At 39.8% G+C, this 969,236-nt stretch overlaps 12 protein-coding genes and 3 long non-coding RNA genes across 41 annotated transcripts in view; 8 read left to right on the forward strand and 7 right to left on the reverse strand.

The window, feature by feature from the left end:
* Positions 1-73,815, forward strand: part of LOC100119218 (disks large 1 tumor suppressor protein) — a 1,703,670-nt gene extending 1,629,855 nt beyond the window's left edge. For 10 of the 15 annotated variants that reach the window (XR_004227336.2, XM_031928125.2, XM_031928126.2 and 7 more), the window contains one exon: positions 73,586-73,812. Coding sequence is in view for 12 of the 15 variants with exons in the window: in XM_031928125.2 (XP_031783985.1) it covers positions 73,586-73,695 (110 nt within the window). In the remaining 3 variants the exon portion in view is untranslated. Of the gene's footprint in view, positions 1-1,793; positions 1,863-22,629; positions 22,678-22,766; positions 22,815-22,905; positions 22,955-23,046; positions 23,084-35,001; positions 35,056-73,585 lie in introns of those variants that run through there. The other 5 variants (XR_004227337.1, XR_004227338.1, XM_031928129.1 and 2 more) reach the window with 4 other exon arrangements.
* Positions 73,816-75,864: 2,049 nt separating this feature from the next.
* Positions 75,865-76,659, forward strand: LOC103317133. The gene has a single exon (XM_008213922.1). It carries the CDS (start codon positions 75,865-75,867, stop codon positions 76,657-76,659), a length of 795 nt encoding a protein of 264 aa, XP_008212144.1.
* Positions 76,660-93,737: 17,078 nt separating this feature from the next.
* LOC103317132 lies at positions 93,738-94,427 on the forward strand. The gene has a single exon (XM_008213921.1). The coding sequence runs from the start codon at positions 93,738-93,740 to the stop codon at positions 94,425-94,427; it is 690 nt and encodes a 229-aa protein (XP_008212143.1).
* Positions 94,428-94,499: 72 nt separating this feature from the next.
* LOC103317131 lies at positions 94,500-95,423 on the forward strand. The gene has a single exon (XM_008213920.1). It carries the CDS (start codon positions 94,500-94,502, stop codon positions 95,421-95,423), a length of 924 nt encoding a protein of 307 aa, XP_008212142.1.
* A 28,528-nt stretch (positions 95,424-123,951) lies between these two features.
* LOC116417025 lies at positions 123,952-127,000 on the reverse strand. Its single transcript, XR_004227317.2, has 2 exons — positions 125,277-127,000; positions 123,952-125,198 (listed from the first exon to the last, which is right to left on the reverse strand). It is a non-coding gene; the product is annotated as an uncharacterized LOC116417025 (long non-coding RNA).
* Positions 127,001-140,526: 13,526 nt separating this feature from the next.
* LOC100679705 (nuclear pore complex protein Nup98-Nup96) lies at positions 140,527-569,765 on the reverse strand. Of its 10 annotated transcripts, none has more exons than XM_031928065.2 (25): positions 569,346-569,765; positions 569,155-569,262; positions 556,295-556,382; positions 556,001-556,219; positions 534,346-534,588; positions 522,554-522,766; positions 522,405-522,482; positions 496,938-497,233; positions 476,836-477,145; positions 463,273-463,438; positions 463,091-463,205; positions 427,858-427,998; positions 395,879-396,614; positions 362,559-363,029; positions 322,212-322,346; positions 313,803-314,153; positions 285,453-285,682; positions 275,288-275,534; positions 274,901-275,035; positions 233,803-234,079; positions 233,465-233,728; positions 233,048-233,359; positions 202,631-202,728; positions 150,782-151,028; positions 140,527-140,846 (listed from the first exon to the last, which is right to left on the reverse strand). In XM_031928065.2, the coding sequence occupies exons 3-25, from the start codon at positions 556,323-556,325 to the stop codon at positions 140,657-140,659; spliced, it is 5,505 nt and encodes a 1,834-aa protein (XP_031783925.1). In that variant the 5' UTR covers positions 556,326-556,382; positions 569,155-569,262; positions 569,346-569,765; the 3' UTR covers positions 140,527-140,656. The 10 variants fall into 10 exon arrangements, 9 of the variants coding, with proteins under 9 accessions (XP_031783925.1, XP_031783926.1, XP_032457777.1 ...); XM_031928066.2 differs by having other exon boundaries at positions 569,538-569,752; XM_032601886.1 differs by having other exon boundaries at positions 569,463-569,597.
* A 16,859-nt stretch (positions 569,766-586,624) lies between these two features.
* Positions 586,625-587,581, reverse strand: LOC116417015. The gene has a single exon (XM_031928046.1). The coding sequence runs from the start codon at positions 587,579-587,581 to the stop codon at positions 586,625-586,627; it is 957 nt and encodes a 318-aa protein (XP_031783906.1).
* Positions 587,582-587,745: 164 nt separating this feature from the next.
* Positions 587,746-589,920, reverse strand: LOC116417016. Its single transcript, XM_031928047.1, has one exon. It carries the CDS (start codon positions 589,918-589,920, stop codon positions 587,746-587,748), a length of 2,175 nt encoding a protein of 724 aa, XP_031783907.1.
* Positions 589,921-589,956: 36 nt separating this feature from the next.
* LOC116417017 lies at positions 589,957-591,285 on the reverse strand. Its single transcript, XM_031928048.1, has one exon. The coding sequence runs from the start codon at positions 591,283-591,285 to the stop codon at positions 589,957-589,959; it is 1,329 nt and encodes a 442-aa protein (XP_031783908.1).
* A 9,192-nt stretch (positions 591,286-600,477) lies between these two features.
* Positions 600,478-748,506, reverse strand: LOC103315780 (39S ribosomal protein L33, mitochondrial). Of its 4 annotated transcripts, none has more exons than XM_032601892.1 (4): positions 748,113-748,343; positions 725,968-726,115; positions 656,626-656,729; positions 600,478-600,627 (listed from the first exon to the last, which is right to left on the reverse strand). In XM_032601892.1, the coding sequence occupies exons 2-4, from the start codon at positions 726,027-726,029 to the stop codon at positions 600,575-600,577; spliced, it is 219 nt and encodes a 72-aa protein (XP_032457783.1). In that variant the 5' UTR covers positions 726,030-726,115; positions 748,113-748,343; the 3' UTR covers positions 600,478-600,574. The 4 variants fall into 4 exon arrangements, with proteins under 4 accessions (XP_032457783.1, XP_031783937.1, XP_031783938.1 ...); XM_031928078.2 differs by lacking the exon at positions 600,478-600,627 and adding an exon at positions 639,542-639,604; XM_031928077.2 differs by lacking the exon at positions 725,968-726,115 and having other exon boundaries at positions 748,113-748,506.
* Positions 646,363-647,149, forward strand: LOC116417035. The gene is made up of 3 exons (XR_004227323.1): positions 646,363-646,593; positions 646,685-646,935; positions 647,022-647,149. It is a non-coding gene; the product is annotated as an uncharacterized LOC116417035 (long non-coding RNA).
* LOC116417034 lies at positions 663,766-670,772 on the forward strand. The gene is made up of 7 exons (XR_004227322.1): positions 663,766-663,979; positions 665,052-665,440; positions 666,056-666,349; positions 666,983-667,224; positions 668,189-668,321; positions 669,593-669,691; positions 670,349-670,772. It is a non-coding gene; the product is annotated as an uncharacterized LOC116417034 (long non-coding RNA).
* Positions 712,660-716,954, forward strand: LOC116738665. Its single transcript, XM_032601891.1, has 2 exons — positions 712,660-714,901; positions 716,739-716,954. Exon 1 carries the CDS (start codon positions 713,036-713,038, stop codon positions 714,644-714,646), a length of 1,611 nt encoding a protein of 536 aa, XP_032457782.1. The 5' UTR covers positions 712,660-713,035; the 3' UTR covers positions 714,647-714,901; positions 716,739-716,954.
* Positions 732,713-736,284, reverse strand: LOC116415702. Its single transcript, XM_016987462.2, has 2 exons — positions 735,571-736,284; positions 732,713-733,384 (listed from the first exon to the last, which is right to left on the reverse strand). Exons 1-2 carry the CDS (start codon positions 735,583-735,585, stop codon positions 733,055-733,057), a joined length of 345 nt encoding a protein of 114 aa, XP_016842951.1. The 5' UTR covers positions 735,586-736,284; the 3' UTR covers positions 732,713-733,054.
* Positions 748,507-775,215: 26,709 nt separating the features above from the next.
* Positions 775,216-777,918, forward strand: LOC116417018 (probable GPI-anchored adhesin-like protein PGA55). Its single transcript, XM_031928049.1, has 4 exons — positions 775,216-776,154; positions 776,223-776,778; positions 776,875-777,820; positions 777,891-777,918. Exons 1-4 carry the CDS (start codon positions 775,216-775,218, stop codon positions 777,916-777,918), a joined length of 2,469 nt encoding a protein of 822 aa, XP_031783909.1.
* The last annotated feature ends 191,318 nt before the right edge of the window (positions 777,919-969,236 follow it).

Below are 969,236 nucleotides of genomic sequence, written 5' to 3' on the forward strand. Positions count from 1 at the left end.
TCGCACGGGCATGTTCTTATCTATCAGTTTGTTAAGTCACATAGACATAATACATACATAATATAAACGCGCATAAAATTGTTGCTTTACATTTTATATAATACATTGAACACGGCTGGCCGGTTATATTGCCAGCCCTAAAAACAGTGTATTTTAAAGCGTGAACGAAAATGTCAAATAAGTCTCCCTATAGTAACCTACACTGTAAAATAGTATATTGTGTACCAAGGGCATAAAGTGGGCTTTTTCAGGCCGAGTATGGATTTTGCAGTACAAGTCAAGGCGAGTTATCCCGATCCGTAGATGAGTACTGCAACTACACGAGGCCAAAAAGCCCGCTTAGCCCTTGGTGGACACCATATTTTTTGTAACGCATGTACTGATTTTCGCGTTTTTAGAAGATTTGCTAATGAATTGAGTAGCGGGCGCGATAGTATAATTCAATACAAGTGCGCAAAAGGTGTCGCTTCGCTCGGGCGACAAACCTCCCACTCGTGTAGAATCAACTTTTTGCACGTGTATCGAATGTTATTTTTTTATACAGGGGCGGAAAATGTGCTTGAACGCATGCGGAGCGTGCGTAAAAGTGCATTTATAGCACAGTGTGGCTAAAATCCGCTGTTAAGTCACACCTATCTGTGACTAAAGTAGTCCTTTTTTGCACCGTGTTTATCACTAACCTCACAGTGCGAATAAAGACTACGTTATACACGAATAGGCGAGACTTGCGGAATTTAGCAGTCTGTGCTATAAAATTTTATACGATACTCTTGACACAAATGGTTCAGTTTTACACAGCGCTTAGCGCCCTCGCTGCGCTCGGATGCTAACTGGGCCGTGTAAAAAAGAACCATTTAAGTCACACGTATCGTAATGTACTGTCTTATTTAATAATTTAAATAAGTATTTAATAAAATAATAATACAATACATTTATCTTTATATAAGGAAATAAAATATGATTTTATATGAAATTACATAATTTTCCATACTTATATTAATCCTTAGCGGAACGAAAATTTTGCACATAACAGTTTTCATCAGAAGATTTCAGACTAAAACAGAAAATAACTGAAATGTTCAGCAGAAGAATGTCGGTATTCAGACAAAGTCAACAGTTATTTACAGGTATTATTAGTTTTTTTTTTTAGTTTACTGCGGATAGTACCAGATTTCAAAAGTTTTCAGCAGTTACGTTAATTAGATTCTATTATCAAGTGGCGCGGTAGCACCACGAAGACAAGTTTGAGAAGCAGACAAAGCCGCGGTGCCCGCGCTACTATTTACTTCTATGTTGAGGCTCGCATTTTTCATTACAGAGAAATAAATGCATTTCTTTCTTGTCTCTTATATATTTTGACTTATATCATGTTTTATTATGCTCAACTATGATTTTCAACTAACATATTGATAAAAATTACCTCTTATATAATACAAGCGTGTGTTTTTCAAAAAATGCTCAAATCAACTAAAAAAAATGTTAGGACCGTGAAGTTGGCCGCACAGCTATACAGATCGATATTACTTTCTCATCGCTCACATGTAGTTTTTAGTGTCTAGGTGTTGAAATAATTCGAAGGCGGTGTCTAGGTGTACGGGGTGGCGAATGACGAGGTCTAGGTTGTGCGCTTCGTGTTTTTTTGTGCTCGGTGTAATTTAAGAGCGGTGTCTAGGTGTAGAAATCGTTCGAGAGTAGTGTATCAGAACAATCAGTGATTTCATGTTAGTGATAAAAATGTTACAAAAAAAAACTATGGTCAAAAGGTGCTAAAGATGCTTATATTTTATTTTTAGGAAAATAATGAGAATAGAACGTCATAAAAACGCCATGAGTACAATGAAACGGTCATGGCAAGTTACGTAGTAAGTATCTTGAGAGTTGTTCCTAAATAATCAGTATACAATTTAACTTTAAGTTAAGTAAGCCGTTTATTGACCAAAAAAAATTTTGTTGCTTAATTATGATTTTTTAAAAGTTAATTTTTTTGATGTTATTAAAGGCGTGTTTTTTAAAAAGTTAAGAAAAATGTGTAGAAATCTAAAGATAGCTGTTTTGATTGGGAACAAACTAGTGAACGTAGAAGACAGCAATGATAAAATATATAAAAGTAAATATGGAATTATATGTATTACATTTTAGTACAAAATATCAATGTTATGATTGTTATAATCTCCCAATTTACATTATATTATAAATGTAAATAAAAAAAATGTTTAATTAATTTTATTTTATTGTTAGATTTTGTTAATGTTATTAATACTGTCATCAAATAATTACAAATAGTTAAAAAACATTTTTTAATATTCAAAATATTTCTGTTTTATTCTATAATTTTAAAGTCGGTCCTATGTACTAGTAGCTATAACTACTTTTATAGAATGTTGGCTGTATTAAATATATTTATTTATACTCGACGGTAATTAATTCTTATGAAACGTTTATAAAGTCGTGCTTTTGATTGATTGGAGTTTATCCATTTAGCAATCTGATTGGAGCATTTCAAAAATGTTTCACAAGAATTAACGACCATCGAGTGTACATCTAATATTTAACAGTATATTCAATCACAATTAATTTGTAAATCATGAGCGAAGCGAGCATCTTTTGCTAGTAAGTATTTAAAACTCAAATTAAAAAATTCAATTATAATCATATTATTATTATATATATTTATAATCGTTCAATTATCAATAGGTAGTTTCAGAGTAGTGATGTTGAATATATTCGAATTTGAATAAACTACATCGCTCACTATTTTATTAGTCTTGAAAAGCACTAACCCGAATATGGCAACTGTTTTGTCTGTTTCGTTACCTATCAGTAGACTCACAAACTACACACGAATAAGCAAATAAGAAGAGATGGCACACATGCGTACGAGAAGAAAAGAGAGATAGAGAGACATAACCTCAAAATCGAAAAAATTTTAGTTTACTACCCGAATGGGAATTTGATGTACGAGCGTCATGTATGGGGCGAAAATTTCGTCGTTTTTCATGAAAAGGCCTACTTTACGAGATATCGACAATTCCTATATGCGGAACTTAGATCTCGTCATCCGCGAGCCTAAAGATTTTATAGACATCATCTATTTGTGTTTTAGAATCTCACTTTCTTCGGGCAAAATATTTCCTAGATATTAAGAGTGTTATCATGACATATTTTTCCTCAGACCATATCACCGATCAGATCGAAAAACAAGCCGCGCAAGCAGTCTATGCAAACCCACCGGCGACTGCGATGCAGCGTAACCGAGCGCATACAGCTGTTTCTGATGCGGATCGCGGAGATACGCCCACGCGCCCGATCTTGTCGTCTCGTTTACACGTGCACACGCGATACTTATGTCATATGTGTGTGTGTCTGTATGTAGAACGAAAAGACACAAAAGAACGATAACATAATCTATCCCTTGTATATATACTTAGAGCGCGCGCGTGTTTCAGTGTCGAAATTTGAGTGCGAAATTTCAGTGTCGATAGAGCGAAAGCATTAGCCCCTAATTATAATTTGACGCACGCGTAAGCATTTTTCTCTCTCTACTGCTTTAAAAGAGATAAAAAAGAAGGCAAAACGAGTGAGAAAGGGACTACGCGCTCACAAGTTCCTTTATCAGCGGGCAACATGTCGGCTCTCTCTCTCTCTCTCTTGCATGGCCATTACCGAAATAGCTACTAAAAGAGGAAAAGAAAGATTGGGCGGCGTTTAATAATATATAAATAATATCTTACCTTTAATTCAGAATGTCTTACAAAATGCTTTATGCAACAACACAACGGAATAATAACAACAACAGCAAAAATCAAACCAACAGCAGCAATCCCTTTATTAATTATTTTTCTCTCAGATATGAATTTTCTTATCTCACTTATTAATTTTACTACATTATTACTAAAAGATTTAGTTTCATTCAGCACAACTTCCGATTAATTTTTCTTGAAACGAAGCAATTTTATACGATGGACCGATTTGACGTTTAAAATCAAACTAAACAACATAAACACAAGTCAGCTTTTTATATCATCAGCATTGAACATTGCTACGTATAAAAATAGAACGTTTTTGTTTTGCACAACGATAATCATTCCTGCGATGCTTGATATTCTTAAAATTTGCAATAAGCAGAAACTGCAAGGACTATTGCGTATATGTTTAAGTACATTATGTAGATTTTACGTATTTCCGTTGTTGCTAGAGATTGTTTAACCTATATAACGTGTTTGTGAAATCTTTGTGCGAGTTTTTTAGCAGTGAAACAAATATTCTACGTTGATCAATTATTAATGAACTAATTCTAGCCTGAAAAAGCAAAAGTAGAAGGTACACAAAATCCTTTTCCATCTACTAGTAGATATTATCATCCAAATTTACCCAAGCTCGAGTCTGAGGTAAATTGCTCATGAAAGCCGAGGATGCATTCACAAGATTGGCAAAATTTATATTGCACGTTATTTGTGCTAAGAATGTCTTCAAGAACCTGAATGAGGACGAGCTAAAGAATTTTGTGAGAGGGGTGCTGCGTTTCTAAACTTCATGAATTCAGGGAAAAATTTGGGGGGTAAATTTTGGAGGGAAATCCGGGGAGAAAATCAGGGGGTAAAATCAGGGGGGGAAATTTCTGAACCGTCGGCGGCGGCAGCGAAACTTTTTTTATAATATAGAGAGATATATGATAGCATCTGAATAAACTATCATACGTTATACACTCTATATTATACACTTATACATATACAAAAATATTAATTTTTCAAATCAAGGATTGGTTGTAAAACTCATAGACACAGCATCAGTTGTACCTTCTACAGAATTAAAGAACTCGAGTACTCTTATCAATATCAAGGAATAGGGTTTGGTTAACCAATGAATTTGAAAAAGAATTGCTTACGAATATAATAAAAATGACATACTTACAAAGTACACAGATATTAGTTGATTATAAAGTGCTCACATATAGCATCACATAACCTAACCTCTACTTCTTTTTGCTTATACAGTACGTATAGATCTTACGTTACTATACGTTTTTTTGTAGAACACGCAGAGTCCTTCAGGTACACCTAATATCAAATTTAATCGCATCCGCGAACATATATGTGGCGTACGCAAAAAGCTTTGTAGCGATAGAAAACTTCACTTAAAATTTACGTTTTTTTCTCTCCTGCCGAATGCGAGGTAAATAATTCTTTTTCTTTTCAAGTCATTAGAAAGTGAAGAATTTTTCTCTACAAACTCCAGCAAAGAAAATAGAGTGAGGAGCTTTCAGTTTTGCAAATAGCCCAGATGAATGATAGAATTATTTTACGGTTTACTATTTAGTAAAATAAAGAATTGTTTTTTTTCGTTTTTCTTTCTTTCCCGTTTACTATAAGAGGTCCTGTTCCGAATCCTCGCAGAAGGCGAGAAAAGGCCAGAGGAAACAGTAGAAGGGGTCTCTACGTTTCCCAAGGACACCAAACGAACCTCAAACTTATCTTTAGAGCAGACAGGAGGTAATGAAGTTATGCCGCTGAGAGTAGATTCATCTTCCGACATATACTGTAGTCGTTCGTGGACTCAAGTCGGGATCGGTGGATTTCGACTACGCGCCCTTTGTGATTCAGAAGCCGCTCACACTGCAATTGGCCCTCTTGGCATACAAATAGCCTCAGCTTGTGGCTAATCAATAATTTCGTATAAAGGGGCGAAACTCGCAAATGGACAACTAGTGCCAATTTACGGTCATATAGAGTTGTCATTTGACCTCCTCGGGTAACACCGCTACTTAAAAGTCATGATTATGAGTCAGCTTAACTCAGAATGCATCCTTGGGATTGCTTTCATGCGAGCGTTAAAATGCAATACTTCTGCCTAGAAAAAACCGGCTCAAGTGCTAACGATGTTAGAGGCAGGGATAATACGAAGATCTAACGGTGACTGATCGAGCCCAGTAGTCATGGTGCAAAAATCTAACGGTACCTACAGATTCTGCATCGACTATCGAAAACTCAATGCTGTCTCTAAGGCGAGTGCGTACTCGTTTCCATACATGGATGCAATATTCAAAAGGTTGCAGCATGCTTGCTCTATTTCGACCATTGACCTCAGCTTAGCATATTATCAGATACCGATGAAGGAAGAAGATATGCACTTAACCGTTTTTACAGTGCCTGGACTAGGATGACCTATGGGGTAGTCGGTGGACCAGCAACCTTCCAACAGCTGGCTGATAAAGTCGTAGGGCCAGAGTTGGAACCATATGCCTTATCCTAACTGAATGATATTACTATCACACGGCACCCAAGAATCTAAAGCAGTTACGCCGATTCCTTGGGATGACTTCCTGGTACCGGAAACTTCTGGACAACTTTACGACTATCACCGACCCGTTGACATCACTAACGAAGAAAGCTGTCAAGTATCAATAGGGCGACTCGCAAAAGGCAGCGTTTGAGCAGATAAAAGCGCTGATCGCTTCTGCTCCAGTTCTGCATCGTCCGTCTTTTGATGACCTGTTCGTCATTTAAACTGATGCTAGTGACACAGGCATTGGGGCTGTGCTAACTCAGACCATCGATAATGATGATGAGAGAGTCGTATGTTTTGCAAGCCGCATCCTCTCGAAAATAGAGCGCAATTACTCTGATACACTTGCCTAGAACTTGCAGCTAGCTATTCTACGACCTTGGCCGGTCCACTACGTGCCTCAAAATAATACAAGGGAACAAAATCTTGTCTCCATTATTGCGAGGTCATCGTCCAAACAGTAGTCGCATTACACGCAGCTAGTCTTAGTCTTAGTCTTATTGGGCGGAGGTGAACTGCGGTGGCCCCTGCACGGAGACGTGCCGGTCGACCACTCAAGCGAAGCCCATTGTGCCGTGCCTTCTTTACCATTAGTAATTACTTTATAAATCATTGTTTATAGGTTCGGCAACTCAGCAAATTGATGCCAAGCTTTTTAACCTTAGCTCCTCTAACCCCAATATGGAAACCTCCCACACCCTCAGTCCTGTCCCTGCAAAAGCTGAGCATTCACACAGCAAGTGGGAGGTGGTCTCCCTTTCATACTCGCGCCACCTGTAGTTCCCGGAGTCCCTTAGTCTCAGGTTTCACAGGTGGTATCCTACCCGCCAATGTCCCGCCAGCCAGCCAACAACCAGTCTCAATCTATTCCTGCTTAGGCCCCTAATAGTCCGTAGCCACTCCTCAGGTGGGCTGCTGTCCATCAGAGCCCTAGTCTGCCTTTGCTCATTGGTATTGGTCCATTTGTCGCTCAGTTGCGAGTTGAGCCAGTCTTTAATTGCTCTATTAACCTCGCAGGTTAGGGCAGCGTTCTTGCTCAAATGCCGTCCGCGCCCCTACCCGCTAACCAGTCCGCCTTTTCGTTACTCACTACACTGGAGTCTCCTGGTACCCACACCAGTCTCAACGCGTTGTGTTTTACCACTGATTCCAGCGCCTGTCTGCACCTTAGTACCTCTTTTATTAAGAAGATACTGATACTGTCTAGCGCCATGAGAGCTGCCCTACTATCCGAGCAGAAGCTTACAGTTCTTTATCCTGTGCCTCTCTCCAACAGCTATTTAGCAGCTTCTGTAATGGCCTTGATTTCTGCCTGGAACGCCGTAGCATAGTGGTCGAGCAAGTACACAATTTCTTGTGTGTTTCCCTTTCCCCAGGCACCTGATCGAAAACGGCTTAGAGAAATAAATTCTTTCCGCCATTCTGTCACAACCTCTTTCTTCCATTAGCGGCATTACTTGTTCCAGAAGTGCCGCATTCTGGAAATACGAACAGTTCGTTGATTCCTCAATTCTGCAGAATGTCCTGCACGCATTTGCCCTTATTACCTTGCCCAGTGGAGGGAGTTCCAACAGTCTTTCCATAGCGAACGTAGGTGTCGTTTGCATGGATCCTGTGATTTCTCTCATAACCAATTTTTGCACCCTGTCTAGTGCCCCTGTGTGAGTTTTCAACTTACATTTGTGTCGCCATACCAGTGCCCCATGAGTGAGTCTTGTTTTGATGATTGCATCATATAGCCATCTCACTTTATCCGGTTCTAGGCCCCAGGTATTGCCAAAAGCCCTCCTGCAGGCCCAGAAAGTGCCTATGGCTTTCTCGCATTTATCTTTGATATGTTTTCCCCAGTTGAGTCTGGCGTCGAGCGTAACTCCCAGGTATTTGACCTCCTTTACCAATTTCAGGGGAACTTCATGGAGTTGGAGCCCTTCCATCAGCTTGGTTTTATACCTGTTCGTACACAGCATAACACTGACTTAGTTTACGGTTAACCACCAGTTTTACTTTATTACGCTATTTCTCCACTAGGCCCAGTGCAAACTGCATTAGATCTGCAAGCACGTCCTCGTCGTCGTTCCTAATCAGGATGACGATGTCGTCTGCATATGCCTGTGCGTTTATACCAGCCTGGTTCAGGATGCAGAGCAAGCTGTCCTCCACCAGGCATCATAGTGTCGGTGACAGCACCCCTCCTCGTGGGCATCTCTTCCTCGCCACTCCTTTGAAAGAGTACGCTCCCCAGGTAGCCACTATCGTCCTGGTCCTCAGCATAACGCTGATCCACCTAGCGACAGTTGCTGGTATTGCGTGCTCCTCCATACCTACTGAAATCGCCTCGCCGGTTGTGCAATTAAAAGCCCCTTCGATGTCTAGGAAAGCCACCAATACCAAATCCCTGTTTTTCATGTCCTTTTTCCTGTCTGGTAGGCATGCTGCTTGCTGTGCAGCGGCGCTTTCACAAGTGATGACTCCTCAATATATCTGTCAACCAGCCTTTCCAGGGTTTTGAGTAAAAATGAGGTCATGCTGATTGGCCTGAACTTCTTTGCGACCGCGTGATGTGTCTTACCTGGTTTTGGCAAGAGAACCACCCTCGCCTGCCCCCATTCTTCCGGCACATAACCAAGTGCCAGACAGGCTTGGTACAATTTCTCCAAGGCTAAGACTAATATGTCCATGCACTGCTGCAGGAGAGCCGGGAAAATGCCGTCCGGACCTGCCGCCTTGTAGGGCTCGAACGTCCCTATAGCTCACCTTATTTTTGCCTTGTCTGCTGTTACCTGTCTCGCCAGTCTCTAGTCCTCTCCGTGGGCCATCAGCTGAACAGCCTCGGATCTCGTTCCTTTCCTGAAGTCTGGAAAGTGGGTTTCCATTAGGCCCTCTAGGGCCTCCTGTCCATTCTTTGCCCAATCCCCTGTTGCTGATCAAGTCTGTCAAATGCTTTTTCGGGTTTTGCAGGACACTGCACAGCCTGGCCGTGCCTGATAACGTGCTTCGGCTTTTAACCCTCCAGCCCGGCCTTTTCGATCTCCTTCTTATATTCCTTTTGCTCCGCTCTATACGCCCGTTTGTCTTGGTCACTCTTCGTGTGCTTGGACCGGTTGTATAGCCGCCTAACTTTCTTTCTGCGTTTCTCCAGTGACTTATTCCACTAGGGAGCGCCCTTCAATGGCCTCTTTAACCTAAGTTTACAATTGTTCTTGTAAGAACTTATTATTATGTCCCTTAGAATCCTACTGCAGTGATCGATGTCTTCCGCCGTCCTGTATGTGACAGGGAAGCATCTGATCTTGGCCTTAAGTTCTTCTCTGTAACCTACACAGTTTGATTTCTTAGGGTTCCTTATAAGCTGGTCGAGCATACTTTGTCCGCTGAGTCTGAACAAGATGTGTTGGTGATCCAACATAGAGACTTCTTCCGACACTCTCCAGTCGATAAACTCGAACCACACGTTCCTGAAGGCCAGGCTGATCAATACATTTTTAGACTTTTTAAAGTCAGAACTGACTCTTGCTGATTTATTGTACGTGATTGATTCGACAGTTCAACCATCGTACGTGACTGATCAAACTAAGCTGGAAAAAGATAAAGTTCGAGTTTGAGACATCATCATAAATAGAATTGATATATCTTATTATGAGAAGGTATCGGATATCCGGAATCCTATTGAAATGCTTGATGAAATTAAACGTATTAAAGAGAACGAATTAAACGTGACTACTAGAAGTATTAGAAAAGTATTACACAGTATTCGATACAATCCACATAAAGAGAGAGCATCAGCTTTCTGGGATAGGTTTGATAGATTAGTTCGATTATACAATAAGCTGCCCGACACACCACCCTTATCCGATGACGAGATCATAAATGATGAATAAAGTGAAGTGTTCAATAAACTGTGTTCAAGTTGATTCCCGAGTCACGCTAGGGTTAAGTCAAGCTCAACAAAAATATATTAAAAATCGTTATTAAAAACGTCATTGAAAATTAAAGTCATGAATGGACTAAACAACTATCTACCACAAAATTGTTTCGATATTAATTTGGATTACTTTTGACTAGAAGATAACCATTTTAAAGCTAACCCTACTGAAAAAAGGCAGATGACAATCAGCCGATTATTAGATGACTATCAGCTGATAATCTCCTGATAATCATAACGAAACGTCAGATGATTATCAGGTGATATCAGCTTAATATTTTTAATAAAGCTGGTAGTTATGAATATGCGCTTGTGTAAGATAAAATGTAAATGATAATCAGCTAATTATCAGGTGATAATCATAAAACAATTTGTAACAATTTGTAAAGGACCTAATTACGTGTTACCATCCGGATAGTAACACCAAAACTCTAGCTGTAAGCTCAATAATTTTAAAACAGTGGTGTTTCGGAGCTGCTTGGTGCCCATAAACTGTCGTGATTCTGTTTATTGTGCGTGATTGTGCATGATTGTGCATTTATCAACGAACCTTTGCGCTATCGCTGATGTACCACTCAAGAAAATCAATGTGTCTAATACTTAGGTGCCGAACACCTATCAAGACTCAACGCAAGTACTCGCGTGGATTAAAAATATGACGTGTGAATCCAGAGAGTAAACAACATCGTGCTATACATCAGCGAACATCTTGTGACCCTTGGTTCATATCGATGGATTGAAAACTGGGCACCAGCCCATCGCTTCAGGACATGCAGGAATGCTACAAAAGAGTCAAGCAAGATCGACACCGTGATTCACAGAAAATCTATCAGCTTGTCTCCAACTCCGTTACAAATCCAAGCCTACTGCTGCCCGCCAGCATCATCAAGACCCTCACGCCCCAGATGATCTAGGTTGCTCAATAGCAACAGCAGCAGGTCCTCAAAGACAAGATACGCAAGATAATAAGGCTCTCGAGAAGTCGTAGTAATTCTGAACTTTAATTAAGCGCGTTAAACAAGTATGAAATCGGTTTAAAAAACACCTTTTACAAGGTAAAATGTTAGCAACTATAAGTAGAGCACCACCTAGACCTCGTCATCGGCCACCGCGCACCCCTAGACGCCGTCCGTGTATGATTTATTTACCTAGACACAAAAAACTACATGTGAGCGAGCATGCAGAAAACCGATGAGAAAGCAATATCCATCTGTATATAGCTGTACGGCCAACTTGTTACGGTCCTAACACTTGTTGCGACTAACTTAACGGTCCTAACATTTTTTGATTTGATTTGAGCATTTTGTGAATAACACACTCGTGTGTTATATCAAAGGTAGCTGTTTTTATCAATATTTTTGTTGAAAATTATAGTTTGGCATAATAAAACATGATACAAGTCAAAATATATCAAAGACAACAAAGAAACGCATTTATTTCTTTGTAATGAAAAATGCGAACCCCAACATAGAAGTAAATAGTAGCGCGGGCACCGCGGCTTTGTCTGCTTCTCAAACTCGCCTTCGTGGCACTGCCGCGCCACTTGATACGTGTGACCTAAGTAGCCGATTATTGCACGGCGTGTATTAGCGTTCGAGCGTAGCGCGGGTGATAAAACGCCGTGTACTGATGGGCTGCTTCACGAGTGTCGTATACAATTTTACAGCACAGCTGCTTATATCCGCCAAGTCACGCCTATCCGTGATCTAAGCAGTCAATTATTGTATCGTGAGATTAGCGCACGAGCGTAGCAAGTACTTAAACGTGTGACTTAAACGCGGATTTAAGCCACACTGTGCTATACAAAATGTTTTTTTATAATACGTACATGGTAAATTTTTTCTTCAGACGATTTGTAGATAATTACTTAATTTTTTTGAGACGTTTAAAAGTTTTTAAAAATTTTCTACTAGCAGCAGATGCCTCGCTCGCTGACGCTCGCACGGTTGTAGATCGCTGACGATCGTGTATATATATATATATATATATATATATATATATAATAAACTTATTTTAAATTCAATACCTTACCTTATATGTTAAAAATTTTACTTTAATATACATATATATATATATTCTATAAGCAAACATGTATTTAAATAATTTATCTCTAAGCATTGAATTTTTAGTCAATGATGTAGTTTAAGGAACAATTTTCTCCTAAACCCTGGTAGAAATTCGAAAATTTTAAATGGGCTGTAAACTATGAAATGGCTATGAGAAATAGCCTAGTCATAGCTTGTGATGAAACGCTTTTTCTCCCATTTCTTGAGCATTTGTTGGAATGAACATAACCTTAAATCTTTCGTATTGATATTATTCCTTGTGTCGTACACTAATTTCAAAGAGGCTTACGGATTTTAATCGATTTCCAAACGGTTTACACAATTAACAGTCAATTAGAGTTATACAAGCACGTTATACATACGAAGATATTCGTGATTTTCTTATTTTTTCACTTTTTTGACCCGACTTATTTTGCGTAGTACTTTCGTAGCCATCAACTAGCTATCACCTGTGCTTTGCTTTAGACAATGAAATCTATTTTTACAAGCTTGAAAATTCCTTGTAATACGGTATGACTCTATTCTTACTCCAATAAATGCGTAAAAAATGTCCGAAAAAGCGTTTCATCGCTGGTCGAAAAATGGACCTATTTTTCGACCATCTCTAGTAATACGTGGTATGTTGTAGCTTTAAACTTATATCGATTTCTACCAGGGAAGTGACTTTCTTTATTTTTATGTTTGCTATCTCTGTGATTTTTTTAGGAATGCTCCAAACAATTCATAAGCTTTTCCACAGGCTTTAAATACGAATTATAATCATTTTAGCACGAATTTATGGATATCTTCATTTTTAGCCAAAGATACAGGGTCTCTGCCATTCTGGGACCCATACAGGAACTTTTACAGTATAAAAAGGTATCTCTATTAATTTGTTGGTGGTCGTATTCCAGATCAAACTTTTACTTACATCAATATTAAGGTTTAAATTGCTTATAAGATGGGTATAACGTATATATATCTTTAAGGGTATTTTTATTAAAAAGGTGAGAAAATTTTACAAAAAAAAAAATATGTTCATGTCTATAGTGAAAAATGCTTCCCTGAAGAGCCATGAATTAATTAATTTGTCCTAAAAACCCAAAAATTGCTAAAATTGACATCTTTGGCATCCTACAATTCTGGTAAAAAGAAATTTAGATGTTCGAAAAAAATTTAGGTGAATTGAAAACTGTTTTTAAAACATATTTATCGTGGGTTTAAAAATAAAAAATTTTTTGATCTTTGATTTGACAGAGAACCACCCACACACACACACACACACATATATATATATATATATATATATATATATATATATATATATATATATAGATATATATATATATTGTAACAGGGTTTTTGGGAACTAATTTGCACAAAAGTAAAGCGACGAGGAGGATTCGACCCCAGTCGTCCCCGAGATCTCAAGGCGCGTGCTCTAACCACTGAGCCAACGACTCACTACCCTGCACTCGCGCCGACTAGCTCTTACGGGCGCTATCCCTGCGTAAAGTGATTGACTTAAATAGATAATGTGGAATTTTGAATAATTTCGTTGCCAGAGAATCAAACGTATACAGAGTGAGAAATGAACTAGTCTCTGCAGCAGAACTGCAAAAGTACTTTATAGTCTTTGACGCAAAAGTTTAAAATATATATAGTCTTTGAGTGCTTGCATTACTTTCCCGTACGCATTTATTTAGCATTTCCAATTTATGTGAATGCAAGGTAATGCATATAAGGGCGAATAGCTTATTAGGCTTATTAAGCTTAAAATTTTTGTGTTATACGATTATTTCTGACAGACTACAATCAATCGGATTACAAACAGGTAAATACAAAACTTTTTCGTTGTGTATTTACCTGTTTGTAATAGTGCGTGTATAGTGTCATTGCGATAATGCGTGTATGTGACGTGAGAAAAAGACTGCGCGTCCATACTGGAGGTCCATAATGACGTCAAGTCTCACCCTGTTACATGGCCATGTAATTTTTGCCTTTCAAATCATTATTTTTCAAAATTTCTCACCCGCGATATACGTAGAGCTGCCGCACATCAGCGCGAGCGAAGCCGTCGGTCAGAGCTTTCTTCTTCCGCTCCTCCTTCGCCGCAGCAGGGTAATCAAAGTGGTACTCCAAATGCCTCGCGAGCACCAGATGATGATCTACGTGAAACTGCTACACTGCAGCGCGAGCGAGACCATCAAGCACAGGTCACTACTCTCTCTCCTCCTCCACTGCAGCAGGGCAATCTACGTGGGGCTTAATGTGACTTACCTGCTGCAGAGCCTGCTCCTCAGAAGAAGCGCCGTTTAGAATTAAGAAGCAAACGAAGGCTCGACGATAGAACTTTTCGAAAAAATAAGGGAAATGCGGCAGGAAATTCGTAGGTGATTTTTTTCTTCGCATTATTAATTAAAGAGTCAATTTTTCGTGATCGTAGATATTTTTCGTGTTTTCGGTTATGAAATTACAAATGCGCGTGTATATGCTTACCGGCAGTGACTTATTTAAATAAGTTATTTATCTAAAGAAAGTGCCGGCAAATAAAGTTTTAAATAATCAACGCCACCCGGCACTTGCAAGAAAGCGCGAATACTCAGGATTTCGGCACTATAGTCCCATAAAACTTTTTTTTCTCACTATTATTTGCGGGCTTAACTAGATAGAGGTCTTCTATTTATGTTTAGAAAATAATTTACCCCATAAAAGTGCCGGCACAAAAGTTATGAATAAACGTAGTCGCCCTTTAACTGCAAAAAAGCACGTATACTCAAGATTCCGTCACCTTATTACCATAAAACTTTTTTTACTACTATAATCAGCTAGTGAAACTTAATAAGGGTCTTCTTTTTATGTTAAGACAGTCATTTGCCGTGACTAGTTGTTGATCTAAACGTAATAAATAAACGAAGCTACCCCTTATTTGCTAAAAAGCGCGAATACTCAGGATTTCAGCACTATAGTCCCATAAAACTTTTTTTTGCAACTACAATTTGCTAGCTAAACTAGATAAAGGTCTTCTATTTATGTTTAAAAAATCATTTACTTAATAAATGTGCCTGCGCAAATGTTATAAATAAATGTAGCCGACTTCTAATTTGCAAAAAGCGCGATTATTTGTGATTTTGCCACCTACCACAAAACTTTTTTTTTTCTACTATAATTGGCTAGCTGAACTAGATAAAGATCCTCTATTTATATTAAGTAAGTTATTTACCTAATGGAAGTGCCGGCAAATGAAGTTATAAATAAACAACGCTGCCCCTTACTTGCAAAAAAGCGCAAGTACTCGGAATTTCGGCACTTAATTCACATAAAACTTTTTTTCTTACTATAATTGGCTAGCTAAACTAGATAGAGAACTTCTATTTATCTTTTGAAAATCATTTACTCAGTAAATGGGCCGGCACAAATGTTATAAATAAATGTAGCTGCCCTCTAATGTAAAAAAATGATAAAGTATTGTTACGTGGGATAGTCGGGAATTAGGATGGTCGTAGCGTTCATAGGATGGGCCTAGTGACACGCCCAATGGTCGCGACGTCATCGTCCCGATGACGTGTAATTATCCTAAATTGTGTGTATTGTAAGTGTACTGATGTTTGTGATTTCTTCTTAAGTGTAAATACATGTGTGTTCTCTCTCTCTCTCTCTCTCTCTCTCTCTCTCATTTTATATACGGGTGGACCATTTTAATCTATTATGGGAAATATCTCAGATTTATGGTTGGATATAGAAAAATGTTTTAGACAAAAGTTGTAGAGGTCTAAGGGGGTCAACTTTTGGTACCAACAAATTTGACCTTGAACTTGATTTGAAGGTCATTTCAAGGTCAAGATCATTTTTTTAAATAGGAAGACCTACTTTTGACTCCGGATTTGAAAAATGCAGAAAATTTTACGTTCAAAATGATATTTTGAACAAGGTCACGGAAGGTCATATGAAGGTCAAATTTACGAAAATTGTTAAATAATGTGTGTTAGCTCGGAATAACGGTTGGAAACATCAAAATGTTTTTAAAAAACGTGGTCAAGGGTGGAGAGTTTCACTTTCTGGTTGCAATAACCTTGACCTTGAATTTGGTTCTCAAGGTTATGTCAAGGTCAAAGTGATTTTTCAAGCGAGAACCCCTGCTTTTGATCTCCGATTTGGTAAAAATAAGAGAATGCCCGTTGGAAATGCTAATCAAGGTCATGGTAAGGTCGTGTCAAGGCCAATTTATTGTGCGCTTCAAAAGTTAAAAATAAATATTTGAAGGTCAAAAGACATCAAAGACCTTGAACATCTGTCTAATTTTGAGGTAAAATTAGCCTAAAATATCAAAAAATTACATGAAATCCATTTATTTTTTAAGACAAATCTTTCTCACTTGGTATTTTACATTTTTTACAAGATAGAAAGTCAGCCAAGTATCTATGACTTTCTCAAAGCTTTTTACTTCCTATTTTTAGCGTTACCCAGAAACAACGACGTGGACGTAATAGGATTATGTTTCCTTTGGGTTGCTTTATTACAGTGAGTTCCCCTTGCCTCTCACTGGGGTGCTTGTTTAACGTGAGACCCCTTGCCTCTCACTTCTAACCATTGAGTATGTGCTCAAACTGACGACCGTTTGATGTTTACCCTTAATTTTGCATGCATTTTCATTACTATTTCAGGTAGTGTTTCGCTTGGGGGTAAATCGCCTGGAGTATTATGTCGTGGTGACTGATCATTTTCTTTTTCTAGATGCGACTTTTCTGATGACTTCTAGTGGCGGCATATCTTGAATTTCTGTAATTATACCCTCCGGGGTTATGTCAAAATTTGGCAATGATCTATGCAAAGAAGTCGGCCTGAGTGGCTTCCTTGTTTTAATCGCCGGAATTTGCGTGCATGATGCGCAGAATTGGTCTCGTTGGCTCCCACATCCTCTTAATAGCTGATTTCAAGCAACTTTGGTCATATTTGTTTGCATTTATAATATTGAAAAAGTTTTTTTATTCCCTATACTACAGACTTAAAAAACAGCCTACTGATGCGTAATTAAAATTAAATATTTTTTTTTCAAAAGCTATCTACAATCGATTAAAGCCATTATCGAAATCGATTAATGACTCTCAAGTCATGCAATCGATTGTGAAAAAGATTTTGGCTTTAGCCTATTTACCACCCGATAGAATTGTCCGTGAATTTGAGCGTCAAGTCGAAGCTGTCCATGATATCGGCGATGGCCAAATTGCTCAAAAGTTCAATGACTTTTTTCGCTATTTCCGCAGATTCTGGCTTAACATAGTTATGCAGGAGGGCTTTAGTATGTTTGGGCTTTCTAGCCGAACAAACAATTGTTCGGAATCCTTGAATTTCCAACTTGCGCGGGGTCTTGAAAAAAGTCCAGTTATGTGCGATTTTATATATAAGTTATTATTATGTACAATATGACTATGATATACAAACTATTCATTTTTAATACACGTCAAGTTTATTTAGATTACAATGTATAGGAAATTAAATACACTGTAACGGGGCGTGCTTTCCGGGGAAATGTCGGCAATTTTCAAGTGGATGATAATTCCTCGATGTTGCGGAGAACTTTCTTAACGCCTGTGATCTGTCCGCGTTGCGACGCAACTCATTTCGAGAGCTGCACCGCGGACTTCGTGTTCGCACATGTGTTATTCCTCCGCACTCCTCTGTGCGGAGCCGGCTAAACAGATAAGCATTGCAACCGTTTGTTGCAACGCCCGTGGAGATAGTGGTATTCGCGGTAAAGAGGTTATATATATATATATATATATATATATATATATATATATAAGTCGCAAGGCTGTAGCCAGTGATCCAGCTGACACAATGCAAAAAGGCGCAGCCCTACTTACTTGTTGCCGTTATCGATAAGCACGCGCCACACACAACACACTTACACACTCTGCGTCGGTAATGTCAGTGGCTAACGTCCTCTCGTTAACAGGCCGGGTCGTCTTTCCCTGTTATGGCGTCGGTTGGGACGTCTTCTTTTCGCGCTTATATACTCTCACTCTTTCGCACTCTATCGGCTTCAGTCACTGGGTCAGTCTCACGTTCAAGAGCTATCCATACGTTCGACGGACTGTGACTAATACACGAGGTCCTGAATCTTGCTTCACGCTAGCGCAAAGTTGCGTTTCGACGATGGGCGAATCTACCTGATCTCGCACCTCGTTGCAATTCATCGCAATAATTAAATTTAATATAGTTTGTATATTATATTGGATTGTAAACAATTGTCGTCATTTCTTATACTTTATTTTTATCTCTGTGCTTACTGTTCTGACATTTTTTTGTAGGCCGATTAATGAAAATGTTTACTATAGCAATGAAGGATATAGCTAAATTGAACAATAGCAAGACTATTAGACGTCTATCTAGATATTCTACTATCCATAAGCAAGAGAAGTTGCTAAAATGTATTAAAAAATTAATTTTTCACAACTCATGCATCGAAAACGCGCTTTTCGCCTACGAAAAAGTGGAGTGAAAGTAGAGTTTTTCAAGCCTGAGGCGAAAGGCCTATTTAGTGTTTTTGTGTATATATTCATATAAACACCCGCGCACATACATATGTGCTCATCAATGATCACTTTCGCCTTATAGATATTTTGTATTTTCATGTGTGTGTGACACACACTCATATACATCTGTATATACCGTCGGTCCGTGCAACATCGGTTACAATTCAGATTTACAACGGAATTCTACTGTGGGATATTGGGCGACTCTGCTTTTTCAGGCAGGCTAAAAAGAGCGTTATCGATGCACTGATTATAAAATGCACGATACATAAAAAGGGGCGAAAGTTGGATCTTTTAGACTCGAATGATAATTGAGCACTTGTGTCCGCCTCGTGCTCGATAATCATCCTCACGTTAATCTTTATGAGGTCTGCAATCAGTACAATACGATATAATATGCTGATAACGCTGATATAATAGTATTCGAGAAACCAAGATTTATAGCTATAAAAATATAAATAAATGAGTGTCTCTTCCGAAATCTAAAGTTCATGGCCTTACAAGTAACGTATTATGTTTCTAGATGAGTTTTAGCATTCACAAAGCCAAAATCATATAACTGCTCTCAAATCAAATGTAGGTGATTACAGAGTTCGAAAATATCACTACTGGCCCGACTTTTGATTTGCACTAATATTAAACTGTGATATTAATTATTTTAACGGTATTTCAACAAATTATGTTCAGTGTGGAGAATGATACTCGACGAAAATGCAAATTATCTGACGAAGCGTTTCATCGAGTATGCAGCACGTTTAAAAGGAAACATAATGGACCACATGAATGTCGTTGCAGATGATTATAGAATCGGGGCGGAATTCGAAATAAAAAAATCTACACTTTTGATTCCCTACGGTAAAGTAGTAATAAATTTGATTTGTGGTAGAGATGCGCCCAGTGTGAAACCACTTAGCTAATTTCGCTATAACTTTCGATTAGAACCATGAAAATTGCTCAATCTAGAGGATTAGCTTGCTGTTAAAGGGGCCTTTTATGTTCTGTACGACAGTACCATCAATATTGTAGAGTAACCAAATGGGAAGCCGTAGAAGATAATTTTTTTGGACATCGAAAACTTTCACGCCTATCCGTGATCCAAGCAGTCGATTATTGTACCGTGAGGTTAGCGATATACACGGTTCAATAATGGACTACTTAGGTCACGGATAGGCGTGACTTGGCGGGTTTAAGCAGCTGTGCTACAAAATTTTATAGTACATTAGTTTCAAAATGACAACTTTATTGTCGATTTTGAGGTTATTGTGCTATACAATATCGTATGCGACTGTTGTGGGAGGTGTTTTTCTACCAAATTATGGGAGGTGTTCTTCTTGCTGTTTATCGAGCAAGATAGAAAACCATCTCCTACAACAGTGTTATAATATACTATTCCGATAAACTTTTTTCTCTCTCGCACGTGCAACACGGCTTTGGAGTATGACTTTGAAAACGTTGAAAACTACTAACCAACCGTGCGCCAATACCACAATGTCGCGTCATAAGCTGGAAACTGATGAAATTCACGTTAGGCTACGTTCCGCGCTGGGCGAATCCCTATTTAAAATAAAGCTAGCTAGCTCTGTAAACTTTTCAACCCTGCAGATATCGCATTCAGTCGAATTATAAAATCGTGCAGTACTGACACTAAAGAATTTTGAGAAAAAACAGTTCACCTTAGATATCACGCTTTTGAAACCTCGCAGGCACTATATTATAAAATATTGTAAAATACGCGTGTCTCTATTGACATTTTGTGGCCCTGACATTTTTTTTGCTCGCTTTTTAAGAAAGTAATGATGTATCTGCATTACTTATTTATTATTTACAAAAAAAAATTGAGATTAATTTTCTACAATGTTAAAAAAAAAAAACGTAGTTGGTGTGTCAAAAAATAGTCACGTTAGCCCCGCTTAGCAAGTACGACAAAACACGAAAATATGTACGCGCGTTACAAAAAATATGGTGTGCACCACGGTCTGATGGGCTTTTTGATCTCGTATAGTATCAGTACTTGGTCTAAAAAAGCTCACTTTACGCCCTTGGTAAAACAATATAAATATAAATATAAACAATATACTATTTTATTACTCCTGTTTGGTTATGTAGAAAGAGATACAGATTTCGATCGTGCAATTGCTATGACAGAAAACGAAGTACAACATCAAAGGATTATGATGAGGTTAGCACGACGAGCAGATGCAGAAAGAAATATACCTCACATGTATCGTAAGTGTATTTTAATCACAAGGCCTTTATCCTGTGTAAGCTGTTTTGTATTATACATCTTAGATACACCGCTCAATAGCAGTATAATTTACTGACTAACGCTCTTAAGCTGGTTTCTAAGCAGCTACTTTATCCTGATAGGAACGGAATCCTAGTATCTGCCAAGTATTTAGGTTCTTAATCTAGTATTACTTGCTAGTTTTTGTTATAAAAAGTAACGCTTTTTCTCAGATTGAGCATTGTCATAGGAACTGCCCATAATAGTTAGGCAAGCACTGGACACATGTTTCATAAGCGAGGTTTTATTAAAGAAACGTATTAAATAACGAATTTTATGTGAAAAATCGTTTTCGAAAAATTGAGTCTGACCGGAAACTCGCACTCACGCCTTCCCGGAGGCGAAATTCGTATGATCACGAGCCTTAGTTATCTGAACCACGCAGACGTTGTCATACGATGTGCACGGACTGGACAATTTTTTATTGTATACCAACAAAACTTATTAAAATCATCAAATTATCGATACCTATTTGAAGCGTATTTCTATCTCATTAAAAATGGGTACTTACTGTAAATTTGTAGCCGTATGAAATGTAAATAGTTTTCTTTTTCATTTTAACTGCCTAGTTCTCAGGTTTTCCCTAGTTGAAATGGGCGTTTTACTGACAGGATAATTAATCTGAAGATGATCAGTATCTTTCTTTTGTAGAAGTATACTTATGCGCTTAAGAAATAAAATGATTTCGTTTGTTCATCGTTTTATGTAATGAATTAACTGACTATAATCGACTGTGCAGCATCTGTTCAGAAGCATAACCTTTAATTCAAGCAGACAATGTAAAAACATTTGCTCTTCTCTGATTTTTGCCAATAATTTGCTTGTCTTCGAGCCTTGTTTCTCGCGAATATTAACAGTCTTATATAAGCGCTCAGGGGGACAGCATATTCCGTATATAGAATATTAAGGGGATGCCGGAGCCAATGTGACTAATTGTGTCCTCCACCTCCAGTTGCAGTACTCTTAGTTATCATTGTTTGCTTTCAATATATGTTGCACTATCAAAAATAAAATTGATAATTCTTTAATCTGTATAATATTATTTTATTTAATAATGTTTATATTAGTGCCAGCCATCTTACTGATTTCGTTGCCTTCGCTTCGCGTCATAGTTTTCATCATTTGCAAACATCATGCATAATTTAACGAAAATAAGACTTAGCTAATGTAAATTATTATAATAGCGATCGCGAATTTATTATTTATTATATATAAACAATGTTTAAGGTAAGGTAACGTTAAACCAATCAGCGTGGCTCAGACATCTCCTTAATAACCAATTTTTGCATATGTTACCGAGTCCGTTAAATGAGCATTGTAATTCGACTAAGAATTGCGGTTAAAAATTCTTTAATATTTGTGTGGGTAGTAAATCGTCGATGCTCGCGCATTGTCCTACTTCACACGGTCAAATGTCAATACTAGGCAAAATATAGATAAATCTTTTAAAATAATTTTTAGAATATGGGTAATTTTTTCATGTTAATAAAAATAACTGTTTACGTTATAATCAAGTTGCACACTCTTTATAATACTGGACTGATTTCTTCATCGTTACAGATTTGATAGAACCCCCGTTTGATGAACCAGAGAAGCCCGAGAATATAGGTAATTTGTTACGTTAATAAAAACAACTTCTTACGTTATAATCAACTCGCACACTATTAATAATACTGATACTGATTTCTTTATTACAGATTTGATAGAACCTTGGTTTAATCAGCCAGAGATTCCAGAGAATATGGGTAATTTTTTGTATTAATTAATACAGCTCCTTACGTTATAATCCATTCGCATGCTTCTTACAATAATTTACTATTTTCTATATCATTACAGATATGATAGAATCTCCGTTTCAAGAACTACCAGAGTCCCCAGAATATGGGTAATTTTTTCATGTTAATAAAAACATTTTTTTACGTTATAATCAAGTTGCACACTCTTTATCATACTGGACTGATTTCTTCATCGTTACAGATTTTATAGAATCTTCAAATGAACCTTCAATCGAACCTCCAGTCGAACCGTCATTTGGATTTGAGAAGGCAGACGACCAAAATATAGGTATAAAATATTATTTTGAAACCAAATCATCTACATTTTAATTTATTCGCATACTTAAGGGGATGTGGGAGCTGAAAACACTGTTTTTCTGTTCCATATAACTTTTTGAATAAAGCTCGCAATGAAAAACCAAGACTAGAGCGCCATAGTGTTGAGTTTAATGAACCATTCTACCGGAAAAAATACCAATCGGACTTTTGGTTTTTGTAAAAGTACGAGCGGGTGTATTTACGCGTGTTTATGCAATTACAGCGCCAACCTCAAACATCAATTTTACTTATTAACTTTTTTTAATTTGAAATTTCATCAATATAATGAGCAGAGCACCATAGGTTTGAGATAAGTGAATCATTCTACTGAAAGAAAATGTCAATACGGCTTTTAGTTTTTTTTTGACATTTGAAATACTAAATACCCCGTGGCGGATTTGCGAAGCTATAGCTCCCACCTCCCCTTAATTTGCGATAATTTAGTAATGTTATGTTATTCATAATATATCATTTTAAATTAGATTGCACTTGTCGCGTATGGCAGCGTATATATAACATTAATCGCGGTATATCGTTTCTTTTTTCTTTGACATTTGATCTAAGTTTTAATAGTAAAATCTTGTTCATACGTTATTCCTGCAAACATAATTTCAAATACCACTAATATATCATAAACTTTTAGTGGAGGAATCTGACGATCAGATGGTTTATTCTGATATAGGTAAAACATAACGTTCTTTGTGTAAAAGTTATTTTTTGACATAATTTGCATTAAAAAAAAAAATAATAATTCATAACGTTTCAGACTCGAATTATAGTGTACCAGATAGAAGCGATGCAGCATCTATTAATGATGGTAATTTTTCTTAATATTAACAGAACGGTATTTTGTCATTAAGACTTGCATGTGTTGGGTAGAATCACGCAGTGGAGAAAAATATAACCCCTTGTACTACATGTCTTGATAGCACAAGTTTGAAATTTTTTAGCTTAACACTTAATTTCTTGTGTTGCGTGGGGTACAGTACCTAGTATTACTATTTACAATATTTCTTTATGCAAATATGCGGTTATTGTTTTCATTTTAATACAAATATTTTTTTACTACCTTAACATACTACCCCATAACATTTTAGGACCACAGCAGATTGTGGCAGCTAGAGTAGTCTCGGCATCTTCTCATATAGGTAATTTGACATTACTTAATATAACTGTGTTATATCGAGAACAAAAATATATACTCTTTTCGTCGTAGATACACATAATTTCGTTTGTAATGCATTCATGAATTTTTATGTTTCGTTTCTTGTCTATAAAAAAGAAATAAATGCACGTGTTTCTGTATGTTTTGAAGTCGTTAATAAAGCGATTCGATTGGTTGAGAAACAAATATCCGGTCTGAAAATAACTACGATTTTGATTTTCTTAATCTCAAAAAAATAAGCGTGTTAAGTTCGTGTTAAATTTAGTTAGTAGCCATAAAAATCGTGTATGCGTTACAAAAATACTATTATACTGAACTACTAAAGATACGTTGTTACACTGTCGTCACATCTGCTTTTGTGCTAACGATAGTGGTGTTTTCTGCTCATTAACACGTTACCTGGCCAATTATTTACCGTTAATCCTATTTATTAAAAGTGATGGACTGTTATAAAGCATTTAATTGATGATTGGATGCCTGGTACAAAAATTAAGGAACGTGTATTTAATTACATAACCTATAAAGGCTTTAAACTAACTTATTCACTACACTTAGATTTTCTAGTCTCCAAAAAATTGCTATAGCACTATTTTTACTATATGGAAATAATAATAAATCGTTTTATGCTTGCGCAGATCAAAGAATACCGGGAAATGTGCCTTCTACATAAAAATTCGTCGAGCGTTAGCACAGTAGTAAATAAACTATGTCAGTTCTGGCCCATCTGGGGAGGGGGATGGGGCGTAATGGTTTATAGCATGTCAGTTCTGGCCCACCTGGGGGCGAAATGGTACATGACGTGTGAGTTCTGGCGCAAGCTGTAAGAGAGCGGTGAGAGAGCGGTCGATAACGTCATCAACACTGGCGTTGTCGATCGCGAGATCCCCAATCGATGCAGCGTCTCGGTGCTGGCGGTGACGTCAACGACTCGATGTTACCTTCTGCTGTTGATACAGACGGCTTGCTTCTTTACCGATATGTATCTTCTAGATGAAAAAAAAAGATATCGTAGGCTATGCAGGGGATTTGAACCGAGAACCTTGCGGTCACCAGCCGAGCGTCTTACCGACTTACCCGTTACGGGAGGGATGACTAAAATTCAATCAATTTAGCTCGCTACTTAAATTTCTTATAACCCTCTTTTTCAGGCATAGAATAAGTATTTGTGGAAAACTTTTGTGAATACTGTTTCCAATCAGAAGAATTTTCCTTCTTTTCCTGTTTCTTATCATTTTTCGAATCAGGAAGAGGCTTATAACCTGCACTACTAGATGGTGAGCCCATGATGTACTAATGAGCATGATGTGGCAGTTTTCTCGTATTTATAAGTGATGGGAGCCCCAACCATCGCTCTCACCTGTGAGGTTCAACCATGTAACTTAACCTCTCCATAAATATTTTTTCACTCCCACTCCATGGATGAACCTTGTCTCTCCAATGGTTTAGATTGCTCTCGCATGCATTTCTTCATAAGTCGTACATTGTGAAGAGCACAGCTGGCTTTATAGGCGCCATTATGATGAGGACAAACCGTTACGAGTTTGATCTTGTCTAGAGGTGGATATCCCATTTCCGAGATGACGATTACGTTGAATTTGAAATTGAAACGTTCCAACCATTTCTTCTTCAAGGATCCCATTACCATTACTGCAGTAGAGTCATGCAAGGCTTCCCGAAGAATTTTACCGATTTCTGCATATTCGATTTCTCCAGATGACAATGGTATACCATGATAATGATATTCCAACCATGTATTCTCTTGCTTATACTTTTCTGTGAGTCGATGCTATGGAAAAGGCTGTTTGAAAAGTAGTACAATAGGTTCGATGTCATCTTTTAGAGAAACTATAGATAATTCCTTGAGGATGAAGTCATTGCCAGACTGCTTAAAGCATTGCATGTCCACTAAGTACTCCATCTCGGAATGACTCTGACTAGCAGCAAGCTTTTCTTTATATCATATCCCCACCACTACTACCATCCCCACCACAAGCAGCACAAGAAAGGGGACTTGAATGCGCGTACATAGTAGTGCAAGAGTGGGGATATGCGCTCTACTCAGGAGAACATTGGGATGCAAGTTTCAAATCTCTACATGAATCCGTTTTTTGTTATGATACAATGTGTGTATTTATAGTCTCTCGGACTGATGTTAGAGACTTGTGGATCTCGAAGGACTAGTTGGCAATAAACAAAAACACTCTCAACCGAGTGTATTTACAAGTGTTTAAACTATGGAAAATAAATAAAGGCTACTGTATTAAAGCACCGACGCGTGAATAATGATATTGTTACGGACGACACTGTGAGGCGAGTACGTGCGCTCACATTGTTTCGGCAATACGTACTGAACTACACAAATCAGCGAAAGCGGCAGAAGACCGCTCGCGAAACAGGCGGAGAGAGACAGAGTAGGAGCGAGCGAGCGCGCGTTGCCATGGCAACCTCATTGGTGCCGTGCGGGCTAGCAAAAACCATCGAATTTTGAAATTAAGATGACAAGCTTCTCGAACCTTCTTGCTCTCTCTCCGCATATCAAACTAATGTTCGAACATACCGCCACTCTTGCTGCCTCGCAGCAATAAAGAGCCCGGCAATAACAATAAATTAAATTTAAAGATAGGAAAGCCTACTTCGAAAGAAGGTAATTCCGTACCATGACTCTACCGATCGATCTGTTCTAACTAAAATTTCTTTGGAATCAATTCCTCAACGAACAGTCGATCAACAATAAGTTTACAGTGCTTTAAGTTTAACAACATTACAATAAAATTTGATACAAGGTTAAATTCGCTATATACTTGAATAATCTAATGCAAAATTTCTAGTAAAGCTAATACTAAAGAACAAAATAAAAACTTGACTCTAATGAATCTACATTTAAACATTCGACTACGATGATCTCTATTCACGAGCTAAGTGAGTTTACAGTGTAGGTATTGTGTGTAAAATTTCTTCGATTGATGACACTGGGAAACTCTTCAGTCTTGACTGGACTCAGGTTGAAGGCTGGAGACTGCCCTTTGCGCACTCGTCTGAGGGTAGAAAGATGACCTTCACAACTGGTCGCTGGAACTCGGAATTGGCAGTACGGATGGTAACAACTCGAACTAGAGCATCTTTCCCTGGATGTACCGCTGTAATTCGACCCAGTGGCCACTTGGATGGAGGGCAGAGCTCGTCCTTCAGAAGCACCAAGTCGCCCACGACCAACTGGCGTCCAGGAGTCAGCCACTTGTTTCTCTGCTGTAAATGATGCAATACCTCCAGTCGCCATCGCTCCCAGAAATGGTTTCTCATAACCGAGAGTAGCTTCCACCTGCAAGTGCGAGATTTTAGATTCACGTCTTCAAAGGGCTCGGGTAATACATTGAGAGGAGTGTTCACAAGAAAGCGACCAGGCGTAAGCGCCACCGAATCAGTGGACTCAGAGCTCAGTGAGCAGAGCGGCCGGGAATTTAAGCATGCCTCGATCTGAGCAGCAACTGTCGACATTTCCTCGTTAATGACGTGTCTCCAATGACACGTTTGAAGTTATGCTTAAAACTTCTCACTGCCGACTCCCATAGTCCTCCGAAATGAGGAGCTCTAGGAGATATAAAAGACCATACTATACCGTCCTTCGCCAATGCAGCTGCCACCTCCTGCAATACTGATGAAGCCCGTTGGAATAACTTGTCAATTTCTGTGGCTGCGCCCTTGAAGTTGATGCCGTTGTCGCTGAATACCATCCTACAAAGTCCACGCCGTGCGGTACATCTGCGAAACGCAGCTAGAAACGCAGCAGTGGACAAATCAGACACCAGTTCAATGTGAATGGCCCGAACAACCATACACACAAAGATCGCTATATATCCCTTTGTAGACTTGGCACCTCTGCCCTTGGAGAACAATATTGGAAGCGGTCCCGCATAGTCCAGACCGGTGTATGCAAAAACTCGCTGGGGAGTAACTCGATATGATGGAAGCGCTGCCATTTGCTGCTGTACACTGAGCAGCGTAGCGGATACATCTATGGCAGCGCCGATAAACTCCTTGTACAACTCTTAACCCACGTGAAATCGAATACGTCCTGTTGAGGGAACTGTGCATCAGCTGGATACCTCCATGAAGAGTCTGACGATGTACCTCCTCAATCAACCTCTTGACTATAATACTAGATGCTGGCAGTATAATCGAGTGCTTCTCATCGTACTGCAAGAACGAATGATGCAATCGGCCTCCAACTCGGAGCAAACCCTGTGGACAAATAAATGGTGCCAGTCGCAGCAAGTGACTGCGAGATGACAATCGTTGTTTACTTCTGAGACATCGCAATTCCTCCACGTAGTGCTGACTTTGCACATAACGAATCAGACCGACTCGAGCAGCCTCCATCTCCTCAGCAGTAAAATGACCAGTGCAGCGATTTCCTCTGGGCTTGACCGCATTCGAACGCCATCTGTAAGCACAAGCCAAAATCTGCAACATCTTTGGAAAACTCGAAAACTTCTCCAAATAAGACAGCGATTGTGATTCATGATTCTCGTCAACTTTCTTCTCGACAGCAACCTGTGCATTTACTACATCTAGCGAAACATCCACGGGCAATCTATCAATTACTTTCCTCCAATCATTCCTGATCCACTCAGGTCCCTCCCACCACAGGGAAGACTGTTGTAGCTGCTCCGACGAAAACCCTCGAGTTGCGCAATCGGCTGGATTGTCTTCGGACTTCACATGACGCCATTGCACCCCAGGCAGAGTAGTGATCACCTCACTCACTCTGTTTGCCACGAAAGTCTGACATCTCGATGGTGGCCCTTCAACCAATCTAGCACTACCTTGGAATCTGTCCAGCAATGCACTGCAACAGGCTTCAATAAAATTCCATCTAATAGGTGCTTCAACAATCTAACCAACAGCACCGAGCCACACAACTCCAATCGAGGCAAACTCTCCGTCTTAATAGGAGCTACTTTCGTCTTGGACATAATGAGCGCCGATTTCTGCCCTGGTATTACCATATAGGCTGCAGCGACGAAAGCTCTCTGAGATGCGTCGGAAAACCCATGTAACTCCCACGATGTTTGCGATAAAGAGCCAAACCAACGAGGAATGCGCAACTAAGCCAGTTCAGGAAGGTCAGACCTCAACGTTTGCCACTGATCTAGAAGTTCTCCTGTGAGAGGTGAGTCCCAGTCGATACCATTAATCCACAAATCCTGGAGCATGAGTTTGGCCCTGACTAATACAGGTGACAGCCAATCAAGTGGATCAAACAACTTCGAAATCTCTGACAGAATCGCTCTCTTAGACACAACCTTTGGCAAAACTGGAATCTTAACCTCGAAAAGAAACGAATCGCTCAATGGTGTCCATTTTAGGCCCAAAGCAGAAACTACCTTATCCCATTCCCCCCCGAACTCTTTCTGCTTTTCCGCCTGGATATCCTTCACGATAGCCGAACTGTTTGACGCCCATTTACCCAACTCCATACCTGCTGATGACAGAAGTTTGAACAGCTGATTCCGAATCTCAATGGCCTCAGACTCATTGTCAGCGCCTACAAACGCGTTATCTACATACATATTGTGTCTAAGCACCTGCGCAGCTATGGAAAACTCTACACTTCCCTCACTCGCTAGCTGAAGAAGAGTTTGAATTGAGAGGTATGGAGCAGAGCGCGTACCATACGTAACCGTCAACAACCAATAATCTTCGATAGGCTTCGAAGCGTCAGAACGCCAGACTATTCTTTTTCAATAAACGTCATCTGGGTGAATGAGGATCTGCCTAAGCTCCTTGACGATATCAGCCGTAAATACAATCTTCGAAAATCTCCACATCGAAATTATAATCGTGACATCCGACTGTAATTTGCGACCAGTCAAGAGAACGTCGTTCAGCGATATTTTCCCAAAAGAGCCATTAAAAACGACACGAAATTTGCCTTCCGGCCCCACCTCAGCCGAGTAAACTGAGTGATGAGTAAAATAGAACGTATTGTCCTTTCGATGCGAACTATTTACAAGTTCCATATGTCCTAAAGTCAGATACTCCTCCATGAATTTCCTATAGGCACCATCTACCCTACAATCCTGCGCTCGACGCTTCTCTGAGCGGAGCAAACATGCCACAGCAATCTGCCTCGTGTGTGAAAAAGAAACCTCTGACAACTTCTCAGAGAATGGTAAGCAAACGACAAATCTGCCCTTGGAATCCCGATAAACAGTATCTGCGAAATAATCTTCGCAATACTGACCCTCCTCGGACAAAACTTTAGAGGTGGAAATCTCCTCCATTTCCCAAAACCTCTCTAATAACGTCGAAATTGATGGCTCTACTTCCACATGACAGTCCTGAGCGCTCTGAGCTCTATCAGACTCAGGAGCAGAAGACGCTCTACCCGTCAAAATCCACCCAAATACGGTCTCCTGAGCAACAGGAATATCAGTTGCACCAACTCTGAGCCCTGACCGAATGATAGCAGCGTACACTTCTGCGCTGAGTTCGCAGTCTATACGCTTTGAGCGAGCAAAGTCTGGATCAGCAAGCTGCAAGCCCCTGGTGTGATCCCAATTGGATACTACGACCTCCTCTCGCGGCAAAAATCCCGTTACCTCTTTCAACACCAACGAAAACTCCAAACAAAATTCTGAGATCAACCTGGACTTTAATCGGAGAAAAACTTCACCCTTTGACACCGCAGAAGGACCTGTACCGACACCAACCACAGAAACAGGCTTAATCTTTGCGGACAAACATTGCACAACTCTTTGCGTGACAAAAGAGACCTCTGCACACGGATCAATCAAGCATCTAGCGTACATCGAATTACCATCTACGGATTGAAGTAAGACCTTGGCTGTGGACATCAACCGGGTCCTACCCACCACTGTTGTACTTGCTGATACCTCCAGCATACTTGACTTGCCAGGCGCGCTAGAAGAGCCCTTCTGACCTGTTGAATTTGAAGAATCCGCAGCCTCTCCTCCTTGTCGTCGATCCGAGTGAATCTTCGTGTGGTGTCTGCCCTTACAATTGGCGCAACGATTCTGAGAGGTGCAATCAGCCAAAAAATGTCCAGATCTCAAACAATTGAGACACAATCTCTCCTTTTTACAATGTTCAAAACGAGCGAAGGCGACATACCATTGAACCTTGGACACGCTTGAAGCTGATGAGGATCCTTACATAAGCTGCATTTTACAGAGGCATTGTGATTGCCTTTAGCAAACGACGTGCTAGTTGCGTTGGCTGAGACTGACTCACGCCGAGACGAACGATTCGAACCATTACCCTTCTGACTAGATTGTTTGGTAGGCGACTCCGCATCACCATCTGCATCCTGATCAAGCGAGGACGTACGAGTCTCGGGAAAATTTGTGAGAGCTGAAAATGTCGAAAAACCTACCATCGACTCTTGCGAAATACGCCACCCTTCTCACGTCTCATTATCCAACTTGCGCTCGACCATATGGATAAGCCAACTGTCGCAATGTTCGCACGGGCAACCTACATCCTTGAAGGTTTTAAGCGCGGCTTCCGCCTTATCCAACAACTCGATCAACTCTCCCGAAGATTTCCGCTTAACCGGTTTCATATCTATCAGCAATTCCATATACGTATGCATGCGTCTCGTAGAGTTATCGTACCTGCGCATCAATTTTTGCCAAGCCAACTCAAAACTAGCACCCGTCAACGGAAGACCTTTTACTCTAAGCGCTGCAGGCCCTTCATCCGAGTCTACTAAATATTGCATCTTGATAGCATCCGGTAAGTTGGCCTTGTTTTTCACCATCGAAGAAAATTGCTCCTTAGGTCTCCCATTCCTCGGCTTTTCCGGAAAATTTCGGGATTTGACATTTCGGCATGTTCGCGAACTCCGACGGACCTGGAACAGGTGGTGCGTGTACGACCTGATTATTTTGCGCGCTTGCAGCGGTTACCGGTGGCCTCGCGGCAATTTCTAAATCTTCAATTGACTGAAGCACATCCGCTTTACTCTCCACATAACTCGACTCAACCTCGAGATACTCGTCGTTCTCGAAGTACGCCTCGCCAACTTCGAGATCTGGTCCTGCAAGCCGACCTATTCGCTTGCAGGACCAGATCCCTTTGAGTGTACTCGGACCAATACGACTCTAACAAGCTCAAACGCGTGCGCATGTGCGGCAGTGTGCGAGCAGATACCGCTAATCTTGCCGTATTATTATTACGTTTAAAATTCAGCAAGAACCCGCTTATGCGCTTCTGCTGAACTAATTCTGCAGCCGCATCAGCCATTGTTGCAAAGTGCCAACTCGATCAAATACGAATAATACGAGTAAAACGTAAAACTTGATTTAGAATTTCCAGCAGCGATCGACTGCGAGTAGAGAGCGAGTCAAAAAAAAAAATAATAATAATAAAAACGATACTTAAGTGCCGCCGAGGGTCCGCATACATACGGGCACTAATTAATATAACCATCCAGACGCCAATGCGCGAAGAAATGCGCTGTGTGGTGCGGCCCCCGGGGCCTAACGACGCACGACAGCGAAAATGTCCGTCCCGTCCGGACGGCGAGCCGAGCAACGAGCTACGTGTCGAGCGAGCGAGCTTGTGCCGGCCGTTGAACTGCGCACAGCTGCTAGTGCGAATGCACGAACGAGGGAGAGAGAGAAAGAGAGCGAGACTAAGAGCGAACACCGCTCTGCCGCTGCCTCAACGTGGCCTAACGACGCCAAGTGAGCGAGAGCGAGACAGAGCAAGCGAGAGAGAGAAAGAGCGAGAATGAAATTCAAACCTCGTTTACGCCGATGCCGTCGACTCCCGTGATGACTTTGGGTACTGGTCGCGTCGTCCGAAGTTGGCGGAAATGCGGTACCAATATGGCCGTCTTCTTCTTATTTCCCCTCGTTGTGCCCCAAATGGCGAACTCTTGACGACCCTCGAAGTTCAAATCTTGATCGATGACCTCTAGCCTCTAAACATCTAACCTCTAATCCTCTAAACTTCTAATACGTCTAACCTCTAAACAAATAAGTACTTCTAATCGTCTAAACGTCTAAATTGTTACAACAACAACAGGCAGCTAGGCCCCATGCGGCCAACTGCGCGAGCGAATTCCAGGAAGATTATGGCCGCTCTCCGACCGTTGCGAATTCGAATAGTCGAGCGGCTGCCGAAGTGCTTTAACACACCTTCACTTTGCAAAAAAAAACTTAGTATTGTGAATTTAAGAAGAGTCTAACATTACTGATAATGCATTTGTTGGAAGCCGAGGATCACGAAGCGCGACTTTTCTAACTGATTAGATTTTTTGACTGTCCAAACATGTTTGGGTATAGTGGGAAGCAGTTGATATTCGTACAGCTCCCAAATACGAAAACTCATATCGATCGATTTACCGTTCTGAATATGACTAAGCATCCGGATTTTATGCTGATTAGATAGTACTACACATGGCATTGGCCACTCAACTTTTATCAACTCAATCTTGAAATTCTCGTACTCTGCTGCAGTAGTTGCAGTTGCGACCTTCGTAGGTGTCTGTATTACGGAATTCAGATCATTTCTCGATCTAGTGAGAATGAGTTCATGCTTCACGTTACGACTACCTTGCGATAGTCTTCAGTAAAGCCTAGGATCATACTTAGATGTATAGATATATCAAAGTAACCTTCACTGTTCATCAAATGCTCCTTCTCCTCGACGTCGAGCCAGCCGGCATTTTGTATGGTTAGACTTTGACTAGGATTAATCGATACCCAACCTTTCATGAGAGTAGTTAATCCGACATTTTTACATTTATCGATCTCTATAGCATTTATCTCATATCGTATTTCTTCAAACATATGGCAGACGGCGTTGTTTACTAACTTTGTATTTTTCACGAGAGTACCATCAGCTTTGGTTAGCCTACCACATACATGAAGCGAACTAGCTGACGGCAAAAGACACAAGTCTTGATGTTGCACCGAGATACGAATTTCATCACTATTATTGTAAGATGAAACGTTGTAAGATTGATGAGCATGAATCTCATAATGAGATATTGACTCATCGAATGTCATGGGTGACTGTATATTTAGAATTTCTTCCATTTTGACAGCAGAAGAATATACACGTTATTTTCCACCAACTCTTAAATCGAGGCTTTTTAGAAACTGAATGTTTTGCCGTGTTAGCATTCTTAACGTTCGCGGACGACTGATGACTTTTCGACATTTTCGATTCCTTATATACCCGCGACCGTAAACGATGCCCATTATACTCGCTTCAGATGTAATCTCACTGTTATTACTTCACCGCGAAAATTAACTAAGTGTCCGTCTTGATCAACTATACGAATTTGAATTTGATCTATGCTTTTCACAGTGATTGGAAGGTAAATAACTTGAGAAGGAACTTCAATAATCTTATAGCCTGGTGGTACTGCAGGGAAGAATTCATGTATTGTATGCACTTTCTTACCGTTTATATAGGCACCGGTAGTGATGTTACACTCGACTCGTAGAGCGTTGACTTTGAGAATGGATACAGGTAGATCAGAGCTATGAGAGACGTTTGATGAAAGAAGTCGTTGTGTGAAACCTAGCAATTGTCCTATTGAATCTTTTGGACGAAAATCAATTATATGACTGCACTCTATTACACTGCGAAGAGTATTGTTATTATGCTTAAGACTGAAAAGTATGTTTTTTGCAGCTAATGTTTCACGAAGATAATTGTCTATATCTTCAATCTCGTAACTACCAGTTGGTAAGTAGATTACTTTTTTACCAACGTAGAACTTGTTATCTATATCTATGTTTGGAATCGAATTGAAGGTTAATAGTTCAACCAATCGGAGAACGTAGTTCTTATACGATGAAAGTTCGATTGGCGGGAAAAATTGTGCTTCAAGTATAGTAGATGTACCTGATAGACTCAATGTTAATGAATCACTCATGATGGTCAAATTGATACTGTTTTGGTAATCATTTTTTCACTCCTTTATATAGTCTCGAACTCAAGAATTCAAGACATAGATGCCCACAATTAAATGTATCATAGTCCTGATATCTTTCATAGTTATACTTTATTTTAACAACGCCCAAATATAGCATTAATTCTAGAGGTGGCTGAAGGTCACCAAAACTATCAAAGTACACAACTTCGCTACCTCTCTTTCGATACGCTACCCAATGTGTGCCAGGACCGGTAGCATCACCCAAATTAACAATAGCAGCTTCACGATAATGTGGTCCATTGATAGGAAGAGCATTACGCATAAAGACACCTCGAAAGTATGGGGTTTTTAAGATTTTAGCATACTTTAAGAGATCAATATTAGTGAGAGCTCTCTAAAGTATTCTTACGTCGACATTCTTTTTTTTTCTCAACTCATTTCCAGGCTTAAGACGAAGACCGAGCCCTGTTTTACGTGGTTTCAAATAGAGACCTTTACCAATAGCTATATCTTCCATTTTTCTATTATGCCTCTGACTTTCTTCAAGAGCCTGTTTTGCTGATTTAGCATCGTTAACAGCTTTTGCTATTCTAGCAGCTCCTCCTGCGATAGCACCAGTCGCACTTAAACCAGCGAATATAGGTATAAGGAATGGTAAGAAGCCTCCTACTTTCGATGGAACTGGTAGAATACCAATTTTTCGTTTACCACCAGCCTCTTTGACTGCTTTTCGAGCTTCTTTTAATGCTGATAGAATGACTTTACGAGCACATTTGCTGGGAACGATTGATTTCGATGCAGCTTGTACTATCTTCTTAAATGGAACACCCATTCCAAATTTAGACTTTAATTTCATGGCACTTGTAACAGCAAAAGCGGCTGCTTTTTCCTTAACCCCCGAATCTTTCGAGACAACTCTTTGCCAAGTTTTATGGGCAAGGACTCTATCAGCAGCATTCCTAGCTTCGATGTTTTCTCGATTCTGAGAATATACTATAACGTGTTCCTTGCAGGCAACGTCTAATGGATTAATACCTGAATCACCACGAGCAAATCGTTTAGTAAGTTTAGTGCCTAGTCCACAGTATTGATAACCTGGTAGATGAAGTTCAACTGGAAAATTATTAAGCAATAACAAGACCTCGTCCCCGACGTTTGTAAACGATCATTTCACTTTGAAGGTTAAGTGATAACTAATACCGAAAGTATAAATACCAGCTCTATTTATAATCTCACAACAGTTGTTCAACAGTTCTCTACATGTAAATATGTTCAAGAAACAGTCTGTTAAACTTCCGGTAGTAAACTTTGATACTATTGCATAGCCGGAGAAGTAAAACAAACGACATGGTGATTTACTTCCAGATAGTATTCGAGCAGTATTTTGTGGACCCTCTAATTGTGGTAAAACAAACAGTTTGCTAGCTCTCATAACACATCCAAATGGAGTTAGGTTTAAAAATGTTTACGTCTACTCCAAATCGCTTAATCAGTCCAAGTACAAATTTTTAAAAGATCTTCTCGAACCATTGAATAGTATACAGTACTTTGCATTCAGTGAAAACGATGATGTCATAGCTCCTGAGAATACACTTCCGAATTCTATCAGGATTTTCGATGATATAGCCTGCGAAAAACAAAACAATGTTAGAGCATACTACTGTATGGGGAGACATAAGAAAGTTGATTGTTTCTATCTATGTCAGTCTTATGCACAAGTTCCGAAACATCTTGTGAGAGATAACGTCAATCTCTTGGTAGTTTTCCTACAAGATGACATGAATCTCAAACACTTATACAACGATCATGTCAACTCGGACATGTCGTATTCGCAGTTTCGAGAATTATGCTCAAAATGTTGGATGGATGACAAACATGAATTCTTACTAATTGATAAAGATAGTGCTATCAACAATGGTAGATATCGAAAGGGTTTTGACACTTTTGCTATAAATATGACACACTTAGTCGACATTCATTAGTCTATTTTTGACTGTTAAAGTATCAACATGGCTGATATTCAGAGACAAATGAATATACTTCATCAGCTTGTCAAAGCGCAAAATGCTGTAAAACGCAAGTATAGTCTGTTGAAATTTGGAAAAGATAAATTTGAACAGTCAATAGGAGAAACTTTCAAACCTATTGTTGATTCTCTCGAGAAACTAGTTAAGACAGTTGAAAAATCTGAAGTATCTAAACGTAGTAGAGCAATAAAGAAAGAGGTTAAGGATGAAATGGTCAAAAATGAAAGTTCTAATGACAGTTTTGATGATGATACAATTGAACCTTATCATGAATCTGATTTTGAAACTGCAGCTAGTGAGGATGATGATGATGATGATGATGATTTGAATGATACAAAAATTCGTATGGAAGTAATTCAAGAGCCCAGTAACGTAGCTGACATGTATATGACTATGTTGAAGCATCATCAGGAGTTCGAAAAGAACGTTCAGAATGGATGTTAGGTGACTCATCAATAGTGTTTGGAGATCGAAGCATCAAAGTAAAAGATGGAAGATATCCAAAAACAGCTGGTTTGATGGAATTGCTCATTGCAAAACAACCCAAGATTTATGATCAAAGTGATTTGCAGAATTATCGAAGTATTCTGGAAGCGACAAATGTTCATAAAAAACAATATTTGAGCACACAACCAATTCTTGTTCATAATAGTAAAAAATATACTAACATTATCAATCCTATGTTTAGTGGAAAAAGTGGAAAAGGATTACCTCGTTATAAAATTGCTAGAAGAGATACTCGAATGGATTATGTGTACTGGGACGATCCAAATGAGCTAGTTGATCGTTTACGCTTACTTATAGCTGAACAATCAGCTGGTAATCCTAGTCATATCAACAAAATCCACTCAATCATAGAAGAACTTCGCGAAGGAGGGTATATATACTGAGCTATTTCATTTACAAACATCATTATCAAAATGAGTGTCGACGTTTTCGGACGTAATTTAAAAAAGAGTGAGGGAAGTTCATTCTGCAAACGTTTAACATGCAACATAAAAAAGTAATAGTTGAAGAACTTCACAAACCAGCTCGACGGAATTATCCTCGTCGCAGTTTTGATGTTCGAGGATTAGATGAGACTTGGAAAGCTGATTTAGTAGAGATGCAACCTTATGCTAAAGAAAATAAGAGTTTTAGATATATGTTAACAGTCATAAATGTTTTCTCCAAGTTTACATGGGCTGTTCCTGTGAAGAAAAAGACTGGAAAAGTTGCGGCAGCAATGAAGTCCATACTTCGTCAAGGTCGAGTACCTAAGAATCTACATACGGATAGAGGTACAGAATTTTATAATACCAACTTTCAAACTCTCATGAAACAGTATAAGATCAATCTGTACTCAACGTATAGTAATTTAAAAGCTTCTATATGTGAACGTTTTAATCGTACACTCAAGAACAAGATGTGGATTCAATTTAGTTTGCAAGGTAATTATAAGTGGTTGAAAATCTTACCTGATTTGATCACAAAGTACAATGATACTAAGCATCGAACTATTAGAATGAAACCCAACGAAGTGTCTACAGCGAATCAATCTCAGATTTTCAAAAGATTGACTTGTGAGAGTAGATTGCCGAAGACGCCTAAGTTTAAGATTGGTGATAAGGTATGATTGAGTAAAGTGAAGCAAGTTTTCGAGAAAGACTATACACCTAACTGGTCAACTGAGATTTTCACAATAAGTAGAGTTGCAGCAACGAACCCAGTTACATATCATCTGAAAGACTATCAAGATAATCCAATCACAGGTGGATTCTACGAACAGGAGCTCTTGAAGACGAAGTATCCAGATGTTTATCTTGTAGAGAAAGTCTTGAAGAAGCGTGGAAAACAAGTATACAATTATAATTGTTATTATATTAATTATAAATGATTATAACATACCTAATGGAATCTGACTCTCTTCGCAGATGGCTCATCTTCCTCGATAAGCTGCTATCCATCAATCATGTAATGACCCCACGGTAGAGTATCCGTCTGACCGGGGATGAGGTATCGCTTATCGTCAAGTGGACTCTGAGCGATCTTATGCTCCTTCTCGGTCCTGATAACGTGGAGGCGGCTACGGATGTTCTTTTGTTGTCGGGAGATCGTAGCCTTGTCTCGAAGACAATGGATGTAGTCGTCAAACTCAATGGTTGACTTGACGACTGACGACTTCACACCCTTTGCCTTCTTGATAGATTGCTGTCCTTGTACCTTAACGGAGTACATCTTGCTACGGAGGCCAACAAACTCCGTCATGATGTTGCCATTGCACTCGTCCTTCATAAGTCCGACTATCTTCTTATTGACTAGAGGAATGTTGAATTGATTATCGACCGGATAATCAGAAGTGTCGAACTCATGAAGGTCAGTCTTCATCACAGCGTACATATCTACATCGTTTACTTCATAGATGAGACTGTCTGTTTAGAGGAGCTTGGCCTTGTCTCCTACCCGTTTCTACATGTACTCGTAGTGGAAGTGGTAAACAAGACTCTTTGACAAGTCCAGCACTGTCAATCCAATGTAGATCGGCTTGCGGACTGAGACCTCGGTTCGGGCAAGCTGGACGGCCACGAGATTCTCGTCGAAAATCGCACATCTGTGGAAGTTGGGCTGAGCAATGTATGCCTCACAGCCGTAGCGACCTTCCCACTTGTTTACCAACTTCACGTCGACTCTCTTGCGCTCATTTTCCATGGTCTTACCATACACTGCGTTGTTGAAGAGTTTGAAGAGCATCTTCTCGAACTCATACTTCGCATTCTTCCTCATCTCGCTGTTCAGGTCAATGTATGGCTTCAACCATGGCATCTGGTTGAACTGGAGAGCACGATGAATATGCTTCAATCGAAGCCCGTACTTGAGAGCTTGCTTGAGAGCGACGTAATGCAGGACATACCGCTCCTTACTATTTAGAGTGGTTAGCAGCTTTTCTTGGTTTGAGCCTGGAGGTGCAGCATGCTCCGGACAGAGTGGAAGGTCCTTGTGAGCATCATGGAGACTTTCTGTATACTCCAGATCTACTTCTAAGATGTATCCTACAGAAGCATCATCGGGAACATTGAAGAAGTCACAATTCAGGTATTCCACTGACTTGAAGCCATCACATGGCAGGGATTGTGTCATTGGCCCTGGAAATATAGGATTTATTAGTATATATATATATATATATATATCATTAATATCATTATTTCAATATGAACTTACCATCCGTATAGGTTGTTGACATCATAGTACATCAGATACTTTGACTCGTTGTATCCAGACTCCATGTATGTATTATTGGCCTTCGCATACCTATTGCAGCATTGGCTGATACCACCCCGGATGCCCCGCTCGACAAAGAGCAGCATGTCTACGTCAGTTAACAGCTGGAGCTTGATGCCAGTATACTTAACATGGCACCCCATGTAAATCCGGGGGTAGTATAGTAATGAGCAGGATCTAGTTCATAGGTATGGAGACACTTGGATCTGAAGTCTTCAAATACATTGGCGAGGAGAAGTACGTCAGTCTTCAGATAGAGGTCTGAGTACTGGCCAAGAGTTTTGATGTTGAAAGCATTCCAGACAATTTGAGCACGGTTGTAGTCCTCGTCTAATATATTGCTATCATAGAGGCTACTATAGAAGCTCTCTTTGTCTGGAAGCGAGGTCTCGTTCAGATTCTCAAAAGATTTGATGTGATCATAGGGGGACACGTCTTTCCTCCTAAGCAAATCAACCTGAACATTGCTAAACTCCTTCTTGAACTCTTTATCGACTATTTCCAACTTGTCCAAGTATGAGGCTAGCTTGTCAAGTGACGATGGCATGAATCGGAAGGAATCAATAAACTTGAAATTGATTTCGATTCCATCAATATGCTTGGTGAAGGAGATGTACTTCTCTTTATTTTGCGGTATAATAGAGACTCGTCCCTTGAAGTTACTGGCAAGCTCCTTTATGAACAAGTGCGAATCATATCCGCTCAGGTTGTGGAATACAACTGGAATAGTTCTAGAGTCTTTATAGTTGAGATTACAACTGTTATGAGCCGCTCCACGATATCTGGAAAAGAAGAATAGTTATTAGATAAAGAATAATAATAATCATAATAATAAATAACTTACAGTCCCGTAAGGTGACAATGATCTTTGGCATCCTTCTCGTTGAACAGTCCTTCACAGATGTGACAAGTTGTAGCAGAATCAAACGATCTCTCATCCACATCCTTCATTGACACTGGATTCTCGTACATGTTGGCAAGTTCTTTAGCTAGCATATACAGTTGTGAAACGAAGCATTTCGCAGGATCTTCGTCTTGTTCAGTTTCTCTTCTATAGCTTATATACTTGCATTTTGATTCATCATAACCTTATTGAACATAGCAGCCAACGCTGAAGGGTGTATGTTCTTGGTAAGAGCGATTATCATCAACAGCCTTCAGAATACATTCGAAGTCTGCATAAACAACTATTGGAACTCGCTCTTTGTTATTGACATTTTTAAATTCCAACACACTGTCTTTCTCTTGAGGTAACAACACTTTGCATTTGTTCACTTTTGTACAATCAACATGAGTTACCAATTTAGCCTCATCGTAAAAATAGTGAAGACATCGCTCACATAGATATTTTTTATGTAAATTCTTTGTGAACTGTGAGTTGACTAGATGAGATAGATCTTTAATCCATACATAATGAAACTGTGGAACCTTTAAATTTTCTTGTTGTTCCTCATCATCTATATAAGTGTCTTGCACAAATAGTAGGTTTACATGCTTATCTTTCTTTAAAGCTGCCAAGTGACATGGAGATACATTAAATACACTACCCTTTTTCTTGAGTATGAAGAGATTTACAGAGACGTCATTCTGCTTCTCAAACTTGGGTATTTGCTTCACAGCAACCGGAAAGTCAATATTTTTAAAGTTCAATTCATTCGTATAAGCTTGATATTTTGAAACTCGCTGCGCATGCTTTTCTACGGGATGTAGAGCTGAGAGAATAGCCCATTTAAAGCATTCATTGTCTTCATTTCGAAAGTTAACGCATGCTTTCTTGCTTTGTATGGACTTTGGCAATTCAATGTATGAACCAGCTTTCATGGGACTAAGTTTTTTCATATCTACAGTCAAGTTGAGAATTGCTCTTAAAGTCCATCCTGAGTCTCGTTCCTGGAACTCATCCATGTCACGTTCGATAGGTTGTTTGACATTAGCTGCAAACCATTCTTTTAAGTCTGTACTTTCATAGATTGATGCAGATTTTGTATTGAAATATTTCACTTCCACAATCTCTTTATTTTCTTTGACAATCATGCACTCTGCAGCGAGAATTGTGTCAACTTTCATCGACTTCTGCACTAGTAACGCTTCTTCAATTTTCGACATAAAGAGAACACATGCGTCTTCCATGAATGATATTATGTCCAAATATTTCACGTTTGTTATAACACTAGTTTTGAGATTATTCTTGAATGCTGATTTAGTATCATCCCACGTCACACTAGGAGTATCATTAACCCCTTCGAGTCCACTGCCAACTTTTAGTAAGCAGTTGTTGAGTAATCGATGAATACTATAAAGTTGACCACATGAAGTTTGACATGTTTTTTTCTTATAAATGTTCAAGGCTGGTGACTATCAATTCTTTCACTTCACTAATAGCTTTAGAGGTTAGGTTAATCGATCTTTGCAAGTCGCTAGAGTTTAAGTCTCCGTCGCAAGCATATTTTACAATACGCCACAACTCTTTCACTATGTCTACAAACTCGTTTGTTAAATCCATTTCTACTCACTTATTTATGGAGATTCGTCGTCTAATGATCAATTCTTTTCACAACACTTTTTCACTTTTATTCGTCGCACTTTTTTCACAACACTTGTCACTTTTACGTTGTTCAACGGTACGGCATCCAGCAATTTCGTCCTTCAGTAATTCGTTCTTCAGTAGTTTACATTTTTTACACGGCACTTTTATAACACTTGTCTCTTTTTACACAGCAGCTCCTTACTCCACAAGTCGATGAACAATAATGATTTTTTAAAGCATCAACGATTCCTTAAGTAGAAGCCCCCCCCCCCCCCCACCATAGTAGGAAAGCTATAACGCTGATTGGTTCGTAAGAATGTAGAAAGGGAAGCATTGATCTAATTGGTTAAGTGGAGGGGGAAGTCGTCATGTGATTGGTTGACATAGCTCTCGCAAGCAATATAAAGAGGAACCTGCTACGTTTTAGAAATCATTTCATCATGGCGTACGTAGTAGACATCCAAGGCTTCAAGAGCACTTGCAATGAGTTCATCTTCAAAGAAATAGCAATCATTGCTCTCAAAGAAGATGCAACTCCATCAGTCTTTCTCTTTCAACCACCGTACTCCTGGAGCACGCTACCGAGATGGAGAAAATGTGAGAACCGATGGTTAGAACATAACTACCTAGGAATATCCTGGACTAATGGAGAGATTCCGTACGAGGATCTGGTGCACACTCTTCACAATCGTCTACGAGGAGCATATAAAATAGAAGAAGATGGTTGGAGAAAATAGTACCTCATGTTTTTGATCTTGGCGAGATAAGATGTCCATCATTGAAAGAGCTGCAGAAGAAGAGATATACAACATGCAACAACCACAAACTATGTAAAAAACCGGTATGTGCAGCTGAAGGATCATGCGCACTGAAGACTTGGGTGCTTGAACGAAAACTAAATTTGACAGAGGGTATTGATGAAGTAGATAATATGTAAAAATCATAGATCCCTAGTATATATCAGTCGATTATGTCTCCTACATGTACTGACAGAGATGGACAGAGAGCTCTATGTCTGTTTTCAACCTGAAATCAGTGCTTCCTACATCAGTTAATAACGTTTCCTGCATTTACCAACAGAGCGTTTGGGGTCTCTTGTCATCCTGAAATCAAGTATCAAATTTAAACCGGATGTGATACGTTATGACGTCACCTAGTGGCGCGGATGCTCGTGAGTAGTGGTGGTGGGGTGACTCAGCGGCGCGAGCATTGGCTCGCTGAAGTGTTGGGGGTAACTGGCTTGCTGAGCGTCTCGGACCCGTTCAGACATGTTTGCTCTCGGTAGAATTCCGCTTACCGTTGAACCGCTTGCTCGCACACAAAGAGTATAACTCCATTCTTCGATTCAAAAAAAAATGGCATCTGTACCAATGTTACCAAATAGTGAGAAAGAAGAATGGAACATTCTACAATATTTCCAATTGGAAGAAAAAATCAGGTAACAAGTAAAACTGCAGGAGAAGATGTTGGAGTTGACACTCGAGGAGGATTTGCGCAAACAGCTTCAACCTGTAAAGCAACGACTAGCTGCAGATATCCGGGAAGTGATCCCCCTTGGGAATCCTCACCAACATCCCAGGAGAAAAATGACGAAGCTCCTCCAGGAACCTACTAGCAGAGCAATCTTCACGGAAAAACGGTTGCAGAAATATCAACAGACCGGGCAGAAGCTGCAGGCAGAAAGGAGGAGACGGGCTAACAGCATCAGAAGACCAGTAGAGCCTTTGAACGCTAGCTCTACATGTCGAAAGCCAACGAGACCCCTGCTTCCTCTTATCTCAAAAAATAAAAAAAAATTAAACTAAAAAGAAGGAAATAAGCCATGACATTTTGCATCTATTAAATATATAAGTCCAAAACTTTGTTGTACAGCTTTTTAATGTAATAAATATTGAATAAAAATTCATATTTAACTTTATATCTATGTATTAATTTACTGTATACTATATGTTTATAATAATAATCAGTACTAAAGTACTTAGTCTATTAACATCTAATGAATAAAAATATAGATAATAAATAAAAGCTGCTTGATAGTGAGTACATTTTTTTTACTCGATGAAAGATATAGGAAAATTAGTAAAAATAAGAATATAGTAACTAGCTGTGGTTAAATAAAATATTATACAAGCATAAGTTTCAATGCTTCAAGTCGCTCTTTATTATATAACAAAACTGTACATAAAGTATTAGACTTATATCTGTAGTATAGTAGGAGCTGAGTTATGACTCATCGATGAAACAGACTCAGTATACCTACATTAAAGAAAAATGTTTAGTCTTTTAGCAATAAAGTATCTAAGACAGCATCTACTAAAGATATAAGTCTAATACTTTATGTACAGCTTTGTTATATAATAAACTGTAATATATATTCTTGTTTTACTAATTATGATGTATAGCGAATGAAAGCAATGAAACTTATGCTTGTATAAGATTTTATTCAACCAAAGCTATTACTATACTCTTATTTTATGAAAAAACTTATTTTCTGATTGTGATAGATATCTTTAAATTGAGTAACAAATTTACTTACTATCAAATAGCTTTTATTTATCTATATATTTATTCATTAAATGTTAGTAGACTAAAGCACTTTAATACGGATTATTATCTCTCTCTCTCTCTCTCTCGCTCTCTCTCTCTCTCTCTCTCTCTCTCTCTCTCTCTCGCTCTCTCTCTCTCTCACTCTCTCCTTCCCTCCCTCCCTCTCTCTCTCTCTCAATCTCTCTCCCTCTCTCTGTCACACACACATATCTGTCTCTGTCACTCGTTCTTAATAGTTTAAAATGCTTACATGAAAACATGGTAAAACAACACAAATATCTAAAAACGTAAATTTTATTCATTTTCTAATTCCTCTATTATGCGTTTTAACATCAAAAGTGCAACATAAAAAAAAGTCCTTGTACATGTGCAGGCTGCAGCCTTCCTGCATATATATTGAAGGTTCAGCATCACTTTCTAAACACAGTTGTGCATAGAAATCACGAATGCTTCCAAATTTCTGTAAAAAAATAACTTTTTTTAATAAGTATAATAATAATAATAATCTGTAGATTTATTTAAAAAGTACATAACTCCAGAGCCAATTTCCAAGAGCAATAATATTGTAAAAAGGAGTGAGACATCAATCTCCCTCAAAAAACTCGCTACATCGCCGAACAATTCAATCCCTTTTAGCATAAAAGATGTTGTCTTGAAGTGGTCTTCTAGTATTGCTGCATAAAACATGTCGTTTCACTCATAATAATCTTCTGCCAAAGAAAGAAAAAATCTCTTCTTGGCAAACAAAGGTGCTGGTGATAATACTATTTGGCTAAAAACTATGAATATATAGTTAGATTTCAAAAAAAAAAAATTGGTCCTTATCAAATACTCTTAAGATTTAGCACTAGATTTTCGCTTTAGATTTTACAAATAAAAAATTTTAATTGAAAGTGTATATATATATATATATACTTTCAATATATATATATATATATATATATATATATATATATATAAAAAGTTTTATATTTACTCAAAAAAAATGTTCAGTTTTTTTATTTAAAAGGTTTTTAAAAGCGACTAAAATATTAATAAATTATAAAAATAATAATAATTATTTTACTTACATATTTTCAGCCATTTTATTATAAAACAATACAACTCTTGAATGCATGTGACCTTTGCTGTACGAAAGAACAGCCCGGAATGCGTCCCCATGATCATCGTTCTATAGTCACCATGCGAACTTTTTTATAAGTTAGATAAAAGATTCTCAAAACATTCGCCAGCGGAAACGATAAGTTGCGCGGTAAAGCCATACGTTTAAAATTGACTCTCGCTGCTATGAAGACATATCGGTAGGGCAGCAAGCCGTCGGTATCAACAGCAGAAGGTAACATCGGGCCGTTGACGTCACCGCCAGCACCGAGACGCTGCATCGATTGGAGATCTCGCGATCGAAAACGCCAGTGTTGATGACGTTATCGACTGCTCTCACCGCTCTCTTACCGCTTGCGCCAGAACTCACACGCCATGTACCATTTCGCCCCCAGGTGGGCTAGAACTGACATGCTATAAACCATTACACTTCATCCCCCTCCCCAGGTGGGCCAGAAAGGACATAGTTTATCTACTCAGAGTACCAAAGGTAATAGTTTTATTACTCAGTATTCGTAAAGTAAAATAAAAAAATGTACAAGTTTAATTAAAAAAAGCATATCAATAATTGCTTATTTTTCTCAAGTACTTGTTCATTTTCTCCACTTTTTAATATACATTATATTGAGTTTATGTAGTTATACACTTTATATAGTATGTTTTTTTTAGATAAACTTCCAATAACTGAATTACTTTTGCTAAATGCTTTTTTTATTATTTGTAAGAATTATATATTCATATAGAAATTAATGTAGAATTGATACAGTTTATCAGCCATTTTTATTCAGATAAAAGCAATATCCAAAGTACAAGTCAGATGCGTTGCAATGCAGGTTTCACCAATTGATAGAAAATTTAAAATACGTATGAATTTTAAAATACAATTATTTTGTAATAATATTTGAATAGAACTTGCGTACAATCCGACTTATAATAATCAGCTGAATTGTACTGCAATACTTTTGTTTCGATACACAAATCTTTATCTTAAAAATCGCGTTTAATATCAATAATAAATCATATAAAAGGCGCAGCAATAGGATTAAGAATTTCAAAAATTAGAAAATGTACAGTATTGAGAACTAGAAAATAAATTTTTTTGACATCCAAAGTCGCGGCGGAACGAAATGGAAAACAAGTTAAATTTACAACGTTAATAGATTTCTTATATATTCCTGGTAGAAATCTAAATATTTAAAATGACCAGAAAACTCCAAAAGGCTATAAAATATAGAAATAGCTAGGAATAATCGGTAATAAAATGCTTTTTCCTACATTTCTTTAGCATTTTATAGAATAGACATAACCTCAAAAACTTAATATTGACTTTACCTTTTGTAACTTTTTGTATTGTTAAGTCAATGCAAATTTCGATTGATGTTTGAGTTTTTTGTAACTTACAATAGATAGTCATATATCATGCATTATAAAGACATTCATGATTATCTCATTTTTAATTTTTTTGACAAAGTACATTTTACGTAACCCTTTCACGGCCATTAATTAGCTATTTTTTTCTAATTCACCTTAATCAATGAAATATATGTTTACAAGATTGAAAATGCCTTGAAAAATAGCATGATTAATATCTTATGCCATATTTATACTAAAAAATGTTGAAAAAAGCATTTCATTGATGGGTGAAAAATGGCCCAGTTTTAGCCATTTTTTTTAGAAAAACAAGGTATTTAATACCTTCTAAATGAAATCAATTTCTACCAGGGATAGTATTGTCATTTCTATAGCATAAAAATATTGTTTGCTGATCTGAACATTTTTGGTTATAATAATTTTTAAACTCATAACTTCAATAATTGCGAATAAATCGCCTTCATAAGAAATAGATTTTTTAAATGATAAACTGAAAGAAGGAAAATAAGATACAAATAGATAAAAAAAATAATAAATTGCCGTTTGCCCGAGAGCTCTTTTGATTCATAAAATCATAGGTGGAACATATTTGAGGAAAGATGCGGTGCGCAGAGTATTATAACGCGGGTGGATCTCTGCCTTCCGTAAGCCATAACTTTTAGGTCTTTCAGGTTTCGTTCGAGTATCGCAATGTCAGAATAGAGATTTGCACACAGACTCGCACAAATCCATCAAAATCGGGGTTGTTAACTTAATCATTCAGAATCTTATTAAATTCAAAATAAAGTATGGACCGATACGTTTTATGGAACTCAAAATAAGTCGTAAAATTATTTATTGCTTAAGGCTCTCTTGCTTTATATTTTATTATTCAAATTGTTGTTGAATTTAAATCAATGCCATGTTTAAATAAAAAAAAAAGAATTCAATCACGGAATCGATCAATTAAACTATGCATTTAAACTAAAATATAAAGTCTATTAAGTGGCGCGGTAGTGCCACGAAATCGAGTTTGAGAAGCAGATGAAGCAGCGTCGCCCGTGACACTATTAACTTCTAGATTGGTGTTCGGATTTTTCATGATACAGAAAAAAATGCTTATTGTTACTATTCGTAAGATTTTTTGGCTTATTAGTATGTTTTCTGAGCTAAACTATGATTTCCAACAAAAATATTAGTGAAAAGGCTGCTTATTTTTATAATATGTGAGTGTATAATCCAAAAATGCTAAAATTACGTTTTTCCTCTTCAGCCCGAAATGTGAAAGGACCGTTAAGTTAGCCGCAAGAAGTGTTAGGATCGTGAAGTTGGCCGCAAAGCTATATACAGATGAGAATTGCTTTCTCAAGAAAATATAATAATATATTACGATATTTTGAATTAAGAAGTTGCCAGTGCATACTCTGCGCTCCGGAGCTGTAACAGTAACTAGCTTGCCAGGGTAGCCGATGACAAGGTCTAGGTGGCGCGCTCCGTGGTTTTTGGTGTCTAGGTGTAAAAATCATTTAAGGGCGGCGTCTAGGTGTACAGGGTGGCCGATAACGAATTCTGGGTAATTCGCACCGTGGTTTTTGGTGTCTAGGTGTAGAAATAATTCGAGGGTGATGTATATTAGAACAATTAGTGATTTCATCTTAGTAATAAAAATGTTACTAAAAAGCTGTGGTTGAATGGTGCTAAAGATGCTTATAATTTATTTTTACGTCTTTGAATATGTCAAAGTCAAGTTTATTATATTTAATCGTAATGAAGCAAAGAGCAACTCTAGATAATTACTACGTCACTTGCCATGCCTGTTTCATTTTGTTTATTGGTGAACAACTAAATTTTCTTTTTATATATATATATATATATATTAGAACGTCATACAAACACTGTAAGTACAATGAAATGGGCATGGAAATTGACGTAGTAATTATCTTGAGAGTTGTTCTTTGCTTCATTACGATTAAATATAATAAACTTGACTTTGTTTGATTGATCTCAGTTCTTTTCTATCTATAATTTTGTTACGGAATATATCAAACCCGCCTAACCTTTTACTTTTTTAAGAGTTAATTTTTTTTAGAGATCAGAATTACTGTAAAAAATTCAATTATAAGCCTCCTCAAATCAATTTATATTCATGTATGTAATGTAATTAGCAAACTTGCATTAACAATCGACAATTCAAACTAAGCACAATAGTTAATTATTTAAGATAATATAATTGGTATAAACAAAATTTTAAAACAGCATAAAACTTGGTCAAGAATTCAGCAGAGTCCTTCACTGACACATGAACTAAATAATATCAAACATTTTTGAGTAATGCGCAAAGATAAATACAAAACATAGGATATAACAACGCGGGTGGCTCTTTGTCTTTTGTAAGCGATAACTTTTAGCTTTTGCAGATTATGTTCGAGTATCGTAATGTCAAAATGGAGATTCGCACACAGACTCGCACTAATCTATCAAAATCGGGGTACTAATTTTATCATTTAGAATTTTATCAAATCAAAAATAACGTATAGACCAATACGTTTCGTAGCATTCTAATTAAGTCGTAAAATTATCAATTGCCCGAGTACTCTTTTTATTCATAAAAACATAGTTGAAACAAATTTGAGGAATGATACGGGGCGCAGGATATAAAAACGCGTGTAGATCTCTGTCTTTCGTAGGCGATTACTTTATAGTATATTATGACACCATACGATATTACGAACCATACGATATTTTATAGCACGACAACCTCAAAATCGACAATAAAGTTGGCATTTTGGGATTAGCGTGCTATAACGGCCTTTTAGGTTATGTTCGTGTATCGCGCAGTCAACTAAGAGAATCGTAACGCAATTTGGCGGATTTCTTGATGTTTTGCAACTTTTGTCTTGTCTTTTGATATTGCTTCAAACTATTTAAACTTTACATAATATGTTAGATAGTGTTTAACCTATGAATATCTATAATGTTTTTGTCAATGAAAAATATGTAAAAACCTTTTTATCAAAACTCTAACACTAACATTTCATAGATGTATTGTTATTGTTTTGGATTTATTGTACAATTATTACGCTTTCTTATTAAGTTAGTTAAAATCTGCTAGTATAAAATTTTTTTATTTTGTTTTTTACGTACTGATTTTTTAAACTTAGATTACAGGAACCGTAAGCTGCACGAGATAAATGTTGGTAGTGTTCAACCCTTCTGGAAATAATAGGTCCTGTGCAAGAGTGCAAATACACGAATATTTTGTTCATGTATTGTTACAAATAAATAGATTATATAAGAATAATATAATTCTCTTTTCAATCAAACAAATTTAATACATCATACATGTAGAGCGTATATAGGATGTTATTATAGCCACGATCACTTAATTCATACTCAAACCTAAGTACTTATTTTCTAATGCGTGTGACATAGCATTTATAATAAATATTTACATCAAAATCAGTAGCGCAGACTAGAAATCAAATATAAATAAATACGTAATGTAAATAAATATTACTGGGCTCGTCAGTATTGTGTCACTATATCTCAAGCGATACGTGCCTTTGCATTGCTTTTTTGAATCCAACTAGCGAGAGTAAGGTTCGTATACCTTGCGGAAGAGAGTTTCATAAATGCGCACCGTGCGCAAAAAACGAATTAAGACCCAAGTTTGTTCTGGATTCTAGAGCTAAGAAATTTCTGGACATCCTAGCGAAAGCACTGTACTGACTTGTTAAAGATGACCGCAAAGCACGGTGGCTACCCTCTGCAATACTATGGTATTTAACCAGCTCAGTTTCTTCGTGGGGAGTGCATGGAGTGATATGCCTACCCCTTCTTCGGCTACATATATATCTTACTCATGAATTTTGTAACTTCTACTTTTTTGTCTGGAGCTTACTGGAAATATCAAGGTACAAAACAGAACAGTAATTCGCGTGAGACATGACAAGAGCATTGGCTAGCGCTGCCTACGTAACGCCTCGTTAATACAGGATCTAACTTCGAACTTATGGCCACTTGATTCGCTCACGTGTAAGCTGCCAAACACGTTAGCATAGTATAGAGGGAGATTTGGTACGGTGCTGCATTTTGGGACTTTTAGTCGGACATGTAATAGCCGCGGGTTAAATTAACTTTCTCATATAGAAGTACATTAGTTAACCTAAAAGATATAGGTGCTTAGACGCAGCTCGCGTAGAAGAATTAGTACATTGACGCCTGGGAGGAAAAACCCCCAAGCACTTTTATATTTTACAATTCTCGCTAAATATAAGCGTTTTAACATTCTTAAAAAAGACATCCTCTTACAACTTACAAATTATAGAAAAAATTAATAAACTTAACTGCATTTTTATCTATATAAAAATAACTAAAATCATAATAACCATATTTGTGGGTGGCAGCCAATATGACACAAGTCACATTTTATGTTTTTAAGAAAAACTGCTGCCAAGTCCTAGGCATTAAGCTTCCTCCTTATTTGCTTTTTATTATTGTCTATCAGAATGTAAATCAAATTTAATGGAAAATTTGCAGATGTTTGCGAATGGCAACTAGCAGTAGGTTGCCACTGTTGTATATAGCGATATGATTAGTTGATTAGTTGATGGTGATTGCATTTGAATTATTTAAGATGATTGCATTTTTTTTAAACTGCTAGAGTTTTACCAGTTTCTCCATTTTTTCGAACTGCCTGATTTTTTACGAGTAACTTGATTTTCGTAAGCTGCTCAAAAAACTCAAATAACTCGACTCGACTCGAAACTCGACTTTTAGGGAACTCGCACAACCCTATTTGAAAGTCTTACATTAAAAAATCAGACGACCGCCGTGGTAATCCTATGCTTAAGAGTGCATTCACGCGTTGGGGTTATACGGTAAAACAAAACAAGATATAGGGCTAGCTCAGGAATTTTTGGTAAGTTCAAAATTCAAACTAAAACACTATAAAGGTAAAATTCATTTAACTTTCCTAATATTGATTTGCCAAGAAGCGGAAAATATCTGTTGAAAGCTTCAAAAACGTGAAAAAGATACTTTGCAATAAACTTCCCTCATAAGCAGTTCTGTACTGCACCGGGAGGTTAGCGTCCTCGATACGCTCGGACGATAAAGCACGGTGTAATAAGGGACTACTCAGGTCACGGATAGGGGTGACATAAACGCGGTCTTAGGTCACGCAATGCTATACAAAAACAATTGTAGCAGCACTGTATAGCGATGCTGTCGTTTATGTCGCAGTGTGAAAAATGAGCCACAAATTAACCGATTACTCGATTACGTAATGTAAAGCGGCTCTGCTCAAGCGATCTAGCTTAGCTTCTGCACGGACCACACCTATTTGCATTATTTTCAACGCAAAATCGATAAACCGTCGCCAGAAATAATTATTTGAACTTTTCGGTATTTTGAGCTTTCAGTATTTTGGGCGTTCGGTATTTTGCCATTCGGGACTTGAAGCTTTCAGCATTATGGCATTCGGAACTGTGAACTTTTCGTAAAATGGCTTTCGGTATTATGGGATTTGGCTTTCTGACCTTTCGGAATTATGAACTACACTCAAGACGGGCATGATAACATATTAACGATACAATGCTGTTTGACTAAATACTCAGTCGATATTGCACTTGAGGACGCCACGACGCGATCGGTCGCCGATGCGATAATAAAACGCTTTATCTGCACTTTTGGCGCCCCTGTCGCGATTTTGACTGATCAAGGTACAAATTTCTTGAGCAGTCTAATGAAACGAGTAGCAAAAAGATTTAGAATCACGCAATTCAAGACAACGTCCTTCCATCCACAATCAAACGGCTCTCTTGAGAAAAGTCACCATGTACTGAGCGAATATTTCAAACAATTTATCTCGCAAGACGAACGATGGGACGAGTGGCTGCTTTTTCGTATAATATGTCCGTACACGAAGCGACACAACACACGCCCTACGAGTTAGTTTTCGAAAGATTAGCTCGATCCCCGTCGAGTGACCCACTCGGAACGGAGGACAGACTTTCGATGTATGCTGATTATATTATCGAATTAACAACAAGGTTGAATAACATTCAAAAAATTGCGCGAGAAAAATTAATAGCAGCCAAATGGCGTGCAAAATATTATTATAACAGAAGTGCAAATTCACAAGATTTTAAGGTTGGCGATTATATTTGGCTACTTAAAGAAGGAAAAATTCATAAGCTAAAAGACCAGTACGAAGGTCCCTATTTAGTCGTAGATATACTGCGTAATGGTAATATTAAGATACAACTAAAAACTAATAAGTATAAAGTAGTGCATATAAATCGCGTACGTATATCACACATTGAACCAGAAAAGACTTAAGTCTAAATTAATTAAATGATATATGTCAAATATAGTTTAAGTATAAAGTATGATTCTATTTTATTCTATTCAAATTAATATAATGTATGATTACAATATTAGCGTTAATCAATTAAACAATAAGATAAAAATTTCAAAAAAAGTAGTAGAAAAATAATTGTTGCAATTTACATTTAAAACTACTAATCCGTAATTGAATATAAAAATTATTGAGAAAATACAAATATATGCTCGACTTTCAATCACAAAACTAACAAAGATATTAAGTCACAATTCCGACCTATAATTAATTATTGAATTTTTACTTACTTGGGTTTAACTGCTTAGGTTGGAAACTCTGCTGCTGTGCTGTAGTCAGGCTTATACAGGATGGATATATTCAATAGAAAAACACTTGTAGTTGATTGACTTCACGATTTATTCAAGATAAAGTTCTATAGGTATCGGGATCGCGACTTAAGCCCGGATAACTCTTGTCGACGGATAGGAGCGTCGTACAAGAGTCCAGATCGAGTGTATAATTACAGCTGGTCGCACGGCGTATACAGGGGATACTCATTAACCTCGCTGATCTACTTATTATCTGAGTCGTCAGTTTTGGGCTTCGTAACGATTCCGCTGATATTGCTTAAAAGCAATACGTCGCAGGACGTCACAAAGATATCATTTTTACTCGGACACAAAAACAATTATCACTGAGTTAAGAAGAATCACGTAGTTAACCATTTCAACACTCTGGAAACATTAATACAAGATTTTACACGACTCAAAGAATACAAAAGAGGAGCAATTCTGTTTTATTGTTTTAGAATCCACCTAAGCCGAAGAATCGAACTCTGGGCCAGATTACGTTGGGTTTAACTAAGAATTTAGCTGAATTGAAAATGATCAAGCTCTAATGAGAACCTTACTGAGCATATCTAAACGATCGTCAGGTCCTAAGCATCCTGAATACATAGCTTATAAAGACAGACTATACACTTTTATATTATGGTTAAAAGGATCAAGCCAGAAGCCAGAAACCTTAGCAGAGATGGGCCTCTGTTATAATTATTACGAAAATCAAGTCTATTGTTTTTACTGCGATTGCAAAATGTCTCAACTTGAACACGGAGATGATCTATGGATTAGACACGCCATCCTTGCACCAGACTGTAATTATCTAAGAACCCGGAAAGGAGAAGAATTCATAGAAAAATTAAATACAAGAGTAAACTTTAATAGAAAACCACCACCAGAGAGTCTACATTGCCATGATCAAAATTCTAGTTCGGATAAATAAGATATAGTAGTAATGATGCCACTGGATTGTAAAATATGTTTCAGAAAGGAAGTCAAGATACTTTTTCTTTCTTGTTCTCACTCAATTGCTTGCGCAGAGTGTGCCATCAAATTAGAAAAATGTTACATATGTAAACAAACAATCGAACAAATGATTCATGTAAACTCTTAAAGAGGAAACATCTTGACGATTCCATGGAACATATAAGATGAGGATAAAAAGCATAAAATTATATCTAACCCGACCACTCAGAAGAATTAAGAACCATTATAAGACGATTTTTATTATCCGAACAATTATTGCAAAAAAAGATAAAAGAATTCAAGAAATATATAGAAGAAAAATTAGATAACATAATATCCACACAGAGCAGGAAGATTGCTTCAAGAACAAGTTAAAAAGATTACAAAAAGAAAAAAAAAGAATGAAGTTACCTTTAGAAATCAACCAGGGAAGAATTGACGGAAAAATTCCTACATCAAATTCTTTATTTCGAACTTTTATTTCGATTTAAATGAAAATTTTTGCATTAAGCTATTAGAGTCAAAGAAAATTGTATATCTTGACATCTCGATTTCAATAGACAGCGATTTACGGAAATTATTATAATTCAGATAATTATCCACACTAAAATGATCGTTAATTTATAAAATGTGAAATATGCATGAAGCCACTATTCTCTACTCAGCATATAATAGATTGCACGGCATGTCTAAATGAATATATAGAAGTATGATTAAAAGTAGATGATAATATTATTGAAATAAGAAAAAAAAAAGTCTAAAAAGTCCAAACCATGCCTAATATTCCGAAGATTGAACAACATATGAGAATTTGACTAAACTGAACATTCAACAAGAAATAATTCATCAAGGAAGCAGTCACGAGGGTATTCTTGAGCCGACTTCATACACCACTGTATACGTTCCAGATCAAGACTTCAAAACAATAAACAAGTAAATAGAGATTAAGTACAGTATATATTTTAAGGGGGATCTAAATCCTTTTTTCTATCATGTTATGTTTGAGTTAATTAACAAAATATTGATTGCAAAAGGAATATTAAAATTCTAGTAGGACCAAAGACGCGTAGCATTGAAAAGACTCGTAACATTGAAAAAGAGAAAACGATCCTTTGCATGCATTAGTTATAGAAGAGAATTAATAATTTATATTGATAACCACTACTAAACATTAAGAATCACGTAATCAATGAGGATACATAATGATACCAAAAGAATCATGTACTAACATAAAGAAAAAAAAATTACAAAAAAAGAAAGTTTTTGCAAAGATAAAATTAAATTACATTAATTTTCATAGATACTACTAATATTATTAACAACAACGATATCATTGTTAAGTGCACATTCCCGATAAAGTACAGGGATCATTATAAAAGAGTATATAAACTCAAAACTAATATTGAACTAAAATTAAAAAGAGTTAAAGTTGCTTACATTATAGCCATATTATATGCAGTTACATAACAATTATTAAAAATTAGATCTAGAAAAACCAAAACAGAATGAAATCAATAAAAAAAAAGTATTAATTAAGCATTGTAATCGAAACCAAATGTATTACCATTTTTTTTTGCTATCAAGCGAATATTAAGTAAAGTCAGTATCTATACAAGTATTGTCGAAACAAATGATGATTATCTCATTTCCAAATAAATACTGATTACTAAAATTGAGGATACCAGATGTAAAATGTCAATAAAAAAAATATATATGCAAAAAGAATACAAGAAAATATGTTAATAAAAAAAATACATTTCATAATTACTAAGCATGTTATATAGATATTAAGAAATAATGTAAACGCTCGCAAAATAGGGAAATAAGATTAAGAAACGGAATTCACAAAAATTAATTATGAGCGTCAGAGGCTCACCTCAAAACGCTCATCCTAGGGGGAAGGTGTGAAATGCTCACTTCCTTTCGCATTCTAATATATTGAAAACCAGTAAGGTTAGTTATTATAAGCAAATCAATCGATACCCTTCCCACTAGAATGCAGCGTATAGTAAAATACGCTCTCGATAGCACAAAGTATAACACTATACTTGACATCGGGCTACTATCAAATCATCATTAAACAGACCCTAAATACGAAACCGATAGTAATTGACACATTCAATAATTAATGAAATAGATAAGAACAAGAAACGACAACGTAAGGCTAAGTAAGAATAAAAACAAAATTAAATTCGAATGTTTACAAGTGAAATCAGTTAAGAAACTATAACGTATACAGCACAGCACAAGTAGAGAGAAAAATAAGAATCCTACATGGACCGCGCATACCTGAATGCCTGCGGCGCCCTTGACTCCCACTCACGGTCAATCATCATTCTCGTTTGGAAAAAACAACTTTCGCCCCTAGTTGTGTAATATACTATTAAATACTGACTTATTTAATAATTTAGATAAGTATTAAATAAAACTAGCGCGATTTACCTCACTCCTAACGTCGCTTGGTAGAAATATATAATTTACGTATAATTTATACCCCGTGCGTAACGTATAAGTTGTCCCTCTGTAATTCTTTGCTTCCTTTTTCTTCCCTTTCTTGAAGAGCGGGATTATCTCTCCCGTTTTCCATTCTTCTAGTACTTTTCCCCCTTTCCATATATTATTCAGTATATTAGTTGTTTTCCCTGTTCTTTTCTGTGTATCCATATCTCATTTTGCAGACCGTCTGCTCTTGGCACTTTTCCCTTCTTTATTTTACTAATTTCTTTCCTCACCTCGTATTCGGATATAATTTCTTCTTCTTTTTCTGCTTTCTCTCCTTCCTCGTCCTCCCCTTGTATACTTGCTCCCGCCTATTCCTCTGCCTCTTATCCCAGCTGCTGTTTAAAGTGAGTCAACCTTTCCTTTTTCTTTATTATACTGCTGCATCTTGTTCTCCTTTTTCTTCTCCTGCATTTACCACTTCCCACAATTTTCTCCCGGTTGTGTCTTTTCCCGCCTCTTTTATCCTTTTTTTCATTTCCGCCTCCTTTTTAAACTAACTTCCTTACCTCTGCTTTCTTAAGTCTGCATTCTTCATCCCACCAAGTGCTTCTCTTTCTTTTTCCACCGCTTCCCTTTTTCTTTCTAATTGCTTTTTTCAGTTTTTTTTCAGTTCTGTCCATTCTGTTTTCTTTTTCTCTTTACTCAATTCTTCTTGGAATTGACCTATTACGCTTTCTGTCCATATAGGCCTTTCTGTGATTTTATCTTCCTCTTCTTCTTTTCCCCAGGTTGATTTACCCATCTCTATTTTCATTGCATTGTGGTCCAATTCCAACCTGTAAATAATATTTATTTTACTTACCCCTCTTTTTCCTTCCTCATTTGCAATCACATAATCTATCACTAAGCATCTTGCCCCTCCTATGTACGTGTATTCTCCTGTTTCGTCAACTTCGCTATTTCCACTCATTATACTTAGTCCCTTCTCTCTTATCTTTTCAAGTAGTTCTTCTCCTTCTCTATTTTTCTTTTCATCTTTTGATTCCCTGTTCTCTTCGTTTTCTTCCTCGTCAATTCCACCTCCTTCATATCCGGTTCTTGCGTTCATGTCTCTACACCATATCAATTTTTCATCTCTGGCGTTCTCCGGCATCCTTTCTATCTCTTTAAAGTTTTCTTGCTTTTCCTCTCTCATATATGCCGTGCCTATCCACCATGTATCTCCCTTTCCTAATATTCTTGCTCCTATAAATTCGTTTGTCTTTTCTTCTATCCACTCTATTCTCTCTGCTTTTACTCCCAGTTTTACCGCCATCAATATTCACCCTTTTACTCTCCCTCTTTTTCCCCCTTTTCTTACATTTCTAAATCTGAATTCGTAACCTCCTAATTTCTTTTTCCAGAACTTTCCTTTTTTGTCTTCCAGCCATGTTTCCTGCAGACAGATTACATCAAACCCTCTTAGATATCCCCAGGTTCTCTCATCTACACCTTTTATTCCCGCTATATTCCAATTAATTATCTTTGTGCTCTCCTGCTCCCCTTTTTTCTTCCTCTCTTGTCCTTTTCTTTCTTCGAAAAAGCATCTGTTCTCTTTCCTTCCATATATGCTCTACTCCATCTATCCACAATTTGTTATACCGTTTTCTTAACCTGTTTCCTTTCCCTTGCTTCGTATTCTCTCAGTTTTTCTTTGTATCCTCTCTCTTTCCAAGTTAGATCATGATCTATGAAGATATCTGACCCTTGTAGCCTTGCCTTTTCTCTCATGATTAAACCGTTTCCTTCCCACTTTCTACATTCTGTGCCTATTCTACGGATCCTCCCATTCTGTGTCCACGTCCTCCTCAACGTAACCTCTATTTCAAGTTTTCTTTTTATCCAGTCTTCCACTGTCTTCTTATCACACTTTTCTTCCTTCCAACCTGAGATCATATATTGTTCTTTTTCCTATCCCTTTCTCCTTCCTCAATCCTTCATTACATTTCCTTCATCTGTTTTCTATCTCTAACCATTTTGACTCTTGTTCCATTTTCTTCGCTCTCCCTCGCCTGAGTCTCCCTGCTTCTGTTTTTCTCTTCCCGGGTTAAACTATATATTGAAATAATACTAAAATTTAGGTCTTGTTGAGATCTTATTTTCTACTGTCAATTCCTTATAAGGTTGGAAACAAAAATTTTGAATAATAACGATTTGGAACATCGCACTTATTAAAAATTTTTAGCAAGATCTGAGATAAGATCCTACAACTATCTTATGTACGATCTGGTACAAGATCTTGTACAAGATCGTACACAAGATCTTTTCATTGATTAACCATGAACCTACTTATGGTCTTACATAAGATCTCATGTAAGATCTTACGTTTATAGTAATAAAATCTTCATTATATATTCATTTAAGGTCTTATGCAAGATCATGTACAACATTTTACAGAAGATATTAAGTAAGAACTTTTACACGTTTTTACATGAGATCTTATGTTAATTCTCATGTAAGAACTTATAATTCACTTAACAAAAACTGTTATGTTGATGATTTACTTAAGATTTCGCATACGATCTTATGCAAGATCTTGAGTAAATTATCAAGAAAATAGTTTTCCTGTAAGTGTTATATGAGATCATACGTAACTTCTGTTATAAGATCTTATGTAACACCAAAAAAACAATCTTTTTTTTTTTTTGATAATTTACTCGAGATATTATGCAAGATCTTTCTTAAGATCTTAAGTAAAGCGTCCGTAACTTTAGTAACATAAGGCTTTTGAGCCAGAGGGTAGTTTCTCTTAAATGAACAATTATTTGTAAAACTCCCGCAGCCCGTCCTTATACAAAGTACAGTCCTTGCAATAGAAACGAACATCGTGATCGGTAAAATCACCGTCTTGAGACAAAGGAAACAACCAGTGTGAGTGAAAATTGAGAGCACGTGTGTGAAAATTAACTGCGTGGAGTTTAATATCGTAAAGTAATTAACTGGATATCTGAAATAATTTTGTAGCGACACAAATTTTCGGCTTTCTAGCTTAAAAATATACCTACCGGTTACCTCTAGAAAAAATATATTATTTCTCCCGGATATCTATTGCTAGCTACAAAAAATGCCGTAAATAACCTTAAAAATATGTGCGTTAGAATAAGAAAATCACCGGAGTAATCGTAGTAGAACGTAAAAGGTTAAAATCTCACAAAACAGGCGATCTCGGCATGACGGGAAAATTCCTACGAAACAAAGTCGAGAAAGTTCGCAACGTGTCGAAAACAAATTCCTAGAGCGTAAGCTTAAAGGTATATCGAGTAATAAATAAAAAAAAAACAAAGATACATTGTTGCCAAGCGGCTCACAAACAGCCGGCGACACGTGTGTCCGCGCCAGTCGAAGATCAACGCGAACGCGCGGGTCAAGTGACATAAATACTCCAAACGAACTTCGGCAATACGTGGAACTGCACACACCGAGATTAGTACGTAATAGTAGTACAACAGAGGTGAAAGAACAAAGCGGCGACTGTTTGAATCGCTCGAATTCCTTCAAGGGAATTTCAATACTATTTAGGATATTTGAGACTGTGCGAGGTCACCTTCCCGAAATGCCTAGCAAAGTCTTAGTCAACAACTGGGTTATGGCATTGTCAAATGATGAAATTAAACAAGAAGCGGAAAGCCGCGGACTAAATACAGCAGTCAGCTTAACTGAACCGCAGAGGCGTTTGGCACAGGTAGTGTACATCGAGTGTGGCATAGTGCAACTCGACGAGGAACTGCCAGCGTCGGGCGCTGCGCGCGAGCACGACGATCCGCCGCCGCCCTACCAGCTCTCAACAAACGTCCCGCTGCTAACATCTAACGTATCGGGCCCTATTGTCACGGCGCAAGAGCAACCGTTTCACGCGTCGCAAACTTCTGACACCATAGAAAACGAACGCGAGCGAGATAGAGAAACGTAGACCTCTACGGGTGCAGTACCACGTGTACCGAGACGTAGCGTATTTTTCGGTGATATTACTCAATTTCGCACAAACAGCCAACAAAATAATAATCAAAGGGACTTTGGTTATCTAACGTTAACTTCAGACGGGTATGTTTGCAATTCTACAAATTTTCAAATTATGCAGGATAGGCCAATAACAAACCATCCGCGAGTGAACAGCATAATGAGGTTATCTGGAAACAATTTAATTTCATCCACGGCTATGTTTAACACATAAAACCCGGCCACCTCAAACCGAACTCCCACACTAGCACAGGAAGTCAATCCTAACAATTTAATATTATTATAAACACAAAATTTATCAAAAAATACAAGACATCCAGGGAACGGTTATGTTAGCACGACACCAAGTGAAATTCCGGGTAGCAAATTTCATGCTACCAGAGGAGCAAAGTGGCTACCTAAATAATGGAATAGCTAGACCGTCCCACTTACAATTACCAATTAACAATAATACTAACGATAATCGACAACAATATCGAGGCGCGTACAATAATAACGCACAGCCCATTAACATAGAGAGTAGGTTAATCACACCTACCCCCATTAACGCTTTCGATTTTTTTTTGCAAATGGGACTTTAAATACTCTGGGAGACGCGACGAAGACAGTGAAGAAATTTTAAAACAACTAAGAGAAGGGCGCTTAATCATATACATTTTGGATGATGATTTATTTGGAATATTACCGTTTTTTCATCAAGGGGTTGCATAATAGTGGTATAGAATAAATTCAGACAACTGGACTACGTTCGAGCAGTTTGAAAACGCATGGCGTGCACGTTTTTTGAAAGCGGATTTTCAGTTTGCGCTCATGGAAAACGCTCGACGCTGAATGCAAGGCGAGCTTGAGCCAGTCGCCGACTACCTGACGTATATTAAGGCAATATTTAATCGCATGGTACCTCCACTTGGACTAGTCCGAGAAATAAATCTAGCTCTCCGAAATATGCTACCGAGACTACAAATCCGAATCGATAAGTCCGAAATCTTCCCGTTTCAAGAGCTAGAAGCTGTAGTGGTACGCAAAGAGAAAGGCCTAATTATCGTGAGATCATATAAACCGCCCCGAGCGCCGAAGAGCCTCTCCTACCGGACTTAGCTTATAGAGACCAACTTCTGCAGCGTAATATTAGACGACAATTATCTAACTTCAAGCTGGATGAAGAACAAAATAGAGCACGTGTAGAACATACAGAACCGGACTTTACGAAGGATGCCTTGCTTGACGAGGATAAATTAAATAATTTAGTTTATGGACGCGACAAACTCTTTAACAATAACCAAAGATTACCAACAAATCAAATACCTAATAAAATCCCGCATAACAACAGCAACAGACCAGCGACACAGATACAAATCTGTTATAACTGCGGAAAATTCCGGACATTTCTCGCAAGAGTGCGAAGGCCCAAAACGCGCGTTTTGCTATAAATGCGGAAATATCGAAACAAGGTTTATAAATTGCCCGAAATGTAATCCAACGAAATATTCTGCAATGACGTGAACTCATAGGTTATATCAACGTAAACCGTCCAAAGTGTACGAGAAACGCAGATTAAAGCAGCAAAAAAAGGCCTATGTGGCTAGGAAAAATAGAAAAGGCCTCACCGGCCGAATTAAACAAAAATTTGAATATCTACCCGACAAAAATAAACGCTGTCTGCGATGGAAGGAGTTGCGCAAAAAAAGGACGAGGCTGACTTAAAAGCTATCTCTGAAAAATCAGGTTATCTATTTAATAAAGACAATATTGAGCCAAAGGCTATCTATGATATCTCAAATAAACCAACGGATATCTTCAATAATCAACGAGAAAACGCTGAAATTCAAGATAATAACTTTGCACATTTAAAATCCACACCTTCGCAATGGGATATCTTAACTATTGAAGAAAAAGAACGACTTACGTTAACGGATTATCTACAAGATATCAAGACAGCTGTAAGCAAAGCGCCCTAATTTCTAAAAAAAATTCAAGCTATACATTAATATGAAACGATTTAATTTACGAAGATATCTACACGACGGATGAATTGTACAGCTTACCTTTAAAATTCTCGAAACTACTTTAGTCTACCGTCAGCATAGCGGACAATAAATTTAAAGCTCTGATAGACAGCGGAGCGAGTAAAACGTTCATAGGCCCAAAAGTACATAAAATAGCAACGAAATAAACACTATTAGTGAACAAAAATGTAACCGGGGGAGTCACTATAGAAGAGATACGTGAAATTATACATACACCAATTAAATTTCAAGATAAAATACGAGTAATCGAAACACGAGTATTTGACTGCCTAGATCAAGATTGTATTTTAAGAATAGATGCGTTACACAGTTTTGGCGTAATCACCGACTTTAGTAATTTTACGTATACCCTCGGTTCAAAGCCGTTTGACTTTTGACCTTCAAAAAACGTTTCGCAGAAAATTTCTCGGAACATTTTTAAATAACGAAATCCCTAAATCATCCGGAAGACTCGGAAAAACTTCGCTAATAAAAGCCGTTATCGACGTAAATAATTATCCTGCAATAAAACAGAGGCCTAATCGAGTGTCACCGACCGTTGAAACAATTTCACTTAACGAAGTTGACAAAATGCTTTATCATGATTTAATCATCGTCACAGAAACGTATGACGTACACCTAAAATGGCTAAAGGTTGTCTTTGACAAACTTAAACGAGCTAACTTAACAATTAAAAAAGAAAAGAGTAAATTTTGCCTGTCCGAAGTGAAATATCATGGTTATATAGTAAACAAAAACGGACTTCAGGTTGACAATGAAAAAGTCGCACCTATACGCGAGTACCCCGTACCTAAAACGTTAAAACAAGTACAGAGATTTATCGAAATGACATCATGGTATCGCATATTTATTGAAAATTTCGCGTCATTAATACAGCCAATCTCAAGTATATTAAAACCCGCTGCTAATTCATTGGCACGTAGCTTCCTCCAAATAAATGTATAAGTGCGATAAATAAAATAATGCTTAGGGGAAGCAAAAGTTTTGAGAATTGAAATTTTAGTTTTGAAATTTTAGCAGCAGATCGCTCTTTTATGGTGAATCACCAAATAAAATTTTGAAGCATTTGACTACGATGTTTTAGAGATATAGAAAATCAGAAAATTTTCAAAAATGAATTGAAACATTGATATCTTAAGAACCATAGAGATTTGAAAGATGCAATAAACTCAGCCAAAACACATAAAATATCTAATTTTTTCGAAATCTCAAGTGCAATAAGGCCTTTTTACGTCCGTAATCAAGGAACAAAAAAAATTTTTTTTTTTCAATTTTTGATTTACTTACAAAGTAGGCGATTCCGTCTTAATGCGTAACCGAGTTTTGTCAGACATATCCAAAAATTTCGCAGCAAAACTGGCAAAACCATTTAAGGGCCCATACACAGTCACAAAAGTTTTTTCACCACTAGTGTACGAGTTAGTTTCGGCAGACAACCAAATAGTCTCAAAAATACACATCTGTGACCTAAAACCTGTAAAAATGCCGGAGAACAATAGAATGTGTTTATCCCCTTTCATGTAAAAAAAAATGTTTATTTCAAGGAATACCGATGTTACAAGAGAAATGCGCAGTCGAAGTCAGGATTCGATTGCTTGCGGGTTGGATTTGAAAAAAGCTTGCGGAAACGCATCCGACACGGTCGTTATTACAAATTTAAATAAATTACACGCACACACACACGCTCATTCACGCTAACCTTCCCCTGGACAGCTTGTCTAGACGACTCTTGCTCCAAGTCTCACCAGGATCCTTTGATTCTGATGGCCTTCGTCCGTGCACGGATACTCGTTGTGGAGCTTTCGGCCGGTCGTCTTTTTCTATTGATGAAACGCCGCTGCAGTCGACGTCTTTGTGGACCACACGGAAAACTGTCGTCGATAATAAAATTAGACTCGCTTGACACAGTATAATGCCAACTTTTTCTTTTCCTTTAAAACTCACCCCTTCTCGGGTTTTCCGCCGCTTTGTCGTACAACTGGAGCTTGAACTCTGCGAGAGTCCCAAGCTCCCAAGTAACTATACGTGCGCGGCTTCGTCACACTTGGCTTTATATCACGGTTCATGTACACACACTCTTGCGCGCATAACGCCGCGTCATGTTTCCTCACAACAATCTCGAATTTGGCCTTGGCATTAGCCTGACCACCATTACAAACCTAACAGGCTAAAAATCCACATTCCTTCATAGACAACCCAGGATACCTCTCATCATCATAGATAACATTTACCATCAAAATATAACGTTATTCAAACGATCATTTATAATTGTATGCGGGCACTAGCTACCTTGTTTGGATTTATTGATTATCTAGTCATGTAAGTACACAAAAATTTAAATGTACGATTATTGTAATACCACGGTACATGCGAAACTGGTTATCTAACATAATTGTAAAAATCTAAATCAACGAGGGCTATCTAACTGCTAATTTAGATTTAGGCTAAAGTTAGATGTCGAGTCTGACTACGCTGTCACGATCGACTCTGACATCAAGGTACTGTCACTACCTCTACCTTCGCCAGCGCCCGTCGATCTGGGCGAGTCTGGGCCAGGCTTTCCGCCACAGAGGAGAGTCTCCTGAGGATGACTTTGACTTTATCTCTCGTGAGAACGCTGACAATGGCGCGGCACTACAACAGCAAGCCAAGGAGGCCGATGAATAAAAACTCGACGGCAACCCCCAGAGCCCGCTCACCTAACAACCTGAGCCACCGCATAGAGGGTGATTTCGATCAACAACTACCCGCAAGCCCAGAGCCACAAACTCATGGAAGAAGAGGAGACCAACGAACGCCTAGAAGAGACGTCGTATGGTCAAGGAGCAAACGCTAGATGACCCTCTTCTTCCCTTGCTGGGACACGAGGAGGAAGTTGCCAAATTATTTTACGAGAAACCGCCCATCCCGTCGGCTCTCAACAAGGTCCTAAAGAACATCGTTAAAAAAGTCAGACGAAGACCGTGCATACTCCATGGATCCTTCCTCTGCATCGTCAAATCGAAGTCTCTACCTTGTGTACCGAGAAAAAGCACGATGATCTACGAGCTCAACCCAGCAGTGGACCAAGACACGCAAACCATCGCGATTCCGCAAGTTACTTCGGGAACGCAAACCATGTTGAAGAACCTGTCCAGCCTCTACGAGCCTACATTGCAACGCGACTCCGCAGTTAAATTTCGGTCAAACGTCGCTAGTTTCCATAGCAACGCAGACTCGACCTGAAAATCTAGCTGGGTCAGTAGCAGTAGCTTCCGAACACCCGCCGTTCAATCAGTGCGCGCACAGTACGGTAGCTAGGGAGAGCAGAGTGATGGCCGCAAGCCCGGAGCGCTCAAGCCGGCACTCGCCTGCCCCGACTACTCCCGAACGAACGTATTCCCGACTTTAACTTCGCCCCAGTGCTTTAGCTTAACATCGCAAGTTTTAAGGGGGTCCGAAACCCAACTTTTACCGACCAAGTCGACGAAAATCAGTAACCGCAGTGAGCATATGCTGAGAATTTCGCATATGCTCGCTGCGGTTACTGATTTTCGTTCAAATGCCATTTATTATTGCGTTAATAATTTTATTTGAAACTTGGCACACTGATAGATGTTTATAAAAGGAAGGGCAACTAACTCTTGGTTTTTCATAATTCATTGTACTTCTTTAGTTTCAAGCCATTTTCTGCCGTGCATTTGTTCAGTCGACTCGGTCGGTTAAAGTTGGCTTTCGGACCTCCTTAAGGTCAGTGAATCATTTCCCTTTTCTTCGGTCAAATCCGTCTCGCGGGCGAACAGCAGTTCCACGTTTCGGTCTCGCGGACGATTTGGTTATCTCGCATATGCATTACCTACCTCCGGATCGCTGTCTTTCTCTTTATCTTGTGTTTCGTTCGAATAAAGTTAGTTGTACATGTTATCTGATTACGTAATAATTAAAGTGTAAAGATTAGGATTCTGTGAAAGTGTAGGATATAATAGTTGGCGCCGACACCTGGACGCACGAGGCGTAAGGTGGTCGGGCAATCTAAGGATAGGTCGTCCGGCACTTGCGGAATTCGCGTTCAACGTAAGTGTGTGAGTGAGTGTAAGACAAAACGTTTAATCAAGTGTGTTATCCGGTTGTTCCTTGAGCCTTGAGACGCACGCGAGTCACGCGGGGTATTTTTCATGTACGGATATCTGCTTGTCAAGGTTGTCTGTGTTTACGGGTTGTCTCAATAATTTGTGCGAATCTTGATTTAAAATTGTAAGAATCCAATAATAATATAAAGTTCCGCCTGATAATCCACGTGTTTCTATTATCTTGAACCACCCTCTTTCCTTACCGTTCTCAAGGATGTAGCTAGCCGAGCGCAAATAGCGCGCAAAACCTCGTACCAGGAAACAAAGAGTCGCGAGACTCTGACGCTCGCGGGGAGCGTCTGGCACCATTGGGTTACTTTCCAAGGCTAACTTGGGTGGCACGAAAACCCGAGTTACAATACATACGCACACACACTAATACATCATGTACGATAGAGTACTTAGGCTAGAGCTACCCGAAGGGGCAACGGTTGTAGGATTTGCAGATGACATTGCAGTATTGGTAGTAGCAAAGTAAAAGGAAGAGGTGACGAAAATCGCTAACGAGGCAGTAGGTATAATTCACGATTGGCTTCAGCAGACTGGACTTCTAGCTAGCCATAAAAAGGAGGCTATTCTTGTAACTAGTAGAAAGAAAATGGAGACAATAACGGAAAGTCGGACCTGCATTATCGCAGCAAATGCCAGATGAAAACGGGCCAACGCAGGGTCGAAGGTTGCTCCTAGCTAATGTAACTACATCAAATATGTTATACGGCGCCCCAATATGGGCGGACGCCATGTTGGTGAAGTTCTACGCCTAAAAGTCGTCAACAGTTTATAGGAGAAACGCATTGCGGGTCGCTTCTGCCTACTGAACAGTATCAGAAGATGCAGTGTGCATTATTACAGGTCGCCGCGTATTGACCTGCTAGCAATAGAAAGGAAGAATATATACGAAGAAAACCGTCGTGGTGACAATACTCAGAAGAAAATTTGGAATTCTGTGAAGGAACTAACTCTAGCTGAGTGGCAAAGACGATGGGACTCTAGTGAAAGGGAGCGGTGGACGCACCACTTCATACCAATGATTGATCACGGGTCCAAAAAACGACACGGAGAAGTGAATTACTACCTCACGCAGTTTTGAGCGAAGAGAAGTGCTTTTGAGCCTACCTACACCGCTTCAAGATAGATGATAAAAATCAAAGAGTACAAAAGTGAATACAAAAAAATTTCCACTGGTGTTCTACAAGGAACCATTTTGGGTCCTTAATTTTTCATATTGTATTTGCATGATCAACTAAGAGTTTTGACAAAAGATACCATCATGTCTTATATGAATGACACTGTTATAGTAGTTTGTGAGAACACGCAGACATCTGCTCAGAACAAAATAACCGGGTATCTCAGTAAAGTCGCGAAGTGGCTTGCTTTAAATAAACTGTCATTTAATGTTAGCAAAACAGTTTATATAGCATATAAGAGCTATTGTGATAGCGTTCTGCAGAATCAACTAATCAAAATAGGTAATAATATAATTAAAAGAGTGGAAAGCCTTAACATCTAGGTTTACTGTTCGACTTTAATATGAAATGAGACTAACATTGTAAGCAGACAATCAATGCGACTCAAGCACTTTCCGTGTAAAGTGTGGTGTTCGTGATTGTCTTCTTAAGTTCTTCGTACCCTTAGTTACGATCGTTATTTATTAACTTTAACTTGTTTATTAATTAATTAATTAAAGTATATCTTCGATAATGGCTGTTGCGACAGATATTACTGGTTCAGGAATATTGGAGCAAGGTCGATTATGGAGAACACTTTTGATTAATAGTTAATAAACTTTAGATTCATAAATTGATTGGTTTATTCGCCAATTTAAGGTTATGTTGGGTCCCCTTACAGCATATAGATTATATTGTTATAAAAAACCGCTGCCAATTCTTTGGCACGTAGCTTCCTTCAACATTATGAATTGCTTAATATCAGAATTGTTTTTACTTCATATATAATACTATCAAGTTTTTTTTTTGTTTGATGGATAAAATTATTTCGAATCAATTTCATATATATATAATTAAATCTTTCTCTGTCCCTATCTTTCTTTTGCATAGCTCGCATAGCTAATTGAATGTAGGTGCAGGTGCATTCTTCTTGTATATAGTATTTATGACATATGTGAGAGAATTTGTCGCGTTAGCCGCACTGTCATGAAGATAGCCCGAAATACTCTCGAAATACTCTCGAAATACTCTCAGGTACCCTCGGATACTTCGGTATACCTCTGGTATACTCCTGGTATACCTCCGGTATACCCCCGGTATATCCTTAGTATATTTGAAGATTATACCTTCGATGGCTTCGAGTACCGGAGGGCAGCTGTATATGCACCGCACCGTTGGCGTTGCTGCCACCGCTTGCGAATACTGACGCAAGATGGCAGTATGTCTGTGGTAGCCGCGAACGCCAATTGCCATGTACCCGCACGTTAAAGTTAAAATTACGTAACCCATCCGCCACTGAGAGGACGTCAGAGATATAAGCGATACAGTTTTCAATTATGCAAAGTATACAGGGTGAGAAACAAAATTTTGAAGCCAAATATATTTGAAACTAACTAGTATCATGTACAATCAAAAGAAAGGGATCAAAATGCTATATAATACTAACTAAATCAAAAATTTTAAATTGATTATTGCCTTTTTACTCCAGTTATCGCGTCACGTAAAAAAAACGATTCATAGTATACAAGGTGAGAAAAAAAATTTTGAAGCTTAATATCTTTGAAACTAACTGGTTTCGTGAACAACCCAAACATAGAGATCAAATTGCTATATAATGATAACTAAATCCAAAATTTGAACTTTATTAATGCCTTTTTACTTCAGTTAGCGCGTCACGTAGAAAAACGACTTTTTTCAGTTGTTTATGTTTTTCTCAGAATCTGTCCCATGAAATATCCTAAAATTAGAGTAAAGTATAGTCCTAATAACTTTCAATAATCATGATTTTTTTAGAAAGATTCAAAATTCAGTTTTCGAGTTAAAACAATTTCAAAATTTTGCCCTTCATGGTGTGTAATAAAAAAACGACGAACGATAATACAAATTTTTCGCAGGAAAAAGATAGGTAATTTTATTTTCTTTCAGGTACATATGAAGCAATTTACTTTCATTAACTTTTCCAATAACTTTATTAGAAAAAACTGAAATTTTAAAACTAAAAAATCGTTATAAAACAAGGGTCAAGAAAATGTAAAATCAGACTGTTATCCCGCTATGTACTAGTAAAAGCAAGGAAAATGAGACTTGAAGGATTAAAATCCACTAAGTAGAAGCTGAGCTAGAAGGGATACGAACGAACACACACACATCCATACGGACATTCTCTGAAAACACTATTTTTCGACTTAAAATGCCTCAAAACATTTTTCCTACGTGCTTTTATGCAAAGTCCAAAAATTACTATTACAAGGCTTCTTTAGGAAGCAAGCAAAAATAGATATCTGATTTTTATTTTTGCAAAAATCTAAAATAAAATGGGCGACAAAACATGGATGATGATATATCATGCTTTTTTCTATAGTTTAGTAAACTACGGTATTCAAAAGAAAGTTTGAAAAATTATAAATGAGAATCACTTTATAACATCAGACCCTCCTCTTACAATCAGTCAATTATTCCAACTAGAGGGGTTTTTTTATTATAACGCTACACTAAAGAGAATATACGTGACAAGTGAAAACTATACTAGAAGTAAGAGCATACAATTACCAAAAATAGAAGTTTTTTGTACCGTATCTATGTACAGGAAACTCGTTTGCCTCTATAAGATCCCTTTTTAAGGCATATGTAATGGTAAATAAATGAATAAATATTTATCTTTATGTAATATATCAAAAATAATTTACGTACTGGCATAGATTTATTTTGGCAACCATGTTTATAGCAAGAACCCTATGATATTAGGGAGGTTGCCAGAGAGTGTTAGAATTGGTGAATTTTGATTGCGTGCCCTCTGTAATTCAGGAGCTGCTCGCACTGCTATCAAAGTATTTCGATACTGCTCTACAAATGCGCGGTGTGCTCTAGTGCAACATGCATAGAAATCCGATTCGTCAAAGGCAGCGACGCATAGCGAAAATCCTATCCTCTCTATCGCTCTTCTGGGCCAGAGTATAAATTAGGTATAAGGTATGCAGTGCTATGTAGTGTTTATACACTTATTAGCTCTCTGCAATAGCGACTTGTAACACGTCGTACTAGCTTCGCGAAAAATTATGAAAAATAAAAACTGAAATTTACTGAATATCTTTTTAGATTATACGTGCGTATAATTTCGCGCCACAGCAAAAAGCTGAGCGCACACCAGTAGCGCCACGAGTGAGCCAGCGGCAGCAGCAGGAAGCTGCAGAAAGCGGGGAGAGCGCGCAACACGCGCGTATATCTATATAGAGCGAGCAGCAAGCGCAGCGGCGCGATTATGATAAGAGAAGAAGTAGCGAGCGATCGGCGGCGCAGCGAGTGCATTAGAATATGTTTGTGTGTATGATTTTTGTGTATAGGTGTGAATGTACGTGTGCAAGTATGAATGTGAGAGTTTTTCCGGTGGCTCGATCCCTGCTCTCTCAGTGGCCTATAAAAGGACCCGCAAAACCCGTACTAGCTCACTAGCTCTAGCGCAACTTAAGCGACTAGTCTTTACTCAGCAGCAACTTATGCCTTGATAGATAATACTTAGAGATTTTCGAATCTATATCTACTTAAAATCTTATTATTATTCATATTGTGACATAGAATATATGCAATAATTAATGCAATATTGTTATCCTGATTTAAAATTTAAATATATTTATTTTGTTATACAAACTTCTATTATTGAAATGACTTTCCACTACCTGGTATCCCGGACCTCTCTCAGAATACAGACGCAGATCTGTAAATGATCATTGCTCTTCTTATAAACTAAAATCATATACGCGCACAAGATCAAGAAGAGTTGTGACCGTTTTAGACTAGCGGATACCTCTTTCTCTTCCTCTTTCTTCATTGATCTTTCAGAAATAAGGCAACATTTATAACAAATCAAATGATATAATAGAAAGAGTCATAAAACATTTATATTAGTAATCTTGCAAATTCAAAGTATAATAGGGTCGTGGTGCTCCTGACGGCACAGTGTGTAAAACTAATATATGCCATGGGTGCTACCGCATTTCTTAAATACTCTGTTTATTAAGATAATAATAAAAAGCAAATAAGATAAAAGATAAGAGCCAAGGATCTTGCAATGTTTATTTTTATATTTTAAGGTAGATGTGTATTAAATAATTGTGAATGATGATTAAATTAAAATATATTTTTCAGGTATTATTAAGGGTGATTCTTATCAAGATATATATGAAAAAGTAAAAAAAAATATTTTTAAACAATCCAAGAAGAATGTATGGATTTCATGCAAAAATTATAATGGATAAACAAAGTTTGATATAATGTCAAAATGTCAAATGCAAATTTATACCCATAGACTGACATGATTGTAGTTTGCAGAAAGTGAAAACAATAATATAATCATTAAAAAAATCTGCACTAAACTATGTTCGAAATTTAATCAATGACATCTGTATTAAAATATTAAATCATTTTGAAAACATAATGTTCCAAGCTTTATATATATATATATATATATATATATATATATATATATATATATATATATATATATATATATATATATAAATCCCCCCCTCAGCTCCTTATACCCCCTTCTCAAAATAACGTTAATACGTTTCAGAAACGCGTTATTTTTTACTCATAAAGCACCCCTCATTGCCCCCCCCCCCCAGCCCTCAACATTTTTGTCATTCAACTGTTTATTCAACATTTATAGTAAAAAATATTATTCATCATGTTAAAAGTTCTATTTTTTTCACGCCACCCATGACGTAAATAGAAGAGCAAGTTTTTTTTCTCTGATGACAAACATTTTAATCTCATAGTGATTTCAATAAACAATAATGTATTTTATCCGTGTATTTTCAATACTTTATTCTGTAACAAGCGGTCGCGAATTAATATAGCGCGCGCTCGTTTAGTCGCGCGATGTTAGCTCGGCATGCAAGCGAGGTATTGCCAAGTCATGCGCGGAGGCACGCGTGAGACACTGCGCGTAAAGGTTGACTATTTCAGGCTTGCGACCAGTAAACACACGTACGCGGAGACCAAACTAAAGTATCTCGGTAAACGTATCGTGTCGACGAGCATCATCCGAGCAATCAACTCCCATGGCTGGCACCTTCAATCTCAGCTTGACGTCCAGAAGCAGCTACCCAGAAGCCGTTTGAAGAGTGAGCAGCTTGGCTAGGAGGGACGCCTCCTCGACCGGATTCTGTCGTTTGACCTTGGTCACCGGAGATCGTGCTCGACGCGTGCTTCGTCGCCGTTGGCAGCCGAGCAACTCTGTGAGCGAAGAAAGCACGGTGAGCTTCACTTGCCGTGCATTTTGTATACACAAGTGACTTAGCTGCATTGCACAGAGTCGTCATTGCACCGACGGATAAAGTCCGTGGGCGACTCCAGCGTCATCGAGGAATAGCTGTGGCGTAGTATTTTAACAGATAGAGAAACTGCTCGGTGACTCTGCGGCATCTTCGTGGCCGCCGTGCACAAGGCCAGTTGTCCCGTTACAAACTGACGCCTCAACGTCGCAGGTAACGAGCTTGAGCGTCGGAGAAGGTGGGCATTGAAATAAATTCGAGTAGCGAGAAGGAAGAATTAGCTTAGACCGAAGCAGAGAGGATGGCGGATCTGCCACGCGCAAGAGTACCGCGCGCCACCACCACTGGAGCAAACTCTACCAGCATCACTTGCGTACGTCTCACTGACGAAACGCAAACAGCATTCGAGACGATAAGAGCCCTTATCGCTTTGGCTCCAGTACTGCACTGCCTGTGCTTTGATCAGCAGTTTGTCATACAAACCGATGCAAGTGATACAGCGTTGTGTTGACGCAATGCATAGACGGACAAGATCGAGTACTCGAATTCGCCAGCTGAGTACTCACCCTTACAGGGAGGAATCACACGGTCAGCGAACGATAATGCTTGGCTATAATAAAGTTTCACCAGTACATCGAAGGTTATAAATTTAAATTAATAATAATAATGCAAAGGCCTTGGCAATAGGTAGCCGGAGATATTATGGGCCCCTTTCCGAAGTCTGCTAAAGGCCACGAGTACGCACTTATCTTCCAGGGTTTGTTTACTTGATGGATAGGGTACGTGCCACTTTGGCAAAGCAATACTTGCTGTACTCAAGGAAAAAGTGATTTCGAGGTTCGGTGCACCCGAGTTGTTTTACTCAGATAATAGTACCAAATTCAAAAACAAGACAATAAAAGAGTACTTGTATTCGAGACGTGAATTGTTCAGGTCCACAAAGACATCAGAGCGTGCTTGTATAGCTTGTTTTAATGCAATATTGGGTATGGCTTGAAACCAATCTGGGAGTTCCACAGGGTTTTGTCCTGCGACGCCTGCTGTTTAGCCTCTATGTCAACGACCTGCAAAATATACTCGACGGTAACACAATTCAACATCTTTTTTACGCGGACGACCTCCAGATCTATCTACACACTAACAAAGATAATGAACGGCGTGGCTCGACTGGCAGAAGCGGGACGGCTGGTTTCTGGCTGGGTGGAGAGCTCCGGTCTGCGTCTTAACTCCGGCAAAATTAAGTCCATATTTTTCGGGTCCATGAAGAACGTTAACGATATTAAATCATGGAACTTGCCTGGGGTTCCGTTACCGGACGGAGTGATCGTCCCATTCAGTGAGATGGTCGTGAGTCTCAGTGTTGCATTGGATAGCAAACTTACTTGGAAACCGCATGTGGGTGCTATCACGGAAAAGGTAAAGAAAGTCCTGTATGGCCTACGGTTTATCAGAGGCTGCACCACTGAGACTCTCCGCAGAAGGCTAGTTGAGACACTTATACAACCGCACATCGACTACTGTACTGTCACCATCCTGGACGCGTCTAACGAACAACGAATACGGATACAGAAACTGAGCAATTCGTGTGTGAGATTCATCTTCGGGGTTAGAAGGGGTGAACACATCAGTCCCTACCAGAGGCATCTAGAATGGCTTCGCACCGATTCAAGAAGGTTCTACTTTAAGGCCATACTATTATACAGAATAATCCGGATCGCTGAACCTTCGTATCTGGCCTCATTGTTCAATAAACACAAGCCCTCTAGTAGGGGAGTTCCCCCGGAACTGAGCATCCCTATCGTGAGTACTGAAACAGGGGCTAGGGCCTTCCAGATCCAGGGTGCTCGGTTCTGGAACTCTCTCACTTCTACTCTGCGAAACCTGCGATCTTCCGCCTTCTTCAAGGGGGCACTGCGGCGGCACCTGCTGGCCACTGAATCCTGACGACTCTGAGCCCTCTGGCGCTGCATTCTTAATTAAAATCTAGTTTTTATCTAGTCAGACTCGGCCCTTAGGCCGTAGAAATTCTTTCAGTATTACGTACTTTAGATCTCAAGCGTGTAATACAGATAGGTCTATGACCAAACCTTAAATGTACAGCGTAATATTAAAAAAGTTTAATGTGATAATTAAATATGACGAAACGTAATTTTATGTGATTTTATGTGATGGTATTTTTATACTGAAGTATTTATTTTTATCTGCGTAGGACAATCAATTTGACTTTCTAAATTGATGTTATTATATATTTTACTTTCTCTTTTTGTTAGACTGTATGCGACACAGTCTTATGTGATCCAAATTGTATTATTTTTTGCTTTTAGCAAATAAAGACCTATCTATCTATCTCTCTTTCCTGGTGAGTACAGTTGACCGCTCTGCTTATCCATCGTCATTCTGTACTGTTTTTCTGCTGTTTCTTGCCTTCGGGCCCTCTTCTGTTGTAGATAGTTGCACGCTCCTTTTTGCAACCTTCACGTCGATACATAAATCGCCGAAGGCTGCAATTTTTGTCGGTCATCTTTTCTACTGCAAACTTTCTACACGGCTCCTAACCTACAAATCTGCTTGGCTTGGCTTGGCTTGTTTCCTCACTTATACGGCGTCTCTTTCTCTCCGCAATCAACATCGTGGCGACATCTGCTGCATCGTGGGAGAACTTTCAAAGCGACTTCACACTGATCGAGGTCGGTACTTTCGCGCTCTTTACACTAACGCTCCATCTAGCCTAAGTTATCGACGAAAAATGAGTGCAAACGGCGAAAAGAGTGTGGAAGTGCCTTTTCAGTCATGCAGCAGCTGTAAACAACCTATACAGCACAAAGGCCCCAAGAAGTGTGAATTTTGTGGTCTGCATTACCACGTCAGGTGCCAAAACACCGTTAACATCAAAACTATCGTGGTGAACGATAGGCAGTTTATAGCCTGTCCCTCATGTGCAGACAACAGCAACGCCAAGGGTGCCAAACTGAGGACCAAATCCACCTCTGCCACAACATCAGCAACGGGAGTAACTGCAACAACAACAGCAGGTAAGAATACTCCCAAACAACAGCAGCCGGCGAACAAGAAGACGAGGTCAGCACCACCATCAGCCAACACGTCGAGAAATCCCTCACCAGCCCGCTCGGCCGGAGTAACAACAACACCTACGCCGTCCGTTGAGGCTGCTCTGAGGGATATTCGCGGAGCACTGGACGACATACGCCATGCTCAAATGGAGTCCATCAAGACCCAGAACATCGTGTCGGAGAGGATTTCCAAAATTGAGTAGCGTCTGGTCCCGCTGGAGAAGCGACTCAGGGCCCTCGATGAGCTGCCTGCACTCAAAACTCGCATACACAATGCTGAGTCCACCATCAGTGAGCTGCAGGCACAAATCCAAGATCTGTCATCGAGGAGCCCAATGATGCAGCAGGACAGCGGCAGCACGGTGTCCAACACTGCGGAGATTTGCAGCCTACGCAGTGAATTGGCCGAGGTCAAGAGGCGCAAAGAGCAGACCTCGAACTGTGTGGTCGTTGTCACGGGTTTGCATTATACCCGTGAAACCCCGCTGCATCTCCTCGCTTTCTCAGTTGTAAACGCATTTGACCCCACGGTCCTTAGAAGAGACGTAGCATCCGTCAGAACCAAGAATTATTATTATTCACGCTTGTCTACCTTGACTGACGTTACCGAGATCTGGAGAGAGCTGGAGAAACTTGGAATTTCTGGTAGTTGGGACAGTGAGTGATTGTGATAACGATGATGCGTCCGAGTCTATAAGTCTCGAGTCCGCAAATTCGATCGCTAACCCTGGGAGTGATCCCCGATCGTCGGGACTAACCGTTAACCAAGTGAACGCTCTCGTAGAAGAGTTGTAACGCGCTGCTTGCTTTCATAGAGAATGAGAGGCTACCACCTGGGAAGTTAAAACTTCAAAACGTAGTTAAATCGGTTTACGAGGCGATTACTAAAATCTCAAGTGCCTATATTAGCAAACTGTCGGCCGAGGCACTCACCGGGTAATGTATTGACACTCTCTTACGCGCGTACAGTAACATAGAGCGTCTAACTAGTAGTCCGCCGGATAGCAGACACGACCATGCGGCTCGGCCAAATCCATCATTTGCCGACGTGGTATCCCGACTCAGTCCTCGTCCACCAAAGTCTTACTCAGCCGTGGCAAAGCTTTTCCAATTAACACCTCGGAACATGTCATGATTGGACCGATCGACAGTGCTAACCCTGCCTTTTCTTCTTCTAGAGAAACCAAGGCCGCTCTCTGCAACGCAATTAACCTGGCTAACTTTAAAATTAATGTACAACGCGTATCTAACGGTCCTCATAGTTTAGTGCGCGTTGAGGGTAGCTTCTTTGCCGCCCTGCGTACGTCGGCTGACCTAGCTAGAGCGGGCTTAGAGGTTAAGGAAGAGACCAAAATAAATCCTCGTCTTATTGTGCACGATATTCTAGTTGAACTGATAGTTGACCAAATTGTATCATGTATTATTGACCGAAATATACCGGACGCGACTAGAGAGGATGTGAAACCGATTTACCTGTATCAAGCCCGTGATAAGAAGTCTCACTTATGCGTCGTCGAGACCAAGCCGTTGTTTCGATACGCGCTACTCAACCTCAAAAGGGTTAACATCGACTAGTCTACCTGTCGTGTCTCAGATCATATCGTCGTGAAACAGTGCTTTAAATGCTAACGGTTCGGTCATATAGCGAAAGAATGCAGCAAGGATGCATGTTGTGGATTTTGCGCCGGTGCTCACGATAGCAAGACTTGCAACAAGAAGGCGTCCTTACGTTGCAACAACTGTGTAACTGTCGGGTATACGAGCACAGCGCATGCTGCTACTAATCAGACTAAGTGTCCCCTACTGCGTAGGCAGATTGAGCAGAAAATGATATTAATCGACTATGGCGAATTCTGAGCGGTTCTTGAATATTGCGCACTCAAATACTCAATTAATTGAGCCACACTTACACGACCTCTGCGCTGTAGCGCAGGATAACGGACTGCATGTCTTAGGCATAAGTGAGTCACATTTAAAATCAACATCTCCGGCCATTGTAGATATTACGGACTTTAACCTCTTTCGAGCAGATAGCGAGGGAAAAGGTTGTGGTGGTGTTGTCATCTACGTACACCGGTTTATCACCATGAGAGTACTATGTCGCTCAACCCAACCGCTGCTTTACTCTAAGCGGCTGGAGTTCCTCTTTCTTGATCTTACCTTGGAGCATTGGAAAATCTTCTGTGGTGTTGTCTACAGCCCACCTAAGGCCGAATTCTGGTCTGATGTTGAGGAGGTTATTCTAAATTGCAATGATGCGTATGATTTGTACATACTTATGGGTGATTTAAACATTGATTGGCGTTTAAATTCTTCTTCCCGTGTCACCCTTGCAGTTTCTCCAATGAGCTGCTTTCTCGTGCCAATCCCCTTCGCACCTACACACCACACAGACAACTCGCATACCACCATAGACTACATCTGCTTGTCGGATGGATCAAGTGTAAAATCGTCGAGGCAGCAGCACCTCTCAAGTATCTCGAAGCACAATGTACTTTTCGCGACTTTGTCTTTTACTGTACCGCGTCACGATCCTCCCAGTATCAAACATCGCTCCTACAAGAGGCTTAACCTGGACAAGCTCCTCGACGACCTCGCACTGCTGGGCTGGAGCCCCATTTATCGCACTCTTGACATTAACTACAAAGTTAAATTTCTTACTAATAGCTTGATTGACTTCTCCGACAACTCTGTGCAAACGGCCTTAAGAAATACTAAGTTCAATTTTTATAGGAACAAATTGCAAAATTGCGTGGACTCAAGGGAAATGTGGCGCATTATCGAGGAACTACACTAACAAATTGAACTCTGACAAAAAAACGTTACATAGGTTTTTGTTGTGTTTTTGCTCGTATAATCGATATCCGCATTCAGTTTTGCAAAATTACGACATTTTGGGTTATTTGTTTAAATAATTTGTTATAAACAATTGTGATCGACAAAAGAAAAAACACGGGTTTTTTTTTTTTTTGGTTATGCAAAGGATGGCATAGTTCGTTTCTCGATATCTCTGTCAGGTTTTGCCTGGTTTTTAATGGGTTAATAAGCACTTCATAGGCTCTGTAAGCGCGGCCCCGCTACATCTTCCGAGCCCGCTCGGGAGACCACCGTTTGATTCTTAATTTTTTTTTTAAACATGTCAACGTTGAACATGTGCTCGATGTGTTGTCCGCAGCACACCCGAACGCCAAAGGTGTCGATGACATCTCCTTAAAGGACTTAACAAACGCTCTGCCTGCCATTATGCATGCGACTGAAAACAAGCTATAATGCTGCCCCTGCCAAAAAAAGCCATCGTCATCAGTAACTGCCGCTTTTCGACCGATAAGCGTTCTATGCTTATCAGCAAAAATTTTAGAGTGGGTCGCCTACAATTAGATAACTGACTTTTTGGTGGAGAAGAATTGGCTCGACACTCACCAGTTTGGTTTTCGGAAAGACCACAGCACGCGCACAGCCCTCGTCAAAATCACCGACGACATTCGGAAAGGCATCGATGCTGGAAATGTAACATTGATGGTTGGCATTAAATTTTCACGGGCATTTGACGTGGTGAACATCAACTTATTGGTCGAGAAACTCAGCTCGCTAGGCTTTTCTGACTCAGCTTGTCACTGGGTGAGCTCATTTTTATCTAACAGATCCCAGGTCGTGGATTTTCGTACTGGAGAAACTTTAGCACGCCTAGATAGGCTTGCCGGTATTCCTCAGGGTAGTCTTTTGGGTCCACCTCTCTTTGCACTGCTCATCAATGAGTTGCCTCACATTCTTTAGCATTGCTCATGTGATTTATACGCCGACGACTTCCTCATCTATCTCAGTGGTAGTATTAACAAAGTCATGGATATTGTCGTCAAGGTCAATCAAGACCTTACCAAGATCTCCAGCTCAGCCTTTGTGAACAGACTTATCGTTAATGCTGCAAAGACGCAAGCGATATGGGTCGGATCTCGCGGATATAAGAGTCGTTTGTGCAACTTAAGCGTACCTGAAGTAGTGTTTGATGGCACCGTGGTTGACCCCAGTGAGTCTCTGAAGGTGCTTGGCGTAACGCTCAACTGTACACTTTCCTGGCGAGCGCAGTGTAACGTTGTCGCTAGGAAAAGCTCTTTTAAAGCTCCGGAAATGTCGTTTCTTGCTGCCGTCTGACACCCGTATAATGCTCGTAAAATCTCTAGTCTTCCCGCACTTTGACTATTGTGCGGGTATTTTCTTAGACCTTCCTAAAGAACTGGCTACGAAACTTGTAACGAGGTAGATTTTTCGGCTATTTAAAGGCTCGGATTAGGGCTCGCAAATACGTGTTGTACTCGTTAATATTAATCACTCCCAACTGAATTTGTTTGCGGCGCCAGGTCAGAAATTATTATGGATACATAACACTAATCGCGTGTTTGGCTATTGAGACTATCTCTCTCGGAGAAGATTCAGTCGCTAGACAGTGGGGAAAAATAATAACACTCACGTTTGAGAATATCACACTTAATTTACTATTTATTAATAACACCAAGCAATTTTCCGACGGCGAACCGGCTGTAATGTACTCGCTCGCCACACTATAACTCGAATCAATCACAACAAACATTATCACGTGAATCTAACGAATCTCTCTCGGCGGAATCAACAATACTTCCCGATTGTACACTCTCTACCTCTGCGTATCGTCTGCTACACTTTCTTCCTCTCGTACGGGTGCTGACTCATGCTCTGTAAAACGCCGCTAACAAAGAAAATACTTATAATTTTTGAATAACCGGAGGGTGTTGATCCGGCTACTTCAGAAATACAAGTGAACAAATCTCCTTGACGACTCTGGGCACGAAACCTCGCATACAAGAACGCGCATGCACATCACACACTTTATTCCTTCATCCTCGGTTTACAATTATTCTGATAGATCATCTCACTCCCAAGTTCATCCCCGTGACTCTCAATCCCATTTTCTTTCATACTACACTCTACATAATTTTTACATTAATTTAATGTTCGGTTACAGTGATACGCATACTCATATGCCAAATACACACACACAAGTGCGCAGACTTGTATCCCCGTTCATCGCCACGAGCAGCTTACCCTTCCCAGCATCTCGCTGTCGGCTTTGCTTGCGCTGCCTATGTTGCGCCGACCTCTTAGTTGTTGTGCGTGCAAATTAGCGACAGTGTAGTGGTGAGGCTGGCGATGATGCGGTGCGGCATGGCACAGCGCTGGCTGTTATGATGTCTCTCTTTCTCTCTCTCTCTCTCTCTCTCTCTCTCTCTCTCTCTCTCTCTCTCTCTCTCTCTCTCGCTCTCGCTGTCGGGTATCAACAACGTTTCCTCAGCTGCTATTCTTCATTTTCTTACTCTAAACACATAACATCAACGCTATAACCATAGACTCATGGTGATGAGCAACGCCAAGGGTGCCAAACTGAGGACCAAATCCACCTCTGCCACAACATCAGCAACGGGAGTAACTGCAACAACAACAGCAGGTAAGAATACTCCCAAACAACAGCAGCCGGCGAACAAGAAGACGAGGTCAGCACCACCATCAGCCAACACGTCGAGAAATCCCTCACCAGCCCGCTCGGCCGGAGTAACAACAACACCTACGCCGTCCGTTGAGGCTGCTCTGAGGGATATTCGCGGAGCACTGGACGACATACGCCATGCTCAAATGGAGTCCATCAAGACCCAGAACATCGTGTCGGAGAGGATTTCCAAAATTGAGTAGCGTCTGGTCCCGCTGGAGAAGCGACTCAGGGCCCTCGATGAGCTGCCTGCACTCAAAACTCGCATACACAATGCTGAGTCCACCATCAGTGAGCTGCAGGCACAAATCCAAGATCTGTCATCGAGGAGCCCAATGATGCAGCAGGACAGCGGCAGCACGGTGTCCAACACTGCGGAGATTTGCAGCCTACGCAGTGAATTGGCCGAGGTCAAGAGGCGCAAAGAGCAGACCTCGAACTGTGTGGTCGTTGTCACGGGTTTGCATTATACCCGTGAAACCCCGCTGCATCTCCTCGCTTTCTCAGTTGTAAACGCATTTGACCCCACGGTCCTTAGAAGAGACGTAGCATCCGTCAGAACCAAGAATTATTATTATTCACGCTTGTCTACCTTGACTGACGTTACCGAGATCTGGAGAGAGCTGGAGAAACTTGGAATTTCTGGTAGTTGGGACAGTGAGTGATTGTGATAACGATGATGCGTCCGAGTCTATAAGTCTCGAGTCCGCAAATTCGATCGCTAACCCTGGGAGTGATCCCCGATCGTCGGGACTAACCGTTAACCAAGTGAACGCTCTCGTAGAAGAGTTGTAACGCGCTGCTTGCTTTCATAGAGAATGAGAGGCTACCACCTGGGAAGTTAAAACTTCAAAACGTAGTTAAATCGGTTTACGAGGCGATTACTAAAATCTCAAGTGCCTATATTAGCAAACTGTCGGCCGAGGCACTCACCGGGTAATGTATTGACACTCTCTTACGCGCGTACAGTAACATAGAGCGTCTAACTAGTAGTCCGCCGGATAGCAGACACGACCATGCGGCTCGGCCAAATCCATCATTTGCCGACGTGGTATCCCGACTCAGTCCTCGTCCACCAAAGTCTTACTCAGCCGTGGCAAAGCTTTTCCAATTAACACCTCGGAACATGTCATGATTGGACCGATCGACAGTGCTAACCCTGCCTTTTCTTCTTCTAGAGAAACCAAGGCCGCTCTCTGCAACGCAATTAACCTGGCTAACTTTAAAATTAATGTACAACGCGTATCTAACGGTCCTCATAGTTTAGTGCGCGTTGAGGGTAGCTTCTTTGCCGCCCTGCGTACGTCGGCTGACCTAGCTAGAGCGGGCTTAGAGGTTAAGGAAGAGACCAAAATAAATCCTCGTCTTATTGTGCACGATATTCTAGTTGAACTGATAGTTGACCAAATTGTATCATGTATTATTGACCGAAATATACCGGACGCGACTAGAGAGGATGTGAAACCGATTTACCTGTATCAAGCCCGTGATAAGAAGTCTCACTTATGCGTCGTCGAGACCAAGCCGTTGTTTCGATACGCGCTACTCAACCTCAAAAGGGTTAACATCGACTAGTCTACCTGTCGTGTCTCAGATCATATCGTCGTGAAACAGTGCTTTAAATGCTAACGGTTCGGTCATATAGCGAAAGAATGCAGCAAGGATGCATGTTGTGGATTTTGCGCCGGTGCTCACGATAGCAAGACTTGCAACAAGAAGGCGTCCTTACGTTGCAACAACTGTGTAACTGTCGGGTATACGAGCACAGCGCATGCTGCTACTAATCAGACTAAGTGTCCCCTACTGCGTAGGCAGATTGAGCAGAAAATGATATTAATCGACTATGGCGAATTCTGAGCGGTTCTTGAATATTGCGCACTCAAATACTCAATTAATTGAGCCACACTTACACGACCTCTGCGCTGTAGCGCAGGATAACGGACTGCATGTCTTAGGCATAAGTGAGTCACATTTAAAATCAACATCTCCGGCCATTGTAGATATTACGGACTTTAACCTCTTTCGAGCAGATAGCGAGGGAAAAGGTTGTGGTGGTGTTGTCATCTACGTACACCGGTTTATCACCATGAGAGTACTATGTCGCTCAACCCAACCGCTGCTTTACTCTAAGCGGCTGGAGTTCCTCTTTCTTGATCTTACCTTGGAGCATTGGAAAATCTTCTGTGGTGTTGTCTACAGCCCACCTAAGGCCGAATTCTGGTCTGATGTTGAGGAGGTTATTCTAAATTGCAATGATGCGTATGATTTGTACATACTTATGGGTGATTTAAACATTGATTGGCGTTTAAATTCTTCTTCCCGTGTCACCCTTGCAGTTTCTCCAATGAGCTGCTTTCTCGTGCCAATCCCCTTCGCACCTACACACCACACAGACAACTCGCATACCACCATAGACTACATCTGCTTGTCGGATGGATCAAGTGTAAAATCGTCGAGGCAGCAGCACCTCTCAAGTATCTCGAAGCACAATGTACTTTTCGCGACTTTGTCTTTTACTGTACCGCGTCACGATCCTCCCAGTATCAAACATCGCTCCTACAAGAGGCTTAACCTGGACAAGCTCCTCGACGACCTCGCACTGCTGGGCTGGAGCCCCATTTATCGCACTCTTGACATTAACTACAAAGTTAAATTTCTTACTAATAGCTTGATTGACTTCTCCGACAACTCTGTGCAAACGGCCTTAAGAAATACTAAGTTCAATTTTTATAGGAACAAATTGCAAAATTGCGTGGACTCAAGGGAAATGTGGCGCATTATCGAGGAACTACACTAACAAATTGAACTCTGACAAAAAAACGTTACATAGGTTTTTGTTGTGTTTTTGCTCGTATAATCGATATCCGCATTCAGTTTTGCAAAATTACGACATTTTGGGTTATTTGTTTAAATAATTTGTTATAAACAATTGTGATCGACAAAAGAAAAAACACGGGTTTTTTTTTTTTTTGGTTATGCAAAGGATGGCATAGTTCGTTTCTCGATATCTCTGTCAGGTTTTGCCTGGTTTTTAATGGGTTAATAAGCACTTCATAGGCTCTGTAAGCGCGGCCCCGCTACATCTTCCGAGCCCGCTCGGGAGACCACCGTTTGATTCTTAATTTTTTTTTTAAACATGTCAACGTTGAACATGTGCTCGATGTGTTGTCCGCAGCACACCCGAACGCCAAAGGTGTCGATGACATCTCCTTAAAGGACTTAACAAACGCTCTGCCTGCCATTATGCATGCGACTGAAAACAAGCTATAATGCTGCCCCTGCCAAAAAAAGCCATCGTCATCAGTAACTGCCGCTTTTCGACCGATAAGCGTTCTATGCTTATCAGCAAAAATTTTAGAGTGGGTCGCCTACAATTAGATAACTGACTTTTTGGTGGAGAAGAATTGGCTCGACACTCACCAGTTTGGTTTTCGGAAAGACCACAGCACGCGCACAGCCCTCGTCAAAATCACCGACGACATTCGGAAAGGCATCGATGCTGGAAATGTAACATTGATGGTTGGCATTAAATTTTCACGGGCATTTGACGTGGTGAACATCAACTTATTGGTCGAGAAACTCAGCTCGCTAGGCTTTTCTGACTCAGCTTGTCACTGGGTGAGCTCATTTTTATCTAACAGATCCCAGGTCGTGGATTTTCGTACTGGAGAAACTTTAGCACGCCTAGATAGGCTTGCCGGTATTCCTCAGGGTAGTCTTTTGGGTCCACCTCTCTTTGCACTGCTCATCAATGAGTTGCCTCACATTCTTTAGCATTGCTCATGTGATTTATACGCCGACGACTTCCTCATCTATCTCAGTGGTAGTATTAACAAAGTCATGGATATTGTCGTCAAGGTCAATCAAGACCTTACCAAGATCTCCAGCTCAGCCTTTGTGAACAGACTTATCGTTAATGCTGCAAAGACGCAAGCGATATGGGTCGGATCTCGCGGATATAAGAGTCGTTTGTGCAACTTAAGCGTACCTGAAGTAGTGTTTGATGGCACCGTGGTTGACCCCAGTGAGTCTCTGAAGGTGCTTGGCGTAACGCTCAACTGTACACTTTCCTGGCGAGCGCAGTGTAACGTTGTCGCTAGGAAAAGCTCTTTTAAAGCTCCGGAAATGTCGTTTCTTGCTGCCGTCTGACACCCGTATAATGCTCGTAAAATCTCTAGTCTTCCCGCACTTTGACTATTGTGCGGGTATTTTCTTAGACCTTCCTAAAGAACTGGCTACGAAACTTGTAACGAGGTAGATTTTTCGGCTATTTAAAGGCTCGGATTAGGGCTCGCAAATACGTGTTGTACTCGTTAATATTAATCACTCCCAACTGAATTTGTTTGCGGCGCCAGGTCAGAAATTATTATGGATACATAACACTAATCGCGTGTTTGGCTATTGAGACTATCTCTCTCGGAGAAGATTCAGTCGCTAGACAGTGGGGAAAAATAATAACACTCACGTTTGAGAATATCACACTTAATTTACTATTTATTAATAACACCAAGCAATTTTCCGACGGCGAACCGGCTGTAATGTACTCGCTCGCCACACTATAACTCGAATCAATCACAACAAACATTATCACGTGAATCTAACGAATCTCTCTCGGCGGAATCAACAATACTTCCCGATTGTACACTCTCTACCTCTGCGTATCGTCTGCTACACTTTCTTCCTCTCGTACGGGTGCTGACTCATGCTCTGTAAAACGCCGCTAACAAAGAAAATACTTATAATTTTTGAATAACCGGAGGGTGTTGATCCGGCTACTTCAGAAATACAAGTGAACAAATCTCCTTGACGACTCTGGGCACGAAACCTCGCATACAAGAACGCGCATGCACATCACACACTTTATTCCTTCATCCTCGGTTTACAATTATTCTGATAGATCATCTCACTCCCAAGTTCATCCCCGTGACTCTCAATCCCATTTTCTTTCATACTACACTCTACATAATTTTTACATTAATTTAATGTTCGGTTACAGTGATACGCATACTCATATGCCAAATACACACACACAAGTGCGCAGACTTGTATCCCCGTTCATCGCCACGAGCAGCTTACCCTTCCCAGCATCTCGCTGTCGGCTTTGCTTGCGCTGCCTATGTTGCGCCGACCTCTTAGTTGTTGTGCGTGCAAATTAGCGACAGTGTAGTGGTGAGGCTGGCGATGATGCGGTGCGGCATGGCACAGCGCTGGCTGTTATGATGTCTCTCTTTCTCTCTCTCTCTCTCTCTCTCTCTCTCTCTCTCTCTCTCTCTCTCTCTCTCTCTCTCTCTCTCTCTCTCGCTCTCGCTGTCGGGTATCAACAACGTTTCCTCAGCTGCTATTCTTCATTTTCTTACTCTAAACACATAACATCAACGCTATAACCATAGACTCATGGTGATGCGGTCCTAGCGAAGAGTGGTATATAAGAGAGAGAGAGAGAGAGAGAGAGAGAGAGAGAGAGAGAGAGAGAGAGAGAGAGAGAGAGATTTCTACCTCGATGGTCACCCCGTCGCAAACTAGATAGGTGTAGAAACGCGGTCCTACGCTTCGCGACAGGGGTGGAGATCTTTGAGCACATATCGCCGACCTACACACAATTTGAGATCCTGAAATAGCCTGCTAGACGCGACTATCTAACGCTTTGTCTTCTGGCAGCTGTCCTGCGCAAAAGTTCGCCGTAATATCTCGCCGAAAAATTTGCTTTTATCCCTAAAGAAAGGCCCGGTAGCGAACGACGCTCTCGGCTTGATACTGTTATCGAAGGGTTTAATACCGAATGTCTAAGGAGCTCTTTTCGCATTGGCGCTGCGTACATGTGGAATAAGATTCCCCTTTCCGTGCGATCATTGTATAAACACCGTTGTTTTAAAAAGCATTTATATTCATACTGCCTCAAGCTGCAAGATATAAGCGCGTAAAATGTACACCCCGTGGCTAGTCTCTCTGCTATCTCCGACTATTTTATTGCACCTCTAATCTTAGTCACAAGTCTTCTTTTATTTTTATTTATTAATTTTTATCCATCGGTTGTACAGATTATCGAACTTAATTATTTACTAGCAAAAACCGGTCGCTTCGCTCGCGATTGACAAATTAATTGTGATGATATTTAAGGGGATGTCATTCCAAAAAACACTGTTTTTCTATTACATTCAAAACTGTTTGAATAAAGTTTGCAAAAGAAAAAACGAGTCTGTAGCGCCGTAGTGTTAAGTTTAATAAATTGGTAAACTGAAAGAAAATTTCGATCAGACTTTCTATTTTTCTAGAAGTTTAAAAATACAAAATACTTCGTGGTGGATTTGCGAAGCTTTTGCGCCGACATTCCTTAATTATTTGACGTGTCATTATTAAATATACTGTTAAATATTAGATGTACACTCGATGGTAGTTAATTCTTGTGGAACGTTTTTGAAATGCTCCAATCAGATTCACAGATTGATAAATTCTAACCAATCAAAAGCACGACTTCATGAACGTTTTATAAGAATTAATTACCGTCGAGTATAAATGAATATATTCAATACAGCCAACATTCTATAAAAGTAGTTATAGCTACTAGTACACAGGACGGGCTTTAAAATTATAGAATAAAATAAAAATACTAAAACTCTTTAGATAAAATAAAAAAACTCTTTGTAACTATTTGATGACAGTATTAATTATATTAACAAAATCTAACCAAAAAATAATAATAATTAAAGATTATTTTTATAAACATTTAAAAAATAACGTAAATTGTGAGATTATAACAATCATAACTTTCATATTCTGTACTAAAATGAAATACATAATACGATATTTACTTTTATATTAAATGATAACGATATCTTCAATCCCTAACAAAAAAGAAAAATGAAAACAATTTAAAAAAAACGTTATGAACTGCAGATGATAGCAGAAAAATGTTGAAATCGAGACACACATGACAGTAATCTTTTGTCGTCTTCAGTTTTATTTACTTTGCTAGATACTTCAGTTAGATTTATTTTTTTTAAGTGTAAAATTTTACAATTTAGAAAATAAATAAAAAAATGAATACAACAGACAATAACTATTAATAAGCGAAAACAATAGTTTTTTCATAGTTCACAACAGTTTTCTTTATTTCATTAGTGCTGTCTTTTACGTTCACTAGTTCGTTCCCAATCATAACAGCTATCTTCGGATTTCTACACATTTTTAAAAACACGCGTTCAATAACATAAAAAAAATTAACTTTCAAACAAGTAAAAGGTTAGGCGAGTTTGGTATGATCCGCAACGAAATAACAGATAAAAAAGAACTGAGATCAATCAACCGAAGTCAAGTTTATTATATTTAATCATAATTAAGCAACAAAATTTGTTTTGGTCAATAAAGGGCTTACTTAACTTAAAGTTAAATAATATACTGATCAATTAGGAAGAACTCTTAAAATGCTTACTACGTAACTTGCCATGGCCGTTTCATTGTACTTATGGTGTTTTTATGACGTTCTAATGCATAAAGAGAAAATTTTAGTAGTTTTCCTAGCGAGAAAAATCACGTGATTTTTCACACGATCAATCACATGATAGATCACTTGACTATTCAACGCGATTTCTCACTTGATAAATCACGTTAAAAATCACGTCAGAAATAACTAATAAAATTAAAGTATTTGTTTTAATTGAAATAAATTATTTTAGTTTTACTAAACAATTATGAAAAATATATATTTCGTTGATATTTATCCAAACGAATCGACCGCAAAAAAGTAAAAAAAACTTTGCCTGAACCGAGACTTGAACCCTGATCCTCAACTTCACAATCCATTATCTCATTTATTGAGCGATAAATTTTTTCTTTGTTTTTTTTTTGTCCTAATAATGATAACTTGCAGATCATATATGAATCTTAGTAATGTATCATTTACATGTATAGGCTATCTGCTGTTATTTGATAAAATAAGAAAAACAATTTTATTATACAATAAGAAGTTTATTTTGTGTTTTATTCCTTATAAATTGTAGTGATTCTTCTATACTACATAATATATATTATTGAGTAGTACAAATTTAGATTATAAATATCAATCTTAACTTCATATTTATCTCAAAGTATACGTGTAAACTTTACAAAGTTATAAATCTAAAATATTTTTAGGTGAAAGTAGCATAGAATTTCAAGGCTTATTACAGCACAAATAGCTCAGGAAATAAAATAATGGATTATGAAGTTGAGAACCGAGGTTCAATCCTCGGTTAGGACAAAGATTTTTTTTCATTTGTTTGTGGTAAATTCATTTGAATTAAAAACAAATCTATTTTTCATCATTGTTGCGTAAAAATAAAATAATTAAATTTATTTTAATTTAAACGAATACTTTAATTTTATGAGTGATTTCTGACGTGATTTTGAAGGTCACAAGATCATCGCATGAGAAATCACGCCAAATTTCACGTGATTTATCATGTAAGAATTCAAGTGATCTAGCACGTAATGGATCTTGTGATAAATCACGTGATTTTTCTCGCCAGGGTCACCATGAACAAAATGAAACGGTCATGGCAAGTTATATAGTAAGTATCTTGAGACTTTTTTTATTGATCAGTATATAACTTAAGTTAACTTAAGTTAAGTAAGCCCTTTATTGACCAAAAAAATGTTCTTGCTTCATTATTATTATATATAATAAACTGAACTTTTCGAGGACACCCTTAATGGATTGCCACCTTGCCGTGCCCGATGGGTCGGTGAGGGGGCTCCTCTGGTCGATTGTGCAGTGGATCTCGGACCCAAACCCGGTGAGAGAGAGTGAATGTTTTTGGCTGTGTCTGATTCCCTGTAAAACGGGCTCTCAAATGTATGTGGATCACCGTAAAAGGGGCTCTCACTCCAGTGCAGAATCCCCCTAAAAAGGGCTCTCACTCAAGTGCGGGATCCCCCTAACTAGGCGAAGGCGGTAGTGCCGGTTGGGAAATACGACACATGAACACACATGTCACATCTCAACACTCACACACTGCTGAGCCCAAAGCTGCCCCCGGGCACGTATGTCCAGCAGGGTCACTCGAGGAGGGCTGACTGCGTCGATCTGAGGGTACCGTAGAAAAACTAGGTTGTCTAGCGCTCCTAGGCCGTCGGACAGTACAGGGGCACGGGTCAGCCTAACCAGCATGACCTGGCTGCCCTATCAGCCGACGAAAAATCCCGCCCGACCTAACAGTGCCGATTGGTGACCGGATAGGGCCATGTTGGATAGGGGGGGGGGCTGCTGAGGCTACAGGAGTCGGGGTTGGCTTCTCCGCGGTGGTTGGCTTCTGAAGAGCGTACTCGCCCAGGATGCAAAGGCAGGGCTTGGTTCGCACACACTGTATGGGACAAGACTACATTAAGGTTCAAAAATAAACTGTGAAATCATTGTTGATCAGATATTATGACTTTATTGTAATCTCCTAACGATCAGGTCCTGGTGTGATCTTCTCTCACAAGTTGTCGCCTAGAACTGACGCTCCACTCATTAAACGCCGCCGAAAACTCGGGCCCGCTAGAACAAAGGAGCTTTCTCGAGGACTACCGGAGGGACTCGAAGCAGTGCGCGCGCTCCTCTATATCTATAGCTATACACACCCAGTCATGTGCCCGCGCGAACGTCTCTCGCCACTCGACTCTCTGGCCTGGTAGTCACAGATCGCCAAAAAGGCGGAAGATGAGCTGGGACAGATGGGAGCTGAGGTCATTTCCTAATCCAAGATCCTTGGATTCACAGCGGCACTTTCCAAAACGCCGTTAGGGAGAAGGTCATAGACACCCTTGCCTCTAAGAACGTATGTTTCGAGGTTATGGACTGGAGAGTTTTTAGAGAAGTCTCCATGTTGGACCACCAGCACATCGTGTTCAGACTTGGCGGACAAAGTACGCTCGATCAGCTTATAAGGAACCCTAGAAAAACAAACTGAGTAGGATACAGAGAGGAACATAAGGCTAAGATCAGTAGCTTCCTTGTAACATACGGGACGGCGAAGGACATCGATCACTGCAGCAGGATCCTAAGGAACATAATAAGTTTTTACGAGAACAATTGTGAACTTATGCTAAAAAGGCCATTGAAGAACGCTCTCTGGTGGAATACGTCACTGGAGAAAGGCAGGAAGAAAGTAAGGTGGCTATATAACCGGTCCAAATACACGAACACTGACAAGGACAAACTGGCGTATAGAGCGAAGCAAAAGTAATATAAAAAAAAGATCGAAAAGGCCATGGTGGAGGGTTGAAAGAGATACTGCAGAAGCCGAAGCATCGTATCAGGCACGACCAGTGTCCTGTAACACCCGAAGAAGCCACTGACAGACTCAATTTGATTGGTAACAAAGGACTAGGCAAAAAATGGACAAAAAGCCCTAAAAAGCGTGATGGAAACCTACTTTCCAGACTTTAGGGAAGGAGCAAGGTCAGAAGCCGTTTAGCTAATGGCCCGCGGAGAGGACTGGAGACTGGCGAAATGGGTAATAGACAAGGCAAGGATAAGGTGGGCCACAGGGACGTTCGAGCCCTACAAGGCTGCAGGTCCGGACGGCATTTTTCCGGCTCTGCTGCAACAGGGCATGAATGTCCACATATTAGTCCCAGCCTCAGAGAAATTGTACAGAGCCTGTCTGGCACTAGGATATGTGCCGGAAGAATGGAGACAGGCAAGGGTGGCTTTCCTGCTCAAACCAGATAAAACACAACACGCGGTCGCAAGGGACTTCAGGCCAATCAGCATGACCTTGTTTTTACTCAAAACTCTAAAAAGGCTGGTTGACAGATATATCAAAGAGTCATCACTAGTAGAAGCGCCGCTGCACAGCAAGCAGCATGCCTACAAGACAGGAAAGTCAGTGGACACAGCGTTGGTAGACGCGGTTAGCTTCATACAAAAGGGCATGAAAAACAGGGGTTTGGTATTGGTGGCTTTCCTGGACATCGAGGGGGCTTCAGCAGGTATGGAGGAACATGCAATACCAGCAACTGTCGCCAGGTGGATCAGCGTTATGCTGAATACCAGGACGATAGTGGCTGTCTGGGTAGCGTACTCTTGCAAAGGATTAGTAAGACGACGAGGACGTGATATCAGGTCTAATGCAGTTTGCAATGGGCCTGGTGGAGAAATGGTGTGATAAAGAGAACTGGGGGTTAACCTGAACAAAATCAGTGTCATGCTGTGTACGAATAGGTATAAAAGCAAGCCGATGGAAAAGCTTCAACTCCATAAAGTTTCTCTGAAATTGGTAAAGGAGATTAAATACCTGGGAGTCACGCTCAAAAACAGACTCAACTGGGGGAAACATATCAAAGATAAATGCGAGAAAGCGATAGGCACTTTCTGGGCCTACAGGAGGGCTTTTGGCAATCCCTGGGGCCCAGAACCGGATAAAGTGAGATGGCTATATGATGCAATCATCAAACCAAGACTCACTCATGGGGCACTAGTATGGGGCCACAAATGTGAGTTGAAAACTCTCACAGGGGCACTAGACAGGGTGCAAAGATTGGTTATGGGAGGAATCACGGGATCCATGCGAACGACACCTACGGTCGTCATGGAAAAACTGTTGGAACTTCCTCCACTAGGCAAAATAATAAGGTCAAATGCGTGCAGGACGTTCTGCAGAATAGCGGAATCATTGAACTGTTCCAATTTCGAGGATGCGGCACTTCCGGAACGAGTAATGCCGCTAATGGAGGAAATAGGTTGCGACAGAATGGCAAATAGAATTTATTTCTCTAAGCCGTTCTCGATCGTAATCCTAGAAAGGAAAGAATGGAAGACGGGTTCACACGAACTCCTCGAAAACAGTGTAGTGTGGTTTACCGATGGCTCAAAAAATGAGAATAGTGTAGGAGCAGGTGCCTGGGAAAAGGGGGATGCACAAGAAATTGTGTGTTCGCTCGATCACCATGCTACGGTTTTCCAGGCAGAAATCAGGGCCATTACAGAAGCTGCTAAATGGCTGTTGAAAAGAGGCACAGGGCAAAGAACTGTAAGCTTCTGCTCGGATAGCAGGGCAGTTCTTATGGCGCTAGACAGTATCAGTATCTCCTCAAAAGAGGTGCTGAGATGCAGACAGGCACTGGAATCACTGGCAAAACACAACGCGGTAAGACTGGTGTAAGTGCGTGACAAAAAGGCAGACAGGCTAGCGGGTAGGGGCGCGGACGGCATTTAAGCTAGAAGGTGCGCAGTCGCTGTCAACGCCTGCAAGTTAATAGAGCAATTAAAGACTAGCTTAACTTGCAACTAAGCGACAAATGGACCAATGCCAATGGGCTTAGACAGGCTAGGGCCTTAATATGCAGCAGCCAACCTGAGGAGTGGCTGCGGACAAATTAACGCCTGAGCAGGAATAGGTTGAGATTGGCCGTTGGCTGGCTAAAGGGACATTGGAGGGTAGGATACCACCTGTGGAACCTGGGACTAAGGGACTCCGGGAGCTTTAGGTGGTGTGAGTTCAAAGAGGAGACCACTTCCCACCTGCTGTGTGAATGCCCAGCTTTCGCAGGGACAAGACAGAGGGTGTGGGGGCATTTTGTGAATGGCACACTCTTGTATTATATCAGAGGTAGTTTTTATCAATATTTTTGTTGAAAATCATAGTTAGGCATAAGAAAACATGATATAAGTCAAAATATATTAGAGACAAGAAAGAAATGCATTTATTTCTTTGTAATGAAAAATGCGAACCTCAACATAGCAGTAAATAGTAGCGCGGGCACCGCGGCTTCGTCTGCTTCTCAAACTCGCCTTCGTGGCGCTAACGCGCTACTTGATTATGGAATCTAATTAACATAACTGTTGAAATCTGGTACCATCCTCAGTAAACTAAAAAAAAAAAGAAAAAACTAATAATACCTGTAAATAACTGTTGAATTTGTCTGAATTCCGACATTTTTCTGCTGAACATTTCTGTTTCGTTGAGTTATCTTCTGTTTTAGTCTGAAGTCTTTAGATGGAAACTGTTATGTGCAAAATTTGTATTTCTCTAAGGATCAATATAGGTATGGAAAATTATGTAATTTTATACAAAATCATAATTTATATCATCATATCAAGATAAATTCATTTTATTATTTTTGTATTTATTACTTATCTAAATTATTAAATAAGACAGTATTTAAAATATATTACAATATACTATGCGTAAAATGCTCTATTACGCATGCTCCGCGTTTAAGCACATTTTCCCCTGTATTAGGAAATAACGTTCGATACACATGAAAAACGTTGATTTTCATAAATTTATAAATTGATTAAATTTAGTTGTTAATATTAGAATGACACTTTATTGATTATGGAATGAATGCAAAATGCTTTAATGCATCTATTTTCGAAGACAACTTTACTATTTAAAAAATAATTTTTAAATATAACAAACTAAGAGTATTTTAGAAGTAAATTTAAAAGAGCCGTATACCTAATAGTAGAGATCTCAGTTCAGAATAATCAATAGAAATCACTATAGATAATTGATAAAAACATAAAAATATTGAAAATTTACATCAGTTTGGGATGTGCTGTAAATTTGTATAAATATATTTGAATATTATAGTAAACATATATAATACATTAATGAACGTATACAATTTATGGTAATGTTTGTTTAAAACATCTATTTGATTATAAATTACGTTTTATTTAAATAAATTAATATCGTTTAATAATAATTTCTCTTTGTCTATTGATAAACTCATGAAAATGCGCTTTATATAAAGAAAATAATTACATAACGATTTTTTCATTTTATATTCACCAACACATAGCTTTGAAAAAATGATCATATCTGCAGATTAGAACTTGTGATATGCACGAATGCATTCAACATTAGTTATTTTATATTCATAAACAGATAGCTTTGAAAGAGAGATCATATCTGCACAAAAACTTATTCGCAGCGTTCTTTTGACCTTTACCAAAACTGCAGATTACATTTTGTGTAGCTTTGTGTCCAGATCATATCAGCACAATAAAATTATTTGCAACTTGCCTTTCATCTGGACCAAATCTGCAGATATCTTGCTTTATTCATAAATGCATACAGAATTCGTCATTTCATATTCACAAACACATAGAATTAAAAAAAGATTATACCTGCACAAATAACTATTTGCAGCATCTCTTTAATCTCGACCAAAACTGCAGATTTTATCTTGAGATATGAATGAATACTTACAGCATTCGTCATTATATGCCACTAATACAAAACTTAAAAAAAACGATTATATCTGCACGAGTAATTATTTGCAGCATCCCTTTTATGTAAATCGAATCTGCAGATAACATTTTGTGATATGCATAAATACATAAATCGTCATTTCATATTCATAAACAAATAACTTAAAAAAAAACAGCATATCTGCTCAAATATTTAATTGCATCATCCCTACTATCTGGACCAATTTTAAAATAATCTTTATTTATCCATGTGTGTATATATATATATATATATATATGTGTAAAAAATATAAATTAACTACGTCTTTTTTTTATTGTTTTAATAGCTTTCAATCTACCACGACCAAATATTGAAAATGTTTTTTAGTAGGTATGCATATTTTTATCATATGTACCTGTCTATACCAATCAATAGTTTTTTGTTTATAAAATACATAAACTTTTGTAGAATAATTGCAAAAAAAAAATCCGGACGGACGGACATTTTTTAACTTCTTTTACTGCTAAAAACTAATAAAAATTGGATACATATAATTTTTTTGGTCATTTAATTAAATGATTTAAGTTCAAAGAACATTTCTACCGTAAAATAGATCTAATTTTTTTCTTTTTACGAGTTTTGGAGGGTTTTTACAAAATTGATTAAATATAAAATTTTAATATAGTGTAAAAAATTTATTGTTTATGTATAGTTACTTTTTTTACTGTATATGCGTCTCCGATCCATGGGCAGCGAGCTCCATTTACATTGTGTCTTCGATTTGTGTACTAAAACTCTAACTGTCTTTGGCTATCACGGACCTTGAGTCCTTAGCCGTTAAATAAACACACACGCACACACACACATACACACATACACACACTCTGGTTTTCGAAGCCGTGTACGGGTCGGCCTGCTGTTTGTATCAAGCCCGACCGGCTGCGCTCGTCCTGAGGATTGCTTGCTCGCCCACTGATGCACCGGCGTATACGATGTCGCCCGCGTTCACATTATCTCTCTCTCTTCCTTACTCACTCGAGTTTTCCCGCGCTTCTTTCGCGTCCTCCCTTTATCTTGCTTCCTCTCTCTCTCTCTCTCTCTCTCTCTCTCTCTCTCTCTCTCTCTCTCTCTATCTCTCTCTCTCTCTCTCTCTCTCACACACACACACACTTCCGAACACTGGCTCGACGCCACAGTCGTTCAAGAGACGTCAAGGTGCGCGCCCGCACCCACACCAGCACTCTCGTCTCTCGTACTCGTCTTCTCTCTTTCTCTCTCTTTCTCTCTCTTTCTCACACACACTCGATCGCGCGGGCTTTCGCGCGCTTTCTTGTTCGTCGCGTCTTCTTAGTGGCCTGGAGGCTTGCGCCGAGAAGCTTCCTGGGGATGCTAAAGACAGTTACCTCATTAGAGGGGGGGGGGGGGCGAACCCCAAGAAAGGGGGAGCCCGGGTCGACTATAAATTATCTGTGCGCAATCTGGGGTTGGTACTAGACTGTAAACTTACGTGGAAAGAGCACGTTACACAATTATGTAAACGTGCTTACTCTTTAATGTACCGGCTCTATTTCTTTCGAAAGAGCACTAACCTTAGATTACGCCAATACCTAGTGCAAACACTCCTATTTCCCATCATCGACTACTGTGCACTAGCTTACTGCGACCCGACACAAGAACTGGACTTGAAACTACAGAGGCTTGTCCACACGGGAATCTGTTATATCTACGGTGTAAGGAGTGATGAGCGCATCTCTCCTTACAGGCGTGAGTAGCAATGGCTTACCACCGCCTGGCGTAAGAAATGCTTCATGTCCTGTTTTCTAAGAAAAATTTTCAACACTTCAGTGCCTACCTACATATTTTAATTTCTACTATTAATTTCTATTTTAATTTCTACGTTGCGCTCAAGCCTGTAAGGGGTGATGTGCCCCCCCTCCCCCTGGATATCCCATCCTTCAAGACGAAGACGCTGAAGAATTCATTTTTTATCAGTGCTTCCTACCTCTGGAACAACCTTCTATCTCACCTTCGCGACACACTATACATATCACACTTTAAACAAGCAGCTAAAACATATTTTTCTGAACTGGAAAACACGCAATCATGACGCAAACATACACACTCATTCATCCCATTTCACTTCATTTCATTGCACACTATCACACTTACACAATAATCTATTCTAATCTGCTTTCGAAACTGGGACCTAGATAGGGCGGCAGACTAGACCGGGCAGGCAGACGTTTTCCTCGAGCTGGCGACAGTTGGCAAATTCTACGAATTCCCGGGACTGTGGCAAGTCTTGGAAAACGCGGGCTTCGCTTTAGCCGATCGCCTTTTAGTCAAGTCGACTACTCGGGAGTGTTGAAACGTAAATATGCGTTGTCGCGTAGCTGCGACGTACAACATCGCAATTGACTTGATCCTGTGTGCTACAGGGATCGACGAGTGGTTTGGCAACTAGAGGGTCTCAAACGCAACTTCACTATTGGATTACAGGTATATCTTTTTTGAATGAAAGTAAGACAATACTGGGACTAAGGCCTTTAAGAATATTAGCAGAATCGACTAGGGCTCTCTGTGAGACAACTTGAAGAATGAACTTTAATCTTACAAGCCAAACTTTGTAACGACGAACAGATTAGACTTCTGCGCCGACGAACTAACAAAGTAAGTATTGTAACTTGGGGTTTTCGTGTTATCCCAGTTACGGTGCAATCTCTCGCCCGGTGCTTAGAAAATGACCTCGTGAGCGCCAGAGTCTCGCGACTCTTTGTTTCCCGGCGCGAGGGATTTTTGCACGTGGTTTGCTCGGCTAGCTGCAGCCCCGAAAAACGATAAGGAGAGAAGGCGGTTCGGGATAATAGAGACACGTTATTTATTAGACGGAACTGTATATTCTTAGTAAATTCTTACAATTTAAAATCCACTCGTACAACTTGCTGAGATAACCCGTGAACAAAGGCAACTCCGACAAAAAAATACCCGTACACGAAAGATATCCCGCGAAACTCGCGCGCGTCTTAAGGCTCGAGAAGCAACCGGATCACATACACTTGCTCGCACTTTTCGTCTCTCACTTACTCACACAACTATGTCGCATGCGAATTCCGCAAACGCCGAACGACTTATCCTAGAATTGCCTGACCACCTTACGCCTCGTGCGTCTAAGTGTCGGCGCCAAGTATTAACCTACGTTTTCACAAAATAACTTTACACTTCTATGATGAAAATCCTTAATTCTACGCTCCGACTGGGACAAACACGAAGCCGCTCAATGGTGGTATAAAAACCATGGTTATTTTCAAGAGTAGAGTCTAAGGGTGAAGGGACTACTGCAAGGAAATCGAAAGATACCCAGATGCAGGTAAACTAATCCAGATACTTGCAAAGAATCTGAAAGTATGGCTAGGAGCAATAAAATTTCAAACAGGAGAATATGCTGCTACGAAGGGGAAGTGCCTTCTTCTTCTTCTAGAAGCCAACCTTCCGGACTTTCAGTTAGTGAATGAAATGTAGCCAACTTAACCCACTCTACCCCAATTAGCATGCGTATAGGGCTAGTTACTCTACGAAAACCGCACTGCACTCGGCGGTTTACCGCATCGAGAAGCAGCTGAATAAGAGCGACCTTATGATGAAAGCATTCCTGGACATAGAGGGGGCGTTTAATCGCACCTAAATTAAAATGGTAACTAAAGAGGTAATCAAGCAGGGCGTACCCAGGCTGCTGATTCAGTGGGTCCAGGGCATGCTCAACTGCAGGACTATGGTCTCAAAACTAGGAATCACTACGGTTTTGGGTGTAGTTAGTAAGGGATGTGCGCAAGGGGGAGTGGTGTCTTTCGCTATCTGGATTCTTATGGCAAATGGTCTGCTGGAGGCGCTAAATGTTAGGGGGTGCTATACCCAGACCTATACAGATGACTTTCTAATACTGATCAAAAGAAGCAAGGTTGGCGTTGTCATGCATGCCATGCAGTTCCCATTTAGAAAAGTGGGAAAATGGTGCTGCTGGACAGGGTTCTTAGTCAACCCGGACGAAATCGAGCTATTCATCTTCACACTCAGTACGAGATTGAAATCTACATGGCTCCTATACTTTAAGGCACAACCCTGGAGGTGAAGAACTCAGCTAAATACCTCGGTGTTGTCCATGATAGGAAGCCGTCCTAGGAAAAACACCTCACGGCCAAATGTAATAAGTTCCTAGTGGCATTCTGGACATACCGCAGAGTTTTTAACAGCACGTGGGCATTCATTTCTAAAATTCTCCTATAGCTTTACAGGGCTTTACAGGAATAGTGGCTATGTCTACCTTTGTTTCATGGACATACAGAATAAGTAAGTCCTGTACTGTCTCACAGTGATTTAGATTAAGCTGAAATATCTACATTGTCTTTACTTCTTTAACTTTCTTACTGCTGCTCTATAGATTAGGCATGCGTAGCTACCAGCTGCATAGTCAATTTCCCCTTCTGCGCCTCTATTCTGACAGAGTATGCAGATTGGTTGGCTGCTATAGCCTTTTACTTTATGCTCCCTGCTCTTACATTTGCATCAATAGTTACTTCAGTCCTGTGTTGCTGTGCACTTTTTGGCGATATGTCTAAAACTCTAGACATTTATAACATCTAAGTGGCCGTGTCCCTTGTTGTACTTTTCGGATTCTGCAGACTACTTATCCTATCTTGATTTTCTGCTTTGCTATCACATGCTTAGTCATATTCGCTGGCATTTTAATGACCGCGGTCTGCGAATCACCTTGTTTAAACAGTAGTAAAGTTGGAGTAGAAGGTCTCCAGCCACTGTCCTGCGTAGCCTGTTGACATTTTTTTTCCAACATCTCTAGTTTAGGGCTCGTCTTTATCTCTCTCAGGATGTCATTGTAGAACTTCACCGCAGAAGCTTTTACAATCAGGGCGTCAGGCCATGCAGGTCTTGGCCTTGATGGTCTCTGTCCTTTTTGGTTCCTATCCCACGTCAACGTTCTGCCATATTCTTAATTCTTTTTTTCTTCTTTTTGTTTTCGACCTTTTCCCATTGTTTTCCTCCATTCCTGGTAGCTAGCATTGTTGTAAACCATCATTTGCCAAGCAGACAGCCCTGAAGCTAGATCCTATGCCCTATATAAGAGATTTGATCTGCTTATACACACATTGTTTCTATCTTTGACAAAATCAACGACTTCATCAATTTTGTCTTCCAGGCGGTCCAGCCATGCCTTCCTGCGTTTTAAGCAGGTACTTCTTTCTTCGTTACCGTTTATTCCTTCTACGGTCATATCACTTGTTCCTATATAGGCCGAGTAAAAAACCTCTGTATTCGGCTCGTGAGTTTGCCCCTCCCCCTTTCCCCCCCAAAAAATCTATGATCTATTTGACTTTGTCACCTTATCCGCTTAAAGTAGTGTTATTTTAAACTCACTATCCAGATTTAGTTTATTATTCAGGGTTCCATCTTCTAGACTGTATGTTCCACAAAGCATATTTAATTAATGCTCTACCCTCTGACACGTCGAGGAGATTTTCACGCACTGATGAGCATTCTCCTATCCGCCTCCAGGGGCCGCGCTACATACGAGGTATCAGCTTCACTGCGCGCGCGCGCGCGCGTGTGTGTGCATATGTGTATGCCTAAGTGTATATATTTACATAAGTATACTGTAGGGCTTCGCTCGATAACTTCCTTTTCAGTTTCTACGTGTTTTTGGTTGGTTGAAATTAAATCTCATTAAATTATAAAATATTTGTAAATTATTTTTAAAAAAAGTGTGGTTGTCCTGATAACAGCTCAAGATTGAAACAGATTTCAAGGGGTTTTAGCAACAAAAATCGTTTTCAATGGTCACTGGTGTAACTTAATTTTAAATTTCAATTTTGTATAGTATTTTTTTTCAGATTGGCAGGGGGTGGTGGATTGGTGTAAAGCCCGAGCCATAAGGCACTTTTTCGTTGTAGCGTAATCCTGCAATCAGCGGCACAGACGCGCGTACGAATTATCCTCTCTCCGCGACAGCTTCGGTGCTGCTTTGCGCCTGCGGTTAAAAGAAGCGGCAGCGTGAGCGCAGCGACACTTGTTCCCCAGCGATCGGCCCGTTTGGACAGTAGCATCACTTGATACGCTTCCCGGCAACCGACGAGTCTAGAAGACGAATTGGCCCCAGACTCACTTTCCTGCGACATCGCGTCTAAAATGCTTTGAAACCAGACTGCGCCTACGCGACAGACTATCTGATGGCGAATAGACCCAGATGCGCAAACCTAACTCTGGCTAACCTTGTCTAGGCAGCCGACCCCCCGCGTCACGTTAACTTTAAGCGCTTCCGTTCTTATTTCAATAAAAGTTTTAACGCCAAGAAGCGACTTCTCAATTCAAAATCCTCAAGCAAGACGGTCTCTCTCTGAAGGCCGCACTTCTAATACCTCTGCTATTAACACAACTGCAATCGGCTTTCGCGGCACCTGGAGCCTATAGTTACTTCCGTGGACACACTTTCCGGAGAAACTGCTTAGAGGTGCATCGATCAGAAGCTGGAGGGCCTCTCAAGGTCTCCCGAGAGAGATTCCCGGCTTCGAGAAATTTCAGTAATTATTTCCGAACAATTCGAGACACAATTCGGTCGGGCAACAGTTCCTGAATCGTGTTTGAAATTGAACTCTTCCCCCTCTCCGACGTCCGCGTATCGAGCCACCGCAAAATCCCGCAACAAGTAAAGCCTCTCTCCGAGGTCCGCGCTCCGTGCTTAAAGATAAGAATGGGTGCGAGTAAAGATCATCCTTTAACAAACAATGCCTGCAAGAGCTTGAAAACCCCAGCATCGCTTGAAAGCCCAGCGCTTTAAGCGCAATCGTCGCTGAACAAGGTAGCAGCATAGACAGGCACGTGTAGAGCCTGCTCGGAATCACACTCTCGTTTTCGTTCCTTTGGCCTCACCATGTAATCAAACTTGCCGGTAAGGCTACTTGCCGAACACTATTCATGATTATTATATTACATTATATTATAATATAATTCGCATTGCATTTAAATCTCTGTTACAGTGCGTTTACTTATGTAAAAATATCGACTTAAGGGTAACAATTTCAGATTTGTCCCACAGATCACCGAAGTGGACCGTGCCCACTGAAACCCATAAAGTCGACAAAGTAACAACAAGTTTGTAGCACAGAAAGTTCAAATGTAAAAAGTATACAATTAAATTTTTTACTTGAATTTTTCAAATAAACTTAACTTAACTGTAAAAAAAAACAATAAACTGTACAGCTTTTCCATTCAGTCAGTTGAGGCACTCCAAACTGTAAAATCCATCTTTTAAACAATAAACTATTTTAATGTTAACTATATTAACGATTACGTATATCATACTTCGAATAAAGAAATAAATTATAAAAATCTACACTATATTAAAATTTCATATTTGCTCAATTTTCTAAAAGCCCTCCAAAACTCGTAAAAAGAAAAAAAATAAATCTATTTTACGGTAGAGATGTTCTTTGATCTTAAATCATTCAAGTAACTGACAAAAAAAATCATGTGTATCCAATTTCAAATAGTTTTTAGCAATAAAAGAACTTCAAAAATGTACGTCTGTCCGTCCGTCCGTCCGGATTTTTCTTTGCATTTATTCCACAAAACTTAATGTATTTTATAGATAAAAAACTATTTAATGGTATAGACAGGTACATATGATAAAAATATGCATACCTACTAAAAAACATTTTCAATATTTGGTCGTGGTAGATTGAAAGCTGTTAAAACAATTAAAAAAAGACGTAGTTAATTATTTTTTAAAATATTTTTAACATATATTATAACACACACACACACACGCACACACACTCACCCACACACACATATATGTATATATAAAGATTATTTTGAGATTGGTCTAGATAAACGGGATTCTGCTCTTTTAGGTTTACTTCTAAAATACTCTAAAGCTTGTTAAAATAAGTTGTTATAAGTTTGTTAATTAAGTTTCTTAAAAATTATTTTTTAAATAGTAAAACCTTATTCGAAAATAGATGCATTGAAGTATTCTGCATACATTCCACAATCAATGAAGTGTCATTCTAACATTGACAATTAAATTTTATCTTTTTATAAAATTTAAAAAATCAACTTTTTGCATGTGCTTAAATAGTAATAGTGCATTTTACGCACAGTATATCGTAATATATTTTGAATGCTGTTTTATTCAATAGTTAAGATAAGTATCAAATAAAATAATAATAAAAATAGTTTATCTTTATACAAGGGATTAAAATATGATTTTATATAAAATTACATAATTTTCCATACTCATATTGATCCTAAGCGGAACAAAAATTCTACACATAACGGTTTCAATCTGAAGATTTCAGACTAAAACAGAAAATAACTCAACAAAACAGAAATGTTCAGCAGAAGAATGTTGGAATTGAGACAAAGTCAACAGTTATTTACAGGTATTATTAGTTATTTTAGTTTTTTTCTACTTTACTGCGGCTGGTACCAGATTTCAACACTTTTCAACAGTTACGTTAATTAGATTCTATTATCAAGTGGCGCGGTAGCACCACAAAGGCGAGTTTAAGAAGCAACTGAAGCCGCGGTGCCCGCGCTACTATTTACTTCTATGTTGAGGTTCGCATTTTGCATTACAAAGAAATAAATTAATTTCTTTCTTGTCTCTTATATATTTTGACTTATATCATGTTTTATTCTGCCTAACTATGATTTTCAACAAAAATATTGATAAAAATCACCTTCGATATAAATGCTCAAATCAAATAAAAAAATGTTATGACCGTTAAGTTAGCCGCAACAAGTGTTAGAACTGTGAAGTTGGCCGCGCAGCTATACACAGATGGATATTGCTTTCTCTCAGGTCTAGGTGATGCACTCCGTAATTTTGTTTGTCTAGGTAAATACATCATTCAAGGGTAGTGTCTAGGTGTACCGGTGTGGCCGATGACAAGGTCTGGGTGGTGCGCTTTGTGGTTTTTTGGGTCTAGGTGTAAAAATAATTCGAGGGCGGAATCTAGATGTATAGTGTGGCCGACGATGAGGTCTAGATGGTGCGCTACGTGGTTTTTTATTTCTAGATACATATATTATACAAGGACGGCGTCTAGATGTACAGGGTAGCCGATGAAGAGGTATAGGTAGTTCGCACTTGGTTTTAGTGTCTAGGTATAGAAATCATACAAGGGTAGTGTATCAGAACTATCAGTGATTTCACGTTAGTAATACAAATATTGCAAAAAAACCATGGTCAAAAGGTGCTGAAGATGCTTCTATTTTATTTTTAGGAGAAATATGAAATATTAAAAAAAAGTTACTAAAAAGTACTGAAATCTCAGAAAATTAACTTTTAAAACGAAATAACAGATAAAAAAGTACTGAGGTAAATCAACCAAAGTCAAGTTTATTATATTTAATCATAATAAAGCAACAACATTTTGATTGATCTCCGTTCTTTTTTATCTTTTAATACGTTGCGGAACATATCAAACTCGCCTAACCTTTCACTTTTTTAAAAGTTAATTTTTGTTATGTTATTAAAGGCGTGATTTTAAAAAAGTTAACTAAAATGTGTAGAAATCCGAATATAGCTATTTTGATCGGGAACAATTTAGTTAACGTAGAAGACAGCAACTATAAAATGAAGAAAACTGCTTTGAACTATGAAAAAACTATTGTCTTCACTTATTAATAGTTATTATCTGTTGTATTTATTTTTTTATATATTGACTAAATTGTAAAATTTTACAGCTTAAAAAATCCAACTGTAGAATCTAGCAAACTAAATAAAACTGAAGACAACAAAAGATAACTGTTATCTGTGTCCTAATTCCGACATTTTTCTGCTACTATCTGCAGTTCATAACGTTTTTTTTCAGTTGTTTTTATTTTTCTCTTTCGTTAGGGATTTAAGATATTGTTATCATTTAATGTAAAAGTAAATATGGTATTATGTATTACATTTTAGTACATAATATCAATGTTATAATTGTTATAATGTTACAATTTTCATTATTTCATAAATGTAAATAAAAAAATGTTTAATTAATTTTATTTTATTGTTAGATTTTGTTAATATAATTAATACTGTCATTGAATAATTACGAAGAGTTCAAAAACATTTTTTAATATTCAGAATTTATTTCTATTTTATTTTATAATTTTAAAGCCGGTCCTGTGTACTAGTAACTATAACTACTTTTATAGAATGTTGGCTGTACTGAATATATTCATTTATACTCGACGGTAATTAATTCTTATGAAACGTTCATGAAGTCGTGCTTTTGATTAGTTAGAGTTTATCGATTTCGCAATCTCATTGAAGCATTTTAAAAATGTTCCACAAGAATTAACGACCGTCGAGTGTAACTCTAATATTTATAAGTATATTTAATAATGACACATCAAAATATTAAGGACATGTCGGCGCAAAAGATTCGCAAATCTACCACGGAGTATTTTGTATTTTCAAAGTTCTAGAAAAACAGAAAGTCCGATCAAATCTTTCTTTTGGCAGAACGATTCATTAAACTTAATGAATTTAATTTCATTAAACTTAAGGGGGCACACCACCTTTGAAATTAAAATAAAAAATTTTCATTAAAAATGTATAAATACTTATATAAATGAACCAAATTTTTATTACTATTCTTAGACATAATTACCTTTATTTTGATGGTTTTAGACCTTCTATATACCTCTATAATACCTACGTATAGTAGGGAGTCCATAATTCACTTACCGTAAGATTCCAAAGGAACGAATGGCCCAAATGAGCTCAAACTCTAGGATATTGTTTAAAAGTACATTAGTTATGGTATGAATGAGGGGATTTGGTTTAAATTTCATAGAAAAAAGTTACATGATAGTTATGTTAAAATTAATCAAAAATTGATAAAAAAAATCAGTAATATGCTTATAAAACTTTTTCTATGAAATTTAAACCAAATCTACTGGAAATGAGGATAACTTCCGTTTTGTGACTGGCTAATTCCAGACCCGTCTCTGTTAGCCATTTGTGTATTTTACGGCTTGACTCTTTAGCGATGCCTGTCACCTCTTCTTCATGTTTCGGTACTACCATTACTGCTATGTCGTCAGCGAACCCCACGACTGTTGCTCCTTCAGGTAATTGTAGTTGTAGTACCCCGTGGTACATGATGTTCCAAGTCGGTGGGCTATGTATATAACGGCACATCCTGCTTTCAGAGTGCCCCGTGTATTTCACTCTATCTGACCGAATTTAATGCATTTTTAACATCTAATGTAACTATAGCACAATACTTTTTTTTCTTCCTTCCATCTTTTCCCCTCTATCGCTGTTTGTGCAAGGTCAGTCACTAGACTAACTGCGTCCAGGGTTGAACACTTCTTTCTAAAGCCATATTGGTTTTCCGCTAATTTACCTTTTACTTCTATAAAATAATCCATTCTGACGCAGATGATGCGTTCCAGGATCTTGCCTGGGGTATCCAGTATGCAGAGCGGTCTGTATGATAAGGACACCTGGGGTGGTTTCTTTCCCTTTGGCAGAAGCACTAGTCACTGTTTCTTCCAGTTTGTGGGAAATGTTCCCTCTTTTAGATATGTATTGTACAAGTCTACGAAGACCTCTGGATGGGCGTAAATGGCATGCTCCAACGCAATATTTGGAATGCCATCCAGTCCTGCGGCCTTGTTGTTACTTACCCTTCTGCAGGCGGCTAATAATTTCTTAATCGTGATCGGTGGGATATCTTCTCCATTCACACCTTTTCGGGCCCCGCGGATGCAGCAGAAACGCCGTCTCCGGGCGAAGGCGTGCGAGATGAACAGAGCCCTACGCGCTCTCTAATCACGCAGTCTGTGTGTGTGTGTGTGTGTGTGTGTGTGTTATGACAACAATACTTATTTCCATATTGCCCCATGAAAATTTTTCGACAGTATAATTACCTATTTTTCGACGTATAAATTTTACCGCGTTATAGAGGGCACTCAATAGGATATATTTACAAATTTGCAGCAATCTTTAAGAATATTAATTTTTTGAGTGAACTACCTTAAGTTTAATGAATTGTTCTACCGAAAGAAAATTTTGATCGGACCTTTTTGTTCTTCTAAAATTTTGGAAATACGAACAGATGTTTATGCGTACTTCGTTGTACTCATGCGATTGCACCGCCAACCTTAAAATCTAATTTTATATAAAACTTATCAAATAAAGCTTGCAAATGAAAAACCGAGTCTGTAGCGCCGTAGTGTTAAGTTTAAATTAAGGGGGCACACCACTGTTGAAATTAAAATCAAAATTTTTTATAAAAAATTTATAAATACTTATATACATGAATCAAATTTTTATTACTATTCTTAGACATAATTACCTTCATTTTGATGGTTTTAGACCTTCTATAATACCTACGTATAGTAGAGAGTCCATAATTCACTTACCGTAAGATTCCAAAGGAACGAATGGCCCAAATGAGCTCAAACTCTAGGATATTGTTTAAAAGTACATTAGTTATGGTATGAATGAGGGGATTTGGTTTAAATTTCATAGAAAAAGTTTTATAAGCATATTACTGATTTTTTTTTATCAATTTTTGATTAATTTTAACATAACTATCATGTAACTTTTTTCTATGAAATTTAAACCAAATCCCCTCATTCATACCATAACTAATGTACTTTTAAACAATATCCTAGAGTTTGAGCTCATAAATGTAGGAGGGTAAACTCAGAAGCGAAGGTTAAGCCAGGTCTTAGCCAGTGTAACCACATCGATTAGAGAAAAAAGAAAAAAACACATACAGACTGCGTGATTACAGAGCGCGTGGGGCTCTCTTCACCCCTCGTGCCTTTGTCCGAGGACGGCGTCTTTGCTGCATCCGCGGGGCCCTTTTCTTTGTTCCGAGTCTCCTGCACGCCAGCAACCTTGATGACGGTCTCGTTCATCTCGTCGTCGCTGGCATTTTCGTCGTCTTCGCTGGTGCCTCCCAGGCGTACAGCGTCCGCGTATTCTCGCAGAACTTGCGGCTCAAATCTGGACGTCCAGGTGTCGGTGGCAGCCAGAAGTCGTTGTATGCGAGCGTCGCCCGTTCGGGCGCGAAGCTCTGCGAGGCGCTCTTGATCCATTCTTCGGCACTGCTGTCGATCTTCTGATGCTAGCTGTTTGGGGCAAAAGGGTACAGGAAAGAAAATGCTATGATTATGATGATGTTCATTATGAAGATGATGATTGATTTGCGACGCGGCGCTGCGCGCGAGTTTGGCGCGGTGACACGCTTGCTTTGCCTAGCGGCATGCGATTTTTAGCGCGTCCTGGTCGCCCGGGTTTGCGATTCTTGGGCTCCGCTCCGCCGGCGGGCGCGTCACGCGGCACGGGATCCTTAATGTGCTTCGCGCCGTTCGCTCGCCAATTTTGTTTTTTCGGCGGTCACCCAATCCTCTCTTTGCCCTCCAGCATTTTGCAGGCTAAAAGTGTTCGATCCGATCCGCGAGATGATGGTATACGGGACGATGAAGGACAGTGCGAGTTTTACCGCTGCTCCTCCCGCTGCAGACGAAAGCGTATGGCATCGCTTCCACACTAATTTACCGACCTTGAATTCTGCAGAGTAGCGTTGCCTGTCAAAATGCGACACCTGTCGATCTTGCGCTACTTTTGATAATTCCTTCGTCTGCTCATGTAAGGCCGGAGGTTTGGTGAGCCGTTTTTGCCACTCGTCGATCCCCTCTCGCTCGAGCGCCTGTCGGTCTTTCTCGCGTCGCAACAACGCAGGTGCATTTAGCTGCCTGCCGAAATTTAGCATGTCGGGAACACTCCGGTCGCTGCGTGCACTGCTGTATTATAAAAGAACGCAATTTCGTTCAAGTGTTCGTCCCAAGTGCGGTGATTACCTTCAGCGTACGTCGCTATCTCACTTTTCACCGTCCGATTTACCCTTTCTACAGAATTTGCCTGCGGGTGATACGGCAGGTTAAATGAATGTCAAATGCCTTGTGCCGCCAGATATTCGTCGATTAGCTTATTTTTAAACTCTGTGCCGTTGTCAGAGTAAAATACTTCCGACGCTCCAAAGCGCAGTATGACTCGCTCTTTGAGTGCCGCTAACACGGCTTTTCCGTTAGCTTTTCGCAGAGGCTCGCACTTAATCCATCGAGTAAGAAGATCTTGAAAAATTAGAGCGTATTCGTGTCCGTGCGCTGTCTTCGGCATGGGGCCCATGATGTCCCCTGCCACCATCTGCCACGGCTTCTGCACTACTTGCTTCTCCATCAAGCCGAGACGCGGCCTCTGTTTGACCTTGCTCCGCTGGCACAGCTGGCAAAGTTGTACGTATATCGATACGTCTCTGTACATGCGTGGCCAGTGATATAGTTCTTCCACTTTTTTATAAGTCTTCTTGCGGCCGAAGTGCCCTGACGTTGACCGATCATGGCATTCTTTTAACACTTTATTCCGTTGTTCTTCGGGTACTACTAGCTTCCATGCATCTTCGTCTTCTTTGAGTGCGTCTGCTATGTCAGGATCTACTTTGTACTTGTACACTCGCCCCCCACAATTTTCTAATCCTGAAAATTTGTAGGATTTTGGTTGACCTCTTTAAGTCTTGCGTTGTACCATTGGTCTTGCGACGATGGATCTTGGCTTATCATCTCTATCTGAGGCTCTGTCTCCTCGTACATTCGAGACAGGGCATCTGGCACATGATGGTCTGCGCCCTTCCGATGTTCGATCATGTATATGTGACCCTGTAACTCTAGCGCCCAGCGCACGAGTCTCCTAGTTGGGTTTTTTAAATTACAGAGCCAGCGGAGGCTGCTGTGGTCCGTTATCACTTTAAAGTGATAACCCTCTATGTATTAGCGGAATTTTCTCACCGCGAATATCACCGCCAAGCATTCTCTCTCGCTTACGGTATGATTACACTCTGCAGGCGTTAGTATTCGGCTTGCGAATTTAAGCAGTCGCTCCATTCCGTCGACTTCTTGTGTTCACACTACCCCGATTCCCGTGTCGCTCGCGTCTGTCTGGATCACAAACTCTTGTTTAAAAACTGGGCTGTGCAGTACCAGCGCTGAGGCGATCAGAGCTTTGATCACGTCAAATGCTCTCTTCTGTTCTTCGCCCCATATATGCAGCTGATCTTTTCGCGTCAGTCGCGTTAGCGGTTCTGCTAGCGTTGCATAGTTCTCTAAAAATTGTCGATACCACGACGCCATACCGTGAAAGCCTTGCAATTGTTTAAAATTTTTCGGAATCGGGTAGTCGATTATCAGTGCAATCTTGTCGGGATCTGGCCTGAAGCCGTTTCTGTTTACCAACATGCCGAGATAGTTGATTTCATCTCCGCAGAAAACGCTCTTCCCGCGGTTCACTGTTAAACCCGCGTTTTTTATTTGTTTTAGCACACGTTCGAGTACGCTCATGTGCTCCTCGAACGTTTCCATGGCAATTATTGCGTCATCTAGATACGAGAACGCGTGTGGCTGCAGTTCAGGCGTAATGATTTTGCCCATAAGGCGCTGAAACGTAGCTTCGGCCTCGGATAATCCGAACAGAAGCCGCGTGAACTGGATAGTCCCATTCCGGGCACCGTAAATGCCGTATATTGTTTAATCTCCTCGCTCAGCGGTATTTGTTGATACGTGCTACTGAGGTCTATTGTGGATATGTAGTGCGCCTGCTGTAATTTTCGTAGTATGGCATTCATCTGCGGCAACGGGTACGCGTCGCAGCGCGTGACTGCGTTGATTTTTCTAAAATCAACACAGAATCGATATCCCTTGCAGAATCTTATAACTTAAAATTTACAATATTTTAAAAATGTCGACTTTTATATTATTGATAATTCAAATTCTAAGAATTTTATTTCAAATGTACTTATTCACAATGTACATGTTGAAATTAATCTCTAACGAAATACAAACGAGCGAGCGTTAGCGAGCGAAGTGATTATTGCTAGTACAATATATTATTACTTTACTAATTAACCTTAGTGTAACAATTATTTAAACCACCATTCTAACATCTTTTTTATCCGAAGTACCTCTGTTTATAAAGAGACACTTAATTGGCTGATGACTGACGAAGTTTACAATCATATTTATATTAAACACGCATATGCGCGCGCGCACGCACACACACATACATATATATTAATAACATCAACTTACTCTTTTTCTATTCAAAGTATTTCTAATCCTTTTGCTTTTTATCTAAAGCGCCTCTGTTTTTAAAGAGAAACTTTAGCAAGCAACGTAACGACTCTGCCGCTTTGATAGGTAGCTAACTATTTTGTATACCTATTTAGGTGGATAAAATCAATTATGAACCGTTGATCTGACACCTATCAAAATCACTGCAAGCTGATTAACTACCATCTAATAGTAAATTACGAGAAACCTATGAAGCAATGAGATCTTTAATAGTTCTTTAGGCATATGATATCTGCAATCTACAAATTAATAACAGGAACCTAAAGCAATGCACAAAGTGCATTAAATACTACCACGTCAAGTGTAATATAAGCAAGAGGAACCTATTTACTGTAACGAAACGAGACAACGCTAGAGTGATTATCTTTTGTGACTGCAAACCAAAAGTGGATGACATGACTAGTACATCTAAAACGTTCATTTGATGACGATTTACGTTTGATGATTTATCACGTTCTGCTAGTCTTTGTAAAGTCTTTGTTACGTCCCAGAGCTTTTGTTATATTGTTTTCTGAGTCAACTTTTACAATTTGTATAATCCCTTGTTCATCACATTTATTAACAAAATGATAATGTAATTCTATATACTTTGAATTTTTTGTCATATTACAAAATTTGGCTATCGCAATTGCTCAAGAATTATCTTCATGAATATTAATTGGTTTTTTAATTTTAACTTTAGAATCTTTCAATAAATTTGTAATTATTCTGAGATTTCACTCACGGATTTTGATAAAGCTACATATTCTGCATCTGTTGACGATTTAGTGACGCTTACTTGCTTTCTAGATTTCCAATAAACAACATTTCCAAAAATTCTTATAATATACCCAGTGGTGGATTTTCTACCAATTTTATCTCCAGCCCAGTCAGCATCAACAAAACAATCCATCACTTTTTTTGTTCCATCATCATAACCTTTTGGTTGTTTTACATATACTTCTGATTTTACATAACCGTTTAAAACGCTGTTTCTACATCCATTTGCATGATCATGAAATCATTTTGACAACAATAAGGTAATAATAATTTCAACGTTTGTATTTTTGCTACTGGTAAATATACAGGGTGAGTCATTTTAATCTTTAATCTCAATTATCTCGTTGGCAAAGCATGCCAGCGAAAAAAGTTTCGGGTAAAAGTTTTAGGATATTTCCCTGGCTATCTGATGATGACCTTGACAATGTCATTGAGCGCGACCTTCAAGGTCATTTGAAGGTCAAGTCGATTTTTTCAAATAGAAACCCCTACTTTTGGCACCAGAAATGGAAAGAGCGGGAAATTTTACGTTTGAATATGACCTTGCCTTGACCTTGAATTCAATGGTCAAGGTCATTGGTCATGCCGATAACAGTACAACTGGTTAGCTGAACTCTAATGCATTCAAGGAGAAAATGTTACCCACAAAAGTTTTCAGTTTTCTCCCCGGCTGACGAATGATCATCTTGACCCTGTCGTTAAACAGGATCTTCAAGGGCATTTCAAGGTCAAGTTGATTTTTTGAAATGGAAACCCCTACTTTTAGCCCCATAAATGAAATGAGACTGACATGCGTTCAAAAATGAAAAAATTTTCAATATTTCCAGAAATTTTCAAAGTCATTCCATTATTTTGTATTAGTGTCAATTTTCAAAATTCTTGATGTAGTTGTCATTCCATTATTTTGTATTAGTGTCAATTTTTGAGAGTGAACTACTCTTAACAGTTATGTAGATAGCAAATTAGTGCAGAAAAGCTTAATCGTGTTTTTTATTTCTTGTAAATCGATAATTATTATTGAAAAAAATCTGTTTCCCTGTTTACTGGTCTGTAACAAATTATTTTGATTTTGATCATGGCTGATTATGGTCCCAACGAAATCGTTGATATGATCATGATTTTGGGAGAAAGTCGAAATAATTATGCAGCAGCTGCCAGACTTTATGCTGAACGCTATCCCAATAGGAGACACCCAAGTAATGTTACTATTCAAACCTTAACTCAGAGAGCTCGAAATGGAGCTTTTGTTCGTCAACGCCGTCATCATGAATACGACGAAAACGATCCTCGTGTTATTACCATTCTAGCGATTATTCATCTTGATCCTCACATTAGTACTCGACAAATAGAAAGAGAAATAGGTATACCTCAATCAACAGCATCCCGAATATTGAGAGCGAGAAGATATCATCCTTATCACATAACATTAACACAACAGTTAACTCCAAATGATATGATTTTGCGAGTACGTTTTTGTCGATGGGCAATACGAATGATTCAACAAGATCAAGACTTTTTCAGGCACGTTCTTTTTTCAGATGAATCAACATTCAGAAACACTGGAGAATTGAATAGACAAATTGCCATTATTGGTCAGATGAAAATCCTCATTGGTTCAGGCCCATAGACAATCAACACCGCTGGAGTGTTATGGTCTGGTGTGGAATCATCAATGGCTATTTGATTGGTCCTTATTTCTTTGAAGAGAACGTGAATGGGGTAAACTTTTTGAGATTACTTCGAGACATTTTACCTGAATTACTAGAAAATGTAGACCTAGCCACAAGGCTAAGAATGTGGATCCAATTAGATGGAGCACCACCACATTATGCACGCATTGTTCGTGATTATTTAAACACCCGCTACAATGGCAGGTGGATTGGGCGAGGTGGCCCAGTTGCCTGGCCCCCTCGTTCACCTGATTTAATCCCTCCCGATTTTTACTTATGGGGATATCTTAAGAATGTTGTTTATGCTCAACGGCCAACAACGCGAGATAATATGATCGAACGCATTCGTACAGCTTGTGCAGCAATCCCTCGAGATGTTCTACTTAGAACCATAAGACAATTCAGAGCTCGACTTGATCTTTGCATCCAACAAAACAGCGGTAATTTTGAACAATTAATCAATGGTTAACTCCAGTTAACATTCCATAAAAATACCAAAAAAATAACAAAAAGGGAAAAAACAAAAAAAAAAAAAATAAAAAAAAAATAAAACAAAAAATGGGATGCTAAATCCTTTTGACAACCTCCTCGATGGTGCATCCTGGGTTCGGCTGATGTCAAAGGTAATTTCCGCACAAAAGATGATTTGTTTCCAAAATCACATGTTCGAACGTAAAATTTCCCGCTCTTTCCATTTCTGGTGCCAAAAGTAGGGGTTTCTATTTGAAAAAATCGACTTGACCTTCAAATGACCTTGAAGGTCATGCTCAATGACATTGTCAAGGTCATCATCAGATAGCCAGGGAAAAATCCTAAAACTTTTACCCGAAACTTTTTTCGCTGGCATGCTTTGCCAACGAGATAATTGAGATTAAAGATTAAAATGACTCACCCTGTATATCTTCCAATACTTCACTTTGTTGGAAACAACAATTCTTGCTTTATTTCGATTATCAGATTTATTTGTGTATACCAATTTTAAATCTAATATTTTTTTATTTTTAGGTCTTTCAACTAATTTCCACGTTTTATTTTTAATTAGACAATTTATCTCTCTATCCATAGCATATTCCCATTAATGATTTTCATTACAGTTTATCGCTTCTTCATAAGTCAAAGGGCTATCTGCGCTTACTGCATTAACATAAATATAATTTGAATTTACAAGGTTTGCATTATACTAACCAGGCTTCTTTCTTTTTCGCTCGGAATTTCTTAGAGTTTCTCATATCATTTTTTGATTTTTCATTTGACTCTACTGTTTCATCAATTTCTTTTGAGATAGAACTTTTTCATTGATTATATGAAATTTTATCACTCTCGAAATTTTCATCTTTATCATCATCGCTATTTTTATCACCTTGGAACCCAATTAAGTTTTTATCGTTTTCAATAATATTAACATGTCTACTTCTGATTATTTTATCATTTATTGAAATTCTGTATCCAGCATGATCATATCCTAATAAAATTCAAAACCTGTAGTTTTATGTGGCCCATTCAAATCTGTATGCACAAATTCTATAATATCAGTAGTTCTAGTTCTTTTATTTTCAAAAGGTAGATTATGCATTTTATTTTGGATACACGTACCGTATTTTAACATTACTGGCTCTAACTTTTTCGGCATACCTTCAACTAACTTATTTTTGCACATATCTTCTAAACATTTGAAGTTGACATGACCTAAAATTCTATCATATCTTTCTTACTGTGTTTCATTAACTTTATTTCTCTCTGAAATGTAGCATTCTTTTTTATTAATAAAACTACTCATTCTATATAATCCATGCTCCTTGTAAGCTACTGCAATTAAATTGTTTTGCCTATCATATATTTTCGATGTATTTTCAATAGAAATCATTTTATTTTCATTAGTAATTTTTGCAAAACTTATCAGATTTGTATCCATTTCTTGTACGTAAAATGCATCGGATATTTTTATTCTATCTGACATTTCATTCACTTTAAAATAAGTTAAAATGTTTCCGACCTTTGTATCTTCAAACATTCTACCGTCACCGACTTTTACATTAATTGGTTTCTCTAAAATTATAGATTCGTAAAAATAAGATTCATCATTTATTATGTGGTCTGAGCAGCCACTGTCTAATATCCAATCTATTTTCTTCGTATTGCAAGTATAAATTTTCGTATCGCTTTCATCGTCACGCTTTACCTCTGTTAATAATGAATCAATTGTAACTTGATCGCTAACGTTTTCGCTATACCTGACGTCGTGTTGTCTTGCTGCATTGCTGTGTTTTTGATCTTCCCGGACTCTAATGTAGTAGCCTCGCTGTCCACCTCTGTCTCCGCGGCCTCGGAACTGCGTCGTCTGCTGTTGCTGCTGTGGATGCCGTGCATCTCCTTGCCAATCTTGCGTTTTACATCTCCTGCCTCTTCCTCGGGTCCAGGAGTTTTTGCATTCCTGCTTATAGTGTCCAAATTGTCCACATCTATAGCAATTTTATCTCTATTTTGTTCAGCTTAAAAAACGCTAGTTTTTAATCTTTCCGCTGTACTTGGATTTCGGCTTTCCCACATGCTTATTTTATTTTTCAAAAATTCACAATTTCTGTCACTTTCTTGTAGTGTATCTACCAGATCGCCAATATAACTTAGTGAGTCTGGTAATGTTCTCAGTATATAGTTTAACTTTTCTCGTTCATAAACTTTTCTCGTTCATAAACTTTTCTACCAGCATTCTTTAACTCATCAATCATTTTTTCAAATTCTGTGAAGAATAAACTGGAGTCTTCAAAATCTTTTAACTTTATTTTATCTTGTTTATTTCTTACACATATCTGTAGAGCTGATGATTCTTTTAAGTATGGATTATCAAATTTTTTTATAATTTCCAATGTCGTATTTTTTCACTTACGAGCTCTAATTGATCATTTGAAATACTTTTTTCCCATTAAATACCTGAATATTTAATCTTGGTTACTCGTCATTGTGTCTGTTTCTGAGCTTGTTTCATGATTTTCTGGACTTCTTTCTTTTATTTGTTACTTCGTACTTTCGTTGATTTAAAGATTTTCTTTCTTCGTGTTTTCCAAATCTGCTTCTGCTTTTTTATCTTGGCGTTGCTTTTCTAATGCATCTTCTATTATAACCTTGGTTGCCTTTCTTGGATCGTCTAATTTTAATAATTCATAAATAGTCTTCTTGTTATAACCCGTTAAAATTTTAATTGATTCTTCTTTCGGTGCCGACTTTGCTTTATCTTTTTCTTCAGTACTTTTACATATTTTTCTCAATGCATCAATGGACACTAACCCTAACACTGAATCTAATTTAAAGTTGCACAAATATTCAATCAATTCGTCTTTTGCAACTGTATGCACCCATGCTACACTTATTCCTTCTAAATACCAATATTTTTTCTCAACATTCATTAATAAGCTTTCCTATATGCTTACTTAAGCTCTTCTGTAAAAATATATTTCTTCTATGCGGCAACGGATTTCTTCTTTGTAACCACAGATCTTTTCTTTATAACCATGCTCTGCTACAATGTTAAACTATGTGTACAATATTCTTCATTGATACAGATAAAAGCATCGATACATGATTCCTTATGACGACTACATTCCAACTAACTCACTCGACTTACACTACCGCTTTTATATACACTCTTCATTCAGCGCAGTTTTACAATTCAGCATTCTCTGCTGCTCAGTTCAAAGCACTGCTTAGCTGTGCCATTCTTTCCAGTGTATTGCACTGCTTAGTCGAAATAAGCTTGATAAAATAAATTTAATATTTCAATACTGTCTACCACTAAGCAACTGCTGATGGACAAGATTTAGACCCTTGAAAGAAGGCTTACGCCCCTTAAAAGATTTACGCAACTAGAGGAACGAGTTTACTTTGCTAAAGCAGACATTCTCCAGCTGCCAGCGGATTACGAGTACATCAAAATACAATTTGTAGACTTACTGAAGGAGTTCACCTCGTGCCAAGGTGCATCGATCCACATGGCCGGACACTGTTCTGCACGGCTAACACCGATCCATCTACTTGAGCTAAGCTACAACAACTTAAGCTCACATATAACAAGCTCCATGATAGGCTTGAAGCCGTTGCCCAACAGCTGACTGAAATATCATGGAAGTTGGTGATCTTTGGCCTTTACTACAGCAAGTCCACATAACTCAAAAATAAGCCTAAATATTTCACTCGCAAAGTGTCCACTAAAGACGTCCTACCAATCTTCGTTGCAGTAGTTTATCAACCTCCGCACGTCACGCCTAACTCAAATCTAGCAGTGACTTTATCTATCAACTAACTCTACGGCATGGCTACTCGACAAAGGTGAAAATGGGGAACTTTAATGCTGATTAACTCTCAAGCAAAGATGCTAAGTTCATCACGGCATTTATTGAGGAAATCTCTCTCAAGTCGGTACTTTATGGTGCAATTTACTATAGGAACGACGTAAATACCTAGCTCGACCTCTATCTTATCAACAATTAGGACCAGTTACTGTCTCATTGGAAGACTGATACCACCTTTATAAACGGATATGATCTCATCACGGCCACACAAGACGTTTAAATTCCACGTATCTAAGACCAATATACCACGACTTCAAAAATATATCTGCCAATAAACTCTATTAGCACCTGACTGACGCCATAGATTATTTCGCCTCACTTAAGACTATTATTCCTGTATAGAAACGTCACCCCTGGTTCACTAGGGCTCTTCGTGACCTTATTAAGGATTGTAGTTGTATAGGCTATTTAAACACTTCCGCAGATCTCGATTATACTATGATATCGTTATTTATAGGGTAACTCGGGATCATGAGCATGGACAGGTCGAAGAGGCTAGTCTGAATTACTATTATTTACGTCAGTCGACTTTAACCGATGTCAATGCTATCTGGAAGGAGCTGAGGAATCTTGGAATCACGACTTCTAGAGAAAATACCCTTTCGCGCCTATCCAATGATGACCTCAACAAGCACTCTGATGCAGTCTCCTACAATCCACTTACTCCAGCTATTGATGATTATCTGCGGACTCTTGACAGCCTAGTTTTTCCTAAAGTTATGTCCTTTAGAGATATCACTAAATCGGATGTGTATGCAGCGGTAGCACACTTTAGCACTCACGCAAGAAGAAGCGACGGCGTTTCTGTGGCTGTTGTTTTCAAAGCACTACCCGTTCTTGCTTCTATCTTATGTCAAATCTTCAATCCTTCTTAAGTAAGACTTACATTTCCTCCACTTGGAAAGTCTCTTGTGCGTGCGCTAAACAAAATAAGTTCACCAACTTTATTCACTGACTATCCACGGCACTCGTAGACAGCAAGTACGTAGACAGATCTCTGATCATCTTGAGCCTAGACTGTTTATCAACCACTGTCGGACTGATCTTCGTAACTAACAGCTGAGTTAGATTAAACTCCCTGATAAAGTTAGGCTTAATATCATACGCAGAAAGGTGACCCTATTATTACTCTTTAATTTTAGCAAAGCATTTGACATTGTATGTCGTGCTAAGCTCCTAAAGAAGCTGCCTTTCTTTGGCCTCTTAAAACCTGCCATCCGCTTGCTTATCTTACTGGCAAGAAACAGGCAGACGTTGGTGCTTATAATAATATTTCATCCTTCAGATATCTCAACACGGGCGTACCCCAGAGTTCTATCATTTGTCCGCTTCTATTTACCCTATACATTAACATCATTAACTTTTGCTTGGATCCTGATATCTCACACGTCACCTACGCGAATAATTAAAAAATTTACGGCCAGTATCACCTAAAGGATCTCGATTATCAATGCGCAATTTTGAACTGGTACTTGACTTTTTATTATCTTAGACCGCGCAGGCATCTCATTCAGACGTTCATTTCACGACATCATCCACTACTTTTCACTGATCTACTGTGACATCACACGAGACCTTAATATCAAGCTCCTCATCAATACAATACCTCGATATTAAGAAACTCATCAGTACAAGTATTCAGTATATCTATGGTGATGAGAGAATGAGCACTCACCCCCTACAGGTGTGAGTTACAATGACTTACCAGCACCGGACGAAGGAAGTACTTTGCAGCTTCTCAATTAGAAAACTGTTCAACACTCCTATACCATCTTACTTGCTCGCGTTTTATAACTTTCACATCCCAACTAGGTGACACCACTATTCATTCCACCCTTTGCTACTGAAACATTGAGAAACATTTCATCAGCTCTGCATACCTCTGGACCGCTCTACCATTTACACTCCGCGACATCACATCTAACCCATATTTCAAGCATAAACTTTATCAATATGTCTTCGATTTCGTGATTGCTAATTATTTTGTTCTCATTCCATCCACTTATCCCGCAAACTTTTGTAAATATATCTTAATATTTATATATGTTAAGTATAAGTACATTTGTGCTAGTGCATGAGTCAGCGGTGTTCGTGTGAGCGCGTGATGTATGAGCGAGAGAGAGAGTGGAAAGGGAACTCTAGTTCCAGGGCGCTCGCTTGAAAGAGAGTTGTCAGAGACTATATAGAGTCCTCGGTAGTAGCATCACGCTTAATATAATTATTATCTAGTCTTACGTTTTATTATATTAAATTACACTTAATAAATACTTAATAGTGTATTTATTTTCCACCATCTTATCAATATACTTCATTATTTTATTTACCTATCCTCTATGATATTAAAATGTGTCTAAGCGTTGGTAGTTTCCGGCTATAAGTTCACTTCATCCCCAAAACTAAGGAGTTAAAGTAAACCGGAAGTTGAAAAGTTTGGTTCTCCAGTTCTTCGGTATTCCGATTCGCCGATTTTTCGAGTTCATAGTTTCCACTATTATATTAAAAAGAAACCCATTGTGGCGTTCTCCGATTTTCCAAGTTCATAATTTTTTATATTAATTAGAGCGACCAATTTTGTCATTTGTATCTCATTTATTAAATCTCATTTGAAGCATCGATTAATTAACAACAACCTTCTACAATAACATCGACTTAAAGGTAACGATTTCAGATCCGTCTCACAGATCGACGATGCGAACGGAGCCCCTCCATTAAAACCCATAAAGTCAATATAGGCACAACAAGATTGTAGTTAAAAAGTTTAAATAAAAATAAAATACACAAAACGCTAAATAAATTTCAACTCCAATTTTTAGAATAATTTTGCGTAGTTTGTATGTATAAGTAGCAGGAAAAAAGTTGAATAACTATTGTCTGCACAGCCTTTCTATAAATGAAAAACCATATTAGAAAAATACAGATAAATTATAATTACAAAATTTACCGAAATTATCGATTCAAAAGTTCAGAAAAGACAGTGCAACAAAATCGCTATCTCGGTTATTTTATACATTTTAAAAATGTAAAAAACTTTTCGCTATATCTATATCTATGATTCACAGAACTTGCCGATTCCAAAGGTTAGAGCAAAATAAGCACTGAAACTAATTTTTCACGCTATTTATACATATCTTCGGGCATGCACAGAATTCATTGATAAACAACAGAAAAGTATTCAAATAAAGATAACAGGCACAGCCTTCCAAACTTTTAGCCTGTTTCTGATACTGAAATATTTCGAGTAAAGAAATATATAAGAAAACTCTAGATAATGTTATCATTTAAAATATGTATGATTAACTGATCTTACTGCTTTCAAAGGTCAGAGCAGAATAAACACTGAACCCAATTTTTTACGCTATTTATGCATATTTTTGTTCCATTTTTAATTCATTTCTGATCATTTTTTGCAAGTTCTCTTTTTCGTTTTCTTTTTAATTTTTCTGCATTGCAATCATCATTATTATTAATATTTTAATCTACATTGCAATACATTGCAATCATTAATATTTTTACTTTTTGTGTAAGCTTCGCTTTTACGCAGTGCTTAATTTTCTCGTTCCATTTTTAAGATATTGCTATTTACTTTTTGTAATTTCTCTGTTCTTTGTAGTGTTTAATTCTTTAATTCTTTCTCTTCTGCTTTGCAATCATCATCCAAAAATATAGTTATATCAGAGTAATAAAATACATTAGAAACTGTCATTCAACCATCAATTTCCACTGGAATAATAGAGCCAATATAAGTTTTTCTATGTCCACTATATGAATCCATGATTTTTTGTTGCTCAATAATTAATTGTCTTTAAATATTCTTTTCTATCATTTTGATTTCATTGGAATTGAAATTTTTTATCAACACAAGTAAATCTATGACTAATGGTTTTTCGTATTAGTATAACTGTAAAATCATAGTTCATTACGTAAGAAAAATTTTGTAAAATTGTAAACATCATAATGTTACCTGTTTCATATATTTTTAATAAATTTTAACGCATTCGAGAAATGACAAATTGTAAATCCCAAGGGCATAAATTGAAAACAATAGAAACAGCAAAAGCTATAGCAAATATTCCACAATCTCATAAATATTAATTTGTGATTGTACATTTTCAAAAATAATGTTTATTTGAATTATTTGGTAATAATCTGTCAATATAAATTTTGTGTCCGTCCTGTAAACATTTAGATGCAATAATGTAAATATTTGTATTGCGGCACCGCACGTTCGTCTGCTTTTGAAACTCGCTAACTAATAGTAATTAATATTAATTAAATCTAATAGTAATTAAATTGTGATTTATAAATTGAATAATACTTTCAATATGAGATGTTATAAAAATCCTTAATATTAGAAGAAAAAAACTTACTAAGCGTCGCGATAATCTCCTTTAAAAAAGAATTTAGCATAAATAAACACTCTAATTATTGAGACAAAATCCTTAATACTATACGCAGTGGAGATAAATTGTTAAACGAATTCAATAATGTTGTGACCATGATGTATGAGATAAACATCTCTAGTATCAATTTCTTGCTTCAACTTTTCATCGTCGGTGTTGTTCTTAATGAGGAAGGCATTCACTTTGGTGGGTAGGAAAAAGTCGAAACTTGCATCCAACTCCATCACCATCTTCGCGCCAAATTTTGTCTGAACTTTCTCATGTTTCGATATTTAATACTTCTTGTTGATCTCTAAATCCTTAATTTTTTTCTTAGGCAGGAATGGTGGAGCTTTTGCCACAGTGTTAAGCGACTCCATTCTGTAAAAATAATGAAACAATATGTATAAGCTTATTATATTTATTTATGTATTAGTTATAAGAATATATTATACTCACATAATAAATTATCCTTCTAATGTTGACGTTGTTGTATCAGAATCAGATGAGGAATAATAATCCTCAAAGAAATGCAGTGGGAAGATAAAATCTTGCCGTACTGCACGGAGCCACTTGTTTATTGCGTAAACGTTTTTAACTGCACGATTCTCCTTCCAGTCGGGAAGGTGATGTGCACACACCAGCGGAGCTCGAAATTCTGGTTTCTTTAAGGATTGGCAGCCGAGATCTTCTATATTACGGACATCAAAGAAATATAGCTGCAGCCACTCCTTTTTCTGCGCACCTTTCACCCAAACAATCACGTTTCTTGTCGGTGATAAGCTGAGGAGGCTGGAGCAAACTTTAGCTAGCTTGTCATATGGAAGTTCACCATCGCTCCATTTCAACCGGTGGAAAGAATACTTAAGCCACAGATTGGCACATTGGGCATCGCTCGACAAGTCGTACCAAGAGTACAGTGGTTGAAACGTTGCTAGTTAAGCTACTGCTACTGGCTCGTTGGGATCAATGTAGGCCAACTCCTTGATTAAAAATTCTCCGATTTACCCCTTGAAGCCCTGGGTATCAAGAATTAAATCCATTTTAACTATGTAAATATTACTCATTAAGAATATTAATAAGAATATGAAATAATAAAATATTTAAAATATACTTACAAATGCTACAGCAAGCTTTCTCAACTAATGTAATTTAAAGCACAGTATACTGCTTGAGTACACTCGAAAATGTATACAAACACAAAGCAGAGGACTGCTTAAATATAGTCAAAATTGTTATTCCTTCCAAAAAAAAGCTTCTCAATTCATTCACGCTTGCAACGTGCAACGTCTCTTTTCATGTTTCTTTGGGCATCAGCTACTTTCTCTCTCATACGTTTAAATGCATTTCCCATAGTCCATACTCAGGCGTCTGCAGACGTATTTTTTTCAAAGCGCATCAATTCTCTATAGCGCACGCAGTGCAGCAGATACAGCTAGATCCTTGGATTTTTCGACCACCCTCTCTCTTTTACTTTTAAATGCATCTCCCATAGTCTCCACTCAGGCCTCTACAAGCAGTATTTTCGTTCAAAGCCTACCGATTTTCTATAGCACGCGCGATGCAGCAGATACAGCTAGATCCTCGGATTTTTCGAATACCCTTTCTCCCGTACTTTTAAATGCGTTTCCCATAGTCTCCACGCAGACGCCTGTAGGCTTATGTTTTCACACACACGTGCGCACTAGCTTTTTCTCTCGCGCATTGCTCACACATCTGGCATTAGTCAAGTAGCAGGCGCATGCACATTACTCTCACATTGGGCATTAGACCTCTGTTTTACCATCCAACACTCGTATAGTCGTATCTGATGGTAAAAAAAGACCTCATTCATCCCTCTTCTTTTCTCTCATTTGCATTGGACTTTTTTATCTCAAATGATATAATAATACTTTACAATATCAATCTCAAGTCTTCTATACTATATTAAAATTCTATATTTGGTTAATTTTGTAAAAACCTTCCAAAACTCGTAAAAAGAAAAAAATTAGATTTATTTTACAGTAGAAATGTTCTTTAAACTTAAATCATTCAAGTTACCAAAAAAATATCAAATGTATTGAATTTTAATTGGTTTTTAGCAGTAAAAGAACTTAAAAAATGTCCGTTCGTCCGGATTTTTTTTTTTTTTTGCAATTATTCCACAAAACTTAATGCATTTTATAAAAAAAAAACTATTAATAGTTAAAGACAGGTACATATAATAAAAATATACATTTCTACCAAAAAACATTTTCAAGATTTGGTCCAGCTAGATTGGAAGCTGTTAAAACAATTAAAAAAATAGACGCAATTAATTAATTTTTTGACATTTATCATGACATATATATGGATGAATGAAGAATATTTTAAAATTAGTCCAGATGAAAGGGATGCTGCGATTAAATATTTGTGCAGATATAATTTTTTTTTTAATTTTTGTGTTCGTGACATATAATGACGAATGCTGTAAGTATTCATTCATATCGCAAGATAAAATCCGCAGTTTTGGTCGAGAACAAAGAAATGCTGCAAATAGTTATTTGTGCAGGTATAATCTTTTTTTATAGCGCAGGTATAATCATTTTGTATATTGGTAAAAAACTAAAATTTTCTCTTTACGTATTTTATAATAACGTCATAAAAACACTATAAGTACAATGAATCAGTCATGGCATGTTACGTAGTATAAGTATCTCGAGAATTCTTCCTCATTGATCAGTATATAATTTAACTTATAAAAAAGAGTTAATTTTTATTTTTTATGTTATTTAAGGCGTGTTTTTAAAAAAAGTTAAGAAAAATGTGTAGAAATCGGAAGGTAGCTGTTTTGATTGGGAACAAACTAGTGAACGTAGAAGACAGCAATTATAAAATGAAGTAAACTGCTTTGAACTATGAAAAAACTGTTGTCTTCACTTATTAATAGTTATTGTCTGTTGTATTCATTTCTTTATTTATTTTCTAAATTATAAAATTTTACACCTGAAAAAAAAGAAATCCAACTGAAGTATCTAACAAACTAAATAAAATTGAAGACAACAAAAGATTACTGTTATCTGTGTCTCAATTCTGACATTTTTCTGCTATCATCTGTAGTTCATAACTTTTTTTTTAATTGTTTTCATTTTTCTTTTTCGTTAGGGATTGAAGATATCGTTATCATTTAATATAAAAGTAAATATCGTATTATGTCTTACATTTTAGTACAAAATATAAATATTATGATTGTTATAATCCCACAATGTACATTATTTTTTAAATGCAAATAAAAAAATATTTTAAATAATATTATTTTTTTTTTGTTATATTTTGTTAATATGATTAATACTGTCATCAAATAATTACAAAGTTTGAAAACATTTTTTAATATTCAAAATTAATTTCTATTTTATTCTATAATTTTATAGCCGGTCCTGTGTACTAGTAGCTATAACTACTTTTATAGAATGTTGGCTGTATTATATATATGGGACATTCCACGTCAAACATAACAAAGCTCTGCCCAAAATTCCTTTTGATCTAAAAATAATTAAAAATATGGAAAATTTAGCATTTTTATATAATTTCAATTAGTGAGGGGCGTTTTTTTAAATTTTGTTCCCAGACGGAACTACGCTTTCCCTAACCTTAAAAAATTACTACTTTACGAAATGATCAAGCTGTCAGAAATCACAGGGGTTCAGAAAAATTCTAAGCAACGACTATTTTCATGTATTTTGAGCTGCTAAACAAGAATTCGACGGTATTTTTACCGATACCTCAAGCGTTCGTCCCTAACCTCAAAAAACACCCCCCAAAATTGCTTTTTCACGCAGTTGAGAGGTTTAACCTGTGATCCACGGGAGGAAAATTATTGACAAAGAGTATTTTTATGTATTTTGTGCTGCTAAACAAGAAACCGGCCGTCTTGTTTACCGATACCTCAAGCGCTCGTCCCTAACCTCAAAAAACCATTCAAAATGTCTTTTTGACGCAGTTCAGGGGTTTATCCTGTGATCGACGGGAGGAAAATTATTGACAGAGAGTATTTCTATGTATTTTGTGCTGCTGAACACGAAACCGGACGTCTTTTTTACCGATACCTCAAGCGCTCGTCCCTAACCTCAAAAAACCACCCAAAATGTCTGTTTTACGTTTACGGTTAAGAAATTTACGTCTAGAGGAAAATTATCGACGAAGGTTATTTTTATGAATTTTGAGCCACTGAATTTGAACACGAAGCTTATTTCTAGTGGTTTCTATTAGTTAAGTACATTCGATTAAAACCAAATGCCTTATAAACCTAAATAATTAGATGGACGTACCTTTACTTTATACCTGGTAAAACATTTTTGGTCATGTATACTGATTCATGGATTCAAAGAAATAAATAGATGAAATGAACTGATTCCTTTTGGAAAATGATTGAAATACCTGTCATTTTAGAAAATTTATTGATTTAATTAACTCGATTACGTAAATTCCATATGGCGTTCATAATTACCAAATATTACTAAACTTCATAAGTAATCAGAGCAAAGCCCGCGTTGTAATTGAATTTATTCTGAAAAGCCGTAGTTGGGATATTCTAAAAATTACCAAAATAAAAAAGAAATTTAACTGTTTAGCTATAAAATTATACTAAAAATAGTAGAGAACCGTAAAAAAGCATGCTTTACAAGATTTTACAGATTTCTACCCTTTTATATTTTATTTTTTTTGTACGTATTTCACATTTTGCGCAATCAAACATCTTTTCTAATTTTTTAATTTTCTGCAGTTTATAACATTTTTAAAGTTTAAAATTTTTAAAAGTTATCCAACTTAGAAATGTTATTAACTGCAAAACAATGTAAAAATATAATAATAAAAATAAATATTAAAAAAAATGTAAAAAGTGTATGATTCTGTAAAAAACTGTAAAGCATAGTCTAAATACAAACATTCTTTTATAGTGATTAACTATTATTATTAGAATTTTATAACAATTTACAGTGTACAACTTTATAACATTAAATAAACGTTTTATCAAATTAATAAAATTCAAAAAGTGTGGACATTCGATCGTTTATTTATCGTTTTTTCCAATATTTCTTAAACTTTCATTCCAGCGTTTCAAAGTGTGGTATTAAAAGTTTTTAAAATGATTTTAGAACCGTTTCATGTTAGGGCTACATTAAAACATTCACTAATGAGAATTTTTATTGTAAAAAATATCAAAATATTTAATTATATTTTAATTTTAAATATTATTACATATAGTAAAGTTAGTTTACTTTACTTAATTTTTTTTTCAAGAGATAAATAGCATTGTCATTTTTGTTAAAAAAACGAATACAAGTTAAAAGATAATTTCATAGCACCTGCACGTTCGGTCTCGCTTCGCTTGCGGTAAACAATTTTTCTAATCAGAATTTTTATAATAAAAAATATAAAAATATTTCTTGTAACGAGTTGAGCACCACAGCCATCTCGTAGCGGTATGAGTACCGCTGCGCCGCGCCGAAACAGCATAGAGTCGCGTGCGCGATAATAAACACGTGCGAATTCGGCAATAGGCGCGAAAGAGATAGAGAGAGCGAGCGCGCGGACTAATCTTTCAGGTGCGCGTTCAGATAGCTCTCGGCCTTCAGAAGGTAAACACGCGACTTCGATTATAGAAATCGAAAAACTTCGTGATATCGTGTGCTGTGTTGTGTCCAGCGAATCGAAACATACCTTCTGATTGAGTGAGACGCGGAGTCCGGGTGTTCCTGTCCTAGCCTAGCGGTACAGCGCGCTGACCAAGTCTTGCGGCCTGTCCAGGATTAGGAACGTCGTCGACGAGAGAGAGAAGGTTTGTGTAGCGCGCAGTGCATGGGAGAGAGTACATGTATGAGTGTATATCACCCATGCGAGGTTGATCCGCCGCGCGCGACCTTCACGACGATACACGCGTGCGAGCGCGATTATTCTGGCGTCGCGGTGGGTCGCAAAGTTGTTGGCGACTCGCGTATTATTCTTTCATTATTGCAACTTCACGTTTGTTTCGCGACTAGTAAATATAACCTTAGTCTTTTTATTTTACGTGATTTGTCGTCATTTCTAAACCTCGCTCACTTATTTCCGATCCCTGTTCCTTCCTGCGAATACCGCCGCCTCCGCGGGCGTTATTTATTAGTACTTATTTAACGCAGATGAGCAGCCGAGCACGCGCCGGGCGGCGCGTAGACCCAGCAAAACAGAAGCAGCTGAAACAGCTGCATGCAACGGAGGTGTTTCGCGGGCGGAGAGAAGTCCTCCGCCGTATCGAGGGAACGCAGTCGGAATCCAGTCGTTTAACGAGTTATTCGTTGATCGAATTTATACCCCGTTACATTGGCGCCCAGTTCGTGGGTTACTTAGGAAGGAACGCGGAAATATTGTAATTGCGAATTTCAGAAAGTCGTGCGAACAACGTAAACACGAGCATCCCCGTGTTGTTTACGTCGCGCTCAAATCAGGCGGATTTGAGCGACGTTCGAATTTATTCGTGCGACGTATACGAATAATTCGAACGCAATTCACACGAGAAGTCTGTGAATAATAATCGGAGATTTTTGTTGCCAGGCCGAGAACAAATATCTACCGATATTATCACACGACGAAGAATTAAACGACTCTAAAGCTGACACTAGTATCGCATGCTCTTCGAGTCGAATAATTTTCCATTTGTAGTCGGGAGAATTTTAAAGCATTCTCGTTAGGATAGAGAGTAACATAATTATTTTTTCGTGACGTCTCGTGTGAAAGCAGAGCGTATATGCGAAATTGTAAGTTGTTTAATTACACCGGCATACAAAGAAAAGAAGTGGGGAGTACTTTTGACTAGACCCATATATCCCTATGTATTTTGACGCGCTGAATCCGAATTCGGTGTCCGTTTTGCCCGTACACCCCCAAAGTTTTGAGTAAATAGCGAAAAACCGTGAAAAACCGTGAAAAATCGCTGAAAATCGCATTTATAGACGTTGGTAAATGTTAAAAAGATGTTTTATAAGTGTATTATACCTGATTTCCGGTTTTTGTTTTGCAATTTTTCACGGTTTTCCGCCATTTACTCAGAGTTTTGAGGGTTTGCGGGCAAAATAAACACTGGATTCACATTCAGAGCGTCAATATACACTGAAATCATGTATAATACACTCATAAGAACACTTTCTAACATTCACCAACGTCTATGAATACGATTTTCAGCGATTGTTCACGGTTTTCACGGTTTTTCGCTATTTAATCAAAATGTTTGGGGTGTACGGACAAAACGGACACCGAATTCGGATTCAGCGCGTCAAAATACATAGGGATATATGGGTCTAGTCAAAAGTACTCCCCACTTATGTTTTTTGTGTGCCAGTGTTATTAACAACTAAACAACAAAAGGCAGCAAAGCGGCAACACAAACGCGTGTAGCCGCAAAGTATAGTCGCGCAGCGGCGCGAGTGTGTGTGAGAGAGAGAGACTGCGAGCGCTTGCGGCGCTACATAGAGGCAATTCTACGAGAACGCGACGGGCGCGAGGTATATAGCACTTCCACGAGAAGACGCGAAATAGTATACGCCAGTTTTCAGCCAAGAAGACCTCAAGATTTCTCGAGAAGAGAACACACTCGAGTCGCAGATCGAGATATACGCGTAATTCCGCGAAAAATATTTTCGTCTTTTTTTCGGATTTTTTTTTTTCGGGTGTATGAGTGCGTATATGCCTGTAGCACATACTGTGCGTTGCAAGTGAGAGCACAGCGGTGTTACGAGTGCGCACGCCAAAAGCAATTCGTGCTTATCTGGCGTAATTAAAATTTTTTGTACGGATTTCGCTCCGATTATACGAATTCGATTTTTTGTTTTATTCGATTTCTCGTAATAATCTACGTCACAGCGACGCGCTTAGGTGTGCAAGTGTGTGAGTAGAAAGGTTGTATTTTTGTATTTTACGTTGTAGCAACAAGAATACAATCTAGGGGCTACCTGGAGTGAGTGCGTAGGATAGGGAGCTGCCACGTCGTTGCTGCGCAACCGTGAAACGTCGTTAGACGCAGAAGACACACCAACATGGCGAAGAAAGTAGAGAAGGTCGTCGAGAATCGGTGCTTGGGCATCGACGAAGAAGAAATAGACGATGCCCTCGAGAGTATGCAGTTGAAGCCAGACGACAAGCGATTAGATCGCGTTGCTAGGCTAAACAGATGGCTCCTCAGAGAGTATACCGAGTCAGATTGCAGAGAGAGCCTGGACACCTCGACAGTAATGGCGCGAGTGAAGAGGAAGAGCTGCGTAAGTCATTCATCGACGCAACGGCTGAACAAGTATCGACACGCTCGATTTATACGGGCGATTATGACGCCGAACAGCCGCACCCTCTGAAGCTGTTACAACAAGAGATCGAGGCCAACGAAGTTGTGGTGACGCCGGCGATTGAGATGAACTACGGTCAACCGGCCCAAGGATTAGTCACTGAGGAGAGTGAACAGGCACAAGTGCCAGTGTCGACGCCGGAAGACCAAGCCAGGTTAACGGCGCAGGAGACGCAAGGTCGAGACCAGAATAGAATAGTCACAATAGAGGCGCCGACAGGGAATCTGGTCACGACAGTAACCACGACAACGACGACAACAACGACAAGGACAACGCCGACAACTACGGCGAGCGAAGGCAAAGGCGAATACGTCTGGCAAAACGGAAAGTTCCGCAGTGTGAAGGTCACTGCACCACGCGCAGTCATGGGCGCAGCGGCAGTGACTAGCGGATTAGACACCAGATCCCAGCAAAGCGCTGCAACAACGAGCAATCGACCGCTCAACCGAGGGTACGGTGAAGAAGAGCGTTGCAGCGCACACTACGCCCAGAGTCACGAGGTATCAGCGCAAAATTCGGTAGCTCACAATGACCTGCTAAGTCAGTCGATAGCTGAGAATACCGCAACGATGAGGGCGCTGATGTGCAAGATGGAGGCCATGATGTCACAATGGCCGACTAACATAGGGTCCAGTACAAGGGTGGAGCCACCAGTAAGCGAGAGTAATCCACAGAACTCACGCAGAGCCGGTCATGTGAATTTCCAGGATACGTATAGAATCAATCACATGAATCACAGCAGCTTCCGCGAAGACGCGGGCGCGGTGACTGATGGAGCTTCCAACTCTTGGATCCCGGCGAATCCTCTCTATTCGCAACCCCCAGTAGTTGCTAGGGGGAGGGGGGGAGGAATGCGAATGCGACGAACGCACATATGCAAGCGCTGAGTGAAAGTAGCAACTGCGATGGGTCGCGAAGACAGAACAACAGACCCATCGGTCTTGCGGTGAACAAATGGGGGATTAAGTTCACCGGAGACTCGTCACAGAGCGTCGAGAACTTCCTGCAACGCATGGAAGGACGCAGAATGCTGGACGACCTGTCCGATGCGCAGATGTTGGCGTCATTACAAGAAGTATTGACAGATAATGCGTACAAGTGGTTACAGAACCGGCTCTCCGAACAGGGAGAATAGTCTAGCTGGGACGATTTCTGCGAGTGCATCAAGCGATGGTGTGCGGAGGATGGATCCCCGACCAGACACTAGCCAGCAACTGGATCGGATCTACCATAATATGCTGCCTAGTCTCAAACGCGGGCTCCAGCGGAAAGATTTCTCCACCGTGGAGCAGTTGCTCGAGACAGCAGTCGAAGTCGAGACCGCTCTAGCTTGCGAAGCCTCGTATCGAGCATCTCCAAAGCCCGGTGTAGCAATCGTCCCCGAATGCGCATTTAAGGGCGTAACGCCGAAGACTGGCGGAAAACGCCGGTGACAGCCATGGGGTTTGTGGAGCAAACCGACACCCTGCCCTTATTGGTTGACGCCATAGGCAAGCTGTTCAACTCGAAGCTTTCAGCAATAGCGCAACCGGCGAAGCACGCCAACGCTAGAGGAGGAAACAAGAAGTCAGCCCTCAGCGAGGACGCTCCGGACCTAGGAAAGAGAGAGGCAAGTCTCCTAGTCCGAAGCGCAAAAGCCAGAGGTCTGGCGAGAATTCCAGTCAATCGGACCAAAGAGAGCAAAAGAAGTCAATAGAATGCTTCAAATGCCGTGAAAAAGGTCACTTTGCCCGAGAATGTTCCTTGGGTAAGGGAAACGGCAAAATGAGGAGTAGGCGAGGTTACTGCTTCTCTTGAACCGTCGCGCGAGGAGTCTTACCGAGAGGAGAGGCACGTGACGGAGGGCGTAGCCGATACCTCGCGCGGAACCTCAGGCGATTTTGATCGCATGGTCGCACTGTTGTCCAGCGATTCTCGTCAGCCGACGATATCGCCAAATGAAGACGAGTCGCGCTGGTGGGTACAAGTGGGCATCGGCGGGTTCAGAGTAAAGGCTCTCTACGACCCAGGCGCCGCTATGACCGTGATAGGGTCGTTAGGACTTCAGATCGCTAGCTCCTGCGGTCGACCTTTGCGACAACGCGATGGCCGTCTAGCACAGTGTGCAAATGGTCAGACGTCGCCGATCATTGGATTTGTGGACTTGCCATTCGACGTCACGGGTGTACAACGCGACGTAACGGTGGCGATCATGCCCGAAGCGACCAACGAATGTCTACTTGGGACGAATTTCAGACGCCTGTTCGGCGCAGTCCACGATCCAAATGAAAACGCCCTGTATCTGAAAAAGGAGGGAAATATTGTCCAACTTCAAGTGGCTACGATAGCTACAGTAGGGGCGATAGATATCGCCGCGGTTGGACTTGCGTACGTCAGTGACGACGAGCACGCGCAGATTCGCAGAATGCTGGACAGCATCCTGCCTAAATCCAACCGTACGATCGGACGGACGCAGTTGATTGAGCACGGGATAGACGTTGGATCGGCCAGGCCGATAAAATAGAAGTATTATCCCATGTCGCCAAACATAGAGGAGGAGATGTATCAACAAGTACGAGAGTTGCTTGCTGCGGGAATCATCGAACCCTCTGACAGTGCTTGGTCAAGCCTGGTAGTGATGGTGCGCAAAGCGAACGGACAATATCGTTTTTGCCTCGACTTCCGGAAAGTTAATGCGCTGTCAAAGGCTGACGCATATCCATTACCTAACATGGATGATATCCTTCGTAAACTTTTACCTAACATAGATGATATCCTCCATGTTAGGTATCCGACGTTAGACCTTAGCAGCGCTTACCATCAAATACCGTTGAAACCGGAGGCGATACCTCTGACGGCCTTTACAGTTCCTGGGCTAGATTTATTCCAATTCACGCGTATGCCGTTTGTTTTAGCCTACGCTGGAGCGACCTTCCAGCGAATGATCGACGAAGTGATCAGTCCAGAACTCCAGCCATACGCGTACTCGTATCTCGATGATATCATCATCGCGACAGAGACGTTCGAAGAACATCTCGAGTACTTAGAGAAAGTACTCCAGCGAGTGAACGCAGCTAGATTGACGATCAACCGGGACAAAAGTGTCTTTTGCCGAGAAGAGGTGAAGTACCTCGGCGTCCTGGTTAATCACGATAGTTTTCGGCCAGATCCATAGAAGATAGCGCCCATTGTGACGTATCCAGCGCCGAAAAACCTAAAACAGCTGAGACGTTTCCTAGGAATGGCGTCGTGGTATCGCAAATTCTTGCAAGAATTCGCGACCGTCGCTGAACCGCTCCATCGCCTGACGAAGAAAGTCAGAAAATATGAGTGGGGGACGGAACAACAAGACGCTTTCCAACAAGTGAAAGCGCTGATAGCATCTGCACCGATTCTTCATCGCCCAAATTTCGAATCACAGTTCGTGTTGCAGACGGACGCCAGTGACACCGGCCTCGGCGCGATACTTTTCCAAGTAATCAACGGAAAAGAGCGGGTTTTAGAATTCGCGAGCCGCACGATGTCGAAAGCCGAGAGAAATTACAGTGTCACGGAGAGAGAATGTCTCGCTGCCATCTGGGCTATACGGAAGTTCAGACCTTATATTGAGGGATATCAATTTAAGGTCATCACGGACCACAGTAGTTTGCGGTGGCTATGCAACTTGCATAATCCCACCGGACGCCTAGCAAGATGGGCACTAGAAATGCAGGGCCACGTCTACACTGTGGAGCATAGAAAAGGCCTGCTAAATGCCGTACCAGAGGCATTGTCGCGTATGTACGAAGAAGATGCAGTACCAGTCGAGGCAGTCGAATGGGCAAGCGAAACCTAGGACGAATGGTACTGCGAAAAGGTCCGTGACATACAGCTGCATCCGAGCAAAGATCCGCTGTATAAGATGTACGGCGGGCAGCTGTACTACTTCTAACCGGATGAGAAATTGCCAGCGTCTATGAATGACGATACGGCATGGAAAATCGTCGTGCCAAAAGAAAAGCGGGCAGAGATCTTGCGAGAGTGTCACGACGAGCCATCAGCTGGTCACCAGGGGCGTGAGAAAACTTGTGCGCGCGTCGCAATGTACTATTACCGGCCCGGTATGTACACCGACGTCGCTGAGTATATTCAACGATGCTTCGTTTGTCAGCAATGCAAAGTCGAGGAGTGCTCGCCAAGCGGCCTGATTGGGAAACGAGTGATTACTCGGCCATGACAGTCTTGGGGCCGAAACCAAAGACCGCTCGAGGAAACGAATATGTTCTCATCGAAGACTTGTTCACCAGCTGGATAGAATGTATTCCGATTAAGCGGGCGAACGCGAAGACAATCCTGCAGCATCTAGCATGCGCGATAATAAACACGTGCGAATTCGGCAATAGGGGCGAAAGAGATAGAGAGAGCGAGCGCGCGGGCTAATCCTTCAGGTGCGCGCTCAGATAGCTCTCGGCCTTTGGAAGGAATGATACAGCGTTGTGTTGACGCAGTGCATATACGGACAAGACCGAGTAATCGAATTTACCAGCAGAGTACTCACCCCTAAAGAGAATTACACGGTCAGCTAACGAGAATACTTGGCCGTGCTTTTTGCCATACTTTAGTTTCACTAGTACATCAGATGTTATAAATTGAAAGTCATAACACATTACAGCAGCCTAAGGTGGCTATACAATCTTTGTCAACTGAGCAGAGTAGAACAGCACGCGCCACCAGGTTTTATGAGAAAACGTGTGGTGCAAAGGCCTTGGCAATGGGTAGCCGGAAATATCATGGGCCCCTTGCCGAAGTCTGCTAAATGCTACGAGTACGTACTTATCTTTCAGGGTTTGTTTACTTGATGGATAGAGTGCATGCCACTTTACAAAGCCAGCGGCGAAGCAATACTTCCCGCACTCAAGGAAAGAGTGATTTTGAGATTCGGTGCACCCGAGGTGTTTCATTTGGATAATGGTACCAAATTCAAAAACAAGACAATAAACGAGTACTTGGCAGAGCAAGGAATTTACCACTCAGAGCATAGGACGAGTACCTCGACGAGAAAGCGTCTTCCCTCAATACCGCAGTGCATGAATCTATGGGGGCTTCGCTCACAATGATGAATTTCGGCAAGCAGCCGAAAATGCCGGTATCTTTTAGAGGAAAAGAATATCAAGAGGCTGCACAGAAGGAGGCTGTGGGAGCGTGGCGAAACCGCCTCGCCAAGCTGCCAGCTCTGCACAAACGTGCAAAGGCCCTGTCCGGCGAGTAGCAAGATCGCCAGGCGGCATTTTTCGATGCCCGCCGACTAGTGCCAACTTCCAAGGTTAACGACGTCACCAATAGGAGATATGTATTGTTGTCTGCGGCGGAAGGCATCACGGCAAATTGGCTGTTCCGTGCATAGACCCACATACGATTACGGGTCCAAGTCGACTCGAATACATTCGAGCTGACCGATAAAAAAGGAAGAGTGGAAAAGCTAGCGTCGGCCAAAGAAATGAAGATCTTTTATGACAAAGACGACGAAGAGGGGGACGACGATAAGTCTCGATCACCGGGGGATGCTTGAGAGGTGAAGGCGATGAGCGACCCGCCAGAAGCGTACGAACTGGAGTCTGATCTCAAGCCGACCGACGTAGTGGCGGAAGGGAAGCGCGAGCGCGAGCAATGGCCCAGTAAATATGGGTCGACATTCGTGGTGGCAGCGGGAAGTGGGGGACCCGGAAACGGAGCTACCCTGAAACCCTCTTGCCACCCGCGCGGGCAACCTCGGAAAATTGTAACGGCAAACGCGCCGACGACGAATTAGCAGGATGAAAAGCGTAAGCCCGGCCCAGCCAAGGGCTCGACTAAAGCAAATCGGCCGAAACAGCTTAAGCCGACGGCGTTATTATCTCGAAAGACGTGAGCAAGGTGCCGTGGAAGAATGCGCGCGGCTAAAGGAGCAGTAGCGCGCCGAGTATCTCCGGAAGAAGAGGGAGGAAGAGCCGAGATGCTACATCTGCGGTCACCCGGGCGTGAAGCGGTCGCATCAATGCTCGGAGCGAGCCGCACGTAAGAAGATTTTGGCAAAGATCCTACGAGACCGCAAGAAGGACTAGGGGAAAGAAGAAGATGTAGAAGAAATGATCGCTAGAGGGAATAAAGAGTACCTTGTTTCCCCTATATCCTGTGTGTTCTTAATTGACTACTTAATATCCCATTTCACTGCATCCAAGCATCTCATCCTTTCGCATGATCGCGCGACGGTGCACAGTGTACTAAAATCGACTTTTTATGGCCAGAATTCGCTCGATAAGACAAATCGCAATAATTCTTAATGAAAAAAATTTCAAAATACTTGTACGATACATTCCATTTATGTAGAACTACTTATATTTGATAACGCGTCACATACTCTATAAGAATAATAGAAAAAGTGACAGCATTGGTTTGATAATCTGAAAGGTGTTTAAGACCTTTTCATGTTTCTAAAATGCCGATTAAGTGTTGGTAGTTCATAAAATAAGGATATAAAATTTATATTTGACCACTATGTTTTCCTATTTTTCTTTTAGGCTATGTACTTTTTTATTAAATATAAGCAGTTCTACACGGACGGAAATCATCGTACAAGTATTTTGCAATTTTTTTATTAGGAATGATTGCAATTTGGCTTGTCGAGCGAATTTTGGTCACGAAAATTGGGTTTTGGTACACTGTGTGGCGATACAGAATTCTTTTGAAATTTGTTTATACTCATATAATTTTGAATAACAGCATAAAAGTATTAAATATTTACGAATAGAATACATAATTCAAGCATATTTAAATTTCTATAAGATAATTAATCTGAATTTTAAATTTTAAATCAAGTTAAATATAACATAACATTATTGTAAACAGAGGAAAAAACGCGCCTTTTTATTTACCTCGTGGGTAGTGTGGAAAAAATAGATGTATAAATAATTCATTGCCTATACTTATTTAGATAAATGTCAAATTAATTGTATTGGGTGTGGGCAAACGGAGCGAGCTGGAGGAACCCCTGTAAATTTGTATTAATTATTTATTGATTAATTTCAGATTCACTCCTTAGGAGTACTTTAGCAAATATACATCATTCTGGTCATTTCCTCTTCATTTTTGGCATATTTTTAGTTCATTGCCGGTTATTTTCGGTCACTTCATTTTGTATTTTTTTCTATTACTTCCAGTTCATTTCCGGTTCACTTCTGGTCAACTTCCAGTCTACTTCAGGTCTACTTTCGGTCAATTTCCGGTTTACCCTAATCCCCTAAGGAGGGGTAGTTGTGGGGATGAAGTGAACTTATAGCCGGAAAATACCAGACACATTTTCATATGATAGAGGATTATTCTACGACCCCATAATAGCAGCACACCCCAGATACCCAATATTATAAATCAAGTACACAATGCAATTAAAATATATCAGTTTTTTATTAATTTAATCTGTTGTATACAAAAAAACGTGTTTGCATATTACCGTTTAACATTATTACTCAATCAATTAGCACGTTTTTCTATTGTATTAAATAAATACAATAATAATTATGCAATTGTATTATTGACACAAAAATTTATAATTGGTCGCAACTCTTGTTGAGCGTAATCTTCTGGAAAAGGCAGTTGCGATATCAAATGGATGAGAAAACTGCTAGCGTCTTTTTCATTGTGTTTTATCATGCATAAACTGCGTGCTAATTGTAGTGTTCTTTTTGACATTTCTGCTTGACATAATCTGAAAACAAAAATATTTATTAATGATTGATTAATATTAATGACTTTTAAAAACGTGCTTGTATAAATAACAACTTTTTCTTCTTTTTATAAGCAGCTTGCATTTTGCTTCCTCCTAGAGAAAGCTCTGTAATAGTAAAATTTTGAGTTTCGTCAAAACTTTCAGAAAATACTTTTTGGTGTGATAGAAGTTCAAATCAATTCAAAAGTGTTTTTAGAAAATGTCCGTATAGATGTGTGTGTGTGTGTGTGTGTGTGTGTACCGTGATATTTCTGGAACTACTCCGTCAATATCGATAAAATTCGACATGCATATCTATTTTTGGATTCTGAATTTGGGAAAAAGTTATTTTTAATTTTCTTAACTATTTTTTAATCGTCATTTTTCGATTTTTGAAAAACACTATTTTGCGTTTTTTTTTAATCATCCAATTGTTACAAATAATTTAGCTAAAATGAATTTGAAAGAGAATAAAATTATCCACTTTTTCTCGTTTGGTCCTCAGGATCGACCGCTTTGTTCGGCAGATAAAATGAAAGATGTAATTTTTCTTAAATTTATATCTCTGAAACTAAACAACATAACCTCACAAAAAAAATCATGTCGATGGGTCATGTGCCAAAGTATATCCCATTAAAATTTGAAGTGATTCGGCAACTTATTTTTTTAATAATAAATCGAAAACTGAAAAAATACGTTTTTTTGTGCCTCGATTACGGACGTAAAAAGGCCTTATTGCACTTGAGATTTCAGAAAAAAGTAGTTATTTTATGTGTTTTGGCTAAGTTCATTGCGTAGCTATCAAAACCCTATGGTTATTAAAATATCAAGGTTTCAATTTTTTTGAGAAATTTTGATTCCTTATATCTCTAAAACAACGTAGTCAAATGCTTCAAAATTTTATTTGGTGATTTACCATAAAAAAGCTATCTTCTGCTAAAATTTTAACCCATTTCGTCAAGAGGTTCTCAAGTAAAGACTTAATGTAAAAACCGATTTTTCTCAAAAGTTTTGCTTCCTCTTATAAGGGTGTCTTTGCATGTCGTTTAAGTCCCTCCCTATGAATTCATGTCACACACACACACACACACACATATATAATTCTATAATAAAAAACAGAGGGGTCTGCAAACTTTTAATCAATGAACTATCCAAAACTTATATATTGCCACGCCGGTAATCGAGGTAGGATAGAGAGTGACGAAATAAGGCGGCGTTGGCTCAATTGGTAGTACGCGTGCCTATAGATCTCGGGAGCGCCGGATCGATTCTCGGTCTCGGCGTCTCCTTTTGTGATTTTCTCCTCTCACGTCAAGTCTCACCCCGTTACAATTTGTAACAATAAAATCAACATTTATGATTTTATGGCGATGATTTAAGTGACGCAATTCATTTCTGTAAGCTAACATGTATTTAAATAATTTATCACTAAGCTTTAAATTTTATTTTGATGTTTGCTACCTCTGTGATTTTTTTAGAAACGCTCCAAGCAAGTTATAAGCTTTGCCACAGGCTTTGAATATGAATTTTAATCATGTAGCACAAATTTATGGATATTTTTATTTTTAGCCAAAGATACAGGATCTCGGCCATTCTGGGACCCATACAGGAACAGAAAAAAGGTCGTAGTACGGATCGAACTCTTATTTTCACCAATATTAAGATTTAAATGGCTTATAAGATAGGTATAACACACAAACACACACACACATATATATACAGGGTAGGCCATTTTAATCAAACCAGTCTAATAACTCCTAAATTAAGCCATGAACAGACAACTTTCATCTGAACAGAAAAATTGTTCAGATGAAAGTTGTCCAGGATCAAGGGGGATATCTTTTTGTGGAATTAGCTTTGACCTTGAACTCAAATTTCAAGGTCATTTGTAGGTCAATTTTTTTTTTAAATAGGAACCTCTATTTTTGATAGCAGATTCGGAAAGAACAGGAAATTTTACGCCCGAAACGGTATTTCAAAATTTTTTTCATGACCTTCACAAGGTCATTTCAAGGTCAAATGTTAAGAAATACTGTAATTGCTATTTAATCGCATTTTCTGATAGAATAATCGTAGTTAATGTACTTTTATGATGAATATTCAAACCTAATGTGACAATGACCATGAAAATATTTACCTTGAAAACAAAATAATTCCCTAATTTCAGCTCTACCCAGGAACATCGACGTGGACGTATTAGGATTATGATCCCTTTGGTGTGCTTTTTTAACGTGAGTCCCCTTGCCTCTCACTGGGGTGCTTGTTTACTGTGAGTCCCCTTGCCTCTCACTAGGATGCTTGTTTAACATTCGTTAACAAATTTTTAGTGGTCAAAAGTAAATTTTGAATTAAACATGATAATTTTAAATATCTGAGTTCTTAATGGGAGTGGGAAATGGAACGTTAAAAATCAATGTTGTCAATTCATTCACGGTCGAAGCAGAGTCAAGTAAAAGTTTAACGTTTCAAAAGCGTAAAATATTAAACAGCATTTTGCTTTTGTAATATTAAAAAAAATTATTAATAATTGTATTTGCCAAAGTGCATCACTTCCAGTTTAGATGTTTTTTTTTAAGTTGAATTTCTTTAATCTAATATGAATTGTAACGATTGTTCTCACGCTGTCTTCAATTTAAATCACTATGTCTTAACGTAAGAAAATAAGAAGTTACAAATTTGATTTAAAAATTATACAGTTTGAAAATTATTTTGGTTTAGTTTCAATTTCAATAAAGAGTGAATGTAAATAAAATAGTTTTTCTTATTATAAACAAAATTTTCAACATGGGCGATTATCAATCCAATGAAATTGTTGATATGATAATGATCTTAGGCGAAACCCAAAACAGATTTTTTCAGATTTGTTATGTTTTCTGACGAGGCTATATTTCGCAGTGATGGTCAATTAAATAGGCACAATAGTCACTACTGGTCACCTGTAAATCCCCACTGGTACAGGGCTATTGACCATCAAAACCGATGGAGTTAAATGGTGTGGTGTGGGATCATTAATGGTTACCTGATTGGGCCATATTTTTTCGGTCAAAATGTTAACCAGAATAGCTATTTGGCATTGCTCCGAGATCGACTGCCAGAGCTTTTAGAGGATGTTGACTTTCGGACGTAAAATTTCCTGTTCTTTCCGAATCTGCTATCAAAAATAGGGGTTCCTATTTAAACAAAAATTTGACCTTCAAATAACCTTGAAATTTGAGTTCAAGGTCAAAACTAATTGCACAAAACGATGTCCCCCTTGATCCTGGACAACTTTCATCTGAACAATTTTTCTGTTCATGGCTTAATTTAGGAGTTATTAGACTGGTTTGATTAAAATGGCCCACCCTGTATATATATATATATATATATATATATATATATATATGACTTTAAGGGTATTTTTATTGAAAAGGTGAGAAAATTTAAAAAAAAAGTATGTCTATGTCTATAGTGAAAAATGCTTCCCTGAGGAGCTATGAATTAATTAAATTGTGCTGAAAACCCAAAAATTGACATCATTGGCTCCCTATCATTTTCGTAAAAAGTAATTTAAAAATCTGAAAAAATTCAGGTGCATTGGAAACTGTTTCTGGAACATATTTACCGTGGGTTGAAGAAGAAAAAAATTTTGATCTTTGATTTGACAGAGAACCACACACCTACACACACACACACACACACATATATATATATATATATATATATATATATATTGTAACGGTCCGGACTTGTGTACGCCGCGCGCAGAAAAAATATTGTGACTAGGAAGTACATCCAAAATATGATCAGCGCCGAATCAATCAGCGAGCAGCAGCAGCGGCGGCGGACTGAAGGGGGAAGCAGCCGCAGTAGCAGCGCTGGCGCACTGAAAAGGAAAGCGCGCCGTAGTGGCTCGGCGCAGTAGCGCCTCAGGAAATAAAAGGCGCTTCATCCAGCTTTTTAGCCTCAGTCGCTCGACCGAGCTCGAATAGACAAAAGCAATACGCTCTTTCTTCTAGTAGAATTCAGTCAGAGCAACTTTTTTGTACGCGAGTTAAGGTGCTGGTAATACACCCAGTTCCTTCAACTTGCAGTTTTAAATCAAATCAAAATTTTAAATGTAAAGTAAAACGTAGCAAACAATTAAACTATTTGTATCTTAAACATGTATATGTATATTTCTTTTTTTTTAATTTTTCCATTTTACATCTATGTGCGCACACGCACACACACACATACACACACACATAGCATAGTACAAGTATTGAATGGCGTGCAAAAGAATTCTCAATTTATAACTTTATTGAGCTCCTGGTGCACCTATATAGATGTACCATGCTAATAGCTAATAGATTAATTTCAATCACATTTTAATCGTTCTTAATACTTCTAATCCTCGTGATCATTTTAGAAGAATCAATTTCAATATATTTTAATCTATAGCAATTAATGCTTATTTTTAGCATTAATTTTAATCGTTTTCGATCCGCATTATCACTAACAATTCCATTTAATCTATTTTAATCTATTTTAATGTCCTCGAAATCGCTGAAAATAATGCGGCAATGTCAGGTTTAATCCAAAGTAATCGTATCGTTTCTAAAAGACTATATTATAACTAAAAGTAATAAATTTTAATTATATTTGATTGTTTGTGAGTTAATCGTAATTAATGATGAGCCAAATGAAATTGTTTCTAATAGCATATAATTAAAATCATTTTAATCATTTTTAATATACCGTATTAAAATCGCAAATGATACATAATTCTATCGTTTTTTAATCGTATTTCAGCGCCTATAAAGAGGACCGAAAATAGAGTTTTCCAAGCGTCAGAAAACAAGTGGAGCGAAAATGGTCGTTTTAGCCCCTAGGGGCGAAAATGACCATTTTCGCTCCACTGTTTTTATTTTTTGCTTCATTTCCTCATTAAAACTTTAAATTGGCAAAAACTTTCAAAATTTTTTAAAATTTATAAATTTTTGGATAATTTCCATATAAATATTATATATATACACACTGTAGTGGACGACTTAAAAAAACGATACTTTCGATCCATTTCATAGGCGACCAAAATAGTCTTTCTTATACATTTTTTATAAAAATCACGGTACGCAACAAGGGACGAATGTACTTTTCCAGACTCGGATGATGTTTGAGCACTCGTGTCCGACTCAGGCGCCTACATCGCCCTTGACTACCACTTGTGCTCAAAAATAATCCTCGCTTGGAAAAGCTCATTTTCGCCCCAAGTTGTGTAATGTACTATTAACTACTTATAACGCAATTAAAAGTGATAAACTTTGATTCTTTGTGATTGTTAGTTGATAAATTCGAATTACACCAATAAAAAATTCGGCGCGCACTCCCTGTGACCCATCATGGCTGACCTGACACCGTTTGAAAGCATTCTTATACTTAAATGCCAAAAACTACGGAGCGTTCTTACTAGACTCAGTGATTGGCGATCTGGAGCTCCTAGATAGAAGTTGCATTAGTCCACTCTCAAAAATTTAAGTGCATTAAAACTGTACATCTTAGTCTTTAAATTTAATAATATTTTGTAAATCTGAGATAGTACATCATCGCTCCCTACGAAGAGTAGTACATTTCAGATCTCGCACGAAAGACCAGTACATTTGGTTATTCGCCGCGAAGACTAGCACTTTTCACTTTTCACCGCGAAATAGCATGTTTTACGGCTCAAATTAGTGCTCCTTATAGTATGAGAAATACTTATGATAATTTAATAATGTTCGTACTAGCTGACTCTTTGCATATGAATATTACTATGTACTACTTTGACGTTCATAAATATCATCTATTGTTTAAGCGTAAAGCCACGAAACCATTAGTATTTTCGTGAAATGTGCTAGTCTTCGCGGCAAGGACGCGAAACGTGCTAGTCTTCATAGGAAGCGAAGATATTATATGCCCGATTGTGAGAAAACATGAAATACTGTGCACAAATATTACTATAAAAAGAACGCTTTTCTGAGTTGCCAATATAAATATGTAAAAATGTGAAGCATTTTGAAAAATCATGAAAATTTGTAAAAATTATGACAAGTTTCATGTTAGTGATGCACCAAATTTAAATGTAAAATTTTTAATTTCCACATTATTATTTTACATTCCAACACAATTACTCAAAAATTTTCACATTTATCATTTCCACAACATATTTATTGTATTGTGTTACGAGTGAGGGTTGATGGTTTTGTTCTCCGTGAGGTGAAGTGTCTGTTTATTAATCGTAATTCACAATGGACTGATTGTATGAAAGAGAGAACGTGCGTTTTAAGTATACGATCCTATCTGTCGTCTCCGAGTCCAAACTTCCTGTCTAGTGCTGGATCGTGAGTGGCGGAATCGAGGGGGCGCGCCCGCATGCATCCCCTTTTATAGACTCCCCGGGTGGTGTGATTCCTACCCGCGCGGTTGTCCGAAATCATGGAAGGGAGGTTATGCTGAGTCAAAAGAAACGGACTTCGGGGTGCGTCCGAGCTGTTGCTATGCGCGTATTTGGCAACTTATGCATCGATTGCATAATAAATAACAACGCTATATATGTGTGAGTATTCACACGTGACAATTGAATAATAAACAATTAAAAAGTATTAAAATCTTTTACTAATATTATATGTTAAGAACCATTAAATTAATCTAGATAAAAAACGATAACACTTCATCATGATTCAGCGAATTTCAGACAATATAAAGAGCATTGCAACAGATTGAAAACGTTTAGATACGATCAAATTTTATACCAAAAATAAAGATCCATTGCGATTATGTAAAACGATTGAATTATACTAAGAAACGATTAAGAATGATTCGTCGCCAGGTGGCGTCCGGATTTTATTACTCGCAAGTAGTTAGAATCTGTGATGGTTAGTATATAAGACCATTCAAGTTTTTTATACCATTTTAATCGTTATTGTGATACAAAATAATAGTTTATAATATTTTTGTATGCTGAACTGATAAAATACATTCTAATACCTAATAAAGCCAAAATTACGTTACACAAACGACTATCAAAAACGATTACGGTTTTTGAAATCGTTTTTGACCTTCGGATATTAGCAGGGATAGATACATGGTGGGCTTATAGTTTGTTGTATATTCAATATATAAAGTTTGTTGAAGTGGAAAAAGTCTGTTTAAATATCGATAAAATCTCCACGAAACATTTCTAAAATTTGATATTTGGGATTTTTTAATATAGATAGTTTGTTTTCTACAAAATTACCGCTGAATTTTAATGATTCAACCATTTTATTAAATATAAAATTACAAAAATTGAAAAAACTACATCTACTTGGTCACATTTAATAAGCTTTCTTCTTAGGTATAATGTTTCTTCGAAACTACAATACATATAAGTTTCTTTGAAACTATTTATACAAGTAAGTGCCCAATGAGTGGAAAACAAATGAGTAGTCTCTTACTCAAAGACTGCTTTTACATCTCCAAGTGTAATGGAATCGGGAATTCCATTACGCGCCTACGACGCCAATTAAAATAGAGACACACAAAACAGATACACATATACATATACTGCCAGAAGAAGAAGTACTTCCCCATCACAGCATAATCCTACAAAAATAGGTAAAATAAGTTCGCGTTGAATAAGTTGAAAGTGCGAATCCATGAAAGAGTCTCAGTAAAAACTAACAGTTCGCATAATAAAAAAACTCAGTGGTGCCAGAGTTACACAAGTGCCACGTTCATCGAAACGCACCGCCCTCTCTCGTCACTGGAAGAGAGCCGACGCAGAGAACGAGATAGCAGAGCCCGATTCGCATGAAGCAATCCGAAAGGCCTCGAATCGATCGAAGAAGGACTATCGATCAGCAGAGAGAAGCGCGACTCGCTCTCTCTGCTGAACGCCACGAGGAGTTCAGTGGGCCGCCGAGGTGGAACCCAAAGCAACCAGTCCGTCCAGCAGCGTCAACATGACGTTAATCGGTAAACCCGTGAGTCTGTTCTCTCTCTCTCTCTCTCTCTCTCTCTCTCTCTCTCTCTCTCTCTCTCTCTCTCTCTCTCTCTCTCTCTCTCTCTCTCTCTCGCCTGAAAAAATCGAATCCTAGTCCACATTCTGAAATTATTACAATAAAGTCATACTCCGCAAAATGAAAGTTACGTTTCAACATAGAGACAAAATTATTACGCTTACACGGCACTTTTTAAACGCTTCTCTCCCTTTTTAACATTGCCTCTTTTTTCGCTCTACTTTCTCCAACGTTCAACTACTGCTCTAATCCGATCTCTCCTCTCTCGTTGATTCTGTTCAAATTTTGTTCATCTCTTTTTTGGTAGCGAAAATAATTTTTTTAGTCTCCTCATTTTTCGTCTCCTCCGTGCCCCTGTTTTTATCCACAATTGACTGGGTGCAAAAATAAGGTGCTGACAAGATGAATTTAAAATATAAGAAAATTAGAATTTTATTCAAGGTAAAATATTAGAAGAGGAAAATTACACAAACGACACATCGATCTCAATATACGAGAGCGCTATTTCTCGTGTCAATGCTCGTGCGAGACTGACTGCCTGGACAGTTCTTCTCGAGCAGAACAACTCCGGTCGCAGCAGAAGCTGATGCTCACTTCGTTTACCTGCTTGCGAAGGGACAGACGGATCTTGGGTTTTCCCGACTATGGGCTTTGAAAAACTTAAAACTAGATAGAAACTCGACACTCCCATCTTGTCTCCTCCAGGCTCTCCGCCAGTTAGCTCTCCAACTAATTCTTCTCCTTCCATCTCTCTCCCCTGTGGAGAATTAAACCTCTACCACACCTTAGTTTTACCTTACACCATTCTCTTTCTTTTGCTGTCGCTTACTAACCTAATCTTGCTCCTTACTGTTTTTCTCTCTACCGCCTTCCCTTTCTACTCCTTGGTCCTCCCAGTGTTGTCCTTCACTTTACTCACCTGATATTTCACTTCCTTAATTGTCTTCTCCAATCATTCTCTTTATTTTCTTACCTCCTTCAATTTTCCTTTGATAATCACCGGTAGACAAAAAAAAATATGTTTGACCCCGGCACATGACACATGTATTTCTATGTATTTTGGCTCGCTAAATACAAATCCGGTACGAGAATAGCTTCATCATCCTTCAGTTTTATTTATTTTATTTGATAGCCCCCCCCCCCCTAGTTGCACAATATACTATTCTTTTTTCTACCGCAGCTCAAGAACAAGTATGATAGATCCGACTATGGCAACAACAAACCGAATCCAAGGACGAGAAGAAATTGTCAAATATTTATAGCTTGCAAAACGTTCTTATTATTTTCATAAATATACGTTAATGAAGGTAATGCAATTAATTTAAAAAATGTCAAGTATTAATGTTCAGCAGGTAAACAAAAATCAGCTGACTGTTTTTAACAAACCCTTGAGTACCCGTTGACTTAACTAATTGACATTCGAAATCTAACAATCTAGCTAGATACTTGCATGACGCTGATATCCGTTAATGAAAGAGACCAGCGATTAAATCGCGATTCGGTTGCAATCTATAAATAAATCATTATAGAATTAAATTTCTTAAGTGTTCATCAATTAAGGAGCCTGCAGAAGACCATTTGACTAAGTGGCGAGATTCCAGGTTCGTTACTAAAGTAAGTAAAATTATTTAAATACAACCGAAAGTTCGTGACTTAACATTAAAATAATAATCTTGGAAAGGACAACAATGTTAATATTTATAACTACTAGTTAGCTGATTACAGCTTACCTGCTGAACATTATTACTTGAAAATTTTAAGAAATGATTTATTTAAGTTTATTGATAAGAATGATTATCATTGACTTGCAATATGCGCTCGTCTATTTTTTCATCTTTTAATACCTGTCAATCATAAAGCAAACTCTATACTCAGAATAAAAGCACCTACTTATTATAGCAAGTGCACGATACATTAATTTTTATGTAACTTGTTAATTACCTATGTTTGACCGTAGGACACGGGAATGCATTTATTTTAGAGCAAAGGGAAATTAATTGAGGTTGCAGCTGTTCTAATGTATAGCTCATATTAGAACATGCTTCATTGCTCAATAAATGCTTTATTTCTGCCGTAATGATTATATAATCCATAATTATTTGTCCCTGTGTTAACCATCCACTAATTAGGCGACAAGAATTCGGTGGCATTAATAAACTGAGTAATGTCTTCAAATAACCATAATTATCTGAAAAAAAAACGGAAGTATATAAATACAAACATATTAAAAGATCCAGGTTTGTTTATAGTATTGTTATTAGAGTGAGTGAAAAATGGAGGGAGGGTCAACTTCACAAGATTTAATTCTTTTAGTTTAAAAAAAACTAGTTATATAAATACAAACGTAGAAATAAATTTAAATTGTATAATTAAATTGCTCTATCGATAAAACTATCTGGATAGTAGCCCGGAAAATAAGACCCAACCCTCAAGAAATTGAATATTAATTTCATTTTAATAGTATATTGTGTACCAAGGGCCCTGTAACTGGGGTTTTCGTGCTACCTCAGTTATGGTGCAATCCCTCGCCCGGGGCTTGAAAAATGACTCGCTGGCGCCAGGCGCTCCTCGTGAACGCCAGAGTCTCGCGATACTTTGTTTTCCGGCGCGAGGGTTTTTGCACGTCGTTTGCTCGGCTAGCTGCAGCCCCGAAAACAGTAAGGAGAGAGAGCGCTTCGGGATAATAGAGACACGTGGTTTATGAGACGGAACTGTATAATCTTAATAAATTCTTACAACTTATAATTGACTCGTATAAATTACTGAAAGTACCCGTGAACAAAGGCAACTCCGACAAGCAAATATACGAACACGAAAGATATCCCGCGTGACTTGCGCGTGTCTCAAGGCTCGACAAGTGCGATGCTGTGCCTCCCAACACAGGTGCGCAACACCTAGAGCCTCGCATGCACTAGGATTTATCTAAACGTAGGATTTGACCGCGATCATCACGTTTGGGAGAACGCTAGGGAGAGGGGAAAATGATCACACACAATGGTTAAGTTTTATTGCACATGTATTTCGCCCAGCCCTTCCCTACAACACGGTGGCTGTAGTGCCTCCCGCGCACAGTTTAGCCACGCAGGGCTTACGCTGGGACGCTCAAACACGAGCCACGCTCGTGCAGCAGACGGCGGGCCACAGGCCCAGGTCCAGTCCGCTGACGGCTGTCTCTCTCTCTCTCTCTCTCTAGGCTGGCTCCCCTAGAGCGGAGGCTCAAGGCCCTTGATGACCTGCCGCAGCTTACTTCTCGCATTAATGATGCTGAGAAAAACATCAGTGAGCTGCAGGCAAAGCTAGAAGACCTGGCATCGAGGAATCTTGCTATCCCGCAGCCAACCAACAGCAGTAACGGCACACCTCACGACGGCAACTACAACGAACTGGCTCACCTCCGCAGGGAAATATCCGTCATCAAAAGGCAGCAGGAGCACACCAACAACGACAATGTCGTTGTGATTACGGGGCTCCGATACACTGAGGAATCCTCATTGCGGCTGCTGGCTTATGCGGTGCTCACTGCGCTGGACCCCACAGTTCTCCAACGGGACGTAGTAAGAGCGAGGGTTATGGGAAGACTGGACACAGCCGCTGACAACTCAGCCAGAATGCCACCTCTTGCTGTCACTCTGGCGTCACATGCCCTCGCCTGCTCAATAATAGCTGCGAAGGCCAGAAAGCGCAAGCTCCACACAGCGGAGCTGGATGCAGACCTACTGGAGGAAGCGCGAGCCCCAGCTCCAGACCACCAGTGGCTAATCAACATCAATCCGCTCCTTCCCCCAGAGGTGCACAAGCTGAGGGTCAGAGCGCGGATGGAGGTCAAGAGGAGGGAAGGATGTCGTACATACGTGAGGAATGGCAAGCTCTACATCCGCCTCAACGACAACCGCGCCGTCGTCATCGAAACCGAGGAACACCTAGATAATTTTTTATCTCGGACACCACCAAACAACAGCAACAACAACAACATCAACTAAAATACATACACCTCATTCCACCCAAACCACCATCATCAACTTCATCGATCGCGAAATCTTCACACTCCAAGGTAACTCTGTCAGAAGGACTGCGGGTCTGTCACTTCAATGCGAACTCTCTCACGGGGCACATTGAAATGATAAGACTCTTTTTGTCTACTCGTCCCACTTTTCACGTAATAGCTGTAACAGAAACCTGGCTCAATGATAAAGTAACCTCGATTCCCACACTGACTAACTATACGCTACACAGACGAGACAGAAACAGAAACGGTGGAGGAGTGGCCCTCTACATCCACAACACGCTGACTGCTACAATAATATCTTCATCCGACGAGATCTGGACGGGAAAGCCAGGCTACCCGGAGTATCTCTTCTGTGAGATCACTGCGAAGGGAGTCCCACCTATTTTCGTGGCGGTTGTGTATCGGCCACCACACGCGCCCTTCTTACAATGAAACAATTTCATTGAACAGCTGAATAGTCACATGCACAACTACTCCACGAAAGTTATAATGGGAGATTTTAACGCAGATCAACTCTCCTCCTCAGAAGATGCCAAGTTCATCAAGGCCCTCATAGAAGAGAACTCCCTCAAACCGGTGCCCTATGGTGCTACGCACCACAAGCAAGACTCTGACACATGGCTCGACCTCTGCCTGGTCGACGAACAGGATTGCCTAATTTCACACTGGAAGACTGACTCACCCTTCATAAACGGACATGACCTCATTACGGCTACACTCGACGTGCAAATTCCACGACAAGCACCTAGAACATACTCCTATAGAAATTACAAAGGCATCAGTGCTGAAAAACTAAACAACTACCTCAACACATGTGACTGGTCTACAATCGACACATCATCCCTTGACGCATGCATCAACACTCTCAACACCAACCTAACAAACGCCATCAATCAGCTCGCCCCATTACGGACTGTAACGCCAGGACCCACACGACACCCGTGGTTCACCTCGGCTCTTCGAGACCTTGTGACTGAGCGGGACAGACTATACATGATATTTCGCAGGACACGTCATCCTCGAGATCAACTTCTTTATACACAAGCAGTAAATAACGCACATAAGCAGGTCGAGGAAGCCAAACTGAACTACTATCACTCACGACTATCAAACATAACAGATGTAGGAGAAATCTGGAGAGAACTCGAGAAACTTGGAATCACCACCTCTAAGGAAACCACTCCATCTCGCTTCTCAACAGATGATCTTAACAGATACTTCAGCGGGATATCCAATGATCCACTCGCCCCTTCTGTCGACGAACAACTGCAATCAATTGATAGTCTGGAATATCCTGTCCACTTCAGCTTCAGTGAGATTACGGAATCGGACGTGTTGGCCGCAGTTCAGCATTTCACCTCTCAGGCCAGGGGAACTGATGGCATCCCACAGGTTGTTGTCTCCAAGGCCATGCCAGTACTGGCGCCCATATTATGTCGTATCTTTAACCTGTCCTTGAGCGAGTCATGCTTCCCCTCGGACTGGAAAAGGTCACTGGTGCGTGCACTCAACAAAGTCAGTTCTCCAAAATCCACTACTGACTATCGTCCGATCTCACTCTTATGTTTTCTATCCAAGGCGCTGGAGTGGCTGGTACATAGGCAGCTTTCTCATTACCTGGAAACTAGGCTCTTCCTTGATGACCTACAGACAGGTTTTCGTACCGGTCACAGCACACAGTCCGGCTTAATAAAGCTGACTGATGATGTCAGGCTTGGAATAGACAAAAAGAAGGTCACACTTCTTCTTCTTTTTGATTTTAGCAAGGCGTTTGACACTGTGTGTCACGCCAAGCTCCATAGAAAGCTAACCTCTTTCGGCTTTTCTAAGCAGGTCATCCGATGGATTGCATCTTATCTCACGGGCAGACGGCAGGCCGTCATTGGTGACGACAATCAACTATCCTCTTACCTTCCGCTCAATACGGGAGTCCCACAAGGATCCGTACTGGGCCCTCTACTTTTTGCACTGTACGTCAATGACACAAGCCTCTGTCTGGACGTGGATATTGCACATCTGATCTATGCGGATGACCTGCAGATCTACACCCAGTGCCACCTCGAGGATCTTGACTCCTGTTCCGACAGAATGAGAGCTAATGCCGAGAGGATAAGGTGCTGGGCTGGGCATAACAACCTAAAACTCAATGTCCTCAAAACTAAGGCGATTGTCCTGGGCTCGCCCTACTATATCAATGCTCTACCTACAATGGCTAACACGTACATCAATATAGGGGGAGCCCGGGTTGATTTTGAATCTTCTGTGCGCAGCCTGGGGGTCGTGCTTGACTCCAAACTAACCTGGAAAGAACACGTAACACAAATGTGTAAGCGTGCTCACTCTCTTATATATAGGCTATACTTTTTCAGGAAAAGCACGAACCTCGGTCTGCGTAAACACCTCGTCCAGGCCCTACTGTTCCCGATCATAGACTACTGCTCACTGGTTTACTGCAACTTGACACAAGAACTCGACATTAAACTACTAAGACTGGTTAACACAGGTATACGTTACATCTATGGTCTTAAGAGGGGCGAGCACATCTCGCCTTACAGGCGCGAGCTGCAATGGCTCACCACTGCCGGACGTAGGAAGTACTTTGCGGCCTGCTTCTTGCGAAAGCTCTTTAACAATGCTAAATTATTTAATCTTATTTAATTGCCTACTTTGACTTCCACGTCGCACTCCGTCCTGTGAGGGGTGAAGCGATACCGCTAGACATACCTCCTTTCTCGTCGGAGGCGCTGAGGAATTCATTTCACATAATCGCCGCATACGTTTGGAATTCATTACCCTCACGTTTACGAGACATCATACCCATCAATCATTTCAAAAGCGAGGCTAAAAAATACTTTTTTAGCCTTGAAAATTCGTAATTCGTTATCATCCTCATAGCAAATCAAGCACTTACCTCTCATACAGTCTCATCACCATCATTAAACAAAACTACAAACACACACACACACACACCTTCAAGCACACCTACACACATATCCTCAATCCAATTAAACTTTAAATTATGTATCGATATATACAAGTATTGTACAGCACATTGTACAGCAAATAAATCTAATCTAATCTAATCTAATCTAATCTCTCTCTCTCTCTCTCTCTCTCCCTCTCTCTCTCTCTCTCTCTCTCTATCTCTCTCTCTCTCTCTCTCTCTCTCTCTCTCTCTCTCTCTCTCTCTCTCTAATACTTTCTTACTCGCTCTCTCCCTGGTGGACGTCCGTCGGTGCTCCCGCCGGCGCCTCCCTGACTCTCGTGGACCTGGTGACGGCTAGCTTCCTCGGCTCTCCCACGCCAAGGCTGCTGGTTGCTCTGGTCCTCCGGACAATGATGGCGGACTGGCTAGCTTCCTTCCTCTCGTGCGGATGGTTGCTGGCTCGTCCGGGCGTCGGCACTTGCTCGTGCCAACGCGCTGCACCTATGACTCTCTCACACTCTCGCACACTCGCACAACCTCGGGAGACTCTCCCAATTCTCCTCGTAACAGAGGAGGCCACGTATCTCTCTCGCACGTCGACAGTCGTGAGAGAACTCTCCGATTTCCCGCTCGTTCTCGCGCTCACTCTCCACTCGCGCTCGTCGGGCCCGCGCATCTTCCTCGTGCCTGATTGGCTGGCAGTCCGCGCGGATAGCGAGTCGCACATCGGCGCCCACTGATTGGCTCGCGACATGCGGAGGACCAATCAGCGCGCGCGCCGTCGAGGCTCACTCTCACGCCAACGATGCTCACTCTCGCGCTAACGTGGACGGTTAGCCGGTCCGATCCTCGAACTCGAGGTCAGGCTGGCACCGACAACAACAATCCAACTCGCTTGTTTCTTCCGCGCACTCAGAGCTTGGCCGCATCGAACGAGATTCCTCGTATCGACGCGGCTGCGACGTTTGCAACGTCGCACAAGCAACCAGATCGCGCGCACTCTTTGTCTCTAACTCACTCACACAATTACGTCGGAAACTAATTCCGCAAACGACTTATCCTAGAATTGCCCGACCACCTTACGCCTCGTGCGTCCAGGTGTCGGCGCCAAGTATTAACCTACGTTTTCACACAATAACTTTACACTTCCATCATAATCGTAAAAATCCTTAATTCTACGCTTCGCTTATTACTCGAGAATATAGCCCGTATAGACGAGATAACCCTTTATTCGACGGAACAGAATGCAAAGAGATAAAGAAATAAAGACAGCGAGATAACCTTTTCGTTCGCGAAACCGAACGTGGAACTGTCGTTCGCCAGCGAGACGGATACGACCGGAGAAAACAGAAAACGATTGACTGACCTTAAATCCTTCTAGCTGGAACACCGAGTGAAGTTGCAGTAGAGTCGAGTCACGCGGTCGCGCGTGCTCGTATATAGCCCCGCGGACCCGATGTCAAAACAGATAGCCAAGAAATTCGAATTCCCATAGCACACAGACAGCCTTCCACCCGCAGACAACCAAGATAACTCTTGACTGCGGAACCCGTAGTGACTCCCAATGCCTCGTCGTCAGGGCCCTTGACTCGGGCGGCATCTGTCACTACGAATGCGAGACGCTGTAGTTTTTGTTCCTGGTGTCCGTGCGTTCTGCTGCACCAGACGCTCACGTAGGTAGACCCCACGAAGCGCTCCGCCACGTGCATCGGCTGTCTTACGGTGCGCGGGGCCGACTTGAACGCCCTGTCGACGTGAACGGTCGCTGCTACTACGCCAACGTTGCTCGTCGTCTCCTCGCATCTCTCACTCACGAGTCGGCGACGTGCGTTGTCCTTTTCGTCCGTCGCAGCCATTGTTCCTCTCTCGTCGTTCACTCAAATAATAAACGACGCATTTAGACACGTGCACTCTCTCATTCACACAGGTAACCTTGAGACACTCTACCCCGACCGCGTCGAACGTCGTTGTTACACGGCGAAATTTTGCAGTGTTACAGCTCTAAGTGCACACCATATTTTTTGTCACGCATGTACTGATTTCTGCGTTGACACACACACACACACACAACCACGCAGGGAAGCCTGACACACTTAAGTGGCGCGTCTCCCAAATGGCGGATGGGAAAGAGCTCGCTGCGGTATATACCTCAGAGGGTAGACCAGAAATAAAATATGCTTCGTAGACCAAATCAGGCCACCGCATTTATATGGGTCGGAAGGCAATCTGAGGTTGCCAGCCAAAGTGACCTGAACCACCTTTGGCACCTGTTGACGCCTCCAACATTCATAAGTCTGTTAAAAGCGATCTATCGGCGATTATGATCTAGGTTAAGCGGCTTAAAAGAGGACAAAAGGCGCTATAAAAGAGTAAGGAGGGTCTTGGATTGATGCTAAGTAAAGCAAAAATGTTACCAAATCAGCAGCATATCCAGAAGGAAGACAATACATGACAATACAGACTCTGTGGTAGTCTCATCAAAAATCCAATCACAGGAGTCTTCGGAAGAAAAGACATACCCACCCTGGTAGAAGGTTATTACCAGAAAGGAGAAAATGAAAGAAAAGAAGAGGAAAAAGGAGATACATGAAGGCACCGGTGCCAATAATAAAAACGGCACTAGAAAACCACTAAAAGACCCACCAGGCCTGATGCACTTCTTATAGAAGCTGCTGAGGAAAATTCGTATGCTGATATTTTTAAGAAAATAAAAGCGGACCCTTATCTTCTGACTTGCGAGAAACCCGCGAAACTATTTTTCCCACTAGCTCCGCGGCCCGAATCCGCGACACTATTATTTTTAAACGTTTCCGAATCTCCTTGCGATCTCGGAGGAGGTTCCGCCAGATCGCCCTAAATCGGGTTATTCAGGGTGATTGGAATAACTACACTCGAGTTCGCGTAAACTCCCTTTTTATTCACTCATTCTCCAACTTACAAAATCCGCTCTCCGCGCGACAATGCGCCTCTCCCCACTCTCCAACGCTCTCTCTCTCTCTCACTCTCTCTCTCTCTCACTCTCTCTCTCTCTCTCTCTCTCTCTCTCTCTCTCTCTCTCTCTCACACACACACACACACACACACGATACTCTCTAGCTTGCTCGGCTCGACCGTCCCGACCAAGTCGGTAAAGCAGCGCGCCACGCTCGCGCTCGGCTCGGCCCCGATGCCACGCGCTGTTCGCTCTCCTGCTCTCCCTCTCCAAGCGAGCACGCTAGCAACATAAAGCGGCCCCGACTTCTCAGAATCGGTTCTAATTTTCTCCCGCGTTTCTCTCGCTTCTCCACTGTTTTCGCGCGTTTCAGCTCGCGTTTTCTCTGGCGAACTTCTTTCGCGTCCCTCACACCATATACACTCTCTATAAACTCGCGTCTCTCTCTCTCTCTCTCTCTCTCTCTCTCTCTTTCTCACACACACTCACACTCGGCTCCACAGATACCTTCCTCCTCGCCTCCTCGATCCTCTCGCCCGCTCGTCTTCTTCTCTCCTCGTCTCACTCCGCGTCCTCCCATTCTGACTCCCAGTTCCGTCTTCTTCCTCGCGACCTCGTCTTAGCATCCGCTCTCCTCCTCACTTCCTCTCGTCCTGGTCGCCAGCACTCACGTCCTCATCCTCTGGACCTGGAGATGATGACCCTGCTCTCGTGGACCTCTTCTCGCACTTCCTCTCCCGCTCTCTCTCTCTCTCTCTCTCTCTCTCTCTCTCTCTCTCTCTCTCTCTCTCTCTCTCTCTCTCTCTCTCTCTCTCTCTCTCTCTCTGCCAACTTCACGTGAGTACTAACAGTCTTGCTCTGCTTTGCTCTCTTTTCTCTGAACTCTTACTGCCGCACGTTGCCTTCGGGCCTATTTTTTTGTAGTTTGTTGCATGCGCATTTCTGCAACCTTCGTAGTGACATATTATTCACCGGAGGCTGCACTTTCCTACATCGCTTTTCTCCTGCTTCAACATCTGTCGCTGGCACATAACCTGCAAACACGCACGGCTTCTCTCCTCGCTGCACGGCGCCTCTCTTTCCTTTGAAGTGATCCACGTGGAGCCATCTGTTGTACGGACGGAGCACCACCACCAACATCATTTACCATCAAACACAGGTCGGTCAATCACCTCTCTCGATCTGCACCCCATCTGGCAGTGACATAACATCGTCAAAAATGAGCGGAATTGGTGAAAAAAGTACCGAAGCACCTGTTATATGTGCTCAGTGTAACAAGGTGGCCAGGGGGAGAATGAAGACATGCGAGTTGTGCAACGATAATTTTCACACCATATGCGTTGCTCTGCGGTCCATAATGGTGGGAAATGTTGCCACACTCGCCTGTGCTGCCTGTGCGGTGGGTTTTGACGTCGTCACGCCCAAAACCACGCAGACGAGGGCAAAGACAGCGGCAGAAACAGCAAACTCTTCCAACAAGGGCACTCCTTTAACAGGTGTGCCCAAGAAAAATAAGTCTGCGCCTCCATCTCTTTCCAGCGCCAGAGCACAGTCGCCAGAGAGGACACAGGCAGCAATTGAGGCGTCCCTCAAGGACATCATCACGGCACTGGATGAAATCAAGCGGGTCCAAAACGAGGCCCTTCAGGCACAAAACACCGTGTCTGAACGGGTCTCACGGATCGAGAAGCGACTTGGCCCGCTTGAGAAACGTCTCAAAGCCCTTGACGACTTGCCTGCGCTCAAGACTCGGCTAGGCAATGCTGAGTCCACCATCTCTGAGTTGCAGGTAAAACTCCAAGAACTGTCGTCAAGGAGCCCAGCAGAGCAGCACAACATCAGCACTGCTCCTGCCTCCGATGAGATCAACAACCTCCGCAGTGAACTGGCCGAGGTTAAGAGGAGGCAGGAGCGCTCTGCAAATAATGTGGTGGTAATCTCCGGCCTAGCTTACACCCAGGAGACGTCACTACATCTCCTGGCTTACGCTGTCCTGTCTGCACTGGACCCCACGGTCCTGAGGCGGGATATTGCAACTGTCAGAACCATGGGGAGACTTGACGCAAACATCATCAACGCGCAAGGAGACAGCAGACTTCCACCACTAGCTGTCACTCTCTCCTCCAGTGCACTGGCCCGCTCCATCATAGTGGCCAAAGCCAGGAAGCGCAAGCTACACACCAGTGAACTCGATAGTTCATTACTGGAGGAGGCGAAAGCTCTCTACCCAGATCACCAGGGACTCGTCAACATTAATGAGCTGCTTCCTCCAGATGTTCATAAGCTCTGCATCAAGACCAGGCTTGAAGCGAAGAAGAGGAGAGGCTGCCGATCCTACGTGAGGGATGGCAGAATATACATCCGTACTGGCGAGGACAGCGAACGGGCCACTATTATTTCGACTGAGGCGGATCTTGAGGCTTTTTTAGCCCGAACGTCGCCAACAACCAGCACGGACATCACACGCTAAGACACACACCAATCATCCCGCCACGACCACCATCTAAATCATCTAACTCTTTCATATCTGCCTCTAAAGCGTCTCTGTCCAAGGGTCTAAGAGTCTGTCATTTCAATGCGAACTCCCTAACGGGTCACATTGAGACGATCAGGCTATTCTTGTCCACTCGTCCCCTCTTTCACGTAATAGCTGTGACTGAGACCTGGCTGAGTGACAAAATATCATCATCCATCCCTTCACTGGATGATTACACTCTACACAGACGGGACAGAAACAGGAACGGTGGAGGTGTGGCCCTCTATATTCATCATTCACTGACTGCTAGCGTCATTTCGTCATCCGACGGCGAATGGTCGGGCAAGCCGGGTAAGCCGGAGTATCTGTTCTGTGAAGTCTCTTCTAAGGGAATATCACCCATCTTCGTGGGAGTTGTGTATCGCCCTCCTCACTCACCCTTTATCCAGGGAACTAACTTTATTGAACAACTAACGACGCATATACACAACTACTCCACGAAGGTCATCATGGGTGATTTCAATGCTGACCAACTGTCCTCATCAGAAGATGCAAATTTCATCCGAGCCTTCATTGATGAAAACTCCCTTGTTTCTGTACCATACGGTGCAACTCATCACAGACAGGACTCTGACACCTGGCTTGACCTATGTTTGATTGATGAGCAGGATCGCCTGCTATCATACTGGAAGACTGACACCCCTTTCATTAACGGACATGACTGGATCACGGCCACTCTCGACGTACAGATTCCACGCCACGTACCTACTACATACACTTACAGAAACTATAAAGGAATCTGTGCTGAGAAGCTAAGGGACTTCCTTAGTACATGTGACTGGTCATCCTTCGCCACGTCATCACTAGACGAATGCATCACCATCCTTAACGCTAACATCTCGAACGCCATCAATCATCTCGCCCCATTAAAGACTGTGACACCTGGACGTAAGCGTCACCCGTGGTTTACCGCGGCTCATCGTGACCTTTTAACTGAAAGGAACAGGCTCTACAGACGTTTTCGCAGAAGTCGTTTACTGTGGGATCTATATTTTTATAGAATCGCACGGGACGACGCCCATAAACGGATTGAGGAGGCCAGGTTGAATTACTACTATTCACGCTTGTCCTCCTTGACCGACGTTGCAGAGATCTGGAGAGAGCTTGGAAATCTCGGTATTACTACTTCTAAAACACCTACACCTGCTCAGTTCTCTCCGGGTACTCTCAACGAATACTTTAGCTCCATCTCTAATGACCCTCAAGCTCCATCTGTTGAGGAGTATCTGCGAACCCTGGAGAGTCTGGACCTCCCTGAACACTTCATCTTCAGGGAAATCACAGAATCGGACGTGTCGGCTGCAGTATCACACTTCAATACCCAGGCCAGAGGAAGTGACGGCATCCCACAGGTTGTAGTTCATAAAGCACTGCCAATACTCGCCCCCTTACTCTGTCAAATTTTCAACTTGTCTCTGAGCGAGGCACGCTTTCCCTCTGCCTGGAAATCATCACTAGTAAGAGCTCTAAATAAAGTCAATTCTCCAACAGCTGTAACTGACTACCGTCCGATCTCTCTTCTCTGTTTCCTGTCCAAGGCGCTGGAGTGGCTGGTGCACAAACAAATCTCTGAATATCTCGAAACAAGGCTTTACCTTGACAACTTCCAAACTGGTTTTCGCACCGGCCACAGCACGCAGTCTGGCTTGATTAAGCTAACTGACGATGTCAGGCTTGGAATAGACAGGAAAAAGGTCACGCTGCTACTTCTTTTTGATTTTAGCAAGGCGTTTGATACTGTGTGTCACGTCAGGCTACTCGGAAAGCTATCTTCTTTCGGCTTCTCCAAGCAGGTTATCCGCTGGCTTGCATCTTACCTTTCCGGAAGAGTGCAGGCCGTCATTGGTGACAACAGCGAACTCTCAACATTCCTACCACTAAACACCGGTGTCCCACAGGGGTCAGTTTTGGGCCCCCTGTTGTTCGCGTTGTACATCAATGACATAGGTTTCTGCCTTGATTCAGATGTATCCCATCTAATCTATGCGGATGATCTGCAAATCTACTGTCAATGCCCCCTTGAGGAGCTCGACTCCTGTTCTGTCAGGATGAGTGCTAACGCCGAGAGGATAATGGGCTGGGCAGCACTAAATAGACTTAAGCTGAATGTCGGTAAAACAAAGGCGATCGTTCTGGGCTCCCCTTACTATATCAACGCTCTTCCATCTACTGCTAACACCTACATAACTATAGGGGGAGCCCGGGTCGACTACGAATCATCTGTGCGCAATCTGGGGTTGGTGCTCGATTCCAAACTCTCGTGGAAAGAGCACGTTACACAAATGTGTAAACGTGCTCACTCTCTAATGTATCGGCTCTACTTTTTTCGGAAGAGCACTAATCTCAGATTGCGCCAACATTTGGTGCAGGCACTCCTGTTTCCAATCATAGATTACTGCGCACTGGCTTACTGTGACCTGACGCAAGACCTCGACCTGAAGATACAGAGACTTGTCAACACCGGGATCAGATACATCTACGGTGTAAGAAGGGACGAGCACATCTCCCCTTATAGGCGTGAGTTGCAATGGCTTACCACCGCCGGACGTAGGAGATACTTTATGGCATGCTTCCTCAAAAAACTTTTTACTACTTCAATACCATCTTACTTGTTAGCCTATTTCGATTTTCACGTCGCGCTCAGGCCTGTGAGGGGGGAGGTGACCCCCCTGGACATCCCGCCCTTCAAGACGGAGGCGCTGAAGAACTCATTTTTCATCAGCGCGTCCTATCTCTGGAATAGCCTTCCATCTCATCTACGCAACATATCATCTATTTCACATTTCAAACAGGCGGCGAAAACACACTTCTTTAAATTAGAAAACACTTAAACATGATGTAAACTTATCATCTCATACACACACTTTCACCTCATCTCACCACATTTCATCATTCACTTTCTCACACACACACACACTTACACAACTATTACCTTTTGTGTTAACCTAGTCACACATCACTATAAGTATTTATATGTACAACATAATGTACAAAAATAAAAAATTATTAAATCTAAAATCTAAATCTCTCTCTCCCGCACACTCGCTGATCCTCACGAACGCACGTCCTCACTTGCGGTCGGCCCGAGGTTCACTCGCGCGCCCGAACCCGCTCGCCGCTCGCGGCCAATCAGCGCGCTCCCCCATCGGGCCGCGACGTCGGCCGACGAGCCTCGCAGATCTCTCCTAGTCTGAAAATTCGCTGTTTCTGCGGGCTCGCCCCTTCCCTTGCGGATCTCGCACTTCTCTCTCGCCCGATTGGCTACGCCGTTGCCGCGCGCGTCTCCATACTCTCTCTCTCTCTCTCTCTCTCTCTCTCTCTCTCTCTCTCTCTCTCTCTCTCTCATACACCCGTATTTCGGCTCGGCGCAACCTGCTCGAGTAGCTACGCGGCCGGCGCGCTCTCTCTCTCTCTCTCCCTCTCTCTCTCTCTCTCTCTCTCCCGTACGTAACATTGCGAGCACCGCGCGCTTACCGCGGCGTCGTCGGCCGAACCAACGCGGTCCCCTCTCTCTACTCTCGGGCAAGCACACACGTAGCTGCGCGCTCACCAACAGCTCGCGCCAGCGGTCCCGGCACGGCGATGCCTGAACCGACGCCGGCGTAGCGATCTGCTTTCCCCCCTCTCTCTCTCTCTCTCGCTCTTCTCGGAGCTCGCGCACACAGGCTTTGCCTCGCGTTGGCAGCAAGCCCGACCTGCTGCTACCGAGCAGCGAGGATTTCTCGGACGCCCCGATGCCTTTCTCTCTCTCTCTCTCTCTCTCTCTCTCTCTCTCTCTCACTCACACACTCTCCCGCGTTTCTTCTGCGCTGCGCTTCTCTCTCCCTTTCTCGCTCTCGCGCACGCTGGCCCGATGCCTCGCGTGGATGACGTCGAGGTATGCGCCCGCACCGCACACCGCTCTCTCATCTCGCTCACTCTTTCTCGCACACACCCGCTGCTTTCTCTCTCTCTCTCTCTCTCTCTCTCTCTCTCTCTCTCTCTCTCTCTCTCTCTGCAGACTTGGGGATGAAGGCCTGGCTCTCGTTCCGGCTTCCTTCCTCTGGCTGAACGGCTGGACGGACGTCTCCGAGCGCTCTCGTAACATCGAAGTGTCATCGACAGGGCTCGGAAAGGAACTGCCGAGCCGCTCTGCTGCGCGCGCGCTCGGCGTCTCGCCGTCGGCCGTCGGGCCCGGCTGATAATGTAGCCCGATTGGCCGCGCGAGGCGCGAGACGCGCTGATTGGCTCCTCGTCTCGCGCCAGCTCGAACCGGCGAGCTCCCCCCTTGGGTACGTCGGCCAGCGAATTCCACGAATTCCCGGGACGTAGCGCGCGTCCGAGAAAACGCGGGCCTCGCTGGAACCGATCGCCTTTTCTTCCTCGCATCGAGTGAGGTTGCCGCGCAAACAATAACGCGCGATTTGCTCGGCTGCGACGTACAACGTTGCAGCTGTTCCTCGGAAACTCCTGTCCTCTCCTCTCGATGCTCTCTTCTTCTCCGACTCTCACCAAAACACACGCGCATTAATAATTGCGTTTCGCAATTATTATATTTTCGGGAAAGGCGGCCTTGCGATGGGCAACGTACCGTCGCAATCTGATGGTGCTTGGTAACAGCGTAAATGAGATACGCAAAATGGGGGCAAGAGATCTTCTTTTAAAGCTCCGATGCACCAAGGAAGTAAAAACGCAGGAACTTTAAGAAGCGGATAAGCAGTGCTGGTACGAAGCCACAATCGAGAGGCTTCAACGTGAAGTGGTCTTTGAAATAAAAGACCTTGACATACTAACTTCTACACAGGATATTCTAGAAGCTCTGAGTAGAAAGTTTTCAAAAGAAAAGAGAGTAGTAAAGGAGACGTCCGTAAAGACCCTTTAAAAACCTATGGAGGTACGCAGACTGCCGTCGTATAGCTGCCTGTCCAGATTGCCCAAAAGGCGATCGCATGAGAAAAGCTCAAAGTAAGTTGAATTAACTGCAGAATCAGGGAGATTAGTCAAGAGATGCGACCACCCAGATGCTATAAATGCCTAAGTTTTGGCCGTATCGCAAAAAAGTGTACAGAGACGTACGACAAAAATAAATGCTGTTTTAAGAGCGAAACAGAAGGACATGCAGCGAAAAGTTGCACGAACGAGCTGAGTTGGATTCTCTGCCGGGGAATGGATAAAGAATTGAAGAGTGACCATGTAGCTGGTAGCTGCCCAGTCTACCGAGCCGCATTATAAGAACTAAAGAACCAACGAAAGTGAAAATAGTGCCGTTAAATCTAAACCACTGTGAGACAGCACAAGACCTACTCAACCAGTATGTCCGCGAGAAATGGTAGACGTAGCCATTGTGTACGAACAATATAAGGATCTAGACGGACCATCGTGGGCAATGGACCTTACAGCAGTGATCTGGGCATGTGGAGACGTTGATTTCTGTGAAAAAGAAAGACCCGTAAAGAAGGATTTATATGGGCTAAGGTAGCAGGTGTCACTGTTTACAGCTGCTACGCTTTACTTAACGCTCCAATCGAGCAGTTCCCCTGTTCCCAGGGTTGGGTAGATTAGCCTGCTTGTGGTTTGGTAGGGGTGGTTTCTAGGTGTTAGGCGGGTTAGGGATAGGTATTTAGGTAATAAGCTGGCTTGTGGTGTGGGACTGAATTATTTTAAGAATAAAGGAAGCGATTAAACTCGCTGTTCCCTGAGTTAGGTGGGTTATACTACTTGTGGTTTGGTAGGGGTGGTTTCTAGGGGTCAGTTGGGTTTAGGGGAAGGTAATACAATAATTTCCGCATATGCAGCTTAAACTTTATGATATTCTAAAGAGATTAAAAAAAAATTCATCGCTATACGTTTTAAAATGAAGGGTGGCTGGAATTTTGTCCATTTTCTCCTACTGCAGAATTCTTCTATTATCGGCACGTGTCGCTCGGATTCTCGTCATAAGTTAATTCTTCACAGGACGCAACATACATATTAGACGCATTATATATTTTTATTTCCCCTAGTAGATAAGACAGGTAACTGTGAACAGACAGTCTACTTGTAGATGACATGGTAAGATCCCACTTCATAGACAGTCGAAAATGTTACGAGTGAAGAGTGCAACGAAAAAGTGGCGGACCCCGGGCTTGAACCGAGATCCTCTGGCTTGCAAGGGGGGTTATATTGGGTTATTCCGCCACAGGCCACAGCCACAGCCACAGGCCACAGCCGCCACCGTATTGTACTCTTCTACACTCTTGACACTATGCCTTTTTCCATAGCATAATAAGCTATGGAATCATAGCCTGGGGTGGAGCATATAAGAATAATAGAGATTTAATACAAAAAAAATTCTAAAAATAATTTTATCATGCAAAATTATCCTCTCAATCTCGAGCAATTGTTTACGCTGGAGGCCTTGAAATTGTATTACAATGATCTCAAAACGCAATACCTCAACTCATCTAGTATTACTAAAAATAAAAGCATTATCGTACCTATAAGCAAAAAGAGAATTAGTAATAAGAACTATTATATTAAAGCGATCTCAGTGTTTAATTCACTACCAAACAATTGAAAAGTGTTAGAAATAGAAGAATCAAGTCAACTAAAAATAATTAAGGAACGGATAAAATTCAATTGTTGATATCTAAAAATATATATATGGGACATTTCACGTCAACCGGACCATCAGTGCACCCAAAATTTGGGTTAACCTAACAAGACGTTTGAGGTCTCAAAATGATCGTCTGGTCAAGGGCTTTTGGTTTGGGGAATTTAAATTTAAATCACGCTTACAACTATATATCTATTTATTTATTTATTTAACCAGAAACGAAAATACAGCGATAGATACAAACTCCGCATTCCTGCTAAGATAAACGAGGTTATCTGACAGCAGGACGGGCATAAATTATTACAAGATAAAAAAATAACAAAATTACTTAAAACTAAAAATTATCCTACATTTACACAAAGATAGTAGTCGCCATACTACTACTTTCTTGCTTTAGTTTTAACATCGTATGCATATAATTACATTTCATTTGTAACAGTTTATCTAGAGAGCAGAAAAAAAAATTATATATGGGACGTTTCACGTCAACCGGACCATCAGTGCACCCAACATTTAGGTTAACCTAACAAGACATTTGAAGTCTCAAATGATCATCTGGTCAAGGGCTTTTGAAAAAGTTCTGGCCTTTTCAAAAATCCAATGTGGCGCATAAAATATGGAGCCTGAAACCCACGTTTTCATAGCACATTCAACAAAAACAATAGTAAAAATGTTCTAATTTGTGAAATATCCCACCAAAAAGCATGTACAACTTATGATAGGACATATTATTGACAATGCTGACGAAATTCCAAAATCAAAAATGGCGGAATCAAAATGGTGGGCATTATACCGCCACTAAACCAATTTTACCGCAACAAATGATTTTAGATCACTTTAAAGTATCGATATGGGGGTTTGTGAGGTAAATGGTTATAAATGTATTATCGGAATCAGTATTTGTGCACATGAATCTTATATTTTTCCGGTCTATTAGATTTAGAATGATCTGTCTGCGGTTTTTGCACTTACATTTTTCTATTGTTCTGTGTATATGTATATGCCTGCGTGGATGAAAAAAGTATATAATTTAGCCAAATGAATCAATCTTTAATGACATTTTTTGCACTCTTATCAATTCTGGCTCCTCGTTCGTGGAGTTTTTACTGGTGATAAATGGCTTTCGCCGATATCATAAATTACTCTGTTCCTAGGTTCATTGCCATTTGAGTAATGCATGACTTTCAACGTTTCATTATTTTCTGGGATAAATCCATGTCTCATTTGTATGTTTGTGACAGGTGGACAGTTTTTAAATCTCTTTGTTAGGAATTGACGAGTTTGTTCGTGATCTTTTTTGGTGTATAAGAAAAATTTTATATTGAATGATCGCCCATTAGCCCATGAATAAAGAGCTTTAACATCTAGAATTGCTTTATTTTTTGCAGTTTGTAAGCTCGCTCTTGTAGCTTCTCTCTTTACTATCGCTCCAACTCCATCGCAACTACCTTTTCTGTGTGCTGTTGCAAAACAGTGCCATTCAGCATCACCGCCAAAATCTCTCTTATGACTCATTAAACTACTCATTTGATAACGATTTTTAAAATGCTGTTTAGCACCATCAGTAGCATATATTACCTTTTTTACTGTGGGACAAACCTTGCGAATTTCAGGTATAAGCTTTTGCTGCATTATGTATACTGCAGTGGCATCATGAGTAGTACAGTCGGACATAGATACTGTACTGAAATGCTTTAGCTTGCCTTCAGATTTATAATAAACAACAGCAGGAAAAATCGTACTTTGATCATTATTAAAATGAAATGCCTGTGCAGCATCTTGGGCTGTAAAATCATAGTTCTCAGCAAAATCCAATTGAGCAAGAACCTCTTCATCTGAAAGATTATTTTTCTTCCCAGAAATAAACTTTGATTGTTCCTTAGCGATGAAGTGATGAAGTATCAACTTTTCTAGGCTAGAACATAAAGTTTCAATAAATTCTTGCGATGTTAGGAATTGTTTTATCAAAGTGTATCTATCGGTTGATTGCCACGTGCTGAAGATGACTTGATCAATATTGTGCTCATCCATAATGTTCTGAACGTAATTAGAAAACTTTTAAATGTCCGGACAAAATTTGGACATTCATTCAAATAACAACTTGGTTTAGGATCCTCACATAGAATGAAATTCAAACAATCTTTATAATTCTTCAGAATATTGTTTGAGATTTTTTGTATATTTACTGCGTCAATCATCGCCTTGAAATTTTGGTGTATCGTACATACACATACATTGTGTGTACCAGAGGATCCTGCAAAGACACAACATTTTGGTCTCAGTTCCGCAAAATTGGTAAGCCCAATCGGATGTTCAGGAAACTGTTCTTTAAATTGATTATGAAGGTTCTTAATATCAGTAAGTAATAATCTTTTCTGCACTTTTATTTTTTCAGCATATAAATATATACTGACGGTATCTTTTTTATTTGGCATAATTCTGCTGTTAAGATCATTTTCGTAAAAATCTTCAACTTTCTGAGTAGTTTCTGCAGGTAATGTTTTTCCACGTTTTGCAACAGGAGAAGCCAAAACTCCATCTGATTCTCTTAACTGTTTTGCTTTACGAGCCATTCTGTGAGACACACCAAATTGGTTCATAATTTTACGTATTGCTTAGTGTTCGGGCAAAATAGTAAGAATACTGACACGTAATGGATCGTTCTCCGGCAGGGATTGGAATTTGTTTTTAAGTCCAGTTAAAATATCTGTAAGATCATCTTGCATAGGTGCATCCGTGTTTGAAACCGAAGGTGAGTCAGTCTCTGATTCAAAATCAACACTCATACTGACGTTTGGAGATGACAAATCCTGTAGTTTGTAAAAGGATTTTCTACATGTATCACATATCAGTGAAGATGTTGGATAATCAGGATAGACATCTTGAAATTCTTTGGAGATCTTCCTAAGAGATTTGCTGTGTCCTGTATTAATATCAAATGGATTAACGCATCTATCGATACGATATTTTTTCGCAGGAGAAGACATTGTTGTAGGATATGAGAAAGCACAACCAAAACAAAAAAAAATGTTAGAAATAACAAAATTACGGCTAGTACAGTTGAACAAGGAGTTGCCGATAAAGTAAGACTTACTCAACAACTGCCTTAAAAAGGATGTTAAGAAGAAGTCGCCAATGTATCTATTAATGTACCTATTAACTATCCTAAAAAGGACTGTTGGAGAAAAAGTCGCCGATGAAGAAAGCATTCCTTGAAGAAAATATTCCTTTCTATGGGTTGCTAAACGTGGGAAGGGGTTGGGGGTGTAGGTATAAAAGAGGGATGAAATAAATCACTTGAAAGCAATAAATTCCTTTGCCACAAAACAGTTTTATTTGCTGAAGTCTTTGCACAAGTTGTCATTGGACACGAGCCGTGTACTTGCAGTATTAGGATGTTGGAAGAGGGGCGAGGTACAGCGCTGGATCCGGCCTCCTTGTGTGCCCTCCGCGTCGCTACTTCACTTGTGGGTAATGCGCAGCCGCCTAGCGGAGCGCCGCGGTACTAGCGCCGCGGTGATAAGCGCTGCAGCGTGCGTGGTGTATTCGGCGGGTTGCGCGTTAGCAGGGGCTTTTCGCGAGAGAGCCTGCGGGTGGGTTATGACAAATATCCGCCAGTTTATATTGGCCATATTGAATTTTGAAATTTTGAGGTTAAAATAAGATTCAGCAGCCCCTTAAACTCCCATACCGATACTTTAAACTGATTTAAAATCGTTCATTGCGGTAAAATAGTTTTGGTGGTTGTATAATGTCCGCCATTTTGGATCGGCCATTTTGGATTTTAAAATTTCGAGGTTAAAATAAGGTCCAGTGGCCCCAAAAACCCCCATATCGATACTTTAAACTGATCAAAAATCATTTGTTGCGGTAAAATGGGTTTGGTGGAGGTATAATGTCCACCATTTTGATTCCGCCATTTTTGATTTTGGAATTCCGTCAGCATTGTCAATAATATGTCCTATCATAAGTTGTACATGCTTTTTGGTGGGATATTTCACAAATTAGAACATTTTTACTATTGTTTTTGTTGAATGTGCTATAAAAACGTGGGTTTCAGGCTCCATATTTTATGCGCCACATTGGATTTTTGAAAAGGCCAGAAATTTTTCAAAAGCCCTTGGCCAGACGATCATTTGAGACCTCAAATGTCTTGTTAGGTTAACCCAAATTTTGGGTGCACTGATGGTCCGGTTGACGTGAAACGTCCCATATATAATTTTTTTTTCTGCTCTCTAGATAAACTGTTACAAATGAAATGTAATTATATGCATATGATGTTAAAACTAAAGCAAGAAAGTAGTAGTATGGAGACTACTATCTTTGTGTAAATGTAGGATAATTTTTAGTTTTAAGTAATTTTGTTATTTTTTTATCTTGTAATAATTTATGCCCGTCCTGCTGTCAGATAACCTCGTTTATCTTAGCAGGAATGCGGAGTTTGTATCTATCGCTGTATTTTCGTTTCTGGTTAAATAAATAAATAAATAGATATATAGTTGTAAGCGTGATTTTAATTTAAATTCCCCTTCACCACTACCCTCGCTACCCCTCCACCTTTCCTCCACCCCCTCTACTAAATAACGCAAAATTGTTTCAAATTTTACATTATTTTAAGACTCAAAATCCCTTCAACTCCCCTTCACCTCCCTTCACCCCCTCCACCCCCTCCACACTCCCTCCACTTCACTCCACCTACTATTCTACTTCCCCTCCACTAAATAACGTTGAATTGTTTAAAAATAATGTTATTTAGATTAAACTTTGCCCCTCCACTTACCTCTACCCCCTCCAACTCCTTCTACTACCACCCCTCCATTCCCCTCCGTTGTCCCTTTACTAATTCCTTCACTTCCCTCCACTTCCCCCCCCACTTCACCACCACTTTTCCCTTTGGAGTATGTCATTTTACACTTTGAGAAGTTAAACATTTTGAGGATTTTTGTAAGACAAATGCAACAATTAGATTCAAATTTGTAACATTCTATGATTGGATGGAATTTAATTAGAAAGTATTAAATAAAATAAAGTGTAATGTTATGATTAAAGCGTTCGACAGTTATTAACATTAAAAGTGTAAAGATCAAAACCTCACTAATGTGAAATGCTCACTTCTTTCGTATTTTAATATTTTACAATAAAAAAAAATTAATAAGATTAATCATAATAAAATAGGTCATCCAACACCCTTCCCATCAGTAAACGATAAGATAAATAAACTCCAAATAAAAAGTCGATAAAGAAACTAGAGTTAAAAATACGATGTTAGGAATATCCGAGCATATCTATCTACACTATATTAAAACAATAAAATGATCAATTTTGTAAAAATTCACCAGAACTAGTGAATCATTCCGGAATGACAATTATTTTATGGTAGATATGTGGCAAAAACATGAATACATTATGCTACCGCAAAAAAAAAATAAAAAACTTGGATTAAGTTAACTTTTTCAATAAAAAATGGTTTACAAAAAGTGACCGGGTCATGAAACATTTCAGTTGAATCAGCACATAACCTCGGTGAGCGTCTCGTGTACACTACACACACGCGAGCATATAATACCCGGACCGAGCGACGGCCGGAAGAAATCCTATTTGTTAATTAAGGTAGATAAAGGTTATACAAGGCGAAACTAGCCCGAGAAATTTAACACGAATATTGAATGAGAAACTTTATTCTGCATGCAATCCCTGCTTCCAATTTCCATTTCAGTCAACCAAGCAGAGAAGGATCCCGCCACTCACCGCGGTCCGCTAAAGCGGAGACGCTGAGTTAGCCGAGGCCGATCCTCGTTGTCAAATCAACGACTTTTGCGACACGCGAGCCCCTTGCGCGCCAGCCCGAAGCTTGGTAAGGCTCTACCGAACAAATTACGCGCGAGCAAGGAGCAAACATGTCACGATACAAACAAAAACGTGACAAAATCCGAATAAAAATAAATAAAATCATTAAAGATTACAAAACGCGATGAGGGAAAACTTAAGTTGATTCAGAGAAAAATCAAATCCGGACGCTATCACACACACATACAGAATCGAAGGAATGCGACAGTCAGCGAAGGAGGAGAGTGCATGCAGAGACAGGAATGAAAGCACTCGCACTTGCCCCGTGCATAACAAATCGAGCCGCTACGAAAAGACAAAGGCGACTATCAACGAAAGAAGAGAGCGCAGGTAGAAAAGTGCACGCGCAAGCCACCGTATACAAACTTCTTTCGCGCGCACAACAAAGAGCTGCGGGCAAAGGAAGGTCAAGGTGCGCTGCACTTGACTACGAGATATCTAGAAGTCATTGGCAGCATAGAAAAAAGAAGATGCTCTGCATATCATAGGGGAGCACGCTAAATAAGGAGATATGCAACATGCGAACCCCCTTATTGGTCGAAAGGTCCTCTCATAGTTACTCCTATACGCCAAAGTAGAACCGCGAGGAGGCTAGAAGAACTAGAAGAAAGAGATAAGCAACCTTCATATAAGGATAAATGCAGCTTTCGAGGCTTCTGATTAGCCATCTCTCCTCTCTCACACACACTAGACACAGGAATGCAAAGGGGGTGGCAAGGAGGATTTTGGGTATAAAAGGCCCAGAGCACTAGGCTTAAGGGAAAGCTCTGCGGAAGCTCTGCCCGAATCCGGACCGGTACGTCGCGTCGGACTTAAACTTTTACGTGTAACTTCTGTCAGGACTTAGAATATTTTCGGTCGTTCAAAACCTTAGAATATTTTCGACGGTTCAAAAACTTAAAATATTTTCGATCGTTCAAAACTTAGAATATTTTTGATTGTGAAAGACTTATTTTTGATCCTATCGGACTTAGAATACTGACGTTGTCGTTTGTCGTTCCTAAGGAAAGTTATAATTGTTTTACGATACATGTGTTAGTCACGAGCGAGCGTTAAACAAAATCTTGTTGCTTCGAATAAACTTAATTGAGAATTGAACCGCGAGTGCACATTTAAATCCTTAAACTTCTTTTTCCTGACGCACTCATTCATACTTGAGATCTATTCGCCTTGGAAGCTGAGCCGACGCCCAACTAAGAGGATGTGCTGTTAGCAGAGCAGGTCAGAAGTAGAACAAAACACAAGATAAGTGAAATACACACATATTTACAAGAACTTATTTGGCACTTATAGAGAGAGTAAAGTTACGGACGACAAAGAAGACGGTGTTATTAAACAAGTTAACACAAGTGCTTCTCTTGAACAAGTATCTATAAAATCGATCCGATTAAGAGAATCATTATTAAAACCAAGTAGCTTAAATCAATAAAATTTCAAATTTTCTGCAGTGGCCCAAGAGACCGCATCTTTAGATGTCATGCCCCTTTTTTCAAACCCCACTCTAGGTCAGCGAGATCCTACTCTTGCAAAGCCAAGCGACGCTGCTCATGAATTAGAATTAGCCGAATCAGAAAAAAGTTTATCGACCGAGTTATTGACTAACTCGAATTTATCTTCATCCCTTAATTTAGAAAATATACAGAATTTATCCATTTCCTCGACAAAATCAACCATCGAAAACATGACTGCTATCAATACGACAGAAGCTAATACTCAATCGCAAGAGAAGGAAAAAAGTTGTGTAATTCCCGAAAATTCGACAAAATTTAAGGAAATACAAGCAAATAATCAAATAGTTACTATCAAAACAGTCCTTGGCAAAATCGGCAGAAGTCGCGCGAGAAGCAGGAGAATTACACAATATATTCCCGAATCACTTAAAAATCCAATTAAGTCCCTGCGTGAAAAAGGAAGTCTTAGACGACTATTTTCAAAGTCTGGAGAACGTTGACGAATTAAGCGAAAAACTTAGAAAGGGAGAATATACCTTATAACGTATACGACTACGCCTGCCGACGGATCACACAGAGAATAACGAAGTTTCCTACGCCAACTAAAAATATAATAAACCCTTTACAAACAATTTCTCCAAAGACGCGTCTAAAATTCGACGAAATAATAAACGAAAAAAATAGTGAAAGTGAAATCGAGAGTAATAAGAAAAAAATGGCGCCACAAATAAAAGGGATATCTTTGAAGGACACGCTTAATTTAATTCCTTGTTTCAATGGATCGAACATATCATTAACACAGTTTGTCGACGGTTGCACTAAAGCGCGAGATTTTCTCCCCGAAGGGAACGAAGAAGACTGTGCGCACCTTATTCTAATGCACCTTTTGGCATTGCATTAGCGTGCGCAAGGGGACAAAAATTCAAAACCATCGATAAAATCATCCAATTCTTTGAGAGTCATTTCAGATCGTCAAAAACGTACCACAAAGTTTCGGGAAAATCAGAAAAAATAAGATTCAGTCCTGCAGCAGCGAGTAGACGATCAGTGGGAGCCGTTAGGATTCTTGTCAAAGAAACTGAGCCTGACGCAAGCCCGTTACAGCGCCTTCGACCGCGAACTACTCGCTATCTACCTTTCTGTTGGCGATCATACATTTCTGTTACATGGTAGAAGCTTGCGCGTTCGTCGTTTACACGGACCATAAGACACTGATTTTTGCTTTTAAGCAAAAACCAAGCATCGCCGAGGCAGGCCCGACACCTAGACTTCATCAGCCATTACTCGACGGACATACGACATATCTCCGGCAAAGACAATGTCGTCGCAGATGCCTTATCACGCATCAAAGCAGTGACCACGCCGATCGACTACAGCGAGATGGCAAACGCACAACGAGGCGACGCCGGGATCCAAAACATCAAGTCGACAGATCACGGCTTGATTTTTTGAATTTAAGCTGGTGTAGATTCCAGGGACCGAATCTCGCTCATCCATGTGTTAGAGCCACCGTCAAGCTCATGACACAACGCTACGTGTGGCCATCCAGTAAGGCCGACTGTTGGACATGGGCGCAAGCCATGCACATTGACATCATCATTCTGTCACCATCTGAAGGTCAGAAATACTGTCTCACGCGCTGGCCAGAAGCTTTTCCGATACCGGACCAGGTAGTGGACACATTCGCTCGTGCTTTCTACGCCGGCTGGATCTGCAGCTTTAACATATCGCGGCGCGTCACCACTGATCAAGGTCGCCAATTCGAGTCATACCTTTTTTAATTGCTTAGCCAATTAACCAGTACGACTCACCTGCGAATGGTCGCTTATCATCCACAAGCAAACGGTACGGTGAACGACTTCACCGCCATCCGATGCCAGCAAGACGTGGACGCAGGGTTTGTCCGCCGTCCTCCGAGGCATACGGAAAGCGTGGAAGGACGACCTCACAGCTACCTTAGTAGAACTCGTTTACGGTGAACCTCTGCGTTTACCTGAAAAGTTTCTGGCCTCCGACGAACGCTAGAACAAAGATCCGGCGTTTCTTATCAGGCAGCTGCGAGAATACTTGCAACAGCTAAGACCAGCAGCCGTCATCGACATGGCAAAGCGCAAACTTTCTTTTTCAAGGACCTGCCATTAGAGCATTTTTGATAGACGTCATGACGCTGTAAAAAACTCGCTCCAGATGCCATACGATAGACCGTATCAAGTCGTTACCCACAGCGACAAAAATTTTATTGTCAATGTGCATGGCAAAGACACGACGGTTTCCATCGACAGGCTAAAACCTGCCTATACCTTGGAGGAAGGCAAGGTAAGTCACCAACTGCTTTTAATGACACCAACATCGCCACTTCTATCCAACATGCCTACCAAGCAGACACCGACACTGTAATATCTCACGTTTATACTCTTAATATATATATATATATATATATATATATATATATATATATATATATATATATATATATATATATATATATATATGTGTGTGTGTGTGTGTGTGTGTGTGCGACTGCATTCATGCACTTATACAGACGACGTACAACCGAGCGCCGTAAATCGGAGCGAGTGCTCTGACCATTCTGTCAGCACTCCTCGCGCGCAAACCACGACTGCAAAGCGTAAGCGTCAATCCTTAGTGTAGCAAATGCTGATGGACTACCGCGATCTTTTTCATCTCAATTTCATAACCGCGTAAATTGGTACCAAGCCTTTAAAAACCCCGGAGGAGATCCGCAGACTATGTATGGAGTGGTTCCAATTTAGAAATTTTGTCATGTACATATTAAAGAGAAGGACCCTTTAAACTTTAACGTTGACGATGAAACGAAGAATAAACCATGTCTTTTTGTCTTTTTTACAACTTTTTCAGCCATAATTGCGAATAGGAATATTTGACTGCAATCGGGAAACGATTCGAACCTACGCTTAGGCACGTTTCAAAGTTTCTAGTTTTCCCCGCTTAAGGGGGCGTTCCAGTCGCTTAACATAGCGAATACAGATCTGTGCCACAGAGATAAGTACAAGCTAAGGACCGTCGAGTAGAATCTCCGGCGTTAGCAAGAGCAGTTGATCATCTTTACTATAAATTACCACGTGAACGCGTGTAGATCGTAAATCAGCATCTGCCACAAAGGGTGTATAGAACCGTCTGAAGTGCGCAGGTTTATAATAATTGTGAGTTACTAAGATACATTATAGATACAATTAAAAAATAAAACTAAACTTGCTAGTAAACTACCGTAAAACTACAACTTGCGAATCTAATAATATATCATCAAAACTCAGTCAACTCTGTATTCTGAACGTCTGTGAAGTGCTCTAGGCCAATAAAAACAAAAGAATCAATATAATTGAAAACCTTGTGTATTAAATTGTTAATAATAATTAAACCTCATTTGTGTATGTGGTTGTGTGCGTGTATAGTGATGAAAGCAATGTAAGTGACTTGCTGATATCAGCCACAACAGGGTAGCACAAATTTTGTGTTCGATATGACAAAGTATTTGTCGAGAAAGACAAGTCTCAACCGTCCACAGACTTGCAGGGTCCAGGCTCTGCGATGATATATTGTGATGATGCGTGCTTTAAAAAAAAAAAAAAAAAGAGTGATGAGGAAGTTAATGGATTACAAGATTTACGAAGACAGAGGAAAGGGAAGGTTTAGTCGGAAAAAAGATGAAAGGTAGTGTAGAATTTAGTATATTTATATATATATATATATATATATATATATATATATATATATAGGGTGTTTCATTTTAATCCGACCACGACAAAAAACCATGGAAAAACTAATTTTAACGAAAAATGACCTTAACAAAAGTTGAAGGGAGCAAAAGGGGCCATCTAATGACACCAACGCCTTTGACCTTGAACTCGATTTTCAAGGTCATTTTAAGGTCATTGTATTTTTTTAACGGGAACCCCTATTTTTGACCACGGAATACGGAGCAGCGTAAAAAATTACGTCGGAAATGACATTTCAACTTTGCCCTAGTGACCTTGAGAAGGTCAATTCAAGGTCAAATAAGAAGTATCAGCCTAAGATTGTTTTCCTTTCAATTTTTTCGTAGAATTATCATTTTGTTATTGTAATAAACATTAAGAGAATAATTGACTTAAAATGTGATTATGCTTTGCTGACTTCAAAGCCATTTTGTAAGGTCAAAAGTGCAAAAAAGCAATATCAAATGTTATGTGGAGTCCATATTTATATCCTAACTTTAGTGTTGCCCAGGAACAACGACGTGGACGTAATAGGATTGTGTTCCCTTTGGGGTGCTTGATTAGAGTGAGTCTCCTTGCCTCTCACTTTTATTATTAACGACGTGGACACAATTGGCTACTAATTTTCCTCATCGAATTTTGCCTGAATTTATTGTTGAAATAAATTATTTATTTTGTAAAGATGATTTTTCATGTTGAATTTTCCCGCGACTCATTGTTGAAATAGACAATTTTATAATAAGAGATCTCTTTTCATATGAATTTATCCTCTACTCATTGTTACTTACGCTTAGTATTCAATAGATTACTAGTTATTGAATAGTTATTGATTAGCCAAACTAATCAAATATCATTTGTTTAACATTTTCTCTTTTTCATTCATTGACCTTTATTTTTTCTATTAAAAGTTATTACTCATCGAAAGCTATCTAATTTGTTCAGTTTGGTAAAAACAAAATTTTTTATTGAACTTGTTATAAATTTTTAACAATGGCTGATTATCCAGCCGCTGAAAGGGTTGATATTTTATTGATTCTTGGTGAATCTAGACGTAATTATCGACAAGCTGCAGCCTTGTATCGAATTCGATATCCCGATAGAAGACATCCAAGTCATACAACCATTCGTGAGATTTACCGTAGAACTCAACAAGGGCAACTAGCACGGGTTAGAGAACGTCGTAATTACAACGAAGATGATCGTGTAATGGTCGTTTTAGCAATGGTTCATTTGAATCCCCACGTTAGTACCCGTGAAATTCAAAGGCAAAGTGGTATACCTATGGCTACTGCTTGGAGAATACTGAGAAGTCAACTTTATCATCCATATCATATTACTTTGACTCAGGATCTCACACCTGCTGATATGAGGTTAAGGCTACAGTTTTGCCAATGGGCACGACAAATGATTGCTAATGATCGTCACTTTTTTCAATACGTAATGTTTTCTGATGAAGCAAAATTCAAAAGCAATGGAGAGCTTAACCGACACAACTGTCATTATTGGTCGAATGTTAATCCGCATTGGTACAGGCAGATAGATAACCAAAATCGTTGGAGTCTTGATGTTTGGTGTGGAATTGTTAACGGATACCTTGTAGGCCCATACTTTTTCGATGAAAATGTAAATGGCCATCATTTTTTACAGTTCCTGAGAGAACGTCTTCCAGTACTTCTTGAACAAGTAGATTTATACACAAGAGCAAGAATGTGGATTCAATTAGATGGAGCTCCTGCGCACTATGCTCGAATAGTTAGACAATATCTTAATCAAAATTACCGTGACAGGTGGATTGGACACACTGGACGTGGAGATTTGGGTGTTCGATGGCCACCGAGATCTCCAGATAAGACATCACCCGATTTCTATTTGTGAGGGTATTTGAAAGATGTTGTTTATGAACATGAAACTACAACAAGGGAAGATATGATCCACAGAATTCAAACCGCTTGTGAAAACATCCCAAGAGCTGTATTACTCAGAACAGTAGAACATTTTCAGCAGCGAATTGAATTGTGTATCCAACAAAATGGTGGTGTCTTTGAGCACCTGCGTTGAATTTTGAGCAAAAGTGAGAGGCAAGGGGACTCACTCTAATTAAGCACCCCGAAAAGTGAGAGGCAAGGGGACTCACTCTAATCAAGCACCCCGAAAAGTGAGAGGCAAGGGGACTCACTCTAATCAAGCACCCCGAAAAGTGAGAGGCAAGGGGACTCACTCTAATCAAGCATCCCGAAAAGTGAGAGGCAAGGGGACTCACTCTAATCAAGCACCCCAAAGGGAACACAATCCTATTACGTCCACGTCGTTGTTCCAGGGTAACGCTAAAGTTAGAATATAAATATGGACTTCACATAACATTTGATATTGCATTTTTGCACTTTTGACCTTACAAAATGGCTTTAAAGTCAGCAAAGCATAATCACATTTTAAGTCAATTATTTTCTTAATGTTTATTACAATAACAAAATGATAATTCTACGAAAAAATTGAAAGGAAAACAATCTTAGGCTGATACTTCTTATTTGACCTTAAATTGACCTTCTCATGGTCACTAAGGCAAACTTGAAATGTCATTTCCGACGTATTCCGAGGTCAAAAATAGGGGTTCCCGTTAAAAAAATACAATGACCTTCAAATGACCTCGAAAATCGAGTTCAAGGTCAAAGGTGTTGGTGTCATTAGATGGCCCCTTTTGCTCCCTTCAACTTTTGTCAAGGTCATCTTTCTACATCAGTAAAATAAAACCAGACAAACAGCTGTTTAGCAGATTTTTTGTTATTTGACCTTGAATTGACCTTCTCAAGGTCACCAAAGCAAACTTAAAATATCCTTTGCGACGTAATTTTTTCCGCTCTATCCGATTCCAAGGTCTAAAATAGAGGTTCCTATTTAAAAAAATCACAATTACCCTCAAATGACCTTGAAAATCGAGTTCAAGGTCATAGGTGTTTGTGTCATTCAATGGCCCCCTTTACCCCCTTCAACTTTTGTTAAGGTCATTTTTCGTTAAAATTAGTTTTTCCATGGTTTTTTGTCGTGGTCGGATTAAAATGAAACACCCTGTATATATATAGAGAGAGTTTGAGCGAAAAAAGTTGGTTCTAGCAAGTATGATTTGCAATATAAGGTCACTCTGTATGAATATTAGTAAAAGCATGCGTATATATACATGGTGACGAGTACAATAATATAGAGTTACAGTGCAAGTGTTTAATGTAGTGAGAGTGAAAACAATTCATATTTCTTAAGATTCAAAGTTATACAGAGGGAATAAAATATTAAATATACATATATCTAGATATATATTTATGCTCAGTGATGGCTTAGAAATATAGTATATTGAACATATATAGTCATAGTACAAGTATTCAATGGAAGCAAATGTAAAAAGTTTATTTTTTCAGGAATTTAGGCTAGGTGTAGTGATGAAATGTCAGTTTTTACCTTTATTGGTCTACAATAAAAAGAGTTAGAAGCTTGAGAAAAGAGCAAGAGAAGCTAAAGATGCATATACATGGTGATCATGTAGAATATAGTATATTTAATATATATATAGTAAATTTGACTGAAAAAGTTGGTTCGAGCTAGTATGATATGTAATTTAAGGTCACTTCTTATGATATCAGGTCCTGTGCACGGACGGATAGTCAATTTTTGGTGAATTAGGCTTTACAACAAGGAAAACTTTTTCTAATTTTTATTTTCTACAAAGTAGCCCGAGTCCGATGATACACGCGGCTGCAGAAGTCGCTCGTGAAGCAATGTAAGGTTAGTAGAAAGAGTAACTAGAAGTGTTGTAATATAGTAAGTATCATAATCTTGATTATTATAAAGGTAAGAGGGTGTGTTGAAAGGCTAGTACTTTTATAAAGTAAAAGTATTTAATCAGAGTAGTATGAAATCATGAAGATTTGTATATGCACTGTTGGAATCAGAAGAGAGAATTGTATTTGCTTATTTATTGTAAAAGTACAAGCCAAATATAACGTATTGTAATACAATGCGCAACGACTGGTAGCGCGCGCCACAAACACACATATGTACGTCTCCCCACTTATGATATGTATGTGAGCATCACGTGGCTGCGAGAGCTGTTGAAGCTATGCGATGCTCTCGCGTCTCTCTCTCTCTCTCTCTCTCTCTCTATCTCTCTCTCTCTCTCTCTCGCTTCCAACTTCATGTGAGTACACAAAGTCCTGCTCTGCTTTGCTTATTTTTCTCTGCACTCTTACTGCCGCACGCTGCCTTCGGGCCTATTCTTTTGTAGTTTGTTGCATGCGCTATTCTGCAACCTTCAACGTGATATAATATTCACTGGAGGCTGCAACTTCCTACAACGCTTTTTTCCTGTTTCAACATCTGTCGCTGACACATAACCAGCAAACACGCACGGCTTCTCTCCTCGCTGCACGGCGTCTCTTTTTCCCTCTAAGTGTTCCACGTGGAGCCACCTGTTGGACAGACGGATCACCACCATCAACGTCTCTACCATCAAACACAGTAAGTTGTCGACAGAGACATAACATCGTCTAAAATAAGCGGAATTGGTGGGAAAAATGCCGAAACGCCCATTACGTGTGCTCACTGTAATAAAACAGCCAGGGGAAAAATGAGGACCTGTGAGTTGTGCAACGAGCATTTCCACACCATTTGCGTCGCTCTACGGTCCATAATGGTGGGAGATGCTCCCACACTCGCCTGTGCTGCCTGTGCAGGGGAATACGCCGTCGTCACGCCCAAGATCACGCAGACGAGAGCGAAATCGGCGGCAGCGACAGCAGCAACAGCAAACACATCCGCCAAGGGCACGCCTGTAACAGGTGTGCCCAAGAAGAATAAGTCTGCGCCCTCATCTCTTGCCGGCTCCAGAACCCAGTCGCCTGCGAGAACACAGGCGACGTCCATCGAGGGGTCCCTCAAGGACATCATCACGGCACTGGACGACATCAGGAGGGTCCAAAATGAGGCCCTTCAGGCACAAAACACCATGTCTGAAAGGGTCTCACGATTCGAGAAGAGACTTGGCCCCCTAGAAAAAGGCCTCAAAGCCCTTGACGACTTGCCTGCGCTCAAGACTCGGCTAAGCAATATCGAGTCCTCCATCTCTGAGCTGCAGGCACAATACCAAGAGCTGTCGTCAAGGAGCTCTGCAGAGTAGCAGAACAACAGCACTGCTCCGGCCTCGGAGGAGATCAACAACCTCCGCAGCGAGCTGGCTGAGATCAAGAGGAGGCAGGAGCGCTCTGCGGGCAATGTGGTGGTGATCACCGGCCTGGCCTATACCCAGGAGACGTCACTGCAACTCCTGGCTTTCTCCGTCCTGGCAGCACTGGATCCCACGGTCCAGAAACGGGACGTGGCAGCCGTCAAGATCATGGGGAGACTTGACGCAACCAACATCAATGCGCAAGGTGACAGCAGACTCCCACCTCTAGCTGTCACTCTCTCTTCCAGTGCGCTGGCCCGCTCCATCATAGTGGCCAAAGCCAGGAAACGCAAGCTTCACACTAGTGAATTGGATGATGCACTACTGGAGGAAGCGAGAGCTCTCTGCCCAGACCACCAGGGACTCATCAACATCAATGAGCTGCTTCCTCCAGACATCCACAAGCTGCGAGTTAAGGCCATGCTGGAGGCAAAGAAGGGAAGGGGATGCCGCTCGTTCGTGAGGGACGGCAGGATCTTCATCCGTTCTGGCGAGGACAACGAACGGGCCACCATCATCACTACAGACTCTGACACCTGGCTCGACCTATGCTTAATCGATGAGCAGGATCGCCTGCTCTCATATTGGAAGACAGACACTCCTTTCATCAACGGACATGACCTTATCACAGCCACACTCGACGTACAGATTCCACGCCACGTACCTGCTACATACACCTACAGAAACTACAAAGGAATTTGTGCTGGAAGCTAAGGGACTTCCTTAGCGCATGTGACTGGTCATCTTTCACCACGCCATCACTTGACGAATGCATTACCATCCTTAACGACAACATCACGAAAGCCATAAATAATCTCGCCCCATTAAAGACTGTGACACCTGGACGTAGGCGTCACCCGTGGTTCACCGCGGCTCTTCGTGACCTTTTAACTGAAAGGAATAGACTCTACAGGCGCTTTCGCAGAAGTCGTCTACCTTGGGATCTATACTTTTATAGAATCGCAAGGGACGACACTCATAGACAAGTCGAGGAGGCCAGGCTGAATTACTATTATTCACGCTTGTCTACTCTGACCGACGTTGCAGAGATATGGAGAGAGCTTGAAAATCTTGGTATTACTACCTCTAAATCTTCTCCACCTGCCCGGTTCTCTCCAGATGCTCTCAACAAACACTTTAATTCCATCTCAAATGATCCTCAAGCTCCATCTGTTGAGGGGTATCTGCGAACCCTTGAGAGTCTAGACCTCCCTAAACATTTCATCTTCAGGGCTATCACAGAGTCGGACGTGTTGGCTGCAGTATCACACTTCAATACCCAGGCCAGGGGAAGCGATGGCATCCCACAGGTTGTAATCTCCAAAGCATTGCCAATACTCGCTCCTTTACTTTGTCAAATTTTCAACCTGTCTTTGAGCGAGGCACGCTTTCCTTCCGCCTGGAAGTCATCGCTCGTAAGAGCATTAAACAACAAGAATACCTTGAAACAAGACTTTATCTTGACAACTTCCAAACTGGTTTTCGCACTGTCCACAGCACGCAGTCCGGCTTAATTAAGCTGACTGATGATGTCAGGCTTGGGATAGACAGGAAGAAGGTCACTCTTCTACTTCTATTTGATTTTAGCAAGGCGTTTGATACGGTGCGTCACGTCAGGCTACTCGGAAAGCTATCCTCCTTCGGCTTCTCCAAGCAGGTTATCCGCTATCTTGCATCTTACCTCTCGCGAAGAGAACAGGCCGTCATTGGTGACAACAATGAGATCTCTACTTTTCTACCACTAAACACCGGTGTCCCACAGGAGTCAGTTTTAGGCCCCTTGCTGTTCTCGTTGTACATCAATGATATTGGTTTTTGCCTAGATTCAGATGTGTCCCATCTAATCTACGCGGATGACCTGCAGATCTACAGCCAATGCTACCTCGAGGAGCTTGACTCCTGTTCTGTCAGGATGAGTGCTAACGCCGAGAGGATAATGGGCTGGGCTGTGCTGAATAGACTTAAACTAAATGTAACTAAAACTAAGACTATCGTCCTGGGTTACCCCTACTATATAAACGCTCTACCTTCTACTGCTAACACCTATATAAATATAGGGGGAGCCCAGGTCAACTTTGAATCATCGGTGCGCAACCTGGGGCTGTTGCTTGACTCCAAACTTACGTGGAAAGAGCACGTTACACAAATTTGTAAACGTGCTCACTCTTTAATGTACCGTCTCTATTTTTTTCGGAAAAGCACTAGCCTTAGATTGCGCCAACATTTAGTGCAAGCACTCCTGTTTCTCCTCATTGACTATTGCTCACTTGCTTACTGCGACCTGACTCAGGAACTTGACTTAAAACTACAGAGGCTTGTCAATACGGGGATCCGTTATATCTACGGTGTGAGGAGGAACGAGCACATCTCCCCTTACAGGCCCAGGTCAACTTTGAATCATCGGTGCGCAACCTGGGGCTGTTGCTTGACTCCAAACTTACGTGGAAAGAGCACGTTACACAAATTTGTAAACGTGCTCACTCTTTAATGTACCGTCTCTATTTTTTTCGGAAAAGCACTAGCTTTAGATTGCGCCAACATTTAGTGCAAGCACTCCTGTTTCTCCTCATTGACTATTGCTCACTTGCTTACTGCGACCTGACTCAGGAACTTGACTTAAAACTACAGAGGCTTGTCAATACGGGGATCCGTTATATCTACGGTGTGAGGAGGGACGAGCACATCTCCCCTTACAGGCGTGAGCTGCAATGGCTTAACACCGCCGGACGTAGGAAATATTTCATGGCCTGTTTTCCAAGAAAAATTTTCAACACCTCAATACCTACTTATCTATTAGCCTATTTTGATTTCCACGTCGCGCTCAGGCCTATGAGGGGTGAGGTGACTCCACTGGACATCCCGTTCTTCAAGACGGAGACGCTAAAGAATTCATTTTTCATCAGCGCCTTCTACCTCTGGAATAGCCTTCCATCTCACCTTCGCAACACACTATCCATATTAAACTTTAAACAAGCAGCTAAAAATTACTTCTTCAATCTGGAAAACACATAAACATCACACAAACATACACACATTCTCATTCATCTCATTTCACTTCGTTCCATTTCACACTCTTCACACGCACTAGCACCCTTACACAAACCACCCTTACACAAAATTGTGATTCTTTTTATAATATACTATAATTGTATATGTACAACACAATGTACAACAATAAAAAACAATTAAATCTAAAATCTCTCTCTCTCTCTCCCTCTCCCTCTCCCTCTCCCCCCTCTGTCTCTCTCTCTCTGGTGAGTACAGTTGACAGCTCTGCTTATCCATCATTTTTCTGTACTGTTTTTCTGCTGTTTCTTGCCTTCGGGCCCTCTTCTGTTGTAGATAGTTGCACGCTCCTTTTTGCAACCTTCACGTCGATACATAAATCGCCGAAGGCTGCAATTTTTCTCTGTCATCTTTTCTACTGCAAACTTTCTACACGGCTTCTAATCTACAAATCGGCTTGGCTTGGCTTGGCTTGTTTCCTCACTTGCACGGCTTCTCTTTCTCTCCGCAATCAACATCGTGGTGACATCTGCTGCATCGTGGGAGAACTTTCAAAGCGACTTCACACTGATCGAGGTCGGTACTTTCGCGCTCTTTCCACTGACGCTCCATCTAGCCTAAGTTATCGACGAAAAATGAGTGCAACCGGCGAAAAGAGTGTGGAAGTGCCTTTTCAGTCATGCAGCATCTGTAAACAACCTATACAGCACAAAGACCCCAAAAAGTGTGAATTTTGTGGTCTGCACTACCACGTCAGGTGCCAAAAAACCGTTAACATCAAAACTATCGTGGTGAACGTCAGGCAGTTTATAGCCTGTCCCTCGCGTGCAGATAACAGCAACGCCAAGGGTGCCAAACTGAGGACCAAATCCACCTCTGCCACAACATCAGCAACGGGAGTAACTGCAACAACAACAGCAGGCAAGAATACTCCCAAACAACAGCAGCTGGCGAACAAGAAGACGAGGTCAGCACCACCATCAGCCAACACGTCGAGAAATCCCTCACCAGCCCGCTCGGCCGGAGTAACAACAATACCTACGCCGTCCGTTGAGGCTGCTCTGAGGAATATTCGCGGAGCACTGGACGACATACGCAATGCTCAAATGGAGTCCCTCAAGACCTAGAACATCGTGTCGGAGAGGATTTCCAAAATTGACTAGCGTCTGGTTCCGCTGGAGAAGTGACTCAAGGCCCTCGATGAGCTGCCTGCACTCAAAACTCGCATATACAATGCTGAGTCCTCCATCACTGAGCTGCAGGCACAAATCCAAGATCTGTCATCAAGGAGCCCAATGATGCAGTAGGACAGCGGCAGCACTGTGCTCAACACTGCGGACATTTACAGCCTACGCAGTTAATTGGCCGAGGTCAAGAGGCGCTAGGAGCAGACCTCGAACTGTGTGGTCGTTGTCACGGGTTTGCATTATACCCGTGAAACCTCGCTGCATCTCTTCTCTTTCTCAGTTGTAAACGCGCTTGACCCCACGGTCCTTAGAAGAGACGTAGCATCCGTCAGGACCTTGGGGAGGCTTGATGCTATAAACAGCTCCGCCAGGGGTGACGGCAAACTGCCACCACTAGCCGTTACCCTATCATCAAGTGCGCTTGCACGCTCGATCGTCATTGCCAAAGCCCGGAAACGCAAGCTACACACCAGCGAATTGGACGCCACCTTGCTGGAGGAGGCTAAAGATCATCAAGGCCTCATAAACATAAACGAGCTGCTCCCCTCAGACGTCCAAAAGCTGCGTACAAGAGCTAGATTGGAGGCCAAGAAGAGGCAGGGCTGTCGAATGTTCGTCAGGGAAGGGAGACTATACATGCGCTGTAACGATGACAGCGAGCGTGCTACGATCATCAACACCGACGCCGAGCTGGAGACTTTTTTAGCCCGGTTTCCGCCCGCTGCCAACATCTTCCAACACTGAGGCTACAACACACACACACACACACACACACACACATCATTCCACCACACGCACCATCAAGCTCATCTGCCACGTCTTCATCTCGTTCTAAGGTATCTCTGTCCGAAGGTTTACGAGTCTGTCATTTTAATACAAACTCGCTTACGGGTCACATTGAGATGATCAGGCTTTCCTTATCCACTCGCTCTCCATTCCACGTAATAGCTGTTACTGAGACCTGGTTAAGCGACAAGGTAACGTCCATCCCTTCTCTGGACGATTACCTACTGTACAGACGAGACAGAAACAGAAACGGAGATGTGGCCCTCTACATACACAAATCTCTGACAGTTAGCGTTATTTCATCATCTGACGGTGAATGGTCTGGTAAGCCAGGAAAGCCTGAATATCTCTTCTGTGAAGTATCGGCAAAGGGAGTCTCTCCTATCTTGGTGGGGTTTGTGTATCGTCCACCTCATGCTCCTTTCTTCCAAGGCTCTAACTTCATAGACCAGCTAACAACCCACATGCACAAGTACTTCACGGTTTGTGTATCGTCCACCTCATGCTCCTTTCTTCCAAGGCTCTAACTTCATAGACCAGCTAACAACCCACATGCACAAGTACTTCACGAAGGTTATAATGGGAAACTTTAATTCTGACCAACTCTTCTCATCTGAAGACGCCAATTGCATCAGGGCCTTCATTGATGAAAACTCCCTTTCGTCTGTTCCCTCTGGTGCCACGCACCACAAACAGGGTTCTGACACCTGGCTTGACTTGAGTCTAATCGATGAGCAGGATCGCCTGCTGTCATACTGGAAGACAGACGCACCTTTCATCAACAGACACGACCTTATCACGGCCACTCTCGACGTAAAGATTCCATGCTACGTACCTAACACATACTCTTACAGAAACTTTAATGGAATCAGTGCCGAGAAGCTAAGGGACTTTCTTAGCACATGTGACTGGTCATCTCTCACCACGTCATCACTCGACGAAAGCATATCTATACTTAACGATAACCTAACAAACGCCATCAATCATCTCGCCCATTGCGGACTAAGCCACCAGGACGACAACGTCACCCGTGGACTCTTCGTGACCTTGTATCCGAGAGGGATAGACTTTACAGGCGTTTCAGGGACTCTAGGCTCGATTCGGATCTCCGCATTTACAGACTAGTTAGAGATTATGCTCACAAACAAGTCGAGGAAGCCAGGCTGAATTATTATTATTCACGCCTGTCTACCTTGACCGACGTTGCCGAGATCTGGAGAGAGCTGGAGAAACTTGGAATTTCTGCCACTAAGGCCCCATTACCATCCCGATTTACCACAGATGAACTCAACAGGCATTTCAGCGCGATCTCCAACGATCCGTTGGCCCCTGTCGTTGAGGATTATCTTCTCACCCTGGAAAGTCTTGACCTCCCGGAACACTTCGAGTTCAGCACAGGAGTGACTGGTACACAGGCAAGTCTCAGAATACCTTGAATCAAGGCTCCTACTAGATAATCTTCAAACAGGCTTCCGCACTGGTCACAGCACTTAGTCTGGCCTAATTAAGCTAACTGATGATGCCAGGGCCGGGATAAACAAAACGAAAGTAACACTTCTCCTTCTCTTTGACTTTAGCAAGGCGTTTGACACTGTGTGTCACGTCAGGCTCCTGAGAAAGCTATCCACCTTCGGCTTCTCAAAGCCGAAGGTGGATAGCTCAAGGTCATCCGCTGGTTTGCCTCCTACCTCACTGGGAGAGAGCAGGCCGTCGTTGGTGACAATAGCGAACGTTCCACCCCTCGGCGTCTTAACATTGGCGTCCCGCAGGATCCGTTCTGGGTCCCTTGCTGTTCGCATTGTACATTAAAGACATCGGTTTCTGTCTTGATACCTATGTTTCCCATCTCAAATATGCGGATGACTTGAAAATTTACAGCCAATGCCACCTTGAGGAGCTCGATTCTTTATCAAACAGGATGAGTGCTAATGCCGAGAGGGTAATGGGCTGGGCTGCATAGAACAGGCTAAAACTCAATGTTAACAAAACCAAAGCAATTGTCCTGGGCTCCCCCTACTACATAAATATACTACCTTCGATAGCTAACACCTGTATCAACATTGGGGGTGCCCAAGTCAGCTTTGAATCTTCTGTGCGTAATCTGGGATTGATGCTTGACTCTAAACTCACGTGGAAGGAGCACGTTACACAAGTGAGTAAACGTGCTCACTCGCTAATGTACAGGCTTTATTTTTTCAGAAAAAGTACCAATCTCAGATTGCGCAAGCACTTAGTGCAAGCGCTCCTGTTTCCCCTTATAGACTACTGTTCTCTTGTATACTGTGACCTGACGCAGGAACTCGACTTAAAACTACGGAGGCTCGTGAATACGGGGATTCGGTACATCTATGGTGTAAGGAGAGATGAGCACATCTCGCCATACAGGCAGGAGCTGCATAGCTTACCACTGCCGGATGCAGGAAGTATTTCACTGCTTGTTTCTTACGAAAAATGTTTAACACTGCCGTACCATCATACGTACTGGCCTACTTCGATTTTCGCGTAACACTCCGGACTGTTAGGGTGGAAGTGACACCTCTGGATATCCCTACTTTCGCGACGGAGACGCTGAGGAACTCGTTTCATATCAGCGCCTCATACCTATGGAACAACCTGCCAATCACACCTCCGTAACACTACATCCATCGCAGTATTCAAGAAACTAGCTAAAGATTACTTTTTCGAACTCGAAAACCCATAAACACATAAACATCGTGTACACAGTCACGCACACGCACACACTTGCTCACTCTCGCTTAACCCATCTTCACCTCAATATACTTTCACACTACACACCTACTAAAACAGGATACCTCAAACTTATTATTTTTGTACTTTTACTACTCTGCTGTACATATTGAGTCGTACAACATAATGTACGCAAATAAAAATTAATTAATCTAATCTAATCTAAGCTCTCTCTCTCTACTGAAAGACTCGAAGCTGATCAGACGCAACGCCGACTTGTGGCTACTCCCACTTTCAAATATATTATTTAAACCTCACAAATATATTATTTATTTAAACCACCACTCCAACAAGAAGAAAGCAGCGCAACACCGCAGAGCACGCTGTCCGCACAGCGCCAAGTGGGAAGGGGAAATCTCTCTCTCTCTCTCTCTCCCTCCCTCCCTCCCTCTCTCTCTCTCTCTCTGGCGCTGCGATCACGTGAGTACAACTGCTTTGCCTGCTATCTCCTGTTTTCACGTTCTTTTACTGCCGCACGCTGCCTCCGGGCGTCTTCTTTTATAGAGTGTTGCACGCTACTAATTGCAACCTTCAGGCCAATTAATAAATTGCTGGAGGCTGCATTCTACTCTTGCCTGCTTTTTCCGAGAACATCTGCCGTAATTTTCTAACCTCAAAACACCTCGCACGGTTTGGCTCTTTTCCCGCACGGCTTTCGCTCAACGTTTCGACCACCTGTTGCCATCTAGTGAGCAGACTGAACACCATCGCGGCGCCACTCAGTTTAAGGTCGGTAAACGCTCTCTCTTCTCTCACCATTGCTCCACCTAGAGGACAGATCACCAACTACGGTGAGAAACAACGAGATGAGCACAATGAATGCGGGAAACGACGATGCGGGATACGAGACCTGCGGAAAATGCAATAACATCATTAAGAACAAGGCCCCTAAGAAATGTGATATATGTAACACACATTACCACTCCAAGTGTGTTACATTCACATCTTCAAAGGTCAGAGGTAGGGCGGTCCTGACCTGCGACGGCGCGATTTGTATGGAGGAAGTGGAGAGGGAGCAGGCCAAGAAAAGGCTTAACTCCTCGCAGCTCAATCTATCGCTGGCAGGGCCTAAATCTACATCTAAGCAGGCAACGACCAAGCCCTACAGCTCTGCACCACAATCTCGCGCCCCATCTCGAAATAGATCTCCTGCTCGTCAAACAACACCATCGACGATCGAGAGCTCCCTTAAAAATATCCTAGAGGCTCTAGCTGACATCCGCAAGAAACAGGAGGCATCCCTGAAGACTCAAAACGAGATGGCGAAGAGGATGACCGAGATTGAGCAAAGGCTGGCTCCCCTAGAGCAGAGGCTCAAGGCCCTTGATGACCTGCCGCAGCTTACTTCTCGCATTAATGATGCTGAGAAAAACATCAGTGAGCTGCAGGCAAAGCTAGAAGACCTGGCATCGAGGAATCTTGCTATCCCGCAGCCAACCAACAGCAGTAACGGCACACCTCACGACGGCAACTACAACGAACTGGCTCACCTCCGCAGGGAAATATCCGTCATCAAAAGGCAGCAGGAGCACACCAACAACGACAATGTCGTTGTGATTACGGGGCTCCGATACACTGAGGAATCCTCATTGCGGCTGCTGGCTTATGCGGTGCTCACTGCGCTGGACCCCACAGTTCTCCAACGAGACGTAGTAAGAGCGAGGGTTATGGGAAGACTGGACACAGCCGCTGACAACTCAGCCAGAATGCCACCTCTTGCTGTCACTCTGGCGTCACATGCCCTCGCCTGCTCAATAATAGCTGCGAAGGCCAGAAAGCGCAAGCTCCACACAGCGGAGCTGGATGCAGACCTACTGGAGGAAGCGCGAGCCCCAGCTCCAGACCACCAGTGGCTAATCAACATCAATCCGCTCCTTCCCCCAGAGGTGCACAAGCTGAGGGTCAGAGCGCGGATGGAGGTCAAGAGGAGGGAAGGATGTCGTACATACGTGAGGAATGGCAAGCTCTACATCCGCCTCAACGACAACCGCGCCGTCGTCATCGAAACCGAGGAACACCTAGATAATTTTTTATCTCGGACACCACCAAACAACAGCAACAACAACAACATCAACTAAAATACATACACCTCATTCCACCCAAACCACCATCATCAACTTCATCGATCGCGAAATCTTCACACTCCAAGGTAACTCTGTCAGAAGGACTGCGGGTCTGTCACTTCAATGCGAACTCTCTCACGGGGCACATTGAAGTGATAAGACTCTTTTTGTCTGCTCGTCCCACTTTTCACGTAATAGCTGTAACAGAAACCTGGCTCAATGATAAAGTAACCTCGATTCCCACACTGACTAACTATACGCTACACAGACGAGACAGAAACAGAAACGGTGGAGGAGTGGCCCTCTACATCCACAACACGCTGACTGCTACAATAATATCTTCATCCGACGGGATCTGGACGGGAAAGCCAGGCTACCCGGAGTATCTCTTCTGTGAGATCACTGCGAAGGGAGTCCCACCTATTTTCGTGGCGGTTGTGTATCGGCCACCACACGCGCCCTTCTTACAAGGAAACAATTTCATTGAACAGCTGAATAGTCACATGCACAACTACTCCACGAAAGTTATAATGGGAGATTTTAACGCAGATCAACTCTCCTCCTCAGAAGATGCCAAGTTCATCAAGGCCCTCATAGAAGAGAACTCCCTCAAACCGGTGCCCTATGGTGCTACGCACCACAAGCAAAACTCTGACACATGGCTCGACCTCTGCCTGGTCGACGAACAGGATTGCCTAATTTCACACTGGAAGACTGACTCACCATTCATAAACGGACATGACCTCATTACGGCTACACTCGACGTGCAAATTCCACGACAAGCACCTAGAACATACTCCTATAGAAATTACAAAGGCATCAGTGCTGAAAAACTAAACAACTACCTCAACACATGTGACTGGTCTACAATCGACACATCATCCCTTGACGCATGCATCAACACTCTCAACACCAACCTAACAAACGCCATCAATCAGCTCGCCCCATTACGGACTGTAACGCCAGGACCCACACGACACCCGTGGTTCACCTCGGCTCTTCGAGACCTTGTGACTGAGCGGGACAGACTATACATGATATTTCGCAGGACACGTCATCCTCGAGATCAACTTCTTTATACACAAGCAGTAAATAACGCACATAAGCAGGTCGAGGAAGCCAAACTGAACTACTATCACTCACGACTATCAAACATAACAGATGTAGGAGAAATCTGGAGAGAACTCGAGAAACTTGGAATCACCACCTCCAAGGAAACCACTCCATCTCGCTTCTCAACAGATGATCTTAACAGATACTTCAGCGGGATATCCAATGATCCACTCGCCCCTTCTGTCGACGAACAACTGCAATCACTTGATAGTCTGGAATATCCTGTCCACTTCAGCTTCAGTGAGATTACGGAATCGGACGTGTTGGCCGCAGTTCAGCATTTCACCTCTCAGGCCAGGGGAACTGATGGCATCCCACAGGTTGTTGTCTCCAAGGCCATGCCAGTACTGGCGCCCATATTATGTCGTATCTTTAACCTGTCCTTGAGCGAGTCATGCTTCCCCTCGGACTGGAAAAGGTCACTGGTACGTGCACTCAACAAAGTCAGTTCTCCAAAATCCACTACTGACTATCGTCCGATCTCACTCTTATGTTTTCTATCCAAGGCGCTGGAGTGGCTGGTACATAGGCAGCTTTCTCATTACCTGGAAACTAGGCTCTTCCTTGATGACCTACAGACAGGTTTTCGTACCGGTCACAGCACACAGTCCGGCTTAATAAAGCTGACTGATGATGTCAGGCTTGGAATAGACAAAAAGAAGGTCACACTTCTTCTTCTTTTTGATTTTAGCAAGGCGTTTGACACTGTGTGTCACGCCAAGCTCCTTAGAAAGCTAACCTCTTTCGGCTTTTCTAAGCAGGTCATCCGATGGATTGCATCTTATCTCACGGGCAGACGGCAGGCCGTCATTGGTGACGACAATCAACTATCCTCTTACCTTCCGCTCAATACGGGAGTCCCACAAGGATCCGTACTGGGCCCTCTACTTTTTGCACTGTACGTCAATGACATAAGCCTCTGCCTGGACGTGGATATTGCACATCTGATCTATGCGGATGACCTGCAGATCTACACCCAGTGCCACCTCGAGGATCTTGACTCCTGTTCCGACAGAATGAGAGCTAATGCCGAGAGGATAAGGTGCTGGGCTGGGCATAACAACCTAAAACTCAATGTCCTCAAAACTAAGGCGATCGTCCTGGGCTCGCCCTACTATATCAATGCTCTACCTACAATGGCTAACACGTACATCAATATAGGGGGAGCCCGGGTTGATTTTGAATCTTCTGTGCGCAGCCTGGGGGTCGTGCTTGACTCCAAACTAACCTGGAAAGAACACGTAACACAAATGTGTAGGCGTGCTCACTCTCTTATGTATAGGCTATACTTTTTCAGGAAAAGCACGAACCTCGGTCTGCGTAAACACCTCGTCCAGGCCCTACTATTCCCGATCATAGACTACTGCTCACTGGTTTACTGCAACTTGACACAAGAACTCGACATTAAACTACTAAGACTGGTTAACACAGGTATACGTTACATCTATGGTCTTAAGAGGGGCGAGCACATCTCGCCTTACAGGCGCGAGCTGCAATGGCTCACCACTGCCGGACGTAGGAAGTACTTTGCGGCCTGCTTCTTGCGAAAGCTCTTTAACAATGCTAAACCATCTTATTTAATTGCCTACTTTGACTTCCACGTCGCGCTCCGTCCTGTGAGGGGTGAAGCGATACCGCTAGACATACCTCCTTTCTCGTCGGAGGCGCTGAGGAATTCATTTCACATAATCGCCGCATACGTTTGGAATTCATTACCCTCACGATTACGAGACATCATACCCATCAATCATTTCAAAAGCGAGGCTAAAAAATACTTTTTTAGCCTTGAAAATTCGTAATTCGTAATCATCCTCATAGCAAACCAAGCACTTACCTCTCATACAGTCTCATACATCACCATCATTAAACAAAACTACAAACACACACACACACACACACACACACACACACACACCTTCAAGCACACCTACACACATATCCTCAATCCAATTAAACTTTAAATTATGTATCGATATATACAAGTATTGTACAACACATTGTACAGCAAATAAATCTAATCTAATCTAATCTAATCTCTCTCTCTCTCTCTCTCTCTCTCTCTCTCGAAAGGGCTTAAAGTGCATCAAGCACGAGTGTATGTATCATATATTCTATAACTCAGCGTAAAAGATTCTATGATGTTTCAGTAGTAAATAAACGTGAGAATAGGTCCATCAATCCCGAGTCTTACTCGAGTATTAATTACCACAGTCATAATTTGTGTACGTTAAACCCTGCTTCCAACCCATTCCTTGAGCCAAATAATCGTATTCCGACACTCTCTGCGTCCGCATAGACGGAAATCATTTGAGCAACTGAGGGGAATCCAGATAGTTCCACGAAAATCTCTTATTGACATTATTGCTTGGCGCGCCGACCCCAAAGCTTGGCGGGACAAAGATTACTCGAATGCGCGTAAGCAAAGCGCCAACGTCACAATACATAATGCTTATTGAAAAAAAAAGAAAGTTAATTTCAATCTCTTCAGGTACTTTTTGTTGCAGAGCACGTTTATGATTTTTGTCAAACTATTTTTCGCTTTTTTTTAATCATCCAATAGTACAAATAATTCGGCTATAATGCATTTGATAGAGAAAACAATTATCTACTTAGTAAACGTTCCATCCACCACTTCGGCAAGATTTACTCCATTAATACTCTTATAATAGTCACCCATCCCTCTAACTGTCTTATAACATTTTTTATATGATCCCCCTTTATTCTTACTGACTAACTATACTCATACTAACTCCAGCTGCTCGCTCTTTGTCATTTATCAAAAACAATTATAAAACCATCAACATTCTACTTATGTAAACAATACTTTATTTATTAGAAGTATAGATTTAGTTGAACTGTTACAATGCCGCTACCCTAAGCGGGTCTTGGGCGTTGTCGTCCAGATCGGACGGGTGGGTGCCTATCACCACCACACAGCGCGTCCTCAGGTTGCGGATAGAGTAACAGCCCCTGAGAAACATGTTAGCTGCGAATAAATTGAATAAGCAGTCGCGGACAGCCGATAGGAACAGGCGTGGGTGTGATGAGCCCACGCTGTCGAACGCATTCGTCTAGAAACACTACGCAAGCACCACAATAAAAAACACTTCACCTTATCTCTTAATCTATCTCTTTCATCACACATTACAAAAATGGGCAAAAATCCTGCTGCCGAGGAGGATGCGGGAGCGATGACAACTGCCCCGAAAGGGGATGTGTAGAATGATACATCACCTGGTCTTACACGGTAACGATTCCAGCGAAGGCGCGCTCTGCCTTGTAGGGGGGCGTTAGGATGCGAGAATGAAACCGTAGTGTGTCTTACGACGAGTTAACACAGTCCTCGTAAAAATCGGAAAGCTCTCATTCTTAGTTCTAGAGAGGTATGGGGGTTATCACCTCTAGAACGGTGGACTAACCTACGATCGGAAGATCCAAAGCGCGCGGGTTTAACATACTATCATGGTTCAAAAAAATCAAAACCAAACCAAAAGGGACTTAATGGTCGGAACTTGGAATGTTCCCAGTCTATACAGAGCAGACGCGTTTAAAGAACTCATAAAGGAAGCTGATTGGTACAATCTAGATTTGGTAGCAATACAGGAATCGTGGTGGCCAGATGGCGGAGTACTAGCATCGGGTAACTTCACGTACCTGTATGGGGCCGGGAGCGGGGGATCCCTAGGCACCGGATTTCTCGTAAGCAAAAGCATCATACATACGGTTAAAAGTTTCAAATCCGTCAATGATAGGCTCTCGTACATCATCATCGAAGGTGAATGGTATAGATATGTATTTATTAATGTACACTGTCCTACGAAGGACAAAGAAGAAGAAGCTAAGGATCTCTATTACGAATATTTAGAGCAGGTAATCGATCAGTTCGCGCCTTACGACACAAGAATAGTATTAGGCGATATCAATGCTAAAATAGGTAGGGAGGAAATGTTTAGGTCTACTATAGGGAAGGAAAGCCTACACGAAGCCAGCAATGATAACGGTATTAGGGTTATAAATTTCGCAGCAGCAAATTTATGACCCTAATACTGTTATCATTGCTGGCTTCGCCGGACAAGGCCACGCAGAACCAAATTGATCAATTTCTCATTAAAAAAAGACGTCATACTAACGTACTCGACGTAAGGGCTTATAGAGGGGCAGATAGCGACTCGGACCACTTCCTAGTAGTACCGAATTAAGAGCTAGATTAATAGCGAATCAAAATAGTAAGCAAACAAACAAGGTAAAAAGCTTCGATACTGAGAAACTACGAGATAGAACAGAGCGAATTAGGTACCAGATACAAAACGGTAAAAGAGGCCGCAAACAAAGTACTGGGTAAAAAGAAAAAGCCAAAGAGCAAACCATGGTTTGACGAAGAGCGCGAACTCTGGTTTGAAAGGCGCAAAAAGGCTAAATTAGATAGCTTACACAATAGAAGCGATAGGACCGTAGAAGAGTATTCTAACGTAAGGAAACAGGCGGGTGCGATCTACAGAAATAAGAATCGAGAGTATCAAAAGAATCTTATCAGAATAGAAACTAACAGTAAGGAAAATTACCCCCGCGAAATGTACAGAGGGATTAACGCCATCAGAAAGGGTTTTAGGAATAGAGCGCAATTCTTGAAGGACGAAATCAGGAACCTCGTAACAAATGACAACGAATTACTGTCGCTGTGGAAAAACTATTTCGATAAATTATTAAACGTACGCGAAAATAGCGAAGAATTAAGGGACGAAATTCACACTGCCGAACTCCACGTAGAGGAACCGAGCTACCAAGAAGTATAGACCGCGATTAAAAAACTAAAAAACAACAAAGCAGCGGGAAATGACTCTATACCTGCTGAGTTACTCAAATGTGGGGGCGTCGAGCTTACTTTTAAAATTTATAAACTAGTATGTGCCATATGGAAAAATGAAACAATACCCGGAAATTGGAAGGAATCTATCATTATACCGATTTTAAAAAGTGGGATAAGACAGACTGCAACAACTATAGGGGTATCTCGCTTTTAGCAACGTGCTACAAAGTTCTGTCAAACATAATACAAGCTAGACTCACTCCATTCGCGGAAGATATAGTAGGAAATTATCAGTGCGGATTTCGGCGCAACATATCGACGAGCGATCAAATGTTTACCATAAGACAGTAGTTAGAGAAAAAGTGGGAATTTTTCGAAACCATACACTAATGATTTATAGATTTTAAAAAAGCGTACGATTCTATTGAGCGAAGCAAAATGTATCAAATTCTAGTACTTCTCGGTGTACCAAAAAAAGTCGTGAGATTGAGTCAAATATGTCTGAACGAAAGCACGGGAAAGGTCCGAGTAGGCAGTAATGTATGAGAACCCTTCACGATACGCGATGGTTTAAAACATGGGGATGGGCTCTCTACGGTTCTGTTCAACCTAACGTTAGAGTATGTCATTAGAAAAATGCAGGCTAGCCAGCTAGGCGCAATACTTAATGGAACAACGCAGATACTAGGCTACGCAGATGATTTGGATATACTGCGGGATTGTAGGGAAACGGTAGCAAGAAACGCAGAAATCCTCATAAAAGCGGCAGGTATACAGGGTTAGAAGTGAGTGAATCAAAAACAAAGTACATGATTGTGGATAAACTAGGCATCTGCAGAGGGGAGGGAGATTTCAGAGTTGGGAATTTTACTTTTGAAAAGGTAATGTCGAAATAAACAAGAGACTCCATTTGGGTAATGCTTGCTTCTACGCCGTGAGTAATTTACTTAAGTCGAGGCAATTGTCTATAAACGTTAAAATAAGAATATATAGGACAATAATACTGCCGGTGGTTTTGTACGGGTGCGAAACGTGGGCTCTCACTAAGCAGGCGGACAACCGTTTTAGGGTATTTGAAAATAAAGTCTTGCAAAAAATATACGGGCCGAAGAAAGATGAGGAAACCGGGGAATGGAGGAGACTACACAATGATGAGTTACACAATCTGTACGCATCACCAAATATTAACAGAATAATATACCGATTTTTAAAAAGGGGGATAAGACAGACTGCAATAACTATAGGGGTATTTCACTTTTAGCAACGTGCTACAAAGTTCTGTCAAACGTAATACAAGCTAGACTCACTCCATTCGCAGAAGATATAGTACGAGATTATCAGTGCGGATTTCGGCGCAACAGATCGACGAGCGATCAAATGTTTACCATAAGACAGTTGTTAGAGAAAAAGTGGGAATTTTGCGAAACCATACACCAACTATTTATAGATTTAAAAAAAGCGTATGACTCTATTAAGCGAAGCAAAATGTATCAAATTCTAGTACTTCTCGGTGTACCGAAAAAACTCGTGAGATTAATTCAAATATGTCTGAACGGAAGCACGGGAAAGGTCCGAGTAGGCGGTAATGTATCAGAACCCTTCATGATACGCGATGGTTTAAAACAAGGGGATAGGCTCTCTACGGTGCTGTTCAACTTAACGTTAGAGTATGCCGTTAGAAAAATGCAGGTTAGCCAGCTGGGCGCAACGCTTAATGGAACAACGCAGATACTAGGCTACGCAGATGATTTGGATATACTGGCGGATTGTAGGGGAACGGTAGCAAGAAACGCGGAAATCCTCATAAAAGCGGTGGAGTATACAGGGTTAGAAGTGAGTGAATCAAAAACAAAGTACATGATTGTGGATAAGCTAGGCATCTGCAGAGGGGAGAAAGATCTCAGAATTGGGAATTTTACTTTTAAAAAGGTTAGCGAATTCAGGTATCTGGGTACGACCATAAATGATAGAAACGAGATTAATGTCGAAATAAATAAGAGACTCCATTCGGGTAATGCTTGCTTCTACGCCGTGAGTAATTTACTTAAGTCGAGGCTGTTGTATAAAAACGTTAAAATAAGAATATACAGGACAATAATATTGCCGGGGGTTCTGTACGGGTGCAAAACGTGGGCTCTCACTAAGCAGGCGGACAACCGTTTTAGGGTATTTGAAAATAAAGTCTTGCGAAAAATATACGGGCCGAAGAAAGATGAGGAAACCGGGGAATGGAGGAGACTACACAATGATGAGTTACACAATCTGTACGCGTCACCAAATATTAACAGAATAATAAAATCGCGCAGATTGGGATGGGCAGGGCACGTAGCGAGAATGAGAGACGACCGTACGGCAGCGCGTGTCATGAAGGGCAGGCCGATGGTAACGCGACCTCTAGGTAGACCTAGACGCAGATGGGAGGACAACGTAAAAGCGAACCTAGTAGAAATAGGACGGGTGGGTGTCGATCGGAGGGGTGCATCTTTGGTGGGATTGACACAAGACAGGGCAGCGTGGAAGGCTTGCGTAGATGAGGCGATGAAGTTTCGAGTTCCAAATGCCATTAAAAAAAAAAAATAGATTTAGTTAAAGGAAGCTAAATGTCCATGAAATGGCAGCGGTTTTTCATTGTGTATTATATTACTATGTATTATAATAATTCTTGCTTAGCTTATAATATCTTAGTTTTGTGTCAAATGCAGTTATAACAAACACATCAAGCAAGATTGATTATTCGGGAGCTCTATTATCTTAGAAAGAAGTAAACATTCGGTTCGAGATATTCTGCATATAACCGATAAGTAAGTACAGTTTTCAAAATTTGATAAACTTGAACAAATTATTAGGTATAAAGAATATTACCATTTATTATAGCTTCTGTTGCTAAATGTTCCATGATTACATCATGTGCACTATTCCATTCTTCCGCGTAGATGAAGTACCATGCGGCTTCATTAAATCTGAAAAATTTGATAAACGTAATATATATTTTTACCAAAGTAGTATTTCAAACTGACTAAAGTCTAAAGCGTAAAAAATAGTATTTTTAGTTCAAATCAAAGTCGAGCAAGTTTTAGATGAATATTTGCAGTCAAACGATATCAGCGTTTTTTTTTTTTTATAAATGTCAAGGGTTTATTAGTCCATTTAAGTATTAAATGAATGCATGAATGAATTAATTAATTAATATCTAGAAGCTCCATACCTACTAGTAACTAATACAATTTTTATAAAATATATTCGTATTCTCGTGTTTTCTTATAGATATGAAGCAGGGCTCAAAACAACAGATTTTTATACGATATGCTAGTTAGAATTTCAGCGGAAGAATAAAATTTAATACGACTAATAAATGAAACTACATAAAACTACTATAAAATGAAATACGACTAAATTTAATACTAACTAGTAGCTTAGCTTGATTGGCTTGCAATAACCAACATCCTTATATTATAAGTTCTAATGAACCAAGCAATAAAGCATTTCTTGATGACATTAAAATGCCTAGAAACTAATTATGCGACAATTAGTAAATAAATTCTGCGCACTTTAAAACTTGAGAATCAAAATTTTAAATTTGTTGTTTAGACAATTTTGGACGGAAAATTGCACTTCATTTAGTTTTTGGCAAACAAAACAGAAATTATTGTAGCAATCTTAATCAGGCCAATGGAAGACTTTTAGAGAACTAACAGTAGCTACACAGTGGTCGAATGAACCGATCGGATAATGAAAACCGAAGTTAAGCCGAAAAAAAAACGGAAAATTCTATGGTTTAAAAAAAAAATTCTTAACTCCGCTATTTATTAATTTTAATCCCTGTTAAACAAATAATTTTTGCACAATCATCGTTTGAATATTTTTTTTTTGCAATTCATTTGCAGTGGACTGGATGCTAGTGCAATCGTCCGATTAAGGTAGGTCCGGAGAGGTAAAAGTGGGACCCTCCTTAAGGTTAAAAAAAAATTTGGAACTAAACAGAAACGTCTATTTTTGTTTCCCCATAAAACGAAACAGTGGAGTAGTGGGGAACTGCTTGAAAAATTATATAAAAAGATTTAAACGTTGCGCACTACATGGCTCTATTACTATTTATACGCGCTTTTTTTCACGCCCTCCACCCCCTCCCCTTTTCTGCCCGACTGATTTTGCGCGCTTAGCCGATTCAACTTATATTTACGACCGCTTTACAGATATTTTGCTGCATTTTATGAAAAAACAAAAATAGACATTTTGTTGCTATGTATGTCTAGTCTCAAATAATGTTTTTAACTTCAATTAGACGATTACACAAGCATCCAGTCCTTTGCGAAAACATTGCAAAAAAATATTCAAACAGTGATTATGCAAAAACTATTCGTTAGACTGAATCAGGGTTTTGTACACATAAAAAACATGTAGATAGCTACTTGTGTGCAAATTTTCAGGGATTGCAATTAATAAATAGCAGAGCTATGGATTTTTTTAAACCATCGAATTTTCCGTTTTTCGGATTAACTTTGGTTTTAATTATCCGATCGGATAATTTGACCTTTTATTCTCTTCGTAATTTAGTTATCTACAAGTTGTCCAGTAGCGCCATTAAGATTACTACAGTAATTTTTATTTTATTTGCCAAAAATTATTGTTAATAACAAATTTGAAATTATTATTTACGAGTTCAAAAGCATGTAGCATTCATCTACTAACTGTTTTTCATATAATCGCACAGTTAGTTTCCGGGTATTTTTAGTTAATTTATAAGTATTATTATACTTTATTCGGCCCATAAGGGTTAGTTTAAGGAAGAAGTAAGGTTTTAAAAGTGCTATGATGCCTTATAAGATAATTGAAAGAAAAAATGATAACTCATTAAGAATAAATTATAATATAATATAATTTATTATAAAGACAGTAGTTTGAATGCCAAAAACTTTTTTTTCACCGTGCTAAAATATAGTCTTATTAAGGTCTTATATTATATCAACCTAGGTTTCCTAAAAGATTAACGATGTAACATTGGGCTTTATATTTTGGGCCTTACGTTACATTATTAATTAAACAGAACATAAATTAAGGAGGTTCAGCCAACTGTCGTAAAATGCAGAGAATGAACTGAAACCAAGAAAATATGTGAAAACGTCCCTGATTATTTTCGACATTAGTTATAGCTCAGACTAGATTAAAGTTTACTTCTAGTTTTGAGATTGATCTCAGAACTGAATTAAAATAATAATGTTAATAGAAAAGATTATAAATTGTTTTTAATTCATAAGTATAGGTAACGAAGAAAAAGGAGACAGCGTCGAAAAGCAAAAAAGTAAACGACAGAACTCGACCTCGCGGACCCGTCTACGTCTCGTGCTGAACATCTCACCTTCGCTTGAAATCGCTTAATTTCTCCCCTTGTCGCACAATGTACTATTTTCACCCTGTATACCCTGTTTAAGTAAATAATGCATCATTTCCATCTCAGCTACTATAAAATAAATTTTAATCTACATAGACTTGTTTTTTCAATTTCTCTTTTTATTTATTAATTAAAAACAAGATTTTGAGTCTTATATGTGCGTTTATTTCATCGAGAGAGAGAGAGAGAGAGAGAGAGAGAGAGAGAGAGAGAGAGAGACGATGATAATTATTATTATAAAAAACATACGTAAAAATGTAAATATAGAGATATAGCAACTAATTTCTTGCAAACATACTGCGAAAATTAGCATCGTTAAGCATTACTTACACTCAAATCGTACCACAGCTAAACCTCAGCTCTCTCATGAAAACCCACCCACCACTTACTCATCTCGAAGAATACAGAATAAGTGCATTTCGATAAAATCCTAAAAGTGCATCCCCGTAATTTTAAAAGAGCATAGGTAAAGGTCAGTTGCAGCAAAGGGAATAACAAAAAAATAACAAAATCAGATCGAGGGAAAGCCAACCAAGCTTTCTGTAGGATGGCTCTAGAGCATCATACTTGCGAAGTTTATCGATAAATCAAACAGCTGAGTTACACAAGCGTTGGAGCTAAGTTGCGAGATACTCGCGCATGTCTTGAAACACCAGGCGCGCATAATCAAAATGCGGCAGAACTAGCGCATTTACGAGTTTCTCTCTTAACTTAGACGAAAGATTGTTACTCTTAAAACGAAGTCGATAAAGCACATTAAAAAATAACACCTAGATTTTTAGTCGAGTTTACAATCAGGATATCGACTCGGTCGACGACTATTGAGGACATTTGGCTGATATCAGTGCGCATGTGGTGTTGCATAGCCAATTAACATCGCTTTAGTTTTAGCAACTTTAAACAGTAGACCATTTTCAGGTGCCCAATCAACGACTAGCTGTGCTTCCTTATTCAATTTTGCGATTTCTGTATCGAACGCTCGCGGGGAACAGTAAATATATATTTGCAAATCGTCAGTAAATAGCACGCATGTTGATATGCAATGCCTCAGCCTCGAAATAATAGAGTTGATATAAATCAAAAATATTACTTTTTTTTTACGTAATAGAATTTTAAAAAAGGGGATTACCACGTAATCATATGTTATTATGGTTGCATACCAATGATAAATTTCGAGATACTGATCAAATTGATTCTATCATAAGTGCTGAAATACCAAATGAAAATGAATATCCAAGATTATACGATATAGTAAAATAGTACATTGTGCAACAAGGGGAGAAAATAAACTATGCCAAGCGTGGGTGAGGTGTTCAGCACGAGACGTAGACGAGTGCTGCAAACACCTTTCCCGAGTCTAACATAGCTTTTATTCCCGTGTTGCACACCGTGGTTTTTCCAAAAAGGGCATGAAAGGGACTTTTTTATGCGTGAAAGTTGGGTAGAAGATCGTGAATTTCAAGTCGTGCACAAAAAATTTAAAAAATTTGAAAAAATTGAAAAATTTGAGAAATCAAACTAATCTATAAAATATTTGTTTAAATATTTTCATAAAGGTCCTGATACAGCTCTTGTGAAATTTTCAAATAAACATAATCCAGGTAATGAAGACAATGTAATCGAAAATAACGATACATATAAATATCATGAAATAATCTCTCCACTAGATATCTATGTGCATCTGAAGCTATATATCGCATATGGGAATTTTTACTACATAAGCAATCTTATGTAATTGAAAGATTAGCTGTTCATAAAGAAGATAAACAATATGTTTATTATCAAGAAGGATGTGAACACGGAATGATTGATAAAAATGTCCATTGACATCTCGGTTTAAATTAAATAAAGAAGATAAAAATGCAACGCAATATTTATATCACGAAATTCCATACCATTATGTTTTTAATAAAAAAAAGGAATAAAAGAAAAAAATGTATAAAACCTCTTATTAGTATAATGTATTTTGTAAATCCAAATAAGCGTGAAGCATTTTTCCTACGACTTTTACTATTACATGTATAAAATTCTTGTATATCAAGAAGTATTATTACTACTGATGAAGAATGAAATAAATGTTCGGCAAAAGCTGCAGTATTTAAGTTTCCAGAATCCATGCGTGAATTATTTGCATACATTCTTGTATTTCAAAGACCTATTAATTCGTTAGAATTATACAATGAATATAAATGTCACTTTATGGACCCGACATTAGTAAAAATTGAAGCAGAACAAAGAGTTTTGAAAAACATAGTAAGTATTTTATTATTATATGGATTAAGATGAAATGATTTCCATATATCTAGTATTGAAAATAATTACGATGATGAAGAATATAATAACGAATTACAAGTATGTGAAAATTTAGAAACATTAATTAATTCTTTGTCTACCAATCGAAAAAAATGTATGATCTGACCATTAATGCTACAATTAACAGTATAGAAAATGAATATTATTTTATCGATGGTCTCGGTGGTAGTGGTAAAAGTTATTTACATAACGTGATGATTGAATATTTAATTTCAATGAATTTTCCGTTCATTACAATGGCCTGGACTGGTATCTCTGCTAATTTATTAATTAATAGAAAAACTGTCCATAGTATTTTCAAGTTACCATTAAATATCAATGAACAAACGACGTATAATATTTGTGCTAATTCAAAATATGGTGAACATTATAAATGTGAAAATTATAATTTGGGATGAAATATCAATGGTTTCAAAACATGCTTTTGAAGCAATTGATAAATGATTTCGTGATATATGTAAAAATGACCTTCCTTTTGCAGGGAAAGTTATTGTAACATCTGGTGACTTTAGACAAACCCTGTCTATAGTACAGCATAAAAACAGAACAAAAATCCTTGAAACATATGTAAAAAGGAGTTTTTTATAGTCAAAATTTTCAAGACTAACATTAAGTGAGAATCTACGATTACAAAATCCAGATAATAAATTTAAAAATTGGCTACTTGCCATAGGTGAAAACAAAAATATGACTAAATATATATTGCAAAATAATATAAGAGAAATACCAAAACAATTTATTTGTGAAAATAATTTAATGACAGAAATTTTTGGACATAAAATTGATCCTAATAATTCAACATTATAAAACAAATTGATATTGTCACCGTTAAATTCTAATGTACTAAAAATAAATGAAAGTCTAGTTAAAAGAATAGATGGAGACTACTATATATACTATGGTGCTGATCAAATCCAAAGTGACGCAGATGACAAATTGACAAACACGATACTTACAGAATTTTTGAATTCATTAACACCTAATGAATTGCCACGACATTAATAAATATGAGAAAAGGTGCAATAATGAGTTGCTTAAGAAATTTAGACATTGATGGTAGTCTTTGTAAAGGTACAATATTGATAATCGAAGATATAAAACAATATGTTCTTACAGCAGAAATTATTACTGGAAAATATTCCGGTAAATAAGTATTATTGCCTCGTATCGATTTAGCTCCATTACTAGATGAAATACTATTTGGTATGGTTAAAAGGCAATTTCCAATAAGACTTAGCTTTGCTATGACAGTAAATAAATCTTGAAGCCAATCGTTTGACGAAGTTGGTTTATATGACAAAGTTGGTGTATTTAGTCACGGTCAGTTATATGTTGCATTATCAAGAATAACATCAAAAGAGAAATTAAAAGTTTTAAAATGACGAATATGCATACAAAAATAATACAAATATTACAAATAACGAATGTAAATCTAACTGATGTATTAAATATTGCTTGGCTAAGTAATCGCTACTAATAATACATTATTAAAACATTAATTTATATTGATTGGCTGAGTAATAGCCATAAATAATACATTATCAAAACATTAATTTTATATTGATTGGCTGAGTAATCGCCATTAATTATACATGACTGAAATATAAATTATACATTAATTGGCTGAGTAATCGCCACTAATAATACATTATCAAAAAATTAATTTTATATTGATTGGTTGAGCTATCACCACTACTAGTACATTACTAAAATTAGAATTATTTTTTATTGTCTAAGTAAACGTCATTATGATTATACATTACCAAAATTTAAATGATATATTGATTGACTAAGGTGTTTTTACAAATAGTACTTTACTAAAATACAAATTATGTATTAAATAGCAGTGTTATCTCCACTAATAGTAAATTCCTGAAATTTGAGATATTTTTTAAATAACTAAGTAATCGCCATTGATTATAAATAATAAAATTATAAACCATATATTGATTGATTATAAAGTAATCGTCACTGATAATACATTATCAAAACACTTAATTTATATTGATTGGCTGAGTAATTGCCATTAATTATAAATTGTTAAAATATTAAATTTCTATTGATCGGCTAAATTATCTTTACTAATAGTACATTACTAGAATTTAAATTACATATTAAATAACTAAATTATCACTTAAAACTAAATATCATATGTCATATTGATATTTGTAAATAAAATAAGAATTCAACATAATTATATTAAAATTAGAAATGTAAAATATTGGCCAAATAATCGCCACAGAAACTGTATTCAAAATACAAATGTTAGACATACAAAATAACGATTACTTATATAATATTTATACAATTTATTATTTTGTATCTCTAACATTTGTATTTTGAATACAGTTTCTGTGGCGATTATTTGGCCAATATTTTACATTTCTAATTTTAATATAATTATGTTGAATTCTTATCAACGATTACTTATCTAATATTTATACAATTTATTGAGTTTATTTTGTAGCAATATATCAACACTATCATAATTTATATATACCAAATCTTATTTCTAATTAATTTGTAATGCAGGCGTTATTATTCAAAATGTAACATTTAATAATTAACGACAGTCTCCACCCTGTGAAACGCAGAAAGCAAATTTACAAGTAATATTAATATAAATAATCATTTATAATAGTATCATTTCCAGGCTTCTTTACAAAAACAGGCACAAAACAAGATCATATCTGCACAGATGATTATTCGCAGCATTTCTTTCATCCAGACCAAATCTGCAAATTACGTCTTGTGATATGCGTTAATACAAAGAGCAGTCATCATTTCTTATTCACAAACAGATATCTTTTGAAAGCCAGATTATATCTGCACAGATAATTATTCTCAGCATCCCTTTCACCGTACTAAATCGTAGTCTCTGGCATTTTTGATTCCTAGCCACTGTTACCGTCTTTTTTATTTGTTTTTCTTTTTTCTTTTTCTTCTTTTTGGTTTCTATCTGCTACCATGGTAGTTCCATGTCTTGAGTGGCAGATGTGCTCTGAGGACTTCCCAGATCGACTACGCTCGGTTTTCTGCTCCGCAGACTTAGGGTAGTTTGTGTCTTCTTTCTCTCTATTCATGGTCGCTAGCACTGTTGCAAACCGTCATCCGCCGAGCAGAGAGCCCTAAAGCTGGCTCTTATGCTCCGAGCAAGATCTCTGATCGTGGGCTTCTGTGCTCCAAGCAGGTACTGCTTTCTTCGTTTCAGTTGATTTCTTCAACTGCCATATCACTTATAACTATTTTTCCATCAGGAGCCAAGTGCTTCTCCACCTCAGAGTTAGCCATACCCCTCCCCTCCCCAAATTCCATGGAGCCAGCATCGGCCACTTCGGAACCAACGTCGGGAGTGGGCTGTAAAAATTGATCGGCTTGGGGCAGTGTTATAATTAACTCACTATCTATATTTAGTTTATTTTCATAAAATATGCTCCGTGGACTAAACAGGCTAGGGGAAGAAACCCCATAGTTACTTATGGTTCACTTTCGCTCGACTTTCGGTCTACTTCTGATCAACTTCCGGTTTACCCTAACCCTAAAGTAGTTTTGGGGATGAAGTGAACTTATAGCCGGAGACTACCAGACACATTTTAATATAATAGAAGAGGAAATAGGAAGGATTGCAATACATTATAATTCTTATAATGTAATCTGTGTGTAATTGCAATATTATTATCACTATTTTCTCATCAACATGTGTCGTTTTGTCAAAAATCTATATGTTGTGGCATTCTTATCTCTTATGTATGACAATCTTTCTCTCGTGCAAATCGGTACGTGAGGTATGTCTGAGAACGGTTGGCTACATTCGGGCTTCTGGGTACGAGTTCTAAGATTCATTTAAAGCGGTACTAGTGGAAGGTGCCACAATAAAAGCACTCCAGGAAGAAGAAACCATTGAAGTAAGAGATCGGGACATGCTTACCTCAAAAAAGGAGGTACTAGAAGCACTACAGGAGAAAATTGGCGAGAAGAACATCATAGAAGTATCTACGATAAGATCTCTGCGAAAGACGTATCTGTATGGTGACACGCAGATTGCAGTGATACGGGTACCAGCTCAGATAGCGGCTAAGATCACTAAGCTACAGAAGATCAGAATAGGTTGGGTCAACTGTAGGATCCGGGTAGCTAACCACTAAAACGAGCCGTTCAGGTGTTATAAATGTCTAGGTTTTGGCCATATCGGAAGAAAGTGCACAGTAACTGAAGACAGAAGTAAACTTTGCTTTAAATGTAGTAAAGATGGGTACAAAGCAAAGGAGTGTAATAACCAACCCAACTGTGTACTCTGCAAAGGAGGCACAGGGGGAAAGAGTGACCATGCAGCTGGTAGCTATGGTGCAGTAAAATAGTGCAGTTGAATATGAATCACTCGCGACTGCACAGGACCTACTAAGCCAGTATGTCCGCGAGACAGGAATCGACATAGCCATCGTCTGTGAACAATACAGAGACATAGACAAACCATCGTGGGATATGGACAGTACTGGTAAAGCGGCGATATGGGCATGCGGAGACTCGACTTTCCAGGAAAAAATGACAAGACGTAATGAAGGATTCGTACGCGCTAAGGTCGCCGGCGTACACATTTACAGCTGCTATGCTTCATCCAACACGTCAATAGAAGAATTCAGACAACTGTTGGACCCAATAGTACAGGATGCTGTAGGAAGAAAACCGGTACTGATAGCAAACGATTTCAACGCCTGAGCAGTAGAGTGGGGCAGCCAAAGGACGAACGAAAGAGGACAAGCGCTATTGGAAGCATTCGCCCTCCTTCACTTGGTGTTAGGTAACCAGGGATGTTCTTACACATTTCCAAGAGGAGACGCAGGGTCCATCATAAATCTCATGTTTGTCAGCAGCTGCCTAATTAATTTAATTAGATCGTGAATGGAGCGATCATTACACAAATAGTGACCACTAAGCGATAATATTGAAAATAAGAATATCAAAACAGAGATCCAACGGGAGGGCAACGACAAAAAGAGTCGGTTAAAAAACAAAGGATTATAATAAGGAGACATTTTTGCTGGCTCTAGAAGAAATAGAGCTATTTGGATTTGCGAATGATAAGGTCGAGCAGGTAATAGGAAATATTACCCGAGCCTGCGACGCAACGATGCCAAGGAGGGCTTTCAATAATAGACGACCGCTAGTATATTGGTGTGGTAAAGAAATTGACGCGAGTGTCATCGAACCAAAAGACGGGAAATACTACAAGACTGGTCGAGGTAGAGAAATAGTAGACGCCTCAAACAAAGAAATAAAGAATGCTAAACAAATACTCTAAAGAAAATCCGAGAAAATAAACGACGGTGCTTTGAAAAGTTACAGGACGAGGTTGAGCTGAAACCCTAGGGGCGACCGTACCAAGTAGTAATGAAGAGATTATATTCCCCCTCCTAAGAGCCCGGAATTGCTGAACCGTATTGTGACCACACTGTTTCTCTTTTAACTGGAACAGCTGTCCCCGAAGCGAAGGCAAATGACAAAATCATTCCAACAGTCACCACAGAGGAATGACTAGCTGCATGCAAAAAAATTGGGAACAACAAGGCTTCAGGCCTGGATAGCATACCCAATATTGCATTGAAACAAGATATACAGGCACGCCCCAATGTCTTTGTGGACCTGTACAATTCATGTCTCGAAAAAAGACGTTTTCTTAATACTGAAAGAAGCAATGCCTGGTGCTACTACCAAAAGCAGATAAGCCACCTGAAGAAGCTGCCTCATACAGACCACTCTACATGCTGGACAAACCGGGCAAGACTTTAGAGCGCATAATCGGCGTTAGAATAAACAAAGTCATAAAAAAACAGGTGGACTGGCGGAATATCAATACGGCTTCAGAAAAAAACGCCCTACTCTTGACGCCGTAAGCTTAGTAGTCAACACCGCTAGAACTGCAATAAAAAGACAAAAATGGAAAGGAGGATCCAAGAAGTACTGTGTTATTATCACACTAGGTGTTAAAAATGTGTTTAACTTAGCCAGCTGGGGCAAGATACACGAGGCACTACGGGAAAAAGAGGTACCCGCATATATAAGAATGATTATGCCTGACTACCTAAAAGACAGAACCCTTTCGTATGACACAGAGAGCGGCACGAAAACCTAGCAAGTAACCGGAGGGGTCCCACAGGGGTCAGTGCTTGACCCATTATTGTGAAACATCATGTACGATGGAATACTTAGGCTAGAGCTACCCGAAGGGGCAACGGTTGGAACAGACTGGCAACAGACTGGACTTGAGCTTGCTAGCCATAAAACGGAGGATATTCTTATATCTAGTAGGAAGAAAATAGAGATAATAGCGCTGACAGTAGACGGACACAAAATAGACTCTCAGCCGACCATTTAGAACCTGGTAATCACCATGGACGGCAGACTAACTTTTAAGCAGCATCTCGAGAAGGTGAGCACTTAGGCAGCAAAAGTCGATGATGAACTATACGAAGGTTACTCCTAGCCAGTGTAACTACATCAATTATGTTATACGGTGCACCAATATGGGCAGACGCTATGTTAGTTAAGTCCAATGCACCAAAGCTAACAACAGTTTATAAGAGAAGTGCAAATTGTATTCTGACCACCACGCAAGGCTTATGCTTGCACGTTCACACACGAATCGCGCTCTTGCAGCAGACGGCGGGCCACAGGTCCAGGTTCAGTCCGCTGACGGCTGCTCTCTCTCTCTCTCTCTCTCTCTCTCTCTCTCTCTCTCACTTGAATTACTCTATTGACTCTCTCTCTCTCTCTCTCTCTCTCTCTCTCTCTCTCTCTCTCTCTAACTCGGCTCTCTTTTTTACTCTCTTACTCGCTCTTTTCTCTCGAGGCTCCTAATAGACGTCCGTCAGTGCTTCTGTCCTTGCCTCCTGGACTCCTCCCGGACCCGGTGGCAGCTGGATTCCTCGGTTGTCCCACGCCAATGTTGCTGGCTCCTCTGGTCCTCCCGATGGTGGACTGGTTTGCTGGCCCCTCTGGTCCTCCCGATGGCGGACTGGTTTGCTTCCTTCCTCTCGTACTGATCGGGATGGTCGCTGGCTCGTGCGAGTGTTAACACTTCCTAGTGCCAATGTGCTGCATCTGTAACTTACTCGCGCACTCTCGCAAACACAGGAGACTCTCCCAACCTCCTCTAATCGTCGACCTCGGGTCGACAAGCAAAGAAGAACACACGGACGCTCGCAAACGTCAACGAGCTCAGAACTGGCGGATTTCCTGCTGGTCCTCGCGCCGGTGTTGACGGTTAGATAGCCCGTTCCTCGAACTTAAGGACAGGCCGGCGCCGACAACAGCAAGACAACTCGCTTGTTTTTTTCCGCGCACTCTGAGCTTGGCTGCATCAACCAAGATTCCTCGTATCGACGCGGCTGCTACGTTTGCAACGTCGCAGGCAAAACAGCTGAATTAAACTGTTGCTAGACGAAGAATACTAGGTAGTAGATACAAAACGCTCCTCGGACTGATGCAGAGGAACGTAGGTCACAGAGTTGAGCTCTCACTCCCCTCCCCGATGCAGAGAAACGTAGGAGCTAGGGTTGAGTACCTCTAAGTGCTCCTCATACCAATGCTGAAGAACGTAGGTAACTGAGTTGAGCCCAGACTCCCTCACCCGATGCAGAAGAATGTAGGTGTCGGGGTTGAGTCTGTCTAGAGGATGGCTGGTCGATGCCGCTCAAAGTAGACGACCGGACGATGCTGCAGGAAGCAGGCGGCTGAACGATGCAGACTGGAGAAGACGGCAGGATGATGCAGCATGAAGAATATGAGTTTGATCCTGAACCCCTTATCACCATGGTGAATGGAGGAAGTATGGAAATGTCAATCTTCAAAGATGAAGCCAAAAAAGGCTAGTTAACGGATCCCACGGAAGTATTGTTCAACGATTGTACCTGTGGGGATCCGGTGCCGGAAGGCCACTTGTGCAGAGCTTGCTCTGCCTACTCCACATACAAACATCCCTAAAAGCGAAACGCTTTGCTTTTCACGTAAGACACTCGCCGATATTTAAAGGTTCTCTGATGAACACATACAAAGTATGCAGATATTCAAATATTGTTGATAAATTTATTAAACTGTAGTGGGGTAAGACTTGACGATGAGAGGAAACATTGTCTTTTTTTCCTGTTCTAATTACCGGTTGTGTTATTGGACGGTATTTTCAATATACTGACCATGCTTTATAGAAGAAATTCGTATTCTTATGGAACAGATCGATTTTTCAGATTCGTCAATTGCATAATCTAAATAAAACTACTCAGTTTCATTCGACTACTTTTATTGATCTGCTGCAGCAAAAAATAATGTTGAATTTTAATGACCATAGATTTGTGTATAAAAGATTTTAGGGATTCTAATGATAATAACATATAAAATTTATAAGTTAATAATACGATTAGAAAATAATAATCAACAGGACCTTTTTCGCAATAGCATTATTCCAGCTAAGAAAACAGACTAAACTATTCCTGATAAATGCTGCACTACGGGATAATACTTATTTAACATAGTAGATCGGTATTGATTTGTTTCTGTTCCTTTTTGCGTGTAACGGGCGTAATCTTCAGTCACGACAGTAGCAGCACTTCCATCTGTCTAGCAGCTATGGCTATGCCGGAGCCGGAATGGCAATACGACTAATTATAGCCTCTCGAACTGATGTTAGAGACTTGTGGATCTCGAAGGACTAGTTGGCAATAAACAAAAACACTCTGAACCGTTAACTTGAATTAATATGCCGTAAGAAAAGGCTTTGATATTTATTGAAAGATAGAGTGTATTTACAAGTGTTTAAAACTACGGAATAAATAACTGCGGAATAATAATAAATAAAAATAAATGAAGGCTACAGTATTAAAGTACCGACGCGTGAACAACGATATTGTTACGGACGACACTGTGAGGCGAGTACGTGCGCTCACAGTGTTTCGGCAATACGTGCTGAACTACACAAATCAGCGAAAGCGGCAGAACACCGTTCGCGAAACAGGCGGAGAGAGACAGAGTAGAAGCGAGCGAGCGCGCGTTGCCATGGCAACCTCATTGGTGCCGTGCGGGCTAGCGAAAACCGTCGAATTTTGAAATTAAGATGACAAGCTTCTCGAACCTTCTCGCTCTCTCTCCGCATATCAAACTAATGTTCGAACAACGACAGTCCCGCCATCTACGACATGTTGTACGACACTTATGACGGTTTATGTCGCGTTGTTGCGGCCTATAGTTTTGGAATTGTTGAACGACGACAGCGCCACTGTGTGCTCTCTCTTAAATAGATGTGTTCTTATCTAAATAGTTCTTAATTTTGTTACTATAAGGTTGAATGAGATTTATATTTATGGAGAAAATTATATCATTCTGTGCATTAAAAATATAAGCTAATGTATTTTAGCGATTTAATAATTTTAAGATTTTCCGTAAAAGCCATGGAGTCATGCTAGCAAATTGTGTAAGGAGTGAAGTTGCCTTCGATTACTAATAGTGTTAGTCTATAGTTATATTTATGAAGTTTATAAGTCGAATTGTTTGTCCAATTTTAATATTGAATTTTACACTCCATATTTAGTTAGTATTTTAGATTTTAGTTTGTTTCGACTTTTCAATTTTAAAGTGTAAATTATATTGCATATATTGTTGGTGCATAATAATATTGTTTGATATTTATTATTATCTCTGATTATTAGTGATATATGAGCGTGTATGTATATAATTTGTTGAATCGCACAAGTGTTCCATGTATGCGTATCCTGTCTTTTATAAAGTATTTCAATGAAATTATTAGATAAGTGATTTATTATAAATTAAAAACAGAAATTATTGTTTGTGTAAACTTTGTGGAATTTATTTTATTGCAGCAGGTTCTTTAATGTTTATGATGTTTGTAGCAGATGAATTTTTCTATCAGCCACTTGACTAGTAAAGTATATTATTTTAAATTTATTAAACTTAATCTTAATCTTGTATATAAATGATTTTATTGCATTTTATTGCAAAGTATAATGACATTAATATTTCATTATAGTCAAAAATTGCATAAAAATTTGTTGACGGTTAAAATTATGATTAAAATATTGTTCTTATTTTAATTTTTATTATTATTATTAGTATTAAATTTTCGATGCAATAATGATTGTTATTTATGATTGTTATAATTTGCTATGTATAATCTAGTTAGACTTCAATTAATGTATACAATGCATACATTACAATTCAGTAAAAGTATCTTGTTCAATATTTGTTTAAGAAGTCGATTCTGTGATGCAGTAACCATATACCATTGAGTTAATGATTTACATTTATATGTATTTTTATAATTATAAGGCATAGTGTTACGCTCAGAGCAAGCAACATTTAAGATTTATCGTTTTAGACTTTGTGTTTATATGCGGTAGTTGTATATGTATGTTATATACATCTACACATACATATATGCCGTTGATTCTCAGATGTATTTGTGATAAATGCATCGGGGAATCAACAATATTGGATTATATTTCCGGTGATCCGGTATGCCTGGGGTTCCTAACCTCACCCGTCAGCGCCAGAACCAGAGGTGGCCCCAGGGTGTCTGAAAAGTTCCGGAACGGCATGATAACATCCGAACTAACAAAGGTAAAAAAAATAAAAACACATGGTTGTTAGGATTTTTTCCCAGCTATCCGATGGGAACCTTAAATTTGACCTTGACCAAGTCCTTCAAGGTCATTTGAAGGTCAAATCGATTTTTTTAAATAGGACATCCTATTTTCGACCCCGGAAATGAAAAGAGCGGAAAATTTTACGTTCAAATATGGTCTAAAATATATTAAAATTTGACCATGGAAGGTTTGGACAAGGACAAATGCAGGTTTGATACGATAACTCGAAAATCAGAACTCGTAGAGAACAACATTTAAAACGTAATATTCATAATAATTATCCAGCTATTTGATGGAGACCTTGGTTTTGACCTTGACCATGACCTTCAAGGTCATTTGAAGGTCAAATCGATTTTTTTAAATAGAACCCTCCATTTTTGACTCCGTAAATGAAGGGAATGGAAAATTTAGCGTTCGTATAGGGTCTTGACCATTTTTAAATTTTGACTTTTGCAGGTCATGAAGAAGGTTCATCCCAGGTTCAGTTCGATAACTCGAAAACCAGAATTCGTAGAGAAAATTATTTAAGACACAATATTCATGATTATGACCTTCAAGGTCATTTGTAGATTAAATCGCGGATAATTTTGCGTCTTAAAAACGTATCCAATTTTAATCTTAACTTAACTTGATTGCTTCATCGCAAAATTCTACATCATCAACTAAAATTATTCCGATAGTCAAGCAACCCCATTGTTGAACATCCCTGACATTATAAATTTTTTAGTTATCATTATCTTACTTCTAAACTGCTTCAGCATAGTTTTCACCCCGTAGACTCAAATTACTCCACTTCTACTTTCACTTTTTAATTGCTTAAATTTTCTTGACACAAATAATAATAATAATAATAATAGTAACGTGTCAATTTTTAAACCTTCTATTAAATGGACAAGACTTGTTTAAATGAATAATGAACATTAACAATTTAAAGAAGGGTTCATAATAAACCATACAACTATTTTTAAAATTAAATTTTAATTTGACCATCAGAGATATTGTTAATCAAGAATTTCTAAAAAATTTCTTCGTTTAATCTTTTCAATCTCAGTCATCTTTTATCCAATTTCAATTTACCAAAGCTCATTTTTTATTTCTTAGTATCTCGTGATATGTAGATGTTGACAACATTTTTTCTGGAAAAGAAGTATTTCTCTAATTTTGTCTTGAAAATAGTGTTTTCTTGTTCATTGGTCATTTTTTTGTCGAATATTTTTCAGTAGTTAATTTGTCATTTTTCGCAGTCGTGCATATTTAATATCTGCATATAAACATGCAACGCCTTAATGAAAGAGAAAGAATTTCACTTTTGATGATGATAGGCTGGGGTGAACTTAGACGATCTTACGAAGATGCCAAAACTCTCTTCAATGAAACTTTCAGACTTGGCCTTACTCCAATTTCTAAATCTACAGTATCGAGGGCTGTCAGACGGTTTCATGATACAGGAAGTGTAAAAGATCGTCCTCGTTCTGGAAGACCGTCTACTGCAACAAATGAAGAAAAATCACTAGATGTCTTATTGTCACTCATAGAGGATCCCCATTCTTCAATACACAAAATGTCTCAACAACATGAAATAAGCAAGTTTTCTATTCAGAAAATATTAAAAACTAACAAATTCCATCCATTCAAGGTTAATCTTGTGCAAGAGCTGAATGAAGATGATTTTGATAGGAGAGTTGAGTTTTGCGAAGAAATGATGTCTAGGATTGTTGAAGATCCCAATTTTGCCTTCAATATAGTATTTTCAGATGAAGCTACGTTCCAATTAACTGGTACTATGAATAGGCATAACTGCAGATATTGGGCTCAGCAAAATCCTCACTGGATGAGCGAAGACAAAACCCAATATCCCGAGAAATTAAATGTTTGGGCTGGAATATTGAATAATCAATTGATTGGTCCCTTTTTCATAGAGGGTAATTTAAATGCAGCAAGATATGAGGACATGTTACGGATGCAAATCGTTCCTAGAATTATAGAGGTTACGGGAGCCAATTTTGAACACACGTGGTTCCAGCAGGATGGTGCAGCAGCTCACTATGGACGCAATGTTCGACAGTATTTGAATACTGTGTTCATTGATCGCTGGATTGGCCGCAGAGGTATTATCGAATGGCCCGCCAGATCACCTGATCTGACTCCTCTAGATTTCTTCCTCTGGGGATACTTAAAAGATCGTGTTTATAAAACTAAGCCACAAAATTTAGTTGAATTACGGCAAAGGATAATTGATGAAAGCACTTTGATTTCGGCAGAACACATTCAAAATTCTATTCATAGTTTTTATTATCGATTAGGTTACTGTCAAGAAACCGAAGGTCATCAGTTTGAACATTTGCTAAAATAATTCTTTCCTTAATTGGTCGGACTGAGTCTTGCCTTAACTGGTTGGACAAACCCAATAACCCAAGTCTTGCCTTAACTGGTTGGACAAACCCAATAACCCAAGTCTTGCCTTAACTGGTTGGACAAACCCAATAACCCAAGTCTTGCCTTAACTGGTTGGATAACACCAAGTCTTGCCATAACTGGTTGGACAACACCAAGTCTTGCCTGAATTGGTTCGACAGATTCTTGCCTCAATTGGTTGGAAAAACCAAGACCTGCCTTGATTGATTAAACCGCATCTAACCTTAAATGGTTGGGCCGAGTCTTATCTTAACTGCTTGGATAACACCAGGTCTTACATAACTGGTTGGACAACAACAAGTTTTGCCTTAATTGGTTGGATAGATTTTTGCCTTAATTGTTTGGAGAAAACCAAGAACTGCCTTAATTGACAAAAAAATGGGTGGTCCTATTTAAAAAAATTAACCTTCAAATCATCAGGAGGGTCATGGTCAAGGTCAAAACCAAGGTCTCCATCAAATAGCTGGATAATTATTATGAATATTACGTTTTAAATGTTGTTCTCTACGAGTTCTGATTTTCGAGTTATCGTATCAAACCTGCATTTGTCCTTGTCCAAACCTTCCATGGTCAAATTTTAATATATTTTAGACCATATTTGAACGTAAAATTTTCCGCTCTTTTCATTTCCGGGGTCGAAAATAGGATGTCCTATTTAAAAAAATCGATTTGACCTTCAAATGACCTTGAAGGACTTGGTCAAGGTCAAATTTAAGGTTCCCATCGGATAGCTGGGAAAAAATCCTAACAACCATGTGTTTTTATTTTTTTTTACCTTTGTTAGTTCGGATGTTATCATGCCGTTCCGGAACTTTTCAGACACCCTGTATATGCCGTTGATTCTCAGATGTATTTGTGATAAATGCATCGGGGAATCAACAATATTGGATTATATTTCCGGTGATCCGGTATGCCTGGGGTTCCTAACCTTACCCGTCAGCGCCAGAACCTGAGGTGGCTCCCCGGTACTGACAGATAGAGCATCACTCGCGGAAATAGCGCCAATGCGAGCCAACAGAAACCCTGGGTCGCTGTTATATCGGCAGGCACGACGCACAGTGGGAGAAAATGGACAAAATTCGAGCCACGCGTTATTTTTAATCGTAGAGCCATGATTTTTTTTAAACTCTTTAAAAAAGCATCAAGTTTAAGCTACAGGTGCGGAAATTATTGTATCACCTTACCCTACACCCATGCGACCCCTAGAAACCATCCACAAGCAGGCTAACTAGCCTAACCCTGGGAACAGCGAGTATAATCGCTTAATTTTTTCTTAAAATAATAAAGCCACACACCACAAGCCAGCTAACCACCTAACCACTCACCTCCCTACCCCTAGACACCACCCCTACCAAACCGCAAGCAGGCTAACTAGCCTAACCCTGGGAACAGCGAGTTAAATCGCTTTATTTTTTCTCCAAATAATTAAGCCACACACCAGAAGCCAACAAATCACCTAAATACTTACCCCTAAGGCCTATAAACCACCCCTACCAAACCACAAGCAATAAAACATGGTTTAAAAAAAAATCTTTATTCCTGTCGATTTTTCACATTGAACTCATTTAAGATTTAATATTTAGAGCGAAGAAATCGTGTCCTCGAGACTTAAACTTCAGTGTCATAGTTTAAATTTTGAAAAAAAAAGCAAAAGCACATAAAATTGCGGCTAACACGGGAAAATCGTGAAAAATTTCCAGAATTTTTTTACTTAAGAATGATAGACTTTAGAAAAAAATTTACTGAAGAAAAAGTTCTTAGATTAAATAAAAAAATACGTTGAAATTCTATCAGAATTTTTTGAAGATTTCTCGAATTTATTATATTATGGTATAATTTAATATAATTATTGATCATACGAGTGTTTGATGGTTAAATGTTTATTTTTGAATTTATTAGATTATAGTATAATACATACAAATATTGATCATACGATTTTTCGATGGCTAAATGACAACCTTGACGTGGTAAAGAGGCTTAAATCTGTTTCAACGCAGATGACTAATAGCAGTTCATTCAACAATTACAGCTAACAAATAATGTGACTAATTTACTTGTAATAATGTCTTGAATTACGTGGTTATACGATTTTGCATGTTTCCGGTCTGGCCTATGGAATGGGTTTTTATTATTTTTAGAAAAAATAAAGCGATTTAACTCGCTGTTCCCAGGGTTAGGCTAGTTAGCCTGCTTGTGGTTTGGTAGGGGTGGTTTCTAGGGGTTAAGTGGGTTAGGGGTAGGTATTTAGGTTATTAGCTGACTTATGGTGTGTGCCTTAATTAATTTAAGAAAAAATAAAGCGATTTAACTCGCTGTTCCCTGGGATAGATGAGTTAGACTGCTTGTGGTTTGGTAGGGGTGGCTTCTAGGCGTCGCATGGGTTTAGGGGAAGGCGATACAATAATTTCCGCCCCTGTAGCTTAAACTTGATGCTTTTTTAAAAAGTTTAAAAAAAATCATGGCTCTACGATTAAAAATGACGCGTGGCTTGAATTTTGTCCATTTTCTCCCACTGTACGTCGTGCCTGTTGCTGGTGACGGCACCAGGAGGCTTCGCGTCGTCCTCGGGAATACGAGAAGATCTGCGCGCGATAGCCATGAGGCCGCAACTGACCGTTTCGTACGAGTAGGTAAGCGCCGAGCCGCGAGCATATGGCAGCCGCGATAGTGTATAGCCGCGGAGAGAGGGAACGCGCGCGTGAGCCTCGGCGATAGAGAGAGAGAGAGAGAGAGAGAGAGAGAGAGAGAGAGAGAGAGAGAGATTAGATTAGATTAATTGCTCTTTATTTTTGTACATTTTGTTGTACATATAACAAATATAGTGTATTATGATAAAGGAATAAATAAAATTTGTGTAAGTGTATATAGTATAAGGTGTGTGTGATGTTGAGAGATGACATGAGATGAAAGAGAATGTATTTATGTTTGTGCGATGTTTATGTGTTTTCCAAATTAAAGAAATAATTTTTAGCTGCTTGTTTGAAGTGTGATATGGATAGTGTGTCGCGAAGTTGAGATGGAAGGCTGTTCCAGAGGTAGGAGGCGCTGATGAAAAATGAATTCCTCAGCGTCTCCGTCTTGAAGGACGGGATGTCCAGTGGAGTCACCTCGCCCCTGACAGGCCTGAGTGCGACGTGGAAGTCAAAATAGGCTAGTAGATAAGCTGGTATTGAGGTGTTGAAAATTTTTCTAAGAAAACAGGCCATGAAGTACTTCCTACGTCCGGCGGTGGTAAGCCATTGCAGCTCACGCCTGTAAGGGGAGATGTGCTCGTCCCTCTTTACACCATAGATGTATCGGATTCCCGTATTGACAAGCCTCTGCAGTTTTAAGTCAAGCTCTTGAGTCAGGTCGCAGTAAACAAGTGAGCAGTAGTCGATGAGGGGAAATAGGAGTGCTTGCACCAAATGTTGGCGCAACCTGAGGCTAGTGCTCTTCCGAAAGAAATATAGCCGATACATTAAAGAGTGAGCACGTTTACAAGTTTGTGTAACGTGCTCTTTCCACGTAAGTTTTGAGTCAAGCACCAGCCCCAGGTTGCGCACAGATGATTCAAAGTTGACCTGGGCCCCCCCTATATTTATATAGGTGTTAGCAGTAGAAGGTAGAGCATTGATATAGTAGGGTGAGCCCAGGACGATCGCCTTAGTCTTACTAACATTCAGCTTAAGTCTGTTTAGTGCTGCCCAGCCCATTATCCTCTCGGCGTTAGCACTCATCTTGTCAGAACAGGAATCGAGCTCCTCAAGGGGGCATTGACAGTAGATTTGCAGATCATCCGCGTAGACTAGATGGGATACATCTGAGTCAAGGCAGAGGCCAATGTCATTAATGTATAACGCGAACAATAAGGGGCCCAAGACTGACCCCTGTGGGACACCGGTGTTTAGTGGTAGGAATGTAGAGAGTTCGTTGTTGTCACCAATGACGGCCTGTTCTCTACCAGAAAGGTAAGATGCAAGCCAGCGGATAACCTGCTTGGAGAAGCCGAAGGAGGGTAGCTTTCTGAGTAGCCTGACGTGACACACTGTATCAAACGCCTTGCTAAAATCAAAAAGAAGCAGAAGGGTGACCTTCTTCCTGTCCATTCCAAGCCTGACATCATCAGTCAGCTTAATCAAGCCGGACTGCGTGCTGTGGCCAGTGCGAAAACCAGTTTGGAAACTATCAAGATAGAGTCTAGTTTCAAGGTATTCAGAGATTTGATTGTGCACCAGCCACTCCAGCGCCTTGGATAGAAAGCAAAGTAGGGAAATCGGTCGGTAGTCAGTTACAGCTGTAGGAGAGTTGATCTTGTTTAATGCTCTTACGAGCGATGATTTCCAGGCAGAGGGAAAGCATGCCTCACTCAAAGACAGGTTGAAAATTTGACAGATTAAAGGAGTGAGTATTGGTAGTGCTTTAGAGATTACAACCTGTGGGATGCCATCGCTTCCCCTGGCCTGGGTATTGAAATGTGAAACTGCAGCTAACACGTCCGATTCTGTGATGGCCCTGAAGATAAAGTGTTCAGGGAGGTCTAGACACTCGAGGGTCCGCAGATACTCCTCGACAGATGGAGCTTGAGGGTCATTTGAGATGGAACTGAAGTGTTCGTTGAGAGCATCTGGAGAGAACCGAGCAGGTGGAGAAGATTTAGAGGTGGTAATGCCAAGATTTTCAAGTTCTCTCCATATCTCTGCAACGTCGGTTAGAGTAGACAAGCGTGAATAATAGTAATTCAGCCTGGCTTCCTCGACCCGTTGATGAGCGTCATCCCTTGCGATTCTATAAAAGTATAGATCCCAAGGTAGACGACTTCTGCGAAAACGCCTGTAGAGCCTATTCCTTTCAGTTAAAAGGTCACGAAGAGCCGCGGTGAACCACGGGTGACGTTTACGTCCAGGTGTCACAGTCTTTAATGGGGCGAGATGATTTATGGCTTTTGTGATGTTTTCGTTGAGGATGGTGATGCATTCGTCAAGTGATGGTGTGGTGAAGGATGACCAGTCGCATGCGCTAAGGAAGTCCCTTAGCTTCTCAGCACAGATTCCTTTGTAGTTTCTGTAAGTGTAGGTATTAGGTACGTAGCGTGGAATCTGTACGTCGAGAGAGAGAGAGAGAGAGAGAGAGAGAGAGAGAGAGAGAGCCGCGCAGCTGACTCGTGTACAGTAGGCGTTAAGGCGCGTCGACACTCGCGAGCGTCGTTGGAAAATATGGTGCGTCGCCACTAGCAGTTTCCGTACTATTCGTTATCGTCGCGAATGACCGCGTTAGGTAGCGTCAAGATGAGACAATAGTGCCAATTCGTAATTGGCGCCGCAGGACGCCATTAATATTCATTATGACTCGCATTCTTTCGCGTGGGAGAAATAATATATAGAGTGCGTTCCGAATGCGTCTTTTCCGGGACGCGCAAGGTCTCGCGCCGCGATGAAGCTTCCTCAGCGTTCAATTCGTCGTCAACCCTGGAGCCGAACAGTTGGAGCAGTCGAAGTAGTAGTCTGTAGTTGTAAAGTCGTAGAGTCGTACGTATGGAATTGTCGAGTCGCGAGTTCGTAGAGTCGCGAGTATTCGCTTAAATCACGAACGAAGTTGTCACGAAGGAGATCGCGTATTTCTCGTCGGTTTGTTCTTGTACGAACCGCGCAAAATAAGCCAACAAGTATTGTCCGTTTCGGTTAGATGACGCGATCGCGGAGTCTGGATGGAGAGAGGTAAGGCGAACGGGACAAATGGTATTTTGGATCGTGGCGCCAATAAGTCGAGGACTAAATAATAGACTCGCAAATCCGAAACGCGAAACAGATAGCGACAATATATCAGAGAACTCTGGATAGCGCCGGCATCAGGCCATTACGACCGAGGATTCCTTCCTCCTATCATTACGCCACAACGGGCCTCCGAGTCCCGATTGTTCTCGTGATTTTCAGGAAACCAAGGGATTGAGACCAAGGTCCACGATTAAAATCCTAGACTTCGCGTTTCCCAGGATTTCCTACAGAGGCGAGTTGTCAATCGCCATCTTGGTCGAGCCGCGTCGGTTAAAAGGACGCCACCGCCATTTTGGACCACTGAAGTGTTGATATCGCGGAGAAGTACTGAATAAAGTGTTGAATTGGTTGTTTTTGGAGAATATTGAGAAGTCGCGTGATTATTAAAAGTCTTTAATCGAATTTAGGAGTCGCGTTTTGAAGCACAGACAGATTCTCGTACTACTGAAGGTAAATCGCATCCTCGCGACTAATAGTGCCGTAATTATGAAGTAACATTGACCGCCGTTTGGCGATAATACGAAAGCCTAAATCAATCATCAACCGTAACAAATCTTTGACCGTGGGAAAACATTGTAACCATATCTAATACACCCGGGGGTTGAAGAATATATTATGACATTTTTGTACAGCATAAACAATATTGAGTGACGATTATTTCAACCATTAGCCACGCCAGGCATACCTGTTCCTAGACCTACACGTTGTCCCCTTCTGTAGATGTAAGAGTCCGCGATAAATCGTGATAAAAGCAATATATTTATATAAGTGATTTGCTGCTGTCAGCTATAGCAGGGCAGCACAAATTTTGTGTACGACATGACAAAGTAGTCTTGACATATGCAAACCCCTACCGTTCACAGGCTTACAGGATACGGGCTGTGCAATATTATTTTGTGATGATACGTGTGCTTTTAAAAAAAGGAGTTATAAGATAGTAACAGGATTACAAGATTCACGAAGACAGAAGAAAGAGAAGGTTTAGTCAGAAAAAGGGTAAAAGGAAGTAGGGTAAAAACATCCTAAAAATTTAGTCTACGCATGGTGTACAGTTTAAGTGAAAAAAGTTAGTTCAAGCAAGTATGTGTAATATAAGGATATTTTGAAAATTTAGTCTAAGCGTTGTGCAGAATATCGTATATTCAGTTTATATAGTGAGTTTGAGTGAAAAATGATTCAATCAAGTATGACATGTAATATAAGGTTTTTTTTTAATTTAGGCTAGGCGTATTGTAGAATATAGTATATTCAATATACATAGTGAGTTTGAGTAAAAAATTTTGATTCAAGCAAGTATGACATGTGATATAAGGTTTTTTAAAAAATGTAGACTAGGCGTCGTGTAGCATATAGTATATATATATATATATATATATATATATATATATATATATATATATATATATATATATATATATATATATATATTCAATATACTATATTCTACACGACGTCTAGCTTTATTATATTTATATAATATTGGATATGATCTATTTTTTATAATGAACTGACTGAACTAAAAAAAAAAAGAATTAAAAATTTTACCAATTGATACTATTAATTTTAATTATTTTGTTGAAGGAGCTATTTTCTTAATAAAATACTATGGTACTTACCAGAACGAGGGGTATAAAAGAAGATTATCGTACATGAGCGGTTAACAGTGAGTTAATTAAAACACTGCCCCAAGCGGGTCAAGCTTTTCAGCCCACTCCCGACGTTAGTTCCGATCGGGTGAAAGCCCCGGTGGCCTATGCAGGCTTCATGGATGTTGGGGGGAGCCAATTAACTCAAACAAGACAGGAGGTTATAGAGGTGGGTCACCCGGCCCTCAAAGGAAGATAAGCCTCAAGTGACGCATCAGGATGTAATGGGGTCATAACCAGGGGAATGCACGAGTTATGATCTAAAATTCAGACAGCAGATCGTGCGGAAGAAGAGTTGATAGACAAGATTCAGAACCATCTGGACAAGATGGATGCTGTAGTAGGTCCAGCCAAAAACATTCACAAGAGTGTTAAGGATGACATGAGGAAGGTCATGTCTTTCTGGAAACGGCTCATCAGCGTAAGAGAAACGTCGAGCAAGACCAAGTCTAGATTTGGACTAATGATGTCAAATAACTCACAGACCTCGCTGAACTCAGAAGAAAAACGGGAGGTAGAAACGCCAAGGAAGAGGAAGGAACGGTCTCCTACACAGAACGAGACCAATAAGAAAAGAAAAGAAGAGGACAAGACGCCAAAGCATGGCCAGAGTGCGCCACTAGCGACAACTTCCAGCACTACTCAGTGCCCACCACCCACAACAGAGACATTACCACCCTGGAAGGGGGGGAAACAAAAAAGAAAAATAAGGCACTAGAAAATCTAAACCGCCAAGAGCAAGACCAACCCAACCAGAGGCTCTAATTATAAAAGCTAGCGACGGGAAGTCCTACGCTGATATCCTGCGAAAGATGAAAGTAGACCCAAAACTGAAGATGCTACGGGATAGCGTAAATAGGATACGCAAAACGACGGTTGGTGACCTAATTTGGAACTCCAACGCACATCAGAAGGGAAGGCAACGGAACTTCGACAAGCGGTGCAAGAAGTGCTAGAAGAGGGTGTCACCGTAAGAACCCTACAAGATGTAGAGTTCTTTGAAGTAAAGGATCTTGATGTTCAAGAGGTGAGGTTTTCGATGATTCAAGATAGTTCAAGATAGCAGCTCAAATGCAGTGGAGGAAACGGCAGTAAATTCTGTGCGCAAGGCATATGGCGATACGCTGCCCTCGGTAATTTAAATGCCAGCAAAAATGGCTCAGTAGATGATCGCAAAGTAGAAAATCAAAATAGGCTGGGTAGTATGAAAAATACGAGAAATAAAGAGGAATGCACGTCAACTTCGCTGCTATAAATGTCTAGGATTTGGACATATCGGCAAAAACTGCACAGTAACACAGGATCGAAGTAACTACTGATACAAGCGTGGAGTCGAAGGGCATAAAGCAAGAGATTGTAAAAACAAACCGAGTTGCGTTCCCTGCCAAAAAAGAGGAGCAACAGAGAAAAGTGACCATGCTGCTGGTAGCTACACATGCCCAGTATCGTGAGCGGCAGTGAAGAAGTTGAAGAAACAAAGATAATGATGATAGTGCAGTTGAACTTGAATCACTGCGAGACAGCACAGAATTTACTTAACCAGTACTTTCATGAGACGGAGGTCGACGTAGCCATTATATGTGAACCATACAGGGCTCTGGACGAGACATTGTGGGAAACAAACGACACTAGCAGAACAGCGATCTGGGCATATGGGAACCGTGGCATTCCAGGAAAAAATGTTGACCAGCAAGAAAGGATTTGTTCGTACAAAGATAGCAGGAATACACGTATACAGCTGCTATGCTCCGCCTAACGCACCGATCAAACAGTTCGAGCAGCAGTTAGATCGACTTGTGCAGGATATAGCGTGAAAAAAGCCAGTAATTATCGCAGGCAATTTTAACGCATGAGCCGTAGAGTGGGGCAGTAAAAGGATTAACTAAAGAGGACGAGTACTGTTAGAAGCATCTGCTTTCCTGGACTTGGTGTTAGTTAATTATGGTAGCACTAACACCTTTAGAAGAGGAGACGCAGGTTCTATTGTAGACCTGACATTTGTTAGTAGTTGTCTTATTGGCTCAATTGACAAGTGGACCGTGAGTGAACACTACACAAATAGTGATCACCAGGCCATAATAATGGAGGTAAGAAAATCAAGGACCAACAGAGTCGGTTGGAAAACGAAGGATTATGATAAGGAGATGTTCCTGTAGGTATCCTACCGATGGGATGTTCGCGAAAAGAGACAAAAGAGCGCAGCCATGCCGCGAATGCTGCGAACAAGCGCCGGCGCTGCCGCTCAGTTCCGTCAGTTTCGCTCTGACTTCCGACTACGTTAGATGTGCTGGAGAGACACAACACATCGAATAGTTATTGCTTTGGAGAAGAGTTGTCTACTTCTTGACCAACCCGACCGACCCTCTCCTACATTCCTACTGGCACTGGAAGAATTGCAACTCTCGGGGACGGCGAACAGCAAGGCGGAACAGGTGATGGGTAATATCACACGAGCCTGTAACGCGGTCATGCCGAGAAGAGTGCCCAATTGTAGACGACCACCAGTATACTGGTGGGACAAAGAGGTTGAGAGTGTGCGCAGCGAGTGTCACCGGACCAGAAAAAGAGAACAACGGGCAAGAAACAATTGAGATTGCACTTGAGATTTCGGGAAAAAGTAGATATTTTATGTGTTCTGGCTAAGTTCATTGCACAGCTTTCAAATCCCTATGGTTCGTAAAATATCAAGGTTTCAATTTTTTTTGAAAATTTTTTGATTCCTTATATCTCTAAAACAATGTAGTCAAATGCTTCAAAATCTAATTGGTGAATCACCATAAAAAAGCAATCTGCTGCTAAAATTTTAAACGATTTTGTTGAGCGGTTTTCAACTAAAGATTTAAAATGAAAAAATTGATAAAAAAAACTTTTGGACGGAAGTAATCATTGATCAACTAGTAAATTTAGGATAGGCAAAATATAATACGAATAAAGAAAATATAATAAGAATAATAGTATCGTACGTTATTTTATGACACAATGTGCGTAATACAAGATTTAGAGAGTGGATTTTTGCACGAGCGTGCGGTAAATCGAGGTTTACGCAAGAGCGTGTCATACAGTGATAATGTTTACTGTAATAAGTCAGTAATCTTTACCTGCAAGCGTTTTGCGCATATTTAAAAAATTCGTCGTCTAGTTGACGCAAAAAAATTAAAGTACCATGAAAAGGTACCGCTATATTAGCGCGTTCGAAATCCGAGAAAATCTGACAGCCGCTTGCAGAGTGTGTAAATAGATGCGGCTGATATATAAGGGAAGAGCTGAGCTGTGCGGGCATGCTATCATGCGCGGCGAAGAGCGCGTGGTGGGGGAAAGAGCTGCCGCTGCTTTCGTGACGATCGGCCTGTCGCGCCGCCGTGACGTTCGCCGCTCGCCGATTCACTTCTCAGTAAAATGTGTACACGGCGAGCCTATAGAAGTATTCACTTCAGAACTCTCAAGATACTTACGACGTAACTTGCCATGACCGTTTCATTTTGTTTATTGGTTAACAACTAAAATTTTCTCTTCACGTATTTTATTATAACGTCATAAAAACACCATAAGTACAATGGAACATTTTAAGTGCAAGAGTAAAAAAGTTGGTCTGGATCTTTCAAAAAGTCGTGGCAAGTGACTAAAAACACTGATTTAGGTAGTAAAATGTTATGAATTTTGGTCAATGAAGTTATAAGATGTGTAGATTATTTTTTCCAATCAGAAAAAAAATTTTTCCAATCAGAAAAAAATTTTTTCCAATCAGAAAAAAAATTTTTCCAATCAGAAAAAAAATTTTTCCAATCAGAAAAAAAAATTTTCCAATCAGATAAAAAAATGTTAGTCAATAGAATATTTTTTTTTACAGGATCTAAACCAGGCTTGATCCCTTAAAGACGCGGTCCTAGCAAGTATTGGAAAAACGAGGCCTAGAAGAACCCCGATTACCAGGTCGGAAGAAATATTCAGAAATAGTAATGAGGGAAGAGATAACAACGTGAGAAAGCGGCGATGCAGCATAAGATCTTAATTCCCGGAGTTCCTCTCAATGCACTAGAACCACTGACAAAACCCAAGTTACTTTTTGTACTTTTTGACATTCGTCATGACAAGGCGTGTTAATTGCCAAAGCGAAACAAACAGAAGGATTCCGGATCTATTTCATGAAAGAACTTGGAGTTAAAGTAGTCTATATGGTCATAATAACCTTCAATAATCATGATTTTTTAAGAAAAATTCAACATTTAGTTTCCGAGTTGGAATGAAAATCTTGTTTTTCACGAATTAGTAACAAAAAAAAAAAAAAAAAAAAAAACAGGAAAAACGAGCCTAGGTATAGATTAAAATCCATTAAATAGAAGCTGAGATCGAAGCAATGCAGTTTTTAATTATTTAGAGTATACAGGGTAAAAACAAAATTTTGAAGCCTAATATCTTTGAAACTAACTGGTTTCATAAACAACCCAAAGAAAGGGATCAAGGAACTATATAATCCTCACTAAATCTGAAATTTGAACTTGATTATTGCCTTTTTACTATAGTTATCGCGCCACATAGAAAAACGATTTTTTCAGTATTAAATGTTTTTCTCAGGATCTGCCCCATGAAATGACTTTAAATGAAAGTGGTGTATAGTCCTAATAACTTTTAACAGTCATGTTTTTTTTTAGAAAGATTCCACATTTTCTTTTCGAGTTAAAACGATTTTAAAAAACTAGGCTTAATGGTGTATAACAAAAGAACGAAGAATGATAGTATAAATTTTCTTATATAAATTCACTTTTATTAACTTTTTCAATAACTATATTAGAAAAAAACTAAAATCTCAAAACTAAAAAATTATCATAGAAAAAAAAGCTCCAACAAAATGTAAAAACGGACTGTTTTCTCACTACGTACTAGTAAAAACAAAGAAAATGTAACTTGGTGGTTTAAAATCCACCAAGTAGAAGCTAAGATACAGGCGTATACGAACGAAACACACACGCGCGCGTACAAAATTTTCTAAAAACACTATTTTTCGACTAAAAATACTTTAAAACATACTTCCTACATGTTTTTACACAAACTCAAAAAAATTACTATTACAGGGCTTCCTGAGGAAGGAAGCAAAACACAAATACATTCGCACCTACCTTTTTTTGCTACAAGATTTGATGGCTTTTGCATAGTTTATCCATTTAATAGGTATTTTAAGCCTGTTTTTTAAAAAGTTTTCTTGATGTATATAATTTGGTGAATCATCGATATCTACATGTCGTGAAAGTAGGTCATAAACTGCCTTATGTCTCATTTTAGAGTCAGTGAAATGTAAAACGACAAAAACAGACCAATGCCAGAGATTCAAGCTTTCAAGTTGAGCAGCGAAATTAGCATGTGTTAAATATGTAGCGTATTCCGACAAATGTAAATACCCCAAGCCACTAAGGGTTTGTTGTAATAACCAACTAGAATAAAATAAAATAAAACTTATATTTATAAAAAAATGTACTTATTAATTATACAGTTTGAAGATTGATTGTACTCAATAATTATAAGTTTTACATATTCACCTTAGTCTGTAATCAAATGGATCACAAGTATAAGTTTGGGGATTTAAAATTATTTCCAATGAATGATTTCCATTACAGTAAAGTTTTAATAAATGATAACTTAAATCATACAGAAATTGATTACTAGTAATGTCTGTCTGATATTCCTCTTTATAGTAATCAGGCCAAGGCCTCGGTGAAATATATGTGTCAGGCATACTTGAGCAAGAAGCGTCATAAAGATCTAAAGTATCTGTTATTGAAGCTGTAGGTTTCGATATATACCTATATAAAAAAAAAACCTTTGTCACGAAGGAACAGAAAAGGACAGGTATTAATTTAATTTTCATCCAACAAACCATAAATAAATAGCAAAAGTTCTCTTCCAATCCAAGCCTCCATAGACGTCAATAGTTTTATTTTGTCGAGAAAACGTTGGCAATCCTGCTATTAACATGAATAGTTTCAATCGATCCACAGACAAGTTTTCATCGACATTGGTATCATGCCAAAGTTCAATTTGTTGTTTAATCAGCTCACGTACTGTTAATGTGCCACCCATTTGCGACAACAGAAGAGCAAGACAGTGATCACCATTTTCTAAGGCTAATTTACATGCTTCTTCCAACTGATTAGCTAGTTCATGAAAATAAAATAAGACTTCTATAAATGAATAAAATATAAGTAGCAAATAACGCTCGCTTTGCTCGCGGACCATATGTGTTGTTTATTATTTTTCATTGTGGAGCAGGTTTTACAAGAATAAAATATGTAAAAGTTACTTTTTTAAAATATAAAATATGTCAATATAATATTTTATTATTTTAATATAGTTTGTGGTGCGATAAGATAAGATACAAAAATACTTTTTTCAATATGTACTATTATCAAAAATTTAAATTAATTTTTATAATGGTCCAGTAATCTGTATATAATTCTGATTGATTATTATTATAAATAATTATTGAAAACGATATAACAGATGATTAAAGTGTAGAAAAAGCAACAAAAATATATATTATTACGACAAAAGAATAATTAAACATTACATACTACAATGATATATTGGAATTATACATGTGTATATATATGTACTCATATGAAAATATATAAGTTTATGGACATTTATTGTGTTAATAAAATTAATAACATACTTTGATTAAAAGAAATGAAATATACGCAATAGAAGATTGTTAAGAACAACTATTAAAAGTTAAGAGACAAAGCAAACTAAGATTTTCATCAGCTTCGGGTGCGTAGTTGCACGGGTTGTGAGATCTTATTAAAACATGTGTGTATATGTATATATATATATATATATATATATATATATATATATATATATATATATATATATATATATATATATATATATATATATATATAAATTCATGTAGTCTGTAAATGTTAACACGTGACGAGAGAGGTTATTTTCGCGTTCGAATCGCGAAGCACGCGTGTAGAGCATTTCATAATAATATGCATGACTACATTACATATTATTATTGTAGTAATACAAATTACAGTACTTAGACTTACCTGGTTCGGATTAAAGCGATTAATAGCGATTAAGCGCACGGCAAGATGACTCGCTTAGCAGCTCTCAGTAGTTGCGGTAGCCAGACATGTAATGTCACATGTGAAGCACGCTCTGACGCTCATATTTCTAATCTCAACACGGAACGAAAGCCGAAACTATACACACTCTCGATAGAGCGCGCCACGCTATGTATAGTGGACTACAGAACTAACGGTCCGCGAAACAAAATGATTGATTACTGATTAAAAAAAAAACAAAGAATTCAAAGTATCTGAAATGCAAAACTAAAAAATTACATATGATTTAATAACTATACGCTCGCATTCTTAACAGAGAATATAAAAAATCAAATTATTAATTATAAATTCAAAAAATCCGTGTTTCTCAAAGAACGATCAATTAGATTTGCCTAGAAACCAATCAGAGTCACCTATGAAAAGCTTCACAATCATACTATATTGGTATCCTCCGTGGTTTTTGGTGTCTAGGTGTGAAAGTCATTCAAGAGCAGTGTCTAGGTGTACAGGGTGGCCGATGACGAGGTCTAGGTGTTTTGCATCGTGGTTTTTGGTATCTAGGTGTAGAAATAATCCAAAGGGGTGTATATCAGAACAATTAGTGATTTCATGTTAGTGAAAGTATCGTTTTTCTTAAAAGTAAAATCTCGGATACCAATATAGTATGATTGTGAAGCTTTTCATAGGTAACTCTGATTGGTTTCTAGGCAAATCTAATTGATCATTCTTTGAGAAACACGGATTTTTTGAATTTATAATTAATAATTTGATTTTTTATATTCTCTGTTACGAATGAGAGTGTATAGTTATTAAATCATATGTAATTTTTTAGTTTTGCATTTCAGCTACTTTGAATTCTTTGTTTTTTTTTTAATCAGTAATCAATAATTTTGTTTCGCGAACCGTTAGTTCTGTAGTCCACTATACATAGCGTGGCGCGCTCTATCGAGAGCGTGTATAGTTTCGGCTTTCGTTCCGTGTTGAGATTAGAAATATGAGCGTCAGAGCGTGCTTCACATGTGACATTACATGTCTGGCTACCGCAACTACTGAGAGCTGCTAAGCGAGTCATCTTGTCGTGCGCTTAATCGCTATTAATCGCTTTAATCCGAACCAGGTAAGTCTAAGTACTGTAATTTGTATTACTACAATAATAATATGTAATGTAGTCATGCATATTATTATGAAATGCTCTACACGCGTGCTTCGCGATTCGAACGCGAAAATAACCTCTCTCGTCACGTGTGCTCGACATACTTATGCACGCACTTACGGGATACTTACGGGACGGAACATACAATTTACCGAGAGGCTGAACTCAATGGCTTTAGCGTCAAAATTTTCATACAGATGTTGAAACCAAAATATAAATTATGCCGCTTACAACAATAACAATTTGATTTATTGTTTTAATAAGTAACATAATAACAAACATTGTAAAACAAGTAATCATATTATATCCAAGATATTTTTATGACTTTCATTCAACAACTACCAATGCTAGAGGGTTAGAATTTTGCATAGTAATTTGTTTTCATATACTACATCAATACATCAAGTTGTCATTATTGTAAGTGATATAATTTTTATTAGTGTACCAGCACCTGTATGACAATTTTGACGCTAAAGCCATTGAGTTGAATCTGATAGTATGGATCAAGACAATTCAATGAAAACTGCCGTCGTAGCCTAATTCTACACAATTTTACAAGTAACTAAGCAAAAAGCCAGATGTATATCTTTAATACAGCCAACGTAATACCATTCAAGGTCGAATATTCACTGACTTAACCCATTAACGTCCAAAACAGAGAAATCGTAACTCGGTTTTCAACCGTAAATCTATCACATATTCCACGGATATATTCAAAGCAAACATACTTTTTCTGAAGTATTTTTTTCTCTACTTTCCATTTCTGGTATCAGAATTGCGTATTTTTCACTCAAAAATCCAATATGGCGACGTTTAAAAGAAAAAATGCAAAATTTCGATACTTTTTTTTTTAAAATCCAATTTCTTGTTGTGTTAACGTTGAAGACGGAACTTTATTTTTCAACTATGAGTGCATAAATGAGTTGTACTTTAAATTCAGTTTGGTCCCGAATCCAGAAATTCAATATGGCGGCTAGAAAATGGTGCCTGAAGCGCAAAATTTTGCCCAAACTTTCACGAATTTTTTTCACGAATATAATGCATTCGACGAAAAAATCAATAAGAATAAAAAGTGCTTAGAATCAATCAAGGAATATGTCTAAATTTTTTCACTGAGTTTTGAGCAACTTTTTTATTTTTGCCAATTGGCAATTTATGACAAATTGGAAAATTTCATCGAATCGTCTCGAAAAAATTCAGATATACTTCTTGGTCAATTCTAAGTACTTTGTATTCTCTAACTTTTTCTTATATAACGCTGTGTTTTTGAGTAAAAAATCAAAAACCTTAAAATTCCTTTTATTGAATGCTGAGAAAAGTATTATTCCTATAAATATATTCAAATCTGACATTGCTAGACTGCAATTATTCATCTTAGTTGATTCTATAATATAATTTTTAATTTCTTTGCAAAAAAATGTCCCAAATAGGTCAACTGGACTCATATTTTTAATGTCTTTCTTATGACTATCAGATAATAATATTTCATTTTCAACTTTGCAGGAATAACTTTTTTCTCCGTCGATCCATTTATAAATATATTCATTTTCCAATTTAGATTGATCATTCGTATAATTATTAGAAGTTTCTGCGTATGTACTCAGTAATAAGTTATCAATAGATTCAGAACCAGAATCTTCGTCACTCTGACCAGAACTGCCCGAATCATCTGGATTAGGTACCAAAATATTATGATCATCGTTATCATCAGAATAATCTTCTTCAGACTCTAATTGAGATCTTACATTTCTCCGGCGTTTTGGAGCCATTACAATTTTAAAACTTGAAAAGCTAAATACACAATTATTGATTTTTTCGTCGAATGCATTATATTCGAGAAAAAAATTCATGAAAGTTTGGGCAAAATTTTGCGCTTCAGGCGCCATTTTCTAGCCGCCATATTAAATTTCTGGATTCGGGAACAAACTGAATTTAAAGTACAACTCATTTATGCACTCATAGTTGAAAAATAAAGTTCCGTCCTCAACGTTAACACAACAAGAAATTGGATTAAAAAAAAAAAGTATCGAAATTTTGCATTTTTTCTTTTAAACGTCGCCATATTGGATTTTTGAGTGAAAAATACGCAATTCTGATACCAGAAATGGAAAGTAGAGAAAAAAATACTTCAGAAAAAGTATGTTTGCTTTGAATATATTCGTGGAATATGTGATAGATTTACGGTTGAAAACAGAGTTACGATTTCTCTTTTTTGGACGTTAATGGGTTAATCTATTCACTCATAGTCAATATTCACACTTTCAAAGCTTATCTCTGGCTATCTTGGACACACAAATATTATAATTTGCTTTGTATAATGTTTGGCTTTGTATAATACATCAAAATAGTAAACTTCACGTCCTGAGTGTGCGGCTATTAATTTACATACATGTAGGATAAGATTGTCACTTTTAACACACACTTCTTTGAAACAATAAAAAGTGAGTTTACGTTGCATATGAATAATTCTACTTCTCATGAGATTAATTTGAATCTCAAAATACGTATATTTTGTTTAAGAATTTGAAAAAAACAAAAGAGTAACATAGAAAAATACGTAATAATGCATGCAATTTAAAATTATGTAACCATCAGTATTTATATTGTTTATTCAACATTAACAATTATAACTATTTTTTAATACTATCGTTTTTCCTTGCTTTAGGTTTTCCAGGGTACATTTGAAGCTATTACAGCATTTATTTCTTTGTTTACTATTATTTTTAAATAAAAAAGTGTAAACATTTTCTATATCATTAATTTTTTATCGAAGACAAATCATTTATAATAATATTGTGTCAAAATTTATTTACACATTACAATATAACTTCAAACATCCTATTACACCTTTACACCTTGAATACTTAAACTTTAAAAATTTCTAAACTCAAACTTAAAAACTTACAACTTACTGAAATGAAGATAAACTTTGATTAAAAACGAATCTTGAAATTGCAAATAACTTTCAACTAAAAATATTACTTACAAACTACAATTTTTAATAAAATTCATCAATAGAATCTTATTTTTTAAATTATATTTAATTACCTTTTTACTCATATTGCATTTCTTATTTTAACAGCATTAACTTTTTTTAATTTCTATCGAATAATAATTAATATAATAATTAATATGTAACAATGCCTTCCCGAAGAGTAGTTCGTACACAAGAAGAAGAAGTATTTCAAGAAAATAGACGAGAAAAAAGAGCTGAAAACGAAAGGCGTAGACGACAGGCTGAACGTAATGCTATTATCGATGAATCCAGAAATCAACCTGTACTCCAGGATAATTTATGACCAATGAATATTTTATGTACACATTGTAGAGCACAGCATTTTGTTGGAGAAAAAGTATCGAAAAAGGGATTTTTTTATGATTGCTGTAGTCATGGAGCAGTTCATTTAGAACCTACACCTGTTTTTCCTACAGATCTCAAAGATTTGTTTAACGGATCTCATGCTAAATCAAATGACTTTTTTTTAACATATACGAGTCTACAATAATTCATTGTCCTTTGCTTCTTTCAATGCTAACTTAGTTTATTTTGCTTCAAGACGTTCAGGACAATATTGTTTTAAAATTCGAGGGCAAGTATATCTCTAAAAATAATTAACTTTTAAAAAAGTAAAAGGTTAGGCGAGTTTGATATATTCCGCAATGAAATTTTAGATAGAAAAGAACTGAGATCAATCAAACAAAGCCAAGTTTATTATATTTAATCGTAAAGAAGCGAGGAACAACTCTCAAGATAATTACTACGTAACTTGCCATGCCCGTTTCATAGTACTGTAACTGGGGTTTTCGTGCTACCCCAGTTATGGTGCTATCCCTCGCCCGGGGCTTGGAAAATGACCCGCTGGCGCCAGGCGCTCCTCGTGAACGCCAAAGTCTCGCGACTCTTTGTTTCCCAGCGCGAGGATTTTTGCACGTGGTTTGCTCGGCTAGCTGCAGCCCCGAAAACGGTAAGGAGAGAGGGCGGTTCGGGATAATAGAGACACATGGTTTATCAGACGGAACTGTATATTCTTAATAAATTCTTACAACTTATAATCGACTCGTACAAATTACTAAGATGACCCGTGAACATAGATAACTCCGACAAGCAAATACCCGTACACGAAAGATATCCCGCGTGACTCGCACGCGTCTCAAGGCTCAGAAAGCAACCAGATCACACACACTCGCTCGCACTTTTCATCTCTCACTCACTCACACAATTACGGCGCACATGAATTCCGCAAACGCCGAACGACTTATCCTAGAATTGCCCGACCACCTTACGCCTCGTGCGTCCAAGTGTCGGCACCAAGTATTAACCTACGTTTTCACAAAATAACTCTACACTTCTATCATAAAAATCCTTAATTCTACACTTAGCTTATTACTCGAGAATATATACGAGATAACCCTTTATTCGACGGAACACAATACAAAGAGATAAAGAAATAAAGACAGCGAGATAACCTTTTCGTTCACGAAACCGAACGTGGAACTGCCGTTCATCCGCGAGACGGATACGACCGAAGAAAACGGAAAACGATTCACTGACCTTAAATCCTTCTAGCTGGAACACCGGGTGAGGTTGAAGTTGAGGCACGTCGGGAGCAGTCGGGGCAGGCGAGTGGGCTCGAGCGCTCGCGGCTCGCGGCCGCCACTCTACTCTCCCTAGCCGCCGTACCGCGCGCGCGCTGATTGGTCAACGCGTCTCGACCGGACGGCCCGCTCGCTCGCAACACTATCGGTTCACGCGCCGTTGCCGAGTCGCGCGGTCGCTCGTGCGCGCAGATAACCCCGCGGACGCGATGTCGAAGCAGATAGCCGCGAAATTCGAATTCGTAGTGACTCCCAATGCCCCGTCGTCAGGGTCCTTGACTTGGGCGGGATCTGTCACTACGAACGCGAGACGCTGTAGTTTTTGTTCCTGGCTTTCGTGCGGGAGAGCTGCCATCACGCTGGTCCTGCTGCATCAGACGCTCACGTAGGTAGACCCCACGAAGCGCTCCGCCACCTGCATCGGCTGTCTTACGGTGCGCGGGGCCGACTTGAACGCCCTGTCGAGGTGAAAGGTCGCTGCTACTGCACCAACGTTGCTCGTCGTCTCCTCGCATCTCTTACTCACGAGTCGGCATACGCTTTGTCCTTTTCGTCCGTCGCAGCCACTGCTCCTCTCTCATCGTTCACTTGAAAAAGAAACTACGCACTTAGCCATGTTCACTCTCTCATTCACACAGGTAGCCTTGAGACGCTCCACCCCGACCGCGTCGAACGTCGTTGTTACACGGCGAAATTTTGCCGTGTTACAGTACTTAGTACTTATAGTGTTTGTATGACGTTCTCATACATAAAAAAAAATTTAGTTGTTCACTAATAACAAAAAATGAAAATGGCATGGAAAGTTACGTAGTAATTATCTTGAGAGTTATTCTTCGCTTCACTACAATTAAATATAATAAACTAGAAGCGGAGGCCGACCGCTCACAGACCTCCGGGACAGCGCTGGAAGCCGAGAATCATCTCTAATGAGATCCTTAAGGCACCGCTGCCGCTCCCACTAGATAGGGCTACGGCGGCGGTCGATTTTACGACCTTCGACTAAAGCGCTCCGCGCCTCTTAGTCATTTTTGAGTCCTATTTGGGATAGGCCATGTAATAACTAAAAAACAAAAGACTCCTAGGAGTCTCCCCCCTCTCTCTCTCCTCTTACAAACTGGGTGGTGTAGCCTACACCGGGTTGGGCGGCCCTCTCTCGTCCAGACTCGATCCAAGAGTCGACCTAGAGAGGTCCGAGTAGTGTCCGCTCTCTAGGCAACGAAGAAGCCAAGGATAAGGAGCCTCAGCAGGCCTCTCCGACTAACTGCCTGCCATCTCGCCGCCTGCTTGTTTTGCCTGAGATTAGGCCCTTCTCCACTCCGCTCTCCAGAGAGCGAGCTCTGCAGACACCAGCGGCTGCGCAGCGCAACGGACCAGCGCCCGCGTCTCCCTCCGCTCGGCCTTTTTTCAGGCCACCCCAACAAGCCCGCTTACATCAACCAAAAACTACGGGGCAAACTACCTAAATGTTGTCATCGGCAACCCTTTACACCTGGACACATTCCTCAAATGATTTTGATACCTAGACACAAAAACCACGGAGCGCACCACCTAGACCTCGTCATCGGCAACCCTGTACACCTGGACACCTTCCTCGAATAATTTTTACAATTAGACACCAAAAACCACGAAGCGCTCCACCTAGACCTCATCATCGGCCACCCTGTACACCTGGATACCTTCCTCGGATAATTTACACAGCTAGACACCAAAAACCATGGGACGAACTACCTAGACGTCGTTACCGGCCACCCTGTACACCTAGACACCGTACTTGAATGATTTTTATACCAAGACCCCGGAAACAACCTGAACCTTGTCATCGGCTACCCTGGCAGACTAGTTACTGTTACTGCTCCGGAATGCAAATTATGCACCGGAAACCTCTTAATTCTAAATATCGTAATATATTATTACTGTTCCAAAACATAACCTTAAAATCAAGCAGACAATTTAAACACATTTACTCTGCGCAACTTATAGAAATCTGTGGAAAAGCGATACCCAACTGTATTACACATAATAGCTTGTGCGGTCAACTTCACGCTCCTACTACTTTTAAGCTAGAAAGCTAACTTCACGGTCCTACCACACTGGAGAAAAAAGTAGGGATACTGTTTTAAGCATTCGTGATATATTAACTCGTTTATTATTAAACGAAACGGCTTTTTAACAAATATTTCTATTAGAAACCATAGTTTATCTCAGAAAACATAGTGATAAGTCAAAAAAACTCACGAACAGTAAAGATAAGCTTTTTTTTCGGTATCATGAAACATCCGAACACCAATATAGAAGTGGCGCTATACAGGACAAAATAACAGTCTAGCTTACGGCCAACTTTTCATTGTTGATCCACTAGAGGCTATACATTCAAGAATGAAACAAAATTCTGATCTTCCGTATGAAACATTAGAAATTTCAGATAAGGTAATAAGAGAAAAATTAATATCTTTGCTAAATCATACGAAATGATGATACAAAAAATAAATAATCCTTAATAAACTTTGATCAAACAGTACCAGAATTACAACTATTATTTTCATTAAAACCAGGAACTGATGCACGAAGATACAATTTTCAACGAACCAATGAAGTAGCTGCTATTTTTTCTACAACAGCTGATGGAGAAACTCCAGAATCTTACGTAACTATTCGGAATAAAAACACAAAATCTTTACAATATATAAGTACAATGGACCCAAATGTAGAAACATGGATTTCTTCATTATTCTATCCTTACGGCAATCAAGGATGGCATCAATATTTACAGTGTTTAAATAGAAATAACGATGGTGGTAATAATCGACGTGTGACAAGTTTGGCTTACACAAGATATAAATTAGCTATTAGACAAAATGAATTTAATCGTTTTCTTTTGGGACGCCATCTATTTCAACAGTATGTTGTCGATGCTTATGTCAAAATTGAAAAAGATACAATTACATATGTCAAAAACCATCAAAAAGAAATTAAGGCAGATACATATCAAGGGTTACATGATTACTTGCAAAATTCGGCTAATGATATTGGTAGACAAGTTTGTAAAATAATAATTCTTCCATTAACATTCATTGGTTTACCTCGCCACATGCAACAGTGTTATCAAGATGCAATGGCCTTGATTAATCGGAAAGGTAAACCTGACATCTTCCTTATAATGACATGTAATCCCAAATGGCCAGAGATAGTAGAAAATCTTTTACCTCATCAACAGGCTTCTGATAGACCAGATATTGTAGCTCGGGTATTTTATTTGAAGAAAAAACGCTTATTAGATTTTGTTATCAAAAAAAAATCTTTCGGCGAAGTTGCAGCATATGTATATGTAATTAAATTTCAAAAGCGAAGTCTACCCTACATGCACTTATTAATAACTGTGGCTTACGGTTCTAAGATAACCACTTCAGAGATTGTTAATAAATATATTTCTTCTGAAATTCCTTATGCACAAAATCTTAGATTGCAAGAAATTGTTTTAAAAAATATGATACATGGTTCATGTGGTAGTTGGTGCCAGGTAGATAGAAAGTAATCCAAAAAATTTCCTAAACATTTTGTAAACGAAACAAATATGGATGAAAATGGTTATCCTAATTATTGCAGGAAAAATACTGAGATTTGATATAAGCAGGCTAATGGTAACAAAGTCGATAATAGATGGGTCGTACCATATTGTCCTATTTTATTAGACAAATTGGATTGCCATATTAAGGTCAAAGTAGTTATGAGTATTAAATCCGTTAAATATTTATATAAATATATTTAAAAAGGTCATGACGCTGCCACTGTAATCTTGCTCGATGCTAGGTACGTTGGACCTGTTAATGCATGTTATCATATATTACGTAAAATATTACAAGATAAAAGGCATGCTATAATAAGATTGCCATTACATTTACCGTATCAACATACTGTTATGATAAATGTCAGAAATATTACAGAACAAAATTCAAGTTCTTCAAGCAGCATGTTACTAGATTAGTTTAAATTAAATTTAGAAAATCTAGAAGTAAGACAGTATTATTATACAAATATTCCAAGCAAATTTGTTTATAAAAAATGTAAGATTGATGGTTAATTGGCTTCAAGTTGGCAAGTCCGAATATAAAGTTTTCAATCCATCTCAAGTAGAACTATTTCATTTGCGTCTATTTTTACGCATGTTAAAAGTGCTACAAGTTTTGATTTCTTGAAAACTGTTGATGGTATCACACACCCAATATTTACAGCGGCATGTTTAGCTTTAGGTCTTATAGAAAATGATGAAGAATGGATTAGAGCCATGGAGGAAGTAATCGTGTGGATGATGCCTGTGCAACTTGGCCGATTATTTGTTCATATTTTGATCCATTGCCAACCTATTCACCCTGAAGAATTATGGAATAAATTCAAAGACTCTATGCCTGAAGATTTTTCACGAACAAATGAATTAGCTATAAGTCGCCAGAAAGCTTATGCACATATTAATATTTTATTAAATATAGAAGATAGAACTTTAAGTGATTTTTCTACAATAGAGCAAATAGTCGAACTAAATGTAGCATGTGATGAAATTGAGGAAGTAAGTTTGCCATAAATGGCTGTCACGTGTGGATACACGTCACGGGTGTCTGATTACTATAAGAGAGCGAGTAGAAGAGTGCAATGCGGTGGCGGCCGAACGTCTGCCTTGCAAGCCACAGGATCCCGATCAAGTCCGGGGTCTGTCACTTTTCGTAGCACTCTACACTCGTAACAGGCAGAACTTGATCAACAACAGTATGAGAACTTAAATAATGAACAAAAGGAAATCGTAGATACAGTTCTTCGTGCAGTTAATATTGATGATCATGATAGAAATATATACATAGATATATATGGGTGGTTCTCTGTGAAATCGGAGATGAAAATTTTAATTTTTGTCCAAACTGTATATATATATATATATATATATATATATATATATATATATATATATATATATATATATGTGGGACGTTTCACGTCAACCGGACCATCAGTGCACCCAAAATTTGGGTTAACCTAACAAGACGTTTGAGGTCTCAAAATGATCGTCTGGTTAAGGGCTTTTGAAAAAGTTCTGGCCTTTTCAAAAATCTAATGTGGCGCATAAATTATGAAGCCTGAAACCCACGTTTTCATAGCACATTCAACAAAAAGAATAGTAAAAATGTTCTAATTTGTGAAATATCCCACCAAAAAGCATGTACAACTCATGATAGGACATATTATTGACAATGCTGACGGAATTCCAAAATCAAAAATGGCGGAATCAAAATGGTGGACATTATACTTCCACCAAACCCATTTTACCGCAACAAATGATTTTTGATCAATTTAAAGTATCGATATGGGGGTTTTCAGGGTCACTGAATCTTATTTTAACCTCGACATTTCAAAATTCGAAATGGTGGATCCAAAATGGCGGACATTATACCACCAAATCAATTTTACCGCAACAAATGATTTTAGATCACTTTAAAGTATCGATATGAGGGTTTTTGGGGCCACTGCACCTTATTTTAACCTCGAAATTTTAAAATCCAAAATGGCCGATCCAAAATGGCGGACATTATACAACCACCAAAACTATTTTACCGCAATGAACGATTTTAAATCAGTTTAAAGTATCGGTATGGGAGTTTAAGGGGCTGCTGAATCTTATTTTAACCTCGAAATTTCAAAATTCAATATGGCCAATATAAACTGGCGGATATTTGTCATAACCCACCCGCAGGCTCTCTCGCGAAAAGCCCCTGCTAACGCGCAACCCGCCGAACACTCAACGCACGCTGCAGCGCTTATCACCGCGGCGCGCCGCTAGGCGGCTGCGCATTACCCACAAGTGAAGTAGCGTCGCGGAGGGCACATAAGGAGGCCGGGTCCACCGCTGTACCTCGCCCCTCTTCCAACAGCCTAATGCTGCAAGTACACGGCTCGTGTCCAATGACAACTTGTGCAAAGACTTCAGCAAATAAAACTGTTTTGTGGCAAATGAATTTATTGCTTTCAAGTGATTTATTTCATCCCTCTTTTTTACCTACACCCTCAACCCCTTCCCACGTTTAACAACCCATAGAAAGGAATATTTTCTTCAAGGAATGCTTTCTTCATCGGCGACTTTTTCTCCAACAGTCTTTTTCAGGATACTTGGTGAGCAAGTCCATCTGCGGCTTTATTCATAGGCGACTTTTTCTCCAACAGTCCTTTTTAGGATAGTTAATAGGTACATTAATAGATACATTGGCGACTTCTTCTTCAACATCCTTTTTAAGGCAGTTGTTGAATAAGTCTTACTTTATCGGCAACTCTTTGTTCAACTGTACTAGCCGTAATTTTGTAATTTCTAACATTTTTTTTGTTTTGGTTGTGCTTTCTCATATTCTACAACAATGTCTTCTCCTGCAAAAAAATATCGTATCGATAGATGCGTTAATCCATTTGATATTAATACAGGACACAGCAAATCTCTTAGGAAGATCTCCAAAGAATTTCAAGATGTCTATCCTGATTATCCAACATCTTCACTGATTTGTGATACATGTAGAAAATCCTTTTACAAACTACATGATTTGTCATCTCCAAACGTCAGTATGAGTGTTGATTTTGAATCAGAGACTGACTCACCTTCGGTTTCAAACACGGATGCACCTATGCAAGATGATCTAACAGATATTTTAACTGAAATTATGAACCAATTTGGTGTGTCTCACAGAATGGCTCGTGTATCAGGTGGAGTTTTGGCTTCGTGAGTATCAGGTGGAGTTTTGGCTTCTCCTGTTGCAAAACGTGGAAAAACATTACCTGCAGAAACTACTCAGAAAGTTGAAGATTTTTACGAAAATAATCTTAACAGCAGAATTATGCCAAATAAAAAAGATACCGTCAGTATTTATTTATATGATGAAAAAATAAAAGTGCAGAAAAGATTATTACTTACTGATATTAAGAACCTTCATAATCAATTTAAAGAACAGTTTCCTGAACATCCGATTGGGCTTACCAAGTTTGCGGAACTGAGACCAAAATGTTGTGTCTTTGGAGGATCCTCTGGTACACACAATGTATGTGTATGTACGATACACCAATATTTCAAGGCGATGATTGACGCAGTAAATATAGAAAAAATCTCAAACAATATTCTGAAGAATTATAAAGATTGTTTGAATTTCGTTTTATGTGAGGATCCCAAACCAAGTTGTTATTTGAATGAATGCAAATTTTGTCCGGACATTCAAAAGTTTTCTAATTACGTTGAGAACATTATGGATGAGCACATTTACAACCATTTACTTCAAACCCCCATATCGATACTTTAAATTGATCTAAAATCATTTGTTGCGGTAAAATTGGTTTCATGGCGGTATAATGTCCGCCATTTTGGATCCACCATTTTAAATTTTGAAATTTCGAGGTCAAGCTAAGATTCAATGGCCCCGAAAACCCCCATATCGATACTTTAAACTGATTTAAAATCATTTGTTGCGGTAAAATTGGTTTGGTGGTGGTATAATGTCCGCCATTTCGGATCCACCATTTCGAATTTTGAAATGTCGAGGTTAAAATAAGATTCAGTGACCCTGAAAACCCCCATATCGATACTTTAAACTGATCAAAAATCATTTGTTGCGGTAAAATGGGTTTGGTGGAGGTATAATGTCCACCATTTTGATTCCGCCATTTTTGATTTTGGAATTCCGTCAGCATTGTCAATAATATGTCCTATCATGAGTTGTACATGCTTTTTGGTGGGATATTTCACAAATTAGAACATTTTTACTATTCTTTTTGTTGAATGTGCTATGAAAACGTGGGTTTCAGGCTCCATATTTTTTGCGCCACATTGGATTTTTGAAAAGGCCAGAACTTTTTCAAAAGCCCTTGACCAGATGATCGTTTTGAGACCTCAAACGTCTTGTTAGGTTAACCCAAACTTAGGGTGCACTGATGGTCCGGTTGACGTGAAACGTCCCATATATATGTTCTATACGTTGTACCTGAATCCTAAAAAAAATTTCAGCGCGATTTGAATATATGATATGAAGGTAGCCTTCATATATATTTAGGGCTTTAAAAGTATTTTTATTAAAAAATACAGAATATTTCCAAAAAAAGCATCCTGGTAGTTTTAGTTAAAAATGCATACGCCATGAGCTACAAATCATTGAAAATACGCAAAAATTGCTTAAAACCTCAACTTTGACCAGCTATAACTCGAAGCCAAATGAAGGAATCGCGCTAAATTTTTTTATGGAAGTCAGGTACAACATGTAGAACAGACATAGACACACACATATATATATATATATATATATATATATATATATATATATACATACACACAGTTTAGGCAATAATTAAAATTTTCATATCTTCGATTTCACAGAGAACCACTCATATATACATATATTGATGGTCCAGGTGGATCTGGAAAAACATATATTTACACTACTCTGTATGATTTACTATCATCAAAAAATATTAAAGTATGTACAATGGCATTTACTGGCATTGCTGCCATATTACTTCCTCGTGGAAAGACAGTATACGAAACGTTTGTCTTACCAGTTCCTATGTATCACGATTTATCCTCAAATATTAAAGCACAATCAAAAGAAGGGCTCTTTTTAAAAGATTCTGATGTGTTTATCTGGGACGACACTTCAATGGCACCAAGATATGCTTTAGAAATTGCAAATCAAACTTTGCAACATATTATGAACAATGATTTGCCATTCGGAGGAAAAATGTTTATACTAGGAGATTTTCGACAACTTCTTCCAATTAAAATTAGAGGAACTAGATGTGAAACACTGAATCTTTCCATTAAATACAGCGAATTTTGGAAGTATTTCAAAAAGTTTACTCTTACCACAAATATGAGAGTAAGGTCAAATGAAATAAATTTCGCTAAATATTTATTAGAAGTTGGTAATCGAACAATAAACGATTTAAATGACAACATTCTGCCTGAACATTGCGTTCTGAATGGGAATACTGACATTGCTTATTCATTCGGTAAATTGATCGAGGAAAAACGATATCAAGATAGTTGAGTAGAGTTTATGTGCTATATTATCAGCCCGAAATATTGATGTTGATGAAATTAACAAACAAGTTCAAAACCTATTGGATGTAACGAGTGAACATATACGGCCATCGACGGTACAGAAAATTGTAATAACAGTAAATTAGATAAAATACTTTTGCCAGAATACTTGAATTCCCCGAATCCAACAAATCTATCGTCTTATGCGTTGCGCTTAAGAGAACATTGTATTGTAATGCTTACTAGACTACTACATAATATTAATTTGCTTAAATTTCTGTCCAAAACGTCATTTCCAGTTCAATTTATTCAAATCCCTTCAATTCTAATTGAAATTTTTCTAACTGTCACATTAGTTCTAACATCTGAAAACATTTCTACCGCTTGATTTTATTTTTTTTTGTGCGCCAATATTGTGATATTTTAATGTAAAGATTGAATTTTGCACTTTCCGGGGTTTTCAGGGAATTTTTCTGGACTTCTTGGAATTTTAGTCTTCCTGGAATTCTGACGCTGATAATACATTCATGATTATAAACGAGGTTTTTTATGGTTAAACTTTGTATAACTTGGAAGGTAGCATCATATACATTGTGACGGCCAAGTGCACGTCAAATGTCTAACGGCTAATCATGTACTAATTGTAATAAGATTATTGTTTCAGCAAGCTGCCAACGAGCGCCGAAACGAGCGAGAACGAGAAACGAGGCAAGATAGAGACAGAGAGAGTGAGAGCATAGGTAGCGCGGTTGCCGCCTGGCCGCACAGCGTTGGCGAGATATGACAACGATATGCCGACGGCCGGGAGAACCGCGACTAGAGCTAGTCTCGCTGCGCTATCTACACGAGTAGCTCGCGCTACTATATACGCGGGTTTGTTGTGAGTCCTGCGAGCATCCCGAGAGCGAACGATATTCGTCCGCGCGTTACCGACGAGTTGCTGCGACGCCCGTCCGAACTGTTACATCCCCACGTCCGTTGCGTCAAGTACTACTGCCACTACTGGGTTGTAAGTACCTGCACTCTCACTCTCTCACGTCGACAGGGTAATATCTCTCGTCTCTCTTTATCGTTCGTCGAAGTGTGCGGCGTTTGCACCTCCGTGTATAGTTACAATTGAATATACATTTCCTTATCTAAACTTCTCGTGTGTTATTTCCTACGACCCGACCTACGCCGCCTCCGCGGGCTCGTGTAAAAACACGTGCATGATCTGAGTCGGCCGAGCCGTGCCTTCTGCACGCCCGACGTTAATTTACAATAAACAGGGCCCTTCTGGCCCTGGTTATAACACGGCAGGAACCGAGTGTTATAACATTTATAATGGATTAACCTTAGGATCATCCTGACACCTAGACATCGTCTACTAGAAGTAAAAATATTCTTTTGGTATATTTGTTGTATACTGAGTGCGTTGTATCATAGACCATGTTTCGTCATTCGGAAGGTGATTTTGACACCTGGACATCGTCTGCTAGAAGTAAAAATATTCTTTTGGTTTATTTTTTGTATACTGAGTGCATTGTATCATAGACCATGTCTCGCCATCCAGAAGGTGATTTTTACATCTGGACATCGTCTACCCGAAGTGGAGATTTTCTTTTGGTATATTTGTTGCATACTGAGTGCGTTGTATCATAAACCATGTTTCGTCATTCAGCGATGAAGGTGATTTCGACACCTGGACATCATCTACTGGAAGTAAAAATTTTCTATGCGCTACCAAAAAAATAAAATTAGTTGCTGCTGTTGTTATATTTCAATTTATTAATTATTAAAATTATTTAAAATTACTTATTTATTGAATTAACTTATCATTTATTGTCGAATAAATGTGATGTACCCAATAAAAAGAGGTATTGTAGAGCTACTATTCTCAAAGTAGGAAATTATGGAACATATTTTGAAAGTTGTAAAATTACTACACAAAATTGTAATTTTAGTATTTTGGAATGAATATTCTACTAAATTTGTAGTAAATTTACAGTTTTTCAGTAGTTCATTTACGAATTATACATCTCAGTTCTCATTAATAAATTCAAAATTCAAAATTTATATTATACACATGTTTTATTTTTAAATTTTTGTATACATATTCTATACCATGATTTTCTGAATATAATTAAAAGAGCGCTACTAAATTTGAGATATGGAATTGCAGCCTTTATATTAATTTAAAATGTATTTATGTACTGTTAATTTAATAATATTAAAATAACTTTATTATTTAATTTATTAAATATATAAATTATAATGCACAAGCGCTACCAACGGCAATGAAATTGGTTGCTGATATTTTTTTTCTTTGATGCTTACTATATAAAATTTTTATAATCAAATACTGATATTTTGTTATTTAAACAATTTGTTAAATACATAAATGCTAATGTACAAGCGCTACCAACGGCAATGAAATTGGTTGCTGCTATTTTATTTGTTTGATGCTTACTATATAAAATTTTTATAATCAAATACTTATATTTTGCTATTTAATTAATTTATTATATGAAAATGATAATATACAAGCGCTACCAATAGCAATGAAATTGGTTGCTGCTATTTTTCTTTCTTTGATGCTTATTGTTTAATTGTTAGGCAGAAGATACTTATATATATACTATACATATACTGATACATAACCATATTAAACATTTTAACGTATAAAAAAATTAAATTAATGTTCAGTATTAACATATATAAATAAAAGAAATATTAATTATCGAGAATACTAGAAGATACGTAATATAAAATTAGTTAAAAATTGTCTAAAAGAAACTAAAAATTTCCCGATAAACAACATTTTTAATATAACTAATTTTTTTTTTATATTTTTTAAATGTTTATAAAATAATTTTCCCATCGAAATGTTCGCTCCTTGTGGAAGGCAGCTGCCTTAACAGCTTAACAGTTGACTGGGTGATGGGCTTATGAGAGCAGCACTCCCCATAAACGAGCGCAACGCTGCTCTCTAACTAATCAAGCGAACCGCCGTGTTGGCCGTGCGGTGCGACCCGTGAGCCGCCAAAAGGAGAACCTGGGTGACGACGCTATCTCAGGTTGCATGCGGAATTGACCTGACCATCTTTGGCTTCCGCTAACGTGCGAGACGGGAGGCCGGAATCTAGCTAATTCTGGTCAATCGGCTTAGGCGAGTGCGTGATATCGAATGACGTCTGCCGGAAACTCTCCAGAGAGCCGAGCACCTTCGTTCGTGGTGGGAGGCTCGAGAGAGCCGAGGTGGACTAGTTCGATAGCGCGTGCTATATCCCGGTATAATGTGCCTAGTCTGGTATCGCTTTCAGTCATGTGTTGGGGCCATGCCAGCTGCCCCTATAGACGGGGGGATCCGGGTGGTCGGACACATGCCGGGATGAAGAAAACTACTAAACATGGAGACCAATAAGGAACATCAAGAAAATACACAGGAAATCCTGGAATTGGAAACCCTAAGGGTGCCAACAGCGCAAGACGGTGGATATCCAATCCACAAAGCAGGCACCGGCAGATGAAGAGAGCCAGACCATAAAGGTATGACTAAAAGATCATGCCAGCCTGCGAGACAAGCTACTGGAAATAAGGCGCACGACCAGAGAAATGATGAAAACTCTGGAGAAGCAGAAGAACATGAATATTACGATTAAGGATGCATTACCTATTATAGGATCCACCATAATCGAAGCTCTCACGACCCTCGACAAGATGGAAGATGCTGCAAAGAGGCAGTCCCCCCAACAATCTAGAGCGGACAATCAAAAGCCTCAGAGGACGACAAAGTCGAAGAAGAGGGAACGGGCATCATCCGACGGAGGAGATGGTACCCCCGCCAAAAAAGACAAGAAAGAGGACAGAAGGGCACCCTCCACGAGCAACAAAACTGCAGAGGCACAAGAGCCTTGGCAACTAGTGGTTGGGAGAAAGGCAAAGAAGACGGAGAAGAAAAATCAGGAGCAAGACCAGCCTCAACAACTGAGGAAAAAGGCAGAGAGGACCCCGCAGCGGAGAGGAGATGCAATCGTCGTAAGACCGGAACCGGGAAAAACCTACGCTGAGATCTTGGGACAGATCAAGGTAAGGGTAAAGCCGGAGGAGCTGAATACGGAGGTGAAGTATCTCAGCAAGACAAAAGAGGGCGGCGTTCTGATTGGCGTAGGTAAGAGTGATGATAAAATGGAATCACTTAAAACGGCCATCCAAACCACCATTGGAAAGGCAGGCACAGTCAGGGGAAAGATCTCCAGAACCACACTGGAAATTAGGGACATCGACAGTCTTACGACGCAGGACGATGTCCGCCGTGCTATCACAACCGAGACGGGCAAAGAAGATGCCAAAGTCCATCTGTTCGAGCCGAACACGAGGGAGCAGAGGGTGGCAGTGGTCGAAATAGATCAGATTAAGGCCACCGCTCTGCTCAAAAAAGGGAAGATCCGCATCGGCTGGATAAACTGCCGAGTGAGGGTTCGCGCGAACCCCACGCGATGTTATCGCTGCCCCGGTTACGGACACGTAAAGGCGAGATGTAAAGGACCCGACAGGAGCGCCAACTGCTGGAAATGTGGCGCGAGTGGGCACAAGACAGCACTATGCACTGTGCCCGCCCAACAAAGAAGGTGTTTCTTATGCAAAGACGCTAAGATGGCCGAGGACAACACGGTGCATGCACCAGGCACCGGTACGTGCGCGGTCTTCCGGGCGGCCTTAAAAGCTGGAAAAATGCAATGATAATGGCGCGGATACTTCAAGGCAACCTGCACAGAAGTAGGCTCGCCCACGATCTCCCACCGCAATTTGTCGCAGAGGAGAAAGCGGACATCCTCCTGATAAGCGAACAGTACACGGATCGAGACACACCCGGCTGGGTGTCCAACGATGCAAGGAACGCCGCAGTCTGGGTGCGGAGTCGCAGAATCAGGGACGGGGGATGACTACGTACGGGTAAGGGTGTATATCTCTCACCAAACCTTACTGCGGCGGATTTCGCGATACGACTAGGGGTGCTAGAGGACGCAATAAGAGACGTATCCGGGGAACTCGTCATTGGGGGCGACTTCAACGCGAGGGCCACGGAATGGGATATGACGACAACGAATTGCAGAGACAGGTCCATCCTCGAGATGGCAGCTCGACTAAGCTTAGTGGTAGCAAACGAGAGAAACACCACTACCTATCGCAGACCAGGTTTTGGGGAATCTATACCGGACGTAACTTTCGCAAGCGAAAAGACAATCCGCAAAATCAGGGATTGGCATGTCATGTAGGAATATACTGCAAGTGACCACCAGTATATACTTTTTGACATCCAGGACGACCACAGAAACAGGACCAGAGAAAGAATAAAGCAGACGCCACGGTGGAATACCCGGCGCATGAACCGGGACAGACTTGCTGAAGAGATGCAAAGGGCGGAGCTCCCATCAATTGGGCTCCCTCAGAAACTGAGCGGACGCGAAAAAGCCGAAGCACTAGTAGAACGTACAACACGTCTCATCACGGTGTTGTGCGACGCAGCTATGCCAAGGGTGTCTTGCGGCCATATAAGACACCCGGTATACTGATGGACGGAGGAAATTGCAAAACTCAGAAAAGATTGCTTTCACGCTAGGAGGGAGGCTCAAAAAGCTCTGAAAAGACAAAGGCCTGAAGCCCAGGACTTGTACGAGAGACACGATCGGGCGCGAAAAAGGCTGAGGGACGCGATAAAGGAAAGTAAAGATCGTCGACGAAGTGGACAAAGATCCGTTTGGCGACGGATATGCGATCATTACCCGAAAGATAGGCGAAATGAAACAAACGGAGCCCATGGAGGCAGAAGTGATAGAAAAGGTAATCGATGGGCTGTTTCCCACACACCCCATCAGACCTCAGGCAGAAAAAACGAATGTGCCTATAGACGAGATACCCCCTTTCACCGAGGGCGAGCTTATCTCGGCAACCTCATCCCTGAAAAGCGGCAGAGCACCAGGACTGGATGGTATTCCGGCGGAAAGTCGTCGCAATCCAACGGCCGGAGCTGCTACTGGAAATGTACATCTGTGCCTGATACAGGGTGTATTCAGATCGAGATGGAAAAGGGCAAGATTAGTCCTTATCGAAAATCCGAAAAAAGAAGCGGACGCGGACACTTCTTATAGACCATTGAGTCTATTGGATACGATGGGAAAGACGGAGGAATAACTGCAGGAGTAGCACAGGGTTCGATCTTAGGGCCGACTTCTGGGGCATCTTGTACGACGGGCTTCTAAAACTCGAAATGCCGGGAGGCGTGATGCTTGTGGGATACGCAGACGACGTAGCTGCGGTTATAACGGCACGTAACGTGGACATCGTGCAAGCGAAACTAAACGGGATTATGAGTAGAGTGCTATGGTGGATGTCGAAGCACGGCTTGACTTTAGCGCTTAATAAGACCAAAATAGTCCTCCTGACCGGAAAGCGCATACCTACCATCATACCGATGAAGGTAGGCGGCGAGACTATAACGACGAAACCATCAGCAAAGTATCTAGGGGTAACTCTGGACACGAAGCTGAACTACGGAGAAAATGTAAATCGCGTCTGTAAAAAAGCCATGACTAGGATAGGTCAGCTTAGCCGACTCATGGCCAATGTGCGCGGGCCTAGGCCAACAGTCAGGCGGCTACTCATGGCGACCACCAACTCTATCCTATTATACGGAGCAGAGGTGTGGGCCGACGCGATGAATATGAATAAGTATCGGAACAAGATAACGGCTGTACAGCGAAGGGGGCCCTTAGAATAGCATGCTCCTACCGGACGGTCGCGGCCGAGGCATCGATGGTAATCGCGGGGGTAATCTCCGTAGATCTTCTTGCGAATGAACGCAAGCGGATCTACGAGGCTCGTTTAGCGTCGAATAGCACCTCGATTGCCGCGGAAGAAATAACAATGCGCAATTGGCAGACTAGGTGGACCGATTGTCCAAAGGCTAGATGGACTAGGACCCTTATAAAAGATGTGGGCCCGTGGGTGGACAGGAAATGGGGGGAGGTTAACTTTTACCTTACCCAGTTTTTCTCTGGTCACGGATACTTTAGGAGCTATCTGTTCGCGATGAACTGGGTGACAACACCGGGGTGTAAGTACTGCGGTGACGAACGGGACGACGTGAGACACACGTTTTTTGACTGCCCTCACTGGGCTGTAAAGCGTAGAGCACTGGAGCTGGCGATAGGGGCGTTCACGCCCGAGACTGTATTCAAAACGATGCTTGACAGTAAGCAGAACTGGGACGAGATAAAGTCGTACGTGGAGACGGTTCTCCGCGCGAAAAACAATGACGGTTGTTTACAAGACTAGTTGACGGCTAGCACAGCTTAAGACAGGCGACCCCCCGAAGGAATGCGAAAGCGGTTACCGGGGGGGTTTTCGCGGCCCTATGAGAGGTGGAGTTTTAGTGAGTATGCCTGGCGTTGTCCCGCGCCAGGAGAGCCTCACATGGGGAGTCTCGCACGGATCCTGTCATGGTGCATGAAGCATTTCTCCAACTCTCCGGATAAACAAAAAAAAAGTAAAACAATGAATAATATTCTAAAATACGATATAAATAAAATAAAATATAAATACACTTATATTTATTCAACAGTTACAACATTAAACCATTATAATAAAATGATAAATATTATTATTATTATAATAACGTTCTCAATTTACCCGACCATATGCTACCACGCACTCCACGAAGCATGACTTATAATAATACATTAATATAATTTTTATTTAACATTTTTTAACTAATGAATTTAGAATGATCTTATAATTACATTCACTTGAAATTAAAAATTTTAATAGGATTAACTCAAATTTTTATATGAGTTTACAATTAATTTTTGTAGTACAAACTAATAAATAGATAAATCTGACATAGTTGTAACTTTAAAAAAGGCACTCGCCGATATTTAAAGGTTCGCTGATAAACACACACATAGACACACAAAGTATGCAGATATTCAAATATTGTTGATAAATTTATTAAACTGTAATGGGGTAAAACTTGACGATGAGGGAACATCGTCTTTTTTTTCTGTTCTAATTACCGGTTGTGTTATCGGATGGTATTTTCAATATACTGACCATGGTTTATAGAAGAAATTCGTATTCTTCTGAAACAGATGAATTTTTCAGATTCGTCAATTGCATAATCTAAATAAAACTACTCAGTTTCATTCAAATACTTTTATTGATCTGCTGCAGCAAAGATAATGTTGAATTTTAATGACCATTGATTTGTGTATAAAAGATTTTAGGGATTCTAATGATAATAACATATAAAATGTATAAGTTAATAATACTATTAGAAAATAATAATCAACGGGATCTTTTGCAATAGCATTATTCCAGCTAAGGAAACTGACTAAACTATTCCTAATAAATGCTGCACTATGGGATAATACTTATTTAACATGGTGGGTCGGTATTTATTTGTTTCTGTTCCTTTTTCCGTGTAACGGACCTAATCTTCAGTCACGACAGTGGCAGCACTTCCGTCTGTCTAGCAGCTACGGCTATGCTGGAGCCGAAATGACAGTACGACACTGCAACGTAACGACAGTCCCGCCATCTACGACATGTTGTGCGACACTTATGACGGTTTATGTCGCGTTGTTGCGGCCTATAGTTTTGAACTTGTTGAACGACGACAGCGCCACGGTGTGCTCTCTCTTAAATAGATGTGTTCTTATCTAAATAGTTCTTCATTCTGTTACTATAAGGTTAAATGAGATTTATATTTGTAGAGCAAATTATATCATTCTGTGCGTTAAAAGTATCAGCTAATGTATTTTAGCGAATTAATAATTTTAAGACTTTCCGTAAAAGCCATGGAGTCATGCTAGCAAATTGTGTAAGGAGTGAATTTGCCTTCGATTACTAATAGTGTTATTCTATAGTTATATTTATGTAGTTTATGAGTCGAATCGTTTGTCCAAGTTTAATATTGAAGTTTACACTTCATATTTAGTTAGTATTTTAGATTTTAGTTTGTTTGGACTTTTCAATTTTAAATTGTAAATTATATTGCATATATTGTTGGTGCATAATAATATTGTTTGATAGTTGTTATTTTTCTCTGATTATTAGTGATATATGTGCGTGTATGTACATAATTTGTTGAATTGCACAAGTGTTCCATGTATGCGTATGCGCCTTCAATAAAGTACTTCAATGGAATTATTATTTATCTTGTGTATAAATGATTTTATTGCAAAGTATAATGTCATTGATATTTCATTATAGTAAAAAATTGCATACAAATTTGTTCACGGATAAAATTATGATTAAAATATTGTTCTTATTTTAATTTTTATTGTTATTATTTTTTTTTCAATGCAATAATGATTGTTATTAATGATTGTTATAATTTGCTATGTATAATTTAGTTACAATTTAATTAATGTATACAATGCATAAATTACAATTTAGTAAAAGTATCTTGTTCAATATTTGTTTAAAAAGTCGATTCTGTGATGCAGTAAGCATTGAGTTAATGATTAACATTTTTATAATTTATATGTATTTTTATAATTATGAGGCATAGTGTTACGTTCAGAGCAAGCAAAGTTAAAGATTTATCGTTTTAGACTTTGTGTTTATATGCGGTAGTTGTATATGTATGTTATACACATCTACACATATGTAAGTATTTAGTGGACGCAAGAGTATAAAAAATTCACTAATTCAAGATTTTAAGTAACATGCAAATATTAAATGTGTGTGTATATATATATATATATGGTGATAAAAGCAATATTTATATAAGTGACTTGCTGCTGTCAGCCATAGCAGAGCAGCACAAATTTTGTGTACGTCATGACAAAGTATTGGTTGATAAAGACAAGCCTCTACCGTTTACAGGCTGACATGATACGGGCTGTGCAATAATATATTGTAATGATACGTGTGCTGTTAAAAAAAGTTGTGATAAGAGCGTAACAGGATTACAAGATTCACGAAGACAGAAGAAATAGAAGTTATAGTCAGAAAGAAGGTAAAAAGAAGTAGAGTAAAAACATCCTAAAAATTTAGTCTAGGCGTTGTGCAGAATATCGTACATTCAGTATATATAGTAAGTTTGAGTGAAAAAAGTTGATTCAAGCAAGTATGACATGTAATATAAGGTCACTTCGTATGAAAATTTGTAAAAGTATGCGTATATATACATGGTGATGAGTATAATAATATACAGTTACAGTGCAAGTGTTTAATATAGTTATGCTGTGTAATATAAGGTCACTTTTCTACTATTCAAAATATATTACGCTACATAATATTTTAGTTCTTAACTTCTATTTCTTTAAACTAGTAAAATGATATGGTATACTTTTAGACCCGATGACAGCACCCTTTAGTGGCGCCTTAATTTGCGAATTTTAGAAAACCGAATTATGATTACAACGTCATCTATCTGTTTTATGATTCAAACACTTAATTGAACTAGTTTAATTAACACGACGCCAACATCTATATTATATCGCGTTTTCTCTAAATTAATTTTATTCATTATCAGATCTCATGTACGGAACATTTGAAAAATTATGACCGTTACCATGACGGACATTTCGCAATATCTCATTTATCGTTTAAAGTGATGTAATAGTCTTGATGTCAAATTTAGTTCTTTTTTCTGATGTTTAGTACATTTCCTGGCGAAAAGAATCACATGATTTATCACGTGACTATTTAGCGCGATTTCTCACGTAAGAAATCACATTAAAAATTACGTCAGAAATCACTCATAAAATTGAAGTATTTGTTCTAATTAAAATAAATTATTTTGTTTTTACTAAATAATTATGAAAAGTATATTTGTTGATGCTAATCCAAATAAATTGATTGCAAAAAAATAAAAAAAAAATCTTTAACTTAATCGAGGATTGAACCCTGATCCCAAACTTTACAATCCATTGTCTTACTCTTAACAATAACGAGTGCGATTCACCTCACTCCTAACGTCGCTCAGTTAAAAAATATATTGTAATAGTAACAAAATTCAAGTTTTGTTCAGATCTTTTTTCTTAATGTCAATTCCTAATAAGGGTGAAAGTAAAAATTTTAAATATTAAAGATTTGAAGCACGAAAAATATGCATTAATTTAAAATATAAAAAATACTCTAAAGTTTTGTTATTTTATATTTCTTAATATTTCAATTAAACATTTTCGTTTTAGAAATTGTTTAATTTCATAATTATAGTTTTTAAATTTTTGTCAATCATGCTTCAATTTTTTCGAATTTTAATTTTTCTAAATTTTTACCGCCAAGTTAAATTGATTATTCAATCACTAATTATCATAAAAATGAAGACGATGAAATTTTAGTAAACCAATAGAAAAATTTGATGTCTCATTATTGTCTAGTAAGCAACATAAAATTTTTATATTATCAAAAAAGTTATCTATGCATATAGTTATTTATCACTGCCGAGAACATTGACGTGATTTTGTTATGTATTAAAATTTTATACTTTTCTACGTCAATTCGTCACTATCGATGTGACATTTGTTTACAAAAGAGGTAAACAATTCATGCTGTAAATCACTTAAACCAATTAATTAGTGCAGAAATACCTGATGAAAATGAAAATGAAAAATAGATTATTTGCTGTTGTACAACAATTTATGATACATTTATGCTACTATGGATGTACTTATTTTAAAAGAAATTGGATATTATTCTAATTCTAAAAGTCAATTAAATGATAACCATATACTTGAATTCAACACCACTTAAAATTTTACTCGATTTTTAATATGCGATCTGCAGTTAATTTTCAATTGTCTCATATTCAACCTATTGATGGACCTAAGGAATATATTCAAATACTTTACGCATATCTTTTGAACAAATACAGTATCAGACTAATTATTATAATTGCGGTGTTTTTGCTATATAGCATGTGCAATCGCTATTTTATTTAATATTTGCCCATGCAAGGTTCAATTAAATATTAGTAAAACGCGAGAGTATTTGATTAGAATGTATGATACATTGAATTTATCACTTTTCAAATATCAAAAAATTATAACAATAAAATTTATATTGAAACAATTGCTCAAATTTCAATTATAAGAAACGTTACTCGCGCAATAAAATTTGCTGAATATAAATTATATTTTGATATAATTAATATTATATTATTGATTGTAAACAGCAATTATTAACTCTTTTAGATGCCAACACAAAGAAAAAGTAAATACTAAAAATTAATCAAAAAATAATATAGATAATAAAATATTAAACTAAGCTCATAAAACAACTAATAATTGTAATCATTATTTTGAAAGAATCATACCGATGGATGTGGATAACAATGACATTGTATATTTATCAAATCAAAATAGCGAAAAAACTTCATTAAAACAATAATTTGATTAAAACAGTATAATATTTTATAATACCTTATTGATAATAGATCAATAGATTGATTTGTTTTTTTCATATAGCCCATACTTATTATTCAAATTCAACTGTCACATAATAGATGTTTCTAATCATTTGTTGAAATGTATAATTTTAACTGTCAACAAAGCTGGACGTATCGTTTTCATAAATCGAATCACATTGTACTGTGAAAATGACTATTCTTTTACATTTAAAGGAAAACAATTTCCTGTAAAAATATCTTTTGCAATGACTATCAATAAATCACAAGGCCAAACATTTAATAAAATTACTATACACCTGCGAGCAAATGTTTTTAATCTCGGTCAGCTTTATGTAGCTATGTCTAGAGTCAGATCTTGGGATTCTGTTAAAATATATCTTGGAAGACAAAGACAAGGCGTACAAGTAAAAAATTACGTATATCGAGAATTATATCTATAATTTACTTTAAGACAAATTTTTTTGTCATTAGAAAAATTGTAATAAATATGATTACAATTAGTTTTACTTTTACAATTAAAGGCAGTAATGAGTATTTTATTACCTTATTATTTATACAGAATTACAATCACAAGATTTAATACGTGATATATTTAAATATAATTATATCTATTGTCCCTATTGTTTTAAATTATCTACGCATTGAAAATTTCCTGTTTTCATGATTGATATATGTTTATACATATATCAATCAACAATGCGCGCCAAATTCCTAGTAAAAGATAAAAAGAAACGAAGAAAACCGAACACTAATACAAAAATATACACAAAAAACATAGTATATTCGGAAAACTTTTTAAATTAATTTAATTTTTCGCATGATAAATTATATTCGATTTATTAATACCCTGTAATACAGTATATATAAAAATATATATTATAATCAATCTTTAAAATATTATAAAAATAAACACGATTAACTGGTCCAGTTATCGCCAATGTCTATAAATATTTCAATTAAAATAATTAAAAAAATAAATAAATAAATTCCTATATATACTAGTTATTTTTTGACTAAGTCACTGCTATCATCAGTTCTAAGTATACACATAGATGGCCTAATTATAAATAATAATTGTTTGGCTGAGTTATCGCATTATAAAATTTAAATATACAATATTGATTATATAGCTAAGTTATGGCAATTTTGTTATTCCTACATATAACATTAACCGCTTGATTAAAACGAATTCAAAAATGTATAATCAACGATAGTTATAATATTAGCTGTGTTATTATTATTATCCGCATTGATCCTCTATAAATATAAAAAGCTTTAATATAATCTGTCGGAAGTAAATACTGTATATTATACTGTAAATTTACTTAAGAAAACTTGTATCTTCTTGTAGACAATGTCTAGGTGCCAGGATGACCCCCATGTCGACGCGACATCGTCTACAAGGGAGAGCAAAACTTAACATTAAATATGCTGAAAAATACTTCTGACTTACTGTATATGATGTTTAAATGTCTGGATGACCCCCAATTCGATGCAACATCGTCTACAAGGAAGAGAAAAACTTAAACATAAAATATACCGAACACAACATCTAGCTTCATAGACGTTATTTAGGTCAACGATACATCATCAACAAATCAGAGCGTCACTTAAACATGAAGTATACCAAAAAATACTTTCTAATTCTTGAAGACAATGTCTAGGTGTCAGGATAGCCCGCTTAAGATAACCGCTTGCTTAAGATATATTAAAAAATGTATTACCTACGATAGTTACAACATTAGCTGTGTTATTATTATTATCCACACGCTAAACCCTAAAGTACAAAAATCGACCTCAAAGTCCGAATATCGCAATTTGTACTTAAGAAAAGTTGAGATTGAAAAATTTGTACCTTAAAATTTCTAAAACAGAGATTTTCTACTTTTCAAAAGATCAAATTATTGATTTTAAACGTTGTCAAAGTACAGACTGCTTATTTTGTACTATACATTTCTGGCGACTATTTCAAAAGTTCAAAAAAGTGATTTTGTACTTGTGTGACCTTTTCAAAGCACTCGCTTATAACTATTATACATAATTCATCATCAAGAAATAAAAGACATGTTACAATAAGAGAATAATTTTTTTTCTTTTGACAAATGGGCTTTATAGTAACTTTAGAATAAGAAATTTCAATGTCGCCCCTTTTACGCTAGACGTTAAGGATTACGACTTCTAAAATTACGGAAAATTGAAGGGCAAAACAGATAAGACTTAAGATTTTTGGGGTCGCTCAACACGAATTTGCTATCGAAATTGTAAAATATATTGTTTAAACAATTTTTTTTAAATAAATTGTTGCAAAATGCACATTTTTTAAACGGTCAAATCCGAAACAGTAAGGTATATGGAGTTTTTGGGGTCGCACCTTCCCCACGCGCAGCGAGGTCCATAATAAAATACGCGGCACATCGGAGGGCAGGCGAACGAAAGCGACAAACGAATTCGAATCCAAACCTACCTAAACCTACCTACCCCACGCGCAGCAAGTTTCATAATAAAATACGGGGCACATCAGATGACGGCGAACCTCTACAAGCTGTAAATCTAAAACCAAAGCTAAAAAACCAAGTTTAGCTACGTGCAGCGAGTTGAACAACAAAATACGGCGCACATCGGATAAAGGCGAACCTCGACAAGCTGTAAATCTAAAACCAAAGCTTCAAAACCTACTTACCCCACGCGCTGCGAGTTTGATAATAAAATACGGGGCACATCAGATGACGGCGAACCTCTACAAGCTGTAAATCTAAAACCAAAGCTTCAAAACCAAGTTTACCTACGTGCAGCGAGTTCAACAACAAAATACGGGGCACATCGGATGAAGGCGAACCTCTACAAGCTGTAAATCTAGAACCAAATCTTCAAAACCAAGTTTACCTACGTGCAGCGAGTTCAACAACAAAATACGGGGCACATCGGATGACGTCGAACCTCGACAAGCTGTAAATCTAAAACTAACGCTTTAAACCCACCTTCCCCACGCGCAGCGAGGTCCATAATAAAATACGTGGCACATCGGAGGGAAGGCGATCGAAAGCGACAAACGAATTCGAATCCAAACCTACCCAAACCTACCTACCCCACGCGCAGCAAGTTTCATAATAAAATACGGGGCACATCAGATGACGGCGAACCTCTACAAGCTGTAAATCTAAAACCAAAGCTCAAAAACCAAGTTTAGCTACGTGCAGCGAGTTCAACAACAAAATACGGGGCACATCGGATGAAGGCGAACCTCTACAAGCTGTAAATCTAGAACCAAATCTTCAAAACCAAGTTTACCTACGTGCAGCGAGTTCAACAACAAAATACGGGGCACATCGGATGACGTCGAACCTCGACAAGCTGTAAATCTAAAACTAAAGCTTTCAACCCACCTTCCCCACGCGCAGCAAGGTCCATAATAAAATACGTGGCACATCGGAGGGAAGGCGATCGAAAGCGACAAAAAAATTGAAACCCGAAGCGCCTCAAACCCACCTACCCTACGTGCAGCAAGTTCAATAATAAAATACGTGGCACATCGAAGGGAGGCGAACCTCGACAAGCTGTAAATCTAAAACCAAAGCTTCAAAACCTACTTACCCCACGCGCTGCGAGTTTGATAATAAAATACGGGGCACATCAGATGACGGCGAACCTCTACAAGCTGTAAATCTAAAACCAAAGCTTCAAAACCAAGTTTCCCTACGTGCAGCGAGTTCAACAACAAAATACGGGGCACATCGGATGAAGGCGAACCTCTACAAGCTGTAAATCTAGAACCAAATCTTCAAAACCAAGTTTACCTACGTGCAGCGAGTTCAACAACAAAATACGGGGCACATCGGATGACGTCGAACCTCGACAAGCTGTAAATCTAAAACTAAAGCTTTCAACCCACCTTCCCCACGCACAGCAAGGTCCATAATAAAATACGTGGCACATCGGAGGGAAGGCGATCGAAAGCGACAAAAAAATTGAAACCCGAAGCGCCTCAAACCCACCTACCCTACGTGCAGCAAGTTCAATAATAAAATACGTGGCACATCGAAGGGAGGCGAACCTCGACAAGCTGTAAATCTAAAACCAAAGCTTCAAAACCAAGTTTAGCTACGTGCAGCGAGTTCAACAACAAAATACGGGGCACATCGGATGAAGGCGAACCTCTACAAGCTGTAAATCTAGAACCAAATCTTCAAAACCAAGTTTACCTACGTGCAGCGAGTTCAACAACAAAATACGGGGCACATCGGATGACGTCGAACCTCGACAAGCTGTAAATCTAAAACTAAAGCTTTCAACCCACCTTCCCCACGCGCAGCGAGGTCCATAATAAAATACGTGGCACATCGGAGGGAAGGCGATCGAAAGCGACAAACGAATTCGAATCCAAACCTACCCAAACCTACCTACCCCACGCGCAGCAAGTTTCATAATAAAATACGGGGCACATAAGATGAAGGCGAACCTCTACAAGCTGTAAATCTAGAACCAAATCTTCAAAACCAAGTTTACCTACGTGCAGCGAGTTCAACAACAAAATACGGGGCACATCGGATGACGTCGAACCTCGACAAGCTGTAAATCTAAAACTAAAGCGTTAAACCCACCTTCCCCACGCGCAGCAAGGTCCATAATAAAATACGTGGCACATCGGAGGGAAGGCGATCGAAAGCGACAAAAAAATTGAAACCCGAAGCGCCTCAAACCCACCTACCCTACGTGCAGCAAGTTCAATAATAAAATACGTGGCACATCGAAGGGAGGCGAACCTCGACAAGCTGTAAATCTAAAACCAAAGCTTCAAAACCTACTTACCCCACGCGCTGCGAGTTTGATAATAAAATACGGGGCACATCAGATGACGGCGAACCTCTACAAGCTGTAAATCTAAAACCAAAGCTTCAAAACCAAGTTTAGCTACGTGCAGCGAGTTCAACAACAAAATACGGGGCACATCGGATGAAGGCGAACCTCTACAAGCTGTAAATCTAGAACCAAATCTTCAAAACCAAGTTTACCTACGTGCAGCGAGTTCAACAACAAAATACGGGGCACATCGGATGACGTCGAACCTCGACAAGCTGTAAATCTAAAACTAAAGCTTTCAACCCACCTTCCCCACGCGCAGCGAGGTCCATAATAAAATACGTGGCACATCGGAGGGAAGGCGATCGAAAGCGACAAACGAATTCGAATCCAAACCTACCCAAACCTACCTACCCCACGCGCAGCAAGTTTCATAATAAAATACGGGGCACATCAGATGACGGCGAACCACGACAAGCTGTAAATCTAAAACTAAAGCGTTAAACCCACCTTCCCCACGCGCAGCAAGGTCCATAATAAAATACGTGGCACATCGGAGGGAAGGCGATCGAAAGCGACAAACGAATTCGAATCCAAACCTACCCAAACCTACCTACCCCACGCGCAGCAAGTTTCATAATAAAATACGTGGTACATCGTAGGGAAGGCGAGCGAGAGCGAGAAAAAAATTGAAACCCGAAGCGCCCCAAACCCACCTACCCCACGCGCAGCAAGTTCAATAATAAAATACGTGGCACATCGAAGGGAGGCGAACCTCGACAAGCTGTAAATCTAAAACTAAAACTTCAAAACCTACTTACCCCACGCGCTGCGAGTTTGATAATAAAATACGGGGCACATCAGATGACGTCGAACCTCTATAAGCTGTAAATCTAAAACCAAAGCTTCAAAACCAAGTTTACCTACGTGCAGCGAGGTCCATAATCAAATACGTGGTACATCGGAGGGAAGGCAAGCGAGAGCGAGAAAAAAATTGAAACCCGAAGCGCCCCAAACCCTCCTGCCGTATGTGCAGCAAGTTCAATAATAAAATACGTGGCACATCGAAGGGAGGCGAACCTCGACAAGCTGTAAATCTAAAACTAAAACTTCAAAACCTACTTACCCCACGCGCTGCGACTTTGATAATAAAATACGGGGCACATCAGATGACGGCGAACCTCGACAAGCTGTAAATCTAAAACTAAAGCTTTAAACCCACCTTCCCCACGCGCAGCGAGGTCCATAATAAAATACGTGGCACATCGGAGGGAAGGCGATCGAAAACGACAAAAAAATTGAAACCCGAAGCGCCTCAAACCCACCTACCCTACGTGCAGCAAGTTCAATAATAAAATACGTGGCACATCGAAGGGAGGCTAACCTCGACAAGCTGTAAATCTAAAACTAAAACTTCAAAACCTACTTACCCCACGCGCTGCGAGTTTGATAATAAAATACGGGGCACATCAGATGACGTCGAACCTCTATAAGCTGTAAATCTAAAACCAAAGCTTCAAAACCAAGTTTACCTACGTGCAGCGAGGTCCATAATCAAATACGTGGTACATCGGAGGGAAGGCAAGCGAGAGCGAGAAAAAAATTGAAACCCGAAGCGCCCCAAACCCTCCTGCCGTATGTGCAGCAAGTTCAATAATAAAATACGTGGCACATCGAAGGGAGGCGAACCTCGACAAGCTGTAAATCTAAAACTAAAACTTCAAAACCTACTTACCCCACGCGCTGCGACTTTGATAATAAAATACGGGGCACATCAGATGACGTCGAACCTCTATAAGCTGTAAATCTAAAACCAAAGTTTCAAAACCAAGTTTACCTACGTGCAGCGAGGTCCATAATCAAATACGTGGTACATCGGAGGGAAGGCGAGCGAGAGCGACAAACGAATTCGAATCCAAACCTACCCAAACCTACCTACCCCACGCGCAGCAAGTTTCATAATAAAATACGGGGCACATCAGATGACGGCGAACCACGACAAGCTGTAAATCTAAAACTAAAGCGTTAAACCCACCTTCCCCACGCGCAGCGAGGTCCAGAATGAAGCGAGAGCGAGAAAAAAATTGAAACCCGAAGCGCCCCAAACCCTCCTGCCCTATGTGCAGCAAGTTCAATAATAAAATACGTGGCACATCGAAGGGAGGCGAACGTCGACAAGCTGTAAATCTAAAACTAAAACTTCAAAACCTACTTACCCCACGCGCTGCGACTTTGATAATAAAATACGGGGCACATCAGATGACGGCGAACCTCTACAAGCTGTAAATCTAAAACCAAAGCTCAAAAACCAAGTTTGGCTACGTGCAGCGAGTTTAACAACAAAATACGGGGCACATCGGATGAAGGCGAACCTCGACAAGCTGTAAATCTAAAACTGAAGCTTTAAACCCACCTTCCCCACGCGCAGCGAGGTCCATAATAAAATACGTGGCACATCGGAGGGCAGGCGAACGAAAGCGACAAAAAAATTCGAATCCAAACCTACCCAAACCTACCTACCCCACGCGCAGCAAGTTTGATAATAAAATACGGGGCACATCAGATGACGGCGAACCTCTACAAGCTGTAAATCTAAAACCAAAGCTTCAAAACCAAGTTTACCTACGTGCAGCGAGTTCAACAACAAAATACGGGGCACATCGGATGAAGGCGAACCTCGACAAGCTGTAAATCTAAAACTGAAGCTTTAAACCCACCTTCCCCACGCACAGCGAGGTCCATAATGAAATACGTGGTACATCGTAGGGAAGGCGAGCGAGAGCGAGAAAAAAATTGAAACCCGAAGCGCCCCAAACCCACCTACCCCACGCGCAGCAAGTTCAATAATAAAATACGTGGCACATCGAAGGGAGGCGAACCTCGACAAGCTGTAAATCTAAAACTAAAACTTCAAAACCTACTTACCCCACGCGCTGCGAGTTTGATAATAAAATACGGGGCACATCAGATGACGGCGAACCTCTAGAAGCTGTAAATCTAAAACCAAAGCTTCAAAACCAAGTTTACCTACGTGCAGCGAGTTCAACAACAAAATACGGGGCACATCGGATGAAGGCGAATCTCGACAAGCTGTAAATCTAAAACTAAAGCGTTAAACTCACCTTCCCCACGCGCAGCGAGGTCCATAATCAAATACGTGGTACATCGGAGGGAAGGCGAGCGAGAGCGAGAAAAAAATTGAAACCCGAAGCGCCCCAAACCCACCTACCCTACGTGCAGCAAGTTCAATAATAAAATACGTGGCACATCGAAGGGAGGTGGACCTCGACAAGCTGTAAATCTAAAACTAAAATTTCAAAACCTACTTACCCCACGCGCAGCGAGTTTGATAATAAAATACGGGGCACATCAGATGACGTCGAACCTCTATAAGCTGTAAATCTAAAACCAAAGCTTCAAAACCAAGTTTACCTACGTGCAGCGAGGTCCATAATCAAATACGTGGTACATCGGAAGGGAAGGCAAGCGAGAGCGAGAAAAAAATTGAAACCCGAAGCGCCCCAAACCCACCTACCCCACGCGCAGCAAGTTCAATAATAAAATACGTGGCACATCGAAGGGAGGCGAACCTCGACAAGCTGTAAATCTAAAACTAAAACTTCAAAACCTACTTACCCCACGCGCTGCGAGTTTGATAATAAAATACGGGGCACATCAGATGACGGCGAACCTCTAGAAGCTGTAAATCTAAAACCAAAGCTTCAAAACCAAGTTTACCTACGTGCAGCGAGTTCAACAACAAAATACGGGGCACATCGGATGAAGGCGAATCTCGACAAGCTGTAAATCTAAAACTAAAGCGTTAAACCCACCTTCCCCACGCGCAGCGAGGTCCATAATCAAATACGTGGTACATCGGAGGGAAGGCGAGCGAGAGCGAGAAAAAAATTGAAACCCGAAGCGCCCCAAACCCACCTACCCTACGTGCAGCAAGTTCAATAATAAAATACGTGGCACATCGAAGGGAGGCGGACCTCGACAAGCTGTAAATCTAAAACTAAAATTTCAAAACCTACTTACCCCACGCGCAGCGGGGTCCATAATAAAATACGTGGCACATCGGAGGGAAGACGATCGAAATCGACAAAAAAATTGGAATCCAAACCTACCCAAACCTACCTACCCCACGCGCAGCAAGTTTGATAATAAAATACGGGGCACATCAGATGACGGCGAACCTCTAGAAGCTGTAAATCTAAAACCAAAGCTTCAAAACCAATTTTACCTACGTGCAGCGAGTTCAACAACAAAATACGGGGCACATCGGATGAAGGCGAATCTCGACAAGCTGTAAATCTAAAACTAAAGCGTTAAACCCACCTTCCCCACGCACAGCGAGGTCCATAATCAAATACGTGGTACATCGGAGGGAAGGCGAGCGAGAGCGAGAAAAAAATTGAAACCCGAAGCGCCCCAAACCCACCTACCCCACGCGCAGCAAGTTCAATAATAAAATACGTGGCACATCGAAGGGAGGCGAACCTCGACAAGCTGTAAATCTAAAACTAAAACTTCAAAACCTACTTACCCCACGCGCTGCGAGTTTGATAATAAAATACGGGGCACATCAGATGACGGCGAACCTCTGGAAGCTGCAAATCTAAAACCAAAGCTTCAAAACCAAGTTTACCTACGTGCAGCGAGTTCAACAACAAAATACGGGGCACATCGGATGAAGGCGAATCTCGACAAGCTGTAAATCTAAAACTAAAGCGTTAAACCCACCTTCCCCACGCGCAGCGAGGTCCATAATCAAATACGTGGTACATCGGAGGGAAGGCGAGCGAGAGCGAGAAAAAAATTGAAACCCGAAGCGCCCCAAACCCACCTACCCTACGTGCAGCAAGTTCAATAATAAAATACGTGGCACATCGAAGGGAGGCGGACCTCGACAAGCAGTAAATCTAAAACTAAAATTTCAAAACCTACTTACCCCACGCGCAGCGAGGTCCATAATAAAATACGTGGCACATCGGAGGGAAGGCGATCGAAATCGACAAAAAAATTCGAATCCAAACCTACCCAAACCTACCTACCCCACGCGCAGCAAGTTTGATAATAAAATACGGGGCACATCAGATGACGGCGAACCTCTAGAAGCTGTAAATCTAAAACCAAAGCTTCAAAACCAAGTTTACCTACGTGCAGCGAGTTCAACAACAAAATACGGGGCACATCGGATGAAGGCGAATCTCGACAAGCTGTAAATCTAAAACTAAAGCGTTAAACCCACCTTCCCCACGCACAGCGAGGTCCATAATCAAATACGTGGTACATCGGAGGGAAGGCGAGCGAGAGCGAGAAAAAAATTGAAACCCGAAGCGCCCCAAACCCACCTACCCTACGTGCAGCAAGTTCAATAATAAAATACGTGGCACATCGAAGGGAGGCGAACCTCGACAAGCTGTAAATCTAAAACTAAAATTTCAAAACCTACTTACGCCACGCGCTGCGAGTTTGATAATAAAATACGGAGCACATCAGATGACGGCGAACCTCGACAAGCTGTAAATCTAAAACCAAAGCTTAAAAACCAAGTTTAGCTACGTGCAGCGAGTTCAACAACAAAATACGGCGCACATCGGATGAAGGCGAACCTCGACAAGCTGTAAATCTAAAACTAAAGCTTTAAACCCACCTTCCCCACGTGCAGCGAGGTCCATAATAAAATACGTGGCACATCGGAGGGAAGGCGATCGAAAGCGACAAAAAAATTCGAATCCAAACCTACCTACCCCACGCGCAGCAAGTTTGATAATAAAATACGGGGCACATCAGATGACGGCGAACCTCTAGAAGCTGTAAATCTAAAACCAAAGCTTCAAAACGAAGTTTACCTACGTGCAGCGAGTTCAACAACAAAATACGGGGCACATCGGATGAAGGCGAATCTCGACAAGCTGTAAATCTAAAACTAAAGCGTTGAACCCACCTACCCCAAGTGCAGCAAGGTCGATAATAAAATTCTTATTATTACATTGCTAAAAGAGACAAAGTTATTATAACTTTCTACATACACTAGAAACCAGAAATACAACTGGCTAGAGTTAGTAGATCATCTGAAACAACTCTTACATGAAATTTGACACAGCAAATCCAAAATTGGTCATAGTCCGCGAACTGAAAATTCCAACAGACAGTTAAGTAAAAACTGTTACGGTAACTCATTTCTAATAATTTTACAAATATCTGGACAAAAAATCCGATATTTAGCTTTAATACAATGCAGATGGCATAAGAATAATGGATTTGAACATTGGCTAATAAGACTTTATGGCTTCCATTTACTTATTCACCAACTTAAGTTACTAACATAACCTTGAAAGATGTAAATATGTTTAACCTTTTTCTTGTGCTGCACACTGACGGATTGTGCTGTGAATTTAACATCAGTACCAAGCAACATCATCTTCAAAGAGGCAGGGCCGTTGGCAGCTTTATTGCAGTCTGCAGACGTTTGACAATCGACTTCCAGTTGTCGATTAATACTCCGAAACTTCGACCTTGAGGTTAGATCTGTGTATATATCTATATCGCTCAGTAAGTACAGAGTAAAATCTTTATAAATTGCAATTTAGAAGTCTGAAAAGTTTAGCTCGCGGTCTTGGTTTCAAATACGTTTGGCATAGAGACGTTCGTTTCCTAGTAAAAATGCGAGATGGAGAATTGTCGCATTCGTTTAAAATCACAGCTGACCTGCATGCGATTGCTGCATCGTTTGACTGTGCAATAAGCAATAAAAATTGTGTAAATAGTGGTAATGTGCGAGATGTAGACGCGGCGAGCATAGACTTGCAGACGGCGACTAGTGAGAAGACTAGTAATAATTGACTAGATCGTGGAGGGGTGACAGGAGCAGAGTCTAACGAGTTGAGGGCGGGTTTCCTTAACGCGACCTCTCTCTATGCGTATATGGGGATGTTTCGACAATTCCTGGACACTGTTCGGTCCTCGTACCACATTTTCGGCGTAGCAGAGACGCAATTCGGGCATGAGGTCGATGACGCGTTCGTTCGGATTGATGGGTTTTCGATCATGAGGCAGGAGGAGTAGCTCTGTATGTCCGAAATGACTACAAAGCTACACTACTGTGTTTATCACCTACACAGATTGAAAGAAAGCCGGGTATTCCGGAATACTTAATGTATAGCATTCAACAGAGCAAAACCCTGACGCCAATATACGTTGCTGTAATTTACTGTCCACCAGGTATCTCTCTCGAAAACTTAAACTTCATCGATAATTTACGTAACTATTCTGTAGGATATGATTGTAGGATAGTGATGGGAGATTATCAACCTCGCGCGATGCTGAGTTTTTTCGAGAACTCGCTTGTGAAATATTGTTAGCAATAAGTACAGTGTGAAAAATATTAATTAAATTTATTAGCTACGTATACAACATATGGATAATAATATTTAATTAATATTTTTTAGAAATGTCTTTAATTATGTCTGAGGGGGCATGTTTAAGGTACATTTTAAGCCCGGGTAGAGTAAAAAAGACAGTCCAGATCTTTCACAAAACCGTGGCAAGTGACTAAACATATTTATTTATATAGTAAAATGTCATGAATTTTGGTCAGTGATTTTGTAAGGTATACATCATATTTCTCAGTAGAAATAGTGTATAGTGTAAATATTTACAGTAGATATTTTTTGTTTTTTAATTTACGTAAAAAGAAAAAAAATTGATCGGACGAATATTTTGTTGTTTTTTTGTAGGATTTAACCCAGGCTGGACCCCTTAAGAAATACTAACTTTAGCAAATTAAGATGCTTCACTAATTAAAACAATTATGATACGCTATACTAAATTTAATGTGTTTGTACAATAAATAATAAGAAATTTTAAAAATCATGAATATGCTATAAACAAACATACCACTTAACAATGAAAAAATAATCTGATCATTTTTTTCATTCACTGCTAAATCATGTTGAATAATTTGTGCTGTTATGGATTTTAACCAATCACTTAGCGCTTCTTTTCTCTGCATTGCTAGTTCATGACTAGAATCTGAAAATATTACAAAAAATATAACGTTATAACAGTAAATAATTATTAAAATATTCCGTAACAATGGCATACAAGTTTTCAACCGCATGTATTCGTTTAGTAGGTTGGTAAAGCTGTTTTGAGTGACTTAGCATCAAACTACGGTTAAAAGTTCATGCACATGTTGCGAAAAATATTTTTCGGTAAAAAAATGACACAAACAATCATAGATCATAGACCCAAAAAAAAAAATAAGTATATAATATCACATACTAGAAATGTTTTCCAAATCGAGAGATCTTCCCCATAACGATTCACAAAGTTTCCATACATCACCGATATAATTGATCAATATGCTATTTTTATTTGCTTCATTAACTTCCTTAATTGCTTCATTTTTGTGTGCATGTAGAGCTTCCAAATTTGTTGATCTATCTAAAGAGACTATTGCAAGATTACACTTGTCTTTGTCAATTTTTGAATACTGAAGTTGAATATTCAAATGGTTTTCAATACTGGCCTATTTATTATGAATTAAAAAATTACAAGTTAGTAATTGTGAAAATTAAAGGAATATTTTTAAATTATGTTTATTTGATGTGGAAAATCACTTAATAAATCATTCTACCAGAAGAAATTTTCAATTGGACTTTTAGTTTTTCAATAAGTTTTGAAATACCAATAGATGTTTAAGCGATCTTAGCGATAGCCTTAATACTAAGTAGTACCGTTAAACATTTTATTATTTGACTGTCAATAAATATAAACAGCACAGCGCCATAATATTTAGATCAAAGAAACATTCTACCGAAGAAAAAGTCAATTTGACTTTTAGTTTTTTATTGGCATTTGAAATACGAAAAACCTCATAGCGTATTTGGGAAGTGTTGAAAATACGTGTACGAGCACGGTTTTATATTTTAAGCATTTAGCTATTAAGGGAAAATCCCCACACCTCAGGTAATGTACTAAACCTTCCGCCCGCTGACCGTTCGAGACGCGCCGTCCTCGGATTAGGATGTCTCCCAGATGCGCAAAAAAATGCTTCCGGCCCCTTTTTTATATGCAGGCGAAATATGCATCTAAGCTGCAGTTCTCTGCGTGTGCAGCCATCTGTTGACTGTAGCTTTCAGTTCAGCCCTAGCACTCGACGAGGAAAGACCTCTTACTCTCGAGTCTGCTCTGCGCCAACATTTTTCATACAACTTGTAATCTTTTTGCTTTAATAAATACAGATTATTTTCACTCTAAAATCGATTGAGTTTATTTTGCTTGATAAATTCATTAGGAAGCCTTCAGGGAGGTAGGAAGAGAGAAAGACAGAGAGAGAGAGAGAGAGAGAGAGAGAGAGAGAGAGAGAGAGAGAGAGAGATTAGATTAAATAAGCTTTATTTCTGTACATTGTGTTGTACAATTCAAAAATAACAGTATAAAGTAAAACCAGTTATAATTTGTGTGTGTGTGTGAGAGAGATGATATATATAGAGTGAAAGTGAAATGATATATATATATATAGAGTGGAGGAATGTAAGTGTTTGTGAGATGATTATGAGTTTTCAAGTGCATAAAAATATTCTTTAGCTAATTGTTTGAAGTGTGACATGGATGCAGTGTTGCGAAGGCGTGATGGTAGCGAGTTCCAGAGGTATTAGGCGCTTATATGAAATGAACCTTTCAGCGTCTCCGTCTTGAAAGTCGGGATGTACAGAGGCGTCACCTCCCCCCTCACAGGCCTGTGCGCGACGTGAAAGTCAAAAAAGGCCAAGATGTAGGAAGGCACAGCTGTGTTTAACAGTTTTCGTAGAAAACAGGCTCCAAAGTACTTTCTACGTCCGGCAGTTGTAAGCCATTGCAGTTCACGCCTGTAGGGGGTGATGTGCTCGTCCCTCCTTACACAATAGATGTATCGAATTCCCGTGTTTACGAGTCTCTGGAGTTTTGTGTCAAGTTCTTGGGTCAGGTCACAGTATACCAATGAGCAGTAGTCGATGATTGGAAATAGGAGTGCTTGCACGAGATGTTTACGCACCTGAGATTAGTACTTTTCCTGAAAAAGTAAAGCCTATACATTAATGAGTGAGCACGTTTGCATAGTTGTGTAACGTGCTCTTTCCACGTTAGTTTGGAGTCAGGCACCAACCACAGATTGCGCACGGATGATTCATAGTCGACCCGGGCTCCCCCTATGTTGATGTAGGTGTTAGCAACAGTTGGTAAAGCATTAATGTAGTAGGGGGAGCCCAGGACAATTGCCTTAGTTTTCAGGACATTAAGTTTAAGGTGATTTTGTGCAGCTCAGCCCATTATCCTTTCGGCATTAGTTCTCATCTTGTCAGAACGAGAATCGAGCTCCTCAAGGTGGCATTGGCTGTATATTTGCAAGTCATCCGCATAGATTAGATGGGACACACCTGAATCCAGGCAAAAACCAATGTCATTGAAGTACAACGCGAACAGCAGGGGACCTAGAACCGATCCCTGCGGGACACAGGTGTTCAGGGGCTGGGAGGTGGAGAGCTCGTCGTTGTCACCAATAACGGCCTGCTTTCTTCCCGTAAGGTAAGATGCAAGCCAGCGGATGACCTGCTTGGAGAAACCGAAAGAGGATAGCTTTCTCAGGAGCCTGACGTGACACACCGTATCAAACGCCTTGCTGAAATCAAATAGAAACAGAAGCGTGACTTTCTTTTTGTTTATGCGAAGCCTGACATCATCAGTCAGCTTAATTAAGCTAGACTGTGTGCTGTGACCGGTGCGGAAGCCTGTTTGTAGGTTGTCAATGAGTAGTCTTGATTCAAGATATTCCGAGACTTGCCTGTGCACCAGCCACTCCAGCGCCTTTGATAAAAAACAGAGGAGAGAAATTGTACGGTAGTCAGTCAGGGCTGTTGGTGAACTGACCTTGTTCAGTGCTCGCACCAGCGACATCTTCCAGGCAGAGGGGAAACGTGACTCGCTTAAGGACAGGTTGAAAATCCGACATAGTAAAGGAGTGAGTACGGATAGTGCCTTTGAAATTACAACCTGTGGGATGCCATCGTTGCCTCTGGCCTGGGTGTGGAAGTGCGACACAGCAGCCAAAACGTCTGATTCTGTAATAACCTTGAAGTTGAAAAGCTCAGGGAAGTCTAGACTCTCGAAGGTACGCAGAAAAACCTCAACTGCAGGAGCCAGTGGATCATTTGAGATGGAACTAAAGTGTTTGTTGAGGTCTACTGTAGAGAAGCGAGAAGGTGATGGTGCTTTAGAGGTGGTGATTCCAAGGTTCTCAAGCTCTCTCCAGATCTCAGCGACATCAGTTAGGGTTGACAGGCGTGAATAATAATAATTCAGCCTGGCCTCCTCAACCTGTCTGTGAGCGTCGTCCCTTGCTACTCTATAATAATATCGATCACAAGGTAGATGAGTTCTGCGAAACATTCTGTAAAGTCTGCCCCGTTCAGTCAAGAGGTCACGAAGAGCCGTGGTAAACCACGGGTGACGTTTACGTCTTGGAGTAACAGTCCGTGATGGGGTGAGATTATTTATGGCGTTCGTTGAGCTAGCGTTAAGATGGGTGATGCATTCGTCGAGTGATGACATAGCGAGAGATGACCAGTGACATGTGCCAAGGAAGTCCCTTAGCTTCTCGGCACAGATTCCCTTGTAGTTTCTGTAAGAGTATGCTTTAGGTACGTAGCGTGGGATCTGTACGTCGAGAGTGGCAGTGATTAGGTCATGGCCGTTGATGAAAGGAGTATCAGTCTTGTAGTGTGATAGAAGGCGATCCTGCTCATCAATTAAGCAGAGGTCAAGCCAGGTGTCGGAGTCCTGTTTATGGTGCGTGGCACCATAAGGGACCGATAATAAGGAGTTTTCCTCAATATAGGCCTTGATGAACTTGGCATCTTCGGATGAGGAGAGTTGGTCAGCGTTGAAATCACCCATAATGATCTTTGTGGAATAGTTGTGCATAAAAGTAGTCAGCTGTTCAATGAAGTTATTATCCTGAATAAAAGGGGCATGTGGTGGACGATACACGACTCCCACAAAGATGGGTGAAACTCCCTTCGCGGAGACCTCACAGAAAAGGTACTCCGGTTTGCCTGGCTTGCCCGACCAAGCTCCATCAGAGGATGATAATACGTTTGCAGTCAGTGAGTGATGTATATAGAGGGCCACACCTCCCCCATTCCTGTTTCTGTCACGTCTGTAGAGAGTATAGTTTTCCAGTGAAGGGATAGAAGTTACCTTCTCGTCAAGCCAGGTTTCCGTCACAGCTATCACGTGAAAGAGGGGACGAGTGGACAAGAAGAGCCTGACCATCTCAATGTGACCCGTAAGAGAGTTCGCATTGAAATGGCAGACTCTTAGACCCTCAGATAGAGTTACCTTAGGAGTGATTGAAGATGTGGTGGACGATTCAGATGATGGTGATCTACGTGGAATGAGGGGTGTGTACTTCAGTTGGCTGTGATCGAGCCTAAAAATTTCTTCAGATCTTGATCCGACGCAATTTTCACAGCACGATCCTCCTTCTTTAGCTTGATGTATATTCGACCATCCCTCACAAACGTGGTGCAGCCGTGCTCTCTTGCAGCCTCCCTTACAGTTTTGCGGAGCCGAAGGACATCAGACGGCAACCATTCGTTGACGTTGATGAACGAATCCGGAAGCGGTAGTGCAACGCGGGCCTTATGCAGCAATTCGCTAGACAGCTGCGTAGTATGTAGCTTCCGAATCTTGATTTTTGCAGAGATGAGCGAGTGCATGAGCGTCCTGGATAGTGAGACTGAGAGCGGCAACCTGACTGCTCCAGGGCTTGCATCAGAAGCGCCCGCAGTGTCATTGCGGGCTACTCTCACCCTTCCCAGGGGTCGCACATAGATAATGTCTCTCTCCGTTAGCTCAGCGTCCAAGGGCCGAAGAGCTGTATAGGCAAGGTGCCTTAAGGATGTCGTCTCCGAAAAGGTCAGGCCGGTTATGACCAATTCTGCAGAGAGCTTTGCCTGGGACGCACAACGCCATCCAATTGCGCCTGGATTCTCGTGATGGCTTCACGGAGCTGCTGGATGGTCTCAGTGTACAGCGCCGGAGCATTCGATGGAGACGAAGAAGAGCCAGCGCCACTCGCCAGCAGTTGTTCAAGCTTAGCTTTAATCTCCTCCTGCTCATACCTCAAAGCAGCCACATCCCCTTCCACCACTGTTACACGGTTAAAGCCGTTGGGAAGACTCTTCCGCTGTAAAAGGTTACTCGAAAGAGTGAAGAGAATATTAATAACTAGTATTATTGCACAGAGCGAAATAGAGTGCGTGCTTAGCTTACCACCAGCGCCAGAGAGAAAGAGAGAAAGAGTAACGTCTTACTAATTTTATCTATATTTTATTTGATCGGTTGTTGACGCGTAGGTATGAGCATCTGATTTTAAAGATTTCAAATAGATGTTTTTAAATATCGCCCTATTTTGTCAAGGAAATTTCTTTTTCGGCAAAATCCTTTTTAATTAAAGTAATGGGAACGCAATAAATGTAACGCTATAATCCGGAATGCATTGTCCTTGAATATGAATTGACTGATAAAATTAATATATGTAAAGTACTATAATATAATAATAATTAAAATTGATATAAATAATAATTTTATACGAATAATATGAAAACCAACAATATTATGAGGCAATATATATACGTAATACATATAATATATATGTGTGTGTGCGCGCGCGTATGTGTGTTTGTGTTAGTGAGTGTGTGATAAATGTGAAACGAATACGGTACCACCAGCGGAGTTATATACATGCGTTGGCGTTTTAATGTTTATGTACGCGTGCAGTAGCGTTTGCGCGTATATATACGCGCGCAGTAGGGTAGAGGTGTATGTACACATTCGCAGTAGCGCTGGGGTGCACGTACACATGCGCAGTAGCGTAAGAGTGTATATACACCTGCTCAATAGTGCTCAGGTGCATGGACACATGCGCAGTAGCGTTAAGGTAGATGTACACATGCTCCCCCATTGTGACGGTATTGTGACCACACTGTTTCCCCTTCAACTGAAAGTAACAGCTATCCCTAGATCGAAGGCATATGGCGAAATCGATCCAACAATCACCACAGAGCAATTACTAGCAGCGTGGAAAACAATTAGGAACAACAAGGCTCCAGGCCTGGATAACATACCCAATATTGCATTAAAACAAGCTATACAGGCACACCCCGATGTCTTTGTGGACCTGTATAATTCATGTCTCGAAAAAGGGACGTTTCCTAAGAACTGGAAGAAGCAATGCCTGGTACTACTACCAAAATGAAATAAGCCACCTGGATAAGCTGCCTCATACAGACCACTCTGCACGCTGGACAACCCGGGCAAGATTTTCGAGCACATAATTGGGGTTAGAATATACCAAGTCATTTAAAAACCAGGTGGAAAAAAAGATATACATGAAGGCACCGGTGCCCAGAACAAAAATAGAAACCCACGAGAGAGACCCACCAGGCCTAATGCACTTGTTATAAAAGCTGCTGAGGGAAATTCGTACGCTGATATTTTGAGGAAAATAAACCCCAATCTGTTGGTGATTGGTAACAGTAAATAAGATACGCAAAACGGTGGCAGGAGATCTTCTTTTAGAGCTACGTCACACCAAGTAAGTTAAAATGCAGGAACTTCAAGAAGCGGTTAAAGTAGTGCTGGTAGACGAAGCCACAATTAAGAGGCTTCAGCATGAAGTAGTCTTTGAAATAAAGGATCTTGACATGCTAACCTCTAATCAGGATATTCTAGAAGCCCTGAGTAGGGAGTTTTCAAAAGAGTAGGAAGTAGTAGAGGAGACAGCTGTACAGACCCTTCGGAAAAGCTATGGAGATACGCATACCACCGTCGTACAGCTGCCTGCACAGATTGCCCAAAAGGTGATCGCATGGGTAAAGATCAAAGTAGGTTGGGATAATTGCGAACATCTAAATGCTATAAATGCCTAATTTTTGGTCGTATCTCAAAAAAGTGTACAGAGACGTACGACAAAAGTAAATGCTATTTTAAGAGCGAAACGGAAGGACATGCAGCGAAAAGTTGCACGGACGAACTGATTTGGATTCTCTGCCGGGGAAAGGATAAAGAATTGAAGAGTGACCATGCAGCTGGTAGCTGCCCAGTCTACCGAGCCGCATTATAAGAACTAAAGAACCAACGAAAATTAAGATAGTGCAGTTTAATCTAAACCACTGTGAGACAGCACAGGACCTACTCAACCAGTATATCCGCGCAAAAAGAGGTAAACGTTATCTCAGTTATTGAACTGTCTAGAACGGCGAACAGCAAGGCGAAGCAGGTGACGGTAAACATCACCCGAGCATGTGACGCCGCTAACGTTATCTCAGTTATTCAACTGTCTAGAACGGCGAACAGCAAGGCGAAGCAGGTGACGGTAAACATCACCCGAGCATGTGACGCTGCTATGCCTGGAAGAGTGACATACAGTATAAGACCACCAGTATACTGGTGGGACAAGGAGATTGCGAGTCCGCGTAGCGAGTGCCACTAGACCAGAAGACGAGAACAACGGGCGAGAAAGAAATACTATAAAACTAGTAGAGGCCAGAAAATAGTAAATGCCCGCGGATAAGAAATTAAGAGCGCTTAAATGCGTCTTAAGAAGAAAATCTGTGAAAACAAACGACGAACGACGGTGCCTTAAGGAATTACAGGACGAGGTCGACCAGGACCCTTTGGGTCGACCGTATAAAATAGTAATGAAGAAGATTAAAGGAAGCTACGTGCCCCGAACTATTACACTAGGTAGTGACCACACTGTTCCCCAGACAACTAGAAGAGCCAAGTGTCATCCAAAGAGGTGTAAATGACGAGGCTATTGCACCGATCACGATTGAGGAATTGTTAGCCACCTGCAGAAGGGTAGGAAACAACAAGGCCCCAGGGCATTCCAAATATTGCATTGCTGCTGCCAGGTCGGTGATCCCACTATGCTGGGTCACCGTCAGGAGGATGACTCCGTTGTTGGTGATAAGCGTACTGAAAGATGGCGATCAGCTGGTTGCGATGGCTGCTGGATCCGGGACAATGAGCGTCGGCAACCGTCGGCGTCGTCGTCAGCGTCGTCAGCGTGTTGTTGGCCGTGGGTGCGGCTGCTCGCTGTGCCGTACGTGACGCGAAAAGGTGAAAGAGTAGGGCACGCGCGACATGACGCTGCTTCGGAAAATGACCGTTTCTAGCGTGAAGCGCGGGGCGCATGTCAGCGATGCTGAAGTTCATGGCTGCAAGGCTGCTGCTGATGCTGCGTTGGGCGGTGTTGAGCCTCAAGGAGCCTTCCCGTGATGACAGTGGACGCGGCATCGGCGCGCTGGCGATGATGTTGCTGATGATGACTTCGCTGGCGTATTGTTTTAGTTGACACGCAGCTGAACATGGCTGCTTGCGTGCGAGCAAGCCAGCAAGGCGGGCGAGCGACGCGAAATGGCGGCTTAGCGCGACGCGACGGTATTCTTAGCGCCGAGCAACAGGCTTCGCAAGGGCGTAATGAGAAAAGCGACTCGGTCCTCACGAAAGGATCTGCCTGTCCTGATGATGATGCTGCGAGGCGCTGGAGTCGATGACGATGGCCGTAACGTCGGAAACTTGCTGTTGCTGCTGTTGCTGGCTACCGCGTCGTTCGCCATTCGTTCGATGGTGCTAGCTGACGCAGCGTCCGTGCGTCGATAATGTTGGCAGTTTTTTAAAAACATAACCTTTAATTTAAGCAGATAATGTAAACACGTTTCGTCTGCGCAGCATGTAGAAAACTGTGGAAAAGCGATACTCAACTATTTCACATATAGCTTGTGCGGCTTCACGGTCCTGTCACGCATGAATACTCACACGTATATAACGTTGCTAGTTATAATGCAATCGATGCATATGTCGCAGAATACGCGCATAGCAACAGCTTGAACTCGTCCTGAAGCCTGTTTCTTTCAAATCAGCACAACCTCCCTTCCACGATTTCTGGGGAGTCTATAAAAGGGAATGCATGCGGCCGCTCGCTCTCAATTCCGCCACTCACGATCTAGCATTAGACAGGTAGTTTTGATTTGGAGATGACAGATAGGATCGTATACTTAGAGACGCTCATATTTCAAGGTCACTTTAACACACGTTTCTCTCCTTTATACAATCAATCTATTGTAAATTACAATTAATAAACAGACATATTCACCGATAATCTCTTGTGTTCATTTATTACCCCGTTATTTTTGCAGCAACCGTAAGCTTAACACCTCACGGAGAACAAAACCATCGACCCTCGCACGCAACAGTCCTTTTACTTTTGGGCTGGAGAGACAACTTCACGGTCCTTTCACACTAAAGAGAAAAGTAGAGATACTGTTTTGAGCGTTCATGATATATACACTTGTTTTTTTATGAAAATAAGGCTTATTGTAAGAGTAGTTTTGTCGATTGCACGCAACAACGAAGTGGTGCTGCGAGCGACGGGACTGTTCCTCTCTCCGGCGCAAGCGACGGTAAGCGCGGCAAGCATGTCTGTCTTCGACAGTTGACGAGAGCGGACCGCATTTGCGAGTAAAACCGTGTCGAGTCCTTCAGAGTATTATAGTATGCGAATTGTCTTGAATAAAGACAATTCGCATACTATGAGTGTCCAGAGTGAATCTTGTGTCTGTGTCAAGTTTATTGAACCAGCCCTCGATATATAAACCTCTGATATACAACTACAAGGAGTGTGCGCGCGAACAAAGCCATTCTAACCCTACACTTATTTACAAATACTTTCGATGAAAATCATAAAGTAGCTTAGAAAACATACTAATATGCCAACAAAACTCATGAACAATAAGGATAAGCATTCTTTTCTATATCATGAAAAATCCAAACACCAATATAGAAGTAAATAGTGTCACGGGCGCTGCGACTTCGTCTGATTTTCAAACTTTTTTTTTCAATTTTCAAACTCGCCTTCGTTGCGCAACCATGCCACTTGATCATTTGAAAAAAATATATAGTTTTTCAGAAATTCTCAACATTATAAAAAAAAACCGAATCCAGAATCAGAAAAGATATATGCTACAAAATGTTATTACAATCTGTCGCGTAGAATTACGATAGTATACATACATACATAGATACACATAGAAATCTAAAAATATATGATTTGAACTTTAAACATCTCCAAATATGATTCTATGAAGTTTTTTAAAACTAAAAATTTTACTATTATTAAGCTTTCTCTAGGAGAAAGCAAAAATTAGTAACACATTTTTGGCCGGCTAAATTTTAATCCTTATTTAAGGGCATTTTCAAAGGAAACATAAATAACCAAATAAGAAGATTTTTTCATACGAAGATAACGTTTTTGCTTCATCTATAATGAGTTATCACGTTTAGCTGTAATACATCTCTTTAAGTAAAAATCACAAAGATATAAAAATGTGTTAATTACCTTGACTGCCAAAGAATCATCATTGCTAACTATGTTTTCTCCTAAAATTCGAACATGCTGTAAAAGATTTGTAAAACTGACTTTCTCAATCAAGCAATCAGCATTAGAAAATTCTGGTTGACGCATCGTATAGTATGGATACATTTTTTCAGCCTGTTGTGGCGTATAAATAGATACAAATGACAGTTTTGAACTCCATGAAGATTTAAACACATTACCCTTCTGTACACCTAAAATAAATAAAACAATATGAAGACGATTAAATTTTAAGCAATGTATATGCAATTGCGATTTCTTTCAAGTATATTTAATTTATAAAATTTATAATAGTGCATTATGCAACAAGGGGTAAAAGTAGCAGATTTTTCCCGCTGGTGAGTTTACTGCCCAAGCGAGTAGATTTTACGCGAGGGCGCGTATTCTGCCCGAGCAAAACGAGTATTAATAAACTAAGGGAAGCGAGGCAGTAATCACTTAAGGAACAAATATTCTAGCAAGGGCACTAATCACCCTAGGGAAAATCTACTTTCGTCCCGTGTCGCATATTGCATTTCATTCCACGTTTTGCCGAAAGGCCACTTTTCAAGCCTGAAAAACGTAGTAAAAATGTTCAAAATATTCATATTAAAAAAATCACGTAAATTCTCGTATCTTATCGCAAATTTTGATTTATTTCTTTCATTTTTTCCGCAAATTTTCCGTTTTTTCAGCAATCCTCATTTTTACTGCAAATTTTTCATTTTTCAGAATCAGCAAATTTTAAAATTATTTCGCTACTCGTAATACAGCAATTATGGTTTACAACATTTCCACATTAGGTCGAGGTGCCTCGCCAATTTATGACTAAACACGAACTGTTAGTGTTACTTACGGTAATGCAGTTTTACACGTATTACACATAACGTATTACGGGCGAGCGCATCTTTATCTTCCGATATTCAATCTTATTGCAGCCGTTGGTAGCGCTGGCTACTGTATACCGTACTATAAAAGTTATTGGCGAGCCGGAAAGCATAGATGTTCCAACAAGTGTTACGAATGTATGTCGTCGTCTCCCTGTAGTATAACAGATGTTTAAAATATCCAACGACTATTTAGACTATTTTTTAGCAATAATTGTTAAGCTAATGGTATTAAAAAAGGAGCGTACAATAGGAACAGTAGCATGTGTAGCAAACTTAAACTTTGTAAGAATAATTTAAATAAATTTACATAGAAAAGATCCACATAAGTGCGGTATATCTATTTTCCCAACACGTGCATGAAATAGGTCTTTTTCATGCCTAAAAGTAGCGTAGAAAATCGTCCATTCCAAGTGTGTTAAAAAAAGTTTGAGCTGAAACGGAGAGAAAATAATGTTCTCCCCTCTGTTAATACCCGTTTTTCAAATATCTCAAATTTTCTCAAATTTTTGAATTTATTCAAATTTTTGAATTTTTCAAATATCTCAAACTTTTCAAATTTTTTGTGCACGACATGAAATGCACGATCTCCTACCTAACTTTTGCGCATAAAAAAAGTCCCTTTCATTACCTTGTTGGAAAAAACACGGTGTGTAACACGGGAATAGAAGCTATGTTAGACTCGGGTGAGGTGTTTTCAGCACTCGTCTACGTCTCGTGCTGAACACAGCACCCACGTTTTACAGTGCTTATTTTCTCCCCTTGTTGTACAATGTACAATTGCATAACGTTTAAGTCACGGGTAGCCATCAGACACCAACGTCATGTACAGCCGATCAAGAGCTCTAACTCAACAAATTTGGTTCTATTTTGTTTTACAATTTTGAAACATAAGTTCATCACGTCATATCGAGCACGCAGGATGCGGTCAGGAGGAAAGACTTACAGAAGGCATAGTAGTTGATGATTACTATGCACTACAAGAAAATGATGACCACCGTGGTATTGTAATTTACTTTCATAGCTGTTTTTAACACGGTTGTCCTCAATGCTATACAGTAAACAGAGATATAAATTTGACAAGTGGTGAATCGATAGATGCGAGATACAAGAAGGCGTTGGCAATTAGTTAAAGAGTAATGACAGCGAATTACCAACTTATTGAAATATGGGAATGCTAATACAATACAAAAATCTCATAAAAAAAACTACGGCGATTTGTTAATAGAAATAAGATAATTATAAAAAAAAACCGCTTGAATAAACATGATATATGTTTGAATGCAGGTCTACGATCTGTGGCCAAAATCTGCCTCAATTCTCTGTAGGGAAAGTTTGGTCGACGCGAGATTTTGACAAGAACACTACACGGAAAAAAAGTGAGCCTGGGGGGACACCGGCACTCGTGTGCAGAATCAGGAAAGCTGAATAATGCCGATACAGCGTATACGCGTGCCATTAGGGCACACAATCGTTTCGAATGAAAACGGTCTGAGCGAAGTCGATGCAGCGCAGACCCGGTGCTGTTTTGGCACCAGTTCTTTCGCTACCTCGTTCGCAGCGCGCTCTCTTCGAAACATGCACGCGCATAGTTCTAGTTGTGGCTAATTATATATTTGTTATAATTTTGTTCAAAGATGTATCAGTGATACACCTTTAAATAAAATTATGACAAATATCACAAGCCACAATTCCAAATAGTTACCAGAAAATAACCTTTATTCCGCCCCGGGTAATTTATTACCTGGCCAAGCGAGCATTATTTTTTTGGCATTACTGAACAGCTTAGCCCGAGATCTTGAATTAAAAAAATATTGCAGAAAATGACCGTCCCTATCGATAGATACGAGAATTTTAGGTTTTTTGCCGGATTTTCTTATTCTAGACGATTCTTATGCTATTTTTAATTGCTTGTAGTCGTCGTATCCTATTTTAAATCATCTAGAATGAGAACAACCGAAAATTCTCGGCCTGAAATTACAAAGCCTATAATTTAAATTTGAATTTCTTAGCTAAATAATTACAGCACCTACTTTTAAACGTAACTTATGAGGCAGTAGGCCATTTGGCGTAAATGAATTTAAAAATTCTATTAGTAACATCTTTTTATTATCATCTTCGCATGAATTACGGACACTTAGATACTCTCTTACATCGCCTTGCATCTTATTTAAAATTTTATTATTAATTTTTAGTACATCATTGTTTTTTGGCGCTAAAATTACTCTTTCGCCAAGTTTATTGGCATTATTATTATCAAAGCAATCTCCATAAATTTCCATAATTAAATCCATAATTATACCCATGACTTGTTAAAATAGAATTGATATGTTTTAGTGAGATATTTTTACCTATTTCTTTAGTTAACAATGGACTGTAAAAATATGCTTCATATTTTTCTAATAATTCTTCAACATTTACTGGGCGATGAAATACGCATATATAACCGAACAGGTTACATAGAGCTTAGGAAATTTAACCTTGATTGCTTATTCCAAGCGTTTGTCCAATTCTTCATCCGTGGTTCTAGCTACAACTACTTTATGAAATGTTGAGTATGTAACATTTTTAAATGATTTCAATCCTTCATAAGTTTGAGCCCCTTTTACATGTAATAACAGTAATCTTAAAAAAATCTTTGACGATCCTTCAGATTCAAAAAGTACATTCTACTTATAATTGGCTTCCAAACTCTTTTTCTTGGTGCCCATTTCTTGGTATTTCATACAAGTACTGTCTAGCTTGCGGATCGTTTGCATTCAGTTCAAATCACGAAGTCTAAGTTATTATTAATTAACTCTTCTTCTGATCTTTCCTTAAAGAATACCAACTGATCATTTTTTAAATGTACAGCTAATCGGTAAATTACCTGTGATAAAACGTACATCGCATAATGTAGTAGACGATACATCGCTTCTGGAGGGTTTACATATCTTGTAATTAAATATTGTTTTATTTTATCGTAGTTGAAATTTTCTTTTTTTACATTCGTTTTCATTATTACCTTGACTCATTTTTATAAATGCACATTCATGCCCCTTATAACAATATTTAAATAAATAATTGACACATTGAATAGTTGAAAATACTCCAACATTAATATGACAATTAAATTTAAACAATAAATACGGATTATATGGAACCACAAATCGATTATCAGCTATATTGTTTTTATTGAAACAAATTTGTTTTCCATTGTTACTTTGTCGATAAGGGGATACTCATTATTATTAAAAGTAGTTTGCTAATTAAACTGTTTCGGAAAGTGGTACATTTTTTTGTTCTGCTATTCATACATGGTGAAATTAATTTATTTTTACCACAAGAGCCATGCATCATTGATTGCTTAATGATATTATGGTACATTAGGTATTTCATTTCATCATGTATTTCTGCACTTATAAGTTTACCAGTGCACAATATACTATTTTATTAGAATTGTGTATTAATAACTATTGTTTTAATTTTAATAAAAGTTACAAGAAATAACATTTTCATGATACGTGCACAAAAAAGATCACTCTCCATCATGTAAAATGAATGGAAAATCAAGTTTTTCTTAGCAGCGGGAAAAAAACTACTGCCTTGGAAGAAAAAACACTTTTTCCTCCCAAGGGAGTGACTCGGGTGATGTTTTGAGCACTCGTGTCCGTCTCGAGCGCCTACGGCGTCCTCGACTCCCACTCGTGCTCAAAACATCATCCTTGCTAGAAAAAGCCAATTTTCCCCCTAGTTGCACACTATACTATTGCTACTAAATCAGGTCTATTTTGATAGCTGATTCATTTTTTCTCGAATTTTGTTTAATTTTCTTCAATTTTGGGTTACATGTCATAGTAATAAAAATTAAAACATTAAATCTAAAAATTTCGGTGTAACGACTGTGGACTTCCTGAAAATGTTAAAGGTAATATCACCATTTTTCCAATTTTCACGTTTTCATCGTTACTTTTATTTTTTAAGTGATTCATGACACCTTTGTATAAATCTGTTGTTAATTAGTGTTGATTTTTATATAAAAAAAATAATTGTGAAATCTTTTACTCAAGCATCAACAATGTATTGTTGAGTTGATTTTCCTAAATTTAAGTAAGGATAAAAATCGTAGCATTGAAATAGTGTTTTTGTTATTTTTATTTTTCATATTGGGTATCCATCTAAAACCTTCATTAGGATACATAAGTGGATATGACATATGATCTACACGTTTACTAATGTACGGTATATAATTAGGTGCTCTACGTTTTAAATATATACATACATCTCGATCTTCTGGTAGTTGACCATTTTCACCTACAAATACCACAGCTACTTCATCACATTTAGCTACGTTATATCTACGTTTATTATGATAAGAATCGCGTGTTAGATACATTATAATTTCTTTACTGTTAAACTCAACGTTGTGGTTTTTAAAACGATTTTGTTCATCCATTTCGACTTCGTGTATCATTTTGTATGTACATATTTACTTGTCGAAATAATTATCTTATTTCTTTAATAGCATTAAAGAATATGACACATTAGTTTTTAATCGTGATTGCGAGGCGATTTCATTATCAATGATGTATAGTTGCCCATATCTTCTGGCTTCGTTTTCGTCTAGATGTATAGTATAAATATTGTGGAAAATTTGACCACTTATTCAAAAAACTTGAGGGCCTTTCTCGAAAAGAGCGTCAAATCTAGCTCCAAAACTTGCGGAGGCAAGTGTATTATTAAACTGTCTAATATTATTTGAAAAGTGTTTACTTTCGTCGGTATTTCCAGAAACTAATTATTTTAAATGTTAAGGATAAGTGATATTTTCAGATGATACAACGTTCCCCCTATTGCAACAATTAGAAAACTTTTTATCGCATAATAATTCGAATTTGGAATGTTTCGCATTACAGAGTTTACATATTTCACTCATGCTACCCAAATCATTCTCCATAATTGCTGATTCATTTTTTTGTAAATATTCTTATAATCTTATTACATTTAAATTTTCTTCAGAGCTATAAATATATATACCTAATTAACCGAGCGACGTTAGGAGTAAGGTAACTGTTCGAAAATTAGTTTAATATGCGAAGAGAGAGCGAGAAGATTCGAGAAGCTTGTCATCTTAACCCATTAAAGCCCATGCTAAGACTGGTTGAGATAGCGACAAACAAACTGTGCTATCCTTTGCATAAGCGAAAAATAAAATATACGTATTTTTTCTTATGTCATTTGCAATTGTTTATAACAAATTATTTAAACAAATTACAAAAAAATTGATAATTTTAAAAATCTGAATGCGGGAATCGATTCTGGAGGTAAAATCGAGAAGAAAACCTATATAACACTTTTTGTCAGAGTTCAATTTGTTATCTTTATGTAGAAATAAACTATTGACAAATAAGTGTTTTCATTCTCTTGCATGGTATGTGGAATCATATCAGTATTTTTTACTGATAAATTTTGAGATCTTATACTGTAATTGGATAAGTTTATTTCATTTCGCAAATCCTTCCGTGTTAGAGATCACGTTTGAGTGGCGGGCTAACGGTTGAAAACATTCATGGAATTTTTTGGAATTGGAATTTCAACATGTCGGACAAGAACCGAATGGTATTGTGAGAAATGTTCTATACCTGTTTGCAAAAGTCATAAAGTAGGACACGGCAATGAACAATAATTCAATCCCACCGAACATATTTACAATAATTCATGTGAATATTGATGGATAAATACAATAATTAGCTTCATTCTATACGATTTTTTGAAACACTCTCAGGAGGCCGAATGTTTCTTCCTACATTACAATAACTAATTGGCCTCTGACAGAAAAGTGTTATATGGGTTTTCGTCTCAATTTTACCCCCAGAATCGATTTCCGCATTCAGATTTTGAAAATTATATATTTTTTTGTAATTTGTTTAAATAATTTGTTATAAACAATTGCAAATGACATAAGAAAAAATACGTATATTTTATTTTTCAGCTATGCAAAGGATGGCACAGTTTGTTTTTTGCTATTCCAGATAGATTTTGCTTGGGACTTGACATGGTCACTTTTTCTCCCCAACATGCAATTGTTTATTCCTACATTACACTAACAAATTGAACTCTGACAAAAAAGTGTTATATAGGTTTTCGTCTCGATTTTACCTCCAGAATCGATTCCCGCATTCAGATTTTGAAAATTATGAATTTTTTTGTAATTTGTTTAAATAATTTTTTATAAACAATTGCAAATGACATAAGAAAAAATACGTATATTTTATTTTTCACTTATGCAAAGGATAGCACAGTTTGTTTGTCGCTATCTCAACCAGACTTAGCATGGGCTTTAATGGGTTAAGTTCAAATTCGACGGTTTTCGCTAGCCCGCACGGCACCAATGAGGTTGCCATGGCAACACGCGCTCGCTCGCTCCTACTCTGTCTTTCTCCGCCTGTTTCGCGAGCGGTCTTGTGCCGCTTGCGCTGATTTGTGTTAATCAGTTATCGTATTGCCGAAGCGCTGTGAGGACTTGCCTCACAGTGACGACCGTTAAACAATATCGTTTGTTAAGGCGTCAGTACTTTTAACACTGTAGCCTTCATTTCTTTTCCGTAGTTTAAACACTTGTAAATACACTCTATCTTTCAATAAATATCAAAGCCTTTTCTTACGGCATATTAATTCAAGTTAACGGTTGAGAGTGTTTTTGTTTATTGCCAACTAGTCCTTCGAGATCCACAAGTCTCTAACATCAGTTCGAGAGACTATAATTATTGGTAGCAGAGCGTGCACTATCGTGGCATTAAGTGTATTGTGTACGGAGAGGTTTTTTGCATAGTGAAGGTGTGTTAAAGTACTTCGGCAGCCGTTCGACTATTCGAAGTCGCAACGGTCGGAGAGCGTCCAGAATCTTCCTGGAACTCGCTCTCGCAGTTGGCCGAAAGGGGCCTAGCTGCCTGTTGTTGTTGTAACAATTTAGACGTTTAGACGGTTAGAAGTATTTGTTTGTTTAGAGGTTAGACGTATTAGAAGTTTAGAGGATTAGAGGTTAGAGGTTTAGTGGCTAGAGGTCAACGGTCAAGATTTGAACTTCGAAGGACGCCAAGAGTTAGCCATTTGGGGCACAACGAGGGGAAATAAGAAGAAGACGGCCATATTGGTACCTCATTCCCGCCAACTTCGGACGACGCAAAGTCATCACGGGAGTCGACGGCACCGGCGTAAAGGAGGTTTGAATTTCATTCTCGCTCTTTCTCTCTCGCTTGCTCTGTCTCGCTCTCGCTCACTTGGCGTCATTAGGCCACGTTGAGGCAGCGGCAGAGCGGTGTTCGCTTTTAGTGTCTCTCTCTCTCTCTCTCTCTCTCTCTCTCTCTCTCTCTCCCTCTCTCTCTCTCTCTCTCTCTCCCTCTCTCTCTCTCTCTCTCTCTCTCTCTCTCTCTCTCTCACGTGAGTACAACAGTCTGCTTTCCTCTGCTTACTTTTCTAAGATCTATTACTGCCGCACGCTGCCTTCGGGCCTATTGTTTTGTAGTTTGTTGCATGCGCCTTTCTGCAACCTTCATCGTGAGATAATAATCACTGGAAGCTGCAACTTCTTTCAACTTCTTCTTCTTGGGAGGATTTACATCCATTCTGGCGAGGACAGTGAGCGGGCCACTATCATCTCCACCGAAGCTGATCTTGAGGCTTTTTTGGCCCGAACGCCGCCAACAGCCAGCATGGACATCAAACACTAAGACACACACCTATCATCCCGCCAAAACCACCATCTAAATCATTCATCTCATCGACATCTGCCTCCAAGGTGTCTCTGTCTGAGGGACTTAGGGTCTGTCATTTCAATGTGAACTCCCTTACGGGTCACATTGAGATGATCAGGTTCTTCTTGTCCACTCGTCCCCCCTTTCACGTAGTGGCTGTAACCGAGACCTGGCTGAGTGACAAGATACTATCCATCCCTTCACTGGATGATTACACTTTGTACAGACGGGACAGAAACAGGAACGGTGGAGGTGTGGCCCTCTACATTCATCATTCACTGACTGCTAGCGTTATCTCGTCATCTGACGGCGAATGGTCGGGCAAGCCGGGTAAGCCGGAGTATATTTTTTGTGAAATCACATCTAAGGGAATATCGCCCATCTTCCTGGGAGTTGTGTATCGCCCTCCTCACTCACCCTTTATCCAGGGATCTAACTTCATCGAACAACTAACAATGCATATGCACAACTACTCTGCGAAGGTCATCATGGGAGATTTCAATGCTGATTAGCTTTCCTCATCTGAAGACGCAAATTTCATCAGGGCTTTCATTGATGAGAACTCCCTTATTTCTGTACCATATGGTGCAACCCATCACAGACAGGACTCTGACACCCGGCTTGACCTATGCTTGATTGATGAGCAGGATCGCCTGCTCTCACACTGGAAGACTGACACTCCTTTCATCAACGGACATGACCTGATCACGGCCACACTCGACGTACAGATTCCACGCCACGTACCTACTACATACTCTTACAGAAACTACAAAGGAATCTGTGCTGAGAAGCTAAGGGACTTCCTTAGCGCATGTAACTGGTCATCCTTCGCCACGCCATCACCTGACGAATGCATCACCACTCTTAAAACCAACATCTCGAACGCCATAAATCATCTCGCCCCATTAAAGACCGTGGCACCTGGACGTAAACGTCACCCGTGGTTTACCGCGGCTCTTCGTGACCTTTTAACTGAAAGGAACAGACTCTACAGACGTTTTCGCAGAAGTCGTTTACCGTGGGACCTATACTTTTATAGAATCGCGCGGGACGACGCTCATAAACGGATTGAGGAGGCCAGGTTGAATTACTACTATTCACGCCTGTCCTCCTTGACCGACGTTGCAGAGATCTGGAGAGAGCTTGGGAATCTTGGTATTACTACTTCTAAAACTCCTTCATCTGCTCGGTTCTCTCCGGATGCTCTCAACGAACACTTTAGCTCCATCTCAAATGACCCTCAAGCTCCATCTGTTGAGGAGTATCTGCGAACCCTGGAGAGTCTGGACCTCCTTGAACACTTCATCTTCAGGGAAATCACAGAATCGGACGTGTCGGCTGCAGTAACACACTTTAACACCCAGGCCAGAGGAAGTGATGGCATCCCACAGGTTGTAGTTTCTAAAGCACTGCCAATACTCGCTCCCTTACTCTGTCAAATTTTCAACCTGTCTCTGAGCGAGGCACGCTTCCCCTCCGCCTGGAAATCATCGCTCGTAAGAGCACTAAATAAAGTCAACTCTCCAACAGCTGTAACCGACTACCGTCCGATCTCTCTACTCTGTTTCCTGTCCAAGGCGCTGGAGTGGCTGGTGCACAAGCAAATTTCTGAATATCTTGAAACAAGGCTTTACCTTGACAACTTCCAAACTGGCTTTCTCACTGGCCACAGCACGCAGTCTGGCTTGATTAAGCTGACTGATGATGTCAGGCTTGGGATAGACAGGAAGAAAGTCACTCTGCTACTTCTATTTGACTTCAACAAGGCGTTTGATACAGTGGGTCACGTCAGGCTGCTCGGAAAGCTATCCTCTTTCGGCTTCTCCAAGCAGGTCATCCGCTGGCTTGTATCTTACCTTTCCGGAAGAGAACAGGCCGTCATTGGTGACAACAACGAACTCTCAACATTCCTATCACTAAACACCGGTGTTCCACATGGGTCAGTTTTGGGCCCCTTGTTATTCGCGTTGTACATCAATGACATTGGCTTCTGCCTTGATTCAGATGTATCCCATCTAATCTACGCGGATGACTTGCAAATCTACTGCCAATGCCCCCTTGAGGAGCTCGACTCCTGTTCTGTCAGGATGAGTGCTAACGCCGAGAGGATAATGGGCTGGGCAGCACTAAATAGGCTTAGGCTGAATTTCAGTAAGACTAAGGAAATCGTTCTGGGTTCCCCCTACTATATCAATGCTCTTCCCTCTACTGCCAACACCTATATAAATATAGGGGGAGCCCAGGTCGACTACGAATCATCTGTACGCAATCTGGGGTTGGTGCTCGATTCCAAACTATCATGGAAAGAGCACGTCACACAAATTTGCAAACGTGCTCACTCTTTAATGTATCGTCTCTACTTTTTTCGGAAGAGCACTAACTTCAGATTGCGCCAACACTTAGTGCAAGCACTCCTGTTTCCCGTCATCGACTACTGTTCACTGGCTTACTGTGACCTGACACAAGAACTCGACCTGAAGCTTTAGAGGCTTGTGAACACGGGGATCCGTTATATCTACGGTGTAAGGAGGGACGAGCACATCTCCCCTTATAGGCGTGAGTTGCAATGACTTACCACCGCCGGACGTAGGAAATACTTTATGGCATGTTTTCTTAGAAAAATCTTTAACACCTCAGTACCCTCTTACTTATTAGCCTATTTTGATTTCCATGTCGCGCTCAGGCCTGTGAGGGGTGAGGTGACCCCCCTGGACATCCCACCCTTCAAGACGGAGACGCTGAAGAACTCATTTTTCATCAGCGCTTCCTACCTCTGGAACAGCCTTCCATCTCACCTACGTAACACCCTGTCCATATCACACTTTAAATAGGCGGCTAAAAATCCCTTCTTCAATTTGGAAAATACATAAACATGACGCAAACATTTCATCTTATCTCACTTAATTCCATTACTCACTTTCACACTTACACCCTGACACAACAATTATTATCTTTATTTCACCAAACTACTATAATGTATATGTACAACATAATGTACAAGAATAAAACCAATCTAAATCTAAATCTAAAAATCTCTCTCTCCCTCTCTCTCTCTCTCTCTCTCTCTCTCTATCTCTCTCTCTCTCTCTCTCTCTTTCTCTCTCGTTCGTGCATTCGCACTAGCAGCTGTGCGCAGTTCATCGGCCGGCGCAAGTTCGCTCGCTCGACGCGTCGCTCGTTGCTCGGCTCGCCGTCCGGACGGGACGGGCATTTTCGCTGTCGTACGTCGTTAGGCCGCGGAGGCCGCACCACACAGCGTATTTCTTCGCGCATTGGCGTCTCGAAGGCCATATTGAATAGTGTCCGTGTGTATGCGGACCTTCGGCGTCACTTAAGCATCCCGTTTATTTTTTTGACTCGCTCTCTACTCATAGTTCGATCGCTGCTAGAATTTCTGAATCAAGTATTATTCGTATTTGATCGAGTTGGCACTCTCTAACAATGGCTGATGCGGCTGCAGAATTAGTTAAGCAGAAGCGCATAAGCGGGTTCTTGCTGAATTTCAAACGTAACACGGCAAGATTAGCGGAATCTGCTCGCACGCTGCCGCACATGCGCACGCGTTTGAGTTTGTTAGAGTCGTATTGGTCCGAGTATGGCGAGGCGTACTTCGAGAACGACGAGTATCTGGAGGTTGAGTCGAGTTACGTGGAGAGTAAAGCAAAAAAAGTAAATTTTCCGGAAAAGCCGAGGAATGGGAGACCTTCAAGGAGCAGTTTTCTTCGATGGTGAAAAACAAGGCCAACTTACCGGATACTATCAAGATGCAATATTTAGTAGACTCGGTTGAAGGGCCTGCAGCGCTCAGAGTAAAGGGTCTTCCGTTGACGGGTGCTAGTTTTGAGTTGGCTTGGCAAAAATTGATGCGCAGGTACGATAACCCTACGAGACGCATGCATACGTATATGGAATTGCTGATAGATATGAAACCGGTTAAGCGGAAATCTTCAGGAGAGTTAATCGAGTTACTGGATAAGGCGGAAGCCGCGCTTAAAACCATCAAGGACGTAGGTTGCCCGTGCGAACATTGGGACAGTTGGCTTATCCATATGGTCGAGCGCAAGTTGGGTAATGTGACGCGAGAAGGGTGGCGTATTTCGCAAGAGCCGGTGGTAGGTTTTTCGACATTTTCAGCTCTCACAAATTTTCTCGAAACTCGTGCGTCCTCGCTTGATCAGGATGCAGATGGTGATGCGGAGTCGCCTACCAAACAATCTAGTCATAAGGGTAATGGTTCGAATCGTTCGTCTCGGCGTGAGTCAGTCTCAGCCAACGCAACTAGCACGTCGTTTGCTAAAGGCAATCGCAATGCCTCTGTAAAATGCAGCTTATGTAGGGGTCCTCATCAGCTTCAAGCGTGTTCAAGGTTCAATGGTATATCGACTTTCGCTCGTTTTGAACATTGTAAAAAGGAGAGATTGTGTCTCAATTGTTTGAGATCTGGACATTTTTTGGCTGATTGCACCTCTCAGAATCGTTGCGCCAATTGTAAGGGCAGACACCACACGAAGATTCACTCGGATCGACGACAAGGAGAGGCTGCGGATTCTTCAAATTCAACAGGTCAGAAGGGCTCTTCTAGCGCGCCTGGCAAGTCAAGTATGCTGGAGGTATCAGCAAGTACAACAGTGGTGGGTAGGACCCGGTTGATGGCCACAGACAAGGTCTTACTTCAATCCGTAGATGGTAATTCGATGTACACTAGATGCTTGATTGATCCGTGTGCAGAGGTCTCTTTTGTCACGCAAAGAGTTGTGCAATGTTTGTCCGCCAAGATTAAGCCTGTTTCTGTGTCTGTGGTTGGTGTCGGTGCAGGTCCTTCTGCGGTGTCAAAGGATGAAGTTTTTCTTCAATTAAAGTCCAGGTTGAACACAGAATTTTGTTTGGAGTTTTCGGCGTTGGTGTTGAGAGAAGTAACGGGATTTTTGCCGCGAGAGGAGGTCGTAGTGTCCAATTGGGATCACATCAGGGGCTTGCAGCTTGCTGATCCAGATTTTGCTTACTCAAAGCGGATAGACTGCGTGCTCAGCGCAGAGGTGTACGCTGCTATCATTCGGCCAGGGCTCAGAGTTGGTGCAACTGATACTCCTGTTGCGCAGGAGACCGTTTTTGGGTGGATTTTGACGGGTAGAGCGTCTTCCGCTCCTGAGTCTGATAGAGCTCAGAGCGCTCAGGCCTGTCATGTGTAAGTTGAGCCATCAATTTCCACGTTAATAGAGAGGTTTTGGGAAATGGATGAGATTTCCACCTCTAAAGTTTTGTCCGAGGAAGATCAGTATTGCGAAGATTATTTCGCAGATACTGTTTATCGGGATTCCAAGGGCAGATTTGTCGTTCGCTTACCCTTCTCTGAGAAGTTGTCAGAGGTTTCTTTTGCACACACGAGGCAGATTGCTGTGGCATGTTTGCTCCGCTCAGAGAAGCGTCGAGCGCAGGATTCTAGAGTAGATAGTGCCTATAGAAAATTCATGGAGGAGTATCTGACTTTAGGTCATATGGAGCCTGTAAATAGTTCGCATCGAAAGGACAATACGTTCTATTTTACTCATCACCCAGTTTACTCGGCTGAGGTGGGGCCGGAAGGCAAATTTCGTGTGGGTTTTAATGGTTCCTTTGGAAAAATATCACTGAACGACGTTCTTTTAACGGGTCGCAAATTGCAGTCGGATGTCACGATTATTATTTCGATGTGGAGATTTTCGAAGATTGTATGTCGAAAAATAATAGATATCGAGCGAAAGATTTATTAGAGATTGTACATACAGATGTTTGTGGGCCTTTTCAAAATACGGGCTTTAGAGGAGAAAAATATTTTATTACATTTATAGACGATTACAGTAAGATTGCGAGAGTATACCCAATAAAATCTAAAGCAGAAGTGTGTGAGTACATTAAATATTATGTAAATGAATGTGAGAATTTAATAGGAAAAAAAGTAAAATATTTAAGATGTGACAATGGAAAGGAATATTTAAATAATGAAGTTTTTAATTATGGAAAAAGTAAGGGTATCGTTATTTCTCCGTGTCCTGTATATGTTCATGAATTAAATGGTGTAGCAGAAAGGTTTAATAGATCGATAATGGATATGTCGCGTTGTTTATTAGAAGAAGCACAGATAAGTAAAGTATATTGGCCAGAAATAGTTCAAGCGGCAACTTATTTGAAAAATCGAACGTTGACGAATACTATTGAAGAGAAAACACCATATGAGATATTTTTCAGAAAAAAACCTGATGTTTCACATTTAAAAATTTATGGTAGTAAAGTCTTTGTTAGAAAGCCAGAACAGAAAAGAATTTCAAAATGGGATAAAAAAGCTGAAGAAGGAATTCTAGTCGGGTATAGTGAAAATGGGTACCGTATATTAATAAATAATAAAATTATAGTAGCAAGACACGTGGAAGTTATAGAAGAAAAGGAAAAATGTATCGGTTTAAATAGCGATGAATCTTATGAAGATGAAAATGAGAGTAAGTTTTATAGCGAGAAATCAAATGATGAAGTTTTTGAAAGCCCAATCAAAGATAAAATTAAAATTAATGAACATGAAAATCAGCTAAAAATTCCTAGAAGATCAGAAAGAGTTAGAAGTAGTCCTGAATATTATGATGAATATAGAATGAAAAATAAAATTGTTGCGAATTTTTGCAAAACTGATGTTCCTGCTACATTTGAGGAGGCGATTCAAGCGAATGAGAGTAAAAAGTGGATAGAAGCAATGGATAAAGAAATGAATAGTATTAAATTAAATAAAACTCGGGAATTAGTCGATAGTAAAGAAAAAAGGGCCATTGATGTAAAATGGGTGTATAATAAAAAATCGAATGGTACATATAAAGCTAGATTAGTAGTTAGAGGTTTCCAACAAAGAGATGAAGTAGATGATATATATGCTCCTGTTGCAAAAATGCAAACGCTAAAAATCTTATTAGTTTATTGTTGTAAAGTGGGTTTGCATATAGAACAAATGAACTGATAGAGTGTGTAAATTAATAAAAGCATTATATGGCTTAAAAGAAAGTCCCAGGGCTTGGTATGAATGTCTAGATAAATTTCTAATAAAATTAGGATTTATTAGAAGTAATATTGATTATTGCTTGTATACATTAAAATTAAAAGAAGATACTGTTTATTTGCTTTTATATGTCGATGACTTATTAATTTGCAGTAAAAATAAAGAAATAATAGAAAAAGTAAAGAAAATGCTGTCTGAACGATTTAAAATGAAAAATCTCGGAAAAATACGAGAATATTTAGGGATTACCGTAAAATACGATGTGTTATGTAAGGAAATGAAATTATCGCAAAAAGATTATATTATTTCATTAGCTGAAAAATATGGTGTAGAAAATTGTAAAGCGTATAAAACACCAATAGAAGTAAACTTAAAACTCAAGAAATCCGATGATTGTGAAAGAGATATCAAATATAGAAATTTGATTGGTGCTTTGTTATATATAAGTTCGGCTACAAGGCCAGATATAAGTTTTGCAGTAAATTACTTGAGTAGATTTCAAAACTGCTATAATAAAACGCATTTTAAATATGCTTTGAGAATTTTAAAATATTTACATGTGTCTCGAGATTTAAGTTTATCTTATAATGGAAATAAAGTTTGTGATATACTTGATTGTTACGTAGATGCCGATTGGGCAGGCGATAATAATGATAGAAAGTCAACAACCGGCTTTGTGATACGATTATTCGGTAACGTTGTGTATTGGAGGTCAAGAAAACAAAAGTCTGTTACAAAAGCGTCAACATTTGCCGAATACGTTGCTTTATCAGAAGCAGTAACTGAAATTAAACTAGTCACAGAGTTATTAAAATGTTTTGATATTAAATGTAGAAAACCAGTGAATATATATGAAGATAACACTGGAGAAATTAATATAGCAACGTACGGCAATTTTACTAAAAACTCTAAACACATAGAAGTTCATTATCATTTTGTACATAAGAGCGTAAATGAAGGTAAAATAAATATTGTAAAAGTCGATACAAATGAAAATATTGCTGATATATTTACGAAATCATTAAGTAGAGAAAAGCATGAAAAATGTTGTAAAAGGTTAAATTTGAAATAAATGATAATATTGTAAAATAGCACAAATGTAAGGAGGCGTGTTAAGTATAAGTACATTTGTGCTAGTGCACGAGTCAGCGGTGTTCGTGTGAGCGCGTGATGTATGAGTGAGAGAGAGTGGAAAAGGAACTCTAGTTCCAGGACGCTCGCTTGAAAGAGAGTTGTCAGAGACTATATAGAGTCCTCGGTAGTAGCATCACGCTTAATATAATTATTATCTAGTCTTATGTTTTATTATATTAAATTACACTTAATAAATACTTAATAGTGTATTTATTTTCCACCACCTTATCACAGTTATTGTCTCAGCGTAGTAAACAAGAAAGTATTCATTTTTGCAATTTTACTATTTGTATCTAATATCATAAGTTGAGTTTTTATAGGTACAATAATTTTTTATTTATTGCCGCAAATATGTTTTTTTTTTATAAAAAAAAACGGTTTTTAAAAAATATTTGTAATCAATAATATTTTTTTTCAACTAATATTCATCAAAAATATACAAAAAGATTCATAGCTTAAAATTGCATGAAAATACTGCAAAGCATGATCATGAAAATTTTGACCAGTGACCGTCCCGACTCAAGCCCTAAAGTTTTTTGCCTACGGATCCATTTCAGCTCTTTATTGCCCCGGGCAAGGTGCTAGCTCAAAATGTCGGTCAAAAGAAAATATTTTTGAAATGAAAAAAAAACCTATAAAATATTTCTAGGTGAATGACGCCTTGGTCGATTGTTGACAAAGAGTTAAACTTCACTAAATTGAAAATTCTAGTTCCGTAACTTAATATTTGTGGGCTGTATGAGGCTCTGAATATAACAAAAATGGCTGTGTTTGTCCTTAATTATCTCAGCTTTGAACAAACCCATTTTAATGAAATTCAGTTCTATAATATTCTGAATTGATGGACAACACGTACAAAAAAAATTATTGACCTTACTACGTTACATCATGCTTAAAAAAAATTCAAAGCACCAAACCGTTTTTTTTTGTATAGGTTTTACTTTTAAAATCTTTATGAGGCTTGAGCAGTGCGAAAAAATAGTTTCACCAATCTGAAAAAAAAGTAGATGAGTTTTCTGTTATTAAGAAATCTGAGAAACCATCAAGATTTTTGCTACTCGAAAATTCGTGTTTTTTGGGATACCCTAACACACACACACACACACACATCTGCGCGCGGAAACGCTGCTCGGACGGATGCAGAGGAACGTAGGTCACAGAGTTGAGTCCAGACTCCCCCACACGACGTAGATGAACGTAGGTGTCAGGGTTGAGTCTGTCCGAAGGATGAACGGTCGATGCTGCTCGAAGTAGACGACTAGATGATGCTGCAAGGAAGCAAACAGCTAGACGATTCAGAAAGGAGAAGACGAGTTTGATCCTAAACCCCTGATCACCTTGGTGGATGGGGGACATATGGAAATGTCAAACTTCAAAGGAGAAGCCAACTAGGCTAGTTAACAAAGTTGACTTTTGTACCTATGGACAAAAGCTATTTATCTGTTTGACGGACTGCGATACATGCGCGAAGCCCCGAATCTCGCTTCGCGCTTTCGCAACGTCGCGTTTGAACAATGCGCAAATCTTATTGATTTCGTACCTCCTTACAATTAAGTGATATATTTTTCAAAAAGAAGAATACCTAACCAGATAAATATACATATAATGTGTAAAAATATTTGTTAACGTTCGAGTGCTTTTTAAAATGTGACAAAAAAAAAACGCATTGATAACAATTTTGAGCGCGTAAAGCACATTGTATTTTGCTAGTAGAATGAAAGTAGTGGTGTCATTTGAGATGAAATAACATTTTTATAGGGTTTGGTAAGGTTGTCTTTGGGCTTGGCTTGAATAATCGCATTATCCGCAGTTACATTATGTTCCATATGGTTCCCTAATCATTAAAAAAAAAAATTACAGCTATTTAATAAGTACTTTGCTGTGAGGCAAATTTCGTTCAAAAAAGACAATTTTCTGTCCACTGTGCAACACCGTATTTTTTAGGCACTCGCCCCGCATAAAGAGTTTCGAAGAAACGTCTTATACCCAGAGCGAACGCCAATTAGATTTGACCAAAAATGTGTTTTTTTTATTCTTTCTGAGCCATTTTTTACAGAAAGGTTTTTTCATAAAAGTAGTTTGGCTATTTTGTAGAAAATTAAAATTAACAAATTCACAGTATTTAAAAATTCTAAATACCCAATTGAAAAAAGTCTTTCTACTAGCGAAGCCTCATTCTCCAAAAATTGACTTTCCGTCCGTGCGCAGGACCTGATGTTCATAAGAAGTGACCTTATATTACACAACATACTTGCTCAAAACAACTTTTTTTAGTCAAATTCACTATTCTACATAATCACCATGTATATGCATCTTTTTATACATACTTTTGTAGACTAATAAAGGTAGAAACTGAAATTTCTTCACTATATGCATACTAAATTCTTAAAAAACTACACGGAGAGAACTCATGCGTGGTCGCCATTGTTATGTATATTTTGCATGAGGTTCATAGGATTTTCCGATAGGTCGCTTGCGATTTTTGTATAATGAGCGCTTAGACGTTTTTCGTATATCTCACTTGCCTTAAACCTGTCTATTTCGTTCAAAAAAGCATGCTTTTATCAGGTATTATTTCTTAGTGCGTTCATGCAATAAACCCAAGTTCGTTTTCTCCGTGTAAACTTTTCACACTTGCTTCTATGAAATACTTGTACAATGACTATATATGTTTAATATACTATATTCTAAGCCATCACTGAGCATATGTATCTATATATATACGTATATTTGATATTTTGTCCCTCTGAATAACCTTAAATCTTCAGAAAATATGAATTGTTTACACTCTAACTATATTAAACACTTGCACTGTAAGTGTATATTATCATACTTAACACCATGTATATATACGCATACTTTTACAAATTTTTATACAAAGTGACCTTATATTACACTTCATACTTTTTTGAACGAACTTTTTGCACTCAAACTCACTATATATATATTGAATATACTATATTCTACACTACACCTAGTCTAAATTTTGTAAAAACCTATATATATATATATATATATATATATATATATATATATACACATTTAATATTTGCATATTACTTAAAATCATGAATTGGTAAATTTTTTATTATACTCTTGCGTCCACTAAACACTTACATATGTGTAGATGTGTATGGAGACTGTGACAGGGTGGCTACAAGACCACGCCAGCCTACGAAGCAAACTTCAGATGGTGAGAGAGACAGTCAGGAAAATGACAAAAACGCTCACCAAGCAGAAGAATGTCAACGCACAGATCAAGGATGGACTTCCGCTTGTAGCATCCGTCTTAATAGAAGCTGTTACGCTTCTTGACAAGATGGAAGAGGCTGCTCAAAACCAGTCTCTCCAACCGGGAGGTAAGGGCCAACGGAGCAGTAAGACGCTCCCAAAGAAAAAAAGGGCACGGGCACCATCCGACGGGGAAGGCGATACCCCCACCAAAAAAGATAAGAGGGAGACAATCTCTCCCTCTACAAGCTTGAACAAAGAAGAGGACAATGCGAGACCACAACCACCGTGGGAACTAGCGGCCAGCAGGAAGGCAAAGAAGAAAGAACAAGGCATTCAGGAGAAAAGCCAGCAACTAAGGAAGAAGAAAGATAAGAAGGCACCGCGACAAAGGAGGGACGCGATTCTCATCAGACCAGAAACGGGGAAGACCTACGCCGAGATCTTGGGACAGATCAAGGCAACGGTAAAACCGGAGCAACTGAATGCGGAGGTGAAGTCCGTCTGTAAGACAAGAGACGGTGGCGTGCTGGTGGTTGTAGGCAAGAGCGATGACAAAATGGAATCGCTCAAGACGGCTATCCAAAGCGCAATCGGAGAAGCAGGCACAGTCAGCGGCAAGATCCCCAAAACCACATTGGAGATCCGGGACATTGACAGCCTCACAAGAAAGGAGGAGGTTGCTGACGCAATCGCAGCTGAGACGGGCTCCGACAACGAAGATGCAAAAATGCATCTGTTCAAGCCGAACACAAGGGAACAGAGGGTGGCAGTGGTCGAGATGGATCAGACCAAGGCCGCCGCACTGTTCAAAAAAGGGAAGATCCGTATCGGGTGGGTTAACTGCCGGGTGCGTGTTCGAGCGAGCGTCACGCGATGCTACCGATGCCTCGGCTACGGTCACGTTAAAGTGCAATGCAAGGGTACCGACAGAAGCACCAACTGCTGGAAGTGCGGTGCGGCCGGGCACAAGGCAATGCAATGCTCTGTGCTGGCTCAAGAAATGAAGTGTTTCTTGTGCAGAGAGGCAAAGATGCCCTGTGATAAGACGGCGCATGCTCCAGGAACCGGAGCGTGCGCGGTCTTCCGCAGGGCTCTAAACGCGGCTAGGACCCAAAAATAATGGCGCGAATACTGCAAGGCAATCTGCACAGGAGCAGGTTGGCCCACGATCTTCTACCGCAATTCGTCGCGGAGGAGAAAGTGTATATCCTCTTGATAAGTGAGCAGTATAGGGACCGCGACACACCAAGTTGGGTGTCGAATGACGCAAAAACTGCAGCCGTCTGGGTGCCCAGGCGTAAAATCGCGGATACGGAAAAAGGGGACGATTACGTGCGGGTAAGGGTGTGTCGCATCACTTACTTCAGCGTGTATCTGTCACCGAACCTAACCGCGGCCGATTTTACAGCAAGATTAGGGGCGCTCGAGGACGCCATTAGAGACGTGTCAGGTGAACTCGTGATCGGAGGTGATTTCAACGCGAGGGCCGTAGAATGGGGCATGTCAGCTACAAATAGGAGAGGCAGGGCCATCCTTGAAATGGCAGCTAGACTAAATTTGGTAGTAGCGAACGAGGGTAACACCACTACCTACCGTAGACCAGGATATGGGGAATCCATGCCGGATATAACCTTCGCGAGCGAAATGACGATACACAAAATAAGAGACTGGCGCATCACGGAGGAATATACAGCAAGCGACCACCACTATATTCTCTTTAACATCAACGAAGAATCCGCGAGCACAGCAAGTAGGAATCAAGACCGGATGCCAAGATGGAACACCAGACGGATGGACCGAGAAGTACTCCAGGAGGTGATCCAAAGTGCGGAACTCCCATCCAGCGGACTACCGCACGAATTAATTGGACGGGAAAGAGCTATGACGCTAGTAGAAAGAACTACTAAACTGGTAACCGAGATCTGCGACGCAACTATGCCTAGGGTGTCCACCAGCCACCAGAGGCGATCAGTTTACTGGTGGACGGATGAAATCGCGGAGCTAAGAAGAGAAAGCCTCAAAGCCAGAAGAAGAGCCCAAAGGAAACATAACCGTCCTGAAGCTCCAGATCTGGATAAGAAGCACGAAGAGGCGCGCAAAGAACTCAGAGACGCGATTAAAGCAAGCAAACGTAGGTGCTGGAGCAGGATTATCGACGAGGCAGAGAATGACCCATTTGGAAAGGGATACGTTATCGTAACGAGGAAGATAGGCGAAATCCGGCGAATGGAACCGATGGAGGCAGTTGCGATTGAGAAAATAATTGACAAACTGTTCCCCACCCAACCCCCACACTCCTCATCAGACTCGAAAAAGACGAGACTAACGGACCGACTGACGAGATCCCCCTGTTTACCGAGGGTGAGCTCATCGCGGCAACTTCTTCCCTGAAAAGCAGTAGAGCACCGGGACTGGATGGCATTCCCGCGGAAATACTCAAGGCTGTTGCTACACAGCGGCCTGAGTTGCTCCTGAAAATGTACAATCAGTGCCTCGTGCAGGGCGTATTTAGCACACGATGGAAAAGGGCGAGACTAGTTCTCATCGAGAAATCGAAGGGAGAGGCCGGCGCAGATCCTTCTTATAGGCCGTTGAGTCTGCTGGACACAATGGGGAAGACGGGCGAAGCGCTGCTCAAGCCGCGGATACTAGGAGTTGTTAGAGAATCAGGGACCTTTCTGACAAGCAGCATGGCTTCAGAAAGGGTCGGTCAACGATCGGAGCCATTAGAGAGGTTACAAACACGGTAAAGAGGACAGACGCAGCCTATCACGCGGCAAGATCAATCGTTCTACTCGTGACGCTGGACGTTAAAAACGCGTTCAACTCGGCTAGATGGGTAGATATACTAGATGCTCTGCGGGCGTTTGGGGTACCGTGGTACATCATGCGACTGGCGGAGGACTATTTGAGGAGTCGGGTCATTGTATACGACACGGCTGAAGGCAGGAGGAGCAGATCCATAACGGCAGGGGTGGCACAGGGTTCGATCTTAGGGCCGGACTTCTGGGGTATCCTGTACGATGGGCTTCTGAGACTGGAATGCCAGACGACGTCATACTCGTTGGGTACGCGGACGATGTTGCGGCGGTAATCACAGCCAGGAACGTAGAGATCGCGCAATCCAAGCTAAATGCGGTAATGTGTAGGGTGCTGACGTGGATGACAGACCACGGACTGACCTTGGCACTGAACAAAACGGAGATAGTAACCCTGACTAGGAGACGTATACCCACCATCATACCGATGACGGTGGACAGAGAGACGATCATGACAAAACCGGCAGCTAAGTATCTGGGGGTGACTCTGGACACGAAGCTGAACTACGGGGCTCATTTAGACCGAGTATGCGATAAGGCGATGTTAAAAGTAGCGCAGCTTAGCCGACTAATGGCCAACGTGCGCGGGCCTAGACCATCTGTTAGGCGGCTTCTGATGGCGACCACAAACTCCATCCTGCTTTATGGAGCGGAGGTGTGGGCCGACGCTATGGAAGTAAAGAAATATAGGAAGCAAATAACGGCGGTACAACGCAGAGGCGCACTGAGAGTTGCTTGATCCTACCGAACGGTTTCGGGAGAGGCAGTAATGATAATCGCGGGAGTGATCCCCGTGGATCTGCTTGCGATTGAGCGATAGCGGATCTACGAGAGACGTAACGAGGCAAATAAGGTAACCATTACCACCGAAGAACGCGATCGGACGATGCGAAAGTGGCAGGAGCGATGGAACGAGTGCCACCAAGCGAAATGGACCAAAACAATGATAAAGGAAGTAGATCCGTGGATGAAGCGGAGGTGGGGCGAGGTCAATTTCTACCTTACCCAGTTCCTCTCCGGACACGGATACTTTAGGAGTTACCTGTTCGCGATGAACAGAGTCGCAACACCGGGGTGTAAATACTGCGGTAACGAACGGGACGACGTGAGACACACGTTCTTTGACTGCCCTCGCTGGGCCGAAAGACGGAGAGAGCTAGAGTTGACGATAGGGGCGCTCACGCCTGAGACAGTAGTAGGAACGATGCTTGAAAGCAAGCAGAAATGGGACGAGATAACGGCGTACATGGAGGCGATTCTCCGCGCGAAAAACAATGACGGGTGTCTGAAAGACTAGTTGACGGCTAGAATAGCATAAGACAGGCGACCCCCCCGAAGGAATGCGAAGGCGGCTACCGGTGGGGGGGTTCGCGGCCATTGAGAGGTGGAGTTTTTGTGGGTATGCCTGACGTCTGTCCCGCGTCAGGGAGAGTCCCACACACGGGGAGTCTCGCACGGCTCCTGTCATGGTGCATTAAGCATTTCTCCAACTCTCCGGATAAACAAAAAAAAAAAAAAAAAAAAAAAACTAGTGAAGAGACTGATAGAAAAATTCATCTGCTACAAACATCATACATTGAAGAACCTGCAACAATAAAATAAATTCCACAAAGTAAATGCTTAATAGAAAAAGTTTTAAACAATAATTTTTGTTTTTAATTTATAATAAATCACTTATCTAATAATTACATTGAAGTACTTTATTAAAGGCAGGATACGCATCCGTGGAACACTTGTGCAATTCAACAAATTATATACATACTCTCACATATATCACTAATAATTAGAAAAAATAATAACTATCAAACAATATTATTATGCACCACCAATATATGTGATATAATTTACAATATAAAATTGAAAATTAAAACAAACTAAATTCTAAAATACTAACTAAATATGGAGTGTAAACTTCAATATTAAAATTAGACAAACGATTCGAATCATAAACTAGATAAATATAACTCTAGAATAACACTATTAGTAATCAAAGGCAACTTTACTCCTTACACAATTTGCTAGCATGACTCCATGGCTTTTACGGAAAATCTTAAAATTATTAATTTGCTAAAATACATTAGCTTATACGTTTAACGCACAGAATGGTATAATTTGCTCTATAAATATAAATCTCAATACAATTAACCTTATAGTAACAGAATTAAGAACTATTAAGATACGAACACATCTATTCAAGAGAGAGCACACAGTGGTGCCGTCGTCGTTCAACAAGTTCAAAACTATAGGCCGCAACAACGCGACATAAACCGTCATAAGTGTCGTACAACATGTCGTAGATGGCGGGACTGTCGTACTAGACAGATGGAAGTGCTGCCACTGTCGTGACTGAAGATTAGGCCCCTTACACGCAAAAAGGAACAGAAACAAATAAATACTGACCCACCATGTTAAATAAGTATTATCCCGTAGTGCAGCATTTATCAGGAATAGTTTAGTCTGTTTCCTTAGCTGGAATAATGCTTGATTGATTATTATTTTCTAATCGCATTATTAACTTATACATTTTTGAAAGATTCTTATTTTGCGTCTCTATCGTATATAATATTTGAATAATTTATTTTTTATAATAATAAATTGAGACACATGGCGCAGGAGTGAAAGGACGGGAAATATAAATAAATTGACACAAGAGCATAATATATTTTGAAACTGTGATAGTTATGTATTTTATTTTTATTTAATTAAATATTAATCAGTCGTAGTGTTAAGTGACGAAGTTACTGGATGAATATTCAGAAACATTAAATTAACTGAAACAAAGACAGCAGGAAAAATCCAGAAACTTCGACGCTTAACGAGCGCAAGAAATAACCCTAAACCAAAACAAACTTCTCCTCCCTCGGCTGAAAGCGCGCGTGCACAGTCGACGCTGCAGTTTAGCCATTGACCGTACTTAGGCCCATAAGGCCTAAAGAGTAAGAAAGAGAGCACGGCTAAACTGAAGTGCGAAGGAGAAGTAAAGACCCTGCGTGGGAGAAAGCTATGACGCTTTCTTCAAGCTTCGCCTCCCCCGATTTTTCATTCCTGTGTGTGCGATCCAAGAGTAAGGATGCTATTCAAGAGTTCAATTTTATAATTATATTTCTGAGTGTTTAATTTGGAGATTAGTCTTAATTGTGATTCCGTCTTGATCATCATTTACCGAAATTTTGTCTCATTCCATTTGATAATTATTTGAAGTCTCCAGGAACAAATAAAGGAATTTTCTGAAATAATTGAGTCTAAGAGATTACTTGATTTGAGAGTTTTGATCGTCAACCTTTGGATCATCCCCGTTAACAAACACAAGTAAGTCGTTCTCGTTAATAATTTAATTTTCCTTGGTGTTTTATCATCACGCAAACAGCTCCGCCGCGACAATCAGTGCGAAGTACTGATCTCCCCCGTATGGGAGAGTAAGCTATCATCCGCATAATCATACAACATTACATTGTTAGTTCGGTAAATTTATTACTACCCTAACACGTAGTATCTAATGAAGGATTTGTCGATGAAAGTAGATGTATAATAAATAAACAAATTAAGATAATAGAAACTCTTGATTATTTGTTCTGAAAAGAAAATAATGCTGGATATACGCGATTTAAAGGGAAAATGAATAAGAATACTTGAATGCAAAAAAGTAGTGAATTAATTCTGTGGCGTGATGCGTAGTTCTGAACGCATGCTCAACGCCCAGATCTGCGTAACTCTGTGAACACAAAATGCAATAGGAAAGAACATGAATGAATTGGAAAGAAAATACGCTCCGTTTCGCGATGGGTTTTGTTAGTACGAATTTCTGACACTTATGGAAATGAAATGACGACGTGCGTCCTGGGGTAACCGACTGGGGCTTGACGTAACCAGCCCAGTCGGACGGCACACAGCGGTATTTTTATGCCCTTTCGGAGGCTGATTAGTGTGTTGATTTTTGTGCAGGAGACGAGCTGTAACTTGTCTCCCCCAGTTTGAGCTTAACGCCTTATTCCTGGGTGCACGTTAGTACAATAAGAAATAAAAAAAAAATAAGATAGTTTCCTCGGGAAGGAATCGCTCGGTATTACCTATACCAGGCGGGGTATTAAAATTCGCAGTTGCTCATGGGATGCTCCAACCTCAGCTATCTCGTGGGTGCGATGTCCAAGTCTCACTAGCACGGCGTCAGGGCGAAGAAAGTAACTTGCGCTGCGTCGTGGCGTACTGTGTGAAAGTTCAGGTGAGAATAAGCCCATGGCTTCCGCACGACGTGAGCATGTACGAGAACGTGGCGCCCGACAAGATAAACTCGGTAACGCATTTACATATACGCAATGCTCTTACCGAGTTTATTCACGCGCAGACGCGATACGAAAGCACCCGAAGAAAATCGAAGCGTACGCGGTATGAGAGAGCGACAGAGAGAGAGAGAGAGCGAGAGAGAGAGAGAGAGAGAGAGAGAGAGAGAGAGAGAGAGAGAGAGAGAGAGGGAGAGAGAGCGACTCGGCGAGCTCTCGCTCAACAGAGGGCGAGCTCCGAAGTGAGAAAGTAGGCGGGGCTAGCGCGCACTGGCGTACTATGTACTGTCGGCCATCGCGCTTCAGTACAGGCCCGTATCTACAAAAAATAAAATCTAGGGCGCAAGTGCCCGAATAGTTATGACTCGGCGACGAGACGGACCAAAAATTCAAAATTTTGCTTCCGCACATCCATGGAGCAGCAATGGCCGGAAACTGGACCTTGCATTTTATATGTTATTATCATTACAATCCCTAAAATCTTTTATACACAAATCAATGTCATTCAAATTCAGTATATTGAAAATACCATCCGATAACACAACCCGTAATTAGAACAGGAAAAAAAGACGATGTTTCCTCTCATCGACAAGTCTTACCCCACTACAGTTTGATAAATTTATCAACAATATTTGAATATCTGCATACTTTGTGTGTGTTCATCAGAGAACCTTTAAATATCGGCGAGTGCCTTATGTGAAAAGCAAAGCGTTTCGCTTTTAGCGAGGTTTGTTAAATACAAAAGTTGGTAACCAAATATTGATAAAACAAAAATTCTGTTATGATCATCACCAAGAGTGTGAAATGTGCCACTTTTCGAGGCAAGTTCAGAAATGTATTACCACTGATAGTAAATTTTTGATGACTTGTATCAAATTGGCGTTTGTCTTGAAATGTTTTAATTACTTTGAAACAAATTTCTACATAAACGTTATTTTAAAATGCGTTGATCAGGAATTAGGCTCAAAATATGCTAACTTTTCTATCAGAGACTAATATAGAAGATTGTTTAATATCCTTCTTCACCTTTACAAACTGTATATATGCTTAAAGAAGTTTTGATTTCTAAAACCAGTCTTTGTTTGTAGTTCTTATTTTAAAAGCAGCAGGCTGTATGATGAATTTCAACGAAACGAAGTTTTAAAATTCAGGTCACAAACGAGTCGTTGTAAACGAGATCTATAAATTTTGTATTGATAAAAGATTGATAGTAAAGTTTGTACTGTAACTTACCAATATCAGCTATATATTTAAATCTTTCTGATTCATTTATCAAATTACTCAATAGAGGATCTGCGCTATATTTCATTCTCAACATAGCAATCTTGGGATTTATAATAGGAGCTGATAATTCTTCATCGATTTCATAACTATTTTTAAAATTTTTATCTTGTTTTTGTTTTTTTGATACTCCATAAATTGTGGTAAGTAATTGTTTTTTATTTGAAATGCCATCAATTGGCCGTACCATAGCATGAGAAGAAACGCAATTCGCAGTATTTTCTAAAGTATGACTGATAAAATTACTGAATTTTATTACTTTTCTATTCAGAGAAATTTGGTTGCTATCTTCATTCGGTACATCTAAAAAAATGCAAACAAGTAAAAGACATGGTTATCTTGAATTGTGTAATAAATAATTAAAATAAAATAAAGAACTTAAAGATATAAATCCCGCTAGCATATTATGCAAACAGTGAGAAAAGGAAAGTTTTAAATTAAGGATAAATTTTTCAACACAAGAAGTTGAAGTCAACGGCGCTATTAATGATTGTTATTTCACACCCAACCAAAATGACCACTTTTTGTGCCTAAAAATCGGGGCAAAAGTAGCATATTTTTGCTGTTAACCTGTTTACGGGAAAAATAAAATTACCGGGAATAAAATAAAATTTACGGGAAAAAGAGAAATTAAATTTTTTTTTTTATTATTTATTTAATTTTAAGAATTTTGTATTGATTTTTTTAAGCTTTTAAATTTTTTTTTAAATCTACATAATATAAATTTGATGTTTCTAATGTTTTTTTCAACTTTGCCTTCTAATAATGTGTATCTTCCTATAATTATGTTAAACTATTTTAGGTCCCCTTCGTTAACTACATGCTTGTTTACATTGTTATGAAAAAATTTTTGAAAAGCTGCTTCTACATTCATAAAAAAATAGAATCAAAAATTAAAATTAAAAATTTATTTTCTTCGATTTTACAGATAACCACCTCTCTCTCTCTCTCTCTCTCTCTCTCTCTCTCTCTCTCTATTGCGAGATTTGTTCAATAGTTTGCCTTTTTATGAATTTAATGATGATTAAAGAGACTACTGGTTTGAAGATACGGTGTGCAATCCTTATTTTAAAGATTGTTCGTTAATCAGAATCAATAATTAATTGCAAACTTTGAATGAATAGATAAAGTCAATATGAGATAATTTAGTATTAATTAATGAATTTTGGGTTGATAAGGTACTGAGCGGTCGTAACAGGATGGGTTGAAATAATACAAATCGTATATTTATGCTATAATATATTTGTGGCATGAAGTCTTTAATCATTTATTTAATTCTCACACAACAAGTAGAATATTGGCGGAGCGAGATAACACAACTCACGATATTAGTAAACACATTACATTCGATGAAATAGCTGTAAGAATAATTGTAGGAGTGAAGTTTTATTTATCTTTTTAAGTAATGAAAAAGTATTACGGCAAAATTTATGAATTACATAACAAACAGTACAAAAAAAAGTAAAATTTAATTAGAATGGTATAATTGAATGGATAAATCTAAGCAAATAAATTTTGAATGTGGAGAACATAGTTCGTGTTGAATTAGCAAGTAACTTACAAAGTTTAATTACGAGTGAACTAGATACGCGAGAAATATTTGAATACTATACAGCGACGCAGGAATTTATGTATACTAATTGCTCGCTTGTTTGGCCTTGCCTATGACACAGGCGTGCGCCTGGCTTTCGAACAGGTCCTCTAGGTCAGACAAAACATAAATTAATGTTTACTTGTTACGAGAATATTTGAATACGAACCGGCGTTGAAAATGTTTCGATTGAAAAGAAGGACGTGATGGAGATGCGTAATAACACAAAATGTGTTATATGCGGGTTTAGTATAAGAAATACTTGAGGAATGCATCCATGAGAAAACCGACTGGGGGGTCGACGTAGCCGGCCCAGTCGGACAGCGCTCGGCCGTACTTTTACAACTCGTCGGAGGCAGAGTTAATGTATTAGGATTGTGTGCTGAGTTTTCACCCGTGTTAGGTGAAAACTCGCCGGATCAGTTCACAAGGAATATCTCCGGGTGCACAGTGTTAGTAATAAAATTTAATATAAAATATTATACGCGGAATAAAAGAGAGAACCAGGCTTCTCGGCATTGCTGCAAGTGTGCGTGTGCTGTACCTGCTTCGATATCACTCACAACATGTGGCTTAGTAATTGGCTGTTGCTGAGAGTGATGTGTTTGGTCTGGAGAGTTGAGCCGTTCTGCTCGCGCAGGAGAACTCGGGCTGAAAGCAAGCCGTAGAGACGCAAGCGTAGAAGAAGATAGCATGATACGCGTGAAACGAATTTACATAAACGCGCGAACTAAGCGCGTCGATGCACGAACACACACGCGCTACTTAATAGAGAGCGAGCGGTCAGTGCTGTAACCCGCGAGTAGGCGCCTGCGGTAGAAGCCAAGGTACGTCGGCTGCTGCTCGGGCTCCCCGCTCTGCCAGCACGTGTCTACTTGACCGTTGCACTATATATATATATATATATATATATATATATATATATATAATATATATATATATATATATATATATATATATATATATATATATATATATATAATATATATATATATATATATATATATATATATATATATATATATATATATATATATATATATATATTATATATATATATATATATATATATATATATATATATATATATATGAGATGTTCCACGTCAAACGTAACAAAGCTCTGCCCAAAATTCCTTTTGATCAAAAACTTTTTAAAAATGTGGAAAATTTAGCATTTTTTATGTACTTTCAATTAGTGAGGGGTGTTGTTTAAAATTTTGTTCCCAGACGGGTCTACACGTTCCCTAACCTTAAAAAATGACTACTTTACGAAATAATCAAGCTGTCAGAAATCACAGGGGCTCAGAAAAATTCTAAGCAACGCCTATTTTCATGAATTATGAGCTGCTGAACAAGAATCCGACGGTATTTTTTACCGATACCTCAAGTGCTCGTCCCTAACCTCAAAAACACGCAAAATGTCTTTTTACGCGGTTAAGAAATTTACATCTAGAGGAAAATCATTGACGGAGGCTATTTTTATGAATTGTGAGCAACTGAATTTGAACACGAAGCTTATTTCTTTTGGCTTCTATCAGTTAAATACATTCTATTAAAACCAAATGCCTTTAAAACCTAAATAATTAGATGGACGTACCTTTACTTTATACCTGTTAAAAACATTTTTGGTCGTATATACTGATTCATGGATTCAAAGAAATAAATAAATGAAATGGACTGATTCCTTTTGGAAAATGATTGAAATACCTGTCATTTTAGAAAATTTATTGATTTAATTAACTCGATTACGTCAATTCCATATGGCATTCATTATGACCAAATATTACTAAACTTCATAAGTAATCAGAACAAAGCCCGCGTTGTAATCGAATTTATTCTGAAAAGCCTTAGTTGGGATATTCTAAAAATTACCAAAATAAAAAAGAAATTTAGCTGTTTAGCTATAAAATTATACTACAAATAGCAGAGAACCGTAAAGAAGCATGCTTTACAAGATTTTACAGATTTCTACCCCTTTATATTTCATATATTTTTTACGTATTTCACATTTTGTGCAATCAAACATCTTTTCTAATTTTTTTTCCTGCAATTTATAACATTTTTAAAGTTTAAAATTTTTAAAATTTATCAAATTAAGAAATGTTATTAACTGCAAAACAATGTAAAAATATAAAAATAAAAATAAATATAAAAAAAATTTAAATAGTGTATGATTCTGTAAAAAAACTGTAAAGCATAGTCCAAATACTGTAACGAGTTGGGCACCACAGCCAACTCGTACCGGTATGAGTACCGCTGCACCGCGCCGAAACCGCGTAGAGTCGCGTGCGCGATAATAAACACGTGCGAATTCGGCAATAGGCGCGAAAAAGATAGAGAGAGCGAGCGCGCGGGCTAATCCTTCAGGTGCGCGCTCAGATAGCTCTCGGCCTTCGCTAGGTAAACACGCGACTTCGCTAGAATTCCAAAAGCTTCGCAATATCGTGTGCTGTGCTGTGTCCAGCGGATAGACTTGTAATTTGTGAGTGAGTGAGACGCGGAGTCCAGGTGTTCCTGTCCTTAGCCTAGTGGTCCAGCGTAGTGACCAAGTCTTGCGGCCTGTCCGGGACCAGGAACGTCGTCGTCGAAACAGAGAAGGTTTGTGTGGCGCGCAGTACATGGGAGAGAGTGCATGTGTGAGTGTATATCATCCATGCGAGGGTGATCCGGCACGCGCGACCTTCACGTCGATACGCTCGTGCGAGCGAGATTATTCTGGCGTCGCGGCGAGTCGCAAAGTTGTTGGCGACTCGCGTATTATTATTTCATTATTGTAACTTCACGTTTATTTCGCGACTAGCAAATATAACCTTAGTCTTTTTATTTTACGTGATTTGTCCTCATTTCTAAACCTCGTTCGCTTATTTCCGATCCCTGTTCCTTCCTGCGAATACCGCCGCCTCCGCGGACGTCATTTAATAGCACATATTTATCGCAGTTGAGCAGCCGAGCACGCGCTAGGCGGCGCGTAGACCCAGCAAACAGAAGCAGCTGAAACAGCTGCATGCAACGGAGGTGTTTCGCGGGCAGAGAGGAATCCTCCGCCGCATCGAGGAAACACGATCCAGCCGTTTTACGAGTTATTCGTTGATCGAATTCACACCCCGTTACAATAAAATCTTTTATAGTGATTAACTATTTTTATTAGAATTTTATAACAATTTACAGTGTACAACTTTATAACATTAAATAACCGTTTTATCAAATTAATAAAATCCAAAAAGTGTGGACATTCGATCTTTTATTTATCGTTTTTTCCAATATTTCTTAAACTTTCATTCCAGCGTTTCAAAGTGTGGTATTAAAAGTTCTTAAAATGTTTTTAGAACTGTTTCATGTTAGGGCTATATTAAAACATTCACTAAACATATTTATTATTTATTTTATCATTATTATTGCCAATAAGATATTATGTTTGCAGTATACTTAATACTATCAAAATTTGGTAATATTTTGATACTAGCTAATGAAAAAAATATCAAAATAATGTAAAAAATATCAAAATATTTAAATATTTTAATTTTAAATATTATGACATATAGTAAAGTTAAGTTAGTTTACTTTACTTAATTTAAAAAAAAATAAAAAAAAGAAAGTAAGGCGGGCTTTGTAATAAAGACAGTCTCAACCCTGTAAAACGCAGAGAGCTTTCATATGAATCCATAAAAAAATTGCACAGAATAAACTATATTATCAGTAATCAGTTACATTATTTAAGAGCACTGAAGTAAAAGTAAAAAAATAAAATTTAGCTTCCTGATCAAATTCAGTGGACCAAAATTCATAAAAATAGCCTTCGTCAATGATTTTCCTCTAGATGTAAATTTCTTAACCGCGTAAAAAAGACATTTTGCGTGTTTTTTGAGGTTAGGGACGAGCACTTGAGGTATCAGTAAAAAACACGACCGGTTACGTGTTCAGCAGCACAAAATACATAAAAATACTCTCTGTCAATAATTTTCCTCACGTCGATCACAGGATAAACCTCTCAACTGCGTGAAAAAGCAATTTTGGGGGGTGTTTTTTGAGGTTAGGGACGAACGCTTGAGGTATCGGTAAAAAATACCGTCGGATTCTTGTTCAGCAGCTCATTATACATGAAAATAGTCGTTGCTTAGAATTTTTCTGAGCCCCTGTGATTTCTGACAGCTTGATCATTTTGTAAAGTACTAATTTTTTAAGGTTAGGGAACGCGTAGCTCCGTCTGGGAACAAAATTTAAAAAAACGCCCCTCACTAATTGAAAGTACATAAAAAATACTAAATTTTCCATATTTTAAAAAATTGTTTAGATCATAAGGAATTTTGGGCAGAGCTTTATTACGTTTGACGTGGAACGTCATATTCTAACGAGGAACAAAGTCCCTCGCCACGCCGGTAATCGAGACAAGATAGAGAGTGATGAAATAGGGCGGCGTTGGCTGAAGTGGTAGCACGCGCGCGTAGAGATCTCGGGAGCGCCGGATCGATTCTCGGTCCCGGCGTCTCCCTTTTGTGATTTTCTCCTCTCACGTCAGTCTCACCCCGTTACAATATATACACACACACACACGCATATATATATATATATATATATATATATATATATATATATATGTGTGTGTCATATTATGTCAAAAATAAAAATTAATTACGTCTAATTTGTTTTTTAATTGCTTTAACAGCTTCCAATCTACCTGGACCAAATCTTAAAAATGTTTTCTAGTAGGAATGTATATTTTCATCATATGTACCTGTCTATATCATTAAATAGTTTTTCATTTATAAAATACATCGTTTTGTGGAATAAATGCAAAAAAAATCCGGACGGACGGATAGACGGACATTTTTTATTGCTAAAAACTAATTAAAATTTGGTACATTTGACATTTTTTTTCGGTAACCTGAATGATTTACTTTCAAAGAAAATTTCTACTGCAAAATAGATTTTATTTGTTTTTTTAAAGAGTTTTAGAGGGTTTCTACAAAATTGACCAAATATAAAATTTTAATATAGTATAGATGATCGCATTGTCAAGTATAATCCTATTAGTAAGAATGTTAAAAAAATTATTTAATTTAAAAAATTTCACCCCACTACCACCTTTTTATCGATATAAAGCTATATAAATAAGCATAAGATCTTAGTGTGGTTACGACTTTCTCCAAAATGAGTCGAAATAAAGTTTCCTATACACCTCTGGTTGAAGATGGCAAACAATGTAATACATATCGAGGCGAGCCTTGCTCTAAGCCTTCTGATAAAAGCAAAGAATGGAAAAATTATTTCAGCAAGTATTCCAGCAACACGAATTCCATGCCAGAACAGCAAGGTTACAAGAAGTTCTGAGATAATATAATACATATTGTTAATAATAACGTTTGTAATAAGTTATAATTTTTATAATAAACAAAAAATAATCTTATATTCTGCGTACATTTATTTATTATTCCTTTCCTTCATCTCTTCCTAATTCTTATAAGTTGGATAAGTCTTAATTGTACATTGATATAGAAAAAGAAAGAAAAAATTCGCGTATTTATTTAAACTCTTTCTATACGTATAGTTGAACAAATAATAAATGATTTATAAAGTAATAAATTATAATACTAGGATCGAATCGGTAGGAAATTCAAATGCAGGCTAAAACACACATACACACACATACATAAGCACAAATTTTTAAACTCTATACATGCATCGAATTTAAATTCCGGCTGCCCGCGTCGGATATCGGGCGTCAGACGTTGTTATGGCAGATTTACACGTCGGTAAGACAAATTTACCGGTTACCGACTGTCGGCATTCGGTGCCGCCGTAGTCGCACAGCCCCTATTACTGTGCACAAACGCAGAGTCGAAGGTTACTCCTAGCCAGTGTAACTACTTATGTTAAACGGTGCCTCAATATGGGCGGACGCCATGTTGGTGAAGTGCGAAGTAAACAACTACGTAAGGACCATTCTCAAGATTAGAAATGACGAAGAGAATAAAAGGGAAGGACAAGGCGAAACAGCTGAGTAAAACTGTTGCTAGACGAAGGCCACTAGTTAATAGATACAAAACGCTCCTCGGACTGATGCAGAGGAACGTAGGTCACAGATTTGAGCTCTCACTCCCCTGTCCGATGCAGAGGAACGTAGGAGCTAGGGTTGAGTACATCTAAATACTCCTCAAACCGATGCTAAGGAACGTAGGTAACTGAGTTGAGCTCAGACTTTCTCACCCGATGCAGAGGAACGTAGGTGTCGGGGTTGAGTCTGTCCAGAGGATGGCCGGTCGATGCTGCTCGAAGTAGACGACCGGACGATGCTGCAGGAAGCAGACGGCTGGACGATGCAAAATGAAGAAGACGGCAGAACGATGCAGAATGAAAAAGACGAGTTTGACCCTGAACTTCTAATCACCTTGGTGGATGGGGGATGTATGAAAATGTCAAACTTCAAAAGAGAAGCCAAAAAAGGCTAGTTAACGGGCCCCACGAAAGTATTGTTCAACGATAGTACCTTTGGAGATCCGGTGTCGAAGGGCTACTTTTGCAGAGCTTGCTCTGCCTACGCCACATATAAAAAAAACACACACACATCCGTACGGACATTTCCTAAAGATACTATTTATCGACTAAAAATGCATCAAAACACACTCTCTACATGTTTTTACACAAATTCAAAAAATTTCTAATACAAGGCTTTTTAGGAAGGAAGCAAAACGTAACCTCAAATTTTAAATGATGAAATATAGCTCTTGAAAAAAACAAACATTTTAAAAACTGTTAATCATTGAATCTTACCATCAATTACATTTCCTTTATTCCATTCAAAAAAACTGGCCTTCATGAGTTGTAGTTTGTGGCTTTCGCATCCTGTTAAACGAGCATGAACTGATGTAGGACTGCAGAAACTCTGATTTCCATTTAATCTATTACCTATGAAAAATAAACGTAAGTAATATAATTGTTTTTCTCATGTTATTAGGTATGTGATACATGATAAATAGGTTAAACAATGAAAAATAGTTTCTTTACATGCATTAAGAGTATGTTTTGTGATAAGGGCGTAAATTGGGCTTTTTAGAACGTGTGCAGACTTTGCATTACTAGTCACGACGAGCAAACAAGAACCACAAACGAGTGTGCGAGCGAGCCAAGGACAAGTACTGCAACCGCACTAGGTCTAAAACCTCACGTTAACCTCTGTGCACATTATATTTTATGAGAAGCGCACACGAAGTTTTTTTGTATTAATTATAAACAAGTCTGATACTTCTTGAGCAAACATACACTTATTGAAATATGTAAAGCAGATGAAATCTTATTAGGAATGACTACGGTACGGAAGTCAGTTTCGGTTGTGAAAAATTCGTGCGATGCAATTAGGCAATTTTCAAACTATAGAACATTAGAAAAAGTTTCATCTAACACAAACTTAAGAAATATTTTTTTGTATGTCCCCATTTTCTACGGTTTTTTTTTAAATATGGTTACGATTGATTAGATTTGGAAGTGTATTTTCTAGTTAAAATATTGTGATGTGATTATCTTAGCAATGTGTGTACTGTTAGGGTCCAACATATGCTAAAAATTGTTTCTGAGATGTAACTTAAATCCTAAGCATTGAAACGAGAGCTGAGATTCAAATCTCGCGCATTTGTATGTCGCGCGATGCACAAGGCTGCTAGCAGAAGACGTCAGCGGTCGGCAAGTGAGTGCGCACGGATAGATTCGATTCCGCTTCGGCCGTGTTAACAACTACGCTACTACAGAGACCCGTTAACTATCCGTGAGTTGACTGGAGGGACGCGTCCAGAGCCACCTTATCCGCCTTTATTTCTGGGGAGCCGAGAACGGTCGTGAGGACGAGAAACAAGCGTTTAGCGATCAAGCAAGTGAGCGAGTAGCCTTTATCTGTGACTCGAACAAAACCGTAGAAGGCCGCGACTTGCTGCCACCGTATCATCGGCCCAGCTTCACCTGTGAAACCGTGCGTGTTCCTCTCGCAACCGCCTTGCGCGAGCCCCTAAAGCACCACGCATTTGTGCCAAGCATCGGCAGGCCGCTGTACAAGCGATAGCGCTGCACACAGCGGCTAACGTCCGCTAGGGATTACCCGGCTGTCATTGAGGAAGAGCCGAACGCGACAAGCACCAAGCCTTGGTGACGTGCGGTATCAGATTTAATTGAACAATCATCAGTAGCGTAACTCGGATCGTTACTTACTCCCTCCGAATTTATAATCACGGAAATATACAAATTCGCACATTAAATATAAAGCTTTTCGGTATCATTGATTAAAAAATTAATTTCGAGTTGATACGTGCACTACACCACTTCTTAATTTTCCGACGAGCCAACTAGAAATCAGGTTTGAATTTTAGAACAGAAATACTTTCAGTTTTAGGGCCTTTCAATTTCTTTGTCGTTATTGGTATCGGCCTTGACTTCTATGAAACTTAGACCTCTTAATCTTATTACAGCCTGATGTGCTATTAATTTTACATTTCGTATTCCGAATATAATGACCACGCCGACCATAACGAATAGGAGAAATCGAGCCTTTTCTGACTTTCATATTCTTGATGAACTTTTCGAGCTAAGCCTTTCGGATGAAGGTAACCATAACGAACATGCATTTTACATCCTTGCATCCAAAGCAAATCTTCTTTCCTTCGTGCATTTTTGGTTGTGGTGCCCTCCACTGTCGTAATAGTAAATCATCCTTCCAAGATTAAAATATTTGGTTTGTTAAGCTCAAACAACGTCATCTCTCTCTCTCTCTCTCTCTCTCTCTCTCTCTCTCTCCAGCTCACACTTTTAACTTTTCTCGAAGTATTTCCTGTTGAATATTGTAATATGTTTAAGAATTTATTTTTAACGATTTCTAGTGGTTATTTCATTAAGAATCTGTGTTTTTTTAACAAAACGTGGATTTGTAACAGTAATTTCAAGGAATGCTATTATTTTTCAAGCAATATAGGTATACTCAGTAATTAATTATGTAATCAAGCTCTGTATCATTGAACTTATCCTTTGAAGACTGAGTTCCTTTCATACCTCAGGAAGACTGTATTTTAATTTTAACAATGTCACTTTTTTGCAAGTTTGACTTTATCAAGCATATGGATCAAATCATGAATTTCTACAAACTTCAAGTAACATGTCATCAATTCTATTTATAATAAATTTTACGAACATAATTCAACTTTATTCAGTCTAAATTTCGAGCACATACGATTGACGGATCAATTGCATAAAATCTATTACAAATAGTCAATTTTAATATTAAATAATTTAAGAAAGAAATAAAAACACGTCCAACTTAACTGTTCATTTTTACTATTTACGGACACATTCCCATGAACTGTATCTTTTTTTAATTTTTCCTGAACTATTTTCAAACTATGTAATTTTTACTCACGTTATCCAATCCGTCATTGTAATTTGAATTTATGCTCGTTACCAGTTCAATCCGTTGTGCTTTAATTTTTGTTGCAGTCTTCTTGACAGGCAATTTTTGTTCCACCGAAAAGCCAGCATTCGACAGTCACTCAAGAAATTCGTTATGAGTTGAATGTATCTGCACGCTGACCTTTTTCCTTGGAATCAGCAGTCTTCGCCTCACTGAGCTTGTTCATTATATCTAAAAAATTGAACAATTTATCCAAATTTGAAAAAAAAAATTGAATTTTCAATACCAGTATCATTCCTGTTTGATAGATAATCGAGCTTTTATTTTTAAACTTATCTTGAATAAAATTGTTTAGAACAAAATTTGTTGAATCTAAATGATTTATATCATTTTCTTTCTTGTCCACACATTCAAACTTATACTTTCAAACTATTTTTCAACAGAACTTACTATCATCATTTTCTTCTCTAACTATAGGTTCCAACAAATCCAGTTTTATATTTGTATGTATTTATAACTGGGGTGGGTTTCACACCTTGCAATTACAATACAAGTTTGCTAATATTTCAAACTTATTGTTTTTCGGCAATATCGAACTGATTCGCCGGCACACCGCCAGGCTCAATCATATTTCATACTAAACCGAGTTTCTTTATACTGGCTTAAGGAAAACTCCTTAACCGAAGCCACCTCTTCGGCTCATTTTCTGTAGATTTCTTTTCTCACTTACTCCAGCTTTAACTCCATTACGGGAAAATCATATTTAAGCAATTTCAATTTTATGAGCAAATGTTCAGTTGACGAGCGACAATCAAAAGAACAATGCTAATTGCCTAACTGATCTTGTGACCTGCGATTTTACAGCACATTGCACGTATGCACATGAAGCATGCTGTTTGAATTTTGATATGTACATATTTATTTAAAATCGTTCTTTTCAAGCTGTCAAATCTATTTTCTTCGAGCTTCGATCGATCTCATTTCTCGTCCGTCTGGATATCACAAAACTTTCTCATAAATCATCCGTGAATATAATTATATTGTTCTCTCTTAAGATCTTTCAGAGATTTATAATTCAATATCCTGAATTGGCAGTTATAACTGTTCTTTATTAAATTCCTTAAATCAAGCATAATAATTATTATTACTAAAATAATTTTTAGATCGAACTAATTTTCATTTCAATTTCGTCAAACTATTAATTTTGGTAATTTTGTAATTTTCCTTCTGATTTAAACTTTAGTCAAGGTATCGCTTCTTTAATTTCATAAATTGTAACGTCAAGCTTTCATCATTTTACTTAGTTATACACTAGCACATTATCAGCCTAAGCGCAGTTACGATCAAGCTATGGTCAGAGAACAACTCTCACGCTCCCTCCGTCGAGCTATAGGGACGCCGTGGACATATGCCAGCATTGAGTTTACTTCACATCTCTCCCGCTCAGCTAGTCCAAGACCGACGCGAGCGCGCGCGAGCGTCTATATCATGCTCTCTTTCTCATTCCGGGAAAGCAACATGGCGCCCGCCCGTGTTTCAACGGTTTCCTTCTTCACGCGTGTCTCTGTGCACTCGCATACCGCCATCTTGATGACGTCGAGAAACAACCGACGCCGCACGCCACATGCCGATATGCATTTCCGAACCCGCTGCTCAACCAGCACGATTTCTTGGAACTTGGCAACGCATATGCTCATGTTCTAACAAAAATTTGACGATTGCATACGAAAATATACACAATTTTCCTGCAACACTCGCGATCGCGCACTTTTTAGAAATCTTGATTATTCGAACTTTTCCCTTGACTAAGTATCACAAAACCTTTTTACTCGAGCTGTTGGCCATTTTTACATTGTCGAACTTGAGAAATCGAGCTGGATTCACCGAGATCTCGAACAAAGAAAATACCGTGCCGGTACTCTCCCCAGCAGACTTCGTTCTCGTCGAGACGCTGTCCACGTCGAACGTATTACTTCGAACTGAAAAACCAACTCGCATTTACAACACTTATCACTCGCGAGTTATTTCAACCAAGCATACAAAAGTCCAGCAAAGTCTCAGCGTGCAGTGGAAGAGTGCTGGGCCCATAACCTGTTGAGACTATTATGTGCTCGGGACCATGCATGCTTGGGAGGAAATAATGTGTACACAGGATTTCACTATAAATCACTATTTATTGATAACACCTCGAGCTAATCATCTATTGATGATGATACAAACGTAATCAAGCTATTATAAGATAATATAATTAGGATAACAACGTAATCGAACGGACAAGCTAAAGACGCGTGCTAACCGCTCGAGTGCACAAGGCGGGGAGCATTGAGCCACATAGCTCTGCGTTGGGTCTGCCGTCTTCTAGCAAGCAGACATCTGCTCGTTCATACCCAACAGTTTATGTTATGAGCATTAATGGAAATATTGTCGATACATGATTCTTTGGCTCTACCAATAGGTGGCTTTGTAATGCCAATAAATCCAGGAATATATCCCTTATTAAGAAAATTGCATAAAAAATCTTGACTATATTGATCACACTCTGATAAGTCGATATTAAAATCACCTTTCACTAAGTGATTCTTTATTTTTCTCTTATTAGTTAAGTACTTCTTAAGATCTAGTATAAACTTAGCTTTTAGTATTCCGTGGGATCTATGCAAGGCCGATATTTCAAGACTTCTATTATTATTAAAAGATTTCCTAGTATTTATTATTTAGATTCTATCTGCATCAACAACTTCGATATGCAGGACTAGTTTGTTATTAATAAATACAATGATACCATCATACTTATCATTATACACCATATCCTACTTTCATTATAGTAAATTATATATTCATAGTCTGAACCATTAAGTTGGTATAAATTATAATTAACTTGCTCAAAAACTTCGGAACATATTACAACGCTGGTTTGATAGCTAAACTATCTATTGATATTTTTAGTTTATCAAAATTTGCATTTATACTTCGAATATTTAGATGTAATATAATATTCTTTTTATTGTTTATAACTTAATTATAATTATCAATATTACTGCATGTCCTATCTTTTTGAATTGATGAATTTTCAATTTATGTAAATAATCAAAAGTATCTACGTTACCTATTTCTTAATTTTATATTTATCACTCTTGTTGACTGGTGTCGATGCAGAGGATTGGTTGATCCCGCCTTGGAGATGGTCTTGAGTTTTACTGAGATTTTTTTTTCGATTTATAGCGTGAAGTATTATTTTCCAGTTGATATATTTCATTAACTCCAGCATTATTACCATCTGCAGGTACTTTATGCTTGTTTGCCGACTCCATGTTGCGATAGATTGATTTAGTTTAGCAGGTAGAGTAGTTTTGATCGACAAAGTCGATATATCTATCAATTTTCTTCTTCAAGATACTGCACAGGTTTAAGTCATAGGTGTAATGTTTTGTATCTAGCGTTGATTTATATTTTATACTACTATAGTGACAGTTTATGCACTTTCCATTGTTTTTATCACAATTGTAATGTGCCATGTTCATATTATATACATACTAGTGGGGCTTCGCCCCCCTGCTCGTTTCGTTTGCTAACCCCCCAAATTGGTTTCTGTGTGATTTTGATTTTCAAAATTTGTTTTTATGATCTGATAATTACTTTTTGGTTGGTTAACGGGGGTCCGGAGATATAGCAAAGTGATCAGAATTTAACAAAATTTTAACGCAATGTTTTTCAAGCTAATACACGTAACCCTGTACAATTTTAGTTTATTTTGCCGTATAGTTATGGAGAAATCGATCACCAAAGTTGTCGATTTTAACAGAGAGTAAATGACGAGGTTATGAATTCTAGCCATTTGTTTTAAATTTTTCGTACTTAAAATAATGAAATCTGAATGAAAAACATACTATCCGAACGAAAAATAGTCCCTCTTCATGATATTTTTTTAAAAAGCGCATATTACGGTCTAGAACTATGGAATTTTAGACGATAAAGGGTCAAAAATATGATGAGACTGAATTTGTGATCGAAAACATGGCAACGTCGCATTTCGATATATAGATATACACACGCAAGGAAAGTTCCACGCGTATAGGAGTTAGAATAACTATACATTATTATATCTTGAGACAGATATTTTTAGCATAGTTTAAAATATTTATTAATAAATACAACAAATACACATAACCTATAATTTAAATATGATAATATTGCTTTGTATAAGAATAGAAATTTTAAGGAACTGGTAAAATTAATGAGTAAAACACAATTTTAAATATGTGTATGTTTATATACATGAATATGGCACATACAAATATTTACATTTTTTATTGATCCATGTTAAGTACATATGCGAAAAATTCTACAATTTCATCTATAATCTTCTGCTGGCAAATTAACGGTTTATCTATAGTGTGTTTCCGCTTTAAGTAAGAAATTAGTTAAGTTTCTCCTGCCATGTACAAATCAATTAATTTTGTGAAGTTAATTCTGGCCTCAGATATTTTTTTCAATATGGATGTCGATAGAACATTTTGCAAAGGTTGCAAACTGTGATAACATTGTTGTACTTCTTCTTTTCTAGCAGGCTCTTCTAATATGTCTAAAAACATTTTTTTATTCTCAATAAGCTGTTCATAAGTAAAGTTACGATACGTAAGTTACTCTAACATGAAGATATCGTTACTAGCTTTATGAGCTGATTCTGTAGGCAACGAAAGTAAATCAGATGCGAGAGTTGTTAATTTAAATACACCCTTCGATTTCCTATCTGGAAACTTTTGTTTAAACAAAGGTAACGTATCTACAAAACTTTGAATAACATTTTGAAATTCATTTTGTAAGTTAGCATCACTTATCTTCTTAACTAAACGAGAAGCATCAAAAGCACAATTGTGAGCGACCAATATACACGGTTTTTTAAATTGACTTAAAAATTCAAGTGTTCGTAAAAGTACAAATTTTAACGGTGACGATAAAACTGCTTTCCCATGCAGAAATAGTTGTCCATCAATATTAGATCAACCGTTCACTTCACTTACTTTAAGTGGTATCGGTTGACTCGGATAAATATACTCATTAAGTGAGATGTTATTGCATTTCATTGCAATTAGCAAAATGCCACAGTTCATGCTCAAACCAGAAGTTTCTAAATCAAAGAAAACAATAGCTGCATCTTTATTTTTGTATGAATCTTCAAAAATTTGAAGATTGGTTTTACGTATTTCAACATTTGTATTATGCGAAGTACTGCTTTTCTCAATAATTGGAATATCAATCAAGCCCATATGGCTTTCATACTGAACGCCTTCATTCTTTTCTTTTCTATTTTTGAGCTGTGTCCTATATTTTTGAAGTATACATCGTCGTGCCTTACATTTAACTGTTTTTGCCTTTAAAGATTTTGAATTTGCTTTTTTATCTATTCTAGTTATATGTTATATATTAATTTTTCCATGGCTTCTTTTATATATGACTCTTTTAAATTCTTTTGAGCTACTGCGCAAGCAAATCGATAGTCAGCTGATTCAGACAAGCTGTAACAAATCGCTTTCGGAGCTTTTCTCGTCATAAATGAGTTCAAGCTTTCATTCGCTTGACTTGACGCATCAGCAAAATACGTTTAAGCATTATCGGCAAGATCAATAAATTTTTTTTTTGATTCATTAAAAAGTGTTTCGTTTCAGGCACGGTTCTATGCTCATAGTTTAATGGGTCTTTGACATAACCACACCAATCTCCAGTCTTGATGTTTATTAAATGCACGCAGTGAAATATTACGTATAGCACTTTGCATACCAGAAAGATTTCCTTAATGCTGAGCTATTGCATAAGTAAAATATCGATGAAAGTAACTGATTGCTTCTGACAAGGAAAGGTACCCAACCCGAACTCACCGATTTTGATGATTTTCATATATGTTGTAGAACATAAAAAAATAAGAGACACGTATTTTTTTTATCGGCTAATTTTCACTTTTAAGGGGTAAAAACCTCCCCTAAAGTTAACCCCCAAAAAGCGTTTTTTTTAAATATCTCGGCTTAAAATTAATAATTTCAATGAAACAAATTGGAGGTTATTTCTTACAAAAAGAGCAAGTATTTCATGGTGATTTGAAGAGTAAGGGTAGCATCCCCTATTTTTTAGGGGTTGAAAACATATATTTTTTGGCATAATTTTATAATAAAAATGTTTAAACCGACTAAAAAAAATTGGAAAAAATGTTTAAACATCCTTAATAACAAAATTTAGTTGACGTCTTTCGGTGTTTTCATAAATATTACCCCTAAGGGGGTAAACCACCCCTAACACAAAATAACTGTAAATATGTAATTCAATACATAATATTTCGTAGAAAGTTTGTATATAGAGGTTTTCGAGGTCGCTGATTACAAATCTGTTATCAGATTTTGAAAATTCAAAATGGCGGAACCAATGTGGTGGACGAAAATGTCGAAAAAAAATTTTAACTTTCATAAAAACTTGTTATAAATGTGTTATCTTTGTAGCCTGTACATGTGAACTAAAGAGCCTTAAACCCTAAACCCCTAAAGAACAAATAGGCTAAATGGTTGTGCTTTTTAACCAAACCACCTCAAATTCCTAAATTTGAAAACAAGAAAATTCTGTGTGTGAAGCAGTTTTATAATTTCCGTAGAAATTGTTATCAGAATGTTATTGAAATTCCTTTCTTGTAAATTCAACTTATAATGTATTTTTGTTTATAATATTAGAGTATAATAATAATCTACAATCTTTTATCTTTTGCCATAGTGCATTTTTTGTATTGAGCATAAAATATATTATTTTACGATGTTTTTACAATAATGGTAGTCCTCATAAAAGTGTTTAAAGCACAATGCTTTTTTGCACCAACCACATCGTACAATTGCAATGTTTGTGCACCCTTCTATTTCACAATGTGTTGCACAAGACTTTCCAAAACTGAAATCTATAGGATTATCAAATTTATCTGGTTTTTCATTGACGTAACCGCTTTTATACCAGGAATATTTAAACAAATCTATATATCTCGGTGAAGACAGTTGGTTGTGAACCAATGATTGAAGTTTAATTATATTATTTCTCACATGTAAATTCATATCATGATCCATTAACATTACATTATCAGAAAATGTCCGGACAAAGTTTTTCCAAATACGGAATCCATAGACATCAAGTGGTTGTATTTTTCCTGTGGTTCCAGTTGGAATTTTTTTATGTTAATAATTTTATTTTGTGGCATTGTTTCTTCTATAACTTTGTCACAATGACCACTCCAAGAATCAAGTAATAGTATTGAGTGATGGCCTACATAGGGATGAAATATTTTTTCCAACCAGATTTTGAAGTGATCTGCAATTAAACGACTTACTAATTAACTGATCAACGATATTACAATGTAAAAATTGTTATTAGTTCCCTTACTTGTTGTTAATTTTCCAGATTTGGATGCTTCCACGTACACGTTTTCTGGTCTAAATATGTTTTGTTCTACAATAGGGCCAAACTTGCCACTTGGTTCCTTTAAAATAAGAAATAGCGGTGACAACAGTTGTCCAGTAGCTGATATTAGTGGCTGTATAGTATAACTATGCGTTGTTGCTGAAATTGACTGTACCAGACATTGCACTTGCTTTTCTCCTTCTACTGCTAATGTTCTTCCAGAATGCATTTCTAGCTGAAATCCACTCTGATCTGTATTATACAAATTTTCGAGTCCAATCCTTGGTATACACGATTTAACGTCATCGATAAATGCTTCAGCTTTAGCCGTAAGTTCTGCACTACTTTCTAGTGTTTTTCTTGTTATGAACTTATTTATTTTCCTAGAAACTATTCGGTGTGCTTGCTTAAATTTGAGTAACCAATGTTTAGAAGCTTTGAATCTAATATCATCAAAACCAATTTCTTTTTTAGCTTGTAAGGCCCATCGAATTATATCTTCATCATGGATAATTGAACCACTGTCGAGAGCTGCTTGAAAATTATCCAGGGTATACTGACAAATTTGTGCTACTTTTTCTCTATACGTGCCACCTTTATTAATTGAATGAGCCCAACGACGTAGCTGACTAATAGATGATACTTTTTTGAATCTGTTTTGCACTGTTTTGAGACTTAAATTTTGCTTCGTTTTGCTACTTCTCCAAAATTCTACAGCTCTTTTTTGTATTCAAAATCTAGTTCTTCATTATCTGCTGTACATTGATTTGTTGGTGCTATATCCGGATCAGGAAAATGATGTTGCACTTCATCTTCAATTATTTCCACATTATGGTCTTTATACTCTTCTTGAAAATCCAAAGAGTCATCAGTAATCATTTCTACATCGTTGAAATCATGTGTTGCATCTACTAACATTTCTTTTATTTTTTCGGCCAACTCTGTTTCGTGATAATTCGTGACACTATCTGGTATGTTTAACGCTTGAAAGTATGCTAATAATAAGTTTAGAATGTTTAACGGATTAATTTTCATTTTTCAATCTAAAATGAAAACAAGCGGTAAAATTTATACAAGCTGTGTTTTTGCATGTAAGGCACGACTGCTACATTTCTACCAGAATAAAACGAGTGAATGTAAATTGAATCAAATCATTAATTTATGCATTGGAGAAGAATTCTCGTTCCACTTTGTGATGTTCGGAAAACTCTATTTTTGGTTTTATTCAACTTTTATTCACTTTGAAATTGAATAATGTAAATCTATATAAAATCACTAAAGAAAATTTTCTACAACTGTATGATACCACTGACAAACAAAAAGACGTACTATTCGTACTTTCCGGCATCGAACTAGAATACCCACAAAACTCACTCACTGCCTAAAAAATAACACAGGCAGCTGAGGTAAACACTCGATGAAAACAATCTAAAAAAAGAACATACTGATTCACACATATTGTCAACAACTTTTATGAGTGAAAGACATTTATCTGTGGAATTATCATTGAATGTACGATAACATTCATTAAACTAATGAATGCATATAAAATTCCCTTTCAATAACAACGTGTTCTTTAATTGCAAATGAAGTTCGAGTATTAATATTCTTTTATGTATTTTTACCAATAACAAAAATTATCATAGTAATATAATAATAATAATAATAATAATAAGAATAAGCATAATTGCAATAGCAATAATAACAGTAATACTGATAATAGCAATGATAATGAAAAATAATAATAATAATTAGAATAATATTTATTATTAAATTTAGATTTTTTGATAAATTCATTAAATCGTATCAAATAGTATTATTATGGAATTCCAGACTGTAAATATTTTACTATAGATACAATAATCATTACTTCGAGAATTCATCTAAAAAACGTTTGGCTTACGAAATAATTGTAACAATGAAAAACTCCCAAGTTTGACAACATTAAATTTTATTACAAAACGCAAAAGAGTTTGATAAACTAATTTTATTAACCTATGTTTTTTCATTTGCAAAAAAGTGTGGACTTTTTGAATTTATAAAATTATATAATTATGCAATTTATGAAATACTTTATAATTTATGAAATTACTTTTGAAATTATGCTAATTTATAAAAGCAGAAAAATAAATAATCTTTGATTGAAACATAAAACGAGACGTTATTTGTTACATACAAAATGATAGAATAAAATATCGGTAATATGTCTATACTCGTGTCTACGGTAAAGCATAGGCCTTCGGCTTGTCTGGAGGTTAGGGGTTTGGAGTCGTTTGGTTAAAATGCACAACCATTTAGCCTATTTGTTCTTTAGGGGTTTAGGGTTTAAGGCTCTTTAGTTCACATGTACAGGCTACAAAGATCACACATTTGTAAACAAGTTTTTTTGAAAGTTAAAATTTTTTTTTCGATATTTCCGTCCACCATATTGGATCCGCCATTTTGAATTTTCAAAATCTGATAACAGATTTGTAATCAGCGACCTCGAAAACCTCTATATACAAACCTTCTACAAAATATTATGGATTGAAGTATACTTATAGTTATTTTGTGTTAGGGGTGGTTTACCCCCCTAAGGGGAAGTATCTATGAAAAAACCGAAAAACTTAATTTGTTTATTATAGATGTTTACAAATTTTTTCCAAATTTTTTAGTCGTTTAAAACTTTTTTATTATATAAAATTTTTTTTCGATATTTCCGTCCGCCATATTGGATCCGCCATTTTGAATTTTCAAAATCTGATAACAGATTTGTAATCAGCGACCTCGAAAACCTCTATATACAAACTTTCTACGAAATATTATGTATTGAATTACATATTTACAGTTATTTTGTGTTAGGGGTGGTTTACCCCCTTAGGGGTAATATTTATGAAAACACCGAAAGACGTCAACTAAATTTTGTTATTAAGGATGTTTAAACATTTTTTCCAATTTTTTTTAGTCGGTTTAAACATTTTTATTATAAAATTATGCCAAAAAATATATGTTTTCAACCCCTAAAAAATAGGGGATGCTACCCTTACTCTTCAAATCACCATGAAATACTTGCTCTTTTTGTAAGAAATAACCTCCAATTTGTTTCATTGAAAAATATTAATTTTAAGCCGAGATATTTAAAAAAAACGCTTTTTGGGGGTTAACTTTAGGGGAGGTTTTTACCCCTTAAAAGTGAAAATTAGCCGATAAAAAAAATACGTGTCTCTTATTTTTTTATGTTCTACAACATATATGAAAATCATCAAAATCGGTGAGTTCGGGTTGGGTACCTTTCCTTGTGAGTTCATTTCATGATTCTGATCCTTACTTTTATCGATTTTATAAAGTTCTTCACTCCTTTCGATACATGATTTTTGTCGGAGTGCTTTATGATTTCATGGTTACTTGCATTTCTAATTGCACTTATAATAGAACTGTCGTTGTCACCTATAAATATTCCGACTTCAGCATTAATTTCTTTTAAAATAGAACTACGAGTAGCAAGCTCAGCTGCAGCATCTGCTTCCATGGCTTTAGCAGAACCAAAAAAATGTTGCCTGCAGTCGTGCTCTTCTTTTGAGAATCCTAAATCACACCTTCGACATTTCCTATTTCTTGTGGTATAATCGAGCACACCTCCAGTTAAAGGTCCAATGATTCCGGAGTATCCATTTAGGCTGTCATACTGTTTGCCATTCCCTCCTTTACTCCACCCCATATCAAAAGCTGCGAGCATGCGAACTGGATTTGATTTATTTTGATTGACCTCATCGATTGAGACTGGTTGAGGAATTTTTCTTCCTCACTTTTAATTAATTTCTAATTTGGCAAGACGAAACCATTAAATTGCATATTAGCTGGTCTGGAAAAGTTTATATTTTATTAATTATATACGTTAACAATATATTATTATTAATGAATATTTACAATAATGCTTTTAGAGTTTCCTCATTTTCTATAATCAAAGCTTGTTCCATCTCAGCAACTTACTTACAGCTTTCTTTGGCAACTTTTTTAACTATTGGTCCAAATTCCCTCTCGTAATATTTAAATGTCTTATCACTCATGCTTGGTACATCTATCGTAAACAAGTATTTGCTCATAGTAGCATGTCCTCCTCCAGTATGAAGCGTGCTTATGAAAATAAATCAACGCTCTAAGACTTTATATTATTTACATTTTACTTTAGACGTATATTTTCATGTAACATCATTAAATCCTGTACAAAGTCTTGGAAGCAGTACATATCGCAAGTTACACAAGAAAGTGTGTATACATATCAATACAGATTATACATAGCTAGTACACTTTTTGAATTAATGTTAAACAATTTTTCTCCATTTTCAGCTAGGTGGTATTCGCTTGTCGGTACGTCGTTCAACAATATACTCTTGACATCGCACTTTGAATATCGAACCTAAGCCTCTCCTTACCTCTTCTTCAAAATTTTAGAGTGACAAAAATTGTTTGCAAAATGAGCAACTCATATGCTTTGCGAAAACCTGTATATATATATATATATATATATATATATATATATATATATATATATATATATATATATATATATATATATATATATATATATATATATATATATATATATATATATATATATATATATATATATATATATATATATATATATATGATCCTACAGCCTTCTATTTCGCGGATCGCTTCTTCTGCAACCTTTCTTTTACTCTTTACGAGCGATATTTGATGAAGTTTCTGTTTGTACTGTTTTTGGCTTATAAATCGAGCACACCGACGCAGCATTTTCCAAAGAATTATAATAAATGTTTGACACTTTTCAACTATGATCGGTAGACATAACCTACTCACATTGTTTACATGCATCCGGCAGAAGACTTTCTCACCGCGAGCGTAGGCTTCCAACCTAACAACGTTTACTTACCAGAGCGCGATACGCGACGTTGCCACATTTTTTCTCATTATTCGTATGAAATACTTTTAATTTCGTCATCTCGATTTTGGTAATTCAAGACATTTTCTACATCATTTATAATCAAAGTAAAACAATTACTATCATCATGTATTGCTTGTATTGGCTAATATGAAATCTCAATTTTTAATAAGTTAAGTTGGCACCCTTTAGCCTCTGACTGCTACAATTGTTGTGTGAGTCTGATATTGCATTATTTTGACATTACTACCACTCGTCCTTAGCTCTCCGGACCCATCTTAAGAACGACTAAATAAAATTTGTGGATTATAAAAATGGTAAATATTAAATGTTTGTCAAAGTCAAGAAAATAAAAATAAAAATGCGTTCCTAAAAGTAAAAGTATTGAATTAATGTTAAACTTCTCCTGCTACGAGCATTTTAAATAAAACGTTTTTTATTTTTCCCTTTTTCCCCCACGTGTATACTTTAACAAAGTATACTTTAAAGTAATAAAGTAAAGTTCAAAAAAGTATTACAAAAGTTTACAAAAATAATAAATTATATTTATAAAAGTATAAAGAGTGCCATATTGGATTGAATTGTGAGAGGAAGTGTGTAGAGTGGTGTGTGAGACAAGGAAGCTGTAGAGAGGGAATTAGAGGGGAAGGAGTAAACGGGAGAAGGTAGAGAAAGGGATAAAAGAGAGGGGGAGGATGAAGATTGATAAGCAAGAGTTGAGTAATAAAAGAAGAGAGAAGAGAGAAATTAAAAACACGCACACCTAGTTAGGTGATAAAAGAGCACTCACACACACACGCACATACACCTACAGTCGGCGGGCAGTTCAATCTGCGCTAACACAAGCAGACTTGCGAGGCTTTGCCCTGAAAGGCCAGAATGTCAACGGCTAGTCGTAATGGGGCGATGAGGTTCATATTACATTTTTCCGTTTGTCTCACTGTGAATTCTTCGTTCCCTTGCATCTGCTGTTCGTTTTTGCATTATTTTTCGAACTAACCTTTACATCTACTGCGATTCTCGTTGACTTATTATTTAGATTAGCATTTTTGTCTCTATTTATTTTAATTATACTTGGCAATTGTTTCGATATCCGGATCTCAAAAACAAAGCAAGTGAGAGAGAAGAATTGGCATTTGCCCTTACGTTTATGGTTTGGTAGCTCTGAAAAGGGCCGATGGGTTTGTGAGCGGCTGCGATATATCTCGGTGGAGGTGTACCGTTGTACTCATTGCTCAGGTAGCAAAGAAACGGTCTGGTGAGCTCGCCGTCTGGTGGCAGCAAGTCACCGAGGATCCCGTAGCTTGGGGCACCAAAAGGTGTTCTCTTTCTTCCCTACTTCTGAAGTCACTTGCGCAGGCAGGCGTACAAGACGCGGGATAATGCGTTTTCGTCCTCTTTCGTCGATGTATGATGACATTGTTCTTCCGGAGACTTCGAGTATTCATGGGAATCTGCAGTGGAGAAGACAAGAGCAGAGCGGGTGCTGGCGAAATAGCGGAAAATGCTGAGCGCATGGCAGCAGCCGGAATCACGCCTGATGTCGAGCCTTGTTTTGTTGCTTTCTTCCGCCGATTTCGTCACTTCCTTTGTGGCTCGGACCGTACTCGACTAGTTATAGGTCCTCCCCGATAGTCCAGAAAGACGTCCAAGGTGAGTTTCGCCTTGCGTCGTAGTTCAAAGGCCCAAACGAACGTTGCCAGGTACCTCCTAACCCACCTCCTAGGACAAGTCTACCAGTAGATAGCTCGGATGGGCCCTGGTTGCGCAGTCGCGGAGCGTCAAGGTTGAAATCCCGTAAGCCCCTCTGGGTGTCGGGGGTGAGTCAGGAAGCACGCTTCGACCGACTCTGCAGCCGCGAAGGCTGGTTTGCGTTCGACGAAGAGGACGACTGTGTCAGCGCAATCGCGCGCGAGAGAGAGAGAGAGAGAGAGAGAGAGAGAGAGAGAGCTTGGGTAATACAGAGTTCTGGGTTTGATGGTTTATTTCCAATGTCGTCTCTATGCTAACTTTTCTTTATTCGACTCAAACTCGCTAGTCGAGTGTCGAGCGCTGGGTACGTTTGCGCTGGACAGAGGCCGAGGTAACAAATGATGTCACGCGAGCGAGAGCGGCCGCACTTATTCAGAAAAACGATACCACCTATATAGATATACAAAATAACATGGGCTCCCGGTCTATCTAAGCCATCTTGAAACTATATACATATATCACACATGTAAAAATGGCGGATATAGACCAGGAGATAACGTTTTAGTGTATATCTATAAAGCTAGTATCGTATTTCCCGATAAGCTCAATAGTATTTACCAATATACATACTCTCGAATCGTCAAGGGATAACAAAAAAGTGAGGTTAGAAAGAGCCACGTGGAAAGCTAATTATTCTATGTTGTTAACAACTGAATCGTAAAGTGAAAAATTAAACGGTAAAAGTAAAAGAATAAAATTTATTAAAAATATTGTAGACCTGTTAAGCTTAGAATTCAAATTTTTCGTATCGAAACGTTTGTCAAAAAAGGAAACTTTTCAAGTGAAAAAAAGTCAGTCTAGTAAAGTAAAAGTCAAAAAATATAGGCTCTATGACGAAGATAAAGTCATCAGATATTAAACAATAAGGAGATTTTTAAAACAGGGTTGCGGGGGTGAATAAATTAATTGTCATTAAAAATTAGAATTATCTTTTATCTAGTGAATTATTTAACTATTTCACTCCCACAACCAGATTTCCACCCTTAAAATGAGTGATGACGGCAGCACGGTTATCAAGTTTAAAAAGACTTGAAAACCACCAGCGTATATTTGGTCAGGATTTTAAAAAATTTTTTAAAACCTTGTTTTCTAATTTTCACCCTTAAAATAAGGAATGACGACCAAGTAGTTGTACCTGTAGCACCCTGCAAAATGTCCCTATCACACACCGTTCTAAAGTGTGATAGGACCCCGTTGCAAGATTATGTCGCCATCCCTTACGGCGCGTGTGAGCAATCCCCCAAGCTTGAACACTATCAATTTCTGCCGAATCGAATACTTTCAAGTCGTCTGGGATGGCTGGTTATTGACTCGTGCGCATAAATGTCTCGTTTTTAAACAAACTTCGAAGTAGCTGATTCCTGCTCCTCGAAAAATGAATCTGGTTTTTCAAATATTTTCTCGACTACCAGCTTTCTGATATGCTTTATGGAGTAGCTGCTTTCTGACACGCTTTCTAGAGAAGCTGCTTTCTGCCGCGTTTTCTGGACTAGCTGCTTTTCGAGAGATTTTCCGGACTAGCTGCTTCTCCTTCTCGATCGTCGATATCAAATCATATAATTTTGATGAAAAAATGTAAACCTTAATATTTTAAATACCATAGGGTCTTCATAACCTCATGGAATCATAAATTTTTTCAAAACATTCTAAACTTTAGCGAATTATAAGGTTTAACAAAAATAGTAATTTTTAGTTATACAGGGTATGCAGGGTAAGAGACAGAGAATTTAAATCCTGATATCTTTCAAACTAAACAGATTTATGAGCTGCAAAAAAACCTAGTCGAGCTAATCGAAAGATCGATATTTTCCCAAAATTTCAACTTAATTAAAGCCTTTTTACATCCGTAATCGTACGACTTAGAAAACGTATTTTTTCGTTTTCGATTTTAAGCTCGAAACCTAGTCATCAAAATGGTTTAAAATTTTTACAGCAAATAGATATTATCGCATATATAAGAAGGATTATGTCTGACTACCTGAAAGACAGAACCCTTTTGTATGACACAGAGAGCGGCACGAAAACATATTAAGTAACCGGAGGGGTCCAACAAGGTTCAGTGCTTGGCCTATTATCGTGGAACATCATGTACGATGGCTAGAGCTACCCAAAGGGGCAACAGCTCGCTGTTCCTCATATCTATAGTTATACTTACCTATGTATAAGGTCTGTTGGGGCCGTTACAGACAAAAAAGAACAGGGAACAAAAACAGATACAGGAACATATACAAGAAGAAAACATTGGTTAGTATATCTATATAAGTGAGGAACAGCGAGCTGTTATCTAAGCTGTATATCCGTTCCCTGTTGCTTTTCGACTGTGACTGATAACGGCCTTATTCAGAATTAAAGCTTACGAGCTAACTTCAGAGCGTTAGGTCGAAAAAAATGCGCTACTGTTCATGAAGACTAGAGACCATCATGAGCAGCAGGGGGAGCTCTCAGCTACAGTAACTTTTATACATAGATCTATATCTATATGTACAATTTTCATAAGGCCAACAAGGATAACATAACCTCTAATGTCAATGTTTACATGTCATTTATTGGATCTGATAAAATCTAATATCTAAAAGATATAGTGAAATTTATAATATAAAAATACTATAAATATATACTATAAAGTTATAGTATAAAGTTATATTATAAAAATATATACTATAAAAATATTACTATAAATATATACTATAAATATATACTATAAAAACAGTATTTTCATAATAAATTTATATTTTTATATAGTGTGTGCATAATGGATTTTTCTAGACAGCGTCACAGAAAAGTTGATTCAAGAAATTATATCGGCAGAAAAAAAGACCTAAATTTCGTTCTGCTAATAAAAAAATAAAAAGTTCTTCTGCCCGTAAACTGTCGTCTCTAGATTATCCTGAGGTTGATTTCGAAGGTTATAGAATCTTTGATATGAGACTTTTGTTTACATTCTTAGAGAACAATTTGATGTGTAAGTATGGTGGAAATATAAAATTTTATGAAATAAAATGTCATGGATTAGGTGGCAATTATTCTATTACGTGTGATAAGTGTTTACATGAGAAGAATTTTCGCAACTGTAAAAAAATTGGAACAAAATCAAATATTTTTGAAATCAATAGACGCAGTGTCCTAGCTATGACACTGGTTGGTGGTGGCCTTGAAAGTCTGAGAACTTTTTGTGGAGTAATGAACTTTCCTCGTACAATTCAAAATGCAACTTTTACTAAAATACGTAATATGCTTTTACATCAAGAGTTGCGGATAAGTTTATGTCTGAAGTTGTAGACGAAGAACTTCGACTTACACGTACTAATTCACAAAATGAGATATGTGAACCTGAAAGTGTTAATCCAGAAGCTTAGTCAACTGAGTATTGAAGATTTAGATGAAAATATGTTAGATGATGAATCAGATGTTACGAATACTCCAGATGAAATCATAGCTTGTAAACGAGAAATAGGTGTTCAAGGTGATGGTACGTGGCAGCGTCGAGGTCATAGATCCTACAATGGAGTTTTTACAATCTTGGGTCAAGAAAGTGGAAAGATTATTGATTTAGAAGTTCTTTCTTCTTACTGTTTACAATGCAACCAGTATGAAAAAGTTCATTGATCAGAAGGTACTAAAGAATGGGAAATTTGGTACAGCGCACACTTACCATCATGTACAAAAAACCATTGGGGTTCTTCTGGGTCAATGGAGTCTTCAGCGATTGTGGATATTTTTAGTCGATCAATAGAAAAATATAATGTAAAATATGTATCCTACTTAGGAGATGGAGATTCGTCAACATTTTCAAACATTATAAATTCTAAACCTTATGGAACTCATGTGACAATAAGTAAGAAAGAGTGTTGTGGTTATGTTCAAAAAAGCTTTGGAACGCAGCTCAGAAACTTGAAGAAAAACAAAAAACTTGGAGGAAAAGGAAAACTGACCGATAAAATTATAGATGCACTACAAACTTACTATGGCAATGCTATTAGAGCACACCCGGATTCAATAGAAGACATGACAGAGCAATTTGGGCAATTTTTTATCACAAAGCCTCAACTGATCAAAATCCTCAGCACATGCACTGTCCTCCTGGATCCGACTCGTGTTGTAAATACCAAAAAGCAGTAGCTGAAGGTAAACAAGATGCGTATGTTTATCCACGAACACTACCAGAAGAAATTTTCAACGAGATCAAGGTTGTATTTGAAAAGTTGTCGGAGCCAGAGCTTCTAAGACAATGTTTGGGTGGAAAAACTCAGAATGCTAATGAGTCCTTTAATAATGTTTTGTGGAATATTGCTCCTAAAACGGACTTTGTTAGACTTGAGACTCTACAAATTTCTGCCTTCTTAGCTTGTATAATGTTTTCAAGTGGCTGGAAAGGATTACTGTATCTATGTCAGAGTTGAATATCAAGCCTAGCAAAAATACATTATTCGCTGCAGTAACAAAAGATCGAGCACGTATCAAAGATGCTGAAAAACAAGCAGAGTGTAATACAAAAGAGGCAAGAAAATTGAGAAAACTGTTACGCATTTCAACTGTTGATGATGGTACATATGTCAGTGGCGGACACTAAAATGTTATTTCTAATCAAATTGGTATGTATGAATGTATCTAAATTATATTCAAAATATTCTAGTATTGTAGATATAAAAATTATTTTTTTTATGTTACAGTATAAACAGTATACAGTATACACAGTAATATAGTATAACCTATAAAAAGTTTTACAGAACTGCAGTTACATTATTAAATACAGGTATATTATAAGACATTTTTATATAAGTATTTATAATGATATGTAAAACATATTGCAATTTGTAAATACACGTACTTTTGTTTTATAGGTTATGATCTACTAAATTTAAAGTATAGTGCTAGAACTCCAAATAAATGTAAAAAAGTAGTAGAACAACATATTGTAATATATTTAATACAGAATTATGATGCAAATTTTAGAAAAATAATAAAAACACGTTTTTGTATTATTTTAAATATTATTCTAATAATGCTTGTTTCAAAACCCTGTATTTTTCTTTGAGTACCGCAGGATTCAGACTAACCGGATCAATGAATTGTACCAAACCAAGGCTTGTTCTGTTAATTAGACATCTCTCTACGGAGTGAGTGTGGGATTTTGTAAAATACTGACAGCGTATAAAGTTATAGCTTTTAAAAGTTAAAAATTTCAATAAAATATAAAAAAATGCAAAAATTTGGGCTTTAAGAAGCTATAACTTTATACGCTTTCAGTATTTTACAAAATCCCACACTCGGTTTTTCATTTGCAAACTTTATTCAAAAAGTTTTATGTAATAGAAGTAGTACATTACGCAACTACCTCACTTCGCTCGGGCGCGAACTACCACGCGTGCGTAAATCGTGTTTCCCTCGCACAAGTTGCGTATACTATTTTTCATAACAAGCGTCGCGGAGCTCGACATTATACTAAATTAGTATATTATACAAATAAAATTTATTTCATAATGCGAAATAGGCCACGCTCCTGTGAAAGCTTATTCATACAAAAAGTTCGTTAAATATTGTCGCTATATACGAGTGTAATTATACTAAACTAAAATATTTTTGCAAATTTAAAAATGAATTATTTTTAATAGAAAATTATTACATCTTTTATCAAAAAAAGTAAAAATATTAAACTAAAACACAAATATAGTGTATCGTACATTGTAGTTAATTATGATGATTATGTACATTAATTGTAACATTAGAATTATTATAATGAAAAGAAATATTTTTGTCGATGCTTTAAATAGTAAATGATTGTTCGCTTTTTTCATCACTGTTTTGTCTACGTTTTTTCAACGGTGAACCACATGTAGCTTGCTGTGTTTCGGTTAATCGATAAAATTCTTGATTGTCACACTGCGGTATGCGATTTCGGGTGGAATTTCATTTCCATAATCGGATATATCGTATGTATCACAAGAACTGTTATCACTCATGTTTACTTTTCGGTTAGGTACCAATGGGTTATAAAGACGTCTTGCACTAATGATACACAATTTCGCAATCATACATATGTAAAACAAATGACAGCGACAGGATAGGTATCCCCACGCACGCTACAAATGTTCCCGCGCACGCTGTGAGAGAGCGTGCCTAAGTCGATGACTTTAGCGCCAAAACAAATGACTCTAAAGTAGAGCTCCGCGCACGCTGTTATGAAAAACAGTGTTTTTGGGACGACATCCCCTTAAACAAATTTCAATAAAAATTGGAGTAATATGAGTAAATTAAACTGGAAATAAAGTTTTGGGCAGAAATTTAAGCAAATTAATATTATGTAGATACGGATTTAGAAAATAGCGAGCTCGTATTTCCACCCACAAGAAGTCTGCGCACTCCTTCCGAGACAGTGCCATCGATTGAGATATCCCGGGCGGTATCTCTATAAGACTCTTTATCTTCCGATGTAGACACTTCTTCTAAAAATCGTTCGTAATTTAGTGAGGACCTTACTCGCGTGGTCGTCCAAGCGGTCTGTGATTAAAATTTATCTGTTAAGTGATTCGTCGGATAACAAGCCACCTGCATTATTAAATAATTCTTTTAATTATTGCATAATGCCGAAGCACCACACGTCTGTTTTCCTTGTTATCGGTTAATTCTGTGCTCGTTCTAATACTTTACCCTATTCGTTGCGATTTTATGTTTAAACCTATCAATCATTTTATTATCATCAATTTTATCAATATCTTAATGTTTACTCGGTACGTCGTTTTTGTTGGAAAAATACTACAGACAGTGCTTCTTGTCGTGGCCCACGTGGCAGTGTACGAAACTTAGTACTAGAATAATATTTTTAGAAAAAATGGGTTTTACTCTATCTGATGATATCCCTCGGTGGTGATCAAAATATTGATTTGGCTGAATCAGTCTTCCCGAGACAGATGGAACCACCTTCCCGAACCACCTGCCTCAGGAAGACCGACACAGCAAAATCAATATTTTTATACTAGAATCTTTAGGTGGTGGTAGCCATGTCGGTATCAAAATGTCGGTATGGTGTTTTCTCGTCAAGCGCGCAAGCTCAAACGGAGCGGCGTTCGATCACATGATCGAGTTAGCGAACAGCGCTGATTCATAAGCCGCTTAGATGACCGAACTAATAAAAGCGCGAAATACAAAGTGATCGGAACCAACATACAGCCCACCTCGGTTTTCGATTGCACAATCAAACCGAAAGAATATAATTCTTAACAATCAACAATGATATAGGGTAATTTAGCTCGTACAAATATTGAACGCTGTCCAACGAGCATTAACAAGTAAAAATCTACTATTATAGGCCAAGCTGTAGAGCATTTTCACATGAAATAATTTGTTACAGCAAACCGATTGTGCGATCATGTAAAGGATAATAAGCAGATGAAAGGGTATATGTTTTTTACTTGCATTTCCGTTCCTTATTGTAAATTATTAACAATTTATTGAAAACAACGCGATTTTTGTCTTTTTTTTTGCTTAAAACTTTAAAACTAAAGAAGCTATCAGTATGCATCAACGATATGATTTGTAGAGAATAAAAATATCTACAAAATGAAAGGTCGAACGCCTCAATCGGATAATTAGATTCTGAGATAATTAGAAAAAAACGATTATAATGTTCTGTATATGTGCAAAAGTTGAGTGATGTCGGATTATTAGTTTGCTCAAAATTGCGATTCAAAGTTTGCGGTACGTTTTTCTCCGGCAGACCTGTATGCTCTACCGTAAGTACGATTGAAATTTAAAAAAAAGGGTTGAAAAGTTGACATCGTGCACTACAAAACGTAGATTTCAGTTTTTCGATTAAGCGCCTGGAAGCATGCGAAAAACCCTCGTAAAGTTCGCGAAAATCGGCCGAGCCCGCGCTTGCAGTCGAGTGGTGGGGGATAGAGCAGCGCCGGAGGAGAGGCGTATGTATAGTAATAGGTGCGCGCAGCGCCCGCGTTACCTATTCTTGCATCAACATTTCTCAGCAACATTAGGAAAGGTACTTGTAGGATGACTTTTTTCGAGGCGGTACAGAGTCGATTTCATCATCGCTAACATCAACATTAAAATTTATCATTGGCATATTCATAAATTAATCATCATTATCTTCCTCTAATTTTGGAAAATGGAAAAAGTTAATGATGTTGATTAGAAAATTTATCGATTTATATTATTTGAGTTATTGAATAAAATAGAATACATAAATTTTGTTGTAGTAAATTAATTATATAGAAATAAATGCTTTGTATTTAGTTTATAAACAAGTACTATTTATGGCAAACTTAGCTGATTACAATAATTAACATCATCAAACATAAACGCACACAAACTTGATGTTGATCCGCATATCAACAATTGAAATATTTTTTTTTTTTATTTATAACGCATTATTTACATGTTGCCCGTATATATCTGAAATAGAAGATATTTTATTTGTTTATTATTATTTATAATTCAAAGCGCACTATTTACATGTTGCGCAAAATAATTACAGTACCTACTTTTAAATGTAACTTATGAGGCAGTAGGCCATTTGGCGTAAGTGAATTTAATAAATCTATTGGTAACATCTATATATTATCACCTTCGCGTGAAATTTACACTTAGATACTCTCTTCCATCGCCTTGCATCCTATTTAAAATGTTATTATTGTACATCATTGTTTTTTGACGCTAAAATTACTCTTTTGCAAAGTTTATTCGCATTATTATTTTCAAAGCAATCTCCATAAATTTTCATAATTATATCATTAGTTGATAATAACTCTGTTGGAAGTAAAGTTATATCATTATCCATTTCAAATTTTATGGAATATTTTCCATCTCCAATTTTTAATAGCCATTGTCTAAACTTTTTGTCACAATTATTAACTCTCATTTTATCTTTTAAAGTAATTATTTGGAATTTACTCTCTAAATGACCATTTTTCACACAATTTTAAATAAATTTTGTTCGATTCCCATGTTTGACAACAGAACTGTCACCTGATACAGTCAATACTTTGCCACAAATTTATTAATATATTTGCTGCTATACCAGTCCATGCTACAGGTAAAACACTTATTTTTTCTTTATTTAATTGAGCGATAATTGTATTTAGTAAGTAGCTTTTTCCACTACCACCAGGTCCATTAATAAAGAAACACTTTACTTAATTAGCTTTATTAATTACACGATTTAATACTGCATTGAAAATTTCACGTTGTTTATTCGTTTAAGAGCTCATATTGTATAATAAATCATTTTCAATTTCATTTGCTGCGTAAAATTCCTCACAATTGGTTTCCTCAAAATCCTCACTAAATTTAGGTTAATTGAAATCAGTCAGTGTATACTCGTGACTTGTTCAAATAGAATTGATATGTTTCAGTAAGTTATTTTCATCTATTTCTTTAGTTCAAATGGACTGTAAAAATAGGCTTTATATTTTTAAATAATTCTTTAACATTTACTGGGTGATGAAATACGCATATATAACCAAACAGGTCACACGGAGCTTTAGGAAATTCAACCTTGATTGCTTCTTCCAAGCATTTGTCCCATTCTTCATCGGTGGTTATTAATTTTCTAGTTACAACTACTTTATGAAATGTTGAGTATGTAACATTTTTAAATGATTACAATCCTTCATAAGTTTGAGCCCCTTTTACATGTAATAAGAATAAGCTTTAAAAAATCTTTTACGATCCTTCGGATTCAAAAAGTACATTCTACTTATAATTTGATTCCAAACTCTTTTTCTTCGTGTCCATTTCTTTGTTTTTTCATTGAAAAAGTATAAATATAGTATAGCAACATACAAGTAATGTCTAGCTTGCGGATCGTTTGCATTTAGTTCAAACCATGCAGTCTAAGTTGTTATTAATCGAACTCTTCTTCTGATCTTTCCTTAAAGAATACAAACTGTTCATTTTGCTTCCTCATAGAGGAAGCATTGTAATAGTGATTTTTTCAGTTTGTCTAGAAACATGTTAAAAATATGTTTTGATATATTTTTAGTCAAAATATAGTGTTTTTGGAAAATTTCCGTGCGCGCGTGTGTGTGTGTGTGTGTGAACGTTCGTATACCGCTGTATTTCAGCTCCTACTTTGTGGATTATAACCCACCAAGGCTCATTCTTTTGTTTTTACTATAGCATAATAGGAAAAAAGTCCGTTTTTCAGTTTGTAGACGCGTGTTATTTTATAGCGATTTTTTAATTTTTGAGATTTCAGTTTTTTCTAATAAAGTTATAGAAAAAGTTCATAAAAGTAAATTACTGAATATGTACCTGAAAAAGAATAAAATTACCTATCTTTTTACCGCGGAGAATTCAGATGATCGGTCGTCGTTCTATTGTTATACGATATAAAGGAAAATTTTTTAAAACCGTTATAACTCGATAACTACTCTTCAGAACTTTTCAAATAAAGCATGGTGATTAAGAATAATGAGAACTACTTCGTGTACAAATATCAAGTTATTTCATTAATTATTTCTAGAGAAAAATCTTAATTACTGAAAATCTCTTCTCAATGATAACTCAAGAAAAAAGGCATGAATCATATTAAAAATTTAGATTTAGATAGATTTCCTTGGTGCCTTGATTCCATTCTTTGGACTGCTTCTTAGCTCTATTAGATTTAGAGATATTTGAGATTTAATTTTTTTCAAATTTTTTTTGAAAACGTTGTAACTTGATAAATACCCTATGGAAATTTTTGAAAAAAATCATAGTGATTAAGAATGATAAGAATTACTTAGTGACTAATTGTCGAGTTATTTCACTAATTATTTCGTGAGAAATTACTGAAAAACGATACACCACGATAACTCAAGAAAAAGGCCTGAGCCATATTAAAAATTGGATTTAGGCAGAATTTCATGGTGTCTTGATCCCTTTCTCTAGACTGCCCATTAGCTCTATTAGATTTTGAGATAATCAATATTTAATGCTTACAAATTTTTTTTTATACTGTTTAAACTCGATATCTACACTGCGAAACTTTTTACAAATCATGGTGATTAAGAGTGATAAGAAATATGGTGGGCCAATTGCTTTGCAATCAGTCTTGCCGTATTTCGCGGGCAAAAACCGCAGTCTATATAAGTCAAAAGTTTCCGACGTAACGACATAACTCGATACTTTTCCGGCGATGCACGCAGTCATTTTGCCTGTCAACCACAGATATGTATCTCTAAATTAATATTTTAATAATAAAATATATTTTTATTAGTTTATGTAAATAAAATTTAGATGATATCGTTTCCTTACCACTGAGCGGTAGATATCACGGCGCGTTTTTTTAAGAAAATGTAATTTGTGTGAACAAACAGAAAAATTCCAAAAAAAGAAATTCATCTATAATCTACATTAAATTAAAGAGCTTCATAAAAACTCAGATTATATTACACATATATGTATGCATGGCGTATAAGGCAAATTATGAGTTCTTTTATTTGAGTTTTCTTATATTTTTTTAACATTTTTGTCCTGGATAATAAACACAGTGCTTTACTAAAAACATTGTTTACCTAAGGTTATGAATTTTATTAATAAAATTATATCAATTTTTCCTATATAGCTTTTTCCTAGAGGAAAAGTTATAATAATAAAATTTTTCGTTTCACCCCTTTAACTGATACCCCACCCCTCCACCTGATTGACTCATATAGAGTACATGCATTTAAACTATCAAATCATCAAAAGAATATCATACATCCGTACAGATTTATTAGAAAACATGTAATCATCATCCACTAGTGGAATAGGATGAAGCTAAGTGCCAATGACTTGGTAGCGGGTTTTTAAATGTACAGCTAATCGGTAAATTACGTGTGATAAAACGTATATTGCATATTGTAGCAGACATTCGTTTTTATACCTTGTTCTTTACATTCGTTTTTATTATTACCTTGTTCTTTACATTCGTTTTTATTATTTATGGCTCTTACAGTGGATATATCGCAGTGCCTTCTGTTGTATTTTCTGCAGGATTTTTTCATACGGGGGCAGGTCCAAGTCGTTACCGACAGAATGTCAAAAGCGATCGTTACCGCCGGACAAAGTGTCGGAGAGGATCTCCAAAATTGAGCAGCGTCTGGGCCCAATTGAGAGGCGACTCAAGGCCCTTGATGAGCTGCCTGCACTCAAGATCCGCATACAAAATGCTGAGTCCACCATCACCGAGCTGCAGGCACAAATTCAAGATCTCTCATCGAGGAGCCCGACAATGCAGCAGGACAGCAGCAGCACTGTGCCCAGCGCTGCGGAGATTTGCAGCCTGCGCGCTGAATTGGCAGAGATCAGGAGGCGACAGGAGCAGACCTCTAATAGTGTGGTTGTTGTCACGGGCCTGCACTACACCCGTGAAACCTCGCTGCATCTCCTCGCTTTCTTAGTCGTGAGCGCGCTTGACCCCACGGTCCTCAGAAGGGAAATAGCATCAGTCAGGACCACGGGGAGGCTTGATGCAACCAACAGCTCTGCCAGGGGTGACGGCAGACTGCCACCATTAGCCGTTACCTTATCTTCAAGTGCGCTTGCACGCTCGATCGTCATCGCCAAAGCCCGGAAACGCAAGCTGCACACCAGCGAATTGGACGCCACCTTGTTGGAGGAAGCTAAAGCTCTGAGCCCTGACCATTAAGGGCTCGTATACATCAACGAGCTGCTCCCCTCTGACGTCCACAAGCTACGTTCGAGGGCCAGGCTGGAGGCCCAGAAGAGGCAGGGTTGCCGAACATTCATCAGAGATGGGAGACTCTACATGCGCTGCAACGACGGCAGCCAGCGTGCTACCGTCATCAACACCGACGCTGAGCTGGAGACTTTTTTAGCCCGGTTACCGCTTGCTGCCGACATCGTTCAACACTGAGGCTACAACACAAACACATCATTCCACCACATCCACCATCAAGCCCATCTGCCATGTCTTCATCCGGTTCTAAGGTAGCTCTGTCCGAAGGTCTACGAGTCTGTCATTTTAATGCGAACTCGCTTACGGGTCACATTAAGATGATCAGGCTTTTCTATCCACTCGCTCTTCATTCCACGTAATAGCTGTTACCGAGACCTGGTTGAGCGACAAGGTTACGTCTATCCCTTCACTGGATGACTACCTACTGTACAGACGGGACAGAAACAGAAACGGAGGAGTGTGGCCCTCTACATACATAAATCACTGACAGCTAGCGTTATTTCATCATCTGACAGTGAATGGTCTGGCAACCCAGGTAAGCCTGAATATCTCTTCTGCGAGATATCGGCAAAGGGAATCTCTCCGATCTTCGTGGGGGTTGTGTATCGTCCTCCTCACGCTCCATTCTTCCAAGACTCTAACTTTATAGACCAGCTAACGAACCACATGCACAGCTACTCCACGAAAGTCATAATGGGAGACTTCAACTCTGACCAGCTTTCTTCATCTGAAGATGCCAAGTTCATCAAGGCCTTCATTGATGAAAATTCCCTTTCTTTTGTCCCCTATGGTGCCACGCATCATAAACAGGGTTCGGATACCTGGCTTGACTTGTGTCTAATCGACGAGCAGGATCGCCTGCTGTCACACTGGAAGACAGACTCACCTTTCATCAATGGAGATGACCTTATCACGGCCGCTCTCGGCGTACAGATTCCACGATACGTACCTAACACATACTCCTACAGAAACTTTAAGGGAATCAACGCCGAGAAGCTAAGGGACTTTCTTAGCGCATGTGACTGGTCATCCCTCACCGCTTCATCACTTGACGAATGCATCTCTACACTTAACGCTAACCTCACTAACGCCATTAATCATCTCGCCCCATTACGGACTATAACACCTAGAAAACAACATCACCCGTCGTTCACCACGGCTCTTCGTGACCATGTATCTGAGAGGGAGAGACTTTACAGGCGTTTCAGGGACTCCAGGCTTGATTCAGATCTCCGCTTATACAGACTAGCTAGAGACAATGATCACAAACAGGTCGAGGAAGCCAGGCTGAATTATTACTATTCACGCCTGTCAACCTTGACTGATGTTGCCGAGATCTGGAGAGAGCTGGAGAAACTTGTAATTTCTGCCACTAAGGCCCCTTTGCCACCTCACTTTAGCACAAATGAACTCAACAAGCATTTCAGCTCGATCTCCAATGATCCATTATCTCCTGCTGTTGAGGAGTATCTTCTAACCCTGGAAAGTCTTGACCTCCCGGAACATTTCGAGTTTGGCACCATAACGGAATCGGACGTGTTGGCTGCAGTATCGCACTTCGACACCCAGGCCAGGGGAAGCGACGGCATCCTTCAGGTTGTTATCTCAAAAGCACTGCCAGTTCTCGCTCCTCTACTATGTCACATTTTCAACCTGTCTTTAAGCGAAACCCGTTTCCCATCTGCCTGGAAATTGTCACTTTTGCGTGCACTCAACAAAGTCAGTTCACCAACAGCCCTGACTGACTACCGTCCGATTTCACTTCTCTGCTTTCTTTCCAAAGCCCTGGAGTGGCTGGTGCACAGGCAAGTCTCACAATACCTTGAATCAAGGCTCTTACTAGACAACTATCAAACAGGCTTCCGCACTGGCCACAGCACTCAGTCTGGCCTAATTAAGCTAACTGATGATGTCAGGGTCGGGATAAACAAAAAGAAAGTGACACTCCTTCTACTCTTTGATTTTAGCAAGGCGTTTGACACTGTATGTCACGTCCGGCTCCTGAGGAAGCTATCCACTTTCGGCTTCTCTAAGCAGGTTATCCGCTGGTTTGCCTCCTATCTCACTGGGAGAGAGCAAGCCGTCGTTGGTGACAATAGCGAGCGTTCTTCTTCGCAGCGTCTTAATATCGGCGTCCCGCAGGGCTCCGTCTTAGGTCCCCTGCTGTTTGCATTGTACATCAACGACATCGGTTTCTGTCTAGACTCCGATGTTTCCCATCTTATTTACGCGGATGAGTTGCAAATTTACAGTCATTGCCACCTTGAGGAGCTCGATTCTTTATCAAACAAGATGAGTGCTAATGCCGAGAGGATAATGGGCTGGGCTGCGCAAAACAAGCTTAAACTTAATGTTACAAAAACCAAAGCAATTGTCCTGGGCTCCCCATACTACATAAATCAACTTCCCTCAACAGCTAACACTTTCATTGATATCAGGGGTGCCCAGGTCAGCTTTGAATCCTCAGTGCGTAATCTGGGACTGGTGCTTGACTTTAAACTCTCGTGGAAGGAGCACGTTACACAAGTACCAATCTCAGATTGCGCCAACATCTCGTGCAAGCAATCCTATTTCCGATCATCGACTACTGTTCTCTTGTATACTGTGACTTGACGCAGGAACTTGACTTAAAACTACAGAGGCTCGTGAATACAGGAATCCGGTACAGCTATGGTGTAAGGAGAGATGAGCACATCTCCCCTTACAGGCGGGAGCTGTAGTGGCTAACCACTGACGGACGGAGGAAGTACTTCACAGTCAGCTTCCTTCGTAAAATGTTTAACTCGGTCGTACCATCATACCTACTGGCCTTTTTTGACTTCCGCGTCTCGCTCCGGCCTGTGAGGGGCGAGGTGACACCTCTGGAAATACCTGCCTTCGCGACTGAGACGCTGAGGAACTCGTTTCATATCAGCGCCTCATACTTATGGAATAGCCTGCCATCTCACATCAGAAACATCTTCAGAAAACTTGCTAAAGGTTACTACTTTCAACTCGAAAACACACAACTCATACACACTCATGCACACGCATACACCTACTCATTCTCGCGCTATTCATTTTCACCATCGGTACACTTTTACACTATACATAATCTAAACAAATAAAAACTATCTAATCTAATCTAATCTAATCGCTCTCTCTCTCTCTTTCTCTCTCTCTCTCTCTCTCTCTCTCTCTCTCTCTCTCTCTCTCTCTCTCGCACTCACGGATGATTTCAGCGCTCTGTCGCAGCAGATCTACATTTCGCGCTTGCAACACTCTTTCTGAGAATCCTCTCCCCTCACTGGTCTTCCTCGAGCACTTGACGATTCCTCACTGGTCGGCGATTCCCTCGAATTCCCTTGTCTCCACGTCGATGTTCTTCTGTTCTCCAACTCGCACAAAAACAGAAGAAAATCGCGATTAATAATAGCAAAATGCAATTATTATTTGTCTCAAAAAAAGCGGCCTTGCGACGGACATCGTACCGTTGCAATCGATGGTGGCTTTTGTAAAGGAACAAGAATGATTATTAAGTATATAAAAAAACTTATATTAGTTGGACAAATTATTACTGGTAAATATTCTGGTAAAATCATTTTATTTCCATTACTTGACCATTGTAAGATGAGATTAAGTTTTGCTATGACTATAAACAGATCTAACTGTCAATCTTTTAACATAGTTCGAATATATTTGCGCACTACAGTATTCAGTCATAGTCAAGTATATGTTGCTTTGTCAAAAAACATCGGGAAATAACTCGAAGTTATTTTTAAGAAAGGAGTCTATTTCCGAGCAAGATGAGGATTTATTGAAAGATAAAAAGAAACGAAGAAAACCGAACCCTAATACAAAAATATGTACAAAAAACATAGTATATTCGGAAATCTTGTTAAATTAATTTAATTTTTCACATGATAAATTATATTCGATTCATTCATACTCTTTAATACAATAAATATAAAAATATAATTATAATCAATCTTTAAAATATTATAATAATAAACACGATTAACTGATCCAGTTATCGCCAAAGTCTACAAATATTTCGATGAAAAATAATTAGAAAGAAAAATAAATAAATTCTTATATACACTGGTCATTTCTTAATTTCGTCATTGCCATCATTAGTTCTAAGTATACACATAGATGGCCTAATTATAAATAATAATTGTTTGGCTGAGTTATCGCATTATAAAATTTAAACATACAATATTGATTATTTAGCTATGTTATCGTTATTTTTTTATTCCTACATATAACAATAACCGCTTGATTGAGATGAATTCAAAAATGTATTACCAACAATAGTTATAATATTAGCTGTGTTATTATTATTATCCGCATTGATCCTCTATAACTATAAAAAGCTTTAATATAATCTGTCTGAAGTAAATACTGTATATTATACTGTAAATTTACTTAGAAAACTTGTATCTTCTTGTAGACAATGTCTAGGTGCCAGGATGACCACCATGTCGACGCGATGTCGTCTACAAGGGAGAGCACAACTTAAACATTAAATATGCTAAAAAATACTTCTGACTTCCTGTATATGATGTTCAAATGCCTGGGTGACGACCCCCAATTCGACGCAACATCGTCTACAAGGAAGAGCACCACTTAAACATAAAATATACCGAAAACAACTTCTAGCTTCATAGACGTTGTTTAGGTCAACGAGACATCATCAACAAAGAAGAGCGTCACTTAAACATGAAGTATACTAAAAAATACTTTCTAATTCTTGAAGACAATGTCGAGGTGTCAGGATGGCCCCCAGCACGACGCGTCATCGTCTACAAGGATGAGCATTGTATGTAAATCAAATGTACTAAAAAAATTGTAACTTCTTGTAGAGGATGTCTATGTGATAGGACGACTCTCTGATCGGCGGGACATCGTCTACAAGGAGGAGCATCGTATGTGAATCAAATGTGCCGAAAAAAATTGTAACTTCTTATAGACCATGTTCAGGTGTCAAGATGACCTCTTGGTAGAGCACTACTTAAACATGAAATATCCCGAAAAATACTTCTGACTTCCTGTAGACAATGACCAGGATGACCCCCGGGTCGAGGCGACATCATCTAAAGAGAAGAGAGTCACCTAACCATAAAGTATACTGGAAAATACTTTTTGTAACACGCGAACGATTTCTGCGTTTTTTGTACCTATTAATAGAGCCTAAAGTGACTCTTTTTTGACCAGCGGGCAAAAAAATGTTTTCTTCCACACGCCGGAATGGCCACTTTTTGCGCCTGAAAATTGGTGCAAAAGTAGCATATTTTTCCCGTAAACTTGTTTGTGGGGCAAAAGTAAAATCAGCGAGGCAAAAGTAAAATAGCGGGGCAAAAGTAATTTTTTTTTTTTTTTTTTTTATGAATGAAACCAAAATATAACAAATATGTCGACTTCGATTTTTAGAGATAAATAGTAGTCATTTCAGTCGAGAGTGGAATAAAGTACTATACGCAACAAGGATCGAAAACTCGCTTCGCTCGGGCAGTAAACGCACCACCCTCGTGAAAAATCTTCTCGCTCGGGCAGTAAACCCACCAGCGGGAAAAATCTGCTACTTTTGACCCTTGTTGCATAATGTACTATTAGCAGGGTCACCTCACTCCTAACGTTGCTCGGTTGATGTTAGGTATAAATGTTCACAGCTCCAAGAAAAATTTAATGAAAATGATATTGTAATGATATACAGAAATAATTAACAGGTTGCGCGAGTATGATTATTTTTCTGTGCATCAAAGTAAGTCGAGTTTATAACAATATTTTTGCAAACATAATATAACACAAACTCAAAATTGTTATGTTCAATGATGGGCTCAGTTTAATATTTATGAAACAGGCATGGTAAGATATGTAGTAAGTACACAAGAATTGTTTGTATCTGATCAATATATTATTCAAGTTTTTAGTTAGCAATTATTTGATGCAGAAATTAATTGATCCCTACAATTCTGTGTTTGTTATATTATGAATAAAATAATATTGTAATATTACTATAATATTGTATAACTTATATTATTTAATATACTATAATTTACTTTATTTGATTGATCATATTTCTTTTTAGATCTGTAATTTTGTTTCAATCGAAATTATTATGTTACATACTATTATTGACATGCACTGTAATGTAGAATAAATCAAACTCAGCTAACCGTTTACTTTACATTGACAATTTTTGAATCATAATTGATTGTATGTGATCGAACTATGTAAAAAATTACATTAATTGAAGTTTCTCATTAAGTTATTTTTTATATATTGCAACCGCGTAATTGGATTAATACGGACAATTATATTATTTGCACGAAAAAGATACGAGAGGCTTCATGGCACACTGGTACGTTAAGCCCTATATAATATAGAATATACCTATCTAATATTTATCAATGCAGTCCGCGCATGCGTACCAATATGTATAAATAGCCGGGGAAATTGTTTTGATTGCTCAGTCTGCTCTGGCCTTTGAAATTTGAAGATCTTCAATTTTTATTTTGCTTTGTATTGTCATATTTGCTTTGGTCCTGTATATAGTTTTTAATTTGAACTTTTTGTGCTACAAACTTGTTGTGACTGTCGACTTTATGGGTTTCAGTGGAGAAGCACTGTTTGCTTCGGCGATCGTTGAGACGGGTCTGAAATTTTTACCCTTAAGTCTATGTTGTTACACAGTTTATAGGACTTCAAAAAATTAAAATGAGATAAGAATTATACTAATAGATATAAATATGTCAGTTATTGAGTAAAGATATGAATGGCTTTACGACACACAGTAATATTTAAATAACCCGAAATCAAGGCCCAAAAATTTTAAGGTTATAAATTTAAAGATCTAAAACTGTTAAGGCCCAAAAATTTGAAGGCCCAAAATTATATCCTAGATGTTAAGTTATTGGGAAAAGATGTGAAAGGCTTCACGGCACACGGGGACATTAAGCACTTTTATATAATAGTAGATTTTTGCCCGCTTATTAAAAATGCTCAAATCTTCTAAGCTCGCGTGAAATTCAAAAAGTGCAGTTTAAACGCGAAAATCAGTACATGTGTTACATAAGATATGGTATGCACCAAGGGCTAAGCGGGCTTTTTGGCATCGTGTGGTTGTAGTACTCGTCTGCGGCTCGTAAACGCCCTCGCCTTCGGCTAAGGCTAACTCGCCTTGACTAGTACTGCAAAATCCACAAGCAGCCTAAAAAAGCCCACTTTACGCCCTTGGTACACAATATACTATTTGAATTTTTGTAGGCAATGTCCAGGTGCAAGGATGACTTCCTGATCTACGGGATATCGTTTACAAGAAAGGGCATCAAATACAAACCCAAATGTATAAAAAAAAAAAAACGTATGTATATCATATCGTTTAAATAGTCCTTATCATGATTATCCTCAGCATCATCTGATCTGGACCAAATCCGGAAAATTTTATTTAGCATTTTTATACATCTAAACTTGTACTATAAGTGTATAAAAAGAAAAATTATATTTTTCTGTTTTAAATAAGAGATAAGTTTGCTTGTCCGTACGTACGTACGGACGTACGCTACTTTGCTAATGTTTATTGTTAATGTTTACTAAAACAAATTATTCAATAATTACAATATAGGCGTTTATATGCAAAAATTACAATCGAAGTTGGAAAATCAATTTTTGTTAAGTGGTCAAGCCTGGGTTAAATCCTGCAAAAAAACAAAAACATATTCTTCTTACCAAAAAATTTTTGATTTGATGTTATTTGAAAAAAAAAATTCACAAAATTTGTTGCTAGCTGTATTTGATTTATATTTTTTAGCAATGTCTCTCGATCGGCCCGAGGGGGCATGTTTAAGGTACATTTTAAACCCGGATAGAGTAAAGAAGACGGTCCGGATCTTTCAAAATGCCGTGGCAAGTGACTAAAAACATTTATTTATATAGTGAAACGTCATGAATTTTGGTCAATGATTTTGCAAGGTATATATATGTTTTTTTTCGATAAAAATGGTGTATATTTTATATATTTTCACTAGAAGTTTTTTTTTCAAATTACATCAAATCAAAAATTTTTTGGTAAGAAGAATATCTTTTTGTTTTTTTGCAGGATTTAACCCAGGCTTGACCTCTTAAATATTTTCATGAAATATTGACATGTTTACAGAAAATATCGCTTTCCAAAATAAAGAATTTTAATATGTAGAAGACTTTATTTTCATAATCTTTTGATATTGAAAAAAATGATAAAGTTAATGTATCATACATTCTAATCAAATTCTCTCGCAAATAAAACACCGCAATCATAATAATTAGTCCGATACTGTACTTGTTAAAAAATATTCATAAATTATCTTTATTTGGAAACAGCCTATCAATAACAATTTTATGATTATCATAAAGACATTTTTTGTAAATATTATAAAAACTTCGTATTACATGGTCTTTGTACCATAAACCAATTCAGTGTCTATTTGTACTTGAACCAGAAAAAAGTATTTCAATATATTCTTTATATCTATCAATAGGTTGAATATTAGACAACCTCGGAAAATTAACTGTGTATTGCATATAAAAAATCGAGTAAAATTTTTAAATGTTTAATTCGAGTATATGGTTATCATTTAATTGACTTTTAGAATCAGAATAATTTCCAATTCCTTCTTAAATAAGTACATCCGTAGTATCATAAATTGTCGTACAACAGCAAATAATCTATTTTTTATTTTCACTTTGATCATTTCATCATATTCCTGCACTAATTAATTGGTTTAAGTGATTTGCAGCATACATTTTTTTACCTCTTTTTTAAAGCAATGTCACATTGACAGTGACGAATTAACGTAGAAAACTATAAAATTTTACTGCATAACAAAATCGCGTCAATGTTCTCACCAGTGATAAATAACCATATGCATAGATAACTTTTTTAATAATATAAAAATTTCATGTTGCTTACTAGATAATAATGAGATATTATATTTTTATATCTGTTTACTAAAATTTTAGCGTCTTTATTTTCATCATAATCAGTAATTTAATTGTATCTTTAATTTGTATCTGTTAAAAATAATGTGAACGTGATACTGTGAAAAACAGTTTGAAAAAGGTGACCTTATTAGTGCCGCATATTGTAGACAACAAACGCAAAAATACAATATGAAGTCGTATTTCAAGTATTTAGTGGACACAAGAGCTAACAGTTCGTAAATTTAAAATATGTGTAGTAAGTAATCATAGAAATGTGTTTATTCATGCATCATAACATATTGCGTATGAAATATATTTAGTTCTAGTGTACGTTTTTATTGGCAAAAGTAAATAAAAGGTTTAATTATCCTAGATTTAATGTTAGGTACAGCAAAACCATAATTCCGTCACTGTACAACTTGAGGTTTCTGGGCGAAAAACTTAATCAAGTGATTTTCATAAGCTTCTTATTAATCCAACTTTACACTATTAAGAGAGTTTTGCAGAGACCGGAACAAATGATAGTCCGACGGGGCAAGGTCCGGGCTATACAGTCGATGCATCAATACTTTCCAGCCACTCCCTTAATTTTTGACGAGTCATTAAAGATATGTGCGGTCTAGCATTGTCGTGATGAAAGACAACGCCTTTTCTATTGATCAATTCTAGCCATTTTTTTCGATCGCCTGCTGCAATCGGATTAGTTGTTGACAGTAGACAGTCGAATTAATAGTTTGTCCAGGTTCGAACAGCTCATGATGAATAATATCCTTCCATTCCCACCAAACACTCAGCGATACCTTCCTCTGCGTCAATACGGGCTTAGCAACTGTTTGTGAAGCTTCTCCGGGCTTCAACCATGATCTCTTTCGTACATTAATGTCATACGTGATCCATTTTTCATCGGCCGTAATTATTTATTTAAAAAATGACTCGATTTCGTTTCGCTTCAGCAAGGGTTCAAAAATAGAAACTCGGTCCATTAAATTTTTTGACGTTAATTCATGTGGAACCCAAGTATCGAGCTTCTTTTTGTATCCAGTCTAATGTAAATGGTTCAAAACTGTTTTATGGTCGATGTTTAGTTCCATAGCGATGTCGCGAAATAAAATATGTCGGTCTATCTCGATTTTTCCAAGAATTTCATCGACTTTTTCAACGGTTGGCTGATTAGGGCGAGGTTCATCTTTAAAATCGAAGTTTTCGGAACGAAATCGAGCAAACCATTTCTGACACTGGCATTCACTTAAGCACTGATCACCATAAACACTGCACAATTATCGGTGAGCCTGCGCTACAGTTTTCTCTTTTCGCAAGTAGAAAAGCAAAATGTGACGAAAGTGGCCTTCTGGAATCTCCATTGTCAAAAGCACAATAATTTTTGAATCAGTAAACGAATGACGCTACTTTGTACTCTAGAATATTCTATAGACTTTAAACGTCTAAACATGCTATAGTGTGACTTCATTGAATCAGCATTACTGTAGATATACAACTTTAACGCCATCTGCTTTTAATAAGAAGATGGAATAAGCAATATGTATGATAAAAATTACTATGAATACTATGTCATATGCGTTGAAAAACGTGTAGCTAAATTCAAGTATAAATTATTTTACCCAACGGCTGAAATAACCAGTTATATACACTGGACAATGAATATCTATGATTTGTCATATTTTGATTTGATCAAATAAAACATTATACTATTATATTCTATTTCTGAAATAAAAATTATTAGTTCTTAAAAGTTTACAAATTATTTGAAAAATAATTTAAAATTAATTTTAGGATCTTGTATAAGTAATCTCTAAAATAAAAGGAGAGATATGAGAATGGTATCAAGGCATGTGAAAAGGGGAACGGAAGTATAAGGTGGAAGGGAGCTTTCTGGGCCTTAAAAAATAACTTAATATTTAAATAAAAATTTTGATTATTTTTAAAAGGAATTAAGCAGCTACGAGAATATAGAGAAAAGGACAAGACTTATCAATTACATAAACATTTATATAATGCACAAAAATAAATACTTACATTTAATTTGTTGTAAATTAATATCGTAAGAGTCGTTTTCGTTACTAATTTCGGTATGCGATTCCTGATATCGAATAATTTGAGATAAATTATCATTCGTAAAATTTTCAGAAAGATTCTGTATTTTGTCTTTGTTTTTAAAAGAATCTTGTTCATTGTTGCTTACTGATTCATCCTCATCAGAGTCACTCAAACCATACTTAGAAAAATGGTCTACCTTAAATACCCATGATCCGGTTTCTGGTCTATACTCAAGGAATTTCGTATCATGTTTAGCAGATACTTTTCTTAGTTTTCCTTCGTAATCCATATCAATTAAACGCTTTGGATCTGTTATAGGTTCATGAGAAGATTTATCATGAGGCCAAACACGATCTAAAGTGACTTGAGCTTTACGGTTAAGACCTTTGCCAATAGGTGGTTTTATTTTATCATCAGGGTAAATAATTACTTCCTTATGTCTGAAGTGAACTAAAAAAAAACATAAAAAATAAGTTTTTAATTACAAATCTACAAACACAAATTTGTCAATTTAATGTGTTTATGTGTATAATTAGTAAGTGCGTGGTCACATTGATTAAACATATTTACTAGATGGTAAAGGAAAATCTTTGTTAAGGTAAGAACTCACAAAGAAAGGTACTTGAGGTTTTTTTTTATTTTAGGAGTAATTAATATCTACTCTAGCGAGCTGACCAACTGTAGCAGTAGGTATGGCAACATAACCTAGAATGCAGTACTTTTCTCGTACTTTTCGTTTGTTTTAAGTCGTCAACCTGATGTTTTTTTTATAACTAAATGTCTTTTATCAACGGAGTGGAAAATATTCGTCATAAGAAGGCAAAGATCTGAGATGTGTTTATGACCCAATGGGTTGCAACCCTTATTTTATATATATAAAAAAAATATTTTTCTTTTTTTTTCTTTATAAAAACCAGGATACAAGCTCAACAAATAAAAGAAAAGCGTTTCCACATACTCCATTGAATATTTTAGTTGACTAGTTTTAGGATTTTTTTAGCAACCATCCTTAAATACCGTAAACAACCCCTTAAAGTAATAAACCGTGTGAAAATAATGAAAGATCAGCAAAATTCAGAGGTGGTTTTCACCATTCGAAAATGGATATCAGCACAAAAAAAAATACGTATCCTTTATTTTTTTGAGTACAACAATAACTTATTAAAATCGGTGTGGTCGGATTGGGAGATTTCCTTGTTAGTCGGTATCACGTTACGAGAATGGTATAATTTACTGAAAACTGGAGTAGAAGTTGCATCGTTTTATTATAGAAGAATTTACCAGGATGCAAAAAATTATTACTATCAGTTTTTTCAGTGTAGAACATTTTTGTAGGCATTAAGAAAGTGTGCAGGATATTTTTTCGTGAAAAATATACTTGCGTTAAATTTGTTTGCGGCTTAAAGTACAGTAATTTTTGTGCACAATTTATCTGACGTTCAATTTTTTTCAAACTTTTTAACTTTAACAGGAATTTTGTCTTGACTTCTTCATACTTTGGCAATAAAGTAGGGAATTCAAATGTGAGAACCAACCCGAGGGGAAAATCAAAATAATGCTCCTCATCCTCCATTTAGAAATGTTTCATTCCTGGTTTGGGACCTTATCAAGCCTTTCATTGAAAAAAATACATTAAAAAAGTCAGTACATATAAATAATAATTTTGTAGATATTGCACATATATAAGTGTTATTACCAGTAAATTACATTTTTTAATATCTAGTACAACGAACAAATATAGTTTATGAAATATGTTGTAATAGTTGTTAAGCTGCCTATATCGGCCAAACGAAGAGAAAATTGGAAAAAAAGAATTGATGAACAAAAAAAAACACCTGCCGACAAAATATTACCCATACTTTAACACATTAAAAATTAAAATGGTTACAATTGGTTTGATTTTGATAACGTAAAAATTTTAGATAGTGAAAGTAATAGATGTAAAAGGCTAATTTCAGAAATCTTCTTCATTAATATGCATAATCATACTACTATTAAACAAGAAGATTTCCAATTTCTAAGTAAACAGTATATTAGAATTAAAAAATATTTTTAATAACAAAGTTTATAATTCTAATTCTAAATAATATACTGATTTTAAATATTTCTTTTTTAATTTACAACTTTAAAATCTAAATAAAAATCTTAACATTATATTTTATGATATTAACAATTACAAAGTGTGATTGTTTGGGTCGTAGATTAAAATTTAAATTATAACGTCTTTCAGCCGATATTAGTGGTGCGCACAGTTCTCTGCACTTACATATCAACGCTCCTAGAGAAGACTAGCATGCGTTTCGGCACAGCCGCGAACATCAGCACCGAAAAATATTTTGTGACGAAAACAAGCAGCCGAGTTTGCGGCGAAGCCTTGCTCGCTAAGAAACCCGTGCGTCGAATAGTAGCACGTGTTGCGAGTTCGACACGAAAACAAAAACTCTCTGTTTTCCATGCGGCAAAAACTAACACCAAAACTGGGTTTCAGACAAACTAAAGCACGCTATGTCATCTATGCGCCAAAGAATAGCGCGTGAACCGAGTCGCTTCGAATTCTAGTACGTTTGCCTGTAATCCTTAACACGTGGGATACATTTTACGTGGATCGCTACAAGGCTCAAATGGTCCTCCTCGTTTTTACATTGCAAATGCCGCATTATATACAAAACATTGTAGAACACAATTTATTATGCAAAAAATACCAATTTAAATGAAATTTGAATAATAAAAATCAAATAAGATTTATATTTAAAAATATTTTTTTATAATCGAATCTTGATTCCAGGTATTCCCAGAATATTAACTGAATTTCGTCCGATTTTAATCATTCGAATTTCATTTAAATTGTTGTTTTTATATTAAAATGTAATATAATAATAATATACATGTATATAATATAATAATAATATACATGTAATGTAATATAATATATAATCTTTGGTGTATGATTAAATGTAAAAACCGCTACCAACTTCATTAACAGTATGCTTTTTCCAAGAGATGTGATGATTAAAAGAATCATCACATAAAATTTCTAAAATGAGAATCCATTTTAAAACCTGTATCGAACTTTTATTTTTGTCGATACTAGGGGCATACAATGCGATTTATTGCACGCGGAGCGTGCGCAAAATCGACTGTTCATAACACGTGCATAAAAAAGACCATTTTCGGCGCCTATAAAGTGGACCGAAAATAGGATTTTCCGAGCGTCAGACAAAATGTAGAGCAAGAATCCCTAGTCATAATACATGTATGAATTAATCCATTTTCGCTCCCTATAAGGTAGAACAAGCCTACAATAATTTGAGAATCGGAAATCAAGAGGAGCGAAAATGGTCGTTAATACGCCAATAGAACAATTCAGACAACTGTTGGACCAAATAGTACAGGATGCTGTATAAAGAAAACCGGTACTAATAGCAGGCGATTTCAACACCTGGGCAGTAGAGTGGGGCAGCCAAAGGACGAACGAAAGAGGACAAGCGCTATTAGAAGCATTCGCCCTCCTTGACTTGGTCTTAGTTAACCAGGGATGTTCTTACACATTTCAAAGAGGAGACGCAGAGTCCATCATAGATCTCACGTTTGTCAGCAGCTGCTTAATTGGCTTAGTTAGATTGTGGATGGTGAGCGATCATTACACAAACAGTGACCACCAAGCTATAATAATGAAGATAAGGATATCAAAACAAAAATCCAACGGGAGGGCAACGAAATAAAGAGTCGGCTGGAAAACGAAGGATTATGATAAGAAGACATTCCTGCTGGCTCTAAAAGACATACAGCTGTCTGGATCTGCAAATGATAAGGTCGAGCAGGTAATGGTAAATATAACCCAAGCCTGCGACGCAACGATGTCAAGGAGAACTCCCAACAATAAACGACAGCCAGTATACTGGTGGAATAAAGAAATCGACTCAGCCCGCAAAGAGTGTCATCGAACCAGAAGGCGGGAACAGCGGGCTAGGAAGAAATACTACAAGACTGGTCGTGGTAAAGAAATAGTAGACACCCTAAATAAAAAAATTAAGAATGCTAAACGGATACTCAAGAGGAAAATCCGAGAGAATAAACGACGGTGCCTGAAAGAGTTAAAGGACAAGGTTAAGCTGGACCCCTGGGGGCTACCGTACAAAGTAATAATGAAGGCGATAAAGTGAGGTTATATCCCCCCTCCTTAAAGCCCGGAATTGCTGAATCGTATTGTGTCCACACTGTTTTCCCTTCAACTGGAAGTAACAGCTATACCTGAAGCGAAGGCGAATGTCGAAACCATTCCAGCAATCACCACAGAGGAATTACTTGCTGCATGCAAAAGAATTGGGAACAACAAGGCTCCAGGCCTGGATGGCATACCCAATATTGCATTGAAACAAGCTATACAAGCACGCCCTGATGTCTTTGTGGACTTGTACAACTCATGTCTTGAAAAAGGGACGTTTCCTAAGAACTGAAAAATGCAACGCCTAGTACTACTATCAAAAGGAGATAAGGCACCTGGAGAAGCTGCCTTATACAGACCACTCTGCATGCTGGACACCCCGGGCAAGATATTAGAGCGCATAATCGGCGTTAGAATGGACCAAGTCATTGAAAAACCAGGCGGACTTGCGGAATATCACTACGACTTCAGGAAAAAACGCTCCACTCTTGATGCCATAAGCTTAGTAGTTGACACCGCTAGAACTGCAACAAAAGGAAAAAGATGGACAGGAGGATACAAGAAGTACTGTGCTATTATTACACTGGATTTTAAAAATGCGTTTAACTCAGCCAGCTGGGGCAAGATACAGGAGGCACTACGTAACAAAGAGGTACCCGCATATATAAGAAGGATTATGTCTGACTACCTGAAAGACAAAACCCTTTTGTATGACACAGAAAACAGCACGAAAACGTATCAAGTGACCAGAGGGGTCCCACAAGGGTCAGTGCTCGGCCCACTGTTGTGGAACATTATGCACGATGGCGTACTTAGGCTAGAGCTACCCGAAAGTGCAACAGTTGCAGGGTTTGCAGATGACATTGCAGTAGTGGTAGTAGCAAAGCAAAAGGAAGAGGTGACGGAAATCGCTAACGAGGCAGTAAGTACAATCCACGATTGGCTAAAGCAGACTGGACTTGAGCTTGCTAGCCATAAAACGAAGACTATTCTTATATCCAGTAGAAAGAAAATAGAGACAATAACGCTGTCAGTGGACGGACACGAAATAAACTCTCAGCCGACCATTAAGTACCTGAAAATCACCATAGACGCCAGACTAACGTTTGAGCAGCATCTTCAGAGGGCAAGCAATAAGGCAGCAAAAGTCGGTGCTGCACTATCGCGACTAATGCCAAATGTAGGTGGGTAGGTGGGCCAACGCAGGGCCGAAGGTTACTCCTAGCCAGTGTAACTATATCAATTATGTTATACAGTGCCCCAATATGGGCAGACGCTATGTTGTTGAAGTCCTATGCACAAAAGCTGTCAACAGTTTATAGAAGTGCATTGCGGGTCGCTTCTGCCTACCGAACAGTATCAGAAGATGCAGTGTGCGTTATTTTAAGTATGCCGCCTATTGACCTCCTAGCAACAGAACGAAAGAATATATACGAAGAAAACCGGCGTGGTAACAATACTAAAAAGGAAATTTGGAAATCCGCAAAGGAACAAACCCTACCTGAGTAGCGAAGACGATCGTACCATGTATTGTTGGCTGGACCAATATACGACATGGGGTAGTGAATTAGTACCTTACGCAGTTTTTGAGCGGACATGGGTGCTTTCGAGCTTACCTACACCTCTTCAATATAGAGGATAATTCAAATTGCCCAGTATATTTGGAAGCAAACGAAGATGCGGAACATGCCTTCTGCAACTGTTCGCGATACAAAATGAAACGAGAGGGGCTCGAGCAGTACCTTCAGGCTAGGATGACCCCTGAGTCAATGATGACAGCTATGCTAGTGTCGAAAGATGGCTGGTGCGCATTAAACATCTACATAAGGACTATTATCAAGAAGGTTAGAAATGACGAAGAGAATAGAAGGGAAGAACATGGCAAAACAGCTGAGTAAAACTGTTGCTAGACGAAGGCCACTAGGTAATAGATACAAAACGCTCCTCAGACTGATGCAGAGGAACTTAGGTCACAGAGTTGAGCTATCACTCCCCTGCCCGATGCAGAGGAACGTAGGAGCTAGGGTTGATTACCTCTAACTGCTCCTCAGACCGATGCTGAGGAACGTAGGTAACTGAGTTGAGTCTAGACTCCCTAACACGATGCTGAGGATCGTAGGTGTCGGGGTTGAGTCAGTCCAGAGGATGGCCGGTGGATGCTGCTCGAATTAGACGACCGGACGATGCTGCAGGACGATACAGAATGAAGAAAAGGAGTTGATCCTGAACCCCTAATCACCTTGGTGGATGGGGGATGTACGGAAATGTCAAACTTCAAAGGAGAAGCTAAAAAAGGCTAGTTAACGGGCCCCACGGAAGTATTGTTCAACGATAATACCTGTGAGGATCCAGTGTTAAAAGGCCACTTGTGCAGAGGTTGCTCGGCCTACGCTACATAAAAAAAAAACGCATGAACATACACACACACACTCGCATACACACACACATGCACGGACATTTTCAAAAAATACCATTTTTCGACTAAAATTGTATCAAAAGACACTTTCCACGTGTTTTTACACAAACTACAAAAATTACTATTACAAGGCTTCCTTAGGAAGGAAGCAATTGCTAACAGTATTCTAATTTTGGTAAGATGTGTAATATAAGGCTAGATACTTCTTGTTCAGAAACTAGTAAAAGTACTGTGTTTAGAATTACTGTTGGAGCGGAAGCAATGGCCTACGGCATAAGAACAGAAGAACAGGCTGGAAAGCAACTGTCCAACGAGCTACAAAAAAATATTATAAAAAGTGGATTATTTATTGATAAAGAAATTTCTTATTTAGGTGCTTCTCTCGCAAAATAATTTCTCCCTTGGTTGATTACAGATATAGGGTGACCCAATTTAAACGGGCACCGCTCATAACTCGTCAGGGACAGCCACAATCGAAAAAATGGTAGAGACCAAAGTTGTAGGATATCGAAGGGGCAACCCGATGGTGACCTTGGATTTGACTTTGAACGCGTTTTTCAAGGTCATTTGAAGGTCAACTGTGGATTTTTAAATAGGAACCCCATTCTTTTATTGCGGGAATGGAAAGAGCGGTAAATTTTACGTTCAGAATGGTATGTTCGGTTGCGGCACTGAAGGTCATCGCAATGTCCTGCAGCCAGAATGAAACCCCGCCTACGTAATTCCTCTAGCAACGCCAAATTAAAAAAATTGGTAGAGACCAAAATTGTAGGATATCGAGGGGACAACCCGATGGTGACCTTGGATTTGACCTTGAACGCGTTTTTCAAGGTCATTTGAAGGTCAACTTTGGATTTTTAAATAGGAACCCCATTCTTTTATTGCGGGAATGGAAAGAGCGGTAAATTTTACGTTCAGAATGGTATGTTCGGTTGCGGCACTGAAGGTCATCGCAATGTCCTGCAGCCAGAATGAAACCCCGCCTACGTAATTCCTCTAGCAACGCCAAATTAAAAAAAAGTGGTAGAGACCAAAGTTGTTGTATAGGGGGGGGGGGGGGAGAATTGTGACCTCGAATTTGAGCCAGTCCTACAAGGTCATTTCAAGGTCAAATTATTTTTTTTCAAACTTTACTTTTACATTGTATCCGAGATGAAATCCCTTCTTAGATGTTCTCTGTCCAGCGGCCAAGACGCAAATGAGCCCTCGCTAGCGTCCAAACATAAGTCTCGCTATTCCCCGAATGATCCCTTCCGACGGTTAACTTGCGAATGACTCCTCTAGGTGGTCGCCACCTACCTACCCGAACTCCTGATGTGCGAAAAATAAAAATGGCTCCCGAAATAAGCCTTTTAAAATAAGTCCCGCGCTCAGTCTTGCCACCGCGACTCCGTCGAACCTTCCCCTACGACGCTTAACTCACGAATGATTTTCAAGCAGGCGCCCCGGCCCCGCGCCGTACCTGCCGCCCGAACTTTCGATTTGCAAAAATAAAAATAGCCTCCGAAAATTGTCGAAAGAGTCTCACACTCGGCCTTCCGCCAAAAATATTAACGAAAATTTTTATTAAAAAGCCAATCATCGATACAGAAAAAGATTAAGTAAAACATCGAACTATTGTAGAAAAACGTCAAAGTTTGATAAAAACGTAAAAAAATTATTAAATGTTTTCTTTTTAAAAAATCATAAATTGATAAACCGTAATGCCAAAATATGAATAGAATTTTACAATAAAAAGCCATCGATACAGAAAAAGAAAAAGTAAAACATCGAAGTATAAAGTAAAAAAGTTTTTATATTTATTTTACACACATTTATTATTTGAATCAGAAATAAATTGCATTATGTTTTTTTAAATAACGTTGTTGTTTTTCCATTTAATTTATTCATAAATTATTATTGTTTTAAGTATACATAGATATACATACATACGTATGTTTGTATACATATGCTATACACACATACATGTAAACACGCATGTTGAAAATACATATGTATAAGCAGAATTATAAAGTTTGTAATACATACCATGTCGTCACACAGATTATACATACAATTACTGGCAACAGTTAATATAATTATTTAGTGATAATTCCACTGTATAAATATTTTAATTCTATTAGAAATATTTTTGCAGCAGAAATTGGTAGGTACTTAAATTTTTTGCACTTTTCTATTAGATAAGTAATAATAAACAACCAACAACACTAAAAAATGTATGTTCATTATTTAAACTTGTACAATATGTAAGCTGTAAAATATTGTATTTAACACGATAATAATTAATTAATAACATACATATTAATATAAAATATTGCATCTAAAGTTATGTTAATGTAAAAAAATTTTTATCTAACGTAACAGAATATTTATTATTGTTAACAAATGAAGATTGTACTTTTTACATCATTTCATTTAATATTAAAAATAATACGAATATACATTTTCTATTAAAATTTTTGTATTAATGTCTTGTATAAAAAAAGTTCTGCAATACGTAATGAAGGTATTTCTTGAAGAATCAATTTACTTAAAATTAAAAAATGTTTGATATAATTTCAAGTCATAGCGATTATTCTAGAAAATATTGTTTAAGAGCTAAATATTCCGATTAATTACCCATATTTTAAATGTATGTATAAGTTTGATTTCACTTCATAAAATTTAATAAGTTAAAATAAATCTTTTACTAAAATACAATTTTAATTATTTTATAAGTTATCTATTAAAATTTACTTTTAACACTTTTGGAATTACAAAATATTTATTTATTATCTATTTCATAAAAGCTTCCTAATCAATAAATTATTTTATAATAAAAAATTAATAATTACTATTTGCAATTAAATAATTGTTTAAGTAGTTTTTTATTTATTATTTTTTGCAGAAAACAGTCTAAGTTCTAGTAATGCAGTAGAATTTTTAAATTTATTTAGATATTTATCGACTTCAAATACTAATTAAATAATTGAAAATATGTGATTTGAGTCATTTTTTTTATTTTTGTAATATTTATAATCTAAGTAAATATGCCGGACTATAGTCGAAGCGAAATTGTTGATATTTTATTGATTTTGGGAGAGTGTCGAAGAAATTATAATGCAGCAGCACAATTATATCGGAGGCGTTTCCCAAACAGAAATCATCATCCATCTCGAAGTACGATCCAGAGAATTGAACAGCGAGAGAGGCGAGGACCTCAAAGATCACGACAACGTCATAGAGTAATGACTATCGAGCGAAATGATCCACGAGTATTGGTGGTGCTTGCTATGATTTATTTAGATCCTCATATTTCAATTCGACAAATAGAAGTACGATCTGGCATCCCGAGAGAAACAGTGAGAAGAATAACAAGACTCCATCGTTACCATCCATATCATATTACTTTGACCCAAGAGCTAACAGAACGTGATTTTGAAAGAAGGTTACGATTTTGCCAATGGGCACAGGAAAGATTGCAAAACGATCCACATTTTTTCAGGTACGTCATGTTTTCCGATGAAGCCACTTTCCATAATACAGGTCAACTAAACCGACACAATTCCCACTATTGGTCCATTGAAAATCCTCATTGGACCCGTGCAGTCGATCACCAACATCAATGGAGTCTTGTAGTATGGTGTGGTATTGTTAATGGCTATCTAATTGGGCCTTACTTTTTTGACGGTAATGTTAACAGAGATAGATACCTCCATTTTCTGACAAATGAATTACCAAATCTGTTAGAAGATGTTAATATACAAACCAGAATGCGTATGTGGCTTCAACATGATGGTGCATCTGCGCATAGAAGTTTAGATGTTCAAGATTTTTTAAATCAAACATACCGTAATAGATGGATAGGTATTGGACGTGGTGAAGATCATGTTGAGTGGCCTCCACGATCCCCAGATCTCACGAGCCCAGATTTTTATTTATGGGGCTTTTTGAAAAACAGCGTGTATGCGGACGCCCCTACTACTAGAGAAAATATGATGCAAAGAATCATTAATACTTGCAGAGGCATACCAAGGCATGTGCTTCTGTCGACTGTTGGAAGCTTTGACTGTTGGAAGACTGTTTTTCATCGGCCGGGCTATGATTCTTGCCTTAATCGGCCGGTGTCTTCACGTCTTGCCTTCATCGGCCGGGCTATGATTCTTGCCTTAATCGGCCGGTGTCTTCACGTCTTGCCTTCATCGGCCGGATCAAAATGGGACCTGAAAATCCACCCTGCTACGTCCTCGTCGTGGGTCCTGGACATCAAGTTTTATAATGATGACAAAACGCAGGAAATGGTACGCTAAATGATTAAAATCTTTTCTTCTATTTTAAATTTACTACTTCGTTTAAAGTGCAACATTTTACACGCTTTCAGGATCCGGAGTCGAAAAAGTGGGTGCTGTTTGAAAAAAAATAATTTGACCTTGAAATGACCTTGTAGGACTGGCTCAAATTCGAGGTCACAATTCCCCCCCCCCCCCCTATACAACAACTTTGGTCTCTACCACTTTTTTTTTAATTTGGCGTTGCTAGAGGAATTACGTAGGCGGGGTTTCATTCTGGCTGCATGACCTTGCGATGACCTTCAGTGCCGCAACCGAACATACCATTCTGAACGTAAAATTTACCGCTCTTTCCATTCCCGCAATAATAGAATGGGGTTCCTATTTAAAAATCCAAAGTTGACCTTCAAATGACCTTGAAAAACGCGTTCAAGGTCAAATCCAAGGTCACCATCGGGTTGCCCCTTCGATATCCTACAACTTTGGTCTCTACCATTTTTTCGATTGTGGCTGTCCCTGACGAGTTATGAGCGGTGCCCGTTTAAATTGGGTCACCCTGTATAGTTTTGATATGTTCTAAAAAAAGTTGTCTGTACTTATAAGTCTGTTCGAGAACTATTGGTTCTAATTTGGAAAATATGTGAACGGAGGGCAGGTTTTTTGTAAATAATGTTTTTCTCTTTAAAATAGGAAAAATCAGGATACGGAGAGCAAGTTTTAGTGTCTTTCTTCTAAAATTGAGAAAATAAGTGTACTGAGGGTATCTTTTTAGAAATAATGTGTTTCTCTTTGAAATTAAAAAAATAAGGACACTGAAAGAAGGTTTTATTACGTTTTATTGTCTTCAAAATTAGAAAACTCAGGCTCCGGAGAGCTGGTTTTAGTGACTTTCTTCTAAAATTGAGAAAATATGTGTTCGGAGGTCATATTTTTGAAACTAATATGTTTCTCTTTAAAATTTTAAAAATTAGGGTACGGAGAGCAAGTTGCTAAAGGTGCTAAAGGTGCTAAAGATGCTTATATTTTATTTTCAGGAGAAATATGAAATACCTAAAAAAGTTCACTAAAATGGACTAAAATCTCAAACAATTAACTTTTAAAAAAGTAAAAGGTTAGGCGAGTTTGATATATTCCAAAAAAATAACAGATAAAAATACTGATCAATCAGACAAATGTGGCTGTCTCGGGGACAGCCGATAGAAGTGAATACTTAAATAGATGGTGTGGAATTTTGGAGAATTTTGAATAGTTTCGTTGTCAGAGAATCAAACGTATAAGAAGTAAGAAATGTACTAGTCTTCGCAACGGGACTGCAAATGTACTTTATAGTCTTCGATGCAAGGCTTCAAAATATATATACTATAGTCTTCGCGGCAAAACTGAAATAAATTAATCTTCGACGCAAATTCAAATGCGTCTTCGTTGAGTGCAAAGTACTAATCTACAAGGATATATTTAATTGTGACTTTTTTGATTAATTTTTATAATTTTTTGATTTAGTGATTTTGATGCGTAAATCGCCGCCATTTTCTTATTTTTTCAACTTAATCTTTGACAGAGAGTTAAAAAATCTTAGGTGAAGTAATCATTGATCAACTAGTAAATTTAGGATAGGCAAAATACAGAATACAAATAAAGAATTTATAATAAGAATAATAGTATCGTACAATATTTTATGACACAACGTGCGATGATCAGAAATTTAGAGAGTGTATTTTTGCACGGGCGTGCGGTAAATCGAGGGTTACGCCAGGGCATGTCATACAGTGATAATGTTTAGCGCAATAAGTCAATAATGTTTACCTGCAAACGTTTTGCGCATATTAAAAAAGTCACGGCGTCTAGTTGACGCAAAAAATTGAAGTACCATGAAAAGGTACCGCTATATTAGCGCATCCGGAATCCGAGAAAATCCGATAGCCGTTTGCAGCGTGTGTAAATAAGTGCCGCTGGTATGTAAGGGAAGAGCTGAGCTGTGCGAGCATGCTAACATGCGCGGCGAAGAGTCCGTGGTGGGGAGAAAGAGCCATGACCGTTTCATTTTATTTACTGGTGAACAACTAAAATTTTCTCCTTACGTATTTTATTATAACGTCACAAAAATACCATAAGTACAACGAAATGGTCATGGCAAGTTACGTAGTAAGTATCTTGAGAATTCTTCCCAATTAATCAGTATATAATTTAACTTTAAGTTAAGTAAGCCCTTTAGTGACCAAAAAAAAATGCTTCATTATGATTAAATATAATAAACTTGACTTTGGTTGATTGATCCCAGTTCTTGTTTATATGTTATTTCGTTGCGGAATATATCAAACTCGCCGTCTCAATTCCGACATTTTTCTTCTATCATCTGCAGTTCATAACCTTTTTTTCAGTTGTTTTCATTTTTCTTTTTCGTTAAGGATTGAAGATATCGTTATTATTTAATATGAAAGTAAATATCGTATTATGTATTACACTTTAGTACAGAATATAAATGTTATGATTATAATAATCGCACAATTTACATTATTTTATGAATGTAAATAAAAAAAATCTTTAAATAATATTATTTTTTTTTTGTTAGATTTTGTTAATATAATTAATACTGTCATTAAATAATTACAAAGATTTTGAAAACATTTTTTAACATTCAAAATGTATTTCTATATAATTATATAATTTTAAAGCCGGTCCTGTGTACTAGTGGCTATAATTACTGAATATTGAATATATACATTTGTACTTGACGGTAATTAATTTTTATAAATCGTTTTCGAAGTCCTGCTTTTGATTGGTTAGAATTTATTAATCTGGCAATCTTATTGGAGCATTTCTAAAACGTTCCACAAGAATTAACTATCATCGAGTGTACATCTAAGAGGTAACAACTAATATTTAACAGTATATTTAATAATGATACGTCAAATAATTCAGGAGATGTCGGCGCAAAAGTTTCGCAAATCCACCACGAAGTATTTTGTATGTTTAAACTTCTAGAAAAACAGAAAGTCCGATCGAATTTTTCTTTTGGTAGAACGATTCATTAAACTAAACACTACGGCGCTACAGACTCGGTTTTTCATTTGCAAGCTTCATTTGAAAAGTTTTATGTAAAATTAGATTTTAAGGTTGGCGCTGCAATCGCATGAGTACGACGAAGTACGCGTAAACATCTGTTTGTATTTCCAAGATTTTAGAAAAACAAAAAGTCCGATTGAAATTTTCTTTCGGTAGAACGATTCATTAAACTTAAGGTAGTTCACTCAAAAATTTATTTTCTTACAGATTGCTGCAATTTTGTAAATATATCCTATTATGTGCCCTCTATAACGTGGTAAAATTTTTTACCCCCAAGCGGTATGATTTTTTTAGATATCGAGTCTTGAAGTCGTGTATTTAACCATGGGAAGCATAGGCTAAGTCTAAATTTAGTGTACATTTTGTTTAATTACGAAGAAAATAAATCTTACATCTTTTTCAAAAACTAGATCATGATGTAAAATCATAATACAAATCAAGGAAATAAAAAAATAGAAAACAGTGTTTTTTGAGACGACATCCCCTTAAATATCATAACAATTAATTTGTTAATCGCGAGCGAAGCGATCGTTTTTTGCTAGTAATGATATTATAGAAATTAATTTGAAAATAAAAAAGATCACAGCTCCACAACAAATTACAAGATTGAGTCGGCCAATAAGTTTTAGAAAAGATTGGAAAGCTCGTGAATGGGAAAATTATGTTTTATATTATAGAGCCGTAATTCTGTCAGAACATTTAACCAGAGGTCATTATTATCACTGGCTTTTATTTGTAGAAAGTTTGTACATTTTACTCAAAGATAATATTCATGTGTTAAAATTAAACAAAGCGAATGAAATGCTACACGAATTTGTAGCTAACTTCTCAGAAGTTCTTTGATGAGAAAGCAATGAGTTACAACGTACATCAACTCTTGCATAAAGCCGAAAGTTTCTTAAATTGGGAACCACTATGGTGTCATTCAACTTTCTCTTCCGAGTCAGGAAATCACAATTTTTTAAAAGCTATTAGGTGCTCAAAGGGTGTTACCTCTTAGATAATTAGCTATATTAACATTAATCATGCTGCAACAGTTCTAAAAAAACGATCATATCCACATGTAAGTGTTTTAGTCAAGACTGCGCCGAAGATATTCTCAGTTCAAATGCACATAATTATTTTAATCTTTCTGATATAAGTTATTTTGGTAGAGGCGACAGTGTAAATGATTCCTTATTGGCAAGTCTGAATGTAGCAATAAATGCCAAATTATATTAAAAAATCGTAAAAGATGAATGTTTATATGAGGCATTTCGTAAATCAAAAATAAGGTTAAATAATTCATTAATTTTACTTAACGATAACAGATTTGCCCGAATAGATAAATTTGCAGTAGATTGAGAGAATTAAGAAAAAATTAACAATTTGTAATATTGTCCGAACACGACAATGTCTAAGTAAACATTATAGTATTTTACAAATAGTCCACAAGATTAAAGAGAATCCTACTGTTATATATACTACGGATATTAAAAGTATTTGTATTTCCATGAAAGTTCTTCGAAATATGTACATCTTGCCAATATCAAATATGTTACATTATTAATATCAAAAGAGCATTGTATATAGATGAAATATATTTTGTAATAAAAAATATACAAATTTACCAAATACTTATTTAGTACTCCTAACGACAAATAAACTTCCTGATACTGTTCTTATCTCTTCATCAATTAAAATTTTTATTATTAATGTACACTTATTTAAAAGTTATTAAAATTAGCAATTTACAATTTTAAAAATATATAAATAACAGTATAAATACCCTGGTAGAAATAGATATCAGTTTAAAGCTACAACATACCACGTATTACTAGAGATGGGCGAAAAATAGGTCCATTTTTCAACCAGCGATAAAACGCTTTCTCGGACATTTTTTACGCATTTATTGGAGTAAGAATAGAGTCATGCCGTATTACAAGGAATTTTCAAGCTTGTAAAAATAGATTTCACTGTCTAAAGCAAAGCACAGGGAATAGCTAGTTGATGGCTACGAAAGTACTACGCAAAATAAGTCGGGCCGAAAAAGTGAAAAAATAAGAAAATCACGAATATCTTCGTATGTCGTGCTTTTATAACTCTAATTGACTGTTAATTGTGTAAACCGTTTGGAAATCGATTAAAATCCGTAAGCCTCTTTGAAGTTATGACTAGGCTATTTCTCATAGCCATTTCATAGTTTCCAGCCCATTTTAAATATTCGAATTTCTACCAGGGTAAGATTCAAAAAGATTCTATTAATCTTCGCGAACGAGAAAATTTATTACTAAATATCGTCTTTTTGAATAATTATTTCAAAATAGCAAACGCGAATAATCTAGCATTATAACCATTATAATAATAAAAAAAAATAATAATAATAATAATGTTTAAAAAGTTTATTCAATTATAGCAAATATAAATTCAAAACATAATATTTTTAAATAATAAAAGGTTACATGATTTTCATCTAAAAATCATCTGCTAATTAAATTCGAAATTGGTACGCTTTTCCCTTGAAAATCACCTGGAAATTATCTGATTTTCACTGAAGCTGTTTCAGTAAAGAAGTTCCCAGGAGAGTCACTGGGCGGCTGCGGGGTTCGCCTCAGCGGCAAATACCGGTGCCTACTCGGGAACTGAAAATAGCAAGGTAAAGAAAAGAAATAGGCACGTTAATAGGAAGCTAGCCTCGGGGGCGAAGCTGAGTGCTTGGTGGCCTTGGAGGGGGAGGTTGATGATGCCCCAGACGGAGGCTATTTTCCAAGTTTCTTGGATAATTGCCACTAAATAGTCGTGTGGGAGGGGGGGGACCCAACTCAAGGCTATTGGGATGAGAGACCTCCGAAAGCTGGTCAGAGCGATGATCTACGCCCCTGGAGTGCATGCTCCAGATGTCGTGGTGAAGCGCTTGAAAAGGCAGAACACTACACTCACACTGGACTCCTGGGTGGTGGCCGAAACCAAAACGGTGACGGTTGGCACGAAGGGAAAAAAGAAGGAAGACGGCCATTTAGGTGCTGCTGGAAAGGACTGGGGTCGAGGCACTAAAGGCCCTTGACTTCAGACCTTTCTGTGGAGGCGGCAGGGCACATGTCGTCCCGTTCAAGGAAAGGACGAAGGAAGAGCCGGGACAGACGGAAGTAGAGGTTATGGAGATCGATCCCGGCCTTAATAAGGTAAACATAGAGGTAGATGCGGGTAGCGGTGCTCTCAAACAAGATCGGGGGCAACGCAACAGCGTGAACAATATGAATGGGGCCGGATCTGTACCGGACACCACCATAGAAATTACACAGATCAATCTGCACCATTGCAAGAGCGCGTCGACCGTTCTGGCTAGACGTATGGTGGGGGAGCGTACAAGTATTTGCCTATTCTAAGAACCTTGGATTCACAAAGGCAAAATCGCAGGCTTAAACGGAATAGGTACACTGATCAGCGGCAGTCCCGTCTCGACTAGAACGTGCCTTATTGTTAAGGGGCTTCAGATAGAGACGGTGCCAAAGTACTGCTCAAGGAATCTATGTACGGCTTGGGTAGGCTACAAGGGTATCGAAGGTGAGCGGAAAGTCATTATGATTGCCGCAGCATACTTTCCTTACGAGAAAGCGTGCCCACCAGAGAAAATGGTTACATTAATTGGAGAATGCGAAGCCGAAGGCACCAAGCTTATAATGAGTTGTCATGCAAACGCACATCACAATGTTGGGGCAGCACAGACTGCAATTCTAAAGGAGAAAGTCTTAGTGTTCTTGGAAGCAACGAATATGGACTTTCTCAATACGGGTAGCAGACCCACGTTCTGAAACACCGTAAGAGAGGAAGTCATTGACATCACCCTCGCCTCTAGGAACGTGTGGTTCAAGGTTATGGACTGGAGAGTTTCAAAAGAAGTCTTTATGTCGGATCACCAACATATCGTGTTCAGACTCGATGGACAAAGTACGCTCGATCAGCTCATAAGGAACCCTAGGAAAACAAACTATGCAGGATACAGAGAAGAACTTAAGGCTAAGATCAGTTGCTTTCCTGTCAAATACGGGACGGCAGAGGACATCGATCTCTGCAGTAGGATCCTAAGGGACATAATAATAAGTTCTTACGAGACCAATTGTGAACTTAGGCTAAAGAGGCCATCGAAGGGCGATCCCTGGTGGAATAAGTCACTGGGAAAACGCAGAAAGAAAGTAAGGCTACACAATCGGTCCAAGCACACAAAGAGTGACAAGGACAAACGGGCGTATAGAGCGAAGCAAAAGGAATATAAGAAGGAGATCGAAAAGGCCAGGGTAGAGGGTTGGAAGCGATACTGCAAAAGCTGAAGCACGTTATCAGGCACGGCCAGGCTGTGCAGTGTCCTGGATAACCCGAAGAAGCCGCTGACAGAGTCGATCAGATTAGTTACAGGGGACTGGGCAAAAAATGGACAGGAGGCGACGAGAATTTTCGGTTTTTCGTCGGATTTTCGCATATTAGACGATTTATACCCTATTTTTAATTGCTTGTAGTCGCCGTACCCTATTTCAAATTGTCTAGAATGAGAAAATCAGACAAAAATCAAAAATTCTCGTTTCAGCGGCATTTTTTCAGATGTCTACCCTATTTCAAAATCCTCGTATCTTCCGATAGGGACTGTCATTTTCGGCAATTTTTTTTTAAATTCAAGATCTCTCTTATAAATTACCCGGGGTGCAATAAAGGCTATTTTGTGGTAACTATTTGGAATTGTAGCTTGTTATATTTGTTATAATTTTATTTAAAGATGTATCACTGATGGTGTCCTCCCAGGTTCACTTTATTTCCGTGTAGGTCAGGTTAAAGAAAGAAAGGCGCACGAGTGTAATGGAGTATATGACTGACGATAGTTTAGAAAATAACATGTAAGGATATAGTTTAATATATTTAAGTTGGGTTAAAAGAGAAAAGGCGTAAAGATGTAGTTAACAATGTGACTGAAGTTAGAGTAGAAAAAAATCGCTGCTAATTCATTGGCACGTAGCTTCTTCCAACTAAATTTATAGGTCTGATAAATAAAATATTGTTTTTGTTGGATTATGGCTGATGCCATATTGCACTTGCTACGCTCCACTAGTTGCCTAGAGCGCTGTGCGCATGCGCGACGCCGCTCGACTCTCTGCCCGCGTGCGGGGCCCCGCTCCGCCGGTTGTTCGGCGCTTGTACTCATAGAGAGAGCACGTCGACATTCTTCGTTTTATTCGTTTTTATCTACTAGATAAAGTCCATAGATAGTTTCTTAATAAAGCCTCGGTACTTAATAGTCATTGCTCTGTTGTTTATTTCGACCACCTCACCCAATAACTCCCTCAGGTTATGGGCCGGTGAGTGTGGACGCTTCCACTGAGCAATATCAAGAAGGCAAGTTCGAACGCGCTCACCGCGTAACCGCTTTTCGGTGACTTGTGCTGTGTAAACACGAGACAAAGGGCAGCAGCTAGAGACTCAAGGACTAGTGTTTTTCACAAGTCCGTACCCTCTGTCACGCAGCAAGGAGCCGAGAGGTTGAGCCCTGAGTCCTGGAGACAAAGGCGACCATAGAGGAACTCAACTTTGGTAGCTTGACAACGAGTAAGTAAAAACCAAAATTTTAAGTGAATTAAATCGAATTCAGTGTTAGAATATTGTTTTGAAAATGTAAAGTAAAATCAGTGAGATTTTTATCGTTATAAGAAAAGGAGATTTGATTAAAACAATAGAGTGTTTTCGGGAAAAGTAAAAGCAGTGAAAAATATTTTATGACGAAATTTATTAATACAAGTCATAAAAGAACTAAAATCAGTGTTAGAACGCTACCGGAAGACATAAAATCCATTGGCATAGCTTCGCGAAACGCGAGGGTTTTTGTTCAAATTCCGAGAATTTCGGACGAAAGACCGCCAAAGGGGGAGAAACAATGTGCCCAAGATGGTCGCTGCCGGTGTTTGCGCGGCAGTATAGGAGAGCACGTGGTGGCATCGCGGCGACCGGCCGCTGCATGCACGCGGCGCGCGCGAGAGCAAGAGAGACGGGACTTGTGCCGCGGGGAGAGGGGTACCTTCTTGCTCTTTCTCTCTCTCTCTCTCCAGGAGTTTGACCGCAGAGGCGCGAGACGTGTAACGCTCGGCGCGCAGAGGCGTGAGCCGCGGCGATCTCTCTCTCTCTCTCTCTCTCTCTCTCTCTCTCTCTCTCTCTCTCTCTCTCTCTCCTCTTTTCCTCGCGCGGCAAATGCGTTGCAGCGAGCTCGCATGGGTGAACGGCTGACTGCTGATAGACAGCAGCGCGCCGCTTTACCGACTCACAGCGGTACAAGATAGCTACAGCTGTACGCTTGAATACCAGTCATTGTCTGATTTAATTGAAACGAAATAGACTATGCGCAGAGAATTTTTTTTGAAGTGATAGTCACCTTGATTTGAGCAATAAATTAAATTTCTTAAAAAAAGTTTTACCGTAATAAACTTAAACTTTTTCAATATTGTCATTGAAAGTAGTTATCTATAAAACGTTCTGTGTTGCATTAAATCTGCAGTTAATCCTTTTTAACAAATTCGCATTTTGTGAGGGCCCCACTCAATGCGTACCCGGCTTGACCTCACTTAAGCAAGCCAAATGAGACATAAAAAGGGCACGTTAAATTTATCATAAATTAAACTCCTTTGTCATTAAAATATTAAAAGTCAACACAGTATAGACATAGATATTAGAACTAGATATAGATAGACTAGAGTAAGATTAGATCGGACCATCTTACACAATAGACTGGAAACATAGAATGAGCCTGCCTCCTGTTCTCAAACTGAACAGGATACATGTCATAGAATAGAATAGAATATGATAAATTAGAAAAACTATGACATATCAAATCCAAACAACATACTTATTGCTAATCAAATCAACAGGTGCTGACATGGATGAGTTCCGTCAAATCATTCTGAGAGAGTGGAATATTTCCGAGGCCCAAGAGGCGTCAGGGGATGTTTACAACGAACCAACAGTCACGCTCTTCCGAAGACCGGATGGATCCTTGTTCTTCTGGAGGACAGACCAACAACTGAGACGATTCGACGAGTCTCTTTCCAAAGAGGAGAGAGCTCAGATTGAAAGGTGCTGGCCAGCTAGCGAACGATTCTTCGATTTCGAACTGAATTATCAGCAGGCGTATGTCACGAGACAAGACGTACAAGACATGATTGATGGCCAAACTCAGACAATTCTTGGCTGCATTCAAGAAATTGTCTGACAGCTGACAACACCTGATCTGGAAAAAATCAAGGGTTCTGCACAAGCTCGTGCTAAGCCTACATCCTGAAAGGAGAATGATACTTGCTTCGCAGGTCTCACGCACCCAGCTGGTGAGACAGCCGCAAGCTCGCGGAGCGCAGGCCGTCCAAAATCTGTCCCCAAGATAGTTCGTAATGAAGGCATCCCAAAATAAAACCAGCTCCGGTTCATCTCAACTCCGGTTACTACCTCGGTTACAAAGACGTTTGACAGGGATGATCTTATGTCGATGAACATAAATCTTGGCACGTCCGTCGAACAATCTAACCAGAGGAACCACGGCAGATGGGACTTAGAAGCAGAGGATCCCTCGGACTCAGATTCTGAGAGTAAACAAACATTGGGTGTGAAAGGTTCCTTTGAGGAAGGATCACGTGATGGTAACGCTCTGCTCAAAACTGGATTTGCAGGAGATGGAAGATTCGAAAGTGAATCTCAGAACTACAGAGATCGAGTAAGTAACAAAAATAGAATATATAATAATCCTAATTATGACAGTAACGCAGCGGAGTTGATCAATGATCTGATTGAGAACAAAGTCAAAGTACTTCTGAATGAAAAAGAGAACAGCCTTTTAAATTTATCTGAACAGTTAAAAAACGAAATCTCCGGAAGAGATAATCAAATGTTCAGAAATTATAAATTAACCTCGAGTTATAAATTTGAAATGTTTGAAGATTCCTTAAAATCCGAACTCAGGATTAAAAAATTACTGTATATCTTAGAACTAGAATCTGACAATTTGCACTTAGAACAAAAGGTGACAGATGACAAATTCAAAGTCAGAGACATAATCATTAATAGAATAGACACAGTTTATTACAACAAAATAATAAATCTTTCTGAACCTAAAGAAGTTCTATCAAAACTAAAAGAAGTCAAACGATACGAATCACGTATGACTACAATCACAGCTCGAGACGATCTTTAAAAAATGATATATCTTCCTGACAATGAGTCAGCGTCTGACTTTTATGATAAATTTCAAGAGAAAGTTAGAGCTTGTGAGAGTATACCAGATGCTGGTGAACTCGCTGAAAAGGATAAAAGAGACTATTTTATTAAAGCTGTGCCAGAAGCAGTACCTGAAATAGTAACTGCAAATGCCTTGTACAAAGCGACGACGTCCAAACAAATGCCGTACGGAGAAGTGAAAGATTATTTGTTACAGATTGAGGCATCCAGAATTGGTAAAACCAAAGGACAAACGGCTAAAGTTTTCTATGCCAGTGACAGTCACAACGCCCAAGGACGGCAGATCTGCAGAAGTTGTGGTATGGAGGGACATTGCAAGGATGCGTGCCCTCATCCAGGCAAACGCCTATGCTATTATTGCAATTGGCAGTCACGTTGCGAGCGAGTGTCGCAAACGCCAGGCCGACCTCGAAAGCCCTCAAGGAGGCTCGGCCAATCCGCAGCCATCCAAAAGAGGACGCTGGAATTCCCCGAGAGGGAACAGCTCTAATATTTTCAGAGGAAACGGCTCTGGCACCAGAGGCAGAGGCAAGTCCAATCCGAACTCTTTGAGAGGAACCAGAGGCAGCTCGAGCAACCGAGGCCGTGGACGAGGACGTGGCGAAGCAGGTTTTCAGCAACGCCCTGGAGGCAACAACAACGTCAACTCAGGCTCGTCACTTCAGGCCATCGTTGAGAACTATGGAGGTACAGATAACAATTATTCTTGCTTAGATCCAAATTCTAGTGGTAATAGCGGTTTGCTAGTCAAGTTTATAGCTGACTCAGGCGCGACTGAGCACCTTAGTAATTCCAAAATGTATTTTAGCGAATTTAATAATAAAGCCAAGGCGAATATAGAATGTGCGAATAAAGAAAGTGGCTTCACAACCTCAGGGGTTGGAACTGCAGAAATAGTTACCAATGACAGCAAAACCTACTTACTAAAACTATCTTGTATTCGAATGAATTGTCAAATAACCTCCTGTCACTTAGACGCTTTGTAGATCAAGGACTAGAGGTTTATTTGAACAATGAACTTATAGATATTTACGACCCAGAGTTGAACAAAAGTGTATTGACAGGCAAATATGAAAAACCATTTTGATCAATAAGACTTGTAGTGGAAAATAATATGCGAGATAAAACTGGATCAGGATCGGAAATTAAAAGTTATTATAATACTAGGAGTAAGAAAAATATAGAACCTATTGAAAGTCAGAAAGAGATTAGAAAAATAATAGAACCTGTTAAAGAAAATACACTACAAAATCAAAAAGGGGTAGATAACGAATTCTTGGAAACGTCAGGGAATAGGAAAACTCAAAGAAATGGAATGACAAATTCACTGATGTCATGATTAAGCTTGGATTTCAGACAAACGACATTGACCCTTGTCTGTATATTCATCAGTGTAGGTATAGTATTAGCTATTCTATATGTCTATGACATCCTCTTAGCTAGCCCAAATGATAGTATACTAGATAAACTTAGTAAGAAATTGAGTAAAGAGTTCAATATCAAAGATCTAGGTAACCCTAAAGAATTTTTAGGAATTAAGATCAATAGAGACTTTTCAGGACAAGTCATACGATTAAATCAAACTAAGTTTATAGACAAAATGCTAATTAGGTTTGGATTTGAAAAATGTAAACCGGTAAACACGCCTATGAAAATTAGCGAAGCTATGAGCCGTGATAGAAAAGAGAGGGGGGAAATAGAATACACGAAAGAGGTAGCAAAGAAATCTGGAATACCCAACAGACTGTACAGAGAAGCAGTGGGATCATTGTTATACCTGGCTAATGCAAGAAGACCAGATATATCATATGCTGTGAATGTCCTCAGTCGACATCAGGTCAATCCAACCATTGACGAATGGAATATGGTAAAACGAGTGTTTCAGTATCTACAGGTACTAAACACTAAGAATTGACATTCGATAACTCGAGAAGCGATATGGTAGCTTTCTCTGATGCCAGCCTATCTGACTGCAAAGACTCACTAACCACATATGGATTTGTGATCAAGCTGTTCGGAAATGCTGTGGCTTGGAAAACACATAAGCAACATAGTGTTGCGCTTTCCACATGCGAAGCAGAGTATGTGGCTTTGAGCGAGACTTGCAAAGAAGTAATGTCTCTGCATAATTCGTTGACTAGAATGCTAGATAAGCATATGTACCCTATTACCTTGTACTGTGATAATATGGCTACAATATCCTGTGCAAAGGTAAATGGTGGAAACAGACTGCGACATATGGTAGAGAGAAGGGAACATTATGTTAAGGAATGCGTGAAGAAAAACTATGTCAAAATAGAATGGGTCAAGTCAAAAGAACAACTTTTGCCGACATATTCACTAAAGCATTGCCTGTTCAATTGCATGAAGAATTAACGTATAAAATAATGAACATGCGTATAAATAATTAATAATTTATGATTTCTCTTCTGTTTATACTCTCCGGAGGAAGGCGATCAACCTGGCAGCTGGTTAAATGAGGAGTCCTGGGACTGAGAGCTCTGCAAGTGAGAGGGAGTGTTGGATTATGGCTGATGCCATACGGCACTTGCTACGCTCCACTAGTTGCCTAGAACGCTGTGCGCATGCGCGGCGCTGCTCGACTCTCTGCCCGCGTGCGGGGCCCCGCTCCGCCGGTTGTTCGGCACTTGTACTCATAGAGAGAGCACGTCGACATTCTTCGTTTTATTGGTTTTTATCTACTAGATAGAAGTCCATAGATAGTTTCTTAATAAAGCCTCGGTACTTAATAATTGTTCATTTCGACCACCTCACCCAATAACTCCCTCAGTTTTAATATACAGTATATCTGCCAGCTAATGTATGAGGCGGTTTTTGATACATAATTCAAAATATATAAGTTTTGAATGGTTCATTGTCCAAAAGTTTGCAGGCCTCTCTGTTTATTTATTATAGAATACGAACACTGCCGTCAATTTTATTTTACAGAAATTCACGCATGTTTACATGTAACCAACCTAACCATCAAAACAACAGACTATTCGTTAGATAGTTCGATCGCGCAATTTGCTTTGAAAGCTGTGTTCTACCTATGCGCCATCTACCCGCGCATAGGTAGAATATTTACATTTGACTACTAGCGCCACTCGGTCGGTAACTTGCTTACGCCAGGCAAGTTATCTGTTGCTGTTCTCTTATCCCCGGGCTGGGCCTGCCGTCACACCAGAATCTTAAGTGCAAATAAGGCCTTTTAACGTCCGTAATCGAGGCACAAAAAAAATCATTTTTTTTCAGTTTTTGATTTGTTACTGAAAAAATAAGTGGTCAAAACACTTGAAATTTTAATGGGATATAGTTTGATACACGTGACCCATTGACATAATTTTTTTCGCGAGGTTATGATGTTTAAATTCAGAGATATACATTTTCTTTAAAAAAATCGCCTTTTTCATTTTATCTGCCAAATAAAACGGTCGATCCCGAGGACCAAGCGATGAAAAGTGAGTAATTTTATTCTCTTTCAAATGCATTATAGCTAAATTGATTGTAACAATGGGACGATTGAAAACAAAAACATGTGAGCTGTCTAGGGACAACCGATGAGAGCGAAGCTCTTAACTAATTAAATATTGATTTTATAGTGATTTTGTAAATGTAATCTGAATGAAAGAATACGCTGTATTTTTGAAAGTCTTATTTTTAATATGTACAAAGAATAATACAATTTAATGTATATGGATTTATTTATCACAGTTAATAATGGATACGATAGGTACAAACCCATCGTACCACAAGGTAATAATAACCACAAGGTAACTGAAATAACATGTATATGTTTCTGACTATATATTATCAATAAATCGAGAGAAAGCGGCATCGATGGTGGTGCCATAGTTAGTCGTCGATTGTGAAGGACTGTTGTTCATTGTTAAATTAAATTTGTCTATAAGAATTTTTTGTAATGGCTCCGATTTGTCATCTGCAAAATTAATATTAAAGTCTCCAGACTAAATAAGTGGAATTTTGTGCGCATCGCGTCTAAGTAGTGCTGCTCCTCCTTCTGTATATTGTAGAAGTGTGCTGTGGATAAAGTAAATGATGTCCTCAATTTTTTGACTTGGTGAGATATAGATAGCTACCATGACTAGTTCAACATCATTTTGTAGTTTGTACGTTGCTGAACATATATCTCCAACAGTATTATGAGTTGTTGAAAAACCAGTACTATTATTAACCATTATTTCGATATTTGGTGTAGTTATATTTGTTATATCATTATTGTTTTGGTATATAGCAACACCACCAGCCTGAGGTTTATCTCGCTTAAATTGAACAATGCACCGACAGTTAGGTATATCTAATCTATGTTCGTTGTTCATCCACGTCTCCGTGAGCAATAAAGCATTGCATTTTTGAACAATTGAATCCGATAAGTCTTCTTTGTAGCTCTGTAGACTTTGGCAATTAAGGGTGTATAATGCAACTGTTTTATTACTTATCAAATTGTTAATGACGGTGGCCTTTGTTTCCAAAGTGTTTAACGTCAGTCTTTGAAATTCTTGTATCAAAGATAAAGCTGATGTACTTTGCTGTCGGTTGTGGTAGAATTTAAATTTTGTTGGATCATCTGCAGCTATCGTAATAAATAAACCCTCAATTGTTGTTACCCGTGATAATGCAACATAAACCATATCCCGCAAGTGTGTTTTTTCATATTGATACACGATTTCATCGAACGTTCCGCCTTGTGACTTGTGTACGGTCATAGCACAAGCCGCAATGACAGGAAAGTGCGTACGTTTGTTAGTAACTTTTTTATCTCTTGTTAGTTGAATATTAGCTGTTCGTAATTCAATTGGTACAGCAGCATTTGAAAGTTTCTCATGTACAACTAACTGAGCAGCTTTCTTTCGTGCACATTGTCTGATTTTCGGTGAGCTTTGGAATTCCAACCAAACTTTACAAATACTGTTGTCTTCTTTCAATTGTAAATGTACTAACTTCCCAATTGCTCCATTTACCAAGCCATCATTTGCATTAATGTTTGTTTTAATGAGATATGGCTTACCTATAACGAAAGTAATCATGGATGGTAAGCTACCAGTATCAATGAGAGACATTGTGCAGCTTTTGTCTACAAGTAGCCTCTTGTTCAGCACTTTTAGCGCCAGTTATTAAATCTGTAGCTGTAGAGATATGTTTGTTCTGAGCTTGTTGTAAAATATAATTGTTGTAAGCAGTGACGTCGTTAACTCTCCAAAAGAGACGGATTGCATCTGGGCACAATCTCTCCGCTTCAGATTTTGTAAAAAATCTTGATTCAATAAGTTGAAATTCATAATCAAGACCTCACCGTTGCCTATTTTTGTGAGTATGGAAGAAAATACAACACTAGCCTGCCTCATAACTTGTTTCAGTTCATAAAATTTTAATGAACGCCACAGAGAAGGTCCAACTATACGTGTTGGGGTGGGCTTATATATTGGTGTGGCATTTACTGGTGGTAATTGCCGCAGATCTCCAATTAATATAACATCAATTCCGCCAAATGTAGTGTCACGATTTCCGGTAATTTGCTTCAAACGTAAATCGATTTTCAACAAGAGTTGTGCACTAATCATACTCACTTCTTAAATAAGTAATACTCTGACATACTTGAACAGCGTTCTGTATAATTGTAAATTTTCATTGGATAATGGTAAAAATTTAGCAAGTGTTATTTTTAGCGCTGTGTGCACCGTGGTACCACCAATGTTTACAGCAGCTTTTCCGGTAGAAGCACATGCTATGTAAGCGTTGCAATAACCATCATTATCCGTATATCTATTATAAATTTCCATAATAAGGTTAGTGACAAAAGTTTTTCCGCAACCTGCAGGACAAGTGAAAAATATTTGAAATGGAGAGTCATTATGAGTCTGAAGATGATTAATAATGTGAAGTAATAGATCCTTTTGTTCTTTGTTTGCAGATCTCATGTACTGAATAAATTGTTGTCTATCCATCAAGTTCTCTCTTTTTTTTTTTGCAATAGCGCCAAGTTTGCTGAGTGCAGCATCGCGAATATCAGCATTTACATCTGAATACTGATTATGAATTAGTCGCTGATAAGGGTCTTGCTCAAATAAAATGTTAGCCTGATTGTGTAATTCGTCATCTTCTGCTTATTCATCTTCTCTATGTAACTGTTTGCAAATTTCTATAGTTTTTTCAATGTCTAAATTAGATTAAAACTCTTGTCTGCGTTTCATAATTAGATCAACGCTGTCTTCATATATTTTAACAAATTTATTTTCCGCAAGAACGTCTTTGTCTTCACTTTTGAATGGAATATGCAACAATACCATTTCTCTTATTTAGTCATGGTATTCTTTAGCAATAACATAGTTGCGGTATCTTATAAATTTTGGCTTTTTTCTTGTAACATACACCCCTTTGTTATTAATATAATAATTGGCAACGAACTGTGCTAAAGTGACGTCTTCGAGGTCGTTGGGCCTTTTTTCATAATTGTCAAACCAGTTTTCTTTCCATACATCTGTGCAATCATCATTCATAGCCTCTAATTCCTTAAGAGTTTTTCTTATTCGTTGTCGTCCAGTAGGGTGAACAGTTGGTATATAAGCAGTTGTAATAGATGACTTAGCCATGGGTTTACGTAACAAAAACCAAGCAGCTTCTTGTGCGGACATCTCAACGGAATTGAGTACGTCGACGCTCATTTTTCTCGTAATTTGTACAATATCGAATTCTGGATTTTCGTCCATTATTTGAATTATTTGACGTTGCAAATTACTGATTCCTCTATTATGTTTGTTCACGTACTTAACAACGTAAGCAGTACAAGCGTACTCATCTTGAATAATTTGAAAGTCCGTATTAGATTGCAGATGATGAAAAACGAATGGGTTGAATGGATTATGCCATTTTTCTGATGGCATTCGGCGGTAAAAAAGTTTTGGTCGATTGATACCTGCACGAATGACGTTGTAATAATATTCATCAGAAGAAATGTTATTTTTTGTATAGAAATCTTCAAAATTTATATAGTCTATATTTTCCAAATTTGATCGTAGCGTTTTGTAATGTTGTTTATATTTTTTGAAATTTTCTTGTGAAAAATCTGGATCAGTAGGTAGTATTGGTATCAATCTTATTGTTTTACGTGTTGGCATGAATGGAGCTCCAAATCGGCAATTATCCTTTTTATTTGGGTCCATTTTTTTATAGCACGTGAAAGTGTGCTTGTGAGTCTGAAGTTTAATATTTACGGATACCTCTGAAGCAGATACGGAAATTAGTTCGTCAATCATCTGAATGACGTCTTCGTTGTTACTTTGTAGATCTGTAGGTGTGTTATCGAGCCATAAAAGAATATGAGTATGAGGGCTGCCTCGATGTTGAAATTCAATTCTTTTAAAATAATCGACGACTCTATATTTACCGAATGGATTTCCCTTTTTTGCTTGCAAAACGGTCAATAAACAATTTACAAGTTTTGCTTTTTGTATGTAATTAGTATTTACTAAAAACTCATCTGAAATATTTTCTCCGTTATTTTTCAATTTATACAAAAGTTTTAGGAGATCATTCCAACCGGTTTCATTTGCACTAAATGTCATAAAAGCAGTTGGTGCTCCCCGTTGTCTGATCATTGCAAAAAGATCTTTTTGCGATCAGCCCAATACCAAGCAGAATTCGGTACGCAACGAAGGAAAGCAAGATTAGTTTCAATGCAATCGTGAATGAAACCTTCAGATTATACCTGTTCTTTCGTAACATTAGTGTCAAAACCAACGTGTTTAAAAGCAATAGAAACACTATCTCTGACCCGTTGTCTCATAATTTTTGTGGCCATGTATACAAGGTGTTCTGGATCTGCGTCTCGACTATCTATACGACGTAGTTCGCTTGTAGCTTGCATAAATGAGGTTGCTGTAATACGCTCTTTGTAAGTTCGAAATTGTCCAATGTAAATCGTAGGAAATGAAAGCTCTTCTACATGTTCATCAAATAAAATGCTAATTGGTCGTTACCTTTCACCAGGTGCCATATGCAAAAATTTATCGTCAAACCACCTCATATTTTCTTGTTGTTCTTTGACTTCATCGTACATCAAAGTTTGTTGTTGCGCCGTGACGTTATCTTCTATTGGTATATGTTCACTGACATCATCAATCGCGAATTCAGGAGCAGGTTGACGAAAAAAATCTTCGTTGATGGTTATATTGTAATGAACATAAAGCGGTGTAGTTATCAAGTATTGTAACCATTCTCTAACATTTTTTTTGTTAATAAGGCCGTGAACATAACTAGTTTTATGGATCAATTTTTTTTATATGCACATAAAAGCAATGATCATCGTCAATATTTCTAGGTAAGTTAATGACCATAGTATTAACGTCAACAGGAACATTAATTATTTGTCCATAAATACCGTATTGGCCATGGATATGCCGTAGTCGTCGTATTTGCATGAAGGGTATTCTTGGTGAAATTAGTCGCTGAGAAACAATATCTAACTTTGGTAAATGAGCAGGTATTGTCGAGTATGAAAAACCGTTATATGTTGACAATATTGGTATCTTCTTTTGTCCAACGCTGATTTACAAGTAGAGCACACCTTTACCGTATTACCTGTTTGGTAAAGCTGAAATAAAAATTATAAAATCAATCATCATAAATGTTTGAATAGCAATTAAAAATAAAAAAGGAACTTCGTTCCAATATTCTGTGCTAAATACATTACCAGCAAGATCTTTACCAAAATATCATTGTGTATTTCAGAAGTTGTTTTTAAATCGTTGTTCCACCACAGCCTGTCACATACAGCACACGATATTACAAATGTATTTTTTGTAAAAATTTTATAAAAATGTAGATGTCCTTGTGCATATTTATAATAATTTGTATAACTCTAAATCGAAAGATCAGGAATTGCAGAAATATCATTTTCATGTGCTTCATGGCAAACTTCATCACTCATGTCATTCCCATGGTTTTCACAGTAAACACTAGCATTTATTATATTCTGTGTAATAACATCTTGTACTGTGATATATGGCGTAAAATGTAAATTTTGTAGATGTAGGTGCATAAAATTTAGTGAGTCAGTAACGTTATAGTGGCAAAAAGTTAATGTTTCAGTGTTAGTTCTAATGTCAGTATATTGCAGATGAACGCATATGTTTTGATTATAAACTCTCGAAAAAAGGTATAAGCAATCCATGTCTCCATATTCAGTATCGCTATGCAATATCTGGCTTGTGAAAAGAGGGTCTCCACAAGATTGCAAAAATGGTGATTCTCTTAGTTGTCGTCGCAGGTCCGTAGGTGAAATTTGTAGATCAAGAATCTTTATTAGAGAGTGAAAGAGACAGTTTCCTGGAGGCATCATTGGAATGTCTGTGTAATTATACAAGTTTGCCTGCGGCTGTGTACAAATATTACGTTGTTGGTACAAGCTAAAAGGGCCTGTATATGAAGATGTAGATAATATTTGTCTCGTTTCTTGTTGACTGCATGCAGCATCATTAATTCTGTTGAAATCGTTATTGATAAATGACAAAAATTATTTAGAAGCAGTTGAAATAATATTAATAATGTATACTGGTGTAATGATTAAATAAAAAAAATTAATAACAATCGCATAAATAAATGTTGCCATACCTGAAGGGCAAATAAACATCTATACTTTCTTTAGACTATGATCACATAATTAATCACATTTTTTTAGCATGATTTTAAAAATTTTGCTGCTTGCTGAGCACAAACAGTTTGAAGCGTTTGTAGGTTATGTAATGAAATTCGGGTTCCTAAATTCCATCATTTTTTTAAGATAGGGTGAAAACCAACAATTCAAAGTATCTGAATTAAAAACTGAATAATTATATCTGTTTAATAACTAAAAATCCGCGCGTTCCTCAATCTAAAAAACCATACCGACCAATCACGTTCTCTTAGTAACCAATCAGAATCATCTTATTTACTCTTCACAACCAAGTCCATCAATTTTTCAAGAGAGGATTTTGCTGAATATGACGATAAAACCTAGTAACCCAAATTGAAGGGGAGCCAAAAAACGACAAAATCACTTAAAAATCGTTTATTGTTAACCCAATAACAAAAGTTGGATTAAAAATAATGTAATTAAAACGGAGTTTTAACCTAATAACCCAAAATATGGGAGCCAATAATCCAAAATGCGGGAAAGCCCGAAACGGTGAAATTATGTGCAAATCGTTCATTATTAATCCAGTAACAAAATTTAGGTATAAAATAACATAAATAATGACGGATTTTAATGATATAATTATAACCAAATAACCTAAATTAAGAAGAAGCTAATTTTCAAAGCGGCGTCGCACAGATGGAGATTTTTAAAAATCAGTTTCAAAATCAAACGGCTCAGGCTAGGAATGAGCTATCAAATTGAGAATTTACAGAAGTTTAGTTTGAATTATATAGATTAAAGGAAAATTATTGAAAAGCTTATCCGGCTACATTTAAGGTAGTCTACGGGAGAGACAAAAAAATTTGTTTCGTAATAACACAATGCATGCTAGAAATGTACTAGCGGGATGAAACTATCTTTAAAATTACATCCTTTATTGTATAATTTTGAGAAAAAATATAGAAACGTTCGCGTTAAAGGTGGTCTGTATGGCTATAAGTGCCAAATCTGCGGAATTAACTAAAAAAATTTGTTTCAAAATAACACAAATCAGGTTAGAGATGTGCTAGCAGGATGAAATGTCCTTTAAAATAAAATCCTCTATGGTATAGTTGTTAGGAACAATATATAAAAGATAATCTGACCATTTTTTGGATGAGTTAATTCCGCAGATTTAGCATTAATAGCCATACAAACCACCTTGAACGTGGACGAATGACCTTTTTAATAATTTTCATTTACTCTGTATGACTCAAACTTTATTTCTGTAAAGTTTTAGTCCTCTAGCTCATTCCTAGCCCAAGCCCTCTACTTTTGAAACAGATTTTTTTAAATCTCCCACTATGCGACGGCTGCAAAGATTTCATATTAATAGAGAGAGATATGCTACGAAGTTCGTACAAGGTGTTATATAACACGCACACATATCCATAAAGCCTTTTTCCGCAAACACAGGATCACCGGCAATCGATAACGTATCTCTACTACTTTTATATGTTTCTATATTTTACTTACCAATCTCGTCTAAATTCAATCCATAAATATCGAATGAGTCGGCGAAATAAACGTTACCATATCCTTTACGACCAATTGTAAAGTGAGGAACAATGCATGTCTTATTTTTTACATACTTATTCAAAGATTCCAGAGATGGAATTATGTAATAACCATGCCGTTGAAGTTTTAAATTTGCACAATTTTTTATTTCATTTTTTTGTTGATTTACTAAATTTTCTTCTTCTTGTTCACTTGGTGATTTGCTGTCATTACTATCTAATTCAATGTTAACGTAATCATTTGTATTGCCCAAATCTTTACTTTCTTCTATAAAGGTATTTGAAACATCTTTTGAAATTTCAAGAAATACAGGTGACCTCAATTCTGTCACAGTATTATCTAATTCATTATCTTCTTTAAGCAATTCCGATTTTCTTGTGACAGCAAGTGGTTGTTCAATTTTTTGCTGATCGCTTATTTTTGATTTGCTAGGAAAATTCGATTTTAACCAAGAATTTGATAATCGACTATCATTTATATGTTTGTTATTGTCTTGTATTTCATTTTCTTTATCGGCTATTTTAAAAGAAGTTTCATCTCTTGATACGGGTTGAATTTTAGTTCCAAGTTCTTTTGGATTATCTTGATTAAACATATTCAATTTCGGTCTTAAAACTAATCGTTTTGCATTTGGTCTAGGTTGGAATGCTTCCAATAATGGATCTTCTTCATCAAGTCCATCAAAAAGGGATTTCTAAAAAAACATAGTAAAAATAAACGATTTATGAAATACTTTAGATATCAGTAAAAAGTAATTTTAATATGTTACATAATAATAAAAGAGCATACAAAATTATTCTGGTACATTGTACAATTAGGGGTACTCTAAATTTCAAAGAGTGATTTTTTTACTCTAAAAAGAAGTGATCAGTAAGATCACTCAAGTTGGAGTCATAACATGATTCAAATCACTCTTATAGAGTGATTTTCTATCACTCTAGCTATAGAGTCATAAAAATGACTCAAAGTAATCGAGTAATAAAATTTTCCTGCTCTGAATCACTCGATGTTGGAGTGATGTCGCACGGAAAATAATGCAAATCTAAAAGGTATAAATTGACTTATCTAATAATCAGATGTTTAGTTACATTATGCAAGTATGGCTGTTTTTATTTATTAATTATTGTTCATATATTATTAACTTTAGTTAATATATAAAGTAGTTGATATATTCGATCCGAGTCTGTATAGACATGAGTCCTGTTTGGATGAGTGGTTAGTGTACTCGACTGTCAAGCTGGAGGTCCAGGTTCAAATCCCGTCGCCGTCAAAAAATTTTAATTTCTTTAATTCTCTATAATAAATCATCCATTAGGTGATAATAATATAAATACTTGAATAATAAATTAATAATAATACGAACAATAAATTAAATAATGAGTTAATAAATATTGAATCTAAAATATAATAGTAAAAAAAAAATAAATTTTTGAAAATTTATCTTTTCTCAAAGTTACTTGCAGCGTGATAATAAACATACATTTTTAATTATTTTTAGATTAGATATGTAGTACTAGTAGAAATATCATGTCACTCATAGATTTGAGTGACATGAATCACTGTTGAAGAAAGTTACTTTTCACTCTATTCCGACTGGCTCTGTTTTATGTTCCCAAAAGAGTGATATTTGACTCTATTAGAGTGATTTTTCACTCTTGTATATTTAGAGAATACATTTTATTTTTCTAGATTGAGTAATGTTTGAGCACAAGTAGAAGTCAAGGGCGTTCTAGACTCGTACGATTATCATCCGAGTGTGAACTAGTGCGCCACACGCGGCCTTCCGACGTTATTTTTATTATACAAATATTTTTTATTTTAATTATACAAAAATTTTAATTATACAAATGCATTAAATAAAGTCATTCTTGACGCAAAAATTAAATATGAAAAAGATCTTGCAGAAAATAATACGAATAATCAGAAAAACTATGAGTAATTATTTATACGAAAAAAGAAAATAAAAACTAAATCGAATAATATAATAAATTATATTAAAGGGTCCAGCCTGGGTTAAATCCTACAAAAAGCAACAAAATATTCGGCCGATAAAATTTTTTTCTTTTTACATAAATTAAAAAACAAAAAATATTTAATGTAAATATTTACACTATACACTATTTCTACCGAGAAATATTATATAAATAAAGGCACTCCGTGCATCATTTCCTGGCTTTTTAAAGCCTCGGTGACGATTCAAGGAGTTGTGAAATTAAATGAAACGCGGCAACGATCGACCAATCAACATCTGACGTGCAAGAATGACGTACTACTTAAAAGTAAGTCAGTGATACGCGCGTATAAGAAGTGCTGACTTGTAGGTCAAAGCACTCGCTCCGATGTTCGGCGATCGGTTTCGTACTGTCGCAATTGGTTTATTATACGTCGTCTGTATGAGTACACGAATGCAGTCGTACAGGCGTTACACATATACGTAAATGCTAATGTATGAACATGGGGCATTACAAACACATTGCTAGAGTTGAGAGCTACAAATATATTAGTACCATCTTTAATTTCAACATGAAGTGGGATAACTACATTCGACACATTATAACAAAAACGAAATATTTAATTTACATTTTTCATAAGATATTCATAACAATGTCAACGGAAATAATAAAAATAATGTACTATGCCTTTATTCATAGTATAATAAAAGAACTAAAGAATCCTGGCTTAAAGAGGAGCTTATAAAAATATTAGAAATCTGTTGCAAAACCTACAGAATCGAATTTTAAAAATAGTTATTGATCGCTAACGCTCGCTCGGTTGTATTTCGATGGAGATTTATTTAAACATGTACATTGTAAATAAGCACATTTGAAACAAATTTTTTAGGATCTGAATTATCAATTATGTTGACATTTTTTAAATATTGTAAATTTTATGTCATAGGATTCTGCAAGCGAACAAATATATTTTAACAATTGTAAAATAAACCACTTAATTGACTTTTTTTATCTGTATTTTTAAATTTAATAAAACAGTAGCATAAATTTAAAATTAATAAGTCGAGAAATCGTAAATATATCATATCTTTGACAAAAATTAAATTAATTATCCACAGACTTTGAAAAATTATGATCGAGTGTATGATTTATGTTATAATTTTTTGCAAAAGACACAATATATTTACGATTCCTCGACTTCGGTAGGAATATTTGTAACAATAAAATCAATTTCTATGATTTTTTTGGCGATGATCCAAGTAACGCAATTTATTTCTATAAGCAAATATGTATTTAAATAATTTATCACTAAACTTCCAATTTTTAGTCAATGATGGACATTAAGGAACAATTTTCTCCTACGGTGACTTTCGTAATTTTGATGTTTGCTACCTCTGCGATTTTTTTAGGGATGCTCTAAGCAATTTATAAACTTTGCCACGGGCTTTAAATATGAATTTTAATCATTTTAGCACAAATTTATGGATAACTTCATTGTTAGCCAAAGATACAGGGTCTCTGCTATACAGGAATGTTTGCACTATAAAAAGGTATTTCCATGAACATTTTAATAGTCTTAGTCCGGATCAAACTTTTACTTACACTAATATTCAGGGGGCACAGCACCTTTAAAATTAAAATCAAAATTTTTCATTAAAAATTTATAAATACTTATATAAATGAACCAAATTTTTATTACTATTCTTAGACATAATTACCTTTATTTTGATGGTTTTAGACCTTCAATATACCTCTATAATATCTACGTATAGTAGGGAGTCCATAATTCACTTACCGTAAGATTCCAAAGGAACGAATGGCCCAAATGAGCTCAAACTCTAGGATATTGTTTAAAAGTACATTAGTTATGGTATGAATGAGGGGATTTGGTTTAAATTTCATAGAAAAAAAGTTACATGATAGTTATGTTAAAATTAATCAAAAATTGATAACAAAATCAGTAATATGCTTATAAAACTTTTTCTATGAAATTTAAACCAAATCCCCTCATTCATACCATAACTAATGTACTTTTAAACAATATCCTAGAGTTTGAGCTCATTTGGGCCATTCGTTCCTTTGGAATCTTACGGTAAGTGAATTATGGACTCCCTACTATACGTAGGTATTATAGAGGTATATAGAAGGTCTAAAACCATCAAAATAAAGGTAATTATGTCTAAGAATAGTAATAAAAATTTGGTTCATTTATATAAGTATTTATAAATTTTTAATGAAAAATTTTGATTTTAATTTCAAAGGTGGTGTGTCCCCTTGAAGGATTGCCACCTTGCCGTGTGCCCGACGGGCCGGTGAGGGGGCTCCTCTGGCCGATTGTGCGGCGGATCTCGGATCTAGACCCGGTGAGATAGAGTGAATGTTTTTAGCTGCGTCTGATTCTCTGTAAAAAGGGCTCTCAAATGTATGTGAATCCCCGTGAAATGAAAAAAAGGGCTCTCACTCGAGTGCGGGATCCCCCTAAAAAGAGCTCTGCCTGCTTCGGATTCTCAACGGGCCTGGGGGCGGGACTCATTCAACTCTCCTCGTCTCAGAGGAAGGAGAGCGGAAACTGCCTGGCGGGCCGACTAGAAGCTAGGAGCAAGCCCCCAACCAGGCGAAGGCGGTAGTGCCAGTTGAGAAACACAACTCATGAAAACACATCTTACACCTACATAATTTTACTTACGTCGTTCAGGATGCTGCTCAGCAATTTCATTTTAACAATGATCAGTGTACAATAAATGTTGCAGTACTATATTACAGAGAAGATAATGAAACAAGGCATTGTAGTTTTGTAGCACTTTCTGAATGTACTACTCATGATACGGCTGCAGTTTATATTTTACAAGAAAAGTTTATTTCTGAAATAAAGAAAAGATTCCCAAAAATGAATAAGATTATATACGTCACAGATGGTGCAAAGCAGCACTACAAAAATAGATATCAAATGATGAACTTGGTTAATCATGAGTCAGATTTCCAAATAATGGCGGATTGGCATTTCCATGCTACTGCTCATGGAAAGGGTTCATGTGACGGAGTAGGAGCCGTGTTAAAAAGAGAAGCTACTCGTACCAGCTTGCAGGCCAAAGCTATGGAAGCGATTTTAAATTCAAAACAACTTTATGACTGGGCGAGACAAAAGTTCCAAATAATAACATTCTTTCACTATTCCAAAAAAGATTACGAAAAAACTTTAAGATCACTAAAGAAAAGATTCTCGGCTGCACCGTCTGTTACAAAAATTTCAGGACATGCGTTTTTCGTTTCTCCCGACAAAAAAATTACTGTGTTTAGATACTCTAATGCACCAAGTCCATTATCAATAGTACAATATTAATAATTGAATTTAAAATATGTTCAACAAAATAATACAAATATACAAAAATAAAAGTAATAATTAAAAAACTTAAAAAAATAAAAAAAAGAAAGTAATGCGGGCTTATTAATAAAGACAGTCCCAACCCTGTAAAACGCAGAGAGCTTTCATAGGAATCAATAAAAAAATTGTAGTAACGGCCGTCTCGTTCGCGCGCGTAAGCTTCGCGAGATACTCTCCGCGCCGTGTCGATATTGAAGTGACTCGGCGCACATTTGTGAAGAGACAATACTGGCCGCACAATATATGATTTTGTTATTTTATTTTGATCGGGACTAGATTCATTTTCCCGAGTTGTTTTCTCCCGTTTCCTGCGTCCTCCGTCACGTGCCTCTCCTCTCTACGAAACTCCTCGCGCTATGATTCAAGCGGAGTAGTAACCTCACCTACTCCTTCTTTTTGCTGTTTCGCCTGCTAGCAACAACTGGGGGTTGCGAATAGACAGGATTCGCCGGGATCCAAGGGTTGGAGGCTCCACTAGAAACCGCGCCCGCATCTTCGGGGAAGCTGCTATGATTCATGTAATTTATACTGTACGTGTCTTGAAAATTCACATCACTGGCTCTGCGTGAGTTCTGTGGATTACTCTCGCTTGCTGGTGGCTCCACCCTTGTACTGGACGCTATGTTGGTCGGCCATTGTGACATCATGGCCTCCATTTTGCACATCAGCGCCCTCATCGTTGCGATATTCTCAGCTTTCGACTGACTTAGTAGGTCATTCTGAGCTACCGAATTCTGCGCTGATATCTCGTGACGCTGGGCATATTGTACGCTGTAACGCTCGTCTCCACCGAATCGACTGTTTTGCAGTCAATGTCTGATCCGCCAGTCACTGCTGCTGCGCCTATGTCTGCGCATGGTGCCGTGACCTTCACAGTGCGGACCTTTCTGTTTTCGAAGACGAATTTATATCGGTCTTCGCTCGCCGTAGTTGTTGGCGTTGTCGTTGTCACCATTGTCGTCGTTGTCGTGGTTACTGTCGTGACCAGATTTCCCGTCGGCACCTCTGTCGTGACGATTCTATTCTGGTCTCGACTCTGCGCCTCTTGCACCGGTAACCTGGTTTGGTCTTCAGGCGCCGCCACTGGCGCTTGTGCCTGTCTGCTCTCCTTAGCGACTGGCGTTTCTGCAAATGCGTCTCTTATTGACAACCCGTTTATTAATTCTAGATTAGGCCCTGTCGGTTGACCTAATCCCGGTTGACTGTAGTTCAACTTGATCGCCGGCGTCACCACGGCTTTATTGGCCTCGATCTCTTGTTGTAACAGCTTCAGAGGGTGCGGATGTTTGGCGTCATAATCGCTCGTATACATCGAGCGTGTCTATACTTGTTCCACCGTTGCGTCAATGATTGACTTACGCAGTTCTTCCCTCTTCACCCGCGCCATTATTGTCGAGGCGCCCAGGCTCTCTCTAAAATCTGACTCGGAGTACTCTCCGAGGATCCATCTTTGCAGCCTAGCAGCACGGTCAAATCGCCTGCGGTCTGGCCTCAGCTGCATACTCTCTAGGGCCTCTTCCATGGCTTCTTCGTCGATGCCCCAGCACCAATCTTCGACGACGTCTTCTATTTTCTTCGCTATTTTGGCCTATCTCCGCGTTCTGTAGCGCGTCGAAACGACGTTTACGCGGTTGCGCAACAACGACGTGGCAGCACCCTATCCTACGCAAGCTGCAGAAATACAACCTGTCTACTCACACACCTGCACACCTAAGCGCGTCGCTGTGATGTAGATTATAATGCGAAATCGAATAAAACAAAAAATCGAATTCGTATAATCGAAGCGAAATTCGTAAAAAAAAATTTAATTACGCCAGAAAAGCACAAATTGCTTCTGGCGCGCGCACTCGTAGCACCGCTGTGCTCTCACTTGCAACGCACAGTTTGTGCTACAGGCATATACGCACCCACACACCCGAAAAAAAGACGAAAATATTTTTCGCGGAATTACGCGTATATCTCGATCTACTAGTCGAGTATATTCACCACTCACCACCAACCATCGAAGCTACATTGAAGGACATTCGTGAAGCTCTCGATGACATCCGCAATGCTCATGCGGAAGCCATCCAGACACAAAACATCGTGTCGGAGAGGATCTCGAGAATTGAGCAACGTCTTAGCCCGCTGGAGAAGCGCCTAAAGGCCCTCGATGAGCTGCCTGCACTCAAGACTCGCATACTTAATGCTGAGTCCACCATCACCGAGTTGAAGGCGCAAGTCCAAGATCTCTCATCGAGGAGCCCAGCATTGCAGCAGGACAACAACAACAACAGCAACAACAGCAGCAGCGCTGCGGAAATTAGCAGCCTCCGCAGTGAGCTGGCTGAGGTCAAACGACGGCAGGAGCAGACCTCAAATAGTGTTGTTGTTATCACGGGCTTGCACTACACCCGTGAGACCTCGCTGCATCTTCTCGCGTTTGCAGTCATAAACGCACTTGACCCTACGGTCCTGCGGAGAGATATTGCATCCGTCAGGGTCATGGGTAGGCTCGATGCACCCCGGAACACCGCCAGGAGTGACGGCAGATTGCCACCACTGGCCGTCACCCTCTCGTCGAGTGCACTAGCACGAGCAATCGTCGTTGCCAAAGCTCGTAAACGCAAGCTCCACACCAACGAGCTGGACGCAACCGTGATGGAGGAGGCCAAAGCTCTGAGCCCTGACCACCAAGGGCTCATAAACATCAATGAGCTACTCTCCACCGACGTCCACAAGCTGCGTTCACGGGCTAGGCTGGAAGCCAAGAGGAGGCAGGGCTGCCGAACGTTCGTCAGGGACGGGAGACTGTTCGTCCGCTGCAACGATGACAACGAGCGTGCCACCGTCATTACCACCGACGCCGAGCTCGATAATTGTTTAGCTCGGATCCCGTTCGCCGTAAACATCACTCCACAATGAAGCTGACACACATACATTTCATCCTACCACGTCCGCCATCAAGCTCATCCGCCGTGTCTTTATCGGGTTCTGAGGTATCTCTGTCTGAAGGTCTAAGGGTCTGTCATTTTAATGCGAACTCTCTCACGGGTCACATTGAGATGATCAGGCTCTTTTTATCCACTCGCTCTTTATTCCACGTAATAGCTGTTACTGAGACGCCAATTTCATCAGGGCCTTCATTGATGAGAACTCCCTTTCGTCCGTTCCCTATGGTGCCACACACCATAAATAGGGTTCTGACACCTGGCTTGATCTGTGCCTAATCGACGAGCAGGATCGCCTGCAGTCATACTGGAAGACAGACGCACCTTTCATCAACGGGCACGACCTTATCACGGCCACTCTCGACGCACAGATTCCACGCTACGTACCAAATACATACTCATACAGAAACTTTAAAGGAATCAGCGCAGAGAAGCTGAGAGACTTTCTTAGCGACTGTGACTGGTCATCTCTCACCACCTCATCACTTGACGACTGCATATCTTTACTCAACGCTAACCTCACTAACGCCATCAACCACCTCGCTCCATTGCGGACTGTGACTCCAGGACGACAACGTCACCCGTGGTACACTGCGGCTCTTCGTGGCCTTGTATCCGAGAGCAATAGACTTTACAGGCGTTTCAGGGACTCCAGGCTCGAATCAGATCGACGCGTTTACAGATTAGCTAGAGACTATGCTCACAAACAAGTCGAGGAGGCCAGGCTGAATTATTACTATTCACGCCTGTCCACCTTGACTGATATTGCTGAGATCTGGAAAGAGCTGGAGAAACTTGGAATTTCTGCCACCAAGGCCCCCTTACCATCTAGATTCACCACAGATGAACTCAACACGCATTTCAGCGCGATCTCAAATGATCCGCTGGCTCCTGCTGTTGAGGATTATCTTGTTACCCTGGAAAGTCTTGACCTCCCGGAACATTTCGAATTCAAACCTATAACGGAATCGGACGTGTTGGCTGCGGTATCACACTTTGACACTCAGGCCAGGGGGAGCGACGGCATCCCACAGGTTGTCATCTCAAAAGCTTTGCCGGTTCTTGCTCCCTTACTAAGTCATATTTTCAACCTGTCCCTTAGCGAACCCTGCTTCCCATCTGCCTGGAAAATGTCACTTGTGCGCGCACTCAACAAAGTCAGCTCACCAACAGCCCTGACTGATTACCGTCCGATTTCACTTCTCTGCTTTCTCTCCAAGGCTCTGGAGTGGCTAGTGCATAGGCAAGTCTCAGAATACCTTGAATCAAGGCTATTACTAGATAACCTTCAAACAGGCTTCCGCACTGGTCACAGCACTCAGTCTGGCCTAATTAAGCTAACTGATGATGCCAGAGCTGGGATAAACAAAAAGAAAGTAACACTACTCCTTCTCTTTGACTTTAGCAAGGCGTTTGACACTGTGTGTCACGTCAGGCTCCTGAGAAAGCTATCCACCTTCGGCTTCTCAAAGCAAGTCATCCGCTGGTTTGCCTCCTACCTCTCTGGTAGAGAGCAGGCCGTCATTGGTGACAATAACGAACGTTCTTCTCTTCGGCGTCTCAACATCGGCGTTCCGCAGGGGTCCGTTCTGGGTCCACTGCTGTTTGCATTGTACATCAATGACATCGGTTTCTGCCTTGATACCGATGTTTTCCATCTCATCTACGCGGATGACTTGCAAATTTACAGTCAATGCCACCTCGAAGAGCTCAATTCTTTATCAAACAAGATGAGTGCCAATGCTGAGAGGATTACTGGTTGGGCTGAACAGAATAAGCTAAAACTTAATGTTGCTAAAACTAAAGCAATTGTCCTGGGCTCTCCCTACTACATAAACGCATTACCCTCAACAGCTAACACTTTCATTAACATAGGGGGTGCCCAGGTCAGCTTTGAATCTTCCGTGCGTAATCTGGGATTGGTGCTCGACTCTAAGCTTACGTGGAGGGAGCATATTACACAAGTGTGTAAGCGTGCTCACACACTAATGTACAGGCTTTACTTTTTCAGGAAAAGCACCAATCTCAGGTTGCGCAAGCACTTAGTGCAGGCCCTCCTGTTTCCTCTTATAGACTACTGTTCCCTCGTATACTGTGACCTGACGCAGGAACTCGACCTAAAACTTCAGAGGCTCGTGAATACAGGAATTCGGTACATCTATGGTGTAAGAAGAGATGAGCACATTTCCCCATACAGGCGGGAGTTGCAGTGGCTAACCACTGCCGGACGCAGGAAGTATTTCACTGTTTGTTTCCTAAGAAAAATGTTTAACACAGCCGTACCATCATACGTACTGGCATACTTTGACTTCCGCGTGACACTTCGGCCTGTTAGGGGGGAGGTGATACCTCTGGATATTCCGACATTCGCGACAGAGACGCTGAGGAACTCGTTGCATATCAGCGCCTCATACCTATGGAACAACCTGCCATCTCACATTCGTAACACTACATCTGTCTCAGGTTTCAAGCGACTAGCTAAAGAGCACTTTCTTGAGCTTGAAAACACAAACACTTGAATTCGCTTGTACACATTCACTCAAACGCACACACACACACACGCCTGTACACACTCACGCAAACGCACACACTCACACACTCTCGCTTGACCCATCTTCCCATTATCATACTTTCACAATACACACTTTTGCTGTACTACTATTGCTGCTGTATACAATTTATCGTACAACATATTGTACGTCAAATAAATCTAATCTAATCTAATCTAATCTCTCTCTCTCTCTCTCTCTCTCTCTCTCTCTCTCTCTCTCTCTCTCTCTCTCTCTCCTCCCTCCCTCCCTCCCTAACTCCTCCCTCCCTCCCTCCATCCCCCCCTCTCTCTCTCTCTCTCTCTCTCTCTCTCTCTCTCTCTCTCTCTGATTAACCGTGTAACGGTGGTGGAAGGGGATATGGCTGCTTTGAGGGATGAGCAGGAGGAGATTAACCCTTTCGTGCACATAAGAGTTACAGCTATGGTGCGGGGAAACTGTTTATATTTCATAGGGTCCCGAGCCGCGCTGAATCCGAATCCGAGGTCAGATTTTGAAAATTCAAGATGGCGGATCCAATATGGCGGACGGGAATGTCAAAAAATCGAGATTTTGAAAAACAAAAATTTTTCGAACAAAAAATTTTTCGTATTCTACGTGAAAACACAAATAGAAACTGTTCTTGGTGTTTTTTCGATATCTCTCTTAGTTCTTGAGTAAAGAATTCATAAACTTTGGTTTCCTACTCATGTGGCTGCAACGCTTATGTGTACGAACGGTAAATAAGTCTGCGTTATTTTCAAAGTTTATGAATTCTTTACTCAAGAACTAAGAGAGATATCGAAAAAACACCAAGAACAGTTTCTATTTGTGTTTTCACGTAGAATACGAAAAAATTTTTTGTTTTTCAAAATCTCGATTTTTTGACATTCCCGTCGGCCATATTGGATCCGCCATCTTAAATTTTCAAAATCTGACCTCGGATTCGGATTCAGCGCGGCTCGGGACCCTATGAAATATAAACAGTTTCCCCGCACCATATCTGTAACGCTTATGTGCACGAAAGGATTAAAGCTAAGCTTGAACAACTGCTGGTGAGTGACGCTGGCTCTTCTTCGTCTCCATCGAATGCTCCGGCGCTGTACACTGAGACCATCCAGCAGCTCCGTGAAGCCAACACGAGAATCCAGGCGCAATTGGATGGCATTGTGTCGTCCCAGGTAAAGCTCTCTGCAGAATTGGTCATAACCGGCCTGACCTTTTCGGAGACGACATCCTTAAGGCACCTTGCCTATGCAGCTCTTCGGCCCTTGGACGCTGAGCTAACGGAGAGAGACATTATCTATGTGCGACCCCTGGGAAGGGTGAGAGTAGCCCGCTATGACACTGCGGGCGCTTCTGATGCAAGCCGTGGAGCAGTCAGGTTGCCGCTCTCAGTCTCACTATCCAGGACGCTCATGCACTCGCTCATCTCTGCAAAAATCAAGATTCGGAAGCTACATACTACGCAGCTGTCTAGCGAATTGCTGCATAAGGCCCGCGTTGCACTACCGCTTCCGGATTTGTTCATCAACGTCAACGAATGGTTGCCGTCTGCTGTCCTTCGGCTCCGCAAAACTGTAAGGAAAGCTGCAAGAGAGCACGGCTGCACCACGTTTGTGAGGGATGGTCGAAAATACATCAAGCTAAAGAAGGAGGATCGTGCTGTGAAGTTTGCATCGAATGAAGATCTGAAGAATTTTTTAGGCTCGATCACAGCCAACTGAAGTACACACCCCGCATTCCACGTAGATCACCATCATCTGAATCGTCCACCACATCTTCAATCACTCCTAAGGTAACTCTGTCTGAGGGTCTAAGAGTCTGCCATTACAATGCGAACTCTCTTACGGGTCACATTGAGATGGTCAGGCTCTTCTTGACCACTCGTCCCCTCTTTCACGTGATGGCTGTGACGGAAACCTGGCTTGACGAGAAGATAAGTTCTATCCCTTCACTGGAAAACTATACGCTCTACAGACGTGACAGAAACAGGAACGGGAGAGGTGTGGCCCTCTATATCCATCACTCACTGACTGCAAACGTATTATCATCCTCTGATGGAGCTTGGTCGGGCAAGCCAGGCAAACCGGAGTACCTTTTCTGTGAGGTCTCCGCGAAGGGAGTTTCACCCATCTTTGTGGGAGTCGTGTATCATCCATCACATGCCCCTTTTATTCAGGATAATAACTTCATTGAACAGCTGACTACTTTTATGCACAACTATTCCACAAAGGTCATTATCGGTGATTTCAACGCTGACCAACTCTCCTCATCCGAAGATGCTAAGTTCATCAAGGCCTATATTGAGGAAAACTCCTTATTGTCGGTCCCTTATGATGCCACACACCATAAATAGGACTCCGACACCTGACTTGACCTCTGCTTAATTGATGAGCAGGATCGCCTGCTATCACACTACAAGACTGATACTCCTTTCATCAACGGACATGACCTAATCACTGCCACTCTCGACGTACAGATCCCACGCTACGTACCTAAAGCATACTCTTACAGAAACTACAAGGGAATCTGTGCCGAGAAACTAAGGGACTTCCTTGGCACATGTTACTGGTCATCTCTCGCTACGTCATCACTCGACGAATGTATCACCCTTCTTAACGCTAAATTAACGAACGCCATAAATCATCTCACCCCATTACGGACTGATACGCCAAGACGTAAACGTCACCCGTGGTTTACCACGGCTCTTCGTGACCTCTTGACTGAACGGGACAGACTTTACAGAAGGTTTCGCAGAACTCGTCTACCTTGTGATCGATATTTTTATAGAGTAGCAAGGGACGACCCTCACAGACAGGTTGAGGAGGCCAGGCTGAATTATTATTATTCACGCCTGTCAACCCTAACTGATGTCGCTGAGATCTGGAGAGAGCTTGAGAACCTTGGAATCACCACCTCTAAAGCACCATCACCTTCTCGCTTCTCTACAGATGACCTCTACAAACACTTTAGTTCCATCTCCAATGATCCACTGGCTCCTGCAGTTGAGGTTTTTCTGCGTACCCTCGAGAGTCTAGACTTCCCTGAGCATTTCAACTTCAAGGTTATTACAGAATCGGACGTTTTACAGCCAATGCCACCTTGAGGAGCTCGATTCTTGCTCTGACAAGATGAGAGCTAATGCCGAAAGGATAATGGGCTGGGCTGCACAAAATCACCTTAAACTTAATGTCCTGAAAACTAAGGCAATCGTCCTGGGCTCCCCCTACTATATTAATACTTTACCAACTGTTGCTAATACCTAAATCAACATAGGGGGAGCCCAGGTCGACTATGAATCATCCGTGCGCAATCTGGGGTTGGTGCTTGACTCCAAACTAACGTGGAAAGAGCACGTTACACAACTATGCAAACGTGCTCACTCATTAATGTATAAGCTTTACTTTTTCAGGAAAAGTATCAATCTCAGGTTGCGTAAACATCTCGTGCAAGCACTCCTATTTCCAATTATCGACTACTGCTCATTGGTATACTGTGACCTGACCCAAGAACTTGACACAAAACTCCAGAGACTCGTAAACACGGGAATTCGATACATCTATGGTGTAAGGAGGGACGAGCACATCTCCCCCTAAAGGCGTGAACTGCAATGGCATACAACTGCTGGATGTAGAAAGTACTTTGCAGCCTGCTTTCTACGAAAACTGTTTAACACAGCTGTGCCTTCTTACATCTTGGCCTTTTTTGACTTTCACGTCGCGCACAGGCCTGTGAGGGGGGAGGTGACGCCTCTGGACATCCCGACTTTCAAGACGGAGACGCTGAAAGGTTCATTCCATATAAGCGCCTCATACCTCTGGAACTCGCTACCATCACGCCTTCGCAACACTAAATCCATGTCACACTTCAAACAATTAGCTAAAGAATATTTGTATGCACTTGAAAACTCATAATCATCTCACAAACACTTACACTCCTCCACTCTATATATATCATTTCATATTCACTCTATATATATCATCTCTCACACACACACACACACACACATTATAACTTGTTTTACTTTATACTGTTATTTTGAATTGTACAACACAATGTACAGAAATAAAACTTATTTAATCTCTCTCTCTCTCTCTCTCTCTCTCTCTCTCTCTCTCTCTCTCTCTCTCTCTCTCTCTCTCTCTCTCTGTCCTTCTCCCTACCCCTCTCCCTCTCTCTGTCCCTCTCCCTCCCTCTCTCTCTCTCTCTCTCTCTCTCTCTCTCTCTCTCTCTTGATTTGAAAAGGTCAGATATTACACCAACGAAACGTCATTAACATAGATTCGGTGAATTATTTACAAAGGTTAACTTTATCACTTTTGTTACTTATTCATATTTGCCATCAGTAAAATTATTTTTAAATCTATTCTAAATTGTATTTTTTTGTGTAATGTCCCACGTTCATACATACTTTAGCATTTACGTATATGTATAACGCCTGTACCACTGCATTCGAGTACTCATACAGACGACGTATACTAAACCGATTGCGACAGTACGAAACCGATCGCCGAAAATCGGAGCGAGTGCTTTGACCTACGAGTCAACACTTCTCATGCGCGCCTATTACTGACTTACTTTAATTATTTAATTTAATTTCACAACTCCTTGAATCATCACCGAGGCTTCAAAAAAGCCGGGAAACGATCCACGGAGCGTCTTTTGTACAAGTAACCTGTTGTCGTGTGGCTGTACCAGGTCAGCGAGTACGAGTGCTATTTCTCAGTACTTATCGCTTATTGAGTGTGTGCAAACCACTCAAACTCTGTGTGCGAGATATAGTAGACTCCTTGTTTTCTGGTAGAGAGTCAGCATCGTGCAATAGGCAAAGGGCCTGTCAATAAATCTGGCGTTAGTGGTAACACAGCTTAGATAAGAACATCAAACTTGCCACGAGTAATCGTGTAAAGTTAAGGCCAATCAGTATCTGACGTGCCACGAAGGACTATACAGTTTCCGGGTCACGAAAGAGAACTAATGTATCAATATATCGTAAGTCAAGTTTAATATCTTTTGAAGATCTTATATTTAATTATCCAATGACACCATATCTACAGCGACGCGATAGTTTTACTTAAGAATTTGTTTTTTGATTAAATCTGTAATATTGTAGAATTTCATCATATTTGATTTTTTTGTTTTACCCGATAGGTCGCGGCAATTAATGTTTAAAACCGCGACGACACAATTACCCATGTGTTTATTTAATTTTAAATCAATTGTGGAAATCAATTTTTTAAGAGGGAATATTCCGCAGGACAACCGTAGACGACGGCATGCGGCGCACTTCCGTACTGTTGTGACTCAAGTTTCGTGCGTCTTCTGGTACGTGCAGGTTATGCGATCTTTCTCGGAAAACCGGGCCTGTACAGGCCCCGACAAACATACACGATCAGTTGCAAATGTCAATGCGCGCTTGTGCAGCAGACGGCAGGCGGCGCACTTAGATTTCCTAGTATATTGAATAAGTATGTAATAGTTCTAGATTTTCAAAGAAGATGATTAAAAAACGACAATATACCTGCATTTTTTTAAAAGCTGACGAATCTCGTGTAGATCTGCTTGTTAATAACAGGAATTCTTAAAAAGAAACAGATTCTGAGAATGAATCCTCTTGAATACAAGAAGATATTCAGAATACCAATGACGTGAAAAGCATTCTAACTTGGGAAAATTGATAAATCTTAAGTGATTTCGATATAAATGTTATTTCTTCTGTGATCGACGAAACAAATGTTTAAGAAGCAGCATATTCTTTGGTAGATAAATAAGTGCAAACCGATACAGAATTAGCAGGAATCCAAATTTTCATTCATAGAGAAGTGCAAACAGATAGGTATAAACATTTAGTGTATTGCAAAGTTTAGTGAAATATGTTGAACTATTGCAAAATAGAAATAAAGGCGATAAACAAAAGTGTGCCTTTAAAGAAATAACACACGACACTGTGTAAACTTAAACTTGGTTTAACTTTTTAATGTTTGTGAATTCTATTTCAAATCTAAAAAACGACAGCTACTACTTATTTTTCTGAATATGTTTCGCTGTTGGCTACTGTTTTCAAAGAAAATATACACTTTTAAGATGCAGATGAAATAAGCCACCCTACGAAAAATATATGGTAAATCACATATCTAATCACATGTCTTATCAAATGTTTTATTACGTGTTTTATTACATGTATAAACATATATTCTATCAAATTTCAAATTGCAAATATAATCATATGGTAAATCATTCTATAAAAATAATCACACGTCAGTGTAAGATCTGTTCAAAGGTAATATACTGAATATTTGATATTATGGTTTAATATGCACTATATTGAATTATGCATCTAATTTTTACACAATTCAACACATTGTGTTGAAACAGTCTAACATAACAGTTTTTACTCAACTGCTTTGGTTCGCACTTACGCAGTGGACCCTACGGGTGTGGCGGCTCAAAGAAATCATATGCGTACTAATATGTAAAAGATAAATCTACTTGTTAAAATAACAACCACTTAATTTATTGTTTAGTTTTCAAACAACCTTACATATAAATATTCAGCTCTGTAGCTCTAATAGTTTTCGAGAAACACCGAAAACAAATTGTAAAACAAGTACACGGAGTTAATCAAGAATATTGTTTTTGAAGTTAATCGAATCACAGTTGGAGGACTGAAATTTTTCATGTAGGCTTGTTTCAACTTAATAGAACAAGAAATCAAGTGGTTTTCATCATCTTAACTAATGGATATCTGGTTTTCATATCAGTACTCATGTGATTTTTTACTGCAAAAGTGTGAACCAAAACAGTTGAGTAAAAATTGTTATAGTAGCACGTTTCTACACAATTTGTAAAATATTTGTATAAAAATTTCATACATAGTTCATTATAAGTACATTTTTTAATCATAAAAACTTTCGAAATGTACATTTAGTAAAGAACGATTGTCTGAAACGCATAAAAAACACGGTTCCACAAGTAGAATTTTTCCCATAAAAATTAAAATATTTAACAGTTAATTCACGCACGTGGTCAGATGAGATTTTGTCATGAGATCTCACCTGAGATTTATCAATAGGGACGTTGAAAGAAAATGTGGATTACTCTTTATCAATTAATTAATACAACATGTTATGCTAATTCTAATGCTATTAAAGAAATCACAAGTATTAATGATGAAATATTATCAGTGGAAAGTAGTCAAATTTATAGGATTGCAATTTTTATACAAATACGAAAAAAATGTATATAACAGCGACACCAAACTTGTTTTTTTATTAATTATTGAACGCTTTTAAATGTATAGTATATTATAAATACATTTTTTGTACAAAGGTATTTATAATTAAGAAAAAAAGTTTTGTAAAATAAATCTGTATATAAAGTTTAGAACAAAATCATTATTTTATTATTATACTCTCACAATTAGATTTTATAACAATCTAATATTCATTACAATAATTATTAAGATAATTATAATTCTTAATGATGAAAAAATAGAAAATAAATATTATTAATATTTGGATTCATGTTATTTTGCAAAATCACGTATTTTGACACATAATAAAACACATAAAACATGTGATTAGACATGTGATTAGATATGTGATTTACCATATGTATATTTTTAGTAGGGCAGAATTTATCAATACATTTTGGAAATCTCAAAGACACTTGCATCATTTTAGATTCTACAGAAATACAGGTTGAATATTCAAAGTGTTTATAGTGTTGATTAAAAATGCATTAACACCAAAGGAAGACAGTAATAATTGTAAAACTTCTGGTTGTGGGGAATATTTCATATGCAGAGCCTATCCTTAAAGAATAACTGTAGAAGAAAGAATGTAGAGATGTTTATGATATAATATAAACATCTGATTAGGCTGGCGACCGAGTAACTGAGTAGTCGCATTGCGTGCGAGGCTTATATATTGATTAGCTTAATAAATCTTATATTATAATTAAATTATATTATTATTAATTAAATGGGTTGTGTCTTAAGTTTATTAATAGTTTAATAAGACCTCATACAGATCAGAAGTGGGATTGCAATACGCGAGTTTTTATTAGAATTTCTCCTTGATGCAGTTTGACATCACTGAGGGCAGATTTTCGAGGTTTGGATTAAATCTGACAGTTACACTCAATGTACAGTTTGAGTTCGTGGATAACTAGGCAACATTGGAAAATTGAGTCCAATGAAGAACTATGGCTGAGGTCCAGGAGATTGCTTGGAAATTGCAACGGACAATGAAAGGGTCATCTTTCAGATGCTATGTAAGACGGGAAAATTGTCGCCAAGTCTAGATACTCGAGTATAATTTTTGGTCAGGACTATACGGTACCTGAGTATCAAGGCGGAGGCTGGACCAGGTGCAGTCGGAGTCAGGGTGGTCTTGGATTGAGTTGCCTCTGATCACGTGCTCAGTTGACAAGGGCCCTTGGCAAGGCTGGTGATCAGTTCAATATTTATTTTATGTAAATTATTTTATGTATATAGCTACATATGATAGGCACTGAGGTGCGCAGGTGTTCTTAAGGAATTGATCACACTCCTTTCCACTTCGAGAACCGAAGTATTATGTATGTGCTTATGGTTATTATGGTGTGGATTTTGTTTATCTGTTATAGTATGAACTGATTCGATGCTATAGCTGGTCAAGGATAATCATAAAGTGAAGGTTCATTCTCGAGATGACAGAAGTTGGAGAATGTTGGCAGTCATAATGAGGAGTACGGTTTCGTGCTATTTCGTGCCATTTGTTTAAATCTGAGTTGGCAAAGAGACTGATTGAGGACAATCAGTGCGTTAGGATGGAATGAACGAGGAGAGTATTGCATTTTACAGGACGAAAATTTTGTTGAATTGTTTGCATGTATTTTCTTTACATGAATATTATTTATTCTAGTTGCATGTAGAATATATGATGATTGGTTATAAACGATAAGATATTAGTTTAATAAGACCTCCAACATGGTTCATAGTATATTGTGTAACTAGGGAAGGAAAATTGGATTTCTCTAGAGAATCTAAAAAAGCCACTTCCATCCTTGCTACAAACCGTGCTTTTGAAGTGAATACTTCTATAGGCTCGCTGGGTACACATTTTTTTACCGGCAAGCGGTGACCGCCACGGCGGCGCGACAGACCGATCGTCACGAAAGCAGCGCCAGCTTTTTCCCATACCACGCAGACTTTGCCGCGCATATTATCGTGCTCGCACTGCTCAGCTCTCCCCTTACATATCAGCCGCACTTATTTACACACGCTCTAAGCGGATATCGGGTTTTCTTGGTACTTCTCGCTGGATTTCGGACCCCTCGACGCGCTAATATAACGGTGCCTTTTCATGGCGCTTTATTTTGCTTTCTTTCTAAGGAAGCATTGTAATAGTAATTTTTGAAGTTTGTGTAAAAAAAAAAACATGTGGAAAGTGTGTTTTGATGCATATTTAGTCGAAAAATGGTGTTTTTGGAAAATGTCCGTACGGATGTGTGTGTGTGTGTGTGTGTGTTCGTTCGTATACGTCTGTATCTCAGCTTCTACTTAGTTTATTTTAACCCACAAAATCTCATTTTCTTTGTTTTTACTAGTACATAGTGGGAAAAAAGTCCGTTTTTACATTTTGTGGACGCAATTTTTTTATAGCGATTTTTTAGTTTTGAGATTTTAGTTTTCTAATAATACTACACTTTAATTTTAAGTCACTTCATGGGACAGATCCTGAAAAACAAAAACTGAAAAAAGTCGTTTTTTCTAAGTGACGCGATAACAGGTGTAAAAAGGCGATAATCAATTTAAAATTTATATTTAATTAGCATTACCTTCTTCCCTTTCTTTCGGTTGTTTATAATACCAGTTAGTTTCAAAAATATGCAGCTTCAACATTTTTTTCCTCACCCTGTTTACCTCGCATAATTGAAAACTGCATCGCTCATATCTCAGCTTCTATTTAATGGATTTTAATGTATTCTTAGGCTCGTTTTTTTTTCTGTTTTTGTTTTACTAATTCGTTAGAAACAAGTTACACGTGTGCGTTTAAAAATATACACTGAGAAATTCTTAGGACAGATGTTGCGCTACTGCCCACAATTTTGGCCACACAAAAATTTTGCGCCGCTGCTGTACAAAAAATTGTACAGCAGCTGTCCTAAAATTGAGAAACCCACTCGAGATAGCGCCATGTAGAGCGCTGCTGCTCAATTTATCATCTCGAAATTTACTCTATAAATGACCATTTTTCACACAATTTTCAATAAATTTTGTTCGATTCCCATGTTTGACAACAGGATTATCAGAAGTCACCAGATACAATTATTACTTTGCCACCAAATTCAACGTCATTATTACATAAGTCTTTAAATAATTTATCCACTGCCTAAGAAGCATATTTTGATATCATTGTTATTTCATCCCAAATTATGACTTCTACATTTTCTAGATTTTTTATATATATTGAATTGGGAGTAATGTTGCACGTTGAATCTTCATTTATATTTAATAGTAATTTAAAAATTACATGTGAAGTTTTTTTATTTATTAATAAATTTGGTGCTGTACCAGTCCATGCTACAGGTAAAACACTGATTTTTTCTTTATTAAAATAAGATAAGAACTTACAAACTAAAAGACTAACGAAATGAAAATTTTACTAAGATTGCACTCTTTTTTTTTTTGTTAGTTTACAATATATGAGTACTGTATCCATTTCTTTACCTTTTTCTTATTATAATTTTTCGAGATATCTAGATGTTTTAGATTTGGATTAGATTTAGGTAGACAATTAAATACTTGTATCGCTCTAATGTGATTATTTTGATATCACTAACAGCTTTAGAGCATTTTGACGGTTTAATAAGTTTGTTTCTAGTTATACTATTTGATGACATATGCTGATTCTTAAGTTCATTATAGTGATAGATAACACATTCATAAGCGAAAATTTGTTTAAGGTTTAATGGATTATTTTGATCAAATTTATTTTTGTTTATAATTTATAATATTCTATTCTGAGATCTTTGTAGTAACTCTAGGTTGTTTTTGTACGCACCACCCCATGCAATGTTTCCATAGGTTATTATGCTGTGGAAAAATACATAGTATATAATTTTAAGAATATCGGTTTGCATGTACTTTGACAATTTATATATATATATATATATATATATATATATATATATATTAAATATTTAGTTTTCTTTATTATATATTCAATGTGATTATCCCATTTTAAATTGATATCAAAATTAATACCCAGATAATTATACTGTTCAACTCTGTTCAGTTTATTACCCTGTGTAAATATTTTTATATCATTCTTTTTTGGAACACTATCACAGTAATTACCAAATGTCATTATACGGTTTTACTTATATTAAGAGATAATTTATTAAGCAACAACCAAGTAGATATATCCTCTAGGTACATATTGATTTTATTTTCCACTTTGGTCCAAGTATCATCAGTTGTATAAATAGTTGTATCATCAGCATATGAGATTGTACTTTCAGTCCTATCTACAAGCAGGTTATTGACATATATTATAAATAAAAGTGGACCAAGAATTGTCCCTAGTGGCACTCCCGTAATTACTGTCTCATAACGGCTGTCCGCTGTTCCTATTTTAACTTTTTGTTTTCTATTACATAAGTAACTAGTTATTATTTTGTGCGCTTTACCCCTTATACCGTAGTTATACAATTTGTCTAGTAAAATAGCATGATTTACCGTATCAAAAGCTTTAGCCAGATCTAGAAAGGTAATTGCTATTGGTTTGCTTTTGTCTAGTTTACTGTAAATTATGTTCGTGATATAACTTAAAGCATCTTTGGTCCCTATATTTTATCTAAAACCATATTGATTAATAATAATAAAAATTTGGCAATTAAACATCTTCCACGTTTCTGTACATACTATTATGCTAGGTATAATCTTCAAACTCTTAATAAAAATTTCCAATTTATTAAAATTGGCATTTAGACTTCTGATATTTAGATGCAAGATATAACTGTCATTTTTGTATAAATTCTTATTAAGAGTTTTGTTCAACAGGGTTCATTTCTACATTTTTGCGGATTATGCCCAAATCTTCCACAATTGTAGCATGGCTTGATGTTTATTAAGTCCCACACTTTACAGCTTTGATAACCAATAAAAATTCTATTCTGATTATCTTTGATGTGTTTATATATTATTCTTGGCACTTCAATTATTATACTAGATGTTTTTGTAGAATTATTTTTATTTATACGTAATACTTTACACTTTTCATCATACTCGTTAAAATTTCTATTATTCAAGTCCTTTTCCAGATCTTCAAGATTCATTTTATTGTAGTTATCCACTCCAACTATTTTCATTTTAGGTGACTCTATTTTTTCAATCGTTGTTTTGTAGTTATTAGATAGTTTTCTACTGAGTAACTCTATTATAGCCTTGGCACTTTTTTCATTCATAATTTTTATTTCTATCTCACTATCATTTATTGATTTGTTTTGTTTTGTTTGTATGTCTTTTTTCTCTATTAACAGATTGCATACTTTTTTCGAAAACTCTTTTGGATCTTTGTTTTCACTCTTAAGTGTTGGTTTTATCACTTTCATGTGTTATAGAGATTTCATTTAGTATTTTATGTTTAATTTGATCTTCTTTAGTACTTTTGATACTTGCAATTAAAATTTTTGCTGAATCATTTAGCTTGGGCTTTTGATCTTTCAAGGTTATGTTTAGCTCCACGTGTTCTGGGCATATTATAAATACATTACTAATGTATTTCTTGTCTTTACAGTTGTCGTAATCACTTTTATGATAAACGTTTTCACACACTAAACAAATTACTACTGATACTTTCTGCCTTGGGTGGCATTTAAATACTTTATCAGGAGGGACAGCCGGAGGCTGATCACCTCCCGCCATGTTGAATACTTGAATCATTTTTAATGTTATTTGTTGCATAAAATTATTCATAATTGGTTTCCTCAACATCCTCACTAAATTTAGGTAAATTGGAATCAGTTAGCATATACCCGTGACTTGTTAAAATAGAATTGATATGTTTCAGTGAAATATTTTTGCGTATTTTTTTATTTAACAATAGACTGCAGAAATATGCTTCATATTTTTCAAATAATTCTTTAACATTTTCTGGGTGATGTATATACAGGGTGAGTCATTTTAATCTTTAATCTCAATTATCTCGTTGGCAAAGCATGCCAGCGAAAAAAGTTTCGGGTAAAAGTTTTAGGATTTTTCCCTGGCTATCTGATGATGACCTTGACAATGTCATTGAGCGCGACCTTCAAGGTCATTTGAAGGTCAAGTCGATCTTTTCAAATAGCAACCCCTACTTTTGGCACCAGAAATGGAAAGAGCGGGAAATTTTACGTTTGAATATGACCTTGCCTTGACCTTGAATTCAATGGTCAAGGTCATTGGTCATGCCGATAACAGTACAACTGGTTAGCTGAACTCTAATGCATTCAAGGAGAAAATGTTACCCACAAAAGTTTTCAGTTTTCTCCCCGGCTGACGAATGGTCATCTTGACCCTGTCGTTAAACAGGATCTTCAAGGGCATTTCAAGGTCAAGTTGATTTTTTGAAATGGAAACCCCTACTTTTAGCCCCATAAATGAAATGAGAGTGACATGCGTTCAAAAATGAAAAAATTTTCAATATTTCCAGAAATTTTCAGTCATTCCATTATTTTCTATTAGTGTCAATTTTCAAAATTCTTGATGTAGTTGTCATTCCATTATTTTGTATTAGTGTCAATTTTTGAGAGTGAACTACTCTTAACAGTTATGTAGATAGCAAATTAGTGCAGAAAAGCTTAATCGTGTTTTTTACTTCTTGTAAATCGATAATTATTATTGAAAAAAATCTGTTTCCCTGTTTACTGGTCTGTAACAAATTATTTTGATTTTGATCATGGCTGATTATGCTCCCAACGAAATCGTTGATATGATCATGATTTTGGGAGAAAGTCGAAATAATTATGCAGCAGCTGCCAGACTTTATGCTGAACGCTATCCCAATAGGAGACACCCAAGTAATGTTACTATTCAAACCTTAACTCAGAGAGCTCGAAATGGAGCTTTTGTTCGTCAACGCCGTCATCATGAATACGACGAAAACGATCCTCGTGTTATTACCATTCTAGCGATTATTCATCTTGATCCTCACATTAGTACTCGACAAATAGAAAGAGAAATAGGTATACCTCAATCAACAGCATCCCGAATATTGAGAGCGAGAAGATATCATCCTTATCACATAACATTAACACAACAGTTAACTCCAAATGATATGAGTACGTTTTTGTCGATGGGCAATACGAATGATTCAACAAGTTCAAGACTTTTTCAGGCACGTTCTTTTTTCAGATGAATCAACATTCAAAAACACTGGAGAATTGAATAGACATAATTGCCATTATTGGTCGGATGAAAATCCTCATTGGTTTAGGCCCATAGACAATCAACACCGCTGGAGTGTTATGGTCTGGTGTGGAATCATCAATGGCTATTTGATTGGTCCTTATTTCTTTGAAGAGAACGTGAATGGGGTAAACTTTTTGAGATTACTTCGAGACATTTTACCTGAATTACTAGAAAATGTAGACCTAGCCACAAGGCTAAGAATGTGGATCCAATTAGATGGAGCACCACCACATTATGCACGCATTGTTCATGATTATTTAAACACCCGCTACAATGGCAGGTGGATTGGGCGAGGTGGCCCAGTTGCCTGGCCCCCTCGTTCACCTGATTTAATCCCTCCCGATTTTTACTTATGGGGATATCTTAAGAATGTTGTTTATGCTCAACGGCCAACAACGCGAGATAATATGATCGAACGCATTCGTACAGCTTGTGCAGCAATCCCTCGAGATGTTCTACTTAGAACCATAAGACAATTCAGAGCTCGACTTGATCTTTGCATCCAACAAAACGGCGGTAATTTTGAACAATTAATCAATGGTTAACTCCAGTTAACATTCCATAAAAATACCAAAAAAATAACAAAAAGGGAAAAAACAAAAAAAAACAAATAAAAAAAATAAAACAAAAAATGGGATGCTAAATCCTTTTGACAACCTCCTCGATGGTGCATCCTGGGTTCCGCTGATGTCAAAGGTAATTTCCGCACAAAAGATGATTTGTTTCCAAAATCACATGTTCGAACGTAAAATTTCCCGCTCTTTCCATTTCTGGTGCCAAAAGTAGGGGTTTCTATTTGAAAAAATCGACTTGACCTGCAAATGACCTTGAAGGTCATGCTCAATGACATTGTCAAGGTCATCATCAGATAGCCAGGGAAAAATCCTAAAACTTTTACCCGAAACTTTTTTCGCTGGCATGCTTTGCCAACGAGATAATTGAGATTAAAGATTAAAATGACTCACCCTGTATATAGTACGCATATATAATCAAACAGATTACACAGAGCTTTAGGAAATTCAACCTTGATTGCTTCTTCCAAGCATTTGTCCCATTCTTTATCGATGGTTATTAATTTTCTAGCCACTATTACTTCATGGAATGTTGCGTATGTAATATTTTAAAATGTTTTTAATTCTTCATCATATCGACCCCCTTTAACATGCAATAATAATAATCTTAAAAAAAATCTTTCACGAACCTTCGAATTTACAAAGTACATTATACTTATAAATGGCTTCCAAACTCTTTTTCATGGTATCTGTTTCTTTGTTTTTTTATTGAAAACGTAAAAATATGGTATATCAAAATACAAGTACAGTCTAGCTTGTGGATCGTTTGCATTTAGTTGAAATCATGCAGTAAAGTTTTGTTAAATTTTTATTAATCAACTCTCCTTCTGAACCTTCATTAAAGAATACAAACTTTATTTTTTGAATGTACAGCTAATCTGTAAATTATGTGTGATAAAACGTACGTTGCTTATTGTAGTAGACGATATATTGCTTCTGGAGGGCTTACATATCTTGTATTTAAATACTGTTTTATTTCATCGTAGTTGAAATTTTCTTCTTCACATTCGTTTTCATTATTACCTTGACTCATTTTTATAAATGCACAATCATGCCCCTTATAACAATATTTAAATAAATATTGTACACATTGAATAGTTAAACATGCTTCAACAATAAATACTGATTCTATCGAACTACAAATCGATTATCAGCTATATTATTGGTATTGAAACGAATTTGTTTTCCATTGTCACTTCGTCGATAAAGGGGATATCCTGTATTATTAAAAGTTGTTATCTGATTAAACTATTTGGGAAAGTTTTTGGTAGATTTTTTTGTTTTGCTATTTATACATGGTAAATTTAAGTTATTTTTACCACAAGAGCCATGTATCATTGATTGCTTAACGATATTATGTCACCTTGGATATTTCATTTTTCAGATATTTCTGAAAGTTATTAACATCATTTGCATAGTTGAATTTATGATTTTTATGAATAAAAGCCAACAAGTGCATATGTGGTGAACCTCTTTTCTGAAACTCAATTACACTCAACAATCAAATACAACTCAAAATGTTGAAGGTAATATAACCATTTTTCCAATTTTTACGTTGTCATCGTTACTTTTATTTTTTTAGTTATCTATGACACCTTTGTATAAATATGTCCTTAATTATTGTTGATTTATATTTTAAAAAAATAATCGTGAACCTTCAACTTCTACCCAAGCATGAACAATGTATTGTTGAGTTAATTTTCCTAAATTAAAGTAAGGATTAAAATCGTTTCTAATGCTGAATTTATGACAATAAAATTGCAGCATTGAAATATTGTTTTTGTTATTTTTATTTTTCATATTGGGCATCATCACATAGAGCACATGCCTCATAATCTCTCTGTGATATTAATTAATAAAGTCTTCGAAGCATTAGTTGTAAAAACCGGAATGTTTTATTGCGGCGCCTATCTTGTGTCCCGTCCTTCAGCAATAGCGCGTGAAATCTAAGGAAGAAGAGACTTTCGTATTCCAAAGATAGGGTTTCTATTTAAAAAATCAAAGTTGACCCTGATATGACCTTGAAAATCAAGCTCAAGTTCAAATCCAAGGTCACCATCAAACTTTCCCCTCGATATCCTACAACTTTTGTTGTTACCATTTTTTTTTTATTAGGACTGTCCCTAAAGAGTTAACACCGGTGCCCGTTTAAATTGAGTCACCCAGTATACCTAATCAACCGGGCGACGTTAGGAGTGAGGTGAACCTGCTAGTATTTTATTATTCTATCATAGCCGAATTTATAAAAAAAAGTACCAGGTTGTAATATATATTCGCACTCACGTATCTATCTATATGAGCCCCTATCCCTCGAGGAAGTTTAGTCGCAAATTAGTCAGGAAAGAATAAGTCGCACTACTTCTACCGGAAAATATTATTATCCATACGTTGTGGATAGTAGCTACTAAATTTAATTTGTATTTTTCACACCGTACTTGTTGCTAACATTTAATTAATTTTTTGGTAAAATGTCATGAATTTTGGTCAGTGATTTTGTATGGTATGTATTTGATATTTTTCGGTAAAAATAGTGTGTATTGTAAATATTTTCAGGAGATATTTTTTGTTTTTTAATTTACGTCAAAAGAAAAAATATTTATCATACAAATATTTTTTTGTTTTTTTGCAGGATTTATAACCCAGGCTGGACCCCTTAACACCTCAACTTACACTGATTTGTCAGTTATCACGCAAATTGCATTTACGACAGAACTTTTACTACACGGCAGAAACATTCAACTTTGCTGATAGCTTATTACAGTAAATACTGCTTCTACCGTAAAGATTATTTAAAAATTATTATCTTCGTTCCCCCGTTCGACCCAAAACTCGTTTCCTGAAAAAAACGCGCAAGAAAATCGTTATCAAAACTCTCGATTTATACCGTAGGCTGCTAGCTATGCTCGATACGGTAAATATGTGAGCAAGTTTTCTTAACAGCTCTCCGCGCGAAGACCCTCATTGTATGGCGCGCATGCGCTGTTACATTGCCTATTAGTTAGTATACATTTTACTAATGACTTAACAGACAAATCTCACTAAGAGTTACATACGATCAAGTTCGCACTCCACATTCTCTCTGAACACGCTCTTTATTACAAAAGTGTTTATCATTAATAACTCTCACACATAGTTGGTTTTACACATTCACGCGCGCGAGCTTATCGGTGCCTCGCAAGTTGCTACAGTCTCCGCATATGACTTTCCCCTTTAAGCGGCTAGCTTTTCTCTTGCTCTCTGCCTACCGCCGAAAAACCAAGGCCTCTGCCATAAGAATTTGCTCATGGTGTGGTACAGTCTGGCAGGAAGTATTAGGAGAAAGAGAGATTAGATTAGATTAGATTAGATTAGATTGTGTTTTTATTACTGTACATTATGTTGTACAAATACATTTATATAAAATATACATTGAGAGAATATACATATTATAAAATTGCGATAATGTGTAATGAGAAAGCTTGGTGGATAAAAAATGTGGTATGAGGCGAGTGATTATACAAAAGTCATAAGTAACGACCCATGTTAATGTAGTTGTTAGCCTTAGATGATAAGGTGTTGATGTAGTAGGGGGAGCCAAGGACGATTGCCTTGGTTTTAAGGACATCGAGTTTAAGATGGTTATTTGCAGCCCAGCCCATTTTGCTAAAGTCAGAGGAGAAGAAGAGTAACGTTCTTTTGGTTAATGCCAAGCCTGACATCATCAATTAACTTGATTAGGCCGGATTGAGTGCTGTGACCGGTGCGAAAACCAGTTCGCAGGTTATCGAGTAGAAGTCTTGTCTCGAGATATCCAAAGAGCTGTCTGTGCACCAGCCACTCCAGCGCCTTGGACAAGAAACAGAGAAGGGAGATTGGACGGTAGTCAGTCAAAGATGTTGGAGAGCTGACGTTGTTAAATGCACGCACAAGCAACTTCTTTCAGTCTGAGGGTAAGCGTAACTCGCTCAAAGACAGGTTGAATATGTGACAAAGTAAGGGAGCGAGTACTGACAATGCCTTGAAATGGCAACCTGTAGGATGCCATCGCTGCCCCTGGCCTAGGAATCGAAGTGTGATACTGCAGCCAACACGTCCAATTCGGTTATCTCCCTGAAGTTAAAATGTTCGGGGTATTCAAGTTATCTAGTGAAGGGATGGATATTATCTTATCATCAAACCAGGTCTCAGTTACAGCTATTACGTGATAGACGGGATGAGTGGACAAGAAGGAAGACAAGTGGTTGTTGTTGATGATTTTTAGCTGGATGAGAAGCTATCCAGTTGTTTAAGGTCGTTATCAGCGGAGACAGGCAGAGCACGTGCCTTCTACAACCTGATATAGACCCGGCATTCTCTAACAAACGAGAAGAACATCCATAGGTAGTAGCTCGTTTATATTAATAAGTCAGTGTAGAATTGGCTGAGGAGGATGTGCTTCGTCGAGGAGTCATCTATTCACATGACTAGAGTGCAGCTTACCAAATCTAATCTTAGCTCACGGAGCGCATCAATATTCTGAATGTAAGGGATACTACCAGCGGTGCAGTGTAAACAACAGTAGCAGTAGCATCATCTTCAGCTATCTCCTCAGCAGGATCCCTCTTGCTCATGGGTCAGGCAGACACTATGTCGTGCTCATTTAGATTAGTCATCCAGGAGCTTTAGGGTAGCATATGCAAGATCTAAGTAGGGTGGTCTCTCTCTCTCTCTCTCTCTCACTCACTCTCTCTCTCTCTCTCTCTCTCTCTCTCTCTCTCTCTCTCTCTCTCTCTCTCTCTCTCTCTCTCTCTCTGTGACCAGATAACACCACTGTGGATGACAACTATGATTGGTCTACTACTATACTCCTCAATCTGGATTGAAGCTTCACATTGGCATCTTGAATCTGCTTAATAGCTTCAGTATCGGCAGTTGCTGAGGTGGTAATAAAGGTAAATCTTTGAGTGGTGTAAGCGAGGATTTGATCACTGACATACGATTTTATACCTTCTTTATGCTTGTTTAGCATAGTTAGAGTCTGCATGAGTATCATTTGTGTTTAATGGAGGAGCAAATAGAAGGATTATTAGCAGCTGCTAGACAGGTTATGCACACAGAAATGGTTCTTCCACCCTCCCAGATTGTGTGCATTTGGATGCACTTAACATGATAGTTCTAGCCACACTTATCACAGGTTCTAAGTGACTTGCCTTTGCCAATAACTTTTGTACAAGCTTTACACGACGTTGCCATTAGCTGACCTTGAGGTGTCTGCTGAGATGTCTCCTCCACTTCTTTTTCTTAAGTCGACTTAGAAGCACCGTCATTTATCATGGTAAATTAAATGAGGAAAAAAGAGCCATGTAAAAACGCCTTACTGATCGAGTGCAATAAGGAGAGATACTTCTTAATATGCTGAATTTGCTGGCCCTTGGCAGCATAGACCGCAGCCCCAGAGCTGTGGCGTATGGAGGAGCGCGCGGACCTTGCGCGACGAGAAGGAACAAGCACCGAGGACAGTACCGACGACAAGCTGTGGGCCCGCGCTACACAGCCGGGGTAAAGGCGAGGGGCGAGAAGGAGATCCTTAAGCATACACCCGGAACTTCCAATTTTTAATAGTACCTATTAAAAAAAAGGCAACACTCCAACTATATGTTTGCAATTACTGAAATTACCAGCTTGGCACGTATAATAAGTCTTGGTTATTTTTTTATTGTTTTTAAAACGAATAGGAATGTTTCTTACGTGGGGATAGTTATTTAAAGACGAAGATTGCAAATAAAGTGCAAAATATTTATCTTTATTAGATTTTGTTATTCCACAAAATGCACATAGTAAAAATATTAGTATTCTACTTCCTCGTTCAAAAAGTCTGCTACCGCGGTTCGTATAATTAGTAAGCTCGAAAATTTCTAAAATTTTGTTTCACATTTTGTTTGCATTTTTACTAAAATTATTTTCTACTAAAAAGCAATACAATAAATTTGTAGTTCAAACCTGCCTACAGAAACCACCTGACTTAATATAACTTAATGAGGCGATGTCAGCGCGCTCTTACGGGACTCGATAGATCTTAAAGTTAAACGCGACAAAAATCATAAAAGCTAGAAGCTATCCTCTAATAAAACAATAAAAATAATTTTTTAGAAAAATGTATGTTGAGTATCTATACCTTTGATAATGCGATACTTGGAACAATCTTCAGTTTAGGTTTAGAAGAATTCGTGCTTGTTAATATTTTGTAATGCAGATTATTTGAGCTTTTTGATATGGTATTTGCTGGCTTTAAAAATTGTTCACTTTTTCCGGATGCCTGAAACATAAATAATACAACAAATTTTATAAATCCGTTATTAAATTATGAAAACTATGCTTAGACTTCTTTTTAAAAAAAGCTGCGGTTGATTAATAGTGTATGTGCATTAGGGTGTATACTACGCATCTAGAGAAAACAGCGAGTATCGTAACGAATGCTGAGTTCTTTTCTAAGTGTTAAAATAGCTTTTGAAGCAGCGACAGCAGCTCTGCGGCTTACAATTAGTACACCGGCACCGATCAAAGCTCCTGGTTTGTACGGGCATGCGCTGCGCTTGATTTTACACGCCAAGACGACCTTGGCGTAACTCGGTTCACAATTTTCTAGAGTTAAGTTTGTCGCACAATGTATCATTTTAATAGTTTTGATATTCGAGATTTTTTTTGGAGTTTTTTCTATTCCCTTTATCTTTTACACAAAAACCATCGCCTCTGCGGGTAGTGTAATAAACAGTTGCAATGCATTTCTGGACATGTACAGAAGAAGTACTTGAGTCGAATACTGCGTTATTAAAAAACCGTTAGTCTTTCGTTTGCTACAGGCATCGAGCGTTCTTAGCTCCATCAAGAGTCAGTATTATAGTCGTTTTAATACCAAGTCCCTTTCCCACCTAAAAAAGCGTACTGTTACAACACACTTGATTGTGGCATAATAACGAGATATTCCTAGATGCTTGGGAATTATATCGACGCTCCTAACGAATACTGGCACCACTCAGCTAACTGCGAACTCTAGCTCATTTCACGACTTGTAACGAAGGATCGCACGAAAACCGAGATTGCCGCGATGACTAGCTCGCTAAGAAACCTTTGCATCAAGTAGTAGTACGTGTTGCAAGCTCGCAACGAAAACTCTCTTTCTTCCATGCGGCGAAAACTAACTCCAAAACCGGGTTTCAAACGAAGAGAAGCACGCTCTGTCGTCTATGCGGCGAAGACTAGCGCGTGAACCGAGTTGCGCCGAATTCTAGTACGCTCGCACGTAATCCTAAACACCTGGGCCACATTTACGAGGGTCGCTACTAGACTCAAAGGGTCTTTCTTATTTTTACATTGCAAATGTCGCATTATACATGAAACTTAGCAGAACACTTTTTAATGTGCAAAAAATACCGATTTAAATGAAATTTGAATGATAAAAATCGGACAAAATTAAGTTATTGTGCTGGTAATTTCACGCGCCGATAAATATATTTAGATATACTTGTATACTTGTAATTTTTATCATCGAATCGCGATGCATCTTGGTAATCATTAACTTAATCCTTAAATATAAATAAATTATCGCTAATCCAATTAATTTTCGAAGTTGTTAATAAATTGCCTGTAAAATATTTAATAAGTCATACAAATCGAATACAAGTAAATAATTACTTTTTTCGGTGAATTATTATTTAATAAATGTAAAGTGGCTACTTCTTCTAACCAGTCAAGGATCGGGCGACTCGATGCTTTTTATAACATTGATTCTCGAGATTTTTATGACCGATCGAGAGCCCATACGTCAGTGCAATAAAAGGACTTAGATCTGCGGTCCTCGGCTGGTGACGAGTAACTTGTGAATCCCATGGCAATGCTTGTAAAGTATGTGTCACTTGCAATGGATTAAAGCAGAACTTAATGGGTTTTGGACTAAGTGGACAATAAAAATCACGGCAGTTTTAACAAGGCAGGTAAAAGTAATTTTCTTGCGTGAGCCTAGCGACGAAATTTGCCCCACGTGTAGCGAATTGCGATTTCTTGATCCCCGTCCAGGATCTTCAGCTCACTTCTCTTCGAGGTGTTGAGCAAGCAACTTTGGAAAATCTGAGCGCGCATTTACTGAGATTTTATAATACTTGTTTTTGTTCTTTATCTTCTGATAGTGATTAAGTTATTTTATTTTGTTGTTTGTTGAAAATTGTATTAGTAGCTTATTGTGTAGTAGTGTTATTTTATTTTATTTGTTAAAAATGTCATCAGAGTAGGAACAAAATTCGAGTGTGTCTAGTGTTACAATAAATGATCAGAGTTATATAGAAAACAGTTTTAGTGAAAGTACTCGTGATTATGGTTTTAGTTATACAGTATTTGAACCTTTGATTTTGAAACACTGGGGTCTGCTAGCGCAGCCCAGCGTTCTTAAATCTATGTTCGCGCGCCGTCACGCTCCAATGCATACACGGTGGCGGGCCGCCTCGGCCCAGGGCGCCAGGCATCGAGATGCCAAGGATCCCGCGATCCCCTTTCCGTGTGAGCGCCACCGTGGGAGATGAGCTCGGCTAGCTCTAAGGGATGGGTGGAGTATCGAACAGGGTCGTGGGTCATAAAACTCATTAAGGCTTGCCGCTGATATGATATGTCGTATTTATTCTTCATGTTCTCTCTTAACAACCACGGCAACCTGCCGAAAACCTGCGGCCTCTACAGTCCAGAGGCGCTACGCCGAACTAACTAAACTACTATGAGGGCACGTCACGCCGCCGAATAGAGGTCATCGTGAGTAGAAGCGAATTTCTACACGCGGCCCCGCAACGATTTTAATAATTCTAACCTCCTTCCGGGGAGATCACCCGCGCCCACCGAACAATCGACGCCACCGCCACGCTCGTCAGCGTGCCGTCCGCCGACTTGTCGGTGCGGTTGATTACCCGCCTCGCCTCTCTCATCGTCTACCGGCCCCGACGACCAGCGCGTCCGTCGCGTATTTTCCCATATATCGCGTCGTGAAAAACCCGTACTACTATAATAAATCCCCGAAAACCACTTCACGATGTGACGACCTCGACACGACCGCGCGACGACACACCACACTTGCCCGTCCTCTCCGCGCACACTCGTGCATTCTAACAGTTATTTAACGGAAACTCTAATAATAACTAACCTAACTTAATCGCTAACTTACTTACTAACGGTAGCTCAGTAACACACAGTAATCGGTAGCTGATAGGAATAGCGGGGGGTGAGGAAACGATAGCGGGGAGGTACAATACGAGAGGAGGGCGATAGCGAGGAAATATGCACACTACATGGGTAATGATAGCGAGGAATTGTGCGAGAGCGAGAGCGTGAAAAAGACAAACGGTAGCTTGAGCGGAGGGTAACGGTAGCGTGAAAGGAACGATAGCGAGGAAAAACGAGAGCTTACAAAATTCGCAACAGGCGACGATACCTCACGGCACTCGACTCGCCGCCCTTGTCACGTCAAAATGCATTGCGTCGCACTAACCGTGTCGCGACGCGTTCGTCCGAGGCACAGCTGCACTAATTTATTCGCACGCTAAGTACACTTTTACTTACTTGCTACGATAGCGAGAACGTAGGCGAGCTGCAATGGCGCACGGGTACCGGGGTCACGAGACAATCGAAAACCTTGGTGAGCAGCGCAGACGTCCTATCGGTAGCAGCGTTGCGGAGCGAAAGAGACCGAGCTCTCGCGACGCGGCAACACGTGGCCGCGGGGCAAGCGCTGCACGCGCTCCCCACGCGAACTACTCCCCCTTCTGCGCGCCTACTCGCGGCTCGACCTACCACGTTGCGAGGTTGTCGTCGCCTCTCTATTGCGCGGCGCAAATTTTCCACTTGTAACGTGCAGTCGAGCTGCCACGTTACAACTCCCTTTTTCCTGGGGTGGAGGGGTTGCGCTGTAGTTAGACCCTTTGCTCGATGGTGGCAACCTGGTTGTTGGATGGTTGGTGTCGTCCGGTTGTAGTGGGTCCTTCGCTGGCCCTAAATCGCTTGAACTTACTACGCCAGCTTGCTGAGTGAGAAGGTAATACGGGGTGGTAGGTTAAGAAATAATGCTTATTTTAAAATAAAGGCGTCTAGGTTAGTTGATTATATTCTTTATTCTGACCCTCATGGCACAGTTAAGACAAAATAAAAGAGAACGATAACAATTTTATGTGTGGTGTAAGGTATGACGGTAGCTTAGGTGATTCGTGTAGGTGTGTGTAACGGTAGATGAGAGCGGTAGCATGTGTGTAAGTGAAAGTGTCAGGTTATTACAAAAATTACAGGTGTAGCGAGAGCGTGGGTGTGTGATGAGGTGCGTAAGGGTAGGCGAGAGCGTGCAGTGAGTCAAGGTCGATAGCCAAGTAAGAGTCTCGTCAGTCGTCGTGTTGTGTCGGTCTTATCGCCGAGGGGGTAGTTGGTCCCGAGGGATGTTGGTGCCCCGAGAGGGGATGTATGGGCCCTGGGCTCGCCAAGCCTCGCCGTGGACGTGGCAGTCTCGGGTGGTGACGTTGCCCAGGCCACACCGGTAGCAGTAGCGGTAGCTGTGGCGCTGGCGGTCAGGGCAGCGTGGTGCTCGATGGCTGGAGCTTCCGCAGGCCCAGCACCCTGGCCGAGGAGCATTCACGAAGACCTGCCTGCCGTTGATGGTCTGCCACCCCGTGAAATTCTCGGGGCGCAGGTGTGGTGCCGATGGCATTGGCTCTGCGGTTGGTCTGGGAGCCAGTGCCGAGGGGGTGGCATCCTGGCGGTGTTCGGCCTCGTCACTGGTCCGTACCGCCTCCATGTCTGCGTCTCCGTGTCGGTTGTGATCGTCGTTGTCGACTGCATCCCTTTCTCGTCGGTATCTGGTGGGTCGGTCTGGGTCTTCGTGTCTGTCGTCGTCTGTTCCGTCCAGGTCTCGACGTCTACAGACGGTCGGAGTGGCTGCACCGAGAAGTGCTGTCGCGAGCGAGAGGCCACTACTACTGGTATGTCCACTTTACCCATGCAGGGTAGAGTGGACCCTGCTGCCTTGCAAGGTCGGCTGCGCACCACTTCGACGATCCTGTTTAACGTCTCTTGAACCGCGTCTCGGATAGGAGGGTTGGCGCGGAGGAAGGCCTCGATCTTGTCGACGTGTCCGTCGAGGGGCTCGTAGGCCCACAGTGCCTCGTACTCCGGGTACTCCGCATTATCTGTCCTTTGTCTGTCGCGTGGTCTCGTGTGGGGTCGACGAATGGGAGGCTCGTCGTTCGAGTGTGGTCTCGTGCGTGGTCGACGAACGGGAGGCTCGTCGTCCGAGGACTCCATATCCCAATCCATCGATTGGGATTCCCCCTCCTCCTTGGGGGGGCGGGGTGGCGACGAAGGGTGCGCCTCAGGTGTAGGTGGCGTTTGGGGTGCGTCGGTGGTCAGTGGCGGCTGAGGTGCCTCAGTGGAGGGTGGCGCTCCACCCTCGTCGTCGCTGCTGATCAGTACGGAGTCCCCTTCGACGTCGACGTCCACCTCGAAATCTGAGGTGTCCCCCAGAAGGGTGTCCTCGTCTGCCGAGGACGGTCGAGACATGGCTGTCTCGAGGTTCGTTGCAGTCACGTAAGCGTGCGTATGTGTCGGTAGCGTTCAAGGGTGTGTGTTTCGTGCGGTAGCTAGCGGTGGTACGTGTATGTGTGTGAGTGAGTGTAGCTGGTGTATGTGAAAAAAAACTTGAATGAATGAGCGGTAGCGTGCTAGAAGCGGAAATTCTGGCGATAGCGTGGGTGATGTGCAAGCCTGGAAAGAATGGTGCAGCGTTAGCGGGGAATGTGGGACAAGATTGGGGGTAATGCGTCTGTTCAGGGTGTGTTGTCTGTCTGTCTTGAAGAATTGTAGCGTTTGAGGTCGGTAATATGGATGCGCGGTAATACTTTACCGTCTTCCCCGACTAATTCGTAAATTAGTGGTGATATCAGTTTCGTAACCGTGAATGGACCTTTGAACTTATTTACAAGCTTTGCTGCTATATTTTTAGCTGCATTAGATAAAACCCGATTTTTCACCAATACCTTCTCACTCGCTACAAACGTTATTGCGGGTGCTCGATTACTCTTTGACCTAGGTGAACCGGGGCTAACCTCTGTTCGACTTTCGTGCGTTGGAATACGTCGCAGCCTCTGATGTAATACGTTACATCCTTAAACATTCCGGGCCAAAAGTAATCCTGCGATAAACTAGCGGGCTTCAAAGAGTGCTTTTTCCCGTTCTATCGTTTTTAGGACTAATTTCCATTCCGCGCCGTCGTTAGGTATCGCGTCTAGTACCGAATTTTCGACCCTGTGATATAACCGTTCGTTAATAATTTTCCAGTCTAAGAATTTTCTCGAATTATTCTTTACGTCTTCGATACGCTTATCATACCAGTCTACGGGGATATCGGAAATAGAAGCTAGCGTTTCCGTTGTACTTTCAAACATTCGCGACAGTGCATCGGACACTTGATGTAGGGCTCCCTTTCTATGTATTACCGTAATATCCTGTTCCAGCAGTAGCATTGCCCACCTCCCTAATCTACCTTGAGGGTTTTTGAGGTTTTGCAACCACATTTCTCGCACGCCCATACGACCGCTAGGCATTCTAAATCCGTAGTTGTGTAATTTTTCTCCGGACTTGAAAGGGCTCTACTTGCGTACGCAATCACGTGTTCCGTATCATCGATCGTTTGGGTCAAAACTGCTCCCAGCCCTACCATGCTCGCGTCTGTGTGGATTGCAAACGGTTTTTCAAAATCTGGTCTAATTAGGATAGGGTCTGAGGTTAGTAGTTCTTTTAAGGTGTCAAATGCTTTGGATTGCGCAGGGCCCCATAGGTCTATAAAGTTAATAACACCCAAGGTAATTTTAATAAAATATGACCTAGCCTAATCGATTGCGCATAAAAAAATAATTAATTTTTATGCTAACAATTTTTTTGCGCGTCCCTGCATTATAGAGATATAATTAGGTAACAGTTGGGCTCAGCGCCCAAATTTCAAGAAGCCTTCTCTCGACAATCAATTGAAACTAAAAGGTTTCCAGCCCGTCATTCGATTGCGCATAAAGTGCGCTAGCTGCACCCGAATTGTAAATTCATCCATACGCACGCTATAGTTAATAAAAATGCATTTAATGCTTTTCATAAAGGTAGTACATACATTGATCTAGATAGATCTACAATATCAAGTAAACGGCGCCACCGTCTCATCAAGTTTCGCAGCGCATCCGGGTTTAAATGGCCGTTAGCTTTACTATACACGCTTCTCGGCGTCTGCGATTTTGGAGCAAGAAGATTTTGCGATTTACAAAAACAAAGTTTCGGTGCTTCGGGTGACAGGACACCAGGTGCCAGGATGCCGTATATGCATCTGGTGCCTGGTGTCCTATTTGTAGTTCAGCAAGGAACTTTTTCCATTTTTTCAATTGGTATGTATACTTGGCTTATATAACCTAACTTATGAGTTTATTGATATATTTGTAATAGGTTTTTTATTGTTATATTTTAGGAAAGATTTAATTGTACATATTCATTTTGACTGTCAACTCCATTAGAGAAGTAAAAAAAAGAATCTCTGAAGAAGTCCTGCAAGTGACAATGGGGTAAAATATGTTTTATTTTATACACATTATTCAATTAGATTGCTACGGTACCTCAATGCTTGCAAGTTATAATCTCCAGATACCAGCAGGAGAACTGGCAAGTGGAGATACCGTACTTTCAAGTGCCACCAGACTATTGGATCATCAGTGACTGGCTTCTTAATTTCTACCCGCATCAGACCTCCAAGAGCAGAATATGTCTTTGTGGATAGACATGTTGAAATGTTGACGTATTAATGGAAAAAGGGAGGCACATCATCAGGAGCAAGGAATAAATACTTCAGCATAACGTAAATAATGCCCGCAAAGTCATAAATGTTGATGCTGAAGTAAAAGAAGAAAAACCAAAGTCATTTGATTATAAAAATGTAAGTACCAATTCTGAGAGGACCAGTATAAATTCTAAAAAGCTAAGTTTTTGACTAAATTGAAAATGTTTAGAAATTACTTCAAATCAGCAAGAACAATATTAGGAATTCAGCAGGCAAAGAATAATCATATGCAGCAACCCACGAATACGAGGCAGCAGCACACTAGAAATTAACTTGATGGTAGAGCTGTTTACTCGGGCTATGTTTGCCCATTCAAAGATGATCAGCCTAAAGAGGAAAAAGAACTTCCAATGGATGAGACATACAAAAACATTGGCCCACCTGGTGCTAGTAAGACTTTGATATGCAAATGCATAGCTTCTCAGAGTAAATCAACATTTTTTCCGTATCTGCAAGTTCCCTTGCTTCAAAGTGGGTGGGTGAAGGTGAAAAAATGGTGCGGGCACTATTGTACTCTCCAGATACCAGTAGGAGAACCGGCAAGTTGCACTCTTGGAGATGGACATGCTGTACCTTCTCAGTTCCACCAGACCATACAAGAGTATACTGCTGAAAACCTATACAGGCACAGAAATGAAGTAATGGATGCCTGTTCATGTTGTAATCAGAGCCAAATAGTATCCTGTAGTGCTCATAAATCAGTAATACTTTGAGATATTATTGCTGGAACACCTGTACACAGATTGATATGTCATACTGGTACAGTGAACACAGTTTGTTCAATGAAATGTCTACATTAGTAGTGTCAGGTTCACAAGATAATTCAGTAATGCTGTGAGATATACCTGATGCAAAAGATTCTATATATTTCGTTAGGATATCAGATCATAAAATATTGACAGCATCTTATGATAGTAAAGTGAGAACATACGCTATTAGAGAAAGAAGGCTTGTTACAGATTGTATGGGAGAAGTTATCACATGTGCCAGTTTTACCAAAGATAATCGCTGCTTTTTAGTAAGCTGTGCTGATGCTATAATCAAGTTAACCGATACAGATACAGGTAAACTATCTATTGGAGTTCATCCAAATAAAAACAGCTTTTTGGCTGCCAACAGACCTAACTTTTTACTGTTTAAGCAGTAATCTCATTTATTCAACTATGACTGTTGCATCATTTATAAGGTGCATCTGTATATTTTGTACATTCTTTTATAATAATTTTCAAGGTGAAAAAATGGTGCGGGCACTATTGTACTCTCCACATACCAGTAGGAAAACCGGCAAGTGGAGATGCTGTACCTTCCCAATTTCACCAGACCATTGGATTATCAGCGACTGGATTCTTAAGAGAAACTTTCTACTCAGTAGATACCATGAACGATCACTACAAACTGTTCTACCCGTATCAGATCTCCTCAAGCGCAACTCTTTACTTAATTAAAACCTGGACCAGATAAATGCTTATGTTGAGGTGAGGATTTAATCCTAAAATATTTTGATGTTTTATTGTTTTATTTTGATCATTTATCATTGACAGTGTTACATTTGAGTTTATTATAGAATTCAATATTTCAGAGTATTACAAAATAAGAATCAATGTCCAAATCTTTTTCATCGCAAACAAGCACTCCTACTGACTACTCCAGCAAAAGTGATCGAAGCATGGTTAGATGAAAAGGAATCATGGTGATCGACTGGAGTATGAGCAATAATCCGTTAGTTTCTTCTTAACTGGATGCTGCTAAAACTGTGCTAAATACTCTTATAACAACAAGGCATTAAGATCGCATAAAGATCGATGGAGATGAGTGGCAAGAAATTAAACCAACACCAAAATATGACAAAGATATAATCGACCAGAGAATGAATGATCCTTAGAGCTCAAGATTTAACTACAACATACAGCGTGCACACCCAATGCCTTGTTGTTATAAGAGTATTTAACACAGTTTTAGCAGCATCCAGTTAAGAAGAAACTAACGGATTATTGCTCATACTCCAGTCGATCACCATGATTCCTTTTCATCTAACCATGCTTCGATCACTTTTGCTGGAGTAGTCAGTAGGAGTGCTTGTTTGCGATGAAAAAGATTTGGACATTGATTCTTATTTTGTAATACTCTGAAATATTGAATTCTATAATAAACTCAAATGTAACACTGTCAATGATAAATGATCAAAATAAAACAATAAAACATCAAAATATTTTAGGATTAAATCCTCACCTCAACATAAGCATTTATCTGGTCCAGGTTTTAATTAAGTAAAGAGTTGCGCTTGAGGAGATCTGATACGGGTAGAACAGTTTGTAGTGATCGTTCATGGTATCTACTGAGTAGAAAGTTTCTCTTAAGAATCCAGTCGCTGATAATCCAATGGTCTGGTGAAATTGGGAAGGTACAGCATCTCCACTTGCCGGTTTTCCTACTGGTATGTGGAGAGTACAATAGTGCCCGCACCATTTTTTCACCTTGAAAATTATTATAAAAGAATGTACAAAATATACAGATGCACCTTATAAATGATGCAACAGTCATAGTTGAATAAATGAGATTACTGCTTAAACAGTAAAAAGTTAGGTCTGTTGGCAGCCAAAAAGCTGTTTTTATTTGGATGAACTCCAATAGATAGTTTACCTGTATCTGTATCGGTTAACTTGATTATAGCATCAGCACAGCTTACTAAAAAGCAGCGATTATCTTTGGTAAAACTGGCACATGTGATAACTTCTCCCATACAATCTGTAACAAGCCTTCTTTCTCTAATAGCGTATGTTCTCACTTTACTATCATAAGATGCTGTCAATATTTTATGATCTGATATCCTAACGAAATATATAGAATCTTTTGCATCAGGTATATCTCACAGCATTACTGAATTATCTTGTGAACCTGACACTACTAATGTAGACATTTCATTGAACAAACTGTGTTCACTGTACCAGTATGACATATCAATCTGTGTACAGGTGTTCCAGCAATAATATCTCAAAGTATTACTGATTTATGAGCACTACAGGATACTATTTGGCTCTGATTACAACATGAACAGGCATCCATTACTTCATTTCTGTGCCTGTATAGGTTTTCAGCAGTATACTCTTGTATGGTCTGGTGGAACTGAGAAGGTACAGCATGTCCATCTCCAAGAGTGCAACTTGCCGGTTCTCCTACTGGTATCTGGAGAGTACAATAGTGCCCGCACCATTTTTTCACCTTCACCCACCCACTTTGAAGCAAGGGAACTTGCAGATACGGAAAAAATGTTGATTTACTCTGAGAAGCTATGCATTTGCATATCAAAGTCTTACTAGCACCAGGTGGGCCAATGTTTTTGTATGTCTCATCCATTGGAAGTTCTTTTTCCTCTTTAGGCTGATCATCTTTGAATGGGCAAACATAGCCCGAGTAAACAGCTCTACCATCAAGTTAATTTCTAGTGTGCTGCTGCCTCGTATTCGTGGGTTGCTGCATATGATTATTCTTTGCCTGCTGAATTCCTAATATTGTTCTTGCTGATTTGAAGTAATTTCTAAACATTTTCAATTTAGTCAAAAACTTAGCTTTTTAGAATTTATACTGGTCCTCTCAGAATTGGTACTTACATTTTTATAATCAAATGACTTTGGTTTTTCTTCTTTTACTTCAGCATCAACATTTATGACTTTGCGGGCATTATTTACGTTATGCTGAAGTATTTATTCCTTGCTCCTGATGATGTGCCTCCCTTTTTCCATTAATACGTCAACATTTCAACATGTCTATCCACAAAGACATATTCTGCTCTTGGAGGTCTGATGCGGGTAGAAATTAAGAAGCCAGTCACTGATGATCCAATAGTCTGGTGGCACTTGAAAGTACGGTATCTCCACTTGCCAGTTCTCCTGCTGGTATCTGGAGATTATAACTTGCAAGCATTGAGGTACCGTAGCAATCTAATTGAATAATGTGTATAAAATAAAACATATTTTACCCCATTGTCACTTGCAGGACTTCTTCAGAGATTCTTTTTTTTACTTCTCTAATGGAGTTGACAGTCAAAATGAATATGTACAATTAAATCTTTCCTAAAATATAACAATAAAAAACCTATTACAAATATATCAATAAACTCATAAGTTAGGTTATATAAGCCAAGTATACATACCAATTGAAAAAATGGAAAAAGTTCCTTGCTGAACTACAAATAGGACACCAGGCACCAGATGCATATACGGCATCCTGGCACCTGGTGTCCTGTCACCCGAAGCACCGAAACTTTGTTTTTGTAAATCGCAAAATCTTCTTGCTCCAAAATCGCAGACGCCGAGAAGCGTGTATAGTAAAGCTAACGGCCATTTAAACCCGGATGCGCTGCGAAACTTGATGAGACGGTGGCGCCGTTTACTTGATATTGTAGATCTATCTAGATCAATGTATGTACTACCTTTATGAAAAGCATTAAATGCATTTTTATTAACTATAGCGTGCGTATGGATGAATTTACAATTCGGGTGCAGCTAGCGCACTTTATGCGCAATCGAATGACGGGCTGGAAACCTTTTAGTTTCAATTGATTGTCGAGAGAAGGCTTCTTGAAATTTGGGCGCTGAGCCCAACTGTTACCTAATTATATCTCTATAATGCAGGGACGCGCAAAAAATTGTTAGCATAAAAATTAATTATTTTTTTATGCGCAATCGATTAGGCTAGGTCATATTTTATTAAAATTACCTTGGGTGCTAACTTTATAGACCTGGGCCCCATTCCCATGTTTGTTTCTTATGGAGTAGTCGGGTAATTGGTTCAGGTAGCGTCGCGAAGTCTTTGATAAAGCGACGGTACCACGATGCCATCCCGATAAAGCGTCTGACTTGGCGCAGAGTTTTCGGTGTAGGGTAATTTCTAATGGGTGCTACTTTTTCGGTATCTATTTTCAACCCTTCCTCGTTGATAACAAAACCCAAGTATCTTACCGACACGCAGCAGAATTCGCATTTATCCCTGTTTAGCGTTAAGTTCGCGCCCTTGAGCTTATCGAGAACAATTTTTAAATAACGGTGGTGATCATTAAAGTTTTCTGTAACTATTAATATGTCATCTAAGTAATAGAATACGTGCGGTTGTAGGCCCGGGTCTAATATTTTATCTTGCAATCTTTGAAATGTACTTGGCGCGCCCGAAAGGCCAAAACAGTCTTTTGAACAAGTCTTTTGAAATGAAATAAACCGCGTCCCGGTACAATGAAAGCTGTTATTTCCCTGCTCTTTTCCTTTAATAAAATTTGAAAGTACGCTTGTTTAAGGTCTATTGTCGAAATATAGCGCGCTCGCCTTAGATTATCTAAAATTGCGTCCATCAGTGGGAGTGGTTAAGCGTCTTTCTTTGAAACTTGATTTACTTTACGTAAATCGAGGCAGAATCGATATGTACCGTTGCTTTTCTTTACCATTACTACGGGTGATGCCCAATCGCTATGTGAAGGTTCGATGATGTCCTAACTTAGCACCTCGTCCACTTCCGCATGAAGTGCCAGTTCTTTAACTTTAGAAACCGGATAGCTACGTTGTTTAATTGGGGGGTGTCCGTTTACGTCGATTTTATGCTGTAGTACCGTTGTTAGTCCTAATTTTCTCGTGTCAGGTGGTAACTCGCGCCTAAGAAAATCACTGAGCCTTTTCTCTTGCTCGCGGTCTAGGTCTCTTAGTTCGCAAGCCCGAGAATCGGTTTCTGTCATTGCGGTTGTCATGGGATGGTCGAATGTAAAGTTTTCCTGTCTGTTACTACGGAAATTGCACGTGCATGTCGAGAAGTCTATATTTATTTCGAAAATTTCGAGAGCGTCAATACCAAGTATCAAGTCATAGTCCAGTTTGTCAAGTACGTGTACCGATGATTGTTTCGTCACTCTTTTGATTTTAATTGATAATTCGATCCCGCCTTTAATGGGTTCTACCGCACTCACAGCTGTAGTTACATTCCCGCGTATATTATTAATTAATTCTACGCCATAGGTCATTGCGCGATCATAAAGTTCTTTTCCGATGAATGTGCTTGAAGCGCCCGAATCTACGAGAGCCAGTATTTCCGATTCAAGCGTAGTGACTTTTAAGTACAGCAAATTGTGTCTCTTCTTTAGCGGTAGCACGTAAAGCGTCTCGTTTTCCGTTTCTGTGTCATTATCTACGATATCTATTATGTCCGAAAAATATTCTTTGAACGTTAAACTTTATAGTGCGAGAATCGAATCAGTCAGTTCTGGATCAATCATCGGTACGATAGCTTCGTCGAGTTCGTCCTGTCTGTGTGTTGTGTCATTAATCGATACTTTAGGGGCGGTTAGACTATTTATGTCGGTCGCTCCCGCCTCCCTGGGCGACCTCACTTTCCGTTTCCCGAGCAATCCGGACAGTCTTTTTGGATAACACCTAATCTACCGCAGCGATAGCAAAATATGTTTTTCGGGTTGCATTTCGGGCAAAGTTTTTCTACCGTTCCCCGCTCCCCGCATCTACGACAGAACACCCTCCGTGGACCATTGCACTCGCGCGCGAAGTGTCCCGATTCTCCGCAGTTATGACATCTGTCTGAGCGTACGCCATTTTGATCGGATCTGAGTCGCGAATTCCCTTGGGGTTGCTGATTTACGGTAGCGTTGTCATTTCTATTTTGTCGGTAATTTGTGCATTGTCGGTTATTTTGTCCGTCTCTTAGCACTAGGTGGAGGTCTATAGTCCCTTGCAATCCGTAATCCTTTCTCTTTCTTAACCGCGGCACGTTCGAGGTCGTCTAAGTCGAAAATGTCGTTAATGTCGATTTTTAATTGAATTCGCGGTGCCATGTTTCGCCATGCTATGTCTAATTCTCGGTCGGGAGTCAGTCTCGGTTCCAGTCTGCGGAATATCGTACGTAAACATGTTAAGTAGTCGGCAATCGGTTCGTTTGGTCCTTGAGTCCGTTTCTGTACTTCAGTTTGTAACGCGTGTTGGAAGTTTGCATCTAAAAAGCGTTTACGCCAGTCCGACGGGAATTCCCCGAACGATCTCCATTTATGTGAATTATTTCTAAACCAATTTAAAGCTATTCCTTCTAAGAGAAATGGTAGCATCGCGATCAGTTCCGTGTCCGGTATTTCCATGAAACGTCTGCCTTCGTAATACGACGTAGAAACTACTCCGCGTCTTCGTCCCGACGACCCGAAAAACGCATTCTGCATTTTCGAAGAAATTCAAAGACGTGATTAGGGGTCCATTGCCGACTCCTATCTACTTGTCTATCATTTGAAAGATTATTAGATAGATCCCGGGGGTGTTCTTCCGCAAAAGTTGGATTATCGCGAAACGTTTCTTGTACGAAGTGTACAGTGCGTCTACCGGGTGTCCCATAAGTCATATCGAAATCCGTTCGATCTTGACGACCTTCACGTTGTTGCGCTTGGGGCTCAAGACTGCGGTTAGTTGCCGCGTTTCCCGGATTAATCGGAAATTTACCTGCGGGGTTAAAAAGTGGTGTGCTACTGCTGAACCCTGTACGTTTGACTGTCCCCCCAGAATTATTTGCGCCCGGCGGTAATGTTTGAGTGGACGTTACTGTCCTAGTATTGATGTTTTGGGAGGATGGTGCGAAGCTTTGGGTGTTCGTAAAATTCCATGATGGAATTCTCGAGGACGTCTTGGGGTCGGGTGTACTCACTCTCGCGTCGCGGAGTGGGATTTCGCCTGGCGGACTCAGTCTCGCGTCCTGAGTCGACAACGTGTTTGTTTCGGGAATTACTCCAATCGGACCTAGACTTAGTCTATTTCCCTCCCCTTTACTACCGCCAGCTGCCCCCGACATCGAATCAATGCCTCTTTCCACATATAATGCATCTGCGAGGCGTATCTGCAAGTCTTTGAGATCGCCCCCTGCATTTAAGTTTCTACTCGAAAGTTCCGTGCGTAAGTCGTCTATTGTCAGTCTCAATACCCAACGGTTAATTTCTTCCTCCTTTTGGCCTGCGTCCGTCATTGTTTAGAAAAAAATTATTTCTGTCGTTATTGCACGAGATACGGTAGTGTAATTTTACTTTTTGGTAACAAAAAGGAATTTAATACCGTGCCTTTTTACGATAACTATTTTGAATCGATAGCTGTGAGAAAAACAATTTTGGTTTAATTTTCCGATAGCCACGTGTAGTGCGACAGTTCAAATTCACTCGGTCCTAATTTACGATAGCTTTGTCATCAAATTTACGGTAGCTTGATTGTCGAAGACAAAATAATACTCGGTATTAAATTACGTTAAATTATTTTTCCGTAGCTGTTCAGTAAGGTAACAAAATAACAATCGGTAGCGTCTTACGATAGCTTGAATTTCGGTAACTGTCTCACAATAATCGATAGTGAATCACGGTATTTTAATTTTTCGGTAGCTGTGGATTAAGGAGGCAATTATAGTCGGTAATATTTTACGGTATAGCTTGGTCGTGTAATTTCTCGGTAGCTTGCGGTAGTTGTATATTACGAGAACGAGCTAAAGTGTGTCTAACTATACTCTCCCTTTTTCGCTATATTTTTACTTATTAGTGTTGAATAAAGGTTTTCACTAAGGTCGCAATTGTACTTAAGGAGAGAAAAAAAAAGATTATTCAGCGCTCGATAGTTCGCAGACAAGACTATTGCCACCGAATGATCGAAAAAGGAAAAATCTTCACGCCCCCAGGGGAAAATTATTAACACCAAAATTTGTAATACTTGATTCACACGCATAAGTGTGAAAGGTACTTACAAGAAGTCTTCTGGATATCACCAGCCTCCTCAATTTCAGCTTATCTTAATGTCGAGTCGTCGATATTATACACAGTTTATAAATTTTTATATAAAAATAGGTCGGAAAGATGGTTGATTCACTTAAACTCTAACGGTGCTCTTTCGCCCGAACGCTCACGATGATTCTACAAGTATAGAGTCACGTGCTGTGCCTGCGGAATGATTAGATCGAAAGTGATTCGAAGTTGACCGGTCGGGATCTGAGATCGAAGTGAGCGCTTCGCTGCTGGCGTCAGTGCGCGAGAGCGCCTCTATCGCCGTGCGACGCGCTTGTGCATCCTTGTCGCCGACCTTGCAGCTTGGCTTGCCTCTGTTGATATACCGGGCGAGTCTTGTTTTGTTGTCGTTCCCGTTTGTTTATTCGACACTACTTGGTTAATATACCGCACGTCTAAGCACAAACGATAGCTGTTATTATTTGCAAGAGCTGATTGTATGTTCAACGGCCTGACCATATTTACAATTTTTGTGAAGGCACGTGAGCTTTAGAAGTTGCGAGCGCGAGCGGTATACGATAGCTGCGCGGCGATTTGCCCTTGTTATTGTATATGTCGATTCGTCCGCTCGGTCCGTCTGTTTACATGTGTGTCGAGTCGGTATAGTTTACTTGTAAATTCTTATAAATTATAAATATATATTTAAACGCATAACTTAATTCTACTTCTTACTTATCTAACTATTACTATCTAATTTAAATTCGCATTTTATTATACGTTATTTTTTTAATTAAATGATTTTTTAATTCGGTAATTTTTAACATACACACTCGGAATTCACAATTCTACTAATTACTCCAATTCGTACATTCGAAATCATGCCATGTACGACCATATCAGCCCGCAGCAACCCGCATGAGAATTATTTTACGAGCAAGTTGGGCGCCAGTTGAAACACTGAGGTCTGCTAGCGCAGCCCAGCGTTCTTAAATCTATGTTCGCGCGCCATCACGCATACACGGTGGCGGGCCGCTCGGCCCAGGGCGCCAGGCATCGAGATGCTAAGGATCCCGCGATCCCCTTTCCGTGTGAGCGCCACCGTGTGTTGGGACCTGACGGCGTGGGAGATGAGCTCGGCTAGTTCTAAGGGATGGGTGGAGTATCGAACAGGGTCGTGGGTCATAAAACTCATTAAGGCTTGCCGCTGATATGATATGTCGTATTTATTCTTCATGTTCTCTCTTAACAACCACGACAACCTGCCGAAAACCTGCGGCCTCTACAGTCCAGAGGTTCGCTACGCCGAACTAACTAAACTACTATGCAGCACGTCACGCCGCCGAATCAAGGTCATCGTGAGTAAGAGCGAATTTCTACACGCGGCCCCGCAACGATTTTAATAATTCTAACCTCCTTCCGGGGAGATCACCCGCGCCCACCGAACAATCGACGCCACCGCCACGCTCGTCAGCGCGCCGTCCGCCGACTTGTCGGTGCGGTCGAATACCCGCCTCGCCTCTCTGATCGTCTACCGGCCCCGACGACCAGCGCGTCCGTCGCGGCGTATTCTCGCGAGTTATGCAATTTCCCCGGCCCATCAGACGTTTATTTTCCCATATTTTCCAGCGTCGTGAAAAACCCGCACTACTATAATAAATCCCCGAAAACCACTTCACGATGTGACGACCTCGACACGACCGCGCGACGACACACAACAATTGCCCGTCCTCTCCGCGCACACTCGTGCATTCTAACAGTTATTTAATGGAAACTCTAATAATAACTAACCTAACTTAATCGCTAACTTACTTACTAACGGTAGCTCGGTAACACACAGTAATCGGTAGCTGATAGGAATAGCGGGGGGTGAGGAAACGATAGCGGGGAGGTACAATACGAGAGGAGGGCGATAGCGAGGAAATATGCACACTACATGGGTAACGATAGCGAGGAATTGTGCGAGAGCGAGAGCGTGAAAAAGAAAAACGGTAGCTTGAGCGGAGGGTAACGGTAGCGTGAAAGGAACGATAGCGAGGAAAAACGAGAGCTTACAAAATTCGCAACCGTGTCGCGACGCGTTCATCCGAGGCACAGCCGCACTAATTTATTCGCACGCTAAGTACACTTTTAGTTACTTGCTACGATAGCGAGAGCGAAGGCGAGCTGCAATGGCGCACGAGTACCGGGGTCACGAGACAATCGAAAACCTCGGTGAGCAGCGCAGACGTCCTATCGGTAGCAGCGTTGCGGAGCGAAAGAGACCGAGCTCTCGCGACGCGGCAACACGTGGCCGCGGGGCCAGCGCTGCGCGCGCTCCCCACGCGAACTACTCCCCCTTCTGCGCGCCTACTCGCGGCTCGACCTGCCACGTTGCGAGGTTGTCGTCACCTCTTTATTGCGTGGCGCAAATTTTCCACTTGTAACGTGCAGTCGAACTGCCACGTTACAATTTATATGTACTTATCTCAAAATAGCCAATGTTATCGTGCTGGAAACCATGAAATCTCTGGTAAGTTGTATTTAAAATAAAACCTTTCTCAAAAAGTAAAAGGTAGGCAAGTATAAACTGGTTTTTTACTATTAATTTTTTATTTGAAGATGATATAATTTATTCAAATAATTATTTATATATTATTATATTTACTGGTAACCGAAGGATTTAATTTTGTATATATTGAATTTATATTTAACATACGAAAATGAAAACAATATATTATATGCTGAATTTTTATTTTCATTAATAAATTAAGTATTTAACTTTGAATATTAATCAATTTCTGTATATTTTATCAGGCTCTAGTATCTTGAGTGAACAAAATGCGAACCAGATGAATGGTTTAATACCTTACGATCAGCACAATAGATTTACCAGTTCGTAAAACGCAGCAAGTTACTCTCAATCAGTTCCAAGTTATTCTTGTCAGCAAGTTCATTATAACATAACCCTATATAAAATAATATAATAGTGATAGCACCACTTCAGGGATTTTGAGGAGTAGTAGTTGTAGTAATCTACAGTTTAGCAGTGAATATCAGAGACAAAAGAAAAGCATAAACATTCTCACGAGAAAAAAGAAAATTAATAGACTGCAATAGATAGATGTTCAAGCGAAAGAAGCACGGGATTTTGGTAAAGAAGGTACTGGACGAAAAGGTATAATTAAAGCTAGAGAGATGAAGGATGGATGCTCTGAAAAATGCCGTAATAAATGCCAAAATAAAATTACTTCTGAAGAAAGATCGGCAGCTTTTAATCAATTATGGGTCTTAGGAAACCATACCAAGTAATGGTCTTGCAAGATGTCGCCGTACACAAAAAAGATTTCTGTTTTACCATCGTTTTATCCGGTTTTCGTAATTCAAAGTTTTCTCAAAATAGAACATACCGATTGCCTTGATACTTTAGGAAGTTACTTGTAATAAAGAAATAAAGGGGGGGGGGGCAACAATTACTTTTCCGAAATAAGCTAAAAATATTATTTCTGTATTTTGTCGGTTACCGACCGCGCATTCAGTATGCACAGAGCCCACGGTGCCTTCCCTTTCCAACCTTTTTACAAATAATGAATAAATATTACAGAGAAATCCTTAGTTGTCCCCGCTTACTTACGCAACAAAGTACATTCCTAAAGTAATACAATATATATAAAAACAAAAAAATCTACAAAAACCTTAAATTACTCGGCGACGCTATATCGCTGTGTAATGGCATTGTGAAGCAGACGACATCAAGTCTGGTTTCATCATTTCGACTCGTATGTAAAAATCACTGATTTTGATGCATTTTGCGGAGTTGTCCCCCCTTACTGTTACACTAAATTATCTGGTAAATCACATCTTGCCACTGAAATATCCGTCAATTTTTCAAAAACTTTGAACTACTCCTCGAGGTGACACGAGCCCGAGATGAAAGGTGGCAGCCATATTAGGTACTGATTTATAACACCACCGAGAGAGGGCGTTTGAGTCTTGTTCTCAGTCAGTTTACCTACACTCTAGAAATTATTGCCGCGCTACATCAAAACAAGAACGACGTAACGAACGTTATATTTACAAAAGTAATAATTATTTATTTAGGGTTGGGGTAAACGATAAAAATATAAATAAAAAGTGCCTCTATATAGTTCTTTACCGTTCCTCCGGCCGAGGTCCGCTGATCAAAAGCGGTAGCTAAAACATATCCGGGCGAGCCTTTATACAGCTAACCTACCCAGAAATATGTTTTACTATCACCTGATTCTACCGACAGTTAATATTTATTGTTGAAATATGGCAAAATGGCTTTTTGGAGCGACAAAAGTTCGTTTATATGGTTTTTTACCGTTCCTCCTGCCGAGGTCCGCTGATCGAAAGCGCTAGCTAAAACATATCCGGGCAAGCCTTTCTACACCTAACCTACCCAGAAATATGTTTTACTATCACCTGATTCTACCGACAGTTAATATTTATTGTTGAAATATGGCAAAATGGCTTTTTCGAGCGACAAGAGTTCGTCTATATGGTTTTTTACCGTTCATCTTGCCGAGGTCCGCTGATCGAAAGCGGTAGCTAAAACATATCCGGGCGAGCCTTTATACAGCTAACCTACCCAGAAATATGTTTTACTATCACCTGATTCTACCGACAGTTAATATTTATTGTTGAAATATGGTAAAATGGCTTTTTGGAGCGACAAAAGTTCGTTTATATGGTTTTTTACCGTTCCTCCTGCCGAGGTCCGCAACTTTTGTCGCTCCAATAAGCCATTTTGCCATATTTTAAGAATAAATATTAAATGTCGGTAGTAAAAGGTGATCGTAAAACATATCCCTGGGGACATGTGGTGTAAAAAGGCTCGCCCGGATATGTTTTAGCTACCGCTTTCGATCAGCGGACCTCGGCAGGAGGAACGGTAAAAAACTACATAGAGCCATTTTTCTTGCTTAAAAAAGCAATTAAGTAATATTCTTATGATACTTATCAATTCTTTATTTTGATTAGCAGTTAATTAAAATATCATTAATAAAATAAAATTAAAGCAGTTATTACAAAATAATAAGTATCTGTTAAACCCGTTCTATAGCTAAACATATAGTCGTGTTCGGTTATCAAAAAAACTGGATACCTGTTCTGCACGGCCATGTACGCTAATAAAGTCTATGCTTCCCAGCATCTAACTGTGTCGCACAGCCTCGCTCCATATTAGTATAGGTTTGTTCACGCATCACGCGACTCATAGTTCGTCGCGTAGGGGGCTCTGCGGGCGAGGCGCAGATCAAGTCGCAACATGCCGGTCGTTCGTGTGTAACAGCATTTAATGGGTAGACTCTAACCTCTGTGGATGAAGTAAAAGTTTATCAAACTTCGCACATCATCGTTTGTAGTAATTAACCCTTTGACTACCAACATGGTCACGTGAGTTCATCTCTAGTACTCTTACGGTTTTATGACAGTGACAGAGAGAGAGAGAGAGAGAGAGAGAGAGAGAGAGTGATAGAGAGAGATAGAGAGAGAGAGAGAGGGAGAGAGAGATAGAGAGAGATAGAGAGAGAGAGAGAGAGAGAGAGAGAGAGAGAGAGAGAGAGAACGTAAGCATGTTTATACGCGTTTGTCATCGGCGCCGCGCTGTGAGCATTTCGCTGATAACTCAGGACCCGGCATCAACTTACAACAAGCAAAAGAAGGATGATGGACGATTTAGCACACCTCTGAAGACATTGTTAACGTGCAGTTCAAAAAGTGAGCCCGTTATTATGTGTGCAGCAACGACAGATGATAAACCATACTTGTGTTTGTGACTTGTGGTAACAAAATGTGAATAGGTTAGGTCTTGTGTTTATGCATGGCCTACGTGTTTATTTCATAATTAGATATAGCTCACCCGGAGAGCCCAGACTTTGAGGGTTGCGGATTCAACATAACATAATTAAAATTGGTTTTAAGTTTTAAGTATATATGGATTTACTAATAATGCATATTCATTGTTAGTATAACGTCATTGAGTAGGATGTACAATAACAAACCCTGAAAACTAACCTTTATTTGTCTTCAGAGGAAATGAATAATTTTCACAGTGTCAACGAAATCCGTGATCCACAAAGCGCAGACATTCTTATTCAGTGAGATGCAAGACAGTTTTCTGGTTGCGGCTATAGTGATCACTAATATATTTTTTCATTCTGTTTGTATAGGTTCCAGGTAGTAATGACAAACGGGACTTGTAGTATGTCATAGCTAATCTTCAAACGGAAGTTAGGAAATAAAGTGTGATTTATGTTACTGTGCAAATTGTTCTAGTTACAAGATATCCAAACGTTCTTAGCAGTACTTGAGTGTTAATTTTTTAAATAATTTTTAGATTCAGCGATTGAGTGCGCATCATTCTTTTGTCAAGGAAAGTGCTCTTTCTTCAGGTGGTGTTTTTGATCAATACATTCACAAGAAGATTACGGGGAAGTTAAAAAAGGTTAGAGTTATTCTGTAATTTAATAAGTGTTTTCAGGCCTTATATGTACATTATTGCAGGAGCAAAGAAGAGGTTTAAGTTTGGACAAGGCCAGAATTCATAATTCAATGGTAACCGTCTACACCAGGATAGATCACTATAGAGGAATAGCTACTTCTCGGCATCTTTGGCTGAAACGAGAGCAAAGAAAGATCACCCACTCGACTTATGAAGAATGATAAGAAGTGTAAAGTGCTAGTGTCAATAACAGTGCAAGTATTTTGGTAATAAGTGTATTAGTAGGCATTAGTATCCTAAAGACGTAGGATTCATTAGGTAGCTCGGCTTACTATGATAGCTCGCACCTTGAAGGATTATAGATTTTGCTTGAACCATAAGAAATAATTCTATTAGTTAACCTTTAAAGGACCGGAAAGCCGATATATCGGTTCACCCTGTGGTATGAACATTGTATATTTGATACATGATACCAGACACCAATTTAGCCACTTTAGGTTAAAAATGTTTCTTGAGTGAACAAAGTATTTCCGATGGTCAGAATGAAATCCATGACCCGAAGAGTGTTAAGGTTTTAAAAAGGGGCGCATATACAGTTTGTAGGGAGCACTCGGCTCAAGCAGGAATTGATGGAATTATTTTGGGATCACAAATAGCTAAAAATAATGATTGTTACAAGAACTGATAGTCAGCAGCTTTTTTTTTGTAATCTAGATGTCCACTTTTAATAACAAGTTCCTAACTTTTTAGTGTTAGTAGTCGAATTGTGTAATTGCTAAAAAAAGTCAAAAATATAAAAAGGAAATTAATTTTGAATTGTTTAATATTCTATAATTAAGTTTTGTGTATATATTTGGAATCCCAAACTATATATTGCTTGCTCTGAAGCAGCAAAACTATTCTTTTTTAATTTCATGTTACATAAAGAAAATTGAAAGTCGTAGATTAAATAATAATAAAAAAGATAATTTCAATCATCGTAAAGCTGACATACGATACTAACTTTCAATCTCATTCACGTATTTTGACTGATCTTTTTGCTGCTATAAGTACTAGAGAAGGTTTACATTGAATCTAAAAATTCAACAAAGTATCTGGCGATTATAATAAAAAAAAAATAAAAAGATTTTTAACGTAAAATCCTTTGTATGGGCACATTTTACAGAGATCTATGTTGTATGAAGGTGCTTTTTTCTTGTAAAGGAACATCAAATAATGCCGAGAGCATTAGAGTAGTTCACACAAAGTGTGCTCACAAGAATTAAGAATGAGTTATTCTATAATTATATTGAACTATTTAAATATCAAAGAAAATGTTATCGGATTGTCATTATGAAGTTTTGCATCAACTGAAAGTTAAATTAATATTGTAGAAGCTTATATTATTTACTAAGGGATATGTGCCCAGTGTAAAACTACTCAGCTAATTTTGCTATAAATTCCGATTAGGGCCTTTATTGTTCTGTACGATGGTGCCGTTAATATTACAAAATAACCAAATGACAAGCCAAACTGCAAAGGTTGATTTTTTTTGGATAGAAAAAAAGTGTGGTCTACGTTAGAACGCCATTGTTATATATAATACTAATGATACATATACATTGTAAACGTTTGAAACCATTCAAATTGTTTGCTTTGTGTGAGAATATTTCGTGAGTCGGCTTATTTTTGTTTGCCGACAATCACATCAATATTTCTAAATTACACCGAAATCGATCGCAGTTTCTTTTAAAAAATAACATTTATTATAAATATATTACAACCGTTACTGCTTATAGATGCACGAGCATCTGAGCAAAACACAGTCTTTGATTAGCTAAGAGCTATACAGTATAAAGATCTAAACCTAGTTGCTTTGCAACTTGGTTTTATAGAAAATAAGACAAATTATTGTACAATATAAATTCAAGAACATCTGAGCACAGCAGTCTTTGATTAGCTAAAAGCTATATAAAGATCTTATATTAGTTGTTTTGCAACTTGTTTATATGTATAGAAAATAAGACAAATATACAATGATAATTTGAGAAACGAAAGTAAGAAAGTCCATAAATCATACATAATAATTCAATCAACAATGCTGATCTGTTTATACAAAAAACTATTTTCTCCGACATAATCGAGAGACAAAACGGTGAAGCAAAGACTGACACCGACTTGTTGATGCGTCACCAAAACTAAGGGATAAATGCAGTGTATAAGCGAATATCAATGTTTTTTAATTACAAAATTATGATTCTTAGTTACATTTTTTTATGTATTCTTGTGATTGCGTCGTAATAGAATATTTTATATAAAAGCAAACTATTGTTCTTCTGAAACGTTTATGTTCATTTATACGTTTATTCCTAATATTATATAATCAAATTAAAATTTTTTTTACAAATAAAAAATAAAACAGCTTTTTTATGCATTGCATTTCACGCTTAGTTATAACAAAATTCATAATTGGCTCAGAATTTAAAAAAATGCTATTTTTGTACAGTTTTTATACTGAGTTCTTGCTTGAAAAATTGTTTGATGGTGTATGAATTACCCAGTAATTCAAGGCAACAAGAACAAGCTCAGAAAATCACGGTGATTTTGTGGTAGATCGTTAATGATGGTGAAAATAGTTTTCTGTGCATCCATAAAACGTAGGGCGCTACTGTCTTATTCTGCATAGGGTTTTCGACAATAAGTACAGTCGGTAATGCAGATTTCTTTTTAATTGCCATTTTTGAACTACCTTACCACGCACTCAGTTACCTACTGAGCTGCACGACTCTTTCTTCTTTTGCTTCGGCGTCAACTTAAGGGTCGGAACTTGGAATGTTCGCAGTCTATACAGAGCAGGCATTTAAAGAACTCATAAAGGAAGCTGATAGGTACAATCTAGATTTGGTAGCAATACAGGAATCGCGGTGGCCAGATGACGGAGTACTAGCATCGGGTAACTTCACGTACCTGTATGGGGTCCGAAGCGGGAGATCTTTAGGCACCGGATTTGTCGTAAGAAAAAGCATCATACATTCGGTTAAAAGTTTCAAATCCGTCAATGATAGGCTCTCGTACATCATCATCGAAGGTGAATGGTATAGATGTGTATTTATTAATGTACATTGTCCTACGGAGGACAAAGAAGAAGAAGCTAAGGATCTGTATTATGAAACTTTAGAGCAGGTAATGGATAGAGCAGGGTCATGCATTTCGCGGCAGCAAAAGATCTTATAATCAAAACTACGTGTTTTAAGCACAAGGAAATACACAAAGCAACGTGGACATCGCCAGACGGGGCCACACAGAACCAAATTGATCATTTTCTCATTGAAAAAAGACGTCATACTAATGTAAGGGCTTATAGAGGGGCAGATAGCGACTCAGACCACTTCCTAGCAGTAGCCAAATTAAGAGTTAGATTAGTAGCGAATCAAAATAGTAAGCAAACAAACAAGGTAGAAAGCTTCGATATTAAAAAGCTACGAGATAGAACAGAGCGAATTAGGTAACAGATAGAAATTAATAACAGGTTTCAGGCACTTGAAGAAGCAAACACATCGCCGGAGGGGAATGACGAACCGAATAGCTTACGGGGGGACATCGACAAAACGGTAAAGAGGCCGCGAACAAAGTACTGAGTAAAAAAAAGCCAAAGAGCAAACCATGGTTTGACAAAGAATGCGAACTCTGGTTTGAAAGGCGCAAAAAGGCTAAATTAGATAGCTTACACAATAGAAGCGATAGCACCATAGAAGAGTATTCTAACGTAAGGAAACAGGCGGGCGCGATCTACAGAAATAAGAAGCGGGAGTATCAAAAGAATCTTATTAGGAGAATAGAAACTAACAGTAAGGAAAATAACCCCCGCGAAATGTACAGAGGGATTAACGCCATCAGAAAGGGTTTTAGGAGTAGAGCGCAATTGATGAAGGACGAAAACGGGGACCTCGTAACAAATGACAACGAATTACTGTCACTAAAAAACTAAAAAACAACAAAGCCGCGAGAAATGACTCTATACCAGCTGAGTTACTCAAATATGGGGGCGTCGAGCTCACTTTCAAAATCTAATTTAAGTTTTTCTAATTGACGATTTAAATTTAATCGTTAATTAAGATTTTTCTAATAAACGAACAATTTTTTTTTATTTCGAGATAACTAAATATGAAACGATAACAAGAATTAAAATTAATTTAAAAAAAATATAAATTTAAATGGTGAATTTCTAGGGCTTCAGATAAAAAATTAGAAAAAAAAACTATTTTAAATGCCATTAGCAGTAGACGTTTGAAGTTGAACAGTACTTTTACTATCAGTAACGGATTTTCTTTTTAGTTTCTCAACTTCGACAAAAATTTAATCTTTTTTTATAATCCATAAAATTTATATCGAATAAAATTTTGAAAATAAAAATCACATAAACAAAAATGGGGGTTGGCGAGCGGAGTGAGCAGGGGTGCGAAGCCTTACTAGTATCTATATATATGCTCACGTACACGATTTTGCATGGGTGAGTTAGGTCACGTGAAGCGTACACGCACCGTATACATAATATTATTATTATATGCGTGTACATTTAACACCGGTTTGGGACTTGAAACCAAGACGCCCTCTGGGCTAATCTTGCATTTCAATATTTCTAATTTATGCTCTTACCTAGAACTCATTAAATTTTGGAGACGATCGACCGACTCATGTTTATTGGTATGTCCGACTTTAAGAAAGAGACACATTTCCAATTTCTAAATTTCTTTTTACTATAACTCAGGAACGCATTCATACAATCAACTGAAATTTAGCAAGCATTTCGACCATATATCTTAACTTAGAACTGATTAAATTTTGGAGACAAATGGCCTAATAAAAAAATATGTCTAATTAAAAAAAAAATAAAAACATTTTGCTTTTTTAAATTCTGTTACCATCACAACTCTGGAACGATATCATGCAATAAGTTTAAATGGATTCGTATGATGTGTCCGTCTTAAGGGATCCAGCCTGGGTTAAATTTAAAATAAAATCGATTTTTTCTATTGGCTTTTTGTGAAGGAAATGTACGTAATGTAGGAATATGCTTCCAAAATCTCTTTACCCGGGAAAATTTATTTACAAAGTTATAACGATAATACCAAAGTGATGTTTTATCAGATTATTTCTAAAATTGTATATCTTAACGTTATTATTCAATCGTGTATTTTTCTTTAAAAAATTCACTTTCATTTTGTATATAAGTTTTTTTATAAGGAATTTTCCGTAGAATTTAATAAAACATTCAGTTTTGAAAAAAAATATTTTTTGAAAGATATTTATAAACTATTGCAAGCATCTAATAGCTAATTTTGAAAAATGAGGATTTTAAATTTTGAATTTGGCGCTTACCGACTAGGTTATAACGCATAGTGAAAGCAAGCACGATTTATATAGAAATCTTTTTTACCATAAATCTTAACAGCTCTTTAACCGATCGTTTTAAGAGAAAAAACGCTTACTGTCGAAGTGCATAACATTCAGCTAAATACTAAGCAGTACAGTACTTTGCATTTATAAAGTTTTTTAACCGATCGGATTGGCAGGGACGGAGTGTGCGCGGTCCGGATAGCGCGTAGGTGGTGGGGGCGGCTAACCCAAGCGGCTCTTGAAAAATTCTTGAAAAATTTACTCCCTTGGGAGGAAAAAGTTTTTTCTTCCCAAGGGAGTAGTTTTTTCCCGCTCCTAAGAAAAACTCGATTTTCCATTCATTTTACATGCATGGAAAGTGGCCTTTTTCGTGCACGTATAATGAAAAATCATTTATATTAGTTAAAAAAAAATTTTTTCCAAGTTTTGGACTATAAACTTGGTTTTCAGGTGGCGTCAAGATCCAAATTTTCAGTTTGGTAAATAAGGGACACCTTAGTATATACATAGATTGAAAATAAAAAAAATGATCTCAACCCTGTCAAACGAAGAATACAATTTGTATTACTATTATATTGTAAGACTTTTAAAAATTATACTGTAAATTTAGTTAAGATAACTTGTATCTTCCTGTAGACGATGTCTAGGTGCTAAGATGACTCCTGGTCAACGGGACATCGTCTACAAGGAAAAGCACCATATACATCGAATGTGCTGGAAAAAAAATTGTATCTTCTCGCAGACGATGTCTAGGTGTCTGGATGACCTCTAGGTCGACGCGACGTCGTCTACATGGATGAGCACCACACAAACATGAAATATAGTAAAAAATACTCCTGACTTTCTGTAGACAATGTCCAGGGGCCAGGATGACCATATAAAGAGAATATCACCACTTAAACAAAGTATACCAAAAAATACTTTCGAATTCTTGTTGACGATGTCCAGGTGTCAAATTGACACCTTGATTGACAGGACATTATCCTCGAGAAAGAGCAGCGGATTTTCATCAAATGTACAAAAAAAAACCGTATGTATATCATATTGTTTAAATAGTCCTTATCATGATTATCCTCAGCATTATCTGATCTGGATCGCATCCGAAAATTTTGATTAATCATTTTTATACATCCAAACTTGTACTTTTAGTGTATAAAAAAATATATATATATATATTTTTTCCTGTATAACAAGAGATAAGTATGTTTGTACGTACGTACGATACTTTGCTAATGTTGAAGTTACAATTTCCGAGATAAATCCATGTATTTATAAGTAACGATTACAATCGATGTTAAAAAATTAATTTTTGCAGAATATTTTAACGAAATCATAGGGATGTTTACAGAAAACAACGTTTTCCAAAATAAAGAATTTTAATATTATGTAGATTATCTACATTTTCTACTTTCTTGAGAAAGCATACTGTTATGTCAGTCAGCAGTGGTCTTTCTTAGTTTTTGTTCTACCGCCTCATTCACCACGTATACTGCGTCTAGTGTGCTCCTTCCTTTTCTGAACCTCATCTGCTTGTCGCTCTGCCCTCTTCCTTCAGCTTCTTTACCATTCTTCCTCTTATTAGTTTAGCATAAATTTTGTATATCAAGTCAAGCAGCCTACTTTCCCTAGACTTCCATGTCTCAAATTAAATTTTATTTTCCCCTGGGGCCAATTTCCCTTTTAGCTTCATTATTATTGCCTTACCCTATCTATCTCTATTCGTTCTTTCTTATTTTCTTTGTTCCTTCCTGTTTTTCATTCTACGCCTCCTTTTTTGCCTTGCTGTTCTTCTTACTCCCCCAGTTATCCCTCGAAGTACTCCAGCCATTTTTAATTCTCTATCTCTCTTTCTACATGTTTTCTTTTCCCTTCTCTCCTTCTTTTAATCAGATTCCAGAACATTTTTCCTGTTTTATCTTCTTTCACTTTCTTTAAACTTCCCTCTTTTTTCCTTCTAAAGAGGTTCCTTAAGTTACTTCTTACCCAAAATACTAGAGTTGTGAAAAAAATGTAGCATTTTTTGTATGTTTCATACAATTAATCGGATTTTAATCTATGTTACTGTTCTATACTTAAGGTATTTAGAGAGTTGGGATTGTTTGATCTCTATCTTCTGCGCTCCCTAATAGGAGATAAGGTAGGCAAGGACGAACAGACAAGGTACAAAGGAATAAAAATAATACTGAGCGCTGATTGTGACTAGATTATATTTAACTATGTACAAGATGACTAGCTTTGTTCGCACCGGCGTCCAGGCCGTATGTAGCGCTTATCTACAATTTTTCCTCTTTCGTGTATCTTCCCTATGAATTTGTCTGACCTACCTCTCATCCACACAACTTTGTCCCCTTTCATTCCTATCCTTACTGATATTATCATTTTTCTTTTCATTCTTCCCCTGTTTCCTCCTGGCGCTGTCTTCACGTGAGTGCTGCTGCTCTGTTTGTTATCTTCTACTTTTTCGTCCTGTTACTGACGCACACTGCCTTCATGCGTATTTTATTCTAGACTACTGCACGCTATCAATGCAACCTTTAAGCCAATTAATGATTTGCAGGAGGCTGCATACTACTTTACCTGCTTTTTCCAAAGAACATCTACTGTCATTTCCTAACCTACAAATATACTGCTTCTCCCCACAGCTTGGCTCTCCTCCAGCACGGCTTTAATTATCAAGTCAACTACCTGCTGCCATCTAGTGTACATAGAATCAACGTCAGTAATCGCTCTCGCTTTTCTCACCATCACTTCACCTGGCGTCCAGAACAAGCATCTAGCTCGATCGGTAACTTACCACTTCACTCAACGCACTCTACATTATCGACTACTAGTAAGTTGCCGGAATTTTTGAGCAAAAATAGTAAAATGAGTATAGCAAACGCAGAAAGTGAGGAAACAGAGTTAGAAACATGCGGTAAATGCGACAACACCATCAAAAGCAAAGTGCCGAAAAATGTGAGATATGTGACACTTACTTTTACTCTAAATGTGTCACTTTTCAATCTGCAAGGATCAAGTGCAAGGCAGGTCTTGTAACAGCGACAGCTGTGTAGAGAAGCAGGCAAAGGAACTAGCCAGGAGAAGGCTTAACTCCTCGCAAGTCAACTTCTCAACAACAGTATTGAACTTGACGACAAAGCAGAATACAGTGAAGCCATAGGATGAGAGAGATGGAGTAAAGGCTGGCTCCCCTCGAACAGAGGCTTAAGGCCCTTGATGACCTGCCCTAGAGCCCTAGCCCCAGGCCATCAGGGGCTGATCAACATCAACCCGCTTCTTCCTCCAGATGTATAGGCCTTGTGTCGGGACCAGACTAAAAGTCACCAAGAGGGAAGAATGTCGCACCTACGTGAGAAACGGCAGGATTCACGTCCGCTTCACCAACAGCAACCGTGCTATCGTTGACACCGAAGAGCAGCTGCAGACTTTTTTAGCCCAGACGCCGCTAACCAAAACCAACATCTACAACAACTTAACTACATGACACACACCTCATCCCACCTAGACAACTATCATCATCACTATCGTCCACAACAATTCACATGCTTCTAAGGTAACTCTGTCTAAAGGTCTGGAAGTGTGTCATTTCAATGCGAACTCTCTCGCGGGTCACATTAAGGTGATCAGGTTCTTCTTGTCGACTCGTTTTCCCTTTCACGTAATAGCTGTAATTGAGACTTGGCTCAGCAACAAGATAATATCCATCCCTTTACTGGATGACTACAAACTAAAATGATGTGACAGAAATAGAAACAGTGGAGGTGTGGCCCTCTAAATACATCATTCATTGACAGCCAGCTTCATCTCGTTATCTGATAGTAAATGGTCGGGCAAGCCAGGAAAGCCGGAGTATCTATTCTGTAAGATCTCAGCTTATGGAGTATCGTCCATCTTCGTGGGGGCTGTATATCGTCCGCCGCATGCACCCTTTATCCAAGGGTCTAATTTCACTGAACAACTAACAACACATATGCAGAATTACACCACGAAGGTCATCATGTTTGATTTAAACTCTGATCAACTATCCGCATCTGATGACGTCAGGGCCTTCATGATGAAAACTCTCTTACTTCTGTGCCATATGGTGCAACCCACCACAGGCAGGACTCTGACACCTGGCTTGGCCTATCCTTAATTAATAAACAGGATTGCCCGCTATCATACTGAGACAGCCACTCCTTTCATCAACGGACCTTATCACGGCCACACTCGACGTACAGATCCACGCCACGCACCCGCTACATACTCTTACAGAAACTACAAAGGAATATGTGGTGAGAAGCTAAGGGACTTCCTTAGCGCATGTGACTTGTTATCCCTCGCCACGTCATCACTTGACGAATGCATTACCATTCTTAACGCTAACTTAACGAACGTCATAAATCATCTTGCTCCATTAAAGACTGTGATACCAGGACGTAAAAGTAACCCGTGATGCAGCACGGCTCTTCGTGACCATTTGACTGAACGAAACAGACTCTACAAGTGATCAGCAAAAGTCGATTACCTTTGAATCTATACTTTTATAGAATTGCAAGGGACGATGCTCACAGGCAGATTGAGGAGGCTAGGCTAAATTATTACTATTTACGCCTGTCTACCTTGACCGAAGTTGAAGAGATCTGGAAAGAGCTTGAAAATCTTGGTATAATCACCCCTAAATCACCTTCATCTGCTTGGTTCTCTTCAGACGCTTTCAACAAACACTTTAGTTCCATCTCTAATGACCCTCAAGCTCCATCGGTTAGGGAGTATCTGCGAACCCTGGAGAGTCCGGACCTCCCTGAATATATCAGCTTCAGGGCCATTACAGAGTCTGATGTGTCGGCTGCTGTATCACACTTTAACATCCAGGCCAGGGGAAGCGATGGTATCCCACAGATTGTAATCTTCAAAGCACTGCTAATACTCGCTCCGTTACTATGTCAAATTTTTAATCTGTCTCTGAGCGAGACACGCTTTCCCTCTGGCTGGAAGTCATCGCTGGTACGAGCCCTAAACAAAGTCAGCTCTCCAACAGCTTTGACTGACTACCGTTCGTTTTCTCTACTCTGTTTTATATCCAAGGCGCTGGAGTGACTGGTGCACAAGCAAGTCTCTGAGTATCTCAAAACAAGACCTTACCTTGACAACTTCCAAACAGGCCTCCGCACCGGCGAAATACATAAGTTGACTGATGATGTCAGGCTTGAAATAGATAAAAAGAAGGTCACTCTTCTACTTCTATTTCCTTTCAGCAAGGCGTTTGATCCTGTATGTCACGTCATGCTACTCAGAAAGATATCCTCTTTAGGCTTCTCTAAGCAGGTTTTCTGCTGGCTTGCATCTTACCTCACGGAAAGAGAAGAGACCGTCATTGGTGACAACAACGAACTCTCCACCTTTCTACCACTTAACACGGGTGTCCCACAGGGATCAATTTTGGGTTCTCTGTTGTTCGCGTTGTACATCAATCATATAGGTTTCTGTTTAGATTCAGATGCGTCCTATCTAATCTATGCGGAAGACCTGCAAATATACAGCTAATGCCACCTTGAAGAGCTTGATTCTTGTTCTGTCAGGATGAGTGTTAACGCCGAAAGGATAATGGGCTGGGCATCACAAAACCGTCTCAAACCTAACGTCCTTAAGAACAAGGCAATTATCCTGGGCTCTCCCTACTACATGAATGCATTAATACTGTTGCTAACACTTACATCAACATAGGGGGAGTCCGCAAACAATTTATACTATTTCTTTGTATTCTATTTCTAAAGATGTACAACATAATATACAAGAATAAAAACATATCTAAATCTCAATCTGAAATCTCTCTCTTTCTCTCTCATACGTCTAATCATAGCTTTATTGTTATTTATTAATAGCGTTTATTTAATTATTATTCTCTTCTCGTTCTTACATTTTTTATCCTTCTTGTATATCTTCTGCAAGAAGTATTATTGCTCTTCATATTACTTATCTATAATGTTATCATTTTGCGAACTTTATTTTTTGTAAAAATTTTGTATAATTCTATGCATCCTAGCATACGGTTCTGCCGAACCTTGCTAGAAATAAATTAGTATTCAATTCTCTCTCTCTCTCTCTCTCTCTCTCTCTCTCTCTCTCTCTCTCTCTCTCTCTCTCTCTCTCTCTCTCTAAACTAAAATCGTGACATCTTAAGAAATGCAAATTTTAATTTTGGGCAAAATTATAATCAAAAATACAATGATCATTATGATCATAAGAAATGGTTAAATTAAAAAATTTTATAAATTAAAAAAGATGATCCGCTGTTCAAAAAGGGGGAATATGTGTTGAAATTTAAAAGTATGTTCACGATTATGTGTATGTATTTCGATTTACTACTTATACGCGTGTAAAAGTACAGATGTAGAATCCTAAGGTAATTCGAACTTGCCCAAGTATCTTTGAATCTCGAAATTTATAGCGTATGTCTAGACTATCGTAAAAAAGTACCGCTAGGCTTTCAGCGCATATAGACTAATATCAGGAAAAACCTAAATTTGCGGCTGTCGCTACTTTGGTGTAGTAGGTTGCAGCTATTTTCCTTATAGCGCTCCATTGCGTAAGCTTCATACGAAAACACATTTGTTATATGATCGTAACAGTACGCAATCGGTCGAACGTCTCTGCCCTTAGTCATGAACACGCCATTATACGCATACACGGTCCTTGTAACCCATCTGTCTTCCACTAGAGAGCTAATATTATATAGAGCTTGCACGATACTAAAGGCGCGATCTATCGAAAGGTGCATCCGACCAAATTAGCGAGCACTGCATATCTACATACTCACAATAGTGAGGTTCTTTGCAGTACGCCAAGTCGAATTAAAATAATATGATTCATAATATTTTTGTATCATGGGAGAGAAAATGACGAGAGGGGGAGGGGAAATTCTTAAAACGGCGGCGGCTGCCGCAAAACTTTTGTTATAATATACAGAGACTACTAATAATGCATATACTTACGGGTAATAAATTCTTCAAAAGAGGTGAATCTCCAAATGGTGCAGAAACCAATGCCAAAATCTGTTGATGAACTGGTACTAGGTTAGAACTTTGTTGCAGATTATTTACCAACAACCTATAGCAAATTATAAATTTCAGTAAAAAGTCCCATAATTGATACTGATAATCGAATATTATATTACCCTGCTCCGAAAAAATTAGTACCAAGTGTAGATAATTGATTAGTTCCAGATCCAAAGGTAGGCACTGATCCGAAAGCGCCTGTTGTATTAAACGTCGTAGAGCTGTTATTAGAACCAAAAAGATTTGGTTTAGCAGTTGAGGTGAACAAAGAGCTACCTGGATTACCTAAAAATAATTAAGTTTCATTTAATTATGCAATCAAAGCAGAATATTTCAACAATATAATTTCAATTATAGATATTCTCGAAAAAAATCCGAAATCACAATATGAATAGTATGTTATTCTACTTGTAATCTGAAATCATTTTTTCTTCCCTGCTAAAAAAAGTAAGTATAGATCGATTAAATTATCAACTAATTCTAAGCTCATTCTGAATCCCATTTTGTCTTTAAGGACTCGATTAAAAATTAATTAGAATCAACAGGAGTCAATCGATTTTAATATGGAGAACAACAATTGAAGTCGATGGTTAATACCAAACAATAGTTTCTATTAACTTAAATGGTCCTTTTTTGTATAAAATTTCATCGATTCCTATCGATTCCTATCGATTTTATCGATTTTGATCAAGTTCTCATACTAAAAATAGGATTCAGACATAGCTTAAAATTTAATTAATAATTTAGTCAATCTCTATTGACCATTTTTAACAGGGCTGTATAAGCTTGAAAGTTTAATAAAAACACTATAAGTAAACAAGAACAAATATAAGTTGAACAAATAATCATTGTTGAAAACGATACGTGATGATTTATGCACGCGCGTGAGCGAACAAATTGCTTAAAATTATTTTATAACAAAATAAAAATTATAAGACAATTGACATAAAATCAAGCATTAATTACTCGGATATTTATTAAAGAAAAAAACATCAACAATTGCTCTTATTTTTTTTTTAATTTTTGTCCGATCTTAACGAAACAAAGCTCATTTTGTTCGTTGAGAAATTTTAGGGAAAGTAACAGTAGCAAAATTTATGATACGATTTACCAGAACGGCGATATATCAGTTAAGAAAATGCTTAAGAAAATCACTCAAATTTTAATGATAAAGGACTAAAGTAACTCTTTCTTGACTTGAGGGCAAAAACGTTACTCTAGCAGGTAAAAAACCGTTTTGTCCTATTAAGCGGGAAACAAACTTTTTTGCACTAGGACAACATTTTTTTACCTTTTTAGCGGGCAAAATAGTACTTAGTATACCAAGGGCGTAAAGTTGGCTTTTTTGGCCGAATGTGGAGTTTGCAGTTCGAGTCAAGGCGAGTTAGCCCGAGACGAAGGCGAGGGCGTTTACGAGCGGCAGAAGAGTACTGCAACCACACGATGCCAAAGAGCCCTTGGTGCACACCATATTTTTTGTTACGCATGTACTGCTTTCCGCGTTTAGGCACACGCACACACGCATATGTACATAATCATATATATACACACACACATACGTATATTTAATGTGAACTACTGACCATTTTCTTTAAAAAATTTTAGCGGGCATTTCTAATTTTTTTTGTTGCCCTTGCCATCGGCTCGTGCCAACTTGCCTTGACTCATACTGCAACTCCACACTCGGCCTAAAAAAGGCAACTTTACGCCCTTGGTACAAAATATACTATTGCTTCCTTCTAGAGAAAGCTTTGTAATAGTCAAATTTTCAGTTTTACTAAAACTTCATAAAAATGTATTTAGAGGTGTTTGCATTTCGAAGTATACGTTTTAAGAAAATGTCCGTGCGGATGGCTGTGTATGTGTGTATATGTACGTATACCGTCATAATTCTAGAAATACGCTACCGATTGTAATAGAATTTGAGATGCATATACATTTTCTGATTCTGAATTCAGGAAATTTTTTTTATGATTCTGACCATTTTATGGTCTTTTTATGGCCATTTTTTGATATTTGAAAAAATATTTTCTTTTTCTTAATAATATGATTAATACAATAAATTTAGCAATAGTGTTTCTAAAAGAGCATTGAATCTTCTACTTTTTCCTGCAAGGTTTTTATGATTGACCGTTCCGTTCGATTGTTTTGATAAAAAAATGGATCTAAAAAAAAATGTAATATCACCAAAACTAAATGTTAAACGTTTTGAAAAAATGTATGACAATAAAAAACGATAATATCTATTTACTGTGAAGATGTTAGGCCATTTTGGCGACTAGTTTTTAGCTAAAAATCGTGAACAAAAAAAAATTTTTTAATTATAAATTTTTGACAAAAGAAATTCGATATAAATTTGATGAATACACAAAGGCAGAGCAATGATTTTCTCAATATGCGCTATCATTCATTATTGCATTCTACATGCTGAATTGAGTAATTTAGTAGTAGTAATCGAGGACAATAATAAGTATAATAATAGAGGGGCACTAATTGAAGGAAATTAATTGAGAGACAAAATGGCTTGATGAGACTACAACATACTACACATGAGAAACGATGTAATCGAGTACCAATACATGATATATTAACGAACGCGCGAGCGCTTTGTCACGCGTTCGCCGTGTATGTATAGTATTTATTAGTTACTTGTGCTTACTATATACTTATACTTATGTAAGTCCTTCGCTGTGCATGCTACGTATAACAAAAAAACTGCTAATCAATTCCTACTTAATATAAGTATATATTCCACATTTTAAACTAAAAAAATTAGGGTTGGCGAGTGAAGCGAGCAGGGAAAAGGGTACCCACCTAGTAAGTATATAAATAATAATTATGACCTAAGGGAGTAATTAAGGAGGAGTAATTGAGGGAGAGTAAATAATATAGAGAGGTTAGTATGTAAAAGAGCGATAAGGATAGAGAATCTATGGACGCCAATGCAAGATAAATGCAGGAAATTTTAGAATAATAGGCTACGACATAATACAAAATAAAACTAGTAGTACAATAACGACAGCGCGTGCGAAATTTCAGTCCGGCAGACTAAGGGTGTACTACTGCGAAGTTTCATCGATCCTCCATGATTCTTTGTAAAGAAGTATACGTTTGTGCAACTTCAGTCTATCGGACTGTACAATTTCGCATGCGCTGTCGCTGCTGATGTTACCGGAAATCGTCGTTAGAGCAGACGCACCCGGTAAAAATCATCGAGAGGATCGTCGTAAAAGTCATCAGTTTAGTCCTCAGATACATAGTCTCTCTCTCTCTCTCTCTCTCTCTCTCTTTCTCTCTCTCTCTCTCTCTCTCCCTCTCTCTCTCTCTCTCTCTCTCTCTCTCTCTCTCTCACTCTCTACAACAGCAGCTGGTGAACCAGAAGACGAGGTCAGCACCACCATCAGCCAACACGTCGAGAAATCCCTCACCATCCCGCTCGGCCGGAGTAACAGCAACACCTACGCCGTCCGTTGAGGCTGCTTTGAGGGACATTCGCGGAGCACTAGACGATATACGTAATGCTCAAATGGAGGCTCTCAAGACCCAGAACATCGTGTCGGAGAGGATTTCTAAAATTGAGCAGCGTCTGGGCCCGCTGGAGAAACGACTCAAGGCCCTCGATGAGCTGCCTGCACTCAAAACTCGCATACACAATGCTGAGTCCACCATCACTGAGCTGCAGGCACAAATCCAAGATCTGTCATCGAGGAGCCCGACGATGCAGCAGGACAACAGCAGCACTGTGCCCAACACTGCGGAGATTTGCAGCCTACGTAGAGAATTGGCCGAGGTCAAGGGGCGCCTGGAGCAGACCTCGAACTGTGTGGTCGTTGTCACGGGTTTGCATTATATCCGTGAAACCTCACTGCATCTCCTCGCTTTCTCAGTTGTAAACGCGCTTGACCCCATGGTCCTTAGAAGAGACGTAGCATCCGTCAGGACCATGAGGAGGCTTGATGCTACAAACAACTCCGCCAGGGGTGACGGCAGACTGCCACCACTAGCCGTTACCCTATCTTCAAGTGCGCTTGCACGCTCGATCGTGCGACGAGGCGACTCGTCGTGCGCCGTGTCCTACGGCGGGCTCTGTGTCGCGTGCGCGATTTGAGCTAATAACGTGTGTGTTTTCTTGTTTTTCTCGTGCGAGTGTGGTGCGAGGAATCTAGGAAGCCGGTGGACAAGGAGCGATGACAAGGCTTCAGGGAATCAGCGGATTTTGAGAAGAAGAAGAGTATGAGAGAGTTCGCGGAACACTTGTAACTCCGGCTGCGTCCGGAGAATTCGCGGAAATCTGTAGCGAGAGTGTGCGGGTACGTGTGCCGAGCAACGTAGGGGAGAGCGTAAGCGGGGAATCGAGCCGTTTGAGGAAGGGCCCGTATCGACGGCCACTAGCCCGATTCCAGGCTAGTCGGGGCGCGAGTTCAGCGCGGTCGTGGGGACTGGCCGAGTCGCGCGCGCTGATTGGCCGGGCCGGAGCGGAGAGAGCGAGCATCGCCAAAGCGGTCGGCGCGGCGCGGCACTTCTTGTTTGACTGTTGCCCAAGACGCACGAGCTTCTCGGTGGTATTGCGAATTCGAGGGTGTCGAGATCGTGAGTGTCGGGATAGCGCGTTTGTGTGTGCAAGGAGTCAAAAGAGAGCCAGTGTGAGAGAGTTGGGGGAGAGTCAAGCGAGGCGAGGCGAGAAGAAGACGTTGCTTCCAATCCAGACCAGCCAAGGTGACAAGGATCGTGAGGAGACGACCAGCGACGCAGGGCCAGTCCAGGACAGGGAGGTGCGTAGGAAGAAGACGAGGCGAGGAAGAAGACGAGGGCGAGGAAGAAGACGGGAGATCAGCTTGCAGACGGAGCCGGAAGACAGCCGGAGGCCAGCGTATTGCGAGCAACCTGTAAGTCCAGCTTACTCAGGCTGAGGCCTGCCGGGGTATTGCGTGCCGCGAAGTGAGTGCGTGAGAGAGAGAGAGAGAGAGAGAGAGAGAGAGAGAGAGAGAGAGAGAGAGAGAGAGAGAGAGTGAGCGCTAGAACGTGCGCGACGCGAGCGCAAGCGAGCGACGACGGCGTGAAGTGTACGGAGGCAACAAGCCTCGTGAGAGTGCAAGAGCGCGCATGAGTGTGTGTGTGAGAGCGTACCAGACGAGTCGGTCGCGAAGCCGACAGCCGAGAGTGTCAGCCGAATCCGAGTGAATAAAGAGGGTAAAGAGAATTTAGAGAGTTGTGATTTCTGTCCCCTTACACACCACTGTAACCCGAATAGCGGAATCCTCACGGAACTCCTTCCGAGATCTACAGAAAAATAATAGTGTCGAGGCTTCGGGACGGGGTTGAGGCGCGAGTTCTTACCCCAGATTGGCCACGTCACAATCGTCATCGCCAAAGCCCGGAAACGCAAGCTACACACCAGCGAATTGGACGCTACCTTGCTGGAGGAGGCTAAAGCTCTGAGTCCTGACCATCAAGGGCTCATAAACATCAACGAGCTGCTCCCCTCAGACGTCCATAAGCGGGGAGACTTTACATGCGCTATAACGATAACAGCGAGCGTGCTACGATCATCAACACCGACGCCGAGCTGGAGACTTTTTTAGCCCGGTTTCCGCCCGCTGCCAACATCGTCCAACACTGAGGCTACAACACACACACATCATTCCACCACACCCACCATCAAGCTCATCTGCCACGTCTTCATCTGGTTCTAAGATATCTCTGTCCGAAGGTCTACGAGTCTGTCATTTTAATGCGAACTCGCTTACGGGTCACATTGAGATGATCAGGCTTTTCTTATCCACTCGCTCTCCATTCCACGTAATAGCTGTTACTGAGACCTCGTTAAGCGACAAGGTAAAGTCCATCCCTTGACTGGACGACTGCCTACTGTACAGACGAGACAGAAACAGAAACGGGGGAGGTGTGGCCCTCTACATACACAAATCTCTGACAGTTAGCGTTATTTCAACATCTGACAGTGAATGGTCTGGTAAGCCAGGCAAGCCTGAATATCTCTTCTGTGAGGTATCGGCAAAGAGAGTCTCTCCTATCTTCGTGGGGGTTGTATCGTCCACCTCATACTCCATTCTTCCAAGGCTCTAACTTCATAGACCAACTCTGGTCGAATTAAGCTAACTGATGATGTCAGGGTCGGGATAAACAAAAAGAAAGTGACACTTCTCCTTCTCTTTGACTTTAGCAAGGCGTTTGACACTGTATGTTACCTTAGGTCCCTTGCTGTTCGCATTGTACATCAACGACATCGGTTTCTGCCTTGATTCCGATGTTTCCCATCTTATCTATACGGATGACTTGCAAATTTACAGTTAATGCCACCTCGAGGAGCACGATTCTTTATGAAACAAGATAAGTGCTAATGCCGAGAGGATAATGGGCTGGGCTGCGCAAAACAGGCTTAAACTCAATGTTAATAAAACCAAAGCAATTGTCCTGGGCTCCCATTACTACATAAATTTAATTTCCTTAACAGCTAACACTTTCATTAATATCGGGGGTGTCCAGTTCAGCTTTGAATCCTCTGTGCATAATCTGGGATTGGTGCTTGATTCTAAACTCACGTAGAAGGAGCACGTTACACAAGTGTGTAAGCGTGCTCATTCGCTAATGTACAAGCTCTACTTTTTCAGAAAGAGTACCAATCTCAGATTGCGCAAGCATCTTGTGCAAGCGCTCCTATTTCAGATCATTGACTACTGTTCTCTCGTATACTGTGTGCTGACGCAGGAACTCGACTTAAAACTACAGAGGCTCGTGAATACAGGAATTCGGTACATCTATGGTGTAAGGAGAGATGAGCACATTTCCCCGTACAGGCGGGAGCTGCAGTGGCTAACCACTGCCGGACGCAGGAAGTACTTCACAGCTTGTTTCTTACGTAAAATGTTTAACTCGGTCGTACCATCATACGTACTGGCCTTTTTTGACTTCCGCGTCACACTCCGGCCTGTGAGGAGCGAGGTGACACCTCTGGAAATTCCTGCTTTCGCAACGGAGACGCTGAGGAACTTGTTCCATATCAGAGCTTCATACCTATGGAATAACCTGCCATCACACATCAGAAACACTTCATCCACCGTCACTTTCAAAAAACTTGCTAGGGATCACTTTTTTCAACTCGAAAACACATCAATCGTACACAGTCCACGCACACACACACCTACTTTTTCGGTCATGCCACTTTCACTATCGCCTCACTCTCTCACTTTACATACATTAAACAGGCCTCATTCTGTTATCTATTGTTTTTTTTTCTTTTCTCACTTGTAACACTGTAAACTTATAATCGTACAATATAATGTACGCAAAATAAAACTAATCTAATCTAATCTAATCTCTCTCTCTCTCTCTCTCTCTCTCTCTCTCTCTCTCTCTCTCTCTCTCTCTCTCTCTCTCTCGTCAGCCTTTCCGCGCGTGTGTCTTTTCCGGCTTTTCCGTTTTGTGTGTGTGTGTGTGTGTGTGAGGTGAGGTGAGCGCTGGGATAGGTAGAAACTCAGGAGCGAAATAACAAAGAGCGAGTTGAAATCAGGGTTAGCTTTATGTAACGCAAAGCAGGGTACAAATGCGATGCGAGGCAAGAGGCAAGACGAAGCAGGGCCTTGCAGAGAGAGAAAGGGAGAGAATAGCAATCAAGCGGGTATCTACATTCGCCCTCGTGCAGGGATCTCTTCGCAAGGATGCCTCGTGGCTCTACTGGAGTGGTGCAAAGCGGATGACTGTGGCCCACGCTAGGTAGCAAGGGAGATGCCTCGTGGCCTTGAGTGTGTGGTTGGGTGCAGCAGGAAGACGAGCGGCAATCACTGCACAGCTTGTGACCGACACACAATACATTGTACAATAAATCAACGGAACATCGTTTGCTGCGAACCCGCTTGCTGAATCACCTTCGCATTACAAAATTCGGGACTCGAGAAGGAGAGAGAGAGAGAGAGAGAGAGAGAGAGAGAGAGAGAGAGAGAGAGAGAGAGAAGAGAGAGAGAGAGAGAGAGAGAGGGAGGGAGAGAGAAAGAGAGAGAGAGAGACTAAGAAATTGAGTGTGTGTTATTCCAGTCAACCCTGAATATCCCGATTTAGGGTGATCTAACGAGACCTCCTTCGAGATTGTAAGGAGATTCGGAAATGTTTTAATAAAAATAATAGTGTCGCGGATTCCGGGCCGCAAAGCAATAGAGGAAAATACTTTCGCGGGTTTTGGCACGTCACACTAGTTAATTGGCCAAGGCGAGCGCGTGATAATGCTTGATGTCTGCCAGAAACTCTCCAAAGAGCCAAGCACTTTGTTCGGGGTGGGAGATTCGAGAAAATTGAGGTGGGCTAGAGCAGTATCGCGTGCTATACCCTGGTATGATGTTCCCAGTCTGGCACCGCTTACAGTCATGTGTTAGGGCCATATTAGCTGCCTCCATAGACGGGGGGATCGAGGATGGTCGGACACATACGGGGATGAAGACTATTATCGAGCATGGATAATTTAACCGAGCAAGGAGAGAAAGCAGAAAAAGGAGATCTCGAGATCTCGAATGCAATCCGGGATGCTGAGCGAAAACAAGAAAGCATATGGGAGAAGATCCGAGACAGGCTGGACTCTATGGATAATGTTGTGTCAAACGCATCCAACATTCATAAGTCTGTTAAAAACGATCTATCGGCGATTATCATCCAAGTTAAGCAGCTTGAAAGAGGACAGCGAATAGAGGAACAGTCCCTGAGAAAGAGGTTAGCTGCGAATAAATTGAATAAGCAGCCGATAGGAACAGGCTTGGGTGTGATGAGCCCACACTGTCGAACGCATTCATCTAGAAACACTACGCAAGCACCACAACAACAAAAACACTTCACATTATCTCTTATCTCTCAATCTATCTCTTTCATCACAAATTCATCACAAAATCCTGCTGCCGAGGAGGATGCGGGAGCACTGACAACTGCCCCGAAAGGGGATGTGTAGAATGATTCGTCACCTGGTCTTACACGGTAACGATGCCAGCGAAGGCGCGCTGCCTTGCAGGGGGGCGTTAGGATGCGAGAATGAAACCGTAGTGTGTCTGACGACGAGTTGACACTGTCCTTGTCAAAGTCGGAAAGTTCTCATACTTAGTTCTAGAGAGGTATGGGGGCTATCGGCGATTATCATCCAAGTTAAGCAGCTTGAAAGAGGACAAGTGGCCCTAAAAAAGAGCAAGGAGAGCCTTGGATTGATGCTAAGTAAAGCGAAAATGTTACCGAACCAGCAGCATATCCAAAAGGAGGACAAGGCATCACAGACGATAAAAGTATCAAACGCGGTGACGACAAGAACGCTAAATAAGCGTGAGGCAATGTCACTAAGCCAGGTAGAAGAGCGACAAGAAAACTACGCTAAGAAAACAAGGAAAGTTTACTTCATTCTCAAAACTACGCCTCCTTAGGGGGAAGTTGACCAAAAGTTGTCAGTAGACCAGAAGTCAACCGAAAGTGAACTGGAAGTGAACCGGAAGTGAACCGGAAGTAATAGGAAAAAATACAAAATGACCCGGAAGTAACTGAAAATAACCGGCAATGAACTAGAAATATACCGATATATATATATATATATATATATATATATATATATATATATATATATATATATATATAAAATATACCGAATAAAATGAACAGGAAGTACCAGAATAATGTATATTTGCTGAAGTACTCCTAATGGGTAAATCGAAAATTAATTAAAAAATTAATAATAATTTCGAAAAATTTGAAAAGTATTCATAAACTGTAAGTAATGTTGAAGCCATTCTTGTACATAAAAACATACAGGGTGTTTCATTTTAATCCAACCACGACAAAAAACCATGGAAAAACTAATTTTAACGAAAAATGACCTTAACAAAAGTTGAAGGGGGTAAAGGGGGCCATCGAATGACACAAACACCTATGACCTTGAACTCAATTTTCAAGGTCGTTTGAGGGTAATTGTGATTTTTTAAAATAGGAACCTCTATTTTAGACCTTGGAAAGGATATTTTAAGTTTGCTTTGGTGACCTTGAGAAGGTCAATTCAAAGTCAAATAACAAAAACTCTGCTAAACAGCTGTTTGTCTGATTTTATTTTACTGATGTCGAAAGATGACCTTGACAAAAGTTGAAGGGAGCAAAAGGAGCCATCTAATGACACCAATACCTTTGACCTTGAGCTCGATTTTCAAGGTCATTTGAAGGTCATTGTATTTTTTTTAACGGGAACCCTATTTTTGACCTCGGAATACAGAGCAGCGGAAAAAATTACGCCGGAAATGACATTTCAAGTTTGCCTTAGTGACATTGAGAAGGTCAATTCAAGGTCAAATAAGAAGTATCAGCCTAAGATTGTTTTCCTTTCAATTTTTTCGTAGAATTATCATTTTGTTATTGTAATAAACATTAAGAGAATAATTGACTTAAAATGTGATTATGCTTTGCTGACTTTAAAGCCATTTTGTAAGGTCAAAAGTGCAAAAATGCAATATCAAATGTTATGTGAAGTACATATTTATATCCTAACTTTAGCGTTACCCAGTAACAACGACGTGGACGTAATAGGATTGTGTTCCCTTTGAGGTGCTTGATTAGAGTGAGTCCCCTTGCCTCTCCCTTTTCGGGGTGCTTGATTAAAGTGAGTCCCCTTGCCTCTCACTTTTCGGGGTGCTTGATTAGATTGAGTCCCCTTGCCTCTCCCTTTTCGGGGTGCTTAATTAGAGTGAGTCCCCTTGCCTCTCACTTTTGCTCAAAATTCAACGCAGGTGCTCAAAGAAGCCACCATTTTGTTGGATACACAATTCAATTCGCTGCTGAAAATGTTCTACTGTTCTGAGTAATACAGCTCTTGGGATGTTTTCACAAGCGGTTTGAATTCTGTGGATCATATCTTCCCTTGTTGTAGTTTCATGTTCATAAACAACATCTTTCAAATACCCCCACAAATAGAAATCGGGTGATGTCATATCTGTAGATCTCGGTGGCCATCGAACACCCAAATCTCCACGTCCAGTGCGTCCAATCCACCTGTCACGGTAATTTTGATTAAGATATTGTCTAACTATTCGAGCATAGTGCGCAGGAGCTCCATCTAATTAAATCCACATTCTTGCTCTTGTGTATAAATCTACTTCTTCAAGAAGTACTGGAAGACGTTCTCTCAGGAACTGTAAAAAATTATGGCCATTTACATTTTCATCGAAAAAGTATGGGCCTACAAGGTATCCGTTAACAATTCCACACCAAACATCAAGACTCCAACGATTTTGGTTAGCTATCTGCCTGTACCAATGCGGATTAACATTCGACCAATAATGACAGTTGTGTCGGTTAAGCTCTCCATTGCTTTTGAATTTTGCTTCATCAGAAAACATTACGTATTGAAAAAAGTGACGATCATTAGCAATCATTTGTCGTGCCCATTGGCAAAACTGTAGCCTTAACCTCATATCAGCAGGTGTGAGATCCTGAGTCAAAGTAATATGATATAGATGATAACGTTGACTTCTCAGTATTCTCCAAGCAGTAGCCATAGGTATACCACTTTGCCTTTGAATTTCACGGGTACTAACGTGGGGATTCAAATGAACCATTGCTAAAACGACCATTACACGAAGATCATCTTCGTTGTAATTACGACGTTCTCTAACCCGTGCTAGTTGTCCTTGTTGAGCTCTACGGTAAATCTCACGAATGGTTGTATGACTTGGATGTCTTCTATCGGGATATCGAATTCGATACAAGGCTGCAGCTTGTCGATAATTACGTCTAGATTCACCAAGAATCAATAAAATATCAACCCTTTCAGCGGCTGGATAATCAGCCATTGTTAAAAATTTATAACAAGTTCAATAAAAAATTTTGTTTTTACCAAACTGAACAAATTAGATAGCTTTCGGTGAGTAATAAATTTTAATAGAAAAAATAAAGGTCAATGAATGAAAAAGAGAAAATGTTAAACAAATGATATTTGATTAGTTTGGCTAATCAATAACTATTCAATAACTAGTAAACTATTGAATACTAAGTGTAAGTAACAATGAGTAGAGGATAAATTCATATGAAAAGAGATCTCTTATTAGAAAAATTGTCTATTTCAACAATGAGTCGCGGGAAAATTCAACATGAAAAATCATCTTTACAAAATAAATTATTTATTTCAACAATAAATTCAGGCAAAATTCGATGAGGAAAATTAGTAGCCAATTGTGTCCACGTCGTTCCTGAGTAACGCTAAAGATAGGATAAAAATTCGCTTACGAAAACATCCCAAGAACTGAATAGAATCCAAAAAAATGGTGGTGTCTTTGGGCACCTACAATCAAATCTGTACATAATAAAAGTGAGAGGCAAGGAGACTCACTCTAATCAAGCACCCCAAAGGGAACACAATCCTATTACGTCCACGTCGTTGTTCCTGGGCAACACTAAAGTTAGGATATAAATATGGACTCCACATAACATTTAATATTGCATTTTTGCAATTTTGACGTTACAAAATGGCTTTGAAGTCAGCAAAGCATAATCACATTTTAAGTCAATTATTCTCTTAATGTTTATTACAATAACAAAATGATAATTCTACGAAAAAATTGAAAGGAAAACAATCTTAGGCTGATACTTCTTATTTGACCTTGAATTGACCTTCTCAATGTCACTAAGGCAAACTTGAAATGTCATTTCCGACGTAATTTTTTCCGCTCTATCCGATTCCAAGGTCTAAAATAGAGGTTCCTATTTTAAAAAATCAGAATTACCTTCAAACGACCTTGAAAATCGAGTTCAAGGTCATAGGTGTTTGTGTCATTCGATGATTTTTGTCGTGATCGGATTAAAATGAAACACCCTGTATATTATAACGGTCGATTAATCTTGCGTTACAACCAGGGCCAGGAGGACCCTGTTTATTATTATAAAACGTTGTGCTTTCAGATGGCACGGCTCGGCCGACTCAGCTATATGCCCGTGTAATTTTACACGATCTCGCGGAGGCGGCGTGGATCCAGGATTAGTCAATAATATTCTCCTTGGTTAGGATAAAACCTTGTGGTATTATCAATTCAAGTGTTGGCATATTTAACGCGTCTGACGGGCGGATGCCAGCTACCAGCACACGATCGAGATGAGAGAGAGAGAGAGAGAGAGAGAGAGAGAGAGAGAGAGAGAGAGAGGGAGAGAGAGAGGAGGTGCGAAGTCGCCCAAATAAACGAGAGGTCGTTCAGAACGGTACTTACAAACATCTGTCGCCGGCACGGTCGCTCTGACCCACGCGAAGATGGTCTCGGGCGAATTGTCCTAGTTTGAAGGACCTCGAAATCGTCTATTCGTCTCACAATAATTAGCACACGTGGAGCATCTGTTCGCGATTCGGAACGAAGCGAAGACATTTAATCTCTCTCGATACTTATTCTCTCTCTGTCTCTCTGACTCTCTCATGTGATACGCCTTTAGTAGCTGTAACTTTCTCTTAGGGCACTTGAAGGTCTGAAATTTTTTATTTGTTCATTTGGGCCCATACATACACACAGTAACATAAGTAATAATTATATAGACAAATACACGAATGATAGCAATACGTAATGTTTATATGACCACATATTATTTTAAAGAATATTGATTTTCTAACCTGAAATGCCTTATGAAAGTAGTGGATGTTAAATTTCAATATATAAAATTCATTATGATAGCATACTTACCCAATACAGTAGAAACACCGCTGGGTGTATTACCAAACGTGAAACCAGAAGATTGGCTCGGAACTTTAAAAGTTGTATTGAATAATGTAGTATTAGTATTTTGTGGAGTTCCAAATCCAGTACTTCCTGTTTGAAATGTAGAGGTAGTACCTCCGCCAAAGGTCGATCCAAATCCAGTTCCAATAGGTTTTGAACCAAAAAGACTTGTAGTAGTATTTGTTGCTGAAGGTTGGCCGAATCCGAAATTCGTTACAGATGTTGACGGCGGCATATTAAATGCGGGTTTATTTTGGGTAAATAAGCCAATACTCTAAAAATACAGTTAATCACGTGAATTTCTACATTTCAGAAGAATAACACACACACACACACACACACATACTCACTAAACACATTTACACCTGATATTACACAAACGCTTAAGCAATGTAAATGAAATATATTTTACTTTAACCTGTACAAAATTATTTTAAGCTAAGATCACCTAGATATCTTGAAAAATGTACAAGTAGTGCAAAATAGTATATTTCGATACAAGTGCGCAAAGCAAGCGTTTCTCGCATACTCCGCGCACGTGTATCAAACTTTAACACGACGTGCGTTTGCAAAACTAAGTTTCGAGGTAGAGATTACCCCCTCACCCTTGTTACACACTGTAATTTTTTCGACAAGTGCCTGTAAATACCAGTTTTCATGCATATAGAGTAAATGGTAAGTTGCGCATTTTTGAGTCGTAAGCCACTCACTTTCAGAAATTTTCAAAATTTTTCAAAATGGGGATGATTCCCTCCCGCACGCTCGAAATGAACACTTTGCTATTCGATTTAGATGCATGGAAACGGATTTTTTTTCATGCACGTGTTAAGAAATAGTATATTATGCAACAAGGGTCGAAAGTAGCAGATTTTTCCCGTGGGTTTACTGCCCGAGCAAGAAGATTGTTCAAAAATCTTCTCGCTCGGGCAGTAAACCCACCAGAGGGAAAAATCTGCTACTTTAAATTCTTGTTGCATATAGTACTTTATACCACTCTCGACTGAAATGGCTACTATTTGTCTCTGAAAATCGAAGTCGACGTGTTTTTTTTTTCATTTTTTTTTCATTCACTATAAAAAAAAATTACGTTGGCTCCACAAATTTTACTTTTGCCCCGCAAACAGGTTTACGGGAAAAATATGCTACTTTTGTCCCGATTTTCAGGCGCGAAAAGTGGCCATTTCGGTCGGGTGTGGAATAAAAATAATTGTTTATCCTCCACTGTTTCTATTCAGATAAATGGTTATTTAGATACCTCGCTATCTAAACAATTATTTTAATAAATATTAATAATTGAAATTATCTTTGAAAACTCTTTTTGGGGAGTGCGAAATGATAGGTCAATTAGGTAAAAAGGCTACATAGGTTAAATCCTCGTATATAAAAAAGTCATGACCGAATGTTATGAAACCAAGATAGACGTAATGGGATTAGCTTACGCATGCGACTAAATCAGGAAGTCCAAACGTCTTTGGAATAAGGTAGCGCAACGCACCTATTTAAGATCTAGAGTCCTGAAAATGACATAACATTTATTTGGCATGTTACTCATGTCGAACGAATTAAATTTTCAAATGAAACAATGATTCACACAACGGAAATAAAGCAGATAAAGGAGACGGATAATTGGCTTATTATCCGCCGATGATAATCGTGCCAAAATGTATGACGCTTGTAAGATGGCAAGGTGAGGAAAAACTCAGTTTGGATTATTCAGCGCTCATGTACCCTTAGCATTCACCGGTAAAAAACTTAACCAAAGTAAAAAGGTTTCACGCGTTTGATGTTTTGCATATCATCATGCATGTCAATAATTTTGTTTACAGCGAAATTACAGATTGAAAAACAACTGAGATCAATTTAAAAAAATAAATTTTACAATCATATTATTTTATTTATAATACGACTAACAAAAAATCATTATGTTTAATTAAGGGCTTAGTCAAATGATTGGTAATTTAAACTTAAGTAAGACATTGATCAATTACAAACAACTCTCAAGATACTTACTACGTAACTTGCCATACCACTTACATTTTGTTCATGGTACAAACACTTTAACATTTGAAATATTTCATTTTATTGAAATAACAATTTTATAAGTTTATGTACACAAATGAACTGTTACAAGCGGGTCTTGGTCGTTGTCGTCCAGATCGGACGGGTGGGTGCCTATCACCACTACACAGAGCGTCCTTAGGTTGCGGATAGAGGAAGAGTCCCTGAGAAAGAGGTTAGCTGCGAATAAATTGAATAAGCAGCCGCGGACAGCCGATAGGAACAGGCTTGGGTGTGATGAGCCCACACTGTCGAACGCATTCATCTAGAAACACTACGCAAGCACCACAACAACAAAAACACTTCACATTATCTCTTATCTCTCAATCTATCTCTTTCATCACACATTACAAAAATGGGCAAAAATCCTGCTGCCGAGGAGGATGCGGGAGCAATGACAACTGCCCCGAAAGGGGATGTGTAGAATGATTCGTCACCTGGTCTTACACGGTAACGATGCCAGCGAAGGCGCGCTGCCTTGCAGGGGGGCGTTAGGATGCGAGAATGAAACCGTAGTTTGTCTGACGATGAGTTGACACTGTCCTTGTCAAAGTCGGAAAGCTCTCATACTTAGTTCTAGAGAGGTATGGGGGTTATCACCTCTAGAACGGTGGACTCACCTGCGATCGGAACACGATCCGAAGCGCGCGGGTTTAACATAATATCATGGCTCAAAAAAATCAAATCCGAACCAAAAGGGACTTAAGGGTCGGAACTTGGAATGTTCGCAGTCTATACAGAGCAGGTGCGTTTAAAGAACTCGTAAAGGAAGCTGATAGGTACAATCTAGATTTGGTAGCAATACAGGAATCGCGGTGGCCAGATGGCGATGTACTAGCATCGGGTAACTTCACGTACCTGTATGGGGCCGGGAGTGGGGGATCTCTAGGCACCGGATTTCTCGTAAGCAAAAGCATCATACATTCGGTTAAAAGTTTCAAATCCGTCAATGATAGGCTCTCGTACATCATTATCGAAGGTGAATGGTATAGATATGTATTTATTAATGTACACTGTCCTACGGAGGACAAAGAAGAAGAAGAAGCTAAGGATCTCTATTACGAAACTTTAGAGCAGGTAATCGACCACTTCGCGTCTTACGACACAGGAATAGTATTAGGCGATTTCAATGCTAAAATAGGTAGGGAGGAAATGTTTAGGCCTACTATAGGGAAGGAAAGCCTGCACGAAGCCAGAAATGATAACGGTATTAGGGTCATAAATTTCGCGGCGGCAAAAGATCTTATAATCAAAACTACGTGTTTTAAGCACAATGACATATACAAGGCAACGTGGACATCGCCGGACGGGGCCACACAGAACCAAATTGATCATTTCCTCATTGAAAAAAGACGTCATACTAATGTTCTTGACGTAAGGGTTTACAGAGGGGCAGGTAGCGACTCGGACCACTTCCCAGTAGTAGCCAAATTAAGAGCTAGACTAGTAGCGAATCAAAATAGTAAGCGAGCAAACAAGGTAGAAAGCTTCGATATTGAGAAACTACGAGATAGAACAGAGCGTATGAGGTACAAGATAGAAATTAATAACAGGTTTCAGGCACTTGAAGAAGCAAACACATCGCCGGAGGGGAATGACGAAGCGAATAGCTTATGGGGGGACATCGAAAAAACGGTAAAAGAGGCCGCGAGCAAAGTACTGGGTAAAAAGAAAAAGCCAAAGAGCAAATCATGGTTTGACGAAGAGTGCGAACTCTGGTTTGAAAGGCGAAAAAAGGCTAAATTAGATAGCTTACAAAATAGAAGCGATAGGACCGTAGAAGAGTATTCTAACGTAAGGAAACAGACGAGCGCGATCTACAGAAATAAGAAGCAGGAGTAGCAAAAGAATCTTATTAGGAGAATAGAAACTAACAGTAAGGAAAATAACCCCCGCGAAATGTACAGAGGGATTAACGCCATCAGAAAGGGTTTTAGGAATAGAGCGCAATTGATGAAGGACGAAAACAGGGACCTCGTAACAAATCACAACGAATTACTGTCGCTATGGAAAAATTATTTCGATAAATTATTAAACGTGCACGAAAATAGCGAAGAATTAGGGGACGAAATTCACACTGCTGAACCCTGCGTGGAGGAACCGAGCTACCAAGAAGTAGAGGCCGCGATTAAAAAACTAAAAAACAACAAAGCCGCGGGAAATGACTCTATACCAGCTGAGTTACTCAAATATGGGGGCGTCGAGCTCACTTTCAAAATCTATAAACTAGTATGTGCCATCTGGAAAAATGAAACAATACCCGAAAATTGGAAGGAATCTATCATTATACCGATTTTTAAAAAGGGGGATAAGACAAACTGCAATAACTATAGGGGTATTTCACTTTTAGCAACGTGCTACAAAGTTCTGTCAAACGTAATACAAGCTAGACTCACTCCATTCGCGGAAGATATAGTAGGAGATTATCAGTGCGGATTTCGGCGCAACAGATCGACGAGCGATCAAATGTTTACCATAAGACAGTTGTTAGAGAAAAAGTGGGAATTTTGCGAAACCATACACCAACTATTTATAGATTTTAAAAAAGCGTACGACTCTATTAAGCGAAGCAAAATGTATCAAATTCTAGTACTTCTCGGTGTACCGAAAAAACTCGTGAGATTAATTCAAATATGTCTGAACGGAAGCACGGGAAAGGTCCGAGTAGGCGATAATGTATCAGAACCCTTCATGATACGCGATGGTTTAAAATAAGGGGATGGGCTCTCTACGGTGCTGTTCAACTTAACGTTAGAGTATGCCGTTAGAAAAATGCAGGTTAGCCAGCTGGCGCAACGCTTAATGGAACAACGCAGATACTAGGCTACGCAGATGATTTGGATATACGGGGGAATTGTAGGGAAACGGTAGCAAGAAACGCGGAAATCTTCATAAAAGCGGTGGAGTATACAGGGTTAGAAGTGAGTGAATCAAAAACAAAGTACATGATTGTGGATAAGCTAGGCATCTGCAGAGAGGAGGAAGATCTCAGAGTTGGGAGTTTACTTTTGAAAAGGTTAGCGAATTCAGGTATCTGGGTACGACCATAAATGATAAAAATGAGATTAATGTCGAAATAAATAAGAGACTCCATTCGGGTAATGCTTGCTTCTACGCCGTGAGTAATTTACTTAAGTCGAGGCTGTTGTCTAAAAACGTTAAAATAAGAATATACAGGACAATAATACTGCCGGTGGTTCTGTACGGGTGCGAAACGTGGGCTCTCACTAAGCAGGCGGACAACCGTTTTAGGGTATTTGAAAATAAAGTCTTGCGAAAAATATACGGGCCGCAGAAAGATGAGGAAACCGGGGAATGGAGGAGACTACACAATGATGAGTTACACAATCTGTACGCGTCACCAAATATTAACAGAATAATAAAATCGCGCAGATTGGGATGGGCAGGGCACTTAGCGAGAATGGGAGACGACCGTACGGCAGCGCGTGTCATGAAGGGCAGGCCGATGGTAACGCGACCTCTAGGTAGACCTAGACGTAGATGGGAGGACAACGTAAAAGCGGATCTAGTAGAAATAGGATGGGTGGGTGTCGATCGGAGAGGTGCATCTTGGGTGGGGTTGACACAAGATAGGGCAGCGTGGAAGGCTTGCGTAGATGAGGCGATGAACTTTCGAGTTCCAAATGCCATGTAAAAAAAAAAAAAAAAAAAAAAGTACACAAATGAAATATGCGGAAAGTTACAATTGGACAACACCATGAACAAAATGTAAGGAGAATGGCAAGTTACGTAGTAAGTATCTTGAGAGTTGTTTGTAATTAATCAATATATTACTTAAGTTTAAATTAAACTAGCTGTTTCAAAAGTTTTATCAGAGCGCCCTATATGCCTTTATGAACATACATTTATGAAAGATGCCCATCGCTGCCTTGTTCTACTGGGATCATTGCGAAGATCAATGCTCGCTAAGCTTAGCCCTTGGACTTGCTAAGATGCTTAACGAACGCAGCAAGCAGTTGCGAGCTAAAAAACTTTACGCCTGCGACGACGCCTTGGAACAGTCCCGATGGTAGTCCCGTATACTCGAGATCACCTTCCTCGACGCCTTTATCTTTCTCGATGCCGTTTCGTTTGTTTGCGACAGGCGCCGAGCTTCTTATGCGAACTTTCACCGCCAAAACACCCCAACAAACGCCACACCATGTCCAATAAAGAAGGATTGACATTATTAGCGCGTCCCTTTTAAACTATGTATAGGCGTAAACTTTGAACCACTACGTGTACTGTATGCTAAAAGTTGTCGAATCTACGGCCATAGCGAGGACAGGTAGCACACAGGCTTTTTTATTTCACTCATTGCTATCTGCGATATATATATATATATATATATACACATGCACATATGTGTGTGTGTGTAGTGTATCCAGCTGGTGAGACCAACAGCTTGAATTTTCATTACATTACATTGTTAATATATATTAATAAATGAGGTTGAGAAGTTTTTATTTTTTTTTTCATCCGTTTATATATTTAAACAATATTGAAAAAAAAAACATAAGTATCATGTGACAATACACAAGTTTGTACCGTTTAGGTATTATGAAAAATGCATAGTTTTCAACGCAATTTCTTATATAACTATGATCATTATCGTGACTCACGATGAACTTCTAACAGTATAATAACTGTAACTATGCAACTTTCTTGTAAACTAATTTGCTTAGAAAAAATAATAAAAAGTAAGCTAAAGTAATAAATCCTTTACATTAGCATTTTGATTTGTTACTAAAAAGCTGAGATATGTAACAATATTTGCTACATACATTAGGGTTTTTAAAATATAATTTATCTATAATAATACCTTGCGGTCCATTCTTCATTCTTTTGATATCAACAAGGGTGCACCTTAAAATAGCTGAATCAAAAGTTTTATCAGAGGTCTGTGCCTTGAGATGGACATGCCAAATTTGAGAACTATTCGACTTATATAATTCAAAACAAAATAATTGAAAAAGAAAATAAGTTAGCGAATAAAACATTTCGGAACAAAATTAAAAATTAAATGTTTAAAGAAACAAGTTTATATAAAAATTCTTAATTTCTCAGTGCATTGTGGTCTTCATGTAGGACAACGTCGTGTTGTGCTATAGATGCGATCCGCATAATCGTTGCACACACAGTAGTGCTCACAAGGGACAAAAGCTACTGTTGTCGGTGCCACGAGACATAATGCACATTCACCTGTAAATATAGAATATATGTATCAGATTATAGATAACATAAATAATACAATAAATCAATTAATAAATAACGTGATATTCAAATATTAATACTATCAATAAATAAGATTATACCACGCAAGATCTATCTGAACACAGAGTTTTATACTGAATGCCTTGAGACACAGTTTTAAAACCATCACGGTTTTCCATGCCGGATCTTAAAACGTGAGGTCATGCTAAGCACGAAGCCGTTAATTCCATGTAAGAAAGTGACAATTTTACATGTGAATATCTAATCTGAAAAATTATAATTGAAATCGATAGACACATAGCACTTTCAATTCTTCATCCTAAAGCTTGAGATTCTTAAGGGGAGGTCGGAGCTAAATTACGAAGTTAGCTTCAAGTTAATTCTGGGTAATTTTTCTCTTTTATTTCGTATTTCAAATGGCAAAAGAAAAACTAAAAGCCTGAATAAATTGTATAGTTTTCCTAAAATTATTCTTTCAAGTATAATAAAGTTGGTATTATAAATGCAAAAAAAATGAGTTAAAGCCTGATCGACCACTAGTTTTAGTACAATAATTTTCTCTTTTAAAAAAGACATGACCGGATGTCGTGAAACCGTTTATAAAGGGATTTGATTGATTGAAAAAGGAATATCCGGTCTGAATGTAGTTGCGATTTTGAATTGAACCTTAAGAAAATCGAGCACGGGAAGCGCGCATTGGATTTAGCTAGTTTATCAAACTTAACACTACGACACCCCGCTCTTTGTATATGATTAAATAATTTTATTTAATAGGATATGGCTAAAAAATCGGAGCTAAAAATGCGTTTTTAGCTCCGACACTCCTTTAATATCAACATATTATTAATGTATTATTAATGTTTATATTGTAAATCTGAGTAAACTATGATTACCATGACCATCGTCTGCGGACTCGTCGGCAGGCGCAGGGTCTACAGGTTCGTCTGCAGGTGCAGGGTCTGCGGGCTCGTCGACAGGCGCAGGGCCTGCGGGCTCGTTTTCAGGTACGAGATCTGCGGACTCGTCGACAGCTGCAGCTTCAATGGGGACTAGCCCGTCTATAGCATCTGCATTCTCTGGTACATTATCAGCTGCTAGAATAACTGGTCGCCTCCTCTGTCTTCGGCAGGGATGCAACGGCTGACGCCTTATATTATTGTCTGAAATAAAAGGCTCTATTGATTAAAAAGCTCTGGTATTACAATATTAACCCATTAAAGCCCATGCTAAGACTGGTTAAGATAGCGACAAACAAACTGTGCTATCCTTTGCATAAGTGAAAAATAAAATATACGTATTTTTTCTTATGTCATTTGCAATTGTTTATAACAAATTATTTAAACAAATTACAAAAAAATTTATAATTTTCAAAATCTGAATGCGGGAATCGATTCTGGAGGTAAAATCGAGACGAAAACCTATATAACACTTTTTTGTCAGAGCTCAATTTGTTAGTGTAATGTAGGAATAAACAATTGCACGTTGGGGAGAAAAAGTGACCATGTCAAGTCCCAAGCAAAATCTATCTGGAATAGCAAAAAACAAACTGTGCTATCCTTTGCATAGCTGAAAAATAAAATATACGTATTTTTTCTTATGTCATTTGCAATTGTTTATAACAAATTATTTAAACAAATTACAAAAAAATTCATAATTTTCAAAAGCTGAATGCGGAAATCGATTCTGGGGGTAAAATTGAGACGAAAACCCATATAACACTTTTCTGTCAGAGGCCAATTAGTTATTGTACTGTAGGAAGAAACATTCGGCCTCCTGAGAGTGTTTCAAAAAATCGTATAGAATGAAGCTAATTATTGTATTTATCCATCAATATTCACATGAATTATTGTAAATATGTTCGGTGGGATTGAATTATTGTTCATTGCCGTGTCCTACTTTATGACTTTTGCAAACAGGTATAGAATATTTCTCACAATACCGAATTTCTCACGAAACCAAATTGCATACAATTCTCACGAAACATATCATACAGAGTTCTAACCTTCCAGACTTTATCATTTTGATCAGTGTCTTGAAGTTTATAGAATCGTATGTTCTTTTTTATGGCAACGAAATTATTTCTAGACATAAGTTCCGCAATTACTGGACACTGAAGGATTCGCTTTTTTGACCAGTAATCACGAATACTTTTTCTAGAATTGAAGATAGTAATCATTATGATTGTAATGAATTTTTCTAGATCATCCATACATAAATCAAAATGATTTTCAGAAGTGGCTTCAATGATATGGTTTGTCATTGATTTCGAAAAGAAAACCTCAAACAACTCCAAAGCATTTTTGGATTGCAATAATGAAATAGGTGAAATATTGAAGTTGCTCTCGACATGAGGAGAAATATCATTCAAAGCATCATTTTTCCAACTGTACTTATGATTCGGTTCCAACAATTTTTCAGTACTTGTGTATGTACTTTTAACATGTTCGTAAGAACCTGATGGTAATTCATTTGATAATGTATCTTCATTTGGATCACCGTCCGAATCTCCATCTGAACTTTCATATTCATTAGGAATGAATGCTACATCAATATGTTGACCTTCATCACTATCAGAATCTTCGACTAAATCTGGTAGATCTCTAATTCTCCGTCTCGGCATTATCAGTGACGTTACCAATGTAGAACAAAATAAAATCTAAAAGTTTTCCAAAATTATTATTGCAAAGAATAGATCCAATGTATGAATGTTTTCAACCGATAGCCCGCCACTCAAACGTGATCTCTAACACGGAAGGATTTGCGAAATGAAATAAACTTAATTCAATTACAGTATAAGATCTCAAAATTTATCAGTAAAAAATACTGATATGATTCCACATACCATGCAAGAGAATGAAAACACTTATTTGTCAATAGTTTATTTCTACATAAAGATAACAAATTGAACTCTGACAAAAAAGTGTTATATAGGTTTTCGTCTCGATTTTACCTCCAAAATCGATTCCCGTATTCAGATTTTGAAAATTATGAATTTTTTTTTAATTTGTTTAAATAATTTGTTATAAACAATTGCAAATTACATAAGAAAAAATACGTATATTTTATTTTTCACTTATGCAAAGGATGGCACAGTTTGTTTTTTGCTATTCCAGATAGATTTTGCTTGGGACTTGACATGGTCACTTTTTCTCCCCAACATGCAATTGTTTATTCCTACATTACACTAACAAATTGAACTCTGACAAAAAAGTGTTATATAGGTTTTCGTCTCGATTTTACCACCGGAATCGATTCCCGCGTTCAGATTTTGAAAATTATGATTTTTTTTTGTAATTTGTTTAAATAATTTGCTATAAACAATTGCAAATGACATGTCAGTATGTGCGAAGTGCTGATACTCTCCCCCCTTTAAGGATATCCACATTTACTGCGTCTTCAACTATCTCCATCGCCTGTGGTACATCTTGGATAACAAAATTGTTTAGAACCAATCTTTAGTTTGGTCTAAACGCTGCAACGACGGAAAAATCGAACTCCGGATCCATCCCTACAAAATAGAACGACATAAACATATAGCAGATATTTATTATTAAAAGACATAAATTAACATTTTAGTCGCACTTACTTCTGTTTAATACTCTTTAAAACTCTTCTTCGATGGCAAGAATTTCTTCCATTTGTTCTCGAGACATCAAATCTCTTTTTGCTACGGCCTGTGGTCCGATGAGGTTCTAAGCTACCACGAGAAATCTTGCTGGTGTAATGCGCTGCAAATATAGTAAGCGCCAAGCTAAAAAAATATAAAAAATTCCATTACTTTATTACAACAATCTTTTTATATTTAACATATACTACATTAAAATGTGACGGTCAACTGAAATTCAAAATTTAATGTTCTTACCTCTTTGTAACTGATGATTTCTGTATCGTGCAACGTAGCGCATTTGTCGTCGAATAACCAGGCCCCTTCCCATGCTCTCTGTGTCATTCCAAGATAGTTGCATGATGGATTTCAATTTTCCTAAAAACATAAAAAAATATAGGTTAAAACATTAAAAACACTTTTTCTGAAATATGATGATTGTATGAAAGACATTTTTAATACTTGCAAATGAAGTCCCAAGCAGTTGGATGGATACCCATGCGATGCAGTAGGCGCCACTCGTGCAGTAGACGGCCCAGTCACCGGCGATCCGGTAGAAGAGAGGACGGCGTTGAAGAAGACGAGACGGGAAGGACGCCCACGGTCCAGCCAATGGCCCACCTCCCCTTGGAGAGAGAGAGAGAGAGAGAGAGAGAGAGAGAGAGAGAGAGAGAGAGAGAGAGAGAGAGAGAGAGAGAGAGAGAGAGAGAGAGAGAGAGAGAGAGAGAGAGAGAGATCAGTAGCGGGAGACCAGCTTGCCTGGGAGGCAAGCGAGGTTTCCGGGCGCCGCGGAGGAGAGATCCTGCAAGCGGCGATTACACGCGGTAAGTCATAGGGGATAAGAGAGACGCGAGCGAGAAGGAGATTAGAACGCGGTATCGTGAGTGCTTGTGTGAGAGGGAGAGAGAGAGAGAGAGACGAATGTGTGCGCGTGCACGAGGAGAACCCCGTAAGTAGTGCGGGGCATACGGCGTGAAAAGATTGAAAAGCGCGACAAAGGGGGCATACGCTTGTCCTACCGGATTGGCGTCCGTGGCGTCGAAACTCAGCGCCGTGCGGCGTTGAGGAATTGGCCCCGCGCCTCGTGAGCGGGAGAGCGACAGAAAGAGCGAGAGAGAAAGAGACTGTCAGCGGGGCGACCAGCACTTCGCCGCAAACAAAGGAACGCCGCGGGGTAGCGAGAAGCGAGCGGGAGAAGCGGCGCGCGCGAGTGCTCGCCAACAAAGGAGAGACAGAGGAGTGGGGAGAGAGAGAGAGAGCAGGTCTCCGCCGGCGCGGTCTGACTAGACCGTGCGCTGAGTCGGCTGCCCGCGAGACGCGAGTAGAAACGAGTGCCACACGCAGTTTAGGTGCGAGAGCACCGGGACGGTGCGGAGGAGTGTTGCTTACGCCCTGCGTGGCTGAATTGCGCGGAAGACAGAAGTCACCGCGTTGTAGGGAAGTGTTGGGTGAAATATAGTGAATTCGTGACCGAGAATAAAAAGTAATTATTTCTTTCCTTTCCCCCACGTGCTCCCAAACGCACGACGAATGCGGCGAATCCGCCTCGTAATAAATAAATTCGGGCGCATTGAAGCGCCAGGAGTTGCGCACCTGTGCTGGGAGGCACAGCGTCGCAATTTAAGGCGTCGAAAAGGTCATTAAATTCAGGAACGATATGCCCTTCAGGGAGAAATGCTGATCCTAGTAATTTTCTTATAAAAGTGTTGACATGTGCATTATTCTTCACATACTCGACCAGCTGTAGACTTTTCAGCTTAGCTAGAAGAGCCTATAAAAAGAAAATCGTCAAATAAATAAAAATAAAATTAATTATGCGGGATTCGAAGAGAGAGAGAGAGACAGAGAGAGAGAGAGAGAGAGAGAGAGAGAGAGAGAGAGAGAGAGAGAGAGAGAGAGAGAGATTAGATTAGATTAATTAGTTTTATTTTACGTACAATATGTTGTACGATAAATTGTATACAGTAGGAGTAGTAGTATAGCAAAAATGTGTAGTGTGATAGTATGATAATGTGAAGCTGGGTTATGCGAGAGTGTGTGAGTGTGTGCGTGTGCGTGAATGTGTACAAGAAATTTAAGTGTTTGTATTTTCAAGTTCGAAAAAGTTTTAGCTAGTCTCTTGAAACCTGAGATAGATGTAGTGTTACGAATGTGAGATGGTAGGTTGTTCCATAGGTATGAGGCGCTGATATGAAACGAGTTCCTCAGCGTCTCCGTCGCGAATGTCGGAATATCCAGAGGTATCACCTCCCCCCTAACAGGCCGGAGTGTCACGCGGAAGTCGAAGTATGCCAGTACGTATGATGGTACGGCTGTGTTAAACATTTTTCTTAAGAAACAAGCATTGAAATACTTCCTGCGTCCTGCAGTGGTTAGCCACTGCAACTCCCGCCTGTATGGGAAGATGTGCTCATCTCTTCTTACACCATAGATGTACCGAATTCCTGTATTCACGAGCCTCTGAAGTTTTAGGTCGAGTTCTTGCGTCAGGTCACAGTATACGAGAGAACAATAGTCTATAAGAGGAAACAGGAGGGACTGCACTAAGTGCTTGCGCAACCTGAGATTGGTGCTTTTCCTGAAAAAGTAAAGCCTGTACATTAGCGTGTGAGCACGCTTACACACTTGTGTAATATGCTCCTTCCACGTAAGCTTAGAGTCGAGCACCAATCCCAGATTACGCACGGAAGATTCAAAGCTGACCTGGGCACCCCCTATGTTCATAAAGGTGTTAGCTATTGAGGGTAATGCGTTTATGTAGTAGGGAGAGCCTAGGACAATTGCTTTAGTTTTAGCAACATTAAGTTTTAGCTTATTCTGTGCAGCCCAACCAGTAATCCTCTCAGCATTGGCACTCATCTTATTTGATAAAGAATCGAGCTCTTCAAGGTGGCATTGACTGTAAATTTGCAAGTCATCCGCATAGATGAGATGGGAAACATCGGTATCAAGGCAGAAACCGATGTCGTTGATGTACAATGCAAACAGCAGGGGACCCAGAACGGACCCCTGCGGGACACCGATGTTGAGACGCCGAGGAGAAGAACGTTCGTTATTGTCACCAACGACGGCCTGCTCTCTACCAGAGAGGTAGGAGGCAAACCAGCGGATGACTTGCTTTGAGAAACCGAAGGTGGATAGCTTTCTCAGAAGCCTGACGTGACACACAGTGTCAAACGCCTTGCTAAAGTCAAAGAGAAGGAGCAGTGTTACTTTCTTTTTGTTTATCCCAGCCCTGGCATCATCAGTTAGCTTAATTAGGCCAGACTGAGTGCTGTGACCAGTGCGGAAGCCTGTTTGAAGGTTGTCTAGTAAGAGCCTTGATTCAAGGTATTCTGAGACTTGCCTGTGCACTAGCCACTCCAGAGCCTTGGAAAGAAAGCGGAGAAGTGAAATCGGACGGTAATCAGTCAGGGCTGTTGGTGAACTGATTTTGTTGAGTGCGCGCACAAGTAACAATTTCCAGACAGATGGGAAGCAGGGTTCGCTCAGGGACAGGTTGAAAATATGACTTAGTAAGGGAGCAAGAACCGGCAATGCTTTTGAGATGACAACCTGTGGGATGCCGTCGCTCCCCCTGGCCTGAGTGTCAAAGTGCGATACCGCAGCCAACACGTCCGATTTCGTTATAGGGTTGAATTCGAAATGTTCCGGGAGGTCAAGACTTTCCAGGGTAACAAGATAATCTTCAACAGCAGGAGCCAGCGGATCGTTTGAGATCGCGCTGAAATGCGTGTTGAGTTCATCTGTGGTAAATCTAGATGGTAAGGGGGCCTTGGTAGCAGAAATTCTAAGTTTCTCCAGCTCTTTCCAGATCTCAGCAATATCGGTCAAGGTGAACAGGCGTGAATAGTAATAATTCAGCCTGGCCTCCTCGACTTGTTTGTAAGCATAATCTCTAGCTAATCTGTAAACGCGTCGATCTGATTCGAGCCTGGAAGTCCCTGAAACGCCTGTAAAGTCTATTGCTCTCGTATACAAGGTCACGAAGAGCCGCAGTGTACCACGGGTGACGTTGTCGTCCTGGTGTCACAGTCCGCAATGGAGCGAGGTGGTTGATGTCGTTAGTGAGATTAGCGTTAAGTATAGATATGCAGTCGTCGAGTGATGAAGTGGTGAGAGATGACCAGTCACATTGGCTAAGAAAGTTCCTTAGCTTCTCGGCGCTGATTCCTTTAAAGTTTCTGTATGAGTATCTATTTGGTACGTAGCGTGGAATCTGTACGTCGAGAGTGGCCGTGGTAAGGAGAGGAGGCCGTGAGAGAGAGAGAGAGAGAGAGAGAGAGAGAGAGAGAGAGAGAGAAAGAGAGAGAGAGAGAGAGGACAGTTCCTATTACTAGCAAACACTAGCAACCAGTCCCAAATGTGATACGTGCCTAAATTGGAGCTCATTCAAAGTAAATGACAGAAGTGTGGTAAGTGGAGTTATCGCACAGTGCATGTGCATCATCATAAACAATTTAAACGTAGACAGCAAGACAGACATGAGCAGCACCGCGCAGTGTTCAAGAAGTAGACAAGGTAGTTGACCCAGTACTTGATGCAAATATTCATATAGAAAAATGTTTTCTATTAGGATAATAGTGTTACTAGTGGCAAAAAAAAAGAAAAGATAACCTCCCCTGAGCTAAGAACGTCTGAGTATTACAAGTACTAAGTTGTAGTTTCATTGTAAGTTCTCCATTCTGAATATAGTGGCGTCGGACAACCTTCAATGGCACTGCTAATTAATTCTTTGAAGTATTCATTACAAGTTTAAGTAGTCAGTGCTAGCGATGCACTTTCAGGATTTATTCGGGAAATCATCTGGTTCACTCGAAAAAGGTTGTGTTGAATCTAAAATATATTGAGAAAAAGATCAATTAAAATTTATAGAAATAAATTCATAACAATATAAAAATGAGTTTCTTACCATTAGCTAGTATAGATGCATTTTGCAAAGAGACCTTAAAATACGCAAAGAAAATATAGATTTACAATACAAAAAATTAATTACATGTACAAGTAGTGCTATAAAGGTCTCTTTGCAAAATGCATCCATACTAGCTAATGGTAAGAAACTAATTTTCATCTTTTTATAAATTATTTTCTATAAATACAGATTTGAACTTTTTTAAGTTTGAAGTGTATACGATACAGCATGTTTGCATAAACTTTGCAGACCTTCCAGCCACAGCACAGTAAGTAAACTGAGCAAAATATGTTTCAACACATCACAAAGGGTAGAATATCTAGTAAAATGTCCAAGTGATGAACTACTCTCTAGATATTGTATTTTTAAAGCACTATTTTCTCATTTTTTTGATAAAAAATACAATATCTCAAATGTTCGTGGACATCCATATACTTCACAAAGCCTCTTACACAGTTCGGCCAAGTTCTAGCTGTTCTCATACATTTTTGTGTTCTTGTTGATCAGTATCTTGCATAAAAACTGCTGCAGAATGTCATCTAACTCTGTTTTTCACCCCTTATTGTGAGATTGTAAGAGATGCATCACATACATGATAACAGTAATCTCTAATATAGAAAGATCAGACGTATGCCACCTAAAAAAATTTAAATTGATATTGTTATAACAACATCATAACATACTGAGATATATACATACATACATACATACATACATACATACACACACACACACATAATCCCGAGCATAGACGTTGGAGCAGCGAACTGCGAAGTCCTCGAGCGGCGCTAATGTCTCCATCAAGCATCAGCGTACGATCTGTCGAGGCGGTATATGTATTACTTATAGGTACCTATCGACGCAAGCGCATGGGAGAAGCACAGTCATCTGTGTCCAGACCGACGTTTGAAATACCTTAGCGCATTTGCTACTATGCAATTACTATTCAAGTGCACCTTTAATGATAAGAAAAGAATAAACAAGAGATTGCAAGGCTTCTTATAGATTTACATTGACAAAGTTTATATCAATATGCTGGAGTATACCTAAAAGAAACATTATTATAAATTTTGTTATTAATTAATTATGTATTGTATGTAGATAAATTACATTTTCAAAATCCTAATGCATGGAGCAAATATGTATAATGCATGAGTAAACCACATCACTACGTTAACACTGACATGGCGCCACCTGTGCTGTGACATTGAAAGTTCTTTCAAACCGAACACGCCATCTAACGGTCATTTCTGGTCGGAATTTAAATTATACGTATGATACATGATTTCTAACATTCGGTATGTCTTATAATTAAGAGTCATTGAAATATTTTTCTGATATTTCACCATTCTACATCTATTATGATATTTTTTTATTCAATGACCTATTATTGTTTCTAATTTACTTACCTTTTCGTTTGATAATTTTTACTTTGCTATTTTAATACAAGTACGATTATTTTTACACGTTTTTTTTATTGTTTTATAATTTTGAATATGCAAAATAATTTTCTACTAAATATCCATCTCAACATTCATCATTCTTCAAAATAACCTCCCCCCCCCCCCCGCGCAACGATGCCGAGGAGGGCTCCCAATAATAGACCAAGACGACTACCAATATACTAATAAGATAAAGAAACTGATGCTGCCCGCAACAAGTTTCATTGAACCAGAAGACGGGAACAGCGGGCCAGAAAGAAATACTACAAGGCTGGTCGAGTAGAAAAGGAGTCAAAAAGGAGTAGACGCCTGAAACAAAGAAATAAAGGATGCTAAATAGATACTCAAGAAAAAAATTCGAAAAAATCTACGACGGTTTCTCAAAGAGTTATAGGACGAGGTTGAGCTGTATCTCTGGGAGCGACCATACCAAGTAGTTATAAATAAGATGAAGGGAGGTCACATTTCCCCTCCAAAGAGCCCGGAATCGCCGGACCATATTGTGACTACGCCGTTTCCCCTTCAACTGAAAGTAACAGCTATCCCTAAAGCGGAGGCAAATGGCGAAAATCACCGCGAAGGAATTAATGGCTGCATGCAAAAGGATTGGCAACAACAAGGATCCAGGCCTGGATGGCTTACCAAATATTGCATTGAAAGGAGCTATACAGGCACGTTCCGACGTCTTTGTAGATCTGTACAATTCATGTCTCGAAGAAGGGACGTTTCCTATGAACTGAAAAAAGCAACGCCTAGTACTACTATCAAAAGGAGATAAGGCACCTGGAGAAGCTGCCTCATACAGACCAATCTGCATAATAGACACCCCGGGCAAGATATTAGAGCGCATAATCGGCGTTAGAATGGACCAAGTCATTGAAAAACCAGGCGGACTTGCGGAATATCACTACGACTTCAGGAAAAAACGCTCCACTCTTGATGCCATAAGCTTAGTAGTTGACACCGCTAGAACTACAACAGAAGTAAAAAGATGGAAAAGAGTATCCAAGGAGTACTGTGCTATAATTACACTGGATGTTAAAAATGCGTTTAACTCAGTCAGCTGGGGCAAGATACAGGAGGCACTACCGAAAAAAGAGGTACCCGCATATATAAGAAGGATTATGTCTGACTACCCGAAAGACAGAACGTTTTTGTATGACACAGAAATTTGCGGCACGAAAACCTATCAAGTAACCGGAGGGGTCCTACAAGGGTCAGTGCTCGGCCCACTATTGTAGAACATCATGTACGATGGCGAACTTAAGACTAAAGGTACCCGAAGGTGCAACAGTTGTAGGTTTTGCAGATGATATTGCAGTAGTGGTAGTAGCAAAGTAAAAGGAAGAGGTGACGGATATCGCTAACGAGGCAGTAAGTATAATCCACGATTGGCTAAAGCAGACTGGACTTGAGCTTGCTAGCTATAAAACGAAGGCTATTCTTATATCCAGTAGAAAGAAAATAGAGACAATAACGCTGTCAGTAGACGGATATGAAATAGACTCTCAGCCGACCATTAAGTATCTGGGAATCAACATAGAAGCTAGACTAACGTTTAAGCAGCATCTTTAGAGGACGAGCAAAAAGGCAGCAAAAGTCGGTGCTGCACTATCGCGACTAATACCAAATGTAGGTGGGCCACCGCAGGGCCGAAGGTTACTTCTAGCCAGGGTAACTACATTAATTATGTTATACGGAGCCCCAATATGGGCGGACGATATGTTGGTGAAGTCCTATGCACGAAAGCTGTCAACAGTTTATAGGAGAAGTGCATTGCGGGTCGCTTCTGCCTACCGAACAGTATCAGAAGATGCAGTGTGCGTTATTTTAAGTATGCCGCCTATTGACATCCTAGCAACAGAACGAAAGAATATATACGAAGAAAACCGACGTGGTGACAATACTCAAAAGGAAGTTTGGAAATCCGCTAAGGAACAAACCCTAGTTGAGTGACAAAGACGATGGGACTTCAGTGGAAATGGGCGATGGACGCACCGCCTCATACTACGTATTGTTAGCTGGAGCAATAGAAGGTTAGAAATGAATAAGAGAATAGAAGGAAAGAACATGGCAAAACAGCTGAGTAAAACTGTTGCTAGACAAAGGCCACTAGGTAATAGATACAAAACGCTCCTTAGACTGATGCAGAGAAACGTAGGTCACAGAGTTGAGCTCTCACTCCCCTGCCCGATGCAGAGGAACGTAGGAGCTAGGGTTGATTACCTCTAAGTGCTCCTCAGACCAGTGCTGAGGAACGTAGGTAACTGTGTTCAGCTCGGACTCCCTTACCCGATGCAGAGGAACGTAGGTATCGGGGTGAGTCTGTCCAGAGGATGGCCGGTCGATGCTGCTCGAAGTAGACGACCAGACGATGCTGCTCGAAGTAGACGACCAGACGATGCTGCTCGAAGTAGACGACCAGACGATGCGGCAGGAAGCAGACGGCTGGACGATGCAGAAGGAAGAAGACGGCAGGACGATGCAGAATGAAGAAGACGAGTTGGGGATGTACGGAAATGTCAAACTTCAAAGGAGAAGCCAAAAAAGGCTAGTTAACGGGCCCCACGGAAGTATTGTTTAACGATAGTATCTGTGGGGATCCGGTGTCGGAGGGCCGCTTGTGCAGAGCTTGTTCTGCCTACGCCACATAAAAAAAAAAAACACACACCCACGCACGCACATTTAAATGGATTTCCAACCTATTTTTGATAAAGTTAAACACTTTATTATTATAAAGCGTCCTCTAAAAGGAGGGCATTTTCTTATCCTATTTGTCAAAATTTAGTGGAGTTATATCTTAAGCATCAGCATTTATACGTGAAATTAAACTTACTTGATTAGATTGTCCAGGATTGAAACTACTTCCAAAACCAGAATTTTGAGTATTAATATTTCCGAAACCACTGTTCACGGAAGAAGTAGTATTGCTAGCTGCAAATAATGGCGTTGATGTAGTGATTCCAAATGGTTTAGATTGATTACTAAATAGATTTGAAGAAGTTGTTGCATTGAAAGCAAAAGCGCTAGATGTAGTGGAAGGTACACCAAAACCTGTTAAGGGTTTTGAGAAAAGACTGGTACTATTGTTTTGACTAGTATGACCAAAACTGGGCGCCATAGTTCCAAATCCTGTAAAATATAAATTAAATTAAAGAATTTTGTATTTTTCTGCATACAAGATTAATAAATTGTGCCGACTTTTTACTTCTATTTATTAAGTCAATAAATTATTCAGAAAAAATGTACACACAGTAGTGCGGTAATAAATTAATGAGCTTAATATAGGAATTCATTGCCTTAAAGCACGCAATTTTTTGTTTAGAAACTCAACCTGTTTAGCTGGTTAGTCCGTAAATTAGTAATATCCTTTAAGGCAGATTATTGGGTTTTTACGAAAAAAATCTTCGTAATGCCACTTGAATATAAAAAAAGCACTCATACATTATACTTGCATGTGTAATAAACACATGCACACACAGACTTTGAAAACCTTTTCAGAAGATAAGAGCACCCTTCTATATTACGTGGCGCGTTTACAGGTTGCGGATAGGGAAGTGGCGCAACAGAGAAAAAAAAGATTAGTTCAAAGTCTTCATTACTGTAAAAATATACGTGGTAATAGAAAAATAGAGAAAATATATCGCAAGAAAAAGCTCAAAGTAGGTTGGATTCATTGCAGAATCAGGGAGATTAGTCATTTCTAAACCTCGCTCGTTTACTTGCGAGTCCTGTTCCTTCCTGCGAATACCGCCGCCTCCGCGGGCGTTATTTATTAGTACTTATCTAACGCAGTTGAGCAGCCGAGCACGCGCAAGGCGGCGCGTAGACCCAGCTAAACAGAAGCAGCTAAGACAGCTGCACGCAACGGAGGTGTTTCGCCGGCGGAGAGGAGTCCTCCCCCGCATGGAGGGAACGCGATCTAGTCGTTTAACAAGTTATTCGTTGATCCAATGTACAGCCCGTTAATATATTTATATATATATTATTAGCCCGTTAATATATCCCATATATATATATATATGGGACGTTTCATGTCAACCGGACCATCAGTGCACCCAAAATTTGGGTTAACCTAACAAGACGTTTGAGGTCTCAAAATGATCGTCTGGTCAAGGGCATTTGAAAAAGTTCTGGCCTTGTCAAAAATCCAATGTGGCGCATAAAATATGGAGCCTGAAACCCACGTTTTCATAGCACATTCAACAAAAACAATAGTAAAAATGTTCTAATTTTTGAAATATCCCACCAAAAAGCATGTACAACTCATGATAGGACATATTATTGACAATGCTGACGGAATTCCAAAATCAAAAATGGCGGAATCAAAATCGTGGACATTATACCACCACCAAACCAATTTTACCGCAACAAATGATTTTAGATCACTTTAAAGTATCGATATGAGGGTTTTTGGGGCCACTGCACACTATTTTAACCTCGAAATTTTAAAATCCAAAATGGCCGATCCAAAATGGCGGACATTATACAACCACCAAAACTATTTTACCGCAATGAACGATTTTAAATCAGTTTAAAGTATCACTATGGGAGTTTAAGGGTCCGCTGAATCTTATTGTAACCTCGTAATTTCAAAATTCAATATGGCCAATATAAACTGGCGGATATTTGTCATAACCCACCCGCAGGCTCTCTCGCGAAAAGCCCCTGCTAACGCGTAACCCGTCGAACACGCCACCCACGCTGCAGCGCTTATCACCGCGGCGCGCCGCTAGGCGGCTGCGCATTACCCACAAGTAAAGTAGCGTCGCGAGGGCACATAAGGAGGCCGGGTCCAGCGCTGTACCTCGCCCCTCTTCCAACAGCCTAATGCTGCAAGTACACGGCTCGTGTCCAATGACAACTTGTGCAAAGACTTCAGCAAATAAAACTGTTTTGTGGCAAAGGTATTTATTGCTTTCAAGTGATTTATTTCATCTCTCTTTTTTACCTACACCCCCAACCCCTTCCCACGTTTAGCAACCCATAGAAAGGAATATTTTCTTCAAGGAATGCTTTCTTCATCGGCGACTTTTTCTCCAACAGTCCTTTTTAGGATAGTTAATAGGTACATTAATAGATACATTGGCGACTTCTTCTTAACATCCTTTTTAAGGCAGTTGTTGAGTAAGTATTACTTTATCGGCAACTCCTCGTTCAACTGTACTAGCCGTAATTTTGTTATTTCTAACATTTTTTTTGTTTTGGTTGTGCTTTCTCATATCCTACAACAATGTCTTCTCCTGCGAAAAAATATCGTATCGATAGATGCGTTAATCCATTTGATATTAATACAGGACACAGCAAATCTCTTAGGAAGATCTCCAAAGAATTTCAAGACGTTTATCCTGATTATCCAACATCTTCACTGATTTGTGATACATGTAGAAAATCCTTTTACAAACTACATGATTTGTCATCTCCAAACGTCAGTATGAGTGTTGATTTTGAATCAGAGACTGACTCACCTTCGGTTTCAAACACGGATGCACCTATGCAAGATGATCTTACAGATATTTTAACTGGACTTAAAAACAAATTCCAATCCCTGCCGGAGAACGATCCATTACGTGTCAGTATTCTTACTATTTTGCCCGAACACTGGGCAATACGTAAAATTATGAACCAATTTGGTGTGTCTCACAGAATGTCTCGTAAAGCAAAACAGTTAAGAGAATCAGATGGAGTTTTGGCTTCTCCTGTTGCAAAACGTGGAAAAACATTACCTGCAGAAACTACTCAGAAAGTTGATGATTTTTATGAAAATGATCTTAACAGCAGAATTATGCCAAATAAAAAAGATACCGTCAGTATTTATTTATATGGTGAAAAAATAAAAGTGCAGAAAAGATTATTACTTACTGATATTAAGAACCTTCATAATCAATTTAAAGAACAGTTTCCTGAACATCCGATTGGGCTTACCAAGTTTGCGGAACTGAGACCAAAATGTTGTGTCTTTGCAGGATCCTCTGGTACACACAATGTATGTGTATGTACGATACACCAAAATTTCAAGGCGATGATTGACGCAGTAAATATAGAAAAAATCTCAAACAATATTCTGAAGAATTATAAAGATTGTTTGAATTTCGTTCTATGTGAGGATCCCAAACCAAGTTGTTATTTGAATGAATGCAAATTTTGTCCAGACATTCAAAAGTTTTCTAATTACGTTGAGAACATTATGGATGAGCACAATATTGATCAAGTCATCTTCAGCACGTGGCAATCAACCGATAGATACACTTTGATAAAACAATGCCTAACATCGCAAGAATTTATTGAAACTTTATGTTCTAGCCTAGAAAAGTTGATACCTCATCACTTCATCGCTAAGGAACAATCAAAGTTTATTTCTGGGAAGAAAAATAATCTTTCAGATAAAGAGGTTCTTGCTCAATTGGATTTTGCTGAGAACTATGCTTTTACAGCCCAAGATGCTACACAGGCATTTCATTTTAATAATGATCAAAGTACTATTTTTTCTGCTGTTGTTTATTATAAATCTGAAGGCAAGCTAAAGCATTTCAGTACAGTATTTATGTTCGACTGTACGACTCATGATGCCACTGCAGTATACATAATGCAGTAAAAGCTTATACCTGAAATTCGCAAGGTTTGTCCCACAGTAAAAAAGGTAATATATGCTTCTGATGGTGATAAACAGCAGTTTAAAAATTGTTATGAAATGAGTAGTTTAATGAGTCATAAGAGAGATTTTGGCGTTGATGCTGAATGGCACTGTTTTGCAACAGCACGCGGAAAAGGTAGTTGCGATGGAGTTAGAGCGATAGTACAGAGAGCAGCTACAAGACCGAGCTTACAAGCTGCAAAAAATAAAGCAATTCTAGATGTTAAAGCTCTTTATTCATGGGCTAATGGGCGATCATTCAATATAAAATTTTTCTTATACACCAAAAAAGATCACGAACAAACTCGTCAATTCCTAACAAAGAGATTTAAAAACTGTCCACCTGTCACAAACATACAAATGGGGCATGGATTTATCCCAGAAAATAATGAAACTTTGAAAGTCATGCATTACTCAAATGGCAATGAACCTAGGAACAGAGTAATTTATGATATCGGCGAAAGCCATTTTCACCAGTAAAAACTCCACGAACGAGGAGCCAGAATTGATAAGAGTGCACAAAATGTCATTAAAGATTGATTCATTTGGCTAAATTATATATTTTTTCATCCACGCAGGCATATACATATACACAGAACAATAGAAAAATGTAAGTGCAAAAACCGCAGACAGATAATTCTAAATCTAATAGACCGGAAAAATATAAGATTCATGTGCACAAATACTGATTGCGATAATACATTTATAACCATTTACCTCACAAATCCCCATATCGATACTTTAAATTGATCAAAAATCATTTGTTGCGGTAAAATGGGTTTGGTGGAGGTATAATGTCCACCATTTTGATTCCGCCATTTTTGATTTTGGAATTCCGTCAGTATTGTCAATAATATGTCCTATCATGAGTTGTACATGCTTTTTGGTGGGATATTTCAAAAATTAGAACATTTTTACTATTGTTTTTGTTGAATGTGCTATGAAAACGTCGGTTTCAGGCTCCATATTTTATGCGCCACATTGGATTTTTGACAAGGCCAGAACTTTTTCAAAAGCTCTTGACCAGACGATCATTTTGAAACCTCAAACGTCTTGTTAGGTTAACTCAAATTTTGGGTGCACTGATGGTCCGGTTGACGCGAAACGTCCCATATATATATATATATAGTTGGAATTCAACGATATTCACGCAGTATCTGCTATGTGCAGTATCGGCTATACGCCCCCACCACCGTCATCTACCCTCAAGAAGGACAAACTGACCTGGGGTTTTATGATAGGGCCTGAGGGTTCATAAGCGTCCGGACCGGCGGAGCCAGTTAGTACGAGAAATCCATCAGCACAAGATAGTCTACAGTTCCTCGATATTATTATATTCAAACACTTATACATTGTATCTTTCATATAGCCTAGTAATTTTGCTCTGTAATATTATTGAATAAATAAACTTAAAGATTCAATAAATAAATGTCAACATACACACACACACACACTTCTACTATTCCATTAAAGTATACATAAGGTATCTGTATGCCGTGAATCCATTCACATCTCTTTTCAATAACTGACATATGTTATTAGTTTATTATTAATTTCATAATATACGATATTCTTCTTATATATTTTATTTAAATCATCATTATTTTTACTTTTATCCTCAAAACTTGCATTTTTTTGAAAGTAAAATTGTTAAATTTTTGTTTTAACGTTACCCTGGATAATGCTTCATATAATTTACCATAACTGAAAACTGGATTCGGTAAATAGATACTAACTTTGTTAAATGTTTGGCCTTGTGATTTGTTGATTGTCATGGCATATCCTAATCCTACTAGAAACTGTCGTCTGGTCATTTCAAAAGAAATTTCTTCCTTTGAAGAAGTCAAATTAATCCGTGGTATTAAAACAATTTTACTTAATTGATTACCGTCAATTATTTCTGCCAGTATACAGAATTGCATAATTTTCCTTACTATTAATCGAGTACCATTACAAAGTTCATCATTTAAATTTAAATTTATCAGCAAAATAATTACAGCACCTACTTTTAAACGTAACTTATAAGGCGGTAGGCCATTTAGCGTACGTGAATTTAGAAATTCTATTGGTAACATCTATTTATTATCATCTTTGAATAAATCTGCACTTAAATACTATCTTACATCGCCTTGCATCTTGTTTGAAGTGTTATTAATAACTTTCAGTATATCATTGTTATTCGGCGCAAAAATTACTATTTCGCAATTTTTATTGGCATTATTATTATCAAAGCAATCTTCATGAGTTCTTGATAATAGTTCTGTAGGAAGTAAAGTTATACCATTGACCATTTCAAATTGGTTGGAATATTTTCTATCTCCAATTTTTAATAGTCATTGTTTAAATTTTTGGTAAAATTACTAACTTTTATATTATCATTGAAAGTCATTATTTGTTATTTTTCCAAAAATGTTTTTTTTTTAAGAATTTTATTTAATAATTCATTAACTTGTGCATTAAAAACTTTTGCTACTAAATTAGGTTTATCAATAGCTGATTCATTTTTTCTCATATTTTCTTTAATTTCTTTCGATTTAGAGTTACATGTCATAGTAATAAAAGGATCTGGTTTACCATACTTTTGAACTATTGTCATTAAATCTAAAAAATGTTGTTGTAACGATCGTGGACTTCTTGAAAATGTAGAAGGTAATATAACCATTTTTCCAATTTTTACGTTGTCATCGTTACTTTTATTTTTTAAGTGATCTATGACACCTTTGTATAAATCTGTTGTTAATTGGCATTGATTTTTATTAAAAAAAAAATAATCGTGCACTTACAACTTTTACTTAAGCATCAACAATGTATTGTTGAGTTAATTTTCCTAAATTTAAGTAAGGAATAAAATCGTTTCTAATGCTGAATTTATGACAATAAAATTGTAGCATTAAAATTTTGTTTTGATTATTTTTATTTTTGATACTGGGCATCCATCCGAAACCTCCATTAGGATACTTAAGTGGTTATAACATAGAATCTACATGTTTAGTAATGTACGGTATATTTTCAGGTGCTCTATATTTTGAATAAATACATTGTAAAAATCTGATAGTAATGGGTTTTAAAAGACAGAGAGAAAATTCGACGATAACAATTTTTAAATTTATTTCGGCCGTTCTATCCACATGCCAAGCGCTTGTAAGTATTTAAAAGATCTCTTCTTGCGAAAGCAAACCTCACCAGCAGTTAACGTAATTGATTGTCCACTTGTCACAGAGCGGAGACGTAAATTTGAACATATCAATCTGATGTGTACAAAGGCGTCGGGCCCTTGATCTCGATTTTCTGTTAGATTTCCCCGAAGGAAGTGGCGATCACACAGACGGCTGTAATCGGAATAGCTTTTAATATTGCGCAGATTCTCAAATCCTATTTTAAATATATTTTTCAACTGCTTGCCTCGATTGGGCGATATTACGGCTTGTCCGCGTGACGGAGTCTTTTCTAATTTGTTAATGTCGATCTAGAAATAGAGTTATATCAATTTCTCGTTATTAAGTATAGTGCCACGCGCTGCTGTTGCTTGGTGAGGTACGTCAAAGAGCTCTCGGCTTCGCGCTACGACTCACGTCGCCGGCTGACGCGCTTCTGCCGAAATCCTTGCGCGCCGCAAGCAGGCAAGCCGATGCTATCGCAATCGCGAAATCACGTGATCATAAGGGTGTCTCTACTGGGCACTGGTTCCTTACAACATACATCTCGATCTTCTGGTGGCTGACCATTTCCACCTACAAATACCACAGCTACTTCATTACATTTAGCTGCGTAATATCTACGTTTATCATGATTACAATTGCGTGTTGAATATATTATAATTTCTTTACTATGAAACTCAACGTTGTTGTTTTTAAACGATTTTGTTCTTCCATTTCGAATTCGTCAAATCATATATTATATCCTTACATGAAGATCAATTTATTTAATTATTATTTTATACAATACTTATCTAAATTATTAAATAAGTCAGTATTTAGAAGATACTTCTATTTTAACAATCCTTATTGAAAAATCTCAAGTGAGATCTTCAGTTAAAATTTCATCTATGATTTTGCGTACGGATCTTAACAGTTTTATGAAAAGATAAAAATCAGTTAATAATAATCAAACGACACATTATTGATTGTGAAATCACTATGATTTTTTCACCTAAAATTTTTATGTCTAATATTTTAAAATCAAAATATTGCTCAAAATGCTTCAATGCATGTGATTTTTAATAAGGTTTTGCTACTTCAAAAATTATTTTTTATTATAAAAAATTTAATAAGAGTAGAAGTAAACCTAATATAGCAATATACCAAAAAGTGGAGATCTCATTTAAAATTTATCAATTGGAATAACTATATTGATGAGAATGTTGAAATATTAATAATTTACATCAGCTTTAGGAGTTACGGCTTGCGGAAATATATATAACTATAAATTTTTATAATAAAATATTTAGATATTATAATAAAAATATACAATACATTATTCAAAGTATATAATTTATTGTAATGTTTGTTTAAAATATGTATTAAAAAAAATGGTTTATTTTAAGAAATTTATATTGTCTAATATTAATTTATCTTTCCCTATTGAAAACAATCATGTGAGTGCTCTTTACATAAAGAAAATTATTACTTAAAGGTTTTTCTCGTTTCATTTTTACAAACAAATAGCTTTAAAAAAAGAGCATATTTGCAGAAATAATTATTTGCAGATTCCTTTTTATCTAGACCAAATCTGCAGATTACATCTTGTGATATGCAAAAATACATACAGCATTCGTCATTTCATATTAAGAAACTTATAGATTTAAAAAAAGTGCATGCCTGCACAAATAATTATTTGCAGCGTTCCTTTTATCTAGACCAAATCTGCAGATTACATCTTGCAATATAAATGAATACATTCAGCATTCTTCGTTTCATATTCACAAACAAATAACTAAAAAAAATTCTATTTGCACAAATTATTATTTGCATCCTTTTTATCTAGATTGAATCTGCAGATTTATCTTGTCGTCATTTTAAATTCACAAACCGATAACCTTAAAAAAGACCGCTGCCAATTCTTTGGCACGTAGCTGCCTCCAATAATATTTATAGTCCCAATAGATATAATATTGTTCAAGTATACAGGGTGAGTCATTTTAATCTTTAATCTCAATTATCTCGTTGGCAAAGCATGCCAGCGAAAAAAGTTTCGGATAAAAGTTTTGGGATTTTTCCCTGGCTATCTGATGATGACCATGAAAATGTCATTGAGCGTGACCTTCAAGGTCATTTGAAGGTCAAGTCGATTTTTTCAAATAGAAACCCCTACTTTTGGCACCAGAAATGGAAAGAGCGGGAAATTTTACGTTTGAATATGACCTTGCGTTGACCTTGAATTCAATGGTCATGCCGATAACAGTACAACTGGTTAGCTGAACTCAAATGCATTCAAGGAGAAAATGTTACCCACAAAAGTTTTCAGTTTTCTCCCCGGCTGACGAATGGTCATCTTGACCCTGTCGTTAAACAGGATCTTCAAGGGCATTTCAAGGTCAAGTTGATTTTTTGAAATGGAAACCCCTACTTTTAGCCCCATAAATGAAAAGAGAGTGACATGCGTTCAAAAATGAAAAAATTTTCATTATTTCCAGAAATTTTCAATATTTTCTAAAATTTTCGTAATTTTTTCAGTTTTCAAAAATTTTCAAAGTCATTCCATTATTTTGTATTAGTGTCAATTTTAAAAATTCTTGATGTAGTTAAGTCATTCCATTATTTTGTATTAGTGTCAATTTTTGAGAGTGAACTACTCTTAACAGTTATGTAGATAGCAAATTAGTGCAGAAAAGCTTAATCGTGTTTTTTACTTCTTGTAAATCGATAATTATTATTGAAAAAAATCTGTTTCCCTGTTTACTGGTCTGTAACAAATTATTTTGATTTTGATCATGGCTGATTATGGTCCCAACGAAATCGTTGATATGATCATGATTTTGGGAGAAAGTCGAAATAATTATGCAGCAGCTGCCAGACTTTATGCTGAACGCTATCCCAATAGGAGACACCCAAGTAATGTTACTATTGAAACCTTAACTCAGAGAGCTCGAAATGGAGCTTTTGTTCGTCAACGCCGTCATCATGAATACGACGAAAACGATCCTCGTGTTATTACCATTCTAGCGATTATTCATCTTGATCCTCACATTAGTACTCGACAAATAGAAAGAGAAATAGGTATACCTCAATCAACAGCATCCCGATTATTGAGAGCGAGAAGATATCATCCTTATCACATAACATTAACACAACAGTTAACTCCAAATGATATGATTTTGCGAGTACGTTTTTGTCGATGGGCAATACGAATGATTCAACAAGATCAAGACTTTTTCAGGCACGTTCTTTTTTGAGATGAATCAACATTCAGAAACACTGGAGAATTGAATAGACATAATTGCCATTATTGGTCAGATCAAAATCCTCATTGGTTCAGGCCCATAGACAATCAACACCGCTGGAGTGTTATGGTCTGGTGTGGAATCATCAATGGCTATTTGATTGGTCCTTATTACTTTGAAGAGAACGTGAATGGGGTAAACTTTTTGAGATTACTTCGAGACATTTTACCTGAATTACTAGAAAATGTAGACCTAGCCACAAGGCTAAGAATGTGGATCCAATTAGATGGAGCACCACCACATTATGCACGCATTGTTCGTGATTATTTAAACACCCGCTACAATGGCAGGTGGATTGGGCGAGGTGGCCCAGTTGCCTGGCCCCCTCGTTCACCTGATTTAACCCCTCTCGATTTTTACTTATGGGGATATCTTAAGAATATTGTTTATGCTCAACGGCCAACAACGCGAGATAATATGATCGAACGCATTCGTACAGCTTGTGCAGCAATCCCTCGAGATGTTCTACTTAGAACCATAAGACAATTCAGAGCTCGACTTGATCTTTGCATCCAACAAAACGGCGGTAATTTCGAACAATTAATCAATGGTTAACTCCAGTTAACATTCCATAAAAATACCAAAAAAAATAACAAAAAGGGGAAAAACAAAAAAAACAAATAAAAAAAAAAAAAAATAATAAAACAAAAATGGGATGCTAAATCCTTTTGACAACCTCCTCGATGGTGCATCCTGGGTTCGGCTGATGTCAAAGGTAATTTCCGCACAAAAGATGATTTGTTTCCAAAATCACATGTTCGAACATAAAATTTCCCGCTCTTTCCATTTCTGGTGCCAAAAGTAGGGGTTTCTATTTGAAAAAATCGACTTGACCTTCAAATGACCTTGAAGGTCATGCTCAATGACATTGTCAAGGTCATCATCAGATAGCCAGGGAAAAATCCTAAAACTTTTACCCGAAACTTTTTTCGCTGGCATGCTTTGCCAACGAGATAATTGAGATTAAAGATTAAAATGACTCACCCTGTATAGTATATTAATGATTTTTAAAATCCTTTCAATCTTAATTATTTTTCTAAACAAACAGCCATCACAATATCAAATCATTTAATTTAAAAAAAATTTAAACCTCATTAATTTAAATACCATAGGGTCCTCTTTATCTCATAAAATCATAAATTTTCTCAAACCATTCTGAACTTCAGTTAGCGATTTAGGTTTAACAGATATAGTAATTTTCAGTTATACAGAATATACAAGGTGAGAGACAAAAAATTTGAATCCTGATATCTTTTAAACTAAACGGTTTTATCAACTGCAAAAAGAACCTAGCTGAGGTGATCAAAAGATCGATAGTGTACCAACATTTTAACCTAATTAAAGCCTTTTTACTCCAGTAATCGTACGACATAAAAAACCCATTTATTTAGTTTTTTATTTTTAGTTCATAAATTAGTCATCAAAATGGTTTAAAATTTTTACAGCAAATAAATATTATCATTTTTCATTGTGATAAATTTTATCAAAACGTTTGACGATTTAGTTTTAGAGATATTAATTATTTTTTTTAAAATACCTTTTTTATCATAAAAATTGAACAGAACGGTCAATCTGAAAAGTCTTGCGGGAAAAAGTAGGCAATTGTTAAATATATTGTATAGATCAATTATCAAAACAAGCAAAAATGTTTTTTTTTCAAAAATCAAAAAATGGTATAATATGGCCATAAAATGGTCAGAATCATAAAACAAACATTTTCAAACTGCAAAAAGAACCTAGCTGAGGTGATCAAAAGATCGATACTGTCCAAAAATTTCAACTTAAATAAAGCCTTTTTACTCTCGTAATCGTACGACATAGAAAATCCATATTTTTTAGTTTTCGATTTTTAGCTCAAAAACTAGTCTTGAAAATGGTTTAAAATTATTTGCAGCATCTTTTTTATCTGGATTAAATTTGCAGATGACATCTTGTGATATGCATAAATAAATACAGCATTCGTCATGTCATGTACAAAAACGAGTAACTGATAATTTGTGGAATGGTTCAGGCTGTTGTGTAATGAAGCTTCCTGAACGTCATCTGCGGCATCAGCGGTGGGTGGGCCAACGGCAGCCGCCATATCACGTTAAAAAAAAACTAATTTTATTATTTCATCCCGGTTGAAAATTCGTAAGTCAATAGTTTTTATAATACTAAAGTGAAAAAAACGTCAGCTGGCTGTATCGCGGTGGATTATACGTCAGCTCCTCATATGAACATGAAAAATAAAAAAGTTGTTTTAGTGATTTCATCCCGATTGAAAATTTGTCAGATGATAGTTTACATAATTATTTGAATAAAAAAAATCGTCAGCTGTATATATGTCGGTGGAAAACCCGTCAGCTGACGCAGTGAAATGAGTAGTGCAATATGTAGGTATGAGCAACGCTCGTTTATTGAAATACATCAGCTGACGAACTTTCCCCCGGCATACAGCCAGCTGATTTATTTGTTTACTTTAGGTACTATGTCGACTATTATCTGACAATATTTCAAGCAATATATATTTATATATATATATATATATATATATATATATATATATATATATATATATAGTGTGTGTATAATATATATATATATATATATATATATATATATATATATATATATATATATATATATATATATATATATATATATATTATACACACACACACACACACACAGACACAATCCGTCTATGTATACAGTCTACATATACAGACTGTATATCTATATATTCAGTCCGTCTCTGCCATTTCGAACGGTTCGTATACCTGCTCTCTTCTTATATTCAATAGCTGTCCCACCCTAGGACCGTTTGAATCTTGTGTACAGTTTCAAATCCCCTCACTTGGCCCTGTTAGTCGAAAAGGATCTCCGAGAGCAACGCTTGTTTGAAAAAAATACGAAAATGTCGAACGTGGCTTCATTTTGTGTGTTTTGCCAAAAGACAAATGAAGCATTAAAATTATTCACTGAAGAAATATTTAAAAAGTGTAGTGATATATTAGTTAGTAGAACAAATAATAATTTAGTTGGAAAAGATGTTGTACTGCCGGCACAGATAACCGATTTTCACCTGTACCACAGCAACTGCTATAGACGCTTCACAGCCTTGCCCCCAAAGTATAGAGTTTCAATATCAGCACCTAATGAAGGATCGTCGTCTTCAATACAACAGTATGTAAAACAATATAAATAATCAAGTATATAGATATATATGCACCTTAAAAAATAAATAATCAAGGATGTAGCCTGGGGGAAATTCAAAATAAATATGATGCGAAAATTCACTTTCACTTCGAACCGACGCGCAGCTGTTGAAGCAACGTGACAACAATAGACAGAGAAACCCTCGGAGAAAACCATTACAGCTGCCGGGCTGTTTACAGCGTGCGATGCCGACGCGCTATTTACTTTATGCTATGAAGATGTAAATGTAATATTGCCGAACTTAAAACTGTTTACATCCTTGTCTGTAGTGCATATATAAACGCAATATTTTAGCTAGTCTTATAATTTAACGTTAAAATAAATACTAAAATATCTGCATCTTTGGATTATAAAGATAGCATTTTATTATAGCTAAAAGTAAACAAAAACAGCTTTTTTTTAGGCAAGAACAAACTGAGGAGATTTTAGAAAATATGGAAATTGAAAATGTTACCCCTGGTAGGGATAACCCGGAATTAGTCGAAGGCTCCGAGTTAGCTACCGAGAACATGGATGAAGATGTAGCGCCCGCTGACATTGCCGATCCCGACAATACAATTGAAGGTCAGAAACTGTATACCTGCTTTTCCTGTAGAAAATGTAGGAAAAAGGTAAAAGGCCGTGAGGAAAAATTGTCGGTTTTTCTATCAAATAGTATCGATTCTATAAAAACTCTTGCGACAGAAAGATATCGATATGAATCAGAAGCTGCAACAATAACCATTAGATGGAGAGTATTTCTTTCATAAGTCGTGCAAGAATATTTTAACTCGCGTCATTCAAAATTATCTAAAGAAAAAGAGAAGCGTGAATGGCATTTTACCAGAGACATACGTGCAGAGGCATATGAAAACGTTGAACAATTTGTCGCCGAAAAAATAGTTAATCAAGAGCAGTCTTTTTTGAAATTTTTAAATGACATGTTTATAAATTATTTAAAGAATAATAATACACCGGTTTCAAATACGACATGTAAACCTTATCATTTAAAAGAAAGATTGCTAAAAAAATTTTCCAAAGAAATCAACATAATAACTTTTAAAGGCGAAAGTCTCGTTAAACCTTATAAGGGCATAATTATTAAAAACGAAGTTCACAAGCATGAAGTTTTAGATGCAGCGGCGCGTATTTTAAACGAATTAATACTTAAATTAAAATGTAACAAGATTCCAGCTAATGAGGTGAAAACAAAACATTTGATAGAGGGTGAAGCTGAAGTACCTGAACTAGTTAGCAAATTTTATGAAAAAGTAATTGCAGGCGCTAATTACCGACGACGACAACATACAAGGACCGTCACATTAGCAATATCATTTTCTGAAGATGTAATATATGCCGTTTACAACGGTAGAGTAAAATTATCTAAACAAATCTGTCTTGGCTTAACGTTGAAGAGCTTGACTAACAGCAAAAAATTATAAATATAGTTCATCGGTACGGGCATTGCTGTAGCTATAGTATATTAGAAGGTCTCGAAACCGAGGCAAGATTTACATCTTGCGAGAGCACCGATATTTGCCCGGATGGTATCGTGCGATTACCTGGCTTACTCACTGGAGTTGCGTACGACAACTATGATCGCTTTGTAGATACGACTGGGGGTAAGGACACGCTCCACGACACTGTTGGCATCATTTTTCAAAATGAAAGCGAGGAAGCTGATGATAGCGAAAATATTGAGGAAAATGTCAGTGAGAGCATCGATGGCGTGTCTGCTTCGAAACTAGTTAAACATAGACGGAGTTTTGACATGATCAGCCACGAACTACAGCCGTACACGAAGCGACCACGAATTATTGAAAGTATGCTGCCACTTGACTCACCATTGCGCTTAAACACTCCGAATCTTCAATCAGTGAATCATATTAATTTTGCATGGATGCTTTCACACTATTTTAATATGCAAGGTACAGCGATGTGGGTCGGTTTTAATAGTTTGTTGCATGAAGATACATGCCCTAAGCAAGTTATTTGTTATTTAACGACAATTCATTCTTCACCAACAAATAAGGCTGCCGTATTGCAGACTATGCATCAAAGCAAAGCAGTGGCTAATGAGTGCGGAGAAGATTACATGCAAGTAACGTACGATCTTGCAATTGCAAAAATAGCTCTACAAATTCAAAGCACTGAGAAAGGAGTGTTTGATAATTTATTCATTCACCTTGGGGCTTTCCATATTATGGCGTATTTTAAGGCAGTGGGTAAGTTTATTGATAACTGTGGCTTAACAAACATCATGGTGAGTGCAGATATGCTTGCCAACGGATCGGTGAACGGTTTTATTGCTGGCAAACATTTCAACAGGTGTAATCGCTTGCACCCAATAACAGCGTTGGCGTTCAAAATGTTACACTTTGAAAAGTTTGTCGAACAAGAGAATATAGAATTAACCCACGAATTAACATTGAATTTGCTACAGTTTTTAAAAAGAAAATCGCGTGAACCTGCATTCATAGAGCCTGATTTGACAAATTTGCTTGAAAAGTACGAAATTTTTAGAAAGCAAACAGTAGAAGGCAAGCACGGTAAAACAGCACAGTTGTACATGCAGTATGTGCAATTTATCGATTATTATTTATTACTCAATGCAAGCATCCGCACAGGTAATTTCGATATATTTAAATTCGTTTTACCGAAAATAAATAATTTGTTTTTTGCTTTCAATCAGCCAAATTATTCACGATATTTAGTGAAATATCACGATAATTTGTTGAAAGTAGATGTCACATCCAGGATTGTGTCTGCAATTTGAGAAGGGCTCAATCGGTGTTAAAAGGACGATGAAACCTTTCTCTAGACAACCGATTGATCTGACTCTCGAACAGACTATAAATGCTGGTGCTACGAATAAGTTGACAGTTGCGATCTACAAAAAGCCGAATAAAACATAATTCAACACAGCTCCACGGATTTATTGATGGAATCAAACGTACCGTGAATCCGTTTGCCAATAATCTAGATAATAATTATTTATATAACATTTCTACTGGCGAAGCAGCGTCCAAACATGTAGAAAATTTCTTGCTCAATGCTGAAAAAAAGGGAAACGACAAACGAGAAGTTTTCATACAAATTTGCGTAGATGATCCAAATAAGTTCGAGCAGACTATTTCAAAGTCAAAGTATTATACTTTTAGTGACACTGTTATTAAGAAAAAAGTTTCGGTTGCTGGAAAAGAGGTAGAACTGCGAATGCAGCGCGATTTATTTGGCCAGCTTCTTCATATTTCTTTGAAAAAAAGAACTCAATTTAGAAAAGTTTCTAGCTTATCCATTAACGCCAGTGACTCTGTCTATGTGTCACTTTGACGGATCAATTTGTAAAACTTAAATCGGCATTAATGAAGTTACTAGAAAAAGAAGTGCAATCTCAACCACCTCTGGCAACCGATGTCATGATATACGATGGATATTTCATGTTACATCTGATTAAAGATGTGCCAGCTACCTTTGGCAATATTTCAAAGAAAGTACTGCAGACAATATGTACGAGTAGAGCAAAAATTGTCGTAATTGCCTTTGATCAATATATTTCTCCATCGATCAAAGACACTGAACATAAGCTCCGAGGTATGGTACAAGCAAACTTTCATATCGATGGTCCTGATCAACTGCGGAAAAAGGCGTTATTAGTTGAACTAAAAAATATAAATTTTAAACAAGCACTCGTTAAATTTTTTATTGATAATTGGGCAGAAGACTACATGGCACCGTTTATTAATGATAAAACTATTTATGTCAATTCAGGCGCTTGTTTTAAATTTACTGTCATAGACGGTCTTTTTTAGAAAAGGCAAAAAGCGCCCGTTTACCATCATGCGTACATCTACTGACTTTACCGAGAGCTTTATTCAGATGTCAACGCCATCGGACAATAGAGAAGAAACTTTTGCCAAGATAGAGCAGTTTATTTATAAAATGTATGGGTTCAAATCGTTGAAAAGCATTAACGACGTATGATTAGCAACGTTTCAAAAAACGTACAAACACATCGATAACGATGACGTTTTCCGTTTGCCCAAGAAAAGTATTGATGGTTCGGCCATTACCACCATGCAAAGCGGAACTCTACCAACATTTTTTGAGAGCGTGTTATGTAGCGCAAATGTGGGCGCACGCATACCTACAAGTTACCATTGCTGAGCCTCCAACAAATTATGGCTGGAGAGAGAATACAAGTACGGCTTTTATTGGTTTTTTGTGAGCCAGTTACCAACGACCATCACCGAAATAACGATTCAACCCGAAGAAGGTAGAATTTTTTAAAATTTTAATTATATTATCAGATTATGTTGTATATATAAACTTGATGGTTTTTGTTTTATTTTGTTATAGATGATAATGATGAAAATCTAAGGGCGGAATCTGAAAGTGACTCTGACAATGATTTCGAGGATGATGGAAGTAGCAGGAGCCAAAGCGAAGATGCAATAGAATAACAGCTGTTTTTTTTGAATAAACGATGATAATACATAAAGTATTGATTAATATATTAATTAATACATATTACTTTATTTCTCAAGTTTTATTTCTTCCTTTATAAATTGAAATCCAGTTAGAATATTTATTCAATCCGTAATTTACGCGTCCCATCCAATTTACGCTTATTATCAACGTTCCGAGTAACTTTAGTTAACTTATTTCATCCCGATTGAAATATTGTCAGACAATAGTCGACATAGTACCTGTAGTAAACAAATAAATCAGCTGGCTGTATGCCGGGGGAAAGTTCGTCAGCTGATGTATTTTAATAAACGAGCATCGCTCATACCTACATATTGCACTACTCATTTCACTGCGTCAGCTGACGGGTTTTCTACCGACATATATACAGCTGACGATTTTTTTTATTCAAATAATTATGTAAACTATCATCTGACAAATTTTCAATCGGGATGAAATCACTAAAACAACTTTTTTATTTTTCATGTTCATATGAGGAGCTGACGTATAATCCACCGCGATACAGCCAGCTGACGTTTTTTTCACTTTAGTATTATAAAAACTATTGACTTACGAATTTTCAACCGGGATGAAATAATAAAATTTGTTTTTTTTTAACGTGATATGGCGGCTGCCGTTGGCCCACCCACCGCTGATGCCGCAGATGACGTGCAGGAAGCTTCATTACACAACTGCCTGAACCATTCCACAAATTATCGGTCGAGATGAAATAATCAACCTCAATCTGCTACTGGCTCCCGGAATATTTGTTCTTTAGGTAGGAAGCTTTAGGTAGAATAAAGAAAGAATATATTGTGCTAACTCCAAAATATATTGCACGAGCACACACGCGGGTGTTCGAGACGCAGACGAAAGGCGTAGTCAGAGATCGGGAAAGAGCTAGTGAGAGAGAGAGAGAGAGAGAGAGAGAGAGAGAGAGAGAGAGAGAGAGAGAAGTAGAGAGCTGACACTTACGGATCGTAGATTCTACTCGCTCTCGGAAACCAGCTCAAGCCCCAGGACGTCTCCTTCGAAGGCGAGGTAGCGTAGTCGCACAACAGACAGGCTCAAGGCAATGACGCACGAAGACCCTATCAGTTGAGCCGTAGTCTCGGAAATCACATACATTCTGTTCGATTTGAGGCGTATTGAGATAATTCACGCGGTCTAGAAGCGAAAACAGACGTCTACTCGGTAAGCTAGCTAGAACGGATCTGTCGCGCGTATACTAAGTCTCGCGTGTGGAGCTCTCTCTCTCTCTCTCTCTCTCTCTCTCTCTCTCTCTCTCTCTCTCTCTCTCTCTCTCTCTCTCCCCACTCATCGTCGAAGTGTGCTCTGCCACTCTTCACCTGTAACATGTAACTATTGTACATCAATATGATACAATTATTGTATGCTGGGGAGATTATGACGAGTTAACAAAGTTTCTCGTCATAATATATATCTATGTGTCGCATATGAATCATAAAATAATTCAGATTAAAAATACGAATAAACATTTTTGCTATATTTTTTTGAGAAGATTATTTACAGCATCTGACATATCTGGACCAATCTTACTATGTTGTATGATATACATTATTTTTAATTATTTACTATAACAATGACATAAATATATATAATTTTATATCTGTATGTAAATATAGCTGATTTATGTGAAATGTTTCATGACCAGGTCACTTTTTGTAAACCATTCTTTATTACAAAAAATAGATAAATCTAATCTCTTTTTTATTTATTTTTTTCAATAGTATAATGTAGTCATATTTTTGTCATATATCTATCATTAAATAATTGTCATTCTGGAAGGATTTACTAGTTCTGGTAAATTTTTACAGGCATGTTTAAGGTACATGTTAAGCCCACATTTTGTATACTTATAAAATTTCGATTCAGACACGATAAGGCAACTAAAATATATCTGGCAAACACTTATAAAAATCCCAATATTCTGAATACTTATAACAATATCGAATCCGGCAAGATAACGCAACTTCAAGCGCATCTGTCTAATACTTATTGTAAAAATTAAAGCAGATTTACATATTTATTTTGCTAATAAGATGAAACGCTATGGCTTCCTTGGGCTTACTCTATGCTGTGTTTTACCCGGTATATTTCTCGGCACCGACCACCTGTTTGCCTTGGCTTAGCGACAGTGCAGGCTCTTTTGTAACAATTGCTCCAGACGACCGAATCGTCAAGACAACGAGATCTTTTTCTTGCGCCTGCACTCTCGCGCCATCAATTCTTCCCGCAGCTCAGCCGTGATCTAATTTAGAGCAAGAGGCGATCTTGGTCAGTAGCGGAGGTGGAACATAGGGGAAATTTACGCAGAACTCAAGAGGTTTATGCTGCGACTGTCTTATTTATTTATGTCCTGCATTTTACGCTTACAGCATATTTTACTCAACACTTTGGATAAACCAAGTTCTCGAAAAACCAATGGAATCAGATAAATCGCCGAAAACTCCCGGATTTTGTCCCGAAACCGAACTTATTCACCCAAATACTCATACACACGGTCGTACGAACCCACCCTCGGCACTCCTCCTCATAAAGCGACACTCCGGCTGAGCTCGTGCATCGGGCGACGCCCTATTGCCTGTCCCAGGACGACTCCTTCGCGTGAACCCGCCGCGCTCACCACCCCGCTAACGCCCCGCTAAGAAACCAAAAACCGATACAAAACTAACACTAACCCAATACGAAACTCTTTCTAAACCGAAACACGTTCGAGTCGCCTCCACCAGGAGTTTCGGCGACACGCCTGACCGCAAAGAAGATGTTAAGAGGAGAAAAACCACTGAACTTTGTTTTGAGTGCGTCGAGGGACACGTCCGTCCCGGACCAGAGCTGGTAAGCAAGAGAGCGAGCACTGCTCCTTGTTCGAACTCGCGACCCGCGCCGGCGACAACGGAGACCGCTGACTCGCTTTCTCGCACTGTCGCTATCCGCGAATACGTGTGCCTTCTACTGGTCTGCGTCCGCGCGCGCTTTTCGATTTCTCTCAAACACTCACACTAATTCATGCAAAATTTTTACGATGAGCCCCTTTGCCTGATAAATCAACTTCGATATTATTTTGTCAATCATTCTTCAGCCCATCCGTGGCCTTGCAATGTCCACGATGACGATGGTTCTCCGGGTTTCAGATCTGCAATCCCCTCGTTCCCGAATTGATCTGATAAAGCTGCGACTCTTACTCCCCCCGCCCCCCTCTCTCATCTGCTTCAGGTGAGTCTCACACGCGTGTCGGATCGCTCCGTCTTCGAGCCCGATTTTCGGCTGTTTTCTGACTGACTCCGTGTGAGTCTGGATATTTTCAGAAAATCTGGCCTCCCACAGGCCCCACGCGCCGGAGCATTACTGCATGGCTCCTTAAAAAGAGCCAGGGAGACCGTTCAAAACCTGCAGTGTCCCGGAGAGGTTAGGAGCGCAGCGGAGCAATTCGGCAGAATTCTGGCGGACTTTTCATCTTGGCCGATGGCATCCCTGCTCGGACCTGAGTCGGACCTCGCAAGCAAATCGGCTGCAACTTTGCCAGCATCGATGCCATCATTGACGACTTTATCATCTGCATCAACATCCATACAGTCGTCATCATCGTCATCATCATCATCCGCACCCTCTATATAACTCGCGAGGCCCCCTGACAATGCGCCGGGTACTGGGAGTAGCTTGAGGGCGGGATTTCTCAATGTGAACTCGCTCAGGGCTCGTATTGGGATCGTCCGTAATTTTTTGGCAGAGCGCCCCTCGTTTGACATGTTTGGCTTTGCGGAGACATGACTGGGTCCGATTGTGGATGATAGCCTAGTTAGCATTGGGGGATTTTCCATCATTAGGCAGGATCGAAATGTAAACGGAGGTGGCGTCGCCTTGTTTGTGCGCAATGGATTGAAAATTAAAAAGCTTGCTTCATCTGATACTATGGGTCTAGGAAAACCTGGAATGCCAGAGTACATTTTTTGTAGCGTTTAATGGGGCGACTCACCTCCGGTACTACTCGGAGTTATTTAAGCCTCGGAGTTAGGCCCCCGAAAATTCCGATGCAAAAGGACTCAGACCTTTTTGATGTATTGCGGGACTTATGCGGCGAATTTAGTCATAAGATCATAATGGGTGATCTGACCTCGGATTTACTATCTGACTCAGACGACGCTGCTACTATCAAGCGTCTGTCCGAAGAGTTATCTCTTCAGATCATCCGGCATGGTCCCACACATCATACCTCATCGTCTCACACGTGGATTGACCTTATCATGACCGACGAAAACGACACGATCTTGGACTCTAAGAATGAGAGGCTGCCTAGTTTTGGCAAGCATTGTGTCATAGATGTCTCGCTAGACATCTACGCTCCCACTCTTGCGAGTGAGACTTTCTCTTACCGGGATTACAGTGCATAGACACAACTAGTCTTGTCGACTTCTTGTCTTGTTGTGACTGGACAGCCATGAATTCCATCGAAACCGGTCTGGAGGGCGCTTTATGAGTTCTTAATAATAATATAAAATTAGCAATTGATGAATTGGCGCCTTTGAAAACGGTTTGCCCACGTAGGAAATATGCTCCTTGGTCTGGACCAGAGCTGAGGCTGCTCATCGATAAACGCAATGCTACACTCAGGCGCTATGGGCGCACGGGGAGAGCGGAGCTTTTCGATGAGGTCCTTCGACTCACCAACGAGGTCGACATGCGTTCTGCTCAAGAACGTGAGTCCTTCCTTCGCCAACAACTATCGGACGCCCTTGATGAAAATAGAAATATCTGGAAGGTAATGCGTAAGGAGGAGTTTTTTGGTTTTACGCCGGGGGAGCTGAATGAGCACTTCGTGGTATCGGTGTCACCCCTCGAAAATATAGACAATGCAAAGGACATTATTTTACTTGCAAGCGAGGAGGGCTTTACTTTCAGCCCTGTTAGTATGAGCGATGTCGTCCTTGCTATATCACATTTTTCCTCGCAAGCGAGGGGTGTCGATGGTATTCTATGCGGGGTGATCGTCAAGGCCCTCCCAATTATTGGCGAATTTATTCTTAATCTATTTAAGTGCTCCTTCGCTCAGGGGATCTTTCCGAGTATCTGGAAGCAGGCACAGTTAATCGCGCTAAGAAAGACCAGCGCTTCTTCCAATGTTAAGGACTTTCGTCCAATTGCATTGCTCTGCATCCGCTCAAAGGTACTTGAGAAGATCGCGCACACCCAGATCACGGAGTATCTCAATAAAAATAATATAATCGACCCCTTCCAGGCGGGTTTCCGAAAACACCACAGTACACAAACAGCGTTATTAAAATTAACCGACGACGTACGCATGGCAATTGACAAAAAGAAGGTGACGCTTATGCAAGGCCTTTGACACCATCTCACCTTCCAAATTACTATCTAAGCTGAAACAGCTGGGGTTCTCTAGGGCGGCTCTCCTGTGGATTAAATCATATTTACAGGGGCCATCTCAGATGGTAACTTCGAATAAAAACGGAACTTCAGGGTGGCTTAAAACCAATCTGGAAGTTCCACAGGGTTCTGTCCTGGGACCCTTGCTGTTTAGCCTCTATGTCAACGGCCTGCAAAATATACTCGACGACAACACAATTAAACATCTTTTTTACGCGGATGACCTCCAGATCTATCTACACACCATCAAAGATAATTTCCTGGACGGCGTGGCTCGACTGGCAGAAGCGGCACGGTTGGTTTCTGGCTGGGCGGAGAGCTCCAGCAAAACCAAGTCTATATTTTTCGGGTCCATGAAGAACGTTAACGATATTAAATCATGGAAATTGCCTGGGGTTCCGTTGCCGGACAGAGTGATCGTCCCATTCAGTGAGACGGCCATGAGTCTCGGTGTTGTATTGGATAGCAAACTTACTTGGAAACCGCAGGTCGATGCTATCACGAAAAAAGTAAATAAAACCCTGTATAGCCTGCGGTTTATCAGGGGCTGCACCACTGAGACTCTCCGCAGAAGGCTAGTTGAGACACTTATACAACCGCACATCGACTACTGTGCTGTGACTATCCTGGACGCGTCTAACGAACAACGAATACGTATACAGAGACTGAGCAATTCGTGTGTGAGATTCATCTTCGGGGTTAGGAGGATTGAACACATCAGTCCTTACCGGAGGCGACTAGAATGGCTTCGCACCGATTCTAGAAGGCTCTACTTTGAGGCCATTCTATTATACAGAATAATCCGGATCGGTGAACCTTTGTATCTGGCCTCATTGTTCAATAAACACAAGCAAAGATCCTCCAGTAGGGGAGTTCCCCCGGAACTGAACATCCTTACCGTGAGTACTGAAACCGGGGCTAGGGCCATCCAGGTCCAGGGTGCTCGGTTCTGGAACTCTCTCCCTTCTACTCTGCGAAACCTGCCATCTCTCGCCTCCTTCAAGAGAGCACTACGGCGGCACCTGCTGGCCACTGAATCGTGACGACTCTGAGCCCTCTGGCGCTGCAATCTTAATCTTAATCTAGTTGTAATCTAGTCAGACTCGGCCCTTAGGCCGTAAAAATTCATTCAGTATTACGTATTTTAGATTTCAAACGTGCAATACAGATAGGTCTATGACCAAACCTTAAATGTATAGCGTAATATTAGAAAAGTTTAATGAGATAATTAAATATGACGAAATGTGATTTTATGTGACGGTATTTTTATATATTTTATTTTCTCTTTTTGTTAGACTGCATGCGACACAGTCTTTGTGATCTATATTGTATTTAGCAAATAAAGACCTCTCTCTCTCTCTCTCTCTCTCTCTCTCTCTCTCTCTCTCTCCCTCTCTCTCTCTCGCTCTCTCTTTCTCATTATACATACTCTAAACATACCTCAATCTATTGTTATTTCTTTTCTTACTTTGTAATGCTGTAAACTTACAATCGTACAATATACTGTACGCAAAATAAAATTAATTAATCTAATCTAATCTAATCTCTCTCGCACCTACTGTAGTTCTCGGCGAGTCATGAAAAGCAAAAAGCACATACACACATAAGTTCTCGCTCTACTCATTCACACTTATCGGGCTCGGGATGCTCTGCTTCCACCCCGGCCCAGGACCCGCTGTGTTTGGCACGCTGAAATCTCTTGCAACGTTACAAAAAATATATGAACAATTTACGCAATATTCTCATTCATAACAATCTATTGAATATATTTATTCTGGTTATCAAAACATACAACAAATTCTCATTATTGTGATAATCATCCACTACCTAGTATTCCGGATCTCAATTATTATTGTACAAATTAACTTAAAGTCATCAATTTAATTTACTCTTCTTGATCCGTCGTCAAAATTACGACACAGATCGGAAAACGTTCACTGCTTTTCTAAAATAATTTTAATCAATTTTGGTACATTATTATATAACTAACTGCACCCAGAGCCAAGAAGAGTGGTGACCGTTTCAAAAGTTATACTCTGCATGTATGGTACTATGAAAATATGTTAATTACCAAGACCCAAGGGATGAAATTATAACGGATATCTTGGTTGATCACTCAGATGTAAGGTACATGACGTCAGTTATTTATTATTTATATTTGAAAAACTATTACTTCTTACCTGAATTGGTACTATTAGAAACGACCGTACTGAATGGTGTACCTTGCGTTAGTGTTCCAAACATTGTGGAAGGTTGTCCTAAAATAAGAATTCGGTGCGTATTTGAAATGTATTAATACATAATTAGTTTCGAACAAGCAGAATATTACCTTGAACTGCACCTTTTCGTCCAGCAGTATAATCTTCTAAACGTAATTCTTCTAAAGACTTAGATTCATATTCTTTCATACATGTTATGCAATGATGACGCGTAGAAATAGTTTGTGTAGTGCCATTTTTAACCATTGTATCAGTACCGGTGACCGGACTGAACTTAACCAAGGTACCCGTCATATTATTAACAGAATTAGTACCACCAAATCCTAAAATCAGATAAAATAATGTAAATTACGTTTTTTCTACATGCCGGATATGGAATGCTGTGATTTTTAAATTCGAAAAATGTCATATAAATCTTATCCATAGCATGAATTAAGTCATCACAATTTTATATTATTCATAATCTAAAAATTTATTGAGTATTCGTCTGTCAGCGGATAAATTTTGCACAGAATGCGTTTCACCAGTGACTTGTGAAGTGTTGGCCGATCGGCCAGAGTAGTAGGTACTTTTCTAAGGATGGAGTAGAAAATATGAGCGCTTATTCTTTAGAATGCCAAAAAACCGCTGCCAATTCTTTGACACGTAGCTTTTTTCAACTAAATGTATAGTTCCAACACATAAAATATTGTTTATAGCATAGTGTGGCTAAAATCCGCTTTTAAGTCACGCCTATCTGTGACTAAAGTAGTCCTTTTTTTGCACCGTGTTTATCACACTCACGAATTAGTACCTTAGTCACGAATAGACGAGACTTGCGGATTTTAGCAGTCTGTGCTATAAAATTTTATACGATACTCTTGACTTAAATGGTTCAGTTTTACACGGCGGTAATTTACTATTAAATATACAGTATATTAATGCTGTTTTTAAATATTTTCAATCTTAATTATTCTACTAAAAGAAAAAATTTCTTAGCAAAAGACTATGGCAATCAAAAACATTCAACCATAATCTATAAAATAAGGGAAGGGTGACACTTCAAGGAGTGAGACGACTTCAATCGCGCTGACTAGCGGTTAGCCGGGCGCTGTTCCCGTTCGCCACCCGGCACCATATCAAATCATATATCTTTCATAAAAAACATCAGTGAAATAATCCGCAGCGCCAAAATGTCAGGAAGCGCACCCACGCCTCGCTGGCCAAGAAAAGCTGCAAAGAGGAAAAAAGCTCACCTAGGTCCCAGTGGGAATCATGAGAAAAATAAAATTGGGCGCAGCTGCTCACAGAGTCCCTCTTTCTCTTTTTATCTCGAGCAAATACTTAATCGATTAAAAATATCCTATCTAATAGGAATAATCTCCAAATATTGCGACAGCAAAGGGTCGCGCAGTAGTAGTGGTGACGAAGTAACACGGTACTGGTAAAGCGCACGCGCGTTAATTTCCGCGACACTTAAAATACTCATGGTTTATATTATGTAGATCGTTAGTCGGTGAAAGTTGATCAAGGACTGAAGAAGCTGCGCTGATTATCGACTCCCGTCACACACTTTTCCACCACTTCATAATTTTAAAAAGCCCTGCATTGACACTTTTTATCAAAACCGTGAGACAGAAGTCGTCAGTTGTAATCATATCTTATACTTCGACTTAGTGCATCTCAGATGTATGAAAAAAGCATTAAATGCATGGAAACTCGTCTCTAGAATACGCAGATGACCGAGTTCATCTCGGGTTTACGTGAGAACGGTATTTTTCGCCTCTCTCTCTCTCTCTCTCTCTCTCTCTCTCTCTCTCTCTCTAGCTCTCTCTCTCTCTCTCTCTCTCTCTCTCTCTCTCTCTGGTGAGTCTCGCACGCGTGTCAGATCGCTCCATCTCCGAAACTAGTTTTCGCCTGTTTTCTGACTGACTCCGTGTGAGTCTGTATATTTTTAGAAAATCTGGCCTCCCGCAGGCTCCACGTGCCGGAGTATAACTGCATGGCTCCTTAAAAAAGAGCCAGGGAGACCGTGTAAAAGTTGAAGTGTTCTGGAGAGGTTAGGAGGGCAACAGAGCAATTTGGCGGGATTCTGGCAGACTTTCCATCTTGGCCGTTGGCATCCCTGCTCCTTGGTGGTGACGTCAAGACTGGCGCGTAATTTGAACATCATTCAATTGGATACCGCAATGGCACCAGTGGTTTGCTCAGTCTACAATGACGACTCCAAGCCACCAACAAGTACGTGCCCGACCTGCCGTCTTCCGTGCCATACCCGCTGTTCGAGCAAGAAGATGAACGCGGTGTGTAATAATTGTCGGAAGACGGAGACGCTAGAGACACTTCCGCCAGAGACCTCTACTCCTGCCGTGTTGACGTCTGCAACCAAGTCCACCCCGGAGAGTGGATCAGCACGGAGGAAGCCTTCCCCGCCTCCTGGAAAATCTCAGGTGAGCGTTCGCACCGGGCCAGTGCTCCGAACCAAATCGGCAACACCTCGCGTCTCTCCCCACCACCAGACGCGGCTTGCGGCGTCGACGCCGTGTGCAAATACGCGGTCAGGTGTTCGGAGCGGCAGTTGCGCGACAACCAGTCCCCCTCTCCGCCCTAACACGAAGAAGGAACAGCGAGAGAGTAGCCTACAGAGCTGCGATACCTCTGCCGGGCGGGTCACTGACATCCAGGCGCCGGCATTGCTGACTTCGGCGTCGGCTGACGAGTCATCTGCACAGGACACCGTGAACACACAGAAGACTCGAGCAAAGGATGCGCCATTGGGTGACACCAGCCTTTTGGGTGTCTCTAATATTTTAATTCCAGTGAGTACCATGGAGCTTTTCTTTCAACGTTTTGACATGCTCCAGGATCAGCTTGATGGGCTGAGGGCTCTCGTGAGCAGGGGTTCGGTGCCACATAGCATCTCCTCTGCCTAGCAGAAGGGGGTGCTACAGTCGGCACGGAGGAATTGAATACCCGTATCTCTGCTCTTGAGACCCAGCTAGCCGATAACATCAGTGTGTCTAATAGATTGTTTGACGCCAACAAGCTGCTTCTGGACGAAAATAGTATTCTTAGGGACGAGTTGCAACAAACGCAACAACTACTCGGAAGGCTTCATCGTGCTCGCCAAGACTATGACACGGGCTCGACGCCGGTTTCGAACAGCGGTCCGATGCTGTCCTCGGGTCCTAGTGTTACCACCAATCGTGAAGCCACCGAGGTAGCGGGAGCACGAAAATGCTCCACTCCTCGGTTGGCACCCACTGGCGGCGGCGCGGGGTCGGAGAGGGACGGAGCCGAGGGGTGCGAGGTCATTATCAATGGCCTAATACATGATAATTTCGACGAGAAAATCTCGGATGTAGCTGCCTTTGCACTGCTCGGAGCCGTCCTTCCGGCCCTGAAGAAAAGCGACATTACCAATACTCGAGTACTGCGCATGCGTAGACCAGATAGGGCTCAGAGAAACGGCACGACCGCGACAAAACCGGCGACTCCTCGTGGTGTGCTGCCATCTCTCGTGGTCAGGCTTGCGAGCCCGGGCTTGGTCAGGGAAGTCATGCGAGCGAAAAGCGCGCTCGCAAACAACTACCTGACCACAAACGATATCAAGCCCGGTGTTCTAGACCCGGAGGCTGCTGCCTGCTTATCCGGGCATAAAGTTTTTATAAATGAAATGCTGTCCCAAGAAAAATTCTCGCAGTTTAAAAACTTGAGGCCCATTGCACAGGGACTGGGCTTCAAATATGTCTGGCACGCAGGTGGCAGGTTCCTGGCTAGGCGTAGGGGGAGTGAGCGCGCGCACGTGTTCGCATCTGCTGCCGATTTGCAGGCCATTCTCACGGCGTGTCAGGCCGGCTTGAAACAACCTCGACGACAGAAGATTTGCATGACAGTCACTGAAAAGGACGTTAACTCTGACACTACTTCATGTAACGGACCTGAGTCGGACCTGTCAGGCAAGTCGGCTGCAGCTCTGCCAACATCGTCGCCATCATTGACGACTGTATCATCTGCACTAACATCCATACAGTCGTCATCATCGTCATCATCACTTGCGCCCACTATATGACTCGCGAGGCCCTCTGACAATGCGCCGGGTGCTGCGTGTGGTTTGAGAGCGGGCTTTCTCAATGTGAACTCGCTCAGGGCTCGCATTGGGATCGTCCGTAATTTTTTGGCAGAGCGCCCATCGTTTGACATCTTTGGTTTTGCGGAGACATGGCTGGGTCCGATTTTGGATGATAGCCTAGTTAGCATCGGGGGATTTTCCATCATTAGGCAGGATCGAAATGTAAACGGAGGTGGCGTCGCCTTGTTTGTGCGCAATGGATTGAAAATCAAAAAGCTTGCTTCATCTGATACTATGGGTCTAGGAAAACCTGGAATCCCAGAGTATCTTTTTTGTAGCGTACAAAGGGGCGACTCACCTCCGGTACTACTCGGAGTTATTTACAGGCCCCCGAAAATTCTGATGCAAAAGGACTCAGACCTTCTTGATGTATTGCGGGACTTATGCGGCGAATTTAGTCATAAGATCATAATGGGTGATCTGAACTCGGATTTACTATCCGACTCGGACGACGCTCCTACTATCAAGCGCCTGTCCGAAGAGTTATCTCTTCAGACCATCCAGCATGGTCCCACGCATCATACCTCATCGTCTCACACGTGGATTGACCTCATTATGACCGACGAGAACGACACGATCTTGGACTCTAAGAATGAGTGGCTGCCTAGTTTCGGCAAGCATTGTGTCATAGATGTCTCGCTAGACATCTACGCTCCCACTCCTACGAGTGACGCTTTCTCGTACCGGGATTACAAGTGCATTGACACAACTAGTTTAGTAGACGTCTTGTCTTGTTGCGACTGGACAGCCATGAATTCCATCGAAACCGGTCTGGAGGGCGCTTTATGAGTTCTTAATAATAATATAAAATTAGCAATTGATGAATTGGCGCCTTTGAAAACGGTTTGCCCACGTAGGAAATATGCTCCTTGGTCTGGACCAGAGCTGAGGCTGCTCATCGATAAACGCAATGCTACACTCAGGCGCTACGAGCGCACGGGGAGGGCGGAGCTTTTCGATGAGGTCCTTCGACTCACATACGAGGTCGACATGCGTTCTGCTCAAGAGCGTGAGTCCTTCCTTCGCCAACAACTATTAGACGCCCTTGATGAAAATAGAAATATCTGGAAGGTAATGCGTCATCTCGACCTCCTGCCTGGGCGTAAGGAGGAGTTTTTTGGTTTTACGCCGGGAGAGCTGAACGAGCACTTCGCGGGAGTATCGGTATCACCCCTCGAAAATATACACAATGCAATGGACACTATTTTACTTGCAAGTGAGGAGGGCTTTACTTTTAGCCCTGTTAGTATGAGTGACGTCGTCCTTGCTATATCACATTTTTCCTCCCAAGCGAGGGGTGTCGATGGTATTCCATGCGGGGTGGTCGTCAAAGCCCTCCCAATTATTGGCGAATTTATTCTTAATCTATTTAACTGCTCCTTCGCTCAGGGGATCTTTCCGAGAATCTGGAAGCAGGCACAGTTGATCGCTCTAAGAAAGACCAGCGCTCCTTCAAACGTTAAAAACTTTCGTCCGATTGCATTGCTCTGCTTCCTCTCAAAGGTACTTGAGAAGATCGCGCACACCCAGATCACGGAGTATCTCAATAAAAATAATATAATCGACCCCTTCCAGGCGGGTTTCCGAAAACACCACAGTACACAAACAGCGTTATTAAAATTAACCGACGACGTACGCATGGCTATTGACAAAAAGAAGGTGACGCTTATGCTGCTGTTTGACTTCAGCAAGGCCTTTGACACCATCTCACCTTCCAAATTACTATCTAAGCTGAGACAACTGGGGTTCTCTAGGGCGGCTCTCCTGTGGATTAAATCATATTAACAGGGACGATCTCAGATGGTGATTTCGAATAAAAACGGAACTTCAGAGTGGCTTGAAACCAATCTGGGAGTTCCACAGGGTTCTGTCCTGGGACTCTTGCTATTCAGCCTCTATGTCAACGACCTGCAAAATATACTCGACGGCAACGCAATTAAAGATCTTTTTTACGCGGATGACCTCCAGATCTATCTACACACCAACAAAGATAACTTCCTGGATGGCGTGGCTCGACTGGCTGAAGCGGCACGGCTGGTTTCGGACTGGGCGGAGAGCTCCGGTCTGCGACTTAACTCCGGCAAAACTAAGTCTATATTTTTCGGGTCCATGAAGAACGTTAATGATATTAAATCATGGAACATGCCTGGGGTTCCGTTGCCGGACGGAGTGATCGTCCCATTCAGTGAGACGGTCGTGAGTCTCGGTGTTGTACTGGATAGCAAACTTACTTGGAAACCGCAGGTGGATGCTATCACGAAAAAAGTCAACAAAGCCCTGTATAGCCTGCGGTTTATCAGGGGCTGCACCACTGAGACTCTCCGCAGAAGGCTAGTTGAGACACTTATACAACCGCACATCGACTACTGTGCTGTGACTATCCTGGACGCGTCTACCGAACAACGAATACGGTTACAGAGACTGAGCAATTCGTGTGTGAGATTCATCTTCGGGGTTGGGAGGGATGAACACATCAGTCCCTACCGGAGGCGTCTAGAATGGCTTCGCACCGATTCCAGAAGGCTCTACTATGAGGCCATTCTACTCTACAAGGTAATTCGGATCGGTGAACCCTCGTATCTGGCCTCATTTTTCAGCAAACACGAGCCGAGACCCTCCAGTAGGAGAGTTCCCCCGGAACTGAGCATCCCTACCGTCAGTACTGAAACCGGGGCTAGGGCCTTCCAGGTCCAGGGTGCTCGGTTCTGGAACTCTCTCCCTTCTACTCTACGAAACCTGCCATCTCTCGCTTCCTTTAAGGGGGCACTACGGCAGCACCTGCTGGCCACGGAATCTTGACGACTCTGAGCCCTCTGGCGCTTGATTCTTAACCTTAATCTAGTTTTAATCTAGTCAGACTCGGCCCTGAGGCCGTAAAAATTCATTCAGTATTACGTAATTTAGATTTCCAATGTGCAATACAGATGGGTCTATGACCAAACCATAAATGTGCAACGTAATATTTGAAAAGTTTTATGTGATAATTATATGTGACCAAATATGTTTTTATGTGATTATATGTGACGATATTTGTATATATTGTATTTTATAATTTTGTTAGACTGTAGCGACACAGTCTATGTGACCTTAATTGTATTATTTTGTTTTTGCCTTAGCAAATAAAGACCTATCTATCACTCTCTCTCACACACACACACACTCGATAATGGATTGGCAGATTTGGATGAATTGAGACATAAGGTGCATCTACTAGACTATAGTTTGTGGTTTCTTGAACCATCAACACTTATAGGGGAAGGGTGTCAAGTTATGTGTGTGAAGTACCAGATACTTAAAGGGGAGCGGTGTCAGTTATATGGGTGGATTGACAAAAGTGTGGGTATAAATGTAGTGTATCAAGCATAGGCGGGCGGCTAAATCGTTTGTCACAATAAAGTGATACAAAAAACGCCAAAACTAATTTTGCAAAATTCAATAAACGGCCATAAAAGAAAAACTAGCTGGCAAAATTAAGAAAAAACTTTTTTTTCACAATTCAGAATTCGAAAACGAATAAACATGCCAAATTTTGTAGACTTTCAAAGCCTCGATTTGAAAATATTGCGGTATACATACACTCACACACACACACACATACACATACATCCATACGGACATTTTGTAAAAACACGTGATTCAAACCGTACAGACCTCAATATGGATTTCTAACCTATTTTTGAGAGAGTCGAAAATTTTACTATTACAAAGCTTCGTCTTAGAGGAAGCAAAAAAATGTTATTCCTTGAGAGAACGATTATTATATTATTATCTTTTCAGACAAATATTTTTGCTTCCTCCTAAGAGGAATAGTAATAGTAAAATTATCAGTTTTGCTGAAACTTCGTAGAAACGCATTTGGAGGTGTTTGGAGTACGAATCATGTTTTTAGAAAATGTTCGTGCGGATGGCTTTGTGTATGTACGTATACCGTCATAATTCGAGAACCACGCGATCGATCGTAATAAAATTTGGCATGCATATATGTTTCCTGATTCTAAATTCGGGAAAATTTTTGTTTTATGATTCTGACCATTTTATGGCCATATTATAGCCATTTTTTGATTTTTGAAAAAAAACATTTTTGCTTGTTTTGGTAATTGATCTATACAATATATTTAACAATTGCCTACTTTTTCCCGCAAGACTTTTCAGATTGACCGTTCTGTTCAATTTTTATGATAAAAAAGGTAATTTAAAAATAATAATTAATATCTCTAAAACTAAATCGTCAAACGTTTTGATAAAATGTATCACAATGAAAAACGATAATATTTATTTGCTGTACAAATTTTAAACCATTTTGATGACTAGTTTATGAACTTAAAATAAAAAACTAAATAAATGGGTTTTTTATGTCGTACGATTACTGGAGTAAAAAGGCTTTAATTAGGTTAAAATGTTGGTACACTATCGATCTTTTGATCACCTCAGCTAGGTTCTTTTTGCAGTTGATAAAACCGTTTAGTTTAAAAGATATCAGGATTCAAATTTTTTGTCTCTCACCTTGTATATTCTGTATAACTGAAAATTACTATTTCTGTTAGACCTTATAACTCGCTAACTAAAGTTCAGAATGTTTTAAGACAATTTATCATTTTATGGGGTTATGAGGACCCTATGGTATTTAAAATATTGAGGTTTAAATATTTTCGTGAAAATTATATGATTTGATATTATGACGAGTGCTCCTTATGTAAAATAATTGAGATTAAAAGTATTTTAAAAATTATTATTATACTGTATGAACAATATGTTATCTATTTGAACTATACATTTTGTTTGAGGAAACTTTGTGCCAAAGAATTGGCAGCGGTTTTTAAATATAAATTACATTGTAAATTTTATTGTAATTATGTTTGAGCGTATAATAAATATGATATAAAAAACTTATATAATTAAAAATTTGTCTCAGGACTTGAATGTAATAAACGTGCTATTAATAGCAAAGATGCATCTTCACACAAGAATACACAATCAAATAATACAAAAGTTAAACATACTAAACATAATCAAAATTCGAAAAATAAAAGAATTATAACAGTGATTCAAATTTTATTATTTTTTTACAGTTATGAAAGAAATGTATGTGCAAAACATTATATCTTCAGACCTATTAGTTTTCAAATAACAGCAAAAGTAAAATTTAAAAAACAGACATCAAACTTAAACCTCTCGTTATTCTTAAGTAAAAATTCTTATTATTCTACTGATATCAAAAATAAATTATTTCCTGTACATAAAAATGCACAACGACAAATCAAAAAATTTATGAGGTAAAGTTGGTAAATACACTGCAACAACACTTTTCTATTACATGTTTAGACATGTATTATACATATAATATTAAAGTATACTCACTGTTATAATTTTTCTTTTCGAATTTTGATAATGTTTAGTATGTTTAACTTTTGTATTCTTTGATTGTGTATTTTTGTGTGAAGATGCATCTTTGTTATAAATGGCACTTTACTAATATAGCGTCCGCCCATATTAGGGCACCGTATAACATAATTGATGTAGTTATACTGGCTAGGAGTACCCTTCGACCCTCGGTTGGTCCACCTACATTTGGCATTAGTCGCGATAGCGCAGCACCGACTTTTGCTGCTTTATACCTACTGCCTCATTAGCGATTTTTGTTACCTCTTCCTTTTGCTTTGCTACTACCACTACTCCAATGTCATCTGCTAATCCTACAACCGTTATTCCACAATACTGGGCCAAGCACTGACTCTTGTGACACCCACCGGTTACTTTATAGGTTTTCGTGCGTTTTCTTCAAAAGCATTATTGATACAGTTATAGTTTTGATATTCCGCTAGTCCACCTGATTCTTAAATGACTTGGTCCATTCTAACGCCGATTATTCACTCTAATATCTTGCCCGGGCTGTCTATTATGCAGAGTGGTCTATATGAGGCAGCTTCTCCAGGTGGCTTATCTCCCTTTGATAGTAGTACTAGGCGTTGCTTTTTTCAGTTCATAGGAAACGTCCCTTCTTCGAGACATGAATTGTACAGATCTACAAAGACGTCAGGGCGTGCCTGTATAGCTCTTTTTAATGCAATATTTGGTAAGACATCCAGGCCTGGATCCTTGTTATTGCCAATCCTTTTGCATGCAGCCAGTAATTCCTTCGCGCCAGTAATTCCTTCAGGGATAGCTGTTACTTCCAGTTGAAGGGCTGTATGGGACAAGACTACATTAAGGTTCAAAAATAAACTGTGAAATCATTGTTGATCAGATATTATGACTTTATTGAAATCTCCTAACGATCAGGTCCTGGTGTGACCTTCTCTCACAAGTTGTCGCCGAGAACTGACGCTCTACTCATTAAACGCCGCCGAAAACTCGGGCCCGCTAAAACAGACGCTTTCCCGAGGACTACCGAAGGGACTCGAAGCAGTGCGCGCGCTCCTCTAGATCTATAGCTATACACACGCAGTCATGTGTTCATGCGAACGCCTCCCGCCACTCGACTCTCTGGACTGGCAGTCACAGATCGGCCCTTTTAGCCTCTCCGCACTGAAAGTGACCCTCAAAATCCGCGGAGTAAAACTCCTAGAGGGGGTCGTGGCAGTCTAGGAATGTTTATAAAATCACTCCTAACCGTATTGGCCTGAAGCCACGAATCGCCGTGTCGATTCGCGCATATGAGAGCCAAATGACGGAAAAACGTTCGCTAAAACTACTAATAGGTCGAATATATTATTAATAAAGAATAAATACGCCGCACTTACTCGTATCCCTAGTAGTCCTCGGTTACGTCCGGAACAAGGGGAAACATCGTGGTCACAATATGGTCCAGCGATTCCGGGCTCTTAAGAGGGGAAATATGACCTATCTTTATCTTATTTATTACGACTTGGTATGGTCGCCCCAAGGGATCCAGCTCAACCTCACCCTGTAACTCTTTGAGAAACCGACGTAGATTTTTTCGAATTTTTTTCTTGAGTATCTGTTTGGCATCCTTTATTTCTTTGTTTCGAGCGTCTACTACTTTTTGACCTCGACCAGCTAGTATTTCTTCCTGGCCCGCTGTTCCCGTCTCCTGGTTCGATGAAACTCGCTACGGGCAGCGTCAATTTTTTTATCTTACCAGTATGCTAATAGTCGTCTATTATTGGGAGCCCCCCTTGGCATCGTTGCGTCGCAGGCACGGGTAATATTTCCCATTACCTGCTCGACCTTATAATTTGCAGATCCAAACAGCCGTATTTCTTCTAGAGCCATCAGGAATGTCTCCTTATTATAATCATTTGTTTTCCAACCGACTCTTTTTGTTGTTGCCCTCCCGTTGGATCTCTGCTTTGATATTCTTATCTCCATTATTATCGCTTGGTGGTCACTATTTGTGTAATGATCCCTCACCGTCCACGATCTAACTAAGCCGCGCGCGCGCACGCGCGTGTGTGTGTGGGAAGGGGGTGCATGTACACCCGCCTTTTATACCAATTTTTTCTGTTATCCCACCCTTATAACTGACAGTCTACCCATATAAGTGTTCTTCTACACTCCATGTAGCATCTTTTTTCTACCGACTTAGTGTACTATCTACTGCTAACATTATATTTATTAATAAGGAAAGATTTATTTTTTCATTTCACATGTGGCTAATATTATTTGGTTATACAAACAATTCAAATTTAATATTGAAGAAGGCGTATTGCTATTATTAAAGTAGTGTAAAACATGTTAATTTTTTGACAATTCATAATGTATCTGTCCCATAATGGCAACCATTAATAAAATATTTCAACTTAAGTGAATATACATAAATACAAGTCATACCTGATGTTGATCCAAAAAGTCCCGTATTACTAGGAGCATTTGATTGCCCAAACGGTGTACTTTGCTGTATTGTCTGTTGAGTTTGACCAAAAAGCCCAGCTCCAGTTGATTGTCCAAATCCAAACGTAGTCGGCTTATTTGTTTGACCAAAGGTGGACGTTGAATTAGTTGTGCCAAATAAATTCGTGTTTGCATTTTGTTGAGATCCAAATAATGGTGTAGTTGTACTTGTATTACCAAATCCTTAACGAAATAAGTAATAATTGAATAAATTGATATTAAAAATAATTAAAGGAATAGAGAATACGAATAATAGACTACGACGCTGCTTACGCTCCCGAATAGTAAGCATGTGACCGTGCACACACGGCACACAGAAACAGATACGAGAACGCGTCGACACGGCAGTCGAAGCGGTAAGAGCCGCACGAGAAGTATTGAGAATAAGAGAAAGTAGAGTAGCCCAGTAAGATGGCTGGAGAAACCGAGCGATGCATGAGCCAAGAAAAAGGGAGATACGAAACCGCAGGAGACACAAAGAGACGAGCCATAAGATTTCGGAGTACGCTTTTGCAGATTCTCTCTCTCTCTCTCTCTCTCTCTCTCTCTCTCTCTATCTCTCTCTCTCTCTCTCTCTCTCTCTCTCTGTCATCATATCTATTCTCAAATATTTGGCATGTATCTCTACTTGGATTTCATTGGGTTGAGGCAAAACACCTACCAAAACAACGGTTGAATGAATTGTTCCAGATTTTTTAGTGGCAGGAACTCTCTGAACCCTGTGCACTCAAGCCTAAACAACGCTTGTATGAATTCTTCCAGATTTTTCAGTGGCAGGAACTCTCTGAACCCTGTGCACTCAAGCCTAAACAACGCTTGTATGAATTCTTCCAGATTTTTCAGTGGCAGGAACTCTCTGAACCCTGTGCACTCCAGCCTCATGACTTAACTTTTTAAATGACCCTTTACTGGAGATCATAATACTGGCGTAGGAATCCTCCTTGGGGAGATTTATACATTGCTATGATATGGTAGCTGTATCCCAAGTTTGATAAATGTTTAATGTACATATCTAACAGATTCTTGACAAGAAGTACATTTCTTGACAAGCTGTACATTTCGAACGTGCGGGAGGGCTATCCCCCCCGCTACTCAAAAACACTCAAAATGAATCAAATTTATAAAAAATTTTGAAAAATTTTGAAAATTTTACAAGAGAGTAGCTTACGATTCAAAATGCGCAACTTGCAATTGACTCTATATGCATGAAAACGGGTATTTACAGGCATTTGTCAAAAAAGTACAGTGTGTAACAAGGCCGTTTCTTCCCCTAGTTGCACAATATACTATTGTATGAAGCGTTTAAACTAAAGCAGAAGATAACTGAGCAAAACAAAAAAATTTAGCAGAAGAATGCTGGAATGGAGACAAAAATAACAGTTATTTACAGGAATCATTAGTTTTTTCCAGTTTTTAGTCACTCGCCCCTTGTAAAGAGTTTCGAAGAAACATCTTATACCCAGGGCGAACGCCTATTACATTTGACCAAAAAGTTGTTTTTTCCCAATTCTTTCTTTGTCATTTTTTACAAAAAGGTTTTTTCATATAAAAGTGGTTTGGCTTTTTTGTAGAAAATTAAATTTTGAATAAATTCACAGTATTTGAGAATTCTAAAAACCCATTTATAAAAAGTTTTTCTAGTAGCGAAGCCTAATTCACTGTTACTGTTCCTGATACGTATTGTAATATTTAGCAATAAGCCCGTAAGCACAAAAATGATGACTGCGTACAATAAGTAGCTCAGCGGAGTTAACGAATACACCCGATTACGAGGCGTTGAACAGTCGACATATGTTACTCACGCTGGACTCTGCTACGACGCTCCGGGCTGCCGACAAAGCTACCAGTAATTTTAGTCGCGATATCGATCTAACAGTATAGAGAATAAATTCTTAATTAAAACTACAATCGTGAGTTATATCTTATTATTATCCCTGCACACTAATGGCCGATGGTTCCTGACAACACTAGCAGCAGAGCAGATAGCAGAATCAGCGCAAAGTAAGTACAATAACATATTAATAGATCGGGTCATGACTTAACAGTGGTTCCGGTACGAATCGAACTCTAGACGTTTGTTATAAAACAAGGAAAACTTGCAAACAGATAAAATATATCATAACATTAATAAATACAATAAAAACAACTACAAGAGCAATCTAAAAATAAGACAGAAAGTTGAAAAGTGACAGTGTTTTAACACCGTATAAATCAAGTTTTGCCTAGTGCGAATGCAACCGTTTCCTCAAGTTTGCTTAGTAGCAACTTTCCCCTAGATTTGCTAAAATAGCGGTCAGTCTTCTTGATCCTAAAGCTCGCTGAAACGCGACATGTCCTGTGATCTGCTTAAATAGCGATTACTTATATCCTAAAAAGCACATAAAGGCACGAAAACCCTCTAGCCATAAAAATACGGTCTATGAACGGATTTATAAACTTATATCTAAATAAACGGAAATAAATAAAATATAAAGAGTACAAAAGCAATCAGCACAATAGAAATATAAAATCTGGAGTTTACAGAAAATTTAGGTGAGTGAAGTTCTGTTGCGCTCATCGGCGATCGCGCTCACCTTACGCTGCAGTGTCAGCAAGGTGATAGAATGCAGCGCGTCGGATCTACAGCGCTTGTGTAAGTTTAAAAACCAGGTCAATTTACAATATTTGAAACATACGTAAAACAATTAATTTCGTGCAGTTCCTAACCGGCCGTGTGAGAAGTGAATTTATTTATCGATAAACGAACGGATTGCATTTAATAAAGAATGATACTAGTGTAGTAAATACGGTAAAAAAGAATAATCACAAAAGAGGTGGTAAAAGAATAATTTTACGGAAACTATTGAACGATAAATCTAAATTAATAGAAGAATTAAGACAATTAAACAAGAAAATATATATATTTTTCCGATCGCAAGAAGTTAAGCAGCCATAAATAGTAAACAACCAAGTAGAACGATCAGAGTTTCAAATAGAAATAGACAACATATTTGAAGAGTTATTTAATTTCCCTACGACTGAATTGAATAAAAATAAATGAATTTAAAATTACAGAATCACGAAAAACCAATTTAAAGCCTAAAACCGTCCAAAGAATACTTAAAAAGCAGAATCGCATCAAATTACTGTGTCACGCGTATAGCCGCGGCAAATGAATTGACCAAAACTTGTGTAGTTTGCAAAAACGCGAAAAGTAGGTCACGTATTGTAAAATAAGTAGGACAGCAATATTACATTCGAATGATTTGTGTGCGATATAAAAATAAAAAAATTCGCGCTGAATAAAATTTTGCAATAAATAAAAAGATAACTAAAATGAGAACACCAAATGAGTGATAATCAGAAAAATCTACTAGGACAGAAATTAACAAGGAGCGTTGTTCGTAATAATCCTACATTACAGGATTAAATAATAATCCCCGACGACCAAACACCATTTGCGAGAAGTAACAAATTAATTCGATCACCGCCAGCATACGATATAACTGCACAAAGAGGGGACGAAGAATCAGTACCCAATACTGAAACATTTAATAAAACAATAGTTAAAAATATAGAAAAAATAGAGCAAGAAACAAATTTAGAACAGATAAACAAAGAATGTTCCACAGGGGCAATAAAAAAGGCGATTTCAAGACTTAACAAGGCCCATTTAACTATTAATATACCAACTACGCCTAATAAACAGGAATCAAGTGAAATATCTAAAGAAGAACAAAGAGTAGCACCAATAATACCAGGAACACCGCTGACTACGATTAGAAAAGCAGAAGATTAGAAATTCGATAATAGTTTGAAGCAGGACATATCGTTGATAGACATCGAAGGTTTTAACGAGCAACCAAGTCTAATCGGCAATTCAAAAAATTCACAGAGTAAATTCGACTTTAATTTTAATTTAGAAAGCTCATTAGAAAACACCATGGTCGGTGGGGCGCTAAATGATCAACAACAACAAGCGCCACCGCATTTGCGTTTATCGCTAAAATATGTAGCCAAACTTATACCAGAATTTGACGGAAAATCTATGTCAGTTAATGATTATGTAAAAAAATTAAAGCATGCAAAAAATAAGCTATTAGAGACCGATCAAGCAAATTTAATTCCGATACTAAAAATGAAACTCAAAGGCAATGTGTACAGGGCTATGTTAAATGCAGAAGTTAATAATATTCGATAATTTCATCAAAGCTGTGCAGCAGATTTATCCATCAACTGATATAATGGCTACACTTTATGGAAAAATAGCGGAAAGTTTGCAAAATCCAGACGAAACGGTACTCAGTTTTGCTAACAGATTGCAAGAATTAGTATTGCAAGTAAAGGATAGTAAGGGAGTGGAAGCATATACAGCGGAAGAAAAATAAAGATTCGAAACTAAAATAGATTCGGAAACTCTATTGGCCTTTGTAGAAGGATTACGGCAGGAAATACGTTTAGAATTAGGAGCAACGAGGGATTTAAGTGATGCTATACAAAGGCAATAGAAGTAGAGACAAGATTAAACAGAAGAGACTTGATATTTGGCAAAGCAAATAAAGTATTTTGCAGTTTAAGCAATCAAGTGGCTATATCAGGAGACACAAGCGTTGCCATATACTCGTGTCAGATTTGTCAAGATTATGGACATGAGGCATTGTTTTGTCATAAAGTAGCCTGTGTTTACTGCAAAAATAAAGACCATTTGTCAGATAGCTGCAGAATAGTAAAAAAAAGATTCAATTAATTTGTAAATTCTGGAATAATCACGGCCATTTAATGGATGCCTGCAAAATGAATAGAATCAAAGGCAACCATTGCCAATATTGCCAACTTATGGGTCACACTGTAGCTCAATGCTCAGGCACCAGGTACCTTGGGGAGCGTTGCTGTCATAATATTCGTGTTCGGTGATCGAAAAAACCCCCGCGAAAAAAACTGGACTCATTTCCATCAACATTTACAGAGTTTTTATTTATTGTCTCTTCGCAATCCACTTTATATAGGTTATGATTGCATTCGACGCGCATATAAACTTATAATAAGGTTATGCTTATTAAGCATGCCAACACCTAAGCTAATTCTTCTACCATGGTGGTCTCAGAAGTAGCTTACCCCTACCAAGTGCTCGAGCGTAGTTATCGAAGGGATAAGTACGTAATCAAAGCAACGGGGTAAGCAGAACTGAAGCCAACGGCCGCAGTAGCAAGTATCAAAACTTAGAGCAACTAATAAATGTAAAGGCTAAATTATTACTTAGATAAAATACTGAATCTATGAAGATTATTTTCTTTGTCGTATTCATTCGATTACATACATTTAGTAAGCAGCTTTTTTAAGTAAATAGACATTTCCATATTTCTAAAACCTTTCTGAGTCATAGCATACGGAAAATGAGTCAGCTCACAAACGATTAGCTTAGAATTATAAAAAAAATCCTGCAAACAAAGATTTGATAGCTTCCATCGGTCTACCTGAGGCAGGTGGTGCGTGAAGAAAAATCTACGATTGTAAATGCGTCACAAAGTTCATCAATGTGTAAGGGCTAAATTAATACTTCAAGGAAATATTAAATTTATGGAAAGTCTTTCTTTTGACACATGGAATTGATCACATACATTTAGTAAGCAACTCTTTTTGAGAAAATAGACATTTTTCTATTTTCACCATGCTTGTGATCCATACTATGCGGTGAATAAGTCAGCTGACGAACGAATTAGCATCGCATTTGTAAATGAAACTTACAAGTCCTGATTATTGTCATCGAAAATTAATATTAGCAAGTAAGGTTTCTGCTTTGAAGTTTCGAGGTTTGACGGTGGTATAGATTAAATGTGATTTTTTAAAGCACTGGTAAAAGCCTGCAGATTTTCTTTTTACATTGTTTAGTAGTCAGGAATATTGCCTGTCTTGTCTTTTTATAATTTTAGTTTGTAGCAAAAAATCAAAGTTATTATTAAATAATAAAATAATCTTAATTATTGCCACGGACGCTAATAATCGTGACACTTTTTTTCATAAAATCGATAGTTAAGGGTTTTATATAATATTCAGTTTATTTATTTAAAATATCAAATATATTACATAATCATAAACCTTAATACATATGACTAAATCTATTTACATTTTTCTTCGCAAGTTTTGCATTCACATCCTCCATTTGCGAAGTAGTCACATCCATATGAACAGATAATATCACGGATTGTTTTTAAACATATTTCTTTGCTTCTTTTTAAAGAATGATATTCCGATGGAAGCTATCACATCTATGTTTGCAGTTTTTATTTCTAAATTGTATGCTAATCGTTTATGAGCTGACTCATATTCCGTATGCTGTGGCTCAGAAACGTTTTAGAAATATGAAAAATTAGGTTTACTCGGAAAAAGCTACCTACTAAAAGTATGTGATCAATTTCATGTGTCAAAAGAAAGATTTTCCATAGATTTAGTATCTCCTTGAAGTATTAATTTAGCCCCTGTGCGTTGATGAACTTTGTGACGTATTTACGATCGTAGATTTTTCTCCACGCACTTTTTGCCTTGGGAAGACCGATGGAAACTATCAAACCTTTGTTTGCAGGTTTTATTTTTAAATTATATGCTAATCGTTTATGAGCTGACTTAAATTTCCTGCTATATCTACATAATTCTTCCTTAAGTTTATTCCTTATAATTTCTATTAATCTCTCTCTAAATCTTCCCTTCTTCCTTATTAGCCCTAAGTCCTCTATTTCTTTTACTCACTTCTGCTGTACAAATAGTCCTATCGCGCTTTAAAATTCGTTCATTCTATTGCCCATGTCCGCACTCTAACATACTATCTGTTTCTATTTATTTCTTTATTCCTATTAATACTCCTCGTTTACACCTACCTTTCCCATTTAGTTTTATTGCAGCCTTCGTCTCCCAATTATTTTTCCTATCTGACTTATTTAACCAGTCTTTCTACTTGTCCTTCTCCAGCCATGTTTCCTGCAACGCTATTATTTCAATCTCTCTTTTTCATCCCACTCGTATACCAGATAGCCCGTATGTTCGTTCGGATTCCGTTCTGCTCTAAAATTCTTCTATATATACTGGGCAATTTGGATTATCCTCTATCTTGAAGCGGTCTATTTCTAGCATTTTTAACATCCAATGTAATAATAGCACAGTACTTCTTGGATCCTTCTTTCCATCTTTTTCCTTCTGTTCTAGCGGTGTCGACTATGAAGCTTACGGCATCAAGCGTAGAGCATTTTTTCCTGAAGTCGTATTGATATTCCGCTAGTCCGCCTGGTTTTTCAATGACTTAATCCATTCTAACGCCGATTATGTGCTCTAAAATGTTGCCTGGGGTGTCCAGCATGCAGAGTGGTCTGTATGAGGCAGCTTCTCCAGGTAGCCTATCTTCTGTTGGTAGTAGCACCAGGTGTTGCTTTTTCCAGTAATTAGGAAACGTCCCTTCTTCGAGACATGAACTGTACAAGTCCACAAAGGCATCGGGACGTGCCTGCATAGCTTGTTTCAATGCAATATTGGGTATGCTATCCAGGCCTGGAGCCTTGTTGTTCCCAATTTTTTTGCATGCAGCCAGTAATTCCTCTGTGGCGATTGTTGGAATGATTTCATCATTTGCCTCCGCTTCAGGAATAGCTGTTATTTTCAGTTAAAGGGGAAACAGTGTAATCACAATACGATCCAGCAATTCCGGGCTCTTTGGAGGGGGGATATAACCTCCCTTTATCTTCTTCATTACCACTTGGTACGGATGCCCTCAGGGATCCAGCTCAACCTTGTCCTGTAACTTTTTTAGGCACCGTCGTTTATTTTCTTGAATTTTTTTCTTGAGTATCCGTTTAGTATCCTTCAGTTCTTTATTTAGGGCGTCTACTATTTCTCTACCACGACCAGTCTTGTAGCATTTCTTCTGAGCCCGCTGTTCCTGTCTTCTGGTTCGATGACACTCTTTGCGGGCCGCGTCAATTTCTTCATCCCACCAGTTTACTGGCGGCCTTCTATTGTTTTGAGCCCTTCTTGGCATCCTTGCGTCGCAGACTCGGGTAATATTTCCCATTACCTCCTCGACCTTATCATTCGCCGATCCGGACAGCTGTATTGCTTCTAGAGCCAGCATGAATACCTTCTTATCATAATCCTTCGTTTTCCAACCGACTCTTTTTGTCGTTGCCCTCCCGTTGGATCTCTGTTTTGATATTATTATCTCCATTATTATCGCTTAGTAGTCAATATTTGTGTAATGATCGCTTACCATCTACGATCTAATTAAGCTAATCAGACAGCTGCTGACAAACGTGAGATCTATGATGGACCCTGCGTCTCCTCTTTGAAATGTGTAAGAACATCCCTGGTTAACTAAGACCAAGTCAAGGAGGGCGGATGCTTCCAATAGCGCTCGTCCTCTTTCGTTCGTCCTTTGGCTGCCCCTCTCTACTGCCCTGGCGTTGAAATCGCCTGCTATCAGTACCGATTTTTTTCCTACAGCATCCTGTACTATCCGGTCCAACAGTGAATTGTTCTATCGACGTGTAGAGGAAGCATAGCAGCTGTAAATGTGTGCGCCTGCGACCTTAGCGCATACACTGAAAAAAAAACATAGTCGTTTCTTCTGTAAAGTCCGTTAGTTTTAACCGTTCTGCCACCGTAACGACTGTTCAGTAAGAACAACTGTGTGCCACTGGTACTTTTGGCGAGTCGCGACTCGTAAAATTGGTCACTTACGCGGGAAACCAGCAAAAACGACCGAACTGATTCTTTAAAACTGCTGAACTCTACGGTAATTTTGGCGAGTCTTCGTACAATGACGGATTACTGGTGCGAGTTCAGTTAAAATGGCTGTGTTTTTTTTTCAGTGTACGAATCCTTCATTACGTCTTGTCATTTTTCCCTGGAAAGCGGCGTTTCTGCATGTCCATATCGCCGCTTTACCAGTACTGTCCATATCCCACGATGGTTTGTCCAGGTCTCTGTATTGTTCACAGACAATGGCTATGTCGATTACTGTCTCACGGACATACTGGCTCGGTAGGTCCTGTGCAGTGGCGCAGTGATTCATATTCAACTGCATTATTTTCATTTTCTTCGTCTGTCAGTGACTTCTACTGCAGCTCGGTAAACGGGCATGCATAGCTACTAACTGCGTGGTCACTCTTCCCACCTGTACCTCCTTTGCAGAGTACACAGTTGGGTTGGTTCTTACACTCCTTTGCTTTGTGCCCATCTTTTCCACATTTGAAGCAAAGATTACTTCTGTCTTTAGTTACTGTGCAGTTTCTACCGATATGGCCAAAACCGAGATATTTATAACACCTTGGAGGCTCGTTTTTGCGGTTAGCCACCCGGATCCTACAGTTGACTCATCCTATTCCTATCTTCTGTAGCTTAGTAATCTTAGCCGCTATCTGAGCTGGTACCTGTATCACTGCAATCTGCGTGTCAACATACGTCTTTCGCAGAGATCTTATCGTAGAGACTTCTATGATGTTCTCTTTGTCGATTTTCTTCTGTAGTGCTTCCAGTACCCTCTTTTGAGGTAAGCATGTCCAGATCTCTTACTTTAAGGTTCCTTCTTCCTGGAGTGCTTTTATTGTGGCGCCTTCCACTAGTACCGCTTTAACTGCTTCTTGGAAGTCCGAGGTTTTGACTTCTTTTGTACGTTTAAGCTCTATCAGAAGATCTCCTGCAACTGTTCTGTGTATTTTATTTACGCTATTCCCCAGTGTGTTAAGTGACGGAGCCGCTTTCATTTTTGACAAATGTCTGCATAGATCTTTCCTTCTGCTGCCTTCATGATCAAAGCATCCTGTCTGGGAGATCTTGCCCGCTTCGGTCCATCCTTGCTGGTCCTATTATGGTTTGTAACGCCAGGGACACTTTTATCCTCATTGCTTGCTTTTTTCTCTTTTTTCTTTGACTTTTTTGTGACGACTTCCTGCTACGCTGTCTTTTTAGGTTGATTATCTGCTCCTTTGTTTCCTCTATTTCTATCCTGTGGAGTAGTTAGGGCTTCCTCTATTGTACCCGCCTTCCAAGATCTGAGGCTCGTGGTCGTCTGGGGTTCCCTCCCCTGAGTTCCCGGGCGCTGGCATTGCTGTAAGTTATCTTTTGCTATGCAGAGATTCTTATAGCTCGCTCTTATGATTTGGGCAAGATCTTTAATTTGCTTGTACACATTGTACCTGTCCCTGACATAATCCATCAGTTCATCGATTCTGCTGCTAAGGCGATCCAAGTGCGCATTCCTTTGCGTTTTGCATACAGCTCTTTATCCCTGTCTGCATCAACCCCCATTTCCATATGTGTGTGTGTTTTTTTTCTGTTTCTCTCTCAGAAAAAGCGGTATTAGGGAATATCTTAGAAAGATTATAGCATGACCTTGATTAGGAGGTCGAGTCAGCCCTATCGCCAATGTTAGCCTTGTGTCGGATTCACACCGACTATACCCATCTCTCTTACAGCCAGGTAAAAAAATACCTAGCTATAAAAAGAAACGCCTCCTTTGCCTTTATCGTCCCTTGGTAATGGTGCCAAGCTTCATCTTCTATGCTCCTGAACCCCCCGGTACCACCGTCAAGCAATGCTTTGCGGGGGGGGGGGGGGGGGGGGGCTTTCGCCCGCTTGTCGTTGATGTCGTCGTCATCACTATAGTCATCCTTCATTTTCTGCGTCGCACACACACACACGTACATACTCAGCCTCTTCGTCTTCTTCTGTCTTCTTCGTCCTTTCTGACTCGTCCATCCTCTGAAGTCAGGATTGCCATTATAATCGACTCAGGAGTTACTCTGGTCTGAAAATAACTCTCAAGTTCTTTTCGCTCCTGATAATATCGTGAGCACTGGCAAAAGACGTGCTCGACATCCTCTGTTGCATCTGAGCATATTGGGTAGTTTGGACGGTCGTCTAGTTTGAACCAATGCAGGTACGCCCGGAAACATCCGTGCCCGGTCGAAAACTGCGTGAGGTAGTACTTAACTTCCCCATGTCTTTTTCCAATCCAGTCTTCTATCCTTGGTATAAGGCGATGAGTCCATCGCCCCTTGCCACTAACGTCCCATCTTGTTTTCCATTCAGCCATCGTCTTCTTTCTTGTGGTATCCCAGATCTCTTTCTGGCTTTTGTCATTTGATCGTCTCCTATCTTCGAATACGTCCTTTCTTTCCGACGCTAAAAGGTCAATGGGTGGCATGCCTGCTATAATGTAGGCAGCATCGTCCGATACCGTACGGTAAGCGGACGCCACTCTTACAAGGAAAGGTACCCAACCCGAACTCACCGATTTTGATGATTTTCATATATGTTGTAGAACATAAAAAAATAAGAGACACGTATTTTTTTTTATCGGCTAATTTTCACTTTTAAGGGGTAAAAACCTCCCCTAAAGTTAACCCCCAAAAAGCGTTTTTTTTAAATATCTCGGCTTAAAATTAATATTTTTCAATGAAACAAATTGGAGGTTATTTCTTACAAAAAGAGCAAGTATTTTATGGTGATTTGAAGAGTAAGAGTAGCATCCCCTATTTTTTAGGGGTTGAAAACATATATTTTTTGGCATATTTTTATAATAAAAATGTTTAAACCGACTAAAAAAAATTGGAAAAAATGTTTAAACATCCTCAATAACAAAATTTAGTTGACGTCTTTCGGTGTTTTCATAAATATTACCCCTAAGGGGGTAAACCACCCCTAACACAAAATAACTGTAAATATGTAATTCAATACATAATATTTCGTAGAAAGTTTGTATATAGAGGTTTTCGAGGTCGCTGATTACAAATCTGTTATCAGATTTTGAAAATTCAAAATGGCGGAACCAATAGGACGGAAATATCGAAAAAAAATTTTATATAATAAAAAAGTTTTAAACGACTAAAAAAATTGGAAAAAATTTGTAAACATCTATAATAAACAAATTAAGTTTTTCGATTTTTTCATAGATACTACCCTTTAGGGGGTAAACCACCCCTAACACAAAATAACTATAAGTATACTTCAATCCATAATATTTTGTAGAAGGTTTGTATATAAGGGTTTTCGAGATCGCTCTTTGCAAATCTGATATCAGATTTTGAAAATTCAAAATGGCGGAACCAATGTAGTGGACGAAAATGTCGAAAAAAAATTTTAACTTTCATAAAAACTTGTTATAAATGTGTTATCTTTGTAGCCTGTACATGTGAACTAAAGAGCCTTAAACCCTAAACCCCTAAAGAACAAACAGGCTAAATGGTTGTGCTTTTTAACCAAACCACCTCAAATTCCTAAATTTGTAAACAAGAAAATTCTGTGTGTGAAGCAGTTTTATAATTTCCGTAGAAATTGTTATCAGAATGTTATTGAAATTCCTTTATTGTAAATTCAACTTATAATGTATTTTTGTTTATAATATTAGAGTATAATAATAATCTACAATCTTTTATCTTTTGCCATAGTGCATTTTTTGTATTGAGCATAAAATATATTATTACGATGTTTTTACAATAATGGTAGTCCTCATAAAAGTGTTTAAAGCACAATGCTTTTTTGCACCAACCACATCGTACAATTGCAATGTTTGTGCACCCTTCTATTTCACAATGTGTTGCACAAGACTTTCCAAAACTGAAATCTATAGGATTATCAAATTTATCTGGTTTTTCATTGACGTAACCGCTTTTATACCAGGAATATTTAAACAAATCTATATATCTCGGTGAAGACAGTTAGTTGTGAACCAATGATTGAAGTTTAATTATATTATTTCTCACATGTAAATTCATATCATGAGCCATTAATATTACATTATCAGAAAATGTTCGGACAAAGTTTTTCCAAATACGGAATCCATAGACATCAAGTGGTTGTATTTTTCCTGTGGTTCCAGTTGGAATTTTTTTATGTTAATAATTTTATTTTGTGGCATTGTTTCTTCTATAACTTTGTCACAATGACCACTCCAAGAATCAAGTAATAGTATTGAGTGATGGCCTACATAGGGATAAAATATTTTTTCCAACCAGATTTTGAAGTGATCTGCAATTAAACGACTTACTAATTAACTGATCAACGATATTACAATGTAAAAATTGTTATTAGTTCCCTTACTTGTTGTTAATTTTCCAGATTTGGATGCTTCCACGTACACGTTTTCTGGTCTAAATATGTTTTGTTCTACAATAGGGCCAAACTTGCCACTTGGTTCCTTTAAAACAAGAAATAGCGGTGACAACAGTTGTCCAGTAGCTGATATTAGTGGCTGTATAGTATAACTATGCGTTGTTGCTGAAATTGACTGTACCAGACATTGCACTTGCTTTTCTCCTTCTACTGCTAATGTTCTTCCAGAATGCATTTCTAGCTGAAATCCGCTCTGATCTGTATTATACAAATTTTCGAGTCCAATCCTTGGTATACACGATTTAACGTCATCGATAAATGCTTCAGCTTTAGCCGTAAGTTCTGCACTACTTTCTAGTGTTTTTCTTGTTATGAACTTATTTATTTTCCTAGAAACTATTCGGTGTGCTTGCTTAAATTTGAGTAACCAATGTTTAGAAGCTTTGAATCTAATATCATCAAAACCAATTTCTTTTTTAGCTTGTAAGGCCCATCGAATTATATCTTCATCATGGATAATTGAACCACTGTCGAGAGCTGCTTTAAAATTATCCAGGGTATACTGACAAATTTGTGCTACTTTTTCTCTATACGTGCCACCTTTATTAATTGAATGAGCCCAACGACGTAGCTGACTAATAGATGATACTTTTTTGAATCTGTTTTGCACTGTTTTGAGACTTAAATTTTGCTTCGTTTTGCTACTTCTCCAAAATTCTACAGCTCTTTTTTTGTATTCAAAATCTAGTTCTTCATTATCTGCTGTACATTGATTTGTTGGTGCTATATCCGGATCAGGAAAATGATGTTGCACTTCATCTTCAATTATTTCCACATTATGGTCTTTATACTCTTCTTGAAAATCCAAAGAGTCATCAGTAATCATTTCTACATCGTTGAAATCATGTGTTGCATCTATTAAAATTTCTTTTATTTTTTCGGCCAACTCTGTTTCGTGATAATTCGTGACACTATCTGGTATGTTTAACGCTTGAAAGTATGCTAATAATAAGTTTAGAACGTTTAACGGATTAATTTTCATTTTTCAATCTAAAATGAAAACAAGCGGTAAAATTTATACAAGCTGTGTTTTTGCATGTAAGGCACGACTGCTACATTTCTACCAGAATAAAACGAGTGAATGTAAATTGAATCAAATCATTAATTTATGCATTGGAGAAGAATTCTCGTTCCACTTTGTGATGTTCGGAAAACTCTATTTTTGGTTTTATTCAACTTTTATTCACTTTGAAATTGAATAATGTAAATCTATATAAAATCACTAAAGAAAATTTTCTACAACTGTATGATACCACTGACAAACAAAAAGACGTACTATTCGTACTTTCCGGCATCGAACTAGAATACCCACAAAACTCACTCACTGCCTAAAAAATAACACAGGCAGCTGAGGTAAACACTCGATGAAAACAATCTAAAAAAAGAACATACTGATTCGCACATATTGTCAACAACTTTTATGAGTGAAAGACATTTATCTGTGGAATTATCATTGAATGTACGATAACATTCATTAAACTAATGAATGCATATAAAATTCCCTTTCAATAACAACGTGTTCTTTAATTGCAAATGAAGTTCGAGTATTAATATTCTTTTATGTATTTTTACCAATAACAAAAATTATCATAGTAATATAATAATAATAATAATAAGAAGAAGAATAAGCATAATTGCAATAGCAATAATAACAGTAATACTGATAATAGCAATGATAATGAAAAATAATAATAATAATTAGAATAATATTTATTATTAAATTTAGATTTTTTGATAAATTCATTAAATCGTATCAAATAGTATTATTATGGAATTCCAGACTGTAAATATTTTACTATAGATACAATAATCATTACTTCGAGAATTCATCTAAAAAACGTTTGGCTTACGAAATAATTGTAACAATGAAAAACTCCCAAGTTTGACAACATTAAATTTTATTACAAAACGCAAAAGAGTTTGATAAACTAATTTTATTAACCTATGTTTTTTCATTTGCAAAAAAGTGTGGACTTTTTGAATTTATAAAATTATATAATTATGCAATTTATGAAATACTTTATAATTTATGAAATTACTTTTGAAATTATGCTAATTTATAAAAGCAGAAAAATAAATAATCTTTGATTGAAACATAAAACGAGACGTTATTTGTTACATACAAAATGATAGAATAAAATATCGGTAATATGTCTATACTCGTGTCTACGGTAAAGCATAGGCCTTCGGCTTGTCTGGAGGTTAGGGGTTTGGAGTCGTTTGGTTAAAATGCACAACCATTTAGCCTATTTGTTCTTTAGGGGTTTAGGGTTTAAGGCTCTTTAGTTCACATGTACAGGCTAAGTTTTTTTGAAAGTTAAAATTTTTTTTCGATATTTCCGTCCACCATATTGGATCCGCCATTTTGAATTTTCAAAATCTGATAACAGATTTGTAATCAGCGACCTCGAAAACCTCTATATACAAACCTTCTACAAAATATTATGGATTGAAGTATACTTATAGTTATTTTGTGTTAGGGGTGGTTTACCCCCCTAAGGGGAAGTATCTATGAAAAAACCGAAAAACTTAATTTGTTTATTATAGATGTTTACAAATTTTTTCCAATTTTTTTAGTCGTTTAAAACTTTTTTATTATATAAAATTTTTTTTCGATATTTCCGTCCGCCATATTGGATCCGCCATTTTGAATTTTCAAAATCTGATAACAGATTTGTAATCAGCGACCTCGAAAACCTCTATATACAAACTTTCTACGAAATATTATGTATTGAATTACATATTTACAGTTACTTTGTGTTAGGGGTGGTTTACCCCCTTAGGGGTAATATTTATGAAAACACCGAAAGACGTCAACTAAATTTTGTTATTAAGGATGTTTAAACATTTTTTCCAATTTTTTTTAGTCGGTTTAAACATTTTTATTATAAAATTATGCCAAAAAATATATGTTTTCAACCCCTAAAAAATAGGGGATGCTACCCTTACTCTTCAAATCACCATGAAATACTTGCTCTTTTTGTAAGAAATAACCTCCAATTTGTTTCATTGAAAAATATTAATTTTAAGCCGAGATATTTAAAAAAAAAAACGCTTTTTGGGGGTTAACTTTAGGGGAGGTTTTTACCCCTTAAAAGTGAAAATTAGCCGATAAAAAAAATACGTGTCTCTTATTTTTTTATGTTCTACAACATATATGAAAATCATCAAAATCGGTGAGTTCGGGTTGGGTACCTTTCCTTGTTAGTGCACTCCGCCTATACACGGTAGTCAACTTTCGTGCATACGATTTCACCCGCATTGCATTTGCCCATATTGGGGCTCTATATAGCATAATCGTCGTGGTTACTGTTCGCTCGCCCCGAAGGAGTCACGTACAACACGTGGACACCTTCGCCAACAAACCTTAAGACTATCGCCTCGAGGCACACTCACACACTCGCACAAATACACACACGCGAACGACGCGATCGCGAATTTTCCGCTAAACACTACCAACACGGCGCAGAACGAGGTGAACAGTGATAGCTCTGAGAAGAACAAGTCACTGGCTCATCGTCAGAAGACAAAAAAAATCGAAAAGCGTAAGGAAGCCAAACGTGCGAAGCGCTAGGCAGTCCGAACAGGATTCGCGCGCGCTCGCAAGCGGGGCCGGCGGCGCGCAACTCAACGCATGCGCGCGCGCTCTCAACGTCGCAACGGAGAGCGAGCAGCGGCGCGAAATTCAAAAAGCCTAAATTTACACCTACACTACTTGAACGAATAAAACGAACTGAACAGTAACTATCAGAAAAGCAGAATTAAAAGAAAAATGACGTGATAAAAAAGACGAAAATAAAAGCACTAAATCCTTGCATCAAAAAGACTATAGTAAAACAATAAAACAACGAAAAAGACTCACTTGTCTGGGATCATTGATCAAAAAAAGAGAAGAACCAGTCAAAGGATTACTCGAGAACGATTCTATAATAAAAGCACTACAGCATAAATTTGACTTTGAAATAAAGGACATTGATATGCTTATCTCTTCGCAGGGCATCAAACAGCGGGAGTTCTCTACAAGTAAACTAGTGGACAAGTCGGCGATAAAAATATCCTTAAGCAGTCTCTTAAGAAAAGATCGAACTAAATTGAATCATCTGTGGCTGCTTAACGGAGCAGTGCTCTAAGTAATTGCAATATCAAACAAAATACATTATTAATCGAACTTAAATACTACTAAAAGAAATGTTGATAATAGAAATTTAAATTAGGTTGAAAGTATACGATGGAAAGTTTAGATAGAGATGAAGCGTTTAGTATTATAACCGAAAATGCCACCACAGAGCACGCAGGGCGACGCTAACCCCAACAAAGTTCACGGAAAACGGCTTACACTCTTTGGATTCTTGTTTTTTCTCGCTCACTTCGATTTGAGCGCTAAATGCCAGTGTGTCTAAGACCTCGAAGTTTTTCTTCGCGAAAAGCTATAACACTCGGACTTAACGCCGCGCTCGACGTAGAGTCAGCACAGTGACGCGCACGCACTCGCTGGTCGAAACCTGACCCTGCGCCAAGCGTAGCGCCAGCCACTTGATTTCGCCAAACACACCAATCGATGTATTTAAACAATTGCTAGACCGATTGGTACAAGATATTAGACAAAAAAATAAGTAGAAATTGTTTCATAAGCAAAACGATGCCATAATAGACACAAAGGAAAAAATGCCGTCTTTATCGCTTAACATTTGCTAAGCACTGAAATCAAAACTCCTGCATTCATACTAAAACTACAAGTGTACAAAGTATTCTCCTAAAATTTCAGCCGAAAAGGACCACTTGGGATCTTATGGACAGTTAAAATATTCCCAAAACGTTGCATGAAGTGCCACAGTGGATAAGTGGGTGTAATAAATGATTTACCACAGTAAAAGTAAAGGTAACATTACCAAACATCACTAGACAAATTTTCAAAATACGTAGTTTTAATTTGTAATTTTTCTATCATAAATCTGTTATTATAGAGTTTAAAAGTGGTTTGCCCCCTTAAGTTGCTAAGAGTAGATTGAGATTTACTGCTGAAGTTGCATACACTGTTATGCTGTAGCATGAGTACATAGATATACAAGGAGCGCAAAATGGGGGTGTACACCCTAGTTTTACTCCGGCTGAGCTTCGATGCAGTACGATATTAATCTTCGCGGTAAACACATTTTAGCATTCTGCGCTTTATTCATCAAAATAGCTGCATCGGCGGGTCTCGCTGGCTCAATCTCGATAAAAGGCAAGTATTCTGCTTTCAACTCTTATATAACAGAACATGCACACTGCGCAATCAAAAGGAGCCACCCCGCAACTCTTTAATAAGTTGTAAACGTAAGCTATAACAGTTCAAGACCTGCACCTACTAATTTTAAAATTGTTTTCTTCTTTCTTAAGGAAGCTTCATAATAGTAATTTTTAGAGTTCGTATAGAAACTTGTTCAAAGTGTGTCTTGATGTAATATTAGTCAAAAAATTAAGTATAAGTCGCGGTCCGTAGGACAGACAGATAGCTTCCGGCCATAGGCACGAACGCGTCAGCTCTCGTACGTTAGACTGACTGTGTAGCAAGCGTCTACCGATAGCGTGCGAAGGAATAAGGATGTGTGTTATCAAAAGAATAAGACATCTCAACTAACTCTTGCTACCACGGGGAAGGACGACCCGGCTTGTCGACCAGCGACCTGACGAGAGGACCACAGCTCCTGCTACGTTCGTTTACGCCTATATCTACTTCTACTCAGTAAATTTTAATCCACCAAGGTTCATTCTCTTAATTTGTATCACAACATAACGAAAAACAGACCGTTTATTTATTTTTTTCACACATGGAAATCGTATTACATATGGGAACCACGTGTTACTCATGCAAACCACATAGGAATCATGTGAAATTTAGTGATAATTATCCAGTGGACTCTTAGCTAGAACCACATAGTTCCTACATATATTAAATATAGCTCCCACGTGATGAATGAAATTATAACTTTTGATGAATGAAACTACACGGAAAATACGTGAAAATCATATGGTATCCACATGGTGTTCAGAAGTGTTTCATGAGGTTCCCATATGTTTCGCATGATTCCTACATAGTACCCATATGCATTACAAAAATTCATACTTTTTTATTTTTTGTTCTTTAATAAAATTATTTAAATTATAAATTACCGATCTTAGCCACAGAGTTTAAGGTGACACAACACTTTTAAACTCTGAAAAAAAGATTAATGGGTAAAAATGGCAAAATTAAAGTAAATCATTTAAATTTTCTTTTAGTGATATTTACTATAAATACCTTTTACTGTACTGTGCTAAAACCTTAATTATCCCTGCTGGCCCATTGTGGCACTCGGTGCAATGTTTTGTGCAATTTTTTCACTGTCCGTAGGATTCCAAGTGAACAAATAGTTCTTTTTTCGCTTATGTCACCTCATTGTGTATAAAACATTTTCCAAACATTAAAATTAAAATCTTTGCATTCACGTCGAAAATACAGGTGTACAAAGTATCCTCCTTGAATTTGAGCCCAAAAGAACCATTTGTTCACTTAGAATCCTACGTACAATGAAAAAATTCATAAAACATTGCACCAAGTGCCACAGTGGGCCAGCAGGGATAATTATGGTGTTAGCACGGTTAAGTTAAAGGTATTTATACTAAATATCACTAAAAAATTCAAATGATTTACTTTGATTTTGTCATTTTTACTCATAATTCTTTTTTTTCAGGATTTAAAGGTGTTGTATCCCTTTAAGGTGGTCCGAAACCCAACTTTTACCGACCGAGTCGACTGAACAAGTGCACAGCAGAAAATGGCTTGAAACTTAAGAATTACAATGAATTATGGTAAACTAAGAGTGAGAATTTTGCATATGTACGCTGCGATTACTGATTTTCGTTCAAATGCCATTTATTATTGCGTTAATATTTTTATTTTAAACTTGACACGGCGATAGATTTTTATAAAAGGAAGGGCAACTAACTCTTGGTTTTTGATAATTCATTGTATTTGTTTAGTTTTAAGTAATTTTCTACCCAGCACTCGTACTGTTGGTAAAAGTTGGGTCTTAGACCCCCTTAAGTGCAGAGCTCGTTTGGCACTTATTGGATAGATTTTTGCATTCTTCGCAATATGTTACATTTTGATGTTACATTTTGATACCGTTCCGAATAAATTACAATAATTAAAGTTATTGTAATTTATTCGGAATCCTCAAGCAATTCCCCCCTCAAGTAGAGCGTCCAGGGGTTTCGAACAGTGCGCTTTACTCTACAAGACATTTAACTTAAACTTCTTGGCTCACTCGCTAGACGATGCGCATTATATGATGTTTAAATGACACACATTAAATGATGTTTTCAAATCACGTTATTCTGCACAATAGATCTATTCCAGCTGGTTACTAATAGAACGGGAGACTTTAGGTATGCAGCGTTAGGGGTCGTAAGCAGTACGGGGTTATCACTTTTATAACTTCCTTTACAGCTGCTAGCTCAATGTTGAATATTGATGTCTTGTACCTTTAAGTGTGTGTGTGTGTCTATATATATATCATATTAACATATGTACACCATTTCTTAATATCCAAAACTAATTTTTATTGTTCAACCTCATTCTTTTTCGTAATAACACATTATTACTCTATAACGAGTTAACTCTCGTGCACTCGTTATGTCCCTCTCTCCCACACTACATTTAAGTATATTTATGTATTTCATGAATAAGAAGTATTTAAGTGTGAGAGTAGGAAAGAGTGGAAGAAATCCCGCTATACCCATGCTGCCGCGTTCCGCGTTGCCGCGACAATTAGCATCGTACCACCGAGCCGAATAGTCGAATTCTCTTTCTTAACCGTTTAGCATTGTCCACCGCGTGCGAGCAGTGCAGCCGATTGCCGCTAGTCTTCCTCCTGCACCCGGCCACACACTCAAAGCCACAAGGTACCTTTCTCTTTGCCCAGCGTATGCCACGATCACCCCCTTTGCGCCACTCCAATCAAGGCTACGAGGTATCCCTTGCGAGTCTGCACGAGTGCGAATGTAAGTACCTGCTTGATCGCTATTCTCTCTCTGCATTATTGGCCCTGCTCCGTCTCTCTCTCTCTCTCTCTCTCTCTCTCTCTCTCTCTCTCTCTCTCTCTCTCTCTCTCTCCCTCTCTCTCAGCATTAAATCCACGACACTTCCGCGGGCTGCGTGTTCGAGGACGAGCACGTGTAGAAAACTGCGCTAAGGGTCAGGCTTCGTACACCCTGCTAGAGACCTGCAACAAGCTGCTATAATTTCCTCTCACTAAACCGTCGATGGATGGATCTTTTATCAACGATTATGCACGGGAATAAATAACCCCATTATAACCCCTACAAGATATATTATCAATTATCTCATTTTCTTTAAATATCTTGCATTTCCGATCAAATTTGAAAATTTTTCTCATAAAGATTTTGAACAAGAAATAACTCAACCTATTTACAGTACCTCCAAATGAAGATGAAGTAGCACTGTTCGATCCAAACGTGGGAGTAGTCGTAGTGTTTCCAAATAAACCTCCAGGGCCTGAACCATTTGGCTTTGAATTAAAAAGAGAAGTATTGCTTCCAAAAACAGGTGGGGCAGTGGTTCCAAAACTAGTTGTTGGTATAGTCTTTCCAAAAGCTGACTGGCCAAAAGGGCTATTTTGAGCAGCTGCGTTAAAACCTGTAGCCACAATTTTAAAACAAATTAAAAGTTAAAGAAATATAATGTGTCCAACATAAGAAAATAATTATGTACCGAAAGAAGGATTTCCTGTTTGCCCAAACATGTTCTATCCTGCTCCAGCAAATAATTAACTATGTACTTAGGATGGGAGAGCTTCAATCTGGAACACAAAAAATAAAATAAATAGTATGTAACATTCAATAAACGCGAATATCCGCTTTTCTTAGTGTCAACTCTAAGTGTGCAGATATGTGCATGCGTACGCGCGCGCGTGTGTAGAAGTATATATGGGTGGTTCTCTGACAAATCGTACGCAAAAAAGTTTGTGGTGATCTGAACATTGCTACTCTGCTTCTAGGCCAACAATCTGGTTATACCAAAAATCCCTGCTTTTTGTGTTTATGGGATAGTAGAGGCAGGATAAATCACTATGTCAAGAAAGAATGGGAAAAGAGAACTAACTTTAATCCAGGATTGAAGAACATTCTACACAAACCATTGATAGAACCTTCAAAATATCTGCTACCATCACTGCATATTAAACTAGGACTTATGAAGCAGTATGTTAAAGCTTTGGATAAAGAGAAAGACTGTTTTCGGTACTTGCAAGAAAAGTTTCCCGCAATAAGTGATGCTAAGTTGAAAGAGGGTATTTTTGATAGTCCACAAATTCGCCGACTTTTTGAAGATGCCAATTTTATTATAAGCATGGACAACACTGAAGAAGCAGCTTAGCAATGTTTGAAAAATGTTTCTCAAAACTTTTTAGGAAATACGAAAAGTGAGGATTACGAGAATATAGTTGACGAGTTACTAGAAAATTACAAAAACTTGGGTTGTTTAATGAACTTGTTTAATGAAAATTGCACTTCTTACACTCTCACCTCGACTACTTTCCTGACAATCTAGAAGATTACAGTGAAGAACAAGGTGAACGATTCCATCAAGACATAAGTGAAATGGAGAATCGGTATCAGGGAAGATGGGTTGTCAACATGATGGCGGATTTTTGCTGGATGTTACAGAGAGACCAAAAACCGAACAACAAAAAGAGAAATAGAAATCCATTACATAGATCGTTTGAAGAAAAAAGAGTACGTTACAAAAGAAGAAGAACAGTGTAAGAGCAGCATTTCTTACATATTTTTCCATCTCTATCATAAGCACTCAATGAAAAATAAATGAAAAAAATTTATCATTTTCTTTATGCAATCACAGTCGCATATGTACAGTTTATGCAAAATCTGTAGTTAAAAGCAAAACGAACACCTAACTCGTATTAGGCACATTAAAATGAACTAGAATCATGTATAATACACTCACAAGAAAAATTTCTAACATTTACCAACGTCTACAAATGCGATTTTCAGCAATTTTTCACGGGTTTTCCGACATTTACTCAGAGTTTTGAGGGTTTGCAGGCAAAATAAACACTGGATTCACATTCAGAGCGTCAATATACACTGAAATCATGTATAATACACTCATAAGAAAACTTTCTAACATTCACCAACGTCTATGAATACGATTTTCAGCGATCGTTCACGGTTTTTCACGGTTTTTCGCTATTTAATCAAAATTTTGGGGGTGTACGGGCAAAACAAACACCGGTTTCGGATTCAGCGCGTCAAAATACATAGGGATATATGGGTCTATTCAAAAGTACTCCCCACTTTTTTTTCTTTGTGTGCCGGTGTAATGTCAAATAATTAAATATCACTACAATTAATTTGTAAATCGCGAGCGAAGCGAGCGTTTTTTGCTAGTTCTGATATGAATTCTGTTGTGCAGACGCAAATAATTGCGGCTGGTGCAAATGTTTACGGGGATCTATGGCATCGCTCTTGGTAAGTCTAGCAGCATCAACAAGTCACTCTGCTTATTTAACATCATTTTTATGTGTTTTCTCACGCAAATGAGTGATTTTTCACAGCAGGAAGGATCCTCTATCTGGCTCGCACGCTAGCGCTAAAAAACCACAACTTTTCGTGTTTTATGAACCTAGAGGATTTTTTTCGCAAGCTGAAGATAACATTACCTTATCTTAACCACTGAAAGATTGCTGCCGGCGAACATCCTTATTGCTGTTCCATTATGAGGACATAACATCAGTGCTCAACATCGCAAAAGAGGAAAAGAAAAGGAAAATCTCGTTTCTGTGATCATCAGCTCCAAATTTTACCGAACAGAGGTCTTCTTCAGAGAAGTTCGATACTAATACTCTATCTCTGTCTAAAGAGCCCGAGATCAGTTGTCTCCGTCGTTGCGCGTCTGGTTCCAATTTTTGCTACCAGGATGCAACAACCATCTACTCTGGATAAAATTGGCACCTCTGACTGATCCGCCATAGTGATTTTGGCGCTCGATTCCAAAATCTTGCTAGAGCGGGAGTTTTGAAAATTAAAAAATTTTTCGTTTCTCTCCCAAAGTTTTGATAACTTTTCTAAGCTGAAAAATCATATACGTCCTCAATCCAAAGATGGTGTCGGGACGGAACAAGCCTTCCGACAAGTGTCGTTGTAATTTTGCATGTTGCAAACAAAAACCTGCAACAACAGCAGGATTTTGTTTGTAACATGCAAAATTACATACATATCATCATCATCTTAGTGCCTCAAGCAAAAGAACGAAAACTATAAATTCATAGGTAATAACCTTATAATATGCTCGGAACACAGCGACCGGAACATTGAACGTTGATGAGGAAGACCTGTGTGAGTCCGCATCACTTTTGATAGCACAGATTAAACTAAAAAAATCAGAAGATGTGAGGAATGACCTTCTAGCTGAGACTTGTAACAAGACTCAAAACTTCTACGTCAATAAAAAAGAAGAAGTCATTATAAGTTGTCTTAATGATTATAGTGCGGTATTGACAGAAACAGTATTAAAAGAAAAAGTAGTAGACGAATGTAACGTCATGAAGGATGAACTCAACAATCCAAAAATCAAGATAGTAGGTATCGATAATCACGTAAAAATGGAAATCTAGAATATTGAAAAGAACTGTATCAGCGAAAGGAACTTCAGTAATTTTGAAAAGGGAGGACAAGTTCTACACATGTATAAGAATAATCATAACAGCTTGAGTACGGTTCTAATGGAAGTCCCAATTGAGATCTACAAGCATATAAGAAAAAATAATAACAAAGTATTTGTTGGATATCAGCAATGCAAAGCCTATGACTTGGTTAACGTTAGCCCATGTTTCAAGTGCGGTATATTTGGACGCAAGGCCAGGAAATACCAAAATGAGATTCTGTGTTTGAAATGTTCTTGAAAGCATAATGCGTGTAATTGTGATAAAGATTATGCAATGTGCATTAACCACTATACTGTAACACCCCGTACAAGCTCCGCATACAATTATAAATTATATTTAAAAACTAAAATTCGTTGAATAACATTTTAGATTTTACGCGAGTATCTGAACAGCAGAAGCAGCCATAGAGCGGGAAGAGCGATCAACACGCGCGTATACCTGTATATAGCGAGCGGCGAGTGCAGCGGCGCTATAAGGCGCGAGAGAAAGAGTAGCGACGCAACTGCGGCGCGACGCGCGCATTAGAATATGTTTGTGTAAATGATTTATGTATATAGGTGTGAATGTACATGTGCAAGTATGAATGTGATCGTTTTTTTGGCGGCTCGATACCCGCTCTCTCCGCTGCCTTTATAAGGACTTGTACTGGCTATCGGAGCTCATTAGCCGAAGCGCGACTTAAGCGCCAACGCAACTAAAGCGCCTAGTCCCTACTCATGAGCAACTTACGCCTTGAGTAGGTAAACTTAGAAATATTTCTGTATTTCATAATACTTATAATATTTGTCGACTCTAACCTGATAACGCAAATAAAGCGTATCAGTCGAAAACTTAGAATAATTTCAAATATCTATTATACTTATAAAATTCTGATCTAGACTCAATAACGCAAACGTAAAGCGTATTGATCTACAAATACATTATAAAATCAAAGCGAATATATAAAACCTCTTGTCACGAAGGATAGTGCAATTTATGCAATATTCTCTCTAAAAACTATTTATTAAATATACTTATATTTGTTATCAAAACGTAATAACAAAATTGTATTATTGTAACATTCTTCCACTACCTAGTATTTCGGACCTGTATTATCATAATAATATATTACAACATGAAATCAATTTTCTATTTATGATCTGTCGTCATAATTACGATGCAGATCAGTAAATGTAAACTACTCTTCACTAAAATCTAAATTCATCTACGCGCATAGGACCGAGAAGTGGTGACCGTTTCAATAGTAATACAAAATACAAGTCAAAGTTAGACACTAAATATCGATACCTATGAATAAAACTTGTGCAGCACCTTGAAAAAGAAAATTGATAGATATATTGACTCTATCGATTACCCGATAAAACCTACTTTACCAGCAACTGAATCGATCTACCGCAGCATGGAATTAGCAAACAGGTGTAAAGTATAACCTACTACTGCTAATAACGTCGTAGCTAGTGAACAACAGGAAAATGACACTTCACGTAACAAGACAAAGCCAGAAACTGAACACAACCAAAGACCACTCACAAGACGTGATCTACAAATTCCACTGAACCATCTAAAGCCGCAATCCTCTGCATTGTCACCAGTCATCAAGAGTAATAAAAACAAGATCAAGAAAAAGATAAAAATGGCTATTTTTGATTATTTGGATAGGTTTTAAAATAAATCAATGCAAAAAAGGAAATGCAGTAATATTGAAAATATTAACAAAGTTACGAATAATAAAAAAGACTTTATCATGCATGCGTAAACATTCGAAGTATGAATGAAAATTTCGATAAACTAAAAATCTTAATAGAAAGTTTAGCTATCAAACCAGCGATTATGATATGTTCAGAAGCTTTTGAGCAAGTTAATTATAATTTGTATCAACTGAATTGTTCAGATTATGAATATAAAACTTGCTGATGTTCAGAAGCTTTTGAGCAAGTTAATTATAATTTGTATCAACTGAATTGTTCAGATTATGAATATAAAACTTATTATAACGAAAGTAGGATGAACACAAATGATGGTGTTATCGTTTTTGTTAATAGCAATCTAGTCCAAAATACCAAAGTTGTTGATGCAGGGAGAATTAAAATAAAAATACTAGAATAAATTCAAATGATAAAAGCGGTCTTGAAATATCAGCCTTGTATAGGTCACACGGGATACCGAAAACGGAGTTTATACTAGATCTTAAAGTAGTTCACCGGCTGCAGTGGTGATCAATTAGGGTTTTTATTAGAAAATTCCTTTTTTAAGATATTATACAGTGTTATCTAATGTCAAAACCTTACAATTCATAGTATCAAACATTAGAATGGTGATATAAATTGTTTAGAGTATAAAATACTTCCAAAACTTGTAAAAAGGAAGAACACTACGCACCTATATAGATATACTGATGCATGGGATAAAAACTTTGAGTTGTATCTTAAAAAAAAAGCTTCGTTTGTTCTATCCAACTTTTTCTCCATGATTTGTATTGCTATTTTACACCATAAGCTAGTTTTTTAAAAATATTCTAAGAAAACTCGCTTCGCAATTCAACTAAACGTCCTCGAAATTCAGACTCAGTATAGGCTTCCTATGTTAAAATACAAAATTTCAAGGTTCAATATCTCTAAAAATAATGTCGCTTGAGGGGTAAAAAAATACCACGTTGTAAGTTTGTGCGATATCTAAAGAAAATAAATATTCCGGTGAACTAGCTTAATAAGTACTTAATTTATAAGAAAAATGTAAAGAATCATTCAGTGATAGGTGATTTTAATATCCCTACTGAAAAAAGCAGATGACAATCAACTGATTATTAGCTGATAATTTGCTGGTAATCATGCCAAAACGTCAGCTGATTATCAGGTGATATCAGCTTAATAGTTTTATTTAAGCTGATAGTTACAAATATGCGTTTATATGAGATAAAATGCTAATGATAATCATAAAAAAAAATTTATCCTTCAGTATATTTTTTCGAAGTTGTTTTGAATAAATAAAATTTATAAAATTCTTATAATGAGGGCCAATACGGTTTTACCATCCAGATGTTAACACCACAACACTGGCTGTAAGCTACAACATTTTTATTTTTTAATAATTTGATTTAAACACAAATTTTTTAAATATTAAAAAATAACAATTTTGTAGCACACCTCTTCTGAAAAAAATCGCACGACTATTCACGTGATTAAACGAGGGAATAATCGCGCAATTAATCGCGTTAATTTATCGAACTTTTTTCGACGGGATTAGTCGCATGATTAAACGCGTAACTAGTCGCGCGATTCATCTAAAATAAATTTTTTATTTTACTTTCTAATTTTTTATTTTCTTAATAAGGAATTTATTCCGGGTTTTGCCCTGGTAGAAAATTGAGCATCGAAACTGGTGAGCAGACTAGTGACTGCACTGAGAGAAACGTACAGTGGGATTAACTGAAAACTCTGGCAGTTTTTACCGGAGCGCCCAGGCCAATAATTTAACGTTGAATCTGCCTTAGCTGCTGCGGCTGTTTTTTCCTGGCAAACAAACTAAACATTGCGGTAGCTTTAGAAATCAGAATTTCACATTAATTGTTACTCAAACAAATATTTCTCGGCTCAATCAACTCCAATAATCCAATTATAAATATTGTGATGAGTACTACTACCCGTTTTCTTATGTAATTGAGGCAGGTGGGAGTACGACGGAACAATTGCGGATTTGGCTCAGTGGTAGAGCGCGCGCCTATAAATTTCGGGGGTGCGGGATCGAATCCCGGCTGCGACGGTTGTACTTTGTGATTTTTCTATTAATTCCAAGGCTTACCTTAGTCACAATATTAATAACAAAAAACTTTCAGACAAAATAAAATTTCGCAGAAATGTAAAAAGCGGGATCGAACGATATATTCAGGCAGTAGAATAAAAGGACGGGGTCATGTGGAAAAAATAACTGAAGTCTCCGGTAAAAACTGCCGGAGTCTACGGTTAAATTGGCTTTGGTCGTCTAAGGCTAATTCCACATAAGTTTTTACAGCTACTACAACTGTCCGTTTCTCTCAGTGTGGCCAGTGCTACTGGTCAGTGCGAAGTCACAGGTTAAGAACTGTCAAGTATAATTTATACAAATCTGTTATATGAATAAACAGGTATAATAAGAATAATTAAAACATGTTTAATTACGATAATTATTTTCAATTAAAAATCTACTTAAACCTACCATTTACCCAAATAACTGTGATAATTTTTCAATGAGGCAAAAAGTAACAACCTAACCTCGTTAGGCTGTTACTTTTTGCCTCATCGTTAAATGTAAATAAAACTGTATACTGCGACGTGTCGCCTGCTCGGCTATACGCGTACACGAGCACCATACTGTTTGCGCAATCAATGCTGTTCCCTGCTGCATTTATTCGTGGAACAGAGGAACAATAACATTGATTGTCGTCGCGCTGAGGAAGCTAACCTCACCTGCCAGCCGCATGGAGCAACGGTGGATCCCTGCAGGCTCGGCAGGTGACTATGCCCTCACGGTAGCACCACCGCGGTTCTCCAGGTGTTGTCGGATACCGCTGTATGGACGCAGCCGACACGCACCTGCTCCTGTTCGCATCAGGAGTCGCGCCGTGAAACAAAGAAACGAAATCGGGACAAGCGCGGAACACAGGGACACACGCGGAACGCATCGCCGCCGCGCATATGCGAGCGCGCGACCAAAGAGTATTGCGTTGGTTTTCGCGACGTTCTACGATTTTTCGTGCATTTCAGGAGGGATTCGCACAGCGGCAAAGTGGCACCGAGCGTACGATTACCAGCCAAATTCCAGGGGTGAATCTAACAGGAAAACGCCATCTTGACGGACACCGCGTCCTTTGATCGCGACGCCGACGCCATTTTGGGCGAGTCGAATACGAATATTAGAGTCACGAAAGCGCAGTTTGTTGCATCGTGTTTGCTGATTTCTGGTAGAAGTTCGTTATCTTGTCGTAAAGCCAATAATCGGGTAGTATCGTGTTTATTTTTTTGAGCCCGTTTATTATCGAGTAACATCGCGTCTCGAGTCGGAGTTGATTTATTACGGGGAAACTTGTAATCAGACCAAGTCTGATCCATCCTGGGGGTTGCAGAATATACGATTATTGTTTGTTCAGCATAAACCATTGTGTAATAAGCTTTAATTCTACACCCCTGCCACGCCTGGCATACCTGTTCCTAGACCTACACGTTGTCCCCTTCTGTAGATGTAAGAGTCCGCGGTACGGAGATCGGAGTAAAACTAGTGTAAACTGATTGTTTGCATCACCGGAATCGGTTATAAAAAGCGCAACATCACAATACATAACCTATGACAACTACTTTGATAGTGTTCTAGAGGATATAAATATTAAAATTGGAGCCAACTTTATAAATAGAGTTGAAAGCCATAAATATTTTGTGTTACATTTCGATTACAATATGAAATGGAATATACACATTGACTCCATTGTAAAACGAACAAGATGTTTCATTTTGTCTTTGCAAAAATTAAAAGTATAATGGATAAAATAACCTTAATGATGATCTACCATGCATTCTTCCAGAGCCTAGTCAATTATGGAATAATTGCCTGGGGTGGGGCATATAACAATTGTATGTACTCGATACAAGGAGTACAAAAGTTATTAAAATTATTAACAGAAATCATTTTGAAACACAAAATTCCCCACTAAAAGTTAGGCAATTGTTCCAAATTGAAGCAATAACATATCACTATAGGAAACTAAGGAATTTTCAATTTACTCTCTAATGATCTCAAAGAGTTAACAGTTAGAAAAGTAACTATAAAAAATAAATTAAAGGATTTGATAAGAAATTTATTAGTATGAAATAAATTATTAAAATTATTATTTAAATTTTGTGCTTCAATATAAGTATACAAATTTTGAGGTTAAGAGGTTAGGTTGTACATATTGCAATACTTATTCTCAAACCTTTCGCAAAACTTACAAATTCCAGGAAACCAATAGGTCCCTTATGAATTTGTCACTCATTGTGATATGATATGCTAAAAAACATAAACATATAAGTAAAACCTCACATGTTCGGCGCGGCCGATATAGCGCGGGGAGGAGCCAAGCTTGGACTACTGCAAACTCCGATAGAATCTGCCTGAGTCCACCGCTAAATCAGCTGTGGTTGTCCAAGGCTAATACCACAGAAAAATGTACGGCTATTTTAACTCTACATTTCTCTCAGTGTACAGTTCTTACATTCTCAGTCAATGTTAAAAATGATATAGTATACACTGACTCAATCATTGTTGATTAAGTGTAAATTATAAAAAAGTGTCATCTATGTGCCCAAAGTCACCACTGATGAGGTCTGCAAAGTGAATTGATAGATATTTTTATCTTATCAGTATGTGAGCCAGTTACTGTAAATGTCCAAGTACTATCATTATCATGCTAAATCCATGATATTAGAGTTGGATGTCTGTTCTTTTGTGTAAAGACTTGTTAAATTATCTAAAAACTGATTGCTCTGTCAGTTTTTACTTAACTGTCTTGGTTCGGCTTTTGCCTTGGACCCTATGGCTTCAACATGGAAAAATACAGGTGGGTCCATATATGAAAGTCGAATTCATGTCAGCTACAATGAATCCAACTTAATATATTGTTTGAACATGCCAATACAAATTAAGTTGCAAAATTTCAGTGCTCTAGGTATGATAGTTTTCAAATGAGAGTAAAAATAAAATTCTAAAACAAGTAATCGAAACCAATAAAAATTTGATTTTGCTCTCATTTGAAAACTCTATCATTGCAGTAAATAAGCTGAAGACAGTAACTAAAGAATCATATGTTTTCTTAAACTACAAAAAACTAATAAATAATGCTAAATCTAGAAACTGGGATGAAATTAGGACGATACCTGATCCAAATTTAGCTGTAGATAAATTGTTACATGAGATCAAGCTATGTGTAGAATTGTCAAAAACAAAAAAAAGGCTAAAATACAATGGCAAAAAAAATTGGATCACAGACTCAATAATAAGGTCATGTGAAACCGAAGAATTTTTGTATAATTTGTAGCAACTAGATGTGCAGAATCAGCAGCTGAGAATACAGTATAAAACCCATGCTCAAATCTTGGATAAGGTAAGTACCGATGCCAAAAAAAATATGAATTAAACCTAGTACAAAATAATTCCAATAATCCAAAAAAACTAAACTAAATTACATAAAAGTTAATGATAGGAAAATTACAGACCAAATCGAAATAGCACAAACTATGAATACTTTCTTTTGCGAAATTGGGAGACAACTAAGTTCAAATATCGTGAAACCTGTAAACGCAGAAGTTCAGCTGCCAGACATGAACCCTATATCGATTTTCTTAGAGCCAACTAGTATGGCAGAAATAATAAGTATTATCAATACACTTAAACTGAAAAATGGGGGAGTTGATAAGATAAATGACTTTAAAACTGCTATGTAATCATATAGCAGGTCCTCTGACCCACAATTTCAATAATTGTATTGAAAAAGCGATATGGCCTGATGATCTAAAGAGTTCTGAAGTAGTGCCGATTTATAAATCAGGCGAGAAACATAAAATCACGAATTATCAACCTATCTCTCTCATATCCAATGTTGCAAAAAATTTTCAGTGAATTATATATGATTTTGTAGAAAAGAGCAATATAATCTCCAAGCAACAATTTGATTTCATGAGAAAGATTGGTACGAAGGATGCTCTGAACTACTTAACCAATGTACCAGGCGAAGGCTTTTGATACTGTTGACCACAGTATACTACTGGCCAAACTATATCGTATCGGAATCAGGGGTTGAGTGTTGGATCTCCTTTCCAGCTATCTAAATGACAGATATCAAGTAGTCAAAATAGACGATAATGAAAGTGATAGAATTTTAGTTAACACAGGAGTCCCACAAGGAACGATCTTAGGACCGCTTCTTTTTATCCTGTGTCTCAATGATATCTTAAAGGAGGTCCCCCCGAGTCCATAATTTCTTATGCAGATTATACTACTATCATAGCTACTGGTAATGACTAAATAGAAGCCCAAGTTACCATGAACAAATTTTTAAGTGTGATTGCCGAGTGGCTGGCAAACAAGTTGACCTTACATGTACACTCTCAGCAATAAAGAGTAAAAATTGACGCAGGAAGATGTAAAAATATAAATTTACACTTCCGAAAAGTGTAGAGTTACAACATTACTCTTTATAACAGTAAAAACCTAAAATTTACACTTTAATAAAGTATAAACCGTAAACACTTTTAAAAAGGATAAAACTCAAACTGTGATTGAAGGTATTACTTTAAACGTTTATATATTACTTGGATTGTTGATATAGCGCTTTAATTTATATTGTTGAATTGCTCCAACAGTATAAATTAAAGCACATTGAATATCAACAGTTCATTTGATTGACAAAATTGTTTCGTAAAATGCACTCTTTTCTTAAAGTGTAATGTTAAATATTTACACTTTTCTAAAGTGTAATTTTGACAATTTGAACCTTTTAAAGGTGCAAATTTCACGATCTGCACTTTTTAAAAGTGTAAACACTGAAATTTTACACCTATTAGCGTCAATTTTTACTCTTTGGTATTGGGTGTGTATAAAAAACAGTGTGCATGACTTTTGGAAGTAGTATTGGAAGCGTACTAGCTCAGATAAATGTCAAAAATTTTAATAAAAGTATAACTAGGGTTGAAAACTTTAAATATTTAGGAGTTGTTTTAGATAGTAATCTAAAGTGGGATAACCACATGCAATTTATAATTGGAAAAACTAAATACCTAGTATATATTTTTTATTAAATCTCTAAATCAAGAGACACTCAGAATGCTATACTATGCATTTTTTCATAGTATTATAACCTACAGCACTATCGCTTGGGGTGGTGCATATAGAAATAGTCGAGACCAAGTTCAAAAACTACAAAACAAAATTTTTAAACTCGCCTTCAGCTCGGGTGACAATATACACGAGATATGGACTGTCCAAGTTTTTTCCATTTACGTACATTTCTATACAGTTTCGTACATTTATATACATATATCATTTTCTACTAAGGAAAGTACACTGCGCGTGAATTGATCCACGGTAACATTATCAAAATTTGACTGTCGCTATGACAGCTACATGGAAACTTCCTCTTTGTTGACTATAGCCATGTGGTTTTTTTGTGACGGTCAGATTTGGTAACAGTACCGTAGATTAATTCACAGGCAGTGTACATCATTTAATTTTTGATCCCTAACTTTTGTTATCAAAGCCACTGAATTACCTCAATAAACATCAAAGTCTTCTAGAAAACAAGTTGATTCCTGGTTTGATTACATGTAAGTATCTGAGAGGAAGTGCTTACCTACCATAAACCTTGCTTTCTCCTACACATACATTTGAGCACAACACTTGTGGGATAAAGACAAGTTTATATACTTTAGTTATTACAATATTTTCTTATTATAGTGTTTGGGTGCTTGTATTAACTTTATAGACCTATACTATAATTTTAGGTTACAAAAATATCTGTTTCTTAGTTTAATGCTCAGTCTGTGTATGTAGAAATCTGGATATAATCTATTAAACTGTACAAAACTTATAGGATATTAAAGTATTTCACCTGCATAAAAGTTATACTTAAGTAAAATAATAGGATGTATCATTCTTTAAAAAATTAACTAGAATTAAAGCAGCAGATAAAATGATAATAAAAATTAAAGCTTATATAATACTCAATGTACTTTAACAATATTTATTTACTAATAATATATTTATGTTTACTATTTAAGTTATTCGTAAGAGCTTCCATAGTATAATATTTCAGTTATAATTTTAATTTATGGGTATGGAACAGTGCTTATTTAATCAAAAAAGATTCAATATATTTTTTATAAATTACCAGCAATCCAAAAAATTCCAATTCTTCATCCATACACGTATAATATATGATGTAAAAAGAATATTGAGTTTCCTTTTATATTAACTATTCCCATAAAACACCGTCAGTCTAAAAACATCAAGTTTAAAATTTTACACAATAATATGATCGATTTGCTAGTTTGCTACAATAATATAAAATATAAATGTTACTCTTTCTATGTACAAATCGTTACTACCTATGATATGATCATTTTATTAATTTTATTAAATATTAATTATATGATTATTATTTTAATATTATTAATTATTATTTTGTATTATTATTACTTTATTATTTCATTATTTTATTAAATATTTAATGTTGTACTAATCAAATATAAAAAAAATATATATATATAATACATTTCAAAACTGCTGTATTCTTCGTCATTGGTTGTAGCCAAAAAGCACGAAATAAAAACTGAGGAGGCAGTTAGCAAGGAACTGGTACCAACGAATATAGACTTGGTATAGAGGAACGAGTTAAATTGAAGGGACGAAAACTTGGGGGAAAGGTATAGTGTGTTATAGGTCTCTCCTATGGGGGACAGCTATAGTCTAGTATAGGCTCTACGTGTATTTCAATAGGGGACCCCGGCGCCAATACTAACCGTCCTTTTATACCAAGTCTATATTCGTTGCTTGTATCTTGTACCTCAACAAGAATATACAATACAAGAGGTAGGGTCACGATTATTTAACGCGGCTCCCAACGCCTAACTTCAAGGGGCACCGCGGTAAAAATGGTAATTCGTGGTGTCCCCTGAAGTTAGCCCTAAAACGAAGCAGCTGTTACGTCCGGGCGATCCGGGTAAGTCGCGCAGAGCGAATACACTGAAAAAAACACACCCATTTTAACTGAACTCGCACCAGTAATCCATCATTGTACAAAGACTCGCCAAGATTACCGTAGAGTTCAGCAGTTTTAAAGAATCAGTTTGGTCGTTTTTGCTGGTGTCCCGCGTAAGCGACCAATTTTACGAGTCGCGACTCGCCAAAAATACCAGTGGCACACCGTGGTTCTTACAGAATAGTCGTTACGGTGGCAGAACGGTTAAAACTACCGGACTTTACAACAGAAACGACTGTGTTTTTTTCAGTCTACTCGCGTAATATCTACATCTTCTACATCTACATCTACATAATATTAAATTGCTTGGATTTCTATCCAAAACGTCATTTCAAGTTCAATTTTTTTAAATTTCTCCAATTATAATTGGAATTTTTTTTAGCTGTCACATGAGTCCTAACATCGATGAATATTGCTACCATTTTATTTTATTTTTTTTTTTGTACACCAATATTGCAATATTTTAATGTAAAGATGAAATATCGCACTTTTCGGATTTTTCATGGAATTTTTCTGGACTTCTTAGAATTGTGGTCTACCTGGAATTTTAACGCTGATAATATACTTATCATTATAAACGAGGTTTCTTGGTGGTTAAACTTGGTGTAATTTAAAGGTAGCACCATATATCATTTACCATAACCCCTGACGATAAAAATCACGTGATTTATCACAGATCCATCACGTGATAGATCACTTGAATTCTCACGTGGTTTATCACGTGACGTTTTAGCGTGATTTCTTACGTGATGAATCATCTTCAAAATCACGTCGGAAATCACTCATAAATTTAAAGTATTTGTTTTAATTAAAATAAATTAATTCATTTTATTTTTACTATATTTATTATTTATTTATTCAAAATAATCCTTTACCTGTCGGCTTAGGACTTCTTTTTACATTACATTTTACACTTTATCTTACAGTTATTTTGTTCGCATTTTACATTGTTTTCTTTATACACTTTGAGTCTATAAGTTAGATTTTGTACATTCTACATCGCATTTACATTTTTATCTTATATTTATACATTTGGTTTCGATCTGCTCTAAGTTACATTGTCTTTTGATTCGTTTGTCTCTTTCCTAATATCTATAATATTCTTAAGAGCTAATAACCCACACGCATTAGCCTCTAGTAGCTCTATCACCTCCCATCTACCATTCAACCTATATCTGATGCATTCATTTACAATATGTTCCAATGTTTCTTTCTCCTCCTGACATATTCTACACAGCTTTTCTTCCTCATCCATCCAATATATGTTTTCTCTTTCTTCATTCCCTTATCTAAATCTAGCTATTACTCTTCTTTCTTTTCCTTTCAATTCTTTAAATAAATATTCAAGTACGTTTTCTGTCCTAATTGTTTTATATGTAGTACAGGTCTTTGACTTTTCTATCTTTGTCATTCTCATCTCGTTATCCTTCCTTATTAACCTATCTACTAACTCTTTGGCTATATTTCCATTCTCGCTCCTTATTGATCGTTTCTCTTTCATCCCTTCTTAAGTCCCCACTTTCCCAGCAAATTATTCTCTTTTTTTCCCATTCACTTACAAACTCTTTCCGCTTTTCTTTTTCCATTTCTGATATGCATTTTTTCACTATCTTTTTATCCGATTTTTTAGATTTTTCCTCATAAACTAGTGCTCTTTTAACCACCTTTAAGCTAGTTACCGTTTCTTTTGTTTCATCCATTACCAGATAATCTGCCGTTGTCTTTTGTAAACCTAATATCCGTTAAGTACTTTCTTAATACCCTATCTAACTCTACTCTCAGTTCCCATCCCCAGATTTCAGCCCCATATAAACCTATTGATTCTACTGGAGCTTTATACATTTTAACTCTCCTTCTATATGAGTTTTGAAACAATCTTTTTCCTATGCTACATGTACTTCTCATAGCTATTTCTATTTTCCTTTTTACTTCCTTTATTTGACTATTACTTTTTCCATTTTTCTGTAATATACATATATCCCAGATAGTAAGACATTAGATAGTAGTAATACATTGGATTGTCAAGTGGAGGACAGGGGTTCAAGTCTTGGTCAGGAAATTTTTTTTCTATTTTATAGCGAATTATTTATGTTAATTATCAATATCATCAACTATTTTATAATTATTTAGATGGAAAATAAACAATTTATTTGAATATAAACAAATTATTAATTCTACCCAGTGATTTCTAACGTGATCTATCACGCCAACTAATCACGTGGTATATCACGCGAGAAATTGAGTTATTTATCACGCGAATAATCGTGTGATAAATCACGTGATTTTTTTCGCCAGGGCGATGATTGAACCCCGGTCCTTAAGTTCATAATCCATTATTTTACTGCCTGAGCTATTTGTGCTGTAGTAAGTCTTGAAATTCTATGCTACTTTTCTCTTCGTAAATCTCGAAACACGTCAACTTAAATTTTTTATTTTCTTGATAATAGTGCAATTTTTAACCAAATCTAGCGGATTTGATCAATTTTATATGCTACTTTTACCTAAAAATATGTTATATTTATAACTTTATAAAGTTGACACGTATACTTCAAGATAAAAATTGAAAAGATCTAAAATATTTTTGAAGTTAAGATTGATATTTATAATCAAAATTTGTACTACTAAATAATATATATATATATATATATATATATATATATATATATATATATATATATAATTTAGTATGCGAGAATCAATACAATTTATAAGGATTAAAACATAAAATAAACTTTTTATTATGTAATTGTGACAGTGCATATCACAACAGCTCGGCATAAGCCCAGCACATACACGCGCGCACACACACACACACACATACAAACACGCAATGCGACGACTATCAAGGCGGCAGGAGCCGCGCGCGAAGCATAGAAGTAGAATAGCAGACAGAGGGAGAGGGGCAAAAGGAAAGCAGCGTGACAATAGCCGACGCTGACTAATAAACACGCAACAAGTGAGAACGAGATAACAGAGCCGGATTCGCACGTAGCAATCCGAAGGGCCCCGAATCGTTCGAAGAAGGACTATCGATCAGCAGAGAGAAGCGCGACCCGCTCTCTCGACTCCCGACTCTGGTAGCGACCACACGTGGCCAGGAGCCACGAAAGCCGGCCAGCCGCCGGAGCCACTCATCTCTAAGGGCTCGGCTCCAGATCAGACCATCAGGCCGAGGATCATGACATCGTGCCCAGGCTAAGGTAACCCAGTGCCTGCAGCTCCCGCCAACGCCACGAGGAGGAGTTCAGTGGGCCGCCGACCAAACGGCGCTGACGAGGTGTAACCCAGAGCAACCAGCCCGTCCATCGGCAAACCCGTAAGTCTGTCCTGTGTCGGCGAATAGCCCATCTATCTCTCTCTCGGTTAATTTGGCGCATGGCACACCACGTGCAGAAAAGCACGAGTGAGTATATAGCTTAGCGTAGGGCCAAGGGCAAAGCCCGATTGTCGCGCCGGCTGATCTCGATGGTCGTCTCGACGCACAACACACGCACACACGATTACACGTAGTGCACATTATTATTTCGAGTGAATAAACGTTCTGAGGGCAGATGAAGCCCGAAGGTTCTCTTAGCATAAATTATTAGAGTGTCATTATTGTGCATGCTAAAACCCTTGCTTCCATTCATAAATAAGCCGAGCACAGAAGGTCTCCGCCACTCTCCGCGGTCCGTCAAGACGGTGATGCTGAGCAGCCGAGGCGAGTTCCTAGTCGTCACCCGACGATCCTCTTGTTAATGTGGTAATCTTGCGCGTCGGTCCCTATGCTCGGTGGGACACACTTATACGATTTCGCACTAGCAAGGCCACAACGTTACATAATAAAATTGTTTTTCTTATTTTATCAAATAACAGCCCTGTTGAAAATATAGAGGTAGATATCTAGAGGTAGATATATGCATGATCCATGTGGATAATCCATAACATCTGCTAGCACATGTCTATACACGTAAATGATATATTACTAACAAGGAAGGGTCCCCAGGTGTACCTCACAGATTTTGATCATTTTGTGATATGTTGTAGTACTCGAGAAAATATTAGACACGTGTTTTTTCTTACGTGCTAACTCGTCGATTTAAGGGGTGAAAATCACCCCTGAAGTTTACCCCCAAAAACAGGTTTTTTCTAATATCTTAAAAGCTATTTGGAGTTTTTAAATAAAACCAACGTCAAATTATTTATTATAAAAAGACGCTACTATAGACACAACTTTTACCCCGAAGGGTGTCAACCTCTATTGTTTTGAGGGGTAAATGTCAACTTTTCGCTATTTTTTTCAATATAAAATTGATCAAATCGGCTAGATTTGGTTAAAAATTGCACTATCACCAAGAAAATAAAAAATTAAAGTTGACGTGTTTCGAGATCTACAAAGAAAAACCTTTTTTCTTGATTGTTTTACCCTTGAGGTTATTATTTTATTTTATCCTTAGATGGAATTTTTTTTTTTTATTTTTTTTTATTAAGCTTACCCAAGTCCATATCAGGACTTATACAGCAATACAATTATGATTAATTGAAATAATATCACAAGATTGTTACATGTTTAAGTCTATGGAGACGTAAAACTATATTTTCAGGTCGCATATATCGAAGTATTCGCATATTATTTGTAGGATTTTAGGATCAAGTGTTGCAAGAAATGATTTTATTGTGAATGGTAGGAGTTCGTTACGTTTTTCTAATTTGGAAAATAAACGCTTTCTTTGTACATTATACTTAGGACAGATAAACAAAATATGATTAAGGTCCTGCAATTCGTGCCCATATTCACAACTCGGATATAATATGCTATAATATGCACACGAAATAGAGAGGCCGCGAGATTATAGTGATCTGCTCGACATCGATTTATTGTTACTATCATTTTTCTAGTAAGATTTGTTTTGAAGAACCAAGGTTTGCTTGTTGTCGTAAGGTAGATTTCAAAAAATTATCTACCTTTCTTTTGACCTTGTTCTTTTACAATATCGATTGTATTGGATCGAGAAGCCTCTTTAAAAATTTCAAAACTGTCGGTGAATGTAGTGGTTTGATAATTTAGATATTTCTTCTGTGTGGCTTGTTTGGCTATTCGATCAGCGTGCTCATTTCCATCGATTCCCAAGTGCGCTGGTACCCAGAAAAATTCTATCTTGCGATTAGGATATTGTTCTATAAATGATAGGTATTTGTGTTTAATTTGAAAAATATATGGGTTAACGTAAATATCTGTTTTAATACTATTGAGGGACTGAAGTGCACTTAGGGAGTCGGTAAAAATGCTCACATTATCTACACTACTTGACAGCGCTATATCTAGTGCGTGGCTAATCGCAATACATTCGGCTGTGTAGACAGACGCTGAGCCGTGAATACTTTTAAATATTTCAATATTCATTTTTGGAACTACGCATGCTGCCCCTACAGCTTGATTGCCCTGTACCTTACTCCCATCGGTATATATATCTAATACATTGAGACTGTCTAGGAACAAATTAAATGTTAAATTTGGATTTTCTTCTTTTGTGAGATTTTGCCCTAAGCTTATGTTAAATGGGATTGATGTATATAAAGTATTATAATCATGCGTGAAGACAGTATAGTTTTCTTGTATGGTAACTGAGTCGATAATATTTTTCGTGTCTTCTATGCATTGCATAAGGATCCTTTTTCTACTGTTCTTTTTGGGATTTGTACTCATGTATTGCAATTCATTATAAAGGAGACTTTTTTTATTTGTTAGAGTTTTGATTACAAATTTTCTTCCTAAAAGCTTAGCTCGCTCTTTGATTAGTGGCAATTTCGATTCGGCTAACAAGATGTTTGTAGGAGTGGATTGTCTGTATCCTAATGCTGCTTTTATAGCGGAATATTGAATTTGTTCAATTTTTTTCGAGTATTTTTGATTCAGAGGAAAATACAAAAAACTCCCATAATCTAATATAGAACGAACGAAGCTTTTATACAGAATGAGAAGAGTCCCTGGGTCTGAGCCCCACCAAGTTCCGCATAAAAATCGAACAATGTTCAAAGATTTGTTACATTTAGTCTGTAGCATATCAATATGGGCAGAAAAATTCAGTTTATAGTCGAAAATGATGCCTAAAAAATGTGCATTTTCCTTAGACTTTATTTCACAGTTATTGATATAGATTTTGGTAGTTCCTGGCTCGATATTTTTATTGTTAAAATGTAGTAACGCAGTTTTTTGAGGTGCTAATTCTAGTCCTATTTTGGCTTTGTTATTTTGAATGATGGAAATAGATTTTTCAATAGTAACTATACAGTCACTTAATGGAGTAATATTAGAATATACAGCGGTATCATCTGCAAATTGTGAAATCGTCACATTTTTAGGCACATTTTCGGTTATATTGGCTACGTATATTATATAAAACGTCGGGCTCAGAACGCCTCCTTGCGGTACTCCCTTACTAACTTTGGTCAGTTCATGTTCTTCAATGTGTGTATGTAACCATCTTTCGTAAGTTAAACAATTAACAAATTTGATTAGTTTTTCTGAGCATTTAATCTTAGCAAGTTTCTCTTATAGGATGTCACTTAACACATTGTTGAAAACGCCGGATACATCCAAAAAAGCAGCGAGAACATCACTTTTATTTGCAAAAGCTTGATCGACCGTAAGTGTAAGGTTCGCCAGATTATCATTGCACGATCTTCCTTTGCGAAAGCCAGACTGATGTTTCGGTATTAAATTGTTACTTTCAATCCACCATTCTAATCGAAATTTAACCATTCTTTCAAAAGTTTTTGAAATGCACGCGGTTAAGGAGATCGGCCTAACGCCGTTTCCGTCCGGTTTGTCAATGAAATGAAGTACAGAATCTTTCCAGGTATCGGGGAATTCACTCTTATCGAACATTTCATTAAAAATGTAGAGGAGTAAAAGTTTATAGGTTATAGGCATTTTTTTGAGAACCTCGTAATCGATACCGTCTAGACCAGGAGAAGAATTCTCGTTACCTGAATTTAAGGCTGCGTTAAATTCGAGGAAAGAGAAATGCTTATCGAAAAATTCGTTAGCATCACAAACCGGAATAGAGTTATAATCGTGACTTACCCAAGGCGGAGCAATTTTGTTTAAACATTTGATGGACTTTTCTTTGGATGTATCCTGATCGGTCGAACTATTATGTTTTACTTTCACCCAACTACTTTTTAATATTTTACAAATATTCCAAACATAATTGGGTTTAGTTTTAATTTTAATAGTACTAGCGAAATGTCTAAAGTAGTTAATTCTTTTTTCTTTAAATAGTCGTATAGCAAGAGCACATTTTCTGTTATAAGCTGTAAGGTCGTCCTGATTATTCGTGAACTCCCATTTTTTGTATGCAGTTCGCCTAAGCCTTTTGATCTTGTTACATTCAGAGTCAGGAAAAATTTTATTCTTAAATTATTAAAATTTTTTTTTTATTTGCAAATTTACACATTTATTGTATATTTTTTACTTTTTAATAAAACAACATTGAGATTTAAAATAAATTTAAATTTTGAACCCTAGTGTAATAAATTTTATTTTGAATACATTCTACAAACTTATAATATTACAACTATTTAGAGCATGCAATTTATGTGTAATACATTGGTAATTAAAAATTGTATAATTTTCTTAATTATTATCAAGGATTATAAGTAGAACAATAATAATAATCATCAAAAAAGTGTTTTAACCCTTTCGTGCACATAAGCGTTACAGCTATGGTGCGGGGAAACTGTTTATATTTCATAGGGTCCCGAGCCGCGCTGAATCCGAATCCGAGGTCAGATTTTGAAAATTTAAGATGGCGGATACAATATGGCGGACGGGAATGTCAAAAAATCGAGATTTTGAAAAACAAAAATTTTTTCGTATTCTACGTGAAAACACAAATAGAAATTGTTCTTGGTGTTTTTTCGATATCTCTCTTAGTTCTTGAGTAAAAAATTCATAAACTTTGGTTTCCTACTCATGTGGCTGCAACGCTTATGTGTACGAACGGTAAATAAGTCTGCGTTATTTTCAAAGTTTATGAATTTTTTACTCAAGAACTAAGAGAGATATCGAAAAAACACCAAGAACAGTTTCTATTTGTATTTTCACGTAGAATACGAAAAAATTTTTGTTTTTCAAAATCTCGATTTTTTGACATTCCCGTCCGCCATATTGGATCCGCCATCTTGAATTTTCAAAATCTGACCTCGGATTCGGATTCAGCGCGGCTCGGGACCCTATGAAATATAAACAGTTTCCCCGCACCATAGCTGTAACTCTTATGTGCACGAAAGGGTTAAACATAAAGATTTTTTACACCATGAACATCGAACAATTGCGACATTAGAGTACCCTGCAATTTCACAAAGTATATTAGATTGTAATCTAAAAGCAAAATTTACTGGATTTTAAAAATTTTCAGGATGAACATCCGTGTAACCACTTTTATACCATGAATATTTAAACAGATTTATGTATCTCGGAGAAGATAGTTGATTGTGCAATAATGTTGCGTCCGTTGATATTACATAAAACAGTCGGCACACGCCTGTCAGTCGGTACTACAGAGAGCAGCAGTAAACCAGGGATGCGCACTCGTCCGTTGGTACAGCAGACACCCTACCTAGGCCGCGGTATAGGAGGACACTTGAAAACAGTCAAATTACATTTATGAAGGAAGTGGAAAAAGGGATGAGTAGTAGGGTCCTTAAATAAAAAATGCAGCAATTTCGCGTTTAAACTAAATATAAACAGTAACTTCCTTAGGCATAAAAACCCTCACGGAACAGAGGGAAAAGCCTGAGCAACCTAGTGAAATAGAAATTATTTATTTATCAAGTAAATTAATGAATTTATGTAAGCATAAAATACAAAAGTCAAAACTTATTATCTAATTTAACTTACGCAGTGGATAATCGATCCTTATATTTACAGAGCGCTCGCTTACCTAATATTTCGGGCATCAGCCCCTACAATAACGCCGCAAATCGTAAATATCGGTCGCTGTACGTGACGAACCACCCTTTCTTCTGGGTAGATTGTCGATCAAGAAGATGGAGATATCCCGGGGTGGCAACGCTCAGCACGTCACAGGGCCCCGACGTCTCGGGAACGGGTCCAGCCCTCGCTCCGTGAACGACTTGAGACGACTCGTCGAGTCGTCGCGACCGGGACCTATAGCGAAGATTCGCTATACGATGACAGCACGCTTGTGTCTCGCCCACACGGAATTACAGGCACTTTATTTACACGAATTATAGAAATAAGGGAGGAATCACACGCAAGTGATTCACTAACAAATATAATTCAAATTACAGCGATTACTACAGGCACAATAAAAAAGCTACACGTGAATAGAGGCTAGGCTTCGGATCACACTGCTCTAGATCGATGCCAAAACGAATCTGACGCTCTCGCGCGCACTAATCGATCTCAGACCGCAGAAGGGCTTACACATGTGCTCTTTCTTTTCTTGGCGCGCCATAATTAACTCGTCATCAAGAGGCGCGAGAATCAAACCGTGCTAGGTGATAAATATTTTATGCGGAGACGTATAATACGCGAACACAATTATAACAGACAAGACAAGTGTTATGACTCCGAAATTAAACAAGAGGTCATCCGAATGGATCTATACCGAACTTGCAACAAGAAGCAAGAAGCTGACAGCTGTCCACCTGGAAAAGGGGAGGTACAAAAGTGATGAGTGCTCGGTCTCGCAAGTAAGTGACAGGCTGTGACCACCCGATGAGCTATAAATTAGCCGCGGGGAGAAGGGACGCCAAAGCATTTTCCGAGCACCACCAAAAATGACACACCCTTCGCCCTATCCTTTTCCACACCTCCATCCACCTATAAAAGCCCATGTGTGATCACGAGGAGGAGCCTTCTGCACCCGGAGTTCGAACAGACAGGGCGAAACTTTGCCCGATCGCCAACTGACTTTTATTCTAAATCTAATTTAATTTCTCGAGAGCGTCTGAGTTTCTTAGTCCTATTTGACTTTCTAACTTAGAATATTTTCACTGTAAAGAAACCTTGTAAAGTTATCTGAAAATAAATTAAATATTATTATTAAACTCACTGCATTCGAGTCTCGCGGTTAATTCAAACTTCCCGCCTCGAGAACGAGTCAACGTACCAGCTTGTTGGAACGGAGTGTAGCCGACCAACTTCACAACAGGTAAGCTACTATCTTATCCGAGCTTTATGTCGATGTGCGCATGATTGTATAAGTGTTGTGAAAGAATTTAGTCCTCACTCCCGCTTAACAGAATAGCCGACGGATAATTAGTACGGGCGCGAATGATCGTCAACACTGCATTGTTCGCTCGTCTCTACCTGCGCTTTCGCTACGTTTGCCCAAGGCGGTCGGTGTAAACCGCCGTGCTGAACTAAAGGACCTAGATTTTTAGACAAATAACAATTTTTTAATTTTACGAGTGTATTCGCTCTGTGCGGCTTACCCGGACGTAACATTAATGATATTGTTTCTCAAATGAAGATTCAATTCTACATTCATCAGTGTCACGCTGTCTGAAAATTGTCTTACATAATTTTTTCAAACCCTAAATCTAAAAACATCTAGTGGTTGTATTTTGCCTCTAGTTCCTTTTGGAATTATTTTTAAAGTTATTTCTTTATTAGTAGGTTTTACTTCTTCTACGGTTGAAGAACAGTGCCCAGTCCATGAGTCTACCAAAAGTACATTTGATAAACCAACATTCGGAAAATATGCTTCTTTGAGCCATGTTTTAAAATGATCTAAAATCAGGCGAATTTCAAATTTTAGTAATTTTCAATAGAATACAAATTAAAACAAACAAATGATCACTAATAATAACACAGGATGCCTTCTGAATCCAAAATAGTATCAAATTATTCGAATACGCCTAATATGAAATAATACCTGAAGTTAATTTTCCTGATTTAGAAGCCATTGCATAAATGTTAGCTGGTCTGAACAACTTTTGTGATAAAACTGGCCCAAATTCACCAGTTATTTTTTCACCACGATAAAAAGAGGGGAAAGAAGTCTACTATCACCAGATATTGTTGGTTGTATTGTATAGCTATGAGTCGTAGAAGCTACAGATTGCACCAAGCATTCTACTTGCCTTTCCCCTTCGATTGCTGATGTTCGGCCAGAATGAACTTATAATTGAAATCCACTTTGATCTAAATTATAAACATTTTCTATTCCTTTTTCTTTAATAAGATTTTTCACTTTAATAACAAATTCATCAGCTTTTTTTGTAAATAATCTGCTCCTTCTACTGTTTGTTTGGTAATAAATTTATTAAATTTTCTTCCAACAATTCGGGTTCTCTTAAAATTTTTTACCCAATGTTTTGATGCTTTGAAACGAGAATATTCATGACCAATATCTTTTGTGCTTGTAGGGCCCATTTCTGTAAATCTATATCATGGATAATATGTCTAGCATCAACAGCAGCTTTGAAATTTTCTAACACGAATGAACAAATTCTAGCTATTTTATCTCTATAAGTACCACGAGAAATAAATTGCGTCACTTGGATCATTGCCAAAACAATCATAGAACTTGATTTTATTGTTACAAATATTCCTACCGAAGTCGAGAAATCGTAAATATATTATATTTCTTACAAAAATTCACTTAAGTATGCACTGACTTTGAAAAATTATGATCGCGTGTATGATTTATGTTATAATTTTTTGCAAGAGACATAATATATTTATTACGATTCCTCGACTTCGGTAGGAATATTTGTAACAATAAAATCAAGTTCTATGATTTTGTTGGCAATGATCCAAGTGACGCAATTTATTTCTATAAGCAAACATGTATTTAAATAATTTTTCACTAAGCTTTTCATTTTTAATCAATGATAGATATTAAGGAACAATCGCCTCTCGAGGCGAAAACGACCATTTTCGGTCCGCTCGATTCATTTTTTTTGTTCATCTCCTTACTAAAGCTTTAAATCGTTAAAAACTGTTGAAACAATTTCCAAAATATCAAAATTTTCCAAAATTTTGGAAAATTTTCAAAATTTGCAGTTTATTAAAATTTTGACTTACTAAATTTTAAAAGCTTTACTAAAAATATATTTAAATACATAAAATAATTAAATAATATATATGCATATATATATACACACATATATATGAATCTATACACGCCCACCGTAGTGGACGACTCGAAAAACTCCATTCTCGATCCACTTCATAGGCGACCCAAATGGTCTTCCTTATACACTTGTTATAAAAAGCACGGTGAACAACGAGGGGTGAATGTGCTTTTCCAGACTCGGATGATGTTTGAACACTCGTGTCCGTCTCGGGCGCCTACGGCGCCCTCGACTACCACTCGTGCTCAAACATCATCCTCGCCCCTTGTTGTACAATGTACTATTGTGCTGCTGAACACGAAACCGGCCGTCTTTTTTACCGATACCTCAAGCGCTCGTACCTCATCATCATCTTAGAGTCTAAGTTTTTTTCAATATAATATTTATTTAAAATTAAATTCTAGAAGTATCTTACAAAGCTGTGGTAATAAAAAAGAATCTAATAAAAGTCAGAATGCGCGGTAAAGTAAGTAATGTGGTTATTTATGTTTATGAAAAATCGCGATATATCATATGAGAGCTCATATGAGAGCTCATATGAGAATCCGGTCGAAAATCTCATATGATCGCTCATATGAGAGCTCATATGAGAATCCGGTCGAAAATCTCATATGATCGCTCATATGAGAGCTCATATGAGAATCCGGTCGAAAATCTCATATGATCGCTCATATGATTGCTCATATGAGAATCCGGTCGAAAATCTCATATGATCGCTCATATGATTGCTCATATGATGGCTCATATGATCGCTTATATGATGGCTCATATGAGCTCTCATATGATTATTTTCAGCCGGGTTTTCACGCAGTTGAGAGGTTTATCCTGTGATCGACGGGAGGAAAATTATTGACAGAGAGTATTTTTATGTATTTTGTGCTGCTGAATACGAAACCGGCTGTCTTTTTTACCGATACTTCAAGCGCTCGTACCTCATCATCATCTTAAAGTCTAAGTTTTTTTCAATATAATATTTATTTAAAATTAAATTCTAGAAGTATCTTACAAAGCTGTGGTAATAAAAAAGAATCTAATAAAAGTCAGAATGCGCGGTAAAGTAAGTAATGTGGTTATTTATGTTTATGAAAAATCGCGATATATCATATGAGAGCTCATATGAGAATCCGGTCGAAAATCTAATATGATCGCTCATATGAGAGCTCATATGAGAATCCGGTCGAAAATCTCATATGATCGCTCATATGATTGCTCATATGAGAATCCGGTCGAAAATCTCATATGATCGCTCATATGATTGCTCATATGATGGCTCATATGATCGCTTATATGATGGCTCATATGAGCTCTCATATGATTATTTTCAGCCGGGTTTTCACGCAGTTGAGAGGTTTATCCTGTGATCGACGGGAGGAAAATTATTGACAGAGAGTATTTTTATGTATTTTGTGCTGCTGAATACGAAACCGGCTGTCTTTTTTACCGATACCTCAAGCGCTCGTCCCTAACCTCAAAAAACCATCAGCTTTAGTAAATTCGCCGAACTACGTCCAAAATGGTGTGTTTTGGCTGGTGAAAGAGGCACGAATAGCTACACCAAAATTTCAAGGCCATGCTTGAAGCATGCAAATTGATGATTCTCACGAAGGGATCTGGTGATCCAATAAATGGTTATATCGATTGCTTTTCGTTCATCTTATGCAGAAATCAGAATTCTGCTTGTTTTTTAGGAAGTTGTCAAAAATGTGGTAATATTTTAAGATTTCAAGAACATGTATCTTCTGTATTATACGAAAATAAGATTAAAGAATTAATTTTTAGTGTCTGGCAGTCAATAAATAAATGTACTTAAAAAAGAGAATGTCTTTTTCTTTATCAACCCACGGTAAATATGTTCCAGAGACAGTTTCTAATGCACCTGAAATTTTCAGATTTTTAAATTACTTTTTACCAAAATGATAAGGAGCTAAAGATGTCAAATTTGGCAATTTTTGGGTTTTCAGGACAAATTAATTAATTCATAGCTCCTCAGGGAAGCATTTTTCGCTATAGACGTTAATATACTTTTTTTGTCAAATTTTCTATATCTATCTTTCTAATAACACTGGTAGAAACTCTACCATAAGTGTTGGGCGGCACACTAACGTCTGCTAATATTTTATAAGTATGTAACATGTTACTAAATCCCTCAAAACTATTCTTTAATAAATATATTAATAATGTCGTCATCATTGGTTTGAATAGTGAATTTGAAGAAAAGTTCAGTATAAGAGTCAGTGGGTTTGTACTTACTATGCTACCTAGAAAACATGTAAACTACATGATTATGATTTAACTGTTTTCATTCATATTTTCACATCGAGGTCCATATGAATTTTTTAATTTAGCGTATCAAATTTTGCTTGTAGACAGTTACACATAAACTACCATCTCCAGCACATTGTATTTCTGGTTTCCAGTATTTTTACATGAAAAAAGTGATAAGTATTTTAGCTTTTTTGTCAAGACATTAATTAAAATTTTGACTTTTAACAGTTGTGAGAGATTTTGAGACCGATACCTGTTTCTCCATTTTTGCATTTTTTCTCATTCGAAAACTAACAGGTCTAGGAAGCTCATATTTTGCATATAGATTTCTTTTGTGATTATGGAAAGATATTTAAAGTTGAATCGACCTTAACTGAAAAACTTCTGATTTCGATTCTGACACTGATGTGAATGCAAACTCATGCTATACGACTAAATAATTATCATAGGTGTTGTAGTCGAAAACAAAAGTATTTCAGTTAACGTTGATTCAACTTTAAATATCTTTCCACAATCACAAAAGAAATCTATATGCAAAATATGAGCTTCCTAGACCTGTTAGTTTTCGAATGAGAAAAAATGCAGAAACAGGTATCGGTCTCAAAATCTCTCACAACTATTAAAAGTCAAAATTCTAATTACCTAATACCTTGACAAAAAAGCCAAAACATTTATCACTTTCTCTATGTAAAAATATGCTAGAAACCAGAAATACAATGTGCTAGAGATAGTAGTTTCTGCATAACTGGCTATAAGTAGAATTTGACCTGCTCAATTAAAAAATTCGCATGAGCCTGGATGTGAAAATATGAACGAAAATAGTTAAATCAGAATCATCTACGTAACATGCCTAGTAGCCTTTTTAAAATTCAAACAGCATTTGAAGAAATTGCAAAATAATTTCAACATCAAAAAAAAGAAGTTATTTCGCGAAATCTTTGTTTGCCTTGAGAGCAGACAAGACCGAATTAAGTTTTTAGCTATATTGAGATTCGAATGATTTTATTATTACTGATTTTACGATTTTCACTGATTTTAATATTTTTGAGGGAAGTTAAATAAAATAACACTTTTTATGGGAAAAAGTCCGCAGACATAAAAAACCCAATTTATTAAGAAGAACACAAGAAAAAAAAACGTTGATTAAGAATACAAAACTGCGAGTGAAGTCGACACAAAGAAAAACGCCGTTGAGCGCGCACGCAACACGCGGTACACGCAAATCACACATTCACATGCACACACGATTGTTCAATTTTATTGTTGCTGTCACAGTTTGACAAAAGAAAAGAAAACCGAACGTGGGTCGGTTGATGAACGCAACACGCGACTCGTGGGGTCCCGTATATACGTCGCTAGGCCACAACAAAGGCAAACCGCTCGTGGGTCGGTTATGAATAAAATGCGATTTAATTGAATATTAAACTCGCGATATTAGTTTGAACTTTATAATCGTAATCGCGTAAAGCAAAGTCAACAACGAGGAAGACTTTCGCTCGTTGGAATGGCTGTCGACTGACTGACTGGCATGCACCCGCACGGGAAGATGGCAAAAAACGTGGCGCGAATGCGCGCGCAAGAACGAAGCGCCCGGCAGGTGCTGCCACCACCTCGTGAGCCGTGTTGCGACGCAACATACTCCCGGGGAAGATTGCAGAATCGGAGTTATAATTTTACGAGATGACGCAAATAGAGTTCAAAAAAGATACAAGCAACGCTTAATTAATCGCAACATGAAGTTTATAACTAATTATATCGACGAACAATAACATATTTACAAACGTTAAACTTACATTTTAACGCTAATCTTGATTTTACTTGACAAGGAACAGACTAGACAAGTAAAAGATCAGTTTCCTTTGGAGTGACTGATCTGTTGATCACAGATGATTATCCTAATGAACAATATTTACAAGAGATAGCTTAAACCTATGAAGATAAAATACTACTTAATAACTAGAGGGAACCTCAACCATCTTGAAACCTAATACCCGAATTTTCCGTATTAAGCATCGCGTCGCAAAAGCCAAGCTTCGCGCTTGACTCCTGAGCTTCTGGCAGTAGAAATTCCGGATCTACTTCTCGCGGGCCAGGTATATAAGGTGCTACACAGAATACGACGTGGCTCAACTCGTTTATGGCAAGCCAAATCGCGCACATCTGTGGCAAAAATCGGCATTACAAAACGACGCTAATGGTGAGGTCCCGATGCGGTCGCTAACGGTCATAACAATTTGCTAATCTAAGTCGTGGGAAGAATACACAAACGGGTGATGTTACGCTTGTAGATGCCGGTTGAAGTCTTGACAGAAGCTACTCGAGCGATGCCGTCACTCCCAGGATGTATCTCGACGATCACACCCAGTGGCCATCTTGAACAATAGGTGATATCGTCCATTAGAATCACCACCGATCCAACGATGAGTTCCGCAGTAGAGTCATGCCATTTTTGGCGGGTTTGCAATTCATGCAGGTACTCCTTATGCCATTTATTCCAGAAGTCCTGGCGCATTTTGGTAAGGAATTTGTACGTCGAGAGTCGATTGCCTGGAACTGAAAAGACAGATTTTTCTGGTAAGACATTGAATGGACGTCCTACTAATAGATGAGCAGGAGTAATGGACACAGGATCGTTGGGGTCAGTAGAAAGCGAACAGAGAGGACGAGAATTGAGGATTGCCTCAATTTGGATGAGAAGAGTGTTAATCTGTTCGTAAGTGAGTTTCTGATCCTTGAGAACACGCTTAAGATGGTGTTTGAAGCTTTTGACAGCTGCTTCCCAAATACCTCCGAAATGAGGAGACAGAGGTGGATTGAAATGCCACTCTATCCGTTTGGCAATGGCATAAGTGCCTATTGTCTTTCGAAATTCTGGAGTTTCAAAAAGATCATAAACTTCACGAAGTTCGTTACTAGCCCCAACGAAATTAGTGCCATTGTCCGAATAAACATGTTCGGGGACTCCTCTGCGGCTGATGAACCGATCAAAGGCAGCCATGAAACCTTCAGAGGAAAGATCGGTCGCCAGTTCGATATGTACGGCCTTACAAGCTAGACACACAAAAACGCAGCCATAGGTTTTGATGAACGACCTATTTCGATCCTTTTTTTCTTTGATTAAGATTGGACCAAAGAAATCTACTCCTACATGGGAGAAAGCTGGCGATTCATTTATTCGAGTCTTGGGTAGATCGGCCATTTGAGCATGAACGATTGTTGGCCGTTGACGAATACACTCCACACAATGTCTAACAACATTCCGCACTTGGTTTTTTCCATTGAGAATCCAATACTTCGATCTGATGGAAGAAAGAGTGGATTGAATTCCAGCGTGGAGATTGACACGATGAACCTGGCGGATAATCATATCTGTAACCGGATGTTTACTAGGAAGTAAAACTGGATGTTTTTGATTGTATGGAAGATCCGATTAGCCTCGAAAGTTTGCAATACGTGAGGAGATTTCTTTAACCAAAAGAGAACGATGGTTGAATCGGACCAAAGGTAGATCTGATCAATGGAAAAATGGAGTTGAGATTTAGACTCAGAAAGGAGCTTTCGAAGAACTACAGCCGCGCTGAGTTCTAGCTTAGGAATGGTAAGTCCCTTCAGAGAAGCCACTCTAGATTTACTGCAAAGCAATCGAATAGAGACATGTCCAAGAGCGTCAGATGATTTGACAAATAGACATGCTCTGTATCCAGAAATACAAGCATCGCAAAATCCATGAAGCTCGCTCCTAATGGGATTCGCAATCAAAATCGTGCGAGGAATTGAGAATTCCGTAAGAAGAGGCAACTGAATAGAAAACGAATGCCATTTGGTATAGACATCCTGAGAAAGAGATTCATCCCAATTTACCTTAGATTTCCAACAGTCTTGCATCAACACCTTAGCATACAAGATAATTGGTCCTAACAATCCAAGAGGATCAAAGATCTTGGATATCTCTGATAGGAGCCTTCGCTTGGTCACAGTAGTCTCGTTATCCATTTTTACAACTGTATATTTTAATTGGTCATTCTCGGAATCCCAAATGATTCCCAGCGTTTTCTGGATTGGAGTCTCTTTGACCATGTGATCCAACTCGAAAACTCCTGAATCTATTTTGTCCAAAATAGATCGATGGTTCGATGCCCATTTTCGAATCAGAAAACCGCCTCGACGCAGCAACGCAATCATTTCGTCACGAATGGCTAAAATCTCCTCGAACGAATCCGCTCCGGATACAAAGTCGTCGACGTAAAAGTCGCGAATAAGCAATTTGCTAGCTCGAGGAAAATCCTTCGCTTCATCGTGAGCGAGTTGATGAATTGTGCGTATTGCTAAGAAAGGGGCAGCAGCCATGCCAAAAGTGACGGTATTTAATGCCCAAGTTCTCAATTTTCCTGTTTTTGGATCAGGCCAAAGTACCTTTTGGAATTTTCGATCTTCTGGATGGACAAGAATTTGACGGTACATCTTTTCGATGTCCGCTGTTACAACGAATAGATGGCTACGAAAACGTAAAACTTGCTCGAAGATGGTGTTTTGAATAGTGGGACCCACAAGGAGAATATCATTAAGCGAAATGCCTGTCGAAGTTTTAGAGGAAGCATCGAAAACAACCCTATACTGCGTGGTTTCGCTGGACTCCTTGACCACAACGTGATGAGGCAGATAACAGCCGTCTTCGGTGTCGTCATTAGGAGTCATATGACCTAAAGTGATGTATTCTTCCATAACTTTGTAATAGTCAGCCTTTAACTTAGGATCTTTCTCGAACCTTCGTTCAAGAGAATAATAACGACGAAGGGCCTGTGATCGAGAACTACCTAACTCAAACTTGTTGTCCTTAAAGGGTAAGCGAACCGTGTATCTACCGGAGACAGGGTCACGAGTGGTGTGAGCGACGTAATGCTCTTCGCAAGCTATTTCTTCCCGAGATCTTACGGGTTCATTAGGAAATTCTTCGATTTGCCAAAAACGTTCGAGAAGTTTGTCCACTTTAACGATGTTACATGAAGCTTGTTTTGAAGAAGTAAGCCGGTCTACACCTCCAGCTACTAACCATCCTAACCTAGTTTTTTGTAGGATGATCTCCGATCGAGTTTCCTCGTTACGCAATTTAATCTGTCCTACCGCAAAGGTGGACAAAGTAGTTTTAGAAGCAAGGAGCAGATCGATGGGTTTAGGCAAATGAAACTGAGGATCGGCGAGTTGAATATGTTTCGGGATGTCAAAACGATCTCGAGGAAAAGCTTCGTTAGGCACGGCTTCTGCGATATTCGGAACTAGCAAAAGGTGTAAATTAGCTTGAAATTTGTTATAACTCGATTGCAAAGTAGTTGAAATTTGACTCTTTGAAACAGTGCACAGTTGGTCAACTGCTCCTATGTTAACGAGGCAAGAATATTCTATTAAATTTAATTTTTTAGCAAATTTTTCTGAAACTAGATTTACGTTGGAACAGGTATCAAGCAGAGCACGTGCCACGATAAAATTTCCTCGAAAATCTCGAATCTTGACAACAGCAGTTGTCATCAATTGAGAGTCCATGGGAAAAGCAACAGAAGTATATGTGTATCCATGGAGTCATGATTGAGGATTCGAAGAATTAGGAACCTCTTTAGTTGAAGATTCAGAAGTCTTTGACGCCTCTGGCGCCTTCGACGACTGCGATCCAGAACCCTTATCATTGTGGAGTTTTGTGTGATGAGCCTTCGAACACTTCTTGCAACGGTGTTCACTCTTGCATGGAAAAGGATGTTTTCCGAGACAATTGCGGCACACCTTATTGCTGTTTACGAATTTCCATCGTTCTGAAACGGACAGCTTCTCAAAATCAACACATCTGAATAAATTGTGTTCGCCCTTGCATTTTGGACAAGTGATTTGAGAAGCTTGAAAAGTTGAAGACACTCCAGAAGTGACCAGAGAACGAGCGTTCTGTTTCGGGTTCTTAGAATGCGATTGCGGAACGGCTTCCCCAGAACGTTTTCTGCTATTGGGAGCAGTCGAAGAAGTGCCATGCAGAGATTGCAGTTTGAACACTGTATTGTCAATAAACTTGAGAAGATCGTCCAACTTAGGGAAAGCATTGGGTTCTAGTCTATCTTGCCATCTACTAGAAACTGCAGGAGGTAGACACCTCTCTATTATCCTAACAACTAAATCTTCGCTAGGCGCTCTTCCCAAGCGCTCAAGAATATTGAGACGTTGGCGAACGTTGTCCACCAGAGATGACAAATCCTCATCGCACGCCTTCTGCAAGCGAGGAAGATCTAACAGAGCATCTAAATGTTGATTAGCGACGATACGCTTTTGATCGTAAAAACTGAGAAGACTGGTCCAAGCCTTCTGATAATCGGCTTCACACGGATCGTAATGGGACACCTTTGCTAAAGCCGCTCCTGTGAGCAGAGAAAACAACTGACCGGCCTTCACGGCATCCGATATGTCCGTACGAGTATGGACGAGCGTGGTGAATTTGCTCTTGAAATGGGACCAAGTTTCACGATTACCGTCAAACATAGGCAGTGATACCTGAGGAATTTTGGGAAGAGCCTGATGCTCCGCGAGAACGATTGTACTCGCATTCAGAGTGGAATTCGCAATTGGGATTGGCGGATCAACACTCCGTTGAAGTTTCTCAACAGCAGCGCCAACCTCAAAATAACGATCAGAGAGATCGGGAAACGAACCTATCGAAGGATTGTCGGGATCTAACTGGGAAAGTTCATCATTGTACTTCATGTACTCCTTGTGTAATGAAGACAAAATATCCAACCTTAACTTCGCATTGGTTGCCTCTGGGTTGGCACCCTTGACATAAGTTTCGACTCTCGCTATTTGAGATTCGAGTGACTTATATTTTTGTTGAATGTATGCAACACGCTTGCTTTGGTCAGCAGTGAGAGACATTGTTGAAAAATATGAATGTAACCAAAAAACGAAAAAAAACTTTTAAATAACGTAAAAAGCTAGTTATACGAAAAAATTGCTTGGCCTTTAGATTACACAAAATGATTTTAATTTACTGAAGTTACTCTAGTCCAAGCAAAGGAATAAATTCAAGAACTTGATTAATTATTATAAAAAATTTAAATTATAACGAAGTGAAAGGATGGTACAAGGCAATAAAAAATAAAAAAAAAACTTTATAAAATTCAATTAAATTGACCAAGAAAAGATAACTAATTGCGAATCGTTATTTTCGAATAACGAAGCAACGCAATGTCCTAATAAATTTCCGAAACCGTGGAGAAAACGATTCCGGAAAACAAAATATAATAATCGGATAACTATTCGAAAAAACGCTTGCGGAAAACTCAAACGAATGCAAGTATATGATTAATAGAGGCGAGAGAATTGAAACAAAAACTTATCTTAATCACAATCCTGGACATCCTTCACGACGAGATGGCCAGCTGGGTGGAGAGGTGACCTGGTCGTGGAGTGACGGCGGCAAGACAATGATGATGTTGATAGAGTTGGATGACGTCACGCTCGACGAAACTTTCGGCCCTTTATGACGCGAGAGTTTTTCGCAGAATCGCCACCGATACACCGGTTGCCACGCGCACAACGGGTCGGCACTTGTTTGTGTGACGTCACTCGCGAACGATAGTGAGGAAAGACCTCACAGGAGGCACCATGAAGAAATTGCAAAATAATTTCAACATCAAAAAAAAGAAGTTATTTCGCGAAATCTTTGTTTGCCTTGAGAGCAGACAAGACCGAATTAAGTTTTTAGCTATATTGAGATTCGAATGATTTTATTATTACTGATTTTACGATTTTCACTGATTTTAATATTTTTGAGGGAAGTTAAATAAAATAACACTTTTTATGGGAAAAAGTCCGCAGACATAAAAAACCCAATTTATTAAGAAGAACACAAGAAAAAAAAACGTTGATTAAGAATACAAAACTGCGAGTGAAGTCGACACAAAGAAAAACGCCGTTGAGCGCGCACGCAACACGCGGTACACGCAAATCACACATTCACATGCACACACGATTGTTCAATTTTATTGTTGCTGTCACAGTTTGACAAAAGAAAAGAAAACCGAACGTGGGTCGGTTGATGAACGCAACACGCGACTCGTGGGGTCCCGTATATACGTCGCTAGGCCACAACAAAGGCAAACCGCTCGTGGGTCGGTTATGAATAAAATGCGATTTAATTGAATATTAAACTCGCGATATTAGTTTGAACTTTATAATCGTAATCGCGTAAAGCAAAGTCAACAACGAGGAAGACTTTCGCTCGTTGGAATGGCTGTCGACTGACTGACTGGCATGCACCCGCACGGGAAGATGGCAAAAAACGTGGCGCGAATGCGCGCGCAAGAACGAAGCGCCCGGCAGGTGCTGCCACCACCTCGTGAGCCGTGTTGCGACGCAACAGCATTGTATAATGACAGACTTAAATTTACTGACTCGGATACTAAACTTTTCTTTAAATTCACCTCTCAAACCTCACCGAGGGCGACTTCGGGCACAGAGACACAGTATATCTTCAAACTCTTTATTCTTTTAATTAAACTTCTCACTGACATTTCAAAAAAAAACTAAATAATATTCACACACTTTATTACTACTTCAAATAGGGTCAGGGTGCCACTTTTCAATATACATGCTGTAATACTACACACTCTTGGTAATGATTAATTTTTACTCAAATTTCTTGCTAATTATATTACATATATTTTATCTGTTATCAAGATTTCCAAATTTCATTTTAAACACCTCAAACATTTCTACCAGGGTTATGAGTTATGACTGTTTTGAGGGTTATGAATTTAAAGCGCGGTTCTGATCACGTTGCCTAGGCAACCAACCAGCAACCAATCAGAATCACGTATTAAATGCTTCACAACAAAGGCCATCATTTTTTAAAGAGAGGAATATAAATTTTAGGATTATAACAATCATAACATTTATTTTCTGTACTAAAATGTAATACATGATACGATATTTACTTTTATATTAAATGATAACGATATTTTAAATTCCTAGCGAAAAAGAAAAAAGAAAACAACTAAAGAAAAAAGTTATGATGATAGCAGAAAAATGTCGGAATTGAGACACAGACAACATTAATTTTCTGTTGTCTTAAGTTTTATTTAGTTTGGTAGAGTTTTCTTCAGTTAAATTTATTTTTATTTCAGGTATAAAATTAGGGTATAAAATATAGTTCAAAACAGTTAACTTTATTTTATAATTGTTGTTCTACATTCACTAATTTTTTCTCAATCAAAACAGCTATCTTTGGATTTCCATACATTTTTCTTAACTTTTTAAAAACACGCCTTTAATTATATAATAGATCTAATTAACGTATGAAATCTGGTACCATCCACAATAAACTAAAAAGAAACTAATAGTACCTGTAAATAACTGTTGTCTTTGTCTCGATTCCGACATTCTTCTGCTGAAAATTTCTGTTTTGTTTAGTTATCTTCTGCGTTAGTCTGAAATCTTCAGATGGAAACTGTTATGTGCATAATTTTTGTTCAACTAAGGATCAATATAAGTATGGTAAATTATGTAATTTTATACAAAATCATATTTTATATCCTTACATAAAGATTAAATAATTTCATTATCATTTTATTTAATACATATCTAAATTATTGAATAAGACAGTATTTAATAGTACATTACGATACGTGTGACTTAAATGGTTCTTTTTTACACGGCGCAGTTAGCACCCGAGCGTAGCGAGTGTGATGAACACGGTGCAAAAATGGACTACTTTAGTCACAGGTAGGCGTGACTTAACAGCGGATTTTAGCCACACTGTGCTATAAAATACATTTCGATATAGTGTGCGTAAAATGCACTATTAAAAATGCTCCGCGTGCTTTCAAGCACATTTTCAGCCCCTGTAACGGAAAATAACGTTCAATACACATGCGAGAAAATAATTTTAAAAATTTTATAAATAGATAAAATTAAGTTGCCAATAATAGAATGACTATTGCAGCAACTATTTGCAGCATCCCTTTCATCTGGACCGAATCTGCAGATTACATCTTATAATATCCATGATACCATACAGCATTCATTTCATATTCACAAATACATACTTTTAAAAGAAAGAGCATACCTGCACAAATAACTATTGTAATATATGAATTTATACAGTCGTAATACATAAAACGGTACTCGTCGCTCCATCTACTGGTTGACGACGATTTCGTGCAACGAGACAAGCTCGAACGAACGCGAGCATAATGCGCATGCCTCGTGTATATACTCTAAGCGCATACTATACTGTATACTCAGCTCCGAGGAGTCAGACTATGCGACACTGTACTATACTCTCTCTCTTGCCTGTAAGACTCCGAGCCGAGCGGACGTACTGCCGACTATGGCTATTGCTATATATAAATAAATTACTATTATTCATTTAACATTAACTTCAGTGTTCTCAATTTACCCACGGACTCCAACATGGTAGCAGAGCGTGGTTAACTTTATTTTTTCAATTTTACATGAACCTTCGGGGAAATGTAAAATTGAGGGGGGTAAAAAGTGAGGTTAGAAGAAAGCCATGTGGAAAAGAAGTTAACGGTTATTGTTAACAAAGTGAATCGCACAGTGAAAAATTGAGCAGTGAAATTAAAGGAGAAAATTTCTCAGAAAGATTATATGCTTGTGAAACATTGAAATTTGAATCTTGTGTCGAAACGTCTGTCAAAAAAAAAGAAAAATTTCAAATGAAGATTAACCAGTTAAGACAAGGTTAAAGTAAAAAAATATATGCTCAGTGACGAAGATAAAGTTATCGGGTACTAAACAATAAGAAGATTTTTGAAAATTAATAAAGATTAAAGTGCGATGTCAATAGATTAAAGTCGGCAAGTGAAAAACGTGGTAACGTGCTAGTACAGATATTGAATTAACAAAGAAAATAAGAAATAAGATTAGAAAAATATTTTTAAAAGAAATCAAGAAAATTGTTGTATTGAAAAATCAAGTGTACGAGAATATACGTGTCAAAGAAGAAGAAATAAAAATGGCGAAGCAGGCCAAAATGAAGATATTATGATACCAGTGTTTGATGGTGCAAATTACTCCAGTTGGAAAATAAGATTGATGATTTTATTAGAATATAAAGAGTGTAACGAACCTGCAACTAGTAAAATAACTGCTGCATACAAAGATAAAGAAGGTGAATGGCAGAAAAAAGATTTAAAAGCAAGAACGATTATAATAAGCACTGTATCCGATAAACAATTGGAATATATTGGTCAATGTAAATCAGCATTTGACATGATGGAAAAATTCGATAAAATGTTTTTGACGCAATCCACGTCACTACAAATAATTTGCAGAGGAAAGCTGGAAGAAGTAAAATTGAAGAATTTTGATCAAGCAGACGATTTTTTCGCAGAATTCGAGAAAACCGTGAACGAGTTCAAGGCGGCTGGTGGAAAACTAGAGGAAACAGAGAAGATGAGGTATTTAATACGAGCACTACCACCAAGCTACAGCTACATAGGAGACTTCATTGATGTCATTCCAGAAGATCAAAGGACAGTAGATTATGTTATATATACTCTAAGCGCATACTATACTGTATACTCAGCAAAGTGGAGTAAGACTATGCGACACTGTACTATACTCTCTCTCTTGCCTGTAAGACTCCGAGCCGAGCGGACGTACTGCCAACTATGGCTATTGTCATATATAAATAAATTACTATTATTCATTTAACATTAACCTCAGTGTTCTCAATTTACCCACGGATTCCAACAATAACTATTTATATCTCGACCAAAACTGCATATTAAATTTTGTGATATGCATAAAACCATACGACATTCGTCATTTTATATTCACAAACACATAGTTTTAAAAGAAAGATTATTCAGCACAATAAAAATATTCGCAGCATCTTCTTTATCTGGAGCGAATCTGCAAATAACATATTATGATATGCATGAATACATAAAGCATTCGTCATTTCATATTTACAAACACAGAGCTCTAAAAAAAGATCATATCGCACAAATAATTATTCGCAGCATCCCTTTCATCTGGACGAATCTCAAAATAATCTTTATTCATCTATGTGCATACATATATCAAAAATAAAAAAAAATACATTAATTACATCTATTTTTTTAAATTGTTTTCACAGTTTTTAATCTACCTGGACCAATTCTTGAAAATGTTTTTTAGTAGGAATGTATATTTTTATCGTATGTGCCTGTCTATACCATTAAATAGTTTTTATTCATAAAATACATTAAGTTTTGTAGAATAAATGAAAAAAAAATCTGGACGGACGGACAGACAGAGATTTTTTAAGTTATATTATTAGTAAAAACTAATTGAAACTTGATACATTTGACATTTTTTCTGGTAACCTGAATGATTTACGTTCAAAGAACATATCTACGGTTAAATAGATTTAATTTTTTTAATACGAGTTTTGAACAGTTCTACAAAGTAGACCAAGTATAATATTTTTTTTATTGTTTTCACATCTTACGATTTATCTGGACCAATCTTGAAAATGTTTTTTGGTATGAATGTATATTTTTATCATATGTACCTGTCTATACCATTAAATAGTTTTTTGCTCATAGAATACATCGTTTTGTGAAATAAATGCAAAAAAAAATCGGGACGGACGGATGGACATTTATTAAGTTCTTTTACTGCTAAAAACTAATTGAAATTTGATACGTTTATCATTTTTTTCGGTAACCTGAATGATTTAAGTTCAAAGAACATTTCTACCGTAAAGTGGATTTAATTAATTTTTTTTACGAGTTTTGGAGGGTTTTTAGGAAATTGACTGAATATAAAATTCTAATATAGTGTAGAAGATAGATTCATTGATATAAAGAAATAATTAATTAAATCAAACGAATATTCTATTGATATAATTTAATATTTTATCAAATTGATTCAATAATATATGTATTCAATGTAATAGTCTATATTGTTGTTTAAACAAATTTATTTATTATTTGCTTTTGATTTTCGAAAAAACTTAATGAAATAATTAATCGAAGTAAGAACGGATTTACTTAATTCAATGTATATATTTCATTGGCGGAAAATTACGATTGATTCTGTAAAATCGATCAAATTATGTTCAATTAAACAGATTTAATTGATTCAATGAAAATTTAATTGGAACTACCGAACTTTTTTCTCAGTGTAGTCTCTCGGAGTGTTTATCGTAGACGGAAGAAGTTGACCGATCGCTTTAACAAACAAATCGCGTCAAAATATCGGTGTTAGCAGAGCTCTACAGCACGCTGAGTATAGAGCATAGCAACCCTCGTCACTCGATGACGAAAGTACATCGAGCCGCACAGATTCATCCCGAGACTGACTACACACTGTCGAAATTCGATTTTACGTAAAAGGATCAATTACAAAATGTATTTTCATGTATTCGATGAAAAATCAATAAATGTACGACCAATAATTACAGATCTTTTTTGATGTGTCAGATTCGAGTTGGGAAAAAATATTTCAATTCTAAATCGTCTTAAATTCGCTTAAAAATATCATCGCAAAACAGTCTTAAAGTCGTCTTAAAAGCTCGCGAAAATTCTGGTCTTAAAAAGCGCTTCAATTCGTCAATAAAAAAATCTCAAATTCATCTTAATATCGTCTCACATATTTCTAACATTTTCATCCTTAAAATTGCTTAATATCGTCTGCAAAAATCGATCTCCAAATCATCAAGAATTTTAGTAAGATGAAATCGTCTTAACAGATCTCAAAAAAGAGCCATTTTTTAGACATTTTACTTTTTGATCACTTTACTAACTCTACAAAGTCTATGAGTGTAACGCGTGCGAGTAAACTCGAGAAAAGAACAAGCTCGTCGAGTGACGTGCGCGCGACTTTATGCTGATACAGTATCGGTGGGACTGAAGAAGAAGCGTGCTATGTACAGCATGAAAACTCATAGACAGACCCGTCACCACTGGTAACCAATGTGGGCGCAGTTTGTGGCGCTGCAGACTAGCACCAATCAGAAAAAAACCGGGGTGACCGCCTCGATGAAAGCCGGTATCGCGCTGACAGTCCGCTCGGTATGCGCAATGTGGAGGGAGAGATGTTTTATCCTTCTACAGCATTAGTTGCACTTGGCAGTTCCCACGGAGAAAGCGAGAGAGAGAGAGAGAGAGAGAGAGAGAGAGAGAGAGAGAGAGAGAGAGAGAGAGAGAGAGAGAGGGAGAGAGAGAGAGAGAGGGTGAGAGAGAGAGAGAGAGAGAGAGTCGAAGCCAGTTATCGGATCAAATACCTAGACTAACGAGGTATGATCTGTGTTCCATATGCAACAAGATGTACTACCGGATATGCTGTAAAAATCCGTGGCAATATTGCCTATCGTGGCTCTGTGTTAATTGTGCAAAAATCCATCAACCCTATCAACTGAGGTAAGAATTTTTTCATATATTTTGCGTTTCATTCTTTTACCCACGTAAAAAATTGTCACTTTAAGATCGTAAAATGATATCCAAAAAAATAGCACCTTTTGAGATCTGTTAAGACAAAATATTTTAACAAAATTTAAAGAATCCTGTAGAAGTTGTACTTTCACTTTCGTGAATAAAGCCTTGATTGAATTTTTTTCATCGAACTATGCCTTTGCCGCACATATGGTCGGTCCCTACGAAGACTAGCACGTCCCAAATCCCTCTGGAAGAGTAGTACTTTTCGTTTTTTGCCGCGAAGAATAGCGCGTTTCAAAGGTTTCCGCGAAGACAAGCACTTTTCAATTTTTTTACCGCGAAGACTAGATCTTTTCACACATTTACCGCGAAGAATAGCACTTTTCGGAAGTTTAAAATGCAACAAAAGTGTGAGAAGTGCTTGAAGTTTTTGACGCGAGTTCTGCAATATACTACTCTCTGTGTGTGTGTGTGTGTGCACCGCTCATCCGTCGTTTTTTCCAGGAATGCATCGTCAGCAAATTACCTTTGACCGTGTGCCACCGATGCGTTCGCCGCAGTCACGAATGTGCTCTCGTCGCGTAATGATGAGCTCTGTGTCGTGCATATTTGCTCAAAATGCAGCAGCTCCGTGTCGTGTGTTTTGCCCAAAGTGCAGCATAGCAGAAGCAGGTGATAGTGGTGGTGGGGTCTCTGTGCGTGTGAGAGGAGACAGAGATTGGCTGATGGCGGTGCGCGCGCGTGTGTGTGTGTGTGGGTGTGTGTGTGTGTGAGGGACAGGTTTCTGTATACGATAAATTATATGATGAGTTAATAAATATCATTTAGCATTGCGTAGTAAAGTCTAAATCATATAAAAAGAAAAAAAACAGGGTGGTAGAAAGTTTTGGATAACAGATGCGATAATCAAATCTCGTGATTACAAAAAAAGAAAAAAAAACATGTTTTACAAGAATTAATTACTGACAAAGTTGAGATTGCGACGAAAGTGAACAAATTTTTCTGTCATATCGGACATAAATTGAGTGATGGTATTGTGATACCTAAAAATGCTTAACTTAAACCGACAGATATAAATGCAAATAAGTGTTGTAACTGTTCGTTTCAACATCCGCAGAAGCGTTTGTATTTGCGGTAAGGATGATGAAAACGGAGAGAACAACTCGGGAAATGAAACAACTCCCGATTAATGTGAAATAAATAAAACGCTTTATGGTGAAGCTGCAATACTTGATTCTGTACAAGCATGCGTTGAGTCCCAAGTCACGTCAAGGTCTATTCGGTGCGAAGAGTATCGCGCGACGTGTACGCGCGCAAATAAGAAGGCCGGTCTTGGTGCCGCTGCACCAAGTCGCAAAGTCCTAGCCGCTGCTACAGTTGACACTACGCAAAAGGGCTCACCCCTACTTACTTGCAGTCGCCGTTCTCGGTGGGCGTATATCACACACAACACACTCTGCGTCGAAGATATCGTTGGCTCACTTGCGGGAGATCACGTCCTCTCGTCCGGTCTATGGTCGACAGGTGGGGTCGTCTTTCTCTGTTGTGGCAGGACTAGCTGCTTTTTCTTCTTAAACGTCTATATGTACTTATAAAAATATGCATGTGTTAGTTAGGTGGCCTAATGGAACGATATATGTATCGATGAAAAGTATACTAGTAAATTAGAATATGATTATTTATCATTATACACAATAAGAACTTTATTTAGCAATTAAAATACATTTTCTATTTTCATATCGATTCTTCTTTAAATTTGTATCATATCCAAGTTATTTAAGACTCTTTACTTTCTTTCTTTCTCTGTAAACAGCTTCACTCTGGACTGAAACAAAAACATCAATCAAATTATTATTAATAGTAAATTTGCTAAGGTTATCTGAAAAAATTCAAATGTGTAAATAAAAGTCTTTATTGTTTTTAGATAAACCTAAATATGATATCATTAAATATGTATGATATTCAACGTATAAACGATGCCAGAACATTGGCAGAAATTAATTGAATATACAATTTGTCTAAAACAGTATATTGTGAAACTAGAGAAGGGGCTATTTATAGCGACAAAATTATATTTGCTTTTCAATTATATTTGCTACTGGAGATTTAGGATTAAATCTAATGTGAGCGTGACTTATATTGAGGTTTATGCCCCGGCGTGTTATAAAGAACTTTATAGCACAGTGTGACTTAAATCCGCGTTCAAGTCACGCCTATCTGTGACCTTAGTAGTTCATTATTGCACCGTGTATATCACACTCGCTACGCTCGTGTACTAACCTCTCGATACAATAATGATCTGATTAAATCACAGATAGGCGTGACTTGAACGCGGATTTAAGCAGCTGTGCTATAAAATTGTATACGATACTCGTGAACTAAGCAGCCCATTAGTGCACGGCGTTTTATTACCTTCGCTGCACTCGGGCGCTAATACACGTCGTGCTATAATCGACTACTTAGGTCACACGTATCGTAATATACTATTATTTACGACTTAACTGTGTAGCCACTTTGTTGTCTTGAAAAGTGGGACCTCTATATCCATTATTAATACAAACCAAGTTTAAGAAATTTTTCAGAATTTTTTATTTACTGATTTTCAATTTGTTTTCAATTTTTCTAAGAATTAAAAAAAATTTGAAACCATAAAAAATGTTATTCCCACATTTGCGAGAATACAGTCCTTTTTTTGCAAATACGGGACAAAAAATATATGAAAGAATAAAAAGCTACTTTAGTCTGGCTTTTCTACAAATAAAGTGCCTTTATATTTAAGCTGTGAATAAATATATTAATCCAAAAATTAAAAGTACTTTACGTAAAAATAAGTTGCACTTATCAATAAAACAACAGGCAAATTTAATAAACCCATCCAATTAGCAAAAGACACGGTAGACAAGGATGACATTAAAAACGTGGCGTATAAGATTGATTGCAATGATTGTGATGTCACATACACTGGAATGACCACCAGAGCACTTAAACATAGAAAAAAAAGAGCATGCAAAAATAAAGATGAAAAATCACCTCTTGCAATCAATCACATAAACACAGGATATAAATACACAAATTATCAAAAAGTATATTATTGATTAAATTAATCAATTAAATAATTACTGATTAAAATTTTCAGAAATACTACACGTAGAACCCAATCAATAGAATGAATGACACCAATAACCTCAATAATACATACGAAAAATTTCCCTTTTCAAAACATCAAATTGAGGAGTCGCAGAAAGCTAAAAGATATTAAGAGAGCGTGAGGCATGCATGTACCCTCTTGTATAACCCTCTCTGGGTAGTGTGATTCCTACCCACGTGATCGTGAAAATCATTAGATGTGGTCCAGATCACATATTGCTGGGAATAATCATGATAAGAAATATACAAGTGATGTAATATAATCTTTAAAAATAGGATGATTTTGGCTTTATCGGTCTTCGCGAGGCAATTTGTGCAGAAGAGAGGAAGGAGAAAAACCCAAGGTTTTTATTTTTTGTTCCTCCGACGTTTCGGTGGACAATACCACCCTCATCAGGAAACTGTTTATACATATTTAATATGTACATTTGATCTTAGTTACAATTTAAAACAATAGCTAGTAGTTAAGAATACACTTACAGAAATAGTGGTCGGTCTCCGGTATAAACATGCGGATATTGTAGAATATGTCTCGTCCTCGCCGGACGGCAGGGGGAGGGGAGATAGAGGTGTTGCTATCTCAGCTGTTCGGTCCCGAATTCGTTCGCTTGTCGATTTCACGCAGCTTATATAATGTGCAGAGAAATTGAGCGGTTTGTTGACATTTTCTATACTGACATCATAATTCTGAGATTATTAGGCGTGTGTATACATCGCTGAGTTGCTGTGTCTTCCTTCTTATTAATGCTATTACTTTGCAGGTGTATATGTAACATTTCGGAAATCAATCTTTTATTTAGATTGGGCTTTATCTTTTATGTCCAAATTATCAAAATTGAATGTGTGATTACAGTATGTTTGGTGTTTTTCTTTATATATTTTTCTATAAATACATTTGGATAATTATTGTCAAACAGTAGCTTTCTGACTATATCGATGTTTTTATTGTGAAATTTTTTATTTGCTAGTTTTATCGCTCTGTTAACGAGATTGTACACCATGGCAATTTTCTGTATGTTTGGATGCTGAAATGAATAGTTCAGAATTCTGCCTGAGAATGTTGGTTTTGTGTACCAGTCAGTTATTAATTTATTCCCGTCTTTTATTATTTAAACGTCTGGAAACTGGAAAAAGCTTATGGAATTATCATTTTCAATTTTGTGAGTAAATTGTAGTCTATCATTTATAGAATCTACCGTTGAATTGAAAATACGTGTTTTCCATAAGTAATTCGTTAGCTAATAAAATTTCGTCGAGTCGTATTTCGGATTTTTGTGCGATATTCGCATACCAGATTTCAATGCTTTTTTTGACGAGTATTTTATCAATATTTGTATATAGTGACTTTACATCAAGACTGATTAAAAAGTGGTTTTGTGAAACGGTTATGTTAATACAATAGTTATGATAATAGTTCACCTGGCTTTTGCGTCAAGATCGGTTGTGACATTTCACTGTATTTTTTAGTCAAACGTTTAGTGCGTTGGCAACTGTCACAGGTTTACAAAATTTTCGCTATTTTTATGCGTAAGCCTGGTGCATAGAAATGCTTGCATAGCATTTTGTTTAGTTTTCTTCCCCCTATGTGCCCATATATTACATGTACTTCTTTAACAAAATCTTTTAATACGCTTGCCGGTATTACAATTTTTTGACGCTCTTTGGCTATTTTATAGTGAACGTTGTCGATTATCTTGTATCGTTTACAAGTTTTTTCGTCGTTATCTGCTAACTTATCGATTAACGTGCGCGTTTGAAGGTCTTACCTCTGACTTTTTTCTTTGTTTTTACATATATTTATAAGTTCGCGGCTCGGCTTTTGCTGAACGATAGCGCAGGTTATGTTTCCCCGGAATATGAGTCGGGTTTAAATTAGAATCTTGGATCGCGTGGTTCCATCCTTGTAGTTTTTGGTTGTTAAACTTGCAAGTTCTTAGAAATCTCAGGGCCGCGTGATTCGTACGAACTTAAATTTCGACTGCCCCCCTCAAATATGTATCGCGTTTGTTGAGCGACCACACAAGGGCGAGCATTCATTTTTCTGTCGTAAAGTATGAGCATTTGCTCCCCTTGAGTGTTCTGCTCACAAAACATATTATCCTCTCCGTAATCATTTAATTGAGAGAGGATCGCGGCAAGCGTGAAGTCTGACGCATCTGTCAAAAGCGTTTCAATTTTTTAGAACGCTTCTTGATGTTCAATTGTCCAATGAAATAATACATTGTTTTTAATAGATTAAGGGAACCTCACCACCTTAAATTAAAAAAAGAGATATTGATTTTTTGTGTAACAGTACCTTGAATTGTTTAAATAATCAATTGAAATTATATTAACTCAGGCATACTGTAAAAATTATTAAACAAAGTTTATAAATACCTTATTTTACACAAAAAATCAATATCTCTTTTTTTTTAATTTAAGGTGGTGAAGTCCCCTTAAGTAATGCTATTAAACTTTCTGCAAAGTGTTTTGTTGATATTCTTTTGTTGAATTGTACGTATTTTCTCCGAATCCGGTCTTATTCTCTTATTATAAATTATTTTTAATTAATCTTTCATACAATTTATCGAGGTGCTCAATGTGCTCTTCAAACGTTCGCGATTTGATCATGAGATCGTCTACAAAAAACACCAGAAACACGTTTAAATCTCACGTGGCTTCTGCGAGCCCTCGAATTGACGCAGATCTGCTTGTTTAATTTTTTAATACCCAACGGTACGACGTTTAAGTCGTAGACGTGACCGTCGATTTTGAAGGCGGTGTATTTTTGCGAGTTTTCTGCTAACCTGATTTGCCAGTAACTAGCCGTGAAACCGGTAAAGTTTGTTATTGGCCTATCAGCGCATCGTTGTAGTACCTCATTGATACCGAGAGGTCTCTAATGATTGTTTTGGAGAATCATATTGAGTTTTTGTGCGTTAAGGCACGGCCTTACCGATCCGTCGCATTTTCATACGATCTGTAACGGATTTATATATACGCTGTTCGAGTGTCTTATTATATTTAGTTTTAGCATCCTGTCAAACTCGTCTAGTGCGTCTTGCCTGTCAGCGATGGGTATTGGGAGTGGTCGGCAAAACCAAGGTGTATTGTCTGTAATAATTAATCTGTGTACACAAGAATTTATTTTTCTGTTGATCTCCTCATTTATGAGTTCGTACGGGTTTTCATAATTATTTTCATGATCTTCGTAAAGATTATCAAGATCCGTATGATACCCTTTTTTTGGTGTATCTACCAGCGTCTTTGATTGTTAATGACATAAATTCGTTACGCGCAATTTTTTTGTCTACGTACGATATTACTCCGTCGTTGTTTATAATCGAATAAAGAATTTGTTCGTGTACCGTGTCGATTAACATTTTTAATAATTTTATTGTGTCGAATTCGATTATACATTATCTAGTTCGCGGACTAGACCGAAACCTTACGGCTTTAAGTTCTCTGGATCTCATTATTCCAGTATCGTTCCCGGAAGCGCGTCGAAAACGTTTCAAAGCTATCCACGTCTGCTTGTAGCAGATACCACCGATTGTGCGCGTCGTCTTCTAAGGCTTGAGAAATCACGTATTTTAATTCGTGGTCTTCGGGTATGACCATTGTAATGTAATACTCTAATTCTGACAGGAATTTCATAGGTCGTTCGCTCGCTAGACCTTTGAATTCATGGACTCACTATTTCTACGCGTCTTGTTATATCGGTGGTAGATTCCAAAGAGCCACCGTTATTTTTCATTAATGTCTCAAGTCGTGTAGATTCTTTCGCCTGTGCCTCGATAATTTTCTGTATCTGTGTACATGTCTCAGATGCTTTGGTCTCAACCAGTTTACCTATTTTATTGGAATCTGATTGCAATTTGCTATATTGGTCAGTAGTTTCTAGCCTTTTTTTCATCCAATCGTGGCTCTGCTGTAAGTTGTTCATATCAATCGTATTATTGCCGTTATCTCTTTTTATTTTTTCTATAGCTAAGGCGAGAGCATTTATCCGCTCAATAGTGTCGAACTATTTATGTTCCTTGCTCGTGTTTAAGAAATTCGTTTGTAATTGTGGCGTTCCGAGTGAATCGTTTGATTCTAATTTTTCTAATCGTTCTTTGAGTATGCTGTGTTTGTTATTTAGTGTGGCAAGCTCATACACTATAGCAGTCTTCCATTCGAGTTCTTTTTCCGCATTGTCTGGTTTTTTTTATTTAAATTTCTAATCTCATAGTAAGGGATAAATTCGCTTTACATTACATCTACACTATATTAAAACAATAAAATGAGCAATTTTGTGAAAATTCACCATAACTATTGAATCATTCCGGAATGACAATTATTTCATGACATATATGTGGCAAAAACATGAATACATTTTACTATCGCGAAAAAAATTAAAAAACAAATTAGATTTAGTTAACTTCTTTAATAACAAATGGTTTACAAAAAGTGACCAGGTCATGAAACATTTCACATAAAATAGCTATATTTACATACGGATATAAAATTATATCTATTTACTAGCAGCAGATGCCTCTCTCGCTGACGCTCGCTCGGTTGTATTTCGACGACGATCGTGTGCGTATATATATATATATATATATATATATATATATATATATATATAGCGAGAATTGCGGATTTTTATTGATTTACGTGAAAGGAAACTTGTGTACAGAATGTTGAATTCAGAACAATATCTCTGAATGCGCCTCGCAAGTTTCTAGGAGATATTTAGTTATATCTAAATCAAAGATTAAATTTTGTCATATAATAACCGAACAAAAAAATAGTCAAATTTATACAAGTAAACTTAGTATGATTAAGGAAAGTAAATTTCAGAATTTAACGTGAATTGAATAATCTCATTTAAACATATCATGAATCATTCCTGAGTAACAATTGAACAGCCTGTAATTCATGGGAGACTATAGTCGACTGTTTGAAAGAAAACTGAAATTCAAAATGAGACAAGACCACTTCTCGCCGTTGCTCTCTGGAATGCAGATGGCTTCGGATAGGACCTTGAGTGTGCTCGCGGGGCCTCGAGAATTCGTTGCGTGGAAACGGCTCTTGGTGGTTATGGATAAGTTAGATGTTTGCAATTTGAGAGTTCAGAATAAGATGATTCCGCTCGCGATACGACTGACTTTGACTTCGTTTTGGAATAAACTCAGTAGCCGATTTTCATATTCAATAATGTAAAGTTTCGCATACCTTTCGCCGCTGTCCTACACATTCATGCAAAACTCCGGCGTATGTGCGTGCGTTGTGTCGCCACTTCCGCAGACTCAACATAGGCCACTACGTGTAGAGTAGTTGCGTCGCATGTAAGCGTAGGTCACGCGAGCGCAAGGTGCGTAGTTACTACTAAGGTACCGCGAGCATTAGAAAATAACGTATCTGGTCGGGCGCGGGCCCCAAAATTAAAGTTTATGAATTTTCGGTCGTTGCAATAAATAAATAAATAAATAAATATATATATATATATATATATATATATATATATATATATATATATATATATATATGTATGTATAGATTTGTAGGAATAGGCGGGGGGGAGGTGCAAACAAGTCACAGAGTCTTCTAGTTTAGTAAAATACATTAGAAGTATAACGGTTACATCGTCTTCACTCCACGGTGGCAGACTTACAATTAGATCGAACGCTCCTCGGGGTTGCCGGTCAGCACCATGGCTATACCTGCTCCTTCCACTCGCGCATCGTTCGCTCTCGGCCTCAGCCGGGCCTCACATTTTCTCCACGTGTACACCATAATCTCGGACACGCTCTCTCAGACCGTAATTCATGCCATAAACCTAAAAAACGGTTCTCACTCATAAAACCTTTCGCTCGGACCGTTCGCTTTATGGTTTAATCCTATGCTCTAATCCTCATGCTCACAACCGTCCCTCGCATGCCGTTCGTAGTCTCTCTCTCTCTCTCTCTCTCTCTCTCTCTCTCTCTCTCTCTCTCTCTCTCTCTCTCTCTCTCTCTCTCTCTCTCATGCATCTATCCCTCCTACGTGTATGTATATGTGTGTGTGTATATATATATATATATATATATATATATATATAAAGCGTATATTTCATAAATACATTTTGTAGTATTTAAATTTTTAATTACAGTTCATTGGACACTTTCAAAATATTGTAAAATTATAGTTTGGATCTTATTAGGAGGACAAATATATCTTTAATTCTCAAAAATGTATCTAGATTTTTAAACTATAATTGTTTTGCATTATTTTAATATAGATGTTAGCTTGAAAGTTTATACCATCAGAGCCGATTAACATACAGTAAATTATTAGTTTTGTGCAATTAAAAGAAGGCTTGTCCCGCGATTTTTCAGTTTATAGATTAAACATTTTATGAGTTAAAGTATTTAAGTAGAAATCATCTTATATTATGAAATTATATTACATTGATATTTTCTATATTTTATTGATAAATGCATGCGCTGAAAACCATAATAGACATTTTTATAAAACGGCAGCAGCATTTTAATAAATAAATGCGCTGAACACTTTTATAGTTATTTACTCGAATTATTGCAGTATCAAAAGCAGACTAAACATTGAAAAGGCTGCGCATGTTGAACTTATATAGATACATACCTGTTGCTTATCAATTACGTATGCACATGCGCGAAAATATGTATAAATTATAACGGTGTACTGGATGCAGTTGCTCAGTTTCCAGCTCCGCTATAATCAAGGTCCGTAGACCTCGTTACTCTCGAGAAAGAGAGTCGTCGGGATAGCACCTAGTGCTGAATAGGTTCCGGCCAGGCCAGTTATGCTGCGATCTCGTACATATGCGAGACGCAAGCCCGCGGAGGCGGCTGGGTCGGTGATGGAGCGAGGTACAAGTATACGCGGAGGAACATGCAAAATAACGACTGTCGAGATTGTTGAGGAACTGTCACAGCGTTTATTGACAAACTATATACAGGGCTTGCATGCGAGCAAGCGAGGTCGCAGGTACGAGGGAGGATAAGGAGAGCCCTGGCGAGTGTAGTGTGAGAGAGAGAGAGAGAGAGAGCTGGCACTTACAATTAGCCGGTATCGCCCTGATGTTCGCTGTCAGCAGTCGGAACCCCATCGGTGCAGTTCCGGATGCGGTAGCGAGACGCAATGTCGTATACGCACGCACACTCACACACTTCAACTTTTACTCTCCTAACAGCTATCTCCCGAAACTCCCGAAAGTACTGAGCGTCTCGCGAGGAGTCAGTTCAAAGGTCGGATCGTATCTGGCGGCACGCGTCTCAGTCGCGTGTCGCCGAATTTTCTCTCTCTCTCCCTCTCTCTCCGCCTCTCTCGCGTCGTCCAGCGGCTCTCCCCGCCTTGCCAGCGCTGGTACCTGTAACAGTGTGAATTTAGTACAAGTCTTTCTTCTCGCGGCATGCTGAGCTTATGACGTGCTAATATCGCCCGTCATAAAATATCGTGAAAAATTGGTTCCGATGTTCATTCTGCTCTGACCTGTAAAAGCGGTGACATCGATGAATCCTATTATTTGACTTAATAAAATTGTCTAGAATATACTTTTATAGTTATTTACTCGAATTATTGCAGTATCAAAAGCAGACTGAACGTTCGGAAGACTGCGCAAGTTGAGTTTATATAAATACTTTTGTTGGGTATATTTGTAGCATTTTTCTGTACTTTGTATACTAAGGTATACGGCGACATTCGCATAGTGTCGCTCAAGATCCAAGTATGAGAGTGGGGGTACAAGAGCGAGCACGCACAGAGCGGCGCCCGTGCCGGCCTCAGTTTTTGCTAAGCGTCAGAGCGAGTAGCACGCCTTTTTTGTGTATTAATTATATTAATAAAGTTTCTTTTCTCTTCACACTGCTTCACCTTCATTACGCGCGCCCTGTTGTCGTCCTCTGAACAACTTTCCTATTGTTTATTAATGGCGTCTGCGTCTCTCAAGCGCGAAATTATGTACAAATAGCGTGACAAATTGGTTCCAGTGCTCATTATGCTCTGACCTTTAGAATCAATAAGATCGATCAATCCTATTAGATTATTAAAATTATCTGGAAATATACTTTTATAGTTATCCACTTCAATCTATTGCAGTATCAGAAGTAGTTTAAAAATGACGTCCGGGAATGCGCGAAAAAATGTATAAATAGCGTGAAAAATTGGTTCCAGTGCTCATTAGGCTCTGACCTCTGGAAGTGGTATCATAATCACAGTCCTAGATAATTTAGTATCATAAACAGAAATTTTTTTAATACTGCGCAGGTTATTATTTATATTATTTCTCATTTGAAGTGTGTTTAAAAAATTCAATAAGTACTACCTTGTGCATATATTGACTTTATGGGTTTCAATGGAGGGGCGCTGTTCATTTTGGCGATCGGTGAGACGGATCTGAAATCGTTACCTTTAAGTTGATGCTAATGCACAAGGTTGTTAATTGATGATTTAAATGAGCTTTTAATATAATAGAGAGGTCACTCTAATTCATAAACATCGCTAAAAGCGAAACACTTTGCTTTTCACATAAGGCACTCGCCGATATTTTAAGGTTCGCTGATAAACACACACATACACACACAGTCTGCAGATATTCAAATATTGTTGATAAATTCATTAAACTGTAATGAGGTAAGACTTGACGATGAGAGGAAACATCGTCTTTTTTTCCTGTTCTAATTACCGGTTGTGTTATCGGATGGTATTTTTAATATATTGACCATGCTTCATAGAAGAAATTCGTATTCTTTGATAACAGATCAATTTTTCAGATCCGTCAATTGCATAATCTAAATAAAACTACTCAGTTTAATTGGAATACTTTTATTGATCTGCTGCAGCAAACAATAATGTTGAATTTTAAAGACCATTGATTTGTGTATAATAGATTTTAGGGATTGTAATGATAATAACATATAAAATTTATAAGTTAGAAAATTAGAAATTAGATTATAGAAAATTATAATTAGAAAAAAATAATCAACGGGACCTTTTTCGCAATAGCATTATTCCAGCTAAGGAAACAGACTAAACTATTTTTGATAAATGCTGCACTACGGGATAATACTTATTTAACATGGTGGATCAGTATTTATTTGTTTCTGTTCCTTTTTGTGTATAACAGGCCTAATCCTCAGTCACGACAGTGGCAGCATTTCCATCTGTCTAGCAGCTACGCCCTGCTAAAAATATGCAATTGAAATCGATGGACAAAAAATGAATCGATTCCGAGTCTATATCTTAATCCTGCGTTTTACATTTGAAAGCGATTATATTCAGGCTACTGTGTGTGTAATAAATTGATGACATTATAATGGATTTAAATGATTTTTTTATATCTAAAATAACATTTGATATTATTCAATCATACTGTATTCAACTATGCAATCGTTTTTACTGATGTGTATATCGTAGTGTTAATCGATTTGAATTGACATACATTTTTTTAATCATGTGAGTAGTAAGAAGGGCCATATAGCGAGACAGGCGTTATTGATTTTCCCCCTCCCCTCGGCTTTGGGGCCTAGGCCGGTATAGCGTACATCCCCCTCTATCTCGTTATCTCCCTCTCGACCTGGGGGTCTGTTATGGTGTAGGGCATTTTTGATTTTTCGAGGGGCAGATAAGGTGTACCTGTTGCTAAGTGGACATTAAATAATGCAACAGTTATGTCCTTATTTGAGGCTGACATGGTGTAGAAGCACTATATTTGCGCTCTCTACTTTCATGTGTGTGCGTTTGTTCTATACGTATGGATGTTTTTGTGGCCCTGAAAAGGAACGATGGTTTCTATGAAATATAAATTATAATTTTTTATAACCCTTTTTTTCGTGTATAGTTCCGGTATTTGTAGAGTATTTTTCTGTAATTGATTTGAAGGCGTTTTTTTCTTCCTTCTTTTGGTTTTTCTTATCATCGATGAGTGTCTTATAGCCGGTCTTTTTTTTGCGCTGTGCTCCTGACGCATCGTGGTTGCCTAGTCGTCTCCAAGTGAGACGCGACGCTTATCGGGCGCTATTTATAGCGGTAAAATAATAGTTGGAAAGAAAGGGAAAAACGTTACAATCTCCAAATAGGTAAGCATTTATTGTCAAAGCCGATTCTCTCGTTTAAATTATCTGTTCTGTTGGTTCTACGAAATTTTTCTAGTTTAGTGTGTCGTTTTTTATAACACTCTCTATAACAGTCTTTTTTTACCCCACTGTCATTCGAGCGCGCTAACGCTAATTTTCCTGCGCATGCACCCATCTTGCGCATTGGCTGATTGCCGAATAAGGAGCTTTAATAACACCGGCACACAAAATAAAAAAAGTTGTCTGCGCGAGAAATCAGACCTATCTATCTTCATGTTTTTCGGGTCGCTGCATTCGAATATAAGGCCCCATCACGTCAGGGTCAAGGTCAGTTGGAGGACAAATTAAGAAGAAAAGGTTTAAAAAAATTAAAATGCCATATATTTATGTTTTTTTGGTCGCTGAATCCAAATCCGGAATCAGTTTGGCCCCATCTCCTCAGGTTTTTTTGGTCGCTGAATCTGAATCTGGGGTCAGTTTTACCCGATCACGTCAAGTTCAAGGTCAGTTCGAGGTCAAATTGGGAAGAAACAGTTTAAACCGATTAAAATGTCATATCAAAACAAAACGAATTCATCAAGATATAAGTGTAATGGAGAATCGATACCAAGGAAGATGGAATGTCAACATGATGGCAGATTTTTGCTGGACACTGAAGAGAGACATTAAAACAAATAACAAAAAGAGAAAAAGAAACCCATTGCATAGGTCATTTGAAGTAAAAAGAGTTCGTTACAAGAGAAAAAAGGAGTAAAGAAAGGCATCGAGAGTTACTAAGCTAGTGGAAAAAAGCAAAATAAGAAAAAAATATAAACGAAAGCAACTTTTCTCTGTACACAAGGAAGATATTATGTGATTAAATAAGATTTTTTACAATTTTTCGGTATCTTTTTCCATTTTTGTAAAGTTTTGATATGACATTTTAATCGGTTTAAACTGTTTATGTCTCAGTTTGACCTTGAACTGACCTTGACCCTGACGTGATGGGGCCAAACTGATTACGGATTTGGATTCAGCGACCAAAAAAACATGAATATATAGCATTTTAATTTTTTTAACCGTTACTTCCCAATTTGACCTCGAACTGACCTTGAACCTGACGTGATCGGGTAAAACTGACCCCAGATTCAGATTCAGCGACCAAAAAAACATAAATGTATGGCATTTTTATTTGTTTTAACCATTTCTTCTCAGTTTGACCTTGAACTGACCTTGAACCTGATGAGATGGCGCCAAACTGATTCCGGATTTGAATTCAGCGACCAAAAAAACATAAATATATGGCATTTAAATTTTTTTAAACCTTTTCTTCTTAATTTGACCTCCAACTGACCTTGACCCTGACGTGATGGGGCCTTATATTCGAATTCAGCGACCCGAAAAACATAAAGATAGATAGGTCTGATTTCTCGCGCAGACAACTTTTTTTATTTTGTGTGCCGGTGCAATTGTTGCGGTATAAATAAGGAAAGATGTAATGGTGAATAATAATAAAATGTTTTTTTAATTATTTAATTAATTACTTAATTAATTAAAAGTTTATTCAGGAAAGTATATACATGGTGTACGCAAAAGGATAAATTTTTAGGCAAATTTTACATAATTTAGTACATCTTTTGCGATGAACGGTAAACCGGACACGAGGATTTCGGATAATAGAATTCTCATATATTACTCTTTAAAATTGTCGTTGTTATCGTCGACCATTTTATCCAGTACAAAGCCTTCTATAGCGATGTTTCGAATAAAACTGCTTAAATTCCTTGAAATCTGTCAAAATGTTCTTAATGTTTTGTGGTTCTTTGGCTTCCAGAGCAGTCTTCAAATATTCGAGAACGTAGTCGTAGGTACGGTTTACCTTACCGACTAGAGTTTTCAAAGCATCCAAACGTTGATCGACTAGTGAACTATGTAGACGGAGTCCTTCAAATGTTGGGTGTTGGGTATACCCGGTGGGTTGGATGTTTTCATTTTTTTACAAACCGGTTGAGCGATTTCTCCTTCTTCGTCTTCTTCGCTTGGCTGTGGGTTTTTAGGCCTTTCGTCGATTGTGATTGACTTGATGCCGTACGCGGTTGAAAAGTTTAAGTCGTGATTTGTAAGATAGATCTTAACCGTGTGTCCAAATTCGTGATAAAACGAATAAGAATTGTTCAAATAAGCTGTTATAGCGTCAAACTGATCTTTTAAAAGAGTCCAGCTGTTTTCGTCAAGAGTTATGTTTTTGTACATTGGCCCGTTACTTATGAGTTTAATAACTTGATGATAGTACCCATCACTGTACTCCAGGCCGATGCAGACTCTCTTTGAGTTGGATTTGTTGAGCGCGTAGGTTGTCGACAGCAGTAGATTTGGAAATTCAGCAGTCGGACTACGTTTGCCGGGTGTTTGACAGTTCGCCATGGTGAAGCACAAAAAAAAACTCACGGTACTATCTCACTTGTAAAAAAAAAAGTTGTTATAGCGTACAAGCGCACAGTCAGAGACTCGATGCTACTATGAAATCTCTCGACCGCCGTCGTCTCTTTAATACAATTTTACCCACTACCCTTTCGTAGTCCAACAGTTATACGGTTGTTGAAAATACGGCGTAAAGACGTTACAAACTGGTCGTTAAAAATAAAAAATAAATCTTTCATCAGAGAAAAGTACGACGGACGACACCTTGACAAAGATATCATGACAAAGCAAACAGGCAAAATCCGTTGGGATAACCGTAACGATCGATATCGAGACCCTCGTTTAGGTAATGTATACCTGTGCCGGAAAAAAGCGTATGATAAGCGTCTACGTATAGCTTATGGTCACCAGTAAAGCGTAGCTGCAACGGCCTACTGGGGACTTGAACGCCGTCCACGTAGAGCGAAATAAAGTTTATGTTAAAGTGTTGAAAATTGATAGGGTTGAGTTTTCTATTGCCGTTGAAGGCTTTATTTTTAACAAAGCCCAGGATGATCCTTTTGGGTAGTTGTCTTAGTATAACGTTGTCCAAGGTGTCGCCGAGTATACCGCTGTGCAGCGTAAACGACTTGACCTCGGCCCTTGTTAAGGTGTATTTGGCTGTTGTTTTAGCAAGAGCGTTCGCGTGCGCTAGTAAAATACCCGGGCTTATCTTGGCACGACGCACGATCAATGTGGCCTCCTTGATGTGCACCGAAAATTTTCCGTTGTCGGACCAGTCCATGAGACAAAAGGCGTCTTTGTTACGGACCAATCTTACTCTCACGTCTACACCGTTGATCAGGAATTTCGGTTAATTAAAAACGTCACAATGCAAATGTCCAATCATGTCGACGGCCTTGCCACCAGCTGTAAAGAACAGTCTGTTAATGAGACCTTGATTCGCACCATCAGCCTTACGATCTAAATTTGGCGCGGCATCCATGGCATCGGCGGTATCGATGCTCCACAAAGTAGACGTGAGATGAGAGCGCATAACAGGTGCTGCATAATTTAGCAGCGTTTCTATGTAGGCTCTATACGGATACGCATTGTTTGGCGGTGAAACTAACTTTTGATTGAAAAATATGTCAATCTGATCAAACATTGAGTGTATAAAGTTATTCACAGGGCCAACTTTGAGATTTTTGCTGGGTGCATCACTAGCTGGTAGTATTTGAACGGTCAGGTGCAACATGATGTGCGCGAGATCGATGTAGTGATCGGTTGAACTTGGAATTAAAAATTCCAAGGGTGAGTCACCATCGTCGCTGAGCGACGAAATGGGTTTGTAGTAGAGATAAGCACTACTTTCGATGGATGTTTGAGTGAGAGGAAGAGTAAAGAGATCTAGCTCGCTCTTCATTCCCTCGCCGCTGCACGCGTGTAGATACGCCATTGTTATTAATTTTTAGGACGGAAAATATCTGTCACACTTCTGATCCGCCTCTTTCTCTTCTTTTTGCGCTCTAATTTCTTGCTTGGTTTATTGCTTACTCGCTTTTTTGATTTTGCCTTGCGACGCACGCTGCGTACCGGTGCACGACTCTTCTTCGACTGCCGTTTGCGCTTGGCAACAGGACCTATATAGCCGTTGCCGTTCATCATCATTTGATCAAGCTTGTTTCCGTTTTTCTTTTCAAATTTTTACCCGACTCTTTCAGTCGACCGCTGAGGGCTTCTTTGAAATTAGCACCGTTATTGGCGACGTCGTCGATTACATTCAGGCCCGCGCGAACAGCTTCTTTGCCGACCGCTTTGGCACCGCGCACGAGATAAGGTGCTATTCGACGAAAAATCGAGCCCAGAAAGCTTCCAATACCTGAACCTCGTTGGTAAGTCGCTCCGGTGTATACAGATTTTACACCGGAGCCGCCACCGTCTTGATCGTTGTAGTAATGAATATAATGACTCATTTTTATGCCTACAGATTACGCTTAAAGTGAAGCGTAACCGTCAGTGTCCCGTACTCGAATGGTATTTTTTCACCGTGCTGATCTCTTATATCGATAACGATATTTTGGAAAGAGTGCTGCAGCAGTGGAATGTAATGGATCGGTAGACGTAAAGCTGATCGGGCACAGCGCGTGCCAAAGAGGCAGGTCTGCTACCCACGTTATTGCTTACAACCAAATTCGATGTTACAAAAGTGCCCGTTTGTCTGTGCACGGCATCTTCGAATCCAAATACGCGTCGAATTTTTTCATTAAAGGTTGTAGAATGAGGATATTTACATTTACAAGTACGTCTCAACGTGTAGTAGCCTTTCTGAAATTCAGTCGGTGCGAGTATTTGATGCTCGCGAATATCTCGTACTTTGTTCAATTCTTCGGCCAGTTGGTCCACAGTTTCGTATATTCCATGAGGAAAATTGTAGTACAGATCGCCGTCTTTACTGGTCTCACTGCCAAGTTTAAAAGTGTATCTTGAATTCTTGATCAGTTAGAATACGAGCAGCGCCTACGCGCACCAATTCCTCGTTGTAAAAAATTCCGTCAATGATTTCATCATTGATATCCTCCAATTCGTATGTGTAGATACTTTGCCGCTGAGTTACGCGTTTGATTTTGAAAATTTCTTCGCTAAAGTTTTTTTCGAACCCTTTTGAAAAGGTGCCCTTGGATCGACTGATGAGCACGTAGTCGTTGACACGGTATTTAGGCTGTATCGGGTGCTTCTTTTCTCGAGCGTGGCGCTGCTGCTCTATGTTGCTGTGGGCTTTGTGCGCATTGTAGCGATTAACCGCAGTAGGCCTCATATTTGTAGACGTGTGAATCGTGTTGTTGTATGCGTCGACAATTTTCTGTAACACGTCAATGTAACGTTTGGTGTTGCGGTGGGTAAAGTACCTCCACATACGCTCTTTCACCGTACGATTCACGCGTTCAACTACGGCCGCTTTGATATCCGGATTTCGGGCGGTGCAAAAAGAAATGTCGTATTTTTTTCAGAATTTTTTGAACAGCGCTACCTGTAAACCCTTTTCCCTTGTCCGATTGTAAACACTGAGGCACACGATTACCGGCTCGTTTGAGAATTTTTTCAATGGCTGTAGCGACTGTCTGAGCTGATTTATCGCGCAAGGGTACGGCCCATACAAATTTACTGAGAATATCTATGACGACGAGTATGTAACAGAATCCGTCATTCGCTTCTTTGAGCGCGGTTAATTGACATAAATCTACCTCCCAAACGTCATCAATGTTATAGTGCAATCTTGAAAATTTTTTGCGTATCGGATGATGACGTGTGTACGTGTCCTGGTTGCTCAGCCACTTGTAGATGCGATTCTTTTCTTTGTCGGTTAAAGATTTGCCTCGAGTATTGAGACGGAGGAGATTTCGAGCACCGGCGTGACCGGGCTCGTGTCCAGGATCATAATACTGTTTCTCAAACTTCATACCGGCAGATTTAACCATCTTTTTTCACGAGCCGATCATCTTGGCGGCCGCGGCTCGTGTCTGACTTTACTCGGTGGCGGTGACATGGCTACTGTATCCGTACTTTTGCGCTTCGCCACCTTTATTCGAGCCGATATTTGTCTAATTATTTTTGAAACGTGCGTATTCCCGACGAATTTATTCGGCGTTTCGGAGCTGGCGATCTTTGTAAATTGAAATTGTCCAACGGGCGGATCGTACTAGGTATCTTTCTTTGGCTTTATCAATATATCGCTCAGTAAGTCTGCTATATTCGATTGAGGCACGAGATTACCGTCTATGATAACGCCACCCGTGTTGTTCCATTTGAGCCGATCGGACTCGTTAGTCTGCCAGTGTTTAAGCAGCAAGCGTGCTTTTTTCTAATGAACTTTTGGCACACTTTCGATAATAGTTTCTTCCGACAGCTGTGTCACGAGATTCTCATCGCGAGGCTCTTCGAGTTGTTCGCTTTCCTTGAAGAACAGAAATCGCCGCAGTGCTTGCAAGTAGTTTTTACACTTTTCTTCTTCACTGATAAATTTATTTGAATTAAGAATCTCATGCATTTCCGCGTCTAGTCGTGATAATTTATCCCCAGGCGTTTGTACACTGCCCTCGGTTGATGGTGGTGCTGGTATCGCGTGCTGCTGCTGCCGAACAGTCGTAAGCTGGGCGGTGTTTTGTAAACGCTCGGCCATCATCTTCGGTACAACAATCATTTTTCTGGCTTGCTCCATGTTAGTGTAAAATTTTTGAAAAAATCGTGCTGATGAACGGTTCGAGAAGCAGTGGTAAGAAAAAACCACCACTCTAAATTATAGTGCGTTTTCGACATTTCCAAGTACCAGCGGTGGCGGCGGCGGCGGTAGCTGTTGCGGCTACCTTACCCCGAGCGGCGGTTGGTGGTTCGATCAATTTTCTCAAGACGCGTTTGTGCTTTTTTAGACCATGTTTTTCGCACTCCTTGATCTCGACTATTCCGTGTAAGACGTTGAGTGCGCACTCGCAGATACACTTGATGAGCTGTTTATCAGCGGTCCGTATCAAGGCATCGCGCTGTTTTGCGTTGGCGTGACAGAGGGCGTTCAAAAGTGCAACGTGTTTTTTTTTTTAAATGTTTACCACAAACAATACGTGGACCGGTGCTGCCGTTGCAGGATGTTTGTAGGGCCATCGTCACAGAGAGACTGCTTTAGTCTCGTTACAATTGGCACATTAAATAATGTTGTGTATCGCACCCTGCATCTATCGTCGAGTCGATTTGCCACGATGAGGCACGTACGCGTATTGCAGCTGATCGTCAGGAAAAACACATGTTCGAAATCGAAAGTCGTCCGGCGTATCCTGTTTTAGATCCAAGAGTAGATAGCTATGGGGGCGACTACATGCATCCATGTAGGCCTCTTGCAGAAATTTCGAGTCTTCGGGATAAACTTGTCGCGCTAGGTACTGGATTTGCGCACGGTCGCGAGGATTCTCGAACAGAACGATGTAATTCGAATTGATAGACAAATTACGCTGATTTGCACCTTTGTAAAAAAGATTCTGACATAGATATATAGTGGATATGTTTTTGTGATGACAGCCACGTACAAATAAATCGAGTACTACACTGTTAGAAGATTCACGCATCAAGTCGTCTAAAATTAGCAATTTTTTCTTATCGTTATCGTTGGAATAGTCGCTTGGCTATGGCAATCCTTCCCGAAACTCTATATTCAAATTACCGGGTATTTTGAATTCGTTCCTATACGTATCTTGCCATTCGCCATAGTAAAATAAGACGCGATCAAAGCGCACGTTGCACATTTCAGGCAGATTAGCGAGAAACCGTTTTACGAATACGGTTTTTCCACACATCGTTGGGCCTGATATGATGCATGTGAATGGATGCGTCCAACGAATATCCATCTATGTTACTGACAAAAACAAACAACCGTCCACCTGTTTTATTGTCGACGAACCCCGCGGCGGCGCGGTCGAGGCACGTCACAGTCAGCTCATCGCATGCCTCGTTATCAGCTGTTTTCCCGGGCGGGTGGGTGCTAGATAAGCTGAAACGACGCGACCGCTGCTCTCTAGCCTACTACACGCGGTGTGATCAGCTGATGATCGGCCGCCGCGGTAATAAGCTGATTTTTGGAGTGATGAGTATTGGTAAATATATTTATTTTTTTACTTTTACAGTATAGATAAGAATACATCAAGGTAAGGTTCTTCTTTTATTTTCAATCATATTTATTGAGATGTAGACATATTTTACAATGGATTAGTTATTTTTTATAACCAAAAGGAAGAGAACAGTTTTTCGATACATATCGTCTTTTTTTAAGAACAACGAACTCGTCGCGAGTCACAACCTCGTGAGTAAGTGTGCGCCTGATTGTTTAAAAGTGTACCTTAATTGTACGCTTGTCCTTGGCGGTGTCGCGATCGTCATTGTTGTTCTCGCTTTTGTCGGCATTTTCACCAAATTCATCGTCAATTAGAGATTTTATGCTGTCAAAATTTATCTTTAAAGAATTATTGTAATTTAGACGTATACCTTTGACTTTACAACATTCTATAGTGGCACCGGTGCCAGGTGTGATTGCCCGAAAAGCGTAAAATTTCGGCGCTGCAAACATTATGGTTTCTATGTACGTACCCTCGCCATAACTTCTTAACTCCTCCGTCATAGCACCTAAGAGATTACCTATTGGCGGCACATATTCAGCCGGGTCGTTTTCATTTTTCACAAAAATGCACGAGATTGTGTCGCAGTATAGTAGGCGCGATCCGAGTTTTTCCAAGTAACCATACAGTTTGAGGCGTGCCTGCGCCGTTGTGTACGCTGCTATGACCACATTCGTATAGGGTGTCGATGTTACAGCTTCTTCTCTGAATTGCCAATTTACATACAGAATATCATCATTGATAGGTAAGATGTCGAAAACCTCCTTATCGGTAGTAAATAAAAGCTTCAACAAATTTTCGCGTCATTTGACAACAGTGGTTTGTTTCATATTTGTGCGCTGACCGAATTTACCCCATAAGCTATTTAAACAAAGTTTGGTAACAGCCCGTAATCCAGGATTTTTCTTAATTTTTTCACGATCTAGAACGATACCCGCATCGCGCTCGTACTCTGCTAAATACCGCATTTTCGTTGATACACCACCTGCATAAAGAGCCCACCTTTCGTACCATCGAAGCGCGTCGTGTCGTACTGCCAGATGATGTATATCTCGCTTATGCGATAACTGAGCTCAACGGCTTAGCGCAGCTCGTCCGCCACCCAAGTACCGATAAACTCACGATCCGCTATTTGCTCGTGATGACAATCTTCGGTGCGCGCCTCGGCGCAACAAGAACGACATAGCGCAAAGAGTAGGCCACCGTGCATTTTAACAGGCAGCAGCGACATATACAAATTTCGCGGCGGTAAAACTCTGCACTTGACCAAGCCCTCGACACCGTCAAGATTATTGTAATCATCGCCAATCAATTCGCGACATTCTTCACCTACGAAAATACGCGGATGACCGATTGGGAATTTTCCACGCTTACAGATGTACGGATACAGCGAACAAATGTCTGTATATTTGATTTTCTCGCCGTCTTTGACTTTGTAAAAAGGTATGATGTTTTCTGTTCGCCCTCCAAAAAATGCATCACGCGGATTTAAAGTTATTTGACTCATTAGAGGATGATTTTTCACATAGGAGGCGATCTCTTGGTTTCTCAATTTCACCTCGTCAAACTCGCATTCCCATATAATACGAACATCGTAGCCGCAATCGCGCATTTTTTGCAATTTAGACATTGTGTTTTCGTATGCGACGTTAAAGGTGCGACCATAAGCCAGCGATTTCTCACGCGCTTTATTAAAACATTTCGGGCAGCCGTGCGTGTGACAACCCTCGTACTCGTATACTGTGCCTTTATGATCTCTATTTAAAGGTAGTCAAAATTCGACCACTAGAAAATCCTCGGGTAATCGAATGATCTCTCGACCACACTCGCGAATGTTTGTCAACTTGGCGATAACCGCTAGCAGGTATAATACCTATAGTCTTATCGCATAAGAAATTTTTTCTGTACACAAGCGAGCAAGCACTTGCTTCAACGAATGGACAGATTTTACCCACATTCAGAAATATCTCCCGAAAAGCAACACAGGCGCGTCGCAAAATCTCCACATACATACGGCAGTATTCTACTATTTCTTTTTGAAAATCGAAAACATAATCACGCCGAGTTTCGTTGTTATACCACGCGTAGAACGCTTGTCGCTTTTTGACAGACATAGAATCTGACGCGTAAAATCTTTCATCGGGTAGAGGGCCGACGTAATTTTCGTTCTCGGGGATATTAAACAAATGCGGGAAATAGCCCTTTTTCGCGCACGGAGGCAGACCAAAAGTTTCGGGCAATAAACTAAAGCGCATGTGAAAATAATTTAGACTGTCAATAAATTTGGTATGGCCACATTGTAGCAAAACGATATTTTTTCCATTGAGCACGACACGAGGATTGGCATTTTCACACTCTTCGACTAAATACTTCAAAATAAACTGGGCTTCGAAACCACTAGCATTGTGCGCGATGCATATAATACGCTCAAACACCGATTTTTCACGAACGTATAATTCAATGAAATGCTTTATGGCGTTTTCTCGAAAGATGTGTTCACGTACACCGCAGGTGTTGCAGCATATTTTCATATCATCGGCGCGTGTCAGACAGTCCGTACACAAATGTTGAACAACGCATAGATTTGGCGTATGCAAACGCGTATCCGCTCGCATTTTATACAGCGTATCTTGTTGTGTTTCAAAATCGTAAAACACGTAAAGGTACTTTTTAGATTCTTTGAGCTGTTTTGGAGCGCGCACAATCTGCATGTAACACGCGGCGTTTGTAGAGTGCCGTGACCGACAAATTTTACAAAATAAAATACCACATTCATGCTTTCCACGATGTATGTGTACGCGTTTCTGACATATTTGACATATTTTCAACAAATCGCAAATTTTCTTATTTCGCTTTTTATACGACCCCACCGTTTTATGATTCTGAAAACAAGTGTTTCCGAAAAAACTTCCAAAGCAGTCATTGCACTTAATCAGCTGAATGTCGTCTTTGCTACAACTAGGTGTAACAAAACAACGCGGGCATATTGAGTTACACACGTGTCGATCAACGTACTGATACTTTTTATTACAACGGTCGCAAAAAAATTTACTTTTAGCAGCACCCGTTAAATTCAAAATTGTATCAAAATGATGCACGGCTGCATCGTGACAAATATTAACGACTTTCGGTGATATAAGATTGTATAACATAAGGCGACCGTAGATAAAAGGAGCCTCCCCAGAACCAAAAGTTTGACTATCGTACACGACTATTGCTATCTTCGTTCGCGCATAATAGTATTGAAATTTTTGAATTTCGCGAAACCCACACCCAGCCGGCGGTATTGTAACGCCAGCTGCAGCAGTTAACTCTAACGCGCGCTCCTTGTGTAAGGCACGACGACTGTCACGTATGCTTTTTTCGTCGTGTCAGTCGCGTCTTCTTTTAAGTTAACAAGAGCCTCACCAACAACTAATGCTCGCAGCAAACACAAATTATCAGAGTTTCGAATGATGGAAATTAAAGACCGTTGACCCAGCATATTAATGCCAAAACTTTTCTTTCGTCCAGCCTCAAGCGGCACTTCCGCATCCATAAATCATCCACGAAAAAATTTGCGACTGTTCGTAGAGAAATACCAGCTCAACCGCGCGCGAAATTTTCACTATTTATCGTAACGCCTATCAAATACTGCCCGCCATTGATACTAAATACGCGTGAATATCGTGTTATTACTAACTCAAGCCACAAAATAGGATCAAAATTTTCAGGCATAGTCTCTAACACACGCATGACTATTCGCACACCATTTACACGAAATCTACGTACATAGTGATTACGCTCTTCTATGATGGCAAATCGAACACCTGGACCTTGAATTCCTATATTATTATCGTTTTCTCTAACGCTACCCTCGACGCTATCATTATCGCTGTGTACACGTTACTCGTCACCGCTATGCGCACTTTGCTAACGATGCACACTACTATCGCTATGTATACTACGCTCACCGCTACTACTCCGGCTGCTGCTGCTGCTACTACGGGTGCCGCTGCTGCTACGGCTGCTGCTGCTACCGCTGCTGCTTCGGTGGTAGAGCTGTCATTATCGCTACTTTGACGACGAGGCCGACGACGTACCTCTGATCCCCCGCCTATCTGTGTTGGCGTGTTTACAGCACTATTTATGACACTTTCGGATGAGTCGAAATCGTCGATACGGTTCGGCATTTGAAACTCCGGCGATATCGAGGCACTACAGGCTGCTGCAATAACAGTTTTACAAAAACAAAAAAAAACAAGTCTATTATTTTATATAGCCATTATTTTTATTTATTTTTAAAAACATATGCGCGAAGTAATAAATGTTTTCTTTTGAATTCATTCTTCTGGCGGCTCATTAAAACTTTCATGAACACGGTCCACTAAATCTACGATATCCGGCGCCGTATACAGAGGAGAATTTTCGTCTTCGGCCTGTGTATACAACCATCGCAACTCTTGGGCTCTACGCACGTTGTATATACGATCAATATAAACCTCTAAATTTGGCGCGTTGAACCGCTCTATGGAATCGGTGCCATTTTCGACTCGTCTTATAACTTTTCTTCAAAAAAAAAAAAAATGAAAAAAAAGTTGTAAATTAAAAATTTACTCAAACTATAAAATATCCGAAATAAAGATTAAACTTACGCTCATTTAGCCTATTGTCAAAAGCATCTCTTTCATCGTACCGATGATACGTCAGTCGGGCGCGATCGACGATCTGATGATAAGAACGCGCGGCCTCTGGGACGGGCCGTGAGTAAAAGTTTTGTATTGCTGCGCGCTGGGTATTATTTGTAGAGGCTTTCGCTGCTGCTGCTGTAGCTGTGCTATTGGCAGGTTCATCATCTTCGTCACTGCTTTCAGATACTGATCGTGCATCGATAGCACATTTCACAGCTTCGTTCGGCACAGCATAATTACGATGAATCACACGTACCAAATCACCTATCGGATATGATCGTCCGATAAAAGCCCGATTAGAAGCTTCGACATCTGGAGACGAAAAAAAATCTTCTTCCGGACACGACTCGTCGTTCTCGTTATTAGCACGTGGGGTCGAACACGCCTGCGGAGGCCCTATAGGCGACGACGGCGTGAAATTAGCGTCACCCTCTCCGCTACTTTCAAGCATCGTAAATCCACTCAAAATTTCGACTTGATGACCGTCGTTTAAACGCTCTGTCGCGGGGACAGAGGTTGCACACGCACTTGTAGCTGTGTCCTCGTCGATATATGGCACAAGCGCTGATGGACCCGATACACGTTTGCGTGATCGTGGTACACTCGTACCAGCACCGTCATCGTCACCGTCGTCAACCTCCAAATCGTAAGACAATCTACTTTTTGCAGATCGCAATGGTACCCATCGACGTATAGTGTCGCCGTCGCTGTCATCACTCGACAAAACGGTATAAATTTGCCTATCTTCTTCGTCGCCAAGATCGTCGTCATCGCGCGTTTCCTTTAGAAGATTTTCGTGCGCTGTAAAATATATTTTATAAGAAATGCGTTGATTTAAAAAAATAATATTACAAAGTTGAGTACTTACCAACATATTCGCCGTATTCAGTCATTAAACACTGCAAAGGAACCATCTGATGTAGATCACGTAGTAAAATAAATTCGACCGCTGTGCTTACAGCCAAATGTTTTCCACGGAATATCAAGCGATACAGGCGAGCAATTTCACGAATAGTACAGCAGCTAAGAATCCAACAAAAAATTCTTTTCAGATGTTCGCAACTCATGCGTCTCAAGCGACGACGCCACTCAAAGTCGCACACTCTCCAGATAGCAGTATGATTTGCGCTTAATCGCAACAAATCTACTACACGTATAATAATACTGCGAAACTTATTTTCAGTAGAGTTTTCCATTAACGGTAAATGAAAGAGGTCTTTTCCGTGCACAACACTCATGAAAAGTGACACATACTTCTCGTTGTGCTTCGCCTTTTATGTCTAATAGGGAAAACGATTAAAATAAAAACGGATTTCTGTAACACCCCCGCCGAAATCGCCACGCGTATACAGAACTCATTCAGCTGCAATGCTAGCGCCATTGCGCCACTACCCCCTTGTATACTCATATACGACGGACGTTGTCCGCCATCGATATGCGGTTGTAACGTACATATGCCGGTCCCTATAGATAATGATTCGTTAAGGCATTTGAATACATTCCGTGAAAGATGTTTCGGAAAACACGAACATCCTAGCGTGGGCTTAAACAGCATATTACCACCTCAACAGCCGCACATGTTGAGTATACAAAAATATACAGATGTCCCTTCGCCAGGATAACGACGATATTATTTAGACCCACCGTTTTTTTCCAAAGCACACAGCTTCTCGGAGATAAAACGTTATTCTGCTACAGTGTCTTAAAGGACGAAATTCAGTCAAAAACTTTTCTCCGAACCGTATAGTTCGGCACGTAGTTCCACGTTCAAAGCTTAGAAAAAAAAGTAGAAATGGCCTCTTTCGACAACAGTGTAATCGATCAGGTGTGCGCTATGACGGACGCCCAGTAGGATCCGGAAGAGTTGGACACCATTCTGCACGAATTGCAGTCCAGGACTGCAACAGAGCCTGCTGCGACTATTACGACTAGTGATGTGCCAGAGCGTGAAATAAGTGCTGCGTATTTCGACCATACGGGTGTTGACCGAAGCGATAGGCGATCAGTGCGAAGAAGTGAAAAATTCTCCGAGTAACGACGCGAGTGAAGTGGCCGACAGCGACAGTTCAGCATTCGGCAATGAGCCCACTAGTGCAGTGTCTAATGTATGGTCTGAGCAAATTGGCGATAATTTGTTCCAAGAATTATTCGAAGTGCCAGCCGAGGGTGAGCCCATGAATATATCGTCACCTGCTAACGAGTGTCGTGAATCCGTGCCCGCGATACCTGCCAGTACCGTCATCAACGAAGTAAACAGTGATAGTGCCGACGTCGATCTCGCAGCATATAACGAAGAAATGTTTGGCCTCAATAATTATCAATATTATGATCTACAATGTATCACATACAGCCATTATATGTAAGTTGTTTTTTTTTAAATAAATAAAAACGGTTTACCGTTTATCGCAAAAAATGTGCGAAATTATTTTAAAGTTGCCTAAAAATTTAACCTCTCGCGTATACTATGTTTTTTTCCTGAATGAACTTTTAATAAATTAAAAAAAAAATACATTTTATTATTATTTTCCATAACACCTTTTCTTTATTTATACCGCGACATTTATTAAACCTCCTTCTACAGCCATCAGCCAATAAGCAAGATGGATGTATGCTCTAGAAAATTAGCGTTAATAGAAACCATCGGCCCTTTTCAGGGCCACAAACACCTCCATACGTATAGAACAACTAACATTTGGAAAAGGAAACGAGACGCTGAGTATGTACAACAGATACATATACACACATGAAAGTGGAAAGCAAATATAGCGCTTCTACACCATGTCAGTCTCAAATAAGGACATATCTGTTGCATTATCCAAAGTCCACTCAGCAACAGGTACTCCTTATCAGCCCCCGAGAAATCAATAATGACCTACGCCATAACAGCCCCCCCCCCCCTCGGCCGAGGGAGAGAGAGATAACGAGATAGAAGGGGATGTACGCTATACCGGCCTAGGCCCCGAAGCCGAGGGGAGGGCGAAAATCAATAACGCCTGCCTCGCTATATGGCCCTTCTTACTACTCATGTGTCGTTTAATAAAGTCAATCGATTTTAATAAAGTTTTGATTTAAATCGATTGTAGTCAATAAATCTATTGTGTCTTCTACAGCATTTGACCTTTCTTATATAGTAACGGAGAAGAAATCTTGTCACTTGCGAGTATGAATATTTGAAAAGACACCAAGCGGTTATATTAAGAAACATAGGGTCGATTAAAATCGACTAGTTTTGCAATGAATTTAATCGATTCTAATCGAAATATAAAGGTTTTTTTTTCATAAGGGATTTAACAAAACTTTGCTCATTATCCAATAATATTCTGTGATCAACAGTATCAAAAACTTTGGATCTAGAAATGTTGTTATTATTGGTTTACTTTTGTCTAGACTTTTGTATATAATATCCGCAAGACAATCAAGCGCATCTGTTGCTTCTCTGCCTCTGACGAAACCAAACTGTCTCTCTGATATATATTATGCTTTATTATAAAATTGAAAAGTCTGTTGTATATAATTTTTTCAAACATTTTAGCTATATTACAAATCAGTGATATTAGGCGATAGTTTGCAATACATGTACTATCTCCAGACTTGTGAATTAGTACTATATTAGCTCATTTTAGCGCATTCGGCCAAATCGATTGCTGTATACTTATGTTAAAAATATGTTCCAAGGGTTTTGCCAGAAACATAGTACTTGCATGGATGTTGTCTACTCCACCAGCTTTCTTCTTCATTTCGCTTATTACTCATGGATTTCAGAAACATTAGTTGGTTGTATAAATATGGATTCGCTATTTCTTGCTGGCAGTCTTATTTGATCATCGCACTTATTATTTATTTGGTTACTTAAGTCTATTCCAACTTGACTAAAATAATCATTCATTTCATTCGCTATATTTGTCTTGTTTACTATTTTTTGGTTATTTACCACTATACGGTCAGGCGATTTCATTTGTTTGTTGCTTTTGCCCATTTTACTGTTTATGATGCTCCATAGCTGTCTTGGATTATGGCCACTTCTTCTTATCTCATTGTTTTCGAATTTGTATTTAGCATCTTTTATTGTTTTATTCAAAATTTTTTCATAATTTTTATATTCATGCTTTAGAGTTATATTTGTAGGATTTTTTTCCATATATTATATAGATTTTTTCTATTTTCACACGATACTAATATTGCTTTAGTTATCCATTTTTTCCTAGGTAATTGTTTATTCTTAATTTTTTTGTTACAAGTGGCTTTTCCAACACAGCTATGTATCATTTTTATTAGTTCATCCAAAGCAAGATTTGGATCCTGCAAATGCAAACATGAATTCCATTCTATTTTCTTTGCATATTCCTTTAACTTTTTATAATTAATATAATTTTCTATCTTTTCTTGCTCATTCTGCACTTTAAGCTGATCGATACTTATTACAAGCGGATAGTGATCGTTAAACGGAGTACATAGTTTATAAGATTCAATATTAACGTCTCTAGTCTTTGCAATTCATCAATACAAGAACCCGATTCATCATCTAGAGAGGGTCTTGTTACACCTCTATAGTACGGAATGAATTCCTGTTCAAAGAAACTATTTAAGAATTTCTGACTTATTGATATTGCACCTATATTATTATTTTGTACATTACGTTCTATTATATCTATATTGAAATCTCCTATTATACAGTAGTTTTCAGTTCTAATGTGTTTTGATAAAAATTTGTTTACACTATTTAGAAATTCTGTTTTGGGAACATCATGACACCTGTAAATAGCCGAAACTCTTAATGATTCACCTGATTGAAGCTTAAGATCTGAGCTAACCACCCTCAATTTACCAATTACTTCTACTTTAGTTTTTTTATAAATATTATTTTTAATATACACAAGAACACCATCTGCCCTAATCATTTTACTCTCGTTGTAGCATAATTTATACCCATGTAATTGATAGAAATGAGGGTGCTGCACGATCGATGTCTCCGTACAGATTATCACACATGGCTTTTTTGATATACTTTCTACAAATGTTTCTAGTTTTTCAAAATTTGCATTGAGACTTCTTATATTCATACTCAAAATTTAATTTTTGTTCTTCACAATCTTCCTGTTGAATTCTCTGATGTTTTCTACTTCACACTCTGCCTTGCCTACTTCTTCAATGTTAATATCCTGATCCATGGTTCATTTTTGTTTCTTCCTTTATTTGGTATATTATCGTTGAGTATGTTAATCGAGGCTGTCGACATCCCGATATTTCTCCATCCCGCTGCTTTAACTGTCGTGGCCCCTGCCATGCCGACATATCTTGGTAATATAGGTTGCATTGTATAGTCGGTAAGTTAATAAACTTTCTTATCTTGGCTTGCAAAATTTTGCATTCGTGGCTGTCTGTTGCCATATGTTGTCTTGTATTCTTCTTGTATTTACTATTACTGTATATACAATTCGGACATTTCATTATGTTTCCTTGTCTTTCACACTCTCTAGTTTTATGGTTGCCCGTACAATTAAAACAGATAGGCCTATTATTGCATTTCAGACCATTATATCCAAATCTGCCACAGTTGAAGCATGGTTTAATATTGCAATAATCATAAACTCTGCAGTTTTGATATCCTACAAATAGTTTATTATTGCTTTCTCTGACACTTTGATACGATTCTGGTGGAATTTCAATTAACGCTGTTTGCAAGTTAGCCTTGTTGTTCTTATATGTATGAAGAACTATATAGTTTTTTGAAAATTTACTAAAGTTTCCTTTGTTTATATCTTCTTCCAATTTTTTATCATTTTGGTTTTCAAAATTATTAATTCCAACTACTTTTACTTTTGGATTTTCTACTTTTTCTTTGTTCACTTCACATTCATCAACTAGTTTTTTCTTTAATATACTAAAAGCTTTACTTGTACTTTCTTCATTCAAACAATTAACAATCACTTGATCTTTTTTCTTGTGAACTTTTTTGGTCTGAATTGCCATATCCTTATCTAAATAGTGTGTTAAAAACAAGTTCAATGGTATGTGCTGATTTGTTTTTTATTATTATGCTAGGTACCCATTATGACCTGGTACTAGTTTTTTAATAAGACATTGCTTCCGCAAAAGTTTCATTTTTCACTGTATTTGGGTCACTTTTTTGTGTCTCCAGTAAATCTCTTAGCATCTTGTTTTTTCCTGTTAATTCTTTATTTGGTTCTCTTAACAGTGAACAATTATCTCTGTTCAAACTATTCTCATACATTTCTCCTTCTTGTTCATCACTGATGATTTCTAAATTATTTATCGAGCAATTTCTTTCTAGATTCCGAGTTATGGTTTCATTTTATCTGAGCAACTATATGCCTCGCATCATTACTCAGCGTTTCTTTACTTATATTTAAGGTTAGATCGAGATCATAATGTTCATTGCATAGTACCAATACACTACTTAATTTAATCGCACCATCCAATCTTGCAAAATCACTTGTGTGGTACAAACTTTCACAAATTAGATACACAACTGTTTTCACTTCTATTTTAGAATGACATTTGTAATAAATTGTCGCTTGTGCACACGACGAGCCTGCGCTCGTCTCCGCCATGTTGGCAGTCGCATTAATAATATTAATATAATATAATTAAATTAAATAATAATAATATTAATATAATGTAATATAATTGTTACATAAGTAAACGCACTGTAAAAGAGGTTCAAATGAGATGCGAATTACAAATGGGTCACTCTAATTCTAATAAATTAAGAAATATAGATAGTGTGATCCTGAAGGACTGGAGAACCTGAGAACCATAGAAAAAGTATTCATGCATAATATAATATATACTATCATATAATATAATATAATGTCATTTTTCTAGTAATTAATTACTAATAATGTACATGTATACATATACCATACAACTTAGTGAGATTGGTCTAGATATGCCGAAAGCTGTAAATAATAATCTTCTCAGAAGAATATGGCAAAAATGTTTATTTATATATTTAATCTAAATTATTTTATAAATTACACCGTCGCATAAATATTGTTACGTCGTAACCCATCAATATAAATATATTCGAGTTCCTACCTTTCTATATATAAAATTACGCAAATCCCTTTTGGCTACGACAAGCGCGGTCCCTGACTCCGGGAAAGGGAGCCAGAGACGAAAACACTTAACACTACCCTGGTAGAAAATTAACGGTTGAAATTCGCTAAAAAGTTAAGTTTAATTGGCCAGTTTTATCAAATTTTAATGTAAAAAAATTAATTAAAATATTGCTAATATTTTAGTGATGCGTATCTATAATACCACATCAGTATTATTATTAAGTTAAAAATTGTTTTTCACTTTTTTAGCATTAAAACGTATATATTACGAATATTTGGATTTTTTACGAGTGTAACGTATTTTTCTACAATTTTTCGACTGTAACGGTCATTTGACAAATTTCAAGCAAAAGTTTCGTTTTATCATGAGTTAATGCGTCATATCTATGCATTTATAACGGTTAAACGCTTATTTTGTTAATTCGTTAACCACAACTTAGCTAAGTGTCTTAAAACTTAGCTTATTAATCGTTAACATTTCTACCAGGGTAGGGGTTAGTTTTAATGCATCTACTTTTATTACAAGAAAATGAAGGGAAAAGTACCTTTTTTATGTTGAAGAAAGCTACATGCTAAAGAATTGGCAGCGGTTTTACAACTCGTAATCTGAAGCTCAGAATGTTTTTAAAAAATGTATGGTTTTATGTGGCGTAGGCAGAGCAAGCTCTGCACAAGTGGCCCCCCGACACCGGATTCCCACAGGTACTATCGTTGAACAATACTTCTGTAGGGCCCGTTAACTAGCCTTTTTTCGCTTCTCCTTTGATGTTTGACGTTTTCATACATCCCCCATTTACGAAGGTGATTAGGAGTTCAGGATCAAACTCGTCTTCTTCATTCTGTATCGTCCTGCCGTCTTTTTTATTCTGCATCATCCAGCCGTCTGCTTCCTGCAGCATCGTCCGGTCATCTACTTCGAGCAATATCGACCGGCCATCCTTTGGACAGACTCAGCCCCGACACCTACGTTCCTCTGCATCGGGTGAGGGAGTCTGGGCTCAACTCAGTTACCTAAGTTCCTCTGCATCGGGCAGGGAAGTGAGAGCTCAACTCTGTGACCTACGTTCCTCTGGATCAGTCCAAGGAGCGTTTCGTATCTACTACCTAGTGGCCTTCGTCTTGCAATAGTTTTATTCAGCTTTTTCGCCTTTTCCTTCCCTTCTATTCTCTTCGTCATTTCTAACCTTCTTGAGAATGGCCCTTACGTAGTTGTTTACTGTACACCATCCTTTGACACTAGCATAGCTGTCATCATTGACTCAGAGGTCACCCTAGTCTGAAGGTAACGCTCGAGTTCTTCTCGTTCTATTTTGTATCGCTAACAGTTACAGAAGACATGCTTCGCAACTTCGTTTGCTTCCAAACATACTGGGCAATTTGGATTATCCTCTATCTTGTAGCGGTGTAGGTAGGCTCGAAAGCACCCATGTCCGCTCGAAAACTGCGTAAGATAGTAATTCACTTCTCCGTGTTGTCTATTGGTCCAGCCAACAATACGTGGTATAAGACGATGCGTCCATCGCCCCTTTCCACTAGAGTCTCATCGTCTTTGCCATTCAGCTAGGGTTTGTTCCTTTGTGATTTCAAACTTCCTTTTGAGTATTGTCACCACGCCGGCTTTCTTCGTATATATTATTTTGTTCTGTTGCTAGAAGGTCAATAGGCGGCATACTTGAAATAACGAACACTGCATCTTCTGATACTGTTCGGTAGGCAGAAGTGACCCGCAATGCACTTCTCTTATAAATTGTTGACAGCTTTCGTGCATAGGACTTCACCAACATAGCGTCTGCCCATATTGGGGCACCGTATAACATAATTGATGTAGTTACACTGGCTAGGAGTAACCTTCGACCCTGTGTTGGTCCACCTACATTTGGTATTAGTCGCGATAGTGCAGCACTGACTTTTGCTGCCTTATTACTCGCCCTCTCGAGATGCTGCTTAAACGTTAGTCTGGCGTTTATGGTGCTTTCCAGGTACTTAATAGTCGGCTGAGAGTATATTTCGTGTCTGTTCACTGAATGCGTTATTGTCTCTATTTTCTTCCTACTAGTTATAAGGATGGCTTCCATTTTATGGCTAGCAAGCTCAAGTTTAGTCTACTTTAGCCAATCGTGGATTATGCCTACTGCCTCGTTAGCGATTTCCGTCACCTCTTCTTTTTGCTTTACTACTACCACTACTGCAATGTCATCTGAAAACCCTACAACCGTTGCCCCTCCGGGTAGCTCAAGTCTAAGTACTCCATCGTGCATGATGTTCCACAACAATGGGCCAAGCACTGACCCTTGTGGGACCCCTTCGTATCTTGCTAGATTTTCGTGCCGCTCTCTGTGTTATACAAAAGGGTTCTGTCTTTCAGGTAGTTTGGCATAATCCTTCTTACATATGCGGATACCTCTTTTGTCCGTAGTGCCTCGTGTATCTTGCCCCAGCTGGCTCAGTTTAATGCATTTTTAACATTCAGTGTAATAATAGCACTGTACTTCTTGGATCCTCCTTTTCATTTTTTCCTTCTGTTGCAGTTCTAGCTTCATCCTACTATACTGTAACCTACTATATTGTAATGAAATCGTGGATATCATTCCAATATAGTATATGTATACTTTACATATATCATCAGAGGTGATCTTGGTCCAGATGAAAGGGATGCTGCAAATAATTATTTGTACAGATATGCTCTTTTCTTAAAGCAATGTGTTTGTGAATATGAAATAGCAAATGCTGTATGTATTCATGCATATTACAAGATGTAATCTGGAGATTCGGTCCAGATAAGAAGGATGCTGCGAATAATAATTTTTGTGAACATGAAATGACGAAAATCTTTATGCAAAGAGCACTTCCATGAGTTTTTTAGCAGGGAAAGATAAATCCTCTATTATATTAAAATAAAGAATGTCTGCTAGTCTCCGGCTATAAGTTCACTTCATCCCTAAAACTACTCCTCCTTAGGCATTGAGGTAAACCGAAAATTGACCGTCCTCTATTATATTAAAATGCGTCTGTTCGTCTCTGGCTATAAGTTCACTTCATCTCAAAAACTATCCCTCCATAGGGGTTGGGGTAAACCGGTAGTTGTCTGGAAGTAAACCGGAACTCGACCGGAAGTGAACCGAAAGTAAGCGGCATTGAACCGGAAATATACCGAAAATGAACAGGAAGTGACCAGAATGATGTATATTTGCTGAAGTACTTCTATCATGCATCGGCAAATATTAAATACTACACCTACTGCAAATGCTATAGCGGAAACACCGCAATCATATTAATTAGTCTGATACTGTACTTGTTCAAAAGATATGCGTTAATTATCTTTATTTGGAAACAGCATATCAATAAAAAATTTGATGATCATCATCTAGACATTTTTTGTTAATACTATCAAATATTCGTATTTCATTGTCTTTGTACCACAAACAAATCCAGTGTCTGTTTGTACTTGAACCAGAAAAAAGTATTTGAATATATTCTTTATGTCTATCAATATGTTAAAAATTAGACAATCTCAAAAGTATATGGTTATTATTTCATTAAATTTTAGAATTAGAATAATTTCCAATTCCTTTTAAAATAAGTACATCAATAGTATCATAAGTGCATCATAAATTGTCGTACAACATTAAATAATCTATTTTTTATTTTCATCTTTATCAGGTATTTCTGCAATAATTAATTGGTTTCAGTGGTTTGCAGCATACATTTTTTTAGCTCATTTTTAAACAAATATCACATTGACAGTGACGAATCGACGTTGGAAACTATACAATTTTAATACATAAAAGGATCACGTTAATGTTCTCACCAGTGATAAATAACTATATGCATAGATAACTTTTTTGTTAAAATAAAAATTTCATGTGCTTACTATATAATAATTCATTATATTTTTTTATTCGTTTACTAAAATTTTAGCGTTTTCATTTTCATGATAATTAGTGATTGAATAATCAATTTAACTCGCGGCAAAAATTTAGAAAAATTAAAGCATGAAAGTAAAAAATTAAAAAACAGAAATTAAACAATTAACAAAACAAAAATGTTGAATTGAAATATTAGGAAATATAAAATAAAAAGAGGTAGAGTATTTTTGGTTTAAATTTAGAATTTAAATAAATCTTATTCATTTATTGGATTCATCATGCGAATTATTTCATAATGATATAACAATAATCATAACAATAACAATATCAATAGCAATAGCAATAATAATGAATAAATGCTGATAAAGTCCTGAATGTGGAAAATATATGTTTGTATTTCAATTACTTCCAGCGCTATAAGCCATTAACAAATGCAGCAATCGAGCAAAATACTTGATCATTGAACAAAGTAGAGTTCAAAAGCTTCATTTTGGCTTTTCGTAGAGGTCTGTAAATGCTTGAGGGAGCACGGAATTTTCAAGTATGCAAATGGTAAATCACGATTTACCATTTGCATACTTGAAATTTTTAACATTTAAAAAAAAGTCATTACTCTGCTCCAGTAGCACGTTTTCCGCGGCTTAAATTGAAGGTCTTTCACAGCACTTAAAGAGCTTTAGATTGTATAGGTCTTGTGAATTATTGGGAATCTACCAGATCTCCTGAAATGGAAAGTTTGACTCTTTAACAAAATTTCATGTAATTTGTAAACGACAATTATTCGGCACGCAGGATTCCTAAAAGTATTCATAAATTGGTCAAATTAATACTACATTTCGATACTAGTGCAATAAAATTGATTCTTACACTCGTGTGAGGTTTGTCGCTGAAGCAAAACGAGGGTACCAATCACATGAGTGTAGAACCAATTTTCGCACGAGAATCGAACATTAGTTTTCAAGACGTAGGAGATAAAATGCGATTTTTTCGCACGCATAGCGTGCGTGAAACCGCATTTTACGCACGCAGTGTTAAAAAGGTAATTTCACGAACTATTAATTGCTATGGTGCAAAAGAGACTTTTCCGGGATTTAGATATGATAAATTTCAAAAAACGCTATTTTTTCCATCTTGTGCATATGGTGACCTACACTAAGTGGACAAAAAGTAATGCCTACATAATAAAAGTAAGTAAAATTGTTGTGGTAGATATTTCCAAATTTTATCCACCATTTAGACGCCTTAACGCACGATAAAATACCCACCTCTACAAATAAACCGGTTTTAGAAAATTGTCAAAATTTCATAATTCATGTGCTCGTCGGCACGTCATTTTTAGATCCACGAAGGACTGCCAAATGTTTTTCTTAGTTTTTTGGCATATATTTTCGAAATTCAATGGGCACTCTTTGAATTTTGCAATTCTGAAAATAAGGGACACCCTAATATATATGTATCTTTAGACATACTTTTGTAAACTAGTAATTGTAGAAACTGATATTTATTAACTACACCTAGACAAAATTCTTGAAAAATAAACTTTTTACACTTGCTTCTATTAAATACTTGTACTATGACGTGTACTATATATATATATATATATTGAACAAACTATATTCTACACTACGCCTAGACTAATTTTTTGAAATAACCTTATATTACACATCATACTTGCTCTAACCAATTTTCTTCACTCAAAATCACGATATATACTGAATATACTATATTCTACACTACGCCTAGACTTATGATAAATTCTATTTTACCTAGACTTTCTGAAGAGAAAACCTGAGGAGAAACTGGACAAGTTGATATAATATGTCACGTTACGGAAATCCTGCTCAGTTGCAATTGCTCGCTGGTCCTGACACAGCGCGTAGGAGAAAAAGAGGTGTTGGCGGAAGAAAAAAACGCAAGTCGAGGAGTGGTGGTGTAAAGAAGAGAAGTGCAACAAGAAAGGTTAAGAGACAGAAGAAGAAGAAGAAAACATCTTGAAATAAAAAACCTTTGTCTAGAAGGAGAAAAAGAAGCAGAACAACGAGAGATATTTTTGACATTTAAAGATGGCGTTCAAAGTCGGAGCTGCTATTGTTTGACATTCCACCGACCCAAACAATAATCGCAAGCTCGCATTGGGTTCAATATAAACCTATATCGTCTTTGACCAATGATTCACTGATAGAATTTTTGATACCCGAGAACAGCGATGAATATCTGGATCTGGCGCATAAAATGCTTAGTCTTCGTGCGTGTATAAAATCTAGTACAAGCGAAGAAGATGTGGCTGAGGCTGATCGAGTGGCTTATAGACTTTTAACAGCCCGGGTGGGACCAGTCAACAATTTTATGCATTCACTGTTCAATCAAGTGGATGTATTTTTCAATCAGAAACCCGTGTCTACCTACCAATGCTTATGCCTACATAGCATACATAGAGACGCTGCTAAATTACGGACCTGCTGCCAAAACCTGTAGACTGTCTTGTGGTGTGATACGGCGGGAAAAATGAACAACACAGAAAATCTTAACGAGGGGTTTATGGAAAGGCGAAAGTTATATGCTGCAAATGAACCTGTTGACCTAGTTGGTCACCTCCATACAGATGTGTTTAATCAAGAGAAGCTACTGCTTAACGGCGTCGAAGTGAGGGTGCGTTTGGTGAAATCACGCAATAACTTTTGCCTGATGGACCCTGCGGGCTCATTTTCCATACACATTGGGGAGGCCAATCTTCTAGTGAAACGTGTAGAAATAAGCCCCAGTGGAAGTGCCGGTTACATTGTCAGATGCTTACAGTTCTAGGATACAGTATAGCTGTAGTTCTAAGATGTCGTTATTGTAACCCGAGGAGATAATGATACCGCATCTCTCTCAAACGTGGCTGTTTCCGCTAACACCACAGTCACCACCACCACATTCCTTATACCCACCATGCCTTCCCACCTTCAGACTTTGTGCTAAGAGTCAGAGTTAGTCGTTAGAAGGTGGAGGTGTTGATGTGAAAGACTCGCATAATGGCGTACCAGGAGGAAAATAAACTTCGTCCAGTTCAACTCTTGAGCACTCTGTACACTGTACAAGTCGTACACAACGGAAATCATTGTCGGCCTGGAATACAGCAACTTGCAAGACGACTACTACAGACCAGCTGTGCGACTATTAGGCGATGACTTGAAAGGAATTACTTTTACTCACGATCAGTGGTTGCAATTACCAAAGTGTTTCAACGTCTTTTTCAAATATCTTTGCGACCACAGTAGCAGCAGTAGCGATTCTATGACAGGTCAACAAATTTGTGGTACAGGTTGGACAGCAAAATTCATTCACAGTCAGAAAGACAGGGCTATCGAAATTGTGGATAGTAGCCCACCCAAGACATTTGCAATAGTAAGCAAACAGAATCATTCAACTATTATTCTAAAAAAGGCTAAGTTTCTACGATTGTAGCGGGTAGTGTAAGTTGTGTTGCTAGAGAGACTGTAGAATACATTAAGAGTGTTAATCTAGGCAATATACCAGTAAGACAATTTCGTATTTATACGATAACTCTTGTAAAAGCAATTATTAATCTTATTGATGATAAATAGTTCGATAGTGTCAAAACAACTGTGCATACGCGTGCGATGGAAATGAAAGATCAAATTCCGTTCAGTCGTAATGATATTGTCGATATATTTTACCAACTTGTATTTCATAATATCTCATCATCAATAGAATTGTCGATATATTAAATGAAATAGGTGACTAATTATGTCTTTTTTCTTTTATTAATTTTACTACTATCCTTCTTGTAAATATTATCTTCGAAAGCAAGAAAAAAAGTTACCAATTTACATCACAATTTGTGAAATTATCTCATTAAATTTATATTGAATAAATAATCTATCGTTACAAAATATAAAATACTTATCTTGTATTTATTGCTATCCTTTCTTACCCATTCCTATAATAGAAAATTATCTTAAAAAATATCAAGTGATATAACATTATTCATAGAATCTTTCTTAAAAAAAATAATAATAAGTAAATAAATACAGAGATAAATTGGCGAGAAGGAACGGGGAGACGGGAACAAGGCGGTGCCTTCCCCCCACTACCGCAAGACCTCAATTGGGGAGAGGGAACGGGGAGGGGAGAAGAAGGGCTTTTCCCCAACTACCGCATGACGTCACTCCTCGCTGCGGCGCCAGACAACTATCCCACCATCACTTCTGGGCAGGTGGTGGAGGTATTGTTTGTCTCGTCCATAGCAAGGGGTATACTACTCTTATTAATACGATAACATTTTCATAATTACATTAGAACTAAAAAAAATCAATTTTTATTCCTAAAATTCAAGAAGTTTTATCGTATACTTTTTTTTTAATAAACAATTGAGAAGTAAATCATACCTATATTTTTTGCAGGCCCACCGTATACTTACCTAAATTGAAATATAATTGCAGAAGCAGAATGTCATATTGCGTTATTATTGTATACTGTATATTTTATCAGCAAGTAGAAAAAAAAAAATTTGTCGGGTATAGGGCTCGAACGCGAGTACATAAAAATATAAGGCAACGACGTAGACCGCGACGCCACGATCATCGTTGCTATAGAAAAACTGAACGTAGCATATGTTTATCGGGATGCTGGGGTAACTTGTTCGTTTAATTTAATTTTTTTCAAGCTTAAGCTTAATTTTTTTGTTTCAATGTAATTGTACTAATACAATAATGTAAATTTATTTAAAATTGTACTTCGTTACGCATAAAACTATAAATAATGGTAGTTACACATTGCAGGTCCCCTGCGTACTAAAAGAATAATAATATATATTTCTTATTGTTATGTTATATTTATGTACACGAAGCGGGACTGAGCGCACCTAGCGCGCGCAGTCGGTAAGGCAGGTTACGGCTGACCACATTGAAAAATAAGAAAATAGCAATTTTTACAAGACTGGTGGATTTTTATTAACAAACTGTATTCGGTGTGAACATTAATGAAATAGCTTTGAGAATTTTTTTTGCAGATTTTAAACCAAGATTTTCAATTTTTCTACTTTAAATTGTTTATAATTATTGTTAGACTATTTTCCAACAATACACCCACGCGATTCGGATTCAGGGGACGAAAATACGTAAGAAAAGTCTTGGTGTTAGACTGGATCTTAAATTTGCTACGGGAAGTATTGTGGGCCCCCGGACTAAAGCAACAACGTAGACCGCGCTGCCACGATCGTCGTTGGTGTATGAAAACTGAAAGTAGCATATGTTTATTGAAAGGCCGGGGTGGCTTGTTAATTTAATTTAGCTTTGTTTAAGCTTAAGCTTAATTTGTTTGTATCGGTTTAACCATAATCCGTCTAAAAAATTAAAGTTTTTAATTATGCCACTCAAAACCCCAAAGTAGAAAAATTGACGTTAGGAAGTATAAATAATTCAGTTATACTAAAAGTATAAAATTTAATGAGACTGTTTCAAAAGTATAAAAATAACATTTTAAACTTTCGGAAAAGTTCAAATATGTAATTTTAAACTTTTTGAAAGTTTAAAATTTCATTTTAAATAAGTTTGTAAACTTTGAAGGAAAAGTTTGAATTTATACTTTTACACTTTCTGAATGTTTAAAATTTCACGGGACCATCCCTGGTAGGAACGTTGCCGGGTTTTCTAGCAGAATTTGTCTAGAAATGAACATTATCAGTAGATTCTGTCTGGTTGATCTACCTAAAAACCCTATACTGGTCGCCTGAATTTTGCAAACTGTTCTCGGTAGAATATCGAAAACAAATAAAAGTAATAAATGGATTTAAATATGTTATAATAATAATTAACGATTTAAAGGATTGTTTAAAACCATAGGAATAATAATTTTTTTCATATTCATGTAAAAAATAAATCCCGTGAAACCATAACCTATATTCGCTGTCGAGGAAATAAAGTACTGAAAACGGCTTAACTGTCGATTTTTTTTAACAGTAAGTTGGATATTAATGCGGATTTCTGCATTCGCTTCGTGAGAGAATCCACAAACTGTATGGCCTATAGTGATAAATTACTTTTTGAAAAATACATTTGTGCATTAAAAATATGCATCTTAGAAGTGCATTGCAAAAAGACAATGAATAATTAACAACTTGGTAAATATTAAAGGAAATTAATCTAGTTCTGCTACTCGGGGATTTTTGGGATCGTTAAACACGAATATCGCGACGGCGACGGCGACGGTCTCCGAGGTACCTGGTGTCCAGGGTGGACCGTTTCAACGTCATCTCCTAGAGTTTTGCGGGAATTATTTCAACAATTCGTCGAAACTCGTTACTCGGGAGTTTTTGGGTTATCTGAACACGAATATCGCGACTTTCTCCGAGGTACCTAGTGCCTAGGGTGGGCAGTATCAACGTCGTCTCCTAGAGTTTCACGAAAAATTAACGACATGTTTTGTCGAGACTCGTTACGCGAGGGTTTTCAAGGTCGCTAAAAACGAATTTTGCGAAGGCAACGGTCTCCGAGTTTAGATTTTCTTCTATACACTTTTAAAATATCTTCATGCGATTCCAAAGTATAAAATCACCAATTTAAACTTCCTTAAAGTACAAATCTAAAGAGTTATTCTATTCTTAAAGTATAAACTGAATTATTTATACTTCCTAACGTCAATTTTTCTACTTTGGAATCGCCTAATACTATTCTTGTGTCGTAAGACTGGTCGATTATCTGCTCTAAAGTTTCGTAATAGAGATCCTTAGCTTCTTCTTCTTTGTCCTCCGTAGGACAGTGTACATTAATAAATACATATCTATACCATTCACCTTCGATAATGATGTACGAGAGCCTATCATTGACGGATTTGAAACTTTTAACCGAATGTATGATGCTTTTGCTTACGAGAAATCCGGTGCCTAGGGATCCCCCGCTCCCGGCCCCATACAGGTACGTGAAGTTACCCAATGCTAGTACTCCACCATCTGGCCACCGCGATTCCTGTATTTCTACCAAATCTAGATTGTACCTATCAGCTTCCTTTACGAGTTCTTTAACGCGCCTGCTTTGTATAGACTGCGAACATTCCAAGTTCCGACCCTTAAGTCCCTTTTGGTTCGGATTTGATTTATTTGAGCCATGATAGTATGTTAAACCCGCGCGCTTCGGATCCTGTTGCGATCGCAGGTGAGTCCACCGTTCTAGAGGTGATAACCCCCATACCTCTCTAGAAATAAGTATGAGAGCTTCCCGACTTTGACGAGGACAGTGTCAACTCGTCGTCAGACACACTACGGTTTCATTCTCGCATCCTAACGCCCCCCTGCAAGGCAGCATGCCTTCGCTGGCATCGTTACCGCGTAAGACCAGGTGACGAATCATTCAACACATCCGCTTTCGGGGCAGTTGTCATCGCTCCCGCATCCTCCTCGGCAGCAGGATTTTTGTCCATTTTTGTAATGTGTGATGAAAGAGATAGATTGAGAGATAACAGATAATGTGAAGTGTTTTTTGTTGTGGTGCTTGCGTAGTGTTTCTAGATGAATGCGTTCGACAGTGTGGGCTCATCACACCCACGCCTGTTCGTATCGGCTGTCCGCGACTGCTTATTCAATTTATTCGCAGCTAACTTCTTTCTCAGGGGCTGTTCCTCTATCCGCAACCTAAGGACGCGCTGTGTAGTGATGATAGGCACCTACCCGTCCGATCTGGACGACAACGCCCAAGACCCGCTTAGGGTAGCGGCATTGTAACAGGATGCAATGGCCAAATAAACCGATAAATTTCTCACAGGCGATTCCATAATTTCAAAATCATGCGCAAGTTTTGCGAACAGCACTTCTGAAAGACACGTTACTTCGCAGCCGATGTCTATTAAAATGTTGATATTCGAATTGTAAATAGATGCGCTTACTCTCGGACTCACTAATCGCTTTCGCTCGACAATATTACATTTCGCGTGCTTACTGTTTATATATTTGGACCGCCTTTTTGATCGTTTCGATGACTAATATTTGTATGATTGTTAACCTGCGCGTCGCGCATACTGTCCCGGTGAGCTGAGTTGCCAGTGTTATTCTCGTGTACATAACCTGTTTGTTTAGGTCTATAAAGTTAGCACCCAAGGTAATTTTAATAAAATATGACCTAGTCTAATCGATTGCGCATAAAAAAATAATTAATTTTTTATCCTAACAATTTTTTTGCGCGTCCCTGCATTATAGAGATATAATTAGGTAACAGTTGGGCTCAACACCCAAATTTCAAGAAGCCTTCTCTCGACAATCAATTGAAACTAAAAGGTTTCCAGCCCGTCATTCGATTGCGCATAAAGTGCGCTAGCTGCACCCGAATTGTAAATTCATCCATACGCACGCTATAGTTAATAAAAATGCATTTAATGCTTTTCATATAGATAGTACATACATTGAAAATATCAAGTGCACGGCGCCAACGTCTCATCAAGTTTTACAGCGCATCCGGGTTTAAATGGCCGTTAGCTTTACTATACACGCTTCTCGGCGTCTGCGATTTTGGAGCAAGAAGATTTTGCGATTTACAAAAACAAACTTTCGGTGCTTCGGGTGACAGGACACCAGGTGCCAGGATGCCGTATACGCATCTGGTGCCTGGTGTCCTATTTGTAGTTCAGCAAGGAACTTTTTCCATTTTTTCAATTGGTATGTATACTTGGCTTATATAACCTAACTTATGAGTTTATTGATATATTTGTAATAGGTTTTTTATTGTTATATTTTAGGAAAGATTTAATTGTACATATTCATTTTGACTGTCAACTCCATTAGAGAAGTAAAAAAACGAATCTCTGAAGAAGTCCTGCAAGTGACAATGGGATAAAATATGTTTTATTTTATACACATTATTCAATTAGATTGCTACGGTACCTCAATGCTTGCAAGTTATAATCTCCAGATACCAGCAGGAGAACTGGCAAGTGGGGATACCGTACTTTCAAGTGCCACCAGACTATTGGATCATCAGTGACTGGCTTCTTAATTTCTACCCGCATCAGACCTCCTAGAGCAGAATATGTCTTTGTGGATAGAGATGTTGAAATGTTGACGGATTAATGGAAAAAGGGAGGCACATCATCAGGAGCAAGGAATAAGTACCTCAGCATAACGTAAATAATGCCCGCAAAGTCATAAATGTTGATGCTGAAGTAAAAGAAGAAAAACCAAAGTCATTTGATTATAAAAATGTAAGTACCAATTCTGAGAGGACCAGTATAAATTATAAAAAGCTAAGTTTTTTGACTAAATTGAAAATGTTTAGAAATGACTTCAAATCAGCAAGAACAATATTAGGAATTCAGCAGGCAAAGAATAATCATATGCAGCAACCCACGAATAAGAGGTAGCAGCACACTAGAAATTAACTTGATGGTAGAGCTGTTTACTCGGGCTATGTTTGCCCATTCAAAGATGATCAGCCTAAAGAGGAAAAAGAACTTCCAATGGATGAGACATATAAAAACATTGGCCCACCTGGTGCTAGTAAGACTTTGATATGCAAATGCATAGCTTCTCAGAGTAAATCAACATTTTTGCCGTATCTGCAAGTTCCCTTGCTTCAAAGTGGGTGGGTGAAGGTGAAAAAATGGTGCGGGCACTATTGTACTCTCCAGATACCAGCAGAAGAACCGGTAAGTTGCACTCTTGGAGATAGACATGCTGTACCTTCTCAGTTCCACCAGACCATACAAGAGTATACTGCTGAAAACCTATACAGGCACAGAAATGAAGTAATGGATGCCTGCTCATGTTGTAATCAGAGCTAAATAGTATCCTGCAGTGCTCATAAATCAGTTATACTTTGAGATATTATTGCTGGAACACCTGTACACAGATTGATATGTCATACTGGTACAGTGAACACAGTTTGTTCAATGAAATGTCCACATTAGTAGTGTCAGGTTCATAAGATAATTCAGTAATGTTGTGAGATATACGGGCAAGGACTCTTACTCCTATACAAGTTTTACCTGATGCAAAAGATTCTATATATTTCGTTAGGATATCAGATCATAAAATATTGACAGCATCTTATGATAGTAAAGTGAGAACATACGCTATAAGAGAAAGAAGGCTTGTTACAGATTGTATGGGAGAAGTTATCATATGTGCCAGTTTTACCAAAGATAATCGCTGCTTTTTAGTAAGCTGTGCTGATGCTATAATCAAGTTAACCGATACAGATACAGGTAAACTATCTATTGGAGTTCATCCAAATAAAAACAGTTTTTTGGCTGCGAACAGACCTAACATTTTACTGTTTAAGCAGTAATCTCATTTATTCAACTATGACTGTTGCATAATTTATAAGGTGCATCTGTATATTTTGTACATTCTTTTATAATAATTTTCAAGGTGAAAAAATGGTGCGGGCACTATTGTACTCTCCACATACCAGTAGGAGAACCGGCAAGTGGAGATGCTGTACCTTCCCAATTTCACCAGACCATTGGATTATCAGCGACTGGATTCTTAAGAGAAACTTTCTACTCAGTAGATACCATGAACGATCACTACAAACTGTTCTACCCGTATCAGATCTCCTCAAGCGCAACTCTTTACTTAATTAAAACCTGGACCAGATAAATGCTTATGTTGAGGTCAGGATTTAATCCTAAAATATTTTGATGTTTTATTGTTTTATTTTGATCATTTATCATTGACAGTGTTACATTTGAGTTTATTATAGAATTCAATATTTCAGAGTATTACAAAATAAGAATCAATGTCCAAATCTTTTTCATCGCAAACAAGCACTCCTACTGACTACTCCAGCAAAAGTGATCGAAGCATGGTTAGATGAAAAGGAATCATGGTGATCGACTGGAGTATGAGCAATAATCCGTTAGTTTCTTCTTAACTGGATGCTGCAATCAGATGTCTGTACAGGAAAATATACTAAGGATGGAACTATGAAAATTGCTGGAAAGGTTTTTATAAACAGTCCTTAACTGTATTAATCTAAAATATTTTACATTTATTGGAGATTTAATAAATAATACTCATTTCATTTTTTATCAGATTACATCTTGAATATGCGAAGAAGGAGGTGGAAACGATGAAGGGATATGATGCACTTCTTCGAATAGAACCTGGTATATGCAAGTTAATCAATTTACGTAGAATGGAAAGCATAGGAGGTATTATACCAGTCTTTCTTGGAGGCCTTGGTTATCACAGGACTGCTCTAAATCAATGAAAATTTTAAACCTCAGATTATTCTCTAAGAACCTCAGAAACTCAGATTTTTCTAAATTCTTTAGGAAAATGCGGTAAGAAATTTACAGTAGAATAATTTATATAAATAATTTGTAAATAACCATGCATTTATTAATTTTATTTTTTTATTCAATTTTAGTTCTCATCAATAAATAATATTTGCCAGCATTACCCATGATTCAAAATGGTTTTTCTACGTATGCGCGTCGATAAAGCAGATTTCTATGCCCATGCTCGTATCAATGCTCGTGGTTCGTTTGTTTTACAGGAGCTAAACACATTGATAGAGTTTATAGGTTAGATACAATTACTTTGGTTTTTGTTTATATCTATTTTGTTTTTATCGATCAGTGCTCACATTTTTTCTATTTTACAGCCAATTCATAATGGAGAATTCAAGAAAATCCTGCAAAAAATTAAGTTTTGCATAAAGATCGATGGAGATGAGTGGCAAGAAATTAAACCAACACCAAAATATGACAAAGATAGAATCGACCAGAGAATGAATGATCCTTGGAGCTCAAGATTTAACTACAAAATACAGCATGTACACCCAATGCCTTGTTGTTTTAGTTTTAAAAACCAGAAATTTTATAAAAGAGAAATTGTATAGATCGAAAATGCAACCAAGAAATTACTGGCACCTGTACGAATCATAATGACGATGGTGTCATTATTGAATTTCAATGTTTTGATACGGTTGGATTAGTACATAAGAAAAAATTACCTCTCAAAGGCAAACTTAGCAAACAAGCAAAGAAACCAGCACAGTACAGAAAAAATAAAGCTGATGATCTATTAAACGATTCAGGAGGAGACTGTCCTTTGCTACAAACAACTGCAGTTTTCGCTACAACAAGGCAGGAAGGCAAGGATGAAGAAATTGGTCTAAAAAGTTACGCTGGGGATCCAATTGAATCGACTTTGAAAATGATGGAGAATATGTCCGGTATAAGAGTATTTAGCACAGTTCCTTTTTATGTGTATTATTGGACTGATAATCAATTAGAATTGTGGAAAGAAGCATACAATCTAGGTCAGTTTCTTTCCATTGATGCCTCTGGAAGTTTTGTGAAGACTTCTTGTATATATGAAAATAACAAAAGCAGTGATGTATTTTTGTACAACATTGTCACTCATTTAGACAATAAAATATACACAATTTGTCAATGTTTATCAAGTATCCATGATACAGATGCTATTTTCGCATGGTTGCTATATTGGATACAAAGTGGAACACCCGTGCCTAGGGAAGTTTTTGTCGATTGCTCCAGAGCACTTTTAAATAGTTTATGTTTAGCTTTTAATGGAATGTATTATGATACATATTTGGAAGTATGCTTTGATATTTTAAACCGTAAAACTGATACTTTACCTCACTGTTTCGTAAAGAGAGATAGAGCCCATTTAATAAAAGGCTTGTGTAAATCAAAGTATTTCGAAAGCGAGAATTGGGTAAAGACTTTTATGTGCATTGTATTGGATACGCTCTTCAAGTGGATGACCTGGAACTCTTTGAAGATTTTATGACATCATTGTTTATAGTGTGTGAAAGTGAGTACAGCGATGAAAGCACAGAATGTTATAAAAGAAAAAAATGACTTACGGATAAAGTAGCTGATTTTGATTACAAAATCAAATACAAAATTCATGATGAAAACAGTGATACTAAAAGTGAAAAAAAAACTATGATTATCTCAATTCAGAAGAAGAAAGTATAGAATCTACTAGTATTAAGACCGACATTTATAGGATTTATAATAAATCAGTAGCCAAATGCTCTGAAGTAAATAATGAATGTTGTGAACCAACTAAATATTATTTGCCAAAAATTTCATACTTTTTAATTACTTTATTTGCACAGTTTCCAGCCTGGACGAACATAATGAACTCTCATTTTTCCTCCAAGAATACAGTATCAACATCTGCAAGATCTGAATGTTGTTATAAAATCATGAGAACTGATAACCAGATGAATTGTCCAGTTAAGTTCAATCGATTCCTGTTAACACACATAAAAGATATTAATGGTGCAACAAAGTTAGGACGAACCGCTGTTAAAAAATTGCAAGAAAAGGAACTAGAGTATGTTTCAGGCAACGTTAAACACCTTAAGCAAAAATCTGTAATATTAATAATTTATTAGAAAGTAAAGTTGAAAATCTTAGTAATGAATTATATAATTTAGATAATAATCAAAATAATAAGCAAACAGAACTGATTCTAAACACCAAAATTCTAAAGGAAAATACTGGATCAAATCATGTGCTTGGATCCTCAGATGTAAAATGTATTTCAAACATTAATGATACAGTGAGATATCATGGCGAAGAAAATGTACAACCTTTTGATGAGAAAGTGAAATATTCCATGAAGGATGTTGACAGAGATTTTACAGTTGCATTTTATAATTGCATGGAGATTACAGATGATATTTTCAGTATGAAAATGCAAAAGGAAAAACATTTTATTTGGGAAAATGAGTTTCGTTCTTTACAGATTCCTGAATCCATAGATGGAAAAATTATAGATGCTTTTATGCTGTATAATTGTATCAGAAATTGGAAAAACGTATCTTACTTTTCAACAGAGCAGGCAAATTATATCACAGGTTCTTCAAGCAGTTCTTCGAAACCAAGCAGCTGGTTAATGTACAATATTAATTTTAACTTTTTTGGATTAATTTTTATTCCTTACAGTTATGGAAGACATTGGTGTCTTTTGACATTAGATGTAGAAAACGAGACAATAATGCATTTGAATCCCATTCGCAAAGATGATGCTACTGGTGATCGAGCCATCGAATTATTTTTAAAATTCCTTAAAGAATGTAAAACAATCATCGAAATAAATTTGCGCAGAATCGCTTGGCGGCGAGTTTACTATACAAATGATCGACCAATCCAAACAGATGGTTACAATTGCGGATCATATGTTATGTTTTTCATGAACCGATTAGCTGAAAGAAAGCCTCTAAAGGATTTGACATTTGATCCTATTATCTACAGAAGTATAATTGCAAAAGATGTTATTTTAAATTCTGAAAATATCAATAGTTTATGTTTGTAATGTGGAAAGGAAAATGAAAAAAATGAATACCTTCAATGCAAAGTTTGCAATCGATGGGCACACATGTTTTGCTTTAACAGAAGGAATTGGACCGTAGTACAAGATACGCTATTGACTACAAACATTTGTCTATTATGCAATGTATAAAATAATTTGTACTATTAACAATTAATAAACGGATTGCCTACATAAATTATTTCTTTGTTATCCTACAATAAATTTTTTTTTTCGTAATTTGTATGTGCATATTTTAAATTAAAAATTCATCAAGGTATAATTATATTTGTAAAAAATTCAGTTTTATTTTGCAATATTTACAAAATTTACATTAAATATTGATACATTTTGAACGGTCACTTATTTCTACGGAAAAATTTAATTTTTTACTCTTAAATAAAATATTAGCGTCACATTAACTTTTGGAATTTTTTTTACATTTTCAGCTTTTGATTTCGTGCTTTGTTGCTTTAACCAGCAGTCTTGAATTCGTTTGCAATATGCAATATATGTACGTTTACTTTGATTATCCATCTCGTATGCAGTCAATCCAGTAAGAATATACTTGTTATCACGTAACTGGTATTGGTAACAATATTTGGTGTGGTATCACGTTCAAATATGTCGAATACTCTGTATGCTCTAAATCCAACACCATAAAATTTCCAAATTCATAAGTTGTAGATGCAGTTCTATTGCACTCTCTGCAATATCGTGGTTTATGCAAGCTATCATTTATCTCTGTTTCTACATTATTCATAATTACAGATTTACATACAAATATTTTTAATAGAGAGCGATGTTGACTATACTCGGCATTACAATTTTTACACGGTATTTTTTCTTTGATACAATAATGATTTTGTGTAAGTTTTGAAAATAATTCTCCGCAAAGATCAAGACATACTATATTATCTTTTTGTACTTCCGCATATTTAGATAAAAAGAAAGCTCTCGATTTGTAAAAAGAATCTAGGTTTTTTGCTCTAGCAGTAATAATTATAAGTTTAAAAAAACAAAGATTACGAGGTCGATTTTCATACAAACAAGTTTCATTTGCACAAGATGTTTGAAATTTATTGAAATTACTGTAACTAAATAAGATTATTGCTACTATGCTATCAAATATAGATGTATCTCCTAAAACATACACCATTTTATGTATTTTTTTCGGAGCTTGACCAATTCCGTTTCGAATGAAATGTTCTTTTGGTCCCTTTTGCGTTTTGTTTATTGCTTGTTCATGATGAAGTTTCATTGCAGGACATGGAGTTACATAAATTCCCTTGCGCTTTTTTGGCATCGGACCTGTGAATTCATCGTTAGTTTCATTCTTAATGCGAGATGTTAGATTTTCTTTTTCATTTGGCAAATCTGATGCATTCGGATCATGTTTGATTGAAGTATTTTCATAATTTTTATCTATTGCAGACCAAATTTTATTAATTTCAAATTCAGATGTTTCAGGATTAAAAGCGATTATATTTTCAAATAATGGATCGTTCTCTAGTTGTTCGTCTATATTTCTGATTATACTTTGCTCTTCTGCTGAAGTTAGTTGTTTAGGCATGCTCATTAAATTTGAAAGATCAAATAAATCCTTTACGCTTTCATTTAATGTACTTTTGTGTACCGTACTTGAATCAAGAGCATGTGTATTCTCTGTGTTATCTACGTTTACATCTTGAGTTACACTTATTTCTCTTTTATTTGGTAATGTTACAACACTGTCCCTGAAATTTGATTCATTCTTAGCATGAATTTCAAAACTATCATCAAAATCTTGATCTGGATTTTTTTTCGCAAAAACAGACGTGTTAACGTCAAATTTAGAATAATTACTAAAGCTATCATCAAATTCTGGACTGCTATTAACTTTCTTACGAATTTCACTTTTGCATCAAATCGCGTATCGATGAGCCGTGAATTTTATCGGCATCAGTCACGTGACTACAGGCACGTACGTATACAGTATTTGTGTCCCTAGCACTTACAAATCCCGATGAAGTGATCATTATTTTTTATTAAATAATCATCGAAAAGATAATTTAGTTATATAAACCATACTAGTAGTTGAGAGTCGAACGTTTTACCGACTCAACTATCGGACCCTCTTGTAAAACTTCACGGTCCCCGGTTCAAATCTCCCGCAACAACAATAGTACATTGTACAACAAGGGGCGAAAATAAGTTGTTCCAAGGAAAAGCCCATTTTCGCCCATTTCCTGGAAAAGCACATTCGCCCCTCGTTATTCACCGTGCATTTTATAACAAGTGTCTAAGGAAGACCATTTTTGTCGCCTACGAAATAGATAGAGAATAGAGTTTTTCGAGTCGTCCACTACGGTATGCATGTATAGATGCACACACACACACACACACACACATATATGTATATATATATAAATCAATATTTTCAAAATTTTTCAAAATTTTCCAAACTTTTCAAAAATTTGGAAATTGTTTTAAACGTTTTTAACGATTTAAAGCTTTAGTAAGGAGATGTAAAAAAATAAATCAAGAGGATCGAAAATGGATTAATTGATACATGTATTATGACCAAGGACTCTTGCTCTACATTTTGTCTGACGCTCGGAAAACCCTATTTTCGGTCCACTTTATAGGCGCCGAAAATGGTCTTTTTAATGCACATGTTATAAAAAAACATTTTTCTCACTTTACACTTGTTTTCAGAAATTAATTTTAATTAATTATTGTACACAGATGTAACATATTTATACAGAAAACTCTTATTACTATCAATTAAAATAATTTATATTATGTAAATTTATACATTTTAAAGATTGATATATTTTCTAGATTAAGTATCTTCTTAATAGGCATACATTTATAATTAGCGATTTATGGGAAAATTCGTATAAAACATTCAGTTGGAGGGTTAAAAACTTAGTCAAGGAAATTAAATGCTACATCTCTGCGATTATTTTTCTGTCATGCAAAACATATACAAAACAATAGAAATATAATGATCCTGTAATCAATCTTGGCATCATGCTTTGTTGGTAGCACCAACGACATAATATAGCATATGCTAAAAGAGACTTAAAAGAAAGCGTCGTAAGTTACAGAAATTTATGAAGAAAGTAGTTTATTCAAGTTACATTAGGCTGTGTAACAATTTTTAACTTTACCGGTTTTACCTTTACAACATGTGCTAAATATTGCCTTGATGTTGCATTGAATATTCCGAAAGATCGATTAAAATATGTGATTTAACTTTACTGAGTAAAGTGTAAATCATGCACTGCAACATTTGTACTGATATGACCGGATTCTGGATATTTAAATGACACGTTATTTACGGAAAAGAAACGCAGACTTAATCTCTCTATTTAAACTCAGAATATGTCTGCTCTCAGCAGTTGTCACAATAAGACTAAACATAAACAATCAAATATATGTATGTCAAGTATGACGGACGAGAGCGGAAGCTTCACACCTCTTCCACAGCAGATTGTATACAAATGTCATCCATATCAAAAAGTTATGACGTTCGTGAGTTTAATATGTGAAAACGTATATGATACTAAAGATTTTGAAAGATTTGAAGGCGTAAAATTTAGTAAAGTGCTTGTTATATGTTCGGAACATGGGGAACAAAACCTAACTTCAAAACTAAGCAGCGAAGCACTGAGTAATGATGTGAAGGTTGATTGCTAAATTCAAGTTTTTCGAAAGGCAAAAATTAAAAAGTTTAATACTAGAAGAATTCGATGGTCAGCTCAGCAAGAATAAGAATGAAATTCTAGATGACAGCCTTCAATCTGAGAATACTATACTAAGAGAGTTGAATACGAAACTTAAAGAAAAAAATAAGCTACTAAGAGAACTACTGAAAAAATAGAAGAACGATGTGCTGGCTATTAAAGTTAAAACTTTAGCAGAAGTTATCTCTAGTGACAAAAATTATAATAAACCAAGACTTGTACCAAATCACGATAGACTGAGTGTTGTAAGATCAGTCGTTAAAATTATGACAGGAGAGTAGATAAAAATATCTGCGATGTACAAGTAACATGATATACCGAAGTCTGAATTTGTAAATAACGTCAAAAAGTTTCTAAATATGCAAAGAAAGGTTAATAATCACTGTTCTTTCGGAGATTTAAATATTGACATTCTAGAAAAAATGTAGTGAAAAATAAAATCAGTAAAAATCAATTAGTCAGGGATTTTAAAATAATTATCTTGAACATGAATATCTACCATACTTTAGAGGGATTAAACGACCATCCTTAGGCATATAAGAAGACCCATGTATTGATAATTTCTTCGCTAAAATTTCAAATATACAATTTGAGTCTTTTAAACTAAATATTCCGTTTAATGACAGCTATCCATTGTTTATAAACATGGACGAACTTAAATTGGAGAGTGTTCGGGTTATGTAAGATCGGGAAGGGGAATTTTGAATTTCGCGTCGTAACGCGGCGAGCACTGCAGCGAGAGCGGTCGAGCGCATGCGCGCGCCGCTGTGGGCCTCTCTCGTTTGCGCGGGCTCCGGCGCGCGGGAGCACGTGCAGTTCAGTTCTGACAGCTCCTCTCGAGTAGTCAGTTGACATTGCGCCTTTTGTACTTGCGATTGCAAAAGCCTCTTTGTAAATTGTGTGCGAATAGAGTCGTCATCATCGTCCTTTTCAGGACGATCGACACTTTTTATTGTATTACCGTGCGTTGCGTAGTGTGTGTGCTTTTTGCGTGCGGTGTGCGGATTGTGTGAGTTCTTCGAGTGTTGGGACTTCGGCCACGTGCGAGTTTCCTCGCCGTGTCAATCTCCACCCGGCGAGTGCTACCTACGCGGCAGAGCTGAAAAGGCCTGCCCGTGGTCCAGGATTGGTTCCCTCGAGACGTCGAGGCGTCCTGCGACCGAGGTAGGTGCATCCCACCAACGTGCGGCCAGGGATTTACGTCGCGCCGTCCACGTCTCGTTCTGCGAATAAGGTAGGAGAGCTCTCCAGCGTGCGAAAGGTACCTCGCGGCGATAGGATTAAGTTACTTGCGTTTCTTTCTCTGTTGTTGCCTATAGTAGAGTCTCTCCTTTTTTGTACAAGCGTACATTGTAATTGCGTTTCTCTCTTTTTGTTTAGTCTATCCTAGAGTCACTTTTCTTTGTATAATTTCCTTATTTCTAAAATAAAGTTATAGGCTTGTCCCGGCTTTTCTCTCTATTCCGTTAGAGTTTTTACGCCGAGGCAAGTTGTCCTTTTCTCCCGCGAAATTCATTGTGTTTTGCGTTGATTCATTCACCCAAACTTCCCTCACTCATTCCACCATTTTAATATATATATATATATATATATATATATAATTTGAACTCATTAGCTTTTGTTCAGAGTGTAAGCGAAAATATTATCAAATACATAAATTACAACAAATTAAAAAGGATAGCTAAAAAGCTTAGTTGGCAGTCGGCGCTAGTCATGTACGACGCTAATGATGTTTTAACCTCACTAATAGAGATGATACGTGAGTGTCGAGAAAGTCAAGTGCAGTAAAATATAAATAGAAAAATAATAAGTCATCCCCAAGATACAATTGGATAACTAGAGCAATACTAGTGTCCACTTAGGTAATACCAAAGAATATATAAATTGTGAAAAGGTGACCAAAAAAATAAAGCACTAATATAAAAATACAAAAATAAATATAAAATTTTGAAAAGAGTAATTGAAATCCAAGACAACTTTGGAATATCATTAACACTAAACTAGACAAAAACAACCAAAAAATCAAGACACTTGATAATCCAGTTGTTGATCATCAAAAAATTGAAGCCAAATTAACTATAGCGAATGCAATGAATGATTATTTTTGTAATATAGACACTGGTCTTAGTAACCACATACCAAATTTAGATAATGGTCGACTGAAACTTCCAGAAAGAAATAACAATTCGATTTATATACACCCAGCTAATGGTTTTGAAATTCTAAAAAATTTTGATTTATTGAAAAATAAATACATATTTGATCTGTGTATTCAACAATCAATCTGACCAGACACGCTAAAAAATGCAGATATAGTGTCAACACATAAAGCGGGTGATAGGTCCTGTATCTCAAATTACAGACCGAGCTTGCTAAACCCTCTACTTACAGTCTGGGAATTATTCCAATTTTGACCCATCTACCCCAAACGCAACGAGTTTAATAATAAAAAGCGTCGGCACTTTAAATAAAGACGAATGAAATATGTCGGCACAGTGGAGGATGGTGAGCGACTGCGAGCAACAATCCAAAAACGGAAGTGCCTAAGCCCACCAGTCCTACAAGCAGCGAGTTTTTTAATTCTTACCATTACGTAAATGAATGTATTACAAACAAATAGTTGGCAACACACTATTACTTATTTTTAGTTTTGAACCTTCATTACGTTTATAAAGAAAAATTTTAGTAGTAAATATATTTTTTTAGTAACTTGTTGCTAGGGAACCCTATGAGCGATTCTCAGCGCTCGAATCCCGCATCCTTCCAGCTAAGTCACAACAGTATTATGCTCGCCAAAAAACCTATTATTTTATAAAAATTCCAACAATAGTGATCGAGTTTAAAAGTTAAAATAACTGCCAAATGAACATAAAAATTAAAGTTTTAAAAATCATCAAAACAGAAAACATTGAATTTTTAATTTTTAATAGAACTTCTAATTATACTTACTATATGGATCAAAACGAATGAATTCCAACTTCTCTGATAATCTTTCACGAATGACCAATAATTTATGTTTACTCGCAATACTTTCCATTAATACTAATACATCTCTGAAAGAATTAAAAATTAAAATTAAATTTCTAAGTTACGAATTTAATATTATGCAATACACTGAAATATATTAACATTATAATTAGCATTACACTCAGTAAAGTGTCTAACAAAAACACAAAACTGCAGTCAGTTTTTATACAACACGCCAATATGTGTAATAAATAAAATACCTAAAGAAAGGTATCTGCTGCGTCGACGCTGCGATGAGCTATGATTTTTAATAATAATAATAATATTAGCAAATAATTTATTTTGGTCTGTAAAGGTCTTGACTTGTGCGAGCGTCGGAGAAAGACTCGCACATAAAAAAATATTCGTTAAGGGGGTATATCGAAGAGAGGTTCAGCGCCGAACCAACCAGGGAGCAGCAGTAGCGACGGACTGGAGGGGGAAGCGGCGACAGTGGCTCGGCGCAGAAGCGCCTTACAGGGTAAAAGGTGCGTCGCTCAGCAGCATCACGCCTGCAGCCTTCGTCGTGCAACGTCATCAGCAGCAAACGGCGTAAAAGTCTGCCAGCACCAGGTACTCTCATTCCTTTTTTGCTTTCTCCAAGAGAAAGCTTTGTGATGGTGAAAATGTCGATATCAAAGATTTTAATAGATTTTAATGTTTTCGAGATTCCTGAGTCAGGAAAAGTGGTTTTTGAAAAGTGTATAACTGTATGTATGTATGTATGTATGTGTAACCGTTTAACTTTCCCCAAGAGACTGGATAGTAAGTCGGTTCCAGGATCAGGATAGGGGAAAGGTCAAAAAAGAGTCTGTTTTTATATTCTCAACAATAACCAAATATATTTCTTAATTAAACAATAGCATTTGGAATCGGTTGTTAAATCCCGGTTGAAACAGAAATCAATTATGCGTCTTGTTAAAAATACTTCGCCTTTACAAGTAGAATTGTTTAAACTAACGCGGTTAGCAATTTACAAGAATATATACGCGATTTCGTTACAAGAACGATTCGGTGTTCGCGGCTGCGGTGTATCGGTTCGGTACCGGTATGACGGGTCGGTGGCGGATTTTGAGGTTAGGAATTCAATCGGTACGGTGGAATCGTGTGCGTACGGCTACGCCGATCCGGATGGGTTGTGTATCAACGATCTCTACCGCTCTGTGTGCGCACAGTAACGGCCGGGATAGGTCACGGTGTTTTGAGGTTATCCCTTGGATTTGTGGTGTCGGAATGTAGGTTAGGATTTTACGGTGGCACCGGGTGTCGCCCACGTGTGCTCACGTAGACGAGGCTCGGTGTCGTTCGGGTGTTCCGGGTTGCCTCGTGTGCTCACGATAGCAATTCGGAGTTTCGGGTTTCGGTTCGTCTACCAAATCGTCACGTGGGCTCACGAGACGATTTCGTCGGCGTAGGTCTATCTCTCGCTGTTCCTTGTAGTAATGTGTGCGCACGATACTACCCGGAGTGGAGCTCGAGTAGAACTTCCCGTTGCGCTGCGCGATCCGCCTGATAAAGGCGCGCGGCGCTCCGTGCTCGTGCGGACTCGCCCTGCGGATGTTGCGCGCGCGATCAATCCTCGTCGTGCGAATTCGCCTTTCGTTCGTAGCGCGCGCGAGCTCGCTGCGCATGCCGCGTCTATTGCGGCCGCCTTCACACATATTTACATGTGCGAGACTCGTGTCTCGTCACATATGTATGCGCGTGTGTGCGCAACAATGGTGACCGCGATAACTCACTAACGCATTTATATTTATCGCTGAAACTTTACATGCTCATCAAGCATGATCTAATAAAGAACTGAATTAATTTTAAAGCCGATTCACAAAGATGGAGCGTATTTTTAAGTATAATTTTTCTTTTTAAATCATTGATAAAATTTGTTGTTTGTTATAACTCCCGAACGCATTTGTACTTTTTGCTGAAACTGTACAGGTCCATCTTGTATAACCTCGCAAAGAATTGATTACATTTTGAAGCCATTTAATTCAAGAAAAGTGTTTATTTTCCAAGTTCTTCGTAAACAATCTTCTACGTCTATTTATCTCCTCTACATAATATTAATTTGCTTAAATTTCTGTCCAAAACGTAATTTTCAGTTCAATTAATTCAAATCCCTTCAATTCTAATTAAAAATTTGTTATCTGTCACATTAGTCCCAACATCTGAGAACATTTCTACCGTTTTATTTTATTTTTTTTTGTGCGCCAATATTGTGATATTTTTTAGTGTAAAGATTGAATTTGCACTTTCCGGGCTATTCAGGGAATTTTTCCGGACTTCTTGGAATTTTGGTCTTCCTGGAATTCTAACGCTGATAATACATTTATGATTATAAACGAGGTTTTTTGTTGTTAAACTTTGTATAACTTGGAACGTAGCATCATATATCATGGACATCGTCTACTGTAAGTAAAAATATTCTTTTGGTACATTTGTTCTATACTAAGTGCGTTGTATCATAGACCATGTCTCGTCATTCGGAAGGTGATTTTGAGACCTGAACATCGTCTACTGTAAGTAAAAATATTCTTTTAGTATATTTGTTATATACCGAGTGCGTTATATCATAGACCATGTCTCACTATCCGGGAGGTGATTTTGACACCTGGTCATCATCTACTGGAAGTGGAGATTTTCTTTTGGTACATTTGTTGTATACTAAGTGCGTTGTATCATAGACCATGTCTCGTCATTCGGAAGGTGATTTTGACACCTGGATATCGTCTACTGAAAGTGGAGATTTTCCTTTGGTACATTTGTTGTATAGTAAGTGCGTTGTATCATAGACCATGTTTCGTCATCCGGGAAGGATCAAACTCGTCTTCTTCATTCTGCATCGTCCTGCCGTCTTCTTCCTTCTGCATCGTCCGCCGTCTGTTTCCTGCCGCATCGTCCAGTCGTCTACTTCGAGCAGCAATGATGAAACAATATTTAAAGTTAAATTGATCTCAAGTAATGTACTTTTAATTTCTACTCGGAGGCTCATGTGTGAATATGCTGGTTCATCACTGAAATATTTACATGGTCCTCCGAGTGGAAATTAAAAGTACATCACTTGAGATCAATTTAACTTTAAATATTGTTTCATTATTGTAAAAGAAATAGTCATGCAAAAGATCAGAACTTTACGTATATTAGTTTCCGGAGGAGATAAACTTCCAAATTTGAAAATTAGTCATCGTAATCCAAACAGGTATCGTAACTTTTAAATCTGAAAATTCTCATTAATGCATTGACAAAAGATATCAAGTTATTACGACTTTCTGCATATAAAATAAAATAAAAATATATTAAAAACCAGAAATACAACTGGGTAGTTGAAAAAATTTTCTTTTTAGTGTGAAAAGTAGGCCACGTTAAAGCACGTGTTAAAAGGGCCAAAAAAGTATGTGTAATATATATATATATATATATATATATATATATATATATATATATATATATATTTATTTATTTACACACATTTATGTACTTACGCACCCTCCCACTCACTCCCCCACCCTACACATATATAGTTTGCAACTATATATATATATGCAACAAATTCCTATCTATTAGCTTTGTAAATTAATTTAATAATTTTTACAATGCCAACTCTATTTTTTTTAATGTATACCTGTTAAGCCTGTCAGAGAAATATCCTAAAACATTATCGCTGTATATATATTTAAGTAGGACATAAATTATTCATGAAATATTTCCTGATATATTTTTATAATATTTCAAAATTATTTCATGAATTATTTTATAAAACATATTTTCACACATTCAAATATGATAGTATATGTACCAAGGGCGTAAACTATGCTTTTTTAGCCCGAATATGGAGTTTGCAATACGAGTCAAGGCGACTTAGCGCGAGCCGGAGCTATTCAGAGCAAGATATTTGCCCTACTGAAAAAAAAACAGATGAAAATCAACCGATTATTAGTTGATAATCAATATGCGTTTATATGCGATGAAATGCTAGTGATAATCAGTTGATTATCAGGTGATAATCATCAAAAATTTTTAACCTACAGTATTTTTTTCGAATTGGTTTTAAATTAATAACATTTATAAAATTCACATAATGAGGGCCAATACGATTTTAACATTCAGATGATGATACAGGCGTCTACATACGCGCGCGCGCACACACACACACACACATCCGTATGGACATTTTCCAAAAACACCATTCTGTAGCGGAAGCAAGGGCAGAAATACTTGATATAAATTGTAATATAAATATAGAAAATAAACAGACGACAGACGATGTAACAGAAACTGCTGGCGATGAAAAAGAAAGCGTTGACTATTTACTGAGTGATAATGACGATATAGCAAGCAATTTGTCTGACTATAGTTATTGATATAGCGATAGCGATGCTGAAAGTATTCCAGACATAGAACACGTAATAGGTATTGATTGCGAAAATAAAGATTTCGAAAACGATCTTAAATTTTGGGCGCAGGAATTCTCAATAAGCCATGCTGTTTTAAGAAAACTTTTGCTTTTGATAAATAAACATAATAACCGTAATCTTCCTAAGGATCCCCGCACTTTATTAGGAACGCCAGTCTTCGGATGTAAAAAATATGGATAGTGGGGAATATTGCCATGTTGGATTAGAGAACGCTGTGAGAAAGATTATCGAAAATAAAGTTACAGTAGGTCAAATTTTTCAAACTACAAATCTGTTAATTAACATGGATGGTGCTCCGATCACAGGAAAATCTTCATCTAAGAGTATCTGGCCAATCTTATGTAAAGATCGTGATTTTCACGGTGTGTATGTTGTTGGTATATACTACGGCACACGAAAACGGTTATACATACAACAACAAAACATTCAATGTGAAGATTGATGGATTTATTTTTGATGCGCCTGCCAAAGCTTTCGTACTTAATACGAAATATCCCAGTGGATACAGTAGTTGCTCAAAATGTATTGTGGAAGGCCAGTATTTCAGATCAGTTTGTTTTCCGATTACTGATTTGAAGAGTCTGCATGAATATTGCCTTGAACTGTTAAGGACTGATACTAAGTTCAATAATTTAGAATATCTTGATGATTATCAAAAAGCATCTACTGTACTAAAGGATTTACCAGGAATTGGATTAGTCTCCAACGTTCCGTTAGATTCCATGCACCTTATTTATTTAGGTGCAATGAGACAATTAATACGGCATTGGCTTGGTAGCAAAGGACGACGTAACAAATCCCTATATTAAAAAGTCATGACCGGATGAAGTGAAGCCAAGAATGCGTCAATATGATGGGCTCATGTAGTGCGCATGCGTCAAAAGTATCGTTAGAATTTTTTGATTTGTTTTTGATTTCTAAAATTGATTCTAATATTAAAAATGTAATATAATACTATAATACATATCAAATTATAATTTGTGTATTTATAATATTCTAGAGACATTCTACTCTCGAGAATATTCTATTCTCGAGACATAACCTTAAAATTTTAAAAGGAAGTTGGCGACGAATCCGCGGCAATTTTGAAATTTATATGAGCGCGAAATGAATCATATATTGTAAAGTTTGATATATTTCCGTGATAGAAAACAAATATTAAAAATATCAATCATTTATATTCCATTTAATAAGTTAATGAAATTATAGCCAACTACAGTGCGCGCAGCGCACTGCGCCAAGTCTAGTATTATAAATTATCGCAGGCTGAAATAACTACTGTATCTGATAGATTGGAGAGACTCAGTTTTACGTTACCTTCCGATTTTAATAGACGTTGTAGATCCTTAGCTTATTGGAAAATTTGGAATGCCACTGAATTTAGGCATTTTTTACGGTATTTTGGAGCTGCGATTCTAAAGGACAATTTAAAAAAAGACATTTACGAAAACTTTTTACTATTGCATGTTAGTGTTTTAATTCTTACGAATAAAAATTTGGTACAAAATAATGCAAATATCCTATATGCTGAATTACTACTTGTACATTTTATTCATACTTTTAAAGATATTTATGGTTATGATAATGTCACGCAAAATATCCATAATTTACTACATGTAGCCAAAGATGTTAAAAATATGGTCCTTTAGAATCATTTAGTGCGTTTCCATTCGAAAATTATATGTGTTCATTAAAAAAACTAGTAAGAAAGGGTGAAAAACCATTGCAACAAATTACAAGAAGGCTTACTGAGTATGAATCCATAGTCGATATACGACAGCAAGAGAATGTGCAGAAAATTGAGTTCTGTGCTAGTAAAACTCATTACAATGGAAATTTAGCAGGAAACCGCGAATATTGCTCTCAGTATAAAATCCTGTCAAATAACATCATCAATATAAAAGTAGCCGATAGTAGAAATAACTGTGTTATGCTTAAGGATAATACTATTGTTAATGTTGTTAATATTGCAAAAAGTAATGGAAGATTGTATTTGATAGGTAGGCGTTGTGTAAAACACAAAGATTTATTTACTTTAGGAAAATTTCATAGTGGTACTGTAGGTGTTAATTTAGTCGTCGAATCTACTTTCTTGGAAGATTGGAATTGTAACATGATTATAGCAAAAGTATTTAAAAATACCTGCGCGGCAGGATTTATAACTTATCCTTTATTGCACACGTTCGTATAGTAAAATTAAAAATTAGCGCTTCATACCAATGATTTCGAAATTATATTTTTCTGATAATTTCTGCATTTGAAAAATGTTAAAATTTCAAGTAGTGTCTGCAATTTATCAACCAAGTTTTTATTTTATAATTTTTTTCATATATAAAACGCTCTATTAATAAATTAATAATTAATTACAAATAAACACTTTTCTATCTTTATTTCATAACATGATAAAAACAGCGAGTTTTATTCAACAAATACAGTGTAAGATACAAATGTAATCGCCTTATGCACATCAGCCATCATCCATATTGCATTTGGAATTATCATGTTTTCATGTCTGTATTATAAATTGATTGCAATTTATTTGCGCTAAATATAATACCAGTACAAAGTTAATAAGAATTACGAATTATAAGATTAAATGTGTATATTTATTCTCCATTACACTCTAAATAGAAAATTGTAATAAAATGTATTTATTTATTTATTTAGTTGAATATCACTGAAGAAACATCAGGAAATACTCAATCATTGAATACGAAAATTTCGAACTAAGAGTGGTGCCATCAAAATGTCAGTCTGCTGACAAAAAAAGCTATCATTTCCACCGTACAAAGACTCAGGGAAATTTCAAAGAGCAGTAATTAATGATATAGACGTTGGAGACGATTGGGCAGATGTCGAAATGACCCATTTCATAAAATCGAAAGGTATAATTGTAGTCGTTTGAATGTACAAATATAACGGCTGATTTTTCCGAATTTTTCATAAATATTAGGTGTAAAAATTAATTCGCAGCCTTTTTGCAAAATTGAAATTAATAAAAATGTTTGCGAAACGATAAAAATGCGAAGATAAGATGCCAAATATATTCCTTATCAGTTCCATCTATGCTTACTAATATTTTTGAAAGGTTATATTGTCTAGATACTAAAATAAAATATTTTAAATTCTCTTTTTGCTATAAACGGAATTTAATCATACTCCGTAAACACGTCATTAAACATATGGTTTTTCACATGAAAAAGTACGTGAACAATCGCATGATTAATCGAAACTAATCACTTACAATAATTTTTTTTAATTAATAATATTATTAAAAACGCAAAATTTAAAAGTATGCTGCCCTATTTACGTGTTACCATTGAATTTAGAATTTTCCAAGAAATATTAATGAAAGATTCCATGAATATTACAATAAATATTCCGGTGGAAAGTTTTAGAAATAATTCTAAGCAATATTCCGCGAAATATGTGTGAAAACTTTCATGAATAATCCAAAAAATGTAAAGAAAAACCATTTTGAATATTCCAAGAAATATTAATAGAAGATTCCATAAATATTTCAGTAAATCTTCCAGTGAAAGATTTTAGAAATAGTTTTATGCAATATTTTGCAGAATATGTTTGGAAACTTCCATTAATAATCTGAGAAATATTCCAAGAACTTATTTGGAATATTTCAATGGAATATTTTAGAAAGATTCCTAAAATATTCCATGATATTTGTTTAAATTTTGTCTTTCACGAAATATTACTAAAATATTTCTGAAAGATTCCACTTGAATGTACCACTGGAATATTTTGGAATATCTTTTATGCTGTGTAGGAGGGCATCCTACTTCTGAATTTGGCGTCTTTAATAATTTTATTTAATAAAAATATTATTGCAAGTAAATTACGTAATTAATCGTGTGGTTAATTACGTGATTAGTTGCATGATTTATCACGCGACTAATCGTGTGATTTCTCCAATTGTTTCATACAATATCGTTTTTTTAGATGATTACAAGGAGTGTGTAGAAGCAATAAAGAGAAATACTACTGAATTGCCAAGTGACCCTGAAAAACTTAAATTCTCTCGGTCTATTAGAGCAAAACGTAAGACCGTACATGATGAAACTAATGAAGGTACACCAGAAAAAAACCTAAGGGTAAAGCAAATGTTTCGAGGCCGATACAAGAATTTTTTGATGCTGATGATGAAACATCGTCTGGAGAAGAAAGCATTACTATGAAAAAAAGCAACCGAAATAAGGGTGATGAGATTGATAATTCTTCTGCTGCTAGTTCTCAGGGAGATGATGAAGTTGATCTGTTAGCGTCGATAGAAGTTCCAGAAACTCTTGGAATTGACATAGTTAACGTTGAAACTTGTCTGACGTCAGAAGGTATAGTTTTCTTTCATTTTAAATGCACGTATTTTGTCACCTGAATATCTATATTAAACAAACTGCAGTGCAAATTGATATTACAACAACTTTAGCTCGTTTTTATACCTTAATTCTCATCTGACAGTTTTTTAAATTTATAAATACAATTAATGATCGTTTCCATAAGTTTTTATTTTGGAAAAGAATCTGTCGGTCAACACGAAACGCATAATTTTTCTGACTACTTTTTGTCATTAAATTGTTAATTTTTTTAATATGGCGTAATTGAGTTTGTTTGTAGTGAACGATAGATTCCTTTTCCAAATAAAATCTGAAAATTTTGTTTGTACTCTTTGAAAGTGAATATGTATTGTTAAACAAATAATCAATAATTTTCGTTTTAAAATCACGTAATTCTAATGTCATTTGGCAGAACATTTATACATAAACGGCAATTTTATTGTAATTTGTTTTTATTATTTGTTATAATCTGATTGGTTACTTTTGACACCTAAATACTGTACACTAAAATACCCTACATAAAGTTATTTTCCTACACTAACAAAGTCTACATAGATATGTTCTGCACAAAAATTTTGTACACAAATTTTTAATACATGTATTATATTGTAGATGATTTGCCACCAGTTACTGCTAAAAATAGAGCACCACTTGGTGAAACTGCTGGTAACTCTCAATCATTAATTTCTTCTAAAAATCAGCGTAACTCTCGTACAGCATCGCCAACCTTATCTGATAAGGAAAAGACGACGGAAAAGAAGAAGGCAAATACGAAGGAAAAGGCGAAGGGAAATACGAAGTAAAAGACAAAGGAGAAGGCAAAAGCAAACTCGTCAGGAAGGAATAATGCTGCAACGATCAGTATAGAATTTGAAAGTCCCGAAGAAGGGCTAAAAATATGTATTCGTAAGTTTCCCTTTAATAATTCTATTAATGATTTTATCTAATATCTGCAGCATTTTTATATTAATATATACAAAATAATTTTAATGAAACAATATACTGTGCCATTAATTACGGAAAGACCATTATATCTAAATTTTACCAACATCATCTACGCAAAGCATACTGAACGTTTTGTTCTGACTAAATATAAATATTTATATTTATTTATAAATATTTGATGTTGTTATACTAGCTGCTAAGGTGCGTATTCATCCAGCTAATAACGAATGTTTACTAAAGTTAATTATATAGCATTATTACTGAATTGTAGTGGTCGCAAATAATTTTTGAAGTAAGTCATTAATCTTACTATGAATGCGCATAGTGATTCTTCAAAATTTAATAAAATAGTTTAGTATAGTATAATATAACTTAATAACCTAATAGTAGTTAACAACAACTTTTGAATAAGACAAAAAACGAAAGTTACTTGCTACTCGTTAAAAATTATCCCCTACATGAGAACGCACCTTCAATGCTTGCAATTAATGTTTGCTACAATTTATCTTTAGAAAATCAGTATCATAAAATCATTATTAATAATCATTATCATTATCATTATCATGTATTTATGATATAACTTTATTTTTATAGATATGCTTCAAAATGTATCTACAAAATTAGGAGAAGTTTTAACAAAACTAACCAATCTTGAAACTAGACTAAGCACAATCGAAGAGCTCTTGAGATCAGGTGGCAGAAGTGCTGCTTCTAGTACAGCTGGACAAGCGTTATTAAAAAATATGGCGAAGTATTTTCCTGTGGATGGTATTGATAACAAATTGGAAACTGTCGAATCAATGTTACGAAAGGATAAACGTTTTTTTAACGCTGCTGTAAGTTTATTATTTAATATATTTTTGATTGTTATAATGACAGAGTGTAAGAGAAATTGGCTGCGTACAACGTCATGTAATTTATTTTTCCATTTAAAGAATGCATGATATCACCTTATTTTCCTACTTTTTAGACAGACAAGTAATCATATTCTTCACGCACTATGATCAAAACTTTACCCTCATAACAGTAAGGGAAAAAAAATTATGAGATCGCAGAAAATACTCGAAATTTAACATACATTTTTTTTCACGCTCGACCCTGATAGCAATAATGTTATAAGATAAGTTTATAAGCACCGCACAAATACAGAAAAAAATTCTGATATCAACGAGCAACAAGGCGTAAAATTCAGCAGACTCTTATGATCGCACATCAATCACCCAAATGGTTCTCTAAAATATTGTATGAAATTTGTATTAAATATTTCATGGCAACTTTTTCAAATATTATGAATTCTAGTGATAGTACCGAAAGGTTTCAAAAATTGTTCGTACAGGAACTGTCATTTATTTTATTATTAGTAATTCGCTAGACTTTTAACTTACAAAATTATAGAACATTTTTCATCACACCGCGCATAAAGTTCGTATTTTATCCCTGCCGAGTCGGCACTAAAGTGCTGCGTGTACGCCCTACCCCCGCTCTAGTCCCCCAGCGCGTGACGCAGCCCTTTTCGGCGGGGATCGAGTACCAACTTTATCGAAGGCACCACGGGAGTAAGAAAAGCAACTACGCACTGCCTAATGCCACCATCGCTTGGCTCGGGCGATAACAACACTAAGTGCGTACTTTGCCTACTTTACTCCCTAGGTGCATATTGTACTATATATTCATTTCTTTTTTTTCAGTTTTACATTATCCCTGCTATTTCCATGATGTGAAAGTTATGCTTGATTGAATGCATGATTTTTTAAATTAATAAGTAGTAAAATATAATTTTTGTTATGTTTTCGATTTAAGGTTGTGGCGAGATCTGCTATATATCGACCATTGAGACGTTGCGTTCATGCATCTTTGGCTGATGGCAACTACTTTCTGATTCCTGATGATTTTGCAGCACAGTCATATAATTTTTTAATTTTACTTCAATAAGGTATAATAACTTAAGCTATAAAGGTGGGAGATATACATACGATGTTCACACTCATCGATTTAGCTAACATTTACAAATAATATTGTCTTGTAGGGCGAGTTAAGTACGCTCGCTGCGCTCGGGCGCTTACGTCATGCCAGCAAATATCACATAAGACACGAGTATCGTACAATATTTTATACCATCGCCTGCTTTAAATCTGCCAAGATATGCTTTTCCGTACCGTATAAGCAGTTCTTTATGGCACCGTGAGGTTAGCTCCCGAGAGTAGCACGGTGCCAGAAAGGACTACTTACGACACGGAAAAAGCGTATCTTAAATGCGGATTTAAGTTACACCGTGCTATAATAGTACATTACAATACAAGTGTCGTACGTGGCACTCTCTAGCACGGTGAGTTAAGCGCCCAGCGCAGTGAGGGCACTTTACTCGCCGTGCTACACAATGTCACACCACACGCGTATCGTACAATATTTTATGATTTTTAATAATATATATTTTATAGCATCGCCTGGCTTAAATCCGCCAAGACACCGTAAGGTTAGCACTGTCTCGGTGCCAGAAAGGACTACTTACGATACGGGAAAACGTGTCTTAAATGCGGATTGAAGTCACGTTGTGCTATAATATAATTTTTGCACAGCAGGCGTAAAACCTTACACCCTTGCGTGATCAGCACTCACGGGTGTAAAATTTTACCCTTCTGTAACAAAAATTGCTATTTTGTAACACACACGCATGATTTTTGTGTTCCCTAAAAATATGGACAAAAGTAGTAATTAGCTATACCAGCAGACGATAAAAGTAGTAAAATAAAAGTATTCATAACAAGTGATCAAACTCGAAAGCGGTAATCGAAATATTTTTCTAACAGCGTGCGTAAAATATGCATACATTTCTAATTTTTTGAGAAACAAACGAAAATTTGTATTATGAGTTACAGAAAACATGGTGTGTGTGCATGCCCCTAGGCTCGGCGTTCGCTTCGAAAACAAACTCTGCTAGCCCCTTAACTTCCCTAACAGTTATAGCGTTTTCGAAGCGGATGCCAAGTTATGGAAGCATTCTTCTCAGATATCGATATAACGTATGCATGCTATTACAATATAAATTAAACTAAAGCATTACTGACTACCCAGTCCTTGTTATCTAATCTATTTCTTACTCATCTTGTATCATAATTGATCTCAAATAAAAAAAAGAATTATAGGTGACATTTATTCAAAGTAAGCGTGGTTCTACTTTCCATGACATGGTCTACAATGCCCTAGGTGCCGTCATGTCTGATAAAGTTGCCTGAAAATACAGCTTCTACGGACAACAAAAGAAGGAAGCGTTCAAGGACCTTACTTTATGCAGCTGCATATTTAGTAAGTCATTTGAATATAATTTTTAACCTACTAGTGACATTTTGCGCGCTTCGCGCGAGCATCTGCTTTTATTTGTATGCTTTTTGGACATGTCTTAAATTTTGAGGTTATAATTTCTCAAATCAGAAATATTGTTTCAATTAATATCAAATTAAAATGTATTAATTAATGTATTAATTGTTTTATTATTTATTCAATTTGCTTTTATATCATAAATAATTTTGTAAAAATTAAATCTATTTTAATTCGTAAATACTCTCTAGATTTTGTATGTTCGCGCCCTTTTAAAAGCAGCCAATCAAATCTCGTTTTAGTCGGTTTCACTTTTCTCGTATCTCTTTTTTTAAGAAGGGATTTTAAAGTCAGTTAATAAAATAACAGCTATCATACTACGAACATTCATTTCAATCTCTTAATGACTCATAAAATATTTAATTTGCTACTCTAAAAAAGAAATGATAATTTTTTTAATTTTTCATTGCTCTTCGTAACGATTTAATTCTCGATTTTTCATTGATTGTTCGTTTTTGCGAGAAATTACTACGTACACATAAATTCCTAACGTTAAAAATACAAAATCTAATATATTATGCTTTGATAATACAAATTTTTGTAAACAAACATATAGGTATTTAAATAAATGTTGTAATTGTTTAGTTGCAGTTAAAGAGAAATTCCCGACGACTGGGACAGATGACGAAATAAAGAAAAGCATTAAGATGCATTTGGACACGGCTACTACACGGGTTAAACGTGCGGAAACGTAAGTGCTATGTATAAAGATCTCAGAAGAGCATACCTGATTTGATAAAGTCGTTCATGCCGGTGTTACCTGAGTTTGATGAAGAGGGGCAGGAAAGTGATAAGGAGTAGATAAAATCTATCTACTATTATATTAAAGTGCTTAATGTCCCCGTGTGCCGTGAAGCCTTTCACATCTTTTCCCAATAACTTAACATGTAGGATATAATTTTGGGCCTTAAAATATTTGGGCCTCAAATATTTTTGGATCTTAAAATGTATAACCTTAAAATGTTTGGGCCGTAATAATTTCGGGTTATTTAAATATTTCTGTGTGCCGTGAAGCCATTCATATCGTTTCTCAATAACTGACATATTTATATCTATTAGTATAATTCTTATCACATTTGAATTTTTTAAGTCCTATAAACTGTGTAACAACGTAGACTTAAGGGTAACAATTTCAGACCCGTCTCAACGATCGCAAAAGCGAACAGCGCCCCTCCACTGAACCCATAAAGTCGACAGTCACAACAAGTTTGTAACACAAAAAGTTCAAATGAAAAGCTATATACAAGACAAAAGCTAATATGACAATACAAAGCAAATTAAAATTAAAGATCATCAAATTTCAAAGGCCAGAGCAGACTGAACAATCAAAACAATTTCCCCGGCTATCTATACATATTGGTACGCATGCGCGGACTGCATTGATAAATATCAGATATGTATATGAATATTATCGTACAAAATTATTATAATTTTTCCGAACTGGCCACTTCTAAAGTTCAGGGCAGACTTAGATATCGAAACCACTTTCTCGGCTATTTATACATATTGGTACGAATGCGCAGATTGCATTTGTGAATATCAGAAATATGTATAAATATATATATTTAACTTACACTGCCTTCCAAAGTTTAGTCGGCTTTGACACTATGATTTTCTGCGTCAAATACTATATTAAAAAATATTACACATAAATTTATAGGAATATTATCGTACAAAATATATATATATATATATATATATATATATACACAGGGTGACCCAATTTAAACGGGCACCGCTCATAACTCGTCAGGGACAGCCACAATCGAAAAAATGGTAGAGACCAAAGTTGTAGGATATCGAAGGGGCAACCCGATGGTGACCTTGGATTTGACTTTGAACGCGTTTTTCCAGGTCATTTGAAGGTCAACTTTGGATTTTTAAATAGGAACCCCATTCTTTTATTGCGGGAATGGAAAGAGCGGTAAATTTTACGTTCAGAATGGTATGTTCGGTTGCGGCACTGAAGGTCATCTCAATGTCCTGCAGCCAGAATGAAACCCCGCCTACGTAATTCCTCTAGCAACGCCAAATTAAAAAAAAGTGGTAGAGACCAAAGTTGTTGTATAGGGGGGGGGGGGGAGAATTGTGACCTCGAATTTGAGCCAGTCCTACAAGGTCATTTCAAGGTCAAATTATTTTTTTTCAAACAGCACCCACTTTTTCGACTCCGGATCCTGAAAGCGTGTAAAATGTTGCACTTTAAACGAAGTAGTAAATTTAAAATAGAAGAAAAGATTTTAATCATTTAGCGTACCATCTTTGAGGTCCTCGCCTCTCTCGCTGTTCAATTCTCTGGATCGTACTTCGAGATGGATGATGATTTCTGTTTGGGAAACGCCTCCGATATAATTGTGCTGCTGCATTATAATTTCTTCGACACTCTCCCAAAATCAATAAAATATCAACAATTTCGCTTCGACTATAGTCCGGCATATTTACTTAGATTATAAATATTACAAAAATAAAAAAAATGACTCAAATCACATATTTTCAATTATTAAATTAGTATTTGAAGTCGATAAATATCTAAGTAAATTTAAAAATTCTACTGCATTACTAGAACTTAGACTGTTTTCTGCAAAAAATAATAAATAAAAAACTACTTAAACAATTATTTAATTGCAAATAGTAATTATTAATTTTTTATTATAAAATAATTTATTGATTAGGAAGCTTTTATGAAATAGATAATAAAAAAATATTTTGTAATTCCAAAAGTGTTAAAAGTAAATTTTAATAGATAACTTATAAAATAGTTAAAATTGTATTTTAGTAAAAGATTTATTTTAACTTATTAAATTTTATGAAGTGAAATCAAACTTATACATACATTTAAAATATGGGTAATTAATCGGAATATTTAGCTCTTAAACAATATTTTCTAGAATAATCGCTATGACTTGAAATTATATCAAACATTTTTTAATTTTAAGTAAATTGATTCTTCAAGAAATACCTTCATTACGTATTGCAGAACTTTTTTTATACAAGACATTAATACAAAAATTTTAATAGAAAATGTATATTCGTATTATTTTTAATATTAAATGAAATGATGTAAAAAGTACAATCTTCATTTGTTAACAATAATAAATATTCTGTTACGTTAGATAAAAATTTTTTTACATTAACATAACTTTAGATGCAATATTTTATATTAATATGTATGTTATTAATTAATTATTATCGTGTTAAATACAATATTTTACAGCTTACATATTGTACAAGTTTAAATAATGAACATACATTTTTTAGTGTTGTTGGTTGTTTATTATTACTTATCTAATAGAAAAGTGCAAAAAATTTAAGTACCTACCAATTTCTGCTGCAAAAATATTTCTAATAGAATTAAAATATTTATACAGTGGAATTATCACTAAATAATTATATTAACTGTTGCCAGTAATTGTATGTATAATCTGTGTGACGACATGGTATGTATTACAAACTTTATAATTCTGCTTATACATATGTATTTTCAACATGCGTGTTTACATGTATGTGTGTATAGCATATGTATACAAACATACGTATGTATGTATATCTATGTATACTTAAAACAATAATAATTTATGAATAAATTAAATGGAAAAACAACAACGTTATTTAAAAAAACATAATGCAATTTATTTCTGATTCAAATAATAAATGTGTGTAAAATAAATATAAAAACTTTTTTACTTTATACTTCGATGTTTTACTTTTTCTTTTTCTGTATCGATGGCTTTTTATTGTAAAATTCTATTCATATTTTGGCATTACGGTTAATCAATTTATGATTTTTTAAAAATAAAACATTTAATATTTTTTTTACGTTTTTATCAAACTTTGACGTTTTTCTACAATACTTCGATGTTTTACTTAATCTTTTTCTGTATCGATGATTGGCTTTTTAATAAAAATTTTCGTTAATATTTTTGGCGGAAAGCCGAGTGTGAGACTCTTTCGACAATTTTCGGAGGCTATTTTTATTTTTGCAAATCGAAAGTTCGGGCGGCAGGTACGGCGCGGGGCCGGGGCGCCTGCTTGAAAATCATTCGTGAGTTAAGCGTCGTAGGGGAAGGTTCGACGGAGTCGCGGTGGCAAGACTGAGCGCGGGACTTATTTTAAAAGGCTTATTTCGGGAGCCATTTTTATTTTTCGCACATCAGGAGTTCGGGTAGGTAGGTGGCGACCACCTAGAGGAGTCATTCGCAAGTTAACTGTCGGAAGGGATCATTCGGGGAATAGCGAGACTTATGTTTGGACGCTAGCGAGGGCTCATTTGCGTCTTGGCCGCTGGACAGAGAACATCTAAGAAGGGATTTCATCTCGGATACAAAGTAAAAGTAAAGTTTGAAAAAAAATAATTTGACCTTGAAATGACCTTGTAGGACTGGCTCAAATTCGAGGTCACAATTCTCCCCCCCCCCCCCCATACAACAACTTTGGTCTCTACCACTTTTTTTTAATTTGGCGTTGCTAGAGGAATTACGTAGGCGGGGTTTCATTCTGGCTGCATGACCTTGCGATGACCTTCAGTGCCGCAACCGAACATACCATTCTGAACGTAAAATTTACCGCTCTTTCCATTCCCGCAATAAAAGAATGGGGTTCCTATTTAAAAAACCAAAGTTGACCTTCAAATGACCTGGAAAAACGCGTTCAAAGTCAAATCCAAGGTCACCATCGGGTTGCCCCTTCGATATCCTACAACTTTGGTCTCTACCATTTTTTCGATTGTGGCTGTCCCTGACGAGTTATGAGCGGTGCCCGTTTAAATTGGGTCACCCTGTATATAAAAACACACACACACACACACATATTGTCGCAGACTAGAAAAATCTACAAATATTATCCTATAAAATATTTGTACGCATGCGCTATTGTAATATATGAATATTATCGTATAAATGTTACATGTGAGAGTCGATGGTTTTGATCTTTGTAAGGTGCGAAAATATCGGGGAGATGAAATAAGTACAATATATTATCGGTAAATGCGTTCGTTTATTAATCGTAATTCACAATGTATGGTTTAGTTTTTTTTTTATATATATTAGCAACATGTGAAGCCTCTCATATCTTTTTCGTGCAAATAATGTAATAGTGCGTATTAATCTAATCAGGCGACTCGAGTTTACGTCACTGACGTAACTGCTTGAGTCGGAGCCCGCAAACTGAAAATTTGAGAATTTTCTGCAGTTGCGATATATAAAAAATAACTTAATGAGAAACTTCAATTAATTTTTTTTTTTCATTAATCAAACTACATTTTTTACATAGTGCGATCACATAAAATCAATTATGATTCAAAAATTGTCAATGTTAAGTCCATTAACTGTGTTTTGTTTGAAATTAAAACTGTTTATAAGAGATACATTTTATTTCTAGGCCATATTTCAGATACTTCTAATCAGTTTGATTGCAAAATATGTAGTGTCTTACAAATATTAACTTTCAACAAAAGTAAACGGTTAGCCGAGTTTGATTTATTATATATTACAGTGCATGTCAATAATAGTATGTAACATAATAATTTCGATTGAAACATAATAACAGATCTAAAAAGAAATATGGTCAATCGAATAAAGTAAATTATAGTATATTAAATAATATAAGTTCTGAATCAAATATTTGATAACTAAAAACTTAAATAATATATTGATCAAATACAAACCATTCTTGTGTACTTACTACGTATCTTACCATGCCTGTTTCATAAATATTAAACTGAGCCCATCATTGAACATAACAATTTTGAGTTTGTGTTATATTATGTTTGCAAAAATATTGTTATAAGCTCAACTTACTTTGATTAATCTCACTTTATTTTTAATATATTTCGTTTAAATTAACATACGTACATACTATTATATTACATTTTTAACTCATTACACATTATGTTATGAACATGCACAGAAAAATTATCAAACTCACGCAACCTTTTAATTTTTTGTGTATATCATTACAATATCATTTTCTTCAAATTTTCCTTCAAGCTATGAACATTTATACCTAACACCAACCGAGCGACGTTAGGAGTGAGGTGAACCTGCTAGTTATTATTAAAAGAAAAAAATTATTCAAAGTATTATTGAAAAACTGTAATAATCATAAGTTAAATAAATAGGATATGTCTATTTTCATAAAACAATTTTTTCCATTCTCATCTCCGTCAAAAACATGTAAAAAAGCTATAAATATAGTATAAATATAATATAGCTAAAAAATTAAAACCAATACAGCTGGAATCCAGATAAAAATCGCTGGATTTATAACTGTATTTATAGCTATTTTTTAAAGCTATATGTTTTTACGCAGATTCCATAATCATTTCCTGAAATATTCCAAATTTATTCCACCAAAACTATTCCATGCATATACTACAAAAATATCACATAATTATTCCACTGAAATACTCTATAATGTTTTCTCAGAAATATTACTCAAAATAATACTAAAAGATTTGTGAAATATTGCATGTATCGAAGTTTTTGTAGAATATTCCACGAAATATTGTTGAAAGATTTATGAAATATTAGATATACATCGGACTTTCCACAGAATATTCCACACATATATTTCAGAAATATTTCGACATTATTTCACTGAAATATTCCGAGTAATAGTTATAAAAAATTTAGGAAATATTACAGACAAGAAGGTTCTCATAAATATTCTACAAATATATTTCATAAACATTCCGTACATTTTCCGTCAAAATATTCCACGAAATATTGTTGAAAGATTTATAAAATATTACATATAAATCGGACTTTCCAAAGAATATTTCACACATATATTTCATAAATATTTCATAATTATTTCACTGAAATATACCGTGAAATATGTATGAAAGATTTAGTAAATATTACATGCAAGAAGGTTCTCATAAATATTCCACAAATATATTTCATAAATATTCCGTGATTTTTCCTCCGAAATATTACGTGAAATGTTTTTGAAAGACTTACGACATATTCCATAGATCTGAGTTTTTATAACATATTCCATACATTTATTTTATAAATATTCCGCCATTATTTCACCGAAATATTCTTTGAAACATTACTGAAAGATATCTGACATATTACATGCATGTATATTTTTGTCAAGTATAGTTTATAAATTTATTTCATAAATATTCCGAAAATATTCCATTGAAATAATTCATCGGAATCTTTCATAAAGATTACGTGAAATATTCCAATGTTAGCCATTTTGCGGACATACTATTAGTTAGTTAGCCACCCGGATCCTACAGTTAACCCATCCTATTCTGATCTTCTGTAGCTTAGTGATCTTATCCGCTATCTGAGCTGGTACCCGTATCACTGCAATCTGCGTGTCACCATACTTCTTTCGCAGAGATCTTATCGTAAAGACTTTTATGATGTTCTCCTCGCCGATTTCCTTCTGTAGTGCTTCTAGTACCTCCTTTTTTGAGGTAAGCATGTCCAGATCTCTTACTTCAATGGTTTCTTCTTCCTGGAGTGCTTTTATTGTGGCGCCTTCCACTAGTACCGCTTGAACTGCTTCTTGGAAGTCCGAGGTTTTGACTTCTTTTGTGCGTTTAAGCTCTATCAGAAGATCGCCTGCAACTGTTTTGCGTATTTTATTTACGCTATTCCCCAGTGTGTTAAGTGACGAAGCTGCTTTTATTTTGGACAAAATGTCTGCATAGCTCTTTCCTTCTGTAGCCTTGATGATTAAAGCATCCGGTCTGGGAGGTCTTGCCCGTTCCTGTCCATTCTTGCTGGCCCTGTTCTAGTTTGCAACGCCAGGGACACTTTTATACTCTTTGCTTGCCTTTTTCTCCTTTTTCTTTGACTTTATTGTGACGACTTCCTGCCACGCTGTCTTTTCAGCTTGATTATCTGCTCCTTTCTTTCTTCCACTTCTATCCTGTGGAGTAGTTAGAACTTCCTCCGTTGTACCCGCCTTCCGTGTGTTTTATTATATTCTTTAAGATTAATCATGATTCATAATGAGGAAGATTTAGTTTGATGAGTAAATAAGAAATCAACGTCTATGCTTTATAAAAAAGTAAATTTTCTACTTTCTAAAAACTTGACAAATCTCTTAAAAATTGTAAAACATATACCAAGGGGTCAAGAATAAAGTATAAAATCTAGATCTAGCGTCAGTATAAAAATAATGGCATCTAAAAAAACATTTTTAATTCAATGATAACAAAACTCCACAAACTTATAAAATTCTTCATGCAATTATTATAAAATATATACTAAGGAGTAATATATATATATATATATATATATATATAAATTTAAATGTAATTTTAATATGAAATTAATGATATTTTTAGAAAGAAATTTTACATTTAGCGTTATCACTTAGTTTGATTGATTATGTATATTTTAAACTTTATCCTTAAACTCTTTGGAATATATTTTATAATGTTGTAAATTTTCAAAGAGTGGAAGATATACATTTTTTTATAAATATGATTCTAAAAAATAATGAATTAAATTTTTTCTATGATACATTTATGATACTATGGATGTACTTGTTTTTTAAGGAATTGGACATTATTCTAATTCTAAAAGTCAATTAAATGATAACCATATACTTGAATTCAACACCATTTTGAAATTTTACTCGATTTTTGATATGCAATCTGCAGTTTATTTTGAATTGTCAACGTATTGATAGACCTAAAGAATATATTTAAATACTTTTTTCTGGTTTAAGTACAAACAAACACTGGATTTTTTTGTGGTACAAAGACAATGTAATACGAATTTTTGATAGCATTAACAAAAAACGTCTAGATGATGATCATAAAATTTGTATTAATAGGCTGTTTCCAAATAAAAATAATTTACGCATATTTTCTAGGTACAGTATCAGACTAATTATTATGATCGCGGTGTTTTTGCTATATAGCATTTGAAGTCGCTATTTTATTTAATATTTGCCCCTGCAATGTTTCATTAAATATTAGTAAAATGCGAGAGCATTTGGTTAGAATGTATAATACATTAAAAGTTTATCATTTTTTCAAATATCAAAAGATTATAAAAATAAATTATAAACCACCGTCGAGTGTAGACGTGCTTACGAGTGTCTGTTGATATTAATTCTAATCGAAAGTTCGTACAAAAATCGGCTCACCGCTCGATCACGTTCGGGAATATAGCGAGCCTAAGCCTGCTAGCGCATTAGAGTGAAATTAAGTGCTTCTGACTGCAAGGGCACTTATTCTACCAACAAAATGAATTCGTCAGTTCAAGTTACCGTTTCTGCAACCCAAAACAGAGTGTCGTATTCGCATATGGCTCAACAAATTCAAATACCGACAAAAGAAGCTGCCATTGTTCTTGATGCATTATAAGGTATTCTTGTTACAGAATACACGAAAGCAATTGCGACAAAAACTGTACCAACAAAGAAAAAGTAAATGCTAAAAGTTAATCAAAAAATAATATAGATAATAAAATATTAAGTTTAGCTGATAAAACAACTAATAATTGTGTTACGTGGGATTGTCGGGAATTAGGATGGTCGTAGCGTTCATAGGATGGGCCTTGGAACTTGATGAAAGGTGCAAGAAAGACGTCACTGAATGCATTGAATGGTCTTTATTAAAGGATAGTGAGAGAGAGAGAGAGAGAGAGAGAGAGAGAGAGAGAGAGAGAGAGAGAGAGAGAGAGCGAGAGAGAGAGAGAGAGAGGTGTGTTTGATAGTGTGATTCCTGTAGAACTGAGCCGAGAGCTGGTCGCGCACGGCTAATTAAGCCTGCCACTGCACATCGGCATGCAGTGATAAGGCGGGTGTAAGGTGTCATCCGCTCGGTTCGTCCGAGCTCGCGAAGCCCTTTCGTTGTTGCCATGCTGCGCTACACATATGCACGCTAGTGTGCGTACGTGACACGACCAATGGCCGCGACGTCATCGTCCCGATGACGTGTAATTATCATAAATCGTGTGTATCGTAAGTGTACTGATGTTTGTGATTTCTGCTTAAGTGTAAATACATGTGTGGTCTCTCTCTCTCTCTCTCTCTCTCTCTCTCTCTCTCTCTCTCTCTCTCATTTTATATATAATGATAAAAAATGCTTAATCTAGTTACGGATTCTTATTGTTTTTATAAACTATATAAAAATTTATTGTAATTAAGAGGTAACAATAGGTATAATATGACAAATATAATAAGTGATTAACTTGATTTTTTTTTGTATGCTGTGTATAAATATAATTTTTTGTTGTATCTAGCGAAATTAAATTTTGTATGATTTTCTTTTGATTGTAACTTCCTACATATCATCGATTGTCGAATCGAGCTTGGTGTTCTGAATTATTTATTTATAATTATTTATACTCATGGCTCCAAATCAAAAGGTGTAATCGAATTTGACAATTGAAATTAAATGAAATTTGATAGTGTTAAGAATAGAAGCTAAGAATGACCGTAGTCTCATGCGAATATCAAGAGCAATGGTATTTTTCAGAATATACTGCTGTGAAATCGTAGAGATTGTTCACTGGTTATTGACTGTGTCTTTTTTGATTTTGTGTGAGTCCAGAAATTTGTATGCCTTTTGTCTCATATTAGGAAAACATTAGTTCATGTTTTTCCGCGAGGGGCGCATAAAAATGCTTAACTGTTGACATTTGCACTGATAATGTCGAATATTTGAGAACAATCAAATATACGCTCGTGATGCGAGACTATTAATAGTCGTGTTTTATTTTGTGCTCATATAAGTATATTGAGCTTTGCTTTTGAGCGACAGCCAATAAATTCTTTTACATTTTCTCATGCCATTGGATAATCGCTGAGCCTGATACGAGTATCTTATGCTCCTATGCTCCTTGATTTTTGATTTGAATTTTTTTGCTAGTTGCGTAAGTACTATTTGTGAGAATATTTAAACCTTGTCGTTTCGACTATCGAATCATGTATTTTTTTTATATATTTAACTCAAGTTTTAATATGAATATTTGATGAATTCACACAGTAATTTCGAAAAAGGGAAAAGGGTATAATATGCAATTATAAATGTAAGTAAACATTAATGTCTATAAGGGAGTTACTGTGTGTATCCATTGTTTTTGCAACTAACGTTCTTATCGTGCATGTAACTTTCAACGAATTTATTATTTAATTACGTGTAATAAATTTTTTTTTATATTTTCATGTGTGATTTTAATCGTTTAACTATGCAATTTTCATTGTAAGTTGCACGTACGAAACCTTGAAGGCGGTTTGATATTATTGTCTTATAAATATTTTAATGTGATTATTTTCTGCCGCCGCGTGAATTTGATTATATTGAATTCCCTATTTTAATATTTTAAGCGAAAGATTATGATGAGCGATTACAGTTGTTGGTTTTATTGTTACGTAGTCTACATTTTTTTAAATATTTTTTTTTTTAATTTATCTTTGCGTTAACATGAAATTGCGTGAATATTAATTTACTAAAATAATGACGTTTATATTTAAATATTTTGTAACTGAAATGTTTGAAGTTTTTACTGACTTTAAGATTTGATCTCATACAAGTGTATACCGTATATGCATTGAAATGTTGTGATTTTAATAAATTTTAATAATAAGTAGCTATAATCTAATGTTATCATAACCCATACCTTACATACTTCCTCACACCTCGTTCGCACTACACATTTCACTAATCACTTTCACTTGGATGCTGCAGCTGCAGGTAGGGCCCATGCAAGAATCCTCGCATTGTCGCAGCTGGGACTTGTTGCCTCTGTTAAGGTTTCTTTATTCTCCCTCCACTGCTGCGTTGTTTGTAAGGTAGATTGGAATGATGCAGCTTGGGTAGTTGATCCGGCCGAATTCACAGGTGCCATGTGCACGCGCACCACGACATTGGGTTTAACTCTTGGTCTTATCATCTTGAATTTATCATAGATTTTGTATTGGCACATGTCCTGCAAACGAACAGCGGTCCTTGCTGTATTTCGTGCCTTGTCATGCATGAATTATGTGTATGATTACTGCATAATCTGCATATCCACCACTGTTCATTTCGAACGTCCATGTTTTCTTCTGCTTCCTCCTCCTTTGATATTCTGAATCTGGTGCCGCACCTCACGCACTGTGTACCCTGCTGTATAGATGGGACCGCAAAGGATTCTCTTTCGACCGCTAGCCGTTTTATGGCCGAGACTGGATTGGCGCCCATGCGGGAGGCGAGCGGTGCGCTTTCCGAACTGTGCTCATCACTGCTGCTATACTTTATAACCTCCAGGTTTGGGGATGCAGCTCTATGTGTGCACATTTTTTCTTTACGGAGAAATTCACTTTTCACTGCTTTCTTCAATTTTTCCTTCTCACTATGCCGTTTTCGCTTTAATTTTCTCTTTTCCTCTCTCCTTACTCTCCCAAATGCACTTTTTTTTCTTGATTGTATTTTCACTAGCGCTACTTGAAGATTGGTCGGATGTTGTTTCTGTGTAAATTGCGGCCTTGCCCTGTGTGCCACTAGTTGACGGGTTGCAGTGTCTTTTCCTCCTTTTCTTCTACTTTCTTTAAAATATTGTTTGCAATAAGTTCCAAGTTTAGCATGGACACTCTCAAATTGCAAACGGCGGCCTCCAGCATGTTCTTGGTTGCGGTGTCGTCAAGCGTTAGGTTTTCCAGTAACGTTGATTGAATTTCCAGAGAGTCGATGACATCACGTATATGCTGTATTTTTTCCTAGGAACGTTCGAGCGATGTGTTGCGTGTGATGGTTTAAGGAGTACTGATTTTTCTGAGGCTTGTCATTGTTTATAAATTGGGCAGTGCATGGTGTGTTTTCTTTTTATGCTGAGGGCTCGAGTTGTCGAAGAGCTCTCTGATTATGGGTATAGTTGATATCCGACGCCCGCAATGGGAAAGGCATAGGCACACTTATCGCCCATGGAATTTGAGGGTCGTAAAGCGGCTGCATTCTTTCTTGGCTGTTTATTCTGCTCAAGTCGAGTCTTATAACATGGCTGTTTGTCGCGTTTTCCGGTGTGGCTGAAACTGTTAAGAATAATTTTAGTATTCGGGACCCCCCGGGATTGCGCATTTCCAAACTATGAATATAAACAGTGCAATGCTTGCTAGCGTATATCCTGAGATTTTAACTATGTTTTTAACTGTTTCAAAATTGCTATTAGCTTTGTGCAACTCGGATAGAAATTTGGCTTTTTGTATAATGTCATGAAAACTTGAGCCTGTGCTGAGTGTATCAGTATGAATTTTGTGTAAATTCTTTGCTTTGAGAGCTATCTTGCTCTCTATTATTTCTTTTAAATAAGATGAAAAATTTTCGGCTTCCGGTGTACTGTTAAGCATAGTATAAATATCAGTAGTTATGTTAGGGTAAAATATTGCAGTTGTTTGTAAGTTATAGGTTCTAGACGAAGTAAACCTTGCGTTGTTAGTGTGAACCGTACAGCCCGCGTTTAAACGCAAGATACCAGTTTCGTTTAATTCATGTGTCCAGTGTACTGATCTTTGGCATTGTACGAATAAGGTTTCGGAGTTGATAGTTGAAAATAGCCAGGTGTTTTTTTTTGTATATTTTGAGCCAATAGGTGTCGTGTAATTTAATTAATTTTATATTGCATTCAGTTATATTAATACTCGCGTCCTTGATGGCAAACTTTTTTTCACTGGCCGCATTCTTTCTTATCTCGCGTACCGGTTCGGTATTTTTGCAAACTATGAGATCATTGACATTTTTGCATTTTTCAAGATTTTCAGCTGTAATGGGAATACAGTTGTGTTTATTTAGGCTAATAGCAAAAAATTGGGTTCAGATTTTGTTTGATAGAAACTGGGGAAGCTTTATATAGAAGATATTCTTGTAAGTCAAGAAGCGGTATCGAAAGGTGATAGATTAATTGATAGTTAGAATAGATTATTGATAAATCCGAGAATTTCATTAATTGAATTAATGTGTCGATTTTGTCGCTGCTCGGAAAAATTGCATCCGGGACAGTTTCTCTTACTAATTCGGCTGACTTGTAAATTAGGTCCGGAGATAGAAAACGCGGGTGTATTGCGCCCTGTGAGGCGAATAATATAGCGTCTGAAATAATTTCTGTGTCAAGTTTGTATTGCGTGATAGATTGGCCTAGAATTTGTGTTGCTATCTAAAGTGTGTCTCTTTTGTAGTAATAGTCAAAAGATTTAAAAATGTTCGAAATCACACTAGTTAATTTGTTTATTTTGATATTCATTTCCTGAAATTCCGTTTCTACCAATTCCGTTTAACGGTCTCTTCAAGACCTACGGTTGCATGCTGAAGTGACCCGAACCATCTTTAGCTCCTGCTGACAGCAAGACGGGAGGCCGGTTACCTAGCTAGTTTCGGTCAACCGGCTCGTGCGAGTGCGTGTTATTGTGTGACATCCGCCGGAAACTCTCCAGAGAGCCGAGCACCTGTGTTCGGGGTGGGAGGCTCGAGAGAGTGGAGGTGGGCTAGTGCGATAGCGCGTGCTATACCCTGACATGATGTACCCAGTCTGGCACCGCCTACAGTCATGTGTTGGGGCCATGTCAGCTGCCCCCATAGACGGGGGGATCCAGGGGGTCGGACACATGCCAGGATGAAGAAAAATGCTTATAATATGGGAACCACAAACGAACTCGGGGAAAACCCACAGGAGAACCTGAAGTTGAAACCTTAAGGGTGCCAACAACACAAGACGGTGGATATCCAATCCACAAATCAAGCAGCAGTACCAGTATAGGCAGCGCCATGAGTGCTGCAGCATACCGATATGACAAGAACGCAGCGGTAGGAGAAGAGAGCCAGACCATAAGGGATTGGCTACAAGCCCACGCCAGCCTGCAAGACAAGCTGTGGGAGGCGCGTGAAACGGCCAGGGAAATGACTAAAAACCAGGAAAAGCAAAAGGGCGTGAATATCAAGATCAAAGAAGTCTTACCCTTAATAGGATCCATGATGATCAAAGCTTTCACGCTTCTTGACCAGATGAAAGATGTCGCGAAGAGGCAGTCCCCCAAACAATCTAGTGAGGGCAATGCAAAGCCTCAAATAACGGTAAAATCAAAGAAGAGGGTAAGGGCATCATCTGACGGAGGCGACGGTACCCCCGCCAAAAAAGACAATAAGGATATAAGTGCTCTCTCAACAAGTAGGGACAGTGAGGGGAACGGCCAGACTTCTCATGGTCAGACACAATGGGAAGTAGCTGCTGACAGGAAGACTAAAAAGATACAGAAGGTAAAGCCGGAGCAGATCCAACCAAAGAAGAGAGAAGAGAAGGCTCCACGTCAGAGGACGGACGCCATTCTGATAAAGCCGGAGAGTGGCAAGACCTATGCTGACATTTTGTCTCTAATGAAGACACAGGTAAAGCCGGAAGAGCTAAACATGGTGGTTAAGTATGTTTGCAAAACAAGAGAAGGCGGCGTCCTGGTCGGGGTGGGCAAAAGCAATGACGAAATGAAGTCATTTCAAAAGGCCATCCAAGAGGCAATTGGACAAGCAGGCACAATTAAGGGCAAGATCTCCAAGACAATACTAGAGATCAGAGACATCGATGGACTTACGACGAAGGAATAGGTCAACAGTGCTATCACAGCCGCAACAGGCTGCGGCAAAGAAGATGCCAAAGTTCATCTCTTTGAGCCAAATACGAGAGAGCAGAGGATGGCAGTGGTCGAATTGGACCAGACCAAGGCCGTCGCACTGCTCAAAAAGGGAAAGATTCGCATCGTCTGGGTAAACTGCCGAGTGCGGGTGCGAGCGAGCGTCACGCGATGTTACCGTTACCTTGGCTACGGGCACGTGAAAGCCAAATGCAAAGGGCCTGACAGGAGCACTAGCTGTTGAAAGTGTGGTGCGGGTGGACATAGAGCGGCATGCAATGTGCCGACCCAACAGATAAAGTGTTTTCTTTGCAAATACGACAAGACGCCTGAGGATAGGACGATGCACACTCCAGGCACCGGAGCGTGCGCAGTCTTCCGGACGGCCCTTAACGCAAGCAAGATCCAAAGATAATGGCAAGGATACTCCAAGGAAACCTGCACAGAAGTAGGCTCGCACATGATCTGCTAACCCAACACGTGAGGGAGCAGAAAGTCCTATTGATCAGCGAACTATACAAGAACCTAGACCCGCCCTTTTGGGTATCAAACGGCGAAAAAACCGCAGCCATTTGTGTGCCCGGGCGCGGGTTGGCGAATACGGTTGCGGGAGAAGACTACGTAAGGGGAAGGATGGGTCGCATAACATTCTTCAGCGTATATCTGTCACCGAACCTAACTGCCGCCGACTTTACAAGGAAACGAGGGGTATTGGAGGACGCTATTAGAGAGGTCCCCGGGGAAATCATGATTGGGGGCGACTTCAACGATAGAGCCACAGAATGGGGCATGCCGACGACGAACCCAAGAGGCAGAGCCATCCTCCAGATGGCAGCCAGGCTGAACTTGATAGTAGCGAACGAGGGTAATACCACTACCTACCGTAGAACAGGCTTTGGGGAATCAATACCGGATGTAACCTTCGCAAGCGAAATGACGACCCGCAATATAAGGGACTGGCACGTCACGGAAGAATATACAGCTAGCGACCACCAGTATATTCAATTCAATATCGAAGACCGTCAAACCAGTACAAGGAGAAATCACAGTCGATCGCCAAGATGGAACACCCGACGCATGAACCAAGAGACACTCGCGGTGTTAATTCAAAGCGCGAACCTCCCATCCAACGAGATCCCGCACGAATTAGGCGGACGCAAAAGAGCAGAGACAATAGTAGAGAAAACTACTAATCTGATAACTGAGATCTGCGATGCGACCATGCCCAGGGTGTCTACCAGCCACCAGAGAATACCGGTGTACTGGAGGACAGACGACATTGCGGAGCTTAGGAAAGAAAATGTCTACTCTAGAAGAAGGGCTCAAAGAGCCTGGAAGCATAAAAGACCTGAAGCTGGAGACCTTTCTAAAAGATAGGACGAATCGCGAAAAATTCTCAGAGACGCGATAGATAAAGAGCAAGCACTGCTGCTGGACGAAGATCATCGACGACGTCGAGAAAGATCCATTCGCCGACGGATACGCGATTGTTACACGAAAGATGGGCGAAATGAAACGCACGGGACCCATGGAAGCTGAAACGATGGAAAAAGTAATCGATGGGCTGTTCCCCACACATCCCATCAGACCCCAGACAGAAGCGGCGGAAATACTGGCAGACGCGATACCTCTTTTTACAGAAGGCGAACTCATCGCGGCAACTTCGTCCCTTAAGAGTGGCAGAACACCGGGACTGGATGGCATCCCTGCGGAAATGCTCAGGATCGTCGCGTCTCAACGGCCTGAGCTGCTCTTGGAGATGTACAACCAGTGCCTGGTGCAGGGAGTTTTTAGCTCGCGGTGGAAAAGAGCAAGACTTGTACTGATTGAAAAACCGAAAAAAGAAGCGGATACGGATACTTCCTATAGGCCACTGAGTCTTTTAGACACAATGGGAAAGACGGAAGAAGCACTGGTTAAACCGCGAATACTAAGTGCTGTACGCAAAGCAGGAGACCTTTCCGATAAACAGTATGGCTTTAGAAAAGGACGATCCACCATAGGGGCCGTTAGAGAGGTAACAGACACGGTAAAGAAAGTAGAGGAAGTTAGACACGCGACTAGAGACATCGTGATTCTGGTAACGTTAGAAATAAAAAACGCGTTCAACTCGGCAAGATGGACCGACATACTTGCTGCCTTAGAATCATTCGGTATGCCGCGATACATTATGCGTCTTACGGAAGATTATCTGAGGGACCGGGTTATCGAGTATGACATGAAAGAAGGGCGCAGAAGAAGGCCTATAACTGCAGGAGTTGCGCAGGGTTCGATCTTGGGGCCAGACTTCTGGGGTATCTTGTACGATGGGCTTCTGAAACTCGAAATGCCGGGGGACGTGATGCTCGTTGGATACGCCGACGACGTGGCAGCGGTTATAACAGCACGGAATGTGGGCATCGCGCAAGCGAAGTTAAACGCGATCATGAGCAGAGTACTATGGTGGATGGCGAACCACGGATTGACTTTAGCACTTGATAAGACCGAAATTGTCCTATTGACAGGAAAGCGGATACCGACCATCATACCCACGAAGGTAGGCAGCGAGACTATAACGACGAAACCATCAGCTAAGTATCTAGAAATAACTCTAGACACGAAGTTGAACTACGGGGAGCACCTAGATCGCGTCTGTAAAAAAGCCACGATTAGAATAGCGCAACTTAGCCGACTCATGGCTAACGTCCGTGGGCCTAGGCCAACGGTTAGGCGGCTACTCATGGCGACCACTAACTCTATCCTGTTATATGGAGCAGAGGTGTGGGCCGACGCTATGACTATGAATAAGTATCGGAAAAAGATTATGGCGGTACAGCGAAGGGGGGCCCTTAGAATAGCATGCTCCTACCGGACGGTCGCGGCCGAGGCATCGATGGTAATCGCAGGGGTAATCCCCGTAGATCTTCTTGCGATTGACCGCAAGCGGATCTACGAGGCTCGTTTAGCGTCGAATAGCACCTCAATTGCCGCAGAAGAAAGAGAAATAACAATGCGCAATTGGCAGACTCGGTGGACCGATTATCCAAAGGCTAGATGGACTAGGACCCTTATAAAAGATGTGGGCCCGTGGGTGGACAGGAAATGGGGGGAGGTCAACTTTTACCTTACCCAGTTTTTCTGCGGTCATGGATACTTTAGGAGCTACCTGTTCGCGATAAACAGGGTGGCAACACCGGGGTGTAAGTACTGCGGTGACGAACGGGACGACGTGAGACACACGTTTTTGACTGCCCTCACTGGGCTGAAAAGCGTAAAGCACTGGAGCTGACGATAGGGGCGTTCACGCCCGAGACTGTAGTTGAAACGATGCTTGACAGCAAGCAGAACTGGGATTAGATAACGGCGTACGCGGAGACGGTTCTCCGCGCGAAAAACATTGACGGTTGTTTACAACACTAGTTGACGGCTAGAACAGCTTAAGACAGGCGACCCCCCGAAGGAATGCGAATGCGGTTACCGGGGGGTTTTTTCGCGGCCCTACGAGAGGTGGAGTTTTAGTGAGTATACCTGGCGTTGTCCCGCGCCAGGAGAGTCTCACACACGGGGAGCCTCGCACGGGTCCTGTCATGGTGCATTAAGCATTTCTCCAACTCTCCGGATAAACAAAAAAACAAAACAAAATAATAATAATAGCAATAATAATAATAATAATAACAATAATAATAATAATATTAGTAATGATTTATTTATTTGCTTAATGAAGCATGGGTTTAAATGTGGTTTAAATTCATGTTATTGCTGAATTAGCGTTCCTCTTGATGCAGAGGGAGATTTCTTGATTGATTATATGAGGTATAAGCTTGATTTAATTCACGCTGTAAGCGCATTTTGTCTTCGATAGTTTTCCGCAAATGTTATGGGTCTGATTAGTTGTGACATATTAAGAAAATATAGCGATAGTTCTTACATGTGTGTACATTTATTGCTAGTGTGCACACTTACTGAAGAAGTTTCAGAAGTAATTTTACGTTGTTCGCGTATCAATTTAAAACATGCTTTGCAGCATTGTTTTGTGGAATAAATTAACGCCGAATCGCGTGTGCTATATTTGTTTTAATTTGTTTTAGTAATATAATGTGCTACAAGTAGCACACAATTGTAACTTCGACACATTTTGTGCGTATGAGTATATGTGAGGTAGGTTTTAATAGCGAAAACAAGAATTGCATAGCAATGCCAAATTGCAAGTATTTTATTAGTTAAGAAGTGTTTAAAGTTTATTTAAAGGCAGTCCGTGGTGCATAAACGTGAATTTGATGCACTTATTTATAAATTATCTCGCCATAAATAGAGGCGATAGCATGTTCATGTATTGTTGCAATGCGGCTCATATGTCATCAACACCTGAAATAATCATACTTTTTGATTATTACAAAGGTTGAGGATATGAGATTGTCTTTGTATTAACCAATTAAAAATAGTTGGTCGTAGGTGCTTTTATGGCAAGTTTAATTACTTGCTTGTAGCACACAAATGTGGCTTTGATGCATTTAACCGTATCTTTGTATGGTTATGTGAGCGAAGTTTCAAAAACGAAACAGAGAAAAAAAATCATGGCTTTGTATACATGCCTGAACTTATTCGAAATAAAGTGTGGCAGAGTATATGTGTTGGCAAAAGAAATTTAAGCAAAGAGTATCCGATTACCTGCATTAGCGCAATATATTGTGTTATAGTGGATATGCAAGGTAGCAGCTGATATTATAAGTTCATTACTACGAAGATTTGATAAAACATATTCACATTCATGCACTCATTTATAATGTAAAAATTCATACATGTATCGATCTGTCTAAATTAAATGAAATAATTCATAAATTTCAATACTAAATATTTCGGCTAAGTTAGAATATAAAATCTTATGCGCATATGTTTGCCTCTAGATTTTGATGAAAAAATACTTTCAGGTGCGTCTCAGTTTCTAATGTAGAAATTTGAACGAATATTTAGGCATTTAGAATAAGGAAAAATGTCTCACAATTTTGACGCAAAATATGCTTTAGTCAAGTTATAATACAAAAGGTTCACGCGCCGCGTTAAGCATGTTGCATGAGAGAGTTGACGCGCGCATATTCTTGCTGCGATAAGCGCGTAATACAGCGACGAATATTATACGTTTATTTTAACGAAAATATTTCCAAACGCATCTTAATTTATATTGCAGAAATTCGAATAATTATCAGAGTATCTCAAACAGGGAAAATATCTCACAATTTCTAAGGCAAAACATGCTCTAACCAAGTTACAATACATAAAATTCACGCGCTGCGTTAAGCATGTTGTATGGGAGACTTGACGCGCGCATACACTCGCCGCGATAAGCGCACAATACAGCGACATACATTATACGTTCATTTTGGCAAAAATATTTTCAAATACATCGTAATTTTCATTGTAGAAATTCGAATAACTATCAGAGCATCTTAAACAGGGAAGCATATTATAATTTTCGATGCAAAACGTGCTTCAGCTAAGATATAATATAAAAATTTACGAGTCGTATTTAATGTGTCGCATGAGGAAGGCTCGACGCGTGTACGTTTACGCTACAATAAGCATATAATATAGTGATGCGTACTGTACGTTTATTATTACAAAAATTTTACAAGAATTATCCTTGCTTGTATTTTTATTTCTACTGTAGATATTCAAATTAATATCAGGCCATTTGAAACAAAGAAATACTTTATGTGATTTCAAATGCTCTATACGTTTTATCAAAATTAGATTGCAATAAATTAAATGCTGTGCTAAGCACAATTGATATGAAACACTCGAAAAACATATACTCTAGCCATAAAAATATTACACCGGTAATTGCGGGTAATAGAGTAATTAATACGCAGGTACATTTAAATATAAATATTTTATGAGCACAAAAGAAAACGCTGAAACTGTGTATTTGTGCATTGATTGTATATGAACTTGCGCGCCCAGTGGCCGCGGAATTAATAAGATGATAGTTTTTCTGATAAATTGAATAATGTGTTCGTAGGATGCGAGTGATAAAATGGTATGACGTTGAGTGTTATATTGCGCCTGATGATCGATCGTGTGGATTGTAAATTACTTTAATTCTGTATATTTGAATGATTGCTGTGATTTGACGAATTTACCTCGGTGTGTTGTAAAATGCTTTGAGGGCAAGGCGGTGAATCTTTGAGTGCCGTGCATCTTTTAATTTTATCCATGATCGTTATTTTGATTATATCCCCGTTTTTCAATTTGATATTTTTTGTCTTATAATCTATACCAATGATTTCGTAGGGTCCTTCGTAATCTCGGTCGTGCTTGCCCTTCTGCGGTTCTTTTAGCACATAGACTAGTTCTCCTTCTATAAAATGTTTTACATTCAGTTTCTTATCGTAGTAGTATTTTGATCTATATTTCGCCTGAATTGAGTTCATTGCTGTTAAGGTCTGCAATTGAGATAAATTGCTTATTAAATCAGTAATGTATTGGTTATAAGTTACGGACGTGTCAGTGTCTCTTGGCTAGAAGCTTGACGGTGTACGTGGTTTTTGTCCGAAAACTAACTCGTGCGGTGTGAAATCCGACGCCTCGTGTTCCGTGCAGTTATATGCATGCTGGCAAATTGGAAGCCACCTACTCCAATCTGTTTGTGATTCCATGTACTTTTTTAAATATTCAGTTAGTGTATGATGCATTCTTTCGATACCGCCGTTTGATTGCGGGTGATAGGCTGTTGAGCAATATTTTTCTATTTTAAACAGTCTAGCAAATTCTTCCAAGAGTCTATTTTGGAAGTGTGTGCCTTGATCTGTCAATATAGCTGCTGGCGGGCCAAAATAACATATCACTTTGTCCGTGAATGCTCTTGCGACCTCTTCAGCTGTCGCTCTTCTTATCGGTATCAACATGCAATATTTTGTTAGCCAGTGTTGTACTGTTAAAATATAATTGTAACCTTTTGAACTCTTTTACGGACCGTAAAAGTCCATTAAGACTTTCTGAAATGGTTTAGACGGCGTGTCCTTTATTTTTAGGGGCATTCTTGTTTTTACCCTTATAAGTTTGTTGGTTTGGAAATGAGGGCAGCCCAATACAAATTGCCGTACATCTGGTCTCATATTACGCTAATAATAATCGTTTGCGATTTTACTTATAGTCTTGTTTATGCCTCTATGTCCAGCCATAGCGGCTTCGTGGTATTCCTTAATTAGTTTGTACCTGTCTGCCACCGGAGGAACAAGTAAGGACTTAAGATAAATTATTCCAATGGCTGGTATGCCATTGAGGATCGTCTCAAATAGGCTTATGAAGTCTGTCCACTCTGATAAACTCAACATTCCTAGATCTCTAATTAATGCAAAAGAATTTATATTTGATTTTGCAATTTCTGATCTTAGATTTTTAATATATTTCCTTAAATGCGTTTTGAGCGGTTTTTCATTAACGTGACTTTTGACGAATAATCCGAAAATTTCATGCCTTTAAAATCTGTTATGAAAACATCTCCCAAATTTCTTTCGGTGTTTTTCAGAGTATTTTCATTTACATATCCTCTTTCCAGCATAGTGTTAAGGATTTCCGTTTCAAGGTATATGTTTGTGGTTAGTAAGAAAATCAAGTTTTCTTTGTATCTGAATGGATGTTCTGGAACTTCCTTTAGTTTGGAAAATAATGCAGGTACTTGATTTTCTGGTATTGACCATGGAGGTTTTTCCCTTGGTGGCCTTGTATTTACTACAAGATACCGATTCAACAGTGCATTTTTACCCCTTTCAATTATCATAGCCTCTCTAGTGCTCATATCAACAGATTTCGGTGTAGTAGTGTTGTTGCTGCTTGCATGTTGATTCTGAGAGGTTTGCAAATTGTTTTGGCCTAAGAGGTTTTGTTTGTCGCTCGCACCATGCGACTGTTTGTTGCCGCTGTTTGCATTGTGATTCTTTAGGTTCGGAAACTTCAAAGTCCGGCAACATATTGGATTCTACTTTTATGTATGGCGTGAAGTGTCTGCCTACTAAATGCAAATGAATATAATCATGCGTTTGGTTTGTAGTGACATGCCAGTAATCCATGGTTTCGTTGCTCTGCTAGTAATGTATACACACATTTTGTTTAAATTCCTAAGCAAAAATGTATGCGCAGTCGGCATCTCCGTATTCTGTTGGCGATTGCAGAATTTTCAAAGCTTCTTGAGGGCTGCCACAATTCTGTAAGAAAGGCGATTGAGCTAATTTTGCTCTGAGGCCAAGAGCCGAATAATTTAAGTTTGCTGTTTTGATACTGAAATGGAATAAGCAATTACCCGGTGGGTATGGTGGTATGTCATCGCTTCGTATGAGGTTCGCATGTGGTTGTGCACAGTGATCTTCGTAATTAAATGTTCTGAATCTTCCAAGATATGAGACCGAGGTGTCCGGAGTCGTTGACTCTACTTCTCGTTCTCGTTCGGCTTGTCGAGGGACGTATGCAAAATCGTCGAAAGCTTCAAAGACGGATACCGGTATTCCAAGAGGATCCGAATTTTCTGAAGACGTGTCCGAGGCTTCATACTCCGACTCCTCATTTGCTAAAAATCCACTGACAGTAGTCATGTTGTAGTCAGTCAGTATTACATGTTGGATTATTATCCAAGTTTTTATCCGTGATATGTATTAGTTATGCTGTATTGCTGATGTCTTTTACAACGTTGCTTATAGTTTCTTTGGCAGAGGAGTTGTTGCTTATAGCTACTATGCTATTTTGTTCTGGCATTAATTCATGAGATGTATGTGTTGGGAGTATCCCTGCCCCATGAGAGATGTTATTTACTGTGTTTGGTTTTGCTTTGTCAGTCTTATTTTCACATTTTGATTGTGAATCAGTTTCTCAAATATCCACCTGTATGCCATTTTTACCGTTGTGTTCTTTTTCTTTGATGTTTACCCTTAATTTTGCATCCATTTTCATTGCTATTTCGGGTAGTGTTTGGCTTGGGGGTAAATCACCTGGAGTATTATGTCGTAGTGACTGATCATTTTCTTTTTCTAGATGCGACTTTTCGGGTGGAGATTTTGGTGTAGAATGGATTGGTGGCTGGAAATTGCTTGTTATATTACCGGATGGCATATTATCCTCATTGTGACTGATGACTTCTAGTGGCGGTATATCTTGATTTTCTGTAATTATATCTTCCGGGGTTATGTCAAAATTTGGCAAAGATCTATGTAAGGAAGTCGGCCTGAGTGGCTTCCTTGTTTTAATTGTCGGAGTTTGCGTACATGATACGTTCTGTTTTGATTTTGAGTTTTCAGCACTTATATTTTTACCGTTCGTGAGTGTGTCATTATGATCTGTTACTCTTGAAGCATAGCGATTAAATAGTTTTTGCGCATTGGGAGAATATGGTAATAAAGTATACTTCGTCTTCTTTGTCTTCTTGCGTTTCTTTCTACAGCTCTCCCAAGGATCCTTTGTGACATTTAGGCCCAATGAATCGTCTGAAGAGTAGTTTTGTATATTTGCAGGAATATTGATGGAAGTGTTGTTGGAGACAGGTGGGGCACCTTCAATATTCAAAGCAAATTTTTTTATTGATTCGTGTAATATTGACTCAATTTGCTGTTTCTCATTTGGGTCTAAAATATATTTATCTTTACTTGATTTTGCCACTCTTACATTTGTTAAAATACTAGCGAACTGTATGCAGTCTTTATAATCTAGTATACATATATATATATATATATATATATATATATATATATATATATATATATATATATGCATATTAACACATCAGGTATATGATAAAGAAACCAAAATACTAATTCGTTGGCTAACGCAGCAAAATGAGGATGACAATTTCATATATATATATATATGAAATTGTCATTCTCATTTAGCTGCGTTAGCCAACGAATTAGTATTTCGGTTTCTTTATCATATACCTGATGTGTTAATATGCAAAAATAAAAAGTATCTTCTTCATTTCTTACTGCAAGTACCTCACATTTCCTAAATAAAATTTCAGTTTCTTTATCTCTTTTACGATGTATGTAACTTAGTGAATTTTCGGAATTTGGATGAGGTCTTTTCTTCTTTTGTAATTTGGTTATGATATTCTCTTTGTTTGCTTTGATGATAAATAGTCTCGCAGGTGGTGATTTTTCATCGAGATCACTATTCTCATATTCTTGTTCACTAGCAAGTTCGTATAATTGAGCCCTTGGCAGTTCTGGATTTTTCTCGCCTTCAGGTATGATTAGATTACGTGAAAGAGCGCCTGCATTCACATTGGTACGGCCTGGTCTGTATACTATATCGAAATTTCAACCTGTTGAATCGTAAATCCACTTTCTTTGTGCTTTGAAAATGTTTGAGAGGTTCATGATCTGTGACCACTGTGAATTATTAGCCAAATAACCAGTGTCTAACTGCTCCTTTGCGAATACTATGGCGAGAAGTTCTTTGTCATACGTTGAATAACTGAGTTCGCTGCCCTTGAGTGGTCTAGAAGCATAAGCGCATGGTCGATCTTGCCAATTTTGTCTTAACCTATGACGGCCCCGAGCCCATAGTCACTTGCATCACATTTTACAACAAAAGATTGAGATAAATCTGGGTCTGCTAAAACTGGTTCACTACATAATATTTCTCTAAGTTTTTCAAAGGCCATTTGTTGTTCTTCACTCCAATAAAATTTTATATTTTTGCGTAATAGATCGTATAATGGTTTGGCTATTTTGGCAAAATCTTTGATATACATTCTGTAGTATGCAAAGAAAGCTACTGCTTGCCTTACTTTCTTAGTAGTGGTTGGTATTGGATATTTCGCCGCAGCATCAACCTTTTTGGGATCTGTACGAATACATCCTCCTCCCACAATATGTCCCAAGACTGCAGCTTCCCGCTTCAAAAACTGACACTTCTTCGGTTCAATAGTTAAATTTACCTTCACCAGTCGTTGCATGACTCTCTTGAATCTCATGGCATGCTCTTCCAAATCTTTGCCAAAAATCATAAAGTCGTCCAAGTAAATGGCTACTTCTTCCGACTGCAGTCCGGCCATGGCTAAAGATATAGCTTTAGCGAAAGTATTGCTAGCAGTTTTCAGGCCCATAGGCATTCTTTTAAATTGTAAATGTTGAAAACCATTAGCACCTACCGAAGTGATAAATGCAGTGTATGGCGCTGAATCAGGCTGAATTGGAATTTGATGGAAGCCTTGTTCTAAATCAACAACCGTGATAATTTTTGCCGGGGCTAAGTTTCAAGATATCACTCGTACATGGTAGTAGCCAAGTTGTTCCCTCTGTGTCAATCAACAACTAGCCACCATCTCTGGTTTCCGTTGGCATCTGGGTTTTTGGGAACAATCCATAAGTTACTGCAAAAATCTGAATCCGATGGTTCCACGATTTGGTTATTACTCAATTCTTCTACTTCGTGAATCAAATGTTTTCTTAAATTGACCGGAAGTCGAAAACGCTTGGCATGTACAACTTTCCCTGTTTTTAATTTAATGACATGCTGAAGTATATTTGTTGCTGGCAAAGGTTCGCCATCCAAACCAAATACTCCCGTAAAATATTTTATTAAATCACGTACATGTTCTATTTCTTGCTTAGTGCAACCTTTTAGTATTTATTCTTTCTATTTATTCATTCTTCTCTCAAATCTGGATTTTCCGCTAAAATTCTGTTTTTTACAGCGACGTCAATAGGTTCTTTCGTGTTGCAAAATAGTGAACGTATGTTTACATAATTAGATGCGTCAATGTTGTTGTCCTATTTAACGTTGTCGTATTTAAATCGTGTATGTTCTGTCCGTTCAAATTACCTTGTTCATGTTTTTCCGTGAGGGGCGCATAAAAATGCTTAACTGTTGACATTTGCACTGATAATGTCGAATATTTGTGAACAATCAAATATACGCTCGTGATGCGAGACTATTAATAGTCGTGTTTTATTTTGTGCTCATATAAGTATATTGAGCTTTGCTTTTGAGCGACAGCCAATAAATTCTTTTACATTTTCTCATGCCATTGGATAATCGCTGAGCCTGATACGAGTATCTTATGCTCCTATGCTCCTTGATTTTTGATTTGAATTTTTTTGCTAGTTGCGTAAGTACTATTTGTGAGAATATTTAAACCTTGTCGTTTCGACTATCGAATCATGTATTTTTTTTATATATTTAACTCAAGTTTCAATATGAATATTTGATGAATTCACACAGTAATTTCGAAAAAGGGAAAAGGGTATAATATGCAATTATAAATGTAAGTAAACATTAATGTCTATAAGGGAGTTACTGTGTGTATCCATTGTTTTTGCAACTAACGTTCTTATCGTGCATGTAACTTTCAACGAATTTATTATTTAATTACGTGTAATAAATTTTTTTTATATTTTCATGTGTGATTTTAATCGTTTAACTATGCAATTTTCATTGTAAGTTGCACGTACGAAACCTTGAAGGCGGTTGGATATTATTGTCTTATAAATATTTTAATGTGATTATTTTCTGCCGCCGCGTGAATTTGATTATATTGAATTCCCTATTTTAATATTTTAAGCGAAAGATTATGATGAGCAAAGGTTCGCCATCCAAACCAAATACTCCCGTAAAATATTTTATTAAATCACGTACATGTTCTATTTCTTGCTTAGTGCAACCTTTTAGTATTTATTCTTTCTATTTATTCATTCTTCTCTCAAATCTGGATTTTCCGCTAAAATTCTGTTTTTTACAGCGACGTCAATAGGTTCTTTAGTGTTGCAAAATAGTGAACGTATATTTACATAATTAGATGCGTCAATGTTGTTGTCCTATTTAACGTTGTCGTATTTAAATCGTGTATGTTCTGTCCGTTCAAATTACCTTGCATTTTAAAGGGCGTAAAATCCACATTGTTGTTTAGAATTTGATGTGATTTAAGGTTTCTATTATCAGTAAATTGCGTACAATTTAATTCAACACTATTTCTATTTGCTTTTATTGTGTTATTATAATTCAACTGTGATTCAGGTGAATATTCCGGTGTATATAAATACGGTTGTGCCATGTTGTGATCCCAAGTAATTTTCACATCCCCTTTTCATATCCCTGTTTGCATTTAGATTTTACCGACTAATTGTTCTATTATAAATATGTGTCGGGACGGTTGTAAAAGCTACATTTTGATGAGGAAAGATAGAATGGTGTGGTGTATGTATGGGAGTGCTTGCATTTCGCATGTTGTCCAATGTGTGAGTATTTTGCCAATGAGTAATTGGATGGAAATAACTCGCCTGTAGTGGATCATTTAACTGGTTATTTTGCCAACCCGTATATGGAATGTAGGTGGAAATACTTAGTGTGTTTGTCTCTCCATTAAAAAAAATTATGTAAATTATTTGTTTCTTATTTAAACAACCCCCAAATATTTTACCCTCAACACTGCTTGACCGAATACTGCTTGTTCTTATTCAATTCGCTTGTTGCAAAATTGTATAATTTGTCATATTTTGTCCCTAATTCTATCTGAAATTCAGAACGTTCAAACAGGCTGTCTGTTAATAATGCCGTTTCTCTTTGACTAAATTCGTGTGGAAAAGACAGCTTATCAATCTTTTTGTAAACAGTTCTCAACTCATCTGAGTTGATTTTTCTGTTGTATTAGCTTTTGCAAGTATGCTCTTTTTCCGCTACGTTTGTTCTTGTTCTTATTTATACCACAAGTCTCGCCACTCATTGAATAAAAATGCACTTGTGCGTGGTGAGAATAATCTGACTTAAGCAGATCGAGGGATAGGCCGCAATTAATTTGACCCAGGAGTGATGACCGCTAAAACAGCAGATCGAGGGAAGGCCGCTACAAAGCAGATCGTTAAGTAGTGAGAGATCACCGCTAAAAACAGCAGATTGAGGAATAAGCCGCTACTGAGCAGGCTTGAGGATGGGATAGATCTAATAGAGTCAAAATGTTCCACAGTTTCATTCCGTTCATGATTAATTGCACTTCTGCTTAATTTGAAAAAAAAAATGTTTTGATATTGTGAATATTTCCTCTCGACTGTGCAGACTTCTATTTCCTTTGGTTCTGTCCTCTCCTTAGTGTAGTATAAAAATATTCCTTTATAGCACAGTGTGGCTAAAATCCGTTGTTAAGTCACGCCTATCTGTGACTAAAGTAGTCCTTTTTCCACCATGTTTATCACACTCGCTACGCTCGTGCGCTAACCTCACGGTGCAATTAAGGACTACTTTAGTCACGAATAGGCGAGACGATATTCTTGACTTAAATGGTCCAGTTGTACACAGCGCTTAGCGCCCTCGCTACACTCGGGTACTAACTGCGCCGTGTAAAAAAGAACCGTTTAAGTCACACGTATCGTAATGTACTATTATAGCACAGTTGCGATGCTGTGCCTCCCAACACAGGTGCGCCACACCTAAAGCCTCGCATGCACTAGGATTTTTCTAATCGTAGGATTTGACCGCGATCATCACGTTTGGGAGAACGCTAGGGAGAGGGGAAAATGATCACACACAATGGTTAAGTTTTATTGCACATGTATTTCGCCCAGCCCTTACCTACAACACGGTGGCTGTAGTGCCTCCCGCGCACAGTTTAGCCACGCAGGGCTTACGCTGGGACGCTCAAACACGAGCCACGCTCGTGCAGCAGACGGCGGGCCACAGGCCCAGGTCCAGTACGCTGACGGCTGTCTCTCTCCCTCACTCTCTCTCTCTCTCTCTCTCTCTCTCTCTCTCTCGCGCGCGCGCGCGCCTGCACGTTAGCCCCCAAGCCGTAACCTGTAGTGTCACGTGGTACGCGCTCGCGGCCTCGCTCGCACACGTACGCGCTAGACTCGGCTCTCGCCGGTCGCCGCGCGGCCAGTGTGATCTCTCTTTCTCTCTCTCTCTCTCTCTCTCTCTCTCTCTCTATCTCTTTCTAATACTTTCTTACTCGCTCTCTCCCTGGTGGACGTCCGTCGGTGCTCCCGCCGGCGCCTCCCTGACTCTCGTGGACCTGGTGACGGTTAGCTTCCTCAGCTCTCCCACGCCAAGGCTGCTGGTTGCTCTGGTCCTCCGGACAATGATGGCGGACTGGCTAGCTTCCTTCCTCTCGTGCGGATGGTTGCTGGCTCGTCCGGGCGTCGGCACTTGCTCGTGCCAACGCGCTGCACCTATGACTCTCTCACACTCTCGCACAACCTCGGGAGACTCTCCCAATTCTCCTCGTAACAGAGGAGGCCACGTATCTTTCTCGCACGTCGACGTACTCCGTCGACAGTCGTGAGAGAACTCCCGATTTCCCGCTCGTTCTCGCGCTCGTCGGGCCCGCGCATCTTCCTCGCGCCTGATTGGCTGGCAGTCCGCGCGGATAGCGAGTCGCACATCGGCGCCCACTGATTGGCTCGCGACATGCGGAGGACCAATCAGCGCGCGCGCCGTCGAGGCTCACTCTCGCGCCAACGATGCTCACTCTCGTGCTAACGTGGACGGTTAGCCGGCCCGTTCCTCGAACTCGAGGTCAGGCTGGCACCGACAACAACAATCCAACTCGCTTGTTTCTTCCGCGCACTCAGAGCTTGGCCGCATCGAACGAGATTCCTCGTATCGACGCGGCTGCGACGTTTGCAACGTCGCACAGTGTGGCTAAAATCCGCTGTTAAGTCACGCCTATCTGTGACTAAAGTAGTCCTTTTTTGCACCGTGTTTACTACTTTGTGACTACCGTGACTACTTTGAACTTGCTACGCTCGGGTGCTAACTGCGCCGTGTAAAAAAGAACCATTTAAGTCACACGTATCGTAATGTACTATTTCCTTTTTATAATATATATCTTCCTCGATTTCCTTGTAATATTTCTAAATACATTATTTGCTTGTTGTTAAATGGCGTTTGGAATATTTTCTTCTTTATTGTAAACAAAATTTTCTTTGATACCTTTAACTACGACAACACAAGGGATGCCATCTTTTACGTGAGATTGTCGGGAATTAGGATGGTCGTAGCGTTCATAGGATGGGCCTAGGAACTTGATGAAAGGTGCAAGAATGACTTCACTGAATGTATCGAATGGTCTTTATTAAAGGATAGTGAGAGAGAGGTGTGTTTGATAGTGTGATCCCCGTAGAACTGAGCCGCGAGCTGGTCGCGCACGGCTAATTAAGCCTGCCACTGTACATCGGAATGCAGTGATAAGGCGGGTGTAAGGTGTCATCTGCTCGGTTCGTCCGAGCTCGCGATGCCCTTTCGTTGTTGCCATGCTGCGCTACACGTATGCACGCTAGTGTGCGTACGTGACAATTGTTATCATCATTTTGAAAGAATCATACTGATGGATGAGGATAACAATGACATTGTATATTTATCAAATCAAAATAGCAAAAAAACTTCATTAAGACGAAAATTTGATTAAAACAGTATAATATTTTATAATACCTTATTGATAATAGATCAATTTATGTGTGTGTGTATGTGTGTGTGTGTATATATATATATATATAGACACACACACACACACACACACACACGTGTATAAGGACTTATGCAGACACGCTCGAAATCTAAATCTATGTACATACGTATAAAGTTAAAATACACTTAGTAATATGCATATAACATGAATTAATGATAACTTAAGAATATTTAACGGAAATATCATCGATTTTCTGAATCATATACACAACAGTAGTTATGCAGATACGGTCAGCATAATGCTTATAGGTCATGTGTGCATAAGGAATAGAATTATGATGACATTGTTATAAATGATAGAGTAAATATGCTGACACAAAATAAATTGTAGCGTACATATGCTGACACTGAAAAAATGGTAATTATATATGCTGACACTTAATGGATGCATGTAAGTGCATGTGCTAATAAACTAAATAAACTTTCGATGATCTTATTGGCAATATATCGATAATAATAAAATTGTCTCACGCATAGTTTTAGCACTGAGGATGTCATTTATGTCAATAAAAAGAATTAATTGTTGAATAAAAAAAATGTAATAATTTTTGTGAAATCCATTCATACGTTATTCGAGAAAAAACCCTACAAATGATTACATTAGATCTTAGCCATAACGTACTGCCAGAACGATTACGCGCTTTCGTCACTGATAAAAGGTGGCATCGAAGAAAGTCGGCTCATACATTATTCAGATACTAAGCCTACTAATATCTTAATTGAATAAACGACGCCTTGCCTTCCAATGATAAGTACACATTTCCTCATAAGCATAGACTCTTAAAGTAATCCGATAAGAGTTTTGGCACTGATGATTTTATTAACATCAGTGCACAGAATGTGGCTGTCTCGGGACAACCGATAGAAGTGAATACTGAATTAGGTGTGTTGTAGACTTCGTTTTTTTTTATATAGGTGAAATAATAAAAATATGTTTATCGTTATTCATACATTATTTTATTTCTTACAAACTTTATTTATCTATGGTAGAATCACAGGTATCTCATTTTTTAATTCAATAAAAGAAACAATTGGTTTGTGGTAACTAAAGTATGATATAAATGTTTTAGAATCGATTTTATATAAAAATCTTGAAAATACTGCATCTAATGTTGTGCCATACTTAGTGGTTGATTGTTGTGCATCATTATTCATGTCTAATTAAAATTTATCTTTGAGGAATGTATTTAATGATTGTGCACTTTCGCCAGCAAAGTTAACATTAGAATCTCCTGCTAAAATCAGTGGCATCATTTGTACCAAGCTCCCGTGATCCTACTTGAGTGTATACAAGTAGTGATCTATGGATAAATTGAATTATGTCTGTAATGCTTTGATTGGGTGAAATGTAAATCGCAGCCATGGTACATATTTGACCGTCTTCTAAAACGCAGTGAGTAGAACATATTTCAGCTATTTCTGTTTACGTACAACTGACGCTTAGACATGGGATAGCATTATTTCAGTTTATGCTAGGTAGAGAAAGCCGAACGCGTGGGGACGCGGGATAGCATTGTCCAGAGTATAAGCGTGTAGTAGAGAAGTATAGTGTGTAGAGAACGCCGAGAGCGCCGAAAGCCAACGGAAAGATGCGGTAAGGAGAGCGCGGTGGAGGAGAGAGAGAGAGAGAGAGAGAGAGAAAGAGAGAGAGAGAGAGAGAAAGAGAGAGAGAGAGAGAAAGAGAGAGAGAGAGAGAGAGAGAAAGAGAGAGAGAGAGAGAAAGAGAGAGAGAGAGAGAAAGAGAGAGAGAGAGAGAGAGTTGCCCCTGCTTTCCCTTCTGCTGTTCGGTAACTTCGTGACGGTCGGATTTTTCTCGATTCACTCCTCGGTAAAAATGTGTACCTAGCGAGCCTATAGAAGTATTCACTTCAAAAACTGTAATAATTTTTGTAAAATCCATTTTCGCCATGTACCAGTTAAATGGTTTATGAAGCCAACCTTTTATTTCAGCCGCAAATTTCTAGCTCGTTTAATTAATTAGTTGCACTTTCTTTTTCGACAATATTTCAGAGATAAAAACTAGAACTATTTTTGTTTAGATTTTCACAATTATTTGTTTCAAAATATCGATTGATCATTTAAATATTTAGGTGCCAAACCAACCTGCCTGCCACGCTATGCCCCACTCTCCCCTAGACGTTTAAGTCGCAAACTCTTGCAGTGTGTTCCCGCGTAAAAATATTATATGAGATCTCATTATATTTGCATATCTCATATATCATATGAGATCTCATATGACTGAAATTCGTACTGAGATCTACATGAGATCTATATGAGATCTATATAAGATCTACATGAATTCTCATATAAGATCTCATATAATATTTTCGCGCAGGGCTCCGGCACACGTAACGCTGGGACACTCAAATTAGTACTCGTCTCAAAGCTCTCGCTTCTAAACGTACTACTAGTTCCTTTCTCTCTCTCTCTCTCTCTCTCTCTCTCTCTCTCTCTCTCTCTCTCTCTCACTCTCACTCACTCGCGTTTCCAGTGCTTCTCTCGCGTCTTTCCTATTTATCGCTTCCTCCCTCTCTCACACTCGCGAATGCTCGAAGACATCGAGGTATGTGCCCGCACCGCACACCGGCACTCTCGTCTCTCGTACTTTTCCTTTCTCGCTTACTCTCACACTCCGACGCTCGTTGTGTCTTCTCGGTTGCCCGGTGGCTCGCGCCGAGAAGCTTCCTGAAGACGCGAAGAGCACCTACCTCGTCAGATGGGGGACGTACCCCGGGGTCCTCTCTCTCCATAAAGCAGAGGAAGCCTAGCTGGCCTCGCGGTCGTCTTGCATCAGCGAGATCCACACAGAAACTGCCGCGTCGCGTCGCGATTGCCCACTCGGCGCCTCCCTCCCGCTCGCAAGGGCCCGGTTGATTATGAAGTCTGATTGGCCGGGCGAAGAGCGAGACGAGCTGATTGGCTGCTCATCTCGCGCTAGCCTGGGCCGACCTTCTTCTTCTTCAAGCTGGCGACGGTTGGCAAATTCCACGAATTCCCGGACGGATCTATTGGAGAGAGTAATGGCAGTGCCTTATAAATTACAACCTGAGGGTTACCATCACTGCCCGTGGCCTGGGTGTTAAAGTGCGATACATCAGACTATTACAAATTAAGTTAATTATAGCGGCGAGAATTGAAGGTTAAGTCGTACAAGTACGGAAGCGCCTATATGCGACCTATACGAAATAGGCTTAAACGCGTTTTAGACTAGGAAAGAGAAGAGCCTTGCCCCTATCGTACGTAAACATGTTAAGTTGCGTGTATTTCGCGCCTTAAACTTGCAAGGATTGGAGAAGGTTAAACAGCAGAAGTCTTGATTTATAAAAATAGAAACTCTGAACTAATTTATTGATACAACTCTGAAAACTCTCGCTATACAAGTAATCTCTCTCTAAATCTCTCTCGAGGCGATGTTGCCTGTTCGAGCACCAAGCGAGTTCTTATCTGTGGCGCCAGAGCAAGCGTGACTATTGGCAATTCAATGATACCGCAGCGCCAAAAAGCCCATGCTAATTTCCATAAAGTGGCGAGTTTTCGAAGCTGAGCAACACCTGATTTTAATACATATAGATGTAATGCACACGAAAATCGGGTTGGTCTCAACTTGAAAACTCACCACCTTATGGAAATTAACATTGGCTTTTTGGCGCTACGGTATCGTTGAATTGCCAATTGCCTTACCACCCATCGTGGTAGCTCGGCGGTGGCACCTCGGGAAGCCTGCGGCCGGGTAACGCACTCGCAATGGAGGGGATCAGGCCTCGGTACCGGGAGCTGCCATCTCCGTCGACCTCGGTGGTGGTTTGGCGTGAGCCCCCACAAACGTACGTGAAGGTACGTGAACGTACACGGATGTACTAAAATACAAAAAAAGTTCTACATTTAGTTGCCTTATCGCGCTAATGAATTTTTCCATTCAGGCCGGTTTTTGAAATGTCACAATTTTCAATGAAAATAATGAACATTTACAAAAAATAAACTCTTCAAGCAATTCTTCATTGCTAACTCGAAAATATAAATATTTCATATCTTATTTTATAGTCCATGTATGTACTTATTGTATTCGCCCTCTACCGGCTACTGATGATTATCACGAGTTTTTTTATTGAGCGACTTCAACGTGTCGTTCTTCAACGTGCTGATACGCCTGACAGGCCCTGGTCGTGACTTGACTATTCTAAACTCTTACGACATATTTTTTGCGAGGCTTTTTATTTATAATCCTTTTTTCTTTTCTTGTACGAAACGTTTAAATATCCTTGTTTTAGGATAAATTAAAATTTTTCATATTCTTTATTTTTATAAGCATATGTAACATCTACAGTATAAATTAAGAACATTGTGTGGTTGTATTTAAACCCGCTGTTTACTTACAAAAAACACCCCGCTGTGGGGTACAAAGGCTACATTATGACTTTTATCAAGTCATAAAGTCAAAGTTTCTGAAAAAAGGGACAAAAGAAATGTTTTATTTTAGGGAGATGTTATTTATACGACAAAAATGCTCCTAGAGTATTTTGTAACCTGAGGTCTGTTCACGTTTCGCAGCCATCTTCACACCGTAGCCGTCCCACTCACTTCTCCCTCCTGCTCTGCGCATTATCAGTATGTGTCGCGCCACGATCCGCGAACGTCGTAGGTACAGCCTTTTCTTTTCAAATTTCGCGTTGGCCGTGTTCATACCTCTGGTGCGAGAGAAGGTGCGAAAGAGAAGATTATACGGATCGTTATCAATATGTCCGATCTTGACGACTCATTGAACGAGTTCACGCTTGCTAGTAGACTTGATTACAAATCTAAACTGAAAGAGAAAGCGTCGAATGTTATTTTGTATTCGAAACCATAACTTATGAAACGTCGTTTTACATTGGATAGTAAAGTGCGTGAACTTCTGAAAGAGTACGAAAAAGCTACACATCAAAACTACTATTTACGTGACCCACAAAAGAAGACTTCATGAAAGAATCAAGCCAGAGTTGCCGCAAATCCAGGAATCTCATACAGATCCATGAAATTTGAATGTGTGCATGGGACAGAACGAGGTAGTACAAGCACGGGCGCGCGTCAGTGCCAGTAAGTATTTCTTGGAAATTGTCTCGCTGTCGATATCCTACCCAATGTTTTTCTTTGTTGCCGCGTGATCGACTTTGTGTTTTTCTAGCCGATGTTGTTGTAATGTAGTGAAGGTTATATTCAATGTTCGTAGCGAAGGTTTCACGTAGTGACGGTACATTCAATTGAATTGAATGTTTACTTTTCATGAAATGAATTTTACGAAATATTTGTTTTCATGTACTGGTTTTTATTCCGCCATACGTATATATTTATATGATTGTAATTTATCGTAATTAATATGGAATTAATCGATTGACCATTTAAGAGATTATTAATTTTTTTCAATTCCATTTCAGTACCATGAAAATGAATCGCCCTGCATATATATCATTCACATGGAGTCAAAAATGAGATGAGTATGTCATTTCAGAAATTGTTGATAACCAAGGACATGAATCGTTACCTGTATGCTATAATTTCAATTTTATACGTTGTTATTATCATACCGTATTTGTAATATGTAACTGTATTTTTTAGGCTGTTTGGAATTTGTTAGCTTAAAATCGTCGTCTCGATAAAGAAGACAAAGCAGTTGTGGCGGATGTTGGAAAAATGAAGGGTTGCAAACTGCAAATAATGAAGAAATTTTATTCAGAAGGCAAACAACGCATTCTAGGTGACATTTCCAATATTACTACTAAAAGTCGTCTCAAAATTTTGTATTCTTTACCTGGACTGCAGAAGATTCTTAATGCAAATGGTTACGTTAGACTTTGTAGTATGTCATAAAAAAAAAGTTATATTATTAATAATTTTATGTTATTAAATTCTTATTAAAGATACAATTTACGAGTTCAAATTTGACGATGACAACTTTCATGGGATATTTATTACTACGAAAGAGATGCAGCGTGCAGTAGAATATTGGCCGGAAATGATCTGCATGGATGGAACGTATCAATTGATACGTCAAGGATATCCCGTAATAATATTTGTAGTCATCGATGGCAATGGCTCTACACGAATTAGTGGATTGTCTATTGTATGCCATGAAGACCTTCCGACGATGGAGTGGTTATTGAACACCTTTAAAAAGTATAATATTGATGCTTGGAGTCGAATTGAAAGCTTCATGACCGACAAAGCGATGTTATGTCGAGATCTTATACACGAAATTTTTTCTGTTACTGCGTACATTTGTTGTTTCCATGTACTACAAATCTTCAGACGTACTGTGATATTAGAAAATATGGGTATTACTAAAGATGAAAAACAGATAAGCTTAGCTTTGCTCGAAAAATTATGATACTCTATGTCTGAAGCTTTGTACGATGAACATTACAATGAATTTTGTGCTAAATCTCCCGACTCGGTTGTGAAATATTATAATGATAATTGCCATGAAATTCGCCACGAATGGGTTCAATGTTTTATGGATAAACATATCTTTCTTAACGAGACCAATAATAGATTGGAATCGCTGAATCAAAAGTTCAAATTATTTCTTCGAACTCACCTTTCTATGATTGAGTTTCTACAAATTTTTTAAATATTTTTCCGAATTCATCAAAATGAGCGTGATAAAGATGCTGTGACGATGTTTCTAAAAAAACTGCAATTCGTAATGAACCTTGTCGAAGAAAAATATTACGAATTACTAACTTTGTATTCTTTTAAATATGTTGTTGAACAAATCAAGCAATTGGTCGATGTTAATTATGTAACTCCTCATTCTAATGGCATGTATCAAATTAGGGGATCTGCAGGTCAAGCAAAGTATGAAACTAGCAAATCAACATGTACATGCTTGCATTTCAAAACAATGTGGCTTCCATGTCGACATATCTTTAGAATCAGAACAATGAATTCTTGTGGCCTTTTTGAAGAATCCTTATGTTTTAACAGATGGACGAAGCGTTATTACAGAAGTAGTAGTTTATTGATGGATGGTAATGATACCATTCCAAATTCGCGTGCTTTAGAAGGTAGTTCTAATGTAGTTTATAAGAAAGATTATGTAAAGGAAATTCCAACAATTTCAGTATATTCTAAGAAACAGAAAGTGCAATCTGTTGATAGTACTGTTGAGTCTGATGTTGCAGAAATACCAATCAATACTGATTGTTGTGAAAATGCGATTCAGAAATCACCTTCAAAAATAGTCCATAATGTTGAAAGTCGTACTGAGGTAGATATTAGTTGTAAGTCAGTTGGAGAAGGTCGTTACAACGATCGAGTTAACTCTGTAGTGACTAATTCTGAATTGTCTAAAAAGGTAAGTAGTGAAGTCGATAAAAACGTTGTTTCTGATGTTGAAAATGCGTCTATTCCAAAGAAATCTAACGAAAATGTCGTGTTCCCCAAATTAGTGTCTAAAAGAGGCCGACCAAAACGGTCTAATTTGAAAGCAGTTGGACTGATTAAAAACCTAAGACTGTGCAATTGTACAAGGTTCTTGATGATTTCACAATAGTTCGCATGATTTTCAAATGGATACGCAAAGAGGATGTGTTAGGCTTAACCAATGTGTTAGGCAATTACGTTATTGTAAAAAGAGACTTTAAAGAAAAACTTCCATGTTCGATATATGCTGAAGAGATTGATATTAGTGTATGTAAGTCTTTTATGAAAAAAAATACATACGACTAGCTAGTCCAGTTAATTAAAACTGATTCAAAAAAAGCTGAATGGGTATGTTCAATATGTAATAAAGATCTCGATCTCGATATGTCGATTGTATGCGAACGATGTTTAGTGTGGATGCATTATAAGTGTATCGGTCTGAAAAAATCACCTCCCAAAGAAGTCGATTATTTCTGTAAGGATATTTAAAAAATAAACATGTTTCGGGTTTCAAGAATTAGGCTGCAAAATAATATCTCAAATCAATATATTTAAGCAAGTTGATTGTTTGGCTACCTGATATTACAGTATTTTAAAAACAAATTTATTAAGTTATATTTTTGATTAAGAAAGCTATATTATAATAAGCTTTAGCATTTTTTAAATATTTTTCTCCGTGGAAAAACCTTCATTCTCTCATAGTTTTATGTTTCACACGATGATTTTGAGATCTTCTAGTTTGAGCTTAAATGTTGGTAGTACGGCTACCTGGTATAATATTAAGGCAAATCTGTTTAATATTATTACAAATATTATATGTATGACCGTTTAGAATTGTATTTTTTACATAATAACTTTGTCACTGAAGCAAATATTAGCAAAGGAAAATTTGCATTGAGTTTTTGGATATCTGGCGCAAGCATTTAACAATAGTTGCAAAAGACATTATATAACTAATGTAAAATATTTCTTGATAAAGTTCACTGCGTAAACGTCATCATGTATATTGTAAACTACACAGAAACCACAGAAGATTTCTGATTAAATGTTATTTAACATTAAAAGCAGCTTGCTTACTTTTTGTCACCCAACTTACGATAATAAATTACTTTCTACACTACCTCATTTTAAAAGCACTAGCGACTTCAGTCCTGCTTCCATTACTTGTTTTTATTCTTGTTTATTCTGAATTCTTAATTTCTTAATTCATACTTTCAAAAGTTAATAGAAATTTATGTGTCAGTATATAATATTCTTTGCTTCAGAAAGTTAACTTATTCAGATTAGAAATTCATACACTTATATGGATCATGCGGGTAAACCAATAGCCAATCAGAGGGCTTTCTTTTATCTACATGATAATGTTAGAGTTGATAAGGTTAAGTTGAAAGGACTTTGTATAGTCACCAGGTGTCGGTTGATCACACTTACGCTTGCTGGTTTATAGCTCATCGCAATACCCTTGTTAAGTTAACCTTTTTTTATAGCTTCTGCTGAAAACATTTCCAGTTATAGAAAAATTGGCTTTTTCCACTAAAATTTCAAAATTGCGGGGCCTCCTACTTCAGGGTCCTCCCTTAAAGATGACACTGATTTTTTTTTACTTAAATTAATGTTAAATTAATATTCTTATTTTGTTATACTTTTGATGCATTTTATTTATTTATTTTGGCAAAGATTCAAGCGTGAATCAACAGTAATTTAATTACCAGATAGTGGTTATTTGCCTTGTTACGCCCTAAGGGCAACAGAAAAAAAGATCTTTAAAGTATTCTAATTAAGGTAGTACTGTCACTTATAAAATTACATTTTTGGTAAATTTTTATTTTTATGTTTTAACACCGAGTCTTTTAAGCGGATTCAAATATTACAACATTGACCATTTAGTTTTGTAAAAATTTTGTTCCAAGATAAAAATGTATATGGGTGATTTGCTATAACTGGCACAGATGGATAGTGGCACGATTGCAAAATTTCAGTATAAAATTTAGGAGGTTATTAACCTATTTTGACTAGTACAGCATTGACAGTACTACCTTACAGGATATTTATTGTTTTTGCACACATTTAAGTTAATTTTTTTTACATTTCTATTTGTATAGATAATAAAGATATGCTTAGCACCATTGCAAAGCAGTTGAATAACAATGCACCATTTGTCAATGTAATGAGTGATACGCTTAACAGTACACTTCTATCTACTAGTATTTTAAACTCGTCTATTCTTGAAGATTCAGGTAAATAAATAATATTTTATAATCTTGTGACACTAAAAAATTTAGATTATATGTTGAAATAAAAATTATAATTTTAAATAGGTACTGCTTCAAAAAGTGAATTAAATGATTTGCAAAATCCAATAGATACAAAGATTACAGTTAATAATCAATCTGATAGAAAGATTAATTCAAATGACCTTATTGTACTTGCTACCTGTCCAAATGATATTAGTAATTTGGACTTACTATCCCTCTCTATTATCAGTGAATCAGGTATACACATTAATTTCAATTTAAAAATTGCCTCTTTAAGGAGATGTCAGAGCCAATATGACCAATTGTTTGTTATTATGTAAGTTATCGCGGAGTTTATGTTGATTCAATTTGTACAAAATTTTATTTTATTCAATTATTATTCAATAATGTATCTGAAAGTGACAGTCATCTTACTGATGATTCCACAAAATAAGACTTAGCTAATATAAATTATTATAATAGCGACCACAAAACACTACATTTTGAAGCTATATGCAAGTGGAATAATTTATTATTTATTATCTGAACAATTTTTGAGGTTAAGTGACACTTGAATCTATTTGCATGGCTCCGACTCCCCCTTCAAGTTTTTACACATTTTATAATTTTAATCTTGGTGATAATTATTTGTATTCTGCATATAACTCTTTGCAGAAGTTCAAACTGCTTCTTACAGCATTGCGAATACAGGATTTTTAGTCCCAGATAAGTCGTCTTGCCAGGCTTTTGATGGCTTAAGCTATTCAGATAAAATAGAATTTGCTAAGGTCATGGAAGAAATGACATCCATGCCTGGACCAGAATCCCCTTCTCATGTAAATGAGGATATGTTATGAAAAAGAATCTGCTATGGAGTCTGATTGTAATGAAATTGATGTAGTAGCTGCGCATACTGTTGCAAATAAAACAACTCATAATGAGATTTAATCTACTTCTAATTCTCGTGATACAAACAGACAGACTAGAAGCCAATGTGATAAAACTTTATGTGAGTTTTTTTTTTAATTCTATCTTTACAAATTTTTATGAGGGTGATGTTTACCTTGTGTGACTTTTTTACATGAGCAAAGGAAAGGAGAAAAGTCACACGAGATAAAAAATCATATTGCACACCAGTTTAGAATCATACTTTATACCACGAATGCTGAATAATCATGTGAAAGTTGTGATTTTGAGGTTAGAGTGGTATAAAGTACTTTTTCTAACTATAATGTAAAATTTTAAAGAATATCATTTTTTATTATTATATAAATTTATTACAGCTAAATCTAGTAAAGAATCATTTGATATTGGTAGACAAAAAACTCTAAATATGCCAGGATCGCCTATGATAAACACTAAAAAACAATTTGTTCCACATGTTGTTCTTCAAGACAACAAAAAGAGAGTACCTAAAACACATTGCTGCTACTTTTGTCACAAGTTGATTAAAGATCAAATTAAAAGACACATATTAAAATGCCATAAGGATGAACAGGAAATTATTGACGCTAGACTTACAGGAAGTTATCAATCCACAGTTCTAAATAAATTAATAAATTTATGCGATTATTAGTATAATTCCAACCCAATATCCGAGGGTCAAGAAAAACTAGTGGCTAGGAAATTAAATCATATAAAAGACAATATGGCTACAAATGACAAGTCACAATTACCAGATGTGAAATCCGGAGATGAATATGTGCCATGTGAAGGATGCTTTAAATCGTTTAGACGTTTTACATTGAGAAAGTATATTTGCCCTTTTATGGATCGAGTTTCTGACGCAAGAGGGGTGCTTCAAGCATCGCAAGTATTAATACCAGATGTTCACCCAATAGCTAATTTACGTTTAAGAAATTTAGTTTTGAGCATTATACAAAGAGGTGAAATTCGGGACGTAGTAAAAGTAGATGAAACATTAATTGCATATGGCAATGATCTAATAGATTTCCATACAAAAGATCAAGATATTCATATGGTGTCTCATAATCTGAGGACATTGGCAGATATTTATAGACGTGTGAAAGCAACATGTCCGGAAATTCATCAGTTTAGTGATATATTTAAAGATAGAGCACGTGCACACAATCTTTCAATTGCGATGCAAGAAATGACTGGAAAAAATGAGAAAACTGGGACTATAGTGAAGGGAAATAATATCAGAGACTATAGTGCCTTATTGGCAAAGTTCATAAAATTTTATAAGTTGTATTTAGTAGAGAAGCATGCAACATCTTTAATTTCTGAATTTGAGATATTTAAAGTAGTCTTAGAAGGAAAATTCAAGCTATTAAATAGACAAGCAAGGAATTGTTTGGTCGAAAAAGCAAAATATCAACCACCTCAAAAGATACCAAAAGTTTCAGATATACAAAGATTATGTACTTACATACAAGAACGACATGATGAATCATTTGAGATTTTAATTAAAGGTTTTAATTATCTAGCATACAAAACCTTGAACGAAACAGCATTGCTGTTAATCCTTTTGTTTAACAGAAAGAGGCAAGGAGAAATTTCTAGGTTATTGAAAAATGATCTTGCCCCACACTGTATTTATCGTTTAAACGATAATTGTGCTGGTGATGAATACACAAAGTTAGATGAAAAATCAAGAGCTACAATACAGCAGTATGTTCGATTAGCCATAACCAACAAAAAAGGATTAAAAAATGTTGATGTAATAATGCATGAAAGTTTACTCAGAAGTATAAATCTGATATTAAGTTACAGAGAGTGCCAAGAGACAGGCATTAAGAAAGAAAATAAATATGTTTTTGCTAAAGCTTCTAATAATAAACATATAGATAAACATTATATTGCATGGGATATATTACGTGAATACACAAAAGTATGTGGCGTTGCAGAACCTGAACTCTTGGGAGGAACAGAGTTGCGAAAGCAATTAGCTACAATGATGTTCGGTATGAAGCTTCAAGAAGAAAGTCTGAAATACTTAGTTAATTTTATGGGACATGAATATGAAATACATAAAGCTTACTATCGTCAAAGAATTCCTATTCAGGAATTATCCATTTTGGCACCTCTTCTTGAAATGGCACAAGGTTTAACATCCAGATCAACGGTATCACATCACAATGCTAATATACAAAATACGACACAAGATGCTGCTAATTCACAAGAGATTGCTAATGCACAAGAAAGTATTCATAAAGAATCTCATTTAGATGCAAGCAAAGATGCGGATGCATCCATAGGAAGCAACTATAAGCCTGATTCGTCTTACATAGATTAGTAATCAAAGTTTTGAAATTATTTTTACAAATAACAAATACATGTATATTTAAATATCAAAATGATTTTTTATTTAGACACAGCTGAAAGTGAAAACGATCAAATTGAACAAGAAGAACCACTGAAATCAACATTTCAATTTAAAATTTGACAAGAAATAAAAAAAGAAAAAGAGAGATGAAAGAAGCAGATATACTAAGAAAAAAAGGGAATAAAGCACGTTACTGTGAAGATAACGCTACTGCGAAGCCAAAAGGTATAATTATATGCTTAATTATTTTAATTGAAATCTTATGTTTTTGTTAATTACCCAATGAGCAAAAGGAAATCTTAAAATGTGAAAAATGGTTTATTGCCTGGTCATCCAACTTGATATGCTACTCTTTCTAATATGTTCCCTAGTGGAAATGGATTGTGTGCCAAAGTGTGTCAAAGTGTGCCATAGTGTGCCATAATGTTCCAAAGTATTCAAATTCGGAAATTTATTACACTTTGGCACACCTTGGTATACTTTGGCACACTCTGGCACACTTTGGCACATTTTGACACACATGGGTTTTTCGGAAATTGAGGACTTAGAAAATTTTTGCACGAAATCTGGACAAATTTGTTGCTAGCAATGTTTAATTGATATTTTTTAGATAACAAAATTTGTTGCTAAGTATATTTAATTCATATTTTTTAGAAATGTCTCTCGATCGGTCCAAGGGGGCATGTTTAAGGTACATTTTAAGCCCGGATAGAGTAAAGAAGACGGTCCGGATCTTTCAAAAAGCCGTGGAAAGTGACTGAAAACACTTATTTATATAGTGAAATGTCATGAATTTTGGTCAATGATTTTACAAGGTATATACATGTTTTTTTCGATAAAAATGGTGTATATTTTATATATTTTCAATAGAATTTTTTTTTTCAAATTACATCAAATCAAAAATTTTTTGGTAAGAAGAATATCTTTTTGTTTTTTTGCAGGATTTAACCCAGGCTTGACCCCTTAAGGCAATTACGGGCAATTGTTAATTAATATTGTAAAAGTACTAAGTATCTAAAGCTGCTTGAAGTACATGAGATTAAATTTTTGTATTAATTGTAACGTAATTGTAGAGTACTTGTGGCTCAGTGGTAGACCTTCAGCTTACTAACCCAAAGGATCCGGGTTCAAGTCTTACCGACGCTAGAATATTTTTTTTTTTTTTATTAAATTAATTATTGTTACGTTCTATAACTGGGACTTCAAGCTCCACGCGTGCCGTCGATATGACGGCATCGTGCAGTGGCAATGTTATAGCGCGCGGGCGGCGGGATGTATCTCACTGTACCGAAGTGTGCCAAAGTGTGCCAAAATGTGCCATAGTGTGCCAAAGTGTAATAAAGTGTGCCATGCTGTGCCATACCGTGCCAAACTGTGCTATACTATGCCATAATTTGTCAAAAAAGAGATGTTTGTTTCCGAAAAACCCATGTGTGTCAAAGTGTGCCAAAGTATGCCAAAGTGTGCCAAAGTGCAGAATTTGAACACTTTGGCACACTTTGGCACACCCAATTATTTCCACTAGGGTTGTAACAAAATTTTCTCAATTTAGATACTGTGCTGCAGCCAGAAAGTCTACTTCTTGAAGAAAATGTCGCGACACGGGTCCATAATAATAAAGAAATAGACTTTCCAGCCACAGCACAGTAACCAAACTTAACAAAATAAGTTTCAACACATCGGAAGGGGTAGCATATCAAGTACAATCAACTGTTCTGCTAGCTGTAAAAATTAATGTTGAGAAAGAATACTTTTTTATTGCTTTCCTCATACCATATTCGCAAAATAAATATTACAAAGATTGCATAAAGAATACTTTATACATACTTTTGGATCACCTATTAAATACCTTATTGGGTTATTGAGTGCCTATTAATTGCCGATAAAAAATTTAAAAAGAATATTTTTTTATTACTTTTGAAATACAATAAGTATATTTTTTAGTGGACATAACTGTATACTTAAAGTATTCTTTTTTGGAAATGTGTGCTTATTGGGTAATTAATTTTAGTAAGAATAAATATCACATAACCAATAAATATTACATTATTTGTTGTTACAGTTCGTAAGAATCAACCGTGGACCAAAGATATGAATAATTCTATAAGCGAATATCTTAAGAAATATCTACTACCGTCTAAAATATCTAATGAGTTTATTGAAGAGTTGAAAATAGAATGCCCTTCAATCTCTCAAAGAACGAACTTTGTAATTCGTGCTCAGTTACATAACCATTTTAAAAAAAGGATTTAATTTTGTTATATGATAGATTGGTTAAAATCTATATTTTTGTGCAACAAAATTAAGCTATGGCTTATTAGTTTAAATAATTTATTTTCAATTATTTAATAATTAAGTATGACAAAACTATATGACAAATTATTATATGTTCACATAAGTAATAAAATTACTCATTTTATTTACTAATATTACTTAAGTACAAATTAAAATACAAATATCTATGTATTTTATAAAAATGCGGATCTCAATATTTCCCATTGATTTTAGATGTTTAAATTTCTAAATTTAAGGTGACGGATACACTTTAAATTGGCAAAAAATGAAAAATTCAATTTTTAGTTTATATTTTTCCCAAATTGTTTAAAAAATGAATAAACTATTAAATATATTCAGGTATAATGTAAGAAACATAAAACCATGTTTATATGTGTCGTATTATCAAAATTCAGAATTTCCATTTTTCAGCTACTGCAGCCTTACTTAAGGGTTTCGAAGGGCACTTTTATACTAATCTGAAAATTATATGTGTTTGAAGCATATCTATTTAGTATAAAAGTGCCCTTTGAAGCCCAAATCATTTATTATAAATATATTACAACCGTTACTGCTTATAGATGCACGAGCATCTGATCAAAACACAGTCTTTGATTACGTAAGAGCTATATAAAGATCTAAACCTAGTTGCTTTGCAACTTGGTTTTATAGAAAATAAGACAAATTATTGTACAATATAAATTCAAGAACATCTGAGCACAGCAGTTTTTGATTAGCTAAAAGCTATATAAAGATCTTATATTAGTTGTTTTGCAACTTGTTTATATGTATAGAAAATAAGATAAATATACAATGAAAATTTGAGAAACGAAAGTAAGAAAGTCCATAAATCATACATAATAATTCCATCAACAATGCTGATCTGTTTATACAAAAAACTATTTTCTCCGACATAATCGAGAGACAAAACGGTGAAGCAAAAACTGACACCGACTTGTTGATGCGTCACCACAACTAAGCGATAAATGCAATGTATAAGCGAATATCAATGTTTTTTAATTACAAAATTATGATTCTTAGTTAAATTTTTTTATGTATTCTTGTGATTGCGTCGTAATAGAAAATTTTATATAAAAGTTGTTTTATCATCAATTATATTATTATTACTAAAAAAAGGCCTTGAAGGATACAATAGTTTGTACAAATTAGTCTATTGACGAAAATACGCAGAAAACTTAGTTAACAAACTATTGTTCTTCTGAAACGTTTATGTTTATTTATACGTTTATTCCTAATATTAATAATCAAATTAAAATTTTTTTTACAAATAAAAAATAAAATAGCTTTTTTATGCATTGCATTTCACGCTTAGTTATAACAAAATTCATAATTGGCTCAGAATAAAAAAAATGCCATTTTCGTTCAGTTTTTATACTGAGTTTTTGCTTGAAAAATTGTTTGATGGTGTATGAATTACCCAGTAATTCAAGGCAACATGAACAAGCTCAGAAAATCACGGTGATTTTGTGGTAGATCGTTCATGATGGTGAAAATAGTTTTCTGTGCATCCATAAAACGTAGGGCGCTACTGTCTTATTCTGCATAGGGTTTTCGACAATAAGTACAGTCGGTAATGCAGATTTGTTTTTAATTGCCATTTTTGAACTACCTTACCACGCACTCAGTTACCTACTGAGCTGCACGACTCTTTCTTTTTTGCTTCGGCGTCACCTTAAGTAAGGCTGCGGTAGCTGAAAAACGGAAATTCTGAATTTTGGCCTTCGAAGAAATGTCATACCAGATAATATGGCACATACAACCATGGTTTTATATTTCTTACATTATACCTGAATCTATTCAATAGTTTATTCATTTTTTAAACAATTCCAGAAAAATTTTTCATTTTTTGACAATTTAAGGTGTATCCGTCCCCTTAAGATGTTTAAAGCTACTTATATTGTTTTTAAACAAATTAGAGATGTGCCTTTATTATTAAGTTTAATTCTAAAACTTATTATTAAGTTCAATCAAAATGAATAAAACAACTATTAAGTTCAATAAAATATGTAAAAGAATAACATCTATGCATTTTACTGTGTAAAAAGTTCCTAATAAAATTATGATTTAACTTAGATATTTTGTTATTTATATTATATATTATATAACTACTGGGACTTTGCCACCCTGCTCGCTCCGATCTCCAGCCACCCATTTTATTTTCTGTGATTTTTATACTTAGTCATGATCTAATAATTACGTTCTGGTCGGATAAGAATGTATTATATAAAATCTTATTGTAATCTTATTGCATTATATAAAATTTGTAGATTATAAAAAAGTTAAAGATGAATCTTTATGCAAGTTAAAAAAATAAAAGCATTACTAAAACTAAAAGTACTGAATTAACGTGTTTATGTAGCATATTGAGAAAACAAATGTTTTTAATTATATTAATATAATATATAAGAAAGATTTACATAATGTCAACTTTTTGTTTGAAAATTAGCATTATGCAGAATAATGTATAACATGCTTTTACGATAAAAGACACTTTTTTTATTACTGAATATTTACCACAGATATAATAACTGACATACTATTCTGATATATCTATGCTATGTAGGTGTTGTGATCTCCATATGTATTTATATGGCCATAGGTAATTTGTCATCTCATGTGAATCATCTCTCTATATTTTGTTATTTTGCAATAAATTATTAAAGGTGCTTTAAATTTTTGCAGAGACATAATAGAATGCTAAATCTATCTCTAGTAAGCCAAAACTTTTCTTGAAACCGTGTTATCTTTGTCAGAATACTTAAATTTTCGATTGATGTATAACAACTATGTGAAATTTTGCAACTTTGGTCAATTAGATATTCTGGCAGATAATTGTTGACTCTTTTCATGAAATACATTGAATAATTTTTCTTTTATTTGTTAAATCTATTAGAATTTTGTCACGTCCAGGGGTCAGTTATTGCGTTTCAATAACTTTTATAAAGATTTATTGGGCTCTACCCTGGTAGCAAATGGCCGATAAGTTCTGGCCCGTTCCCTAGCGACTCGGTAGAAATGAAACCTAGAATCCGTCGAGAAATATGCGTAGTTTCTACGCTGAAACCCGAGTAGCAGAAGTTCTCTTAATTTTTTGCGCATGCGCGTAAGGTTCAGGCTAGGCACAGGCATACTAGAAGTATATGACGCGTATTGTAGAGGCTGTCTGCTATGTTATACAGCAGAATATCATAGCAGACAAAACTACAGTTTTCACAGTTTCAGTCAATGTTGAATGATGAATATTTAGCCTATTAATTAATCTAGAATGATTTTAAAGGGAAAATATGATTTTCAAAAAGTGCCCATTAAGAGTGAAAACCTAACCCCCTATACATGCATACTGTCATATATGACAGTATGTACAAGCATGCTGTACTGACAGACTTTGTGTTGTTCAAGTGCAATTACTGTGTGAAAAGTGTCATCGATGCTCAATGTCACCAATGATGAGGTTTGCACAGGTATTTCAAATCTCATCAGTATGCGAGCGAAGTCACTGTCAACCACCAAATCTCTCATCCCTGCTAAAAATATGCGATTGAATTCGATTGAAATCGATCAAAATTTAATCGAATTTAATCGTTTTAAATCCATTCAATCGACTAGCCAAATTTGGTCGATTAAATTCCTATCGATTTAAATCGTTTTTAATTACAATCGGTTTCAATACGAAAAATAAGTATTAAATTTAATATATTTTTATCGACAATTATATAGTAATTATTTTAGTGCAGTGAAATTGTAATTTTTTTCACTAATTCTAATCGATTTTAAAATCTCTAATCATTACGAAATCGTCTATCATCGATCTTAATACTAGATTTATGAATAGCTTCAAATATATTTTTATCGACTTTAATAACCAAAACAATTACTAATCTTATTATATTATTTAAATGTTTTTTGCCAATAACAAAGATCCAAAAGAGTTTTCCAAAAAAGTATGCAATCTGTTAATAGAGAAAAAAGACATACAAACAAAACAAGTAAAATCAATAAATTATAGTGAGATAGAAATAAAAAGTATGAATGAAAAAAGTGCCAAGGCTACAATAGAGTTACTCAGTAGAAAACTATCTAATAACTACAAAACAACGATTGAAAAAATAGAGTCACCTAAAATAAAAATAGTTGGAGTGGATAACTACAATAAAATGAATCTTGAAGATCTGGAAAAGGACTTGAATAATAGAAATTTTAATGAGTATGATGAAAAGTCTAAAGTATTACATATAAATAAAAATAATTCTACAAAAAATCTAGTATAATAATTGAAGTGCCAAGAATAATATATAAACACATCAAAGATAATCAGAATAGAATTTTTATTGGTTATCAAAGCTGTAAAGTGTGGGACTTAATAAACATCAAGCCATGCTACAATTGTGGAAGATTTGGGCATAATCCGCAAAAATATAGAAATGAACCCTGTTGTCTAAAATGCGCAGGAGAGCATTTAACTATGCACTGTGATAATTCAAGTAATTCTACATGTATCAATTGTTTCTTCAGCAATTCTAAATATAAGACAAGTTTGAGGTTAATCATAAGGCCAATGACACAGAGAAATGTTCAATATTAAAAAGTAAGATAAACAAATACATAGATATGACTGATTATCCTATGAGACCTACTATACCTAAATACTTAGGTAAGGTAGAAATCCACAAAGAAATTCACAAAGAAACCACTACGGTAATTAAATCGCCAAGTAAGCTTCTGAAGAATTCGCAACTAAGCACTAGTGCACTAATACTACCTTTGAGGACAAAAACGCAACGAGATAAATAATGGAGCAACACATCGACCTCATTGAAGAGCTACAAAAGGAAGTATTACAGGAAGAAATATCATATCCTGATCTGAAAACTCTTAATAAGAATTTATACAAAAATGACAGTTATATCTTGCATCTAAATATCAGAAGTCTAAATGCCTTTTTATTAAGAGTTTGAAGATTAAACCTATCATAATAGTATGTACAGAAACGTGGAAGATGTTTAATTGCCAAATTTTGGCACTAAAAGGTTATAAATTGTATTACAATAATGGTTAAATAAATTAAAATGATGGGGTAGTAGTTTATATACAGGATGGTATATCAGAAACAACAGAAGTGATAGAAATAGGTAAACTCAAAATATTATAATTCTGCCGTCTGATCGACCACCACGAGCCATAAGAGCCCCAGACTCGTAATAAAGACTGGCGCGAGGAAGGCAGGCGCCTACTCGAGGAGAAGAGGGCGCGAAGGGCAGCCCCCGCCATGACAGCTCCATCCACCTCGACCGCTACGTGCACCACCGATCTGACAATCGCGGAGATACTCCGCAAGGTACACGCAGCAGCGGAGATCGGCGAAGCCACAGTCGCCGAGTACGAGGCGTTTGCCGAAGACGGCATTCGCTTTTAATTATACTTTTTATTTATTATTTCTTTTTTGACGATGGCAACGACACCGTTTTTTGTTTATTAAGTTAATTTTATTATAAAAAAGTTTTTTATGTTTTTAAATTGTTTTTTAACTATAATAAATTTTATACGTTTATAAAAAATGAGCGCATACTATTGTACTCTGTTGCTGTCCTCCTCCCCGCCTTTCCTTACAAATAAAAAATTGTTTTTCATCGGCCCAGTGCCGTCTCAAAATTTTTTTTATTGGGGGGCATTGAGACGGCAGGCCCAGCCCGGGGGATAAGAGAACAGCAACAGATAACTTGCCTGGCGTAGGCAAGTTACCGACCGAGTGGCGCTAGTAGCCACATGTAAATAGTCTACCTAAGCGCTGGTAGAGGGCGTGCGCGCAGATAACACAGGAGAGAGGGAGCATCCCGGGTATATAAGGAGCCCCGGAGCCAGCAGCGAGGATTCATGATCTGGCTCTCAACTGAGCAACGTGCGAATGGTAGCACTCGCTGCTTGCTCCGGTCTCCACCATACCCAGTAGTCCATGAACCCCAGGCTCTCGAAGAGTATGTGTGCAGTCCACTCCCTCTCCTTGTAGACTGAGATCCAGCATCGCTTATCATAGAATATTGAATGATTAAATAAATAAATAAAAGACATTTAAAACATGTAAACTATGTTAACTCTTGTTTACCATTACCCACTCCCATCCCCCCATCAGTTGTGTCACCGGTGTAGGATGGTAGTACCCTGCATTTAGGTGGCGCATCTGGTTTTAGACTCATGGTGAGATGGTAGTACCTTACACATCAGTCTAATAGCTGTGTGGTTTACTTAAGTGTGCGGGATATGCGTAGTGAGAATACCCTACTCATCTCCCTCTACACACGAGCAGCTCTCCTCTGGTGGCTCGGCCATTACACATGATAGGGAGGTCTTTTGTCCACTTAATAGATGTTACCGGGTGGATCAAAGACTGTTATCACTCTTCGAATGTGCTTCTCTCCCGCTTTACTAACCTCGGGTCTCGAATCCTTCGCGTTCGCCTATTAACCCTTCGCGGACCGTTTCAAACAGTTAAATCATAATCATGTAGGTTGCATGTTTTGTAGGTAGCATAGCAAGTATCTGTGTAAAATTTCAGTTGTATGGCTTTTTTGTAATGCAAATAAATGGCATTGTAATGATAGACAAACCCACTGACTCTTATACTGAACTTTACTTCAAATTCACTACTTAAACCAATGACGACGAGATTTAGCATTATTAATATATATATTTTTAAATAGTTGTGAGGGATTTAGTAACATGTTACATGCTTATAAAATATTAGCAGACGTTAGTGCCCGACGCTCATAGTGGATTTTCTACCAGTGTTAGTAGACAGAGATAGAATTACCTTTAATTGGCAATGCATTAACACACACATTTAATCTTTGTATAGATAAATCAATATGGCCGGATGCCTTGAAATCAGCGGAGGTAGTTCCCATTTTCAAATCTGGTAGCAAAATGGAGATAACTAACTATAGACCAATATCGTTAATATCTAATTTAGCAAACATATTAGAAAAAATAATATATAACAGATTCCAATCCTTCTTTGACAAATTTAATCTACTAGCCAAAAATCAATATGGTTTTAGAAAAAATATATGCTTTAAGTTATATCACGAACATAATTTACAGTAAACTAGACAAAAGCAAACCAATAGCAATTACCTTTCTAGATCTGGCTAAAGCTTTTGATACGGTCAATCATGCTATTTTACTAGACAAATTTTATAACTACGGTATAAGGGGTAAAGCGCACAAAATAATAACTAGTTACTTATGTAATAGAAAACAAAAAGTTAAAATAGGAACAGCGAATAGCCGTTATGAGACAGTAATTACGGGAGTGCCACAAGGGACAATTCTTGGTCCACTTTTATTTATAATATATGTCAATGACCTGCTTGTAGATAGGACTGAAAGTACAATCTCATATACTGATGATACAGCTATTTATACAACTGATGATACTTGGACCAAAGTGGAAAATAAAATCAATATGTACCTAGAGGATATATCTACTTGGTTGTTGCTTAATAAATTATTTCTTAATATAAGTAAAACTGTATATATGACATTCGGTAATTACTGTGATAGTGTTCCAAAAAGAATGATATAAAAATATATATACAGGGTAATGAACTGAACAGAGTTGAACAGTATAAGTAACTGGGTATTAATTTTGATATCAATTTAAAATGGGATAAGCATATTGAATATATAATAAAGAAAACTAAATATTTAATATATATATATATATATATATATATATATATATATATATATATATAATATAAATTGTCAAAGTACATGCAAAACGATATTCCTAAAATTATATACTATGCATTTCCACAGCATCATAACCTATGGAAACATTGCATGGGGTGGTGCGTACAAAAACAACCTAGAGTTACTACAAAGATCTCAGAATAGAATATTAAAAATTATAAACAAAAATAAATTTGATCAAAATAATTAAAAAAAAAAACAAATTTTTGCTTATGAATGTGTTATCTATCACTATAATGAACTTAAGAATCAGCACATGTCATCAAATAGTATAACTAGAAACAAACTTATTAAACCGCCAAAATGCTCTAAAGCTGTTAGTGATAAGAATAATCACATTAGAGCGATACAAGTATTTAATTGTCTACCTAAATCTAATCCAAATCTAAAACATCTAGATATCTCGAAAAATTATAATAAGAAAAAGGTAAAGAAATGGATCAGTACTCATATATTGTAAACTAACAAAAAAAAAAAAAAAAAAGATTGCAATCTTAGTAAGATTTTCATTTTGTTAGTCTTTTAGTTTGTAAGTTAGTTTTGTAAGATCATTTTATTAAGTATATATACCAGACCTATGTACAGGTAGCTGTGTCTACCTCTATAGGATGTCAGTTAACCCAAGATATACCAAGTATATCTTGGAGTTAACTATAACATGTATTTAATACTCTGGATGAATAAATAAATAAATATATTTTAATCGATTTGAAAATCATTATTTATTACTAAATAGTTTATCGATCCCAATACTTGTTTTATGAATGGCTCTGAATATAGTTTAATAGATTTTTAATAAGATTTCCGAATCAAAATTATTTTTATCTGGAAATATAAATGTTTCAAATTAATATTTAATTAAATTTAAAGGGTGGTTGAGGCAAATAGTTTAGTCAGTCTAATCATTGGCGCTGCAGTTACGTGGTAAGTTGATCCAAATAAGCAAATTAAAAAAAATGTATGCAGTCACTGGCTTCTTGATTGTTATATCTATGATTATAAATTGGTGAGTGCGAACTGTCAGGTTGACTTTAATAGTATTTTTTTTACTAGATTAGATTTACATACACAACATAGTACGCAAAATACAGGTATCAATAGCTAAAACATTTGTCCACTAAGTTGTGTTTATAATTCTAATCTAGTAATGTTAATGTCTACACAAACATGCTCATCCACTTTCTAATAATCATTGATACTACAGTTAAAAAGCATATGTTTTTTGAAACTTTGGACAAACTTATTACCTGTTACTATCCCTTGTAGAAAATACACCACAAGATATAGCCTGTCGATAACTAGTACCCATATTTTCTTAGCATATTATGGTATTATAGTTTGACATAATATGCCCACATTATGTTGAGTACTTGACTCCACTAATCGGTTTATAACCTAAAATTCATAAAGTTAATAATCAAATTGACTTTGAAGCAATTAATTTTAAAATCATTTTCAGGCAGTCATTCGCAGGCAGTATCCATCATTACAGTGCCTTATGTGCAGTGTAGTATGTGGTGCAGTGTAGTATGTAGTATGTGGTGTAGATACTTATTTTATTATGTAGAACCCCATGGCTCCAGGGGCAAAATTTACACATGAGTGTTTACATGAGAATTTAATCTACAGTTTTTGAGATAAAGACAAGTGGATATATTGTTTTAACAGCTTGAAAAAAATCACAATGCAAATTTTTAGCCCTCTAAGTATGATAGTTTTTAATTAAGAGCAAAAAGAAAAATTGAAAAAATTAATCGTACAATGATTGATAATTTGATTTTGTTCTTAATTAAAATCTATCATATTTAGAGGGCTGAAATTTTGCATAGTGATTTGTTTCAAGCTGTTAAAGCAATATATCCACTTGTCTTTATCTCAAAAGCTGCAGTTTAAATTCTCATGTAAACACCCATCTGTAAATTTTGGCCTCGGAACCATGGGATTCGGTGTGGATCAGCTAGCAAAGACAGACAAGCAAAAATTGTTATGCTAGCCTGTTTCTACATAACAAAATAAGCATCTACACTACAAATTAAACATCTTGCACGAATACACTGCATATAAGGCACTATGTGATATTTATTTTTACTAAAACTGATTTTTGAAAGATCTTTGTAATATCTACTTTTAATCGCCTTTTGACATGTGTTACATTTTAAACAAAACTAACAGGCCAGTAACTGGATCTATTATTTTTCTTAGCCTGAATTTATCCGCCAATTTCATGACGATATCGAAACGAGCACGGTATTTTCTGCAAAAAAGCTAACTACGAAACGACAAAAATATCGAAATTAAAAGTTTCAAAAGTTGAATAAACTTAAAAGTCAGCATAATTATTTATATTATTTAAATATAAAATTAATTTTTATAACTGCAACAAACGTTATGCTGACCGAATGCATAATGACTGGTACGTTTATGTATATATATATATATATATATATATATATATATATATATATATATATACACATAAACGTAACATAACATAAATATATATATATATATATATATATATATATATATATATATGTATTTATTTATTTATGTATAAGAAAGGCTTCAAAATTATTTACGATTTATGAATAATACTTTTCTAACTTTGTAAAATTTGTATTAACTATTTGTTGATTTATTTCCAATTCACCCCTTAAAAGTACTTCAGCAAATATGGATTATTCTGGTTATTTCCTGTTCATTTTCGGTATATTTCCGGTTCATTGCCGGTTATTTTCGGTCACTTCCGGGTCATTTTGTATTTATTCCCATTACTTCCGGTCAACTTCTAGTTCACCCCAACCCCTAAGGAGGGGTAGTTTTGGGAAGAAGTGAACTTATAGCCGGAGACTACCAGACACATTTTAATATAATAGAGGAAGAGGATAACTTAGAAAGATTTGTGAATAGTTTTATGAATGATTTCTGACATGATTTTTCACGTGAAAAATCACACTATGTAGTTACGTAATTCATTACGTAAGAATTCAAGCAATCTATCACGTAATTGAATGTTTGATAAATCACGTGATTTTTCTCGTCAAGGTTGGTAAATAAAATTAAATCCCTTTGGTATTATATTTAATACATCACATCGCATAAATTAAAATAATAAGTATTATGTTTTAATGTTATAATGCAATTACTTTCAATTTTAAAATAAAATTATATTGAAATATTGATGTATTATTTTATTATTGTTTTTGTTTCATATTTCTATTATCATAAATTTGTGGATTATATATACTTAAACTTGAATCAATGTTTAAGTAGAACGAGCGAGCGAGTTTTTAGCTAGTATTAATTAAATTTATTAGCTGCGTATACAATGTATAGATAATAATATTTAACTAATATTTTTTAAAAAAGTCTTTCTGGCAAGTGACTAAAAACACTTATTTATATAGTAAAATGTCATGAATTTTGGTCAGTGATTTTGTATGGTATATATATCATATTCCTCAGTAGAAATAGTGTATAGTGTAAATATTTACAGTAGATATTTTTTGTTTTTTAATTTACGTAAAAAGAAAAATTTTTATCGAACGAATATTTTGTTGTTTTTTTGTAGAATTTAACCCAGGCTGGACCCCTTAATGTAAAGATAAAATATTGCACTTTCTGAATTTTTCAAGGAATTTTTCTGGACTTCTTGGAATTTTAGTCTTCCTTGAATTTTAACGCTGATAATATACTTATGATTATAAACGCGGTTTCTTGATGGTTAAACTTGGTGTAATTTTAAAATTAGCACCATATATCACTTACCATAATTATAATGGGTTAACCTCAGGATCATCCTGACACCTGGACATCGCCTACATGAAGTCAGAATTTTGTTTAGTATATTTGTTGTATACTTAGTGCGTTGTACCGTAAGCCATATCTCGCCATACGGGAGTTGATTTTTACACCTAGACATCGCCTTCAGGAAGTGAAATTTTTTTTTATATTTGTTGTATACTTATAGTGCATTGTATCATAGATCCTGTTCCGTTATTCGCTATAATAATAGGTGTAGAATAGTTATGTATCAGTGAAACATGTGTAACCTAAATTAGAGGCCAAAATACACCAAAATACACAAAGAGAATTAATGATTATTTAACAACCTAAAAAACTGGACAAGTAAACATTTTACCAGTGATTTTCGTCTTAGGTATAAAATATACCATTTTTATTAAGACTAAATATATTTAATAATGAAAAACAATTATTAGTATTTTAATAAAAGGAAATATATTAAAAATAAAATATATACACACTTATATATGATTAATAGGTAACACTAAATTATTAAATTGAAATAATAAATATTATTTTTAGTATAATAACGTACGCAATTCACCCTGCCGGCTGCCATGCTACCACGCACCCCACGAAACATAGCTTATATCATTAATATACTTTAATAATACTTTTTCATTTAATATTTTTTAACTTATAAATTTAAAATTATCTTATTATTATATTCAACTTAAATTAAAGACTTCAATGTTATTAACTTAAATTTTTATATTAGTTTACAATTTGGCGGCCGTAATAGACTCTGAACTGCGCGCGCGCACCATCTGAAAGGCGAGTCCGCCTGACCGCGGACCGCGGCGGCTTTATAAGTCCGACCGCGCGGCGCAACGGGCAGTTCTACTCGAGCTTCACTCTAGGCAGTACCGTGAGCACACGATACTGCAGGGAGAGCTAGAGATAGACCCTCGCCAACGAAATCGTCTCGTGAGCTTACGTGACGACTAGTTAACAACACCGAAACCCGAAACTCCGGAATATCGTCGTAAGCACACGAGACAATCCGGACCATCCGAACGAGGATGATACCCAGAGTCGCCGAAACCCTTTAGCCCACATCCCGATGCATTGCTGCTCCCTCTGCCACTGTGAGCCCACAGGGCTGAGAGAGTAACAATACACTCACTGACGGTTCACCAAGTCGTGCGCTCACGTCCTGGAGAATTTGAGGTTATCCTCTAACCTTCGGAACCACCTTTACGTCAACGTCTCGCGACTCCTTTTGTCGCTGTGCGCACACAAGGCAAAGGGAAGAACGAGACCAGCGACGAGGATCCGTAAAGCCGTGCGCTCACGACTCTACGAGTACGAGGATAACCTCAAAACACCGCAAAACCATTCGGACCGCAACTGTGCGCACACAGGGCGGTCGAAACCGTTGTTACGCGACACATTCGGATCGGGGTAGCCGTGCGCACACGACTCTGCCGTACCTGAATGAAATCCTAACATCACAATCCGTCACCGCTCCGTGATTCCGACACTGACCCGATAGACCGATGCCGCAACCGTATAGTCATAATTGCACCGTAATTGCGTAGTCACGATAAAATATTGTTAACCGCGCTAGTTTAAAAAATTCCGATTGTAAAGGCGAAATCTTCCTAACAAATCACGTATTTGATTTCTGTTTCAGGTGGAATTTAGCATCTAAACCCCCACACTATTGTTTTGATACCAAATATATATCACTATTGTTATTAAAATATACAAATAGACTCATTATTTATCCATTCCCCTAACCGAATCCTGGATCCGACTTAATATCCAACATCCGGGAGAAAATCCTAACATTACAAATTAAATTTATAGTATTAACTAATAAATAGACAAAACTGACATAGTAACTTTGATAAACACGCCATAATATGGCAATAGACCCCTCGTTAAGAATATTAGAAAACCGAGTTAAAAAAATCACAATGTGATATATCTACTGTATGACTCTAACAACCAATCGAAGCAGTTCAATTAACACGAAATCAACATCTATATTATATCGCACTTTTTTTAAGTTAGCTAGGAAATCTAGGTGCGCTTTGCGCACTCCTTATTATGTTATCAATTATATCTTTCCAGAATGATTTTAAATTTTGTCGCTTACTGAGCATTAAAAGTTTAACGCGTTTGTAGGTTATGTAATAAAATTCACGTTTCTAATTCGCGTTCCTCAATTCTTGTACTAGGCGACTGGACATCGATTAAACACTTCACAACGAAGCCCATCACTTTTTCAAGAGAGGATTCGTATCATCGTCAGATATCGATGTAAAGAACATCTAAAAAACTATGACCGTAAACATGACGAACATTTGGCAATTTCCCATTTATCCTCTATAGTGATGTTGTTGTGCCTTAACGTCAAATTTAGTTCTTTTTCTCTGAAGCTTTGTCCGTCGTAAATAAAATTATGTTTAATACATCACATCGCATCAAAATATAGTACATTACGATACGTGTGACCTAAGTGGCACTTTATTACAAGGCGCGTAGTCCGCCATGTAACAACTATCCGTGACATAAGCAATCCTGTACTGCACCGTGAGGTTAGCGTCCTCGCTACGCTCGGACGATAAAGCACAGTGCAATAAAGCACTACTTAGATCACGGATAGGAGTGACATAAAAGGGGACTTGGGTCACGCAGTGCTATAAAAAAATTTGATATCTGGCAAAAAATAGTTACCACGAGCACTCTCAAACACGCTCGTATTTTTCGCTGAAACTTAACAGGTTCATCAAGTATATCATAACAAAGAACTGATCAGATTTTTGAGCTGATTGAAGAAAGTGACATTTTTCAAAATTATTTTTAAACAATATAAATTGAAAAACAATTGTTTTCGTTAATTATTGTTATTTATGTAGAAACTGTAAACTATCCGTAGTTTTTTGAATAGCTCCGACCAGAGCTCTCGACTTACAAAAACTAATCAATCAGGGTGCGTTATTTCAAAAACGTTCCGCAAAAATACCTAACCGTCAATTGTAGATGAGTACGTAGTAGGCTCAGTGATAGAGCACGCGCCTTGAGATCTCGAAGATGTGGGTCAATTCACCCTCGTCGCTTTACTTTTGTGCAATTTAGTTCCCAAAAATCCCGTTACAATATATAATTTGATATCATTTGTTAACAAAATAGAACTTTTTATTAGCTGTTTGAAGCTGGTAAAAATTGTAAAAATATAAGGTCTTAAAAAAGAATTCCAATACCTTCCTTCCTCCTCTAGTTGCAGAATCTACTATTATATTAAAGTGCTTAATGTCCTCGTGTGCCGTGAAGCCTTTCACATCTTTTCCCAATCACTTAAAATCTATGATATAATTTTGGGCCTTACAATTTTTGATACAAACCAAATTTTTTGATACTTCAGATACAAACCATTCTTGTGTACTTACTTTGTACGTGTCTTACCATGCCTGTTTCATAAATATTAAACTGAGCCCATCATTGAACATAACAATTTTGAGTTTGTGTTATATTATGTTTGCAAAAATATTGTTATAAACTCAACTTACTTTGATTAATCTCACTTTATTTTTAGAAAAATAATCCAACTCGCGCAACCTTTCAATTTTTTGTGTATATCATTACAATATCATTTTCTTTAAACTTTCTTTGGAGCAATGAACATTTATACCTAACATCAACCGAGCGACTTTAGGAGTGAGGTGACCCTACTAGTAATATAGTATTTTACATGTGAAAACATACTAAATTGAAAAAATTCATTGCCTTAGGCTGTTACACCTCGCCAAAGAACTAGGGGAGGTTAACGTGGGTGTAATGCCGTGCATTGGGCGAATTGGTGGCCCTGAAAAGGGCCGGTTGTATTTCTCATAGGGGTTTAGTTAGTTAGGTCAGGATGGCCTTGCGGGCTCACGGTATCATGGTTCCAAAGGAGCTACTCCTTCGATCAAGTCATCGTTCGGAACCGGGTGCAGCTCTAGAACGTTTGCGACGAGCTCATCTGCAGAGGTAGATGGTGGTTGAACGACTCGGATTACGGAGAGAGAACACACGATGTAGTCGCGGAGCTCGTGCCCGTACACGGAGAAAAGTCGTCAGTTACACGGAAAATAGTTCGCAGGCTCCGTGGCGCTGTCGACAGCATCGAGAGCGCTGTATTGTGCAGGCCCCTCCCCACTTCCGCGCATCGCGCGCGTGACTGTGCGTAGCTTCCCCTCTTCTGCGCTACAGCCTGACCGACCCTGCGAAAAATTATAAAAGTATTGCAATTTTAACGTTTTCAACTTAAATTTTGGAAACTTGAATGATTTTTCAACGAAAAGCAATGCATTTTACGAAAAAATATATCAGAACATTTTCTTCTTAAATTTGTACAAGGAAAAGAAAAAAAAATGTTCGGACCGGTAAAGTGAAAAGTTTTTGATAATTTTTCCGGAAAATTGTTTGTAAATAATTAATGCACCACTTTAGTGCAAAACATTTTGAGGATTTGGTTTCAGTGGGTTAAAATATATTTAAAAAACCTTGGTGGATCCTTGGACCTTGGCGGCCCACGGTCACTTATGGATAGCGCCAGGACTCGTTCCTTCCGATCGAGCTCGCGACTTCGCAAACAACGCACGGAAAAACACCTACGCCGCAGGATCGGTCAGAATGTAGCGCAGAAGAGGGGAAGCTACGCACAGTCGCGCGCGCGATGCGCGGAAGTGGGGTGGAACCTGCACAATACAGCACTCTCGACACTGTCGACGGGATTCCAACTCCGACTGCCGAAGCGACAACACCTCCTGAATACACAGCTCCACAGCAGATGAGACAATAGGCCGAGACCGCTTGACGACAGGTGCCAACAGCCGTGCCACCGAAGCTTCTCACTGACGCCAAAACAACCTGTAACAGAGGAATTTAAAATCATTATTAAGTTTATCCTCAAAAGGTGTGTGCTCTGTTAGGACTGAATTTTGATGCTTGTTTTTTTTTATTTTTTTTTGCGTTTGCTTATCTTTAAATTCCTATAAGCTATAAGTTGACTTAACATATAGTCCTGAATAGAGCAACTCAAAGGGCTCACTATAGAATCTTATCCCCAACATAAATTCCGAAACGCAGTACCGTGACCATGGATCCACCTAACACCCAAAATTTCCGAATCCATGATTTCACATCCAACCGGTAAAACTCCCCTTTCCAAGCACCATTCGTTATTCACATCGAATCTGGAGACGAGGAGAAGACTAATATATTGGCTCATTCAAATTAGGGGAAATTTTATTGAAAGCGCAATCTAACTTCGAAAACATGAGGAAAATAGGACCACGAAAAATAGAGATTGTATTCCCTACGCTTAAGGAAGCGAATCAAATGGTAGAAAAAACTCAAATCTCCCCGAACACTAGATCCTATACATCCCTAACTTTAAAGTTCTAAAAATAGGCCAAATACACGGTTTGGACCCGGTATACTTTGTCGGAAAACTATAACTAGCGATAGAGGACAAATATAAAGACGTGAAAATCGAAAGGATTTTTAAAAAAGAAAAGAACTCGTTTATCCCTACCAATTTTATTAAAATTTTCTTCAAATCACCAAGTTTACCAGAAAAAGTTAAATTCTTTGGAGTCTCAGTTAAAGTTTACCCGTGCATCTTTAATGTATTACAATGCAAAACCTGATACCGATTTAGACACGCGGCTGCAAACTGCAAAGGCAATCACTCAGCCCTAGACTAATCGAACAAAAGGAGATAAAATATGCTATGGCCACCAAAAATATATCACTATCGCGTGCAAAAAATTTATTTAACTCTGTGTGTCTAAACCACTACGTAAATCCTAAATCAACCAAACCATATTCTCAAGCAGTAAATAACATCCAATCATCAAACCCAAGCCCAAGCAACTGTTTACCAAACACACCGAAACGTAGAAGGCCGGACTCCCCTATAGTCCAAATGGAAAAGAGATAGAATGAAGTGATCACACGAATCAAAACACAATAGCTTTACCTAACGTTATACAAGCATATCCCAATATAAACACCAACGTTATAGAGTCTAAATTTGAGAGCATGTGCGCGATTATGAACGCGTCTATTCAACAGAATAATAATTTGTGTCAAGCGATTTTTACGTTAATAGAAGCCATCACAAAAGAAAAAAGAAAAAATTAAATATCTCCTTTCTTAACTCTAGATATAACTATTAATTATAATAATTATTTATAATATTTATTTCACTCGTGATCATGGTTTTATTAAGAATAAGTTGTATTCATCCCTCAGACATAACTTTAAAAACGACCGCGTATTTTATGTAAATAGACTTAACAATAAGAAACCAAAGAAGTACCTGACTAAATCCCCCTAAAATAGGCCTTTCAAATATTCTCGAAAAGTCGTACACCTGTGGCATGAAAACTCACTAAGATTGGTAACGAAACGCACAAGTCTCTATGGAATCACACAGCACCAATACTAAGTAACCAGCCCATGCAAAACCCTCCACATTTAAAGGAATCAAAATGACCCAACAGCCTCAGTTTGATATTCTGCAATGGAATTGTCGTAGCCTGAGGGGCAAGAACTATGAACTTAAAATGCTCCACAATGATTTTTCTGTAGCCTCCTTACAGGAAACATGGCTTAAAGACCAGGATATTATGCGCCTTAAAGAGTTTAACTGTATCAGAAAAGACCGTATAACCAATACGAACGGGGGCGGGCTATTAAACAAAGGGTACAGACCCATTGTCTTGGCCTCAAACCTTCTAAAACTCCTGGAAAAAATCATCAAAAAATGGTTAGATTGGTACGTAGAAGATGACTATATAATACCTTCCTCACAATTTGGCTTCCGCAAACAAAAATCAACCCAAGATAGTACAACCCTCCTAGCCAGTAAGGCTTACCTCTCCCTATAAAAAAAACAAGTTTTTGCTGTCCTTATGCTGAATATCGAAGGAGCCTTTGACAATGTAGATCCTAACACTCTCATACAAGACCTTATTGAACTAAATATTAGTAGCATAACCACCCCTTTCACCCAGAAAATAAGAAGCTTTAGGAACATATTCTTTTACCTCAATAAGAAGCATATCGAGGACCAATCCACCACAAAAGGACTCCCACTGAGGCCATCGAGGAAGGTGCTAACCAGCTTAAGCATTGGCTTAAACAAAGAGGCCTAAATATTGCCCCACACAAGTTCCAGTTCATTCTCATAAATAATAGAAGAAAATTCCTAAAACACATAAAAATATAAATAGATAAAACAGATATCTTCCCCGCGGATCAAGTAAAATTCTTGGGTGTAACTTTCGACTCTAAATTGAGATGGTTACCTCACATCAAAGATATTAAAAACAGAGCAATAAGTACCTTAAACATTCTAAAAGCCTTCTCAAACAAAAATTTCGGAGTCAAACCTCCCTTACTTTTAAACACATATAAAGCCCTCACTAGGCCCATTCTGGAATGGGGGTTCTCATTCTTTTCAAACGCAGCTGATTGTCACCTTAAGAAGCTCAAATCGGACCATAACACAGGATTGAAAATATGCCTGGGCATTCCAAGATTCTCATTCAACATCCTTGCCCTCAATGCCGCTGTAGAAACCACACTCGAACACCGCAGGGAAATTCTAATAAAAAAATACATTATGAAATCAGCAAACATTAAAAAAAAACCGCATAAATTATATTAAATCATTATTAGAATCAGTAAAAAAAATGCTAAAAACAAATCCAAATTCATCATGAGAACCACAATTAAATACTATAAAGAAATAAAAGACACACAACCTGATATATTCCAAACCGAACTACCTGACCCATACGAATTTCCACTTGAATGCCAAGACACAGCCGTCAACGTTAAGAATATCGCCTGGGATTCGGCAAATGAGGTTGGAATTAGTTTGGACCAACTAGTTTTGCAGAATTTTCCAGCGTGCGATAGAATCTTTGTTGATGCAACCCATCCTCTCAGGCATGACTGTCAGGGACTGGCCGTATATCATGAAAATCAAAACAATATATTAAAATATAAAATCAAAAACTCTTCCACTAGCACAGAATCTGAGACCTACGCAATATTAATCACACCGATACATTAAAATTAGAAACCTTAAGAACTCAACTGTCTTTTCCGACTCGAAAACTGCAATTCATCATCATATTAAAAACACAACCTGCAATGCCACAACATCAGCCCTAATCTTGGAATGCAAACTGAACATCCAATTTATCCAAAAAAATAAAAACAATGTTAACTTAGTGTAGATACCTAGCCACATGCAACACCACGGCAGATAGGGAGGAAAAAATGCCATAGAACTGCACGATATATCAACATTCAAAATCAACTGGTACCAATTGTTTCTCTCTCAAATTCACCTACTCGATGCTAAGTGGCATAGCTTTCATACAGTACAGCTTGACAAAAAAGGAAAAGAATGTCTCAAAAAACTATCTTTCAGTCGTCTAAACAACATTAAAAAAATTTTAAATAACCTTAACAAAGAACAGATCAGTATTTACCTAAGAATCCTCACAGTCTCTCCCTGCACTCCAGAGAAACTATATAGAATGAACCTCCTAGATAGCCCCACATGCATCTGTGGACACGAATACTGCGACCTGCAACACTTAACATGGGAGTGTAATCAATATATTATTCTTAGAAACGAATTAAAAGAAATCTTAAGAGTCAAATACAATACCAATACCTTTGACACCTGCTCTATTCTGGCATCTATGGGCGACTTGTCCATACAATCACTGTGCGAATTCTGCATCAAAGCAGGCATTAGAATTTAGTCAGCAAAGAGCAGACCTTTCACTTTTCTCGCGTGCTTGATGAGCTCGATTTTACGCGGGTGGAGGTGAGAGGTTTAAAGGCCTCGCGCAGACCACAAACACACCCACTGCAAGAGGCCACATCAGCAAGGAGCAACAATATAAAACTACTCCAAAGAACCACTCAAGGGCCACAGGGCGTATCTCCCTGCCACCACTAAATAGCAGTCAGGTCGGTGAACTGACGAAATTCAAGCCGCGTAGCGGATTCTACCTCCGCTACCAACCTACAAAAAAAAGACGCTTTCGACAGCGCCACGGAGCCTAGGAACTATTTTCCGTGTATGGCAATAATGCAAGCAGAGACGGCAGCGCGGCGTGCAGCGCCACAGACGATGACGACTAGCAGCTCAAGCTATCTTTCCCCCCACCATGTGGCAGTGTGCGAGTCACGAATTCGGGCGCTGCGTCACAGCGTGTTTTGTCCTGCCCTGCACTGGTTTTTCCATGCGCGAAGTCTGAGGACGAGTTTGCTTTTCGGGAACGCGTGTGAAATTTACGTGTAAAACGTGGTAAATATTGATGGAAATGAGTCCAGTTTTGCTACTCGGGGGTTTTTGGGGGTTACTGAACACGAATATGGCGACGGCGACGGCCTCCGAGGTACCTAGTGCCCAGGGTGGACGGTATAAACCTAGAGTTTTATGAAAATTACTAACACAGTTAAAACTTGTAATCAGTTAAAACTCGTTACTCGGGAGTTTTTGGGGTCGTTGAATACGAATATCGTAACAGCAACAGTTTCCGATGTAATGCTAATTATAATTCTAGAAGGCAACGTTAATACCGTCTACCCTGGGCACCAGGTACCTCGGAGGCCGTCGCCGTCGCCATATTCGTGTTCAGCGACCCCGTTCGTGTTATGCGCTTTCGTTGCGCAGCGCCGACGGCAGTATTGAGGGGGGGGGGGGGGTAATCATACGCCAGCGACTCAGTAGGTGATAGGTAACAGGGTCTAGAAAATACACAAGCAACTTCAGAAAATAACTAAGGTTCCAAAATGAAAAATTTCCAGGAAAGCGTAGAAGTAAAACCACGTTAATACAATATTTCTATGCGTATTAACAAACATTTCGAACATTATAAAATTCTTTAGCAATAAAACAAGGTAGTTAAAGCAACATGTATATGGGACAGTACTGGCCATAGCAAGGCTAAGCGATTTTATACGACTTTCTCAAGAAAGAGAAAATAAAACCCATAAATAAGGGTCAAACAGCACAAATTAAGTGAGGAGGTAGCTAATGATGGTGAGTTTTGTGGTGATTCAAACAGTTTTTTTATAATAATACGAACAATCATTGGGCCAAGTGACAGTGGATGCCACTCATGACGCGGATCGGATCAGCTTCTGCGCTCGTGCGCAAGCACACGAGAGCCAAACCATGCGCGCGAAGATTCAAATCACGAGACGATCGACATAAAATAAGATTTAAACAATTTTAGAGGAGTCCTCCTGGTCAAGGGCTGATGGATTGACATCTCGCGAATGCAGCAGGTTAAATTTTTTCTTTGCTGCAATCATTTCCCTAGCCAGATGAGAAGTGCGCAATTTTACAAAGTAAGAGGTGGACCATGCCTTACTCGAAGTTACAGAGCGATCTCTGGTTACATCAGGTTGACAAGACACAATATCTTCTACGATAGGGTAGGTAAGAACCTCTTGGCGCGAAACGCGACGCTGTCTACCGGATTCTATTGGTATTGGGGTGTTGCGTGCAGCAACTCGTATGTTATCAGACCTAGATACAACTTGTTTTTTAGAAGCATTTAGCGATATTTCAAGCAATTTAGTGGTTGTAATAATAAAAGCTGAAGATAAATAAACATGTCATGTACTTTTTAAGCTTCGTCAACTGTTTTTCTCTTTTAATGTGTATCTATATCGATGATCTATATAGATATACATTATGTTGCTGGCAATGGCTTCGCAAAGCGCCCTATTATTTTCATTTGGATTTTTCACTCAATATTTTATATATGTTATCTCACTCAACATCTTTACATATGGGTTATTAAGTTAAGCAACTCGGTACTAAAACCAATTTTAACTGAACCGAAGGGCAATAATGGGTTAGAATAGTTATTTTTTAAATACATGTGAGTATCTCATATAAGCGCGTTGCATTGTCTTTAAAATACTAAAATAACGAACTTAAACTCAAGCGAAGGGCGGTAATGGGTTAGTAGGGATATTTTGTTTTTTCCTAGAGGAAGCTTTGTAATAGTAAAATTTCCAGTTTCTCTAAAACTTCATAGAAACGTATTTGAAGGTGTTTAGAGTTTGAATCATGCGCGTTTTTAGCAAATGTCCGTGCGGATGGCTACCCTGTTGAAAATAATGACGTCATTAAATAACGTTAAATGACGTCATTTGTTGCTACAAATTGGAACCTTTTATGACATCATTATTTTCAACAGGTTGTACTTCTAAATACGTATACTTTTGAATACTTCAAAATTGATGAAATGGTTGCCTATATAGGTGCACCATCCGGATGGTAGTACGGAAAATGGGGGCTAACGCCAAAGAAATATTGTTTTTTAATTATTTTTTGTTTAGTAAAATTATTATTATTATTATTAGCTTTATTGTTGTTATACATAACGTATTTACAATATTCTACAAAAATATAATTCTCCCCGTACATCTTTTTTCATTTTTTATCTTTTTTATTTTTTTCTTGTACATAGTGCACTGTAGCTTCCTCTTCCCTAGTCTTCCTTCTTCCTTCTTGCCCTTCTCTCCTCCTCCTCATCCCTCATCTCCGCTTCTTTCACCTTCTTTATCCTACCCTCTTCCCTTGAGAGTCTAGACCTCCCTGAACATTTCATCTTCAGGGCTATCACAGAGTCGTACGTGTTGGCTGCAGTATCACACTTCAATACCCAGGCCAGGGGAAGCGATGGCATCCCACAGGTTGTAATATCCAAAGCATTGCCAATACTCGCTCATTTACTTTGTCAAATTTTCAACCTGTCTTTGAGCGAGGCACGCTTTCCTTCCGCCTGGAAGTCCTTTTCCACTTTTTCTACTTCTTTCTTCCTTGCCGACGCTCCTAGTTTATTTCTCTCTACACTTCTAGGGACTATTCCTCGGAGTTCCCTAGGTGGTTTCCGCGCGGTCTTCCTTCCCTTTCTTTATTCTTCTTTCTCCTTTATTCTGTTACTTTTTCTTTGATTTTCCGTTTCCATATAATACTGTTAAGGATCCCTATTTGACTTCTTTTGTCTCCGCATATTTCTTCCCATTTTTTCCCTGATATCTTCGTCTCCTCACATTTTTCCATTACGTGTCTCAGTGTCTCTTCTTCTCTCCCGCACATGCTGCATTTTCTGTCTTCTTCTTTCATCCAGTAGTGGTTGCCTCTCGTTTCGCTTTCTAGTCTAAATCTTGCTATCTTTTCCAGTGCCCCTCTCCCTTTCTTCTGTCTCTCCTAGATATTCCGGAATTTCTCCTTGTTCCATTAGTAGTTCTCTTACCTCTTCTGCATATTTCGACCCTCTTATTTCCTCTCTTCACTTTTGCCATTGTGCGTCCTTGTTTATCCTTTCAATCTCCTCATCTACCCCTTCACCCTCTTCTACTCTCCTGTTGTATTCTTCCACCGATATACCGCATTTTTCTAATTCGCTCCTTCTTACATCCTTCCCTCTTCCTCTCCGTATCTCTTTTTCTCCCTCTTTTCTCCGTAAGCACCAACATTCTCTTAGCAAGGAGTTTTCTTTAGCCTTCCTTAATTTTCCCTCGTATCTAACTGCCCTTTTTCTTGCTCTTGTTTCCAGTTTGAAGCGTTTCGTCTCCCAGTGTATAATGCGTGCTGGAGTTGTTCTCTCCAGTTTCAGAACCCATTTCATATATCTTCTCTGTATTTTCTCCAGTTCTTCCTGCCCTTTCCAACCCCAAATCTCCGCTCCGTACTCCATTACGCTCTGAACTAGTGCGTCGAAGAGTTTCATCCTCAGCTTCCAGCTCTCATTAAAGATTGCCTCCCATATTCCCCATACTGTGCCTAGCACGGCGATTGCCTTTTCTTTCACTTTCTTAATTTGTTCATCTTCCTTCCCGTTTTCTTTCATAGTGTAGCCTAGGTATTCAAATTTCTTCACCACCTTTACCTCTTCTCCATTCCACTCGAATTTCTCCTCTCTCTTCCTTCTTCCCCCGTTTCTGAATATCATAATCTTTGTTTTCTCAGTGTTCAGTTCTAGTCCCTTTCTTCTTATGAATCCCTTAAATCTTTTCAGCATTTGCTTAAGTCCACTTGCGTTCGTTGCTAAGAGCACCACATCATCCGCATACGAGATCGACCATATTTTTTTTCTTCCTAGAATGATCCCGCCTTCCTGTATTTTCCCCATCTCTACTTCCAGATCTGCCATTGCCAAATTAAAAAGTAGCGGACTAAGTGGGCATCCCTGTCTTACCCCTTTTTGCGTGACGAAGCTACCTACTTTTTTTCTCCTATGTTCACTTCTCATTCCGTCTTTTCATAAATATCTTCAACCCTCTCTCTAATCTTCATGCTCACTCCCAGTCTCTTCAACATTCTCCACATTTCCTCCCTATTTATTTTGTCGAAAGCTGCTTTCATGTCTGTGAAGCATGCGTAAACCTTCCCACCTTTCTTCCTCAGCTCTTGCTCCACTGCCTTACTCACCACGTATATTGCATCTATCGTCCCTCTCCCTTTTCTAAATCCCATCTGCGTGTCGCTCAGTCTGTTCTCTTCTTCTATCTTCTTCTCCATTCTCCCTCTTATCAGTTCTGCATATTGTTATGGCCGGGTTCGGATAATAATAATAACAACACGTTATTTATAGAAAATCACTCTTGAACTCGGACTCTTTATTCAAACGTAAACACAACTGTTCTCAACAGCTGACAGAATCAGACTGAACATAAACAACAACATCCGCGATGTCGTTGATCTCGTTGCTAAGGTCGCTATGCGCGATTCTTGGTGTTCGAATCGCGCAACGTTCAGGCTCGGTCACAACAATATATTTTGTATCCTGTATCCATTAGGGTTATCCCTCTGTAGTTTTTACATTCTTCTTTATCTCCTTTTTTAAAGATTTGTTTCACTGTCCCTTTTCTCCATTCTTCTGGTAGTCCCTCTCCTTTCCATATCTTTCCCAGTATCTCCGTCAGCTCCTCTACTAGGTTCTCTTCACCATATTTCCATGCTTCGTTTTGTATTTCATCATCTCCTGGTGCCTTTTTCTCCGTTAACTTTCTGATTATTTCCCTCACTTCCTCTACTTCTATCTCTCTTTCCTCCTCTTCCATCCCCCTTCTTGCTGGCTCTTCTATTTCCCTGATCCCCTCTCTCTGTCTTACTCTCTCCTAGTTGCCCTTTAAAGTGTTCTAACCACTTCGCATCTTCTATCTTCTTATCAACCTGCTCTCTTTTCCCTCTTCTTCTCCTTTTAACCATATTCCAGAATTTTTTGCCCGATCTGTCCTCTTTCGCTTCATTTACCTTCTTCGTTAGTCCCTCTTCCTTTTTGTTCCTGTACATGTTCTTTAATTCTCTCTTTACCTGTGTGTACCTGTTGACCCCATCTCTTCTAATCCCTTTTTTTGCCCTCTTCATTTCTGCCCTCTTTGTTCTGCATTCTTCATCCCACCATCTATTCTTTTCATTCTTCTTTCTCATTCCTCTTTTGGTTTGTATTACGTTCCTTATTTTCACTTTCAATTCTCTCGATGATTTCGCTTCTCCTCCTTTCTCTAGCCAGTTCCTGTATTTTATAATGGCCTTCTCTGTCCATATTGCTCTACTAGTTTCCTCTTTTACCACCTCCGCTTTTCTCTCTGTATCTATCTCTATCTTAAGCACCCCATGGTCCGATTCTATTCTATCATTTATCTTCATCCTTTTTATCTTTCTCCTCCCTTCCTCATTTGCTATCCCGTAATCTATTACTGAACATCCCATTCCTCCCACGTACATTATTTCCACTTCCTCATCTCCTTCTATGTTACCGTTTAATATGGATAGCCCTATCTCTTTTAATCTGTCTAATAGCTCTTCCCCTTCTTTATTTATTGTTTTATCCTTGGATTCTCTTCTTTCCTCATTTCCCTCCTCACCCAGACTTCCACCCTCTGTTCCTGTCCTTGCATTTAGGTCTCCGCACCAAAGTATCCTACCTCCTCCATCTGCCCTTTCTAGCATTTCCTCTATCTCTTTATAGTTCTTCTTTTTCTCATCCCTTATATATATCGAGCCTATCTACCATTCATCTCCTTTTATTCTGATCTTGCATCCTATAAATTCTCCTGATCTCCCTTCCATCCACTCTACTTTATCCTCTTTACTTCTTTTACTGACTGCCATTATCATTCCTCCCTTTAGTCTACCTCTGCTTCCCCCCTTCTTTGCCTCTCTTACGTCTACCTCGTATCCCTGTAGCCTTTTCCTTATGCTTTCCTCTTCTCCGCCTCCTGTCCATGTCTCTTGCAGGCAAATGACGTCGAATTCCCGTAGAAATCCCCATCCTTCGTCGTTCACCCCTTTAAGTCCTGCCACGTTCCAGCTCAATACTTTCAGAATTTCTTTTTCTTTCCTTTTTTCTCTGCCTTTCTTCTTTCCCTTATTCTTGCCTTCTTCCTCTTTTCAGTTTGTTTCTTCCTACTTTAACTTGTTTCCCTTCGCTTTTCTACTCTTTCGCCAGCCAGTTCAGCTTCTCTCTATTTCTCCTCTCTATCCAAGTTGTATCGTGATCTATGAACACGTCCGTGCCCTTTAGTTTATTCTTAGCCTCCATTATCTTTTCCTTTCCTTCTGTCTACGCATTCTACCCCGATTCTGTTTGTGGCCTTGCCTCTAATCAGCCATCTCCTCTTTACCTTCACCGTAATTTCTAGCTTTCTTTCTTCAAACCAACCTTCGATCTTCACCTTGTCCCACCTATTCTCTCTGAGCCCTGTTATTACCACATTGTTCCGTTTCCTTTCTCTTTCTCCTTCCTCAATCCTCCATTCTAGCTCCTTCAGTTGTTTATCATCCTTTTCCTTCTCCTTTTTCCCTTTACTTCCTGCTTCCGCCTTATCTGTCTTCTCTCCTTCTGCCTTCTCCTCCAACACTTTTAATTGAGTTTAATTTAATTCAATATTTAGGGAGTCGCAAAGCTCTTAAAGAGATCTTTACGATGGCTTCAAGATTACATCTATAATTTCTGAAAGATATCTTTGCGAATGCATAAAAATACCTTTCGGCTGGACACTCCGCAACCTATAAGCCATCTTAAATGATTCCTATCAGAATTTCTTAAAGACGTCTGTTTACCTAGAGAAAGTCATGTTTAAGTGCGCTTTTAGAAAACTTGTTGTTTATTGGGTTAGTAAACCGACATCTTTTTTAAGGCTACTTTTCAAGAAAACGCGACGGTCATGTTTTTGTAACGGTAAAGTGGACAAATTCACGTCGAGTGTACGTATGCCATTATGATTCTGGAACCACGCGACTGATCGTAATAAAATTTTACATGCATTTATGTTTTCTAATTCTGAATTCAGGAAATTTTTTTTTATGATTCTGACCATTTTATTGCCATATTATAGCCATTTTTTGATTTTTTAATTAATATTTTTGCTTTTTTTTTGATGATAGGATTTATACAATATATTAAACAATAGTGTATCTAAAAGAGCATAAAATTGCCTACTTTTTCCCGCAAGATTTTCTAGATTGACTGTTCCGTTTAATTGTTATGATAAAAAAGGTGATTTGAAAACAAAATTAATAATATTTCTAAAACTAAATCGTCAAACGTTTTGAAAAAATTTAAGATAATAAAAAACGATAATATCTATTTGCTGTTTAAATTTTAAGCTATTTTGGCGACTAGTTTTTGAGCTAAAAATCGTACGATTACGGGAGCAAAGAGACAAAGTTGAAATTTTGAGAAAAAGATAGATCTTTTGCTTGCCTCGGCTAAGTTCTTTTTGCAGCTTATGAAACCGATTACTTTAAAAGGAATTAAGATTCAAATTTTTTGTCTCTCACCCTGTATACCCTGTATACAACTAAAAATTGTTATTTTTGTTATACCTCATTACTCGCTAACTAAAATTCAGAATGTTTTGAGAAAATTCATGATTTTATGAGGTTATGAGGACCCTATGGTATTTAAAATATCCCTATATAAAAAAGTCATGACCGGATGAAGTGAAGCCAAGAATGCGTCAATATGATTGGCTCATGTAGTGCGCATGCGTCAAAAGTATCGTTAGAATTTTTTGATTTGTTTATGATTTCTAAAATTGATTCTAATATTAAAAATGTAATATAATACTATAATACATATCAAATTATAATTTGTGTATTTATAATATTCTAGAGACATTCTACTCTCGAGACTATTCTATTCTCGAGACATAACCTTAAAATATTAAAAGGAAGTTGGCGACGAAATCGCGGCAATTTTGAAATTTATATGAGTGCGAAATGAATCATATATTGTAAAGTTTGATATATTTCCGTGATAGAAAACGAATATTAAAAATATCAATCAAGTATTTATATTCCATTTAATAAGTTAATGAAATTATAGTCTACTACAGTGCGCGCAGCACACTGCGCCAAGTCTAGTTAAGGTTTAAAATTTTCCATGAAAATTATATGGTTTGATATTGTCACAGCTGCTCCTTCCGTGAAATAATTAAGATTGAAAGTATTTTAAAAATCATTGATATACTATATATTTTATCTATTGAAACTATAAATTTTGTTGGAGGAAGATTGGCAGCGGTTTTTTAATACACGTGCATCTCTCGCATAAACATGTTGTTAAAATACGAAAATATCCAACTTAAACTCAGGTGGAGAGCGGTAATGAATTAGTAGTTTTTTTTATATATGTGAGTTTCTTACATAAACACTTTGCGTTGCCTTTAGAATACGAAAATAAAAATATGTTATGTGTATATTAGTATACAAAACGCCCAGTCGACCAAAAGCTATATTGACCAAAGTTTGGCGACCAACTATCTTTGAGAAAGTGCCATTGAATTAACAACTCGAATCTTTATATTTTTGTATGCACATGTTCATCAAAAAACAAAAAAAAGTTTTCGAAAATACATTCTTTCAAAAAAAGTTTACCAAAAAACATCTACAATCTACCTCAATTTGATTTTTATTACATTTTACTTAAATTAGTTGCAATATTGTACAAAATTGTATTTTTAATTGACTTTGAAATATACTTGAATGTTTGTGACAAAATTTATTAACATAACATTATAATAATCAACTATATACTGATTTAAACATTATTATACAATAGTCGCTAATTAAATTTCTTACGTATACCAACTTTACTTATTTTACGCGTTAAATTTAATGCATTTTTTAGTCTGAAGTTAGCAGAAGAGCGTGTGGCGGTATGCTACTCCAAATTTCCTAGTAGACTTGTTTATCATTGCTGTACATGACGTTTCACTTTTAGGTTAGATTATTAAAAATAGTCTAATATGTTTTATTAATATTGTGCCGTGAATGATAATTTCATCTAACCATACATACTGTTTTTCCTTTATTTGTACAACAAGCATTTAAAAAAAATAGAGCTTATTTCATTATTTGTACAACAATAGTCGTAAATAAAGCATGTGGCGTACAAATAGAAAGGGCCAATTAAAAAATAGTACAATTAACATGAAAATATAAGTCAAATGAGCTTCTGTCTGAAACTTTCTATTAATAATTATGGAAAATAGAATCGCTTATTAAGTGATAATCATTATTTGTTGTATTTTGACTTATAAATCTTCAATTTTTAAAGATATTCCATAAACAAAAATAAAAAGTAGACTTGTTTTGACTAGCTATACCTAGTGTAGTACTATCTTTAGAATGCTCAAATTATGTTGATACTGTACAAGACCCTTATTGCTCTTCCATTTTTTACTTACTGTTGGCATCCGTTCTACAATTATTTAGTTAAATACACAAAGCTACTTCAACATTGTTTCATCAGATTGGTTGCAATAGTATTCAATACATCCTTTCACAGATTTGATCACGATTTGATTACATGAGAATCATTTCAACAATGAACATTAATAAAATTGACGCTTTGCTTAACTTTCATACTGCATAACTGGCATATAGAATAATTAAAAATTTGGTTAATATTATAGATATTTTGGATATTCTTGCACCCAGAATGCTTAATTATAATTTGCGAAATTCCAGAGTGGTCCATGAAACTAATTGTTCTAAAAACTATATATGATCTTTACAAAACATAGGTTATCTCCATTAAGAATAATATTCCATTAGCTGTCATAGGTGGTGTCATAGCTTCAGGAATGAACAATATCTTTCAAGTCTAATTGAAAAGCGATCATTCTACCCTACACCTAATCTAACATTTCATTTTCATTTTTTGTAGTTTATTTCATTTTTTGGAGTTTTGTGCGTCTCGCGACCTGCTTTGCTTTGTATGTTATAAGTCACGGGCTTTAAAGTCCATGAATTCACAATAAATAAAAAAAATAATAAATAAATAAAAGTCTTTGTAGACAAATTATTGTCTATAAGACTGTTGATATCTTAATTTTACTGTATTAACTTTATATCGTTATAGTATCTTTTATCTTGATTTTAAATCAATTGAGCGCAGTTCACTTCTCATAGTGTCATGAAGTTATTATAGTGCTATTATTGCTTACAACAATTTTTTGTAACACTTTAAAGTCTGTATAAAATTATAATAAATACAGTATAAAGCTATGTTTTTTAACTTACTTGCTTTTTACTCGCTTTAAAAAGAAAGTTGAAAGAAACATTTTTATTAACCAAAAATAAGTATCAAGAAATTAAATAAATTTCTAAATCCTTAACATAAATGCTATAGATATTTATATCGAAATTAAATCACATTTAAATCATGCAACTATTTTTCTTTTCTTTAAAGAGTTATCAGCTCTAAGCCATCTACTCTACTTGCAACTATTTTAGGTTAGTATTATATCACCCTTTTTAGGGTACGTGCCAGTCCACCCAAAGCGCCATTCCGCCCGACGCCGAGACAAGTTCGTCTGCTCGAGGGCGATAGAACGGGGGTAAAGTCTGTACGGGCAGAGTATAACACTGAGCGCTGTCGCGCATGGGGACGCCATGTTAACGTGTAATCATCGTTAAGCGAGACGGCGGTTTAATTTGCAATGGCGCTTCTTGAAGAAAGTAAGTGTTAAATTAACTAATTATATTATTCATGATATAAATTTGATAAGATGAACATCCAATTATTCATTTTCAATTAATAATAACACGCGTAAAAATATTATATGAGATCTCATATGATATTCGTACTGAGATCTATATGAGATCGCATATGAGATCTCATATGACATCTCACGTAGATCTCATATACATCTCATATAAATCTCAGTACGCATTTCAGTCATGTGAGAACTATATGAGAACTCACGTAGATCTCATATACATCTCAAATAAATCTCAGTACGCATTTCAGTCATATGAGACCTATATAAGATATACATCTCATATGAGATCTCATATAATATTTTCACGCGGGAAAACTTCTTAAATATATAGCAGTTATGGATATTCGAAAAAAAAAACGCAAATGAAACCGTTTGATCGATTAAACTTATTTTTATCCAGTAATCTCGATGGAAGTAATATTTAAAAATAACATTAGAAAAGCGCGTTTTATACTAAAATTCATATTCAAATAACCTGCGCAATGGCAACACTGTCTTCCAAAATCCTGTTGAATTAGTTATTAGACATTCAGAAAAAAAAGTCAAAAATACGAATATTCGGTTCGGCATATTACATGAAAGTAAAGCGCTTTAACCAAACTACTCCACGACCACCGAGTTTTATTTAACAGTTGATAGCCAGATTTTTCGGCACATCAGAACAAGGCTAACAAGCGAGGGCGTTCCTTGGCAAGAAAAATCACATGATTTATCACACGATCAATCACGTGATCAGACACTTGATTTCTCACATGATTTATCACGTGAATTCTCACGTGATAATAATTTAGTCGGCAAAACAGAGGAAGGCGAGAGAGCACGCTAAAACTGAAATACTCAAATGAACCTATCCCGCGCGCAGCAAGATTAATAATAATTTAGTCGGCAAATCGAAGGAAGGCGAGCAAAGTGCGAGCGATCTCTCCAAAAATGAAATGCTTAAATCCACCTGCCTCGAGCGCAGCGAGTTCGATAATAATTTAGTCGTCCAATCGGAGGAAGGCGAGAGATCACTCTAAAACTGAAATACTCAAATGAACCTGCCCCGGGCGCAGCGAGTTCGATAATAATTTAGTCGGCAATTCGGAGGAAGGCGAGCAAAAGCGAGCGATCTCTCCAAAAAAGAAATGGTTAAATCCACCTGCCCCGAGCGCAGCGAGGTCGATAATAATTTACGGCAAATCGGAGGAAGGCGAGCAAAGGCGAGAGCACTCTAAAACTAAAATACTCAAATGAACCTGCCCCGAGCGCAGCGTGTTCGATAATAATTTAGACGGCAAATCGGAGCAAGGCGAGCGAAGGCTAGAGATCACTCTAAAACTGAAATGCTCAAATGAACCTGCCCCGAGCGCAGCGAGTTCGATAATAATTTAGTCGGCCAATCGGTGGAAGACGAGAGAGCACTCTAAAACTGAAATGCTCAAATGAACCTGCCACGAGCGCAGCGAGTTCGATAATAATTTAGTCGGCAATTCGGAGGAAGGCGAGCAAAAGCGAGCGATCTCTCCAAAAAAGAAATGGTTAAATCCACCTGCCCCGAGCGCAGCGAGGTCGATAATAATTTACGGCAAATCGGAGGAAGGCGAGCAAAGGCGAGAGCACTCTAAAACTAAAATACTCAAATGAACCTGCCCCGAGCGCAGCGTGTTCGATAATAATTTAGACGGCAAATCGGAGCAAGGCGAGCGAAGGCTAGAGATCACTCTAAAACTGAAATGCTCAAATGAACCTGCCCCGAGCGCAGCGAGTTCGATAATAATTTAGTCGGCCAATCGGTGGAAGACGAGAGAGCACTCTAAAACTGAAATGCTCAAATGAACCTGCCACGAGCGCAGCGAGTTCGATAATAATTTAGTCGGCAATTCGGAGGAAGGCGAGCAAAAGCGAGCGATCTCTCCAAAAAAGAAATGGTTAAATCCACCTGCCCCGAGCGCAGCGAGGTCGATAATAATTTACGGCAAATCGGAGGAAGGCGAGCAAAGGCGAGAGCACTCTAAAACTAAAATACTCAAATGAACCTGCCCCGAGCGCAGCGTGTTCGATAATAATTTTGTCAGCCAATCGAAGGAAGGCGAGAGATCACTCTAAAACTGAAATACTCAAATCAACCTGTCCCGCGCGTAGCGAGTTCGATAATAATTTAGTCGTCCAATCGGAGGAAGGCGAGAGATCACTCTAAAACTGAAATACTCAAATGAACCTGCCCCGGGCGCAGCGAGTTCGATATTAATTTAGTCGGCAATTCGGAGGAAGGCGAGCAAAAGCGAGCGATCTCTCCAAAAAAGAAATGGTTAAATCCACCTGCCCCGAGCGCAGCGAGGTCGATAATAATTTACGGCAAATCGGAGGAAGGCGAGCAAAGGTGAAAGCACTCTAAAACTAAAATACTCAAATGAACCTGCCCCGAGCGCAGCGTGTTCGATAATAATTTAGACGGCAAATCGGAGCAAGGCGAGCGAAGGCTAGAGATCACTCTAAAACTGAAATGCTCAAATGAACCTGCCCCGAGCGCAGCGAGTTCGATAATAATTTAGTCGGCCAATCGGAGGAAGGCGAGAGATCACTCTAAAACTGAAATACTCAAATCAACCTGTCCCGCGCGCAGCGAGTTCGATAATAATTTAGTCGGCAATTCGGAGGAAGGCGAGCGAAGGCGAGAGCACTCTAACACTGCAATGCTCAAATGAACCTGCCCCGAGCGCAGCGAGTTCGACAATAATTTAGTCGGCCAATCGGAGGAAGGCGAGAGATCACTCTAAAACTGAAATACTCAAATCAACCTGTCCCGCGCGCAGCGAGTTCGATAATAATTTAGTCGGCCAATCGAAGGAAGGCGAGAGATCACTCTAAAACTGAAATACTCAAATAAACCTGCCCCGCGCAGCGAGTTTGATAATAATTTAGTCAGCCAACCCGAGGAAAGCGAGAGATCACTCTGAAACTGAAATACTCAAATCAACCTGTCCCCCGTGCAGCGAGTTCGATAATAATTTAGTCGGCCAATCGGAGGAAGTCGAGAGATTACACTAAAACTGAAATACTTAAATGAACCTGCCCCGCGCGCAGAGAATTTAATAATAATTTAGTCGGCAAATCGAAGGAAGGCGAGCAAAGTGCGAGCGATCTCTCCAAAAATGAAATGCTTAAATCCACCTGCCTCGAGCGCAGCGAGGACGATAATAATTTAGACGGCAAATCGGAGCAAGGCGAGCAAAGGCGACAGCACTCTAAAACTGCAATGCTCAAATGAACCTGCCCCGAGCGCAGCGAGTTCGACAATAATTTAGTCGGCCAATCGGTGGAAGGCGAGAGAGCACTCTAAAACTGCAATGCTCAAATCAACCTGTCCCGCGCGCAGCGAGTACGATAATAATTTAGTCGGCGAATCGGAGGAAGGCGAGCGAAGACGAGAGATCATTCTAAAACTGAAATACTCAAATCAACCTGTCCCGCGCGCAGCGAGTTCGATAATAATTTAGTCGGCCAATCGAAGGAAGGCGAGAGATCACTCTAAAACTGAAATACTCAAATGAATCTGCCCCGCGCAGCGAGTTTGATAATAATTTAGTCGGCCAACCCGAGGAAAGCGAGAGATCACTCTAAAACTGAAATACTCAAATCAACCTGTCCCGCGTGCAGCGAGTTCGATAATAATTTAGTCGGCCAATCGGAGGAAGTCGAGAGATTACACTAAAACTGAAATACTTAAATGAACCTGCCCCGCGCGCAGAGAATTTAATAATAATTTATTCGGCACATCGAAGGAAGGCGAGCAAAGTGCGAGCGATCTCTCCAAAAATGAAATGAATAAATCCACCTACACCGAGCGCAGCAAATTCGATAATAATTTACGGCAAATCGGAGGAAGGCAAGCAAAGTCGAGAGCACTCTAAAGCTAAAATACTCAAATGAACCTGCCCCGAGCGCAGCGTGTTCGATAATAATTAAATTGGCCAATCGGAAGCAGGCGAGCAAAAGCGAGCGATCTCTCCAAAAAAGAAATGGTTAAATCCACCTGCCCCGAGACCAGCGAGGTCGATAATAATTTAGACGGCAAATGAGAGGAAGGCGAGCGAAGGCGAGATCACTCTAAAACTGAAATACTCAAATGAACCTGCCCCGCGCAGCGAGTTCGATAATAATTTAGTCGGCCAATCGAAGGAAGACGAGAGATCACTCTAAAACTGAAATACTCAAATGAACCTGCCGCGCACAGCGAGTACGATAATAATTTAGTCGGCAAATCGGAGGAAGGCGAGCAAAAGCGAGCAATCACTCTTAAACTCAAATGGTTAAATCCACCTGCCCCAAGCGCAGCGAGTTCGACAATAATTTAGTCGGCCAATCGGAGGAAGGCGAGAGATCACTCTAAAACTGAAATACTCAAATGAACCTGCCCCGCACAGAGAGTTCGATAATAATTTAATTGGCCAATCGGAGGAAGGCGAGCGAAGACGAGAGATCATTCTAAAACTGAAATACTCAAATCAACCTGTCCCGCGCGCAGCGAGATCGATAATAATTTAGTCGGCCAATCGAAGGAAGGCGAGCGAAGACGAGAGATCATTCTAAAACTGAAATACTCAAATCAACCTGTCCCGCGCGCAACGAGTTCGATAATAATTTAGTCGGCCAATCGAAGGAAGGCGAGAGATCACTCTAAAACTGAAATACTCAAATGAACCTGCCCCGCGCAGCGAGTTTGATAATAATTTAGTCGGCCAACCCGAGGAAAGCGAGAGATCACTCTAAAACTGAAATACTCAAATCAACCTGTCCCGCGTGCAGCGAGTTCGATAATAATTTAGTCGGCCAATCGGAGGAAGTCGAGAGATTACACTAAAACTGAAATACTTAAATGAACCTGCCCCGCGCGCAGAGAATTTAATAATAATTTAGTCGGCAAATCGAAGGAAGGCGAGCAAAGTGCGAGCGATCTCTCCAAAAATGAAATGCTTAAATCCACCTGCCTCGAGCGCAGCGAGGACGATAATAATTTAGACGGCAAATCGGAGCAAGGCGAGCAAAGGCGAGAGCACTCTAAAACTGCAATGCTCAAATGAACCTGCCCCGAGCGCAGCGAGTTCGACAATAATTTAGTCGGCCAATCGGTGGAAGGCGAGAGAGCACTCTAAAACTGCAATGCTCAAATCAACCTGTCCCGCGCGCAGCGAGTACGATAATAATTTAGTCGGCGAATCGGAGGAAGGTGAGCGAAGACGAGAGATCATTCTAAAACTGAAATACTCAAATCAACCTGTCCCGCGCGCAGCGAGTTCGATAATAATTTAGTCGGCCAATCGAAGGAAGGCGAGAGATCACTCTAAAACTGAAATACTCAAATGAACCTGCCCCGCGCAGCGAGTTTGATAATAATTTAGTCGGCCAACCCGAGGAAAGCGAGAGATCACTCTAAAACTGAAATACTCAAATCAACCTGTCCCGCGTGCAGCGAGTTCGATAATAATTTAGTCGGCCAATCGGAGGAAGTCGAGAGATTACACTAAAACTGAAATACTTAAATGAACCTGCCCCGCGCGCAGAGAATTTAATAATAATTTAGTCGGCACATCGAAGGAAGGCGAGCAAAGTGCGAGCGATCTCTCCAAAAATGAAATGAATAAATCCACCTACACCGAGCGCAGCAAATTCGATAATAATTTACGGCAAATCGGAGGAAGGCAAGCAAAGTCGAGAGCACTCTAAAACTAAAATACTCAAATGAACCTGCCCCGAGCGCAGCGTGTTCGATAATAATTAAATTGGCCAATCGGAAGCAGGCGAGCAAAAGCGAGCGATCTCTCCAAAAAAGAAATGGTTAAATCCACCTGCCCCGAGACCAGCGAGGTCGATAATAATTTAGACGGCAAATGAGAGGAAGGCGAGCGAAGGCGAGATCACTCTAAAACTGAAATACTCAAATGAACCTGCCCCGCGCAGCGAGTTTGATAATAATTTAGTCGGCCAACCCGAGGAAAGCGAGAGATCACTCTGAAACTGAAATACTCAAATCAACCTGTCCCCCGTGCAGCGAGTTCGATAATAATTTAGTCGGCCAATCGGAGGAAGTCGAGAGATTACACTAAAACTGAAATACTTAAATGAACCTGCCCCGCGCGCAGAGAATTTAATAATAATTTAGTCGGCAAATCGAAGGAAGGCGAGCAAAGTGCGAGCGATCTCTCCAAAAATGAAATGCTTAAATCCACCTGCCTCGAGCGCAGCGAGGACGATAATAATTTAGACGGCAAATCGGAGCAAGGCGAGCAAAGGCGACAGCACTCTAAAACTGCAATGCTCAAATGAACCTGCCCCGAGCGCAGCGAGTTCGACAATAATTTAGTCGGCCAATCGGTGGAAGGCGAGAGAGCACTCTAAAACTGCAATGCTCAAATCAACCTGTCCCGCGCGCAGCGAGTACGATAATAATTTAGTCGGCCAATCGAAGGAAGGCGAGAGATCACTCTAAAACTGAAATACTCAAATGAACCTGCCCCGCGCAGCGAGTTTGATAATAATTTAGTCGGCCAACCCGAGGAAAGCGAGAGATCACTCTAAAACTGAAATACTCAAATCAACCTGTCCCGCGTGCAGCGAGTTCGATAATAATTTAGTCGGCCAATCGGAGGAAGTCGAGAGATTACACTAAAACTGAAATACTTAAATGAACCTGCCCCGCGCGCAGAGAATTTAATAATAATTTATTCGGCACATCGAAGGAAGGCGAGCAAAGTGCGAGCGATCTCTTCAAAAATGAAATGAATAAATCCACCTACACCGAGCGCAGCAAATTCGATAATAATTTACGGCAAATCGGAGGAAGGCAAGCAAAGTCGAGAGCACTCTAAAGCTAAAATACTCAAATGAACCTGCCCCGAGCGCAGCGTGTTCGATAATAATTAAATTGGCCAATCGGAAGCAGGCGAGCAAAAGCGAGCGATCTCTCCAAAAAAGAAATGGTTAAATCCACCTGCCCCGAGACCAGCGAGGTCGATAATAATTTAGACGGCAAATGAGAGGAAGGCGAGCGAAGGCGAGATCACTCTAAAACTGAAATACTCAAATGAACCTGCCCCGCGCAGCGAGTTCGATAATAATTTAGTCGGCCAATCGAAGGAAAACGAGAGATCACTCTAAAACTGAAATACTCAAATGAACCTGCCGCGCACAGCGAGTACGATAATAATTCAGTCGGCAAATCGGAGGAAGGCGAGCAAAAGCGAGCAATCACTCTTAAACTCAAATGGTTAAATCCACCTGCCCCAAGCGCAGCGAGTTCGACAATAATTTAGTCGGCCAATCGGAGGAAGGCGAGAGATCACTCTAAAACTGAAATACTCAAATGAACCTGCCCCGCACAGAGAGTTCGATAATAATTTAATTGGCCAATCGGAGGAAGGCGAGCGAAGACGAGAGATCATTCTAAAACTGAAATACTCAAATCAACCTGTCCCGCGCGCAGCGAGTTCGATAATAATTTAGTCGGCCAATCGAAGGAAGGCGAGCGAAGACGAGAGATCATTCTAAAACTGAAATACTCAAATCAACCTGTCCCGCGCGCAGCGAGTTCGATAATAATTTAGTCGGCCAATCGAAGGAAGGCGAGAGATCACTCTAAAACTGAAATACTCAAATGAACCTGCCCCGCGCAGCGAGTTTGATAATAATTTAGTCGGCCAACCCGAGGAAAGCGAGAGATCACTCTAAAACTGAAATACTCAAATCAACCTGTCCCGCGTGCAGCGAGTTCGATAATAATTTAGTCGGCCAATCAGAGGAAGGCGTTCAAAAGCGAGCAATCACTCTTAAACTGAAATGGTTAAATCAACCTGTCCCGCGCGCAGCGAGTTCGATAATAATTTAGTCGGCCAATCGAAGGAAGGCGAGCGAAGACGAGAGATCATTCTAAAACTGAAATACTCAAATCAACCTGTCCCGCGCGCAGCGAGTTCGATAATAATTTAGTCGGCCAATCGAAGGAAGGCGAGAGATCACTCTAAAACTGAAATACTCAAATGAACCTGCCCCGCGCAGCGAGTTTGATAATAATTTAGTCGGCCAACCCGAGGAAAGCGAGAGATCACTCTAAAACTGAAATATTCAAATCAACCTGTCCCGCGTGCAGCGAGTTCGATAATAATTTAGTCGGCCAATCGGAGGAAGTCGAGAGATTACACTAAAACTGAAATACTTAAATGAAACTGCCCCGCGCGCAGAGAATTTAATAATAATTTAGTCGGCAAATCGAAGGAAGGCGAGCAAAGTGCGAGCGATCTCTCCAAAAATGAAATGCTTAAATCCACCTGCCTCGAGCGCAGCGAGGACGATAATAATTTAGACGGCAAATCGGAGCAAGGCGAGCAAAGGCGAGAGCACTCTAAAACTGCAATGCTCAAATGAACCTGCCCCGAGCGCAGCGAGTTCGACAATAATTTAGTCGGCCAATCGGTGGAAGGCGAGAGAGCACTCTAAAACTGCAATGCTCAAATCAACCTGTCCCGCGCGCAGCGAGTACGATAATAATTTAGTCGGCGAATCGGAGGAAGGCGAGCGAAGACGAGAGATCATTCTAAAACTGAAATACTCAAATCAACCTGTCCCGCTCGCAGCGAGCTCGATAATAATTTAGTCGGCCAATCGAAGGAAGGCGAGAGATCACTCTAAAACTGAAATACTCAAATGAACCTGCCCCGCGCAGCGAGTTTGATAATAATTTAGTCGGCCAACCCGAGGAAAGCGAGAGATCACTCTAAAAGTGAAATACTCAAATCAACCTGTCCCGCGTGCAGCGAGTTCGATAATAATTTAGTCGGCCAATCGGAGGAAGTCGAGAGATTACACTAAAACTGAAATACTCAAATGAACCTGCCCCGCGCAGCGAGTTTGATAATAATTTAGTCGGCCAACCCGAGGAAAGCGAGAGATCACTCTAAAACTGAAATATTCAAATCAACCTGTCCCGCGTGCAGCGAGTTCGATAATAATTTAGTCGGCCAATCGGAGGAAGTCGAGAGATTACACTAAAACTGAAATACTTAAATGAAACTGCCCCGCGCGCAGAGAATTTAATAATAATTTAGTCGGCAAATCGAAGGAAGGCGAGCAAAGTGCGAGCGATCTCTCCAAAAATGAAATGCTTAAATCCACCTGCCTCGAGCGCAGCGAGGACGATAATAATTTAGACGGCAAATCGGAGCAAGGCGAGCAAAGGCGAGAGCACTCTAAAACTGCAATGCTCAAATGAACCTGCCCCGAGCGCAGCGAGTTCGACAATAATTTAGTCGGCCAATCGGTGGAAGGCGAGAGAGCACTCTAAAACTGCAATGCTCAAATCAACCTGTCCCGCGCGCAGCGAGTACGATAATAATTTAGTCGGCGAATCGGAGGAAGGCGAGCGAAGACGAGAGATCATTCTAAAACTGAAATACTCAAATCAACCTGTCCCGCTCGCAGCGAGCTCGATAATAATTTAGTCGGCCAATCGAAGGAAGGCGAGAGATCACTCTAAAACTGAAATACTCAAATGAACCTGCCCCGCGCAGCGAGTTTGATAATAATTTAGTCGGCCAACCCGAGGAAAGCGAGAGATCACTCTAAAAGTGAAATACTCAAATCAACCTGTCCCGCGTGCAGCGAGTTCGATAATAATTTAGTCGGCCAATCGGAGGAAGTCGAGAGATTACACTAAAACTGAAATACTTAAATGAACCTGCCCCGCGCTCAGAGAATTTAATAATAATTTAGTCGGCAAATCGAAGGAAGGCGAGCAAAGTGCGAGCGATCTCTCCAAAAATGAAATGCTTAAATCCACCTGCCTCGAGCGCAGCGAGGACGATAATAATTTAGACGGCAAATCGGAGCAAGGCGAGCAAAGGCGAGAGCACTCTAAAACTGCAATGCTCAAATGAACCTGCCCCGAGCGCAGCGAATTCGATAATAATTTAGTCGGCCAATCGGAGGAAGTCGAGAGATTACACTAAAACTGAAATAATTTAATGAACCTGCCCCGCGCGCAGAGAATTTAATAATAATTTAGTCGGCAAATCGAAGGAAGGCGAGCAAAGTGCGAGCGATCTCTCCAAAAATGAAATGCTTAAATCCACCTGCCTCGAGCGCAGCGAGGACGATAATAATTTAGACGGCAAATCGAAGGAAGGCGAGCAAAGTGCGAGCGATCTCTCCAAAAATGAAATGAGTAAATCCACCTACACCGAGCGCAGCAAATTCGATAATAATTTACGGCAAATCGGAGGAAGGCAAGCAAAGTCGAGAGCACTCTAAAACTAAAATACTCAAATGAACCTGCCCCGAGCGCAGCGTGTTCGATAATAATTAAATTGGCCAATCGGAAGCAGGCGAGCAAAAGCGAGCGATCTCTCCAAAAAAGAAATGGTTAAATCCACCTGCCCCGAGACCAGCGAGGTCGATAATAATTTAGACGGCAAATGAGAGGAAGGCGAGCGAAGGCGAGATCACTCTAAAACTGAAATACTCAAATGAACCTGCCCCGCGCAGCGAGTTCGATAATAATTTAGTCGGCCAATCGAAGGAAGACGAGAGATCACTCTAAAACTGAAATACTCAAATGAACCTGCCGCGCACAGCGAGTACGATAATAATTTAGTCGGCAAATCGGAGGAAGGCGAGCAAAAGCGAGCAATCACTCTTAAACTCAAATGGTTAAATCCACCTGCCCCAAGCGCAGCGAGATCGATAATAATTTACGGCAAATCGGAGGAAGGCAAGCAAAGTCGAGAGCACTCTAAAACTGAAATGCTTAAATGCACCTACCCCGAGCGCAGCGAATTTAATAATAATTTAGTCGGCAAATCGGAGGAAGGCGAGCAAAAGCGAGCGATCTCTCCAAAAAAGAAATGGTTAAATCCACCTGCCCCTAGCGCAGCGAGGTCGATAATAATTTAGACGGCAAATTGGAGGAAGGCGAGGAAAGGAGAGCACTCTAAAACTGAAATACTCAAATGATCCTGCCCCGCGCAGCGAATTCGATAATAATTTAGTCGGCCAATCGGAGGAAGTCGAGAAATTACACTAAAACTGAAATAATTAAATGAACCTGCCCCGCGCGCAGTGAATTTAATAATAATTTAGTCGGCAAATCGAAGGAAGGCGAGCAAAGTGCGAGCGATCTCTCCAAAACTGAAATACTCAAATGAACCTGCCCCGAGCGCAGCGAGTTCGATAATAATTTAGTCGGAAAATGAGAGGAAGGCGAGCAAAAGCGAGCGTTATCTCCAAAAAAGAAATGGTTAAATCCACCTGCCCCGAGCGCAGCGAGGTCGATAATAATTTAGTCGGCCAATCGATGGAAGACCAGATATCACTCTAAAACTGAAATACTCAAATGATCCTACCCCGCGCAGCGGGTTTGATAATCGTTTAGTCGGCAAATCGGAGGAAGGCGAGAAAAAGCGAGCAATCACTCTTAAACTCAAATGTTTAAATCCACTTGCCCCAAGCGCAGCGAGTTCGATAATAATTTAGACGGCAAATCGAAGGAAGGCGAGCAAAAGCGAGCGATCACTCTTAAACTGAAATGGTTAAATCCACCTGCCCCAAGCGCAGCGAGTTCGATAATAATTTAGTCGGCCAATCGGAGGAAGGCGTGCAAAAGCGAGCAATCACTCTTAAACTGAAATGGTTAAATCAACCTGCCCCAAGCGCAGCGAGTTCGATAATAATTTAATCGGCAAATCGGACGAAGGCGAGCAAAAGCGAGCGATCTCTCCAAAAAAGAAATGCTTAAATGCACCTACCCCGAGCGCAGCGAGTTCGATAATAATTTAGTCGGAAAATGGGAGGAAGGCGAGCAAAAGCGAGCGTTATCTCCAAAAAAGAAATGGTTAAATCCACCTGCCCCTAGCGCAGCGAGGTCGATAATAATTTAGACGGCAAATCGGAGGAAGGCGAGGAAAGGCGAGAGCACTCTAAAACTGAAATACTCAAATGATCCTGCCCCGCGCAGCGGGTTCGATTATCATTTTGTCGGCAAATCGAAGGAAGGCAAGCAATGTACGAGCAATCTCTCCAAAAAAGAAAAGGTTAAATCCACCTGCCCCGAGCGCAGCGTGGTCGATAATAATTTAGACGGCAAATCGGAGGAAGGCGAGCAAAAGCGAGCAATCACTCTTAAACTGAAATGGTTAAATCCACCTGCCCCAAGCGCAGCGAGTTCGATAATAATTTAGACGGCAAATCGAAGGAAGGCGAGAGATCACTTTAAAACTGAAATACTTAAATGAACGTGCCCCGCGCGCAGCGAATTTAATAATAATTTAGTCGGCAAATCGAAGGAAGGCAAGCAAAGTACGAGTGTTCTCTCCAAAAAAGAAATGTTTAAATCCTCCTGCCCCGCGCGCAGAGAATTTAATCATAATTTAGTCGGCCAATCGGAGGAAGGCGAGAGATCACTCTAAAACTGAAATACTCAAATGAACCTGCCCCGGGCGCAGCGAGTTCGACAATAATTTAGTCGGCCAATCGGAGGAAGGCGAGCAAAAGCGAGCAATTACTCTTAAACTCAAATCGTTAAATCGACCTGCCCCAAGCGCAGCGAGTTCGATAATAATTTAGACGGCAAATCGAAGGAAGGCGAGCAAAAGCGAGCGATCACTCTTAAACTGAAATGGTTAAATCCACCTGCCCCGAGCGCAGCGAGGTCGATAGTAATTTAGCGGCAAATGGGAGGAAGGCGAGCGAAGGCGAGAGCACTCTAAAACTGCAATGCTCAAATGAACCTGCACCGAGCGCAGAGAGTTCGATAATAATTTAGTCGGCCAATCGGAGGAAGGTGAGAAATCACTCTAAAACTGAAATACTCAAATCAACCTGTCCCGCGCGCAGCGAGTTCGATAATAATTTTGTCAGCCAATCGAAGGAAGGCGAGAGATCACTGTAAAACTGAAATACTCAAATGAACCTGCCCCGGGCGCAGCGAGTTCGACAATAATTTAGTCGTCCATATGGAGGAAGGCGAGAGATCACTCAAAAACTGAAATACTCAAATCAACCTGTCCCGCGCGCAGCGAGTTCGATAATAATTTTGTCAGCCAATCGAAGGAAGGCGAGAGATCACTCAAAAACTGAAATACTCAAATCAACCTCTCCCGCGCGCAGCGAGTTCGACAATAATTTAGTCGTCCATATGGAGGAAGGCGAGAGATCACTCAAAAACTGAAATACTCAAATCAACCTGTCCCGCGCGCAGCGAGTTCGATAATAATTTGGTCAGCCAATCGAAGGAAGGCGAGAGATCACTCTAAAACTGAAATACTCAAATCAACCTCTCCCGCGCGCAGCGAGTTCGATAATAATTTTGTCAGCCAATCGAAGGAAGGCGAGAGATCACTGTAAAACTGAAATACTCAAATGAACCTGCCCCGGGCGCAGCGAGTTCGACAATAATTTAGTCGGCCAATCGGAGGAAGGCGAGCAAAAGCGAGCAATTACTCTTAAACTCAAATCGTTAAATCCACCTGCCCCAAGCGCAGCGAGTTCGATAATAATTTAGACGGCAAATCGGAGGAAGGGGAGCAAAAGCGAGCGATCTCTCCAAAAAAGAAATGGTTAAATCCACCTGCCCCGAGCGCAGCGAGGTCGATAGTAATTTAGGCGGCAAATGGGAGGAAGGCGAGCGAAGGTGAGAGCACTCTAAAACTGTAATGCTCAAATGAACCTGCCCCGCGCGCAGTGAGTTCGATAATAATTTAGACGGCAAATCGAAGGAAGGCGAGCAAAAGCGAGCGATCTCTCCAAAAAAGAAATGGTTAAATCCACCTGCCCCGAGCGTAGCGAGGTCGATAGTAATTTAGGCGGCAAATGGGAGGAAGGCGAGCGAAGGCGAACAATCACTCTTAAACTGAAATGCTTTAATCCACCTACACCGAGCTCAGCAAATTCGATAATAATTTAGATGGCAAATCGAAGGAAGGCGAGCAAAAGCGAGCGATCTCTCTAAAACTGCAATGCTCAAATCAACCTGTCCCGCGCGCAGCGAGTTCGATAATAATTTTGTCAGCCAATCGAAGGAAGGCGAGAGATTACTGTAAAACCGAAATACTCAATTCAACCTGCCCCGCGCGCAGCGAGTTCGATAATAATTTTGTCAGCCAATCGAAGGAAGGCGAGAGATTACTGTAAAACCGAAATACTCAAATCAACCTGCCCCAAGCGCAGCGAGTTCGATAATAATTTAGACGGCAAATCGAAGGAAGGCGAGCAAAAGCGAGCGATCTCTCCAAAAAAGAAATGGTTAAATCCACCTGCCCCGAGCGTAGCGAGGTCGATAGTAATTTAGGCGGCAAATGGGAGGAAGGCGAGCGAAGGCGAACAATCACTCTTAAACTGAAATGCTTTAATCCACCTACACCGAGCTCAGCAAATTCGATAATAATTTAGATGGCAAATCGAAGGAAGGCGAGCAAAAGCGAGCGATCTCTCTAAAACTGCAATGCTCAAATGAACCTGCCCCGAGCGCAGAGAGTTCGAAAATAATTTAGTCGGCCAATCGGAGGAAGGTGAGAAATCACTCTAAAACTGAAATACTCAAATCAACCTGTCCCGCGCGCAGCGAGTTCGATAATAATTTAGTCAGCCAATCGAAGGAAGGCGAGAGATCACTGTAAAACTGAAATACTCAAATGAACCTGCCCCGGGCGCAGCGAGTTCGACAATAATTTAGTCGGCCAATCGGACGAAGGCGAAAGATCACTCTAAAACTGAAATACTCAAATCAACCTGTCCCGCGCGCAGCGAGTTCGATAATAATTTTGTCAGACAATCGGAGGAAGGCGAGAGCACTATAAAACTGCAATGCTCAAATGAACCTGCCCCGCGCGCAGCGAGTTCGATAATAATTTAGACGGCAAATCGAAGGAAGGCGCGCAAAAGCGAGCGATCTCTCCAAAAAAGAAACGGTTAAATCCACCTGCCCCGAGCGCAGCGAGGTCGATAGTAATTTAGGCAGCAAATGGGAGGAAGGCGAGCGAAGGCGAGAGCACTCTAAAACTGCAATGCTCAAATGAACCTGCCCCGAGCGCAGAGAGTTCGACAATAATTTAGTCATCCAATCGGAGGAAGGCGAGAGATCACTCAAAAACTGAAATACTCAAATCAACCTGTCCCGCTCGCAGCGAGTTCGATAGTAATTTAGGCGGCAAATGGGAGGAAGGTGAGAAATACCCCCAAAAACTGAAATACTCAAATCAACCTGTCCCGCGCGCAGCGAGTTCGATAATAATTTAGTCAGCCAATCGAAGGAAGGCGAGAGCACTCTAAAACTGCAATGCTCAAATGAACCTGCCCCGAGCGCAGAGAGTTCGACAATAATTTAGTCATCCAATCGGAGGAAGGCGAGAGATCACTCAAAAACTGAAATACTCAAATCAACCTGTCCCGCGCGCAGCGTGTTCGATAGTAATTTTGGCGGCAAATGGGAGGAAGGTGAGAAATACCCCCAAAAACTGAAATACTCAAATAAACCTCTCCCGCGCGCAGCGAGTTCGATAATAATTTAGTCGGCCAATTGGAGGAAGGCGAGCGATGGCGAGAGATCGGTCTAAAACTGAAATACTCAAATCAACCTCTCCCGCGCGCAGCGAGTTCGATAATAATTTAGTCGGCCAATCGGAGGAAGGGGAGCGAAGGCGAGAGATCACTCTAAAACTGAAATACTCAAATCAACCTGTCCCGCGCGCAGCGAGTTCGGCAATAATTTAGTCGTCCAATCGGAGGAAGGCGAGAGATCACTCTAAAACTGAAATACTCAAATCAACCTGTCCCGCGCGCAGCGAGTTTGATAATAATTTTGTCGGCCAATCGTAGGAAGTCGAGAGATTACTCTAAAACTGAAATACTTAAATGAACCTGCCCCGCGCGCATAGAATTTAATAATAATTTAGTCGGCAAATCGGAGGAAGGCGAGCAAAAGCGAGCAATCACTCTTAAACTGAAATGCTTTAATCCACCTACACCGAGCTCAGCAAATTCGATAATAATTTAGTTGGAAAATCGGAGGAAGGTGAGAGATCACTCTAATACTGAAATGCTCAAATCCACCTGCCCCGAGCGCACCGAGGTTGATAATAATTTAGACGGCATGAGCACTCTAAAACTGCAATGCTCAAATGAACCTGCCCCGCGCGTTGCGAATTCGATAATAATTTAGTCGGCAAATTGTAGGAAGGCGAGCAAAAGCGAGCAATTACACTTAAACTGAAATGGTTAAATCCACCTGTCCCGCGCGCAGCGAGTTCGATAATAATTTTGTCAGCCAATCGAAGGAAGGCGAGAGATCACTCTAAAACTGACATACTCAAATCAACCTGTCCCGCGCGCAGCGAGTTCGACAATAATTTAGTCGGCCAATCGGAGGAAGGGGAGGGAAGGCAAGAGATCACTCTAAAACTGAAATACTCAAATCAACCTTGCCCGCGCGTAGCGAGTACGACAATAATTTAGACGGCAAATCGGAGGAAGGGGAGGGAAGGCATGATATCACTCTAAAACTGAAATACTCAAATGAACCTGCCCCGCGCGCAGCGATTTCGATAATAATTTAGTCGGCAAATTGGAGGAAGGCGAGCAAAAGCGAACAATCACTCTTAAACTGAAATGCATTAATCCACCTACACCGAGCTCAGCAAATTCGATAATAATTTAGATGGCAAATCGAAGGAAGGCGAGCAAAAGCGAGCGATCTCTCCAAAAAAGAAATGGTTAAATCCTCCTGCCCCGCGCGCAGAGAATTTAATCATAATTTAGTCGGCCAATCGGAGGAAGGCGAGAGATTACTCTAAAACTGAAATACTCAAATGAACCTGCCCCGGGCGCAGCGAGTTCGACAATAATTTAGTCGGCCAATCGGACGAAGGCGAAAGATCACTCTAAAACTGAAATACTCAAATCAACCTGTCCCGCGCGCAGCGAGTTCGATAATAATTTTGTCAGACAATCGGAGGAAGGCGAGAGCACTCTAAAACTGCAATGCTCAAATGAACCTGCCCCGCGCGCAGCGAGTTCGATAATAATTTAGACGGCAAATCGAAGGAAGGCGAGCAAAAGCGAGCGATCTCTCCAAAAAAGAAATGGTTAAATCCACCTGCCCCGAGCGTAGCGAGGTCGATAGTAATTTAGGCGGCAAATGGGAGGAAGGCGAGCGAAGGCGAACAATCACTCTTAAACTGAAATGCTTTAATCCACCTACACCGAGCTCAGCAAATTCGATAATAATTTAGATGGCAAATCGAAGGAAGGCGAGCAAAAGCGAGCGATCTCTCTAAAACTGCAATGCTCAAATCAACCTGTCCCGCGCGCAGCGAGTTCGATAATAATTTTGTCAGCCAATCGAAGGAAGGCGAGAGATTACTGTAAAACCGAAATACTCAATTCAACCTGCCCCGCGCGCAGCGAGTTCGATAATAATTTTGTCAGCCAATCGAAGGAAGGCGAGAGATTACTGTAAAACCGAAATACTCAAATCAACCTGCCCCAAGCGCAGCGAGTTCGATAATAATTTAGACGGCAAATCGAAGGAAGGCGAGCAAAAGCGAGCGATCTCTCCAAAAAAGAAATGGTTAAATCCACCTGCCCCGAGCGTAGCGAGGTCGATAGTAATTTAGGCGGCAAATGGGAGGAAGGCGAGCGAAGGCGAACAATCACTCTTAAACTGAAATGCTTTAATCCACCTACACCGAGCTCAGCAAATTCGATAATAATTTAGATGGCAAATCGAAGGAAGGCGAGCAAAAGCGAGCGATCTCTCTAAAACTGCAATGCTCAAATGAACCTGCCCCGAGCGCAGAGAGTTCGAAAATAATTTAGTCGGCCAATCGGAGGAAGGTGAGAAATCACTCTAAAACTGAAATACTCAAATCAACCTGTCCCGCGCGCAGCGAGTTCGATAATAATTTAGTCAGCCAATCGAAGGAAGGCGAGAGATCACTCTAAAACTGAAATACTCAAATCAACCTCTCCCGCGCGCAGCGAGTTCGATAATAATTTAGTCGGCCAATCGGAGGAAGGTGAGAAATCACTCTAAAACTGAAATACTCAAATCAACCTGTCCCGCGCGCAGCGAGTTCGATAATAATTTTGTCAGCCAATCGAAGGAAGGCGAGAGATCACTGTAAAACTGAAATACTCAAATGAACCTGCCCCGGGCGCAGCGAGTTCGACAATAATTTAGTCGGCCAATCGGACGAAGGCGAAAGATCACTCTAAAACTGAAATACTCAAATCAACCTGTCCCGCGCGCAGCGAGTTCGATAATAATTTTGTCAGACAATCGGAGGAAGGCGAGAGCACTCTAAAACTGCAATGCTCAAATGAACCTGCCCCGCGCGCAGCGAGTTCGATAATAATTTAGACGGCAAATCGAAGGAAGGCGCGCAAAAGCGAGCGATCTCTCCAAAAAAGAAACGGTTAAATCCACCTGCCCCGAGCGCAGCGAGGTCGATAGTAATTTAGGCAGCAAATGGGAGGAAGGCGAGCGAAGGCGAGAGCACTCTAAAACTGCAATGCTCAAATGAACCTGCCCCGAGCGCAGAGAGTTCGACAATAATTTAGTCATCCAATCGGAGGAATGCGAGAGATCACTCAAAAACTGAAATACTCAAATCAACCTGTCCCGCGCGCAGCGAGTTCGATAGTAATTTAGGCGGCAAATGGGAGGAAGGTGAGAAATACCCCCAAAAACTGAAATACTCAAATCAACCTGTCCCGCGCGCAGCGAGTTCGATAATAATTTAGTCAGCCAATCGAAGGAAGGCGAGAGCACTCTAAAACTGCAATGCTCAAATGAACCTGCCCCGAGCGCAGAGAGTTCGACAATAATTTAGTCATCCAATCGGAGGAAGGCGAGAGATCACTCAAAAACTGAAATACTCAAATCAACCTGTCCCGCGCGCAGCGAGTTCGATAGTAATTTAGGCGGCAAATGGGAGGAAGGTGAGAAATACCCCCAAAAACTGAAATACTCAAATAAACCTCTCCCGCGCGCAGCGAGTTCGATAATAATTTAGTCGGCCAATTGGAGGAAGGCGAGCGATGGCGAGAGATCGGTCTAAAACTGAAATACTCAAATCAACCTCTCCCGCGCGCAGCGAGTTCGATAATAATTTAGTCGGCCAATCGGAGGAAGGGGAGCGAAGGCGAGAGATCACTCTAAAACTGAAATACTCAAATCAACCTGTCCCGCGCGCAGCGAGTTCGGCAATAATTTAGTCGTCCAATCGGAGGAAGGCGAGAGATCACTCTAAAACTGAAATACTCAAATCAACCTGTCCCGCGCGCAGCGAGTTTGATAATAATTTTGTCGGCCAATCGTAGGAAGTCGAGAGATTACTCTAAAACTGAAATACTTAAATGAACCTGCCCCGCGCGCATAGAATTTAATAATAATTTAGTCGGCAAATCGGAGGAAGGCGAGCAAAAGCGAGCAATCACTCTTAAACTGAAATGCTTTAATCCACCTACACCGAGCTCAGCAAATTCGATAATAATTTAGTTGGAAAATCGGAGGAAGGTGAGAGATCACTCTAATACTGAAATGCTCAAATCCACCTGCCCCGAGCGCAGCGAGGTTGATAATAATTTAGACGGCATGAGCACTCTAAAACTGCAATGCTCAAATGAACCTGCCCCGCGCGTTGCGAATTCGATAATAATTTAGTCGGCAAATTGTAGGAAGGCGAGCAAAAGCGAGCAATTACACTTAAACTGAAATGGTTAAATCCACCTGTCCCGCGCGCAGCGAGTTCGATAATAATTTTGTCAGCCAATCGAAGGAAGGCGAGAGATCACTCTAAAACTGACATACTCAAATCAACCTGTCCCGCGCGCAGCGAGTTCGACAATAATTTAGTCGGCCAATCGGAGGAAGGGGAGGGAAGGCAAGAGATCACTCTAAAACTGAAATACTCAAATCAACCTTGCCCGCGCGTAGCGAGTACGACAATAATTTAGACGGCAAATCGGAGGAAGGGGAGGGAAGGCATGATATCACTCTAAAACTGAAATACTCAAATGAACCTGCCCCGCGCGCAGCGATTTCGATAATAATTTAGTCGGCAAATTGGAGGAAGGCGAGCAAAAGCGAACAATCACTCTTAAACTGAAATGCATTAATCCACCTACACCGAGCTCAGCAAATTCGATAATAATTTAGATGGCAAATCGAAGGAAGGCGAGCAAAAGCGAGCGATCTCTCCAAAAAAGAAATGGTTAAATCCTCCTGCCCCGCGCGCAGAGAATTTAATCATAATTTAGTCGGCCAATCGGAGGAAGGCGAGAGATTACTCTAAAACTGAAATACTCAAATGAACCTGCCCCGGGCGCAGCGAGTTCGACAATAATTTAGTCGGCCAATCGGACGAAGGCGAAAGATCACTCTAAAACTGAAATACTCAAATCAACCTGTCCCGCGCGCAGCGAGTTCGATAATAATTTTGTCAGACAATCGGAGGAAGGCGAGAGCACTCTAAAACTGCAATGCTCAAATGAACCTGCCCCGCGCGCAGCGAGTTCGATAATAATTTAGACGGCAAATCGAAGGAAGGCGAGCAAAAGCGAGCGATCTCTCCAAAAAAGAAATGGTTAAATCCACCTGCCCCGAGCGCAGCGAGGTCGATAGTAATTTAGGCGGCAAATGGGAGGAAGGCGAGCGAAGGCGAGAGCACTCTAAAACTGCAATGCTCAAATGAACCTGCCCCGAGCGCAGAGAGTTCGACAATAATTTAGTCATCCAATCGGAGGAAGGCGAGAGATCACTCAAAAACTGAAATACTCAAATCAACCTGTCCCGCGCGCAGCGAGTTCGATAGTAATTTAGGCGGCAAATGGGAGGAAGGTGAGAAATCACTCTAAAACTGAAATACTCAAATCAACCTGTCCCGCGCGCAGCGAGTTCGATAATAATTTAGTCAGCCAATCGAAGGAAGGCGAGAGATCACTCTAAAACTGAAATACTCAAATCAACCTGTCCCGCGCGCAGCGAGTTCGATAATAATTTAGTCAGCCAATCGAAGGAAGGCGAGAGATCACTCTAAAACTGAAATACTCAAATCAACCTCTCCCGCGCGCAGCGAGTTCGATAATAATTTAGTCGGCCAATCGGAGGAAGGGGAGAGAAGGCGAGAGATCACTCTAAAACTGAAATACTCAAATAAACCTCTCCCGCGCGCAGCGAGTTCGATAATAATTTAGTCGGCCAATTGGAGGAAGGCGAGCGATGGCGAGAGATCGGTCTAAAACTGAAATACTCAAATCAACCTCTCCCGCGCGCAGCGAGTTCGATAATAATTTAGACGGCAAATCGAAGGAAGGCGAGAGATCACTTTAAAACTGAAATACTTAAATGAACGTGCCCCGCGCGCAGCGAATTTAATAATAATTTAGTCGGCAAATCGAAGGAAGGCAAGCAAAGTACGAGTGTTCTCTCCAAAAAAGAAATGTTTAAATCCTCCTGCCCCGCGCGCAGAGAATTTAATCATAATTTAGTCGGCCAATCGGAGGAAGGCGAGAGATCACTCTAAAACTGAAATACTCAAATGAACCTGCCCCGGGCGCAGCGAGTTCGACAATAATTTAGTCGGCCAATCGGAGGAAGGCGAGCAAAAGCGAGCAATTACTCTTAAACTCAAATGGTTAAATCCACCTGCCCCAAGCGCAGCGAGTTCGATAATAATTTAGACGGCAAATCGAAGGAAGGCGAGCAAAAGCGAGCGATCTCTCCAAAAAAGAATTGGTTAAATCCACCTGTCCCGAGCGTAGCGAGGTCGATAGTAATTTAGGCGGCAAATGGGAGGAAGGCGAGCGAAGGCGAGAGCACTCTAAAACTGCAATGCTCAAATGAACCTGCACCGAGCGCAGAGAGTTCGATAATAATTTAGTCGGCCAATCGGAGGAAGGTGAGAAATCACTCTAAAACTGAAATACTCAAATCAACCTGTCCCGCGCGCAGCGAGTTCGATAATAATTTTGTCAGACAATCGGAGGAAGGCGAGAGCACTCTAAAACTGCAATGCTCAAATGAACCTGCCCCAAGCGCAGCGAGTTCGATAATAATTTAGACGGCAAATCGAAGGAAGGCGAGCAAAAGCGAGCGATCTCTCCAAAAAAGAAATGGTTAAATCCACCTGTCCCGAGCGCAGCGAGGTCGATAGTAATTTAGGCGGCAAATGGGAGGAAGGCGAGCGAAGGCGAGAGCACTCTAAAACTGCAATGCTCAAATGAACCTGCACCGAGCGCAGAGAGTTCGATAATAATTTAGTCGGCCAATCGGAGGAAGGTGAGAAATCACTCTAAAACTGAAATACTCAAATCAACCTGTCCCGCGCGCAGCGAGTTCGATAATAATTTAGTCAGCCAATCGAAGGAAGGCGAGAGATCACTCTAAAACTGAAATACTCAAATGAACCTGCCCCGGGCGCAGCGAGTTCGACAATAATTTAGTCGTCCAATCGGAGGAAGGCGAGAGATCACTCAAAAACTGAAATACTCAAATCAACCTGTCCCGCGTGCAGCGAGTTCGATAATAATTTTGTCAGCCAATCGAAGGAAGGCGGGAGATCACTCTAAAACTGAAATACTCAAATGAACCTGCCCCGCGCGCAGCGAGTTCGATAATAATTTTGTCAGCCAATCGGAGGAAGGCGAGAGCACTCTAAAACTGCAATGCTCAAATGAACCTGCCCCGCGCGCAGCGAGTTCGATAATAATTTAGACGGCAAATCGAAGGAAGGCGAGCAAAAGCGAGCGATCTCTCCAAAAAAGAAATGGTTAAATCCACCTGCCCCGAGCGCAGCGAGGTCGATAGTAATTTAGGCGGCAAATGGGAGGATGGCGAGCGAAGGTGAGAGCACTCTAAAACTGTAATGCTCAAATGAACCTGCCCCGAGCGCAGAGAGTTCGACAATAATTTAGTCGGCAAATCGGAGGAAGGCGAACAAAAGCGAACAATCACTCTTAAACTGAAATGCTTTAATCCACCTACACCGAGCTCAGCAAATTCGATAATAATTTAGATGGCAAATCGAAGGAAGGCGAGCAAAAGCGAGCGATCTCTCCAAAACTGAAATACTCAAATCAACCTGTCCCGCGCGCAGCAAGTTCGATAATAATTTTGTCAGCCAATCGAAGGAAGGCGAGAGATCACTGTTGCGACGGGGTAACCGTCTGTGTAGAAAAGTCCTCTCTCTCTTTTCCCCATGTTGCTCTCTATCCGAACTGCCCATGAGTTGATACTCATAATTATTGGTATGCATTTTAGATAGAAAAGAGCCGAGAAACAGCCGAGTAGCCGTAAGCCCGCACGGGAGAGAGAGAGAGAGATACCAGCCGCGCGACTACACACACACGCTGGAGCTCACGCACGCTCACACCTAAGCCGCTCGAGTCAGAAGATAAGCCCGCCGCCGGGAGGGGGAAAACCTCGCGCCAGGCCGCGGCAGCAGATACTATACTGCTACTTGTATGTGTGAGGCGTTGAGTGTGTGTAAAAAGAATATTCACCTATGTAACCTAAAGAATTATTTATTTGTAATGTATGACATGAGAGGTGGTATGATACAGTGTGAAAACCCAACGATCGCACGAGAAAACATACGTAAATCGCCAAATGTAACGGCACTAGACCGATAACTATGTATTGCGCTTGTGTGAGTACTCTAGGGAGGTGTACCGTCGCGCCTCGGCCAGAGAATTCGCCCACTTGATTTTTCGTCGCAGCCCAGAGAACATCCCTACGGTTTGACCAGACATTTGTTTATCGAGAGTAGAGTAAAATATAAGAGTGCGTTATCCTGTCGATATTGTTATAAGAACGAGGGAGAGGTACGAGAGAGAACTTCAGCCGGAAGGTAGTGTTTAATGGTAATATTTATAATATATATTGAGTGTGAGAGGAATAAGCCGGACGTTGCGAAAGGCGGAGCGTTACTGCCTCGTGGCAACATTTTTGACGAGCCGAGATTTGTAGTACCGGATAACTGTGTGAGCGTTGTGTGCGAAAACGGAAATTGTAGCTAGTAGAATATATCACCTTAGAGCCTCGCGTTTATTATATTACAGCCGGTTTTTTTTTTTGTAAGTAAAGATTTGTGAAGTGATAATCAGTCGAGTGGTCTAAGCTTATTACTTCCTATTTTCCCGATCGAACTCCCTCGGAGAATAGAGTCTCGTAACTAGCCGGAGACGCGACCCCAAAACGTTCGCAGATAAATCGTCCGACCTGGCGCCTTCGAAATAAATACGGCCGGGCGTTAGTAGCTAATCACTGTTGCAAAGGAAAATAACGAGAGAAAACCACCTCGTTACAGTGGCGCCCAACGTGGGGCACGGTCGTGGAAAATAATTTACGAGTGATAGTGTTCAGTGCGCGACATTTTGAAACGTGGCATCAATTTCGTTCAAAGTTAATCGTGAGCCGTGTCTAACTAAAATCAAGTGTATAAATAATTCCAATGAAGCAGAGAGTTGTATGATACTGCCGGAAAAATTTAAATTTTATTCGTGTAACCGCCAGAGAAAAATTTACTCGCCACGTGCTGACAGCCGCCGTGATCGCAAAAACTGGGGTTCTCAAATGTAAAATCATGGTTTACCTCAGTGCTCTTTTTCGATTATAGCCTAACAAAAGACGAGTTTGTGCATTGCTCTAACAGTCGGTTGAGTGTGCAAATTTTTCCCAAAACGCAGTAGTGGAAATTCTGCCGAAAATCACTCGCCACGTGTCGATAGTCGCTGGGAGTGTAAAAACTGGGGTTCTCACAAGTGAAATCATGGTTTACAGAATTACGCCCTTTTAAACTTTACAGTGGCAATATACGGGTTTATTAATATTTTTTACGGCCAATTGTGAGTGCAGAATATTTTCAGATTTAATACGAAGCCGAATTAAATTTTTTTTGCCTTCTTGCAAAATTCAAGTTGTAGTAGTTGAGAGAAAATTAACGTTTGACGGACCCGTTTTAAAATTTTTTTTTTCTTTTGCCTCGTTTAGAATTATAAAGGGATTCGAAACGAAGAAAATAAATTTTTTTTTGTCGTGAAAATTTACAGCCGTAATTTTCCGAAGAATAATTGGAGTTATAGAATTTTTAAAATACCGAGCAGTAGTTGAAGACGTCGAGAGTTGAAAAATAATTTTGTTTTTTTTTCCCCTTTGTTGATTTGTTTGTTGAGAGAGTAGAAGCCGATAAGAATAGTGAAGAAAATTTTCTTTTGCCTATAGTCGCTTGATAATTGCTTAAAACAATCATTTTAGCCGAACAAAATTTTTTTTTGAGAATTCAATGTCGGGAAAAATTTTGTGATAGCCTGTTTGACTTGATTGGAAAGTTTTAAACTAAGATTCAATTCTAGCCATACTGCCGACTATCCTTAACCCCGAACGAGTTAATAAACAAATTTTGTGGCCCGATTGCGAGTCGAATCAAGCACTAGCAATGAAAGAAAATTAATTTATCCACTTTACTATTTAATTGCAATTGATGCAATTCATACCGATTGCACATGAATAATTATAAGTATTAATTGAAATGTATTTTTATGCTCATAATAATTTTGAATTATAATTTATACACATGTACGTTTTGAAACCGAAAAAGTTGCGTACCAGCCAGACGATTAATTCGACAACTATTGTTTGCCTTTTCTGCCGAAAAATCCAAGTTAAGAAATTGGTCGAAGCTTGAAACGTTTTGAAATTAATAGTTGGAAACAATACTGTGAATCCTATCTACGAAATCGGTAAGTTGTCTCAATTAAAGCATTGTGATCGAGTTGTACGTCGGATCGTGACGACGAAAATAATTATTTTCCATACTGTTCATTTTACAAAAGTTTGAGTCATATAACGAAATTGTAGACACGTGATACAGAGTTTGTGTCGTACATCAAAGCTGAGACCGGAACTTTTAAAATTTCTTAAAGTATTGAGAATAATTGCTACTGCGTCGTGGTTTGAAACTTGATTCAAATTCGTTTTCGAAGAATTCATTTACGGTGTAAATAATTATTTTGTTGTTGTTGAGAATTGATCAGAGATTTTAGGGCGCATGATTCGGATCTTTAAACAATTATTGCTTTTAGAATCGACGTATGAAATTTAAACCGGACTAAGCATTTATTTTGGAAATTGTCGGTAGCAGAAAATCCGTCGAAATAAGCAAGCGAGCATTGTTGAGGTCGAGATTCTAGATAGTGAACGAATTCGAATTTGTGCCCGAAAATTTCCCTATTTTTTTTTTGTTTACCTTTGTACACGCTTGTAGCGAACTAGTCGGCTGAAAAATTTGATTCCAAGAATTTACTGTCAGACTTGTCGAATTTCTGCCTGAACCTTTTCGTTATTTTTGTTTACGTTCACGCTAAGTAAAGTACCCGCTGTTTGTATCGAACTAGTTAACGAATATTCGATTCCAAGAATTTACTGCCAGATCTTCCGAAATTACTGCCTAATTTACAACCAAAATTTTCCGCCTTGAGTCATGTTTACTGCCGAGACCAGCAACGATTTGTCAGTCACAGCCAATGTTTAATATTGTCAGACTTGAGAGAAGAAATTACAGCTGAGCAAAAATCCAAGCTGCTGTTTCGACGTTAAAATGAGTTCTCATTCAGAAATTATGTCAAAATTACGGAAGAGTCCAGAGGTGAGGAATCTCAGTCGAGAAATCCGAAAACTACATACAACCGAGTTGAAAGCCAGATTACGATCGCTGGGCGCTAACACGAATGGCCCTAAGGATTTACGCCAGGACAGATTGCTACGTGCAGTACTATGGTGCACCGGCTACCAAAAGTCAGTGCCATGGTACGATTGGGACAACGCCAAAGAGGAACCAACTCAATCGTCGGAAAATTTCACGAGTAGGCGCAATTCCAAGAGAAAACATGAACAAACGTATGGAGAAGAAACCGAGAAAATTCGAGTAACGAAGATGAAATCGCGTAGTGATTATGTTGATAGAGGTCAAGACCACGAAAACCAAGACAGTTCCAGCAAAGCCAAGCCTCAGCATCAGAAAGAGAAGGTGTCGAAGAAGAAGATTCGAAGACTACGTGGTCGAGTTAGAAGTCGAAACCGAGATCGAAGCCAGAGTTCTAACAGTAGTTCAAGTCGAAGCAGCCGTAGTCTGAGCAGTAGCAGCAGCTCGAGCAGCAGCAGTTCGACGAGCAGCAGTAGTTCAAGTCGAAGCAGCAGCAGTTCAAGTCGAAGCAGCCGCAGTCCGAGTAGTAGCAGCAGCTCGAGCAGCAGCAGTTCGACGAGCAGCAATAGTTCAGGTCGAAGTAGCAGTAGTTCGAGTCGAAGCAGTTGGAGTTCAATTAGTAGTCGTTCTAACAGCCGTGCAAGCCGAAATTCAAGTAGTAACAGCCGGAGCAGCAGCATTAGCAGTTTCGACAGCCGCTATCTAGAGCCAGAGTCGGATAGTGCTAAGAAGATTGCTGAGCCAGTAATTTACAGCTCGCCATTTGAGGATTGCCAAGTCTGTGGTTTCAAGGACGTAGTCTTTCAGAGCTGCCCAAACTGTGCAGAACTGAGAGTACTGTTGGGAAATGGCAACGCGGGAGCAACTCAGAGGTCGATGCTACCCGCACTGTCTCACAACAGACCTCTGTTGAAGTGCAGAAAACTGGGCATGCGAGGTCTGCGTTGCAGAGAGGTATGCCAGTTTTGGGAGGGGGAGGGAGTGGTCCAAGCCCACTAGTGTCGCCAGAGAAGAAGCTGAGAAGGAAACATCAAGAGATAGGGAAAGGAGATGTAGAAGAAGAGGAGAAATTTTTGGTGGACGAAGAGAAATTTAGTGTAAAGAAGAGAATTTTCGTAGAAAGGAGAAATTGTGTAGAAGAGAAGAAGAAGTGTCGTGTAGAAGAGAAGAAGAAAGGGTTTGTAGAAGAAGATAAGGAGGTTTTAGTTGAGAAGAAAGAAGAGAAGTGTCTGCCGGACGCTAACGTAACCCGTTGGCCGAACCGCAGAGTTGCGGTTGAGAAGAAAGAAGAGAAGTTGCTGCCGGACGCTAACGCAACCCGTTGGCCGAACAGCAGAGGTGTAGCTGAGAAGGAAGATGATAAGTTGTTGCTGAACGCTAACGTAACCCGTTGGCTGAATAGCAAAGTTTTAGTTGAGAAGGAAGATGAGAAGTTGTTGCTGAACGCTAACGCAACCCGTTGGCCGAACAGCAGAGTTGTAGAAGAGAAAGAATTGCTTGAAGAAGAGAAAGAGAAAGTTTTTGTAGAAGAGAAAGAGAAGTTGTTTGAAGAAGACGAAGAGAAGAGTAGTAGAGGTAGTGCAGAGAAGTCGAATCTTGAACTGATTCCAACTTCGAGTTTATCATCGCCCATGGTTACAGATCACTGTGAAGATACGAAAGCACAGCCAGTCATGTTGAGTCCAGCAGCTAACAGCCGTGGCAGGATTAGGAAAACCCTAGCTCAATACGAGAGGAAGAACGAGTCGGTCGAGGAATCGACATTCTTACCACTTACAAAATTGCAGACTAGAACCCAACCTCAACCGGCGTTACAGCCTGATCAAGTTAACAGACAAGATGCCAGTAGTACTTCAGGGTTTCAGCCAGATGATAAAATCAAGAAGTGTTCGGAGTCAGCATTCCTGAATGAAGAGAAAATGCATTGTAGAAGAAGAATGTTGGAGAGTGATGAAGAGAAGAAGACGTATGCGAATGCTGACGCAACCCGTTGGCTCAGCAACATCGTAGTCATGAAGCCAAGGACAACTGCTAGTGCTGTTACAGCCTGGCCGTCCAGTAGTGACGACGAGGAGGAGAAGAAGAATAGTAGATGTAGAGCAGTGAAGTTATGCAGTAGTGTGATTCCATCCTCAAGTAACGATTGTCTATCATCACATAAGGCTACCGATCGCCGTGAAGATACGAACGTACAACCATTCCAGTTAAAATCAGCAGCTAACAGCAGTGGTCGAATAATGGACTCAATAGCTCAAGACGAGGTGAAGAACGAGTCGGGAGAGAACCCGAGGGATTCATCGCTCTCAATATTGCAGCCCAGAGCCAATTTTCAGCCGTTGTTACAGCCTGACCGAATCAACAGACAAGATGCCAGTAGTACTTCGGGATTTCAGCCAGATGGTGCAATCAAGAAGAGTTTGGAGGCCTCATTCGCAGATGAAGGAGAAGTGTTGGAGCAGAAAGATGTTGAAGAGAAGATCAAGAAAGAAAACATGGACGAGCAGACGAAGGAGGAGGTCGTGGGTTCGATGGTTGGAGTGGAGAGAGAAGATACTTGTGAACCTCTCAAGGACGACGAACTTACTGCCTGGGCCCTAACCGTAAATGAGCCAGAAACGCCAGAAGTGCAGCACTCGTGTCTTGAGCCAGCTCATGAAGAAGAGAGAGATTTGAAAGCCGAAAAGGAGAGAAGAGTTTTCGTTTGGACAGAAGTCAGTTGCCGAACGGTTTTCGATCGAGGAAAAAGTCTCAAGGAAGTATACGTAGCAACCACGATCACTATGGCCACCAATAAAGGCGTTTGGCCAGAGGACGTAAGGAGAGGTACATATCGAGCCCTCTTCGATCGCGGCCGGAATCACAGCCAAACTTACAGCCAGTTACAGCCAGTAAAGTAAGTTTCCTCATCTAGACCGGGTTTCTCAACCCAAACTTTGTTGACCTTTTTTTTATTCATTGTATAAGCTAATCAAGCCATTCTTACAGCCCTGCAGTCTCGAGATGGTAGTGTGAGGAGGAGAGAGAGAGAGGGACATATATTTTCCGTCCTTTGTAGTGTAAAACTGAAACATTCAGAGTATGTTTAGTTTTGGGAGGGGGAATGCGACGGGGTAACCGTCTGTGTAGAAAAGTCCTCTCTCTCTTTTCCCCATGTTGCTCTCTATCCGAACTGCCCATGAGTTGATACTCATAATTATTGGTATGCATTTTAGATAGAAAAGAGCCGAGAAACAGCCGAGTAGCCGTAAGCCCGCACGGGAGAGAGAGAGAGAGATACCAGCCGCGCGACTACACACACACGCTGGAGCTCACGCACGCTCACACCTAAGCCGCTCGAGTCAGAAGATAAGCCCGCCGCCGGGAGGGGGAAAACCTCGCGCCAGGCCGCGGCAGCAGATACTATACTGCTACTTGTATGTGTGAGGCGTTGAGTGTGTGTAAAAAGAATATTCACCTATGTAACCTAAAGAATTATTTATTTGTAATGTATGACATGAGAGGTGGTATGATACAGTGTGAAAACCCAACGATCGCACGAGAAAACATACGTAAATCGCCAAATGTAACGGCACTAGACCGATAACTATGTATTGCGCTTGTGTGAGTACTCTAGGGAGGTGTACCGTCGCGCCTCGGCCAGAGAATTCGCCCACTTGATTTTTCGTCGCAGCCCAGAGAACATCCCTACGGTTTGACCAGACATTTGTTTATCGAGAGTAGAGTAAAATATAAGAGTGCGTTATCCTGTCGATATTGTTATAAGAACGAGGGAGAGGTACGAGAGAGAACTTCAGCCGGAAGGTAGTGTTTAATGGTAATATTTATAATATATATTGAGTGTGAGAGGAATAAGCCGGACGTTGCGAAAGGCGGAGCGTTACTGCCTCGTGGCAACATTTTTGACGAGCCGAGATTTGTAGTACCGGATAACTGTGTGAGCGTTGTGTGCGAAAACGGAAATTGTAGCTAGTAGAATATATCACCTTAGAGCCTCGCGTTTATTATATTACAGCCGGTTTTTTTTTTTTGTAAGTAAAGATTTGTGAAGTGATAATCAGTCGAGTGGTCTAAGCTTATTACTTCCTATTTTCCCGATCGAACTCCCTCGGAGAATAGAGTCTCGTAACTAGCCGGAGACGCGACCCCAAAACGTTCGCAGATAAATCGTCCGACCTGGCGCCTTCGAAATAAATACGGCCGGGCGTTAGTAGCTAATCACTGTTGCAAAGGAAAATAACGAGAGAAAACCACCTCGTTACACTGTAAAACTGAAATACTCAAATGAACCTGCCCCGGGCGCAGCGAGTTCGACAATAATTTAGACGGCCAATCGGAGGAAGGCGAGAGATCACTCTATAACTGAAATACTCAAATGAACCTGCCCCGGGCGCAGCGAGTTCGACAATAATTTAGTCGGCCAATCGGAGGAAGGCGAGAGATCACTCTAAAACTGAAATACTCAAATCAACCTGTCCCGCGCGCAGCGAGTTCGATAATAATTTTGTCAGCCAATCGAAGGAAGGCGAGAGATCACTCTAAAACTGAAATACTCAAATGAACCTGTCCCGCGCGCAGCGAATTTAATCATAATTTAGTCGGCAAATCGAAAGAAGGCTAGCAAAGTGCGAGCGATCTCTCCAAAAATGAAATGCTTAAATCCAGCTGCCCCGAGCGCAGCGGGTTCGATAATAATTTTGTCGGCCAATCGTAAGAAGGCGAGCCAAGGCGAGAGATCACTCTAAAACTGAAATGCTCAAATGAACCTCCCCCGAGCGTAGCGAGTTCGATAATAATATAGTAGGCAAATCGGAGGAAGGCGAGAGATCACTCTAAAACTGAAATACTCAAATCAACCTGTCCCGCGCGCAGCGAGTTCGATAATAATTTTGTCGGCCAATCGGAGGAAGGGGAGCGAAGGCGAGAGATCACTCTAAAACTGAAATACTCAAATCAACCTGTCCCGCGCGCAGCGAGTTCGATAATAATTTTGTCGGCCAATCGGAGGAAGTCGAGAGATTACTGTAAAACTGAAATACTTAAATGAACCTGCCCCGCGCGCATAGAATTTAATAATAATTTAGTCGGCAAATCGGAGGAAGGCGCGCAATCACTCTTAAACTGAAATGCTTTAATCCACCTATACCGAGCTCAGCAAATTCGATAATACTTTAGTTGGCAAATCGGAGGAAGGTGAGAGATCACTCTAAAACTGAAATGCTCAAATGAACCTGCCCCGCGCGCAGCGAGTTCGATAATAATTTAGTCGGCAAATCGGAGGAAGGCGAGCAAAAGCGAGCGATCTCTCCAAAAAAGAAATGGTTAAATCCACCTGCCCCGAGCGCAGCGAGGTCGATAATAATTTAGTCGGCAAATCGGAGAAGGCGAGCAAAAGCGAGCAATTACTCTTAAACTGAAATGGTTAAATCCACCTGCCCCAAGCGCAGCGAGTTCGATAATAATTTAGTCGGCCAATCGGAGGAAGGCGAGAGATCACTCTAAAACTGAAATTCTCAATTCAACCTGTCCCGCGCGCAGCGAGTTCGATAATAATTTTGTCAGCCAATCGAAGGAAGGCGAGAGATCACTCTAAAACTGAAATACTCAAATCAACCTGCCCCGGGCGCAGCGAGTTCGACAATAATTTAGTCGGCCAATCGGAGGAAGGCGAGAGATCACTCTAAAACTGAAATACTTAAATGAACCTCCCCCGAGCGTAGCGAGTTCGATAATAATATAGTAGGCAAATCGGAGGAAGTCGAGCGAAGGCGAAAGATCACTCTAAAACTGAAATACTCAAATCAACCTCTCCCGCGCGCATCGAGTTCGATAATAATTTAGTCGGCCAATCGGAGGAAGGGGAGGGAAGGCAAGATATCACTCTAAAACTGAAATACTCAAATGAACCTGCCCCGCGCGCAGCGAATTTAATCATAATTTAGTCGGCAAATCGAAAGAAGGGTAGCAAAGTGCGAGCGATCTCTCCAAAAATGAAATGCTTAAATCCAGCTGCCCCGAGCGCAGCGGGTTCGATAATAATTTAGGCGGCAAATGGGAGGAAGGCGAGCGAAGGCGAGAGCACTCTAAAACTGCAATGCTCAAATGAACCTGCCCCGAGCGCAGAGAGTTCGACAATAATTTAGTCATCCAATCGGAGGAAGGCGAGAGATCACTCAAAAACTGAAATACTCAAATCAACCTGTCCCGCGCGCAGCGAGTTCGATAGTAATTTAGGCGGCAAATGGGAGGAAGGTGAGAAATCACTCTAAAACTGAAATACTCAAATCAACCTGTCCCGCGCGCAGCGAGTTCGATAATAATTTAGTCAGCCAATCGAAGGAAGGCGAGAGATCACTCTAAAACTGAAATACTCAAATCAACCTCTCCCGCGCGCAGCGAGTTCGATAATAATTTAGTCGGCCAATCGGAGGAAGGGGAGAGAAGGCGAGAGATCACTCTAAAACTGAAATACTCAAATAAACCTCTCCCGCGCGCAGCGAGTTCGATAATAATTTAGTCGGCCAATTGGAGGAAGGCGAGCGATGGCGAGAGATCGGTCTAAAACTGAAATACTCAAATCAACCTCTCCCGCGCGCAGCGAGTTCGATAATAATTTAGACGGCAAATCGAAGGAAGGCGAGAGATCACTTTAAAACTGAAATACTTAAATGAACGTGCCCCGCGCGCAGCGAATTTAATAATAATTTAGTCGGCAAATCGAAGGAAGGCAAGCAAAGTACGAGTGTTCTCTCCAAAAAAGAAATGTTTAAATCCTCCTGCCCCGCGCGCAGAGAATTTAATCATAATTTAGTCGGCCAATCGGAGGAAGGCGAGAGATCACTCTAAAACTGAAATACTCAAATGAACCTGCCCCGGGCGCAGCGAGTTCGACAATAATTTAGTCGGCCAATCGGAGGAAGGCGAGCAAAAGCGAGCAATTACTCTTAAACTCAAATGGTTAAATCCACCTGCCCCAAGCGCAGCGAGTTCGATAATAATTTAGACGGCAAATCGAAGGAAGGCGAGCAAAAGCGAGCGATCTCTCCAAAAAAGAATTGGTTAAATCCACCTGCACCGAGCGCAGAGAGTTCGATAATAATTTAGTCGGCCAATCGGAGGAAGGTGAGAAATCACTCTTAAACTGAAATACTCAAATCAACCTGTCCCGCGCGCAGCGAGTTCGATAATAATTTTGTCAGACAATCGGAGGAAGGCGAGAGCACTCTAAAACTGCAATGCTCAAATGAACCTGCCCCGCGCGCAGCGAGTTCGATAATAATTTAGACGGCAAATCGAAGGAAGGCGAGCAAAAGCGAGCGATCTCTCCAAAAAAGAAATGGTTAAATCCACCTGCCCCGAGCGCAGCGAGGTCGATAGTAATTTAGGCGGCAAATGGGAGGAAGGCGAGCGAAGGCGAGAGCACTCTAAAACTGCAATGCTCAAATGAACCTGCCCCGAGCGCAGAGAGTTCGACAATAATTTAGTCATCCAATCGGAGGAAGGCGAGAGATCACTCAAAAACTGAAATACTCAAATCAACCTGTCCCGCGCGCAGCGAGTTCGATAGTAATTTAGGCGGCAAATGGGAGGAAGGTGAGAAATCACTCTAAAACTGAAATACTCAAATCAACCTGTCCCGCGCGCAGCGAGTTCGATAATAATTTAGTCAGCCAATCGAAGGAAGGCGAGAGATCACTCTAAAACTGAAATACTCAAATCAACCTCTCCCGCGCGCAGCGAGTTCGATAATAATTTAGTCGGCCAATCGGAGGAAGGGGAGAGAAGGCGAGAGATCACTCTAAAACTGAAATACTCAAATAAACCTCTCCCGCGCGCAGCGAGTTCGATAATAATTTAGTCGGCCAATTGGAGGAAGGCGAGCGATGGCGAGAGATCGGTCTAAAACTGAAATACTCAAATCAACCTCTCCCGCGCGCAGCGAGTTCGATAATAATTTAGACGGCAAATCGAAGGAAGGCGAGAGATCACTTTAAAACTGAAATACTTAAATGAACGTGCCCCGCGCGCAGCGAATTTAATAATAATTTAGTCGGCAAATCGAAGGAAGGCAAGCAAAGTACGAGTGTTCTCTCCAAAAAAGAAATGTTTAAATCCTCCTGCCCCGCGCGCAGAGAATTTAATCATAATTTAGTCGGCCAATCGGAGGAAGGCGAGAGATCACTCTAAAACTGAAATACTCAAATGAACCTGCCCCGGGCGCAGCGAGTTCGACAATAATTTAGTCGGCCAATCGGAGGAAGGCGAGCAAAAGCGAGCAATTACTCTTAAACTCAAATGGTTAAATCCACCTGCCCCAAGCGCAGCGAGTTCGATAATAATTTAGACGGCAAATCGAAGGAAGGCGAGCAAAAGCGAGCGATCTCTCCAAAAAAGAATTGGTTAAATCCACCTGTCCCGAGCGCAGCGAGGTCGATAGTAATTTAGGCGGCAAATGGGAGGAAGGCGAGCGAAGGCGAGAGCACTCTAAAACTGCAATGCTCAAATGAACCTGCACCGAGCGCAGAGAGTTCGATAATAATTTAGTCGGCCAATCGGAGGAAGGTGAGAAATCACTCTTAAACTGAAATACTCAAATCAACCTGTCCCGCGCGCAGCGAGTTCGATAATAATTTTGTCAGACAATCGGAGGAAGGCGAGAGCACTCTAAAACTGCAATGCTCAAATGAACCTGCCCCGCGCGCAGCGAGTTCGATAATAATTTAGACGGCAAATCGAAGGAAGGCGAGCAAAAGCGAGCGATCTCTCCAAAAAAGAAATGGTTAAATCCACCTGCCCCGAGCGCAGCGAGGTCGATAGTAATTTAGGCGGCAAATGGGAGGAAGGCGAGCGAAGGCGAGAGCACTCTAAAACTGCAATGCTCAAATGAACCTGCCCCGAGCGCAGAGAGTTCGACAATAATTTAGTCATCCAATCGGAGGAAGGCGAGAGATCACTCAAAAACTGAAATACTCAAATCAACCTGTCCCGCGCGCAGCGAGTTCGATAGTAATTTAGGCGGCAAATGGGAGGAAGGTGAGAAATCACTCTAAAACTGAAATACTCAAATCAACCTGTCCCGCGCGCAGCGAGTTCGATAATAATTTAGTCAGCCAATCGAAGGAAGGCGAGAGATCACTCTAAAACTGAAATACTCAAATCAACCTCTCCCGCGCGCAGCGAGTTCGATAATAATTTAGTCGGCCAATCGGAGGAAGGGGAGAGAAGGCGAGAGATCACTCTAAAACTGAAATACTCAAATAAACCTCTCCCGCGCGCAGCGAGTTCGATAATAATTTAGTCGGCCAATTGGAGGAAGGCGAGCGATGGCGAGAGATCGGTCTAAAACTGAAATACTCAAATCAACCTCTCCCGCGCGCAGCGAGTTCGATAATAATTTAGACGGCAAATCGAAGGAAGGCGAGAGATCACTTTAAAACTGAAATACTTAAATGAACGTGCCCCGCGCGCAGCGAATTTAATAATAATTTAGTCGGCAAATCGAAGGAAGGCAAGCAAAGTACGAGTGTTCTCTCCAAAAAAGAAATGTTTAAATCCTCCTGCCCCGCGCGCAGAGAATTTAATCATAATTTAGTCGGCCAATCGGAGGAAGGCGAGAGATCACTCTAAAACTGAAATACTCAAATGAACCTGCCCCGGGCGCAGCGAGTTCGACAATAATTTAGTCGGCCAATCGGAGGAAGGCGAGCAAAAGCGAGCAATTACTCTTAAACTCAAATGGTTAAATCCACCTGCCCCAAGCGCAGCGAGTTCGATAATAATTTAGACGGCAAATCGAAGGAAGGCGAGCAAAAGCGAGCGATCTCTCCAAAAAAGAATTGGTTAAATCCACCTGTCCCGAGCGCAGCGAGGTCGATAGTAATTTAGGCGGCAAATGGGAGGAAGGCGAGCGAAGGCGAGAGCACTCTAAAACTGCAATGCTCAAATGAACCTGCACCGAGCGCAGAGAGTTCGATAATAATTTAGTCGGCCAATCGGAGGAAGGTGAGAAATCACTCTAAAACTGAAATACTCAAATCAACCTGTCCCGCGCGCAGCGAGTTCGATAATAATTTAGTCAGCCAATCGAAGGAAGGCGAGAGATCACTGTAAAACTGAAATACTCAAATGAACCTGCCCCGGGCGCAGCGAGTTCGACAATAATTTAGTCGTCCAATCGGAGGAAGGCGAACAAAAGCGAGCGATCTCTCCAAAAAAGAAATGGTTAAATCCACCTGCCCCGAGCGCAGCGAGGTCGATAGTAATTTAGGCGGCAAATGGGAGGAAGGCGAGCGAAGGTGAGAGCACTCTAAAACTGTAATGCTCAAATCAACCTGTCCCGCGCGCAGCGAGTTCGATAATAATTTAGTCAGCCAATCGAAGGAAGGCGAGAGATCACTGTAAAACTGAAATACTCAAATGAACCTGCCCCGGGCGCAGCGAGTTCGACAATAATTTAGTCGTCCAATCGGAGGAAGGCGAACAAAAGCGAGCGATCTCTCCAAAAAAGAAATGGTTAAATCCACCTGCCCCGAGCGCAGCGAGGTCGATAGTAATTTAGGCGGCAAATGGGAGGAAGGCGAGCGAAGGTGAGAGCACTCTAAAACTGTAATGCTCAAATGAACCTGCCCCGAGCGCAGAGAGTTCGACAATAATTTAGTCGGCAAATCGGAGGAAGGCGAACAAAAGCGAACAATCACTCTTAAACTGAAATGCTTTAATCCACCTACACCGAGCTCAGCAAATTCGATAATAATTTAGATGGCAAATCGAAGGAAGGCGAGCAAAAGCGAGCGATCTCTCCAAAACTGAAATACTCAAATCAACCTGTCCCGCGCGCAGCAAGTTCGATAATAATTTTGTCAGCCAATCGAAGGAAGGCGAGAGATCACTGTAAAACTGAAATACTCAAATGAACCTGCCCCGGGCGCAGCGAGTTCGACAATAATTTAGACGGCCAATCGGAGGAAGGCGAGAGATCACTCTATAACTGAAATACTCAAATGAACCTGCCCCGGGCGCAGCGAGTTCGACAATAATTTAGTCGGCCAATCGGAGGAAGGCGAGAGATCACTCTAAAACTGAAATACTCAAATCAACCTGTCCCGCGCGCAGCGAGTTCGATAATAATTTTGTCAGCCAATCGAAGGAAGGCGAGAGATCACTCTAAAACTGAAATACTCAAATGAACCTGTCCCGCGCGCAGCGAATTTAATCATAATTTAGTCGGCAAATCGAAAGAAGGCTAGCAAAGTGCGAGCGATCTCTCCAAAAATGAAATGCTTAAATCCAGCTGCCCCGAGCGCAGCGGGTTCGATAATAATTTTGTCGGCCAATCGTAAGAAGGCGAGCCAAGGCGAGAGATCACTCTAAAACTGAAATGCTCAAATGAACCTCCCCCGAGCGTAGCGAGTTCGATAATAATATAGTAGGCAAATCGGAGGAAGGCGAGAGATCACTCTAAAACTGAAATACTCAAATCAACCTGTCCCGCGCGCAGCGAGTTCGATAATAATTTTGTCGGCCAATCGGAGGAAGGGGAGCGAAGGCGAGAGATCACTCTAAAACTGAAATACTCAAATCAACCTGTCCCGCGCGCAGCGAGTTCGATAATAATTTTGTCGGCCAATCGGAGGAAGTCGAGAGATTACTGTAAAACTGAAATACTTAAATGAACCTGCCCCGCGCGCATAGAATTTAATAATAATTTAGTCGGCAAATCGGAGGAAGGCGAGCAATCACTCTTAAACTGAAATGCTTTAATCCACCTATACCGAGCTCAGCAAATTCGATAATACTTTAGTTGGCAAATCGGAGGAAGGTGAGAGATCACTCTAAAACTGAAATGCTCAAATGAACCTGCCCCGCGCGCAGCGAGTTCGATAATAATTTAGTCGGCAAATCGGAGGAAGGCGAGCAAAAGCGAGCGATCTCTCCAAAAAAGAAATGGTTAAATCCACCTGCCCCGAGCGCAGCGAGGTCGATAATAATTTAGTCGGCCAATCGGAGGAAGGCGAGTGATCACTCTAAAACTGAAATTCTCAATTCAACCTGTCCCGCGCGCAGCGAGTTCGATAATAATTTTGTCAGCCAATCGAAGGAAGGCGAGAGATCACTCTAAAACTGAAATACTCAAATCAACCTGCCCCGGGCGCAGCGAGTTCGACAATAATTTAGTCGGCCAATCGGAGGAAGGCGAGAGATCACTCTAAAACTGAAATACTTAAATGAACCTCCCCCGAGCGTAGCGAGTTCGATAATAATATAGTAGGCAAATCGGAGGAAGTCGAGCGAAGGCGAAAGATCACTCTAAAACTGAAATACTCAAATCAACCTCTCCCGCGCGCATCGAGTTCGATAATAATTTTGTCGGCCAATCGGAGGAAGGGGAGCGAAGGCGAGAGATCACTCTAAAACTGAAATACTCAAATCAACCTGTCCCGCGCGCAGCGAGTTCGATAGTAATTTAGGCGGCAAATGGGAGGAAGGTGAGAAATCACTCTAAAACTGAAATACTCAAATCAACCTGTCCCGCGCGCAGCGAGTTCGATAATAATTTAGTCAGCCAATCGAAGGAAGGCGAGAGATCACTGTAAAACTGAAATACTCAAATGAACCTGCCCCGGGCGCAGCGAGTTCGACAATAATTTAGTCGTCCAATCGGAGGAAGGCGAGAGATCACTCAAAAACTGAAATACTCAAATCAACCTGTCCCGCGTGCAGCGAGTTCGATAATAATTTTGTCAGCCAATCGAAGGAAGGCGGGAGATCACTCTAAAACTGAAATACTCAAATGAACCTGCCCCGCGCGCAGCGAGTTCGATAATAATTTTGTCAGCCAATCGGAGGAAGGCGAGAGCACTCTAAAACTGCAATGCTCAAATGAACCTGCCCCGCGCGCAGTGAGTTCGATAATAATTTAGACGGCAAATCGAAGGAAGGCGAGCAAAAGCGAGCGATCTCTCCAAAAAAGAAATGGTTAAATCCACCTGCCCCGAGCGCAGCGAGGTCGATAGTAATTTAGGCGGCAAATGGGAGGAAGGCGAGCGAAGGTGAGAGCACTCTAAAACTGTAATGCTCAAATGAACCTGCCCCGAGCGCAGAGAGTTCGACAATAATTTAGTCGGCAAATCGGAGGAAGGCGAACAAAAGCGAACAATCACTCTTAAACTGAAATGCTTTAATCCACCTACACCGAGCTCAGCAAATTCGATAATAATTTAGATGGCAAATCGAAGGAAGGCGAGCAAAAGCGAGCGATCTCTCCAAAACTGAAATACTCAAATCAACCTGTCCCGCGCGCAGCAAGTTCGATAATAATTTTGTCAGCCAATCGAAGGAAGGCGAGAGATCACTGTAAAACTGAAATACTCAAATGAACCTGCCCCGGGCGCAGCGAGTTCGACAATAATTTAGACGGCCAATCGGAGGAAGGCGAGAGATCACTCTATAACTGAAATACTCAAATGAACCTGCCCCGGGCGCAGCGAGTTCGATAATAATTTAGTCGGCCAATCGGAGGAAGGCGAGAGATCACTCTAAAACTGAAATTCTCAATTCAACCTGTCCCGCGCGCAGCGAGTTCGATAATAATTTTGTCAGCCAATCGAAGGAAGGCGAGAGATCACTCTAAAACTGAAATACTCAAATCAACCTGCCCCGGGCGCAGCGAGTTCGACAATAATTTAGTCGGCCAATCGGAGGAAGGCGAGAGATCACTCTAAAACTGAAATACTTAAATGAACCTCCCCCGAGCGTAGCGAGTTCGATAATAATATAGTAGGCAAATCGGAGGAAGTCGAGCGAAGGCGAAAGATCACTCTAAAACTGAAATACTCAAATCAACCTCTCCCGCGCGCATCGAGTTCGATAATAATTTTGTCGGCCAATCGGAGGAAGGGGAGCGAAGGCGAGAGATCACTCTAAAACTGAAATACTCAAATCAACCTGTCCCGCGCGCAGCGAGTTCGATAGTAATTTAGGCGGCAAATGGGAGGAAGGTGAGAAATCACTCTAAAACTGAAATACTCAAATCAACCTGTCCCGCGCGCAGCGAGTTCGATAATAATTTAGTCAGCCAATCGAAGGAAGGCGAGAGATCACTGTAAAACTGAAATACTCAAATGAACCTGCCCCGGGCGCAGCGAGTTCGACAATAATTTAGTCGTCCAATCGGAGGAAGGCGAGAGATCACTCAAAAACTGAAATACTCAAATCAACCTGTCCCGCGTGCAGCGAGTTCGATAATAATTTTGTCAGCCAATCGAAGGAAGGCGGGAGATCACTCTAAAACTGAAATACTCAAATGAACCTGCCCCGCGCGCAGCGAGTTCGATAATAATTTTGTCAGCCAATCGGAGGAAGGCGAGAGCACTCTAAAACTGCAATGCTCAAATGAACCTGCCCCGCGCGCAGTGAGTTCGATAATAATTTAGACGGCAAATCGAAGGAAGGCGAGCAAAAGCGAGCGATCTCTCCAAAAAAGAAATGGTTAAATCCACCTGCCCCGAGCGCAGCGAGGTCGATAGTAATTTAGGCGGCAAATGGGAGGAAGGCGAGCGAAGGTGAGAGCACTCTAAAACTGTAATGCTCAAATGAACCTGCCCCGAGCGCAGAGAGTTCGACAATAATTTAGTCGGCAAATCGGAGGAAGGCGAACAAAAGCGAACAATCACTCTTAAACTGAAATGCTTTAATCCACCTACACCGAGCTCAGCGAGTTCGACAATAATTTAGTCGGCCAATCGGAGGAAGGCGAGAGATCACTCTAAAACTGAAATACTCAAATCAACCTGTCCCGCGCGCAGCGAGTTCGATAATAATTTTGTCAGCCAATCGAAGGAAGGCGAGAGATCACTCTAAAACTGAAATACTCAAATGAACCTGTCCCGCGCGCAGCGAATTTAATCATAATTTAGTCGGCAAATCGAAAGAAGGCTAGCAAAGTGCGAGCGATCTCTCCAAAAATGAAATGCTTAAATCCAGCTGCCCCGAGCGCAGCGGGTTCGATAATAATTTTGTCGGCCAATCGTAAGAAGGCGAGCCAAGGCGAGAGATCACTCTAAAACTGAAATGCTCAAATGAACCTCCCCCGAGCGTAGCGAGTTCGATAATAATATAGTAAGCAAATCGGAGGAAGGCGAGAGATCACTCTAAAACTGAAATACTCAAATCAACCTGTCCCGCGCGCAGCGAGTTCGATAATAATTATGTCGGCCAATCGGAGGAAGGGGAGCGAAGGCGAGAGATCACTCTAAAACTGAAATACTCAAATCAACCTGTCCCGCGCGCAGCGAGTTCGATAATAATTTTGTCGGCCAATCGGAGGAAGTCGAGAGATTACTGTAAAACTGAAATACTTAAATGAACCTGCCCCGCGCGCATAGAATTTAATAATAATTTAGTCGGCAAATCGGAGGAAGGCGAGCAAAAGCGAGCAATCACTCTTAAACTGAAATGCTTTAATCCACCTACACCGAGCTCAGCAAATTCGATAATACTTTAGTTGGCAAATCGGAGGAAGGTGAGAGATCACTCTAAAACTGAAATGCTCAAATGAACCTGCCCCGCGCGCAGCGAGTTCGATAATAATTTAGTCGGCAAATCGGAGGAAGGCGAGCAAAAGCGAGCGATCTCTCCAAAAAAGAAATGGTTAAATCCACCGGCCCCGAGCGCAGCGAGGTCGATAATAATTTAGTCGGCAAATCGGAGAAGGCGAGCAAAAGCGAGCAATTACTCTTAAACTGAAATGGTTAAATCCACCTGCCCCAAGCGCAGCGAGTTCGATAATAATTTAGTCGGCCAATCGGAGGAAGGCGAGAGATCACTCTAAAACTGAAATACTCAAATCAACCTGCCCCGGGCGCAGCGAGTTCGACAATAATTTAGTCGGCCAATCGGAGGAAGGCGAGAGATCACTCTAAAACTGAAATACTTAAATGAACCTCCCCCGAGCGTAGCGAGTTCGATAATAATATAGTAGGCAAATCGGAGGAAGTCGAGCGAAGGCGAAAGATCACTCTAAAATTGAAATACTCAAATCAACCTCTCCCGCGCGCAGCGAGTTCGATAATAATTTAGTCGGCCAATCGGAGGAAGGGGAGGGAAGGCATGATATCACTCTAAAACTGAAATACTCAAATGAACCTGCCCCGCGCGCAGCGAGTTCGATAATAATTTAGTCGGCAAATTGGAGGAAGGCGAGCTAAAGCGAGCAATTACTCTTAAACTGAAATGGTTAAATCCACCTGCCCCAAGCGCAGCGAGTTCGATAATAATTTAGTCGGCCAATCGGAGGAAGGCGAGAGATCACTCTAAAAGCGAAATACTCAAATCAACCTGTCCCGCACGCAGCGAGTTCGATAATAATTTAGTCGGCAAGAGCACTCTAGAACTGCAATGCTCAAATGAACCTGCCCCGAGCGCAGCGAGTTCGATAATAATTTAGTCGGAAAATTGGAGGAAGGCGAGCAAAAGCGAGCAATTACTCTTAAAATGAAATGGTTAAATCCACCTGCCCTGCGCGCAGCGAGTTCGATAATAATTTAGTCGTCCAATCGGAGGAAGGCGAGAGATCACTCTAAAACTGAAATACTGAAATCAACCTGTCCCGCGCGCAGCGAGTTCGATAATAATTTTGTCGGCCAATCGGAGGAAGGGGAGCGAAGGCGAGAGATCACTCTAAAACTGAAATACTCAAATCAACCTGTCCCGCGCGCAGCGTGTTCGACAATAATTTAGTCGTCCAATCGGAGGAAGGCGAGAGATCATCTAAAACTGAAATACTCAAATCAACCTGTCCCGCGAGCAGCGAGTTCGATAATAATTTAGTCGTCCAATCGGAGGAAGGCGAGAGATCACTCTAAAACTGAAATACTGAAATCAACCTGCCCCGGGCGCAGCGAGTTCGACAATAATTTAGTCGGCCAATCGGCGGAAGGCGAGAGATCACTCTAAAACTGAAATACTTAAATGAACCTCCCCTGAGCGTAGCGAGTTCGATAATAATATAGTAGGCAAATCGGAGGAAGTCGAGCGAAGGCGAAAGATCACTCTAAAACTGAAATACTCAAATCAACCTCTCCCGCGCGCAGCGAGTTCGATAATAATTTAGTCGGCCAATCGGAGGAAGGGGAGGGAAGGCAAGATATCACTCTAAAACTGAAATACTCAAATGAACCTGCCCCGCGCGCAGCGAGTTCGATAATAATTTAGTCGGCAAATTGGAGGAAGGCGAGCAAAAGCGAGCAATTACTCTTAAACTGAAATGGTTAAATTCACCTGCCCCAAGCGCAGCGAGTTCGATAATAATTTAGTCGGCAAGAGCACTCTAGAACTGCAATGCTCAAATGAACCTGCCCCGAGCGCAGCGAGTTCGATAATAATTTAGTCGGAAAATTGGAGGAAGGCGAGCAAAAGCGAGCAATTACTCTTAAAATGAAATGGTTAAATCCACCTGCCCCGCGCGCAGCGAGTTCGATAATAATTTAGTCGTCCAATCGGAGGAAGGCGAGAGATCACTCTAAAACTGAAATACTCAAATCAACCTGCCCCGGGCGCAGCGAGTTCGACAATAATTTAGTCGGCCAATCGGAGGAAGGCGAGAGATCACTCTAAAACTGAAATACTTAAATGAACCTGCCCCGCGCGCAGCGAATTTAATCATAATTTAGTCGGCAAATCGAAAGAAGGCAAGCAAAGTGCGAGCGATCTCTCCAAAAATGAAATGCTTAAATCCACCTGCCCCGAGCGCAGCGAGTTCGATAATAATTTAGTCGGCCAATCGGAAGAAGGCGAGAGATTACTCTAAAACTGAAATGCTCAAATGAACCTCCCCCGAGCGTAGCGAGTTCGATAATAATATAGTAGGCAAATCGGAGGAAGGCGAGCGAAGGCGAGAGATCACTCTAAAACTGAAATACTCAAATCAACCTCTCCCGCGCGCAGCGAGTTCGATAATAATTTAGTCGGCCAATCGGAGGAAGGGGAGGGAAGGCAAGATATCACTCTAAAACTGAAATACTCAAATCAACCTTGCCCGCGCGTAGCAAGTTCGATAATAATTTAGTCGGCAAATCGGAGGAAGGCGAGCGAAGGCGAGAGATCACTCTAGAACTGAAATACTCAAATCAACCTGTCCCGCGCGCAGCGAGTTTGACAATAATTTAGTCGGCCAATCGGAAGAAGGCGAGAGATCACTCTAAAACTGAAATGCTCAAATGAACCTCCCCCGAGCGTAGCGAGTTCGATAATAATATAGTAGGCAATTCGGAGGAAGGCGAGCGAAGGCGAGAGATCACTCTAAAACTGAAATACTCAAATCAACCTCTCCCGCGCGCATCGAGTTCGATAATAATTTAGTCGGCCAATCGGAGGAAGGGGAGGGAAGGCAAGATATCACTCTAAAACTGAAATACTCAAATGAACCTGCCCCGCGCGCAGCGAATTTAATCATAATTTAGTCGGCAAATCGAAAGAAGGGTAGCAAAGTGCGAGCGATCTCTCCAAAAATGAAATGCTTAAATCCAGCTGCCCCGAGCGCAGCGGGTTCGATAATAATTTTGTCGGCCAATCGGAAGAAGGCGAGCGAAGGCGAGAGATCACTCTAAAACTGAAATGCTCAATTGAACCTCCCCCGAGCGTAGCGAGTTCGATAATAATATAGTAGGCAAATCGGAGGAAGGCGAGAGATCACTCTAAAACTGAAATACTCAAATCAACCTGTCCCGCGCGCAGCGAGTTCGATAATAATTTTGTCGGCCAATCGGAGGAAGGGGAGCGAAGGCGAGAGATCACTCTAAAACTGAAATACTCAAATCAACCTGTCCCGCGCGCAGCGAGTTCGATAATAATTTTGTCGGCCAATCGGAGGAAGTCGAGAGATTACTGTAAAACTGAAATACTTAAATGAACCTGCCCCGCGCGCATAGAATTTAATAATAATTTAGTCGGCAAATCGGAGGAAGGCGAGCAAAAGCGAGCAATCACTCTTAAACTGAAATGCTTTAATCCACCTACACCGAGCTCAGCAAATTCGATAATACTTTAGTTGGCAAATCGGAGGAAGGTGAGAGATCACTCTAAAACTGAAATGCTCAAATGAACCTGCCCCGCGCGCAGCGAGTTCGATAATAATTTAGTCGGCAAATCGGAGGAAGGCGAGCAAAAGCGAGCGATCTCTCCAAAAAAGAAATGGTTAAATCCACCGGCCCCGAGCGCAGCGAGGTCGATAATAATTTAGTCGGCAAATCGGAGAAGGCGAGCAAAAGCGAGCAATTACTCTTAAACTGAAATGGTTAAATCCACCTGCCCCAAGCGCAGCGAGTTCGATAATAATTTAGTCGGCCAATCGGAGGAAGGCGAGAGATCACTCTAAAACTGAAATACTCAAATCAACCTGCCCCGGGCGCAGCGAGTTCGACAATAATTTAGTCGGCCAATCGGAGGAAGGCGAGAGATCACTCTAAAACTGAAATACTTAAATGAACCTCCCCCGAGCGTAGCGAGTTCGATAATAATATAGTAGGCAAATCGGAGGAAGTCGAGCGAAGGCGAAAGATCACTCTAAAATTGAAATACTCAAATCAACCTCTCCCGCGCGCAGCGAGTTCGATAATAATTTAGTCGGCCAATCGGAGGAAGGGGAGGGAAGGCATGATATCACTCTAAAACTGAAATACTCAAATGAACCTGCCCCGCGCGCAGCGAGTTCGATAATAATTTAGTCGGCAAATTGGAGGAAGGCGAGCTAAAGCGAGCAATTACTCTTAAACTGAAATGGTTAAATCCACCTGCCCCAAGCGCAGCGAGTTCGATAATAATTTTGTCAGCCAATCGAAGGAAGGCGAGAGATCACTCTAAAACTGAAATACTCAAATCAACCTGCCCCGGGCGCAGCGAGTTCGATAATAATTTAGTCGGCCAATCGGAGGAAGGCGAGAGATCACTCTAAAAGCGAAATACTCAAATCAACCTGTCCCGCACGCAGCGAGTTCGATAATAATTTAGTCGGCAAGAGCACTCTAGATCTGCAATGCTCAAATGAACCTGCCCCGAGCGCAGCGAGTTCGATAATAATTTAGTCGGAAAATTGGAGGAAGGCGAGCAAAAGCGAGCAATTACTCTTAAAATGAAATGGTTAAATCCACCTGCCCTGCGCGCAGCGAGTTCGATAATAATTTAGTCGTCCAATCGGAGGAAGGCGAGAGATCACTCTAAAACTGAAATACTGAAATCAACCTGTCCCGCGCGCAGCGAGTTCGATAATAATTTTGTCGGCCAATCGGAGGAAGGGGAGCGAAGGCGAGAGATCACTCTAAAACTGAAATACTCAAATCAACCTGTCCCGCGCGCAGCGTGTTCGATAATAATTTAGTCGTCCAATCGGAGGAAGGCGAGAGATCATCTAAAACTGAAATACTCAAATCAACCTGTCCCGCGAGCAGCGAGTTCGATAATAATTTAGTCGGCAAATCGGAGAAGGCGAGCAAAAGCGAGCAATTACTCTTAAACTGAAATACTCAAATCAACCTGTCCCGCGCGCAGCGAGTTCGATAATAATTTTGTCAGCCAATCGAAGGAAGGCGAGAGATCACTCTAAAACTGAAATACTCAAATCAACCTGCCCCGGGCGCAGCGAGTTCGACAATAATTTAGTCGGCCAATCGGCGGAAGGCGAGAGATCACTCTAAAACTGAAATACTTAAATGAACCTCCCCTGAGCGTAGCGAGTTCGATAATAATATAGTAGGCAAATCGGAGGAAGTCGAGCGAAGGCGAAAGATCACTCTAAAACTGAAATACTCAAATCAACCTCTCCCGCGCGCAGCGAGTTCGATAATAATTTAGTCGGCCAATCGGAGGAAGGGGAGGGAAGGCAAGATATCACTCTAAAACTGAAATACTCAAATGAACCTGCCCCGCGCGCAGCGAGTTCGATAATAATTTAGTCGGCAAATTGGAGGAAGGCGAGCAAAAGCGAGCAATTACTCTTAAACTGAAATGCTCAAATGAACCTCCCCCGAGCGTAGCGAGTTCGATAATAATATAGTAGGCAAATCGGAGGAAGGCGAGCGAAGGCGAGAGATCACTCTAAAACTGAAATACTCAAATCAACCTGCCCCGGGCGCAGCGAGTTCGACAATAATTTAGTCGGCCAATCGGAGGAAGGGGAGGGAAGGCAAGATATCACTCTAAAACTGAAATACTCAAATGAACCTGCCCCGCGCGCAGCGAATTTAATCATAATTTAGTCGGCAAATCGAAAGAAGGGTAGCAAAGTGCGAGCGATCTCTCCAAAAATGAAATGCTTAAATCCAGCTGCCCCGAGCGCAGCGGGTTCGATAATAATTTTGTCGGCCAATCGGAAGAAGGCGAGCGAAGGCGAGAGATCACTCTAAAACTGAAATGCTCAATTGAACCTCCCCCGAGCGTAGCGAGTTCGATAATAATATAGTAGGCAAATCGGAGGAAGGCGAGAGATCACTCTAAAACTGAAATACTGAAATCAACCTGTCCCGCGCGCAGCGAGTTCGATAATAATTTTGTCGGCCAATCGGAGGAAGGGGAGCGAAGGCGAGAGATCACTCTAAAACTGAAATACTCAAATCAACCTGTCCCGCGCGCAGCGAGTTCGATAATAATTTTGTCGGCCAATCGGAGGAAGTCGAGAGATTACTGTAAAACTGAAATACTTAAATGAACCTGCCCCGCGCGCATAGAATTTAATAATAATTTAGTCGGCAAATCGGAGGAAGGCGAGCAAAAGCGAGCAATCACTCTTAAACTGAAATGCTTTAATCCACCTACACCGAGCTCAGCAAATTCGATAATACTTTAGTTGGCAAATCGGAGGAAGGTGAGAGATCACTCTAAAACTGAAATGCTCAAATGAACCTGCCCCGCGCGCAGCGAGTTCGATAATAATTTAGTCGGCAAATCGGAGGAAGGCGAGCAAAAGCGAGCGATCTCTCCAAAAAAGAAATGGTTAAATCCACCGGCCCCGAGCGCAGCGAGGTCGATAATAATTTAGTCGGCAAATCGGAGAAGGCGAGCAAAAGCGAGCAATTACTCTTAAACTGAAATGGTTAAATCCACCTGCCCCAAGCGCAGCGAGTTCGATAATAATTTAGTCGGCCAATCGGAGGAAGGCGAGAGATCACTCTAAAACTGAAATACTCAAATCAACCTGCCCCGGGCGCAGCGAGTTCGACAATAATTTAGTCGGCCAATCGGAGGAAGGCGAGAGATCACTCTAAAACTGAAATACTTAAATGAACCTCCCCCGAGCGTAGCGAGTTCGATAATAATATAGTAGGCAAATCGGAGGAAGTCGAGCGAAGGCGAAAGATCACTCTAAAATTGAAATACTCAAATCAACCTCTCCCGCGCGCAGCGAGTTCGATAATAATTTAGTCGGCCAATCGGAGGAAGGGGAGGGAAGGCATGATATCACTCTAAAACTGAAATACTCAAATGAACCTGCCCCGCGCGCAGCGAGTTCGATAATAATTTAGTCGGCAAATTGGAGGAAGGCGAGCTAAAGCGAGCAATTACTCTTAAACTGAAATGGTTAAATCCACCTGCCCCAAGCGCAGCGAGTTCGATAATAATTTAGTCGGCCAATCGGAGGAAGGCGAGAGATCACTCTAAAAGCGAAATACTCAAATCAACCTGTCCCGCACGCAGCGAGTTCGATAATAATTTAGTCGGCAAGAGCACTCTAGATCTGCAATGCTCAAATGAACCTGCCCCGAGCGCAGCGAGTTCGATAATAATTTAGTCGGAAAATTGGAGGAAGGCGAGCAAAAGCGAGCAATTACTCTTAAAATGAAATGGTTAAATCCACCTGCCCTGCGCGCAGCGAGTTCGATAATAATTTAGTCGTCCAATCGGAGGAAGGCGAGAGATCACTCTAAAACTGAAATACTGAAATCAACCTGTCCCGCGCGCAGCGAGTTCGATAATAATTTTGTCGGCCAATCGGAGGAAGGGGAGCGAAGGCGAGAGATCACTCTAAAACTGAAATACTCAAATCAACCTGTCCCGCGCGCAGCGTGTTCGATAATAATTTAGTCGTCCAATCGGAGGAAGGCGAGAGATCATCTAAAACTGAAATACTCAAATCAACCTGTCCCGCGAGCAGCGAGTTCGATAATAATTTAGTCGGCAAATCGGAGAAGGCGAGCAAAAGCGAGCAATTACTCTTAAACTGAAATACTCAAATCAACCTGTCCCGCGCGCAGCGAGTTCGATAATAATTTTGTCAGCCAATCGAAGGAAGGCGAGAGATCACTCTAAAACTGAAATACTCAAATCAACCTGCCCCGGGCGCAGCGAGTTCGACAATAATTTAGTCGGCCAATCGGCGGAAGGCGAGAGATCACTCTAAAACTGAAATACTTAAATGAACCTCCCCTGAGCGTAGCGAGTTCGATAATAATATAGTAGGCAAATCGGAGGAAGTCGAGCGAAGGCGAAAGATCACTCTAAAACTGAAATACTCAAATCAACCTCTCCCGCGCGCAGCGAGTTCGATAATAATTTAGTCGGCCAATCGGAGGAAGGGGAGGGAAGGCAAGATATCACTCTAAAACTGAAATACTCAAATGAACCTGCCCCGCGCGCAGCGAGTTCGATAATAATTTAGTCGGCAAATTGGAGGAAGGCGAGCAAAAGCGAGCAATTACTCTTAAACTGAAATGGTTAAATTCACCTGCCCCAAGCGCAGCGAGTTCGATAATAATTTAGTCGGCAAGAGCACTCTAGAACTGCAATGCTCAAATGAACCTGCCCCGAGCGCAGCGAGTTCGATAATAATTTAGTCGGAAAATTGGAGGAAGGCGAGCAAAAGCGAGCAATTACTCTTAAAATGAAATGGTTAAATCCACCTGCCCCGCGCGCAGCGAGTTCGATAATAATTTAGTCGTCCAATCGGAGGAAGGCGAGAGATCACTCTAAAACTGAAATACTCAAATCAACCTGCCCCGGGCGCAGCGAGTTCGACAATAATTTAGTCGGCCAATCGGAGGAAGGCGAGAGATCACTCTAAAACTGAAATACTTAAATGAACCTGCCCCGCGCGCAGCGAATTTAATCATAATTTAGTCGGCAAATCGAAAGAAGGCAAGCAAAGTGCGAGCGATCTCTCCAAAAATGAAATGCTTAAATCCACCTGCCCCGAGCGCAGCGAGTTCGATAATAATTTAGTCGGCCAATCGGAAGAAGGCGAGAGATTACTCTAAAACTGAAATGCTCAAATGAACCTCCCCCGAGCGTAGCGAGTTCGATAATAATATAGTAGGCAAATCGGAGGAAGGCGAGCGAAGGCGAGAGATCACTCTAAAACTGAAATACTCAAATCAACCTCTCCCGCGCGCAGCGAGTTCGATAATAATTTAGTCGGCCAATCGGAGGAAGGGGAGGGAAGGCAAGATATCACTCTAAAACTGAAATACTCAAATCAACCTTGCCCGCGCGTAGCGAGTTCGATAATAATTTAGTCGGCAAATCGGAGGAAGGCGAGCGAAGGCGAGAGATCACTCTAGAACTGAAATACTCAAATCAACCTGTCCCGCGCGCAGCGAGTTTGACAATAATTTAGTCGGCCAATCGGAAGAAGGCGAGAGATCACTCTAAAACTGAAATGCTCAAATGAACCTCCCCCGAGCGTAGCGAGTTCGATAATAATATAGTAGGCAAATCGGAGGAAGGCGAGCGAAGGCGAGAGATCACTCTAAAACTGAAATACTCAAATCAACCTTGCCCGCGCGCAGCGAGTTCGACAATAATTTAGTCGTCCAATCGGAGGAAGTCGAGAGATTACTCTAAAACTGAAATACTTAAATGAACCTGCCCCGCGCGCATAGAATTTAATAATAATTTAGTCGGCAAATCGGAGGAAGGCGAGCAAAAGCGAGCAATCACTCTTAAACTGAAATGCTTTAATCCACCTACACCGAGCTCAGCAAATTCGATAATAATTTAGTCGGCAAATCGGAGGAAGGCGAGCAAAAGCGAGCAATTACTCTTAAACTGAAATGGTTAAATCCACCTGCTCCAAGCGCAGCGAGTTCGATAATAATTTAGTCGGCCAATCGGAAGAAGGCGAGAGATCACTCTAAAACTGAAATACTCAAATGAACCTGCCCCGGGCGCAGCGAGTTCGACAATAATTTAGTCTGCCAATCGGAGGAAGGCGAGAGATCACTCTAAAACTGAAATACTTAAATGAACCTGCCCCGCGCGCAGCGAATTTAATCATAATTTAGTCGGCAAATCGAAAGAAGGCAAGCAAAGTGCGAGCGATCTCTCCAAAAATGAAATGCTTAAATCCACCTGCCCCGCGCGTAGCGAGTTCGATAATAATTTAGTCGGCAAATCGGAGGAAGGCGAGCGAAGGCGAGAGATCACTCTAAAACTGAAATACTCAAATCAACCTCTCCCGCGCGCAGCGAGTTCGATAATAATTTAGTCGGCCAATCGGAGGAAGGGGAGGGAAGGCAAGATATCACTCTAAAACTGAAATACTCAAATCAACCTTGCCCGCGCGTAGCGAATTCGATAATAATTTAGTCGGCAAATCGGAGGAAGGCGAGCGAAGGCGAGAGATCACTCTAGAACTGAAATACTCAAATCAACCTGTCCCGCGCGCAGCGAGTTTGACAATAATTTAGTCGGCCAATCGGAAGAAGGCGAGAGATCACTCTAAAACTGAAATGCTCAAATGAACCTCCCCCGAGCGTAGCGAGTTCGATAATAATATAGTAGGCAAATCGGAGGAAGGCGAGCGAAGGCGAGAGATCACTCTAAAACTGAAATACTCAAATCAACCTCTCCCGCGCGCAGCGAGTTCGATAATAATTTAGTCGGCCAATCGGAGGAAGGGGAGGGAAGGCAAGATATCACTCTAAAACTGAAATACTCAAATCAACCTTGCCCGCGCGTAGCGAGTTCGATAATAATTTAGTCGGCAAATCGGAGGAAGGCGAGCGAAGGCGAGAGATCACTCTAGAACTGAAATACTCAAATCAACCTGTCCCGCGCGCAGCGAGTTTGACAATAATTTAGTCGGCCAATCGGAAGAAGGCGAGAGATCACTCTAAAACTGAAATGCTCAAATGAACCTCCCCCGAGCGTAGCGAGTTCGATAATAATATAGTAGGCAAATCGGAGGAAGGCGAGCGAAGGCGAGAGATCACTCTAAAACTGAAATACTCAAATCAACCTTGCCCGCGCGCAGCGAGTTCGACAATACTTTAGTCGTCCAATCGGAGGAAGTCGAGAGATTACTCTAAAACTAAAATACTTAAATGAACCTGCCCCGCGCGCATAGAATTTAATAATAATTTAGTCGGCAAATCGGAGGAAGGCGAGCAAAAGCGAGCAATCACTCTTAAACTGAAATGCTTTAATCCACCTACACCGAGCTCAGCAAATTCGATAATAATTTAGTCGGCAAATCGGAGGAAGGCGAGCAAAAGCGAGCAATTACTCTTAAACTGAAATGGTTAAATCCACCTGCCCCAAGCGCAGCGAGTTCGATAATAATTTAGTCGGCCAATCGGAAGAAGGCGAGAGATCACTCTAAAACTGAAATACTCAAATGAACCTGCCCCGGGCGCAGCGAGTTCGACAATAATTTAGTCTGCCAATCGGAGGAAGGCGAGAGATCACTCTAAAACTGAAATACTTAAATGAACCTGCCCCGCGCGCAGCGAATTTAATCATAATTTAGTCGGCAAATCGAAAGAAGGCAAGCAAAGTGCGAGCGATCTCTCCAAAAATGAAATGCTTAAATCCACCTGCCCCGCGCGTAGCGAGTTCGATAATAATTTAGTCGGCAAATCGGAGGAAGGCGAGCGAAGGCGAGAGATCACTCTAAAACTGAAATACTCAAATCAACCTCTCCCGCGCGCAGCGAGTTCGATAATAATTTAGTCGGCCAATCGGAGGAAGGGGAGGGAAGGCAAGATATCACTCTAAAACTGAAATACTCAAATCAACCTTGCCCGCGCGTAGCGAGTTCGATAATAATTTAGTCGGCAAATCGGAGGAAGGCGAGCGAAGGCGAGAGATCACTCTAGAACTGAAATACTCAAATCAACCTGTCCCGCGCGCAGCGAGTTTGACAATAATTTAGTCGGCCAATCGGAAGAAGGCGAGAGATCACTCTAAAACTGAAATGCTCAAATGAACCTCCCCCGAGCGTAGCGAGTTCGATAATAATATAGTAGGCAAATCGGAGGAAGGCGAGCGAAGGCGAGAGATCACTCTAAAACTGAAATACTCAAATCAACCTCTCCCGCGCGCAGCGCGTTCGATAATAATTTAGTCGGCCAATCGGAGGAAGGGGAGGGAAGGCAAGATATCACTCTAAAACTGAAATACTCAAATCAACCTTGCCCGCGCGTAGCGAGTTCGATAATAATTTAGTCGGCAAATCGGAGGAAGGCGAGCGAAGGCGAGAGATCACTCTAGAACTGAAATACTCAAATCAACCTGTCCCGCGCGCAGCGAGTTTGACAATAATTTAGTCGGCCAATCGGAAGAAGGCGAGAGATCACTCTAAAACTGAAATGCTCAAATGAACCTCCCCCGAGCGTAGCGAGTTCGATAATAATATAGTAGGCAAATCGGAGGAAGGCGAGCGAAGGCGAGAGATCACTCTAAAACTGAAATACTCAAATCAACCTTGCCCGCGCGCAGCGAGTTCGACAATAATTTAGTCGTCCAATCGGAGGAAGTCGAGAGATTACTCTAAAACTGAAATACTTAAATGAACCTGCCCCGCGCGCATAGAATTTAATAATAATTTAGTCGGCAAATCGGAGGAAGGCGAGCAAAAGCGAGCAATCACTCTTAAACTGAAATGCTTTAATCCACCTACACCGAGCTCAGCAAATTCGATAATAATTTAGTCGGCAAATCGGAGGAAGGCGAGCAAAAGCGAGCAATTACTCTTAAACTGAAATGGTTAAATCCACCTGCCCCAAGCGCAGCGAGTTCGATAATAATTTAGTCGGCCAATCGGAAGAAGGCGAGAGATCACTCTAAAACTGAAATACTCAAATGAACCTGCCCCGGGCGCAGCGAGTTCGACAATAATTTAGTCTGCCAATCGGAGGAAGGCGAGAGATCACTCTAAAACTGAAATACTTAAATGAACCTGCCCCGCGCGCAGCGAATTTAATCATAATTTAGTCGGCAAATCGAATGAAGGCAAGCAAAGTGCGAGCGATCTCTCCAAAAATGAAATGCTTAAATCCACCTGCCCCAAGCGCAGCGAGTTCGATAATAATTTAGTCGGCCAATCGGAAGAAGGCGAGAGATCACTCTAAAACTGAAATACTCAAATGAACCTGCCCCGGGAGCAGCGAGTTCGACAATAATTTAGTCTGCCAATCGGAGGAAGGCGAGAGATCACTCTAAAACTGAAATACTTAAATGAACCTGCCCCGCGCGCAGCGAATTTAATCATAATTTAGTCGGCAAATCGAAAGAAGGCAAGCAAAGTGCGAGCGATCTCTCCAAAAATGAAATCCTTAAATCCACCTGCCCCGCGCGTAGCGAGTTCGATAATAATTTAGTCGGCAAATCGGAGGAAGGCGAGCGACGGCGAGAGATCACTCTAAAACTGAAATACTCAAATCAACCTCTCCCGCGCGCAGCGAGTTCGATAATAATTTAGTCGGCCAATCGGAGGAAGGGGAGGGAAGGCAAGATATCACTCTAAAACTGAAATACTCAAATCAACCTTGCCCGCGCGTAGCGAGTTCGATAATAATTTAGTCGGCAAATCGGAGGAAGGCGAGCGAAGGCGAGAGATCACTCTAGAACTGAAATACTCAAATCAACCTGTCCCGCGCGCAGCGAGTTTGACAATAATTTAGTCGGCCAATCGGAAGAAGGCGAGAGATCACTCTAAAACTGAAATACTCAAATCAACCTTGCCCGCGCGTAGCGAGTTCGATAATAATATAGTAGGCAAATCGGAGGAAGGCGAGCGAAGGCGAGAGATCACTCTAAAACTGAAATACTCAAATCAACCTCTCCCGCGCGCAGCGAGTTCGATAATAATTTAGTCGGCCAATCGGAGGAAGGGGAGGGAAGGCAAGATATCACTCTAAAACTGAAATACTCAAATCAACCTTGCCCGCGCGTAGCGAGTTCGATAATAATTTAGTCGGCAAATCGGAGGAAGGCGAGCGAAGGCGAGAGATCACTCTAGAACTGAAATACTCAAATCAACCTGTCCCGCGCGCAGCGAGTTTGACAATAATTTAGTCGGCCAATCGGAAGAAGGCGAGAGATCACTCTAAAACTGAAATGCTCAAATGAACCTCCCCCGAGCGTAGCGAGTTCGATAATAATATAGTAGGCAAATCGGAGGAAGGCGAGCGAAGGCGAGAGATCACTCTAAAACTGAAATACTCAAATCAACCTTGCCCGCGCGCAGCGAGTTCGACAATAATTTAGTCGTCCAATCGGAGGAAGTCGAGAGATTACTCTAAAACTGAAATACTTAAATGAACCTGCCCCGCGCGCATAGAATTTAATAATAATTTAGTCGGCAAATCGGAGGAAGGCGAGCAAAAGCGAGCAATCACTCTTAAACTGAAATGCTTTAATCCACCTACACCGAGCTCAGCAAATTCGATAATAATTTAGTCGGCAAATCGGAGGAAGGCGAGCAAAAGCGAGCAATTACTCTTAAACTGAAATGGTTAAATCCACCTGCCCCAAGCGCAGCGAGTTCGATAATAATTTAGTCGGCCAATCGGAAGAAGGCGAGAGATCACTCTAAAACTGAAATACTCAAATGAACCTGCCCCGGGCGCAGCGAGTTCGACAATAATTTAGTCTGCCAATCGGAGGAAGGCGAGAGATCACTCTAAAACTGAAATACTTAAATGAACCTGCCCCGCGCGCAGCGAATTTAATCATTATTTAGTCGGCAAATCGAAAGAAGGCAAGCAAAGTGCGAGCGATCTCTCCAAAAATGAAATGCTTAAATCCACCTGCCCCGCGCGTAGCGAGTTCGATAATAATTTAGTCGGCAAATCGGAGGAAGGCGAGCGAAGGCGAGAGATCACTCTAAAACTGAAATACTCAAATCAACCTCTCCCGCGCGCAGCGAGTTCGATAATAATTTAGTCGGCCAATCGGAGGAAGGGGAGGGAAGGCAAGATATCACTCTAAAACTGAAATACTCAAATCAACCTTGCCCGCGCGTAGCGAGTTCGATAATAATTTAGTCGGCAAATCGGAGGAAGGCGAGCGAAGGCGAGAGATCACTCTAGAACTGAAATACTCAAATCAACCTGTCCCGCGCGCAGCGAGTTTGACAATAATTTAGTCGGCCAATCGGAAGAAGGCGAGAGATCACTCTAAAACTGAAATGCTCAAATGAACCTCCCCCGAGCGTAGCGAGTTCGATAATAATATAGTAGGCAAATCGGAGGAAGGCGAGCGAAGGCGAGAGATCACTCTAAAACTGAAATACTCAAATCAACCTCTCCCGCGCGCAGCGAGTTCGATAATAATTTAGTCGGCCAATCGGAGGAAGGGGAGGGAAGGCAAGATATCACTCTAAAACTGAAATACTCAAATCAACCTTGCCCGCGCGTAGCGAGTTCGATAATAATTTAGTCGGCAAATCGGAGGAAGGCGAGCGAAGGCGAGAGATCACTCTAGAACTGAAATACTCAAATCAACCTGTCCCGCGCGCAGCGAGTTTGACAATAATTTAGTCGGCCAATCGGAAGAAGGCGAGAGATCACTCTAAAACTGAAATGCTCAAATGAACCTCCCCCGAGCGTAGCGAGTTCGATAATAATATAGTAGGCAAATCGGAGGAAGGCGAGCGAAGGCGAGAGATCACTCTAAAACTGAAATACTCAAATCAACCTTGCCCGCGCGCAGCGAGTTCGACAATAATTTAGTCGTCCAATCGGAGGAAGTCGAGAGATTACTCTAAAACTGAAATACTTAAATGAACCTGCCCCGCGCGCAGCGAATTTAATCATAATTTAGTCGGCAAATCGAAAGAAGGCAAGCAAAGTGCGAGCGATCTCTCCAAAAATGAAATGCTTAAATCCACCTGCCCCGAGCGCAGCGAGTTCGATAATAATTTAGTCGGCCAATCGGAAGAAGGCGAGAGATTACTCTAAAACTGAAATGCTCAAATGAACCTCCCCCGAGCGTAGCGAGTTCGATAATAATATAGTAGGCAAATCGGAGGAAGGCGAGCGAAGGCGAGAGATCACTCTAAAACTGAAATACTCAAATCAACCTCTCCCGCGCGCAGCGAGTTCGATAATAATTTAGTCGGCCAATCGGAGGAAGGGGAGGGAAGGCAAGATATCACTCTAAAACTGAAATACTCAAATCAACCTTGCCCGCGCGTAGCGAGTTCGATAATAATTTAGTCGGCAAATCGGAGGAAGGCGAGCGAAGGCGAGAGATCACTCTAGAACTGAAATACTCAAATCAACCTGTCCCGCGCGCAGCGAGTTTGACAATAATTTAGTCGGCCAATCGGAAGAAGGCGAGAGATCACTCTAAAACTGAAATGCTCAAATGAACCTCCCCCGAGCGTAGCGAGTTCGATAATAATATAGTAGGCAAATCGGAGGAAGGCGAGCGAAGGCGAGAGATCACTCTAAAACTGAAATACTCAAATCAACCTTGCCCGCGCGCAGCGAGTTCGACAATAATTTAGTCGTCCAATCGGAGGAAGTCGAGAGATTACTCTAAAACTGAAATACTTAAATGAACCTGCCCCGCGCGCATAGAATTTAATAATAATTTAGTCGGCAAATCGGAGGAAGGCGAGCAAAAGCGAGCAATCACTCTTAAACTGAAATGCTTTAATCCACCTACACCGAGCTCAGCAAATTCGATAATAATTTAGTCGGCAAATCGGAGGAAGGCGAGCAAAAGCGAGCAATTACTCTTAAACTGAAATGGTTAAATCCACCTGCCCCAAGCGCAGCGAGTTCGATAATAATTTAGTCGGCCAATCGGAAGAAGGCGAGAGATCACTCTAAAACTGAAATACTCAAATGAACCTGCCCCGGGCGCAGCGAGTTCGACAATAATTTAGTCTGCCAATCGGAGGAAGGCGAGAGATCACTCTAAAACTGAAATACTTAAATGAACCTGCCCCGCGCGCAGCGAATTTAATCATAATTTAGTCGGCAAATCGAATGAAGGCAAGCAAAGTGCGAGCGATCTCTCCAAAAATGAAATGCTTAAATCCACCTGCCCCAAGCGCAGCGAGTTCGATAATAATTTAGTCGGCCAATCGGAAGAAGGCGAGAGATCACTCTAAAACTGAAATACTCAAATGAACCTGCCCCGGGAGCAGCGAGTTCGACAATAATTTAGTCTGCCAATCGGAGGAAGGCGAGAGATCACTCTAAAACTGAAATACTTAAATGAACCTGCCCCGCGCGCAGCGAATTTAATCATGATTTAGTCGGCAAATCGAAAGAAGGCAAGCAAAGTGCGAGCGATCTCTCCAAAAATGAAATGCTTAAATCCACCTGCCCCGCGCGTAGCGAGTTCGATAATAATTTAGTCGGCAAATCGGAGGAAGGCGAGCGAAGGCGAGAGATCACTCTAGAACTGAAATACTCAAATCAACCTGTCCCGCGCGCAGCGAGTTCGACAATAATTTAGTCGGCCAATCGGAAGAAGGCGAGAGATCACTCTAAAACTGAAATGCTCAAATGAACCTCCCCCGAGCGTAGCGAGTTCGATAATAATATAGTAGACAAATCGGAGGAAGGCGAGCGAAGGCGAGAGATCACTCTAAAACTGAAATACTCAAATCAACCTTGCCCGCGCGCAGCGAGTTCGACAATAATTTAGTCGTCCAATCGGAGGAAGTCGAGAGATTACTCTAAAACTGAAATACTTAAATGAACCTGCCCCGCGCGCATAGAATTTAATAATAATTTAGTCGGCAAATCGAAAGAAGGCAAGCAAAGTGCGAGCGATCTCTCCAAAAATGAAATGCTTAAATCCACCTGCCCCGCGCGTAGCGAGTTCGATAATAATTTAGTCGGCAAATCGGAGGAAGGCGAGCGAAGGCGAGAGATCACTCTAGAACTGAAATACTCAAATCAACCTGTCCCGCGCGCAGCGAGTTCGACAATAATTTAGTCGGCCAATCGGAAGAAGGCGAGAGATCACTCTAAAACTGAAATGCTCAAATGAACCTCCCCCGAGCGTAGCGAGTTCGATAATAATATAGTAGACAAATCGGAGGAAGGCGAGCGAAGGCGAGAGATCACTCTAAAACTGAAATACTCAAATCAACCTTGCCCGCGCGCAGCGAGTTCGACAATAATTTAGTTGGCAAATCGGAGGAAGGTGAGAGATCACTCTAAAACTGAAATGCTCAAATGAACCTGCCCCGCGCGCAGCGAGTTCGATAATAATTTAGTCGGCAAATTGGAGGAAGGCGAGCAAAAGCGAGCAATTACTCTTAAACTGAAATGGTTAAATCCACCTGCCCCAAGCGCAGCGAGTTCGATAATAATTTAGTCGGCAAGAGCACTCTAGAACTGCAATGCTCAAATGAACCTGCCCCGAGCGCAGCGAGTTCGATAATAATTTAGTCGGAAAATTGGAGGAAGGCGAGCAAAAGCGAGCAATTACTCTTAAACTGAAATGGTTAAATCCACCTGCCCCAAGCGCAGCGAGTTCGATAATAATTTAGACGGCAAATCGAAGGAAGGCGAGCAAAAGCGAGCGATCTCTCCAAAAAAGAAATTGTTAAATCCACCTGCCCCGAGCGCAGCGAGGTTGATAATAATTTAGACGGCAAGAGCACTCTAAAACTGCAATGCTCAAATGAACCTGCCCCGAGCGCAGCGAGTTCGACAATAATTTAGTCGTCCAATCAGAGGAAGGCGAGAGATCACTCTAAAACTGAAATACTCAAATGAACCTGCCCCGGGCGCAGCGAGTTCGACAATAATTTAGTCGGCCAATCGGAGGAAGGCGAGAGATCACTCTAAAACTGAAATACTTAAATGAACCTGCCCCGCGCGCAGCGAATTTAATCATAATTTAGTCGGCAAATCGAAAGAAGGCAAGCAAAGTGCGAGCGATCTCTCCAAAAATGAAATGCTTAAATCCACCTGCCCCGAGCGCAGCGAGTTCGATAATAATTTAGTCGGCCAATCGGAAGAAGGCGTGAGATCACTCTAAAACTGAAATGCTCAAATGAACCTCCCCCGAGCGTAGCGAGTTCGATAATAATATAGTAGGCAAATCGGAGGAAGGCGAGCGAAGGCGAGAGATCACTCTAAAACTGAAATACTCAAATCAACCTCTCCCGCGCGCAGCGATTTCGATAATAATTTAGTCGGCCAATCGGAGGAAGGGGCGGGAAGGCAAGATATCACTCTAAAACTGAAATACTCAATTCCACCTGCCCCGAGCGCAGCGAGTTCGATAATAATTTTGTCGGCCAATCGGAAGAAGGCGAGCGAAGGCGAGAGATCACTCTAAAACTGAAATGCTCAAATGAACCTCCCCCGAGCGTAGCGAGTTCGATAATAATATAGTAGGCAAATCGGAGGAAGGCGAGCGAAGGTGAGAGATCACTCTAAAACTGAAATGCTCAAATGAACCTGCCCCGCGCGCAGCGAGTTCGACAATAATTTAGTCGTCCAATCGGAGGAAGTCGAGAGATTACTCTAAAACTGAAATACTTAAATGAACCTGCCCCGCGCGCATAGAATTTAATAATAATTTAGTCGGCAAATCGAAAGAAGGCAAGCAAAGTGCGAGCGATCTCTCCAAAAATGAAATGCTTAAATCCACCTGCCCCGCGCGTAGCGAGTTCGATAATAATTTAGTCGGCAAATCGGAGGAAGGCGAGCGAAGGCGAGAGATCACTCTAGAACTGAAATACTCAAATCAACCTGTCCCGCGCGCAGCGAGTTCGACAATAATTTAGTCGGCCAATCGGAAGAAGGCGAGAGATCACTCTAAAACTGAAATGCTCAAATGAACCTCCCCCGAGCGTAGCGAGTTCGATAATAATATAGTAGACAAATCGGAGGAAGGCGAGCGAAGGCGAGAGATCACTCTAAAACTGAAATACTCAAATCAACCTTGCCCGCGCGCAGCGAGTTCGACAATAATTTAGTTGGCAAATCGGAGGAAGGTGAGAGATCACTCTAAAACTGAAATGCTCAAATGAACCTGCCCCGCGCGCAGCGAGTTCGATAATAATTTAGTCGGCAAATTGGAGGAAGGCGAGCAAAAGCGAGCAATTACTCTTAAACTGAAATGGTTAAATCCACCTGCCCCAAGCGCAGCGAGTTCGATAATAATTTAGTCGGCAAGAGCACTCTAGAACTGCAATGCTCAAATGAACCTGCCCCGAGCGCAGCGAGTTCGATAATAATTTAGTCGGAAAATTGGAGGAAGGCGAGCAAAAGCGAGCAATTACTCTTAAACTGAAATGGTTAAATCCACCTGCCCCAAGCGCAGCGAGTTCGATAATAATTTAGACGGCAAATCGAAGGAAGGCGAGCAAAAGCGAGCGATCTCTCCAAAAAAGAAATTGTTAAATCCACCTGCCCCGAGCGCAGCGAGGTTGATAATAATTTAGACGGCAAGAGCACTCTAAAACTGCAATGCTCAAATGAACCTGCCCCGAGCGCAGCGAGTTCGACAATAATTTAGTCGTCCAATCAGAGGAAGGCGAGAGATCACTCTAAAACTGAAATACTCAAATGAACCTGCCCCGGGCGCAGCGAGTTCGACAATAATTTAGTCGGCCAATCGGAGGAAGGCGAGAGATCACTCTAAAACTGAAATACTTAAATGAACCTGCCCCGCGCGCAGCGAATTTAATCATAATTTAGTCGGCAAATCGAAAGAAGGCAAGCAAAGTGCGAGCGATCTCTCCAAAAATGAAATGCTTAAATCCACCTGCCCCGAGCGCAGCGAGTTCGATAATAATTTAGTCGGCCAATCGGAAGAAGGCGTGAGATCACTCTAAAACTGAAATGCTCAAATGAACCTCCCCCGAGCGTAGCGAGTTCGATAATAATATAGTAGGCAAATCGGAGGAAGGCGAGCGAAGGCGAGAGATCACTCTAAAACTGAAATACTCAAATCAACCTCTCCCGCGCGCAGCGATTTCGATAATAATTTAGTCGGCCAATCGGAGGAAGGGGCGGGAAGGCAAGATATCACTCTAAAACTGAAATACTCAATTCCACCTGCCCCGAGCGCAGCGAGTTCGATAATAATTTTGTCGGCCAATCGGAAGAAGGCGAGCGAAGGCGAGAGATCACTCTAAAACTGAAATGCTCAAATGAACCTCCCCCGAGCGTAGCGAGTTCGATAATAATATAGTAGGCAAATCGGAGGAAGGCGAGCGAAGGTGAGAGATCACTCTAAAACTGAAATGCTCAAATGAACCTGCCCCGCGCGCAGCGAGTTCGACAATAATTTAGTCGTCCAATCGGAGGAAGTCGAGAGATTACTCTAAAACTGAAATACTTAAATGAACCTGCCCCGCGCGCATAGAATTTAATAATAATTTAGTCGGCAAATCGAAAGAAGGCAAGCAAAGTGCGAGCGATCTCTCCAAAAATGAAATGCTTAAATCCACCTGCCCCGCGCGTAGCGAGTTCGATAATAATTTAGTCGGCAAATCGGAGGAAGGCGAGCGAAGGCGAGAGATCACTCTAGAACTGAAATACTCAAATCAACCTGTCCCGCGCGCAGCGAGTTCGACAATAATTTAGTCGGCCAATCGGAAGAAGGCGAGAGATCACTCTAAAACTGAAATGCTCAAATGAACCTCCCCCGAGCGTAGCGAGTTCGATAATAATATAGTAGACAAATCGGAGGAAGGCGAGCGAAGGCGAGAGATCACTCTAAAACTGAAATACTCAAATCAACCTTGCCCGCGCGCAGCGAGTTCGACAATAATTTAGTTGGCAAATCGGAGGAAGGTGAGAGATCACTCTAAAACTGAAATGCTCAAATGAACCTGCCCCGCGCGCAGCGAGTTCGATAATAATTTAGTCGGCAAATTGGAGGAAGGCGAGCAAAAGCGAGCAATTACTCTTAAACTGAAATGGTTAAATCCACCTGCCCCAAGCGCAGCGAGTTCGATAATAATTTAGTCGGCAAGAGCACTCTAGAACTGCAATGCTCAAATGAACCTGCCCCGAGCGCAGCGAGTTCGATAATAATTTAGTCGGAAAATTGGAGGAAGGCGAGCAAAAGCGAGCAATTACTCTTAAACTGAAATGGTTAAATCCACCTGCCCCAAGCGCAGCGAGTTCGATAATAATTTAGACGGCAAATCGAAGGAAGGCGAGCAAAAGCGAGCGATCTCTCCAAAAAAGAAATTGTTAAATCCACCTGCCCCGAGCGCAGCGAGGTTGATAATAATTTAGACGGCAAGAGCACTCTAAAACTGCAATGCTCAAATGAACCTGCCCCGAGCGCAGCGAGTTCGACAATAATTTAGTCGTCCAATCAGAGGAAGGCGAGAGATCACTCTAAAACTGAAATACTCAAATGAACCTGCCCCGGGCGCAGCGAGTTCGACAATAATTTAGTCGGCCAATCGGAGGAAGGCGAGAGATCACTCTAAAACTGAAATACTTAAATGAACCTGCCCCGCGCGCAGCGAATTTAATCATAATTTAGTCGGCAAATCGAAAGAAGGCAAGCAAAGTGCGAGCGATCTCTCCAAAAATGAAATGCTTAAATCCACCTGCCCCGAGCGCAGCGAGTTCGATAATAATTTAGTCGGCCAATCGGAAGAAGGCGTGAGATCACTCTAAAACTGAAATGCTCAAATGAACCTCCCCCGAGCGTAGCGAGTTCGATAATAATATAGTAGGCAAATCGGAGGAAGGCGAGCGAAGGCGAGAGATCACTCTAAAACTGAAATACTCAAATCAACCTCTCCCGCGCGCAGCGATTTCGATAATAATTTAGTCGGCCAATCGGAGGAAGGGGCGGGAAGGCAAGATATCACTCTAAAACTGAAATACTCAATTCCACCTGCCCCGAGCGCAGCGAGTTCGATAATAATTTTGTCGGCCAATCGGAAGAAGGCGAGCGAAGGCGAGAGATCACTCTAAAACTGAAATGCTCAAATGAACCTCCCCCGAGCGTAGCGAGTTCGATAATAATATAGTAGGCAAATCGGAGGAAGGCGAGCGAAGGTGAGAGATCACTCTAAAACTGAAATGCTCAAATGAACCTGCCCCGCGCGCAGCGAGTTCGATAATAATTTAGTAATCTCATTTCAACCACTGAACGACTGCTGACGGCGAACATAGTCATGGCTGTTCCACGATGAAGACATAATATCAGTGCTCAACATCTCCAAAGAGGAAAGGAAAAGGAAAATCTCGTTTCTGTCATCATCAGCTCCAAATTCTACCGAACGGAGGTCTCCTTCAGAAATGTTTAGAGGTTGGATACATATAGCTCTAACTCTCTCTAAAGTACGCGAGATCAGTTGTCACCATCGCTGCGCGTCTAGTTCTAAATTTCGCCATCAGAGTGCAACACCATCAACTCTGGAAAAACGTTCGTACCTATGACTGATCGGCCATAGTGTTTTTGGCGCGTGATTCAAAAATCTGCTAGAGCGGGAGTTTTGAAAATTGAAAAAGAATTTTTTTTCCTTTTTTTCGTTTCTCTCGAAAAATTTTTATACGCATTCTAAGCCGATAAAACACATACGTGCTCACATGCCAAAATAGCGCCGGGCCGAAACAAGCCTCCCGGCAAGTGTCGTAGTAATTTTGCATGTTGCAAACAAAAACCTGCAACAACAGCAGTGTGCATGATCTGTGATGAGGCATATCACCTCAGCTGCCTTAAGCAAAAGAATGAAAACTATAAATTCATTGGTAATAATCTTATAGTTTTCTCGGAACACAGTGACCGGAACGGAACATAACCTCAAAAATTGATGAGGAAGTCCTGAGTGAGTCAGCATCACTTTTAATTGCACAGATTAAACTAAGAAAATCAGAAGATGTTACAGTTTCAGCCAGAAGGTTATTCCTCACATCTCCTGATTTTCTTAGTTTAATCTGTGCAATTAAAAGTGATGCTGGCTCACTCACAAGACTTGCAAGAAACTGAATCCATAGATGAATGTGATCTTGAACTGCTGAAAACTGAAAACATGCTGTTAAAAAGGTTAGTTAGTAAATTTTTCTCCAACAGTCCTTTTTAGGATAGTTAATAGGTACATTAATAGATACATTGGCGACTTCTTCTTCAACATCCTTTTTAAGGCAGTTGTTGAGTAAGTCTTACTTTATCGGCAACTCCTTGTTCAACTGTACTAGCCGTAATTTTGTTATTTCTAACATTTTTTTTTGTTTTGGTTGTGCTTTCTCATATCCTACAACAATATCTTCTCCTGCGAAAAAATATCGTATCGATAGATGCGTTAATCCATTTGATATTAATACAGAACACAGCAAATCTCTTAGGAAGATCTCCAAAGAATTTCAAGATGTCTAGCCTGATTATCCAACATCTTCACTGATTTGTGATACATGTAGAAAATCCTTTTACAAACTACATGATTTGTCATCTCCAAACGTCAGTATGAGTGTTGATTTTGAATCAGAGACTGACTCACCTTCGGTTTCAAACACGGATGCACCTATGCAAGATGATCTTACAGATATTCTAACTGGACTTAAAAACAAATTCCAATCCCTGCCGGAGAACGATCCATTACATGTCAGTATTCTTACTATTTTGCCCGAACTCTGGGCAATACGTAAAATTATGAACCAATTTGGTGTGTCTCACAGAATGGTTCGTAAAGCACAACAGTTAAGAGAATCAGATGGAGTTTTGGCTTCTCCTGTTGCAAAACGTGGAAAAACATTACCTGCAGAAACTACTCAGAAAGTTGAAGATTTTTACGAAAATGATCTTAACAGCAGAATTATGCCAAATAAAAAAGATACCGTCAGTATTTATTTATATGGTGATAAAATAAAAGTGCAGAAAAGATTATTACTTACTGATATTAAGAACCTTCATAATCAATTTAAAGAACAGTTTCCTGAAAATCCGATTGGGCTTACCAAGTTTGCGGAACTGAGACCAAAATGTTGTGTCTTTGCAGGATCCTCTGGTACACACAATGTATGTGTATGTACGATACACCAAAATTTCAAGGCGATGATCGACGCAGTAAATATAGAAAAAATCTCAAACAATATTCTGAAGAATTATAAAGATTGTTTGAATTTCGTTCTATGTGAGGATCCCGAACCAAGTTGTTATTTGAATGAATGCAAATTTTGTCCGGACATTCAAAAGTTTTCTAATTACGTTGAGAACATTATGGATGAGCACAATATTGATCAAGTCATCTTCAGCACATGGCAATCAACCGATAGATACACTTTGATAAAACAATCCCTAACATCGCAAGAATTTATTGAAACTTTATGTTCTAGCCTAGAAAAGTTTATACCTCATCACTTCATCGCTAAGGAACAATTAAAGTTTATTTCTGGGAAGAAAAATAATCTTTCAGGTGAAGAGGTTCTTGCTCAATTGGATTTTGCTGAGAACTATGTTTTTACAGCCCAAGATGCTGCACAGGCATTTCATTTTAATAATGATCAAAGTACGATTTTTTCTGCTGTTGTTTATTATAAATCTGAAGGCAAGCTAAAGCATTTCAGTACAGTATCTATGTCCGACTGTACTACTCATGATGCCACTGCAGTATATATAATGCAGCAAAAGCTTATACCTGAAATTCGCAAGGTTTGTCCCACAGTAAAAAAGGTAATATATGCTACTGATGGTGCTAAACAGCATTTTAAAAATCGTTATCAAATGAGTAGTTTAATGAGTCATAAGAGAGATTTTGGCGTTGATGCTGAATGGCACTGTTTTGCAACAGCATACGGAAAAGGTAGTTGCGATGGAGTTGGAGCGATAGTAAAGAGAGAAGCTACAAGAGCGAGCTTACAAGCTGCAAAAAATAAAGCAATTCTAGATGTTAAAGCTCTTTATTTATGGGCTAATGGGTGATCATTCAATATAAAATTTTTCTTATACACCAAAAAAGATCACAAACAAACTCGTCAATTCCTAACAAAGAGATTTAAAAACTGTCCACCTGTCCCAGAAACCTGTCCCAGAAAATAATGAAACGTTGAAAGTCATGCATTACTCAAATGCCAATGAATGCCAGAGTAATTTATGATATCGGCGAAAGCCATTTATCACCAGTAAAAACTCCACGAACGAGGAGCCAGAATTGATAAGCGTGCACAAAATGTCATTAAAGATTGATTCATTTGGCTAAATTATATATTTTTTTCATCCACGCAGGCATATACATATACACAGAACAATAGAAAAATGTAAGTACAAAAACCGCAGACAGATAATTCTAAATCTAATAGACCGGAAAAATATAAGATTCATGTGCACAAATACTGATTCCGATAATACATTTATAACCATTTACCTCACAAACCCCCATATCGTTACTTTAAATTGATCTAAAATCATTTGTTGCAGTAAAATTGGTTTAGTCGCGGTATAATGTCCGCCATTTTGGATCCACCATTTTAAATTTTGAAATTTCGAGGTCAAGCTAAGATTCAATGACCCCGAAAACCCCCATATCGATACTTTAAACTGATCAAAAATCATTTGTTGCGGTAAAATGGGTTTGGTGGAGTTATAATGTCCACCATTTTGATTCCGCCATTTTTGATTTTGGAATTCCGTCAGCATTGTCAATAATATGTCCTATCATAAGTTGTACATGCTTTTTGGTGTGATATTTCACAAATTAGAACATTTTTACTATTGTTTTTGTTGAATGTGCTATGAAAACGTGGGTTTCAGGCTCCATATTTTATGCGCCACATTGGATTTTTGAAAAGGCAAGAACTTGTTCAAAAGTCCTTGACCAGACGATCATTTTGAGACCTCAAACGTCTTGTTAGGTTAACCCAAATTTTGGGTTCACTGATGGTCCAGTTGACGTGAAACGTCCCATACATATATATATATAAACTTCTCTTTTGTGATACGTTTCCAATATATTTAAAAACATGGTATTCATTTTTGTAAACCAATAAAAATTATTTCAGACACCGCTTTGAAGGCCATCGAAAATAAGGAAGGTAATATATACTACATTTATATCTGTATTTTTATATCTTATTAACGGGCATGTATTAGTTATTAATAATTTAAACTTTTATTTATTGTTTCAGAAAAAAAACGAGACTCAAGCGAAGGTTAGAAAAGGTATCTTGAATTTTAATAATCTTTTTTTCTTAGAACTAGTAACCTTGGTAAAAATGCTGACTGATGATTGGCCAGCCAGTGGCGATTGGCCAATTAAGGTCTGAAATTTTTACCAGGGAATATAGGTAAATATATATATATATATATATATATATATAAGCATCATTCGAAAAAAATTTTTTCTTCAATATTCTCGTATAATAACCCTGTTAAAAATAGTCTATAGAGATCAATTAAATTATTAATTGAATTCTAAGCTATATCTTAATCCCATTTATTGCATAAGAAATCGATTAAAATAGATAGAATTAATAGGAATCGATAAAATTCTATACAAAAAAGGGCAAGTAAAGTTAATAGAATCCAACGTTTGGTATTAACTATCTACTTCAATTGTTGTTTTCCGTATTAAAATCTATTGACTCCAGTTGATTCTAATCGATTTTAATCGAGTCCTTGTACAAAAAATGGTATTCAGAATTAGCATAGAATCTGTTGATAATTTAATCGATCCCGATCGATCCCTATTGACTATTTTTAGCAAGGAACATTACAACATGTTGCAAACGCGCGGAAAATGATTTTAACACTAGTACCACAAAATTATAACATTTTTTGTAGCAAAAAGCAATTACTGTGACCGCAATTACCGTGGACGATTTGGAAAACTCCCATAAAAAATACACGCAAATAATTAATTTTGACCTGCAGCTGTTTCCAAGAAAATGTGAACGTATATTAAAATAAAAAACAACTGAAAATTAATAAATTGTCCTAATACAAACTTTTTTTTATTCATCCAAAAGTCCGGTCAAAAAAGCGCGTTTTTCTGATAATCACCCATATAATATAATAAGACTCTATAACTCGTTTAAAGTTACAAAGATAGACAAAATTACTCTATTGGTCTATTACGAGCACAATTAATTTTGAAATAATCATTTTTCCATCCTTATTTTTTAATGTTTCAACTTAGACCTATTGAAAAGAAACCCAGAAGGAATAACGCGATTATTCACTCGATTATGAATCATAAATAATGCGATTAATCGTGAGTTTATCTTATATTAACCTATATTTATATTTATCATTTTAAACAATATATGTATGGTTTTAATAAAATATTATTGTATGCAAATCGCGCGATTAATTATCCCGACTAGTTTATAATCAGTTGATTGGCATCTGATTTTTTTAGTATGGATGCCATTGCCTACATTATTTATCGCGCGTTTAATCAAGTCAGAAAAGGTTCTACAAACTCACGCAATTAATCGCGTGATTTCCTGCGCGATCAATCTCAGTAGGGAAGCAAAATTATATAATAAAAAACTAATAAAATAAAAATATATTTGTAGAACGCGGTGGCAAGTGGTGAAAGCTCGGCAGTATCATGCTGCTCGAAGGCACGAAAGATATCTCAACAAAGAGGCATCAAGAAGGCTTCACGAAGCAGAAAAGGAGCCAATAATTGAGAAAGAAAGAGGTATAAATAATAGCATTTTTATAATTGTAACACATAGACGATTTCGAATTTTTCGTCCCTATTAAATAGAGTAATATTTCGAAAATCCAAAAAGTTTGAAATTATCCGCATTATAGTCATAAAAAACATGAAAATCCTTACTTGCGTTACAAAAAATATATAGTGTGTACCAAGGGCTAAGCCGGCTTTTTGACCTCGTGTGCTTGCAGTACTCGTCTGCGGTTTATGAACGGCCTAGCTTTCGGCTCGGGTTAACTCGCCTCGACTCGCATTGCAAACTCCATAAAACTCGGTATAAAAAAGCCCACGCTACGCACTTGGTATACAATATAATATTTATTTAGTAGAGACTACTTTATGATTCTGAAAAACGAGACCGAATAATATTCTTACAATTTACAACATTTACAATTTTGTCGTTACAAAAAAAATAGATACAGTTATTAATTTTTCATTCATGAATTATGCGTAAACAATTATATTTTATTGCACACACATGCCTGAAAATCGAGGTGAAAATATAGTATATTTTCACCCTGATTTTCAGGCACGCAAAAGTGGTCATTTTGGCCGTGTGAGCAATAAAATATAATTGTTTACTTGAGCATTTCAGTTTTGGAGAGATCCCTCGACTTTGCTCGCCTTCCTGCGATTTAACGACTAAATTGTTATCGAACTCGCTGCGCTCGGGGTAGGTGGATTTAAACATTTCAGTTTAAGATTGATCGCTCGCTTTTACTCGCCTTCCTGCGATTTGCCGATTAAATTATCATCGAACTCGCTGCGCTCGGGGTAGGTGGATTTAAACATTTCAGTTTAAGATTGATCGCTCGCTTTTACTCGCCTTCCTGCGATTTGCCGATTAAATTATCATCGAACTCGCTGAGCTCGGGGTAGGTGGGTTTAAGCATTTCAGTTTTAGAGAGATCGCCCACCTTAGCTAACCTTCCTGCGATTTGCCCATTAAATTATCATCGAACTCGCTGCGCTCAAGGGTAGGTGGATTTAAGCATTTCGGTTTTAGAGAGATAGCTCGCATTTTGCTCGCCTTCGTGCGATTTCCAGACTAAATTATTATCAACCTCGCAGCGCTCGGGGTAGGTGGGTTTAAGCATTTCAGTTTTAGAGAGATCGCCCACCTTAGCTAACCTTCCTGCGATTTGCCCATTAAATTATCATCGAACTCGCTGCGCTCGGGGTAGGTGGATTTAAACATTTCTGTTTTAGAGAGATCGCTCGCATTTTGCTCGCCTTCGTGCGATTTCCAGACTAAATTATCATCGAACTCGCTGCGCTCGGGGTAGGTGGATTTAAACATTTCGGTTTTAGAGAGATAGCTCGCATTTTGCTCGCCTTCGTGCGATTTCCAGACTAAATTATTATCAACCTCGCAGCGCTCGGGGTAGGTGGGTTTAAGCATTTCAGTTTTAGAGAGATCGCCCACCTTAGCTAACCTTCCTGCGATTTGCCCATTAAATTATCATCGAACTCGCTGCGCTCGGGGTAGGTGGATTTAAACATTTCGGTTTTAGAGAGATCGCTCGCATTTTGCTCGCCTTCGTGCGATTTCTAGACTAAATTATCATCGAACTCGCTGCGCTCGGGGTAGGTGGATTTAAACATTTCGGTTTTAGAGAGATAGCTCGCATTTTGCTCGCCTTCGTGCGATTTCCAGACTAAATTATTATCAACCTCGCAGCGCTCGGGGTAGGTGGGTTTAAGCATTTCAGTTTTAGAGAGATCGCCCACCTTAGCTAACCTTCCTGCGATTTGCCCATTAAATTATTACCAACCTCGCAGCGCTCGGGGTAGGTGGGTTTAAGCATTTCAGTTTTAGAGAGATCGCCCACCTTAGATAACCTTCCTGCGATTTGCCCATTAAATTATCATCGAACTCGCTGCGCTCGGGGTAGGTGGATTTAAACATTTCTGTTTTAGAGAGATCGCTCGCATTTTGCTCGCCTTCGTGCGATTTCCAGACTAAATTATCATCGAACTCGCTGCGCTCGGGGTAGGTGGATTTAAACATTTCGGTTTTAGAGAGATAGCTCGCATTTTGCTCGCCTTCGTGCGATTTCCAGACTAAATTATTATCAACCTCGCAGCGCTCGGGGTAGGTGGGTTTAAGCATTTCAGTTTTAGAGAGATCGCCCACCTTAGCTAACCTTCCTGCGATTTGCCCATTAAATTATCATCGAACTCGCTGCGCTCGGGGTAGGTGGATTTAAACATTTCAGTTTAAGATTGATCGCTCGCTTTTACTCGCCTTCCTGCGATTTGCCGATTAAATTGTCATCGAACTCGCTGCGCTCGGGGTAGGTGGATTTAAACATTTCGGTTTTAGAGAGATCGCTCGCATTTTGCTCGCCTTCCTGCGATTTCCAGACTAAATTATCATCGAACTCGCTGCGCTCGGGGTAGGTGGATTTAAACATTTCGGTTTTAGAGAGATAGCTCGCATTTTGCTCGCCTTCGTGCGATTTCCAGACTAAATTATTATCAACCTCGCAGCGCTCGGGGTAGGTGGGTTTAAGCATTTCAGTTTTAGAGAGATCGCCCACCTTAGCTAACCTTCCTGCGATTTGCCCATTAAATTATTATCAACCTCGCAGCGCTCGGGGTAGGTGGGTTTAAGCATTTCAGTTTTAGAGAGATCGCCCACCTTAGCTAACCTTCTTGCGATTTGCCCATTAAATTATCATCGAACTCGCTGCGCTCAAGGGTAGGTGGATTTAAGCATTTCAGTTTTAGAGAGATCGCTTGACTTTGCTCGCCTTCGTCCGATATGCCGATTAAATTATCGTCGAACTCGCTGCGCTCGGGGTAGGTGGATTTAAATATTTCAGTTTAAGATTGATCGCTCGCTTTTACTCGCCTTCCTGCGATTTGCCGATTAAATTGTCATCGAACTCGCTGCGCTCGGGGTAGGTGGATTTAAACATTTCGGTTTTAGAGAGATCGTTCGCATTTTGCTCGCCTTCGTGCGATTTCCAGACTAAATTATCATCGCACTCGCTGCGCTCGGGGTAGGTGGATTTAAACATTTCAGTTTTAGAGAGATCGCCCACCTTAGCTAACCTTCCTGCGATTTGCCCATTAAATTATCATCGAACTCGCTGCGCTCGGGGTAGGTGGATTTAAACATTTCAGTTTAAGATTGATCGCTCGCTTTTACTCGCCTTCCTGCGATTTGCCGATTAAATTATCATCGAACTCGCTGCGCTCGGGGTAGGTGGGTTTAAGCATTTCAGTTTTAGAGAGATCGCCCACCTTAGCTAACCTTCCTGCGATTTGCCCATTAAATTATCATCGAACTCGCTGCGCTCGGGGTAGGTGGATTTAAACATTTCAGTTTAAGATTGATCGCTCGCTTTTACTCGCCTTCCTGCGATTTGCCGATTAAATTATCATCGAACTCGCTGCGCTCGGGGTAGGTGGATTTAAACATTTCAGTTTAAGATTGATCGCTCGCTTTTACTCGCCTTCCTGCGATTTGCCGATTAAATTATCATCGAACTCGCTGAGCTCGGGGTAGGTGGGTTTAAGCATTTCAGTTTTAGAGAGATCGCCCACCTTAGCTAACCTTCCTGCGATTTGCCCATTAAATTATCATCGAACTCGCTGCGCTCAAGGGTAGGTGGATTTAAGCATTTCAGTTTTAGAGAGATCGCTTGACTTTGCTCGCCTTCGACCGATATGCCGATTAAATTATCATCGAACTCGCTGCGCTCGGGTAGGTGGATTTAAAACATTTCAGTTTAAGATTGATCGCTCGCTTTTACTCGCCTTCCTGCGATTTCCCGATTAAATTATCATCGAACTCGCTGCGCTCGGGGTAGGTGGATTTAAACATTTCAGTTTAAGATTGATCGCTCGCTTTTACTCGCCTTCCTGCGATTTGCCGATTAAATTGTCATCGAACTCGCTGCGCTCGGGGTAGGTGGATTTAAACATTTCGGTTTTAGAGAGATCGCTCGCATTTTGCTCGCCTTCGTGCGATTTCCAGACTAAATTATCATCGAACTCGCTGCGCTCGGGGTAGGTGGATTTAAACATTTCGGTTTTAGAGAGATAGCTCGCATTTTGCTCGCCTTCGTGCGATTTCCAGACTAAATTATTATCAACCTCGCAGCGCTCGGGTAGGTGGGTTTAAGCATTTCAGTTTTAGAGAGATCGCCCACCGTAGCTAACCTTCCTGCGATTTGCCCATTAAATTATTATCAACCTCGCAGCGCTCGGGGTAGGTGGGTTTAAGCATTTCAGTTTTAGAGAGATCGCCCACCTTAGCTAACCTTCTTGCGATTTGCCCATTAAATTATCATCGAACTCGCTGCGCTCAAGGGTAGGTGGATTTAAGCATTTCAGTTTTAGAGAGATCGCTTGACTTTGCTCGCCTTCGTCCGATATGCCGATTAAATTATCATCGAACTCGCTGCGCTCGGGGTAGGTAGATTTAAACATTTCAGTTTAAGATTGATCGCTCGCTTTTACTCGCCTTCCTGCGATTTCCCGATTAAATTATCATCGAACTCGCTGCGCTCGGGGTAGGTGGATTTAAACATTTCAGTTTAAGATTGATCGCTCGCTTTTACTCGCCTTCCTGCGATTTGCCGATTAAATTATCATCGAACTCGCTGCGCTCGGGGTAGGTGGATTTAAACATTTCAGTTTAAGATTGATCGCTCGCTTTTACTCGCCTTCCTGCGATTTGCCGATTAAATTATCATCGAACTCGCTGGGCTCGGGGTAGGTGGGTTTAAGCATTTCAGTTTTAGAGAGATCGCCCACCTTAGCTAACCTTCCTGCGATTTGCCCATTAAATTATCATCGAACTCGCTGCGCTCAAGGGTAGGTGGATTTAAGCATTTCAGTTTTAGAGAGATCGCTTGACTTTGCTCGCCTTCGACCGATATGCCGATTAAATTATCATCGAACTCGCTGCGCTCGGGTAGGTGGATTTAAAACATTTCAGTTTAAGATTGATCGCTCGCTTTTACTCGCCTTCCTGCGATTTCCCGATTAAATTATCATCGAACTCGCTGCGCTCGGGGTAGGTGGATTTAAACATTTCAGTTTAAGATTGATCGCTCGCTTTTACTCGCCTTCCTGCGATTTGCCGATTAAATTGTCATCGAACTCGCTGCGCTCGGGGTAGGTGGATTTAAACATTTCGGTTTTAGAGAGATCGCTCGCATTTTGCTCGCCTTCGTGCGATTTCCAGACTAAATTATCATCGAACTCGCTGCGCTCGGGGTAGGTGGATTTAAACATTTCGGTTTTAGAGAGATAGCTCGCATTTTGCTCGCCTTCGTGCGATTTCCAGACTAAATTATTATCAACCTCGCAGCGCTCGGGGTAGGTGGGTTTAAGCATTTCAGTTTTAGAGAGATCGCCCACCCTAGCTAACCTTCCTGCGATTTGCCCATTAAATTATTATCAACCTCGCAGCGCTCGGGGTAGGTGGGTTTAAGCATTTCAGTTTTAGAGAGATCGCCCACCTTAGCTAACCTTCTTGCGATTTGCCCATTAAATTATCATCGAACTCGCTGCGCTCAAGGGTAGGTGGATTTAAGCATTTCAGTTTTAGAGAGATCGCTTGACTTTGCTCGCCTTCGTCCGATATGCCGATTAAATTATCATCGAACTCGCTGCGCTCGGGGTAGGTAGATTTAAACATTTCAGTTTAAGATTGATCGCTCGCTTTTACTCGCCTTCCTGCGATTTCCCGATTAAATTATCATCGAACTCGCTGCGCTCGGGGTAGGTGGATTTAAACATTTCAGTTTAAGATTGATCGCTCGCTTTTACTCGCCTTCCTGCGATTTGCCGATTAAATTGTCATCGAACTCGCTGCGCTCGGGGTAGGTGGATTTAAACATTTCGGTTTTAGAGAGATCGCTCGCATTTTGCTCGCCTTCGTGCGATTTCCAGACTAAATTATCATCGAACTCGCTGCGCTCGGGGTAGGTGGATTTAAACATTTCGGTTTTAGAGAGATCGCTCGCATTTTGCTCGCCTTCGTGCGATTTCCAGACTAAATTATTATCAACCTCGCAGCGCTCGGGGTAGGTGGGTTTAAGCATTTCAGTTTTAGAGAGATCGCCCACCTTAGCTAACCTTCCTGCGATTTGCCCATTAAATTATCATCGAACTCGCTGCGCTCGGGGTAGGTAGATTTAAACATTTCAGTTTAAGATTGATCGCTCGCTTTTACTCGCCTTCCTGCGATTTCCCGATTAAATTATCATCGAACTCGCTGCGCTCGGGGTAGGTGGATTTAAACATTTCAGTTTAAGATTGATCGCTCGCTTTTACTCGCCTTCCTGCGATTTGCCGATTAAATTGTCATCGAACTCGCTGCGCTCGGGGTAGGTGGATTTAAACATTTCGGTTTTAGAGAGATCGCTCGCATTTTGCTCGCCTTCGTGCGATTTCCAGACTAAATTATCATCGAACTCGCTGCGCTCGGGGTAGGTGGATTTAAACATTTCGGTTTTAGAGAGATAGCTCGCATTTTGCTCGCCTTCGTGCGATTTCCAGACTAAATTATTATCAACCTCGCAGCGCTCGGGGTAGGTGGGTTTAAGCATTTCAGTTTTAGAGAGATCGCCCACCGTAGCTAACCTTCCTGCGATTTGCCCATTAAATTATTATCAACCTCGCAGCGCTCGGGGTAGGTGGGTTTAAGCATTTCAGTTTTAGAGAGATCGCCCACCTTAGCTAACCTTCCTGCGATTTGCCCATTAAATTATCATCGAACTCGCTGCGCTCGGGGTAGGTAGATTTAAACATTTCAGTTTAAGATTGATCGCTCGCTTTTACTCGCCTTCCTGCGATTTCCCGATTAAATTATCATCGAACTCGCTGCGCTCGGGGTAGGTGGATTTAAACATTTCAGTTTAAGATTGATCGCTCGCTTTTACTCGCCTTCCTGCGATTTGCCGATTAAATTGTCATCGAACTCGCTGCGCTCGGGGTAGGTGGATTTAAACATTTCGGTTTTAGAGAGATCGCTCGCATTTTGCTCGCCTTCGTGCGATTTCCAGACTAAATTATCATCGAACTCGCTGCGCTCGGGGTAGGTGGATTTAAACATTTCGGTTTTAGAGAGATAGCTCGCATTTTGCTCGCCTTCGTGCGATTTCCAGACTAAATTATTATCAACCTCGCAGCGCTCGGGGTAGGTGGGTTTAAGCATTTCAGTTTTAGAGAGATCGCCCACCGTAGCTAACCTTCCTGCGATTTGCCCATTAAATTATTATCAACCTCGCAGCGCTCGGGGTAGGTGGGTTTAAGCATTTCAGTTTTAGAGAGATCGCCCACCTTAGCTAACCTTCTTGCGATTTGCCCATTAAATTATCATCGAACTCGCTGCGCTCAAGGGTAGGTGGATTTAAGCATTTCAGTTTTAGAGAGATCGCTTGACTTTGCTCGCCTTCGTCCGATATGCCGATTAAATTATCATCGAACTCGCTGCGCTCGGGGTAGGGGGATTTAAATATTTCAGTTTAAGATTGATCGCTCGCTTTTACTCGCCTTCCTGCGATTTGCCGATTAAATTGTCATCGAACTCGCTGCGCTCGGGGTAGGTGGATTTAAACATTTCGGTTTTAGAGAGATCGTTCGCATTTTGCTCGCATTCGTGCGATTTCCAGACTAAATTATTATCAACCTCGCAGCGCTCGGGGTAGGTGGGTTTAAGCATTTCAGTTTTAGAGAGATCGCCCACCTTAGCTAACCTTCCTGCGATTTGCCCATTAAATTATCATCGAACTCGCTGCGCTCGGGGTAGGCGGATTTAAGCATTTCAGTTTTAGAGAGATCGCTTGACTTTGCTCGCCTTCGTCCGATTTGCCGATTAAATTATCATCGAACTCGCTGCGCTCGGGGTAGGTGGATTTAAACATTTCAGTTTAAGATTGATCGCTCGCTTTTACTCGCCTTCCTGCGATTTGCCGATTAAATTATCATCGAACTCGCTGAGCTCGGGGTAGGTGGGTTTAAGCATTTCAGTTTTAGAGAGATCGCCCACCTTAGCTAACCTTCCTGCGATTTGCCCATTAAATTATCATCGAACTCGCTGCGCTCAAGGGTAGGTGGATTTAAGCATTTCAGTTTTAGAGAGATCGCTTGACTTTGCTCGCCTTCGACCGATATGCCGATTAAATTATCATCGAACTCGCTGCGCTCGGGGTAGGTGGATTTAAAACATTTCAGTTTAAGATTGATCGCTCGCTTTTACTCGCCTTCCTGCGATTTCCCGATTAAATTATCATCGAACTCGCTGCGCTCGGGGTAGGTGGATTTAAACATTTCAGTTTAAGATTGATCGCTCGCTTTTACTCGCCTTCCTGCGATTTGCCGATTAAATTGTCATCGAACTCGCTGCGCTCGGGGTAGGTGGATTTAAACATTTCGGTTTTAGAGAGATCGCTCGCATTTTGCTCGCCTTCGTGCGATTTCCAGACTAAATTATCATCGAACTCGCTGCGCTCGGGGTAGGTGGATTTAAACATTTCGGTTTTAGAGAGATAGCTCGCATTTTGCTCGCCTTCGTGCGATTTCCAGACTAAATTATTATCAACCTCGCAGCGCTCGGGGTAGGTGGGTTTAAGCATTTCAGTTTTAGAGAGATCGCTTGACTTTGCTCGCCTTCGTCCGATTTGCCGATTAAATTATCATCGAACTCGCTGCGCTCGGGGTAGGTGGATTTAAACATTCCGGTTTTAGAGAGATCGCTCGCTTTTACTCGCCTTCCTGCGATTTGCCGATTAAATTGTCATCGAACTCGCTGCGCTCGGGGTAGGTGGATTTAAACATTTCGGTTTTAGAGAGATCGCTCGCATTTTGCTCGCCTTCGTGCGATTTCCAGACTAAATTATCATCGAACTCGCTGCGCTCGGGGTAGGTGGATTTAAACATTTCAGTTTAAGATTGATCGCTCGCTTTTACTCGCCTTCCTGCGATTTGCCGATTAAATTGTCATCGAACTCGCTGCGCTCGGGGTAGGTGGATTTAAACATTTCGGTTTTAGAGAGATCGCTCGCATTTTGCTCGCCTTCGTGCGATTTCCAGACTAAATTATCATCGAACTCGCTGCGCTCGGGGTAGGTGGATTTAAACATTTCGGTTTTAGAGAGATCGCTCGCTTTTACTCGCCTTCCTGCGATTTGCCGATTAAATTATTATCAACCTCGCAGCGCTCGGGGTAGGTAGATTTAAACATTTCAGTTTAAGATTGATCGCTCGCTTTTACTCGCCTTCCTGCGATTTGCCGATTAAATTATCATCGAACTCGCTGAGCTCGGGGTAGGTGGGTTTAAGCATTTCAGTTTAAGATTGATCGCTCGCTTTTACTCGCCTTCCTGCGATTTGCCGATTAAATTATCATCGAACTCGCTGCGCTCGGGGTAGGTGGATTTAAACATTTCGGTTTTAGAGAGATCGCTCGCTTTTACTCGCCTTCCTGCGATTTCCCGATTAAATTATCATCGATCTCGCTGCGCTCAAGGGTAGGTGGATTTAAGCATTTCAGTTTTAGAGAGATCGCTCGCATTTTGCTCGCCTTCGTGCGATTTCCAGACTAAATTATCATCGAACTCGCTGCGCTCGGGGTAGGTGGATTTAAACATTTCGGTTTTAGAGAGATCGCTCGCTTTTACTCGCCTTCCTGCGATTTGCCGATTAAATTATTATCAACCTCGCAGCGCTCGGGGTAGGTAGATTTAAACATTTCAGTTTAAGATTGATCGCTCGCTTTTACTCGCCTTCCTGCGATTTGCCGATTAAATTATCATCGAACTCGCTGAGCTCGGGGTAGGTGGGTTTAAGCATTTCAGTTTAAGATTGATCGCTCGCTTTTACTCGCCTTCCTGCGATTTGCCGATTAAATTATCATCGAACTCGCTGCGCTCGGGGTAGGTGGATTTAAACATTTCGGTTTTAGAGAGATCGCTCGCTTTTACTCGCCTTCCTGCGATTTGCCGATTAAATTATCATCGATCTCGCTGCGCTCAAGGGTAGGTGGATTTAAGCATTTCAGTTTTAGAGAGATCGCTTGACTTTGCTCGCCTTCGTCCGATATGCCGATTAAATTATCATCGAACTCGCTGCGCTCGGGGTAGGTGGATTTAAATATTTCAGTTTAAGATTGATCGCTCGCTTTTACTCGCCTTCCTGCGATTTGCCGATTAAATTGTCATCGAACTCGCTGCGCTCGGGGTAGGTGGATTTAAACATTTCGGTTTTAGAGAGATCGCTCGCATTTTGCTCGCCTTCGTGCGATTTCCAGACTAAATTATCATCGAACTCGCTGCGCTCGGGGTAGGTGGGTTTAAGCATTTCAGTTTAAGATTGATCGCTCGCTTTTACTCGCCTTCCTGCGATTTGCCGATTAAATTATCATCGAACTCGCTGCGCTCGGGGTAGGTGGATTTAAACATTTCGGTTTTAGAGAGATCGCTCGCTTTTACTCGCCTTCCTGCGATTTCCCGATTAAATTATCATCGAACTCGCTGCGCTCGGGGTAGGTGGATTTAAACATTTCAGTTTAAGATTGATCGCTCGCTTTTACTCGCCTTCCTGCGATTTGCCGATTAAATTGTCATCGAACTCGCTGCGCTCGGGGTAGGTGGATTTAAACATTTCAGTTTAAGATTGATCGCTCGCTTTTACTCGCCTTCCTGCGATTTGCTGATTAAATTGTCATCGAACTCGCTGCGCTCGGGGTAGGTGGATTTAAACATTTCGGTTTTAGAGAGATCGCTCGCATTTTGCTCGCCTTCGTGCGATTTCCAGACTAAATTATCATCGAACTCGCTGCGCTCGGGGTAGGTGGATTTAAACATTTCGGTTTTAGAGAGATCGCTCGCATTTTGCTCGCCTTCGTGCGATTTCCAGACTAAATTATCATCGAACTCGCTGCGCTCGGGGTAGGTGGATTTAAACATTTCGGTTTTAGAGAGATCGCTCGCTTTTACTCGCCTTCCTGCGATTTGCCGATTAAATTATTATCAACCTCGCAGCGCTCGGGGTAGGTAGATTTAAACATTTCAGTTTAAGATTGATCGCTCGCTTTTACTCGCCTTCCTGCGATTTGCCGATTAAATTATCATCGAACTCGCTGAGCTCGGGGTAGGTGGGTTTAAGCATTTCAGTTTAAGATTGATCGCTCGCTTTTACTCGCCTTCCTGCGATTTGCCGATTAAATTATCATCGAACTCGCTGCGCTCGGGGTAGGTGGATTTAAACATTTCGGTTTTAGAGAGATCGCTCGCTTTTACTCGCCTTCCTGCGATTTGCCGATTAAATTATCATCGATCTCGCTGCGCTCAAGGTAGGTGGATTTAAGCATTTCAGTTTTAGAGAGATCGCTTGACTTTGCTCGCCTTCGTCCGATATGCCGATTAAATTATCATCGAACTCGCTGCGCTCGGGGTAGGTGGATTTAAATATTTCAGTTTAAGATTGATCGCTCGCTTTTACTCGCCTTCCTGCGATTTGCCGATTAAATTGTCATCGAACTCGCTGCGCTCGGGGTAGGTGGATTTAAACATTTCGGTTTTAGAGAGATCGCTCGCATTTTGCTCGCCTTCGTGCGATTTCCAGACTAAATTATCATCGAACTCGCTGCGCTCGGGGTAGGTGGATTTAAACATTTCGGTTTTAGAGAGATAGCTCGCATTTTGCTCGCCTTCGTGCGATTTCCTGACTAAATTATTATCAACCTCGCAGCGCTCGGGGTAGGTGGGTTTAAGCATTTCAGTTTTAGAGAGATCGCTTGACTTTGCTCGCCTTCGTCCGATTTGCCGATTAAATTATCATCGAACTCGCTGCGCTCGGGGTAGGTGGATTTAAATATTTCAGTTTAAGATTGATCGCTCGCTTTTACTCGCCTTCCTGCGATTTGCCGATTAAATTGTCATCGAACTCGCTGCGCTCGGGGTAGGTGGATTTAAACATTTCGGTTTTAGAGAGATCGCTCGCATTTTGCTCGCCTTCGTGCGATTTCCAGACTAAATTATCATCGAACTCGCTGCGCTCGGGGTAGGTGGATTTAAACATTTCGGTTTTAGAGAGATCGCTCGCTTTTACTCGCCTTCCTGCGATTTGCCGATTAAATTATCAACGAACTCGCTGCGTCGGGGTAGGTAGATTTAAACATTTCAGTTTAAGATTGATCGCTCGCTTTTACTCGCCTTCCTGCGATTTGCCGATTAAATTATCATCGAACTCGCTGAGCTCGGGGTAGGTGGGTTTAAACATTTCGGTTTTAGAGAGATCGCTCGCTTTTACTCGCCTTCCTGCGATTTCCCGATTAAATTATCATCGAACTCGCTGCGCTCGGGGTAGGTGGATTTAAACATTTCAGTTTAAGATTGATCGCTCGCTTTTACTCGCCTTCCTGCGATTTGCCGATTAAATTGTCATCGAACTCGCTGCGCTCGGGGTAGTTGGATTTAAACATTTCTGTTTTAGAGAGATCGCTCGCATTTTACTCGCCTTCGTGCGATTTCCAGACTAAATTATCATCGAACTCGCTGCGCTCGGGGTAGGTGGATTTAAACATTTCGGTTTTAGAGAGAATGCTCGCATTTTGCTCGCCTTCGTGCGATTTCCAGACTAAATTATTATCAACCTCGCAGCGCTCGGGGTAGGTGGGTTTAAGCATTTCAGTTTTAGAGAGATCGCTTGACTTTGCTCGCCTTCGTCCGATTTGCCGATTAAATTATCATCGAACTCGGTGCGCTCGGGGTAGGTGGATTTAAATATTTCAGTTTAAGATTGATCGCTCGCTTTTACTCGCCTTCCTGCGATTTGCCGATTAAATTGTCATCGAACTCGCTGCGCTCGAGGTAGGTGGATTTAAACATTTCGTTTAGAGAGATCGCTCGCATTTGCTCGCCTTCGTGCGATTTCCAGACTAAATTATCATCGAACTCGCTGCGCTCGGGGTAGGTGGATTTAAACATTTCGGTTTTAGAGAGAATGCTCGCATTTTGCTCGCCTTCGTGCGATTTCCAGACTTAATTATCATCGAACTCGCTGCGCTCGGGGTAGGTGGATTTAAACATTTCGGTTTTAGAGAGATAGCTCGCATTTTGCTCGCCTTCGTGCGATTTCCAGACTAAATTATTATCAACTCGCAGCGCTCGGGTAGGTGGGTTTAAGCATTTCAGTTTTAGAGAGATCGCCCACCGTAACTAACCTTCCTGCGATTTGCCCATTAAATTATTATCAACTCGCAGCGCTCGGGGTAGGTGGGTTTAAGCATTTCAGTTTTAGAGAGATCGCCACCTTAGCTAACCTTCTTGCGATTTGCCCATTAAATTATCATCGAACTCGCTGCGCTCAAGGGTAGGTGGATTTAAGCATTTCAGTTTTAGAGAGATCGCTTGACTTTGCTCGCCTTCGTCCGATATGCCGATTAAATTATCATCGAACTCGCTGCGCTCGGGGTAGGTGGATTTAAATATTTCAGTTTAAGATTGATCGCTCGCTTTTACTCGCCTTCCTGCGATTTGCCGATTAAATTGTCATCGAACTCGCTGCGCTCGGGGTAGGTGGATTTAAACATTTCGTTTTAGAGAGATCGTTCGCATTTTGCTCGCATTCGTGCGATTTCCAGACTAAATTATTATCAACCTCGCAGCGCTCGGGGTAGGTGGGTTTAAGCATTTCAGTTTTAGAGAGATCGCCCACCTTAGCTAACCTTCCTGCGATTTGCCCATTAAATTATCATCGAACTCGCTGCGCTCGGGGTAGGCGGATTTAAGCATTTCAGTTTTAGAGAGATCGCTTGACTTTGCTCGGCTTCGGTCCGATTTGCCCGATTAAATTATCATCGAACTCGCTGCGCTCGGGGTAGGTGGATTTAAACATTTCAGTTTAAGATTGATCGCTCGCTTTTACTCGCCTTCCTGCGATTTGCCGATTAAATTATCATCGAACTCGCTGACGCTCGGGGTAGGTGGTTTAAGCATTTCAGTTTTAGAGAGATCGCTTGCTTTTCTCGCCTTCCTCGATTTGCCGATTAAATTATCATCGAAACTCGCTGCGCTCGGGGTAGGTGGATTTAAAATTTCAGTTTAGATTATCGCTCGCTTTTTACTCGCCTTCCTGCGATTTGCCGATTAAATTTTCATCGAACTCGCTGCGCTCGGGGTAGGTGGATTTAAACATTTCCGGTTTTAGAGAGATCGCTCGCATTTTGCTCGCCTTCGTGCGATTTCCAGACTAAATTATCATCGAACTCGCTGCGCTCGGGGGTAGGTGGGTTTAAGCATTTCAGTTTAAGATTGATCGCTCGCTTTCTCGCCTTCCTGCGATTTGCCGATTAAATTATCATCGAACTCGCTGCGCTCGGGGTAGGTGGATTTAAACATTTCAGTTTAGAGAGATCGCTCGCTTTTACTCGCCTTCCTGCGATTTGCCGATTAAATTATCATCGAACTCGCTGCGCTCGGGGTAGGTGGATTTAAACATTTCAGTTTTAGAGAGATCGCTCGCTTTTGCTCGCCTTCGTGCGATTTCCGATTAAATTATCATCGAACTCGCTGCGCTCGGGGTAGGTGGATTTAAACATTTCAGTTTAAGATTGATCGCTCGCTTTTACTCGCCTTCCTGCGATTTGCCGATTAAATTATCATCGAACTCGCTGCGCTCGGGGTAGGTGGATTTAAACATTTCGGTTTTAGAGAGATCGCTCGCATTTTGCTCGCCTTCGTGCGATTTCCGATTAAATTATCATCGAACTCGCTGCGCTCGGGGTAGGTGGATTTAAACATTTCGGTTTTAGAGAGATCGCTCGCATTTTGCTCGCCTTCGTGCGATTTCCGATTAAATTATCATCGAACTCGCTGCGCTCGGGGTAGGTGGATTTAAACATTTCAGTTTTAGAGAGATCGCTCGCTTTTACTCGCCTTCCTGCGATTTGCCGATTAAATTATCATCGAACTCGCTGCGCTCGGGGTAGGTGGATTTAAACATTTCAGTTTTAGAGAGATCGCTCGCTTTAGCTCGCCTTCCTGCGATTTGCCGATTAAATTATCATCGAACTCGCTGCGCTCGGGGTAGGTGGATTTAAGCATTTCAGTTTTAGAGAGATCGCTCGCTTTGCTCGCCTTCGTGCGATTTGCCGATTAAATTATCATCGAACTCGCTGCGCTCGGGGTAGGTGGATTTAAACATTTCAGTTTAAGATTGATCGCTCGCTTTTACTCGCCTTCCTGCGATTTGCCGATTAAATTATCATCGAACTCGCTGCGCTCGGGGTAGGTGGATTTAAACATTTCGGTTTTAGAGAGATCGCTCGCATTTTGCTCGCCTTCGTGCGATTTCCAGATTAAATTATCATCGAACTCGCTGCGCTCGGGGTAGGTGGATTTAAACATTTCAGTTTTAGAGAGATCGCTCGCTTTAGCTCGCCTTCCTGCGATTTGCCGATTAAATTATCATCGAACTCGCTGCGCTCGGGGTAGGTGGATTTAAACATTTCAGTTTTAGAGAGATCGCTCGACTTTGCTCGCCTTCGTGCGATTTGCCGATTAAATTATCATCGAACTCGCTGCGCTCGGGGTAGGTGGATTTAAACATTTCAGTTTTAGAGAGATCGCTCGCTTTTACTCGCCTTCCTGCGATTTGCCGATTAAATTATCATCGAACTCGCTGCGCTCGGGGTAGGTGGATTTAAACATTTCAGTTTTAGAGAGATCGCTCGCTTTGCTCGCCTTCGTGCGATTTGCCGATTAAATTATCATCGAACTCGCTGCGCTCGGGGTAGGTGGATTTAAACATTTCAGTTTAAGAGAGATCGCTCGCTTTTACTCGCCTTCCTGCGATTTGCCGATTAAATTATCATCGAACTCGCTGCGCTCGGGGTAGGTGGATTTAAACATTTCAGTTTTAGAGAGATCGCTCGCTTTTACTCGCCTTCGTGCGATTTCCGATTAAATTATCATCGAACTCGCTGCGCTCGGGGTAGGTGGATTTAAACATTTCAGTTTTAGATTGATCGCTCGCTTTTACTCGCCTTCCTGCGATTTGCCGATTAAATTATCATCGAACTCGCTGCGCTCGGGGTAGGTGGATTTAAACATTTCGGTTTTAGAGAGATCGCTCGCTTTTACTCGCCTTCCTGCGATTTCCCGATTAAATTATCATCGAACTCGCTGCGCTCGGGGTAGGTGGATTTAAACATTTCAGTTTAAGAGAGATCGCTCGCTTTTACTCGCCTTCCTGCGATTTCCCGATTAAATTATCATCGAACTCGCTGCGCTCGGGGTAGGTGGATTTAAACATTTCAGTTTAAGATTGATCGCTCGCTTTTACTCGCCTTCCTGCGATTTGCCGATTAAATTATCATCGAACTCGCTGCGCTCGGGGTAGGTGGATTTAAACATTTCGGTTTAGAGAGATCGCTCGCATTTTGCTCGCCTTCGTGCGATTTCCAGATTAAATTATCATCGAACTCGCTGCGCTCGGGGTAGGTGGATTTAAACATTTCGGTTTTAGAGAGATCGCTCGCTTTTGCTCGCCTTCGTGCGATTTCCGATTAAATTATCATCGAACTCGCTGCGCTCGGGGTAGGTGGATTTAAACATTTCAGTTTTAGAGAGATCGCTCGCTTTGCTCGCCTTCGTGCGATTTGCCGATTAAATTATCATCGAACTCGCTGCGCTCGGGGTAGGTGGATTTAAACATTTCAGTTTTAGAGAGATCGCTCGCTTTTACTCGCCTTCCTGCGATTTGCCGATTAAATTATCATCGAACTCGCTGCGCTCGGGGTAGGTGGATTTAAACATTTCAGTTTTAGAGAGATCGCTCGCATTTTGCTCGCCTTCGTGCGATTTCCGATTAAATTATCATCGAACTCGCTGCGCTCGGGGTAGGTGGATTTAAACATTTCAGTTTAGAGAGATCGCTCGCTTTTACTCGCCTTCCTGCGATTTGCCGATTAAATTATCATCGAACTCGCTGCGCTCGGGGTAGGTGGATTTAAACATTTCAGTTTTAGAGAGATCGCTCGCTTTTGCTCGCCTTCGTGCGATTTCCGATTAAATTATCATCGAACTCGCTGCGCTCGGGGTAGGTGGATTTAAACATTTCAGTTTTAGAGAGATCGCTCGCTTTTACTCGCCTTCCTGCGATTTGCCGATTAAATTATCATCGAACTCGCTGCGCTCGGGGTAGGTGGATTTAAACATTTCAGTTTTAGAGAGATCGCTCGCTTTTACTCGCCTTCCTGCGATTTGCCGATTAAATTATCATCGAACTCGCTGCGCTCGGGGTAGGTGGATTTAAACATTTCAGTTTTAGAGAGATCGCTCGCTTTGCTCGCCTTCGTGCGATTTGCCGATTAAATTATCATCGAACTCGCTGCGCTCGGGGTAGGTGGATTTAAACATTTCAGTTTAAGAGAGATCGCTCGCTTTTACTCGCCTTCCTGCGATTTGCCGATTAAATTATCATCGAACTCGCTGCGCTCGGGGTAGGTGGATTTAAACATTTCAGTTTAAGAGAGATCGCTCGCTTTTACTCGCCTTCCTGCGATTTGCCGATTAAATTATCATCGAACTCGCTGCGCTCGGGGTAGGTGGATTTAAACATTTCAGTTTTAGAGAGATCGCTCGCTTTTACTCGCCTTCGTGCGATTTCCGATTAAATTATCATCGAACTCGCTGCGCTCGGGGTAGGTGGATTTAAACATTTCGGTTTTAGAGAGATCGCTCGCATTTTGCTCGCCTTCGTGCGATTTCCAGATTAAATTATCATCGAACTCGCTGCGCTCGGGGTAGGTGGATTTAAGCATTTCAGTTTTAGAGAGATCGCTCGCTTTGCTCGCCTTCGTGCGATTTGCCGATTAAATTATCATCGAACTCGCTGCGCTCGGGGTAGGTGGATTTAAACATTTCAGTTTAGAGAGATCGCTCGCTTTTACTCGCCTTCGTGCGATTTGCCGATTAAATTATCATCGAACTCGCTGCGCTCGGGGTAGGTGGATTTAAACATTTCAGTTTTAGAGAGATCGCTCGCTTTTGCTCGCCTTCGTGCGATTTCCGATTAAATTATCATCGAACTCGCTGCGCTCGGGGTAGGTGGATTTAAACATTTCAGTTTAAGAGAGATCGCTCGCTTTTACTCGCCTTCCTGCGATTTGCCGATTAAATTATCATCGAACTCGCTGCGCTCGGGGTAGGTGGATTTAAACATTTCGGTTTTAGAGAGATCGCTCGCATTTTGCTCGCCTTCGTGCGATTTCCGATTAAATTATCATCGAACTCGCTGCGCTCGGGGTAGGTGGATTTAAACATTTCGGTTTTAGAGAGATCGCTCGCATTTTGCTCGCCTTCGTGCGATTTCCGATTAAATTATCATCGAACTCGCTGCGCTCGGGGTAGGTGGATTTAAACATTTCAGTTTTAGAGAGATCGCTCGCTTTTACTCGCCTTCCTGCGATTTGCCGATTAAATTATCATCGAACTCGCTGCGCTCGGGGTAGGTGGATTTAAACATTTCAGTTTTAGAGAGATCGCTCGCTTTTACTCGCCTTCCTGCGATTTGCCGATTAAATTATCATCGAACTCGCTGCGCTCGGGGTAGGTGGATTTAAACATTTCAGTTTTAGAGAGATCGCTCGACTTTGCTCGCCTTCGTGCGATTTGCCGATTAAATTATCATCGAACTCGCTGCGCTCGGGGTAGGTGGATTTAAACATTTCAGTTTAAGATTGATCGCTCGCTTTTACTCGCCTTCCTGCGATTTGCCGATTAAATTATCATCGAACTCGCTGCGCTCGGGGTAGGTGGATTTAAACATTTCGGTTTTAGAGAGATCGCTCGCATTTTGCTCGCCTTCGTGCGATTTCCGATTAAATTATCATCGAACTCGCTGCGCTCGGGGTAGGTGGATTTAAACATTTCAGTTTTAGAGAGATCGCTCGCTTTTACTCGCCTTCCTGCGATTTGCCGATTAAATTATCATCGAACTCGCTGCGCTCGGGGTAGGTGGATTTAAACATTTCAGTTTTAGAGAGATCGCTCGCTTTGCTCGCCTTCGTGCGATTTGCCGATTAAATTATCATCGAACTCGCTGCGCTCGGGGTAGGTGGATTTAAACATTTCAGTTTAAGATTGATCGCTCGCTTTTACTCGCCTTCCTGCGATTTGCCGATTAAATTATCATCGAACTCGCTGAGCTCGGGGTAGGTGGATTTAAACATTTCAGTTTTAGAGAGATCGCTCGCTTTGCTCGCCTTCGTGCGATTTGCCGATTAAATTATCATCGAACTCGCTGCGCTCGGGGTAGGTGGATTTAAACATTTCAGTTTTAGAGAGATCGCTCGCTTTTACTCGCCTTCCTGCGATTTGCCGATTAAATTATCATCGAACTCGCTGCGCTCGGGGTAGGTGGATTTAAACATTTCAGTTTAAGATTGATCGCTCGCTTTTACTCGCCTTCCTGCGATTTGCCGATTAAATTATCATCGAACTCGCTGCGCTCGGGGTAGGTGGATTTAAACATTTCGGTTTTAGAGAGATCGCTCGCTTTTACTCGCCTTCCTGCGATTTCCCGATTAAATTATCATCGAACTCGCTGCGCTCGGGGTAGGTGGATTTAAACATTTCAGTTTAGAGATCGCTCGCTTTTACTCGCCTTCCTGCGATTTGCCGATTAAATTATCATCGAACTCGCTGCGCTCGGGGTAGGTGGATTTAAACATTTCAGTTTAAGAGAGATCGCTCGCTTTTACTCGCCTTCCTGCGATTTGCCGATTAAATTATCATCGAACTCGCTGCGCTCGGGGTAGGTGGATTTAAACATTTCAGTTTTAGAGAGATCGCTCGCATTTTGCTCGCCTTCGTGCGATTTCCAGACTAAATTATCATCGAACTCGCTGCGCTCGGGGTAGGTGGATTTAAACATTTCAGTTTTAGAGAGATCGCTCGCATTTTGCTCGCCTTCGTGCGATTTCCGATTAAATTATCATCGAACTCGCTGCGCTCGGGGTAGGTGGATTTAAGCATTTCAGTTTTAGAGAGATCGCTCGCTTTGCTCGCCTTCGTGCGATTTGCCGATTAAATTATCATCGAACTCGCTGCGCTCGGGGTAGGTGGATTTAAACATTTCAGTTTTAGAGAGATCGCTCGCTTTTACTCGCCTTCCTGCGATTTGCCGATTAAATTATCATCGAACTCGCTGCGCTCGGGGTAGGTGGATTTAAACATTTCGGTTTTAGAGAGATCGCTCGCATTTTGCTCGCCTTCGTGCGATTTCCGATTAAATTATCATCGAACTCGCTGCGCTCGGGGTAGGTGGATTTAAACATTTCAGTTTAAGATTGATCGCTCGCTTTTACTCGCCTTCCTGCGATTTGCCGATTAAATTATCATCGAACTCGCTGCGCTCGGGGTAGGTGGATTTAAACATTTCAGTTTTAGAGAGATCGCTCGCTTTTGCTCGCCTTCGTGCGATTTGCCGATTAAATTATCATCGAACTCGCTGCGCTCGGGGTAGGTGGATTTAAACATTTCAGTTTAAGATTGATCGCTCGCTTTTACTCGCCTTCCTGCGATTTGCCGATTAAATTATCATCGAACTCGCTGCGCTCGGGGTAGGTGGATTTAAACATTTCGGTTTTAGAGAGATCGCTCGCTTTTGCTCGCCTTCGTGCGATTTGCCGATTAAATTATCATCGAACTCGCTGCGCTCGGGTAGGTGGATTTAAGCATTTCAGTTTTAGAGAGATCGCTCGACTTTGCTCGCCTTCGTGCGATTTGCCGATTAAATTATCATCGAACTCGCTGCGCTCGGGGTAGGTGGATTTAAACATTTCAGTTTAAGATTGATCGCTCGCTTTTACTCGCCTTCCTGCGATTTGCCGATTAAATTATCATCGAACTCGCTGCGCTCGGGGTAGGTGGATTTAAACATTTCAGTTTAAGAGAGATCGCTCGCTTTTACTCGCCTTCCTGCGATTTGCCGATTAAATTATCATCGAACTCGCTGCGCTCGGGGTAGGTGGATTTAAACATTTCAGTTTTAGAGAGATCGCTCGCATTTTGCTCGCCTTCGTGCGATTTCCGACTAAATTATCATCGAACTCGCTGCGCTCGGGGTAGGTGGATTTAAACATTTCAGTTTTAGAGAGATCGCTCGCATTTTGCTCGCCTTCGTGCGATTTCCGATTAAATTATCATCGAACTCGCTGCGCTCGGGGTAGGTGGATTTAAACATTTCAGTTTTAGAGAGATCGCTCGCTTTGCTCGCCTTCGTGCGATTTGCCGATTAAATTATCATCGAACTCGCTGCGCTCGGGGTAGGTGGATTTAAACATTTCAGTTTTAGAGAGATCGCTCGCTTTTACTCGCCTTCCTGCGATTTGCCGATTAAATTATCATCGAACTCGCTGCGCTCGGGGTAGGTGGATTTAAACATTTCAGTTTTAGAGAGATCGCTCGCATTTTGCTCGCCTTCGTGCGATTTCCGATTAAATTATCATCGAACTCGCTGCGCTCGGGGTAGGTGGATTTAAACATTTCAGTTTAAGATTGATCGCTCGCTTTTACTCGCCTTCCTGCGATTTGCCGATTAAATTATCATCGAACTCGCTGCGCTCGGGGTAGGTGGATTTAAACATTTCGGTTTAGAGAGATCGCTCGCATTTTGCTCGCCTTCGTGCGATTTCCGATTAAATTATCATCGAACTCGCTGCGCTCGGGGTAGGTGGATTTAAACATTTCGGTTTTAGAGAGATCGCTCGCATTTTGCTCGCCTTCGTGCGATTTCCGACTAAATTATCATCGAACTCGCTGCGCTCGGGGTAGGTGGATTTAAGCATTTCAGTTTTAGAGAGATCGCTCGACTTTGCTCGCCTTCGTGCGATTTGCCGATTAAATTATCATCGAACTCGCTGCGCTCGGGGTAGGTGGATTTAAACATTTCAGTTTAAGATTGATCGCTCGCTTTTACTCGCCTTCCTGCGATTTGCCGATTAAATTATCATCGAACTCGCTGCGCTCGGGGTAGGTGGATTTAAACATTTCGGTTTTAGAGAGATCGCTCGCATTTTGCTCGCCTTCGTGCGATTTCCGATTAAATTATCATCGAACTCGCTGCGCTCGGGGTAGGTGGATTTAAACATTTCAGTTTTAGAGAGATCGCTCGCTTTTACTCGCCTTCCTGCGATTTGCCGATTAAATTATCATCGAACTCGCTGCGCTCGGGGTAGGTGGATTTAAACATTTCAGTTTTAGAGAGATCGCTCGCTTTTACTCGCCTTCCTGCGATTTGCCGATTAAATTATCATCGAACTCGCTGCGCTCGGGGTAGGTGGATTTAAACATTTCAGTTTTAGAGAGATCGCTCGCTTTTACTCGCCTTCCTGCGATTTGCCGATTAAATTATCATCGAACTCGCTGCGCTCGGGGTAGGTGGATTTAAACATTTCAGTTTTAGAGAGATCGCTCGCTTTTACTCGCCTTCCTGCGATTTGCCGATTAAATTATCATCGAACTCGCTGCGCTCGGGGTAGGTGGATTTAAACATTTCAGTTTTAGAGAGATCGCTCGCTTTTACTCGCCTTCGTGCGATTTCCGATTAAATTATCATCGAACTCGCTGCGCTCGGGGTAGGTGGATTTAAACATTTCGGTTTTAGAGAGATCGCTCGCTTTTACTCGCCTTCGTGCGATTTCCGATTAAATTATCATCGAACTCGCTGCGCTCGGGGTAGGTGGATTTAAACATTTCAGTTTTAGAGAGATCGCTCGCTTTTACTCGCCTTCCTGCGATTTGCCGATTAAATTATCATCGAACTCGCTGCGCTCGGGGTAGGTGGATTTAAACATTTCAGTTTTAGAGAGATCGCTCGCTTTTACTCGCCTTCGTGCGATTTCCGATTAAATTATCATCGAACTCGCTGCGCTCGGGGTAGGTGGATTTAAACATTTCAGTTTTAGAGAGATCGCTCGCTTTTACTCGCCTTCCTGCGATTTGCCGATTAAATTATCATCGAACTCGCTGCGCTCGGGGTAGGTGGATTTAAACATTTCAGTTTTAGAGAGATCGCTCGCTTTTACTCGCCTTCCTGCGATTTCCGATTAAATTATCATCGAACTCGCTGCGCTCGGGGTAGGTGGATTTAAACATTTCGGTTTTAGAGAGATCGCTCGCATTTTGCTCGCCTTCGTGCGATTTCCGATTAAATTATCATCGAACTCGCTGCGCTCGGGGTAGGTGGATTTAAACATTTCAGTTTTAGAGAGATCGCTCGCTTTGCTCGCCTTCGCGATTTGCCGATTAAATTATCATCGAACTCGCTGCGCTCGGGGTAGGTGGATTTAAACATTTCAGTTTTAGAGAGATCGCTCGCTTTTACTCGCCTTCCTGCGATTTGCCGATTAAATTATCATCGAACTCGCTGCGCTCGGGTAGGTGGATTTAAACATTTCGGTTTTAGAGAGATCGCTCGCATTTGCTCGCCTTCGTGCGATTTGCCGATTAAATTATCATCGAACTCGCTGCGCTCGGGGTAGGTGGATTTAAACATTTCAGTTTTAGAGAGATCGCTCGCTTTTGCTCGCCTTCGTGCGATTTGCCGATTAAATTATCATCGAACTCGCTGCGCTCGGGGTAGGTGGATTTAAACATTTCAGTTTTAGAGAGATCGCTCGCTTTTACTCGCCTTCCTGCGATTTGCCGATTAAATTATCATCGAACTCGCTGCGCTCGGGGTAGGTGGATTTAAACATTTCAGTTTTAGAGAGATCGCTCGCTTTTACTCGCCTTCCTGCGATTTGCCGATTAAATTATCATCGAACTCGCTGCGCTCGGGGTAGGTGGATTTAAACATTTCAGTTTTAGAGAGATCGCTCGCTTTTACTCGCCTTCCTGCGATTTGCCGATTAAATTATCATCGAACTCGCTGCGCTCGGGGTAGGTGGATTTAAACATTTCAGTTTTAGAGAGATCGCTCGCTTTTACTCGCCTTCGTGCGATTTGCCGATTAAATTATCATCGAACTCGCTGCGCTCGGGGTAGGTGGATTTAAACATTTCAGTTTTAGAGAGATCGCTCGCTTTTACTCGCCTTCCTGCGATTTGCCGATTAAATTATCATCGAACTCGCTGCGCTCGGGGTAGGTGGATTTAAACATTTCAGTTTTAGAGAGATCGCTCGCTTTTACTCGCCTTCCTGCGATTTGCCGATTAAATTATCATCGAACTCGCTGCGCTCGGGGTAGGTGGATTTAAACATTTCAGTTTTAGAGAGATCGCTCGCTTTTACTCGCCTTCGTGCGATTTGCCGATTAAATTATCATCGAACTCGCTGCGCTCGGGGTAGGTGGATTTAAACATTTCAGTTTAAGATTGATCGCTCGCTTTTACTCGCCTTCCTGCGATTTGCCGATTAAATTATCATCGAACTCGCTGCGCTCGGGGTAGGTGGATTTAAACATTTCGGTTTTAGAGAGATCGCTCGCATTTTGCTCGCCTTCGTGCGATTTCCGATTAAATTATCATCGAACTCGCTGCGCTCGGGGTAGGTGGATTTAAACATTTCGGTTTTAGAGAGATCGCTCGCATTTTGCTCGCCTTCGTGCGATTTCCAGACTAAATTATTATCGAACTCGCTGCGCTCGGGGTAGGTGGATTTAAGCATTTCAGTTTTAGAGAGATCGCTCGACTTTGCTCGCCTTCGTGCGATTTGCCGATTAAATTATCATCGAACTCGCTGCGCTCGGGGTAGGTGGATTTAAACATTTCAGTTTAAGATTGATCGCTCGCTTTTACTCGCCTTCCTGCGATTTGCCGATTAAATTGTCATCATCGAACTCGCTGCGCTCGGGGTAGGTGGATTTAAACATTTCGGTTTTAGAGAGATCGCTCGCATTTTGCTCGCCTTCGTGCGATTTCCAGACTAAATTATCATCGAACTCGCTGCGCTCGGGGTAGGTGGATTTAAACATTTCGGTTTTAGAGAGATCGCTCGCTTTTACTCGCCTTCCTGCGATTTGCCGATTAAATTATCATCGAACTCGCTGCGCTCGGGGTAGGTGGATTTAAACATTTCAGTTTAAGATTGATCGCTCGCTTTTACTCGCCTTCCTGCGATTTGCCGATTAAATTATCATCGAACTCGCTGCGCTCGGGGTAGGTGGATTTAAACATTTCGGTTTTAGAGAGATCGCTCGCTTTTACTCGCCTTCCTGCGATTTGCCGATTAAATTATCATCGAACTCGCTGCGCTCGGGGTAGGTGGATTTAAACATTTCAGTTTTAGAGAGATCGCTCGCTTTTACTCGCCTTCCTGCGATTTGCCGATTAAATTATCATCGAACTCGCTGCGCTCGGGGTAGGTGGATTTAAACATTTCAGTTTTAGAGAGATCGCTCGCATTTTGCTCGCCTTCGTGCGATTTCCGATTAAATTATCATCGAACTCGCTGCGCTCGGGGTAGGTGGATTTAAACATTTCGGTTTTAGAGAGATCGCTCGCTTTTGCTCGCCTTCGTGCGATTTCCGATTAAATTATCATCGAACTCGCTGCGCTCGGGGTAGGTGGATTTAAACATTTCAGTTTTAGAGAGATCGCTCGCTTTGCTCGCCTTCGTGCGATTTGCCGATTAAATTATCATCGAACTCGCTGCGCTCGGGGTAGGTGGATTTAAACATTTCAGTTTAAGATTGATCGCTCGCTTTTACTCGCCTTCCTGCGATTTGCCGATTAAATTATCATCGAACTCGCTGCGCTCGGGGTAGGTGGATTTAAACATTTCAGTTTTAGAGAGATCGCTCGCATTTTGCTCGCCTTCGTGCGATTTCCGACTAAATTATCATCGAACTCGCTGCGCTCGGGGTAGGTGGATTTAAACATTTCGGTTTTAGAGAGATCGCTCGCATTTTGCTCGCCTTCGTGCGATTTCCGATTAAATTATCATCGAACTCGCTGCGCTCGGGGTAGGTGGATTTAAACATTTCAGTTTTAGAGAGATCGCTCGCTTTTACTCGCCTTCCTGCGATTTGCCGATTAAATTATCATCGAACTCGCTGCGCTCGGGGTAGGTGGATTTAAACATTTCAGTTTTAGAGAGATCGCTCGCTTTTACTCGCCTTCCTGCGATTTGCCGATTAAATTATCATCGAACTCGCTGCGCTCGGGGTAGGTGGATTTAAACATTTCAGTTTTAGAGAGATCGCTCGCTTTTACTCGCCTTCCTGCGATTTGCCGATTAAATTATCATCGAACTCGCTGCGCTCGGGGTAGGTGGATTTAAACATTTCAGTTTTAGAGAGATCGCTCGCTTTTACTCGCCTTCCTGCGATTTGCCGATTAAATTATCATCGAACTCGCTGCGCTCGGGGTAGGTGGATTTAAACATTTCAGTTTAAGAGAGATCGCTCGCTTTTACTCGCCTTCCTGCGATTTGCCGATTAAATTATCATCGAACTCGCTGCGCTCGGGGTAGGTGGATTTAAACATTTCGGTTTTAGAGAGATCGCTCGCATTTTGCTCGCCTTCGTGCGATTTCCAGACTAAATTATCATCGAACTCGCTGCGCTCGGGGTAGGTGGATTTAAACATTTCAGTTTTAGAGAGATCGCTCGCTTTTGCTCGCCTTCGTGCGATTTGCCGATTAAATTATCATCGAACTCGCTGCGCTCGGGGTAGGTGGATTTAAACATTTCAGTTTTAGAGAGATCGCTCGATTTTGCTCGCCTTCGTGCGATTTGCCGATTAAATTATCATCGAACTCGCTGCGCTCGGGGTAGGTGGATTTAAACATTTCAGTTTTAGAGAGATCGCTCGCTTTTACTCGCCTTCCTGCGATTTGCCGATTAAATTATCATCGAACTCGCTGCGCTCGGGGTAGGTGGATTTAAACATTTCAGTTTTAGAGAGATCGCTCGCTTTTACTCGCCTTCCTGCGATTTGCCGATTAAATTATCATCGAACTCGCTGCGCTCGGGGTAGGTGGATTTAAACATTTCAGTTTTAGAGAGATCGCTCGCTTTGCTCGCCTTCGTGCGATTTGCCGATTAAATTATCATCGAACTCGCTGCGCTCGGGGTAGGTGGATTTAAACATTTCAGTTTAAGAGAGATCGCTCGCTTTTACTCGCCTTCCTGCGATTTGCCGATTAAATTATCATCGAACTCGCTGCGCTCGGGGTAGGTGGATTTAAACATTTCAGTTTAAGAGAGATCGCTCGCTTTTACTCGCCTTCCTGCGATTTGCCGATTAAATTATCATCGAACTCGCTGCGCTCGGGGTAGGTGGATTTAAACATTTCGGTTTTAGAGAGATCGCTCGCTTTTACTCGCCTTCGTGCGATTTGCCGATTAAATTATCATCGAACTCGCTGCGCTCGGGGTAGGTGGATTTAAACATTTCAGTTTTAGAGAGATCGCTCGCTTTTGCTCGCCTTCGTGCGATTTGCCGATTAAATTATCATCGAACTCGCTGCGCTCGGGGTAGGTGGATTTAAACATTTCAGTTTAGAGAGATCGCTCGCTTTTACTCGCCTTCCTGCGATTTGCCGATTAAATTATCATCGAACTCGCTGCGCTCGGGGTAGGTGGATTTAAACATTTCAGTTTTAGAGAGATCGCTCGCTTTTGCTCGCCTTCGTGCGATTTGCCGATTAAATTATCATCGAACTCGCTGCGCTCGGGTAGGTGGATTTAAACATTTCGTTTTAGAGAGATCGCTCGCTTTTGCTCGCCTTCGTGCGATTTGCCGATTAAATTATCATCGAACTCGCTGCGCTCGGGGTAGGTGGATTTAAACATTTCAGTTTTAGAGAGATCGCTCGCTTTTACTCGCCTTCCTGCGATTTGCCGATTAAATTATCATCGAACTCGCTGCGCTCGGGGTAGGTGGATTTAAACATTTCGGTTTTAGAGAGATCGCTCGCTTTTACTCGCCTTCCTGCGATTTCCCGATTAAATTATCATCGAACTCGCTGCGCTCGGGGTAGGTGGATTTAAACATTTCGGTTTTAGAGAGATCGCTCGCTTTTGCTCGCCTTCGTGCGATTTGCCGATTAAATTATCATCGAACTCGCTGCGCTCGGGGTAGGTGGATTTAAACATTTCAGTTTTAGAGAGATCGCTCGCTTTTGCTCGCCTTCCTGCGATTTGCCGATTAAATTATCATCGAACTCGCTGCGCTCGGGTAGGTGGATTTAAACATTTCAGTTTAAGAGAGATCGCTCGCTTTTACTCGCCTTCCTGCGATTTGCCGATTAAATTATCATCGAACTCGCTGCGCTCGGGGTAGGTGGATTTAAACATTTCGGTTTTAGAGAGATCGCTCGCTTTTACTCGCCTTCGTGCGATTTGCCGATTAAATTATCATCGAACTCGCTGCGCTCGGGGTAGGTGGATTTAAACATTTCGGTTTTAGAGAGATCGCTCGCTTTTACTCGCCTTCCTGCGATTTGCCGATTAAATTATCATCGAACTCGCTGCGCTCGGGGTAGGTGGATTTAAACATTTCAGTTTAGAGAGATCGCTCGCTTTTACTCGCCTTCCTGCGATTTGCCGATTAAATTATCATCGAACTCGCTGCGCTCGGGGTAGGTGGATTTAAACATTTCAGTTTAAGATTGATCGCTCGCTTTTACTCGCCTTCCTGCGATTTGCCGATTAAATTATCATCGAACTCGCTGCGCTCGGGGTAGGTGGATTTAAACATTTCGGTTTTAGAGAGATCGCTCGCTTTTGCTCGCCTTCCTGCGATTTCCCGATTAAATTATCATCGAACTCGCTGCGCTCGGGGTAGGTGGATTTAAACATTTCAGTTTTAGAGAGATCGCTCGCTTTTACTCGCCTTCGTGCGATTTGCCGATTAAATTATCATCGAACTCGCTGCGCTCGGGGTAGGTGGATTTAAACATTTCAGTTTTAGAGAGATCGCTCGCATTTTGCTCGCCTTCGTGCGATTTCCGACTAAATTATCATCGAACTCGCTGCGCTCGGGGTAGGTGGATTTAAACATTTCAGTTTTAGAGAGATCGCTCGCTTTTACTCGCCTTCCTGCGATTTGCCGATTAAATTATCATCGAACTCGCTGCGCTCGGGGTAGGTGGATTTAAACATTTCAGTTTAGAGAGATCGCTCGCTTTTACTCGCCTTCCTGCGATTTGCCGATTAAATTATCATCGAACTCGCTGCGCTCGGGGTAGGTGGATTTAAACATTTCAGTTTTAGAGAGATCGCTCGCTTTTACTCGCCTTCGTGCGATTTGCCGATTAAATTATCATCGAACTCGCTGCGCTCGGGGTAGGTGGATTTAAACATTTCAGTTTTAGAGAGATCGCTCGCTTTTACTCGCCTTCCTGCGATTTGCCGATTAAATTATCATCGAACTCGCTGCGCTCGGGGTAGGTGGATTTAAACATTTCGGTTTTAGAGAGATCGCTCGCTTTTACTCGCCTTCGTGCGATTTCCGATTAAATTATCATCGAACTCGCTGCGCTCGGGGTAGGTGGATTTAAACATTTCAGTTTTAGAGAGATCGCTCGCTTTTACTCGCCTTCCTGCGATTTGCCGATTAAATTATCATCGAACTCGCTGCGCTCGGGGTAGGTGGATTTAAACATTTCAGTTTTAGAGAGATCGCTCGCTTTTACTCGCCTTCCTGCGATTTGCCGATTAAATTATCATCGAACTCGCTGCGCTCGGGGTAGGTGGATTTAAACATTTCGTTTTAGAGAGATCGCTCGCTTTTACTCGCCTTCCTGCGATTTGCCGATTAAATTATCATCGAACTCGCTGCGCTCGGGGTAGGTGGATTTAAACATTTCAGTTTTAGAGAGATCGCTCGCTTTTGCTCGCCTTCGTGCGATTTGCCGATTAAATTATCATCGAACTCGCTGCGCTCGGGTAGGTGGATTTAAACATTTCAGTTTAAGAGAGATCGCTCGCTTTTACTCGCCTTCCTGCGATTTGCCGATTAAATTATCATCGAACTCGCTGCGCTCGGGTAGGTGGATTTAAACATTTCGGTTTTAGAGAGATCGCTCGCTTTTGCTCGCCTTCGTGCGATTTGCCGATTAAATTATCATCGAACTCGCTGCGCTCGGGGTAGGTGGATTTAAACATTTCAGTTTTAGAGAGATCGCTCGCTTTTGCTCGCCTTCGTGCGATTTGCCGATTAAATTATCATCGAACTCGCTGCGCTCGGGGTAGGTGGATTTAAGCATTTCAGTTTTAGAGAGATCGCTCGCTTTGCTCGCCTTCGTGCGATTTGCCGATTAAATTATCATCGAACTCGCTGCGCTCGGGGTAGGTGGATTTAAACATTTCAGTTTTAGAGAGATCGCTCGCTTTTACTCGCCTTCCTGCGATTTGCCGATTAAATTATCATCGAACTCGCTGCGCTCGGGGTAGGTGGATTTAAACATTTCGGTTTTAGAGAGATCGCTCGCATTTTGCTCGCCTTCGTGCGATTTGCCGATTAAATTATCATCGAACTCGCTGCGCTCGGGGTAGGTGGATTTAAACATTTCAGTTTTAGAGAGATCGCTCGCTTTTACTCGCCTTCCTGCGATTTGCCGATTAAATTATCATCGAACTCGCTGCGCTCGGGGTAGGTGGATTTAAACATTTCAGTTTAAGAGAGATCGCTCGCTTTTACTCGCCTTCCTGCGATTTGCCGATTAAATTATCATCGAACTCGCTGCGCTCGGGGTAGGTGGATTTAAACATTTCAGTTTTAGAGAGATCGCTCGCTTTTACTCGCCTTCGTGCGATTTGCCGATTAAATTATCATCGAACTCGCTGCGCTCGGGGTAGGTGGATTTAAACATTTCGGTTTTAGAGAGATCGCTCGCTTTTACTCGCCTTCCTGCGATTTGCCGATTAAATTATCATCGAACTCGCTGCGCTCGGGGTAGGTGGATTTAAGCATTTCAGTTTTAGAGAGATCGCTCGACTTTGCTCGCCTTCGTGCGATTTGCCGATTAAATTATCATCGAACTCGCTGCGCTCGGGGTAGGTGGATTTAAACATTTCAGTTTAAGAGAGATCGCTCGCTTTTACTCGCCTTCCTGCGATTTGCCGATTAAATTGTCATCGAACTCGCTGCGCTCGGGGTAGGTGGATTTAAACATTTCGGTTTTAGAGAGATCGCTCGCATTTTGCTCGCCTTCGTGCGATTTCCAGACTAAATTATCATCGAACTCGCTGCGCTCGGGGTAGGTGGATTTAAACATTTCGGTTTTAGAGAGATCGCTCGCATTTTGCTCGCCTTCGTGCGATTTCCAGACTAAATTATCATCGAACTCGCTGCGCTCGGGGTAGGTGGATTTAAGCATTTCAGTCTTAGAGAGATCGCTTGACTTTGCTCGCCTTCGTGCGATTTGCCGATTAAATTATCATCGAACTCGCTGCGCTCGGGGTAGGTGGATTTAAACATTTCAGTTTAAGATTGATCGCTCGCTTTTACTCGCCTTCCTGCGATTTGCCGATTAAATTATCATCGAACTCGCTGCGCTCGGGGTAGGTGGATTTAAACATTTCGGTTTTAGAGAGATCGCTCGCTTTTGCTCGCCTTCGTGCGATTTCCAGACTAAATTATCATCGAACTCGCTGCGCTCGGGGTAGGTGGATTTAAACATTTCAGTTTTAGAGAGATCGCTCGCTTTTACTCGCCTTCCTGCGATTTGCCGATTAAATTATCATCGAACTCGCTGCGCTCGGGGTAGGTGGATTTAAACATTTCAGTTTAAGAGAGATCGCTCGCTTTTACTCGCCTTCCTGCGATTTGCCGATTAAATTATCATCGAACTCGCTGCGCTCGGGGTAGGTGGATTTAAACATTTCGGTTTTAGAGAGATCGCTCGCTTTTACTCGCCTTCCTGCGATTTGCCGATTAAATTATCATCGAACTCGCTGCGCTCGGGGTAGGTGGATTTAAACATTTCAGTTTTAGAGAGATCGCTCGCTTTTACTCGCCTTCCTGCGATTTGCCGATTAAATTATCATCGAACTCGCTGCGCTCGGGTAGGTGGATTTAAACATTTCAGTTTTAGAGAGATCGCTCGCATTTTGCTCGCCTTCGTGCGATTTCCAGACTAAATTATCATCGAACTCGCTGCGCTCGGGGTAGGTGGATTTAAACATTTCAGTTTTAGAGAGATCGCTCGCTTTTGCTCGCCTTCCTGCGATTTGCCGATTAAATTATCATCGAACTCGCTGCGCTCGGGGTAGGTGGATTTAAACATTTCAGTTTTAGAGAGATCGCTCGCATTTTGCTCGCCTTCGTGCGATTTGCCGATTAAATTATCATCGAACTCGCTGCGCTCGGGGTAGGTGGATTTAAACATTTCGGTTTAGAGAGATCGCTCGCTTTTACTCGCCTTCCTGCGATTTCCCGATTAAATTATCATCGAACTCGCTGCGCTCGGGGTAGGTGGATTTAAACATTTCAGTTTTAGAGAGATCGCTTGACTTTGCTCGCCTTCGTGCGATTTCCAGACTAAATTATCATCGAACTCGCTGCGCTCGGGGTAGGTGGATTTAAACATTTCGGTTTTAGAGAGATCGCTCGCTTTTTACTCGCCTTCCTGCGATTTGCCGATTAAATTATCACGAACTCGCTGCGCTCGGGTAGGGATTTAAAATTTCAGTTTAAGATTGATCCGCTCGCTTTACTCCCTGCCTAGCATTTGCCATTAAACATTATTCATCGACTCGCTGAGCTTCGGGGGTAAAGGTGGTTTAACTTTCGTTTAAAGATCGCTCGCTTTTACTCGCCTTCCTGCGATTTGCCGATTAAATTATCATCGAACTCGCTGAGCTCGGGGTAGGTGGGTTTAAACATTTCGGTTTTAGAGAGATCGCTCGCTTTTACTCGCCTTCCTGCGATTTCCCGATTAAATTATCATCGAACTCGCTGCGCTCGGGGTAGGTGGATTTAAACATTTCGGTTTTAGAGAGATCGCTCGCTTTTGCTCGCCTTCGTGCGATTTGCCGATTAAATTATCATCGATCTCGCTGCGCTCAAGGGTAGGTGGATTTAAGCATTTCAGTTTTAGAGAGATCGCTTGACTTTGCTCGCCTTCGTCCGATATGCCGATTAAATTATCATCGAACTCGCTGCGCTCGGGGTAGGTGGATTTAAACATTTCGGTTTTAGAGAGATCGCTCGCTTTTGCTCGCCTTCGTGCGATTTCCAGACTAAATTATTATCAACCTCGCAGCGCTCGGGGTAGGTGGGTTTAAGCATTTCAGTTTTAGAGAGATCGCTTGACTTTGCTCGCCTTCGTCCGATATGCCGATTAAATTATCATCGAACTCGCTGCGCTCGGGGTAGGTGGATTTAAATATTTCAGTTTAAGATTGATCGCTCGCTTTTACTCGCCTTCCTGCGATTTGCCGATTAAATTGTCATCGAACTCGCTGCGCTCGGGGTAGTGGATTTAAACATTTCGGTTTAGAGAGATCGCTCGCATTTTACTCGCCTTCGTGCGATTTCCAGACTAAATTATCATCGAACTCGCTGCGCTCGGGTAGGTGGATTTAAAACATTTCGGTTTTAGAGAGATGCTCGCATTTTGCTCGCCTTCGTGCGATTCCGACTAAATTATTATCAACTCGCAGCGCTCGGGGTAGGTGGTTTAAGCATTTCAGTTTTAGAAGATCGCTTGCTTTGCTCGCCTTCGTCCGATTTGCCGATTAAATTATCATCGAACTCGCTGCGCTCGGGGTAGGTGGATTTAAATATTTCAGTTTAAGATGATCGCTCGCTTTTACTCGCCTTCCTGCGATTTGCCGATTAAATTGTCATCGAACTCGCTGGCTCGGTAGGGATTTAAACATCTGTTTAGAGAGATCGCTCGCATTTTGCTCGCCTTCGTGCGATTTCCAGACTAAATTATCATCGAACTCGCTGCGCTCGGGTAGGTGGATTTAAACATTTCGGTTTTAGAGAGAATGCTCGCATTTTGCTCGCCTTCGTGCGATTTCCAGACTTAATTATCATCGAACTCGCTGCGCTCGGGGTAGGTGGATTTAAGCATTTCAGTTTTAGAGAGATCGCTTGACTTTGCTCGCCTTCGTCCGATTTGCCGATTAAATTATCATCGAACTCGCTGCGCTCGGGGTAGGTGGATTTAAATATTTCAGTTTAAGATTGATCGCTCGCTTTTACTCGCCTTCCTGCGATTTGCCGATTAAATTGTCATCGAACTCGCTGCGCTCGGGGTAGGTGGATTTAAACATTTCGGTTTTAGAGAGATCGCTCGCATTTTCTCGCCTTCGTGCGATTTCCAGACTAAATTATCATCGAACTCGCTGCGCTCGGGTAGGTGGATTTAAACATTTCGGTTTTAGAGAGATCGCTCCATTTTGCTCGCCTTCGTGCGATTTCCAGACTAAATTATCATCGAACTCGCTGCGCTCGGGGTAGGTGGATTTAAACATTTCGGTTTTAGAGAGATCGCTCGCTTTTACTCGCCTTCCTGCGATTTGCCGATTAAATTGTCATCGAACTCGCTGCGCTCGGGGTAGGTGGATTTAAACATTTCGGTTTTAGAGAGATCGCTCGCTTTTACTCGCCTTCCTGCGATTTGCCGATTAAATTATTATCAACCTCGCAGCGCTCGGGGTAGGTAGATTTAAACATTTCAGTTTAAGATTGATCGCTCGCTTTTACTCGCCTTCCTACGATTTGCCGATTAAATTATCATCGAACTCGGCTGCGCTCGGGGTAGGTGGATTTAAAGCATTTCAGTTTAAGATGATCGCTCGCTTTTACTCGCCTTCCTGCGATTTGCCGATTAAATTATCATCGAACTCGCTGCGCTCGGGGTAGGTGGATTTAAACATTTCGGTTTTAGAGAGATCGCTCGCTTTTACTCGCCTTCCTGCGATTTCCCGATTAAATTATCATCGATCTCGCTGCGCTCGGGGTAGGTGGATTTAAATATTTCAGTTTAAGATTGATCGCTCGCTTTTACTCGCCTTCCTGCGATTTGCCGATTAAATTATCATCGAACTCGCTGCGCTCGGGGTAGGTGGATTTAAACATTTCGGTTTTAGAGAGAATGCTCGCATTTTGCTCGTCTTCGTGCGATTTCCAGACTAAATTATTATCAACCTCGCAGCGCTCGGGGTAGGTGGGTTTAAGCATTTCAGTTTTAGAGAGATCGCTTGACTTTGCTCGCCTTCGTCCGATTTGCCGATTAAATTATCATCGAACTCGCTGCGCTCGGGGTAGGTGGATTTAAATATTTCAGTTTAAGATTGATCGCTCGCTTTTACTCGCCTTCCTGCGATTTGCGATTAAATTGTCATCGAACTCGCTGCGCTCGGGGTAGGTGGATTTAAACATTTCGGTTTAGAGAGATCGCTCGCATTTTGCTCGCCTTCGTGCGATTTCCAGACTAAATTATCATCGAACTCGCTGCGGTCGGGGTAGGTGGATTTAAACATTTCGGTTTTTAGAGAGATCGCTCGCTTTTACTCGCCTTCCTGCGATTTGCCGATTAAATTGTCATCGAACTCGCTGCGCTCGGGGTAGGTGGATTTAAACATTTCGGTTTTAGAGAGATCGCTCGCTTTTACTCGCCTTCCTGCGATTTGCCGATTAAATTATTATCAACCTCGCAGCGCTCGGGGTAGGTAGATTTAAACATTTCAGTTTAAGATTGATCGCTCGCTTTTACTCGCCTTCCTACGATTTGCCGATTAAATTATCATCGAACTCGCTGAGCTCGGGGTAGGTGGGTTTAAGCATTTCAGTTTAAGATTGATCGCTCGCTTTTACTCGCCTTCCTGCGATTTGCCGATTAAATTATCATCGAACTCGCTGCGCTCGGGGTTGGTGGATTTAAACATTTCGGTTTTAGAGAGATCGCTCGCTTTTACTCGCCTTCCTGCGATTTCCCGATTAAATTATCATCGATCTCGCTGCGCTCAAGGGTAGGTGGATTTAAGCATTTCAGTTTTAGAGAGATCGCTTGACTTTGCTCGCCTTCGTCCGATATGCCGATTAAATTATCATCGAACTCGCTGCGCTCGGGGTAGGTGGATTTAAATATTTCAGTTTAAGATTGATCGCTCGCTTTTACTCGCCTTCCTGCGATTTGCCGATTAAATTGTCATCGAACTCGCTGCGCTCGGGGTAGGTGGATTTAAACATTTCGGTTTTAGAGAGATCGCTCGCATTTTGCTCGCCTTCGTGCGATTTCCAGACTAAATTATCATCGAACTCGCTGCGCTCGGGGTAGGTGGATTTAAACATTTCGGTTTTAGAGAGATAGCTCGCATTTTGCTCGCCTTCGTGCGATTTCCAGACTAAATTATTATCAACCTCGCAGCGCTCGGGGTAGGTGGGTTTAAGCATTTCAGATTTAGAGAGATCGCTTGACTTTGCTCGCCTTCGTGCGATTTCCAGACTAAATTATCATCGAACTCGCTGCGGTCGGGGTAGGTGGATTTAAACATTTCGGTTTTAGAGAGATCGCTCGCTTTTACTCGCCTTCCTGCGATTTGCCGATTAAATTGTCATCGAACTCGCTGCGCTCGGGGTAGGTGGATTTAAACATTTCGGTTTTAGAGAGATCGCTCGCATTTTGCTCGCCTTCGTGCGATTTCCAGACTAAATTATCATCGAACTCGCTGCGCTCGGGGTAGGTGGATTTAAACATTTCGGTTTTAGAGAGATCGCTCGCTTTTACTCGCCTTCCTGCGATTTGCCGATTAAATTATCATCGATCTCGCTGCGCTCGGGGTAGGTGGATTTAAACATTTCGGTTTTAGAGAGATCGCTCGCTTTTACTCGCCTTCCTGCGATTTCCCGATTAAATTATCATCGATCTCGCTGCGCTCAAGGGTAGGTGGATTTAAGCATTTCAGTTTTAGAGAGATCGCTTGACTTTGCTCGCCTTCGTCCGATATGCCGATTAAATTATCATCGAACTCGCTGCGCTCGGGGTAGGTGGATTTAAATATTTCAGTTTAAGATTGATCGCTCGCTTTTACTCGCCTTCCTGCGATTTGCCGATTAAATTGTCATCGAACTCGCTGCGCTCGGGGTAGGTGGATTTAAACATTTCGGTTTTAGAGAGATCGCTCGCATTTTGCTCGCCTTCGTGCGATTTCCAGACTAAATTATCATCGAACTCGCTGCGCTCGGGGTAGGTGGATTTAAACATTTCGGTTTAGAGAGATAGCTCGCATTTTGCTCGCCTTCGTGCGATTTCCAGACTAAATTATTATCAACCTCGCAGCGCTCGGGTAGGTGGTTTAAGCATTTCAGTTTTAGAGAGATCGCTTGACTTTGCTCGCCTTCGTCCGATTTGCCGATTAAATTATCATCGAACTCGCTGCGCTCGGGGTAGGTGGATTTAAATATTTCAGTTTAAGATTGATCGCTCGCTTTTACTCGCCTTCCTGCGATTTGCCGATTAAATTGTCATCGAACTCGCTGCGCTCGGGGTAGGTGGATTTAAACATTTCGGTTTTAGAGAGATCGCTCGCATTTTGCTCGCCTTCGTGCGATTTCCAGACTAAATTATCATCGAACTCGCTGCGCTCGGGGTAGGTGGATTTAAACATTTCGGTTTTAGAGAGATCGCTCGCTTTTACTCGCCTTCCTGCGATTTGCCGATTAAATTATCAACGAACTCGCTGCGTCGGGGTAGGTAGATTTAAACATTTCAGTTTAAGATTGATCGCTCGCTTTTACTCGCCTTCCTGCGATTTGCCGATTAAATTATCATCGAACTCGCTGAGCTCGGGGTAGGTGGGTTTAAGCATTTCAGTTTAAGATTGATCGCTCGCTTTTACTCGCCTTCCTGCGATTTGCCGATTAAATTATCATCGAACTCGCTGCGCTCGGGGTAGGTGGATTTAAACATTTCGGTTTTAGAGAGATCGCTCGCTTTTACTCGCCTTCCTGCGATTTCCCGATTAAATTATCATCGATCTCGCTGCGCTCAAGGGTAGGTGGATTTAAGCATTTCAGTTTTAAAGAGATCGCTTGACTTTGCTCGCCTTCGTCCGATATGCCGATTAAATTATCATCGAACTCGCTGCGCTCGGGGTAGGTGGATTTAAATATTTCAGTTTAAGATTGATCGCTCGCTTTTACTCGCCTTCCTGCGATTTGCCGATTAAATTGTCATCGAACTCGCTGCGCTCGGGGTAGGTGGATTTAAACATTTCGGTTTTAGAGAGATCGCTCGCATTTTGCTCGCCTTCGTGCGATTTCCAGACTAAATTATCATCGAACTCGCTGCGCTCGGGGTAGGTGGATTTAAACATTTCGGTTTTAGAGAGATAGCTCGCATTTTGCTCGCCTTCGTGCGATTTCCAGACTAAATTATTATCAACCTCGCAGCGCTCGGGGTAGGTGGGTTTAAGCATTTCAGTTTTAGAGAGATCGCTTGACTTTGCTCGCCTTCGTCCGATTTGCCGATTAAATTATCATCGAACTCGCTGCGCTCGGGGTAGGTGGATTTAAATATTTCAGTTTAAGATTGATCGCTCGCTTTTACTCGCCTTCCTGCGATTTGCCGATTAAATTGTCATCGAACTCGCTGCGCTCGGGGTAGGTGGATTTAAACATTTCGGTTTTAGAGAGATCGCTCGCATTTTGCTCGCCTTCGTGCGATTTCCAGACTAAATTATCATCGAACTCGCTGCGCTCGGGGTAGGTGGATTTAAACATTTCGGTTTTAGAGAGATCGCTCACTTTTACTCGCCTTCCTGCGATTTGCCGATTAAATTATCAACGAACTCGCTGCGTCGGGGTAGGTAGATTTAAACATTTCAGTTTAAGATTGATCGCTCGCTTTTACTCGCCTTCCTGCGATTTGCCGATTAAATTATCATCGAACTCGCTGCGCTCGGGGTAGGTGGATTTAAACATTTCGGTTTTAGAGAGGTCGCTCGCTTTTACTCGCCTTCCTGCGATTTCCCGATTAAATTATCATCGAACTCGCTGCGCTAGGGGTAGGTGGATTTAAACATTTCAGTTTAAGATTGATCGCTCGCTTTTACTCGCCTTCCTGCGATTTGCCGATTAAATTGTCATCGAACTCGCTGCGCTCGGGGTAGTTGGATTTAAACATTTCGGTTTTAGAGAGAATGCTCGCATTTTGCTCGCCTTCGTGCGATTTCCAGACTAAATTATTATCAACCTCGCAGCGCTCGGGGTAGGTGGGTTTAAGCATTTCAGTTTTAGAGAGATCGCGTGACTTTGCTCGCCTTCCTGCGATTTCCCGATTAAATTATCATCGAACTCGCTGCGCTAGGGGTAGGTGGATTTAAACATTTCAGTTTAAGATTGATCGCTCGCTTTTACTCGCCTTCCTGCGATTTCCCGATTAAATTATCATCGATCTCGCTGCGCTCAAGGGTAGGTGGATTTAAGCATTTCAGTTTTAGAGAGATCGCTTGACTTTGCTCGCCTTCGTCCGATATGCCGATTAAATTATCATCGAACTCGCTGCGCTCGGGGTAGGTGGATTTAAACATTTAGGTTTTAGAGAGATCGCTCGCTTTTACTCGCCTTCCTGCGATTTCCCGATTAAATTATCATCGAACTCGCTGCGCTCGGGGTAGGTGGATTTAAACATTTCAGTTTAAGATTGATCGCTCGCTTTTACTCGCCTTCCTGCGATTTGCCGATTAAATTGTCATCGAACTCGCTGCGCTCGGGGTAGTTGGATTTAAACATTTCTGTTTTAGAGAGATCGCTCGCATTTTGCTCGCCTTCGTGCGATTTCCAGACTAAATTATCATCGAACTCGCTGCGCTCGGGGTAGGTGGATTTAAACATTTCGGTTTTAGAGAGAATGCTCGCATTTTGCTCGCCTTCGTGCGATTTCCAGACTAAATTATTATCAACCTCGCAGCGCTCGGGGTAGGTGGGTTTAAGCATTTCAGTTTTAGAGAGATCGCTTGACTTTGCTCGCCTTCGTCCGATTTGCCGATTAAATTATCATCGAACTCGCTGCGCTCGGGGTAGGTGGATTTAAATATTTCAGTTTAAGATTGATCGCTCGCTTTTACTCGCCTTCCTGCGATTTGCCGATTAAATTGTCATCGAACTCGCTGCGCTCGGGTAGGTGGATTTAACATTTCGGTTTTAGAGAGATCGCTCGCTTTTACTCGCCTTCTGCGATTTCCGATTAAATTATCATCGAACTCGCTGCGCTCGGGTAGGTGGATTTAAACATTTCAGTTTAAGATTGATCGCTCGCTTTTACTCGCCTTCCTGCGATTTCCGATTAATTGTCATCGAACTCGCTGCGCTCGGGTAGTTGGATTTAAACATTTCTGTTTTAGAGAGATCGCTCGCATTTTGCTCGCCTTCGTGCGATTTCCAGACTAAATTATCATCGAACTCGCTGCGCTCGGGGTAGGTGGATTTAAACATTTCGGTTTTAGAGAATGCTCGCATTTTGCTCGCCTTCGTGCGATTTCCAGACTAAATTATTATCAACCTCGCAGCGCTCGGGGTAGGTGGGTTTAAGCATTTCAGTTTTAGAGAGATCGCTTGACTTTGCTCGCTTCGTCCGATTTGCCGATTAAATTATCATCGAACTCGCTGCGCTCGGGTAGGTGGATTTAAATATTTCAGTTTAAGATTGATCGCTCGCTTTTACTCGCCTTCCTGCGATTTGCCGATTAAATTGTCATCGAACTCGCTGCGCTCGGGTAGGTGGATTTAAACATTTCGGTTTTAGAGAGATCGCTCGCATTTTGCTCGCCTTCGTGCGATTTCCAGACTAAATTATCATCGAACTCGCTGCGCTCGGGGTAGGTGGATTTAAACATTTCGGTTTTAGAGAGATCGCTCGCTTTTACTCGCCTTCCTGCGATTTGCCGATTAAATTATCAACGAACTCGCTGCGTCGGGGTAGGTAGATTTAAACATTTCAGTTTAAGATGATCGCTCGCTTTTACTCGCCTTCGTGCGATTTGCCGATTAAATTATCATCGAACTCGCTGAGCTCGGGGTAGGTGGGTTTAAGCATTTCAGTTTAAGATTGATCGCTCGCTTTTACTCGCCTTCCTGCGATTTGCCGATTAAATTATCATCGAACTCGCTGCGCTCGGGGTAGGTGGATTTAAACATTTCGGTTTAGAGAGATCGCTCGCTTTTACTCGCCTTCCTGCGATTTCCCGATTAAATTATCATCGATCTCGCTGCGCTCAAGGTAGGTGGATTTAAGCATTTCAGTTTTAGAGAGATCGCTTGACTTTGCTCGCCTTCGTCCGATATGCCGATTAAATTATCATCGAACTCGCTGCGCTCGGGGTAGTGGATTTAAATATTTCGTTTAAGATTGATCGCTCGCTTTTACTCGCCTTCCTGCGATTTGCCGATTAAATTGTCATCGAACTCGCTGCGCTCGGGGTAGGTGGATTTAAACATTTCGGTTTTAGAGAGATCGCTCGCATTTTGCTCGCCTTCGTGCGATTTCCAGACTAAATTATCATCGAACTCGCTGCGCTCGGGGTAGGTGGATTTAAACATTTCGGTTTTAGAGAGATAGCTCGCATTTTGCTCGCCTTCGTGCGATTTCCAGACTAAATTATTATCAACCTCGCAGCGCTCGGGGTAGGTGGGTTTAAGCATTTCAGTTTTAGAGAGATCGCTTGACTTTGCTCGCCTTCGTCCGATTTGCCGATTAAATTATCATCGAACTCGCTGCGCTCGGGGTAGGTGGATTTAAATATTTCAGTTTAAGATTGATCGCTCGCTTTTACTCGCCTTCCTGCGATTTGCCGATTAAATTGTCATCGAACTCGCTGCGCTCGGGTAGGTGGATTTAAACATTTCGGTTTTAGAGAGATCGCTCGCATTTTGCTCGCCTTCGTGCGATTTCCAGACTAAATTATCATCGAACTCGCTGCGCTCGGGGTAGGTGGATTTAAACATTTCGGTTTTAGAGAGATCGCTCACTTTTACTCGCCTTCCTGCGATTTGCCGATTAAATTATCAACGAACTCGCTGCGTCGGGGTAGGTAGATTTAAACATTTCAGTTTAAGATTGATCGCTCGCTTTTACTCGCCTTCCTGCGATTTGCCGATTAAATTATCATCGAACTCGCTGCGCTCGGGGTAGGTGGATTTAAACATTTCGGTTTTAGAGAGTCGCTCGCTTTTACTCGCCTTCCTGCGATTTCCCGATTAAATTATCATCGAACTCGCTGCGCTAGGGTAGGTGGATTTAAACATTTCAGTTTAAGATTGATCGCTCGCTTTTACTCGCCTTCCTGCGATTTGCCGATTAAATTGTCATCGAACTCGCTGCGCTCCGGGGTAGTTGGATTTAAACATTTCGGTTTTTAGGAGAGATGCTCGCATTTTGCTCGCCTTCGTGCGATTTCCAGACTAAATTATTATCAACCTCGCAGCGCTCGGGGTAGGTGGGTTTAAGCATTTCAGTTTTAGAGAGATCGCTGACTTTGCTCGCCTTCGTCCGATTTGCCGATTAAATTATCATCGAACTCGCTGCGCTCGGGGTAGGTGGGATTTAAATATTTCAGTTTAAGATTGATCGCTTCGCTTTTACTCGCCTTCCTGCGATTGCCGATTAAATTGTCATCGAACTCGCTGCGCTCGGGGTAGGTGGATTTAAACATTTCGGTTTAAGAGATCGCTCGCTTTTACTCGCCTTCCTGCGATTTGCCGATTAATTATCATCGAACTCGCTGAGCTCGGGGTAGGTGGTTTAACATTTCAGTTTAAGAGATCGCTCGCTTTTACTCGCCTTCTGCGATTTGCCGATTAAATTATCATCGAACTCGCTGCGCTCGGGTAGGTGGATTTAAACATTTCAGTTTAAGAGATCGCTCGCTTTTACTCGCCTTCCTGCGATTTCCGATTAAATTATCATCGAACTCGCTGAGCTCGGGTAGGTGGGTTTAAGCATTTCAGTTTAAGATTGATCGCTCGCTTTTACTCGCCTTCCTGCGATTTGCCGATTAAATTATCATCGAACTCGCTGCCTCGGGTAGGTGGATTTAAACATTTCGGTTTTAGAGAGATCGCTCGCTTTTACTCGCCTTCCTGCGATTTCCCGATTAAATTATCATCGATCTCGCTGCGCTCAAGGGTAGGTGGATTAAGCATTCAGTTTTAGAGAGATCGCTTGACTTTGCTCGCCTTCGTCCGATATGCCGATTAAATTATCATCGAACTCGCTGCGCTCGGGTAGGTGGATTTAACATTTAGGTTTTAGAGAATCGCTCGCTTTTACTCGCCTTCTGCGATTTCCGATTAAATTATCATCGAACTCGCTGCGCTCGGGGTAGGTGGATTTAAACATTTCAGGTTTAAGATTGATCGCTCGCTTTTACTCGCCTTCCTGCGATTTGCCGATTAAATTTCATCGAACTCGCTGCGCTCGGGTAGTGGATTTAAACATTTCTGTTTTAGAGAGATCGCTCGCATTTTGCTCGCCTTCGTGCGATTTCCAGACTAAATTATCATCGAACTCGCTGCGCTCGGGGTAGGTGGATTTAAACATTTCGGTTTAGAGAGATCGCTCGCATTTTGCTCGCCTTCGTGCGATTTCCAGACTAAATTATATCAACCTCGCAGCGCTCGGGGTAGGTGGGTTTAAGCATTTCAGTTTTAGAGAGATCGCTGCTTTGCTCGCCTTCGCCGATTTGCCGATAAATTATCATCGAACTCGCTGCGGCTCGGGGTAGGTGGATTTAAACATTTCAGTTTAAGATTGATCGCTCGCTTTTACTCGCCTTCCTGCGATTTGCCGATTAAATTATCATCGAACTCGCTGCGCTCGGGTAGGTGGATTTAAACATTTCAGTTTTAGAGAGATCGCTCGCTTTTACTCGCCTTCCTGCGATTTCCCGATTAAATTATCATCGAACTCGCTGCGCTCGGGGTAGGTGGATTTAACATTTCAGTTTTAGATTGATCGCTCGCTTTTACTCGCCTTCCTGCGATTTGCCGATTAAATTATCATCGAACTCGCTGCGCTCGGGGTAGGTGGATTTAAACATTTCAGTTTTAGAGAGATCGCTCGCATTTTGCTCGCCTTCGTGCGATTTCCGATTAAATTATCATCGAACTCGCTGCGCTCGGGGTAGGTGGATTTAAACATTTCGGTTTTAGAGAGATCGCTCGCTTTTGCTCGCCTTCGTGCGATTTCCAGACTAAATTATCATCGAACTCGCTGCGCTCGGGGTAGGTGGATTTAAGCATTTCAGTTTTAGAGAGATCGCTCGACTTTGCTCGCCTTCGTGCGATTTGCCGATTAAATTATCATCGAACTCGCTGCGCTCGGGTAGGTGGATTTAACATTTCAGTTTTAGAGAGATCGCTTGCTTGCTCGCCTTCGTGCGATTTGCCGATTAAATTATCATCGAACTCGCTGCGCTCGGGGTAGGTGGATTTAAACATTTCAGTTTAAGATTGATCGCTCGCTTTTACTCGCCTTCCTGCGATTTGCCGATTAAATTATCATCGAACTGCGCTGCGCTCGGGTAGGTGGATTTAAACATTTCGGTTTTAGAGAGATCGCTCGCATTTTGCTCGCCTTCGTGCGATTTCCAGACTAAATTATCATCAACTCGCAGCGCTCGGGGTAGGTGGATTTAAGCATTTCAGTTTTAGAGAGATCGCTCGCTTTGCTCGCCTTCGTGCGATTTGCCGATTAAATTATCATCGAACTCGCTGCGCTCGGGGTAGGTGGATTTAAACATTTCAGTTTAAGATTGATCGCTCGCTTTTACTCGCCTTCCTGCGATTTGCCGATTAAATTGTCATCGAACTCGCTGCGCTCGGGGTAGGTGGATTTAAACATTTCAGTTTTAGAGAGATCGCTCGCATTTTGCTCGCCTTCGTGCGATTTCCGATTAAATTATCATCGAACTCGCTGCGCTCGGGGTAGGTGGATTTAAACATTTCAGTTTTAGAGAGATCGCTCGCTTTTACTCGCCTTCCTGCGATTTGCCGATTAAATTATCATCGAACTCGCTGCGCTCGGGTAGGTGGATTTAAACATTTCAGTTTTAGAGAGATCGCTCGCATTTTGCTCGCCTTCGTGCGATTTCCGATTAAATTATCATCGAACTCGCTGCGCTCGGGGTAGGTGGATTTAAACATTTCAGTTTTAGAGAGATCGCTCGCTTTGCTCGCCTTCCTGCGATTTGCCGATTAAATTATCATCGAACTCGCTGCGCTCGGGGTAGGTGGATTTAAACATTTCAGTTTAAGATTGATCGCTCGCTTTTACTCGCCTTCCTGCGATTTGCCGATTAAATTATCATCGAACTCGCTGCGCTCGGGGTAGGTGGATTTAAACATTTCGGTTTTAGAGAGATCGCTCGCATTTTGCTCGCCTTCGTGCGATTTCCAGATAAATTATCATCGAACTCGCTGCGCTCGGGTAGGTGGATTTAAACATTTCGGTTTAAGAGAGATCGCTCATTTTACTCGCCTTCCTGCGATTTGCCGATTAAATTATCATCGAACTCGCTGCGCTCGGGGTAGGTGGATTTAAGCATTTCAGTTTTAGAGAGATCGCTCGCTTTGCTCGCCTTCGTGCGATTTGCCGATTAAATTATCATCGAACTCGCTGCGCTCGGGGTAGGTGGATTTAAACATTTCGGTTTTAGAGAGATCGCTCGCATTTTGCTCGCCTTCGTGCGATTTTCAGATTAAATTATCATCGAACTCGCTGCGCTCGGGGTAGGTGGATTTAAACATTTCGTTTTAGAGAGATCGCTCGCTTTTGCTCGCCTTCGTGCGATTTGCCGATTAAATTATCATCGAACTCGCTGCGCTCGGGTAGGTGGATTTAAACATTTCAGTTTTAAGATTGATCGCTCGCTTTACTCGCCTTCCTGCGATTTGCCGATTAAATTATCATCGAACTCGCTGCGCTCGGGGTAGGTGGATTTAAACATTTCGTTTTAGAGAGATCGCTCGCTTTTTGCTCGCCTTCCTGCGATTTCCAGACTAAATTATCATCAACTCGCTGCGCTCGGGGTAGGTGGATTTAAAGCATTTCAGTTTTAGAGAGATCGCGCATTTTGCTCGCCTTCTGCGATTTGCCGATTAAATTATCATCGAACTCGCTGCGCTCGGGGTAGGTGGATTTAAACATTTCAGTTTAAGAGAGATCGCTCGCTTTTACTCGCCTTCGTGCGATTTCCGATTAAATTATCATCGAACTCGCTGCGCTCGGGGTAGGTGGATTTAAACATTTCAGTTTTAGAGAGATCGCTCACTTTGCTCGCCTTCTGCGATTTGCCGATTAAATTATCATCGAACTCGCTGCGCTCGGGGTAGGTGGATTTAAAGCATTTCAGTTTAGAGAGATCGCTCGCTTTTACTCGCCTTCCTGCGATTTGCCGATTAAATTATCATCGAACTCGCTGCGCTCGGGTAGGTGGATTTAAGCATTTCAGTTTTAGAGAGATCGCTCGCTTTTGCTCGCCTTCTTGCGATTTGCCGATTAAATTATCATCGAACTCGCTGCGCTCGGGGTAGGTGGATTTAAACATTTCGGTTTTAGAGAGATCGCTCGCTTTTACTCGCCTTCCTGCGATTTCCGATTAAATTATCATCGAACTCGCTGCGCTCGGGTAGGTGGATTTAACATTTCAGTTTTAGAGAGATCGCTCACTTTGCTCGCCTTCGTGCGATTTGCCGATTAAATTATCATCGAACTCGCTGCGCTCGGGTAGGTGGATTTAAACATTTCAGTTTAAGAGAGATCGCTCGCTTTTACTCGCCTTCGTGCGATTTCCGATTAAATTATCATCGAACTCGCTGCGCTCGGGGTAGGTGGATTTAAGCATTTCAGTTTTAGAGAGATCGCTCGCTTTAGCTCGCCTTCCTGCGATTTGCCGATTAAATTATCATCGAACTCGCTGCGCTCGGGGTAGGTGGATTTAAGCATTTCAGTTTAAGATTGATCGCTCGCTTTACTCGCCTTCCTGCGATTTGCCGATTAAATTATCATCGAACTCGCTGCGCTCGGGGTAGGTGGATTTAAACATTTCGTTTTAGAGAGATCGCTCGCTTTTACTCGCCTTCCTGCGATTTCCCGATTAAATTATCATCGAACTCGCTGCGCTCGGGGTAGGTGGATTTAAACATTTCAGTTTTAGAGAGATCGCTCGCTTTTACTCGCCTTCCTGCGATTTGCCGATTAAATTATCATCGAACTCGCTGCGCTCGGGGTAGGTGGATTTAAACATTTCAGTTTAAGAGAGATCGCTCGCTTTTTACTCGCCTTCCTGCGATTTGCCGATTAAATTATCATCGAACTCGCTGCGCTCGGGTAGGTGGATTTAAACATTTCGGTTTTAGAGAGATCGCTCGCATTTTGCTCGCCTTCGTGCGATTTCCGATTAAATTATCATCGAACTCGCTGCGCTCGGGGTAGGTGGATTTAAACATTTCAGTTTTAGAGAGATCGCTCGCTTTGCTCGCCTTCCGTGCGATTTGCCGATTAAATTATCATCGAACTCGCTGCGCTCGGGGTAGGTGGATTTAAACATTTCAGTTTTAGAGAGATCGCTCGCTTTTACTCGCCTTCGTGCGATTTGCCGATTAAATTATCATCGAACTCGCTGCGCTCGGGGTAGGTGGATTTAAACATTTCAGTTTAAGATTGATCGCTCGCTTTTACTCGCCTTCCTGCGATTTGCCGATTAAATTATCATCGAACTCGCTGCGCTCGGGGTAGGTGGATTTAAACATTTCAGTTTTAGAGAGATCGCTCGCGCTTTGCTCGCCTTCCTGCGATTTGCCCATTAAATTATCATCGAACTCGCTGCGCTCGGGGTAGGTGGATTTTAAGCATTTCAGTTTTAGAGAGATCGCTCGCTTTTGCTCGCCTTCGTGCGATTTGCCGATTAAATTATCATCGAACTCGCTGCGCTCGGGGTAGGTGGATTTAAGCATTTCAGTTTTAGAGAGATCGCTCGCTTTTACTCGCCTTCTGCGATTTGCCGATTAAATTATCATCGAACTCGCTGCGCTCGGGGTAGGTGGATTTAAACATTTCAGTTTTAGAGAGATCGCTCGCATTTTGCTCGCCTTCGTGCGATTTCCGATTAAATTATCATCGAACTCGCTGCGCTCGGGTAGGTGGATTTAAACATTTCGGTTTTAGAGAGATCGCTCGCTTTTACTCGCCTTCCTGCGATTTGCCGATTAAATTATCATCGAACTCGCTGCGCTCGGGTAGGTGGATTTAAACATTTCAGTTTTAAGAGATCGCTCGCATTTTACTCGCCTTCCTGCGATTTGCCGATTAAATTATCATCGAACTCGCTGCGCTCGGGTAGGTGGATTTAAGCATTTCAGTTTTAGAGATCGCTTGACTTTGCTCGCCTTCGTCCGATTTGCCGATTAAATTATCATCGAACTCGCTGCGCTCGGGGTAGGTGGATTTAAACATTTCAGTTTTAGAGAGATCGCTCGCTTTTACTCGCCTTCCTGCGATTTGCCGATTAAATTATCATCGAACTCGCTGCGCTCGGGGTAGGTGGATTTAAACATTTCAGTTTTAGAGAGATCGCTCGCTTTGCTCGCCTTCGTGCGATTTGCCGATTAAATTATCATCGAACTCGCTGCGCTCGGGGTAGGTGGATTTAAACATTTCGGTTTTAGAGAGATCGCTCGCTTTGCTCGCCTTCCTGCGATTTGCCGATTAAATTATCATCGAACTCGCTGCGCTCGGGTAGGTGGATTTAAACATTTCAGTTTAAGAGAGATCGCTCGCTTTTACTCGCCTTCCTGCGATTTGCCGATTAAATTATCATCGAACTCGCTGCGCTCGGGGTAGGTGGATTTAAACATTTCAGTTTTAGAGAGATCGCTCGCTTTTTACTCGCCTTCGTGCGATTTGCCGATTAAATTATCATCGAACTCGCTGCGCTCGGGGTAGGTGGATTTAAACATTTCAGTTTAAGATTGATCGCTCGCTTTTACTCGCCTTCCTGCGATTTGCCGATTAAATTATCATCGAACTCGCTGCGCTCGGGGTAGGTGGATTTAAACATTTCGGTTTTAGAGAGATCCTCGCATTTTTGCTCGCCTTCGTGCGATTTCCAGACTAAATTATCATCGAACTCGCTGCGCTCGGGGTAGGTGGATTTAAACATTTCGGTTTTAGAGAGATAGCTCGCATTTTGCTCGCCTTCGTGCGATTTCCAGACTAAATTATTATCAACCTCGCAGCGCTCGGGTAGGTGGGTTTAAGCATTTCAGTTTTAGAGAGATCGCCCACTTTGCTCGCCTTCCTGCGATTTGCCGATTAAATTATCATCGAACTCGCTGCGCTCGGGTAGGTGGATTTAAGCATTTCAGTTTTAGAGAGATCGCTTGACTTTGCTCGCCTTCGTGCGATTTGCCGATTAAATTATCATCGAACTCGCTGCGCTCGGGTAGGTGGATTTAAACATTTCGGTTTTAGAGAGATCGCTCGCATTTTGCTCGCCTTCGTGCGATTTCCAGACTAAATTATCATCGAACTCGCTGCGCTCGGGGTAGGTGGATTTAAACATTTCGGTTTTAGAGAGATCGCTCGCTTTTACTCGCCTTCCTGCGATTTGCCGATTAAATTATCATCGAACTCGCTGCGCTCGGGGTAGGTGGATTTAAACATTTCAGTTTAGATTGATCGCTCGCTTTTACTCGCCTTCCTGCGATTTGCCGATTAAATTATCATCGAACTCGCTGCGCTCGGGTAGGTGGATTTAAGCATTTCAGTTTTAGAGAGATCGCTCGACTTTGCTCGCCTTCGTGCGATTTGCCGATTAAATTATCATCGAACTCGCTGCGCTCGGGGTAGGTGGATTTAAACATTTCAGTTTAAGATTGATCGCTCGCTTTTACTCGCCTTCCTGCGATTTGCCGATTAAATTATCATCGAACTCGCTGCGCTCGGGTAGGTGGGTTTAAGCATTTCAGTTTTAGAGAGATCGCCCACCTTAGCTCGCCTTCCTGCGATTTGCCCATTAAATTATCATCGAACTCGCTGCGCTCGGGTAGGTGGATTTAAGCATTTCAGTTTTAGAGAGATCGCTCGACTTTGCTCGCCTTCGTGCGATTTGCCGATTAAATTATCATCGAACTCGCTGCGCTCGGGGTAGGTGGATTTAAACATTTCAGTTTAAGATTGATCGCTCGCTTTTACTCGCCTTCCTGCGATTTGCCGATTAAATTATCATCGAACTCGCTGCGCTCGGGGTAGGTGGATTTAAACATTTCGGTTTTAGAGAGATCGCTCGCTTTTGCTCGCCTTCGTGCGATTTCCGATTAAATTATCATCGAACTCGCTGCGCTCGGGTAGGTGGATTTAAACATTTCGGTTTTAGAGAGATCGCTCGCATTTTGCTCGCCTTCGTGCGATTTGCCAGATTAAATTATCATCGAACTCGCTGCGCTCGGGGTAGGTGGATTTAAGCATTTCAGTTTTAGAGAGATCGCTCGCACTTTGCTCGCCTTCCTGCGATTTGCCGATTAAATTATCATCGAACTCGCTGCGCTCGGGGTAGGTGGATTTAAGCATTTCAGTTTTAGAGAGATCGCTCGCTTTTACTCGCCTTCGTGCGATTTGCCGATTAAATTATCATCGAACTCGCTGCGCTCGGGGTAGGTGGATTTAAACATTTCGGTTTTAGAGAGATCGCTCGCATTTTGCTCGCCTTCGTGCGATTTCCATTAAAATTATCATCGAACTCGCTGCGCTCGGGGTAGGTGGATTTAAACATTTCGTTTTAGAGAGATCGCTCGCTTTTACTCGCCTTCCTGCGATTTGCCGATTAAATTATCATCGAACTCGCTGCGCTCGGGGTAGGTGATTTAAACATTTCAGTTTTAAGAGATCGCTCGCTTTTACTCGCCTTCCTGCGATTTGCCGATTAAATTATCATCGAACTCGCTGCGCTCGGGGTAGGTGGATTTAAGCATTTCAGTTTTAGAGAGATCGCTTGACTTTGCTCTCGCCTTCGTGCGATTTGCCGATTAAATTATCATCGAACTCGCTGCGCTCGGGTAGGTGGATTTAAACATTTCAGTTTAAGAGAGATCGCTCGCTTTTACTCGCCTTCCTGCGATTTGCCGATTAAATTATCATCGAACTCGCTGCGCTCGGGGTAGGTGGATTTAAACATTTCAGTTTTAGAGAGATCGCTCGCTTTGCTCGCCTTCCTGCGATTTGCCGATTAAATTATCATCGAACTCGCTGCGCTCGGGGTAGGTGGATTTAAACATTTCAGTTTTAGAGAGATCGCTCGACTTTGCTCGCCTTCGTGCGATTTCCGACTAAATTATCATCGAACTCGCTGCGCTCGGGGTAGGTGGATTTAAACATTTCGGTTTTAGAGAGATCGCTCGCTTTTGCTCGCCTTCGTGCGATTTCCAGACTAAATTATTATCAACTCGCTGCGCTCGGGTAGGTGGTTTAAGCATTTCAGTTTTAGAGAGATCGCTCACTTACTAACCTTCCTGCGATTTGCCCATTAAATTATCATCGAACTCGCTGCGCTCGGGTAGGTGGATTTAAGCATTTCAGTTTTAGAGAGATCGCTCGACTTTGCTCGCCTTCGTGCGATTTGCCGATTAAATTATCATCGAACTCGCTGCGCTCGGGTAGGTGGATTTAAACATTTCGGTTTTAGAGAGATCGCTCGCATTTTGCTCGCCTTCGTGCGATTTCCGATTAAATTATCATCGAACTCGCTGCGCTCGGGTAGGTGGATTTAAACATTTCGGTTTTAGAGAGATCGCTCGCTTTTACTCGCCTTCCTGCGATTTGCCGATTAAATTATCATCGAACTCGCTGCGCTCGGGGTAGGTGGATTTAAACATTTCAGTTTAGAGAGATCGCTCGCTTTTACTCGCCTTCCTGCGATTTGCCGATTAAATTATCATCGAACTCGCTGCGCTCGGGGTAGGTGGATTTAAGCATTTCAGTTTTAGAGAGATCGCCGCCTTAGCTCGCCTTCCTGCGATTTGCCGATTAAATTATCATCGAACTCGCTGCGCTCGGGTAGGTGGATTTAAGCATTTCAGTTTTAGAGAGATCGCTCGACTTTGCTCGCCTTCGTGCGATTTGCCGATTAAATTATCATCGAACTCGCTGCGCTCGGGGTAGGTGGATTTAAACATTTCAGTTTAGAGAGATCGCTCGCTTTTGCTCGCCTTCGTGCGATTTCCGATTAAATTATCATCGAACTCGCTGCGCTCGGGGTAGGTGGATTTAAACATTTCAGTTTTAGAGAGATCGCTCGCTTTTACTCGCCTTCCTGCGATTTGCCGATTAAATTATCATCGAACTCGCTGCGCTCGGGGTAGGTGGATTTAAACATTTCAGTTTGATTGCGCTCGCTTTTACTCGCCTTCCTGCGATTTGCCGATTAAATTATCATCGAACTCGCTGCGCTCGGGGTAGGGATTTAAACATTTCAGTTTTAGAGAGATCGCTCGCACTTTGCTCGCCTTCCTGCGATTTGCCGATAAATTATCATCGAACTCGCTGCGCTCGGGGTAGGTGGATTTAAGCATTTCAGTTTTAGAGAGATCGCTTGACTTTGCTCGCCTTCGTCCGATTTGCCGATTAAATTATCATCGAACTCGCTGCGCTCGGGGTAGGTGGATTTAAACATTTCGGTTTTAGAGAGATCGCTCGCATTTTGCTCGCCTTCGTGCGATTTCCAGATAAATTATCATCGAACTCGCTGCGCTCGGGGTAGGTGGATTTAAACATTTCAGTTTTAGAGAGATCGCTCGCTTTTACTCGCCTTCCTGCGATTTGCCGATTAAATTATCATCGAACTCGCTGCGCTCGGGTAGGTGGATTTAAACATTTCAGTTTAAGATTGATCGCTCGCTTTTACTCGCCTTCCTGCGATTTGCCGATTAAATTATCATCGAACTCGCTGCGCTCGGGTAGGTGGATTTAAACATTTCGGTTTTAGAGAGATCGCTCGACTTTGCTCGCCTTCGTGCGATTTGCCGATTAAATTATCATCGAACTCGCTGCGCTCGGGGTAGGTGGATTTAAACATTTCAGTTTAGAGAGATCGCTCGCTTTGCTCGCCTTCGTGCGATTTGCCGATTAAATTATCATCGAACTCGCTGCGCTCGGGGTAGGTGGATTTAAACATTTCGGTTTTAGAGAGATCGCTCGCTTTTGCTCGCCTTCGTGCGATTTCCAGACTAAATTATCATCGAACTCGCTGCGCTCGGGGTAGGTGGATTTAAACATTTCGGTTTTAGAGAGATCGCTCGCTTTTACTCGCCTTCGTCGATTTGCCGATTAAATTATCATCGAACTCGCTGCGCTCGGGGTAGGTGTTTAAACATTTCAGTTTTAGATCGCTCGCTTTTACTCGCCTTCCTGCGATTTGCCGATTAAATTATCATCGAACTCGCTGCGCTCGGGGTAGGTGGATTTAAGCATTTCAGTTTTAGAGAGATCGCTTGACTTTGCTCGCCTTCGTGCGATTTGCCGATTAAATTATCATCGAACTCGCTGCGCTCGGGGTAGGTGGATTTAAACATTTCAGTTTTAGATTGATCGCTCGCTTTTACTCGCCTTCCTGCGATTTGCCGATTAAATTGTCATCGAACTCGCTGCGCTCGGGGTAGGTGGATTTAAACATTTCGGTTTAAGAGAGATCGCTCGCATTTTGCTCGCCTTCGTGCGATTTCCAGACTAAATTATCATCGAACTCGCTGCGCTCGGGTAGGTGGATTTAAACATTTCAGTTTTAGAGAGATCGCTCGCTTTTACTCGCCTTCCTGCGATTTGCCGATTAAATTATCATCGAACTCGCTGCGCTCGGGGTAGGTGGATTTAAACATTTCAGTTTTAGAGAGATCGCTCGCTTTTACTCGCCTTCCTGCGATTTGCCGATTAAATTATCATCGAACTCGCTGCGCTCGGGGTAGGTGGATTTAAACATTTCAGTTTAAGAGAGATCGCTCGCTTTTACTCGCCTTCCTGCGATTTGCCGATTAAATTATCATCGAACTCGCTGCGCTCGGGTAGGTGGATTTAAACATTTCAGTTTTAGAGAGATCGCTCGCTTTTACTCGCCTTCCTGCGATTTGCCGCGATTAAATTATCATCGAACTCGCTGCGCTCGGGGTAGGTGGATTTAAACATTTCAGTTTAAGATTGATCGCTCGCTTTTACTCGCCTTCCTGCGATTTGCCGATTAAATTGTCATCGAACTCGCTGCGCTCGGGGTAGGTGGATTTAAACATTTGGTTTTAGAGAGATCGCTCGCATTTTGCTCGCCTTCGTGCGATTTCCAGACTAAATTATCATCGAACTCGCTGCGCTCGGGTAGGTGGATTTAAACATTTCAGTTTTAGAGAGATCGCTCGCTTTGCTCGCCTTCCTGCGATTTGCCGATTAAATTATCATCGAACTCGCTGCGCTCGGGGTAGGTGGATTTAAACATTTCAGTTTAAGATTGATCGCTCGCTTTTACTCGCCTTCCTGCGATTTGCCGATTAAATTATCATCGAACTCGCTGCGCTCGGGGTAGGTGGATTAAACATTTCGGTTTAAGAGAGATCGCTCGCTTTTACTCGCCTTCCTGCGATTTGCCGATTAAATTATCATCGAACTCGCTGCGCTCGGGGTAGGTGGATTTAAACATTTCAGTTTTAGAGAGATCGCTCGCTTTTACTCGCCTTCCTGCGATTTGCCGATTAAATTATCATCGAACTCGCTGCGCTCGGGGTAGGTGGATTTAAACATTTCAGTTTTAGAGAGATCGCTCGCTTTTACTCGCCTTCCTGCGATTTGCCGATTAAATTATCATCGAACTCGCTGCGCTCGGGGTAGGTGGATTTAAACATTTCAGTTTAAGATTGATCGCTCGCTTTACTCGCCTTCCTGCGATTTGCCGATTAAATTATCATCGAACTCGCTGCGCTCGGGTAGGTGGATTTAAAACATTTCGGTTTTAGAGAGATCGCTCGCTTTTGCTCGCCTTCGTGCGATTTCCAGATTAAATTATCATCGAACTCGCTGCGCTCGGGGTAGGTGGATTTAAACATTTCGGTTTTAGAGAGATCGCTCGCATTTGCTCGCCTTCGTGCGATTTCCAGACTAAATTATCATCAAACCTCGCTGCGCTCGGGGTAGGTGGATTTAAGCATTTCAGTTTTAGAGAGATCGCTTGACTTTGCTCGCCTTCGTGCGATTTGCCGATTAAATTATCATCGAACTCGCTGCGCTCGGGGTAGGTGGATTTAAATATTTCAGTTTAAGATTGATCGCTCGCTTTTACTCGCCTTCCTGCGATTTGCCGATTAAATTGTCATCGAACTCGCTGCGCTCGGGTAGGTGGATTTAAACATTTCGGTTTTAGAGAGATCGCTCGCATTTTGCTCGCCTTCGTGCGATTTCCAGACTAAATTATCATCGAACTCGCTGCGCTCGGGGTAGGTGGATTTAAACATTTCGGTTTTAGAGAGATCGCTCGCATTTTGCTCGCCTTCGTGCGATTTGCCGATTAAATTATCATCGAACTCGCTGCGCTCGGGTAGGTGGATTTAAACATTTCAGTTTTAGAGAGATCGCTCGACTTTGCTCGCCTTCGTGCGATTTGCCGATTAAATTATCATCGAACTCGCTGCGCTCGGGGTAGGTGGATTTAAACATTTCAGTTTAAGATTGATCGCTCGCTTTTACTCGCCTTCCTGCGATTTGCCGATTAAATTATCATCGAACTCGCTGCGCTCGGGTAGGTGGATTTAAACATTTCGGTTTAAGATTGATCGCTCGCTTTTACTCGCCTTCCTGCGATTTGCCGATTAAATTATCATCGAACTCGCTGCGCTCGGGGTAGGTGGATTTAAACATTTCAGTTTTAAGAGATCGCTCGCTTTTACTCGCCTTCCTGCGATTTGCCGATTAAATTATCATCGAACTCGCTGCGCTCGGGGTAGGTGGATTTAAACATTTCAGTTTTAGAGAGATCGCTCGCTTTGCTCGCCTTCGTGCGATTTGCCGATTAAATTATCATCGAACTCGCTGCGCTCGGGGTAGGTGGATTTAAACATTTCAGTTTTAAGAGATCGCTCGCTTTTACTCGCCTTCCTGCGATTTGCCGATTAAATTATCATCGAACTCGCTGCGCTCGGGGTAGGTGGATTTAAACATTTCAGTTTTAGAGAGATCGCTCGCATTTTGCTCGCCTTCGTGCGATTTCCGATTAAATTATCATCGAACTCGCTGCGCTCGGGGTAGGTGGATTTAAACATTTCGTTTTAGAGAGATCGCTCGCATTTTGCTCGCCTTCGTGCGATTTCCGATTAAATTATCATCGAACTCGCTGCGCTCGGGTAGGTGGATTTAAACATTTCAGTTTTAGAGAGATCGCTCGCTTTTGCTCGCCTTCCTGCGATTTGCCGATTAAATTATCATCGAACTCGCTGCGCTCGGGGTAGGTGGATTTAAACATTTCAGTTTTAGAGAGATCGCTCGCTTTTACTCGCCTTCCTGCGATTTGCCGATTAAATTATCATCGAACTCGCTGCGCTCGGGGTAGGTGGATTTAAACATTTCAGTTTTAAGAGATCGCTCGCTTTTACTCGCCTTCCTGCGATTTGCCGATTAAATTATCATCGAACTCGCTGCGCTCGGGGTAGGTGGATTTAAACATTTCGGTTTTAGAGAGATCGCTCGCATTTTGCTCGCCTTCGTGCGATTTCCAGATTAAATTATCATCGAACTCGCTGCGCTCGGGGTAGGTGGATTTAAACATTTCAGTTTTAGAGAGATCGCTCGCTTTTGCTCGCCTTCGTGCGATTTGCCGATTAAATTATCATCGAACTCGCTGCGCTCGGGGTAGGTGGATTTAAACATTTCAGTTTTAGAGAGATCGCTCGCTTTTACTCGCCTTCCTGCGATTTCCGATTAAATTATCATCGAACTCGCTGCGCTCGGGGTAGGTGGATTTAAATATTTCAGTTTAAGATTGATCGCTCGCTTTTACTCGCCTTCCTGCGATTTGCCGATTAAATTGTCATCGAACTCGCTGCGCTCGGGGTAGGTGGATTTAAACATTTCGGTTTTAGAGAGATCGCTCGCATTTTGCTCGCCTTCGTGCGATTTCCAGACTAAATTATCATCGAACTCGCTGCGCTCGGTGTAGGTGGATTTAAACATTTCGGTTTTAGAGAGATCGCTCTCATTTTGCTCGCCTTCGTGCGATTTCCAGACTATATTATCATCGAACTCGGTGCGCTCGGGGTAGGTGGATTTAAGCATTTCAGTTTTAGAGAGATCGCTTGACTTTGCTCGCCTTCGTGCGATTTGCCGATTAAATTATCATCGAACTCGCTGCGCTCGGGTAGGTGGATTTAAACATTTCAGTTTAAGAGAGATCGCTCGCTTTTACTCGCCTTCCTGCGATTTGCCGATTAAATTATCATCGAACTCGCTGCGCTCGGGGTAGGTGGATTTAAACATTTCAGTTTTAGAGAGATCGCTCGCATTTTGCTCGCCTTCGTGCGATTTCCAGACTAAATTATCATCGAACTCGCTGCGCTCGGGGTAGGTGGATTTAAACATTTCGGTTTTAGAGAGATCGCTCGCTTTTTGCTCGCCTTCGTGCGATTTCCGACTAAATTATCATCGAACTCGCTGCGCTCGGGTAGGTGGATTTAAGCATTTCAGTTTTAGAGAGATCGCTCGCTTTGCTCGCCTTCGTGCGATTTGCCGATTAAATTATCATCGAACTCGCTGCGCTCGGGGTAGGTGGATTTAAACATTTCAGTTTAAGATTGATCGCTCGCTTTTACTCGCCTTCCTGCGATTTGCCGATTAAATTATCATCGAACTCGCTGCGCTCGGGGTAGGTGGATTTAAACATTTCGGTTTTAAGAGATCGCTCGCTTTTGCTCGCCTTCCTGCGATTTGCCGATTAAATTATCATCGAACTCGCTGCGCTCGGGGTAGGTGGATTTAAACATTTCAGTTTAAGAGATCGCTCGCTTTTACTCGCCTTCCTGCGATTTGCCGATTAAATTATCATCGAACTCGCTGCGCTCGGGGTAGGTGGATTTAAACATTTCAGTTTTAGAGAGATCGCTCGCTTTTACTCGCCTTCCTGCGATTTGCCGATTAAATTATCATCGAACTCGCTGCGCTCGGGGTAGGTGGATTTAAACATTTCAGTTTTAGAGAGATCGCTCGCTTTTACTCGCCTTCCTGCGATTTGCCGATTAAATTATCATCGAACTCGCTGCGCTCGGGGTAGGTGGATTTAAACATTTCGGTTTAGAGAGATCGCTCGCTTTTACTCGCCTTCCTGCGATTTGCCGATTAAATTATCATCGAACTCGCTGCGCTCGGGGTAGGTGGATTTAAACATTTCAGTTTTAGAGAGATCGCTCGCATTTTGCTCGCCTTCGTGCGATTTCCAGACTAAATTATCATCGAACTCGCTGCGCTCGGGTAGGTGGATTTAAACATTTCAGTTTTAGAGAGATCGCTCGCTTTGCTCGCCTTCGTGCGATTTGCCGATTAAATTATCATCGAACTCGCTGCGCTCGGGGTAGGTGGATTTAAACATTTCAGTTTAAGATTGATCGCTCGCTTTTACTCGCCTTCCTGCGATTTGCCGATTAAATTATCATCGAACTCGCTGCGCTCGGGGTAGGTGGATTTAAGCATTTCAGTTTTAGAGAGATCGCTCGACTTTGCTCGCCTTCGTCCGATTTGCCGATTAAATTATCATCGAACTCGCTGCGCTCGGGTAGGTGGATTTAAACATTTCAGTTTAAGATTGATCGCTCGCTTTTACTCGCCTTCCTGCGATTTGCCGATTAAATTATCATCGAACTCGCTGCGCTCGGGGTAGGTGGATTTAAACATTTCGGTTTAAGAGAGATCGCTCGCTTTTACTCGCCTTCCTGCGATTTGCCGATTAAATTATCATCGAACTCGCTGCGCTCGGGGTAGGTGGATTTAAACATTTCAGTTTTAGATCGCTCGCTTTTACTCGCTCGCCTTCGTGCGATTTGCCGATTAAATTATCATCGAACTCGCTGCGCTCGGGGTAGGTGGATTTAAACATTTCAGTTTTAGAGAGATCGCTCGCTTTTACTCGCCTTCCTGCGATTTGCCGATTAAATTATCATCGAACTCGCTGCGCTCGGGGTAGGTGGATTTAAACATTTCAGTTTTAAGAGATCGCTCGCTTTTACTCGCCTTCCTGCGATTTGCCGATTAAATTATCATCGAACTCGCTGCGCTCGGGGTAGGTGGATTTAAACATTTCAGTTTTAGAGAGATCGCTCGCATTTTGCTCGCCTTCGTGCGATTTCCGATTAAATTATCATCGAACTCGCTGCGCTCGGGGTAGGTGGATTTAAACATTTCAGTTTTAGAGAGATCGCTCGCTTTTACTCGCCTTCCTGCGATTTGCCGATTAAATTATCATCGAACTCGCTGCGCTCGGGGTAGGTGGATTTAAACATTTCAGTTTTAGAGAGATCGCTCGCTTTTGCTCGCCTTCGTGCGATTTGCCGACTAAATTATCATCGAACTCGCTGCGCTCGGGGTAGGTGGATTTAAACATTTCAGTTTTAGAGAGATCGCTCGCATTTTGCTCGCCTTCGTGCGATTTGCCGATTAAATTATCATCGAACTCGCTGCGCTCGGGGTAGGTGGATTTAAACATTTCAGTTTAGAGATTGATCGCTCGCTTTTACTCGCCTTCCTGCGATTTGCCGATTAAATTATCATCGAACTGGCTGCGCTCGGGGTAGGTGGATTTAAACATTTCAGTTTTAGAGAGATCGCTCGCATTTTGCTCGCCTTCGTGCGATTTCCAGACTAAATTATCATCGAACTCGCTGCGCTCGGGGTAGGTGGATTTAAACATTTCGGTTTTAGAGAGATCGCTCGCATTTTGCTCGCCTTCGTGCGATTTCCGACTAAATTATCATCGAACTCGCTGCGCTCGGGGTAGGTGGATTTAAGCATTTCAGTTTTAGAGAGATCGCTCGCTTTTGCTCGCCTTCGTGCGATTTGCCGATTAAATTATCATCGAACTCGCTGCGCTCGGGGTAGGTGGATTTAAACATTTCAGTTTTAGAGAGATCGCTCGCTTTTGCTCGCCTTCGTGCGATTTCCGATTAAATTATCATCGAACTCGCTGCGCTCGGGGTAGGTGGATTTAAACATTTCAGGTTTTAGAGAGATCGCTCGCTTTTACTCGCCTTCCTGCGATTTGCCGATTAAATTATCATCGAACTCGCTGCGCTCGGGGTAGGTGGATTTAAACATTTCGGTTTTAGAGAGATCGCTCGCATTTTGCTCGCCTTCGTGCGATTTCCAGACTAAATTATCATCGAACTCGCTGCGCTCGGGGTAGGTGGATTTAAAGCATTTCAGTTTTAGAGAGATCGCTCGCTTTGCTCGCCTTCGTGCGATTTGCCGATTAAATTATCATCGAACTCGCTGCGCTCGGGGTAGGTGGATTTAAGCATTTCAGTTTAAGATTGATCGCTCGCTTTTACTCGCCTTCCTGCGATTTGCCGATTAAATTATCATCGAACTCGCTGCGCTCGGGTAGGTGGATTTAAACATTTCAGTTTTAGAGAGATCGCTCGCATTTTGCTCGCCTTCGTGCGATTTCCAGATTAAATTATCATCGAACTCGCTGCGCTCGGGGTAGGTGGATTTAAACATTTCGGTTTTAGAGAGAATGCTCGCATTTTGCTCGCCTTCGTGCGATTTCCAGACTAAATTATCATCGAACTCGCTGCGCTCGGGGTAGGTGGATTTAAGCATTTCGGTTTTTAGAGAGAATCGCTTGCATTTTGCTCGCCTTCCGTGCGATTTGCCGATTAAATTATCATCGAACTCGCTGCGCTCGGGGTAGGTGGGATTTAAACATTTCAGTTTTAGAGAGATCGCTCGCTTTTACTCGCCTTCCTGCGATTTGCCCGATTAAATTATCATCGAACTCGCTGCGCTCGGGGTAGGTGGATTTAAACATTTCAGTTTAAGATTGATCGCTCGCTTTTACTCGCCTTCCTGCGATTTGCCGATTAAATTGTCATCGAACTCGCTGCGCTCGGGGTAGGTGGATTTAAACATTTCTGGTTTTAGAGAGATCGCTCGCATTTTTGCTCGCCTTCGTGCGATTTCCAGACTAAATTATCATCGAACTCGCTGCGCTCGGGGTAGGTGGATTTAAACATTTCGGTTTTAGAGAGATGCTCGCATTTTCTCGCCTTCGTGCGATTTCCAGACTAAATTATTATCAACCTCGCAGCGCTCGGGGGTAGGTGGTTTAAGCATTTCAGTTTTAGAGAGGATCGCCTTCGCATTTGCTTCGCCTTCGTCCGGATTTTGCCCGAATTAAATTATCATCGAACTCGCTGCGCTCGGGGTAGGTGGATTTAAACATTTCAGTTTAGAGAGATCGCTCGCTTTTCTCGCCTTCGTGCGATTTCCGATTAAATTATCATCGAACTCGCTGCGCTCGGGTAGGTGGATTTAAACATTTCAGTTTAAGATTGATCGCTCGCTTTTACTCGCCTTCCTGCGATTTGCCGATTAAATTGTCATCGAACTCGCTGCGCTCGGGTAGTGGATTTAAACATTTCGTTTTAGAGAGATCGCTCGCATTTTGCTCGCCTTCGTGCGATTTCCAGACTAAATTATCATCGAACTCGCTGCGCTCGGGGTAGGTGGATTTAAGCATTTCAGGTTTAAGATTGATCGCTCGCTTTTACTCGCCTTCCTGCGATTTGCCGATTAAATTATCATCGAACTCGCTGCGCTCGGGGTAGGTGGGTTTAAAGCATTTCAGTTTTTAGAGAGATCGCTCGCTTTTACTCGCCTTCCTGCCGATTTGCCGATTAAATTATCATCGAACTCGCTGCGCTCGGGGTAGGTGGATTTAAACATTTCAGTTTAAGATTGATCGCTCGCTTTTACTCGCCTTCCTGCGATTTGCCGATTAAATTGTCATCGAACTCGCTGCGCTCGGGGTAGTTGGATTTAAACATTTCTGTTTTAGAGAGATCGCTCGCATTTTGCTCGCCCTTCGTGCGATTTCCAGACTAAATTATCATCGAACTCGCTGCGCTCGGGGTAGGTGGATTTAAACATTTCGGTTTTAGAGAGAATGCTCGCATTTTGCTCGCCTTCGTGCGATTTCCAGACTAAATTATTATCAACCTCGCAGCGCTCGGGGGTAGGTGGGTTTAAGCATTTCAGTTTTAGAGAGATCGCTTGACTTTGCTCGCCTTCGTCCGATTTGCCGATTAAATTATCATCGAACTCGCCTGCGCTCGGGGTAGGTGGATTTAAATATTTCAGTTTAAGATTGATCGCTCGCTTTTACTCGCCTTCCTGCGATTTGCCGATTAAATTGTCATCGAACTCGCTGCGCTCGGGGTAGGTGGATTTAACATTTCAGTTTTAGAGAGATCGCTTGATTTTGCTCGCCTTCTGCGATTTGCCGATTAAATTATCATCGAACTCGCTGCGCTCGGGGTAGGTGGATTTAACATTTCGGTTTTAGAGAGATCGCTCGCTTTTACTCGCCTTCCTGCGATTTGCCGATTAAATTATCATCGAACTCGCTGCGCTCGGGGTAGGTGGATTTAAACATTTCAGTTTAAGATTGATCGCTCGCTTTTACTCGCCTTCCTGCGATTTGCCGATTAAAATTATCATCGAACTCGCTGCGCTCGAGGTAGGTGGATTTAAACATTTCTGTTTTAGAGAGATCGCTCGCATTTTGCTCGCCTTCGTGCGATTTCCAGATTAAATTATCATCAACCTCGCAGCGCTCGGGGTAGGTGGGTTTAAGCATTTCAGTTTTAGAGAGATCGCTTGACTTTGCTCGCCTTCGTCCGATTTGCCGATTAAATTATCATCGAACTCGCTGCGCTCGGGGTAGGTGGATTTAAACATTTCTGTTTTAGAGAGATCGCTCGCATTTTGCTCGCCTTCGTGCGATTTCCAGACTAAATTATCATCGAACTCGCTGCGCTCGGGGTAGGTGGATTTAAACATTTCGGTTTTAGAGAGAATGCTCGCATTTTGCTCGCCTTCGTGCGATTTCCAGACTAAATTATTATCAACCTCGCAGCGCTCGGGGTAGGTGGGTTTAAGCATTTCAGTTTTAGAGAGATCGCTTGACTTTGCTCGCCTTCGTCCGATTTGCCGATTAAATTATCATCGAACTCGCTGCGCTCGGGGTAGGTGGATTTAAATATTTCAGTTTAAGATTGATCGCTCGCTTTTACTCGCCTTCCTGCGATTTGCCGATTAAATTGTCATCGAACTCGCTGCGCTCGATGTAGGTGGATTTAAGCATTTCAGTTTTAGAGAGATCGCTTGACTTTGCTCGCCTTCCTGCGATTTGCCGATTAAATTATCATCGAACTCGCTGCGCTCGGGGTAGGTGGATTTAAACATTTCGGTTTTAGAGAGATCGCTCGCTTTTACTCGCCTTCCTGCGATTTCCCGATTAAATTATCATCGAACTCGCTGCGCTCGGGGTAGGTGGATTTAAACATTTCTGTTTTAGAGAGATCGCTCGCATTTTGCTCGCCTTCGTGCGATTTCCAGACTAAATTATTATCAACCTCGCAGCGCTCGGGGTAGGTGGGTTTAAGCATTTCAGTTTTAGAGAGATCGCTTGACTTTGCTCGCCTTCGTCCGATTTGCCGATTAAATTATCATCGAACTCGCTGCGCTCGGGGTAGGTGGATTTAAATATTTCAGTTTAAGATTGATCGCTCGCTTTTACTCGCCTTCCTGCGATTTGCCGATTAAATTGTCATCGAACTCGCTGCGCTCGATGTAGGTGGATTTAAGCATTTCAGTTTTAGAGAGATCGCTTGACTTTGCTCGCCTTCGTCCGATTTGCCGATTAAATTATCATCGAACTCGCTGCGCTCGGGGTAGGTGGATTTAAATATTTCAGTTTAAGATTGATCGCTCGCTTTTACTCGCCTTCCTGCGATTTGCCGATTAAATTGTCATCGAACTCGCTGCGCTCGGGGTAGGTGGATTTAAACATTTCGGTTTAAGATTGATCGCTCGCTTTTACTCGCCTTCCTGCGATTTGCCGATTAAATTATCATCGAACTCGCTGAGCTCGGGGTAGGTGGGTTTAAGCATTTCAGTTTAAGATTGATCGCTCGCTTTTACTCGCCTTCCTGCGATTTGCCGATTAAATTATCATCGAACTCGCTGCGCTCGGGGTAGGTGGATTTAAACATTTCGGTTTTAGAGAGATCGCTCGCTTTTACTCGCCTTCCTGCGATTTCCCGATTAAATTATCATCGAACTCGCTGCGCTCGGGGTAGGTGGATTTAAACATTTCAGTTTAAGATTGATCGCTCGCTTTTACTCGCCTTCCTGCGATTTGCCGATTAAATTGTCATCGAACTCGCTGCGCTCGGGGTAGTTGGATTTAAACATTTCTGTTTTAGAGAGATCGCTCGCATTTTGCTCGCCTTCGTGCGATTTCCAGACTAAATTATCATCGAACTCGCTGCGCTCGGGGTAGGTGGATTTAAATATTTCAGTTTAAGATTGATCGCTCGCTTTTACTCGCCTTCCTGCGATTTGCCGATTAAATTGTCATCGAACTCGCTGCGCTCGATGTAGGTGGATTTAAACATTTCTGTTTTAGAGAGATCGCTCGCATTTTGCTCGCCTTCGTGCGATTTCCAGACTAAATTATCATCGAACTCGCTGCGCTCGGGGTAGGTGGATTTAAACATTTCGGTTTTAGAGAGAATGCTCGCATTTTGCTCGCCTTCGTGCGATTTCCAGACTAAATTATCATCGAACTCGCTGCGCTCAAGGGTAGGTGGATTTAAGCATTTCAGTTTAAGATTGATCGCTCGCTTTTACTCGCCTTCCTGCGATTTGCCGATTAAATTGTCATCGAACTCGCTGCGCTCGGGGTAGGTGGATTTAAACATTTCGGTTTTAGAGAGAATGCTCGCATTTTGCTCGTCTTCGTGCGATTTCCAGACTAAATTATCATCGAACTCGCTGCGCTCGGGGTAGGTGGATTTAAACATTTCGGTTTTAGAGAGAATGCTCGCATTTTGCTCGTCTTCGTGCGATTTCCAGACTAAATTATTATCAACCTCGCAGCGCTCGGGGTAGGTGGGTTTAAGCATTTCAGTTTTAGAGAGATCGCCCACCTTAGCTAACCTTCGTCCGATTTGCCGATTAAATTGTCATCGAACTCGCTGCGCTCGGGGTAGGTGGATTTAAACATTTCGGTTTTAGAGAGATCGCTCGCATTTTGCTCGCCTTCGTGCGATTTCCAGACTAAATTATCATCGAACTCGCTGCGCTCGGGGTAGGTGGATTTAAACATTTCGGTTTTAGAGAGATCGCTCGCTTTTACTCGCCTTCCTGCGATTTGCCGATTAAATTGTCATCGAACTCGCTGCGCTCGGGGTAGTTGGATTTAAACATTTCGGTTTTAGAGAGAATGCTCGCATTTTGCTCGCCTTCGTGCGATTTCCAGACTAAATTATTATCAACCTCGCAGCGCTCGGGGTAGGTGGGTTTAAGCATTTCAGTTTTAGAGAGATCGCTTGACTTTGCTCGCCTTCGTCCGATTTGCCGATTAAATTATCATCGAACTCGCTGCGCTCGGGGTAGGTGGATTTAAGCATTTCAGTTTAAGATTGATCGCTCGCTTTTACTCGCCTTCCTGCGATTTGCCGATTAAATTATCATCGAACTCGCTGCGCTCGGGGTAGGTGGATTTAAACATTTCTGTTTTAGAGAGATCGCTCGCATTTTGCTCGCCTTCGTGCGATTTCCAGACTAAATTATCATCGAACTCGCTGCGCTCGGGGTAGGTGGATTTAAACATTTCGGTTTTAGAGAGAATGCTCGCATTTTGCTCGCCTTCGTGCGATTTCCAGACTAAATTATCATCGAACTCGCTGCGCTCAAGGGTAGGTGGATTTAAGCATTTCAGTTTTAGAGAGATCGCTTGACTTTGCTCGCCTTCGTCCGATTTGCCGATTAAATTATCATCGAACTCGCTGCGCTCGGGGTAGGTGGATTTAAATATTTCAGTTTAAGATTGATCGCTCGCTTTTACTCGCCTTCCTGCGATTTGCCGATTAAATTATCATCGAACTCGCTGCGCTCGGGGTAGGTGGATTTAAACATTTCAGTTTAAGATTGATCGCTCGCTTTTACTCGCCTTCCTGCGATTTGCCGATTAAATTGTCATCGAACTCGCTGCGCTCGGGGTAGTTGGATTTAAACATTTCTGTTTTAGAGAGATCGCTCGCATTTTGCTCGCCTTCGTGCGATTTCCAGACTAAATTATCATCGAACTCGCTGCGCTCGGGGTAGGTGGATTTAAACATTTCGGTTTTAGAGAGAATGCTCGCATTTTGCTCGCCTTCGTGCGATTTCCAGACTAAATTATTATCAACCTCGCAGCGCTCGGGGTAGGTGGGTTTAAGCATTTCAGTTTTAGAGAGATCGCCCACCTTAGCTAACCTTCGTCCGATTTGCCGATTAAATTGTCATCGAACTCGCTGCGCTCGGGGTAGGTGGATTTAAACATTTCGGTTTTAGAGAGATCGCTCGCATTTTGCTCGCCTTCGTGCGATTTCCAGACTAAATTATCATCGAACTCGCTGCGCTCGGGGTAGGTGGATTTAAACATTTCGGTTTTAGAGAGATCGCTCGCTTTTACTCGCCTTCCTGCGATTTGCCGATTAAATTGTCATCGAACTCGCTGCGCTCGGGGTAGTTGGATTTAAACATTTCTGTTTTAGAGAGATCGCTCGCATTTTGCTCGCCTTCGTGCGATTTCCAGACTAAATTATCATCGAACTCGCTGCGCTCGGGGTAGGTGGATTTAAACATTTCGGTTTTAGAGAGAATGCTCGCATTTTGCTCGCCTTCGTGCGATTTCCAGACTAAATTATTATCAACCTCGCAGCGCTCGGGGTAGGTGGGTTTAAGCATTTCAGTTTTAGAGAGATCGCTTGACTTTGCTCGCCTTCGTCCGATTTGCCGATTAAATTATCATCGAACTCGCTGCGCTCGGGGTAGGTGGATTTAAGCATTTCAGTTTAAGATTGATCGCTCGCTTTTACTCGCCTTCCTGCGATTTGCCGATTAAATTATCATCGAACTCGCTGCGCTCGGGGTAGGTGGATTTAAACATTTCTGTTTTAGAGAGATCGCTCGCATTTTGCTCGCCTTCGTGCGATTTCCAGACTAAATTATCATCGAACTCGCTGCGCTCGGGGTAGGTGGATTTAAACATTTCGGTTTTAGAGAGAATGCTCGCATTTTGCTCGCCTTCGTGCGATTTCCAGACTAAATTATCATCGAACTCGCTGCGCTCAAGGGTAGGTGGATTTAAGCATTTCAGTTTTAGAGAGATCGCTTGACTTTGCTCGCCTTCGTCCGATTTGCCGATTAAATTATCATCGAACTCGCTGCGCTCGGGGTAGGTGGATTTAAATATTTCAGTTTAAGATTGATCGCTCGCTTTTACTCGCCTTCCTGCGATTTGCCGATTAAATTGTCATCGAACTCGCTGCGCTCGGGGTAGGTGGATTTAAACATTTCGGTTTAAGATTGATCGCTCGCTTTTACTCGCCTTCCTGCGATTTGCCGATTGAATTATCATCGAACTCGCTGAGCTCGGGGTAGGTGGGTTTAAGCATTTCAGTTTAAGATTGATCGCTCGCTTTTACTCGCCTTCCTGCGATTTGCCGATTAAATTATCATCGAACTCGCTGCGCTCGGGGTAGGTGGATTTAAACATTTCGGTTTTAGAGAGATCGCTCGCTTTTACTCGCCTTCCTGCGATTTCCCGATTAAATTATCATCGAACTCGCTGCGCTCGGGGTAGGTGGATTTAAACATTTCAGTTTAAGATTGATCGCTCGCTTTTACTCGCCTTCCTGCGATTTGCCGATTAAATTGTCATCGAACTCGCTGCGCTCGGGGTAGGTGGATTTAAACATTTCGGTTTTAGAGAGAATGCTCGCATTTTGCTCGTCTTCGTGCGATTTCCAGACTAAATTATTATCAACCTCGCAGCGCTCGGGGTAGGTGGGTTTAAGCATTTCAGTTTTAGAGAGATCGCTTGACTTTGCTCGCCTTCGTCCGATTTGCCGATTAAATTATCATCGAACTCGCTGCGCTCGGGGTAGGTGGATTTAAATATTTCAGTTTAAGATTGATCGCTCGCTTTTACTCGCCTTCCTGCGATTTGCCGATTAAATTGTCATCGAACTCGCTGCGCTCGGGGTAGGTGGATTTAAACATTTCGGTTTTAGAGAGATCGCACGCATTTTGCTCGCCTTCGTGCGATTTCCAGACTAAATTATCATCGAACTCGCTGCGCTCGGGGTAGGTGGATTTAAACATTTCGGTTTTAGAGAGATCGCTCGCTTTTACTCGCCTTCCTGCGATTTGCCGATTAAATTGTCATCGAACTCGCTGCGCTCGGGGTAGGTGGATTTAAACATTTCGGTTTTAGAGAGATCGCTCGCATTTTGCTCGCCTTCGTGCGATTTCCAGACTAAATTATCATCGAACTCGCTGCGCTCGGTGTAGGTGGATTTAAACATTTCGGTTTTAGAGAGATCGCTCGCTTTTACTCGCCTTCCTGCGATTTGCCGATTAAATTATCATCGAACTCGCTGCGCTCGGGGTAGGTGGATTTAAACATTTCAGTTTAAGATTGATCGCTCGCTTTTACTCGCCTTCCTGCGATTTGCCGATTAAATTGTCATCGAACTCGCTGCGCTCGGGGTAGGTGGATTTAAACATTTCGGTTTTAGAGAGATCGCTCGCATTTTGCTCGCCTTCGTGCGATTTCCAGACTAAATTATCATCGAACTCGCTGCGCTCGGGGTAGGTGGATTTAAACATTTCGGTTTTAGAGAGATCGCTCGCATTTTGCTCGCCTTCGTGCGATTTCCAGACTAAATTATTATCAACCTCGCAGCGCTCGGGGTAGGTGGGTTTAAGCATTTCAGTTTTAGAGAGATCGCCCACCTTAGCTAACCTTCGTCCGATTTGCCGATTAAATTGTCATCGAACTCGCTGCGCTCGGGGTAGGTGGATTTAAACATTTCGGTTTTAGAGAGATCGCTCGCATTTTGCTCGCCTTCGTGCGATTTCCAGACTAAATTATCATCGAACTCGCTGCGCTCGGGGTAGGTGGATTTAAACATTTCGGTTTTAGAGAGATCGCTCGCTTTTACTCGCCTTCCTGCGATTTGCCGATTAAATTATCAACGAACTCGCTGCGTCGGGGTAGGTAGATTTAAACATTTCAGTTTAAGATTGATCGCTCGCTTTTACTCGCCTTCCTGCGATTTGCCGATTAAATTGTCATCGAACTCGCTGCGCTCGGGGTAGGTGGATTTAAACATTTCGGTTTTAGAGAGATCGCTCGCTTTTACTCGCCTTCCTGCGATTTCCCGATTAAATTATCATCGAACTCGCTGCGCTCGGGGTAGGTGGATTTAAACATTTCAGTTTAAGATTGATCGCTCGCTTTTACTCGCCTTCCTGCGATTTGCCGATTAAATTGTCATCGAACTCGCTGCGCTCGAGGTAGGTGGATTTAAACATTTCGGTTTTAGAGAGATAGCTCGCATTTTGCTCGCCTTCGTGCGATTTCCAGACTAAATTATTATCAACCTCGCAGCGCTCGGGGTAGGTGGGTTTAAGCATTTCAGTTTTAGAGAGATCGCCCACCTTAGCTAACCTTCGTCCGATTTGCCGATTAAATTGTCATCGAACTCGCTGCGCTCGGGGTAGGTGGATTTAAACATTTCGGTTTTAGAGAGATCGCTCGCATTTTGCTCGCCTTCGTGCGATTTCCAGACTAAATTATCATCGAACTCGCTGCGCTCGGGGTAGGTGGATTTAAACATTTCGGTTTTAGAGAGATCGCTCGCTTTTACTCGCCTTCCTGCGATTTGCCGATTAAATTATCAACGAACTCGCTGCGTCGGGGTAGGTAGATTTAAACATTTCAGTTTAAGATTGATCGCTCGCTTTTACTCGCCTTCCTGCGATTTGCCGATTAAATTGTCATCGAACTCGCTGCGCTCGGGGTAGGTGGATTTAAACATTTCGGTTTTAGAGAGATCGCTCGCATTTTGCTCGCCTTCGTGCGATTTCCAGACTAAATTATCATCGAACTCGCTGCGCTCGGGGTAGGTGGATTTAAACATTTCGGTTTTAGAGAGATCGCTCGCTTTTACTCGCCTTCCTGCGATTTGCCGATTAAATTATCAACGAACTCGCTGCGTCGGGGTAGGTAGATTTAAACATTTCAGTTTAAGATTGATCGCTCGCTTTTACTCGCCTTCCTGCGATTTGCCGATTAAATTATCATCGAACTCGCTGAGCTCGGGGTAGGTGGGTTTAAGCATTTCAGTTTAAGATTGATCGCTCGCTTTTACTCGCCTTCCTGCGATTTGCCGATTAAATTATCATCGAACTCGCTGCGCTCGGGGTAGGTGGATTTAAACATTTCGGTTTTAGAGAGATCGCTCGCTTTTACTCGCCTTCCTGCGATTTCCCGATTAAATTATCATCGAACTCGCTGCGCTCGGGGTAGGTGGATTTAAACATTTCAGTTTAAGATTGATCGCTCGCTTTTACTCGCCTTCCTGCGATTTGCCGATTAAATTGTCATCGAACTCGCTGCGCTCGAGGTAGGTGGATTTAAACATTTCGGTTTTAGAGAGATCGCTCGCATTTTGCTCGCCTTCGTGCGATTTCCAGACTAAATTATTATCAACCTCGCAGCGCTCGGGGTAGGTGGGTTTAAGCATTTCAGTTTTAGAGAGATCGCCCACCTTAGCTAACCTTCGTCCGATTTGCCGATTAAATTATCATCGAACTCGCTGCGCTCGAGGTAGGTGGATTTAAACATTTCAGTTTAAGATTGATCGCTCGCTTTTACTCGCCTTCCTGCGATTTGCCGATTAAATTATCATCGAACTCGCTGCGTCGGGGTAGGTAGATTTAAACATTTCAGTTTAAGATTGATCGCTCGCTTTTACTCGCCTTCCTGCGATTTGCCGATTAAATTATCATCGAACTCGCTGAGCTCGGGGTAGGTGGGTTTAAGCATTTCAGTTTTAGAGAGATCGCCCACCTTAGCTAACCTTCCTGCGATTTGCCCATTAAATTATTATCAACCTCGCAGCGCTCGGGGTAGGTGGGTTTAAGCATTTCAGTTTTAGAGAGATCGCCCACCTTAGCTAACCTTCTTGCGATTTGCCCATTAAATTATCATCGAACTCGCTGCGCTCAAGGGTAGGTGGATTTAAGCATTTCAGTTTAAGATTGATCGCTCGCTTTTACTCGCCTTCCTGCGATTTGCCGATTAAATTGTCATCGAACTCGCTGCGCTCGGGGTAGGTGGATTTAAACATTTCGGTTTTAGAGAGATCGCTCGCATTTTGCTCACCTTCGTGCGATTTCCAGACTAAATTATCATCGAACTCGCTGCGCTCGGGGTAGGTGGATTTAAACATTTCGGTTTTAGAGAGATCGCTCGCTTTTACTCGCCTTCCTGCGATTTGCCGATTAAATTATCAACGAACTCGCTGCGTCGGGGTAGGTAGATTTAAACATTTCAGTTTAAGATTGATCGCTCGCTTTTACTCGCCTTCCTGCGATTTGCCGATTAAATTATCATCGAACTCGCTGCGCTCGGGGTAGGCGGATTTAAGCATTTCAGTTTTAGAGAGATCGCTTGACTTTGCTCGCCTTCGTCCGATTTGCCGATTAAATTATCATCGAACTCGCTGCGCTCGGGGTAGGTGGATTTAAACATTTCAGTTTAAGATTGATCGCTCGCTTTTACTCGCCTTCCTGCGATTTGCCGATTAAATTATCATCGAACTCGCTGAGCTCGGGTAGGTGGGTTTAAGCATTTCAGTTTTAGAGAGATCGCCCACCTTAGCTAACCTTCCTGCGATTTGCCCATTAAATTATCATCGAACTCGCTGCGCTCAGGGTAGGTGGATTTAAGCATTTCAGTTTTAGAGAGATCGCTTGACTTTGCTCGCCTTCGACCGATATGCCGATTAAATTATCATCGAACTCGCTGCGCTCGGGGTAGGTGGATTTAAAACATTTCAGTTTAAGATTGATCGCTCGCTTTTACTCGCCTTCCTGCGATTTGCCGATTAAATTGTCATCGAACTCGCTGCGCTCGGGGTAGGTGGATTTAAACATTTCGGTTTTAGAGAGATCGCTCGCTTTTACTCGCCTTCCTGCGATTTGCCGATTAAATTATCATCGAACTCGCTGAGCTCGGGGTAGGTGGGTTTAAGCATTTCAGTTTTAGAGAGATCGCCCACCTTAGCTAACCTTCCTGCGATTTGCCGATTAAATTATCATCGAACTCGCTGCGCTCAAGGGTAGGTGGATTTAAGCATTTCAGTTTTAGAGAGATCGCTTGACTTTGCTCGCCTTCGACCGATATGCCGATTAAATTATCATCGAACTCGCTGCGCTCGGGGTAGGTGGATTTAAAACATTTCAGTTTAAGATTGATCGCTCGCTTTTACTCGCCTTCCTGCGATTTCCCGATTAAATTATCATCGAACTCGCTGCGCTCGGGGTAGGTGGATTTAAACATTTCGGTTTTAGAGAGATCGCTCGCATTTTGCTCGCCTTCGTGCGATTTCCAGACTAAATTATCATCGAACTCGCTGCGCTCGGGGTAGGTGGATTTAAACATTTCGGTTTTAGAGAGATAGCTCGCATTTTGCTCTCCTTCGTGCGATTTCCAGACTAAATTATTATCAACCTCGCAGCGCTCGGGGTAGGTGGGTTTAAGCATTTCAGTTTTAGAGAGATCGCCCACCTTAGCTAACCTTCCTGCGATTTGCCCATTAAATTATCATCGAACTCGCTGCGCTCGGGGTAGGCGGATTTAAGCATTTCAGTTTTAGAGAGATCGCTTGACTTTGCTCGCCTTCGTCCGATTTGCCGATTAAATTGTCATCGAACTCGCTGCGCTCGGGGTAGGTGGATTTAAACATTTCGGTTTTAGAGAGATCGCTCGCATTTTGCTCGCCTTCGTGCGATTTCCAGACTAAATTATCATCGAACTCGCTGCGCTCGGAGTAGGTGGATTTAAACATTTCGGTTTTAGAGAGATCGCTCGCTTTTACTCGCCTTCCTGCGATTTGCCGATTAAATTATCAACGAACTCGCTGCGTCGGGGTAGGTAGATTTAAACATTTCAGTTTAAGATTGATCGCTCGCTTTTACTCGCCTTCCTGCGATTTGCCGATTAAATTATCATCGAACTCGCTGCGCTCGGGGTAGGCGGATTTAAGCATTTCAGTTTTAGAGAGATCGCTTGACTTTGCTCGCCTTCGTCCGATTTGCCGATTAAATTATCATCGAACTCGCTGCGCTCGGGGTAGGTGGATTTAAACATTTCAGTTTAAGATTGATCGCTCGCTTTTACTCGCCTTCCTGCGATTTGCCGATTAAATTATCATCGAACTCGCTGAGCTCGGGGTAGGTGGGTTTAAGCATTTCAGTTTTAGAGAGATCGCCCACCTTAGCTAACCTTCCTGCGATTTGCCCATTAAATTATCATCGAACTCGCTGCGCTCAAGGGTAGGTGGATTTAAGCATTTCAGTTTTAGAGAGATCGCTTGACTTTGCTCGCCTTCGTGCGATTTCCAGACTAAATTATTATCAACCTCGCAGCGCTCGGGGTAGGTGGGTTTAAGCATTTCAGTTTTAGAGAGATCGCCCACCTTAGCTAACCTTCCTGCGATTTGCCCATTAAATTATCATCGAACTCGCTGCGCTCGGGGTAGGCGGATTTAAGCATTTCAGTTTTAGAGAGATCGCTTGACTTTGCTCGCCTTCGTCCGATTTGCCGATTAAATTGTCATCGAACTCGCTGCGCTCGGGGTAGGTGGATTTAAACATTTCGGTTTTAGAGAGATCGCTCGCATTTTGCTCGCCTTCGTGCGATTTCCAGACTAAATTATCATCGAACTCGCTGCGCTCGGAGTAGGTGGATTTAAACATTTCGGTTTTAGAGAGATCGCTCGCTTTTACTCGCCTTCCTGCGATTTGCCGATTAAATTATCAACGAACTCGCTGCGTCGGGGTAGGTAGATTTAAACATTTCAGTTTAAGATTGATCGCTCGCTTTTACTCGCCTTCCTGCGATTTGCCGATTAAATTATCATCGAACTCGCTGCGCTCGGGGTAGGCGGATTTAAGCATTTCAGTTTTAGAGAGATCGCTTGACTTTGCTCGCCTTCGTCCGATTTGCCGATTAAATTATCATCGAACTCGCTGCGCTCGGGGTAGGTGGATTTAAAACATTTCAGTTTAAGATTGATCGCTCGCTTTTACTCGCCTTCCTGCGATTTCCCGATTAAATTATCATCGAACTCGCTGCGCTCGGGGTAGGTGGATTTAAACATTTCGGTTTTAGAGAGATCGCTCGCATTTTGCTCGCCTTCGTGCGATTTCCAGACTAAATTATCATCGAACTCGCTGCGCTCGGGGTAGGTGGATTTAAACATTTCGGTTTTAGAGAGATAGCTCGCATTTTGCTCGCCTTCGTGCGATTTCCAGACTAAATTATTATCAACCTCGCAGCGCTCGGGGTAGGTGGGTTTAAGCATTTCAGTTTTAGAGAGATCGCCCACCTTAGCTAACCTTCCTGCGATTTGCCCATTAAATTATCATCGAACTCGCTGCGCTCGGGGTAGGCGGATTTAAGCATTTCAGTTTTAGAGAGATCGCTTGACTTTGCTCGCCTTCGTCCGATTTGCCGATTAAATTGTCATCGAACTCGCTGCGCTCGGGGTAGGTGGATTTAAACATTTCGGTTTTAGAGAGATCGCTCGCATTTTGCTCGCCTTCGTGCGATTTCCAGACTAAATTATCATCGAACTCGCTGCGCTCGGGGTAGGTGGATTTAAACATTTCGGTTTTAGAGAGATCGCTCGCTTTTACTCGCCTTCCTGCGATTTGCCGATTAAATTATCAACGAACTCGCTGCGTCGGGGTAGGTAGATTTAAACATTTCAGTTTAAGATTGATCGCTCGCTTTTACTCGCCTTCCTGCGATTTGCCGATTAAATTATCATCGAACTCGCTGCGCTCGGGGTAGGCGGATTTAAGCATTTCAGTTTTAGAGAGATCGCTTGACTTTGCTCGCCTTCGACCGATATGCCGATTAAATTATCATCGAACTCGCTGCGCTCGGGGTAGGTGGATTTAAACATTTCAGTTTAAGATTGATCGCTCGCTTTTACTCGCCTTCCTGCGATTTGCCGATTAAATTGTCATCGAACTCGCTGCGCTCGGGGTAGGTGGATTTAAACATTTCGGTTTTAGAGAGATCGCTCGCTTTTACTCGCCTTCCTGCGATTTGCCGATTAAATTATCATCGAACTCGCTGAGCTCGGGGTAGGTGGGTTTAAGCATTTCAGTTTTAGAGAGATCGCCCACCTTAGCTAACCTTCCTGCGATTTGCCGATTAAATTATCATCGAACTCGCTGCGCTCAAGGGTAGGTGGATTTAAGCATTTCAGTTTTAGAGAGATCGCTTGACTTTGCTCGCCTTCGACCGATATGCCGATTAAATTATCATCGAACTCGCTGCGCTCGGGGTAGGTGGATTTAAAACATTTCAGTTTAAGATTGATCGCTCGCTTTTACTCGCCTTCCTGCGATTTCCCGATTAAATTATCATCGAACTCGCTGCGCTCGGGGTAGGTGGATTTAAACATTTCGGTTTTAGAGAGATCGCTCGCATTTTGCTCGCCTTCGTGCGATTTCCAGACTAAATTATCATCGAACTCGCTGCGCTCGGGGTAGGTGGATTTAAACATTTCGGTTTTAGAGAGATAGCTCGCATTTTGCTCTCCTTCGTGCGATTTCCAGACTAAATTATTATCAACCTCGCAGCGCTCGGGGTAGGTGGGTTTAAGCATTTCAGTTTTAGAGAGATCGCCCACCTTAGCTAACCTTCCTGCGATTTGCCCATTAAATTATCATCGAACTCGCTGCGCTCGGGTAGGCGGATTTAAGCATTTCAGTTTTAGAGAGATCGCTTGACTTTGCTCGCCTTCGTCCGATTTGCCGATTAAATTGTCATCGAACTCGCTGCGCTCGGGGTAGGTGGATTTAAACATTTCGGTTTTAGAGAGATCGCTCGCATTTTGCTCGCCTTCGTGCGATTTCCAGACTAAATTATCATCGAACTCGCTGCGCTCGGAGTAGGTGGATTTAAACATTTCGGTTTTAGAGAGATCGCTCGCTTTTACTCGCCTTCCTGCGATTTGCCGATTAAATTATCAACGAACTCGCTGCGTCGGGGTAGGTAGATTTAAACATTTCAGTTTAAGATTGATCGCTCGCTTTTACTCGCCTTCCTGCGATTTGCCGATTAAATTATCATCGAACTCGCTGCGCTCGGGGTAGGCGGATTTAAGCATTTCAGTTTTAGAGAGATCGCTTGACTTTGCTCGCCTTCGTCCGATTTGCCGATTAAATTATCATCGAACTCGCTGCGCTCGGGGTAGGTGGATTTAAAACATTTCAGTTTAAGATTGATCGCTCGCTTTTACTCGCCTTCCTGCGATTTCCCGATTAAATTATCATCGAACTCGCTGCGCTCGGGGTAGGTGGATTTAAACATTTCGGTTTTAGAGAGATCGCTCGCATTTTGCTCGCCTTCGTGCGATTTCCAGACTAAATTATCATCGAACTCGCTGCGCTCGGGGTAGGTGGATTTAAACATTTCGGTTTTAGAGAGATAGCTCGCATTTTGCTCGCCTTCGTGCGATTTCCAGACTAAATTATTATCAACCTCGCAGCGCTCGGGGTAGGTGGGTTTAAGCATTTCAGTTTTAGAGAGATCGCCCACCTTAGCTAACCTTCCTGCGATTTGCCCATTAAATTATCATCGAACTCGCTGCGCTCGGGGTAGGCGGATTTAAGCATTTCAGTTTTAGAGAGATCGCTTGACTTTGCTCGCCTTCGTCCGATTTGCCGATTAAATTGTCATCGAACTCGCTGCGCTCGGGGTAGGTGGATTTAAACATTTCGGTTTTAGAGAGATCGCTCGCATTTTGCTCGCCTTCGTGCGATTTCCAGACTAAATTATCATCGAACTCGCTGCGCTCGGGGTAGGTGGATTTAAACATTTCGGTTTTAGAGAGATCGCTCGCTTTTACTCGCCTTCCTGCGATTTGCCGATTAAATTATCAACGAACTCGCTGCGTCGGGGTAGGTAGATTTAAACATTTCAGTTTAAGATTGATCGCTCGCTTTTACTCGCCTTCCTGCGATTTGCCGATTAAATTATCATCGAACTCGCTGCGCTCGGGGTAGGCGGATTTAAGCATTTCAGTTTTAGAGAGATCGCTTGACTTTGCTCGCCTTCGACCGATATGCCGATTAAATTATCATCGAACTCGCTGCGCTCGGGGTAGGTGGATTTAAACATTTCAGTTTAAGATTGATCGCTCGCTTTTACTCGCCTTCCTGCGATTTGCCGATTAAATTGTCATCGAACTCGCTGCGCTCGGGGTAGGTGGATTTAAACATTTCGGTTTTAGAGAGATCGCTCGCTTTTACTCGCCTTCCTGCGATTTGCCGATTAAATTATCATCGAACTCGCTGAGCTCGGGGTAGGTGGGTTTAAGCATTTCAGTTTTAGAGAGATCGCCCACCTTAGCTAACCTTCCTGCGATTTGCCGATTAAATTATCATCGAACTCGCTGCGCTCAAGGGTAGGTGGATTTAAGCATTTCAGTTTTAGAGAGATCGCTTGACTTTGCTCGCCTTCGACCGATATGCCGATTAAATTATCATCGAACTCGCTGCGCTCGGGGTAGGTGGATTTAAAACATTTCAGTTTAAGATTGATCGCTCGCTTTTACTCGCCTTCCTGCGATTTCCCGATTAAATTATCATCGAACTCGCTGCGCTCGGGGTAGGTGGATTTAAACATTTCGGTTTTAGAGAGATCGCTCGCATTTTGCTCGCCTTCGTGCGATTTCCAGACTAAATTATCATCGAACTCGCTGCGCTCGGGGTAGGTGGATTTAAACATTTCGGTTTTAGAGAGATAGCTCGCATTTTGCTCTCCTTCGTGCGATTTCCAGACTAAATTATTATCAACCTCGCAGCGCTCGGGGTAGGTGGGTTTAAGCATTTCAGTTTTAGAGAGATCGCCCACCTTAGCTAACCTTCCTGCGATTTGCCCATTAAATTATCATCGAACTCGCTGCGCTCGGGGTAGGCGGATTTAAGCATTTCAGTTTTAGAGAGATCGCTTGACTTTGCTCGCCTTCGTCCGATTTGCCGATTAAATTGTCATCGAACTCGCTGCGCTCGGGGTAGGTGGATTTAAACATTTCGGTTTTAGAGAGATCGCTCGCATTTTGCTCGCCTTCGTGCGATTTCCAGACTAAATTATCATCGAACTCGCTGCGCTCGGAGTAGGTGGATTTAAACATTTCGGTTTTAGAGAGATCGCTCGCTTTTACTCGCCTTCCTGCGATTTGCCGATTAAATTATCAACGAACTCGCTGCGTCGGGGTAGGTAGATTTAAACATTTCAGTTTAAGATTGATCGCTCGCTTTTACTCGCCTTCCTGCGATTTGCCGATTAAATTATCATCGAACTCGCTGCGCTCGGGGTAGGCGGATTTAAGCATTTCAGTTTTAGAGAGATCGCTGACTTTGCTCGCCTTCGTCCGATTTGCCGATTAAATTATCATCGAACTCGCTGCGCTCGGGGTAGGTGGATTTAAACATTTCAGTTTAAGATTGATCGCTCGCTTTTACTCGCCTTCCTGCGATTTGCCGATTAAATTATCATCGAACTCGCTGAGCTCGGGGTAGGTGGTTTAAGCATTTCAGTTTTAGAGAGATCGCCCACTTAGCTAACCTTCCTGCGATTTGCCCATTAAATTATCATCGAACTCGCTGCGCTCGGGGTAGGTGGATTTAAGCATTTCAGTTTTAGAGAGATCGCTTGACTTTGCTCGCCTTCGTGCGATTTGCCGATTAAATTATCATCGAACTCGCTGCGCTCGGGGTAGGTGGATTTAAACATTTCAGTTTAAGATTGATCGCTCGCTTTTACTCGCCTTCCTGCGATTTCCGATTAAATTATCATCGAACTCGCTGCGCTCGGGGTAGGTGGATTTAAACATTTCGGTTTTAGAGAGATCGCTCGCATTTTGCTCGCCTTCGTGCGATTTCCAGACTAAATTATCATCGAACTCGCTGCGCTCGGGGTAGGTGGATTTAAACATTTCGGTTTTAGAGAGATCGCTCGCATTTTGCTCGCCTTCGTGCGATTTCCAGACTAAATTATTATCAACTCGCAGCGCTCGGGTAGGTGGGTTTAAGCATTTCAGTTTTAGAGAGATCGCCCACCTTAGCTAACCTTCCTGCGATTTGCCCATTAAATTATCATCGAACTCGCTGCGCTCGGGGTAGGCGGATTTAAGCATTTCAGTTTTAGAGAGATCGCTTGACTTTGCTCGCCTTCGTCCGATTTGCCGATTAAATTGTCATCGAACTCGCTGCGCTCGGGGTAGGTGGATTTAAACATTTCGGTTTTAGAGAGATCGCTCGCATTTTGCTCGCCTTCGTGCGATTTCCAGACTAAATTATCATCGAACTCGCTGCGCTCGGGGTAGGTGGATTTAAACATTTCGGTTTTAGAGAGATCGCTCGCTTTTACTCGCCTTCCTGCGATTTGCCGATTAAATTATCAACGAACTCGCTGCGTCGGGGTAGGTAGATTTAAACATTTCAGTTTAAGATTGATCGCTCGCTTTTACTCGCCTTCCTGCGATTTGCCGATTAAATTATCATCGAACTCGCTGCGCTCGGGGTAGGCGGATTTAAGCATTTCAGTTTTAGAGAGATCGCTTGACTTTGCTCGCCTTCGTCCGATTTGCCGATTAAATTATCATCGAACTCGCTGCGCTCGGGGTAGGTGGATTTAAACATTTCGGTTTTAGAGAGATCGCTCGCTTTTACTCGCCTTCCTGCGATTTGCCGATTAAATTATCAACGAACTCGCTGCGTCGGGGTAGGTAGATTTAAACATTTCAGTTTAAGATTGATCGCTCGCTTTTACTCGCCTTCCTGCGATTTGCCGATTAAATTATCATCGAACTCGCTGCGCTCGGGGTAGGCGGATTTAAGCATTTCAGTTTTAGAGAGATCGCTTGACTTTGCTCGCCTTCGTCCGATTTGCCGATTAAATTATCATCGAACTCGCTGCGCTCGGGGTAGGTGGATTTAAACATTTCAGTTTAAGATTGATCGCTCGCTTTTACTCGCCTTCCTGCGATTTGCCGATTAAATTATCATCGAACTCGCTGAGCTCGGGGTAGGTGGGTTTAAGCATTTCAGTTTTAGAGAGATCGCCCACCTTAGCTAACCTTCCTGCGATTTGCCCATTAAATTATCATCGAACTCGCTGCGCTCAAGGGTAGGTGGATTTAAGCATTTCAGTTTTAGAGAGATCGCTTGACTTTGCTCGCCTTCGACCGATATGCCGATTAAATTATCATCGAACTCGCTGCGCTCGGGGTAGGTGGATTTAAAACATTTCAGTTTAAGATTGATCGCTCGCTTTTACTCGCCTTCCTGCGATTTCCCGATTAAATTATCATCGAACTCGCTGCGCTCGGGGTAGGTGGATTTAAACATTTCGGTTTTAGAGAGATCGCTCGCATTTTGCTCGCCTTCGTGCGATTTCCAGACTAAATTATCATCGAACTCGCTGCGCTCGGGGTAGGTGGATTTAAACATTTCGGTTTTAGAGAGATAGCTCGCATTTTGCTCGCCTTCGTGCGATTTCCAGACTAAATTATTATCAACCTCGCAGCGCTCGGGGTAGGTGGTTTAAGCATTTCAGTTTTAGAGAGATCGCCCACCTTAGCTAACCTTCCTGCGATTTGCCCATTAAATTATCATCGAACTCGCTGCGCTCGGGGTAGGCGGATTTAAGCATTTCAGTTTTAGAGAGATCGCTTGACTTTGCTCGCCTTCGTCCGATTTGCCGATTAAATTGTCATCGAACTCGCTGCGCTCGGGGTAGGTGGATTTAAACATTTCGGTTTTAGAGAGATCGCTCGCATTTTGCTCGCCTTCGTGCGATTTCCAGACTAAATTATCATCGAACTCGCTGCGCTCGGGGTAGGTGGATTTAAACATTTCGGTTTTAGAGAGATCGCTCGCTTTTACTCGCCTTCCTGCGATTTGCCGATTAAATTATCACGAACTCGCTGCGTCGGGGTAGGTAGATTTAAACATTTCAGTTTAAGATTGATCGCTCGCTTTTACTCGCCTTCCTGCGATTTGCCGATTAAATTATCATCGAACTCGCTGCGCTCGGGGGTAGGCGGATTTAAGCATTTCAGTTTTAGAGAGATCGCTTGACTTTTGCTCGCCTTCGTCCGATTTGCCGATTAAATTATCATCGAACTCGCTGCGCTCGGGGTAGGTGGATTTAAACATTTCAGTTTAAGATTGATCGCTCGCTTTTACTCGCCTTCCTGCGATTTCCGATTAAATTATCATCGAACCTCGCTGCGCTCGGGGTAGGTGGGTTTAAGCATTTCAGTTTTAGAGAGATCGCCACTTAGCTACCTTCCTGCGATTTGCCATTAAATTATCATCGAACTCGCTGCGCTCGGGGTAGGTGGATTTAAGCATTTCAGTTTAGAGAGATCGCTTGACTCCGCCTTCGCGATTTGCCGATTAAATTTCATCGAACTCGCTGCGCTCGGTAGGTGGATTTAACATTTCGTTTTAGAGATTCGCTTTTGCTCGCTTCGTGCGATTTCCGATAAATTTCATCGAACTCGCTGCGCTCGGGGTAGGTGGATTTAAACATTTCGGTTTTAGAGAGATCGCTCGCTTTTACTCGCCTTCCTGCGATTTGCCGATTAAATTATCAACGAACTCGCTGCGCTCGGGGTAGGTGATTTAACATTTCAGTTTAAGATTGATCGCTCGCTTTTACTCGCCTTCCTGCGATTTGCCGATTAAATTATCATCGAACTCGCTGCGCTCGGGGTAGGTGGATTTAAGCATTTCAGTTTTAGAGAGATCGCTTGACTTTGCTCCTTCGCGATTGCCATTAAATTATCATCGAACTCGCTGCGCTCGGGTAGGTGGATTTAACATTTCGTTTTAGAGAGATCGCTCGCTTTTCTCGCCTTCCTCGATTGCCGATTAAATTATCATCGAACTCGCTGCGCTCGGGGTAGGTGATTTAAACATTTCAGTTTAAGATTGATCGCTCGCTTTTACTCGCTTCCTGCGATTTGCCGATTAAATTATCATCGAACTCGCTGCGCTCGGGGTAGGTGGATTTAAACATTTCGTTTTAGAGGATCGCTGCTTTGCTCGCTTCGTCGATTTGCCGATTAAATTATCATCGAACTCGCTGCGCTCGGGGTAGGTGGATTTAAACATTTCAGTTTAAGAGATCGCTCGCTTTTACTCGCCTTCCTGCGATTTGCCGATTAAATTATCATCGAACTCGCTGAGCTCGGGGTAGGTGGGTTTAAGCATTTTCAGTTTTAGAGAGATCGCCCACCTTAGCTAACCTTCCTGCGATTTGCCCATTAAATTATCATTCGAACTCGCTGCGCTCAAGGTAGGTGGGATTTAAGCATTTCAGTTTTAGAGAGATCGCTTGACTTTGCTCGCCTTCGACCGATTTGCCGATTAAATTATCATCGAACTCGCTGCGCTCGGGGTAGGTGGATTTAAAACATTTCAGTTTAAGATTGATCGCTCGCTTTTACTCGCCTTCCTGCGATTTCCCGATTAAATTATCATCGAACTCGCTGCGCTCGGGTAGGTGGATTTAAACATTTCGGTTTTAGAGAGATCGCTCGCATTTTGCTCGCCTTCGTGCGATTTCCAGACTAAATTATCATCGAACTCGCTGCGCTCGGGGTAGGTGGATTTAAACATTTTCGGTTTTAGAGAGATAGCTCGCATTTTGCTCGCCTTCGTGCGATTTCCAGACTAAATTATTATCAACCTCGCAGCGCTCGGGGTAGGTGGGTTTAAGCATTTCAGTTTTAGAGAGATCGCCACTTAGCTAACCCTTCTGCGATTTGCCATTAAATTATCATCGAACTCGCTGCGCTCGGGGTAGGCGGATTTAAGCATTTCAGTTTTAGAGAGATCGCTTGACTTTGCTCGCCTTCGTCCGATTTGCCGATTAAATTGTCATCGAACTCGCTGCGCTCGGGGTAGGTGGATTTTAAACATTTCGGTTTTTAGAGAGATCGCTCGCATTTTGCTCGCCTTCGTGCGATTTCCAGACTAAATTATCATCGAACTCGCTGCGCTCGGGGTTAGGTGGATTTAAACATTTCGGTTTTAGAGAGATCGCTCGCTTTTACTCGCCTTCCTGCGATTTGCCGATTAAATTATCAACGAACTCGCTGCGTCGGGGTAGGTAGATTTAAACATTTCAGTTTAAGATTGATCGCTCGCTTTTACTCGCCTTCCTGCGATTTGCCGATTAAATTATCATCGAACTCGCTGCGCTCGGGTAGGTGGATTTAAGCATTTCAGTTTTAGAGAGATCGCTCGACTTTGCTCGCCTTCGTGCGATTTGCCGATTAAATTATCATCGAACTCGCTGCGCTCGGGGTAGGTGGATTTAAACATTTCAGTTTAAGAGAGATCGCTCGCTTTACTCGCCTTCCTGCGATTTGCCGATTAAATTATCATCGAACTCGCTGCGCTCGGGGTAGGTGGATTTAAGCATTTCAGTTTTAGAGAGATCGCCCACCTTAGCTAACCTTCCTTGCGATTTGCCCATTAAATTATCATCGAACTCGCTGCGCTCAAGGGTAGGTGGATTTAAACATTTCGGTTTTAGAGAGATCGCTTGACTTTGCTCGCCTTCGACCGATATGCCGATTAAATTATCATCGAACTCGCTGCGCTCGGGTAGGTGGATTTAAAACATTTCAGTTTAAGATTGATCGCTCGCTTTTACTCGCCTTCCTGCGATTTGCCGATTAAATTGTCATCGAACTCGCTGCGCTCGGGGTAGGTGGATTTAAACCATTTCGGTTTTAGAGAGATCGCTCGCTTTTACTCGCCTTCCTGCGATTTGCCGATTAAATTATCATCGAACTCGCTGAGCTCGGGGTAGGTGGGTTTAAGCATTTCAGTTTTAGAGAGATCGCCCACCTTAGCTAACCTTCCTTGCGATTTGCCATTAAATTATCATCGAACTCGCTGCGCTCGGGTAGGTGGATTTAAGCATTTCAGTTTTAGAGAGATCGCTTGACTTTGCTCGCCTTCGACCGATATGCCGATTAATTATCATCGAACTCGCTGCGCTCGGGTAGGTGGATTTAAAACATTTCAGTTTAAGATTTGATCGCTCGCTTTTACTCGCTTCCTGCGATTTGCCGATTAAATTATCATCGAAACTCGCTGCGCTCGGGGTAGGTGGATTTAAACATTTCGGTTTTAGAGAGATCGCATGACTTTGCTCGCCTTCGTTCTGATTTGCCGATTAAATTATATCGAACTCGCTGCGCTCGGGGTAGGTGGATTTAAACATTTCAGTTTAAGATTGATCGCTCGCTTTTACTCGCCTTCCTGCGATTTGCCGATTAAATTATCATCGGAACTCGCTGCGCTCGGGGTAGGTGGATTTAAGCATTTCAGTTTTAGAGAGATCGCACCTTTGCTCGCCTTCTGCGATTTGCCGATTAAATTATTATCGAACTCGCTGCGCTCGGGGTAGGTGGATTTAACATTTCAGTTTTAGAGAGATCGCTCCACTTTACTCGCCTTCTGCGATTTGCCGATTAAATTATATCGAACTCGCTGCGCTCGGGGTAGGTGGATTTAAGCATTTCAGTTTTAGAGAGATCGCTTGACTTTGCTCGCCTTCGTCGATTTGCCGATTAAATTATCATCGGAACTCGCTGCGCTCGGGGTAGGTGGATTTAAATATTTCAGTTTAGAGAGATCGCTCGCTTTTACTCGCCTTCTGCGATTTGCCGATTAAATTATATCGAACTCGCCTGCGCTCGGGGTAGGTGGATTTAACATTTCGGTTTTAGAGAGATCGCTCGCATTTTTGCTCGCCTTCGTGCGATTTCCAGACTAAATTATTATCAACCTTCGCAGCGCTCGGGGTAGGTGGGTTTAAGCATTTCAGTTTTAGAGAGATCGCCCACCTTAGCTAACCTTCCTGCGATTTGCCCATTAAATTATCATCGAACTCGCTGCGCTCGGGGTAGGCGGATTTAAGCATTCAGTTTTAGAGAGATCGCTTGACTTTGCTCGCCTTCGTCCGATTGGCCGATTAAATTATCATCGAACTCGCTGCGCTCGGGTAGGTGGATTTAAACATTTCAGTTTAAGTTGATCGCTCGCTTTTACTCGCCTTCCTGCGATTTGCCGATTAAATTATCATCGAACTGGCTGCGCTCGGGTAGGTGGATTTAAACATTTCGGTTTTAGAGAGATCGCTCTCATTTTGCTCGCCTTTGTGCGATTTCCAGACTATATTATCATCGAACTCGCTGCGCTCGGGGTAGGTGGATTTAAACATTTCAGTTTTAGAGAGATCGCCCACCTTAGCTAACCTTCCTGCGATTTGCCCATTAAATTATCATCGAACTCGCTGCGCTCGGGGTAGGCGGATTTAAACATTTCGGTTTTAGAGAGATCGCTCTCATTTTGCTCGCCTTTGTGCGATTTCCAGACTATATTATCATCGAACTCGCTGCGCTCGGGGTAGGTGGATTTAAACATTTTAGTTTTAGAGAGATCGCTCGCATTTTGCTCGCCTTCGTGCGATTTCCAGACTAAATTATCATCGAACTCGCTGCGCTCGGGTAGGTGGATTTAAACATTTCCGTTTAGAGAGATCGCTCGCATTTGCTCGCCTTCGTGCGATTTCCAGACTAAATTATTATTTAGAGTGATCTCACGCCTTAGGGACAAGTGGATTTAAGTATTAAGATTTAGAGAGATCGCACAACTTTGCTCGCCTTCCTGCGATTTGCCGACTAAATTATTATCGAACTCGCTGCGCTCGGGATAAGTGGATTTAAGCATTTCAATGTTTGAGAGAACGCTCGCCTTTGCTCGCCTTCCTTCTGTTTGCTGACTGAATTATTATCGAACTCGCTGCACGCGCGGAAGGTTTATTTAAGCATTTCAGTTTTAGATTGATCTCTCGCCTTAGTGGCAAGTGGATTTAAGTATTTAAGTTTTTAAAGAGATCGCACAACTTTGCTCGCCTTCTTCTGATTTGCCCATTAAATTATCATCGAACTCGCTGCGCTCGGGGTAGGTGGATTTAAGCATTTCAGTTTTAGAGAGATCGCTTGACTTTGCTCGCCTTCGTCCGATTTGCCGATTAAATTATCATCGAACTCGCTGCGTTCGGGGTAGGTGGATTTAAACATTTCAGTTTAAGATTGATCGCTCGCTTTTACTCGCCTTCCTGCGATTTGCCGATTAAATTATCATCGAACTCGCTGCGCCCGGGGTAGGTGGGTTTAAGCATTTAAGTTTTAGAGAGATCGCCCACCTTAGCTAACCTTCCTGCGATTTGCCCATTAAATTATTATCAACCTCGCAGCGCTCGGGGTAGGTGGGTTTAAGCACTTCAGTTTTAGAGAGATCGCCCACCTTAGCTAACCTTCCTGCGATTTGCCCATTAAATTATCATCGAACTCGCTGCGCTCGGGGTAGGTGGATTTAAACATTTCGGTTTTAGAGAGATCGCTCGCATTTTGCTCGCCTTCGTCCGATATGCCGATTAAATTATCATCGAACTCGCTGCGCTCGGGGTAGGTGGATTTAAATATTTCAGTTTAAGATTGATCGCTCGCTTTTACTCGCCTTCCTGCGATTTTGCCGATTAAATTGTCATCGAACTCGCTGCGCTCGGGGTAGGTGGATTTAAACATTTCCGTTTTAGAGAGATCGCTCGCATTTTGCTCGCCTTCGTGCGATTTCCAGACTAAATTATTATCAACCTCGCAGCGCTCGGGGAAGGTGGGTTTAAGCATTTCAGTTTTAGAGAGATCGCCCACCTTAGCTAACCTTCCTGCGATTTGCCCATTAAATTATCATCGAACTCGCTGCGCTCGGGGTAGGCGGATTTAAGCATTTCAGTTTTAGAGAGATCGCTTGACTTTGCTCGCCTTCGTCCGATTTGCCGATTAAATTATCATCGAACTCGCTGCGCTCGGGGTAGGTGGATTTAAACATTTCAGTTTAAGATTGATCGCTCGCTTTTACTCGCCTTCCTGCGATTTGCCGATTAAATTATCATCGAACTGGCTGCGCTCGGGGTAGGTGGATTTAAACATTTCGGTTTTAGAGAGATCGCTCGCATTTTGCTCGCCTTCGTGCGATTTCCAGAATAAATTATCATCGAACTCGCTGCGCTCGGGGTAGGTGGATTTAAACATTTCGGTTTTAGAGAGATAGCTCGCATTTTGCTCGCCTTCGTGCGATTACCAGACTAAATTATTATCAACCTCGCAGCGCTCGGGGTAGGTGGGTTTAAGCATTTCAGTTTTAGAGAGATCGCCCACCTTAGCTAACCTTCCTGCGATTTGCCCATTAAATTATCATCGAACTCGCTGCGCTCGGGGTAGGCGGATTTAAGCATTTCAGTTTTAGAGAGATCGCTTGACTTTGCTCGCCTTCGTCCGATTTGCCGATTAAATTATCATCGAACTCGCTGCGTCGGGGTAGGTGGATTTAAATATTTCGGTTTTAGAGAGATCGCTCTCATTTTGCTCGCCTTTGTGCGATTTCCAGACTATATTATCATCGAACTCGGTGCGCTCGGGGTAGGTGGATTTAAACATTTAGTTTTAGAGAGATCGCTCGCATTTTGCTCGCCTTCGTGCGATTTCCAGACTAAATTATCATCGAACTCGCTGCGCTCGGGTAGGTGGATTTAAACATTTCCGTTTTAGAGAGATCGCTCGCATTTGCTCGCCTTCGTGCGATTTCCAGACTAAATTATTATTTAGAGTGATCTCACGCCTTAGGGACAAGTGGATTTAAGTATTTAAGATTTAGAGAGATCGCACAACTTTGCTCGCCTTCCTGCGATTTGCCGACTAAATTATTATCGAACTCGCTGCGCTCGGGATAAGTGGATTTAAGCATTTCAATGTTTGAGAGAACGCTCGCCTTTGCTCGCCTTCCTTCTGTTTGCTGACTGAATTATTATCGAACTCGCTGCACGCGCGGAAGGTTTATTTAAGCATTTCAGTTTTAGATTGATCTCTCGCCTTAGTGGCAAGTGGATTTAAGTATTTAAGTTTTAAAGAGATCGCACAACTTTGCTCGCCTTCTTCTGATTTGCCCATTAAATTATCATCGAACTCGCTGCGCTCGGGGTAGGTGGATTTAAGCATTTCAGTTTTAGAGAGATCGCTTGACTTTGCTCGCCTTCGTCCGATTTGCCGATTAAATTATCATCGAACTCGCTGCGTTCGGGGTAGGTGGATTTAAACATTTCAGTTTAAGATTGATCGCTCGCTTTTACTCGCCTTCCTGCGATTTGCCGATTAAATTATCATCGAACTCGCTGCGCCCGGGGTAGGTGGGTTTAAGCATTTAAGTTTTAGAGAGATCGCCCACCTTAGCTAACCTCCCTGCGATTTGCCCATTAAATTATTATCAACCTCGCAGCGCTCGGGGTAGGTGGGTTTAAGCACTTCAGTTTTAGAGAGATCGCCCACCTTAGCTAACCTTCCTGCGATTTGCCCATTAAATTATCATCGAACTCGCTGCGCTCGGGGTAGGTGGATTTAAACATTTCGGTTTTAGAGAGATCGCTCGCATTTTGCTCGCCTTCGTCCGATATGCCGATTAAATTATCATCGAACTCGCTGCGCTCGGGGTAGGTGGATTTAAATATTTCAGTTTAAGATTGATCGCTCGCGTTTACTCGCCTTCCTGCGATTTGCCGATTAAATTGTCATCGAACTCGCTGCGCTCGGGGTAGGTGGATTTAAACATTTCGGTTTTAGAGAGATCGCTCGCATTTTGCTCGCCTTCGTGCGATTTCCAGACTAAATTATTATCAACCTCGCAGCGCTCGGGGAAGGTGGGTTTAAGCATTTCAGTTTTAGAGAGATCGCCCACCTTAGCTAACCTTCCTGCGATTTGCCCATTAAATTATCATCGAACTCGCTGCGCTCGGGGTAGGCGGATTTAAGCATTTCAGTTTTAGAGAGATCGCTTGACTTTGCTCGCCTTCGTCCGATTTGCCGATTAAATTATCATCGAACTCGCTGCGCTCGGGGTAGGTGGATTTAAACATTTCAGTTTAAGATTGATCGCTCGCTTTTACTCGCCTTCCTGCGATTTGCCGATTAAATTATCATCGAACTGGCTGCGCTCGGGGTAGGTGGATTTAAACATTTCGGTTTTAGAGAGATCGCTCGCATTTTGCTCGCCTTCGTGCGATTTCCAGAATAAATTATCATCGAACTCGCTGCGCTCGGGGTAGGTGGATTTAAACATTTCGGTTTTAGAGAGATAGCTCGCATTTTGCTCGCCTTCGTGCGATTTCCAGACTAAATTATTATCAACCTCGCAGCGCTCGGGGTAGGTGGGTTTAAGCATTTCAGTTTTAGAGAGATCGCCCACCTTAGCTAACCTTCCTGCGATTTGCCCATTAAATTATCATCGAACTCGCTGCGCTCGGGGTAGGCGGATTTAAGCATTTCAGTTTTAGAGAGATCGCTTGACTTTGCTCGCCTTCGTCCGATTTGCCGATTAAATTATCATCGAACTCGCTGCGTCGGGGTAGGTGGATTTAAATATTTCGGTTTTAGAGAGATCGCTCTCATTTTGCTCGCCTTTGTGCGATTTCCAGACTATATTATCATCGAACTCGGTGCGCTCGGGGTAGGTGGATTTAAACATTTTAGTTTTAGAGAGATCGCTCGCATTTTGCTCGCCTTCGTGCGATTTCCAGACTAAATTATCATCGAACTCGCTGCGCTCGGGGTAGGTGGATTTAAACATTTCCGTTTTAGAGAGATCGCTCGCATTTTGCTCGCCTTCGTGCGATTTCCAGACTAAATTATTATTTAGAGTGATCTCACGCCTTAGGGACAAGTGGATTTAAGTATTTAAGATTTAGAGAGATCGCACAACTTTGCTCGCCTTCCTGCGATTTGCCGACTAAATTATTATCGAACTCGCTGCGCTCGGGATAAGTGGATTTAAGCATTTCTGTTTTAGAGAGATCGCCCACCTTAGCTAACCTTCCTGCGATTTGCCCATTAAATTATCATCGAACTCGCTGCGCTCGGGGTAGGTGGATTTAAACATTTCGGTTTTAGAGAGATCGCTCGCATTTTGCTCGCCTTCGTGCGATTTCCAGACTAAATTATTATCAACCTCGCAGCGCTCTGGGTAGGTGGGTTTAAACATTTCGGTTTTAGAGAGATCGCTCGCATTTTGCTCGCCTTCGTGCGATTTGCCGATTAAATTATTATCAACCTCGCAGCGCTCGGGGCAGGTGTGTTTAAGCATTTCAGTTTTAGAGTGATCTCTCGCCTTAGGAGCAAGTGGATTTAAGTATTTAAGTTTTAGAGAGATCTCACAACTTTGCTCGCCTTCTTCTGATTTGCCCATTAAATTATCATCGAACTCGCTGCGCTCGGGATAAGTGGATTTAAGCATTTAAATGTTTGAGAGAACGCTCGCCTTTGCTCGCCTTCCTTCTGTTTGCTGACTGAATTATTATCAACCTCGCTGCACACGGGGAAGGTTTATTTAAGCATTTCAGTTTTAGATTGATCTCTCGCCTTAGTGGCAAGTGGATTTAAGTATTTAAGTTTTAAAGAGATCGCACAACTTTGCTCGCCTTCTTCTGATTTGCCCATTAAATTATCATCGAACTCGGTGCGCTCGGGGTAGGTGGATTTAAACATTTCAGTTTTAGAGAGATCGCTCGCATTTTGCTCGCCTTCGTGCGATTTCCAGACTAAATTATCATCGAACTCGCTGCGCTCGGGGTAGGTGGATTTAAACATTTCCGTTTTAGAGAGATCGCTCGCATTTTGCTCGCCTTCGTGCGATTTCCAGATTAAATTATTATCAACCTCGCAGCGCTCGGGGTAGGTGGGTTTAACCATTTCTTTTTTGGAGAGATCGCTCGCTTTTGCTCGCCTTCCTCCGATTTGCCGACTAAATTATTATTAAATTCGCTGCGCTCGTGGTAGGTGCATTTAAGCATTTCAGTTTTAGAGAGATCGCTTGACTTTGCTCGCGTTCGTCCGATTTGCCGATTAAATTATCATCGAACTCGGTGCGCTCGGGGTAGGTGGATTTAAACATTTCAGTTTAAGATTGATCGCTCGCTTTTACTCGCCTTCCTGCGATTTGCCGATTAAATTATCATCGAACTCGCTGCGCTCGGGGTAGGTGGGTTTAAGCACTTCAGTTTTAGAGAGATCGCCCACCTTAGCTAACCTTCCTGCGATTTGCCCATTAAATTATCATCGAACTCGCTGCGCTCAAGGGCAGGTGGATTTAAGCATTTCAGTTTTAGAGAGATCGCTTGACTTTGCTCGCCTTCGTCCGATATGCCGATTAAATTATTATCGAACTCGCTGCGCTCGGGGTAGGTGGATTTAAATATTTCGGTTTTAGAGAGATCGCTTGCATTTTGCTCGCCTTTGTGCGATTTCCAGACTATATTATTATCAACCTCGCAGCGCTCGGGGTAGGTGGGTTTAAGCATTTCAGTTTTAGATAGATCGCCCACCTTTGCTAACCTTCCTGCGATTTCCAGACTAAATTATTATCAACCTCGCAGCGCTCGGGGCAGGTGTGTTTAAGCATTTCAGTTTTAGAGAGATCGCACAACTTTGCTCGCCTTCCTGCGATTTGCCGACTAAATTATTATCGAACTCGCTGCGCCGGGCAGGTTTATTTGAGAATTTCAGTTTTAGAGTGATTTCTCGCCTTAGGGGCAAGTGGATTTAAGTATTCAAGTTTTAAAGAGATCGCACAACCTTGCTCGCCTTCTTCTGATTTGCCCATTAAATTATCATCGAACTCGCTGCGCTCGGGGTAGGTGGATTTAAGCATTTCAGTTTTAGAGAGATCGCCCACCTTAGCTAACCTTCCTGCGATTTGCCGATTAAATTATCATCGAACTCGCTGCCCTCGGGGTAGGTGTATTTAAGCAATTCAGTTTTAGAGAGAACGCACGGCTTTGCCCGCCTCCTTCTGATTTGCCGACTAAATTATTATCGAACTCGCTGCGCGCGTGGCAAGTGGATTTAAGTATTTAAGTTTTAGAGAGATCGCACGTCTTTCCTCGTCTTCTTCTGATTTGCTGATTAAATTATTATCGAAATCGCTGAGCCGGCAGGTTTATTTGAGTATTTCTGTTTTAGAGTGATCTCTCGCCTTAGGGGCAAGTGGATTTAAGTATTTAAGTTTTAGAGAGATCGCACAACTTTGCTCGCCTTCTTCTGATTTGCCGATTAAATTATCATCGAACTCGCTGCGCTCGGGGTAGGTGGATTTAAACATTTCAGTTTAAGATTGATCGCTCGCTTTTACTCGCCTTCCTGCGATTTGCCGATTAAATTATTATCGAACTCGCTGCGCTCGGGGTAAGTGGATTTAAGCATTTAAATGTTTGAGAGAACGCTCGCCTTTGCTCGCCTTCTTCTGATTTGCCCATGAAATTATTATCGAAATCGCTGCGCCGGGCACGTTTATTTGAGTATTTCAGTTTTAGAGTGATCTCTCGCCTTAGGGGCAAGTGGATTTAAGTATTTAAGTTTTAGAGAGATCGCACAACTTTGCTCGCCTTCCTGCGATTTACCGACTAAATTAATATCGAACTCGCTGCGCTCGGGGTAGGTGGATTTAAACATTTCAGTTTAAGATTGATCGCTCGCTTTTACTCGCCTTCCTGCGATTTGCCGATTAAATTATCGTCGAACTCGCTGCGCGCGTGGCAAGTGGATTTAAGTATTTAAGTTTTAGAGAGATCGCACGTCTTTCCTCGTCTTCTTCTGATTTGCTGATTAAATTATTATCGAAATCGCTGAGCCGGCAGGTTTATTTGAGTATTTCTGTTTTAGAGTGATCTCTCGCCTTAGGGGCAAGTGGATTTAAGCACTTAAGTTTTAGAGAGATCGCACGTCTTTCCTCGCCTTCTTCTGATTTTCCGATTTAATTATTATCGAACTCGCTGCGCTCGGGATAGGTGGATTTAAGCATTTAAATGTTTGAGAGAATGCTCGCCTTTGCTCGCCTTCCTTCGGTTTGCTGACTGAATTATTATCGAACTCGCTGCGCGCGGGCAAGGTTTATTTAAGCATTTCAGATTTAGATTGATCTCTCGCCTTAGGGGCAAGTGGATTTAAGTATTCAAGTTTTAAAGAGATCGCACAACCTTGCTCGCCTTCTTCTGATTTGCCCATTAAATTATCATCGAACTCGCTGCGCTCGGGGTAGGTGGATTTAAGCATTTCAGTTTTAGAGAGATCGCCCACCTTAGCTAACCTTCCTGCGATTTGCCGATTAAATTATCATCGAACTCGCTGCCCTCGGGGTAGGTGTATTTAAGCAATTCAGTTTTAGAGAGAACGCTCGGCTTTGCCCGCCTCCTTCTGATTTGCCGACTAAATTATTATCGAACTCGCTGCGCGCGTGGCAAGTGGATTTAAGTATTTAAGTTTTAGAGAGATCGCACGTCTTTCCTCGTCTTCTTCTGATTTGCTGATTAAATTATTATCGAAATCGCTGAGCCGGCAGGTTTATTTGAGTATTTCTGTTTTAGAGTGATCTCTCGCCGTAGGGGCAAGTGGATTTAAGTATTTAAGTTTTAGAGAGATCGCACGTCTTTCCTCGCCTTCTTCTGATAAGCATTTAAGTTTAACATTGATCGCTCGCTTTTGCTCGCCTTCGTCCGATTTGCCGATTAAATTATCATCGAAATCGCTGCCCTCGGGGTAGGTGGATTTAAGCAATTCAGTTTTAGAGAGAACGCTCGGCTTTGCCCGCCTCCTTCTGATTTGCCGACTAAATTATTATCGAACTCGCTGCGCGCGTGGCAAGTGGATTTAAGCACTTAAGTTTTAGAGAGATCGCACAACTTTGCTCGCCTTCCTGCGATTTGCCGACTAAATTATTATCGAACTCGCTGCGCTCGGGATAAGTGGATTTAAGCATTTCTGTTTTAGAGAGATCGCCCACCTTAGCTAACCTTCCTGCGATTTGCCCATTAAATTATCATCGAACTCGCTGCGCTCGGGGTAGGTGGATTTAAACATTTCGGTTTTAGAGAGATCGCTCGCATTTTGCTCGCCTTCGTGCGATTTCCAGACTAAATTATTATCAACCTCGCAGCGCTCTGGGTAGGTGGGTTTAAACATTTCGGTTTTAGAGAGATCGCTCGCATTTTGCTCGCCTTCGTGCGATTTGCCGATTAAATTATTATCAACCTCGCAGCGCTCGGGGCAGGTGTGTTTAAGCATTTCAGTTTTAGAGTGATCTCTCGCCTTAGGAGCAAGTGGATTTAAGTATTTAAGTTTTAGAGAGATCTCACAACTTTGCTCGCCTTCTTCTGATTTGCCCATTAAATTATCATCGAACTCGCTGCGCTCGGGATAAGTGGATTTAAGCATTTAAATGTTTGAGAGAACGCTCGCCTTTGCTCGCCTTCCTTCTGTTTGCTGACTGAATTATTATCAACCTCGCTGCACACGGGGAAGGTTTATTTAAGCATTTCAGTTTTAGATTGATCTCTCGCCTTAGTGGCAAGTGGATTTAAGTATTTAAGTTTTAAAGAGATCGCACAACTTTGCTCGCCTTCTTCTGATTTGCCCATTAAATTATCATCGAACTCGGTGCGCTCGGGGTAGGTGGATTTAAACATTTCAGTTTTAGAGAGATCGCTCGCATTTTGCTCGCCTTCGTGCGATTTCCAGACTAAATTATCATCGAACTCGCTGCGCTCGGGGTAGGTGGATTTAAACATTTCCGTTTTAGAGAGATCGCTCGCATTTTGCTCGCCTTCGTGCGATTTCCAGATTAAATTATTATCAACCTCGCAGCGCTCGGGGTAGGTGGGTTTAACCATTTCTTTTTTGGAGAGATCGCTCGCTTTTGCTCGCCTTCCTCCGATTTGCCGACTAAATTATTATTAAATTCGCTGCGCTCGTGGTAGGTGCATTTAAGCATTTCAGTTTTAGAGAGATCGCTTGACTTTGCTCGCGTTCGTCCGATTTGCCGATTAAATTATCATCGAACTCGGTGCGCTCGGGGTAGGTGGATTTAAACATTTCAGTTTAAGATTGATCGCTCGCTTTTACTCGCCTTCCTGCGATTTGCCGATTAAATTATCATCGAACTCGCTGCGCTCGGGGTAGGTGGGTTTAAGCACTTCAGTTTTAGAGAGATCGCCCACCTTAGCTAACCTTCCTGCGATTTGCCCATTAAATTATCATCGAACTCGCTGCGCTCAAGGGCAGGTGGATTTAAGCATTTCAGTTTTAGAGAGATCGCTTGACTTTGCTCGCCTTCGTCCGATATGCCGATTAAATTATTATCGAACTCGCTGCGCTCGGGGTAGGTGGATTTAAATATTTCGGTTTTAGAGAGATCGCTTGCATTTTGCTCGCCTTTGTGCGATTTCCAGACTATATTATTATCAACCTCGCAGCGCTCGGGGTAGGTGGGTTTAAGCATTTCAGTTTTAGATAGATCGCCCACCTTTGCTAACCTTCCTGCGATTTCCAGACTAAATTATTATCAACCTCGCAGCGCTCGGGGCAGGTGTGTTTAAGCATTTCAGTTTTAGAGAGATCGCACAACTTTGCTCGCCTTCCTGCGATTTGCCGACTAAATTATTATCGAACTCGCTGCGCCGGGCAGGTTTATTTGAGAATTTCAGTTTTAGAGTGATTTCTCGCCTTAGGGGCAAGTGGATTTAAGTATTCAAGTTTTAAAGAGATCGCACAACCTTGCTCGCCTTCTTCTGATTTGCCCATTAAATTATCATCGAACTCGCTGCGCTCGGGGTAGGTGGATTTAAGCATTTCAGTTTTAGAGAGATCGCCCACCTTAGCTAACCTTCCTGCGATTTGCCGATTAAATTATCATCGAACTCGCTGCCCTCGGGGTAGGTGTATTTAAGCAATTCAGTTTTAGAGAGAACGCACGGCTTTGCCCGCCTCCTTCTGATTTGCCGACTAAATTATTATCGAACTCGCTGCGCGCGTGGCAAGTGGATTTAAGTATTTAAGTTTTAGAGAGATCGCACGTCTTTCCTCGTCTTCTTCTGATTTGCTGATTAAATTATTATCGAAATCGCTGAGCCGGCAGGTTTATTTGAGTATTTCTGTTTTAGAGTGATCTCTCGCCTTAGGGGCAAGTGGATTTAAGTATTTAAGTTTTAGAGAGATCGCACAACTTTGCTCGCCTTCTTCTGATTTGCCGATTAAATTATCATCGAACTCGCTGCGCTCGGGGTAGGTGGATTTAAACATTTCAGTTTAAGATTGATCGCTCGCTTTTACTCGCCTTCCTGCGATTTGCCGATTAAATTATTATCGAACTCGCTGCGCTCGGGGTAAGTGGATTTAAGCATTTAAATGTTTGAGAGAACGCTCGCCTTTGCTCGCCTTCTTCTGATTTGCCCATGAAATTATTATCGAAATCGCTGCGCCGGGCACGTTTATTTGAGTATTTCAGTTTTAGAGTGATCTCTCGCCTTAGGGGCAAGTGGATTTAAGTATTTAAGTTTTAGAGAGATCGCACAACTTTGCTCGCCTTCCTGCGATTTACCGACTAAATTAATATCGAACTCGCTGCGCTCGGGGTAGGTGGATTTAAACATTTCAGTTTAAGATTGATCGCTCGCTTTTACTCGCCTTCCTGCGATTTGCCGATTAAATTATCGTCGAACTCGCTGCGCGCGTGGCAAGTGGATTTAAGTATTTAAGTTTTAGAGAGATCGCACGTCTTTCCTCGTCTTCTTCTGATTTGCTGATTAAATTATTATCGAAATCGCTGAGCCGGCAGGTTTATTTGAGTATTTCTGTTTTAGAGTGATCTCTCGCCTTAGGGGCAAGTGGATTTAAGCACTTAAGTTTTAGAGAGATCGCACGTCTTTCCTCGCCTTCTTCTGATTTTCCGATTTAATTATTATCGAACTCGCTGCGCTCGGGATAGGTGGATTTAAGCATTTAAATGTTTGAGAGAATGCTCGCCTTTGCTCGCCTTCCTTCGGTTTGCTGACTGAATTATTATCGAACTCGCTGCGCGCGGGCAAGGTTTATTTAAGCATTTCAGATTTAGATTGATCTCTCGCCTTAGGGGCAAGTGGATTTAAGTATTCAAGTTTTAAAGAGATCGCACAACCTTGCTCGCCTTCTTCTGATTTGCCCATTAAATTATCATCGAACTCGCTGCGCTCGGGGTAGGTGGATTTAAGCATTTCAGTTTTAGAGAGATCGCCCACCTTAGCTAACCTTCCTGCGATTTGCCGATTAAATTATCATCGAACTCGCTGCCCTCGGGGTAGGTGTATTTAAGCAATTCAGTTTTAGAGAGAACGCTCGGCTTTGCCCGCCTCCTTCTGATTTGCCGACTAAATTATTATCGAACTCGCTGCGCGCGTGGCAAGTGGATTTAAGTATTTAAGTTTTAGAGAGATCGCACGTCTTTCCTCGTCTTCTTCTGATTTGCTGATTAAATTATTATCGAAATCGCTGAGCCGGCAGGTTTATTTGAGTATTTCTGTTTTAGAGTGATCTCTCGCCGTAGGGGCAAGTGGATTTAAGTATTTAAGTTTTAGAGAGATCGCACGTCTTTCCTCGCCTTCTTCTGATAAGCATTTAAGTTTAACATTGATCGCTCGCTTTTGCTCGCCTTCGTCCGATTTGCCGATTAAATTATCATCGAAATCGCTGCCCTCGGGGTAGGTGGATTTAAGCAATTCAGTTTTAGAGAGAACGCTCGGCTTTGCCCGCCTCCTTCTGATTTGCCGACTAAATTATTATCGAACTCGCTGCGCGCGTGGCAAGTGGATTTAAGCACTTAAGTTTTAGAGAGATCGCACGTCTTTCCTCGCCTTCTTCTGATTTTCCGATTTAATTATTATCGTACTCGCTGCGCTCGGGATAGGAGGATTTAAGCATTTAAATGTTTGAGAGAATGCTCGCCTTTGCTCGCCTTCCATCGGTTTGCTGACTGAATTATTATCGAACTCGCTGCGCTCGGGGTAAGTGGATTTAAGCATTTAAATGTTTGATAGAACGCTCGCCTTTGCTCGCCTTCCTTCCGTTTGCTGACTGAATTATTATCGAACTCGCTGCGCCGGGCAGGTTTATTTGAGTATTTCAGTTTTAGAGTGATCTCTCGCCTTAGGAGCAAGTGGATTTAAGTATTTAAGTTTTAGAGAGATCGCACGTCTTTCCTCGCCTTCTTCTGATAAGCATTTAAGTTTAACATTGATCGCTCGCTTTTGCTCGCCTTCGTCCGATTTGCCGACTAAATTATTAGCGAAAGCGCTGCGCGCGTGGCAAGTGGATTTAAGTATTTAAGTTTTAGAGAGATCGCACGTCTTTCCTCGCCTTCTTCTGATTTGCCGATTAAATTATTATCGAACTCGCTGCGCTCGGGGTAGGTGGATTTAAGCATTTCAGTTTTAGAGAGATCGCTTGACTTTGCTCGCCTTCGTCCGATATGCCGATTAAATTATCATCGAACTCGCTGCGCCGGGCAGGTTTATTTGAGTATTTCAGTTTTAGAGTGATCTCTCGCCTTAGGGGCAAGTGGATTTAAGTATTTAAGTTTTAGAGAGATCGCACAACTTTGCTCGCCTTCCTGCGATTTGCCGACTAAATTATTATGAAACTCGCTGCGCTCGGGATAAGTGGATTTAAGCATTTAAATGTTTGAGAGAACGCTCGCCTTTGATCGCCTTCCTTCGGTTTGCTGACTGAATTATTATCGAACTCGCTGCGCGCGGTGAAGGTTTATTTAAGCATTAAAGTATTTAAGTTTTAAAGAGATCGCTTGACTTTCCTCGCCTTCTTCTGATTTTTCGATTTAATTATTATCGTACTCGCTGCGCTCGGGATAGGTGGATTTAAGCATTTAAATGTTTGAGAGAATGCTCGCCTTTGCTCGCCTTCCTTCGGTTTGCTGACTGAATTATTATCGAACTCGCTGCGCTCGGGGTAGGTGGATTTAAACATTTAAGTTTTAGAGAGATCGCATGACTTTGCTCGCCTTCTTCTGATTTTCCGATTAAATTATTATCGAACTCGCTGCGCTCGGGGTAGGTGGATTTAAGCATTTAAATGTTTGAGAGAATGCTCGCCTTTGCTCGCCTTCCTTCGGTTTGCTGACTGAATTATTATCGAACTCGCTGCGCGCGGGCAAGGTTTATTTAAGCATTTCAGATTTAGATTGATCTCTCGCCTTAGGGGCAAGTGGATTTAAGTATTCAAGTTTTAAAGAGATCGCACAACCTTGCTCGCCTTCTTCTGATTTGCCCATTAAATTATCATCGAACTCGCTGCGCTCGGGGTAGGTGGATTTAAGCATTTCAGTTTTAGAGAGATCGCCCACCTTAGCTAACCTTCCTGCGATTTGCCGATTAAATTATCATCGAACTCGCTGCCCTCGGGGTAGGTGTATTTAAGCAATTCAGTTTTAGAGAGAACGCACGGCTTTGCCCGCCTCCTTCTGATTTGCCGACTAAATTATTATCGAACTCGCTGCGCGCGTGGCAAGTGGATTTAAGTATTTAAGTTTTAGAGAGATCGCACGTCTTTCCTCGTCTTCTTCTGATTTGCTGATTAAATTATTATCGAAATCGCTGAGCCGGCAGGTTTATTTGAGTATTTCTGTTTTAGAGTGATCTCTCGCCTTAGGGGCAAGTGGATTTAAGTATTTAAGTTTTAGAGAGATCGCACAACTTTGCTCGCCTTCCTGCGATTTACCGACTAAATTAATATCGAACTCGCTGCGCTCGGGGTAGGTGGATTTAAACATTTCAGTTTAAGATTGATCGCTCGCTTTTACTCGCCTTCCTGCGATTTGCCGATTAAATTATCATCGAACTCGCTGCGCGCGTGGCAAGTGGATTTAAGTATTTAAGTTTTAGAGAGATCGCACGTCTTTCCTCGTCTTCTTCTGATTTGCTGATTAAATTATTATCGAAATCGCTGAGCCGGCAGGTTTATTTGAGTATTTCTGTTTTAGAGAGATCGCACAACTTTGCTCGCCTTCCTGCGATTTACCGACTAAATTAATATCGAACTCGCTGCGCTCGGGGTAGGTGGATTTAAACATTTCAGTTTAAGATTGATCGCTCGCTTTTACTCGCCTTCCTGCGATTTGCCGATTAAATTATCATCGAACTCGCTGCGCGCGTGGCAAGTGGATTTAAGCACTTAAGTTTTAGAGAGATCGCACGTCTTTCCTCGCCTTCTTCTGATTTTCCGATTTAATTATTATCGAACTCGCTGCGCTCGGGATAGGTGGATTTAAGCATTTAAATGTTTGAGAGAATGCTCGCCTTTGCTCGCCTTCCTTCGGTTTGCTGACTGAATTATTATCGAACTCGCTGCGCGCGGGCAAGGTTTATTTAAGCATTTCAGATTTAGATTGATCTCTTGCCTTAGGGGCAAGTGGATTTAAGTATTCAAGTTTTAAAGAGATCGCACAACCTTGCTCGCCTTCTTCTGATTTGCCCATTAAATTATCATCGAACTCGCTGCGCTCGGGGTAGGTGGATTTAAGCATTTGAGTTTTAGAGAGATCGCCCACCTTAGCTAACCTTCCTGCGATTTGCCGATTAAATTATCATCGAACTCGCTGCCCTCGGGGTAGGTGTATTTAAGCAATTCAGTTTTAGAGAGAACGCTCGGCTTTGCCCGCCTCCTTCTGATTTGCCGACTAAATTATTATCGAACTCGCTGCGCGCGTGGCAAGTGGATTTAAGTATTTAAGTTTTAGAGAGATCGCACGTCTTTCCTCGTCTTCTTCTGATTTGCTGATTAAATTATTATCGAAATCGCTGAGCCGGCAGGTTTATTTGAGTATTTCTGTTTTAGAGTGATCTCTCGCCGTAGGGGCAAGTGGATTTAAGTATTTAAGTTTTAGAGAGATCGCACGTCTTTCCTCGCCTTCTTCTGATAAGCATTTAAGTTTAACATTGATCGCTCGCTTTTGCTCGCCTTCGTCCGATTTGCCGATTAAATTATCATCGAACTCGCTGCCCTCGGGGTAGGTGGATTTAAGCAATTCAGTATTAGAGAGAACGCTCGGCTTTGCCCGCCTCCTTCTGATTTGCCGACTAAATTATTATCGAACTCGCTGCGCGCGTGGCAAGTGGATTTAAGCATTTAAATGTTTGAGAGAATGCTCGCCTTTGCTCGCCTTCCTTCGGTTTGCTGACTGAATTATTATCGAACTCGCTGCGCTCGGGGTAAGTGGATTTAAGCATTTAAATGTTTGATAGAACGCTCGCCTTTGCTCGCCTTCCTTCCGTTTGCTGACTGAATTATTATCGAACTCGCTGCGCCGGGCAGGTTTATTTGAGTATTTCAGTTTTAGAGTGATCTCTCGCCTTAGGAGCAAGTGGATTTAAGTATTTAAGTTTTAGAGAGATCGCACGTCTTTCCTCGCCTTCTTCTGATAAGCATTTAAGTTTAACATTGATCGCTCGCTTTTGCTCGCCTTCGTCCGATTTGCCGATTAAATTATCATCGAACTCGCTGCCCTCGGGGTAGGTGGATTTAAGCAGTTCAGTTTTAGAGAGAACGCTCGGCTTTGCCCGCCTCCTTCTGATTTGCCGACTAAATTATTAGCGAAAGCGCTGCGCGCGTGGCAAGTGGATTTAAGTATTTAAGTTTTAGAGAGAGCGCACGTCTTTCCTCGCCTTCTTCTGATTTGCCGATTAAATTATTAACGAACTCGCTGCGCTCGGGGTAGGTGGATTTAAGCATTTCAGTTTTAGAGAGATCGCTTGACTTTGCTCGCCTTCGTCCGATATGCCGATTAAATTATCATCGAACTCGCTGCGCCGGGCAGGTTTATTTGAGTATTTCAGTTTTAGAGTGATCTCTCGCCTTAGGGGCAAGTGGATTTAAGTATTTAAGTTTTAGAGAGATCGCACAACTTTGCTCGCCTTCCTGCGATTTGCCGACTAAATTATTATGAAACTCGCTGCGCTCGGGATAAGTGGATTTAAGCATTTAAATGTTTGAGAGAACGCTCGCCTTTGATCGCCTTCCTTCGGTTTGCTGACTGAATTATTATCGAACTCGCTGCGCGCGGTGAAGGTTTATTTAAGCATTAAAGTATTTAAGTTTTAAAGAGATCGCTTGACTTTCCTCGCCTTCTTCTGATTTTCCGATTTAATTATTATCGTACTCGCTGCGCTCGGGATAGGTGGATTTAAGCATTTAAATGTTTGAGAGAATGCTCGCCTTTGCTCGCCTTCCTTCGGTTTGCTGACTGAATTATTATCGAACTCGCTGCGCTCGGGGTAGGTGGATTTAAACATTTAAGTTTTAGAGAGATCGCATGACTTTGCTCGCCTTCTTCTGATTTGCCGATTAAATTATTATCGAACTCGCTGCGCTCGGGGTAGGTGGATTTAAACATTTCACTTTATAAGTGAACGCTCGCCTTTGCTCGCCTTCCTCCGATTTGCAGACCAAATTATTACTAAACTCTCTGCACTTGGGGTGAGTGAATTTAAGCAATTCACTTTATAAGTGAACCCTCGCCTTTGCTCGCCATCCTCCGATTTGCAGACCAAATTATTGCTAAACTCGCTGCGCTCGGGGTCGGTGGATTTAAGCATTTAAGTTTTAGAGAGATACGCACGACTTTGCTCGCCTTCTTCTGATTTGCCGATTAAATTATCATCGAACTCGCTGCGCTCGGGGTAGGTGGATTTAAACATTTCAGTTTTAGAGAGTTCGCTCGCATTTTGCTCGCCTCCTTCTGATTTGCAGACCAAATTATTACTAAACTCGCTGCGCTCGGGGTCGGTGGATTTAAGCATTTAAGTTTTAGAGAGATCGCATGACTTTGCTCGCCTTCTTCTGATTTCCCGATTAAATTATTATCGAACTCGCTGCGCTCGGGGTAGGTGGATTTAAACATTTCACTTTATAAGTGAACGCTCGCCTTTGCTCGACTTCCTCCGATTTGCAGACCAAATTATTACTAAACTCGCTGCACTCGGGGTCGGTGGATTTAAGCATTTAAGTTTTAGAGAGATCGCACGACTTTGCTCGCCTTCTTCTGATTTGCCGATTAAATGATTATCGAACTCGCTGCGCTCAGGGAAGGTGGATTTAAACATTTCAGTTTAACATTGATCGCTCGCTTTTGCTCGCCGTCCTTCGATGAGCCGACTAAATTATTATCGAACTCGCTGCTCTCGGGGTAGGTGGATTTAAGCATTTCAGTTTTAGAGAGATCGCTTGACTTTGCTCGCCTCCTTCCGATTTGCAGACCAAATTATTGCTAAACTCGCTGCGCTCGGGGTCGGTGGATTTAAGCATTTAAGTTATAGAGAGATACGCACGACTTTGCTCGCCTTCTTCTGATTTGCCGATTAAATTATCATCGAACTCGCTGCGCTCGGGGTAGGTAGATTTAAGCATTTCAGTTTTAGAGAGTTCGCTCGCATTTTGCTCGCCTCCTTCCGATTTGCAGACCAAATTATTACTAAACTCGCTGCGCTCGGGGTAGGTGGATTTAAACATTTCAATTTTAGAGAGATCGCTCGCCTTCCTCCGATTTGCAGACCAAATTATTACTAAACTCTCTGCACTTGGGGGGAGTGAATTTAAGCAATTCACTTTATAAGTGAACCCTCGCCTTTGCTCGCCAACCTCCGATTTGCAGACCAAATTATTGCTAAACTCGCTGCGCGCGGGGAAGGTTTATTTGAGTATTTCAGTTTTAGAGTGATCTCTCGCCTTAGGGGCAAGTGGATTTAAGTATTTAAGTTTTAGAGAGATCGCACAACTTTGCTCGCCTTCCTGCGATTTGCCGACTAAATTATTATCAAACTCGCTGCGCTCGGGGTAGGTGGATTTAAGCATTTCAGTTTTAGAGAGATCGCTCGCTTTTGCTCGCCTTCCTTCGATTTGCCGATTAAATTATTATCAAACTCGCTGCGCGGGGCAGGTTTATTTGAGTAATTGAAACATTTCAATTTTAGAGAGATCTCTCACCTTCCTCCGATTTGCCGACTAAATTATCATCGAACTGTGGATTTAAGCATTTAAATGTTTGATAGAACGCTCGCCTTTGCTCGCCTTCCTTCCGTTTGCTGACTGAATTATTATCGAACTCGCTGCTCCGGGCAGGTTTATTTGAGTATTTCAGTTTTAGAGTGATCTCTCGCCTTAGGAGCAAGTGGATTTAAGTATTTAAGTTTTAGAGAGATCGCACGTCTTTCCTCGCCTTCTTCTGATAAGCATTTAAGTTTAACATTGATCGCTCGCTTTTGCTCGCCTTCGTCCGATTTGCCGATTAAATTATCATCGAACTCGCTGCCCTCGGGGTAGGTGGATTTAAGCAGTTCAGTTTTAGAGAGAACGCTCGGCTTTGCCCGCCTCCTTCTGATTTGCCGACTAAATTATTAGCGAAAGCGCTGCGCGCGTGGCAAGTGGATTTAAGTATTTAAGTTTTAGAGAGATCGCTCGCTTTTGCTCGCCTCCCTCGATGAGCCGACTAAATTATTATCGAACTCGCTGCGCTCGGGGTAGGCGGATTTAAGCATTTAAGTTTTAGAGAGATAACACGACTTTGCTCGCCTTCTTCTGATTTACCGATTAAATTATTATCGAACTCGCTGCGCGGGGCAGGTTTATTTGAGTAATTTAAACATTTCAATTTTAGAGAGATCTCTCGCCTTCCTCCGATTTGCCAACTAAATTATTCTCGAACTCACTGCGTTCTGGGTAGGTGGATTTAAACATTTCAGTTTTAGAGAGATCGCTCGCTTTTGCTCGCCTTCCTTCGATTTGCCGATTAAATCATTATCGAACTCGCTGCGCGCGGGGAAGGTTTATTTGAGCATTTTAGTTTTAGAGTGATCTCTCGTCTTAGGGGCAATTGGATTTAAGCATTTAAGTTTCAGAGAGATCGCACGACTTTGCTCGCCTTCTTCTGATTTGCCGATTAAATTATTATCGAACTCGCTGCGCTCGGGGTAGGTGGATTTAAACATTTCAGTTTTAGAGAGAACGCACGACTTTGCTCGCCTTCCACCAATTTGCCGACTAAATTATTATCGAACTCGCTACGCTCGGGGTAGGTGGAATTAAACATTTCAGTTTAACATTGATCGCTCGCTTTTGCTCGCCTTCCTTCGATGAGCCGACTAAATTATTAACGAACTCGCTGCGCTCGGGGTAGGTGGATTTAAGCATTTCAGTTTTAGAGAGATCGCTTGACTTTGCTCGCCTTCGTCCGATATGCCGATTAAATTATCATCGAACTCGCTGCGCCGGGCAGGTTTATTTGAGTATTTCAGTTTTAGAGTGATCTCTCGCCTTACGGGCAAGTGGATTTAAGTATTTAAGTTTTAGAGAGATCGCACAACTTTGCTCGCCTTCCTGCGATTTGCCGACTAAATTATTATCGAACTCGCTGCGCTCGGGATAAGTGGATTTAAGCATTTAAATGTTTGAGAGAACGCTCGCCTTTGCTCGCCTTCCTTCGGTTTGCTGACTGAATTATTATCGAACTCGCTGCGCGCGGTGAAGGTTTATTTAAGCATTTCAGTTTTAGATTGATCTCTCGCCTTAGGGGCAAGTGGATTTAAGTATTTAAGTTTTAGAGAGATCGCACGTGTTTCCTCGCCTTCTTCTGATTTGCCGATTAAATTATTATCGAACTCGCTGCTCTCGGGGTAGGTGGATTTAAGCATTTCAGTTTTAGAGAGATCGCTTGACTTTGCTCGCCTTCGTCCGATTTGCCGATTAAATTATCATCAAACTCGCTGCGCGGGGCAGGTTTATTTGAGTAATTGAAACATTTCAATTTTAGAGAGATCTCTCACCTTCCTCCGATTTGCCGACTAAATTATCATCGAACTCGCTGCGCTCGGGGTAGGTGGATTTAAGCATTTCAGTTTTAGAGAGATCGCTCGTTTTTGCTCGCCTTCCTTCGATTTGCCGATTAAATTATTATCAAACTCGCTGCGCGGGGCAGGTTTATTTGAGTAATTGAAACATTTCAATTTTAGAGAGATCTCTCACCTTCCTCCGATTTGCCGATTAAATTATCATCGAACTCGCTGCGCTCGGGGTAGGTAGATTTAAACATTAAAGTTTAAGATTGATCGCTCGCTTTTGCTCGCCTTCCTTCGATTTGCCGATTAAATTATTATCAAACTCGCTGCGCGGGGCAGGTTTATTTGAGTAATTGAAACATTTCAATTTTAGAGAGATCTCTCACCTTCCTCCGATGAGCCGACTAAATTATTATCGAACTCGCTGCGCTCGGGGTAGGCGGATTTAAGCATTTAAGTTTTAGAGAGATAACACGACTTTGCTCGCCTTCTTCTGATTTACCGATTAAATTATTATCGAACTCGCTGCGCGGGGCAGGTTTATTTGAGTAATTTAAACATTTCAATTTTAGAGAGATCTCTCGCCTTCCTCCGATTCCCGACTAAATTATTCTCGAACTCACTGCGTTCTGGGTAGGTGGATTTAAACATTTCAGTTTTAGAGAGATCGCTCGCTTTTGCTCGCCTTCCTTCGATTTGCCGATTAAATCATTATCGAACTCGCTGCGCGCGGGGAAGGTTTATTTGAGCATTTTAGTTTTAGAGTGATCTCTCGTCTTAGGGGCAATTGGATTTAAGCATTTAAGTTTCAGAGAGATCGCACGACTTTGCTCGCCTTCTTCTGATTTGCCGATTAAATTATTATCGAACTCGCTGCGCTCGGGGTAGGTGGATTTAAACATTTCAGTTTTAGAGAGAACGCACGACTTTGCTCGCCTTCCACCAATTTTCCGACTAAATTATTATCGAACTCGCTACGCTCGGGGTAGGTGGAATTAAACATTTCAGTTTAACATTGATCGCTCGCTTTTGCTCGCCTTCCTTCGATGAGCCGACTAAATTATTAACGAACTCGCTGCTCTCGGGGTAGGTGGATTTAAGCATTTCAGTTTTAGAGAGATCGCTTGACTTTGCTCGCCTTCGTCCGATATGCCGATTAAATTATCATCGAACTCGCTGCGCCGGGCAGGTTTATTTGAGTATTTCAGTTTTAGAGTGATCTCTCGCCTTAGGGGCAAGTGGATTTAAGTATTTAAGTTTTAGAGAGATCGCACAACTTTGCTCGCCTTCCTGCGATTTGCCGACTAAATTATTATCGAACTCGCTGCGCTCGGGATAAGTGGATTTAAGCATTTAAATGTTTGAGAGAACGCTCGCCTTTGCTCGCCTTCCTTCGGTTTGCTGACTGAATTATTATCGAACTCGCTGCGCGCGGTGAAGGTTTATTTAAGCATTTCAGTTTTAGATTGATCTCTCGCCTTAGGGGCAAGTGGATTTAAGTATTTAAGTTTTAGAGAGATCGCACGTGTTTCCTCGCCTTCTTCTGATTTGCCGATTAAATTATTATCGAACTCGCTGCTCTCGGGGTAGGTGGATTTAAGCATTTCAGTTTTAGAGAGATCGCTTGACTTTGCTCGCCTTCGTCCGATTTGCCGATTAAATTATCATCAAACTCGCTGCGCGGGGCAGGTTTATTTGAGTAATTGAAACATTTCAATTTTAGAGAGATCTCTCACCTTCCTCCGATTTGCCGACTAAATTATCATCGAACTCGCTGCGCTCGGGGTAGGTGGATTTAAGCATTTCAGTTTTAGAGAGATCGCTCGTTTTTGCTCGCCTTCCTTCGATTTGCCGATTAAATTATTATCAAACTCGCTGCGCGGGGCAGGTTTATTTGAGTAATTGAAACATTTCAATTTTAGAGAGATCTCTCACCTTCCTCCGATTTGCCGATTAAATTATCATCGAACTCGCTGCGCTCGGGGTAGGTAGATTTAAACATTAAAGTTTAAGATTGATCGCTCGCTTTTGCTCGCCTTCCTTCGATTTGCCGATTAAATTATTATCAAACTCGCTGCGCGGGGCAGGTTTATTTGAGTAATTGAAACATTTCAATTTTAGAGAGATCTCTCACCTTCCTCCGATGAGCCGACTAAATTATTATCGAACTCGCTGCGCTCGGGGTAGGCGGATTTAAGCATTTAAGTTTTAGAGAGATAACACGACTTTGCTCGCCTTCTTCTGATTTACCGATTAAATTATTATCGAACTCGCTGCGCGGGGCAGGTTTATTTGAGTAATTTAAACATTTCAATTTTAGAGAGATCTCTCGCCTTCCTCCGATTTGCCAACTAAATTATTCTCGAACTCACTGCGTTCTGGGTAGGTGGATTTAAACATTTCAGTTTTAGAGAGATCGCTCGCTTTTGCTCGCCTTCCTTCGATTTGCCGATTAAATCATTATCGAACTCGCTGCGCGCGGGGAAGGTTTATTTGAACATTTTAGTTTTAGAGTGATCTCTCGTCTTAGGGGCAATTGGATTTAAGCATTTAAGTTTCAGAGAGATCGCACGACTTTGCTCGCCTTCTTCTGATTTGCCGATTAAATTATTATCGAACTCGCTGCGCTCGGGGTAGGTGGATTTAAACATTTCAGTTTTAGAGAGAACGCACGACTTTGCTCGCCTTCCACCAATTTGCCGACTAAATTATTATCGAACTCGCTACGCTCGGGGTAGGTGGAATTAAACATTTCAGTTTAACATTGATCGCTCGCTTTTGCTCGCCTTCCTTCGATGAGCCGACTAAATTATTAACGAACTCGCTGCGCTCGGGGTAGGTGGATTTAAGCATTTCAGTTTTAGAGAGATCGCTTGACTTTGCTCGCCTTCGTCCGATATGCCGATTAAATTATCATCGAACTCGCTGCGCCGGGCAGGTTTATTTGAGTATTTCAGTTTTAGAGTGATCTCTCGCCTTAGGGGCAAGTGGATTTAAGTATTTAAGTTTTAGAGAGATCGCACAACTTTGCTCGCCTTCCTGCGATTTGCCGACTAAATTATTATCGAACTCGCTGCGCTCGGGATAAGTGGATTTAAGCATTTAAATGTTTGAGAGAACGCTCGCCTTTGCTCGCCTTCCTTCGGTTTGCTGACTGAATTATTATCGAACTCGCTGCGCGCGGTGAAGGTTTATTTAAGCATTTCAGTTTTAGATTGATCTCTCGCCTTAGGGGCAAGTGGATTTAAGTATTTAAGTTTTAGAGAGATCGCACGTGTTTCCTCGCCTTCTTCTGATTTGCCGATTAAATTATTATCGAACTCGCTGCTCTCGGGGTAGGTGGATTTAAGCATTTCAGTTTTAGAGAGATCGCTTGACTTTGCTCGCCTTCGTCCGATTTGCCGATTAAATTATCATCAAACTCGCTGCGCGGGGCAGGTTTATTTGAGTAATTGAAACATTTCAATTTTAGAGAGATCTCTCACCTTCCTCCGATTTGCCGACTAAATTATCATCGAACTCGCTGCGCTCGGGGTAGGTGGATTTAAGCATTTCAGTTTTAGAGAGATCGCTCGTTTTTGCTCGCCTTCCTTCGATTTGCCGATTAAATTATTATCAAACTCGCTGCGCGGGGCAGGTTTATTTGAGTAATTGAAACATTTCAATTTTAGAGAGATCTCTCACCTTCCTCCGATTTGCCGATTAAATTATCATCGAACTCGCTGCGCTCGGGGTAGGTAGATTTAAACATTAAAGTTTAAGATTGATCGCTCGCTTTTGCTCGCCTTCCTTCGATTTGCCGATTAAATTATTATCAAACTCGCTGCGCGGGGCAGGTTTATTTGAGTAATTGAAACATTTCAATTTTAGAGAGATCTCTCACCTTCCTCCGATGAGCCGACTAAATTATTATCGAACTCGCTGCGCTCGGGGTAGGCGGATTTAAGCATTTAAGTTTTAGAGAGATAACACGACTTTGCTCGCCTTCTTCTGATTTACCGATTAAATTATTATCGAACTCGCTGCGCGGGGCAGGTTTATTTGAGTAATTTAAACATTTCAATTTTAGAGAGATCTCTCGCCTTCCTCCGATTCCCGACTAAATTATTCTCGAACTCACTGCGTTCTGGGTAGGTGGATTTAAACATTTCAGTTTTAGAGAGATCGCTCGCTTTTGCTCGCCTTCCTTCGATTTGCCGATTAAATCATTATCGAACTCGCTGCGCGCGGGGAAGGTTTATTTGAACATTTTAGTTTTAGAGTGATCTCTCGTCTTAGGGGCAATTGGATTTAAGCATTTAAGTTTCAGAGAGATCGCACGACTTTGCTCGCCTTCTTCTGATTTGCCGATTAAATTATTATCGAACTCGCTGCGCTCGGGGTAGGTGGATTTAAACATTTCAGTTTTAGAGAGAACGCACGACTTTGCTCGCCTTCCACCAATTTGCCGACTAAATTATTATCGAACTCGCTACGCTCGGGGTAGGTGGAATTAAACATTTCAGTTTAACATTGATCGCTCGCTTTTGCTCGCCTTCCTTCGATGAGCCGACTAAATTATTAACGAACTCGCTGCGCTCGGGGTAGGTGGATTTAAGCATTTCAGTTTTAGAGAGATCGCTTGACTTTGCTCGCCTTCGTCCGATATGCCGATTAAATTATCATCGAACTCGCTGCGCCGGGCAGGTTTATTTGAGTATTTCAGTTTTAGAGTGATCTCTCGCCTTAGGGGCAAGTGGATTTAAGTATTTAAGGTTTAGAGAGATCGCACAACTTTGCTCGCCTTCCTGCGATTTGCCGACTAAATTATTATCGAACTCGCTGCGCTCGGGATAAGTGGATTTAAGCATTTAAATGTTTGAGAGAACGCTCGCCTTTGCTCGCCTTCCTTCGGTTTGCTGACTGAATTATTATCGAACTCGCTGTGCGCGGTGAAGGTTTATTTAAGCATTTCAGTTTTAGATTGATCTCTCGCCTTAGGGGCAAGTGGATTTAAGTATTTAAGTTTTAGAGAGATCGCACGTGTTTCCTCGCCTTCTTCTGATTTGCCGACTAAATTATCATCGAACTCGCTGCGCTCGGGGTAGGTGGATTTAAGCATTTCAGTTTTAGAGAGATCGCTCGTTTTTGCTCGCCTTCCTTCGATTTGCCGATTAAATTATTATCAAACTCGCTGCGCGGGGCAGGTTTATTTGAGTAATTGAAACATTTCAATTTTAGAGAGATCTCTCACCTTCCTCCGATTTGCCGATTAAATTATCATCGAACTCGCTGCGCTCGGGGTAGGTTGATTTAAACATTAAAGTTTAAGATTGATCGCTCGCTTTTACTCGCCTTCCTGCGATTTGCCGACTAAATTATTATCGAACTCGCTGCGCTCGGGGTAGGTGGATTTAAGCATTTAAGTTTTAGAGAGATCGCACGACTTTGCTCGCCTTCTTCTGATTTGCCGATTAAAATATTATCGAACTCGCTGCGCTCGGGGTAGGTGGATTTAAACATTTCAGTTTAACATTGATCGCTCGCTTTTGCTCGCCTCCCTCGATGAGCCGACTAAATTATTATCGAACTCGCTGCGCTCGGGGTAGGCGGATTTAAGCATTTAAGTTTTAGAGAGATCGCACGACTTTGCTCGCCTTCTTCTGATTTGCCGATTAAAATATTATCGAACTCGCTGCGCTCGGGGTAGGTGGATTTAAACATTTCAGTTTAACATTGATCGCTCGCTTTTGCTCGCCTCCCTCGATGAGCCGACTAAATTATTATCGAACTCGCTGCGCTCGGGGTAGGCGGATTTAAGCATTTAAGTTTTAGAGAGATAACACGACTTTGCTCGCCTTCTTCTGATTTACCGATTAAATTATTATCGAACTCGCTGCGCGGGGCAGGTTTATTTGAGTAATTTAAACATTTCAATTTTAGAGAGATCTCTCGCCTTCCTCCGATTTGCCGACTAAATTATTCTCGAACTCACTGCGTTCTGGGTAGGTGGATTTAAACATTTCAGTTTTAGAGAGATCGCTCGCTTTTGCTCGCCTTCCTTCGATTTGCCGATTAAATCATTATCGAACTCGCTGCGCGCGGGGAAGGTTTATTTGAACATTTTAGTTTTAGAGTGATCTCTCGTCTTAGGGGCAAGTGGATTTAAGTATTTAAGTTTTAGAGAGATCGCACGTCTTTCCTCGCCTTCTTCTGCTTTGCCGATTAAATTATTATCGAAATCGCTGCGCTCGGGGTAGGTGGATTTAAATATTTCAGTTTAAGATTGATCGCTCGCTTTTACTCGCCTTCCTGCGATTTGCCGACTAAATTAATATCGAACTCGCTGCGCTCGGGGTCGGTGGATTTAAGCATTTAAATTTTAGAGAGATCGCTTGACTTTGCTCGCCTTCGTCCGATTTGCCGATTAAATTATCTTCGAACTCGCTGCGCTCGGGGTAGGTGGATTTAAATATTTCAGTTTAAGATTGATCGCACGCTTTTACTCGCCTTCCTGCGATTTGCCGACTAAATTAATATCGAACTCGCTGCGCTCGGGGTAGGTGGATTTAAGCATTTCAGATTTAGAGAGAACGCTCGCCTTTGCTCGCCTTCTTCTGATTTGCCGATTAAATTATTATCGAACTCGCTGCGCTCGGGGTAGGTGGATTTAAACATTTCAGTTTTAGAGAGAACGCACGACTTTGCTCGCCTTCGTCCGATATGCCGATTAAATTATCATCGAACTCGCTGCGAGCGGTGAAGGTTTATTTAAGCATTTCAGTTTTAGATTGATCTCTCGCCTTAGGGGCAAGTGGATTTAAGTATTTAAGTTTTAGAGAGATCGCACGTGTTTCCTCGCCTTCTTCTGATTTGCCGATTAAATTATTATCGAACTCGCTGCTCTCGGGGTAGGTGGATTTAAGCATTTCAGTTTTAGAGAGATCGCTTGACTTTGCTCGCCTTCGTCCGATTTGCCGATTAAATTATCATCGATCTCGCTGCGCTCGGGGTAGGTGGATTTAAACATTTCAGTTTATGATTGATCGCTCGCTTTTACTCGCCTTCCTGCGATTTGCCGATTAAATTATCATCGAACTCGCTGCGCTCGGGGAAGGTGGATTTAAATATTTCAGTTTAAGATTGATCGCTCGCTTTTACTCGCCTTCCTGCGATTTGCCGACTAAATTAATATCGAACTCGCTGCGCTCGGGGTAGGTGGATTTAAGCATTTCAGTTTTAGAGAGAACGCTCGCCTTTGCTCGCCTTCCTTCGGTTTGTTGACTGAATTAATATCGAACTCGCTGCGCGCGGGGAAGGTTTATTTAAGCATTTCAGTTTTAGAGAGATCGCCCACCTTTGCTAACCTTCCTGCGATTTGCCGACTAAATTATTATCGAACTCGCTGCGCTCGGGGTAAGTGGATTTACGCATTTAAATGTTTTAGAGATCGCTCCCCTTTGCTCGCCTTCCTTTGGTTTGCTGACTGAATTATTATCGAACTCGCTGCGCGCGGTGAAGGTTTATTTAAGCATTAAATTATTTAAGTTTTAAAGAGATCGCTTGACTTTGCTCGCCTTCTTCTGAATTGCCCATTAAATTATCATCGAACTCGCTGCGCTCGGGGTAGGTGGATTTAAACATTTCAATTTTAGAGAGATCGCTCGCCTTCCTCCGATTTGCAGACCAAATTATTACTAAACTCTCTGCACTTGGGGTGAGTGAATTTAAGCAATTCACTTTATAAGTGAACCCTTGCCTTTGCTCGCCATCCTCCGATTTGCAGACCAAATTATTGCTAATGATTTGCCGAATAAATTATTATCGAACTCGCTGCGCTCGGGGTAGGTGGATTTAAACATTTCACTTTATAAGTGAACGCTCGCCTTTGCTCGACTTCCTCCGATTTGCAGACCAAATTATTACTAAACTCGCTGCGCTCGGGGTCGGTAGATTTAAGCATTTAAGTTTTAGAGAGATCGCACGACTTTGCTCGCCTTCTTCTGATTTGCCGATTAAATTATTATCGAACTCGCTGTGCTCGGGGTAGGTGGATTTAAACATTTCAGTTTAACATTGATCGCTCGCTTTTGCTCGCCTTCCTTCGATCAGCCGACTAAATTATTATCGAACTCGCTGCTCTCGGGGTAGGTGGATTTAAACATTTCAATTTTAGAGAGATCGCTCGATTTTACTCGCCTTCCTTCGATTTGACCATTGAATTATTATCGAACTCGCGGCGCGCGGGGAAGGTCTATTTGAGGATTTCAGTTTTAGAGTGATCTCTCGCCTTAGGGGCAAGTGGATTTAAGTATTTAAGTTTTAGAGAGATCGCACGACTTTGCTCGCCTTCTTCTGATTTGCCGATTAAATTATTATCGAACTCGCTGTGCTCGGGGTAGGTGGATTTAAGCATTTCAGTTTTAGAGAGATCGCTTGACTTTGCTCGCCTTCGTCCGATTTGCCGATTAAATTATCATCGATCTCGCTGCGCTCGGGGTAGGTGGATTTAAACATTTCAGTTTAAGATTGATCGCTCGCTTTTACTCGCCTTCCTGCGATTTGCCGACTAAATTATTATCGAACTCGCTGCGCTCGGGGTAGGTGGATTTAAACATTTCACTTTATAAGTGAACCCTCGCCTTTGCTCGCCATCCACCGATTTGCAGACCAAATTATTGCTAAACTCGCTGCGCGCGGGGAAGGTTTATTTGAGCATTTCAGTTTTAGAGTGATCTCTCGTCTTAGGGGCAATTGGATTTAAGCATTTAAGTTTCAGAGAGATCGCACGACTTTGCTCGCCTTCTTCTGATTTGCCGATTAATTTATTATCGAACTCGCTGCGCTCGGGGTAGGTGGATTTAAACATTTCAGTTTTAGAGAGATCGCTCGCCTTCCTCCGATTTGCAGACCAAATTATTACTAAACTCTCTGCACTTGGGGTGAGTGAATTTAAGCAATTCACTTTATAAGTGAACCCACGCCTTTGCTCGCCATCCTCCGATTTGCAGACCAAATTATTGCTAAACTCGCTGCGAGCGGGGAAGGTTTATTTAAGCATTTCAGTTTTAGATTGATCTCTCGCCTTAGGGGCAAGTGGATTTAAGTATTTAAGTTTTAGAGAGATCGCACGACTTTGCTCGCCTTCTTCTGATTTGCCGATTAAATTATTATCGAACTTGCTGCGCTCGGGGTAGGTGGATTTAAACATTTCAGTTTAACATTGATCGCTCGCTTTTGCTCGCCTTCCTTCGATGAGCCGACTAAATTATTATCGAACTCGCTGCGCTTTGGGTAGGTAGATTTAAACATTTCACTTTATAAGTGAACGCTCGCCTTTGCTCGCCTTCCTCCGATTTGCAGACCAAATTATTACTAAACTCGCTGCGCTCGAGGTCGGTGGATTTAAGCATTTAAGTTTTAGAGAGATCGCACGACTTTGCTCGCCTTCTTCTGCTTTGCCGATTAAATTATTATCGAACTCGCTGCGCGGGGCAGGTTTATTTGAGTAATTTAAACATTTCAATTTTAGAGCGATCTCTCGCCTTCCTCCGATTTGCCGACTAAATTATTCTCGAACTCGCTGCGTTCGGGGTAGGTGGATTTAAACATTTCAGTTTTAGAGAGATACGCACGACTTTGCTCGCCTTCTTCTGATTTGCCGATTAAATTATCATCGAACTCGCTGCGCTCGGGGTAGGTGGATTTAAGCATTTCAGTTTTAGAGAGATCGCTCGCATTTTGCTCGCCTTCGTGCGATTTGCAGAATAAATTATTATCAACCTCGCAGCGCTCGGGGTAGGTGGGTTTAAGCATTTCAGTTTTAGAGAGATCGCTCGCTTTTACTCGCCTTCCTGCGATTTGCCGACTAAATTATTATCGAACTCGCTGCGCTCGGGGTAGGTGGATTTAAACATTTCACTTTATAAGTGAACGCTCGCCTTGCTCGCCTTCCTCCGATTTGCAGACCAAATTATTACTAAACTCGTTGCGCTCGGGGTCGGTGGATTTAAGCATTTAAGTTTTAGAGAGATCGCACGACTTTGCTCGCCTTCTTCTGATTTGCCGATTAAATTATTATCGAACTCGCTGCGCTCGGGGTAGGTGGATTTAAACATTTCAGTTTAACATTGATCGCTCGCTATTGCTCGCCTCCCTCGATGAGCCGACTAAATTATTATCGAACTCGCTGCGCTCGGGGTAGGCGGATTTAAGCATTTAAGTTTTAGAGAGATCGCACGACTTTGCTCGCCTTCTTCTGATTTACCGATTAAATTATTATCGAACTCGCTGCGCGGGGCAGGTTTATTTGAGTAATTTAAACATTTCAATTTTAGAGAGATCTCTCGCCTTCCTCCGATTTGCCGACTAAATTATTCTCGAACTCACTGCGTTCTGGGTAGGTGGATTTAAACATTTCAGTTTTAGAGAGATCGCTCGCTTTTGCTCGCCTTCCTTCGATTTGCCGATTAAATCATTATCGAACTCGCTGCGCGCGGGGAAGGTTTATTTGAGCATTTTAGTTTTAGAGTGATCTCTCGTCTTAGGGGCAATTGGATTTAAGTATTTAAGTTTTAGAGAGATCGCACGTCTTTCCTCGCCTTCTTCTGCTTTGCCGATTAAATTATTATCGAAATCGCTGCGCTCGGGGTAGGTGGATTTAAATATTTCAGTTTAAGATTGATCGCTCGCTTTTACTCGCCTTCCTGCGATTTGCCGACTATATTAATATCGAACTCGCTGCGCTCGGGGTAGGTGGATTTAAGCATTTCAGTTTTAGAGAGAACGCTCGCCTTTGCTCGCCTTCCTTCGGTTTGTTGACTGAATTAATATCGAACTCGCTGCGCGCGGGGAAGGTTTATTTAAGCATTTCAGTTTTAGAGAGATCGCCCACCTTTGCTAACCTTCCTGCGATTTGCCGACTAAATTATTATCGAACTCGCTACGCTCGGGGTAAGTGGATTTACGCATTTAAATGTTTGAGAGATCGCTCCCCTTTGCTCGCCTTCCTTCGGTTTGCTGACTGAATTATTATCGAACTCGCTGCGCGCGGTGAATGTTTATTTAAACATTTCAGTTTTAGATTGATCTCTCGCCTTAGGGGCAAGTGGATTTAAGTATTTAAGTTTTAGAGAGATCGCACAACTTTGCTCGCCTCCTTCCGATTTGCAGACCAAATTATTACTAAACTCGCTGCGCTCGGGGTCGGTGGATTTAAGCATTTAAATTTTAGAGAGATCGCTTGACTTTGCTCGCCTTCGTCCGATTTGTCGATTAAATTATCATCGAACTCGCTGCCCTCGGGGTAGGTGGATTTAAGCAGTTCAGTTTTAGAGAGAACGCTCGGCTTTGCCCGCCTCCTTCTGATTTGCCGACTAAATTATTAGCGAAAGCGCTGCGCGCGTGGCAAGTGGATTTAAGTATTTAAGTTTTAGAGAGATCGCACGTCTTTCCTCGCCTTCTTCTGATTTGCCGATTAAATTATTATCGAACTCGCTGCGCTCGGGGTGGGTGGATTTAAGCATTTCAGTTTTAGAGAGATCGCTTGACTTTGCTCGCCTTCGTCCGATATGCCGATTAAATTATCATCGAACTCGCTGCGCCGGGCAGGTTTATTTGAGTATTTCAGTTTTAGAGTGATCTCTCGCCTTAGGGGCAAGTGGATTTAAGTATTTAAGTTTTAGAGAGATCGCACAACTTTGCTCGCCTTCCTGCGATTTGCCGACTAAATTATTATCAAACTCGCTGCGCTCGGGATAAGTGGATTTAAGCATTTAAATGTTTGAGAGAACGCTCGACTTTGATCGCCTTCCTTCGGTTTGCTGACTGAATTATTATCGAACTCGCTGCGCGCGGTGAAGGTTTATTTAAGCATTAAATTATTTAAGTTTTAAAGAGATCGCTTGACTTTGCTCGCCTTCTTCTGAATTGCCCATTAAATTATCATCGAACTCGCTGCGCTCGGGGTAGGTGGATTTAAACATTTCAATTTTAGAGAGATCGCTCGCCTTCCTCCGATTTGCAGACCAAATTATTACTAAACTCTCTGCACTTGGGGTGAGTGAATTTAAGCAATTCACTTTATAAGTGAACCCTTGCCTTTGCTCGCCATCCTCCGATTTGCAGACCAAATTATTGCTAATGATTTGCCGATTAAATTATTATCGAACTCGCTGCGCTCGGGGTAGGTGGATTTAAACATTTCACTTTATAAGTGAACGCTCGCCTTTGCTCGACTTCCTCCGATTTGCAGACCAAATTATTACTAAACTCGCTGCGCTCGGGGTCGGTGGATTTAAGCATTTAAGTTTTAGAGAGATCGCACGACTTTGCTCGCCTTCTTCTGATTTGCCGATTAAATTATTATCGAACTCGCTGTGCTCGGGGTAGGTGGATTTAAACATTTCAGTTTAACATTGATCGCTCGCTTTTGCTCGCCTTCCTTCGATGAGCCGACTAAATTATTATCGAACTCGCTGCTCTCGGGGTAGGTGGATTTAAACATTTCAATTTTAGAGAGATCGCTCGATTTTACTCGCCTTCCTTCGATTTGACCATTGAATTATTATCGAACTCGCGGCGCGCGGGGAAGGTCTATTTGAGGATTTCAGTTTTAGAGTGATCTCTCGCCTTAGGGGCAAGTGGATTTAAGTATTTAAGTTTTAGAGAGATCGCACGACTTTGCTCGCCTTCTTCTGATTTGCCGATTAAATTATTATCGAACTCGCTGTGCTCGGGGTAGGTGGATTTAAGCATTTCAGTTTTAGAGAGATCGCTTGACTTTGCTCGCTTTCGTCCGATTTGCCGATTAAATTATCATCGATCTCGCTGCGCTCGGGGTAGGTGGATTTAAACATTTCAGTTTAAGATTGATCGCTCGCTTTTACTCGCCTTCCTGCGATTTGCCGACTAAATTATTATCGAACTCGCTGCGCTCGGGGTAGGTGGATTTAAACATTTCACTTTATAAGTGAACCCTCGCCTTTGCTCGCCATCCACCGATTTGCAGACCAAATTATTGCTAAACTCGCTGCGCGCGGGGAAGGTTTATTTGAGCATTTCAGTTTTAGAGTGATCTCTCGTCTTAGGGGCAATTGGATTTAAGCATTTAAGTTTCAGAGAGATCGCACGACTTTGCTCGCCTTCTTCTGATTTGCCGATTAATTTATTATCGAACTCGCTGCGCTCGGGGTAGGTGGATTTAAACATTTCACTTTTAGAGAGATCGCTCGCCTTCCTCCGATTTGCAGACCAAATTATTACTAAACTCTCTGCACTTGGGGTGAGTGAATTTAAGCAATTCACTTTATAAGTGAACCCACGCCTTTGCTCGCCATCCTCCGATTTGCAGACCAAATTATTGCTAAACTCGCTGCGCGCGGGGAAGGTTTATTTAAGCATTTCAGTTTTAGATTGATCTCTCGCCTTAGGGGCAAGTGGATTTAAGTATTTAAGTTTTAGAGAGATCGCACGACTTTGCTCGCCTTCTTCTGATTTGCCGATTAAATTATTATCGAACTTGCTGCCCTCGGGGTAGGTGGATTTAAACATTTCAGTTTAACATTGATCGCTCGCTTTTGCTCGCCTTCCTTCGATGAGCCGACTAAATTATTATCGAACTCGCTGCGCTCTGGGTAGGTAGATTTAAACATTTCACTTTATAAGTGAACCCTCGCCTTTGCTCGCCTTCCTCCGATTTGCAGACCAAATTATTGCTAAACTCGCTGCGCGCGGGGAAGGTTTATTTGAGCATTTCAGTTTTAGAGTGATCTCTCGTCTTAGGGGCAATTGGATTTAAGCATTTAAGTTTCAGAGAGATCGCACGACTTTGCTCGCCTTCTTCTGATTTGCCGATTAATTTATTATCGAACTCGCTGCGCTCGGGGTAGGTGGATTTAAACATTTCACTTTTAGAGAGATCGCTCGCCTTCCTCCGATTTGCAGACCAAATTATTACTAAACTCTCTGCACTTGGGGTGAGTGAATTTAAGCAATTCACTTTATAAGTGAACCCACGCCTTTGCTCGCCATCCTCCGATTTGCAGACCAAATTATTGCTAAACTCGCTGCGCGCGGGGAAGGTTTATTTAAGCATTTCAGTTTTAGATTGATCTCTCGCCTTAGGGGCAAGTGGATTTAAGTATTTAAGTTTTAGAGAGATCGCACGACTTTGCTCGCCTTCTTCTGATTTGCCGATTAAATTATTATCGAACTTGCTGCGCTCGGGGTAGGTGGATTTAAACATTTCAGTTTAACATTGATCGCTCGCTTTTGCTCGCCTTCCTTCGATGAGCCGACTAAATTATTATCGAACTCGCTGCGCTCTGGGTAGGTAGATTTAAACATTTCACTTTATAAGTGAACGCTCGCCTTTGCTCGCCTTCCTCCGATTTGCAGACCAAATTATTACTAAACTCGCTGCGCTCGAGGTCGGTGGATTTAAGCATTTAAGTTTTAGAGAGATCGCACGACTTTGCTCGCCTTCTTCTGCTTTGCCGATTAAATTATTATCGAACTCGCTGCGCGGGGCAGGTTTATTTGAGTAATTTAAACATTTCAATTTTAGAGAGATCTCTCGCCTTCCTCCGATTTGCCGACTAAATTATTCTCGAACTCGCTGCGTTCGGGGTAGTTGGATTTAAACATTTAAGTTTTAGAGAGATACGCACGACTTTGCTCGCCTTCTTCTGATTTGTCGATTAAATTATCATCGAACTCGCTGCGCTCGGGGTAGGTGGATTTAAGCATTTCAGTTTTAGAGAGATCGCTCGCATTTTGCTAGCCTTCGTGCGATTTGCAGAATAAATTATTATCAACCTCGCAGCGCTCGGGGTAGGTGGGTTTAAGCATTTCAGTTTTAGAGAGATCGCTCGCTTTTACTCGCCTTCCTGCGATTTGCCGACTAAATTATTATCGAACTCGCTGCGCTCGGGGTAGGTGGATTTAAACATTTCACTTTATAAGTGAACGCTCGCCTTGCTCGCCTTCCTCCGATTTGCAGACCAAATTATTACTAAACTCGTTGCGCTCGGGGTCGGTGGATTTAAGCATTTAAGTTTTAGAGAGATCGCACGACTTTGCTCGCCTTCTTCTGATTTGCCGATTAAATTATTATCGAACTCGCTGCGCTCGGGGTAGGTGGATTTAAACATTTCAGTTTAACATTGATCGCTCGCTTTTGCTCGCCTTCCTTCAATGAGCCGACTAAATTATTAACGAACTCGCTGCGCTCGGGGTAGGTGGATTTAAGCATTTCAGTTTTAGAGAGATCGCTTGACTTTGCTCGCCTTCGTCCGATATGCCGATTAAATTATCATCGAACTCGCTGCGTCGGGCAGGTTTATTTGAGTATTTCAGTTTTAGAGTGATCTCTCGCCTTAGGGGCAAGTGGATTTAAGTATTTAAGTTTTAGAGAGATCGCACAACTTTGCTCGCCTTCCTGCGATTTGCCGACTAAATTATTATCGAACTCGCTGCGCTCGGGATAAGTGGATTTAAGCATTTAAATGTTTGAGAGAACGCTCGCCTTTGCTCGCCTTCCTTCGGTTTGCTGACTGAATTATTATCGAACTCGCTGCGCGCGGTGAAGGTTTATTTAAGCATTAAAGTATTTAAGTTTTAAAGAGATCGCTTGACTTTGCTCGCCTTCTTCTGATTTGCCCATTAAATTATCATCGAACTCGCTGCGCTCGGGGTAGGTGGATTTAAGCATTTCAGTTTTAGAGAGATCACCCACCTTTGCTAACCTTCCTGCGATTTGCCGACTAAATTATTATCGAACTCGCTGCGCTCGGGGTAAGTGGATTTAAGCATTTAAATGTTTGAGAGAACGCTCGCCTTTGCTCGCCTTCCTTCGGTTTGCAGACCAAATTATTACTAAACTCTCTGCACTTGGGGTGAGTGAATTTAAGCAAATCACTTTATAAGTGAACCCACGCCTTTGCTCGCCATCCTCCGATTTGCAGACCAAATTATTGCTAAACTCGCTGCGCGCGGGGAAGGTTTATTTAAGCATTTCAGTTTTAGATTGATCTCTCGCCTTAGGGGCAAGTGGATTTAAGTATTTAAGTTTTAGAGAGATCGCACGACTTTGCTCGCCTTCTTCTGATTTGCCGATTAAATTATTATCGAACTTGCTGCGCTCGGGGTAGGTGGATTTAAACATTTCAGTTTAACATTGATCGCTCGCTTTTGCTCGCCTTCCTTCGATGAGCCGACTAAATTATTATCGAACTCGCTGCGCTCTGGGTAGGTAGATTAAAACATTTCACTTTATAAGTGAACGCTCGCCTTTGCTCGCCTTCCTCCGATTTGCAGACCAAATTATTACTAAACTCGCTGCGCTCGAGGTCGGTGGATTTAAGCATTTAAGTTTTAGAGAGATCGCACGACTTTGCTCGCCTTCTTCTGCTTTGCCGATTAAATTATTATCGAACTCGCTGCGCGGGGCAGGTTTATTTGAGTAATTTAAACATTTCAATTTTAGAGAGATCTCTCGCCTTCCTCCGATTTGCCGACTAAATTATTCTCGAACTCGCTGCGTTCGGGGTAGGTGGATATAAACATTTAAGTTTTAGAAAGATACGCACGACTTTGCTCGCCTTCTTCTGATTTGCCGATTAAATTATCATCGAACTCGCTGCGCTCGGGGTAGGTGGATTTAAGCATTTCAGTTTTAGAGAGATCGCTCGCATTTTGCTCGCCTTCGTGCGATTTGCAGAATAAATTATTATCAACCTCGCAGCGCTCGGGGTAGGTGGGTTTAAGCATTTCAGTTTTAGAGAGATCGCTCGCTTTTACTCGCCTTCCTGCGATTTGCCGACTAAATTATTATCGAACTTGCTGCGCTCGGGGTAGGTGGATTTAAACATTTCACTTTATAAGTGAACGCTCGCCTTGCTCGCCTTCCTCCGATTTGCAGACCAAATTATTACTAAACTCGTTGCGCTCGGGGTCGGTGGATTTAAGCATTTAAGTTTTAGAGAGATCGCACGACTTTGCTCGCCTTCTTCTGATTTGCCGATTAAATTATTATCGAACTCGCTGCGCTCGGGGTAGGTGGATTTAAACATTTCAGTTTAACATTGATCGCTCGCTTTTGCTCGCCTTCCTTCAATGAGCCGACTAAATTATTAACGAACTCGCTGCGCTCGGGGTAGGTGGATTAAAGTATTTAAGTTTTAAAGAGATCGCTTGACTTTGCTCGCCTTCTTCTGATTTGCCCATTAAATTATCATCGAACTCGCTGCGCTCGGGGTAGGTGGATTTAAGCATTTCAGTTTTAGAGAGATCACCCACCTTTGCTAACCTTCCTGCGATTTGCCGACTAAATTATTATCGAACTCGCTGCGCTCGGGGTAAGTGGATTTAAGCATTTAAATGTTTGAGAGAACGCTCGCCTTTGCTCGCCTTCCTTCGGTTTGCTGACTGAATTATTATCGAACTCGCTGCGCGCGGTGAAGGTTTATTTAAGCATTTCAGTTTTAGATTGATCTCTCGCCTTAGGGGCAAGTGGATTTAAGTATTTAAGTTTTAGAGAGATCGCACGTCTTTCCTCGCCTTCTTCTGCTTTGCCGATTAAATTATTATCGAAATCGCTGCGCTCGGGGTAGGTGGATTTAAATATTTCAGTTTAAGATTGATCGCTCGCTTTTACTCGCCTTCCTGCGATTTGCCGACTAAATTAATATCGAACTCGCTGCGCTCGGGGTCGGTGGATTTAAGCATTTAAATTTTAGAGAGATCGCTTGACTTTGCTCGCCTTCGTCCGATTTGCCGATTAAATTATCTTCGAACTCGCTGCCCTCGGGGTAGGTGGATTTAAGCAATTCAGTTTTAGAGAGAACGCTCGGCTTTGCCCGCCTCCTTCTGATTTGCCGACTAAATTATTAGCGAAAGCGCTGCGCGCGTGGCAAGTGGATTTAAGCATTTAAATGTTTGAGAGAACGCTCGCCTTTGCTCGCCTTCCTTCGGTTTGCTGACTGAATTATTATCGAACTCGCTGCGCGCGGTGAAGGTTTATTTAAGCATTAAAGTATTTAAGTTTTAAAGAGATCGCTTGACTTTGCTCGCCTTCTTCTGATTTGCCCATTAAATTATCATCGAACTCGCTGCGCTCGGGGTAGGTGGATTTAAGCATTTCAGTTTTAGAGAGATCACCCACCTTTGCTAACCTTCCTGCGATTTGCCGACTAAATTATTATCGAACTCGCTGCGCTCGGGGTAAGTGGATTTAAGCATTTAAATGTTTGAGAGAACGCTCGCCTTTGCTCGCCTTCCTTCGGTTTGCTGACTGAATTATTATCGAACTCGCTGCGCGCGGTGAAGGTTTATTTAAGCATTTCAGTTTTAGATTGATCTCTCGCCTTAGGGGCAAGTGGATTTAAGTATTTAAGTTTTAGAGAGATCGCACGTCTTTCCTCGCCTTCTTCTGCTTTGCCGATTAAATTATTATCGAAATCGCTGCGCTCGGGGTAGGTGGATTTAAATATTTCAGTTTAAGATTGATCGCTCGCTTTTACTCGCCTTCCTGCGATTTGCCGACTAAATTAATATCGAACTCGCTGCACTCGGGGTCGGTGGATTTAAGCATTTAAATTTTAGAGAGATCGCTTGACTTTGCTCGCCTTCGTCCGATTTGCCGATTAAATTATCTTCGAACTCGCTGCCCTCGGGGTAGGTGGATTTAAGCAATTCAGTTTTAGAGAGAACGCTCGGCTTTGCCCGCCTCCTTCTGATTTGCCGACTAAATTATTAGCGAAAGCGCTGCGCGCGTGGCAAGTGGATTTAAGCATTTAAATGTTTGAGAGAACGCTCGCCTTTGATCGCCTTCCTTCGGTTTGCTGACTGAATTATTATCGAACTCGCTGCGCGCGGTGAAGGTTTATTTAAGCATTTCAGTTTTAGATTGATCTCTCGCCTTAGGGGCAAGTGGATTTAAGTATTTAAGTTTTAGAGAGATCGCACGTCTTTCCTCGCCTTCTTCTGCTTTGCCGATTAAATTATCATCGAACTCGCTGCGCTCGGGGTAGGTGGATTTAAGCATTTCAGTTTTAGAGAGATCGCTTGACTTTGCTCGCCTTCTTCTGATTTGCCGATTAAATTATTATCGAACTCGCTGCGCTCGGGGTAGGTGGATTTAAACATTTCACTTTATAAGTGAACGCTCGCCTTTGCTCGACTTCCTCCGATTTGCAGACCAAATTATTACTAAACTCGCTGCGCTCGGGGTTGGTGGATTTAAGCATTTAAGTTTTAGAGAGATCGCATGACTTTGCTCGCCTTCTTCTGATTTGCCGATTAAATTATTATCGAACTCGCTGCGCTCGGGGTAGGTGGATTTAAACATTTCAGTTTAACATTGATCGCTCGCTTTTGCTCGCCTCCCTCGATGAGCCGACTAAATTATTATCGAACTCGCTGCGCTCGGGGTAGGCGGATTTAAGCATTGAAGTTTTAGAGAGATCGCACGACTTTGCTCGCCTTCTTCTGATTTACCGATTAAATTATTATCGAACTCGCTGCGCGGGGCAGGTTTATTTGAGTAATTTAAACATTTCAATTTTAGAGTGATCTCTCGCCTTCCTCCGATTTGCCGACTAAATTATTCTCGAACTCACTGCGTTCTGGGTAGGTGGATTTAAACATTTCAGTTTTAGAGAGATCGCTCGCTTTTGCTCGCCTTCCTTCGATTTGCCGATTAAATCATTATCGAACTCGCTGCGCGCGGGGAAGGTTTATTTGAGCATTTTAGTTTTAGAGTGATCTCTCGTATTAGGGGCAATTGGATTTAAGCATTTAAGTTTCAGAGAGATCGCACGACTTTGCTCGCCTTCTTCTGATTTGCCGATTAAATTATTATCGAACTCGCTGCGCTCGGGGTAGGTGGATTTAAACATTTCAGTTTTAGAGAGAACGCACGACTTTGCTCGCCTTCCACCAATTTGCCGAGTAAATTATTATCGAACTCACTGCGCTCGGGGTAGGTGGAATTAAACATTTCAGTTTAACATTGATCGCTCGCTTTTGCTCGCCTTCCTTCGATGAGCCGACTAAATTATTAACGAACTCGCTGCGCTCGGGGTAGGTGGATTTAAGCATTTCAGTTTTAGAGAGATCGCTTGACTTTGCTCGCCTTCGTCCGATATGCCGATTAAATTATCATCGAACTCGCTGCGCCGGGCAGGTTTATTTGAGTATTTCAGTTTTAGAGTGATCTCTCGCCTTAGGGGCAAGTGGATTTAAGTATTTAAGTTTTAGAGAGATCGCACAACTTTGCTCGCCTTCCTGCGATTTGCCGACTAAATTATTATCGAACTCGCTGCGCTCGGGATAAGTGGATTTAAGCATTTAAATGTTTGAGAGAACGCTCGCCTTTGCTCGCCTTCTTCTGCTTTGCCGATTAAATTATTAGCGAAAGCGCTGCGCGCGTGGCAAGTGGATTTAAGTATTTAAGTTTTAGAGAGATCGCACGTCTTTCCTCGCCTTCTTCTGATTTGCCGATTAAATTATTATCGAACTCGCTGCGCTCGGGGTAGGTGGATTTAAGCATTTAAATGTTTGAGAGAACGCTCGCCTTTGATCGCCTTCGTCCGATTTGCCGATTAAATTATCTTCGAACTCGCTGCGCTCGGGGTAGGTGGATTTAAATATTTCAGTTTAAGATTGATCGCTCGCTTTTACTCGCCTTCCTGCGATTTGCCGACTAAATTAATATCGAACTCGCTGCGCTCGGGGTCGGTGGATTTAAGCATTTAAATTTTAGAGAGATCGCTTGACTTTGCTCGCCTTCGTCCGATTTGCCGATTAAATTATCTTCGAACTCGCTGCCCTCGGGGTAGGTGGATTTAAGCAATTCAGTTTTAGAGAGAACGCTCGGCTTTGCCCGCCTCCTTCTGATTTGCCGACTAAATTATTAGCGAAAGCGCTGCGCGCGTGGCAAGTGGATTTAAGTATTTAAGTTTTAGAGAGATCGCACGTCTTTCCTCGCCTTCTTCTGATTTGCCGATTAAATTATTATCGAACTCGCTGCGCTCGGGGTAGGTGGATTTAAGCATTTAAATGTTTGAGAGAACGCTCGCCTTTGATCGCCTTCCTTCGGTTTGCTGACTGAATTATTATCGAACTCGCTGCGCGCGGTGAAGGTTTATTTAAGCATTAAAGTATTTAAGTTTTAAGGAGATCGCTTGACTTTGCTCGCCTTCTTCTGATTTGCCCATTAAATTATCATCGAACTCGCTGCGCTCGGGGTAGGTGGATTTAAACATTTCAATTTTAGAGAGATCGCTCGCCTTCCTCCGATTTGCAGACCAAATTATTACTAAACTCTCTGCACTTGGGGTGAGTGAATTTAAGCAATTCACTTTATAAGTGAACCCTCGCCTTTGCTCGCCATCCTCCGATTTGCAGACCAAATTATTGCTAAACTCGCTGCGCTCGGGGTCGGTAGATTTAAGCATTTAAGTTTTAGAGAGATACGCACGACTTTGCTCGCCTTCGTCCGATATGCCGATTAAATTATCATCGAACTCGCTGCGCCGGGCAGGTTTATTTGAGTATTTCAGTTTTAGAGTGATCTCTCGCCTTAGGGGCAAGTGGATTTAAGTATTTAAGTTTTAGAGAGATCGCACAACTTTGCTCGCCTTTCTGCGATTTGCCGACTAAATTATTATCGAACTCGCTGCGCTCGGGATAAGTGGATTTAAGCATTTAAGTTTTAGAGAGATCGCACGACTTTGCTCGCCTTCTTCTGATTTGCCGATTAAATTATTATCGAACTCGCTGCGCTCGGGGTAGGTGGATTTGAACATTTCACTTTATAAGTGAACGCTCGCCTTTGCTCGACTTGCTCCGATTTGCAGACCAAATTATTACTAAACTCGCTGCGCTCGGGGTAGTTGGATTTAAACATTTCAGTTTTAGAGAGATCGCTTGACTTTGCTCGCCTTGGTCCGATTTGCCGATTAAATTATCATCGAACTCGCTGCGCTCGTGGTCGGTGGATTTAAACATTTCAGTTTAACATTGATCGCTCGCTTTTGCTCGCCTTCCTTCAATGAGCCGACTAAATTATTAACGAACTCGCTGCGCTCGGGGTAGGTGGATTTAAGCATTTCAGTTTTAGAGAGATCGCTTGACTTTGCTCGCCTTCGTCCGATATGCCGATTAAATTATCATCGAACTCGCTGCGTCGGGCAGGTTTATTTGAGTATTTCAGTTTTAGAGTGATCTCTCGCCTTAGGGGCAAGTGGATTTAAGTATTTAAGTTTTAGAGAGATCGCACAACTTTGCTCGCCTTCCTGCGATTTGCCGACTAAATTATTATCGAACTCGCTGCGCTCGGGATAAGTGGATTTAAGCATTTAAATGTTTGAGAGAACGCTCGCCTTTGCTCGCCTTCCTTCGGTTTGCTGACTGAATTATTATCGAACTCGCTGCGCGCGGTGAAGGTTTATTTAAGCATTTCAGTTTTAGATTGATCTCTCGCCTTAGGGGCAAGTGGATTTAAGTATTTAAGTTTTAGAGAGATCGCACGTCTTTCCTCGCCTTCTTCTGCTTTGCCGATTAAATTATCATCGAACTCGCTGCGCTCGGGGTAGGTGGATTTAAGCATTTCAGTTTTAGAGAGATCGCTTGACTTTGCTCGCCTTCTTCTGATTTGCCGATTAAATTATTATCGAACTCGCTGCGCTCGGGGTAGGTGGATTTAAACATTTCACTTTATAAGTGAACGCTCGCCTTTGCTCGACTTCCTCCGATTTGCAGACCAAATTATTACTAAACTCGCTGCGCTCGGGGTTGGTGGATTTAAGCATTTAAGTTTTAGAGAGATCGCATGACTTTGCTCGCCTTCTTCTGATTTGCCGATTAAATTATTATCGAACTCGCTGCGCTCGGGATAAGTGGATTTAAGCATTTAAATGTTTGAGAGAACGCTCGCCTTTGCTCGCCTTCTTCTGCTTTGCCGATTAAATTATTAGCGAAAGCGCTGCGCGCGTGGCAAGTGGATTTAAGTATTTAAGTTTTAGAGAGATCGCACGTCTTTCCTCGCCTTCTTCTGATTTGCCGATTAAATTATTATCGAACTCGCTGCGCTCGGGGTAGGTGGATTTAAGCATTTAAATGTTTGAGAGAACGCTCGCCTTTGATCGCCTTCGTCCGATTTGCCGATTAAATTATCTTCGAACTCGCTGCGCTCGGGGTAGGTGGATTTAAATATTTCAGTTTAAGATTGATCGCTCGCTTTTACTCGCCTTCCTGCGATTTGCCGACTAAATTAATATCGAACTCGCTGCGCTCGGGGTCGGTGGATTTAAGCATTTAAATTTTAGAGAGATCGCTTGACTTTGCTCGCCTTCGTCCGATTTGCCGATTAAATTATCTTCGAACTCGCTGCCCTCGGGGTAGGTGGATTTAAGCAATTCAGTTTTAGAGAGAACGCTCGGCTTTGCCCGCCTCCTTCTGATTTGCCGACTAAATTATTAGCGAAAGCGCTGCGCGCGTGGCAAGTGGATTTAAGCATTTAAATGTTTGAGAGAACGCTCGCCTTTGATCGCCTTCCTTCGGTTTGCTGACTGAATTATTATCGAACTCGCTGCGCGCGGTGAAGGTTTATTTAAGCATTTCAGTTTTAGATTGATCTCTCGCCTTAGGGGCAAGTGGATTTAAGTATTTAAGTTTTAGAGAGATCGCACGTCTTTCCTCGCCTTCTTCTGCTTTGCCGATTAAATTATCATCGAACTCGCTGCGCTCGGGGTAGGTGGATTTAAGCATTTCAGTTTTAGAGAGATCGCTTGACTTTGCTCGCCTTCTTCTGATTTGCCGATTAAATTATTATCGAACTCGCTGCGCTCGGGGTAGGTGGATTTAAACATTTCACTTTATAAGTGAACGCTCGCCTTTGCTCGACTTCCTCCGATTTGCAGACCAAATTATTACTAAACTCGCTGCGCTCGGGGTTGGTGGATTTAAGCATTTAAGTTTTAGAGAGATCGCATGACTTTGCTCGCCTTCTTCTGATTTGCCGATTAAATTATTATCGAACTCGCTGCGCTCGGGGTAGGTGGATTTAAACATTTCAGTTTAACATTGATCGCTCGCTTTTGCTCGCCTCCCTCGATGAGCCGACTAAATTATTATCGAACTCGCTGCGCTCGGGGTAGGCGGATTTAAGCATTTAAGTTTTAGAGAGATCGCACGACTTTGCTCGCCTTCTTCTGATTTACCGATTAAATTATTATCGAACTCGCTGCGCGGGGCAGGTTTATTTGAGTAATTTAAACATTTCAATTTTAGAGTGATCTCTCGCCTTCCTCCGATTTGCCGACTAAATTATTCTCGAACTCACTGCGTTCTGGGTAGGTGGATTTAAACATTTCAGTTTTAGAGAGATCGCACGACTTTGCTCGCCTTCTTCTGATTTGCCGATTAAATTATTATCGAACTCGCTGCGCTCGGGGTAGGTGGATTTAAACATTTCAGTTTTAGAGAGAACGCACGACTTTGCTCGCCTTCCACCAATTTGCCGAGTAAATTATTATCGAACTCACTGCGCTCGGGGTAGGTGGAATTAAACATTTCAGTTTAACATTGATCGCTCGCTTTTGCTCGCCTTCCTTCGATGAGCCGACTAAATTATTAACGAACTCGCTGCGCTCGGGGTAGGTGGATTTAAGCATTTCAGTTTTAGAGAGATCGCTTGACTTTGCTCGCCTTCGTCCGATATGCCGATTAAATTATCATCGAACTCGCTGCGCCGGGCAGGTTTATTTGAGTATTTGAGTTTTAGAGTGATCTCTCGCCTTAGGGGCAAGTGGATTTAAGTATTTAAGTTTTAGAGAGATCGCACAACTTTGCTCGCCTTCCTGCGATTTGCCGACTAAATTATTATCGAACTCGCTGCGCTCGGGATAAGTGGATTTAAGCATTTAAATGTTTGAGAGAACGCTCGCCTTTGCTCGCCTTCTTCTGCTTTGCCGATTAAATTATTAGCGAAAGCGCTGCGCGCGTGGCAAGTGGATTTAAGTATTTAAGTTTTAGAGAGATCGCACGTCTTTCCTCGCCTTCTTCTGATTTGCCGATTAAATTATTATCGAACTCGCTGCGCTCGGGTAGGTGGATTTAAGCATTTAAATGTTTGAGAGAACGCTCGCCTTTGATCGCCTTCGTCCGATTTGCCGATTAAATTATCTTCGAACTCGCTGCGCTCGGGGTAGGTGGATTTAAATATTTCAGTTTAAGATTGATCGCTCGCTTTTACTCGCCTTCCTGCGATTTGCCGACTAAATTAATATCGAACTCGCTGCGCTCGGGGTCGGTGGATTTAAGCATTTAAATTTTAGAGAGATCGCTTGACTTTGCTCGCCTTCGTCCGATTTGCCGATTAAATTATCTTCGAACTCGCTGCCCTCGGGGTAGGTGGATTTAAGCAATTCAGTTTTAGAGAGAACGCTCGGCTTTGCCCGCCTCCTTCTGATTTGCCGACTAAATTATTAGCGAAAGCGCTGCGCGCGTGGCAAGTGGATTTAAGTATTTAAGTTTTAGAGAGATCGCACGTCTTTCCTCGCCTTCTTCTGATTTGCCGATTAAATTATTATCGAACTCGCTGCGCTCGGGGTAGGTGGATTTAAGCATTTAAATGTTTGAGAGAACGCTCGCCTTTGATCGCCTTCCTTCGGTTTGCTGACTGAATTATTATCGAACTCGCTGCGCGCGGTGAAGGTTTATTTAAGCATTAAAGTATTTAAGTTTTAAGGAGATCGCTTGACTTTGCTCGCCTTCTTCTGATTTGCCCATTAAATTATCATCGAACTCGCTGCGCTCGGGATAAGTGGATTTAAGCATTTCAATTTTAGAGAGATCGCACGACTTTGCTCGCCTTCTTCTGATTTGCCGATTAAATTATTATCGAACTCGCTGCGCTCGGGGTAGGTGGATTTGAACATTTCACTTTATAAGTGAACGCTCGCCTTTGCTCGACTTGCTCCGATTTGCAGACCAAATTATTACTAAACTCGCTGCGCTCGGGGTAGTTGGATTTAAACATTTCAGTTTTAGAGAGATCGCTTGACTTTGCTCGCCTTGGTCCGATTTGCCGATTAAATTATCTTCGAACTCGCTGCGCTCGGGGTAGGTGGATTTAAATATTTCAGTTTAAGATTGATCGCTCGCTTTTACTCGCCTTCCTGCGATTTGCCGACTAAATTAATATCGAACTCGCTGCGCTCGGGGTCGGTGGATTTAAGCATTTAAATTTTAGAGAGATCGCTTGACTTTGCTCGCCTTCGTCCGATTTGCCGATTAAATTATCTTCGAACTCGCTGCCCTCGGGGTAGGTGGATTTAAATATTTCAGTTTAAGATTGATCGCTCGCTTTTACTCGCCTTCCTGCGATTTGCCGACTAAATTAATATCGAACTCGCTGCGCTCGGGGTCGGTGGATTTAAGCATTTAAATTTTAGAGAGATCGCTTGACTTTGCTCGCCTTCGTCCGATTTGCCGATTAAATTATCTTCGAACTCGCTGCCCTCGGGGTAGGTGGATTTAAGCAATTCAGTTTTAGAGAGAACGCTCGGCTTTGCCCGCCTCCTTCTGATTTGCCGACTAAATTATTAGCGAAAGCGCTGCGCGCGTGGCAAGTGGATTTAAGCATTTAAATGTTTGAGAGAACGCTCGCCTTTGATCGCCTTCCTTCGGTTTGCTGACTGAATTATTATCGAACTCGCTGCGCGCGGTGAAGGTTTATTTAAGCATTTCAGTTTTAGATTGATCTCTCGCCTTAGGGGCAAGTGGATTTAAGTATTTAAGTTTTAGAGAGATCGCACGTCTTTCCTCGCCTTCTTCTGCTTTGCCGATTAAATTATCATCGAACTCGCTGCGCTCGGGGTAGGTGGATTTAAGCATTTCAGTTTTAGAGAGATCGCTTGACTTTGCTCGCCTTCTTCTGATTTGCCGATTAAATTATTATCGAACTCGCTGCGCTCGGGGTAGGTGGATTTAAACATTTCACTTTATAAGTGAACGCTCGCCTTTGCTCGACTTCCTCCGATTTGCAGACCAAATTATTACTAAACTCGCTGCGCTCGGGGTTGGTGGATTTAAGCATTTAAGTTTTAGAGAGATCGCATGACTTTGCTCGCCTTCTTCTGATTTGCCGATTAAATTATTATCGAACTCGCTGCGCTCGGGGTAGGTGGATTTAAACATTTCAGTTTAACATTGATCGCTCGCTTTTGCTCGCCTCCCTCGATGAGCCGACTAAATTATTATCGAACTCGCTGCGCTCGGGGTAGGCGGATTTAAGCATTTAAGTTTTAGAGAGATCGCACGACTTTGCTCGCCTTCTTCTGATTTACCGATTAAATTATTATCGAACTCGCTGCGCGGGGCAGGTTTATTTGAGTAATTTAAACATTTCAATTTTAGAGTGATCTCTCGCCTTCCTCCGATTTGCCGACTAAATTATTCTCGAACTCACTGCGTTCTGGGTAGGTGGATTTAAACATTTCAGTTTTAGAGAGATCGCACGACTTTGCTCGCCTTCTTCTGATTTGCCGATTAAATTATTATCGAACTCGCTGCGCTCGGGGTAGGTGGATTTAAACATTTCAGTTTTAGAGAGAACGCACGACTTTGCTCGCCTTCCACCAATTTGCCGAGTAAATTATTATCGAACTCACTGCGCTCGGGGTAGGTGGAATTAAACATTTCAGTTTAACATTGATCGCTCGCTTTTGCTCGCCTTCCTTCGATGAGCCGACTAAATTATTAACGAACTCGCTGCGCTCGGGGTAGGTGGATTTAAGCATTTCAGTTTTAGAGAGATCGCTTGACTTTGCTCGCCTTCGTCCGATATGCCGATTAAATTATCATCGAACTCGCTGCGCCGGGCAGGTTTATTTGAGTATTTGAGTTTTAGAGTGATCTCTCGCCTTAGGGGCAAGTGGATTTAAGTATTTAAGTTTTAGAGAGATCGCACAACTTTGCTCGCCTTCCTGCGATTTGCCGACTAAATTATTATCGAACTCGCTGCGCTCGGGATAAGTGGATTTAAGCATTTAAATGTTTGAGAGAACGCTCGCCTTTGCTCGCCTTCTTCTGCTTTGCCGATTAAATTATTAGCGAAAGCGCTGCGCGCGTGGCAAGTGGATTTAAGTATTTAAGTTTTAGAGAGATCGCACGTCTTTCCTCGCCTTCTTCTGATTTGCCGATTAAATTATTATCGAACTCGCTGCGCTCGGGGTAGGTGGATTTAAGCATTTAAATGTTTGAGAGAACGCTCGCCTTTGATCGCCTTCGTCCGATTTGCCGATTAAATTATCTTCGAACTCGCTGCGCTCGGGGTAGGTGGATTTAAATATTTCAGTTTAAGATTGATCGCTCGCTTTTACTCGCCTTCCTGCGATTTGCCGACTAAATTAATATCGAACTCGCTGCGCTCGGGGTCGGTGGATTTAAGCATTTAAATTTTAGAGAGATCGCTTGACTTTGCTCGCCTTCGTCCGATTTGCCGATTAAATTATCTTCGAACTCGCTGCCCTCGGGGTAGGTGGATTTAAGCAATTCAGTTTTAGAGAGAACGCTCGGCTTTGCCCGCCTCCTTCTGATTTGCCGACTAAATTATTAGCGAAAGCGCTGCGCGCGTGGCAAGTGGATTTAAGTATTTAAGTTTTAGAGAGATCGCACGTCTTTCCTCGCCTTCTTCTGATTTGCCGATTAAATTATTATCGAACTCGCTGCGCTCGGGGTAGGTGGATTTAAGCATTTAAATGTTTGAGAGAACGCTCGCCTTTGATCGCCTTCCTTCGGTTTGCTGACTGAATTATTATCGAACTCGCTGCGCGCGGTGAAGGTTTATTTAAGCATTAAAGTATTTAAGTTTTAAGGAGATCGCTTGACTTTGCTCGCCTTCTTCTGATTTGCCCATTAAATTATCATCGAACTCGCTGCGCTCGGGATAAGTGGATTTAAGCATTTCAATTTTAGAGAGATCGCACGACTTTGCTCGCCTTCTTCTGATTTGCCGATTAAATTATTATCGAACTCGCTGCGCTCGGGGTAGGTGGATTTAAGCATTTAAATGTTTGAGAGAACGCTCGCCTTTGATCGCCTTCCTTCGGTTTGCTGACTGAATTATTATCGAACTCGCTGCGCGCGGTGAAGGTTTATTTAAGCATTAAAGTATTTAAGTTTTAAGGAGATCGCTTGACTTTGCTCGCCTTCTTCTGATTTGCCCATTAAATTATCATCGAACTCGCTGCGCTCGGGATAAGTGGATTTAAGCATTTCAATTTTAGAGAGATCGCACGACTTTGCTCGCCTTCTTCTGATTTGCCGATTAAATTATTATCGAACTCGCTGCGCTCGGGGTAGGTGGATTTGAACATTTCACTTTATAAGTGAACGCTCGCCTTTGCTCGACTTGCTCCGATTTGCAGACCAAATTATTACTAAACTCGCTGCGCTCGGGGTAGTTGGATTTAAACATTTCAGTTTTAGAGAGATCGCTTGACTTTGCTCGCCTTGGTCCGATTTGCCGATTAAATTATCATCGAACTCGCTGCGCTCGTGGTCGGTGGATTTAAACATTTCAGTTTAAGATTGATCGCTCGCCTTTACTCGCCTTCCTTCGATGAGCCGACTAAATTATTATCGAACTCGCTGCGCTCGGGGTAGGTGGATTTAAACATTTCAGTTTTAGAGAGATCGCTTGACTTTGCTCGCCTTGGTCCGATTTGCCGATTAAATTATCATCGAACTCGCTGCGTTCGGGGTAGGTGGATTTAAGCATTTAAGTTTTAGAGAGATCGCACGACTTTGCTCGCCTTCTTCTGATTTGCCGATTAAATTATCATCGAACTCGCTGCGCTCGGGGTAGGTGGATTTAAACATTTCAGTTTAACATTGATCGCTCGCTTTTGCTCGCCTTCCTTCGATGAGCCGACTAAATTATTATCGAACTCGCTGCGCTCGGGGTAGGTGGATTTAAGCATTTCAGTTTTAGAGAGATCGCTTGACTTTGCTCGACTTGGTCCGATTTGCCGATTAAATTATTATCGAACTCGCTGCACTTGGGATGAGTGGATTTAAGCAATTCACTTTATAAGTGAACCCTCGCCTTTGCTCGCCATCCTCCGATTTGCAGACCAAATTATTGCTAAACTCGCTGCGCGCGGGGAAGGTTTATTTAAGCATTTCAGTTTTAGATTGATCTCTCGCCTTAGGGGCAAGCGGATTTAAGTATTTAAGTTTTAGAGAGATCGCACGACTTTGCTCGCCTTCTTCTGATTTGCCGATTAAATTATTATCGAACTCGCTGCGCGGGGCAGGTTTATTTGAATAATTTAAACATTTCAATTTTAGAGAGATCTCTCGCCTTCCTCCGATTTGCCGACTAAATTATTCTCGAACTCGCTGCGTTCGGGGTAGGTGGATTTAAACATTTCAGTTTTAGAGAGATCGCTCGCTTTTGCTCGCGTTCCTTCGATTTGCCGATTAAATCATTATCGAACTCGCTGCGCGCGGGGAAGGTTTATTTGAGCATTTCAGTTTTAGAGTGATCTCTCGTCTTAGGGGCAATTGGATTTAAGCATTTAAGTTTCAGAGAGATCGCACGACTTTGCTCGCCTTCTTCTAATTTGCCGATTAAATTATTATCGAACTCGCTGCGCTCGGGGTAGGTGGATTTAAACATTTCGATTTTACAGAGATCGCTCGCCTTCCTCCGATTTGCAGACCAAATTATTACTAAACTCTCTGCACTTGGGGTGAGTGAATTTAAGCAATTCACTTTATAAGTGAACCCTCGCCTTTGCTCGCCATCCTCCGATTTGCAGACCAAATTATTACTAAACTCGCTGCGCTCGGGGTCGGTGGATTTAAGCATTTAAGTTTTAGAGAGATACGCACGACTTTGCTCGCCTTCTTCTGATTTGCCGATTAAATTATTATCGATCTCGCTGCGCTCGGGGTAGGTGGATTTAAACATTTCAGTTTAAGATTGATCGCTCGCTTTTACTCGCCTTCCTGCGATTTGCCGACTAAATTATTATCGAACTCGCTGCGCTCGGGGTAGGTGGATTTAAACATTTCACTTTATAAGTGAACGCTCGCCTTGCTCGCCTTCCTCCGATTTGCAGACCAAATTATTACTAAACTCGCTGCGCTCGGGGTCGGTGGATTTAAGCATTTAAGTTTTACAGAGATCGTACGACTTTGCTCGCCTTCTTCTGATTTGCCGATTAAATTATCATCGAACTCGCTGCGCTCGGGGTAGGTGGATTTAAACATTTCGGTTTTAGAGAGATCGCACGACTTTGCTCGCCTTCTTCTGATTTGCCGATTAAATTATTATCGAACTCGCTGCGCGGGGCAGGTTTATTTGAATAATTTAAACATTTCAATTTTAGAGAGATCTCTCGCCTTCCTCCGATTTGCCGACTAAATTATTCTCGAACTCGCTACGTTCGGGGTAGGTGGATTTAAACATTTCAGTTTTAGAGAGATCGCTCGCTTTTGCTCGCGTTCCTTCGATTTGCCGATTAAATCATTATCGAACTCGCTGCGCGCGGGGAAGGTTTATTTGAGCATTTCAGTTTTAGAGTGATCTCTCGTCTTAGGGGCAATTGGATTTAAGCATTTAAGTTTCAGAGAGATCGCACGACTTTGCTCGCCTTCTTCTGATTTGCCGATTAAATTATTATCGAACTCGCTGCGCTCGGGGTAGGTGGATTTAAACATTTCGATTTTACAGAGATCGCTCGCCTTCCTCCGATTTGCAGACCAAATTATTACTAAACTCTCTGCACTTGGGGTGAGTGAATTTAAGCAATTCACTTTATAAGTGAACCCTCGCCTTTGCTCGCCATCCTCCGATTTGCAGACCAAATTATTACTAAACTCGCTGCGCTCGGGGTCGGTGGATTTAAGCATTTAAGTTTTAGAGAGATACGCACGACTTTGCTCGCCTTCTTCTGATTTGCCGATTAAATTATCATCGAACTCGCTGCGCTCGGGGTAGGTGGATTTAAGCATTTCAGTTTTAGAGAGATCGCTCGCATTTTGCTCGCCTTCGTGCGATTTGCAGACTAAATTATTATCAACCTCGCAGCGCTCGGGGTAGGTGGGTTTAAGCATTTCACTTTATAAGTGAACGCTCGCCTTGCTCGCCTTCCTCCGATTTGCAGACCAAATTATTACTATACTCGCTGCGCTCGGGGTCGGTGGATTTAAGCATTTCATTTTTAGAGAGATCGCACGACTTTGCTCGCCTTCTTCTGATTTGCCGATTAAATTATTATACAACTCGCTGTGCACGGGGTAGGTGGATTTAAACATTTCAGTTTTAGAGAGAACGCACGACTTTGCTCGCCTTCTTCTGATTTGTCGATTAAATTATTATCGAACTCGCTGCGCGGGGCAGGTTTATTTGAATAATTTAAACATTTCAATTTTAGAGAGATCTCTCGCCTTCCTCCGATTTGCCGACTAAATTATTCTCGAACTCGCTGCGTTCGGGGTAGGTGGATTTAAGCATTTAAGTTTTAGAGAGATCGCACGACTTTGCTCGCCTACTTCTGATTTGCCGATTAAATTATCATCGAACTCGCTGCGCTCGGGGTATGTGGATTTAAACATTTCAATTTTAGAGAGATTGCTCGATTTTTCTCGCCTTCCTTCGATTTGCCCACTGAATTATTATCGAACTCGCTGCGCGCGGGGAAGGTCTATTTGAGGATTTCAGTTTTAGAGTGATCTCTCGTCTTAGGGGCAATTGGATTTAAGCATTTAAGTTTCAGAGAGATCGCACGACTTTGCTCGCCTTCTTCTGATTTGCCGATTAAATTATTATCGTACTCGCTGCGCTCGGGGTAGGTGGATTTAAACATTTCAGTTTAAGATTGATCGCTCGCCTTTACTCGTCTTCCTTCGATGAGCCGACTAAATTATTATCGAACTCGCTGCGCTCGGGGTAGGTGGATTTAAACATTTCAATTTTACAGAGATCGCTCGCCTTCCTCCGATTTGCAGACCAAATTATTACTAAACTCTCTGCACTTGGGGTGAGTGAATTTAAGCAATTCACTTTATAAGTGAACCCTGGCCTTTGCTCGCCATCCTCCGATTTGAAGACCAAATTATTACTAAACTCGCTGCGCTCGGGGTCGGTGGATTTAAGCATTTAAGTTTTAGAGAGATACCCACGACTTTGCTCGCCTTCTTCTGATTTGCTGATTAAATTATCATCGAACTCGCTTTGCTCGGGGTATGTGGATTTAAACATTTCACTTTATAAGTGAACGCTCGCCTTGCTGGCCTTCCTCCGATTTGCAGACCAAATTATTACTAAACTCGCTGCGCTCGGGGTCGGTGGATTTAAGCATTTCAGTTTTAGAGAGATCGCACGACTTTGCTCGCCTTCCTCCGATTTGCCGACTAAATTATTATCGAACTCGCTGCGCTCGGGGTAGGTGGATTTAAACATTTCAATTTTAGAGAGATCGCTCGCCTTCCTCCGATTTGCAGACCAAATTATTACTAAACTCTCTGCACTTGGGATGAGTGAATTTAAGCAATTCACTTTATAAGTGAACCATCGCCTTTGCTCGCCATCCTCCGATTTGCAGACCAAATTATTGCTAAACTCGCTGCGCGCGGGGAAGGTTTATTTGAGCATTTCAGTTTTAGAGTGATCTCTCGTCTTAGGGGCAATTGGATTTAAGCATTTAAGTTTCAGAGAGATCGCACGACTTTGCTCGCCTTCTTCTGATTTGCCGATTAAATTATTATCGAACTCGCTGCGCTCGGGGTAGGTGGATTTAAACATTTCGATTTTACAGAGATCGCTCGCCTTCCTCCGATTTGCAGACCAAATTATTACTAAACTCTCTGCACTTGGGGTGAGTGAATTTAAGCAATTCACTTTATAAGTGAACCCTCGCCTTTGCTCGCCATCCTCCGATTTGCAGACCAAATTATTACTAAACTCGCTGCGCTCGGGGTCGGTGGATTTAAGCATTTAAGTTTTAGAGAGATACGCACGACTTTGCTCGCCTTCTTCTGATTTGCCGATTAAATTATCATCGAACTCGCTGCGCTCGGGGTTGGTGGATTTAAACATTTCAGTTTTAGAGAGAACGCACGACTTTGCTCGCCTTCTTCTGATTTGTCGATTAAATTATTATCGAACTCGCTGCGTTCGGGGTAGGTGGATTCAAACATTTAAGTTTTAGAGAGATCGCTCGCATTTTGCTCGCCTTCGTGCGATTTGCCGATTAAATTATCACCGAACTCGCTGCGCCGGGCAGGTTTATTTGAGTATTTCAGTTTTAGAGTGATCTCTCGCCTTAGGGGCAAGTGGATTTAAGTATTTAAGTTTTAGAGAGATCGCACAACTTTGCTCGCCTTCCTGCGATTTGCCGACTAAATTATTATCGAACTCGCTGCGCTCGGGATAAGTGGATTTAAGCATTTAAATTTTAGAGAGATCGCACGACTTTGCTCGCCTTCTTCTGATTTGCCGATTAAATTATTATCGAACTCGCTGCGCTCGGGGTAGGTGGATTTGAACATTTCACTTTATAAGTGAACGCTCGCCTTTGCTCGACTTGCTCCGATTTGCAGACCAAATTATTACTAAACTCGCTGCGCTCGGGGTAGTTGGATTTAAACATTTCAGTTTTAGAGAGATCGCTTGACTTTGCTCGCCTTGGTCCGATTTGCCGATTAAATTATCATCGAACTCGCTGCGCTCGTGGTCGGTGGATTTAAACATTTCAGTTTAAGATTGATCGCTCGCCTTTACTCGCCTTCCTTCGATGAGCCGACTAAATTATTATCGAACTCGCTGCGCTCGGGGTAGGTGGATTTAAACATTTCAGTTTTAGAGAGATCGCTTGACTTTGCTCGCCTTGGTCCGATTTGCCGATTAAATTATCATCGAACTCGCTGCGTTCGGGGTAGGTGGATTTAAGCATTTAAGTTTTAGAGAGATCGCACGACTTTGCTCGCCTTCTTCTGATTTGCCGATTAAATTATCATCGAACTCGCTGCGCTCGGGGTAGGTGGATTTAAACATTTCAGTTTAACATTGATCGCTCGCTTTTGCTCGCCTTCCTTCGATGAGCCGACTAAATTATTATCGAACTCGCTGCGCTCGGGGTAGGTGGATTTAAGCATTTCAGTTTTAGAGAGATCGCTTGACTTTGCTCGACTTGGTCCGATTTGCCGATTAAATTATTATCGAACTCGCTGCGCTCGGGGTAGGTGGATTTAAACATTTCAATTTTAGAGAGATCGCTCGCCTTCCTCCGATTTGCAGACCAAATTATTACTAAACTCTCTGCACTTGGGATGAGTGAATTTAAGCAATTCACTTTATAAGTGAACCATCGCCTTTGCTCGCCATCCTCCGATTTGCAGACCAAATTATTGCTAAACTCGCTGCGCGCGGGGAAGGTTTATTTAAGCATTTCAGTTTTACATTGATCTCTCGCCTTAGGGGCAAGCGGATTTAAGTATTTAAGTTTTAGAGAGATCGCACGACTTTGCTCGCCTTCTTCTGATTTGCCGATTAAATTATCATCGAACTCGCTTTGCTCGGGGTAGGTGGATTTAAACATTTCACTTTATAAGTGAACGCTCGCCTTTGCTCGCCTTCTTCGGATTTGCAAACCAAATTATTACTAAACTCGCTGCGCTCGGGGTAGTTGGATTTAAACATTTCAGTTTTAGAGAGATCGCTTGACTTTGCTCGCCTTGGTCCGATTTGCCGATTAAATTATCATCGAACTCGCTGCGCTCGTGGTCGGTGGATTTAAACATTTCAGTTTAAGATTGATCGCTCGCCTTTACTCGCCTTCCTTCGATGAGCCGACTAAATTATTATCGAACTCGCTGCGCTCGGGGTAGGTAGATTTAAACATTTCAGTTTTAGAGAGATCGCTTGACTTTGCTCGCCTTGGTCCGATTTGCCGATTAAATTATTATCGAACTCGCTGCGCTCGGGGTAGGCGGATTTAAGCATTTAAGATTTAGAGAGATACGCACGACTTTGCTCGCCTTCTTCTGATCTGCAGATTAAATTATCATCGAACTCGCTGCGCTCGGGGTAGGTGGATTTAAACATTTCGGTTTTAGAGAGATCGCACGACTTTGCTCGCCTTCTTCTGATTTGCCGATTAAATTATTATCGAACTCGCTGCGCGGGGCAGGTTTATTTGAATAATTTAAACATTTCAATTTTAGAGAGATCTCTCGCCTTCCTCCGATTTGCCGACTAAATTATTCTCGAACTCGCTGCGTTCGGGGTAGGTGGATTTAAGCATTTAAGTTTTAGAGAGATCGCACGACTTTGCTCGCCTACTTCTGATTTGCCGATTAAATTATCATCGAACTCGCTGCGCTCGGGGTATGTGGATTTAAACATTTCAATTTTAGAGAGATTGCTCGATTTTTCTCGCCTTCCTTCGATTTGCCCACTGAATTATTATCGAACTCGCTGCGCGCGGGGAAGGTCTATTTGAGGATTTCAGTTTTAGAGTGATCTCTCGTCTTAGGGGCAATTGGATTTAAGCATTTAAGTTTCAGAGAGATCGCACGACTTTGCTCGCCTTCTTCTGATTTGCCGATTAAATTATTATCGTACTCGCTGCGCTCGGGGTAGGTGGATTTAAACATTTCAGTTTAAGATTGATCGCTCGCCTTTACTCGTCTTCCTTCGATGAGCCGACTAAATTATTATCGAACTCGCTGCGCTCGGGGTAGGTGGATTTAAACATTTCAATTTTACAGAGATCGCTCGCCTTCCTCCGATTTGCAGACCAAATTATTACTAAACTCTCTGCACTTGGGGTGAGTGAATTTAAGCAATTCACTTTATAAGTGAACCCTGGCCTTTGCTCGCCATCCTCCGATTTGAAGACCAAATTATTACTAAACTCGCTGCGCTCGGGGTCGGTGGATTTAAGCATTTAAGTTTTAGAGAGATACCCACGACTTTGCTCGCCTTCTTCTGATTTGCTGATTAAATTATCATCGAACTCGCTTTGCTCGGGGTATGTGGATTTAAACATTTCACTTTATAAGTGAACGCTCGCCTTGCTCGCCTTCCTCCGATTTGCAGACCAAATTATTACTAAACTCGCTGCGCTCGGGGTCGGTCGATTTAAGCATTTCAGTTTTAGAGAGATCGCACGACTTTGCTCGCCTTCCTCCGATTTGCCGACTAAATTATTCTCGAACTCGCTGCGTTCGGGGTAGGTGGATTTAAACATTTCAGTTTTAGAGAGATCGCTCGCTTTGGCTCGCCTTCGTGCGATTTGCAGACTAAATTATTATCAACCTCGCCGCGCTCGGGGTAGGTGGGTTTAAGCATTTCACTTTATAAGTGAACGCTCGCCTTGCTCGCCTTCCTCCGATTTGCAGACCAAATTATTACTATACTCGCTGCGCTCGGGGTGAGTGAATTTAAGCAATTCACTTTATAAGTGAACCCTCGCCTTTGCTCGCCATCCTCCGATTTGTAGAACAAATTATTGGTAAACTCGCTGCGCGCGGCGAAGGTTTATTTAAGCATTTCAGTTTTAGATTGATCTCTCGCCTTAGGGGCAAGTGGATTTAAGTATTTAAGTTTTAGAGAGATCGCACGACTTTGTTCGCCTTCTTCTGATTTGCCGATTAAATTATTATCGAACTCGCTGCGCTCGGGGTAGGTGGATTTAAACATTTCAGTTTAACATTGATCGCTCGCTTTTGCTCGCCTTCCTTCGATGAGCCGACTAAATTATTATCGAACTTGCTGCGCTCGGGGTAGGCGGATTTAAGCATTTAAGTTTTAGAGAGATACGCACGACTTTGCTCGCCTTCTTCTGATTTGCCGATTAAATTATCATCGAACTCGCTGCGCTCGGGGTAGGTGGATTTAAACATTTCGATTTTACAGAGATCGCTCGCCTTCCTCCGATTTGCAGAACAAATTATTACTAAACTCTCTGCACTTGGGGTGAGTGAATTTAAGCAATTCACTTTATAAGTGAACCCTCGCCTTTGCTCGCCATCCTCCGATTTGCAGACCAAATTATTACTAAACTCGCTGCGCTCGGGGTCGGTGGATTTAAGCATTTAAGTTTTAGAGAGATACCCACGACTTTGCTCGCCTTCTTCTGATTTGCTGATTAAATTATCATCGAACTCGCTTTGCTCGGGGTAGGTGGATTTAAACATTTCAGTTTAACATTGATCGCTCGCTTTTGCTCGCCTTCCTTCGATGAGCCGACTAAATTATTATCGAACTTGCTGCGCTCGGGGTAGGCGGATTTAAGCATTTAAGTTTTAGAGAGATACGCACGACTTTGCTCGCCTTCTTCTGATTTGCCGATTAAATTATCATCGAACTCGCTGCGCTCGGGGTAGGTGGATTTAAACATTTCGATTTTACAGAGATCGCTCGCCTTCCTCCGATTTGCAGACCAAATTATTACTAAACTCTCTGCACTTGGGGTGAGTGAATTTAAGCAATTCACTTTATAAGTGAACCCTCGCCTTTGCTCGCCATCCTCCGATTTGCAGACCAAATTATTACTAAACTCGCTGCGCTCGGGGTCGGTGGATTTAAGCATTTAAGTTTTAGAGAGATACCCACGACTTTGCTCGCCTTCTTCTGATTTGCTGATTAAATTATCATCGAACTCGCTTTGCTCGGTGTATGTGGATTTAAACATTTCACTTTATAAGTGAACGCTCGCCTTGCTCGCCTTCCTCCGATTTGCAGACCAAATTATTACTAAACTCGCTGCGCTCGGGGTCGGTGGATTTAAGCATTTAAGTTTTACAGAGATCGTACGACTTTGCTCGCCTTCTTCAGATTTGCCGATTAAATTATTATCAACCTCGCCGCGCTCGGGGTAGGTGGGTTTAAGCATTTCACTTTATAAGTGAACGCTCGCCTTGCTCGCCTTCCTCCGATTTGCAGACCAAATTATTACTATACTCGCTGCGCTCGGGGTGAGTGAATTTAAGCAATTCACTTTATAAGTGAACCCTCGCCTTTGCTCGCCATCCTCCGATTTGTAGAACAAATTATTGGTAAACTCGCTGCGCGCGGCGAAGGTTTATTTAAGCATTTCAGTTTTAGATTGATCTCTCGCCTTAGGGGCAAGTGGATTTAAGTATTTAAGTTTTAGAGAGATCGCACGACTTTGTTCGCCTTCTTCTGATTTGCCGATTAAATTATTATCGAACTCGCTGCGCTCGGGGTAGGTGGATTTAAACATTTCAGTTTAACATTGATCGCTCGCTTTTGCTCGCCTTCCTTCGATGAGCCGACTAAATTATTATCGAACTTGCTGCGCTCGGGGTAGGCGGATTTAAGCATTTAAGTTTTAGAGAGATACGCACGACTTTGCTCGCCTTCTTCTGATTTGCCGATTAAATTATCATCGAACTCGCTGCGCTCGGGGTAGGTGGATTTAAACATTTCGATTTTACAGAGATCGCTCGCCTTCCTCCGATTTGCAGACCAAATTATTACTAAACTCTCTGCACTTGGGGTGAGTGAATTTAAGCAATTCACTTTATAAGTGAACCCTCGCCTTTGCTCGCCATCCTCCGATTTGCAGACCAAATTATTACTAAACTCGCTGCGTTCGGGGTAGGTGGATTTAAACATTTCAGTTTTAGAGAGATCGCTCGCTTTGGCTCGCCTTCGTGCGATTTGCAGACTAAATTATTATCAACCTCGCAGCGCTCGGGGTAGGTGGATTTAAACATTTCAGTTTAACATTGATCGCTCGCTTTTGCTCGCGTTCCTTCGATTTGCCGATTAAATCATTATCGAACTCGCTGCGCGCGGGGAAGGTTTATTTGAGCATTTCAGTTTTAGAGTGATCTCTCGTCTTAGGGGCAATTGGATTTAAGCATTTAAGTTTCAGAGAGATCGCACGACATTGCTCGCCTACTTCTGATTTGCCGATTAAATTATTATCGAACTCGCTGCGCTCGGGGTAGGTGGATTTAAACATTTCGATTTTACAGAGATCGCTCGCCTTCCTCCGATTTGCAGACCAAATTATTACTAAACTCTCTGCACTTGGGGTGAGTGAATTTAAGCAATTCACTTTATAAGTGAACCCTCGCCTTTGCTCGCCATCCTCCGATTTGCAGACCAAATTATTGCTAAACTCGCTGCGCGCGGGGAAGGTTTATTTGAGCATTTCAATTTTAGAGAGATCTCTCGCCTTCTTCCGATTTGCCGACTAAATTATTCTCGAACTCGCTGCGTTCGGGGTAGGTGGATTCAAACATTTAAGTTTTAGAGAGATCGCTCGCATTTTGCTCGCCTTCGTGCGATTTGCAGACTAAATTATTATCAACCTCGCAGCGCTCGGGGTAGGTGGGTTTAAGCATTTCACTTTATAAGTGAACGCTCGCCTTTGCTCGCCTTCCTCCGATTTGCAGACCAAATTATTACTAAACTCGCTACGCTCGGGGTCGGTGGATTTAAGCATTTAAGTTTTAGAGAGATCGCACGACTTTGCTCGCCTTCTTCTGATTTGCCGATTAAATTATTATCGAACTAGCTGCGCTCGGGGTAGGTGGATTCAAACATTTAAGTTTTAGAGAGATCGCTCGCATTTTGCTCGCCTTCGTGCGATTTGCAGACTAAATTATTATCAACCTCGCAGCGCTCGGGGTAGGTGGGTTTAAGCATTTCACTTTATAAGTGAACGCTCGCCTTTGCTCGCCTTCCTGCGATTTGCAGACTAAATTATTATCAACCTCGCCGCGCTCGGGGTAGGTGGGTTTAAGCATTTCACTTTATAAGTGAACGCTCGCCTTGCTCGCCTTCCTCCGATTTGCAGACCAAATTATTACTATACTCGCTGCGCTCGGGGTGAGTGAATTTAAGCAATTCACTTTATAAGTGAACCCTCGCCTTTGCTCGCCATCCTCCGATTTGTAGAACAAATTATTGGTAAACTCGCTGCGCGCGGCGAAGGTTTATTTAAGCATTTCAGTTTTAGATTGATCTCTCGCCTTAGGGGCAAGTGGATTTAAGTATTTAAGTTTTAGAGAGATCGCACGACTTTGTTCGCCTTCTTCTGATTTGCCGATTAAATTATTATCGAACTCGCTGCGCTCGGGGTAGGTGGATTTAAACATTTCAGTTTAACATTGATCGCTCGCTTTTGCTCGCCTTCCTTCGATGAGCCGACTAAATTATTATCGAACTTGCTGCGCTCGGGGTAGGCGGATTTAAGCATTTAAGTTTTAGAGAGATCGCTCGCTTTGGCTCGCCTTCGTGCGATTTGCAGACTAAATTATTATCAACCTCGCCGCGCTCGGGGTAGGTGGGTTTAAGCATTTCACTTTATAAGTGAACGCTCGCCTTGCTCGCCTTCCTCCGATTTGCAGACCAAATTATTACTATACTCGCTGCGCTCGGGGTGAGTGAATTTAAGCAATTCACTTTATAAGTGAACCCTCGCCTTTGCTCGCCATCCTCCGATTTGTAGAACAAATTATTGGTAAACTCGCTGCGCGCGGCGAAGGTTTATTTAAGCATTTCAGTTTTAGATTGATCTCTCGCCTTAGGGGCAAGTGGATTTAAGTATTTAAGTTTTAGAGAGATCGCACGACTTTGTTCGCCTTCTTCTGATTTGCCGATTAAATTATTATCGAACTCGCTGCGCTCGGGGTAGGTGGATTTAAACATTTCAGTTTAACATTGATCGCTCGCTTTTGCTCGCCTTCCTTCGATGAGCCGACTAAATTATTATCGAACTTGCTGCGCTCGGGGTAGGCGGATTTAAGCATTTAAGTTTTAGAGAGATACGCACGACTTTGCTCGCCTTCTTCTGATTTGCCGATTAAATTATCATCGAACTCGCTGCGCTCGGGGTAGGTGGATTTAAACATTTCAGTTTAACATTGATCGCTCGCTTTTGCTCGCCTTCCTTCGATGAGCCGACTAAATTATTATCGAACTTGCTGCGCTCGGGGTAGGCGGATTTAAGCATTTAAGTTTTAGAGAGATACGCACGACTTTGCTCGCCTTCTTCTGATTTGCCGATTAAATTATCATCGAACTCGCTGCGCTCGGGGTAGGTGGATTTAAACATTTCGATTTTACAGAGATCGCTCGCCTTCCTCCGATTTGCAGAACAAATTATTACTAAACTCTCTGCACTTGGGGTGAGTGAATTTAAGCAATTCACTTTATAAGTGAACCCTCGCCTTTGCTCGCCATCCTCCGATTTGCAGACCAAATTATTACTAAACTCGCTGCGCTCGGGGTCGGTGGATTTAAGCATTTAAGTTTTAGAGAGATACCCACGACTTTGCTCGCCTTCTTCTGATTTGCTGATTAAATTATCATCGAACTCGCTTTGCTCGGGGTAGGTGGATTTAAACATTTCAGTTTAACATTGATCGCTCGCTTTTGCTCGCCTTCCTTCGATGAGCCGACTAAATTATTATCGAACTTGCTGCGCTCGGGGTAGGCGGATTTAAGCATTTAAGTTTTAGAGAGATACGCACGACTTTGCTCGCCTTCTTCTGATTTGCCGATTAAATTATCATCGAACTCGCTGCGCTCGGGGTAGGTGGATTTAAACATTTCGATTTTACAGAGATCGCTCGCCTTCCTCCGATTTGCAGACCAAATTATTACTAAACTCTCTGCACTTGGGGTGAGTGAATTTAAGCAATTCACTTTATAAGTGAACCCTCGCCTTTGCTCGCCATCCTCCGATTTGCAGACCAAATTATTACTAAACTCGCTGCGCTCGGGGTCGGTGGATTTAAGCATTTAAGTTTTAGAGAGATACCCACGACTTTGCTCGCCTTCTTCTGATTTGCTGATTAAATTATCATCGAACTCGCTTTGCTCGGTGTATGTGGATTTAAACATTTCACTTTATAAGTGAACGCTCGCCTTGCTCGCCTTCCTCCGATTTGCAGACCAAATTATTACTAAACTCGCTGCGCTCGGGGTCGGTGGATTTAAGCATTTAAGTTTTACAGAGATCGTACGACTTTGCTCGCCTTCTTCAGATTTGCCGATTAAATTATTATCAACCTCGCCGCGCTCGGGGTAGGTGGGTTTAAGCATTTCACTTTATAAGTGAACGCTCGCCTTGCTCGCCTTCCTCCGATTTGCAGACCAAATTATTACTATACTCGCTGCGCTCGGGGTGAGTGAATTTAAGCAATTCACTTTATAAGTGAACCCTCGCCTTTGCTCGCCATCCTCCGATTTGTAGAACAAATTATTGGTAAACTCGCTGCGCGCGGCGAAGGTTTATTTAAGCATTTCAGTTTTAGATTGATCTCTCGCCTTAGGGGCAAGTGGATTTAAGTATTTAAGTTTTAGAGAGATCGCACGACTTTGTTCGCCTTCTTCTGATTTGCCGATTAAATTATTATCGAACTCGCTGCGCTCGGGGTAGGTGGATTTAAACATTTCAGTTTAACATTGATCGCTCGCTTTTGCTCGCCTTCCTTCGATGAGCCGACTAAATTATTATCGAACTTGCTGCGCTCGGGGTAGGCGGATTTAAGCATTTAAGTTTTAGAGAGATACGCACGACTTTGCTCGCCTTCTTCTGATTTGCCGATTAAATTATCATCGAACTCGCTGCGCTCGGGGTAGGTGGATTTAAACATTTCGATTTTACAGAGATCGCTCGCCTTCCTCCGATTTGCAGACCAAATTATTACTAAACTCTCTGCACTTGGGGTGAGTGAATTTAAGCAATTCACTTTATAAGTGAACCCTCGCCTTTGCTCGCCATCCTCCGATTTGCAGACCAAATTATTACTAAACTCGCTGCGTTCGGGGTAGGTGGATTTAAACATTTCAGTTTTAGAGAGATCGCTCGCTTTGGCTCGCCTTCGTGCGATTTGCAGACTAAATTATTATCAACCTCGCAGCGCTCGGGGTAGGTGGATTTAAACATTTCAGTTTAAC

The sequence above is a fragment of the Nasonia vitripennis genome, assembly GCF_009193385.2.
Source record: "Nasonia vitripennis strain AsymCx chromosome 4 unlocalized genomic scaffold, Nvit_psr_1.1 chr4_random0003, whole genome shotgun sequence".
Lineage (NCBI taxonomy): Eukaryota > Metazoa > Arthropoda > Insecta > Hymenoptera > Pteromalidae > Nasonia > Nasonia vitripennis.

What these genes read in the sequence shown, in the direction of transcription:
- LOC103317131 (XM_008213920.1), top strand. Translation starts at nt 94,500, where the DNA reads ATGGAAAAGCTTCAACTCCATAAAGTTTCTCTGAAATTGGTAAAGGAG.
- LOC116417018 (XM_031928049.1), top strand. Translation starts at nt 775,216, where the DNA reads ATGAGTTCTCATTCAGAAATTATGTCAAAATTACGGAAGAGTCCAGAG. An exon ending in GCTGAACGCTAACGCAACCC is followed by an intron (nt 776,779 to 776,874) that starts GTTGGCCGAACA and finishes TGTTTGAAGAAG; the next exon opens with ACGAAGAGAAGAGTAGTAGA. An exon ending in AAGAAAGAAAACATGGACGA is followed by an intron (nt 777,821 to 777,890) that starts GCAGACGAAGGA and finishes GAACCTCTCAAG; the next exon opens with GACGACGAACTTACTGCCTG.
- LOC103317132 (XM_008213921.1), top strand. Translation starts at nt 93,738, where the DNA reads ATGGCCCGCGGAGAGGACTGGAGACTGGCGAAATGGGTAATAGACAAG.
- LOC103317133 (XM_008213922.1), top strand. Translation starts at nt 75,865, where the DNA reads ATGAACGGCGTGGCTCGACTGGCAGAAGCGGGACGGCTGGTTTCTGGC.
- LOC116417016 (XM_031928047.1), bottom strand. Translation starts at nt 589,920, where the DNA reads ATGGACTCTCAATTGATGACAACTGCTGTTGTCAAGATTCGAGATTTT.
- LOC103315780 (XM_031928075.2), bottom strand. Translation starts at nt 691,743, where the DNA reads ATGAACTCAATTCAGGCGAAATATAGATCAAAATACTACTACGATAAG. An exon ending in GCATTTTACAACACACCGAG is followed by an intron (nt 656,730 to 691,452) that starts GTAAATTCGTCA and finishes TAATTCTTTCAG; the next exon opens with AGATGTATTAGTATTAATGG.
- LOC100679705 (XM_031928065.2), bottom strand. Translation starts at nt 556,325, where the DNA reads ATGTTTGGGCAAACAGGAAATCCTTCTTTCG. An exon ending in TACTTCATCTTCATTTGGAG is followed by an intron (nt 534,589 to 556,000) that starts GTACTGTAAATA and finishes TATTTCGTTAAG; the next exon opens with GATTTGGTAATACAAGTACA. An exon ending in ATGATTCTTTGGCAGTCAAG is followed by an intron (nt 275,535 to 285,452) that starts GTAATTAACACA and finishes CATAATAAATAG; the next exon opens with GCCAGTATTGAAAACCATTT.
- LOC116417015 (XM_031928046.1), bottom strand. Translation starts at nt 587,581, where the DNA reads ATGGCCGATCTACCCAAGACTCGAATAAATGAATCGCCAGCTTTCTCC.
- LOC116417017 (XM_031928048.1), bottom strand. Translation starts at nt 591,285, where the DNA reads ATGTCTCTCACTGCTGACCAAAGCAAGCGTGTTGCATACATTCAACAA.
- LOC116738665 (XM_032601891.1), top strand. Translation starts at nt 713,036, where the DNA reads ATGGCTACAAATGACAAGTCACAATTACCAGATGTGAAATCCGGAGAT.